Source organism: Podarcis tiliguerta (assembly GCF_965153285.1).
Source record: "Podarcis tiliguerta genome assembly, chromosome: 8".
In the NCBI taxonomy this organism is placed as follows: Eukaryota; Metazoa; Chordata; class Lepidosauria; order Squamata; family Lacertidae; genus Podarcis; species Podarcis tiliguerta.
In genome coordinates this window covers 20,838,517-21,991,949 of record NC_139541.1, presented here as the reverse complement: position 1 = coordinate 21,991,949, position 1,153,433 = coordinate 20,838,517, and the positions used below count along the sequence as shown (strand labels likewise).

The 1,153,433-nt window shown below is 45.9% G+C and overlaps 18 protein-coding genes and 1 long non-coding RNA gene across 46 annotated transcripts; 11 read left to right on the top strand and 8 right to left on the bottom strand.

The window, feature by feature from the left end:
• The first annotated feature begins 27,957 nt into the window (after window positions 1–27,957).
• Window positions 27,958–80,473, top strand: WNT4 (Wnt family member 4). The gene is made up of 5 exons (XM_083452246.1): window positions 27,958–28,249; window positions 71,386–71,621; window positions 75,537–75,668; window positions 77,502–77,644; window positions 79,403–80,473. The coding sequence occupies exons 1-5, from the start codon at window positions 28,173–28,175 to the stop codon at window positions 79,868–79,870; spliced, it is 1,056 nt and encodes a 351-aa protein (XP_083308372.1). The 5' UTR covers window positions 27,958–28,172; the 3' UTR covers window positions 79,871–80,473.
• Window positions 80,474–104,274: 23,801 nt separating this feature from the next.
• On the bottom strand, window positions 104,275–125,937 carry CDC42 (cell division cycle 42). 3 transcript variants are annotated; one of them, XM_083452297.1, is made up of 6 exons: window positions 125,812–125,937; window positions 115,835–115,976; window positions 112,135–112,207; window positions 110,643–110,752; window positions 110,331–110,528; window positions 104,275–107,169 (listed from the first exon to the last, which is right to left on the bottom strand). In XM_083452297.1, the coding sequence occupies exons 2-6, from the start codon at window positions 115,937–115,939 to the stop codon at window positions 107,080–107,082; spliced, it is 576 nt and encodes a 191-aa protein (XP_083308423.1). In that variant the 5' UTR covers window positions 115,940–115,976; window positions 125,812–125,937; the 3' UTR covers window positions 104,275–107,079. The 3 variants fall into 3 exon arrangements, with proteins under 3 accessions (XP_083308423.1, XP_083308421.1, XP_083308422.1); XM_083452295.1 differs by having other exon boundaries at window positions 104,275–105,672; window positions 125,812–125,936; XM_083452296.1 differs by having other exon boundaries at window positions 104,275–105,672; window positions 125,770–125,858.
• Window positions 125,938–128,378: 2,441 nt separating this feature from the next.
• Window positions 128,379–132,795, bottom strand: LOC310682946 (uncharacterized protein C1orf50 homolog). The gene is made up of 4 exons (XM_083452301.1): window positions 132,601–132,795; window positions 131,397–131,483; window positions 130,661–130,792; window positions 128,379–129,689 (listed from the first exon to the last, which is right to left on the bottom strand). Exons 1-4 carry the CDS (start codon window positions 132,763–132,765, stop codon window positions 129,504–129,506), a joined length of 570 nt encoding a protein of 189 aa, XP_083308427.1. The 5' UTR covers window positions 132,766–132,795; the 3' UTR covers window positions 128,379–129,503.
• Window positions 132,796–133,793: 998 nt separating this feature from the next.
• On the top strand, window positions 133,794–159,823 carry P3H1 (prolyl 3-hydroxylase 1). 2 transcript variants are annotated; one of them, XM_083452123.1, is made up of 16 exons: window positions 133,794–134,357; window positions 139,948–140,100; window positions 141,467–141,656; window positions 142,517–142,648; window positions 143,394–143,533; window positions 144,631–144,720; window positions 145,048–145,100; window positions 146,264–146,385; window positions 146,928–147,055; window positions 148,363–148,458; window positions 150,895–151,045; window positions 151,361–151,478; window positions 153,769–153,844; window positions 155,527–155,667; window positions 158,904–159,089; window positions 159,141–159,823. In XM_083452123.1, exons 1-16 carry the CDS (start codon window positions 133,866–133,868, stop codon window positions 159,270–159,272), a joined length of 2,400 nt encoding a protein of 799 aa, XP_083308249.1. In that variant the 5' UTR covers window positions 133,794–133,865; the 3' UTR covers window positions 159,273–159,823. The 2 variants fall into 2 exon arrangements, with proteins under 2 accessions (XP_083308249.1, XP_083308248.1); XM_083452122.1 differs by having other exon boundaries at window positions 158,904–159,823.
• Window positions 159,824–167,404: 7,581 nt separating this feature from the next.
• Window positions 167,405–177,156, top strand: CLDN19 (claudin 19). Of its 2 annotated transcripts, none has more exons than XM_083452273.1 (5): window positions 167,405–167,788; window positions 172,129–172,293; window positions 174,158–174,242; window positions 176,249–176,395; window positions 176,572–177,156. In XM_083452273.1, the coding sequence occupies exons 1-5, from the start codon at window positions 167,566–167,568 to the stop codon at window positions 176,648–176,650; spliced, it is 699 nt and encodes a 232-aa protein (XP_083308399.1). In that variant the 5' UTR covers window positions 167,405–167,565; the 3' UTR covers window positions 176,651–177,156. The 2 variants fall into 2 exon arrangements, with proteins under 2 accessions (XP_083308399.1, XP_083308400.1); XM_083452274.1 differs by having other exon boundaries at window positions 167,407–167,788; window positions 176,758–177,156.
• Window positions 177,157–182,811: 5,655 nt separating this feature from the next.
• Window positions 182,812–192,150, top strand: LOC310682939 (claudin-16-like). Its single transcript, XM_083452289.1, has 6 exons — window positions 182,812–182,939; window positions 185,009–185,140; window positions 186,890–186,992; window positions 189,171–189,335; window positions 190,055–190,249; window positions 191,393–192,150. Exons 2-6 carry the CDS (start codon window positions 185,027–185,029, stop codon window positions 191,479–191,481), a joined length of 666 nt encoding a protein of 221 aa, XP_083308415.1. The 5' UTR covers window positions 182,812–182,939; window positions 185,009–185,026; the 3' UTR covers window positions 191,482–192,150.
• Window positions 192,151–193,236: 1,086 nt separating this feature from the next.
• LOC310682935 (claudin-16-like) lies at window positions 193,237–219,927 on the bottom strand. 6 transcript variants are annotated; one of them, XM_083452278.1, is made up of 6 exons: window positions 219,683–219,927; window positions 214,076–214,172; window positions 198,108–198,243; window positions 197,296–197,460; window positions 195,271–195,335; window positions 193,237–193,676 (listed from the first exon to the last, which is right to left on the bottom strand). In XM_083452278.1, the coding sequence occupies exons 2-6, from the start codon at window positions 214,103–214,105 to the stop codon at window positions 193,482–193,484; spliced, it is 591 nt and encodes a 196-aa protein (XP_083308404.1). In that variant the 5' UTR covers window positions 214,106–214,172; window positions 219,683–219,927; the 3' UTR covers window positions 193,237–193,481. The 6 variants fall into 6 exon arrangements, with proteins under 6 accessions (XP_083308404.1, XP_083308405.1, XP_083308406.1 ...); XM_083452279.1 differs by having other exon boundaries at window positions 219,719–219,927; XM_083452280.1 differs by lacking the exon at window positions 219,683–219,927 and adding an exon at window positions 214,690–214,793.
• Window positions 203,847–215,413, top strand: SLC45A1 (solute carrier family 45 member 1). 2 transcript variants are annotated; one of them, XM_083452131.1, is made up of 9 exons: window positions 203,847–203,913; window positions 206,906–207,314; window positions 208,419–208,511; window positions 208,994–209,218; window positions 210,344–211,083; window positions 211,681–211,834; window positions 212,980–213,156; window positions 214,631–214,836; window positions 215,068–215,413. In XM_083452131.1, the coding sequence occupies exons 2-9, from the start codon at window positions 206,915–206,917 to the stop codon at window positions 215,332–215,334; spliced, it is 2,262 nt and encodes a 753-aa protein (XP_083308257.1). In that variant the 5' UTR covers window positions 203,847–203,913; window positions 206,906–206,914; the 3' UTR covers window positions 215,335–215,413. The 2 variants fall into 2 exon arrangements, with proteins under 2 accessions (XP_083308257.1, XP_083308256.1); XM_083452130.1 differs by having other exon boundaries at window positions 203,890–203,979.
• Window positions 219,928–219,986: 59 nt separating the features above from the next.
• Window positions 219,987–243,073, top strand: LOC310682881 (putative oxidoreductase YteT). 3 transcript variants are annotated; one of them, XM_083452169.1, is made up of 15 exons: window positions 219,995–220,091; window positions 222,461–222,610; window positions 223,565–223,675; window positions 230,080–230,164; window positions 231,481–231,554; window positions 232,319–232,378; window positions 234,551–234,658; window positions 235,964–236,020; window positions 237,457–237,587; window positions 238,177–238,231; window positions 238,964–239,056; window positions 240,174–240,308; window positions 241,757–241,858; window positions 242,157–242,321; window positions 242,814–243,073. In XM_083452169.1, exons 2-15 carry the CDS (start codon window positions 222,515–222,517, stop codon window positions 242,928–242,930), a joined length of 1,389 nt encoding a protein of 462 aa, XP_083308295.1. In that variant the 5' UTR covers window positions 219,995–220,091; window positions 222,461–222,514; the 3' UTR covers window positions 242,931–243,073. The 3 variants fall into 3 exon arrangements, with proteins under 3 accessions (XP_083308296.1, XP_083308295.1, XP_083308297.1); XM_083452170.1 differs by lacking the exon at window positions 222,461–222,610 and having other exon boundaries at window positions 219,987–220,091; XM_083452171.1 differs by lacking the exon at window positions 234,551–234,658.
• Window positions 243,074–246,400: 3,327 nt separating this feature from the next.
• On the bottom strand, window positions 246,401–251,162 carry MRPS16 (mitochondrial ribosomal protein S16). Of its 2 annotated transcripts, none has more exons than XM_083452312.1 (4): window positions 251,053–251,162; window positions 250,059–250,083; window positions 248,285–248,545; window positions 246,401–247,212 (listed from the first exon to the last, which is right to left on the bottom strand). In XM_083452312.1, exons 2-4 carry the CDS (start codon window positions 250,069–250,071, stop codon window positions 247,088–247,090), a joined length of 399 nt encoding a protein of 132 aa, XP_083308438.1. In that variant the 5' UTR covers window positions 250,072–250,083; window positions 251,053–251,162; the 3' UTR covers window positions 246,401–247,087. The 2 variants fall into 2 exon arrangements, with proteins under 2 accessions (XP_083308438.1, XP_083308437.1); XM_083452311.1 differs by having other exon boundaries at window positions 250,944–251,055.
• A 68-nt stretch (window positions 251,163–251,230) lies between these two features.
• On the top strand, window positions 251,231–265,577 carry CCDC27 (coiled-coil domain containing 27). Of its 3 annotated transcripts, XM_083452141.1 has the most exons (14): window positions 251,231–251,361; window positions 251,930–252,030; window positions 252,809–253,030; window positions 253,201–253,330; window positions 254,573–254,704; window positions 255,144–255,289; window positions 256,538–256,717; window positions 257,812–258,042; window positions 259,240–259,435; window positions 260,010–260,140; window positions 262,085–262,162; window positions 263,524–263,736; window positions 265,108–265,212; window positions 265,333–265,577. In XM_083452141.1, the coding sequence occupies exons 3-14, from the start codon at window positions 252,857–252,859 to the stop codon at window positions 265,459–265,461; spliced, it is 1,845 nt and encodes a 614-aa protein (XP_083308267.1). In that variant the 5' UTR covers window positions 251,231–251,361; window positions 251,930–252,030; window positions 252,809–252,856; the 3' UTR covers window positions 265,462–265,577. The 3 variants fall into 3 exon arrangements, with proteins under 3 accessions (XP_083308267.1, XP_083308265.1, XP_083308266.1); XM_083452139.1 differs by having other exon boundaries at window positions 265,108–265,577; XM_083452140.1 differs by lacking the exon at window positions 251,231–251,361 and adding an exon at window positions 251,531–251,561 and having other exon boundaries at window positions 265,108–265,577.
• A 2,383-nt stretch (window positions 265,578–267,960) lies between these two features.
• LOC310682873 (uncharacterized protein) lies at window positions 267,961–286,102 on the top strand. 2 transcript variants are annotated; one of them, XM_083452149.1, is made up of 13 exons: window positions 267,961–268,261; window positions 268,989–269,126; window positions 270,931–271,117; window positions 272,936–273,183; window positions 275,324–275,498; window positions 277,254–277,354; window positions 278,363–278,434; window positions 279,049–279,177; window positions 280,488–280,610; window positions 281,924–282,088; window positions 283,896–284,063; window positions 284,796–284,956; window positions 285,493–286,102. In XM_083452149.1, exons 1-13 carry the CDS (start codon window positions 268,195–268,197, stop codon window positions 285,556–285,558), a joined length of 1,800 nt encoding a protein of 599 aa, XP_083308275.1. In that variant the 5' UTR covers window positions 267,961–268,194; the 3' UTR covers window positions 285,559–286,102. The 2 variants fall into 2 exon arrangements, with proteins under 2 accessions (XP_083308275.1, XP_083308274.1); XM_083452148.1 differs by having other exon boundaries at window positions 267,964–268,261; window positions 278,363–278,449.
• Window positions 286,103–287,870: 1,768 nt separating this feature from the next.
• TP73 (tumor protein p73) lies at window positions 287,871–366,691 on the bottom strand. 3 transcript variants are annotated; one of them, XM_083452144.1, is made up of 14 exons: window positions 366,590–366,691; window positions 359,378–359,473; window positions 357,327–357,450; window positions 338,759–339,004; window positions 306,793–306,979; window positions 306,095–306,210; window positions 301,799–301,908; window positions 300,146–300,288; window positions 299,516–299,604; window positions 298,961–299,085; window positions 298,416–298,570; window positions 296,697–296,829; window positions 295,768–295,861; window positions 287,871–292,325 (listed from the first exon to the last, which is right to left on the bottom strand). In XM_083452144.1, exons 2-14 carry the CDS (start codon window positions 359,434–359,436, stop codon window positions 292,005–292,007), a joined length of 1,902 nt encoding a protein of 633 aa, XP_083308270.1. In that variant the 5' UTR covers window positions 359,437–359,473; window positions 366,590–366,691; the 3' UTR covers window positions 287,871–292,004. The 3 variants fall into 3 exon arrangements, with proteins under 3 accessions (XP_083308270.1, XP_083308271.1, XP_083308272.1); XM_083452145.1 differs by lacking the exons at window positions 357,327–357,450; window positions 359,378–359,473; window positions 366,590–366,691 and adding an exon at window positions 347,442–347,732; XM_083452146.1 differs by lacking the exons at window positions 295,768–295,861; window positions 296,697–296,829; window positions 359,378–359,473; window positions 366,590–366,691.
• A 21,411-nt stretch (window positions 366,692–388,102) lies between these two features.
• On the top strand, window positions 388,103–409,670 carry WRAP73 (WD repeat containing, antisense to TP73). Its single transcript, XM_083452185.1, has 12 exons — window positions 388,103–389,357; window positions 391,030–391,182; window positions 392,532–392,648; window positions 401,155–401,227; window positions 402,872–402,975; window positions 404,203–404,289; window positions 404,852–404,986; window positions 405,088–405,165; window positions 405,932–406,037; window positions 407,524–407,649; window positions 407,835–408,026; window positions 409,239–409,670. The coding sequence occupies exons 1-12, from the start codon at window positions 389,289–389,291 to the stop codon at window positions 409,352–409,354; spliced, it is 1,356 nt and encodes a 451-aa protein (XP_083308311.1). The 5' UTR covers window positions 388,103–389,288; the 3' UTR covers window positions 409,355–409,670.
• Window positions 409,671–410,646: 976 nt separating this feature from the next.
• Window positions 410,647–420,535, bottom strand: TPRG1L (tumor protein p63 regulated 1 like). Its single transcript, XM_083452262.1, has 5 exons — window positions 415,584–420,535; window positions 414,687–414,778; window positions 413,707–413,883; window positions 413,227–413,380; window positions 410,647–412,099 (listed from the first exon to the last, which is right to left on the bottom strand). Exons 1-5 carry the CDS (start codon window positions 415,824–415,826, stop codon window positions 411,905–411,907), a joined length of 861 nt encoding a protein of 286 aa, XP_083308388.1. The 5' UTR covers window positions 415,827–420,535; the 3' UTR covers window positions 410,647–411,904.
• Window positions 420,536–423,985: 3,450 nt separating this feature from the next.
• On the top strand, window positions 423,986–628,901 carry MEGF6 (multiple EGF like domains 6). 5 transcript variants are annotated; one of them, XM_083452048.1, is made up of 39 exons: window positions 423,986–424,017; window positions 436,929–437,063; window positions 445,265–445,374; window positions 462,636–462,740; window positions 503,007–503,129; window positions 550,105–550,227; window positions 571,883–572,008; window positions 574,480–574,602; window positions 576,837–576,959; window positions 577,816–577,953; window positions 581,138–581,260; window positions 582,830–582,952; window positions 584,394–584,561; window positions 585,365–585,496; window positions 587,213–587,341; window positions 591,483–591,611; window positions 591,756–591,890; window positions 592,819–592,953; window positions 595,819–595,944; window positions 596,943–597,074; window positions 598,709–598,837; window positions 598,923–599,054; window positions 601,575–601,703; window positions 603,171–603,299; window positions 603,403–603,531; window positions 605,297–605,425; window positions 605,681–605,809; window positions 610,040–610,168; window positions 612,119–612,247; window positions 613,497–613,628; window positions 614,539–614,667; window positions 615,472–615,600; window positions 617,159–617,287; window positions 618,815–618,943; window positions 619,616–619,744; window positions 621,052–621,180; window positions 622,322–622,453; window positions 624,267–624,314; window positions 626,447–628,901. In XM_083452048.1, exons 1-39 carry the CDS (start codon window positions 424,001–424,003, stop codon window positions 626,509–626,511), a joined length of 4,770 nt encoding a protein of 1,589 aa, XP_083308174.1. In that variant the 5' UTR covers window positions 423,986–424,000; the 3' UTR covers window positions 626,512–628,901. The 5 variants fall into 5 exon arrangements, with proteins under 5 accessions (XP_083308174.1, XP_083308173.1, XP_083308175.1 ...); XM_083452047.1 differs by lacking the exon at window positions 423,986–424,017 and adding an exon at window positions 428,319–429,383; XM_083452049.1 differs by lacking the exons at window positions 423,986–424,017; window positions 462,636–462,740 and adding an exon at window positions 428,645–429,383.
• A 2,769-nt stretch (window positions 628,902–631,670) lies between these two features.
• Window positions 631,671–668,007, bottom strand: ARHGEF16 (Rho guanine nucleotide exchange factor 16). Its single transcript, XM_083452132.1, has 15 exons — window positions 667,737–668,007; window positions 660,325–660,916; window positions 653,630–653,681; window positions 652,254–652,429; window positions 649,721–649,777; window positions 648,046–648,206; window positions 647,548–647,700; window positions 646,908–647,037; window positions 646,029–646,103; window positions 644,684–644,776; window positions 644,063–644,220; window positions 640,805–641,005; window positions 639,013–639,086; window positions 634,060–634,161; window positions 631,671–633,135 (listed from the first exon to the last, which is right to left on the bottom strand). The coding sequence occupies exons 2-15, from the start codon at window positions 660,886–660,888 to the stop codon at window positions 632,996–632,998; spliced, it is 2,136 nt and encodes a 711-aa protein (XP_083308258.1). The 5' UTR covers window positions 660,889–660,916; window positions 667,737–668,007; the 3' UTR covers window positions 631,671–632,995.
• Window positions 668,008–680,491: 12,484 nt separating this feature from the next.
• On the bottom strand, window positions 680,492–1,126,067 carry PRDM16 (PR/SET domain 16). 6 transcript variants are annotated; one of them, XM_083452058.1, is made up of 17 exons: window positions 1,125,864–1,126,067; window positions 959,967–960,316; window positions 881,206–881,256; window positions 741,509–741,643; window positions 725,886–725,988; window positions 718,238–718,436; window positions 717,601–717,748; window positions 716,487–716,640; window positions 712,906–714,310; window positions 709,467–709,554; window positions 703,980–704,149; window positions 702,580–702,657; window positions 694,714–694,883; window positions 694,283–694,457; window positions 690,233–690,463; window positions 688,562–688,736; window positions 680,492–684,781 (listed from the first exon to the last, which is right to left on the bottom strand). In XM_083452058.1, exons 1-17 carry the CDS (start codon window positions 1,125,898–1,125,900, stop codon window positions 684,647–684,649), a joined length of 3,804 nt encoding a protein of 1,267 aa, XP_083308184.1. In that variant the 5' UTR covers window positions 1,125,901–1,126,067; the 3' UTR covers window positions 680,492–684,646. The 6 variants fall into 6 exon arrangements, with proteins under 6 accessions (XP_083308184.1, XP_083308185.1, XP_083308186.1 ...); XM_083452059.1 differs by having other exon boundaries at window positions 709,467–709,551; XM_083452060.1 differs by lacking the exon at window positions 688,562–688,736.
• Window positions 1,126,068–1,126,122: 55 nt separating this feature from the next.
• On the top strand, window positions 1,126,123–1,129,054 carry LOC310682965. Its single transcript, XR_014514214.1, has 3 exons — window positions 1,126,123–1,126,344; window positions 1,128,152–1,128,185; window positions 1,128,788–1,129,054. It is a non-coding gene; the product is annotated as an uncharacterized lncRNA (long non-coding RNA).
• The last annotated feature ends 24,379 nt before the right edge of the window (window positions 1,129,055–1,153,433 follow it).

The window sequence follows — 1,153,433 nt, the reverse complement described above, 5'->3', positions numbered from 1 at the left end:
TACCGCAGTTTCAGGCCCATCGGGTTCAGGTGACAGGAGGAGGCAATAAGAAATGCAGGTTCAAGTGGCTTGAGGCAAGAGGTTTGGCGTCAGAGAGTTTGTTTGTTTGTTAAAAATTATGCACGGCTTGATTGTAAGAAACCTCAAGATGGTTTGCAAAAGATAAAACAGCAAAACTGAGGGAGAATTGCAAGCCTGCTTTAAAACACACAAAAGTTAAAATACTAAAGCAGTTAGAAAATTACCTCAGGGCCATGAGTACAGTGTGCTCATGCTGTTGCCAGTAGGTGGTGGTAACAGGACCATTGCAACAGAGAAAGAAGGATAGGAAGAAGATGATGCTTCAGAGAAGCATCTTCTAGGTTCTAGGTGAATACAGCTACACTCTCTAGCCAGTGAGAAAGAACAAGACAAGCAAACCAAGAGATATAGCAAGCTCCTAATAGCTCACCACACGATAGTTGCCTCATCACAGATTGTGTAGGTATCATGAGAACTAGAAACTTTCTTTTCCTTAAAAAAAAGGGGGCTAATTTTCTGCTTCCAAACTATGATGTTAAGCAGTTTATAAACGGTTGGAAAAAGCTAAATAATTTGAGGTATTGCCCACTTGTGACTAAGGAGGAGTCTGTGTATCAGTTGCAATTTCTTTCAGTTTCGCATTTTTTCCAATGTTCAGTTCAGTTCTCCACATTTTCACATTAGTGAAATGATATTAAATTAGTCAGTGATATTAAAAGAATTAGTCAGTGATATTAAAAGAAAAGAAAATAAACCCTCATGAATTCATCACTATTTTAGTGTGATTTTCTCCAAATATATTTATATATATAATATATATATATAATACAATTCATACAGTATTTGAATGTAAAAAAAACCCTCAGAAGCAGTTTATGGGTTAAAAACAGTTCAAAACAACTATTTAAAATGTTAAAATATATATATTAAATTAGCGATGAACCAAAAAAACCAAAAACAGATTAAAACACACACAGCATTATTATGAATCTGGGTTTGCTTATCTAAACAAAAGCACCAAAAAGAGTACAGTAAAGGTGCTTGCATGACATCAATAGGCAAGGAGTTCCAACGTGTAGGTGCTACCACACTAAAAGAATGATTTATTATTAATGCAGAACAACGTATTATGTAGCACCTGTAACAGTGCAGTTTTCTGGATCCAAGCAGTTGAGTGGGCCTCTACGAGGTCAGGTGGTCTTACAGGTAAACTGCCCCCAAGATGTTAAGGGCTCTATATACTAATAGTAGAACCTTGAACTTGGCCTGGTAGCAATTTGACAAGCTGTGCAAATAGCCACAGCTTTGTATGCAATTTTGCCTCATTTGCGTTTCCTTGCAAAGCAATTTCCCCTGGTATACAGTCATACCTCTGGTTGCGAACGTGATCCGTGCAGGAGGCACGTTCACAACCTGCAGCATTCGCAACCTGAAGCACCACATCTGCGCACGTGCGTGGTGCGATTTGGCACTTCTGCGCATGCGCAAGCACCAAAACCCAGAAGAAACCCATTCTGGTACTTCCGGGTTCAGCGTGGTCTGCAACCCGAAAATGTGCAGCCCGCAGCGTTCGTAACCCGAGGTATGACTGTCATGCAATTTTGTATCCGGCTTTTACTATTTGCACTTGTGTGCACATGTCACTCTAGCAGATGCAACTTTGTACATGTGGTTTGGCAGGAGAAATGCCTTGCAACTTTTGCAGGATTGCGAAAGATGGCTGTCCGTCATTCCCTGGAGGTCTCTCCCCCACCCCCCGGAAAGTACGAATGTGGAAGGTCCACTTTTAAAACATGAACCACATCGGACATCTCTTCCCATCCCCAGGTGAGAATGGCCACATTGCCTTTTGTATCGCTCCAGGTTTCTTCTTTGAAAACAGCTCCCTCGAAGTGTCTTCCACAGCAAAGAAGCCAGCCGAGAGATAACAGAGGATGTTGGAAAACAAGCGACAGCTTTGATCAGCATTTCCTGTGACAACAGAGCCGAACCATCTCCCTGCCAGACTCTCTGCAGGGAGCCAAGAACCAGGTTTCGAAAACATTTCTGTGTGGGAGCAAAATTCCTCTCGCTTCGGCCGACTCTGGCAGCAGCAACCATAACAGGATGAGCAGCCTCATCCCCTCATAAATCTGGAGGCAGAAAGGGCCTGGTTCAGAGGGTGGGAGGAAGTCCTCTCAAGGAGAAGACCGGCCTTGAATGTACCAGAATGAACGTCTCCAGGAAAACACCGGAGGGAGCTGTAGTGTGAATGTGTGTCTGTGTTTGCTTAGATGCTGGGAAACACACACACCCCACACACCTATTTTTTCTAAAAGGATTTTCGTTTCATACCTTAAGAATCTAGGGTTGTCTCCAGCTCAGAGCAGACCCACTGAAATTAATGGACCCGAGTTAGTTGTGTCTGTGCACTTCAGTGGGTCTACTCTGAGTAGTATGTGTGTTGGAGATAGCCCATGGATCATAGCTAGGGATGGGGGAGGTAGGTTCAATTCACTTTGCATTTAAAGGCAAACCTCTCCCCAAGAAATATGTGTACCAAAGCAATCGAAATTTGCAGCTTTCTGAATTTTGCAAGCTTTCTGAATTTTGCAGCTTTCTGAATTTTGCAAGGCCACTATCAAGCCAAGTAAAATGCATATAAAGTTGCACATTCTGGAGTGAAATGTGCATTCCAAACGCACGCCATAAGTGAATACAAAGTTGCATCCTATTAGGGGAAATTGATTTGCAAAATTGTATGTGCTAGGAGAAATTCACACAAATACAGGGATGGGTTTTCATGAGGACATTAAAAAAGAAAGGAAAAGAAATGCAAACCAATGTGGAGATTGGAATGTAAGGTTGGAAAAAATGAGCAACTGAGAGGGAATCTAAATGAATAGATTTTCCCCTTTCTTGGCTGTTGCCCCAGCTCTCTTTCAAAATAGATAAATACATTAAGTGGGAAATTATTGCAAAAATTAATATCCTCCATTAAGACGATGAGAAGTCCCCAGCTGAGATTTACCCAGAGTAGGCCCATTGAAAATAATATACACTATTTAGTCATGCGCATTAATCAACACAATGTCATCTAACCTCCACCAAAATAAAGAAAGAAGGTTGAATGCTCAATAAACAGGTTGTCTGGAAGCACCGCCTGCATAGTTATAAATGTTGTATATAATCATATATAATAGTTGCCTAAGCACCATCTTAACATACCCTTTCCACCTTTAGTAGGCACGATTTTAGCCTTACTTCCAACCTTTGAACATTTGTCAGTTTATTTGCAATCCCCTGTAGTAGCCTTCTGCAAATGTGGAAAACAACACTGGACCTCATCCTTGACCATTGATCATAAGAGCCAGCTACTAGGGCCGGAGTTCTGTTCACCCTCACATAAAATATTTGAGGGGGCCAGGACACCCCCAAAGTTGACAGGCATTGCCATTCAATGTGATCGGTTATGTGGGATGGGGCTTACCTGGGTTTCCTCCTCCCCATGTTTTATTTAAGTTGGCACCCCTGACCAATGATCATGCTGGCTTGGGATTTTGAAATGACATCTGGAGGGCACCAGGTTGGGGAAGGCTTTCCCAGCTGCGCAAGACTCCCAAGTAGGGATGTAAGGATTTGTCACTCTCAGTTCTCTCCATTTCTCATTTTCTAGTCTTAAATTCAGCAATTAAAAAAAGAAAAAAATCCTGTTCAGCATATTCGCGGAAACTTTTGTATGCAGATTTGATGGGTGTGTACATCTTTGAGACCCATTTCTTCTAATTTCATTTTTATGCACACTTTTACCTAATATATAAAAGGGACGCGGGTGGCGCTGTGGGTTAAACCACAGAGCCTAGGACTTGCCGATCAGAAGGTCGGCAGTTCAAATCTCCGCGACGGGGTGAGCTCCTGTTGTTCGGTCCCTGCTCCTGCCAACCTAGCAGTTCAAAAGCATGTCAAAGTGCAAGTAGATAACTAGGTACCACTCCGGCGGGAAGGTAAACGGTATTTCCGTGCGCTGCTCTGGTTCGCCAGAAGCGGCTTAGTCATGCTGGCCACATGACCCGCAAGCTGTACACCAGCTCCCTCGGACAATAAAGCGAGATGAGCGCCGCAACCCCAGAGTCGGCCATGACTGGACCTAATGGTCAGGGGTCCCTTTACCCTTACCTTTTTACTTAATATATGCATGCATACACCGGTTAGAGAAATTCAGAAAAGTGCGGATTTTGAAGGATGGCTGCGTTTCAATTCTAGTATCATGTCAGAAAGTGCAAATTTGGCAGAGCTGCCATTAAATGTGAACTGGATATGAAATAAAGATACATGAGAAACAAGTCGGCCATGCAATAAGAAGATGCAGCTTAGGGTTCAGGATTCCATCACTCCACGAGGTTCCCCCTTCTCACCATTTCTCATTACCACCACACAACAGTCCATCTGCATTCAGTGGCCATAATCACAGAGGCTATTTTGAAGGTCTTCCACCCTTTGGGATTTGTTTTCTCAATATATATTTTTTTTTAAAAAAAAACACCCCAAAACCATGGATTTCCTCCCACCTATCCAAAGCTTCCTAACACCACCTTATTGTTTTAACTGCATATGGATTGGCACGTACGACATTCCAAAGGAACAGAAAAAACTCTTTATGTATGTGACCACAGCAGCACGGACACTACTAGCCCAGAGATGGAAAGAAGTCCCTATCAGAGAAAAATGGCAAACTAAGCCGTTAGATTATGCTGAAATGGCAAAACTGACCAGAAAGCTCAGGGACCAGGGAGACAAGAAATTTAAGAAAGAATGGGGAAAGTTTATAATTTATTTAAGAGACCACTGTAAGCAGATGAAAACAGTGGCAGGGTTTTCGTCTCACTTGCAATGTAAGAAATACTATGGACAATATGGATAGACATAAAATGTAGATTACAAAATAATATGCAGTTGAAAATGTTGAAAATAGGACCTGTGGAGGAGAGGGGGAGTTGGGAGTCCCGAGATCCAGAGTAATCTCATTACATGGATATGCATTTGGTATGGTTATAAATTCATATTTGTAAAATCAAATAAAAATGATTTTCGATTGGCGCTTACAATCTGAACATCACACACAGAAGGAATGATTCCAGGTAAAGAAATGATGATTTCTTTAATTAGACAACAACAACAACCTCAAAGCTGGTTGTCCCTGAAAACCAAGAGGCATAAAAAGAGGAGAGATGGATGAATTTAGGGTTGGAAGAATATCTTCACTCACCAGCCATTTCCGTGAAACACAAAAGCGACTGATACTTAGCCCACCGGTTGCTATCGAATGTTCTTGCTTCAAGGCAACGTCCTGCTCCAGTGGGGGTTCCCCACAAGCCATTGTGGCCGTCGGGCTAGTAGGGATATCACCGTGAAGCTGCATTGCTCCCAGAAGACTCTGCCCTGGCTGACCTCAGAGGAACTCAGCTCCATTCTATGTTGTGTAGCTCCTGGGTGAGCATCAAAAGCATTTGCAAGCCTTTTGCATTCCAAAGGACAGGGCCTGAAAGGAGGATGAGGGTCCCTGCTGGGTGGGTTGGATTAGGAGTGGTTTTAGAGAAGCCTTTTCTCAACAATATCATTGGTGCAGCGAAAGCAAAGTGCCAGATTAGCAGGTAATCCTGTTAGGCTGAATAAAAACCTGAGCGTCGCCTTCCCCCACCCAACCCACTGTGAACACATGGATACGACACATCCAGCCCACCCACCCAAGGATGCCGCAGATCCCCTGATCCATTAAAAAGAGGGCAGATCAAGCTCCCTTGTCCTCTGCCGCTTCTAGGCAGGGTAGCGGGGGGCATAGGGCGGATCAAAGGGGAATGTTCCCCAGCTGCCATTGTCAATGCTTTCTCTCTAGAAGAGATATCGGAAGGGGGTAGGAGACCAGGCAAGGGAGCAGAGGGACGCCGGAAGCACTCTGCACAAATGCCACTCATCCAATGTGAAATAATTATCCAAATTCGGATCCAGAAGGCAAGAGCTTAAGTGGCCTTGCTAAATTTATTCCAGGGCTCATGTAGCAAAGATTTCAGAAAGGATGCAGAAGGGAAAGTTTCCTGAGAAATGTATATGTGTGTGCATTTATGTCTACATGAGATGGGGCAGAGGGAATTCGATTCAGGGCTCATCCAGACTTCCTTTTGTGCTGAGTGTCTAGGCACAGGTCCTCACTTTAAAGCTCTGTGTCCAAGGCTTTTTGTGTGTGTGTGTGTGTGTCCTGCCACTTTCCCCGCAAAAACCCACTCATTACTGCTGAACTGGAGCAAACGTCAATCCATTGGGGGGGGGGACCAAATTGCCTTTGTTTCTTATTCAGCATTAATGAGTAGGTTTTCCTGGGGAAATTGGTAGGGCTAAAAAACAGTGGGGGGGGAGTGCTTGGACATGGACCAGGAAAGTGCACACCTGTACCTAGAAAGCTCAGGGCTACAGGTCAATGTGGGTGAACCCTCAGTTTACATTTAAAGGAGAATTATCCCAATTCACACTTTCTGAAACAATGTGCGAACTGAAACACAGCCATCCTACAAAATTTGCACTTCTCCAAATTTTGCTGTTTCTTTCTCCAAGGAATCGCAGAGGGTGGGCTGAGGGCTCTGGAGCTCTCCCTGAAAATGGGATCTGCAGATGCAAGAAGACTGAAATGCTCCAGCCTTTGCTGCTAATGCAGAGTTTGGCGCCCAGACCCTCCGCCATGGGTGATTTTGTCATGGAAGAGAATATAGGACTCAGGTGTCTGGATCTCACCAACCAGAACAGAACAGGCAACTCCTGACTCCGCCCAGATATAGCTAGGTCCACAGCCACCTAGTGACTAAACTATGTAATGACACTATCTTCACCACTTCTGACACCATGTAGTCACAGTGGTTGGCACAAATGTATTTGCTAAGAGTCTTGCGAACCTGATCAGGAGTGTTTTAAACTAAATCCAGATGACAGGGAGCACATGGTACTGAGGAGAATAGCCTCATCAGTGCACAGGAAACTGAGGTGGTGTTACAGAAACCCGCTGAAGGGCAGGAAACTACAGCTGGAAGGAATGGCCCATGGCTTCAGTTCTCTCTATACAAATGCACAGAGAATGAGAAACAAGCAAGATGAATCTGAGCTCTTAATACAGGGTGGCGAATATGACATAGTAGGCATCACTGAAACTTGGTGATTGCAATGTAGAAATTCAGGGATATAAGCTGTCCAAAGGGAATAAATCAAATAGAAAGGGAGGAGGAGTCGCATTATATGTACACTTGTGAAGAGATCCATATCCTGGTGCATAGAAAGCACAGTTGCCACATGGAAGATGAAGCAAACATGTTTTCTCCTGCTCCAGAGGGTAGGACCCAAACCAATGGCTTCACATTACAAGAAAGAAGATTCTAACTAAACATCAGGAAGAACTTTCTGATGGTAAAAGCTGTTGGACTCCCTTGGAAGGTGGTGGACTCTTCACATTGAAGGTTTTTAAGCAGAGGTTGGATGGCCCTCTGTATTGGATGCTTGAGCTTAGATTCCTGCATTGCAGAGGGTTGGACTAAATGACCCTCAAAATCTCTTCCATCTCTTCTATGATTCTGTGATTCTGTGAGCTATGGATGAATTAATTAGTCTCTTTCTAGTGCATGTCCTTTCAGTCTTAAGTGTGTAAAATGATTGTGGTTTTGTATATATGCTAAAATATGCATTTTTATATGCATTTTGGGTTTTTTCATAGATAGATGATAGATAGATGATAGATAGATAGATAGATGATAGATAGATAGATAGATAGATAGATAGATGATAGATAGATAGATAGATAGATAGATAGATAGATAGATAGATAGATAGATAGATAGATAGATATAGATGATAAATAGATAGATAGATAGATAGATAGATAGATAGATAGATAGATAGATAGATAGATAGATAGATGATAGATAGATCAAGATCACAAGATCTGGGGAAGTGCAAAAGCTGAAGGACATCTGGGTATTAGAAAGAGCATAAGCTTTGAATATGGAAGGTCCCAGCTTCAGTCTCTCGCCTCTACAGGTAGGAATGGGAGGAACTCCCACCTCAAAATGTTGGACAACCTCCTCCACCTATCAAGATTGGCCCTCCAGGGGTAGAACAATAAGGATAAGAACTGCCAGGCAGAAAAAGTCCCCCGCTCCTGATTTTAATGAGAGTCATTATATCAAAACCCAAAGCTATGCCTTCACATCGATGCATGGAAATGTTATGCAACTCTGCATCCAATTTTGGCAGGGGGGTGTTGGTGGAATGGACAAGTGAGGGGAATCTACCACCCCACTTCTTGCAACGAGGTGGGGCAGGCATGCCTCCTCCACCCCCTCAGACAAAGCCTTTCAGGTCTTGAGAACAGCGTTCAGCTCATGACCACAACCCTGTGCTGGCCGTTGTCAGACAGCTGTTCACCCTGCATCTCTTGGCAGGAAGATCAAGGCACTTTGTGGGAGGAAGAAAACAGAGGAGAAAGACTTTGGCTCCAAGGAAACTTAGGTGGTGGGATCCAAAGTGGGACCTGGACTCACTTGTGCCATAATTCAGTTTCGTCTGCAGAACAGTAAGAAGCTGTGTTAGCTGTCATCCTTGGGAGCCGTGTGCTCCCCTTTCCCATGAAAAGGAAAGAAATAATCACTCAGTACAGCCTTTGCCGAGCTGATGCCCTCCAGATGTTTTGGACTACAACTCCCAGCAGCCCTGGGAGCCCTGTATTATGCTTGTTATTATAGCTAAGGGGAAGAGTGCACTCTTAACTCCAGGCTTTTGCACAGCTAAGCATGAGGTACATCTCTTTTACACAGAGGTAGGGAACCTGTAGGGACACAGGTGGCGCTGTGGGTTAAACCACAGAGCCTAGGACTTGCCGATCAGAAGGTTGGCGGTTTGAATCCCCGCAATGGGGTGAGCTCCCATTGCTCGGTCCCTGCTCCCGCCAACCTAGCAGTTCGAAAGCACGTCACAGTGCAAGTAGATAAATAGGTACCACTCCGGCGGGAAGGTAAATGATTTTTCCAGGCGCTGCTCTGGTTCACCAGAAGCAGCTTAGTCATGCTGGCCACATGACCCGGAAGCTGTACGCCATCTCCCTCAGCCAATAAAGTGAGATGAGCGCCACAACCCCAGAGTCGTCCGCAGCTGGACCTAATGGTCAGGGGTCCCTTTACCTTTAGGGAACCTGTAATGACCCAGACATTGTTGTACTACAACTCCCAGGCACCCAGAGAACTGGCCACATTGGCTGGGAGTGAAGGGAGTTGGAGTCCAACAGCATCTAAAGGGCCACAGGTTTCCCTGCTTTAACAGGTACTGAGACAGTGCCATCTCCAAGAGTATTGGCAGATTTAAAGGCTCATGGCTCTGCAGAGAAACAGCTTGAGAGTCGAAACAGAGGGTGGGAGCCTGAGATTCACAGCTGATGCTGGCAAGGAGGAGCCTTTGAAAGGTCCCAAAGGTATGTCGCTGCTTTGGGGGAATTCATGGGACTTTAAATTGATGGGGGCTCAGCTTCTCTGTTTGCAAACAGGTCTCACCAAAGCATTATTGATTCATTGCATTTCTTTCCCACCTTTTCCTCCAAGGAGCTCAAGGTGGCCTCCATGGCTCCTCCCCTTCCTCATTTAATCCCCACAACAACCCTGTGAGGTAGGTTAAGCTAAGAGGCAGGGACTGTCCCAAGGTTACCCAGTGAGCTTCATGGCTGAGTGGGGATTTGAAGCCTGGTCTCCCACAGGTCCTCTAAGCATCCTAAGCATTACACCACTACAACAAAGTGATAGCTCAGTCAGTAGAGCACGAGACTCTTAATCTCAGTGTTGTGGGTTTGAGCCCCACATTGGGCAAAGCATTTCTTCCCCTCCCTGCCCCCAGAATTTTTATTAAAGCTTTCACAAAACAATACTATTATATCTAGAACAAATGAGAGAGAGAGAGAGAGAGAGAGAAGGAGAAAGAGAAAGAGAGAGGAAGGAAGGAAGGAAGGAAGGAAGGAAGGAAGGAAGGAAGGAAGGAAGGAAGGAAGGAAAGGGTTGGGCAAAACATTCCTGAATTGCAGAGGGGTTGGACTAGATAACTCAAGTGGTCCCTTCCGACTCTACAGTTCTATGATTCTGTGCCCACACCAGCTTACAACGGGATGCAATGCAATGAAGTCTCCAATTGTCTTTCCATGTAAGAAGGCTGACCTTTCTTAAAGGTGGATCCTGGATCTTCATATGCATTAGAGGCAAAAGGAGTATGAATTGCTTCATAGAAGTGGCTGGGGTGTGCAGCCATTGCTGAATTCAGCACTGTGGAGAGACAGTGTGGTGTCGTGGTTAAGAGCTCCTCCACATGCAGCTGCTGGGTGACCTTCGGCCAGTCACACTTCTCTGAAGTCTCTCAGCCCCACTCACCTCACAGAATGTTTGTTGTGGGGGAGGAAGGGAAAGGAGAATGTTAGCCGCTTTGAGACTCCTTCGGGTAGTGATAAAGTGGGATATCAAATCCAAACTCTTCTTCTTCTTCTTCTTCTTCTTCTGTCAAAATCTGTGTGTGTGCTTTAGTGGGATAGCATCAAACTAAGAAAGCTTGATTGTCATTTTCTCTCTAGAGCAAATCGATATTATTTTGATCCGTTGTCGTGGGGCCCCTAAAAGGTGTGGGGCCCATAGGCCAGTGCCTCCTCTGCCTATTTGATAATCCAGCACTATATAGGGTGCAACTGTTCGACAAGGGCTTAGGGTCAGGCCCAGGGGTGTTTTAAATCCCTCTGCAGTGCGTCTGTCTCCTTGTGACAATCTGTTAGCATGCAGCAATTTACCACTTGGATCAAGCAATTTTCTCTGTGTTGCCACAAATCGACCTCCTGCAAAACTTTTTATGGATGGATGCGAATCAGGGCAAGAATCATTTCACAGGCTCGGTTCCTCCAGGTTTCATACCCAACCCTACATATTCATCCATTATTTATTGTATTTTTAAAATTGCCAAACAGAATTGTATACCGCTTAATGGTAAACTCTCTAAGCAGTTTACATAATATGGGCATCAAGTGGACCTTAGAAAATAAAAAAATACAAATAACGATAACAGTTTAAAAGATACATTTTTTATTTTTAAAAAATGCATTATTAAAATGCATGCCAACTTTACATAGCTGGGTAGTGCTTCTATTTTTTAAACAGAAAGACTATCAATTTCAGTCACTCTCATTTTCGCATTTTTCCATTCTTAAATTCACTTTAAGAGGGAACCGCCACAAGGCCCTCGGCACTGGATCTCAGTGTCCGGGCAGAACGATGGGGGTGGAGATGCTCCTTCAGGTATACAGGACTGAGGCCATTTAGGGCTTTAAAGGTCAGCACCAACACTTTGAATTGTACTCGGAAACGTACTGGGAGCCAACGTAGGCCTTTTAGGACCCGTATCATATGGTCGCAGCGGCCACTCCCAGTCACCAGTCTAGCTGCCCCATTCTGGATTAATTGCAGTTTCCGGGTCACCTTCAAAGGTAGCCCCACGTAGAGCACATTGCAGTAGTCCAAGCGGGAGATAACTAGCGCAGGGTTTGAAAGGGTTTGGCAGATTGCCCTTCTTGAAAAAGATTATCTCATGATCTAAAAGTATTGAAAGAGCAGCGCTTGAACAATACACACACACATTCACATATACATACATATTTAGGGTTGTCATACATCCCAAATTTCCTGGATATAGCTGGAATACAGCAGTCTGAAACAGTTTTGATATACAGCAACCTTAGGGCATGATTTCATTTCTTCACTCACTGTCATTGGTATATATTCAAATTCCTGGCTCATTTCAGACTATACAGAACCTTTATTCTCAATAATAACAAAACCCACAGGTGGAAAATACTTTTATAAGTCTTTCTTATTCATAAAGTGGATCATTGTATGAGTTAGCACTTCATTATCCCTTGGGCTGTGCGAGATCTTTGTACTTTTGTCCTTTTCAGGTTGCGACCCTTACGGATTCCATCTTTGATTTCTTTAGTGTGTGTGTTTTTCTCTTTTTGTTACGTTTGCGCTTTTTGGTTGTTGTTTAACAAATCTCTCTCTATATATATATCTATATAGGAAAGGGGGAAATGCACACAAGGCTTTCTGCCTGTGGGATTATGACTGGAGAATAGACAGAGGCGAGGCGGGGGGGGAGAAAGGCAATTGTGGGCTGGCTGGTTCCCGGGCAATTCATTAGCAGGGCTCTCAGCGTTGCTGCGACCGCACCAAGTCAAGTATCAAAGGAAAGGAACAGCTGACAAAAGGGAAGGCTGTTCTGGGGACCGGCGAAAGGTGGGGCCTTGTTCCCAGGATTAGCCCCCCGGTCCCCGGACAAGTGGGAGAAGGTTAGCTCATGCCTCCCCTGCCCAACAAGCAGACGGGCTCCTCGCCGCCACCTGTTTCCGATAAGCTGCCTAATCCCACTCCATAATTATTCTTTATTAATGGACGCCCCTGTCTTCATTACATGCCTTAATTAGTGTTTGGTGAGCAAATACAAAAGCGGGGATCAGAGCGTGTCACATTTTCCAAAGGGGGAAAGGTTTACGCAGCGCTACCAAAATAACTTTTTGTCTGGGAAGTCGAAGTTCCTGTTTCATGCTGCCCACCGAGCCACAGTTGTGAGGAGGGATCCCACTTAATCCCGCCAGAGAGGCTGGGCAAACTGGCGTGCGTCGCCCAAGGGTCCGTCCTCCCCCTCCACCCTTCCCCAGTCATGGAGCTCATACAGGCCGCGGTGCCTTTCTGTCACACACAGACCTGAAACAAGATTTATTAATGGGTGTTGTTGTTTTCTTAACAACAACAACAAAAGCTGGAGCCACAAGCAGCATTTTAATTCAGCGCCTTCCTCATCTCCCGCCACAGCATGATCCTCAGATTTTGCCTGGTTGCAGGTTTGAACCCCCTGTCCCCCATCAATCTCCCTACCTCTTTTAAATACAGTGGTACCTCTGGATGCGAACGGGATCTGTTCCGGGGGTGGCAGTGGGAGGCCCCATTAGCTAAAGTAGTACCTCAGGTTAAGAACATTTTCAGGTCAAGAATGGACCTCAGGAACGAATTAAGTTCTTAACCCGAGGTAACACATTTAGAAGCTGGCCTGCCGATCTCTGCTTTCAGCCCCTGCAAGTTGTTTAGATCTCTGTCTCTGTGTAAAGCAGCACACAAACAAACAGAAATCTCGAACAGACAGATTGCATCCAGGTTCTGCTAGGGTGATTTGTAAACGATGCTCAATTGGAGACCTACGCATAGATGAAAAACCACACACACACACACACAGAGAGAGAGAGAGAGAGAGAGAGAGAGAGAGAGAGAGAGAGAGAGAGACTTACAATCACATTAAAGCCCCATGCCAACCTCAGCCTGGCCTCGCCTTCCTGCCCCCTTACAACCAGTCCATGGGGTGGCACTGCCAATCAGCTTCCTCCTCCTTAGACTCAGTGATGGACCTTGCAGAACTTGGGTGGGGGTGGGGGTGGAGAGACAAAACTAGAATCAATCGGCTCTGTCTGTCATTGGCTCTGGCGCCACCTACTATTGGCCTCTTCTACTTCCGTACCACCAGTCCCATTGGGCACCAGCCACTACTGCCCAAAGCCCTACTGGGTTCTCACTAGCTAGACAGAAGCATGGGCAGGGGCACAGAGAGAATGTTCTTGCACTCCGCCATTTTCCAGGGTTGTTTAAATTCATACTTAAAAAAAAAATCATTTATTTAAAAGTTATTCATTTATTTGTTGCATTTTTATCCCATCCTTTTTCTCCGAGGAGCTCAAGGTGACGTACATGGTTTAATCCCCACAACAACCCTGTGAGGTAGACAAGGGGAGAGGTTAGGCCCAAGTCGAGCTTCATTGCTGAATATTTCACCCTTGGTCTCCCAGGCTCTGGTCTGCCACTCTGACAGTTATGAATTAATCTAAGGGTTTCCTCTAAGTGCCCCACCCCAGGAGGTTCAGAGGTAGCGACAAAGGAGAGAAGGGCCTTTTCAGTGGTGGTTCCCTGTTTGTGGAATGCTCTCCTCAGTGAGGTCTGCCTGGCACCATCATTAACAACCTTTCAGTGCCAGGCAAAAACTGGTATCTTCTGCCAGGCACTTGATCGACACTGAGAGTTTTGCTGCCTATTGATGGTGCCATTTTGGTGGGCCATTTAATTGTGGCAGCTTTGGGACCTTTGGAACTCCCTGCCAGTTGATATCAGGCAGGCTGCATTCTTCACTTTACACTTTTCAGAACCTTCTTTGGACAAATGTATCCAAATGCTTAAAAGGTTTGTAGGAGCTATACCGGTAAGTTGTTTTAGCCTATTCCTTGTGATTTGACTTTCTGCACCTCTTAGATTAAGGGCTGCGATTATCTTATTGTAGTATTATTATTATTATTATTATTATTAATCAAGTGATACATAGATTTCATGAAGTAAAAATCGTAAATAAAAATGGTTGGAGCCACAAACGTTACATATATACAGTAGGAAAGTTTCTATACATGCTGACACATACCTCCCTCTCTGCCTAGGCAGGTGCATGCAGTTCAGAGTTCGAGGAAACATCCCAGCCAAGCTAAAAATACTTCAGGTGTGAAGCAGAACTTGTGGGGAGTGTTCTGAGGGCCAGAAAGAGAGGACTGGGGCAGTCCCATTTGTTCTGAATGAGCGTGATGAGCCCAATTTTGTTATCCTTTCTTTGTGGTTAAAAACAAATAAATCTAGTTGAGCAGCCCTCTGACCCTTCTTAGATAAAAGGTTGGCTGATGTATGGGGGAAGAAAGTCAGCGCAGAGAAAGCCCAGGGAGGTGTGGGGTGGGGGGAGCTGTGGGGAGCAGAGACACTAGTTTTCCGAAGCCAAGCACAGCACGAGCCTTTTTAGCAGGGCTCACCCCCACCGGTTAATGATTACTGGCCTCGGCAGACAGTTCCAGGCCACTGCCCTGCGAGAAAAGGCAATTAATTCAAGACTAACAGGATTTCAGATTCATAACCGCCTTGGAAGATGCTTTCAGGAGGTGTGGAGCAGAGGTTGATTAAATATATTTGGGGGGGCAGGGGGTGGAATTCCAGGTGGCTTCTAAAACAACAAGGGGGGGTGGATCAGAGTGCCAGGCTCCCAGTGGCAATGCCATCTCAAAAGAGATTCCTCTCTTGCACGCTTGTCGAGGGGGCCAAGGAAAGCAATGGACTGCCTGAAGCTGCAGGGCATCCAAATCTACCCTGTGGTTGTTGTTGTTGTTGTTCTTGTTGTTGTTGTTTAATGATCCTCGACATGTTTAGGAATGTCCTCCTGTGTCTTTGGTCCCTAGCCTCCTCTTGCTTCTTGCCTGCTGCTGCAGACCCTGACAGAAACAAAAACAAAAAACCAAGCTTTCTAGGTGTGTCCACACCATCCACAAACCTGAACTGTTTTGAAACCGGTTTAACGGCCATCATTTCACCAGGATGAACGCTGAGTTTCATGAGGATCCCAATGATTCTCGGTTAACTGGTCTGTTGCTACCAGATCCAGCTAAAATGAATGAATGGGGGGGGGGACATGGGGCTTTCCCTCCCTCTCCCATTTGCTTATTTATTTTAATGACTTTTTTCAGCCAAAAGAAGAGAGGCTCCCACAGTAGATTCAGGAGACAGAGCTAATGCTGAGGCGTTCCCTGCTGCCTCCCAATCGCTTTTCCTTTTGTGTCAGGCTACGAGCTGCGTTCCTTAATTTTCTGTTGCGCCTTTCAGATTGTAAGCCTGAGAACAGGGCTTAGTTACCTGAGAAGAGCCCTACCAGATCAGATCAGAGGCAGGTAAAGGACCCCTGGACGGTTAAGTCCACTCAAAGGCGACTATGGGGTTGAGGCGCTCTTCTCGCTTTCAGGCTGAGGAAGCCGACATTTGTCCACAGACAGCTTTCAAGGCCATGTGGCCAGCATGATCAAACCGTTTCTGGTGCAACGGAACACTGTGACGGAAACCAGAGCACACAGAAACGGCGTTTACCTTCCTGCCGCAGAGGTACCTATTTATCTACTTGCACTGGCATGCTTTTGAACTGCTAGGTTGGTAGGAGCTGGGACAGAGCAACAGGAGCTCATCCCATCACAGGGATTTGAACCGCTGACCTTCCGATCGGCAAGCCCAAGAGGTTCAGTGATTTAGACCACAGCACCACCTGCATCTGGCCCAGCATTCCCAGTGGTCAACAGGGTGCCTCTGGGAAGCCTGCATTGCAGGGGGTTGGACTAGATGACCCACGGGACCCTAACTCTAAAACTCTATGATTCTAAGACTTGAGTGCAACAGCAACTCTCTCCAGCCATGATTCCCAACAATGGGTATCCTCTGACAGTGGAGACAGAACCTAGTGGTCGCTGCTTGGAAATTTTGGGGACCTTTCTAGGCTTAAGCAGTGAGCACTAAGTAGGTCTGAGCTAGAGGTTCTCCTGAACACCATGTCTGGTTATGTTTGGAGTACCACAACCAACTCCTCTACTCTGCCATATTTTGTCAGAGTTCCTGGGAAGGAGAACACTTTCTCATGTCCAATGGAAAAGCATCAGCTCACATCCCTATGTTCCACCTCCAGCATCTCCAGGTAGGTTTGGGAAAGCCGCCCATCTGAAAACCTGGAGCGCTGCTGCCAGTCAGTGCAGGCAGTACTACTGAGCTAGATTGACCTTTGTTCAGTAGGCAAGATTCTACCCACATCCCCTCTCCATCCAGGCAAGCAAGAGGCATTGTCAGAGTTCAAGGGCTCCTTGGCAGCAAGGCAAAAACATGGTAGAGCACGAGGCTCTTAATCTCAAGGCTGTGGGTTCAAGCCCCACATTGGGTACAAAGATTCCTGCATTGCAGGGGGTTAGACTAGATGACCCTGGTGATCCCTTCCAACTCTACAATTCTATTATTCTACTGTAGTTCCTCAGTATGGCAGAGGGTGGTAGGAGCCCCTTATCAACAAACTGCAATTTCTAGGTTTATCCATAAACTCTTTCCTTGCTCTGGCTTATCTCCAGGAGAAATCCGCTCTCGCTTGTCGGATTAAGAACACTGATATTCAGTATTGCATATCCTTGTACTGGAAGGTTTGTTCCCTGCGCTGAGTTTTTCCTCTCCCCCCGCACCCAGCATCTGCCAGTAAGCCATGTGAGATACTTGGAGAATCCAGTTATTCCTGAATGCAATTGGATTTTCACTGAAACTAGGTTTAATTGCTTGCCCTCTGCTGTATCGGATGCCCAGTTGTAGGATACCCCTTACAGCCTGCCTCTCCATGAAAAGGGGGTTATGGAATCTTTGGCTCATGTGCTTTTCGCTTCACAAAGAAACCGAATTGGACTGCCAACTTCTATTCTCTCAGAATTTCCAGGTAGGACTTCTGAATGAAACCTGGCCTACCTTTCCGCAAATTCAAACAAATTATTAACAGAGACCGTGGCTAGATTTCTCTTTCGAGAGGAAATCGCTGCTTGATTAAATCTGCCCTGCCCAGCTGCTGTTCTCAAACATTGCCATTTTTAATTTGGTTCTAATTTTTTTATTTGCAACTGACCGGCTCTCAATTTCTATATCGTGTTGCATATCTTATTTTAGACATGCTTCCGACATTCCTGGTATTTTTACCATTTATGTATTACACAAGGTTCTACTTGCTCTGTGGTTCATTTTATTTCCTTCAGGTCTGCGATGGCACAATGAAAAATCTCATTGGAGCTCAAGGAGGGTGCAAAGAAGGACTACTGTGGGTGGGTTAGAGCCCAGGGGGAATTCTGGGGGCCAGATTGAGAGGTGTGGAGGGCCACATTCAGCCACCGCCTGGTTAAAAACCATGCCTCCTTGCCTTGTCTTAGGTTGACCTGCCCAATGATCAGCCTCCTGCTTTCAACACAGGATTCCCCCATCCTCACTTTGCCCCTCCTTAGACTTCCATTTCAGCATTCGCTTGGCTTCCAATCAATCAATCAATCCTTGCAGCCCATCCCCAATGAGCAGCTCCACCAATGAATGGTGGTCCTCCCTTTATCCAGAGACACCCGTCTGTGTCCTTTACCCTTGGCAAAGGGTGGGAGATCCTCCATCCCACCCCCTCTTGGCACCTTGCCCTCTCAAGAAAGCTCTTGAATTGCTCTGGACCAGACCCTCAATCATTCCAACAACTCAGCTAAAGGGGTCTCTCCCTCCCTTTCTCTGCTCTTTTGTTTGTTCTTAGGAAGCCTCGCAGGAGATGGTTTATGCGAAGAAACCCTTCCAAAACAAAGCCATATATTGTGCTGGGCTTGAAATACTCTGTGGGGTGTTTGCTCTCTTTCTCCCTTTCTCTCTCCTTCGCTTTCAGAGCGCAAATGAATGATAACGGACCCCAGCGGGGGAAAGGAAATTGGCTCTCTAGCATCCTGCTGCTGCTGCTGTTATTCCGTGGATGTTGGTTGCAAAACAAGAGGAGAGAAGATGAAGGGAAAGGCCGGCCGGAGGGAAAGATGTCACACACAAACACGCAAATGCCTCCACTCTGCTTTCAGTATCGAAGTGTTACCGTTGTGCTTGCGTCCTGCTCAAGGGCTTCCCACAGGCATCTGGTTAGCCACTGTGGAAACAGGATGCTGAACTCAATGGGCCATTGGCCTGATCCAGCAGGCTCTTCTTAGGTTAACAACTGTGGTTTCCTTTGATTAGGTAAATTCATGAAGGGGAAGGCTGTCAATGGCCGCCAGTCTCAGTGGCTAAGTTATATCTCCGCTGTCAGAGGTTTTAGGACTCTGAATACCAGTGGCTGGGAGTTGCAGGTGGGCAGAGATCTGGGGTCCTGCTGGTGGGCTTCCAAACGGGGGCTTCCAGTTGACCATTGTGAGAAGCCAGTTTCTTCTTATGCCTCCGTCCAGTATATCTGAAGGAGCGTCTCCACCCCCATCATTCTACCCAGACACTGAGGTCCAGCACTGAGGGCCTTCTGGCGGTTCCCTCACTGCGAGAAGCCAAGTTACAGGGAACCAGGCAGAGGGCCTTCTCGGTAGTGGCTGGGGTCCTCCGCTGGGGTCCGTTATCAGATGTCAAAGAGAACAACAACTACCAGACTTTTAGAAGACATCTGAAGGCAGTCCTGTTTAGGGAAGCTTTTAATGTTTGATGCATTATGGTATTTTAATATTTTGTTGGAAGCTGCCCAGAGTGGCTGGGGAGGCCCAGCCAGATGGGCGGGGTAAAAATAAATATTATTATTATTATTATTATTATTATTATTATTATTATTATCATCATCATCATCATCATCATCATAATCATGCACACACAATGCACCAGCCCAAATCTGAGGATCTAGTCAGGGCAAAAATTGACATTCGGCTCAGAGACTCGTAGCTAGTAGGAACTGGAGGGGAGCAGGGGAACTGTGGGATAAAATGTCAATGCAAACCATAGGAGCCAACTCCTAGGTCCCTTCCCTTCCCCCCCCCCACGATAAAATATTTGAGAGGGCCCAAAGTTGATAGGCATTGCCATTCAAATCAATCTTGTGACTGATTATGCAGGGCAGGGCTTACTAACTCTCCCCCCCCACACACACACACATTTTATTTAAGATGGCACTGCTGATGCAAACCTACCCAATTCTCATTTTCTAATGCAAGAGAGCCAGTGTGGTATAGGGGTTATAGAGAGTCAAATTAGGACCTAGGAGATTGGGGTTTGAATCACCACACAGCCAGGAAACACAATGGTTGTGTGGCCTTCGGCCAGTTACTGCCTCTCAGCCTAACCTACCTCAAAGGGTTGTTGTGGGGTTTAAATGAGGAAGGGGCGAACCACAGATGCCTCCTTTGACCTCCTTCGAGGGGGAGGAAAACTGAGATATAAATCCAATAAATAAATACAGTAAAATAAATACTACAATGCCACGCCTCCACCTGTCGTTGGCTCTGGCGCCACCTACTGTTGGACCTCCCTGCTCTCCGGTCCTAATGGGCACCAGCCACTGCTGCTTTATAGCCAATGCAGCGATGCTCATAGGCCGCTTTCCCATTTGCGCTGGAACAGGAAACACCGTCTCCCCCTCCTCCTATTTATACAGCTTACCTCAGGAATAAACCAATGCCTCTTGTTAGAAACAATAAATCCCCACAAACGTCCAGTGCACATCTGTAACCTCTGGAAAGGGCACCCTCCGACCGTCTGCCAGCTGTGCTCTCCTCTCCGAGTGGCCCAGGCCCAACTCGCCTCTCTGCCTGGGCTGCGGATGTGTTTGCATCTGCCTGGGCCGCACTGACTGTTTACTGTATTCATAAACAAATTGCAGCTATAAAAGGCTCCAGAAATAGCCTGGGTTGAAGCAAAAAGGGGGTGAAGAGGAGGAGGAGGAAACAGAATCACTCTAGTCAGCTTTCTGGGCTCTCGCTCTCTCCCGTGAAGGCCTCATCACATGGCAGGAACGCACAAGGCTTGTAGGCTGTGCTGGCTGTTGCCACATCTCAAGGTTGGGCCCGACGTTTCAGAGTTCTGCAGCACAATCCTTCACACAGAAAGCCGCTTTACACTGTGCGATCCATCTAGCTCAGTTTTGCCGACACTGGCTGGCAGCAGCTCTGCAGGAGTCCCTGCCAGCCCTACCTGGAGATGCCAGGGACTGAACCGGAGACCTTCCACATGCAAAGAAGGCCTCTTCCCCTGAGCTATGGCTCCTCCCCTCAGGCTATTTGTCCATCTACCTCAGTACTGCATGCTCTGACTGACAACATCTCCTGGGGGTCTCAGGAAGGGAACCTCTCTTAGCTCTCCCTGAAGGAGCTGGAGATGGAGCACGGGAACTTCTGCATGAAATGCAGAATCCTGTCCACATGTTTATTAAGAAATAACTCACACTGATCTTATTGGAAATTGTGCCATTGAGCAGCCTTCTCCAAGGTGGTGCCCACTAGATGTTTACCCTAAAGGTAAAGGTAAAGAGACCCCTGACCATTAGGTCCAGCCACAGACGACTCTGGGGTTGCGGTGCTCATCTCGCTTTATTGGCCGAGGGAGCCGGCGTACAGCTTCCGGGTCATGTGGCCAGCATGACTAAGCTGCTTCTGTCGAACCAGAGCAGCACATGGAAACACTGTTTACCTTCCCACTGGAGCGGTACCTATTTATCTACTTGCACTGGCATGCTTTCGAACTGGTAGGTGGGCAGGAGCGGGGACCGAGCAACGGGAGCTCACCCCATCGCGGGGATTCAAACCGCCGACCTTCTGATCGGCAAGTCCTAGGCTTTGTGGTTTAACCCACAGCGCCACCCGTGTCTAGCCTACAACTCCCATTAATGCTGACCATTGGCCATGTTGATGAGGGCTGAGAGGAGCTGTAGTCCAAACATCTAGAGGGCACCAGGTTGAGGAAGAGTGCCCTAGAAAGCCTGCATGAGGTTGCAGCTCAAGTCTTCTTCTCAAGGTCTCCAGAGGAAGAACTAAAATCTTAGGCGAGGAAGGCAGCCCAGAGTTAACCAAGGGAACAGGCTATTTCCTGCTGGGCTTGAGGGTGTTTGCTATTCGCTTCAAAGAGAAGACACCATCAAACGGAAGATTGTCCTCTGTAAAGTAATCACATGGCCACCTTAGCAACCAGGTCTGGAAACCACAAATTAATAATAATAATAATAATCTTTCATTTCAAGAAGAAGAATATACTGTCATTTCAGGAAGAAATGCCAAGGTATCACACAAACAAAAGTGAACAGCAAAATGACAAGAATAGCATTTTTTTTTAAGAAGAATCTCCCACTAATTAAAATACATAGTAAAACATGTTAAAACATGTGTAATTCACATATAATGGATTGTATCCAATAAAGTCCATCCTGAAATTAATGGACCCAAGGTAGCCACAATCAAATAAGTTCAATGGGTCTTTGTATCCAATGGCTGGCGTTGGATACAACCTGCAATATGACAAGCCCATTAAAACAGCGTAACGAAACAGTAAATCAAAGCTGCAGATTCAAGACTGGAGATGGGGAAAATGCTTGTCTAAACCATTGTGTCATCAGTAGCCGGCAGGATGCCAATACGGATGGGGCAACCCCTTATTTCAGCAGGAAGAGCATTATGCAACACCGGGGCCACTAGTAAAGAGGCCTACCTCCAGGTTACCACAAGCCAATAATAATCAGGCTACAGCAAAACTAAGCAGGTTCCATTTGCTGATCAAAAGCCCATATCTGGCAATGGAAGAAAACTGGCTCAGTGGTTAATAGGCTGCCATGGCATATTCCTTAGTGCAAATCACCTCCTGGGCTGCAGCATCCTGCCCCAGCTGTAGCCAATTTTTATTTATTTTATTTTTATTTTATTTGTACCCCACGCAACACATATACAGTGGTGCCTTGGTTTATGAACAGCTTAGTTTATGAACAACTTGGATTAAGAACACTGCAAACCCAGAAGTAGGTGTTTTGGTTTGTGAACTTTGCCTTGGAAGCAGAACATGTTTCGCTTCCTGTCGAGTGTGTTCCATTTGTAAATTGAATCCCCCGCTGCTATGGAAAACCACGCCTTGGTTTAAGAACGCTTTGGTTTAAGAACGGACTTCCGGAATGGATTAAGTTCGTAAACCAAGGTACCACTGTACTGTAAAAGCATAATAAAACATCAAACATAAAAAATTCCAGATACAGGGCTGCCTTCAGATGTTTTTTAAAAGTTGTATAGTTACCTATCTCCTTGACAGCTGATGGGAGGGTGTCCCACAGTAAAGGTGCCACAAGGCCCTCTGCCAGTCAATAAAAGGAATATGGGCATCATGAGAAATAGCCTAAACACGATGCAGAGCCTTCTCAACATCAAAAGGACGAAGTGGGTGCTATTTTCTCCAAGGTGAACAACTCGGAAGCCTTCACAACAGAGTTAGAGTGGAGATGAAAAGATAGATTGCAGTCTGATAACACTTGGAAACTGCTGACAGGGGAATAAGCCCTAGCACGCGCGCGCGCGCACACACACACACCTGAAAAGGGACCATGAGCAACAGTCAGTGTAACTGCAATGCAGGAGGGAGAGAAAGGCCCAAAATGGGATCTATTTTCGGGTCCTGCTCGCAGGTGTCCCACTGGGACAAGATGAGCCTTTGGTCTGATCCAGCTGGACACTTCTTTTGTTCTTATATTCCGTTTTGGTTCACAATTGTGTCGCAATGTCCTAAACAGGTTGGACATGAGTAACAACAGGAAGAAGCAAATAATAAGAAAAATGCCATCAGCATAAATGTGGCACTTTGAACCCAGCCCATCATCATCATCATTGTTGCTGCTATTATTATTATTATTATTATTATTATTATTATTATTATTATAGCTATACTGAAATGTTTCTCTGCTCTGATCTCCCCTGATCCCAGAGCCTTGCACCAAGTTTGGCTATTGGGTTAATCATAAATTCTGGATCAGCCTCAAGCGAACCAGACTTGAGTGACTCTCTTCCCACCACAAAGGCCTGAGGATAAGCAGAGATTGCTTCTGGTTTTAAATGTGGTAACCGGCTACACAGTTTTAAATGTGGTAATGGGCTACACAGCACAGCACCCAACCTTAACTTGTGCTCACTTGAGTATTCCTTGCAAAAACCCTTTAAGGTAGGTCAATGCCAGTTTTGGTACCAATAGTTTATTTGATTACACTACCACCAGCCTGCTAAATTCTCTTTAAGATACAATAACTCCTCTTTCAATTCACCCTCTCGCAATCCCCTGCCCACAGCTATATGCATTGCTTCTCACTGAATAATAAATAGACTCTGATAACAGAGCCAAGGAGAATGGTAAAACAATAACATAATAAATGTTTCCAGATCCAGGCAACTTGCTTAATGAGTATTCGTCCTGATTTGTTTCTGGGGAGAATAGATGATCCCAGCATTTTCCATATTGCAAAGGAAGTGGCTTTGTTTCATAAGAGCCCCCAATCAGCGTTGATTGTGCTTTGATTGAATTTGCCTGGATGTGATTGAATCCTGCTCAAAAACAGTGAGAGCCTGGAAGCGCTCTCTGTGTTCAGTTCTGCGTAGCACACCTCCCATTTCATGGGGACCAGGCAAGGACCCCAAGGGTCATCAATGCAAGTATCACAGCTAAAGAATCCCTGTCAGATGACCATCCAAACTCGCACTGTGGCATCTTCCTTACAAGGCACAAGCTGGCCCTCAGCCTCCTGTGTCCAGCCCCTTGGTACCTCTATGCCAATGCCGGCACCGCAGTGAAAAACAGACAACCCAGCATGGAGGAGGAGAAGAAGAGTTTGGATTTGATATCCCTCTTTATCACTACCCGAAGGAGTCTTAAAGCAGCTAACATTCTCCTTTCCCTTCCTCCCCCACAACAAACACTCTGTGAGGTGAGTGAGGCTGAGAGACTTCAGAGAAGTGTGACTACCCCAAGGTCACCCAGCAGCTGCATGTGGAGGAGCGGAGACATGAACCCGGTTCACCAGATTACCGCTCTTAACCACTATACCACAGAGCATTGTATGTAGAGTGCCATTCCTCTGCCACTCTAGGCAGATGTGCTTGTTGGTTAGGATGCAGGCAGCTGGGAAGATTGGACCAGGGGAGATCAAGCTGAAGGTGGTCTTAGATCAGGCATCCTCAACCTCGCCCCTCCAGATGTTTTTGGCCTACAACTCCCATGATCCCTAGCTAGCAGGACCAGTGGTCAGGGATGGTGGGAATTGTAGTCTCAAAACATCTGGAGGGCAGAGTTGAGGAAGCCTGTCTTAGATTCTGAAAACAGTTTAAATGGGGTAGGAGGACCATCCAGGTAGACCCACTTCTTCTTTTTAACATCGACTTGGGATACTTACCAGTTTCCAAATCTAGTCATGTCAAAGCGTGGTGGTCTGCCCCCACCCATTGCCATCAGTCGGAATGGAGAAGACCACCTTTCCTCAAAGGCCTTCAGAACCCTCTCCAGACATAGCAAGAAGCTTTCCACATCTCCAGACCAGTGAGACCAGCCTTCCATATCTCCAAAACAAGATGAGGAATCATGAGTTGCTGCAGCACTGGCCGACTTAAACGTCAGCCTGTTCCAGAAATGATGGTTTTGAGGGTCCAACTCTCTAACCTTGGGATGGGGGGTGGGAGATATTCAAGCCCAGCCCCAAAGGGGGATGGTGCTCAAGTCTTAAGTTATATGTGATCATGTCTCCCTCTAGTGGCTAGATAAGCAACTGCTAATAGCCTAATACCTCAAAATCACCTCTGCACTTCACTGACAGTCTATTCCAATTAGGACTGCTGTTGGATACAACCCACTGCCTCCTAATCTCACCTACTTTGCAGGGTTGTTGTGAGGGTTGAAACGTGAGAACTCCATATATACCACAACTGCTGGCTCGTTGGAGGAAGAAGATTTTTTAAAGCTCAGGTGATAATAATAACAACAACAATAACAATAATATTGCTGATTGGGAGGGGTGCCCACCTGCCCATGTTTGGCCTTCCAGGGAGGAGGAGAGCAGCAAAAGCCACTACAAAAGTGTGTGCGCACACGCGCACACACACACACACAAACTCCAAGGAAAACAGAGTTGGTGGGGTGGAAGACAAGGAGCCTGACAGTAGGTGGCGCCAGAGCCAATGGCTGTTTGAGCAGCCAGGCTCTTTTTATTGATTACATACAGAGAGAGAGACACTGATGCTTTTGGTGCCTAATAACAACAGCACCAGGAGAAATATACAACATGCCCACATCACACCATCATTTCAAGGAAACCACTACATTGTTTCTAAGAAAGAGCTACTTGAGACGATAATGGGCTCCCTCGGAAGGTGGTGGCCTCTTCTTCACTGGAAAGTTTTGAAGCAGAATTTTTTTTGGGGGGACATCTCTTCAGGGATTCTTTAGCTGCGACTCCTGCATTGAAGGGGGTTGGACTAGATGGCTCTTAGGGTCCCTTCCAGCTCTACCATTCTATGATTCTAAGTGGCCTACGGACTTTTTAAGAAGAAGAAAAAGAAGGAGAAGGAGGAGGAGGAGGAGGAGGAGGAGGAGGAGGAGGAGGAGCTCACCATCTTCGGGACCTGCCCAGGGAGACCAATGAAAATCTTTATGGGTGCCATTGTGCCCACGGGCACCACATTGGTGATTCTTGGTGCAGATGATGCTGAGCTAGATGGAGGAATGTTTTCACTCAGCGCAAAGCAGCTTATATGGTACATCTTTTCCGATGACCCTTCTTCTACCAAAATAATACCGCAGGGGGTTGGGAGCCTGTGTCCCTGCAGGTGTTGCCGGACTATAGCTCCCATCAGCCCCAGCCAGCATGGCCAGGGATCAGGCAAGATGGTAGCTGGAGTCTGTGGACATCTAGCAGTTCCCCATCCTATTACCAGTGCAAGCCCAAGCTGAGGCATTTGGGGAAAGGCAATGGGCTTTAAAACAAGTATTGGAAGCTTCTCTCTCTCTTACGCACTCTCTCTCTCTCTTTTACTGATCTACTGCAGCTACTCTCTCTGGGCAAGGAGACAATGGAAGGAATGCAGGCCTTCTCTGCATGGATTTTTAAAAGTCTGAAAAGCAGAAAGAACCACCACTGTAGGACAGGTCAAGGCCTGCCCGTCGTTTCAGCCCATGCCAGTTTTCCTTGTTCTACCTTCGGCTATATACCCAGTTTAGCGGAATTCTGCTTATTTTGCATAAATTGCTGGTTCTGCTAATCCAGGGGAAGGGGAGAGCTGCAGCTGTCCCTGAACTCTCACCTGCTCAGCCCCACCCCTGTGCAGCTGATGTTTCCCCTGGCAATAGGGCCTGCAGACTTTCAACCTTCTCTCTCTGTGGCCTTGAGGGCTGGAAACTTGACCTTTAAAAGGAAGGAGGGGGTTGTGTGGGCGGAGCTCTACACCAAACACATTTCACAGCTGAGAAGGTAGTACAGTACAGTTTATGTCCCAATCCCTTAAGAAACAGTTAGGTAAAGCTAAAGGGACCCCTGACCATTAGGTCCAGTCGTGACCGACTCTGGGGTTGCGGCGCTCATCTTGCTTTACTGGCCGAGGGAGCCAGCATGACTAAGCCGCTTCTGGCGAAAAAGAGCAGCACACGGAAACGCTGTTTACCTTCCTGCTGGAGCGGTACCTATTTATCTACTTGCACTTTGGGGCGTGCTTTTGAACTGCTAGGTTGGCAGGAGCAGGGACCGAGCAATGGGAGCTCACCCCGTCATGGGGATTCGAACCGCCAACCTTCTGATTGTCAAGTCCTAGGCTCTGTGGTTTGACCCACAGCATTTCATAAATGAGCTCACATAGCAAGCAGACCATTGCTCTTTAGCCATTCCCCTAGCTCAACCTTTAAAGCTGTGTTCACTGCCAGAGCTGTCAGCTCTATAACAGTACGAAGCAAACAAAAGCAAGAACACCCAGGCACCTCTGATCATGCACAGAGTGCCCTATTCCCCAGGCTAAGAAGTCCCTGCATCCACATCCAGGAAGTTTGGACTTCCAAGGCAGAGAGATGGGAGAGGCTTCAGGCAAGCACTTCCCCTTTGAGAAAACACATGCGGTAAAAATAAAAGGAAGAGGGCTTCTCCGAGCTAGTGCAGAATGCTTAGCGCATTTCCAGAATAACCCAGAAGAGCTCTGGTTGCAGGGAGAGAGAACAAGAAAGAAGAGAAATGTGCTTTGGAAATAGGCATAATTCAGACTTGCTCGGGGAAGATCGTCTCCCCGGACGCCCGCTCTCTTACTCGGGAGTAGCCCGCGCGTGGGCTCCGCGCCGCTTTACTCCCGAGTAAGCCCCCTTGGGCCGCGCTGGGCCGGCCCGGGACGCGGACGGCAGCAGGCAAGGCGGCTCCCGGGCGCCGCGCGCTCCGCCTCAGGGGTGTCCCGGTCCCGCCCCGAGAGCCGCCTCCTGGGGCCGCGCCCCGCCCGCCCGCCGCTCCATCCCGGGAGCTCCCGGCCGAGCTGACAGTCCGGCTCCGCAGCTGCCGCCGGCGCATCAGCCCCGGCTGCGCCCTGCTGCTCGAGCCGTCGGGTCGGAGCGCCGGGCGGCCGCGGCAGCAGCACCTGAGCCCGGGCGGCCGCGGGTCCGGCTGCGCTGCGGCCCGACGCCGCCGGCCCCACGCCGGCCCTGCCTCCCGCTGCCCCGCCGTCCGCGCTCGCCCGCCCGGCCGCGCCGTCCAGGATGAGCCCGCGCTACTTCCTGCGCTCGCTGCTGCTGCTGATCCTCGCCGCCTTCTCGGCCAACGCCAGCAACTGGCTGTGAGTGCGGGCGCCGCGACGGGGTGGGAGGGAAGGCGGAGGAGAAGCCGAGCCCGGCCCGCCGGCCGAGGAGAGCTAGGGGCCGCCGGGAGCTGCCGACGCCGCCCTCGCTTGCAGCAGGTGCCGGCAGCCGGAGCAAGCGCCAGCCTCGCCGAGCCAGGCAGTCTGCGGGCAGCGGCGGAGACGGAGCTGTCGAGGTTCCCTCTTCCTCCCTGGTTGTGTTGCCTGGCTTCGCCCTGCTCGGAAAGGGGGATTGGGACCCCGAGCAGGTCCCATTTGCCTACTTCATCAGACCCTGGTGCCTGGACGGGGTCTCTTTCTGGGAATTATCTGGCGCGCGCTCCGTCCCTTCGAGGAGCCAGGGTTGGAGAGCGAGGCGCGCTGCTCTGCTCTTAGCTGCAAACGCACGTTTTGTTTAAAAAATCGTCCTTCTGTAGGCAATAGTATTTCGGGACTCGAAGCAGCCTGGAGATCCAATCCTAGACCTCCACTGGGAGGCTGCGAGTGCGCTTTCTGCACGCGCTCAAGGGCAGTCTTGCTGTGGTTGTTTCCCCCACCTCGCTGTGACGTTCCCTATCCCAGCATCGGGGTTCTTGGCCGCCAGAACCCCTTTAATGAAGCTCCAAGGCGTGCCAAGGCTTGTAGGTCTCCCAGGCTAGAATCCTCTGTTCTCTTTCCTGGGAGTAAGCCCCATTGAATTCAGTGGGACAGAAGAATTCCCACTGAATTCAATGGGGCTTACTGTGCTGTGAGCACATTAGCCCCAGAAGCTATTTTGTGTTATTTTATTTAATTGATGATCTTTGACTCCTGGAACATGGGCAGCAGACAGAGGGCCTGACTTGAAGAGCTGGTGTGATTTTTTCAGGTTGGCCTACCTGGTGGGATCGTTGTGACATGAAATATCCTGATGTATGTTAGCCAGAGTGCCTTGGCGAAAGGCTCTCATGAACAAAAATGAGAACTTATTGTAGAGCAGTTTTCGGAACAGAGGGTGTGGTTTCATGGGAAAATCTGACACACACACACACACACCCTGCGAAATTAAGTTAATATTATTAGCCTTGATAAAACAGTGATTGCTCTGCAATCTCTCTGAGTGAACTTTTTAATCTCTAAAAGCAATAAAATCCATTGTAACTTTTATTTTTTAAGTAAAAATGGGCAAGGACTGAAAGTGAAGACCTCTGCTTTTAAAGCCGATTCAGTTAAAAAGTTTTGCAAAATAAGGTTTTGTTTTGTTTTCAGTTGGTTTAATAGTTGGGCACCAGGGCTGATAAGATTGTGAATTTGATGGCCACCTGTTGTACTTTCAACTTTGCTTAACCCAAACGTGAATTCTGCTACCCATTCTGTCCTCTGGGTCTTTCTAAATGCTGTTCAGAGTGTGTTAGCTCTTGTTCACTTTATTGTGGACAATACCACTTTTTGTGGAAGGGGGAAAGACCTTGATGTGGTTCCAGGCTTGCAGAAATTTGGGTGCTGGGGAGAGGAATAGCAGACAGTTCCTGGGGCTTGTGTATACTGCAAGGGTTGTGCTGTTTGTTCGCACAAATGTACATCTCTCAAGCTTTCGGAGTCTGTGCAGCTAACTCCCCACTTAGCCTGTTAGCATTTTGCCGTCGAACACCCACGATGCTCAAGTTTTGCTAAAGTCGCTCCGCCCTGTCGATAGAAGCAAATCCCACTTGGAAGCCAGTGCTGATGTAACACTGAAGAATTTGGAGGTTCTGCGCAGCTTGATTCATACGTCTGGGTTCCGGAAGGGTGCCTTGTTGTGCTTGCTCATCCAGCAAAATGTAGTTAAGAAAAATATTCTGTTGCCACTGCCAGAAGCAGTGTTGCCTAGGAGTCGCAGGTGAGGAGAGTGCTGTTGTGGTTGGGTCGTGCTTGCTGGCTTCCCATGGGCTTCTGATTGGCTTCTGTGATAGCACATTGAGGGACTAGATGAGCCACCAGCTTGTTCCAGCAGAAAGGCTCTTTTTATGTGCTGGCGCACTCTGTAGCGTTCAAGAGAAGCCAAGCAAGAAACTATGGCATCTGGTAGTTTGCAAGGGCAATGTCTAAGGGCCCTGTTGTATGTCCTTTGAGGGAGACCCCTTTTTGGCCCTTTGAGTCAACTTGGCTCAGTTCATTGGCTTGAAGTTTTCTGTTCTTGGGCGTCTTGCAACAGCATCTGCTACCCCATCCAAAAGTAGCTGGACTCTTAGTGTGTGTCTTTGCAACAGATCTAGAAAGAGGGAGCTGTGAAATTCTCCTATCTCCCAATGCCACTCTTTGCTAACCTCCTTGTGGCATTGCAGTAGATAACTGAAGAATGGGATTGTCGCCTGTCGCTACCAATCTCTGGTGTTCTCCAGACGGAAGGGTTTTCCTACCTAAAAACTCTTGGCTACCTGCGACATTCAAAGCTGCTTTAGCAATGGTCCGATTTAAAGCTGTGAACAAGTCTGATTTCTTTGGGGGTTGGTTCCTGTTTTGAGGCAAGCCATTGCGGGACTTTAAACTGCACCATGGGCCTATCTGTTTTGTAGAACTGTAGGATTGTTCTGCACCCCATTCACTTGGGTGCACACGGCTCAAATATTACAAGTCAGCTTTTTGTTTAAAAAGCATCAGTCAACATTCTAGACCTCATGCTTTAAGAGTGGGTGGGCATAGAAGAAGGGTGAAATCTCAGAAGCCACAGAAATGGACAAAAGACATTTATCGGGGGGGGGAGGGTTCTATGGGGGGGGCACCTGTTAAGGCTTCCGGTTTTCTCCCCGACATGGGCAGAGGCAGGGTGAATCTATTCGTAGTAGATCGAATAGCATCAAAAATGTTTGGCTTGCATGCTTTATCCAGCTTGTGGTTTACCATGCATAATTAACCATAGATTGCTGATTTGGGTTGATGATTAACTTGAAGAATCCAAGATGGCAAATAACTTGGGTGGTTTTCAAAGACAAATGCGTGGAGGATAAAGCTATTGATGGCTCCTAGCCACAATGGGTAGGCTGTACCTCCACAGCCAGAGGCAGTATTCTTCTGAATACCAGTTTCTGGGAATTGCAGGTGGGGTGAGTTGCTGTCCTGCTCAGGTGGGCCACTGGGAGAACAGAATGCTAGGCTTAGATAGCCATTGGCTTGATCCAGCAGCCATGCTTGTTCTAAACTTGGTTGTAACCTACACAAGTGGAAGAAATAATCTCTTCCTCTTTCTAAAGTTGTAAGTGGGATCTTGTTGTTTTCGCTTATTTTTTTTATTTTGAGGTGTAATATACAGGACATAGAATGGCAGAGTTGGAAGGGCCCATGAGGGTCATATGTAGTCCAACCCCATGCAATGCCCAATCTTTTGCCCAATGTGGGGCTCAAACCCACAACCCTGAGATTAAGAGTCTAACGCTCTACCAGGTGAGCTATCTCAGCTATGCAGTACACAGCAGAAGAGCCCTTCTCCAACCCAGGAGAGCTATGTCTCACCATCTCTTTGCCAACTCTTAAAATGCTTGTTAAAGCTTTACATTCTTTTAATTTGAGCCTTTGTGATGACATTTTTAGGCTGCTGTGGGGTTGGGGGGGGGAGAAATGTTGTGTATTTTGTCTTACTGTATTTTGTCTTACAGTGGTACCTCGGGTTAAGTACTTAATTTGTTCCGGAGGTCCGTTCTTAACCTGAAACTGTTCTTAACCTGAAGCACCACTTTAGCTAATGGGGCCTCCCCCTTCTGCCGTGCCGCCGCTGCACAATTTTTGTTCTCATCCTGAAGCAAAGTTCTTAACCCGAGGTACTATTTCTGGGTTAGTGGAGTCTGTAACCTGAAGCGTATGTAACCCGAGGTACCACTGCATTTATTTTCAAGATGCCTTGTTTGATTTTCAGCGCAGGGAAAAGGTGGAGTAGAGATGTCAAATCTCCTTCATAATGGAAGCGTAGGGAGCTGTTTTATGCAGAGTCAGACTGTTGGTCCATCTAGCCAATGTTGTCGACACTGACTGGCAGCAGCTCTCCGGAGTTTCAGGCAGGGGACATTTCCAACCCTACTTGAAGATGCCAGGAATTGAACTGGGACCTTCTGTATGCAAAGCAGGTGCTCTACCACCCTTCCTTTCAAACATAGAAACCTTGGAATCTGCCTTATCTTGAGTCAGATCCATTGGTCCATCTAGCCAGTGTTGTCTACACTGACTGGCAGCAGCTCTCCAGGGATTCAGGCAGGGGACACCCCCAGCCCTACCCGGAGATGTTAGGGAGTGGACTGTGCATGCAAAGCAGATGCTCTACCACTGAGCCATGGCCCTTCTCCAAATAGGGTTGATAATGCATGGCTTCTTTGACTTGTAGATTTGTGACCAGCTTAGGGTGGAGCTACACATGTAAGAGATGCCTGGAGGCTGCTTTTTCTAAGAAAAAAAGAGGGGGGTGTGAATCTAGAATGCAAAGGCAGCGTATGTGTGTGGTTAACCCTTTTCCTCACTTGCTGCCTGCTTCATGTCTTTTCCAAACTGCCTCCCCAGTGCTCTTGCCTTCCTACAGAGCCCAGCCCCCCAAAAACGTGCCTTTCCTGTCTTCTTCGTGGAGGACTCTGTGTGAGCGATTCTGAGCAAACTAAGAAGGGGGCGAGAAAGGGTTAAAACACCCCTCTCCCCACCACAGCTTCTCAACAAGCCATTTCATTGCAATACATTTTGCACAAGGGGCTTTGGCTGAATTTCCCTGCGGTGCTAAATAAGGCACCTGCAGGAAGGTGGCTCTTTGTTGTGCAACTGCTACAAGTTCGCAAGTGCCATTTTTGCATTTGTTGCAGGAGTTTTTTGAGTGCTGGGTGTTGCAACCAGTCCTAGATACCTCCTCCTTCCTCCCCAAGCCCTAACCCCCTGCAGCTGTTTTTTCTTACCAACACCAACCCATGGCTTTTAAAGCAAACAATCCAATCTGCATTTGTTGTTGTTGTTGTTGTTGTGTGCATGCCTGCTGCAAGGCTGCATGGGGGTGGGGGTAGCCCTGAGAGTTGAAGCACTGTGATTTCACACGACTCTGCCTGCCTGCCATCTGACCTACAAGCAGTCCAAGAAGTGGACCTGGCTATCAGCTTCCCTCTCCTCCTTAATCTCAGTGTTGCCCTTGCAGAACTCAGCAGGGGGAAAGGATGGGGACAAAACTAGAATGAATTCATTTTGCCTGCTGTTGGCTCTGGCGCCACCTACTGTTGGGCTCCCTCCTTTCCATCCTATCAGTTCCAACGTGCTCCAGCCAGTCGTGTTTACTGTGCATGTTTAACATGTGCATTCTGTGTGACATGTGTGCTTTCTGATTATTTGTTGCAGGCTAAAGCACTTCCCTCATGCTAGCCCCTTAGAGTCTCAAACAGCAGTGATCACACCTCTATGGTTGAGAGCAAGGCATGAGAAGTCAAGTTCAAGGACTCCTCAGTGTCCTTTGGAGCAAAGCTACAAACAGCTTGAGTGGATATGTGTTTAGGGCAGTGGTGTTGTGCTGAAATTTTCTGAGCAGGGATTAACCAAGACCCCCTATTTCTCCCCCATCACCCTTCCACAGTCACAATTGGTGTGATCCGTACAAGCACAGGGCTGTAGCTCAGCGATTAGAACATCTGCTTTGCATGCAGAAAGTCCCAGGTTCGATCCCCAACATCTCCTGGTAGGACTGGAACTCTCCCCCATCTGAAACTCTGGAAAACTGCTGGTGACCAATGGAGATAATATTGGACCACGGTCCAACTGGGTATAAGGCAGCTTCCTGTTCCCATGTATGGGCAAAGTTGGCATTCTCCATGGTAGCACTGGTGGCAGGGATTTGACCTCCTTTTGGATGAACTAAATGCAATTTGGCTGGTGTATCAAAGCTGCTAGGAGGTGGAGGAATGAACAGAGCATCTCCTATTCAGTAAAGAAAGATAAGAAGAACCAGAACTGTCCCGCTGTATAAGACCAAAGGCCTGTCTGTGCCAGTTTCCCAGAACATAAAGTTGCTCCCACAGAAGGTAACTATCCTCCTTGAAAGAGGATTTGACAAGTTCACAGAGGAGACAGCTGTCACTAGCTACTAGCTATGAAGTCTACGGTCTTCCTCCACTGTCAGAGGCAGAACACATCTGTACTGAATTCTGTTGCATTAGGATCTGCTTGTGGGGAGTTTCCCATAGGTATATAGCTGACTCCTGTGAGAACTCTGGGCTATGGCAGGCCTCTGGCCTGATTCAGCTTGGCTCCTCTTCTCTTCCCACAGTTGCCAACCAGATGCTTCTGGGCAGGACATGAGTGCCCTGGCTCTCTCCTGCTGTTGCACCCAGCAAATGTTCTTAACCTGAAGACCACTTTAGCTAATGGGGCTTCCCGCTGCCGCCGTGCCGCCAGAGCATGATTTCTGTTCTCGTCCCGAAGCAAAGTTCTTAACCCAAGGTACTATTTCTGGGTTAGCAGAGTCTGTAACCAGAAGTGTATGTAACCTGAAGCATATGTCACCCGAGGTACCACTGTATTTCTAGAGGGGTAGCTGCGATAGTCTGTTGCAGGGAAACCATCAAGGAGCCCTGTGACACTTTAAAAAGGTAAAGGACCCCTGACAGTTAAGTCCAGTTGCGAACGACTCTGGGGTTGCGGCGCTCATCTCGCTTTACAGGCTGAGGGAGCCAATGTTTGTCCGCAGACAGACTTTCTGGGTCATGTGGCCAGCATGACTAAGCTGCTTCTGGTGAAACCAGAGCAGCACATGGAAACGCCGTTTACCTTCTCGCCGGAACAGTACCTATTCATCTACTTTTGATTTGACGTTGCTTTTGAACTGCTAGGTTGGCAAGAGCAGGGACCGAGCAACAGGAGCTCACCCCGTTGCGGGGATTCAAACCGCCAACCTTCCGATCGGCAAGCCCTAGGCTCTGTGGTTTAGGCCACAACGCCACCCTTGTCCCACTTTACAGACTAGCAAATGTGACACTTTACAGATTAACAAATGTACAGGAGTGCCGACTTGAAAAAAATATCGGGAGAGGCAGGTAAGCACATAATCAATCACAAGACACGGTGCAAGCTCACCATTTGAATGGCAATGCCCATCACCTTTGGGGGAGACCAGCCCTCTCAAATATTTTGGTGGGTTGAAGGGACCTCGGTCCCTAGGAGTTCACTCCTATGCAATGTATGTATTGTGGCAGAAGCTTTTGTGGACTTTAAGAAGTCCATGTTTTCAGGTGGATGAAGCGAAATCTCAGCTGGCAGCTGGAGGGGAGGACAAGCCACAAAGAAAGGAGGGGAATGTAAGGTGGGAGATGATTGGCAATGAGATCCAGACAAGTACAGTTGGTGATAATTGAATTAGGTGATAGCGGAAAGGCAATGAGATGCAAAACCAACAGACAAAAAAGTGCAGTTGGGGATAATTGAGCTGGTGCTTAAATGTATGTGAAATATGCGCAGTTACCCTTTGCAACAGCAAACCAAGGATGATTCACTCAGTGCGGCTAAGATAATTGCGTTAAGATCTTCAATGATACAGGGAAACATTATCTTTATTCAGACCCAAAGGAATAGTGCTGAGCTTCTTGATAATTCAGCAGTTGCATGCGAGAGTCTACCTTTCAAATTCTGCTGTCCAAATATGGCTCCTTTTGATCCCTAATTACATTGAAATTTTCTACCTGATTCTGAATACTGCCCCTTTTATTTATATCAGATTGTGTGATTTCTTCCCGCTCTCCACTCCCACATCCACAAAGGGATTTGCCTTTTGGTGAATTCACTGACATTGGGGGAAGATTCTAAGGAAAGCCACCCTCTCAGTCTCATTCTTTTGTCTATAATATAGGTATAAAAATATCAACCTTGCCAAACAGGGTTGTTGTTCAGGAATTTCTAAGATAATGTGCGTGATTCACTTCTAATCTGATCTATAGGTACCGCCTTTATCAATGGGGCTGCCTTCTAATGAAAGCCAGCCTAAGGTGTAGTAGCCACTCCAAGCTTACTTGGGAGTAAGTTCTATCGAGCACAGTGTTTATTTCTGAGGAAGCACATGCAGTGGTACCTCAGGTTACAGATGTTTCAGGTTACAAACTCCACTAACCCAGAAATAGTACCTCGGGTTAAGAACTTTGCTTCAGGATGAGAACAGAAATCACATGGCAGCAGTGGGAGGCCCCCTTAGATAAAGTGGTGTCTCAGGTTAAGAACAGTTTCAGGTTAAGAACGGACCTCCAGAACAAACTAAGTTCTTAACCCGAGGTACCACTCTATAGGCTTGAGCAATTAGTCAAGCAGAAAGACCGCTGATAAGTACTGGGTTGGACCCAGCCTTGGTCAGTAGATGTGCCCATTGCCAACCTGGTGCCCATCAGCCCCAGCCAGTGTGCTGAGTAAGCCCTGCAGAACTGTGTGGGGCTTGATTTGTACAGGCAAACTGCACCGTAAACTATATAGATCTCCTTGTGATCGTTTTATCTGCCCTGGGACAGTGGAATCAGAGAGTTGGGGGGTACCCCAGAGGCCATCTAGCCTGACCCCCCTGCCAGTGCAGGAAATCCACAGCTACAGCATCAGCTGGGTGGTCAGCCACTGTCAGATCTGAAACCTTGCTCACCCGCTTCAGGGCATAATCCAGGTTCCCTCCATGTGAGGGGATGAGTGGGTGCCTGTCTGTGGCCTCTCTGCCACCTTCCAGATGTCTAAGGGAGAGGAATTTTAATTATTTGTTTTTCACTTCAAGGGCTGCAGTCCTTTTGGGGCAACCTTCCTGGGGGTGGGGGGGTCAGATGCAAATGTGGGCAGAGCGATCAATGCAAACGTGACCTTTGTGCAAAGGGCTAGTTTCTCCACACTCTGACACACCCCTCTCTACACACCATCCAGGCCAGTGAGAGATGTTATCAGAGCTCAGGGACACATTCCAGCCAGGCAAAAACACTCTGGGAGGAGATGAAGAACGACTAGTGAGGGGTGTGCTCTGGAGAGAGCCCCCAGGGCCAGATAGAGAGGCCTGGAGGGCCGCATTTAACTTCTGGACTGAGGTTCTCCACACCTGTTTTAATGTACGGGACTTTGAGATCTCTGCCCCCACAACCAAAAAAAGCTTTTAAATAGTGCACAAATTAAACATTAATTCTGTGCAACTTCTATACAGGACAACCACAGTTTGGGTCTAGCAGGATGTAAAGACCATTTTACTGGTCACCACTGGATTCTGGGATCCCAACAATTTCTCTTTCCCTCCCTTATTTTTATTTTATTGTTTTAAATGGACCTGGGCCGCTTTAGGGGAAAACAGCTTTGGGGCCCCTCCAGACATCCTTTTCATCATGCAGTCACGAGAATTTGTAATGATGGTGTCAGGGCTGTTTTACACGATCCTGCTGTCAATACTGTTTTTGCACCTGCAAGAGGTTTGTGGGGCAGACGCGTTGCTTCATTTTCCAGCATATGTGTGCCCTGCTGAGATCCTGTCCATTTTCATGCCATAAAACTTTCCGGTTCATTTGATTTTTGTTTCTGGCCCGCTTTTGTTGTGCTGTGCTCCAGACAGCACGGGGGCAGAGGGAGCAACGCAGAGCAGTTAACAAAGGGAAAGGATGTGTGGACAGTCCATCGCGAATCCCCAAGTAATGCACTATTGTTGCATCAATGGCGTGCTCCAGAATGCAGCTGCAGCTCCTGCTCCATCAGTCTAGAAGAGCCTTTCATCTGTGGGGAAAAGTGGGGTATAAAATATAATATAATCACAGAACTGTAGTGTTGGAAAGGGACCCCAAGAGCCTTCTAGCAGTTCCCTCACTGCGAGAAGCAAAGCTACAGGGAACCAGGCAGAGGGCCTTCTCGGTAGTGGCACCCGCCCTGTGGAATGCCCTCCCATCAGATGTCAAAGAGAACAACAACTACCAGACTTTTAGAAGACATCTGAAGGCAGCCCTGTTTAGGGAAGCTTTTAATGTGTGACATTTTAATGTATTTTTAATCTTTGTTGGAAGCCGCCCAGAGTGGCTGGGGAAACCCAGCCAGATGGGCGGGGTACAAATTTTTATTATTATTATTATTATTATTATTATTATTATTATTATCCAGCCCCCTGCAATGCAGGAATTGCAAAGTCAAAGCAATGATTTAAATGGCTCAGGACCGCAAAACCCGAAGGACACATGGGTACACATACCCCTAAACATTTTGTGAATCTTTGTACTTTTGTCCATTTACTGTATTTATTTTTCCCGATTTGAACTGTAAAATTGTGAATTTCTTGAGTCAAAATGGGAGTACCCCTAAACATTTTTTGGAAAAACGGAACTGGATAGATAGATTTTATTATCTGTACCCTGACTATCTTGCCCCAGCCACTCTGGGCAGCTTCTAACACATATAAAAACATAATAAAACACTACACATTAAAAGGCTTCACTAGCCAGGCCTTTTAAATGTGTCTTTTGGAAGGGCAGGTTTTGCTGTTGTGCCTTTAGTTATTTACTTGTTTTTATCCTGTGTTATTTTATTTCGTGAGCTGCCCTGAGATCTTGTGAAGGGGAGGGGGGGTACCTAAAGCTAATAAATAAGTAAATAAAATTAAAAGAATAAAGCAGGACAAACTATCCTACGAGCCCTCATTGGAAGGTGTCTCCGGGGCCGGTTTTTGGAGGCGAGGACGGCCTCTCTTAAGTCTGGGCTTCCCAGCACAGCTGTCCTTTTGATGTCGTTCTGACGGTGACCCTCAACTGGGAGTCCCTGAAGTGTGTGTGTGTGTGTGTGTGTGAGAGAGAGAGAGAGAGAGAGAGAGAGAGAGAGAGAGACAGAGACAGAGACAGAGACAGACTCACCAGGCACAGTTCTTTGAGCTTGTCCTTCAGAAGGGGTGGGAATGGAGGGGGGAACCTTGCTTATTTATCAGCATCCAGCGTTCCTGCTGAGCCTGTTCCTTTTAAATCCAGCTGGCCGCGTGGGGGCTACAGCTGTGCGTGGAGGGAGCTGAGTGGTGCTGCCTGCCAGGAAGAGGCAAGATAGAAGCTCGCTCCATGGAGATGGCACATCTGCTGCGACACCTCCAGCACCCCTTTCCGAAATCCCGGAGAACCACTGCCAGGAAGTACGGACAGTACCGAGCTTAGAACTGACTCAGTGGAAGACAGCCTCTGAGATCCCTGAGAAGGGCTATAATAATAACAACAATATTATTATTTATTTAGTTAGTTAGTTATTATTTGTACCCCGCCCATCTGGCTGGGTTTCCCCAGCCAAAGTGGGTGGCTTCCAAGATTAAAAATACATCAAAACGTCACACATTAAAAACTTCCCTGAACAGGGCTCCCTTCAGATGTCTTCTAAATGTCAGGTAGTTGTTTATCTCTTTGACATCTAATGGAAGGGCGTTCCACAGGACGGGTGCCACTACCGAGAAGGCCCTCTGCCTGGTTACCTGTAGCTTTGCTTCTCACAGGGAGGGAACCGCCAGAAGGCCCTCGGCGCTGGACTTCAGCGTCCAGGCAGAATGATGGGGGTGGAGATGCTCCTTCAGGTATACTGGGCCAAGACTGTTTGGGGATTGGCATCCCTACATATTTACAACAGGCTGTGGATGAGATGGCAGGGCTGTGGCAAGCGGGAGGATTTGGAGAAGGGCCATAGCTCCATGGTAGAGCATCTTCCTTGGAATGCAGAACCGTAGAGCTGGAAGAGGGACCACAAGGCTCATCTAGTCCAACACAAGAGTCTTTTGCCCAAACTGGGACTCAAACCCACAGCCCTGAGATTAAGAGTCTCATGCTTTACCGACTGAGCTACAAGGAAGGTCCCAGGTTTGGTGGCTGACATCTCCAGGCAGGGCTGGCTGGGTCCCCTGTCTGAGACCCTGGAGAAGCGCTGCCGGTCAGAGCAGACAATACTGAACTAGGCAGCCGAATAATCTGACTCTGTATGAGAAAGCTTCCTGTCTTCACATGAATACTAGTGGCTGGGAATCGCAAGTGGAGAGAGGGTGCTGTTGCTTGTGAGCTTCCCATAGACCTCTGGTTGGCCAATGAAATCTTCTTTCTTCTTTGGCGATCACTCGTAGCCGAGTAAGATTGTCTTCCATAAACACAGTTTTAACAATGAGTCCGTAAGTGCCTGTGGATGCCAATTCTGGATCCACATGTCCTTCCACTGTGGGGACATTGGTTTCTGGGCAGGATCTGATCACGGTGTGGATTTGCCAAGCGTGCCTTCCTCCTGGCACAGTTCTCCCTTGCGTCCTGAGTTTGAGTGTCTTCAAAGCTCATGACACCTTTGGTAATGGCTGTTCTCCAACTGGTTGCACTCGCAGGCCAGTGTTTCCCAGTTGCCACCAATGAAATAGGAGGCAGTTGGAATAGAATCCAGATCTAGCAGGGCTCTTCTTGTTCTCCTACTTTAACTGCACGGGACTCCTGTAAGATGATGGTGATGATTTTACTTTTACCACACCCGTCTGCTGGGTTGCCCCAGTAGTAGTGATGGTGGCAAAATTGGGTGGCCTTAAAAGGAGATCATGCAGAGTCACAGAGGATAGGGCTATTGGTGGCTACCAGCCAGTCATTTTCAAAAACCGAATTCCACTTGCTGGGAGTTGCAAGTGGTGAGAGTTCAGTTGTCCTTGGGACCACCTTGCAGGGAGTTCCATAGTTGCAATACATGAAGGACTTTGTTTTACCTGTCTGGAATTGTCCAACGTTCAGCTTCATTGGAGGTGCACAACTTCTAGCGTTGCCTGTGTGGAAGAAGGAACTTTTCTCTGTCCACTTTCTCCATGCCACATGTGATTTTATAAACTTCTATCCACCGCCTCTTTGAATCATAGAATTGTAAAGCTGGAAGGAATTCTGAGGATCATCTAATCCAGGGTTTCCCAAACTTGCGGTCTCCAGCTGTTTTTGGACTACAATTCCCATCATCCCTGACCGCTGCTGCTGCTGCTACCTTGGGATGGTGGGAGCTGTAGTCCGAAAACAGCTGGAGACCCAAGTTTGGGAAATCCAGATCTAGTCCAAGGAATCTGCAGCTGTCCCATAAGGGGACTGAACCTTTAACCTTGGCTTTATCAGCACCATGCTCTTACTCCCCCTTTCTCCAAACTAAAAAGTCACAAAAGCTGCAACCTTGATGGGGGTGTCACTCCCCACTCCCTTGGTCATCTTGCTTGCCCTTTTCCAAACGTTTTCCAACTCTACAATATCCTTTTTGATAGGATTCCCAGAGGTGCCTGATTGGTCTTTCTGAGAACAGGGTGTTAAAATAGATGGGCCTTTAGTCTGAACCAGCAGCCTAGGTCTTCTTACTTTTTTATCCTTGGAATGAAGATATATAAGCAGAGAGAAAGAGAGTGAGTGAGTGAGTTTAGCCAACTGGGTGGGATGCGATTAAATGGACTGCCTTCTCCTTGCCATTAGACTTCCACTGCCTAACCTGGAGATAAACTCTAGCCTCAGGGCAAAGGGAGATGGGGGGGGGGGACCACATACCATATGCATTACTGGAGACGAGCGTGAAACTGTTGCGACTCGTTCTGGGTGCGAGCTGGAGGAAAATGCGCCAGAGGGCTTCTGTCTCTCACTCCTGAGTGTGGCAGATCTGTGTCGGCAGGTAGTGACGGAGGGTGTTAAGCCTGCCTTGGGTTTTTCTTCTCGTGGCCTGCCGTCTGCACTCCAGGGATGGGCATTTCTGTCTGTTTAATTTTCTCATTTCTTCCCCACCCCCAACCCCCATCTTAAGCAGAGTTTTCCACATCAGTTTGCAACTGAAAAACAAGGCCTTGTGAAAAGTTGTCAGCGTTAGAGTACGAATTTTGGGGTGAGCAATTTTGCCTAATATACAGTGGAACCTTGGTTCTTGAACTTAATTCATTCTGGAAGTCCATTTGACTCCCGAAACCATTTGAAAACCAAGGTGTAGCTTCCGATTGGCTGCAGGAGCTTCCTGCACTCAAGTGGAAGCTGCGTTGGACGTTCGGCTTCTGAAAAACGTTCAAAAACCGGAACACTTACTTTTTTTGCTTTTTTGGTGTTCGGGAGCCAATTTGTTCATCAACTAAGCTGTTTGAGAACCAAGGTTCCACTGTACTCGTGTTTGCACAGAAATCCCACCCTAATAGAGAATGCATTTTTGGTATGTCCTTTACAGGAAGATATTCTTGCATTGCAGGGGGTTAGACTAGATGATCCTTGGGGTCCCTTCCAACCCTACAGTTCTAATATTCTATTATGTGTGCCTTTATGCACACTTTACACTGTTACATGCATTTTTTTTTGGTACTCATTGCTGGGAATTTTGCCTTGCAAAATTCAGAGAAGTGTGGATTTCAAAGGCTGGCTATGTTTCCGAAAGCGCAAATAGGTTTGTCTTGAAATAGAAGGGAATGAGATTTCCTTTGAATGGCCTCCTTGGAAAGGAGGGACCTCTGTCCATAGCTATCAACTTTTCCCTTTTCTTGTGAGGAATCCTATTCAGAATAAAGGAATTTCCCTTTAAAAAAGGGAAACGTTGACAGCTATGCTTCTGTCTGAAGCTAAATGGCACACCCTTTAATACTAAAAAGGAACCCTCTCTCATTTCAGCCGGGAGCCTCTTACTCTGTTCTTCCACATGGTATTAAGGTGCTAGTCCCTGTGAGGCACTCCTGACAGGCCTCCCTTCAACTTTGCTAGGAATGGTTCATCTAAAAATGAGCTGAAATTCAGACCTGTCTCCTCCAAGCTGGCAGGCATCTTGACCACTCAATGGCAGCTGCTGCCCATTGAGGCTGCTGCGGCAAAGGGCAAGGAGGCCAACAGTAGGTGGCACCAGAGTTGGGGACAGACAACTAATTCTGGTTTTGTCCCCACCCTCTTCTCTGATTGACACAGAGACTCTCCAATCCATTCCCTGGAACTTGTTCCCCAATGTCCTACCTACCTATAGTCCTTTCACCTCGAGAGGCAAGGGATGGAAACATCGGACCTTTCTGGTCAAGTAGGGGTCTTGAAGGCTGCAAGATGAGGAGACCACAGGTGGCAGCTTTTAGTACATTTTTGGCTTATGGGATGGTGAGCTTTCCCCACCCACCCACCCTTCCAATCCACATCTAGGAGGACTTGAGAAGACTGCCAGAGGGCCAGCGAACATAGAGTTAGACGACTTTCAGGAGATATCAAATACTTGGACAGCTTCTGTGCTGGAATGAATCTGGTCTTGCAGCATTTTTCCCCTCTCTCTTCCCTCACTGCCTCCCCATCCTGAGCTGCGATAGGCCTGTGTGGGTCACCTGGGGTCCCCCCAACGGTGGGGTGGGGCCTGCGCTTGGCCCAGATCCTGCCTGCTGCATGCCCAGGTGTGTGTGGCATTCTCTGTTGCTTTAGCATGGCGGGGGAGGTGTTTGCTGTCTCCCCAGGCAGCTTGGTGGAGTCTCGCTTTTTCAGAAAACCTGCCGGATTAGTGGTTAAGCTCGGAGAGCGTTTCACAAGACAAGAGGGTGTTTCTTTGGTTTTTCTTTCTCTACCCCCCCCCACCGCCACCGCCTTCCCACTCCCCAGGTCCCACAAGCCCTTTAAAAAAAAAATAAAGTAAAAATAAAGCCTGTAGGAACTCGCACTGCGCAGCATTTCGGAGAAATCAAATATAGAAGGGAACGTTCTGTCAGCTTCTCGGTGCCAATGGCACGTTACGCGCAGCCGTGCGTTTCGTTTTTCCTCAGAGCTAGAGCCAGTGCCCAGAGAACCAGTGTGGTGTAGTGGTTAAGAGAGGTAGTCTTGTAATCTGGGGAACCGGGTTCGCTTCCCCGCTCCTCCACATGCAGCTGCTGGGTGACCTTGGGCCAGTCAAACTTCTCTGAAGTCTCTCAGCCCCACTCACCTCACAGAGTGTTTGTTCTGGGGGAGGAAGGGAAAGGAGAATGTTGGCCGCTTTGAGACTCCTTCGGGTAGTGATAAAGCGGGATATCAAATCCAAACTCTTCATAAGAAGAGGCCTGCTGGATCAGGCCAGTGGATCCTGTTCTTCCAGGTATCCCTGGGAAGTCCATCCGCCGGCCCTAAGTCCAGCAGGACTCTGCCCACCTGCGATTGCCAGCAACTGGTCACCAGAGGCATAATACCTCTGAAAGCGGAGGTAGATCTTGGCCATCGTGGCTAATAGCCACTGCAAGCCTTTGTCTCCATGAATTCCATAGAAATCATAGAATTGTAGGGTCTGAGGGGACTCCAAGGGTCATCTAAGCCAACCCCCTACAACACTATCTCGGCTAAAACATCCATGACTACTCAATCTTTGCTTAAAAAGGAGTCCATTCCACTGTCAAGCAGGTCTTTGTGTCATAAAGTTGTTCCTGATGTTTAGTAGGAATAATAACAACAACAACAATAGTAATAGTAATAAATTATTATTATTATTATTATTATTATTATTATTATTAGTACTCGACCCATCTGCATAGCTGTCAAGTGTCCCTTGTTTGAAGGGACAGTCCCTTATTCCAGCGCCATGTCCCGCTGCTGTCCCTTATTGATGGATGTCCCTTAAATGTCCCTTAAATGATGTCTCTTAAATTTCAAAGGAAGCAGCTCCTCTCCCTCCCTCCCTGACGGCCAGGGAGGAGGGAGGCTCCAACTGTGTTGCTTGGCTGTGTTGCTCACCCAATAAGAAGTCTAAGAACGACTGTGGGGTGGAGCTTGCATGCCTTGTGTGTGGCTAGTTAATACAAGCTGAGGGGTTTTTTGAATGCTGGACGCCATTTTGTTGAACGTGCTGCTGCAAACTTTGCAGTGCAAAGCCAAGCCAGGGAGCCATCTTAAGTTGAGACTGCATAGGCCTTGTGGTGCATGTGATTCAGATTCTATTCAGTTGAACCTCTGGTTACAAAGTTGGTTGGACAGTGTTCTCAAAGCTACCAGCATGAGTTTGACCAGACTGCCGGAGGACAGGAAGACTGGAGTGCCTGGAACAGGTGAGGCTGCAGGCAGGTCCTTTATTTTGGCTGCTGGTCCCTTATTTTCAAGGCTGCTGGTCCCTTATTTTCAAATCTGTAAGTTGACAGCTATGCCCCTCTGACTGTGTTGCCCCAGCCACTCTGGATGGCTTCTAGCACATACAAAAACATAATAAAGCATTAAACCTTAAGAAGCTTCCCTAAAAAATTATAATCTCCTTTCCTGTAACTGGAAGCCATTGATTCGGGCCCGACCCTCCGAAGCAGGAGAAAACAAGCTTCCCCCATCCCCCATGTGACAGCCCATCTTGTGGCAGTGAGTTCCATAGTTCAGCTTATGGGAGAACGGGAAGAGCCTTGAGGCCGCCCATCCATAGTTAGTGCCTGGAGAGCAGACTCAATAAACACACAACCGGTGGAACTTTTGAATAAATAAGGTATACTATTCATTGTATCAAATTGTAGATTTCAACGGAAGTCTCATAAAGTTCAATGAAAAAAGCAGAAGACCCAGTGGATCAGTTCATTCTCTGGTCAGTTCATGCGTAAGGTCCATACATGTAAAAGTACCTATTCCACTTGTCTGTTCAAAGACTCCAATAATCCACATGAAGCGTTCTACAGAATCCTTTCACAGAGTCTAAGACAAGGATTTCCGGAATATTAGCCTTGTTTCGCCATCCTAGGCTTCATCAGTAGAACAGGCTCATATGTAATATTACAGGATAGTAGATCTTATAGCATAGTAGTGGTTGCAGTCAGACACGCCAGACACACCGTCCCAGTCTTCCTCAGTGTGGGAAGGTGTCTTGCATATCTATTTTAATGGTAGCAATTGTTTCTAAATTGCACACCTAACATCAGCACATGTACATTTTGTGCAAATCTCTTTCCTTGGGAGGGAGGGGCCAATGCATAAGCGGCTGCCTTGATTACTATCAGCCAGAGTCATTTTGGACTTGCAGCTGTCCATGGAGGTGCAGGTCAATTCTGTGTCCAGGACAACTGTCTACCAGCTCCATCTGGTACGCAGGCTGAGACCCTACCTACCCGCAGACAGTCTCGCCAGAGTGGTGCATGCTCTGGTTGTCTCCCGCTTGGACTACTGCAATGCGCTCAACGTGGGCCAACCTTTGAAGGTGACCTGGAAACTACAACTAATCCAGAATGCGGCAGCTAGACTGGTGACTGGGAGTGACCCCCTAGACCACATAACATCAGTCCTGAAAGACCTGCATTGGCTCCCAGTATGTTTCTGGGCACAATTCAAAGTCTTGGTGTTGACCTTTAAAGCCCTAAACAGCCTCAGCCCAGTGTACCTGAAGGGGCGTCTCCACCCCCATTGTTCTGCCCGGACACTGAGGTCCAGCTCCACGGGCCTTCTGGAGATTCCTTCACTGTGAGAAGTGAAGTTACAGGGAACCAGGCAGAGGGCCTTCTCAGTAGTGGCACCCGCCCTCTGGAACTCCCTCCCATCAGATGTCAAGGAAATAAACAACTATCAGACTTTTAGAAGACATTTGAAGGCAGCCCTGTTTAGGGAAGTTTTTAATATTTGATGAGTTATTGTATTTTAGTATTTTGTTGGAAGCTGCCCAGAGTGGCTGGGGGAACCCAGCTAGATGGGCGGGGGTATAAATAAAATTATTATTATTATTATTATTATTTATTTATTTTATTACTTGGAAACTGCTTTCAGCAAGTCTAGGAGCTCAGTGTTAGCCAGGTTTAGGCTCTCTACCTGATCAACAGTTACTTTAAAAAAAAAATTAGCATCTTATATGTAACATCCTGGAAATATTAAGAGTATAAGAAAAGAAGTGCAAAAAAGGTAATTCTACCAGTATTACAAAAAGCCGATACAGTACAGTAATGAAAAATTCACAAAGCTATTCATACAATGGTCTGGATTAATAATCCAATGTGCTGTTGAAAAAAATAAATAGTTCCAGGTGACAATCGTATATCGATATGGTATTTCAATATATGTCATTGTATTATCCAAGCACCCCAATTAATTTTAATACATCATGCATATCCTGAACTGATCTAATTTAACATTGCAAACCCATGTTGTACGTTCGGCAGTAACCAACATTTCTTGTGATATTTAAGGAATATAATTCAATAGCTATGAAATTATCCTGGTTTTGGGTTACGTCTGACTGAGTCCTGCTCGGGGACGAACCATTGGAATGAATGGACCTAAGTTAGTCATGCCCATTAATTATTATTATTATTATTTAATAAATATTTTTATTAGATTTTCCCCAAAAAATTTTTTTACAAAATTATACATCCATTTTTAACTTAAACCCTTTTTTCCAGAATTTCCCTCAGCTTGTCTGATAATTTTCCGTTTATTTTTTATCCTCGTCTCACATTTCCCAATATTATGTTGCACTCAAATACTCTTAATCACATCATATTTTTTAAACAATATTTCTAACAGTAATTTCACAGAGCTTCTTGAAAGCCATCGAACATTATTTGCTCATCACAGAAATTTTTGATATACTCTGTAAATTTCTTCCAGTCCTCGGAAAATCTCTGGTCACGTTGGTTCCTAATTCTCCCCGTCAATCTGTCCATTTCTGCGTATTCCATCAGTTTCATCCTCCATTCTTCTTTCGTGGGCATCTCTTCCTGTTTCCATTTCTGTGCCAGCAAAATTCTGGCTGCTGTTACTGCATACAAAACTAATTTCACATCTTTTTTACTAATTTCATTATCCAGTATTCCCAACAAGAGAGCTTCTGGTTTTTTAACAAAAGTATATTTCAACATTTTCTTTAACTCATTATAGATCATCTCCCAGAAGCTTTTTACCTTCTTACATTCCCACCACATATGGTAAAATGTTCCTTCTGTCTCCTTACACTTCCAACATTTATTACACACTTTATACATTTTACCCAGTTTTACTGGTGTTATATACCATCTATATAACATCTTCATAACTTTTCCTTAATCGTTGTACAAGCTGTAAACTTTAACCCATCCTTCCATAATTTAGTCCATTTCTCAAATTCAATATTATATCCGAAATCTCTAGCCCAACTAATCATAACAGATTTAACCTCTTCGTCCACAGTATTCCATTCCAACAATATTTTATACATTTTAGATAAAATTTTCACTTCATTGTTTAAGATTTCTTGTTGAAATCTAGATTCTTTTTCAGAATATCCCGTCTCTAAAACCTCTTTTTTAAACATTTCATTTAACTGAAAATAATGCAGCCAACATATTCTTTTACTTCTTCATATGGTTTCAATTTCCACTTATTTCCTTCCTTTTTTAATAGTTTCTCATATGTTATCCATCTCCCACTCATATTTATCTTTTTAATACTCATAACCTCTAATAGTGATAACCAATGTGGAATCTTTGGTTCTAATACATTTTTATACCTATTCCAAACTCCAATCAAAGATCCTCTAAAGATGTGGTTCTCAAACCCTTTATGTATTCTTTTTTTATCATACCATAAATACGCGTGCCAACCGAATCTATTATCATAACCTTCTAAATCCAATAATTCATTATTTTCTAACTTCATCCATTCTTTCAACCAACAAAGACATGACGCTTCATAATATAACCTCAAGTCTGGCAGGGCAAAACCTCCTCTTTCTCTTGCATCAGTTAATATCTTAAATTTAATTCTTGGTTTCTTGCCCTGCCAAATATATCTTGATAATATTCTTTGCCATTCTTTAAATTCTCCTTTTATTATTGGTATTGTTTGAAATAAAAATAACATTTTCGGTAGCACATTCATCTTTATCATTGCAATCCTTCCCCAAAATGAGAATTTCATTCTACCCCACACCTCCAGTTCCTTTTTTATCTTATTCCATACTGGTACATAATTATCGTGAAATAAATCAATACCTCTAGTGGTTAGTGTAATCCCTAAATATTTAACTTTTCTCACCATTTCAATCCCTATTTGTTGCTGCAATCTTTCGATTACATCCTGTTCAATGTTTTTCGTAATTATTTTGGTTTTCTTTCTGTTTAACTTAAAGCCGTCCACCTCTCCAAATTGTTCTACCTCTTCCAACACTTCATCTACACTCTTCGTAGGATCCTCTATTGTAATAACTAAATCATCCGCAAAAGCTTTGACTTTGTATTGATTTCGCCCTACCGACACTCCTTTGATATTCTCATTATTCCTTATTGATCTTAAGAAGACCTCCAATACCGAGATTAATTATTATTATTAGTAGTAGTAGTAGTAGTTAGGGTGTGGGGCAGGCAGATGTGGTTGGAGCTTCACGGGCCATATTTGAACCCCTGTCAGATCACATTCCCTGTTTGTTTGTTTGTTTGTTTGTTTGCCGCCCATCTGACTGGGTTGCCCCAGCCACTCTGGGCAGCTCCCAACAATAAGTATTGGGAGTAAGTATAGCATTGCAGTTAGGGCTATTTCTCATCTTAAAAATTTTAGGGTTGTATCCCACTCTAGTCCTACTTGGAGGAGAGCCACTGAAAACAACAACTTTAGTCATGTTTAATGGATCTACTCTGAGTAGGACTAGTGTGGGATACAATGCAGCAATTTCTATGGGTCTACTCTGAGTACAGCTTAGTTGGCCATAAACTACAAATATATTATTTTTCTCTTTTTTAAAAAAACAACACCTCATACTCCAACCACACATAGAAAAATACATATATCCCCCCCCTTTCCTATTTTTGTGGCGGGAGTAATTCTTAATGATTTTATGCATTGTTGTTGTTGTTTGGTCGTTTAGTCGTGTCCGACTCTTCGTGACCCCACGGACCAGAGCACGCCAGGCCCTCCTGTCTTCCACTGCCTCCCGCAGTTTGGTCAGACTCATGCTGGTAGCTTTGAGAACACTGTCCAACCATCTCATCCTCTGCCGTCCCCTTCTCCTTGTGCCCTCCATCTTTCCCAACATCAGAGTCTTTTCCAGGAAGTCTTCTCTTCTCATGAGGTGGCCAAAGTATTGGAGCCTCAGCTTCACGATCTGTCCTTTATGCATTAGCGCAGAAGTAATATAGTCTCATTAGCTTGTAACAGTTCTCTGTAATTGCCACATTCTAGGGAAGTGCATGGTTTTTTTCATCTACCCCCCCCCCCTTAAAAAAAACCCTTTGTAGGAACCCTAAGCCCAGTTCACCCTATATTCCCTAATTCGTTCTGGCTCTGTATCATGTTTGACAAGCAGCCGATAACATCTTTGCAAATCCATGTTTGTTGTTTTTCATTATTAACTTCTCAAATTCTCTTGCTTCTCTTAATTGCTCGTGTCTGCTGAGATATTCCTGAACACAATAGAGAACATAGAAGTGTTCACACAATAGGGAAGGAATCCCTTTCAATCTCTGAGTAAGAGACTATATTCCTCTGAAATATTACATCCTGAAACATACATATATATATATCTCTATATTTAAAAGTTTTTACTTGTATCCATCCTTTAGTATTGGTAAATCCTGACTCAGGTGTAGAGTGGCTTGTACTCAGCACCTGTTTATATCAAACTCATTTTCTAAACAGATCTGACTTTAAGAAATTCTCTTCAACAATCATTATCCCCCACCTAATATCTTCTGAAAGTGTGCCTTCATTATATGCTGCTCAAACCTTGAAATAAGAGAATTTGGTTCTCTTGCCAAATTTACAATTTGCAATGTACACTAAAGTCTAATTTGGGATGAAACTGAGGCAGAATAATTAGGCAAACGGAATACTCTGAAACCGCATCCTCGGCTCATTCATAAATGCAACACAGGGACTTGGCGGTACCTTAAACCCAACAAATTTATGATGCTCAGAAGCTTTTGTGAGCTACAGTCCAATAATGAGAAAGATGTCATGCTTGCCTCAGTTTTCAGGTGTAGAGAATGGGCACATAAGGAGGAAATGGTAAGCTGTGGAACCTGATGGAAATGAGGTGCATACCACCTTCTTCTTCATAGAATAATAATAACGAAGAAGAATGCTTTCAGCTCAATGTTTATCTCCTTACTTGCATGCATATGAGGACATATGCTCCAGATAGCTGCCACCATAAATATTAGTTTTTACTGTAGGTACAGCCCTCTCTCGTGTCCTCATCAAACATGCCTTTGAGGGTGGTGGGAATGAGACAAAGGCCTCCCCCGACAAGTTCAGCTTTAGTGAAACCTTTACAAAATTAATATTCACCCTTCTCTAATTCTAACCAAATTCTTTACTATGGTCTTTGGTAGTTAAGTTACTGTTACGAGACTCAGCTGCTTCCATTTTGGCTAATTCTATACTATGCTGCTGTTGCATGGAATCGTTGTTAAAACATTTTTCTGTAATTGTACATAAGCTGTGTTTTGCTTTTTCAGAAAATGTTTTTAATTGTACGATTGTGTTGCTGAAACCCACCCCTGGGACCTTGCGGCGAAGGGGGCTGCAGAGAAATCTGACAACTGAATACAGTGGTACCTCGCAAGACGAATGTCTCGCAAGATGAAAAACTCACAGAACGAAAGAGTTTTTCGTTTTCTGAGTTGCTTCGCAAGACGGATTTCCCTATGGGCTTGTTTTGCAAGACGAAAACATCTTGTGCCTTTTTTTTTAAACCACCAATGCATTCCTATGGGAAACCGTCAATACACAGTGGTGCTTCGCAAGACGAAAAAATTCACAAGACGAAAAACTTGCAGAACGAATTAATTTCGTCTTGCGAGGCACCACTGTACATAAATTGACCCACCTTTTTGTTTGTTTGCTTGCTTGCTTGCTTGCTTGCTTGTTTTGCAAAATTGCTTGGAGGCAGCTTTGCCGCTGGAATTGCAAAAATACAATAAGCCATGCAAAATGAAAGCAAGGGGTACGCACACACGCGCACACACACACACACACACACATCCATATGCACACACAACATCAGATAAAAACGCCAGTAAATATAAAGACGGTAGGAGCCAAGCAAAGTTAAAGAGAAACCCAGATAAGAGCAGCAGAGAGGTCAAGCATCATTAGAAACCAGTGAGGTTGAACTGAATATTTCTTCTGTGCCTTTATTAATCCTTTGCGCCAGAATTTCCTTGGAGATATATATATGTATGAATGTAATAGCACACCCCTTTCCACCTCCTGGGTTATTGCTAATAATTTTTTAATGCATAGCATTCTGAATAGCAGTTTCAATAGCTTACAGCACTTCGTGTCTGTTTTCTTGCTCCAGTTCCCACGACGGCTTTGTAAGGCGGACCAGTTTTGTTCTCGCCCCGTTGCAAATGGGCAGCAGAGGGTGGGCAGAGAGACTGGCTTGCTTTAAGACAGGAGTAGCCAACATGGCGTGCTCCAGATGTTGCTCCCGTCAGCCCCAACCAGCACAGGCAGAGGTGAGAGGTGATGAGGTTTGTGGCTCAGCAAAATCTGGAGGAACTACCATGGTGGCTCCTGCTTTGAGGCCACCTGATGATGTCATAGCCAGTGGCGTAGCGTAGGAGGTGCAGGGGGGGCCGGCCGCACCAGGCGCAACATCTGGGGGTTAGGGTTAGGGGGCGCAAATCCACAGGTTAGGGGGCACAAATCCACAGGTTAGGGGGCACAAATTACTTGCCTTGCCCTGGGTGCTGACAACCCACGCTACGCCACTGGTCATAGCTGAGGCAAAATTCGAACTCAAGCTCAGTTTCTCCAGTGATTTCAAGGAATGACTTTTGGGGGACATAGGTGAAAAAGCCAAAGACGTCTTGAGCCTTCCCCCACCAATATAGAGGGTTTTGTTGTTGTTGTTTCGGGGGGGAGAGCAGTCTTGTAAGTTAAACAGGCTGCTTGATGGCAGAAATCCAGAGCTACAGCAGGAACCCTGTGCAATAGAGTTTGACCGGGTTGGGGCAGGACATGTCAGTAATGACATATGATTGACAGGTGGGTCGTCCCATCTGTCATAGTTGGCTTGCTCAGCGGAGCAAAAATGATTCCCCGCCCCCTGTTCTGGGCAATTGATTTGTACAGTCAAGAAGATGCTCAGGCAAACATCTAGGCTCCCACAAGAGGCAGGGATGGCCACCAAACTGGATCCTGAAGGGTAAGATTATCAATGGCTACTACCCACAATGGCTATTTCCCATTGCCAGAGGCAGGGCAGGGAATATGAGCTTCTGGGAATTGCAGGTGGGGAGAGTTGCTGCTGCCGCCCTTGAGGCATCTGGTTGGCCACTGTGCGAGCAGGATTCTGGACTTAGATGGGCCACTGGGTCGATCCTGCAGGGCCGTTACTGTCTTATTCCAGAGAGGTGCTTGCCACCCATTCTGGTTCCTCCCTGGCCTTGGAAAGGGCACCGCAGGACAGGGGTTTGTGGCAACTTGGGCTGGGTCGAGGGCGTGGCGCCACCACCTCGCCTCTTATTTTTTACGAGAGTGTGTGTGTGGCGAAGCAGCCCTGGGGGCAAAGACTTGACTTAGAGAAGAGCCCAGGCAGCGGCGCTTCGGTTGCTAAGCGGATTGGATGTTTTTGTGTAAATGTTTTTCTTACGCAGATGGCCCGAGGACTGTCTGTACGGGAGATACAGTGTCTGCAGAGGAGGGACAGCAGGTTTGTGCAATGTTTTTCTGGCCTGGGCATGCTCGGAAAACATTGTTACCTGGGCAGCCAGCTCCCCTCGTAGGACTGCAAGGGGAATAGAATGGGCTTCTGGCTCCCCGTCGTGGCACCTGATAGGCTGCAGTGAGATAGGTCAATGGGACGATCCAGCACCCAGGCTGTTCTTACGGTTCCATTTCTGTTTTAATTTTCATCCATCTATTGTCCAGATCTGGGGACGCGGGTGGCGCTGTGGGTTAAAGCCTCAGTGCCTAGGGCTTGCCGATCAAGAGGTCGGTGGTTCGAATCCCCACGGCGGGGTGCGCTCCCGTTGTTCGGTCCCAGCGCCTGCCAACCTAGCAGTTCGAAAGCACAGTTCGGGTGCAAGTAGATAAATAGGGACCGCTTACTAGCGGGAAGGTAAACGGCGTTTCCGTGTGCGGCTCTGGCTCGCCAGAGCAGCAATGTCACGCTGGCCGCGTGACCCGGAAGTGTCTCCGGACAGCGCTGGCCCTCGGCCTCTTTGAGTGAGATGGGCGCACAACCCTAGAGTCTGTCAAGACTGGCCCGTACGGGCAGGGGTACCTTTACCTTTATTGTCCAGATCAAGGGAAGCCACAGTCCCACTCTGTTCTGCCTTTGTCAGACCACACTTGGAATACTGTGTCCAGTTCTGGGCGCCACAATTTAAGAAGGGTATTGAGAAGCTGGAACTTGTACAGAGGAGAGCGACCAAGATGACTAAGGGTCTGGAAACCCAGTTGAGGGCGTTGGGTATGTTTAGCCTGGAAAAGAGGGAGATAGATAGCCATCTTCAAATATCTGAAAGGCTGTCTCATGGAAGATGGAGCAAGCTTGTTTTCTCCTCCTCTGGAGGGTAGGCTTGAACCAATGGCTTCGAGTAACAAAAAAAGGAAATTCCGACTAAACGGCAGGAAGAACTTTCTGAAAGTAAGAGCTGTTCAACAGTGGGATGCATATACATTGGGATATATTTTGAAAACCTCCCCTTCAGAAGGCTTGTTGAAAGAACAATGTCTTCAACAGGTGCCCAAGAGATAGTGCCTGTCTGAAACAGCAGAGAACTTGCTTCACAGCTGAGATGGGGTTTGGACCCAGGTTTGCCCAGTTTGAATCATATAGTTGGAAGGGACCACAAGTGTCATCTAGTCCAACCCCCAGCAATCTTTGGCCCAATGTGGGGCTCAAACCCACAACCCTGAGATTGAGAGTCTCATGCGCTACCAACTTTAACCACCACACTTATCATTAAGAACAGTGTCGCAATTCAGCTTCTCTTGGTGTGGGATTGCAATTTTATTTAAACGTAGAGCCATGCGGTTCTGCTTAGAGCCGGGGTTAAGACATAAGAACAAAGTAAGCTACCTTGTACTGCATCAGACAAACATCCATCTAGTTTAGCACTGTCTACACTGACTCTAGGGACACGGGTGGCACTGTGGGTTAAACTACAGAGCTTAGGGCTTGCCAATCAGAAGGTCGGCGGTTCAAATCTCCACAATGGGGTGAGCTCCCGTTGCTCGGTCCCTGCTCCTGCCAACCTAGCAGTTTGAAAACACGAAGTGCAAATAGATAAATAGGTACCACTCCAGCGGGAAGGTAAACGGTGTTTCCGTGCACTGCTCTGGTTCGCCAGAAGCGTCTTAGTCATGCTGGCCACATGACCCGGAAGCTGTGCGCCGGCTCCCTCGGCCAATAAAGCAAGATGAGCACTGCAACCCCAGAGTCATCCGAGACTGGACCTAATGGCCAGGGGTCCCTTTACCTTTACCCTTTACACTGACTCTATCTCAGCTCTCAGGCATGGGGCAATCCTTACCTGTAGATGCCAGGGATTGAATGTAGGACCTTCTGCATGCAAAGCAGATGCCCTAACACTGAACTGCGGGCTGTTGTTGTTTGCATAGCATGGGCTTGCAACATCTTTGTAGCTGTTCTCTGATACACTGTCTTTTCAGCACCCATAGGTGACGAAGAGGCTTTTTTTGAAAAAAAATTATTCCCCCTCCCTTATGTAGACAATAGTCTGGTTGTACTGGTAGGGCGAATGACCTGGGAAGCGGGGAGCAGGGGGAGGCAGGCTCCAGCAGGGTAAAGCCGTAGAAAAGCTACCACTTAACTCTACAGGAATTTCCCCCCTCTGTTGAGTCCTGCAAGCAGCTAATTTTAGTGTTGCAAGAAAAACAAGAGTGGGTTTAAGGGATCCTTTTCTCCTCCCAGCAGAAGCTCTTGGGCTTAGCCGGGAGTAGGCAGGGCTCCTCTTCGGAGTTGGCAGCAACTTCTCTGCAGCCCTGGCTTGGCGGTACCTCCAAGCGGAGAAGAGGTCTCGCTTGGTGATCAGAGGCAGCACCCTCTGAGCCAGTGTGGTGTAGTGGTTAAGAGCGGTAGTCTCGTAATCTGGTGAACCGGGTTCGTGTCTCCGCTCCTCCACATGCAGCTGCTGGGTGACCTTGGGCTAGTCACACTTCTCTGAAGTCTCTCAGCCCCACTCACCTCACAGAGTGTTTGTTGTGGGGGAGGAAGGGAAAGGAGATTGTTAGCCGCTTTGAGACTCCTGAAGGGGAGTGAAAGGCGGGATATCAAATCCAAACTCTTCTTCTTCTTCTTCACCCCCCACCGACGACTCACCTAGCAAATCTGCAACCTGGACTTTGGCGGCGTTCCAGGAACACACAGCTTGGCGTGTGCAACTGAGTCAAAGGAAACACCCCCGATATTTTTTGTTTATTTCCTTGATATTTTGAGGTTTACAGGTTGCCTCCCTGCGCTAAGGGCTGCTAGGCAATCATTTTTAAAAATGCAGTTCCGAAAGCTGCATTTGATGCCATTTAATTCTAATGGGTTTAGTGCTCTCTCTGTCCAGCCCCAGATCTATATGTAAGCACCTCGGGGCTTAGACCTGTCTTGTGACCGTGTCAGGCCTTTAAGCAGAGGTGGGTAGATTTCAGAGTTGTGGGAAATAGTTTGGTTCGGGTTTTTTTATTTTACCAGAACCAGCTGGAGCCATGTAGTTAGAATTAAAGAGCTGAGTGCGTTGGAGTACATTTTGAGCCTCAGAAGTTGTTTCGGTACCAGAACTGACCTGAACTCCCAGCCCTTTTACACCCAGTTCAAGAGACCAATTTCATATTTGTGGTTCCTTTTCTCATCTTGAGCAAATAGCTGGAATTCAAAAGGGGTTTTTATGTCCTTTATAAATTTTTAGACTTTTGTGATCCCTGCATTTCACGAAACCTGTACTGAAAGGCTGCACTTTCTTCCTTGTTTGCAAAATAATGCAGTCCTGCACATTATGACGCGAACCTCCTCTGTCATGTTTACGATATGTTAGTCTGATACAAAGGTTTGGGGAGAAGAAGAAGAAATCACCATTGTGGCAAGTCACGAAGCAGGAGCTCCCAATCTGTCTTCTGCCCCAGAGTAGGTTTCATTTTTCATTCTTTGCATTTATACCCCACCTTTTTCTCTAAGGAGCTCAAGGTGGCATTTAGGGTTGTCCCGCTCCTCGATTGATTCCCACAACGACCCTGTAAGATAGGTTAGGCTGAAAGGCAGCAACTGACTCAACACCACCCAGTGAGATTCATGGCTGAGTGGGGAGTCTGTCCCAGGTCCTATTCCACACTGTATGTGGCAGCTCCTACTGAAACAGCTTAATAACAACTGCTTACCAATATTTTGGATTTATAATTATGATTAGGAACTGCCTGTGGTCACCCAACCACCCTTGATTTTGAGAGCGCTTTACAGTTTGTTTGCTTCTTCATTAAATTTATATCTCTCCCTTCCTCCCAAAGGAGCCCAGGGTGGCATACACATCGCTAATAAAACAATACAATCAAACAACTAAAAGAAAGAAAGAAAGAAAGAAAGAAAGAAAGAAAGAAAGAAAGAAAGAAAGAAAGAAAGAATCCCACATATAAATACAATTAAAAACAGTTCCAGTACAGATGTGGATTAGGATCAAAATATCTTCTTGAAAGTCTTCTTGAAAGAGGAAGGTGTTTAGCAGGTGCTGAAAAGAGAATAGAGATGTCATCCATCTAATATTTAACAGGTGTTCCAAGAGATGGGGGCCACCACACTGAAGGCCCTGTTCCTATATCATATGGAATGTTCTTCCTGATAAAAAATGTATCTGCAGAAGTTGTCTCCTAGAATGCAGTGACTAATATATAAGGGACTGAGATTACCTTTTAGGTATTAAATTACGATGGTTGCAAAGAGAAGCTCGGAGTTGAGTTGTGAATGTAAATGGGACTCTGGGTTTCTGTTTAAACTGATGAGATGTTTCTGTCTGTGGGGGAGCCTCTTGGCGTTTTTCTGGTCTGATAATGAGTAACCCAAGCATGTCGGGGTTGTTCTTTGGAATAGCAGTGGCTGAGCAGTGTCTTAAGATTATTCGCGCAGAGTAAATCTTTCATGGAGGATGAGGGCCTCATTCACCATCCAAGCTTCTTGATTCAAAAGCAAGCCCATGGAGTCTTGTGCCACATAATAATATTTTTAAAATTTATATCCCACTCTTCTGGCTGGGTTTCCCTAGCCACTCTGGGTAGCTCCCAACAGAATATGAAAAACACGATAAAACATCAAACATTAAAAAACTTCCCTAAACAGGACTGCCTTCAGATGTCTTCTGAAAGTCAGATAGTTGTTTATTTCCTTGACATCTAATGGGAGAGCGTTCCACAGGGCGGGCACTACTACTGAGAAGGCCCTCTGCCTTGTTCCCTGTAACAAGCACAAGCAACAAGCAAACCAATAAATCAATAGATTTATTGTGCCACATGACCAGATCCTGTGTTGAGGATTCGTACGGCTGTGCCCCCCACTGTGCTGTGCAAAGGTGCAAATGGTGGTGGCAGAATCAGGTCACGTCCACAAACCACATACTCCATATCCGGTGTGCTCAATCTGCTGGCTTTTGAAGCCTCGTCCACACCATGTTAGCCACAATCCATATTGATCCCATAGTTTCTTGACCAGGCATAGGCAAACTCAGTCCTCCAGATGTTTTGGGATGATGGGAGTTGTTGTCCCAAAACATCTGGAGGACCGAGTTTGCCTATGCCTGTTCTTGACAAACAGAATCGTGGAATTGTCGGGTTGGAAGGGAACCCAAGGGCTATCTTAGTCCAACCCCCTGCAATGAAGGAATCATGGCTAAAGAGTCCCTGGCAGATGGTCAACCAACCTCTGCTTTAAAAACTCCATGGAAGGAGAGTCCATCACCTTCCAAGGAAGTCTATTCCACTGTCAAGCAGCTCATACGGTCAGAAGGTTCTTCCTAATGTTTAGCCAGAATCTCCTTTCTTGTCATTTGAATCCATTGGTTTTTGGGTCCTGCCCTCTGATGATCTCATAGACCTTACAATAACCTTGAACGCGGCATTATGGCATAGTGCAACCTTCTCTGGCTTGATGTCCTTCAGATGTTTTGAGCTGCAACTTCCATCAGCCAGTATGGCCCATGGTCAGAGATGCTGGGAGCCGCAGTCATTTGAATCCATTCTTGTCATTTGAATCCATTGGTTTTTGGGTCCTGCCCTCTGATGATCTCATAGACCTTACAATAACCTTGAACGCGGCATTATGGCATAGTGCAACCTTCTCTGGCTTGATGTCCTTCAGATGTTTTGAGCTGCAACTTCCATCAGCCAGTATGGCCCATGGTCAGAGATGCTGGGAGCCGCAATCCAAAGCATCTGAAGGAGGGCACCAGACTGGGTGGAAAGATTGGCAGAGTGGTTAAGAGTGTGGGGCTATAACTGGAGAGTACTGGGTTCAAATCCCCACTCCTCCACATAGCTCATTGGCAGAACATGAGCCAGTTGCTTGGCCTTGAGCCCCACAGGGTTGATGCGAGGATAAAAGCAAGGAGAGTCACATACACCATTTCCTTGCAGGAAAGCTGGAACAGAAGGAATGAGTGAGATAACCAGCTTCAAGCCAAGAGAGGGTGACTCAGGAGATCAGGGTTAAAGGCAGCAGAGTCTAGAGGAGACTTGGGCATTTGCTAGGGCTGGCTCCAGGTTTGAGGGAGCCCTTGGCCCCCGAGGGCCGCCATTTTAATTTCCCACAATGCCCTGGTGTGCCTGATGCATTGTTGTTGCTCTAGGTCATTGTGGGGAAATTAAATGGCTGCTAGGGCTTGCACCAGGTTTGAGGGAGCCCTTGGCCCCTGAGGGACGCCATTTTAATTTCCCACAATGCCCTGGTGTGCCTGATGCATTGTTGTTGCTCTAGGCCATTGTGGGGAAATTAAATGGCTGCCTCCCGCCATTACCACTGCCAAGTAAGATGCCTAGAATAGGCATCAGTGCTGGCGATTCCTGCTGGGGGACTGGCTTGGGGTCCCAGCAAGTGCTTGAGGGTGCTGGGTGCTGGTGCCAGGCCTGCTCTTCACAGATGGAAACCTGAGCGAGACGGAAACCTGAGTGCGAATGCTCCCGTTCAGCTCTGTGCCAAGACACGTGCCCCAGCAGTTGGCTTCCAATGGCGAAAAGGATGCTTTTTCTCTCCCTCTCTCTCTCCCTCCCTCTCTCTGTTTGGACTCTCCTAAACCTGAGAAGCCGCAGAACATTTATTTTGTTTGTTGTCCGTAAAGAAAGGGAGGAGAATCTGTCAAGCTGTCAGACAGCGAAAAGCTCACGGGACGTGTCGCTGCTCGCATTCTCCCCCCCCCCTCCAATTGGCGTGAGCGAATTCGGCCTAGAGGGAACTAACCGACTCTACTCTCAAAACAATGTTCCCCTGAAAATCTCTCTTCTTTTCTCTGCAATTTATTTCTCCTCTCCCCTCCCTCCCCACCCCGCAATCCTACTTTTACCTGCTCCTACCTGCATAAGCACCAGATTTTAACTGACCTGCAAAAGCTATTCTCCACCCCCTTACATTACTTTTGCCACACGGCTGAAAGCTTACTGCAGGTTAAGCTTGTTTCTAGAACATGCAAGAAACTCAGTTGCATCTGGTGCTAGAGTTACCCAGAATAAAGGTAAAGGGACCCCTGACCATTAGGTCCAGTCGTGGCCAATTCTGGGGTTGCGGCGCTCATCTCGCTTTATTGGCCGAGGGAGCCGGCGTACAGCTACCGGGTCATGTGGCCAGCATGACTAAGCCGCTTCTGGCGAACCAGAGCAGCACACGGAAATGCCGTTTACCTTCCCGCCGGAGTGGTACCTATTTATCTACTTGCACTTTGACGAGCTTTCAAACTGCTAGGTTGGCAGGAGCAGGGACCGAGCAACGGGAGCTCACCCCATCATGGGGATTCGAACCGCCAACCTTCTGATCGGCAAGCCCCAGGCTCTGTGGCTTAGATCCTTTTTTTTTTTTACCCAGAGTAGAGCCGCTGAAGTCCGTGGTCATGACTAACCTGCATTGCATGGACCCAACCCTACAGTTCTGTGGTTCTAACTTAGGTTCACTAATTGCAATGCATCTACCCTGAGTCGGTTGTAATTCTCGCTGCACTGCTTGTTTTTCATTCAAAGGGGAAATACTTCAGGAGGGATTGATTTGTGAGTCTCTTCATACTGGGCTTTGTTTTTGCGGGTGAATTCTGCAACATGTCATCAAAACAGTAAAAATTATACTGGACCGTTCACACAACATTTGCTTTATATGGGAATAGCTGCAAAAAACAACAGAGCTCATTTAAAATTATATAAATAAGTACTTGCAGTGTGAAGTCTTGTGTTGTAAGAACTGCAACTTTAAGAACTTGGGCCAATGCTTTCTTGCTTCCTCCTCCCTTCCATTCCTTTTTCCTCGTGTGTTATGTCTTTTTAAATTGTCAGCCTGAGAGAACTGATTTCTGCAAGCTGCTCTGAGAGCCTTTTTGGCTATGATGAGGGCATATAAATGTCATAAAACTCATAGATCATGTCAACAGCATGAATATTTATATTTAAAGGTTTGTGCAATGGGTTTTAAGGGTTGCAGGAAATGCTAGTCTTACTCAGAGTAGTCCCGCTGAAGCTAATGAATATGGCTTAGATGTCTGGCTCTTCTAAGGCTATACAGAACCTTCTCTAACTACATAGAACCTTTAGTCTCAATAATAATGGATAATACTTTTATTTTTTATATTTGTAAAGGGAATCTTTGTATGAGTTTATTCTCCCATAGGAGCTGTGCTGGATCTTTGTACTTTCATCCTTCCAGGTGACGGCGCTTTGTAGTTTAAATTTTGGATTCTTTGTTATTTTTGCACTTGTTAATAAATCAATAAAAGGGATGGGTGGGTTATGGGCTAGTAACTTTTGCAGGTTTAATTTACAAGGCTGGTTTCTATGCTCAATATACACTATGCCTTCAGAGAATCCTCGGTCATCTATGGTGACCAGATGAGTTAAACGTGAGGCTATTTGGGTCCGCGACTGGGATATCATTAGAGTCTCTGGGGCACCTATTTAAGACATTTTTGCGGAGTCCAGGAGAGGCCCTGGGACTGGTGTGAGAGCTGCAAGGAGCAACATCTGGCAACTGTATTTCTACAGCTGATGCCATGACGCTCCACTCTATCGCTGAAACCACACGCCTTATCTTCATTTTCATCCTCTGGAGCCGCAATAAGTGTTTGTTTGGGAAGGCTCTTATCGGGAGAATCTGTTTTGGAAACGTTTGAAAGGGCTCCTCCTCCGCTTGAGTTTCGGATGCTCCCATCATCTGGAAAGATCTGGGAAATATCTTGGGCCTTTGAACGGGCGCTCTCGTCCATTGCCAACTGGAAATCTCTCATGCTTCCCTGGCACCTCTTACTGCTGCCGCTGGGGATATCTTATGCTGCTTGCAACATGGTCTTGGGAAAGGGACTGCAGAGGCTGTAGGACACAGCTAGTGGGGGGTGGGGATCCACGGCACACTAGGTATCACTTGGCCTACAATTTCCAGCATCTTTGGTCGTACATTGGCCATGCTGGCTAGTCCAACTATATGTAGAAGACTGCAGTTCCACATCTGGGCAATAGGGGGCATCTGGGATTTCCGGCAGGTTGGTCATGGGCAGAAGAGGACTGCCGAAAGAGCCGTGAGCCAGATTTTGGCATTCCAAAGGTCCAGTCTTGTGACTGCTTGCTGATGGTGCATATACAGTACGGATGGGCAAAACTGTCCACTTTGACATCTTTCTCTTTCTCATTTCCCCCACTCTTAAAGTCAGTTCTCCACATTTCCATCTCAGTTTGCATTTTTTTAAAATTGTGAGAAACTACCTGCATTACAGTGTGAATTTCTGCTAAGAGACACAATTTTTTGTGTGCAATTTTGCCTGATGTTCACATCATTGCAAAGCAATTTCTCCTAATGCAATGTGTTTCCCTCCATGAATATAGGCCTCTATAGGCACACTTTACCATAGTAGGTGTTTTTGTGTACACGCTGCTTGGGACTGGAGAGCTGCCTTGCAAAATTCCCAGAAGTGTGGGTTTCAAAGGATGCTTTGGGTGTTGATTCAGAAAGTGTAAATTAGAGATGTTTGCCTTTAAATGCAAACTGAACTCCCTCCCTGTGTCATCTAGAGAAATACAGTTGTCATGATTTTAGATGGGGTGTTATTATTTGATACATTTTTGTTTCCCATACCTGCCTTTAGTTGGGCATATTATTGAATTTTTGCTATTGCTTATTGGTCTATGTGGATCAATAATACAGTCGTACCTTGGTTTTTGAACAGCTTAGCTCCCGAATGTTTTGGCTCCTGAACGCCACAAACCTGGAAGTGACTGTTCTAGTTTGCGAACTATTTTTGGAAGCCGAATGTCTGACAGGGCTTCCGGAGCTTCTTGCAGCCAATCAGTAGCCGCACTTTGGTTTTTGAATGTTTTGAAAGTCGAACGGACTTCTGGAATGGATTCCATTCGACTTCCAAGGTATGACTGTAATTCAAAAGCTAATATTATTTTTATTTTTATTTAAATAGAAACTGAATTGAATTTCTCCTTCACCCCTAATATCCAGCAAAAAAAGAAAGAAACCCCTTTGCCAGAAAAAAATGAGTTATATCTCTGAAAAGCATGCCTGCCCCCATGAAAACTGCTCCAGTTGGAGGGGCTGTAACTTGGAGAAGGAATGTCTTCCAGGCTCAGTTTTCATCATCTGCTGTTTAAAAGGCCAAGCAGCAGGTGACCTGAGACCATGGAGAACTGCTGCCAGTTAGAGTAAGTAATGATGAACTCGAGAGTGTGCAATGGCTCAGCATGGCTGGTCCATATGTCCACCTTAAAGGGGCCACCAGATTCTTATGAGAAATCGACAAATTTCTGATGCCTCCAACAGCCAGGAAGATCGATATGGACCCTGTGGAAAGGGAAGTCAGAAGTGCACAGAATGCTGCTCCCCTTCAACTTCTGGTGGGCATTACGGCTGCGGAATAGTCAGCAAAGCCGTCACCAAGAGCGAGGAATGGAGATATTTCTAGGGTGGGCCATGCACAGTTCAGAGTATAGTTGGATCCAGCAGAGAACAGCTACTGTTGGGTGGCGGGCTTTGGAATGAGGAGAATCCATAGCATGTTTGAGGAAGAGCTGTGGATACAGCTTCCGGATGGCTCGGCTGGTTAGAGTGCGGTGCTGATAATGCCAAGGTTGCAGGTTCGATCCCCGTAAGTGACACCTGCGTATTCCTGCATTAGAATCATAGAATCATAGAATCATAGAGTTGGAAGAGACCACAAGGGCCATCGAGTCCAACCCCCTGCCAAGCAGGAAACACCATCAGAGCACTCCTGACATATGGTTGTCAAGCCTCTGCTTAAAGACCTCCAAAGAAGGAGACTCCACCACACTCCTTGGCAGCAAATTCCACTGTCGAACAGCTCTTACTGTCAGGAAGTTCTTCCTAATGTTTAGGTGGAATCTTCTTTCTTGTAGTTTGGATCCATTGCTCCGTGTCCGCTTCTCTGGAGCATTGCAGGGGATTGGACCAGATGATCCTCAGGATCCCTTCCAACTCTACGAGTCTAGAAGGTCCCAACTTCAATCCCCAACATCTGCAGGTAGGACTGGGAGAGATCCCAGTCTGGACCTCTGGAGAGACACAACCAGTGAGTGATGCTGAGAGCTAGGTGGACCAAGGGTCTGGCTCAGTATAAGGCAGATTCCTCTGTTCCATGTTCTTCCTGCAAGAGGAAGAGCAACGGTTCCCAATAGTTACTTTTATTTTTAAAGCAAACAAGTCAGGCAGACAGAAGGAGCTGGAGGTGTCGATGGGTGGATGGACTAGCTCTCTGTCGATTGAAGGCTTCTTCTGGCTTGGTCCCATTCCATCCCAAGTGGCTTCTACTCACAACCAAACATGGAGGAGGCCTCTCCTTAGGCTGCTTCCCCCACCACCCAGCTTGGCTTGGAAGAGAGGAGGGAGAGATTTGGAGGTGGTTGGGGCCTCAGGGACCCCACAGGATGTGCCCAGTCCCCAGTGGGTTATTCTGCAAAAGGCTTCAATTGGGGCTGGGACCCTGTGGTAGAGGGCATCTGCTTTGCAGGAATAAGGAGCTTGGGTCAATCCCCAATGGCCATCTCTAGGCAGGGCTGGGAATGTCCTTTGCTTGAAATACCAGAGGACCACTGCCAGTCTGTGCCAACCTCACGGTGCCAGATGGATGCAAGCATTGTTGCAAATCAGCTTTCTTCTCATTACTCAACTAGCTTAAGGAATCTTCTACATGAGTCTCAAAGCAACCTCCACACAAACACCATGAAATCATCTACAAGTGCTTAGGAAAACATTCCCCCCCCCAAAAAAAAAGGCTGGTTAAAAAATCAGCGCAAACCACAGAAAATACCTTTCCACCCACCTGGAAAAGCCTGCTGAAAAGAACAAACAAATATGTCTTGAAATGCTTTTGCTTGTCGTATCTCAGCAGAGATACGGGGGCAGCCACGATGAAAGCCCTGCACCAAGTTAATTCGGGCAGGCTTCCAGTCTTGGGGGGGGGGGGTGGCAGAGGGGACGAAGGAGGGACTCTCCCCTGTCACCTCCTGGGACTGTAAGGAGCAAGGCAGCCTCTCAAGTAACTTGGGCCTCACACTATATGGGGCCTTCTATTTTTCTGCCCAAATCTTGAGCTTCTCCTGGCGACGCAGCCTGGCTTGCCCAGTGGTTGAAAGGCCTGACTCTGTGAAGAGAACAGGGAGCCAGGAAAAGCTCAGCCTGGCCTTCAGGAGGGAAGTGGTTTTTGAGGGAGCCTCTGGTGATCAGAACGCTGCCCGTGCTGAGGGAGGGTTGTGGCAGCCAGCGCTGGCAGCCAGTGTCCTTCGCTCTGCTGACTTTGGCCGGCTCTCCACCACTTTGGCTTCTCCTAATAGCCCTTGGATACACTGTGACTCCTCAGCCCTGACAGGGCAAGTCCTATCCCTCTCCATTCTGGAGAGACAAAGGACAGCTGTTGAGCTCGGGAGAGCAGCAGGCTCCCAGGCCGGGGGGTGTGAGGGAGGGAGAAGAGGCAGGGAGAGGAGGGAATACCTCCAAGCCCATGTGTACATCTTGTGTACAGTAGCAGCTAGGGATAAGTGAAATCTCTCCGTTTCGGGTCCCATTCTCCGCTGCTAAGTTCCATTCTTTATGTTTCCACGCAGGATTGTGATTAAAAGGGGGGGGGAGAGGTCCTCACAAAAAATTCATCAGCAACTCAGTTCGGATTCCTCCTAACGGACACATGTTTGCATGCAAGCTTGAGTAATTATACACGTGTTTTGCAAAGCAATTTTCCCTAATGTAATGGGAGGAATTGAGTGTCATAGTCCTCTGGTTGTTCCATTAGCACAAGAATTTGTGCTTGCCAGGCAGAACAATCCCCTGTGTGCGGTTCTGGGGCTTCTCCTGACTCTCCAGAGCAGATTTGGGGGATATGTGTGGGGAGGAGAGGGGAAATCCCCACCGCACTAGCAAGAGCCCTTGGTCTGGCTTCTACTAGTGCACCAGTTTAGCTGAATGCGCCCCAATGCATTTTCCAATGGCGTTTTCAATAATATATGCATTTTTACGCACACTTGACTGTTGCCTATATATATTTTGCATGCATTACTTGGCTGGAGAACTGTACTGCAAAGTCTGAAGGTGTGTGCATTTAGAAGTGTGCATTTCTCTTTGTATGTTGTTTCAGAAAGTGTAAATTCATTAGCTTCGCTTTTAAATGTGGACGGAATTGAATTTCTTCCTAACCAGCAGAGCGCTGAAAGCGGCGCAGTTTGGAATAGTGTGCGATGCTAAGGAGTGGCATTCAAGGACAGAAGTGTGTCGTGCAGATACACTTTCTTTTGCATGCTTCGGGGTGGAACGTAAACGCTACACCTCTTGACTTCTGGGGCCTGCGGGATGTTCGGGGAAGGGATCCTGGCGCCCTCTAGCACCCAAAGAGGTGAAGTACAAGGGGAGCTAGCAAGACCAGCAAAAGAAACTCTTGAACAGCGATGGGCCAGTGCTGAAAGCTGGGTGATGTGTTTGCAAAAGCATCTAGCTCTTGCAACAGCTTTTTGAACTTGAGCTGAGTCAGGCAACTATCCCGTGGCAAGAGGAAGTAGGAAGCTTGGGTCTATTTCTGCTTTGTAAAACGAAGTCCATGAAATGAGTTGACTAGCCAAGGGCTGAGGTGCGTTTCTCAGCCCGGGGGCCACATCCCTTTCTGCACAACCTTTCAAGGGCCACAAGCCAGTGGTGGGCAGGAACAGAGGCCCAAAGTGGGTGGAGCGATGGATGCAAATATTATTCTGTACACTAAGCTAGTTTCTCTCCTGTCCACCTAGCAGTTTGGAAGCACATCAAGTGCAAGTAGATAAATAGGTACCACTCCAGCGGGAAGGTAAATGGTGTTTCCGTGCGCTGCTCTGGTTCACCAGAAGCAGCTTAGTCATGCTGGCCACATGACCTGGAAGCTGTCTGCGGACAAACGCCAGCTCCCTCGGCCTATAGAGCGAGAAGAGCGCCACAACCCCAGAGTCGTCCATGACTGGACCTAACGGTCAGGGGTCCCTTTACCTTTACCTAAGCTAGTTTCTACGCACACTCCTCCTCTCTATTCAGGGAAGCGATAAGTATTATTTTTTTATTAATGATTTGTGGTACAAAACAAACAAACAAACAAGGGAAAGTACATATAGCGTCTCCACTTTCAAGCCACAGAGTCTTTTTTTCAGTTTGTATACATTCGGTATGAGACACTATTGTCATAGACATTGGGGGCAAAGGGAGGGGGGAGAAAGAGGGATGGAGAAGGTTGGGGGGTGATATTTTCATTATGAGAGTTGAAGGACCCTTCCAGCTAGGTAGAAAACACTCCAGAAGAGTGAAATGGAAGGTTGCTAGAGGGTGTGGCCTGTGGAGACTCTCAAGGGCCAGACAGAGGTTTGGAGGGCCACATTTGGCTCCTGGGTGTGAGGTTCCCCATCCCTGGATTAAAAGAGCACCATGGTGTTGGTGGCAGTCTTCCTTTTTTATTTCATGACAGAGTCATTTGTTAGGAAGCAGAGCAGCGAGGGCAATTTGCTGGGGAGATTCCTGGCATCCACAAAGCACTTCACTTCCTGGCTCATGGTGCAATCCTGTTCACAGCTCTTCAGAAGTAAGTCCCATTGAGTTCAGTGGGGTTTACTTCCATGCAAGGAGGGTGCAGGATTGTGGCAGGCCTCTCCAGGCAGTACCTTGAAACAGTTACCGTATTTTTCACCCTATAGGACGCACTTTTTCCCCTCCAAAAATGTAGGGAAAATGTGTGTGCCTGCCCCGCAAGCTCCGGGGACAGCTGGGAGGCGCAGCGCGTCTTCCCCCTGTCCCCAGACCTGATCTGAAGGCGGGCGGTGGGGAGAAGAGCGCTTCTTCCCGCTGCCTGCCCCGCAAGCTCCGGGGACAGCTGGGAGGCGCAGCGCGTCTTCCCCCTGTCCCCGGACCTGATCTGAAGGCGGGCGGTGGGGAGAAGAGCGCTTCTCCCCACTCCCGGCCCCACAAGCGCCTGGGGGGGAAATAATTTTTTTTTCTTTATTTCCCCCCCAAAAAACATGGTGCGTCCTATGGGCCGGTGCGTCCTATGGGGCAAAAAATACGGTACCCAGGGGGGAAAGGCAAGGGTGACCTAATCAGCAAAAGGCCATCCTAGCATCAGGGAGATCCGGGTTCAAGTGCTTGCCCAGCCAAGGTGACGCTGGGCCAGTCATACATTCAGGGCTTCGCCTTACCTCTCAGAATTGTTGTGAGGGCGAAATGGGAGGAACTGTGTACGTCAGCTCGAGGTTTTTCAGGGGCGTGCGGGGGAACGGCAGGATGAAAATGCAATGAAACAATTTGCAACTTTTTATTTGTCAAAAAGGAATTGTCGTGGTTTCACAGCGAACTGCTTCCTTGGTGGGTGGTTATTGCAATCTTTGCTTTTAGAACTTCTCTTTCGTTCTTGTGACAGTAATGGTTTGAGAGTGAGGAGCTGATGAAATCTTTTTGGGGTGACTGGTCAGGTGCCCATCCCCATGGAGAACTCTTTGCAGAGCCGGCCCTGCTGTTAGGCAAATGCAAGCACCGGGTGTTGGCAGGGGGTGGACAGGCAATAGCATCTTGGTGTCTGAAGTCAGAGGTGTGTGGCCTTTATTCCCTAAGTTAGCCTGCTGGCCTGGGTGCAGTGGAGCAGGTTGTCTCACTGCAAGTCCTGGGGGTAGCATTTAGCTGCCGGTTGAGTCAACTTCTATACAGTGGTACCTTGTTTCTCAAACTTAATCTATTCTGGAAGTCCGTTCCAAAACCAAAGTGTTCCAAAACCAAGGAGCGCTTTCCCATAGAAAGTAATGCAAAACAGATTAATCCATTCCAAACTTTTAAAAACAACCCCAAAAGCAGCAATTTAACAGCAATTTTAATATCTAACAAAACCATTGATCCATAACATGAAAGCAGTAATAATCAATGTACTGTACTATAAAATAGATAAGACAGTATTGTAGATGATAAAATAAAAATTAAAAACTTTTCTTATCTGCACTGATGACAGTCAATGTTTGGATGGGGGAGCTTTTATCCATTTCTGCAGTCACACAATCAATCAGTAGCTCAACTGGGTTCCACACAGTCACAAAAACAAATTAACCGAAAAAGCCTCAAAAACAAAAATGCAAAATAAATAGCAAAAGCGCAAAACTTAATCCGTTCTGGAAGTCCATTTGACTTTAGAAATGTTCGAAAACCAAGGCGCAGCTTCTGATTGGTGCAGGTGCCCCAGAAACAATAGCCAACAGCTGTGTTGGACATTCGGCTTCCGAGAAACATTTGAAAACTGGAACACTTACTTCTGAGTTTTCAGCATTTGGGAACCAAGGCGTTTGAGAACCAAGGTACCACTGTGCATGTATTTGCAGTGCAGAAAGTCTGTATCTTAGCGGCAGGGCTCCGCTTTGCAAGCAAAAGAGCCCCAGGTTCAAGCCCCGGCATCTCTAGTGCTGGGGGTTGTAGCTCTGTGTGGGGTAAACTACAGTTCCCAGGATTATTTAGGCAACGTGATGTATGTAACTCACTTTTATTTTAACCTTTTTAAAGCTGGCGGAGGCAGCTTCTTTTCACTAAGCGTTTGGAGACAGGATCAGAGATGGAGTAGCCACGGCTGCTGTTTTGTTTTCCTGCTGCTGCTTTGTGGAATTTTTTTTTTCTTTTCGTGGGTATTTCCAATGTATTTTACTAGAGTTTTGAATGATCTTATGTGGCTAGCCACCATGGGGAGCTCTTTGAGCAAAATATGGGTGGTATATTAAAGAGAATGCAGTTGTATAGACAAGAGTTGGAGGCCGAAGAAGACGTGACGTTATGGGTGCCTTTGCATTTAACGTGCAAGTTTTTTTGGGGGGGGGGAATGCAAAAGAGCATCAGATGAGGCTGGGGCTATACTGATAATTAGCAGAATCACTACAGATATGGAAGGGGAAAGGGGGGGTTTCTCCCCGCAAAGAAAGCAAGATAAGGGATTTTCATCAGGATTGCAGCAACGGTTATGTACCCCTCCAGTCTGTTGCGATTCTGATCATTATCGCTATAACTCCCTTTGGCAGGATGGGGTATCTCCATCCCATGGGCCCATCTTGGAAAGCAGCAGCCAACACAGCAGGATTTAACCCCATTTTTGCTCAACACCTGATGGGCCGGGGTTTGAATCCTGTTCAGTTTTGCAAGATTCTATGCAAAAAAAAAAAAAAAACCTTGAGGACTTCAGAACACCTTACACCTGATGTCATTTGGGACATCAGTTGATTGACAGCTGAGCAGCCCTGCCCACTTGTCAAATTTGGCCTCAGGAGGCCGATCCTGATAAGCTCCTGGCCCGTGGAGCTGAAAAGGTTCTCTGCCCCTGCTTCAGAGTATATATATCCCACTCTACCATGAAGATTGCAGGGGGTTGTGCTAGATGACCCCTGGGGTGCCCTTCCAGTTCTGTGATTCTGTGATTCCAGGGATCAAACCTGAGACCTTCTGTAGGCAAAGCCGTTGGGCCACAGCAATGGAGGAAAGGGTTAAATGATCTTTACACCCCTGCTGCTATTTGCATTTCTTAAAACCTGCATGCTCAGTGCAAAAAAATTGCAATGAACCTGCAGTTTGGTACTTGGCTACTGGGTTTGCTGTTAGGTGGCTGGGATCCACTGCTCACTTCATTGTTGTCCTTGTTCCTCCTCCCTTCTCTCCCCAACCCCATATCGTCCTAGCAGATATTTGGCAAAGCTGTCTTCTGTGGGAAGTATCTCTGAGGAAGAGACCTGTGAGAAGCTGAAGGGTCTGATCCAGCGGCAGGTGCAGATGTGCAAGAGGAACTTGGAGGTCATGGACTCGGTGCGCCGGGGGGCACAGCTGGCCATTGAGGAGTGCCAGTTCCAGTTCCGCAACCGCCGTTGGAACTGCTCCATGCTGGACAGCCTGCCAGTCTTTGGGAAAGTGGTGACACAAGGTGAGGCTTCCCCCCTTTTGGTGCATTGGGCCACATGCAGAAGGTTCCCTGGGTAATGGGAGGGCCATAGCTCAGTGACAGAGCCTCCCCTTTGCATGCAGAAAGTCCTGGGTTCAGTCCCCAGGCTGGGAGTTACCCCTGTTCGACAACCCTGGAGCGCTGTCGCAAGTCGGTGAGCTAGATGGGCCCTATGGTCTGCCTTGGGGTGAGGCGCCTCCCTATTAAACAAGCTTTCCTCAGAATCATGAGGACCAGCATCTTGGCTTTTTATTAATAGAAGGGCCATGGCACAGTTGTAAAAGCACCTGCTTTGCTTGCAATGGCTCCCAGGCCAATCCCTGTTGTTTGCAGGTAGAGCTGGAAATGTCCTCTGACAGAAACCTTGGAGAGCGGCAGTCAGTCAGTATGGAAAATACGAAATAGCTGGAACAATGGTAGGCCTAGGAGATATATTGATATATCGCCCAGGACCAGAGTTCCTTCCTCCAGCAGCACTGCTAGCAGAGGCACCTATCACACTCTGCCCTCATACGATGAGGAGAAACAAGTTGTATCCTCGAGGTGCTGATACAGCTTGTTCCTCCCTCTGTATTGTTAAACTGCTAACTGAGAAGTGTGCAGCTGCCCTTGCCTCAGTCGAGCAGTTAAAGGAGCCCCCAGCCCGGCGCTGGCTCCCGCAAGCTGGCAGCAGGGTGGGAGCTCTGTGAAACTGCTAAGCTGGGGAGAGTGGTTGCTGCAGTGAGCAGTTAAAGGAGCCCTGATGCTCTTGCAGTTCACACATAAGCAGCGAGAGCACTGGGGCTATCTCAGCTGGGGGGGGGGGGGACCTTCCCTTCCTCCAGCTGAGCAGTGCAGACAAACTTCATTGTCCAAGCCTGCAAGCCTTGAGGTGAGAACTAGGGCAGTTTCACCTGGTGTCTCTCGGGCAGAGGCCCATGCATCTTATTTTTTCAACATCGCGGTATATCGCCAAACTGGCGATGCACCGCAATGTTGAAAAGCTGGTATCGCCCAGCCCTAAGCAATGGTCTAACTCGAGCAGCAGCTATCCTATTTTAAAGAAGCAGGTTGATTAGGAGAGATGCAGACATCTGGGGCATAGCAAGATTGGGATTTTGCTGGAGTCCAATGCATTAGAAAGCTGAAGATAGGCAGGATTAATATCCAAGCATCTCCGGCCATTGTCCCTGCTGAATGAGGCTGGTGGGAATTGGAGTCCAGGAACACATGCGGGGCCACAAGGTAGCGCCCCACCCCACCCCCGCTCAGGAGTCTCATAGTTCAGGTGCGCAAGATACAGCAGCCAAGCAGGGTCCTCTGGGAAAGGGGGGCACGAAGGCGGCAGACCCCTCCTGTTGCTTTTTTGCAGCACTCTGGATTCCAAGGTAGACCGCACCTGCATGTGGAGGTTCTGTTTCACCAGCACAGCTGATAGCTACCAAATCAGACCATTCATCCTCCCATGAATTTGTACAAGGGTTCAAAGGTCCAGGATTAAGGTCTGGGATTGGTTTGGGGGCATCCTTCAGATGCTCAGTTATATACACACACCACACACACAAAACAACAACCCAGAGGCCTCTGCCACTCCCTGTGAACTGCCCCCAACTTACAGCTACCCACCCACATTCAGGTTGCCATCCTTGCCACCGCTGCGCCTCCTGATTTAACTTTCCCCCGTCCGTCTTCAGAGCAGGGCTGCAGATTTGTGCTTGCAAAGGTTTCGCCCTGGAAATGCCAGAAATACCAGCGAGTGAAGTCGTCTCCCTCTCGGGCGGCCACAGAGCGAAACCCACGGACGCTAGGCCTGCTATTAACCTCGATTAACTCGGAGGTCGCTCGGTTGCTTTGAGTCTCTGGTGCCTGAGCCGTCCTGACCGCCGGGACGTTTTATTTCTCTGCGCCCACCCCCCCCCCTTCCCAGACACCCCTCTCTCCTGTTGAGGCTCTGGGATTGGTGTGTGTGTGTGTTCAAGGGCATTTGTGTCCTCCCCTGCTGGCTGTTTGGGGCTGTGAGAATGGAGCAAAGGCCTCTCAGTGGGGCCTGTGCCAGGATCTTCCAAGACAGAAGGGTCTGTTCCAGTCTAACCACCCCTTGGCAGGGACGGAGTGTTGCAAGACATAATTGAGAACTGCTAAACCAATATTCCTCTTTCGTTAACTCCACCCGCATGCACCTACCCACATGAGGGTGGCTGGGGCGGGGGGGGGGGGGGAGGTAGCGAGAAGAACACACACAGCCACCAACATAGCTTCACCTCTTCTTCATCTTCTCTTCCTCCACCCCCTGCTTCTGCAGAGTTGCAGAAAGCAATAAGAGGAGTTCTCAGCCTGGCTTGGTAGATGTTCCCAGCCTGGGAGCAGAGCAGGAAAGAATATTAGAGAGGAGTTTGGACTCTACTGAGAGGAGTTTCGGACAGGGGGGCATGTTTAATTTTCTTTGCTAGGCTTAATTTGCTGAGTCAAATACTGACTCAGCAAGTAAGCATATAGGCTGGGTCTGGAACCATGGTAGAGAAGGAAAGGTTTAAGACACGGGTAGGCAAACTAAGGCCGGGGGCCGGATGCAACCCATTCGCCTTCTCGATCCGGACCGCGGACAGTCCGGGAATCAGCGTGTTTTACTCATTCTACATGAGTAGAATGTTGATGAGCCCCAGCTACCCCTAGTTCACAAGGGATGCTGCAATACTAATGAATGAACTATGAGCCTCAGAAATAAAGAGTTCACTTCCTTTGCCAATGAGGAACCTCTGTATACGAATATTCCACAATACAACTGCATTTTGAGGCTGCTGCTAAATAATTTGTGTGCAGGTGCAGAGTTTCACTTTTTTTTATAGTGTCGGAAGAAAAAATTCTCCCACCACCATTTCCCTCCTTCGAAGATATAAAAGCAAAATGATTTGATGATTAATAGAAGCTGGCCATATACTGTTATTTGTTGACTTTGTTTTATTTGCCTTCCTAAGAATTTGTGGCCCATGGCAAGCCCTGTTTATGGAAGTTTTAAATGTTTGATGTTTTATCGTGTTTTTAATATTCTGTTAGGAGCCATCCAGAGTGGCTGGGGAAACCCAGCCAGATGGGCAGGGTATAAATTTATTATTATTATTATCATCATCATCATCATCATCATTGTTGTTGTTGTTGTTATGTTTGCTCATTAAGGGGCCAATGGACTCAGAGGTTTGGGTAGTGCTGTGTTTTTGTGCAGACTGAAGTTCTAGTGCCTTTTAGGAGCAATTCACCTGATAATGGTCTTCCTTGCACAGAGATGCAGTCCGTGGGTAAAACTGAGGTTAAGTAAATAAATAAACCTCGGTTTCGCCCACGGACTCCATCTCTGTGGAAGGGAGACCATTGCTCGCCATGCTTTGTTTTGTTTTCAAAAGGGGGCTGTGGATCTTTCTCCCAAGAGCAGCAATGCAAAGATGAACAGCAAGCAGAGAGATAAGCAGATAAACAAGCAGGTTTTGTGCAGAACAGCTTTTGCCAGCTTGCTGTCTTCCAGATGTTCTGGTCTACAGCTCCTATCAGTATGACACATCTGGAGGACACCAGGCTGGAGAAGGGCTTGTACAGAGCAATGAGCCATTTGGCCAGATCCGTGTAACATGTAGGTTTGTCCCCTAAAACACTGCTGAGTTCCACTCACCCAAGCACAGGTTATGCACTAACTCGTGCCTCTTTTGGGGGTTGGACTAGATCAGGCTTCCTCAAACTCAGCCCTCCAGATGTTTTTGGCCTACAGCTCCCATGATCCCTAGCTAGCAGGACCGGTGGTCAGGGATGTTGGGAACTGTAGTCTCAAAACATCTGGAGGGATGAGTCTGAGGAAGCCTGGACTAGATGATACCTTGGGTCCCTTTTCAATGCCACAATTCTATTCTTCTTCTCTGCTTTCTCCACCAGGGACGCGGGAGGCCGCCTTTGTGTATGCAATTTCCTCCGCTGGTGTTGCCTTTGCCGTGACGAGGGCATGCAGCAGCGGGGAACTCGACAAATGTGGGTGCGACCGCACAGTCCATGGGGTCAGCCCTCAGGGTAAGTACATGAGTGGGAGTTCAGGGGGTGGAGGTAGGACCACTGAAGGGCTGGGCGGCCGACAGCCCTCCAGAGCAGGGACGTCAGGACGTTTTCTGCTCTGCGCCAAGTTTGTCGCACGCAGAGCTGTTTCCATTCCACCCAAAGTTGCGTTGTTTGCTGTGCTGTCTGCTGTGCCCAAATTGTGTATATTATGTAACTGCTTATGTAAATGGTGTTGCTGTTGTGCTACTCCACCCCAATCCCTGTATGTGCAAAGGAACGGCAATTATGCACCGTTTTGCAGACTGAAAGCAACAGCAGCAGGAGATCCTGGCCATTGTTCACTCAACTTATTTCCTTTCTGGATATGGGACAAAATAAGCAAATGCTGGCAATTTCTGCCCCCATTGCCACCTCCTTTGGAATTCTCCAACTTCCCTGCTCCAGGTGTCACTGAACTACAACTCCCATCTGCCCTCACCACTGACTATGCTGGCTAGACCTGGTGGGAGTTGGAATTCCAGGATATCTGCAATGCGCTCTACATGGGGCTACCTTTGAAGGTGACTCGGAAACTACAAGTAATCCAGAATACGGCAGCTAGGACCCTATAACACTGGTCCTAAAAGACCTGCGTTGGCTCTCAATACGTTTCCAAGCACAATTGAAAGTGTTGGTGCTGACCTTTAAAGCCCTAAACGGCCTCAGCCCAGTATACCTGAAGGAGGGTCTCCACCTCAATCGTTCAGCCCAGACATGGAGGTCCATCTCCGAGGGGCTTCTGGCTGTTCCCTCACTGTGAGGTTACAGCGAACCAAGTAGAGGCCCTTCTCGGTAGTGGTGTCCGCCATGTGGGGAACGCCTTCCCATCAGATGTCAAGGAGATAAACAACTATATGACTTTTAGAAGACATCTGAAGGCAACCCTGAATAGGGAAGTTTTTAATGTTTGATGTTTTATTGTATTTTTGTATTTTGCTGGAAGCCACCCACAGTGGCTGGGGCAACACAGTCAGATGGGCAGCATATACCGTATTTTTTGCCCCATAGGGCGCACCTAGTTTTTTTGGGGGGAAATAAAGGGAAAAAATATATTCCCGAGCTTCCCCCACCCCAGCCCCCAGAACAGGCTGCTATCCACAAGCCTAGGGAGCCCGGTGGGAAGTTGCAGCACTCCCCGAGCTTCACTCCCCGAGCTTCGGGCTGCAGGCAGCTGTCCGCAAACCTGTGGAGCCCAGAGGAAGTTTCCGTCGGGCTCCACAGGCTTGCGGAGAGCTTCCTGAAGCCTGGAGAGCGAGAGGGGTCAGTGCGCACCGACCCCTCTCGCTCTCCAGGCTTCAGCGAAAGCCTGCATTCGCCCCATAGGACGCACACACATTTCCCCTTCATTTTTGGAGGGGGAAAAGTGTGTCCTATGGGGCGAAAAATACGGTAAATGATAAAATTATCATCGTCATCTGGAAGGCCATTGTTGGCATAGATGAGCTTTTCTCAAACTTGGTTCCCCAGCTGTTGGTGGACTGCAACTTCCATCACCCCTTGGCATGCAAGGGGCAGTGTCACAATTCAAGGACACATTCAAGGCAGGCAAAAGCATCAAGGTGTGCACAGAGCAAGGCCTCTATGGGGCATCTCCTGAAGACAGGAGATGTTGCCTGGGGGAGTCCTGAGGGCCAGATAGAGGCCTGGGGGGGCACATTTGAGTTCCCGCACGCCTGCCCTGTAGCCTCCCAGAGGAGAAAGAGGGAGGGAGCCCCTCTCTTGCCATTGGGCTGCAGTGCTGTGTAATGAGTCATGCTGTCCTCCCCATGTAAGTGCTGCCCTTTGTTTTCCTTCGCCTCCTTGCTCTAGGCTTCCAGTGGTCCGGCTGTTCCGACAACATTGCCTACGGAGTGGCCTTCTCTCAGTCCTTCGTTGACGTCAGGGAGAGGAGCAAAGGGGCTTCCTCCAGCAGGGCGCTCATGAACCTTCATAACAACGAAGCCGGGAGGAAGGTAAGAGCAGAAGGCTTGTGCATCTTGCTTCCCGGGCTGTGGGGCAGCCACACACTGCTTCCTGTGCTTGCTGGCTTTTGGAAGAGAACAAGTTTCTAGCCCTTAAACCTGCAGAGAGAAACTTGAATGTGTGGGAAAACAGCTGGTCAAGACTTTCGGATGACGGAGGAGGAATGAGCACTCTGCTCTGTGTGTCTGCATCATCTCTTCTCTTTCCAGCCAGCAATGGCTGATGGGAATTGTAGTCCAACACACAGGCAGGGCATCAGGTCGGTTAAGACTGTGTTTCCCTACCATGTCACTCATGGCCAAGTGAACAATGCAACATTTAAAAAAGCTTGCAGAACTGGCAAGAAATGAAAATAGCTGCCATGGGTTTTTTTTGGGGGGGGGGTGTCTTCTGTCTTTCCGTGGAGAAGTGTTAGCAGATGTGGACTAACTTTTACTCTCAGTGGGTATATTTCATTTCTCCACCATCAAGGGTTGATGGTTTTTTAAGCAGGAACTTGGGGTGTCTGGAGGACTGGAACAGATATACACCCAATGCCTGAGCCAAAAATTCACCGATATATCAATAAAGTTGTGACCCTTTCTAATCCAGAACATTGTCTGCTAGAATTTATTAATCAGACACGTTGTGGGTTAAACCACAGTGCCTAGGACTTGCCAATCAGAAGGTCAGCGATTCGAATCCCCGCGACGGGGTGAGCTCCCATTGCTCGGTCCCTGCTCCTGCCAACCTAGCAGTTCGAAAGCACGTCAGAGTGCAAGTAGATAAATAGGTACCGCTCCGGCAGGAAGGTAAACAGCATTTCTGTCCGCTGCTCTGGTTTGCCAGAAGCGACTTAGTCATGCTGGCCACATGACCCGGAAGCTGTACGCCGGCTCCTTCAGCCAATAAAGTGAGATGAGTGCCGCAACCCCAGAGTCGGCCATGACTGGACCTAATGGTCAGGGGTCCCTTTACCTTACTGGTGTGTGGGGCATGCCACTGCAACTGGGCCTCAAACAAACATACAAACAAGCTTCATGTTGAGTTCCCCCACTTTCCCCCCAGAAAAAAGTACTTCCCCCATCCCACTCCCACTGACGTATGGGTAGTGGGTGTCACCTACCTCAAAATCCTAAAGTGTTTGCAGTTTACGAATCTCTTTCCATGAAATATCTGGGCAGCTTACGGCACATTGTGACTAGCAGCCATTGCTAGCCTTGCCCTCCATGAATTTGTCTAATTCTCTCTTGATCCAAACTGGTGGTCATCACTGCCACCTGCAGGAGCAGGTTCTGCTGTTGAACCATTCGCTGAATGAACCTGCCCTGAATCTCCCAACATTCAGCTTCCCTGGCTAGCCATGCTGCCTTGATGTAAGACGTCACAAATGTCGGGCATGTCCTCATTGTCGTCGTTTGCCACTTTGTTGTTCGTGTCTTGTTTTATGGGGGGGGGGGGTAAAGAATGAAAGGAAGAAAGGAACGTGTTTGTAAGTACAGTGGTACCTCTGGTTGCGAACGGGATCCGTTCCGGAGCCCCGTTCGCAACATGAACAGAATGCAACCTGCGTGTGCACGGATTGCGATTCATCACTTCTGTGCATGTGCGTGATGTCATTTTGCGCGCATGCGCGAGCGGCGAAACCCGGAAGTAACCCTTTCTGGTACTTCCGGGTCGCCGCGGGACGTATCCTGAAAGAACGTAACATAAAGCGGATGTAACAAGAGGTATGACTGTAAATGAATTTCTGCTCCTTCCCCACCCAGGCCATCCTGAACCACATGCGGGTGGAGTGCAAGTGCCACGGCGTGTCCGGCTCGTGCGAGGTGAAGACCTGCTGGAAGGCGATGCCCCCCTTCCGCAAGGTGGGCAACGTGCTGAAGGAGAAGTTCGACGGGGCCACGGAGGTTGAGCAGCGGAAGGTGGGCTCCACCAAGGTGCTAGTCCCAAAGAACTCCCAGTTCAAGCCCCACACGGACGAGGACCTGGTCTACCTGGACTCCAGCCCCGACTTCTGCGAGCACGACTTGAGGAACGGCGTCCTGGGCACCAGCGGCAGGCACTGCAACAAGACTTCCAAGGCCATCGACGGCTGCGAGCTGATGTGCTGCGGCCGAGGCTTCCACACGGACGAGGTGGAGGTGGTGGAGCGGTGCAGCTGCAAGTTCCACTGGTGTTGCTTTGTCAAGTGTAAACAGTGCCACCGCGTGGCAGAGATGCACACCTGCCGGTGACGTGGGCAGAGCAGACTCCGTGGCCAGAGCAGGGCCCAGAGACCGCTTTTTCGGGGTTGCCCCGCTTGGGAGACGCTTCAAAGGGAAACAGATTTTTTTTTAAGGAAAAATATTTAAAAGTTCCAATAGGGATTGTCTTTTTTATTTTTCAACGTCGTCGTTGTCCTCTTTGGCCTGCTGTATTTATTGCCCAGAACCAGAAACCTTTCCTCCTGGCTTTGGGGGGCAGGGGTGAAGGACAGGGGTTTGCTCTGCTCCATGGTGCTGAGGGGAAAAGTGTGCCCCCCCACCTGCATCACCCGGAGACCCTCCTGCCTCCACCTACAGACCTAAAACGGAAAGGAAAGGTCATGCCTGGAACAAATCGCCCTTTGCAACGATGCATGTTTGAGACTAGGGGCTGATCCTGGAAAGGGGGGGGCAATTAAAAAAGAAAGAAAATGTGGTGTTATGGAACGATTTTGGATGCAACTGCTTTTCCACCAGGAAGACGTTGGGGTTGGGTTGGGGGGGGCGTCTGAGGCAGATCATCTAAAGGGCAACGTCCCCCTTCCTTCCTGCATCTCCCCACATAATAAACGCGGGGTGCAATCTGCCAAGACATCCTCCAGGATACTTCTCGTCAAAATGAACTCTTGCATCACTGTGGGTCACTTCTATAGGGTTTGTGCAGAATGAGGTTTGCGACCTGTGAGTCTCTCTCTCTTTCTCTCTCTGCCAAAGTAATTTTCCCCAAAATCACAAGCCCTTGTAGCAGTGTTCAAAACTCACATTGTTCTAGGCGCACTTTGCAACAGGGAATTTCATTAGCGCAAGCAGTTTCTGAGTGCTGGGCACTGTACTGTGCCTAAGATTTCAGATTAAAACTGTAGAGCGGAAGAAAAAGAGGACCTTTTTCTGCCTCCCCACTTCCAGCTATTCTCTGAAGAGACCCTCTTACGAAAATTAGGGGGGTGGGCAGGGGAAGGACCAGACCATGTGAAAAATGAACCTAATATTTTAGCTGTGGTTCATTCATTTTCAGCTTTGTATTCTTGTTATAAAAAAATGCGCCTAGACATTGTTGCGCCCATAACCTAGGTGTAAGGTGCCATTAAGTTCCTAGCTTTGATATCTCACTTTCTAATACTGCCTTGTAGATAAGCTTCCTTATCTCCCCCACCCCACCGACTCCCAGGGCTATTTGTAATACTTGCTGGGGGAGGGGGGTTAATCTAAGCCAGGGCTCTGTATGTGGATCACATATGGGAACCTTTGGCCATGCAGATGTTGCTGAACTACAACTCCCATCAGCCCGAGCAAGCATGGGCTATGGCCAGGGGTGATGGGAGTTGTAGTTCATCCAAAACACCTGTGCGGCCAAAGGTTTCCCTTTACCTGTTGTAGATCCTAGACCAGGGGTGAGGAACCTCTTTCAGCCTGAGGGTTATATTCCCCTTGTGGACAGCCTTCCGGGGTCTTGTGCTACTGATGGGAATGGCAAAAGTGAGTGTGATCGGATGCCCTCTATCCAGGCGAAAGGTTTTATCACAGTTCAAGGACACACTGCCTTTGATGAGGTTATAGAACAGAGCCAGTGAGGGGTGAGGCCTGGGCAGAGTGTGGGAAGGGTACTTTGCGCATGCACAGAGGCACCACCTGACCCCACTTAGTTACAGTCAGGGGTGCCAACTTGAATAAAATACGGGGGGGGGGCAGGTAAGACCTGCCCTGCACAATCAATCAAAGGTGTTGTTTCTACAGCAGAACCATGGAACTGCTGTCCAAACTGAACTAGGCTCATTGCTTTCTTTCCCTGGTACATATTAAAGGCAAACAAAGATGCCACAGACAGACCAGATAGTGATCAGCAAGAGAAATTCGCTACCCACATGGGAGAAATGAATAGGTAGGATTGAGATGCTGGTGGAACGGGAGAGAGGAACCGGTGAGGACCAATCTTACCAGATTGAAGATTTGGTTGTAGATGAAGAAATCAGTGTCCACCTCGAAAATGCACCCATGTGGAAGCAGAAAATCTAAAGCAAGGCTGGGGGGAGCTGTGGCCCCTCCAGATGTTTTTGGACTCCCAACAGCACCAGCCAATATGGCCAAAAGTCAAGGATGATGGGAGTTGGAGTCTAGCAAGATCTTAAGGGCCACTGCTTTCCCATCTGAAGGTTGGATCCATCTTTGCTGAGCAGCCTAAACCCTAGTCGGGTCATTCACTTCAATGGCTCCACTCCGAGCAGGGCTAGCATTAGATACAACCATAACTCTCCACAAGCCACCTGATGGCAGTCTGTGACAGAGGGCAAGCTGAGACAGCTCAGTTGGTAGAGCACAAGACTCTTAACCTGACGGTCATGGGTTTGAGCCCCATGGTGGGCAAAAGATTTCTGCATTGCAGAGGGTTGAGGTAGATGACCCTCATGGTCCCTTCCAACTCTGCAATTCTTTGGGTCTATATGTACATAGGAGCCAATCCCACTGGAATGGATGGGCCTTGTTTCTGAGATGAGACATACAGTAAGTCTCCTACCTGCCCCTGCTATACAATAGGGGACCTCTATGCCCATTTGTCTCAGGGACATTTGCTTAATAAGGCAGCCAAAGTCCCATGAAAAGCACCACCACCCAACCTCCTGCTGCTTGATTCTGGGACAGTTTGTAGGATTGGTGGATGAGCAGAGCACTTTTTTCTTTTGCTCTATGGGCCTCGCATTTTTCTTCTTCCTAACAGAGTGAGGGGAAAGGTTAGGGAGGGGGGGATGCAGGCACACATTCAAGGCTGTCTCTGCTGTGGCAGTGATGTGGCGGGGGAGTGCTGTGGTCACTGGAACAAGCTCCAGATGAGGTCCGGCTGGAATATTTTGGCCGCTGAACGACACAGCAGCAAATTCAGTTGTTGGGAACCGAGCCGATTGCCCGGAATGGGCCCCTTTGCTCTCTCTCTCTCTGCCAGGAGGGAGAAGGAGGCAGAAGCTTGCTTTGGACCCAACGTCCTGCCCCATCTGCAGTCTTCCTTGTAGACTCTCTTGACTTGTGGCAGAAGCCAATTCTGCTTGTTTTCTGCGGGTGTGCATAGAAGGGAGCTGAAAAGCATCCCTGCGCTATTATCAGCAGCCTTTTAGCAAATGATTCTTTCTTACTGCACATTTTATAAACTCTGGATACCCGTTGGATACATCCAGCATTCGGCCTCCGGCAGACTCGCCACTAGGTGAGTGATAGATGTTGTGGAATTTGCCCTGTGTGATTCATGGCACGGAAGGAGAAGGTAAAGGTAAAGGGACCCCTGTCCGTTAGGTCCAGTTGCGGACGACTCTGGGGTTGCGGCGCTCATCTCGATTTACTGGCCGAGTGAGCCAGTATGCAGCTTCTGGGTCATGTGGCCAGCATGATTAAGCTGCTTCTGGCGAACCAGATCAGCGCACGGAAACGCTGTTTAGCTTCCCGCCAGAGTGGTACCTATTTATCTACTTGCATTTTGGCGTGCTTTCGAACTGCTAGGTGGGTAGGAGCAGGGACCGAGCAACAGGAGCTCACCCTGGTGCAGGGATTCGAACCGCCGACCTTCTGATTGGCAAGTCCTAGGCTCTGTGGTTTAACCCACAGCACCACCTACATCCCTAAGGAGAAGCTAGCCCTCCTTTTTTTAAAAAAATCTACATTCTGAACTTCTCCAGTTTAAGCGCCAATCCAAATGTATGGCTGAATGCTCCTATGAGGACGACACATCCTTAATAGTCATGCTCTTGAAGTCAGGGACAACCACAAGGTTTATGTCCCTTCATTCACCCTAGCAGTGGGGAAGCCACTGACGGATCAAGTCAAAGGCTTATCATACTCCAGCATCCTGTTCTCACAGTGGCCAATCAGATGGCCCAGTGGGAAGGTCCCAAGGAGGACCTGAGTTCCACAGCAACTCTCCTGGCTTGCAGTTCTCGGCAACTGGCATTCAGAGGCATATTGCCTCTGGCAGTGGAAGTAGAACACCACTGGTAACCTTATTCTCCTCCATCAACTTGTCTAATCCTCCTTTAAAGCCATCCAAGTTGGTGGCCATCACTGCCTCATGCAAAGCATGTGCTCGCCATAAACAACATCCCAGGTTCGATCCCTGGCCTCTCCAGTTAAGAGCTAGGAAAGACTCCTGGAAACTGTGGAGAGCCACTGCCGGTCAACACAGGCCAGGCTTTCCAAAGCCTGATGTTCTCCAGATGTTGTTGGACACCCAGTTGCCATCAGCATGGGGCTTGTGGGAGTTGGAGCCAGAACAAAATCCGGAGAACACCAGGTTGGGGAAGGCTGGCGTATTTATTGAGCTAAGTCACAGTGTTTCCCAAACCTGGGTCTCCAGCTGGACTACAACTCCCATCATCCCTAGCTAGCAAGAGCAGCAGTCAAGGATGATGGGAATTGTAGTCCAAAGACAGCTGGAGACCTAAGTTCGGGAAACACTGGCCTGGGTAGAAGTCAGCTTCTAACTTTAGGAAGAGTGGTGTTTCAATGGGATGCCACCCCTTTCCCCATTCAATGGAATGGCATTTTTTTTGCACAGTCCCGCACTCCGTTTCCTGCTCACAAAACTTTGCTGCCAGGCTGGGTATGAGAATGCAGCTCCTCAAGTTGAGACGCTCTCTCCCGCTTTTCAGGATGAGTCCGGCGATGTGGCTGCCAGCAGGACACTTGTCAGGCTTCCCGCACGGATCCAGCTAGGACAACAGCCAAGAAAGGCAACCGAGATCAGCATGTATGATTAGCGTTCCTGGACACATCGCTTGAAGAGTGACCCTTGTAAATGTCAGCCTGCTCCAGGATTTGCTTTTTCTTTTATTTATGTTGACTGTTAAAAAAAAGAGTTCCAAGTGAAATTAGCTGAGGGATTTGTTTTTCTTGACATGAAACAGCGTTGACACTGGCCCTCCTGCTCCTCATGTTTTCGGCTCTGCAGCATCATCCTGACTCAGACCAGCAGCCCCACTCCCTCAGTCACGAGCGGAAGAGGCTCCCCTCAGTCTCGACAGAGCCTGCATCAAAGATCCCTTATTCCCTCTTCCTTCATCCTCTTAAAAACCCAACAGGCTTCACAGTACTCACTGAAAAAGATGCCACAGTGGCCTCTACTACAAATGACTTCCTTAAAAACAACAACAGGGTTATCTGAAAGGCAAATTTGGGGAAGGGTCGTAGCTTACCTGTAGAGCATCTGCTTTGCATGCAGAAGGTCCCGGGTTCAGTCTCTGGGAATGGCTGGGAGAGATTCCTGCCTCAAACCCCAGAAAGCGTCTGCCAGTCAGTGCAGACTATACTGAACTAGATGGACCAATACTGTCACGCAATATAGTGAAAGAATGGGATAAATTTGTGCCTGAAATCTAGGAGGGCTGCTGTCAGACAGTGTCAACAATACTGAGCTAGATGTACTAATGGTCTGACTAAAGTAGCTTCTGACGTTCATTCATGCCAAGGTGGATTGTAACTCATCACAACAGACCTCTCTGCTTTCTTACAACCAATTTAAGGGGTGGCCCTGGCTGTTAGCTTTCCCCTCCTCGCTGCCTTTGTGTGGCTTAATGAGAAGGATGGGGACAAAACTGGAATCGGTCAGCTCCACCTGTCACTGGTGCTAGCTCCCTCTACTGTTGGTCTCCTTGTCTCTTGTCCTATCAACTTTGAGGCTGGTTTGGTTCGGTGCCATCCCTCCAAATGCCATTTTGTGGGTGCCTTTGCACACCATGTTGTTGTTGTTTATTCGTTTAGTCATGTCCGACTCTTCATGACCCCATGACCAGAGCACGCCAGGCACTCCTGTCTTCCACTGCCTCCCGCAGTTTGGTCAAACGCATGCTGGTAGCTTCGGGAACACTGTCCAACCATCTCGTCCTCTGTCGTCCCCTTCTCCTTGTGCCCTCAATCTTTCGCAGCATCAGGGTCTTTTCCAGGGGGTCTTCTCTTCTCATGAGGTGGCCAAAGTATTGCACACCATAGCCACTTAAAAAGAAGATGGCTACAAGGCTGAGGCTTGAGCCACTTCGTTGGAGAATTTTTCATGGTGACGGGTGGTAGCAGAAGGCAGGGCAATGGAGCGGTTTCCTGGGAATGCACTACCAGAGATGACATTGTGGAATGGGCTCCCCCGTCAGCTGTTGGCATTGTTCTGCAATGCAAGAGGTAGCAACCACACAGAATGGAGCTGAGGCACCAGCCTCACAACATAAGGGGGCAGCTGGGAAGCTCTGGGTGGCCCTGGCTCCTTTCCTGATGCTCCAGCTGGCTGGCGATAATTGGAAGAGTCTGTGGAGTGCTGTAGCCTGCCTGGAACAGGGAGTGATGAGCTGGGTTTCAGTTTCCCAATCTACTGCTCTAGACCAAGGCTGGCCTGCTTATGAATAAACGAAGCCATCCATCACTAGCAGCCTCCTTAACCCTAGTAGGAGGTTAACTCCGGCCTTGGAGTTCCAACAGCTCTCAAGGCAGCTGCAGAACAGCAGACCTGTCTTCCTTTGCGTGCGAAGCAAATTGTGCCATAGCTCGGAGGAAGAACATAGGCTTCGTATGCAGAAGGTCCCAAATTCAATCCCTGGCATTAACAACGCTGAGCTAGGCCTGGGTCAATGGTCTGAGTCAGTATAAGGAAGCTTCCTATGTTCCCAAAACAGAAAGAACCATCCCAATTCCCTGGAGCTATAGGGATCGCTGAGGGACAGGCTGTTGGTTCAGAATCAAGTGTAGTTCCTTTCCTCTTACTCCAGATTCCAGTTCAGATACAAACACAGTGGTCAGAGTCCAGCTGACAAAAAGCCATTCCAGCCAAAGGTTCACAAAGGACCCAGATGCAGGCTGAGCCTTGAGCAATTCAGGAAGTTTAGCTTGATAATAATAAAGATTTTATTATTTGTACCCTGCTCATCTGCTTGGGTTGCCCCAGCCACCCTGAGCGGCTTCCAACAAAGATAAAAGCGTAATAAAGCATCAAACATTCAGAACTTCCCAATACAGGGCTGCCTTCAGGTGTCTTCTAAAAGTTGTACTTATCTCCTTGACATCTGGTGGGAGGGATAATAATAATAATAATAATAATAATAATAATAATAATAATAATATATTATTTATATCCCACCCATCTGGCTGGGTTTCCCCAGCCACTCTGGGCGGCTTCCAACAGAATATTAAAATAGTCTATTCAACATGAAAAGCTTCCCTAAACAGGGCTGCCTTCAGATGTCTTCTAAAAGTCTGGTAGTTGTTGTTCTCTTTAACATCGGGTGGGAGGGTGTTCCACGGGGCGGGTGCAACTACTGAGAAGGCCCTCTGCCTGGTTCCCTGTAACTTGGCTTCTCACAGGGAGGGAACCGCCAGAAAGGATGTTCCACAGGGTGGGTGCCACTACCAAGAAGTCCCTCATTACGAAGAAGATTCCTCCTCCAGGAACTCAGACAGGAAAAGCATAATGGCAGGGCTATTCTCCACTGCTGTGGGTTTGCTGAGTGCAGGATTGGGCACGTGGACATTACCAGATTGATTTGTCAAGCAACGGTCCCCCCAGCTGCGGAAGGGTCATGGTTTAGCAGCAGAATACATGCCCCAGGTTCAATCCCCCACTGCTCCGGTAATAAATGATCACGTAGGTAGTGGGAGAGACCATGGACAGCTGCCACCAATCAGTGTAGGCCAAGGCTGGGGAACCTGGGGAACCTTCAGGTATTGCTGGACTCCAACTCCCATCAGCCCTCAGCAACTATGGCCAATGGAGAAGGGTGACAGATGCTGTACTTCATCAACATCTGGAGATGGGCCACATAGACTCACAGATGACTCCCTGATGCAGGGCAGAGACAGTGAAGGGACAGAAAAATAGGTTGCAGCTTCCTATGCGACTCTGTCAATCCTCTCTGACAGGAAACCAAAAAGCAGGGGGTGGGAAGAAGCATCTTTGAAAACGTGACACTCAGAAGCAACCTAAGCGATGCAAAGTAAATTAAATGCTTCAAATTCATTTTCTTGCTCCCAGTAATAGAACCTGCAGGCATCCCACTCCCCCCCCCCCAAAAAAAACCATTCTTAATAACTGTTTATGATTTTCATGTTCAATCCTCCAGCTAGGGACATCTTCCAAAAGGAACTTCTGTTCTTCATTTGGTCCAGGTGGCCTTTGCAACAGCAAGCATTTGATACCCACAGAGGACAAACTTTACTTTTCATGGAGGTTACAGTTTTGTCAAGGTTCACTTCCAGCCATAACTACACAGCAGAGCGGGGGGGGGGGGCTTTTCTGCTGGGCGGACGCATTCTCTTCTGGGCAACCTTCTTGGGCCACATACCCATGGTGGGGATAGTGCAAGGGCAAAAATGAAGGTGACTTTTACCTTTGTACAGTAGGCTAGTTTCTACACATACATATCTCTACACTCCCATCAAGGTAAGGAAGAAGGAGAGGCATACAGGCGGGGGGGGGAGACAACATTTGGCCCCCCAGGCCTGGGGTTCCTCATCACTGCAGTAGTGGCAACTCCAGTAAGCCAATCATCACCTAATCCAGGGTGGAGAACCATTTTGGTTCTACGTAAAAAGGTAAAGGGACCCCTGACCATTAGGTCCAGTCGTGACCAACTCTGGGGTTGCGGTGCTTATCTTGCTTTATTGGCCAAGGGAGCCGGCGTACAGCTTCCGGGTCATGTGGCCAACATGACTAAGCCGCTTCTGGCGAACCAGAGCAGTGCACGGAAATGCCGTTTACCTTCCCGCCGGAGCAGTACCAATTTATCTACTTGGACTTTGACGTGCTTTCAAACTGCTAGGTTGGCAGGAGCAGGGACTGAGCAACGGGAGCTCACCCTGTCACGGGGATTCGAACCGCCGACCTTCTGATCGGCAAGCCCTAGGCTCTGTGGTTTAACCCACGGCGCCACCCGCGTCCTGATTCTATGCACCCGATCCTTATTGGTTCTACGTACCCGATCCTTATTGGAATAGGTATTGCAGGTCACATTGGGCAGGTGGGTGGGGCCGCCTGTCTGTCAATCACCTGATATCAGGGCTTCAAAGAACCTTGCTGGCAGGAAGAAGGAAAGAAACCTTCCTTTTAGCAGGGGTTTCAACGCAAACCCCTTTGGGACTGTCCTTGATGGCGTTCCTCCCCCCCCCCCCATCCAAATGGGAAACAACGTCAAATTGCCGCAGACAATTTTGGGTCTGCCCTTCTCTGAATCATTTTGGCTGTCACAGCGCTCTGCTCTCCATTGGCAGCTCAGGAGAGGGGAAGGCCAAGGCTGACCACTTCCCTCGTACGTTTCCCCCGTGGCACAAAATTTTTGCTTGGAAGCTGGGCTGGTGCGAGACTTTGGATGCTACTATTCCAAACCACATGGTGCTTTTGACTCTTGTTTTTTGAACCTTGGTCTGCCTTGTTTTTATACTGTATGATTGGCTGCAATATTTCCATCATGTAGCCTGACTCACATTTTTTAGTGGTTCTTTCCCATTAGAGAGAGAGAGAGAGATTTTTCTGTAATTCTGGCAATTATGTGTTCCGCTCATTTGAGCTTATATTCCTTGCTAAATGTAGAACTCTTCTGCTCCTCTTGTGCCAGGAAGAGAAAGAACAGGGAGATGTTCAGCATTTAGAAAGGCTCAGTAAAGGCTGGAATATCCGTTTGCCAAATCTGAGCTTTTCACTAGAAGCATGGGGCTAGTCCCTGTGGTTGTAGCCTAGGGGCGGGCAACTTTTTGCAACCAGAGGCCATGTTCCCTCATGGGCAATCTGTGGGGACTGAAGAACCATGGTGGGTTGGGTCAAATGCAAAAGTGGGTGAGGGATCAGGCATGACTTTTGCCTTTGCATAGTGAAAGTCAGAGGTTACTAAATACACACACACACACACACACACACACACACACATCTCTCCATCCTGGAAAACAAGAGGGATTATCACAGTTCATGAAAACAATCCAGCCAGGCAAAAGCACTCAAGGAGGGAACAGGGTCACTGAGAGGCGCAGCCTGAGAACAGAGGTGTGGACTGAGAAGAGTCCTGATAGCCTGGTAGAGAGGACTAAGGGCCTGGTCTGAGGTTCCCCTATTCCACCAGTGGGAGAAGCAACACCTCTGTTCCAGGTAGAGGTGGAAGCTGTGGCCTTCCAGATTATGCTGGACTATGGCTCCCATGAGTCTCAGCCAGAATAACCAAATCAGGGATGATGGGAGTTGTAGTTCAGCAATATCTGGAACCCCACTGGTCTCCCAGTCTCCCATCCCTGGGCTACCCTCTAGAGTACAAGGCTGACCGTTGTTTGAGACGGCAATGTCAATGCTGCGTTTTTCACCTAGGTATGGTCCAGTAGGGATCCCAAATCAGCTTATGTCAGGGGCTGCCGATGCAGCACACTTTTGATGTTTGTTACACTATAACTCCCATCATCCCTGACCACTGGCTACGCTGATGGGCACTGAAGTCCAACCTCCCTCGTCCCTCAATGGTAGCAGATCCAAGGGCTGCATGGCTGCCTCGAGAAAGCAGGGAGCGCATCCCTGCCCAAATGCCGTCATTTCCTGATGATTGAGCTTGGCTGCTTTTCCCAGCAGCTGGGAAGGAGAGAGGGCAGAGGGAAACAGCCAAGCCAGAGAGAGAGAAAGTGAGCAAACTCCAAAAAGAGTTCTCTAAACTGGCTGAATGGGCAGGGAAGTGGCAAGTGCTTTTCAATGTACCGTATTTTTCGCTCCATAAGACGCACCTGACCATAAGACACACCTAGATTTTAGAAGAGGAAAACGAGAAAAAAAATATTCTGAACAAAACAGTGGATGTATGATTTTTTGTGGTTTATGTTGTGGCCACAGACATGATATGTAATTTGATGGTGAGTTTAGGGTAGCCCAATGCAAAAATCCTGAGGATCCATGTGGATCCATGCTTTGTAACCAAGTTTTTGCGCCACTGCGGCCCCACGAAATAGTGGATGTGTGTGTTTTTTGGTGCAGGCTGTAGCCACGGACATGTTATGTGATCTGATGGTGAATTTGGGGTGACCCAATGCAAAAATCCTGAGGATCCATGTGCTTTTACCTCCTGCCTCCCCGGCAGCCTCCTTTATTGCTAGTGTCCCTCATCTCCCTTCCGATCGCTTGCCAATCAGCTGCTCAGTGGCTTTGTTTCAACACCCCCTTCCCTCTTTCTAAAAAAGCATGATCTGCTTTTCGCCCCTGGGCAATTCAGCTCCAGGGGCCACACATTCGCTCCATAAGACGCACAGACATTTCCCCTTACTTTTTAGGAGGAAGAAAGTGTGTCTTATGGAGCGAAAAATACGCTATGTAAGGGTAAACGAACAAGCAGCTGACTTATACTAAAATCAGACTCTGATCCTACCATACAGTGGTTAGCAACCGTGAGAAACTAGATGCTAGACTTTCCTCTGGCAGTGTAGGAGCTTTACAACATAGACTTTGTGGCTAGTAGCCTTATCCTCCATGAATCTGTCCAACCCTCTTTCAAAGCCCGCCAGTGCCCATGGGAAGAGACAGGGTCACTGCCGGCACCAGGAGGGTCTCTACACACATGGTGCCTCATCAAAAGTGTCAGCGATCACAGCAAGAATGAGACGAGCTCTCCTGAAAAGAAAGGGAGAGAGCCTGGCAGGAAGCCCCGCGGGACTGACAAGAAGGATGTTCTCAATGCAAGATAAGTTAAGTTGCTGGCGGAGCAATAAAACAAAACAGAAACAGAAACATACTTCTCTTTTACGCCTCCGCAGAGTTGTCCTCAGCCGAGGAATAAACAAAAGGGGAAAGGAAAAGGAACAAAGACGCATGGGGCACCCAGCATGTTCTAAGTGCGCAGGGAAAACAACCAGCAGAAAGCAGAGCAAAACCTGGGGCAGTGGGAAGAGAAGATTCCTTTCCAGGATGGACCAATCAAGGGAAAGGGCAGGACACAGCCATGAGGACACTCCACTGTTTATCCCGAACATGACATGTACTTGAGAACAGTTGGGAAGATGCTTGCCCTGTCCTGGCTGTTGTTCGTGTGACCCTAGGTAGACCCCCCCTTGCACTGTGCAAACATCTGCTCTTTAAGTGTCCAGTGACAGGCCTCTAGTCTGATCCAGCAAGGCAATGCTCCAGTTATGCTGTTTCTTGACTTAGAATAATGCCACCTGGTGGCCTAGCAGGGAGTATATTCAACAAGTCGCCTTCTGCGCCTTGCCAGTGCTTGTAGGGTCTATTTGCATTTTTAACTGTCACCACCAGGGTTAAAAGGAAGGGCGGCTGTTCAGGGGAAGAGCACCTGCTCGGTTTATCCGGTGCTAGTCCTACTCGAGAGTAAACAAAACGGAATTAATGGGCATCTCTAACGTAGGTCCATCTATTTCGACGAGTCTGCTCTGACTAGATCTTTGTTGAGCACAATCCTTAGCTCTTTAAGGGATGCATTTGACCAAAACTGAAATGCTGAGCTCAATTTTAGAAGATTACTGTTGGTTTGGCCTTCCCACGGCTCTTGCCCCTGAGCCTTCAGCTTGGATTTAAAAGTCCGAGTCGCTTTATAGAACCTTCCACCTGTTTAAAAGCAGTGTGCTCAGAAAATCACATAATTGGCTGGGACCTTAAGAGGTCATCCAGCACAACCATGGGTTCAAGGCAGGAAGCAAGTACAACATGCCTGACAAATAGCCATCAAGTCTCTGCTTAAACATCTCCAGCGAAGGAGAAACCTTCCAACCTCCTGATGCAGCCTGTCTCATTGCCAGACAGAACTTGCCACTAGGACGTTTCTCCTAACATTTAACTGAGATATAACTCCCTGTAGTTCCCATCAGTGGTTCTAATCCTGTTTTCTGGAGCCACAGAGAACAAGCCTGCTCCATCCCCTTCAGATAACTGAGAAATACCATGTCTCTCGCTTCATCTCTTTCCTTTTCCAGATTTCCTCATCAGCCAGTTCTTTGCCCCCAATGCTGCCATCCCCAAGCAGTCAACCTTAAGAGATTTGTGGGATGCAAAGGCAAGTGCTTATGCACCTGCCACAGGAACAGATGTGCATGTTGTGATTTGCAACACAGACAGGCCTTCCAGCTTAAGTATAACAGGTATTGCCCGCAATGCTATTCTGCAAGGAGGACAATTCTTTCTAAATAGAAATTAGGTGTTGCTGGAGGACTATGTAAAGATATTTACTGTCCACAGTTTGAATTACGCAAGAGCCACATTAATTATAAGCTTGGGAGTATAAGATGAGAACATCTGTAAAACTAGCAGAAATTCCACAAGGATTTCAGGAAAATGCTTCCCATTTGAATATCCATGTGCAACAAGGGCAGCTAAAAAAGGTATTTTGTTCCAAAGGAACATGTGGTCAATTCAAAGTTACCCAAATATCTTACGTACGTTCTGACAGCTGTTCAAGGTCTCCTTGCTCGTTGCTCAATTTCCCCATCCATCCTGGCCCACAGGCAGATTATCATCATCGTCTTGGGGCGGGGGGAAGAGAGAATGGTATGTTGCAAGCTTTGCGGACAACTTTGTTGTCGCAACAGAGGGTTTAAAATGTGCTGCCAGCTCATTTTCTCCAACCCTTTCAATGAATTACAAACTCATATTGAAGCATTGTGTGTGTGTGTGTGTGTGTGTGTGTGTGTGTGTGTGTGTTCTATTCTCTCAATAGCATACTACCTGGGACTTGCAAAGCAGTTTGGCCCCAGGAAAGCCTGCGTGTTACGAAAGGAAAATGCTTCTGCAGGAAGTAAAAGCTGCTAGGACTTTTGCCTCCGAGCTGTGGTTGAAAAACTGTGCTGCCTTGCAGAAACTGCTTGCTTCCTGTATCTGTGGTTGAGAAAGATGCAACCAGTAGTCACCTCTACAAGCATTAAGGAAGTCCCCATCTCTTTCATAGGAATGTAAGCTGCTGCTTTAAACCAAGTCAAACTATTGGTCCCTCTAAGCCCAGCATCGTCTACACTGACTGGCAGCAGCTCACCAGAGCTTCAGGCAGGGTTCTATCTCAACCCTATCTGGAAATGGTGGGGATTGAACCTGAGACCTTCTGCATACAAAGCAGAGGCTCAACCACTAAGCTATGACCCTTCCTCAGGCTAACCCAGCAAAGGTTTCCCTATGAATCTTGATTGCCTCCATAAAAATTAAAAGCAGTCACTGAAAGCTACTTATTCCCTCTATTCCATTCATCTAACATCAACCATTTCTTTCTCTCTAATATTACCTTCCAAATTACATCTCTGATCCTTCGGTAATTCCAACATATTGCGTTGCTCCAAGAATTATGTCATTTTTATCCCTTTCACCTGCCTCTCGGTTTTCAGATAAAACACTTTTATCTGGCATTTCAACTCTGCTTTTCACCACGGCGAAGCACGGAAAGCCTATTCTCTCTTTCTCTTTCTCCTTTCTTGGTGGCAAAGGCCTCAGATCGTTTTACTCGAGTGCTGCCTTAATAAATTTCTCCACCTCAAAGAGCATTATAATCACCCAGCTCCGACGGACTTAACGCGTGTAAAGCTATCTTAATCAGCAATGCCCTGACAAGTGTGTATTGTTTCTCTAAGTCTACCTGATTTCCTGCTTCAACTCTCCCTCTCTGCTGAGATTATCCTCCTGTCCAGCCTTGCAATATAGCTTTTGCCTGGTTATGTCAATGCAAGGCACAGACACCTACAGCGCATGCATGCACAGAGCACACAAGCTCGGGTTGCCATCTGCTAGAAAGGAGTATAGACAGACACCAGGGGGGAGAGGGGGAGAGAGAGAGAGAGAGAGAGAGAGAGAGAGAGAGAGAGAGAGAGAGGCAGAAAAGGTCTGTTCAAACTACCCCTCCATGGCTGAGGAGGTGCTAATAAAGACCAAAAACGAGCGTTTTGTCAGTTACGCTCCTGGTTTTGAGACCAAGATCATGTCAAGGCTGCTTTCTCCCTGTTCCTTTTTCCAAACGGCAATCAGTTATATCTTGATTTCCAAGGCTCCGACAGAAGAGGAGGAGCACGGGCTGTGCTTGTTTACACAGGCATCATTCTTCTATAGCTCAGGGCCATAGCTCAGAGGGAGAGCAGAAGGTCCTAAGTTCAGTCCTCAGCGTGGATGGAAATGTCCCCTGCTGGAAACCCTAGAGGTGCCACTGCCAGTCACGGTTTGCTTATACAGACCCCTGGACCCACCTCTAACCCAAACCTGTGTTTAGGGGCCCATTTATTTCTCTCTTAAGAATTGGATTGGGCAGACAGCTCGGTTAGCAGAGCATGAGACTCTTAATCTCAGGGTTGTGGGTTTGAGCCCTATGTTGGGCAGAAGATTCCTGCATTGCAGGAGGTTGCGCTAGATGCCCCACGTGATCCCTTTCAACTCTACAATTCTATGGATCTTTTTTTAATCATACATTTATATCAAGGGTGGGGAACTTCAGGGCCAGGAACCAACTCTCTCTCTGGGCCCTGGGGCTCTCTCCAGGCTGAAATCTCACCAGCCATGCTTCACACACCCCTTGAGTGTTTTCACTTGCTGGAACATGTCCTCAAACTCTGATGGTATCTCTCTCTTGCCTAGGTGGAGGGGAGAGAGGTGTGTGGGTAGCAATTACCGTATTTTTCATCCTATAGGGCGCACCGGCCCATAGGACGCACCTCATTTTTTTTGGGGGGGGGAATGAATTAAAAACATTTATTCCCCCCCCCAGCCGTGGCTGCAGCCCCAAGCCTTGCGGACACCCGCCCGAAGCACGGGGAGCCCTCCGGAGGGCGCCCCGTGCTTCGGGCTGCAGGCTGCTGCCCGCAAGCCTTGTGAGCCTGCGGGAACTCCCGCCGGGCTTGCAAGGCTTGCGGATAGCTTCCTGAAGCCTGGAGAGCTAGAGGCATTGGTGCGCACCGACCCCTCTCACTCTCCAGGCTTCAGCGAAAGCCTGCATTCGCCCCATAGGACGCACACACATTTCCCCTTCATTTTTGGAGGGGGAAAAGTGCACCCTATGGGGCGAAAAATACGGTAGCTTATAGTACAAAGGCAGGACTTCGGTTATCTGCTTCACCAGCTTTTGCCTCTGGCCCCATCCACCATGGGCATGTTGCCCCTGGAAAGTGGCCCACAAGGAATGAGCACTTGAAAAGCTCCCACCCACCCATCCCATTTGATATGGTAGTAGTGCTGCTGCTGTGATATACCTTAGATCAGGCCATGACTTGGTTGAAGGTCCCGGTCCACCAGTTGAAGACCAATGGTATAGCAGGGCTGCCATATGTCCAGATTTCCCCAGACACTACCAGTATTTCAAAGGCGGAATAGTCATCTGGAGGGAGTTTCCGAAAGGCTCCACAACTTGGGGGGGGGGAGTCACGGTTTTTACTTTTTGAAATATGGCAACCCTATGTATAGACCAGTGTTTGTCAACTTTGGGCCTCCAGTGGTCATGGATGATGGGAGTTGTAGTCCAAAAACAGGTGGAGGCCCAAGGTTGAGAAACATTTGTACAGTGGTACCTCGGGTTACATATGCTTCAGGTTACAGACTCCGCTAACCCAGAAATAGTACCTCAGGTTAAGAACTTTGCTCCAGGATGAGAACAGAAATTGTGCAGCGGCAGCACGGTGGCAGCAAGAGGCCCCATTGGCTAAAGTGGTGCTTCAGGTTAAGAACAGTTTCAGGTTAAGAACGGACCTCTGGAACGAATTAAGTACTTAACCTGAGGTACCACTGTACAGACAATACTGATCTACATGCCACCCCTGCTTGAAATTCTATGCAGGAGCACTCTTGGAAGAAAGCCAGTGTGGTGTAACGGACAGAGTGCTGGACTATGACCTGGGAGACCAGGGTTTGAATCCCCTCACAGCCATGAAGCTTACTGGGTGACTTTGGGCCAGTTACTGTCTCTAAGCCTAGCCTGACAGGGTTGTTGTGAGGGCAAATTGGGGCAGGGAGAACGATGTGCACCACCTTGAGCTCCTTGGAGGACAAGGTGGGATATAAATATGTATGTGCATCACAAATTTGCAGCTGGTGAATATCCTGGATATTTGCAGATCTTCACATAATTTTAAAGCATATTCCTGCTGTAGAGGGATTAACAGCAGGAAAAGAGGAATGGATTTTATGTGCCCTAATTGCTTCAAGCCTGGAAGGATAAATATCCACCATCAATAATGCAATGGCTTGGTGACCTCAACACCCTTGCTAAATTTGACTGCACTTCATATAAATACCAGCTTCATATATTTGGATGCCATCTATATTGATCTGTATGTGTAAACTGAGACCGATGTACGTTGAAATGTATTGTGAATGTGAGCTGACCAGGAAGGGTATGCGTGTCATTCTCTTTGTATTGTTTTCCTCTTTCTTTTACGATTTGCAAAAAGGATTTTTTAAAAAAAAGCACATATATTTTAAGGAGTCTGTAGCTGATGCCTTTGACAGCCAGGTTAAAATGGTCCCATCATGGCACCCTTCAACCTACAAGGCACCAGGAGAAGACAATCTAGCATGCTCAGTGTTCAATCTAAAATGCCCCCCTTCATCTTGCACACCTCCCTGTCCTGGTGATGTTCACCCAAGTCTATGCCATCACTCACAGCCACAGAAATTCAGTAAGAATGGCTTTCAAGCCTCTTGGAATAGCCAACCTAACATCTAACTGATATACACTAAAGCAGGGGTAGGGAACTTTTTCCCGAGTCAAGTTTGCTAGTGTGAAACCTCTCAAGGGCCACATGGCAGCACATGGTGGTGCAACGATTATGCCTACAGCTATGTACTACTATGTACTATGTATTGTACTACAGCTATGCAATGGTCAGAGGTTTCTTCTACATTGAAATTTATCCATCCAGGTAAGTAAGAGGTATTATTGCAGTTCAAGGAGACATCCCAGCTTCAAGGAGGGTAGGGGGAGACTAGAGGAGTGGGGCATGGGGAGGGTGTAGCCTGGACTGATTCCTGAGGGCCAAACAAAGAGTCTCAGGGGGGCACATTTGCCCTCTAGGATTAGGTTTCTACAGCCCTCAGCTAACAGAAGGGACTATAGTGGGCAAGATGGAAGGCGGCAGATTAAATGGACATCTCTCAGGGATTCTGTAGCTGGCATTCCTGCATTGTAGGGGGTTGGACTGGATGATCCTTGGGGACCCTTCCAAATCTATGGCACCTGCCATAGGGTAGCAGCTGCATCTGAACCAAGCAGCAATGAAGTGGGCAAGGCCATAGACCCCCAAACTGAACTGTGGGACCTCTATAAGAGGGTTTTCTGGCTTTGACAGCCCACCATCCCAGCTTGAAACTCAGCAATTGCTATAGCTTACAAAGCACACCGCTAAGCCCCCCCCCCCCCCGCCTTCTCTCGCACGCTTATTGTGTGTGTTTTCACAGAGCCTTGCACTTCAGGAGCAATTAGCAGCGGAGTTGAACTAATTCCCTGCGCCGCAGCTCCAACACAAACAGCACGCGCTGGCTCCCACTCGGCACCTCTGCGCACACTCACCTCTGTGTTTGAGAAGGGCCAGGCCGGTCTTGCCAAGAACAACACAAATAACTCAGGGCTTCTTCAGGTTAAGAGGCGGCCTTGGAGGGGCAGAGCAGCCTGGCCAGCATGTTGCACTCTCTCTCTCTCACACACACAAAAACATACACACGAGTCCACTCAGCAACCGGCAGAAAGGCAGCCTGTGTTCCAAGGGCCTGGGGTCAAGGAAGAAGAGGACGGAGGAGGAAACAAGGCCCTGTGTATGCAGAACTCTTCCCCTGCCCCAGATACGTACACCCCCCGTCACGACTAAAGGTGGAAGGGAAGGACGGGCGATGCAAGGCCGTGGCTGTGGTTTCAAAACAGCTCCGGCTTTCGAAGAGCTCCATTGAGATGATATAAATACTCTGCAAACAGCACCTGTGTGGGCAAGAGACCCAGGCGTGCTGGCCAACACTGCTTCAACACTTACAGCTGAAACAACAACAGCCGGGGGGGGGGGGAGAGAAGAAGGGAGGGAGCTCCAAGGGCGTTTCCAGCTTCCAGACTGGGAAGGAGCAGTAGAGCACAGCAACGTGAGGACCCAGGGCCAGGAAGCATTTGGGGAGTGGGAAAGCACCAGCTCTCCCTGAGCTGCTCGAACAAAACAAGGCGTCCTGCTCGGGAGCGTTTTGTAAGCAGAGTTGTGACTTGCCAGAACTGCTTTCTACACAAATTTCTTTTCCCCCTCTCCTAACTATGCATACTTAGGTGGTGTGGGCTTCCCATGAGTTCCATGAAGGCTGTGCTTCAGGGGTTGCCAACTTTTTTAGGCCCGTGGGCACATTTGGAGATGCTGTGGGCACCACCTCCTCTGGTCATTTCACACCCTCAGATCAGTCCGCGACATAAAGACTAAAAATGTGCGCACACACACTTCCCCAAGAGATACGGGGGGGAAGTCTAGTAGAATTAGCCCGAGCCTTGGAAAGCACAGAGCTGAAAGAGGAAGTGGGAATGAGAGTCAACCTTCCAACTTCGCCTTTATGGGCTTTTCAAGGGAGAAAAAGGCAACCACCCATCACCACTTCATGGCTAAGGGGGAAGTGATGGAGGAAGAAGTGGAGAAACTTCACAGGCCTCATGAGAACAGCAGAAGGGCCCCACTGCCCCCACAAGTGCCGAGTTGGTGACAGCTCATCTACTTGCTCAAGCCACGGGGTGGGTGAGTGGCCGGCGAATTGAGATCTATCGAGGAAAGTTGCCGTACAGGTTTCCTCACCAAAGATGAGGACCTTGGCTGGCTGTGTAGAACAAAGAAGCAGTTCTAAAGAGTTGGACTCCACCTGCTGGAAATAATTTTGATCACATGACTCAGGGTTTATAGCCACAAGGCTCTCGCAGGCAGATTTATAGGATGGAAACATCAAGATCTTAGTTAGCTGGCCTTGCTCTTTCCCTCAAAGTGAATCGGTGGTATGACAGCCCTATGGATTACGCTGCAGAACTTGCAACGTAAATTGTAAAAGAAACAAATAACACGTTCAAGGCAGTAACAGAAGTATGGGGAGCTAAAACTGCCATCGTCCCTGGCTATGTTTCCTATGGCTGATGTAGATCAGTAACATCGGAAGGGCCAAAGGTTACCCATGCCTACTGCAAGGACAGGAGAGGGAAACCTGTGGCCCTCAGCCTAATATCATATAGGTGGCAAAGAAGAAAAATGGGGTGAAAAAGGGAGAGGGAGAAAGAGAAAGGCACAAAGAGAAAAACACAGATGGATGTGGTCCATTTGCTTTTGGCTCCCACCTGACCCACTGCTTGCAGGTGTCCCCTGGCAGATCACCGAGGAGGGAATGTGGCCCTACATAGAAAGGTTCCTCCTCCCACAGAGAGTAATAAAATCCTGTCTTATCAGGGATCAACCAAATGCAATTTATAAACCTCTACAGACTTTACAATAACTGCATGGTGGTCTGAAAGGCAGCCCACACACCTAAGTACTTTGGGGGTGGCAACAGTCTGCATACACATCATCCATTTAAAGCACAGCTCCCCACAAGGAATTCTGGGAACTGAATCTTAACTCGCAAACAGCTACAATTCCCAGCACCCTTAACTACAGTTCCCAGGATTCCAGTGTGTGCATGTGTGTGCTTTAAATGTATGGTGTGCATACAGCCAATGTCACACACTTCAGGTTTCAGAGGAAGACTTTAGGCTCTCCAAGTCTTTCTCTTTTTCCATTGTTTTAAAGAGTTGCAGAAAAATCGACAGGTTACTCGCCCCCTCACCCACACCCCCGCCGTGTCTCGTGGAAACCAATCTTACTCAACAGAGACAGCTAGACAAGAGGATGTTTAAAAGCCCAGGTTATAAAAGAGAAAATTAAAAACAACCACAGCCTGCTCTTCGACTTAGTTTACTTTTCCTAGTGGTAAAATGCACGTTCAAGGAAGACGAATGGGAAAGTTCGGGTGACGCTAGCTCTAGAAACAGGAAGGATGAGGTGAAACTTGGAATGCTGAACTGTGGTGTGGGCAGCTGTCCAAGGTAGCTCTCCAGATATTCTCAAACTGCCCATGGAGCAGCCTGCAACCTTGGAGACACCGTTGTCTCTTTAATAAAAAGTCATTTGCCCGTCAGAGAGGAGACAACACTTCTGCACGAACCAGTAGGATGCGGACATGAGTTGTACCATGCAGACTTTCTGGAGCATAATCTGGTCCTCAACACGCCTGGGCCCAGCTGCTCAGCTCTTCGAGTGAAATCTCTGTTGATCTCTTTGGAGCACATTTGTAAACAGCTCGGCAGCTTGTCCGCTCCATGCAGCCAGCACTGAGTTTAACGCAGAGACGCTGGAAACATGAATGACTGCATGCAAACCCCAGCAGGAGATTGCTAGGATATGTCACGCCTCTCGTGGACATCTTGTAACAGAAGCCTTCCCTCTTTCTGGGGAGGGGCAGGGAAGCAACAGAGCAGCATTGCTGGCAAAGGCAGTCCACTTTCACCATCTAGTGGCCCCCCTCAGAAGTGCGCAGAGGTTGGTTCCATCCTAAATTCCTGCAGAAAGTATACCAATCTGGTTCTGAAGGGTCTTGCAGCTCTGAATATGATATGGGTTGGTACACAACAAAGGCTGTATGCTGGGAATGAGTTTTATATTAAAGGGGTGCACAGTATTCCCCAGAAACTGTTCCAGTGGCTAGGGGTTAATATTACTTCATGCCGCAAGCCCTTCATTACTTCTGGAGATAGGAACCTGTGATTCTCCAGCTGCTGTTAATACTCTCATCAGTCCCAACCAGCACAATCAATGGTCAGAAATTATGAGCTGGAGCCCAGAAACATCTGGATGCCCACAGTACTTGAGCACATCAGCACTGTCTTCTCCTACAGTTTCCAACAACTAGTACAATACAATCACATCTTGTGCAGGGGTTATAGTCCAGGAATGCCACAACTACTCTTACCTACCAAGCAAGGCAGGGGCTCTTGCAGGGCCATCCAAGTTTGTGCTTCTTTTTGTTATTTAGATTGAGTTAACTCTTCCATTTTCTAAAGGAAAACTTCTTGTACTACCTACTTAATACAAAATGTTATTGGGACTCTTATCAGCACCAGCCAGCATCGTCAATAGTTATGGATGACAGGAGTTGCAGTCTAGCAACCACTACAGTGGAACCTTGGGTTACGTACCGTCCTCCTTACGAACACTTCGGGTAACGAGCTCCGCTAACCCGCAAGTAGATGCTCCTGGTTGCGAACTTTGCCCTGGGATGTGAACAGAAGTCGTGGGCCAGCAGGAGGCCCCATTAGCGAAAGTGTGCCTCATGTTAAGAATGGTTTCGGGTTAAGAATTAAGTTCGTAACCAGAGGTACCACTGTAAAAAACACCAGCTCAGGAAAACCTGGCTTTGTCTCACTTAACACACAGGTCCTATTCCCCAAGTTGGGACCAAAGGATTCCAAAGATCAGAATACAGTATCACAGGAATAAGTATTCTAATACATATTACAAGAGGGAGGAGGGGGAAGAGCAGAGTATGCATATAAAAACCACAGCTGCCTTCTGTTAATTTTTCATTCAGTACGGGCCCCACAAATAATTCCTGGGAGCTGCAGATGAAGAAACAGGCCAAGGAACTAATTATCATCCGCTGAAGAGACCACTAGTGGCCTGAGAAAATTCTGTTTTATTTGTTCTGTCCTATTTCAGTATTTTAAACTGCAGGCTACCTTAAGTGCACTGACAGACAGCAATTAAATGCAGTTAGAAGTTTCTGGACACGCCCCCCCCAAGCCTCTCTAGCCCAAGCTGAAAGACAAAACACAACTGTACTAATACAGTGTCATGACAGAAGAAAGAATGCCTAGCAATATTCCGATATTGCATATATACACACAAAAGAGAACACTAGCCCTTTTATCACCTAGCTGATTGGTGGTTGAGGAAAAACTCTTGTTTTTCTTCAGCCTGGACTGAAGGCAAGAAACTCAAGAAAGTCCAGGTAGGTACACCCTTCCATTTGGCAATTCATTCAGACCTGCAGAGTATATGGTTCAATTATGTACACACTAGCTATAGTTGTTGGAGAGGCTTACCCCCCACAAAAAAGAGTAATCACTTTGTCATCCAGAACTGTATAATAGGGAATATGGCAGGTTGCCCTTTCCAGCTTCCTTTTAACCATGAAGTCTCAAATCACTTTTAAAAACCATGTAGACAATGCCCAATGAAGGCTCAAAAATCAGGAGCGAGGGCAGGAAATCCTCCGATCAAAAAAAGCAACATTTAGCGGCCTCTCTTTTCCATTCTGCTTATTGAATAACAATTCCTGTTTGCAAAACAGCCTCTAAATGAAGTATGGATCTTGCAGTGCTAAACGTTACATACTTTAAACTGAACTACTATAGTAAGGCCAAACAGGACACAGATGACTAGCCTATGGGCCCTTCAAACGATGGTGGACGCCAACTCCCATCAGCCCTTACCAACAGGACTAATGGACAGGGAGGGTGGGAGATGTAGTCCAGTCCAGTAACATCTGGAAGGCCAAATGTTATACACCCCTGGACTAAAGCATCAGGTCTAGCAAGGGTCCCTACCAGAGCACACTTAGATGAAAAATCCAGAATTGAAATTGCTGTATCAGAGGATGATCAACTCACAGGTTGAATGAACAGATGCCAAGACTTGTCCAAAATATAAAGAACACTGCTGTAAGCCAAGTCATAATAACTGATCACTAAAAAAAATCTACTCACAAAATTCATAGTAGACGCTAGAAGCCAACACTCATCTTTCATTTGTGACCCATTCTCAGGGTGCTACTACTCTAGGAATTTCTTGAAGATGTTTTACTTCAACTAGGCTTTGAGAAGTGCTTTAACAGCTAGAAGCTCACAGCGCAAGAAGTTATTCATGGACATCCCAAAAAGTTTATTTGTTTGCCGTTATTTTACAACAAGAGAACAAACTTCTCTTTTGAGGAAAGGCACCACATTTGGATACTAAATCCAAACCACAAGCACAAAGTAATCAATGGACATTTTCTTCTAAGCTACAGGGTTCTGGAATGCACAAAGTAAAAACAAGATCTCCAAAATCCTCCCTACAAGGCAAAATAAATCTCAAAACTGGCCAAGAAGCCTCCAGTCAGCAGAGCATGGAGGGAAGTTTTAAACTAGTTGTTGAAAAGTGAGTCCTGAAAAAAATTATATATATAAAGGGGGGGGGTCCTGAACTCATAGCTCAAGAAGAGGTTCAGGGAGGGAAAGTGTGCTTATTTCTTTAAAAAGACACACAGACTATAAGTTGTCTCCAATCTCAGTCCTACTCAGAGCAGACCCATTGAAGTTAATAGACATGACGAGCTAAGGTTCATTAATTCTAATGGGTCTATAGTGAGTAATATTTAGCTGGATTCAACTCTTTAGACATAAATCAGTCAGGGAAAATAAAAGTATTCTCAGTCGGGCTTGTGAAGATACTTTATGTTTAATACATCTGAAAAATGCATATACAAAGAACTTAGACATGGAAAAAAGCATCAGTTCAACACTAACGAGACTATAAGAATTAGAATTTGGGAAGACTGAGAAATATTAAGCCAGAGTATAGTTCTAGTAAGATCCCTATTAACACTGGAGTCAAAGACCCTCACATGGTGTGTTATACTAAGCAACAACCTGGGGAGGCAAGAGCTGCTGACACACAATGCACTTTTAAGGTAATTCCTCTACTGGTCCCCAAGGTGCCGTATTGAACATCTTTCCCATCCACATTTTCTCCTCATGGAGGCGTGTCTCCTTCCCCCTCTTCAAAGAGAATGCTAAACCGTTTTGCGGCATAGTCAGCTGGTTAGCTTCAACCCTCCATTACAGCAGGCAAAGGCCATGTGAGTGGGTTTCAAAATCTCACTCATGTGGCTGATCAGAAGCCTCTGCTTGCCAAGAGAGAGGCTGGTTGTTTAGCAAATCCAATGGACTGCACTAACTTTAAAAAGATGCAGTTCTCCCCTTTCAATTAATGCCTAATAATGTCAAGTTTTGAAAACTAACTACAAAAGAATTAGTAATTGGCAAAGTTAGGTGGGGTTTGTGTAGATGTGTGTGTGCGTTACGCACCCAAAAAAAAAAAAAAGCTTTTGGCGTAATATATAAACAAAAGACTTGTTTACACATTTCATGTTTTAAAGGGCAAGATGGGAATTTCTGACCTGCTTGGAGAAAAGAAAGGGAAACAGATCGAAGGCAACTTCAGAGGAGGTGCAGGATGAACTACACCCCTCTTCAATGGAGCACCAGTTTTGGGACATTCTCATTTCCAGAATACGTTCCAAGGACTGAAACCTGCTCCCCCTAGACTGCAAGCTGGCCACAGAAGATCAAAGAATCCAAGCAGCGCCAGCCTAGCATGATGGGGAAAGGCTTTGAGGCCAGAGCCTAAAAGTTAGTCTGTTACAGAGAAAAATCACCACAAGCATGCCTGAATTTTAAAAACAAAGAAATTAAACAGTAAACAAACAAAAAACCCTAGTACTGATCAGTGTTTGCTGAAATACAATATTATTATTATTTTTTAAAAAAAATTCAACTAACTGAAGGGCACTGGAGGAAGAGCACTAACATTTGCATCTCACACAGGGAGCGAATGGGAAGAGGGTGCACGACATTCGTCATTATTGCAAAAACAAATGGGAAAATCTGAATCTTTAGTTTGATTTCAACATTGCTTTTAGTATGACATCAACACCAGCTTTGCAGAAGGGGGCCGTGAAGGGATGTTCATAGCAGCACACATCTGCGGCTCTTCTTCGGCTCCGGAGGCTCCAGGGCAGCCAATATCGCCTCGTCAAATACATTCTTTAGGCCTTTCTGAAAAGGGGCAAAGAGAAAGGGGCTGTCTCATTTTCTGGGTTATTAAAAGCAAACCGTGTTTTAAAAAGCCCACAAAGACAAAGTTAAAGATTGAGTAGAGATGAAGATCCTGCAGTGAAGCAATATTCCTTTCCGAGTGTTTGAACCTTGTTTATCAGTCTTTTTAAATGATGATGATGATAATAATAATAATAATAATAATACAGAGCACCCAACATTTAAGCCCATAAAACAGCCTGAGGACATTTTCAGCAAGTCTCAATATTTCAAGAAATGAAGTACATGTACTAAAGCAATTCCCATGGACCGTGTGTGTGTGTGTGTGTGTGTGTGTAAGTAATATTACAACTCACATGCTAATGACAATGCATTATCCCCTGTGTTGAAAAAGAAGTAATGATCCAAGGAAAGGGGGCAAGTGACACCCAGGTTAGATTAGCAAGCAAGCAAGAATGGAGAATCCTTTGGCACAAATCAGCCAAGCCGTGTGACGTACCATGTGTTACTGAAGCAGCAGTAGACTTGGAAGCAAGGAATGGTAGTAGACTTCAATAATGGGAAAATGAACAGGTAGGTACTATAGTGTATAAATGTTAAACTGAAGCAAATGAATGCAGACAGGAATAATGCTTCATCAGGCATTTATACAAACAACTAATTTTAATTTTGAAATGTAAAGAACTACAATTGTATGTCTTTTCCTTCCTTCAGACAACAGAAGCCAAATGGTATGACTTTGTTTTAAAGAAGCTTTACATTTTACAGTTGCAAGTTTTGAGAATGAGTAAAAATAAGTGATACTGTGTCACTGAAAACAGAAGTTAAGACGTCTGTCAAGCAGTAGCAGGTACACCAAACTTCCTTCCCCTCCCACTTAGAGGACCAACAAATACTCCACTACAGCACAAACAGCCAAAGCAACAGCAAGCCCCACTGCACAGAGGAAAACCAGAAAATCCTTCACCATTTCAGCATCACTTGCAGGTCACTATGTCAGGTACAATCATCATGCAAATACAGTTAACAGAGCCACAAGAGAGAAAATGAATTGCACATCACTTCTCATTTGGATATAAAAACTCTTAACCAGGTTTTCACTTATTCCTCTCAAGTTTAACTTTTGAAATAGACCTTCAGTCCCTTAGCAACCTAACTTATAAAGCTATTAAAGATCCAGCAACCCAAGAAGCAAAAGGTTTAAGCGAGTCCAGTTCATGTTCCATAGCCATAACGAATTGTATAAGCAGTTTCCAATCCAAAAGCTAATACAGAGTTTGCTCTAAGACGTTAAGTAAAGACACAGCTTCTTTCAATCAGGATGGTTTTATTTGTTTTTCAACCAACTTTCTACAGCAGCAGGACAGAGGAAGCAGCAACAAGAAAGGAAAAAAAGAGGAAACTGTTTTAGAATATACAGCATTTCCGTTTGGGTTGAGTTTCCGGAGGCTCGAGGGCAGCTAGGATAGCCTCATCAAACACATTCTTCAGACCTCTCTATAAGACAGAGGGAAGGAGAAAAAAATAGTAGCCAGGTTAGAGGATTAGAGAGAGACACAAACACACACACACTCACACAAGCAGATACAAAGAGCATTCAGGAAAAAGGTGGTCAGCAAAGCAGATTTACTTTGTAACAAAGTAGATCTTTGAGGGAAAGAGGAAACAAGACAAGCACAGCAGAAGGCTTAGCAAGAATGCTACCTGGATACTTGTAGATGTTTTCTTACCCTATGAGTGAAATATTGTAACGTATCTCTTTCCAAAAGGAGCTTTGTAAGTTAAAAGGAAGAGCTGAAAAGTAGTTGTGTTAGTGAACACCTCAAAATTGCATGTCCCTCTCAAAATGAAACAAAATCTACTCAGGAAGGCTCATTCCTGGCACTGCCACCACCACTGCCAAGAAAATCACAAGGTAGTTGCTTATCTAAGGGTACGCCCTGCTCAGCTGCAGTCCCTCCCATTTCACATCCTGATGGCACTTGCTCTGGGTGGCCATCTGCTGCTGTCAAGCTCATTTCAGCAGCAACACCTACCTACACAGAGCATTACGAAGGGAGAGCACCACAGGGAATACTTTTGGCCAAATGTAGCCTCTAGTTATTTCAAAACTTACTGATATTACAGCAAAGGATGGGTGAGGTTAGAACCCTCATAGGGTGGCATGTCCCGGGAATTCGTTTGCTGCTCTCCAATTTCATATTGCTACTCATGAGTAGCAAAATACTCACCACCCACTTTCATGGTTTAACAGCATGCTCTGCCAACTGTAGAAGAACCTAATGCATGTAAATGTAGGCTCAAGTGCTATTCACAAGTATTTGGGAGGACTGGCTATCAACAAATCTTTCAGCGATTCTCAATGAATGGGAAAAATCAGTACTGTCTTGACCATGTTAAGAGTTAAGACAACTCCACACCACCTCTCTGGGGTTGCCATAAAGTCCAGGGAAGCAAAGATTATTGCAGCTCACGAACACTGGTTTCGGCATGAACACACACCAGCTTATAAAATGGTATGCTCCAGTTACTGTGTCAACAACAGCAATTATGGCCCCTGAGGTCCCTAAGACAGGTAAAAGAAATCAGAAATGGGAGCTCTAGACAACTGTGTGTTCTGAACACCAAGTGAACAAACGTTTTTGTCTACAACAGACACATCAATGCACAAACCAATGATCTGCAGCAACAGGATTTCTAAGAAAAGGAACAGCAACTCTGTAACAGATTTGCCACTGTCACAAACTGACAGATAAGTATTTGCAACTGAAACTGAAGACACTGGACTCGCCTAAATCTACTGCACTGTACGCAACCAATAGCCCAGAGAGTGAAAGAAATAGGTCCTGCAAATATACATCTTACCAGCACAAGCACCCCACCCCCAAACAGATCATTTTTCATTTATCTGTCTGCTTTAGATAAACAATCTTACACTGAACAGAGGTTTTGTGGGGAAAAATGATGTAAGTGATTAAGTGATTTGACGTCATGGAATAGGCCTACATGATCATCCAAGCATGTAGTAAGCTCAGCTGAATATCCTCTGGAGAGCCACAGAAAGGATTTCCTGCAACCAGGGACTGCATCCCAGTGCCTGCTGTAATCATTTGCCAACTCCATTACACAAGTATCAGAGTAATAATAATAAAGTAGTGTAATGGTATAATCTATTACACCATAAAGCAGCAGTTTCTCCCTTGCTTTGTTCTTTATACAGAAAAGCAATTTAGCTGATCCTGGATTATAAGTGTGAAAGCAACTGTTCTAAATACAATCTCAAGCTTAACATGCTTGTTAACTTTGTTTTAGATTTGTGACAGGCTAGCCTTTGAAAAGCCATTTCACAAAAACAGGTTGTTTTTTTAATTCACTATGTTTTCTATAAATTCTTGCCTAAAATGGGTTTAGGAACATTTAAAAGGCCAAAAGTGATATTATCATTTGAGACAACTACAGGCTACAGCATACAGTAATGAGATTCCCTACTTTAGCTATCACCAATATGCAGCCCTCCGGATGTCTGGACTACAACTCCCACCAACCAAATGGGAGTTGTAGTCCAAAACAACTGATGACACCAGGTTGGCAAAGGTTGCCTTAACTTGGAAGAATTATGTGGAAGATTTTGGCTGGAATTTCTAGTTAGAATCTATGAAATCTCAGAAAGAAGGGCCTGCTGCAGCAATGGGTGAGAGTGCCTGGTGGTCACAGCTCAAAACTACAGTGTGTTTCACCACTTGCGTATACCACCAAGTGATAATGAGAACTTAGGTAAAGCCCTAATGCTATTCACAGAATTATAAGCAGAAATATTTCCAGCCCTATGCTTGATGATATTACAGTTCCATGTCCAACTATGTGTTAGTTGGGATTTGGGAAAGGGATTTGTGGGAAGTCACAATTCCCTGAAAAAGCCTAATTTCTGAAAAGGTGTCGTAGTTTTGCTGCAGTGCCAGTAATATGCAGGAAAAAGTAACTCAAAACCTTAAGCCATTTACTATTTGTGCAAGTTCATCATGATTCTCATGCATAAAATCAACTGATTAGGTATAATTACTATTGCAGTTCCGTAACACCACTAATGTTTCACCAACATACATGCATTAAATTTAGCTGTAAAGTATGCTTTCTCACATATCAGTTTATTTTTATTAATAGGTGTTCCCTGTGCATCAAAGGTAGGTGAGAAACTCATTCAATTCTGTATGTGTTATATAGGACTGGTTTTGAATTGTCAATCATACCGGTCCACTTGTTTTAATTAGTGTTCTTGCGTTAGAATCACTCACACTATCACCTAGAACCCTTACAGAACCCATGATGATGAGATACACATCTTTATTGACTATAATTTAGCCGTTTTTCATAACAATTAACCATCCTGACAAAATTTGTGTTTGTTCTATTATATGCTCAATGATAAACATGTGTAAGGAAAATAATTTGTTTGCAGAAATAAATGCTCAAGAAAGTAAGTCAAAAATACTTGATAAATTTTTGAAGCTAGTTCTAGTATCTTCAGGTGAAAAACATTTAAATTCTTCTCATGCAGCTAGAATGAACCATAAAGAACTCACTTCCCCAAAGAGCATGTTTAGCTATTCCACTCTACTAAGAAAGAAATAGTCCAGAACACCACAAATGAGAAGCCTTACCTGTGTGAGTGCAGAGCATTCCACATATTTGACAGCCTTCAAGTCCCGTGCCAGCTTTTCAGCAGTCTCAGGAGTGATAGGCTTCTGCTTATTCTTGGCAAGTTTCTCAATTGTTGAAGGGTCATCTCTGAGATCAATTTGGGTCCCAACAAGCAAAAAGGGAGTCTTTGGACAATGGTGAGTGATTTCAGGTACCCACTGAAGAGAAGATAAAATATGATGGTCGTAATGCAAATATCAGGATATCAAACAACACAGGACACTTTTTACAAAGCCTGACAAAAACTAGTTTGGGGGTCAAAGAATACTCACCTTTTCTTTCACATTTTCAAATGAAGATGGCGAGACCACTGAGAAACAGACCAGAAACACATCTGTCTGTGGATAGCTGAGGGGCCGTAATCTGTCATAATCTTCCTGTCCTATTAAAATTAAAAAATGACATCAGAAGCCTATATTGACGGGGAAGGCCTTATAAATGTGTCATTTTTTTCAGATAACTATGCAGGCATACGGGGGGGGGGGGGGGAGGCGTGGAGAGTACTGCCGTAGATTAATAACTTCTTACACCCCAAACAACTTATCTTCCTTGCTCTCAAGATTATCTATGCTCTCAAGATTATGGTCAGACAACAGAAAACTGACAATTTTCATCTAGTATATCAATTTATCAACCAGAAACCAGATCAAGCAGCCACCTTGATTATTTTATAGAATGGTGGTATAAATACCCTAAGAAATTCAGCCTGAGATTTTCAGTTCCATGTAGGAAGAATTCTTTGATACCAATACCACAGGTGCCATGAGTCTGACTTACTCTGATGTCAGGCAGATAAGCAGAAGCAATTCTCCACTTCATCCAGAGAAAAAGCAGCCTATTACTGCCATGCACATTGCAAATTGCCAAATCACCCTGTGAGAAGTAGACACTGCTCTCCACTGACCAGAATTTGGCAAGCAGCAACTCCACTGGAACCATCCTTCCTCCCTGCTGATCTGCCACAGTGCTTACTCACATGCACTACACCATCTATGCATAAGTGCCCATCCCAGCCAGGCAAGAACTGGAAGCCTTAGTCACCCTCTGTGCTTAATTTCACAACCTAGAAATACTGTGAAACATCATGAAAGCTGTATGAATGGCAATGTCCACCCTGCCTAAAGGCAAGAAAGGATAGAGTGCTGCCAAAGTAGCATTCCTGGATTGGAAACAGAAGTGTGCACACACAATCCTTAAGACAACATACTGCGTAACATAGCCACAAAGAGTGCACTATGCTATTTCATACACCTCAGATGAACTAATACAATAAACCTTCCCCTATTCTCACAAACTATGCTACATCCTCCCTTCTACTCTTCCTGTTACAATGGCTTCTTCCTCTTTACTTCTTTCCCTTTACTGTCCTGTTCATCTTCATTCTGTTCCTTCTCTAGTCCCCCAAGAGAAGTGCCTACCAGATTAGTTCTCAATTCTAGCTGAAACAGCCACTTTTACTAGAAGAGTAAGAGTCTCTCCACTATATTTTAAATCCCTTTCACACCCTCACAAAATGGTCTGAGCTCAAAGGCTGCCTAAGGGGTTACAGATGCAGGATGACAAGATATTGAGCTTCACCACCTGGGGGCCAACTGGAAAATACTGCTTTGACCACATAATACAGTCATATCCTGCAATTCTGTGTATACTTGATGGTTGAAAGTTTTTTCAAAATTTGAAAGCCTGTCTTGAAAATTTAGGTAAGCATCTAGGAAATCAAGTCACCTGCTTTCTCCATGGGTTTAATTTCAAAAGAGAGCTTACCTGCTGTATCAAAGAGGCCTAAGGTATATGGCTCTCCACCAATCATCACTGTTACAGCATAGTTATCAAACACCTGGGGAATAAGAGAGAAGAGGCAGAGTGAAAACATCACCTTCCAAACATGCGCCATATGCAGGCAGGTAAACCAACAGTCAAAAGAGAAGTGTGAATTTGTGTTCATGACCTATCAGATGACTGAGTTCAATTATCACCACTAGACACAACAACATTGAAGTTGGCACACCTGCCAATAAAAAGAAACTTACAAAAACCTTATTATATTCTTCAAAATTTGCAGTTGCCACTGTTATGAAGTACAAAGCATAAAGTAAGCAACACAGTAAAAATATAGCCCACTCTTGTCTACTGAAAATCAAATGAAAAAACTGATTGTAAAAAGTAGTTAAAATAAATAGCACAATTGTTTCGTTTTCTCTCTCTTTTTTAAAGCTGAACAAGCAGATTTGCTAGTTTTATAAAGACTGAAATCTTTAAAAGGTTCAAGTTATAGATGACAGTTTATGTTAACATTTACATCTTAATGCAGGTAGCACATTGGTCAACTAGTGAAAAATGGGTTCAGGGCTCTGATTATGGTGTAGCAGAATAGTCAAAGGTGAACATTTTACCTACTACACTACATGCATGTGCGAGCAAACATCCACAGAACACAATCCTTTCCAAAAGAACATCTTAACTGCAAGCTTCCCATGCTTAGCAAACCATACAATAATGCTTTGTATCATGCCATTGTTTCTTGGTCTCACTGCTGAAGCAGTACAGCAGCAGCCTCTCTCAGATGCTAATTTCAATGATATTCAGTATGAAATAGGGTGTTTGGGCAGTCTATTCTGCAGACCCCAACTTGCAACAGAATTTCCTTTATCAAATGAGATAAGTGAGGATCTTCAGATTATGGCTTTGTAGCAACTCACTTTTATGTTTTATTTAGCTATATAGATACATGCTTGCTAAATGGAAACCAATTCAGTGGCAGAGGGGGGAATGCCCTAAAGGGATACTATATTGATCTAAAGATAAACCTTTACTTAGGCAGCAGTCCACAGTAACTTATAAGGGGTCTATGCTCTTATCAAAACTAGAGGAACTTGTCTTACACCAGAAAGCCCTGGTTTGCTTTATCATGCTATTATGAGGACCAAGATGTGATAGCCTGAAGGGAAGATCAAAGGAATGCCAAAAAAAAAAAAAAAGCCAGCTCAAAGCATAGCTGCTCACATCCTTAAAATTTGATATGGTAAGTGAGAAGAAAATAAGACAATACAAGGATTTACTGTAGAGCACAGAAGATCCATTAACTGCTAAGGTGTAGGGGTTAGAGATGTGAAGGTATGGAAGACAACTGGGGAAAAAATAATCTGCCAACGTCTTTTAAGATTTCCAGTGGAAAAATTAGAGACATAGGGGAAAACACGCGGGGGGGGGGCACTCTTCTGAACTAATGTATTTTTCAGAATGAAGGAAATACTTTTAAGCCTTAAGGTTTAAGGCAAGGTTTTAAAATACTATTTTATCTTTACACTATCAAAATGCTTTCCAATAATCATGTAATTATTCTTTAAGGTAAGTGATAAGTAATTCCACTTTTAGCATACTGTAAACATGGAGATCTCTCAAATTCCCTGATTCTCCATCATGTGAAAACATTGTCAATATTTACGAATACCGAGATTAAGAAAGAGTAGAAAGGCTTGTTTCAATCTGTTGAAACCTTCAGTTTCTGAAATTTATTGAAGTAAAATAAGAATTCAGAATTGAATTTCAGTGTCTTCCAGACATTGTTACTGAATAAATAAAAGCTTGTGACGCTAGTATTTATAGCAGGCATGGCCAAACTTGGCCTTCCAGATGATTTGGGACTACAACTGCCATCATCCCTAGCTAACAGGACCAGTGGTCAGGGATGATGGGAACTGTAGTCCCAAATCATCTGGAGGGCCAGGTTTGGCCATGCCTGATTTACAGGTAAACATTTTTTAAAGTGGCATGTGGCTTTCATGTGGTTAATTTTGACCACAATTACTACTACACTCACTTTTTGCTGTGATTAGAAATTTATAACACTGTACTACTTAGTAATTTAACTCAACATTCACGCTGATCATTTTTTTCTGAAACTAAAAAAGCAAAACTCAGCATCCATATTTAATTTTGTGTGAAGAACTCCCTGGTCCTGAATGGGGTAACTGTGCCCCAGAAGAACCAGGTGTGCAGCCTGGGAGTCATTCTGGACTCACAGATGTCCATGGAGGCGCAGGTCAGTTCTGTATCCAGAGCAGCTGTCTACCAGCTCCATCTGGTACGCAGGCTGAGAACATACCTGCCCACGGACTGTCTCGCCAGAGTGGTACATGCTCTAGTTATCTCCTGCTTGGACTACTGCAATGCACTCTTCGTGGGGCTACCTTCGATGGTAATCCACAAACTACAACTAATCCAGAATGCAGCCGCTAGACTGGTGACTGGGAGAAGCCGCCAAGACCATATAACACCAGTCCTGAAAGACCTACATTGGCTCCCAGTACGTTTCCAAGCACAATTCAAAGTGTTGGTGCTGACCTTTAAAGCCCTAAACGGCCTTGGCCCAGTGTACCTGAAGAAGCGTCTCCACCCCCATCATTCTGCCCACACTGAGGTCCAGCGCCGAGGGCCTTCTGGCGGTTCCCTCACTGCAAAATGCAAAGTTACAGGGAACCAGGCAGAGGGCCTTCTCGGTAGTGGCACCCGCCCTGTGGAACGCCCTCCCATCAGATGTCAAAGAGATAAACAACTACCTGACATTTAGAAGACATCTGAAGGCAGCCCTGTTTAGGGAAGTTTTTAATGTGTGACATTTTAATGTACTTTAATCTTTGTTGGAAGCTGCCCAGAGTGGCTTGGGAAACCCAGCCAGATGGCCAGGGTACAAATAACAAATTATCATCATCATCATCATCATCATCATCATCATCATCATCATCAATATTATGACCTGTTAAGTTAGAGTCAGTCTCTAGTTCTGCTTTTTCTGTTGCAAATAAATTGGAATCTCTCTGAAAGAGGGATTATAGCTTATGAGTATGCTTATCCCACTGCCTCCTCTGGTGTTGCAGATTTTCTGTCCCCCCACCCCAATCAGCTTGCTACTTCATCTCAAATGCTGGATACATCTGTAATTACAGTTTGAATAAAACTAAGGCTTCTGTCATTTAAAGAGTCATAAATGCACCTGTTACCAAACAGTACAATTTATGTGCTATATACTTTTTATGGTCTTTAAAGTCTGATTAAGTACTACACACATTTCAAATTTTATTTTAAAAAATCCAGAAATTTTACACCTGTGTAGTGATCAAATAGATAGCTGACAGAGCAAACTAGAGACTTATATAATTAGTTATATGAACTGAGAACCAATGGCCTCAACAAAGGAGTCTGCAAATTACCATGTCTACATGCTAGGAGAAATACTAATCCCTCAAACAGAATATGGATTCAGAAACATGGTAAAACATACAAAAATACAATGCCACAGCCACATCATGTATACACAATATCGCTAAAAGCGAAAACACATAAAATACAGGAATCAACTAATGATATACATGTACCAGTATGTAATTTAACTGACAGAGTTAAGATTTGCTATTCCCCACATTACACAGAAAAGAAAAATATTGAAATGTTACTCTTTACTCACCGTTGGTACGTATTCAGAGGGGAATTTATTTGTTGTGTAAGAAATTAGAAGACATGTTTTACCAACAGCACCATCACCCACAACTACACACTTAATCGTCTGCATAGCTGAAGTCTGCTACTTTTTCAGGTCCAAGATTAATCTAGAAAGAACAAAAGAAAACAATTGCATATTTTTATAATTTTGTACAATGGGAAATAGTTTTTCATCACTATTACAGCTTCTGTATTAGCACCCCAATAACTTTAGTCAAACAAGGTCTATGACAGTTGAAGCAGCTAAAAAGTTGAAACAAAAAATTCAGAGGCAAGAGACTTTCAGGAGGAATCTATTTTCCTTCTCAACATCTGATAAGGAACCACAATTGATTAAAGAATAATTTCAAGTTGGGCTCTAGTTTTATTTCCTCATCACTTGGAAACCCAGTAAACCTTCATGGAAGCTCAAAGGGCCTACATGGTAGAGAAAACATTGCTTAAAAGTTACTGGCACGTTATTTAAAAGGTATTCACCATTAATGCTCCCCTACGCTCAAATACTGTAAGGTTAGGAACAAGAAAGAAGAAAGTATTTATTTATGATCTATGTGTATTTTGTATGATTTTGTCTATGAAGAAATGTGATATATACATCTCAACACATTTCAATTTCTATCTAATCTGAATTTCAAAGTTAGTAACAAGCTTTAAATGTCTTGCTCTCGCCAAGCTGGGGACCTCCAGCCTACATATCCGGTACCACAGCTGGAATCTGCCTTCTAACCACAAGCCCTTTCCTTCCTGTTTTGCAAGTAGACACCCAGAAGTAACAATGACATCCTAGCCAGCCAAACACACACACTAAACAATTGATATTTTAATTTCAGAAACAATTTCTACTACATAGGAAAAATACTACCTTTTGAACCACACCTTTTGGCCTGTCTGAGATCAATAACATTAAAACGAACCCTTCAAAATATGGCTTGACATGGCATCTAATTCCGCCCTTTGGTGCTCTAACTCAGTTTCCAGTTATTAAAGGAAATACAAATCAGATGCAGCTCTTTTTGCTATTACTGTGGTGAGAGGTTAATGTGCTTTTCTGAAGATGAAACATTTCAGCAAGTTACATATGCATACATATGTATGCTGCCCACTTCCTTTAAAAAGCCCCATTTAGTACAGCTACCTTAGGGCTGCCATGTGTCCAGAATTTCCCAGAATACTGCAGTCGGAAGAAGTCCGGGTAGAAATCGCAAAAAAAAAAAAAAAAGTGTCTGGGAAAATCCAGACGTATGGCAAGCCATGTTGGCAGTGTCATTTTTTGCAATTTTCCTTAAAAATAGCTTGAAGACTTTTCTGTCCAGATTTTCACTGTTCGAAATGCTAAGCTAGCTACAAAAGTACCTTGGTTTAAGAACAGCTTAGTTTATGAACAACTTGGGATTAAGAACGCTGCAAACCTGGAAGCAGGTGTTTTGGTTTGTGAACTTTGACTTGGAATAAGAACATGTTTCACTTCCTGTTGAGTGTGTTCCATTTGTAAATTGAGTCCCCCGCTGCTATGGGAAAACACACCTTGATTTAAGAACACTTTGGTTTAAGAACAGACTTCCGGAATGGATTAAGTTCATAAACCAAGGTACCACTGTATTTCCTTCATCTAGATACATACATTGTTCTTCCTTCTAACAGCATAGATACACACTGATCGATGAGGTCACAGCTCCATCCTACTGTTGGGTGTGTTCTCCTTTGAGTCACTGTACTTTGCCTTGTTCCTTTCCTCTGTGTGCTTTACTATCTCTTTTGCAGAGACACACCAACACGGAAGTAGGACTGGAAAAGTACTGAGGAATATTGGATAAGGTGGGAGGGCATACATCTAGCTTGCCTTTAGCAGTTAAGAATCATTATTTAGAAAGCTTTGCTAACACTTGTTAACACCCTCTCATCAAAGCATACCTCACTCAGTAGAATCTTTATGCTGATGCTCAGCTAAGGCAGCACAACTACTTAACAGGGCCTTCTGATGCACGCCCACCCACTTTGAACACAAGCCACACCTTACCGCGAGATGTAATCTCAGTAGAGCTTTCTTGACTTTCCTTCCCTCACAAGTTCACAAAGTGTTCCTACAAAAGTCAACCAACAGGAATATTACCCATTCTTAGGCTTCACCATACCAGCCACCAAAGGAAGATAGGTAGCTCTTCTAATCTTACATATACTACCCTTCAGATCAGAAGAGCAAACTAAAAGGAAAATCCACGGATCATTTTCAGGGTGGCCTCGTTCAAACAATTATGCAGCTATGACTAATTTAAATGAAGTTTCCATTTTGTAAACCAAAGTGTAGACTAACAATCTGCCATAAGTGGTCAAAGACATGTACAACCTTTATACTAACCTATAAGAGTAAATAAGAAGCTTTACTAACACAGTCCATATCCACAACTGCCCTGACCTGAAAATACATATTTTGCTCTGGAGAGAGCCCATGGTCAAGCAAGACTCTCCAGTATTCTTCGATGCTTGGAAAAACATGAAGGTCTGACTTCAGCAGCATTGGGAAATGGTAAGGGCTGTTCCTGATCCTGGGCTGAGCCTGAGACACAAGACGTCCTGCTGCTTTCTGAAGTTTAATGGAATGGGGACATGGCTCCTTTCCTCTCCTCAGCTGTGGCGAACAACACTCAACAGAATGTTACAAGACCCTGCCCCTTCCTGGAAGGGGTGGGGCAGGGCCACGATAATACATTTTAGCTGGCTAAATAAGCCAAAATTTGTTGACTCTGATAACTACCTTTCCAGAACAAGGACTAGCACAACCACAAACATTAACTGAAAGTGGTCATACCTGCAAAATTTAGATAGTTAAAGGGCTTAAAACAAGAATATGAGCTCATATAGGTAGGCTCAGTGGATTATTTTTGTGAACCAGAGATGGAATCTGAACACCAGTAATAAATTCTTTTCTGATTGGGGCTACTGTTAGATCCCAGTATCAAGCCCACAATACACAGATGACAAACACTGTGCCATACTTATAATGCTTTGATGCCCAAAGGTAGATTTTTCTCTAATCTCATTACATGTAAAAGTATGAGAAAAGTATTTTAGAAAGTATGGAGTGAGTATCTAGAGATTAACACTAGGTATATATTAGCTTCAACTGTTGTTTTAAACCTGAAAGCACTGGATGATACCTTTTAAAGAAAACAAAAAATACAATCCTGACTTTTTTTTAGTATTCACCCTGGTATTTGCTTTCCTAATTTTGAGGTGAAATGAAAAACATGTTCCCACACACATCATCACCCTGTTCAGATTACATATTCCAAATAGCAGAACACACACACTAGAAACAAGGAAATGAAGAGCACTGAGCAGATGCTTTGCTTCACAGAAGCTCCTAGCAATGGAGTCAACAGACCCCTGGATTATTTATCAAAAGAATTACTGGTGCCCTGAAATCTAAGAAGCTACCTGAATTCCACACAAATAATAACCAGCTGCACTCTTCCTAAACTCACTATGCTAATTTCTTCTGACACACACTAATAGAAAATAGAGAGCATTGTTATAGCTTGGTTTAAAGCAGTTCTTCATGAACATTTCTAAGCTAAGACTACCTCATCAGTAGGTTAACACTGAACAAATTTTACATTTTTAATTTTTCATCTTTAAATATATTTGAGTAGAATTTAAGCATGACAGAGGCAGGGGGAAGCAAGCCTATGTCTTAAAGGAACCACATAATAGCAAGAGAGTCAGTGTGGTGTAGTGTTTAGAGCAGGCATCCCCAACCTGCGGCCTTCCAGATGTTTTGGCCTACAACTCCCATGATCCCTAGCTAACAGGACCAGTGGTCAGGGATGATGGGAACTGTAGTCCAAAACATCTGGAGGGCCGAAGGTTGGGGATGCCTGGTTTAGAGTGTCAAAACTAGAACCTGGGAGAGCAGGGTTCAAATCTCCACTTAGTTATGAAGCTCACTAGGTGACCTTGAGTCAGTCACTGCCTCTCAGCCAACCTACCTCAACAGATTTGTTGTGAAGAGGGGCATAACAATGGACACAACCTTGAGCTCCTTCAGAGAAGGTGGGATATAAATGCAACAAATAAATAATAAACAGATAGCAATCAGTCTAGCAAAAAAAAAAGCGGGGAGCCCCCAAAATGAAAACAGCTATTCATTGTGTGACCCACACAGGAACATGTTAGTATTCACATGGGTCATGACTCACAAGTGTGAGAAACCCTGATTTAAAATGACAAATATAAAGATCTTTAAAGTAGGCAAGTGTGATACTACCAGTCCAATATAACAGGTTAATTTAGGAATGTCTCATTGAGCCCTTGGATCCAGGTTCCATTAAAATAAAAGACCTCAACAACATGCTAAATAAAACTGAATGCATTGCTTTCATAAGATATGAATTAAAAATTCACATATGCATAATGGACATGACTTTTAACCTTTCCTTAAAAAATAATTGATGAATGTAACACCCATGGGCACCAGTGTTCTCAGACACATCACTGATGCTTGCCAAGGCCCTCTGCCTATTTCTATTTTATAGTTTTTAAAATAATAATAATGAGGGTTTCTTTTTAAACTTTGTGGTTGTAATGGGGGAGGGTTGCCTGTTCTTCGTATGCATAGTAAGAGTCTTTTTCTTTTGTCTGTGTTTTATTGGTTTGTGGGGATGTACATGCTCTGCCTGCTGAAGGCAGAGTCTGCGCACTGCCAGTTTTCTTCTATGAAAATTGTATCCTGTGGTGCCCACCACAGTTTCTTAGATATCCAAATGCTCCCAGGACCCAGAAAGGTTGAGAAACCTGAAAACAATTGCATGGGAAAAGTAATATGAAGTAGAACTCTTGCAAACACAATTTTGAAATATTCATGTCAATGACAGACAGACAGACAGACAGACAGACACACATACACCATCCTCAGATAGAAACCTCAAGTTTATGCAATGGAGATAAAAAGCAATAGGAAAAGGAAACTGTTAGATTTACAAGCACTAAAAAATAAATTAAAAAAGAACAGCTTGCTGATTGCTTTGCTAAGCAAACAAGTAAACAACGATTTTTGCAGACACAATTCAACTAGACTAAAGTGTTACAATAGTTAAAGCAGTATATAATTTGTCCCATCTTTCTAGAAACATTGTCCTATAAAACCAATTGTATTGTAAAGAGGCGCTACTCTCTCTGTAAACTGAGATTTGCCCACATACTCCCTAGGTGGCTACTAACCCACAGTAAAGTCCTCCAAATGCCCTACAGTAATCAATGAGAATTATTCTGGGTGAACATGGCTGACATTTTTCTAACACCATCTATCATCTGTCTGCATAAATGCACAAGAAATATCTGGGTTAACTTCTCTGGACACATACATTAGGGGATTTGATTTATAGCTAACAGGCAGTACATAGCTTCAAGGTCAGATTAAGTGCATCAATTCCTAGCCAAAGAAGACTACAAACACAGAGCCACTACAGAAAGTACCACGTTACCATTTGCTTCTTTCTTATCATAAAGGAAGCTTCATCGGGAGTTTCTATACCAAAAAGTACTATTACATGATTCAGTTTATGCTGGATGCTAGTCAACATGTATCAATATCTAATTATCAGGACATGCACAAGCACACTATGAGAAAAGACAAGTTTGCAGCCATATGCAGAGAGTTTAATTACAAAGTAAAATGGCTTTTATGGCTGTCCTTTTAGTGTCCATACTTGGAATAAATAACTGATCCTCGTACTGCATACATCTCATTGCATGCATACAGGCTCAAACAACCTAAGGAGTTTCCATCACAAGATTTCTGTGAACGTTCTTCCAGTACAATATTTGTTAACAGAAAGCATGCTTCTGGTGGTCTCAATAACTGGGTACCCAATAACTCACTGTACTTTTACACACAGCAGTAGGACTGATAATAAGGGCTGTAGCTCAGTGGCAGAACATCTGCCTTCAATACAGTAGGTCCAAGGTTCAATTCCCGCCATCTCCAGGGCTGGGAAAGATCCCTGCAAGAAACCCTGGCAGATCACTCACTGCCAGTTAAGTGCTGGCAGTACAAAGCTAGCTGGACCAATGGTCTGATTCGGTATAAAGCAGCTTCTTATGTTCTTATAAGCTAGTTGAAAGGAATTACCACCTCACTTTGCAATAAAACCAACAAAACAAATCTGCATTTAGAAGGTCTCAAATTAGTTGTGCAGAAGGCTCAATTATTTCTGGCAGCCACATAAACAGATGAGTAGGTGACTACTAGGCAATAGTCTGAAGATCTCAAAACCTTGCTACATTTGAATGCACTTTCTATAAACACCAACTTCATTTTGGTACCTATTGAGAAAACATATATCAAACTGTGTGCGTAAATTAAGATGGATGTTTACTGTATTGTGAAAGTAAACTGTCTTTTTGTTTTCCCCTTTAATAAACTTGCAAGCAAAAAAAATCACAACAAAATCTCATTCCACTTAACACCATCTTTGATCATGATGGTATTAGCTTCACCCCACTGGCCAATTCCTTCTTACACTCCAAGGACCCCAATCTGGACAGATAATAATAAAATCTGAGAATTTATAGTGTCTTCAAAGTGCTTCAAATAATCCTTACAACCATTCTCTAAAGCAAGGGTGTGCAAACTGAAGTCTTCCAGAGGTTGCTTGGACTACAACTCCCATCAGTCCAGCTAACACGGCACACTGTCAGGGATGAAGAGTGTTGAAGTCTAACAACATATAGGCCAGAAGTTGACCATAGCTGCTCTAAAGCAGCTGTATTATCCCCATGTTGCAGATTTGGGGGCAGGCGAAAGAAGAGAACTGATGCTGGGAGAGAGTACCCTTCCTAAGACCCACTTGTGCAGAGCTGAAATGTGAAGCAGGGTTTTCTCAAATGATAGCTCTCCGCCATTCTGCAACACCAGCTGTACGTAGAACAGTGGACTGACTCAGTACAAGGCAGCTCCATATGCCAATTGTTTGCAACATGCAATTTATTCTGTGAAAGTACTGTAATATATTCTGTTCTGTGTGGTAGATTTTAAGATTTGTTTAAAAAATGTGAACACCCAGCCACAGTGAAGTTATAGATTCAAGGAGTGCATTAAGAACCTCTTATTATTGTCATGAAACAACAGCCTCATAAATAAGTCACTAAAGTTTCTAGCCTTACTTAAACTTGCCTACTAAGTGGGCTATTGGGCTGTGTTTCTCCTCAGTCAACATAAAAATGTAAGCTAGTGGCCCTTCTAGCAGGCTATAAAATTAAAAATGCCTGCTTAGTTTCCAGGCTGCCCACAAACAAGGAGGCTTCCCCTTCTTCATGGCCAACATGAAAATGAAAGAGACTGGCAGGGGGAGTCCGTCCTCTCCCACTTATTCCTCACTTATTCACCCAGATGCATGGGATCCCTTTCTGTCTAAAGTCAGAGGATCTTCTTAACGCAAGGCGGTGATATAGTACCACTAAAGATCAGCAATCTGTCTCCTTGATCTTTCATAAACATCTATATACATGGACAGCAATGTATATCTGACTGCAAGGCTAAGACAGAAAGGGTGGCTTGTCTATGTGTCACCTAGCCAATTCCAGTCTCCTAGCCACTGAATTATTGGTATTATAATTCACATACTGCAGGTGGCAGGACAGAGAATACCAATAAAGATGTTCAAGGTACTCAATATACATTAACTTACATCAACCCTGACAACAGTTATGAAATAGGCCAGAAATATTAGCATCCTCTTCCAAATATCACAGATGGGGAAAGTCTTAGGTTGGAGCAGCTTCATCTAAGGCCCAACAATCCTGGTCATTGCCCACACTTGCTAGGGCAAGTAAATTGTAGATCAGTGACATCTGGAGGGCCAAAGGTTCCCCATACCTTACCTAAGCCCACCTATGGAGTTTCTGGCAGCAGAGGACAAGGGAGAGGAGAGAAATACTTCCTGAATAGTAGCTAAACATCTCTACTGATTCACCAGCTTTGGAGTGGGGGTGGGTAGGGAGTGATTTTTCATACTGCAGAGAAGGGAAATATATTATACCAGTTTTGGGTTCAGACTACATTTGCTGCATGTAGCTCACAATGAAATCGACTAGACTTGAGGCAAATCATGGCTAACTTGTCCCATGGATTTCAATGCAACTACTGTACTCTAAACTGCATGCAATCCATAGCATTTAGAACTCACAGCACTTCACACGTAAACTGGCTGCAATCCTAATTAGGAGATCAGCATTATTATCATCCCCTATTTTAGCTAAGCCTGAATACAAAATAACTATAGAGTATGTTTTCCCTCCATCCTCCATTTTCCTCTCCATGTTGTCTCCCTCCTTTCCGTTTCCTATATTCTCAGTGACAACAACCTGTCTACAAAACTCCATTTCCCTCTTCAACGTATCTCCTTCTGTACTGCAATACAGGGACCTGCCCTGTCACCCTTTGCAAGCCCCTCAGAAGAAGCGACCTCTTCCACAGGGACCCCCTTCACTGACACCTCTCTCTTGCCAGTGTCCTACATTACAGACCTGTCAAGAGACAGGGGCCTACCATCCTATCCTCTGTAATCCCTTCTGGAGCAGAGACCTCTTCTCTCACTCTCTGTAACCCCCCTGAGAGCAAGGGAGAGAGGCAGGGGCATGCCAACAGAGATCCCCTTTCCTCCTCCAGCCTGTCTGCTCCACTGGAAGCCCACTGGAAGAAGGGGTCTGTCCTCTCCTCCCAAGTCCCTCCCAGGGGTAAGGAACCTGTCCTCCCATCTGCTCCACAAGCCCCTCACAAGATTGGGAGGGCAGGATCATATTCAATGGTATCCCCCTTTTCTCTCCCCCTCCTCCTGCCTCTTTCTTGTCAGTTTCCTGCATTAAGAGGGCCTGCCATGGGGGAGGGTGCTGCTCCCAGCGGGGAGGCAAAGGGACATCCCCACCACCTCAAGAAAGATCCTCCCACCCTGCCCTGTATTCTGGTGGGCCAGAGACCAAGTCTCTTCTGCCTTTTTTAGGCCCAGGACACACTTTTCACCCAAACATGCATTTTGGGACCGATTTCTTTTCACTATACACACACACATATATATATTTGAGGCAGCAGGGGCTCCTGTGGCAGCCCCCCCTTGGATCCGGCCACGAATGGTCTCCAGGTGCTGGGTCGGGGGCCTGATCCAACAGGAGCACCGCCCGCCACTCAAACATATATATATGGCAAAATGTTTTTATATATTAGAAATGCACGTTTTAACCCAAACGTGCATTTGGGGGACCCCTTTCTTTCAAGCGGGTCTGAAGCAGACTAAAAAGGCCTGCTCCATATAGGCCTGGATTGGGGGGGGGGGGGAGAGAGAGACCTGTCCCCGGGAGGCCCCCTCCCTGTTCTCTCTCTTCCCCTTCCTCTGCATTGGCGAGGGCCCCGTCCACGCCCAGCTTGGGGGGGGGGGGGAGATTGCGGCGGGGATATACACGGAGGAATGTGGGGGAGGGGGGAACCGAGACAGGAAGAAAGGGGGGGAAAGACCGAGCGGGGAGGCCAGCCGGTAGATAAGGGAAGCCGGCGGAAAGGCGGCCCGGTGTCCGCCGTCAGGATGGTGCTGGTGGGGAGAAGAGGAACTGTCTCCTCATAAACGGGGCGCGCGGATAAAGAGCCTAACGGACGCCCCCCCCATCCTCCGCCAGTAGCCCCCCTCTCCCTCTTTCTTCCTTTCTTCTTCCTCCTCCTCACGGAGCTTCCGGTCGCCCCTCCCCCACCTCGCTCGGGAAACCGTTTCCCCTCCCCCCCGTCAATCAAGCGGAAAAGGATAAAAAAAAACCCAGGGCGACAGCGGCGGCGTCTCCCCCCCATCGTGCCGCCTCCGCCCCACCGCCAAGAAGAAAACGTCCCCCCCTCCACCCGCGACCCCTCTCCGTACACACCCGGGCCCGTCCGCCTTCGTCTCGGCGGCACCAGCGCCTTACCTCACGCAGGGCGCTCTCGCTCTCCTCCGCCGGGCGTTGGCAGCTCGCTGCGGGGTCTCCTCGCCTGGGCAGCAAGGGCGGGAGGGGGAGGAGGGCCGGGGCGTGCGCGCTGACGTCACCGCGCTCCGCAGGAGGCGGGGCTCCGGGAACGGAACAGAGGCTTCGTCGTTTCGGGTGGGAGGGGGAGCGGGTTAGCGGAGCCTATTTCTATTTATTTATGGCGTTGATAGGGCATTCCTGTTCCTCCAAGGGGGTGTAAGCGGTTCTCTTCCCCACTCCTCAATACAATACCCCCCACAACAACAATCCTGTGAGGTCGGCCGAGACTGACTCCAAGGTCACACCCGGTGAGAGCCTTCATGGCTGAAGGGGTGGGATCCGAACTCTGCACTTCTCTTCCATGTCCCAGTCCTGGGAACTGCAACCAACGAATCCATCTTTATTACGATCAAATACCGGACAGTTCCCAGAACTGTAGTTTAAGCCTGCCTGTTTAAAGCTGCAGCAAGCAGACTCCTGGCTATTATTAATTTTGGCCTTGGACTTAGGAAGTAGGCAGATCTAGACAGTTTGACCATGACTCTCTGGGTTTAGCCTCCTCAGCATCTCTGGCAGAAGACGTCTGAGCGAATGGTATTTATTATTACGAAATAAAATATTACTATATTTATTCATACCCTGCCTTTTTCCCTGTTATGGACTAAAGGTTGTTTTGGATAAAGTTAAGAAGAGCTAGAAATACAGCAGGGGAAATAATTAAAAATAAACATTGATAGAATTAAAACTCTCTATATATTATCTGTTAAAAACATAGAGATAATTACAATAAAAACAGCACCAGCACGGTAAGAGTAAATTGGGCAGGTTAATTTCTGCCTGGCTTGGCAGGGGATGCTTCCCAGTAGATCAGCTTCCCCAGTCCTCCATTCTGTAGAACCAAGTGCCACCAGATCCTGTCCATTTACCCACAAGGTGCGCTTCTCTTACCCCCTCCTGGTCCCCATGCCAAGTGGTATTATTGCCCTATTTCACTCTCTTCCTTGGAACCACTTGGCAACACTCTTCACAGTAAGCATCTCCTTAACTGGATATAACTTTGTTGTTGTTGTTGTTTAGTCGTTTCCGACTCTTCGTGACCCCATGGACCAGAGCATGCCAGGCACTCCTGTCTTCCACTGCCTCCCGCAGTTTCGTCAGAGGATATAACTTTAGTGGTCACTAAACAACTTTTGGGCATGTTTGCCCAAAACTACTATGTTTTCCACTTAGGCCTTCCAATACTTAAGATATGGGTTGATTAAAGGGGTTTTTTAACTAAAAAATCAATTATGGAAGAAATTAAGTTATATTAATCCAGCTCTGTCGCCCAAATACCGGACGTTGTCCTGGTCGAGGCCCTTATATGTCGTGGCACTGTCCCCATGGTGCCCTTTTCTTCCTTCCTTAAACGTCAGTGGAACAGCCAATAGTTTGCTTCCTTATTCTGCATTATCATTGTAGTCAAATCTCAGTTGATCAATATGTGTCCATTTTTATTGATAACATTTTTAAAATGTAACTCTTCGCAATGCTCTTTTTATGACTGTATTCAGTGGTATGGAGTCCTGTCACCTGTTTTTTTTTTATTTTGCTGCCCTTGGCAGCCATTTTTTGCAGCCACCCATGGCAATTTTATCAAGATATGAGTGCCAACATCTCTTTTTCTAATTCATTAAGAAATAGCACTGGGTCTATGAGACTTAGTTCCCAGCATACAAGCTTTAGAACTGCTGCTGCTATGATTTGCTCCCCAGTACCTTAAGACAGGAGTGGGGAATCATTTTCAGTTTGAGGGAGGCAGTAGGCCAATGGCGCACAGAGCAGGAGGGGTAAATTATTATTATTAGCCAAGTTACAGGGAACCAGGCAGAAAGCCTTCTCCGTAGTGGCACCCGCCCTGTGGAACGCCCTCCCACCAAATGTCAAAGAGAAAAATAACTACCAAACTTTTAGAAGACATCTGAAGACAGCCCTGTTTAGGGAGACTTCTAGTATTTAATAGGTTGTTGTATTTTAGTGTTTTGTTGGAAGCCACCCAGAGTGGCTGGGGAAACCCAGCCAGATGGGCGGGGTATAAATATTAAATTATTATTATTGAGTTTCTCTGTTCCATCCACAAGATTTCTGCATGCACTTACAAACACACACATACGCATCTGCCTTTCAATACAGGCAAGCACACTTTAAGGACACATTTCAGCTTGGCAAAGAAGTTGTGAAGCAGGGATGGGGCCTTGGGAGTCCTGAAGGGGCCACATTTGGCCCCCAGGCCTGAGGCTCTCTACCCTGCTGTAATATTTGCAATGGTAAAACATCATCCACATTGGGAGTCAAACCTCCTAACCACAGGGCACTTTGATGACCAAGGTGTGTGATAGAAAAGAAACCCAAGCGAGTCGCTCAGCTTCGGGGCAGCTCTGCCTGGCAAGTACCAGCACTCTTCCGGAGAGAGAGTTGCATATCCTTTGTAGGCAACTTGTGGGAGGAGTCAAAAACCCACTTCCTAATGCATGTGCTGGAGTCGGTCCTCTTTTGCAAGCATTTGTTTTTAATTGAGGAAAAAACACCAAGCATCATCACAGTTTGAACTTCTTAGTTCAAAAAGAACAACATAATTGTGTTCTCTCTTTGAACAGCAGCCAAATATTCTGTAGGAGGAATCACTCACTACAGCAGCCTTATGTATAGAGCTAACAGCCTTGCAGGATCAGACCAATGCCCCAGCTAGTCCAGCGTCCTGTCCCCACAGTTACCACCCAGATTCTAGAATCGAGAATAGGTGCACTCGCCTCTCCTGCAGTTTCCACCAACTAGTATTGCTGCCTCCAACTGTGGCAGCGGAGCATAGCAATCACAGGTACTTGCAACCGATAGCCTTCTCCCTCCATGAATTTGTCCAATCCTCCTTTAAAGCCATCCAAATTGTGACCATCACTGCCTCCCATGGGAATGAATTCCCCTGTTTTAACCCTGCGCTGCAAGATTGCCCTCCAGCTCAGATCATCGCCTCTAAAGTCAGACCCTGACAGGGTCCAAACTAGAAGCAACTGACTAGGAAAAACACCTTGGAGTCATAGAGTTGTAGCCAATGGCTAGTCCTACTCAGAGCCGACCCACGGAAGATGAACATAGCTCTGAATAGGATTTAGCTGGATACAACCGAAGAGTTTTCTTGATAATACTGGCATATTATTTTCAATATTTTTACTATTAATTTCATCAGATCTGTTCAGAGGATAGCTTATTTGGATGCACCGTAAATAAATTAAGGAGGAGTCAGAACCTCTTGATCTATTCCAGATCTCCCAGCAGATCCCGATCTGTCTTCTGTCCATCCCTGATATAGCAGGATAATTCTTGTGTGGTTTTTTGGTTTTGTTTTAATTAGTCATGATGATATTGGGGTGGAGCCTCCTTGTGCAGCAGTAAGATTGACCTGGTATGCAGCTACAGCCTTCCATGTGCTCCTTTAACCTGGGCCACTGCAGATATATTGGACTACAACTTCCATCAGCACCAGAAAGTAGAACTGGCTGGGACTGATGGGAGTTGTAGTCCAAAAAAACAATAACAACGCTGGAAGTGATGGGAATTGTGGCCCAAAGTGTATGGAAGGCACCAAGTTGGGAGGAGGAGTTGGTCTAGGTCCACCATTACATAGTAAGGCCTCGGAAGTTGGGCTCACTGCAGGGGGGTAGGGCCGCTTGCTGGTTTAGCAGCTTCTCGAGAACGTTGAGCTCAGCGTCGCGCTTCTCGATGTCATCCGAAGGAGTCCAGGACATGTCGTGCTGCAGTTTGTAGGCACCAAGGAACTCGCTTGGGCAGCTGGTCCCCCATTCCTATGAAAGGGGGGGAGAGAAGGAAAGACACTTATCAAGTCCCCAAAATGCCAGCAGAAAGTGTCTACACTGTGCTCTTGATGAAGCACCAAATCACTCAAAATTGGCATGCAAAACAGATGCTCTCTACGGCTAGGCCAGTGTCCTTCAGGCTTGGGTCCTTAGCTGGTGTTGGACCACAGCTCCCATCACCCCTGAACACTGGCTGGGAATGATTGTGAGCTGGGAGCCCACAAACATCTGGGGTGCAAGCCTGAAGAACCCTGCACTATGCTATGACAAGCATGTTGGCCGACCCCTAAAGCAGCCTTCTCCAAGTACACTGGTCCCAGCATATCCTACTCTGAATGATAGCAGTTCTCCGGGGTCCAAGGTCTCCAGCTGGGATTGGGAACCTGAGTCCCTGCAGACATTGCTGGACTTCCAAATCCCACCAGCCCTAAGACACCACGCCCAGTGGTCAGGGATGATGGAAGCAAAAGTACAGGAAAACCTAGAGGGCTACAGGCCATGATCTCCAGAGCCTCAGGCAAGAAGCCTTTCTCCATCACCTGGAGAAGCCAGGGACTGGAATTGGGACGTTCTGTAAGCAGACAGATTTGCATTGCCCCAAAGTGATGCAAATCCTGAAGCAAAGTTCTTAACCTGAAGCACTATTTCTGGGTTAGCGGAGTCTGTAACCTGAAGCGTGTGTAACCAGAGGTACCACTGTACATTTTTCTAATTCTGACACAATCCTTAGGAATGTAAAGAGAGTCAGGCTAGTGGCCCATCTAATCCAGCACCCTGTTCTCACAGTGGCCAGGCAAATGTCTCTTATGAAGCATGTAAGCGTGAGCTGGGCACAATTGCAACCCTCCCCTCCTGCAGTTTCCAGAAAATGGCACTCAGAAGCATACTGTCTCTATAATGTTACCTCTTAGTTGCCTTTTCTCTAAACTCAAAACCCTTTTAAAAGAAGGGGTCAGTACCTTAGGAGAAAGCATGGAGAAGTAGCGCTGGCCACTCTCCCGCCTGTACAGGTAGTAGACGTTGCCCGGCTTTTTCACAAAGTTGCAGGCAACGTGGTGCAGATCAGCATCTCTGTTTGCCTCTTCCAAAACCTAAAACACCAGAGAGAGAGAGAGCACGCGCTCATCAGCACCCCAAAAGAGTCTTGGATACAAACAGTTGCCTAGAATGTGGCGCTGATAACGCCAAGGTTACAGGTTCGATCCCAATATGAAACAGCTGCCTATTCCTGCATTGCAGGGTGGTCTTCAAAGTCCCTTCCAACTCTACAATTCATTGATTCTATGAAATATTGCCCTTCCTCTCAAGCTTGCTGCTTTCCTCCCAAATCACATCACTGCAAACTTTCAACTCTGAACTCTGACTTTGTCCTTCTAACTAGCCTGTGCTGGGGAAGGGGGTCCACCCATCTGCCATCTCATACAGAGTCCTTTTCCTTTGTTCCCCCTTAAGGGCCCATCACCCAGGCAATCACCTCAGGGGAGTTTTTTTGCCTGCAGAGATCTTGTGGACCTCTTTGCATTTGGCTTTGAAGGCGCCAGCAAATCAGCCAATTGGCTAGTGTACTGTAGTGGTTAGAGATGAGGTTGCTGTGAGGATAAAACAGGGAGGTAGAGGAAAAAACCTCTCTAGGGTGCGTTACTTTAGAACTTTGCAAGCCTTTTATAATGGAGTTCTTCCCTTCCCCACATTTACCTTTCTGGCTTGTTCCTGCAAGTACCGGATTTGTTCTGCTATGACGGTCAGCCTGTTGCAGGCATTTGCTCGGGTGAAATCATCGGCCTGTAGAAAAGAACGGAAACAGGAATATTTTTTAAAGAAGACTGGAAATCTGGGTCTCCATATAAGCAACAAAAGTTCAAGGGTGGTTTTTGTACAGCACTTTGAGACATTTGCGCGGAAGGGCATTCATAAATGAACAATAATAATGCATTTTAAATCAGTGAAGGCCCATTGAAATTGATGGAAATAAGTTAAGGCATGTCCATTAATTTCGAGGTGTGTACTCAGGGGTGTAACCAACATTAGTGTGCTCAAAACATTTTGACATATGTGAGTAGCAATAATGACCCTATTTATTTATTTATTTATTTATTTATTATTGTGTTTATATCTTGTGTTTTGTTCTCTACAGAGTTGAAGGCAGAGTACATGGTTCTCCCCCTCCTAGTTTAATCCCCACAACAACCTTGTGAGGTAGGTTAGGCTGAGAGGCAATGACTGCCCTAAGGTCACCCTGTGAGAGCTTTGTGGCCTAATGGGGATGTGAAGTATACCTGTATACGTTCAGTATACCTGAAGGAGCGTCCCCACCTCCATCGTTCTGCCCGGACACTGAGGTCCAGCGCAGAGAGCCTTCTGGCGGTTCACTCGCTGCGAGAAGCCAAGTTACAGGGAACCAGGCACAGGGCCTTCTTGGTAGTGGCACCCGCCCTGTGGAACGCCCTCCCACCAGATGTCAAAGAGAACAATAACTACCAAACTTTTAGAAGACATCTGAAGGCAGCCCTGTTTAGGGAAGCTTTTAATGTTTAATAGATTATTGTATTTTAGTGTTTTGTTGGAAGCCACCCAGATTGGCTGGGGAAACCCAGCCAGATGGGCGGGGTATAAATTTTTATTTTTATTTATTTTTATTTTTATTATTATGAACCCCGATGTCCTAGGTCCAAGTCCGGCATTCTAAACACTACAAGGAACCGGCAAATGCAGTTTGGGGGACACGCTGACATGCTCACCCTAGCTGTCATCCAGAGGCCACCATTGCCAAGGCCCACGGAACAACCACCGAACATTCAATCAGGCATTAATAAACAAAAAAAACCCCACTCTGCACGTGCCCGGAGGCTCATCAAACACAGGCGCTCTGCACGCTCTCAGAGGCACCCTCCTCGCTCACCTTCTGCACCTGCTCTGCTAGAGCCACCAAGTCCGAAGGCCGAGCCTTCCGCGCAGACGGCGCCAGCTGGAAGTTGGACTCCACCAGCGCCGCCCCCTGAGACAAGGCGGCCGGAGACTCAGCAGCGACACCGGCTTCGGACTCCGCTTCCGCCCTGGCCGCCATTCCTCGTGGCACAAGCCCCTCCCCCTTCGACCTCCCATTGGCCTCCGATCGCCTTACGTCAGAAAGAAGGCGGGGCACCCAGGGGACAGAACGGAGTAGGCGGAGCCAGCCTTTCCGCCAATAGGGAGGCCACGAACGGGGAACGGGGTGGACGTACGAGTGGCGGAGGGGCGGAGCCTCAGGAGATTTGAGGCGCGGTTCCCTTTTGTAGGCGTGGCCGCTCAGAGCCCCTCTTGAGAAAGAAGGCAGGAAATGGGCGGAGCTTCTGGGAGCGGTGCATAGACTTGCTAAAATTTAGACTACCCATAGGCTTCTGAAGCGGTATTGCGGGTATCAGCCGAACCTTCCCCCACTCTTTTCCCCCAAGGGGAAATCCAAAGTTTTAAGGTTAGCTGTGACTTAACAAAGTCAGGGCGGCAAGTGCCAAGGGAGAGAAAGTCCCTCCTTTTTCTGATCCTGGTCTTGTTTCGCTTGTGACATTTAAGAAGTGCAATCGGAAAGAAATATCACTGCCTTCGGTGTAGCTGTGCAGCCCTACCCGTGTCTACTCAGAAGCAGGCTATTGAATTCAAGGGGATTTACTCGCATGTAAGTGGACTTAGCATTGCACCTGCCAAGAACATTTTTGTTTAGTCAATTCCATCCAACAGAACACGGACGTGTGTTTTGATTTTTAGCTTTTGATGGTTGAATCTTGAATGTTTTAAACAGCTGCTTCTGAGAGTTTCTTTTTTATTTCTTGAGTCTTCTTCTTTTTTTATAAACCACTTCGAGGTTCAAAGCAGCGCATCAAGATTTGCAATGAACAAATAAAAATAACTAAATAAGGATTGCAGGAGAATAGAACACACACACACAATTTAAACCGAGCATTAAAAATAAAGAGCACCCATTAAAAAAATCGGCGTGCATATGCACAAAACTGGGAGTACGCTCAACCTTACCAGGGAGAGCGGAGTCTCTGATAGAAGAGATGCCGGGGGCGGGGCCTCCGGGAAAGGGGCGTGGCTATTTGCTATCGGGGGCGGGGCCTCTTCCCCGTCGGGGTGGGCGTGGCTAGCCTCCCTGCGCGCCCCTTCGCAGCCGGCGAGCGAGCCACGATGGCGCCCCGGGATCTGCTTGCGCGGCTCCTCTTTGGGCTCCTGTTGCTGGCGGCGCAGCTCTCCGTTCCTGCCGTCGAGGCCGAGACGGACATTTCCTCGCTTCCCGCGGATATGCTGCTGGCGGCGGGCACGGAGGCTTACGCCCGCGGGGACTGGAACGCCGTCATCCTGCATATGGAGAGGGCGCTGCGGGCGCGGGAGGCGCACCGGGCGCGCCTGATCCAGTGCCGCTTGCGCTGCGCTGCCAACAGCACCGACGGAGCCCCGTCTCGCCCGGCGGAGGACGAACAGCAGCACCCGGCGCCTCCCGCCGTCGGAGAGCGGCGCCCGCTGGACGACCTCCGCTTCTTCGGGCAGCTCCTCCGCCGCGCCGGCTGCCTCCGCAAGTGCCTCCCCGACGGCGCCTCCCGCTACCAGCTCGGCGAGGAGACGGAGCTGGAGTTCCGCAAGCGCAGCCCGTACAACTATCTCCAAGTGGCTTATTTCAAGGTAGTCTGTTCACTTGGATCGGGGACTGATGGCGATAGAATTGGGGGGGGGGGGGATCTTTTCAAGTGGATCGGGACCTTCTCAGGGAGGAAAGGAGTCACGGGAGCTCCTCTGGGGGATCTATCCAGCTTGGTTTGGATTCCTCCTGATCCTCTCTGCGTATTTACCGGGGAAGTAGGCCCCGTCGAGTTCAGTTGGATTCAGTTTTAGCAAAAGTTAGAGGGGGTTGGAAGAGATGGTTTGATGCTGCTGCTTGGAGCCCTAACTAATTTTAATATTCCTTTAAGAATGCGAGAAGAGCTCAAATCTAGTCTAGCATCCTGTTCTCACAGTGGCCAACAAGATGCCTACTGGGACAGCTTTGTCAGCAGATCAGGAGGCTCTTAATCTCACGGTTGTGGGTTCAAGCCCCACATTGGACAGAAGATTCCTGTGTTGCAGGAGGGTGGTCTAGATGACCATTGGGTCTCTTCCAACTCTTAAAGGTAAGGGGACCCCTGACCATTAGATCCAGTTTTGACCGACTCTGGGGTTGCAGCGTTCATCTCGCTTTATTGGCTGAGGGAGCCGGCGTACAGTTTCCGGGTAATGTGGCCAGCTCTAGCGAACCAGAGCAGCCCACGGAAACACCATTTACCTTCCCGGCAGAGTGGTACCTATTTATCTACTTGCACTTTGATATGCTTTCAAACTGCTAGGTTGGCAGGAGCAGGGACCGAGCAACGGGAGCTCACCCCGTTGCGGGGATTCGAACCGCCGACCTTCTGATCGGCAAGTCCTAAGGCTCTGTGGTTTAACCCACAGTGCCACCCGCGTCCCTTTCCTTCCAACTCTTACAATTCTGCAATTCCGTACCATGGAAACTGGCAAGCAGGCCCTGAGTCGTCCGTATCCACTCTCCCCTCCTGTAGTTTCCAGCAACTGATATTCAGAAGCATTGCTTCCTCCAACAGTGGAGGCAGAAACATAGCCATCAGGGATAGTAGCCATTGATAGCCTTAGTTTGGCTAATCCTCTTTTAAAGCAGTCCAAGTTGATGGCCATCACTTCCTCTGAATTCCCCAGGCCAATTCCCAAGAGACTGCGATCTACTCACAGAGTTAAAGACTAGCAGTCATCTACCCCCTTTTTGTGGGTTCAGGTCAAAGTTGTTGAGCTTTTTTGAAGGAGGAGGCGCAGGGCAAAAAGGTTGAGCTTTCTTAGGGGAGCAAGACTTATTAGGGGAAGCCAGTGATCTACTGGTGATCTACTAGAGGCATCCACTGATCTACCAGTAGATCACGATCTACCTGTTGGACATACCTGCGAGTTCATGTCTGAAGAAATACTTTCTTTTGTCGATCCCTGATCTTCCAACATTCACTTTGATTTTAATATTCATGTCCAAAATTGTGCTGTCTCCACACCAGTGCCACTTTAAGCCTCACTGAACATGGTGGTGCTTACTTCTGAGTAGGCATGCAGGGCAAGAAATTATTTTCCTTCTTGAACAGTAAGCTGTGTGGCCTTTCAGTGATTTAAAACGATAGCAGGTTCAGGTCAATACAAATGCCACAAACATTTGTGGTAGCTAAAGCAAAGCCTCCCCAGTTCAGAGCAGTATACCTTCTCTTATGATGGGACTTAAATAGCAATGGCAGTCTCTCTCCCCATGCTTGTGGCCTTCAATGCATTCAATGTATTTCTGGAGACAGATTGTTGGGCAACATGGACTTTTACTCCGATTTGGCAAGAAATCTCCTTTGAAGAGGAGCCCTCAAAGTTTTTATTCTGAAGATACAGCAGTGGGATAATTTAGGAAAGATGGAACTGAGAAACAAAGGAAACAATGAGAATAGGGGAAAAGCTTGAGAGAAAGGGCTTGTACTTATGGACCTCACTGCCACTTGGTGGGCTTTTGAAAGAAAAAGGTCAGTGGCCACTAGTCAAAATGCCTAAGTTGAACCTCCAGGTTCAGAGGCAGTTTAGCACAAAACACATTTTTTTCATGCCCTGCTGGTGGGCTTCCCAGAAGCGCCCCCCCCCCCACTGTGGAGAAACAGGATGCTGAAGTTTAGTGGCTAGGGCAGGAGGTCAAGTATGGCCCTCCAGGCCCATTTATCTGGCCCTTGGAAATCTCCCCAGGCCTTTTGATGGCTCTGCTTTGCACTCCAGATGCTTCCCCATCACTAGGACATGGCCCTCAGAAGATTTCCCAGAAGGGAATGCTGTCCCCTGGCTGAAGAAGAGTCCCCGTCCCTCCACTAGGCAGTCCTGGCAGTAGGGAAAACACTTCCCTGCCATCTGACATCGTGTAGGTTGAGGTCGAAGAAACGTTAATAGGTTCGATGGAAAGAAACAGAGAAACCAGGCTACAGGTACTGAGACTGGAGGAAGGAGAGAGAAAGAAAACAGAAATTGCAAAGCGGCTAAGAGACAGAGCTGAAAAGCTGTACTCTCTTTCGCATCTCCACCTGCAAAATTGGGTATAATGATAGCAGTTTATCGTGCAAGCTCGTAAGGATTGCAGCTAGATAAATGCATGTGAAATACGCCAAGTGCTTAAAAGTGCCATACAGAGGTTGAACATACTATTAATCGTATCTGTGTAATAAACTGCAGCTGTGGGTGAAAATAATCACACTAGGAGCAAGCAGAAAACAGCACCATCTGCATCTCGAAAAGCATCCATTATCGGAGAAATCGTTTTGCCGTTGCTGGCAATCGCAAGCAAGGAGAGCGCTGTTGCCCTCTGGTCTAGCTTGCAGGCTTCCCATTGAGACTTCTGGTTGGTCACTGTGACAGGAGGATGCTGGACCAGGTGGGCCACTAGCCTTGGTCCAGCATGCATCAGTTCTGTCTCACATCCATGCTTAGGACTGGACCTGCCACTGCATTTCAGCCCCAATCCTGCTGCCGCTGCCCCCGTGGATGAACCTATGGGCTTTCTCTTTTGCCTCATACACCGGTGGCTGGGTCAGCTGCAATGCCACTGACCAATGCCTGGACTTTGCCCGAGTCCTGGAAGTATCTCCCTTTTGTTGGAAGTCTGAGAAAAGTTGGACAACTGAATCTGCCACTGGAAATCTGAGGTCCTTCCAGATTTCCTGTAGCACAATTGGAAAACGAAGGAATACTTTGTCCTTATATAGGAAGCAGCCTTGCAGAAAGCCCTGGGTCTCGGTTGCAATATCTGAAGAGAACAAAGCAGAGATGGAGGAGCTGATGAGTTTGAGGTGCCTGGATTCAGGGATTCAGTTATTGCAGAAAGGGTTTTGCCTTTAATCACTTTTCCAGTTCTGAAGAGTTGACCCGGCCTGTCTCTCTTATAGTCTCCATCCATTTGTTTGCCACATGTTCACTCCAGCCACTTAGAAAGCGTTTTTCCTGCTCCTTCCCCTGCGGCCAGAAGTTCAGCCCTTCCTCTCTCCTCTCTCTCTCCTCCCTACTTCCTTAGGAGGGGCGATGTGCCACGTCCATAGAGGGGCTGCGCAGGAAGACGCAAAAGAGGGGGGCCCTCCCCCGTGATCTCAGGTTTCAGAGCCAATTCAACAACTGGAGTTGAGAAAGCAAATATGGAAAGAGCCAGGCTCTCTTTCTCCCCCACCAAAAACCCCATTGGCTTCTCTGTGGCTGATTCCTAAGCTCTCTCCATTCTTAAAAGGCGAAAACTCACAGTATAATCCTCCTGCTATTCCTATCTATCGGATAGGGTGATTTCTGTGCTCCAGTTGGCTGCCCTGCCTTCGCAGTGAACTGCTTGTGGGGTGTTTGCATGTCTTCCTGTTAGTTTTGGGGGGCCTTCTCTAGAAATCCTTTTCATTGTGCGTTCGTGCAAAGCTGTGCTCATGGTGGCATCAGGACGGTTAGACGCCTTGCACAGACACACGCCTTCTTTTCCGATTGATGCGTGTTCCCAAACTTCCTGCTGGATTTTTTTTACAAATGTTCAGGTTCTTGTTTTTTGATTAACAATTAAGCTTTATTGTTTTTAGAAAACACAATCCATTAAAACAGCAACAAATCACTACGCAGGTATTAATAACAGCAGCAATCCTAAAGCCCTTTAAAATATATATGTGTGTATCTTTTAAAAATTAAAATATATCAATAATTTTCCAAGTAATAAACCAACTAAAAACCCAGCAACAGGAAAAAAAAATACTAAGAAATAGGGGAGGTCCTTTAAGGGATCTGGCCAGCTTCTTTAAGATGACTTCTAAAGCACAAACGTTGGAAGCATTTCATTGTCTATATCTCTCAGCAAACTTGAATGGAGTGGCCATAACAAATCTCATTCATCTTTTTTTCTGCTTTGATGTGCTGTAGCTCCAAAATTGCCCCTCCAGGTGGCAATAATGGGCTAATCCTTGGGAAGCATCACAGAACCGTGAATAAAGCAGAATGATGTGTGTGGACTCTTGCAGAATTCACACAAACAATTTGGAGGGGGCTTTGAATGGTGGTAGAATGGGGTGAGGGAAGGGCAACCTTTTCTGCCTCGGGCAGCAAAATGTCTTAGGCTGGCCCTGAAGCTCTCAAACAGCAGGGCTTGTTGTTGCAATTTTGGTAATCTCAGGTTCAGCACCTCTGCATGTGTAGAAACTGGACTGTTATACAAAAGTAAAACATTTTATCTGCCCAGGCTCTTGGTTTTTAATTGGGAAGGTCACTTGGATGTAACTTGGCTGTTTTCATGCTCATTTTTTAAAAGTGGGGTAGGGAGAATATTTAAGATACATACTGTATTTTTCGCACCATAGGACGCATCGGACAATAGGACGCACCTTGTTTTAAGAGGGGGGAGAACAAGAAAATAAAATTCTCCCCCTCTCTGCCCAGCGCCCCTTCAGCGAAGTGGCAGGAGGCGCTGCGCAGAGAGAGGGAGAATTTCCCCCCTCTTGTTTTCCCGCTCTAAAACAAGGTGCCATTTAAGGTGCGTTCAGGCGGCTACCTTGGAAGCCTGGAGAGCGAGAGGGGTCGGTGCACACCAGGCTTCAGGTTCCTTTCAACCTGCTCTTTGGGGCTGGCAGGGGGAAGCCCACCACCAGCCCCAAAGAGCAGGTCAGGGAGCAGCGGAGAGGCTGCTGCCATAGTCGCACACGCTATTGCTTCTTTAGCCCCGCACACGCTCTCCCAGCTGAAGAGGTGGTGCGCGGCTAAAGAGGCTCCTGCCATAGCCGCGCGTCACCTCTCCAGCCGGGAGAGGATCGCGGGGCTATGGCGTCTTCGCTCCATAGGACGCACACACATTTCCCCTTCATTTTTGAAGGGGAAAAGTGCGTCCTATAGAGCGAAAAATACAGTACTTAAGATGCATATTTAAAAAGAACGATTTGTTTGCTGGTGTGTTTGCATCTGATCTTAATGTCTGTTAGGTCTGTTTTTGTTGTGCACTTTAAGACACCTCATCATCATCATCATTATTATTATTTTCAATGCTTCGCTCACTTCGGCCTCTGATACTACTCTTTACTAGCATATTCCCCACCCCACAGAGGTTTGGCTCAAACAGAATGAGACCCCCCCAGACTGTGAAAGGCTCCCCACCTTTGGTCCACCAAGTTTCATCTCATGCACTCAACACTGTCTTTATTTCTCTCTCCCTCAGATCAACAAGCTCGACAAAGCCGTGGCCGCAGCCCACACGTTCTTTGTGGCCAATCCTGACCACATGGAGATGCGGCAGAACTTGGACTACTACCAGATGATGGCTGGTGTCAAAGACTCTGACTTTGTGGACTTGGAGGCCAAGCCGCACATGGTGAGAACGCCATTGGCCACTGTACGTCACCCGTGCCCAGATTCTCCCCCCAACACACATATGCATAGAGAGAGTCCATATTCTGCCCACAGGAGCCAACTCCTAGGGCCTGAGAGATCTCCAAACCCCCCCCCCCAAATAAAATATTTGAGGGGATTGTCCCATCCCCGTCAGGTTGATGGGCATTGCCATTCAAATGGTGTGCGTGCACCACCTTATATGATCGATTATGAGGGGTGGGGCTTACCTCCCCCCTCCCCAATATTTTATTCAAAATATTGAATACCTCTGATTCTGCCTATGAATTACTACCTAAGTTGGTCCAGAATCTAGCCTGGGCTACATAAATTCCACATTTTGAGCCACAAATGTGGTCTCCAAATTGGTCTTTCTGTGGACTGTGTGGCTTTGCAGAGGAGACGTAGCAAGTAGGTGTCAGGGTTCAATCCTGCCCAGGCCTGAAACTGGGGGACACCTGTAAAGAGGGGGGGAGGCAGAACCCTCCCCCTCGCCACAAAAAAAAATCTCCAGCATCCCTCAACGTTCAAACACGGTCATTCCAGCCATAAGACTGGAGCTCTCCACAGCAGCTGCTTGGGTTCCTGACCGGAAAATCCCCACCACAGGGCCTAGAGGTGGCAAATCCTGTTTGACCGCCTGAGGCAAAACAGCAATTGCTGCTGGCCCGCTCCCCTTCTATTGCCTGAACCTTCCAGTTCTTGCAAGAGCCAGGGTTCTCCCCAAAGCATTGCAACTTGAGTTCTCTGCTCAGGGGCAGGCAAGATGAGTGGCAATACCACATGCTGGAATGCCTCATTCTTGCTGACAGTGGCGGGAGCAATGGGGTGAGCTGGTCCAGACCAGAGCAGCTACATTGCTTGTCGAGCCAAACTACTTCCAGCATATAACACCTTGCTTGTGGGATTTGCACTGCTGGCCAAACTGCAACTGGGCCAAGTTTGAGGCACTGACGTACAATGCACGGTGCTTCTTACTGTACACCTGAGAGACCGCCTACTCCCTTACGTACCTCCTTCTGGTTTCAAAGATCCCAGAAGCCCTCTCCTCATTGACCTGCAGCAGGGCCTCCAAGGTGGGTGCCCCATTCTGGGGAATCCGACAGGCACCCACCCGCTGTGCTTTCCAGAAATAACTGAAGGAATTTTTGTTCTGACAGGCTTTGCCAACTAGATAAAAAGGGTCTTTGCCATGAGCCTTAATACAGTCTGAGAAAGGATTCCTCCAAGCATATGCTATGTGCAGTCTAGCTAAGATTGAGGTTGGTGGACTAGCTTCCAATCTGTGCTTCCCATCTCTCGCACAAGTTCTGACTGCCTCCCATGCTTTCCCCCTTTTTTTTTTGTAGGAAGAATTCCGCCTGGGTGTGAGTTACTACACGGAGGAGAAGCCCCAGGCGGCCATCTTGCACCTGGAGAAGGCACTAGAAGCCTACTGGGTCGCCGACACAGAGTGTCGAGCCCTTTGCGAGGGGCCGTACGATTACGAAGGCTACAACTACCTCGAGTACAACGCGGACCTTTTCCAAGCTATCATTGGTGAGCCCCAACCAGCGGCCGGAGTGTTGTGGACGAGCGAAAGAAACTCAAGGAATTCTTTTCTCTAAATGCCGAAGCACCCCATTCAGTTTGTGGCTGGACTGCACCACTCAGGAGCAGGGGACATGGGTGGCGCTGTGGTCTAAACCACTGAGCCTCTTCGGCTTGCCGATCAGAAGGTCAGCGGTTCAAATCCCCGCAGCAGGGTGAGCTCCCATTGCTCTGTCCCAGCTCCTGCCAACCAAGCAGTTCAAAAGTATGCCAGTGCAAGTGAATAAATAGGTACCGCTGCAGCGGGAAGGTAAACAGCATTTCCATGCATTCTGGTTTCTGTCACGGTGTTCTGTTGTGCCAGAAGTGGTTCAGTCATGCTGGCCATGTGACCCGGAAAGCTGTCTGTGGACAAACGCCGGCTCCCTTGGCCTGAAAGCGAGATGAACGCTGCAACCCCATAGTTGCCTTTGACTGGACTTACCTGTCCAGGGGTCCTTTACCTTTTTTTTTTTTTTAACCACTCAGGAGCATACGAAGTGAAGAGGGATGGGAGTTGGTTTGCCAATGCAGTCTGGGAAAATGAAATCCCAACCACAGCTGCAAAGGGGCAAAGCTGTCTGCATTGAATGACAAGTTCTGTTTGCAAAGGAACAGGGTTGTTCCTTGTAGCCACGCCCTTTCCTGCCCCACACCTGACATCACATATAACATTAGGTGTGGCGTAGGAAGCCAGGGTTTGGTCTGTCCTGGGTCTGATATGGCATACAGCATGTAGGTTACTGTCTCTGGCCTGCAAAACCCCCTCTAACTCTCTGGTCCTGTTCTTAAGAAGAAACCTGGTTTGTCATCGTTTGTTGTTTTGCCAGATCACTACACACAAGTGTTGAGCTGCAAGCAAGGTTGCGTCACAGAACTTGCATCTCAAACCGGAACTGAGAAGCCCATTGAGGACTTCCTCCCATCTCATTTCAACTACCTTCAGTTTGCCTACTACAACAGTAAGTTGAGAGAAAAGGTCCAGGCACAATGGTTCTTATTTTTGTGGGAGGAAACTGGCCTGCTTCCCCTTTCAGTTGTTTTACTCTGTGCCCCATTTCCAGGAAAAATTATCCTTTGGACCCTCATGATATCACATACCTAAAATGCACCACACATTGTATACTATACAATAAATGTGTTTGTCTAGATAATGTGTTAATATATACACTTTGTAACACCCACAGAGGCTTCTAAGCGGTTTGCAAGTACAGTGGTACCTCTGGATATGAATGGGATCTGTTCTGGATCCCCGTTCGCATCCTGAAGTGAATGTAACCCGCGCGGGTCGCGATTCGCTGCTACCGCGCATGCGCGTGACATGCGCATGCGCAAGCGGCGAAACCCAGAAGTAACGCCCCTTCAGCGAAGCGGGAGGAGAAATGGAAGGGGCTCCGTTTCTCCTGCCGCTTCGCTGAAGGAGCACTGCGCAGAGAGGGAGAGAATTTTTTTACTTGTTCTCCCTCTCTAAAACTAGGTGTGTCTTATGGTCGGGTGCATCCTATAGAGTGAAAAATACGGTACATTCTCCCTCCACTGCTTTGCCTCTGAATAGCAGTTGCTGTTGCTCCCAGGTCCTGCTTGCAGGATTCCCCTTGGGGGATCTGATAATCTGCCCCTCTGGACCAAATGGGTGCCTGGCCTGATCCAGATGCAGGTCGTCGTCTTCTTTTTGCGTCCTTATGCTAGTTCTCTCCCCTTTTCCAGGCGGCGACTACGAGAAGGCCATTGAGTGTGCCAAAACCTATTTGCTCTTCTTCCCTAACGACGAAGTGATGAAACAGAACTTGGCCTACTACACAGCTGTGCTGGGGGACAACCTGGCCACGCCTGTACGCCCCAGAAAGGTGGGTGTCCTGGTGGGTGCAGTACAGGGGCCCACGGGTACAACAAAAAGCACACAATAAATATCAAGACTAAATAAGTGAGCATATTATAAAAAACAGCACTGAATCAAAACAAAACCGTTTTGAAAACACAAGAATGAGGCGGAATTCATAACACACATACACACACGGAAGGCCTGCCGCAACACAATGGCCAGTTAGTGGCCAAAGACCTGTCTGAACAAGAAAAGAAAGTCTTTTCCCCCACAGGGATTCTTAGATAAATGTTATTTTTTCCATTTTACATATATTTGCCAAATTAAAAAAAAAATCTTTACATCAATCCATAGTCCGCATTTTCTTCAACTTCCCTTCTGCGGTTACTTGTTTTATATCTTTTTATTACTGCCTATCCCATTTATATTAGAAAAGAAAAGAAAGTCTTTGCCTACCAGAAAGAGGAAAGCAGAGAGGGGACCATTCTAGTATGGAGTGAAACTTATTTTTTGTAAATTTCTTCAGTGAGTGGGGTCTTAAAAATATGCTTTGAGGTGTGAGGAATTCAAACCTGCTATTCTTTTTTTGATTGGACAACATTTACCTTGATAAGTCTATGTTTGATGAAGAGGCACTGCTTTCGGAAACCAAATAATTTTAAGTTTACCTTCTGTAAATGTAAGGAACCATAAATATAACTGAAAGTGCTTGGCAGCCATTTTTGATTATTTCTATGCAGTTTTACACACGTTTCGCTTACTAAGCAAAAGTAGATTATATCAATTCAACCAAAATATGTTTCAGATTCCCAAGTCGTGTTACGACTTTTTAGCGCCCCTCCTTTATTGATATTCAAAAGTTGAAACAATTCAACACGCTGCCTAGGCTCCCTGTGGAAAGAAGCTACTAAGCCCCTCTCTCTCACCAAACATGCCTGGGAGCGTTGGCAGGATTGAGAGAAAGGCTTCCCTAGAAGATCTCAGACCCCAGGCTGAGGGAGATTTGGTCCTTCAGCTGAAACACGCCACAAGGTTCCCCACCCCTGTGCTGGCTAATCGAGGAATCTGTTTGATTTGCCCGCTTCTAACTTTTCTGCCCTCCTTTTCCCCCTCTCCGCTCAGGATGTTGAGCTCTATTGGAGACGCAGCCTTCTGGAGAAAGAGCAGCTTTTCTTCGCCTACGACATCTTTGGGATCCCCTTCGTGGACCCGGTAAGCGGCGGCTTCTTTGGCCTGGCACCCGCTCCGTTTTGCCCTTTTTTTTAAGGAAAGGCGGACGAGGAGAAGGTGCAAAGTGTGGGGCCTAGGGCTTTGAGGTGGGGAGGTGACAGAGCTGGCACTGTGTGAGTCAAGGAGGAAGGGATCTGTGGATAGCTACATGTTATTGGACTACAGTTCCCATCATCCCCAGTTTCTGACCACAACGACTGGGCAGCTGAGACCAGGAAGCTCAGCGGGCCGAGAATTCCACCACCCCTGGTTGTAAGTTTTCGGGGAATTCCTTGCGCTAAGTTCTTTTTCTCTCCCCCTGTTTTTAAGGACACTTGGACACCGGAAGAGGTGATACCTAAGAGGCTGCAAGAGAAGCAGAAGTGAGCGCCTTTTTCAATAGACTTTCTCTCCCCCACCCTTTTTTAATGCTTTTATATCCTACTTTTTCCTTCAAGGAGCCCCGGGTGGCTCCCATGGCTCCCCTCCTCATCTAATACCCAGAACAACCCTCCAAGGCTGAGAGGCAGGGACTGGCTCCAAGGTCACCCATTGAGAGCTTCATGGCGAAGTGGTGATTTGAACTCTGGTCTCTAAGGTCCTAGTCCAATACTCTAACCTGCACCATGTTGGCTCTCTGCTTATGTCTCTGCCTGGCTTGTTCTCTCTGGCTGCCTTATAGCTCGGAGCTAGGCTTTTGAAACTGGCTCTCCTTCCACATCTGCATGGGAACTCTTCCCCCCAATTGCACCGCCCAGGCCAGCAATTGGCTCCATTCCAAGGTCTACCTGTTAATAATAATAATAATAATAATAATAATAATAATAATAATAATTTTTTATTTATATCCCACCCTCCCCAGCTGAAGCTGGGCTCAGAGCAGCTAACAACAGTAAAAGTAACACAGTTTACATAAAATCACAATCAATTAATTGAAATGCATTCTAAAATCAGTTCATTCTAAAATAAATTCTGAATCAAATTAATGGCAGCCATTGGGCTAGAGTTCTATGAGGATTACCGAAGGAGAGAGGGGGTCAGACTGTGCCTTGGCCAAAGGTCTGGTGGAACAGCTCTGTGTTGCAGGCCCTGCAGAAAGATGTTGAGTCCCGCAGGCCCCTAGTCTCTTGTGACAGAGCATTCCACCAGAGCCTTCCACCAAGCCGAAAAAGCCCTGGCTCTGGTTGAGGCCAGCCTAACCTCCCTGTGGCCTGGGATCTCCAATATGTTTTTATTTGAAGCCCATAAGGTCCTCCGTGGGACATACCAGGAGAGGCGGTCCCGTAGGAACGGGTCCTAGGCCGTATAGGGCTTTAAAGGTTTAAACCAGCACCTTGAACCTGATCCTGTACTCCACTGGGAGCCAGTGCAGCTGGTATAGCACCGGGTGAATGTGATCCCGCAGTGAGGACCCCGTAAGGAGTCTCGCCATGGCATTCTGCACCCGGTGGAGTTTCTGGGTCAGTCTCAAGGGCAGCCCCACATAGAGTGAGTTACTGTTGACCTTCCAGCCAATGACGCCGTCCTGTCTCTCCATTCTCTGCAGGGTGGAGCGTGAGACAGCAGCCCGCATCTCGGAAGAGATAGGCAACCTCATGAAGGAGATTGAGAACCTGGTGGAGGAGAAGACGAAGGAGTCCACAGACATGAACAAGCTCGTGCGAGAAGGTGACAGGGCAGCCTGGGTGTTTGTCGGTGGCCAAGGGAAAGGGGTCTCTTCCCATGGCTCCAGCTGTGTCCCAGCTCTTGTGTCCCAACTGCAGGGTCTAATCCATTTCCTCGCGTGTGGGGAACCTGCGGTCCTCCATAAGGACTCCCAACTCCCTTTAACCTTGACCGTTGGCTATGTTGACTGGAGATGATGCAGGTTTCAGCAGCATCCAGAGGGGCCACACCCCTCACATGCCTCTAACCTAGCTTCTGCCGCCTCCTCTCTGGTTAGACTGCTGCAGTGACTTATGCATGGGGCTGCCCTTGAAGACAGCTCCTAAACTGAAGCTAGGACAGAGCTCGAGATTGTTGACTGGAGGGACGAGGCTTAGTCCCAGCTCCAGCTGCACCCAGCGGCCAATTGGCTCCCCCAGAGGACGATGGACTACGGCTCCCAGCATCCCTATCAGTTCAGGGTTGATGGGAGCTGGAGTCCAACAGCATCTTGAAGGGCCTCTAGGTTCCATAACGCCTTGACTGCTTCTTGTTGCCTCAAACAGGAGGCCCCTTGGTGTACGACGGGCTTGGCATCACCATGAACTCCAAGCTGCTCAACGGCTCCCAGCGTGTGGTGGTGGACGGCTTTCTGTCCGAAGAGGAGTGTCGGGCGCTGCAGAGGCTGACCAATGTGAGTAGCTGCCCCTCAGGTCCCAACACAGCACTGTGGATGCTCTGGGAGGCAGCAGCTCACTCTAGAATCTTGGTCCAGGGTGGTTCTTTCTCAGCTCAGCTGCCCTAGCTGTTTGTCTGACCCTAGAGATGCGCAGGGATTGAGCCACGAGGGGCCTGTTCTCAAGCTCTGCCATTTGGCCTGAGATGAGTCCTGCTTGAGGGACGCGGGTGGCGCTGTGGTCTAAACCACTGAGCCTCTTGGGCTTGCCGATCAGAAGGTCGGCGGTTCAAATCTGCACAATGGGGTGAGTTCCTGTTGCTCTGTCCCAGCTCCTGCCTACCTAGCAGTTCGAAAGCACGCCAGTGCAAGTAGATAAATAGGTACTGCTGTGGTGGGAAGGTAAACGGCGTTTCCGTGCGCTCCGGTTTCCATCATGGTATTCCATTGCGCCAGAAGCAGTTTAGTCATGCTGGACACATGACCCGGAAGGCTGTCTGTGGACAAACGCTGGCTCCTTCAGCCTGAAAAGCGAGATGAGCAACGCACCCCATAGTCGCCTTTGGCTGGACTTAAACGTCCAGAGGTCTTTTACTCTCTTTTTTTACCTGAAATGTTCAGTTTTACTTGGAGTAGACTTGCTAAGATGTGTAAGACTGAATCAGATAAGTGCTGGAGATGCAATGAGGTTGAGGGTACGTTCTTTCATGTGTGGTGGACCTGTAAAAGAGTATTGGGAAATCATTTATAATGAATTGGGAAAAAATGTTTAAAAGCACCTTTCCTTTTTGCTGGGGATGATGCAGATGGAAATTCCCAGGTGTCAAAAATGGTTATTTATATGCCACTACAGCAGCCCATGTTTTTTAGCCCCAAAATGGAAATGGAGCGAGGTTCCCAACCAAAGAAGAATGGCAACTTAAACTGATGGAATATGCGCAGCTTGCGGATCTAATGTATAGAATAAGAGAACAAGAAGAACATTCGTTTAAAGAAGATTGGAAAATGTTTATTGAATACATGGCAAGGAGGGGAATTGTGTACACTTGAAAACATTGGCAGCGTTAAGATAAATCCAACAATGTAAATAAGTATCGATGGAAGTAATAATGGAATACGGAATGGTTTAGTTTATATAAAATATGCAGGGATTTATGCTATGTAAAATGAACCATGGAGACAGAAGGGAAGTCATTGCTATTTTAAGGTTGCATAAATGAATATTCTAAATTGTAAAGCATAAAATTTAACACACACAAGTAGAGAGAGAGATAAATGTTCAGTTTTATATATATATATATCTTCTCTACCCTCTCCCAATGCAGGCAGCTGCCTCTGCCGGTGACGGCTACCGTGGGAAGACCTCCCCACACACCCCCAGTGAGACTTTCTATGGCGTCACCGTCTATAAAGCACTCAAGGTAAGTCTCTGAAAGAGCAGAAAGCTGTGCTCGGACTTCTGGGGGGAATCCAGGACACAAGAATCTAAGGGGGGGGGGGCCTGCTGGATCAGGCCGATGGTTGACCTAGTCCAGCATCCTCTTTGCACCGTGGGAAACCCACAAGCAGGATTCGAACACAAGACCCTTCTCCCCTCCTGTGGTTCTGCTGGTATTCAGAAGCATCCTGTGTAAATCTCTGCCTTTGTCATCAAAGATGCAGACGGAAGTTGCTTTCCGTGATGTTGGGGCTGTAACAAACACAGAAAGCATTGCGGCCTCCTCAGCTAGATCCCAACCTTACTGCGGAATAAAAAGCCATGGCCGTTTGTTCCCTCAACTTTTGGGGAGTTTTGAATTGTCGTTGTTAATTTTTCTTACCGATAAACGTTTAATAATTTTTATTGAGTTTTCCATATTTGTCATAATCACATTTTGTTACATATATCAATAACCTTAAACATTGCTCGACTGAGCACCGACTTCCTTCCCTCCCTCTTTCTGACTTCCAAACATGTTTACTAAATTCTTAGCATCTCTATAACCCCCTTTTTACTTTCTATCTTCCTTTAACATTTCACCTCATTATATGTAAATCAGCTCCTTCTATTCACATTACAAAACATGCCAACTCAAACCTACAAACGTTTTCAAATGTTTGCAATTTTCTTTCATCTTCCATTTTTAAAGCCGGTGAGCCCACGGTAATAGGGACCAGGACAGGCCACTGGGAGAGCTCATCAGGGGAGTTGGGCTGGGTGATCATCAGTACAGTGGCGTAGCGTGGGTTGTCAGCACCCGGGGCAAGGCAAGTAATTTGCACCCCCTAACCCGTGGATTTGCACCCCCTAACCCTAACCCCCAGATGTTGCGCCCGGTGCGGCTGGCCCCCCCTGCACCCCCCACGCTACGCCACTGCATCAGTATGCAGATGATACCCACCTCTCCCTCTTTTTCAAATCGGAACCAGTGAAGGCGGTGAAGGTCCTGTGTGTGTGTCTGGAGGCAGTTGGTGGGCGAATGACAGCTAACAGATTGAGGTTGAATCCTGACAAGACAGAAGTACTGTTTTGGGAGGACAGGGGGCAGGAGGTGTATGGGGACTCCCTGGTCCTGAATGGGGTAGCTGTGCCCCTAAAGGACCAGGTGCGCAGCCTGGGAGTCATTCTGGACTCACAGCTGTCCATAGAGGTGCAGGTCAATTCTATGTCCAGGGTCTGGTACGCAGGCTGAGACCCTACCTGCTGGCAGACTGTCTCACTAGAGTCGTGCCTGCTCTGATTATCTCCCGCTTGGACTACTGCAATGTGCTCTGCGTGGGGCTACCTTTGAAACTACAACTAATCCAGAATGCGGCAGCTAGACTGGTGACTGGGAGTGGCCGCCGAGTCCATATAACACCGGTCCTGAAAGACCTACATTGGCTCCCAGTATGTTTCTGATCACAATTAAAAGTGTTGGTGTTGACCTTTAAAGCCCTAAATGGCCTCGGCCCAATATACCTGAAGGAGCGTCTCCACCCCCATCATTTAGCCTGAGGTCTAGCTCCGAGGGCCTTCTGGCAGTTCCCTCCCTGAGAGAAGTGAGGTTACAGGGAACCTTGCAGAGGTCCTTCACGGTGGTGGCACCTGCCCTGTGGAACGCCCTCCCATCAGATGTCAAGGAAATAAACGTTTAGAAGACATCTGAAGGCAACCCTGTTTAGGGAAGTTTTTAATGTTTGACCGTTTATCTTGTTTTTAGTATTCTGTTGGGAGCTGCCCAGAGTGTCTGGGGAAACACAGCCAGATGGGTGGGGTATAAATAATATGTTGTTGTTGTCTGGAACTTGAACCTCCTCTGTGTGCCTCATAGGGCCCTCGTATCTATGGGACCGCCTCTCCTGGTATGCCTTGCTGAGGACCTTAAGGTCCATGAATAACCATAGTTTAGCGGTCCCAGGCCCTAAGGAAGTCAGACTATCCTCCACCAGGGCCTTTTCAGTGATGGCTCTGACCTAGTGGAATGCTCTGTCCCTTGAGACTAGGGCCCTTTAGGATTTAACCTCCTTCTGTTGGGCCTGTAAGACAGAGCCATTCCGCCTGACCTTTAATTTGAATTCAGCCTGATCTTTTATTTCCCTTCTCTTCCTTCCCCCTCCCCTTTTATGAAGATCACCTGCTCTGAGACCCCACAGCTAATTCTCCTCTGGCCTCCTCGCTGGCCCAAGTAGGACCAATTCAGCCAGCTAGCCCTGGGGATTATCTAATTGATTTTTGATTTTTATTGTTATTCATGTTTTTATACTATATTTTATGCTGCTTTTATAATTAAGTGTTTTAAAGTGTTTTAAATTTGTTGTTAGCTGCCCTGAGCCCAGTTTTTGAACCAGGAAGGGCGGGGTATAAATAAAAATTTATTATTATTATGCCTCCGCAGCTGGGACAGGAAGGCAAAGTGCCCATGCAAAGTGCTTACCTCTACTACAATGTGACCGAGAAGGTCCGGCTGGTGATGGAGTCCTATTTTCGCCTCGACACCCCCCTGCATTTCTCTTACTCCCACCTGGTGTGCCGCACTGCTATTGAAGGCAAGTAGGGCATTCTGCACATCCTCTAGCGCAAAACACCCTGCCCCAGGCCACACCCCCTCACCAGGCCACACCCCCTCACCAGGCCACACCCTCTCTGGGTGTTTCTGGCCTGGCTGGAATGTGTCCTCCAACTCTTGCCAGGCCTCTTGCCTGCCTGGAGTTTGCCTTTCCAAAAGCACCATGAGGACTAGGAACGTGAAGGGCTGCTTTCTTTCGAAAGCCGGATCCTTCGGGTAATTGAATCTTCGCTGCCAAGTGTGGCAGGCTGGCCGCAGTGGTGCAAACTTTCAGTGCTGTCTGTCTCCCGTGCAGATAAACAGGAAGACCGGGCGGATCCGAGCCACCCTGTACACGTGGACAACTGCATCCTTAACGCAGAGGCTTTAGTGTGTGTCAAAGAGCCGCCAGCCTACACATTTCGGGACTACAGGTAATGGCTGTGAGGAAGTGGAGAGAATGAAAAATTCCTTCTCCACGGACAACAGCAAGGCACTGCGATGGTTGTGCTCCTGAGCAGCTTTTTGACCTCTTAAGGAACGGCACAGACCCTGTGCCCCTCTAGATCAGCCTTTCTCAACCTGTGGGTCCCCAGATCTTGTTGAACTACAACTCCCATCACCCCTAGCTAGCAAGGCCAGAGCTCAGGGATGATGGGAGTTGTAGTCCAACAACATCTGGGGACCCACAGGTTGAGCACCGGTGCTCTAGATGTAGTTGGACTATGACTCCCATCAACCCCAGCCAGTGCACCCGCTGGTCACGGAAGATGGGAGTTGTAGTCTATAACATCTGGAGGGCCACAGCTTCCCCATCCCTGGGCTAAAGGCTCCTGGCAGTGGCGTAGCGTGGGGGGTGCAGGGGGGGCCGGCCGCACCGGGCGCAACATCTGGGGGGGGCGTGCTCGCACTCGCAGCTCTCTGCTCCTACCTGGCTCACTCACTCTCTCTCACTGCAGTGCTGGCTGTGCGAATCCGAGCTGAGCCGCCGGGTGGCCGCCCACTGTGTAGAGGAGGGTGCCAGGCGTGCGGTGCGGAGAGAGAGCGAGGGACTATCTGGGGGAGGGAGAGTGCAGCGGGGGGGGGGGGGGCGCAAATTACTTGCCTTGCCCCGGGTTAGGGGGCACAAATTTGTTGCCTTGCCCCGGGTGCTGACAACCCACGCTACGCCACTGGCTCCTGGGAGCACCATCTGGAAAGGAGGCTGTGTGTTGTGTCCCTGCATGAGTGGCTGCTCTGCCAATGGGGAACCTGAGGATCTCTAGATGTTGCTGGGCTACTGCAGCAGCCATCAGCCCCAGCCAGCATGACCAGCAGTCAGGGGTGAGGTGGGAGTTGTAGTCCAGCAACCTCTTGAAGGTCAAAAGTCTCTTGCCCTGTTCTTAAGATAGTTGGCAAGGTCTAGCTGCCTGAAGACCCACCCTTTTAGGACAGTGGTGGGGAACCCATTTTTCTGGTGGTGGAGCCAGGTCAATCAGCAAGAGGGAGTTGCAGGATTGCATAGTTCACCCCCTCTATCCCTGCAAGACTTTTCACACACACACACACACACAGAGAGAGAGAGAGAGAGAGAGACTGGGCTCATGTTCATGACTTCTGCCTTGTTTATTTTCTTTAAGTGTCTATCCCAGGTTTTTCCACCAGGGGACCTCAGAGCCGCTCCAAAGACTTAACGTTACCCAGCATGAGAGTCAAGCGATTAAAATACCCATTTAAAACAATATAAGGGCAGCCTGTCAAAAGACCAGCACAGGGAAGACATGTCAGGCACAGGTGGCCAACCTCTGCCAGGTTATTCTTGAAACAGCAACTTGCCGGACTCCCGTGTCCGGTTCTGGGCACCCCAGTGTTAGAAGGATATCGACAAGCTGTAGCATGTGTGGAGGAGGGCGACCAAGAGGATTAAAGGGTCTACAAGACAAACCTTATGAGAAACGGTTGAGGGAGTTGAGTACGTTTAACCTGGAGAAGAGGAGACTGAGAAGTTGATAGGATAGAGCCATTTTCAAATAGGCTGTCCCAAATGAGATATAACAACCTTGTTTTCTGTTCTGTGGGCTGCTACGCTGGCACCCAAGGGAACATGTTTGGTTCACCTATCTGCATACATTTTGCTCAGCCCCTTCCACTCAGAAGGACTTGGCAGGGTTTCCAATTTCCATCTTGAACAATGAGGACTAGAATCCCTCTTTTTTTTAAAAAAAAAAAAAAAGGAAGGAAGGAAAAGGGTAGGCAGTTCTGATGCATATTCCCTGCACTATAACAGAGTCTGCCTTTGCTCCATAATGCACTGCAAATTAGAGTCTGGAGCAGCAGTTGCCATTATGGTGCCCACGGGCGCAATGGTGCCCCTGTGGTCTTCCCCTGGTGTTTGAGGAGCCTCTGAGGGCCCCACCCCATGGCCACATGGTAGCAAAAGACCGATTATCTTTTTTCTCCCCTGAGAAGAACATAGAGCTGAAAGGGGAAGTAGGATGCTCTTTCTCTCTTCCTCCTCCAGCTCTGTGCGCTTTTTCAAGTCTCAGATCTGTGGATGTGCCCACGACGCTCTCTTAAAAAGGCAAATGAGCCCCGTGGCCAAAAAACGTAGGCAGCCCCTGGGAAGAGGGTCCTTTAAGGACACTTTCAAAACGAACCAGGTGAAAGTTCGTCTGTGTGTTTCTCCGCTCCACCAGAAGGAAAAGCATTGACATAATATCTTCCCCTCTCCTCTGCTAATTCTAGTGCTATTCTCTACCTAAACGGTGACTTTGAAGGAGGAGCTTTTTACTTCACGGAGCTGGATGCCACGACGGTGACTGTGAGTCGGTTGTTCCTCTTTATGTTCTGCGCTCTTTCGTGTGTCTTTGGGCAAAGGGAATCCCCCCCCCCCCCCGAGGTCATCTTTGCTGGACTCCACAGTCTGTGTGTGACCCTTGGTGCAAATGAGCCAGCCCTGTATTGCCTCCAATATTCGCCCTGCTCAGAGTAGACCCACTGAAGTTAGTGGATTTCATTCGTTTCAGCGGGGCTATGCCCCTTCTGTGCTGGATTCTGACGTCTTTCGTACATTGTGCAAATAAGCATAATTGGATCTGGGCACGTCAAAGAAGCGTTTCAGTTAAATGGATTGCAAGCTTTGTACAAGAAATCAGGTTAGCAAAAACGGAACTCCACAGCGCCATCTGGTGTCACGGTGTTAAATTGCATAAACCAACGCATATAAAGCATTTTCTCTTTGCCAATGTAGCTGAGTCCTGGTTCTGTCTCTTCCACTTAATGTTAGCAGTTATACCAGGGCTCACCAACAGATGCAACGCTGCCCCCCTGAGTGCCCACGAGGTCTCTGAGCCTCCTTCCCACTCACTCAGTGGCCCTCAGCTGCCAGGTGGTGAGAGTGGTTTGCTTTGTCTCCCCTGAAACCACCTTCCTAGAAGGAGGAAGATGGAAAAGTCACACTCTTTCCCACTTCCTTCCTTCTCTTTTCTGGGAGTAGACAGAAGGGGTAGGGTGTGGGTGAATCCTTTTTTTTTTTTTAATCCTTTTTATTTGATTTTACAGATATAAAATTATTACATTCCAAATGCATATCCACATGTAGATATTACTCTGAATCTCGCCACTTCTCCCCACCCCCTCCGTGGGTCCTATTATTAACATTTACAGCTGCATATTATTCCATACTCTATATTTCATATCAGTCCAAATTATCATTACAAGTGAGATTAAAATCCTGCTAATGTTTCCATCTGCTTGTAGTGGTCTCCTAGATCAGTTATAATTTTTTCCCCTTCTTTTTAAAAGTTTTTGTCCTCTTGGTTCCTGAGTTTCCCAGTCAGCTTTGCCATTTCAGCTTAGTTTGCCATTCCTCTCTGGTAGCAACTTTGTCTTCCTTCTATCTCTGGGCTAGTAACATGCGAGTGGCTGTACATAAAAAGTATTTTCTGCTCCTTTGGGATGTCAGTACCTATAATTCCTAATAATAAAGCTTCTGGTTTTTTCACAAAAGTTATTTTAAACATTTTTTTCATTTCATTATATATCATCTCCCAGAAAGCTTTTATTTTCTTACACACCCACCACGTATGATAAAAGGTACCTTCTTTTTCTTTACATTACCAGTAGATATTTGTACCTGTTCCATACATTGTTTCAAACTTACTAGGAGTCAGATACCACCAGTATTTGTTCATGAATCCTAATGTGCCCACTGGCCTAGAAAGGCCATTTGCCTTCCAGGTGTTTGGGACTACAACTCCCATCAGCTCCAGTCAGCACAGCAATCCCGCCGGGGAGCAATTCAGTTTGGGGTGTGCTGTCCAAATCAAAATGGTCCTCTGATCATTTTTTAATGTTGCATTGTTTTTAAGTTGTATTTTAATCAATTGTTTTTATACCCGGTGTTAGCCGCCTGAGCCTGGTCTTGGCTGGGGAGGACGGGGTATAAATAAAATTATTATTATTATTATTATCATTATCATTATCCCCTTTGTTGGTTTCCAGGCAGAGGTTCAGCCCCAGTGTGGCCGGGCTGTGGGTTTCTCATCAGGCTCCGAAAACCCGCATGGCGTGAAAGCCGTGACCAAGGGCCAGCGCTGTGCCATTGCCTTGTGGTTCACCCTGGACCCCCGTCACACCGAACGGGTATGTAGAATGGCTGTTGCTTTGCCTCACTCCTCCTTTCTCCACCATGCCCTTCTTTTTCTCCCGCCCCCATATCCAGGCCTGTGTGTAAAATTCTGCAAAAAAAAGAGGGTTTTGCTGGGTTTCACTTCTGCATTGCAGGCGACTCGGCCTCAAGTTTTCTGCCTTTGCCCTTTCTCCCAAGAAATTGCTTTCTAAAATACCTGGTTATGCAGAGGGCAGAGGAAGGAAGCCTAGTGGGTAGGCGCCGCATCGAAGGAGATCTTTTGGCTAAACTTTTGGAGGCACTAGCTAGATGGCAAGAACTGTTTAGGTCCCAGATATGGATTCTGAAGATCCATTATTGGCTAAAACTAATTTTTCTTCCTGGTAGGGTCTGGCACCCTTAACTTTAACAGACACATGCAAAACAAAAATGGGGAAATCCTCACTGCAAGAGAAACCAAGAGGGTTCACACTGCAGGCTCTGATAACCTGTGGATATGAAAAAGCTGAATCCACAATTAAACAACGAATAGGGTGATGTTGAGCTGCAATACCACATGAGTTGAAAGGACAAGGTATCCAGAAATTAAAGTTAATGGGAGGGGGTTTATCCAAAGGGAGGTATTTATCCAAAATAGAAATACCCAAATTTAGAAGAGCTTTTTATGCTTGCCAGGTTTAATGTCCTTCCACCAGCAGGGCAAATTTGAAGGCAAACCATATTCAGAACGAATATGCCTCTGTGGTTTGAAGGAAGTTGAAACTGCTACTCAAGCCCTACTGTGCTGTCATTACTACAAGGTTATATGCTCTATATTTGTCACTCCAGTCACGCAGCAAACCCCCAAGCAGAACTGATGATTATTACTTAAAATACTTAATAGAGAGCAGAGAACCAGACACTACCTTCAAAGTGGCTAAATTCCATGCTGCTTCTATAAAATTAAGGAGACAAGCTTTGAATGAATCTAACGACCAATGTCTAAGTATAATAAGAATATGTTTTTTTAAAAAAATTATTTGTACCCCGCCCTCCCTAGCCAGAGCCGGGCTCAGAGAGGCTAACATCATATAAATAATACATTATGCATCAAAACAAGCAATTGATCAATTAAAATGCATCCCAAAATTAATTTAAATAAATTAAAAGTAAAGTTCAAACTGGACAAATGACAATCCTCATGTTAAAACTGAACGCGGTTAATACTCACCAGGACCAACCAGTTTCCACTGATATTATAATACCCTGTGAGTGGGCTGGGAAACCTCCTTCGTGCTTGTTCTTATACAAATAGAAAATGAGTCAGACTGAACCCTGACCAAAGGCCTGGTGGAACAGCTCCATCTTGCAGGCCCTGCAGAAGGATGTCAAATCTCACAGGGCCCTGGTCTCTTGTGAGAGAGTGTTCCACCAGGCCAGTGGTTTTAAATTATGTTTTAAATTAGCGATTAAGGTTTTAGTTTATATGTTTTAGCTGTTTTATATCTGAATTATTTACAGTGGCACCTCGCGAGACGAATGCCTCGCAAGACGAAAAACTCACAAGACGAAAGAGTTTTTCGTTTTCTGAGTTGCTTCGCAAGGTGAATTTCCCTATGGGCTTGCTTCTCAAGACGAAAACGTCTTGCGCCTTTTTTTTTTAAACCGCCAATGCATTCCTATGGGAAACCGTCAATGCACAGTGGTGCTTCGTAAGACGAAAAAATTCACAAGACGAAAAAACTCGCAGAACGAATTAATTTCGTCTTGCGAGGCACCACTGTATTGTGTACTAGCTCGCAGAGCTTAATATTAATCAATTTATGTTTGTATGCTCTCTGCTGTTGTATATGTTGCACTCTGGTCAGTGACCGAAATATTCAAGAGCTGTTTGATTGTAGGCCAAGCTGCCTAGGAAGATGGTGTGTTCTCCTTGCCTGCAGGTTGGTTGGCTGAAGCTGCACCCCACAATGAACGGGGGGCTAGAATGGATGACTTCTTAGGGATGTACCAACGATACATTTCTACAGAAGGCTTGCTAGTTTGCTCACCTTCTTCTCCTCTCATACCTTTCATAATTTCCCAGGCAGCCCTGTGGAGAAATGTGTTGGGATGTAATTAGATGCTAAGGGAGGATATATTTATTAGATATTACTCTTCCTCACATTTGTGCATTCAGCAGAGTGTTTAAAAGGGAAGCTTAAATAGGCTAGTGCTCGCCTTTCAGTGTTAGCAATCCAGGATGCTTTAAGGCAGAGTGGATTTTCCTGTTATTTACCCCCCTTTTCTCCCCCTTAAATTAGCAACCACACAGTCTTGTAAAGGGTAAAAATCACTCAGTATGCCTCCTGAAGAATAACAGATGCAGCCGGTTTGTTCAGACAGGCTTAAAGTAGCAATTCAGTTACTAAAACATGCTAAAGTCTAGCTTAAGATGGAGTCTGAACTTGCAGGTGTTCTCGTGGCTGAGAAGGGTGGAAAGAGGAGGAGCCCAGGCAAGGAAGAGGATATATAGCTATGCCTTCTTCCTGCCAGGACCACCAAGTTCTCCCTAGCAGTTTTTCAGGAGCACTCTGTGACCCTCAGCCCCTTCATGCGCCTTCTGGCAAAACATGAGTCGTTGGTTAAATATCCTGCACAAGGGGCAGCTGCTTTGGGTGCGGCTGCAGTTTCGCGGTCATAGCACCTGCTCTGCATGCAGAAGGTCCCAGGCGGAGCGCATTTTAGGAGCCCCTGTTGTAGAAACGATAATGTCAGATGGCATTGGTGGTTGCTCGTGAGTAACCAGTCAGGACTCCGACCTGTCTTTTGCAGGTTTTATTTTGGTGCAAAACTATTTACAGTGCAGAGCCGCAAGTTCATGTCTGCCTCAGTCGCTAGCAGAATCCAGGAGTGGTTGTTTCCTGGACCTCCCCCAACATAAGAGCTTCGTAACCCCCAGCCTCTTCCTTCCTTCTTTGCGTTTTACACCTCTGCGCAGGGCGGGTGACGGAAGGGGCGTGCTTCCCTCCTGGCCAGCTTGGCCAGGAGCGGTGCTGAGGCTCCCAGCAGCATCCTCTGGTCCTTTCCCCTCTTCCCCACTAGAGGTGTGGCTTTCCTCACCACAGGAAGAGGAACTGCTTCGCAAGATTTTCGGAGGTTCCCTGTAACCCAACTGCCTCTCTGATTCCCTACCCTGTTCCAATGGCAGTACCCTGACAGATAATAATGAGAGCTGAACCCCATCCCACTCCACACCCTGCAACTAAGTCCCCTTCCTCATCCGCCGCAGGAGAGAGTCCAGGCCGATGACCTGGTGCGGATGCTGTTCAACACGGAGGAAACAGAGTTGCCTCCAGAGAAGGAGACCATGGCGGAGAAAGAGATCGTGGCGGAGAAGGAAATCGTGGCAGAGAAAGAGATCGTGGCGGAGAAGGAAATCGTGGCGGAGAAGGAGATCATGGCAGAGAAGGAGATCGTGGCAGAAAAGGAGATTGTGGCAGAGAAGGAAATCGTGGTGAAGAAAGAGATCGTGGCAGAGAAGGAAATCGTGGCAGAGAAGGAGATCGTGGCAGGGAAGGAAATCATGGCAGAGAGTTCCACGCCAGCCCCAGCGGAAGACCCCGAGCAAGACGCCACTTTAGGGAAAGATGAGCTGTAATCTCCCGCACACCAACACACAAATGCACACAACCAAGAGAGGCACCAACAGGCAGAACTTTTGGGGCACTGAGAAGCATAGTGGACCAGCCAGCCTATGGATTGGGACCCTCGTCCGGCACACAAACAAGACTGAACATGACCACCACCCAAGTGCCTTACATATGGTTGCTGTGGCCCAGGAGGATTTCTTTGGAGGGAGAAGGGGGGAGCTTCCTGTTTCCATCTGCCTCTCCCCCTCCCCTGATGTCCTGTTTCTCCAAAGGGGGCCACACCACCAACTGTGTTTTCTTTTTCCTTTTCTTTTTTCCGGAGGGGTAGCCAGTTTTGGGGTCGCAGGGAAGGTTCTGCTGCCCAGAGACTTGAATTCAAATCTCCACTCGGCTGCGAAACTTAGCAGGCGACTTGTGGGCCTGTCGGCGTCTCCAAATCTAACCTACCTCACAGGGTTGTTGTGAGGATAAAAGCAGAGGCAGCCCAACAGGCCCTGCCCTGAGATCTGTGGAGGAAGAGTGGGATGCAAATGTACCAAATAAAATAAGATGGATACCACTTTCCTGCTCCGGAACAAGTAAGTGTCTCGTGTAGGTGGAAACCTGTCTTCATACAGAGGTAAAATTTGCATTTGTTCCCCGCCCTCGTTTGCCTCTTGCCCCGCCCACCACGAGCATGTGGCCCCTGGAAGGTTGCCTAGAATGGAAAGTGGCCCTTGGCTTGAAAAAAAAATTCCCTACCTTGAAGTAGAGGCTGGATGGCCATCCGTCAGGGGTGCTGCAGTTGAGTCCTCCGTTGAACAAAGGGGTTTTAATTCCGGAATGACCTCCAAAGCCCTTTCCAGCTCTAAAATTCTATGATTCTGAGTGTCCCCCAGTGGCTTGGGCACTGTATGTAAAATGAAGTAGACAAACGATTCTGCATGTAGGCTAAAGCAGACACAACACAAGAGGAAACTAAACAGTGGAGGGAGGAGGAAATGAGATGATGTGCTGACACGAAATGGGGAAAAGGAGTTCAAAAAAGGGGAACGTTCAGTGAGATGAAGGAAAATATATGTCCTAGGACAGGGTAGTTCAATCTGCAGCCTTTTTGGCAGCCCTCGGCAACATTCAAGAAAAAAATAACCTTAACTTTTTATGTCATGCACTATTAACAAAAGTGCATGCAATCTGCGTATTAAATTTGTTTAACTATTAAATCTTATTAGTTTTGTATTTAAATATGTATTTAATTAAATACATGGTTTATATTAAATGGGTTTAACTATATTGCAAACCCTTCAATTTACAATAGGGACAATTTAATTTGGCACGTAGCCCGTAGGTTTTTGTGCCAAAATACTTTTGCTGTCCCCTTGGTATGAAAAGCTGGACTACCCTGTTCTAGGAGGTTTCTTCAAAAGTAGTGTTTAGGTAGAGCGGTGGGGATATTTGAAGGAATGTCATTTCGTAATTAAGGCACTGCGGCAGAAAATAAGCAGTTATATGAAACGGGAGGAGGTCTGCAAGATTAGAGACACACAAAGGGACTGTAGAAGCAGATGAAGGGGAGAGAAGTGCTTTCTTAAAGAGAAAAAGGATGTTTCTAGTGAAGAGAAGAAAGGACAATAAACGCAGTGACAGCGAAGAGAGCAGTGGAAAGAACAAGGCCCAATGGGAGCCTGGAGAGGAGGAATGCGATGTCTTTCAGTTAAAGGTGAAGGGATGCCTGACCATTAGGTCCAGTCATGACCGACTCTGGGGTTGCGGCGCTCATCTCACTTTACTGGCCGAGGGAGCCGGCGTACAGCTTCCGGGTCATGTGGCCAGCATGACTAAGCCGCTTCTGGCGAACCAGAGCAGCACACGGAAACGCCGTTTACCTTCCCGCCGGAGTGGTACCTATTTATCTACTTGCACTCTGACGTGCTTTCGAACTGCTAGGTTGGCAGGAGCAGCGACTGAGCAACGGGAGCTCACGCCGTCGCGGGGATTCGAACCGCCGACCTTCTGATCGGCAAGCCCTAGGCTCTGTGGTTTAACCCACAGCGCCACCTGCGTCCCTTGTCTTTCAGTTACAAAGGGGCTATCGCAGCAAAGCAAGTGGTTCACATGCAAAAGATCCTGGGTTCGATCTCCCAGGTAAGGCTGGGAGAGTAAACTCGGGAGAGTCACTGCCAAACAACATAGACAACACTGATCTAAGCACAGACCAGTGGTTTTGTTTAACACAAAGCAGCTTCCTATATAAATCAGCCCTTTATCCAGAAACAGGAGGACCAAAATCTTGATGTTTAAGGGAAGGACCAGAGGTCAGGGCTAGTGCATCTGCTCTCAGATGCACCTGGCATTCAAGGTAGGGTTGGGAATGTCCCCTGCCTGAAATCCTGGAGAGCTCCTGCCAGTCAGTGCAGACAATAATAAACTAAATGGACCAGCGGTCTGACTCCATCAGGCAGATTCTTGTGTACCACATAGGGGAAAACTGTGTCCAGGCATCCTCTGTGTGCTGACCAGGTGCCAGCTATGGAGAGCACCTGTGAGGCTCCCTCCTATTCCTTTTTGAGGTTCTCTACCTTTAAGCTAAGGGATGCGGGTGGCGCTGTGGGTTAAACCGCAGAGCCTAGGACTTGCCGATCAGAAGGTCGGCGGTTCGAATTCCCGCAACAGGGTGAGCTCCCATTGCTCGGTCCCTGCTCCTGCCAACTTAGCAGTTCAAAAGCACATCAAAGTGCAAGTAGATAAATAGGTACCTCTCCGACAGGAAGGTAAACAGTGTTTCCGTGCGCTGCTCTGGTTCGCCAGAAGCGGCTTAGTCATGCTGGCCACACGACCCGGAAGCTGTACGCCAGCTCCCTCGGCCAATAAAGCGAGATGAGCGCCACAACCCCAGAGTCGGCCACAACTGGACCTAATGGTCAGGGATCCCTTTATTTTTACCTTTAAGCTGGATTTGGACCTCACCGCACTTCAAATACAGAGTAACAGCCCCTCTGCCTTTCTGACTGTCCTCTGTCTGCTTTGGGGCACTACAACTGAACAAGGGTGTGGGGAGAATCTCTCTCCACTTCCTCCAAGCCAGACACCGTTCTATAAACCTCATATCATATCTACGCTGCCTCCTCGCAGCACATGCGAACGCGTCGCGCTCTCCTTGCGGGGAAAGAAGGTGAAAGCCAGGTTGCAAAGCGTGAGCAGATTGCTAATGAGCAGGGAGAGTTAAATATTTGCAGCTTGGAGGTGGAGGAGAGAGGAAGGCGGGCGAGGCCCATGCCCAGAGGGCAACTCTTGGCCAGGGGCCATTTCTCAGCTGTGGGGAAGGGGAATTGAGATTGTGGTTCGGGTCTTCTCGACAGCTTTTTTGGGTACGTGATGTTTTGGTGGGCTCCCAAAAGTAATAAGCTCACGACTGGGAATGTTGCAAAAAAGGAAAGGAGAAGAATCCAAGTGCTCTAAGGAGGTGGGGAGCTTTTGCAGCCCAGGGGCCACATTCCCTTATGGAGAACAGTCTGGGGGCCACATTCCAAGGGTGGACAAGGGCTGGGTGCTAAATGTGGGCAGGTCAGTTGATATGACTCTTTAATAATAATAACAATAATAATAACAATAATTTATACCCCACCCATCTGGCTGGGTTTCCCCAGCCATTCTGGGCGGCTTCCAACCGAATACCAAAAACAATGCAGCATCAGACATTAAAAACTTCCCTAAAAAAGGCCACCTTCAGTTGTCTTTTAAAAGTAAAATAGTTGTTCATTGCCTTGACATCTGCTGGGAGGGCGTTCCACAGGGCAGGCGCCACTACCGAGAAGGCCCTCTGCCTGGTTCCCTGTAACCTCACTTCTCGCAGCGAGGGAACCACCAGAAGGCCCTCAGCGCTGGACTTCAGTGTCCAGGCAGAACGATGCGGGTGGAGACGCTCCTTCAGGTATACTGGGCCAAGGCAGTTTAGGGCTTTAAAGGTCAGCACCAACACTTTGAATTGTGCTCAGAAACATACTGGGAGCCAATGAAGATCTTTCAGGACCGGTGTTATATGGTCCCGGCAGCCACTCCCAGTCACCAGTCTAGCTGCCGCATTCTGGATTAATTGCAGTTTCCGAGTCACCTTCAAAGGTAGCCCCACGCAGAGCGCATTGCAGTAGTCCCAGCGGTAGTCTTACCTCTCTAAATGTGGCAACAGACTGTATTCCAGCTGCACAATTGTCACACACAGTTCCACACAACCCTCTCCCTCATAGGAACATAGCTGCCTCAAGCTGTTGCAGCATGGGACCTTCTGCACTCAGTGCCGGTGCTCTTCCTTTGAGCCATGTATGCTCCTAAGGACATTGCCTTATACCATGTTAGAGCACAGGTCCCCTTAGCTGAGTGCTGTTTGGCAATAGCTCTCCAGGGCTTCAGGTAAAGGACGTGGTAATGCCAGGTGTGGAACCTTTAACCTTCTGAATGCGAAGTGGGTTTCCTGCTCCTCAACTATGCCCCTCCCTCAAGGAAGGATGCAAGACTGGTGCATTATATCAACTCCGATGATATTTCGCCCACTTTTGTCTACTGCTTCTCCAGAGTCTTCCCCAGGTCTGCTAACGTGCCATCCTCTTTCGGCAGAGATTCTGTGGATTTCACCTTCTGTATGCAAGGCAGGAGGTCTCTGCCACTGCTCTATAGCCCTTCCTTTGCAAATCGCCCTGAATGAAATGGGTGGGGTGGGGGTGGGAATGCACTGGAAAGTTTGGAATGAACCAACGACTGAACGTGTAAGCGCCCCACAAGCGAATCAGAGCATGAATGCAAGTGCTCATGGTTGCATAACTGTATGCACACCTATCTTAACGAATGCTCAATAAAGGCTAAACTAACCTCTGCATAAGCTGTGTGCAAGCAGGTCAGGAAGAATGCATGACAAGAACATGTGAAACGGGCCTTCAGAAAACCTGCCTCTCCACACCTATTAGCCTATGAATATATTCTGTGTCAGCTGAAGTTTCCAAGCCATCTGCAACAGCTCGGTCAGTAGAGCATGAGACTCTTAATCTCAAGGTTGCGAGTTCGAGTCTGACCTTGGGCAGAAGAAAATCCTGCATTGACGGGTTGGACTAGATGACCCACATGGTCCCTTCCAACTCTGTAGTTCTATGATTCTGTGATCTTAGAGGGTAGCCCCACGTTGAGGCTTCTCCAAAAGGCCTTCCTCTTGCACATAAGAACATTAAGAAGAGCCTGGTGGATCAGGCGAATGGCTCCTATAGCCCAGCTTCCTGATCTCACAGGAGCCACCAGATGTCTGGGATAAACCAGCAAGTGGGATCTGACCACAAGAGCCCTCTCTGTCTTCTGTGGTTTCAGAAGCACTATTGCCTCCAACCATGGAGGCAGATTGTGGTCATCATGGCTAGGTAAAGGTAAAGATAAAGGGACCCCTGACCATTAGGTCCAGTCGTTGCCAACTCTGGGGTTGTGGCGCTCATCTTGCTTTATTGGCCGAGGGAGCTGGCGTACAGCTTCTGGGTCATGTGGCCAGCATGTCTAAGCCGCTTCTGGCAAACAGGAGCAGTGCACAGAAACGCTGTTTACCTTCCCTCTGAAGCGGTACCTATTTATCTACTTGCACTTTGACGTGCTTTCGAACTGCTAGGTTGGCAGGAGCAGGGACCGAGAAACGGGAGCTCACCCCGTCGCAGGGATTCGAACCGCCAACCTTCTGATTGGCAAGTCCTAGGCTCTGTGGTTTAACCCACAGCGCCACCCGCATCCGGCCATCATCGCTAGTCGCCATTAATAACCTTTTCCTATTAATTTGTCTGGTCCTCTTTTACAGCCGTCCAATTTGCTGGCCATCACTGCCTCCTTGTGGGAGGGAGTTCCACAGATTAACTGAGTGCTGCACAACAATGTCCTTTCCTTTATCCCTCCCCAAACATTCCACCTCACCCGGTGTCTATTGGAGTCCTGGTGTTAATGAAGAGGGAGGAAAACGTTTTGCTCTTTGCTTTCTCTACTCCATGCATAATTCTACCGACTTCTAAAAATCATGTGTCTTGGTGGAGCGCACCAGCAATTCTCTCAAAGGCAACCCTGCAGAGCAATTTTCCAAACTGCTTTAGGCAGGAATGCGCAGGGCGCGAATTGAGTTCTGGCCTCGGGCCAGGATTCACGCTGGGGGCAGCAGAGGCTGCGTGCACTGAACTGCAAGATATAGTCTGTTTGTGACTGTGGTTTTTGTTTTTTTCACCAGGATTATTTTTATTTTTTGTAAGCATTCTTTCTTTTACACACATACTTGCAGGGTGGGGAGAGTCAATGTAATCAGCAGGAAGCCAAACACTCCCAACGGTCCCGTGTCAATAAGGTTTTTTGTTTACGGACAGAGCCCACCCGGATTCCTAGCCCAAATGCCAAGCGCCCCCCACGTACAGGGCCTAGGCACAAAGCAAGCCTTTGGACAAGGAGAGGGAAAGGTTATGCTCATTAGCATGCAGCTCAGGGCTACTTTACTAGACAAAGGGCAGGAGTTGAAGAAATGAGAGTGGGGCAGGTCAAACTTTCCAAATGCCATTGTGTTCGGAGGCCCTGATCCTACTAAACGAGGCACCTGACACTGACTGCAATGGTGCCCATGTACCACAGGAGCCAGCTCCCTTTGCCCCCCCAATAAAATATTTGAGAGCCCTCCCCCCCCCCCAGTGCTGGGTTAAACCCTGTGGAGGCCCCATGGCAGTCAAAATCTCAGGGGGCCCCTTGCAAGTTATCTCAAAGCTTCTACTCGGTTTGACTGTAATTTTCTTTCAAGATCAAATCAATGCTATTTCGATTTCTTGTTGTGGGGCCCCTCAAAAGTGTGGGGTCCATAGGACGGTGCCTACTCTTCTAATTTGATAATCTGGCACTGCCCCTCACCCTCCCCAGTTGATGGGTAAAAAGGTAAAGGTACCCCTGACCCTTAGGTCCAGTCGTGGACGACTCTGGGGTTGCAGCGCTCATCTCATTCTATAGGCCGATGGAGCCGGCGTTTGTCCACAGACAGCTTCCGGGTCATGTGGCCAGCATGACTAAGCCGCTTCTGGCAAACCAGAGCAACGCATGGAAACGCTATTTACCTTCCCGCCAGAGCGGTACCTATTTATCTACTTGCACTTGACGTGCTTTCAAACTGCTAGGTTGGCAGGAGCAGGGACCGAGCAACGGGAGTTCACCCCATCACAGGGATTCAAATGCCAACCTTCTGATCGGCAAGCCCTAGGCTCTGTAGACCACAGCGCCACATTCAAATGGGGGGGGGGCGGTGCGTGTGTGTGCTGCAACTTGTGATTAATTATATGATTATCTGATCCCCATGGCTGTAGCCAGGGAAGCAGGAAGGGCAGCCGCCCCCTTCCTAAAACCACCTTAGCTAAAAGTAGAAATTGTAGAAAGGTTTGGACAGATTTTTCGGAGCACTTGGGGGCAAAATAAAGTCATTTAAAACAACAGTTGTTGAGAAATATCGTTCCAAATCTGCTAGACAGAGCAAGACAGAGGATGATGACAAGTGGGTGTCCTGCCCCCCCCCCAATTCCTGGCTACGCCCATGCCTACCCCCCAAAAATATTTTATTCAAATAGATACCCTTGGCATGCACCAGTTTTTGATGCATATCTGTGGGGGAAGCCCTCCGTCATCATTCTATGTGTGCATGAGAATGTTCCTTACAGCCTGATCCTCTACAAATTTACTCACATCCCTTGGGACTTAAAACCTGCTGCCTTGGGGTTGGAGGTCCCTTCGAACTACCGTGGTACCTCGGGTTAAGAACTTAATTCGTTCTGGAGGTCCGTTCTTAACCTGAAACTGTTCTTAACCTGAAGCACCACTTTAGCTAATGGGGCCTCCCGCTGTGCCGCACGATTACTGTTCTCATCCTGAAGCAAAGTTCTTAACCCGAGGTACTATTTCTGGGTTAGGGGAGTCTGTAACCTGAAGCATCTGTAACCTGAAGCGTCTGTAACCTGAGGTACCACTGTACCATTCTGCGGTTCTGTGTGATGCCTTTTGCTCATCGCTGCGAAGGGTCCAGCGGAGCTCAAGCTGCCTGGACTCGAGGGCTGGCTCCTCCCGCTCCAGGGCCAGCCTTGCTATGGGGTGGGGGGAGAGAGAGGACGAGAGCAAGGGAGCGCGGGCGGGCGAGCTCGTCCGCTGCCAGAGCGTGTTCCCTCGCGGGGGCGGCCCCTGGCATCGTCGGCCGCCGCTGCAGTCGCTGCCGCAGATCGCCCCGTCGGAAGAGGCGAGCCCTCTCCTCCTCCTCCTCCTGCCGTCGCTCCCCGTGGTCCTCTCCCTCTCTCCATGGCCAGCGCGGGGCTGCAGTTGGTGGGCTACTTCATGGCCCTGGCCGGCTTGGTGGGCTCCATCTGCTCGTCGGCGCTGCCCCAGTGGAAGCAGAGCTCCTACGCCGGGGACGCCATCATCACGGCCGTCGGGCTGTACGAGGGCCTCTGGATGAGCTGCGCCTCGCAGAGCACCGGGCAGGTCCAGTGCAAGCTCCACGAGTCGTTGCTCTCGCTCGACGGTGCGTCCCAGGGGTGCATGGGGGGGGGGGAGCGGGCGCACAGGGAGAGCCGGGGCTGCGGTTGCGCCTCGCTGGCGTCCAGCAGGCAGCCTGCGGGTGGGTACGGGAAGCGGGGCTCTCGCCTGACGGGATGTAGCGCAGCATCCATGGGGGGGGGCAACTACCCCCTCTAAATCAGGTACAGTAGTATCTCGGGTTACAGACGCTTCAGGTTACAGACTCGGCTAACCCAGAAATAGTACCTCGGGTTAAGAACTTTGCTTCAGGATGAGAACAGAAATCGCGGCAGCGGGAGGCCCCATTAGCTTAAGTGGTGCTTCAGGTTAAGAACAGTTTCAGGATAAGAACGGACCTCCAGAACGAATTACGTTCTTAACCCGAGGTACCACTGTAAATGAATAAAAGCAATTTACTAAAAGTAGACATTGTAGAAAGATTTGGACAGATTTTTTTCCTGAGCACTTGGGGGGGTCAAAAGGAATTTAAAACCACTAATGTTGAGATATTTGATTCCGAATCTGCTAAAAAGAGGTTGATGATAGGTGGTTGTCCTGCCGCCGCCCCCCCCTCACCCTATAAATCCTGGCTACGCCCATGGCGGCATCCCCGGATCTGGAACCCCTTCCCACTTAAACGTGCTGCGTGTTTGTATGTGGTGGGTTTTAGCTACTCCGTGGTGGTGGCTGAGCGCTCTGCTTCTCTCTTCTCCTAAAATGGGAAAGAAGAGATCCCCACCCCACAAAATTGCCTTCGATTTTCTCCAGCGCATTGAATTTTGGATTGTACGTTCTTAGGGGCAGAGACCTGTGTTCTTGTTATTATTAGTATTTATTTATTTATTTATTAAAGTTCTTACATTACATCGTCAGACATCGTCATATTACATCACAAAACTTCTTATACTGTAATTTTCAAACTGTATGTATACTTTATATACATAAAAAAACCCCCAAAACAAAAAGCTATTCCAAACTTACTCCAAAATCTTATATATACCAACACATTGGACTTGCTGTCTATTCTGTTGTATATTTCTTTCTTTTTTAAGAAAAGAATGTACTCTTATTATACAATAATAAGAGTATTTCTTTACATTTTATCTAATGCATTCCTTTATCAATATGTACCCTTGGTCTTGTTCCTCAACTCAGTCTGTCCTCAACGTCAATCAAATGCTTGCATAGATAGTGAACATTTACTGTATTTTTGAACATATGTCTTATATCTATCCCACTTTTCCATAAATTTTTGTTTTGAGTTGCCTCTCAGGCTATTGGTCAGCTGTGCCATTTCAGCAAATTTTTGTAGCTTGGTATGCCAGTCCATAATTGTTGGGACTCCTTGTGTTCTTGTTAATGTGAAAATGCCACACAGATAATATCTCCTCCTCCTCCTCCTCCTCCTCCTCTGCTTTTATTTTTATTACGGTATTAGCTTTCATATTCTTTCATATCCAAGCTAAACCTTGGCATACCATAAAGGCATTGCGAGTGACCTCTGGTGGGCCTTGTCTCAAGGGAAGGCTCAAGGTGATATATATTATTGTTTAACATTTAGTGCTGTTTCCTATCCACGTTGAGCCTTGGCATCATGTAAAGGTGCTGGAAGTGACCCCTGGTGAACCTTGCCTCAAAGGAAGCCTCGGGGTGACAGTGGTGGCTGTTTATTATTTGGGGGCTGCCTCCAAGTAAGTGCTACTCGCTGACCCATTGCAATTACCATATTGACCCAAATATAAGCTGCACTCAAATATAAGCCAGACATTTAAAATTGGAGAGGGGGAAAGAAATAAAGGGGAAATACCCAAATATAAGCCGTTCCATTCCTCACTGCTCCTGGCTGCATACCATAAGGTTGCGAATATAAGCCACACTTTTGACTTTTCACAGTCGGAATCTGGGGGGAAAGTGAGGCTAATATTTGGGCCAAAGCAGTAATGAACTTAAGTTAGCCATGTCTACTAACTTCAGCCGGTTTACTCTTGAGTGGGACTAACTCTGGATACAAACTATTACTATTGATAATTATTATTTTGCAGTATTCAATATCCAGGGTGGGAGGGTGAGTCCCACTGTCATTGCTCTGCAAGAGCACCCTTCCATGCAGTAATGTTGGAGATGCATTGATGAAAAAATCCAGTACAGTGGTACCTTGGGTTAAGAACTTAATTCGTTCTGGAGGTCCGTTCTTAACCTGAAACTGTTCTTAACCTGAAGCACCGCTTTAGCTAATGGGGCCTCCTGCTTCCGGAGCATAATTTCTGTTCTCATCCTGAAGCAAAGTTCTTAACTCGAGGTACTATTTCTGGGTTAGCAGAGTCTGTAACCTGAAGCGTATGTAACCTGAAGCATATGTATCCCGAGGTACCACTGTAAAGAGGAGTGGTGTATGGACTTTCCAGAATAAACCTAACATTAATGCCAGGACCAGGCCGGGGCATTTTGCTGCTAGAGACAAAGTGGAAAATGCTTTCTCCACTGCTGTGTGCCCGCTGTTGTGTGCCAGCCTGCCAGGTGGGCATGCAGTGGAAAAGGAGCCTGACAGTCATGGTGCACATTCCCTGGCAGCTGGATTTGCCACTCCTTGTGGCTGTCTGGAGCCTGCCGCCTTGAGGCAACCGCCTCGCTTCGCCTCATGGACAGGCCAGCTTTGACTAATGCAATTTGATTGTGGAAGACCCCCCGGAGGGGGAATGCTACCAGTCAGTAGGGATGCTGATTCTTCAACAGATCGCTCTGCTACCAGCTCTCTTCTCTAAGTGCTTTGCATGGGCAAAGCAACCCTGAACAGAGCAAAGATCTAAAACAGTAACTGTGCGCGTGCAATGTTCTTGCATGGGTGCAACTGCTTGCTGAGGATTAACTATTATTTATTAGCTGGCAGTACACCCGGTGTTGCCCCAGGAATCTAAGAAACATAGACCAAAACCCACTCCTCACTATCGGGAGCCCATCATGCCAAACTGGAATTAGGAAATCTTCAGAGGCATCCAAATTGGCAGAGTTTGGGCCTGACAGATGGATTCAAAATGGCACCCATGTGTCAGTGTGAGAGAGTCTGTTAGCCTCTGCATTGGAGACCCCTTTCAGAGCAGATGGAGCCTTTGGCCTGTGTGCCAGTGGATCTGATTCAAGGTGTAGAGCCCGGGTTAAATAGCTCTTCACCTCTGTGTCAGAGCTTTTTCATAAGTGTTGCATATAACTGTTAAAGGAGCCCTTTGCCTATGTGTCAATGGGCGAGAGTCATTGGGTAGAGCTGTAAAGAGCCTTTAGCCAATGTGTCAAAGAGGCCTTTAACAGGTAAGGGAGCCCTTTGCCCATACATCAGAGGTTGGAACAAGGCACTCTTAATTGGAAATGAAATGAAATGAAATGAAATGAAATGCCTTTGTTAAAAATTAGTTCCTGGAAGGGTTGCCATGTGTCCTCTTTTTCCAGGTCACATCCTCTTTTTCATGGGTAGAGGTAAAAAGGTAAAGGTAAAGGACCCCTGGAAGGTTAAGTCAAGTCAAAGGCGACTATGGAGTGTGGTGCTCATCTCGCTTTCATGCCAGATTTCCAGGTCATGTAGCCAGCATGACTAAACCACTTCAGGCACAACTGAACACCATGACAGTAGCCAGAGCGCACAGAAATGCCATTTACCTTTCCGCTGGAGCGGTACCTATTTATCTACTTGCACTGGCATGCTTTCAAACTGCTAGGTTGGCAGGAGCTGGAACCGAGCAACAGGAGCTCACTTGGTCGTGGGTATTCGAACTGCCAACCTTCTGATCAGCAAGCCCAAGAGGCTCAGTGGTTTAGACCGCAGCGCCACCTGCTGTGTAGAGTCATCATAGTGATCCATAGTTAAAAGTAGAAGTCGGCAAATGTGACCTCTTTTTTGCTCTTCAAAATATGGCAACCCTATGGGCCATTTTGAAGGGACGCGGGTGGCACTGAGGGTTAAACCACAGAGCCTAGGACTTGCCGATCAGAAGGTCAGAGGTTCGAATCCCTGCAATGCGGTGAGCTCCTGTTGCTCGGTCCCTGCTCCTGCCAACCTAGCAGTTCGAAAGCACATCAAAGTGCAAGTAGATAAATAGGTACTACTCCGGCAGGAAGGTAAACGGCGTTTCCGTGTGCTGCTCTGGTTCGCCAGAAGCGGCTTAGTCATGCTGGCCACATGGTCCGGAAGCTGTACGCCGGCTCCCTCGGCCAATAAAGCGAGATGAGCGCCACAACCCCAGAGTCGGCCACGACTGGACCTAATGGGCCATTTTAAGCAACTTAACCCTGCAATTGCAGCTGCCTCTTTCCCCCCTTGGACACCCCAAAGACAGGCACTTTCTTGTTTTCCAGTTCATATCCAGACTTCTCGGGCACTCATGGTGGTCTCCATCCTCCTGGGCTTCGTGGGGGCTGTTGTCAGCGTGATTGGAATGAAATGCACCAAAGTCGGAGACGAGAATCCTGTGGTGAAGAGCTGGATCGCTGTGTTGGGGGGTGTCTTCTTCCTACTAGCAGGTAAGTAAGCTGAAGGCCAATATATACCCTGTGGGCCTTGTCCCAGTCTGGGTGCCAAATGGGGCCCTCTGGGCATCTCCCTCTGACCTGGGGACTCTCCCTGGTCCCTTGCCTGCTGTATTTGTACTCTCCTTGGGTGTTGTTGCCTGGCTGGGTTGCGTCCTCAAACTCTGAGCATCCCTCTTGCTTGCCTGGATGGAGGACAGACGTGTGTGTATGACAACACGTGGAAACTGGATTGTGCTGCAGATCTGGAGGCTGGTTGGCTGCCACTGCTGAGTGCCTTCTCCATGCTACTGCTCCTGCAGTATTCAAGGCCAGACTATGTTTCCGGGCATCTTTCACCTCTCTGGTCTGCTCCTCCTGTCATTCTTCCTGTTAATCAATAGCAACAGATTCCAAGGCGGGATGCAGAGGGGGTAGGTGACCAGCAGTCCAATGGTCAGCCTGGGTATCCGAATCCTGGGGGCAAGGCCCTTGAGGCTGGCAGGTGGGGGAGCCAGTGGAGCTGGGTGGCTGCTGCATCGTGCTCTTGCTGTCACCCCACAGATTCCCTGGGCTGCCTATTTGCCACCACTCACTACACTGAAGTGGACAGTGACGTCTGTTGGTGGCCAAGGGAACTGCAGCCTGACGACAGTCTTACATTGCTATTATACAGTAAGACGAGAGTAATATTTATTGCTCCACCCACTTTTGCTTCAGGTCTGCTGCCCACCACTGGCACGTAGCCCCCAGAAAGTTGCCCAGAAGATTATGTGGTTGAAAAATACACTCCACCCTTGCTTTATTCGGTGGACTCGAAGCGGCTCATAACAAATACAACTTTGTGGAAACAAGTTAACAAGGTGGATTATTCCTCAATAAGAGGGTTATCGGGTGTACCTGTTCTGGGCACATACTGGTTTGAAGCATGAAATGCATATCAAAGTTCTTGTTATACTGGTGCTTAAATGATGATTTGGGGAACACAAGCATGTGTTCAAGATAGTAAAGGAAAAAGCTAGATATATCAGCTTGCTCCGAGGCTTAGTAAGGGCAGTAGGTCAGGCAACATAGCAATTTCTCCTTGGTCCTGTGCCTGCAGATAAGCCTTACGAAGTACATCGACCACTGAATAGTGGGGGAATTGGAGACATGTGACACAAGACAGCAGCAGCCATAGGACGTATAGGACTGCAGGGCCCATTCTCTTTGGCTCTGCTAAGAGGCCATCTCTGTTTGGCTGCTCCTCCCCTCCAACATTTTCCATTCAAGCTGTTCATGTACTACTTTAAAGAATGGGTTCCTGGGCTTGCTTGTATTTCTTCCCCCCACCCTTTTGTTTATAACACAATGCATGGCATGGAGAAAGCAGACAGAGAAAAGCCCTTCTCCCTCTCTCACAATATTAGAACATCCCATAAAGCTGAATGTTGGGAGATTCAAGACAGATAAAAGGAAGTCCTTCTTCATGCAGCCCCTAGTTGAACTATGGAACTCACTCCTGCAGGAGAGAGTGAAAGCCACCAGCTTAAATGGCTTTAAAAGAGGACTGGACAAATTCAAGGGAAGAGAGGGCTCTCAATGTGGCTACTTGCCACATCATCTATGTTCTACCTCGACTGTCAGAGATATTACGCTTCCGAATACCAGCTCCTGGGAATCGCAGGTGGGGACAGTGCTGTTGCACTCGTGTCTAGCTTGCGAGATTCCCACGGGCATGCGGTCAGAGACTGAGACAATGCTGGACTAGGTGGGTCCCTCGTTTGATTCAGCAGAATGTTCTCATGATGACTCCCAATCCTGGAACATGAATGTAATCTGTAGTTTGGCCCCCAATTCCTAATAACTGAATAATTTGTGTTGTCTTCTCTGTTCCCAGGTCTGTGCACTATGACGGCCGTTTCATGGTACGCAGCACGGGTGACGTACGAATTTTTCAATCCCAGCACGCCGGTTAATGCCAGGTGAGAGCAGGGCCTGTGCCAACCCAGAGTGTGCTTTCTTACACCTCTTGTCAAACCAGAAATCACAGCAGCGGATGTGTGCCTTTCAAAACCCAGAGAGATTGTCCCAGTTGTGTACATCACCCCCCCTCAATCACAGGTGGGGAACGTTTTTTCAGTCCAAGGGCCACATTGCCTTCTGGGCAACCTTTTGAGGGCCACACGCCACCTGTGGGAGACTGTAGAGAAAAGGGATGAATGTAAATTTTACTTTTTCACACCAGGCTAATTTTGATACACACTTGCAAACCCATCTCTACGGGGCCAGCAACATGCCCTCGCTGTCTGAGATCTCGCTGGAAATCAGCGCTGATTTAATGCACCAGAGCCACACAGCACGTTAACCCACTATAATGGTGCAAACACAAGTTCTGATATGCACTTCAATCACTCCCATAAATCCCTGAAACAGGAAGCTGATTGTCACACCATGGTAGCTCAGTATTGTCTACAGAGACTGGCAGCAGCTCTCCAGGTGTTCTGTTGTTCTGCCACTCCACTGTTGCCCTTTATTTTTTTGCCATCTTGAGGCAACGGAGTTTGCATGTCAAAGCCCCAAGCCACCCCCAGGAGAATGAAGACACAAGGAGACACAGAATTTAGGTTAATGTTAATGGGCAAAATCCAGGCCACAGCTTCATTGATTACAGAATGTGAGTGGTATTGGCTTAGGAATTGGCATCAACAGACTATACCTGACTCCTGCCCGCCTTGCAGGGAGTCTGGTAAGGGTAAACCACCAGTAGGGGGAGCCCCGCCAATGTGGATGGACTCGAGCATCCCCTGGGTTCCCGCTGGGGTTGTGGAATGGCCCTAGCCCCTCCCCGGGCTTCGGATGAGATCCACACCCCTGGATTCCTTTAACACAGGGGTCAGCAAACTTTTGAAGCAGGGAGCCGGTCCACTGTCCCTCAGACCTTGTGGGGAGCCGGACTATATTTTGAAAAGAAATAATCAATGAATTCCTATGCCCCACCAATAACCCAGAGATGCATTTTAAATAAAAGCACATATTCTACTCATGTAAAAACACCAGGCAGGCCCCACCAATAACCCAGAGATGCATTTTAAATAAAAGGACACATTCTACCCATGTAAAAACACGCTGATTCCCGGACCATCCGCGGGCCAAATTTACAAGGCAATTGGGCCAGATCCAGCCCCCAGGCCTTAGTTTGCCTACCCATGCTTTAGCGGAATACCCCTGACCACGGAGGGGCAGGTGATGGCCGCACCTCCCCTCCCCCACACATTGCTATTCCAATGCCTAACCTTAAAAAGTTGTGACGATTGCTACAAGGTAGGCAAAAACCAAGCGGCCAGTGTCAATTTGCCAAGTGGAAAAAGTCCTACCAGGCCCCTCAACAGCGACCAACCAAAGTCCATGGCAAGGCCAATGACGCAACCTGAACAAAGGGTGGGAGGGAGGGAGATCCGCGGCGTGAGGCTGAAAAGGGGCAATTCAGCATTGCACTGTGGTTTAAATTGACCACGGCCATGCCCCCCAAGCTGTCTGATTGGCCACTTGCCTAACTGGCGTGGCCGAGCCTCCCCGGCGTAGGGCGGGACACAGTCCCACCCCCCATAATAATAAATATAATATAATATATTATACCCCGCCCATCTAGCTGGGTTTCCCCAGCCACTCTGGGCAGCTTCCAACAGAACACTAAAATACAATAACCTACTAAACATTAAAAGCTTCCCTAAACAGGGCTGCCTTCAGATGTCTTCTAAAAGTCTGGTAGTTGTTTTTCTCTTTGACATCTGGTGGGAGGGCATTCCACAGGGCGGGCGCCACTACTGAGAAGGCCCTCTGCCTGGTTCCCTGTAGGGGGCGGAGGCGTGGCGGCTCGCCCGCAACGCGTCCCCACAAAGAAGTGGAGCCGATTTATCAGGATGCACACCTCGACATGTCTGCTGTTATAATCTACACTCTCTTTTTTCCTTTTCTTTTTTGGCCTTAGGTATGAATTTGGACCTGCTCTCTTTGTGGGGTGGTCAGCAGGCAGCCTGACCGTGCTGGGCGGAGCCTTCCTGTCCTGCTCCTGTCCCAAACCGGAAGAGAGAGGGCAGCAGTATTACCGGCAGTCGCAGCCTTCCACGGCTAGAGAGTACGTCTGAATCCCAAGGGAAGAAAGAGTGGAGACAAGTGACGGGTGGTTCCTTTACATGTCTGTGGAATGGAGAGGGCCAAGTTGCCTCTTGCAGCTCCAAGCAGGCTAGAAAGTCCAGAGGCACAATATCTCAGGGGTTGTTGTTTTTATTGTTATTTTTGGTTCCTTCTCAGATTCATGCACAAGAAGGGATTTGGAACGTCTTCCCCACCCACAGCTCTGCAAAATGGCATCACAGATGGGCCCGTGTGAGCGGTGGGAAGGGAGTCCCAACCTCGTGATATGTTTTCCACCCACCTGTTGTGTATCTGCGGGCTTGAAACTAACAGCCCTCTTTTTATTTCCCCTTCATTTTTCAGGCCCCCTGTAAAAAGGGGAGATCAGTCCGTGTAATGCCTTCGGGGGGAAGAGAGACACATGGTTCTGGGCCTGAGCTTTTCAATCCAAGAGACCAAAGTGACTATAGCAAGGACATTAAAAACAAACAAACACAAAGCAGACACCCCACTGTGTTTCCCCAAGACCCCTTTTCCTTATTGGGAGAGAGAAAAATGAAAAACCAGAAATGCATCTTTGAAAATGAAAGTTGCTCGTTTTCGAAATGTAAAAAGGTTGCATTAACTTTCCCCCTTGGTACCGTTTATACTGCTTGACAATATGGTTCTACCTTTTCAACAACGGCAACAACAAAATATATAAATGTTTCTAATGGTTTGTACTAAACATTTGTCTTATTAAAATATTTTTATTGCCAGCTTTCTAAAGTTTGTTGTTTCCCTCCTCAGTTTCTAGGGCGCCTTATAAGTGCTGAACTGAATGGTCTAGCAAGTTCACTGCCCATCACATTTTGGGGGGAGGGGGGTAGTGAAGAAACTTATATACTCAGCCAGGCTAGCTCAATATTCTCTGCATTGAGGGCTTCACGTAGGGAACCTTCCCAGACCTACCTGGAGTTCCTGGCGATTGAACACAGGACCTTCTGCATGCAAAGCAGGTGTGGACTAAACAGAGTTTTAAAAGTCCCACCCATTGCAGCAGAACTGAAGCATAGGAATTAGGCTAGCTTCCCCTTCATACTCTGCTTAACAAAGATATCAGAGAACAGACTGGAAAGCAAGTTTAAAATGTGGTTTACTTACTACATAGATTTGTACTGGTTTTCAGTTATAGATAAAGGTAAAGGGACCCCTGACCATTAGGTTCACTCGTGGCCAACTCTAGGGTTGCGGCGCTCATCTCGCTTTATTGGCTGAGGGAGCCGGTGTGCAGCTTTCCGGGTCATGTGGCCAGCATGACTAAGCCGCTTCTGGTGAACCAGAGCAGTGCACGGAAACACTGTTTACCTTCCCACCGGAGTGGTACCTATTTATCTACTTGCACTTTGATGTGCTTTTGAACTGCTAAGTTGGCAGGAGCAGGGACCGAGCAACGGGAGCTCACCCTGTTGCGGGAATTCGAACCGCCAACCTTCTGATCGATAAACCCTAGGCTCTGTGGTTTAATCCACAACGCCACCCGCGTCCCGGTTTTCAGTTACAGCAGCAGTAAAAACTATGCAGGTAAAATACTTATATTTAAAGTAAAAACAAAAAACAGTCTCCAGCCTGGGAATGGAGCGAGCACGGGGCATGGGTCTGCGCTCATGGCTGTTTGAAGAGAGAGAAAGAAGCGGAAGGAAACAGGAAATTACATATGTTCCTTCCCTCTCCGGAGAGGAGGGGAAATGACATCACACAGAGCCCCCTCTACCAATCACATTTTCTATGGTCTGAGTCTCTGCCTATCAACAATACAGCTCTGTGGTCGCCCTTAAACTAAGATTACCAGACGTCCCTGTTTCCTGGGGACAGTCCCCGGATTTACAAACCAGTCCCCATACAAAATCCATTGAAGTTGAAAAGTGTCCCCGGATTCATTGAAAAAAATCTGGTAACCTTGCCTTAAACTTGCTGACTATCAAGAATGTGCATTGCTGAATTTGTCTGCAATCTCCCACACTAAGGTGGATCACGACAGCCGCACTACCACCATGCAAATATAAGGTAACAAATTAAGGTATGGGACGCCAAATGCATGTTTGGGTGAAAGGTTAGGGTTAGGGTCTCAGGTTGGGAAAAGTTGAAGACTGCTTTCTTTAAAACATAATAGGCTGTGAATGCACCATATATTCAAAGCACATCCCAGCCACCACTTAAGCTGTGTCCACTTTGCACCTTTAAAGCAGCCCATTCTTTCTCTCAAAGAATTCTGGGAATTGCTGTTTGTTAAGGCTTGCTGGGAATTGTAACTCTGTGAGGGTTGAACTAAAGGTAACGGTAAAGGGACCCCTGACCGTTAGGTCCAGTCGTGGATGACTCTGGGGTTGCGGCGCTCATCTCGCTTTACTGGCCGAGGGAGCCGGCGTACAGCTTCCGGGTCATGTGGCCAGCATGACTAAGCCGCTTCTGGAGAACCAGAGCAGCTCACGGAAATGCCGTTTACCTTCCTGCCGGAGCGGTACCTATTTATCTACTTGCACTTGGACGTGCTTTCGAACTGCTAGGTTGGCAGGAGCAGGGACCGAGCAATGGGAGCTCAGCCCGTCATGGGGATTCGAACCGCTGATCTTCTGATCGGCAAGTTCTAGGCTTTGTGGTTTAATCCACAGCGCCACCTGCGTCCCTGAGGGTTGAACTACAGCGGCCAAAATTCATTCAGGGCAGGAAGCTGCTTTGAATGTACTTTAGCATGGACACAGCCCAAGAACCTGGGAATTGCAGTCGGCACCTCAGAAAATTACAATTCCCAGCACCCTTAATGAATCGCAATTTCCAGGATTCTTTGGAACTGGGGTGGGGATGGGGAGAGAGAGAAATGTGCTTTCAATGCATGGTGCGTACACAGCCATATAAACATAGGAGTGGCTTTACATCAGATCACCTGTACATCCAGCTTAGCCGGCAGTGGCAAAACAGGGTTCTGGACAGCGGCCCTTTCCTAGCCCGGTCTGGAAATGCCAGGGACTGGATTTAGGAGCTTCTGCATGCAAAGTGGATGCTTTGCCCATCGCTATAGCTTGAGGGGAAACCAATACTGGGAAGACCAATAAAGTCAGCAAACCCAAGGCTGTAGCTGCAGATCCCTGGTGGCAAAATTAACTCCTGGCTTTCCCACCACCAGCCAGCTTGGCCCTCTTGACCCCATGATGTTGTGTCTGGTGTGCCAGCATCCTGCTTTGCCTGGCTCCTGATGGAATCGCCCCCACCCCACTTGTCAGTCGTCCAGTTGCTACTGGGGAGCTTCACCTTTGCTGCTGCCTGTAACTAGCAACTCTGAGCCTAGTCGTTCATTCCTCTCTCTCCCCCACCTTTCCTCCCATTTTTTGGACTGATGAATGCAGGAAACGCTAATTAACCTAATCCGTCTGCACATGCAGGATGCCATGGAAAGGGGTGGGGGCAAAGAAGAGGTAATCTTCTCCCCTGCGGCTTTTCTTCCTAATGTGGGCTAATTGGGGCTGCTTTTCCGAAGTTCTAGGCAGCTTCAGAAGCCTCTGCCAAAACCAGCTGGGCCCAAAGGTATCACCAGCTGCCGAAAGCGGGGTGTGTGTGTGTGTGCGTTTGGGTGTCAAGCCAGCCTGGAACTGGTTTGGGCTCAGTTCTTCTTTAAGGCATCTAAACAAGGGTGTTGATCCAGTAGTGGAGCAGGTTGCTGTTGAATACAGCTGAAGACTGCAGTCTACCTAGCTCAGAGGTTTTCAACCTTTTTGAATCCACGGCTCCCTTTACCAACTGCGGCAACCCTATGGGGCTCAGGAACCCAGTTACATCACCCCTTCCCTGCAGAGCTGGCAGCCTCTCACCCTTTCTGAACATCCTCCCTTGTGGAGTGTTCCTTCAGCCTCCTCTCCCCTCTCCTTGGGAGTCCTCCAGGTAGCCGCTGCTGCCGCCCCTGGCCTCTGAGCTGCCCTCCATACCCCATAGAGAGGTGCCTCCTCCCACAGCCCACAGGGACCTGGGAAGCACCCCCTGGTCAGCCCTAGAGGCACCATTCACCTGGGGAGCTTGTAGCCAGGGCTGCTGCAACAAACAGCTGTGCAAGCCTTTGGGAGGAAGACAAGAGAGGGCATCAGAGAAGGGAGGCCAGGAGGGACAGATGCCAGTGTTGCCTGCAGCACCCCTGGCCATTATTCAAGGCACCCCAAGATGCCACAGCACACTGGTTGAAAACCACTGAACTAGCTTATCTCCTTTGTTATGCTTCTCTATCTTTAAACCAGACTTGGACCAGATAGCCTTTCAAATGGAAGACTAGAATGATCTGCATTCTTCACCATTTCCCCTCTAAAAATGGCATGCAAAACAACAAATACAGTGGTACCTCGGGTTATGAACTTAATTCATTCCGGAGGTCCGTTCTTAACCTGAAACTGTCCTTAACCTGAAGCACCACTTTAGCTAATGGGGCCTCCTGCTGCCGCTGCGCCGCTGCTGTGCGATTTCTGTTCTCATCCTGCAGCAAAGTTCTTAACCCGAGGTACTATTTCTGGGTTAGCGGAGTCTGTAACCTGAAGCACCTGTAACCTGAAGCATCTGTAACCCAAGGTACCACTGTACATGGCACACACTGACCCCTGGCCCAAGACTCTGAAAATCGCACTTCCACCTGTGGCATGTATATATTTGTAAATAAGCCAGTATTACATATATTAAAAATGACAGCATGCTCTCCTCCAAAGGATACCCAAAGTGAACTCTGCTGCACACCCACCATACATGTAAAGGACATGTATTCCCTGGAAGACACCTGGGAACTGTCTTTTCCCCCACACAAAGCAGCCAGCACATATAATAGGCAACCGTTTCCAGGAATCTTTGTGGGAAGGCATGTGTTTTAAACCTGTGGGGCAAAGGACGTAACGGTTTACAAATTAAAAGTGCTCTTACTTTCCATGTCACAAACAAAAGAAGTCAGGGCTGAGAAAATGGTGACCTGCCAACCTTCGCCTAGCAAGTTCATGGCAATGAAAAGAAAATCAGATTTGAGTCAGGCCAGCCAGACTTCCCAGCTCAAGATTTACGTCCCCAAATAGCTGATGTGCACTGCGCTGTCTTTGAGCATGAAAGCTCATCTTGCAGGAGGTTTTGGACTTATCCATCCTTGGTCCAGATAAGAGGAGGGGGAGGGTGAACCTGGTTGAAAAGTCTGATAAATGATCTTCTCTGAACTTTTTCGGAACCCCAGGCAACAAAGCAATCTACGTGGCCCTCCTGAACCGGCCTCAAGACTTTAAGCTGTCTGGCAGAGCTCCAGAATGCTTCATACCAAGCACAGAAGCTCTTTCTTCCGCTTTAACAGACTCTTCTGTTTGGAAGGGCCCAGCAAGCAGCCTCTTGTCTGATGCTCAAGGCAAATGAAGCAGCCGTGAGAATGATTTAACTGTTCATGGCAACAATGGCAGCTCCAACCTGTTATCTTAACGCTCAGCATCAAGAGGAGGCACCCACACTTTGCAGGCACTGGGAACAAGAATGCTTGGCAATTCCAGCTGCAGAGTTGGGAAACAGGAAGAGAGGGAGAGGTTTTTGGCCTTTTCTGCACCAAAGCTGCGGTCTTAATCACAGGTCATAGAAGTGTAGATTTGGAAGGGGCCGTTTGCATCAATTGTCCAACCCCCCTGCAATGCAGGAATCTCGAACCCGCAGGCCTGAGACTAAGAGTCACCTGCTCTCCTTATATCTTGTCTCTCTCTCAAGTGCTCTTCCTCTTTAGTCTCAATGTCACCCCTTGCGGAACTCAGCAGGGAAGAGGATGGGGAGAAAGCTAGCATTGTTTGGCTTTGCCTGTCATTGGCTCTAGCGCCACCTACTGTTGGGCTCCCTCCCTTCTGTCCAATGGGCACCAGCTGCCCCGGATCCCGCTGGCTACTGTTGGCAACAGAATACCAGACTAAGATGGATTTTGGTCCAATTTAGCAAAATCATTGCATTCTTGACCTCTGAACAAACAGTCTACCAGGAACCCAGGGATCCCGCAGGAAAGGCTCCCAGCCTTTCTTTTGGAGAGGTTGACTGGAACCTCTAATTCCGGAAATAATTGATGTAGCCTTGATCCTCAGTGAAGAAGTGATGGATTTAGTTCTGGAGGGAGGGCACACCGCTGCGTGCCAGTATCGCCTGCCAAGCTCCCAAAGATGCCAATACCTGTTTATGCTTTCTGACCCATAGCCATTTTAATTGCAAGGAAGCCCATCACGCTGTTAAAGCCCAAAGCACAGCTGACATGGCTTGGATTTTATTTTTTAAGGAGTCTGATCCAGAGACAGTTTCGATTGCTACTAAACAGGCCAGTGGCAGGGCTGTCAGGTGGGGTTCAATTCTGACCCCTGTACTGCCAGGTGACGGTTCCTGGGTTTGGCGGTGCAAACTCATGTCACCTTATTGACGTTTTAAAACTCCTGGAAAAGACTTAACCTGAATTTCTGGCTTCTCTTCAGACGTTCTGTGGGATCTCCCTTCGCAAGGATGACAGAAGCAGAGGCCCTTGCGCACCCGACTTAAAGGTAAACTCCTAATGTTGTGATCTTCCTTAGGAGGGCATTGTGGTCTGTGAGAGAGGCTCTGTCACTGAGTTAAGGGCCTTCCTTACAGTCTCCTGTTTCCACCTCCAATAGGATGGGGGCAGGAGGATAATAATACTAACCTGTTGTAGGGATTCTTGCAGTCTTATTTTCTTTCTGGAAAGATGGGAGGGTTTTTCTAGAAATGGCAGAGGAATCGGATTAAGTTCACATTTAAAGGAAAACCTAACGAAGTCACTTTCTCCGAAACAATCACTGAATCAAAACACAGATAATTTCTATTCCCTTCACAGAGCTAACAGATCCCAGAGTTCCTTGGGAAGAGGGATCGGTTGTTAAACCACTCTGGGAGTTTTAGCTCTGTGGGAGGAATAGGGGTCTCCTAACAACTCTCTGCGCTCTTAACGAAGTACAGTTCTCGGGATTCCTTGGGGGAAAGCCATCACTGTTGAAAGTGATATGCTACTGAAGCGCAGATGGGGCTTTAGTTCAGTCTTGACTGAATGTTTGTTGTGATTCGTTTGTGGGGCTGTTAGATAACAATGAGCAGTCAGTGAGCAATTTGTTCAGGTGTGCTTGCAGGACTTTTTGCTGCCTTCCCCCATAGAAGTCCACTTTCCTTTTATTTATTTTTCAAAAGTGGATTAGTTCCACTTTGGATCCGTTTTTATTGCACAAGCCTACAATTATGGCATGCGCTATGATCCGTCCTGCAAAACACCGAGAATCTCGGGACATCCTTTGTCATCCTTTTCATCAGCACATGACCAGCTCCCTTCCATCATGCCTCCTTCCCCTAGTGCCCCGAGTTGAGTTGGTTACTTTCCTTCCTTTCCCCCTGAACACGACCAGACTGTGCAGGTGAAAACTTAAAATCATTCATAGCTCAGAGGCAGAGCATTTGACTTGCATGCAGAAACTCCCAGGTTCAATTCCTGGCATGTCCAGGTATGGCTGGGCAAGACCTGGAGAAATCCTGCCAGTCAGCGTAGAGAGCGCTGAGCTTTTAAAAAGAAAATCCACCCAAATTCCTGTGGACCAAAGAAGCCCTTGAGTGGTGTTCTTTGTGCTTCTTCCTAGGTCTTAGTGATGCACATAGAGACCTATAAACTCAGCTAACTAGCCAGGCTAGAGGCCTTGTGCCTTATCTCGTGTTAGGAGCAGCTTTAGTCCCAAGGTTGTAAACAACATTCCTAAGTGTCTACATTTGACAAGAGAGAGTCCTTTGTTTCCTTGCCTAATGAACAGGTAATGAAGGAAAGACCATACATGGTACAATTAGTATTGTGTTGTAACTTTAGATTGGAGGAAGTTAATGCATATGTATTCCTTTAACAGATAACAGCTATGTATATAAAGCTTTGCTAACCTTTTGGAGAGTGATCCCACTGAGCCATTATTGCTAGCAATAAACACCCTTTGTTTTCTCACCGCCACATGGCGATTTCCTTCAGCCTCAAACATTAATTTTGCTACATTAGTATGCCATTTTTAATTTTTTTTCTACTTACCTCATTCCTTGGGGAACCTTTTTTTTTAATGTGGCAAAGCTGGCAGCACAGAGGACAATTCAGGTGCTTGGAATTGGCATTACTGTGCAACCCCCTCACCCTTTATTTTTATTTATTTTTATTTTTGTAAGGGTGGAAGTATTTTCCTGCTTGCCTAACTCGATTTTCCTCAAGCCATTGGTCAAGGAAATCAGCATGAAACAATATATATATATGATTCTGATAGTCTCTTGGGAGCAGAGTGCATATATATAGGCTCTGAGCACAGGTGCGTTTCATAGTATTATAGAATTATAGCGTTGGAAGGGGCTCAAAGGGGCATCTAGTCCAACCTCCTGCAATGTTTGTGTGTCTTCATTCTGTAAGTTTTTTTTTTTCAAACAGCACCCATCTCCCCACCCAAAGCAAACAGGGGACAAGCTGGAATCCCTTGTTGGGTGCAAAGCTCAGAGGTTGCTGCAATTTGGGGGGAAGCTGTGGCAATTTTGGGCAGGGTGAGGGTGGAGAGATACCCAGAGCCTTATGTGTGTCTCCTCCTAGCCCTTTGTAGTTCTCCCAATGGCGGTGGCTTTGCAACTGATGTCCTTCTGCGTCGCTCTCATTTCAACCCTCTTCCTGGTCGCGGCCACATGGACCGACTGCTGGATGGTTAATGCTGATGACAGCTTGGAGGTGAGGGCGAGGAACAGGAACAGGTAGCTGAGATCCATAATGTTCTACAACGCTGGGGTAGCCAGTTTGGTGCCTATATGTGCAACCTATTCTCCAGATCTATAATTGCACCCCCCTTCCCTTAGGGCCCCTCCATAATAAGAAAGGTTGCCGTCACCCTTCTCTGCTTGTGGAGTGCTTTCCCTGGCCATGCCCACCTGGGGCCAACCTTTACATCCAGTGGAGGCAGTTCAATCTGCCCTCAGCCAGGCCCTCTACCTGCTTACAACAAGTTCAGAGGGTGGCGCTGCCTGTTGGCTCCCCACTCCTTAGTCTCAGTGTTGCCCCTTGCAGAACTCAGCAGGGAGGAGGATGGGGGCGAAACTGGAATCACTTTGCTCTTTCTGTCATTGGCTCTGGCGCCACCTACTGTCAGGCTCCCTGCCTGCAAAATGGGCACATTTTGGCAGCTAAAGTGTTCGTCTCTCCTGGGGTACTTGATGAAATTTGATTGTAAACCAGCAAGATAAATTTGATTGTAAGCCAGCCCTGTATTAGGCAACCAACTAGTTATAGTAGTAGTAGTACTATAATAAATAATAGGTGAGGAAAAGGTACTGGTATGCTTTCAAATTGCTACGTTGGCAGAAGCTGGGACAGAGCAATAGGAGCTCACACCATCACACAGATACAAACCGCCAACCTTCTGATCAGCAAGCCCAAGAGGCTCGGTGGTTTAGACCACAGCGCCACCCGTCTCCCTAATCATAACAGGAACTGAGCCCAATTACCTATTGGAGCTCTTTGCTGCGCAAAGTGAGTAGCATATGGCTTGAGAATCCAGTTGCAGAGTTGACTTTACCTGTTGCAATCCAACATGCAGAGATGCTTGTGGAGTAAGAAAAGTAGTTTATTATAGGTAGTACATAACTTGGATAGGGAAGTTTTCTCGTTCTATCCTAACCAATTAATCTGGGCAATGCAAAGGCAGCCATGCTTGTTTCTTTGTTCTCAGAGGATAGACCCAAGGTGTCCTCTCATATTGAGGTCCAAAAGAGAAGTCAGAGGAGGTGGAGGAAGTTGTAAATAGGATGCAACCTAAGATGTTTCAGTCTAAAACATCCAGTCCTTTTCAGCTCTGGCCCTGACCTGGTAGAACGCTCTGTCACAAGAGACCAGGGCCCTGCGGGATTTGACATCTTTCTGCAGGGCCTGCAGGACGGTGCTGTTCCGCCTGGCCTTTGGGCTGGACTCAGTCTAACCACCCCTCATATTATTATTATTTTTTATGGAACCCCTTATATGGGATTTTGTATATAAATTTTCCCTAGGCTCTTTTTGCTGGCCTATGTAGGACCAGCATGGATAGTTGGCCCCGGTGAATATTTGACGTTTTCTCCCCTTATGGCTTTGATCTATAGGCTACCATTAAAATGAGGCTGCATTTTAAGTTGCATTTTAAACTGTATTCTAACTTATATTTTTATCAACTTTTTTTGTTTTGTTTTAAAATGTTTTTACTGTATTTATATTCGGTGTTAGCTGCCCTGAGCCCGGTCTTGGCTGGGGAGGGTGGGGTATAAATAAATAATAATAATAATAATAATAATAATAATAATAATAATAATTATTATTATTAACAATGAGATAAAACAGTAAGCTTAAAGGTACAGCGATAGCCTGGAAATGTGGAGGTGCCTTTCTCTATCTGTCTCAGCCCCAAGCAACCCCCCTTTTTGCACCCAAAACTTCCGATTATGTTCTTTGCAGGTCAGCCACAAATGCCGAGGACTGTGGAGGGAGTGTGTCACTAACATGCAAGACGGCATCAGGACCTGCGACCAGTACGACTCCATTTTAGCAGAGCACCCCTGTAAGTCTCCAACAGCTGATGGACTGAAGCATCTTCGGGTGCATTCAAGTTTCTCAGCCTTTGCACAACTGCGACCCTCCCCTTCTACAGTTCGCCCCAATTGTTGGGGGTGCTGGGAGGTGTTTCTGAGCATGTTAAGATTGCTAAAAGGGCTGGAACTGATGATCAGGCCTCTAGGGGTGGAGTAAAAATGCAGAGATGAGGGCTGACCAGTGGAGAGTTCTCTTTAAAGTAAGGTTGGATCGGCTTACATCAGTGGGTGGAGAACAGGATTGGGAACTGGTGGGCCAAATCTTTATCTCCTGCCCCCCTCCATGGGCCAAGTTTGACCTGTCAATCATCTGACATCACAATGACATCAGGGGAGCTTTTCTTTAAATACAGTGGAACCTCGGGTTAAGTATGTAATTCGTTCTGGAGGTCCATTATTAACCTGAAACTGTTCTTAACCTGAAGCACCACTAATGGGGCCTCCTGCTGCTGCTGCACCGGCAGAGCATGATTTCTGTTCTCATCCTGAAGCAAAGTTCTTAACCAGAGGTACTATTTCTGGGTTAGCGGAGTCTGTAACCTGAAGCATATGTAACCTGAAGCGTATGTACCACTGTAGAGCTGTGCACTGAGGCCCTGACCATTGTCTGATCATTGGGGCTTGCACTGTACAAGACATGACTTCATGGGCCAAATCGGGAGCCCCAGCAGAGTTCTCCACCTGTGGCCTATAGTGATGATACTGATGTGCCCGTGATCTGTGGCAATGCAAATACTCTTTGGCAAGTTCTCTCAGCCTCAGCTTGTTTTTTGGCAGTATAGGGGTAATAACACTGCCCTACATTTTTAGAGTTGGATGTGGGTAGTGCTAGCCTGGAACGGGTTCAGCCAAAATCATACCCTCCAACATTTCTCCAATAAAAATAGGGGTGTCCTATATAACAACATCATCATCAACATCACCATCAACAACAACAACTTTATTATTTATACCCTGCCCATTTGAGTGGGTTGCCTCGGCCACTCTGGGCGGCTTCACAACATATATAAAAACATAATAAAACATTAAAAGTTTTTTTTAAAACTTCCCTATACAGATGTCTTCTAAAGGTTGTACAGTTACTTATCTCCTTGGCTCGGGGGTCACATAACTCCAGACCCTCCAACATTTATCCGATGAAAATACAGTGGTACCTCGGGTTACAGACGCTTCAGGTTACAGATGCTTCAGGTTACAGACACCGCTAACCCAGAAATAGTACCTCGGGTTAAGAATTTTGCTTCAGGATAAGAACAGAAATCGCGTGGCGGCAGTGTGGCAGCAGCTGGAGGCCCCATTAGCTAAAGTGGTAACTCAGGTTAAGAACAGTTTCAAGTTAAGAACGGACCTCCAGAACGAATTAAGTTCTTAACCCGAGGTTCCACTGTAGTGACTTCCTAAGGAAAAGTGGGACATTCCGGGAACTAATCAGAAACCGGGACGGCTTCTGTAAACTGGAACTGTTCCTGGAAAATGGTGACTCTTGAAGGGTCTGGTCTGCAAAATGGGGCAGGGGCAGGAGGCACAATCTTGGATGGGCTGGAGGTCAGAGGCACCAGATTATGTAAATAAGGAAGCAGGAGCTAGAGGAAGAGGAAGAGAGGTCATCAGAAGACAGGTCAGGTGCCAGGTTGAGCAGGGAAGAACCGGGGGGGGGGGAGAGAGCCATAGCTTAGTGGTAAAATATCTGCTCTGCATGCAGAATGTTGCAGGTTCAATCCCTGGCATCTCCAAGTAAGCCTAGGAGAGACCCCTGCTTGAATTCCTGTATAGCTGCTACCAGTCAGTGTAGACAATCATGACTCAGTATGTTAGCTTCTTATGTTTCCATTTAAATCAGCTCTTTATCTGGCACCTTGCTTTAATTTTAGGAAAGGGACCTAGCTCGGTGGTTATAGCTCCTGATATGCATGCAGAAGGTTCTGTTTTAATCTGGGTAGAGAAATTGGAGGGACTGCTGCGAGAAATCCTGGAGAGCTACTGCCCACTGGTGTAGACATTGATGGTCTAGGTGGACAAATGAGCTGGCTCAGTATTAAACAGATCTTCAAGGTTCCTCCCAACAGAGTCAGCCAGGGGACGCCAGGCCAGTGGGATGCTTCTCTGACTGACCTTCAACTACCTTGTATTTTGCTTTCCCTTCTCAGTGAAGATTGTGGTGACTCGAGCATTGCTGATCACAGCTGACATCCTCTCGGGATTCGCGTTAGTCTTGCTGGCGCTGGGCCTCGACTGCATCAAGTTTCTCAAGGACGAGCCGCACGTTAAGCTGAAGATGCGCTATTCCTCAGGATTAGTCCTGGGAGTCGGAAGTAAGCGCCTTTTCCATTGGGGTCTGGCTTTGTTGTTATCGACCAGGACAGCTACCGAGGCAAGGCTTGAGGTGGAAAGTGGAGTCTCCTGTACAACCTCTCTCATCCCTCGTAATTACACAACGGGATGTGTTGCCCCTGATTCCAGGACAGGACCACACTGTTTTCCATCAATGTCTCCTTTTCTGCTCCTTTAGATAAGACAGCCACCCTGTGTTGTGCCATGACTTACAGTGGAAGCCATTTTGTGTTATGCCCCCACGCCTACAGCCAGCAGCCATTTTGTGTTATGCTGCACACCTCAGGGCAGCCATTTTGTGACTGGCCCAAATATGCCCACCGGCCCAAAATGGTTTGCGACCCCTGGCCAGTTGATATGGAGCAATTTTGCCACATATATGAACATACAGTGGTGCCTCGGGTTACATACGCTTCAGGTTACAGACTCCGCTAACCCAGAAATAGTGCTTCAGGTTAAGAACTTTGCTTCAGAATAAGAACAGAAATCAGGCTCTGGCAGCGTGGCGGCAGCAGGAGGCCCCATTAGCTAAAGTGGTGCTTCAGGTTAAGAACAGTTTCAGGTTAAGAACAGACCTCCAGAACGAAATAAGTACTTAACCCAAGGTACCACTGTATATGGAGGGATTTGGGTATTGGCCCAGCATATTGACTAACACCTCTGCCTTTCTTGAGATAATTGTGTTTTCTTGGTTCACCAGGTGTCCTCGGACTGGTGGGCTCTGTCTGGTATGCTGTCGACATCTATATGGAGAGGACCACTCTTGTCTTGCACAGTGTGTTCTTGGGAGTCCATTATGACTTTGGATGGTCTTGCTGGCTGGGAATGGTGGGGTCCTCAGGATGCTTCGTGGCAGCCATTGTGTTGACTTGCTGCCTTTCTGCCACCACAGGAGGTCAGTACGAAGAGTTAAGAGTTCAGAGACAGCAGCAAAGGCTGCTGGCTGTGGATATCCCCCAATTGTCCTAAGGGAGGGGAGGAAACTTGTGCCTCCCTATAATGCTAGGACCTGGGGCCATCCAAGAAAACCAAACGTAGGAGGACTCAGGAAAGAGAAAAGTACTTCTTCACACAAGTCATAGTTAAATTATGGAACTCACTATACTAAGAGGTAGTGAGAGCCACCAACTCGGATACCTTTACAGGAGGACTAGACATATTCAGGGAAGCTATCGATGGCTACTAGCCAGTTATCACTATGTTCTGCCTCCACTGTGGGAGACATTATGCTTTGGAATACCAGTTGCCAGGAACCACAAGTGGGGAGGGTTGCTGTCATGTTCTGATCCTGCTTGGGGCCTCCCCTAATGGGCATCTGGATGCTGGACTAGATGGGCCTTTGGCCTGATTCCGCAGGGCTCTCGTGTTCTTACATTCTCTAGATATTCTTGGGCTACAGGTTCCAACCTCCCTACTAGCTATTAGCCATGCTGCCTAGGGATGATGGGACCTAGCTGAATTCCTCTCACAGTGAGAATTTGGAGGTGATGTCAGGAAACCCTGATCACAGTGCCCCCTCCCTCCTGCATGGATGAAGATAACCTAGCAGGGCTGTTACAAGATAATGTATGCACTGTGGTGTAGCATGGTGGTGGGACTACCGGGGTGATTGCTCTGAGCGCAATTTTTTTTTTAGGAGTGTGCCTCTGCAGCTTTTGCCCCAACCAGAAGTGCTCCCTGTCCTGCCTGCCTGCCTCACCTGAACAGCACGCCAAGCAGGAGCTGGGAGAGGATGGGCCCTTGCATACCTTGTCTGTGCGGTGCCCCCCCCCCCCCAGCAGAGGAGGTGGGCAGACAGTGAGACTTGCTGCGGTGGTGGTGCCGCAGCCAAAGGAGGTGCACGCACATGGCCCGCCGCTGCACTGAAGCTCTGTCTGGTAGCTACATCAGCACCACATGGAAATGCCGCAGTATGTTCCTTGCCCCGGGCAGAGGCAACCCATGATACACCACTGTGTATGCACCACTCTCTAAGAGCACTAGAGAGGGCCACATCGATTTCTAAATATTGTGACTTCAATTCTTCTTTCCAATGCAGGTGCTGCCCCCCGCAGGAGACCTCAGCGCCCGACACACCATTCTCCCATAGTCACTTGCAAAATGTATGCTATGGCTTCCCGCGTGTGACACTGAAGCAAGCAGTCCCAGCAAGTGAACTGCCTCTGGAACAGCTGCTCATAAGCCTTTTCTCTTCATGCTGGCTTTGGAGGGAAGGCATAAGACTGCTTTGGGGCCTTGGCTGCACGGTGTGTGCCTTCCCCCCCAAAAAAACAACAACAACAACAACAGTCCTACCCCTGTGTGGCTTAGATGACTGCTGGTGGAGCAGGAATAGGGAGCCACACCTTGCCCCATCCCTGATATTGTAACTCTGCCTCAGATCCACTCTCTGATGCTTGTACATTGAGCGCAGCTGTTTGCAAAGGAAGCCCTACAGGCAAACACACTTGTGCCCTAGAGCATGGAAATGCTATTGATCACAACATAGCTTCTCCACACCTGGGCCGCATTCACACAGCAGTTTACTCTATTTTCCTGATCTTGCTGTATCTGTGAATTTCCACATTATATTTGTGCTTCCACATAATGTAAAAGCCCCTTCCAGAAATGCAGCAGAATATGGAGTAAGCTGAGCGCTCATTCATGTGCTACTTGCTTCCAGGAAGAAGAAGAAAATCATTTGCAAATAGCATGGAAACGTGTACTAAACTTGCACTACATCCCACTATAGTTCTTTGTCATGTGGAAGCTCAAATGTGATGTGGAAATTAACAGCTAGGGACATGTCAGGAAGCCAGAAGGAATCACTATGTGGTTGCCGTGTAGCCCAAGCTCTTTGAAGCGAATCCTATAAATATATAGGATATATAAATCCTATATATTTATAGCACCCTAGATGAGATGTGGGGTTGTCATATTGCAGCAAGGGCTGGATGGGGGCAGGGGGATTCAATTCCTCTCACATTTAAAGGCAAACGTATGGAAATTTGTACTTCCCTAAATAGAAGTGCAACCATTATTCAAAATTCACACTTCTCTGAATTTTGCAGTGTGGTCCTCTGACCAAGTAAATGCCTCTATTACGGGAAAGGGTGTCAAAAAAATAAAACCTGTTAGTGGGGGAAATGACGTTCAAATCTCTATTCTACAGGGGGAGATTGCTTTGCCAAAGTGTGCTTCTTAGGGGAAATTGCATACGAACCTGTGCATATTAAGAGAAAATTGCACCACAACACTGACAGTTTTTCAAAAAGAATTGAAAACTGATGTGGGAACAAAGAGGATTGAACTTAAGGCTGGAAATATGAGAAATGGAGAGAACCCAAATGGACAGCTTCACCCATCATTAAATACTGGATGTCTTCTGCCAAATCACAACTCCTTTTTTATATACATTTGCAGCGCCAAGGGAGGAAACATGCCAGCTTTCAGCACTTAAAAACAAATTTGCAAAACTTCTCAAATGCAGCAGAAATGAAGAAGAAGAAGAAGAAGAAGAGTTTGGATTTGATATCCCGCCTTTCACTCCCCTTCAGGAGTCTCAAAGCGGCTAACATTCTCCTTTCCCTTCCTCCCCCACAACAAACACTCTGTGAGGTGAGTGGGGCTGAGAGACTTCAAAGAAGTGTGACTGACCCAAGGTCACCCAGCAGCTGCATGTGGAGGAGCGGAGACGCGAACCCGGTTCCCCAGATTACGAGACTACCACTCTTAACCACTACACCACACTGGCTTAGCCACAAATGCATGTCTAAATCTGAGCCCCCCTTTGAGCTTGAGACCAAGGCCATGTGGTCCTTCCAGAAGCTCTCTGGTTTGCGCTGTTACCAATCAGCAAGCAAGTGTGTAGACTAGTCTGATGATTCAGAAAAGATGCAATGCAATCCGGCCAGCCAGCTGCTTCTGGTTTAATTGGAATCTTGCTTTATGGTCACACCTGCTTCATACATTTAAACCATATAGCTTTTAAAGTACACGGCATTTAAAGCATATGGCTTCCACCAGAGAAGCCCAGGAACTGTAGTTTTCCCCCTTGCAGAGCTATAATCCCTAGCAGCCTTTACAAACGACATTTGTTAGAAAGCCAGGGGTTGGTTTGTCAGCGGAGAGAGTGCTGGACTCCTTCTTCATAGATAGGTTTGTGGCCCTTTGGAGGTCAGTGGGCTGCAGAGAAGGTTCTGCGTTCTCTTCGGCGCCTGGGCATCGAGGCAGTTGGCAGCGATCAGTAAGGCCCCGCCAGAAGTGGCACAAGCGGCGCCCGCGGAAGCCATCCAATAGGAATAGCCAAGCTCGTAAGTCACGCCAGGGATGCCCAAGCTGACCTGAAAGAAAACTGAGATGGTGAGCGATCCCTTTTCTTAAAAACAAACCAGGAAGCAGTTTTATTAGGTATAGTAGGTGAAGAAATACCAAAGGGTGATCATAAATTGTTCATGTATGCTACTACAGCAGCAAGAACTCCTTTAGCCCCAAAATGGAAGCAACAAGAAGTACCAACGATTGAAGAGTGGCAGATGAAAATGATGGACTATGCGGAATTGGCAAAGCTGACCGGGAAAATCTGAAACCAGCGTGATCAAGCTTTCCTAAAAGGCTGGAGTAAATTTGTACAACATTTGAAGGTCATTGTAAACATTTACCAACACTAGTAGGGTTGTAAAAAATCTTGTAATGATAATGGTTATTACCTTTTTATATTTATTTGAAAGTGGAGATAAGTTGAATGAGAAATACGTAAAATAGAAGCTCATACATTTTCCATTCAAAGTTCACCCTTATATCATAGTGTTCATACAAGGGTGAACTTTGAAAGCCATGAGATGGGAGGGAGGGAAGTCAATTCGGCTCAGAAGAGCAAAAAACAATGTGGATAATAAGATTATGTTTAAATTTTGAAAATGGAAAAGCAATAAAAACACTACAAAAAAAGAGATGGTGAGTAATCCCGGACACTCTGCAGGCATTGAACCGGGTGGGAGCAGCACATTTTAAAGGCATGTGTTGATTACCATTAAAAAATTCTCACTTGTAGGGCTTTGTGGGCAGAAAGTCCCAGGTTCAAATCCTGACATCTCAGGTACTTCTGGGAAAGGGCTGAGACCCTAGGGAACTGCAGCCAGTCAAGGCAGGAGGTGGATGGGGAACGCCCTAAAGAATCCATGGAGCTTTCAATACGTTCTGTACTAAACTCCATTCCCATTGGGGAATGGCCACAACTGTGCGGTGGAGCCCCTACTGTGCATGCAGGAAGGTCCCTAGCCATCGCCAAGCTGGGCTGGGAAAGACTCCCTTCCTAGAGAGCTGGTGCCTGTCTGTGTCAACAGTACTGGGCTAGCAGACTTTGGCATGAGGCAGCTTCTGTCATATAGCTCAGTCAGTAGAGCTTGAGACTCTTAACCTCAGGATGGTTGGTTTGAGCCCCATGTAGGGCAGAAGTTTCTGGCAAGGCAGTGGGTTGGACTAGATGACCCTCGTGTGGTCCCTTCCAACTCTGCAGTTCTATGATTCTTCTGTTCATATGTTCTTTTAGGCTACCTCACTTAAAAAAGGTAAAGGTACCCCTGCCCGTACAGGCCAGTCTTGACAGACTCTAGGGTTGTGCGCCCATCTCACTCAAGAGGCCGGGGGCCAGCGCTGACCGGAGACACTTCCGGGTCACGTGGCCAGCGTGACATCGCTGCTCTGGCGAGCCAGAGCCGCACACGGAAACGCCGTTTACCTTCCCGCTAGTAAGCGGTCCCTATTTATCTACTTGCACCCGGGAGTGCTTTCGAACTGCTAGGTTGGCAGGCGCTGGGATCGAACAACGGGAGCACACCCCGTCGCGGGGATTCGAACCGCCGACCTTTCGATCGGCAAGCCCTAGGCACCGAGGCTTTTACCCACAGCGCCACCCGCGTCCTCCACCTCACTTACCTCAAGCTTATACTTCTGAACGGTGTCGATGCCGTACCACAGAGAAGCAACCGCTCCAGAGAGCCCTGTGAAAGGGAGACCATTCCACATTAGAGTTTCCAGCTGCCGTGGCTTCCTTAATAATAATAATACAGTGGTACCTCGGGTTAAGTACTTAATTCTTTCCAGAGGTCCATTCTTAACCTGAAACTGTTCTTAACCTGAAGCACCACTTTAGCTAAGGGGGCCTCCCACTGCCGCTGCGCCGCCAGCGCACGATTTCTGTTCTCATCCTGAAGCAAAGTTCTTAACCCGAGGTAATATTTCTGGGTTAGCGGAGTCTGTAACCTGAAGCATATGTAACCTGAAGCATATGTAACCCGTGGTACCACTGTAATAATAATAATTATTTATTTATACCCCACCCATCTGGCTGGGTTTCCCCAGCCACTGTGGGTGCCTTCCAACAGAATATTAAAATACAATAGTCTATTAAACATTAAAAGCTTCCCTAAACAGGGCTGCTTTCAGATGTCCTCTACGATCTCCTCTAAGGAGAAATAGAATTTTAAGGTTTTTTTTTGTTTTTGTTTTTGAAAAATAGCTGTGCACACACCTTCGGCTGTTGTGTATCCCCCTAGCTAACTTTTATTATCACTACAATAAATGGACAACGCCAACTAGGGCCCACAAATTTCAATGGGTCTATTCTGGGTAGGATTGACACTAGATCGACCTCCATCTCATACAGGGATCGGGGTGGATTTTTATTTCATCTGCATTGAAAGGCGAACCTACCCAATTTTATTTTTACATTTCTAAACCTCCTTTCCTCAATGGAGCTTAAGGTGGCATGCATTGGTCTCCTGCTGCTCAGAACAACCCTGGGAGGTAGTTTAGGCTAAAGGACAGCAACTGGCCAAGGTTACCCAGTGAGCTGAGGGATTTGAACTCAGGTCTTCCAGGTTTTAGTCCAACATTTCTAACCATTACACTCAACCACATTGGCTCTCTAAAACAATTCAAGAATACAGCCATCCTTAGAAATTCGTGCTTCCCTGGATCTTGCAATGTATTTCTCGAACCAAGTAATGTTTACAAAAGTGTATGTAAAGGAGGAGAAACATACAAATGCATTATATTGGGGGGAAATTGCTCTGCAAAAAAAAAAGGTGTGGGTTAGGCAAAATTGGAAATGTAAAAAAAAAAAAAATGCAAATAGTAGGAGAAATGTGCACTACAATTGAGGGAGGGGGGAATGAGAGCCTGTGAAAAACCGAAATTGGCAGATATGCCCATCCTTGGTGTCACACTGAATTCTGGAAGGGCGAGATCTCTTTGTCATATTCTAGAACATCATTCTATGAATCAGGGTCTTATTCAGTGATAGTCCTACTCTGAATAACGGGCATGACCAGCTTAGTTAAATGGGTCTGCTCAGTGCCAGATTTACGTATAAGCTAAACAAGCTGTAGCTTAGGGCCCCACTCTCTTGGCCCCCCCCCCCAAATTTAAAGGTCCATAAACTACCATATAGCATATATTCAACACAAAAAACAGTGACAATTTGCTGTTGACAAAGGACAGCTGGACATATAAAGGGCCCCATTACCTTCAGTAGCTTAGGGCCTCATCAAACCTAAATCCAGCCCTGGATCTGCTCTGAGTAGGTCTTCGTTGGAGACAACCCTATACTTCCACATATTACTCTCTTTCAACTTACATTTACTTATTTTGAACATGAACAATCTGCACTGCTTCGCCACTACAGCTGTTCAGACTGTAAGAAGTTGCAGGTGCAGACAGTCATAAATGCGGGATCAGGTTTAACCACCCCAATACCATTGTGAGCACAAATCATCATGAATGTGGAATAAAAGGGAATCTGGAGGGTTCCTCGGTTTTTTGGTTGCTGTTAAAGGCTTTAATGCGGGACTAATGTAAAAAGGAAGAGGAAGGAGGCACCCTACAAACGAGACTGTGGAAGCCAAGGTCCAGATCGAGTACTATTCTGCCCCAACTGAAACAAGGCAAGGCTGTGCTTACCTCCTAAGAGGAACAGGATGCCAGCAGCCAGGGAGAACTTCTGTTTCTGAAGGACTCTGCTGCGCATTAGCTTGGTACACTTCATGCCAGCAATGAAGGGAGGTATGGCAGAAAGAGTCAGAAAGGCAGAGAGGATCACCAAGACCCGTGTGACCACGAGAACAGCTGGTGGGATGGGGTGAAGAATTGAGAACAAGACTTTAGAACATGGAAGGCACCTTGAAAGGAGATCAGAGTTTAATGGTAGACTGCAGGCAAATTTTGCTGTGGGGTTTCTGATGCTCACTTATTTAATAATGGCAGCAGCAACAACAAAATCTCTCCCCCTTCTCTCAAAAACCTCCTCTGGGTTAGAATAATAGAACTGTTGAGTTGGAAGACACCACTAGGACCATCTAGTCCAACCCCCTGCAATGTAGGAATCTTTTGCCCAACGTGGGAAACTTCACTCCCAACATGGGTTGCCATATGGCTGGATTTTCCAGGACATTTAGCAATTTCCGCCTGGAGACCTTGTAACCTGACCACTGTTTGGCCATTGTTGTGACTTATGGAATAAACCCACTGGCAATAACTGAGCTGAGAGTCTTAGAACTGCATCTTTGACTGAGAGCCTCTGATCCTAGGTTCAATCCCCGAAAAACTCCAGGTGAGGCTGGGGGGAAACTGCTGTCTGAAACTTTGGAGAACCAGTGCCAGCCAGTGCTGGTATTATTGAGCTAGATGGACTAATGGTACAGGGCAGCTTCCCGTGTGTCCTGTCCACCTTTGCAACCTGCTCCAACTAGGTGGACCTGGTTTATTTTCCTCACCTGGATGCTCGCTGAGATAGGAGATCGGGATGTCACAGGTCCAGAGGTCAGCGACGTTATCAAACACACACTCACTCCACAACCCCCGGCACCGGGCACTCAGCCCTACCGAAGACAGGGGGTCCTTGGCATCTTGCTAGAGAAGGGAAGAGAGAAGAAATGTTCTGTGCAGGAATGAGGCACCACCGGGGTTTTTGTGCAGACAGGTGAGGTGAAGTGAGATGGAGTTGAGTAGAAAGGTGTTGGTGGACTAACTCAGTTGTACCCAGGCTGCCCAGCCCTCCAATTGGTTGGAGCCTCAGGATTGTGGCAGGAGGGAATCTGTCCCCTATTCGAGGATGGAAAGAACCTGAGGCTCTCCAGATGTGGTTGGACACCCTGAAGCACCCTTCAGCCCCAAGCATGGCTAATGAACTGGGGTGGTGGGAACTGTAGTCAGTGGAGGCTGGTGCCCATGAGGTCTGGTAGGACAGAAGGTAGGGAGGCCAACAGTAGGTGGCACCAGAGGGCATGGCAGGCAGAGCCAACTCATTCTAGTTTTGTCCCCATTCCCCCCCTTGAGTTCAACGCTGAGACTTAGGAGGAAGATGAAGACACCCAGGACTACACTCTGGACTCGTTGTAAGAAAGAAGGAAGGTGAGCAGGGAGGAAGGATTGGGGGTTGGGTGGAGAGAGACTTCGAGAACTAATTTTTTAATTAGAGGTTCTTAAGCAGGGGCCTGCAGACCACGGGCTGTTGATGAACCTCATTCAGCGGGTCCACAGACCAGGACAGTTGAGAATGGTGTATTTTCCGCTCTATAAGATGCACCAGATCACAAGACACACCTAGTTTTTGGAGGAGGAAACCAAGAGAGAAAAAAATCTGGATCTCAGAAGCCAGAACAGCAAGAGGTATCACTGAAAGCAGCAATCCCTCTTGCTGTTCTGGCTTCTGGGATAGCTGTGCAGCCTGCATTCGCTCCATAAGACGCACACACATTTCCCCTTACTTTTTAAGAGGGAAAAAGTGAGTCTTATAGAGCAAAAAATACAGTAACTTCTTCACACAGTGCGTAATCTGTGGAACTTGCTCCTGCAGGAGGCAGTGGTGGCCGCCAGACTTGGATAGCTTTCAAAGAGGATTGGAGAACCTGCTGGAGGAGAAGACAATCAATGGCTGCTATCCATGGTGGCTGCGTTCTGCCACCATGGTCAGAGGCATCAATGCTTCTGAATACCAGTGGCTGGAAACCACAGGAAGGGGGAGAGGGTTCTTGTGCGCAGGTCCTGCAGGGCAGGTTTCCCATTTGAGGAATCTGGTTGACCACTGTGAGAACAGGAGGCTGGGCCAGATGGGCTATTGGCCAGATCTAGTAGGCTGTTATGTTATCATGTTCTGACTGTCCTGTGTCTCAGGCACTCTCATCCTCACAGCCCACACTCTCTCTTTTGTCTGTCTGTCTGTCTGTCTGTCTGTCTGTATCTTTCTCACACACAGGCAGCTCACTTTTATAAATATTAGTAAATACGTTTGACACAGCAGGCTCCTGTGCATCCAACACCCGGAGAGGGTTCAGCAACGAAGAAAGGAAGAAGCGGCGATGGCTCTCGTGGCCAGTGTTTACCCAGCAAGGGCAAAGCTGGGGGCACTGGCCCCCTCTTTATCAAAGTCACCAGAAGCAGGTTTGACCTTTCCAGGAGTACACCGGCCCTCGCCGCTGCGGTATATTTTCCCCAGAGCTTAACGTTCCTATGGCAACCAGGCCTTGGGTTTGACAACAGCACAAGCCAAGCACCCCTCCAGTTCTTCTATCAAGCAAGTTTTCAATTTCTTCAGAGAGGGAAAGGGGGACCAAGAAAATTTTGTATGCTGGGATGAGGGAATGGCTCTGAAGCTGATCCAAGGTGAAGAATTTCCCAGAAGGACTTTGTGTCTTCGTCTTGTAGAACACAGTGCTAGATTGCCCAATGGACTGATTAAGCACGTTTCAGATACCAGCAAAGCAGGGGTGCGCGCGCGCACACACACACACACACACACACACACACAAATGTATTTCTTTTGGGAAGTAATTTAACATTTGAGATTTCCAAAAAATAAAAAGCTTCTAAGTAATCATCATGGGGGAAATCAGACCTTTGTTGGGCTTCCTTATTCTCCACTACAAATACTTCCCTCATTATTCCTCTTCTCTTTTTATTACTTATCTCCTCCTAAGCCAGGGAGTGTTCCTCCTAACACAGATCAAACTAATGCGAGGAAATCAGATCCCGTTGCGTGTCACAAATGACATACATGCATGTGCATTTCGGCATACATACGAGTTCTGTGACATTACAAATACAGTGGTACCTCGGGTTACATATGCTTCAGGTTACAGACTCCGCTATCCCAGAAATAGTACCTCGGGTTAAGAACTTTGCTTCAGGATGAGAACAGAAATCATGCTCTGGTGGTGCAGCAGCAGCGGGAGGCCCCATTAGCTAAAGTGATGCTTCAGGTTTAAAACAGTTTCAGGTTAAGAATGGACCTCCAGAATGAATTAAGTACTTAATCCGAGGTACCACTGTAGTACAATTTTATTCTATGTTTCAGTATTGTTTTTATTTTTAATTGCACATGGCGCGTGGAGGCCCCATAATCTTGTCAGTGCTTGGGACTTCTGCGATCTAGTGTACGCTATCTACACCTTGCGTGGAGGAGAACAGCCCTGCAAAATCCGAAGAAGCGCAAAGGTTGGCTACATTGCAATTAACATCTCGTTTCGGAACTTAAAGTTTGCCTTTGGAAATTGAAATCAGACAGGTTTGTGCATCGCTACCCACAGATGAAGCAGGAAAAAATGAAAAGAACCAAGGAAACCAAAGGGCAGGTATTTGGCACAACACAGATTTTGATTCCCGCCCCCCCCCCAGCCCCCTTCCCAGCTTTAAAGTCCTCTTAATTTGTTTCTTACCCTCCAGCAATCTGCTCCGGCGCCCAGAATGAGAAGCAAAAAGCCCAGCCCTCCCAGTCCCATCGCCAGGATGTCTGTTGCCACTGCCATGCCCAGGATCTCCATTCCAGGCTCAACTGGGAATTTTCCTTCGCAACATCACACACACACCACACTTTTCTTCTTGGAACCGGTAGACCAGAAGGTGACCAGCAGATCTAAGTGGAAAGGACTTTGGGAGGGAAGCTGGTAAAAGCCAGCATGTTCCCCCTTGTGGAAATGGAAAGAACATGCATTTTGGTTGGCGAAGTCAAACTGCTGTGTTAGCTGCACAATCAGACTGTCTCCAGGTACTTTGAGATCATCTGCAAGTGGTTACACCGGGGTTCAGGTTGCCAGGCTTCATGTCACATTTGCCACCTACGTGCTTAATCTGGATTACTTCACTATCCTACTGAATTTGTTTTGTTGTTGTTGTTGTTCTTTAGTCATTTTTAGTCGTTTAGTTGTGTCTGACTCTTCGTGACCCCATGGACCAGAGCACGCCAGGCACTCCTGTCTTCCACTGCCTCCCGCAGTTTGGTCAGACTCATGTTGGTAGCTTCGTTAACACTGTCCAACCATCTCGTCCTCTGTCGTCCCCTTCTCCTTGTGCCCTCCATCTTTCCCAACATCAGGGTCTTTTCCAGGCAGTCTTCTCTTCTAATGAGGTGGCCAAAGTACTGGAGCCTCAGCTTCAGGATCTGTCCTTCCAGTGAGCACTCAGGGCTGATTTCTTTAGGAATGGATAGGTTTGATCTTCTTGCAGTCCATGGGACTCTCAAGAGTCTCCTCCAGCACCATAATTCAAAAGCATCAATTCTTCGGCGATCAGCCTTCCTTATGGTCCAGCTCTCACTTCCATACATCACTACTGGGAAAACCATAGCTTTAACTATACGGACCTTTGTTGGCAAGGTGATGTAGAATTTGTTCTAGAGTTATTCAGTTGTTGATTTTGTCTTATGGGGATGCAGCTTCCCTCCCCTGCTATGCTATGCATTTTGATAGGAAAGGGTTTTCAAATTTTATTTGTGAGACTCTTTTTTGGCACAGTTTGTTATGGAAAAGGAGCATACATTCCGAATCACCTGGTAAAACCTCCATATGGATGGGGGGCTGTATAATAGGAACACATGAAGCTGCATCACACTGAGTCAGATCATTGATTCATCTAGCTCAGTATTGCCAATACGGACTTGGCAGCAACTGCCCAGGATTTCAGGCAGGGGCCTCTCCTGGGCTTACCTGGAGAAGCCAGAAGGGAATTGAACCTGGGACTTTTGGATGATGCTCTGCCACTGGGCTACAGCTCTTCCTCATCATCATTCTGGACAGGCCTGGATTTAGGTTTGATGAGGCCCTGAGCTACTGAAGGTAATGGGGCCCTTTATATGTCCAGCTGTCCTTTGTCAACAACAAATTGTCGCTGCTTTTTTCTGTTGAATATATGCTATATGGTATTTTATGGACCTAATAGGTATCTAAAGCCATTTGCACATAACGAAATATGTATTTTATCAATTGTTGAACTGAAATACAATTAAGAAGTATATTAATAGTGATATTTTAGGGAGCAGGCTAGCAGGCAGGGCCCATTACTTACATCATAGGAGCCTTGTTGTTGTATAATTATAATTATAATTATAATTATCATCATCATATATACTTCTTGTATTGAACACAGTTATAAAATTTATAGAGAAGAAATTTAAAATTGACTTCCAATTAATCTCACTGTATTATATTAATCTTTTTATATCTTATAGTGTGGTGGTTTGTTTGATTTTTCTGTTATTTTTTTGTTTGTATGTTTGTTTACTTGTATGTATGCCTGTTTTTCATAAATGTATTTATTTTAAATTAATAAAGTTATATTAAAAGCAAAGGAGGCTTGTTGTTTAGTCATTTAGTCATGTCCGACTCTTTGTAGCTTCGAGAACACTGTCTAACCATCTTGTCCTCTGTCGTCCCCTTCTCCTTGTACCCTCCATCTTTCCCAACATCAGGGTCTTTTCCAGGGAGTCTTCTCTTCTTATGAGGTGGCCAAAGTATTGGAGCCTCAGCTTCAGGATTTGTCCTTCCAGTGAGCACTCAGGGCTGATTTCCCTAAGAATGGATAAGTTTGATCTTCTTGCAGTCCATGGGACTCTCAAGAGTCTACACAACACAAAACACTGTTGCTGTATGTAGGCTTTATTTTATTTCTTTTTTTAATCTTATATTTTGGAAAAGTACCTCTAGGTTTTTTCTTCCTTTGATTTTTGGGGGGGGCCCCAAGAGAATGGGGCCCTAAGCTATAGCTTGTTTAGCTTATATGCAAATCCGGTGCTGATTCTGGAGTCAACAGAATCCAAACTTTTCTTTTCTTTTCTTTTTTCAGAAAAAGGGTTATGTAGGGATACAATCCAGCGATTGCCTCGGTACCCAGTTCTCAGCAAACACCTTCCGTGCTCTCCAAAGCATACCTGAATCTGCATCCTCCCTCAGCAGAGACTTTTCCGTGTGTGTGTGTGTGTGCGCGCGCGCGCGCCTCCCCTCCCGTCTTTCAACCAATCCATTTCCTGCCCTCCGCCGTTGGGTACCAGTGCAGCAGGATGCTGAATCGTATCCCAGGCTCCTGCCTCTTTAAGGCACGGGGTGGACGAGGTGGAGAGAAGGCGGATGCGTTTCTGCAGGGCTGGGGGAAAGGCAGGGCAGGAGACACAGTGACATCACCCAGCCTCCTCCCCAGCCAGAAACGCAGGATCCTAGTGCAGGGGGGCGGGAGGAGAGAGAGAGAGAGAGGACGGAGAGCGAGCCTGCCGCCGTCAGTCCAAGGATCCCGGGGAAAACTGCAGGCATTATTGTAAATATTATTTTTAATTATTATTATTATTATTGGAAGGATGCTCCACCATCTATCCTAATACAGGTAAATACATTTCCTACTGAATCATTGCCAGCCTGCTTCCTAAGATCTTTGAGACCAGGCCCTCCTTGCTAAAGGAGAAGGGGTGGGCTCCGCCTTACCTGCCTGTTTTAGCTCCAAGAGGGATGGAGGGAGGGGGGGTGTTTGGATGATGGTGGTTAAGAGAGGGAAATGTGGTGGAATTTTTAGGTGTGCTGTGGACTTTTGCCTTCACAGAGAGAGAACGGCCGTGACTGAGGGTTTTATCCCCCAGATTAGAATAATCCACTAGACTGAGCCTTAGCCTATGAGGGTGTCTAGACTACATATTTATACTCAGGGCTCTTTTCGTGAATCTTAAGCTTTTTTTTTTTTTTAAGTTTCTACTCTTTTGGATCCGGAGATAGAAGGAAAAATGGATTTTCAGGTTTACTCCCCACCCCCCCCACCCCCATTAAGTTTCTAGTCCTTTTGGTCCCAGGTATATCAGTGAAGATGAATTTTCAGTTTTATTGTTGTTAAGTTTCTAGTCCCTTTGGTTGCAGAGGTAGAAGGCAAAAAAATAAAAAAGAGAAATATATGGGCTGTATTTCAGCTGGTTGCCCAGTAATTTCCAGTCTTCTAATCAATGAGTGAAAAGGTGTTGGGATAACAAATTGATGAATGTTAAGAGTACTATTATTATTATTATTAAAAATATGTTACCGCCAAGAATTTATTCCAGGTAATGTTATGGGAAGAGGAGAGACTGAGCATAATGTAGGGGAGTACAATGAAGAGTTTATGAGACTAGGACTGGGAAGACCCAGGTTCAAATTCCCACTCAGCCACTGGGTGACTTGGGGCCAGTAACTTATCTCTCAGACTGACCTACCTCACAGGGCTGTTGTGGGCATAAAACGGAAGCTGCCTTGAGGTATTTGGGGGAAGGGCTTGATAAAATGGTGTTGTGTATTTTATCATGCTTAGCTGACGACATGCGGTTGTATCTCTGTGAATTAATTCCATTCACACTTTTTGCACACAGCCCTGGAACCATTTGATGAAGCATTGCAGAACAATGAACAAAGTTTAATGATGTGTGGGCGAACCAGTAGAAAAGCCACCACCAGTGCACGATCGTTGCTTCGTAGGTCACATCTGCACCATACACTTGAGTGTATGAGCCAGTGTGGTGTAGTGGTTAAGAGCGGTAGGCTCGTAATCTGGTGAACCGGGTTCGATTCCCCGCTCCTCCACATGCAGCTGCTGGGTGACCTTGGGCTAGTCACACCTCTCTGAAGTCTCTCAGCCTCACTCAGCTCACAGAGTGTTTGTTGTGGGGGAGGAAGGGAAAGGAGAATGTTAGCTGCTTTGAGACTCCTTTGGATTTGATATCCCGCTTTATCACTACCCAAAGGAGTCTCAAAGCAGCTTCTTCTTCTTCTTCTTCTTGAGTGCTTGGCTTCCCCCAAAGGATCCTGGGGGGTCCAGTTTACCACTCCCGACAGTTCCCAGAATTCCTTGGCAGAAGCAATGGGCAGAATTCAACAGCACTCTGTCAGTGCAAGCATTTTCCCCTCTACTCCCCCTGAGTTCTGCTTTGGGGGATTCTCCTGACCCCACAGAACTGAATTAAGGCAGGGATGTGGGGGGACATGCAGGCAAGGAGAGCGGGAGAAAGCTCCATTGCAGGGTTTCCTCAACTTGTGTCTCCAGCTCTTTTTGGACTACAACTCCCAGCATCCCTGGCTAGCAGCACCTGTGGTCAGGGATATGTGGGATGTAACATCACAAAAGCAGCCAAATACAACATTTCTTGTTTTCCCAGAGTGGGCACACAGGGGAATGTTGCTCCAGCCAGGAGGACTTCCTGTCACACCTGGTCTGGAACATCCTCTCCCCCTGTGTGTGTGACCAGGTAGATGGGCGTGACCCTGGCAGACCCCATAAAAGGGCTGGTCACGCAGCCATCTTCCCTTTTTCGCCCTTCTCTCTTGATATGCTCTTTTGCTGTGAGCTGGCTCTCAGTCAGCAGCACACAGGCTCATCCCTCACAAGAGGATGAACCACACATTTCTCTGTAACTGTAACTAAAAGCTAAAGCCTGCCTTCAGGATCATACTGTGAACTGAATGTAAGTAAACCTTATCATTACAGTGGTACCTCAGGTTAAGAACTTAATTTTTTCTGGAGGTCCGTTCTTAACCTGAAACTGTTCTTAACCTGAGGTACCACTTTAGCTAATGGGGCCTCCCCCTGCCTCTGTGCCGCCACTGCACAATTTCTGTTCTCATCCTGAAGCAAAGTTCTTAACCCGAGGTACTATTTCTGGGTTAGCGGAGTCTGTAACCTGAAGCGTATGTAACCCGAGGTACAACTGTATTGTTTCTAAGAGGGAACAGAGGGAATTTACAAGGAACAATCGAATCTGGACAAGCCAGACTGGATTGTTTAACTCAAAAGGTTCTAATGGATCTATCAACTAGCTTCCTGCTATGTACAAGGGAATGTGCCCTGCTACTATCTCACTAGTGAGAGTGAGGAAAGATAATATTAACCAATATATCCTCTCCTACTATCCTCAACATTCCCACAGGATGATGGGAACCGTAGTCCAAAACCAGCTGGAGACCCAAGTTTGGGTAACTTTGCACTAGAGCAACTCACTGTGCTGGCTCAAAGCTAGCGCAGCTGTTTTGTTGACTGTGACCCAACGTGCTTTAAAAATATGGTTTGGATGCGACCGATGCCACGTTGCAGAATACCCCCGCCCAAAACAAAACAACCCCCCCAAACCCCACCTGTAGACTTGGGATGGATCCCCACTTGTCATCTAGTCCAACCCCTTGCTCTGCAGGAAGGCAGATATGTGCAGCTGAAACTACCACTCTGTATTGCAAGCCTGTCTGATTTAGAGCAGCTGATAAGCATTGCAAATAATAAGTAAAGCGCCGTTTTTTCTTCGCAGGCAAAATCCATGATGATTCCTCCCACGACGGCGAGCCCTTCTAGCGACGCCCTCTTCCCCACGTTGTCGTCTCAGGAACTGTGGAGGTCCCAGGTGGCAGGGTACGCAGGATCCGTCACTCGCCACATCAGCCACCGGGCCAACAACTTCAAGCGGCACCCAAAGAGGAGGAAACACATCCGGCCTTCCCCTCCCCCGCCACCCAACACCCCTTGCCCCATCGACCAGGTCCACTTTGGCGAGATCCACCCGCAAAGGTCCTTCTGGGAACTGTTGTTCAATGGGTGCATTCTCTTCGGGATCGAGTTCAGCTACGCCATGGAGACCGCCTACGTGACGCCTGTCTTGCTCCAGATGGGCTTGCCGGATCAGCTGTACGGAATGGTCTGGTTCATCAGCCCAATATTGGGTGAGTGCTGGGGCCCCGATCCTCAGGAAGAGAGGTTAACTGCTCTGGGAACTGGTGGGACTTGGCAAAGCGAACCGTGGCTGGGTTGTGTCCAGCGCTAGTCCCATTGAAGTCAACGGGGACAGCTAGCTCAGTGCCATTCATTCTGATGGGTCTGCTCTGAGCAGGGCTTGGTTGCATGGACTTGCGATGTTCCTAAGGGCAATCCCCTTCTGCTGGTTCCCAGTCACAGGCTGAACTGGTACAGCCCAACACAGATTGGCCTTTATCTGAGACCTCTGTCTTGCTCTCCCTGGTCAGAAAGTGCTGGATGATACTCTTATTTCCAACTCTTTTTTTTTTTTGGCAATATAATATTTAATTGAAATTTTCAAACATTTTCACAATAAACTCCATATCCAATAATTACATTGTTTCATAAATCCCCACCTCCACAGTGTTTCCAACTGAAACATTTTCTACTGTATCTACTACTAAAAGTTTCTCCATTTACTGTTATCTTAGCATTTTCCTTCCGTTGCTTTTATCTCGAATCCTGCTGATGATTTCATTTGACTATGGTGGGTTGTTGTTTTTTTAATCGTTCCCAAAAGGCCTCCATTCTTCTGTGAAAAGTTCGCCGTTTTTATCTTTAAATTTTGCTGTCAGCTTTGCCATTTCTGCATCTGAAGGTAGCCCTGTTTAGGGAACTTTTTAATATTTGATGAATTATTGTATTCTAATCTTTTGTTGGAAGCCACCCAGAGTGGCTGGGGAAACCCAGCCAGATGGGCAGAGTATAAATAATAATAATAAATAATAATAATAATAAATTATTTCAGAAGCCATTCCTCCTTCGTCGGAACCTTCTCTTCTTTTCATCTCTGTGCATATAATATTCTAGCTGCTGTTTTCACGTACATAAATAGTTCAGTCATCTTCTTTGGAACTTCTGTCCCTATTATACCTGAAAGGAAAGCTTCTGGTCTTTTGGGACTAACCCATTAAAACATTTTCTTCATTTCATTATATATCATTTCCCAAAAGCCTTTAGCTTTTTTTTTTTTTTTTTTACATTTCCACCACATATGGGGAATGACCCATCTCCCTTCTTCTCTCTTCCAGGTTTCCTGCTGCAGCCCCTGCTGGGCGCCTGGAGCGACAGGTGCACATCACCTTTTGGACGGAGGAGACCCTTCATCCTGGTCCTGGCAATTGGTAAAAACAGTCATACCTCGGGTTACAGCCGCTTCAGGTTGCGTTTTTTCAGGTTACGGACCGCCGAAATCCAGAAGTAACCCGTTCTGGGTTTCGGTGGTCGCGCAGCACAGAAGAGCTAAATTGCGCTTTGCGCATGCGCAGAAGTGCCGAATCGCAACCCGCGCGTGCACAGACATGCAGACGCAGGTTCCAAACACTGTGGGTTGCAAATGTGCATCCTGCACGGATCACATTTGCAACGCGAGCGTCCACTGTAGTTGCTTTGTTTGACCCAACACCCCCACCGTTCTTCATAAGGCTTGGTTTCCAGACCCAAGGCAACATTTACAACTGTTGTTCTATCTGCCACTGACATGTGACCCCTGGAAAGTTGCCCAGAAGGGAACACAACCAATCTGTGGCTCATGAAAAAGTACCAACTTGAACCCGAGCCTTCTTTGCTGTTTTCTGACTGCCTTGATTTGGTTCCTCCTCCTCAGGGGCGTTACTGGGCCTTTCGCTGATGCTGAACGGCAGGGATATGGGCACGGCCTTGACCGACACTGTGAGTGACCACAAGTGGGGAATTGCGTTCACCATCTGCGGAGTGATTCTGATGGACTTCTGTGCTGACTCTGCGGACAACCCTAGCCACGCCTACATGATGGATGTGTGCAGCCCAGCGGATCAGGACCGAGGACTCAACATGCATGCGCTGCTAGCTGGTGAGGTTTTCGGCATATCAGCAATGGCAGTGCTTATTTTCAGCATTTAGACCTGGCCCTCTAGCTGAAAAGACACCCAGAGCAGCTGCTGAGACAGTTCTGCCCCTCGGGTTCACAAACTGAAATATCACAGCAAGCAAGGAAAAAGGGAGTGGGAGGGAGGAGGAAAAAGCAAACTGGAGGACAAGCTCTTAAACGTAGTTGGTGATTTTAGACATAACACATATTATTCTGCTGCAAAGTGTGAGCCAGTATAGCGTATGGGAGATCTGGGTTCAAATCCACACTTAACCATGAAATTCACTTGGTATCCTTGGGTCTGCTGGTATCTCTGAGCTGAGCCTACCTCACAGGTGGTTGCGTGTGTGTAGAACCATGTATGCTGCCTTGAGCATTTAAATAATCCTTATAGCCAGTGCTTTTTTCCTAAACAAATGTTTAGGGGTACTCTCATTTTCCTACTCATATTGAAATACTGCCCCACAATGAGGCCAGACTTAGATTCTCAAAATGTTTAGGTGTATGCGTACCCCCATAAAAGAAAAAAAGCACTGCTTATAGCAACACTGAAAGATAGGTCTGCTTATTATGCATTATCAGATGGGCAGATAAAGCTAAAAGGGAGAAAATGTGGGTCTAAGGACATCTAGGCATATTCATGGCAGAGGTGAGACTTGAGCTGGGCAATTTTATGATTCATCGTAGCTCAGCCTCTTAAGTCTCTGGGCATTTATGTGTTACATTTATACCCCACCTCTCCTCCAAGGATCTAAAGGTGGTATCTATAGTTCTCCCCCATCCATATTATCCTGACAACAACCCTGTGAAGGAGACTGCATGACCCCGTCTCCAGGTCCTAGTCCGACACACTAACCACTAAACCACGCTGCCTCTCCGCATGCATCTCCAGATAGGGCTGTGAAAACTCTAGAATCATGGAATCATAGCACTGGAATGATCTAACAGGTCATCCAGTCCACCCCCTGTTTGAAAGCCTGGAGAGCTGCTGCCTGACAGTGTAGGCAATACTGAGCTAAATGGACCAATGGCCTGAACTGTCATAAGGCAGCTTCGTAAGCGCCTGTGAGAGGCGATTTCAGCTTTGTTCCTCTCCCCTCTTGGCAGGTCTCGGAGGTGGTTTTGGCTACGTTGTGGGAGGAATCAACTGGGACCATACTGGCTTCGGCAGGGCGATAGGGGGCCAGCTCCGGGTCATTTACATTTTTACCTCAATCACGCTGACGCTAGCGACTGCCTTGACTTTGGTCAGTATTCCCGAAAGGCCCTTGCAGTCTTTCAGCAAGCTGAAGAAGGTGATGAAGAGCCCCAACTTCCCTCTTCCTCCTTCGCCGCCCCTTCTCTTCGAGGACTGCGGGAACGAAAACCTCACGGCCCAGAACCCCGTCCGTTTGTACGCCAGTTTCACGAGCCCCATTTCCCCACTCAGCCCCCTCACGCCCAAGTACGGCAGCCTCATCAGCCGGGACAACTCCTTGACGGGGCTGAGCGAGTTCGCCTCATCTTTCGGGACCTCGAATATCGACAGCGTGCTCATCGACTGCTTCACGGCAGGGCACGATGGCTACTTGAGTATCCCGGCTAGCTTGCCCCGGCAGGGCATAAGCGTCAGCCTCCCTAGGGCCCCAGAAGGATTCCACTGCCACGAAAGTGCCGCCTCGGAAGCAGGAGAGAATGTCGGGGTGCTTGGGCCAGAGGGAGACTGCCTGAGGGTGGGTTCCCTAGACGCAATAAAACCACGGTCGTCGGGAATCCTGAAAAGACCGCAGACTTTAGCCATCCCGGATATTATCACAGGGAATCTCCCCGAGAGCAGTAGGAGAAGGAACGTAACCTTCAGCCAACAGGTGAGTGGTGAAAATGATTATTTAGTAGTCAGGTTCAGCAAAAGGCCCCTGCAACTTGAATTAGAAGCTTCCTTCTTGCTGATTCTGTCTATAATGGTTTCCAGATTGGTTCAGCTGTTTAATCAACCTCCTCTCTTATCCTTAATAAGTTAAATCCTGCTCCATAGGGTGGAGCTTTGGCTGCTGATTCCCTCCCATTATTCCTGTTCTCCTGCAATGAAATGTTTTGTCCTTGTGGGGAACAGGGACTTACTTAATTATGGGGTAATAAAGGGGCAATTCATCAGTTTACGCTGGGCTGAACTGCACAGAAAGCCATTGAAAGCCAAAGGCGGGTGGAGGAAGTTTCTAATTAAGGGTACAGTATCCCTGAAAAGCTCAACAGCACTTTCCACACAGACATGCTGGGGGCACACAAGTGCATTTTACTGGGGAAACATCACTGTAAATCAAGTCTGGAAAAAAAGATGAGCAGAGGAGGAGGAATATCTTACTCCGGAGCTATGCCAGAGACGTTTTGCTCTTCCTGCTCAGCTCCTGTTCCATATTGCTTGTACGTTTTTGAATGCCGATCAGGGCATCCTCTTTGCGGTGCAGGTAGCAAACATTTTGCTGAACGGGGTCAAGTACGAGAGCGAATTGAACGGATCGAGCGAACTGTCTGAGCAGCCACTTTCAATGAAGCTCCTTTGCTCAACCATCTGCCGGATGCCCAAACCCTTGAGGAACCTCTGCATCAATCACTTCCTAGGTAAACCTGTGAGTTGCTCCTGCTTTTGGCTATATTTGCACATTTGTGGTTCCAAGACTTCACAATGCCTCCAAAGCAGTGGTTTTGCAGGACCACTTGCTGGTCTTCAACATTTGCCCAAGATGAGGCCCCGATTTTGGCTGACTGCTGCCAAACAGAGCTACTGGATAAAATGTGTCTCTCTGTATGTGTTTTTAAACCTATTACCCGTAGTGGACAAAATAGTTTTTCTGGGCACCTGAAACTGTCAGCACAGGGATGGGAGGCTCTGTCCATTTTGATTCTCTCAGTTCCTTATTTTTCCCCCAATCTTAAATCCAGTTCTCCAGTTTTTGCAGCTATTTGCATTCAAATAATGATTTTTTTTTTTTAAATGGACACATCTTTAAATGCACACTTTCCCATAATACGTGCATGTCTGTATATATTGTTGTGAGAACTGCAATGCAGAATGTGGATAAGTACAAATTTTGAAGGATAGTTGTGTTTTGGCTCGCATATTATTTAAGGAAGTGAAAATTTGGCAGATTCATCTTCAAATGTGTACTGAGCTGAGTTTCTCCTTTATCCTTTTGTTGGTTTTTATTTGCATCCCATTCAAATTATTATTTGCCACTTTCACAGCTATTTGTTGGACGCGTGACACTGGCTGTTTTAGTTTAAGCATGCTGTCTTGATTGTTCTGGAAAAGCCACTTCCCGGACAGCATGGAAGAGAGAGGAACACACAAAAGAGCTGAAGGTTAAAAAAAATCTACAGCCTTTTTGGCTTTGCAATTTCGAACTAGTGGGGAGAACCTTAGGGATGCAACCTGGTACCTAATTCATAGTAGAGGCTATATTATCAATTAGCAAATGTTAACAACAGTGCCAGCATTGTGGAATGGGTGAGACTGCAAGTTAAACGGTAGTGGTGCCATCAAAAAAACTTCAGGGCAGATGTCAAAGAGCCTCATGCAGCAGAGGCTATCTTTCTGCAAGGGTTACTCAATCAATTTTTTAAAAAATTATACAAATCATTGCTTCTCTATATAGCCCCAGGGTTGCCATGTCCTTGGAAGCAGGCTGCCTTGCATAACCGCTGCTTGATTTTCTCGCCTTCCAAACCGTGCCGCCTCCCTCACTGTCTTCCGATTCCTCCCCCAGGCTGGCTCTCCTTCGAAGGGATGCTCTTGTTCTATACCGACTTCATGGGGGAGGTGGTCTTCCAAGGGGACCCCAAAGCCCCTCACGATTCTGCAGAGTATCAGAAGTACAACGCTGGAGTCACCATGGGCTGCTGGGGCATGTGTATCTATGCGTTCAGCGCCGCCTTCTATTCAGGTACAAGACCTCTCCGGCCTTCGCCATGGAGACCTTTTTTTGCAGGGCACATGCTGTCTAGTTTTGGACATCGCCATGGCTTTACGTAACATCTGTGCACATTCATGTATGTGAATGCATAAACACACGGGGCTGATGCTCCTACTCAGTTTGCCCTTCCCACCCACCCCTGAACCCCCTGCCCACAGCCCCCATCCCCTTAAGGTAAAGGGACCCCTGACCATTAGGTCCAGTCGTGACCGACTCTGGGGTTGCAGCGCTCATCTCGCTTTGTTGGCCGAGGGAGCCAGTATACAGCTTCAGAGTCATGTGGCCAGCATGACTAAGCCACTTCTGGCAAACCAGAGCAGCACACGGAAACACCGTTTACCTTCCCGCCGGAGTGGTACCTATTTATCTACTTGCACTTTGACGTGCTTTCGAACTGCTAGGTTGGCAGGAGCAGGGACCGAGCAATGGGAGCTCACCCTGTCGCAGGGATTTGAACCGCCAACCTTCTGATTGGCAAGTCCTAGGCTCTGTGGTTTAACCCATAGCGCCACCCGCGTCCCTCCCCCTCCCCTTACTCCTTACCAAAGACACTCTGCTGAGCCTAGAATGAAAGATGGCCCCAGGCGAGCCTAGAATGAAAGATGGGGAGAGTATTCTGCAAGCATCCCCCTTTCTTCTTGCCAAACCTTTGCAACTTGCCCATGCCACCCTGCCACCTCTCTCTGTGCCCTGCTGCTGCAAGCCCATCTTTGCCCCTCTCCACTTCTGTCAATAGGCACGGAGTTCCAAAGGGTGGGTGCTGCCACACCAAAACAACGATTTCTTCCACACGATGGCAGGGCTGGGGGAACTGTGCCCCCCCAGATGTTGCTGGGCTCCAGCTCCCATCACCCCATGTTTGAAAGCAACATCTGGATTCCCCACTCACTGTTATGGCAGGCTGCTGTCCAACACACATGTAAATAGCAGCAGTTTTGAATCGTAGGGTTGTAGAGTTGGAAGGGACACAGAGGATCACGTAGGCCCTGCAATGGAAGAATCTCTATCATATATGACAGGTGACCATCCAACCTCTGTCTTGAGAGCACTGTACAGGAAAAGCCAAAACAGATGAATGTTTAAAGGAGAGGGGACGTTGGATATTGCTGGCCAACAACTCCCATCGTTACTGAACGTTAGTATTACTGGCTGAGGGTGATGAAAGTTGGACCCTCACAACTTCTAGTGGGTCTCCCACATCCCCCTGCCCCCACCCCCAGCGTTGAAGTTAATAATAATAATAATAATAATAATAATAATAATAATAATAATAAATTATTATTATTTATACCCCGCCCATCTGGTTGGGTTTCCCCAGCCACTCTGGGTGGGCGGCTTCCAACAGAACGCTAAAATACAATAACCTGAGTTGCCCCTCAGGCACAGCAAAACGCACCGGATTTGCTCGAGAAAATAGTCAATGCCCTTCCTTTTCATTCCACAGCCTCCCTGGAAAAACTGGAGGAATATTTCAGCATCCGCACGCTGTATTTTATAGCCTACCTCGCCTTCGGGCTTGGCACAGGACTGGCGACGCTGTCGCGGAACGTCTATGTCATTTTATCGCTGTGCGTAACTTATGGCATTTTGTTTTCGACACTCTGCACGCTTCCGTACTCGCTGCTGTGCGACTACTACCAGAGTAAAAAGGTGAGCCTCGGGTTTGGCAGCCCGCAACATATTATTTTTTTGGGGGGGGGGGGTTTCCATCTCACGGGTATCAAAAATATACTTGCCACTGTGGGTCGAGGGACGTAGAGGAAGGAGGGGGAACCTGCGGCCCTCCAAAATGGCTGGCCTCCCTGCCTTCCGTCCCACCACTCCCAAGGGGTGCCAGAAACCGTTTTCCAACCAGGCTTTTCCCCCCTGTCCCTTGAACAGTTCGCGGGATCGAATGAAGATGGCACCAAAAGAGGCATGGGGGTGGACATTTCCCTCCTGAGCTGCCAGTATTTCCTGGCGCAGATCCTCGTCTCCATAGTGATGGGGCCTTTGACAGCTGCCGTGGGCAGCGCCAACGGAGTGATGTACTTTTCCAGCGTGGTCTCCTTTGTCGGCTGCCTGTATTCGTCCCTCTGCGTCGTCTACGAGATCTCGCCGGGCGAGGAAATGGCCGAGGAGCAACAGCCGCTGATTCTGAGCGCGTGAAGCTGGCGCGGGGAGGGGTATCCTGCGCCGCGGTGCTGTGTGAGAGACAGTGGAGGGAGGGGGGGGGACCACGGAGCTGTGCCCTTAATAAACAAAAACCACACACAAACCACACATGACTCCTTTTGATGTCTTTAAGTGAAAGAAATGCAATCCTGGTCATGTCTATTTAGAAGCAAGTGGGGCTCATTCCCAAGTAAATAGATCTAGGGTTGAAGTCCAAGGATGCTCCCAGGTTGCCAGTGCTCTGTGCAGTGGCGTAGCGTGGGGGGTGCAGGGGGGGCCGGCCGCAACATCTGGGGGTTAGGGTTAGGGGGCGCAAATCCACGGGTTAGGGGGCACAAATCCACGGGTTAGGGGGCGCAAATCCACGGGTTAGGGGGCACAAATCCACGGGTTAGGGGGCACAAATCCATGGGTTAGGGGGCGCAAATTACTTGCCTTGCCCCGGGTGCTGACAACCCATGCTACGCCACTGGCTCTGTGAGAGGGAATCAAGCATGGACCAGAACTTTAGGTTTGGGCTATTAGAGAGGGTTCAAGTACTCGACAAATCCACTGAAGTAAAAGGAGCTTTTTTGTAGGTTGGAAAGTGCGGCAGGATAATCCATTGGAAAGTGTGGGGTGAAGAAATTATTAACGAAAAGGGAGCAGCTCCCTCCAGGCATCTTTCTTATTCTGTATTCAGTTTTAGAGTCAGAAGGGACTCCGAGGGTCATCAAGTCCAACTCCTGGCAACGCACAAATCCTGCCCACAGCCATCCCTGAGTGGGCTTGAACCACCAACCTTCTGCTTAACAGCCAGGCACACTGACCCATTGCGCTACCTGAGATTTGTGCTCATGATTGTACCTGAGCAAACCAGCTTTCAATACCATTTGCACGTGCAAACGTTTTAGGACGGGCATACTGCTTCATTTCCAATCTGGGCATTTCCTTTCGCTTCCTACTGAAATCCTGGGACTCTTCATATCACAAATATCCCAGGCAGTCCTGATTTTGTTGCACTATGGTTCCAGGCAGCAATAATGCGGCAACACCGGGCACATTCAGACATGGGCTGTGTTGTCCTGGTTTTCACAGTTGCAATGCTGGCACCTCTGTCCTGTGTTCCAATGTTCCTTTCCCACTGCAGGGACCTGTTGTGTTATGGAAATGTGGCTTTTTTGTCAACAAACCAGCTTGTCACCAGCTAAATTTCATTCACAACAGTGGGTGCGGTCGGACACAACAACGAATGTCGTTGGACAAAGTTGCCCCTACTACACCTTTTCCACACATGCATGGTTCTGTTCTTACATGTAAACAGGGATAACTGAATGCAGGCAGGGCTGGATTTAGGTTTGATGAGGCCCTAAGCTACTGAAGGTAATGGGGCCATTTATATGTCCAGCTGTCCTTTGTCAACAACTAATTGTCACGTTTTTTTGTGTTGAATATATGCTATATGGTAATTTATGGACCTAATAGGTGTCTAAAGCCATTTGCACATGTTGCCATGCAAAGAGTCCATGCAGAATGTAGGCACCCTATATATAGAAATGAGCAAACCAGTGATATTTTAGGGAACAGGCTAGCAGGTGGGGTCCATTACTTACATCATAGAAGCCTATACAACACAAAAAACTGTTGCTGTATATAGGTTTTATTTTATTTGTTTTTTATCTTATACAGTGGTACCTTGGGTTAAGAACTTAATTTGTTGCGGAGGTCCATTCTTAACCTGAAACTGTTCTTAACCTGAAGTACCGTATTTTTCGCCCTATAGGACGCACTTTTCCCCCTCCAAAAACGAAGGGGAAATGTGTGTGCGTCCTATGGGGCGAATGCAGGTTTCGCTGAAGCCTGGAGAGCGAGGGGGGTCAGTGCGCACCGACCCCTCTCGCTCTCCAGGCTTCAGGAAGATATCTGCTAGCCATGGGAGACCCAGCTCTCCCACGGCTAGCGGAGACCTTGCCGGCACCCAGAAGCTTGGGGCGCGCTGAGCTCCACACGCCCCAAGCTTTGGGATTGGCGCAGCACTCCGCTAGCCGTGGGAGAGCCGTGTGGCTCTCACAGGGCTAGCGGAGACCTTGCCGGCACCCAGAAGCTTGGGGCGCGCTGAGCTCCGCACGCCCCAAGCTTCGGGATTACCGCAGTGCACCTGGGGGGGAAATAAAAAAATTTTCCTTTATTTCCCTCCCCAAAAAACTAGGTGCGTCCTATGGGCCGGTGCGTCCTATGGGGTGAAAAATACGGTACCACTTTAGCTAATGGGGCCTCCTGCTGCTGCCACGCCGCTGCTGCGTGATTCCTGTTCTCATCCTGAAGCAAAGTTCTTAACCCGAAGTGCTATTTCTGGGTTAGTGGAGTCTGTAACCTGAAGCGTCTGTAATCCGAGGTACCACTGTATTTTGGAAACGAACATCCAGGGTTTGTTTTCTTTACATTTTGGGGGGGGGGCCAAGAGAGTGGGGCGCTAAGCTATAGCTTGTTTAGCTTATACGTAAATCAGACACTGAATGCAAGTATACTGTATACCACTTCAGATTTTGCCACTTTACTCCTGCAGTTTTCTCAGTTAGTAGGCTGGTTTGTTTGTTTGAAAAATGTAACCTGTCATTTCAAACAAGCAGCCCAGGGATAAGGAACCTTCCTTTCCAAGAGCCATATGCCTCTGGAAGTGATCTGTTGAAGCATCACAGCAGTGCTCAAAGCAGTTTACAGAAATCCACAGGGGAGCTAAATAACTTTAAAAAGCATTAGCCATGGTGGGGGGGGGGGAGAGAACTCAGCGTCGAATCCAATAAATGCCACATCAATATCAATATTAAAAAAGCAATAAACACATAACAGCTTCCTCTAGTGAACTCTGTTGGTGAATGAAATGGTCCACTCAGAAGCAAGGAGGCTGCCCGCATACTCAAAGGAGTCCTGAAGATCCAACAAATTTTTTTTAGTGGAAAAGCACTATTGTGGCACAGGGCAGGGAACAGCACAACAAGGACTAGGGTGCTTCTTGGGAAAGAAAAAGCTGAAAAGTTGTGGTTGTCATGGAATATCCTGGAGAAGGAATGGCTAGCTGGTTGGCACACTCCACACTACAACATTTTGTTGTGGGTTCTCACTTGTAATAAAGGTAAATGTAAAGGACCCCTTACAGTTAAGTCCAGTCGTGAACGACTGGGGTTTTGGCGCTCATCCCGCTTTACTGGCTGAGGGAGCCGACGTTTGTCCACAGACAGTTTTTCAGGGTCATGTGGCCAGCATGACTAAGCCGCTTCTGGTGAAACCAGAGCAGTGCATGGAAATGCCGTTTACCTTCCTGCCAGAACGGTACCTATTTATCTTGCACTTTGATGTGCTAGGTTGGCAGGAGCTGGGACCGAGCAACGGGAGCTCACCCCGTCGCGGGGATTCGAACCTTCGACCTTCTGATCAGCAAGCCCTAGGCTCAGTGGTTTAGACCACAGTGCCACCTGCGTCCCTTCACTTGTAATAAGGGTAACAATACATGCCTAGCACATCATTCTAAACATTTCACATGCATGCAGTCTTTACAGCAGCCCTGGAAGGTAGGGGTGTGTATTATTATCTCCATACAGCAGATGGGATTCATGTTACAAGAAAGGAGATTCCGACTAAACATTAGGAAGAATTTTCTGACGCCAAGAACTCTTTGATAGCAGGAAGAGCTCCCTTGGAAGGTGGCAGGCGGATACAATTAAAGAACCACACACTTTAAAAATAAAATTATCAATATGCACTTGCATAATTAAGAATAAATAGATATAAGCAGTAGTTACAGGTAGGTAGCCATGCTGGTCTGCCGTAGCCAAAACAAAATTAAAAAATTATACATGATAAAGCTATTTTTAACCATCTCACCCCTTGCTTTTTCCTGTAAGACCAATTGCAGTCGTTAACAGTCCGTCAACAGGTTTACCACACCTATCAGCCAATCACCCATTCCTACCACCCTTCTGAGTAATACCCCTCCCCACCCTCTCACTATATATAAAGGTCTGGTGACTTCTCTTTCAGTGTATCTGAAGAAGTGTGCATGCACACGAAAGCTCATACCAATAACAAACTTAGTTGGTCTCTAAGGTGCTTCTGGAAGGATTTCTTTTAGATATAAGCAGCATGTACATATCCGCTGAAAGAAGATTGCTACATAGCTCAGTCGGTAGAATATGGACTCTTAATCTCTGGGTTGTCAGTTCGATTCCTGCATTGCAAGGAGCTGAACTAGATGACCCTGGTGGTCTCTTTCAGCTCTACAATTCTATGAGTCTATATTATTATTATTATTATTATTAGGATAGCTGAGGCTGCAATGCTACACAAGTATGTTGCACATACTTACCTGTGAGTAAGCTCCGCTGGTCTCAATGATGCTTACCTCTGAGTAGGCACTGTGTGGGCATCTCCTTAGCTCAGCGATAGCCTGGTGAGCTCCAGATGTTCTTGCCTACAATCCCCATAATTCCTCACTGTTAACTAATTGGGGTTGGAGTCCAAAGCTAACCGGTCTAAACGCAGAACCAATCAACAGCTGGCATCCTCATTTCCCCGCCCCAACTTTTCTTGTCGGCCAATAAAATTCCTTCCGTGCGATGTCATCCGCGCCCATTGTTTGGCTTGAGTTCAGAGAGCCCCGCGTGAATGGGTAATCTGGAAGTGGGCGTGGTTCCCTGCCCAGCTGAGCGTCCTGTTCCGAGGTCGGTGTTGATCGTGCTCAGCGATCAGATCAGAACAAGCTCTGCTATTGTCCGGTGAGTCTCTCTCAATGCAAACTATAAAACTGATAACACGAAGGGATGCTGTTAGCGGGAGGAAATCGCTTTAAAACAAACAAACAAACCAGGGTGATGGTCTCAAAGCATCGCTGCAAAGCTTCCCCGACGTTAGTTTCAGGTTTAAGATACTTCCCTCCTCTTGCTGTTTAGCCAGCGCTATGTGGGATGTGGCGGGCTTGCATTTTTAAGCTGTATTAAATGCTTTTACACCCCACGGTTCCTCCAAGGAGCTCAAGGTGGAAAGGTGGTGGGGCTTAAATATTTAAATATTTACCAGAATTTGTATTTTGCCTAATAATAGTAATGGTAATACCATCTGTAAGCGGTTTACATAAAATAATATAAAACGTTCATTAAAAAAATAGCTTTTTCTTTATTTTCCATCTCTCTTCCTTCTCCTTCTTTCGATTTATCCCTTTCTTGTATTTTCCTCCTTCTGACTTAGCTACTTAATCTAAAAAAAGAGCAGTTTTATTTCGGCATATCATAAAAATATACTTTGTAACGGGTATGTATGTATATCTTTGAATAAGTATCAACAAATAAAATAAAATAAATGAGACAAAAGTTATTAAAATACAGGTAATGTGTTGTAGCCAACGTTCAAATCAAAGTACAGTAGACTCGTTGAAGTTAATGGGTTATTAATAACTTGGGTTATTAATTTCAATGGGTCTGCTCTGAGCAGGACTAATGTTGGATGCCACCCCAAACTAACAGTTTTAAAAACAAATTGGACACACTTTATTCACAGAAGCATAGAAGATGGCTCTCATATCACCTCAGTCTTCTTTTCTCCAGTCTAAACATACCCAACTCCTTCAGCTGTTCCTCATAGGGCTTGGTTTCCAGACCCATGATCATCTTGGTTGCTCTCCCTTGCACACTTTCCTGCTTGTCAATATCCTTCTTAAACTGTGTTGCCCAGAACTAGATACAGGATCTGACTAAGGCAGAATAAGAGTAGAACTGTTACTCCCATTGATCTGGACACTATACTTCTGTTGATCCAGCCTAGAACAGTGTTAGCTTTTTTTTGCTGCTGCATCACACTCCTGACTCTTGTTAAGCTTGTGGTCTGCTAAGACCCCTAGAACTTTCTTATATGTACTGTGCTGCTGTCAACCCAGATGTCCCCTATCCTATATTTGTCCCTATTGGAATTCATTTTGTTAATTTTGGCCTAGTTCTCCCATCTGCTAAGGTTATGTTAAATCCTTGAATCTTGACTCTGTCTTATGTGGTATTAGCTACATTTCCTAATTTGATGTCATCTGCAAGTTTGACAAGCACCCGGCCCAGTTCCTTCAACCAAGTCATTTATAAAGATGTTGAACAACACAGAACCCTGCAGCACCCCACTTCTCACTTTTTTTAAAAAAATTAATTTTTATTGAATGATTTTATGTTACAAAAAAATACAACCATACTACCACTAAATATAATTAAGAAATAAAAATTACATACATCAATATTTAGTTTATTTACTGTCTTATTTCCTCTGAAACATTCCATACAAAAACACACATATGTGCAGACATCCACCCACACACCCACCCACACAAAATGATAATAATGAAAGTAAATATTTCCCCCCTTTTATCTTCCAAAATCTTTTCTTCAACTTTGACTTCCTGTCAAGTCCCTTTGCATATATTTTATCTTACAATTGAATGTACACAAAACAATAAACCTTTCTATATAAAATTTCCAATACATTCTGAAAACATAATACATCCTTAATTGTTGTCCACCTCCTTTTAGTTAATTTATCACTCAAATGCTAGCACGGAGTCAAAACTATTATTGTATTTTTGCACATATCTTCTATAACCATCCCATTTTCCCACAAATTTTTGCTTTGAGTTTCCTCTGAGTTTACTAGTCAATTGAGCCGCCTCCACCAATTTGTGTAATTTGATTTGCCAATCTGTTATTTTGGACCCTCGTGATCTTTCCATCCCTTGGCCACAAGTATACGAGCCGCTGCAGTTGAACAACACCGGACCCAGGACAGAACCCTGCGGTACCCCACTTATCACTTTTTTATGGAATGACGAGGAACTATTGGTGAGCACTGTTTGGGTTTGGTCAGTCAGCCAGTTTCAAATCCACCTAACTAATATTGCCTAGCTAGTCTACATTTTACCAGGAAGGTCTACTGAAATCAAGAGACACTACATCCAGAGCATTCCCCTCATCCAGCAAACTTGTAACTCAAAAAAGAGAGAAAAGAAATAAGATTAGTCTGGCATGACATGCTTTTCAGAAGCCCATGGTTGGTCTTGGTAATCACAGCATCTTTTTCAAAGTGCTCACAGACCGGCTGTTTAATTCTGTTCTAGGACCTTTCCTGGTATCTACAGCAAGCTGACCAGTTGGTAGTTGCCTTTTTGAAGATGGGAGCAAAACCTTCCTGCTTCCAGCCCACAGGGACTTCACCTGTTCCCCAAGAATTCTCAAATGTTAGAGGAGGAAGTTCTGAGATTCCAAATGTGAGTTCCTTTGGTAATCCTTGAACGCAGCTCAGCAGGCCCTGGATAGGTGTTGAACAGTTCTACCTTCTCTCTGACATCCAATAGCATTTCTTCATCTTCTCCATGCAGAGGACCTACTATTTGCTTGTTCTTCCTCTTGCTTCAAACATAGCTGCAGAAAACCATTTTTTATTATTTTTAACCTCTCTTGCAAGCTCGTTCTGAGCTTCTCCCTGCAAGCGTTGACTACTCATTTCTACATCATGATTTGCCTCTTCTATACATGCCCGTTTTAAATCTAAGAAAAATAAAATAAATGTTTTTATTGATTAGGGTAATTTGGAATTTGATATTGAGTATAGAATTCTACTTTGTGAGACTCCCCTCCTCTTCTTCTTTTTAAATATATATATCAAGTTTCTAGACCTTATGACTGAGAAGTAGGCTTGAAATTGTAAGGACATTGTAGGACATTTTAGAAAGTGTTGATTAAGGCCTGAAGCTTCACAACCTCTTGACATTTCCCTGAATCTCTGCCAAGATTAGCAAAAGAAGCCAGGAAATGCAAACAAAGCAGGCATGTACGGTAAGTAAATTGTGGCTTGCGGATAGTTTCATTTCCTGAATTCTCTCTGCAAAAGTTCTTTTCATTTTCTTTCTTTCTTTTAAAAAATAGATCGTTTCATTACATATAACAGTACAAATGTTTCAGAGGTGCAGAAACAAACAATGGCCTTGCATGTTTGACATCTTGTGACTCACAATTTAAGAAGGAGAATGTTGCAGAGCAGAGACATGCTTATTGCGGGGAGATAAAAAGAAAGCTATGAATAATATGATGACGATTCCCTGGAAGTACATTGAAGCTGTCAGCAATAAATTCTGGGATGCAGTCAAATCCAGATAAAGCCATAACTTTGCAGGAACTTCCCAGCCGTAAGCTTGTCCTAAGTTTTTGTTTCCTTGACGCAGATGGAAAGCAACACCGAGATGTCTCGCCAAGTCACTGTTCTCGTGATTGGAGCTGGAAGTCGGGGAAGGAATTATTCCTCTTTTGCTCAGCAGTTTCCTGCACGCATGAAGGTAAGAGCAGCTCAGGGATCTTCTGGGGCTTGTGAACACACCCTTCTACTGATGTCAAAATAGCTCCAGGTGCATTGGACTTCAAACCAAACACTTGATACTCATCCCCTCGCCCCAGCAAATGCCCCATTTTTCTGCACTGTGATTTTTGCATAGCACAAACACACAGACCAATGATTTGCAATTCATGCAATTCATGATTTTGCCAGGTAAAAATTATGAAACCGCTATCACAATATGGACTTTAAACTGGTTTTGGACAATACAGTGGTACCTCGGATTACATATGCTTCAGGTTACAGACGCCGCTAACCCAGAAATAGTACCTCAGGATAAGAACTTTGCTTCAGGATGAGAACAGAAATCGTGCTCCGGCAGCAGCGGGAGGCCCCATTAGCTAAAGTGGTGCTTCAGGTTAAGAACAGTTTCAGCTTAAGAACGGACCTCCGGAACGAATTAAGTACTTAACCCGAGGTACCACTGTATATCAAAATATCAACCAGTCCTATTCACAGGTGCGGAGAGTATTGCTTTCACTCAGGCTTCCCGTGGGCATCTGATTGGCTGCTGTGAGCATAGGATGTTGAACTAAATGGACCACTGTGCTTTCCATGATACAGTCGTTTCTCGGAAGTCAAACGGAATCTGTTTGGCTTCCAAAACGTTTGGAAACCAAAGTGTGGCTTCTGATTGGCTGCAGGAAGCTCCTGCAGCCAATCTGAAGCTGCAGAAGCCCCGTCGGACATTCGGCTTCCAAAAATTGTTCGCAAACAGGAACACTCGCTGTCAGGGAACTGCCATCGGCAGAACAGGAGGTGCAAAGGCTCTCTGAGGTAGAGAGAGACGTTACACCTGAAGAGGGAACCAGTAGGGGGCGAATAGGAACGTCAAGGGAAGGAGAGTCGGAGGAATGGCTCAGAGACGCTTCCAGCGAAAACAGTGGGGAGGTCTCAGGACCTCCTATAGGGACACCCGTTCCTCGCCGGAAACTGTCACGCAGAGAGTCCAGAAGACGTGTTTCCGTTAAGGAGCTTTTATGTTGGAAACGTTTCCGAAAGCAACCACTTTCGGATTCTGCTAGCGATTGACGCAGCCATGCTGGAGGGGCTCCGTCACAGGCAGAGGTTTGAGAACCTGTTCAAACTCTGAGGGACTTGCAGTTTACGCACAAGCAGCTCTTCATCCCATCACAGCAATCCGAAAGTCACCGAAAGCTAGCTTGTGCCAGGGAGAGGCATCATGAGCGAACCAGCCGGAACCGGAGGAGCAGCTGGAGGAGGTCCAAGCCTGGAGGAAAGGTATAGGACGTTGGAAATCCAGCTTGCCTTGCAGACGGCGAGGCTGGAGGAGAGGAGGGCTCAGGATGCAGAAAGGGGGAAGGAGAAAGCTACCCCGCTCCCCAGAAAGATGCCAGGATTGGTGCAGAAATTTGGGGGGGACCCCAGAAACTATCATGCCTTTAGGACAGAGATGCAATACGCTCTCAATCTGCAATTTGATGACTTCCCTGATGAGGAATCACGAGTGGCTTTTGTAATTAGCCATCTCGAATCAGGGGCGAAGGACTGGGTTAGACCCTTGATGGCAGCCAATAATGAGATCCTAAAGGACACAAGGAAGTTTTTTCGTGCCATGGACCTGATGTTTTCCAGCGACATTGAGCAGGGAGGGGTGCGAAGGCAGTTAATGGCTTGCAAACAGGGGAACCGGACTGTCCGTGAGTACTGGACTGAGTTCACTATGTTGATTCATAGATTGGGGTGGGACTTGTCTGCGGAGCCCATTCAGATGCTTTTCGAAGAAGGGCTCTCTTCGTCCTTAAAAGATGAACTTTCCCGGGCCCCCAGAGCGGAGTCTATGGACCAGCTGACTAAATCCGCGCTGGCCATAGGAGCGCGCCAAGAAGCGAGGGCTTTGGAGAAGCGGGAGGGGAAAGGAGAACGTTGGAGGGAGCTCCGCATTCCAGACATTCCAGAGCAGCCTTTCCCGCCGGCAGAGCCGATGGAAGTTGGAACAGCGCGGGCGCGCGCAGTTTCAAACCTCAGTGAAGGGCGGAAGAAGGAGGGAAAGAGCGCCAAGAAATGTTATCTCTGCCAACAGCCAGGACACTTTGCCAGAGTCTGTCCACAGAGAAAGGAATGGCAAGGCATGGCAGGAGCTGTTGGGGGAGAGGAGGAGGAGAGCAAGGAGCAAGTAAAAGCCAACGCCTGGCTGCCGTCGGGGCACAGCAGCCAGGCCCAAAAGCAGTGAAAGTGCCCTCACCAGAACCTCCCAGACCTGCTCTAGTGATAGAGGTGTTGCTAGAGCTGCCAAACGGACACCCCCTACAGGTCAAGGCCCTTCTGGATTCAGGCAGCTCCTGTAATTTCATGAGTAAGGAGTTTGCAGCTGAGCACCAGATACAAACCCTCCCCTTAAGTAAACCCCTGCAGGTGACCACGATTGACGGCAGAGAGCTGTTGGGAGGAGAAGTGAACCAACAGACAGTCTCCATGATAATGAGGGTGGCAAGGCACACCGAGAGGATAGCGTTTAATGTGGCCACCTTGGGAGGAGCTCCCATCATTTTGGGGATGAGCTGGCTGGCACTACACGACCCTCTAGTGGGCTGGCATCAGAGGGTGGTCTCCTTTGGGTCAGCGCATTGCCTAGAACACTGCAAGCAGGGGAAGGATCCAGGGGAAGCCAGGCTCACCCTAGCTGGGATGGAGGTTATGAACAAAGGGGAGGTGCCTCCGCAATATGCAGATCTGAGCAACGTATTTAGCGAAAGGGAAGCGGACAAACTGCCGCCGCATAGACCCTTTGACTGTCAAATCAACCTACTCCCTGGGGCTCAACTCCCAGTGGGCAAGCTGTACGCCATGTCAGACAGGGAGATGCAGGAGCTGAGGGAGTTCATTGACAAAAACCTGAAGCGGGGTTTCATCAGAGAGTCCCGAGCGGTGGGGGGCAGCCCAGTGTTTTTTGTGGACAAAAAAAACACAGATAAGCCGAGACTTGTAGTAGACTTCAGGGCGCTAAATGCCGTGTCGGAACCCCTGGCCTTTCCTATGCCCCGAATTGATGACATTCTGACCAGGGTGAGGAAGGGGAAGATTTTTACAAAACTGGACCTGCGGGGGGCGTACAATCTGATACGCATAAGGAAGGGGGATGAATGGAAGACCACCATGTTCACCCCTTTGGGAGCATTTGAATACCTCGTAATGCCCTTCGGTCTCCAAGCCGGCTCCGCATGTTTTCAAAGTTTTATCAACCACGTCTTGGGACCTTTGCTCTACAAGAATTGTGTGGCCTTTTTGGATGACGTGTTGGTGTATTCGGAAGATGAAGAGCAGCATGTGAGGGACGTGAGAGAAGTGTTGGGCCGGCTGCAAGCCAATCAGCTGTGGGTGAAACTGGAGAAGTGCCAGTTTCATGCCAAGGAGGTGGAATTCCTGGGGTACCGCTTGTCAGACAAAGGATTGGCCATGGATCCAGGCAAGGCCCAGGCGGTGCTGGAATGGAAGACACCGAAGACCAAGAAGGATGTGCAAAGATTCCTGGGGTTTGGGAACTTTTATCGGAAGTTCATCAAGAACTTTGCACACTTGACGGTGCCCATCACTGACTGCCTCAGTAGCAAGAAGAAATTTGTTTGGACGGCGGAGGCGGAGCGAGCTTTTGAAGAACTGAAAAGGGCTTTCGCCTCGGAAGAACAACTTCTGCATGTGGACCTACAGAAGCCCATGAGAGTGGAAACAGACGCGTCAGACCGAGCGGTAGGGGCGGTACTTCTTCAGCCGGGAAGAAATACGTCGGAGTGGAGACCGTGTGCCTTCTTCTCGAGGAAGCTGAATAAGTCCGAGCGGAACTACACGGTGTATGACAGGGAACTACTCGCCATTCACGAAGCGTTCCGGAGGTGGAGACATTTATTGATTGGGGCACAACACAAGGTGCAAGTGTGCACCGACCACAAGAATTTGGAGTATTGGAGAACAGCTCGAGTACTCAACCAACGACAAGTGAGATGGGCACAGGAATTTTCCAAATTCCACTTCGAGATTTGTTATGTACCAGGCCCAGAGAACGTCAGGGCGGACGCTCTCTCACGCAAACCAGAGTATTTGGAGGGGGAGGGGGCAATCGAAGAAAGACATGTCATTCCTGAGGACCGCTGGGTGTGTGGGGCGGCGCTGGTGGGGAGACGAGAACTGGTAGAGGAAACGGAAAATGACGAATATGCCCAAAATAAGCTCAGAGGTCTCAGGGGAGAGGGTGAGAGCCCGGAGGGTTTTGAGGAAAGAAACGGGGCATTGTATTACAAAGGGGCACTGTATATACCAGAAGGTGAATTGAGAGGGAGGGTACTCAAGCAATTGCATGATAGTCCCACGGCGGGACATTTTGGACAACACAAGACCATGTGGATGGTCACCAGGGAATTTTGGTGGCCCAAGGTGAGGGAAGATGTAAAGGAGTATGTAAGAGGGTGTGACCAATGCCAGAGGGCCAAGGGGGAAAGAAGGGCGCCGGCAGGGTTATTAGAACCATTACCCACGCCAGAACGGCCTTGGGAGGCGGTCTCTATAGATTTTATGACGGATCTGCCCAAATCCAAGGGGAAAACGGCCATTATGGTAGTAGTGGACCTGTTAACTAAGATGTGCCACTTTGTAGCATGTTCACATGCAGTCACAGCGGAAGAAACAGCGAAGTTGTTTGTAGAACACATCTTCCGGCTGCACGGCGCCCCCTTGAGGGTGATCTCAGACCGCGGCAAACAATTTACTTCCAGGTTCTGGAGGAAGCTCATGAGCTTGCTGCACGTGGAAGTCAACTTTTCGACTGCCCGGCACCCTGAAACCAACGGGCAGGCGGAAAGAGCAAATGGCATCCTCCAACAATATCTGAGGTGTTATGTCAATGACAGAGAGAATGATTGGGTCGAAAAGCTGGCGCTGGCAGAATTTGCCTACAAAATGCGGAGCATGTGTCCACAGGGATGAGCCCCTTTTTGGCCAATTACGGGTGTCACCCCAGGGCATTCCCAGGGGAGGGAGGCGAGAGATGGAGCGTCCCAGCGGCCGAACATTTTGTAGAAGAGATGGAAGCGATCCATCGTCAGCTTCAGCTCAACTTAGAAAGGGCCAAGGCACAATATAAGAAGCAGGCAGACAAGAACAGAAGGGAAGGTGAAACCATAAGGGTGGGGGATCAGGTGTGGCTGTCCACCCAAGGGTTGCCGTTCAAAGGGGGTTGTAAAAAATTAAGACCCAAGAGATTGGGACCCTTTGAGGTCATTCAGCAGGTCAACCCAGTGGCTTTCAAACTCCGGTTACCCAGCCACATGAAATTGCACCCAGTGTTCCACAGGTCGTTACTATCACCGTACAAGGGGGGAGGTGAAGGGGAGTACACCAGGGGACCAGTCTTGGAAGAGAGGGAAAGCAGTAACCATGTAGCGGAAATCCTCGATTCCAGGTGGAAGGGCAATCAGGTGGAGTATTTAGTGGCGTGGGAAGGGGAACCGGAGTCAGAAAACACCTGGGTGACGGCAGAGGAGGTCAATGACGAGGTTTTAACAGAAACGTTCCACCAAAGATTCCCGAGGAAACCACAGCCGGTAGCAAGGTTTAGGAGGGAGTATTTCGGCACCACAGACGAGGAAGAGGAACTGGAAGGATTCGCGGAGTCGGAGTTGGAAGAAGGAACGGACTCAGATGACGAGGAGTACCGAGAGACTAGGAACCACAACAAGTGGAGAAAGGTGTTCGAAACTTCAGACGATGAGGAAGGTTCTTTCCGGGGTTTTACCTCCTCCCAACCCGTAGGGGAGGAGAAGGGAGGGGGTGAAGGGGGCCCTGGAGGGGAGGTGGATGTCAGGGAACTGCCATCGGCAGAACAGGAGGTGCAAAGGCTCTCTGAGGTAGAGAGAGACGTTACACCTGAAGAGGGAACCAGTAGGGGGCGAATAGGAACGTCAAGGGAAGGAGAGTCGGAGGAATGGCTCAGAGACGCTTCCAGCGAAAACAGTGGGGAGGTCTCAGGACCTCCTATAGGGACACCCGTTCCTCGCCGGAAACTGTCACGCAGAGAGTCCAGAAGACGTGTTTCCGTTAAGGAGCTTTTATGTTGGAAACGTTTCCGAAAGCAACCACTTTCGGATTCTGCTAGCGATTGACGCAGCCATGCTGGAGGGGCTCCGTCACAGGCAGAGGTTTGAGAACCTGTTCAAACTCTGAGGGACTTGCAGTTTACGCACAAGCAGCTCTTCATCCCATCACACTCGCTTCCGGGTTTGCGGTGTCCGGGAGCCAAAACGTTCGAGAACTAAGCTGTATTGAAATAGCCTGCATTGGACCGCCATAGTCCAGCTATCTGCTTGCGAGATGCTGACAGCTTTCTCCCTTCGTTAGGTGATTGGTGTGGCAGACCCACATCCATTTGCGAGGAAGAGGCTCCAGGAAGCTCATGGCATTGACGAGGACAATGTGTTTGATGGTATGCAATTATTACTCTATATCTCTGCCCTGCCCTTGCTCCAAAACAGAGAGGGTCCTATCTGTGGTCTTCAGCATAATTCATGTAGGTGTGGAGAGGGGGGGGGAATTGAGAAAATTGACCACTATCAGGATGTAGCCTCTGGGTGTCAGAATTCTGGTGAAAATGAAAGAGGCAATTGCTAGTGTGGTGTAGTGGTTAAGAGCAATAGACTCGTAATCTGGGGAACCGGGTTCGCTTCCCCGCTCCTCCACATGCAGCTGCTGGGTGACCCTGGGCCAGTCACACTTCTCTGAAGTCTCTCAGCCCCACTCACCTCACAGAGTGTTTGTTGTGGGGGAGGAAGGGAAAGGAGAATGTTAGCCGCTTTGAGACTCCTTCGGGTAGTGATAAAGCAGGATATCAAATCCAAACTCCTCTTCTTCTCTTCCAATGTTTGCTTATTCGTCCTATGTCTGGAAAAGTAAACCAACCCAGCAAATACCAATTGTTGCTGCTGATTTCAATATACCTTGTGTTTTCTTTGCATTGAAGGGGGGGGGGGTCTGGATAACCCATTGACAATGTAATTTGGGTGATTCTTTATGGAAATAATGTAAACAATTTTGGCACAGCGGACCGTGAGACAAATAATGTAGTTTTTGGCCAGAGGTGAACTGCAGAGGAACAGAAACAGCGCTTCATTCAGGGCGGAATGGGAAAGCGGTGCCTTCTTACATCCCTTTGACATTGCACAGAAGCTAGAAGTTTCTCCAGTAAATATGCTCCCCATCTCCAAAGAGCTTACTGCAACATGCACACTGCTATTGCTCCCCTGCCCCCCCCCGCCAGTTTTATCCTCACAACAACTCTGTCAGGAAGGCGAGGCTGAACAAAAATTAATACATCTCTCTGACTGTTTTGGGGCTTGGTTTTTTCTCTCTCCTCCTGCCTCTGGAAACATTGGCTGAGATCTTATTTTGCTTCGTTTCACACACTGAGTTGTATCCAATGCTAGTGCTACTCAGAGTAGACCCATTGAACTAAGGTAGGTTGATTCATTTCAGTGAGTTTTGTCTGTGTAGAAATTAGTTGTATACACCCCATTATGGTCCCCCCCCCCCAAGATGTGAGAATGTGCATTTGTGATAAATGCCTGTTTGTGGGTACAGCAATTCCAAGATAGATAAATATTTTTAAGAATTTTCTTCCTAATAATCATTTAAAGGTTATGCTAAATAACAGGAAATGGAGGGGAAGAGAACCCAGCAGCATAATATGTGTAATTTTCTGCTCTTGCGGTTCATCCTTTCACTGTTCAATCTTATTCTTTTAAGACTGGACAGCGGCGGCTGAGAAAGAGAGGTTTGCGGATGCTGTTATCATAGCAACGCCCGACAGCCTTCACAAGGTACTGCTAACCTTCTCCCACTCGAGGCTTCTTTTGAGTCAAGTCTGAGTCATCTCGACTCTGCTTTCGTGCAAACAGTTTTGGTGGCAGTGTTCAGCTTAGCCCTGCGTGAGAAATAAAAGTAGAAGTAGTTTAGGGATATACTTTGAAACAGGAAGGAGTTTAGCTTGAGCACACACAGCCTCTGAATCTAACAGTGTCCCCCATACAGCCATGGGAATGCCCACCAAGGATGTTGGAGAATGGAAAGCAGAGAGGAAATTGCCAATGTCAGTTTGTTCCTTCCAAGTCGAGAAATACAATCAGTATTCACTGCTGTTGCTTTTGGTCTGCAAAGGATGTGAAATTGGTTACATTCCACCTCCCCCATTTCCTTTTATGTTTATACGAGTGGGGTGGAGTAACTCGACGGCAATTTATTGTGCACAATGAATTAACTTTGCAAATTACCTAAGCCACGTTGTTTCCTGACAGCAGGATGAATAACATCCATTTTGGCAGAAAGCAAACTGCAGAGGCGTAGAAACGGCGCTGCATGTGACGAGCGCAAGGTAGAACAGAAAAGGATGCTGCCTAGTTTCCCTAATATCCGCTTTGCCATATCACACACACCCCTTTAAGTTGCTATATAAAAAAGTTGCCTTTAAGTTGCTATATAAAAAAAAGAGAACTATGTATTTAGAAAAATCCTTTCCTAAGACACTAAGGATGCATTGAAATGTCAGCTGCTTGATGGTAATTTGTGGTGGTCTCTTCCCCACCAGGCGCCGGCAGTGGCTTTTGCCCACAAAGGATACCACATCTTGCTGGAGAAGCCCATGGCGGTAAGTGTTGCCTGTGATAGAAACTCTCATATACCGTATTTTTTGCCCCATAGGGCGCACCGGGGTTTTTTTTTGGGGGGGGGGATAAAGGGAAAAAAATTATTTCCTCCCCAGGCGCAGGGCTGGGGCGGGGGAAGCCCGAGCTTCCCCCAACCCCAGCCCCCAGAACAGGCTGCTATCCGCAAGCCTAGGGAGCCCGGCGGGAAGTCATACTGGTCTCCCCAGGCTTGCGGATATCTTCCCAAAGCCCGGGGCGCATGGCTCAGTGTGCCCCAGGCTTCAGGATGCAGGCAGCTCCCACCGCCAGCCTCCAAACCAGGTCAGGGAACAGCGGGAAAGCGGCGCTCCGCCTCCCCGCTGTCCCCCGAGCTTGTGGGGCTGGCGGTGGGGAAAGCAGCGCTTCTCCTCACCGCCAGCCTCCAAACCAGGTCGGGGAACAGCAGGAAAGCGTGCTCCGCCTCCCCGCTGTCCCCCAAGCTTGTGGGGCTGGTGGTGGGGAGAAGCGCTGCTTTCCCCACCACCAGCCTCCAAACCAGGTCAGGTTTGGAGGCTGCTATCCGCAAGCCTTGGGAGCCCGACGGGAACTCCCGCGGGCTCCCACGGCTTGCGGATAGCTTCCTGAAGCCTGGAGAGCGAGAGGGGTTGGTGCGCACCGACCCCTCTCGCTCTCCAGGCTTCAGCGAAAGCCTGCATTCGCCCTATAGGACTCACACACATTTCCCCTTCATTTTTGGAGGGGGAAAAGTGTGTCCTATAGGGCGAAAAATACGGTATATATTAGGCATTAAATGGCTCCTTAAACCAGGGTTACAGCTAGTTGCCTTTTGGGGGCCAGACAATTCGAAAGTTGTATTTTTCAATATGACTTTTTGGTTCCTGAAATTCAAGTAAAATATAACGGATAGAATTCGTTATATGTGATGCTGGTGTGTGAAAATAGTCGAGATCCAAGGATCCCTAGGCATGCGCCTCCAGGTGCATCTTCACTTGGCTGAAGGCCAGGTGCAAAATTTCCCCTGGAGAATTTCGAATGCTGTGTGCTGGCAGGACCTCTTGCTGGGGGAAATTGTTGAGGCCACAGTAGCAAGTCCAGGGCTAACTCAGAGGTATAATGGCTGCATGCTGGACCATAAGGACAGGCTTTCCAGTGGAAAGGAGAAGCTGTCTCAGAGCATGCCAAGCGAGGTCTTTCCTTCCTGGGTCTGTTTTCTGGGCTCCCAAGAATTCTTCCTTGGTTTGTTCTTCTGCTGCCTGTTGACTCTTCAACACACTTCCTCTGCCTTTGTAGCACTTGGCTGAGATCGAAAAACGTGCACTCAGCTGAGCCAAAAAGTGTGCATGTCAGCTGTAATTTCTTTCCTCAGGCCAGAATCTCTGACTGAATTCCTTGCGAACAGTCGAGCATTTCTTTTGTAAGTCTCTGGGCTTAATGGTCTCGCGTGGTCAGTCAGCCGACCTTGCTGTCTTCAGAAGCCCTCCTGCTCATTCTGCTCACTTGTGAAATTCTAACCACTGCTGAGAAGACCCAAACGCCTTCAAGTGTGACTCTAGCTGGTTGTTGATCTTCTTCCATTGACTGTTTCCATATGTCCACATCCTGGGGGCGTTTTTGGACTACAACTCCCATCATCCCTTACCCATTGACTGTGCTTGGCTGGGGCTGGTGGGACTTGGAGCCCAACGGCATCTCTGGAAGGCCTAACCCCTGCCCTAGAGGGGTAGGAAATGCCCTATGCTCTTAAAATAGGTAAGAGCAGGGGGTAGCCAAGGTGGTGGCCTCCAGATGTTGAACTACAACTCCCATCAGCCATGGTCAGTAATCAGGGATGATGGGAGTTGTAGTCCAGTAATACCTGGAGTGCATTGGGTTCCCCACCCCTGGGCTAAAGACTCCTTTATGCTGGAAGCACCATCCAGAAAGGAGTCTCCCTGCTGTGTCTCTGCATAAGATCTGCTGTGATCTGGCTTTTATCAATGGAAACAAAGCCAGGGAAGCTGTGGCCTTGGGATGTTCTTGAACTACAGATCCCAAGAGCCCCAGCTGGCATTGCCAGGGATGTTGAGAGTTGTAGTCCGGGGGGGGGGGGTGCACCTAGCTTACCCTAGGTGAGGTGACCAGTGTTGCCTTGGCTGAAACTGATTGTTTATCCCCCCCCCCTTTTGATCGATCAGGTAACACCAGAGGACTGTAAAGAAATAGTTCTGGCCTGTAAAACCAACGACGTCATCCTCGCAGTCTGTCACGTCCTGCGCTACCATCCGGTGTCCTTGAAAATAAAGGTATGCCAGCTAGGCAGACAGTGAGGGGAGGACGTACTCTTAAAAATATCAGCCCTTCTAATTCCAAACTCGACCGGTGAGTGTCGACTGGACTGGATATGAGAGAGATGGCCACTGAGAAGCTAGAGAAGGAGGCGTGGGGGATTAGGGACTTGGGGAGTCCTCTTTCTTTGCCTGATACTTGTTCCTTTTAGCTGGAGATGCCAGGAGTTGCACTTGGGACCTTCTGCATGCAAATCAGGCGGCCCCACCTCCTTGCAGAGAACCTCAGAGCTATAAAGGGCCAAACCCTCTGGCCTGAAGGAAGGTGTGCTGGTTGTTTCTGCCGCACAGCGGGTTCCCCCCTCCAACCCTAGTGTTGAAGGAACCACTTCTCACAGAGACTGAGGACCGGGAGTTTTTAACTCAGAGGTAGCGTTTAGATGAGCCAACAGGCAACCCGTCTAACGCAAGGCTTCAATACTAAGCCTCTCTCTCTCTCTCATTCACGAGAGAGTGCAGTCCTTTCAAGTGCAAGGAAACAGTGCAGTTCTTACAGGGGTCAAAGGTGGCTTGTCTGCCCTTTATTCTCCTGGTAGAAAGTTCAACGCTGTGGTAATTCACCCAGCTGGCTCCCACAGAAGGGATCCTCCTGTATGCCCTTGACAAAATGCTTTCCTTCACACTATCTATTTTCTATGTCCCCTTCAGGTTCTCTTCTCAGACCCCTACTCCACACCTCTGCTGGCATGCACAAAGTTTTCCTTTTTTAAGGAGATGGTTAATGAGGGTCAAAAGGCACTGAACAGTGACTCAGAAGCTTGACCTTAATTACATTCACTTCTTTCACAGGGGAAGGTGGCTGAGAGGTTCCTCTGTGAGTTCTTGCCCAGCCTCCTCATTGGGTGCAGTTGTCTCCTGACCCTGTACCGAACACAAACCTCAAATAAACAGAGGAAACCAACTGCATTCGCTGGATTGGTTTCTGTTCCAGGCAGGGGGTGAACGAGTGGACACCCTCGGTTTCTGCTCCCGTTTTCTTTTTCTCTGACAACTCTCTGCCCTATCTGTTTACAGTGGTACCTCGGGTTACATACGCTTCAGTTTACATACGCTTCAGGTTACAGACTCTGCTAACCCAGAAATAGTGCTTCAGGTTAAGAACTTTGCTTCAGGATAAGAACAGAAATCATGCTCCAGCGGCGCAGTGGCAGCGGGAGGCCCCATTAGCTAAAGTGGTGCTTCAGGTTAAGAACAGTTTCAGGTTAAGAACGGACCTCCGGAACGAAAATACTTAACTCAAGGTACCACTGTATTTTTGTTTAGGAACTCCTAGACGCTGGACTGATTGGAGACATCTGCCACATTCAGCACCTGGAACCTGTAAGTATAGAATCATAGAGTCGGAAGGGACCTCATGGGGTCATCTAGTCCAACCCCCTGCAATGCAGGCATCTCAGCTAAAGCGTCCATGACAGAGGGCCCTCCAGCCTCTGCTTAAAAACCTCCAAGGAAGGGGAGTCCACAACCTGTCAAGAGGGGCCGTTCCATTGTCAAACAATTACTGTCAGAAAGTTCTTCCTGATGTTTAGTTGGAATCTCCTTTCTTGTAACATGAAGCCACGGGTTCGAGTCCTACCCTCCGGAGCGGGAGGAAACAAGCTTGCTCCATCTTCCATGTGACAGCCCTTCAGATATTTGAAGATGCCTATCATATCTCCTCTCAGTCTCCTATTTTCCACGCCAAACATACCCAGTTCCTTCAAGCACTTTTCATAAGGCTTCGTTTTCAGTATTATATGCCCAAGTTACACTGAATCCTATGAAACACGCTTCCTTGCACTCATGATGTAATAGCATGCCTCCCTCCACATTTTCTCCTGCCTGTTTCTCTTTTCCCCTTCCCCCACTAGCCCCATGCTGCCCTTATTCAGCCACCTGCCTGCATGCCTTTGTAATTATATCAGTTCTGGGGAGTGGCACAGCTTGTCAGCTTCCTCCTGCTTAGTCTCAGTGTTGCCCCTTGTAAGACTCAGCAGAGAGGAGGATATGGATGAAACGAATCCATTGAGTCCACCTGCCACTGGCTCTAGCACCACCTACTGTTGGGCTCCCTGCTTTCCACCCTACCAGTCATCCTTTTGGGCAGTGTACCTGTCCCCAAATTCTTCGTCAAGGACCATGTGTCTGGATGCTGCAATAAAAGACAAATGGTACATTATCGAGCTATTCCAGCCTACTCGTAAAAGTGTTTAGCTAATATTCTGAGCGGGTGGGGAAGCTCTCATAATAATTTCTCGCATTTATTTGCACAGATTTGTGTGCAAATACAAAAGTCTGTTGGACAGTATACATTTTTTTAAAAGAAAGAAAAAAGAATGTCCTAAAACACACACAAAAAACATCAGATAAGCTGTGTTTGTTTACGTGTGCCTATACTAGTTTATGATTTGCATTGCATGAACATGTTAACGTTATAATTTGTTTATGCTTTTAAGTAAGTTGTACGTCTCTCAGGGGCCTATAACAAGTGACCAAACAAATCTAATACTTATTATTATTATTATTTATTAAAAGTTCACATTATTCGTGGTACAGAGTTGGGCCACCTTTGGGAAAAAGTCTGTTTAAACTAAAAAGGTTTTATTGTCATCCCTGGCTGATAGAGCTAATGGGAGTTAGGGTCCAACAGCTTGCGAGGAGGCAAGTTCCCCACCTAAATTTTAGCGCTTCATGCTTTCCATTCCAGCAGCACTTGCTCCCTGTCTCGAGACTGACCATGGACTGCTTTTCTCTCCCTGACCCCGCCCCCCACCCAGGTTGGATTCTGGCATTTTGCCCACTCCTTTGTACGAGGAAACTGGCGGAACGAAGCCGAGAGCACCTTTTCGCTGCTCGCTAAATCGTGCCACGATGTTGACCTCATCAATTACTGGATGGGCAGCAGAAGGTACGCAAGGAAGAACCCTTCTCTCTTAAGAGGCTGCTATTGTTTGCAGAGGCGGAAAGGGAGCGAGGTCCCAACTGAAGAAGACTGGCAACTTAAGTTGACTGAATATGCACAACTTGCAGGCTTAACATATAGAATAAGAGAGCAAGAAGAATATACGTTTAAAGAAGATTACCAAATGTTTATTGAGTATATGGAAAATAACTCTGCACAGCTGAAAACGCTGGCAGCATTAAGATAAATTGAACAGTGTAAATAAACTTTGATGGGTGTAATAATGGGAAAATGGTTGGAATAGTTTTTGTAAAATATGCAGGTGTGTGTGTGTGTTTGGGACGTTGCTCTTGTGGAAATCAGACAGGCCCCTGCAGCCCTGAAAGATGCCGAAAATGCATTTGTTTCAAGTTGCAAGTGTTTTAAAGAGAATGGATCTTTTCCCACGTTGGCCATTTGGTCTGGATTTTATTATGTTTTTATTGTATGATGTCTTGATACTTTAAAAAAAATGTGCTGGTGTTTTATAAATATTGTTATAAATAAATAAACCTCAAAATGCCTCTTCCCCTTCCCTCCCCGATTCTTCTTTCAGATGTTTGAAAGTGTCGTCTTTTGGCAACCTGTCCCATTTCACGAAAGAGCACAAGGTCGGTCAAACTTTCCAATGAGTACTTTTTAATGTTTTTAAAGGAAGAGTCTTTTGTGCATTTTGCCACACTGGGTGAGTGCAGAATTTGAGCAGCCTCCTGCCAGCTTTCAACTTTGCCCTTGAAATAAAATCAAGCCTCTAATCCACACTGTGGAAACAATGATGTTCTGAGATGCAGTCTGTGAATTTAATAGTAATAATAGTTTATTTCTTATACCCCGTCCATCTGACTGGGTTGCCCCCAGCCACTCTGGGCAACTTCCAACAAAAAAACACAATAAAGCATCAAACAATTAAAAACTTCCCTTTACAGGACTGCCTTCAGATGTCTTCTAAAATTCATACAGTTGTTTATCTGTTTGACATCTGATGGGAGGGCATTCCACAAGGTGGGTACCACTACCGAGAAGGCCCTCTGCCTGCTTCCCTGTAACTTCACTTCTCACAATGATGGAACTGCTAGAAGGCCCTTGGAGCTGGACCTCAGTGTCTGGGCTGAATGATGGGGGTGGAGACGCTCCTTCTGGTATACGGGGCCGAGGCTTTAAAGTTCAGCACCAACACTTTGGATTGTGTCTGGAAACGTACTGGGAGCCAGTGTAGATCCTTCAGGACCGGTGATATATGGTCCCGGCGGCCGATCCCAGTCACCAGTCTAGCTGCCGCATTCTGGATTAGTTATAGTGCGCCATTGTTTCTCAGCAATGACTTCTCTCCAACTTTCCCTTAGCCAGAAGGTGCCGCAGATCGCTGTTTAGACTGTTCGGTTGAAGAAACCTGCCCGTATTCAGCAAAGAAGATTTATCTGGCACAGGCCGAGAGGGTAGGTACTGAGAGGGGTTCTAACCTTGGATCTAGGTTGATTTATTTATTCCCCCACCACAGGTTAACAAGTTACTCAGTAAGGAAAAACAAAACAAAACCAACCACTTGATCTTTTTTCTCTTTTTTCTGGCTGTAGAGGTGTGCATTGATCAATTTGCAAGTGCCTGGCAGTTTAGAAAAAGTTATGAAAATGATTTCAGTTTGCAACAAGAAAATTTCACACACACAAATGTGTGTTTCTATATCTATGTAATTTAGTGAATAATAATAATAATAATAATAATAATTAATAAATAAATAATAATACATTTTATTTATACCCCGCCTTCCCTGGCCAGAGCCGGGCTCAGGGCAGCTAATGCCAAATCACAGTAAAAACCTAATAGGGGAGGGGGGAAACCAATTTAAAATACAGGTTAAAATGCAATTTAAAATGCAGCCTCATTTTAAAAGTAGCTCATAGATCAAAAACATTAGGGGAGGGAAACATAAGGGTCAGACTGAGTCCAAACCAAAGGCCAGGTGGAACAGCTCTGTCTTGCAGGCCCTGCAGAAAGATGTCAAGTGCCGCAGGGCCCTAGTCTCTTGTGACAGAGCCATATATCTCGCCATTCTCCCAACCTGGGATTCAAGGTAGCTTTCGACATTTAAAAACACCATTCTAAAATACAAAGTAATAAAAAGAAACCAGTTAAATGTGATAATTAAAGTACATCAGGACATATTGGGAACCGGAAGCTAAAAATACAGTTTGCCCCACGGTCAGCAGCCCAGAGGTCAGCATTGTCCACACCTTAGTTTCCAAAGGCCTCTCTTAACAGGAAGGTCTCAGCCTTCTGGTGGAAGGGCATGATAGAAGGAGCCAGTCTAACTTCCCTTGGGAGAGAATCCCACAATATTGGGTGTATATGGTAAATGGCCACAGAACTTGGTGGGGCTAGTTGGGCTGCAGCAGTGTGGTGTAGTGGTTAGTGGGCTGGCTGGGGAGATCCAGTCTTCAGACTCTGGATCCAGCGGAGTTCTTCTTGCGTTCCTAAGATCCAAACTTGTTGAGGATGGGCTGGATCCTGCTGGGATGCTGCTGTTGACACAGTCTTCCTTTTGTTTCATCCCAGGGATACTTTGGGTGGCCAGTGTCTGTGGTCTGCCATAGCGGTGAGTACGATATAGAATCGCTGACCGACGCCTTGCGCCACGGCCCCTACGGAAGGTGCGTTTACGAGTGTGACAATGATGTTGTTAATCACCAGGTATGCAGCCTTGCTCTAAACCTTCCTTCCTCTTCTCCCTAGCCGCCCTCCTCCAGTTATTTCTTAACCAAATTGACAAGTCACAGAAATGTCAGCATTATTGTCTTGGAAGATGTTTAGTAGGGCAAGTTCTGGGTTGACTTCTAAAACTTGTTTAGTTATTTTGCATATTTCTTATATGATTGCTGTCCAGAAGAGTTGGATTTTGGGGCATTCTCACCAAATGTGGAGGTATGTGCCTGTGGATTTTGGTGAGGTTTGCAAGTATTTTGGTGAGGTTCCTGGGCATATTAGCGCTAGTTTCTGTGGTGTTAGGTACCATCTGTAAGTGAGTTTCAGAATGAGGTCTTTCCTTTCCACTGATACGGATTTTAAGGGAGGTTTAGACCACATTCTAGTCTATTGGGTGGGGTTAATCTCATAGCCTATGCTCTCCACCCTCAAATTATCCTCTGTGCCTTTGCAGTGAATATTCTCTAGATGTATGAATTGCTTGACTTTAATATAGTGCAGGACTGGGGAATCTTTTTTCAAGCTGAGGGCTGCATTCTCTCCTGGGTAATGTTCGGGGTGGCAAAAAGGAGGCACAACAATGCAAATTTGACCTTTGTACAGTTTTCTACACACATACATCTCTGTCTTCCGTTTGGGAAAGCAAGAGGCGCGATCAGAGTTCAAGGGCAAAGTCCAGTCTGGCATAAACTCTCAGGGAGTTGATAGTTTAAGAGCAGCTGGCTTCTAGTGAGTCTGCAGGGGCAGTCAGCTATATGGCAGTATCTGACATGCACCTCTGATGGCCTCCTGACAGCTGACACGAAATAGCCAGGGGGCATTTCCTTAGGTCATTTTCATTTAACCAATCAGAAACATCCCTTCAGATTGATGATAATAGTAACAACTCCAAGCCAATGAAAGTTGGCCTTGCTTTTGAATTTGAAACCCAAATGTCAATGCTCAACATAAAACTTCTGAATGGTGACATTTTTCATTGTCAGTTTTGGGGGTGGGAAGGTTTGCTACGGCTCTAGTTTGCTAATTTAAGACAGGGTTTCTTCAGCCATTGCTGGACTACAACTCCCATCATCCCTAGCTAGCAGGACCAGTGGTCAAAAATGATGGGGATTGTAGTCCAAAAACGGCTGGAGACCCAACTTTGGGAAACCCTGATTTAAGATTTCAAGGTTTCATATATTTGTGTATGTGTATAATCTCTCTCTCTCTCTCTCTCTCTCTCTGTCTTTCTATTCCAAGTTTGCCAACTCGCAGTTCTCAGATAGTTTGTTCTATAACTTCCATCAGCCCAAGTTGGTGCTTACAGAAGGCATGCTTTGAAACCAGTCTTGAGAACTAGGAGCATCCGTTTAAATAATGGAAATTGAAACCTGCTTCCAGCTCCCTACCATGTTCTGTACACTGGTCTTCATTTGTTGTTTCATGTCCCTCCTCAGGTTGTCAATATGGAGTTTGAAGGTGGAGCCACTGTTGCCTTCACAATGGTTGGCTTCACACACAAACTAGGCGTGAGGAAAACAACCATCTATGGGACAAAGGTAAACTTAACTGCAGGGCTCTGTGCATGAAATTGCACCCACAGGCCGCACCCAGGGAATTCCCAATTCTGCAATCTGATCTCCAAGGTCAGTCACTGTCTCTCAGCCTTACCTACCTCACAGGGTTGTTGTAAGGATAGACTGGAGAGTGGGGGGAGGGAGTGCATCCAACCTTGAGATCTTTGGAGAAAAGGTGGGGTCTGAATAAAATTAAAATCCTTCAGTCAGTTTCACCTCTGGTCATATTAAACACTGGTGGTCTTCATAAAACAGTTTTACCTTCATTTTTAATTTTTAGGGAGAACTTTCCTGCGAGGGTTCAGGACCAGTGGAGATTTATGATTTCCTGGAAAGGAAGATAAGCAGCTTTTCTCCAGATAAAGCAGCCTGTGTCCCAATGTGCTTAAGTGCTCATAGTGGTGCTGACTACTACCTCATGGAGAGTTTCATTTCAGCTGTAGCGGTGAGTTTATTATGCGCATGCACCCCGCTTTAATTCCCCAATAAGTATAGAATTGTATTGTCACACACACACACACACACACCTCTGTGTCTGAGATTGCCCACTATGCTTTCAAACCCATCTTCAGAGTCATAAAGACTGTACTGTGTGTACACTGGTTTCTGATAGCTACAGGGCACATCCTGCAGTGATTTCAAGACTTTGTGTGTGTTGGAACATTGCTGAGAACTTATTTTTTTTGCATGCAAATGCAGATTTGTACACATGGAACATTCTGAATTGGCCTTGCGTGAGGCTTCTATCAGCCTCAGTTCCATCTTCTGTACAATGGGTACACCTAATAACAGGACCTACCTTATAGGCTTGCCTTAAGGATTCCCAAGAATAAATGTGAATTCAAACACTCTGAAGGGCTCTACAAATGCTAGGTATTTATTATTCACCTCCAGGCCTTGCTAAAACATCTTTTGTTTTTCTCTGGAAAAAAAACAGGAGAATAACCCATCTCTGATTCGAACCGGTCCAGAAGACACCTTAAACTCTCATCTCCTTGTATTTGAAGCAGAGAGATCCAGAAAAGAGAATCGGGTTGTGCTTCTAGAGCTGTGAAAAAGATAGGGGAGGTGATGTTGTATCTCATGGTCAATTGCTATGCTGGCTTATGATTAACACTACTCTATGCAGCTGAATCATGTAGGAGCAGCTTGCTTGCATACTTAATATGAAGCAGTTAACAGCTTGCATTCCAAAGACCTTAAGGGCATCCTTATCATTCCTTTATAGCACAAGAACTACAGGAACGTATTTCAATTTTCTAAGTTTGCATTCAAGGAAGACACGCCCTCCCCACTCTTGATTCTGCAGGAGTTTCTCTCCCTGGAAGTCCCTAAGAAGCCCCCAACAGAAACCAGGGAGGGAGGGCTTTCAGTGGGGCTTCCAATATTTTGAGGAACAGCATCCCTGCTGAGGTATGGCAGTGTGAATTCTTTGCACTTTTTAGAAACACTCCAGGACGTTTTGGTATTTATCATTCTTCCCAGCTGCGTGAAAAGGTCTGTTTTAGGTGTTTCATATTGTTTTCAATGCTCCTGCCAACCTAGCAGTTCGAAAGCATGTCAAAGTACAAGTAGATAAATAGGTACCACTCTGGAGGGAAGGTAAACGGCATTTCCGTGCACTGCTCTGGTTCGCCAGAAGCGGCTTAGTCCTGCTGACCACATGACCCGGAAGTTGTACACCAGCTCCCTTGGCCAGTAAAGCGAGATGAGTGCCAGATCCCCAGAGTCATCCGTGACTGGACCTAATGGTCCCTTTACTTTTACTATTGTTTTCAAGCCGGTGCTTGCACTGTTCTTAAAACCTGTTTTCGTTGATTTTACTGTATGTTTGCAAATCGCCTCACAGGAAAGGTGCTTCATAAAACAATTTACCCATGGATCAGTCTTGTATTTGAGGAGCTCCCCTCCAGAGTTTCAGACAGCTCCCCGTTTCCCCTTCCTACCTGAAGATGCCAGAGAATGAGATATTTTAATTAAGGATGTTTTAATGCCCCAATAGAAATACACATAAAAATTGTCCAGTAGCACCTTAAAAAGGTAAAGGGACCCCTGACCGTTAGGTCCAGTCGTGGCCGACTCTGGGGTTGCGGCGCTCATCTCGCTTTACTGGCCGAGGGAGCCGGCATACAGCTTCTGGGTTATGTGGCCAGCATGACAAAGCTGCTTCTGGCGAACCAGAGCAGCACACGGAAACACTGTTTACCTTCCCGCTGGAGCGGTACCTATTTATCTACTTGCACTTTGACGTGCTTTCGAACTGCTAGGTTGGCAGGAGCAGGGACCGAGAAACAGGAGCTCACCCCGTCAGGGGGATTCGAACCGCCGACCTTCTGATCAGCAAGTCCTAGGCTCTGTGGTTTAACCCACAGCGCTACCCGTGTCCCTAGTAGCACCTTAGAGGCCAACTAAGTTTGTTCCTTATTACAGCTAGGTAGCCGTGTTGGTCTGCCGTAGTCGAAACAAAATGAAAAAATTCCTTCCAGTAGCACCTTACAGACCAACTAAGTTTGTTCTTGGTATGAGCTTTCGTGTGCATACACACTTCTTCAGATACACTGAAAGAGAAGTCACCAGACCTTTATATATAGTGAGGGGGTGGGGAGGGGTATTACTCAGAAGGATGGTGGGAATGGGTGATTGGCTGACAGGTGTGGTAAACCTACCGCTCTCCACCCTCTCACTATATAAAGGTCTGGTGATTTCTGTTTCAGTGTATCTGAAGAAGTGTGCATGCACACGAAAGCTCATAGCAAGAACAAACTTAGTTGGTCTCTAAGATGCTACTGGACAATTTTTTTTATTCTTTTATATATATATATTATATATATATATATATATATATATATATATATATATATAAATTTCTACTGCGTCAGATCAACACGGCTACCTACCTGAATTTAATGCCCCAATGGAACTGTTATTCAGCCACCCATTATCTGGAGTAGCGCACATTGCGTTACAACAGGTGCCCAACACCTGCGTTTTCTGAAACAAATGAAGACATTTTTGTTCTGGCTGGTTTTCCCAGCAGGGTGAATGGGTCTTTGCCACAGGTATCAGTCTTAAGTATGGTTTGAGTTTTGTTTTAAATGTACTTTCTGGTTTTGAATGGCCATTCATGTACATCACATTGAGACACTTCAGAAGGTGATTAACAAATCACTGACGGTAATATTCTGTATGCAAAGCAGATTCTCTACCACTGAACTTCCCTTCAGACAAATTTACAAAGGATAAAGCAATTAGTGGCTAGTAGCCACGTTGGCTATATACTGTTATTAATTATTTAATTTATATATTGCCCTATACCCGGAGGTCCAGTAATGGAGGCGGTATGTGTCTGAATACTTAGTTGCCTGGAAGCAATATTGTGTGATAATGGTTTCATTCATCCCCTCCTTGTCGGCATCTAGCTGGCCTCTTGGGGGGGGGGGAGGGGGAGACTGAACTGGACCCTGGACTAGATGGGCCCTTTCGATTTGCATCAGCAAAGTTCTCACGTTCTAACTGAGTGTTCTACCCCTCCTTTGCCAGCTGCTAGCAGAACATCTGCTTTGCACGCAGAAGGTATAATTATACAGTTCTGTGATGCTATGAATTCCTGGCATCTCCCAGTAGGGCTGGGAGAGAACCTTGCAGAGGTGCTGCCAGTCAGTGTGCAGTGTTTCTCAACCTTGGGTCCCCAGATGTAGTTGGACTACAACTCCCATCATCCCTGCCCACTGGTCCTGCTAGCTAGGGATGATGGGAGTTGCAGCCCAACAACAGCTGGAGACCTAAGTTTGGGAAATACTTGTGTAGAGAGAATGGGCCCAATGGTCTGACTCTGCATTTATAAGAATTCGGTTGCTCATTATGGCAGCACCTACACTTTGGGACTCCCTGCCTTTTGAGATTGAGCCTTCACTTTATTCAACATCTGATAAAAACATTCTTGTTTAGACCAGCCTACGCAGATGCTTAGAAAGTTGAGGTAACTTTAAACTGTTTTAATCATTGTATGTTTTAAAGCCAAGCTGTAAATTTTTATTGATTTTGTTCTATCTTTTTGCAAACCGCTTTGAGGTCTTAAAAAAAATAATCATTCAAGCTATGTATAAATTTCATGAAATAAATAAAAGCCGTTTTGCAGACTGATCTGCCTTTGGGATCTGCCAAATGCAAAAAAGAAATAAAGGGGGGGGGGGGAGAGAAAAAGAGCACGTGCTCTACCACTGATGAGGAAACCCACAAAGCAAGACTATTTAGATCATGGTGCTGATAGTGCCAAGGTTGCAGGTTTGAGCCCCATATGGGCCACCAGCTTATTCCTACATTGCAGGACTAGATGATCCTCAGGGTCCCTTCCAAGTCTATAATTCTGATTCTTTAGTACTGTTTAGTCTGCTTGTCATGGCCAAGAGATGCCCAGGGCCTTCAAATCTCATCCACAAACTCTTGCAAATGATTTTGTTGTTTTGCCAGACACAGCTCTTCTTAGGCATTCTCGGACATTCATACATACAACATACCAAGACCTAGAAACTTTATTTTTTTTTATTTACCAGAAAGCTGAATTTTGCACCTTTTTAGTGGGAGGAGGTAGATCAGCAGGCAGGTGCGTAGATGGAAAACTTCCCTTCCCTCCCATCAGTCCATTAACATTCCTCTGCCAAAGTGGTCCAGGAGGAAAGCCTTCCCCCCAATAAAGTATCTCACAAGCAGTGACTGTGCACACCAGAGAAGCGTTAAATCTGGCCAAGGGATGGAGAAAGAACTGAATTTTTAAAGATGGGAGCAGGAAACCTGCGGATGGTTGGATGATGATAAATGCCCAAATGGCAGCAAAGGCAGTGGACAGGGATAATGGGAGTTGCAGTCCTGCAAAGGCTCCCATCCCACGTTGCTGGAAGTACCTCTCCTAGCAGGTGTTACAACGCTCATGTCGAGTCAGGCTGTGAGCTAGGCCATGGGGTGGGGAAGCTGCAGCCCTACAGGTGGAACTGGGCTCCAGCTCCCACCATCCCTGCCCACTGGTCATTCTGGCAGGGGTTGAGGCGGGTCCGAGAGTATCTGGCGGGACACACGTCACCAAACCTGAAGAAGGCTGTGGCTCTATCATGTTGCAAGCAGAGACAGCGCCTGTGTCTGGTTGCTTCTCCTGCACAACAGACGGTCCTTCATCCTGGCACTGCCTTCAGAGCTGGTAGCCCCACACTTTGCTCTTTATTCATTCCGAGCTGGGCTTGCTTCTTCCTGAGCAGCCCTCTCAGCCTGCTGGGCTTGTGCTTTCCTCACTCTTTCGGCCTTTGTGATGGTCATCGGATGCAGGGGGAGGAATCCAGAAAGCCCTGGGTGGGGGAAAGAAAGGGCACTTTGTTGTTACCATCTATACTCTTCACGGCAAGGGTGGAGGAACCTCTCTCAGCCTGATGGGTCACATTCGCTTCCAGTCAACTTTCCAGGGGGCATGTATGAATGGTGTGTGAGGCCAGAGGCAAAAAGCGGCTGGAGCAATTTGTGCAGTTATTACCTTTGCACAATAGGCTGCTTTCCCTATCCTCCATCCCTGAAGCAAAGCAAAGGGGCATTATCAGAGTTCAACCCAGACACCTGAGAGTGTGAAGCAGGAGCAGTGAGGGGATGTGGTTTAGGCAGAATTCTGAGGGCCAGATATACAGGGCTGGAGGGCCACATTTGGTCCCTGGTTCTGAAGCTCTCCTTCCCTGCATTATGTCTCGAGGTCAACTGTCTAAAGCAAAGCACGGTGGGTGGGGAGAGTCAGGACACACACAATCTGGAATTCATTGCCTTCAGAAAATGTACTGACTATTTCGCAGTCATATGTCAGGGGTGCGTGCTGCTGTTAAGACTACAACTCTCATCTGACCCAAAGGCTAGGGACACTGGGAGTTGGGCATCCAAAAAGATACAGCTTCTCCAACCCTAGGCTTAAGCGCAAAGCTGTGAAAGAACTGATTGCCTGGTTGCCCGTGACATCAGAAAGCACACTGTGCTTTCTGTTCTACTTGTTCCCCTGGACAAATTTTCAGCTTAAAAATAAATGGGAAGATTAAGAAAAAAATTCCTGCATTGATGGTAGTTGAATTGGAGGAGCCCTGGGGCCTCTTACACCCCCTATGATTTTACGAATCATCATCATCAGGAACTACTTAAGTTAAATGGATAACTGTACAATAATCAGAATTTTATTCAGCAAAAAACCCCCACAAGGATAGGTTATAATAATGCAGGGGTTTGGCATGGTGGGGAAACCATTAAAAGTATAAACCACATTTAATTTTTGTATAAATGCTTTGTTCAACAAGCAAAATGTCAATCTAAGTAAGGGAACACAGAAAGCAACAACAAAATAGGAGCAACATCCCCCCCCCCCCAAAGAAGGAAACCAGGTGGCATTACCCAGAAGTTTCTCGACGGGCTTGGTGAGGTGGGCGCCACTGGCAATCCAGTATTTCAGCCGCTCGAAGTTCACACCAACGATCCTCTCGTTGTGGTCGTTGGGAAGCGGGTCGTAGCACCCAATCTGCTCCAGGTGCTTCCCGTCCCGGGCTCGCTTGTTCTGTGCGGCCACGATCCGAAAGTAAGGCCTGTTGGCGCAGCCACCCATAGCAAAGCGGATGACGGTATGCGCATTGTGGTACTTTTTCAGGAGGCAGTGCCCTGGAAGGGAGACCGTGCAAAGGCAACGTCAACAGAAACCCTGCATTTATTAAAGATTTCCCTCCAGCGGTTAAACAAGCTGAAGGAAATACTTCTTTACACAGAGCACAGTTAAGCTGTGGAACTCGCTCCCAATGGAGGCAGTGATGACCACCAACTCCATAGTGCTTTTCTTCATCTGCAATATATATCGCTCATAAATGCTGGTTTTTGTTTTTACACCCCCCCCCACCTAGAAGTACCAAATATCTGTTTAGTTACAGTTAATTTTTAAGTTGTTTCTGTCTTTAAACAATGGTTAAAAAAAAGGTAAAGGTAAAGGACCCCTGATAGTTAAGTCCAGTCACAGATGACTCTGGTGTTGTGGCGCTCATCTCGCTTTACAGGCTGAGGGAGCCAGTGTTTGTCGCAGACAGTTGTTCCGGGTCATGTGGCCAGCATGACTAAGCTGCTTCCGGCGCAACGGAACACCGAAACCAGAGCAGCGCACAGAAATGCCGTTTACCTTCCTGCCAGAGTGGTACCTATTTATCTACTTGCACTTTGACGTGCTTTCGAACTGCTAAGTTGGCAGGAGCAGGGGGCTCGAGCAACGGGAGCTCACCCTGTCATGGGGATTCGAACAGCCAACCTTCTAAGAGGCTCAGTGGTTTAGACTGCAGCGCTACCCGCGTCCTTTAAACAATGGTACCATTCCACAGATTGCCATGTGTTCTTGGGAGGTCTATAAACGGGTTCTATCGATGTTGCACGCGTAATAAAGTTATGCCCTGTTGATTGAAGAGTAGTGGCTTGCTTCTCTGCTCGACTCTCCCGGACAAGGGCTGCCAGTTTGTCCATTAATATCAAGCCGCAGAGTTGTGACATCCAGATATCAAACGTGTCTGCTTTTAGAGTCTTCCAGTGCCTTAAAAACCATACAGCAGTCCATTTGGACAACTTTAAAAGAGGATTTGGCAAATTCCTGGATGAGAAGGCTACTGGTCACAATGTCTATCTTGCTATTATTTACTGTTATTGCTATTTACTGAATTTATACCTGACCCTCCTTCCCCAAGGAGCCCAGGGTGGTAAACAGAGGCAGAGTTTAAAAAACAAATCTAGTACAGTTAACACATTCTAAAAGCCATTACAATTGACAACACCTAATACTGGTCAGTTAAAAGTATTCATTCCCCCAGTGATCCAGAGACTGCCCAGAATAGTATTCTTTAGCCACCAAATGCCTGGGTAAATGGGAAGGTTTTAAAACTCCTCCAGAAAGTTAATAAAGATGGAGGAAGTCACGTAACTCCACTGCTGGAGGTGGTAGGCCCCTAGGAATCACAAGTAAGGACAGCATTGTTGCGCTCAGGCCTTCCTGTGATCTTCCTATAAAGGGCACCTGGTTGGCTGCTGCGAGAACAGGATGCCAGAATTGATAGGTCTTTGGCCTGATCCAGCAGGGCTTTCTTACTGGTTCCAGTGTTGTTCCATCACTACACAAGGACAAAATATTATTAATCCCACTTACCCAGCTGAACCATGATGCCTGGTTCCTGCGGAGAAGGGGAAACAGAGGTAACAAATCAGATCCCAAGACTTAGTAACAATCTCATTTTAAAACAAACAAAAAAGCGCCATCAGCTTACAGTTATGAAATGAGGAACCAGGCTACCTAAATTTCTGCAATTCTAAAATAAATGAGAGGGGGATGTGGAATAAAGGCTAGGCCCAGGGAATGAGAACACAGAATCCTTGTGGTCAATTCCTCAATTATTCCTAACCCAGAAATGTAGACAACTCTTTTTATAGAGTCAGACCATCAGTCCATTTATGACTGCCACCTTTGTTCTGTCAAAATATAGGACAGGATGGGGCAGAGCAGTGGGGGGGGGGGGTTATTATTTTTCCCCCAGCTGGTGCTGAAGTGAATTCTAAGCAATCTATTGCAATCTATTGGCGCCTCTGAAATTTGTCACACACCCACATCCACGAATTTGTAAATCTGTCTGTGCTTGGCTACCCACACCTTAAATACATGACCTTTCTCACACCCTTTCGAACACATGCATTTGGAGAGGATACCTAACTTGGCCGAGTGAGACACACACACACACACACACACACACACACACACACAGAGAGAGAGCATTTTACACTGAAATACGGGACAATCCTGTATTATACAGGACAAGCGGCGACCCTGAATTTAGTAGTTATTATCCATCCGCAGCGGCTCTGCAAGGTCTCACATAGCGGACACTCCCGGCCTTGGGACCTTCCAGATGCAAAACAGATGCTCAACCACTGAGCTACGCTCCTTCCCCTCAAAATAAAGTAAGGCGCTAGTCCACATGGTTCCGAGAAAAGGGGCTGATTGAAGCAGCCGGCTTCTCCCCCGCGTGGCGAGCTGTACCTGCTGCCTGAGCCCTTAGCTGCCATTCCCCAAACCCGCGCAAGGCAACTCGGTGCGCTCACACGAGCACAGTCCCCCTCCAAGCGACAACCGCAGAGACGCTACTTACAAGGTCCTGGAGGTCGGAAACCACGTGAGGAGCCAGAGCCGGCCCCGCGCATGCGTGCCCGGATGGTATGGGAGGCGCGAGCGGCGGAACGAGCGTGGGAGAGGCGACCAATCAGAACTCGGCGTATTAAAAAAAAGACGCCGAAGCGCATGCTCTAGAGGGCGACGGGAGCTGTAGTTCCGCTTCCGCGTTGCTAAGCAACCGCATTAGGCCGCGAAGGTGGGGAACCAGCCAGCGCGTTCCTTGGCCGGTCTCCGGCTCGCGCGGCCGGAGAGCCGGGGGAGGGCGCGGGCCGTGGCCCTTTGGCAGGTGAGGGGGAAGGAGGAGGAGGAGGAGAGCGGAGCGAAATGCCGAGAGAAGCTTCAGCAGAGCGGCCAGAGAGAGAGAATAAGAGAACAGGCCCCGCCTCTGCCTTTTGGCCCCGCCCTTTTGGCCCCGCCTTTGTTGCGCTTGCCGGGTTCCGATGCGCATGCGTGCGCTGGTAGCTTACATAGAATCGTAGTTGGAAGGTATTCCCAGGGTCATCTAGTCCAACCCACTGCGAGGGTTAAAGCACCCCAAACATATTAAATTGACTTCTTTTTAATGGATTAATTGATAAATTTAAATAACTATGCACGTCATCAAACCTTGATATAGGTGCTTTTAAAAAAAAGGAGAGATAGTTTGGTATATACGCTGAACTCAAAATTTAACCACCCACACTTAAAATTGTGTGCTGTCGCATGTTAAGACAGGCTGTCTGTAATCTTGTCTCCCCCCCCTTCTTTTCCTGTTGTTAGAACATACCAGCACATCGAAAACAGCTGGAAAAGGAAATAAATGTGGGTCTCTCCTTGTTGACTCAGCCCCACCATTTTATAATTTGTCTTTCCAGACAGATCGACAAAAACGTTTGATTGGTTCATCTAGCCGCTAAACCTTGCGGCCCTGAAATAGATCGCTTTATGCCACGTTCATAACTGCATTTACTCAAAGGCAAGTCTTAATAGTGGAAGTGATGTTATTTGTGGAGGATAAGGTTACCTGTGACTACTAGACAGCTGTGCTCTGTTGTTGAAGGCAGTAGACCTCTTGAATGCCTTTTGCTGGGAGAGAGTATATCTTCACTCAGGTCCTGCTGACAGGCTTCCCAGGGGCTTCTGGTTGGCCACTCCAAAGACAGGACTTTGGACTTTTATTTTTATGAATTCAATTTTTATATCTCCAGCTATCAAAAGATCCCAGGGCTATGTCCAACATTAAAAACACATTACAGAACATCCATGATAAAAACATAAAAAGCATATGTACAGACAGCCTAATAAGGCAATAGTCATCATCACAGTCCTCTCCCACACACTTTCCACAGGCTATAGCTTATTTAATGGCTAAAGGCCCGGGTAAAGAAGAATGTTTTTGCCTGGTGCCTAAAGACATATAATGATGGCTCTGGGGAGAGCGTTCCACAATCGGGGAGCCACCACAGAAAAGGCCCGGCTCTTGTTGTCACCCTCCGAACTTCTCTGGGGTGGGGGATGTAGAGAAGGGCCTCAGATGACAAGCGCATAGTCTGGGTTGGATCATCCTTTGGCCTGATCCAGCAGCCAAGCTCTTCTCAGTCAGAAGTATGTCCCACTCATGTTCAGTGGGCGTGTGGGGGGGGTGTATTCACAGACACAGTGTGTATAGGCTCACAGTCTTTGTTCAGTCCTAGATACCCCATCTGACAATAAGAAGGTCTCTTTTTCTCATAACGGGCTTTTAAACTTTGCAGCGCTCTTTACCCCTTTGTTGCGACGGGAGCAACTGAGCCGCTGCCCTCATGGAGAGACGCGACACCTTGATGAGGAAGAGTTTCACAGTGCTGCAGGAAATGAGCAACCGGAAGCAGCGGCAGCAATCGCAGCAGAACAATCCGGTGTGGACTCCTCCATCCAGCGGCAAAACCATCTCCAGCAAAGCAGGCCAAGCAGTGAGGGAGTACTATGAGAAGCAGGTAGGCAAAGCCTTGATATGAGCAGAATCCTTGCACGAATTTGAAAGGGCCCTGGCCATCATTTAGTCCAGCCCTGCCTGCTCAGTGCATGATGCCATTAACGGCAGAGGTTGCCGACACGGTGCCTCCTTTTTCGTCTCCTTTGCACCTCAATTCCTCTCCTTCCCCAGGCTAAGGAACAGCTGGCGAGCCCTACAAGGTCTCCCTACACGCCCGAGGTGGAGGAACTGCAGAAATCCTTCCTCATGCGCCCTGGGTGCCCCAGATACAGCCACAGAGCTACTTCAACATCTCAACTTGGTAAGACTCAAGAGGAAGAGGCAGTCTCTGTGGGAGGCCAGGGTGGTGTAGTGGGCTGGAGGACAGCTTTCCCCAACCTATGGTTCTCCATCCAGGCACTGCTGGGCTGCAACTCCCATCAGCCCCCAGCCAGCATGGCCAATGGTAAGTAGTGGTGGGAGCTGGGAGTCGAACAACATACGGAAGGCAGCAGGTTCCCCATCCCTGAGCTAGGTGGAGCAATGGGCTGAAGTGTTTTTCTGTAGTGCAGAGATGGGGAACCTCCGCCCAGCACCAAAGATGGCTCTTCAAGCCTCTCTTTTGGGCCCTTGGGACTCTCTGCAGGCCACATCCTGTTCACAGCCCACACCCCTGCTGTGTACCTGCATGTGTGCTTTTGTCTGGCTGAGATGCATCATTGTACTCTGCTAACATCTCCTTTCCTTTCCCTAGCTAGCAGGACCAGTGGTCAAGGACGATGGGAATTGTAGTCCAAAAACAGCTGGAGGCCCAAGTTTGGGAAACTCTGTCCTACTCCTACACTCCACTCTCGTCAACACACAGGAAGGATAGAGACAGGTGTGGGGGTGCCTATAGAGACTAGTCTACTGCAAAAGTAAAGTTTAAATTTATTGCTCCACCCAGTTTTGCCTCTGGCCCCACCCACCACTAGCATGTGGCCCCCCAGAAGGTTGATGAAAAGGAAATGTGGCCCTTGGGATGAAAAAGGTTCCCCACCCTGCTCTGGGGGCTGCACTCAAGCAGGTGAGATGTGTGCAGTAGCTAGGAGCAAGCAGTCATCAAAGTACTTTAATGAGCACCTTTCCATCCATCATTATCAATCAAGAAGGCATCCTAACTGAACTCAAGAAAATCTTACTTGAACTGTCAGGATGTTGATGTACATTCCAGATAACCGACTTCTGAGCTTGCTAAGTGCTGTTGTAACCCTAACCTGCCCCTCTTCCATAATATCCTCGCGTCCAAAATGTCTCTTTGGGTAGGCATGAGAACCAGTGGTCCTCCAGGATGTTGCTGGACTTCAGTTCCCACCAGCCTCAACCATCATGGCCAGTGGTCAGGGAGGAGGGGAGTTGTGATCATCCAGCAACCTGCTGAGAGCTGAAGGTTTTGTTTTGCGATTTGCTGCATGCTGTCTAAACTGAAAAAGTGGTGCCTCCATTGTTGGCGATTTCCATGCAGTGTGTGTGTGAAAGACCCATGTAACCGTCTCCTTCCTCCTCCTCCTCCTTCTCCTTGCAGGGAATGAGATAACCAAAGGCCACCTGCCTTGCAACATCAGCACCATAAGTCTGTCCTCCCAGCTCTCCTTGGAAGAATGGAACTTGATACTTCGGAGACCAGATATCTTTGAGTCAAAGAGCTGCCTCAGATGTGAGTGCCTTTGTCTGACTCGCTGGTTCCCACACAAATCCCTCCCCTCCCCTTCCTGCTGCAAACCGGAGTTTACATCTCAGGACTATGCAGAAAGGGGTGTGGGGCAGGCAGCTTTTGCTATGTTTAAACAAAACTGCAGTGCTTTCGTTTCAGCTGCTATAACTCGCCTCTTTTAGGGCAACTGAGCTGGACGATTTCTAGCCTTCCGATGCGGTATATCCCAGGACAGCCTTCTTTTTATAATGGCAATGTATTAAATGTATCGTTAAAGGGCTCCACTATTGCCCATGGCACCCTGGGTGCTTCCAGACGATTGCTAGACCCGTGTGGGTTTCAGTCGCATCCCAGCAGATTCAGGACTAGCGTCGGAGATGATCCATAGCACTACCTTGACGGTGCTTTTCTCTCCTCCACTCCGTTGCCATTGCGCGCACAGATTGTCCAGCCTCATCTACTCAGAGCATGTCTGGGTTGCCTAAGTGGAAAAGTTTCACCGAGGGCTTCACAGGCGGCACCTACCTGAAAGGCCAAACCCGCAAAGGAAGCAGAATCCCATGGTACGTCAGTCTGCTGCAGGAAAAGGTAAGGATGTAACTGTTGAAGCAGTTTGGCAGAGGAAAGGGAGCAGGGAACTGGGCTGTGCAAGGCTTACTGGAAAGCACTGGCATTGGCCAGGCCCATCCTGGTATCCTGGATGCTGAGCATGGGGGGACTCATGTCTGTAGTGGAGTTCTTCAGTATAACCACACTGTTGTGATGTTTAAGGCAACTTTACTTGGTCACAGCAACGGCTTCTGGGGAGAATGCAAAAGTGGAAGCTGCAAGCCTATGAATTACGCAGGCTTATATAGAGCCATGCCCTCACCTTAGTTCTACAGGTGCATGGAAACTAAGTCCCGTTCTCAGGTGGAAAGCATGCCTGCCATATTGGAGCCTGCTCTCCATCAGACAAACATTAATGCAGCCAGGGTAATAGAGCTATCCTTCTGTAGTTACAGGTTTTTATACCATGTGTAGGCTATTTATCAAAGCATAGTTCTACAATTTCCACTATGTGCCCTTCCAGGGAGGCACACGAAAGTGGGCCTTCTGGTGCAGATCAATGGATCTGAGTAGGTTCAACACCAGGAGAAGCGCTCTGAAAGATGTAGGGGTCCTGAACTACACAGGCTTTTATAGACCCAAGTCGGCATAATGAATTGGGGCTTGGGAACATACAGCTGATGGAAAGATCTCTGGCTCCTGGAGATCTTCTGCCTGTCAGAGTAAAAAATACTGGGCTACATCAGTAGTCTTCCTTGTATCTGAGCGTGGCTGTCTTCCCTCCCTACCCCATACAACAGTCCAGGGCACCTGTTTTCAGCTTGAGGCCACTTTCCCTTGTGGGGAGCCTTCTGCAGGGCCCACATGCCAACAGGGGGCATGGCCAGAGGCAAAAAGTAGACGGGGCAGCGGGTACAGCTCTTTCCCTTTGCACAGCAGCCTACATTCCAGTAGGGCTTCTATACAGAAGCATCCATTTCTCCATACTCTGCCAAGGCAAGTAAGAGGCACGAACTGAGCTCTGGGACTTCTTCCAGCCAGGCAGAAACTCTCAAGGAGGGCATAGAGTAGGGCCAGTAAGGGGGAATGGCCGAGGAGTGCTGCAAGGGCTAGGAAGAGCGGCCTGGGCGGCTGCATTTGGCCTGTGGTCTGAGGTTCCCTACCCTTGCTATGTAAATGGGCAAAGTGTTTATTGCCCTGGTGGGGCACCCATGTCATGCAACTGTAGGAAGTGTCTTTGAGGTCTCAACCTGGCTGTTCTCATATCTCCCCCCCCCCCCCCCCCAGGATACAACTTTGCAAAAGATGGAAGCGGAACTCGTCCGCCTTGCCAACTGCGAAGCGGAGAGCGTCCGGAAGGACGACGTGATCTCAGTCCTCCGGGAGGAGCTGGAAGTGATGCAGATGCAGCTGGACCAGGCCCAGCAGGGGGGTGAGCTCACCCCAGTGGAGAGACCTGCCCAGAAGGTTGGCCCAGTCCTTCTTATTTGTTTATTCATTTACTGCCTTTCTGTCCTGCTTTTCCTCCAAGGAGCTGAGATTGGCGTATACGTGGTTCTCCCCTGCTCCACAATTTACTCTCACAACAGCCCTGCGTGTAGGTTAAGCTGAGAGGCTGAGGCTAGCTCAAGGTTAACTAGCAGGCTTCACACCCAAGTGGGGATCTGAACCCGGGTCTCCCGGGTCCTAGTTTGGCACATGACCCACTGTTTTTTAAATTTTCATTTCAACAATTTGCATGTCGCTTAACCACTATACAGTAAGACTAAATGTGAGTTAAAACTATGAAATCAGCATTCACTTGAACAACCTGCTGAGATAATCTTTGGAAAAGAAAAAATTCAGTAAGCGCTGGACATTCAACAGGCCTGCCTGACCTCAACTGGAAGGGAGCGCCACAAAAATTGGATCCAAGGCACTGAACACAGAGAGGCTCCTAGTGGATACGAGCCATGGGGGACCACTGGCAGCTACCGCATTGCAGGATGTTGGACTGGATAATTCCCATGGTCCCTTCCAACTCTACAATTCTATGATTCTCTGATTCCTGCATTGCGGAGGGTTGGACTAGATGACTCACGAGGTCCCTTGCAACTCTGCAGTTCTATGAAAAGAAGGATCCCGAACCACACGACACTACATTGGCTGTCTGTGTGTAATTCTGTAAGCCTCTATATGTGCCAGGGGCTCTTACTTTGCAATCCAACTAAAGGGAGAGCAGGGCAAGTGAATGCACAGCCTCTGTGCTAATGGCAAATGCTTGGAGATATGCTTGGTGGATTCGCCCTCAGTGGTGTCTGGTGCCTATAGGGATTGGTAGGGTGGAAGGCCTGGAGGCCAACAGTAGGTGGCGCCAAAGCCAGTGGCAGGCACAGCCAGAGTCAATGGCAGGCAGAGTCCCTATGCTTCCTATGCTTTGCATCCTCTGTGCCCAGTATTTCCTACCACAGTTCTGAGATAACCTTGCAAGTTCTAGCAGCATTTCCCCAAGTTACTGGAGGGCTGCGCCCTCAGTTTCCAGCTTCAACGCCTTCTGAATCTTTTATCCCTCTCCTTAAAAGGAACCGGAAGAAAAACTTAGGGTGCAAGTGAGTGACCCAAACCTGCGCAGGCGAGGTGTCTCTCTGCCGGTCCTTATGAAGCAGAAGAGCATCCCGGAAGAATTTCGGCAGGAACTGGAGCGGTTGAAATTGGAGCTGGCCCAAACAGATAAACAGGTGGACTCCAAGATGGCTCTCCTTAGCAATACGCTGCTGAAGGATCAGAATGAACTGGAGCAGCTGGAGAAAGAGGTGAGCCCAAAGGCCAGTCGGGGAGAAATTTTTCTACACTCGTAGCAGATTCATTTCCCAAGCTCTGGTGTCCATAGAGCCGAAACAGCACCGTCCACACAAAAGAGGGGAAGTTTCTGCAGGTATGGGGAACACACAAAGATGTGCAGAAGTACAGAATGTCTATGGGGCTGGGCAGAACCCTGCCCCCTCCCCAAGCTAGAGATGGGCACCCTTTGACCTGTGGTTCAGTTGTGGCCCCCAGGATTGCCTACCTGGCCCTTGGGAGTCCCTTTCCCTTGCTATCCTGCCTTCCCCCCAGGCCACAGCAAGACCTCATTCTCTAGTGTCCAAACTGTCCTGGCTGGCACCCTCCTTATCAGGGTCAGAGTCAGCAGTGGTGAAGTTAGGTGGTTTTAGACTCTGGTCTTAAGGACCCTACTCCTTTAGAAGGTTCAATCCCCAGTGTCTCCAGGTCACCCTCTTGAGGTGCTGCCAGTCCATGTAGACAATGCTGAACAAAGTGGAGCAAGCTTCTGGCTTGGTTTAAGAAAGGTTTTATGTGCCTAAGTCATCCTCATCACTTTGCTTACTTCCAATTGTGGTCCGACCTGCTGCTGCGTTTAACGGGGGCCCATCTGCTTACTCTGTGGGGTCCCAGGACCTGTACCCTAAAGTTCTGCCTCATTGGTGAGTAAAAGGTCTAATCCAGGCAGGGAAAATGGAGGAAGAAGGGGAAACGTTTGAGTAGAGGAACCTAGCAGAGGCCAGTTTCCTCATTTTCCAGTTGTAAATTTGGTTCTGCACATTTCTACAGCAATTTGCACTTTTGAAGGGAAAAAATCCCCAACAACCCCTAAATTCTCATGAGAATTCACCAGTATTTTAGTGTGGATTTCTCCTAACATACCCTTTTTTTGGGGGGGAATGCAATTTCCCCTAGTATAATGCATTTTTGAATGCTGTTTTCAGTAAGGTATGCATTTCTATGCAAATCTTCTCCTTAGGGTGTGCATATTTTGCATGCTTTTCTTGCTTGGAGAGCCGCAGTACAAAATTTGGAGAAGTGCAGATTTCAAAGGCTAATTGTGTTCCAGCTCACGTGTTGCTTTGAGAAGTACGGATTGGGTAGTTTCCTGTTAAAACACGAACGAAATTGGCTTTCTCCCATGCCCTTACTTTGGCATCCCAGTCTTTCTTTGCGCTCTCTCTGCGCAGTACTCTGAAATACAGGAAAAGGTACGCTTGGAGGGCGAGGAAGAGATGCGTGTAGAAAGTGGGTCTTACGAAGAAGTGCATATGGAAGAATCGGAAGAGGAGCTCCTTTTTATCAAGCTTCTCGAGTTCCAGAGGATGAACGAGGAGCTGTACGACGAGCTGGAGAAAGTGAAATGCGATTATGACATGGCCACAGGTAACTTTGGAAAGCTGAGATGGTTATATATGGAAATGGCTTGGCTAATATTTTCCTTGGGGAACCAAGAGTCACCCCTTCTGGAGGCAACCTCACTTTGTAGGCACTGATTGAAATGGAACTAAGGTGAGGCCACTGAGAAACAAGAGGGGGTTGTGAGCATGCTCAGTGGAACCCTGAGGTTAGTTGAAATGCAAAACAATCATTTTGGAATCCTAAGCGGGTGACCCAATGAGAGCTGAGCGTGCCCAGCAACCATGGATTGCTGAGTGTTGGTTGGAAAAAGAAAAGAAAACCAGGGAATGGGGAATGGAATGGAGTTTCCTGGGATTGGGCATGGTAGCCCATTGGAAAAAGAAAAGAAAACCAGGGCACAGGGAATGGAATGGAGTTTCCTGGGATTGGTTGTCCATTGGACGAGAGCATGCCTGCAAGAAGGCAAAAACAAAACAGCAACATTGGTTTGCAGGTCCCTCTCTTGTTAATTCAGAGGGTTCATGCTAGTGGAGAGTTTCTGGCGATCCATACTGGGTGGCCTCGATCACATTCACGGGCTTTTCTTTTGATTCCCTAGGCGCGATATCTTCCTTGCAAAGGCAGCTATCCTTTGAGGCATCCCAGCTCAGGAAAGCTCACGCAGAGCGAGAATCATTGCAGAAGGAGCTGAGGGAGCGGGGAGCTCAGCTGGAAGCCATGTCTAATAAAGTATGTTGATTGGGGGGTTTACACAGTTCTGCTGGGTTTGGATTGCGGGGAAGGCTGAGAATTCTTTTAATTTTTTAAGGCGTGCTCTTAAATAGCTGAGTGCACGAGATGGTGAGGAGGGGGCCGTTTCTCAGTGGTTGAGCACCTGCTTTCTGTAAGGAAGGTCTCCACTCCAGGACACTTTTAAAGATGTAGGGAATTCAAATTAATTTGATGTGAATTTGTTACAAATTAAGAATCGAATGGAAAACAACTACAGAGTGGGAATGATTAAGTTTTTTATATACACAGATGGAGGGAAATGAAGGTGTTGTTTCAGAAATAATAATTAATGGGTTAATGTGGATTGATAAACGGATGAGCAATCCTCACTTCATAACATTGGAAACGTTAACTAATGTACAAGCAGGAATTGACAGATGAATGGACAAGTACAAAAGGGGGAAATTGTGAATTAGAGATAATTATGAAATATAAGCAGCAATAAGGGTTAATTATTGGCACATCTGGGAAGCCATTATTTACTTATTTTTTAAAAAGTTGTACAGTGATACCTCGGGTTATGAACTTAATTCGTTCTGGAGGTCAGTTCTTAACCTGAAACTGTTCTTAACCTGAGGTACCACTTTAGCTAATGGGGCCTCCCACTGCTGCTGCGTAATTTCTGTTCTTATCCTGAAGCAAAGTTCTTAACCTGAGGTACTATTTCTGAGTTAGCAGAGTCTGTAACCTGAAGCATCTGTAATCCGAGGTACCACTGTATTAAAGTTGTTTAATTCATTATGGATTTGTAAAAATAGATAAAAATTAACTGGAGAAAGAAAAGGTATCCAGTTCAATCCCCGCTATCTCCAGATAAGGATTTGGAACAGCCTCCTCTCTGAAACCCTGGACAGCCACTGGCATTCATGCAGCCAATACTGAGCTAGTTGGACCAGTAGTCTGGCTCAGCATAAGATAACTTCCTAGGTCCTGAGAGAATGGATTGCCCCCTCTACATGTTTCTAGCAGGTTTGCTGCTAAGATCTTCATGGCCTTATGGTGAGATGGCAGGTCTGTGGCTGGCTGGAGGTTCACGTGGCACTTGGAGGAAGTTGCCATGGCTTAGTGGTAGAGCACCCGCTTTGCAAGCAGAATTGTCCTGGGTTCAATCCCTAGCATCTCCAGGCAGTGCTGGAAAGGTCCCCAGCCCGAGATCCTGCAGAGCTGCTGGCAGATGGGAGTAGACATAAAGACGTACCAAGGGCCCTGCTCTTGCATCAGGCCGGTGGTCCATTTTGTCCAGCATCCTGTTCTCACAGGGGCCAAAATCACAAGAGCACTCCTTCCCTCCTGTGGTTTCCAGCAACTGGTGTTCCAGTAGCATTACTGCCTCCCAACTACGGAGGCAGAGCATGGCCATTGTGGCTAGGATCCATTGACAGCCTTCTCCATTAATAACCCTAAATACCATATTTTTTGCTCTATAAGACTCACTTTTTCCCTCCTAAAAAGTAAGGGGAAATGTGTGTGTGTTTTATGGAGCGAATGCAGGCTGCGCGGCTATCCCAGAAGCCAGAACAGCAAGAGGGATTGCTGCTTTCACTGCGCAGCGATCCCTCTTGCTGTTCTGGCTTCTGAGATTCAGAATATTTTTTTCTTGTTTTCCTCCTCCAAAAGCTAGGTGCGTCTTATGGTCTGGTGCGTCTTATAGGGCAAAAAATACGGTAATTGGTTGGCAGCCATCGCTGCCTCCTGTGGGAGCGAATTCTGCAGTTTAAGTAATCAAGGCAATACTGAGTTAGAAGCAGCTGTGCTTTGGCTGAGTCTAAGGAAGCTTCCTGTATTCTTACGGGCTGTACCTTCCAGCTGGGATTTCCGCCGGGCTGTGAACATACTAAATGGAGTTGTACTAAACAAACATACTAAATGGAGCCCTTTATCATGCTTTCCTTTTTATTTTAGTTTAGCAACTTGAGAGAGGAGAGGAAGCACGAAGAAATGATGGGCTCCATCGAGAGAGAGAATTACAATCTCAGGCAGGTGAGTTGCTGCTCCCTGCCAGTAGGGAGGGCGAATATCTCAGTTTTGGTTTCTCTCATTTTTTCCAGTCTTAAACTTCGCTTCTCCACATTTCCACATCAGTTTGCATTTTGTGTGTGTGTCGGGGAGTCCTCATGAACTTCCTCAGCATTTCCGTTTGAATTTCTCCTAATATGCCCATTGTTGCATGCATTTTCCTCTAATTTGAGGCATTTTAAAATTATATTTCCCCATATACAGTGGTGCCCCGCAAGACGAATGCCTCGCAAGACGGAAAACCCGCTAGACGAAAGGGTTTTCCATTTTGGAGGTGCTTCGCAGGACGAATTTCTCTATGGGCTTGCTTCGCAAGACGAAAATATCTTGCGATTCCTGGGGGTTTTTTTTTTGCTCCCCACCCCCTTTTTCTAAGGCACTAAGCTGCTAATAGCCTTTTAGCAGCTAATCCGCTAATCCCTTAAACCTTTAATAGCCGCTAAACTGCTAATAGCGCTAATCCGCTAATCCGCTAATGGGCTTGCTTCGCAAGACGAAAAAACCACTAGACGAAGAGACTCATGGAACGGATTCTTTTCGTCTTGCGAGGCACCACTGTATATGCATTTGCAGGTGCGCTGCACCCTAGCGTATGCATTTCCCCCCACACCTTACCTGTCTGGGGAACTGCACTGGAAAATTTGGGGAAGTGTGAATTTCAGTGACTGGACTGTGCTTCAGTTCATTTCTTGTTGCAGAAAGTGCAAATCAGGTGGCTTTGCCACTAAATGCAAACTAAATCCACAAAGCAGGTGCCTAAGTTCTAATTGTGGGTCTCCATTGTGGTGCCCATGGGCACCAGCGTGCTTGCCTGTAACTCCTAAGGCACCTGCAAAAGAGACTGAGCTTTTCGTGCGCCATTCGTGTTTCTACAGCCTCAGCCTCTCTTACATTCAAGCCATTATTCTGTTTTGTTTTTTGCTTTATTAATTACTACATTTCTATCCCACTTGTCCTCCAAGGAGCCCAAGGTGCTGTATACGTGTCTCCCTCTCTCCACTTTTATCCTACCTTTGAGGTAGGTTAGCCTGAGAGATAATGATTGGCCCAAGCTGTCCCACGACAGCAGCCATCTTCTGATATGCCGTGCCCCCACAGCAGCCATTTTGCACTCTCCTCTAACATTTCAATTATTGTTGCGCACAGTGTTTGGCTGGAGAAAAAATCGGCGCAGTGTGGATTTTCAAAGGATAGCTGCGTTTCGGTTTGTTTATTAGTCCGGGTACTGCAAATTAGGTAGTTTCCCATTAGAAAGCAGACAAAATCAAAACCTCCATCCTTACTCTTAGTTAACAGTTCTATCTTTCTCCTCTCCTGCCACGCAGGACCTCGCTGATCTGGAATCCAAACTAACTGACAAGAGCCAGATGATTGATGACTTGCAGAGCAACGTCAACCGGCTCCAGGCCGAGCTGTTACTGAATCAGCACCATGTTGGGAACCAGCTGAGCCGGCAGAACGATCTGCAGAGGCAGCTGGAGATCTTGCAGCGGGCAGAGCAGCAAACCAGAGTCACTCTGGAGAGCATCAGTGCCAGGGTAATCTCCTCCACAGATCGCAGGGCTTCTTCAACCACTACTACCACCACTGTTATTGCTATTATGTCCTTGTTATTACCGTTATTACCATTTGCATTTCTTATCGACCCTTCACCACAGCAGTGCAAAAATATGCTACTAAACTCAGTTAAAACAAAGGCTGTTGGTCCATCTAGCTGAGTATTGTCTACACCAGGGCTTCCCAAACTTGGGTCTCCAGCTGTTTTGGGACTACAGTTCCCATCATCTCTGACCACTGGTCCTGCTAGCTAGGTATGATGGGAGCTGTTGTCCAAAAAACAGCTGGAGACCCAAGTTTGGGAAACCCTGATTTGCGTTGACTGGCAGAGGCTCTCCAGGGGTTTTGTGCCCAGTGCAACCTGCCAGGGATTGAACCCAAGACCTTCTCTGTTTAATGCATGCTTGCATGCTTACATGCATATGCGCATGTAATGTTATGAATGTACGTTTATGTCTACATGCAGGCCCAAAGTATTTTAACTAGTACCTCAGGAACAGAACTGAATTCTGTCGGTCTGCACAACGGCAGCTCCCAGAGTCTGGTGGTTGATGCCTACTGGAGCTGGTGGGGAGGCAGTACGTGGCACCAGAGCCAGTGACAGCTGCAGCCACTGCCAATGACAAGCAGAGCCAGATCTAGTTTTGACTGCAACCTCCTTTCTGCAACACAAGGGCAACGCTAGGGCTAAGGAGAAGGAATTGGACAGCCAGGGCCATCCACAGGGCTGGATGTAAGCAAGAAGGCAGGCAGGTGGGGGGTGAGCTGCTTATTGTGGGGCTGTACCCCGTTTGCCCCGCTTCCCAGAGTTCCTTGGGGTAAGCCATGCTATTTTAAATGGATAAAAATCTGAATTTAAGTTTCTAGTGCTCTTTGAAAGACGGAAACAAATCAAAAATTTGAAAATGGCATGAAACATGGCTCTCGCAAATGAGTAACTGAGAATCCTGGCCGCTTCCAGAATGTCCCTGTTTCAGGGGTGCGATTCAGTCACGTGCTGGGAAATCCAGATTGTGCAACTCAGGTGGATTTGGTGTTCTTGTGCAATAAACCCACTTCCGGGGGGGGGAAACAGACCTTTTGCTGTAAGGAAAGTGACAGGGATATCCACTGGAAAGTGAGCGATAAGGACTGCTTGGTGCAATGTCGTTCAACCTTCTCCCAAAGAAATCAGAATAAGCAATGGTCCTACTCGGAATCTTTGTGCACGTGTGTCAGGACGAATGTAGACTGGTTGCCTGGGAGAGACCACTGCCTCACTGCATTAGCTTTGATTCTAAGGAATGACATTCTCTAATTTTTGAACTAAGGCACTGTCCACTTCATTCCCCCACCCTTCTTTTCACTGAAAGTTTGAAAGGTTTCGGAGCAAAATCATCCAAGCAACTTACAGCACCCCTGGCACCAAGTCTCCCCAGGCCGAAATTACAGACGACGAAGTTTTAGAGTCCTTGCAGGTAAAGGCAACCATGTGGAAGTCAGTTTGTCACTGTGGCTGCAGTGCAGAAGCGGGATGGGGGAATGGAATAGCTGCCTCCATTTCTAACAGAAAGCTCCTCTGTGGATCTGTCTTCCAGAAAATAATAACAGACCGTCTAGACTTTTACCAGTTGCTGAAACAGAAAGGGGTGAAAGTCCCAGCTCTGGGTGCCTCCGAACCGCCCCCTCCAGTCACTACCTCTAAGAAAAAGAGTTCCAGCAGATAGAGATTTGAAAGCTAAAGTCTCTCCTCTTCACATTCTTTCCTAACTGGGGCTTGATCCATTCTTGGTCATCTTTTATAATTCCTTTTCCTGACTCCCAATTAAATGATTGCACTTAATGTTTAGTTTTTCTCTCTGACCCACTTGCCGCTTCCTCTTATTCTGCAGGAAACCTGCTCCTACCAGTGGTGTAAGATGCTAATAATTTGCATTACCACCAAAGCAGTCATGTCATATTGTTGCAATATAGCTTGAAGACTCAGCAGTAGCAACTACTTCCAAAAACACGTTATATATTTTAATTTTATTGCTAGGGGCCTTGTACCCGGTGTTGCGCAGGAATTCTAAAAGACACACACACGAATCATTGCAGTTTTTAAATCAGTGGTTGAAATCAGTGCAGGGTTCAGTCCTCCATTGTGATTCCAAATGGCTGTATCCAGACATGGAAGAAAACTTGCTCCTTGATCTCAGGAAACATCGTGCCAAATTTGTGACAATATCTTAAGAGGTGGCTAAATGAACAGACAAGCCACTTTCCAAAAAAATAGCAGTCTGCATTTGTGGCATAACCTTGTGGCAAGAAATTCTGTAAGTTTTAACTATGCACCAATCTGACACAAGTGTAAAAATTGCTCAGGAATAACCGTTCAGATGAGATATATTTATAGGGTTGACGCAGGTGGTGCTGTGGGTTAAACCACAGAGCCTAGGGCTTGCCGATCAGAAGGTCGGTGGTTCGAATCCCCGTGATGGGATGAGCTCCTGTTGCTCAGTCCCAGCTTCTGCCAACCTAGCAGTTCGAAAGCACCTCAAAGTGCAAGTAGATAAATAGGTACCGCTGCGGCGGAAGGTAAACAGCGTTTCCGTGCGCTGCTCTAGTTCGCCAGAAGTGGCTTAGTCATGCTGGCCACATGACCTGGAAGCTGTACGCCAGCTCCCTCAGCCAATAAAGCGAGATGAGCGCCGCAACCCCAGAGTTGGTCACGACTGGGCCTAATGGTCAGGGGTCCCTTTACCTTTATCCAGTTAAATCCTAATCAGAGCAGACCCACGGAAACGAATGGATCTGTTAGTCATATCCATTAATTTCAGTGAGTCTGCTATTGAGTAGGACTAACGTTGGGTCCCACCCTTGATACTGATGGAATAAATATCGATAGGAAGCCAGGTCATTCATTATCTGTGCTCAGTAAGATACAAATAAATGCACATTTGCTCTGTTCCGTGACAAGAAACACACATTTCAGTCTGCCTTCCTTATTCTTAATTGGTGCCCAGCATCCAAACATCAACAAAAACCGCTGCCACCTCCCTTGGGAACCCTCATGCAATGTTTGGTGACCATATCTCAGGAGTTGGTATGAACCCATGCCCAAAAATGGGTGAAGTCATACCCAAAATGTTTCAGTACGCTATCTTAATTCAAAATGGCACCTGGAGTTCAAACATCAATGCACGCCTCATCTTAGAAACCTTCGTCCCAAGGTTGGCAATGGTATCTCGAGAGGTGGCCAAACCTATCCCAGAAAACAGGAAAAGTCACGCCAAAGTGATGTTTCGTTCTGCCACCTTGATTCAAAATGGCGCACGGCATCCAAGCATTAATGTAGACGGCTGTCCCTACCTCTGAACAAACTACATTTCCTTTGTTGTTTTGATAATAAATTATATTAAATAATAAAATTATTAATAAATTTTAATAAATATATTTTTAAAAAAACTACATTTCCCTGGATTCTTGGGGAGAGAAACTGATTGTTTTAAATGATATAATACTGCTTTAAATGTTTAGCACAGCTGGGACCTAGGAAATGAGAGATGTTTTAATTTCTCCTGGGATTTGGGGGCAGATGTGAATTTGGTGTGACCTGGGTATGGCCTAGAGAGAGTCTCAAGGGCCATACAGAGAGGCCTGGGGAAGGAGGGGTGCTGTGTCTTGGGTCTGAGATTACCCATCCCTGGAATAGATCCAGTTAGTCGGAAGTCTTCTTGCACCTGTTTTAGGGTCCATGATCAGCTCAAGCCTGCCTGGGGCCTCCCCTTTGCCCCACGTGAACAGGGTGCCCTGCTAAGCGGATCACTTGCACATCACCCAAAAGGAGGAAAGGGATTTGCCAGGAAAGGGAGGGCACAGATTTGCGTATACTTTTCATAGGCTAATTTATATGAATAGACGATAGACCAGGGACAAATGAAGAGGCCCCGAGGCCTGAAAAGATTATGGTGCGCACACACCCCCGCAATTGGAGTTCAAGATATCAACAACATTAAACTGTGAAATGAAATTTTAAAATAAATAAAGCATGGATTTATTGCAACGCATGGCAGGATCTGATTTCCTTGCATTATTTCGATCTGCGTCAGTAAGATCGCTAACGATCTCCCGCTGTCGTGGGAGCTGCCTCCATTAAGGCAGACCAGAACCGGGAGCCTGTCTCGCAGGATCTCCTAGAACATTGCTTGAAAACTGCCGCTCTGCAGGACGGAACGAGGAACTCTGGTCCACAATCGGAAGCCCCCTGGAATCCCAGAAGCAGAACCTTCGAGATCATTTGAACTGAAACGGACCTTCTCTGTTCCTGGACGCTGGGCCTGGTGCCTCCTGCCTGCAGATCCCAGAGACATAACAATACCTGCCCGCAGACCCACAGACATGCCGCCAACACCATCCTCCTAATCCTGCCCGCAGCCAGCAAGATGCGAGCTAACCACAAAGGAGGGGTTTAACTGAAAATGCCAGTGAGCCTCCTGGCTTCTCTGCTCTGCCTCATCACCACACAGGTCCTAAGCAAGATCCATGGTAAGACTCTTACGTGAAGGGCGGGGGACAAACGAAACCCAGAACCCCTTCTGTGACCGCCTTTGTAAAAAAAAAAAAAAAAAAGGTTCTTAGATTTCATAGAATCAAAGAATTGGAAGGATCACTTAACCCAATCACCTGCAATGCAGGAAGCACAATTAACATTTCTTGCCTGCTCCTAAGGTCACAGGATTGCATTATTGCAATGTCAAAGGTAAAATACTAAAATACGTTAAAAGCAATGCATGATCGAGGGTGGGTCCCAAAAGTGTGTATCTCAGGTGTTCAGCGTCCTGATGAAATCACCAGGAGACTTCAAATCAGCTAGCGCAGGAGTGTCCAGCTTTTGTGTTAGATGCTTCTTTTCATTTGGGGATAATTTGTGCCCGTTAGAACAGGGGGAGCAACATTTTTGGGGCTGGGGGCTATATTCCCTTGTGGATATTCATCCCCCCTCTCTCTCCCCTCTATACCCATCCATTCATTCTGTCCTATGCACACAAACTGAAGGGTGCTGAGGCTTTTCCTCCCGAGGGCCACATTCCCTTCTGGGTCCGCAACTTTCAATGAACTTTACTCTGAACTGGGTAAGTCCCAGTATGTCCCACTCCAGGAAGTGGTGATTTAACATTTATTTGTGCCCTTTCTGACTACTGAAGCCATGAGCCTCCATTTTGAGGGTGGTGGCAGTGATCAACAATTCTGCATCTCTTCCTGGCCTCTCTAGATCCACATAAACAGGAATGTGTCACCAGGAGGATTTTCTGTCACCCGAAGGCCATTTGCCAACTTGACAAGCTGACATCTGATTACTATTGCCGGTGTCTGCCAGGCTACAAGGGGGATGGAATAAACAATTGCCAAGGTAAGTTAATACCAGTTTGCACATCTGCCTCTTATGGGGGGCAGCAGAGACCCGCAGTGGCTAGAATTCAGTCTTCTATACCACGTTAAAAACATTACCTCTCATGCACACAGATAGCCCAAGGAACCCTAAAAATGCTTTTAGTGCAGTGTGTGTGTGTGATGGGGATGGGCGAATCTGTCGATTTTTGTTTCTCATTTTCCCAATCCTAAATTTGGTTCTCCACATTTCCACATCTCATTGCATTCTTTTTTTAAGTCCTCGTGAAAATCAGCATTTTAGTGCAGATTTCTCCTAATACACACAAGCTTCTACACAATTTTGCCTAATACACACATTTTTTACAGAGCAACTTTTCACCATATGGATTTTTGTAAGTCATATTCACTAATGCAGGCATGTCTAAAGTCTGTTTCGGGGACCTAATCTAGCCCACTGGTTGATTTAATCCAGCCTCCGTGGCAGTATAAGTACTGAGGTAAATCCTAAAAAAAAAGGTCAGCAACTTCAATCCTAAAAAAAGCTCAACAACTGACAACTTTGGTTGGGCCTCATGCATGTTCACTTCATCAAATCTGGCCCTCTTTGAAAAAAGTTTGGGCACCCCTGCATGCGTTCGTTTTATGCACACTTTGCCCCAGTATATGTATTTTTGCACTCGGCTGCGGAACTGCACTGCAAGTTTCAGAAAACTGCAAATTTCAAAGGAAGGTTGTGCTTTGGTCCACATATTGTGTGAATTAAATGTGAATCAAATGCGAATTAAATGTGAATTAAATACAAATTTCTCTTGTATCCCTAGTATCCAAGTATCTTGGAACTGGAAAGACCTGGATTCAATGTGTGTGTGTGTGATTAATTATTGTTTAATTGCTTCATGATGTTTTCTGGGGATGTGATTCATAAATGAAATAAGTGAATAATAATTACTCACCTTTGTAACATTGTGTGGTCTTGGTTGATCACTCTCCCTCCCTCTCCCAGCCTCCATTTATCCGATCTTTAAAAGAGGGGTATGATTAAACGCTTCCTTCACAAAGTTCTTCTGTGGAAGAAAGAGATAAAGACAGATACTGAAAGATAAATTTGTCGACTGAGAATTGCTGCCTATATTAGTGTTGCAGAGACTAATATTGACCGGTTTGAAGCTATTGGAAGCATAAGTACCGACTCCTTTTGGAATAAACCATTGTTCAGACTCTTAAAAATATTATTCAAACTTTTACTGACAGAACTCTTTTAAAATAAAAAAGATATATCAAATTTTGTTGTTGTTTAGTCGATTAGTCGTGTCCGACTCTTCGTGACCCCATGGACCAGAGCACACCAGGCACACCTGTCTTCCACTGCCTCCCACAGTTTGGTCAGGCTCATGTTATCAAATAACGTCTCCAAAATATCCATACAATGCATTGTGCTGTCCAGCAAAAAGAGTCACATTTTAGAAAATATGAAATAATCCAAACAGACCTAAAAGCAAAGGTCTCTGTCTCTCCACACCCTGCATTCCAGCCTCCAGGCTGTTTACTCTTCCTTCAGGAGAACTTTGTTTACATGCTCACTCCATTGAGTTTGAGAGAAAAGACTCAAAGGCAACTTGATTCAGAATGGAGATTTGCAACCCAATACCTCTCACATAATCTAAAGTCACAACACTCACATGTTAGCTACCAGAGAAACAACGATCAGTTAATCGTTAACTTAGCAAGAGCTCAAAGTGTTCTCCTTGGCTTTAATATACTGTAGCCTCGTTGAAAAACCTACCTACCTACCTGAACTGACCTCACTCTTTGTCTACATGCAGACCCTGGGTTCCGCATCACTATTTCCAACGCATCTGTTTGCGATGGGTTCGGAGAGCAGGTCTGTCTCCTCAAGGCAAGAGAGAGGAAAGTCACCTTCAACATCACGGTCTCCATTTTCGGCAAACACCACCAACATGAAGTGAGGTGGTACAAATTCTACTCTGGCCAAAGCCCACAATTCTACAGGTATGCATGCGTGGAGTGCAGAATACAATCTGGTGTGCGTCTCTTAAGACGCAGCCCTATCTGTTGTCCTTTTCAAGGCAGCTGTTCACCAGAGGTGGATTTTGGGGAGCATGACTGGTTTGCCCATAATGGGCACCGAGCTAAGAGGGTGACTCGGGGGGCAGCGCAGCAGTGACTTAGAAAGCAAAGAGGCAGGGAGGGGCTGGATTTTGGCATCACTCCAGTTGCCGCTAAAATCTGAAAGCCCCAAGTCCACCACTATGGCATTTGAGACGTCTTTCTAGTTCTGAGCCATTACAGAAACTTCCAACAATAACAAGAGGCTTTAAAACAGCCAATGAGTTGCTCCCTTCGAAACGAGACAATAAACACAAGGCAGGCACCACATGTACAATGTCACCAACAATGACACTGATTTCAGAAATTATTGCAGCCCCAAAGGCTGTTGGGCAGGACCACCCAAGGTGTAATTCCGCTCCCAAAGCTTATTGCCCATTCCATGAATATGTGCAAATCCAACCAGAGTGTAAAAACGTCTTGTGGGTTGTTTCATGCAGTTTGCCCATAATAGTGGCTGAGACAGAGGAAGAAGATTTTGTAGACCAGATCCTATTCCAGCTAAACTCTGTCAATTTCCTTCCCCAAGTCCTGTTCCCAGATGGATTTCAAGCCTGAGGAAGGAGCATATAAGGTGTTGAGAAGTGCTGTAAAATATGAAAATGATGCGTAAATGGTACTTTACATCTAATAAATGATCTAAAATGTATAAGAAGGTTCCTAATAATTGCTGGAAGTGTAAACAGGTAGATGGATGGATGGAGATGTGTGTGTGTGTGTGTGTGTGTGTGTGTGTGTATTCCATACATGGTGGACTTACAAGAAAATGAGGGTATTTTGGGAAATGATACATGATAAGATAAAGAAAGATCTTTAAAATGAGTATGTCCGAAAAGCCTGAAGCATTTCTGTTATGGATTATAGGGACAGAAATCCCCACCCCACCCCGCCAAAATGCTAAAGTTGTTTATGTATGTGACAACAGCAGCTAGGATTCCACATGTGCAGAAATGGAAGGAAGATGTTCCAACCAAAGAAGAATGGATAAGTTAAGATAAGGAACTATGCAGAACTGGCAAAATTAACAGCAAAATTAAGAGAATCTAGTTATGAGTCTTTTATGGACGATCGGATGCCTTTTTCGGACTATTTAAAGAAATATTATAGTATGATGAACTCACAAGCAGGATTTGAGCTACAAGCAGCAGAAGGAATTAGATCGTGGGTAGGCAAACTAAGGCCCGGGGCCCGGATCTGGCCCAATCGCCTTCTAAATCCGGCCCGCAGACGGTCCAGGAATCAGTGTGTTTTTACATGAGGAGAAGGTATCCTTTTATTTAAAATGCATCTCTGGGTTATTTGTGGGGCATAGGAATTCATTCATCCCCCCCAAAAAAAATAGTCCTACCCCCCACAAGGTCTGAGGGACAGTGGACCCCTGAATTAGATTATAATATTGTGATTTGATAGACAGAATATGGGGCTGCAGCAGAAGGGGAGAAACAACAACTCCATGCTGAAAGGGGTGAGAAGTTGACAAAAAGAAGGGGAAAGGCTAAATTGTGCTTTGACTGTATATGTTGAAAATGTTGAAACTTAATGAAATGTAATTGGAAAGAGACAGAGAGAAGCACTGCGAAACCGAATGCAGGCAAGGTTGAAATGGTTTCAAAGCTTGAGAGTGTATCTTGGGAGATGGAATTAAATGGCTTGTTTGGTACATTCTCAGCCGTCACTTACGCCATGGACGTTGCTTTGCAGCTATCGGAGAAGACTGGCGCTTGGGAAGAACAGGCCTCTGAGGGTGGCTGTGCATGAACGTGGGCAGGCGCTGACACTACTTTCAATCAAAGAGGATGATTTTTACCCCAATCTTTTCTGGGCAGAAGTGAAACCGGGCACACCGCCCACCAAGGCGGCCGTGGTTGAAGCCTATGACCTGACAGGCTTCCAGCTGTTAAATCCTTCCAATCTGAGATACTATTTTGCTCTGGATAGCATGCCTATAGGTAAGGCAACTTTTAAATTCTCCCCTAGATTTGTTGCAACATGACTCAAAACAGCAGATATGCTCAAGGAAGGAAGGAGGAAGGAAGGAAGGAAGGAGGAAGGAAGGAAGTCCGATGCTCACCTTATACAGTGGTACCTCGGGTTAAGAACTTAATTCATTCTGGAGGTCTGTTCTTAACCTGAAACTGCTCTTAACCTGAGGTACCACTTTATCTAATGGGGCCTTCTGCTGCTGCTGCTCACGGCCACCACACGATTTCTGTTCTCATCCTGAAGCAAAGTTCTTAACCCGAGGTACTATTTCTGGGTTAGCGGAGTCTGTAACCTGAAGTGTCTGTAACCTAAAGCGTCTGTAACCCGAGGTACCACTGTATAAGAATAGTATAACATTAACATGCCCCCACTCCTCATGTCAGTCCTGCCTTAAAATAGCAGCAGACATAAGTTTCAAACCTGTTCATTTCCTCTCCATACAATGAGATGAGAATGAATACACACACATACACACACACACACACTTCCATATTTCTACATACCGAAGGAGGTCCCCTTCCCACACACATACCGTGTGTGTAGAAACCACAACCTTGTTTCTGACCAGCTTCATTTCATTCCAAATTAGCAGCCAGATTCGCTGTTAGAAGGAACGATTGTCATTTTGATTGAATTTTGCTGAAAGTTGGAATGTTGGGTGAGTGATGAAAACCCCAAATTCATGTAACTGCTGCACAAGTTATGGAAATTAAAGCAGACTGAGCCATTCAGCCCTTTTTTTGTTGGATGTTATTTTTTTTTAAATGGTCTTTGAGAGAAGTGTAAACACAAGACAAGTAGCTATAGGAGCTCAGAATGTAACAGGACAGCGGGTGGAAGGAGATGCTCTCGGTGCAAATGGGGCACTCTCCCAACAACCTGCCTTCCTATTTATAGCTGGTCTAGAGTATGGCAGTTTCCTCTTCCTTAGTCCTTGCAAAACTAAGCAGGGAGGATGACAGGGACAAACCTGGAATTGTTTGGCTTTGCCATTGGTCTGCCATTAGCTCTGGCTCCATCTGTCACTGGCTGTGGATCCACCTCCTGGATCCATCTCTCTGCCTTCCGCCCTACCAGCTCCTGCAGCAGAGGTGGGGAGCCAGATGTTGTCAGACTCCCAACTCCCATCAGTGCCGCCTGGCATGACCAGATGGTCTGGGATGATGATGGGAGTTGTAGTTGTGGGGGGTTAATTTCAACACTAAATACAGTGTTGCACTAGCCTATTCACTGAGAAGGTGTTGCTGCTCCTTAAGCCAGGAGTAGCCAATATGGTGCCCCTCCAAATGTCGTGAGACTCCTGCTCCCATCAGCCCCTGCTGGCATAGCCGACAGCCAGGGGTGGTTATGGGAACTGTAGCCCAACTTCATCTAGAGCAGGGTTCCCCAAACCTAGGTGTCTGGCTGTTTTTGGACTACAGTGGTGCCCCGCAAGACGAATGCCTCGCAAGACGGAAAACCCGCTAGACGAAAGGGTTTTCCGTTTTGGAGGTGCTTCGCAAAATGAATTTGCTATGGGCTTGCTTCGCAAGACGAAAATGTCTTGCGATTCCTGGGTTTTCCCCCCCTCCCCCCCTTTTTCCCAAGCCCCTAAGCCGCTTAACAGCTGTTCGCTAAGCCGCTTAACAGCTGATCTAAGCCGCTTATCAGCTGATCTAAGCCGCTAATAGCCTTTTAGCAGCTAATCCGGTAATCCCTTAAGCCTTTAATAGCCGCTAATAGCCTTTTAGCAGCTAATCCGCTAATCCCTTAAGCCTTTAATAGCCGCTAATAGCCGCTAAACCGCTAATAGCGCTAATCCGCTAATGGGCTTGCTTCGCAAGACGAAAAAAACCGCAAGACGAAGAGACTCGCGGAATGGATTCTTTTCGTCTTGCGAGGCACCACTGTACAATCCCCATCACCCCTGACCACTGGTCCTGCTAGGGATGGTGGGAGTTGTAGTCCCCAAACAGCTGGAGACCCAAGCTTGGAGAACCCTGATCTCGAGCTTTGCAGGTTTCCCTCCTCTGTCCCATAGCCACAAGTCAACACTCTTGACATGGCAGCTCACGACCCAGTGTATCGAGAGGTCTCTCTGTTTTCTTCTTCTGCTTTTATTTTTAGAGGTCGGAGAGTTCTTGGAAGGGGACAACGTTGCCATCCAGTTGCCAAAATACCTCCAGCTTCCTCCGTCCAGCTTTGTCCGGTGGATCAAGGAGCCCCGCCCCATGACGCTGCTGGACAGCCATGCAGTGGTGTTGGCCAACGGCCTGGATGAGATTGAGATCAGAGGATTAATGTACGCTTGCCATCATCCGGGTGCTTTCAGGCTCAGCCTATAAACAGAAAGGTGTCCTCCAACTTCCCACTTTAGGGGGAGGGCTTATTTATTTCGACGGTGTCTGCCATGAGAATCTTGTGGGAACTATGAAAAAAACAACACAGTTTAATGTAAAGGGGGGTGGGATCGCTTCTTGGTGTATTGTAATGCTGAATGTTTATATTTTAATTTTTGCATCCTAGGCTTTTAAGGAGGCCTCTTTGGTTATCAAGAAGTATATATATTTATAATAACCTTCGTAATAAATTGTATGCGTCAGGGGTGGGGAAACGTGTGGCTCTCCAGATGTTGTCAAATTCCAGTTTCCATCAGCACCATCCAGCATACCAACAGGGAAGATGGGAGTTGTAGTCCAGCTATATCCTCACTGAGAAGGCTGACACCTTGCAATTCAAAGGTTCTTCACTGGGGAGAACAGGTTCCAGCTGCTCCTGACACAAGAACGTAAGAAAAGCCTGCTGGATCAGACGAACGGCCCATCTGGCCCAGCATCCTGTTCTCACAGTGGCCAACCAGATGCAGGGTCCGAGTGCGAGAGCGCTATTCCCCTCCTGTGGTTTCCAGCAAGTGGGATTCACAAGCATTCACAAGCCTTTGATCTTTGTTCTGCACGTGTAAGGACCTGATCTTCTAACACAGTAGCCCCTACATTCTGGGAAGGAAGGGCGTTGTGTATCATAACAACATAACAAGAACCTCCTGGATCAGGCCCAATGGCTCACCTAGTTCAGCATCCCTGTGGACACCCAGATGACCCCATGGGAAGCCCAAACGCAAGACCCGTGCACAGCAGCACTCTCCCCTCTTATGCCTTCTTGCAACTGGTATTCAGAAACAACCTGCCTTTGTCAGGGGAGGCGGTGCATAGCTGTAATGGTTCTAGGGGTTGCTTGTGCGTAAACTTGTCCCACCCTCTGGCTGGGTTACCTTAGTAAACCTTTCCTGTCTGGGCAGCCACTCGCCCGTGACTATCTCAATCGCTGGCAGAATCCGTCAGTGGGCGTTTCTTAAACTTCTTCCAGCAAAGAAGCTCTTTGACGCCAAGTCTTCGCCTACTCTCCCTGCGCGGAAGCCTTCTGCGCAAGGAGGGCGTAGGCAGCGGAGGACCCTTCCTCTCCCCGCTGGTCCCCGGCAAGGAATCATGGGACCGCCTCGCCGATTCCCCCATCTGCCCCCCTTCTCCACTGGAGCTACGTTGATTCTCTTCCCCAGAAGACGGGCTGCCTCTCCCACTCCCGGGACGCTCTCTGGGAACCCTTTGGAGCTTGCTCTCTCCCTCGGACACTGATGGCAGTTCCCTGACAATAGCCATCAAGGCTAGCAGTCTTGATATCCTCCATGAATTTCTCTATTCCTCCTTTAAAGTGGGTGGCCATCACTGTCTCTCCTGTGGGATCAAGATTCACAGTTCATGCACTGCATGAAAAAGTACTTTTAAAAAACCTGTCCCAAATATTCCAGCATTCAACTGCACTGGAGGTCCACGTGTTCTAGTCTTACTAAGGGACAGAAGAAGCAATTCTCCATCTACTGTCTCTGTGCCATACATAATTTTATAAAGTTTTAACTAAATTAGAGTATGCACATGTGGGAGAGAGAATGTGTGTGCATGAGAGTGTCTAGAACTGAGCATTTCTAGATATTTTTGCTCTTTGGGTTTCAAGATTTCATGAAGCATATCTCACCATTGTTATCCCTTTCCTCGTCTCTTAGGGACACTGACTTTGGCTATTTCCGAGCACTTGTCTACGATTTTAGCCCTGATGTCCCCGGAAGGGTGTTAAACGCTCAGAGACTCTTCTTAATAAATAGGGGTATGGAATCTCACCCTCCTTCCCTCTTTTTTAAAATCCTGTTGTGGTTAATAGTTGTTAAAGCGATACACAACAATTCTTTTCTTGATTGTCAGTTTATACCCAGCCATCCCAGGTTTTGCTCTGCAATAGCTTTGGCTACACAAATGAACAAACAATGCCTGAATAGCTCAGTTGGTTAAAGCGCGGTGCTGGTAATGCCAAGGTGGCAGGTTCGATCCCCATATGGGACAGCTGCATATTCCTGCATTGAAGGGGGTTGGACTAGATGATCCTCAGGGTCCCTTCCAACTCTACAGTTCTTTGACTCTAATATTATAGGTATTAACTATTCTGCGCCAAAGTATGTTCAGAGCAGCTTACGATGGTGTGGCCAAACAGTACCTGCGGCAACAATTTCAGCCAGTTTAAAATACAGCCCAGTGTCCTTTCTCAATCCATTCACTTCATCTGCTAGATATTTTGGAAAGTGGTTTGTTTGTTTGTCTGCCTGCCTGCCTGCCTGCCTGCCTGCCATCTGTTTGTTTGTTCTCTATACATTTGGACAGCTCTCAAGGTATCGTCACCAGACTTGGCACAAGGGTTCTTGAGGTGGGGCTGGCAAACTTTGTTACTGTTTGAATTCCAGGCGCCATTTTGAATCAAGATGGTGGGCCAAAACATGACTTTGGACTGGCTTCATCCAATTGTTTGTGTGACGAGTTCAAACTCACAAATTGGAGCCATTTTTTAAATTAAAAAACACACGTCTTTTTTTATTTCTAAAAATATCTGGGCAACGCTCCCTGCTAATGAAATATAAAACAGAAGCATAAGAAAAACAAGATGAAGCAATGACACAGTGGAAATGTGACCATTGAAACATTTTGGAATCATAAATATACAGCCTCTATATTCCTAAATACTGTGTCAGTAAGGCTGTGCTTGGTACTCTTTTTAATCTGAAGACCCTGTTGTGGTATTTTGTGTCTGTGTTCAAGTTTCTGCTATTCACGTGTTTCCTATCAGATATCAGCAAAACCTGCAATGGAGGCCGGGATGAAGAAAACTGCAAATGCAATCCAGGATTTGAGGGAAATGGTATTCACTGTGTTGGTAAATAATTGTGAGCTTTGCTTCTTCTAGTCTTTATTTTAGCATAGTACATAATGACCATAATGCTGCTATAAACAACCATTTATTTCCCACATATAGCGTTGATGCATGAATTATTGTGACATACACACAAACGGAGCCATTTTGTGTGATGCCACACACCCCACAGCATCCATTTTGTGTGTGTGGCCCCACAACACTACTTTAAAATTCCTATTGTGTCCGTAGGCTGCAAAAAGCTTGGCAAAACCTGTGTTAGAATACCCACAGCTCAGTGGCAGGACACATGCCCTGCATGCAGAAGGTCATAGATTCAATCCCTGGCATCTCCAAGCAGGACTGGGATGGAACCTTGCTGGACACCCTGCAGTGCTGCTGCCAGTCAGTGAAGACAATATTGAGTGAAAGGCAGCTTCTTAAATCCCTGTTTAAATCACCCCTGTATTCAGAACCATGATGACTTATTTTTAAGGGAAGGGCTGGGGAGCTGCTGCCAGTCAGTGTAGACATTGCTGGGCTTGATGGGCAAATCTCTCTGTGTGTGCACATGTATGTAGAGCATGCTCCTATATAGTCTTGTTTTCTTCTGTTCTTCAAAGACATAGACGAGTGCAAGAAGGAGATGCCCGTGCATTGCTTGGCTGAAGCAACCTGCATCAACACATACGGATCATATTTTTGTCGCTGTCCGAAAGGCTTGGAAGGAGACGGTGTGCTCAGCTGCATAGGTAGAGGGAACGTCAATGTCTCTGGTTGTGAAGAATAGCTGGGCTGGGCTGGGGAAACTGTGTCCCCTCTGGGTATTGCTGCAGAGTCCATCACCACCAATGTTATTGCAGTAATATGATTTATAGCCTACCGTTCACCCCAAGGTCCTAGCTCAATTTAAAATACAACATTAAAAACAGTAATAACAGGGTGGGTCCCAGGGATATACAACTTGAGTGCCCAGGGCTAAGATAAAGAAGTACAACTTTAGCATACAATGTAAACTGCACAGTAAAGGTTCCAGACACATAACTGTGGACCGGAATTCGAACCTGGGGGCTGCCGCAGAGAAGGCCCTCTCCTGGGCCGCCACCGCCTGTGCTTCTGAGGGTGCTGGAATTACCAAATACCCTCTGCCAATCTTAGCACCCAAAGGGGGCCTGTAGGAAGGCAGGCAGTCTTTCAGATACTTGGGGCCTTAGGGCTTTAAGCACTTGAGTAAGCAGCTAAAATTGGGCCTGGAATGGACAAACATTGCGGCTCTTTCAAAATAGGGGCTGTGTGAGTCCCAAAATGGAGCCCCAGTAACCTGACCATGGCATTTTAGAGCCATTGAAATATACACGTCTTCAAGGGCAGTCCCATGCAGTGTGGATTGCAGTAATCCAGTTCGGCTAACAGAGCATCTCTGAACCTTGGCTGTGCCGGCTGGAGCTCATGGGCTTTGGGGGGGGGGTGTCCAACAATATTTGGGGTGTTATCAGCTCACCACTTACAGGTCCCCCATTTCTGGTCCGTAATTGGTGGCCTGTAGCTCAGGTGTAGGGACGCGGGTGGCGCTGTGGGTAAAGCCTCAGCGCCTAGGACTTGCCAATCGCATGGTCGGTGGTTCGAATCCCTGCGGCGGGGTGCGCTCCCATTGTTCAGTCCCAGCGCCTGCCAACCTAGCAGTTCAAAAGCACCCCTAAGTGCAAGTAGATAAATAGGGACCGCTTACCAGCGGGAAGGTAAACAGCGTTCCGTGTGCTGCGCTGGCTCGCCAGATGCAGCTTGTCACGCTGGCCACGTGACCTGGAAGTGTCTGCGGACAGCGCTGGCTCCCAGCCTCTAGAGTGAGATGAGCGCACAACCCTAGAGTCTGGCAAGACTGGCCCGTACGGGCAGGGGTACCTTTACCTTTACCTAGCTCAGGTGAAGTAGACCTGATGTTGCATGCAGAAGTGGTACAGATTCCAGGCTCAATCCCTGGCAGCCCCAGCAGACAAGGAGAAAAACAGGTCCGAGACATGACTTCCCATTGTGCAGCTTCTGTCTCACCCCCACCTTTTAGACATAGATGAATGCACCAGGGATCCCCATGCCTGCAACCAGGACGCGACGTGCTTGAACACCCTGGGATCCTACTTCTGCGTTTGCCAAAGTGGATTTATCGGTGACGGTGTTCACTGCGAAGGTAAGTTGCACAGATTGCAAAAAAACAAAACAAAACAAAACCAGTCCTGCTGAATCAGATGGAATAGGCATTTTACCCACCATCCTGTTTCCAGAGAGAGACAAGCCAGGTGATTTCAGGAAGCCCGCAAGCAAAGCACGAAGGAAACAGACCACCCCTTATCGTTTGCCTTTGTAATGACCATTATTCAGAGATATACTGCCCCTGAACAAGGCGGTTTTGTTGAACTAAAGCAGCCGTATTGCAAACTTTGCCCATAAGTGCCAATTTCGAAGGATAGCTCTGATGGGGTCCACATATTTCTTTGGGGGAAGTGTGAATTTGACTTTGGCTTTAAACGTGGACTGAGTTGAATTCCCCACTCCATCCCTACGCTCTATAACCAATCAGATTTGTCGAATGGCTCCAAGCTACTATGAGAGAGAATGAAACTACCTCCCGCTGTCCCGCTTTCTCTACGCCATTCATATTATTAAGACTTTCATGTCCTCCTATAATTGCGGGCTTTATCCCTAAACTGAAAAGCCTTCCTGGGCAGGGAAATGTCCTTTTGCTTGACCACCTTTGTTACCCTTTCCTAGTCGTATGATATTGTTCTGGAAACAAGTTGATTATTTATGGGAGAAGTGTGTGTTGGATGGTTATAAATGAGCAGGAAAGGATAGTTTTCTTAGTAATTATACTTCCTCTTGCTCATTTGTGTGAGAATGCAAATATGTATTTCAGCAGAGTTAAAAGCCACCATCCATGCACATCTTATCTCTATAAGCTATTATGACAAGGTTGCATAACCTTTTAGAACAATTATGATATCCAAGGATGCTTTGGCAGACTTGGATTGTCTTTTCCCATTTTTTTTGTTTCCCTCTGAACAAAGAAATCACTCTCAGACTGTTTAGTAAACAAGAAAAATACAAGGTTTACTCACATCAAAATTCTTGCCAGGATCCAACATGTTACAGGGATGACAGTCAGTCAGGCAATAATCCTTACAGATATCCATAGTTCAAAATGGAGATTGCTACCTGGAGGAGAGCAAAGAAACGTCCTCCCCCATCGCAGGCAGGAAAAAAATGAGTGTGTGACCTGACAGAAGAGGCAGGGATTAACCCATTGTCTTTTCCCTGTGACCAGGTTTGGGGGTATGACATCATAGAGTCCCCTCTGTACTGGTTCTGAAACTCCACGGTGCCATTGCCCCTGTTTGTGACTGCCTGCCAATCGTGCTTTTGAGATTTGGGCTCCACATCCTCCCACATGGTGTGCGTTTGTGTCTTTTTGCCGGTGTTCACCTCTCTCTTCTTCTGTTACAGCAAAAAGCAATTGGTCCCCATGGTCTCCGTGGTCCGTCTGTTCTGCCACCTGCGGCCTCCAGAACCAGATGCGCATCCGGCAGTGCACTCACCCGGGGAGCGGCATGCGGTGTGTGGGCCCTTCCGCTGATCTCAAGCTCTGTCCTAAGACGCAACCCTGCCCATGTAAGCTGGCCTTCACTTCTTAAGCCGAGGCAGGCAGACCTCCCTTGCAAAAGGCACATCTCCACTGCAAAAGCATGTTCCTTTTATATCTTCATGGGAGCCCACCAGACAACCTCCAGTTGTGCTCACACCGCTAAGAGGGTGGTCATATGCAAGTCCAGATTCCAGTGTCATTTGTGCTTGTAAGCATTGGGGTGGGTGGGGGTGACACTTTCATTTCCAGCTAGTGCATATCCCATAACCTCCTCCTGAGAAATCTCACAAATTTTTATACCGGAAATGTTCTGGTTTATATTTGTTCCACTTTTGCTATGCTGCAGCCCCTCTGGACAGCAATTGTGTGGAAGCCTTAGGGAAGCATCCCAGAACAATTAATAAAGCAGAATAATTCCACCTCTAATGTGGCACCACTCTTCTTGTGTCAAAAACAGGTTCCAGAGCATGCTTGCAATAAACCACCAGTCTGGAAAGGCTCATGGTTTCTCCCAGAGAATCCTGGTTTGTTCTTGCAACTATGGTTGGGTGAATCTGTTAGTTCTGATTTCTCTCAGTTTCTAGTTTCTCGTCTCGAGTCTTGAAGTTCAGTCCTCCACTTTCCCAAGCACTTTGCATTTCTTTCTTTCTTTCCTCTCTCTCTTTTTTAAAATCCCCATGAAAATGTGTCATTGTTTCAGTGCAAATATATGCTCATACACCCATTTCCATTTGCATTGCGATGTGCATTTTCCCCTAACTTTTGCATTTAAGTGTGTTTTGTTTTATTGGAGAACTGCACCACAAAATTCAGAGGAGTGCAAATTCTGAAGGGCAGTTGTTCTTCATATTGCATATATGCCGTTATTCTGCATATTGATTTAAAAAGGTAAAGGTAAAGGTACCCCTGCCCGTACGGGCCAGTCTTGACAGACTCTAGGGTTGTGCGCCCATCTCACTCAAAGAGGCCGGGGGCCAGCGCTGTCCGAAGACACCTCCAGGTCACGTGGCCAGCGTGACATCGCTGCTCTGGCGAGCCAGAGCCGCACACAGAAACGCCGTTTACCTTCCCGCTAGTAAGCGGTCCCTATTTATCTACTTGCACCCGAGAGTGCTTTCAAACTGCTAGGTTGGCAGGCGCTGGGACCGAACAACGGGAGTGCACCCCGCCGCGGGGATTCGAACCGCCGACCTTTCGATCGGCAAGCCCTAGGCGCTGAGGCTTTAACCCACAGTGCCACCCGCGTCCCTTGCATATTGATTTAGGAAGGGTGAATTAGGCAGTTTCTCATTTAAATGCAAACAAAACCTGAATTCTGCCCTGTACCTATTCTGAGATGCCCCTCCCTTCCCCCTCCCCTACTCCCCCTTTGTCAGAGGATCACACATCTCTTTCTGATCTCAGAGCACCTCTTATGTCCTTTGTCACTTGACTGCTTTTTATCCCCTCTTCCCTATTGTTTAACTCAAGTCCAGAGGAAGTGGAACCATTCTCCTCCCACCCTCCCATTCCTATTTCCTTGTGTGCCAAGTATTTTTAGATTGCGAATCTTAGAGCTGCTCAGCTGCTCTTGGATACACTCTCTCTTTCCCCCTTTTCGCTAAAAGGTATGGAATAAATGCTGTGAATAAATACAGCCAGGGTGGAGAAAAACCAGAGGAAATAGCAAAGAGTAGAACTGGGAAGATCCTAGGACTCAAAACACATGCACTTAGCCACTGGCTATTGTGCAACACCAGTCATGTCTACAGAAGGAGGAGGAGGAGGAGGAACCTGCTTGTCCAAAACTGATGTAGAGAATTGGTGAACAATTTTCTCCTTTCTTTCCTTTAGACAATGGCCATTGGTCAGAGTGGTCACCCTGGTCCATGTGTTCGGAGAAGTGTTCTGGGATCAAGAAAAGGATTCGAATCTGCGACAGCCCTGCTCCTTCCGGAGGAGGCCTGCCTTGTGAAGGGGAGAAGGAGGAGCTTGCAATGTGCAACAACAGCCAGTGTCCAGGTGCAGCCATCATCTTGCAGAGGGCTTGGGCGAGCATGAAGGGGACCTTGCTGGGAGAAGCATAAGGCACCCTTTGGGCTTGAATGCTGAATCCTTAGAAACCTTGAGGGAGTTCCCCAGCTGTGAAGCTCTTCCTAAAAGGCGAGGGCGATGGGTTGGACTGGCAGGTGACTCTTACATCAACACACCAGCAACAGGACAGGGTCCTCTCTTACATCTGAAGGCAGCAGACAAACGTAGAGGGCACTTCACCGCCACTCCTTCGTCCATCCCAGTGTCTGCCGCCTGAGGCTGCCACTGCCTCTTTCTGCCTAATGCTAGGGCCGGCCCTGCCTGAAAGCATCCAAGAACAGGCTGCTGGATGGGTCTTTGGTTTGATTCAGCGGGGCTCATCTTACATTCTCACATTCCGTTTCCCCAAGACAAGAACAGAAGGAGAGCCCTGCTGGATGAGGCCCCACCAGTCCAACATGCTGTTCTCACAGTGACCATCCCACAAATCACTTGTTCCTTCCATACTTTTCAATGCACTTCCCCATCACTTTCCTAACTGCAAAAGTCTTGCTTCTTCAGCACGTTGCTTTCACCTGCCTCCCTTTAATTGTGCAAACCTAAAGTATGCACTTGAATATTTCATAGAAAATACTGACCGTCTGGAGGCAGCGGAATATCATGGGCTGACCTGGCCAGTGGGAAGCCCAAACTGAACCCTTCACTTTCTCTCTGCCTCAGTTGATGGAATGTGGTCTCCCTGGGCATCCTGGACTCCCTGCCCCGTCACCTGTGGACTAGGAGTCGTGAGCCGATCTCGACAGTGCAACAGCCCTGCCCCACAGCATGGAGGGAATAACTGCAGTGGGCATGGGTACGAGGAAGGCTCTTGCGGATTTCCGGTGAGAGAAGCAGGTTTTTGAAATCGTGGCTACAAAGGACAGGAGAATGTTTTCAGACAGGGCTGAGGAACCTGTGACTACAACTCCCATCAGCCTTGGCCATCCTTGGCTCAACTTCTGGGAGGGGAGTACCCAGATCAGGATCATTGCACCAGTGGAGGGGGATTTAATCGTTTTAGCATGTCCCCTCCCAGGACAAGTAGCAGTTTTGGAGGAAGGGTTTTAATTTAGATAGCAGGCCAAAGGGAAGGGGCTAAGGGATTTCGCCACTAGCAAACTACTTTCCAAAAGCATTCTGCCCCACACGGTTGTTGATGCTCTTGTTGCTGTTTTTAAAATACAAGCATGTCCTGTGCTTTCTGTTCTGAAAATTGCAGTGTTGAGGTTAAAGCAATGCACATGAAATTCAGCATCTCCAACCTACAGATTGTGCCTGCCCCACCACAATCTTTCAATATGTTGTCAGTCTGGATATTGACACAATCTTCTGTCTCATCTCTCTCTCTCTCTCATTTTTATTTATTTATTGCATGCAGGAGGCATACTGCAAATACCTGCCCAAACCATCTGAATCTATAATAACAGGGAAACTGATTCAATGAGTACCCAAACATTGGTCAATGTGGGAAGAATACCAGCAACCAGCCAAGTATGGCTTCTCTCAGTTTGTGGGCCAAACTTCATGGTGTTGTAAAGGACAATCCAGCCACTGCTTAGTGAGAATTGGGGCCAGTGCAGACAGAACCATTCTCAGATGCCCAGAAGCTAATGGAAGGGGGGGGGAGGGGGAGGAAAGGAAAAGAATAGCACCAATGGACAACTTTTGCAAAGAATGGTTTGGGAAGAAAACTTTGGAACTGTATTAATTGCACTGAGAAACACCTGGAGTTGAGTATCTTCTCTGGAATGAAGCAACCTGTGAAATATCATGCACGACTATGTCCACTGTTAATGGATTTTGCATGGGTGCACAAGAGTCATTGGAAATGAACACAGATGTTGTGTTTGTAGAGGGGCCTGTGCACTGTGGTCATTTGAGGAACCCAGACCACAGTAAAGCAGATGATGGGAGGAGTTTCTGGTCCCAGGCAGCAAAGGGCAGAGACTGGTCAATGATGAATGTGATTAAAGTTCCCCCAGCTTTTATACTGGATCAAATTATTATTATTATTATTATTATTATTATTATTATTATTCCTACTCCTACTCCTACTCCTACTATTCTACTCTTAGTTTTGCAAGGCTTCCCCAGCATCATTATTATCCTGTGAAACAGAAAGGACTTCTACTTCCAGGGGTGTTCAGGGTGGCATAGGTTTCATGCATCCATCATAAACGACCAACCTTCTCCTAGAAGACATTTTGCTGCATGAAATGGAGGAAAATTCAGGACAGACGAAAGAGCACAGCTTGTCTTTAAACTATGGAATTTGCTCCCACGAGAATTAATGGTGGCGACCAACTTGGAGGGCTTCAAAAGGAGATCCTGAAGGGTAAGGCTACCCTTGACTGAAAACCAGTTGAAGAAGGTGGCAAGTGGGGAGAGTTCTGCTGCATTCAAGTCTGGCCTGCAGGCTTCCCATTGGCATCCATTTGGCTGCAGAATGCTGGATGAGATGAGCCTCTGGCATGGTCCAGCACAGATTAGTCCTATCCTGCATACCCACCTTTGATGGCTTTGAAGGGGGATAAGGCAATGGGCAGCTCCTAGCCAGATTGGCCATGTTTACCCTGCAATATCATAGGTTTTCAGGTCCTGGTTTGTGGGCCTCCCAAAGGCATCTTTGGCTGGGTGCTGAGAGAACAGGAAGCTGGACTAGAAGGGCCTTTGGCCTGATCCTGCAGGGTACTTCTTACTTCTTATTGTGGCAATACAGCACTCAACCGGACTGGTAACAGATCTTGCTCCTGCAGTGTGGACAGGATAGCATTCTTCAAAGCACGTGAGGGGAGCAGACTAGTTTAGAGGGTAAAGGGCAGGGGATGGCTCAGTCGGTTGAGCACGAGACTCTTAATCTCAAGGTTGTGGGTTTGAGTCCTGTGCTGGGCAAAAGATGCCTGGGCTGCAGGGGGTGGGACTGGATGACCCTCAGGCACCCTTCCAACTCTATAATTCTATGTGGCTCTCACAGCTCCAGCAGCTCCCCATGTGCTGTGTCCACTGAGGTGCTATCTCACCCTGCCTATTGGTAGGGCCGCTCCTGATTCAACAGCCTGTGGCAGAGGCTGTACCACTTCAAGCTGCCAATGGGATGGGTCACATCACGGAATGTGTCTGCAGATCAACAGCAATTCCTGCAGTAGAAATGTTAGCATGTCCAGGAAAAGACCAGGCACCTGCAATGCTTCTCCTGCAACATCTGTTCTTCTATCTGTAACGAGTGGGAAGGATCAAGCATTCCTGCCCCCAGCGCTAATGCTGCCGCCATAGAATTCGGAAACCAGACAGTTTTATTAAAGTGAAAAAAAGAGGGAAGCATGATGTAATTCACAGTAGTGTGCCTAAGCTGTTCTTAAAAGGTTGCTATGCTTTGTCACTCCCCTTCGGCCTGGAGACTGAAGGAGACTCTCCATGCCTCTCTATCTGGTGCTCAGGACTCTCCCCAGGGCACACCCCTCCCCAGCCACACTCCCTACCCCCTCTGGTTTGCACCCAAGTGTTTTTGCCTGGCTGGAATGTGCCCTTGTACTCTTGAGAATGCTTCTTGCTTGCCAGCATGGAGGAGAGAAAATGTGTGTAGAAACTACCATTTTGTGAAAAGGCACCCCCCCCCACTGCTTGTGGCCCCCAGAAGGGAATGCAACCCTTTGGCTTGAAACAATTCTCTTGCCCCACACTAGGAGCATGAAAGGAAGGGTGCGCGTTTGTGCATGTGTGTGCAACAGCGATGCATCTCTCCCTTTTGAGTCAAACGACGTTTGAAATCCATTTATTGTGTTACCCCAAGAAAGCTATAAAAATAACACATTTCCCCGCCCCTCCCCCTCAAAGATATCATTACAATAAAAACGAAACGAAACCTCACAATTCATGACAAAGTTTAAGCTCCACTTGTGTTTCTTAAGCCCATGTTAAGGTGAATCCCAAAAAGCTCGGGCACGCACACCTGAGAGGGGTCAGGCAGCCACCGGTAGGATGAGATGCAGAGGTTGCCGTATCAGACATCAGGAAGTTTACTGGCCATTTCCAGAACAAACCAATGTAGATGGATTGTTCTTTGCCCTGCTTCATCTGGGAAATACAACTGCATGAAAGACCTGTGCATGAAAGAGAAGGAATCCCCACCCATAGAAGGGGCAATGGGGTCAGGGCACTGGTTTGGACTCATACACAAGGTGTGGAGCCCATACCTTGTTGTCCATGCACTGAGTGTGGACCTCTGAGCATTAGCCAGCGGATATCTAACTTTGCCCCCGGTTATTCCAAAAGGGACTCTAGTTCAGCACCACGTGTTACAGCAGGGAAAACAGAGTCAAAATAATAACGAGGCATCATAGATGTCTATGGGCATAGGGAGTTGGGCCCCACACACCTGTCCATTAGGGCACTGCCTCACCAACTTCAGCCTTGATTCCTCCAAGCTCACCTGCCTTCTCACTCTTAGCTCTGCCCTTGTAGAACTCGGCACAGAGAAAGAGGAGGGGGACAAAAGTAGTTACAGTGGTACCTCGGGTTAAGTAATTAATTCGTTTTGGAGGTCCATTCTTAACCTGAAACTGTTCTTAACCTGAAGCACCACTTTAGCTAATGGGGCCTCCTGCTGCTGCCGCGCCGCCAGAGCACAATTTCTGTTCTCAACCTGAAGCAAAGTTCTTAACCTGAGGTAATATTTCTGGGTTAGCAGAGTCTGTAACCTGAAGTGTATGTAACCCGAGGTACCACTGTAGTTCTGCCTGTTCTGCCTGTTAATGGCTCCAGAGCCACCTGCTTTCCAGTCCTAACAGGCACAAGCCCATCACTGTGGACAGCCTGGGTTTTCAGACTGTGTGGAAGCCTGTAAGTGCTGGCTTCCTTCCTCATATGTTCTTTCTCAAAATGGGACAGGGAGGAAGGCAGGAAAAGAAAGAGAAGGGGAGTGAAAGAGACATGCCACTCCAGAGTTCCCTACAGTTATCTAGAGTGCCAACACCTTTCTTTCCCTTTTCATGGTTTTGAATCTACCAGAGTAAGCTGTGGTTTTGGCAGGTATATACAGGCCTAACTCTAGCTGAAGCCCAGGTAGGTCAACAACATGCACTCTCTCTGTGCATCCTGTGGGTCTCCGCTCTCCAGTATGGCTATGAATCGACAAAATATGATAGGCCTTTCTCCTGCAAACTGTGAACTTTGTATACCTCTAGATACAAGTACACTTTACATGCATGTTTGTACACATTACTGTGCTGTGCTTCAGTCCTCGTATTTTTCCAGAAAGTGCGAATGAAGGCTCACCTTTGCATGCATACTAAACAAATGTACTCTCCCATCCCTGCTGCTGACTCCAGGATGCTTCCAGAGCTTCCGGATTTTTGCTCAAGCTGCTCATGACGTGTGCCCAACATTTTGAAATTTGCTAGTAACATAAGCATGCAGATGCACACGCACACTCACTCACACACAGAGTAATATGTAGTAATACTGCTCTAGGAAAGCATTTTTGTGACCACTGAAGAGGTGAGAGAGTGGGGAAAAGAACAACATAAAGTGCTTTAACTCACTGCTACTTCACAAGCACTATTGCATCTTGGCTGTTCCCAAAGTCTCAGCCCCCACAGGACGAAAACACATGCAGTTTTCAGACAGGATCTTTAACAAGGTGCAAATCTGGGTGCTCCCTAGAGATAGTCACTGCGTAGTGATGCAAAGTGGGTGAGAGAGAAAAGGGGAAGGATTTTTTTGCTGCATAATGAGTGACAGATCTGTAGCATTTTGGCTATGCTAGTTCAGTGGCAGGAGTATGTGGTATGTCTCCTGCTTTACAGTGGGCAGTCCTCTGAAAGAGTCCTCTCTTTAAGGGATGGAAGTCCAGAAGAAGCCTATTAAAAAACCAAGAAACCCAAACCCAAATCAAAGTGTTTCCCCTTGCCCTGCAAGGGGCTTTTATACAAACAAACAAAATCACACAGTGTCACAAAAGGGGGCTCTAAAATTCTACCTGGATGCTGCAACAGAATGGATGAATTGCAAACTGTTCTTAGCAAAGACAAGAAAACAGCAACATACAATAGCAGAATAATGTGAAACAAGGAAAGTCAATGTCGAAAATCAAGTCAGAATCAAGAGGAAGTTTCCAGAGGTACTGATTATGTGTTCCTGGGATAGAATGGGGAACCTCTGGCCTTCCAGGTATTGCTAGGCTACAGCTTGCATCATCCCTGCCACTTAACTGTGTTGGTTGGGGCTGATGGAAATTGGAATTGATAACAACATCTGGAGGGTTTATAAGAGTACTGTGTCCAATTCTAGGCACCCAAGCTGGAGGGTAGAGGATGGCAATCAAGGGAATCAATAATCTGGCAACCAAGCCTTATGAGGAACCAAATTCATCTAGTCCAGCTCTCTGCAATGCAGGAATATGTAGCTGTCCCGTGTCAGGATCAAACCTGCAACCTTGGTGTCATCAACACCATGCTCCTAACCAACTGAGCTATCCAGATGATTTACTTAACAAAATTTATATACCCCTTGTTCGTAGCTATATCCTGTTCCCAAAGTGGCCAACCTGATGGAATGAGTTGCTTTAAAGCAAGGGTAACTAACCAGTTGTCCTTCCAGATGTTGTTGGACTATGACTCCCATTATCCCTAACCTTTGGCCATACTGCCTGGAGCTGGTGAGAGTTGGAGTCCAATAGCATTTGGAAGCTCCCTCCAAAACCTCTTACCTTTCTGGAGTCTATTGAAATGTGCTGCGACAAAAGAAGAAGAAAATGTAAATGAAAAGAGAGCAAGTTTCTTACAAAGCAAAATTTTGCACCCGAGCCAATAAAACACACGCATTGCTGAATGCAGCTCCTTATCGCCTAAGCATGAATTTGTTCTGAAATCTAGGGAACATAACCCATCTATAGGGCTTCTAAGCAAGAAACAGCTAGCACCAAACTATATATCATTGTGTGTGTTTTTGTGTGTGGAGAAGTGTAATGACAGAGAGCGCATTTCTCCCAAAGATGAAAACTATAGCTTTTTTGATGTTTTGCTTAGGAATCCATTACAAAGACCAAATAATGATTTGGATTTGATCAAGCAATAAACCTTTGACTCTAGAAACAGTTGCGGAATTGTTTTCCTTTCTTGGGTAGGGGAAGAACAATGCCATCTTTGCACCCCCTCAGAAGGGGGGGAAACCTTGTCCATCTGTGAACTCTTCACAATAGCTTACATAGAAAATAAACCTTACAACATCATGGCGAGTATACTGTATATACAACGTGTGTGTACAAAGTTGTCTTGCTAGGCAAAGCCTTCACCCAGCTAACACAGATATCCCTCAGGTTAATCAAATCATAAAGAGCCGCTTTTCTGTTCTGCAAAGTACTGTAGAAAAACAAACACTTTTTTTTTTGGCAGTCTGTTAAAGAAAAGAAGTCCTTAAGTGGTTTGGTTCCAGTTGGCCATGGAGACCTCCCACGATGTACGATAGGTCAGCCCTGTTCTCACTTAAAGAAGTTAGGGGCTTGGAGACTTTTCTGACGAGGTGGAAGAGAATAGATAAAATGAGATACACAATATCCTTAAGGTACCTGATGCTGTGATACACATTTGACCCAGGTTTGCTACACAACCAAGTGCAACACAACACAGGGTTTTTTTTAGCCCAGTGCATGTCCTGCTGCTAAATGCAACTGCCGAATTAGCTACCCTTCGTGAAAAGGTATGTTGCAAAGGACTGCATTTAAGCTCCAGAGCGCAACTGTCACGTCCTGCCCCAAGCTCTGAAAAAAAATACTTTTCGGTGGCTACCCGAAAGGCTCGTTCCGCCTGGCTGTTGTGCCAAATACCTTTCAGGTCCAATTGTTCAGTTCCTTGCCCTTAATTCACCTGCTTCCATGCTCCTCGCTAGAGACACTCAGTTGATTTCTCCCTCTGTGAATTCCTCTTTGATGGACTGTTTGCGGGACTTGCAGTCTGGGAGGTCAAAGCCGAAGTCCGCCCACTCATCGGCCCCACTGCGGTTCGGGATGGTGATGGTGTGGCGGACGCGGAAGTGAACGGCTTCCATGACACGTTGCCTCTGCAGCTCGCCGGATGTGCCGATGGAGATGGTGGAGGCATTGCTGCTGGAGCGGATGAGCTGCTGGGCTCCGTAGTCGTGGCCCTGCTTCAGTTCCTGGAGGCCCCTCCAGATAATCATCCGGTACTGCTCCGGGATCTTCAGTGCTCCAAGATCCTGCAAAGAAAGGTGTTTGGGAGATTGGGTTGACAAAAGGACTGTGTGAACTGTAAGATTATAAGATCAGGTTACCAGATTTTTTTTCAATGAATCCAGGGACACTTTTCAACTTCAATGGATTTTGTATGGGGTAAAAGGTAAAGGGACCCCTGACCATTAGGTCCAGTCGTGACCGACTCTGGGGTTGCAGCGCTCATCTCACTTTATTGGCCGAGGGAGCCAGCATACAGCTTCCGGGTCATGTGGCCAGCATGACTAAGCCGCTTCTGGCGAACCAGAGCAGCACACGGAAAAGCCGTTTACCTTCCCACCGGAGTGGTACCTATTTACTTGCACTTTGACGTGCTTTCAAACTGCTAGGTTGGCAGGAGCAAGGACCGAGCAACTGGAGCTCACCCAGTTGCAGGGATTCAAACCACCGACCTTCTGATCGGCAAGTCCTAGGCTCTGTGGTTTAACCCACAGCGCCACCCGCATCCCAAGTTTGTATGGGGACTGATTTGTAAATCTGGGGACTGTCCCCAGGAAATGGGGACATCTGGTAACCTTAATATAAGAAGAGCCTGCTGGATCAGCCCGACAGCCCATCTCTCCCAGCATCCTGTTCTCACAGAGGTCAACCAGATGCCTTTGGAAAGCCCACCAAGAAGACTCTTCCCTCCAGTGTTTTTCCAATAATTCGCATTCAGAAGCATTGCTGCCTCCACATAGCCATCGTGGCTCATAGCCATCAATATCCATCTCTAGGGATTTGCCTCTTCCAGGCCTGATCTCTCTACCTCACGGCTACTATTTCAAGCTAAATAAATAACAAACAAACATGGAAGGCCCAAGTACTACAAGTTTAACATAGCAAGTGCTCTGGCCCTCCATGTGTGATTCATGCAGGAGAGAATTTGGAGGAGGAAATGAGGTGATACAGAGGCCCAAACAAGTCTCATGTTCTTCTCAGAGGGCTGATTTACAACACAGCCAGTTTTAAGTCCCACTCATGAAAACAACCATGGATTCATGCGCAAACGTTAATTTAGTTAAAACAGTAAGCACTGTAATACTCTATTACAGCTCTCCCTAGCTTTGTGCCCTACAGATGTTTTGGATTTATTTTGCAGGGAGCTGGCAGTACCATTGCCTCTCTTTTCTTGCCGATGATGCCAGCCATTTTGTACCAGCACTCAGATAACGTTTATGAATCAGCACCTCATGGTTTTTTTTAAAAACAACGACAACATAAAGAGTTGGAGCCCAAAACATCTGGAGAGCATCAAGCTATGAAACGCTTCTCTGCTGGGAGTTAGGTGTGGGCATAACTCAGGAAACATGGAAAGTCTTCATGCAAAAATGGGGTCTTTCTTTTTTAAAAAAAACAAGCGAACACATGACGCTAAGCTTTATGGGTTTAAGCAGTAAGCAGCTTTTGATTCCAGTCTAAGACTGTGCAACTGGCCCCAGGTGTTTGTGGAAGGTTTATTCTGATGGTTTTCTGTTCAGTGCTTGAAGCCCAGAGCGGAAAATGACATACAATGCATGGCATCAAAATACGACATGGTGAAGACTTGGTTCTGTGCAACATGTGGCATTTATTGGGGCAGACATGTGTGTAGGTTTCCCTCAGAGCAGCCTTTTCCAGCCTGGAACCCGCCAGTCGTGACTGGACTTCAATTCCCATCCCAGCATGGCCGATCAGCAAGGATGAGAGGAGGGCAGAAGGTTTGGGGAAGGTTGCTCAGGGGACAGTGGGTAGGGATACAGAACTCTGCCTAATTTCTGATCCATACTGCTTTCATATGTTTTTACTATAATTCCCTTGCATCTGCCATTAAAAAACAACAACAATACCTCACAAAACCCATGCTTAATTGCATATTTTCTCTCAGAACATGCGTTTAAATGTGTGCTTTTCTCAGAATATGTGTTTAAATATGTATCCTCTCAGAATATGTTTTCCTCACAGAATACACATTTAAGGTATTTTCTCTCACAACACGTATCTAAATGTCCATTTTCTCTCAGAACACATATCGAAATAGGCCTCCCCCCCATGCGTTTAAATGTGTATTCTTTCTCATATGCTTTTCATTCAAAATTTGTATTCAAATGCGCATTTTCCCTCAGAATACATTGTATTCTCTCTCAGAATATGTTTTCCTCACAGAATGCATATTTAAATGTACATTTTTCTCAGAAGCTGCTTGAAGGTGTGTTCTTTTTCACAATGTGTTTTTTGCTCAGAATACATATTCAATTGTGCGTTTTCCCCCAGAATACATTGTATTCTCTCTCAGAATATGTTTTTCTCACAGAATTAATATTTAAATGTGCATTTTCTCTCAGAATATATATCGGAATGTTCATTTTTCTCAGAAGGTGTTTAAAGGTGTGTTCTTCTTCACAATGTGTTTTTTGCTCAGAATACATATTCAGTTCTGCATTTTCCCTCAGAATACATTGTATTCTCTCTCAGAATATGTTTTTTCCTCAGAACACATATTCAAAGGCGTATTTTCTCTCAGAATATATTTTTCTTTCAGATTACGGGTTCTAACACGTATTCACTCTCAGAATAGGTTTTTCTCTCAGGATACATATTTAAATGTGTGCTTTCCCTCAGAATATGTATCTAGCTCAGTATCATCCTGCAAGCTCCCTATTGTCTACACTGATGGGTTTCAGGTGGGGGACATTTTCTACCTGGAGATACCTGGAGATTGAACTAGGGACCTTCTCATCAGATGTCAAACAAATAAATATTTGACTTTTAGAAGACATCTGAAGTTCAGAGAAGTTTTAAATGGTTAATGTTTGATTGTGTTTTTAATATTTTGTTGGGAGTCACCCAGATTGGCTGCGCCAACCCAGTTAGATGGGTGACATATAAATATTATTGTTGCTGTTGTTGTTGTTGTTGTTGTTATTAGTAGTAGTAGTATACCACCTTTTTCCCTGAAAGAGACTCCATGTGGTTTACAGAGTAAATCTGGATTATTTTGAAAGTTGCATGAAGTTTTGCATTAACTGTTCAGTGCCTGACAGAACTGACCACATTATTTCACCATATTCTGCTATGTGCTCTTCATATTTTTAGAACAAAAATGCAATCGAAGATTGTGTGGGAAAGTCACATTATTATTATTATTATTATTATTATTATTATTATTATTATTATTATTATTCTGCATGCAAAGCAGATGTTCTACCACTGAGTTTTTGGCCTTTTCAACCATACCTGAATACCCAAGGTTGTGGGGAAGGGTGCTCTAGGTAATTGTCTTTATTGTTGAACTAATATTATCATCAAGATATTTCTCCTGTGACAAGCATGCATTTCAGCTGCTTGAGATCTCCGCCCCCCCTCCCCCCGCAATCCCATCCCCAAAAACGTTGTTTTGAGAGTGACAGCCCCAAGAGAAAGAGAGCGACAGATCTTCTCGGTATTTACCTCTAGAGTTAAGTTCTGCAGGTGGTAAAGAGTCTGTAACCCTTGTGAAGTGAAATAGTCAATGCAGTTTGAGCACCCCAAACCTGTTAAAAAACTGCAGAAGAAGAAAAAGAAAAAATATATATAGATATATAATGGGGGGAAATAGAATAATGTCCTCAGGTACATTAAACTCTTATCAGTAAGGTAATCTAGGAATGGTAAAATAATGGACAAGCTTCTCATATCCTAGGATGGCTCCAGTAACTGATAAGATATTTTGTAATATTGAGGGGAAATGGTTCCCATAACGCATGCCCTTCCCCCCGCCCCGGCTCCCGTTTAATGCTGGCAGAAATCAATTTTTAAGAATATGATGGGTTAATAGGGACAGCTATGGTAGGAAATGTGGCTTAAGGCAGGGGTAGCCAATGTGGCGCCCTTCAAATGTTGCTGGACTACAACTTCCATCATCCATGACCTTTGGACCTGCTGGCCGGAGCTGGAGGGCAGCAACATCTAGGCCACATCCATACCAAACATTTAAAACTCTGTGATGCCACTTTAAACATCTTGTTATCCCTTAGCTAAAGAAAACAAGTTGTGAACGGAGCGCTCGCCTTTCTCTCCCACCCTCCTCCCAACAGAGCATTGCCTAAGCCAGAGCTTTCCAAACTGTGTGTCGCAACATGTTAGTGTGTCGGCTGAAGTGTCATCGCGCAATAAGTGCCCGTATCTCTCATAACGGGTTAGTTTAACCTCCGGTTTGCTAGCAAAACTGAACTACTGTTTTGCGAAACGATGCACGTCTAAAAAGTGTGCCACCAACATGAAAAGTTTGGAAAGCTCTGGCCTAAGCAAACCAGTTGCTACAGAGGTTAGTGTGTGGTTAAACAAAAACAAAAGCAGGCGTTGCTGAGTTGACCCATGCTGAGCCACCTCCTTCCTACCTGACAAGGTTTGGGTCTGGGTTGTAGGGCGGAGGGGGCGTGCAATGCGACCCTGAGACCATGGACTGTGAGGGGTGCCCGCCGTTCATTTCTCCATTGGACTGCATGGTGTGGCTGTTCAGCATTCCCGGCCCTGGGTTCAAGAAATGGCAGCAAACCAGCCTGGTGAGTTTGCAAAATACATTCCAGGTACAACCTTACACAACTCAGGGGCTGCCAACCCTTCGGGTCCAACAGGATCCTAGGGAATGTTGAGAAAATGCCGCAAAATGGCTGCAGCGTAGCGCAAAATGGATGCCTTGGGGTGGGGCATGATAAAAAATGGCTACCCCATGCAAAATATATGTATTTAGCGGGGACATTGTGCTGGCTCCAAAGTGGGTAAAGGGCACATAGGCACCAATTGGCACCATGTGTAAGTATCACTGTTCCCCAGGCACATGCTGCCAGGGAAGGGTGCTTAGGAGGACAGTCTCACAATACAATGGTGCATGTGTATACTCAGAAGTAAATCCCATTGAGTTCACTTGGGTTTACACCCAGGTAGGGATGTTTGAACATGCCTCCATCCATTCCAATATTCATTTGCCCTTTCACCGGGCAATTTTTGTTCTGTTGCAATTGGGTCTTTTTGCACATGTCTGTGTTCCATCTGATGCAACAAGTGTGTATTTTTAATGGTGTGTGTGTGTGTGTAGCACATAATAGACACAAAAAACCAGTCATCAACAGATATTCACAATCCTTCCTTGCATGTTCCCTTCCAAAGTTAATAAATTTTCCTCTTAGAATTTTTGCAGCCAAAACAACAAAGAGCCAAAAATGGCTTTGTGATGGGCCATTAGCCCATTCAAAGCCATCTATGGCTCCAAACCTATCTATGTTCACTCAGAAGTAAGTCCCGCTGAATTTAGTGGGGTAACGGCGGTTGATTTTGCAGCTCAGTGTAAGCTTGATGTCCTATCCCATTTTCCTCACTCAGGCATCAGGCAGAGACAGTTTAGCTGGTCAGTTACAAGTCAAGAATACATTGTGGGAAAGGAAAGCAATTTTAAATTTTATTTGCTTTTAAAACAGAGACTTGGGGTGGTCAAAAATGGGCAGCCAAGTCCAGATGGCATCGTCTCTTCTTGGCTGTTGGAGGGGCTTCCCACCCACACCTGATAGCCATTATTTTACACTTGAATCCAGTTTGCTAGAACCTTGGGAGTTTTGTAAAAAGAGAAAAAGGAACCACAAAGTAGCTCTCACAAGTTTGGGGAAGGGCTGTAGTTCAGTGGTAGAGTGTCTGCTTTGCATGAAGAACCCCACCCCAAGATCAATCCCTGGCTTCTCCAGGTAGAATGCCCCCTGAGTATGAAACCCAGGAGAGCTGGTGCCAGTCAGTGTGGACAACAATAAACTAGATGATCCAGTGGTTTGACTCAGCACAAAAGAGCTGTTTACACTTCCATATTCCCAAATCGCCCCATCTCGGTTCCAAAAGGAAGAGCGAGGCTTTCTGTTTTATTTAGAAAACTATATATATCTCACCCTATACAGCCCTGAGAGGCTGACTCAGGTAGCATGCAAGAAGCCCAAAATACAGGCACACTGAACTTGACTACAGGAAATGAAATGACAGGGTGTCTGTAGGGAACTAGGAAGATTCAGAGAAAGGGTGCTGCACAGACAATAAGAAAACATTCTTGGCCTTTTGCATTAGGTGCCTTGCCTTACCCATCGGCCCAAGGGTGGTCCCAGCGCCGGAGCTGTGCTGCGGGGGCTGCCCCACGAGCTGGTTGACGGACGGCAGCTTATTGATCCCTCCAGTGTGATGCTTGTTGATTGGCGAGAGAACTGGGCCATAGGAAGAAGGAGGCTGAAGGTGAGTCCTGCATGGGGAATGGAGTTTGGTGGTCAGGGGCAGGGATGAGTGGGAGGGTGGGAGAAGTTTGCTCCAGTACACATTCATTCATTCATTCATTCAATCAGCTTATTTAAACTTGCGCTCTCATGCAAACTGCCATCCTGCAATAGTTGATGGACCAAAGGGTTAACCATCCTTGAAATATTTGAAATTTGCTGAATGGTTTTGAAAACATAGAATCCTCTCTTCTGTAAAAATACAAAGTGGCTTGCAACACAGGTGGTGCCAGAGCGAATTAGAGGCAGTCCCAACTAAATCTTGTTTTGTCCCCATCTTCCTCCAGCACCCTGTTCACCCTAATAGTGTTGCAAGTTGTTTTAGGGGAAAAGCGGGGAAAGACAATTTGGGGACTTACTGGCGTTGCAAGAGCTGCTGCTGTTGCTGGCGATAGGAGTCGACCAGCTGTTGTGGAACCAGCTCCACCAGCTCCAGGCTCTCCTTTATCTTCATCAGGATCTCAAAGTTCTCTCTGCCACGTACCTGAATCAAGAAGAACAGATGCGAGTTAGGATCAAAAGGGAAGGGAAGGGAACCTTGGGGGGGGGGTCATCCAATCTAACCTTCCCCCTGTTCAGTGCAGGATCTGCGGCTGCAGCCTCTGCTTTCATCCCTCCAGAGTAGCAGAGCCCATCACCTCTCAAGATGACTCTTGGTGTCCCTTGCAACTCAATAGTTCTATGGTTCTATGATCACAGTTCAAATGTGCAATGGATCTTTTTTTTGGGGGGGGGGAATGTTCATTGGGACCTTTTGCAGGCATCATAGGAGGCAGTGGTGAGTTCACTGGTGACTGTGCATGCCACGTTGGAAAGCCGTGATCTAGTTTATCTTAAAGCGTTCTAGAGTGGCTTGACACTTGTACAGCATTGCACATGCACACAAACACAAACCAGTCTCAGGTACTACTTACAGGTACGTAATATGTCTCTTCTTCCCCATGCCTCCTTTTCTTCACTCCAGCGCCCAGTGCTGGAATACCTTGAGGACTTTGCTTGAAAGCTGGGTGAGGGGAGAGAAGGAAACAATGACTGCTATTAGACAGGGCTTAATTTGAGCCAAGGTTGTGACAGACCAAAGGCATCTTGGGGAAAATGGCAGAGAACCTGCAGCTCAAGGTGGTGTAATGCATTGCTGCCTCAATGGTCCATCATGGCTATAGATAAGACTTATCTGTGAATTTGTCTAACCTGCTTTTAAAGCCACCCAAGCTGGTGGCCATTGCTGGCTCCCATGGTTGCGAGTTCCACCGGTTAACCATTTGCTGTATGAAGAAGTATTTTCTTTTATTTCATGCAGCAATAGATAAGCAGCTTCCAGTGACCTGTCCATGGTCCTGAAAGCCCTGTTCATACCTAGGAACCTACGGCCAATTAGCTTCAGTCATTTCAGTCATTTTAACTTTTGGTATATAGGAAGCTGCCTTATCCCAGACCAGTCCATAGGCCCAGCTCGCTCAGTATTGACTTCAGTAACAAGCAGCAGGTTGGGAGCAGCTGTCCTTTCTTGAATGCCGCCCATGATCCACAACCCAAAGACTTACTCCGCTTATTTGGGTTGCCGTTTTTCGCCACGCTTTCATTCAGGGCCTGCTGCTCTCGGTAATGGTCCTCATCCGCTTTCCGGTCTCTCCCGGGACAAGCGCAGATTCGGCCTTCAAATGACCTCCTCCCCAAGACCTGTCCGCTGAGAAGCAAATACAATGTCAATTCAGCAGACGTAAACCTCTATACCAACAGTGGGCTGTATCTAATGTTAGTCCTACCCAGAGAAGACCCACTGAAACCTATGGACATGACTACCTTGAGTCCATTAATTTCACGGGGTCTGCTCTGAGCAGAACATAGTTGGATGCAACCCGGTGACCTTGTTTATAATTATTATAATTATTATTAGACTTGTTACTGTGATTAGCAGTAAAATAAAAACATGAATACAGTGTAATGTCTTGTAATGTTAACACATTCATTAAAAAAAAGTGCAAGTCACAAAAATATTCAAAACAATCCCTCCCTAACAGAATGGCCGTGGAAAGTTTAGCAGCAAAAACGATAATCTTCCTAGTTTATCAAAAGCCTGAAGTGGGGAAAGATACATTTTTACTTGGCATCAACAATATGTCAATGAAGGTGTCAGGTGGGGCTCACTGGGGAGAGTGTTCTGCAAGCCAGTGTGGTGTAGTGGTTAAGAGCGGTAGTCACGTAATCTGGGTAACCGGGTTCGCGTCTCCGCTCCTCCACATGCAGCTGCTGGGTGACCTTGGGCCAGTCACAGTCTCTCAGCCCCACTCACCTCACAGAGTGTTTGTTGTGGGGGAGGAAGGGAAAGGAGAATGTTAGCCGCTTTGAGACTCCTTAAAGGGAGTGAAAGGCGGGATATCAAATCCAAACTCTTCTTCTTCTTCTTCAATCTGGGAGCCACAGCTGAGAAGGACCTCTACCTCACCATCCTTCTCCAAGCCTCCCTTAAAGAAGGAACCCAGTAGAGGACCTCAGAAGAGATCTAAGGCTCTGGGTGGGTTCAGATCAGGAGATATTGAGGTCTCCTACGTGCTAAGCTGGTACACTAAACCACTGTACTAGTTGTCAAATGGGAAGGGGATGACTTTGCATACTTCCATGAGCTGCTGTGTGGTGGTAGCAGCGGGAAGCAGAAGAATGATAACAAAGGAGGAAGGTCCAAATCCTGACTCTGGGTGTGTTAGGGCCAAACTAGATATAACACAGGAGTTGGTGAATCCATCTCCTGCTGTTATTTCTTCAGTTAATAGCATTAGAGGGAGGGCTGACTTGGTGTGGGTAGTGGGGGATGGGATCCAACCTTTCCCCTCTTGCCCCTAATTCAAATTCTGACAACACACACCCAGCATGGCCAATGGTCAGGGATTCACTGGCTTCCTACATGTGGTTTAGCACATCAGAAGTAAGAACCATCACCTTGGGTTTGGCATGGAAACAGATCGGAACCCAGTGCACTTGACATAAGGCCAGTCTAAAAAGTATGTCCCAGTAAGCAACCTGTTGGCTGCACTTCGCATGCATTTCCAAACTGTCTTCAAGGGAATACCCCCTATAGAGGCACGGCTCCAATCTTCATCTACCTTCCCAACCCAGCACAAATCAACCCCACACATCTGACTGTCCATTGGGGAGTTGCATGTCCTCTTGGAGAGCTGGTGTTCACATGACTGACTCACTCTCTGGTCTCCAAGGTGATGATGATGAGGATGGGTCTCCTGTTCATTCCACCCACACAGCTGCTGTTGCACATGAAGTTGTAGAGGATGGTGGTGAATTCGGTACCCACCTGCCGAAGGAGAAAGAGGGGGGGAGAAGGTGTGGTGAGCCATGTCTGGGATATGCATAACATTATTATTATAGCTGGAGGTGGGTGGGGATCTGGCCCATTTGCTGGAAAAGGACAGGGGAAAAGGTTAAGAGTAGAAGGGATCGGCTGGATGGGAATGGGTTTGAGGAAAAGGCATGGCTCAGCAGTACAGCATCTGCTATGCATGCAGATGGCCCCAGGTTCAATCTCTGGCATTTCCAAGTAAGGCAGTATGAAACCTTGGAGAGGCACTGCCAATCATTGTAGACAGTACTAATCTAAAGGAAGGGCTGTGCAAGGGCAGGATCCCAAATTCAACCCACAATTTCAGAAAACCAAACAGCCAATTCTTATTCTTCTTTAAGTCCCAAGTCTCCCAAAATTATTTGTGTGGAGGTCCAATATGCTGGCATGGTTTAAGAACATTTTAAATGTTGGTTTTCGTCTACGTTTTTAGCAGTTCTCATTTTTATCTGTAAGCTGCCTTGAGTCCTGTCAGGGAAAAAGGCAGGGTAATTAATAATAATAATAATAATAATAATAATAATAATTGACCCCATAAACAAGCCTCCTTCCTCCACCAAAAAAGCAAAAACAAAAACAGTTTAGAGGGTTAAATTTATAAGGGGAAAACCTTTGTTGTTGCTGCATCTATCATTAAACAAACAGGAGTCAGAATCCTTGCTGATCTATGAAAGATCATTCAGAACTCCACTAGTAAATCTTCTGCCCACCCCAATGTAGGTGACCTTTCGAGGTCTCGGACCTTTTCCTGAAGTGGAAAGCAGAGGCTTAGTGTGGTGTAGTGGTGAGAGCGGCAGACAAAGGCTCTGGAGACCCAGGTTCAAGTCTCACTCAGCCATGAAGCTTGCTGGATTTCCCTGGGCCAGTCACTATTTCTCAGCCTGACCTACCTCGCAGGGTTGTTGTAAGTATAAGATGGGAAGGGGAGAACCACACATGCCACTTTGAGCTCTTCGGCATAGAAAGGCATGAAGCATTGCAAGATGAGCGTGGAATCAAAGTTGCAGTAATGATGCCCAACAGTAGGGGGAGATCCAAGCCTTCCTATAAGCAGTCTTCATTTTTCCTTCTGGGCTTCCCCCTAAAACTCTCCTGCATTTCTCCTCCTTCGAGATGCTGCAGTGTATGTGAGTTTAGAGCAGTAGAAGGTGGGCATATCCTTTAAAGAGCGAGGAGCTACAGGTGTGCTTCTTGACAGGCGAGGATGCAGAGCACACCTGGTAGGTGTTCCCATCCTGAATGCAGATGCAGCCAACATCTGGTTTTCCTTCCTGGGGTTTGCAAACATTGGCAGTACATATGTCATACCCCCAGATCCCTAGTTCAATGAATGCAGAAGGAAGGTAAGGCGAAAGTTAGGAGGCTGCTTTGCACCAAGTGAAACCAATGGTCCAGCTAGATCAGGATTGCCTATGCTGACTGCCAGTGGCTTTCCAGGATTTCAGACACAGGGATATTCCCAGCCCTACCTGGAGATACCTGGGACCTTCTTCGTGCACAACAGATGCTCTGCAACTTAGCTGCAGCCCTTCATTATGCTAAGACAGGCTATTGATCCATCTAGCTCAGTACTGTCTCCACTGGCTGGCAGCAGTCTTGAGAGTTTCAGACAGGGGACATTTCCAGTCCTTAAAGTGAAAGTAAGATTCTAGTCCTCATGGTTCCAGATGAGGCAGTGGCGTAGCGTGGGTTGTCAGCACCCGGGGCAAGACAAGTAATTTGCGCCCCCTAACCCTAACCCCCAGATGTTGCGCCCTGTGCGGCCGGCCCCCCCTGAACCCCCCACGCTACGCCACTGCTGGTTGAGCTCCCACCCCACCCCCACCCTGCGCCCCCGGAAGCACAAAACAGCTGGCCTTTGGCTATCTGCCCTGGAAAGGAAGCCGCTGATTTATTTCCCCATTCCAAGCTGAGCAGGCCTGTTGTTGGAGGAAAAGCCGGCTTCCCAATGACACAGAACTCTTCGTCAAAGTTTGACTTCAAAAATGTAACCCGAAAAGTACTTCTCATGGTGGACCTCCTGCTCGCTGAGGATGAAAAATTGAGAACCCTTCCTTTACCCCAAACACTGAAATCCTGATTGTGAGGACCAAAAGTGGTAGAAGGGAACTGAGGGGTAAGGGATTCCCGTTAGGTTATTATTGTTTGTTTGTTTTTAACGGGGGTCTCAAGACAGCAAAAGGCATTTTCTCACCAGTCTTGGCTCAGCAGCCAACACTGCGTTTGCTTTCCCTGCTGCCTGACGAAGAGTTCTGTGTTCGCGCTAAAGTCGGCACACTTTTTCAGCTGACCAAACCAAAAACATGAATGACAGCCCCATCCCCAAAGCAACCCCGAAGGTTCCGAGGTAAAGCTGTGAAAAGCAGCTTCTTCTGAGGTCTCCTGCATCCCCATCTTGCGGGGTATCTTCTTTGCCAAAGAAGGCGACTGTGAAGATCTCTCCTCCCCCCTTTCCTTAAGATAAGCCACAAAGCCTTTGTATTGAGCAGGGCAACGATATCAGCTGCCCCTTTTGGGGGGACGAGGGAGAGCTGTTACACAATGGATCCCCTAACACGTGCGAAATTGATCAGATGCACCCTCCGCCGCCCCGTCGAGGCGCACGCTCTCGCCCGCCGCCGGCTCCATGGACGGCGGCGGCGCTTACCGCTGCCGCGCCAACCGGCACCTGGAGGGCGGCCAGTTGGCGCTGCCGGGCTCGCTGCTCTTCGCGGCCGGCCTGCTGGGCAACGTGTTGGCGCTGGGAATCCTGTGGCAGCACCAACTCCGCGCGCGGCTGCAGCGCGCCCGCGGCTGGGGGCGCCCAAGGGCGTCCGCCTTCTACCTCCTTCCCTCTGGACTTGCGCCCCCCCAAATGTTGCGCCCGGTGCGGCTCGCACCCCTGGCACCCCCCACGCTACGCCACTGAGATGAGGAGCTGTTAAAGAAGCTGCATTGTATCTAGTCAGACCATCAGTCCAACTAGCTTATCTTTCATGAAAGGGGGACATTCCCAGTCCTACCTGGCGATGCTGGGGATTGAACCTGGAACCATCTGCATGCAAAATAAATGCTATGCCACTGAGCAACAACTTCGGTGGTGGATTAAGACTGGGCAATGCTCACGCGTAGCTGCTTTTCCTTTAGAATAAAAACCGGCCAGCTTAAATACTGCTTCCTCCCTACTGCCTTTTAAAGCATATTTAACATGCTTGGCCCTTAAAGGTAAAGGTAAAGGGACCCCTGACCATTAGATCCAGTCGTGACCGACTCTGGGGTTGTGGCACTCATCTCGCTTTATTGGCCGAGGGACCCAGCGTTCAGCTTCCAGGTCATGCGGCCAGCATGACTAAGCCGCTTCTGGCGAACCAGAGCAGCACATGGAAATGCCTTCCCGCTGGAGCGGTACCTATTTATCTACTTGCACTTTGACGTGCTTTCGAACTGCTAGGTTGGCAAGAGAAGGGACCGAGCAACAGGAGTTCACCCCATCCTGGGGATTCGAACCGTCAACCTTCTGATCAGCAAGTCCTAGGCTCTGTGGTTTAACCCACAGCACCACCTGAGTCCCACAGCACCACCCAAGTCCCTTAGAAGCTTGGCCCTTAGAAGTGGAGAAACCGGATTTGCACCGGTGTCCTCTTCCTTTCCCACACAGTGGGAGGCTGCACTCTGTGCAGCAGGAGTGCGGAACCTCAGGCCCAAGAGCTGGATGTGGCCCTCAAGGGTCTTTCTATATGGCCCTTGAAACTCTTCTCAGATAACACCCTTTCCCCTATCCTCACACAATAGCTCTCAATGGCCCTGTTCTGCCCTCCTTCTTGACTGTGATGGTAGGAGCCAACTCCTAGGTGCCTGGATGGAGAGATGAGTGCAGGGCTTGTGTGTATGTGAAACCTCTGGCTGTTACCATATAGTGGTGAGAATAGTGAATTTAAAACTTCAGTCTGCCAGTAGCTGCCTCTACATGAGAAGCATGCTTTTTCCTGAAAGCTCCACCCTGTTCTCCAATCAACATTGTGGATTCCCAGGCTCCTTCCTCTGGCTCTGATCCTCAAGAGGTCTAGCAACCTCCACCCACCACCCACAAAAGAGAGAGAGAGAGAAATTATGCCTATTGCTTCGAACCTTGCTTTTCCCCCCCATTAGCAAGTCAGATTACCTGGGGAGGTTCATAAGGAACCATCACGCTCTGCCTCCCAGTTACAGGGTCATCCACATACTGAGATAGGTTGTTGCCTTCCACGCGGATTAAGTGGCTTGCAGGAGCCGAGAGACCTGTGAAGACAAAAAGCAGGCTTAATTGCAATTATTTGCTCCTTTAGTTGCCTTTTTGGATGGAGAAGCCGGAAATGCCACTCAACGGAATGTCAACATCAACAGCAGAAATTCCTGTGAGGCCAAGACCCATCGTAATGTAAGCCAACAAGATTGTCCTTATGACTGGCTGCTGGGGGGAAGCAATCCACCTTACCAACCTCAGTCTGCCCTGATGTGCCTGCTGTCTTGACATCAGTAAGGGATGAACTTTGCCTCTCATTGGCTCTGGTGCCGCCTAGTGTTGCTCTCACTGCCTTCTGCCAAACTAATCACAATGGACAACCCATTATAAGGGGGCAGAGGGTCATATTCAGTGTGAGCCCTGCTCAAAGTGGACACATTGAAACGAATAGACATGAAGATTGACCAGATGGCCTGTTGGGTCCCTTTCAACTCTAGAGTTTTATGGTCCTATGGATAACTAAGTTCCATTGATTTCAGTGGGTCTGTTCTGAGTAAATCATAGCTGGAGACAACCCAATGCATTCCAGAACTTATTGAGAAACAACGGCACACATTTCCTGCTGAACCTGATCTCACCGTCATTGAAGTCGCGCCCGAGCTCATGGTTTGGACACCGCTTCACCACTTCTGTCACATGCTCCGCCTTCTTGTAGACTGGCATGGCTCGGATGACAGTCCCCGGAGGAGGAGGTGTTGACACTTTGATCTGGATGGGGCACGTCTTCGCAATCTGACAGTAGAGCTTCTTGAGCAACGGGGAATACTGGAAAGAGGAACAAGGTGCAAATGTGAATGGGAGTGTGCTAGAACTTCTCATTCATTCTCCATGGACAGCCACCAAGAGGGGACAACCCATCTGCCTGGAAGGTGAATTTGGAAAACCTGTTCTCCTCCTAACCAGCACTGACCTTTGCATTTGCCAAGTTGCAGAATCAGTTGTGATGTCTTTCTACAAACCTATGGTGCAACCACTTTTGGAATACCGATTACCTCACCTCCAAAGGAGATATTGTAGCATTAGAAAGTGTTCATAAAAAGTTTAGGCAACATTAAAACTTGTGGACATCCAATGAAGGTGAAGGCTGGAAGATTCAGAACAGGTAAAAAGAAAGTATTATGGAACTTACTCCTTCAGGAGACAGCAATGGCCACCCTCTTGAACCACTTTAAAAGAGGATTGGGCAAATTCATAGAGAATAATGCTATCAATGGCTACTAGCAACAGTAGCCTTCCTCCATGGTCAGAGGCCATAATGCTTCTGAATAAAAAAGGTAAAGGGACCCCTGACCATTAGGTCCAGTCATTGCTTAAAACCACAGGAGGGAAGAGCACTCTTGTGCGAGGGTCCTGCTTGTGGGTTTTTGACAGGCATTGGATAGCTCAGTTGGTTAGAGTGTGGTGCTGATCATGCCAAGGTGGCAGGTTTGATCCCCGTATGGGACAGCTGCATATTCCTGCCTTGCAGGGGGTTGAACTAGATGATCGTCAGCATCCCTTCCAACTCTACAATTCTATCGTTCGGGAGCTGGAACATTTGACTCCCAAGGTGTTTGGGAGCCGAGGTACGACTGTATTTCTTTGAATGCATATTCCTACTTATGAATGCACATTCCTACTTATGAATGTAGCATGCCTAAATCAAGTGGGTGCATTCATAAGTAGGGATATGCATTCAAAGAAATACAGTCGTACCTCAGCTCCCAAACATCTTGGGAGTTGAACGTTCTGGCTCCCGAACGATTGAAAACCGGAAGTGAGTGTTCCAGTTTTCAAATGTTCTTTGGGAAGCTGAATGGCTTCTGATTAGCTGCAGGAGCTGCACTTTGGAAGTCAAACATTTCAGAAGTTGAACGGACGTCTGGAATGGATTCTGTTCAACTTCCGAGGTATGACTGTATAGGAAGCTTCCAAGCTAGACCATGGGTCTGGCTAACTCAGGACTGTCTACATGGGCCAACAGCAATGCTCCAGGACTTCTGGTAGAGGTTTTTTTCTGGCCCTACCTGAGACAGCAGTGAATGAACCTGAGACCTCTTGCATGCAAAGTAGATGAGTTATCTACCACTGAGTTATAGCCCTTTACAAAATTCATTTCAGAACAAATGGAAAATTTGGCTGAATGTGTACCTCTCAGTACAGTTTTCAGATATGTTCTGAAATTAATACAGAGAGGAATAAATTATCGAGTCAGATGTGGAAGTGGAGCTCATGCCCATTTGTTCTCCTATTAGAGGCATGAGGGAAGCACTGGTGTGTTTTGGTGCTTGTGGTTATAGAGCTGACGTCTGTAATTGTGGCTGGATCTAGATACATCAAAGAAGCAATTCAGTTAAACACATTGTAAACTTCACACAGGGAAGTTCTGTCAGTGTCACAGTGTTATAACACATAAAGTGCTTTATCTTTGCAAATGTAGCTGAGTCCTGTATCTAGTGGCCATCATTTATTGCCTCCCAGAATGCCCTCGATGTTGCATAGTTCTTTTAGAGGGGAAATGACAACTACTAGTGGGGGGGGCACCATTTCCCCCCTTCAGAAATGCTGAATTGGGGGGGGGGGTCTGAAAGGAGGGGAAGTCTTGTGGAATGGCTCCAGAATTCAGCTTTGCTGCTGGATTCCAAAACAAAAGTATTTTTTTTATTTAAAAAACTGTTTTAAAAAGAAAAAAGAGGAAATGATCAACAAAATGAATACAAAATCCAAATGAACAAACAACTAAATTAATGCCAGTATGGTGTAGTGGTTAGAGGGCTAAGCTAGGATCTGGGAGACCTGGATTCAAATCCTCCACTTGTTGAGCACCCTTGTACTGGTCACAATCTCTCAGCCTAACCTACCTCTAAGGGTTGTTCCTAACACTATATGCTACCTTGAGCACCTTAGAAGAAAGTTGGGAATGTAAATCTAATACTAAGTTCAGTTGAGTTATAATGGAACAAATTAGGATCCTAAAAAACACACCCCAAAAGTGATAATTAAATAGAAGAAAAAGTATTGCAGATCTCTGATACAAAGCAGTTCAATCTACTGTTCTTTTGATCCACCCATCCAGTTATAGTTCCACTTGATCCCCATCATCTAATAGGTTATGCTGACAGGGAGAAATGATTGACAAGTACTCAAAGGCTGCATACACATGCCATTTTATTCTGGAATCAATGGAGACTGAGTACTTGTTTCACTGACATTGTCCACGCACAATCTAGATTTAGTACGTCTTCTTTCTTTCTTTCTTTCTTTCTTTCTTTCTTTCTTTCTTTGCCTTGGACGGGCAAATGTTTCTTGAGGAATCGGTTTCATTCTGAAAATAAAAGCTCATTGCAGATTGATCTTCTGTTACTCCACAGCATGTCCATTAGAAAACAGGTGTAGGCGGGGCCGGCAATGGAGGGAAGATGCATCCACACCTGTCCGATGACACTGTGCAGGTGTGGACATATACTAAGATCACAATCACCACTTCCTCCTTCATTCACCTCAGGCAGGTGCAAGGAGGAAAAGGCATGGCTAACCTAATCAAGGGGAGGGTATTCAGATGTATATCAAGTAACTGCACCAACCCTTGTGGGCAGCAGGATCTAGACTCAATCTAGATGGAAACAGCATGTTGAAGATGAGCTTGAATGACTCAAGATTGAGAAAAACTTCATTTTTGCGCTGCATAGTGTATATGCAGCCCAAGTCAACTTAAACCATTTCCACAGTTTGATGGGTAGTTAGTTAGTTTTAAATGTAAGCTACTTTGAACTTTTGTATAAACAAAGCAGTATAACTAAGTATAACTAATTAAAATTTGAAATAATAAATTATACATAATTCTACTTGCCGAACTCCTTTTTGTTTTCAATAGCCACATGCAGGTGTATGATCAGGAGCGAGAAGCAGAGCTATGTCATGTTCAGTCAATATATATATCACCACCAGGCACAGCTCATGCTAATTATCAACCTGTCTCTCTGTCTGTCTACAGAGAAAGCTATCTGAGCAGGGTACCACCACATGACATAAGACAAAGTACAAATGCACATGGTTGTATCCAGTTAAATCCTTCGCCCAGTAGACCTACTGTAATTAATGCTTTTGACTCAGGTACGCACTTCTGCTAGCAATTTTCCCATATACTGTACAATGCATTTGTGTATGTCATTTTTCTCTAACATGTTCATTTATAATTCACATACCCCCCCCATATATGCATTTTTTTGTTGCTGTTGCAAACATTGGCAGGAGAGCAGCCCTGCAAAATGCAAATTCTGAATGACAGCTGCATTTCAGTTCAAGTAGTGGTCCAAGAAGTGCAAATTCGGTAGCTTCTTGTTTGAATGCAAACATCCCTAGCAAAGACCACAGGCCAATTTGGCCACCCATTGTGGACCAGCCTCTATTAGGCACACCCCTCTGCACCCACCAGTGGTATCCTGATTATTTGGTTGGCCTTTCTCTCTCTCTTTCATGGCAAGGACTGAGAATGGGAGGGGTTTCCCCAACATGCCAGAGCAAGCACCTTTGCTCAGAGATCCCAAAAATTCACACTGAGTTTGCTCCTTGCATGGATCTGCTGGGACAAGTTGGCTTGAGGTGGAAGCCGAGAATAACAAGACCTCACTGTTGAAAAATCTAGAATACCCAGCTCCAAAAAAAAAAAGAAAAAAAAGAAAAAGAGCTTTGAACAGGTAAAGACAATGGCAACCTGACACTGATAATTTAGCAAGTGATTGCACAGCCCATCACTTACCCCTTGCCACATTGCTATTAGAGCCTCTGGGGCAAAAAAGAAAGAAAGGTGGCAACCCTCCTTTTTAATGTTTGGACATCTGGTGGGATATTGGTGTAGTACTGAATCTCCCCTCTGCATTGATCTGGAAAGAAGCATGGGTCAGTTGTAGAGCACATGCTTTGCATGTAGAAGCCCCCAGGTCCAGTCCCTGGCATCTTCAGGTAGGGCTGGGAAAGGCCCCTGCCTGAAACCCAGTTGAACTCAGTTGAAGGGAGATCCCCATGATGCAGAATACTTTCTTCCTTGACCCCCTTCCCTTTCCTCCTCATCCCATTGTGCATCTGCATGCTTTGTCAACTTCAAGCTCATAGTCCATAGTTTCTAAACCCTTCACACACACACCCAACAGAGCACACAGCAGAAGTGCAAATGCCATTTTCCTAGCGGAAAGACTCCAGCTTTGAAATGCAATAGTTAATTTTCTGGGCTTCACAAAGTTCAAGCCACAGACAGACTTCAGATTTTGGAAAAAAATGTAAGGAAAAGCCCAACTTATACTGACACTCCTCCTAATTTATACAGTTCACCTGCTTTGTTGCCTGATTAATTTTTGTCACATTCCAAGCCCATCAGTCCAAAAGTTGCACAAGAGCAGTAAATTTTGAATAATTGCTATCATGAAAACTAATAATTCCCCCCCCCATTCCTTTTGTGCCAAAGAAAAAAGCATTCTGTATGGAGTTCAAGGTGGAGTCATTTGAGGACATAGGAGTGAACACCTAGGGGCCGCGGTCCCTTCTGCCCCACAATAAAATACTTGAGGGGGCTAGGGCCCCCCCAAAGCTGATGGGCATTGTCATTCAAATGGTGTGCATCTGCTGTTTCATGTGATTGATTATGTGGGGTGGGGCTTACCTGGCCCCCACAGTATTTTATTCAAGTTGGCGCCCCTGTTTGAGGGGCAGTTTCTGATGGGCTCTACATCCCTTGTATTTTCTGAACATGCTGAGATAAGGTGATTGTTCTTTCAGTGCGTGAGGGAGGTGGGGGCTGTCACAGGATTTTGCTGGTTATTCCTTCCCCACAGGGCCGGCCCAATACATTTTGGCACCTGAGGCGAACCACAAAACGCCCCCCAGCCAGGGAAGAAGGGGGTGAATGAAGAGCTACACCAGGAACAAGGGTTGTGGTGGAATAAAGATCTGCATCGGGGAAAAGGAGGAAAAATTAGGATCTACATTGGGAACAATGGGGGGGGGGAGAAATAGACAGACAGACAGACAGACAGACAGACAGATGATAGATAGATGATAGATGATGATAGATAGATAGATAGATAGATAGATAGATAGATAGATGATATAGATAGATGATAGATAGATAGATATAGATAGAGATAGATAGATAGATGATAGATAGATAGATAGATAGATAGATAGATAGATAGATGATAGATTTAGATAGATGATGATGATGATAGATAGATAGATGATAGATAGATAGATGATAGATAGATGATAGATAGATATAGATAGATGATAGATAGATATAGATAGATAGATGATAGATAGATGATAGATAGATAGATAGATGATAGATAGATAGATAGATGATAGATAGATAGATAGATAGATAGATAGATAGATGATAGATGATAGATGATAGATGATAGATAGATAGATGATAGATAGATAGATAGATGATAGATAGATAGATAGATAGATAGATAGATAGATAGATAGATAGATGATAGAGATGATAGAGGTGATAGAGTAAAAATCTACATCTGGATCAAAGGGAAGGGAATCAAATCAACCATACTCGGTGGTTGAAGTGGGTACCAAAGGCTGTTGTAGTGGAGGCGGGCACTCTGAATCACACCAAGCGAGTGCATAGTCCAGAGGACCCCAGAGGGCAGCCCCCACCATTTCCTCCCTACGGGTGGGAGGAGACCAGCAGTGCCTCCTAGTCACCAAGTGGCCATTGTAGAGACAACATGGGAGGGGGTGTCCTGCCAAGGAAGTCACAGATCTGGTCTCCAAGGAGCATGTTGCAGCTGCTGCTTCCGCAGAAGCAGTAGAAGTGGGCGACCCTTCCTAGCTGCTTGTTAAGTTCCACTTGGGAGGGCTACTTGCACCCATCGATGCCTGTCAATGTGCCCCCTTCCTATGCACAAGAGACCTGAGGTTCCCTTTCTGTGCTCCTCCGAGCAAAACAATAGGAATAACCAGCCACATAAATCAACCCCAAAGCACCTTCAACAGCCAGTGGCCCATCCAGGTTCCCTCCAAACGCGGCAACGTTTTGCACGTGCCGCCGAAAGGGGATTGTTGTTTTCGAAGAATCTCCGGAGGCCTCGCAGGAGCTGTTGGGACTTGACGGGGTTATCAGAGGAGGCTTGTCTGTGTGGGGTTGTGGCAGCCTTCCCCCCCCCCCCCAGGCTCTGAGCTGCTGCTGCTGCTGCTCAAGAAAAGGTTTCTTCTCCGTGTCATAACATGGCATAACGAGATAATTTGTACTGAGCGGCTTAGCGTAAAGCACCTCCGCTGTCCCAGAACTTTTTCGTTTCCCAGACATGCTGGGGACGTGCCTGGGAATGTCGGCCATGAAAGGGATCCTTTGACAGGAGTCATCCATGTGTTTAACACCTGGCCAGGGGAGGGGGAAATTCCCCCCCCATAATCCCCAACCCTTCCCCAAAGGGGAACCCCGGAGGGATTATTGGACTCCTCACAATTGGACAGTGAAGCTGGCAGGGAAACTGGGGAGAGGTTGGAAAACAGGGAATGGTCCTTTTTCACATAAATGGGTCAGTGGAGACATTAGGGCAGTTTCACAGGCAGGACCAGAGTTTGAGACTTTAGTTGACGTCAGTAGGGATGCGGGAAATATACAGAAGGAGCCTTTTTTGGGCAGATTGGTATAATAAGGCCATGCACTGGTTAGAGGAGTAGCAGACTGGCACCTGGGAGAAACCAGGGTTCAAAATCCCACCTGGCCATCAAGCTCACTGGGTAACCATGGGCCAGACACTGCCTCTCAAACCAACCTACCTCACAGGGTTATTGTGGGGATTAAATTAGGAGGGGCGGGAGAATCACCCACTTTGTCTTCTGCCCCGTCTTGAAAGGAATGCAGCCCTTGCATTAAAAAAAAAAAAACACTTTCATACCCCAGGTCTAGAAGTATGCAGATTACAGCATAAGAATTTGATTGATTGATTGATTGATTACGCCATCCTTTACCTGTAGATCTCAGGGCGGTTATGTATAATGTATAATTCTCTTTATGTTCATACGTTTATGTTGGGCTACATCCTGCCTTGCTAAGACATTTGAGTATAAGAGCAACCGACCGGCGGGTTGGTTGGAACCCTGAACAGAAGCACTTCACAGTGCAACATTTTGTGGCAGTGCTCTGTTGTCTGTTGTTGGTGTCCAAGCTGTATATGCCTTCTTCCTTCTTTGCACATTCTGGGCAGCTAACAATTGTTTAATGTACACGATGCTGCAATGATAAAATACCCATCATTCCATTTTTCTTTTAAAAAAAAGATTTAATTGCATCAGACTTCTTAAACGATACCATAAAACATCATAAAAATCCTAAATGCTTCTCTTATCATGTTCAATCTGCAGCAGCAATTTGTGGGCCACCGTGAGAGGCAAAACATGTACAACATAATTTTGCACGAAGAAAGTATGATATTTATGTTGGCTAGCCTGGTTCAAATTAATGATTTCCTGGCTTGTGGGGTATCTCCCCCCCCCCCTTCTTCTCACTCCTTGCGTTTCTGTTACCTGTGGCTAGTTGGAACCCACCATGGTGGTGACAGAATAGCATTTACAGTATATATAAAAAAGAGGAAGATAATTGTTAGGATTCCATGTCTGAAAGGAATGTAAGATTCCCACCCCCAAGTCATTGTTGGGGTGTGTATGTCTTAGTTGTAATTCACATCCAAGTGAAGTGAAGGCAATAACCCCCAAAGGCAGTGCTGAATCTAGACTATTTCACATCTAAAGTGAAAAGTCAAAATAACATTGTTTCAAATTGAGTTGCTTTTTAAAAATTTAATTTACAGAATTGGTACCCATCTCAGCAAGGACTAATGCACAATTCTTTGAGAGAGTCAATGAGAACATAGATAGTGGTGATCTGGTCGACATAGTGTATTTACCTGGACTTTCAAAAAACTTTTGACAAAGCACCTCGCCATCTCAGCAAGGACTATAGCACAGAGAACCTTGCTTTTCTGGCACAGGGAGAGTCCTACTTGCAGACTTCCCAGAGGAATCTGGTTAGCTCAGTTGGTTAGACCATGGTGCTGATAACGCCAAGGTTGCAGGTTCGATCCCTGTATGGACCAGCTGCATATTCCTGCATTGCAGGGGGTTGGACTAGATGATCCTCAGGGTCCCTTCCAACTCTACAGTGCTATGCTATGCTATGCTATGCTATGCTAAGTTACTGTGAGGATGCTGAACTAACCCAGCCTTTGTCCTGATCCAGCAGGGCTCTCCTTGTAGGCTTATGGGGTTCCACCAAGTGTCTATGGAGATGTAAGCAAAGCAAAACTTGAGGTTTTACCTGCCTTTTCTCTCTTAGGTACCACATTCTAAATCCTGGGATATTACCTGGAAGGGCATGTTTGGGCAGGTGATGAACATTCCTTGGGAGCTTTTGATGTGAGCTGGTGTTTTTAAGGGACTTTTTGGTGGTGTGTGTTGTTTTGGTGCTCAGGTTGCATTTTGCGGGGAGATGGGAGGAATGTTTTTGACAGCAAAAACATGCCCTGCCATGTAAGGACTAGTCAAGCCATGCACTTTGCTTCTGGAGGGAGGAAGCAAGCAAAGAGAGAGTAGCAAGAGACTATCTCTGTAGAAACAGGAGCAGGGATACCTTTTGTCAATCCCAAATGCCAGTGGTCTGTGGGGCCAGAGGCAAAGTGGGTAGAGCAGGGGATGGCATTGTTATCTGAAGGTTAAAAAACAACAACTTTTACCTCCCTTGTTCTATAGTAATATGCACAACCAGAACATAGTTATTCCCCAGATTTTGTGCCTCCGGTTTCTCTCTCTCTGAATTTTGCGGTGCAGTTCTCAACTATCAAATATGTTTAAAATGCATATTTAAGTAATTGCAGATTAATGGAAAACCAGGACATACTGGGTTTCTGAATGAACAGGAACAGACTGATCTGCCCACCCATGCTTCATCAGACATGCGTAATAATTGCAGCTATTATCTTATTAAAGAAGTCTTACCTGTAACCAACTAATAGACTAGTATCACATTTGCATACATTTGGCTGGCAATAAAAAACAACTGCTCCGGAGCAAAAAGTAATTCTATTCTTGTTTTAGATTACCAGATATCATTTTAGAAGCCCATATTTAGAAGTGCTTGAGTCTGACGCCCAACTAAATCAGGGCACCTTCTAGGTCATCCAAAACGTGTGTGCAGGTGCTATTAAAAAATCGCTCTGACTCCGGGGTCATCAGCATTGGGATCTTTTGCATTGCAGCTGCTCTACCACTTAGCTACAATCATGTACAAAAGGATCGTTTAGGAACAAATGACAAAAAATTAACCAAATTAGGCCATTATCCCCCCCCCCAAAAAAACCCCTGTGAGATAGATTACACTGAGAGAAAGTTCTTGGACCAAGGTCATCTTGTGAATCATTGAACTGCAGAGTTGGAAGGAACCGCCGCCCCCCCCAAGGGTGAACCCCCTGCAATGCAGGAATCACACCTAAATCACAGTGAACTTTATGGCCAAGCAAGGATTTGAAGGCTGGATACAGATGTACACATGTAAGGCACCTCCTGATTCTCCAGGAAATCCCTCTTCAGTTTCCCTAGGTCACACAACCTCTTCCCAGCGGTATCTGTCACTGTTCCTGCTTTGCATCCTGAATGCTTTCTGTTTGTTTGTTTGTTTTGGTCTGGGCCAAAGGCATCCTTGAACTCCAAACTTTCTTCTCTTCTCTGGATGTAGGATAGAGAAAACAACCAATGGTTTGGGACATTGCTCCACCCACATTGACTTCTAGACTCCTTGCCCCAATGGAATGCATAAGAACACAGGAAGCTGCCTTATACTGAGTCAGGCCATTACTCTGCCTAGCTTAGAACTGTCCACACTGACTGGCAGCAGCTCTCCAGGACTTCAAACAGGAGTCTCTCCCAGTCCTATCTGGAGATGGCAGGGGCTGAACCTGTGGCTTCCTGCTTGCAAGGCAGAGGCTCCTCCACTGAGCCGTGGTCCTTTCACCAACCACATGTTGGCCGTGGGGGAGAGACAACACAGGCCACTCTAAACCCCTTGGGGAGAGAAAAAGAGAAGGGTGGGAAGTATAGCAACGCAAGTCAGTTTCAAAATTACTGGGAGCAGATGGGGAGCAGATTCCTGATTTTCCGGATCCCATTAACCCTCTCGGAGCCCATGCTGTTGACAATAATATACAGTGGTACCTTGGGTTACGTACGCTTCAGGTTACACACTCTGCTAACCCAGAAATAGTGCTTCAGGTTAAGAACTTTGCTTCAGGATAAGAACAGAAACCGGGCTCCGGTGGCGCGGCAGCAGCAGCAGGAGGCCCCATTAGCTAAAGTGGTGCTTCAGGTTAAGAACAGACCTCCAGAACGAATTAAGTACTTAACCTGAGGTATCACTGTATCCCTAATTATGACAAGGCAATATTGCAAGAAGCTTCTTTCAGCTCAAGGGCCACCTATTCTCCCAGGGGCCACATGCCAGGGGAAGGCAGGGCCAGAGGTAAAAGTAATCAAAGCAATAGAGGCGGATTGTACAGTGGTCTAGTTTCTGCACAGACGTCCAGGCACCCCACTCTGTCCTCCATCAGCCTGGTAAGCAAAAGGCATTGCCAGATTTCCAGGGCTCATTCCAGCCACACCAAGACGCTCAAGGAGGATGCAGAGCAGAGCTGGTGAAGGGTGTGGCTCTAGGAGATTTTTTGAGGGCTGGCTAGAGAGGGCTTGAGGGCTGCATTTGGCCCTCGAGCCTGACGTTCCCAGTCGCTACAATATTGTAAGACTGTTTTGGGTTAGCGGTTCCATTTTTGCTTTAAAAACGTTTCCCCTTGCTTTGTTGCAACCTGCCCAGGGCGAGAAACCCTGTAGCAAAACAAGTTCCAGGCAAGGAGGGCCTTGGGCTGCAATTTATATCGTCATTTGCAAACACTAATGATGGGGCCCAATTAATGAGTGGTTAGTGGGCTGAAATCAGAGGAAGAGGTTCTTCTATGTTGCACTCTAGGCTGAGCAGAAAGAAGACTGGGTTATTCTGGTGGATCTCTGCGTGTTTTGAAGCAGATCAACAAGTGCTTTCCAGCTCCCGGCTGCTAAACAAAGGATGCCAGCCTGGTCTCCTTCAAGATGAAGGGTTATATATCCAATAAATAAAGTAAACAACAAAGTGACTTAACTGAAAACTCTTATGCTCAGACTGTGGAGGCTGGTCCATTTGGACAAACACCTCAACTATTCTTATTTTTGTTTATTTTTTGCATTTATATCCCACCTTTTCTCTAAGGAGTTCAAGGTGGGTTACATAGTTCTCCCTTCTTCCTCATTTAATCCCCGCAACAACCCTGTGAGGAAGGTTAAGCTGAGAGGCAGTGAGGGACCCATAGCCACCCAGTAAAATTCATGTCTAAGTGGGAATTTGAACCCTGGTCTCCCAGTTCCTAGTCCAACACTCTAACCACTGCACTAAGCTGGGTCTCCTAGCTGATCTCTAATGGCCTATTTCAATTTGAGGGGCAGCATGGCCCGCCAGCTTCCTCTTCCTCTTTAATCTCAGTGTTGTTCTTATAGAACCCAGCAGGGAGGAGGATTGGCGCAAAACTGGAATGGGTTAGCTCTGCCTGTCATTGGCTCTGGCTCCCCCTACTGTTGGGCTCCCTGCTTTCCACCCTACCAGTTCTAGGGGGCACCAACAAACACTGGGCTCATTATGTGGCCAACAATACCAATTATGCATCTGGTTGGGAGATCTTGGGGGTTCTAGCAGAAGGCAGAGTAGAACTGACTAGCCTGAAATGTGCCAAACCCTGGTCTAGGTATAAAAAGAAAACCGTGCTCTTTGTTTCCATTTCCCCCTTCCTTTATTGCAAGGAGAAAAGACCAGATCATTTCAGGATCATTACAGCTGACTGGTGTTCTTTGTTGTTTGGCCTTTTGATTTGGCAATTTTTCAAAGGAGCTGTCCCTGGTATTTGTCCTATATGGAGTGAAATGGAAACAGCAGCAGCAGCTGATACTGTGGACATTGTGGCTGAGAAGAGGGTGAAGGAGAGGCAATAAATAATCATTCTCATATTGTGAAGTATTGTATCATGGCTGACAACACCTATTCTGCATCTGGTTGGAAAAATCTTGATTGTTCTAGTAAAAAACAGAGTAGAACTGACTAGCCTGAAATATGCCAAACCCTGGTCTAGGTGTAAAACGAAAACCAGGTGTAAGACACAGTTTTGGAGTGACAGGGACAGGTGATGGCTTTGCTATTTTTTTATGCAAATGGATGTCCCATGCAATTAGGCACTTGGTTGGATTCTTCAAATATGGGGAATTTTCTTTTCTCTTTCCTTTGAATGCATTACAAGTATGAAATGTTCAGAACAGCCCTGTTGGCCCATCAGGTCCAGAACCCTTTTCTCACAGTGGCCAACCAGATGCCCCAATGGGAAGCCCACAAGCAGGAGCCAAATGGAACCGCATTCTCCCCACTTGTGAGCTCCAGAAACTGGTATCCCAGCAATTGCTTCTGAGACATGCAGGCAGAACATAGCCATCACAGCCAGTAGCCACTGACAGTCTTACCCTTCATGAATTTGTCTAATTCCCCCTTTAAAGATTTCCACGTCAATGACCATCACTGCATCTTATAGGAGTCCTGTGCATTACAGCCATTTAAAGGCAACTATGGGGTGTTCATCTTGCTTCAGGCCGAGGGAGCCGGCATTTGTCCACAGACAGCTTTCTGGGTCATGTGGGCAGCATGACTAATCTGCTTTTGGTGCATTGGAACACTGTGTCGGAAACCAGAGTGCACAGAAATGCTGTTTACCTTCCTGCCGCAGTGGTACCTATTTATCTACTTGCACTGGCATGCTTTCAAACTGCTAGGTTGGCAGAAGCTGGGACAGAGCAACAGGAGCTCACCCCATTGCACGGATTCAAACCACCAACCTTCTGATCAGCAAGCCCAAGAGGCTCAGTGGTTTAGACCACAGCACCACCCGTGTCACTCTTTGGATGATTCTTGAGAGACAGGGGATTCCACAGATTTCTTTTGGATATCGTTTTGTTATTCCTGAGTGCCTATATCTATATATTGGATACATCCCTCCTCCAAAGTGGTGTCTTGCACAAAGTCAGTTGGATGCAAATCAATATGTCATAGTAGACCCTTCACTGTTTTTCCTAGACTCTCATGTCCTAAGCCTGATTGGCCATCAAAAATAGATTAACAACATTTGCTTATTGTGCTAGGGCATCATAGTCTCTCTCAGTTGACTTAGGAAGAAACTCTTGCAGAGAAAAACTGCCCAGCCATTGCTCCATCTAGCTCAGGACTGTCCACAATGACTGGTAGCAACTCTCCAAGGCTTTGGAAGGAGTTTCTCTGAGCCCTACCTGAAGATGTTGGGGATTGAACCTGGGACCTTCTGCATGCAAGGCATTGAGCTCCCCGCCCCACTACAGCTGCAGCCCATACCCAGTTGCCAGATCGGATCTCTCCACCTCCCACTCTGCGACCCTCTTCTGGCTGCCTCATAGCAAGATCCACCTCTCCTTATACATTGTAGAAAATAAAAGAGGGTGACAAGGCAGAGACAAGGCAATGAATGTCTCTCTCTCTCCCCCCCCCCCTTTAGCATTTGGAGAGCTGAAGGCTAGCCTTGCCTTGCCCAGAAATATTCCTTCGGAGAAATAACTCTGTGTCCGGAACCGCTAGGTGGATGTGTCTCAACAGAATCCCAACTGATAAGATCCCGTTTATCATCAGCTTTTGACACAGAAGTGTCTAGACTTGAAAAGCACAGGGAGGGGTTTGTCCTCCTTCTTTCTTAAAGGAAATGATCCAAACCATTACTGTTGTTTCCTACTCATTCCCATCCTCATCCCCCCCTTAAAAAGCCACACCCCTAATTTTTCTTTTGTTAGGATTTTTTTTTTTTTTTTTTGCATTCCATTCTCCTCATTAGAGTTTCTCCTCCAGATGTGTTTGGGGGTGCAGCAGTCAATGGATCCTAAGGAAACTGCTACCCTGGAAAGAGGAGCAAGACAAGGGGGGTTGGGGGGGAAGGGAAAAAAATTGCGCCCCGGGCTGCTAATTTCTCTGCGTTCCCTGAGCAAGCAGCTGCAAGGACCCCCTTCCCTGGTTTGGACAGGTTTGGGCAGATAGCAGCAGAGAGGTGATAATAATGCGTCTGTCATTTCCCTTCGACATGTAGGATCTTGCAAACCGCAAATACCGTTAACCAGCTTGGCCAAATCTGTTAGGACGGATCCTGGGAGATGAGAGCACATGCCTACCGCAAAGCTTGGCTCCTTATTTTATTTTATTTTTTCATTATTATGGATAAGAGCAAGACTCACCCACCCACCCAAAATCGGGGTGCAGAGGGTGGGGGCAGGAAGGGAACATTCTTAGAAGGAATTGTGGTCCAGAGCTGGCGGATCTTTACACAATGAGCAGCAGGTTTTGTAGATCTTGCTACCCCTGACACGGACGATGCTGGGCTTGCTGGTTTTCACAGTGGCCGACCAGTTTCCTGTTACGTTATGAGGAGCCTGCAAAGAGGGCAAAGGGCTCTCTCCCGACTTGTGATTCCTAGCAACTGGTATTTAGAGGGATCCTGCCTCTAACAATGCAGGCAAAATGTAGCCCATATCGGCTAGTTGCTAATGATAGCCTTATTCTCCACGAATGTATTTTACTCCCTTTTTAAAGCCATCTGGGTTGGTGGTCATCCCTGATTCCACAGTTTATTCACTGCATGAAGAATTACCCTCCACCTCATGCGTTTCCCTGCTACTTTCACACCATGTCGGATTTTATACACTCTTATCCATTGTCTCTCAGACAGTCAGATAACAAAAGCAACAACAACAACAACTATGTCCTCTCTTATTTGCCTTTCATCTAAACTAAAAAAGAGAGAAGAAACCCCAAGACCAAATGTTGTAACCTTTCATCATAAGAGAGTTGCTCCATCCTCATGATTATTTTTGCTGCCCTTTTCTGAAACTTTTCCATGCTCTACAATCTCCCAACTATGCAATAACCAATGGAACAACTCAGAATAACACAGATAACGGGCACTTTTAGAGAGTAGGGTAGTGGTGGGTGCATTTTGTAATGAATAAAAAGAACGAGCCATTTCATTTTTCAAATACTAGCGGAAATGAATGGGCTTTGTTTTCATAACTCGATCTGTGCTGGGTGAGAGCGCTTAACCATCTCTGTCCACAGTGGAGCTGATGTTAACTCGTCCTAGTAGCTTTCGATTTATTTTCTCAATTGCCCCAGTGGAAGGAAAAACAACAACAAATTAGGCTGAAACCCTAATTCCACTTACTTGGGAGCAAGTCCAATTGAATCTGTGAGGCAGAGGCCATAATGATCTTTAAATACATCTTTAAAACTTAAAGGTTTTCCCCCAAGCTTTCCTTTTTAACTCTGCTCTGTATAATGCTCAGTTTTATTTGGGATATGAAGTTTTGTCTTGTTTTTATCTAGGTTTCAATTTTTTTTGCTAAATTTTAATTTTAATGTCTTTTCATACTTCACACTTCAATATTGCATTAAGCAGCATATTTTAAGAATGCGTAAATTAATAAATATGTGAGGAACAAAATGAATGTGACATTTATGAATGTGAGTTGCATTCAACGTTAGTCCTATACAAAGCAGACCCATTGAAATTAATGGGCATGCCGAATTTAGTTCCATTAATTTCAATGGATGCTGAGTAGGACGCTGTTGGTTATCACCCAGAGTGACCAACCCAATACCTTTCAATTAATGAGTAATAAAAGAAATGAGCCCTTTGATAACAAACATGAATGGCCCTGTGAAATCAAAACCACTTTCCTATAAAGGATAGATATTGCTAGGTTACCAAGATAACAGCCCTGACTACTTTCAGAACAGACTTCACCAACCTAGTACCCTGCAAATGTTTTGGACTACAACTTCCATCAACCCCAGCTAGAATGGCCGTGCCCTATTTTGCACCCTCCTTGCTTGTTTTTGCCTTTCTGGAATATGTCATTGAACTCTGACCATGCTTCTTGCTTGTCTGGATGGAAGATAGAGAGTTGTGTGTGTATGCAGAAACTAGTCTACTATACAAAGGTGAAGTTTACATTCATTGCGCCGCCCAGTATAGCCACTGGACCAACCCATTATTAGCATGTGGCCCTTGGAAGGTTGTCTGGAAGGAAATGTGGCCCCCAGGTCAAAAGAGATTCTCCACCCCTGCTTTATATGGGCAAAACTTTCTAGCTGCCCGCTATGGCCCTGGTGTCAACAAACCCAGGTTTAGAGCGCAAGAAGGTGAACAACTATTTCCCCTGCCTACTGGTTTTACAGATTGTGAAACTGAGGTATGGGGAAAGGTCCCAGAGCGAGCCTGTGTTGAATTCACAGGATCACTCCGATGCAAGGAAAACAAAGCAATTAAAATTAGTGTTGCATTCAAATATGCGAGGCTCTTGTCGAAATCTGGCATGAGTATTTGTGGGAGTTTATGGTTAATGCTCTTAATCTGGCCTTAATGCAACAAGGGATCATCTTTGATCCTGCCCATGCAACTGGAGAGCCTCAACAAGCTAAAGGGGGAGGGGGAAAGGCAGGAATGCCTTCCAGGTGAACTCAGCAACAAGAAAAGCAACCATTGCACTTGGACTTCTAGCAATCGGCGAGGTTCCTTGCTGAATTGGACCAAGGGTCTATCTTATCCCTACACTGGCCAACCAGATGCCTCTAAGAAGCTCACAAGCAGGACCTGAGGACAACAACACTCTCCCCACTTGTGATTAGCAGCAACCAGTATTCAGCACCATGCTGCCTCTGAAATGGGAGGTAATACACAGCCATCTTGACAAGCAGCCATTGATCGCCTGCAATTTATCATCGTTTCTCATTTAGGGCATCTTCAGATAGTCAGTATTTTGCAGGGAGGCTTCAAGCGCATACCTGTTAATTGGGGTTCGTACCGTTAAATTGGATTCAAGTGCTCTGTCACCCCTAGCACAACAAATGCACTTAAACAAAAAGGCATTCGGCAATTAGAAAAGTGACAAGGCAATGGGATCAAAAGGCATGGAATGAACAAACGACCAACACAAAGATGTGTAAACACCGTGAAAGTAAATCAGCAGAAATGCTTGATGTCATATAACAACCAGTCAATAAGGCTGGGCATAGGGTTGCAGCAGTGACAAACCTAGACAGCATCTTAAAAAGCAGAGACATCACCTAGTCAACAAAGGTCTGTATAGTTAAAGCTATGGTTTTCCCAGTAGTGATGTATAGAAGTGAGAGCTGGACCATAAAGAAGGCTGATCGCCAAAGAATGGATGCTTTTGAATTATGGTGCTGGAGGAGACTCTTGAGAGTCCCATGGTCTACAAGAAGATCAAACCTTTCCATTCTTAATGAAATCAGCCCTGAGCGCTCACTGGAAGGACACATCCTGAAGCTGAGGCTCCAATACTTTGGCCACCTCATGAGAAGAGAGGGCTCCCTGGAAAAGACCCTGATGTTAGGAAAGATTGAGGGCACAAGGAGAAGGGGATGACAGAGGACAAGATGGTTGGACAGTGTTCTCGAAGCTACCAGCATGAGTTTGACCAAACTGCGGGAGGCAGTGGAAGATAGGAGTGCCTGGCGTGCTCTGGTCCATGGGGTCATGAAGAGTCGGACACTACTAAACGACTAAACAACAACAACAACAAAGGGTTGCAGCCAACTAAGTCATACCCAAAGTAGGTCCATTGAAATGAATGGACTGAGGTTAGTCACATCAATGAATTCCTGTGTGTCTGCAACGAGTAGGACTAACGCGGGAGACAACCAAGTCAAATCTCTCCCTTGTCTGTGCAAGCCAATCTGGATGAAGGCTCAGTAAAGAGGGTTACCTGGAGGGGCCCAAAGACTCTGCTGGATAAAAACTGGGGTTGCATTCACAGGACAGTTTATTCCATTTTGCATGACATTTCCTCAACTGTCAGGGGCAGCACATGATGCTTGAGGTGCAGCTCCACCCATTGAGCCACCTGCCGTGCCACCTACACAGTGCTGCCTCTGCCATTGGCATTGGTGCCAATTTCCAGCAAGATCTTGCCAGAAATTGACACCACTGCTGGTGCCACTTCTCTGCTGGCACCCACAGAGCTTCCACTGCCTGAGGCAGCTGCTTCGCCCTGTCTAATGGGTGGGCTGGTCCTGCTAACTCTTTTTTTCTTCCAATATATTTTAATAAATTTCCAGCAATTTCACATAAACAACATGACAATGTAACATATACACTCCAATAAATCACGAATGTTTCTTTTGTTTTGTCAACTTTGCATCCCCTTTTCCATTGTGTTTTTTTATTTCTCCCCCTTGCGGCACCCTATCTTCTATCTTTTATATCATAACAATGATTCAATAATCTTTAATTTCTTCTGTTGCTCATAGAACAAATCCTGCGAGTGAATTCATCATACTATGGCCCTGCTAACTCCTGAAATTTCACACAATGTAGAAGTCACCTCCAGAACTATAGAGAATATAGTGCAAGTTTAGCACTCGTTTCCATATTATTTGCAAATGAGTTTTTCCCCCTGGAAGCAAATAACATGAAAATGAGCACTAAAGTTGTACTAAATATTCCTCTATAGTTCCAGAAGTGGCTTTCACATCTCATGAAAGTTCAAATTTAATGTGGAACATTACAGTAAGGGAAAAGTTGTGACAATGCTACAAACTGCCATGTGAATGCAGCCTAGGTGAGACTAACAAAGAGTCTGGGCTATAAGGCTGCTTCACATGAGCATTTCTAAACTGGAAGAAACCAATGTGTGTGCATGATAGCGATTGCTGGATTGCTGGAAATAATTCCCATTTCCTTTTCCTCTCCATTCATTTCCTCTCCTCCTCTTTTGCCCACTTCCTCACTCCAAACTAGGGTTTCCATATTTCAAATCTGGAATCATATTTCAAATCAAAGTTGTTGAGCTCGAAAATATTGACATTTTGAGCTATTTTTTGGGGGGGGGGCACACCAAAAATGACCTGCCAACATGGCTTGCCATAGTTTCAGCTATTTCTGCCCAGACAATGTTTCCGATTGCCAGCTACATCCAGGAAATTCCAGACACATGGCAACCCTACTCCAACCCTTTGGTCTGAATTTGGACTTGAAGCATCTCGAGCAGAGAGTTACATTTATTAAGTGTAGTGTACGCTGATGGCAGAATATAAACAATGCAAGCTAGACATGTTCATTACCCCTTCTTTTGCCTAAAGCGGGAGACAGTTTGGGTTCCGGACCATACAAGGCCACTTCCTTGCAGAACACCAGGGCAGCTCCCAAAGGGAGATCATGATAGAGTTGTATGCAAGTATGTGGAGAAAGAGGACAGGAGGAAGTCTGCCCTCTTCCTCTCGTAATACTAGGACCATCTGATGGAGCGGAATGCTGGATGATGCAGGACAGGCAAAAGTACCTCTTCACACAATGCATAGTTAAATGATGGAACTCACTCCCACAAGGGGCAGTGATGACCACCAACTAACTAAACAAGAGTTAGACAAATTCATGGCAGATACCCATCAGTGGCTACTCTCTGCTATGGCTATGTTCTGCCTCCACTGATGGAGACAATGTGTGCCATTGGATACCAGTTGCTGGGAATCATAGGGAATCACTGAATCATGGAATAGGAGAGTTGGAAGGGACCCCATGGGCCATCTAGCCCAACCCCCTGTAATGCCAGAATCACAGCTAAAGAATCACTGTCAATATGGCCACCGTCAACCTCTGCTTAGAAGCCTCCAGTGAAGTTTGCATTCCCTGCTGCATCCAGCTCTTACTTGTGGGCTTCCCACAAGCATTTGGCTGGTGACCCTGAGAGCAGGACGCTGGGCTAGGTGTCCATCAGGCCTCCTCTTCTTCTGTGTGCTTATGCCCTTACGTTCTTGCAAGTCTCCTCTGCGGCATGCAAGGCGTGGAGGGCCAAAGGTGCTTTTCTCACTTCAAGCATCCCCCATGCTTTTTGGGGGAGTGCTAAAGAAGGGAGGCAGCGCGTCCCACAGCTGCCATTGCTGCTGCCGCGATTGGACTTGAGAAAAATACTAATTATCTATCAGTTACCAGCTGGCTGGCGTGGCAAGGGGAGGGGAAGGGGGGGCATGGGGCAGATATGGCAGCTGCGATCAGCTCCCGGTTTTGACACGTCCAGGCAGCTCCTGCAGGCAGACAGCCTGATAGCTTTGCACATGCTGTCGGGCTACTGACATGCTCCATCATGCCCATGGATCAGAGAGCCAGCTTCTCTGGCCTCCCAGCCACTATGAAAATGAATCGCAAACAGGAGAGTGGCGGCGGGGGGGGATGCTGCCAGGATGTGGGGTTTCTACAAGTTGACCCAGGACCTCAGAGCTGAAGGGGAGCACCCACTGGTCCATGAGTCAGGAGGCCAAAAGGCACTAGGAGGGTGCACCTGCTGCCTTTCAAGAAAGAGCTTGTAGCAATGGGGGCAAGACTAGCCAGGCCCCTCCATCAGCCAGAGAAGGAACAGATGCAGGAAGTGGGACTTCTCCCTCTCTGTCCCATCTGCCAGTTGCCCAGGTGCCTGCCTTCTTATTTAGACAAGCCTACACAGATGTTTTCCTGCCCACCTAGCAGTTCGAAAGCACCCCTAAGTGCAAGTAGATAAATAGGTACCGCTTTATAGCGGGAAGCTTCGTCATGCTGGCCACGTGACCCGGAAGTGTCTTCTGACCTCCATCCTTTAAAGCCCTAAACGGCCTTGATCCAGTTTACCTGAAGGAGCATCTCTACCCCCATCATTCTGTCCGGACACTTAAGTCCAGCTCTGAGGGCCTTCTGGCGGTTCCCTCACTGCGAGAAGCCAGGTTACAGGGAACCAGGCAGAGGGCCTTCTTGGTAGTGGCACCTGCCCTGTGGAACGCCCTTCCACCAGATGTCAAAGAGAAAAACAACTAGAAGGCATCTGAAGGCAGCCCTGTTTAGGGAAGCTTTTAATGTTTAATAGACTATTGTATTTTAATATTCTGTTGGGAGCTGCCCAGAGTGGCTGGGGAAACCCAGCCAGATGGGAGGGTATAAATAAATTATTATTATTATTATTATTATTATTATTATTATTATTATTATTATCCTCCTCCTCCTCCTCCTCCTCCTCCAAACTAGTCTGCTGTCCCATCACCAGAGCTGAAATAAGAATCAACTGTCCACCTGGCCAGATTTTGGGAATGTAATTGGGGGAAGGGCACCTTATCCTTTGCCTCATGAAGCAAAATGTCTTGGGTTAGCACTGGCTAAAGGCTTGTCCACCTCCCCTTTGTGTATCTTCCATTTATTTTAGTGAGGTTTATGTCAAAGAACTTCCTCATCATTGAAAGAGCCCTGCAAAATCAGGCCAATAGCCTACCTGGCGCATCATCCTGTTTTCCTACTGGCCAAGCAGATACCTCAATGGAAAGCCCACAAGTTGGACCTGAGTGTAATTGCAACTCCCCCCTCCTGCAGTTTCCAGCAACTAGAAGCCATTGATAGGCTTATCCTCCATGTATGGGTTGAAACTGTTGTAATATACAGTTACTGACTCACACTTGTGTGCATGAAAGGGTTTTTGAGACTTCTTTTTGACCATTTGTTTTTACTGTGGGGGATAGGTATCCACCACCATTTTTATCTTTTCTTCCCCATCCACCAGATTTGTGCTCAAATCTCCAGAAAGGTTTTATTATTATTATCAAGCAATTTTTTATTTTATTTTTTGCAATTTTAGCAGGGTGGGGTGGGGTGCGCATTTCCAGCATTTTGGGGAAACGTGTTTTTTAACCATGACAGCCCTGAATCCAATTATCTGTCATAATTCCACCCTTGCAAAGCTTACAAACTCCACAATTGTCCATTGCAAAATGAGATTGGAGATCCTTTTTAAAGGCAAAAGGCATATTAAATTGCATTGAGAATCCCAGGCCCAAATGGGACACAGAAAGCAATTCTGCCATGGGGATTGTTATGCAAAGCCTAGAGAACTGCCAGCTGATCCATCTAGAGAATTGTGAAACTGCAGCTGAAGCTTTAAGAAAGCTAGAATTTCCATTTGGATTTGTTAGCAAGAGGCATCAGGCAAAATGGGTGAAGGAACTATTCAGGCTAAGGCTGAATTCTGAAAGAGACTGTGGCAAGCGTGCTAACACCAACTGACCAACTGGCCCTAACAGGCTTTTTTATGACGAGCAAAAGATCTCAGTTCTGATCAGCTCACTAGGAGATAATTTTGGTGCTTTTGCAACAGTGTTGGAATGATGAGATGCCCTGGACAGAGCCATGGCATTTCTGAAAGAACACTGCTCCCCAAAGGATGAAATGTTCCTTTCATCACAAAGAGAGCCTTCTGACTCAAATGACTTCTCCCATTCAAGGCAGAATGCCCTGCCCAAGAGACAGCCTCTCACTTGCTTCAGATGTGGGTAGGAGGGGCACAAGGCCAATGTGTGCTGGAGCAGCAACCCTACTCACAAGGCAACACATTCTAGACAACAATGGGGGAAGCCCCAGAGGAATGTGAACAAATAGAAGGAGACAGAGCAACATGAGCAATATGTTCCTACAGGATCCCTCTCGCAGGATTATCAACAGTGGGTGTTCTTCTCACCGTTCCCATAACAGGAATTTCTTTAAGAGTCTAGAACCCACGAGCAGGAACATTCTGATTTCTAAACAGTGATGTAATGGAGATCCAAAACAAGGGATCCAGAACATTAAGACGCAGAGTAAACGACAATCCAAGAGGCCAACAATGTGGCTGATGTTTTCATCTCCTCCAAGTCTGAGCTGCAACATGCTAAACGTCTCTGCATTAGACAAGAAAGGGTTTGCAGGGCACTTTGAGAAGAAAAAATGCCATGGAGTTCAAGATGGTGTCTTATATGCTGAAGCAAACTTGGATCTCTCTTCCAAACCTCTCTCTCCAACATAAATTTATTCGAAAGCCATCCAAGTTGGTGGCCATCATTATCTCTCATGGGAGCAAATTCCATAGTTTAACTATGGGCTGTGTAGAGAGGTATTTAATTTTGTCTGTCCTGAATCTTCCAGCATTCAGATTCATTGGATGGTCCCAAAGACCTAGTATTCTAAGAGGAGGAAGCACTTCTTCCTGTCTACACCATGCATAAATTGTACACGCCTCTGTCATGAACTCCCTTTGGAACTGCTCTGCTGTTCTCCAAGGAAGCCAGATTTGTGTGGTCAATCACCCAAGCCCATCCTATTGTCCTCAGAAGGCACAGCCTTGCTCCAGCAGGTGCTCTCTGGTAACCTGAGTTCCTCCCAATCTTTACTGAAGAGTTCCAGGGAATTCACCCCCTCAGCAAACGTGATGAAGCCCCCAAGAACACAAAGCTAAAAACAAAACAAAAAAGTTTGGGGAAGAGTACCAAGATGAACCAGAATAACAGAAGGGAACACCCAGGCGCCGAATGATATTTTAATTGCTAAATAACAACAGTTAGCCACTATCATCTAAAAACATTCCATCGCGGAAGTAATACTAATACTAAAACATTCAAAGTCAAAATTTATTGACTCCTTCATACATGCTAGCTTTTTCATTATAGGATTATTTCAGTACTTTGAGGAGCAGATAAATAAAGACAGGATTTGTTAAATCTATTGAATTTATTAAATTAAATTTGGAATGTCTCGAGTAGCATATATAGATTTTTGCAGGACACAGTCTCATAAATATATAGTGCTTTTTTCTGGGAGGATGCAGGGGTACACATACCCCTAAACATTGTGTGTGTGTGTGTGTGTGTGTGTGTGAGAGAGAGAGAGAGAGAGAGAGAGAGTTTAGTAGCAAAAGTTTGCATTACATTTTGCCTCTCTGCAACACTCTGCTGATGGGGCATCTGGGGTGCTTCAAGACTGCCTATATTTTCAGGTGGGATTCAATCACACACTAGCAAATCCAGGTTGTGCAATTCAAGTTGATTTGCACAGCAAACCACCCACCCCACCACCCCCAATAAAAAATTATGGAATAAGAAAAGTGACCAGAAAATGAAGTGGAAAGTGTGGGATAATAATTGCTTAATGCAACATCTTATAGCCTCTCTGCAAACAAATCATAATGAATGCAGAATAAATAGTTCATTTAAAGGTGATCCTAGTTGATCCCCTATTGAGTTATAGAAATTCAGAGCTTGCATCTCCCTATTAGATCGCTGTCCAGTAAGTTCCAGCTAATAAAAAAGCCCTGGGCAATATGTTTAGAATCATAGAACTACAGAGTTGGAAGGAACCTCAAGGGTCATCTAGTCCAACCCCCTGCAATGCAGGACTCACAGCTAAAGAATCCCTGACAAATGGCCACCCAACCTCTGCTTAAAAACATCCAATGAATGAGAGTTCACCACCTTCCAAGGTAGTTTGCTCCACCATCAATCAACTCTTACCACCAGAAAGTTCTGCCTAATATTTAGCTGGAATCTCCTTTATTGTCATTTGAATCAATTGGTTGGTGTCCTCTCCTCTGGAGCAGCAGAAAACAAGCTTGCTTCATCTTCCATGGGGCACCCTTCAGATATTTGAAGATGCCTATCATATCACATCTCAGTCTTTTATTCGCCAGGCTAGACATACCCAACTCCCTCAACCGTTCCTAATAAGGCTTGGCTTCCAGGCCCTTTTGTCATCCTGGTCACCCTCTTCTGCACATGTTCCAGTTTGTCAATATCCTCCTTAAATATATTTCTCTTCAGAGTAGGAACAAGGGAAACAGTGGCCTTTGAAAGATCTCTACTCTCCCCTATTGACTTTCAATAATCAATTCGTTCTGGAGGTCTGTTCTTAACCTGAAGCTGTTCTTAACCTGAGGTACCACTTTAGCTAGTGGGGCCTCCCCCTGCCGCCATGCCACCACAGTGTGATTTCTGTTCTCATCCTGAAGCAAAATTCTTAACCTGAAGTACTATTTCTGGGTTAGTGGAGTCTGTAACCTGAAGCGTCTGTAACTTGAAGCGTCTATAATCCGAGCTATCACTGTACAGGTATCTCTGCCCTAGAATGGGAGGCCTCTACAGCATTCATTAATTTCAATGGGTCTACTCTGAGTATAGCATATTTGAAAGCAACCTTGGGTTGTTGTTGTTGTTGTTGTTGTTTTCTCTTCTGGAAGCACAACCTCTCTCAAACCACCAGGAGGCTGATTATCCCAAACTGCACATTGAGAAATGGAGAAAGATCTGCTTTGGTCCATAGGATTGACTTGGAGAATCTATGTCCAAACTCTTGTGACATCACTGAGTTGCCCTGGACAAGCTGTTATCTCAACTCAGCTTTACCACCAGAGGCCCATGAACTTACAGTGGCTAGAAGCTCCTTTAACCAGATGTGTCAGCTTAACTATAGTACATCAGGCAGTGGTGACCTCCATACTGGATAACTGCAATGCACTCTATGTGGGGTTTCCCTTGTGCTTGACCTGGGAATTGCAGATAGAGCAGACAGGAGTGAGGCCCTGTCAACATGCAATACCTCTGCTCAGATACCTGGAGTGTTTGCCTGCTCATTACTGGGTCAAGTTCAGGGTATCACAATTGGTATATAAAGCCCTTAACAGCTTGGGGAAAGTTTACTTGCAGCATAGCCTTACCCCATGTTTGCCCAGTTGACCGCTTCAATTAGCAGAACTGGCCCTGTTACAGACGCCACATAATACTCATTCTACAATTGTAAGAAATCAATCATTTAGTGTAGGAGCACCTACACGTTGGAACTCCCTGCCTATTGATATAAGGCAGAGAGGCCTTTGTGCTATACTCTTTTTGTCACCTGCTTGAAATATTTTTGTTTTGGCAAGCCTATCCAGACATGCAGAATATTAATAATAAATTGTTGTTATTATTATTTATACCCCGCCCATTTGGCTGGGTTTCCCCAGCCACTCTGGGCAGCTTCCAGCAAAATATTTAAATGCAACAATGCTGACAAGTGTTTTGATCTCATTTTATTTACCAATGTTAATTCTCTTTTAAATGTGTTTAGCGTTACTTTTAAAAAATTGATCATTTTAATATTTCTTGAAAACCACTACTTAGAGGTTTATTGTATTCAAATGATATAGACATTATGCTAAATAATAAATAAATAATGTGCAATCCCAGGATATCTGATCAATGGACACTCTGTCCCTAGCAACACTTACTGAAAAGTATCCCCATTGAGGCAAAACAGCTTACATTCCAAGCAGGTCTTCTTGGGGCAGTCATCATCTCAGCCTAACCTACCTCACAGGGTTGTTAAAATAAAATGGAGAGGAAGAGCGCCATGTATGTCACCTTGAGCTCCTTGAAGCAAAGGTGGGAGATTAAAGCATAGATAGATAGATGATGATGATAATAGATAGATAGATAGATAGACAGATAGATAGATGATAGATAGATAGATTAGATGATAGATAGATAGATAGATAGATAGATAGATAGATAGATAGATGATAGATAGATAGATAGATAGATAGATGATAGATAGATATAGATAGATAGATAGATAGATAGATAGATAGATAGATAGATGATAGATAGATAGATGATAGATAGATAGATAGATAGATAGATAGAGATAGATAGATAGATATAGATAGATAAGATAGATAGATAGATAGATAGATAGATAGATAGATAGATAGATGATAGATAGATGATAGATAGATAGATAGATAGATAGATAGATAGATAGATAGATAATAGATGATAGATGATAGATGATAGATGATAGATGTTAGATAGATGATAGATAGATAGATAGATAGATAGATGATAGATAGATAGATATAGATGATTGATTGATAGATAGATGATAGATATAGATGATAGATAGATAGATGATAGATAGATATAGATGATAGATAGATAGATACATAGATAGATACATAGATAGATGATAAATATAGATGATTGATAGATAGATAGATGACAGATAGATAGATACATAGATAGATGATAAATATAGATGATTGATAGATAGATAGATGACAGATAGATAGATAGATAGATAGATATAGATGATTGATTGATTGATTGATAGATAGATAGATGATAGATATAGATGATAGATAGATAGATGATAGATAGATATAGATGATAGATAGATAGATAGATAGATGATAGATAGATAGATAGATACATAGATAGATACATAGATAGATACATAGATAGATGATAAATATAGATGATTGATAGATAGATAGATGACAGATAGATAGATAGATAGATATAGACAGATAGATATAGATAGATAGGCAAACCACCATTGCACAGAGCAGGCAACATCTCAGATTCTGAACACAATTGCAGTCATGTTCTATGCCTGTTTATTTGGAAGTATGTTTGGTGGGGCTTACTCCCGGGTGAGTTTGTCTAGGCATCTCCACACTGAGATTGCAGCTGCCTAACTGTCTGCAGGACTATAGTCAAGGAAATGTGCATCCAGAATCCATGTGCGTTTCCTCGGGAGTTGGGCTCCATTGAATTCAACGGGGCTACTCCCTAGTGTGAATGGGCAAAACCTGTCTGTTTCAGTTTCTTGTTTTTCCTAACGCAAGCCCATGTTTTCTCCACATCAGCGCCTGAATTCCAATTTTTTTATATACTCCTCATGAAAATTCACTCACATTTGTGAATTCCTGCTAGTTTTTGGTATGAGGTTTTCCTAACGTGCACAGTTTTTGCAAAGCAGTTTCCCCACAGCGCAGCGCATTTTGGTACACCATTTACACCAATATATGCACCCTTTATGGATATCTTTACCCCAATATATGCATTCTGATACGCTGGGGAAAGACAAAGCAAGATTCGGAGACATCCACATTCCGAAGGATGACTGTGTCTTGTTGCAGAAAGTACAGATTAGGTTCACCTTTAAATGCAAACTGAATCATGTTTCTTCCCCCATCATACCTGGCTCCCAGGTACTGTAAGTGTGCTTAGGCTTGTGGTGAAAAATCAGTTGAAATCTTAATGCTAGACAGTAGCATGTAAGACTGGTGATGAGCTCATCCCAACACCTTCCAGTATGAGAAGCGTTTTGTGCGTGCCATTTAACTTGGGCTGGTTTAGAAATATTACCACGATGATTTAACAGCTAGCGGAACACTTGCTACAATATTTGCATGCGTGTGCAGACAATGGGCTTTTATGCCTCAGTGCCAGCTCTCCTTTTAACAACCACTAGTCAATGATCATAGAATTGTAAAGTTGGAAGGGACCCTGAGGATCAACCCCCTGCAATATGCAGCCGTCCCATACAGGGATTGAACCTGCAACCTTGGCATTAGCAGCCATGCTCTAACCTGTTGAGCTATTACTAATCACGTTAAGGTCTGTGCCATGAAAAGAAATTCTGCCTTCCTGTGGGATCCTGGTCACTCTGGGCTGGGCCACTCAGCTAAGGGAGTTCAGTTTAGGGAAGGGAAGACTGGTGGTAGACCACCTGCTTTTCATGCAGAAGAGTGCAGGTCCTACAACCCTGCAGAATCACCAGGGGAGGCTGGGAATGTCCTCTGCCCGAAGCCCTGGGAAGTTGCTGCCAGCCAGTGTCAAAAAGACAGAGCTAGATGGACCAATGGTCTGGCTCGGTATACAGCAGCTGACTATGTTCCTGTGTTTTAAGGAAAGGGCTGTAGCTCAGTGGTGGAGCACCTGCATTGAATACAGAAGGTCCCAGGTTCAATCCCCAAGGATGGCAGAGAGAGACTCCTGCATAGATTTCCTGGAGAGCCACTGCCAGCCAGTGAAGGCAGTACTGAGTTAGAAGGACCAGTGGTCTGATTCAGTCTAAGGTGGCTTCTTATATTCTGTGATGGAGGCTAGGCTTTGCCCAGAGATGGTGCCCTTAACAGCACCATTTTATGGGTTTGAAACAGCTATATGCTGCCTCCTTCATGACAGCTTGCATTGCAGAAATGCAATGGCTATAGTTAGCAAATAGAATACAGATAAGGCAGGCCGACCCACTCAAAATTACGACAATATCATGAAAGGCCTGGAGCAAAGGGAAACCCAGTAACAACCTTTCGAAGGAGAGCCTGCAAAGGGTTGGGGTTGGGGCTGAGTCCCCAAATATCTCAGGAAAGCCTGCAGCATTTGTGGTCTGGCAATGAATTCCAAAGCCACGTGCCTGCCAACGAGAATGCCCTTGTACCCAAATAAACAGTTTACTTAGGAGGAGAACGGTGCTGTGGTGCCCTTGGCACTCTCCTCACCACTCACGATGCATTATCCTGACTGATAAGGATGAGTGAATCTGTCATCTTCAGCTTCTCGGTTTCTTTGCTTAGTCTTAAGTTCAGTTTCCACATTTCCACATCAATTTCCTGATTTTTTTTTCTCTCTCAAAAGAAATCAACAATCACCCAATAAAGTGCTCGTGAAAATTCGCCATGATTTTAATCTGGCCATCTCCTAATATACGCATGCTTGTCTGCAAGTCTGCCTAATATACACATTTTTGCAAAGCAGTTTCCCATAACAGAATACAGTTCTGCATGTTGTTTTCACTTAATGTCATGCATTTTCATGCATGCTTCTTCACCCCAGCCAATGCGCTTTTGGTGCACGTAACTTGGCTGCCTTGAAAAATTCAAAGAAGCGCAAATTTCAAAGGATGGCCATGTTTCCGTTCGCATATTGTTTTGGAAAGCGTGGAACAGGTAGGCTCGGCTTTAACTGTGAAGTGAGTCAAGTTTCTCCTCCATCCCTACTGACAGGAACCATGTGCAAAGGGAGGCTGTGTGTGTCACAGGAGCAGCATAGAGGGATGCCTCTTTATGTACCGTGTCACTTAACCTGAGTGATACCAGAGAAGTGGGTTCAGACCCCTCTCAACCTTGCTGCGGAAAGTGGCTAGTTTGCTTTGTCTGAGAGAGCTCAGTGGGTGACACTTTGAATGAAGCCAGTTCTGAAGGCACAGTCTAAAAGTTACAGCCAACAGGGTGCTCTCTCCAGGTGTTGTTGGACTACAACTCCCATCAGCCCAAGCCAGCAAGGCCAGGGATGATGGGCATTGTAGCCCAACAAAATCTGGAAGGCAACACTTTTGGCTACTGCTAGTCTAAAGGGATATGACACAGCCAACTTGCCATACTTAAACAGAGTGGCTGGAGCCACCCACAGTGGCTGGGGCAACCAAGTCAGATTGTTGTTGTTGTTGTTGTTATCAGGTCTGGTCAGCACATGGATGCAACGCTACATGGGAAACCCCGCCTATGCTGCACTAAGTTGTATGATCAAATATATGTGTAATAAGTGAACAGTAAATGACACATCTGTTCGGCTATGCCCTGCACCCTTTTGCTTGCATTGCGCCAGGTATAATGGGATTTTGGAACTGGCTTGTTGAGAGAGAGGAGGTCACATATAATGGACATACCAGTGACCTAGCTCCCAAAGTTGGACTGAAGAGCGAAAAAGGCAAGATGGTTGTAAGATGCATCGACACATCTGAAAAGTCCGCTTGCCCAATATGGGCAAATGCATATTTAAAAGAAAGCCTATTGTCATGCACCAGCATTTGCGGAAAGGCCATAACTCAGTGGGTTAAGCACATGTTGAACATGGAAAGGGGCTCAGATTCAATCCCTGGCATCTCCAGGTCCTTCAGAAACCCTGGAGGGCTTCTGCCTGTCAGTGTAGGCAGCACTGAGCTAGATGGATCAGTGTCCTGAGTCTGCACAAGGCAGTTGCTTAGGTTCTAAAATAAATAAATAAGATGGGAGTGCATTCCTGACTGGCAAATCCCCAGTTGAAGGACATGAGAAGCTGCCTTATCCGGAGTAGGACCAGTGCTTTCCCCCCTAGAAAAATAGGTACTGGTACTCACCATGAAGTTGTTATAGTAAGTGACACACTTTTTAACAACAACAAAAAATGGTGCTACCCTTGAGTACCCCTTGACAAAAAGCACTGAGTAGGACCATTGCTCAATCTACCCTAGTATTGTCTTCTCTGCCTTGCAGTGGTATTCCAGGGCTTCACTGAATCACAGAATTGTAGAGTTGGGGGGACCTCAAGGGCCATCTAGTCCAACCCCCTGCAATGCAGGAATCTCAACTAAAGCATCCATGGCAGATGGTTATCCAACCTCTGCTTAAAAACCTCGAAGGAAGGAAAGTCCACCACCTTCCGAGGTGGTCCATCCCACTATCAAACCAGCTCTCACTGTCAGGAAGTTCTTCACAATATTTAGGTAGAATCTCCTTTCTTGGAATTTGAATCTATTGGTTTGGGTCCTACCCGCTGGAGAAAACAAGCTCTCTCCATATTCTATGCAGCAGCCCTTCAGGTATTTGAAGATGGCTCTCCTATCACCTCTCAGTCTCCCCTTCTCCAGCCTAAACCTTCAGGCATGAGATTTACCTGGAGACACCAGGAATCAAACCTGGGACTTTCTGCATGCAAAGGGAAGCCGTTCCTCCACTGAGCTGTGGCCTTGCCCTCCAAAAGAGCCAAAAAACCCAAGCCATGCAACTTACTGTCCAGGTTGCAGATTTAGCCGTGCTGGATTGCTGGAAGGTGACCTCGAAGTGATGCGGCCCCGGGTAGTCAGTGTTGGACGGGATGACAGGCGCTGGGGACATGGTGTCGAAGGTGGAGCTGGGCTGCGAGTAAGGCGAGAGCGTCGGGACATTGGAGGCGTGCTCGGAGCTATAAGGGCTAGAGGAGGCGGCCCTGCTGTCAGTGCTCTGATCCATGCTGTTGTTTAGCAAATTAAACTGAGACTGGAGGAAAGGAAACGGAGGGGGAGGAGGATGGAAAGGGGGGGGGAGGAGGAAGGAAGGGATGGAGAGAAATAACACCGCCAGTTTAAACACATGGAAATCTCAACACACTCCTTTTTTTTGCAAAAGAAAAAGTTTTCCAGGTGTCTTGTTACAGGCACCTTTAAAGGGGTAGCCTCACTCCAGAGAAAACCAGCATGGGCCATTCATGGCTCAGCTTCTTATCTTTAGCCACTACACCACCCCCAATTCCAAACAAGCCACCACTTGTTAGAAAAAGAGAAGGATACTCTCTTTTTTTGCCTTTTGCTTTTTTTTCTAACAAGACTGACCTTGTTCCTCAACTTGGTCCAGGATGGAGATGACATGTGTGCAACCCTCCCCCTCCAAAAGAACCACAACCCAGGATATATACATACATGCATACATATATAATATATGTAACAAATTTAGCAAAGTGGAACCCTTGCATTTTGGCCTTGGGAAGAGCTAAAGGTTTTGTGATTTGGGCGCTGTCCATTCTGAAAGTGAGACTAAAGGCATTTGCATAAGTGACTGGCCCTCATGAACTATCTTTAGGTGCAGCTGTGGATAGAGATAGAAAGAGATTTCAATTTCAGTTCCTCTCCTTTTTCCAATCTTAAATCTAGATTGCACATTGCTTTTTTTTCTCTTTTACATAAGACAGCATGAAAATGTGTGCCTTTTTTGTGCATTTTTGCAACACATATTTGCCTTCTGTAAGCATTTTTGCAAGCGGTTTCTCCCACCTTCCAACAGGATGCAAGTTTGACTGTTATTTTCACTAATACGTGCATGCTTGCTTGTATGCAGTCTTTGCTTGGACTATTTCATTGAAAATCTTCTCTTGGAGAAGTGCTCATTTCAAAACAGAACTGTGTTTTGGTTCACATAGCTGTTTTGGGGGGGGGGGGCAGATTTGAGAAGTTTGTATTAAAATGCAGACCAAATGAATTTTCCCTCCATCCCTGAGCCCCAGCCAGCATACAGCCAAAAGTGATGTTGAGAGCTGCAGTTCAGCAACCTCTGGATGGCCCATAGGTTCCCCACAAAGGAGGTGATGTCCAAGAATCCTTCCAGCTTTATAAGTCTATGGGCAAGTGTACTTGCAATGGGCTATAGTGCATTCTCATCCACAGATGTAATGAATGAGCACAACAGTCATTTGTGGAGAAGCATACAACTATTAAGAGAACAGCAGCCGTGGCTCAATTAAAAGAGCATCAACTTTGCATGCAGAGCAGAGCTTCAAACTGTGACATCTCCAGGCAGAGCTGGGGATTTCCTCTGTCCAAAACCCAGCAGAGCCACAGCCAGTCAGTGTAAACAATACTGAACTACATAGACCAAAGGGTCTGGCTCAGAATAAAGCAGTTCTCTACTTCCTTGTGCAGGCAAACTTGTCCAAGGAACTGGAAGCAGGTGATAATTGTCTTATACAAAACCCATCTACCCTTTCTCAGCATGAGGACTGTGTGCTGAAGGTCCAAGGGTTGTATGCTACATACACCCAGCAGATATAAAGCCACTCACACAGGTCACATGCATGCCACACTCATTGCCAATGAAGTGCTGGGCTGAGTGGCGTAAACCTTTCCATACAACTCCATGCTTTGACTGGGCCATTTCACTGTTGCAGTGCTGCGCTGTGCAGAGGAGCTTTAAGCCGCTCAGCTCAGCACTGAGATGGAGAAAAGAGTGTGCTGATTTTGCTGGGGGCTGGTGAGCCCCCTGCAGTGGATGTGGCCCATGGGCTTTGGGCATGGCACCCATGAAGCTACCCGACTGATTTCTCCCTGGATGGGCAAATGAATCTTGAAGACTTTGCAAAGAATCTTCCCTCGGGGCAAATGGGGTCCTGGCTTGCCAGCTACCTTCAGCCAACCCCCACCTGCCAGCCTTCTTACTTTCCACTAGTCAACAGGGGGCGGGCACTGTCCATCAGCTTCCTTCATCTTAGCCTGAGTGTTGCCCCTTGTATAACTCAGCAGGGAGAAGAAGGCAGATGGGGCACAGCTAGAATGAGTCGGCTCTGCCTCTGGCACCACCTGCTGCTGGGCCTCCTCCCTTTGGCCCCCCCACTCCCAATGGGCACCACAGTGCCACATCTGAGGATGCTGCGCAGAAAGCAAATGCCCTCTTGCTGAGTTACAAAGCCTCCTTCTGATCCTCTTTCCTTATTTCAACGTATGCATCTCCCACCTTTTTGAGGTCTTCGAGGCAGTTCATGAGCGTGTTTGAACAAAGTATATTTTTGGTCTTGGCAGAGGCAAGCCTGCACACGTACGTAGGTCTTCCACCCCAGAACAGGCACACAGATTCCCTTGCCCTGTGCTTGGGGGTCCATGCTGAAGACCCATGCCAGGGCTGCAATAGCTTTCTAGCATCACTCGCTGGGGAGGGACCATAAACTCAATGGTTAGAGCGCCTGCTTTGCACAGAGAAGACCCCAAGTTGAATTGCTGGCATCTCAGGGTACAGCTGAGAATATCCCCTGCCCACTGAACACATGACAGGAAACTGTTGGAGCTCACTCCAACTTGCTGGTGAGCAGGGCCGTCTTAAGCATATCCGGCACCGTGGTGCAAAGATCCCTCAAGCGCCCCACCCCCATTTCCCAGAGTTGCCAACCTTTTCCCAAGCCTCTGCGGGGATCGCTCTCCTCCCGCAGAGGCTTGAGAGGCAAGCTGCACACCTGCTATGGTTGACGGGGCACAGCTGGTGGGTGTGCAGGAGGGAAAGGGGAGGCTGCCGGTAAAGCCGCACAGCTCCCCCACTCGCTGGGGCGCCCCTGAGAGGCTGGCGACCTGGTGCAACGCACCAGTAAACCTAATGGGAAAAACGGCTCTGCTGGTGAGAGGGTAGTACAGCCATAGAATGATAGGACTGTAGACTTGTAAGGAACCCCGAGGTTCATCTGATTGCAGTGGCGTAGCGTGGGGGTGCAGGGGGGGCCGGCTGCACCGGGCACAACATCTGGGGGTTAGGGTTAGGGGGCGCAAATCCACGGGTTAGGGGGCACAAATCCACGGGTTAGGGGGCGCAAATTACTTCCTTTGCCCCGGGTGCTGACAACCCACGCTACGCCACTGTCTGATTGGCATGTACTAGGGTTGCCATATTTCAAGAACTAAAAGTCCAGACATTTTTTGGGGGGGGGGAGTTTCAAAAATCCAGACATTTTGCTGATTTCCCCAAATCCTCCCCCCTCTAGACGCTAATTCCGCCTTTGCAATCCCAGACTTCTCTGGAGAAATCTGGACATATGGCAACCCTATCATATACAATCTTTGGCCACACCCATCAACATCAATGGGTCTACTCTAGCACTGGATCCCACCCAACGACCTGACTCTACACCAGATAAAGCAAAACTCTGAAGATGTGTCTGCAAAGCAACAGAAGCTGGATGGATTTCATTTTGCAGATCCCCAGTTCAACACAGCAATGGAACTTAGTTACCCTCCCCTCCTTACCAACATGCCATCAATCTTAAGATTTTTAAAACTAACCAGACTTTGGAATCAAGGGACAAGTTATAACTTGGGATTCTCGAACCTCACCCACGGATAACTTTCTGATGTTGCACTCTAATAGCTTCCTTTCTTTCTCTTTTTTCTTTTTTTTTTAAAAAGTACCAACATGAGACATCCATGTCAAGCAAGACCTCCAGCGCGTTGCAACTCCTACAATATCATCAGTGTTCAGTGAGTAACAGTTGGAATTCGGAGCAAGACTGAACTTGCACTGGTGGAGAACACCTCTTTTCTCCCCGAAAATATGCATGCAAAACTCCTTTGTCCTCTTTGATAATACAGTTCCAGGATGCTTTCGCCCTCCGCACTATGGATCTTGAGGTGCCTCCTCAGACAGAGATCCCCAAGAATAGGAATTGAGGAGAATTTTGTTTTGTCTGCATTTTAAAGCAAACCAACCAAATTCGCAGTTCTCCAGCTAATATGCAGCTTGAACAGAGTCGGCAGAGTCCTTTTTTAAAAAATGCAGTTTTGGTTCAAAAGACACATACTGAAATCTGTATTTTATGAGGATAATGGGTTGTGGCCAATGCTAGGCTTAATGAGACCAGACCCATTGAAATTATCAAAACTAAGGAAGTCATGCCCTTTAACTTCAGAAGATCTACTCTGAGTAGGACTAGCACTGGATACCATCTAATGCATACAAAGGTGTAAGGCATATGAAGTGTGAACTTTATATTAGAAATGTATAAAACGTATTTGCAAAAAAATGCATATTTTAGGGGGAAGTGTGTACAACGATGTATATAATTTAAGCACAACATTTTCATTTTTAATTTTTTAAAAAATTATTAAAAAACAGGACAGGACAGACTTCTGGCTGAAAAACACATGAAAATACAAAAATGTGTTTATCAGGAGGAAATTCACACCAAAATTCTGAAGAATTTTCATGATGGTGATTGAATTGCAAATTGCTGCAGAAAGAGATAGAACTGAATTTAAGATTGGAAAAATGAGATGCCACAAACTAGCAGATCCTTCCATTGCTAATGATGGGGAATTGAATAGTTTGGCCACCTTATGAGAAGATAAGACTCCCTGGAAAAGACCCTGATGCTGGGAAAGATTGAGGGCACAAGGAGAAGGAGACGACAGAGGACGAGATGGTTGGACAGTGTTCTCAAAGCTACCAGCATGAGTTTGACCAAACTGTGGGAGGCTATGGAAGACAGGAGTGCCTGACGTGCTCTGGTCCATGGGGTCACGAAGAGTTGGACATGACTAAACAATAACAACAAGAACATCAGAGGTGTCTTTCTGGATCTGACCAAAGGTACAGCATCTAGTTTCCCAAGCTGGTCAACCAGATGCACATGGGAAGCCCACCATACGGACATGGCTGCAAGAAGCCCATCCCACCGTTATTCCCCAACAACCGGTCATCAGGGGCATAATATACAGCCATCATGACTTGATGCCACTGCTAGCTTCCTACTCCACCACCAAGGATGTGTCTAACCCCCATTTTCAAGCCATCACCAAATTTTGTGGTAGCAGCTTCCATAGTTTATCTATGCCCTGTGTACAGTCGTTCCTTTGGGCTGGAATCTCCTACCAATCCATTTCTTCAGCTGATCCTGTGTCCTTGTCTCATTAGAGAGAGTAAAAAAAAAAAAAATCACCCTCTCCATCCACTCTCTCCACACCATGCCTAACTTTCTAAAAAAAACTCTGCCAAGTCCCACACCCACCTTTACTCAAACTAAACATTTCTCCGGTGAAAATAGAGACGTCCCATTCCATACCCCCCAATATTTCTCTGATGAAAATAGTGACATCCTAAGGAAAAGCAGCACATTCCTGGATCAAATCAGAAACCCGGATGACTTATTTAAATCTGGGATTGCCCCTGGAAAATAGGGGCACTTGGAGAACCTGAACTTTCTTTTCTTTTCTTGAACTAAAAAGGCTGCAGGGATAGGAGCTTCTTAGTTCAAAAAAAAAGAAAAGAAAATTATAGGGGTGTTGCTGCACCTTGGTGATCATTTTAGTTGCCCTTTTCTACTCCTTTTTTTCCTGATTTGAAACCTCTCCTGAGACTGGACACAGCATTCCACATGTGATTGCACCATAGATTTCTATAGAAGTATTGCAATGAGGACAGAGGGTATGGATTCGTTTTGGTTAGGATGCTATTGCGGACCTCTGCCTAACTGGCGCTTTCTGAAAAGATAAAAGAACACAGTAACAGCCTGTGAGATCAGCCCAAAGGCTCATCTAGCCCCGGATCCTGTTCTCATGGTAGCCTACCAGATTCCTCAATGGGAAACCCGCAAGCAGGATCTAAGTACAAGATCACTCTCCCCTCCATTGATTTTCAGCAAGGGGTATTCAGAAGCATGGCTGTCTCCAACTATGGTGGCAGAGACTAGCCATCACGACTAGTAGCCATTGGTAGCCCTTGCCTCCATGAATTTGTACAATCCTCTTTTGAAGGCCATCAAAGTTGGTGGCTGTTCAGTAACCAAATAATGTGTACAAAGCTGTGAATACACTGGAGCGGGGGGCAGTGTGCATAGAAATGCTAGTGAAATGCATATATTAGTGAAAATGCATCATGTTAGGGAAGACTCCTTGCGAGTAAGTGTATGTATGGCATTAAATTGTGCGTACTATTACAAGAAAATGCCATGAACTTGGTCAGCGTTTTTAGTATGTGGTACTAAGAGCTTTAGTATGTGGTACTATGACAGAATTACAAAATGTAATCCAGCATGGATCAGATCAGAAATCTAGACGAGAGATTACCGGGAGTGCAAGATATACAGATAATAAACGGCTTGTTTTAAAAGAAGAAGAAACAAAACCACAACGGTGGCGATTACTGGTGAAGTAAATTAAAGAGACACAGTCACCCTGACTCTGGCAATTATCTCCTAAGGTTACAGAAAACACATGGCCTGTGAGCATTACACAGGATCGGAGGCAGCTACCATGAGTGACTCACGCCAATTAGCACAAGTTAAGAGTCAGACCCCACTGAGCACACACCATGGGTGTGTTACACTGTTTGGTAGACAACAAGGTCTAAGGCAGATCACCTTAAATGCTGAGTGATAAATTGACAGATAACTTCTAACTGTGAAGAATCAGATTATAAATCCCTTTGATTTTAGTGCAATTCACTTCTAGGTAATACATTTAGGGTCCAAGCTTGGAAGCAGAATCCCAATGAAATGGCCAGGATTTAATAAATGCAACTTAGAAGCCAGGCTCTGGAGCGACTTTTAAAGTTGCAGCAAAGGGTGTGAGCATGAATTAACATTGCCATTGTTCATATATATGGGGGGGGGGGAGAGAGAGAGAGATTGTTTGTCGTCGTAAACTTCATGGAAATTTCTGTGCCATTGGAGATGTTCTTGCGGGTTGTTAATTGTTCAGCAATTTCATGGATCAAAGCAAAAGAGAAATGGAAATAATTACTGTGAGATTGCTTTCTTTGCAAGATAGCTTTAAGAGTATAACATGGCGATTTTTCTATATAAAAAGGTATTTACTGTTTGAGATTGTCAAGGATAAATAATGTCAGAAAAGCTAAGAAGCACGCCACCCGAACGTAACATGTTCAAGCAGAAGTCTCATTGAACTCAGCCTTCCTTTCTCGCTTGTTAAGAGTGCTTAATATACTTGCCTTAAAAGCACATACAGTAAAGTATGAATGGCATAGGTGAAACACAGAAAACCCATAAAGAAACAAGCCTTCATCTCTGTAACCAAGCAATAATCCGATAATTTCAAAGCCTAGGGCACCAACACAAGAATCTGGGTTTATCAAACATTAGTCCCATTAATTTCAATGGGATGTATCCAACTAAGTTTAACCTAAAATAGACTCATTGGAATGAATTCGTCTACTCTAGGACTAATGTTAGATAACGCCTAATGGGTCTACTCTGAGCAAAATCTAACTGACTACTTAATGGAACACTTAATGGACTACTTAACTGACACATACTATTGATTAAAGGCATTTATCGACTTATAATATTTGAAATAAGAGCCAAGCACATTCATCAGTAATTGCCAGTGAGTGCCTTTCTTTTACTCTAAGGAAGCTTGTTTCCGATGCACTGTGGTAAGGAGCCAAATTCTGTGGGCATGTTGACAAACCCTCCTCTGTCACTCGTTGAAGACCATGCTGAGGACCAAACATTGTGTTGCATTTCGCTGGAACCCCTGCAAACAGCTGAACTGTCACAGTGTAGGCTACATCACAGGATCCCATTCCTAAAAAGGACAACGTAGATTCCCCTGTGGTCTTTGTTGACTGCCATATCCTAAACGTACTGGGTCTTTGGTTTTACAGATCCCTTTTGTCCCTAGTTCTCTTGAGCAGCTTCCTAAGCAGCCTCCCTTACAAAGTTATGGATGAATGGGGAAATACCACCTCCAGACCCGCAAGAGAAGCATTTAAAAAATTGACATGTGGGAGTCAAGTCGGAGCCTAACCTTTATCTCAACTGGAGACAAAGGTCAAAATACACCACTGAGCCACCGTACCAGATGCCTTGCCATACAAGCATCCTGTGCTGTGGGACCCAACTCCATCTTCAATGCAAGCCTGCTAGAGTGAGATCAATGCGTCTCCCCACATGCTCAGAAGTGCAAAGACAGTGGCTGGCAATGTCCCTCCAGGTTTTCAGACTCGCTCTGTCCTACCTGGGGATGCCAGGGACCTTCTGCATGCAAAGCAGATGTCCTGTGCCACCGAACCATTTGCTAACAGGCAAAGCAAACGCTACCCTGATTCAACCCATCCTGAGCCAGCCCACACTGGCATTCCTCAAGAATCCACAGGTGCCCTGTTTAGGTCTAGCCAAGCGCCACCGCGTCACGGGAACCGAGCCCTCGGCAGAAGAAAAGTCGACACCTACCGTGGTGTAGTGCTGCATTGGGTTGCTAGCGTACAGCATTTTAGTCTTCTTGGGGTTTAAAAGTAACAGGGGAAATCCCTGTCGCCGGAGTCATGGAGTCAAGGGGTGGACGGTGGAGCCGCGGGGGGCATTTAAACGGCATGCAAAAGTGGGGAGGGCGGTGAAGTGCCTGTGCTGTGCCAATGGGGAAAGGGCAGCGGAAAGATGTGGGGCTGGCTACTTTGGTGGCTGGCTATTTTGCTTGCTTCTCTACCCCCACCCCCGGCACCCTCCCCACACCTTAGTTCTGTCATCTAGCTGCATCTAACAACAAAACTCATACCCACCCCTTTCCCTCTCTCATGACTATTCATTAAAGAAATAGGCAGGCCTAGACTTGCCCGGTGATGTATTGGACAGTACCACTGGTTCTCAGTGGAAGGGGGGCGGGTTGGAGTGTGAGGTGGGTGTCCTTTCTGCAGAATAAAACCGAGCCAGACTTAATTCCCATGTCCAAAATATTTTTTTAGCTGCATGAAACAGATTTTGGTGGTACGTTGCTTTGTCACGGACAGAGTGAGACTTCTCTGCATGGGCAAACGGAACGATTTGGAAATTGTCCCCAGGTGTGTGTGTGTGTTTGTACGTGTGTATTTGTGAAGCTGGGAAAAAAGGTTTGTTCCCAAGACAGATAGTAATAGATCATAGAAGTCTGTGCTTTAAAGAGAAGGCCTTCCTTCTTTCTGCAACAAAAACATGTATCAATCCATCGATCAATAGATGCAGTTACAGTGGTACCTTGGGTTACATACGCTTCAAGTTAAAGACTCCGCTAACCCAGAAATAGTACCTCGGGTTAAGAACTTTGCTTCAGGATGAGAACAGAAATCGTGCTCTGGCAGCGCAGCGGCAGCAGGAGGCCTCATTAGCTAAAGTGGTGCTTCAGGTTAAGAACAGTTTCAGGTTAAGAACGAACCTCCATAACGAATGAAGTACTTAACCTGAGGTACCACTGTATACGCAAGAGTGCAAAGCGGGGTACTGATTGTGCTGCTTCCATACCACTGGCATGAATGGATTTTAATATCATGGAGTCTGCAAGCTGGCAAGCTGCATGAAAGCTTCTCTCCTTTGACCTATAAGGCTTCAGTCCACACCATTAGGGCTGCCATATGTCCAGAATTTCTCAGACATAGCTGGGATTCATCCGCCATAAATAGTGACTGGGCAGAATTTCTGAAAATTGGTCAAAATGTCTGTGAAAACCCAGGCATTCGGCAACCCATGTTTTTTGCAAGAGATTTTGCAAAAGAAGCTTAACAACTTTTGTGTCTGGATTTCCACTTTCTGAAATATGGCAACCTTGCACATTATACATTTAAAGCATCTCCATCGCACATTTAAAGTACATGGCTTTCACCCAGAGTACCCTGGGAAATGTAGTTTACCCCTCATGGAGCAACAATCCCCCATGCCTACAGTTCCCAGGATTCTCTGAGGGAAGTCATGAGTGCTGAACGTGCTTTGAATGTGGATCTGGATAGTTTGTCTTTTGATTTTGTGTGTGTGTGTGTGTGTGTGTGTGTGTGTGTGAAGGACTGGCAAAGAGAGGATCAGGAAGATTGGAGGGTGATGGGCAGCTGCCTTATTTACTGCATCAGACCACCGGTCCATCCATCTCAGAATCATCAACAGCAAAGATGCAGAATTTTTCTCCAGCTTGAGGGCCACATTGCCTTCTGGGCAATATTCCAGGGGCCACATGCCAGTGGTGGGTGGTACCAGAGGCAAGAGCAGGTGGAGCAATGAATGTAAGCTTCAGCTTTGTGCAGTAGATTGGTTTCTACTCACACTTGCAGACACTCTATCCTTCACCAGGCAAGCAAGAGGGATGGTCCAGTTGGGCAGAAGCACTCAAGGAGAGGCTGTGCTCCCCCTGCTCTTCCTCCAGTGAGACCCCTGGTTCCGGATCTGAGCAAGAACGAACCCTGACACTGTGGTGATTCTTCAGTGTCCACCTTGTTCCCCAGGGCCTCTGAATATAGTTAAGAGTTGTGGCTTGGGAAGAATTCCAAGGGCCAAAAAGTGAGGATTGGAGCTCTGGGCCTGAGGTTCCTAACCCCTGGCCTATGCTGAACCACAGTGACTCTCCACCCTTTCTGACAGGGCCCATTTCCAATTCTATCAAGAACCAAACCTAGGAGCTTTTGCCTGCCAAAAGCAGGACTCCAAGTCGCCTCTCCTTCCAAAGGACTTGTTTCTGTCCTGCGCTTCCTTCTCAAAGGAGCCCAGGGCAAGCAAGCAACAAGTGATAAAACGATAAAGACCACCTTGAAAACAATTCCAATACAGATGTGGACTGGGAGAGATCTCAACTTAAAAGGCTTGTTGGGAGAGGAGGAGGGTAGGGACCGAAAATATGACAGAGACAGCAGCTCTGTCTCTGGAGTGCATTCCAGAGGGCAGGAGCCACCACACTGAAGGCCTGGTTTCTATGTTGTGAGCAAAAGACCTCCTGGTAAGATGGCATTTGCAGGAGGCCCTCACTGATTGACTGGGTATATAAGGGGTGAGATGATCTTCCAGGTGTCCTGGTCCCATGCTGCATAGAGAGCTTTGTACACCAAAACCAGTGCTTTGAACTTAACCAACCATAGGAAAAGAACTTCTCAACACTCTGGGATGCAGAGTGCACATACTAACAAGTGCATGCATATCAACCAGCAGGCTCATCTGGATCCACATTCACATTCTCAGGACCATTGGAGATATTGGGATGAAGCCTCCTTTTATCATTCGCTGCCTCCTGCCCATCCCTCTTGCATTCATCCCCCATCCCTTTATCCATATACCTTCCATGAGGAACGGAGCTCCATTTTCCCAGCAGACTTGAAAGAGTCTGAGGGGCAGTGAGAACGACCACTCACACTTCTCCAGAAAAGAGGGCAAAAGAGGACAGATATCTACGTCACATTCGCATAATGCTAATTTATATGTGCAGGGGCGGATTTAGAGATAAAGACAGCAATTTACTTGGAACAATTTAATTGGAACTTCTCAGCATAGTGAGGATGACCATCCTTGGTCAGCTTGAGCTACTGTCCAGGTGGAAACTGTGGCTGGGCATCTCCTAGGTCTCTCAACAGAGAGGCTGTTCTCTATAAAGCAGGGTACATGACATGGTTTGTGTTGGGTCAAGTGACCTCAACACTGCCCTGTAGCCCACAGTATCTTAGGCTGTAGACCAGGGTTTCCCAAAATTGGGTCTCCAGCTGTTTTTGGACTACAACTCCCATCATCCCTAGCTAGCAGGAGCTAGTCAGGGATGATGGGAATTGTATTCCAAAAATGGCTTGAGACCGAAGTTTGGGAAACCCAGATATAGACCCTGGTGCAGAACTTTACAACTCTGGGCAAGATCAGTTATTCTGTTAACCACGGGTTGGATCCTACTCAGAGTATACCCACTGAAGGTCCTCAACATGACTAACTTAGGTCCAATGATTTCAGCGGGTCTTCTCTGAGCAGGACTCACCTGGATGCAACCACATCCTCTGGGCTCCCACGTAGGGGGCTGTTATCGTGGGGTTACAGTGATTCAGCTCAGATATTATTGACAGGGCTTGGCATATTAGCACTCCACAAGCAGAACCTGCAATAAAATATTACAGAGGATCCTTGCTTCCAAGAGGGCTGGGAAACCTGTGGCCCTAGCCATGTCGAGCTCTCCAGATGTTGACTTCCAACTCCCATCATCATTTGTCATTGGGGCTGATGGGAACTATAGTCCAACAACACAGAGAGCACCCCATTGGCTATCCTTGCCCTAGGCAATGGTAGCTGATGCCTAGTGGAACTGATAGGGCAGAAAGCAGGGAAGTCAACAGCAGGTGGCACCAGAAGCAATGACAGAGCCAACTGATTCTAGTTTTACTCCCCATCCTACTCTTCATACCTGCTAAATTCTATAAGGGCAAGGACTGAGACTAAGGAGTATGAAGAAGACAGCCAGGGCCACCCTGTAGGCAAGTTGCAAGTAAGAAGGCAGGTGGACATAGAATTATAGAGTTGGAAGGGACTCTGCAGATCATCTAGTGCAACCCCCTGCAATGCAGAAATATGCAGTTGTCCCATATGGGGATTGAACCTGCAGCCTTGGCATTATCAGCACCATGCTCTAGCCAACTGAGCTATCCAAGCACATCCAGAGGAATCAAGGTTGGTGGGGCAGTACTCCATTTGCTCTAATGGATCAGTCTCCACTGCCTCTGGGGCTGCATGCACCCAACTTTCAAAACCCCTCTGCAAACTATCAGTTCAGATCTCTAGTCAGAGTGTCTTGCCCCTCTTCCCACAACCAGCTGGCCCCAGGTTCAATTCCCAGGGTCTTCAGCTAGGTGATGAAAGTGTTGGAAGCTTGGGTGCAACTCTGCTTGGGGTTAAGACAGATAGAGTGTGGGGCATCCATATACCCAGATGATCCCTGCCCATTTAACCCATCAAGCTTCTTTCTCTGTCTCCCATCTGTTTAGGCTGATACATCTTAGGTGACGTGTTTACAACCTCCTCCTCCTCCTCACACTTCTTTCTTAGACCTCAAGATGACAGGTCCTCTTTGAACTAGCCTCTGAAAGATCAAAGGAGCAAGCATGGCTGCCTTGTTCTTCTCTGGGCTAGTTAGACTAGAACTAAAAACCTTTCTAGCTGCTGTGTATTTCCTAAAATCCTTGTGGTGTATTTCCTACAACAAACAATTTTATTATTCTCTTGCATCTTTCTTTGTGTGATTTCAACAGAGCTTCAGTAGAGAAACACTGCTCTATATGCACATGAAAGGGTTTCAGCAGGTAATGGGACCCCAACAGAAAGCCCTCTCACTGAATCCCTGGAGAACTCCTGCCAGTCTCTGTAGACAATGCTACTCCACCTAGGCATGTCTACTCAGCAATGAGTTCATAGGGGCTGACCCCCTAAGCAAGTGTGCATAGGGGGAAGGGCCACAACTCAGTGGTAGAACATCTGCTTTGCATGCAGAAGGTTCCAGATCCAATCCCCAGCACCTCCAGGTAGAGCTGGGAGAGATCCTATATGAATAATAATAATAATAATAATAATAATAATAATAATAATAATAATTTATATCCCGCCCTCCCCAGCCGAAGCCGGGCTCAGGGCGGCTAACAACAATCAAATAATCCAACATTCTAAAAGCATTTCATTATGAAAATTAATTAAAATCAAATTGATGGCAACCGTTAAGCAAAATTCTGTGCAGATTGCCAGAGGAGGGAGTCAGGCTGTGCCCTGACCAAAGGCCTGGTGGAACAGCTCTGTCTTGCAGGCCCTGCGGAAAGATGTCAGGTCCCGCAGCGCCCTAGTCTCTTGTGACAGAGCGTTCCACCAGATTGGAGCCGCAGCTGAGAAAGCCCTGGCTCTAGTTGAGGCCAGCCTAACCTCTCTGAGGCCTGGGACCTTCAGGATGTTTTTATTTGCAGACCGTAGGTTCCTCTGTGGGGCATACCAGGAGAGGAGGGTCCTAGGCCGTATAGGGCTTTAAAGGTTAAAACCAGCACCTTAAACCTGATCCTGTACTCCACTGGGAGCCAGTGCAGCTGGTATAGTACTGGATGAATGTGATCTTGCAGCGAAGACTCCATAAGGAGTCTCGCAGCGGCATTCTGCACCCACTGGAGTTTCTGGGTCAGTCTCAAGGGCAGCCCCACGTAGAGCGAGTTACAATAGTCCAGTCTGGAGGTGACTGTCACGTGGATCACAGTGGCTAGGTCAGGGTGAGAGAGATAAGGAGCCAACTGCTTAGCTTGGCGGAGATGAAAAAATGCCACCTTTGTTATAGCTGTAATCTGTGCCTCCATAGAGAGGGAGGTATCAAAGATTACACCCAAACTCTTAACGGACGGTGCTGGCACTAATTGCACCCCCACAAGAGATGGGATTTGCCCCCTCAATCCCATATCATCCCGTCCCAGCCAGAGGACCTCTGTCTTCGAAGGATTTAACTTCAACGGGCTCCCACGTAACCATCCAGCCACAGCTTCCAGACATCTGGTCAGTGTGTCTGGGGCCGAGTCAGACCCTGAAGAGTTGTTGCCAGCCAGTGTAGGCAATAGTGAAATGGACTAATGGTCTGTCTCACCAACCTGTGCTGCTGTGTCTTCAGGGAACGTTTGTAGCTCAGCAGTAGAGCACCTGCATTTTGTGTGGAAGGTTCAGTCCACAGCATCTATAGGCAGGGCTGGTGAGAAAGCCCTGCCTGAAACCCTGCGACTCAGGGCTTATCATCTCCTCTGTTTGTCCCCTGCTTTCTCCAGGGAAAACATGAGGTTTAGTGCCAAATCAGAACAAACAGCAACCAGGTTCCCTGCAGAATGCAGTTTTGCTCCAATTTAAGGCTAAAGAGTAGGTTTTCTGAGGCAAAGGCAAAACCACTCGGACTCATGCCTAGAAAGCACGAGACAAGCAGGAATCTGCTCAGACCCTGCTTCCTAGGCATGGAACAAGCAGAAGTGTGGATGATCCCTCTAGGCAGACAATACTGAGCCAGGTGGACTAATGGTCTGAGTCAGTATAAGGCTCCTTCCTGTATTCCTAGAACTGCAGCATCAGTATCACCGCAGGAAAACATTTTCACAGTTCCTTGCGGCATACCTCTATACCAGCATGAATTAGAGCCTCTGCTTTTGTGCTGTTGACGTGCTCCACCTACTGCAAGAATGTTTGCCTTCCACTTGTCCAGTCAAGCAACAGAAGCTTTAAACCTGGATAGCACAGTGGGTTAGAGCGTGGTACTGATAAACACCAAGGTTGCGGGTTCAATCCCTGGCTGCATATTCCTGCTTTGCAGGGGGTTGAAGTAGATGATCCTCAGGGTCCCTTCCTGGTTTACAATTCTATGATTCACATTCCTACACCTGAGAGACGTTTGGCTGTTCAGCTGAGGTGGATGAATTTATTTTTTTTAAAAAAAAAGGAGGAGGAAGAGGAGGAGGAGGAGGAGGAGGAGGAAGGAAGGAAGGAAGCTGGTCTTCCCTCTTGGGACTCTTGCTTCATATCCTCCCCCCACCCCAGCAGTCATGGGCCCAACCATGATAAGAGAATAGGGAGGGAAAGGAGAGGGAAGCAACAGTGGCTTCAGCTTTGGTTTTGAAACTCTGGCAACTGGTGCCCACTGGGGCTAGTGGGGCAGGAGGCAGGAGCCAGCAGTAGGTGGCGCCAGAACCAATGACAGGCAGAGCCAGCTGATTCTGGGTTGGTCCCCACCACTCCTCCTTGCTGAAGTTCTACAAGGGCAACACAGAGACGAAGGAAGAGGAAGCAGCGGGCAGTGCTACTCCCCTGACTGGGTGTAAACAGCGTGGCAGGCAAAGGGTGCACTGATATTGGTAGGGCAGTGTGCCACATTGGCCCTAATGGAGTAGCCTCCACCACTGTCTCCCAGAGAGAAGCCTTGAGGGATCCGTGGAAGGTTACCAGAGGTACCTCTGTGTGAAGAGGATGGCACACAACTCCATGGTAAATCACTCCTTTTTGAATGCAGAGGGTCCTTGATTTGATCCAGCATGTAAAGGAGTGCTGTGCCAAAATCTTCTCCTGCATTCCCCCCCCCCCAATTTTCCCATCCAATAACATGAAAGGAAATTGCATTTGCAAAATATTGAAAGGGGAGATGAAAATTTCAGAGAAATTCTCGGGTTGTTTGTTTGCTTGTTTGTTTGCCATGCGTACCTTTTGAGGGGGCCAAGGGAGCGGTCTGTGAACGTCCTTGCTTTTATTCTACACATCATCTCATCAGTGGCCTGCAGCCTTCCTGGGTGCCCATGTTCCAATCAAAGCCCAGGGAAAGCCATTGTGAGTGACTCATCCCATAGCTCTTTCTCAAAGAGCTATGGGGCAGAGGGGGGAACTGGGCAGGAGGCTGCAGAGCCTGGAGAAATGTTTACTGGGGAAGAAAGTAACATCAACCACCTGTGACCCCCTTGCAGCAATAAAGTGAGCTCCAACCCTTGCATTGAGAGAAATCCTACAGAAATTCTAAAATGCCTTGAGAATGAGGCAGAAAATCTGAAGCTTCATTTGCGAGGAAAGCAAGCTTTTGAGAAATTGGAGGACACATTTCAGCACACTGATAGTGTACTGAGAGTGTCGGGGGTGGGGGACCAGTTTCAAATCTCTGCTCACTTGTGAAGTTTACTGGAGGACCTTGGATCAGTCTCCCAGCCTGACCTACTTCACAAGGCTGTTGTGTGGGTAAAGTCAAGGGGCTTGAGTTCACTATCTGATGGGAAAGACATCTGCCTGAGATTCTGGAGAGCTGCTGCCAATTTGAGGAGACAAAAGGTGGCCCAATGGTCTGATTTAAGCAAAAGCAACTCTGGAAGATGGAGCATAGCTCAATGGTAGAGCATCTGCTTTGCATCCAGAAGGTCTTAGGTCAAGCCCTAGAATCTCCAGTAAAAGGATCAGTTAGAGTAGACAAGACCTCCAGGGGTGTTTCAGAGAATAGCATTGGGAAACCTCATGGCTCAGCCTCATGGGAACTGATCTGTGAGCACCACCTCCCCATAAAGTTGAACCTTCTCTCCCATTCTATTGAACAACCTCACAGATCCATTGGGACCAGTCCTCAAGAGATCTGAAGCAAAGCATCATCAATATCTATCTCTGTGTGTTATCTGGATCAGGAGAGAGAGTACAGACAAGAAACCAGTGTCTGGAGGGGGTCATGGGATGGATGTGGACCAACAAAGGGTAAAGAAGAAGAAGAAGAAGAAGAAGAAGAAGAAGAAGAAGAAGAAGAAGAAGAGAAAGAAGAAGAAGAAGAAGAAGAAGAAGAAGAAGAGAAAGAAGAAGAAGAAGAAGAGAAAGAAGAAGAAGAAGAAGAAGAAGAAGAAGAAGAAGAAGAAGAGAAAGAAGAAGAAGAAGAAGAAGAGAAAGAAGAAGAAGAAGAAGAAGAAGAAGAAGAAGAAGAAGAAGAAGAAGAGAAAGAAGAAGAAGAAGAAGAGAAAGAAGAAGAAGAAGAAGAAGAAGAGAAAGAAGAAGAAGAAGAAGAAGAAGAAGAAGAAGAAGAAGAAGAAGAAGAAGAAGAAGAAGAAGAAGAAGAAGAACTGGCTGCTCTTTTGCTCCCCTGCTGTGATGCCATGATGACAAAAGTGGTCCCCAAAATTGTTTCCTTCTCTCTCTATATATATGTATCATAGGTAGTTTAAGAGTGTGATTAACAAAAATAAGGTTTATTGTGAGGAAATCACATCACAAAATTCACACAAAATTCAAAGTTTTAATCAAAGGATGTAGTGTTAAAGCAGCAATCTACTGGATTGGGGCAACTTTGGAAAAGCTCACCTCCTCCTTTGCTGGAGAATTTAGCTGGTGCAAATGCTTCCTGAGGCCTAATCTCTGCAGGACAAGTTGTTAGAGTTTTGAAATGATAGGACAGACAGTACAATTTCTGACTAGGAGTGGGAAATCTCTCTCTGTGTGTGTGTGTGTGTGTGTGTGTGTGTGTGTGTAGTAGTAGTAGTAGTAGCAGAAGGAGGCTGTTCCATTAGGGCCAAAGGGGCCCTATGAACTCCGCTGGTTTCCAGCTGCATTGCCTTCTTACTTACAGTCTAGGAGGTGGCACTGCCTATCAGCTTCCACTTCCTTAGTCTCAGTGTTGCCTCATACAGAACTCAGTAGAGAGGAAGATGGAGACAAAACTGGGATCAGTTGGCCCTGGCTACCCTTGGCTCTGGCGCCACCTACTGTTCATCTCCCTACCTTCTGCCCTACCAGTCCAGACACCAGTGCTTGAAGTCTGACGTGTCCCTTGAACCAACCCATCACCATGTCATTCCTCTACAGCCTCAACTGAGTCAACAAAGCCTTCACTTTCTTGCCATCTCTTACCATTACGGAGTCATTCATGCTTCTCATCTGGAAGACATCCATGGTGACCTCTGTGCGGTTAGAAGCTTCACTGCTCCCTGCATGCCCCGACTGGGGAAGGTCAAAATAAGTGCTGTCAGGTTCCCTGGTGGAAAGGAAACAAGAAGGCTTCAGTGCATCTGGTCTGGTCTTCACTGAATGCAGCCTCACCTTGCACTTCGACTCATTCATTCATTCATTCATTCATATTTAGCAAGGTATATATACCAGCTTAATCCCCACCCCAAAATCTTCAATGGTGCAATCAAAATTCAAGATTCCCTGGGATGAGAGAGTATGGGTTTAGAGGATCTTGCATTTTCACAACTGATTTGGAGCTACACTAGAGTAAGTTCCCCACCCTCAGCTCAGTCAGTAAGTCCCACATCCTATTGCTTGGATTGCTTGGTACATGGCAGGCTTGCAATATAAGACACTCATTAAAATTACCAATAAAATCAGGTGTTAGCTGGGCTGCTTTTTGCAAAATACAGCCAGCAGTTTAAATATATACATAATGAAATAAATTTGCAAATTTAATAGCATGTCAAATTTACCTGTCTGGGGCACAGAAAACAGTACAGTGAAGGCACTTACTTAATATCAATGGGCAGTGTGTTCCAAATAAGAAGTGCTGCCACACTGAAGGACTGATTCCTTGCAAGCATAGAGCAGGCATTATGTGGTGCTCTTTGCCTGCAGAAGATCCAATCCCTGGAATCTCTAGGTAGGTCTGGGAGATAGATCCCTGCCTGCAACTCTGGAGAGCTGATGCCAGTCCATATAGGCAGACAATATTAAGCTTGTAAGACCAATAGCCTGACTCCGAAGAAGGCTGCTTCCTATGTCCCTGTGATATACATCGTTTTGAATGCATGCATTTAAAAATTGCCTTTCGAAACTGTGCATCTCTGCAAACTAATTTCATCTGGAATACAAATGCATGCATGTTGGTTGTTGCATGGCTGTTATTGAAGTTGTAAATTACCCTGTGGGTTGTTGTTTGTTTGTTTGTTTTAAGAAAGCCATTCATTATGGTCCCAGAATCCTGATGGCATAGATCAACCTCCACCTGTCTAGAGCACTCCAGATTGGTGAAGGCTGAAATATTGGAGAAGAGATGATAGAGATGATGGGGGAAACTGTTCAGACAGAGCCAGGCCTGGTAAGAGCCCTGAAAACACCAACCCTGCATTGTCAACTCCCACTGGACAGGGCTCTGACTCTGAGGACAAGTCCCCTTTGGAACTGCCCACAGTGGAGGGAGGGCACTTTGCTATTACCACTCTGCGGCCTGAAGCAGCAGTGGTGGTTCCCCAGCCCTGCTGGTGCCAATGCCTCAGATAGGAGTTGTCTCTGTAAGAGCCCACAGTTCCTTTCCTTCTGCTAAAATTAGACTTGAAGGCAGCACTTTGCTGCAGCCAGTTGAACAGAGTCTGTGCACCTGTTGCCTTCAACAGTTTCTTTTATTTGCAGATGGGCCCATGGCCCCCAGAAAGGTTGGCAACCTCTGGCTTAAATAGGGCATGACCTCTTTAAGTGCAGCAGTTCCCCCCAGAGGGGGTGGAGCTAGATGGCTGCAATATTATTTAAACCCCCCAGGTGGCTCTGCACCTTTGCTGGAGCTGCATCCTTAGCTGGTGGTATCTGTGCTTCAAGGAGCTGGCCAGGGTCCTGAACGCCTGTCCTGTTACTGAGTCATGCCAGCTCCTCTATGGGGTCCTGGCCAAAAGCACAGGTTATTGTAATGATAATGTCGGTGCAGGTTGATGTTACCTGCTTGACAATGGGGGGAAAATAAGCCCTTTCTACTATCTGCATCAGCTAGGTGAAGCTCCTAAATCCAGCTATGGCATCAAAAAAGCAATACATGTGGGGTCTCCTGTTTGCCTGCAGGGGGAGCGAAAATTAGCCAAAATTGTGCATGGAAAGTCACTCAGGGCAACAAGGACATTACTGTAAGCTCTTTGGGGCAGGGGCTCATCACTGCAAAGCTCCGTTCACCTAGATGGTGGCATACAGGTGATACTTACAGGGTGCTCCAAAGGTGCTCGAATGTGGTGCCTTCGTCTGCTGGGGAAGACTCAGACATCTTCACAGCAGGGGTCTCTGATGAAGGATAGATGGCCCTAAAGGGGAGAAAGGGAATAGGAAATCAGCTTAGCAAGCTCTGAGGTATGTTATTTATAAGGTAAAGGTAAAGGTACCCCTGCCCGTACGGGCCAGTCTTGACAGACTCTAGGGTTGTGCGCCCATCTCACTCAAAGAGGCCGAGGGCCAGTGCTGTCCGAAGACACTTCTGGGTCACATGGCCAGCGTGACATCACTGCTCTGGCGAGCCAGAGCCGCACACGGAAACGCCGTTTACCTTCCCGCTAGTAAGTGGTCCCTATTTATCTACTTGCACCCAAGAGTGCTTTCGAACTGCTAGGTTGGCAGGCGCTGGGACCGAAAGACGGGAGCGCATCCCGCCGCGGGGATTCGAACCACCGACCTTTCGATCGGCAAGCCCTAGGCACTGAGGCTTTAACCCACAGCGCCACCCACGTCCATGTTATTTATAGAAGTGTTCATATACTGCTGCGTCATAAAATAAGGCGGTGTACCATGTTAAAACACAAAGTGCCTTAAAAATAAAATAAAATAGAAGTGCAGGTATTTATAAGGTGCTTTTGAACAACCATAGATATTTGACTGTGAAGCTAGATCGAGGTTGGGAAATTTCCAGCCTTCAAACCAGATTAGGTCTACCAAACCTCGGCATTTGGCCCTCAAGGCCATTTCAGGTAAGCCACAGCCATCTGCCCAATGCCTGATATGTCATAGAAGAAGTTAGGTATCATGCAGGGGAGGAGCCATAGTTCAGTGGCAGAGCATCTCAGGGCTAGGAATGTCCCACTGCCAGACAGTGTAGATAATGCTGAACTAGATGGACTGGCTCTGTAGCTTTCTCTCTTCCTATGTACAGGTAAAAGTCCTGGTTCAGCCAAAACTGGTAGGACAAGCACCACCAATCAGCTGATCGGCACCTGAAAAGCCCTTTGCAAGACCCCCCAATAAGCTGATTGCTGAATCCTGTGGAGTGCATTTGCCTACATAGTTTGGTGTTAAACCATGTAGGCAAAAAGGGTCAACCAGGTATCACTGTGATGCACCACTCAGCTGTCAAATTTGGTTTACATGCAGGGGTGGGGAGGATAACAATCTGGCTTACCGCCTCACTCTGCCCCAGGCTGCGCTACAATGCTTTGCTACTACATCTGAGGCCAGGTTCCAGTTCTGCCTAGAGCTGAAATGGCAACAATTCAATGTAATGAGTTCTACAGGGCTTTTGTTTCCAAGCACAAAGCCGCAGAGGAGATGAGTGCTAGATCCCCAAGCTCTTGGAACCAGGGGACCAGCCAGGGGATTAAGGAAAGAATCAACCTGCACACAAGTTAGGTTGGAGGCTCTGGTGTTCCTCTATATAAAAATAAAACATAATTAATTAGCCCTGCCACCAGCTTTATGGACAGCTGCTCTTTTTGCTTTCCACATTGGGGTCACAGGTAGAAGTTCAGCAGGTATAGAGTCTCCCCCGCACACCATCATGTCCTCCCCATTTCAGCCTGTTATTTGGCTGTCAAAGGTAAACAGCTTCTGGCATTCTTTTTTTAAAAAAGGCATCAGGCCTATAATTAATTGCCGATTTACTTAGAATCATAGAATTTCAGAATTGGTGGGACCCCAAGGGTCTTCTAGTCCAACACCCTGCAATGCAGGTATATGCAGGTATCCCCATCTCATCTCAATGGATTGGGGTGGGCAGCTAGTTCACACTGGCTCCTACCCCAGAGGGGCTGCTGGTTGTTTTCTGGGTTTCTTGAGCTTGTGGCTCTTGACCTATCAGTTGTGTTTTCTAAACCTTGTTAGGAACATAGCAAGCTGCCTTAAAGCGAGTCAGAACCATTAGTCCATCTAGCTCTGTACTGTCTACACTGACTGGCAGCAGCAGGGAGTCTCTCCCAGTCCTACCTGGAGGTGCTGGAGATTGAACCTGGGACCTTCTTGCATGCAAAGCAGGTGCTATGGCCCTTCCTCAAGAAACAAGAAGCTGCCTTGTGCTGCCATGGTCCTATTGGTCAATCTAGCTCAGTATCACCTCCTTCACTAACAGATAGCAGCTCTTCTGGGTTTCAGACAGTGAATGTTCCCAGCCCTACCTGGACATGTCAGGCATTCAAACCTGGGGAAACAGATTCCTGGGAAAGCAGGTTCTACATGCAAAATAGATGCTTTATCCCTAATCTGTGCCCCTTCCCTGTTATCCATTTCTGAGGACTCTTACATCTACTGAACAACTTATTGAGCAAAACTGTTAAGAGAAGCCATAATTGCCATGATGCAACAAAAATGGAAAACCCCAAACGAACTGGAAGTAGGAGCAAAAAGGGGGGGGGGGAGCCAGGAAGGTATTAATCCACCACATTTCAAGTTCTAGTGGGTCTTCTTTGTTGAAATTTGGGGAAAGATACAACATTTACAGCTGCTGCTGCTTTGAATTAATAAATACCATATTTTTCGCTCTATAGGACACACCAGACCACAAGACGCACCTAGTTTTTAGAGGAGGAAAACAAGGGGGGGGGAATTCTGAATCTCAGAAGCCAGAACAGTAAGAGGGATCGCTGCGCAGTGAAAGCAGCAATCCCTCTTGTTGTTCTGGCCTCTGGGATAGCTGCGCAGCCTGCATTCGCTCCATAAGACGCATACACATTTCCCCTTACTTTTTAGGAGGGAAAAAGTGAGTCTTATAGAGCAAAAAATACGGTATCTCTTTTGTCCCCTTGCTTTTTGTTCCTAATTGCCATGTGCCTGGATGATGTTCCCCTTCTTCAGGTGGATTCTGAATCCCATGGGGAAGGGCAGGCAGTGACTGGCCACCTCTCCCAGAAAGCCAGGCTCTGTGAAGGTCCCACTTAGCAATTTCTCTGAGCCCGGACATGGCAAGGAGGTCAAGGGGGGAAAGCCAGTAACAGGACATGAGTTGGGCCAAGTCTTGGGGGCCTTGGCAAGGGATCAGCCTGGCTGACTCCTGGTGCTAGCCTTGACATGGACAGCCATGCAGGTGACATCAGCCTCCTTGGGACACTCCATAAATAAGCTTTTGGTGAGGCAGCTGCAGCCACCACCTGAAGTTTCCAGGATGCTTCTGGACCCTGAAAATGACCAAAGGGCTGGAGCAACACACCTGCAAGAAAAGGTTGTGATGTACGGGGATTTTTAGTTTAGGAAACAAACATAAGAAGAGCCTGCTGGATTAGGCCCATGGCCTGCCTACTCTAGCATCCTGTTCCCACAGTGGCCACACAGATGCCTGTGGGAAACTTGCAAGCAGGATATGAGTGCAAGAGCGCTCTCCCCACCTGTGGTTTCCAGCAACTGGTATTCAGAAGCATTACTGGCTCTGAACATGGAGGCGGAGCATAACTGTCATGGTTATTGATGATGGTGATTTTATTTATACCCCGCCCATCTGGCTGGGTTTCCCCAGCCACTCTGGGTACCTCACAGCATGTTTCAGAACATACTAAAACATCAACCATTAAAAATTTCATTAAAAACTCCAATACAGGGCTGCCTTCAGATGTCTTCTAAAAGTCAGGTGGGTGGTGGTTTATTTCCTTGACATCTGAAGGGATGGTGTTCCACAGGGAGGGTGCCACAACCGAGAAGGCCCTCTGCCTGGTTCCCTGTAACCTCACTTCTCGCAGGGAGGGAACCAGCAGAAGACCCTCGGAGGAGGACCTCAGTGTCTGGGTTGAACAATGGAGGAGGAGACGCTCCTTCAGGTATACTGGGCCGAGGTCATTTAGGGCTTTAAAGGTCAGCACCAACACTTTGAATTGTGCTTGGAAATGCACTGGGAGCCAATAAGGATCCTTTAGGACCTGTGTTATATGGTCCTGGTGGCCGCTCCCAGTCACCAGTCCTTGATTTTGTCCAGTGCTCTTTTAAAGCCAGCCTAATTGGTGGCCACTACTGTCTCCTGTGGGAGGGAGTTCCAAAGTTGAAAAGTGTGTTGCATAAAAAAGCACTTCCTTTTATCTGTGTGTGCTGAACCTTGCAGCTTCATGGGATGTCCATGAGTTCTAACATTACAAGAGAGAGAGGACAATTTTTTTTCCATTCTCCAAACTAAAAAGTCCCAAAAGCTGCAACCTTTCCTCATAGAGGTGTCACAGTGGATGAGTTTAAGTGGACCTGCATATATGAAACTTTGGTGACTTGTAGGGAAACTGGATAGGGTTTTTCTCCTGAGGTTGTCATAAGAATCTGGTTCTCAACCACAGCCAACCAGCAACCTCTGGGAAATCCAATCGCAGGACCAGAGAGCAGCCATGCTTTCCCCTTTTGCAATTCCCCAGCAACTGGCTTGCTCTAGCAAGACTTTTCTCATGTTCAGAGGCATTCTCGAGAAATTAAGGTGGCAGAGTCTTCAGCCACCTTGCCCAGCCCTTTCAGAGTTCTGGGCTGTTTGCTGCTGTTGTGCTCCACTGCCTGCTCAGTTGTCCCAATGCTGCTGCCCTCTACTAAGAACTGCTCAGGGCCCCTTCAAACCAGACACCAGCCCTGCTCTTTCTAGACAAACTCTTGCTGCCACACAGGAACACAGGAAGCTGCTCTCTCACTGTGCTGCAACCCTTTCTCAACGATAAGATTCCAGTTATCATGAATAGTTCTAAATGAATAGTTGTTTAAATAGAAAGCTACCGCAAAGGGATGTGGGTGGATGTGGGTGGCACTGTGGGTTAAACCACAGAGCCTAGGACTTGCCGATCAGAAGGTCGGCGGTTCGAATCCCCGCGACGGGGTGAGCTCCCGTTGCTCGGTCCCTGCTCCGGCCAACCTAGCAGTTCGAAAGCACGTCAAAGTGCAAGTAGATAAATAGGTACCACTCCAGTCGGAAGGTAAACGGTGTTTCTGTGTGCTGCTCTGGTTTGCCAGAAGCGGTTTAGTCATGCTGGCCACATGACCTGTACGCCGGCTCCCTCGGCCAATAAAGCAAGATGAGCACCGCAACCCCAGAGTCATCCGCGACTGGACCTAATGGTCGGGGGTCCCTTTACCTTTACCTTACCCCCCATACCAAGTAGTATTGTCTGTGTTAACAGGCAGTGGCTCTCCAAAAACGCAAGGAGTCCTATCTGGAGATGCAGGCAGGGGTCTATCCCAATCCTATCTGAAAATGCTGGTAATTGGACCTAGGTCCTTCTGCATGCAAAGCCACTGAGTGGCAAAGCCACTGAGCTACAGCCCTTCCATCGCTCTCCCCCCCCCCCCAATCCCTTGCTTTTAAATATGGTCTTTGGCTCATCCATTCAGTACTCCTTCCAAATTCTAAGAACATGTCGTTGATTTGACCCATGGGCCAAGTCAAAACCACAGATAAATATACCCTCTAAATAAATCATTGCGGGGGACAGGCTTCTGTGCAGGAGTGCAGGGGGGGGGGCAGAACTTCAGATAATTGCATACATGCTTTTCAATATGCCTCATTCCAAATCCTTACCTAGTTTGGAGCGAGGCATCACTTATTTTTAGTTTTGGATTGCTATTTTGTGCAAGCATGGTAAATCACAAAAGATGTATGCACACATGTAAAGACCAATGGATCTCAGGTTTCTTGGCTTGGAGGAACACATACACACGCAGAGAGAGAGAGAGAGAGAGAGAGAGAGAGAGAGAGAGAGAGAGGGAGGGAGATGGCTGGTGTTTTGTGCAAATCTGGTAGATTGAGAAACTTTTATTTAAAAAACAAACAAACAAAGGTTTGAGCTTACAGGTAAACAGATACCAGTGTGCATGCCCATAATGAGCTCAGGCAAGGCCAGCCCACCCATGAAGTGGCATGAAGTAGCTGCCTGAGACAACAGAACCCCCCCCCCCCGAAGGCAGCACCCTCATGGGTGCCTCCTGCCTGCATCCTGGGAATAGCTCTCCTGACAGATGATTTGGACTGGAGCCACAATGTGCAAATAAAGGATGAGATTGCCCCTACTACTAGGCCTGGGGTCTCCAATGTGGTTCGCCCAGCCCCCACTCACAGTACTCCAATGTTGTGAAATGTGGGTTTTTGTGGGGAGGAAGACCTGTTTGATTGGGATGTTGCCTGCTCATGGGTGGGGTGTGGGTATGTGGGTGTGTACCTGTAATCAGTGCTATTTCTCTAGAAAAAGATGTGTCAGAAATCACCAGAAACACCTCCCCTTGTTCTCTTACAATGGCAATGGTGCCCACCTGAGAGGTGCTGGAACTGAGTTTCTGTGAGTTTTGACTGGGGGGGGGGGGAACCATTCCCTGTGGTAATGTTTTGCTGGGTGCTGTCACCCTCTGTGCCCCCTACTTCCATTTTGTTCACATCAGCCCAAAGGAAAGGCTGCAGTCTGTCTTTCTCCATGACCAGCTGCTGAAGACACATTTATGGGACAGTGGACGCTCAGGTTGTGAACATGATCCGTGCGGGAGGCACGTTCACAACCTGTAGCGCTGTGTCTACGCATGCGTGGGTCACGATTCAGCACTTCTGTGCATGTGCAAAGCACGATTTAGCACTTCTGTGCATGCGCGAGCACCGAAACCTGGAAGTAACTCGTTTCGGTACTTCTGGGTTTGGCACAGTGCGCAACCCAAAAATGTGCAACCTGAAGCATCTGTAACCCGAGGTATGACTGTATTTCTATTTTTACAGTTAAAACTTTTTGGGCAGCCCCCATTAGTGGAAATTGCTTTGCTGAAATATGCTTATTAGAAGAAATTTGCACTAAAATGCTAATGAGGAGTTGTTGTTTTTAATTGCAAATTGCTGCAAAAACGTGGATAACTGAATTCAAGACTGGGGGAAATGAGAACCCCAGAGAACCAAAACTGAGCAGACCATTCCTATTGAAATTATAGAAACAGTTGAATGCAAACGCCGGCGAGCATCACTCTCTAGAGCCAAGTCATCCACACACAACTTTTGCCAACCGGTCATGTGTCTGCTGTAGCGCTAATGCCCCATCCAAAAATGCAGACCTATCTTTCCTGCCAGAGGGGGATTAGCCAGGGAAGCAAATCCTACCCCCTCTCCCTTACATCGCAGCCTGCAACACCAGGATCTGATTGTGACCATCAAATGTGTGCAAATCACACCTTCTTTTAAAAGCAAAAATAAATGCTTCTAGAGCAGAGCGAAGGAGGGGAAGGGGAATGTGTCCTCTTACCTGTTCGCAGCCCCCAGTAAGTTTGGGTTTCCCTCAAAGAGACAGAGAGAGAGAGAGGCCTAAAGGGTTGAGATTCTGAGTTATTTAACTGCACCCGCTAACAAAGTAGCGTCCCGGTCGCCTAGGTGATGACATTGGAGCTGTCGAAAGCTATGTGAAATGTGTGGCAAAGGCCCGCGCACTCCTTCCTGGAACGCCAAGTGAGGCGGGGAGGGGCTGTTCACTCCCCCAACTGTGTCCCTGCCTTGAGGAATTAGAGAGCAGGCCTTGAAGCGGAAACCCTAGACAACTTGCCTCACCTGGTCATCCAATTCTGTTTTTTTTTCTTTTCCTGCAAACTCTCCTGAAAGCATCCAACACCTTTTTGCAGATTCTGTGTAGGTATATGATCCTGCTTACACCTGGCTTTGTAACTCGGGGTGCCTCTCCCAGGCTATCCGTATTTTTGCAGAAGGGATTTAAAAAGGCATACCAGGGAAATTCAGGTTTACGCAGCAATCAAAGTGGATTAAAGCACTCTGTCGCCAAAGCCTCTTTGGAAAAGAAACAGACCTCCTTGTTTTGCATTTAGGAAACTGTTAGGAGAAAGTGCACCGACAAGCGCGAGATGAGCAAATGATTAATGGAATGACAGATTGCGTGAGCAAATTGTGATGAATGCTTATTGTCGGATAATATCTGAATGAGCAGACCTGAACGCCATCTAACCTCTGCGTAAGCTTTGCAGAAGCAATGTGGGATGAATGCTCAGTATATAGTTGTTCTGGAAGAGGCCACTGACTGTTAGGTTTCAGCTGACCTCCTGTATGTACATACTTAGGAGTCAGCTGGCTCAAACACAGCCCAATTTATTTCTGAGTAAAGGTTCAAATCACATTGTTATCCAATTACGGTAAGTGGTTGTCTTTGTTGGTTAAATAGTGTAGGCAAAATTCTGACAGCAGGCACCATCTTAGCCAGGAAGGAGGAACCTAGAATCACAGAACTGTAGAGTTAGAAGGGATCACCAAAGGTCATCTAGTCCAACCCCCTGAAATGCAGGAATCACAACACTCCAGTTCCCTGTCTGGGGCTACCAGGAACTGGTGCCCAAAAGCATCTGGAGAGCTAAGGGAAGAACTTTCTGGGGGGAAGAGCTGTTTGACAGTGGAACAGACTGCTTTGGAGGGTGGTGGACTCTCCTTCGTTGGAGATTTTTAAGTGGACTAGATGAATCTCAGGGTCCCTTCCAACTCCACAATTCTCTGTTTCTAATTGGAAGGCACCAGGTTGGCAAAGGCTGTGCTAACTGGTATATTTAATTAAATATACCTTTCTGAAAAAACCAGAGACCTTTCTCCTGGGCATAGTAGGCCAACTGGTGCCAAGGAAGGATAGAACCTTTTTTATGTACGCCACAACAGCAGCAAGAGTACTTATCGCAAAGTATTGGAAGACGCAAGATCTACCCACCCAGGAAGAATGGCAGATGAAGCTGATGGACTGCATGGAACTGGTGGAAATGACTGGCAAAATCCGAGACTAGGGAGAAGAGTCGATGGAAGAAGATTGGAAAAAATTTAAAGTATATTTACAGAAATACTGCAAAATTAATGAATGCTAGAAGAATACTGGAATGAAGTTACTGTATATGGTTTTAGCAGAAATGTTATTAAGAATTATGCAAAAACTGATTGTTAATGGGCTAAAGTGGAAAATTTAAAATTAGATCGTGTTAAGATAAATTATAGAACAAAAAAATGAGAAAGAGGGAAAGGATTTGCTGAATTAGCTAACTTGAACTAGAATACAAAAAAGGGAGGTGTGAGGAAGTCGAGGAAACAAGCAAATGAAAGATAAAGATATGAAATTTGGATGTGTTTTTAAATGTTTTTTTTGTTGTACTGTTTTTTCTTTCTATTTTTGATGTATTGTTTGTTAATTTTTTTATTGTTTTTCCGCCTTTTTTCCTGTAACTATTAAAGCTCTAATAAATATTATTTAAAAAACAAAAAACAAAGGCTGCGCTAACTGAACACCTGACATTGGACCTTCCATTTCATGCCAACAGCCCTGTATTGTTTTATTGAAGCACACCTGATATGATTATTTGGATAAGAGTGACCTGTGCAGCCGCAGCAAACAACTTTGCTTCCTTATCATCAGACGTAGCAATCTGACAAACATGAAGCTTTGGGTCAAGCTGGGGCTAAGGCCTGTTAAAACTTCCGCATAAAGTAAACTCTTTGGAGGCTGCACACACGATCTTGAAATGCACAGACATGCATCGTGCTTCTTTTTCCAGACTGCTTTCCTTAATCCTGCAATGTTCTCCTTATATCGACACTACATCCATGAACCAGCATGCAGATCAAGGGTATCCCTGCACTGATGCTTAGCCAGTTTTATTTCTCCTACTCATGTCCAATGCTAGTCCTACGCACAACAGACCCACTGAAGTTAATGGTCATGGCTAACTTGGGTCCATTAATTTCAGGGTGAGTAAAACATAGCTGGAGGCAACCCTCTGCTTCTGGTCTGTGTCAGTGTCATATGTGCTGAGCCATAAATTCATTCCATCCCAGTTTTTACTGGGGGGGTTTAAACACACACATACGCTCACACACCCCCACACTTAAATTGTCTGCAAAAGATGGAGAACTGGATAAGCAACATTATACAAATTGCCATCTAAGACTGTGGCAGCTACATAACAGGCGGAACTTAGCTGGTAAAGCTTCTCCATCACCAGTAAGGTGATGCAGTAATGAGGAATGACATACCTGTTGGGTTTCTGCCTGTGTCATGCAGCTATTCAAGGCAAAAAAAAGGTATCTGTTCTTCAAAAGGCACCAAGGGGTGTGTGTGGGTGTGGGTGTGGCTCTCTGGTTCAGATACGTCATTTCACAACCAGTTCCTTGATCGTTTTGTGGCTGTTCTGGGAAAGAGGGCTGCTAAAGCGTTTTTCTGTTTTCTCCCAACAAATGCAAGGCTTTATTAATTGGGAGAGATATCTTCAGAATCAGGAACTATGCTGCAGCCAGACTGAGTCACCAGTCACCATCACTCCATCTGTAAATTAATTCTCTCTCCCATTTGACTCAGAAAGAGGCCATCTTAATCCTAAAGAAATGCCTGGGCAGGGCCATAGCTATGGGGTGGTGAGAAAGCCCCCCCCCCCCCGAGGTGCAGGCTTTAAAATGCCTCATAAGAAAAGGTTTTAAATAGAGGATCTTTACATGATATGCGGGGGCCCTGTTTTTCCCTATTCATTTTTCTTTAAATAGGGGGTGCAATCTGGACAGTTCTGCCAGGGGCACAAGATCACCTAGTTACGGCTCTGTGCCTGGGTCAAATCCAGAACAAGTGAATTGAACATAAACCCCACCGAAATCAATGACCAAGGATGGACAATGCAGCCATTTTCAAATTCTGATTCTCATTTTGTCTTAAGTATACCACATTTCTAGATCAGCTTGCTATTACATACAAAAACCCATCAGCATTCTACAGCATATTTCTCCCAACATAATCATTTTTTAATGTGATTTTGCCTTGTAAGGACATTTTTATCCTAATATAATGTATGTTGTTGTGTGAATTTATCCCTCATCCTTTCTCATCACCTAACTCACATCACACCAATTTTGATTGGAGCAAAATTAATTTGATTGGAGCCCAATCCCAGAGTTGTCCACAACTGGACCTAATGGTCAGGGGTCCCTTTACCAAGGGATACAGGTGGCGCTGTGGATTAAACCACAGAGCCTAGAAGGTCAGCGGTTTGAATCCCCGCGACGGGGTGAGCTCCCGTTGCACACTCCCAGCTCCTGCCAACCTAGCAGTTCAAAAGCATGTCAAAGTGCAAGTAGATAAATAGGTACCGCTCCGGCGGGAAGGTAAACGGCATTTCCGTGCACTGCTCTGGTTCGCCAGAAGCAGCTTAGTCATGCTGGCCACATAACCCGGAAGCTGTACGCCGGCTCCCGCGGCCAATAAAGCGAGATGAGCGCCGCAACCCCAGAGTCATCTGCAACTGGACCTAATGGTCAGGGGTCCCTTTACCTTTCAGTTAACTAAACCGCCATGCAATTCTAAGCATGTATGCTCAGAAGAAAGTCCACTGGAATGCAATGGGGTTTACTCCAAAATAAGTGATGCCTCAGTCTAGGATCTAGTTCTGTGACTTCTATTAGGGGAAGGAAACAGATATTTTATTTAAGGTATTTTTACCCCACTCTTCAGCCAAAGAAAGCTCCCAAGCAGATTGCAATTATCTATAAAGCAATCTCTGCCCTTGCACTTACTATCGTGACACAACACAAAAGGAAAATTGACTGGGAGGGAAGAGGTGAAAAGCAAACTCAGGCACAAGCTTTCTTTCTGGCAGGGAGAGTGGCTCTAAGCTCTCGGCATACTGGTATTGAGTAGTGTTCATTTTAGGTATGACATTTATGGAGAATAAGGAAACTATGAATCTTCATCAATTTAATATACACATTTCTCTGAGCACATTGAATTTTAAAATGGTTTGGTTTTGTACTACCTGTAATATGAATTGCAAATGCACCCATAACATTTTTTAAAATTTGATGACGTATTGCATTGGATTTTACTGTTGTGTATTGTGTTGTTATGGGCATAGTATATAAAAGCTACAATAAGGCCATATATGCAAAAGCAGCCCCGGAGTCTCTATAATTTCCCCTTTTAACCCAATTAGTGACTTGTTTACCTACCTCTCCTTTTGCAATTTGCAGCCTTTCCCTAAAAGCTGAGGGCAACTTCCACAAGCTGTTGTTATCGATTTTCTCTCATTACGTCCCATAATTAGCAGAGACGCTGGCCGTGATCAGAAATTAAGAATCGGGGGACAAGTTGGAACATGCTTTATGTACAAAAAAGGGGGGTAAATATTATAGGAGACTCTTCTAATTACAACAGAGTTTTGTTGACATTTCTAGGCTTTGGGGAATGAGTGACGGGATGGGGGAAATGGAGGTTTAATTGCCTGGTGAAGTGTGTTGGATGTAATTAAGTGTGGTACAGATTCCCTCCCGATATAAAAATATTCAACATCGTTTGCCGTGATTAATGTGCAAGGATGTTAGCCGGCATTACAATGCAGCAGGGGAGCCCCATAACCGGGGGAACTTTTTCTATCTGCCCCTTTGGCTTTTCCCCCTGGCCTCTCTCTCTCTCTCTCTCTCTTCTCAGGCCACACCTCTCATGGGTCTTGCCTTCCTTGTGTGTTTTTGCCTGGCTGGAATGTGCCCTTGAGCTCTAATCATACCTCTTGCTTGCTTGCCTGGATGGTTGGAGGAGCGAGAAGGGTGTTGGTGTAGAAATTAGCCTGCTGTGCAAGGTAAAATGAACTCAGATAATGAGTTACATGGCAGCCCCTGGATAGCTCAGTTGGTTAGAGCATAGTTCTGATAACGCCAAGGTTGCAGGTTTGATCCCCATATGGGACAGTTGCATTTTCCTGCCTTGCAGAGGTTTGGACTAGATGATCCTCAGGGTCCCTTCCAACTCTATGATTCTATGATCTATAATGCTGCTTGCTTGCCTGTCTGAATGGAGGACAGAGAGGAGTATTTGCAGAAACTTCGCCTATTGTAACTTCGTCTTGTCTGAACTCAGGAAATGAACTCACTCAGTATCACTGGTTGAGGGGCATCACTTACCTACCACAACCACAAAACCACTTTCAGGCTACTACAATGGGTAGGACTAGTGAATAGTATCACTGAGATAATGACAGTGGACTGAATTCAGATAATGCTGCTTGCCTGACTGAGTGGAGGACAATGTGTGGAACAATTAGCCTATGGACAAAAAAATTAAATTTAATTTAATTGCTCTAGCCATTTTTACAAAGGTGAAATTTGCATTAATTGCTCCACCCACTCTTGCCTCAGGTACCACGCACCCCTGGGGATGTGGCCCTTGGGGTGGGGGAAGCTCCTCGCCTCTGATCTGTTAGCATTTCACTCCTCCGTTGCTGGATGTGTGACTGTTACATCACATGTCAGTGTTTACTTTCTAGGCTTGGAAAGTGTGAGAACGGAAGTCAGTCTTATCTCTCTTCCGCTGTACTGTACTTTTGTACTTTCTTTCTTTCTCTTTCTCTCTCGGAGAAGAAGTGAGAGACCATATGTCAGGAGTGCTTTGATGGTGTTTCCTGCTTGGCAGGGGGTTGGACTCGATGGCCCTTGTGGTCTCTTCCAACTCTATGATTCTATCATTCTATCATTCTACCATGGTTGCTTTGTCCTGTATATATTGCTTAATAAATCACTTAGAATGCTACACTCCTGCTCCACGATCGTTTCTGCTATACAGCGGTGCCTCAGGTTACATACGCTTCAGGTTACATATGCTTCAGGTTACAGACTCCGCTAACCCAGAAATAGTACCTCGGCTTTAAAACTTTGCTTCAGGATGAGAAGAGAAATCGTGTTCTGGCGGCACCGCGGCAGCAGGAGGCCCCATTAGCTAAAGTGGTGCTTCAGGTTAAGAACAATTTCAGGTTAAGAACGGACCTCCGGAACGAATTAAGTACTTAACCCGAGGTACCACTGTACTCTGTTGAGTGAGCGTGCACATGTCTTTTGATAAGTGCCGCTGGTGCACACCGGGACTGATTTGTGAATGTCCTGGGCTGCGCTTCATCCGGAAGATGCCTGGAAAGGTTTGTCTCATTCCAGGGGCTGCGTGTGCCCCCCAGGGGTGTTCCGACATGATCTACTGCAAAATTCCAAGTCCAGATTTTATAAATTTGGCTGTGAAACCAAACTCTTGGTTTGGGTGTGGAGCCACAAGCTGGAGCTGGGGACATCCTAGGCGACTGAAACAGTGGCGGCAGTTCAAAATGTACTCACGCCTGCCCAATTACGCAGGAAGGTCCCCACCCAGCCCTGGAGAGGCGCTCCTTGGAGAGCAGCAGAACTGCAAGGAGCAGCAGGCAGGCAATTAAAGGCCCGCACAACTGGCAAAGGCAATGAGAGGTGAATTGATTCTCCAGCTGGTACCTTGCAGGGAGCATGTTGTTCTGTGGCAACTCAGGGAGCTGAACAGGGCCGCAAAGCAGGAGACTTTCCCTGCTGCTTGTTAGGGGTTATTCTCCCAGTGTTGAAATTTAGATTGTATGCTCCTGCAGGTGAGGAACCTGGAGCCCTCCATGTAGAATCATAGAATCATAGAGCTGGAAGAGACCACAAGGGCCATCGAGTCCAACCCCCTGCCAAGCAGGAAACACCATCAGAGCACTCCTGACATATGGTTGTCAAGCCTCTGCTTAAAGACCTCCAAAGAAGGAGACTCCACCACACTCCTTGGCAGCAAATTCCACTGTCGAACAGCTCTTACTGTCAGGAAGTTCTTCCTAATGTGTTGTTGTTGCTGCTGCTGCTATATTGTGATTGTTAATGTTGTTGTAACAATAATGTCTTTCTTTTTCCTATTTGATGCTTTCTTTTAAATTTGAGTTTAAGGTGCAGTTTACACGGAATGAGAGTTTCTTTGCTGATAGAATCTGTGTGTAAAAGCGATGTATAGGTCAACTTAATAATACTTTAAATACATTAGTAGTAGTAGTAGTAGTAAAATAATGATTGTGATGAAAGGTTTGCTATGATTTTATTAATAATAATAATTCAATAATGATGGTGAAGAAGGAAAAAATGATACAGGTGTAATATGATATCAAACCTTTTATTCATCACCATCACCTTTTTTCATTATGATTGTTTGTTGTTGTTAACATTTATAATATAATAATATTGATACAGATGAAATATATTACTGTTAAATTACTACTGAAATGTATATAAATGAAAACCATAAATAAAATTTTGAAAAAAGATATAGATGCAATAATAATAATGTTGATGATAATAATGTTTATTATTATTATTACATTATTTATTATTATTATGTATTTTTTAAATTATTATTACACTGATATTCCACCTTTTTCTCCAAGGAGCTCAAAGGTGGCATACACACTGCTCCCCCCTCCCAGCTTTCGCCTCTACAACAGCCCTGTGATGTAGGCTCTGCTGAGAGAGACAGCGGCTGGCCCAAGGTTACCCTGTGAGCATTATGCCTGAGTGGAGATTTGAACCCATAAAACCATGTGTGGAGGGGTAATGGGGGTGGGCTGCCAAGGGTCACCTGGCGTCAGCCCTGTACACAATGATGACAGGGCGTATGATGCCAGCTACACCCTGCTGACGTTACACTGATATTAGGTATCCACCGTCAAGCAGGGCTGCTGTGATTGCTTGACTAGCGAATTCATGGCAGAAGTGTGGGTTACACCTCCCCACACCCCCTCCAGCTCATGCACTTAGCCGGTCAAGGATTCGTAGCTCAGTGGCAAAACACCCGCTTTGCACGCAGAAGTTCCCGGGTTCGGGTGTCGCTGTCTCCCCGCTCACTCGAGAACCTTCAAAAGCAGGTTCTCAGTCTTGGGTGACAACTCCATACAAAGCCAACTTTAGTTATGTCCACTGGGCTTCAAATCGAAGCCACCAGCTCCTCCGCTCTGCTTCTTCTCTGTGTGTGTTTTTTGCTGCAGTGGTTTTATTTTTAACTTGTCTTAAGGCACCACAATGGGAAGCTCAGGGAAGATATTCTGGACCAGTCAGCCAGGAATTTTCAAGCGTGGTTTTAATGAGCCTCCTTCTCAAGCTCGGGGAGAGGAGGCGTGACAGGTGGGAGGATCCTCCGCCCCAGATCACAGCCCGAAACAGATGCAGCGCTATTGTCCCTCCTTTGGAAGGCTCTTGTTTTCTCTGATTTCACCAGGGACAAGCTCTTTAGACTAGTTCTGTTACATTTTGTACCTGTTCATTGCAATATCCCCTGGTTGGTTACACTAGCCTCTATGGCAACCGCCATAGTAACACAGTTGCACAATGCAAAGGCAGGGCCACCAAGCTTTTGCCGGCTGGGCTGGGCGTGTGGGATAACCCAGAGGGCCCCGCTCTCTTGCAGGTAAAAACTTGGCTCATTGTCTGAAAAGTGGGCGGGGGGGGGGCCGCTCCTGACTCAGGTCCTTTGCTGCTTTGCGCTAATTGGAACAGATCACTTTGGGTGCATCCAGACAGCCTTATTGTTTGGGTATTCGTCCTGATTTGTTTTCACGCATTTCATGCATTTAAGGCCCCTTTCTTTCTCCTCCAATGAATCCTGGGAACCTTAGCTTGCTAAGGGTGCTGAGAACTGTAGCTCTGTGAGGAGTAAACTACAGCAACCAGCCAGGCTTCCTTCGGGGAGAGGACCTGTACTTTGGATCCGTGTTTTTGAGTCATAATTGGTTTGGAAAGCAAGGAGATAGATGATTTTCTCAGTTTAGTCAGTAGATGCAGGTGTGATTTATGATTTGGTGATGGTTGCGGGAGAGACAAACTCATGAATAAATTAACCAAGAGGGCTCTTTTTACTGGACCCTGGTGTCTCTGTGTGTATGTTTTCGTTCTTTCACTCCCTCTGTCTCTCTCCCTCCCCCCCCCTTGTAGCATCCCACTTTCTCCCCATTCTTCTCACAGTCTCCCAGAACCTTCCCTTTCTCTCTCCCACCCTGCATTCCATTCAGTGCCTCCCCGACTGATCAGAGCCTCCAAAAGCCCATAGAGCTGAAAGTTTGAAAGAGCAACACTCTTCTCATTTCCTCTATTGCAGGGGAAAGAGCTAACCACTCTGAACACCATGTGATGTGAGCAGGGTAGGACTCAAAGACTGCACAGTCACCAAGGGAAGTCCTCATGGACACTATCATGCCCACGGGCACCACGTTGACAACCCAAGCAGCCAATATCTTGGTAGCATGGCTACCTCTCCGGATGTTAGAAAAAATCAGGAGTTCAAAGAGATCAGCAGTTCCATCAAACAATTTAAGGGTACTGGGGAAGAAGAAATGAATATTTAAACTGAATAGTTCCAACAATCATAGCAGTCTGTCACCTATTCTCCCCTATGATTTCTCCTGATTTGCAAAAGAATTTATTATATTAGACTCTGCACAGTGGATATTTGCTCAAATCCTTGCCCAACAGTGAATCTCACCCTGATCTGATCCACAAGGTTGTTGTTTGGCCGAAAACCTATGTACAATAATCATTCACTCTGACTTACTCTAACAGGATAGTTGTTGAGGGGGAAAGCCCAACTCTGCTAATCACTCACTCTGACTTCAAGGTTGCTGTTCTGGGCAAATCATGTTTGCTAATCCTCTGGCCAACCCAACAAGGTTGTTGTTGGACAGAAACCCATCTGTGTTAACCTGAGCTTTTGAGAGGGAATGTGGAGTGCATCCTTTTGCTCTCACCAAGTCCTGGACCCTAATTTTTTCTTGCCACAGCTGCTATCAGGGAAAGAGCGCATCACTCTTCAGTAAATTAACAGCAGGCAGAGCTTTGCTCAAAGAAAGGAGATGTCCTGTGATAACTTAGGCCAGAGGTAGCTAAGGTGTATTCCAGGTGCTGTTAAACTACAAGTCCCATCAGCCCCAGACTGCATGGCTAATGGGTAGGGGTGATGGGACCTGGAGTCCAGTGACTTCTGGAAGGCTCCTATTCCTGGACTAAAGGCTCCTGGGGGCTGACTGAGACCACAATCCAAAAAGGAGGCTCCCTGCAGTATCCCTGCATGAGTGACTACCCTGGGTTATATTTAGACTGGCTGATTTGTGGGGTGGGAGGCTAGTGTCTACACACACTCACACACCCTTCTGTTCTCCAACCAGGCAAGCAAGAGGAATCATTGAGCCCAAGGACACATTCCAGCCAAGCAAAAACTCACCAGATAGTTATGGACTGTGGACTGGAGAATAGATGGGATGGAAAGACCTGGAGGGTGATTTATTCAGCCCCTGGACTTGAGGTTCCCTCATCTTGTGTTAGGACTTTGTGGAGCTGCTCCTCAGCACAGGACCAGGCTTGGTGGACCAACTCTTCTCTTCCTTTTTCAGTACTTGGAGGCTAGTCCACTAGGGGGAATAAAGCACTGCCCCACCAAGTCCAATCTGCCTTCACCCAACTCCCACCAACCTGCCTTCTTACTTAAATCCAGCCCAAGGGGTAACACTGCCCTCCAATTTCCTCCTCCTCCTTAGTCTCAGTGTTGCCGTTATAGAACTCAGCAGACAGGAAGCGGGTGGGAACAAAACTAGAAATTGTTGGCTCTGCCTATAATTGACTATGGCGCCACCTACTGTTGGGCTCCCTGCCTTCCGCCCTACCAGTCTCAATGGGAAGCAGCCGACACTGTTTTTCCAGTCCTAAACTGCATCCCACAAAGAACTGAATCTCACTATCGAAACAACCAGAGTCTCAGAGTCACATAAAGGCTAACAGGTTTGCTTGTGGCATAGGGTTTTGTTTTTCTTCCCCTTTTTTTGGACTAGAGCTTATGCTAGTTGGTGCTATCATCCATCTTTAAGGTACTATCAAAGGCTTTTTTCTTTTACGTTTGCTGGAGCAGACGGTTGACCCACCTGTTCCTCAGGAAGGTTTGCAGCTCAGATCATATCCACATCATACATTCTACACACATTCAAAGCACATGATTTCCCCCAGAGAATCCTGGGAACTGTAGCTTCCTGCTCACAGAGCTACAGTTCCCAGGATTCTCTGGAAGCCACACGCTTTAAATGTGTGGTCTAGAACTGGTGTCAGCGGCTGAACATCTGCTTGGCACATAGAAAGTCCCTGGTTCAGTCCCTGGCATCTCCAGGTATGCTGAGATAGGACCCTGTAAAAATCCCAGAGGGCTGCTGTCAGTCAGTGTAGACACTATGGAGCTAGGTAGGCCAATGATCCAACTCTGGTTAAGTTATCCCTCTATAAAAGTAATATTTCATTTCCTGGGGTCCTTTGTCCCCTGTTAAACTGGCATTGGGGAGGAGGTTGCCCCATATAATGGACGGGGGGGGGGGGAGGATTCTCCTTTATGGGAAAAAATAGGATGAAGCAAATAAGAGAGCCAGGGAAGTATAGTACCTGAGAATGTTGGGCTAGGACCAGAGACCCAGTCAGCAGAGAAGCTCATTGCATGACCTTCGACCAGTTGTTCTCTCTCAGCCTTGCCTACCTTGCAAGGTTGTTACAAAAATGAAATGAAAAGTGTGTTTACCGCCTTGGACTCCTTGGGGGTAAAGGAGGGGGATAAATGTAGTAAATAAAGAAAATCAATAAGGACTGGTGCTTTTTCCCAAGTCAAACCATTAGTCCATCTAGCACAGTATTGCCAACACTGACTGGCAGCAGCTCTCCAGGGATTCAGGCAGGGGAGACTCCTAGCCACACATGCAGATGCCAGGGACCAAAACTCTGGTGCAAGGTGTTCTAACCATTGAACTATGACCCTCCCCTTAAGACGTAGGTACATTGAAAGCCACATTATGCAAAATCAAACTCTTGGTCCATCTAGCTCAGTATTGCCCACACTGACTGGCAGTGGCTCTTCAGGAGTCTCTCCCAGCCTTACCTGAGAAACCAAAGATTGAACCCGGGACCTTCTGCATCAAAGAGATGCTCTGCCACTGAGCAATGGCTCCTCCCCCTGCTTTATTTGCAGATTAAATAAAGAACAGGAATTTTAGGAATTAGAGAAAGCAAAACACCCTAGCCTAGCACCCTAGCACTCCAGCCATCCTTAGGGCCATTTGCCCCTCTACCCGCCTAACCCAATTCCCCCTTCCCTACCTGGCTGGGGTGTGGGTTCAGTTCTGCCAAGGGGGGGGGGGGCGCGACAGAGGTTGGCACCCTCGTCCAACAGAGCCAAGCTCGCTCATCTAGTCTTCTCTTGTTTCCCCACTTGGGCCTGGGCTGGGAGGGATGAGATGGAGCTTTACTCCGCTCCTTCCCCTCCCTCTTTGCTTCCAGGTTGATGGGAGGGGGGGTGTTTCCCCCAATGCGTTGCCTTTTTAACCCTTCCCTGGCATTCTTGGAAGGGGATGGCCAGGAGGAAAGGCGCCTTTTCGCTCTGAGCAGGCGGGAAGGCAGAGAAAGAGAGGCAGAGGGAGAAAGATGGGGAGGAGACTCACAGAGGTCCTCAAGGCAACTCTCCCACCTACATCGCCCACACCCAAACTAACCCATGACAAGCATCTTTTCATTGTTGCAGAGAAACTAACTTCTCCATTCCCACGTTCATTGACAAACAGGCACGATCCCAACTCTGGTCTCTTCAGAAGTTGGTCCTGTGGATGAGCACCGTTTCAGCTCTTACGAATCCTGCTCAGAGTAAACCCACTGAAGTTAATGGGCATGATTAATTGAGGCCCGTTAAATGAGTCTACTCTGACTGGAAATTGGTTGGATGCAACCCTAGGGCTGCTGCAATCCTAATCCCACATTCCTGGGAATAAACCCGTCTGAATTAAATGCGGTTTACTTCTGCGCAGATGTGGTTAGAATCTCCCTTCTAATGCTGGCTTCAGTCTAATATCACCTTGTTAAATATCCCGTTGGTTGCATTCAGCGGATTTTGGACAATGTTAGTCTTACACATTGAGTGCATCCACGTAAAATGACAGCCATGGTAACTAAGGCCCCTTAATAGGTTTAACTCTCTGTAGGACTTAGCTAGATACATCTCAGTGAGACTTACTTTTGAACTATGGGTGGGGTTGCATTTCACTCTCTGTCAAATAGGTATATAGGTAATTCAGCATGACAACTGTCATTCAAAGTGGGCACTTGGGTATCTGCAAGAATTTTTTTCGTTGGGGGGGCAGGTTAATTTCTCACCCCCCAAAAAAAATTTTTTTAGAAGAATCGTGCTTGCATATTTTGCATTCTACAAATGCTAAAAACTTTTTTTTTTTTAAGATGGGGGGCGGATCTGGAAATTATGGTTCACGGGTGTGTAGCGGGGGTGCCTTCCTTGCACCCCGTGGACGCCCATGGCCAGATACCTCACAAACACGCGTGCCAAGCAGGACAGCAGCAAAAGGAGCAAATGGGTCTCCTCTTTTGGGGTTTCTGTTTGCGAATTCATGAACTGGGGACCTTCCCTTCCGCGCCATTTATACCTCACGCTTCTTTCAAATTTGGAGGCGGCTCAGGAACGACAGAATCCGAAGCGTCTGACTGCACCCCACATAACCGGGTGGTGGTAGTGGTGGGGTTTCGGTTTTTTTCGGGGGAACAGGATTTTAGACATCGTATTGACAAAGCGAGGCTGCAATCCTAACCCCACTTCCCGATTGGATACAATACGGCTTACTTCTGAGTAGGCACTGTTTGCATTGCACTCCAGGGGGGAAAATGCTATCATGTAGGTTGAACGACACCCGATGTTTTTTTATATATATATGGCCAAAGGGATCTGTTTACATTGATCTCTGCGATCATGCCATCCTCCTGTTCCTGATCCCATCTCATTTCTTTACACACACGCGCGCGTATACATCGTGGACTTTCCTGCAGCACCTACCCGTGCTTGCTTCTCAAATCGCAAGAGATTCTCCCCTCCAATTTTCATCATTATAAATTATTTAAAAAGTTACCTTACCCTTCCCCAGTTCCAACTCTTTAAAAAAGGCATGGAGGTCCATCTTTTATCATGGCAATTTATTACGACGCTCGGCTCGCCCTCTTGCAAACTAACACACGCAGAGAGAGAGAGACACACCAACCCATTCCTCCTCCTGGGAATTTTCTTTTAAACATTTCCCCAATGGTTGAAAAGCAGTCGAGGGTTGTGATTTTTTATTTTATTTTTTAAAGCACAGAAGAAACGAAAATGCACACAGATTTGTTTGTTTTTAAACAAACGGATCGTATATATTGTTATATATATATATAACAAAAGAAAACACGCCACTGTTAATGGGGACCCCTCACCAATCAGGCCATATATAAATATAAATATAGATATAGATGTGAATGTACCTTTTCGGAAATTGCTCCGGGATGGCAGGCGGTTTTGCAGCTTGCTGCGGATTCCGGATGGATCCCTTCCTTTGTGGGTGTTTTTGAGGGTGTTTCCCCCCTTCTTCCTGGGTGTTCATTTGTTGTTTATTTGAGCTTATTATAGAGGCGGGTGGAGGGGGGTGGGCGGCAGTTGCCTAACTCTGCCAGCGCTGGTCGTGTGTCAAATTAGCCTGTGCGCCGAATGAACCCGCAGCCGGAGAGCGCAGAGCCCCGTGTGGATGCAAAAATAAATAAATTGGGAGGGGCGGCGAAGTGAGATTCGAGACATCAACAAAAACAGCAGCGCGGGGGGAAATCTGTGCGCCAGGGGTTTATTTCCTTTTGAAAGCAGCAACAGCGCAAGCAGGGCCGAAATGGCACGCAGAAATGTTCCAAGCTAGCTACGTATTCTGCTAAAGGGGATTCCTGGACCCTGCTGCAAGGATCAAAGTGTTTCCCACACCAGGTGTAAACGGGGCAAGCGTCCTTACGACGGCGGGGCGAATCCGATCCGTACGGTCGGTGGCGGCTCAGGCCTCCAAGTTCGTGTGTGGCTAGCTAAGTCCTGCTTAGAGTAGACCCACTGAAATTAATGAAGCTGTTGCTCATGTCCAAACGGTCTGCTCTGAGGAGGACTAGCATCGAGTGCAACGCATGGATTGCCGTTCGTTCTGTATTAAATCGTATTATCCGCATTAAGATGCGGCTTTTAAAGTTGTTATATTTTATCCATTCCTTCAGGTGACTTATATACCTTTGCACAGGCCGCAAGGCGGTTTGCAGTAATACACGAAATCTATTTTTAAAAACAAAAACAAAAACAAAACGACAGCCCATTATGGTTATGGTTATTTAGTAAGTCATAACTAGTGGTTTGCCAGAAGAGGCTTAGTCATGCTGGCCACATGACCCGGAAGCTGTACGCTGGCTCCCTTGGCCAATAAAGCGAGATGAGCGCCGCAACCCCAGAGTCGTCCACGACTGGACCTAATGGTCAGGGGTCCCTTTACCTTTAACTAGTAATGATGTCAGGCCCCTGGTAGAACGCTTGATGAAAAGGTGAGACACTAGCCCTGTCACTATTTTATCCATATTTAGATGTTCTTGTTTTTATGCAGCTTCTTCAACCTGGCGCTCTCCAAATGTTGCGGACTACAATTCCCATGAGCAGGTCTGGCAGGGGGCTGGTGGGAGTTGTAGTTCAAATGGCATCTGGAGGGCACCAGTTTGGCAAGGCTGCTTTAATGCACCTGAGCCTCCCTCGGGGCCCTGATGTGGCCGAAGAGGAGCAGAAATGCCGGAACAGATAGCAAAACGAATAGAACAACAACAATTTTGAATGGGAACGCACTTTTCAGAATGCAGCTTTAATTCAGAAATAAATCTGACCCGCTTAACTCTGCGGGATTTGCACGCGAGAAGTGCTCTATAAAAATTTGCAGGAGGGCGGTAGAATCCAATTTTCTCCCGGACAAAGAAAGAAAGTGAACAACTCAAAGCCATCCAACCCATTTTTCCTTGGGAGTAAAAGCCATTGAACTCGATGGACTTAGTTCTGAATAGTCGTGTTTTCACGGTTGAACTTCCTGTAATGGGATTTCCTTATTTCTCAAACTGTCCTTTCGAAAGAACAGCAGCAACAATTGTAATAACACGAAATAAACAGTAAAATATCACCACTAACGTTGAGGCTCATCATTCAGAACCTATTTTGGTAAGTCAGGCGCCCGGGAACAACGACAAAGCAACAAACAGGACCTCTGACCATACACAAAGGGCTCCTCTCCGCTAAACAGCCCCTCCTACCCACGGATGTGGTGAATCAGCTTTCGAGCAAAAAAAAAAAAATGTCTGGATTTGCAGGCAAGTTTGACACCTGCAAAATCAGGTCGAAACCCTGACTAGAAGGGCTACGATGCGTCACAGCCGTGCCATTTCAGCAGAAGGTGAGCCCTCCGATTTGATTCAATGGAGCCCTATACACGTCTGTTCAAAACGAAGCCCCATTGAGTTCAACGGGACTTGTTTCCGGTGTTTATAGGGATCGCTGGCTTCTGGCCCTCCAGTTGGGATGATATCGTGGAAGTGCCTGGCTGAAGCCACAACCATCCTGGTTGGTGTCTCACCCTCAGATTTCCCTGTGACTCCAACTTCCATAGCCCCTAACCACTGATCATGCTGGCTGGGACTGATGGGAGTTGAAAGTTCAACAACATCTGGGGAGAAGCAGGTTCCCCATCTCCGATTTGGACCGTCACTTGTCTTGACTGCCCCTCAGTTGCCTCCATCACTATCTAAGAGGGAGAGTACAAGCGAGGCGTCCCTGTGAATTGTCAAGGATGGGGTTTCGCTGCAAAGCTATTAATAAGGCACTTTAGGAGATATGTTTGAAGCATATCACTTAATTCATCTGAGTAGTTTTCCATTTTTCTATATAATTTTTTAGGTATTATTATGGCTGCAGTGCAATTCTTAGCTTATTTATTAGTTGCTGTTTATTTAACGTTGTTCATATTGTTGCATAGATCATAGATCATATAATATGTCTTTTGCTGTGATTGGGATGTTTGGCTTATTTATTTTTTAGTTGCTGCTGTGCTGTTTTACTGTTGATTTATTTTATATGATTATGCTATACGATTCACTCTGTTTTTATTTATTGTTTGTAAGCCACTTTAGGCTTCATTTGAATGAAAAGCAGCGTTGGAAATACAATCAATCAGTATAGGCATAACTTTATTACATATGCACTCAGCAAAGACTTAAAACACACACACACAAAGGCAATAATATGGACATTTGGAGACTTTAATGTATGTAACATGAACTCTGGGACTTTTATCACTTGAGGAAGTCATGATGTGCCTTGTATAATGCCCTGGTCCGGTCCTACTCAGAGTAGAACCATTGAAATTAATGGACTGAAGCTCGTCATGGACTAGAACTCAATAGGCCAGGCATGTCCAAAGTCCGTTTCGGGGGCCTAATCCGGCCCGCCGGCCGGTTTAATCCTGCTCCTGTGGCAGTTTATTTTCTGGGGTTAAATCCTAAAAAAACACAAAACCCTCAACAAGTCCAACCCTTAAAAAAGCAACTTTGGTCGTCCCCCAGGGCCCTTCACTTCATCAAATCTGGCCCTCTTTGAAAAAAGTTTGGACACCACTGCATTGGCACACCGACCTAACCCCAAAGAAAGAAATGCACACAGGTGGCGTCAGGAAGAGGTGAGTTCACATACCTGCAGCACAGCAGAGTACCCGCTATCATGGGCGTGGGGGGGCAGATGCCCCCATCAATATAAATAAATAAAAATTCATTGTTAACTGAGGTTCTCCTCCCTCCCAAAAAAAGCCTGCCCCCCCCCCAACAAAAAAAAAATTGGCTATGCACGCATTACATGGGAGGAAGTGCCATTGATTTCGGCGAGACTTACTTCCGAGTAATGGGAAGAAGGAAGGAAGGAAGGTATAATCCCCACCGACTTCCTTTCTTTTCTCTAATAAATATTTATAGCCTACCTTTTTCTATTAAAAAGAGAGAGAGAAACCTGTCTCATTTTTGCGAACACTTCCCCGCCCCCCGCCCCCCGCCCCCCGCCCCCGCAACTGGCTCAGCCTCAGTCTGGTTGCAATCCTACGCGCCCACTTCCCTGGGTGTAAACCTCCTCTGAATGTAGGACTTCCAAGAAAACATGCGCAGGACTGAAAAGCGAGTTTATCCTAAGAATCAGACCAGATTGTGGATGCATGATCGGAGCAAATCGGACCGAGAGAGGAGATGAGAGAGGGTGGGAGAGAGAAGGAAATTTTTGTCTGGGTTTTAAATTGTATTTGGGAATTAAAGGGCGACGAATGGACTGGTGTGTGAGAGAAAGAGAGAGAGAGTGAGAAATAGCTGGGGGCGGAGTAGCTCTGTTTGCCCAGATGATCGTTAAGAAGGTGGCGCGCTCTTTCCCGGGAATTGCTTGTGTTTTTTTCTGTTTGCTGAGCGGGAAAGCAGGGCAGCGTTTCTCCATTAGGAAAATAACTGGCAGCGGTTTAACGGGGAGGGGGCATTCCAATCCCTGCCTGGAGACTGCATCTGAGACCTGCATGCAACGTACCACATAGAACTAGAGGGTTGGGTCCATCAAGCTCAGTATTGTGTACTACACTGACTGGCAGGTTTCAGACCAGGAACATTCCCAGCCATGTCTGGATATACCAGGGATTGAACCTGTGATCTGTCGCACGCAAAGTAGATGCTTTACCACTGAGCTATGGCTCCCCCCTGAAAACCTAATTAGGAACCCAGAAAACTGCTTGATATTGAGTCAGAATTTTGGTCCATCTAGCTTGATAGTGTCTACACAGACTGGCAGCAGCTTTCCAGGGTTTCAGACAGAAGGCATTCCCAGCCCCCTTCAGAGACACCAGGAGCTTCTACAGTGGTACCTCAGGTTACATACGCTTCAGGTTACAGACTCCGCTAACCCAGAAATAGTACCTCGGGTTAAGAATTTTGCTTCAGGATGAGAACAGAAATTGCACGGTGGCAGCATGGCAGCAGCGGGAGGCCCCACTAGCTAAAGTGGTACCTCAGGTTAAGAACAATTTCAGGTTAAGAACAGACCTCCAGAATGAATTAAGTTCTTAACCTGAGGTACCACTGTACCTGCAAAGTTGATGCTGTGGTTCTTAATGAAATGCAGTTTAAACAGGAACAGAGGAAGCTGCCGAATCAGAGCAGTGGTCCAACTAGCTCTATATTTCCTACACTGACTGGAAGCAACTTTCTGGGTTTTCAGGAAAGAGTCCTCCAGCCCTTTCTGGAGTTGTCCGGGATTGAACCTGGGACATTTTGCATGCAAAACAAATGCTCTACCACCAAGCTAAAGCCCTTGTTTGAATTGCCATTGAGTGGATTTTATCTGTTTATGGCTGAAACGTCATATTAATTATTTCATTTATTTATTGCATTTCTATCCTACATTTTTCTCCATACAGCTCAAGGTGAGGGACGCGGGTGGCGCTGTGGGTTAAAGCCTCAGTGCCTAGGGCTTGCCGATCGAAAGGTCGGCGGTTCGAATCCCCGTGGCGGGGTGCGCTCCCGTTGTTCGGTCCCAGCGCCTGCCAACCTAGCAGTTCGAAAGCACCCCCGGGTGCAAGTAGATAAATAGGGACCGCTTACCAGCGGGAAGGTAAACGGCGTTTCCGTGTGCTGCGCTGGCTCGCCAGATGCAGCTTTGTCACGCTGGCCACGTGACCCGGAAGTGTCTCCGGACAGCGCTGGCCCTTGGCCTCTTTGAGTGAGATGGGTGCACAACCCTAGAGTCTGTCAAGACTGGCCCGTACGGGCAGGGGTACCTTTACCTTTTTTATCCTACATTTTTCTCCATACAGCTCAAGGTGAGATACAACATTTGTCCCCCAAATATCTGAAGGGCTGCTCTAACCCATGGGTAGGCAAACTGAGGCCCGGAAGCGGATCCAGCCCACTCGCCTTCTAAATATGACCCAAGGACGGTCTGGGAATCAGCGTGTTTTTACATGAGTAGAATGTGTGCTTTTAATTAAAATGCATCTCTGGGTTATTTGTGGGGCCTGCCTGGTGTTTTTACATGAGTAGAATGTGTCCTTTTATTTAAAATGCATCTCTGGGTTATTTGTGGGGCCTGCCTGGTGTTTTTACATGAGTAGAATGTGTGCTTTTATTTAAAATGCATCTCTGGGTTATTTGTGGGGCCTGCCTGGTATTTTTACATGAGTAGAATGTGTGCTTTTATTTAAAATGCATCTCTGGGTTATTTGTGGGGCCTGCCTGGTGTTTTTACATGAGTAGAATGTGTCCTTTTATTTAAAATGCATCTCTGGGTTATTTGTGGGCCCCGCCTGGTGTTTTTACATGAGTAGAATGTGTCCTTTTATTTAAAATGCATCTCTGGGTTATTTGTGGGGCATAGGAATTCGTTCACCCGCTCCCCCCCAATATAGTCCAGCCCCCACAAGGTCTGGACCGGCCCCCTGCTGAAAAAGTTTGCTGACCCCCAGTATACTGCTTTCTGCATGACTTTTGTTTTATTTGATTGAACACAGAGGTATATATATCTATATATCTATATAGTATAGCTAGATATTCACACACGCACACACACACACACACACAATTCTATCTATCATCTATCTATCATCTATCTATCTTTAAGCAAATAAAATAAAAGTGATCTATCTATCTATCTTGGAGAAGGAACTGGCAAACCACTCCAGTATTTTGCCAAGCAAACTCCATGGACATAAAAAAAGGAGAAGCTTTGAGAAGAAAGTGTTTCCAAGGCATGCTCTGGTTCATGGGGTCACAGAGAGTCGAACACGACTAAGATGACTAAACATCTATCTATCTATCATCTATCTATCTATCTCCCCTACTGGCCTAGTGGACTCTTCATTATCATCAACAATAAGAGCAGCATCCCCTTCTCTGCAAGCCGGCCAGCTGACAACTCCTTGGCCGACCTTCCTAGCTTGCTTTCTATCTCGAGAGTCCGCGCACCCTTCAGAACTACACCTCCCAGCGTGCCTCGCGGCCTCCTCCCCGCCCCATACCTTTTCCGGAAAGGGAGCGGATAACTGTTTCCGGCCCGGGAAGAGCCGGTTGATTGGCGGGCGGCTTTGAAGCGGGCGCGAGGCCGCCTCTTCGCCTCGGCAGCTGCGCCTTCCCCTCCCCCACCCCATTCCACCGCCCACCCCACCGAGATAGAGAGGGAGGGGGCTCGGTTTTTTGGGTGGTGGTGGTCTTACCCGCTCTGTCAGTGAGGGGGCAGCGGGGGCGCCCTACAAATCGGCACCCTTTGCTCAGAAGGGTGGGTGGGTCACCTCTCTCCCTTTATTATCCTCTCTTTTTTTTTGGGGGGGGTGTCCCAGTTTCTTCCTCACTTCAAAGACCAAATCTCCCTCTCCCCCTTTTTAAAAATTGTGGATAATTTCCTAAGTGCGCGGGTCACACACCCCACTTGTGTTTTGAGGCTGGGGGTCCTTTCCTTTCTTCCTCCCCTCTTTTATTTCAGGGGGGCAAATTATTCCCTTGAAATTTTTAAGGGGCGGCATCTTTTCTTCTGAGGTGTATTCCCGTCCTACCCCGTTTTTCTGTATTCCTTTTTTTGGGTGGGTTAGGGGTCGTTTGTACCTCCTTCCTTTTCTTCAGGGGACAGTTCTTTGGCATCCCTTGAGACCTTAAGAGTTGCATTCAACACCTATGAGGAGGACCTCTCCCCTGTTTTCTTTTATTGGGGATAATGATTTATATATCTGCCAGGTTGTGTGTTTTTTTTTGGCGGGGGTGTCATCCACTCCTTCCTTGGGGTCCTCCCTCCACTTACTCAAATTCTCACCCCCCCTCCATCTCCTAGACGTTGATGGGCAGCACCTTCTCCTTTGAGGCTGTGTTTTTATTTTGAAAATTTCTTTCCCTCTGTATGTGACCCCTCCCCTGCTTTCTGAGACTTCTCAAAATACAGCATCCTGTGGGCAAGTCTCTACTATTTCCCAATGCTGGGGTAGTTCATATCACCCCTTCACCCACATTCATACACATTTCTTTATGGGAAGTGGCATCTTTCCTAGTATCTGCTGGATATCTCCTCCACTCCACTTCCTAGGACAGCCCTTACACTGAACTGTTGCTCTCTGCTTGGAGCAAAACTGTAATGTGAAAACTCCCTGTTCCTTAGCCTCTACAACAAGGTAGACGAACAGGCCTTTTGCCCTTGGGAGACTAGATTTGGTCCTTCTCATTCGCTCCCTTGTTATTTGGTCAACATGAATTTCTCCGAGGTATTTAAACTCTCGAGTCAGTTGTGCAGGTTCTCTCCGGATGGAAAATGCTTGGTGAGCTTAGCCTAGTGGTGTGCCGTGTGTATCTATTTTATAGATAATGGGTTGGTGGGGGGGGCAAGGACTAAGAGTGGGCGGACAGGGGGGTTGAATGTGGATTCAGGGAAGGATGGGAGATGTGGGGACCAGGGGTGGCTTTGATATTTGATGATAATAAACATAATTTTCTTGTTCTAACTCAGTTTTATGTTGGGACAGCCTTAGCCAAACAGTATCTGATTTCTGCTGAGGAGAGCAGCATCCATAAAATGAGCCTTTCCACCTAGTTAGCAACCTTGTATGACATTTGCCCATTAAATTCTTAACTGTTTTTAAATGACACCAGGAAATCTCTTCCCAGAAGATGTGCATAGTAATATCAAATTATAAATTGACTGTGATTTTAAATAACAATCATTTTTATCAGTGCCACCTCTGAGCCCTCTTCTCTTCTCTTTCCTACTTAATGTGTCTTGTCTTTTAATTTATAAGCTTTTATTACTATGTTTGATTCGTAGTTCTAACAACCTGGATTATGATGATGTGAAATCTTTGCCTTGTAGTATATCTGCAGAAGTGCATGATTACTGTGACATTAATATGCAGAACTGGTGTAGCTGTTTAGAGCTGCAGTCCTGTGCATTGCTTCTTCGAGTGTCAACCCCTCTGATCTATTCCAGTGCCCCCAGTTTGGTTTAAATGAACAATTTTGGGTTCCTCTCTCCCCCACCTGCACTTCTTCTTTTGTAGCAAACCATGATTTGCCCTGTTCAGATGAAATGACAAACAATGGTTTGCCAAGGACGAGGAAGTTCAAGAGGCGGAGGAGTGCATAAACCGAAGGTTTTCAGATATAAAAGGGGAGGGGGCTTCTGCACCTGTAATAGTTACATAGAAAAGGGAGCTTCAGCAACTGAAGCTTGTGTGATCAGTTAAAGTTGGAGAAGCCGCCGCATTTATTTCATTGGTTGTCCTGCATAGGCCTAAGGATAGTTTCTGTGTCATTGGCTGAAGTTACGTGTGAACCAAGCTATGTGCATGGAGGTAGAGACTTCCACTGAAGCCATCAGGAGAGTGTCATTAACTACGAACCAGACCAAGTTGGCTTTCTGGGGGATACCTATGTCCCCTGGTTTGAGGGGACTTACAAAATGTGTGATTCACCCTACAAAACCCTGCTAAACGACTACAAAAGCCTACAAAGGTTTGGGAGCGGACTCTAAATTTCAGGGCTTGTAGTTACTGAAGCTCATCAGAAAATCTGTTGGTGCACCTATAAGCGGCTTAGTCATGCTGGCCACATGACCCGAAAGCTGTCTGCGGACAAACGCCGGCTCCCTCGGCCTATAGAGCGAGATGAGCGCGCAACCCCAGAGTCGGTCACGGCTGGACCTAATGGCCTGGGGTCCCTTTACCTTTACCTTTAAGCACCTATATTAATTTGTAAAACAGGTACATTTAATATATTAATTGGCAATTGACAAATCAGTTATTTTTACTGCATGACAGGCCTCCGGTATGTCATCAGTCTATATTTTGTAGAGCTTTCATTTTATTCTACAGGTTTTCTGATGGTTTCTCCTGTCTCTAATACTAGAGGATTTAGGAATCACATCTGAAATAATTTTGCCCCCTGTCCCTGAGCTAAAATACCACAGCTAAGTTATTCATTTTTTGTTCTATTCAGGCCTCCGGTGTCCAGTATCGTTTGGTGGTTCGTGATGTAAACACTCTCCAAATTCTGCAGCTCTTCACCTGCCTAGACCAAATCCAGCACATTGAGTGGTCTTCAGATTCTCTTTTTATATTATGTGCAATGTACAAGCGTGGAATTGTGCAGGTGGGCACCTATGCAATATGCTTTCTTTTCTGGAACTTGCCAGTTTCTAAACTGATGGTGTTAAGCAGCAAGTATTTAATATAGGTGCTGAGGAAACAAATGCACTTTACCTACAGAATGCCAAGTTCAAACTGGCATCTTTAGATAGGGACGGGAGAGTCTTCTTGAAACCCTGGAAAGCCTCTACCAGCTAGTGTGGTTGTACCATTGGCCTGACCTTGTTTAAAGCAGCTTCCTATTAATATCAGGTCTTTATTCAGAAACATGAGGACTAGAATTTTTAATGTTTAGGGGAAGGACCATATCTCAGTGGCAGAGCATCTCTGTTTTGCATGCAGAAGATCCCAAGTCCAACCACTGACATCTCCAGGTAGGGCTGAGAGAGACTTCTCCCTGAAATCCTGTATTGCTGCTCCCAGTCACTATAGACAGTACTGAGCTAGGTTGAAAAGAGCATGTCTTTTCCAGGAACAAACAAACCGCAGAACTACGTCCCCTGATGCAAAAAAGTAGCTTTAGGGTTTTGCTAGTTTCTGAAAGAAGCAGAGCTGCTGTCAGTCCTGTGGACAATGACTGATCTGGGCAGCTGGGTTAAGGACCCAACTGATTTCTAGCCTTGCTTAGTACCATCATTTACAAACTGGGAATAGCAGTGGTGGACCATCAAAGTGATGCTTAGCAAAGCAGACTTGAAAGTAATTTCACCAAACTTCCTAGCTCATACATTTTATTTTAATGGCTTACATGGACTTATTGAGACAACATCATGCTTAATGAAAGACCAGTTATAAAATTTCCCTCCCTGGTCGCCTGGAGGTGATTCATGTTTGCCACAGGCAACTTGGTAAGTGTGAGCCTATTGTGAAGCACTTTGCATCTGAAAAGCACCATATAAATAGGGCAGTATGTAAATTTAATAAACAAAAAATAATTTAAGCAAACCCTTTCAGTTTTTTGAAATTTTAATGTGTGGTGGGTCTTTAATAATATCAGAGCTCTGTGATATCTTTAAAGTCAAACAAATATATTGTGGTCCAGATGTCTTAAAGACAGCCACCATCTTTACTGGATACAATCCTATACAATACAATCCTATACAATCCTGTGCCACAACAAACCTCTTGATCTTTACAAACGCTCTTTTGGAATAGTTTTGTGGATCTGACTGGATGTAAAGAAGAAGAAAAGGCTTACCTCTGTAGTGGGATCCAGCGCCAGTCTTTCATGGTCTTTTGCTGGTGGGCTTGTCTTTTTCTGTTGAAGAGTGATCCTTGAGAGGAAGCTGGTAGGGCTTTGGGTGCCTTGTTCAAGTCAGCCCTGACTTGACTGTTCTTCCTCTCTTGGCTTAGGTCTGGTCCTTGGAGCAGCCTGATTGGCACTGCAAGATCGATGAAGGCTCAGCGGGACTCGTGGCTTCTTGCTGGAGTCCGGATGGCCGTCACATTCTCAATACTACAGAGTTCCACGTAAGTGTGAAATTGAGGCTGCTCTTGTAAGATATCAAATGTTACTGTCTACATCCTAGCCCCTAAAATAGCCTGAAGCTCTTAAAGCTGCAGAGTGCTGCTAAGTTGTACTTGTGGGACCTTTTTTTAAAAAAAAGTGAGGCTGCATGATTAAGGAAAGGCTCCTTTAATATTCTTTGCAGGAGAATACAACAAAGAAAGGTAACAAGTCTCAGATTTTAGTCACATAATCTTGGGTATATAAGGAATCATAAACATTATCTCCAGCTCTCCTGAGGACTGATGCGTTGTTCAGTAGCCAAGAACAGGATTAGTAAGCCATGAAGCCTTTGTTTCCTTGTTCACCACCACTAGTTTAATTAAACCACTATCTCAGCCACATTTTTTTACTTTTTTTTGCATTTATGTACATGTTACTAAGCTCACAAGTAAGGACTATTGAGGTGATTGATGCATATGGACACTTCAAAGCAATATACAAATTAGAATTGGAATTATTCTCCCACTGATATTTTTAATATGGCACAGTAGCTTGAGATGACTTTGTGCAGGTCACCATGCACATGGTGAACCTTGCCCTGCCTTAACACATGTCAGAAAATACGGGGTCATTTCCTTACCTAATCTCAGGTAAAGCTTATTTCCATCTTCAAATATCCAGTCAGTTAGACGGATGTGTGAAGTGAAGGCCTGTTGTGGAGTCTCTGCTCTGGACTGTCCCTGATTCCCCAAATGTGGAAATGTTTCAAAATCAAAGGAAGAGAGAGAGAACACCTTTCTGTTTTTCTTATTGAGTGAATTGAAGGGCTAGTTTGTGAAGGATATCCCCCCCCCCCCCCATGTTGCATTAGAGCCCATCGGATGCTTTTCCTCCATTCTAATAACTACCCAGGTGTGGAAATAACTGTTGCTGGTTCAGTAAATAAAAGAATAATAGAATCATAGATGATGGCACGCATAGAGCCACTCTCTCTAGAGTGTGAGAGCTCTTCTGGATCAGATCAAAGGCCCATCTATCCCAGCATCCCAGTCCCCACCATGGTCAGTCCTATGTGCATGACAATCCCACAAGCAGGATATGAGGGCAGCAGCCCTCATAAGAGCATAAGAAGAGCCTTCTGGATCAGATCAATGGCCCATCTTATCCATCATCATGTTCTCACAGCTCAACCAGATACCTGTGGGAAATTGCAAGCTGGACCTGAGTGCAAGAGCACTGCCACGTCCTGTGGATTCCAGCATCTGGTACAGTAAGCTCACAACTTGCGTGGGAGTTACGTTCTGGGGATCAAGTCTAAAGTCAAAATCACGTACAGTGGTACCTCGGGTTAAGAACTTAATTTGTTACGGAGGTCCGTTTTTAACCTGAAACTGTTCTTAACCTGAGGTACCAACTTTAGCTAATGGAGCCTCCCGCTGCTGCCGCTCCGCCGGAGCACAATTTCTGTACTCATCCTGAAGCAAAGTTCTTAACCCGAGGTACTATTTCTGGGTTAGCGGAGTCTGTAACCTGAAGCATATGTAACCTGAAGCGTCTATAACCTGAAGTACCACTGTATATTCAGAACCCACTGGGTTCAATGGGGGATTGGATTGCCCAAGTCATTTCCCCCCAGAACCCAGCCCCCTTTCCACCCCCTTTGCCATGTGCATAAAGCTCAGTGTGCACAAGTTAAATGTGCGTAAGTTGGGGGCTTACTGTATTCAGAAGCAGTATTGCCTCCAACCATGGAAGCCTCCATGAATTGGTGTAATTCTTCTTTAAAGCCATCCAAGTTGGTGGCCCTGCCTGTCTCCTGTGGGTGGTGAATTCCATAGTTTAACTATGCACTGCATGAAGAAGTGTTTTCTTTTATCTGTCCTGAATCTTTTAGCATCATCAGTTATCCATGAGTTCTAGTGTGATGTAAGTGAGAAAAACATTTCTCTTTCCACTTTTCCCAGGCCATGCATAGTTTTATAAACTTCTGTCATGCTACCTCTTAATTTTCCTTTTTGCAAACCAAGAAGTCCCGAATGCTGCATCCTTTCCTCAAAGGGAAGTCGCTGCATCCGCTTGCTCATTTTGGTCTCTCCTGCTGCCAGTGCTCCCCACGTGCTTACAGTGCTTCACTCACATTTCTCAGCAATAATACCTTCTAGGTTTTTTTGTGGCAAGTAATCTCCCATAGTACAGGTGAATATTATCTTCATGGTGCAGGCTTATCCTCTCCCTGCATCTTTGCCAGTTCATCCGTTCGATCCATGGCTTTTCCGGGGCCATGTGGCAAAAAAGCAGGCACGAGACTTCACTGTATTGGATAGTTTTAATAGGGTGAAAACTATTCCAGTTATCCAGCTTCATTTTGTTAGTCAGATGCCTGGCTAACAGCATCCCGAGGAATCGAAGATGGTGGGCTCCCTCTGCATACCTCTCACGGCTTCCAAATGGCACATGTACGTGGGGGCGGGCTGACAAGTTATTTATTACCCGCCATCAGAACTCCATTTGACCCTGCAGGATTTTCATTAAGCCCTTGCCAAGTTGGCATGTGTGTTTGGGATAGACTTTCTCCCCAGCTGTAAACAGGTTGCTAAATTAACTTGTGGCAGACAGCTGGCTGGGATATGTTGGTGTCTGCACTGTTTACTCTCTCAGGTCCTCTAAATCCATCGTCTGCCGGAGCAGACTGTGGACTAGTGTTTTGAGATGAGCACTTTAAGGATACATAATATCCTTGCATTGTGCACATTGCCCATTTCAGGGATCGCTTAGAAGGTTTTGCAAGTTATTCCTCAGCCGCCGCTGCTCACATTCAGAAGGCCGGGTTATGTCCGACACTAGTTCTGCTCAGAGTCAACCCATTGAAGTTAATGGACATAGTTTTGGAGTATAAACATAGTTGGCTCTGATCATGTTTCCATGTATTTTACTTATTTAATGCATCCTGACAATGGAGAGGCTCTGTGGTCCCATCTCTCTCTCTCTTTCTCCCCTGCAGCCTGATGACAGTTGAGGGAGGATCATGACCCAGTAGCCATTGATAGCCACCTCCTGCATATATTTGTCTAGTCCTATTTTAAAGCTGTCAGAGTTGGTGGCCACGGTAATGACTGGCAGGCATTGCAACTGGGAGGGGACTGGAATTCCTATTGCTGCTGGGTTTGTCCCTTCTGTTCACTCAGTTTTGTAGCCTTGGGAGGTTCCTGGGTTCCAGGTGTTGGTGCTGGAACATGGGAAGCTGCCTTGTACTGAGTCAGACCCCTGGTTCATCTAACTCAGTATTGTCGGCACTGACTGGCAGTGGTGCGCTGGGTTTTCATGCAGAAGTTTTCCCAAGTCCTACTTGGAGATGCCGGGGCTTGAACCTGGTACCTGTTGCATGTAGATTAGGTGCTTTTAACCACTGAGCTACAGTCCTTCTCTTCCCGGTTTTGCCAGAAGTGGTTTCTACCAGCTTCATGGATAAAAGACTTGCTTTTGCATAGTGGTGTACACCTAGTGACCGTCATGTTGTACCTTCATCGATTTGAGGCTAGCCCGCTGTATTAAACATTTTGCAGGACTACCATTCACAGGCTTCAGGTGATGCAAAAGACACTGATCCAGTGTCTTCTGATGGGAGAGGATTATTGAGAATAACTTGCACTGGGATTCAAATGTTGGCATTAGTTCCCTTTTGATTTCCAAGTGCCATTCAAGGAGCCCAGTGGCTTGAGCTTGACTAGGATGATGTTTAAGATTGGCTGGGAATGCTCCCTAAATGTGCCAAAACAGTCTGTAAGGGCCTGCAGCAAGGAGATATTGTTGGGAGTGAAATTCTGTTTCTTTGCAGATTCAACTTCTGGAAATATTGTAAGATTTTTTCTTTCTTTTCCAGACTGGCACCCAGTGGCCAGGGATAGTGTAGAGGAAGCCTGCAAACACTGTTGCCTAATGTGAGTTCTCTAAATGGGGTGGTCTGTAAGTCCAATAGATAGACAAGCTATTCATTATGAAACAGTTGCATGCAATTGTATTCACTTGGGTGTTTAGTCACCCGCTTCTATAACTGGGTTCACAACAGCAAGTCTTAACGTGCGGCAATAAATTGTATCTGAAAGATCATTTTCTGATTTGTCTCCTGGTAAGCTAATAGGACTGTAAAGAAGTGAAGAGTGTGTTAACAAGTTCCTTTTATGTGACTCTTGGATGATTTCTGGTAATGCTAGCTATTTTAAGAAGGCAAGTGATAGCATTGAGGAGAGTTTATATTCCTATGAGGTGCTGATTTTAAAGAGAGGCCCCTTATTTCTTACAGTGATATAGTTATTAAAGCTGTGAGTATTATTCAAATAGTTGTAGCTGATTGATGGGGGGGGGGTGAGAAGGGTTAACTTTTCCTTTATAAGGCTGAGGCATAAAAATGTCTGAAGTCCTCCAGATGTTGTTGGGTTGCATCTCCCATCATCCTCAGTCAGCATGGCTAACGGTCAAGCATACCATGAGTTGCAGTCCAACAACATCTCTAGGGAAAGCATGGGCTACCCTTGATTTAAACATTAAATTCCCATGCCCACTTAACTTCTAGCCGTTGAATGCCAGCCCAGACAAGAAAAGTCTTTAGAAAACATCTGGATGGTATTTTGCCATGAGCTTTAAGAGATTTTGGAAGTGCATTGCACAATTGTTGGGCAGCCACTGAGAACCAAATTATTGAGAAGCTGTTTGCTGACCAAATATATACATGTTATTGTTATAAGACATTTGTTTACTCCCATGCTTCTTCTAGACACCATGTAGAGCTGAGGAGTCAGCCACTCATATTTATTTATCATGTTTTGTTTCCTATCCTTTCTCTAAGAAGCTGAAGCCAGTATATAATGGGTTATCTAACCCATTTTCCCCTCACATCAACCTTGTGAGGTAGGTTGGGCTGAGAAGGTGGTACTGGCCAAGGCCATTTAGTAAGTTTCATGCTGAGCCCAGACCCATTTCAGTCCAGCATTGTAATTCTCCTGCTACACACACACCTCTCTGTCATTTTGCAGGACGAGTGTGCACTTACAGTTGTATGATGCTTGTGTTTGCACACTAAAAATGCTCCAGGGTCGCTGCTTGACTCATTACCATTTGGAGCAATGTTTGTTCTCTGAACGGCTGGAGGAGCTGCTAGCGGCAGTTTTCCCTCTTTCGGCGAATACTTGGGTGCCCTGTCGCTCTAATCCTTAGTAACTGTAAATGGCTATATTGGTTGAAAAATACTTTCTGTCGAGGAATGTGTGCTGCGTAATCCCCTGAAATCCTGTGCTGACAGACACAGCTATGTAAGGAGGCCCAGTGACCTAGTCAAGTCTGGGACAAAAGTTGACAGTCACTTGAGAACGCAAGGTTGTTAAGCGTGGGTTTTGTGTAATGAAAATTGCCAGTCTTGCCACCTGCCTGGGGTTGTCAAAGCTTGGGTGCAGCTCCTTAGCCCAGCTCTTCAGACTGTTTTATCGCGTTACTGTCTAAATACCTCTTGTTTCTCAGCTGTTTTTAGGCTATTTGAAAAATGCTGCTTCTGCTTCTGCTTCGCCTCCCACCCTTCCCTGCCCTGTGCTGCAAAACAACAGCTGTATGCTCCTCAGGCACCTTAGCAGTAGGATGTGAGTTTGGAAATTTTAATTAAGTCCGTAACCCCCACATTTGGGGGTGGGTGGGAAGGAAAATCTGTTAGGGAAAAGCTGGCTAAAAGCCCCTGTAGTGGCATTTGCTGAGATTTGCACCCCCCCCATTACAATCTGTTGTTTAATTTCTCACTTTGTCGATCTCGTACATAAAAAGAAGGGTGACTAGCGAGAATCTTGTGTTGGTAGGTGTTGGGTGCCTAAGTGCCTTGGCATTAATTATCTAATGCTGGAAGGTGGGAGCAGGTTGACTCATGAATTGTGGACGATCTGCCCGCTTGTTGTTCCTTATCACTGTAAGCAGAAGGGATAAATACTTTTCTTTTAAAGTAAACATTCAGGGAAGCGGTGTTGGCACTGGAGCCCGGCATGTTAGGGTGAAGGTGGCACAGCCCCACCAACCTCAGCCTTTCCCAATGCAGCTGCCACTTCACTTACAGTCCAGAGGGTGGCACTGCCAGCACCTTCCTCCTCCTTAGCCTCAGTGTTGCTCCTTGCAGAACTCAACAGAGAGGAGGATGGGGGAAAAACCAGAATTACTTGGCTCTGCCTGTCATCGGCTCGGCCTCCATTTTCTGTTGATCTGTCCACCTCCCTCCCCGACTTATTCCTGTGGGCATCGGCCACCACTGGATGTTGGTAGAACTTCATGTCTCTGGAAAACCATTAGTCATTGCTCATAGTCCAGTTCTGTCAGGTCCCAAAGGTGTATGTCTTCACTCAGACCTCTGGGTCTTCTTGAGGTTGCTGTTTAATTAGGTACGGGGAAGATTCAGTTCCTAGAACAGTCTATGGGTGTGCTTTATCTTGCTGGAATGCTAAGGTCAATGTTTATGGTTCTGTTGTCCTGCAAAATCTGGAGAATATATTTTGAAACTGCTCTGTAATTTTATGAATGGTTTATAAATGGATCTAAGGATATCAAATAAGTAACAGGGGGCCATCCCTTATCATTTCTTGTCTACGAGTTTGCCTTTATCATCGTGCACTTGCTTGCAGATAGGGCAGTCTTCAGCAACCTGCTGCCCTGCAGATGTTGGATTACAACTCCCATTGACAACTGGGGACGATGTGAGTTGTAGGTGAACAACATTCTTGAGGGCACAAAGTGGGTGAAGGCTGAGAAAGGGGATGCCTCTTTTCAGCCTAAATTTGAAATCACCTCTGTAGCTCCCTGATCATCCCTAGATTTTACTGGGCAGTGCACTGCAATCTCTCTTCTGCTGAGATAGGCATTGTGTTGCTGTTTTGAAAGAAAGATCTGGTGTCAGAAGTGTAGTCTGAAATTTATATTTTGGCATGACTGCAAACAAGCTGATGAGACGATGGTCTAAAAAGCCTTTCACTGGCTCAGACCCAGAATTAATCTTTTTTTTTTAAATGGACATAGAAAATTATTGCTTGCTACCTTGTCATTAATGTTGCATTGCTGAAGGAAACTTCAAACTCGACTGAAAGTATGTGGATTGAAAGACTAGAGTAGGGATAAGGAACCTAAAGCGCAAAGGTCAAATATGGCCCTCCCAGCCTCTCTATCTGGCCCTTGGAACTCTAACTATGCCACACCTCTTTCTGAGCCACACCTCCTTTTCCCACACCACACCCTTCACTGGCCCTGCCTTACAGCCTCAGTTGAGTATCTTTGCCTGGCTTGAATGTGCCCTTGAACATTAATAGTTCATTTATTTATCTCATAAAATTTGTACACCGCTTGATTGTAAAAAAATAAAATAAACAAAAAATGTATATGCTACTGATTCCTTCTAGTAAGAGGGCTGGAACAAGGAAGAGACCAAACACCTAGGCCCTTGCCCTTGATGGTAATCAGCCCTTCCACTCTGACTGTACCTCACCCTGCCAACCACCACTGAAATTGGGGCAGCATCTTCACTGCTACTTGTCCACCCAGACACTATAGAGCATCATTATTCACCCCCCCCCCATTTACAGCTGGGAGATTAGGGCCACAAGATAGTAAACCAGTATTTCCCAAACTTGGGTCTCCACCTGATTTTGGACTACAACTACCATCATCCCTAGCCAGCAAGACTGGCAGTCAGGGATGATGGGAATTGTAGTCCGAAAACAGCCGAGGACCCGAGTTTGGGAAACCCTGTAGTAAACTAAAGCCCAGCTGTATGTGCGTTCCACACTTTCAGACCCACAGGTGGGTTGTGAGGCCACACCAAGTTGGTCACAACAAAGCTGTGGCTGCCATGTGGGTTTCCAGCTTAGTCTAAGGAGCATTAACTACATGTGTGTCTAGACCAGGACGCATTTTAATAAGCCACTCATTTCATCCATTTCCACAAGTCCCGCAGTGTGGCAGCAGAAAGGCACCAGTTGTTTTTTTAAATAAGATACGTATTTCTGATCAAACACTTTCTCCTGCCACATGGCAGCACTGGTTTTCCTTTAGTAGTAATGCTAAGTTAACACTGCATGTGTTGTTCTGTGAATTGCCATTTTAGGATTAACAACATGCAATATTACCAGAACTAAGTATAAATCAAAAGCGAAAACACAAAAGTGCACCCCATGATGCAGCTTGGGAGTTGGAGATTGGGGTCACAGGTGTGTACCAGTTGAAGACCACTTTTTTAGCACTTTAGGGAAGCACCAGTTAAGATGCTTGAGGGATGTAAGTTTGCTTTTGCTTGAGTGCTGGGAAGAAGGTATCTGAAGCAAAACTGCCGTAAGTCTTCATGTTTTGTCCCCTAGTTTGGTTTCCCATTCTTTCTGCAGAATGGAAACCACACCATTGTCGAGTGTGGAGATGAAGTTCAGTGGGTTCTGTATTAAAAACATTCCCCCTGCATGCATTTCATCTGCAAAGATAAACAAATACTTCCTCTGTCTCTTTCTCTGTTTCCAACAGCTGCGGATAACTGTCTGGTCCTTGTGTACAAAATCTGTGTCTTATATCAAGTATCCTAAGGCCTGTCAGCAGGGTAAGTGGAGCTAACCTAAAACAGGAATGGTTTTTTAAAAAATTATTATTATAGCGAAGATTGCCATGATCTGGGGATATCCCATATCCCCTTCAACTGATATATATCTACCAGCAGGAAGGGTACTGATAGGGCAGGGTAACTGCAGTGTATGTTTGTCCCAGTGGATGTTGGTGTTCACAAGTGAGCAATCCCCTCTTGTTCCCAAGCTGTATTCTGTCAGATCCAGGCACGTGTCCGACTGGTGGAGATCTGTGTAATAAAAATCCAGAGTACAAAATCAATTTAGTAGGAGATGGGTGGGGGGTGAGCTTAAAAGTACACTCCTGATTTCTGTGTGGGTTAAATTTTGAAGCAGGAAGGAAGTCAGGTGTGGTTCTTGTGAACAGCAGCCTGATATTGCTAAGCCAACGTGTGCAGGCTGACTGGAGGACAGAATGTCTGAGGATGTGTAGTATATCTTTCTGTTACCACTGAATAACCACAACCAGTTCTGCTAACATACATGTCACTATGAATTGGTGCTTCTGTTCAGGAGATATAGCACTAAAGAGAGAGGCAGTGTGTTGGAGGCAGTGTGCCTCTGAATACTGGTAGCTGGGAATCACAGGAGGGGAGAGCTGCTGTTGCACCCGAGTCCTGCTTGTGGGCTTCCTGGGGGCATTTGGTTGGCCACTTTGAGAACAGGAAGCTGGACCCTTTGGCACGACTGAACAGCGCTAATTTTAGGTTCATATTCCATTGGACAGCCCATGCAATTTAATTAAACATGGCTCTTTTCTCTTTCTTCTCTATACTTACCATGTTCTCGCACACACATGAATCTGAATACCATAGGAAAGGCTGAAAATGCTTTGAATGGCATGTTCAAGAAAAGTGGAAGCGTTAAAGAATGCACTGAGAAGTAGCTTTATCTTGCAAAAACAGTATCTCCCTGATACCTGATCTTAGGTTACATGTACACAGTTGTTTTTTATGATTATAATAGTTATTGCATAACCAGTCTCGTGAATCTGCTGTTAGACTGGCTCTCCCCACTCCACATGATACGGATTCTTTGTACTTATAAGCAGCAGTTTGTCCAATCAATGTTACTCAAATCATGTGCCTAAAGAAATAGGGAAGTATTCTAATATCTCTTGTCTAAACTAGAGGTGAGAATACTAACTTCTGCTCCTCCCCTTACGTAGTTCATACCAGTATTTTGAATTAAACATTTGTGATTTTGTGTGGCCTTTCAGAAAGCATTTCTTCTTACCAAATAAGATGAGGACAGCTGAGAGTCAAGGGTCCTGGGTCAGGGTTCTGTTTTCCTTTCACACGCAGACAGGCTTTCCATTACTTGGTCTTGACAGTAGTGGAGTTTACAATGGTGGTACTTCAGGGCCTTGAAGAGTCGAATGAAAGCAATAGACCTCCACTTCAGAGCAAGTATAGTGTGTGTGTTATGCAAGGCCTCTCAAGAGAACAGGAACTAAGCAGCAACAAATATGCCTTAAGAAATACTCATCCATCCTCAAAAAAAGCCTCTTCTGTCCAGGTTTTGTTTTTCTTTGGGTTTGGCCCATTCCTTGGCTAATATTAATTGCTCAATTTCCCTCTCTCCTAAGTGCTGCCATTTTTGTGTGTGTGTGTGTTTGGCAGGAATAGCATTCACAAAGGATGGCCGGTACATGGCCTTGGCAGAGAGGAGGGACTGCAAAGACTACATCAGCCTCTTTGTATGCAGTGATTGGCAGCTTCTGAGGGTAACCTTCCCCCCATTATTCACCTTCCGCTTGTAGGCTCCTGTGTGCCTTGTAACCTTATAGAGCCCGTGCAGATGTAATGTTCCAAATCCCTTTAGCGACAAGGAGTTGACCACCAGTTTGTGCCTTTTCCTTCCACCTCGTTTAATTTGCAAATTCTCTTCAATAGGCTAGAGCTGGTGCTGTCTTTAACCATGGTTAATGCTAATCCTCCTGGGAATCCAGAGGACTTATTCCAGGGGAGAAGGCAAAGTAAGACAGTGAATTGTTTAGGTGGGGAGCAGGCTAGTTTCTTGCAAAAATGAGAAGAATAGTGCTTGAATATTTTTGCTTCATGTCTCAGGTTCTACAAATGCTAGAACCTCAGAGCTAGATTCATCTAGCCAGTTCCATTAACCTAAGGCCTGTACAAACACTTCCTCATGCACAATGGGGTTTCCCGCCCTCTGAAATTGGCTCAGGGAGTGTCAGGAAAATATCCCCAGAAGAGCAAGCAAGGGTGTGTATGCTTGCACAGATAGAACAATTGGAAGAGCGGGATATTTAATTCCACTGTTAGGATTGTATTCATTAATGGATACAAGTTGCTCATGTATAAACACACACACACTTTAAAATGAAAGCTGGGAATCGGGATTATAGTTCATCAGGTATTAGGCAGTGGGACACCCTGTGGGTGCCCACAATCATTCTTCTCAAAATGTGGTCCAATATTCATAAAAGAAAATAAACCGTTTATTTAATTGGGTAATGTATTTAGAATCACATAATTACAGAGTTGGAAGGGACCGCAAGGGTCATTTAGTGCAATCTTCTGCATTGCAGGAATCGCAGCTAAAGAATCCCTGACAGATGGCCATCCAGCCTCTGTTTAAAAACAGCAAATGAAGGAGAGTCATTTACCTCTTCATATTTCAGAGAAATTTTCTAAGCTGTTTTCCACATCCTAAAATATCACAAATAGCCAAGTCAAAATAATATTGTTTTTTTCACAGTACCTCACATAACAATTATGTAAGATGCCTTCTTAAACATTAGTAGAAATGGAAACAGCTGTCATAATGGGGACTGTACCTATGGGCAGATTCAAGATGTAGCAGTACAGCAGAGACAACCAGCCCCCACCCACCAACTATAGAAGCATAGGAAGCAGCTGCTTCTCTCACTTCTGCTGTTTCCCCACCTTAAGCTCACACTGAAATTATTTCCTTTGTTTCTATTTGGAAGCATTTTGATACTGAAACACAGGACCTGGCTGGGACAGAATGGGCGCCGAACGGCTGCGTGTTGGCGGTGTGGGACAGCTGCCTGGAGGTGAGGGGAAACTGCCAGTGCCTCAGTGGAGGGATCTTTTGCCAAACCCATTGCAGCGTGTCAGAGCAGCTGCATCCATATTGACTCAATAGCCCACATAGAAATGTGGCTGAGAGGTGGCTTTAATGAGAGCATTATCTAGGTAATGGCCTCTTGAGAACAGGCATGGGTAGTCTGTGGCCCTCCAGATGTTGCTGGACTGCAGTGCCCACCACCTCTGACCATCAGCTATGCTGCCTGATGGGATCTGGAGTCCCAAACATCTGGAGGGTCACAGGTTGCCCCTTCCTGTCTCAAGAGATGGCCTTTGCATCAACTTGTTGAGCGTATGCAATCTGTTGCTGGAATCTGAATGCAAAAACACTTCGAGATTTTGCAAAATGCAGAGAAGATTCTCTTTTTTTAGTGCTTAGCACTCAGCACTTGAGTATGGATAATTGACAGGCTGTGCATATGCATTTTTGGACTGGGGCGGAGGTTGCTTGCTTCAAGACCTTCAGATGGGACAGACTAAAACTCTTAAGCCATTGCCAGTCTTAAAGATGTAAACCTTTCATTTCAGTATAAAGTTTTGCTGTACTCCCTTGACGGGCGTCTGCTGTCCACATACTGTGCTTATGAATGGTCACTAGGCATTAAATCTATCGCCTGGAGCCCCAGCAGCCAGTTCTTGGCAATCGGCAGTTATGATGAGAAGGTAAGGCTTCTGAATCCCTGCCAAAGTTGAGTTTGTGCCACAGTTTGTTCTCTCTCTCTCTGTGTGTGTGTTCACCCTGGGCTTTCTCCTCTCTTAATCAGGTGCGCATTCTGAACCATGTGACTTGGAAGAAAATTACAGAATTTGAGCATCCTGCAAACATTGCTAGCCCAAAGATAGTAAGTAGAAAAAGAAGAGTGGTTGGCTCATGCTGCAGGAAACACACTGGGGGGGGGGGCATTGAGACCTCTTCTAATGATAATACTTGGTATTTGTAGAATTCTTCAAAATGTTTTCAGCAGTCCTTACAAAAACTCTGTCAGTATCATTGTCCCCAGCAATGAGGGTGTTCAGGCTGTGTGGCTTAAGGTCATTTAGTAAGCATTCAGCTGAGGTGAGATTTGAACACGGGACTTCCTGTTCACATCTCAGCCTTTTAGTCACTTGATGTAAATCAGCCAAGTGCTGGTTAGTATGGACAGCTTTGATAATTATTTTCTTTTTGTTTGTTTGAACCAAAAACATATGCAGATTCAAGGGGATTGGAGCATTGCTTTGTGATCGGAGATTAGGAGAAATGTGAGGCACTGCCTTGGTTCATGTGTTCTTCTTCCTGCTCTTCCTCCCCCATGAAATGGGCTTTTAAAACATGGACACCCATGTTGCGGCTTCTATTCTGCAAATTCTCTTGCATTTCTATTTATCTTTACACCACACAGTCTGGGTATCTATGTTCTGATTTGTGTTAGAACAATAGTTGAGAAGGATTAAAGAGACTTCTCACTCAAACCCCACATCCTGTTTATTCTTAAGTTTCTGTTTTCATCTGATGACACACCCACCACTCAGACCTTGCTTACTGCCATGCTTTCCAGCCCGAGCGTGGATGATCTAGCAATGTGTTTCCTATAAAGAGGTGTAGGGCTGACTTGCCTTTCTCTTCAGATTGTCTATAAGGAGGTGGAGAAATCACCGGCAGTGGAAGTGGAGAAACTTGCCTTCCCCCCTACCAAGAAAATGGCAAGCTCTCTCTTCAGCACAAAGAGCAAATGTAAGTCAAAGCAGGGACCGTGTGTACAAAGCCGCGTTGTCACTTGTCTGTGTTAAGTAAGTTAATACTTACTTAAAAGTATTTGAAATTACTCTCTTCTGCTCAAAAGACCCCCATGGTGAAATACAAGACATACTGTGCCCATAGAAGCACTGTGTAAAAGGCAAGACATAAAAGGAAAAAGAAGGGGAGGAGGGAAAAAATAAATATCAAGCAGTATTTCTTATAACAGCCACCTGGGGTGGAAGCAGGTTAGAGAAAGGAGGTGCCAAAAGGATTTGGTTTTGCCACAGAAAAAGGTTCAAATACATGATACCCAGAGTGATACCATATGGTTTTTGTGAGATCTTGATGGCTTTTGAGACCATTGACTGTAAGGTCTTAGCAGCATACCTGCTTGACTTGGCAGATGTTGAGCAACTGCTGTGGACTGGATTCTCTAATTCCTGTCAATAGATACCAAAATATACTAATAGGTACAGTGCTCCCTTGGGTTAAGTACTTAATTCGTTCCGGAGGTCCGTTCTTAACCTGAAACTGTTCTTAACCTGAAACACCGCTTTAGCTAATGGGGCCTCCTGCTGCCGCCGGAGCCCGATTTCTGTTCTTATCCTGAAGCAAAGTTCTTAACCTGAAGCACTATTTCTGGGTTAGCGGAGTGTGTAACCTGAAGCCTATGTAACCTGAAGCATATGTAACCCAAGGTACCACTGTAGTTGCTCAGATTTCTTATTCCTCCCTGCCCGCCTGCCCCAAATCTGTCCTGGCTGCTTCCATTCAGCATGTGTCTATATGAACCACATCGTGAGACACTGCAGTTGTGTATGGTGAGATACATCTCATTTTTGTGAGACTGGGCACTTAAAAGAAGGTTGGACTAAGTACTCAGTATCTGTTGATTTACTGGATTTATATACTGCCTTTCTGTCAAGCCACTCAAGGTGATTTACAGTTTTAAAATACTAAAACATATATAGTATAGAGTCTTCTCAATGCCATTTGGGAGCTGGTGGTCTGTGTTCTTCCTGGCTTGGGCTCCTTCACTTCAGTAGGGCTGTGTACCAGTCCTGGTGGAATCCCGAACTGAAACTGGCCAATTCAGGTCAACCCATAATTCCGCCAGAATGGGTTGAGGTAGCCCCAGGTTGGATTGGATCTATCCAGAGTGATCCAGGGTTGTCAAGGGGGGCGGTGGAGGACAGTCTTGTAGTGAAAGTCGGAGAGTGGGGAGGAGGAGATCTAGGCAGGCAGCCTGCAGGTGTCCTCCCTCTGCTGATGCATGTTTAATTTGGTTTTTAAAAGCTAATTAAACACTTTGCAAGGCCCCCATTGGGGTGCCTGATTGGGCCCAGAATTGAAGCAGTGGGAGGAGGTGCAGCCCTGTGTGTATCATAATATTAAAAGGAAGTCTATTCCAGGATCCATAAAATAGAACAATCTATGGTTTAAGTGTCATTATGACTTTTAATTTTTCCTCTCCTTCCAGATGAAATTGCCCAGGTCCCAGTTTCTTTGCATCATGTCAAACCTGCGGTGGACCGGGCAAATCCTAGAATTGGAGTCGGAATGTTAGCTTTTAGCTCAGATAACTGTTTTCTGGCGACCAGAAATGGTTAGTATCTCAAGAGGGGTGAGTGAGGACCAATGATGGGCTTTGCAGTAAGTTTTCACTGTGGGTGGTTGCTGAGGTCCGTCTGCCTCAGTTCCATAGACCAATTATTAGTACAATTGTGAACCAGGGACTGATTGCATTGTGTGCCTGTATTGTACCTTTAATTGCTGTTTCACGTCTAACAGATAATATTCCTAATGCTATTTGGATCTGGGATGTCCAAAAGATGAAGCTATTTGTGATCCTGGAGCAGCTGTGCCCCATCCAGCTTTTCCAGTGGGATCCTCGTCAGTCCCGGCTTGCCATTTGTACTGGGAACAGCAGAGTGTACCTCTGGTCCCCAGCAGGATGCGTGTCTGTACAGGTACCAGTGGAAGGTAAGGAAGCTCCAAACTGATATTGCAGACAAGTCAAGCCTAGGGGCAATTTTGCTACAGTGGGGAAGGGTATCCTTGAATGGGTTACTGTTACCTACTGGGCAATTAGCAACAACAGGTTTTGTTAACATTTTCTTAAACTGTGAAGCCTTTTTCTAAACTGGCTGATCATTTTCAACATGTCTTTCATAGACAACTCACATTCTCTAGGTGTGTGATCATTTCAACAACTCTAGGTCAATGCTTGGATTGATGTTACTACATCAGAAAGGAACTGAAAGCAGTATGCTGGTTGGCCCTCATTTGGTTGTTAAATATGCAGTGCTGATTAAATGCATTGCACGTGACTGTGAAAAAACTGAGGCAGATGTCACAACTGGAGATTAACTCTGTGCTAATCTCCAAAACCATATAGATCATACTTGCATTGCTGTCATGAAGCACACGGGGTGTGTGTGTGTGTGTATGTATGCATTCTACTCTGAATAGGCCCATTAAAATTGGTCAACCTTCTCAGAGTAGGACTAACAGTGGAATACAGCCCATGTCAAGGTTCAATCCTTCACAAATCTAGTTAAAAGGAGTAGTAAAAGGTGATGAATGAAACTGTCTGATGGAGACTCTAGAGAGTCACTGCTAGTCAGAGCAGACAACACTAGGCTAGATGGTCAATCTGATTTGATCTGAGTCATCTTCCTACATCAGCTGCTACGGCACACATTCTAGAGTTTCTGCACTTTTAAGATACTGAAAAAAACACAAAGGAATCCTAAAATCTTTTAGGATTGTTATTCTCTTAATCACCCTTTCAAATTCTGAAGCTGTGACCAAATTAGCACCACCCACACCCAAATGGGGAGATATCAGGAGGTCTATGTATTTGAAGAACCTCAAAACAGCCCAATGAGTTCTGAGCCTGCTTTAAGAGGCCACAGGTGTTGACTGCTGTAGGTCAGGGTAGGGAATAAGACTCGAAAGCAAGATGGAGTGGTTGAGACCATGAACAGGAATGCTCCATGCAGCAACGTGTTTGAATACATTTTAGAAAGTAGTCCTTAAATATTTACGTGTACAGTGCAATTCTGCAAATTGGAGCTAACGTATGCCTACAACTATCTTTTATCTGAAGGGGAGGGCATTATAATGATCGCCTAGCAAAATTTTGTGCTTAAAGGGTATTTGCCAGTAAAAGTTTTTGATCCTTGTACACAGGTGACTTCCAGGTAACTTCTCTGTGCTGGCACTCCAGTGGGGACTCTCTGGCTCTCCTGAGTAAGGACAATTTTTGTATGTGTTACTTAGAAAAAGAAGAGGAAGATGTGAAATAGCTACACCCAAAGCTAAGCTGGGTTAAAACAGAAGCCTGGTTTTGTGTATTGGTTCTCCAGCATTGCAAGTGGAGGGGGAGGGTGGAGAGAAACTGCTGGTGGGCTTAGTCTGTATATAGATGTGTGGAAGCTTGTATTTTGCCCTTGATGCACTTTAAACAGCTGAGCAGTATAAAATGTTATGAAATAGTGAGGAAACAGGTGTTTTAGCTTTAAACCTCTAGATCCATTTACAACATAATGTGTAGTGTGTAAACTACTTAGTTTATTTTGAAAATAAAATAAAACATTTTTGTTACATAATGCATTATTAAAACATGGCTACAAGGCTGCCATTTTTTTCATTCTTCAGAGTATGAACAGTATGTGTTGTCGCCTATGAAAACAAAAAATTGAATGAAGGTGTGCAGTGTTGACTTATAAAGGGAAAGCTCTCAGGTTAAACTCAGCACCTGAAATGTTCCCAGAAGCGGTCTGCCTGAAGCAGGATTTGCCCAGTTTTCAAGGGCCCTGGCACCTGCCCCTACAGTCCTTTAGTGAGGTTTCCACTCACTGTTACGGTTGCAGTCAATGATAACCAAGGCAACAATTTGGATAGAAGAGCTGCTTGTTGTCCTGTTGGTTGACTTAGAAAACACAGAACTGCTTGGATCAAGAGCAAGGAGCACAGTGCTCATTTGATTCCACCCCATGCCTCCACTGCAATTCCTTGGTAAGTGGAAAACAGAAATGAACAGCTAGGCAGTCTGTATATTAGCAACTGCCAACATCTACCTGTTTGTTAAGTAAAGCTACCCAATTAGTTTTGATTTTTAAAAAAATACTTAGCGTACAGCCTAAAATCTCCAGACAGTTTGTTCTTCCCAGTATGCCTTGGTACTACACGAACTACTCTTAACAAAACCTCATTTGAATGCCTGCTACCTCCTCCCACTCTCTACCTTAAGGCTGTTACCAGATGGGAACAGTACCAGCCAATTCTGCCCCTCCCCCCTATTTTTATAATATAGTTGGACAAAGAGGTCTGTCAGCCCAACCCTGCACACCATTTTGTAATTATGTTAGCTGGTCTAATAAATTATGATAAGGGCTTTAGGTTAAAAATGCTTTTCTTTGGTATACAAAATAGTGTAACAAGGCCACTGGCAGCACCCAATGTAAAAAGTGTGTGTGTGTGTGTGTGTTTTACATTTTACTTGTTTCCCTTCCATTAAACAATTGTTTGCTCCTCCCTGCCTGACCTTTGACCCAGTACTGTTGAACCTGCCACAAGGAATAAATAACAGTTAAGATTCACATTTACTTCAAGTTTATTAAGCTTAAATATACCTTGCTTAAGACAAAAAAAGGTCATGCATTCGGTTCCATTCCAGCACCATATATTTTGACACAAATTTTCAGAGAGAGAAAAAAATGGTTCAGAGAAATAAGCACTATAAAACATTGGCTTACCAGTACCAAAGCAGGATTTCTTGCATATTAGTGACAAACTTTCAGTAAGCATAGAAAGATTCAACCAGCAAAGGTGACACAGGCCGGGAGCCAAAGCTCATGTGCAGGCACTGGGAGGGCTGGCATGGTTGCTATTTCCTCCCTTCTGGCAGCATCTTATCTCATTGAATGCCGCCTGGAAAGATCAGTGACCTTTTGGGGTACCTTTTTCGAGGAAGGATATGAGGAGTTTCCGATAAATCCTTATGCACAAACCTCACATGGCCCTTTGGATCCCAGCCACAGAACATTATTCATGCAATAGAGCAGAAAGTCTCTATATACTTGACTTTTAAGAGATACAGGTTTGTCTAGTTTTAAGGAAATGTCCATAGTCTTTTCTCCTAGCCCTCTTATTAGAGAGGTACTTTGGTGCTATTCATCTAGTTTAGATTAAAACAAAGTAGAAAGCTAATCAAAAATTCCCTTTTCTTGTAAGATAAAAAAAAACAACTTGATCCCATGTGGCAAAAGTTAATATAAAAATCAGACACTGCTGCTTGTGTGTTCACAGTGAGACTTCTTTGGATATCTGACTGCAACGAGAAGCTGTAGCTAGATGCATTTGCATCTGACTATAGAAGGTTATTAAAGGCAACTACCATCACTCAACCACATTTCCACTCAAATGTGCAGTCTCCAAAGATTAACAGAAAATAACTTGGGTTCTGACAAAATAATCACATTAGCAAAACAGTTCACAACCTGTCAAACCGACAGGTGCTCTCTTTAAATGAAGAGAGAGATAACTTTTATCCCTGCAAAACAGAACCTCAAGCATATGTAAATATGACACTTGCAAAAGTAATATATTTACTGAAAGGAGTTAAAAATGAAACCATGCTTCAAAATATACAGGTGGCTTACTTCAGACACACTGACGGAGGGAAAGAACTTTTCACTGGAATATTTATTTGACTCACCAAATGAATTTTATGACAAGCAAGACTTGTTAGATGAGCTGGAAACTCCTCTATATGTTGTTCTCTCTCTCTCTCTTTCTTCTTCCAGGGAGTTGATAGGCAGTGATCTCTCCACCCTTTTTTTGGAAGCAGACTTTTAAAATCCAATTTTGCCTCTTGTCATTGAATAGCCCAACTTGGCCTCATTATTGATGAAAGACATTAATCCCACATAGGTCTCAATGAGAAGAGGGCGCTCCAGCAGCAGAACTCCATTTGCCCTCCCAGGCAGAGGGCACTCCTTGTGGGCCTTCTTCACAGCTTGGATCAGTTGAGTTTTGAAGTTCTCCAACTTAAAAAACAAACACAAACCATACCTGTTAATTATACTGAAGTCACGATAGTCAGTAAACCAACACTGCAGAACTTCTGTATCCGTGAACAACTAACTGCAAATGGCTCAAGCGCTTTTTTAAACCCCTCACCAGAAGTGTGCCATGAAATACAGTGGTGCCCCGCAAGACGAATGCCTCGCAAGACGGAAAACCCGCTAGACGAAAGGGTTTTCCGTTTTGGAGGTGCTTCGCAGGACGAATTTCTCTATGGGCTTGCTTCGCAAGACGAAAATGTCTTGCGATTCCTGGGGTTTTTTTCCACTCCCCATCCCCTTTTTCTAAGGCACTAAGCTGCTAATAGCCTTTTAGCAGCTAATCCACTAATCCCTTAAGCCTTTAATAGCCGCTAATAGCGCTAATCCGTTAATGGGCTTGCTTCGCAAGACGAAAAAACCGCTAGACGAAGAGACTCACGGAACGGAACGGATTCTTTTCGTCTTGCGAGGCACCACTGTAACAGGTTTCATTCTAACTCCATAACAGAAGGATGTAAGAAGCCATACAATTAGCACAGCCAATGGGACTTTGGAATAGGGCTTGTTTCTCAAACAGCATCCCTCAGTGCCATATGGCAAGTTACTTTTGAAACCATGAGGTTGGCATAGCAAGAGTATCAGCAGTAAAAAAGAACGACCCTCACAGGATAGGTCCAAAACCTTAGATGTACCTACAAATTTATATATTTGAAAGTCTCAAGACCTTTCAGTTGGCATCAAGTTGTCTACTGCAAACTCTTGTCAACCTTTTTTGGAAGTAAACCAAACAACTGTTTTTTGCATGTATGCTTAGATGGGTGGATTTTGTGCTAAGAAAACCAAAGAGAAGACACATATTTTTTTAAAAGGCAAGTGGAGAAGTGGTCAGTAGCAATGGAGAACGATATTAAGGCAGCTAAAATCAATCCCAGCTCCTCCTCCAAATCAAGCCTTTACACTTCCATCAAACCCTCAGAAAGGACAAAGTGTAGGATACTGGTTTGTCTTGTGTACAGTGGTACCTTACCAAAGTTCTGTTATGATTTCTACCTAAAGAACTTGACCTCGACTAAAGTCACCCAAAGAACGCACATATGGCAACACCTTACTTGACAAAGAGATGCAATCTTTTCATCAGCATCAGCCATCGGATGTTCTGTGAAGGTGGCATATGGCACATTTGTGGACCATGGGTTCCATCTATTTATGAAGGAGGCACGGCTTTGTTTATCCCACTGGACTCTGATTCCAAAGCCTTCTCGTCTGAAAAAGGGAAAGATTGTGTGCTCACTCAAGCTCCCCCTTCAGCCATGCAGTTTCTGTGAACTCTGCAACCATTTAAACTGCTTTATGGGAAAGCAATGACACACAGCCTATATAAAAATATGTTACACTGTGAAACCTGATAGTTTTTGCAGTAATTAAAGATGCATGAGGAGCTTAAATGGAGATCCGGAAGCTAGCAGCTTAAGCAAAAAGCTTCTATAGTCCATATCTACTAGAAGACAGGAGCTAACAACTGCAAGTCTTCTATAGTGCAGTGGAATTTACAAGATAGACAAAACAAAGGAAACAGAATCAGAACCCACTTGTTCAGTGATTTAGGAGGAAACTCAAATTCTCCAATGGAAATTGTATCAACGGCGTTAAGTGATATTCTGGTCACTTGCTGGCACTGCAGGCTGATGAAGTCATATTTACAGATCAAAAGGGACCAATCAGTAATGAGAACCAAGCGCTCCTTCTCATTGTTCCAGTGATCAATTCTGGAAAGGGGAAAAAATAAATAAAGATGAGTTAGCATGGTTTATCTCCCTAAACTAAATACAGATGATAAAGTGAGGAGGGCTTTTAAGAAATACATTATTTGTACGCATGCCCATCCCAGTTTAAATCGAAAGTCTATTTTTACTGCAGTTAGATACACACTAAAAGGTTTGTGGCATGGTTAGCTAATCCTGTAATCAAGAAGTATGGAGTGATAATTTACCAGTACCTCTTCTAAATCATTGCTTGTGGGCCACCCTTGCACCTTCTAAGGCAGAGGCAAAAGTGGGCAGAGCAATGGATATGATCCTTGCCTTTGAACCATACATTCCAGCTCTGCAAAAGTCAATAGGTCTGTGTACTCTACCCCTGTCCAGATCTTGGGTCAATAAAAATTCTAGCCAGGCAAGAACACGCAAGGAGTGGAACTTGTGGGAGTCCTGAGGGTCAAATGGAGAGGCCTGCAGAGTCACCTTTGGCCTCTGGGCTTGTGGTTTCCCACCCCTGCCTTACTGCCTGGATCAAAACAAGTCAGTCTGGTTCCTGCACCTGGTCATTCTGTTTACATCTCACCCTGCTTTTGGGAGGCCTGGGGGTGGCATGGTCAAGTGCTTCTTTTAAAGAGGTTGCAGTCAAGAACTTTGTAAAGACTTCTCCTGCCAAATCACAAGATCTTCTGCATGCAGTTTGGCTTGCTTTTCTGATGTTAATTGAACCACCACTCCTAAGTTTCAGCTGTTTTGTTGGAAAGAATGAAAGGAGGGAAACTGCACTGAAACTGCATATCAGATCTGCTACTTACTCAGTCAGCAGCCATACACTCTGCACTTCTCCATCTTCAGTGGGCATCACCACCACTCGTATCTCGTTCACTGCCTGCTCTATTGTTCCTGGCTAAATTAAAACAAAACGGAAAATTTTTTTCCTCAGTTAGAGTAATATTGACATCTTCTCACCCCTAACAGGGCCCCCATACACAATTGCAATCTACCCCCAGGATATTCCCCCCACCAAAAAAATTACATGCCCCTTTTCCCTGTCTGCTTCCCAGAGCTTCCAACCACAGGGGCAGTCTACCCCCAGAATGACATTCTTTCTCTTGAAAATTGATTTCCTTCTCTTGTCTGTCTGCTCACCACAGTTGCAATCTACTCCCTGCTAAATATTCTTCACTGCCCCAAATTATTCACTGCCCCACTGTCCTTTGGTCTCCTCTCTTCCGCCCTCCCAAACATGAGCCTCCAGCCACAGGGGCGGCCTACCCAAATATATTTTCCTTTCAAAAGTAAATTTCTCTCTTCTCTCCATAACTACAGTCTAACAACCCCACCCCACTGAATATCCCCAGGCCCCCACCCAAAATTATGTGTCCTTGGATAGCTCAGCTGCTGACGATATCAAGGGTGCAGGTTCGATCCCCGTGTGGGACAGCTGCGTATTTCTGCATTGCAAGGGGGTTGGACTAGATGACCCTCAGGGTCCCTTCCAACTCTACGATTCGGCGCTCCTCTTCCATTCCAGAGCCTCCAAGCCACGGTTTCCCACTAGAATATCCCCCTAACCGCGCCCAGAATCGCGTGACCTTTTCTCTCTCCTCTCCAAAGAGAGCCTCCAGCCACAGGGGCAGTCTACCCGCAGAGGAGCTCCCGGGCGCCAGAGAGGTGGGCGTGGCGTCCGCCGCTCCCTCCCCCCTCCTCACCCGGAAGACGAAGTACTCCTTGAGGCGGCCCCCCCGGGTGGGGTTTCGGACGCTGAGGGGCCGCAGGGTCTGCCTGGGCGGCGCCTGCGCCAGCAGCGAGGCGGAGGGCGAGCTGGGCGGCAGCTCCCCCGTCGGCGTGAAGGGCACGTCGGCCTCGGCCGCGGGCACTAGCAGCGCCGCCCCCCCGGAGCCCTCGCAGGAGCCCGGCCCGACGCCTTCCACCGAGTCCCGCATCTGCAGCATCGCCCACACCGGCGCCTAGCGCGCCAGGCCTCTCTGGCGGCCGCCTCACAGCAGCGCCTTCTGCGCCTGCGCGGCGGCGGCGGCAGCAACGGCAGCCTCTCTCCTCTTTCCCCCGGCGCGCCGCCCAACGGCCGTCCTGAGGGGCGGGGACTCGGCAGCCCGTAGACTCACGCGGAGGGGGAAATTTAGAATCAACACCCGCGGAGGACGAAGACGCAACTTGCGGGTCGGCTTCCTCCAACGTTCCACGTGTATCAGCTGCTGGGGATGCTCAGCGCTAGGCGAGTTGCTGCTGCGCTCAGCACCTGCTTGCTGGCTTCCCGCAACGGGCAGCTGGTTGGTCGCTGTGAGAAGCAGGTTGCTGGACTTAGGTGGGCAACCTTTGCCCTGATCCAGGAGGGCTGTTTTTGTTGTTCGCGATTGGGGTTGCCAAGCCATGGTGTCCACCTGTCACGAATGCCTTCGTTGAGATTCCTGCATTGCAGGGGGTTGGACGAGATGACCCTTTCAGCTCTAGGAGCATCCCAGACCCTGAGATGTCAGGGACCAGACCTGGGACATAGGGGTGAACCGCTGTGATGTCAGTAAGCACGGCAATGTTTAAGCATTGCTCACAGCATAGCACCTGGAAAGGAACAACAGAGGATATTGCAGTCTATGCTTGCTATGAAATGCCCTTGCAACAGCCAGTGTTAAGTGCTGCAGGCATTCAGCTTCCTTCTGATTTCACCACCTACATCTACGCTTCACTAAAACCAATGCCCAGGTTTTGATTTGTTTGAATACCCAGAGCTCCTGTTTTTATTGGTTTTTAACATCCTCTCCTTATACTACTGTTGCATTGTTTGCGTTTCGTGTCTTTGTTTTAGTGAGAACGTTCACTGTTATTTTTACATTGTACACCACGTAGATTGAAATACTTGTACAACTTGTATACAGTGAGATTACACGAGCACTCCCACTCAGCTCTCTTAGTCTTAATTTAAGGTTACCAGGCATCCCCGTTTCCCAGGGGCAGTCCCTGGATTTACAAATTAGTCCCCATACAAAATCCATTGAAGTTGAAAAGTGTCCCCAGATTCATTGAAAAAAATCTGGAAACCTTATCTTAATTCCCCTCGTTTACTGATGCACACCCACCAAACCCGAAAGTCAGTTGCCCTGTTGTTTTCTTTTCATTCAGCAGCCTAACAGCCCATGGATAGAAGCTGTTCTTTACCCTGTTGGTGCAACTAATCATGCTTCTATAGTATCTGCCCAAGGGCAGGAGAAAGTGCTGGCCAGGGTGTGAATCATCCCTGAGAATTTTCCTCACTCTCCTGAAGCAACGTTCTTCCATGTCATCCAGTAGATAGATAAATAGATAGATAGATAGATAGATAGATAGATAGATAGATATATCAAGTGCTTTTAAAAACAATTGAAATACATCTATATCACTTTTCTCTCATTATTTATATTATGTTGTTCCCTTTTCTGGGATTGAAAATGTTCAATAAAGAGTAGGCTATAAACACTTCCAATAAATAAATAAATATGGCACACCTAGTCCAACCCTCTGCAATACACAAATCATTTAGCTAAAGAAGGGATAAAATTAGGTGTTGTTCCACCCGGGTCAAATGCCTAGTTTGGCACACAAACCCCACATGCATTTCCATAGACACACACACACACATCCTGAGAGCCGCAATGGCACCCCTCTGGGGGCTTCACCTGGCTAGTCCCATAGCTACGGTTTTGCTTAAGAATCCCTGACAGGCATCCAACTTCTTAAAAACCTGCAATGAAGGAGTCTAAGGTCGGCGGTTCGAATCCCCGCGACGGGGTGAGCTGCCAACCTAGCAGTTCGAAAGCACATCAAAGTGCAAGTATATAAATAGGTACTGCTCCGGCGGGAAGGTAAACGGTGTTTCTGTGTGCTGCTCTTTTTCTCCAGAAGTGGCTTAGTCATGCTGACCACATGACCCAGAAGCTGTCTGCAGACAAACGCTGGCTCCCTTGGCCAGTAAAGCGAGATGAGCACCGCAACGCCAGAGTCGTCCGCGACTGGACTTAATGGTCAGGGGTCCCTTTACCTTTTTACCACCTTCCGAGGGAGTCCATTTCACTGTTGAACAGCTCTTACCCTCAGAAAGCTATGTCTATTCCTACAGTTTAGTTGGAATTTCCTTTCTTGCAATTTGAATCCATTGGTTTGGATTTTGCCATCAGAAGCAGCAGAAAACAAGCTTGCTCCACCTTCCATGTGACAGCCCTTGAGATATTTAAGATGGCTATCATATTTCCTCTCAGTCTCCTGTTTTCCAGGCTACACATACCCAGCTTTTTCAACCGTTCCAGACCCTTGATCATCTTGGTTGCCCTCCTATGCACCAGCTTGTCCATATCCTTAAACTTAAACATCCTAAATATCTTTACAGAAGCTTTCGGAAAACTTGACCCATTGGTCAATATCCAAAAAACAAAAGTACTACACCAACAAGCACAAAACAACCTCTCTTCAGTGCCACAAACCCAACTTAATGGTGTAACATTGGAAAGTGTTGATCACTTTTCCTACCTGGGCAGTTATCTTTCCACAAGGACCAACATCAGTGATGAAATCCAGCCTTGCCTGAGAGCTCTGTGAGTGCAGCTTTTTGCTGATAGAAACGCAGAGTGTTTGAGGAATGGGACATTCACAGGGAAACTAAGATGCTTATTTACAAAGCTACTGTACCACCAACTTTACTGTACACTTGTGAAACATGGGCCATTTATAAACACCATGTCCCAATTCCTTGAAAGATTTCATCAATGGTGTCTTCAAAAATGTTTACACATCACTTGGGAAGACAGGCAAACTAATGTCAGTGTACAGGAAGAAGCAAAGATCACCAGTGTTGAAGCAATGTTTCTTCAACATCAGGTTTGTTGGACTGGTCATGTTGTTTGGATGCCTGATTATCATCTTCCAAAGCAACTATTCTATTCCCCACTCAAGAATGGAAATTGAAATACCAGTGGACAACAAAAGAGGTTTAAAGATGCTCTCAAGGCAAATCTTAAAAAATCTAGTATAAGCACTAATAACTGGGAAACACTGGCCTGCGAGCGCTCCAATTGGAGAACAGCCTTTACCAAAGGTGGCATGGGCTTTGAAGACACTTGAACTCAGGACGCAAGGAAGAAACGTGCTAAGAGGAAGGCATGCTTGGCAAACCCTTACCGTGATCAACTCCCACCCAGAAACCTATGTCCTCACTGTGGAAGGACGTGTGGATCCAGAATTAGCCTCCACAGTCACTTACAGACTCACTGTTAAGACCCTTTTCATGGAAGACAATCTTACTTGGCTACAAGCGATCACTGAAGAAGAAGAAGAAGAAGAAGAAGAAGAAGAAGAAGAAGAAGAAGAAGAAGAAGAAGAATTAAATAGTGGTGCCCAGAACTGGACACAGGCCTCCAGGTGGGGTCTGACTTTGATGACTCATAATGTTGTGACACAGGCAATATGTCATTTTCTTAGGGTCTCACAATGTGTTCCTTATTTAGGAGTTCTTCTGGTGACAACTCTGCAGTTTAATATGTCCTGTCTCACCTGCCCTGATGTGGTTACAGGTAAGTGCTGCCATCTAGTGACATGATTTTGAAAAATTCAGTCCTGAGAGCTCTATCTAAGGAGAGCATTTATTTTGGCTGGCCTGTGGCAGGAGGGGCTAGCAGTTGGTGCCCAATAAATTGTGGGCATGTTCAAGGCAGGGTGGTGGTGGTTTCAGTGTGGAAGAATCCGAGCCCATGCAAGAACAGCAAACAGTCGGTGGGTTTTAAGCCTATTGATAACGTTCCTTCTGTTTTATTTGTGTTTTCATTATGGTTTTTTTATTTAGTCATAAAAAAATATGCTTTAGCCATCCTCTGAGGGATGGAGAAACAGGATAGCTATGTCTTAACTGAATGAAATTCTTCCAAATGTCTACCCAGCTACCTGTTCCAAAATGGCAATGCTGCCTGTCTGTATTGCAACAGACAGAAACAGGAGGAAGTTGACAGCTTTAAAACAAAGCAGCGACCCTTGAGGTTACTGATTAGGAAGTAAGTCCCTTTGAACTCAGCGAGAATTACTCCTGAGTAAACGTGGAGGGCTGGCCTGCCAACTGCATTGTAATAGGGGGTGGAGATCACTGCATGTTGTGTTGGACCTCCCAAGTTTGGGGAAAACAATTGCACCTGTGCGAGAGGCAAATTCCAGAGCCATACCCATTTAAGCCTCGCAGTAACTTAAAAAGGGTAACCGATTTATCGCAACATAACCAGTTATTCACTCTAAACCAGGTCTGGAGAGTGTCAGGTCAGGAATGGGTGGGTAAAGGCAGGCCTCCACAGATCCCTATCGTGGTACTCTCCCAAGCCATGCCCCCTTCTGGCTCTGCATCACACTCTACTTCATGGGGGCAAGACCTACCAGAGATGCGTTGCGGTGCTCATTTGGCCTTGCACTCCTGTTCAGATCCTGTATTTCCTAATGAAGAGTTAAATCCACTTGCTTCGTGTGATTGACCGCTGGCTCGCTCCTGTCAATAAACAAGGTGAGTGAGAGCAAACAAAACAGGTGTGACTTCCCCAACTCTGGGGAGCAGATGCCAAAGAAGATCGGATCCTGTGCCTCTCATAGGATGTTGCCCAGACTGTTGCAATTTTCTGGTGGGATTCAGTCACCAGCAAATTCAGGCGGCACAGTTATTATTTACAGTGGTACCTCGGGTTACAGACGCTTCGGGTTACAAACTCCGCTAACCAGGAAGTGGTTGCTCCAGGTTAAGAACTTTGCCCCAGGATAAGAACAGAAATCGTGCGCCAGCGGCGCAGCGGCAGCAGAAGGCCATGTTAACGAAAGTGCGCCTCAGGTTAAGAACGGACCTCTGGAATGAATTAAGTTCTTAACCTGAAATACCACTGTATTTGTTTGTTAAATTTGTATGCCTCCCTTCATCTATAGATCTCAGGGCTGTTCACAACGTAAAACTGGCTTGGCACTCTGAAAGAAACTTGCCCCCCCCCAACTTTGTGTGATAGGCAACTGCTCTGGGAAGTTTGGGATAACAGTAGATTGCTGCAATGTCACAAAGCTTCCCTGCAGACAAATCGGAATGAATGTTTGATAAAGGGTTGATGTTGCCGAATCAACTTCTGCATACTTTGTGCAAGTCCACCACTCCACAAGGATGAATATAAACAGGCTGTCTGGAAGTGACCATAGCAATATATGTGATGGCATGTTTGGTAGGCAGTGAAACACAAGGGGGATCTGCAACAAAATGTGCCTCCTCTTCAACTGTGCTCTACCTCCTCGAATGTTCAGTGATCATCAATGAAAGCAAAAAGTTCATTTGCTACCAAACTCTTAAAAAATTTCAATGGCCTTTGACCTCCTTCATCTCTGGCCACCATAATCCCAAGCAGGCACCTTCCATTTTATGTTCAGGAGAAAGCAAATGGATTTCTTTTTAAATCAGTGGAAGGTTTGTGTATGCAGCTCTTTGAAATAAGTGGCAGACAGCAGTTTGTGAGCTTAGATTAGGGACTCGCTGTGAGGGAGTGGGAATTCGCAAAAAAGCACAGTTGCATTATATGTTATACATACCTTTCAACTGTATAGAAGCCTCAAATACCAATATTTATTTTGTAAAGGTTCTCTTCCATATTTACGCCAATCATATACTGGGCCACTTTCCTCCAAATTCAGGCCCCTTCTCCCTTCGACATGTCATTTCCCAGTACTAATTTCCCATTTTTCCACAACAAGGGTTCTTAAAAACCCCTGTTCCCTGCATTGTATCCTTCTGGATACACCCAAAAGGGACTCATTGAATTTGGCAGAGAATCTCTTCCTCCCACTGAACGCCCATGCCCTACACCCACCATTAAGCAGACGTGAGTCATACCCATTCCTTTGTGGGATATCGACTTCCCCCCGTAGGGAATTTGCCTTACGTGAAGCACCTTTTTCTAGTTGCTCCTCTATTCCAGGCACACAAGGGGGAGCCAATCGCTAAACAGTTTTAACAGGAAATGCCTTTATCCCAGAACGGGTTTGCAAGTTATTTCTCTCTCCCTGTTGTTAACTTTATTTTGCGTCTGCATTGGTTCTTCTTCCACTGCAAAAAAATATTTGTAATTCATTTGAGCCCTGTCACAAAGACGCGACTGCATTTCTTCCAGCCCTGCGAGGGACCGTAGCTGGAAGCATCTGGAATGAACATCATCAACATGGATGCACAAATCCAGCCTTCGCAGGGGCTTATTTTCAAAGCATTGTAAACGGACTTTCCCGATGCCGTGTTCCATTTCCGATGGTTTCGGCTTCGGTGATCCTCACAGCTGGCCTGGATCTCTGTCAGCTAGAGCGGCTTGGCAATCAGTTCCCAAGAGGATGCTACTGAACCTGTGAGCGCATTCAGGTTCCCCATGATTTCTCTGAGCCATCAGAAGGTGTGGTTCTTCTCCAGGTGGCCTGTTTGTGGAGCATTCATCCTGAAGGCTGGTGCAAAGCTAATGCAGAGATTAGACAACGCCTCTTCTTTATTAAGTGACCGATATCTCGTTATACATATTCCCATTAATAATCTGCTCGTTCCACACTTTGTAGTGTACCCCCATCACTTTCCTAACTATACAAAGCCTTTTTTTAAAAAAGTGGGTTTGTTGTGCCAGAACATTTTAATCCACTTTGATTGCAGAAACCTAAATTTCTGGTATGTGACTGAACGAATCCCTCCAACAAAATGCTGACAGCCTGGAGGCGACCTTGAATGGAACGATTGACCATTACAATGTGGAAAAAGCTTAATTCCTTGATTCTCATGAGTCGGCCTTGGCTTTAATCGGCCATCGGCCTCTTCTGCCTTGACTGATAAGATGGAAGGAGGAGATTCCCTCGATCTTCCCTAGCAGTGACAGCCTGAAAATGACCGATATATCGATCTGTCCAATTCATTTAAGGCATTCACTGCTGTTCAGAAATAGCTCAGCCCCCACCCCCTTCACATTTGCTCACTTAACAGCATGTTTTCGTTCCCCTGTGGGCTTGGACCGAGAAACGAAAATCCCTGTGTATTCCACTTCCTGAACTAGGCACTCTTTACTTGCAACACGATTCCAAAGTCAATAAAGAAGAAGTGCTTGTGGCTTTGCCTGCGATTTTTTCTCCTTAGCCAAAACCTTAATGTCTGTTGCAGGTGGAGGGAGTGTTTTCTGCTTTCTGAGTCAGATTTAAAATGACAACCAAGTAGTTCTGTAGAACAGTTTGGCTTTACAAAGCATGTTTACAGGGGGTGGGGGAGTGTTAGCAAAAGCCAGGCTGTTTAGAGGAAATGGGCACTCCTGCGTTTAACTTTGCTGTATGTCAGCGAGCCTCGTATTTAGGGGAATTTCGCATTCAGGAGTCAGATGTGGCCAGTATAGATCTTTTCATGTAAGCACTAATTAATTAATTTCAAAGGGTTTACTCCTAATACGGCAGATGTCAACTACAATATCTATTATATTGCTACTCTGTTCTTCCTCCAAAGGACTTAAAGGTAAAGGGACCCCTGACCACTAGGTCCAGTCGCAGACGACTCTGGGGTTGCGGTGCCCATCTCGCTTTATTGGTCAAGGGAGCCGGCGTACAGCTTCCGGGTCATGTGGCCAGCATGACTAAGCTGCTTCTGGAGAACCAGAGCAGCACACGGAAATGCCTTCCCGCCGGAGTGGTACCTATTTATCTACTTGTACTTTGACGTGCTTTTGAACTGCTAGGTTGGCAGGAGCAGGGACCGAGTGATGGGAGCTCACCCCATCACAAGGATTCGAACCACCGACCTTCTGATCGGCAAATCCTAGGCTCTGTGGTTTAGATCACAGCAGCTTAATTGTGGTTTGCAAAGAAACAAACAATCCTTCGGACTGGTAATTTGTTGGGTTTTTAAAATATATATTTTTAAAAATATATAAAAACCAAATCTAATACATAACAGTAATTTATATGTCACAATAGATAGTAATGGTTCATATCTCATTTTCAAACATTCTTGATGGCTTCCCTTTTTTCTTTAAGATATGCATAAAAGAAGATATCCACATATTTCAATTATCTGACTCTGGAAGCAGGCAAAATTGTGCCAGATCTTCCAGATTATGATAGGCAGCCAATGGGGTTCGGTTCTTGGTAAGTGTATATGGATTTCAGATTCACTGTTTGTTTTTTGTAAATGCGGATTTTTGTTTTGTTTTCTGTATTAGGACATTAGAGGGTTTCTTGGGGGTGGGTGGGTGAAAATCATGTGCTGTGTATGTTTTAACTATTTGTGCATGATTGTATAACTTCTCTGGTCAAAACCCCAGGGATGAATGCTGGTCTCCTTTCCCATAATAAAACTGTATTACTTTTGGGGCAGGGGGCGGAGACTCTATTAAATCCTTACTTAAACCCCATGAGACAATGGATTGAGAAAGAGGCAGGAGCCTGACACTGGGGAACCCATAACTGATAAAGACTGGCGAGAAATCTGGGCTGGATTTATGCCAGGTCAGTTTCTGCCAGAGTTAGGGAAAACACTTTTAAACTCACTCGCCATTGGTAACGTGAAGTCTGCAGACAATAAATGCTGGAGAAAGTGCTGGGCCCCTGGTTCTTGTTATCCCATGTCGTGGTCCTGCCCAAAGTCACCTTATTCTGGTGGAAAGCATTTTTGGAAATGAAACATATAACTAACCCAAAGCTTCCACCGCCCAGTCCTAGACTCACTCTCCTTTTGCTCTTTGATTCTGAAACATTGTTACGGCTGCAATATTTAATTGCACGCCTTATCGAAGCAGCTAGGCTATAGCTGAGCTTTGCAGAACTTGTCAAAAGAACGAACTATTCACATGGGGACTTTGGCACTGATGGAACAACCGACTCATAAACTTCGAGCCCCAAGCAATGAACATGCTCCTCATAAGTTTTACACCATCTGGTGAAGTTTTATTTTGTATGCAGTAGCAAAGGAACAGAGCTTTCAGCCGCCTAGCAGACATGGACATAATGTAGAACAGCACTTTGGGATAATTTGTATTGAACCAACCAGGTTGACCAGGAAGGTTGGAGGTGGGCCTGTTTGATTTCTCTCTCTCCTTTTCTGTATTTACAAAATTATTATTATTATTATTATTATTATTATTATTATTATTATTATTATTATTTTAAAAAGAAAGCCCACAGATGCAACTTTAGAAACACTATTGCATCTTTGTCCTTTGGCAGGGCTTACTTCAGAGGAGAGATGCTGCAGAACTTCAATTCAGTTCACACTGAAAGGTGACTCTGCCTGTTTTGTACTTTCCCAAACAATACACAAACGGAAATGTAGCGCTTCATCAAAATTCACGCTTCTCTGAATTTTGAAATGAGGTTCTACAACAGAGTAATGTGTAAGAAAGGGGGCATATATTAAGGCAACATATACATAAAAATGAAAATAACCTACAAATACATTATGTCATGGGGTATTGCTTTGCAATAATGTTCATGTAAGGCAAAACTGCACGCAAACATTTTTATATTAGGAGAAATTCAAACTAAAATGGTTGCTTTAAAAAAAAATGCAAACTGTTGTGGAAATGTGGAGAACTGACCTTAAGACTGGAAAATGTAGAATAGGAGGAAAAGCAGAATTGACAGATATGCCACCTCTACTTGGGAGCAAGTCTCACTTGAAAATAAAGGAACCTTGCAAGTCCATCACAGCTGCCTTGGAAGAAGAAGAAAATGATCCTCCCCCCCAAAAATATTGTGTTCCCAGGGACAACCAGACTTCCAGCTGCAGCTAACTCAACACTGATAGCAGGACAGGATCCTCCATCGCAACTGAAGGCAGAAGGGCAGGCCACACTCAGCTCTGCCTTCCAGCACTTTGCTGCCACTCTCAACCTCTGTTGCTCCATGGCAGGCATTCCCAAACTGTGGCCCTCCAGTTGTTTTGGCCTACAAATCCCATGATTCCTAGCTAACAGGACCAGTGGTCAGGGATGATGGGAACTGTAGTCCAAAACATCTTGAGAGCCGAAGGTTGGGGATGCCTGCTCCATGGGCTTCTGGATGGTAAGAGCTGTTCTGGCAGGAGAATGATCTGCCCCAGGAGCTGGTGGCCATGGGAGGTATTTAAGCAGATGGTGGTCACCTGCCAAGGATGCTCAAGCTGCAAGATCCTGGACTACTGCCCAGCTGGTTGGTCTAGACAGCATCCAGGATCCCTTTCAGCTCTTAAAATCCCATGGCGAGGAACCTGCTGCCCTCCAGATGTTGTGGGACTCCAGCTCCCATCATCATCATGGTCAGGGACAATGTGGGCTGACTACATCTGAAAGGCCATAGAGTCCCTCATCCCTGAGTAGTTTGCATTTGGTAGGGGAAACCTCAGGCCAGGGATCAAATGCTGCTCTCCCTAAGCCACGCCCCCTCTCCCCATGCCACACCCTTCACCGGTCCTGCTCTGTGTCTTCCTTGATTGCCTTTGCATGGCTGGAATGTGCCCTCGATTGCCTCCTGCTAGCTCAGGTGGAGGGAGGGAGAGCTACCTGTACGCAGGGTGTGCACATCGAAACCTCTGGTTTATGCCTAGCAGGGTTGCGCCCTGTTGCACAGAGGCAAGACTCTTGCAGTGCAGGGATCACAGCTAAGAGGCACACCCATTGCTCCGCCCACTCTTGTTTCTGGCCCCACCCACTGCTGGAACAATGAAAGAAGGAGGCCTTCTGCTGGAAAAAAACAGGTCTTCCATCTCTGCAGTAGGTCACTTAGTATGGGGTGGCCAAAGGTGCCAATGAAATGGATTGAGAAAACCCTTAAGAGGAGGAGAGTGAAGATCCAGCTGCAGCTGATCTGGCAGGCCTGAGCCAGCCACACCTGAAAGTTATCATTATTATTTTTTTGCCCAGGGAGCCTTTCCTTCCCAAGCATAGAGCCATCTGGGCTCTGATCCAGATCAGGACTGCAGAGTGTGTGTATGTGTGGCATGGAGAATAAGGATTAAAAACCCCTTACCTCCCCCTGCCAGGGTCCCAGGCAGGAAAGGGGTGGGTGGGGCACACACCTGCTGTTTACTTTTATTTTTTTAAAAATCACAAAATTGCTGATTGCATGAATGGCATCAGGTTCCAGCCTGGCCCTTGATGAACACAGCTGTGTGAACTTTGTAAGATGAGCTTTAAGAAGAGAAATGAGCACAGGCATAGATGTCCTTTCCCTGCTCGCAACACCTTCCTTCTACAACTAGGGAAAGGATGTGGCTCCACACAAGAGCATCTGCTTGGCATGCAGAAGGTCCCAGGCTCAATCCCTGGCATCTTGAGGTAGGACAGAGAGACACCTGTGTCTGAAACCCTGGGGAGCTGCTGCCAGTCAGTGTAGGCAGTACTAAGTTAGATGGATAAATAGTCTTGACTTAGGACAAGGCAGCCTCTTACATTCTCTTTGTGTGGGTTATGGGCTTTCAAGTGTACATATCCAAATTCCTCCTTGAACCTTTTTCCCGGTTGAGGATGCAATCCTAGTTATACTTACCTGGAATTGAATCCCACTGAACTCAATGGATTTTATGAGTAGACCCACAACTAAATTGACTTACCCCTTGAGCAGGCTTTGATTAGCTTGCACTGGCAGGGGTACAATCCTAAATTTGCCCGTTTGCTTACAGAGCCTGTCTACTCAAAAGCAAGTCTCCCAAGTTCAGTGGCACCTCATCCCAAGTTAAGTTTGCAGTCTATAACAGTGCAATCCTAGCCATGCCCTGCTCAGAAGTAAGCCCTACAGAAGCCAGTTGCAGGTTGCTTTTGGGTAAGCAGGGTTAGAATTTGTTGTTTAGCGCCTGAATATATAACCCACCCTTTTCCTCCCTGGAACTCAAGATGGCTTATGTGATTCTCCCGCACAACAATCCTTGCAGGTTGGTTAGGCTGAGAGTGAGTGACTGGCCGAAAGCCACCCAGGGAGCTTCACAGCCCAGTGAGGATTCAAACCCTGGTCTCCCAGGTCCTAGTCCAGCCAGTGGCATAGCGTGGGGGGTGTGTGCGTGGGGGGGGGGCTGGCCGCACGGGGCACAACATCTGGGGGGTGGGGGGTGGGATGCGCTCACACTCACAGCTCTCTGCCCCTACCTGGCTCACTCACTCGCTCTCACTGCAGTGCTGGCTGTGTGAATCCGTTCCGAGCTGCCGGGGGGTGGGGCACAAATTACTTGCCTTGCCCCGGGTGCTGACAACCCACGCTATGCCACTGAGTCCAGCTCTCTAACCACTACACCAGCCATAAAACTTCTAGCACATTTGCAAAGCTGAGCAGGATCTGGTGTGGTTTCAAATTGGATGGTGGGCAGCATATTGAGATTCATGTGGTTGAGATTCCAGCATTGCAGGCAGTTGGACTGCTTGACCCACGGGGTCCCTTCCATCTCTGCAATTCTGGCTGAGGAACAAGCTCTTGCCAGCTTCATTCAGGGTAAACGTGCAATCAGATCAGGCTACAAAGTTGGTGGAGAGGGGGAGGTTTTTGTCTAAATCCAGCTTTTCTTTGGGTATTTTAAGAGGGGGAGAGAAAGAGGCACGGATGCAAGCTCCCACCTTGGTACGCGGATCCTTGCAACACGAGCAAAAAGAAAACACATATATTAATTGCCCTAGCCAAATCCTCTTCCTCTTTCCAGCTGGCTCCCCTCCTCCTTCTCCGAACCTGAAAAAGTGGGGTGGGATGGCTTTCTGCTTAACTCGAGTCTCCAAAATTCAGCGGCTTGTTTAAAGGGGAGGGAGGGAGGGGAGAGAACAGCTTCTCCTGCAACGGGATAGCTCGCATTCTGCAAAGAAAGAAAGAGAGACACAGAGAGAATTAATGGGAGTTTCTCCCCATTGTGCGTGAAGGCGCCCTGGAATGCGCATTGTATCCTGTTTGGAAGGAGCAAAGGTGCGCGCGCGCTTTTTTTCTTCTTCCTCTCTTTCACCGTGCCTGGATTTTGCTACAGAAACACTATACCTTAAGAAGCGTGGATCGAGCTGGCGAATGCATCTCCCTTTGTCTGGACGGATCCTGCCATCCTGAATGCCACCGTCGCAGCAAAGCCCTTTAAGGCTGGGCTGCAGCACACCGGAGAGGGCAGCTGTTTTTTGCGCCTTTTGCCTTTAAGTCTCCCTGCTTTCCCGTGGATGTGTGAGAAGGGAGAGGAGAGCTCGGTTCCTCCCCAGAGGGAATGTCCCCGGGTGACAGATCTATCTATCTCCCGGCAAGGGGGACAGAGAGTTCCAAAAGTGCTCTTTTGTAAAGCAAGCAGGAGGAACAGCGACAAACAGACCCGGCTGGGTCAAATGGTAGCAATGAACTTCCTTCCTCCGAAAATCGGGGACCTGCCAGAACTCTGACTTCGCTGCAACTTGCTGGAGGCACCTCCATCCTGGGGGAGGTGAGGGGCCGAGGATGGCAGCGATGGCGATCCATGCCCTCGCCCGGTACATCTTTGTCCTCAAGCTGCTTTTCCCTGCCTACGGGAACAAGCTGCTGCCCAGCATGTAGGTATTCAAACTTGTCTTTGGGTTGGGGCCAAAGGCGGGCGGAAAACTTTTATATATGGGTGCTGTGTGAAAAAGGATAATGGTGGCTGAGAAACTGAACTGTGAAGTGAGAAGTCCTGGATTCAGATTCTGCTCTCTGCAGCTGTTCCTCCGTGTCCACCCCCTTTACCCATGGGGGGGGGGCAGAACCAATGTGATTGGTCAGTTAAGTATTTCTATTGTTTTACTTGATCTAGGGGGGTGCAGCTGCCCATACAAACCCTCACTCCAAATCTGCAGTATTGGAGGGGGGTTATAATACTGACCTACCTGGGAAAGTTGCTGTAGGAATTCCTGAGTTAATGATAGTTGTGGATTGCTATGATTACTCTAAGGTGCTAATAATGAGAGTTGACAAGGTTCTGTATTTCTTTTCTCCTGTTGGACTCCTGTACTTTTATCATTTGTGGGGCAAAGATAATTCTGAAGGAGCATCTCCACCCCCATCGTTCTGCCCGGACACTGAAGTCCAGTGCCGAGGGCCTTCTGGCAGTTCCCTCACTGCGAGAAGCCAAGTTACAGGGAACCAGGCAGAGGGCCTTCTCAGTAGTGGCACCCGCCCTGTGGAATGCCCTCCCATCAGATGTCAAAGAGATAAACTACCACCAGACTTTTAGAAGACATCTGAAGGCAGCCCTGTTTAGGGAAGCTTTTAATGTTTAATAGACTATTGTATTTTAATATTTTGTTGGAAGCTGCCCAGAGTGGCTGGGGAAACCCAGATGGGCGGGGTATAAATAATAAATTATTATTATTATTATTATTATTATTATTATTCAGATGGTGTAGCTTTTTCTAGGCTGGAGAAAGGAAAAAAGCTTCACCTGTTTGATTTCTGCTTGGTGTACTTTTGTTTTAAAGGAGCAAGAGTCCTTGTTGCTGCAGGCAATGGAAAGAGCAGATGGTTTTAATTTTTGGATGATCACCAAGGGTCATTATGAACTTTCCCTAATATTTTCGAGGAATGCTTATCTGTGCACAGCAGTTACTATCATTGTTGCCATTTAACAGGTGGTGACACTGAGACTTGATGAGATCAATGCTGCAATTCCCAACCAACTTACTCGGGAGTAAGCTCCCTTGGGCACTAGGGGAACATTTCCTCCCAAGTAAATCTGTATAGGGTTCTTCTGTTACCAGTTCACCCAATGCTTGCCGATAAGAGAAGTGGGTGCTGTTCAGTGGCACATCTGCTCAAACCCACATTTACCTCCCTCTCCCCACCCCCTGCTCAGAGAATCAACAAGATTTATATTGTAGAACTGCAATTCTATTGCCTTGGGATTTGATCGAACCTCAGCTTTCCAGATAACACAGATTTCAACACTTTGTACGCTCAGCCATGCTCCTTTGCAAAGTTTAGTTTAAGTTGCTCTGGCCTAAAATGTGTAAAATGAGGTATTTTCTTTTTAAAAAAATATTAATCCCCCGCCCCGAGGAAGGGGATTACTTTAAATCGGAGGTAGTCCATGTGGGGTCCTCCAGATGTTGTTGGACTTCCCAATTCCCATTCGTCCCAGCCAGCATGGTTAATGGGGAGGGCTGATGAGATCTGAACAACATCTGGAGAACCACAGGTTAGCCAGCCTAACCTGAACAGTGCGTAGTGCTCAGAGCTGCAACCAATTAAACACAGCAGTGGGCTAGATGAATAAAGAGACAGTGTGGAGTTAGTGGTTAGAGTTTCTGCCTAGAACCTGGGAGACCAGGGTTCAAATCTCCCCACTCGGCCATGAAGCTCACTGGGTGACCTTGAGCCAGTCACTGACTCTCGGCCTAACCCACCTCGCAGGGTTGCTGTAAGGATTAATTGGGGAGAACTTTCTGTGCCACTTGGAGCTCCTTGGAGAAAGAGCTGGGATATGAAAGCAACGCCATAAAATAATCAATGCATTTTGACAGTCTGCTCCCAGCCTTTGCCAAGCTGGTGCATCTGGAAGACACCAGGAGAATAAGAGCTAATCTACTCCATTTGCAAAAAAAGAAGACATCCCAGGTAGTTTAAATAATCTTTTCTTGCTCTCGTTGCAAGCCAGCAAAGGAATTTTAAGTGTAGGAGGCAGCCAGCATTTCTCCCTGTGCGCTGAACACTTTAGTGCCAAGCAGCAGTTCAGTAGGTGAAGCATTTTTCTTACCTTTCCCCCTGGCCCGCATGGGAAAAGCTCTACCAGTTGAGTATCTGTGTTTTGTGCAGCTGTTAAAAGACTCACAGAACACATGCATGCAGAAAGTAATTGCTGCTCTGTGCAGTGGGACCTGTTCACTAGAGCAGAGGTGCAGGGCCTTGGGACTGGGGTCCAAATGTGGCCCTCCAGGGCTTTCTGTCTGGCCCCTGGAAATCTTCCCAGGCTGTATGCCTCTCACTTGCTCTGCTTTGCAGACTCCGAGTGTTTTTGCTTGGCTGGAATATGCCCTGGAACTCCATTAATAGTTCCTGCTTGCTTGGATAGAGGAGAGGGTGTGTGTGTGTGTGTGTGTGTGTGTGTGTGTGTGTGTGTGTGTGTGTAAACTACTGTACAAAGGCAAAATTCACATGGATTGCTCTGTTCACTTTTGCCCCTATCTCTACCCACCCCTGGCACATGGCCCTCAGAAGATGGTGCAGAAGGGAATGTGGCCCCTAAGCTGAAAAAGCATCCCTCACCCCACCTGAGAAAGTTCCATGGTCATGGGGCAGTCATGTTAGTCTCTTGTAGCAAAGTCAACCATTTAATGTTGTGGCCTGGCCCCTGAAAGACAAATTTAGAAGCTTTTATGGGCTGCAGTACAGCTCCACCTCCGACAGACATGAACTGTAGTCCACAAAAGCTTCCGCTGTAGTAAAGTTATTAGTCTTTAAACATGCCACCAGACTCCTTGGACTGGTTTTAATTTTTGTGTGTGTCTTCTGCAACATGCCATCTATGCAGCAATTGTGGTGGATTTCTGTTGGACCATCCACACATCAATTCACTCGGTTGTCCTGGAAGGCTTCTCTGATGTTACTGCATTGTTGCTGTGTAGAGGGGCAATCTTACAGCATGGGACACGGGTGGTGCTGTGGTGTAAACCACAGAGCCTAGGGCTTGCTGATCACAAGGTCGGCAGTTCGAATCCGCGCGATGGGATGAGCTCCCGTTGCTCTGTCCCAGCTCCTGCCAGCCTAGAAGTTCAAAAGCATACCAGCCCGAGTAGATAAATAGGTACCACTGCAGCAGGAAGGTAAATGATGTTTCTGTGTGCTCTGGCCTCCGTCATGGTGTTCTGTGTGCCAGAAGCAGTTTAGTCATGCTGGCCACATGACCCAGAAAAGCTGTCTGCAGACAAATGCCGGCTCCCTTGGCTTCAAAGTGGAGATGAGCGTGATACCCCATAGTCAAATTTGACAGGACTTAACCGTCTAGGGGGCCTTTACTTTTTTTTAGCTACAGTGTAACAAAAGAGCAACACTCTCCCCCCCCCCCCAAACAACCCTGAACACTTGTGCTATGAGAAGTTGCAGGATTTCATCAGGAAGCTACGGGACATCTGCCCCAGAACTCTTGCAGGCTGAAACAGTATTGGAAGTGGGATTGTGTATAACTGCCCTGATACCATCATGAGCTCAAATCATCGCAAATGCAGAATAAAATGGATTTCTGGAAGGGCTTTCAGTTGTCCCGCCCCGCGGAAGTGTGTGTTTTAAGGCTGCCATCTTAAGAGCTCAACCAGGAGAAAGTTGTTCACGCTGCTCAGTTGAAAGGATTGCTCATTTTTATGAGCACAGTATTTGCCTCTTGTCTTCCTCTCCTCACAATTAAAGCTTATAGCTCTGGCGCTCGGCATACGACTATGTGAATCTTTGGAAAGTTTCCTTACAAGCTTGAGCTCTGGCCAAGAGCGCCATTCTCGACTCAGCGAAATCTTTGTTTTCCTTTGTAAACCGAACCAGGATTGAACAACATAGTAAATCCAGACCATCTTCTCCATATGTTGTTTGCCCTGTGATGGGATATGTGTGTTAGGCGTTGGGGTTGAGGGCGGGGGGACAGGATCATGTCATTGATGCGCTTTGAAAGACTCCACCATGATGACATTCCCCCTATTTCTGGAAAACTCGTTAAGTTTATAAGCTGAGCAACTTGAGGCAGGGATAACCTAGGCTGGTTGAGTGCAGATGCGTTCTGAGAAAGCCGTTGTTGTAGCCTGAATTACAACCCAGTCAAACCCCAGAAGGCTTGGATTCAAGTGGATTTATTGCCCTTTGGATTGGCTCACTGCAAATCTCTGTCGGCCTTTGTCAACCTGGTGCCCTCCAGATGTTTTGCACAACATCTGGAGGTTTATCAGATTGGCTGGGGGTGATGGGAGTTGTAGTCTAAAACATCTGGAGCACACCTGGCTGGCAAAGGCTGGTCTGAGTATTCTAGTCCATTGCATGGAGAAGATAAATTGGGTGCGGCAGGATGATTTGCTGTGGAAGGTTTCCCTGTTGTCTAACAAAAGCAGCAACAAGACATACCTGCTCTTCTGCCTAAACACCCTTACCTGGCCCATTGAACTCAATGAGACTTCTGGTTAGACATCCAAAGACTGTGCAGTTGGAATCCCTGATATACGGAAATTTGGATTTGTACTCTTTGGTCAACCGTGTGTGTGGCTCAAGGAAGGTGTGGTGTGGTTCAATTAACGGAGTTGGGAGAGCAGATAATGGGAGACAGTCTTCTCTCTCTCTGGGTCTTGGAGAGTTGCTGCTACTCAGAACGGATAATATTGGCTCAATGGGCCAGTGGTCTAACTTGAAGCGAATGCTGTATGTTCCATTGAGGAAGGAGCCATAGCTCATGGTAACAGCATCTGCTCTGCATGCAGGAGGTCCCGGTTCAATCCCCGGCATCTCTAGGTAATTCTGGGGAAGACCCCTGCCTCACACCCTGGCAGTCAGCATAGATAATACTGCATGGACACTCTGGCTCAGTTCAAAGGCAGCTTGCATGTTTGGGTCCTCAGCGATCCACTTGCCAAATGAATGCGCTCAATCAAATGTTTGATGTGCTCAGAATGGGAGTAAAAGCACTCTGTGTACTCTCAGGAACACCCTTTTGTCCTTAGGTTTGTTTTTGTTTTTAAAGGAAGCAAAGCTCTGCTCCATTTTGGATATACTTAAAAGGGTTATATCCAATGCTGGACCTACTTGGAACAAGCCCTTTGAAATTAATGGACACGACAACTTTAGATCCATTAATGTCGACAGGTCTGCTCTGAGTAGGGCTAGTGTTGGCTGAGACCCAAAGCCTTTCAACTTCACCTGCCAAAAGCTCTGAAAGCAAAAGTTGGCAGTTCTGCAGCCCAGCCCAGGACAGCGTTTATCTCTGCACGTCCCGGTAAAGTAGAGACAGGTGGGGAGGATTCCCCCCTCCCCACACACATAGGTTTTATCCTGAGGCTCCCTTGCAGCCTTTAATCTAGCCCTGTTAGCTTAACTCATCATCACTGACTGGAACACTTCTTTTGATGAGCTCTTGATTTAGCTTAGCACATCCTGCCTCTCCGTTCCAGCTTCCCTGGAGACAATAGATTTCACTCTCAGGACACGGTTTTAGCTGAATGAAGAACAAAATTAGCCTGGCTGTAAACAAACATTTCTGTTTGGGGGTTATGGAATCCTGGAGAGCCAAACGTGACTCGTGCAATGTCTGTAGGATTGGCGTTTCCTCACCTAGAGTGGCTGGGATGCTGGTGTAGTAGTTAGAGCCAGAGTGGGGGACTTTCTTGGATCCCGAGGGCCACATTCCCTAGTGGACACACACACGTCAGTGGCTGGCAGGGCCAGAGGCAAAGTGACTCTTAACTTTGCAGTTTTCCAGCCAGCAAAAAGCAAGTGGGAAATAGGAACAAGGAGAGAGTGGGCAGTCTTTATATTGAGAGGCAGGGGGTGGAATCTGGGTCGAATCCAGCATTAATTAGAGCAGATGCACCAAAATGAATGGGAGCAACTAACATAGGACCATTCAGGAGGAATTGTTGTTGTTGTTTAGTCGTGTCCAACTCTTCATGACCCCATGGACCAGAGCACGCCAGGCCCGCCTGTCTTCCACTGCCTCCTGCAGTTTGGTCAAACTCAGCCTGGTAGCTTTGAGAACACTGTCCAACCATCTCGTCCTCTGTCGTCCCCTTCTCCTTGGGCTCTCCATCTTTCCCAACAGGGAAGTCTTTTCCAGGGAGTCTTCTCTTCTCATGAGGTGGCCAAAGTATTGGAGCCTCGGCTTCAGGATCTGTCCTTCCAGTGAGCACTCAGGGCTGATTTCCTTAAGAATGGATGCGTTTGATCTTTTTGCAGTCCATGGGACTCTCAAGAGTCTCCTCCAGCACCAGAATTCAAAAGCATCAATTCTTCGGCGATCAGCCTTCTTTATGGTCCGGCTCTCACTTCCATACATCACTGCTGGGGAAACCATAGCTTTGACTATACGGAGCTTTGTTGGCAAGGTGATGTCTCTGCTTTTTAAGATGCTGTCTAGGTTTGTCATTGCTTTTCTCCCAAGAAGCAGGTGTCTTTTAATTTCGTGACTGCTGTCACCATCTGCAGAAAGTACGAGAAAGTAAAATCTCTCACTGCCTCCATTTCTTCCCCTTCTATTTGCCAGGAGGTGATGGGACCGGTGGCCATGATCTTAGTTTTTTTGATGTTGAGCTTCAGAACATATTTTGCACTCTCCTCTTTCACCCTCATTAAAAGGTTCTTTAATTCCTCCTCACTTTCTGCCATCATAGTTGTGTCATCTGCATATCTGAGGTTGTTGATATTTCTTCCGGCAATCTTACCACCTGGAGCAGGAACTGGCAAGCCATTCCAGTATTCCTGCCAAGAAAACTCCATGGACAAAAACAGCAGGAGGAATTAGGTGGATACAACAAATTATTTTCAGATAGGACTGATATTGGATCCATTTCCATCCCTCAATTTCACTTGAATTGTGTTTTCTTGCATTATGCTGCTAGCTAATTCTAAGTAATGATGCATTCCTGAAAGGTTATTTCCTCCGCCCACCCAAAATAGTGTGGGTGTGGTGGTGGTGGGGGGGAGGGATTCATATCATAATCACTAGGCGATCCATATCCTCTGTGTGCCAATCCCTAAATTATTTTGAAAAAAGGCAGCCGTGATGCCTACCTTGAAAAGTAGGGGTGCACCACCTGTTTTCAGCCAGAGGGCTGCATTCTTTCCTGAGGGGCATATGCCATAGGGAAACGTAGCAGGAGCGATACATGTAAATTTGGCCTTTCTACGGTAGGCTAGTTCCTACACACACTTTTTGGCATCATCTGTCCAGGCAAGAGGAAAGCATGGCCAAAGATCAAGGACGTATTCCAACCGGGCAAAAGCAATCAAGGAGAGCGAGTTAGAGATGTGGCCCAGGGAGAGGAAGCATAGTTGAGGGCCAGTGAAAAAAAGCCTAGAGGGCCAGGTTTGTCCCGTGTGCCTGAAAAGAAAGTCCCACTGTTCAACCGCGCAAAGAAATAACATCTTTCTTTTCCCTCCAGGCCAAACGTCTGTGCAGAGCGACAACTCGCAATGGTCAGTCACCGACAGCCACGCATCAGCTCCTTCTCTCGGTTGGTTAAAGTGTGGAATCCAAGTTGTCGAGGGCATCCATGGTGCTTGGGCTATGAACGGAGGTACGTGCCGTCGCTGCGCTGGGTCTCCCGTATTTGTCTTGTTGCTCTTTCCCATTGCTACGTTGCCCGCATCTTGAATGCTTGGTGGAGCAGCCTCTCCACCCCTGGACCATAATGGGATGCGTTCAGTGTCAGTTACATTCAGAGGGGAACCGTTGAAGTTAATAGACATGACTAACTTAGGCCCACTGATTTCAGCTAGTAGGACTTAGTTGGCGTATAGCCGTCAAAGTGAATGGGCCTATTGCAGTCATGCTCACTGATTTCATTGGGCTGTCTCTGAGGCTGCACCCACACCTTCAATTAAAGCACTATTATACCAGTGCTTTAAATGGCACAGCTTTAATATCTTCCCCTAAGGAATCCTTGGAGCTGCAGTTTATTAAGGGTGCCGAGCAGGCTCCCCCCCTTAGAAAAAAGGGGTGCCAGAACTCACCATGAACGCCTCCCTTGTTCTCTTATAATGGCAATGGCGCCCACCTGAGAGGTGGAAAAAAAGCCCGGGCACTGAGAATTGTTATGAGATCCCTATTTCCCTTTCAGAGCTACAATTCCCAGAGTTTTGGGGGAAGATTGATGGTTAAATCACTCTGGGAATTGTAGCTCTGTGAGAGAAAGAGGGGTCTTCTAACAACTCACAGGACTCTTAAACTACAGCTTCCAGATTATTATTTTTTGGGAGGGAAGACGTGCTTAAACTGGTGTCATACTGTGTTAAATGTATGGTGCAGATGCGGCCTGAGTAGGACCAACCACAGTATAAATATATGAAGTTGCTTACAGCTGGGCTGGCTAACCATTGTGCCTACAGATGTTTTGGGACCACAACTCCCATCTTCATCCCTGACCATTGGCCATGCAGGCTGGGACTGATGGGAGCTGGAGTTCAGTAACATCTGGAGGGGCTCCCCACCCCTGCTGTACACAACAACCAAACCATTGGTCCATCTAGATCTGGATTATTTAATTTTACCGCAGTGGGCAGCAAGATGAATAATGCAGTTTTGGAGAGCAGATGGACTGCAGTGGAATGGAGACAGTGCTGCATGCAACAAATACAGAAACAGAAAATGATGGCTTCTTGCATCTCAGAGTAGATTCATATCTATCAGTTTCAGTGGGTTCACTCTAAAGAGGACTAATGTTGGGTGCAACCCCGTGTCCCTGAAAGAAATGAAGACAGCTCTTTCCTTTATTTCTTTTTTTAAGACAGTCCTGTCTTGTATTTAAGGAATCGCTTGCAGCCTGTAATTGTCAGCAATTACCTTGCTGATGGAGAGCTGTCCACCAGTAAGGCTGAACTTACTGATTTATTTCTTCTTTTGGTCTCAAAGTCTGTGTCTTTGTCTGGTGCGGAGAGGACACTTTGAAATGTGAGGGGCTTTGTCTGCTGCTACAGCACTTCAAAGGCTCAGAATCCTCCGTCTTGCAAATGTTCGGCTCGCTCTCATGCGATGAATCTCCCTCCATCCCCTCTTTTTAACATTGTAAATCAGGAAGCATAAACACAATCTCTCTTCTCTTCTCCGTGTGACTCTAGCTGCTCTCTTCCTGGCTTGAAAAACATGCACGTTTTTGGCACGCAAAGTCAGAGGGGTTTGTGCTTACTGTCAAGTCAGAGCACGGCAACTCGGTAAAGTGGTTGTAAATCCCAGGTTATACCATTGCTGTGTATATTAGTTTGCAAGAGTTACATAAGCAAATAGGCAGGGGTCTTGCCCCCAAGACAGAGGCTGTGCTATCAATATTTTAACTGTGTTTGTATGGCTGAAACATTACCTCCCCCCATTTTGTCCTGCAAATTTGGGGGTGGGGGAGCTCACTGCCCATCTCAGCAGTTCCTTCTAGGTCACTTTTTCTCCCTCCTGGAAGCCCAGGGGGGAATCCTGGCATCTCCAGTGGGGTTTGCCTGAAATCCTGGAGAGCCAGTCACTGCTGGCAATACTGAGCTAGTTATGGACCAATGGACTGACTCGGTATAGCAAAGGGCTATAATTTGGTGGTAGGGCATCTACTTCGCATGCAGAAGGGTCCCATATTCAACCCAGGGAATGTTCTGTGCGTGAAATCCTGGAGAGCCGCTGCAGGTCAATGTAGATGATCAGCAGTGGTCGGGGCCCATTGAGAGTGGTAGGGTGGCCGGCAGGGAGCCCAACAGTAGGTGGCGCCAGAGCCAGTTAATTCCAGTTTTGACCCCTATCCTTCTCCCTGCTGAGTTCTACAAGGGGCAACTCTGACATGAGGGAGGAAGTGGAAGCCGAGAGATTGTGCAGGGTCTTGGACTAAGAGAAGAAGGCAGGCTGGTAGGGGCTGACTAAGAGCAGTATGAGGTTGGTGCCCCGTTTGCCGAAATGGACCAACTTCCACTGTGCTGAACTAGATGGACTTATGGTCTGATGATATAAGGCAACTCAAGAGCTGGCTCAGTTATAATCTCAGGGTTGTGGGTTCGAGCCCCACGTTGGGTAAAAGATTACTGTATTGCTGGGGGTTGGACTAGATGACCAACATGGGCCCTTCCAGCACTGGCGGAGGAACAAGGGGCGGGGGGAGTGCACCGCCCTGGCACCATTGGGGAGGGGGTTACCATCGCAGCCGCCCCCTGGGACTCGCGCCACCCCCCCATAGCGCCAGGCCCCATCCCTCCACAGGTTGCCGCCATGCCCCCAGGACAGATGACACCACGCCCCTGGGTGGCATGCCACACCCCCAGATGCTTGCCACGCCCCCGGGATGCACACTAGCCACGCCCCCACCTGCTGTCCATCCCCAGTGCCGAAGAATGCAGCTTCGCCACTGCCTTCCAGCTCAACAATTCTGTGAACTTCCCTGTGTTATTACTGAGCTTGAGTTGGGCTAGATTTCAGCTGAACATCAGGAGGCTATAGTTTCTTTTTAGTGCAAGTTTTTAATAAGATATATAAGCTTAAATATATGTTCCAACTAGCATATCTCTATATCTGAAGTTGTCTTCAGATAACTCTCAGTTATCTGAGGCAGCACCTACGGGCAGCACCTTTTCATTTCTTTATCCTTCCCTATTGCTGATAACACACCAGAACCACAACAGCTTTTGAAAATGTTAATCAACAAGCATGTATTTCACTTGCATTACCCATGTTAATCAACCTTAAAATAATAGTTGGCTTATCTACCAGTTAAAGCAGTCAAAGTTTGCAGCCGAGTTCATGATAATCCTTCAGAGCTCACTAGAACCAAAAGAGCATTTAAAAACACTAATAAACGAGTGTGAGTGTTACTAATCAGCAGGTATAACTGTGACTTGCTGCCCCCTGTTAATCAACCTAAAATATTAGTTGGCTGATCTACCAGTTCAACCAGTCAAAGGTTGCAGCCCATCTATCCATAATCCTTGGGAGTGAAAGCTCATAGCTTCGCTGTGTATGGTTCATATCATGCAAAGTAGGTTTCCTGGCCTCTGTGTTGGCTTCTGGAGCTGTTTCAATTGGCCAACACTGGACTGTGGAAGCAGATGAATCGGGAGCTTGGCTACAGCATTGCGGATTTCCTTGATGGGACCAGGGAGGCACGGCAGCTGCTCCACTTTTTTTTTGTTATAAGCAGTTATGTGACGAAGATTGGAAAACAGGGGAACTTAGCCATGGGCATGGCCCAAGCAGGGGTTGCAAAAGGCAAGCAAAGGGCACGCACCACGTTGGCAGTTCTGGAAGAAGTCACACATTATTTAATGTTTACAATTTTGGCAGGGAACAAATACGACCAATTTTGCCTTGTCATTCCAGGAGTGTAACTTTAGACCAAATGTGGGCAGCTTCAGGTCCAGGGGCCAAATGTGCCCCTCCAGACCCCTCTGTCATAAAATTATAGGAAGGCACCCAACAGAGGGCCATCCAGTCTTCAATGAAATGAGCTCGGATAGTGAGAGTAGGTCCTTAGCATTTTGAGAGAGCTGGACTTCCTTAGATGCCAGATGATCACAGTACAGTTGTACCTCGGGTTAAGTACTTAATTCGTTCCGGAGGTCTGTTCTTAACCTGAAACTGTTCTTAACCTGAAGCACCACTTTAGCTAATGGGGCCTCCTTCTGCCGCTGTGCCGCCGCCACCACCCAATTTCTGTTCTTATCCTGAAGCAAAGTTCTTAACCCGAGGTACTATTTCTGGGTTAGCGGAGTCTGTAACCTGAAGCGTATGTAACCCGAGGTACCACTGTAGGCTTTAACATTAGGAACAGCAATAAATTTATTAATAGCCCTTTCTCTGATGTGCATCAAATTTATGAATGAAGCCCAATACAGTGTTCAAAACATACCCATTAAATATATATACAGTGGCACCTTGGGTTACAGACACTTCAGGCTAAAGACGCTTCAGGTTACAGACTCCGCTAACCCAGAAATAGTACCTCGGGTTAAGAACTTTGCTTCAGGATGAGAACAGAAATCTCACGGCAGCAGCGGGAGGCCCCATTAGCTAAAGTGGTGCTTCAGGTTAAGAACAGTTTCAGGTTAAGAACGGACCTCCAGAACGAATTAAGTTCTTAACCCGAGGTACCACTGTATACGGAGAGGGAGAAAGGGGGGGGGGGAGAGATTTCTTTCAGCCTTACTAGGAGACAAAATGGATTGACTTTGGGACTCTTTGCTGCTGAGCGACAGAGGATGGGGGCAGAGGTGGAGCTAGCCGCTTGGGCACCCAGAGTGGCACACATGCCGTGCATCCAGGGGGCGGGGCGAGCCGCCCAGAGGAGTGATCAGCACAGTGATCAGCACCCAAGGAGGCAATCGGAGCCCATTGGGGGCAATCGGCGTGGTGAGCAGTGCCCAGGGGGGCAGGGTAGTGATCCGCCATGGGGGGATTTTGTCACCCACCTTAAGGATGACACCTGGGGCAGCCTGCCTCCACTGCCCCCCTTCCTATGCCCCTGAATGGGGGAGCTGCTCAGGGCTAGGGGGAGCTGGAGGTCTTTTGCCCCAAGGCCCTCAAAACCTGTAGCTGACCCTGGGTCAAAAGACGAAGCTCTGAAAAAAGTCTGCCTGTAGCCAAAGTGCCCAAGCTGGCCTGAATGTCTTTTAAGGAACTGTGTTCACCCACATTCTCTCCCTCTCTCTCCTGTGAGCAACACATATCTGGAAGGTAGAATTCTTGACCTCCTCCATCCTGGAACAGCGGCAGGCTTTGGAGACGAGAGCAGCGTTTTCTGCCAAGCCCAGAGCAAGATGGCCAGAGTGGTTCCACCTGCCCTTCCTCTCCCCCCTCCTCTGGGTCCTGTTAAGTAGGGCTATTTTTCTCCAGCTTAGTTCTCAATGCAATAAGGAACCATATTAATTTTTATTGGGCTCAACAACATGAGCATTTATTGTCATCCCTCTTTGAAACTGCATTGCCTGATAGTTCTCCTCCTTGCGGGGAATCCTTCCTAGGTGGACTCTTCTGCCAACTGGCCGCTCCCACACTGTGCCTCTAGCTGTACTACCCGGGTCAGAAACCAAACCTGTCAGATTGCAGCAGGGCACCTTGGCTTTCCTGTTGCATGTTGGGTGCTGCCATATGCAAAGTCTAACCAAAGTTCCAGTTGGAGAAGAGAAGCCTGAGAGGTGATCCAATAGCTGTCGTCAAATATCTGAAGGGCCGTGGCGTGGAAGATGGAGGGTTACAAAAGTTGGGTGCTCCTCTCTCTTCCGAGCAGTGGCAAGAGTTTGTGGGGTTCCAGACCCCCCCCCCCCCGCCCAGTCTGTGTATCTTTGGAAGACTGAGATACAGTGGAGACTGTCATAGCCATAAGAAATATGGTTTATTTGCCTATTTACACCTTCAGTCTGCATGGATGGGGTCCAGATCTTACAGCATGGCCATATCAAGAGAGCCTTCAGCCAACCTGCCCAAGATGGACCCCAGTCTTTCTTCTGCCGTCTTCTTCCCAGAACCCCTTGCTCCAAAACTCTCTTTTTCCTGTCACCTCAAACACACCCCATCACCTGGGATACATCTGTCTCCCCAGGCCAAAGGATTCCTCTCTGAGGGACCATCTACCCCTTTTGCCAGCGATTCCTTGCTTGGCACAGTTCTGCAGCTCGTACTTTTCATCCATATCCCAACTAATCAAAATCCTACCATTTATCCATTTCTAGGATTTGGGGCGGGGGGAATTCCCTCCCAAATCCAGTGTGGCGTAGTGGTTAAGAGTGGTGGACGCGTAATTTGCTGAACTGGGTTCGCTTCCCCGCTTCTCCACATGCAGCTGCTGGGTGACCTTGGGCTAGTTACACTTCTCTGAAGTCTCTCAGAGACAAACTACCCAGAGGGTAGGATCCAAATCAATTCATGTTGCAAGAAAGGAGGTTCTGACAAAATATTAGGAAGAATTATCTGATGAGAAAAGCCATTTGAAAGTGGAACAGACTCTCTTGGATGGTGGTGGGCTTTCCTTCACTGGAGAGTTTTAAACAGAAATTGGGTGGCCATCTGTCAGGGATTCTTCAGCTGTGATTTCTGAATTGCAGCCAGTTGGACTAGATGACTCTTGGGATTAGCCAAATTCATGGAGGGCAAGGCTATCAATGGTGACTAGCTATGCTGCCTATGTTCTACCTCCACTGTTAGACGGAGTATGACTTTGAATACTAGGTCCTGGAAATTCCAAGTGGGGATATGTGCTGTTGTGCCCAAGCCCTGCTTTCAGGCTTCCCAGGGGCATTTGGTTGGGCCCTGTAAGAACACGACGCTGGGCTAGAAGGGCCACTGGCCTGATCCAGCAGAGGTCTTGTTAGGTTCTCCTACCTCCTGTGTGTAAGCAGTTTGGGAAAAAGTCTCTTGTCACCTAGGAGAGTTTCTTGAAGCCCAAATAATTTCTCCTGGTTCTAAACAACCCACACACCCCTCTTGATGCGAATTGTTAACAGTGGAGGGAATGTAACAATGCGTTTTCATTCATTTTTTTTCGAACCTCTGCATGCTTTCCTTGCAGGCCATCTGCTCCATCACTTATATTAAACCTGTGGATTTTTAAAGAAGCCGATTGCGTGACGTTGAAAGCAATATCTGTTTTGAGCACAATGGAGAAGGGAGTCTTTTTGGCAGCACGCAACCCAGTTGGGCTTTTTGCCAGTTTGCGAGCTGTTTTGCTGTCTAATGACTGGATATTGCTTTCCCAGACACATCTGGGCCCTGATTGCTTCCTCCATGCTTGGCTGAAATGGGTAAAATATTTTCATGTTTTCCACCACCCCGTTTTATTTCTCTTTTCCTCCTTGCAAAAATGGACTGGAGATGTTGTGCATTCAGATGAAGCCGGGTTTAAGGCTTTAAGGCTTGTTCCCCATGCTAGCCCTACTCAGAGTAGACCTTTTGAAGTTAATGGGCGTGGCTAACTTGGGCTCCTTAATTTCATTGAGTTGGATACAACCCTGATCATTTGCCTTGCATTGCAAGGGGTTGGGCTAGGTCACCCTTGGGGCAACAGTTGTACAAATCTATGTTTTTATGATTCGGTTTCTTTGTGAATTTAAAGCACTAAGTAACCAGGATTTGTCTGGACACTTAAAAATATTTTTTTTTTAATGGCTACACCTGGCATTTTCTGCTATGCAGGAAAGTGTGTGTGAGTGCAACACTCAAATACATGCAGTCATTCTGTGGACTTTTACAGTTGGCTGTGTTTCATCTCTTGCCAATGGGATGTGTTGAAAACATATGTTAAAACCACCACAATGGTCAAACAGTGAAGTTAGACTAACTCAACTGGAGTCTTAACTATATGTGACGTGAAAGTATTTTTTTCACCTGTATTTTTGGTCGCTTACAGACTTCCACTGGGGTTTTTTTGGGGGTCAATCACATACTGAGAAATTCTGGTTGCACAGTTAAAGTTGATCCTGGTAAGGCTGGGGAAGATTCCTGTCTGAAAACCTGGAGATCCGCTGCCAGTCAGTGTAGACATTATTGGCCCAGATGAACCTTTGGTCTGATAAGGCAGCTTGCACGTTGCTTCCTATTTGCAATAGCTTGATTGCTCTGGGTTGCAGCCAATGTTAGAGCAGACCCACTGAAATTAATAGACAGAGCATTAAAGTACCTCCATTAAAGTTCAACAGGTCTAACTCAGAGTAGGACTAACACTGGACGCAACTTTCTGCATCTGATTTCTGCTGAATTATGCGGCTGTAGCCTCCAGCTGCAGTAACATATAACGCTGCTTGTTTTGATGTTTTCTTTTCTCAGGATGGTGTATTACATGGACAACAGGCAGCTCTACAGCATGCAGTACCAGACGGTGTACAGGTGCTGCCCGGGATGGTCTCAGTTTGGAGAGGACGCAGGCTGCCTTTATCGTAAGTGGGCCCTCCTTCATCCTGCCATGTTTTGCCACCTGGGATAGCTCAGTCGGTAGAGCATGGGACTCTTAACCTCGGGGTTGTGGGTTCGAGCCCCACGTTGGACCAGACCAGGGATGTCTTAAGCATATCCGGTGCTGTGGTGCAAAGATCCCTCTGGCGCCCTCCCTGTTTCCCAGAGTTGCTGACCTTTTTTAGGGAGGCCGGCGCTGCCGGCGCTACACCCAGCTTTGCGGGGCTGGAGGAGGTGGGCAGTGGCTGGAGAGCAACTCCTGTGGCAGGGAAGAGGCAGAGGCTGGACGTGGCGGCTCCCGGCTCAGCTGACTGCTTCGTGCTGCAGTGGCCGTGGCTGACAGAGGCTCTGGGTGTGGCACGGCGCTGCTTTGGCGCAGCATGGCGGAGGTGGGCGAAAGTGGCGATCTGATGCCGGGAGGTGCCACGTCCAGCCTCTGCCTTTTCACTGGCGCCCTCCAGAACTTGATGCCCTGGTGCCCTGTGCCACTAGCCTCTATGGGTAAGATGGCCCTGGACCAGCTTACCCTTGTGGTCCCTTCAGTGGCGTAGCGTGGGGGGTGCAGGGGGGCCCGGCCGCACCGGGCGCAACATCTGGGGGGGGGGGCGCGCTCGCACTTGCAGCTCTCTGCCCCTACCTGGCTCACTCACTCTCTCTCACTGCAGTGCTGGCTGTGCGAATCCGATCCAAGCCGCCGGGTCGCCGCCCACTGTGGAGGGGAGGATGCCAGGCGTGCGGTGCGGTGCGGAGAGAGAGCGAGGGACTATCTGGGGGAGGGACAGTGCAGCGGGGGGTGGGGCGCAAATTACTTGCCTTGCCCCGGGTGCTGACAACCCACGCTACGCCACTGGGTCCCTTCCAACTCTATGATGTGTCTCTTTAATTGCACATACAGAAAGATCCACGCGTACGCTTGTGATTTAGGCCTTGTCTTTTGATTATGTCCAAGGTGGCTTACAACAGGTATGAGCCGTTCCTGCACGTGGGCAAGTGTTTGTGTGTACATTTGTTGATTTGCACACCTCGGTGACCCAGGCGTGCAGAGTGCACCCTCGTAGGACGGTGTAGGTGAGCAGCCATAACGTTTGCGTATGCAGATTGTGCGGTGTGCGAACACCCCTGATGGCCCAATGCAAAGCGTGGCGTGCTTCTTAACAACGGGGTAGCAAATACAAATTCTCTCTGTGTGTGGCAGAGCAGAGGGACCAAACATCTGCTGCATCTCTGAGCTGTTGTATGTGCTCAGAGGATCACAGAGCAAATGAATGGGAGGTGGTGATAGTGTGGAGGACCAAAGAGGCCTTCTCAGAGAGGGTGGACGCCTCATGAGGGCATCTTTCCCAGATGGAAGCGGACACTGTACTGTATATACGGTAAGCCTCTTCCCTGGCCATACAAGGCTAGGAAGCTCTGGCTCGGGGGCCAAATGTGGCCCTCGTAAGTCTATCTTTTTTTTTATAATAATGTTTTATTAAGATTTTCACAAAAAGAAAAAAAAAGAAAAATACAAAATACAAAAAATAAAAAGCAATTAAAAACAGTTCAATCTTTCATAACATATCTTGCATTTGCTTGTTTCTCGGACCACCCCACACCTCCCCTCTTTGTATTCCAATTCAATTTATTTTTTCAGCAAATCCTTTCCCTCTTTACCTTTATCTTAATCTTGATCTTAATATATTTTAGCTTTAACTTTCCACCTGTTAACGTTCCATTTTTGCATATTCTTTCAAACATTATTGCTAAAAACCCCTTAATCTCAATCCGACATCATTCTAACATTCATTAATTTTACAATATTTCTGTAGATAGTCTTTAAATTTCTTCCAATCTTCTTCCACCAGCTCTTCTCCCTGGTCTCGGATTCTGCCGGTCATTTCCGCTAATTCCATATAGTCCATCACCTTCATCTGCCATTCTTCCAGAGTGGGTAGTTCTTGTGTCTTCCAATACTTCACAATGAGTATTCTTGCTGCTGTTGTGGCGTACATAAAGAAAGTTCTGTCTTTCTTTGACACCAATTGGCCAACCATGCCCAACCAAGGTTGGCCTCGTAAGTCTGTCTTAGGCCACATCCTCTCTCCATAGGCCACACCCCTTGGCAGCCATATTTTGCACCCTCCTCAAGTGTTTTTGCCTGGCTGGAGTGCATCTTTGAACTCCACTAATGCCTCTTGCTTGTCAGGATCTAGAATAGAGAGGAGTGTACTTTGATGTGATGTACCATAGAGATAAGGAGACTATAAGGAAAATTTGCATTCATTGCTCTGCCTACTCTTGCCTCTGGCTCTGCTGCCGTGTGGCCCTCCAAAGGTTGCTCAGAAGGGATGAAGGTTTGGGGCTGAAAAAGATCCCCTACTCACCCCCTAGGATGAACAGTACTCTTTCTACCCCCCCTCCACTCCCCCCCCCCGGAATTTTGGTCACAGGAAGCCTGGATATCATTGTGCAAGTCTCTGTTTTGGTTCCAGCATCGAGGAGACAACCTCAGAAAAATTACCAGCTTGCATAACCCGACTTCTATACCCATCTGTCTTCCTCATTTGTGGAGAAAAAAACAACAAAATGGAGGTATTTCAAGTCCTCAGCTATAACCTCTGAAACAACTTGAAATGGAACTTTTTTAAAAACAAGAATTTCATCTATGAAAAGATAGAATAAAGAAAGAAAGAGAAAGTGAGAATAAAAAAGAAAAAAATACTATTACATTTGCATACATTAGTATACAGATGTGCATTTTCTTATTATCCTAACACACATATAATTGTCAGTAACCCAATATATTCTTTGTAAACTCATTCCATATATTGCTGTATTTATCCAAAGTCTGCGTCTATAAGCTGTCTGTTCGTATGTTGCCAATGTTGTCACGTTGTCAAGCCATTGATTAAGGGGGAATCATATCTCTATTCTTCCAGTTCATTAGTACCATGAAACTTGGAGAAGGCGATCATATGGCTTGAGTGGCATGTGCCCTCCCCAGGGGTTGCCCAGAAGGCTGAAAGAAGTTCTCCACTCTTGGCCTAAAGGGGTGTGGAGAGAAGAAGAATCAACTCTATTCTAGTTTGCAAAGACATTGTGGACTGGTGGTGATGCTTATTCCTACATAGGACCTCAAAAGTAGGGGTTTTTGTTTGTTTGTTTGTTCCCCACAAGTGTGTAGCAAAGCAAGAGAAATATTCTGAAGAATCTTGTCTTTGTTTTCTACCCTTTCCATTGTTCTTGGTTGGTTCTTACTTCTTCTTACAATGGAAGGTGTTCTACGTTTACATCACTGAAATGCTAGTTGGCTCGAGGTCCGTTCCTATTTAAAGCAAAGATCTGCATTGAGGATATTAAACTCTGGACTGTTTTCAAGATCCATCTTCCTCATTTTTCAGAATGTTTGTAGAAATGATCAGGCCGCCGGGAGTTGCCTGATATGCCTTTGCGCTCTGCTAGTGCGATGCGTTCTGGAGTTTTTCCTAATGGCTTGGGCTGAAGAAGGTAAATTGGGAATCACTCTATGTACGCTGATTAATTGTGTGGGGAAAGGAGCCAGGCATTGTTGCTCATGGCTGGATCAGACCGCAGGCCCATTATAGTCCAGCATTCCATTCCCAAAGTCTAGAGAGCTGCAGTGGTGGTGACGATTATTATGAATTTGGCGAGTCTGTCTAGATGAAACCCTGGATTTCTTTCCCCAAGCCGCAATCCCATATCTCTGAGGGCGGAATGCATATGAGCAAGCTTTGCCAACCCAAGTTCCTTTGTCAAGGCAATGGCTTTGGCTGGCCAGCTAAGTAAAAAAGGTAAAGGGATACCTGACCATTAGGTTCAGTTGTGGCCGATTCTGAGGTTGTGGCGCTCATCTCGCTTTATTGGCCGAGGGAGCCGGCGTACAGCTTCCGGGTCATGTGGCCAGCATGACTAAGCCGCTTCTGGCGAACCAGAGCAGCGCATGGAAACTATATATTCTAATTCTGGGCCCAAAATTGGCTGTACCAGCCAACACTGGTAGACAGCACCCCTAGCATTATAAAATCATGCTGAAGATAAACAAAACATTGCACAAGAATTCCCTTTAAAGCAGGATTGCTTTGTTTTATTGTGTATTTTTAAATTGCAAGAAAGGAGATTCCAACTCAACATTAGGAAGGACTTTCTGACATGGAGATCTGGCTGTCTGTGGAATGGACTACCTCAGAAGGTGTTGGGAGTCTCCTACACTGGTGGTTTTTAAACTGTGGTCAGCTGCAATTCTTGCATTACAGGGGTTTGGTCTAGATAGCCCTTGGGGTCCCTTCCAATGCTACAATTCTCTGATTCACAATGGATGTTTTATAGTTCAGTGGTTGTGTAACTAGGTTCATACTGCTTAGAAACCTGTCTTGCAGTCTACAAATTAATAAACAGTGAATTTGTAACAACAACCACCACAAGATGTGGCCAGTTTGTCTGCTGTGGGAGGGTGATGAAGACAGTGAAAAATAAAATAAGTAGCAACATGAATTCAAAGGAAACTTTGGAGAGGGACCAGATAATGGCCTTATCTGAACTTGGCAAAAAGAAGAAAAAGAAGAAGAAAAGTACACCCAAACTGGCAATCGGCCAATTAGCTCAACTCAGGAGGGAAAAGAACTTTCATAAAGGTTTCCTGCAGAGGAAGTGAATAATTCCATTCAGGAAAGCAGAAGTCCAGTATAGGAAAGAGAGACGCCTAGAGCAGCATCTTAGCTTGCCATTTGAACTGCTGGCACGGAGAAGGAAATCTCTCATTTGTAGCTGGAAAGGGGCGAGAGGGATAATGGGGGCAGACACAAAGAGGAAGAGCGTCTGTGCAGAAGAAAAATGATAATAATAGTCTGTGTCTGTTTATGAACTGGTGTGTAATTTGTCGGAGGAACCCAAAGTTAGGAATGTTGGTGTTTTTGCTTTTTTTTTTAACTGCCTGCTAACTGGAGTGGCCTTAAAAGCTAATGAGCTTCTGCGTTTGCCGGTCTCCATGTTGTTGCCAGCTAGCAACAACTGCAGTTGGCTGCAGTTGGAGCAACAACTGGCATGCTGTGGAGAAAGGGGAGAGGGGAAACACACACACACACACACACACACAAACACAGTACAACCCAGGAACTATCCAGTGAAACTCTGAAGATGTCGACCCACCAGCTGCGAAAAAGGCAAATTCCATGCTAGAGATCATTAGGAAAGGAATTGAAAATAAAACTGCTCATATCATAATGCCATTGTACAAATCTATGGTGTGACCACGTTTGGAATACGGTAAGCCTACATGTAATGTGTTTAACTTGTGTGCATTCAGCTTACATGCAGGGCAATTTAAAAAAAGACTGTATTCCAGGGAAAATGTCTTTGGCATTGCAAACCGCCATTGAGCCCAGTGGGTCTTGACTATATTCGATTTTGGCTTTAGGCACAATCCTTGGAACATAATGCAAGTCATGATAGAAACTAATAAATATACATTCTTCCACCATGCTATGTATCTATACACATGTGTGAGTGCATGCACTACCGTGCTTGAAATAAACTAGTTCAGTTTTATGAAGCTCATTGAATTAGTTCAAGAATCTCTGAACTACACTTGAAGGTAGTTTCTGGAAGTGCCAGGTGAACTGACTATGAATTAAGTTCATTTTCAGGTAAAACTTTTTTTTATTTTTTTTTATTTTATCTTCAAGTTTATTCTCTGACATGCCCCCCCCCCACCCTTAAAGCCTAGATATCATAAATATTTGGGGAGGGGGTATAAATTAAACCATTCAGATTCTAGTATGTACCGTATATATATATATATATATATATCTGTGTGTGTGTTTGTGTGTGTTTTGATGTTTACTTAAGTATACAGTGGTACCTTGGATTACAGACGCATCAGGTTACAGACTTCGCTAACCCAGAAATAGTACCTCGGGTTAAGAACTTTGCTTCAGAATGAGAACAGAAATCGCGCGGCGGCAGGCCCCATTAGCTAAAGTGGTACCTCAGGTTAAGAACAGTTTCAGGTTAAGAACTGACCTCCAGAACAAATTAAGTTCTTAACCCAAGGTACCACTGTATTTTGTAGTTTGGCAAAGTTTGTAACATTCTGAACGCTGGTTTTTTTTTTTTTTTGAGGATCATTTGGATGAACTTGAATTGAGCTGTGAACTGAACTTGTTCGCAAATTTTCTATAGAAAGGGGGGGGGGATGAATGCAAAATAGAATTCGTTTCTTTAGGGCGTATTCAACTAAAACTAGTTTCTTTTGAAAATGAACTTTCCAAGCTCTCTCCCTCTGTGCATCGGGTGGTTTTATGTTTACACAGAGTACACCCATTGAAATGAATGAACATGGTTAACTTAGGCATATAGTTTTCTACTCTGCATAAAAATTAGTTAAATATCACCCTTCATGTACCTTGAGATCTATACATGTTTGTTTATTAAAGGCTAAATCTAAAATTGTGTGCAATATTGCACATTATACCACTTGTACGCATTAAAGAGCACACATCACTATACTGTTAAAACTGCTTAAAATATTTAAGACCCTTTGATAAAACTGATATGAGTAAATATAATTTTATTAACGTCATTCTTTCAGTTAGAGGACTTCCATCGGATCACCTTTGATACTGAGGGCTGTCCTCTGTAAAGTGCATCATGATCTCTCTCCCCCCACCCCCACCCCTATTACTCGGGACCTTCTCATGATTTGACCCACTTTGAGCCGCCTTTTTATTCCTTGCAAACATAGACCTTGAACATGTCAATGCAAACTGTGTGAAATTTGCCCAGGAGTACCCTTCCCCTTACAAATTCATTCCTGTTTGACTGAAGGAACTCCATACGGGCTGTCAGGTCGCTGCCCACCCCACCCCCCCTTTTAACAACCCTGTCGCTGAGTTCAGAATTTCTTCATCCCCATGAAAGGAAAGCTGGGAGATGGATGGAAAACTTTTCACAGAAAACAGATGGTGAACAAGACACCGCAAGAAGAGGCCTGTATACTTTAAACAGCTCCAAGGGGATCTGTAAAATGCCTTGTGAAATACTGGGCTTCCTAGCGGCTTCTTTCCATCGTGTGTGTGTGATTGGGTCTGCTGGATTCATAAGGTCCTCTCATGCTATCAGATCGCACCTCATAAACAGGATCTCTCCCCCCCCCCCTCTCTCTCTCATGGTTTCATGTTTATCTTTTTTTCTTTAAACCCCCTTGTCTTTTGCTTTGGGCTGTTTGGCTGGCCAAGGTTTGCTTAAAGGTTCAAAAGAAACATCAGAATGTTCCTCAAGCATAGTTGAGACATGGGGCACATCCACGCGATGCGTTTAAAGCAGCATGGTACCACTTTAAACAGTCATGGCTTTCCTCAAAGAATTCTGGGAGCTGTAGTTTGTTAAGGGTGCCAGCAGGTTTTAGGAGACCCCTGTTCCCCTCACAGAGCTAGAGTTTCCAGTGTGGTTAAGCAATCAATGAACACAAAATAAATATGAAGATTTAGCTACAGGTGTCTGATGTCAAACCGAGCAGGCTATGGACTCCTCCTCCTCCTCTTTGACATCTTTAGTAGAATTCTGGCGGAGACTTTTCAACACTGTTTCATTACCTTGGGGATACAGGCGGCATGGCTTGAGCGTTGCCTTTTGTCTGGATAAGCGTCCATTGATGGAGATGCTTCTGAAGAGACTTGTGACTCGCAATTCAATTCAAGCAGGTTCCAAAGTTCAGGCGTGGCTCTTCTGATGCAGCCAAAGTAGTGGTGGGGTTCAGGTGTCGGTCAAGCTGAGATGTAAGCCAAGAGGAAAAAGAGACACTGGTTCTGTGAGCATTGGCACGATGGAGAACTGAGGAATCTGCCTGGCCCAGAGTCAAACCATTGTTCTGTCCAGTATTGCCCATGCTGACTGGTGATGTGTCTCCAGAATTTCGGACAGAGGTCTTCCCAGTGCGACCTGGAGATTCTGGAAATTGAAGGTGGGACCTTTTACATGCATAGCAGATGCTCAGCCACTCAGCTACAGCCTTTCCTTGGATGATAGCAAACAGACGTTTGTGCTGTCACATTGTTTTCTAGGGGCCAAAATCGATGTGATGCTGAACGTGCCATTAGGAATGCATATACCCTTCAACATTTCTCCCATGAAAATAGGGACATCCATCATCATCATCATCATACCCCACCCATCGGACTGGTTTGCCACAGCCACTCTAGGTGGCTTGCAACATATATAAAAGCATAATAAAACATTAAACATACTTTGACCTTTGTTGGCAAGGTGATGTCTCTGCTTTTTAAGATGCTGTCTAGGTTTGCCATCGCCTTTCTCCCAAGGAGCAGGCGTCTTTTAATTTCGTGACTGCTGTCACCATCTGCAGTGATCATGGAGCCCAAAAAAGTAAAATCTCTCACTACCTCCATTTCTTCCCCTTCTATTTGCCAGGAGTTGATGGGACCAGTGGCCATGATCTTAGTTTTTTTGATGTTGAGCTTCAGACCATATTTTGCGCTCTCCTCTTTCACCCTCATTAAAAGGTTCTTTAATTCCTCCTCACTTTCTGCCATCAAGGTTGTATCATCTGCATATCTGAGGTTGTTGATATTTCTTCCAGCGATCTTAATTCAGTAGGCTACAGCTGGCCTATATCGAGCATTGCTCTCATTTGTTTGTGGGCAGGATTCTTCCTAAATTCGTCCTGATTTGCTTGTGCGGTGCTTATACATCTTACCATTAATCGTTCATTTGCCCCATGCTTTCCCTGTTAACTCTCCCAACTGCAAAAAGTCAGTTTTTTAAAAAGTGGGTTTGTTGCGCCAGGACGACAGAGTCCTTTAATCCGCTTAATTCAGCAAACCTAAATTCCTGGTATGCGCTTGAATCTCTCCCACAAAATGCTGGCAGCCTGGAGGTGACCTCAAATATAGGTCTTTTCCTGGAGATGCCAAGAGGTGAAACTGGCTCCTTTATTATGTATGGAAAGAACGAGTGCTGCCACTTCATTGAGGTCCCTCCCTTATTCTTCCTGAGAACTGAAATTTTAATGCCTTTAATTTCCCATGGCAGAAACAAGAATAGCAGGAAATGTTGTCAGAGTGTAACTTGTTCTGTATTACCGGGGTCATAATTGATGGCACCGTGATAAAACCCAACAAAAGAAGTGTTTATGAATATTATCGTCAGTAATATAAAGAGTGGTGCAAAAGAGCTGCTTCCCCTGTGCACGCCCCAGATGTATTAACACAACTGCAAATACTTAAGCTGTTGTGGGAAGAGTCACGGCTCAGTGGTAAAGTATCTGCTTTGCATGCAGAAGGTTGCAGGTTCAAAACTTGGCACCTCTAGTTGGGGCTGGGAAAGCCCCACTGTCTGAAATCCTCGAAGGCTGCTGCCAGTCAGTGTAGACAATACTGAGCTGGACCAGTGGTCTGACTCAGTGCTAAAAGAACTGCCCAAGTCCTTTGTGAGTATGAAGGAAGCTTTGGAAAAAAGTCTAAGGCTCCATCTGCACTATACATTTAAAGCATTGTCACTTTAAGCAATCACGCCTTCCCCCAAATAATACAGGGAACTGTAGTTTGTGAAGGGTGCTAAGAGTTGTTAGAGGACTCCTATTGCCCTCACAGAGCTACAATTCCCAGAATTCCCTGGAAAGAGGGATTGTTGGTTGAAGCACTGCATTATATTTGAGCTTTCACATTGTACGGGAACCAGCCTCATATCACCAGCATGTTTGAGTCTAATTAATGCATGAAGGGGTTAATGTCATAGAGTAAGCTGTCCTGCCAGGTTTTGCCTATGTCAGTTCCCCTCACCTTGGGAGGAAACGGGCAACCAAGCCTTTTGTTCTACTTAGACTATGTGTGTGAGGATGTCTGAGCTGCTCCCTCCAGCTGCATGGCTTTAAGCAGCCTCTTTTGTTTCAGACAAGAATAAAGTATGAAACTAATGTTTTCCTATACCAAAAGTTTAGGAACTTTTACCATTTTATAACCAAGCAACATTTTACTGCCTGAGCAACTCTTTCTGACTGCTATATGGAAAAGCACATGAACCTGACCTCTGAAGAATTTTGTGAGGATACCATTTTATGACTTTCTAAACGTGTGGTCTATTTTTGGGCTAGGGAAATGGGATACACCGAGATTCACTGGAAAGGGCACATGTTAAAGTTTTTACAGCCTATATTCCCATGCCTTTTTTGCTGCATGTTTTACCACATCAATCTAGCTGGGGCTCTCTCACCAAAGAACAATTGCCCCAAGTTTGGATATTTGCATCTGGGATTTCCAACACACATGACACAAAAGCAGCTTCTGGAAATCTAGAGGAAGCTTAACATTCATTTCTGTATCAGTTGCTTCAAGAAAAACAAACAAACTGTTTGCAACCCTGTGGATCCAGAAAATTGCACGATTTGGGGTGGTATATGAACATATACCTTGCTAACAAAGGTCCATATAGTTAAAGCTACGGTTTTCCCAGTAGTAATGTATGGAAGTGAGAGCTGGACCATAAAGAAGGCTGATTGCTGAAGAATTGATGCTTTTGAATTATGGTGCTGGAGGAGACTCTTGAGAGTCCCATGGTCTGCAAGAAGATCAAACCTATACATTCTGAAGGAAATTAGCCCTGAGTGCTTACTGGAAGGAAAGATCCTGAAGCTGAGGCTCCAATACTTTGGCCACCTCATAAGAAGAGAAGACTCCCTGGAAAAGACCCTGATGTTGGGAAAGATGGAGGGCACAAGGAGAAGGGGACGACAGAGGATGGGATGGTTGGTTCTCGAAGCTACCAGCATGAGTTTGACCAAACCGAGGGAGGCAGTGGAAGACAGGCGTGCCTGGCGTGCTCTGGTCCATGGGGTCATGAAGAGTCGGACACAACTAAACGACTAAACAACAACAACAACCAACATATAGCTCTACCCTGCTGTTTTTATGGGGAAACAGAAGCATGTATGGAGGAGAATGACATTGTCCAATGACATCCATTGTTTTGCCACATCATGCCCACTGGTGTGAAAGAAATTTAGCACGACATGCTAGTATATCTGTCCAAAAGTATTGTTCAATAATGCAGCAGGCACTGCAATAATGCAACAGGCACTGAAAGGAACATTAGAAAACAGGACAGGAATGGCAGCATTTTAACCAGGAAATCTAACACAACATTTCTCACATTCAGATGCAGCCAGTGTCTGGTCTTCACTGAGCTTTCTTTCTGATTTATTTCAGGGGAGGTTATACAACAAAGAGCATTCATCCCAACAGAGGTTAAACAACGCCCAGTCTTTGTTGAGTATTTGTTCAGTTTTCTTTGCAGAGAGGTTCAATGATGAGTGGAGTTTCTTGTATGGTGTCCACACATATTCCCACTAATCTGCATGCCTCTCATACCTTTCATTGTGTTTTACCTTCACTTTCTGAACCATATTTGCTAGTTTTTAAAAGTGGATTTCTTGCTCTAGACTAGAGCAACGGAGCGCTTGAATTAATTGAAGAATCCTAAAGTTTCCCAGCGTGTGCTTGAACCGCTCCTAGAAAAGACCCACGGTTTTGAGGCGCCCAATGTGTCCCTGGGAATATATTTACTCTCCTCCTTTTGTGGCTGGTGTTTTGTTTTGTTTCCCTAGATCCAAGAGATTCTGCAGGTGAATGCAGAATGCATTTTGAGCCCAGGCCCTTATCTGACACCAAGGTGCTCTCTTCTCAGTTTACTCCTTCTCTTTGCAGAAATTTATCTTCTCTCCGGACTGGCGGCGGGGGTGGGGGTCTTTCCCAAGCTCCTCTTTGGCGACTGAGTTGGCTCACAAAAATGCTTTGATCTCCTCTGTGCTGTTGATTTTTCCCTTAAATGCTCTTAAAAAACCCAAAAAAACTCTGTCACTATTTTGCCAGCAAGCTAAAAGGCTCTGAGAGTTATTTCTTGGATTTAGGCAAATCTGCATAGATGGAGGTGTAGGGTTTGATGAATCTGTCCGTTTTGGTTTGATTGACCCCATTTCCACATCTGTTTGTGAATTGCTTTGTTTTTAAAAACACGCGAAAATTCATGCACATCTATGCATTTCAGACAGAATTTTGCCTAGTATATGCATTGCATGCCCCTCAATAATTTCCCCCAATTCTCACAATGGGCATCTGGTTGGCCACTATGAGAGCAAGACGCTGTTCATTGTACAGCAACCGCCTTCAACTCGCTGCAAGGAAATCCCCTATCCAGCTGGTCTGTCTTGTGTCATGTCTGGCCTCTCCCCATTAATTTTATGGCTCCTGTAAATTAACACCCACTTGAGATCGCAGGATCACACCTGCTAGTGTCACTGGGCCTCACAGGGATGTTTTCCTTCTTGCAAGAGCTAAAAGGGGTCGACTGTAAATGAAAAGGTACAGCTGAGCCTTTGCAGACAGACCTCTTTAGATATGACTCATGCAAAGGAGCAACCCAAGAAGAGACCAGCTGCTGGGTCAGACCAATGGCCCATCTTTCCCAAAATCCTGTTCTCACAGTGGCCAACCAGACTGCCCTGAGTGCAGCAGCAAATCCCCACCTGCAATTTCTGGCAACTAGTGTTCAACTGCCTCCGACAGGGGAGGTGGAACCTGGTGACTGTGGCTGGTAGTCTTTGACAGGCTTATCTTTCATGAATTTGTCTAGTCCTCTTTTAAAGCAGCCCAAGTTGGTGGTCATTACTGGTCCTTTGCAGGAGCAAATTCTGTAGTTTAACTAGGATCTTCCAGAACTCAGCTTCATTGGATGTCCCTAAATTTCAGCATTACAAGAGAGGGAGTAAAACTCCCCTCTGTCCACTTTCTCTGGACTATGCATGATTGCATAGGAATCGGCTTCGACCCAAAAATCATTGTATAGGCTTCAACTCAAGACTCATTTATTCCAGAGGAATTTTATTAATCCTGTATAAATGCTCAGGAGTGAGCAAATAGTAGATTACAGCCAGATTACTTCTCCTATCCACTTGAATTTCTTACAAAAGTTCCTGAAATTTGCAGGAAAACAATTCTGCTAATCCTCCTCCTGCTAATTCCCATTGTTCAGATTTCCAGCCTCTGTGGGTGTTCCGAGTATGTTGTTTTACCCAGCTGAGGAAGAACTCTTTATCTCTCTTGCAAAGAGGTGTTTTTCTTTCCCACTTTGAAATAAATGTTGGCCAAAGTTGGCCAAAAACACCACTTTGAGCTTTGAGTTACAAAAAGAGATTCTTTTGGAATTTTAGAGGTAAGAATACAGGAGAGGCAAATGATGGATTGCCCATTTAATCTTGAGGGCTGCAGATGTATCAGAAATGAGCAGAAGAACGTTTGAGGGAGTTGCAGGGATCAGTTTCTGCTGCCAAAGTTGACCCTTAATGAAGCTGAATTAGTCATTTCTATCAACTTCATTGAGTCTACTCTGAATAGGACTAGCATTGCATGCAACCAATGATTGTTGTTGTTGTTTAGTCGTTTAGTCGTGTCCGACTCTTCATGACCCCATGGACCAGAGCACGCCAGGCACTCCAATGATTACTGGCCAATGATTACTGGCCACGATCTCCTCTGGCAAAGTGGTTGGAAGCCATGTGAAGGGAATTCCACACACGTGCTGATATATTTCCCTAGGAGCAGATGAATATGTGATTTTTTTTGTTCTCCACAGCATCTTATTCACCCCCAAACCTAATTTGGCCCCCCCAATATTTAAGGAATGAAAATGAATGAAAATTCACCAGTCTTTTAGGTGGGCATTTCTTTTAATACAGTGGTACCTCAAGTTAAGAACTTAATTTGTTATGGAGGTCTGTTCTTAACCTGAAACTGTTCTTAACCCGAAGCACCACTTTAGCTAATGGGGCCTTTTGCTGCCGCCAGTGTGCAATTTCTGTTCTCATCCTGGGGCAAAGTTCTTAACCCGAGGTACTATTTCTGGGTTAGCGGAGTCTGTAACCTGAAGCGTCTGTAACCCGAGGTACCACTGTACACACATTATTCGGTATGCAGTTTGGACTAATATGCACATTCTAACAGCTTGCTCTAACATAATGCATCTTCTGTATGTTGTTTTCACTAACGTATACGTTTTTAAAATGTTGTGAGTCAGATGGAGAATGGAGTCAGCTTGTTTCTGTTACTCCGGGGGGGGGGGGGGAGAAGAAGAGGAAGAAGAAGAGGAAGAGGAGGAAGAAGGAAGAAGAAGAAAGAAAATTTTATTTATACCCCGCCCTTCTGGCTGGGTTTCCCCAGCCACTCTGCGCGGCTCCCAACAAAAGATTAAAATATGAAATATACTCAGAGTTGCATAATGATTTCATGCTCTTTATTCAGCTCATAGTGGTGAGGAGGGATGAATGCAAGTCCCCTCAAGGTATCTGCTTTATATACATTATTTACACAATGGGCTGCACATGATTGGCTAATTCTGGAATTCTACTGTAAGCCAATCAGGTTGTGGATTCACTTATATCTGGAGCATGATTGGGTGGTTCCTGCCAACCAATCATGCTGCTGCATTGTTCTAGGACCAATCAGACTGCTGCATTCTGAATCCTATAGTTCTAGGACCAATCAGACTGCTGCAATTTGGATCCTATTGTTCTAGGACCAATCAGACTGCTGCAGTTTGGATCCTATTCAACTCAGTACATAACAAAATACATTAAAACATCAGTCATTAAAAACTTTCCTAAACAGGGCTGAACCAATAGACTCAAGAACTGAACCAATAGATTCAAACTACAAGAAAGCTGAATCCAACTAAACATTAGGAAGAACTTTCTGACAGTGGAACGGGCTGCTCCTAAAGGTGGTGGAGGTTTCTTGGGAGAGGTTGGGTGGCCATCTGTCAGGGATTTTCAGTTCTGATTCTTGCATTCTTGGAAGTTGGAGCACGCTTGGGGTCCCTCCTAACCCCCTGTACTTCCATGAATCACCATCTCCGTTAACCATAGTAGGTCTACTTTGAGTCGGGCTAGTATTGGCTGCAGCTCTATGTTTGTGGACTGAGTTCATCCACGCAGTGGGGAGATCCTTGGCTTTTCTGCTGCCCTGCAGTTTTGTACGGAATTCAGAAACATCGCACTGTTTCTGTTTCTCTTGACTTCCAAGCTGAGCAGAGCATTTCTCTGTCACAGTGGGATCTAGTCCAAAGACTTCTGCTCTGGACATCATCCACTGGAACAGACCCCTTGTCAGAGCGCCAGACAAGATCTGTGGCATTTTAATCGCCATCACGCTGTATGAGCTACACAGTCTTCGAAGCTAATCACTTCACCGTTTTTGGACTGTGGTTCTTAAATTGTCTTAACCTGGCATCAGACACCAATGGCGCTCTCTCGTATTACATGATCTATGCCCCTGCATTGTTGAAGACAGTGTGGAGTAACAGGCACATTTTTGCCTGTGGTGGGAATGTGGGAAAGTGCAAAAATTTGGAGCTCTTTTCAGAGATAGCATACAGTACCCATCAGAAGCTAATTGCAGAGCCAGCCCTGGCTCTATTGTCCACAGAAAGTGACTCTAATCCTGTAGTATCACATAAGATTTTTGCATTCCAGCTATTAGCCTCTGCAAGATTGGCATCCCGTTAGAAATCTTGAGAGCTAATGCCCTAAGAGATGTGGCTTAGCAGCGTATGGGATATAGCTCTCTCAGAACATCTAATTTAACACTGCCATGTAATTCAAGGGGAAACTGAACTTGATTTATTTGACAAAGCATTATATACCTTTAATGAGGGAGGCAGGTTTAGAGTGGCTGGGGAAACACAGCCAGATGGGCGGGTTGTTGTTGTTGTTGTTGTTGTTGTTGTTATTATTAAATAAAGCAGCCTTGAGAGATTAAGTCATATTCATGGTAGGCATATTTGAAAATATAGCATTGTACTTTGGGCTTTTTAAATGCAAAGCTAATTGAATATTTTATGTAATTCTGTTGTACCCCATTGTACCAACGTGGTTCACCAGAAGTGGCTTAGTCATGCTGGCCACATGACCCGGAAGCTGTACGGCGGCTCCCTCGGCCAATAAAGCGAGATGAGCGCCACAACCCCAGAGTCAGTCATGACTGGACCTAATGGTCAGGGGTCCCTTTATCTTTACCTTTATGTAATTCTGTTGTACCCCATTGTACCAAAGTTGCTCGTGATTTTTGGCTTTTGCTGCTGCTGAAGAGATCCTCCTCCTCCTCCTATTGCCTTCTCAATCCAGCCCGCAGATGGTTCAAGAATCATCATGTTTTTACATGAGTTAGAATGTGTGCTTTTATTTAAAATGCATCTCTGGGTTATTTGTGGGGCATAGGAATTTGTTCATTTCCCCCCTCCAAAATATAGTCCAGCCCACCACATGGTCTGAGGGACGGTGGACCGGCCCACGGCTGAAAAAGGTTGCTGACCCCTGTTCTAGCGGTATGACACAATATGGTAGGGTTGCCATATTTCGAAAAGTACAAATCCGGACACAAAAGTTGTTGAGCTTTTCTGTTCTGCTGCATAGTATAGTGTGCTGGCTGCAGGAGGGTAGTGGCAAATTCGGAGGTGCGAGGTCCCTTCAGGATAGTCACAGCTACACTCCCTTCTAAGATTATGCAATTTCCTTATAATTACACATTAATAATAACTAGGGACACATTACAATGATCAATGCGGATATAATGCATTGCCTTTCAGCTAGATCTGTGGACATACATAGCAAATGATTTGGAGTGCTCTGAGACCTTCTTTTGTGGTGACTTAAGCTGTGTTGTCCCTGGAAGTTCCATTGCACATGGCGGAACTTGCACGCCATTTTTTTTTGAAACACTTAGCTGTGAGATGTACAAAAGAGCAACTCCTCAGTGCTCTTCCCACACTTTCTCCAGAGGAACCCGAGGCGAGGTATCCTTGATGGCTTCCTGCTTGCCCAAATGGAGGCTAGAGAGGTGTGTGAGACCATTTGTAAAAACTAGGTGAAATTTGCATTTCTTGATCTGCCCCACTTTTGCCTTTTTGCCCACTGCCAGCAGGCGTTCCCTGGAAGCTCGTCCAGAAAGGATTTTTTGCTCTTGTGCTGCGAATGGCCCCCAATTCATATTCTAGAGTGTCAGTCAATGGTCTCATCGAATCATAGAGCTGAACGGGACCACAAGAGTCAACCCCCAGCAATGCAGGAATCCTTCACCCTCTGTGGGGCTCAAACCCACAACCCTGAGATTAAGAGTCTCATACTCTACTGACTGAGTTATCCAGTGCATTCATATCTCATATGGTCATCTGTCTTTTTCTTTTTTAGCTGTCTGCAGTTACGGCATGTGTTTCAACGGAGGCAAGTGTGGGGAAGGCTCCTCTCAGGTCTGCCACTGCCCTGCAGGCTTCCAGGGCCCCAGCTGCCAATATGGTGAGTAGCTGCTTCAAACTGACCCTTGCACCCATGTCAGTCTTAAGGTGGAGCCACCTCTCCACCTGAGTCAGAGACCTGGCTTGGCACACACAGCAGGCTGTTGGGAGTCAACTCCTAAGTGGATGATAACTGTTATGTATTGAAGTTCTCACCCTGGCCACCCAGGGTATTGTGTGTATAGTTTTCACTCAGGTCCACGTAAGTTAATTTAGGCGGGAAACCCTGGGGTGTTGTTGTTACAACGTTGACAGCCATGCGGAAAGCAGGCCAGCTGAGCTGTTCAGTTCAGTTCAGTTCCAGCTTACTATAAAGAACCACTTGGAGAAATCTCTGTGTCGACTGCTATGTTCACCCACAACTTAATACTGGCGACGAAGGTGGGATTCGAACCCACGCGTGCAAAGCACAATGGATTAGTGCTTCGAACATTGAGGGACTGTCTGCCCAATTTTCCAATGCCTGAAATAATTTAATATGTAGTTGTGCTCATATATGCTTGTACAAATGGCAGTTGCTGGTGGCCAGTATAAACATATCTCTTACATATTTGTCTATCTCCAACCTGGCTTGTGCAACATGCCAAGCCGAACTATGGGATCATCTTGGTGCTGACCTGCTGATTTGGAATAATTCTTACTGCTGCTCTTGCTGTGCCGCCATCTCTTTTTTACATCTCAGGTCTCCTAGCGAGGTCTCCCTCTTATGTTTGCATGTGTGTGTGATGTCTGAGTGCCGCAGACTGCAATCCTGTATTTGGAAGCGAGACGCAGTCTCCTCTGCCTTTTTGCCAGTTTCCATTGATTCATAACAGCTGGGGAGAGGGGGCAGTTAGGTCATCATAGCAAGAGAGGTTCTCTCTGGGAAAGACCCCGCTAAGTGCTCCTTACATCCCATAATTCGGAGAGATCTTCCAGTTGGCACGATACATGTGTCTCCCCTTACCTCCAGCAACAAACTTCGGGGATCACCCCCCCATGATGCACACACACAAACCCACAGCTAGATCACACAATTTTCTTTTTAAGTACCTGACCTTAGGCATGCTTGCTTGGGAACTTGGGGTCAATACATTCACATTTCTGAGCAGGTATGTTTTATGGCTCAGACAGCATGTTACAAAGGAGGCGTGTGAATGCCTCTCTCTCTTTAACCCCCTCCCCCCTCTAAACAGCTGCACAGTGAGTTGAGGGGTGGGGGGAGAGACTGAGGTGAATCAGGATTTAGGGAAATGGTCTGGAAGCGGGGGAGAGCTTAATTCCCTACATACCACATATCTGCTAACATTTCTCCGACGAAAATATGGGATGTGGGTGGCGCTGTGGGTTAAATTACAGAGCCTAGGGCTTGCCAATCAGAAGGTCGGTGGTTCGAATCCCCGCAACGGGGTGAGCTCCCATTGCTCGGTCCCTGCTCCTGCCAACCTACCAGTTCAAAAGCACGTCAAAGTGCAAGTAGATAAATAGGTACCGCTCCGGCGGGAAGGTAAATGGCGTTTCTGTGTGCTGCTCTGGTTTGCCAGAAGTGGCTTAGTCATGCTGGCCACATGACCCGGAAGCTGTACGCCGGCTCCCTCGGCCAATAAAGCGAGGTGAGCACCGCAACCCCAGAGTCGGTCACGTCTGGACCTAATGGTCAGGCGTCCCTTTACCTTTAAACAACAACAACAACGATGACAATATGTTGGTGGCTTCCAACATATATAAAAACATAATACAGTGGTACCTTGGTTCTCAAACAACTTGGAACCCAAACACTGCAAACCTGGAAGCATGTGTTCTGGTTCGCAAACCTTTTTCAGAAGCCAAACATACTCCGTTTTGAGTGTTACACCTCCGATTTGAGTGCCACACTTCCGTTTTGAGTTACGCTGAGATCTGTCAGTTTTTGCTATTTATTTTTTGTTTTTTGTGGCTCTTTTTTGTTGCTTTTGTGATTGTGTGGAACCCAGTTCAGCTACTGATTGCTTGCTTGTGTGACTGCAGTACATTGTTTATTGCTTTCATTTTATGGATCAATGGTCTTGTTAGATAGTAAAATTCATGATAAATTGCTGTTTTAGGGGTTGTTTTTAAAAGTCTGGAACAGATTAATCCATTTTGCATTACTTTCTATGGGAAAGCATGCCTTGGTTTTGGAATGTTTTGGTTTTGGAATGGACTTCCAGAATGGATTAAGTTTGAGAACCAAGGTACCACTGTAAAAATCCTACTGGGAGAATGCCAGGGATTGAACCTGGAACCTTCTGTGTGTGGAGGAACTGCTCTGCCACTGAGCTATCTCACTTCCTCTGATGTTAAGTCTTGCGGGAGTATGCAGAGCTGCGATGGGCCTCAGGAACCTCCATTGCCGAGTGCACACATCCATTTCATGCTTTGGGGAGTCCTGATTACAGGAGAATCATGAACTCATCTGGTTAGGTGGGTTTTAGCTGCTGATTCAGCATGCTTTCTCCCTCCTTCCCCTTTCTTTCATGGTACATCTGTTTTCATGAACTGTAATTATCATTACAGGTGACAATATAGAAGCACTATCAAGGCATTTGAAGTCTCTTTCAGATAATCTGTTGAAAGCAGATGCAATTCCCTACACACACACACACACACACACACACACACACACACACAGACTGCACAAGAGAGAGCACAAATATAATGCTGTTGCAAGAGACCTTTTGTTATCTATGGGTGTGGTGTGTTCAGCAGGGCTCATGATCCTCTCCTGCAAAATATATCCCCCCCTTCTCTCTGCATGCTCAGTTCCAAAATGAAAGAATATCCCAATTTTCCTATCTTTTCCACTGCACGTTTTTGGAAGTAAATGCCAACTGCATAATCCTCTGCATTGCAACTCAAAAGGAAGTTCCATTTGCTTCAATGGGACTTGCTTTCTGGTCAGCGTGGATGGAAGCCTGCCCTAGTTGGGCCCCCTCGAGCTGTCAGTGGACTCCTAACTCTCTTTGAGTCCCAGGCCCAGAAGGGTTGGTGGTCAGGGCTGATGGGAGTTGTAGCCCAAAGCATCTGGGGGCACCGGGTTGGGGATAGTTGGTGTACTGGGTTGCCCACCAGGAGAGCTCTTTATAATGCACATTTCCTCAGAGATAAATGTCATGCTGTTCTGTGAGATTTATTACTGACTAGTTATTACAACCGTGTATCCCACAAAAGGCAGCGATTGCCTCTGATTTGGATGGCTTCTAGTGAAGAATGCATGGAGGCTATCAATGACTCCCCTCTCCCGTAAAATAGATTATACTTTCTGCAATAAGGAAAGTGAGGGGAAAACCCATTAGAAAGTGTAGGATAAGGCATACTTCACTCAACGTTGTATGATCTCCACATACAAAAACTTGGAACGAATGCAAATAAACAGCTGGTCTTCTATAGCTCTCCTTCAGACTTCATTCCAGTGAATGAGAACAAATGCAGGTTGTCATGAGTGCACATGCCAGATCAAGGCTTATATCCAGTGCTACTCAAGAGTAGACCCAATGAAGTTAATGGACCTAAGCTTGGGACTCATTAATTCCAGGGGGCCGGCTCTGAGTAGAATCTAGTTGGCAGTGACTCCAAATGGCTCCTTGGCTGCTGAGCTGATGCAGAAAGTCTGAGGAACATAAGAAGACCCAGCTGGATCTAGTCCAGCATCTCACAGGTGCCCCTTATGAGAAACCTCAAGCAAGACACAAGCACAAGAACACTCTCCTCTTTTGCCATTTCCAGCAACTAGTATTCAGAAGCACTCTGACAACGGAGGCAGGGCATAGCCATCATTGTTAGTTTCCATCAAAAGCCTTCTCCATGGATTTGTCTAATCCTTTTTCAAAACCACCCAAGTTGGTGGTCATCACTGCCTCCTGTGGAAGTGAGTTCCGAAGTTTAACTATGCAGTAGGAGGAGTTTGGATTTGATATCCCACTTTATCACTACCCAAAGGAGTCTCAAAGCGGCGAACATTCTCCTTTCCCTTCCTCCCCCCACAACAAACACTCTGTGAGGTGAGTGAGGCTGAGAGACTTTGAAGAAGTGTGACTAGCCCAAGGTCACCCAGCAGCTGCATGTGGAGGAGCGGGGAATCGAACCCGGTTCACCAGATTACGAGTCCACTGCTCTTAACCACTACACCACACTGCTCTACATGAAGAAGGACTTTCTTTTATCTGTCCTGACTCTTTCAGCACTCAGCTTTGTTGGATGTCCACAGTTTCTAGTGTTATGAGGATGGGGGTGGGGGAATTTTGTCCACCCACTATTTCCATACCATGCATAATACTATAAACTTAGGGACTCTCAGGGACCCCTTCCTGGGAGTAGCTTTCAAAGAAACTTGTTCACCTTTTCTCTAAACTCAAATGTTCCGAATGCTGCAACCTTTCCTCATAGCAGAGTTCCCCTACCGCCTTGATCTTCCCCTAAGGAAGGACCCTTGGATTTCTAGAGCCAATGTGGTGTAGTGGTTAACCTGTCGGACTAGGACCTGGGAGACCAGGGTTCAAATCCCCACTCAGCCATGAAGCTCACTGAGCCAATGCCGCTCAGCCGGACCTACCTCACAGGGTTGTTGCGGGGACTAAATGAGGACAACCATGTGAGCACCTTGGAGAAAAAAAAACGGGATACAAATGCAATAAATAAAATAAAAATAAATTTCCTACCATAGAGAGGTACATGCAGGATTTATTTTCCTGGGTGCACACTTTGCCCTTAGGGCTGACGCCAAGATAGTCATTGCCTCCCCTCCTAAATTCTGGTATCAGATGGCGTGCAAAACAGCAGTTTCAGGCCGAGCCAAATAGCAATATGCTTTTCTGGCCCTGGCTCTTGTACGTCCCGTTAATGACCTGCCTAAAACTCACAGACAGAAATAATGGATTTCCCTTGCTATTAAAACGGGAGTTACATCGGTCCAGGTGTAGATGGTTTGTTCCAGACGATTTTACAGAAGGCTTTTTCTCCCCCTCCTATTAAAATCCATGTTCTAGCTCCTTTCAAATACTGGTTTTTTTCTTTCTGTTTCTTCATTATGTAGCTCAGGAGTGGGGGAAGTGATGGGGAGTGTAATCATAGAGTTGTAAGGGACCGCAAAGGTCATCTAATCCAAACCCCTGAAATGCAAGAATCTCAACTAAAGGGGCCATAACAGATGGCCATCCATGGATCAGAGGAAGTGGGGTGTCTGTCCTTCAGCCCCAAGGCCAGTTCTGTGGGTGACATGCCCGCAGTGGGCGGGGCCAGAGGCAAAAGTGGGAGGGGCAGCAAATGCAAATATTTCTTTTATACAGCAGGCAGGCAGAAGCAGCCATCCCTTGATAGCAAGTGCAGAGTCTCTCACCTCTCCAGGTTCTTCTTCCTGAAGAAGCTCCTTTATGAAGACTCTTGGACCTGGAAGTGGTCTGTAAGCTTACAAAACCTTACCTTTTTAGTCCAAGGGCCACAGCCCCTTCTGGGCACACTTTCAGGGGCTGTATGCCAATGGTGGATGGAGTCTGAGGTCAAAGTGGGTGGAGCAACAACTGTAATTTTTTACCTTTGTACCGTAGGCTAGTTTCCATGCCTCTGTCCAGGCAAGCAAGGATCATGATCAGATCAGGGACACATTCCAGCCAGGCTAAAACACTCAAAGTGTATGTGAAGCAAGAACAGCGAAGAGTGTAGCCTGGGGAGAGTTCTGAAGGCCACATTTGTATGTGGGCCTGAGGTCCTCCTATCGTAAATGCAGTATTTTGCAGCTACCTGTTCCATCTGTACCTTGGATACAAATGCCAGTGTGGTGTAGTGAGCCAGTGTGGAGTAGTGGTTAAGAGGAATAGACTCGTAATCTGGGGAACCAGGTTCGCTTCCCTGCTCCTCCGCATGCAGCTGCTGGGTGACCTTGGGCTAGTCACACTTCTCTGAAGTCTTTCAGCCCCACTTACCTCACAGAGTGTTTGTTGTGGGGGAGGAAGGGAAAGGAGAATGTTAGCCGCTTTGAGACTCCTTCGGGTAGTGATAAAGCGGGATATCAAATCCAAACTCCTCCTCCTCCTCCTCCTCCTCCTCCTCCTCTTCTTCTTCTTCTTGCATTTCCTTGCAGCGGGCACTGTTGTGATGTAGCATCAGGATGGCAAGGACTTTCTCGGCTGCAAAAGGCCCCTCTTTTTGCCCTGGGGAAAATTCCACCTTCTTGCAAGAGGGGCCTTCCTTTCCTGCCTTCCCCCCAACATTGATTGGGGAAGCTGGTGGAGCTGAGTAATGAGCTTGCGCGATTATTGCACCGAGAGAACCATCTGGAGAGGCCCCAAGAACAAGCCGTTTTTCTCCTTCTCGGCGAGGCTGCCAGGTTGAAATTTCCTTCCCCAAATGTATTTCCCCCCCCCTTGCGCTCTCCCTCCCCTTGAAACAAAGAGCTCCTTTAGTCGGAGGCCAGCCCTTCTGTTCTGTTTGATGGCGAGGTCCCTGCAGAGCTGTAACAAGCTTATGGGCTTTGCTGCTGGAATTTGGTCCCGAGCACAGATACATCTTCCTGAATTCCATTATGTGCTCAAGGTGGCTTTAAGTTGGCTCCGCGGATATCCCCCTGGGCCAAGGGGAGAATGTGGACAGGAAAGCAATCTTCCCGTGCGCCCCCCCCCCCGAGGGGTGGGGTGGGGGGAGAGATGAAAGCCCTTCTGACTCGCTTGGGGGCTTCCTGGCAAACTAATCTTCATAGCCCTTTGTGTAAAAGAAGACCCGAGCCGCCGCACGTGGAGATGTGTGATGCAGCAGATAAGCTACAGATGCTGGGCTCAGCGTGGAGATGAGACAGGCAGCCTGACCTGTTTAGTTTGCTGGTTGCATCTAGCCAGAGATCATCCTGCGCTGGTTTGCAGGGACTTTGTCCATGGTCACTTGTGGTTCATGGAATCCTAGAATTGTGGAGTTGGAAGGGAACCCGCCCCCCCCAGGGGCATCTAGTCCAAATCCCTGAAATGCAGGAATCACAGGTAAAGAAGCCCTGCTTGGAAAAAGTCCTAGAGAGCGAGCTGGGTTGGTCCGTTACAGCAAAACCCAACCTGGGATTGTGTGGCACCTTAAAGGCTAACATGATGGCATGTTAGGTTTTATAGACTTCATCCCATTCTGCCAGGTGCATGAAATATTATCCACAAACATAAAAGCAGGGCTGGGTGGATCTGACAGCTTTAGTTTCTCTCCATTTGTCGTTCTCCCAATCTTCAATTCGGTTATCCACATTTCTGCATTAATTTGTACCTTTTTTAAAAAAACCTCTGTGAAAATTCATCGGCGAATTTTTCTAATATACAGTGGCACCTCAGGTTACATACGCTTCAGGTTACAGACTCCGCTAACCCAGAAATAGTGCTTCAGGTTAAGAACTTTGCTTCAGGATGAGAACAGAAATCGTGCTGCGGTGGCGCAGCGGCAGCAGGAGGCCCCATTAGCTAAAGTGGTGCTTCAGGTTAAGAACAGTTTCAGGTTAAGAATGGACCTCCGGAATGAATTAAGCACTTAACCCGAGGTACCACTGTACACAGTATAAAGCCTTCTCACCTGTGCACATCAAGCAAGCCTCTGTATAATACTCAGCAGGGCCTCCCCTGCAGATTTTAATACCCGGGCAGCTTTGTAATGAGACAGAAGGTCCTTCAAATAGCCTGGCCTCAAGCCTTTTGGGGCTCCAAGAATTAAAACAAATGTAGCCCACTTGGATAACATTCAGTAACCAGGGGTGTATTGAAAGATCAAGTGATGGGTTCCTGGTCCTATGGACATGTAAGCAGCCTAGCTGCTTACTTTGCAGCAACTGCAGCTACCTGATGCTCTTTGAGGGTAGCCACACATAGAGCTCCAGATCACCAATGTATTGAGCATATGTCCTGATTGGCTGGCACAAAGCTTAGGGAAAAGTTAGATTATGCCCTGACTTTATTGACCACCAGTTCTTATTGGTTTGCAGGGACATTATATGACTACAAACATTCATTCTGATTTGCTTGCACAATATTTATGCCCCCAATATTTATTCAGTCCCCCAATTTTCAGAGCATTTTGCCGTCACCTTTCTAACTACAAAAAAATTGATTTCTTTTTAAAAGGGAGCTTCTTGTTGCTCAGTCGATGGAGTGCTTGAATCCACTTTAATTGTGCAGGTCTGAATGCTGACTATTTTGAAGTGACCTGGATGTGATATGGCTGAGACCTTTTATAGATGACCTGTCTGTTGATTCATCCTGATTTGTTGGCAGGGAGGCAAAATTATGTTGAACTTTCCCAGTGCATTTTCACATCAAGCTCCTTATCTGGAAAAGTCAGTTGGGTTGGGAGAACAAGAGTTTCAAGCCAACTTTAATTGTGCAACCTGAATTTTCTGGGATGTGATTGGAGCCCACCTACAAATAGTGACATTTCTAAGATGAAAATATGGGATGTGGGTGGCGCTGTGGGTCAGCGATCAGAAGGTCAGCGGTTTGAATCCCCGCGGCGGGGTGAGCTCCCGTTGCACGCTCCCAGCTCCTACCAACCTAGCAGTTCGAAAGCACATCAAAGTGCAAGTAGATAAATAGGTACCTCTCCGGCGGGAAGGTAAACGGCATTTACCTCCAGTTCACCAGAAGTGGCTTAATCATGCTGGCCACATGACCCAGAAGCTGTACACCGGCTCCCTCGGCCAATAAAGTGAGATGAGCTTTATGGACCTAATGGTCAGGGGTCCCTTTACCTTTACATTCTGCATGCATACTTATGCCCTGCCCCAATTTGTGTGAGCAGAGGTTACTTGTCCTCCCATCATCATTCCATGCTTTCCAGTGCCTTTCCCCTCCAACGTTTGTAACTGCAAAAATCCTCCCTCCCCCCTCCAAGAGGAACGCTTGTTCCAGGGTGATAGAAAGCTTCAATCTGCTTTTAATTGCAAGCCTAAATTTCTGACACGAGCTCACACCCTCTGCAAAATGCAGACTGTCTGGCGGTAACTGAAGTGTGAAAGCTGGCGATCGTATTAGTTTGGTTGGTATGGATCAGAATTCATGAAGTTCAAGTTCCTTAGGCACCCGTACTAAAGAAAAACTAGACCTTAGCAGTTCCCTTTTCTTTGAGACAAACGTAGCCTCACAATGGATTGTCTGATTCCATAGAATATCTGCCATATTTTTTTTTTCCTGAATGAAGAGGTGGAGTGTGTTTGCGTGTGAAAACGAAGCAGGATACTTATCTCCAGTCTTAGCGCACCAGAAATAGACAAGATCCAAGAAGAAGATAGAAGAAACAATGTCACGTGAATAACTTGCAGCCCTTTGGGAAAAAAAGTAAGAGAGCTGGGATAGCTCAGTTGGTAGAGCAGGAGACTCGTAATCTCAGGGTCATGGGTTCAAGTCTCAAGTTGGAGAAAAAGATACCTTGGATTGCAGGGGTTGGACTAGATGACCCTTGTGCTCCCTTCCAACTCTACAATTCTATGATTCTAGACACCTTTCTACTTCTCCATACTGGGACAATCTTGAGTCAACCTTAATATCACTGTAAGTGTCCCCCCCCACCCCATTAGTTAAAGGTAAAGGGACCCCTGCCCATTAGGCCCAGTCGTGGCTGACTCTGGGGTTGCGGCACTCATCTCGCTTTATTGGCCGAGGGAACCAGCGTACAGCTTCCGGGTCATGTGGCCAGCATGACTAAGCTGCTTCTGGTGAACCAGAGCAGCGCACGGAAACACCGTTTACTTTCCCGTCGGAGCGGTACCTATTTACTGTATTTTTCGCTCTATAGGATGCACCAGACCATAGGAGGGGGAGAACAGGGAAAAAATAATTCTCCCCCTCTCTGCTCAGCGCCCCTTCAGTGAAGTGGCAGGAGAAACGGAGCCCCTTCCATTTCTCCTCCTGCTTTGCTGAAGGGGTGCTGCGCAGAGATTGAAAACTGTGCAGTGCCTCTCCAGCGAAGCGAAGCCTGGAGAGTGGGATTGATGTGCACCGACCCCTCTCGCTCTCCAGGCTTCAGGCAGCTATCTGCAAGCCTTCGGAGCGCAGTGAGAATTCCTGCTGCGCTCTGAAGGCTTGTGGATAGCTGCCCGAAGCCCCCGGAGCGCAGCGGGAGTTTGTGCTGCACTCCGGGGACTTCAGGCTTCAGGCGGCTATCTGCAAGCCTTTGGAGCGTAGCGGGAGTTCCCGCTGTGCTCCGGGGGCTTTAGGTGGCTTCAGCGAAAGCAACGTGAAGCCTCTGGAGCATGGGGGGAGCTCTCCCTCTGCGCTTTGGAGGCTTCGTGTTGCTATCGCTGAAGCCAAGCAGCCTGCATTCGCTCCATAGGACACACACACACATTTCTCTTTAATTTTTTGTTATGTACTGAGTTGAATCCAAACTGCAGCAGTCTGATTGGTCCTAGAACAATAGGATTCAGAATGCAGCAGTCTGATTGGTCCTAGAACAATGCAGCAGTAAGATTGGTTGGCAGGAACCACCCAATCATGCTCCAGATAGAAGTGAATCCACAACCTGATTGGCTTACAGTAGAATTCCGGAATTAGCCAATCATGTGCAGCCCGTTGTGTAAATAATGTATATAAAGCAGATACTTTGAGGGGACATTCATTCATTCCTCCTCACCACTATGAGCTGAATAAAGAGCATGAAATCACTTTGTGACTCTGAGTATATTTCATTTTTGGAGGGGGAAAAGTGCATCCTATAGAGCGAAAAATACGGTATCTACTTGCACTTTTGACGTGCTTTTTAACTGCTAGGTTGGCAGGAGCTGGGACTGAGCAATGGGAGCTCACCCCGTTGCAGGGATTCGAACCGCCGACCTTCTGATCGGCAAGTCCTAGGCTCTGTGGTTTAACCCACAGCGCCCCCCGTGTCCCTCACCCCATTAGTTACATTGCAGTATTTCTGGTTTTTCCATTATGGTTATTAGCTTCATAGCATATTAGGTGGCGGTGGGGGAGTAAAATTGGCTCATGCCTCCGGTTTTGTTCTTGTTGATTTACCCCTTTGTTCATCCCCTCTTTTTTTGTTTGGTGATTTCCCGGCTCTGACAGGTAAAGTGGGATGGGGGAGCAGAAGGAGAGAGGAAAGCAAGGCTCCGCTTTGCCCTGAATTATCTGCTTGTCCATCGGCCAAGTACTAGGTATTTAATAGTTGGCAAGCAGATAGCACCAGACACTTTGATGGAGAGGCTGGGAAGGGAAGCAAGCCAACATATTAGAGGAGCTTATTGAGTTGTGCAAGGAAGTTTGGTAAATTCATTTAAATGGGGGGGGGGGGAGTGGAATGCACTCAGGACAAAAGGAGTGTTTGGAGATTCCCTTTTAAAGTTTATTTTTACTTTTTAAAATGGGGATTGGGGATGGGGTCCTCCAGATGTTGGTGGACTCCAGCTCCCATCAGCATGGTTGATGGTCAGGGATGATGGGAGATGTAGTTGAGCAACATCTGGAGGACCAAGAGCTCCCAAGCCCCTGATCTAAGGGCAGAGCAAATCTGCCAAGGATTCTTGAGCTGTGGTTCCTGCATTGTATAGGCTTGGACCGGACGGTTCTATGTATTTGGCTGCAGAAGCAAGGGTGGTGGAGGACTAGAGTTTGTAAGAGCCAGCATGGTGCAGTGGTTAGAACATTGGACTAGATTATGAGAGACGAGGGCTCAGACTCCCACTCAGGCATGAAGCTCACCTTGGGACAAGTCCCTGCTTCTCAGCCTGTCCTATCTCTCAGGGTTGTTGTGTGGATACATGGAGAAGCAGGGGAGAGAACTGTTTGGGTTGCCTTGAGTTCCTTAAAGGCAAGGTGGGAAATAAAGGTAATAAAGCTAGTTAATGACCACAAATTAATGATTCCACTGAACATGTGCAAAAGCATGCAGGGTTAGAGATTTGTAGCGAAGAAGTGATGACAGAGGAAGAGTCTCATTAATCACTCCCTCATCCAGGATGGCAGAAGACCATTGTCTCAGAGGATGAGTGCAATTGAAATCAGGTTTTAAATATTTTTTCTGCTGCATACAACAAGCTTTACCTGGAATAGTTTCACTTCTTACAAGAGTTACATATATATATATATATATATCTCACCCATCATCATCATCATCAATTTGTTATGTTAAGAGGAAAGCCAAGAAGCCCTCCAAGTTCTCAGCTCATTAACTTGATTTATACACCTGGAGCGAAAAGTTCAGGCAGCTGAAAAATCTGTTATTTTAGGGTCCTGCTTTTCGTTTGTTGAAGCCAACTGGTCTTTTCTTTTGCTTTCCTCTGGAGCTCTGGTGAGTCATGTTTACAGGGTGAGTGGGAGGTTGAAATCAGCTGGGAGTTGACAAATCCTGTCTGCACCAGGGGTGCTTAGCCCAGCCTTTTCAGTCTCAGGATTACGCAGTTGAAGAGGATAGCCTAGTAGGGTAAATAGGGTGTTGCCCCACCAACCCCAGTTTGTCCTCAGCCAGGCCTGCCTGCCTTCTTCCTTACAACCACTGAGAGGGTGTTCTGTCTGTCCAGCTCTGGCTCCCCCTACTGTTGGTCTCCCTGCCTTCCACCCTATCAGCCGCAATGAGCATCTGTCACCACTGGGATGATCCTGGGGACAGTCAGAGGTGGAGCCCATAGCCTTCGGTCTCCTAATAGTAGCTTGGCTAACCTCTAGCTAGCCACAAGCTGTGTTCCCTAACACAACCGCTCTCCCTCTAAGTCCCCGGCAGGTGTAGAGGCAGTGGGAGAGAGGTGAGCTCTCTCTCTGCTGAGTTTATAGGAGGGGAGTGGGTGGGAGAGCCTACTGCTGGTTCTTGTCCAAAGCACATAAAAATATCTCTCCCTTCAGCCCTCTGTGTGTGTGCCAGAGGGCTCGAGAAACAAGCAGTGGGGAGAGTATCTTATCTCACTCACACTGAGCTTTGGAGAAGGTGAGAAACAGAGGAGCTAGTGGGCGAGCAGAAATCCTGTTGATTCTTCGCCTCTCCATTCCAACACACACTCTTTGAGTAGATCTACACATTAAATCAGCAAGCATAGGTCACAGGATCATAGAATTGTAGCATTGGAAGGAATCCAAAGGGTCATCTGGTCCAACCTCTATAATTGCAGGAATCACAATGTAGGATCTCCCTCTTTATTCCACTCCCTTGAACCCACATACCTGCCAACTATAATTTAAAAAATGCATACCCTTAGAATGAAAGAATTCAGAGCCCAGGAGTTTGCCTCAAGTAGGGATGTAAGCAGATAGCAATTTCCATCCCATCTTGCGTTCTGTGCAACCAGCACTGTTTCTGTTCTGCTACAGTTCAGCTTCTGCTGAAACCTAAATCCTGCTATTCACTGTGGCTGAAACTACTCTGATTATTTCAATAATTGATTCCAATTCATTTCAGTGGAAGGGAAACATCAAAAACAAAAGGGGTTTGGACTAGGTGATCTCAAAGATTCATTCCTTCTTCTGTGATTCCACAGTAAGTTTTGGTTTGATCTCTATGGCTAAATTATGGAACAGACTCTCACAAGTGGCAGTGATGGCAACCAACATGGGTAACTATGAGATAGGATTAGACAAATTCATGGAGGAGGAGGAGGTTGTTGTGTTGGTATGCTTCTTAACTCTAATTGTTGGAAACCATAGAAAGGGAGAATGCTGTTGTGCTCAGGTCCTGCTTGTAGACATCCAAAAATGGGCATCTTGTTGGTCACTGTGAGAATAAACTATTGGACTAGATGGGGCATGGTGGTTCTTCTGGTCTTCCTTCCTTCCTTCCTTCCTTCCTTCCTTCCTTCCTTCCTTCCTTCCTTCCTTCCTTCCTTCCTGGAACCCTTTTAAATGTAGCCTCTAATTTTCAATAACACCCCTTCCCTGCAGCTCAGAGTGGCTTATGCAACAATTCAAGAAGCCAAGCAATGTTGAGAATGTGCTAATTAGTGATTATGTGTGTTCTGAGAATACCCAACAACACAGCAAGCTTTGGTGGTATAACTAATGAGGGGCATGGCAGAAAGGGAGGCCCCCTTCCCCCCCTGCCCTCCATCCGTGGGTCCCCTTCAGATGCTTTGGAAGCTGTGTGCATTCCAGCCACCCCTGCATTCTTCCTTGCGGTTGTTGAACTGTACATACTCTGCACAACGTCAAGCTGAAACAGGGCTCCTTGATAGCGGCACTTTGTCTGCTTTCAGAGGAGAAGCTTTCGCTGACAAGCAGTGTAAACGGTTGCAACAGCTGGCAGGAGCTACGCAGGCGGGCCCTGGTCTCCAGAAATGTTTGAACGTTGTCTGATTTTGCTTGTCAGATGCAGATGATGAATGCCCATGTTGAGAAAGCGGGAGCCAAGGCAGGCCTTGATATTTGTTGCATAGAGGCCCAACTGGAGTTAGGGAAGCACAGATCAGGGCTCATTGACTTTGGAGTTGCTGTTGGCATCCATCTGCCTCAAGAGACAATGGAGTGCTCTTCCAGGCGTGAAGTCAAACCACTGCATTAGCAGTACCGAAGTGACCTCCCTGGGGTGCAAGCCTGGGTGGTGGGTATGGAGGTCCTGAGCTGCTTAGACAACAAGGCCCCCTCTTGGCCTCACTGATGTGGTCCAAAGGAAAGCATATAGTGGTACATTGGTACTCAAACAGCTTGGCTCCCAAACAAATCAGCTCCTGAATGCCGCAAACCAAGAAGTAAGTGTTCCGGTTTGCAAACATTTTCCGGACACCAAACGTCTGATGTGGCTTCTGCTTGAGTGCAGGAAGCTCCTGCAGCCAATTGGAAGCCACACCTTGGTGTTTGAACGGTTTCAGGAGTTGAATGGACTCCCAGAATAGATTAAGTTCAAGAACCAAGCTTTATGTGTGTATGTACAGTCATACCTTGGGTTGAATGTGCTTTGGGATGAGCGCATTCGAGTTGTGCTCCACAGCAACCTGGAAGTAACGGAGCGCGTTACTTCTGGGTTTTGCCGCTTGCGCATGTGCAGACACTCAAAATGACGTCACGCGCATCCGCAGACACGCGGACACAGGTTATGTTTGCTTCTAGATGCGAATGGGGCTCCAGAACAGATCCCGTTCGCTTCTAGAGGTACCACTGTATATGTGTGTGTGTGTGTGTGTGTCTAACTTAGATTCATGAATTTCAGTTGGTATACTTTGAGTAAGGCTTAGCTGGCTATGACCCTTAGTTCCTACTCGCCTCTCTAAGCAAGACACATTCAGAGTTTGAGGCTAGGTTCCAATTGGCCATGATATGAAATAGGTTTGGGCCTGGGGAGACTCCTGGGGGCTAGATGGGGAGAAGGCTGGTGGGCTAAAAGTGAGATTCTGCACCCCTAGAACAGGACTAAAGAAAAGAGCAAATCTTAGCATTGTGATATCTTCTCTTGCTCCTTGATCATTTTATTTGTTTCTTCCGGGGTCTGTTGACAATATCAGAACCCTCCTCTACGTGTAAACGTTTCCATGCTCCACCTCACTGCTATATGCTTGGCAGATGGGCCTCCTTTTAGGCTGTTTGCAAAACCTGCGCTTACTAAGTCATGCTAATATGGCAGGTATTTGCACGCATTCCAGCGCCAAAGCGCAGAGCCTACCAGCCACCACCTTCTGCTTATCCGGAATGAATATCCATATGTTGCTGGCTGTTAAAGGAGAAATGTGCACCTCTAGCCATAATCTATGACTTCACTCACTCCTGGGCGTTAGTGAATAAGATTCTGCTTGGGTAAATGAAGTTTCGAGTTGATTCTTCATTGTTGGGTATCAAGACAGAATATAATTATGCATGGCATGGAGGAAGTGCGTAGAGAAAAGTTGTTCTCCCATAATACTACAACTTGGGGGCCTGCAATGAAGCTGAATTCGGGAAGATTCAGGGCAGGCAAAAGGAAGTACTTCATCACATAGCCCAGAGTTGAAATATTCCCAGAAGAGGTGGCTACCAACTTTAAAAGAAGTTTAGACAAATTCATGGAGGGCTAAGACTCTGCTCTACTGTTGGAGGCAGTAGGTGCCTGAATACCAGTTGTTAGAAACCACAGGAGTGGAGAATGCTCTTGGTTAGATTACTGCAACACATTATATGTGGGGCTGCTCCTGATGATGGTTTGGAAACTTCAGCTGGTGCAGGATTCAGCCGCCAGGTTGCTCACCAGGTAAGATGGTTTGAGTCAATGAAGCCAATCCTGGCTCAGCAATGCACGGCTGCTGATTAGTTTCCGGGCCCAATTCAAAGTGCTGGTTTTGACCTATAAAGCCATAAATGGCCCAGGACTGCAATACCTCAGGGACTGCCTCTCCCCAGTGGAACCGACCCAGACCCTGCAATCATCATCTGAGGCCCTGCTTCATGTGTCTCCTCCATGAGAGGTCTGGAGGGCAGCAACATCAGAATGGGCCTTTTCTGTGGTGGCTCCCCATTGTGGAATGCTTTCTCCAGAGAGGCTCGCCTAGCCCCTTCTTTACATATCCTTTACTCCCAGGCCTTTGGCTAATTAAACGATCCATGACTTTTAAAACCGGGGTGAGGTGAGTTACTGTTTTCATTTGTTACTATGATATATTTTTGTGTTGTTATATTGTAAACTGCCCTGTGATCCTCAGACGAAGGGTGGTATAGAAATAACAACAACAACAACAACAACAACAACAACAACAACAACAACAACAACAACAATAATAATGCTCAGGTTCGTTTTATGGGATTCTCACCAGCATCTGGCTGGCCACTCCTAAGTCCATGTATACAATATTCCTTTCCTGTGACAAGAAGCTGGTGTGATGAGTTTGCAGCCTCCATTATTTCTTGGATGGAATATGATCTGCTGCAGGATAGATTTTCTGCTCATTCGGAAGACCGCCAGTGATAATAGTTATAGTTGTCAGCTGCTGCTGAATCTCCCATTGCCATTTCATCTGGCTTCATGCAGGCCAAAGAATTTGATATCCTGACCTCCCCTCTTCAAACCATGGGGAGAAGAAGGGGCCATTTATGAAATCCCAAGCCCCCCACCCTGACACACTCACCCCAGGGGTTTTTTGGGGGGGCGAAATTACAACCTCCCTCTGTTCTCTCTTTAAAAAACTGAATTTTATGGATAAGGACATAGGAAGCTGTCTCATATCAAGTCAGACCAGTGAGTAGTTCATCCAGCTCAGTATTGCTCATGCTGACTGAAAGGCTTTCAGGCAGGATTCTCACCCAGCCCTACCTGGAGATGCCAGGAATTGAACCTGGGACTTTCCGCTTACAAAGCAGATACTCTACTGCTGAGCTAAGTCCCTCCTCCAAACGGGAATGCTGGACGAGATGGGCACTTAGGGTGGAACTTAATCTTCTGGAGGACTCTGAAATCTCAGCATGAGCTTTGTTGGGATCTGGCATGGTTTGGCAGCCCCAGGTGGATGTGGACAATAAGGAGAGATATGTAGCAGGCTGTGTGTGTGTTAAGGTTGTCATCCAGGGTTGGTGGACAAGGGTTCTCCACTTTTGATGCCAAGTATCAGAGATGGACAGGGACACGGGTGGCGCTGTGGGTTAAACCACAGATCTTAGGACTTGCTGATCAGAAGGTTGGCAGTTCGAATCCCCGTAATGGGGTGAGCTCCCGTTGCTCGGTCCCTGCTCCTGCCAACCTAGCAGTTCAAAAGCACGTCAAAGTGCAAGTAGATAAATAGGTACCGCTCCGGTGTGAAGGTAAATGGCATTTCCGTGAGCTGCTCTGGTTCGCCAGAAGCGGCTTAGTCATGCTGGCCACATGACCCGGAAGCTGTATGCCGGCTCACTCGGCCAATAAAGCGAGATGAGTGCCACAACCCCAGAGTGAGTTACGACTGGATCTAATGGTCAGGGGTGCCTTTTCCCTTTCCCTTTCCCTTTCCCTATATTCTTATCAGGTTGTGGGGTTTTTTTTAATAGTGCTTCATCAATGGGGGTGTGTGAATTCTTTTACTCATGCTGGCCACATGACCCGGAAGCTGTATGCCGGTTCTCTCGGCCAATAAAGCGAGATGAGCGCTGAAACCCCAGAGTCGGCCACAACTGGACATAATGGTCAGGGGTCCCTTTACCTTTACCTTTTATCAGAGATGGACAAGCTGATCTGCCGGCTCTCTCCATTGCCTTTCGTTCAGAGCCCCATTGGGGAGTGCAGAAGACCTCAGCCAGCCTGTGGGGGGCAGGGGCTGAGAAAGAGGCAGTGGCAGCAGAGCCAGAGGGGCAGGATGCAGCCTTGTAACCAAGAGCCAGGTGTCACTTCTGCAGTTGGGATCAGGCACATGTGCCCAGACGAAGTGTGCGTCTTGGCACAACTGGCATTCCTGCAAAGCAAGCTAGTCTCTTTCAAAGCTGGGCAGGAAGGGTGCGATAACCATTGGGACATCTTGGTTGCTTCTCTTCAGTCCTGAACCTCTTGCTTCATTTGTATACTTCGGAATCGTGACTTCTGGTCCCCATGTTTGCTGTTGCACCAGTATTGGTTAGTACCCCCAATAAAGATCTCTTTCTTACTCACAAGAAAGAGCCTCTGTCACTGTGGACAGAGGGGGCTGAATTTGGTCCTGGCAGATTTTTGATGTGCAGCAGCTATCCATCCATGGGTGCAATCCACAAACAACCATGCCTGTATTGTTCTACCTTAAAAACTCTCATGTGCTTCCTTGATCAGACTTTTCAGAATAAGTATGCATAGGCACAAGGACCAGTGCAACAACATCTGTATTTTTGTTCTGATCCCCTCCCCCTGATTTTGCAAAATGTCCATGTTTGTAGCCCCCTCTCCTCTGCACTGGAGGCTCCAGAGCTAGCCAAAGTGCCTTCTCTTTCCCAGAGAGAGAGAGCCGTCTGCGAGCAAATTCCTGTCCTGCTATTTTTCCACCAGCCATCCCCTCTGCAATCTCAGCCCATGTACCTCGGAGAGCCGTTAGCTAGCATTTCTGCAAGAACATCTCTTGGCTCAGAAAGCACTTTTGAACTTTACACGCAGCAAATAATTGCTGGCCGCCTGCTGTCTAGTGAGAATGAGTATTATTACTTTTTCCCAACATTATGAGAGAAGGGAGGGGGAAGTCTATAGCTGCCTAATTATTTTGTTATCATCCCATTGGGAGCCATTCAATTTCCTGCCAGTTTCCAATGTGTGGCTGTGCCTTTTCCTCTTTGTAACACAGCCGAGGGATTAAGGATAAGGTTATATGTGGAGGTTTTTATAGTTCGATGGATTGTAACATTAGGTGTGCAAGAGGAGACCTGTTGCTGACAGAGTGCATTTGCACGTTGCAAATAAAGAGTGTGGTTTGCCCTGCCAGCCAAAGGGCAGGTGAGCATCCTTCCTGATTTGCTTGGACAGGGCTTACTTGGTGCTTAGTTTATGCCTTGAGCATTTGTTCTGATTGATTAATCATTTCTTTATTATTTATTGCATTTATATCCCACCTTCCCTCCAATGCGCTCATGGTGGTGTACATATTCCTCCTCATTCTCCCCATGCCATCATCACAACAACCCTGTGAGGTAGGTTAGGATGAGAGGCAGGGACTGGCCCAAAGTCAGCCAGTGAGCTTCATGGCCAAGCATGGGGTTTGAACCCTGTCTGCTGAGGTCCTAGTCTAACTCTCTAAACACTGTGCCACACTGACTCCTATCCTGTTGGGGGCTGCCTGCTGACAGTGGAAGGGGCCAGAGCTGTATGTGGGTGGTGCCATCCTTTTTCTGTCTGTCTCTTTCTAGAACACACTCCCCCCCCCCACTTCCTCCCTGGCCAGAGGGCTTCTAGTCACACTTCTTTGATGAGAGCCAGTGTGGAGTAGTGGTTAAGAGCAGTAGACTCGTAATCTGGTGAACCAGGTTCGCGTATCCGCTCCTCCACATGCAGCTGCTGGGTGACCTTGGGCCAGTCACACTTCTCTGAAGTCTCTCAGCCTCACTCACCTCACAGAGTGTTTGTTGTGGGGGAGGAAGGGAAAGGAGAATGTTAGCCGCTTTGAGACTCCTTCGGGTAGTGATAAAGCGGGATATCAAATCCAAACTCTTCTTCTTCTTCTTCTTCTTCTTCTGGGGGGGAGAACAGACCACACTTGCCAGATGTCTGAACCAGTCGCTTGCAGAAGGCTTTTCAGATTAGGCAAGGAGTCGCATGTCTCATAAGGATGGGTTGGGGGAAAGCCTCAGGCCCAAGGGCCAAATGTGCCCCACAGGCCTCTCTATCTGCCTCTTGGGACTCTTTCAAGGCCACACCCCTTCCTTGACTCCACTCCTTCTCCAAAAGCCACTCCCCTCACCAGCCCTACATCATATCCTCCTTGACTGTTTTTCTCTGGCTGGAATGTGTTCTTGAACTCTCGCCTGGATGGAGGATAGAGGTGTTTATGTGTCTCTACTAAGCTGCTGTAGAAAGGTAAAACTGGCACCAATTACTTCACCCACCACTAGCACATGGCCCCAGAAAATTACCTGAAAGGCAGTTCAGCCCTCAAGGCAAAGAAAGGTTTTAGGGTCACCACTTGCCCATTCCTGCTTCAGTAATTGTGGGGTGGATTTTAATAGGTAGGAGAGGATGTATTAATTGCAATTTATCCCTCCAGGTGCCCATGTGTGAGGGTTGAGTATACAAAGAGCGTACAACTTTATTTAATATATGGGGCAGAGCAGAGTTGCAAGTCCCATCCTTAGCAGAAATATGGAAATCATAGGAATAGGCTGTGAAGACTTCTTTTAATTAAGTCCAGCTGTGAAGCAAGCTGGCTCCCACTTTCTCGCCATGCTTCTCAGAAAACAGGCTGAGAAGTAAGTTTAACTCATAATCATGCATTCGTTCTCAGCAGCAACAGCAGTAAAATAAATGCAGGCAAAATGCTTATATTTACAGTATAAACATCCTCAGGCATGTAGCTGGTGCTGGAACAGTTGTATCCATCGCTGGTCAAAAAGAAAGAGAGAGAAGGAAGGAAGGAACAGGAAATATTTATTTGATTCTTCCTTCCCAAGAGAGGAAGGGAAATGACATCACACAGAGCCTTCTCTACCACTTACATTTCTATGGTTTGAGTCTGCCTATCAGCAATGTGACTGCAAATCTCCCACAGTAACTGGTGTGCTGCCGGTTGCCAGCTGTCAGCCTGGGTTTGGTTCATTTCCGCATTGATGCACTTGGAGAACTCTCATAAGAGCAGCTAGGAGAGGAACATGACTAGAAATGGAAAGGAGTGCCAATGGGCACAGGAAGATGCCAACTCCACTTCAAGACCAGTTGAACCTGTCTTTTCACTTTACAAACCCGCCATGACTTTGTTGAAAGTGTTGGGATGCAACTTGGCTTGTCCTGGTGGCTGATGTGTCAGCATGGAGAATGGAGAGAGAGAGAGAGAGAGAGAGAGAGAGAGAGAGAGAGAGAGAAGAGGAACCTCCAAGCTTCCTAGACTGTCCTTTTCCCTGTGCTGACCTCCCTTCCTTGTAGGCTTGCCAACCTCATTTCCAACTCCCTTCTTCTCCATGCCCCACCTTGGGAGAGGAGGTGTCAATTTTGGATGTCTGTCCATCCAAGCTGTAGGACAGGAGCAAGCTTGACTTGTTGCCTCTTCTCCTTAGTTAGAACTCAGATCTTTCTTATCAGGCGTGCAATTCCTATAGAAACAAAAACAAACCATAGCTTTCTTGTTTTCCCCTAAACTCAGAATCTCAACGGGATTATATCCAGGGCAAAGTGTGTGCCTTTGACAGTGACCCAGTGCTAAGTTCATCTTCTGCTAATGCAGAAGTTCAACTCCCAATGCCATCATGCTTCTCTCCCCAGAATGATGGTCTGCGACTGCCAGTCGGAGCTTGTTAGCAGTTCCCCAGTGATGGTGTTTCAACTGATTAATGTCCTTACGGGAGTTTCAGACCCAGAAAGTCAGCAGCATCAGGGGAGCAAGAGGGCTAGGTGATGGGGAGGATGGCAAACTCTGGCCGAGTTTCTGTGGATGGATTTATTTCCAGCTTTAAAAAGGATAGGGTAGCAAGCAATGGGAAGGCTCTCTCAACCTCTTGCATTGTGAAGAGCTGCCGCCGCTTAGAATAGGTCAGGGGTGCAGAGCCTTTGACATCCCAGATGTTTTTGGTGTCCAGCTTCCATGGACCCCTGCCAGCCAGGAGTCAAAGATGGTGGGAGTTCAACAACATATGGAGGTCCACAAGCTCCCTGTTCCTAGAATGGACAATATACAGTGGAGGCTGGTCCATTAGGATGAATGAGGCACTGCCCCAGCAACCTTATTCTGCCCTTATCCAGCTCCCTGACTTTTTGCTGACAGCCGGCCCAGGGTGGAGCACTGGCAAGCAGTTTTCTCCTCCTCTGTACTCTGCGGAAAGGAGGATGGGGACAAAAGTAGAATTACGGTAATTGGCTCTGCTGTCATTGGCCCAGTTGATTGGGAGGTCTTGTGCAACAAACCCTCTCCCCCAAAAGATTTCATGCTGAGGAAGGCAATGGGCAAATGCATTGGATGCAACATCATCTAACTTCCCCATAAGCAGATCAGAATGAATGTTTGAAGGTCCTAGGTGAGAGCTTGGAGGGTTCACTTTTCTATGTATGGAAAAATGATTAAGATATAATTGTGACAGAGGGCCTGGTGTTTATTCTGTCTTCTCTTCTCTTCTCTTTCTTTATTCTCTTCTTTTGCTTATTCTTGCTTCTTTCCTACTAATCTTCTTTAGATTAGTTTCACTTTTTTGCGTTTCATTTATTTATTTATTATTAATGTTGCAATACATATATGAAATCTTTACATAATGATACATATACATTATATTCGTAAATCCACATTTTCACATTTCATTATGTACCAACATTTATCCATTTCTTATTTCTTGCCCTGTGTCTTCCCTCTACCCATGCATGACTTGTTATTATTTTGTAACTTTATTATTGCGATTGTATTTTAATAATTAAACCTCTTAATAATTAAACATTCAGCCTTACACTGTATATCTGCTTAGCTTAACTTAACTTTGGGAAATCAGTCTATACATATCAATAAATTCTTGTTGGAGCATCTTTTGGTCATGCATTCTTCTACACATTTCCATTCCTGTTTGAGATTTTGATTAGATTGCATTCTAATTGTCGCCGTCATTTTTGCTAATTCAATCACTTGAAAAAAATTAGGTTGACAATCTTTCAATGTTGGTACTTCTTCTGATTTCCACCTCCCCCCCCCCCCACACTTTTATTGTGTTTTATGTTGAAAATTCTGAATAAAATTTGAATTTTCTTTAAATGAATGTTTGTTACACAACCAGCATTCTCTAATCTCCCTACAATGAAATTGGGATGAATGCTGAATAAACAGGTTGTCTGTAAGTGCCCTGAGGTTAGCATGCTTCAGGGGAGATCAGTGGTGTTGAATGAGACATCTTTGCAGGCAGTTGTGGTGTTCAACATCCAAACATACTAGCCTCTTAAAACAAGGCACGGTATTCTTCCTCTTTGTCCCTTAAAAAAACCAACAATCCAGAGGAAGAAATTTGTGGAACTCAGAAGCTGGCTTGCTGCTTTTAAATACGTAATTGCTCCTAATAATGGCTTTTATGATGTAGGTACTTGGATTTCTTTCTCCACTGAAGCTTCATGTCTGCGTATTTGTTTGTGGTTTTGTAGGACATCTTAGGGTAGCAGTTACATCTTGCATGCATTTACATTTTCTCAATTTTTTTTTGGGGGGGGGGTGTATGTGTGTGTAAAATTATTAAACAGAAATGCATGATTAAGCCTGCCAATAGACTCTACAGCTCAGAGAACAAAAGGATGGAAGGGGCTCCGCCTGGTGGATTTTGTGTAAAACTGCAAATTGTGGAAATAAATCATGACGGAGAGTCAAGGTTCTAGTTTATGAATGAATACTAGCCTCGCTACCAGCGGTGATAGAGAAATTTGATTCAGTTCGCATATTCCGGTAAATGTACCTGATTCACACTTTCTGAGGCAGTACGTACACCAAAACAGAGCCAGCCTTTGAAATTTGCACTTCTCTGAATTTTGCAGTGCAGATTTCCACCCAAGTAATATGTGCCAAAAAGCATATGTTAGGATAAAGCTTAAAAATGGATATATTTGTGGAAAAAGCCTACAAGAATACATTATACTGGGGGAGGGGAGGAATTATTGCAAAAAAGTTTATTTGGGGATAAATTTACACTAAACACCTGACAAATTTTCACGAAGAACTGAAAGAAGAATTCACAAACTGATGCAGGGAACTGAAAAACTGAGGGTCTTAAATTGACAGTTTTTCCTGTCTTTTTTTGGTACGCAAGAAGTGAAATTTTGGTTCAAGCACAACAGTTACCGATCATGTTAGGGAGAGGGGATGAGGACAGCCCCCCTAATCTGATGCAGAAGTCATTTTATACGGGGTCGGGGTTGGAAGATGAATTAAATGGAGCTCACCTGAATTATTATTTTTTATATAAAAAAGTGTTTATTCTGAAATGAGTGCGTTGGCAAATGAAATGGATGCACAATTAACTATTCTTTTGCAGGCACTTTTCATTCATTCATTCATTTGAAGCATCATCACCCTGCTCTTCAGTCCAAATAAAGTTTACAGTGGACGTGTCGCAACACACAAGGAAAAGGGACTGTAAGGGAGGAAGGGAAAAGAAACAGCAAATCCACATATACACTCCTAGTCACATGCTAAGTCTTTGCAGTGACCAGATAGGTGCACCAACACCCTGACTCCTTATAAAAACAGCTTTCTAGGTTTCCTACAAAGACATTATTGCCTCCTTGGAAACTTGGGCTGCCTGATTCCCGTGTTTTCATCTCTTTCTTTCTTTCTTTCTTTCTTTCTTTCTTTCTTTCTCCCTCTCTCTCTTTCTCTCTTTGCCAACAGGAATGTGTCCCATCTGTAGATTTTGGTTGCCAGTGAATCTGATTGGTGGGTCTGTTTACGGTGCCTCTGCAGGGGAGGATGATAAGGGACGGTCATTGTTCAGGAAGCCGGACAGATGCTGGCAGCCCAGAGGAGCCTCTTGCGCTTCTGGAAGCTTCCTCCCTTTTCTCCCTCTCTCCTTGAGATGCTATAAATTCCTACACAATAAGCTTGTCTGTTTGGTGAGCTTTTTGTGTGTGCCCAAAGACAGATGGAAGAGAGGAAAGGGGAGGGGGGTCGTTATCGGTTTTAAGTCGGCAAACTGCTTTCATGTGGGGATGTCAGAACCTCTGTAAATAAAGGACCAGATGTGCCCTGAATCCTTCCCTCCTCCCTCGAAATTCAATTGTACTTCTTGAGCTGTAGAACCAGTTGCAGATGCTGGCCATTCACTCCTGCGATAAAATGACACAAGACAGAGATTTTTTTGCGGGGTGTGTGTGTGTGTGTGTTTCCTTAAAGACTACGTTCCCTGAGTACAAATTTAACAGGCAGGGCCAGGATTAGCAAGTGCCATGAAAGGTAGTGTGCTGTAGTGGTTAGAGCAGGCACCCCCCCCCAAACTCGGCCCTCCAGCTGTTTTGGGACTACAGTGGTACCTCGGGTTACAGACACTTCAGGTTACAGACTCCATTAACCCAGAAACAGTACCTCGGGTTAAGAACTTTGCTTCAGGATGAGAACAGAAATCGTACAATTAAAGGCAATATGAATTTAAGAAAAGCAGAAGAAATGATCAAAATGGGGGATATCAGAGGTGTTGATGGAAGTCCAAAAAGATTGTATAAGATATGAAATTTTGTGGTATGTATGACAATTAATATGTTTAAAAATGAATTATATATATATATATATATATATATATATATATATATATATATAGAAAGAGAGAGAGAACAGAAATCGTACGGCGGGGGCACAGCGGCAGCGGGGGGCCCCATTAGCTAAAGTGGTACCTCAGGTTAAGAACAGTTTCAGGTTAAGAACAGACCTCCAGAACGAATTGAGTTCTTAACCTGAGGCATCACTGTACAATTCCCATCATCCCTGACCACTGGTCCGGTTGCCTAGGGATGGTGGGAGTTGTAGTCCCAAAATAGCTGGAGGGCCGAGTTTGGGGATGCCTGGGTTAGAGTGTCAGTCTAGGGCCTGAAAGACCAGGGTTTAAAGCCCTAGCCAGTCCAACCATGTTCCCCTTGCCCTGGAAAAGGATTCCAATGCAACTTCACGGGTCTCGGGGTTGCTGTGGTGTAATGGTTAGAGTGCTGTACTCGGACCTGTGTTCAAATCCGCATTCAGGCACGAAGCTCACTGGAAGGAGGTGGGCCAATCGCTGTCTCTCGGCCTAACCTGCCTCACAGGGTTGTTGTGAAAATAAAACGGGGAGGAAGAGAACCACGGGCACTTCTTGGAGGAAAATCTCATATAGAAATTTAAAAATAACAACCACTGAAGTCTGGCGGGAGGGGGGCAAATGGCAGGAACCATAGCTTAGGCGTAGAGTGGATTCCTTCAGTGGCACAGTCTCTGCTTTGCATGTAGAAGGTCCCGGGTTCAATCCCAGCATCTCCAGGGAGGGCTGGGGAAGACACTCCACCTGAAACCCTGGAGAGATGCTATTAGTCAGTATAGACATTACTGAGCTAGATGGACTGAGGAGTCTGATACAGGATAATGCCACTTCATATGTTCTTAAGCTTATCTAATTCTACTGCATGTTCCAAGGTCAACAGGGCCATTTTGAAATACATAAGTGAATAAATAAATATATGTAAATTCAAACCAAACCAAACAGTGGCTCCTCCAGTGTCTAGAAGACCCGTATCATCTGTCAAATTAACAAACCCATCCAGAAGATAAAGGAGAATAACCCAATAATTTTATATCTTGAAAGTAAAGAATGGGAAGATTTTCCCCATCCCAATTCTTTGTCTGCCTTCTGCCTTCTTCTGCCTCATGCTTCTCTTCTCCTGAGATCTGCTTTTACTTAGGAGTCTTCATCAAATGAATTGCAGAACCAGTGCTTCAGGTTTCAGTTCCATTTATATGCAGCATCCCAATCTCACGGCCTGGTACATTGCCAGTGCACATGTGTGCATGGATGACACCCCCCCCAATTGATGAAGCACTATTTAAAACCTCCCACAACCTGATAAGAATATAGGGAAAGGGAAAAGGGACCCCTGACCATTAGGTCCAGTCGTAACTCACTCTGGGGTTGTGGCACTCATCTCGCTTTATTGGCCAAGGGAGCCGGTGTACAGCTTCCGGGTCATGTGGCCAGCATGACTAAGCCACTTCTGGCAAACCAGAGCAGTGCACGGAAATGCCATTTACCTTCCCACCGGAGCGGTACCTATTTATCTACTTGCACTTTGACGTTCTTTTGAACTGCTAGGTTGGCAGGAGCAGGGACCAAGCAACAGGAGCTCACCCCGTCGCGGGGATTCGAACTGCCAACCTTCTGATCGGCAAGTCCTAGGTTCTGTGGTTTAACCCATGGCGAATCAGACCATAGTCCCATCTAGCTCACTGTTGCCTGCACTAAGTGGCAGCAGCTGTAGGAGGAACTTTCCGTTACAGAGACTCATGCCAAGTTCCCAACTTGCCAGACTTTATTCAGTAATGTGTTACAGGGCAGAGTCCAGAGAGCATTTGACCATGCAGTCTCTCCAAGTCTGCATTTTGGTTTCAGATGCCTGCTGGAACTTTAGGTTTTCACATTTCCAGTGGACGAAAGCACTCTTGTCACCTTAGTACAACAAATCTGCTTCCTCAGGGAACCTCCAACCCTACAGTTCTTTGATTCTATTATTCTATTGCAGTTGGGAAGGTGGCAGGGAAAATGCATTAAAATGAGCAATTAATGGGGAGATATCTAAAAGCTAAAGGTAAAGGGACCCCTGACCATTAGGTCCAGTCGTGACCGACTCTGGGGTTGCGGCGCTCATCTTGCTTTATTGGCTGAGGAAGCCGGCGTACAGCTTCCGGGTCATGTGGCCAGCATGACTAAGCTGCTTCTGGCGAACCAGAGCAGCGCATGGAAACGCTGTTTACCTTCCCGCAGGAGCGGTACCTATTTATCTACTTGCACTTTGACGTGCTTTTGAACTGCTAGGTTGGCAGGAACAGGGATCGAGCAATGGGAGCTCACCCCGTTGCGGGAATTCGAACTGCCGACCTTCTGATCGGCAAATCCTAGGCTCTGTGGTTTAACCCACAGCGCCACCCGCATCCTATGGGGAGATGTCTAAGCACCTGTAATTCAGGGGAAGTGTTCATGGTTGTCCATTCCCCTGCAAAAAAAAGAAAAGAAGAAAAACAGGAGTGCTCAGTAGGGAGTGGACATAGTATTATTGGTAGCTGCCCTCTTCTCATAGATTCCTATGGAAACATTATTGGATAACACACTTATTATCAAGGGCAATTGTCTGGAATTATAATGCAGTTTTTGGAATACTTCCACTCCCCTCTCCTCACAGACTGCACTTCTTTTCCTGCTTTGATCTTTTCTCTTTCTCTTTATTGTTGCCATTATTGCTTCTTGCATATTACAAAGGGAAAAAACAAAAAACAATTACAAAAATTAATGACTGGACATAATCTAAACTCCACATAAGCTTTGTGGATGAATATAAACTCAATGACTAGATTGTTGGGAGGAGTCTGCCCTCCTCTCTCTGGGCTTGTTCACACTTCCACTTGTGCTGTGCCTAGAAAGCAGTTTTCTGCTTGTCCAACACTTTCTAGGCATGAAGTCTGAGTGGGTACAGCACTCCGCAGAAAACCCCATTGCCATTGAAAGAGGCAGGGCAAATGGAGGCATGTCCCTCCCCCCCTGACATCAGAGCAGCCAAGCCAATAGTAGGGGAAGATAAGCCATCGGACGCTTTCTGCTTGGTCAGCGCCAGTGTGACTTCAGATCAGCTAATGGCATCAAGAGATGTTATGAAAGGAGAGAAGTCAAAGATGAAGGAGGAGGCAGAGTGCAGAGCAGGAGAAGCACAACCGCTTAGGTACTATTCTGAGGCACTAGAATATCTGCATTCTGTGATTTGTCACTGTGAGAAACTGTGTGCATGACCTCCATTGGCAAGAACCGCATGGTAGTTTATGGCCCACAAACCACCCATCAGCTAACCCTTGTGATAACAGCTTTTGAGGGGACGCCCTCTGCACTGGGGTTATACAAGCAAGCTGTTAGTCTGGTATGCGGCTTGGATTTCCCCAGTATTTGTCTTGGATGTGCCGGAGCACACCCTTCGCATGCAGAAGTTCAGTCCCTTGCATCACTGGTAAAAGAGGACAGAGAGCAGGGAAAGATTTTTGGCTGAGAGCCCCTGCCTGTGCAGATGACGCTGAACTGGATGTCTCCATGGTTTGGATCTGTGTCTATAACATACAAAGAGCCCCGCTGGGCCCATCTCGTCCTGCATCCTGTTTTCGTAGATGCCTCTGGGAAGCCCACAATTCCAACAGCGCTCTCTTCACCTGTGATACTCAGCAGCGGACAATGGAGGTGGAACCTAGTCACCATGTCTAGCAGCCATTTGTCTAACCTTCTGAGAAAGTCATCCAAGATGGTGTCTCACCACCAGCTCTCATGGAAGTGAATACCATCGTTTAACCAAGCACTGTGTGAAGAAGTATTTTCTTCTGCCCAGTGGCGTAGCGTGCCGGGGTGGGGCCCCGGGGGGCAGTTGCTCTAGGTGCAAAATTGTTAGGGCTGCGAAAGTTCAACACCCAGTGCTGCCTCAATATAGCTGTGCACTTCTGTTGCTGTTGAAAATGGGTTCTCCATGTGAACCTGGAATTGACCTCTCCAGGCAATGGAATGACTCTTCTTTTCTTATCTCTGTGGCTGTGATCTCCTGGGTGCTGCGGATGCAGTTAGGCAGTTGAATGTGCATGCGTACTCTGACTGTTTCCCTCCTTCCCTCCCATTCCACTCCATGCGGCCCAGGCACTGGCAACCCATGCTACACCACTGCTTCTGCTTGTCCTACATTCCCCCAACATTCACCTTCGTTGGGTGACCCTGAGTTCCAGTATTACAAGAGACAGAGGACAACTTCTCCTTTTTTTGCTGCCTCCTCGCTGTGCATGATTTTACACACCTCTGCCTCCCCCATTACTCACCCACCAGGGGCACATTTAGGGCAGTGAGAGCAGTGCGGTTGTACCGGGGACGCAGCCGAGAAGGTTGCCTTCCCAAAGCCCTGCAAGCGCTTGCCTGGCTTCAGAAAGGAGGTGCGAGGGCTCTGACAGGGTCCTAGTGTCCTCCTTCCTCCTTCTCAAAGCTGAGCAAGTGATTACCGGGCTTTGGGAAGGAGGTAGGAGATCTCTAGGTCCCTGCCAAAGCCTGGGGGGAGGGCATCAAATGGCCTTGCACAGACTATGGCATAGTAAAATAATAATAATAATAATAATAATAATAATAATAATAATAATAATAATAATAATAATTTGTACCCCACCCATGTGGGTTCGCCCTCTGGGCTGCTTCCAGCAAAGATTAAAAATACATCAAAATGTCACACATTAAAAACTTCCCTGAACAGGGCTGCCTTCAAATGTCTTCTAAATGTCAGGTAGCTGTTTATCTCTTTGACATCTGATGGGAGGGCGTTCCACAGGATGGGTGCCACTACCGAGAAGGCCCTCTGCCTGGTTCCCTGTAACTTTGCTTCTTGCAGTAAGGGAACCGCCAGAAGGCCCTCAGCGCTGTACCTCAGCGTCTGGGCAGAACGATGGGGGTGGAGACGCTCCTTCAGGTATACTGGGCCGAGGCCGTTTAGGGCTTTAAAGGTTAACACCAACACAAGGTCTTCTTCTGCACGCACACCTAATGATCCTCTTCCCCTGAAGAATTTCTGCCCGCTGTTTCACCTTGGAAATCAAGAGCGGGTGGGACCTGTGGATGTATGAGTAGGCGACCCACTCTTGGTTTCACAGGTCAGCAGGGGATGTCGACAGTCTTCTCCCCCAGCCTGCAAAAAGGCAGACATTACTTCACAAGCTCCTGCGAATTAAAAACAGCCAGACGTTGATGGGCAAATCCTCTTATTCGTTTCTAACCGGCCTGCTGATTCACCAGGGTGGTCGGCTGCAGCGCCAGCTTTCCAAACACCTCTGGCAGCAAGCGCACTTCGAGCCCAGTGGCGCTCTGTTCATCTAGGATTGTGGCCTCGACCCTTTTGCGTCTTGTGGTGGTCTGTCCTCGCCCGCCTCTTTGGCGTTTGAGTACACATCATTAATCACCCTGTCATCCCAAACGCTGCGATCCCTCGCGGAGAGTTCCTCGCAAGAGGTGCCCCCGCTGTTCGAGTCTGGATGAAGAACTCTCTGAACTTCTTTGGTGCCTGCGTGTGATGTCAAACCATGGCAATGGTTCAAGAACGGAGCGAAACATTGCTTTAAAGAGCAACCCATCTCGACCAGTTTGGAGCTTTATTTTGGAACAGTCCGGATGGGCTCAGCGTGCTTTGCCGAGGAAGGTTTTGGAATCCAGACCTTTCGCTGAACCTGAGCAGGTTTTCTAACACGTCAGGGAAACAGAAACCCGAGGTTCTCCTAGGTGGAATGCTCTGTGTGCTTTTATTTCATATTTCAAGGATTGTAGATCTCGGATTCGGCTTGGTTGAAGCGGATGGGGCAGTTGCAAATGGTGGAAGGGTTTTGGTGGAGAGTGAATGGTGAATTTCTTTACAGTTTTTTAAAGGATAGGGGAGCAAGCAATGGGAAGAAACACACACACACACACACACACACACACACGCTTTGTCTCTCTTTCTCAGTCTCTCAGAGTGTGAAGAGCTGCTACCAGATATAATAAGTAAGGAGTGGAGAACATTTGATCCTCCTTTTCTGCAACATGTGCTGATCAAGGGTCTGGAACCCAAGCCTGATGAGGAATGGTTGAAGGAGCTGGCTATGTTTAGCTCAGAAAAGAGGAGACTGAGAGGAGATATGATAGCCATCTTCAAATATCTCAAGGGCTGTCACATGGAAGAGGGAACAAGTTTGTTTTCTCCTGCTCTGGAGGGTAGGACTCAAACCAATGGCTTCGAGTGACAAGAAAGGAGATTCTGACTATGGAACAGTCTCCCTTGGGGAGTTGTGGACTCTCCTTCCTTGGAGGTTTTTAAGCAGAGGTTGGATGGGCATCTGTCATGGATGCTTTAGCTGAGATTCTTGCATTGCAGGGGGGTTAGACTAGATGACCTTTGGTGTCCCTTCCAACTCTACAATTCTATGATTCTATGATCCAATTGGTCCCAGCCAGCATGGTCATGGAAAAGGAGTTTAACACTTGCCAGCCCAGTTGATTGCTGCAGCTTGCAAAACACAGGACTTTTGCACGTGCCCATGACCAGCTGATCATCAGGCAATGTAAAACACTGTGCCGTTACCCACACCATTTGATTTTGAAACACACAGGCACAAAATGGTGCACTAGATATCATGGGGACTTTTACATGAGCAAAAGTGGGACTTCTGACACCATTGTGATGTCAGGTGATTGACAGGTGGCTGGCCCTGCCCACCTTTCAATCTTGACCTGCAAGGGGAGGGGAGGATCTATCACATTGGCTTTATCCAGTATCCTGCCTGGATCTAATCCATATATATTGTGTCTTTGAATATGCAGCTCCCATTTAAGGGTCACAACTAGTAGCTGTTGGCAAACCTGCCTCCCGTGATGTTTTGTTCTGTTACCTTTTCAAAGAACCTAAGAGCTCTGCCAGATCTCGCTTCCATGGCTGGCATGGTCACATTGTCTGGACTCATCAGGGAAGGGCCATAACTCAGTGGGTAGAGCAGCTGCTTTGCATGGCAGAAGGTCCTAGGCTCAGTCCCCAGCATCTCCAGATAGAGACTGGAAATAACTCCCTGTCCAAAACTCTGGACAGCTGCTGCCAGTCAGTGCAGACAGTACTAAGTTAGTGAGGGACCAACAACCTATCTCGATAACACAGCAGCTTTGGCATTGCAAGCCCTGGAGAAGTGCAAATTTCGAAGGGCGGTTGAGTTTCAGTTTGTGCATTATTTCGGAAAGTGCAAGTTAGAAAGGTTCACCTTCAGTGTACAGTGGTACCTTGGTTTTCAAACGTCTCCATCACCGAACGTTTCACACACACACACACACACACACAGACACACACACACACCATGAACAGCCCAACATCCTAAAACTTCCCCACTCCATAAACAGTGGACATTGTATAACTTCCTCACAAAATGGAGGGGGAAATGAGAAAGAGAGAGAATCCTTTACAACACCTCAAAACATGTTTTAAAAGCCAAACATGGTACCCCTCCCTGCTTTGTGTTCAAATACAGGATTTGGAAAAGTGATCCCTTTAAACCTGACCCCCCCCCATTCAACTCTCTTGCCTGGTTCTTTCACTGTGTGGTTCTCTTCATGAACTCCTAAAACATCTAGGTTTTCAAACGCTGAAGCTTTTCAAAGCTTTGGGGGGGGGGGGCAAACACTCAACGGATCGGATTTCTTCACTCTCTTCCTGCTCTTCACCCGCACCTCCAGGATCTTAGAGTACCCCCCCCACACACACCCCAGAGTGTCCTTTTCTTTACATTCCCCACATACACAAATAAATCTTGGGGTCTGGTGTCTGGATTGAATAACAACTGTGTGTTTTATGGCTCTCTGAATAACCGTAGAGGTTTGGAGCGAAGGATTCTTTTTGTGTGTGATTGGCATCTAGGGCCGTGGGTGGTGTGTGAGGGGTGGTGAGCAAGAGAGCAAGAGTTTTAGCAGCACAATAAGAACAGAATAAAAGCCCTGCTGGATCAGGCCAAAGGGGGGGCCCACCTACTCCAGCATTCTGTTCTCACAGTGGCCAACCAGATGTCTGCAGCTCTTCCCCCTTGCAATTGGTATTCAGAGGCGTTTGCCTCTGACGGCAGAGGGAGAACACAGATCATGGTGGGTAGTCACTGATAGCTTTATCCTCCATGAATTTGTCTACTCATCCAGGGAGAGTATGACTAAGAAGGTCCCATAAGCGACTTAAGACTGCATTACAGTGGTACCTCGGGTTACAGGCGCTTCAGGTTACAAACTCCGCTAACCCAAAAATAGTACCTGGGGTTAAGAACTTTGCTTCAGGATGAGAACAGAAATCGTGCTCCGGCGACGCTGCGGCAGTGGGAGGCCCCATTAGCTAAAGTGGTACCTCAGGTTAAGCACAGTTTCAGGTTCAGAACGGACCTCCAGAACGAATTAAGTTCTTAACCCGAGGTACCACTGTACCTCAAGGACCACCTCTTTCCATATGAACCTACCCAGAGCCTAAGGTCGTCTTCTGAGGTCCTTCTTCGTGTGCCTCCTCCACGAGAGATCTGGAGGGCAGCAACATGAGAACGGGCCTTTCCTGCCGTGGCTCCCTGTCTGTGGAATGCTCTGCCCAGGGAAGTTCACCTGGCACCTTCATAATACACCATTAGACGCCAGGCAAAAGCATTCCTCTTTAACAAGGTTTTTGGCTGATTGACATCTGATGCCCTTTTAAAATGTGTTGGGGAGGGAGGGTTAATTGGGTTGCTCTTGTTTTTATTATGTATTTTGTGTTTTTCTATTGTGAATTTATGCTGTGAACCACTCAGAGACCTGCGGGTATAGGGGGGTATGGGGAAGTGCCAGCAGTTCCTTCAGAAACTTACTCTGAATGGTTGGTTGCATCTGCTGGAACAGATCCCTGTCTTGGTGTCTCAGTCCCATACAAATGTTGGGGGAGTATTTTAGCAACATAAATATTCAGGCTGAGGGCTACAAAGGAGCCTCCTTTAAACCTCCCAAATCATAGAATCATAGAGTTGGAAGAGACCACAAGGGCCATCGAGTCCAACCCCCTGCCAAGCAGGAAACACCATCAGAGCACTCCTGACATATGGTTGTCAAGCCTCTGCTTAAAGACCTCCAAAGAAGGAGACTCCACCACACTCCTTGGCAGCAAATTCCACTGTCGAACAGCTCTTACTGTCAGGAAGTTCTTCCTAATGTTTAGGTGGAATCTTCTTTCTTGTAGTTTGGATCCATTGCTCCGTGTCCGCTTCTCTGGGGCAGCAGAAAACAACCTTTCTCCCTCCTCTATGTGACATCCTTTTATATATTTGAACATGGCTATCATATCACCCCTTAATCTCCTCTTCTCCAGGCTAAACATGCCCAGCTCCCTTAGCCATTCCTCATAAGGCATCGTTTCCAGGCCTTTGACCATTAGATGTTAGAATGGCTTTTGCTGTCCTCCAACCTAAAGGTTTTGCTGCCTCTTTCTGTGATTGAACATACATTTTAATTCATTTTTGGGGAGGTTATACAAGAACATGCCTTTGCCTTGTGTTCATCCTGATTTGCTTGTTTATACATTTCCTCACCTATCATTTGATCCTCCCACACTTTTCAATGAATTTTCCCATCACTTTCCTAACTTCAAGAAGTCTGTTTCTTCTTTTATCACCAAGCGCTTTAATCCACCTTAACTGCACAAACCTACATTTCTGCTAGGAAACCAAACCCCTCCCTTAAAACGCTGACAGTCTGGAAGTGTCCTTAGTTATAACTGACGTCTGGGTTGCATTCAGAGGGGTTTTACTCAAGGTAGACCCATTGCAATTTAATGGGCCCAAGCTATTTACCGTAGATTCCAGCGTATTAGGTGACTGGGCTGCCAATCTGGGGGGGTCGACTTATACACCCGATCTTATATGTGGCAGCTTCGCTGGGCAGTGGCAGTGGGTGGCAGGCTCTGTTCCACACTGGGAGGAAGTCGCCCAGTGAAGCCGGCTTAGCAAAGCTGGGCAGCTTTGCCGGGTGGCATCCTCCTGGCGCGGAGCCTGGAGCCCACTGCCGCTGCCCAGCGAACCCATACCCGGCATATAAGACGACCCCCAACTTTTTAGAGGATTTTCTGGGGTTAAAAAGTCGTCTTATACTCCAGAATCTACGGTATTTTAGTGGCTATACTCTTAGTTTGACTACTGCTGGATGCAGCCATCTGTCTAAGATGAACCCCAATCAAATTCCGAAAGAGCCAAAATTGTCAATTTCAACACGATGAGGGTGGATGGCAAAGATAGGTGTGTAGCTGTTTTTTTTTAAAAAAAGATCTGCCACCAGGGGGCAGGATCCTTCCAAAAACAAGAGGCATTGTGGGGTGGAAAGAGATGAAAAGGTGCTTTCAAGAGAGATACTGTTTTTGGACAAATTTGTTTGGGGCACTGGACGGGTAATTAATGCTACTCTTTTTATGGTGGGCACCACATTTAGGCATTGTCAATATGATTTTAGTTTCTTGGAGGTCATTCATTTCACTGGGTCATCTCTGAGTAGGACTACCACCGAGTACAGCCCTATATCTGCAAACATATTCTTTATTTACATCCCTTCTTTTTCTCCAAGGAACTCAAAGTGCCCTACGTGGTTTTCCCTGCTCCTCCACCCCAAGAGGTAGGTTAGGCCCAGAGGCAGTGACTAGCTCTGGGTCACACCTAGTGAGCCTCATGGCCAAGTGAGGATTTGAACCCTGGTCTCCCAGGTCCTGAATTTAAGGTGTGGGGAAATGAGAATGTGAGCGAAACTGAAATGGATAGGTTTGTGGATGACAGCTCCTCCTGGAAATGCAATCCACCAGTCAGGGCCCATAAGGTTTTCAAGAGTTCCCTGGCACATGCATCCATCCCCCGCCTCCTTGAGCATGTTGTGACAGCTGAAGTCGCCTGGAACGCACTCTCCCTTGGCTGGACTCCCAGGTCAACCGTTTCTGAGCTCCCTTCTGAAGCCGCCTGGCAGCCCAGACTTAAGAGCCGCCCGAGCCCAGTCTTAACGCTTTCTGCGTCAAAGGCTTTTCACCCAAGTCGGATCTCTGCCAGTGTTTCCCTGAAGTCCCTTAACTGTGGTGTCTTCCTGTTAAAGCCCTGGTCATTGAACAGTAACAGGATGGGTCCAGTCAACAAAGCACAAGCTACCTTCTTCTGGTGCCCCAGCAAAGTTCTCTGTAATTGCGTGAGACAGGTTCTGAGGATGAAGAAGAAATTTTATCCGGGTTGCATTTAAAGGTAACCCGCTGAATTTGCACACACACACCCATTTTCATATAATTTTTGTTACTGACTTTTGATAACTCCTAAACATCAGATCAGTTTCTTAAATAACAATAACTGACCATTAATCATTTGAATCGCAGGTACATTTGCACTCGGCAAACTGCCCTCCTTAGAAAGAAATCTGATAAGCCCAAAGTATCTAAATGGCAGAGCTCAAGTAATCATTTTTGGGATAGAGAGTGTGGTTTTATTTCTTACAACAGATATCAAGGCACACGGTTGCTCAGCCCACCAGTATATGCAAATGTCTGGCTCATTTAAGAATCTTTATTCTCAATAATGATGGAACTCACAGGTGGAGAATACTTTTATTTTTGCATGTCTTTATTATTTGTAAAGGGGATATTTGTATTAGTTAATGCTTTATTACCCCTTTGGAGCTGCACTGTATCTTTGTGCTTTGTACTTAGCCGTGATTCCTGCATCGCAAGGGGTTGGCCTAGATGACTGGGTATTTTCCAACTGTGATTTTATGATTTTGTCCTTCTAGACTGTGATGCCTTATTCTTTTACACTTCTGAGTCTTGATTTTTCCCCCCCTTTTTGTTAACGTCTGCACTTTTTTAAAAAACAACACAATAAAATGTTTCTTTTTTAAAAAAAAATAACAATAATTGACGTAACCTAGTAAAAAATAAATCTTGAAAACAATATAAACAAAGAGCAAACATTGGGCAGGGTTTAAAGAAGAAGAAGTATGTAATAGTCTTTAAGGATCATATTGGGTAAGTATAACACCAAAAAGTCTTTTATTTTGCAAATTCAGGAAGAAGGGAGAAGACACACAAAGAAACAAAAATAATATATTGATGAACTTCAGCTTTAACCAGATCCATTTAAACACCAATGGTGGAAACCGACCATATACTTGGTTATTGTGGATTGGGAGGGGGGGTCAGTCTGGATGATTCTCCGAGTCCCATCCAATTCTTGGGATTCTGTATCTGTGGATGTCAAATGTATGAGAGCAAGCTTGCCCAACCTGTCCTTTTGTCTAGCTCATGGTTTTGGCTGATTCCCTTAAGCACCACGGTTAGCATAACCAAAGAATTTGCTCCATGCTGTAGAACAAAAGGGCAGGCCTTTCCTCAACCCCCTCACTATCTGCTAGGTAGGAGAACAGTAGATGGAGGGGGAGTTGGGGAGCACTGAGCAGAAAGCAGGCTGGAAGCTGGGGACACAGAGACATGCTTGATCTGTGCTGGATCCAAAGCTGTGACTAATGGAGAAGCAAACAGTACTGATTCTTCTCAGACTTAAGCTTGAAATTTTGGCTAACCTATATTAAGAACTTTCATTCTCTTGCTAATTGTGCTGTTTTATTTTGAAATCTTTAAGATAATAGTTGAGTTCCCTGTAAATTACGTTGCTTTGAATGTACGTATACTTTATGTTTTGCTTTTTTCGGTATAGTCTACTTTATATTTGACTTGATTCTGGATTGTTTTATTTGAGTTTCTAATGTAGGTTGTAAACCTATTTGAGAGGTTTTTGCTTTCTTTCTTAAAAATATATAGCTCCTCTATCTTATCCTCAGGTTGTATATATGTGTAAATAAAAACATACATCTCAAAGACACCATAATCTCTGCTGACCTTCATTCCAAGGAAACAGAACCCAGGGTAAGCTTCTGGAGTCTTGTGCTGCTCAGAGATTGTGGTGGCATGTAACAGTATTGACACAACTCATAAACTAAACTGTTCTACACTGACTTCTGCACACTTCTAATTTAAATGTTAGCTTTTCCAACAGTGCAGTATCTCAGACCTTCCTGCGCCAGTAGTTCAAATCAGCTCCAGACTTATCTCTCCCAAAACCTTGCAATCCTGAGTTGCGCAGCAGTCAATAAATGTCCAACTAGCTCCCATCTATAAACAATAGCACCGTCTTCCATTTAAAAAAAGATTGAGGAGGGCTAGTTGTAGTGCGAGGGTAAAAGATGACACTTTACTAAAGATCCAATTTCTTGGAAGGCTGTATCCCAGAAGGCTTTAATTTGCACTTTCTGGAACAGTACACTAACTGAAACAGAGCCATCCTTCGAAATTTGCACTTTCCTGAATTTTGAAATGCGTTTCTCTCGCCAAGGAAGGCGCACCAAGAAGAAGAAGAAGAAGAAGAAGAAGAAGAAGAAGAAGAAGAAGAAGAAGAAGAAGCAGCCTGCATTGGGATCAAGTGTCCATAAAAATATACCCCTTAGTGAAAATGGAGATGTCAAAATTACTTCTTTGCTGGAAATTAGAACCATAGGATCGAGGGGTTGGAAAAGGTCCCAAGAGCTGTCTAGTCCAAACCCCAAATGGCTGTGCAAAAATGGGTACATTAGGGAAACTGCCTTACAAAGATGTGTGTATTAGGAGAAATGTATATCAAAATGCTACCAAATTTCCATGAAGTTGTTTTTTAAAATTGCAAACTGATTATGTGGCGTAGTGACAATATGCCTTGGACAGGTAGAAGGCTCCACCCACCTCTCATATTTGACCCAGAAGGTTGATCTTCATTTGATATTTGAAGATGACTTAAGAACAACCATACATTTTTTCTACTTCTCTGCCATACCAGGATATATTATGGAACACACCCACCCGATTTGCATTAATTTGCACTTCTGGAGCCAAAGCCATAAATGTCCAGTATTCAAAGTGGGCATGGAAATTGGGACCTCAGTTAATACATTACATTGGCAATGTGGGGACTGCCAAGTCCACCTTGCTTCCATGCAACTGGGGGTTTCATGGTGCAACATTATTGTTTGCAAGCTCTAGTGGGACAGTGCAGCTCATTGGGGCCATAGCTCGGTGGGAGAGCACCAGAACTGAATGCAGGTTCCTTGGCTAGCATCTCCAATTAAAAGGATCTGGTGGTAGGTCAGGTCCTTGGGCCTGACACCCTGGATAGGTGCTGCCCATCAAGCCTGGACAACAGTGGTCTAGACAGGCAAAGGGTATGGCCTGGCACAAAGCAGGTTTCTATGTTGCTGCCTTTTGTAGAAGGGGCATAGCTCAGAGAGAGTGCATCTGCTTTGCATGTAGAATGTCTGGGGTTTGATCCTCCCTGTCTCCAGTTAGAGATGGGCTCATCCGAGCTACTGAATGGCAGTGTAGACAATGCTGAGCTAGATGGACCAACAGTCCAGCTTAGTGTAAGCTAACTTTTCTGTGTACCTATGCATAAAGGTCAGGCATGGAACTTGGGGAGTGGATTCACATGCATGGCCCTAATCCTTCCTCCACTGGACATCGGCATTAAGTACCAGGTAGAACACTGAGTTGTTTCTTCTTCTTTTGCTCGCAGATGTGAACGAATGCGAAACCGGGAACGCAGGCTGCGAATCCCAGTGCTGTAACACAATTGGAAGTTTCTACTGCAAGTGTCCCGAAGGATCCAAGCTTAAAGATGATGGGAAGGCCTGTGAAGGTAATGACAGCCCATTCAACCAATCACTGTATCATTGGAGGCGGTTTGGGCTTTCCTAGGTGCCAGTCCCTGCCTGCCTTCTTACTTGCAAACAGTCCAGAAGTTGTACTGCCTGTCAGATCCCTCCTCTTAACTATTAGGTTGTACCGTTGTATACACTACATCCAGAGCAGCAGATCTTCTATGAGACAACCCTTACGAAACACTGCATTTTGATGCATTTTTCACCCAAATCGGCTTTGATTCAAATTGAGAAAAGAATGACTGAGCTGTATTTTAAGCCAGTGATGTGTACTGGGACCTACTGTAGTCCTTCTTGAGCTCAGCAGGGAGGAGAGAATGGGAACAAAACCAGAATGAGTTGGCTCTGCCTGTCGTTGGCTCTGACTCTGTCAGTCACTGGCTTTGGCTCCACCTACTGCTAGCCTCCTTGCCTTCCATTCCACCAGTTCCAGTGATCACTAGCTGTTGCTGGAGGGTTTTATCCCGGTGTGCCCCGTTCAAAGCTCAGTTTCATCTGAGAAGCAATTGAGCTTGGGCCTTCAAAAAGGTTTCCCCCCACCTCTGCTCTAACAATGTTTTGGAAAAGTGTGTTTATGTGTGTTTAATTGCTAAGCCGGATTTAAGTGGATTAGTCTGCGCTGTCTGTTTGAGAGAGGGGTGGTGGTTTCACTTTCCAAAGGCAGAGAGTTTGACTTGAAGGAAGTGAGTTCTATGGTTTCGAGTGCCCACGACCAACTTTTCATGCCAAATGCGGCACATGGCTTGGGTTGCAATATTTTATTAAAGAGAAGCAGGCAGATACAATGCTCCTGGTCTTTATGGTGTGTGATCTGCGGCTTTTAAAACAACATAGGTTGCCTTTATAATGGCTGTTGGCCTTCTTTGTTACTATGCTAGTTTATGTGAATAGATGCAGTCTTCTAAACTATCATCTTCTACAAAAACAGAACACATCTCACCATAGCGAGGCAGATGGAAACCAGGTGTGCTGTGGATCTGTTCAAATCCCATCTGCATTGTATGTCTAAATCAGCATCATACCACTTTAAACAGTTGTGGTCTTCCTTAAAGAATCCCAGTATCTATAGTTAGTTGGTGAAGGGTGCTGAGAGCTGTTAGCCGACCCCCTCCCAGAGCTTCAATTCCCATCACTTGTAACAAACTACATTTCCTAGGATTCCTTAGAGGATGTGGGTGGTGCTGTGGTCTAAACCACAGAGCCTAGGGCTTGCCGATCGGAAGGTTGGCGGTTCGAATCCCCGTGAAGGGGTGAGCTCCTGTTGCTCTGTCCCAGCTCCTGCCAACCAGTTCGAAAGCCAATCAAAGTGCAAGTAGATAAATAGGTATTTCTGTGGCGGGAAGGTGAACGGCGTTTCTGTGTGCTCTGGTTTCCGCCATGGTGTTCCGCTGTGCCAGAAGCAGTTTAGTCATGCTGGCCACATGACCCGGAAGGCTGCCTGTGGACAAATGCTGGCTTCCTTGGCCTGAAAGTGAGATGAGCACCGCAACCTTTGACTGGACTTAGCCATCCAGGGGTCCTTTACCTTTTTTACCTTAACCCTCTTCTATAGTTTCCTCAAGTAATCTGAGACCACGCCTGCATATTTGCCTTTGCTCCTCACACTTCATGCCTCTCTGGGTTCTGGGAGACCTGGGGGGGAGGGGAGCTTGTTGCAGCAGGAGGGGGGAGAAACTGTGACTCTTCACCAGCCTGACTCATCTCTGCCTCTTGGCCTCCATCCTCCCACTCACCCGCTTCAGCATCTGCCTTTGATTCTGCACTGCTGTCTGCCACAGGCTCTCCCAGCTCACTAAGCCCTGTTGCCTTCTCAGCTTCCAACACCACTTCTTCCCAGTCTGCTCCCTCTGACCACTCATTGTCATCCCACCACCAGTCCCAGGCTCTGAGCCGCCTTCTTCTGAGCTTCCCCAGCTGGTTCCACCCACCATTCCTCTACATCCAAACAGTCCATGACCTGATACTGATCCTGCTTGAGTGTTTTTTGCCTGGCTGGAATGTGTCCTTGAATTCTGATAATGCCTTTTTGCTTGCCTGGATGGAGAACAGAGAAGGGGGGTGTGTGTAGAAGCTAGCCATGAATTAACACTTGTCACTCCACCCACTTTTGCCTCTGGCCACGCCCACCACTGCCACATGACCCCTGGAAGGAAATGAGACTCCTGAGCTGGAAAAAGATTCCCTATCCCTGAAATAGGATTCCTCCACAGAGAAAACTGTCGTCTGCAAAAAAGAAATAGAAAAAAAAGGGGGGGGGCACATTCAGTTCATATTTATAAAAATACACCCACACGCCCCAGATGTGAAATTGTTTCAAGATGTTTTATGGAAAGCGATTCATAAAAATGGAATCAAATAAATAAATACATAAATAAATGGATGGTTCCATACAAGGAGTGTGAGTGCAAATAAACAGAAAGGTATATTAACAGGACACATAAAACATTTAAGTACATTTTTCATATATATATTTATAGTCTTTATTGAAAAAATAAAAAGTACAAAATTACAAGAGTAAGGTAAGACACAAAAAAGAAGAAACAAGAAATAGTACCCATGTAGAAAATAAAGCAGAGCAATAACAATGGCAGCAAAATTATATCGTGTACATTATAAAAAAAAATGTGTGTGGGGGGGGGGGGAGAGAATGCTATTGTATTTAACCAGACCTTAATCTGATATGGTATTTATGAAAATGAATTCCAAATATTGTTAAATTTATCCATGGCAACTCCATGTTTCTTCACAACTCGTTCATGTGTAGCGAGTTTGTACATACAGTAGACCCTCTAGTTACGTACTGCACTGGATACGTAACTTTTGGGTTATGAATGCGACAAACCCGGAAGTGTATATTTCTGGGTTTCGCTGCACGTGCAGAAGCGGCGCCTCTGACTACGGACTTTTCGGGTTGTGGATGGACCCCCGGAACAAATTTAATTTGTATCTGGAGGGTCCACTGTATCTTCAATGCAATCATTAAAGGGAACATTTTTTTTTTTTTAAAAAAAAGCACCCATACAGGATTTAGCAATTCTGCAAACGTCGCTTACAAAATAGAAACATTTGCAACTGACTCAGTTACATAAGGATTGTGCGTTCCTCAACCAGGAAGGCTGTATATACCATTTCTAAAGACTTTCTCTGTTCACTTTTGCCCCTGGTCCCACCAATTTCTGGCATGTGGCCCCCAGGAGAAAATATGGCCCTTGCACTGGAAAGATTCCCTATTCCTAAAATAGCAGATCCCTTCAAATATAGGACTGTCTTGTGTAAAATAGGTCACCTGCTCTTATTACCATTCAATTCATAATTCTTACTAGCCCACAGACCTTCAATTAAAACACACACACACACACACACACACACACACACACACTCCCAGATATTTGATTTCATGGAAGGAGTGGGACCTCAAATACACAAAAAAGGTATATTAGCAGGAAAAGTAAAACCTTTAAATAGATTATTTGTTATTTTTTAACAGACATTAAAAAAACCCAGCGCCCATTAACAAATCTGTAAAAGTTGCTCACGACTCTTAATAGCTTGAAACAGAAACTTTTTTCAGGTGATTCAGTTACATAAAGAATGTGTGATCCATAACACATACCCTTTCTAAAGGCTTTCTTGGAAAGGGAAAAATCGAAGCAGAACTAAGTTTGGAAAGTACAGGCTGAAACAACATGGAGAAGGTGGAGCCACAAGGTCAATAGGTTCAAGAATTGGCCGTGGGCCCTGACTAGGCATGGGGCTTGGAGGCTATCTATAAAATGGCCCCTGATATTGGCCCTGGCAGTAGGACGCACATTGCCCAATTGCTGGCTGGCGATAGTCTCTCCACATGGATGGGGAATTTCTAGATCTCTAGATGCTGCTAGACTCCAAGTCCTTTGGGACTCTCCCTAGGTGACTCCCACTCTCCCCGGGACACACCCCTTGTTGCTTTTGCTTGGCTGGAGTGGGTCCTTGAAATCTGAGAGTGCTTGGATGGAGGATAAAGAGGGATAATTGGGTTTCATTCCATGCCAGTCCTACTCAGGGTAGCACCATCAAAATGAATGGCCAGGACTCACTTAGGCTCATAAATTTCAGGGGGTCTGCTCTGCATAAAATTGGCTATGACTCTGTGAATGTGTGTAGAAGCAACCCCACTGGACAAAACCAAAATTAGCACTCGTTGGTCCTCCCATTTTTTGCTTCTGGCCCTGCCCACCACCGGTGCGTGGCCCCTGAAAGTTGTGTAGAAGAGCACATTGCCTTCAGACTCCAAAAGGTTCTGTTCCATTGCATGAGCCAATTCTTCATGGAAGCCCATATTTCACAGGGCCATGCTTAAGTTAGTGTCTGAACCGAGGCCTGCGAAAACCGGTCTGGTCTGGGGAAACTTCAGCATCTGTCCAGATCACAACTCATCAACCACATCCTGAAAGAGAAACCATGCAAGCGAGTTGTGCCATGACATGGTGAGTCACAGTCTGGAGATGTGTCGGAGGGTTCAACCGTCTGGTTTTGGTGAACTTCACGGCCAATGTGCATTGACTTCACCATATAAAAATCAATTGGCTCTGAAGCATATTAAACCAGCAAATTTCCTTGTGTCACCTCCCGTTAGGTGACAGAGAGAATCCCCAGAAGGAATGACATTTTCAGGGGTAGATAAACCAGTGGATTTGTGATCCATGTCTCGTTCATGTGCTTTCACCCTTGCATCTAATCTTTCGTGTTTCCACATTAACTTGCAGTTTTTCAACCCATACGAAAATTCACATATAAGCACCACTTTCCAAACACGGATCAAACCCAGCTCAGTGGTACAGCATCTGCTTTGCTTGCAGAAGGTCCCAGGTTCAAATCCCGGCATCTCCAGGAAGGGACTGAGATAGGATGCTCCTCCCAGACCCTGAATAGCTGCTAGCGGTCAGTTTGTAGACAAGACTGAACTGAGTGAACCAACATTCCTTCAAATTCTTTCAAAATACAAAGCAAGCAAGCAAACTGATGGATATCTGTGTTCTGATCCTCGTGTTAGGTACAGATCAGAGCAAACACTTCAAAGACTGAGTTCTTCATACTTCTCTAGACACCAGTGTTTGATCAGAGCTATGTCGGGATGGATTTGGTTACAGGGATAAAATGCACCTTTGCTTTAAATGTGCATTAAAAGCAATCTGGGAGCATGAAATACTCTTGGTGGGCTGGATGTTCAGGAATTTTAGCAGTCATTTCTTCTTCTTCTTCTTCTTCTTCTTCTTCTTCTTCTTCTTCTTCTTCTTCTTCTTCTTCTTCTTCTTCTTCTTCCCTTGCTGTTAGAGTATATTTTATTGGGGGGTGGGGAGATTGAAATATTTCCAGGCTCCTTGCACTATCAATATGTGTGAAACGAACACTGTTGCCCGTATCTGAGTCAAGCTAAGCCATTTTTAATTTCCCCAGAATTCCCCGGACAGGGATTAGCCCGTTGAATGATTAAAGGTTTCTCAGCCATCAGGGGGAAATGAACCATCTCTTGCCGACGCTTTGGCGATCCAAGCCATGCATTGCTGTTTTGCAATAAAGATTGGCCAGCAGCCTTGGCTAGCATTATATCTGACCCGCGCATTAGCCTCAGACTGACCTATACCTTTGATCCAAACTTGCGATCACCTCACTCCCCCCCCATCCTTCTCCTCAAACAGCTGGGCTTGGAAAGATTAGATGTTCCACGAGGGGATATAGCTCTTTTGATGCTTTCAGTTGTGACTCGGCTGGGGGAAGGGGGCAATAGAAGGTCTTTCATAGCTTGTGAAATCATTTCCATCTCATTAAATGCTTCTATACAGGGAAGAGAAGTGGAATCTGGCCCATTACAGCAAATGGGGCATTGGCCCACCAGCCTCAGCCTCCACATGCCTGCCTTTCTACTTACAAACAAACCAACTGTTGGCTCTAGCGCCTCCTACTGTCAACCTCCCTGCCTTCCAGCCCCAATGGACACCAGCCACCACTTCCCACAAGACCAGGAAGGCTGCCTAGACCATTTATAAAGACCCCATCTGCCCAGTTTTCCCTCTGCTCCCTGCAACTATTGCAATGTGGTTCCCCAGATGGTTGACTTGAAGGGGGAAAAGAGTCCCCCTATCACTGAAATTGAGGACTCCTTCAAATTTTATTTTTTTTATTTAGATTGTATGCATCCCTCCCAGAGTGGGAGTCTCCACCTGCAGGTTTACAATCTAAAGCAAAAAAGGGCACACAAGGGGAAAGGGGCAGGGAGAAAAGAGAAGAGGTGGGAATCACACTTGGCTACCAAACAAAGGACTGTCCTCTGTAAAATAGGTCCCCTGCTTTTATTACTGTTCAGTTCAGTTCATATTTCTTAATAGCCCACAAACCTTCAAATTAACACAAAGACACACACACACACACACACACAGAGAGAGAGAGAGAGAGAGAGAGAGATTTGATTCCATACCTGGAGTGGGACCTGAAATACACAGTAAGGACATATTAACAGGGCAATTAAAACATTTAAATGGATTCTTATTTTCTTTTAAAGGAAAAAAAAACATTAAAAACAACTGGCGCCCATTAGCAAATCTGTAAAAGTTGCTTACAACTCTTAATAGCTTTAAAAAGTAACTTTTGCAAGTGATTTGGTTACATAAAGGCTGTGTGATCCATAACCGGCATGGTTACTGATACCACTTGTAAAGGCTTTCCTGGAAAGGGAGCAAGCAAAGCAGAACTAAGTCTGGAAAGCATAGACTAGAACGACAAGGAGAAGGCAGAACCACAAGGTCAAAAACTGACTGGGCATGAGCTTTAGAAGATGCCTAACAATGCCCATAGTGTCCATTCACTGGTTTCATACCCCACAAGTGTCCCAGAAAAACTGGGACATCCCGTTTTTCCCTGCGAGAGCACAGCGGCCATTTTGGGCACTGTGGTCTCACACGGTTTTGCACTGAGATCTCACCCTGAAAAAGCACTTTTTTGGGGGGGGGGAGCTGCGAACTCACACAGCTCCCCAGAACATGTGTTTTTGGGTCTCATGCTCTTGTGCAAAAGCATAGCCCTGAATGTGTGGTTCTCTCCAGGGATGAGGAAGCTGTGGATCTCTAGATGTTACTGGGCTCCAAGTTCCGTCATTCTAGCCATGGACCATGCTGGCTGCAGCTGATGGAAGTTGGAGTCATTCCAAACCTTTCCCAGCCCTGTCTTGTTCCTGGCCCATTAGCAGATCCTTCCCATCTTCCTTCCTTTTACTTTCACATGTAAGGGCGACATCTGAGTTAGCTAAAATGGTGCCGCCCACAAGTAGTCGGACTATAACTCCCATCATCCTTGACCCATCAGGATGACTTGGGCAGATGAGAGCTGGGCTTCACATTTTTTGCTCTGCCCATTTCTGAATCTGGGTCCACCCACTGCTGGTATGTGGCCCCTGGAAGGTTTTGCAAAAAGGAATTATTATTATTATTATTATTATTATTATTATTATTATTATTATTATTATTAATTCACTTGCCCTTCAGCCTAAGGCCCCAGGGCAAGTTGCAGCACTAAAATGCAATAGTTAAAACTGTTTCAAGCAATCTAAAATCACAAAATAAGGTGGGTCTGAAAACTATACATCTCAAGTGGCAAAAGAGGTGCCAGACACACCTCTGTGGAGAGGGTATCCACAGGTTAGGAGTCACCACACAGAAGACCTTCTCCCAGGCCACTACTCACCCTGCAAGCCTCTGAGGGCAGAGGAACTACCAAGAGGGCCCCATCTACCAATCTCAGCGTCTAAGATTGTCTGTAGAGAAGGATATTTGGGGCCCGAGTTATTAAGGGTTTTAAACATTAGCGTGACACACTGTCCAACTTTTCCAGACCCCAAACTACGGCGTGTGTCTTTCAGGATGCACTTTCAGGCAAGTCATGTGACCCGCGCCTCATTCTTGCCCTGAAAAAATGAACAGTTTTTATGAGGTGACATTGTGGCATCCAAAATGGCCACCATGATCTTGTATGATAAAACCGGGGTGTCCCTCCCCCCCGGGGGTATGACATGAGCACCTTGAATTGGGCCTTGAAATGAACTGACAACCAGTGTCGCTGTTTCAAAACTGGGGCTATATGAAATTTGAAAGGGACCCTAGTCAGTAATCAAGATGCTGAATTTTGGGCCAATGTGGCTTTCAGGCTGAGCAAGGTCCTACTTTAAGATGCCTGTGCCAAAAACACTGCAATGGATCACCACAACTGTGACAATTCCCCTGCGATCCAATCAGGATTATTTAGGAGCAAAGGAAGCTTTCTTGTTGTACTAGGTCAGACTGTTTAGCCAGCAGTGGTTTTTGAGGCTTTCTGACTGGGGTCATTGCTTGCTACCTGATTCTATTTAACTGGAGAGGTCAGGGATGAAACCTCAGACCTCCTGATGCAAAGCAGATGTTCTACCACTAGGGGTGCGGGAAGACATTTGATCCTGTTCGCATTTTAATGCAAACCTAGATGCCTCACTACCTGATTCTCATTTTCTGAAACAATACGCAGACCGAGAAATATCAATCGTTTGAAAGTTGCACCTTTCTGTATTTTGCAGCACAACTCTCCAGCCAAGTAATCTTTACAGACATGCATCTATTAGGAGAAACTGCTTAAAATGATTGTTGTTGTTATTATTAACGTGCTCTTCACCAGCAGATTCGTGGGTGGGCTACAACAATTAATTTAAAACTCAGTATTAAAAACAGTTTAAACATATCACATTCACTAGAATCAGGTGGTATTGCCACTAAATTAGGTTGTTTGGTGAAAGTAACCCAAATAAATCCATTATGTTAGGAAACATTGCCTTGCGAAAATGTGTATGCAAAAGTTGTATACCATTCATGTGCCTATTAGGAGAAATTAGTGTTATTATGTTGATTAATTTTCATGAAGTGGAGAACCAGATTTCAAAAATGGGAAGCTGAGAAATAAACAAAACAGGTAGATTCACTCATCCTTGAGTAATGGTCCCCACATTCTATGCACCAGGATGCACAAAGGGGGAAGCACAAGTCTTTGGGAACATACATTCTCATTATTCTGCATTACGTTAAAGCAGGAATCACACTGGACCTTGAATCAAGACTGTCTGGCCTTTTCCAGGAGGCGTGAAGTGAAGGTGTATGACTTACGAAGCTTCAGGACTCTGTGTGGGTGGTGGGGTCATGGGACAGATGGGGGTCTGTGCGTGGAGCTTTCAGACTGCGGATGGGATTCATGGCTTTGTTGGGAATATGTAGGCTGCATGTCTTGGGCTCAAAGATCGCGACTTTGCTCACTCTCGGCACTTTGGCTTGATGGATGGTCTCTGTCAGGCATTCAGTGACACTGGATTGCAGGAGACCTCTTGTTTGAAGTTCTTCTTAAACAAACAGCTGCATAGTGACAGCCGCAGGGTGCTAGGGAGCATCAGCCAACCCCACTGGGGTGTCCTATTTGTTTTCCAAATGTTATACAAAAGAATGCTTTGATCTCAAAAATCTATATGTCCTCTCTCTCTCTCTCTCTCTCTCTCTCTCTCTCTCTCCCCCCCCCCCAATAGGTACCATTAATTTAGGATCAGGGTTTATCCACACTTACATCTGAAAACATCTGAAGGCTGCTCTATAAAGGGAAGCTTTTTAAGGTTTAAGGCTTTATTATGTTTTTATATATGCTGGAAGGTGTCCAGAGTGGCTGGGGCAACCCAGTCAGATGGGCAGGGTGCAAATAAATAATCATTGTCAATGTTGTGGTTGTTGTTTGCCTTTTGCCCCACTCTATCCAAGCAAAGGGCTGCACTTAAAATCTCCTTGTCTGAGTGTTGTATTTCCCCCCCTAAACTTTCCCTGCAAAAACCTGCTCTTTAGTGCTCAATTGGAGCAAATGTCAATTCAGGTTTTCTGCAGATTGCCGTTTGCTCCGATTGAGCTTTAATGAGCGGGTTTCCATGGGAAAATAATAATAATAATAATAATAATAATAATAATAATAATAATAATAATAATTAATAATAGGTGCTCAGAGACGGATCTTTAAAGGGCAGACTGTGCCTGGAAAGAGTGGAGGAAAGGTAAGCGTGGATAAGTCTTCAAGAAGAACGTGAGAAAAGCCCTGTTGGCTCAGGCCACTGACCAATCTAGTCCAGCATCCTGTCCTCACCTTAGCCATCCAGATGCCTCTGAGAAGCCCCAAAGCAGGACCTGATTGCAACTGGCATTCAGAGGCTGATAGTGGAGGCCAAGTATAGCCTCCATGCCTTGTGCATTCTCCCACACTCTTCCCATGTTACACAATAGGGAGAGCGTATGGGTGGTGACAAGGCCACATGTTAAGCCCTGCGCTCAATATCAGTTGTACCACCTTCAGCAGTGGAGAGCCTGCTCTGCGCATGGAGCCTCCCCAGCATGAAAAGCATCACCCAAGGACAGGGCCGGCCGAATACATTTTGGCACCTGAGACAGACCCCCAAATGGCGCCTCCTCTTCCCACCAGGGGAGAAGGGATCAGGAAAGATGAGGAACAAGGGGGGAGGGGGAGAGAAAGATTGACATCGGGATCTGCTGCCCTGGTGGACTCTGCCACCTGGGGCAGTTGCCATACCTTGCCTCATGGGTGGGCCGGCCCTGCCCATTGGTCCATCTAGCTCTGTATTAGCCATACTGACCAGCAGTGGCTATTCAGGTTTTCAGCCTGGGGGTTCTTCTAGGCCTAACTGCAGATGTGGAAGGTGGAGCCTGGGACCATCTGCATTTGAGGCAGATGCTCTGACACTGAGTTATGGCCCTTCTCTTAATAATAAAGCAAAATTCCAGTCCTTGTGATTCTGAAGAAAGGCTTGGTTTCAATCGGAGGATGTTTTGTATCAAGTCAGACCCATGGGTCCACTGAGCTGTGGTCCATCTCCTGGATTTTGATAAGTGAAGCCAGGTGGGATTGACCAACCCCTAGATGGGTGAGGGAGTCTAATTTCAGTCTCTCTCTCTCTCTCTCTCTCTCTCTCTCTCTCTCTCTCTCGTATGTGTGTGTAATTCTCCACATTTCTGTAGTAATATTCGATTTTAAAAATATCTAGTGAAAATTTGTCAGCATTTTAGCATGAATTTCTTCTATCGTATATCTTGAGTGCAGTTTTGACTAATGTACACATATCTGCAAGCAATTATCTCAATATAGCCAATGTATGTTTGTTATCTTTAAGAATACACCCATTTTTTATGGACACTTTCTCTTATATATGCATTTTCATACGCATTCTCAGATTGGGCAACTGCACCGCAAAATTCAGAGAAGTGCAAATTTCTCGAAGGATGTTTAATTTTGTGTGATGTTTCAGAAAATGCATATTGGGGAGTTCCTCATTAAAATACGAACAAAATTGAATCTCTCCCCCCTTCCTAAGTGCTGAAATCTCAGCTCTGGATGGTTTTTGAGCAGTGTTTAGAGGCATAGGATGTGGTGGTCAAAACTACCTCTCCATGGCGGCTGGGCAGATATTTCTGGAATAAGGCAAGATGAACACCCAGTGCTTTTTTTCTAAAAAAAAAGAGAGAAAGTTTAGGGGTACTCTCATTTTGACTCAAGAAAATCACCATTTTATAGTTCAAATCAGAGGAAAAAAATACAGTAAATGGACAAAAGTACAAAGTTTCACAAAAATGTTTAGGGGTATGCGTACCCCTGTGTCCCCCCAGAAACAAGCACTGCAGACATAACTAAACCAAGCCCCCGGCCAAGTTCTCCCAACTTACAAGACTGTCTTTTTCATCCATTCCAGAGATTGCTCGATGGACCGCTCTGTTCAAATTACGGCCTAGAGACAGCAAAGAGCTTAGTGTCCATCTTTCCAATAGCATGTACTTTTAAGACTGGAATGGACCCAAGAGCTTGTTTGTATTTGACTGTTAAAAAAAAAAAAGACTCAAAGAAGAAATTAAATCTGATTCCCATTAAGGCTGCAAGAACGACAGCTTTGCCGATGTCCGTTTTAATGCTTTCCACCCTTTTGCTCTCTGATCGCTCATCCGAATCTGCTGCCAGGAATCTTTTCCACAGCTCCTGCCCACTGCTGCTGCTGCTGCTGAGTGTCTGCTTCCAGGGAGTGTAGACAGATCCCGGGTGAGAGCCAGGCAGTCTTGGCTGGGCGGCAGTGATCTTTAGTCACAAGCTCAGAAAGGCTTCCAGTTTTCTGTTTTCAAATCATTGGGGAATTTCTCAGAAGTCTTTGTTCCCCGTTCTCCCGTGAACTGGGACTTGGCCGGCTTCCCCACTTAAGGTCATTCTTGCCAACTTGAGAGTGTTTGAATGGATGAAGGCAGGCCAGGCAAGCAATCCTAGGTAAGGGTAAGGGGCCATCGCTTAGTGGTAGAGCTCATGCTTTTCAGGCACAAGGCTCCGAGCTCACCGCCCAGCCTCTCTTGTTAAAGTGAGGTTGGGAAACCACATGTGGCCCTCTGCGTCCCCCTATCAGGCTCTCAGGACTCTTCTCGTTCCGCACCCCTCTTCTCCAGGCCACACCCCTTGCCAGGTCTGCTTTGCATCCTCCATTTTGCCCAGCTGGAATCATAGAATTGTAGACCTGGAAGGTGCCCCAAGGGCCATTAGTCTAACCCCCTGCAAGGCAGGGACCACAGCTGAAGCATCCCTGACCAATGGTCACACAATCTATGCCACCCTGGGCAGCTCCCAGCAGAATAGTAAAACATCAAACTTCCCTAAACAGGGCTGCCTTCAGATGTCTTCTAAAAGCCAGATGGTTTATTTCCTTGACATCTGAAGGGAGGGTGTTCCACAGGGAGGGCGTCACCACAGATAAGGCCCTCTGCCTGGTCAATGGCTTAGGCCCCAAATATCTGAGAGTCCACCTCCGACCGTCCTCCCTAGCTTCCCTCCTCCACTTCCTGGTTCACCCCAAACATAGTTTACTGTGATGTCCAAAGTGGAAACTATGGTTTGTTCCCTGCTTGCAAACCCGCAATATGAAGCCAGCATTTGAGCTGGGGTTAACTAACCATCATTTGCCAGTTGGGATCCCATGGCACATAATGGTTAGTGAAAATGAGGAAGTGGAGGGGGAAATGTGCGAACACAGCGGAAGAAGGAATTGTGCGAGGTTGCAATGGGTGGGCTGGGGGAGCCTCGCTGCTTGACTTGTCATTATGTCTGATCTAAGCCAAAACTTTCAAAATGCAATGTGTGTATATAAATACACATTTATTCATTACCCTTTACAACAGCAGCGATAAGTGATGAAACATCAGCTTGGCAATACTAAATTAATTAACATCTGCAGCAGGAAAGGGAGGCACTGTCTCCTGTTTAGATCCAAACTGAATCTGCTTTCAGTTGTCAACTTCTGATTTCTGGAATTATTTATACACACACAAACACACATATATGAAAACATCTCAAAGCAATTAGCAAAAACACATCAGCAATAAACGCAATTTAAATTCAATACAGATACCGCTTGGGATAAAAATCTCTACTTAAGAACTTTGTTGAAAGAGGAACCGTAGAATTGTAGGAAATGTAGAGTTGGGTAAAGGTAAAGGTAAAAAAGGGACCCCTGTCCGTTAGGTCCAGTCGTGGACGACTCTGGGGTTGCGGTGCTCATCTTGCTTTATTGGCTGAGGGAGCCGGCGTACAGCTTCCGGGTCATGTGACTAAGCCACTTCTGGCGAACCAGAGCAGCACATGGAAATGCCATTGCTTAGCGGTAGAGCTGTACCTAATTATGGTAGATTGGTACCTATTTATCTACTTGCACTTTGACATGCTTTTGAACTGCTAGGTTGGCAGGAGCTGGGACCGAGCAACAGGAGTTCACCCCGTCACGGGGATTCAAACCGCCGACCTTCTTGATCGGCAAGCCCTAGGCTCTGTGGTTTAGACCACAGCACCACCCACATCCCTTGTAGAGCTGGGAGGGACCCCCAAAGGCCGTCTAGTAAGAGCAGGAATCAAAAGCTAAAGGCTCTCTGACCGATGGCCATCCAACCTGCTTAAAAACCTCCAGGGAAGGAAAGTCCACCATCTTTAATGGTGCCTAAAATACAATAGAGATGCTTCCTGTCTGGTATATAATGGGAGGCACAGTTCCTGCAATGCATGGAATGGACCTCCAGATAACAAGATGTTTTCAGGAAGAGCTTAGTAGTAGGTTGGGCGTATAAGGGATATTCTGGACCCAAGATGTATAGAGCTTTGTATCCCTGTACCAGCACATTGAACTTAGTCTGGTGCTGGTGTTTAAACTCATTAACATAAAGCTGGCCTACATATATAGATATAAATGCAATGTGCACATTTTAAATTCATAAAGTATAGCTTGATAGCCCAACCAGCTGCAGTCCTAACCCTACTTACCCAGGAATTCAATACAACTTACTTTTGAGTAGACATGCTTGGCATTGTGCTGTAGTTCCAATAACATACCACATAGGATGTTCCAAACTCTGTCTCTCTCTTCAGATTTTAAGCCAGTAGTTCTCAAACTTTCTTCTCTGGGCCACACTTTAGGAACAAAAATTTGCACGGGCCACACCACATTTGCTATTGATAATAAATAAATTGGAAAACAAAAAGAAGCAATTCCTAGCAGTGATTAATTTAAAACATAGAACGCAACCACTTTGTAATATGATCATGGGACATCCAGAAAGTATAAAAGAATACAGCTACATAGAATAGGAATCATTTCTCAAAATATAATTACAAACAAGCATCTTACATATGTACCTTAAGTATGCACACCAACTCAATGAGAGGTGTAAGCTTCCTTTTGCCAGGTAATGTCACTTATGTTGTTGTTTAGTCATTTAGTCGTGTCCGACTCTTCGTGACCCCATGGACCAGAGCATGCCAGGCACTTCTGTCTTCCACTGCCTCCCAAAGTTTGGTCAAACTCAGGCTGGTAGCTTCAAGAACACTATCCAACCATCTCATCCTCTGTTGTCCCCTTCTCCTTGTGCCCTCCATCTTTCCCAGCATCAGGGTCTTTTCCAGGGAGTCTTCTCTTCTCATGAGGTGGCCAAAGTACTGGAGCCTCAGCTTCAGGATCTGTCCTTCCAATGAGCACTCAGGGCTGATTTCCTTAAGAATGGAGAGGTTTGATCTTCTTGCAGTCCATGGGACTCTCAAGAGTCTCCTCCAGCACCATAATTCAAAAGCATCAATTCTTTGGCGATCTCACTTATATTAGGCCTAATTTGAGACAAACAAACTCTCATCTGCTCATCAACACAAAGAAGCCTTTCTCCTTTCTCATTTTCCGTATTTTGTCAGAGTTGAAAATCTCTGTTCACAACAATGTGTCCCTGTTCACAACTCTGTTCAAACAGTGATTCTGGATCACAGCTAGGATTGTCCTCAGTGGAGGCGCCAGCTTGCGAGAGCAATGGCGGTGGGCAACATCCTGATGGCCCATGCATGACGTCAGGACATTGGGAGGAGCCATGGACGGACCCAAACACAGCGGCTGCATGACTCAATAGCCAGTGGCTGCTCCTTCAGCTCCTCCTGGTGGCATCACCAGCTGCTTCGACCCTCCTCCGTGGTGCAGAGCATTCCCCATAATGCTCTTGCTCTCATTTTGAAAAGCTATCTAGGCATATTCTGCAATTATTGTTATTATTATTATACTATATTATGCTATACTATGCTGAAATGTTTAAGTGATTCCTAGATTATCCATGAATCTTCCTGCCACACCCCTTGAGAACTACTTGCCCATAAAAATGTGGTCATTGTCCTCCTGACCCCAAACTGAAACGTCAGGTTTTAACTGCATTTCAGGAAAGAGGGAGAGAAAATGTTTCATGCTTGGGAAGACACATGGATTCTGTTTATTCAATTATCAGCTAATATCTTCCTCTTGAATGTTTTGAAGGGAAGGTGGTGGGGAGGATTGGAGATCTTTCTGGAAGCCATTGTGTAGCACATAGCTTGCCAGTGGCATGTATGAAATTTCCTGTCCTCTTTGTTTATCCGAAACCTCCAAAGCCTTTAGCATGGCACTGTTAGAGGAGAGCCAATTTGCTAATCTCTAGAATCAAGCTCTTACTGCCAGACTGGAACAGCTTCTTCCTCTTAGCATAGACACTAAACTCACCTCAAGGCCACCAATTTCCTTGGTTAGACGATGCGTGTTTTCCCCCCAAGAAACGGCGAGCAATTCCATTTGTTGATTTTCCTAATAGGTAGGCTCCCCCCCCCCCCGTGCTTTCCTTTGAGAATTCTCTGAAAGAAGGGCCGGTTCACTAAATCTAGCTTCTTACATCCCGAGATTTTGCTGGCATTCAGTGAAAATTGTGTCGGGCTTGGTCAGGAGAGGCAGTTGCTGCGAGATTTGGCCTAAAGCAAAATTTCAAAGCAAATGTTGATGTTCCTGTGTGGCTGAAACCTCAGAGGGATTTCAGTGGAAGCCAAAAATAAGATTTGGGGGGGAAAGTTATGAAAAGGTTCACTATTAAGAGGTGAGAGAACTGCCACGTGCTTGAGCAATAACCTAATTAATTTTGGGAAGGGGTGTAGCACAGTGGTAAGGCATGCGGATATTACCAGTCAATCCCTGGCATCTCAAGGTAGAGTTGAGAAACGGCCCCATCTGAAACCCTGGGTAGCAGCTGCCAGTCAGTGTAGGTCAGGGGTTGCTGATCTTTTTGGAGAGGCAGGCACGTTTTGAATTTTGTGAAAGTGCTCAGGGACATGGTATCACAAAATGGCAGCAGTGGAGGCCGAGCCCAACACAAAAATTAGAGAGAGAGCATTCATTGCTGCATCAGCTGCACCCTGGGCAACATCAGCCTTACCATGAGAAGTCAGCTTTGCCCTGATTTGTCCTGCTGGTCCTGACTGGGGAGACGGCACAATATATTGATTTCTCATGTGCAATGATGCTGTTTCTGTTTAATACCAACAGGGAAACTTCTCCAGCACCAGGAAAAATATGTAAGGTGCCCATAGCATGCTCTCTCTAGCAAACTGCCTTCACCTCTCTCTGTTGTTGTTGTTTAGTCGTTTAGTCGTGTCCGAATCTTCGTGACCCCATGGACCAGCGCACGCCAGGCACTCCTGTCTTCCACTGCCTCCCGCAGTTTGGTCAAACTCATGCTGGTAGCTTCGAGAACACTGTCCAACCATCTCGTCCTCTGTCGTCCCCTTCTCCTTGTGTCCTCAATCTTTCCCAACATCAGGGTCTTTTCCAGGGAGTCTTCTCTTCTCATGAGGTGGCCAAAGTATTGGAGCCTCAGCTTCACGATCTGTCCTTCCAGGTAGCACTCAGGGCTGATTTCCTTAAGAATGGAGAGGTTTGATCTTCTTGCAGTCCATGGGACTCTCAAGAGTCTCCAGCACCATAATTCAAAAGCATCAATTCTTCAGCGATCAGCCTTCTTTATGGTCCAGCTCTCACTTCTATACATCACTACTGGGAAAACCATAGCTTTTACTATATGGACCTTTGTTGGCAAGGTGATGTCTCTACTTTTTAAGATGCTGTCTCTCACTTGCACACAAATATACAAACACACTGCATGCACCCACCCATCTCTCTCTCTCTGCCCAAGTGCTTCTCAGACCACACATATGGCCACATATTCATAATTTCTCTCACACACACCTCCCCCGCAGACCACACATCTGCCCCCCACATCCACACCACATGTGCATCTCTCCTCGAGTGCGTTCCTTCCTCTCTAGCATGCCTGGGCATCCACAGGAATTTTTCCAGGGAGGGAGGCAGTTTCCCCAGGGGAGCGAAGGAAGACACTGAAAGGGTGGAGCAGGCTCATTTTGCACAAAAAAGAAAAATGAAGGCGGGGGGGGGGTTGGTGGAGGGGAGGAAATGTGTCTGTATGTTTTGCCTCGTATTTCAGGTTCTAAAAATGCTTGAAACTTTTTGTTTTTGAAAATGGGAAAGCTGGGCATCTGGGAATTATCTGGGGAACCAAACAATTCCTATGGGAAGCCAGTTTGGCAACCCTTGGCCTAGATTTTCTTGGGGAGGCGGAGGAAGTAATTGCAGTGGTACCTCGGGTTAAGAACTTAATTCGTTCTGGAGGTCCGTTCTTAACCTGAAACTGTTCTTAACCTGAAGCACCACTTTAGCTAATTCTGTACACTGCCCTCCTGTGTATTCACTTGTGGGCCATCTGATGTGCAGAACCTGTCCTTGGGAAGAAGCTAGAACAGCCCCTGCATATGTCCCTGGAGTCTTCCTTGCCAGCCAAAGCCTGCAGATAGGAAGAAGAATATAAAAGCAAAAGGGTGTGATCTTCTGCAAGTTGGATCACTTCTCTGTGATTGGCTTCAACTATTCAGGGACATGTGTCTCAATCACTTGTTGATAGATTTATCGAGGAAAATTAGGTCTGCTAACAAGTTGGAGATGGATGGGCTTAAAGAATGAGGAACACCGTCCCACCCAAGCAATCAGAGGAATGGGGATGGGAGGCATACCTAACAACCAGAAGAATCAGTCATCCTCTCTGAATAGCACACCTTTGCTATACTGGCTCTGATCAAGAAACGGTTGCAGCCCGATTGCTCCAAAGGTTCACAGTACCGTTAAAAGTGAAGAGTTGTGTCATTAATCCGGGAAACTGCTTTATATTGAGTCAGACTCTAAGTCCATCTAGCTCAATGGCATCTGTACTAACTTCCAGGGTTTCAGACTGAGAGTATTCCCAGCTCGGCTCGGGGATTCCAGGGATTGGACTTGAAGCATTCTACATGCAAAGCAGATGCTCTATCATTGAGCCACTTTGCCTCTTTGCGTTCTGCAACCCCTATCTCACTACTCTGGGAGAGGGAAACCACTCATCGCTCAGATCTCGAAGAACTGCCTTGTCAGAGTTTTCCTGATGTTTTAAGAGCATTACCCAGCAAGACAGAAACTTGAAAAGCACACCTACACACACAGAATCCCTGACTCCAGTTTCTTTCATTCTTCCTTCTACAAGGCTTTCTCAAATACAACAATGAAAGGTGCTTTCTTGCTTGTCAGCTGTTCCTTCCCAGCAGCCTCAAAAAAGGGGACTCCCATGTGGCGATATTGTTGCTGTAGGCCTCTGAACTTCCTATAGGAAAGTTACTTCCGGCTGAGATGTAATGCGGCAGTTCTGACTAGGGATGAATGAATTTTACCATTTTCAGTTTCACTTTTCCTCAATCTTAAATTCAGTTATCTACATTTCCACAGCGAAGATCCCAATGAGAATGCGCCATCCTTTTTTAAAAAAGTTTTTTTAATTCAAAATTAAAACAAGACATATTATCCAAAAACATATCATCCTTGTCCCCCCCCCCCATTTTTCCTCCCTCCCCCTCCCACACAAAACCCACCCACCCCCACCTCCGATTTCCCTCAGTTCCAGTCTTTGGTTTCTCTGAGACTGCTGTTTTCTGCATGTTACAAAGTTGTATAGATCCTCAAACTATTTAGCTGATTATTATCAATAAAAAGTTTGTGAATGTTTATTCAAAACCTGCCAAGGAGTCCAGTTCACTTTGTTCCGTCTTCAGATACTTTGTAAAGGGGTTCCATTCATCCTTAAAGTCACAGTTATTCTTGTCCCATAGCTTATATGTCAGTTTTGCCAGTTCTGCATAGTCTGTCAATTTTTCTTGCCACGATTCTTTAGTGGGGGTTTCTTCAGTCTTCCATCCTTGTGCTATCAGAACTCTTGCGGCCATTGTTGCATACATGAAGATGTTTTCCAGCTTTTTTGGCAGGTCTTTCCCTACAACCCCCAACAAAAATGCCTCAGGATTTTTCATCATCTTAGTGCAATTTTCTCTTAAAATATATATTTTCGTTTGCAGTTTTGATGGATGTACATTTTTGCAAGCATGTTTCTCTGATAGCTGCATTTCCTCCCCCCCCCCCAATGCAAGATTTCCTCCAGTATATGCATTTTTGTACATTTGTTTAGTTGGAAAGCTCCAATGCAAAATTCAGAATGAGACTTGCTCCAAGCAAATATGCATTGGGTTTCAGTGTGGAGCCTCTGTCGTTTTTAAAATTAATAATACAGAACCACAGGCCCATGGGTCTCAATGAAATGCACAATGGAAGCGCTCTTTTTTGTTGTTGTTGTTGTTCTCACAAAAATCTCACCATCATTTAGTATTTACATAGTACGTATAATATTGTGTTTTACAATACTTACAGCAGTGAATCATCAACAGGGCACTGTCTGCAGGTTTACAATCTGATTTTTAATCTAATCTATCCACATCTACTTCGAGACGGAATTGCAAAATGAAATTCCTTCGAGGAGTTTGTGATGTGTCTTATATAAACATGCTGAAGTAATTTCACTCAGGGGCAGAAGGGAAAGGGAAGAATCCAAGGCTGGTAGCTATCTGTGCCTTACTCGGAGTAGGCCCACTGAAATCAATGGGCCTAAGCACAATGGGCATTTCTTGAGGAGGACTGAAGCTGGATACAACCCCAAGGGACCAAAACAACAAAACTGAATAGATTTGTGCAAGCAGGCTGGGCAGCTTTCCCAAACCACCCACCCGAAACCCAGTGATCCTGGAAACAGTTTTACTTTACAACAAGTGAAATTTCTAGCTCTGTTTTCATAGCATGCTATGTGAGTCACGCTTCTAGCTAGTTAAAGTGGGTTTGTAATTTGTACCTTTTTAGAAATGATTTTTTTAAAAAAGAGTGAAAGAAGGGGAAATGGAAGAGGAAAACTCGAGGAGACAGGAGGGGGGATTCCAGCTCAGGGGGTCAGATGTGGCCCTCCAGGCTGATCTGTCTGGCCCTTGGAACTATCCCCAGGCTACCCCTTGCCTCGGGCCACACCCTCCACTGACCACTTTGCACTTACAGTGCTATGAATTCAATGTGGCATTGAATTCCGACAATGCCTCTTGTTTGCCTGGACAGATGGTGGAGGGAGTTGGCAAATGTGTGCGAAAACTAGCCCTCTGTACAGAGCTGAAATTTGCATCCGTTGCTCCACTCACTCTATATCTCTGTATATTTAGAGACCACCTTGCTGAGATAGCTCAGTTGGTAGAGCATGAGTCTCTTAATCTCAGGGATGTGGGTTTGAGCCCCACATTAGGCAGAGGATAACTGCGTTGCAGAGAGTTGGGCTAGATGACCCTTGGGGTCCCTTTCAACTCTGCAGCTCTATGATTCCCCTTGTTTCTTCATTGGGGAAGGCAGTAAAACTGCCTCCCAATGGGTTTATATTTAGGGTGTACACACACACATATATCCACACACACAGCTCAGAGCATGGTGCTGAAAACACCAAGGTCGCAGGTTCGATTCCTGTAGATGATTGTGATGGCCTGGGATTCGGACTCAGATGCTGAACCTTAGGGATCCCACCCTGCACAGGATTCCCCGCTTCCAGAACCAGCTGAGCCGGGGCTGGGGCATGAGCCTGAAGGGTCCTCACCTTTGCTGGATCTTCAGCTGCAGGCTCCAGCTGAGTCTGCTCTGGCTCCTGAGGTGATGGAGGACCCATTGCCTGCAGGTGCTCCACTCTCAGCCCTGTCAGAGGAAGCTGAGGTTGCCTCTGGGTCCGGTAACCCTCCATCCTCTCCTGAGCTGCAGAGGCTCAGGGCAGAGAGGCGGAGGGAACTAAGTTCCCGCAGAAGAAGTGATCGCCTCCAGGCCAGGAGAAGCGAGTCACCAGAGGATCGGGGGCCCCTATGCCTCGGGGCAGATAAAAGCCGGCCAGCCCCAGTCCCAAGTTGTAGGAGCAACATTGTTGGTTGCTAGTTCCTGCCACCCTGCCTGAGCTCCTGACCTGCCTTGGCTCCCTGCTTGCAAGCCTGTTCCTGACTTCATCCGACTCCCTGCCCTGCACCCAGCTTCCGCTACTACAGACTGCCTCCATGTTGCACCTTTGACCACAGACCGGACTTGGACCTCGCCTCTGGGGTAACCCACGGGACCAGCACAATGATCCTCATGGCCCCTTCCAACTCATATAGTCTATGACTCTATGATATATATATGGGGGGGGGGTGCGCTAGGAAATCTGCCCAAGTTCCTGCTGTCTGATCAAACGTAGAAACTTGTCTATGGGAAAAGTTCCCAATGCCCCCACTGAACTTGAGAATTCGGTTCTTACCTCCTGAGCCAGAGAGCTAATTTTTAGCCCCGAACAAATCTTGTCAAACTTTTCTCTCTTAATTTATAAAGATTTTTTTGGGCGATTATCATTCACACACCGGGGGACCTTGAAAGAACATATTAACACATCAGGACAGGTTTGTGGGCAGGGATAACCCCGGTGAAATTCCTTTAGTCTTACAAGCTCAGTCCACATGGATGTCAGCAGGCTTCGAAAGAGGTGATGAATAGCCTGGCAACCAAATCGAGGCGAAGATATAATGGTTCCTTGGGAATCATACAAAGAGGTTGCCAAATCTAAACCAACTCCTTCCAGAGCTTTGTCAGCTAAATGAAATCAGGTGACAAGCAAGCATACAGTTGGGCCAACGTCAATAACCTTGCGCCGATAATGTTCCACTTAATTCCAGAAAGTGCTCCATTCTACTGTGAGCCTCCTTTCCAGAAAACGAAATTTCATCCAGTTGGTTAGATCTTCAGATGTTCTTTGAAGCTATAGGGAGAACATTCCAGCATCAGCCTGACAATTGAAGGGTGATCAGGGGCTTGGAGCAGCTCTCATTGAGAGAAGTGGTGCTTTTTGGTTTTGTTTTTCTTAAAGGCAAGCAAGGTAGAATCTTGATAGAGGTGGGAAGGTTATGCATGTTGTGGAGAAGATGGGCAGGGGAAAGTTTCCCCCCCTCCTTCTCTTCTAATATTAGAATTTGGGGGCATCCAATGGAGCCGAATGCTGCAGCATCCAGGACAGGCAAAATAAAGCAATTCTTCACCCCACAGCATAGTTGAACTACAGAACTCACTCCCACAAGATGGCAGCAATGGCCACCAACTTGGATGGCTTTAAAAGAGGGCTGGACAAATTCACGGATTATTAAGCTATTAATGGCTATGTTTTGTCTCCACTGTTGAGGGCAGGATGGCTCTGAATATCCTTTGCTGGGAGTCGCAAGTGAGGAAAGCGCTGTTGCACTCAGGTCTTGGTTTGAGTTCGCCATTGGGGCCAAAAACAAGATGCTGGACTAGATGGGCCTTTGGTTTGATCCAGCAAGGGCTCTTAAAGGTAAAGGTAAAGGTAAAGGTACCCCTGCCCATACGGGCCAGTCGTGTCCGACTCTGGGGTTTCGCGCCCATCTCACTTAAGAGGTCTGAAGACACCTCCGGGTCACGTGGCAAGCGTGACAAGCTGCATCTGGCGAGCCAGCGCAGTACACGGAAACGCCGTTTACCTTCCCGCTAGTAAGCGGTCCCTATTTATCTACTTGCACTTTGAGGTGCTTTCGAACTGCTAGCTTGGCAGGCGCTGGGACCGAGCAACGGGAGCTCACCCCGCCATGGGGATTCAAACCGCCGACCTGATGATCGGCAAGTCCTAGGCGCTGAGGTTTTATCCACAGCGCCACCCGCGTCCCTAGCAAGGGCTCTTAGGTTCTTATTAATCATACTCTCCTCGGAGGGCTTTTTAAAGAGGATTAGAAAAACTCTTGGAGGATGAGGCTACCCACAGCTGCCAGCCATGGTGGTTATGTTCAATCTCCAGTCAGAGGCTGACTGAACACCAGTTTTTGGGAATCTCAAGTGGGGCGAGTGCTGCTGTGTACATGTCGTGCTGGCAGACTTCCTATAGACACGTGGGGTGGTATTCAACCAAACAGTAGCACTAGCCCAAAGATTACTGCCTGTACAATGGGATTTCCCCCATCTCCTCCCCCTGTATATTCCCCAAGCCGCCCCTATATCTGCTCTGGAGGGTTGGGGAAAACCCCAGAACAGATTTAAGGGGTGCACAGAGGGAGAAGAAGAGGCAGACATTCCACTGCACACAGAGAACTCTTTTTGCTGATGGAACGTTTTCCTCACAGCTGCGTGGAGTACAGCCCATTGTCGGCCGCTGTGAAAACAGGTTGCTGGGTGAGGTGGGCCTCTGGCCTGATCCATCAGGGCTCTTCTTGTGTTTTTCACACGAGGGCTGGCTGGGTGAGAGTTTTGCTCCATCTGCTACAGAAAACGGCCCATAGAGGCAGTCAAGCACCTTCCACTCACTGTGATCTCCAGGGTGCCTGTTTTCCCCCTCTGCTTACTGGTTTTCTTCTGCAAAATATCCCCCATTAAGGAAGCAGCAAACTTCCCTGCCATTAGTCTTAAGTTTGCCATGTGTTTCTTTCTCCCCCTCATTCCAGTTTCTCTTTTCCAGTGGTGAATTTTCACTGCTGTTTTGGGTCATCTATACCCTCTGCTCCATTCCCCCAGCTATTTCACAGTGCCATCTCCCCACCCCAGCAACAGTTCGAGGTATTATTGGTTGGACCTTCATTGGGAAGTTACACAGCTAGGGTCAATTTCAGTTTCTGAAACCTGTCAATTTCAGCTTATCATTTTTCTAGTCTGAATTCCAGAGGAAAGCAATGGTGGTGAGAGAGACAAGAGGAGCAGGGTGCTCGTATTAAGTTGCATGTGTGAATGGGAACACAGGAAGCTTACATACCATTAGTCCAACTTGCTCAGTATTGTCTGCCATGATTGGTGGGGGCTCTTCAGAGTCTCGGGCAGGGGTCTTTCTGAGTCTCCTCACCTGGAATTGCAGGGGACTGATTTTGGGACCTTCTTTATTATTACTTTATTTATGATTTTCAATTTTATACATTTCAATAATTCTATAATCATTTTAACATTTCTGAACTTGACTTCCTTCCCCCTCTTTCTGCGGTTCCTTGAATTTGTTTTTAACATTTTCTGAATATCCAAATTAACTTGATTTGCTCATTTATTCATCTAATTTAAAGATACACTCTTATAAAACTGCAGGTTATTACAATAATCCTTCCAATGATATTCTCTGTTTACAGTTTATTTGTAAATCTTCAGTAAACAATTTCCATTAATTTATAAAAAGTTTGTTATCTTGATTTCTTATTTTTTCCCCGTTTTGCCATTTCTGCATAGTCCATAATTTTTTGTACCCATTCTTCTTTTGCTGGGACTTCTTCTTCTTTCCATTTTTGGGCAAGTAACATTCTTGCCACTGTAGCCACATAGATGAATAAATTTCTATACAGTTTGAGTAGTTCTGTCCCTATAATTCCCAAAAGGACCTTGGGACCTTCAGAGTATCTCCTCCAACCACTGAGCTATGTCCCCTTTCCCAAAACGAGTGAACTCAGATTCAACACTAACAAGAAAACCATCACATCCCCTTGTATCATATCAGGCACAAGACTTCCCAGCGAAGTCTATTCGTGCTTCCAGCCGGGAGACAGTGGAAGGAAGAAGGGATGATGAGCTTGTCAAACTGCCCATGGAGAAAACAGCTGTCTGCTGACTGTACAACTAGCTCCATTTTTTCTGAAATAGTTCTGTGTCTTCTAGGAAATCACTTTGGCTTGGGGAAATACTGTTATGAATCAGAAGCAGGCTCGATGCGGCAGTCAGTTAGCTTTGCGATTCAGAAGGCAGAGGCCACGGGTGCTTAAGAATTTGGTTCTCATTTGATTCAGCCTTGCTAAAAATGACTCGAGGGTGGGTTTATTTCTTGAGCATAAAAGTGTTCTCTGGCTCCTGGCACAGGCCAGCCCAGTGTACCATTTCAAAACGGTATTCATTGCGCTCCAAAACCGCACGTTTTAATTTGGAATTTTTCCGCAGCCAAATCGATACCGCGGAAATGTCTGTGATTCTGAAAGAGAAGCTTTCCTTTCCTCGGCGGCACAATGCGACAAAGCATTCCAGAAAAGCAATTTATGCTTTTATGAGCTTTGCTGCTGAAAAGGAAAAAGGGGGAAAATCATTGGGCACACAAACAGAGTACCCCCTCAGCTGCCTGTGCCCCCCAAAACACCGACAGTGGGGGGGCTGGCTCCAGGTTTGAGGGGGCACTTGCCAGGGTCCCCCACTCCCGTTTACAAGGCCCTTTAGCCCTTACCTTGGTTGTGATAGGGCTGCCTATTCTTTTGCTATGGGTGTCAACACTAAAAATACTGCTTTAAATAGGATCGTGTACAGGTCCCCTGATTGGATTTGGGGCTTCATCCAGAGTTCTGGAGCAATCTCAATCCAACCTGAACTGGGTGCACAGTATTTAATTTGGGTTTTTAACCCTGATTAAACATGATGGGAGGGGGAGAAGAACATGCATAAAGGCTGCCTGGACATCTCCTTCTCCTCCCCTCCTCACTGCCAAACCCTTTTGAGTACCCTGGATTCTTCCAGGTAGGTCTGAACAGAAGCTGCCTCAATCCAATCCAGCTGAATCTCAGGTCAACCCAAGATCTGGCCCGGATCTGGTGCACAACCCTAATTTTAATTCTTTTGCAATACACCTGGACTCAGGCACTGCCTGTTGTGACAGGACTAACCTGTCCATTTTGGTTTTTCTTGGTCTCTTATTTGGCCAGTTCTCCACATTTCCACAACAGTTTACAATCTTCTTTAAAGTCCCCATGAAAATTAATCAGCAATGAGATGTGGATTCCATCTAATAGTGCACATTTTTCTGTGCAGTGCAACCTAATCTACAGATTTTTTTTTTTTTTTTTTTGCAATGCAGTTTTCCCCAATGTAATGCATTTTTCTTTTCTTTTTGGTATGTCATTTTCACTAATACATGCTGGATCAGGCCAAAGGCCCACCTGGTCCAGCACTCTGTTCTCACAGTGGCATTTCAGAGGGTTAGACTAGATGGCGCTTGGGTGTCCCTTCCAATTCTTCAGTTCTATGATTCTATGAAACACATGCAAAGGGGAAGCCTGCAAGCAGAACCTGATTGCAAGAGCGACTCTCTCTCTTTACATATTTAAATGTGCACTTGCATGTGTTTGTGTGTTTTAAACGCCCTCATTGTGGAAATGGGCCGGGTTGGAATGAAAATGAGTTGCAGAGAAATAAACTGACCGTACCATAGGCATCCTTTTCCTGCCACACAGGAATGGTTCGTCTCTAGCTCGCTGTGTGAATAAAAGCATTGATGCTTTTGTAAAAGCCTTTGGATGCTCAGGTAACAACTTCCACAGGGAAGGCCTGCCCACCCATGAATGGACTTCAAGGAGTCAATGAGGCTAAACCTCTCCTCTTCATAGAGCCCAGCTAAGGGGGACGGAGCTTTGCCTTGATCTTTATCCATGCTTCCCGCTTCCCCATTCCTTTACCCCATCGTCTCCGTCACCAGCACTGAAAGGACTGGGAAAACCATCGCCCCCGCCATCATAACAGAGCAATTTGCCCGATAATCTTGTCTTTCAACAGGTTGTATTAATAAAAAAACAACAAGGAAGGTTTGCTTGTGTATCTGCCGCTCAGGCATGTGGGTGGGTTTCGATTTCTTCAGCCGCCAAAGAGAGCTTCTGTGACTGATTAATGGGCAGCGGCCGGGGGGGGGGGGAGAGGGAGCGTATATGTCTCAGCGGAGTAACATTTGCATTTAATTGTTCTCGCAAGAACACGCAAGAAAGTGCAGCGAGGATACTTGCTGGGTTCCCAGCTCTGGCTCAAACTCCTAAGGAAAGAATTCATGGCGAAAAAAGAATGAAAATAAAAAATGCCTAAGGAAATCTGGCTCCCTCCAAAGAGATTGCTGCATTGGGGGGCAGGAGCCTGTGGGGCAGGGAGAGGGGTGTTAGCAAGGGAAATAAACAAGATGAGCTTGAGCTCTTGGTACAGCAAACTAAATATGACATAATAGGCATCACTGAAACCTGGTGGGATAAGTCCCACGATTGGAATGTAAAAATGGAGGGATACAATCTATTTCAGAGAAACAGACCAGACAAGAAAGGAGGAGGAGTGGCGTTATATGTCAGGGATGTGTATACCTGTGAAGAGATCCAAGATTTAGAACCTCAAAGCCAAAGTGAGAGCATTTGGGTCAAAATTAAGGGAGAGAAGAATAACAGTGACCTCATTGTGGGAGTTTACTATAGATCCCCAAGCCAAACGGAGGACATAGATGATGCCTTCCTGGAACAGATGGCCAAGCAAGCAAAAGGAAGGGAGATAGTGGTAATGGGGGACTTCAATTACCCAGATATTTGTTGGATGTCAAACTCAGCCAAGAGCATAAGGTCAAACAGATTCCTCACTGGCCTTGCAGACAACTTCATTGTCCAGAAAGTGGGAGAAGCAACAAGAGGAACAGCCATTTTAGATCTGGTCCTAACCAATGTCGATGACCTGGTTAATGGGGTAGAAGTGGAAGGATCATTAGGCGCAAGTGATCATGCTCTTCTGAAGTTTACTATACAACGGAAAGGAGCAGCCAAGCATACTAGGACTCAATTTCTTGACTTTAAGAAAGCCGACTTCATAAAACTTAGGGAAGTGCTGGGTGAGATCCCATGGACAGTAATACTAAAAGGAAAGGGAGTTCATGATGGCTGGGAGTTTGTTAAGAGGGAGATAGTAAAAGCACAACTTCAGGCAATACCAATGAGACGGAAACATGGAAGGTGCCTAAGGAAGCCGGGTGGCTATCTAAAGAACTTTTAACTGAGTTAAGATTAAAAAAGGATGTGTACAAAAAATGGAAAAGGGGGGAAACCACCAAAGAGGAATTCAAACAAATAGCCAGCACGTGTAGACACAAAGTCAGAAAAGCTAAAGCACAAAATGAACTCAGGCTTGCTAGAGAGGTTAAAAGCAACAAAAAAGGCTTTTATGGGTATGTTCGTAGCAAAAGGAAGAACAAAGAAACAGTGGGGTCACTCAGAGGAGAAGATGGTGAAATGCAAACAGGGGACACAGAAAGGGCTGAACTCCTCAATGCCTTCTTTGCCTCAGTCTTCTCCGATAAAGAAAACAATGCCCGACCTGAAGAATTTGGAGCAAATGATTCAGCAGAGAAAACACAGCCCAGAATAACTAAGGAGATAGTACAAGAATACTTGGCTAGTTTAGATGTATTCAAGTCTCCAGGGCCAGATGAACTGCATCCAAGAGTATTAAATGAACTGGCAGATGTGATCTCAGAACCACTGGCAATCATCTTTGAGAATTCCTGGAGAACAGGCGAAGTCCCAGCAGACTGGAGGAGGGCAAATGTTGTCCCTATTTTCAAAAAGGGGAAAAGAGAGGACCCAAATAATTACCGCCCAGTCAGTCTGACATCAATACCAGGGAAGATTCTGGAGCAGATCATTAAGCGAACAGTCTGTGAGCACCTAGAAAGGAATGCTGTGATCACCAATAGTCAGCATGGATTTCTGAAAAATAAGTCATGTCAGACGAACCTGATCTCATTTTTTGACAGAATTACAAGCCTGGTAGATGAAGGGAACGCAGTGGATGTAGTCTACCTTGATTTCAGCAAGGCATTTGACAAGGTGCCCCATGATATTCTTGTAAAGAAGCTGGTAAAATGCGGTCTTGACTCTGCTACCACTCAATGGATTTGTAACTGGCTGACTGACCGGACCCAAAGGGTGCTCATCAATGGTTCCTCTTCATCCTGGAGAAGAGTGACTAGTGGGGTGCCACAGGGTTCTGTCTTGGGCCCAGTCTTATTCAACATCTTTATCAACGACTTGGATGATGGACTCAAGGGCATCCTGATCAAATTTGCAGATGACACCAAACTGGGAGGGGTGGCTAACATCCCAGAGGACAGGATCACACTTCAAAATGACCTTGACAGATTAGAGAACTGGGCCAAAACAAACAAGATGAATTTTAACAGGGAGAAATGTAAAGTATTGCACTTGGGCAAAAAAAATGAGAGGCACAAATACAAGATGGGTGACACCTGGCTTGAGAGCAGTACATGTGAAAAGGATCTAGGAGTCTTGGTTGACCACAAACTTGACATGAGCCAACAGTGTGACGCGGCAGCTAAAAAAGCCAATGCAATTCTGGGCTGCATCAATAGGAGTATAGCATCTAGATCAAGGGAAGTAATAGTGCCACTGTATTCTGCTCTGGTCAGACCTCACCTGGAGTACTGTGTCCAGTTCTGGGCACCACAGTTCAAGAAGGACACTGACAAACTAGAACGTGTACAGAGGAGGGCAACCAAAATGGTCAAAGGCCTGGAAACAATGCCTTATGAGGATCGGCTAAGGGAGCTGGGCATGTTTAGCCTGGAGAAGAGGAGGTTAAGGGGTGATATGATAGCCATGTTCAAATATATCAAAGGATGTCACATAGAGGAGGGAGAAAGGTTGTTTTCTGCTGCTCCAGAGAAGCGGACACGGAGCAATGGATACAAACTACAAGAAAGAAGATTCCACCTAAACATTAGGAAGAACTTCCTGACAGTAAGAGCTGTTCGACAGTGGAATTTGCTGCCAAGGAGTGTGGTGGAGTCTCCTTCTTTGGAGGTCTTTAAGCAGAGGCTTGACAACCATATGTCAGGAGTGCTCTGATGGTGTTTCCTGCTTGGCAGGGGGTTGGACTCGATGACTCTTGTGGTCTCTTCCAACTCTATGATTCTATGATTCTATGATTCAAGGTTTAAGGGCCTGCTCATATTGAAATGAATAAGCAGTGTCTTGATTTAAAACACCTTGATTTAAAATACCTTATCCTGACCATTGCAATGTCATTAAGAAAGCTCAAGGAGCCAGCTGTTCCCTGTTTTTATTTTATTTTAACCAAACCAAGAATGTGCCATTTTTTCCACCCTGAGGGCCACATTTCATTCCAGGCTACTTTCTGGGGTCCACAGTCAAGTGGTGGGCAGGGCCAGAGGAAAAAGCTGGTGGAGCGATGAATGCAAATAATCTTTGCACGAAATGCAAACCCATGTGCGCAGGGCAGTCGTTTTATAGCCTGCATTTATAACAGGGACAGAGAAACTTTTCTGTCCTGAGGACTACATTCCTTCATTGGCAAGCTATTAGGGGCTGCATGTTGGTGGTGGGCGGGTTCAAAGTGGGTGGGGCAGAAGTCCTGCTTCTTATCTTTGTACAGGGCCAATGAGATGTGTGGCCTAGGGAGGGTTGCAGTGGCCTGGGCAGTCTCAACGACCTGTTAAGAAGAAGAGTTTGGATTTGATATCCCGCTTTATCACTACCCGAAGGAGTCTCAAAGCGGCTAACATTCTCCTTTCCCTTCCTCCCCCACAACAAACACTCTGTGAGGTGAGTGGGGCTGAGAGACTTCAGAGAAGTGTGACTAGCCCAAGGTCACCCAGCAGCTGCATGTGGAGGAGCAGAGACGCGAACCCGGTTCACCAGAGTACAAGACTACCGCTCTTAACCACTACACCACACTGGCTCTCTGTTAGAGAGAGGTATAGCCATGGCTTGAGACTGAGTTAAATATTGTCTCCAGTTGTTATGGGCTGAAGCTAAGATGCCACCTTTTGGCTTGTCCTGCATCTCCTTCCTTTTTCCTACGCAGTCTTTATTTACTTACTTAACAAGTATGAAATTATTTCATAAAATTCATGCACAGCTTGATGGTTAAAAAAAAGAAAGTAGTTTACAAAGAGAGGAAAACAATAAAATTACCAGTAAGAGCAGTAAAGACAACTCTTTTGAAACATTCAGATGATAAAATCAGCAATAAACTAAAAACAGATCAAGCATTCTGCATGTCTGGGTCGGCTTGTCTAAACAAAAACAGTTTACAGCAGACGCCAAGAAGAGCACAAGGGAAGGCGCCGGAAGCACAGGGAAAAGGGTACCGGGAAGGCAGGGAGTTCCAGCGAAGGTGCTACCAGATTAGAATTACAGAACCAAACCAAGTTGGAAGGGACCCCAAAGCTCATCTAGTCCAACTCCTTGCAATGCAGGAATTCAGACCTGGGTGGGATCAAACCACCTACTGACCCATTGTGCCCCCGAGGAATACCAATTTCTTACAAATTAAAAACGAGTGTTGCGTGGCACCTGGAACACTACTGTGTAGATTGATGCAGTCAAGTGGCCATATATAGTGCAAGGCAATGGGTGCTGCTGTGTTCTCCAAGAAACAGCCTCTTGTTCTGAGCCTGTGAAGTGAGTAACCTTGTCTTCTATTACCTGAGAATTTAACAAGGAGCATGCAAGGCCACCTTTTGCCTCTGGGCTGGAGGTTCCCCACCCCTGATCTTCAAAATCACGCTTAGCAGTGTTTTGGGTAAATTAAATCAATGCAGACGGAAAAGGAAGGAATTGTGCAAGTATCTGGAAGAAGCCCAGGGCTGATTAATTTGTGCAGTCAAATCCATGTAGGTTTCTCTGCTTCAGGCTGCTACCTGGAAGTGTTACTATTTTATATATACAGTGGTACCTCAGGTTAAGAACTTATTTCATTCTGGAGGTCCGTTCTTAACCTGAAACTGTTCTTAACCTGAGGTATCACTTTAGCTAACAGGGCCTCCCGCTGCCGCCGCCACGTGATTTCTGTTCTCATCCTGAAGCAAAGTTCTTAACCTGGGGTACTATTTATGGGTTAGCAGAGTCTGTAACCTGAAGCGTCTGCAACCTGAGGCATCTGTAACCCGAGGTACCACTGTATATAATTGTTCCAAGAGCAAGTTCCGCCTTTAAAAAGGTAAAGGTAAAGGTACCCCTGCCTGTTCGGGCCAGTCTTGCCAGACTCTAGGGTTGTGCGCTCATCTCACTCTATAGGCTGGGAGCCAGTGCTGTTCGCAGACACTTCCGGGTCACATGGCCAGCGTGATAAGCTGCATCTGGCGAGCCAGCGCAGCACACAGAACGACGTTTACCTTCCCGCTTGTAAGCGGTCCCTATTTATCTACTTGCACCCAGAGGTGCTTTCAAACTGCTAGGTTGGCAGGCGCTGGGACCGAACCACGGGAGCGCACCCCGCCATGGGGATTCGAACCGCCGACCATGCGATCGGCAAGTCCTAGGCACTGAGGTTTTACCCACAGCGCCACCCGCGTCCCCTTGTTCCGCCTCTACGTTATTCAAAAAAGTTCTGTGTGTTCACTGTTCTGTTGCCACGTTCATTCCAGAGGCAGGTTGCTGCATGGCTTCATATTTCCCAAGAGAACCCTCTGTTCTTTGCCGGCTTGCACCAGGGTGCCCATCCAAATAACGTTGGGTGGGTGTGACGCAGGCAGTCATGCCCTGAAAGGTTTGACAGATTCCTTCCTGCATAACATGTGCGGAGCAGTGGGCGTGCTTAGCCGAGTGTGTGCACGGAGCACACAAAAGCCGCTCGTCTTGGCAGCGTACCCTTTCCGCACGGCCTCACCCAACCATGAGTGAGCATGTGGTCAGATGCGTACGATTCAAGGCTGTGAAGCTGGATGACTCACTGAGTGCCCCCACCGCCCACCCCACCACCCACCCCTGTTCAGAAATATGTGTGGATTGCTGTTCACGCATGGATTAGTGCAGATAGTTGGGTCTTAGTGGGACAGGCCAGTTCTTGTTGTCAAAGTAAGATGAAAAGAACTTTTGAGGAGCCAGCGGGGAATCCTCGCTAGCACTAGGACTTGTGGACAGCCAATGGCTCTGGAGATTCAAGGCAGACAGAAGAAAGAACTTCTTCATTCAGCTCATAGTTAGACTACGGAACTCACTCCCACAAGATGCTGTGATGGCAACCAACTTGGAGATCTTCAGAAGGTTGGCAAATTCTTGGCGGATAAGGCTTCCAATGGTTACTAGCTGGGATGGCTATATTCTTCTTCCATTGTCAGAGGTAGGGTGCTTCCAAGGACCAGTTTTTGGAAACCACAGGAAGGGAGAGTGCTGTTGTGCTCAGGTCCTGTTTGTGGGTTTCCCAAAGGCGTCCAGTTGGCCACTATGAGAACAGGATGTTGGCCATTGGCATGATCCAGCAGGCTCTGCTTATGTGGGTTGTATCCTGCTGAATCCTACTCAAAACAGACCTATTGAAATTAATAAGCCTAAGTTAGTCATAGGTCTTAAGTTACTGAATGGGTCTACTGTGTGTAAGACTTGCACTGGATACAACTCAATGTCTCCCATGAACAGGCTTTGAAGTGGCCCTGCCTGTCAAATACTGCGCCGGATAAATGATATTTGCACTCTGTATACACAATGCCTTTTGTATCCTAAGGAACACCAGTTCAATAACAGTCAACAAAGAGTCTTTACATTCCAAGTCCCTAAATTTAACTATGCAACTTTGAGAAAAACATATAAAATCACCCGTCTGTGTTTATAAGGCTGCAAATGAAATGGGATATTTATTAGTCCATATTTTTATTTTATTTTAAATCCTAATAGGCTACCCTCCCAAACCTTTGGGTTTCCAAACTCAGTTGAAAGTGTTGCATTTTGCATTTGAAACTCCAAGCTACTTATTGGTCTGCTTGCCCCCGCAATTTAAGATTTGCTTCAAAGGCTCTTCCCATAGGTTGATTGGGTGAGTGTTCCACGAGGGGGAGAGCCCCAGGGCTGTGAGATTCCCTTCCATCAGACCCAGGTCAAATCTCAAATCTCTACGTTGCTAGCTTTTTAGACATACCTGAAAATCCATCTTTCACCCCTACTTGGTCTTCTGGTCATAATGCAGATTAGATGGGCGATGAATCTGACTGAATTATTTTTTTCTGACTCTCTCTCTCTCTCTTTCTCTCTCTCTCTCTGTCTCTGTGTGTTGCTGAGTTGTAGTTTCAAGTTTTTCAATTTCATATTACTGTTTTAATCCTTGTGGCATTACTGATTGCAAGCTGTTTTGGGTGGGCATTTATTTATTTAGAAAATGTACAAACCTAAAAAAACACACACCAAACAAACCTCCAAATGGTGTACGTCTTATTTTATATAAAGCGTGATTAAAATATGCAGACCAATTTGTCTAGAAAAAAGAGAACAATAATAATAGGTTGCATCTAATGTTAGTCCCCCCCAGAAGGCATCAATGGAAAATATTGGACATGGCTAGATACATTGATTTCAACCCTGAGTAGGGCTAACCTGATAAGAATTGGTTGTAGCCAACCTTAGTCACAGTGGTGAGCCTGTTTGTTGTGTCCATTATTTTCAATGGGTCTACCTTGCATAGGACTAATACAACCCTTTCTATTTGGTGTGACTTTCTCCCATTTGGCTTTGAAATATTCAGTTGGGGAATATTTCATTGTCTCAAAAAGCAAAACTCCTTCCCGGAGTGTGTGTGTGTGTGTGTGTGTGTGTGTGTGTGGAGAAAGAGAGAGAGAGAGAGAGAGCGCTTTGGAATATTTCACTGATTCTAAGCAGGACTTTCCAAAATGTGGTGTTGATTTAAAGACCGCCCTCCCCTTTCCCCCCTGACTCTCCTGGTTTCTTTTCTTGTTTACATGGCCAATTTTAGAATCCAGATTGGCCCCAAGCCAGGAACTCAATAATGCCCCAGAGCCCATCAGCCAGAATTCCTTTGCTTCTCAGGCATAATTTTGTGTGTGTGTGTGTGATGAAGAGTGTCACACATTTTTCTTTTCTTTTCTTAGAGTAGCCCAGATAGAACAGGGGAGAGAAAGATAATTTGTGCTGTGAGAGACAAGAAGGGGGCAGAAAAGCCACTGTGGGTTTGGTCTTTTTTACCTGCAGGGGGCGGATCGAAAGTTGAGAACATTCCCTTTTTTTTTATAGAGAAGTTCGTGTGGGAGGGTTGCTCTGAAAAGCCTCCTCCCCAACGACATGTGTGCTTGTAAGCAAGCGGGTGGCTGTTTCACAGGGACATGGTGTGTACATCAGGGCATCCTCACCGAAGGAATTTGTCTCCAAGCTGCAAACAATAGCAACGTTTGAGCAGAGAGGAGAGGGATTTGCTTTGCAACTCTCTCTTTTAAAAGCATTTCCCATGCTTGCACATGGAAACCTTGCAGCTTAACCGCTTTCCTTCTGCTGCGCTGGGGTCTGGCTTTTCTTAAACCTCTCCGCCCCCCTGCACTTTTTTAAAAAAATTAATTAATTAAAATCGGATTAGGTTTTGTGCTATGGGACACAAGCAGCAGGCAGAGTTTTGGATATTGCTATTCTGCTGTGCAGCTGTTTTGCACAGCATCCCCCAAGCTACCGCCCTGCACTACCGTTACCTCTGGAGAAACTGTTACCCGTGCTATTTGGGGCAGGCAGGATACGGCAGCGTGGGCCACTCTGAGCGGAGGCCAGGTAAGGTACAGCTTGTTTTGTTCACAACTCCGGGGGCGCTGTTGGCTGCCTGTACAACAGCATAGCTTTTTATATGCATGAATCTTTTTTTCTCCCCTGCCTTGGGACAGGTATCATAGGATCCTGGTTGATTCTTATATATTTTTTTCAAATGACAGCAGGTATGATTGGCCTTCCTTGACTGGAGGGGATGGGCCCTTTAATCCTTAACTGCATTTCACTAATCAACTTGATTGATAGTTTGCTATTAGCACATATATATATGATGAGTTGTGACTTTTGGATGGGAAGAGCTGTTTGAGAGTGGAATGGGCTCCCACAGAAGGTGGTGGACTCTCCTTCATGGAAGATTTTAAAACAGAGATTGGATGGCCATCTGTCAGGGATATGTTAGCCGTGATTCTTGCATTTTCAGGGAGTTGATGACCCTTGGGGTCCCTTCCAATCCTACCAAGCTGGGGTATAAAGTCACATTATCCTGGGAGGGTTCACCTGTTACGTTCAGGGAGTATACAGTGTGTATACACAGTCGTTAGTTAATAAAACTATTTATAGATCCTTAATTCATAAGGAAAGTATTGAAACAGTTCAAAGCTATGCTACCTTAAAACCATACAATATAAACCAGATATAAAAAGTCAAAATCAGAAATCAGGAAACTATTCTTAATTGCCTGTGTAAGCCTGACAGCACACAAAAAGTTTTCATCAGGTGTTGGAAAGCTGATTCAGAAGGCTCCTGCTGAATCTCTATTGGCAGAGTGTTTCACAGGACCAGGCCAATAACACTAAAGGCTGGGTTCCCTTTTGTTGTCAAATAAGCCTCACCAACTCTGGCAATGACCAGCAACGCGCTGGCAGATAATCTCCGTGACTGAGTTGAAATATGAGGGTTCAGGTGATCCCAAGGTGCCTAGGACCTAAGTTGTTCAGGGCTTTGTAAATTAATTAGTTAAGCTGTACACTCATATGGGCATTCACACCCAACATCTAAGGAGGGTACTGTCTACGCTATAGTTTAGTAGTACAGCTCAACCACCATATGCTCTTCCACACAAAGACTTGGGCGTGTGTGGAGACAGCTTGTGCCTGTGTTCGGTGTAATGTGTGAATAAGCTTATTCAGCCAACCCATTGGTTCAGAAAGCCAACTATTATCTGTGCTGACAGGCAGAGGCTCTCTGGAGTCTCAGATATATTTCCTGCCACCTTTTTTTAAACCGCAGATTTTGGGGATTGAACCTCGAACTTTCTGTGTGTAAAGCAGATGCTCTATCATGGACCTACAGCCCTTAAGATATAGAAGCATTTGAATCTGCCTTGTTCTGAGTCAGACTATTGGTCCATCTAGTGCAGTGTTGCCTGCACTGTATCTGTGTCACTTCCACATGTATAGTCTCATCCGTCCCATATCTTCATTGATCTGCAATATTTCTCTCTATATAATAAAAATGTAAGGATGTCATCACACAGCCTCATTGGAGTGTGCTTTCGTGCCTGACTGTGTAGTGGCAGCTTCTGAGCAGCTGTAACTGAGAAAGCCAGGCGAAATTGTTCATGGCTGCAGCTCTGGAACATCCCATTTTTGTTTTCTGTTCTGAAAAGTGCTAAAGGAGCACTGGCAGCTATCGCGGAGGGGGGCACTGTGCCAAGTGTGCCAACCAGCAAGCTTCCTTTGCAGAGTGGGAGAGCGGAATAAAAGGCAACAACAAATCATCTTCTGAGGCATAAATGGCCCCTGTTCACATGGAAAGAAAAGAACCAGAGAATTTGCAATGTAAAAGTAAAGTTCCCCCGTCTCCGCCACCCTGTTAATAGCTTGGAGCACATTTCCTGCAAGAACAAGCTAAAAAGTTTCGGCCTTTATAGTGCATGCATGCATGTGCGTGCACTTCTATGTTTCAAAGGTGACTTAGGGCTCCTCCAGTTGACCTATTTACTGAGCATTCCTCCTGATTTGCTTGCACAAGGATTATGCAGCATTTAGATCATTTCTGGTCTCTATTGAGCATTTGTTGTAATTTATTTACTTACTGTTTATTTAAGTAACGTACTTCCGTCTCACCTTTCTCCCAAGCTGGAATACAAGCCAGCTTGTGACATTAAAAAATAAAATCAATTATAAAATACAGAAGGCTAAAACCAACAAGTTAAAAGCATTGATTAAAACACCGCACAATGTATCTAAAAGCAGCAATTAAAATGGTGTTTGTCCCGACAGCCGTTCAATGATCAGCATAGCCTGCACCTTAGTTTCCAAAGGCCTGTCTGAACAGGAAGGTAACAAGGCAGGCAGGCAGAAAGAGAATAAGGAGGGAGCCAGCCTGGCCTCCCTTGGGAGGGAATTCCGCAGTACAGTCATACCTCATGTTACGTTTGCTTCATGTTACGTTTTTTCAGGTTGCGTCCCGTGGTGACCTGGAAGTACTGGAAAGGGTTACCTCCGGGTTTCGCCCTTCGTGCATGCACACAAGCACCACATTGCACCATGCACCTGTGCAGATACGGCGCTTCAGGTTGTGGGCTTTTCATGTTGTGAACGGGCCTCTGGAACGGATCCAGTTCGCAACCAGAGGTACCACTGTATAGGAGTAGGAACATTATATAACAATGAGCATTCATTCTATATCCGTATGGATGTGCTTGCATTGGTTCATCCCACAGTTTTCAATGCATTTGAAAACTGCATTTGAAGTGTTTCGGACTAGGACCTGGGAGAGACCAGGGTTCAAATCCCTCCTTGGCCTCCTAGGCACCAATTCCTATGGGCCAAGGCAGTTCCCCTCATGTCTTTTTTAAAGGGACCGGGCTCCCTCAATTTTCAGAGGGCGTTTGGCTCCACCCCCTGGCTCCCTGTGACATCACATATGCGACATCATGCTCCCCTCCATATCCTCTGAAGAAGTTGTCACCTCTTCTTGACCACGAAGCTCACTAGGTGACCTTGGTGGCCAGTCACTCACACTGAGCCTGACCTACCTCACGGGGTTGCTGTGGGGATTAAATAAGGAGGAAGAGAAGCATGTAAACCACCATGAGCTCCAGGGTGCAACAAATAAATAATAAACAGAATGCATCTCCCCATCATTCTTCAAGCCTGTTTCTTTTATTTTCATAGATCTGTGGCTCTTAGGCAACATTGTCTTTAAAGCTAAAGGGACCCCTGACCATTAGGTCCAGTTGTGACCGACTCCGGGGTTGCGGCGCTCATCTCGCTTTATTGGCCGAGGGATCCGGCGTACAGCTTCTGGGTCATGTGGCCAGCATGACTAAGCCACTTTCTGGCAAACCAGAGCAGCACACGGAAACACCGTTTACCTTCCCGTCGCAGCGGTACCTATTTATCTACTTGCACTCTGACGTGCTTTCAAACTGCTAGGTGGGCAGGAGCTGCGACAGAGCAACGGGAGCTCACCCCTTCGCGGGGATTCGAACCGACGACCACCTGATCAGCAAGCCCTAGGCTCTGTGGTGTAACCCACAGTGCCACCCACGTCCCAACATTGTCCTTGAATCCACTTTAATTGCACAAACTGAAATCTCCCAGCAAGGTTTAGGTTTTGCAGCTCTGCGTAAGTCCTGCGAGCTATATCAGTTCTCATTTGAGGAGTGGCTCACAGCTCCAGTGCCAGAGAGGTCTGCGCACCCCTTGGCTGCAGTGGTGCCCCTGGGCCATGGCAGTCTGTGCTGATGTCTGCCTCTGCCTGGCACTTTTGCCACGTTTCCTTGGGTTCTTTTGGAGCCAAAGAATTTGCGCAGAGCCTAGTCAAAGAAGTTGATCAACATGATTAATCTGGTTTAAGGGTGTTTTTGTGCCCATGCCTTTGAGGGGCGGGGGAATCACTTTAATTATCAACTGGCACGTCATTCCTGCCCCAGCTCCTTCCCATTTCCTTCATTCATAACTTCAAGCAAAGGTTTCTGTTGCTTCAAGTTTGTAATCGGAGCAGGTGAGCTGAGGACGCCCGTCCTGGCCAGGGATGGGCCAGTCTGTCAATTGTGGTTTCGGTCTCATTTTTTCAGTCTCTCAATTTTTCCACCCTGCAGCTCATCTGTCTACATTTCCCCATCATTCTGCAAACTCCTTGTTAAAAGAAATGTCCCTGTGGAAACCCAGCGGCGTTTTAGTGCAGATTTCTCGTAATATATACATTTTTGGTATGGCATTTTGCTGAATTTGTGCATGTTTGCAAAGTGATTCCCCCCTCCTGCACAATGCATTTTGGAATGCTATTTTCACAAATATACACATTTCTTTTTTTACACACTTCACCCCATTATATGCCTTTTTGTACATATGATTGCCTGTCTGCAAGATCCAGAGAAGTACAAATTTCAAAGTGTGGTTGTGTTTTGGTTCATGGCGTATTTCAGAAAGTGCAAAGCAGATAGGTTTGCCTTTAAATGCAAATTGAATTGAATTTCTGCCTCTTCCCTTGTCCTCACCTCTTTTCTGCACCTAATCCCGAACCTTTACTGCACTGGAGAACTGAATCATCAGCTTCAGGTAGGGTGCAGCTGTGTCCATAGGTGGTAGCAGATGCTTATTGAAGTGTTGGTAGGTTCCCACAAGGCAAGACACAGCGATAACAGCAAGTAGCTTTATTGAACAACATAACTGGGAAACAGGGGCAAAGCAACTGCTTATATACATTTCTGAAAGCCTGGGCCACTCCCACTCCCAATGTGATTGGCTGTCTAAACTTCCTAGCTGCGAATCACGACTCAGAGTTCAAGGGCCAATGGCAGAGGCCTAAATCCTGAAATGTTCTGTGATTGGACATCATGTATCGAATCAGAACACAGGAGCTCAGAATCGTTAGTCCCGACTCAACCTCAGGCAAACACAGACCACTGAATACATAACACTTATAAAGGTTGACATGTGGTTGTGTATTCCGTTTCCTGTATGGGGAGGGAGCACAGCTCATTTGTGGAACACCTACTTCTGTTTGGACCCTAGTTGAAAGGGTTAGGTAGCAGGTATGGGAAAGACCCTTCTCAGTCAGCGAACACAGAGAGAGCTGCTGCCAGTCAGAGTAGACCATAGTAGGTTTAAAGGACAACTGGGTATTAGTCTACGAATATACCAGATTATGTACTATCCAGTCATTTGTCAAGTTAGTAACACAAGAGAAGAAACAGGATCAGGCGCATCTGCTTCATACCGAGTCAGACTATTAGTCCATCTAGCTGGGCATTGTCTACACTGACTGGCAGCAGCACTCCAGGGTTTCAGGCCATTCCCGGTCCTACCTGGAGATGCTGAGGCTCAAAACTAGGACCTTCTACATGCCAAACAGCTGCTCCACCACTGAGCTATGGCCCTTCCCTTAAGACATGGAAACATTAGAAGCTGCCTGATCCTGAGATAGTATCCATCTAACTTAACATTGTCTACGACGACTGGCAGCAGCTTTCCGTGGTTTCAGATGGGGGTCATTCCAGCCCTATCTGGAGATGCAAATTATATATTTGTACAGCAGGTTAGTTTCTACACAGACTCCGGCACACATGCCCCTCTCTGTTCTCTATTCAGGGAACCAAGGTGCATCACCCGAGTTTAAGGATACGTTCCTGCCAGACAAAAACACATGGGTGCAGAGCAGAGTCAGTAGGGGGAGTGGCCCATGGAGATAGTCCAGAGGGCCAGATGGAGACGTCTGGAGGGCCACGTGTGCATTGTGCCCCCAACCCTGGATCTAAGACGTTCACATCAAAGAGTTATTAGCCACAGGGGATCAGATGTATACACGAACCAGAGCATGTGCTTATCATGTGACAGGAGGGGAGTCCAGGCATTAAAAGAGCACGGAAGCAGTGTGGGCTAGCCCAGCCACACCCACTGACCATGCACCCCTTCCTTGGCATAGAGGTCCTGCATATATTGAGGGACAGTGGTACCCATCAGCTACATCCTGCTGCCACACCCATCACCAATGCCCCTCACCAGCCATGTGCTTGGTGAATACATCAGCTGATTACAAACCTCTCTCGTGTGGAGGAACTTTATGAGTGTGGGGCTCCTTTGCCTGCCCTCCCCTAGCAGGGTCATGGCTGATGCGTGGCGCCCCCCTTCAGTACGTAAGGGGGTGCCCATTCCTACCTTAATCCAAACCGGTAGCTGTTATCTGTTTGGTTGGAGGGGCGGATCCATACTACTACTACTACTAATAATAATAATAATCCCTCTTGTTGGCCCAGTAATCATCCAAGCCCTTTCGATGGGCTAATCTTAGAAACATCGTTCACACCAAATGCCTTTCAGCCACAAGGGTAATGGCATTCTATTCTATTGTAACCGTTTTACTTCTGCCTCATCTGCCCTCACTAATTATCCCTGTGTGCTATCCATGCGCTGCGCATTTTAAACATCGCTCTCGCACTCACCGTTGTCGGAATACGCTGCCGAGAAAAATCCCAACATATGCAAGACTGGCCAATTATGCTAATGAAGATTCGGTTATGAAAATTAAGAGGTGGGAGGGTGAAACCAGGAGCCCGCTCTGCAGTCACCCCGGGGGTCCCAAAAGCATCTTTTCTCTGCTGGGAGCCTCTCCTTCGGGATCTGAAAAAGGGGTGATGTTCCCTCTGGTCAACTGGTCAATTAGACATTGCTGGGAAGGGTTGCAGCTTAGTGGTAAAGTATCAGCTTTGCATGTAGGAAGTTCCCTGTTCGATCCCTGACAACTCCACTTTCAGCTCAGTGAAATCCCTTCATAAGACCTTGGAGAAACACGGCTCATTATAGACTAGTGTTTTTCAAAGTTGGGTCCCCTGATGCCATTTGGACAACTAGTCCCATCATCCCCTGACCCCTGGCTATGCTGGTGGGGGAGGATGGGGACCCAGTGTTGACAAACAAACTCTTGAGCCACATGGACTTAATGGTCTGATTCTGTAAAGACAGCTTCCTACATTAGTAGCTGCTTGGCCACCTGCTTGCTGACAATTGACCCCTACAGCATTAAGCCAGTATGGGCTGCAGGTGGGTAGGGTTGGGGCTGATAAGAGGCTGCAAGCCTTTTACTGCCTTTTGGTGGTTTAGGAGCCTGAGCAACCTGAAGGGAGGGAAGCGGCCAAGGAGAGACCTGAAGGCTGCCCTTTACAGGAGAATAAACTGGAGAAGAGAGGTAGGAGGTCTATTCTCTCCCCCTTCCCTGTGTCCTCCGATCTGACAAGAAGATAGAGAGTGAGGGTAGTCTGCTCTTGAAAGTAGCCAAGAGCAGAAGCATTGGAAGCTACCTTGTATTGAGCCAGCTGGCTGGTTCAGCTAGCTCAGTATCGTCCACACTGACTGGCAGCAGCTCTCCAGGGTTTTGGATGGAGGCCTCTCCCATTGCTACCTAGAGATGTCGAGGTATTCCAAGCTAGGGGTGGGGAAACCATTTTTCAGCCTGAGGGCCGCCTTCCCTCACATATAACCATCTCGGGGCCATATACTAGCATTGGGGGAAAGTGGGCAAAGCATTGAATGCAAATTTTATCTTTCTACATTAGGCTGTTGTTGTTTAGTCGTTTAGTCGTGTCCGACTCTTTGTGCCCCCATGGACCAGAGCACGCCAGGCACTCCTGTCTTCCACTGCCTCCCGCAGTTTGGTCAAACTCATGCTGGTAGCTTTGAGAACACGGTCCAACCATCTCGTCCTCTGTCGTCCCCTTCTCCTTGTGCCCTCCATCTTTCCCAACAGCAGGGTCTTTTCCAGGGAGTCTTCTCTTCTCATGAGGTGGACAAAGTATTGGAGCCTCAGCTTCATGATCTGTCCTTCCAGTGAGCACTCAGGGCTGATTTCCTTCAGAATGGATAGGTTTGATCTTCTTGCAGTCCATGGGACTCTCAAGAGTCTCCTCCAGCACCATAATTCAAAAGCATCAATTCTTCGGTGATCAGCCTTCTTTGTGGTCCAGCTCTCACTTCCATACATCACTACTGGGAAAACCATAGCTTTAACTACACGGACCTTTGTTGGCAAGGTGATGTCTCTACGTTAGGCTAGTTCATGTAAATACCCTTGCATCCTCCTTGCTTGCCTGCATCCAGACAAGCAAGGCACACTATCGGGGTTCAAGGACACATTCCAGCCAGGCAAAAACACCCAAGGAGGATGCAAAGCAGGGCTGGAGAGAGGAGGTTTGGTCTGGGGAGAGTTCTGAGGTTTGGACAGTGAGCTATGCAAGATCACATTGGAAGTTCCTCACACCTGATACATAGGTGCACAAGGATGTACCGTATTTCTCGCCCTATAGGACACACTTTTTCCCCTCCAAAAATGAAGGGGAAATCTGGGTGCGTCCTATGGGGCGAATGCAGGCTTTTGCTGAAGCTTGGAGAGCGAGAGGGGTCGGTGCGCACCAACCCCTCTCGCTCTCCAGGCTTCAGGAAGACATCCACAGCCTAGGCAGCCCTGCGGGAGTTCCCACAGGGCTGTCTAGGCTGCGGATAGCAGCCTGCCGCCCGGCGCGAGGGGTGCCCTGAAACAGAGTGCCCCTCATGCTGGGGAGACATCCACAGCGTGGGGAGCCCTGCAGGAGCTCCCCGCAGGGCTCCCCACGCTGCGGATAGCAGCCTGCCGCCCGGCAGGCAGGACGTGCTGAAGCAGCCCCACAAGCTCGGGGGACAGCAGGGAGGCGCAGCACCGCCATCCCGCTGTTCCTCGACCTGGTCTGGTTTCCCCGACCTGGTTTTCGGGGGGAAATAAAGGAATTTCCCCCCCTTTATTTCCCCCCCAAAAAACTAGGTGCGTCCTATGGGACGGAGCGTCCTATGGGACGAAAAATACGGTAGTTTGCCATTTTGTAAGACCATGCTAGGATTGCTTTTTCTTCAGCATTGTCCATAAGCTGCGTTGAATTTATTTTGTTTCTAATAAAGGAAATTCTAATAAAGGTTTCTAATAAAGGGGAACATTTTGAAAACAAATGGCCTCCGTAGCCCTGTTGAAAAGAAGAATGCAAAGTTGAACTGAGGATAAGCACACCTTGATTCTGACTCTTGGTTCCTGCCCTCCCGCCAGAATCTGTTTGCAACACAATTTAGCTTTGCGTTCCTTCTCTTTCTGCCTTTGAACACTCAACCAAACGAAAGCTTGTGAAATGTCTTCATGCATTCCCCCGGTTTCCCTTGAAACATGACAGATGATTCTGAACCTTTTCAGTGCAGAAGTTGAAGCAGGAGGATCTGATCATTTCCCAGCAGGACGCTGGGAAAAGAGCGAGTGCCAACCTTTCTTGGCTGTGCTTTTGAAGTTTCTCTGTGCCCAGTTGAGAGCGTTTTGGACCGCAAGGCCGGGTCCTTGTCAATTGAGGGCAACCGGATTTGGACCGCGTCCTAGAAGCGCCCCTTCTCATTAACCGCAAGAACCATTTGGGGGAGGTGAGATAGCTTCTCTCAGTGGTGGCTCCACTGACCCCTACAGGGGCAATAAAATAAATATAAAGACATTGTCCATCACCATTTCTCTGCTGGCAGGAAAGGCCTTTTGTCTGCATCTTCTGTGTTTGCCTTGGTGCGTTTCTTTCTGGGCAGAAGGCCAAATGGAAGGAGGACATTTGTGAGGAAGCCTCTTCTCCCCGCCCCACTGCAAAAGGAAAAAAGGGGGAAAGCCATGCTCCAAAACCAGAACAGAAGATAAGCATCATGGGCTTGAATGTGCTCGAGACTCATGGTCTCCCCTTTCCACACCACAGAGCTGAAACAAAATCAACCCCAAAGTTTGTGTGTGTGTGTGTGCGTGCGTGTGCACATGTGGAGGGAACTTTCGGATCTGCAGTTTCCAAATTTTGCATGCATATTGCATTACAGTGTTTAGACTGCTGGTTAGAAGAAACTGAATGGTTAACCCTGGGTAGAGTCGCTAGCAAAACCTGCTTGTCCAGGGTTTGGATAGGAGTTTTGAGGGGCTATAAAAGAAATGTGAGCATTTAGGGGCCCTGAATTCTTTCCTGGCTTAGATTAAAATCCGAGCCAGAGAATAATTTCCAGCCTATCCATCTCTCACTTAGCCAGTCCAGCAGTCTTCTAACTCTCTCCCCTCCTTCTTCTGTTTTATACCTTAAGAACTTTTGTTCTGAGCTGAAGAGCTCCATTTCCTTTGGGACAACTTTCCAAGAACTACCTGGTCCTTAGGAAAGGTCTGAAGGCTGGGGTTGGTGCTAGCAGGGAGGGGGACACTGAGGCGAGACCATCAAGCATAGGCCCTGTGCCTCTCTTCATGCATTGTCTGAATGTGTGACAGTGTGTGCCTGTACAGGGCTTTTGTCCTTCCTGTGGAAGCTAGCTGAAAAGCTGCTTCAGGGCTGGGGACCTTGGTTACAATCCACACATAAGCTGATGAGATACAAATTGGGTCAGAGCTGCTGCCAGTCAGTGTAGCCAGTATGGAGCCATATGGACCAATGGTCCGACTTGGCATAAAGCACCTTCCTATGGTCATTAGGCGCATCTGTAGCTTCATGATGGAGCACATAGCTGCATGGGGTGCTTCCAGACACCTTGTTTATTAAGCATTTGTTCTGGTTTGTTTATGGGGAGGTTAGACAGTGTTGTGTCAAGCAAGTGTCACAAGACTCCAATGCATTTCCCCATCACTTTCCTGACTGCAGTTTTGCAGGAACTGGGCTCATTGTGCAAGACCACCAAGTAAACTTTAACTGTGCAACCTGAATTGTCGATACGTGATTGAATCCCACCCCAGAATAGCCACAACATCTTCCTAAGCCTGGCCCATTGGCCTGGCTGGCTGCTCCTCTGGAGTCCTGCTTCTGGCTGGCACAAATGCTGAGTTTAGCTTGCACCGTGCCCGCTGCTCTGACTGTTTCCATTTTTGCTTCCTTTCCAGATGTTGACGAGTGCCAAGTTCACAATGGGGGCTGCCAGCACAGATGTGTGAACACTCTGGGGTCCTATTACTGCGAATGCAAGCCAGGCTTTCGTCTGCACACAGACGGCAGGACCTGTCTTGGTAAGACGTGGATTTCAGCGGCATCTCAGCCCCTCTGATTACTTCCAGTGTCCAGCCCAGCACACGCTGGGAAGACAATGTCAGCCAAAGGGATCTGGCTCTCTTGTGTTGAATCATCTCTGCAGAACAATGCTACGTAATCACATTGACTGCCTTTGCTTCACCTGGTTTGCTTCGTTGTTAAGAATGGTGCAGCCAGCCTAGGGGTTTTTACTCATGAGTAAGTCCCACCATGTTTAATGGCCCTGCTTCCAAATACAGTGGTACCTCAGTTTACGAACTTAATCTATTCCAGAAGTCTGTTATTAAACAGAAACCATTCTTGAACTGAGGCACACTTTCCCTAATGAGGCCTCTCATCGCCAGTGCCCTTCCACCATTCGGCTTCCGTTCTTAGACCGAGGTAAAGTTCGCAAACCGAGACACTACTTCCAGTTTTGCGGAGCAAACAACAGGAACAGCTGGTAGGCGGCAAAAGAGGGAGACTCCCGGCTGTGCCTGCGTTAAATAGGGCAGGCCACGCCCTCAGAACTAGCTGATTGGCTGACCAGGGGGTGACACAGCCAGGGTTTCCCCCAATCACGCAGGGGCTGGGACCATGAAGCCTGCAACCCCACCTCCTCTGCAGGGCGGAAGTGGCTTTCCTAAACCGAATAGTTCATAAACAGGGCTGTTATTAAACTGTAACTGGACATGTGACTGCAGTTTCACAGCTCAATTGCCTGTAACATCATAAGCAGAATCTGCTGTATCAGGCCAATGGAAGGCCATGCTCCACCTTCCTGTTCTTACAATCACCCCAGCGGGAAGCACATGAGCAAGATCTGAGCACAACAGCGCTCTCATAAGACCATGCGAATACCCTGTTGTATCAGAACAATAGCCTCCTGTCTTCACAGTTGCCACCCAGATGCCTGTGGGAAGCCCGCAAGCGGGATCCGAGAACGAGAGCTCTCTCCCCTCCTGTGGTTTCCAGAAACTGGTATTCAGAAGCATTACTGGCTCTGCCCATGGAGGCATCATAGCTGGTAGTTTGGGATAGCCCTCTCCTCCATGGAATTGTCCAATCCTCTTTTAAAGCCATCTAGGTTGCTGCCCATCTCTGCCTCCTGTGGGAGCAAGTTTCATACTTTTAAATGGGAAGTGGGTGGTGCTGGGTCTAAACCACTGAGCCTCTTGGGCTTGCTGATCAGAAGGTCGGCGGTTCGAATCCCCGCGAAGGGGTGAGCTCCTGTTGCTCTGTCCCGGCTCCTGCCAACCTAGCAGTTCAAAAGCACACCAGTGCAAGTAGATAAATAGGCACCGTCGTGGTGGGAAGGCAAATGGCGTTTCCATGTGCTCTGGCTTCCATCACGGTGTTCTGTTGTGCCAGAAGTGGTTTAGTCATGCTGACCACATGGTCTGGAAATCTGTCTGTGGACAAACTCTGACTCCCTCAGCCTGAAAGCAAGATGAGCACCATACCCCACAGTCTCCTTTGACTGGACTTAAGCGTCCAGGGGTCCTTTTCCTTTTACCTTTTTTACTTTAATTATGTACGGTTATCCGTTCTGGAACTTCATCGGATTTCCATGAGTGGGAGAAAAACTTACATCTAACCACTTCCTCCATGCCATGCATAATTCTATAAATTTCTACCGGTCATCTCTCACCTTCATATCATCTCTTGCCTTTTCTCTAACCTGAGAAGTCCCTCTCCCCACAGAAACTGGTATTCAGAAGTACGCTGCCTCTGACAGTGGAGGGAGAATATAGCCATTGAGATCCTTATTCTTTGCAGGCTATTGTTGGAAAATATAGATATGATAGGCATTTGTTAGAGGCAGAGCAAGTATTCTGCTTATGGGTATAGATTTGGCTTGCACTAGGACCAAGGACTGCCAATAAGAAGGAGACAACATGGTTTGTGCTAACCATAGCTTAGAATCCAAATAGTGTTTCCTTCTTCCTTTTTTAAAACAAAAGTTATATATCATTTGATTGTAGCAAAGCCTCTTAGCAGTTAACAAGAAAAAAATATTCACAATATCCATAAAAATAAATTGAAATTAATTGAAATTAACAGCAAAAGAGATGAACACCGAGGCAAACCATGGTTTAGAGTCGGTGATTTAATTGTTTTCTCTCCTGCTTACATCAAATTAAGAATTAGTGGGGAAATAGGTGTGTCTGATTGCTCCATGTCTTGGCCTGCTTCTCTTAAGTAAACACCAGTTAGAGGTCTTGTGGAGAGAAACATAATCTTGGATGGAAAGTCTGCGAGGTGTGCCAAGGGAAAAACTTCAAGGAAGTCTCCAAATGATCATTTCTTGCTCTGTTGTTGTTGAAGGCTGTAAAGTTTTGCTTTGAATATGACAGTGGGGCACAGTGGGTTAAGAACTTTACCTCAGGATGAGAACAGAAATTGTGCGGCGGTGGCACGGGAGTGGTGGGAGGCCCCATTAGCTAAAATGGTACCTCAGGTTAAGAAGAGTTTCAGTTTAAGAACGGACCTCCGGAACGAATTAAGTTTGTAACCAGAGGTTCCACTGTATATGCATTTTATAGTTCTGCAAATTTTGGCTTGCTGCCACACACACTGACCACCTCCTCCCCCCCCCCCCAGTTTTTTGGTGGCCCTGTTTGTGTTAAGTATCATTGGCACTTATCACTTGGGTTTGCTATTAGAGGGCAGTGAGTGGTGCTTTGCATGAGAAAACTGCATAGTTCTGGAACTAAAAGTCTCTGTCAACCGGTACCAATCAGCTTATCAGACCTTTGGAATAGAAAAGCTCTGAAACAGTCTATTCAATCTCCCCCCTCACCCCCCCCCCGTGTGTGTGTGTGTGTGTGTGTGAGAGAGAGAGAGAGAGAGAGAGAGAGAATAATAGAATTACAGAATTGTAGCGTTGGAAGGGACTTTGAGGGTCATCCAACCTCTGCTTAGAAGCCTCCAAGGAAGGAGAGTCCACAAACACACAAACACAAAAACAAACACACAAAACACCTGGAGCTGTAAATTTACCACAGAGTTTTCACACCCGTGCATGGTGTCCACAGGGGTGTCTATCTTCTTGACAGGAAAACCTCTCCCTGTTTCCTTACCTCACTACTAGACAGAGGAGGGAAGCAGCAATGAATTTGTAAAAACAAGAAGCTACACTGCTTTTTCTTCTCCATGGTTGTAACGTGCATGTGTGATGTATTGGGATGTCCCAGTTGACCCTGACTTTGTCCAAGCACCTGGCTTTGGGCTGGTTCCTCCTGACCAAGATCAGCTTTCATCCCTCTGAAATTTGAGAAAGGAAAGCCGTGGTCCGAGGGCTCAGCTTGAGCTCACTTCGCGTGGGAGGCCGGCAAAGCACGGGGAATCTCGAGGCTTTTTCAGACATCCCTCTGGGATGATTCATTTCACTGCACCCTCACTTTGTTCTTAATGGTTTGTTTTGAAGCAAATGGAGCGATGCTTTCCGCCCCGGTGAGACGTTTTCAAGCCACAGCGATGAGCTGTACTCTGCTTTCGTTTCCGATTCCAAGAGATTCCTTCTACTACAAAGGCCATTCGATTCTCCAGGTTTTGAAGATATTTGTGGAGCAGAGGGTAGCCAGGAAATGGCTGAGGGACACTTATCAGTTAAAGCACAGGTCACCAATGAAATTTCTGCTGAAATTATGTTTTGATGCATTCTGTTGTGAGCAATGGCAGAGGTTGTGGTCTCTGTGGTGCCTACAACAGTTTCTTCAGTTTTCAAATATGCACATTAGGCCCAGAGTTCCCTGAATTCCTTGGGAAAGGGGGCTGGCTGTTAAGCCACTCAGAGAACTGTAGCTCTGAGAGGGGAATAGAGCTTTGTTAACAACTCTTGGCACCCTTAACAAAATCTGCAGCTCCCAGAATTCTTGGCGACGGGGGGCACGACTGCTTAAAGTGCAATTATAGTGCTTTAAATGTATGATGTGATCTCAAACCATTCACTGACAAGGGGAAAGTGGATGAGTCCTAATTTGGATGGTACCAGTGACATGGGATAGAAAATGTAGCTTTTGTAGCAGAAAAGTTTCTTGGTCTAGATAAAAAACCCCATCAGCCTGCTGTTCTGTGGTTCACCATATATAAGAACATAAGTAGATCCTTCCTGGATCAGGCCAATGGCCCATCTAGTCCAGCATCCTGTTCTCACAGTAGCCAACCAAATGTCTGTAGGAAGCACACAGGCAGGACCAGAGCACAAGAGGACTCTCTCTGCCCATGATTCTCAGCACCAGTGTTCATAGTCATACTGGAGGAAGCCTCAAACAAATCCAAAGACTCCCAGTTTACAAAGATTGCAGGATCTTCCTGCTCTGTTGAGTCATTGCAAGGACCTCTGTGAGGGAGAAATTCTCAGTGGATCGTGAACACATGGAGGTGGGTACCATCTTTGGATTTCCTCATTCGGTCAGCAAAATCTCTTGGGCTGGCCTTCCCATCCCAGAGGATGCTGTTGTCCTCCCCTCTCTCCCTGCCACTAGACATGAGGGTCTTTGCTCTAGTGGAGCCTGCGATAGTTCCAGCTGTGCCAATTCCTTCCTCCGGGATTATGCTTGCCTTCTCTCTTTGAGACGGACGGAACGGTGCAAAACCCCACAGCATCCCATTCGAATGAAAACATTGTGGCGAGCCGGTATGTGCAGTGTGGGGTTTCTAGGAAAATAGAGAGCAGAGGGGCTTCTAAACCTTGTAGCAACTTGGCAGTAAACCAAAAATATGTTTCTGTAACTTTTCCGTGTCTGGAAAGTGACTTGTGTCCATTCACACCTCTTAGGGGCAGGGCCAGATGCAATGTGCGCACTGTAGTTCTATGGGGACATTATACACCCGCTTGAAGCAGACGCGTTTTAAGAGGAGATGAATTAAGTTCAGATGGGGAAAGAGCTTGCTCTCTCTGATCCAAAGACACTGTGGCTAGCTTTCATATTTTTCCAAAGTATTAGCAGTCCCTTAGGCCACATTGAAACCTACTTCTGGCACATGTGTGTACACATATACGGCCCCTGAGACAGCTAAAAGGCAACAGGAGTCCTGTTGGATTGAACCAAGGGGCCCATGTAGTCCACCTTCATGTTTCTCACAGTGGCCTGTTTGGCAGTGGAATGGACTCCAGCGAGCGGTGGTGGACTCTCCATCCTTTGGAGGTTTTGAAGCAGAGGTTGGATGGCCATCTGTCCTGTATGATGGGCTTGAGATTCCTGCATTGCAGGGGGTTGGACTAGATCAGAGTCTTCAAGTGTGCCTGTTTTCCAGGGTCAGTCCCGGATTTGCAGAATCTTCCCTTAAAGTAAGATTTCAGTCCTCATGGTTCAGAGTTGAGAGCTGCTTAAATAGGGACACAAGAGTGCTGCCTTAAACTGAGTCAGTCCCATCTCGCCAAATCTTGTCTACACCGAATGGCAAAGCTTTTCCAGAGTTTCAGGCAGGAAGTTCTTCCAGCTCTAACTGGAGTTGCCCAGGATTGAATCTGTGACCTTCTGCATGCAAGGGAGATGCTCTGTCACTGAGCTCTAGAAGCTAGGAGCTTTGACTTAATCGGAGCAGCAATGCTCAATTTTGGGGAAGGGAGGGCTCACCATACAAATCGCCCAGGGCCTAGGAACCTCGGCCTGCTTTCTCTTGTGCTTCTGCATAGGCATGAAAGGGGCTCATTCAGCCAGCTCTCTGCCTGTGTAAATATTTACTCTGAGGGAAACGGTGAATTTGCTCTGACTTGATCTTTGAAATCACGTGGCTTTAATTATTATTATTTTTTAAAAAAGCAACATTCTTGACAGGTCTTCTGAGTCTGGAGCTTGCCTAGAGGGAGGGCAGCAGTGGGAAAGGATGGGGGAGAAACAACCACTTGGGTTCACATTTTTAACATGGAAATACCTTATTTGCCCTCTTCGAACCAATATGTGAACCAAAGACTCTCTTTTGAAATTTTGCGCATGTTCGAATTTTGCAATGTGGTTCTTCAATCAAGCAACACGTACCAAAATAATGCATGTATTAGAGGAAAGTGTTCCTACAGATGTGTAAGTGACCTACCAATATATATTGTATTAGCTTGCAAAAATGAGTATATTGAGGGAAATACACACAAATATGGCTCCAGGGCTTCAATTCTGGTTGTGGGTATTTTGGGGTACAGTATTTTTTGGTATGGATTGAAGAGAAGGCGGCAGTGAGGGCATTTAGAAGGTGTTTAAAGGGTACTTTCCACTTAATGCAATTTCATTTAGGTGTCTGGGGACCCAGAACATAAACCCCACATAAGCGAGGAGTCGTCTGTACTTCCAGTCCAATGCTGTTGGAAGATGCAGCCTGGGAATTCCACCCCTTATGGATCTCAGTTACCAGAAGTAACTATTAGTTGCTCGATCAATTGGCCATCATTGATTCAGGAGTACTTCCAATTCAGTGTGATGATCACAACTCAAAGGTATGGGGTTCTTCTTTTCTCCCACCCTCCCATTTCCCAGGCCACCCATTCTTTGGAAGTGGAAAATTTAGAGTTCCTAGGTTGTGTACGCAGCAGTTTCCCCTTCGGTCCTGAGACACCGTCAGTTGTGCAAATTCATTTTTAGGAAGCAGTTGGCAGAGCTAATGAGCAAAATAAGTAAACAAATGCAGTGCCAGGAATATTTCTGAGAGAAAGGGGGGTGCTTTTGTTTTATTCTTAATAATAGAAAAAAGACTGTACAAAAGATTCCAGTTTAAAGTTGGCAACGAGCCACCAATCCAAATGTGTCTGGGCTACCATAAAAAAAAACCACAAAAGCTTTCAGGCTCATCAGCAAAAGCTGACTAAAACACAGTGTCTCCAGAATTGTGCTTTAGGAATTGAGGTTTGCTGTTGTCCCAATGGGCACAAAGGCACGACCACAGAACTTGAGAGAAGCTGGTTAGATTTTCCACCCACCCACCCTGAATCTGCACGGTCACTGTGTGTTTATTCTGAAGGGGTGAGTGTTCCTGGCTGCTGATGGGTACAAAAAAGAACCCAGAGGTCATCTTGGGCTCATCCTCTTAGCAAAGCCACCTAATTAACTCCACAAAGAAAATAAAATAAAACCCTGACAACACTTCACTGGAGGAAACTGAACAAAACCAGTGTGTAATTGGAGGAGGAGAAAGGGACAGAGAGGTTTTGTCTTTCTTATTTCAGGCCTTGTACACAACAGACATCCAGCTAAATCCTAGCCCCCAGATCTGCTGCCTGCAGGGGTTTTAGGGCTGGGTGGAGACATTTTTCCACCATTAGAGAGGAGCTCTTGCTGGCAGGATCGAAGCCTACAGTTACAGCTGTGGAAACCTCCATCGGCATCAGTCGACCACCAGCAGAGTTTCAGTAGGGGCAGAGGCAGATTTGTATCTCCCCAATCCAAAGCCTCTTTGCCACTGGGTTCCTGACAGAGGCCTGAGTATTATGCTCCTCCCCAACTACACCAGCCTTCGTGGCTCAGGGGCACACGGTGCCTTGCCCATGTTTGCCCATATGACTGCTTAAATCAGCAGAACTGGCACCGTTACAGGTGGCAAGTAATGCCTGTTCTTCATTTGCAATTGATACCAGGCAGGCGCTTCACTGTACAGTGGTACCTCAGGTTAAGAACTTAATTTGTTCTGGAGGTCCGTTCTTAACCTGAAACTGTTCTTAACCTGAAGCACCACTTTAGCTAATGGGGCCTCCTGCTGCTGCAGTGCTGCTGGAGCACAATTTCTGTTCTCATCCTGAAGCAAAGTTCTTAACCCAAGGTACTATTTCTGGGTTAGCGGAGTCTGCAACCTGAAGCGTATGTAACCTGAAGTGTATGTAACCCGAGGTACCACTGTACTCTTTTTGGTACCTCCCCCAAACATTTATGTTTAGATAAGCTTTCCCAGATACCTAGAATGCTGATGTGGCTTTTTGGCTTATTGCTGGCTTTTTGTTTTTGTTTTGTAATGTTTTAAATGGTTGTTTTAACTGTTTTCCCCCAAAACGTTATTGTTTTATTCCTTCTGTAAACCACTGTGAGGGTTTTTTTTTTTTTTTTAATACAATCAAGCGGTATATGATTTTTTAATGAAATAAAATAAAAAGCTCAGCACCCATTCCTGTATTATTTGCAAACAGATTATTTCTGGATTCATGTAACACAAAACTGAGTGCTGAACTTCCACCGTTTCCCACTATAGTTCCAGGAGGTGCCTTTTAACGTTGTCCGAAAACTCGGATATAACGTGGAACTCGACAGTGAGGGGAAAGTCATCAAAACAGAACAAACCGCCTTTAAATGCAGTCTTAGTTCCGTTAATTTCAGTGGGTCTGCTCTGATGAGGAGCTCGTTTGGATGGGTCCCATAGTTTGGGTTTTTTGGAATCTGTGTGGTTCACAGCTCTGGGTTTATTTATTTTTTTACAATCCAAGTTGCTGCTTTGAAAGAGTGCCTGGACTCACAAACATTCTGTGCATTTGTCTCTAGAGGAAACTTAGCAGGACTGGAATCAATTCTTTTGCCTTTATTTTATGTTTGATAGGCGGGGATGGGGGCGGTGAGCTTTTTTGCGTGCTGCCAAGGTCCACCTTGAAAAAGAGACTTGCATAGTCAGAAGCTGTTTCTTGACTAAGTTGGTGCCACGATGAAATCAAGCTGGGGCTCCCGGTCTTCCTCCCCACACCTCCCCCCCATCAGTGTAACTTTAGCCCTGGCTTGTAGCAACTGGGGTGGGTGGTATGTATTAAAATGCAATTCTGTGTTATTGGTTTGATTCTTCCTCCTTGACATGTGCCATGTATAATTCCCCATCCTGTATCGACGGGGCTGCCAACCCCCCATCTTGCTTCACATGTGCATATGGCCTGCTGCGTGCCTTGCCAGAGAATGACTTCTGCTTCTTATTACTTGTCCCGAGCTGGAATGTACGCCGTATGGCAAATGCAAACAGAGTGCTTTGCAGTCGACATGTACAGTTGGAAAAGCTATAAGGTTCAAATGGGGTTATTAGCTTGTGGGGGGCAGGGAAGGGTATTCCTCTTCTTACATGCAACCTGTATTTTGGGACGGTCAAAGAGAATTGAGTGGACGAGTTAGTTGAGAGAAGATTCATTAACAGGGACGCGGGTGGCGCTGTGGGTGAGCTCCCATTGCTCGGTCCCTGCTCCTGCCAACCTAGCAGTTCGAAATCATGAAGTACAAGTAGATAAATAGGTACTGCTCCGGCAGGAAGGTAAACGGCATTTCCGTGTGCTGCTCTGGTTTGCCAGAAGCGGTTTAGTCATGCTGGCCACATGACCCGGAAGCTGTACGCCGGCTCCCTCGGCCAATAAAGTGAGATGAGCGCCGCAACCCCAGAGTCGGCCACGATTGGACCTAATGGTCATGGGTCCCTTTACCTTTACCCTAACACTCCCATTGTCCTCAGGCTGATTAAAAAGCAAAATACAAGGCATGTATGCAGTGAAGAATTTAACATCATTTTACAAGCTTCTTTTCCTCATGAGTGCAGAGAACAACTTCCTGCCAGTTTTATATATATACTTTTATTCAGCTTACCTTTTTAATCATTTTGATTGTCAGTCATACATGTATTTCTTTCCTTTTAATAAATTATTTTTTACAGTCAAAGTTTGCACCCAATGTTAGTCCTACTCAGATCATTGAAATTAATGGATATGACTAGCTCGGGGTCATTAATTTAAACAAGTCTACTTTGAGTGAAACTGAGTCCCAGGGTAGTTAAGTGTAACTGATAATTGCCTATGACATTAATTCTATACTTCTGTTGAGACAGCCCAGAATTGCATTCGCCTCTGTTGCTGCTGCATTATATATATTCCAGTGTATTTGATGGATTGAATGGTGGGAGCTGAAAGCAAAATTATTTAGGGGAGGGGAGGGAAAGCAAGCCCAGCACATGGGTAATTAATTTGCACACATTCCTCAGTCCAGCAGTCACATTTTGGTGGTGCAGGGTTTTGAATTGGATACAGGGTTTGTGTGTGGAGAGAGAGTTTTTGGTTGTTGGCCTCCATCGGTCCTGAGGGACAATGGAGTGTGCCTCTGGAGGTGAAATCAAACCACTGTGTTAGCAGACTTGGGGTGCAGACCTGGGCAGTATGTGTGGAGGTCCTGGGCTGCCCAGACGACAAGCCCTCCCTCTTGATGTGGTCCAAAGGAAAGCAGAGCAATACCTTTGGCACCAGCTTGGCTGCAGGAGTTGCCAGAAAGAGGTGTACAAGGCGCTATTCAACCATTGACCCCACTCCAGATTTGTGTAGGGTTTGATCCTTAACTTTTCCTTCTCCCGAAGATATCCCACAGGGCGGTGGAGGTTTAGGATCAGAGTTTTCCTTCTCCTAGATGAGCTGGCTTTCCAGGTTCATGAGCCCCACCTGCCCCTCATTGCTACAGCAGATGCAGAAACTGCCTTCTTGGCCGTTGGACCCATCATTGGTCTCATCTGCTCAGTCTGCTGGAGCCTGTCTTCTTATGCAGTGTGAAATATACTCGGAGTTGAGTGTGGATTTCATGCTCTTTATTCAGCTCATAGTAGTGAGGAATGCCAGTTCCCCCGAAATGTCTGCTTTATATACATTATTTACACAATGGGCCCCATGTGATTGGCTAATTCCAGGATTCTCCTGTAGGCCAATCAGGTTGCGGATTCATTTCCACCTGGATTGGGTGGCTCCTGCGGACCAATCAGACTGCTGCATTCTGAATCCTATTGTTCTAGGACCAATCAGACTGCTGCTTTCTGAATCCTATTGTTCTAGGACAAATCAGACTGCTGCATTTTGGATCCTATTCAACTCAGTACATAACACCGTGGAAGTCCCTAACTCACTGAGGGTTTGAGATCCATCAGCTTCCCTCACCTGGTTTGGTCGACAAGTCGAAGCCTTTCCTGGGGTGTGGCGCTGTCGCATGTGGACTGCTTCTGGGAGCCACAGAGGAGAGCTGTGTGCAGAGTGGGGGCCATGGTAGACAAACTACCCCAGAATGAGCACCTCTTATGCCCTGAAGAGATAGTATAGTATAGAGAACAGACATACTAGGCCATATCCTTCACAGATTAGGCTACTTTTTAAATTTCCCCCCAAAATGATGAGAAGGACAATGTGAAGTGACAAATAGTTTTGCCAATGTCTCAGTCTTTTCCTCTCACTGGATACTGAGATACGCCTTGCAAACTGAGAATATCATCCAACCAAGTTTAACTCTGTTTTACTCCAACTCCCATCAGCCCCAGCCATCGCAGTCAGGAGGGATGATGGAAGTTGGAGTCCAATAACATTAATGACTGCAGAGGGGAATGGGACTTTGTGCTGACCACGAGGCAATGGGTTTTTTTCCCACCGGCCTTGCCCCAACCTCCAGCCATAGAAGTTTCTGAAGCCTTTAGAATGGAGTTGCTGTCATGGGCATTATGTGTATGTTTCTTCGGATGAGTTGAGTGGAAGATTATGAGTCATGGGGGTTGGAAGAGAGAGTGCATGCATTCAGTAGTGCTTAGTTAATAATAATAATAATAATAATAATAATAATAATAATAATAGTTATTATTTATACCCCACCCGTCTGCTTGGTTGGGCTGCTTCCAACCAAATATTAAAAACAATACAGCATCAAACATTAAAAACTTCCCTAAACAGGGCCCCCTTCAGTTGTCTTTTAAAAGTAAGTTGCTTATTGTTTTTGGTTTTTAGTTTGCTAATGCTGTTAATATTCTTTTGTGGATTACAAATGCTGTAGTGCTTTGTGAGTCTTAGAATATGACTTTTTGTTGTGGTTGCGCTGTTTAGCTTATGTTTTAATCTTGTCAATAGCGTTTTATTGGCAATTTGTTTTACTGATTATTTGTTAATTGTTCTTTGTGACTTATGCTGAAATCTTGAGGTTTTGCTATGTTATCATTGTTTATTGTTTGTGTGGCGATTTGTGTGAGAGAGAAGCAGCATAGAAATATAATAAATGAAATGAGAAGAGAAGAGAGTCACAACTGGATAGCTCAGTTAGCTACAGCATAGTGCTGATAACCCCAGGGTCGCCGGTTCAATCCCCCTGTGGGACAGTTGTCTATTCCTACATTGCAGGACTAGTTGATCCTCTGGGTGCCTTCCAACCCTACAATTCTCTGACTCTTAAGTTCGCCATGCCTGACCTAAGCAGTGTGCAGTACTCAACATTAGGCCTACTCATTGTAAGTAAGGGGCATGATGGCCAAATGCTGCTTTCTCTAGCCTTTAAAACAAGTGCTGTGTTAATGACCACTCCCCACATCATATGGGGAGCTCCTTTTGTGTTGTCACGTGCAGCCCCCACAATCCCATGTGGCTCCCGGCAGTACAGCCTGGATTCGCCCCCCCCTTCCCAGGCTTGACACCTGGATGCGGCCGCCTACCTCTGCCAGTTACCCAATCCCAGCTGGGGAGGCGTTGCCAGGGCAGAGTTGGCCAGGGGAGGGATCGACCTGCCCACACAATAGTGGGCGGAACTTACCTGGGAGTTCTCAGTCGGCTTCAGAGCTTCTCCCACCCTGCCCTCCCTCAGGTAAGCCTTCTTTCGCAGGTTAACCTGTTCTTCACAGATACATGGGCACTGCTACGTTATGGTCACAGCTGAAGGACCAGAAAGGAATTCCCCTGCATTGGCAGGTTTTGCCTTCCCAGTAGCAAAATGTCACAACTTTTGTGGTTTCAGCCCATGGGTGGAATCCTTTAGTCTATCTTCCCTAAATGGGGGGGGGGGGGGGCGTGAAGCGGTGACCTCCGCCCCGCCCCCGCGGCGGCGATCCCAGGGTTCCCCGTTAAAGGGGTTGTTTTGAGGGGAGGCATTGACCATATGCCAGTTGTTTGTCATTGCTCTCCCCTGCGATGGTGGCGAAATGAGGGGTGGGCTCTCCGCTTGAACAGAAGTTCTCCAGAGCCAGCCCAGTCCCCATACATTGTGGATAACCCTGATGTTCCCCAGATCCCCGGCCAGGGACTGGGAGGGATAAACGCCCAACGCCTAAGCCAAGGTCTCCCTACATCTGAAGTTTTAATTAAGTTGTGGCCAAAATTTTAATCCCACAACACATTGTCTTGAGTCATTATTCCACCCGATTGTCAGCCAGGGTTGGGGGGAGGTCTCCACCTGTCCGCACAAAGCCCATTCTTCACTATATATAAATGCCTTCCCCTGCAAATCACTCCTGCTTTCACAGAGTGCTTTAACATTTCTTTTCGGTTTTTGCTAGTGTGGGGTTGAGTTTACCTTACCATAGTGAGATGGCAGACTGGGGCAGGGGCGGGTGTTTACTTGTCACAGTTCAGGGAAAGGGCTGCTGGATCAGGTCCTTCTGCTGAGTGCTTTATGCTAGAGTAGATCACATCCTCCAAGTGTCCCTATTTTCCGGGAACAGCCCTGCATTTACAGAAGCTGTCCTGGTTTTGGATTTGATCCTAGAATGTCCCACTTTTCTCCCTATTTTCATTGGAGAAATGTTGGAGTGTACAGAGTAGGATGTCTCTAGTGCCATTGGAGAAATGTTGGAGAGGATGTCTATTTTCATCAGAGAAATGTTGGAGGGTATGCTAGATGGGCCATTGGACCGGTCTTCTTACGTTCTTAGGGGAAGCCTGGATGCAAAGTTCCTGAGATCAGTTTGTTTACTCTTGCTTTTTTGCTTTCCCTTCCCTTTTGGCATTCAATGCTCTACATTAATAAAAGGGGGGGGGGGAGCAACTATCAGGCACAAAGTAGGCAGCCTCTCCACCTCCCCCCACTTAAAGGGTAGCCCACCTCATGTGGATTTCGGGAAGTGGGATTAATATGCAAGCCTGCAGAATGCCAGAGAAAATGATTTTTGTAGAATGAAGGGACTTTCAAGATTCCCCCTCCCTCTGACCACCTTGTAAGTAAGTAAGCAGAACAAAAAAACCACATCCCATACATGAAAATCTCACTGAAATTTCCTCCTCCCTTGATATTTTTTTGAATGTAATTTCTTTTCTCATTAACTGATGGAAAACGCGTCAGGGGGAAAATATGTGAAGGTAATTTTTGGCAGAGCACTACTGGAAACAGTTCTATAAAACCCTCAACCAGTTTCCTGAGTGGGGCAGAATATAATTTAGCAATGTTGCCAAAATGAATAATTTTTTTGGTCAAAATATGGATTTGCTCAGGTTGTAATGCTCTGAGGTATTGAGAACTGGGCACTGTACCCTAGAGAACTTCTTCTCTGACTTAGGATTTAAAATGAAATTCTGCAGGAAGTGGTCTTGTTTGCCCAAAGCCCGGGCAATTGTAGCTCAAAAATCTGCCCTGATTTTCCAAAGAGTGATTTTCAAGATTACTGGGAACTGTTGGGGAACTGTAGGAGCCCTTCAGAACAAAAATGATGTAGAGGGAACAGGAAATCCCCTTGACCCAAATGAGCTGTGACAAATCCTATAAAGGTGTATACAACTATACATGTTGGGGATGAAAGCTGATAGGGAGATGTTTTTCCTTCTTCTATCATAATACTGAACTTGTGGAAATCCAAAAAACCTGATTGTTGGGAGATTCAAGACAGACAAAAGGATGTACTTCTTCATGCAGGGCCCAGTTAAACTGTGGAACTCACTCCCACAAGATGCCATGATGGCAACCAGCCTGGAGAGCTTTAGAAGCCTGGACAAATTCACAGAGGTGAGGCTGCCAGTGATGGCTGTCTTCTCCCTCCACTGTCAGAGGCAGAATGCCTCTGGGTACCAGTTGCTGGAAACCACAGGAGAGGAGAATGCTCTTGTGCTCGGATCCTGCTTGCAGGTTTCCAATAATAATAATAATAATAATAATAATAATAATAATAATAATAATAATAATATTGTATTTATATCCTGCCCTCCCCAGCCAAAGCTGGGCTCAGAGCGGCTAACAACAATAAAAGTAACACAACATTCTAAAATCAATTCCTTTTAAAATAAGTTCAAAATCAAATTAATGGCAACCATTGGGCTAGAGTTCTGTGAGGATTACCAAAGAAGGGGGTCAGACTGTGCCTTGACCAAAGGCCTGGTGAAACAGCTCTGTCTTGCAGGCCCTGAGGAAAGATGTCAGGTCCCACAGGGCCCTAGTCTCTTGTGACAGAGCGTTCCACCAGATCGGGGCCACAGCCGAAAAAGCCCTGGCTCTGGTTGAGGCCACCCTAACCTCACTGTGGCCCGGGATCTCCAAGATGTTTTTGTTTGAAGACCGTAAGGTCCTCCGTGGGACATACCAGGAGAGGCGGTCCCGTAGGTACGAGGGTCCTAGGCTGTATAGGGCTTTAAAGGTTAAAATCAGCACTTTAAACCTGATAGGCATCTCCTTGACCACTGTGAGAAAAGGGGCCTTTGCCATGGTCCAGCAGCCTGGCTCTTTTAATGTTCTTATTCATGATACTCTCCTTGGATGGATGGCTTTAAAAGGGCAATTCATGGAGGAGATTTCTGGTGGTTACTAACAGCATTCGAAAATTGCCAGGTGGATTTTGCACCTGGCTTTCGGCCACGTGCAACCAAGTGAAGACGCCCGGGTGCCAGGATGGCACCTGACATCTCCACCATCTGGAGGTGCATGCCTGGGGGTCTTTGGATCTTGGCTGCTTTCGCACCCTATCAACACATCCTGTCGAATTCTCTCTATTATATTTTCACTGTGCAGTCAGAACAAATTTCAGGAACCAAAAAGTCATGTTGGGGAAAAGTAGGACTTTCAAACAATCTAGCCCCAAAATGGCAACTGGTTTAAGGAGCCATTTGGTGCCTAGCTTATAGATTGAGTTCCTGACACTGGCTACTAAGCATGATGGCTGTGTTCTCCCTCCGCTTCAGCTCTTCTGAGCCTGTGAGCTCTGCATCTACCAACATCGAATCTGTAAGTGCTCCTTCTGGGTTGAGCAGAGAGGAGCCTGAAATGTGAAGGAGGAGGAGGAGGAGGAGAGTGTAGTGGCATCAAACCATTCACAAGTTGCTCCTGGGTTGACCAAACTGGACTATGAGCTGCTGGATAGATAGATAGATAGATAGAACCTTGCCGACAAAGGTCTGTATAGTTAAAGCTATGGTTTTCACAGTAGTGATGTATGGAAGTGAGAGCTGGACCATCAAGAAGGCTGATCGCCGAAGAATTGATGCTTTTGAATTATGGTGCTGGAGGAGACTCTTGAGAGTCCCGTGGACTGCAAGAAGATCAAACCTCTCCATTCTGAAGGAAATCAGCCTTGAGTGCTCACCGGAAGGACAGATCCTGAAGCTGAGGCTCCAGTACTTTGGCCACCTCATGAGAAGAGAAGACTCCCTGGAAGAGACCCTGATGTTGGGAAAGATTGAGGGCACAAGGAGAAGGGGACGACAGAGGACGAGATGGTTGGACAGTGTTCTCGAAGCTACCAGCATGAATTTAACCAAACTGCGGGAGGCAGTGGAAGACAGGAGTGCCTGGCGTGCTCTGGTCCATGGGCTCACAAAGAGCAGGACACGACTAAACAACAAGTTTTATACAGACCCCCCCCCCCAAAAAAAAACCCCACCACTCTCCATCTAGGCATTCTCTCCATCTAGGGAAAAGGATGTACTCTGAGTTCAAGAACACATTCCAGACAGGCAAAAAAACATCCAAGGAGGGCTAGCATCAGGCCTTGGGAGGGAGCCCCCCAAGGGCCTGATGGAGTGGAGGGCTGCATTTGCCCACCTCCCCTCTCCGCCAGGGCCTGAGGTTCCTCATCCCCAATATAACATCTCAAAAGGTGTCTGCTTTCCAGTGAGCTGCTTTTCCAGGATCATCTGTGATCCCCAAATAGCCTCCAGGAGCTGCAGAAGAAAACTTGGCTTAGCGTGCAAGAGGGAAAAGCCACAAATATGTCCTAATTTTACTGTAAACGATTCCCCCAGCAAAAAAACAAAACACGGCCCGAAATAGTAATGTGTGACCTTTCCTGATACAGAGAACAATTTGAATTGGTCTTTTGCATTCAGGCATAGACACACAAGCCCCGGATTAACCAGGCAACCCATTTGGGGACCCAAAGCCCCAAAGTCAGGTCAAAATGTTTGTTGAGCAATGCATAAGGGCTGTTGGAACAGGAGCTGGAAAAGTGGTTTACGGTTCTTTTGCAACGAAAACAAAAACACACACATGCACAATCATCTTGGACTGAGGCAATGAGGAGCTGGATATTACAGAGCCTGGTGGTAGCTATTAAAAAAAATCAAATCAAGTCACATATATTTAAACAATGCTAATAAAAACATTCAAAGCTTTCATAAAGAATGCTGTTGAGGTTCTCTCTTTCCTTCCTTTTTAAATATATATATATATATGATGGTAAAAGCAGGCTTCACTTTTGCCCGCCTGGGAGAAAAACAAGACTAGAAAGCTTTAATAAGCGATCATCTTAAATCTAAAATAATCTCTCCCAGTATGAAACCGTATAAAACTTAAACCAGTTCTTGCTATTAAAGAGGACTTGTTTTTGTATTTCAGAATTAAACAGGCTGTTATACCAACACACAAGCAAGCAAGCACACATATGAAAGCTAAGCTTACAAAACTGGATGTTTCTTGTTCAAAAGGAATGCTGGGATAATGGGATGGCCCATTGAGCATATAGCTCAAAGCAACACAGTCCTCCCCAAACAGCTCTGAACGGACAGTATCCATATGGAGAGATCATGCCATCACCCAACCTCCTGTCCCACAGGAACATTAATTGCTTTTCGCTAAATCACACCATAGGCCCATCTGGACCAGAACTGCCTACACTGACTGGCAGCAGCTCTCCAGGGTTTCGGGCAGGAGGCTCTCGTAGCCCTACCTAGAGATGCTGAGGAGAGAACCTGGACCTTCCCCATGCAAAGTAGATGTTCTGCCATGGAGGTATGGCTCTTACGACACAGGAATGTGGAAAGCTGCCTTGTATATACCAAGTCAGACCACTGACTCCATCTGGATCAGTAGAGTCTACCCTGGCTAGTGGCAGCTCTCCAGGGGTCTCTCCCAGTCCTTCACAGAGATGCCAGTGGTTGAACCAAGGACCTTCTCTACACAAAGCAGAGGCTCTACCAATTAACTATGGTGGAATGCCGTAGCAAAAGCAGGATTTTGCCCTTATTCCCTTCCCTTATGTCAGAGAGGTTTCATCTTTTTGCAGTCCATGGGACTCTCAAGAGTCTCCTCCAACACCATAATTCAAAAGCACCAATTCTTCGGCGATCAGCCTTCTTGATGGTCCAGCTCTCAGTTCCATACATCACTACTGGGAAAACCATAGCTTTAACTATACAGACCTTTGAATAAAACTGCTGTTAAAATGCAAAATCCACATTTGTTTCTCCACCCACTTCTGCCTCTGGCCCTGCCCACTACTGGCATGTGGCCCCTGAAATGTTGTCTGGAAGGGAATGTGGCCCTTGGGTTGTAAAAAGTTCCCCACCTCCGACTCAAAAGACATGGCGTTACCTTCTCCAAAAGCACCTCTCTTTTATTTGTGGGGAGGGAGGCGGGAGATGTCTCCCAGAGGATTCGAGATAACTGCCTTCCAAATAATTGTCCCTTGCCAGAAGTTGTTTATGGAAACCCACTGAACAGTTTCCTTTCTAAGATAATATTGTCAGCCAGTCTCTTGCATGAAGAAGCAGGCTGTGGGCCACGAAATATAAATGTCTCCAGAGAATTTAAAGGCCAATGTAAACATTCACTAAAGTCAAGTGGCAATGCCTTTCCTGGACTGTACCACCGGGTGTGGCCCACCGAGGAGGCAATGTGAGGTGCCCACCTAATGCAGTGGAAGCTTCTGGGTGAAGAGGAGGAGGGGCCCTCTGGCCAGGGAACCCCTAAGGGTAATCCCAGAGGAGGAAGGCTCGGAACCGGGGGATTGGTGGTGGGACACTGAGGAGACATCAGAGAGGGAAGATTGGACAGAGGTGATGGATACGGAAGGGACAACAGGATTTAATGATCAGGAGGAACCTGTGACAGGGAGCAGTACAGACTCCGAGGATGCAGCAGAGGATGGGGTTAAGATACTGCTGAAGGATCCTGGAAGTCTCCCTCTCCTGCTGCGACAAGCTGCCCTCCACCCTGGTCTGCAAGAACACACAGAATAATGAGGAGAGCAGAACAGAGGCCAGAGGCGGGCAGATGCAGTTTGAGACTGCTTGGGAAACATCTGAGAGAGAAGGAGCCTTAGAAGGGGTGGAAGGCAGGGACAGTTCGACAGGGGCAAGACCTACTCGGAAGTGTGGCTGAGTTGTATGCTGTTTCCTTGAATAAAGAGTAAACTGACAACTGACTGCTTCTTCATGCTGACCTGCATCTGATTCCAGCCCTGGCACCCAGGAAGGAAGAGCTGGGAAAGACAGCCTGGAGACCCTCCCCCTTCCAATCAGCATAAATTGGAGTTGGGGGAACATTTCCACCCAGGAGCTACATTCTTTTCTGGGGAACATATGCTGGACATGGGTGGGGTCAGAGGCAAAAGTGGGCGGAGCAACAAATGCAAATTTTACCATTGTACAGTTGGCTACACACCGCTCTCTGTCCTCCATCCAGAGAAACAAAAGGCGTGATCCAGTGTGGCAAAAACATTCAAGGAGGATGCAAAGCAGGGTCAGGTAGGGGTGTGGCCTGAGTAGGGGGGCGTGGCTTGGGAGAGTGCCTAAGGCCAGAAGGAGAGGCCTAGGGGGCTGCATTTGACCCCCGCATGTAAATGGACTAAAGTTCTGAACTCTGTACAAAGTAGCGTCTCAAGTTCCATACGTGAAACAAGTCTTTGAAAGTCCAGAAAAGCAAGGCAGATTTTTCCATGTACCTTTGGGGTGTTTTGAAGCATGACTGGCTGCCTAAAATGTTTCTTTCGTTCGTTGTTTACTGCATGGCGTGCAGCCAGAAAACGAGCTTCCCACATCCTTCTTGTCTCGCTGGAAGTTATTTGAATGCAGCTTCAATTGCCATTGACTGTTTGCTCTCTTTCTGGATTGGTCTGAACCGCTGCGGGCACTTGGAGCCGCCCCTCCTGCCGTCAACACCCCATGATGGCCGTTTCCTTCCTTAAACAAACCCTCATCAAAACTTGTTCTTCAACCTCAGCACCTGCCGGGCAGGTGGCAGCATAGGACATAGGGTTTGCCACGTGCAAACAAAATTGTCGATTGGATTCCGTCCCTTGAACCCCAGTTTGCAGCCTCGGATTATGTCACTGAAACCATGTGGCTGAAATTTCGATCCAAGGAGAACATCCCTCCTTTCATTCTTTTAAAAACGAAACAAGATAGCAGATCCAAAAATAATGGCCTGTTTTATATCATCAGCGCATTTTTCTGCAGACAAGTCCCATACATGGAGTGTTCTGCTCATTGCTCAGTGACACACTGATCTGGTTCACAAATGGCAAGTCCAAAACTGTGGCTTACCTCGGCTGGGGAACCTTAGCACTAGGGGTCAAATAAAGCCCTTCCGGCAATTTTACGAGGCTTGTTAATTTCTCCCCAGCCCACTCCCCTCACCAGCTTTGCATTGCCCCTCAGATGTTTGTGCCTGACTGCAGTGTATCCTGCAAAACAGATCATGCTTCTTGCTTGCCTGGATGGAGAGGGTTGTGTTCAGAAAATAGTCGTCTGTACAAAGGTGTTGTTCTGCACACTTTTGCCTTTGGATCCACCCACTACTGCCATGTGGCCCTCAGAAGGCTGCCCAGAAGATAATGGGGCCCTTTGGTCTGAAAAGGGACCGCTCCAACTCTGCCTTCCTGGGACTTTGTGAATGTGTGGACTCCCAGAGAGGATCTTGCAACTGCTTTGCTCCATCCCAGTCCTTTTTCAGTGCCGCACTGAGTTCAGCCAAAGTTTGGCTTGGAGTATCATCACTGAAACCAGGGCTCTGGGTTAAGCTTCCTCTTTGCTAGCTATGAGCTGTAGACAAGAACATGACTGAAGAAAGCATCTGTTCACACATCACGTAGCTAGTGCAAAATGCAGCAGCTTTGCACTGCTGCCGAAAGAATTTGATTGGCTGCCAATTAACCAACAATGTGTCTGCTCTGGTGCTCAAAGCCCAGGATGCTTGGAACCAGGATGTCTAAAATAAAATCATGCCCGCCCCCCATTATATACTCAATTGATCACTGAACTGTTCAGACAAGGGCTTCCTGCAGATACTGTCTTATCAGAAGGTTTGTTCCAGAATTGGCTTTTAGTGTGTCAGCAACTCCCTCCCATTGAAGCACCGGGAAGGAGCTTTTGGTCCTCCAGATGTTCTTGGACTACAACTCCCATCCTCCCTGATGATTGACTATGCTGGCTGGGACTGATGGGGGTTGGAGTCCTTAAATCGGCATTAGATATTAGGTGGGTGCTGTCTTTGTCGTCTTTTCAACACCTATTGAACGCCTTCCTTTTCCAACAAGCCATTTTTCAGTCGGTATCTGTATTGAAACTGAAAAATGGAATTGTCTTTAATTCTCTGTATATGTGGAATTGTTTTTATTTGTTTTGCGTTGTTGGTCATTATCATTTTACTGTGCAATTGGTTCGAGATTTCTATGTGAAGTTGATTCATGACTGCAATCACATAACTAAGAATGTAAGAAAGGCCTTCTGGATCAGGCCAGTGGCTCATCTGTTGCAGTTTGACCTAATCATGCCGCTGTTCTTTCATTTCCCAGCCATAAACACCTGTGCTATCAACAACGGTGGATGTGAACATGACTGTGTGCAGCTCACCCTCTCACAGCATCAGTGCCAATGCCGGCCAAATTACCAGCTGAAGGAGGATGGGAAGCATTGCATTGGTGAGTCTCCCCTGCCCTTTGAGGGCTCAAGCAGAGGAACGTGGCAGGCCTGTCTCATACTGAGTCCTGGACCCTTGGTCCATCTAGTTCCGTATTGTTCACACGGACATTCGCAGCCTTATCAGGAGATGCCAAGGTTTGAACCTTTGACCTTCTGCATGCAAGGCAGGTGCTCTGCCGCTGAGCTATGGACCTTCCCCTAGTAATTTCCTAGTCCTCATGATTCTAAATGAAGACCTGGTTTAATAAGAACAAAGGAACATGCATTATACATATCAGACCACTAGTCCATCTAACACAACATTGTCTCTACCTGCATGCAGGGACCTTTCAAGGTTTCCAGCAGGGGACATTCCCAGCCGTACCTGGAGATGCCAATGAAGGAACCTAGGACCTTCTGCTTGCAAAGCAGGTGCTCTAGCCACTGGGCTACTGCCCTCTTCCCAAATGCTCCCAAGGGTTATATATTGTCTCTAGGATCAGAGACAGGTACACCTCTGCAGAATACTTGCATGGAATTGTGTATATTTAATAAATATAAGGAATTCCACCACCACCACCCTAAAAAATATTATTGTCAGGGTCAAATTTGTACAGTGGGAATGCAGTCACCAGTATCTATATTTTAATTCAGTTTTTAAAAATTGGATGAATTGTTTGGAATTAAGTTGGTGTGCGTTTTCACATTTGGTGATTAATTTAACACCATTACAGCCTGGGGGTAGGGGGAGAAGAGAAATTGAAAGCAACCCAAACTGGCAGCAGATTCACCCATCCCTGACAGTAGCTCAGTGGTAAGAGCATCTGATTTGCATACAGAAGGTATCAGGTTCAATCCCCAGCATCTCCTGGTAGGGTGGGGCTCAGTCGCTCCATGATACAGCATTGGCTTTGCATGCAGCCAGCCCCGGGTCCAAGCTCCAGCATCACCAGGTAGGGCAGGGGCTACCCTAAACCCTGGGGTGGTCCTGATGAAAACAAGAGACAGTAGTGAGTGCCATTAGGTGTGCTACCCCCTGGGCTTCCACAGGCGTTCCAAGTGAGATCAGCTAGTCGGGAAATGGTTGCTCATTCATAATGATCTCCTGGACCAGCGGTTCTCAACCTGTGGGTCACCAGATGTTGTTGGACTACAACTCCCATCATCCCTGAGCTCTGGCCCTGCTAGCTAGGGGTGATGGGAGTTATAGTTCAACAACATCTGGGGACCCACAGGTTGAGAAAGGCTGAGCTCTGGACTGAGGCTCCCTGATTCAGGGCCGGATTTAGGCCCTAAGCTACTGAAGGTAATGGGGCCCTTTATATGTCCAGCTGTCCTTTGTCAACAACAAATTGTCACTGTTTTTTGTGTTGAATATCTGCTATATAGTAATTTATGGACCTAATAGGTATCTGAAGCCATTTGCATGTAACAAAATATGTATTTTTATCAAAGTAATTGTTGAACTGAAATACAATTAAGAAAAATGATATTAATAGTGAAATACAATTAAGAAGTAGTATATTGCTAGTGAAATAATTATTAAGCTTTTTTCCCCTTTAATTTTTTGGGGGGCCTCCAAGATAGTGGGGCCCTAAGCTATAGCTTGTTTATCTTATATGTAAATCCGGCACTGCCCTGATTGCACAGCCAGTTTGTGTTTAGAAGGGAGTGTGTAATGATGTTCTTTCAGACACCTTTTGAGGGATTGCTTTGTCTATGGAGGAAGAGGAGAAGGGAGGGAAGTGGAGCGGAATGAAATAGAACCAAGCCCAGGAGTCTCCCATACCAGGGAAGAGACAGAATTATCTCTGAGGAAGCGCTAGCTCCCTTCTCCTCCCACTTAGTCATCTCTGGTTCCAGCAGAGGAGGGGGGAAAGCCAATGATGGAGAGAGAACCAGCTGGATAATCTCAGCTGGAAGGACTCAGATAAGAGACAGAAAGGGGAGGGTGCTGGGGTGCAGATTAACCTAGAACAGGAGCTCCCTGGTGGAAAGCTGAAGCTGCAGCTCTTCTGGCATCTGAGTGCTGGCTGATCCCTCTTCAAAATGTACTTGAAAGGACTTGGCCCCTGGCTTCCTTTCCTGAACAACTGCATGCAGGATAAGCCATTGCCAGTGTTCTTTGGAAAGGGTGTTGGGCCGTTCTAAGAACCCGCACGGCGTAACTTCTCTTCTGCACAAGATGCGAGGAAGCCTCCATCCAAAGCAGTTGCGTCCCACTGTTCCTCTCTCATAAGCAGAACTATTTTGGGCAACAGCCTGCAGGTTTCTGCAGATGACCTATTTATTGAGAATAGAGTCCATCCAGCTCAGTATTGACTGCACTGACTGGCAGTGGCTGTCCAGGGGAAGTCTCTTCCCTGTCCTACCTGGAGATGCTCCTGAGGATTGAACCTGTGATCTTCTGCACGTGAGGCCAAGGCTTTGCCTTGCACTGCTTCCTTTTGGACCATTTCCAACTGACTTGCTGCCTCCCTTCTCTTCCCAGTGAGAAACCCATGTGCCGACAGGAATGGAGGCTGCATGCACCGGTGTCAGAGCCGGCGTGGGGTGGCGCATTGCGAGTGCCACCCTGGATACAGGCTGGCAGCTGACAACAAAGCTTGCGAAGGTACGGGGCGTCTCATGAGGCTCTTGCACAAGTTTTGCAGAGCTGTCCTTTTTCTCTTCCCTCCTGTGCCCCCCATGCAAATGCCTTGCTAATCTCCATAAATGCTATAATTAGTTGCTCCGTCTGGTCTGGGAGGATGATAAATGAGCCTTCAGCTGCCCTAGAAGATAAGTGCTTGCAAAAACAAAAACCCCATTTACTTCTTGCAATTAATACAGACCTTTCTAGTGTTCATAGGGGTGGGGGGACAGCAACCAAAAAACCCTCAGCCACCAATTCTATGCTTGTCCAATATGCTCCATGCATGGAAGAGAGACTCCTGGGACAGGGGTAGCCAATAGACTACAACTCCCATCATCCCTGACTGTTGACCCAATAGTCAGGGATGATTGGAGTTGGTGTTCAGCAACATATTAGGGGGGAGCGATGTGGTGTCCTCCTGGTGTTCCTGGATAACAGCTTTGTGCGTCATCCTTGCATGTGGGCCATACTAACCTCGTACAACTGCACTACGACTCCCATTGTTGGGGAAATACTGGGGTTGAATAACCAACACCCTGTGGGTTCAGCCTGGACAGCCAATAAAATCCAGGCTCCAGTTGTCAGTCAAACAGGACGTTTATTTAGGTGTTGCAAAGCCAGTGCAACACAACCTCAGCTAGCAAGTAGTTGAGGGATGGCACCCCAAATATGAAAAAAACAAACCACAAGCATTTATACATTTATAAATTGAGAGAAGAAAAGGGGCAGTTATGTCCATATATGGCAGTACTTCTGCTATCTTCTACTGGTTCAATCAGGAGGCATAACATCTTAACTTTCCTTCCTTCCTTTGTCCTTAACAGTTACAGCAGTAGCTCATGTTTTCATGTCGTTCTGTGCTTCACTTGCAAACACAACCTTCACATTCCAGCCTTTACTTGCTCAGCCCTTCTCTGATACATTTCAACCTTTAATTTCATTATTTCCATAATTTGTATGACACCCATAATCCCTGACCATTTGCCAGGCTGGCTGGGGCTGATGGGAGCTGGTGTCTAACAACATTTAGAGCTGGGGAGTCCATGCGGGGCCCTAAGCTCCCCTCAACCTTGACTATTAGCCAGGCTGGCTGGGCCCTTCAGGTGTTGGGAGTCTAATGACTATTGGAGGACACCACATTGCCCACTAGTAAACTTAAGAGTGTGATGGGAGATCCCGTGGCAACCAAAACAAGATGGTAAGGCATGCTCTGCATTGTAAGATCTTTGCAACCAGAGAGAGGGTTGTTATTGTTTAGTCGTTTTAGTCATGTTGGATTCTCTGTGACCCAATGAACCAGAGCATGCCTTGGAAACTCTCACTTTCTTCCCAAAACTTCTTTTTTATGTCCATGGAGTTTTCTTGGCAAAATACTGGAGTGGTTTGCCAGTTCCTTTTCCAGGTGGATCACATTTAGTCTAAACTCTAAACCTGTCTGTCTTGGGAGGCCCTGCACAGCATAGCTCATAGCTTCTCTGTGTTACTCAAGCCCCTTCGCCACAACAAGGCAGTGATCCATGAAGGGGAGAGAGAGGGTAGCAATGGGCAAACTTTCCACCAGCACTGGGAACAACAGGATTTTAGATCTGGATAGAGAACAGCAATTAGAACAAATGAACTAACTCAGGTCCATTAATTTCAATGGGGCCACTCTGAATATCCAGAAGCATTGCTTCATCTGACAGTGAAGGCAAAGCATATCCAACACGGCTAGTAGCCACGGATAGCCTTTATCCTCCATGAATTTATCTAATCCTCTTTTAAAGCTATCCAAGTTGGTGTCCATAGCCAGTTCCATAGTTTAACTATGTACTGTGTGAAGAAGCAGTTTCTTTTGACTGCCCTGAGTTTCTCAACATTCAAGCTCTCTGGTTCGATGGCAGTCTTCACCATCAGCTGTTCTGCTCACATTCTCTGCAGTTCTGCTCCAATTTCATGGAACCACAGGACTGTAGAGATGGAAGGAGCCCAAAGGTTCGTCTAGTCCAGCGGTTCTCAACCTGGGGTCCCCATATGTTGTTGGACTACAACTCCCATCATCCCTGAGCTCTGGCCTTGCTAGCTAGGGCTGATGGGAGTTGTAGTTCAACAACATCTGGGGACCCGCAGGTTGAGAAAGGCTGGTCTAGTCCAACCCCCTGCAAGCTGGTAATTATGCATGGGGATCTAAATAGCTTGTCTTCATAAAATAGCTTGCTTCTGCTTTCTTCCAGATATTGATGAATGCGTAGCAGGGATAGCCATGTGTGTGCATGGTTGTCTGAACACCCGCGGCTCCTTTAAATGCACTTGCAATCCAGGCTATGAGTTGGGGGCTGACGGCAAGCAGTGTTACCGTAAGTATCCATCTCCATAGAATCACAGAACCATAGAGTTGGAAGGGACCCCAAGGGTCATTAAGTGCAACCCCATGTCCTTCTGATGAAAATGCAAGAGCGGAAGATGCTGAGATAAGGCTTTCCTTGGGCGAGTTACGGAGTCTTTTGGTGGGGCCACGTAGTCAGCCCACATCAAACATCACTTCACACAAGCTTGTTCCAGATCCACTGCTGTTTTTCTAGAAAAAGAGGTGCCGGAACTTGCCACGAACGCCTCCCTTGTTCTCTTATAATGGCAATGGCGCCCACCTGAGAGGTGCCAGAACTGAATTCCAGTGAGTTCCGGTTGGGGGAAAAAGCCCTGTCCAGATCCCTTATGGGATTCTGTTAATCCCTAAATTAATATATACAGCACCATGATTAATAAAACAAGAGATATAAGTTCTTTTGCAACATGTTTTGACTTCCGCCTCTGGATTTTAGTCCAGGTAAATAACCCTTGTTTAAACCTGTATTTAGATACCCAGTTGTTTCATATGTGTTTTTATTGTGTTGTAGAATTGCTTCAAGAATCAAAATGCTTCATAGGAAGCGATTCGTAAAATAAATCGAAATAACAATAAGAGTTAAATATCAAGGGGCAGTATAGGCCTGCGAATTTCAGAATACACATTTCAGATCATCTTCCTTTTTTATATTAAAAAAAACTCTTAAATTTTGAATGTGTGCAAACTCTTTTACTGAAACGTTGATTTCATGCAAATGTCTGCTTCTGCTTGGCCATGGGTCAACAGATGACTCTGTAGGAAACCAGTCGATAGTGTATCTCTTCTTCTTCCTCCTCCTCCTCCTCCTCTTCTTCTTGCTTTTCTAGGTATAGAAATGGAAATTGTGAACAGCTGTGAGACCAGCAATGGGGGCTGTTCTCACCTTTGCCACCACACCAGCAGTGGTCCCGTCTGCAGCTGCAACTCAGGATACCAGCTGGACGAAGACAAGAAGACTTGCATTGGTAATCCAATAACCTGAGCTGGTAATTTGTTAAGTGAAGAAGAAAACTATGATGAGCATATGAGAGGCAAGGAACCTGGTGCCTTCCAGTCTCTGCTGACCTACAGCTCCCATCATCCCTGACCAGTGGCCATGCTGGCTGGAGCTGATGGGAGTTGGCATCCAACACCGTCTGCAGGGCCACAGGCTTCCCCATCTCTGACCTAAGAGGCACCCCTCACTCTCAGCTGGGAAAGCCTCTTCGAAATAGAGACATTCCTCCATCTCTCATATGCAGTAAGCAGTGCTATTACTTAAAGCATGGATGAGGAACCTGTGACCTTCCAGATGTTGCCGGACTACAATACCCATCATCCTTGACAACTGGCTATGCTGTTTGGAGGTTTGCCTTGAGAAGCATCTAAGGGGCTCCCCGTTGCTTTTTACATTTTTCACTCGCTGAGATCACAGGTGGAGTGTTCTGCTGCCTTTCGCAGAAGACTACTGAACCCCAGGCTTCCTCCCAACCCTTGAGTTGCAAAGGACGTTGGGGGATCATCTTAGAGGTTGTGTGGTGGTCCCTGTGGTGGTGGTCCCTGTCAATACTTTTTTCCTGGAAAAAACAGTGGGGGAACTCACCACAAAGTTGTTTGTTTATTGCAGGCTCAGTCGCACAAACACACACCGGGCAGTGACTAAATGTAAGATGTGATTAAGCAGACAATGTTCTGGATTAGAAATGGCCACAACTTTATTGATTACAGTTATAGGCGGGGTTTTGGCTCAGGCATTGGGTGTATATCCGTTCCAGCCTCTCCCCCCCGCCCGCTACCTGACCATAACAACAACAACAACAACAACGTGGTAAGGGAACTCAGTTTCCCCAAGTTTCTGCTAAAAACAACAACAAGCCTCTGGTCCCTGTACTCCTGTTTGGGAAAGGGCTCTTTGGCCATTGTTTGGTCTAGGTATCCAGAGCACACAAACCAACCAGGGTATGGAGGCAACCACATGGGTTATTTTGGTCTGGCTGCTAAGGGCAGCCAAATAATAATAACAACAACAATCTTTATTATGGTCCAGAGACCCAACAAATCATTACAAAGCAATACACAATTCACACCCAAATAAACTGTGGACCCCTGCATGATAGCCTCCATTTTAGTGGTATGGCCTTGAGCAAGCAAGACACACATGTGGAGAAAGCATGGGTCACCTGCCCAATGGAACCCAGAGTGGATCTTTGGCCCATCAAGGATGTCTCTTCCTGAAGTACCCCACCTGACCAGGACCCTGGGGAACACCATCTTGGTATACCTGGAAGCTTGCAAGGTAGGGATAGGGAACATTTTTCAGCCCAGGGTCCACATTTCCTTCTTTGCAACCTTCTGAGGGCCACATGCCAGGGATAGGTATGGCCAGAGACAAATATAGGTGGGGCAATGCATCTAAATGTTACCTTCATGCAGCCAGTTTCTACACATGCTTGTACACCCTTCTTTATCCATCCAGACAAGCGAGAAGCATATATATTGCACTTTATTATAATGAACCAGGCCACTGGTCTATCTGGCCCAATACTACCCGCCATCATTTCTCTAAGATTTTAGGCAGGGGTTTTTCCCAACCCAACTGCCTGAGATTCTTTTAACGGGAGGTGCCAGCAGTTGAATTTCTTCTCCCTCACTCAGCTGCAAATACTCCCAATGGACATCTGAAGCTCTCTTAGACTGAGCCAGGCCATCTAGCTAGGCATTGTCAACACAGACTCCATGTTTTCAGAGAGGAGACTTTTCTAGCCCTGCTTGGAAACACCAGGAATCGAACCTGAGACCTTCTGCACGCTCGGCAGGTGCCAATACCACAGGCCCTGGGAGACCAGGCTTCCTTTGCCTTCCCCTCCATCAACAACACTAGAAGAATTACTGACAACAACAAGGTTTCCATCTCCAAGCAAGCTGCCAAAAACTTAACGCTTTGTCAAGTTGTAGGTTGCCTGCTGGACAAAGGAGTGTGCGTAGGGGTTTGTGTGTGAATGCCATGATCTCAAATGTCTGCATTTCATTTTATATCACGCTGTGCTGAGTCCCAGTCTGGCAATTAACCTAATCAGAAACTCTCCGCAGATCTTACCAGCCAGGCATTTCCTGGATAGGGAACTGGCTCCGCCTGTGTCTAAATGTTTATGCACCGGATGCATCTGAGCTGCGCGTGTGGAGCGTAGGTCTGTCTGGGTCAGTGCCCGGAGCATCCAGGGGGATCTTCAGAGGACCATTAAGTGCAGTTTCGCCTGCATCCTTTCTGCATTGAGGTTGTAGTTGCTGTCCCCCTGCCTCCCACAGGGATTTTCTCAGCTTTCCCATGTCCAGGGGCAACTACTCTGGATGATTCTATTAAATTTCTTAGCGCTGAGGGTGTGTGATGGGCAAGGAAGGTTTAGCAGGGCCTGGAATACTGTTTGCACTTTCATTTCAAGCCAGTGTAATTGGTAGACAGTATCTATGGGCAACCTCAGACTTGTATAATAATAATAATTTATTATGTATAATAATGGGTTTCCCCAGCCACTCTGGGTGGCTAGCAACAGATTATTAAAAATACGATAAAACATCAAACATTCAAAACTTCCCCAAACAGGGCTGCTTTCAGATGTCTTCTAAAAGTCAGATAGTTGTCTATTTCCTTGACATCTGAAAGGGAGGGCGTTCCACAGGGCGGGTGCCACTACTGAACCCCAATTAAACATGCAATCAGGGCAATGGTAGATGGGAGAGGAGGTCCAAGTAAAGATTCTCACTTGCACCTCTTTCTCTCTCTCCCCCCCCCCCCCACTTTCCCCTCCCTAATTTTGGGAAGTGCTGTAGCTCCCCAAGAGAATATCTGTCTTGCATGCAGAAGGTCTCCAATCCCCAGCCTCTCCAGATGGGGCTGGGATTGCCCCCCCCACCTAAAACCCTGGAGAGCTACTGCCAGTCAGTGTAGACACTACTGAACCAGATGCCCCCTTCCCCCACAATATATGCATGTTTGTACATGTCGGTCAGAGAACTGCAGGACAGCTGGCTTTCAGGTAGGAACTGGGAAGATTCCCGTTGAAATGCCTCCCCTGTTTCTGTCTTAGGGGGTGGGCCGGGTAAACCTGCTCCTCCTTCACAGGGCCCTTCGCAGGGTTGATGCGGACTGACAACCGTTTCTCTTTTGACCAGATACAGACGAGTGCGGCGCTCGTTCTCATTGCTGCCACCAGGACTGCTACAACTACCCAGGGGGTTACGAGTGCCTTTGCTTCGCTGGATACAGGCTGAACGCTGACGGCTGCAGCTGCGATGGTAGGGAGGTGCTATGTGCTCAGCGGGACTAAAAAAATAGTTTGGCATTGCGCCCTTCCATTCGTTTTCAGCTCTTGCGCAAAGGTCCACATGCTTTTTGTTTGTGTGCATCTAGGGATGGAGGCATCTGTCAGTTTCCCAGTCTTACTTAAGTCTGGTTCATCTTATTGACCTGCAGTTCAGAGAAGGGGAAACACAAATGATCAAGGGGGTGGAGCGAAAGGTGGCCGCGCTTGGGACTTTGCAGCTTAGAGGAAAGGGAGAGTGAGCAAGGCGACAGGTCAGAAGTCTTATAGAATGTACGCATGGAGAAGGTGGTTGCGTGGCGAGTTCCCGCCTCCCCCGCGGAAATAAAGACACAGGACACCAGTATTTTAGGTTAATGGGCAAAATTGGGCCACAACTTTATTGATTACAGGAATTGAGCGGTATTGGCTTAGGCATTGGCCCTATCGACTAACCGGCTTCAGCCCGATTGCTAGAAGACCAGCAAGGGTTAACCACCAGTAGGGGGAGTCCTGCTGATGTACATCAACTAGGAGCTCCCCCGGGATCACCGCTCAGGGGCGTGTCTTAGGCCCACACCTCCATAGGCTTCGGACAGGGCGATGCCCCCCGGAATCCTTTACCGGACTACCCCTTGATATGGGGGAAGGTGATGGCGCTTCCTCCCCCCCACTCATCTGCATAACAATATCCTTACCAATGCCTAACCGCCACTCGAGCAATAGCTCGCCCCCAATACCCTCAAACTTGTAACCAATCCCTAATCCCTGAAGATATGTCGTTCAACCAGATATCATTTCCAGCATCCGAAAGATGCACGCCATCATCTCTGTAGAGGGCCTCCATGCTAAACTGGATGTTGAAGCAGCTGGGGTGCTGGAGCGGAGAAAGAGGGAAATCCTCAGGCATGCTGGCCCTGAATAGGTGGTCCACGCCTCCCAGGCCAGCCGATTAGCTGGCGAGGGAGATGACACACCGGAGGATTCCCTGCTCTTGCAGGGGCTGCAAGCCAGCCCCCTCGCACGTGGGGGGAGGGCATGAAGCCCGCAACCCCACCTCCTCTCCAGCTTGGAAGTGGCTATAAAGAAAAGTTTTCCTCCACATCTCTCATAGCACAAGAACTCGTGGGCACCCAATGAAGCCGAGTGTTTAAAGTTTCGGGATGGATAAAAGAAAATAATCTATATGGTGCACAGTTAAAACTATGGAGCTTGCTCGCATAGGAGGCAGTGATGGCCACCAGAATGGATGGCTTTAAATGAGGGTTAGACAAATTCATGGAGGCTATTGATAGCTACTAGCCATGAAGGCTGTGCTCTGCCTCCATAGTCTGAGGCAGTTATTCTTCTGAATCCCAGTTGCTGGAAAAGACAGGAGGAGAGAGGACTCTTGTGCCCAGGTCCAGCTTTTGGGCTTCCCATTGGATTGGTCATTGTGAGAACAGGATGCCGGACCAGATGGGCCATTGGCCTAGTCCAGCCATGTTGTTAGATTCTTACATTCTGAAGATTTGTAGCTCAAAATTAAAACTAATATAAATAAATGCTTCCTTTAATTTTTAAGATGTGGATGAGTGCTCTTCAAATAACGGCGGATGTGAACACCTCTGCCAGAACCTGGTGGGGTCTTTCCATTGCAGCTGTCAGATTGGCTACAAGCTCGATGAAGACCGAAGGAGCTGTCTCTGTAAGTGACTTCTTCATCTTTCCACCCGTTTCATTCTTCTTCTTCTTCTTCTTCTTCTTCTTCTTCTTCTTCTTCTTCTTCTTCTTCTTCTTCTTCTTCTTCTTCTTCTCCTCCTCCTCCTCCTCCTCCTCCTCCTCCTCCTCCTCCTCCTCCTCCTCCTCCTCCTCCTCCTCAACACTGGAGGCATTTTACTTCTTTAGATTGAGAGCCCACCCAATCTGAAAGGCTTGGTGCACATGGTACAGGAAACATCAGCAACCCCCAAAACAAAACAAAACAGCTCCTTGGAGCAAATCAACAAAGAAATTAAAAGCCAACACAGCACAGTGGCTCTTCGTTATACCTACTTATATTTGTTTATTTATTGCATTTTATTTCCATCCTACCTTCCTCTAAGAAACTCAAGGTGATGTACCCAGTTCTGTCCCCTTCTCATTTCGTTCCCAATTTTATCCTCCTCCTTGGAGGAGATGATAGGAGCTGAACCGAAAACATTCTGCATCTGCATGGGAGCCCTTTTCAACCTAAGGGCAACATTCCCTTCTAGGCAACTTTCTGGGGGCCGTATTCCCAAAGTGAGCCAGGGCCAGAGGCAAAAGTGTGTGGAGTGCTGAATGCCAATTTTACCTTCAGACCGCAGGATAGTTCCTATGCATACTTGCACTCCCCCAAACTCTGTCCTCCATCCAGACATTATCCGAAGGGTCAAATGCAGAGGTCCTCTGCCCTGATCCAAAGCACATGCTCTATGATTAGTGACCCTTCTCAAGCTATACCTAAAAATGTAATGCATGAAGAAGGGTCCGCATGCGGAAGGTGTGTGTCATTTTGGAAAAGGGCATTTAGATTCTTTGCAACATAAAACAATATAGACCATTGCACACTGCTCAGCCCCCATAATGAGTTTATTTCTTTTGGAGATTGATCAGACCATCTTTCTGGGTCCTTGGCATTCCTCAAATGTCCTTGTGGCATTCGTACGGAGCCCCTGGCTGTCTCACGGACTATTGACCCGTACACCACTAATCCGCTGCCACCAACCAGGTCCTCCCTGGTAAAATCACTTCAGTCTCAGTCGGGTTCTCAATTAATAAAGAAGAGTGTATTTTATTTCTGACACAAACAAACTTTTACGGCATTCCAAACATTGTTGCTCTTTACTTTCTTAGTCTTATTTTCCTCTCTCTATCTCTTCTACCTCCCCACACTCAAGAACCCACGGCCCTAACTGTCTCTCTATTCACAAGTGCCTTTCCCAACCAGCCAACCCACTAAAACCAACCAACTACCCACCAACAACTCCCAACCAACTCCTCCCAGAACTGGTTTTATAGTCCCCCCTGGGTCCTTTCTGTGCAACCTATTTAACTATTTCCCCTCCAGCACTCTCTCATATATGTTAACGTCACAGTCCTTGGTGTGGTTTGCTTTTTCTCTGCAGTGCTCGATGAACCCGTGGAGGCCCTGGATAGCCGGCGTCCCATCTTCCGGCCGCTCCCCCACGTGGCGGTCCTGCGAGATGAGCTCACCCAGCTATTTGATGAAGACTACCTTGATGAGGAGGAGGAGGCAGAAGCAAGAGGAGAGCATACGCTGTCTGAGAAATTCAGTAAGCACACATGGGACCCACAGCAAAACATTGCACTGTGTCCTCCTTCCTAAAATGAGCGTTCCTGTTCAGGGTTGCGGCCGCCAGCCAGCTAGGCATGCCCTTTCCACAGGTATTCCATTCCATTATTCATTTCCCTGGTTTTCTCTTCCTCCATCAAAACACACACCAGCAACAATCACTATTCCACTGAACATACATACTTTTGGTTTCTGTTGTGTGACACATGTGTATGTCCTGCAAGTTTAACAACTCAGATTTCATTCTATAGGGTCTACAGCTTGCAAACTCCCAACGCTTCGCTTTCTTGTAATTATCCTGCAGGAGAACCATAAAAAAATCATGCAAAGTTAGACATTCAGATATATTTTATTTATCCTGAACATATTGCACTCCAGTACTGGGAGATGTGAATTCAGTCTTTGTGATTTCCAGCACAAAATGACCTGATTTGCTAAACTGTGGTTTGGAACTGAGCTATCCACACCAGCTTCTGTGCATCGCTGAATCTTATGATGCAGATGTTTAAATGAATCAAACGATCCATTTACATAATTATTCCGGACAACAGCATTGGCCCATCTAGCTCGGTGTTGTTTACATGGACTGGTAGTGGTTCTCCAGGGTTGCAGACGGGACTTTCCCCCCAGTCCTACCTGGACGTCCCAGGGATTGAACCTGGGACCTTTGGCATGTTAAGCACGGAGCTAGGAGCCTCCCCTAGTTAGCCCTCATAAAAGTATTGCACTTCTGTTGCCTCTTGGTTCAAGGTTGAGCTCCGTAACAGTTTACCTTTCTTGCAGTCTGCTTGGACGACACCTTTGGCCACGACTGCAGCCTGACATGTGACGATTGCCAAAACGGAGGGGTGTGCAATGAGGACCGGACAGGCTGCAACTGTCCTGCTGGCTGGAGTGGAATCCTCTGCAACCAAAGTGAGTTGGGAAGGCGATGCCCCGGCAAACGATGGGGCCGCCTTTTATGACCTGTCAAAGTGTTTCCTTCCTAGAGGCCATTAAACGTGAAGAGCGTCAGGGCAGTGGTGAGCCAGCTGGCTTGGAATAGCACCAAAGGCCTGCATTTTATCATGTTTACCTTGGACTAGAGTTACTCGGCAAAAGTGCTCAGTAAAGTTGTGTGGAGGCCGTTGCCGCTATCTGCCCCTTGAGATCCCAGTCTGCAGTCCAGGCATTTTTGTGTGCCTTGGATCTGAGTGTTTGCACTCAGACAGCAGCTATAAACCTATCGGCGGTGAATTAGAAGCACTGCTGGCTTTTGAAAGGCTAATGAACTCTTTATATGACACCAATGGGAACCTTTGAGGATTCTGTCTCCCAGCACAGTGTCTGGCCACTCTGGAAAAACAGAGACCACCACTCCCCACTACTGCCACCTCCCTCAAGGGGCCAATTGAGTCTGTAGGCAGAATTGAGTCATGCCTGCACCTTCCCTGCCCAGTCACCTGCCACCAAATGAACTGATGCCTATCTTAGAATAAGGTCTTCTTTTTTTACGTTTGGCTTTCGCCAGAAAGCCAAAGGCCCATCCGGCAGTTAACCACATGCCTTCAGGAAATTTGCAAGCAGGACCTGAGTGCGGCAGCACTCTTGCCACTTGTGATTCCCAGTAACTGAGAGGCATGTATACCTCTGACGGTGGAGGGAAAGCATAAGGCTTTTATATGCCTCCACTTGATCTGATTTTAGGACCCAGGCTGGTGCTTTGGAGCAGCTCCATTGTGACCCAGGATGAATCCCTGCATTGCAGGGGGTTGGGCCAGGTGGCCCTTAAAGTCTCTTGTAACTCCACAAGTCCATGGGTCTATGCGGTCAGGAAGGGAGGTGCCTCTCCCTTGCCCCTCCTTTTAACAGCCCTGGATCATTCCAGGTAGACTTGATCCCAACAGAGGGATCCAGAGTTGCCTCAATGGGCTTTGTCTAAATCCTGGGTTGGACCGAAATCAATCTGATTCAGTGTGGGATCCAGCATTTGATTGAAGCATATCCCTGAAACACAGCCATTGTGTCTGGTCGCCAGCAACAGACTTACCTTTCACAAATTATCTAATTCTTAACAACAACAACAACAACAACAACAACAACAATAATTATTATTATTTATACCCCACCCTCCCCAGCCAGAGCTGGGCTCAGGGCAGCTAACACCAATAAAATTTCAGTAAAAACATAATAAGGAAAAAAAACAAAAAAACACAACAATTTAAAACACAAGTTAAAATGCAATTTAAAATGCAGCCTCATTTTAAAAGTCAAAACCATAAGGGTCAGACTGAGTCCAAACCAAAGGCCAGGCAGAACAGCTCTGTCTTGCAGGCCCTGCAGAAAGATGTCAAGTCCCGCAGGGCCCTAGTCTCTTGTGACAGAGCGTTCCACCAAGTCGGGGCCAGCACTGAAAAGGACCTGGCCCTAGTTGAGACCAACCTAACCACCTTGTGACTTGGGACCTCCAAAATGTTGTCATTTGTGGACCTTAAGGTCCTCTGCGGGGCATACCAGGAGAGACAGTCCCCCAGGTATGTGGGTCCTAGGCCGCATAGAGCTTTAAAGGTTTTGAAGTCCGCTGTTTCCACTGGCCTGGTCCATCTGTTTCTAGCATCTCACGGACCCTCTCTGACTGTCTCCCTCTCACAGCCTGCCCAGAAGGTACCTTTGGAAGGAACTGCAGCTCTACCTGCCTCTGCCAAAATGGAGGCACCTGCAACCCGGTGACGGGAGCCTGCCGCTGCCCGCCTGGAGTCAGTGGGGAACTGTGTGAAGACGGTAAGGCTCAGACCTCTTTTCTGCTCTCCTGCTATGAGTTGGAAAGAGGGTTCCACTTAAGGTCACATTCGCACTGCACGTTTATTATTATTATTATTATAGTCATACCTTGGATCCTGAATGCCTTGCGAGTCGAATGCTTTGGCCTCCAAATGCCTCAAACCCGTAAGGGAGTGTTCCAGTTTGTAAATGTTACTTGGAACCCAAATGGCCAATGCAGCTTATGCAGCTTCCGATTGGCTGCAGGAGCTTCCTGCAGCCAATCAGAAGCCACACCTTGGTTTCTGAACAATTTGAAAATCAAACGGACTTCCAGAACAGATTCTGTTCAACTTTTGAGGTACCACTGTATTATTATCATTTATTGAAGTTATATACCTCCCTATATCCGGAGGTCTCAGAGCAGTTCACAAAATGAAATCAAGATATAGAACCACAAAATACACAATAAAAATAAAAACAATAACCCTCCCAAGTGCTGGGATACCCCTTTAAGCAGTCAGCCCCCCCCCCCAAATTATGGGAGCTGTAATTGGATAAAGGTGCTGAGAGTTTTTTTAAAGATCTAGTTTCGGTAATCTGTCTGCTGGTATGATTTGTGAAGGCTTCTGAGAGTTGTTAGAGGTCCTCACAGAGCTACAATTCCCAGAGTTTCCTGTGAAAAGGGATTGATGGTTAAATCGCTCTGGGAACCGTAGCTCTGGGAGGGAAATAGGGGGTTTCCTAACAACTTTCAGCACCCTTAACAAACTACATCCCCAAGAATTTTGGGGGGAAGCCCTGACTGTTTAAAGAGTTATCAAAGTTCTTTCAATGCATGATGTGAATCTGGCCTCAGCCTCCTCTAGCAGGAAAGGCTTGGGACCGTACGAATTGGGATGGATATATCTGCCAATTGCTATTTCCCTCTGTTTCTCATTTTTTCCCCCTGGTCTTAAGTTGAGCTCTCCACATTTCTGCATGAGTTTCTGATATACATTTTAAAAGTCCTTGTGAACATTTTAATGCAATTCAGTGCGATGCCCCCCCTCTGGTTCCACTTATGTATTGCCTCCCGTAAAACATCTGAAAATGATTTCATGCCAGTAATGAAAATATTACACAACTTCATTTATAAGAACAATTAAAACTAACAATTAAAAACAGTTTTCACAAGGAGAGAACAATTTCAAATCAGGTCCGGGTACAGACTGGGATAAAGGCCTTTGTTTCAAAAGGTTTGTTGAAAAGGAAGGACTTTGGCAGGCCTCCAGCTGCATTTTTGTCATTCCCTAATGTAATGCATATTTATTTTCATTCTTGTATGCAGCTTCAAGCACATTTTCCCTAATAGGCACATTTTGCATCCATGTTTTGTTTGGGGAACTGAATTGCAAAATTCAGAAAAGTCTGAATTTTTGAAGGCTAGTTCAGTTACGCTTTGCATCTTGTTTCTGAAAATGTGGACTAGGAGTTAGCATATAGAGTCCTTCCTTGCTGGGACTACAAAGTATTCATGGTGAGACTTGGTATAAAATAAGAATGCTAATGTCTATTAAAGAAAGTGCATTCTTTGTAAGACAGAGTTCTATAGCCCTAGCTAACTACCTAGTTAGAGAAACAAATCAGCCATGCTTGCACCTTAGTTCTCAAAAGATAGATCGAAGACTACCTCTTGCCTTGAGGTCCAGAAAAAGTGTGTAAGGAGGAGGAGGAAGTTGTAAACAGGATGCAACCCAAGACTTATCAGTCTAAACATCAAGGACACAGAGAGAAGTCAGCATAGAGTTAAAAGTACAGAGATAGTCTAGGAATCTGGAGGTCTGCTACTCTAAACCCCTTTCAGCAAGCTGAGTTGTACCCGAACTTCCAACATTAAAAATCCAAATCAAATTTCATTCCCATTCCCTGCATGTGGCAGATGCTTTGATGTGCTCATGGTTGCTTTGGGAATTTCTAAAACTAAAAAGCAATCTATAAATCTTGTAAACAGCAGAATGCTATAGCCATGTTTTGTTGATTAATAAAAAGTCAAAACCGGGTGCGACAAACTCCCTAAGTGAATATGGGAGGTGAGGCAACGTGACTGAAACTAGGGAGATATAGACTTGGGCCCTTCCTCTATAAATCAGATAAGAATTCAGGGGTTCTCTATAAGTGACTATTGATCGGCAACAAGGACTCTTAATGTTGGGACTCCTAAGGCACGTTATTCCCAGTTCTGGATATCAATTAAAGCTGAGGAATATTGGAAACAAAACTGGACTTTATTTAATCAAACACTTAGTGAGAAATGATGCTTAACGGTTTCATTAGTAAAAGCACAATACTAATCAGTCGTAAATGCTGTTACAGGTTTAAATGAAAACTTTACTGATGAGTCTATTCCACAAAACCATTTTTGTTGCTCTGTAGAATAGCTATCTGCCTTACAATGCCAGTAAAACAACTCTAGCTATTTTCTAGGACCTTTTCCTCTACCAGGTTTATTGTGCTAGACAAACTCCTAAGCCCTTAGTGACTTCCCTAAATTGTCAAAACCAACTTTTCCCATCCTCTCTCCCTCCTGATTTGACATTTCCCACTGCAGCCATGATTGGTTAATGGTCATCAGGAGGTTGATCAAATTATTCTGTCCATCCTGTTAAGAGGTGAGAATGCACTATAATATTTTGGGGCATCCATTATCAGGACGATATAGCGATTACCATCAACTACATGATCACTGCAGATGGTGACAGCAGACACGAAATTAAAAGACGCCTGCTTCTTGGGAGAAAAGCAATGACAAACCTAGACAGCATCTTAAAAAGCAGAGACATCACCTTGCCAACAAAGGTCCGAATAGTAAAAGCTATGGTCAAACCTATCCTTTCTTAAGGAGATCATCCCTGAGTGCTCACTGGAAGGACAGGTCGTGAAGCTGAGGCTCCAATACTTTGGCCACCTCATGAGAAGAAAAGACTCCCTGGAAAAGACCCTGATGTTGGGAAAGATTGAGGGCACAAGGAGAAGGGGACGACAGAGGTGGTTAATGAGATGGTTGGATAGTGTTCTCGAAGCTAACAGCATGAGTTTGACTAAACTGTGGGAGGCAGTGGAAGACAGGAGTGCCTGGCGTGCTCTGGTCCATGGGGTCACGAAGAGTCGGACACTACTAAACGACTAAACAACAACAACAAACGGTTTCACATTGTAACTCGCATTTCTAGGCCCTTTGTCTCTGATTGTCCCTCATTCTCACACTATGGCTACCTTGTGTTTTCTGCAGCAAACACATAGCGTCAACAAGCACACGTCCTTAAGCAGCTGTGACCATTCATCAGGGCTCCTAGATAGGTGTGCATGGATGCTCAAGGATGTACAAGCACACTTCCTTGTGGAATGTATGGGAATGACACCTATGCATGATTGTGAGATAAAATACAAATGCTGCTTTCAATGGGGAGAACAGAGGTCGAGAGCCATAGGGACTGCAATGTTCTTAAGGCCACCAAAGGCATTTTCATGGCTGAGTAGCAATTGTCACCCAGGTCTCTTTGATCCCGATCCCCCACTTTTGTCACACAATGCCACATACTGTACTTTTCCCCACCCTGGAGGTTATTTAAGGGGGAGGGGGAGAGACGGATGTTTTGTCCAAAGCTAAGAAACAAAAATGAAATCCATTAACATGACCTCACAGCAATAGTTAGGAACATATGGAAGCAATTTGCTAGGAAAGACAACTCAAGAAGAGCAGGAATGAGTCCAAGAGGCACCTGATACTGCATTAATTCCCCTCGCTCCACGCAAGAAAGATGTGCAGCCATTTTTGGCATTGAGGGTAATAAGATAAGACTAAGCAAGAAGGTATAAACAAAATTCAAAATCAGTCCAATGTCCCAGAGGGTTCTCTGATATCAGCAGCAAATGGAAAGGACTTGGTTTGAGCTGCCTTTAGTGACTGGGACACTAAAGCATCAAGGATTTAGCCCAGCCTTTCTTAGCTTTGGGTCCCCAGATGTTCTTGAACTACATATCCCATCATCCCTGAGCACTGGCCAGGCATGATGGGAGTTGTAGTCCAACCACACCTGGGGACCCGAGTTTGAGAAAGAGGGTAGCCTACATCAGCCTATCATTCTGCTTTGACCATCTTCATTTGTTTGTTTGGTTCCAGGCTGCCCCAAAGGATTTTTCGGGAAGCATTGTAGGAAGAAATGCAATTGTGCCAACAGAGGGCGCTGCCACCGAATCTACGGGGCCTGCCTGTGCGACCCAGGCCTTTATGGGCGTTATTGTCATTTAGGTAATCAGCTGGGCAACTTGTTCGCCTGGGGACACTGAGAGGGCTCTTGGGGTCCCCCCAATAAGTGTATTTCCCCTCCCACAGTCCATTTACTTTTTTTTCTTGATTCTCTCCCCCCTGCCCCCCACTCCCATTCTATGTTAGCTTGTCCAAAGTGGGCCTACGGCACAGGCTGCTCTGAGGAATGCCGGTGCACACAAGCAAACAGCCTGGAGTGCGACAAAAAGGATGGTACTTGCGTGTGCAAACCTGGCTACTCCGGTGACAGATGCCAGAAAAGTGAGTTGCTCTTGTGCAGTGGGTGTCAGGCACTCAGGTTCTTGTAGGGGACACTTTGGAAGCTGCCTTCTGCAAAGTCAGAAGATTGGTGCACCTAGCTCAGTGTTGTCCACACTGACCGGCAGCCGCTCTCCTGGGTTTTAGACAAGGCATCTGTCCCAGCTCAACTTGTGGAGACCATTTGCAGGCTCTACACCACTTTGCTATGACCCTTCCACTGTACTGCAACACCCATTATCCATGGCAGCTTAGCCAATGGTCGTGGATGATGGGCATTGTAGTCCATCCACATCCAGGGGCCCAGGGATGAAAGATATTGACTGTCTCTTCTGACTGGCGTTGGATCTGTATTTTTCTTTCAGTGCAGCCCCCCTAATTTGGGGGGTCCCCCAGCATTGTACTCCAGCTCCCATTAGCCCCAGCCTCCAAGGTTGGGGAGGATTATTTTAGTGGGGCATCTCGTGGATTAAAACCCAGGCTATTTGCAGTATGGTAGCGCTGCAGAGAGCTTGCTGGGGAGACCATGCATTAAAAAGGGACTCAAAAATAACTTAAACAAGGTTTTCATTACAAAAACTCCTTTTACACTAAATACATTAACAAACAAACACGACCCAACCCAACCACCAACCCATCCCCCAGGGTAATGGGAGAGCTAGGTGCTGCTCCTTATATACTACACCCAATTGCTGACACAGCTTAATCAATACAACTCAGCAGCACCTGCTATGTTTCACAGCTGTAAAGCTGTGTCTCGTTAGTTTGCTCTGGGCCCTTAAAGACATACACATCGGGCGGAACAATGATGAACCTTTACATTTATAGAAACCATTCAACACTATTTGCATGCCAAGGCATGCAGCTGCCCCCTCTCTCCTCCCTGTCCAGCCTTGCATTAAATGCTTGATGTTGCTGTCGCCCTTCTCAGAATGTGATCCAGGCTATTACGGCGCCAGGTGCAGAAGCAAGTGCGATTGCCCCTCTGGTTCACCCTGTGACCATGTCAGCGGAGAGTGTCAGAAGCAGTGCGCAGCGGGCTACCATGGGGAGAACTGCAGCCAGGGTAAGATCTGCTTTGGGGTGTGCATTGGAAGAGCCTGCTGGATCAGACCAATGGCCCATCTCATCCAGCACCCAGTTCTCACAGTGGCCTGTGGTGCACCAGCAAGTGGGATTCAAGCATGAGAGACCTCTCCTCTTGTGTTTCCCAGGTGCCATCATTGCCTGTAGGCAGGCGAAGCTTTGTTGCACAGGTGGGGAACCAGATGCGGCCCTCCATAACTTTCTCATTGGCCTCTGGCACTCTCCCCAGGCCACACCCCTTCTTCTTAGGTCACACCCCTCCACAGCCCTGCCTTGAGTGTGTTTCTGCCTGGCTGGAAGGTTTAATGACCATCCAATAAGGTCTTTTAGGAGCGGGTGGCGCTGTGGTCTAAACCACTGAACCTCTTGGGATTGCCGATCAAAAGGTCGGCTGTTCAAATCCCCATGACGGGGTGAGCTCCCGTTGCCCTGTCCCAGCTCCTGCCAACCTAGCAGTTTAAAAGCACACCACTGTGAGTAGATAAATAGGTACCACTATGGTGGGAAGGTAAACGGCATTTCCATGCGCTCCGGTTTCCATCATGGTGTCCTGTTGCGCCAGAAGCGGTTTTAGTCATGCTGGCCACATGATCCAGAAAGCTGTCTGCGGACAAATGGCCTGAAAGCGAGATGAACCCCAGCCTTTGACTGGACTTAACCGTCTAGGGATCCTTTACCTTTTTAAAATGTCTTTTACTTCCCTGGAAAGAGGGTAGCATGGGCTGTGTGAGTGTGCTTGGAAATCAGCCTGTTGTACAGGGACAAAATTTGCATTCATTCCTCCGTCCACTAGTATGAAAAACCTCCCTAATCCTTTACTAGACTTTGTTTTCTTCAGGGTGTGTCTCCAGTTATACACTCTGAGAGGGCTCATCTACCTTTCCAGAGTTTAAATAAAAAGAGAGCGCTGTGATTCCTGCATTTCAGGGGGTTAGACTGGATGACCCTTGGGGATCCCTTGCAACTGTACAAATCTATGATTCATCAAGCTGATTTATTTAAAGTATTTGCATTTTATGGAATAAATAAACAAGTAGTGTGTGTTCTTTTAATTGGGCAACACTGATATCTGAACATTCATTTGATTTCCTTCTCCTTTTGGATCTTAGCCTACGCCTGATCAAAGCTTTGAGTTTTTGTTTTGCAGAGAATATGTCTTAGTCCCCCAGGAGGAATCTCACTTTCCAGTCAAAGAGAAAGCAGGAATCCTTGCTAAGATCTGCCTGGATCACAAGCGCTATGTTGCAGCAATTTGGGCTGATTGGGGTAGGGGGGTAGGCAGTGGTATATAATGATGGACCCGGGTGGCTTGAAAGCAACACAAGCATCTTGGTGGAAATTTCAGGCCCCCAAGGAAGGAGGGACAGGAAATAACGTAAATTTTTTTAATGGCAATATTGAGCTCTGGACTTCGATACAAAATCTGGAAGCTATTAAAAGGGAAGAGGAACATCTGTCACCTATTAGCTTAGAGGAAAGAATGCACAAAAGTGATGCTGTTGTTGCTTTAGATCCTTAAATCACTGTGTGTGTGTGTGTGTGTGTGTCCACCAATTCCTGCCCCCAATGGACTTTTTTGATTGTGTGTTTGCAGCTCAGGGCTTGCATCTGTGCAAGACCTGCCTCAGCATAAACGAGCACTTCGCCTTTGCACATCCACCAGGCTGCTTCTGTAGTTTAGATCATTGTATTTATTCATTGGTTATTTAAAATGTTTTGGGCTGCGTCCAACCAAGGCCTACTCAAGGGGGGATCCGCTGGATGGGATTTGGCATAAGGCAATAGTTCTGTCTGCATAAACCTTTCTGCTTGCCTGACAGAACAGTGTCCACTCTCGTCTTCCTCTCCCATGCACTGTTCTGCAGTGGATGACCCCCCAAGGCAGATTTGGGAAGGAGAGAAGTCCCGTTGTGCTAGCACAACAACTTACCTAAATCTGGCCTGGCTAATTAATATCAATTAACCATTAATTGATATTAATGGGCCTAGGTTAGTCTGTGATTCCTGTGTTGCTGGGCGATTGGATCTGCCTATAATTCTGTGATTAATTTCACTGGGTCTGCTCTGAGGAGGAATAGTACTGGATACAACCCAATCTATTCATTTATGCTGACATGTGTTATTTGTTTTAGGTTACTTTTTATGATTGTGACATGTACACTATTGACATGTGTTTTAATCCAGTTTTTCGCTTCCTTGGAAGCTTTTAAGCAGAGTTTGGATGGCCACTCGCAATGTATTCCTGCATTCCAGAGGGTTGGGGTCCCTTCCAGCTCAACAATTCTATGAGTCTCATAATTTTTTGCATGTTGGTGTTGAGTTTTTATTACAATAAAGTGGTAGATAAATGCAGGGGAATAAATAAACTAAAGAATAGTTGCTAATAGCCAGAGCAATCAGGTCTCTCTTCATCAAAATGCCTGCTGAAGATGTATCTTAAATAGCCACCTAAAATTATTAAGATATGGGCCGGGTGTGCCTCTGCAAAGAAGCAGTTCTGTGTATAAGGAGCCACCACTAAAAAGCCCCTTTTGCTGGAAGGGGGCATTTTGCTTCCTTTTTTTGGCTGCCATTGTCCTCAAACAACCACATTTGTGTTTAGTCAGATTGACCATGGTGACCCCATGTCCTTTTGTTTCTGGGTGTCCACAACATAACTGGCAAATGCCACATGGCCACTCTAACCGATCGGATTAAACGTTGCTGAGGACAGTGAAGGCAAAGATGAGATTTGGATGGAAAACAAATCTGGGCAGATAATCTTGGCGTCGAGAGTTTCAGAAAAAAATCCCATCCCTAGGGACACCTGCGTTGTCTTAATCGCTGCATGTCCTTTGCTTTTCAGAATGCCCAGAAGGCAAGTTTGGCATGAACTGCTTACAGACCTGTTCCTGCGGTGGTTCGCAGTGTAGCCGCTTCACTGGGCAGTGCCATTGTGTGGCCGGGAAGACTGGTGTGGATTGCAGCCAAGGTGAGTAAGGGAAGTCCCATGTCTCCACCTCTGAACACTTGAACGCTCCCTGCGTCACAGGAAGGAAGAGCTGGAACTTCTCCCAGCTTGAAGATGTAGGGAAAAGGTTGTGCCTGTTGATTTCACGCAGTGCCCTATGGCATTTTAATTTAACTAATTCAGCTTAGTTATGGGCAGAGTAGACCCACAGAGGTTAATGCAACTGAGGTTTATGGAGCCAGTGTGGCGTAATGTTTAGTCTATCAAACTAGGGCCTGGGAGAGACCAGGGCCATGAAGCTCACCTTGCCTCTCAGCCTAACTTACTTCACAAGGTTGTTGTGGAGATTAAATGAGGAGGAGAACCACATATGCCACAGTGAGCTCCTTGGAGAAAAAGGTGGGATGTAAATGCAATAAATGAATAAGTTCATCATGCCCATTAACTTCAGTGGGTCTACTCTGAGTAGGACTAAGCTGGACACAACCCTTTGGTTTTCCCCTGCCCTTGTTATGCTGTTGGGGGATGGACACATTCAGCATTATAGGTAGTATTGAGGGCTGCTCCTATTCAGAGTAGACCCATTGAAGTTAATGGGCACAATTAACTCATTCATTCATTGTGTTTGCATCCCACCTGTTCCTCCAAGGAGCTCACAAATGCCCTTGCACAGTCTCACACGAACCATCACTCAACCATGTCCTTGCAACAACCACATCACTCTAGCCACTCGATTCTTCCTTCGGTGAAACCCTGACAATGTGTGATTGTGTGGCTCGCTTCCTCCTTCCTCTTTCTTGGTTGGGTGACATTGGGTGAGGAAAGACCCACCCAAATGGCTCTGGTGTTCCCACGTGTGCCACAGGTGCTCAGGACTGCCTGTGGGGAAGCCGCTGTGGGTGCAGGTGAGCCTAGAGCTGCCTAGAGGAATCTTCTGGGGGTGGTTCCAAGGAAAACCTAGAGCTGATTGCCAGTCTGGGTCTTCAACATTCATTGTGTCTCTTTTCCTCTTGATTCAGATTGCCCTGAAGGCCACTGGGGTAGAGGCTGCCAGAAGCTCTGCCCAGAGTGCAAGAACGGTGCCCGCTGTGATCCTGCCACTGGCGCTTGCTTGTGCCTTCCTGGATATACAGGCAGCCATTGTCAAGACGGTAAGCAGCTCTTGTCTTTATTAGCAGGGTTAGAAGTGACGGCAAGGGCACCCAAGGACTGCAGCTCAGGAATAGAGCACCTGCTCTGCATGCAGAAGGTCCCAAGGTCAATCCCCGGCATCTCCAGTTAGGGGCCGGGAGAGACTATTGGCCTGGAACCCCAGAGAGCTAATAAGTATAGACATAGAATCATAGAACTGTAGAGCTGGGAGGGACCCCCGAGGGTCATCCAGTCCAACCCTCTGCAATGCCGTAATCTCAATTAAAACATCCATGACAGATGGCCATCCAACCTTTGTTTAAATACATGCAGTGAAGATAGAAGTGGAAGTTCATAGCAGCTCAGGACTGCAGTACCTCAAGGACTGCCTCTTCCCATATGAACATACCCAGTCCCTGAGATCATCTTCTGAGACCCTCCTTCGCGTGCTTCTTCGAGAGGTCCAAAGGGTGGCAACATGAGAAAGGGCCTTCTCTGCAGTGGCTCCCCATCTGTGGAATGCTCTCCCCACGGAAGTTTGCCTGGCGCCTTCATTATACAGTGGTACCTCGGGTTAAGTACGTAATTCGTTCCGGAGGTCCGTACTTAACCTGAAACTGTTCTTAACCTGAAGCACCACTTTAGCTAATGGGGCCTCCTGCTGCTGCCGTGCCGCCAAGCGATTTCTGTTCTCATCCTGAAGCAAAGTTCTTAACCTGAAGCACTATTTCTGGGTTAGTGGAGTCTGTAACCTGAAGCGTATGTAACCTGAGGTATCACTGTAGTAGTAGTAGTAGTAGTAATAATAATAATAATATAGTTTAATTTGACATGTGTGGTCAGCGGAAGCAACATCCAGTGTGGATTCTTCCAAGTAAGCGTCAGTGAAATGAATGGGTGTTGCGCGAGAGCACGGTGCCTGCTGGGCTCCCTCGACTCTGCCAGTCTCAATGGCACCCCCCCCCCAAATTCTTATGGGCCATACTGATTTTGCATCGCTCCTCCTCCTCCCATCCATCCCCAGAGGTGATATGATGTACTGATCTGGAGCATCAATTACCTTCAATTGTGTGTTTGTGGAAATGGTTGTATGGAGGATTTCGTAAAATGTTTTATTGCACTGCCCAACCATAATGCCCGTCCTAGAAAGAAAATGCAATCTTCTCTGTGCTAAAAAAAATATGGAAAGATCGAGGAATCCCAACAAAAGAACAATGACTGCCTAAGCTGATAGAATTTGCAGAATTAGCCAATTTGACAGCCAAAATTAAGGAATCGGGATGGCAAACGGATAAGGTCCGAGAAGGAAAGCTTTGGGGAGGATTTAAAATGATATGATACAAAAATCAATTTTCAAGTCGGGGTAACTTTATTAGCAACGGTGAATTATAACAAAGAGGTGAAAGAAGGGGGGAGAATGGGTGGATAAAGTATCTGATACGTAGCAAACCAAGGTATATCTAGACTGTCTTGGAATGCTGGGTTGGGGAGTCTGTAAATACCGCGTGATGGAAAAACAGGATGTATAAAATTAGACATTGGAAAATGCATTAAAAATAAATAAATCTGTGCAAATAGGCATTTGACTGTGTTTGCAATGGACTCTGGCTACAAGCAATAACTGTTTATTCGATTCCCCCCACCCCTTTTGTAGTATGTCCACCTGGATGGTTTGGGCAAGATTGCCAAATGCGCTGCAACTGTGGGAACGAAGGATACTGCCACCCTGAGACGGGGAGGTGCAGCTGCCTGCCTGGATGGACGGGCCACAATTGCCGAAGAGGTATAGGTCTACTTTGAGTAGGACTTAAATGCAACCCGGTGTCGAAGTCACGATAATAATGAGGCTTCCCCTTCCTCCTCTTCAGCCTGCAATGCTGGCCGCTGGGGTCCTGATTGCACCAACACTTGCAACTGCAGCAACAGTGATGGGAGCTGCAACGCTATGACGGGACAGTGTCTCTGTGAAGCCGGCTACACTGGGACCCGTTGCGATCAGAGTGAGTGCTGCCTTCCGGTGTTTTCGAGCCTCCTGCTCACTCTTTGTGCATGTGCGAAGGTGTTGTTAATGTCCAGCCAGCAGAGTGATTATGTGTGAGTATGAGAAACACACACACACACACACACACACACACACACACACACAGAGAGAGAGAGAGAGACCAACTGACTGGGAGGTGATTGACTCTTGTGAGGTAATTCTGGGATGAGGGCACCACTGTGGAGAATGTCCAGTTTTTTGAAGAAATGTGCTGAGCTCCTGAAACCCACGTTAAGCAAGTTGGAATTCTTGTTATTAAATATACCAAGAGAAAAGAGCACACCAAGAACTCAGGCCAATAAAAGTTTCAATAGTGGGAGTGGTCCCTACTCGCAAATCAATAGTCCATAGTAACAAAAACTAATCCATTCAAAAGTATGTATTCTGACAAGAATTACAAACTCAAATAGAGATTACAAACTCAAATAGATATTACAAACTCAGAGATTACAAACTCAAACTCATAAGGATATGTATATCCAATTATGAATCACAAACCAGTAAGTTCATGCTAGTCCATAGTCAGATTCATCGTGAAGGTCTTAGTTTCAATCATTAAACAGAAGTCAGAAGTCAATTATGGATCAGAAACCAAGACAGGGCCCTGTTTTGATGTATTCACCTTCATCAGCTAATTTTAAAAGGGTTGTGTAAGTTTGAAGAATTCATATAAATATATCCTGTTATTTTCTACATTTCTCAGAGATAACAACTATGCGTGGGTAGATCTACGTGTGTATCTTGAGCTTTTCTGTGCTCCTGAAACCCACCTGTATCTGAGAATCCCAGCCAGATGACTTGAACACTAGGGCGGTTCTAAATTGGATTTTAAAAAATTTAAATCATTTATTGCCATTACTAACAATTTCTATTTCCAAATTGAATGGAAAATTCAAAATGTGAGTTTTCCCACTTATTCAAAGGAATGTTTCATTAAAAAACACAATTATTTTCTCAACTATTTTATTTGTTTCTTATATTTTTGGTATTGGGACGAAGTATTAATATAACCTGGAGCAGTCTGTACTAGTCACAAGAAGATCACAGAGAAGAGAAGGAGAGAAATTAGGTTGTATTTCTGATTATTATTTTTTAAGGCCTATAAGATAGAGACCCTTTGCTCTATTATAGATTTGGCCAGTCTGTCTGCTTGAAGGAGTAGTAGAAAGTCTGAGAAGTTCATGCCAATTGTGGCAGAAAACATGGAAGTAATAAGCAGGAGAAGAGCTGGTAGTTCTGTAATGGAAAGCAATGGGTAGTTTATAGGATGTGTGCCTCTTTTGTTGTTGTTGTTTAGTCGTTTAGTCGTGTCCGACTCTTCGTGAACCCATGGACCAGAGCACACCAGGCACTCCTGTCTTCCACTGCCTCCCGCAGTTTGGTCAAACTCAGGCTGGTAGCTTCGAGAACACTGTCCAACCATCTCGTCCTCTGTCATCCCCTTCTCCTGGTGCCCTCCATCTTTCCCAACATCAAGGTCTTTTCCAGGGAGTCTTCTCTTCTCATGAGGTGGCCAAAGTATTGAAGCCTCCACTTCAGGATCTGTCCTTCCAGTGAGCACTCAGGGCTGATTTCCTTAAGAATGGATAGGTTTGATCTTCTTGCAGTTCATGGGACTCTCAAAAGTCTCCTCCAGCACCATAATTCAAAAGCATCAACTGCGTCTAAAGCAGCAAACATTACCTGTCTGAAACCAGGCAGATCTGATGCTTTGAAGTAGTAAGAAGCCTGAACAGTTCATGCCGCATGAATGGGGGAAACACCAACATTACAGGCAGCAGAAAGACCACCTGAGTCTTCCACTGAAAGCAATATAAAACCAAAAGAAGTTGGGGAATACGTAAAACAAATAAGCTAGTACTGAGCACAGCTGTCAACTTTTCCCTTTTCTTGCGAGGAATCCTATTCGGAATAAGGGAATTTCCCTTAAAAAGAAGGGAAATGTTGACATTTCTGAGTGAAAAACAAAACTTTTAAGAATGAACATGACTGGAGCAGCTTGTTGTGAGGAGAGCATGGATTTCAGGCAAGGCAAGGGCTGGTTTAAGGAGACATTCAGACTGAGCCTTATATAGCAGCCACACCCAACTAACCCCACCCTGATGGAAGGTGCCATTTTTTAGTTAAAGGGATTCCATCAGTCTCCCTGGGGCCAGTGCAATGGAGTCATCCAAGGGCAGCAGCACTGCCGCTAGAGACTTGGCCAGTGGAAGTGGTTCTGGGGCTGGCCCTCCATGCCCTTCTGCTTTGGAGTCCTCATCTCCCAAAGCAGGGGAATCAAACATCCAAGATTGTGGCCCCACCAAAGTCCTTTCCCCTCCTGAACATCTGGGTGGGAGGCAGCGCTTTCCTGAAAGAAGGTGGTCCTTTTAGCAGCATCTGGTTTTACACACCAGCTCTGCATCCTCTTAAGAACCCCCCCCTCTCTCTCTCCCTCTCCCCCCTCCCCATTGTTTTGATGTGTTCTGTTTTTCCCAAGAGTGCCCCGAAGGCTGGTTTGGTCCAAGCTGCCGCCACAGATGCCAGTGTGACAATGGGGCTGGCTGCGACCACGTCAGCGGGGCCTGCACCTGCACCCCGGGCTGGAGAGGGACCTTCTGTGAACGCCGTAAGTAACCCAAATCCAGGACTTTTGTTACTCATACTGCTACTATTAATAATATCCTCCCCACCCCTATTCACAGAGGGACCTTTTGATCGGACAGCTGCCAGTCGCTGTCAAATGAGGGCTGTGCCAGTAGTTCTCCCAGAAATGTTTTCAGCAGGAAAGTATTGTCCCTGGAGGGGATGTCCATATAAACTCCAGCTCACTCATTTCTCTGCCTCTCCATTTGCCAAACGACAGCAGACTCTTCATGGTCACCTGGTCTAGGAGGGGATACATTCATTGAAAATATTAGCTTTTCCCCTTTTCTTTTTTAAGAAAGGAACCTACCTGTTTGTTAAGCCTGGCACCAGAAGTCCTTCTCTAAATATCCCTGCCACTCTGTAGGCTTTCTTTATTACTGCTACTGTTGTTGTTGTTGTTGTTTGTTTATAAGTCACCACATGACTTAGTTGCCCAGAGAGACCTATTTTAGACATTTTCAAAAAAGAAGAAGATAACTGCTTTTTATAACAACAACAACAACAACAACAACAACAACAACAACAACAACAACAACAACAACAATTTATTTATACCCCGCCCATCTGGCTGGGTTTCCCCAGCCACTCTGGGCGGCTTCCAGCAGAACACTAAAATACAATAACCTATTAAACATTAAAAGCTTCCATAAACAGGGCTAAGGGATGTGGGTGGCACTGTGGATTAAACCACAGAGCCTAGGACTTGCCGATCAGAAGGTCGGTGGTTCGAATCCCCCCGACGGGGTGAGTTCCCATTGTTCGGTCCCTGCTCCTGCCTACCTAGCAGTTTGAAAGCACGTCAAAGTGCAAGTAGATAAATAGGTACCACTCCGGCGGGAAGGTAAACGCTGTTTCCGTGCGCTGCTCTGGTTCACCAGAAGCGGCTTAGTCATGCTGGCCACATGACCCGGAAGCTGTACGCCAGCTCCCTCGGCCAATAAAGCGAGATGAGCACCGCAACCCCAGAGTCGGCCACGACTGGACCTAATGGTCAGGGGTCCCTTTACCTATAAACAGGGCTGCCTTCAGATGACTTCTAAAAGTTTGGTAGTTATTTTTCCTCTTTGATATTTGGTGGGAGGGCGTTCCACAGGGGGGTGCCACTACCAAGAAGGCCCTCTGCCTGGTTCCCTGTAACTTGGCTTCTCATAGCGAGGGAACCGCCAGAAGGCCCTCAGCGCTGGACCTCAGTGTCCAGGCAGAATGATGGAGGTAGAGACGCTCCTTCAGGTATACTGGACCGAGGCCGTTTAGGGCTTTTTTGTATCTTTACTGTTGTTGCAATAGCTGCTTTTGTCTCTGAGCTTTTTCATCTGTTTTATATTTGTTTTATGGTTCTCTTTTGTAGGCTGTCTTGAAAATCTAGATTAACTGAATTTAAAAAGAAAGGTGGCTTTGCTCTACGAATTGGTGCCAAGACTTATCATGCGGGTTTTTCTTTCCCCAGCTTGCCCTGATGGATTTTATGGGACGGAGTGTCACAAGGCCTGCCGGTGCCTGAACGGAGGCCGCTGTGATCACGTGACCGGACGCTGCACCTGCCCCGCTGGCTGGATCGGTCCCACCTGCAATCAAAGTAGGTGCCCTGTGCTGGGTGCCAGCCTCTCAGCCTTGCCAGCTGACCGTGGACATGCATGAAAGTGTCTGTTCCCTCATTGTCTGTTTCTCTTCCGCTACAGCTTGCCAGGCTCACCGCTATGGGGAGAACTGCAGCCAGGAATGCAGCTGCTCCAATGGGGCCACCTGTGATCACATGACTGGTCGGTGCCTCTGCGCACCTGGATGGATGGGAGAGACCTGCCAGCAAGGTATTGCTCGCTAATAATAAGTAAGGAGGCTTTCTATAGCTACTAGCCATGATAGCTGTGTTCAGCTTCCTCTGTTGGAGGCAGTGTTCTCAAATCACAAGTCAGGTGAGTGCTGCTGTCTTCCGGTTTCTGGTTGGCCACAGAGCTTGACTTCTCCTTTTCTTTACTTTTCTGCTCTTCTTAGCATGCAGGAAGGGACGCGGGTGGCGCTGTGGGTAAAAGCCTCAGCGCCTAGGGCTTGCTGATCGAAAGGTCGGCGGTTCGAATCCCCGCGGCGGGGTGCGCTCCCGTTGTTCGGTCCCAGCGCCTGCCAACCTAGCAGTTCGAAAGCACTCCCGGGTGCAAGTAGATAAATAGGGACCGCTTACTAGCGGGAAGGTAAACGGCGTTTCCGTGTGCGGCTCTGGCTCGCCAGAGCCGCGATGTCACGCTGGCCACGTGACCCGGAAGTGTCTCCGGACAGCGCTGGCCCCCGGCCTCTTGAGTGAGATGGGCGCAGAACCCTAGAGTCTGTCAAGACTGGCCCGTACGGGCAGGGGTACCTTTACCTTTACCTTAGCATGCAGGAAGTTTTTCTCTATTTCACTTCTCTCCTGCTAGTGGGTTGGTTCTAAGTGATGACCAGCAAAAATTCCATTTGTGGTGGAGTTTTAGGGAACACACACACACAAGCGCATAGACACATTCCTAAACTACCTAACGAAGGCTGCCCAATTTAGGAATTCTTGGCACTACAGTTTGTAACAAAGTAGATTGGGAATGTGTGTGTGAGAGAGAGATCCTGAAGATTACAGAAGATAATACTAAAAAGGGGGGCGTTCAAACTATAAGTATTGATCCACAAAAGGGAAAGGCGCTTTTGGAAAGATTAAACCCAACTGAAGTATTTTGTCATATTAGCATCACTTGCAGACCATTTTGGCTGCGAGTCCTGGAAGGAAGACCTGCTCCATGCCTTGCAGGCCTTTTTCCCACCAGGCCTGGGAGGGTGGGACCCGGACTGACTCCAGCTACAAAAGCTGAGGCTGCTGAACGGAGACTCTTCAGCTGGGCTGTTATCTGAAGGGTTTCGTTGTGTGTGTCTGTGTGTTACTGTTGCTTTTTTTTTTGTATCATTATTTTTAGACCTTGTCAATGCATAAACTGTTCAGTTTGTTTATGTTTTTCGAAATGTAGTCAAAAGCAATAAATAAATAACACATTTGTTATGCCGTAGTTATGTATTGCTTTCATGTTGCGAGCCGCCTAGAGCAAGGTCTGAACTGTGGAAAGGCAGCATACAAATATAATTCTGTATGTGCTGGGGCGAAGAGGCAGGACCCGAAAACGATGTGGGCATTTCCCACCTCGCAATCCATGGGGGAAAGAGACCTGCTGTGCTCACAGAAAAACATTATTCGCACCTCTCCCCTGTTCAGAATAAAAGGGTGAGTGGCTGTGCGGGTCCAATCCTGGCATCCAATGAAACACGTCCATGCTTAAGGGTGTGTGTGTGTGTGTGTTCAATGTTGGAGAGGCTGAACAAGTGCAAGCAGGAACTGAACATGGAAAGCAAGCAGCTTCTTGTGCCTTGCAGATTTCCAAAGGGGCCTTTACCTTTCGTGGGCTTCATAGGAGCTACTGGTGTGCAAATTCATTGCCAATGGGCTCCAAGCCTGTGGCTTAAACAATTGAGATTCTGTTTCCCTTTTTGTTCCCACTGGAAATTTATTTCAGCTGCATTCTGATCTGGTTGCTGTTCCTTTTTTTCCTCCCCTTCCCTCAGTGTGTCCCGATGGCTCCTTTGGCGCAAGCTGCCAGCAGCAGTGTCTTTGTCAAAATGGTGGGACGTGTGATCCAGTCACTGGGAACTGCGTGTGTCTTGAAGGCTGGACAGGACTGGCCTGTGAACAGGGTAATCTGTTTCTTTTTTGCAATAATAATAATAATAAATTTCTCTCTCGTTATTCATAAATACAGTCATACCTCTGAAGTTGAATGGAATCAGTTCTGGAGGTCCGTTTGACTTCCAAAACATCCGGAAACCAAAGTGCGGCTTCTGATTGGCTGCAGGAGGGGGGAGGCATTCAACTCACGTTCCCACCCTGCACACCTGCGTTTTGACGGGTAGTCTGTGGAAGGCTCATCTGAAAAGGTCTCTTTCCCTTAGAGTGCACCCAAGGAAAATATGGGGTCAATTGCCAGGAGAGCTGTGGTTGCCTGAACGAGGGCTTGTGTGACCGGCAGGCCGGGCGCTGCCTTTGCCGCAGTGGCTGGACAGGAGAGAAGTGCCAAAGCCGTAAGTAGAATATTTTGTGGGGTTTTTTTCTATTAAAACTTATGAACATCCTTACAATAGGCATCTCCTTCACGAGGCATGGTGCAAAGTAATGACACAAAAAACCTAGCAATACGTAAGAAACCGAGTTTAAAATCCACATTGCACCCTCTGAAATAAGCAGTAAAGCAACCTTCGATAAATAAGTGGACTGAAACAACACTTTTATCAATTTGAGGCCTTTTAACACCATTTGATTATTGCTTTTCATTAATTTAGCCTCTGCAGAATGATGGCACAATAACCTTCTTCTTTTTTTAAAACCGGGGCTGGTGTGCTGTGGTGAATATGCCGATTAAATTGTTTCATGGAATTGCAGAACATCTGATGGTCATTTAGCCCAACCCAATCACAGCTGAAGTATCCATGGCAGATGGCCATCAAACCTCTGCTTAACAACCACCGAGGAAGTAGAGGACAGCACCTTCTGAGGGAGCCCATTCCACTATTGAACAGCTCTTAGCATCGGAAAGTTCTTCCTAATGTTTGCTTGGAATCTTGTTTCTTCTAATTTGAATCGGTTGGTTCAGGTCCTCCCGATACTGGAGGAGCAGCAGAAAACAAGCTTGCTCTGTCTTGGCTGTCCTATCCTCTCTGTCTATTCTCCTGGCTAAAGGAAACATCCCCATCTCCCTCTTCCATTCCTCATAAGGTTTGGTTCCCAGACCCTTGTGTCGTTCTGCTTGCCCTCCTCTGCCCACATTCATGCATACAGGGCTGCCTCCATAACTATTTTCAGCGAAGTGGTTTAACAGCAAATAAGCAATTTTAAAAGCAGGTCACAGCAGTCAAGAAATTAAAAGACGCCTGTTTCTTGGGAGAAAAGCAAACCTAGACAGCATCTTAAAAAGCAGAGACATCACCTTGCCAACAAAGGTCCGTATAGTTAAAGCGATGGTTTTCCCGGTAGTGATGTATGGAAGTGAGAGCTGGACCATAAAGAAGGCTGATCGCTGAAGAATTAATGCTTTTGAATTATGGTGCTGGAGGAGACTCTTGAGAGTCCCATGGACTGCAAGAAGATCAAACCTCTCCATTCTTAAGGAAATCAGCCCCGAGTGCTCACTGGAAGGACAGATCCTGAAGCTGAGACTCCAATACTTTGGCCACCTCATGAGAAGGGAAGACTCCCTGGAAAAGACCCTGATGTTGGGAAAGATTGAGGGCACAAGGAGAAGGGGATGACAGAGGACGAGATGGTTGGACAGTGTTCTCGAAGCTACTAACATGAGTTTGACCGAACTGCGGGAGGCAGTAGAAGACAGGAGTGCCTGGAGTGCTCTGGTCCATGGGGTCATGAAGAGTCGGACACGACTGAACAACTAAACAACAATAACAACAACATAAAACAATTTACTACACTGATCAAAACAAGCAAAGTTCAAATGTAGACTGTGATTTTTAAAAAAAATATATATATTCATGTAAAATGCTTGAAAGGCTTTTTCTGAACGCAGACTGGGGTTCCTCTTCACATCCATTTGGAATTTCCCTGTGCAAATTGCAACTGGCATTGCCCGAATCTGGTTTCAATTACGCACCCGCCTCCCCTGGCCGCTGTGAAAGCAACCGGGAACGAGGCTGCGGAAGGTGCCATTCCAAACGGCCAGCTCGGCGCCGTTCCCTAGCCGGCCTACCTTGCATTTTACCCTTTCTGTGTTTGCCTTGGACCGTGGCCATTTTCGCCTTCTGTCTGAGGCGAGAGCCAGCTCAGGAGGTTTGAGTGGAGTTGGCGTGCCCTCGGGGCAACCTCACGTGTGTTGTAAGGCGAGCCGCCCGCCTCGGGTTACCGGCTGCCCTGCTCGGGAACTGGCAAGCACCGGGAGCGCAGCCAAGCTCCTGAGCCAGTGCCCCAGTGTTGATTTTGCTGCGTTTCAGTTCCGTGATGGAGGCGTTAGGACCGCTTCCAAGCCGCTCTGTGCCCAGGGCAAGGAAACTGTCCTTTCGCCTGGCAAATGTTTGCTGCTTGAAATGGTGAATACCAGAATGTATTTTGATTCCCTCACCCCCTCTTGTCTTCCTTTCATTCATATAATTTCCAAAGCATGACACCAAGGGGTGGGGCAATTCAGGTCTGAGGTCCAACTGTGGCCCTCTGGATCTCTCTGCCTGGCCCTTGAGACTCTCCCCAGGCCACATTCCTCACTGGCCCTGCTTTGCATGTTCTCTGAGTGTTTTTGCCTGGCTGGAATGGGTCCTTGAACTCTTATACAGTGGTACCTCGGGTTAAGTACTTACGTAATTCGTTCCGGAGGTCCGTTCTTAACCTGAAGCACCACTTTAGCTAATAGGGCCTCCCGCTGCCACCGCGTGATTTCTGTTCTCATCCTGAAGCAAAGTTCTTAACCCGAGGTACTATTTCTGGGTTAGTGGAGTCTGTAACCTGAAGCATGTGTAACCAGAAGAGTCTGTAACCCGAGGTACCACTGTAATGCCTCTTTGCTTGTCTGGATGGGGAGAAAGAGATGGGGCTGTAAATGTGTGTAGAAACCTGCCTGCTTTACGAAAGTAAAATTTACATCCATTGCTCCACCCACTTTTGCCATTGGTCCTGCCCATGGCTGGCATGTGGTCCCTCATAGGTTGCCCAGAAAGGAACATGGCCTATGGGCTGAAATAATAATAATAATAATAATAATAATAATAATAATAATTTATTTATTTATACCCCGCCCATCTGGCTGGGCTTCCCCAGCCACTCTGGGCGGCTTTCAACAAAATATTTAAATACAGTAATGCATCAAACATTAACAGCTTCCCTAAACAGGGCTGCCTTCAGATGTCTTCTGAAAGTCCGGTAGTTATTGAAAAAAAGTTTTGCCAATCCTCTGCAATGGGCCCATCATTCTGTTCAATTTGTCATTTGTTCCGGGGAGAGGGGAGACATGCTTCCTTTTTGGGAGCTCAAGCGGGAAAGGGGGTTATAAAACCTTAGAATTGTTGAGTTGGAAGGGTCCCCAAGGGCCATCTAGTCCAACCCGCTGAACTGGAAACTATCACTTACTTATGGCCAGCAAGCCCATGTGGCTGACATGAGATGCTTCTCTTTCCCCTATTTGGGAGCTTTGGAGCAGAATGTTCTCCACAAAAGAATTCCGCTGGGAATCTTGGCAACCGGGGGGGGGGGGGGGCGCTGACTTGGGCAGAAAGTGAAGAAGCTGCAGAAATCAGAAATCAAAACACTCCCCCCCCCCTTCTTATCCGGGTGTGAAAAGCTCTCCCCAAACAGTGCCAAATAAGATTGGAAGTGTTATTTCTGGCTTGAGCCAGCAGCGCTCGGATGCCAGGACAATCTCACCATGATCCAGGGTATTTAGCAAGATCGGCTCCAGTAGTTGGAATTTGCTGTTTTATCTGTCATCGGAAGTTTAACGCAGAACTTTAAAGAAGAGGGTTCTTTTTGAAAAACATACACACACACACAAACACACACAGCTCTTGAGGGGCGCAGGCAGGGAGAAATTGGAAACTGAAATTTGAAGTTAGGAGTTGCACAAACACAGCAGCTGCTGCCACGACAAAAAGTTGCAGCGTAGCAAGTGTGGCTCCTGTTTTGGCTTCCTTGCCAGCCAACGTTGCTCTTCAAGGATGCTGTAAGCCAGGGGTAGCCAAAGTGGTGCCCTACGGATAGTGTTGGCCGTGGCTCCCATCAGCCCCAACTAGCATGCCCAATGGTCAAGTAAGATGGAAGTGGGAGTCCAGCAGCATCTGGAGCTCACCACATTGGCTACCACTATTGTGAGAGATGAGAACCCATAGCTCTCCCTTCACCTTGGACCATTGACTATGCTGGCTGGGGCTGATGGTAGCTGAGCAGCCAATGTTAGAGTGCCCAGGGTTCCCGCTCCTGATCTGACCTGTAAAGCCACATTGTGGTATGCACCCACTCAGTACCTAAGTTTGAGAAGCCGATAACCTTTGGAACAGCTCTGATAAGCTGTCAATCACACCTCTGGACTCATCCGCTGCATTTCGTACTTGCCAGATTGCCCTTGAGGTCCCTTCGAAACTCTACAATTCTATAATTCTACGTTACGAATTTGGGGGGGAGGAGGGATGGTTTAACAGCTTCTTGAAAGTGGGGGGGCTGCTTGCTGCACCCGGTTAACCTGAGTCTGTTTGTTTTGATCAGATTCTAGACCGGAATGCATTCATGAATGAAGCTCCCCAGCCGTTTCTTCTCTTTTGCAGCTTGCCCCGAGGGCACCTACGGGGAACAGTGCAAGCAGCGGTGCGACTGCGAGCATGGGGTCTCCTGCCACCACATCACAGGGGCCTGCGATTGCCCGCCAGGGTGGAGAGGACATCACTGTGATAAAGGTGAGGGAGCTGCCAGCTATTCTGGTGGCCAGGTAGGCGAGCCCGTATGCAGGCGGCCGAGCAGGTAAACGAGGAGGTTGTGCTCCGTTGCTGCCTGGTGAGTGACCATTTGCTCAAACTGGAGAGATGGGCTGGAATCAGTGATATTATAGGGCCAGCCGGAACTCTTGTTTCCCCTTGTATCTGCAGCCCTTCACTGCTCCCACTGGCTGGAGGTGGTATTGCAGGGTAGGTGCAATGACACCTCCAGCCTGTGGGGGCACTGGTGTGCTGCAGAGAGTAGTAGAAGAAGAAGAGTTTGGATTTGATATCCCGCTTTATCACTACCCTAAGGAGTCTCAAAGCGGCTAACAATCTCCTTTCCCTTCCTCCCCAACAAACACGCTGTGAGGTGAGGCTGAGAGACTTCAGAGAAGTGTGACTAGCCCAAGGTCACCCAGCAGCTGCATGTGGAGGAGTGGAGACGCGAACCTAGTTCACCAGATTACGAGTCCACCGCTCTTAACGACTACACCACACTGGCTCTCCAGTAGGCTACTCCACAAGAGTAGGCTAGTGGATGCCTCCTTTGGCAAACTGCTCTGGCCTCTTGAGCCCCTGTTGTGGCAAGGAACCTCCAGCCCACAGACCTAATGCAGCCCTCCAGCCCTCCCCTTCCAGCCTACGATGTTGTTTGGGGCCAAGCCACTCCTGATCGCCTGACATCATATAGGACATTAAGTTTTGGGGCAAATGAATGGGTTCAATTTCAAGCCATGCACCTGATAATCAGGTAATTGACACATGGCTGTCCCCTCTGTTTCCCCACTTACCTGCCATCAATCTACTCCCTGTTTCTTCCTCCTTCCAGTACAACTGACTAACCTGCTGCTATGGTATTTCTGAATCCTGGTTAGGATGCGAGGATTGAATGGCACCATCATAAAATGTTACATTGGGGGAATAATATGATGTGGGAGAACCGCCAAGTTTAAGAGGGTATGGGCTTTCCATGGAAAGATGTTGGCTTGCTAACATCTTTTCATTTAGGAGACCACCCAGTTGGGAAAACAGGCATGTTCTGGAAAACAAGCTGATTCCACAGAAAACTGAAGCCCTTTCCCCCCAGAGGCACCAACAATAACCCCTCTCTCTCAACCCTCTGCTGCTCTGCTCAGTTTCCTTCTTGGATGGCATGAAAAAGGCTGGCTCAGTTTCCATCACCCCTGGCATGGAGCCTACTGCTTTGGGTCCCACCAGCTGCTGGGAACCACAAATGGGGAGAGGAGCTGTTGCACTCAAGGCCCTGCTTGGGGGCTTCCCAAAGGGGGGCGTCTGGTTGGCCACCTGTGAGGGAAGGATACCAGACTAGATGGGCCTGTGGCTTGATCTGGCAGCCTGGCGCTTCTCCTGCTTCTGTGGAATACCAGGCGATGGCCACCAACTTCGATGGCTTTAAAAGAAGGCTGGAGAAGTTCATGGAGGAAAGGGTGGCTAGCCACAATGGCTCTGCTCCACCGTCGCTGCCATGCTTCCGAACGCCAGTTGCTGGTGTCACAAGTAGAGAGGCTGCTGTTGCTCTCAGGTCCTGCTTTTGAGCTTCCCAGAGGCATCTTGGTTGGCCGCTCTGAGAACAAGGTGCTGGTCCAGAGTGGTCTTTCGTCTAATCCAGCCACTGGACTGTTATATTTTTATTCTTTGTGTTCTCTTTGGAGGGTTAGATGATTTCAGGGAGGGTGAGGCTATCCATGGCTGCTTGCCATGATGACAGTGTCCTGTTGCCATTGTTGGCTGGAGGTGGTATGGCTCTGGGTACCACAAAGGAGGAGAGTCGCTGTTGCTCACATGTCCAGCTTGTGGGCTTTCCCATAGTGAGCATCTGGGTGGCCACTGTAAGAACTGGACTTGATGGGCCCTTTGGCCTGATCCGACAGGGCTTTGTCCTAACATTCTTATCTGTCCCCATCACAGCCTGCCTGCCTGGGTCATTTGGAAAAGACTGCGCTGCCAGCTGCGACTGCCCTCCAGGAACGCCATGCAACCACATCACGGGCGAGTGCAGCTGCCCCCCAGGAGTTACGGGCCACGGATGCGAGCAATGTATGTTCCCTAAGTTCCCCAGTGGGGCTTGTAGCTTGGCCAGAGTGGAGGTGTCCATCCAGCTTTGGATAATATATATCAAGCACGTCCAACTCCCAAGAGACTGTGATCTACTCCCAGTATAAAAAAACTGGCAGTGATGTACCCATTGGAGGGAGGAGGAGTGTGCGTGGGGTGGGTGGATTGCCCAGAATTGTTGAGCATTTTGGGGGGTAGGGTAGCTTTTATTTGTTAACTTTCGGTAAACTTCATTTAATCCTACAATTGATAAGGGTCCCACGATCTACCAGGATCAGCCGGGGCTCTACCAGCAGATCACGATCTACTGCTTGGATACGCCTGATATATATAAATGGAGTAAATAAACGGGTGCTCAGCCAAATCCCAGATCGCATCCTGGCAGGTGCCTCATGCTCTTGTAATCCAAACACAGCGGAGGGAGAGCCAAGTGGGAAATGGGATCAGCATCCTCTGTCCAAAGAGGATTAGATTAATAAAGCCTCGAGTGGAAGCCAAGGCTTGGCGCAGAGCGCTGTGGCTCGCCGCCACGATTCGTGCACTTGTGTGTTTCGAGACTCTCCTTCCATGCTTCGAAGGGTTCCTGCCAACTGACCGGGAAAAGAAACCCTGCCTGGCTGCTCCTGCGCCAGTTTGAGCTGTTTGATTAGGAGAAACTGCAGGCTGACTTTTCACAGGATGACAAGCATTCTCTCTTTCTAAGAGAAGATGCCAACTGATTAAACAGGGTGTGGAGGACCCTGGCCTGGCCTGCTCTTCAGCCTTTGATATCAACATGTTCTGCAGAAAAGTGGAGTTGGTCACAGCACAGAGATGAGACCGTCAAATGCCCCAAAAGGCTCAGGGGGAGGACCAGGTGAAAGGAGTTTGCAGACCTCACCCAGGTTGAGGGCAGACTAATCTGGGCCTAAGCCAGGGTGGAGAAACTATTTTCAGTCTGAGGGTTACATTTCCTCCTAGGGAATCTTCAGAAGAGTGGTGGTGGTGGTGGGGACACAGGTGTGGAGGGCAGAGCCAGAGGCATTAAAAGCAAATGTTCACAAATCCTTCTGTGAAAGTTGCGATTCAGTGCCTAGGAAGAACAGAAAACAGGAATCAGCCGCCTCATGGAAAACCTTGCTATGGAATCTCTGCACCACCAATTTGTTGGGTGCCGAAAGAGATCTGGAACCAACCTTCAGCATCCCAGCTCATTGTCCCCCTTTCTTCCTCCATGCCCCCTGCCCTTCAGCCTGTCTCCCTGGGACCTTCGGAATGAACTGCGCTCGGATTTGCCAGTGTCCCGGAGTGAACCATGACTGCCACCCAGTGACTGGAGACTGCATCTGCGCACCCGGTTACCACGGCAGCAATTGCCGACAAAGTGAGTTTGCTCTGAATTATTTGCAACGGGATTTGCTTGCATAGCAAGGAATGGGAGATAACGTTGTTTGGTCTGCGGTTTTAAGTGAGCTGATGGAATTCGCACCATCCGGGTGACTTCATATAGATTAGAATGTTACTGCCTTTCGGATTTTGGACGTCTCCACATTCTGCGAGGTAGGATGTATTGTGTTTGTATCTCGCCTCTGCCCCAAGGAGCCCAAGGTGGTATATACCACCATTCCTCATTTAATCTTCATAACACCCCTGTGAGGCAGGCTAGGCTGAGAGAGATTGACTAGCTCAGTCACCCAGCGAGCTTTATGGCTGAGCGAGGGATTTGAACTCAGGACTCCCAGGTCCTAGTCTGACACCCTAACCACTATACCACACTTGCTCTCCAGTACATGTTTACACACACACACACACACACACACACACACACACACACACGAAGAATGTATAGAGGATGGAGAAGGGAGCAGCAGGACAGTTCAACTCAAAAGATTTAGGGTGATGTGTGCACAGCTGATCTCTGAATAGCTGTCTCCACAAGAGCATAGGAACCTAGGAAGCTGCCTTAGACTAAGTCAGTAGTATACTTGTGTCAGATCTGTGGGGTTTCAAGCAGGTTTCCCGCCCCCTACCCGGAGGATGCTGGAATTGAACCTAGGGGAAATCGGCGTGCAAAACAACAGGTGCTTTGCAACGCAGCTTGCAACCCCTCCTGGTTGGAATCTCCAGATGCTGTTGGGAGAATCGACGCACGATGGCAAAAGCATGTCAGTCCCCCTCCTGTGGCAATGGAATTTGGTTTGACATGAGCAAAATGTTCTGCTTTGGCAGTGCAAACCCAGGCTTATTTTGAATCTTTTCAACTTTTAATGGTTTTTTTTTGTTTCTTTACCCAGGATGCCCCTCTGGGCGTTATGGTCCGAATTGTGAGAGGCAGTGCAAGTGCAAGAACGGGGGGCAATGTGTGACCACCACAGGAACATGCCAATGCCCAGCTGGTTATATTGGTGCCGACTGCGGTACTGGTGAGTGGATTGGGACGGGTTGTATGTAATGCAGCGGCTTCTTATATATTGAGTGGCAAAAGGCTAGGCTGAAAGATCAAATATTTGAAATTTCATCATGAAATTTACACAGGCTGGGTTTGTTTTTTTTAAGGTGATGTAACTCTGAACCAAAATATCATATATTTAATTTTTTGTCATAAAAATTACAGAAGCTGGTAAAGAGGGGAGATCTTGTTTTATAAAGGATCAGAATATAGCACAAGTTTAGCACTCATTTATGTGTTATTTGCTTCCCCCCTAAAAAAAATCCATTTGACAATAATATGGAAAAGGAGTACAGTACTAAATGTGCACTCTGTTCCGCCACATTTCTCAAAGTGGCTTTTGCATCATGTGCAAGCTCAAATATAATACGTACAGAAGTTAACAGTTAGGGAACTGTCAGGAAAATACAATAAACCTGACATGAGAACGCACTCTTTATTGGAGACAATCCAGTTTTTAAGTGCAGACTGAAAGCTGGTCACATACAAAGGGTTGTTGGAATGAACCCAACCTGTGTCATTTTTTCTTTTTTCTAAGAAGGCCTCAGGAGTCAGTTTCTTCATTCCAGAACCTTCTCTGTATCAGAAAACATCATTGGTGGAAAATAACTTCCCCTCCCTACCTTCCAATCTGTGAAATGGGGTTGCTGTTCCTTACTGTAGGGTTGCAGCCTTGATTACGGAGATGTGCTTTTGGGAGCAAACACTAAGAAGACTCTGCTGTAAATGAAGACCTTTCTTTGTTGCTCTTTATCTCTCTCTCTCCCCTCCTCCATAGTGTGCCCAGCCGGTCGCTACGGCGTGGACTGTGCTCTAGTGTGTTCCTGTGGCAACACCGCCACCTGCCATCATGCGACAGGCCTCTGCCTTTGCCCACCAGGAAAAACAGGCCCCAACTGTGAGCACGGTAAGCATTTAGAGCGGGTGGCGGGGCGGACAGTTTTCATCCCAGGGCCACGCTACCTTCTAGGCAACGTCCTGGAGGCTGCATGCCTATGGTGGGTGGGGCCAGAAGTGTGTGGGGACGATGGAGGAGAATTTTACCTTTTGTACACTAGTTTCTGTTAGAATTCCTGATCTATGATTGCAGTCAGGGGATTTTTGTCTATCACATGACGGTGTATGTTTTGACTCCACAGAGTGGGAAGTGACAGAAACAGGATGTTACTGTGTTCCGTGAAGTAGGACTATTGTCCTTTGTTATTTTCCCTTTGCTGTCTGATGCTAGAGAGGGAGGGAGCCATGTTGCAGTGCTCCGTATGTCTTTATATGTAAAGAAAGTAGATTAGCCAAAATGCTGAGTTACTGTCATGCACATGATGCACAAAGTCTGCAGATCTCTAAGTGTGCCGGTGTCGGTTGGCATCGGTTGCTGTGATGTTCAGGCTGAAGAAAGCTGTTGAAGCTCCCGAACGATCATCCAGGAGGGAGAGAACATGCCAGTCAGGCATGTGTCTCTACTAGGGCCCTACTTGAGTGTAGGCTGAACTCCTGGCGGTTTCTACACATATTCACATGCACCTCGCTGTCCTCCCCCCAGGCAAGGAAGAAGCGCCATCGGAGTTCAGGGATGCATTCCAGCCAGGCAAAAACTCTAGTGGTGCAGTGCAGGGCCAATGACGGGTGTGGGGTGGCTTGAAGAGAGTTTTGAGAGCCAGCTAGAGGACTGAAGGACCATATTCGGTCCTAGGCCTGAACTCCCCCCCACTGCCTGCCATTAATGTAAAGTGTCATTTTGTCCAATAGAGCCTGATGAGCATTACGCCTTCTCTGTGGCAGTCTCTAAACTGTGAATCTCCCATCCAACAGAGGTGTTTCGGGCTCATTCATAACATACTGTACTCGCCAACATTTCTCCGATGACAATAGGGACGTCCTAAGGAAAAGAAGGACATTCCGGGATCAAATCAGAAAGTGGGACGGCTTCTGTAAATCCAGGACTGTTCCTGGAAAATAGGGACACGTCAGTGAAAATAGGGATACTTCTTTACCCTGTTTTTCGACACTTGAGATGCATATTTTTAGGACCCCATCTTTCTTCTGTAATTTTAAGTTGCTTTAAACTGGTTTTTAATTTTGTGTTTTAATAGCTGTAACCAACCCTGTGACCTTGGGGTGAAGGATAGGTGGTGGCAGTAGTAGTAATAATAAAATTGCACATTGAAGTTGGGGAGAGTACTGTTGCGCACTCAGTGGCATTTGATTTTAGCCACTGCAAAAGGACTGTAGACTAGAATGGACTCCAACCATTTGGGGAGGGCTATCACCCTCCATGTTCTGCCTATGGACTTCCTGGAGCCATCTGATTGGCCACTGTGGAAAGCAGAATGCTGAACTTTGTCCTTTGGCCCAGTCCCAACAGGGCTCTCTTCATGTCCTGTCGTCACATTGCTCCGTCAACAGAAATAGGTGTCTGTCCCTGGCTATCCCCAACCACCATGTCTCGCTCTCTTCTTCGCCACCAGGCTGTCCAGGGAACCGCCACGGAGCCGGCTGCAAGCAGACGTGCGCCTGCCGGAACGGGGGGATCTGCCTGGCGACCGACGGCTCCTGCCTGTGTGGGCTCGGGTGGACGGGGAAGTTTTGCGAATTGGGTAATTCTGCATGTGCGGCTCCTATTCCCTCTTGCTACAAAGGTGCAATTGAGCCGTCTGCCTTCCCCCGCAACTTGGCTGCGGTCCAGGCTGCTGGAATTTCACTAGAGCCGCTGTGCTAAAACAAAACAAAACCCACCTTCGTTTTCCAGCCACATTTGCAGGTCATGAACGTGGAGGTGGAGGTTTCAGATGTTTGAGAGAGTGAGTTTTGATGTGGGGAAGTTAAAAACTCACTGGTCATGTCTCTTGACAATTTAGTTTGGTTTAGGCATCTGGTTGGCTGCGTTAAATGCGCCTTTGGCCCGATCCAGTAGACCAAACTGTTTTTATTTATCGTAATCTCCTTGGGTGATAAAAGTGCATTAGACAAATTAATGGAGGACAGGGCTACCATTGGCTACTAGTCACAATGGCTATGCTTGATCTCTAAAGTCTGAGGCTGCATGCTTCTGTATATTGGGAGCGGGGAGAAGGCTGTTGCACTCAGGCCCTGCTTTCAGGCTTCCCACTAGGGCAGCGTATCTCAAACTGGATCCCCAGTTGTTGTTGGACTACAACTCCCATCATCCCTAGCTAACAGGACCAGCGGTTAGGGATGATGGGGGCTGTAGTCTAACAACAAGTTTGAATAATAATAATAATAATAATTTGACTGGGCATAAAGCACTACTTTAGTGTATTTGCTTGGCCACTGTGAGAACAAGATGCTGGACTAGATCGGCCTTTGACCTGATCTAGCCGGTGCTCTTCTTACGTTCAAAAGGGAATAGTACCAGGTTATGGCCACCTGCCTTGAATGGGCTTTAAAAGATAGCTGGGCAAACTCATTGAGGATATGGCACTTGGGGCCTAACTAGCCACAATGACTACGTTCCACCTTCATTGTCGGAGGTAGCATGTTCCTGAATGCCAGTTGCTTGAGATCACCAACGGGGAAAGAGATGCTGCACTCAGGACTTGCTTGTGGGGTTCGGGTTGGACACTGTGAGAACAAGATGCTGTACTAAAATGGGTGGTGGCGGCAGGTCTGATCCAGCAGAGCTGCCCTTTTAAAAGAATGCTTTGTAACAATTCCGAAAGGGTATTCTAGAGAGAATCCATTCCAGTCTGCCTTGCATGCAGAAGGTCTAGGAGTCTCTCCTCCACATTGCCAGGTATCATGGAGAGCTGCTGCCAGTCAGTGTAGACAGTACTGAGCTAGATGGCTTCAAAGTCTGCATCAGCCAGCTTTCTTTTTTATGAGAGTAAAAAAAAAAGGGGGGGGAGAAAGCACATGACTGTTTTTCTCCTACCATTAGATATGTATGATGTCAGCCACAGATGTTCTCCAATTGGCATGCTGTTTTCTTAATTGAGATCTTGTGTAATTTCCCCCGAGGAAAAAAATGTTTATGTTTGAAACAAGGCAGGATCTCTGGGAACCAGCTTGATAATAAATCTCCTCGATTTTGGCCTGCTTGAGATTGAGCGAGACCACCTCTTTACGAGCAGTGTGATAAACTGAGACGTGGTCTTCCCCCGCAGGATGTCCGCCAGGGAGATACGGAGCCAACTGTCAGCTGAGCTGTACCTGCCAAAATAACATGACCTGCGACCCCGTGTCGGGAGCCTGCCGCTGTGGGAAAGGGCACTATGGAGACCTTTGCCAACACAGTAAGTGTGGTCACTCCTGTTGCTCCGGAAATTTATTGCAGGTTTGGTAACGATCTGAGCAGGTGGGTCTAAGCCAAGCCTAAGGCCTGGTGCATTGTATCATTGGCCTCTCCACCTGAAGTTTCAGCCAAGTCAGAAAAGCTAGTCGTGATCTCAAACCACACTACGGGAGAAATTTCAACTTGAACTTAGAAGCACTGGGGAGAAAGGGGTTGGTGATGCTGCCCTGGAAAATATTTGTAGATATCAATGCCCTATGAAGTCCATCAGAGCAATGTTGCATCATCACATAGGGGTTTTGAGGAGGAGGAATCCCACCCTTAAATTTCACCCACTCCCTTAAAAACCACCCTGTATAGGACCTCAGTTTTACTGCCCAAAACTGTGGTGGCAAAATGGTGGCATTTGGGAGCTGGGGCGGCAAAAAACCCCCACCCTTGTTTATTTTGATAACGGCAAGCTGAACATATGAAATTGATGGACCTGAACATTGGTGAGTTGGTGAAGGGCAATACAATGAATCTAAATCCAAGGGCTGTTTAGTGCTCTTTGATTAAGTGAGTTGCCAGCTGCAAAAAGTCAAATGGAATCCCCCGTCCCCCAATATCTCTTGGTCCTCTTTTTGCGTGGATGCTTTCAATTTGCTTCCCAATGGCTTTCCATTTCCCTTAGCTTGTCCAGCTGGTTTTCATGGAGTTGGTTGCCAGGAGCTGTGCGACTGTCAGAACGGAGCCACGTGTGACCCGACGACAGGGGAATGTGTGTGCCCTGCGGGTTTCTACGGCAACCAGTGTCAGAAAGGTACGGAACTTTCCGGAAAGGAAAAGTAGCTGCAGAGAGCAGGATTGAGTTCCTCTTGTGTCAGCTGATGTTGAGAGGGAATTGCGGACCTGTTTGGGCAGCATCTCTGCCCACCTGCATGGGGCAACTTTGACAGGACGTTGGGGAAAACCTACCTGCCAAAGTTGGGCTGTGGGAGAGAGAAATATCTGGCCCACTTGGCCAAAATGGTTCTCAGCCCCTGCTACATATACTATTTAGGAGGATAGTGGGCCATTCCACCCAGGTCTGAGCCATTCCATCTGTTTCTTTAACTGTCAATGGGGTGGTACTCTTGTTTTAATTTTAATTTCCTTGGTTTGAAGGAATGCTCTGGTTGAAAGGATATCTTTCTCTTGCCCTATGGCTGTAACAGTGATGTGGCAGAGATTTGGTTTGGTCCGCACTTTAGCACACTGCCTGAAGCAGTATTCAAATTGAAACTTGGGCTGTCCTTTGAAATTTGCATGCCTCTGAATTTTGTGGTGCTCTTCTTCAACTAAGCAAGGTGTACAAAACTCTGTATTAGGAGAAAGTGTGTAAAGAAATGCATGCATTAGTGAAAATGACATTATATTAGGGGAAGCTGCTTGCAAATGTACGCTGAAATTTGGATTAATTTTTGTGAGATTACATCAGAGCCAGTAAAGCAAATAAATACATATACTCATAACACCATAACATTAGAACAAATTGAAAGCAGCACAAGGTTGAACAGTATCATTAAAATTACTATTCAGAAACGTTATGAAGGAAACCCATTTCCCCAAGAACCTATTAGGTTGGTTTATGTGTATTAATATAATTTGTTTACTATAGACCAGATTTTTTCAAACCATTCACATTTAGTTGGAGATACATACACCCCTGCCTCAGTTTTTAGCTACAATAATCTTTACAGCAGTTAAATGATTGATTACTTATGTCTTGCCTTGCTCATCTTCCAGGATAACATCCTTCAGGTAGCATAGCAGCAGTAATTTACGGTCTAAGGGAGTATAATATCCTTACATGTCAGAAACATGGGCCTGTACAGATTTCCAAATAGTTTGCATTGCATTTGAAAGCAACTCCGGAAAATGTGTATGTTGTCTGCTCTATTTAAAACATCTGGGGGCCGGGGGGAGGGGAGCAGACTGTAAAGAAGGATTTTTAAAAAATGATTGCAAACTGCTGCAGAAATATGGAGAACTGAGCATACTGGAAAGATGAGAAACGGGGCGGGGGTGTGTGAAACAGACCAATTTGCCTATGCTTAGTAACAACGGATATCTCTTTTGTGGCCACAGTGTGCGACGTGGGGACGTACGGAGACAACTGTCAACATCGGTGTGACTGTGAGGGGAACGCTCCGTGTGAGGCGACCAGCGGCCGCTGCCTCTGTCCTCCTGGGAAAACAGGTGTCAAGTGTGATGTAGGTGAGTGTGTGTGTCATCTTTACAAAGAAACAAGTCACACCTTGTTGAGGGCAGGAGTGGGCTGGCTTTCATATAGCTGGGCCAGTAATGCAAATAGGCCCTTTTCAGTTGCAGCAAGTAGGAAACTCTGATCTGTCTGTTAGTCCTTCACACCTGGACACTTCACGGCCTGCTGGTACGCAGGTGCGCCAGGCCATCCGATACCTGCCGGCCTCTAGGAGCTTTTTGTACATGGACGTGTACCTGGAAATTGCCCCTGCAGCCCCGAAGTTATATTAATCAGCAGCTTGCAGGAGTAACAGGCTGCTTTGGCTGTTGCAGCAGTGCTCACTTTTTTGCACTAGGAAGAATGTGAAGGTGGGGAACTTAGGAAGCCACCTGAGTCAGAGCATCGGGTCTATCTAGCTCAATAATGTCTGCACTGATTGGCAGTGGCACTCCAGAATCCCAGGCAGGAGCTTTTCCTGCATCGACCAGGAATTGAACATGGGACCTTTTCTGCATGCAAAGCAGATGCTCTACCACTGCGCTATGGCCCTTCCCCTTTCGGTTGCTTTAAAGAAATTTCTTGTTCATCATTCTCAGAGAGGCAGTGCCTGCCCCACCCCTGAAAATTTCTTCCATTTCTGTGTGACTGCACAGCTTTAGCTCTTCCTCTTTACCACTAGATGCTCCCAGGTTTAGTCTGTGTATCAGCTGGGATCATGGAGAGGATTATCTGGTCCAACCCCTTGCAATGCAGCTGTCCCATATGGGAACTGAACCTGTAACCTTGGTGTTACCAGTATCATGCTCTAACCAACTGAGCTATCCAGGATTCCCTGCCACACCCAAGGTTAACAATCAGGTTCTGCCCCCTTAAGTGTCTTGCCATGGACTGATGGAAACCTGCCAATCTTATGCTAAGGGGGTGGGAGCCAGCTTTGGCAAGTGGGTCAAACCCAACAGGGTCCTGGGTTCCTCACCTCTGCCATACAGACCCTTTTGCTATGGGATTACCTCCTCTGCTACGTCAAGGCCTCCTGGTTTCAGGCCATTTTTATGTCTTAAAAGTGTGTGGCAGAATCTTCGCTCCCCCGGGTGAGATCTCTTCCTAGCTTTGCACTGTCTGTGATTTGACTTGTCCCTCTTGCTAACCCAGATTGCCCACTGAAGAAATTCGGCCCCGATTGTGCTCTGACGTGCGAGTGCTCCATGTCCAACGCTTACTGCAATGCCCAGAACGGCCGCTGCGTTTGCCTCAACGGTTACATAGGGGCGATGTGTCGAGAAGGTAAGGAGGGCCCAAATTGGACATTGTCTTAAGGAATCCTGGATTTCTTTGAGTTTATCTATGTGCAGCAGCCTGCTTTGGCCTCCATCATTCCACTGCTCAGCTAGTAGGGAAATGACCTGCTTCCATAATACTGTTCCTCAACCAGGTGAGGAAAATGAGGGAGAATCTTTGCAGCTGGCAATGTGGGGTGTTTGTTGTAAGATACTAAAAGTATCATTGAGGTTTTGAAAGATTTAAATCTGGCCAATAAAAAATGAGATCTAATTATATCCAAACATAGGTGAAAATGTGTTTATTGATCTCAGGAACCATCATGCAGTATTTGGTTACAATAACTTAAGAGGTGTCCAAAATCATAGTGAACAAATAACTTTCCAAAATATATAGGAGAGAGATATATATAAAATCAAACATGCTAGGTGGTCATATTCAAGGAGATCATTTCCCCACCAGCACCTGCAGAATAAAGTAGTCAAGTCCAAAAAAGGCTGCAGCACTTGCACTTTATACAATCCATCGTGTGTATACATACAGAGAGACTGAGAAAAGTTTGTGTAGGTATCTCTCGCTCTATAACAATTGTACTGATCTGTCGTTACACTGTAGTGGTTGTCTGAGCAACTAGGGAGTGCAAAATACACATACTGAGCCGAGTTTTGAAAGCCAGCCCCTGTAGGAATCCACCTCAGACCCCAAATGGGAGAGGGAAGTGCTGCCATGATATGCTGAGAGGCTTGCCCTCCCTCAATTTCTTTCTCGCTCACCTACTGGAAAAGGCTTCTCTTGGTACCAGAGGTAGATAGAAAAATTGGGTTTTGTGTGTGTGTGAGAGAGAAGGCTGTTGTTTTTTTCAGGGGAACTCAGTTCTGGCATCTCTCTGTGTGAAAATAAGAAAAAAAAATTTGGAGAGGACACCAAATGTTGTCATCACTCAGGGTGCCATACCACCAAAGTCCCTCCCTCCTATTGTTCTTTTCATGGGAAGCTATGGGATGGAAGCTGAGGCAGGGAGATGCGGCTGTTCATGTGTCCCATACATAGGGGTGACACTGCTGAGAAGAGGAGACGAGAACACCCCCACCGAGAGCCACCTTCTATCAGGGATGCTTTTCAGCCAAGACAAGTGATGAACCAAGGGACAGCATTGTTGGTTTCTCCCAAATAACCTGTGATCATTAGTCCATCTTAACCCAGTGCTTTTTTTCTGGGGGTACTGAAGGACACACAGTAACAGCACCCTTTTTTTCTAGAAGAAAAGCACTGTCCAGTGCAGCGATAGTCAACCTTTTTATATCTACCGCCCACCAGTGCTTGATGGAAGGAGGATTCAGCTTGTGCTCTAGAACCCCCTACTGCCCACCTAGAATCCTGAAATGCCCACTAAGTGGGTGGTAGGAACCAGGCTGACAACCCCTGGTCTAATAATAATAATAATAATAATAATAATAATAATAATAATAATAATAATAGTGGCTATAGGCTTAGCTTTTCCTGGTTGTGTTTAGGTGGGCGGAAATCAGGGTCTCCAGTTCAGATGTAATACTTTGTGCTTTCTTACCATGGTCATGGAAGGAAGGAGCCAACTGGGAGTACTCAGGCTTCATCCCAGTATGATTTTGGACCTAGGTCATGTCCACACTTATGAGTGTCGGACTAGGACCTAGGCTTAAATCCCCACTAGGCCACAGGGATGCACACCACCCTGAACTCCTTGCAAAAAAAAAAAAAAAAGGTGAGATAGAATTGTGATGAAATAAATTTGACAGATAGATGAAGGGACAGAACAAAACTAACACATCTTCACTTTCAGGTGGCCTACCACAGCTGCTAACCCACACGAGACGGCAACCGGAACAATGTGAGTTGTTTTATATATAGATATATACCGTATTTTTCACTCCATAGGACGCACTTTTCCCCCTCCAAAAATGAAGGGGAAATGTGTGTGCGTCCTATGGAGCGAATGCAGGCTTTCGCTGAAGCCTGGAGAGTGAGAGGGGTTGGTGTGCACCGACCCCTCTCGCTCTCCAGACTTCAGGAGAACCCCAGCGCCAGCCCCACAAGGTCGGGGGACAGCGGGGAGGCAGAACGCCGCCATCCCGCTGTCTCCCGATGTGGTTTGGAGGCTGACGGCGGGGAGACGCGTGCTTCTCCCCGCTGCCTGCCCCACAAGCTCCGGGGACAGCGGGGAGGCGCAGCGCGTCTTCCCGCTGTCCCCGGACCTGGTCTGCATGCGGGCGGTGGGGAGAAGAGCGCTTCTCCCCGCTGCCTGCCCCGCAAGCTCCGGGGACAGCTGGGAGGTGCAGCGCGTCTTCCTGCTGTCCCCGGACCAGGTCTGAAGGCAGGCGGTGGGGAGAAGAGCGCTTCTCCCCGCTGCCAGCCCCTTAAGCTCCAGGGACAGCGGGGAGGCGCAGCGCGTCTTCCCGCTGTTCCCGGACCTGGTCTGAAGGCAGGCGGTGGGGAGAAGAGCGCTTCTCCCCGCTGCTGGCCCCACAAGCGCCTGGGGGGGAAATAATTTTTTTTTCTTTATTTCCCCCCCAAAAAACTTGGTGCGTCCTATGGGCCGGTGCGCCCTATGGAGCGAAAAATACAGTAGCTGGCTGGTGTGGGAAGCAAGGGGCGTCAGAACTAGGAACGTAGGATGCAGTCTTGGACCAAATTAGACCACACACCCACCTAGCCTCCATAGGGTCTACAATTCAGTGATGGCCAAACTCAGCCCTCCAGCTGTTTTGGGACTACACTTCCCATCAATGGGAGTTGTAGCCCAAAAACAGCTGGAGGGCCATGTTTGGCCATCACCGGTCTACATCAATCTTGGGTTCCCAGATAATGTTAGACTACAACACCCACCATCCCTGGCTAGAAGGGCCAGTGCTGAGGGATAATGGGAGTTGCCGTCCAACAGCATCTGAAGACCCCAAGAAAGGCCTGGGTGATGTATTGATACATCACCCAGGACCAGTATGAGGGCAAGACTGCCGGGTGAAGCAGTCTGGTCCTCATTGTGCCAGCAGGCAGCTTCTTTAAATTGCTCCACTGAGGGGGGTGGGCATGGCTGTCTGTGCCTCTGGGAAGCAATTTAACAAAAAGCCCACTGTCCAGGAGGCAGAGGCTTGATCAGCTGAACAGGCGGGCAGTTTAAGGAAGCCTGATCAAGCCTCCACAGACCAGGTGGGGGCTTCATTCATCTGCTTGCTGAGGGGCAGGGGCAGCTGCACACCCCTCAGCAGAGCAGTATAAAGATGCCACCCACCTGTACAGTGTCTGAGGCCACCGTGCAAACAGAGTGTTCACACAGCTTACTCCCTGCCACCTTCTCTCAGGAGAAAAAGGCTGCCCACCTGTGTGAAGGCGGAGGGAACCCTGTGACTGGACCTCAGCAGGTTCCATGGGCTTGGTCACCTTGGGCAGGCTGCGTCTTTCCTCCCCTGGGAGTAAAGATGCAGCGCACCCGCTTGGGCGGGTGTCTTTGAGGTAGCCTCCCTCCGGCTCGCCTCAGTACAGTAGCTCGTTCCCTCCACACGCTGGGTGCTGGGAACAAGCTGCATCAGCCCTGGCCTCCCACAAGCAAGCGAAGGGAGCGACCAGTTTCTTTCCTTCAAAGTGCCCAACTGGGAGGAAAAAGATTGGTTGCATCTTCCTGACTGCAACCCTACCATCTGGCTTGTGTGAGCCTGAGCAATAGGATAAAGAGGCTTCCTCGGCCAAAGGGCTGGGCGCTGTATCTGGCTGCTTCTTGCTCCCCTAAGGTGGCAAGGAAGAAGCAGCCAGATACATTTCAGATATTGTGATATGTTGGTATACTGCAGTATTTAGCTGCTGATATATCACAATGCTGAAAACCAAACACCACCCAGCCCTAGTACCTGGAGATGTTGAGGATTGAACCCGGGATCCTCTGCATGCATGGCAGGGGCTCCACCACTGAACTATATAGCCCTGTTGCTGAGACCATGCCTCTAACACGTTATAATTTTCCTCTTACAGCTGCACAGTCTCGGACTTATTACCGGGCTTCCTCCAGGGTGGCTGCCCCATCTGTGAAACACTAGTTTCTGGACTCATCACTTCCAGCACAGACTTGGGCAGAAACTGCAAGGGTTGGCTGCCAAGTATGGAACTAGCTCACCTGACTCGCGACATGCCAGCTTGCAGATTGAACCCCTCAAGAGCGCAACAAATCAAAGATTTTGCCCAGAGGAGCGGTCGCCCTGCACAGACTGAGTGAAAACAACTCAAAACAAGCACATATCCCCTTCAAACCAACAAGGCAGTGTGGAAAACCTCCCCCCCCCCAAAAAAAATCCTCCATCTCATCCACTCACAAAATCTGGAAACCATTTTTAAGCATAGCCATTTTGTCTCTGAGCTTCTGGACTTAAAAAGAGCAAAAGCTTGTAATTATGAGTTACTCTTGTTTGCCTGGAATTATTAATAGCAGGATTCTGTATTTATGTAAAGGTATTATTTATGGGCAGGTGTATCAAAAGCTGCATCTTCGTACTTGCTACGCAAAAGGCCCTATGGGTCTGTGTAGCCCTGGAAAGTGTGGGAGACAGAGGGTGTTTGAAACACAACATCCCTGGCGCTTGAGATAGAATGATCTCAACAGTCCCCATACTAGCTAGCCAAGAGCTTGAGATTGGCAAGCTGCTGGGGGGGGGGGGGAGAGGATAGCCCCTTTTAACTCCCAGAAAGCCCCAGGTGCAAAAACATGGCACTACAAAGGTGCAGATTGTTTTGCTGCCTTTCCATGATCTGGCCTAAGGGATTTGTAGAAGAATCGCAGCCTGGCACCTCAGATGCACCAGCCAACCTGAGATTATTTCACATAAAAAGTCTGTTGGTTTGCTTACTTTAGGTTGCCTTTTGCATATACAAAGGAGCCATTAAGCCTGCAATCTAAAGCCTAAAGACATCAGACTTGGGGACAGATGTTTTAACTGCCTGGCTTTGCATGAGATGAATTGATGCCCATTGCTCCACCTTTCGCCAACCTGGTGCTCTCCTGCCGTTTTGGACTACAACACCCATCATCCCCCAACCAATATATCATCAGAGAGAGATTGCAAGAGGCAGGGGCTTGTGAAATGCTATAGGGACATCTCTTCTGCTGTGATCCTTGCTTTCCCATCATGGAAGAGGGAAAAGACCATGGAACTTGTTCCGAGCAAGAGCTAAAAAGTTGTTAGATTAATTCATGCATGAGCCCTATGGTTGTTGGGTTTTTTGTTAAGCGTGCTTTTTCCTCCTTGTTTTAGAGTCTTTTATAAGCTTTTTGCCTGGCCTTTCCCTATACAGCCATGAGGGAAAGCCACTTGCTGTTTTTAAACAGAAACTCGGAACTCTGCCGCTTCTGAAACGTGCTTGGTGGCCCATGAACTTTCTGCTGCATCTCCGACAGCCTACATCGTACTTGCAATGAAGTACTTTTGTGAAGACTCTGCTTAAAAATAATTTGGGAACCAAGACAGGATGAAAAGGACAGGATTTTATCAGCCTGCATGGAGGGGTCAGATCCTGAAGGCTTAACACCTAGGGAAGTCTTCCTTTTTAAAGTAGCGATGGCACAGAAATTGGTTAATCGCAGGAGAGCAACAACCAAACAATTCAGGAACTTCACCCCCAAACACACATCTTCACCCTTTCCCTCAATCTTTATCTTGCAAAAGATGAGGTAGGTTTGCAGCAAAGGCATCATCTTACCTTGAACATCCATTGCCAATCTGGAAAACAGAAGTTCCCGGTGCCTCCGATGAGGAACTCCACTGAGCCAGAAGACATGGGAAACACTCACTGCCCAAGCTCCTTTTTACAAGGGCTAAGTCTTGGGAAATAAAAAGAGAGTCAGTTAAAAGCTGAGCTACTGTAGCAAAGAGAGAGATAGAGCGAAAGAACTCACCATCCCCACTGAGATTTTATCATGTGTCATGCATAAGAACTTGAACCCGGCTTTAGAAAGTAATCAGAAACTGTGGAGCTGTACAGTATTTGATATGTAAAGGTTTTAGCTTTCATACTTGTGCTTGGGGACAACACATCAGAAACTTCCCCCAGCTAAAATTTAATAGAGCAGAGTTTTGCCTTTTCAGTTAAATGGATGTTGTTATTTGCAAGATTAGTGCTCCTTTGTCCATAATGCCCTAGCCTGTTTTCAAAAGCACCACCTACCTGCTATCTACACTCTTTGCTGTCCCCTCAAAGTTGTGTTTTACCCCCAAGCAGATCCGTAGAAATTAATGGACTTAAGTCAGTCATGCCTGTTACATTTACTTTGTGTTGGACTAAGACTGGAAACAATCCATGACCTCTGACTTACTCCTGCCATCGGTTTACAGATCTTTGGTTTTTTCCAGCTGCAATACTGCAGAACGTCTTGCCATATGTCTGACAAAATTATAATGTTGTCACTTGCTTCTATTAAAATATATATTTATATTTATATACTGTATGCACTTTATGCTACCCTCCGTGAAGGTGGCAGATTTTTGGCACACGGTATTATGTCCGACACAAAAATAAAAATTAATTTGGGGTCCCCCCCCCTGCCCAAAATAACAATAATCACTTTGCATACACAGATGGCCTCTCTGTCCTCCCAAGTTCTAGAATATTGAATACCACCAACCTGAATGGCTCTAAAAGAGGATGAGACAAATTCACCAAAGGCAAGGCGACTGATGGCTACTAAACTGCGGTCAGGGGCAGCGAATCTTTCTGCGTATCACAGCTGTTGCTGGAAACCGCAGAAGGGGAGGTTGCACTTGCAAACTTCCCAACTTCCCACAGGGATCTGGGTTGGCCACTGTGAGAACAAGAATCTGGACTGGATGGGCATTGGCCTGATCCTGCAGTCTCTTATGTTCTCATGTCATTGTCCACATATTTATCAGGATAATTTTGACATACCTCCACCCCATCATCAGATTTGCCCTTGAGCTGGTTTTAGCATTTTGTTGTTGTTTAGTCGTTCAGTCGTGTCCGACTCTTCATGACCCCATGGACCAGAGCACGCCAGGCACTCCTGTCTTCCACTGCCACCCGCAGTTTGGTCAGATTCATGTTTGTATCTTCGAGAACACTGTCTAACCATCTCGTCCTCTGTCGTCCCCTTCTCCTTGTGCCCTCCATCTTTCCCAACATCAGGGTCTTTTCCAGTGAGTCTTCTCTTCTCATGAGGTGGCCAAAGTATTGGAGCCTCAGCTTCACGATCTGTCCTTCCAGTGAGCACTCAGGGCTGATTTCCTTAAGAATGGATGCATTTGATCTTCTTGCAGTCCATGGGACTCTCAAGAGTTTCCTCCAGCACCATAATTCAAAAGCGTCAATTCTTCGGCGATCAGCCTTCTTTATGGTCCAGCTCTCACTTCCATACATCACTAGCATTAAAAATAGGTTTTAGCATTAAAAATCATCAAGTGCAAAGTGACTCACACACAATCTTATGCACATCTACTCAGTAATAATAATAATTTATTATTTCTACAGCTACTCCGTAGCCATTTATTATTTCCCCAGCCACTCTGGGCGGCTTCCAACGAAAGCTTTAAAATGCATTAAAACATCAGTCATTAAAAACTTCCCTAAACAGGACTGCCTTCAGATGTCTTCTAAATGTCATAGTTGTTTATTTCTTTGACATCTGATGGGAGGGAGTTCCACAGGGCGAGCGCTACTACCGAGAAGGCCCTCTGCCTGGTTCCCTGTAACCTCACTTCTCACAGTGAGGGAACCGCCAGAAGGCCCTCGGCACTGGACCTCAGTGTCCAGGTGTGCAGTGTTCAGGTATACTCAGAAGGCAGCCCTGCAGAATTCAGTGGAGCTTACTTCCCAGCTGCAAGAAATAGGAATGCAGCCTAAGAAACTGAACCTGCACAGCAAAGTGTCCCTGTGGCAAATACTGCATGTGCCGCAAGTTTGCTGGGTAGCATTAAGGAAGCTGTTCTCTCAGCTTCAATCTGCTCCCTGCCCTGCAATAATCTGCAATATGGGAGGGGGGGGGGGAAGCATGGTAATACTGACTTACCTTACAGGGTGCTTGCAAAGACTGCATTCGGGGCCTGCATACGAACTGCTCTGAATACTTGACAGCGCTATACAGATGTTTCAAGTAATAATATTTTTAAAAAGAAACAACTATGTTAGATCATTTTTAAAAAACAGTTTTAAAAACACATTTTAGAAGCTTGCAAAAAGTTCTGTCCTGGTGCCTAAATTTAGGAGCTTTAGGGCATTTCCCCATAGCACACATACACGGCTTCTTACAACAGATTATTTGCAGATTTATGAACCGCTTCCCAACCGTACGTTCCGACAGCTAATTGCAAATAAGATGTGAGAAAGATAAAATGTTAAAGATTACAAACTCAAGTCGGCTAAGCCCATTTCTACAACTGTACCATACAGTGGAATGGGCTGTCTGAAGGTGAGGATCTCTTCTTTGCTAGAGGTTGGATGGCCACCTGTTAGGGGTTATTTAGCTATGATGACTGCACTCGATTGCACTGGGTTGGACTCGATGACCCTTGGAATCCCTTCCAACTCTATAATTATGGTAGTATTTTCCCACAAAGTGACTGAGCCACACTTTAGGGAAAGCCTCCTTGAAACAAAAACTGCAGGACAAACTATGTAAGAAACACCACTTTAGTTTCAAATATGTTGTATGTGAAATATAACCAAGGTGGCACTCAGACAGCATTTTGTTCCATTTCCTTACCTGAGCCTGTGTTCTTTCACGTGGCATAAAGGCCATTTTTGGAAATCTAGTGGAAGTTTAGCGCTCACTTCTGTGTTAATTGCTCCCACAAAATATCCGTTTGCAACTCTGTCGACCTGGAAAATGGCAAGAGTATTTTGTGCTGTAATTTCCTGCAGTAGAAAAAGAATATTAGGAACCGAGACAGAAATGTCATTGTTATCGCCAATACAATCCACACATCTCAATGCACCCCAGGTCTGAACAACTCCTCGGGTACCCTACCCCTTAAAGCAAAAGCTTCAGATCCTGGGTTGAAGTAGGAAGGCTCAGTGGTGAGAGCACCTGCTTGGCTTGCAGAAGGTCCCAGGTTCTATCCCCAACATCTCTGGGCAGGGCTGGGAGAGAGATACCTTCCTGAAACTGCGGAGAGCTGCTGCCAGTCAGGGTAGACAATACTGAGGTAGATGGACGAATGGGCTTCCTTTGCATAAATAACAAACCCTCCGCACCTTCTTCCAAATCATACAAGAGTTTAATCAGCTTAAATAGATATACAGCAAGACACATCACTCATTTTCTAAAACTACCCTCCGAGCTCACAGGAACTGTAGGAAACAGGGTTACTACAGCAATGCAATTTGTCCCAATCAAAACCACTCCGGTCCACTTGCTAGACTCATGCAGATCCAGAACGCGTAGGATAATTACAGTGGTCAGACACAGGAAAACAAACTGCTTGGAGGGGGTGTATGCTAACGATGAAGTCTAAAAACAGAGTTACAGATACTGTATAAAAAGCAGACGCACTTATTAAAATGCCCCGAACAAAAATGATTTTAAAACCAGTACACCGAAGAGTCAACATTAGACATTAAACCCAAATTCATTGTAGCCCATAAGCTAGACATACGTCAAAAGGCAGCCAAGATAAATAAAGCTGCAAGCCCATGCACACTTACCTAAAAGTAAGCCCCACTGAACTCAGCGGAGCTGACTTTTGTGCAAGACATGTTTAGGGTTGCACCGTAAAGGGTTGCACCATGCTAAAAAGAATAAAATGGTGCCAGCGCAATGTATTCAGACTAGGAGGAGTCCATTCAAAAGTTTTCAAAGGCATTGTTCTTCCAACTATAAGAATCACACAGCACTACTGAGGTGCAATGGCTTAATGGCTCATGAACATATGTTGGATTCACCACATCTGTGCAAATTGGCAAAGGAGGGTGGAGGGAGGTGTAAGGCTCTGCAAACATCGAACTGATTGCACAGGAATGTGTCCTCGTGGCTGCGGGTTTGGGGGTGGGGGCAGGAAATTGCAAAATTAAAAGCCAGCTTCTACAGTTGGTGGGAGGGTCACATGACCCCGTTTTCCCTGAGCATTGCAGCCTCCACAATACACACCCACCCACACCATGATGAGATGCTGACATGAATCTGGACAGAACGTTATCTGTACATCGTCTGAACAACCAACAACAGACCACAGAAAATAACACCCAAAGGAGGACCTTTAGGGCAGGGGCGAAGAACACCAGCGAAACACCATCTTCAGACAACCAGGTGAACAATTGTGTCCTTTTGTGGAGGGGAAGGGAAGCGGAGAGATGCCTCAACCCAGGTGGTCCCCCAGCAAAGGTGCGTCCATTGTGCGGCACGGCTGGAAGGTCATTCATCACTTTGGACGGCGGCTACCTTACAAGCCAGGCAAGAGCTCACTTCCAACCCAGGAGGGACATTGAGAGGCAGTCAGCAACCCAGATCTGCCTTCGCAGGCCCTACTGCTGGCTTTGTGTCCCAAATGCTCCAGCGGACTAATGTTCGACATGCTCCAGCATTCACACATCTGTCTCTATGCGCAACCGTTCCATGCGCTGAACATTGCGCTCCACGGCGCTGCGGTTGGTGATCTCTTGGGCACAGGCTTGCGGGAACCAGCCCTTCTCACCGTCACGCAGACGCTCACCTAAGTACCAGCCTGGAAGGAGGAGAGAGAAGGGGCATTTGGTCCACTGCTCCTAGCCTGTCACTGCATTCATTATTGCCTCTGCTTCAAAAAAGAGCAAAGTTAAGCTAAAACATTCAGTTGCAGATTCTGCAAACATAAACACAAGCTTTTAATTTTCCATAGAGACTACAAAACTTTTTTTTTTTAATCATTCCTATATTCTACTAAAAGGTCAAACTGCAATTAAAAATGCTTATTAGATGAACTGGACACATGCATTTCAACATTTCAGCAGCCAAACATTTGCAATCCTATGCCTTGGTATAAAAAAACATCATAACTGGAGTATTTCTAAGACTTCCCAACACAAGATGTTTATATCTCTTGTAGTATGAACATGATTATTTTTTTAAAAAATCATTAAGAAGCCATACAGCAGCGTGACTGTACACACTTGCAGTTTTCAAAAGTCTATTGTGCTGTATATAGGATATGGAGGGTATCAATCATGGTTTCCTAAACTCAGTCTTTCTGAAGTGGCATTTTGTTAAGGGAGAAGAACTTTGTTTCTGTTTATAATATTCACTGCACAGGTGGTGGCGATTTCTCTCTCTTTTCAAGTCCTGAGGGCCACATTCCCTCATTAGTAATCTTCCAGGGCCAGCAGCTAGCAGGGCCAGAGGCAATAAACGGGGCTTAGATTCCAGCCATTAAAAAGCCAGAGATCTCTACACCCATCCAGGCAAACATCACAGCTGAAGGACATGTTTCAGCTGAGCAAAGACACTTGTGAAGTGTGTGGAGTAGGGTCTGGAGAGGTTCCTCACACACACACACCCCACAATCACACCTACAAACTGGGCATAAAGCCCTGGCAGATCCTACTCCAGGTCCTTTCAAACTGGTCCCATAAATCTACCTCTGGAAACCAATCTCGTTCCAAAGCACACTTACCTTCCTCCCTGGTCAGGACTAGGACAACATCGCCTTGCTGGAGGGAAATCTCATCCGTCTGCTTGGCCAAGTAAGCCCGTACAATCTCCACCTGCTTGAGATCTTGGAGAAACAGAGGGATACAGAGTGAGTGGCAGCAGGGAGACAAAAGGGGCAAAGAGAGAGAGAAGAAGAAAAAGAGCAATGCAAGCATTCCTTTCTCCCTCCTATCCTTTTAGAAAAAAACCTTTAAAAGCATGAAGTTCAAAATCAGTTTAATGATAAGAATATAAGTGGGAGCTGCAAAGAAAAATAAATGCTGCAGCATGAACTCATGTCCTAGTAGAATTTCTCTTGTTCTAGGTTCTTGCCAGTCATGCCCTTCGCAAAGATACTGCAAGGCATGGGTGGATAACCTATATCTGGCTAGCAGATTATTTCCCCACGCCTGCCAGGCCAAAGCACACCATCACCTGATGTCACAGTGTCATTTAGTGGGAGATGGGTGGGACTGCCCACCTGTCACTCACCCAACAATGTGATGACATTGGGTGATGCTTTGCTTTGAAGCCCCGATAGTCAGGACTTCAAAGCACCGTGCAAACAACCTTGTGCTGCTCTTTGAACCTCTGAGAAGCGGAGGTTCAAGGAACGACCCTGGGAGGGAGAAGCGGTCTTCATTCAGTGGAAACTGCTTCCCTTTCCTGGAGCAAGGCATGCTCCCACTCCCGATATTATTAAAATATTATTATTTTATGCATTGTGACTTGCCATTGTTTTATTGATTATAGTTTAGAATTTATTTATTATAATTGTTAAGAGCGGATTTCTGTTTAATTTTCATATGCTGATATTTAATATTATTCTATACCATTCTAATGGATTGTTGAATATTACTTTATTTGATATAAGCTGCTTATTTTAAAGTTATGTTCTCTTATCATATTTTTGTATTGGATTAGATTGTTATAAGGCATACATTCTTTGTTTCTTCAGCTTGTAAACCGCCTTGGGTATTGTAAAATAGAAATATGGTATACAAGTTAAAAGCGAAATGAAAACCAGTCATTGGGTGGTTGGGAATGTGCCATTCTCTGGCAAAGGAACCATCAAGAGAGCTCATTTTAAGCTCCTGATTGTTCCTTCGGAGGCCTGCACTTACCTGACATCAGGTGCAGGACAGGTGGGACTTGAGAGCCTTGACCCATGGACCCGAGATTCTCCACTCCTAGTCTAAGGAGCTGAAGTAGGGCAAAACCCACCACATCAACTTCTTGTTTTCCTTTCTCCGCTCAACGGGCAACATTCAGTGGCTATTCACAATGCTCAATCCTAATTGGACCTTTCTTTTAAGAGTGTGTTTGCACTTTGGCAAACCTTCAGATTATTCCAGGCTCTGCCAATACCTCCCCTCCCATCTCTCAGTGGCTCCATTTTGCTGGCATGGGCCACCTGCGCTTGTTATTAGAGAAGCATCAAATGTGTGGGGATTGAAGCCTGCAAGGCAGGTCCCCAGATCTTGAGTTGTGGGGGCCCTCCTTCGTCCGGTTGAAATGAATTGAACCAAAGAAACGTGGGAAATATTGGGCAAAGAAATAGGGAATGCTTCTGTCAAAGTCCCCCTCTCCCTCACTTCCTTTCCAACCACACAGTTTTCAGTTTGGCAGGCAAAAGACTTTCGAGAGTGATAGTTATTCCCACACTGCATTAACGTTCAGCTTCTGACTGACTTCTGGGGAGCAGGCAGCTCTCTGGGAAGAGATTTGGGGAAGCTGGTCAAGAAGGGAGACTTTGAGACATTAGTGAATGAATTACATAAGGAGACTACGGCTGCTGAATCAGGCCAATGGTTCACTTAGTCCAGCATCCTGTTCTCACAGTGGCCAAACAGATGCTCATTATGGGAAGCCCGCAAGCAGGACCTGAGTGAAACAGCAACTCTCCCCGCCTGCGAGTCACAGCGACTGGTATTCAGAAGATACTGCCTTAAATAGTAGAGGGAGAACATGGCTTTTGAGTTTAGATCCATAGCTTGCATTGACATGAATTTAGATGCAACTTGCTTTCTATCTTGATGCCATGGTTTTTGTTTTCTGTTTTGAGGCTATGCTATGGTTTCGTTATACAGTGGTACCTCAGGTTAAGTACTTAATTCATTCGGGAGGTCCGTTCTTAACCTGAAACTGTTCTTAACCTGAAGCACCACTTTAGCTAATAGGGCCTCCTGCTGCCGCTATGCCACTGCCACATGATTTCTGTTCTCATCCTGAAGCAAAGTTCTTAACCCAAGGTACTATTTCTGGGTTAGCGGAGTCTGTAACCTGAAGCATATGTAACCTGAAGTGTACGTAACCCGAGGTACCACTGTACTGACTTTCCATTCCGATACTTTTCATTAACTTAACCGTTTCCTGGTTTGCTCATCAAGCACTTTGGGTTTCCCTTGGGAAGCAAACCAACGTAATAAAATGGGGGGGGAAATGTCGGTCTGTATAACCAGTTGGCTTCCTGCCTAGCCTGTTGTCAACAAAGGGAGGGGCTGCATCTCAGTGACAGAGCAGCTGTTTTGCATGCAGAAGGTCCCAGGTTCAATCCCTAAGCAAGTCCAGGCAGGCTTGTAACCCTGAAGAGCCACACTGAATCAGAATAGAATCATAGAACTGTGGAGTTGGAAGGCACCCTGAGGGTCATCTAGTCCAACTCCCTGCAACACAGGAACCTTCTGCCCAAGTGGGGCTCGAACCCATGACCCCAAGATTAAAAGTCTCATGCTCCACCAACTGAGCTATGAGTTAAATGGACCAAAGGACAGACTCAGCATAAGGCAGCATCCTGGGGGCGGCGAAATGAAAACATGCAAGTGCCCCATTTCCTGCAAACACTGAACATTCGCAACAAAAGAAATTCAACTTGCTATATTCTCTGGAATTGAGCTCTTCCCTAGACAGCCAAACTCCGCATGAACCACCAGAGGGAGCACTAATCTCAGTTCCTTTTTGGATTTTTGCTCTCTGCACTCAAGGGTGGAAAAAGCCACATTCCTTGTTTAGCACTGTCCTCCCCCCTCAGATCAGGGAGAACAGAGGGCAAGGCATCTCTTAAAGGGGCAGAGCCAAGGCCAACACCCTCCCTTGCAGAGAACCTGAATGGATCCCCTTTTTCAGGTAAGGGGTTGGAACACTCCCAGATTCTTTTGATCCTTTGCAGTGAGAAGCACCTTCAGGCTGGCTTCAAAACCAGCCCAGCACTTTCGCCTGCTCTTTGAGGAAGCAGATGGGGACATCCAGACAGCGATGGTTTTAAAACTGTAACTTGAAACATCATCTGTGTTTAGATGCCAGGCAAAAACCCTTTATTTTAATCCATGATTTGGACCCTTCATCTGGAGGACAATAGGTATTACTTGTGGCTCCATTTCTTTTATCTTCCAGTGGGGTGGGGAGCTCTGTGTCTGACCTGCCTTTTGTATATAAAACGGACAGGTGGTTTTAGGTTTTCATTTGGTTCTGGTTTTCACACATCAGGCCTAACATTTGCACCATTTTGTAAGCTGCTTTGGGTCACCTCTTGTGGAAAAGGTAAAAAGGTAAAGGTAAAGGTACCCCTGCCCGTACGGGCCAGTCTTGACAGACTCTAGGGTTGTGCACCCATCTCACTCAAGAGGCCGAGGGCCAGCGCTGTCCAGAGACACTTCCAGGTCACGTGGCCAGCGTGACAAAGCTGCATCTGGCGAGCCAGCGCAGCACACGGAAACGCCATTTACCTTCCCGCCACTAAGCGGTCCCTATTTATCTACTTGCACCCAGGGGTGCTTTCGAACTGCTAGGTTGGCAGGCGCTGGGACCGAGCAACAGGAGCGCACCCCGCCGCGGGGATTCGAACTGCGACCTTTCGATCGGCAAGCCCTAGGCGCTGAGGCTTTTATCCACAGCGCCACCCGCGTCCCCTAATCTTGTGGAAAAAGCAACCGATAAATGCTAACACTGCCAACAACAACATTGTTAATAATAATAATTATGATGATGATGCTAATAGCTTGCGACAGGCAAGGCCAAGGTGCTGCCCTCCGGACATCATGAGACTACATCTCCCATCAGCCCCTGCCAGCACGGTCAATGGTCAGGGATGATGGGAGTTGTAGTCCAGCAAAAACATCCAGAGGGCAGCATGTTGGCTACCCCTGGGCTTAGGGCCTCAGGATGGGCTATACCCAGTGATCTCCATCCACTAGAACAAGGGCTTTTGCAGTTGCAGAGAAGGCAAGTTTTAATACTGCACAACAGAGGAATCCAAAGGAAGGCGCGGGAGCTTTTTGTGCACTCTAGAAACCTGCTTAAATGTTCTCTTGGGCAACATTCCACAGTTGCAAAGGATTTTGCCAGTGGAACCAGCGTACCATTAAATAGAACGGACACCCTCGGAAGGTGGCGGACTCTCCTTCACTGGAGGTTTTTAAACGGAGGTTGGATGGTCATCTGTTGGGGACTCTTTGGTTGAGATTTCTGCATTGCAGGGGATTGGACTAGATGACCCCGCAGGGTCCCTTCCAACTCTACAGTTCTATGATTCTATAAGCACAGCACTGGATGCAACCACTTAATCCAGCCCTGGAGGGGGACAATGACAACTTTAGAGTCCAACAACAAGGGGGTGGAGGGAAGGAGCTCCAGCCCTGTTTTAGAGCCACTATTCAAGTCTTAATTCAGCTCTCCATAAATAAGAACAGTGAGAGCTGTTTGACAGTGGAATTTGCTGCCAAGGAGTGTGGTGGAATCTCCTTCTTTGGAGGTCTTTAAGCAGAGGCTTGACAACCATATGTCAGGAGTGCTCTGATGGTGTTTCCTGCTTGGCAGGGGGTTGGACTCGATGGCCCTTGTGATATCTTCCAACTCTATGATTCTATGATTCTATGAAATACAGCAAGTTCTTTTTAAGAGAAGCGCAAGATTTTCAAATAATAATAATAAGTTGTACCTCCTTTGTTGGCAGTGTCCTTCTCCTTGTCTTCCCTGTGCATCAAAGCTCTGATCCATCGGGCACGGTCGCTCCTGCCAAAAGCACAGCATTCAAAGCATTTACAAAGCAAATATATTGTTATGAGTTTGGGGAGTGTGGGGTCAGTCCGGATGATACCCCCAAGTCCCTTCCAGTTCTTGAGATCCTGTATCTGTCTGGGTAGAATGCATAAAAGCAAGCTTGCCAAACCAGTTCCTTCATAAAGTCAATGGCTTTGGCTGTTAAGTACCGTGATTTAGCATGACCATAGAAGTTGCTCTGTTGCCATGGAGGAAAACAGGTGGGCTGCTACATTAGAGAACAATAGGCCAGAGTTTGGCGAAGGAGAGTGAAGCAGTCTGGAAGACTTACTTGCTCCATGCTGGACTTTGCAGCTTCCCAAAGGAACCCTAATGGAGAAGCAATATCTGTTGGGAAGTTAATGCTGTGAGCCCTTCCATCCCATGCTCAGGTTGTATAGATGTGCAAATAAAACAATATATTCTAAAGGAATCACCATCTCTGGTGACTTTCATTCCAAGGAAACTGAACCCTGGGAAAAACCCTTAGGACCCCTGGTGTCTCTCACTCCTCAGAGACTGGGGTGGCATGTAACAACATAAGCATTATGGGCTGTATTCTGTGTTAGTCCTACTCAAAGCAGACCCGCTAAAAGCAACGGACCCAAGTTAGCCATGGTTGTTAATTTCAGTGGGTCTATTCTGAATATTTGTTTGTTTGTTGCCCATCTGACTGGTTTGCCTGAGTCACTCTGGGCGGCCTCCAACAGATTAAAACATCAAGCACAGTAAAACATCATTAGTAGGACTAAGGTTGGCTACAACCCTATATATTTAATGCAATTACTGTATTTTTTTGCTCTATAAGACTCACTTTTTCCCTCCTAAAATGTAAGGGGAAATGTGTGTGTGTCTTATGGAGTGAATGCAGTCTGCACAGCTATCCCAGAAGCCAGAAGAGCAAGTGGAATTGCTGCTTTCACTGCGCAGCAATTCCTCTTGCTGTTCTGGCTTCTGAGATTCAGAATATTTTTTTTCTTGTTTTCCTCCTCCAAAAACTAGGTGCGTCTTGTGGTCTGCTGCGTCTTATAGAGCGAAAAATACGGTAATCCCACTGGGAATAGGTTCCCAAGGTGCCTTGCAAATATAAACCCCACTACCTTCAGGCTTAGACAAATATAGAGGAATGAAGGATGGAAGCGAAGAAGAAGAAAGCAAACTCAAGATCAGGAATGAGGAACCTGTGTCCCCCAGATGTTGTTGGACAATGCCCATACTGCCTGGCCATTGGTCATGCTGGCAGGGAACGATGGGAGTTGTAGTCCAACAACATCCAACAACTTCTCCACCCCTGCACTAGCTCTTAGTTACACAGTTCCTGCAAAGACTGGTTGGATTGGTGGTGGAGCATCTGCTTTGCGTGCAGAAGCTCAGAGGTTCAATCCTCGACGTCTGCAGGTAGGGGCTTGAGAATGTCCCCCGTCCGAAACCCTGGAGAACAACTGCCAGTCCGTGTAGATGATACTGAGCTGGATGGGCACAAGGCTTCATCCCATGAAGGCACAGAGGGCTGAAGGGTAGGGAAAGTCAGGTGCAAACAGCCACCCCCCACAAGCAAGCACAGAAATCTCTCCAGTGCCCACCTTCCCCTTCACCTCTGCTTGATCACATGCCCTCTACCCACTGGGCACAACTGCCCTGGAAGGTGCCCGGTGATGCCAGCCCTCTGCACCAATCAAACCAATACTCACAGGGATTCTGCGGCCAGCACTATCGCCTCCCGCTTGCCTTCGCTGTCCTTGTTCATGGTCACACGGAACAAGTAGCCAAAGCGGAATGCACCACTCGAACCCGGCTTGCCGGGGGGAGAAGAGGGAGCATCCGGGTTTTCAATTTTGTCCACCGAAAGCTGGTCAAGCATGGCGTAGTTGAGAACCATGTAGCTCTCCTCGCTGCAAGAAATAAAAGAGAGCTGGGACCGGGAATGAGACAAGAGCCAGGAAGAATTGTGTACAGCGGAATTGCACTAACGTTTTATTTGCTACAAAACGGTTTGTGAACAATGAAAGTCCACCCAAGGCAACTGTGATCATTAACTTCCTTCTATAATGGTGGCAGTAGAACTTCCAGATGTTGCTGGACTACAACTCCCATAACCCCCAACAACTGGGCATGCTGGGTGGGGCTGATGGGATTTGGAGTCCAGCATATTCTGAAAGGCATGAGGCCAGGGAAGGCTGTAAATGAATTAATCTACTGGCTGTGCTGTTTTTGACAGCTTGGGACAAAGCATCCTAAAATATCCCACAGTTCCCTCCAAAGTTCCCTTCTCATCATCATCATTTGTTTGTATTCTGCCTTGGCTGTTGCACCCTCCCTGTGGAACACCCTCCCATCAGATGTCAAGGAGATAAAGAACTACACAAATTTTAGAAAACATCTGAAGGTAGCCCTGCATCGGGAAGTTTTTAAAGTTTGATGTTTTATCGTATTTTTAATATTCTGTTGGGAGCTGCCCAGAGCGGCTGGGGAAACCCAGCCAGAGGGGCGGGGTATAAATAATAAAATTGTTATTATTCTACCATAACGTTATTCCATTCTCAAGGCGGCTTACAACTTGGAAAGATTTACATGATTACAACAATGTAACAAAAGCAGTTGTGAGCCATAAATAAAAACATATCAAAATGTGCGCCACAAAGTTAAACAATCCCCACACAAGTCATAATAAGATCTACAAATAAAGATGAAAAAAAACCATAAAGAACATCAAAATTAACAGCTCCAAAATTAAATCACAAACACCCCTAATCAATACCCCACCCCAAGAGTCTGTAAGCATCCCAAAAAGCAGGTTGTGAAGGACTCTCAACCAAGATGGTATTGGCCTCTTCGCCAGCCTCAACCTTTGTAGCTGGAGTCAGTCAGTCAGTCAGTCAGTGCCCCTCCCTCCCAACCAGGCAGAAAGAGGCCAGCAAGGAAGGGAGCTGGTCTTGCAGGATTCACATTGAAGAGGTAGATGGCCCTTCCTTGGGGAAATTCTTCGTTCAAGGCTCTTTGCTTGCTGTATGACAGGGCTGGAGAACCTGCGGGACCTCCAGGCGTGGATAGACTCCAACTCCCATCAGGCCTAGCCAGCACAATCAATGGTCAGGGGTGATGGGAGTTGTAGTCCGGCAGCATCTGGAAGACTGCAGGCCTCACAGCCCTGATATAGAATGATTTATAAAATGAAATGAAAAATCAGTTGCTCTGGCATTCCGCAGTCAATTCCAGAGAGAGTGACTGAAGCCTGATGTGTGAGAGAGGAAGAGTTTTCCCATGACAGACAGAAGCCTGGCTCCAATCTGTGCCAAAATTCCCATTAAAGAATCATTTGGGAATGGGCAGGCCACAAACCACGTCCCCCTCGGCAGGCACTTCCCACATAAATCAGCCGCTCACCATTCCACAGCGAGCAGGCAAGAGGCATTCCAAGCAGGGTGGGGGGAGATTTCCCCCCAAATGACATAAAAAAAGAATGAGGGAAGGAAAAAAACTAGTGAAATAGAGTCTTGGCCAGGACGGCGAATCTCAGAGAAGGAATGTAGGGACAGCGCCACAGTCCCGCAATCTTGCAAAGAGAAAAAACGAAACAAAAAACCAATGCACAGCGTCTAATGACTTCACATTCCACAAGGAATTCTTCAGCTCCCTCCTTATCGCAAAAGACAGTTCTCAAGTGTTTCTGCACACCAGCGCCTAGCCAGAAACATCCTCGCCACCCGACCCCAAGTGACCGAAAAACATCCCGAAACTTCAAAACATCAAATGTTAACCCACTGAAGGGGCAATGGTTATAATATGAAATAATCTTTGGGTCCATGGGCACATTTGCAAATCTGAGGTAACTTGTCATGGGCATCACATGACCACACACACACACACACACACCACATCGTGCTTGCAGGCTTCCCATAATGAAAGGGCCACAGGATCTCCACCTTTGTGTCTAAAGAGCACCAAAACCCAATGTTGGGGGGGGGGGGGGAGAAAAGAGTAAGATGCATCCCACTGACACCAGAACACACTCTTCTGAAGAAGCAGCCATTTCCCTCCATCCAGCAGACCTTTGTGACGCGATTGATGGGTTTTTTCCATCTGCAGTTCTGAGCAGCCCTCAAGATAGTCTGCAAAGCCTCTTTCCGTCAGGTTTTCCCCCCACTGCTGATGCCTCTAGGCATTAACCAGAAACCCTCACACATCAGGCAAGAAATCTACACAGACTTTTCTTGGATTTTACCTCAGTCGCTAGGAAGCAGGCCAGAGACTCAACCCCTCTTAAAAGGAATCTACCTAATCTACCTAATTTTCTCTTGTATCACAGAAGGATATCAATAGTGAGACTAAGAGAGAATTAAACCAGGTTGACCAGGGAGACTTGGGTTCAAATCCCTGTTCAGCCCTTTGTCATGTGCCCCATAGGTGTGGAGTGTAGAAACATAAGAACAGGCCTTTTTAGTGGTGGCTCCCAGGTTTGTGGAATGTTCTCCCCAGGAAAGCACACCTGGCATGATCACTTCAATCCTGGAAGGATAAGCACCCAGCGCCTGTTAATGCAATGGTTTGAGGACTTACAATACCCTTGCTACATTTAAAATATTTCTTATAAATATAATTTTCATGTGGACAGCTATCTGGACATTTAGATGGCTAATACAGATTTGCATATTTTAAATTAAGATGGATGTGTCAATGGCTATTGTATTTTCAGCATGAGATGATGAGGGTTTTTTAAATTTCCCATTTTCCCTCTGTTTTTATTTCTGTGTTAAATTTGCTATAAATATTAATTTTAAAAGAGGCATCATCAGGGACTGAGATGGTGTTTGCCAAATGAATGAAGCAGAGCCTTGTTGAAGTGCATTGCGAGTGACTTCGTGAGGTAAAAAATAAATAAATCATGCACAAAATAAAATCCCCCCTACGTGAGGTGAAGTTTGTTCCACTAAAAATGGCCTCTCACACACCTCTTTTTCTTGGTGATGATCAGGACATCGTTGAACACAAAGAGATAGCAGTTCCCACGTCCAGAGCCCTTCCGGAAAATTCCACCTTCTTCTGCCAGAGGCATGGAGAGTTCCCCCCTTTTCAGCAGCCACCGGGAAGCAGAAATCAGCGGGAAGTTCTGGGGAAAGACCCAGGGAGACATTGGTCAATATAGCAAATTCAACCAAAGGGTTATAACAGGTACATCATGGAACCAGACACATTCAGAGTTAGCCAGGGGCAAAGCCAAAATGGCACTGTCCCCCAGACTGCTCCCAACTTGAGAAACAGCCCCTCCTCAAAATACTCCCCTCCTTTTGTCTCCAAAAGGCCCAGGTGAACACAAGGCCTAGCAACAAGGTGGGCTCTCTGGGTGTAAAGGTGAAGTTCTAGCAACGGCCAACAACTTGGATGTTTTTAAAAGGGAGTTAGACACAACAGCCCTGTGAGGTAGGTTAGGGAGAAGGACAGCAGTTGGCCCAAGGTCACCAAGGGAGGATTCGCAGGCCCCTAAGTCCAACTGGTATGCCACAACTTGCCATCAAGCCTAAAGGGTAGAGCCGCGCTGGGGGAAAAAGATTGACACCTTCCAAATCTCACACCTTGATCTTTCCAAACTCCAGCTGCTTCTGCAACGTGTACATCTGCTCGGTTCTCTCCATGGTGTGGGCACCTTCATTGCACCTCTTCACGAGCTGGGGCGTAAAGGAGAGGCAGAAACATACTTTTGTAAACGCAATATCGTCTCTATTGTCATCTCCTGCACAAGTGGGAGCTGCAGGAAAAATAATAATAGTGCAACACGGGGGTGCTTCTGTGCACCTCTCCAGCCTGCCAGTCCTAACCCTCCTTGTGACACTCCATTCCATGACTTCGGCTGCATTCTATTTCCCATCCCACCTGGTTTTCTAGGTCTCCCCGCTCCAGTCCACCAGTCAGCATTCCATGCTCACTGAACATGTTTAGTCCTCACTGGGCTGCTTCCCTCCTCCCTTTTGTGGGGGGGACAGTTACGGGTTGGGTACATCTGCAAAAGTTGGGGTTCCCCAGAGTCTGCTGATCCTTCCACTTTTTGCACATGTGTAATTCAGTTTTAGCTACATCTGCAACAGCACTCAAACCCCAAACGCTGGAATTAGAGCAGGCATGTCCAAAGTCTGTTTTGGGGGCCTAATCTGGCCCACTGGTCCATTTATTTCCTGGGCTAAAATCCTAAAAAAAGCTCAACAACTTAAATCCTTCAATCCAAAAAAAGGCCAACAACTCTGGTCGGCCCTTCGGTCAGCCCTCACGGCCCTACACTTCATCAAATCTGGCCCTCTTTGAAAAAAGTTTGGACACCACTGAATTAGAGGAATAGGTTGCTAAAGTGTGTCTTGCTGCAATCTCCTGTTAGAGGTTTGACAGGAACAGCCCCTCCCTAATTTCAGACGCCTCTTGAAAACTATTGTGGCCTTGACAATATGAAATTTTCTATCAGAATTTATTGATTTATTGATTTGATTGGTTCCAGACCATACATGAGAGCCCCAGCTGTCCAATAAAGCATCTCCTTGTTTTTTCCTTTATTAGATTAAACATTGACCGACCAATTCTGGGGCTCCCCCAAACAACCAGTTTATGGAGCATTCATCCTCATATGCTTGCGGGAAGCTTAAGTGGAGGTTAGACTATGTCCAGTTGTTATTGAGCATCTATCTATTCCAATTTGCTCTGTGGAGCATTTGTTCCCATTTTCAGGAGGGTTATATGGCAATAAACATTCACCCTGATTTGCTTGTAAGGTGTTTGTTAATGGGGAGACATGTAAACACCTTACAAGCAAATCACAATTCTCAACACAATTCTCAACCAATTTGCCTCCCATCACTTTCCTAACTGCAGAAAAGCCCGTTTCATTCTTCAAAAAATGTGATCACACAAAGAGAGCTGGAGATAGTCTCTTACCTTACTGATGGCCTTCAAAGCCTGAGTCGCTGCTTCGTAAGCTCTACTATGCATCAGGGTTTTCTGGCAGACAGTCTGAAATGGAACAGAACATCCACACCACTTCATTTCCCCCTTCCAAAACTATTGGCTGTCCCAACCTGCAACCTGTTCTTGACAGTCCACTCAGCTAAGGGAGGGGCATATCTGCCAATTTTAGTCTCGGGGTTCCCCCCCCCCACCCCAGTCTTGCACTCAGTTTGCCACAATTCTACATCAATATGCAATTTTAAAAATAATTCTCATGAATTATTCCGCCTTTACTTCCTCTAATATACACTTTTTTTGCAATGCATTTTTTGCCTAACAGAAAGTATTTTGTTATATGTTGTTTTCATGAATAAATGTATCATGATGCACACATGAATTTCTGGACATATTGCTTGGATGGAGAATAGCAAATTTTGAAGGATGACTGTGTTTCAGTTCGTGTATAGTTTTGGAAAACCAAGTAGAATAGGTCTGATCAGAACACACAGAACATTACTATTAGAATTGCAGGATTTTAGGTACATCATTCTGTCTTCTCTTCAGGAACATGTAGCAATCTTAAAAAACATGCAGATCAGTGAGGGGCCCAGTAAATCTGGGGCTAAGGGTCAGGTATGAATGAATGAATGAGAAGCATAAACAGCTTCCTCACCAGACTCTAGCAGCATGGCCTGTTAATAAGGTTCCAAGATCAGAGGAAAGAACCCCAGCTTTCAGCCTGATGAATGGTAGACATTAATATTGTATTTTAATGCTGCAACCCACCCACCCCCGCCCCCGGGATGACAGGCAGGTAAACAACAACAGATGGGCATATATATTTCCATGTGCCCCTCTGCTTGCTCTTACATCCATCAGAAGAGGCAGGCGAGTAACTCTCTGCATGGGGTTGATAAGGAAAGAGATCAAGGGAAGGCTGCCACACTCTGGTTTCTGCTCAATGTGTTTCAGGGTCTCTTTAAAGGCAGGATTCGTGGTTCTGCAACAGAACAGAAAACACCACTTTAGCTTCTTGTGACCAATGCAATGCATGTTTCTTACACTTTAAATGGATAACCTGAATACACACACACCAAGTTACCTCCTTTGCAAGAAAGAGTAGAGTATCAAACTGGGAGTTTCAATGAATTCATCTACTACCTACCTTGGATTAAGGGTTGAATCCAAATTAGTCCTGCTCAGAGCAGACCTACTGAAGTCAATGGGCATGACTAACTTAGGGTAATTAATTTCAGTGGGCTAATCCACGTAGGATTAAGTTGGCAATCAGTAGCACTTTCTTAGAATCATACAATTATAGAGCTGCCAGGCATGTTTGTGTTATTATTCCCATATCGCAGATGGGGGAGACTGAAGACTAAGGCCACTTGGGTTCATAGCAGGGGCAAGATTCTAAGTTACACCAACCCACATAGGTTGGACTTTAATACACTAAAGCTTATAAATAATCTTTTAAGTTTGGGGGCGGAGGATGACTGAAATCACTTACAACAGCTTCTGAAGGGTCCTCTGTTGATAGACTTCATTCGAACAATAGATGACGTACGGATTAAAATTATTAGTTGCGTGAGTCTCTACGATGTCGCTGATGTCCGGGATCAGGACGTTCTCCTGATGCCTTTTCTCCAAGTCCTCAAAAAAGCTAGAGGCACAATAAATAAGAGGGAGGTTGAGAAACTGAGTTTCATGGTCAGCCTCCTCTGCACATGTTTCAGCTTGTCAATATCCTCCTTAAACTGTGGTGCCCAGAACAGTTAAGCAGATCCAAAGGTGAACAGTCCAAGGATCTCAGGAGGAATCCTCACAACCACTTTGCCAGGTAGGTAAAAAAAGGTCAGTGGCCAGTTCAAGGTCCCCCAGTGTTGCTTTCCAGCTGAGCAGGGATATGAATTTGGTTGTCACCAAGTCCAACACTCTTAACTCAGGGATGGGGAGCCTGTTATAACTGTTACACTACACAGGCAGCTGCCTGAGGCTTGAGATTTACCTCTTGCTGGCAGCCAGGATATCCCCAACATTGGAGAAGAGGTGGTGGTGATCCGTCTGATTCATAGTGTCCTTCAGTGCCTCCGACTTCATGAAGTGGTTCACCAGGATCTCCAGGCTGCGCATGTAGGAATACTCAGAGGTAATGATCTCAAAGATCGCCTGCAGGGGGGAAAGGATGGAGAGACAGAAGGGTGAACATGAGTGGACAGCCCTTTTAAGCTGATCATTCATCATAGCAGATCATGGAACTGTAGAGGTGGAAGGAACCCCCCCCCCCAAGGTCATCTAGTCCAACCCTCTGCAATGCAGCAATCTTTTGCCCAATGTGTAAGTCAGACCCACAACACTGAGGTTAAGAGTCTCGTGCTCTTCCAACTGAGCTATGTGGCGGGGGTGCATTTTCCGATGCTGGCAAGTGAAATGTTGGTCTGCAGCCACCAACATCGGCACCATTAATGGTGCCATCTGGATAGAACTGTGGGCAAAAATCTGGGGCTCTCCAGAATGATGAGGCAGATCCCCTCGCCCCCAAAAAAATCCAGCAACCCACTTTAGTGATCTGACATTTATTGTTTATGTTCTGGCAATGCATTCTATGTCAGGCTGCCTTTGAAGATGATTTGGAAACCGCAGTTAATACACAATTCATCAGCCAGATTGTTGACTAGGTAGCATGGTCAGAACACATAACACTGATTTTGGCATGACTGCATTTGTTTCCTGGCTCCATTCAAAAATCATAGTTTTGACCTATAAAGCCTGATGTGGCTCAGGACCTCAAGGACTGCTTCCAGCCACCTGAATTGAGCCAGACCCAGTGATCATAATCTGAGGCTCTTCTTCTCAAGTGCCCCCCCCTCCATGGGAGGTTCAGAGGGTGGCAACACAAGATTGGGACTTTTCGGTGGTGGCCCCCTCCACTTATGGAATCCTCTCCCCGCAGGGAGGCACGCCTGGAGCCATCTCTGGTCAATTTTCAGGTGTCAGGCAAAGACTCTTCTCTTTACCTGGGATCTTGGCCCTCGATATGACATTAGTGGGGTGGGGTCTGCAAGTCCTGATCTGTTTTGTCTGTATTTTTAAATCTCCATAGCATGTTCTTATTGGTTTTAATGACAGCTGCTTATGGTCCCTCCTTGAGAAAAGTGACTAACAAATAAAAGAGAAAGAGAAAAGAAGAGAAGTCCTCTGTATGACTATTAAGTGAAGCAATCTTAAGCAGAGAATAAAGAGAGACACAGCAGCTTGAAAGGAACTCATTGTTTAGGAGAATTCACAAGACATTCAAAACCATGCCACTTCTCCAATTTCCACAGCATTTTGCGCAACATACTGTACTTTTCCATGTATAAGACAAGCTTTTCTTCCTTAAAAATTGTATTAAAAATTGGGGGTCACGTTATGCACAGATAGTGCATTGTGGGGATGTGTGATTGGTTGCTGCCATGAGCCAGAGATAGTCAGTGGTGTCGCGTGCAAGTCGCAGTGTAGTTCAGGAAGGTGAGTGAATTTTGACAATTTCCCTTAAAAAAAAGCTCAACAACTCTGGGCAATCTCCCCCCATTTTATTAATTTGGAGTCCCCCAAAATAGGGGGCATCTCATACACAGAAAAATACAGTACTCTTCTAGTGCCAAGCAGGAACCTTGTTTGAGCCTCCTGGCTTCCCTTACCTCCTGCCGTTTGCGCTCTTCCGGGGATATCTGCTCCAGGATTCCGGCTTCCTGCACCTGCAGAAGACAAATTCTGAGTGACTTGCAGACTCATTGATAGTTTTCAGACATCCCTTCTGTGGAACCACATGACCAAGGACCCCACAGGTGGCCATGGGAGTGCAAGAAGGGCACTTTTTTAAAAAAGCAAGTCACATAGAATTCAATGGGGTTTCCTCCCTGGTTAGTGAGGATGCCCATTTTTATGTTAAGAACTCATTTTATGATGATGATGATGATGATGATGATGAAGAAGAAGAATCCATCTTTTGTTTTTAGAGCATGGGAAAAAAGTTACAGGAATGAAACTACGAAATATTTCCCATGAAGACAAAACAAATCTGCCCCTCTTCATTGCCACTACATATTATCCCAGAGCTAAGTCATTCACACTGAACAAGCCAGATTGATTTTCCCATTTTTGTTATTTATTTATATAACAATAAAAAATCTCTAACCCAGGGGTGGGGAACATCAGGCTTAGGGGCTGAATGTGGCCCTCTAGGCAGCTCCATCTGGCCCTTGGAACTCCCCAGGCCACATCCCTAGTTGGCCTTGCTTCACCCTCTCCTTAGGCGTTTTTGCCTGGCTGGAATGTGCCCTTGAACTCTGATCATGCTTCTTGCTCAGCTGGATGGAGGAGGGAGACTGGTTATGTGTAGAAATCAGCCTACTCTACAAAGGTAAAATTTGCATTGGTTGCTCCTTCCATTTTAGCCTCTGGCCCCACCCACCATATGGCTCCCAGGGCATTGTTCAGAAGGCTATGTGGCCCTCAGGCTGAAAAAGCTCCCCCTACTTTTACTGCTTTAAATAAAACAATGCAACGTATTCCTTCCAAAATGCCAATTATATCAAATGTTAAAAACAAGCCAACATAGAATATAATCAAAATACAAATAAAATCAGAAAAGTTAAAACATATATAATCAAAGTACATGTTAGAGAAATGCGTGCCTGAGGAGGCTAGAAAGGGTTTGGTAGGTGCAGAAAACAATACAGCCTAATAATAATGGGCAGGGAGTCCTGGTGCCACACTAATGGGTCGATTCCTTGCAAATGCAGAACAAACATTACGTGGCGCTTGTAGAGTTACTAGGGAGCTCCTTGCTCAGGGAGTTTCCACTCTCGCCTGCAACGCCCCCAGACAAAGCTTGAAAAGAAAAGGGGAAAAACATCAGAGCTGCATTTCAGCAAACTCCTGCCAGGTGAAGCAGATGAACTTTGGAACCATCTCAGGAGGAAATGTTTAGTTGTTGTTTTTTTTAAAAAGTGGAGGAGGACAATACCAGGTCAGATAAGAAAAGGCAGGTGAGCCTCAGGGGCAAAGCCACTCCTTCAGGCCACATCATCCCAACTGAATGTTGCACCATCCATTTCTCCAAGGCAATTCTGTCTGCTGCAGGAGAACTTCTACTGAGAGTCCCACAGTAGCCAAAACACACATGTCAAAAAGGGTGCGGGAGACAGGTGTGCAAATATTGACTGAGGCAGAAGAAATCCACCTGAAGTACATTCCTGGAACACAGGACGCTCCCTAATCCAGAGTTAGAACACTGCAGTGGCTCTCCAGGATTTCAGACAGGGATCTCACCCAACCTGACCTGGAGATGCTGGGGACTGAACCCAGGACCTTCTGCATACCACTAAGTTATGACTCCTGCTGCTCCACTTCTGAGAATTCAGTGTTGGTGTGTACCAGTATAGCAGTCTGCGGCTTGAGCACATATAGTTCCCACATCAAACTGCCCATGTGCCGAGGCCATCAGTCAAGGAAGGGGGCAAACCAGCAAGAGGGTCTTTCCCAGTTGTAGTACTCTCTCCCCAACAAGTCTTGCCTGGCATCCACACTGCTATATTTTCAGTATTAGGGAAGGAACCCAGAGACCCACTGTCAAAAAGAACTCATTTGAGGGAGAGGCAACTCATATATGAACCTGCCTGGTCTCCCTACATCGTTTACACTGTATTTATATTGAGTGGGCTATGTTGCAAAGGTCCGTATACTTAAAGCTATGGTTTTCCCAGCAGTGATGTATGGAAGTGAGAGCTGGACCATAAAGAAGGCTGATCGCCGAAGAATTGATGCTTTTGAATTATGGTGCTGGAGGAGACTCTTGAGAGTCCCATGGACTGCAAGAAGATCAAACCTATCCATTCTGAAGGAAATCAGCCCTGAGTGCTCACTGGAAGGACAGATCCTGAAGCTGAGGCTCCAATACTTTGGCCATCTCATGAGAAGAGAAGACTCCCTGGAAAAGACCTTGATGTTGTACAAAATCGTCAATGACCAGTTACTGCATTTCTTCCTTGCTGTGCCTTTATCTGCTCTACAGCTGCCATCATCATATGTGGCATCATGTGCAGGGCAGGTGGGCATGTTCTGGCCAAAATGGAGCAACTGGGAAGGCCTACTGAGCCTGATTCAAGGAGGTTTCCAGCTGCTGTTCTGAAAGACGGGATCCCTCACCCTCTAGCGATCTCCCTTTCCTACCTCTGGCAGCTGGCTCCAGGTCATGTGAGCAGGCCGGTAGTTCTTCACCACAATGGTGGAGGAATCTGTGGCAGGGGGTTCCTCAGGGATGGTTTCCACCTCTAGGAGGTCGTCATCTGACTCGTGGCTGATGGAGTTGAGACCTTTCTCGCGAATCTCTTGATACAGGCGGGGATCTGGGATAGAGAAGTGGGGCGGATCAGCGATGCTGAGAAACCTCGGGTAACTCTTTGCTCCCCAAAGACACACGTTTTCCCAACCTATGTGCTAATGCTATGGAAGCACATTACCAATAGGAATCTTATATACCAGGAGGGGATGATGTGGGGCCCTCTAGACGTTCCTCAACAACATCTCCCACCATCTCTCACCATTTGGGGCTAATGGGAGCTGGGAGTCCCAAAACATCTGTGGATTTCACAGTACACTGGCTGCCCCTGCTATGCAGTAATAGTGAACTCGTTCTTCTGCATTGATATCTTTTATGAAGCAAGCATCAGAAGGATTTGGGGGAAACAAGGTTTGCTCAAGTATATTAAACAATATATTTTAGGGGGAAGAAAACTTTCAAGGGGAATCCGAGTCTCAGCTATGCAGGCAGAAGGCCCCCGGTTCCATCCGCAGCATCTCTGGGTAGGTCTGGGGATGTCCCTTGCCTAAAACCCCAAAGAGGTACTGCCAGTCAATGTAACTAATTCTGAGCTGGGTGGAACAGGGGTTTGAATCAGGAAAATGCAGCTACCCATGTTAACAAGCTAAAGGTGTATGTGTGTGTGAGAGAGAGGAAAAAGAGCAAAAATAGCCCAAACAACACGAGAATGGACCCTGGAAGGCTGTCTGACTGAATGGGGGGATGGAATGGAGTATCCTGGAAGAGGTTTCAACTGCCTGGCACCCTTAACACAATCACTCCACACTGCAACATTTTGTTGCAGCTTCCACTTTTAATTCCCACCAAGAACTCACATGTTCCTAGGCATGGTGAGTCCTTAGCAGCAGAAAACAACTACCCGAGCGAGGGGGTTGCAGACAACTAAGTTTTACTCAGGGTAGACCTGTTGAATTTAATGGACCCTAGTTAGCAATTCATTTCAGCAGTCCATTCATTTCAATGGGTTTACTCTGAGTAGGGGGCTAGCACAAGACACAGCCCTGAGGATCCCTAGCTGTACTGATGTAAGAGTAGCCAGGTTGCTACTTCCTGTTGCCAAAAATTTGGGCACCTTGGGGTTGACTGCCTGTGTGAAACTGCTCCCATAGGAACCAAGTCTTATTTTAAGAAGTCCTGTTATGGAATGGATGCAAAGGGAAGATTCCCAGGATCAATCCAAAGTCTGACTAGGGGTGCCCTGGAATATCCCGGTCCATCTACTCACCATCTTTGAAGGAACCTCCATGCCGATTCATACGCTTCCGACCAAAGGTTCTCTGTCAAACAGAGAGAGAAAATGAGAGGGGGGCGATCATAAGCAGCTATACAGACACAACATGTAAAAATAAAATAAAATCATATTGCAGACAGTGGTGGCTGGTGCCCATTTGTACTGGTGGGCTGGAAGGCAGGGAGACTAACAGCAGGTGGCGCTAGAGCCAATAACAGACATGCGGAGCCCACTAATTCTAGTTTTGTTCCCATCCTCTTCCTCCCTCCTGAGAGAGAGAGAGAGGAAACAAACCTATTGTATTATTATTATTATTATTATTATTATTATTATTATTGGTTTACTCAATTTATATACCATGCTTTTTTCAAAATATCCCAGGGTAAAGAGGAAAGTTTTTGCCTCGTTTCTAAAGACATGCAATGATGCTGCCAGATGAGCCTTTCTGGGGAGAGCGCTCCACAGTACAAAGGTAAAGTCTACTCTCACCCCACCCACCATTTCCATACGGCCCCCAGAAGGCTGCCCGGGAGGGACTGCGGCCCTCAATCTGAAAAAAAAGTTCCCTGCCCCAAAGCACTATGAAATACTAGACATTAGCACTGACTGAACCTTGCCAATCATCATTCAACGTTTCTGAGCAGAGATTGGAAGGCCATCAGCCACGTATGATCTCGTTGAGATTCCTGCATTGCACGGGGTTGGACTAGATGACCCTTGGTCCCAACTCTACAGTTCTGTGATCTTGCTCCGTTTGTTTGAACAACTCTTGCTTGTTCAGGACTCCCAGAGTCTGAGCAAGCAACTGAGAGCCAAGCTCCTTCGTAGATTCAGCTGCTGCTGAATTCCCCCCACGTGTTTCTCCGCCCCACGGCCGGCTCAGACCTATGGACAAACAACGTCCTAAGAGGATCATCCAGATTTGAGCCGAGGGAAACAATTGCCAGCCAGAGAATTATGTTGCAACGGCAGTTATGTACGCGGTCAAATTTGCAGACCCAGTTTGAAAACAAAAGCAACCACTTCAAAAAACAAGGCGTTTCTCTGGATAAATACCGGGCGGCATTTTACAATGCAAGAAGAAGGCGCAGAGTCCAGAGAGGAAAGGGGTCTGCGACAAACAAACATCACAAAGGTTTGGGTTCAGCATTAAGGAGTTTCTAGCCTAGGCTTGCAGTCTAATAGAGGTGGAACATAGGAAGCTATGAGGAACGGCTAAGGGAGCTGGGTATGTTTAGCCTGGACAAGAGGAGGTTAAGGGGTGATATGATAGCCATGTTCAAATATATAAAAGGATGTCACATAGAGGGGGGAGAAAGGTTGTTTTCTGCTGCTTCAGAGAAGCGGACACAAAGCAATGGATCCAAACTACAAGAAAGAAGATTCCACCTAAACATTAGGAAGAACTTCCTGACAGTAAGAGCTGTTCGACAGTGGAATTTGCTGCCAAGGAGTGTGGTGGAGTCTCCTTCTTTGGAGGTCTTTAAGCAGAGGCTTGACAACCATATGTCAGGAGTGCTCTGATGGTGTTTCCTGCTTGGCAGGGGGTTGGACTCGATGGCCCTTGTGGTCTCTTCCAAATCTATGATTCTATGATTCTATGATTCTAAGCTGCTGTCTGCAGAGTCAGACCACTGGCCCAGTTCTGCCAGCTCTCCAGCATTTCAGAAAGAGAGCCTTTCCCAGCCCTTCCTAGAGATGCTGGGGACTGAATTGGGGATATTCTGCATGCAAGAAACATGCTCTGCCATGTTGAGTGGGCCATAAATAGAACAGCAGCAGCAGCAGCAATGGAATAAGACACCCCTATTTTCGTCAGAGAAATGTTGCACAGTACGCAACCCTTAGGAGGAAGCGACACAACCAAGGCCTTTCCCACAGGGCCACAACCTCTTGGTCAATGTGTGTCTTTCACACACACCTTGCCACTTTGGTGTGTGATCTTCTTTGCCTTATTTCAGTTTCACTTTCTCAACGTGTGGGATGGGGGTGGGGGAATCCAAGTTCCAAAGTGACTCAAGCTTTTGTTTAGTTTTCCAGGGACCTTTGCCCCCAACAGCCCTAACATTATCACTGCAGCAGCTCCCCATACTAAACTCCCACCCACCTTGGGTCTTGTTGCAACACGTAGCCGATGATCAACTCTCAGGTGTTGAGAGCTGTCGGGATTCAAACCTTGGTCTACTTGCTGCTGCCTCTTGTGGTGAGAGACAGAACAGCAGCTGCAGCACCTACCTACCAACCTAGGCCAGAGGTGGTGAACATCAGGCCCAGGGCGTGAAAGTGGTCCTCCAAGCCTCTCTCTCTCTCTGATCTTCGGGAGTACCCCCAGAACTCACATTCCAAGCCCTACTTTGCACCCTCAGATGGATTGCCACCACCTCTTCTACATCGTGGACATTCCTGGCTGGGTGCAAGAGGTAAATCTCAAGGGAGCAGAAAGGGCCAGGCAGTATATGCATCTTTTGGTGTTGCTGACATGCATGTGAGCATGACACAACTACAAGCGCCGGTGCCAGCTCATCCCCCAGGACATTCCAGGATCATTTCAGAAGCCAGGATGACAGTACTCTCACCTGGAGTACTGTGTCCAGTTCTGGGCACCACAGTTCAAGAAGGACACTGAAAAACTGGAACGTGTCCAGAGGAGGGCAACCAAAATGGTCAAAGGCCTGGAAACGATGCCTTATGAGGAACGGCTAAGGGAGCTGGGCATGTTTAGCCTGGAGAAGAGGAGGTTAAGGGGTGATATGATAGCCATGTTCAAATATATAAAAGGATGTCACATAGAGGAGGGAGAAAGGTTGTTTTCTGCTGCTCCAGAGAAGCGGACACGGAGCAATGGATCCAAACTACAAGAAAGAAGATTCCACCTAAACATTAGGAAGAACTTCCTGACAGTAAGAGCTGTTCGACAGTGGAATTTGCTGCCAGGGAGTGTGGTGGAGTCGCCTTCTTTGGAGGTCTTTAAGCGGAGGCTTGACAACCATATGACAGGAGTGCTCTGATGGTGCTTCCTGCTTGGCAGGGGGTTGGACTCGATGGCCCTTGTGGTCTCTTCCAACTCTATGATTCTATGACTTCTGTACAGTCATACCTCGTGTTGTGTTTGCTTCATGATACGTTTTTTCAGGTTGCGTCCCGCAGCGACCCGGAAGTAGCAGAAAGGGTTACTTCCGGGTTTCGCCGCTTGCGCATGCGTGCAAAATGACGTCACGCACATGCGCAGATGTGGCGAATCGCAACCCGTGCAAGCGCAGATGCGGGTTGAGTTCTGCTCATGTTGCAAACGGGACTCCGGAACGGATCCCGTTCGCAACCAGAAGTACCACTGTAATTCTGGGAATATCCTGGGCAAACAGGGGTGGTTGGAGGGTGTGCCATACTGGGGGTCCCAGTTCACCAAACATAGAGCAAGGGTTGCTAACATGATGCCCTCCAGAGGTCGTTGGGACTCCTGGCTCTTAACAGCTCCTACTACATCTGTTTGTTGTTTGTTTGTTTGTTTCAAGTATTATATACCCTTTTCCCAAGTGCAGGACCCAAAGTGATTCGCAGCATACATCAAAACAGATTCAGATACAAATGCACAATACATTTAAATAGTAATTAACAGTTAAATACACGACCCTATTTAAACAACAGCCAGCACTGAAAACCATTTAAAAGCACAACACACATATCCAAAACAAAAACAAAAATGTACAACCCTCCCTTCAGAAGACCCTGCCACAACAGTCAGTTACTGGCCAAAGACATGTCTGAACAAAGAAAGTATTTGCTTTCTCCTGAAAGGAAAGCAGAAAGGAGACTGGACTAGCCCCCTGTAGAAGGGAGTTTCACTATCTGGGAGCAGCCACCAAGAAGTCCTTGTCTCATGCCTCCCCAGAAGATTTCAAAGGCTGGGCAGGCTTATATAAGGAGGTAGGCGCACACCGGGTCATAACCAACACTGTGAATTGCACTGAAGCCAGCACTTTCCATTGGGAAAAAAATCACAAATTGGCCACCCTTGCGACCATTTTCTGATTCAGGCCACATCTGCTGCTTGTGGTTCTTCAAAAATCTAAGTGGAGCGCATGAACTCTGCCATATATCCATGGCAAGGTTCCCCTCTCCTTCCAAGTTTCCAGGAGAGAAAAGCCCAGTTGCGTGGACTCTTGCACTGAAAGCATCCATCCCTGTGCTTCACCCTCCCCTTTCCAATTCACTCCAAATCTCCCTGGAAAAGTTGATAGAAACCCCAAAGTCATCTTCAAATAGAGAGCGTGATTAACTCCCCAGTTCCCTAGAATCTATCAAAGGCAGCACCAGATCCTGCATTCAGACAGCAGACTGATTTGCTCACTTCTGGAACGGACAGAGTTAACTTGTTTTGTTTTAAAATTCAAGTTTGAGCTCTGACCCTCCGCTGGCCAGGCCTCAGCTAATCAGGGCAGTAATTCAGGCCAGCTGCGGCCAAACTGGAGCTCTGCATGCATTTGTCCAATCCGGAATAAAAGCATTTGGGGCGAGGATGCAAGCTTTAACAGTTTAGAAACAAACCCACCATTGCTTCAGCAGCTCACAATACAATTTCATGGTGTGGGATCCTAGAGTTGGAAGGGACCTCCCTTCCCTAAGGGTCTTATCTTCCAAGCACCTGCAGTGCAGGGATCTCAGCGAATCCTGAGTACTTTTCGGGTTTCAGAATCCAAAAAGTAATAGGGAAGTAATAGTGCCACTGTATTCTGCTCTGGTCAGACCTCACCTGGAGTACTGTGTCCAATTCTGGGCAACACAGTTCAAGAAGGACACTGACAAACTGGAACGTGTCCAGAGGAGGGCAACCAAAATGGTCAAAGGCCTGGAAACGATGCCTTATGAGGAACGGCTAAGGGAGCTGGGCATGTTTAGCCTGGAGAAGAGGAGGTTAAGGGGTGATATGATAGCCATGTTCAAATATATAAAAGGATGTCACATAGAGGAGGGAGAAAGGTTGTTTTCTGCGGCTCCAGAGAAGCTGACACGGAGCAATGGATCCAAACTACAAGAAAGAAGATTCCACCTAAACATTAGGAAGAACTTCCTGACAGTAAGAGCTGTTCGACAGTGGAATTTGCTGCCAAGGAGTGTGGTGGAGTCTCCTTCTTTGGAGGTCTTTAAGCAGAGGCTTGACAACCATATGTCAGGAGTGCTCTGATGGTGTTTTCTGCTTGGCAGGGGGTTGGACTCGATGGCCCTTGTGGTCTCTTCCAACTCTATGATTCTATTCTATTCTATTCTATTCTATTCTATTCTATTCTATTCTATTCTATTCTTTCCTGAGGTAGGGTGGAAGGCACTACGGGGCTTTTGGCATGTCCACCTGAAACACCCCTGAAGTCTCAAGCATCTTCTGGGTGGAATCCACCCAACTCTACTCCAGTTCCGGACTGGGACAAATCAGCTGCTGAAATGCTCGTAACCCCATTAAAACAGGGGTAGCCATGCCCAAGAAGGAAGCATCAGCAGGCTACTACTTCTGCCACCCTGACTGTGGGCCATGCTGGCTATGGACTGATGGAAATTAAGAGTCCAACAACAACTGAAGATACACTGCCAGATTCCCTGCTAAATGAGAGCCAGCAGGATGGAGTGATTAGAGCAGTCATCTCCAACCTGCGGCCCTCCAGATGTTTTGGCCTACAACTCCCATGATCCCTGGCTAACAGGACCAGTGGTCAGGGATGATGGGGATTGTAGTCCAAAACATCTGGACGGCCGAAGGTTGGGGATGTCTGGATTAGAGTATCGGACAAGGAGAGACCAGGGTTCGATTCCTGCCTCCTCAGCCATGAAGCTCACTGGGTGACCTTGGGCCAGTCACTCCCTCTTGGCCTAACCCACCTCACAGGGTTGTGGTGGAGATTAAAAGAGCAGGCCACCTGCTTCAGCAGGTGCTTGAGTTGCAAAACAATGAAGCTTAGAGCAATGGAGTGCAATGGAGAACTTAAGAAACAGCAATGGAATACTAGCTCCGCCTAAGGAATGGTGGAGAACAGCAGCAACCAACAAAAGGTGGACATAATACAGTACAAGGACAGGAAGAAACATGTGTTAATGCGAATGGAAGTTGCTAAAACTGCAGCTGCGGTATAGGTAAAGGTAAAGGGACCCCTGACCATTAGGTCCAGTCGTGGCCGACTCTGGGGTTGTGGCGCTCATCTCACTTTATTGGTTGAGGGAGCCAGCGTACAGCTTCCGGGTCATGGGGCCAGCATGACTAAGCCGCTTCTGGCGAACCAGAGCAGCGCATGGAAACACCATTTACCTTCCCGTTGGAGCGGTACCTATTTATCTACTTGCACTTTGACGTGCTTTCGAACTGCTAGGTTGGCAGGAGCAGGGACCAAGCAACGGGAGCTCACCCCATCGCAGGGATTCGAACTGCCGACCTTCTGATCAGCAAGTCCTAGGCTCTGTGGTTTAACCAACAGCGCCACCTGCGTCCCTTTTATTGGGTCATTGTAACTGAAAACTAATAAAAAAATGATTACGCATAAAAGAGCGGGCCACCTTGAGATCCATCCATGGAGAAAAAAGGTGGAATAGACATGCAATAAATAACAACAACAGTGGATTATATACCACTGTGCCCTCTAGAATAGCCTAGAATTATACAGTGGCAGTACAAAGTAAATAGTACAGTGGCAGTACAAAGGACCTACCTTCTGCCTTCCAGGGCTACGGGCTCCTTGGCCATTGGTTTCTTCACACAGTGGCTTCAGGCCGCCCCCAATGAACTTGGATGGCTCTGCGGGCTCGCCGTTCCCCAGGCCCTTCATGGCAGCCCGGTACGACATGCTGCGGAGGTTGCGCTTGAGCGTCCCTCCGTCCAGCTCCGCTTCCTCCAGGTCGTCGAACGAAATGCTGGGGGCCGACATGCGTTTGGGGTCCATTCGGGCGGCTTCCTTGCTCAAGATGGCCGCCGAGAAGCTCTGGTGACGAGAGGGGACCTTGGGCTTGGGGCCCTCCGCCAGGCCCTTGGGGATGAGCTGCTGGGTGCCCACCTTAAGGGCAACTGGGCTTTGGGTGCTAAGGACGATCCGGCGGGGCCCAGTGGGTGATGGGGAGCGCTCGGCCAAGAACGCAGAGCTGTCCAGTGGGCCCAAGGAGCTGCGCTTGCTGTGTGGGGAGACATTGTTGGCGCTGAGGCGCAAATCCGAGCTGACCTGGTGCTCCAGCAGAACGGCCTTGTCTCCCAAGGAGCCGGTCGAATGGCGCTGAGACATGGCGCCGGCGTCTGCAGATTTGTGGGGCCTGGAGAAAGGAAGAGAGAGCATCAGGGATGCAGTTTCCCAGCACAGGAAGCAAGCAAAATATGGGAGTCTCTAGGGATCTGAATCTGCCAAAGCCATGACATAATAAACATGTGCAGACCATTTGGGTGGTTTCATTCAGAATCCCTGAGGAAAATATATTTCTTAGTCATTTTGGAGTAGGTAGTAACACTTAAAGGAAAAAATTGTTTTAAAATACAGTGGTACCTCGGATGTCAAACATTATCCGTTCCGGAAGGATGTTCGACTTCCAAAAAGTTCGATTTCCGAGGCATGGCTTCTGATTGGCTCTTGACACCGGAAGAGCCAATCGGAAGCTGCTTGTCTGCCATGTCGGATATTCGGCTTCCAAAAAACGTTGGGAAACCGGATCATTTACTTCTGGGTTTTCGACGTTCGGGAGCCGAAATGTTCAGCAAAGGAGATGATCAAAAACTGAAGTTTGACTGTACCAGGGTATTGTCTTATGATATTCTCAGTTGGAGCTAAAGTTACTAAGCATTGCAAATAGTAACATTATTCCACAGGCGGAATTTTTTTGCCCTGCAGTTGAAAATGAATACAGTGGTACCTCGGGTTACATACACTTCAGGCTACATACGCTTCAGGTTACAGACTCTACCCAGAAATAGTGCTTCAGGTTAAGAACTTTGCTTCAGGATGAGAACAGAAATCGTGCTCCAGTGGCGCAGCGGCAGCAGGAAGCCCCACTAGCTAAAGTGGTGCTTCAGGTTAAGAACAGTTTCAGGTTAAGAACAGACCTCCGGAACAAATTAAGTACTTAACCCGAGGTACCACTGTATTTTTGTTTGTTTGTTCTGTAATCTAACATCATGTGTGAGTTAATTTTTCAACAATAACTACGCCCCAGACTTAACTATGCCAGAAATCCTTATTTACCGCATTTTTTGTTCCTATAGGGCGCACCGGCCCATAGGACGCACCTCGGGTTTTTTTTGGGGGGGGAATGAATAAAAAAAATTATTCCCCCCCCCAGCCGCGGCTGCAGCCCCAAGCCTTGTGCACACCTGCCCGAAGCATGGGGAGCCCTCCGGAGGGTGCCCCGTGCTTCAGGCTGCAGGTTGCCACCCCAAGCCTCGCGCGCCCGGCGGGAGGTCTCGCCGGGTGCGCAAGGCTTGCGGATAGCTTCCTGAAGCCTGAAGAGCTAGAGGCATCGGTGCGCACCCCCCCCTTCACTCTCCAGGCTTCAGCGAAAGCCTGCATTCGCCCCATAGGACGCACACACATTTCCCCTTCATTTTTGGAGGGGGAAAAGTGCGTCCTATGGGGCAAAAAATACAGTAATCTGTCTAAATATTTCCTTTTCTTGTGACAACCATAAGAAGGCAATCTGTCACGTACAATCTAGTTGAGATTTCTGCATTGCAGGAGACTGAACTAGATGACACAGGGGGCACTTCCAAGTCTACAGTTGTATGTTTCTATGAATAAATATACTCAATTCTTTCCAAGCCATCTTCCATTTGGCCCACCCCACATCACCAAGAGAGGAACCCGCATAAATTCTTGCTTTCTTCTTAAATTAATTTCTAGGAACAACATCTCCCCAAAAGTTGCTGCTGAGTGACATTCCTACAGTAAGTGGAAATATGTACCTTTATGGGGTGTTTTTTTCTTTAACAGCACTATCATTTGGGTGGTTAATAGGTCATAAAATCATCTGTGCATAGTGCCACATAAATATTAGCAAAGCATAGTATTAAATCTTTGCTGAGGATAATTTCATAGGCACCTTGTTGCTTATTCATTCACATCGAAGCGGTCAATTTCATAACAAGACTGTGTTCTAAAAAGTTAAATATAGAGGCCGCAGAACTCTTTCAGCTTGCAAAGACTAGGGGGAAAAAAAGGCTGTCCAACCTGTTGGATTAGTTTTCAAACTGATTTCCAACTTCCAGTTTTCTATAGCGGGTTGGGGCACAAAAAGGTATTCTTAATTCAACTGTCTCTGTAAAAAGGCGGGGATCTCCTCTTCCAGATACCTTGCATGCAACTCCTGGTTTAAAGATATTTGGGGATCCCAGGACAGCGTTGTTTTCATGCTGGCTAGGATGCAGTAAGTTTCCCCTTCGTTCCTACTTCCTTTGGAAGGATTCTAGAAATGTACAAGCATGCTACAACAACACTATTTATATCCCTCCAAGGGGACGCAGGTGGCGCTGTGGGTTAAACCACAGAGCCTAGGACTTGCCGATCAGAAAGTCGGCGGTTCGAATCCCTGTGACGGGGTGAGCTCCCGTTGCTCAGTCCCTGCTCCTGCCAACCTAGCAGTTCGAAAGCACATCAAAGTGCAAGTAGATAAATAGGTAGCACTCCAGCAGGAAGGTAAACAGTGTTTCCATGTGCTGCTCTGGTTCGCCAGAAGCGGCTTAGTCATCCTGGCCACATGACCCGGAAGCTGTACGCCGGGTCCCTCGGCCAATAAAGCGAGATGAGCGCCGCAACCCCAGAGTCGGCCACGACTGGACCTAATGGTCAGGGGTCCCTTTACCTTTACCTTTAAGGAGATCAAGATGCAGTGCATGGTCCTCCTTGCCCCCACTTTATCCTCACAACAGCCCTGTGAGGTAGGTTAGGCTGAGAGATGTTGACTGGCACAAGATAATCAGGGAAATTCATGACTACTAGGCACAATGGCTGTGTCCTGCCTCCACTGTTGGAGGCGGAATGTCTCTGAATGGCAGCTGCTGGGCATCAAGTAAAAAGAGAGCAGCCATGCTTCAGTTCTGCTTGTAGCCTTCCCTGGGCAGCATCTGGGCAGCCTATGTGGGGACAAGATGCTGGGCTTGATTGATCACTGGCTTGATCAAGCAGCCAGGCTCTTCTTAACAGCTGAGTGGGCAATTTGAACCCTGGTCTCCATGGTCTGATGCTCTAGTTGCTACACCTAGAAACCATAGACCCCTGATTATTTAATATGAATGAGGGCATTCAAAGGAGGAAATAATGGATGCAAGAAACGTAGGAGCTGGTTTTGCGCCTAATTCACAAATCTCACTCATCGCTGTTCCTGAAATGCGCCATTGAAAATTGTTCTCCAAGAATAGCCACAATTGGATTTTCACACATATCATAGCACAGATTTTAATCAGGCTGATCCACCTTTCCATGCCTGCAGGCAGGTGAGTTTGGGAAAGCAGGCACCAGGGGTAGCAGAGGTTGGATTCTTAAGGGCTCTATAGATAAAACAAAGTATGCTACCTTTAACTCCTAGGAGGAATGATGATGATGATGATGAAGAAGAAGCTATGAACTGCAGCTATTTGGTGCAATGCCTGGAAATTTCTTTATTTACAACCCGCACCTGTTGAGACATGTTATCTAGGGTGCAAGGTAGATTGCATTATTTACTCCACCAGCATTCCTTCCAACCCTGAAGGAGCAGGAACACCCTTTGATTTCTCGGTTGGCAGGTTGGGGCATGGCTGGAACAGGCAGCAACAGAGAACACACAAGTTAAGAAAACAAAAAGCAGAGAGAGTCAAATTTGGGAAACCCTGGACTAGATGATCCTCAGGGTCTCTTCCAACTCCATGATTCTATGATGTCAAGGCCAAGATCGGGATATGGATAAGGTGGGCAAATGCAAAAAAGAGGAACAGGGTGGGGTGGGCCCCTGCATCTAATAGTTATGTAGAAGAACAAATCAGCTCTAGGTAACAAGGTACACCTGCAGAAACTCCATCTTCTGCCCAACTATTAAAGACACAGGAGGCCTCTGTCCTCTACATTTCCTATCTGACCCTAAAGGTAAAGGGACCCCTGACCATTAGGTCCAGTCGTGGATGACCCTGGGGCTGTGGTGCTCATCTCACTTTATTGGCCGAGGGAGCCGGCGTACAGCTTCCGGGTCATGTGGCCAGCATGACTAAGGTTCTTCTGGCAAACCATAGCAGCTCACGGAAATGCCGTTTAACTTCCTGTCAGAGCAGTACCTATTTATCTACTTGCACTTTGATGTGCTTCCGAACTGCTAGGTTGGCAGGAGCAGGGACCGAGCAACGGAAGCTCACCCCGTCGCAGGGATTCGAACCGCCGACCTTCTGATCGGCAAGCCCTAGGCTCAGTGGTTTAACCCACAGCGCCACCCACGTCCCATCTGACCCTAGTTGCACATAACTTCAACAGTGGTGGTGGGGACACACAGAGCGATGCTGGCACAATTAGCTTCCTCAATGAGAGCTAGTGCCACGTGCCGGCTGAACACACAAGCGGGAATGTTCCTGGTTCAAATTTCTCATTTGCTATGAACCTGCTGGCAGTTCTGTTAGTATTATTATTTTTCCCGAGGATCATACTGTTGACTCCTCCTCCTGCAGGGCTGTCATTAAAAAATTACTTAAGTCATGTATACAAAGGTCTTATATTCTAAGTGCTCCACTGTGCTGATTATAACAATTTATCTTGTTGGATTTCCAAGTACTAGGCTGCAGTCAAAAGCACAGGAGCCAGGTTGGGAAAATAACATGCAGGCAAAACTGGCTAGCATCAACTCCTGAGGCAGGATGTAATAAATAAAAAGGGAATCAGAGAATCATAAAATTGTAGAGACGAAGGGACCCAAAGGACCATGCAATGCAGGAATCACAGCTAGCCATACAGGACTAGCAGTCAGGTGTGATTCAATAACCACTTTCAGATGAAAATTAAAGCCTGGTTCTATGGGTAGTGCATCTGCTTTGGATGAAGAGAGTAACAGGTCCAATTCCCACCATCTCCAGACAGGACTGAAAATGTTCCCTTTCTGAAACCCTGAAGAGCTGCTGCCAGTTAGTGCAGACAATACTGACCTAGCTGGATCAATGGTCTGAGTGACTGAGGATAAGGCCTATCGTTCTCTCCCAGGACACTTTCAGATTCACCAGTTCCAGGTGTGATTCTATCATGTGCCAGCAAATTAGAGTTGCACCATTCAAGTTAATTTGGCTCTCTCAACAAACCTGCTTCCCTGCAAAATTTGGACTTTTCATGGTAAGAGAAGAGAGGTGGAAATGCACCAGAAAGTGTGAAATAGCACTGGGCTTGACTCAATGTCATATAACCTCCTTGCAAAAGAAACAGAATGAGTACTCAACAAATAGCCATTGCTATCTAACCTCCCCACAAATTTTGTGCAAAGGAATCAGGATGGATGCTCATTAAATAGGTCACCTGGAAATAATCAGCTTTCAGGAAGGAGGTAAACTTTAGGGTTATAGCTCCTATCCAATGTTAGCCCTACTCACTGTAGATCCATTGAAATTAATGGACATAGCTAACTTAGGTCCATTGATTTCAGTGAGTCTGCTCCAAGTAGGACCAACCTTGAACACAACCAGATATGACTAGTTTCACTTTCAAGCCCTTCCGTGAACCCGGGAGAATGCCAGCAAGCCTAAACAGCTTGTAAGCTTTTCATTAGTCAACCCGTTTCCAGCCAAAGCACTTTAAATATTGAAAAGCTTGATCCTAACAGTGCCCACCCCCAGCAGTGCCCTCCCCCCAGCAGTGTCCATGGATTTCAATCAGATTCCTTTGTTTGAGACCTTGGTTTCCCCAAACTATTCTCTGAAGGCTGACCCTATCCAGGTTCACTCTTAAATCAGTCTGACTTAATTTACTCCCAAATATGCCTAGGTGACAGAGAGGCAGCATGGTGCTAGACATTTTTACTTGGGAGTAAGTATTCACTGGGCCTGCACAGGATTGCACCATGGGCACCTGCAATCCTTTGGGGCGGGGGCGGGGAGAGAAACAGAACACCTAAAGCGAGAGGGGATAATTACACACACACACAGAGAGAGAGAGAGAGAGAGAGAGAGAGAGTAGCGTCTACATATTTTGCTTTATTTCACGGATTCTACAAATTTACTATTTGTTTCTATTTGGGATATCTGGGATGGGGGGGGGGAAGGGAAGGGGAACAGTTACGCCCTCCACCCACCGTGCAGTGGATACACATGGATTACACGCAGGAAAGCTACACTCGTCAATTACTAAATAAAATATTACAATCGTCTATTATGCTTTCTCGAGTAAATCCGATTGCACTCAGCTGGGTCATCCCGCACAAGAAGCCCGCCCCCTCCACGCCACACGCGAGCCACAATCCAGTGTGGACTCAAGACTCAGGTGTAAGTTCCACTTCGACGATGCACCGCTTACGTCAGAGCAAAAGGTGCCTGTTGCAATTTTCCAGCCAATCTCCTTTTAACCCTTTGTACGCCGCGCGCCACGCATGCGATCCTCGGGCCGTCTTCCGCAAAAGGAAGTCCTCTTATCAACAACAAGGGCCTGTATCCTGCGGGATCCCTGCTCAGAGTAGACCCGCTGAAATTAGAAGATCCAGGCCGGGAAAAGGATCGGACCCCTGCTAGCCAAGATTTCGCCCTCCAGGATTTGCAAAGGGTCGGAGTCGATGACCCTCTGGTGCGCCCCAACTCTACAATTCACTGATTTGTTCCCTTCGTGCAGAATGCATCATGCGAAGCAGCTTTGCTTTATTAACTGCTGGGACGCCCTTTTCTAAGCGGGATACATACGACCCGCGGAGGTGACTGCCTGAACGCCCACGATTTGAAACGGAGCCACGCAACTCCAAATCACAGCTCCCCATAATCAAGGCGCGCGGGGAGGGGGGGGGAGAGATGCGAGGAGCCTCCCTCCCAGTAAGGAAGCAAGTGGGCAAACTATGCCTTGTCCTCCTTTGGCCAGCGAGCTAACTTTCCCACGCGCTCACAAACACACACCCAAAACAAACCCCCGCGCGCTAATGCGCGCCTTTCTCCAAACGCGCTCACCTTCTTTACGTCTCCATTGGGGCTCCGTCTCCAGCGTCAACGGGGCGCCATCGTCCTCGGCCTCGGACAAGAAAGAAAAGAAAAGAAAAGCACAGGTGTCGCCTGAGAAGGGGGGCTCCACCCTCCGAGGAGGAGCCTGAGATCGAAGTGCACCTGGGCAAGCCCTCCCACTTGGCTCTGTTTCTCCAGCTGGGGCGCAAGAGCCGACCGCTCTCTCCTGCAGCCAGCCTGCCTTGCCCTTCGGGGCTTGGGCGTCCCAAAGACTTCCTCTGAACTTCCTTTAACTCTTCCAGGCCGGGCAGATTCCCACGCAGGCGTCAAGTTACAAAAGGTTCAACCCCCTGCCCGATTAACCAGCAAAACGCAACGCTGGGAGTTGGCAATTAAAATAATAATTATAATAATAAATTGTTATGGCGTGGGCTTTCGTGGGTCTAGACTCTCCTGATACTGTTGCAAAGGGTTTTAATGGGCTTAAAATGTTTTCAAATCAATGTTAATTCTTGTGTTTTTTACAGTGTCCTAACCTGCATAGGGACGCGGGTGGCACTGTGGGTTAAACTACAGAGCCTAGGACTTGCCGATCAGAAGGTCGGCAGTTCGAATCCCCGCAACGGGGTGAGCTCCCGTTGCTCAGTCCCTGCTCCTGCCAACCTAGCAGTTCAAAAGCACATCAAAGTGCAAGTAGATAAATAGGTACCGCTCTGGTGGGAAGGTAAACGGTGTTTCCGTGTGCTGCTCTGGTTTGCCAGAAGCGGCTTAGTCATCCTGGTCACATGTCCTGGAAGCTGTACGCCGGCTCCTTCGGCCAATAAAGCGAGATGAGTGCCACAACCCCAGAGTCAGCCATGACTGGACCTAATGGTCAGGGGTCCCTTAACCTGCATAGCTTCGCCTCCGAACGTTTGCCTTATACCGAGTCTATCTAGCTCAGTATTGTTAATGTCCTCACTGACTAGCAGCAGCTCTCCAAGATTTCAGAGCCCCATGCCATCTTTTGCATATTATTTATTTATTTTTCATCCTTCACCATTAGGCCCCATGGTGGGTTGCAACCATTTAAAATTCAGAATTAAAAAGAGTTAAAACAGGTTACCCATCCTAGGAATAGGGTGGGTCCTGAAAAACACACATCACAAGGGTCAAAATGCAAAGGTAAAGAGGTGTGTCTTCAGCGTTCACGAAAAGCTGCATAGTAAATAAACCAGATGGTTATTTGAGTTTATGGCAGAGGTGAGATTCAAACCCAGAACTTCAGGATCCACAGCTATGCCTTTTAGCGAGCAGGCTGCTCCAGAGGCTAGCAGAGGTGGGCAGGCCATCAGCCATTCATAAAACACAGTGTTCATTCATAAAGCAGTAACATAAATCTCCATTGCTACATTTTGGGTGTATATTTCAGCAGTTGAATATACAAGTTTATGGCCATACTATAGTGTAGTGCTTATGTGACTGTGAATAAAAGGTGGCTGGGCTCATTGTCTTGGGGTTTGGGGGGGGGGGAAGAGGTGACAAAACTGATTTCCAATAAGTGCCGCCCCCTTTATTTCCATAACAAGTCCTTGAGTCTGTACTCTGAATGGTGACACCAGGGACCTAGAAGGTGCAGGGCTTGGCAGTCCAACCCCTGCACAGTCTCATCAGGGCTGACCTTAAGGCAATTGGGCCAAATTGGGCCCCGCAGGCCGCTCCTAAGGGGGCCCCTGCACCAGGGCAATCTAGATGGATTTTATTTATATCTATAAGATTTTACAGAATTTGGCTGTGAACTGGGGCCCTATATAAAAAAATTCAAGTTGTGCCCCACTGCTTCAAATTGGGCCCCACTGGCTAGCCCTGATTCTAATAGTTGCTGGGCCTGAGTTGCCCTACTCTTGCATGAAGTCTTGGGTTTACAATTTTGGGAGAGGGGAGACTGCGGCACTGGGGAGGAGGCAGACTGGCGAGGCCCCCTAGACTTAGAGCCCCGAGTTGCCCTGCCCTTGCATGAAGTCTTGGGTTTGCAATTTTGGGAGAGGGGAGACTGCCTGCTGGGGAGCAGAAGGCTGGTGGGCCCCCCTAGATTTAGAGGCCCTAGGCTTCAGCCTACTTAGCCTATACATAAATCCGGCACTGCTGCTCAGAGTAAACCCACTGCAATTAATGGACCTAAATTAGTAGTGCCCTTTATTTATTTGAACAGTGCATTACCCCTCTCTTTGAAGAACTTCCTTCCCAGAGCAGTGTAGTTAAAAGCAACTGAACTCTGCCTGACAAGAAGAGTGCAACTAAGCAATAAGGGGACCGCTGACCATTAGGTCCAGTCGTGGATGACTCTGGGGTTGCTGCGCTCATCTCGCTTTACTGGCCGAGGGAGCCAGCGTTTGTCCACAGACAGTTTTTCTGGGTTGTGTGGCCAGCATGACTAAGCCACTTCTGGTGAAACCAGAGCAGCGGACAGAAACACCATTTACCTTCCCGCCAGAGTGGTTCCTATTTATCTACTTGCACTTTGACGTACTTTCGAATTGCTAGGTTGGCAGGAGCAGGGACCGAGCAACCGGAGCTCACTATGTTGCGGGGATTCGAACCGCCAACCTTCTGATCAGCAAGCCCTAGGCTCTGTGGTTTAACCCACAGCGCCACTCACATCCCAACTAAGCAATACACCAGCATAAAAAGTGCACAGCAAGAATTAAATTAGATTTATCATTCTGATCATTAATTATTTAGAAAACATTAAAAACCCAACAAGAGCAAAGATTTAAAAAACCAACCAAAATTTAAAAGTAGAAATAAAACAGAGTATGGTAACTTAGGGTATCTAAGGCTTTTGATACTAGTTTGGGGGAATTGCAGGTGGAGAGATATGCTGTTGGGCTCAGGTCCTGCTTGCCAGGTGCATCTAGTTGGTAACTGGGAGAACAGGCTGTTGCACCCAGTGGTCCCTTGGCCTGATTCAGCAGAGCTCTTCTTACACTCTTATGGAAAGGAAAATGCCATTGGGAGTTCAAATCACAGAACTCTTAACATTGCATGAAATTTGGGGCCCCGTGCATCAGACAGCTTGGAAACGAGGCTGCAGCTCGCCCTCTGCTGGGTGATGCTGCTCATTGCCTTGAATACACTTGCAACTTACATGCATTTAACTCGTGGGCATTCATCTTTACAAACTTGACAATTAAAATAAATAAATTGAAAGGGTTCAGAAAGGGGTGGGGAGGTGTCGGGGGGGGGGAGAGAACTATGCCAATCCCACTCGCCATTGCGCCCAATGTGTTTTGACTATATAGTGGTACCTCAGGTTACAGACGCTTCAGGTTACAGACGCTTCAGGTTACAGACTCCACTAACCCAGAAATAGTACCTCGGGTTAAGAACTTTGCTTCAGGATGAGAACAGAAATTGTGCTCTGGTGGCACGGCAGCAGTGGGAGGCCCCATTAGCTAAAGTGGTGCTTCAGGTTAAGAACCATTTCAGGTTAAAAACGGACCTCTGGAACAAATTAAGTTCTTAACCCGAGGTACCACTGTACTCAGTTTTGGTTTTAGACATGATCCCTGGAACGGAACTCCTGCGTAAATTGCAGGCATACTGTACTGTATTGAGAGGCAGCAATTTGGGTGATGGGAGAGCCTGCAAACATTTGCAGTCACAATTAGCAGCATGCTGCAAATGCAATCGCTGCCTAAGTGGTGCTTTGGCACCCGGACACACAGCTAGTGCTTATGCATATAAAGGTATCCATCCTCATCCTCTCCTTTCAGTTTTTCAAGAGCTACAAAGTTCTGCAAAAAGTGTTTGTTTGTTTTTCCAAGTGGGAGTTAAATGTGGAACTCACTGCAGCAATCTAAGTACGAGTGCCCCCGGGAAATGCAGTTTCCCCAGGGTGCATGCCACCTGTTTCCCAGGTAGAGGAGTCCAGCGATGAGGAGAGATTCCAAATCCTAGAACTGCTTCCCTTCAGGTACCCACTCACAGAGCATTTTGGTACCTGCTGCCGTTGTAAGTATGATATAACCAGGGCTTCCTTCACAGTCATAGACTATTAAACAATATATAGGTAAAGGTAAAGGGACCCCTGACCATTAGGTCCAGTTGCGGACGACTCCGGGGTTGCAGCGCTCATCTCGCTTTATTGGCCAAGGGAGCCGGCGTACAGCTTCCGGATCATGTGACCAGCATGACTAAACTGCTTCTGGCGAACCAGAGCAGTGCACGGAAACGCTGTTTACCTTCCCTCCAGAGCAGTACCTATTTATCTACTTGCACTTTGATGTGCTTTCAAACTGCTAGGTTGGCAGGAGCAGGAATCGAGCAATGGGAGCTCACCCCATCACGGGGATTTGAATCACCAACCTTCTGATCAGCAAGTCCTAGGCTCTGTGGTTTAACCCACAGCACCACCCACGTCCCAAACAATATATAATGGTGGCAAAAAGAAAGGTTGTCCCAACTGTACAGAGAACAGATCCCCCCCCCCCAATGCAAAAACCAAGGACCCAGACTCAGTGCCCAGTACAGTGGTACCTTTGGTTGCGAATGGGATCCTTTCCGGAGGCCCATTCGCAACATGAAAAGAGCACAACCTGCAGCAGCACGTCTGCACACGTGCAGGTTGTGATTCACTCCTTCTGCGCATGTGCATGACAGCATTTTGCGCTTCTGCGCATGCGTGAGTGGCGAAACCTGGAAGTAACCCTTTCTGGTACTTCCGGGTCACCACGAGACGTAACCTTAAAGAATGTAACATGAAGTGGATGTAACATGAGGTATGACTGTAAATAGTATTCATTATGCATTCAACTTATTTTCACCGCTTTGTACGCACCCCAAGAAAATGCAGAGGAGCATCCTTTAAAAAAGCACACAGGTTTATTGCATATCAATCTCATGTATAAATCCGTTGTAGCATTGGAAAGATTACATTTGGTATACATTCCTATTCTACAGCATTAACCTCAAAATCAGCGCTTTCTAGTCATTATTTTTTTAAAGGAATTTCTCTACACAAGTACATTGTTTGTTTTTCATCTTTTTATCACAAGCATCAAAGTGAAATTTTTGCAAAAAAAATCGCCTTTTATTTTAATTATATTCTACACATCACCTCTTTTTTATTTTTTTACTTTATTTATTCTCCCAACAAAGCGATTTCGTATTAATTAATAACTGCCACTTATTTAAAATTTTCCTTGGCAGTTCAAGGCTTCTAGCCCCAACTCAAAAAAAAAGAAGAGAACAAATAATAATAATAATAATAATCCCCAAACGAAACAACAACGGAGGGGGGAAAAATAAAACAAAACCCCTAATCACATATACATAAGTGCATCTACTGAATTTTTTTTTCCTTTTTAATAAAAATTTCACAAACGGACACAATAATGACTGCTAAACACAAGTCATGCACAGTTTTGTTTTGTTTTTTACTTATAAACAGAATAGAAGCAATATACACTCCAGAATGCTAAGGAACTAGCACCTTCCTCTTTCGCAGTGTTTTAAAAACATTATTTGAAAAAACCAGACATTTACAATTGATAAAAAAAAAAAAGCAAGAGAGAGAGAGGGGGAGAGAGACTATACAGTTCTAAAAGAAATAAAATATCCTAGATCAAACGTGTATACTGTAACAATGGCAGGAGGATGGGATAAGAACAGGAAGATGAGGACAGATACACAAATCATAATCCTTGCTACCATTTATATATATAAGGTTCTTTTTAAAAAACATGAAAAAATTACATCTTTTTGTAGGTAGGCAGTGGGCTTTTTTTTGGAAAAAAAGCTTGCATTCTGAAGACGCAGAGAAAGACAAGCTAAGACAACGAGGCATATCTACACTAGAAATATATGTCAGTTTTTAATTGCATTGGCTGCCTCCCCGAAATCTTGGAAATGCTAGTTTACTGTGAATGCTGAGACTTTCTGGTTAGAGACTCTCAGCCTTAGCAAACTACAGTTCCCAAGGATTCCTGGGGAGATGGAACGGCTAATGTTAAGCCACTGAAAGTGCAATTCTGTCCAATTTAGTCATAAGCCCCATTGATTTCAACCAGAGTTACTCCCAGGTAAACCATATACAGCAGAGGCGGGCAGATTTCAGGTCTGATAAATCCATTTCCCTTCCCTAGCACTTTTTATTTCTTTGTTACATTCACACGCCAAGTTTCCTTTGAGGAGCTCCAGACGGCATACGTGGTTCTCCTCCATATTTTACCTCACAACAAACCTGTGAGGGAGGTTTGGCTAAGAGACAGTGACTGGCCCAAAGTGAGGAGCTTCATGGCTGACTAGGGATTTTGTTCTCCCAGGTCCTAGTCCAGCAATCTTTAACCATTGCACCATACTGCTGCTCTTGAGATCCACTAGCCAGGGCCAGTTGCAAAATGGCGGTGCTATTAAGGACTGGAAGGGCTCTTGTCACAGACTCAGTCTGAGGATATATTTCCAGGACTAGCTAGGGCTGTCCGTAAGAGTCATAGGACTGTAATGTTGAAAGGGACCCCAACGGTCATGCAGGAATCTTTTCATACACAAATGCGGTACTAGTTTTCTCAACAACAACAAAATTAGTTCGTCTCAGCAAATTAATTAAAAGCAACTTGTGTGTTGTTACTTTTCCTGTGTTAACACTGATTCACCACCTGCCCGCCACTGGTGTATAGGATTGCAGCCTTCCAGTGCAATCTGAGGCATGTTTACTTGGAGATACGTTCCACTGTGTTTAACGGGGCTTACTCCCAGGTAAGTGGGTTGCAGAACTGCAGCTTCAGTCTCTGGTGTAGATATTGCCCTCTAAGAAATGGCTTTAGAATCTTTTGATCTTCTGTGAATTGCCTGTTATGGAGGAAGAAGCAAAGCTGCCATTTGTTTTTTTTATTTTTCCTTACAAAAAAATAATAATAAATCATACATCGTTCTGAAAGTGGTATCAACGACTGAGGAATCAGAGACAGCGAGGGGAAAGAGTTGAAAAAGAAAAGAAAATACACTTCGATTAAGGCGAAACAAAACCTTTTAATCACAGTATCTGTTAAATATACAGGGAAACAGTTTGACGGGTTTGTGAAGGACACCTACTGACCATTATAGAAGGAAATGTTTCGAGCCCACATTCTCATTGGCAAAGCGGCGCAAGTAGATCGCGCCATTCCTTCATTCGTTTATTTTTTTGTGAGTTTCTACACCATGATGCATCATCCCCCTCCCTCCCCTCCCTCCCCGCTCCCTCAGACCACGACACACACAAAAAAATTACAGCATATTAAAATAATGAATGTTTTAAGTCAGTAGCTTGCAGTACGACGGAGAGAAACTCAATCCAGTGCTTTTTCTGTGGTTCATTATGGTATTTATTGGTGCCTAAATTTGTACATGGGTACAGTCCATCAGAAACGTCCTTTGCAGAAGTTGCCCTGTGGTGCAGCTGTAGTTCATTTGCCATGAGACCCTCTTTGGGGAGTCAAGGGGGGGGGTTTTCTTCCCACTGAGCAAGTGCTTTTCATAATTCGTCACCCTAAACACAGGATTGGGGGAACTTGAAGGCTTCTCCACACACAGAGAAAATAATCTTGCAAAATTCTAACATGATGCTGCCTCATACTGAGTCAGACCATTGGTCCATCTACCTCAGGGATGCCAACTTTCCAGGGTTTCACCAGGCAGGAGCCTTTCCTAGCCCTACCTGGAGATATCAGGGATTTAACTTGGGATATTCTGCATTCCAAGCAGGTGTGCTACCCATTGAGCCACAACCTCTCCTTAAGTGCTGGTTTTATATAGGCGGGGGGTGGGGGGTGGGGAAGGGTTGTGTTTGCAACATAAAATGCACCTTGGCAATCACAGTGCTTCCTTGCTGCCAAGCTTCACAAACATAACCATCTAATTCCGTTTCAACTTTCCTGCCTTGTTTGCTGGCCCCTTTACTGGCTTGAAGAAGAAGACGATGACTTTGGATTTGATATCCCGCTTTATCACTACCCGAAGGAGTCTCAAAGCGGATAACATTCTCCTTTCCCTTCCTCCCCCACAACAAACACTCTGTGAGGTGAGTGGGGCTGAGAGACTTCAGAGAAGTGTGACTAGCCCAAGGTCACCCAGCAGCTGCATGTGGAGGAACGGGGAAGCGAACCCGGTTCACCAGATTACGAGTCTACCGCTCTTAACCACTACACCACACTGGCTCTCTTGAAAGCGCAAGGGGTCTAATTTTGGTTACAAAGGAATGCAGATGCTTTGACCCACACTTTCACCCCATCTCAACCACTTTTTCAGGTGACTCACTTCAGGGACATTCCCCTGCATCCCTCCACCAAATCATTGACATATTATAGACAGTATCTTTTAGCAGGTGTCGGATGCTGCTTCCTATTCCTTGACCCAACCTGACATTTGGGGCACCTTAGGGAAATCACCAAGCTGCTTGCAGTCTGAGATGTATGCTCTTGCAGCACACATTTGTGAAACAATCCAGAAAAATAGCCAACCAGGTTTTTTGAGGCTGACAGAGAGGCAACAATGGTGGAACGAACAGGAGATGGAGTTCAGTATTATTATGCATACAGACACCGAGATATTGAGCCTGTGGAATGGGGCATTGGACAGAGCAGGCACTTCACTCCTTCCAGAATTCTCTGCTCTCTAGGATCAGCCCCGATTCACACTCAGGATGCGTGAAAAGTGCCAGTAAACATGAGTTGAAGGGGGCAGTTTCCTCCTTAGATATCCCATTAGAAAGATCATTCTGGTCTTCCAGAGTTACAAGCTTAGCATCTGTCCTCTCTCGCCTATCTTCAAACAGCACAGGTGGAGCTGGGCAGGATACACCAGCATCTAAGGAACCCTGTCTAGACACCACAACATCCAGTTCACGCCTTTCCATGGAAACATGTCTGTAACAGCATTGCGGGGTGTGAGGGAAGAAACATAGGGCAATTACATGCCCCACATCTGTCAGATTTAAACCTACAGTGGTACCTTGGTTCTCGAATGTAATCCATTCCGGAAGACCGTTCGACTTCTGAAACGTTCGAAAACCGAGGCGCAAAAGGCTGGGCTGCAAGTTCAATTGGGGAAAAAATAAATGGAAAACATGCAGCAGAAGCCGTTCGACTTCCAAGGCGTGTTTGAAAATGGAAGCGATTAATTCTGGCTTTTTGGCATTCAGAAACCGAAACGTTCGGCTTCTGAGATGCTAGAAAACCGAGGTACCACTGTAAAAACTTACAAAAGAATCTTTGACATTTCATGGGGTTTGAATACTGGTGTCCAAGTTCAGAAAGCTTATGGCAACAGCAAAGGCTCGTCTGCCAGAATTCTGCACTCAGTATACCTGCCCAAGCAGCAGTAGCCAGCATGTCAAGAGACCCGTGGGAAACATCACCTCCTGCACACAGCACAGCATGACATGTGGGGAACTTTGGAGGACAGATCAGGCCAAAAATACAAGCAGGACTTTGGTGGTGGGGAGGGGAGGAGAGGAGAGGGAGGACTTCCTAAAACAACAATAATTATTGGTATCTTCTAATGTAAGTGGCACACTTGAAATAAATGCCATCTGACTCGAATACAGAACACCTCAAGGACTATTGCTAGGCATTTGCATGTCAGAGGAGGCCATTGTTTCCATCTAGCTGCAATCGTCGCTATCTCTGTTCTGCTGCAGTTTGGCTTCCACTAAGTCCTACATTATTCATCTTGCTATGGCCCAAACATGATTATTCACACAATTAATTTCAATGCATTTCGGTAAAAGGGAAACAAACAAACAAACAAATGCAGAAAAGAACGTAATTATTTAACTAAGGTTTGTGGAGAAAAGAAAAGCCCTGCTAGTGAATACTGCTCATAATTGCTGGCGTGATTTCTGTTTCGGGTGGCATTCTCTGAAGCAGAACTCACACATGTGTGATTGTGTGGGTTTTGCTTTTTTAATATAGATATTTATAATTGCAATTTTCTTCTGCCTCCCGCCTTGTTTTGCCAAACCAAACTACCCTAGAAAATAAATAGAACACTTAATTCTAAATGCAAATATGATAGAAATATTATGATGATTATTTTAAAGAAACCAAATTAGACGCAGCATATGATTGTCTGGGAAGCTGGCTGCCAGATTAGAGCTTTCATTACTTATGGGTCATTTGGCACATTGACAATGATAAAAACAATTAATTAATTATGGAAAACAATTCACCCTTCTACGTCCTACTTATTGGTCATATGGCATCATAGCCTTTAATTATACACCATTTTGGTCCTTCACTAGTTACTTATATTAACATTATTATTATTTCCCACAATAATGATATCTAACGCCAAATATATATATATGTATATATAATATAATAATAAAATACTGTTAAGGAAGAAATACAATAAGTGTGTGTGTGTGTGTGTGTGTGTTTTCCTCTCTTCTTTTTTTTAAAAAAATTACAAGTTATATACAGATTAAAGAAAAATCCACCATAGAATACCCCAATAGTCTTTTATTTTTCTATATATAAAAATTTGGCCTCTGTTTGAACACACAGCCCACGTGAATGGGATGATTTGCTTTGTAGAAGCATAAGGAGAAGTGCCAAGGAATGGAATGTTAAGAGTGGCTTTTCGCAACCTGTTCACGGACAATTCCTAGATAAGGATGCTCTTTCCCAGACTTCCTGGCCATGCAAAAGCAGGAATGCCAGATGCATCCCAGGGGAAGGTTTACAACCCCCCAACACCGCTATACTCAGTGGTGGCTAATGCCCCATTGGGACAGGTGGGTCAGAAGGCACAGGCAGTGTTGTCCCCTGGGCTGGTTGTTAAGTAAGGAGGCAGGTAGGCGAGGGCTGGCTAAGATCAGACTGAGGTTGGTGGGCCAGTGGCCTCTTTGCCTAAGTGAACCAGCCTCCATTGGTTACGCTCAACACTGCTTGGCAGTGTGGCAGAAGAGGAAGCTAGGCATCCACTCTAAATAGCTCTGCGTCTTCTGTGAAGAAGAAGAAGAAGAAGAAGAAGAAGAAGAAGAAGAAGAGGAGGAGGAGGAGTTTGGACTTGATATCCGCCTTTCACTCCTCTTAAGGAGTCTCAGAGTGGTTAACAATCTCCTTTCCCTTCCTCCCCCACAACAAACACTCTGTGAGGTGAGTGGGGCTGAGAGACTTCAGAGAAGTGTGACTAGCCCAAGGTCACCCAGCAGTTGCATGTGGAGGAGCAGGGAAGTGAATCCGGTTCACCAGATTACCACTACACCAAACTGGCTGTGACTCTCACCTGTAGGGAGGTGTGCTAAGGTTGGTGGCACTCAAATTCCCCAAAAGTGAGAGGAGAAGATGCACAAGAATCTGTATATGTTTTGCAGCATGGCTGACACCAGATGTCAGCCAGGTTGACCAAAAGTCCTGGGGACCAGAAGCCTCGCCAAGCCATCAGCACCTGAAAGGCCCTTCCAGCTTTCCTTCAAAGCTCAGCACAAAAGGAGAGAATTTGCCCAGTCTCTTCATTCCTCTTAGAGGAAGGAGGTTTCTTACAGGGAAAGGTTTTTCCCTTGGTTTGTATGATCCCGGCCGTCGCTCAACAATTAAGGGTGTGCATTGGTGGGTCTCACATGATGAACCCAGAGATTCTGGACCCAGACCAGGCTTTGGAAGAACATTCAAATAGCCATTCTGCCAGTGATGTGGCTTTCATCAGCCCTCCGTGCTGATCTAGGAAGCAGAATACTTGACAACCGATGGGGAAGATCTCATAGCTCAGTGAAAAGCATTTACATGCAGCTGGTCACAGGTTCAAACCCTGACATCTCCAGTTTCAAAAATGGCTCTCAGGTGACAGGTGATTGGAAAGACCCCGTTCCTGAGACTGTGGAAAGTTTCTGCCCATCCAAAGGAGACAATAATGGACAAGAAGATCAAATCTGATCTAAGGTAGCTTTGTTATGTGGGGTGAAACATCTCAGAGCATCTTAGCTAAGCAGAAGAACTGAAATCACAATGTTGATGCTCAGAAATAGCACTGCCTGAGTAAGGCTTGAAGTTAGAGGTGATTTACCCTTATTGTCCCTCCTGACAGGTGAGACTTACGTATTTGGTGGCGGTGATGTCTAAAGCAACAGCAGCTATTTAAGCACGTTTGCTAAAATATGAATCTGTCCTTCTTTTTTAAAGAGCAATGTGCAAATGACCTTTTCACATTTTCCACTTTTTTGCAGATGAAGAAGTTAGAGAGACCCAACGTTCATACCGTTAGAATCTGGAATTTTCTTGCTTGGTTATTGGAAAGGCATTATCTTGGAAAACGACCTAGAAATAACAGTTAATCTTTTAACAGCTTCAAGAGTAACGATTGCTAAGAAATGGAAGAGAAGTCGATTCCCTACAGAAGCCGAGTAGATAGAAATGATTGGGTCTGTATTAATATGGATCAAGTTAACATATTAAAAAAAGAATTTGCATAAGTCAACCATTATGCACTTTGGGGCAAAATGGGTTTTGTTTGTAATGTTCTGGAATAAGTTTAATGACAACGTCGAACTTTTACACTGCTCTGAGTTTCTTACAATGTTATTGTACTTTAGGAAACCCTAATTGCATTTTATTTGTAAAACAACTTTTGATTTATCTCAATGCATTAGTGAGTTAATAAAGCATTTTAAAAAGAAAGAAAGAAAGAAAGAAAGAAAGAAAGAAAGAAAGAAAGAAAGAAAGAGGGAGGTGTGGCGGGGGACAATTTTGCCAGAATTCTCCAGGGAGAGGAGAAATTCGAAAATGTCTTTTCTCTCTTAAGGATTTGGGGATTTTTTTTGCCATTGAAATTTAAGATCTGTGCTGTCAGCATAACCACCACTTTGTACACACCAAAATACACAGTTATGGGACATTAGGTGATACAAACAGTGGTCACCACCAGCAAGGTACTAAAACTTAAACAAAAAAAAACCAGACCTGCAAATGAATAATGATGGAGAATATTTAGTCTCCCCCCCCCAGGGAGGTGAGAAAATGAAAAATCTCAGAATATTATTTCTGACAAATGCCCTCTGAAAATTTTCAGTTCAGCTCAGATGTGTCCTTTGCCCCCTCCTCTCTGCAAAGTCCCAACTAATTTAGGGTTGCCATATTTTGAAGAGCAAAAAAGAGGACACATTTGCCAACTTCTACTTTTAACTATGGATGTCTGTGACGACTCTCATTTTACATACCCATGAAAAAGAGGATGTGTCCTGGAAATAGAGGACCTATGGCAACCCTATTACTGGAGTCATTAGGTTTTAGGAGATTTAGGGTTTTGCGGGAAGTACTTTTTTTAAAAAAATGGCTGCCTTCCAATTTATTGACAAGACTTAAAGTTGTAAGCTTCTTCTCTCTTTTTTGAAAAAAAGCTGGCTTTTAAAAGCAAAACTTGAAAATATATGAATGATAATGCATGTGAGAAGGTACCCTGGCACCTGAAACTTTTATCCAACCAATGCTCATCTTATTCAGACAACACTGGCTGAAATTACTAACTTGAATCCAATTCTGAGTAGGACTTGATTGCATACAGTCCTTAAGGCACCAGATAGACACTTAGCTTCAAGACTTGGAAATGACTTCTGGGTATTTGTGGAGGCCTGTAAAATGTTAACACGGGGCACATCTGCACTACAGATTGCAAACTGATTTAGCCATATTTCCTTTCTCCCAGGGAAACATAGTGCTGCCAGGAGACCTAGCAATCTCTTTGACTGAGTATCACCTTGACCAAACCACAGTTCCCAATATCCTTGGGGTGGGAGGTGGGGAGCCAGGATAGCTAAACTGGAATAATAAAGCTGATCTACGTTTATGCCATTGTGAGAAACTCCTTTTTACAGTGCACGGGCAATTATGTAAGGAAGGGCCTGGTGCAGAGTGATCAATGGGAAAAGAAAGAGATGGGAGAGCCAACTATTTCAGAATGCAAAGTCTCCAGTACAGTCGTACCTTGGCACCCAAACACAATCCATTCGGATGTCTGTTTGACTTCCGAAAACGTTCGAAAACCAAGGCGCGCCTTCTGAATGGCTGCGGGAGTTTGCTGCACTCAATCGGAAGCCGCGGCAGCTGAGTTGGACATTCAGGTTCCAAAGAACGTTCTCAAACACTCACTTTTGGGTTTGTGGTGTTCGGGAGCCAAAACGTGCGACTTGCAAGGCGTTTGAGAAGCAAGGTACGACTGTACAGTAACACAGAGATGGGAAGATGAGGAGGTTTCTGAAGTCAGAGCTTGATGTTATCTACAAGGTGGTGCCTTTGACTGCAATCGGTTAACCCTAGCTGTCTGGCTCCCTGCAACGCCGCGTAAAACAAAAATTCGGGATGTGGCACTGTCATAGCGCCGCAAAGCCAGTGAAGTACAACAGGGACAGAAATAAATGCAGGATGTTGCTTATGTTGTTTCACATTCTCCCCCACCCATTAGATAATATTGGAATGGGGGGGGGGAAGAGAGCGAAAAGGAGAAACACCCGTCTTAATGTTTCCTCCAGTACAATCACTTCCTGCCTGCCACAATGCAGGTGTCACCAAGCTTTGGGGAGCCGTGGGGCCCATTTGCAAGCCAGAGATAACTCACAGGTGCTGCACACCCCACAAGCCAGCAGACACAACCATAGCATGCTCTTGGTTACCACAGAATGCTGCTTCCAAGCTGAACTTGAAACTGGAGAGGGGAATCACGTGGGGAGCAGGAAGGGCCTCTGTGGGCAGATGTGTGCCCACGGGCACCTCTTTGGCAACCTCTGCCCTATTGTCTAGTTCCTGCCTTGGCAGCAACTATAGGAAGACCTGAGCACCTGATAATTACCCCTCTTGCCCAAACTTACTCTAAAAACCAACCCTGTGTTGGGAGGGGGGGGAAACCCTAAACCCAGATGAACCCTAAGCAAAGCGAATGCTGGACTCACAACAATTCGGCATTAAGGTCTCAATACTATTTCTGCACCCTGGAACTTGATCTAGAGATGATTTGAAAACATTGGCACTGGACGGGAGGGAATCAGAACTGAAAATCTGCAATCAAAAATAAACAAAAACCAATCAGACACCCTCGTAATACTATTTGTCCTTGCTTTAGGAATTAGTTTAAATAGTGGTTCTGGAATATGGTGGGGAAGGTTGCCCCTTTATACTGAAGAAGTTTGGGAAGATAGGAATAAGGCTGGCATTGGATGGTGCTGTCTTGGGACCTTGTCTTCTTGCCAACAGCCTCTGGCCAATCTGGTGCCTTTCAGATGTTTTGGACTACAACTCCCACCGTGCTTGTTGGGGCGGGTGGGAGTTGTGACCACAACGTCTGGATGGCACCCGATTGGTGAAGTCTGGTGTTCTGCATGGGAGCTGACCTGGCAACAGACTGGAGGCGTCCCACCTGTTGGCACGAGACTCACGGTTTGACCTCTGCCAGGTCTCTGTGCAAAACTGCCACAGTCTGCAAGAGAGGTTGCCAGCCCATCCCTGGGGGGGGAGGGGACAAAAATTGTGGAGCTGGACCCTAGCAAGATGCTTTGATTGATGCCCCCAGGTCTCACTTTAAGAACCCCAGGAGTGGCCCTGATCCACACCTGTGTCGAAGCTGCTGTCAAAGTTCCACCGAAAGTGCAACTGCGAGGCAGATTTGGCAATCTGGCAGACCAAAACAAGCAAACAGAGGAGTCAAAGGGAAGCAAAGGGAATTTCAGTAAGACTTGCGAAGCTTCTCGGGTCAGAGGGAAGAAGGGTCTGTACGCCCCATTTATCAGAAGAGCTGATTTTGTTCTCCCCACCACCACAAAGTCCAGAACCTTAACTACTTCAAGCTATAGGGGAGTAATTCTGTTCTCTGGCCATGCAACAGGAGAGGAAAATTACATAGCACCTCTCTTGCCATTTCAAACTTTTACAGGCTGTTTTCCATCATAAGCACAACCTGGGCAGGTGGGATAGTTAAGGCCATACACAAAGTTTCCTTCCACAGCCCCAGCTGCTCCTCAGCTCAGCGTCAGAACTTCACATAATGTGTGGCTTGTTCCACACATTATGCTGAACACAGCTATCAGCGTGTGTGTGGAAAATTGTGACTTGCACACACAGACTGTACACTCCTTGATTGTTACATGTGAATAACCGTACAAGTGTACAGCTCAGTAGATGTGCACCCCGGGCCAGAAAGACTGCACTAGTCGTCGAACGTAACGTGTGAAAACCCCCCAAGAGAAGTGGCAATGGGTGGCTGTAAACCGGAGTTACAGAGGGGTTTTTTCCTTTAAAAAAGTGTGCCAACAAGCATTCCAAAAGGCAACCACTGGGGGACAAGAGAGGTTATTACCCACAGCGAGGCCATCTGAAGAAGAGTGCACATAAGATGAAGGAAAGGAACTTGACACCTTATTTTCGTTTTTTTAAGAGGGGGAAGGAAGCAAAGAAAACTCAACGGAAGTCCTAATCTCAGCAGAACTCCAGTGACTTCATTGGAATGGGACCTGGCCTAGAACGTCGTTTTCTTCTTCTTAGCAGAACTGGATACGAGGGTCAAAGGACTTCAAGTGGGGTAGGGTGGGGTTGTTTACAAGGAGGTTTTTGCTGGCTCAGCAACACGGTCTGTAACGTGAGAGGGTGGGGCACGACTGGATTTGCTAATGACAAATGCACCTGGTCTTCCCCCCCTCCCAGCCCAATGCAGGAAGCAAGTTTCGCTCCTGGGATGCACTATGCGTCAGAGAGATGGCAGGCCCCTAGGTCTGCTGCGGTGGTGGTTTCCTAGGTCGGACGAAGCAGGGAACGAGCTGTCCATGGTGGGTTCCTTCTCCCGGTGGTGGGTGGGTGAGCCCCGAGGGCTTCCTGTCCAGTCCTCCGCTGCTGACCAGAAGGTCTGAGAGGGGAGACGTGTGGCACCTCGGCCTCCTTGCTTGGGATCTCGGGCCGGGCGCCTTCTCCTCCAGCCTCTCAGAGATGACCGACGGCGCTGAAGCCTCCTGGCTCAGAAGCAGCACCTGCCATGTTCAACCAAGCATCCAGAGAGTTCTGGGAAGAAGGATGGAGGGGAGTGTTCTCAGAAAGGGACAACATCATTGCATAAGCCTAAGGGGGGGAAGAGAAGAAAAACACAGCGAGGGAAAGAGGGCATCAATACATGCTGGTCAGATCTTTGTCAGCAAAGAAAAGTGTGTGCGTGTCAGGATTCTAAGAAAGGCAGTGCGGTGTAGTGGTTAGAGGGCTGGGCCTAGACCAGGAAGCCCAGGTTTGAAATCTCTCACTCAGCTGTGAGGCTTACTAAGGGGGCACAGTCTCTCAGCCTGCCCTACCTCACAGGGTTGTTGTGAGGATGTAATAGGAGAAGAGGAATGACACACACCACCTTAAGCTCCTTAGAGGAAAGGCGGGGCATAAATGTAGTCATGATAAACAAATGTCACCCCTATTCACTTCAAAGGACTTTGGTGCAAGAGCACTTTCCTGGTGGTGTGGCGTGTTTTTGCATGGGACTAGGGACGCGGGTGGCGCTGTGGGTTAAACCACAGAGCCTAGGACTTGTCGATCAGAAGGTCAGAGGTTTGAATCCCTGTGACAGGGTGAGCTCCCATTGCTCAGTCCCTGCTCCTGCCAACCTAGCAGTTCGAAAGCACGTCAAAGTGCAAGTAGATAAATAGGTACCGCTCCGGCGGGAAGGTAAACGGCATTTCCGTGCGCTTCTCTGGTTTGCCAGAAGTGGCTTAGTCATGCTGGCCACATGACCTGGAAGCTGTACACCAGCTCCCTTGGCCAATAAAACGAGATGAGCACTGCAACCCCAGAGTCGGCCACGACTGGACCTAATGGTCAGGGGTCCCTTTACCTTTACCTATGGTAACAAGCACTGTGCTCTCCAGATGTTGCCGGACTTCAAGAGTTGTGTCTGGCATTCTTCACGCTCAGAATATACCCCCGCTGGCTTGTAGCCAACCAAGTCCTACTCCGAGTAGACCCACTGGAATCAATAGACCTAATTGGGTCATTCCCATCAGTGGGTTTCTTTTGAGCAGTGGGTTTCTTTGGGGTGGGTTTCTTTTGAGCAGGGCTAGCACTGAATGCAACCCAGCGAAGGGAACGGGCACGACCGCCCAAGGTCTTTTAATTTTTATGCATCTCCTCTGATTAAATCTCAGTGGCGGCCAAGGTTGTCTCCCATGAACTCCAGCCCATATGGCCAAGAGATGATGGGAGTTGCAGTTCAGTAGCTTCTTGAATGTGCCACATTGGCTCCCCTTGCTTTTGGGATGGGGGTGAGATGGGAAATCAGAATAGCTCAGTTTACACATCTCATCCTCTGGCATCCTTATGTTTCAGTTCCCTCACTTCCTGACTGAGGTTGCCCCCTTGCCCCGCACCAAACAATTGATTGGATGGATGGGGAAGGGGATGACCTGCCTCCCACCTGCTCTAGTGGCCATGCCCATTTTTAAGCCACACTCGCCACCTCTGGCATGCCGCCTCTGAGGGCTTGGAAGGTGGCAATGTGGTCCTTGAGCCCGAGAAAGCTAGTCCCCCCTCCTTGAGATGGCAATGTCACCACTTGCTTCCAAATGTGGTAAGTGAGCACTGCTGCAATGGGAAGGGGGGAGGCACCCTACTCATTTCTGCTGAGTGGGGCTGAGTGGGGCATCCCTGGACCTCTGCCCCCTGATGGCACCACTGCTTGAACTGGATGAGTTCTTAGGCTGTCCTTGCTATGGAATCCAGGGGGAGAGGGTTTATTTCATAGAAACTGTAGACTTGGAAGATACCACCAAGAGCCATCTAGTCCCCCCGCAATGAAGGAATCACAGTTAAATAATCCCTGATACATGGCCATCCAACCAGAGGATGGTGTTTCCACCAGACTGATTGATCTGAATCAGTATCAGAAAAGTGTGGTCAGGGGAAACAATGTCCTGTGATCCCCATCCTACTGAGATCCAATAGCAAATGTTGACCATGGAATCCAGGGAGATGAGTGCAGGATTCCTCACTAGGAAAAGAGGAGGATGGACTTCAGAGTGAACAGTAAAAAGGTTTAGGTTTGGGAAATGAAATCCTGCGTTCTCCCTCCTTCTCAGCTCTACTGCCTTTGGCCAAATCACAATTCTGTGGCGGTGTTGGTGTATATACCATTGCAGTAAAGCAACAACAGGAGCCCTCTGAAAAACCAAGACTGAAATTGCAGGGAAACAGGAACAGAGAACACAAAGTCCATAAAAAATTAGTAGGTTTTCAGCATATTAGTATTAAAAAGACAAAGACAAAGAGACATGCATGGAAACAGGAAATGAGACCTCCCTCTCTTTCTCAACAAAGAAGAACATGATAATTAAGTTTCCCACACAAAACAAAAGTAGGGGAGCTTGAGGTTCTCTGCAGCTACCGTCAGGGAGGGTCTTTCCTACAGATGGCTTAAACAGCAATTCTATCTTCCCAGGTAAAAATCTTAATAACTGCAGTTCTCGGAAGAAAGGCTAGGGGGAGCTATGAGAGAGAATTTTCACGGACCTCAAATCTCCCCAGATCAGGAATGTTGTGACAGGGTGCATGAATACTGGGGTTGTGTTGCATGGGGACCATCTTCAAAGTAAACCCACTGCAACGAAGAACGTAGACTTGTTTATTTCAATGGGTCTTCTCTGAGCAGAACTCAGCTGGCTGCAACCCGCAAGACCACCACCCAAATTTGTACACGTATCGATGCAGAGGGTGGTCCTAAAACAAGTTGAGAAGGTGGGCAGCTGGGCTCTCAACAGAGCTTTGCACTTTGCAAAGCAATGTTTCTTGAGTTTAAGAAAAGAGTGGTGATGTGAGAGGCAGTTGAAAGGATCTCTGCCACTTCACCAATGCTCCTGCCAAGGATTCTTGCTTCTTCCTTTTTCAAGGCAAGGAGTGGCCAAGCTATGACAGTATGAAACAAGTGCTGGGTTGAAGCTATTTCTCCATAATTCAACGGCCAGCGAGCATCTTGGTCTCTCTAAAGCAGGGCTGGAGAACCAATGGTCCTCCAGAAGTGGTTGGACACCCATGGACCTCAACAAACATGGGCAATGGCAAGGGATGATAGGAGTTTTATTCCAGCAACATCTGGAGGGCCACAGATTCTCCACCCATGACCTACAGCAGGAGTAGGCAAGGTAGTGGCCTCCTGGTTTGCTTGGGCCACGACTCCCTTCATCCTCAATTAACAGGGGTGATGGAGGCTGGTATCCAAAAACGTCTGGAGGGGACCACATTGGCAGGTCCTGCTCCACAGCCTTCTGTATTCCTTCTAGCCGCTAGCATTTCATGGTGACCTAGTGCAGAAGCAGCCACGTGGCTGGAAGGAATTTCGAAGGATGCGGTAAGACAGGGAGGTTTGCTGGCTGCCAATTGCACTTGGCAAGTTCTCGGACTTATTAAAAAAACTGAAATAAAAACCCCCACCACCAAACCATCTACCCAAGGCTACCTCTCCTGTAATTAAGGTATGCAACCTACCCCACCACCAAGAAAAAGTCCCTCAAAATTTCTAGCAACTCATGTCCATGTTTGATGCATTTTCTTGGTACCGCTCCCCACAGCAAATCTTCAAAACACTGGCTCAGCCTATAAAACCCGAGAGAAATTGGCCGTGCAGGTTGACCCATTCGTCCTGCCCACCATCGCCTCTGAGGTTAGAGTGGTAGGCAACCCAACCCATAAATCCTGATGAAAACATGCCCCTATAATGTTTTGCGGGACCTGCCACTGCTTGGCTGCGAGTTCCCAGTGTTGGCCACTGCTCATGGGGACCTTCAGCGAGGAAAGGAAACCAAACGGGCTGAACCCCCTTCGTCACCACGAGAGGGAAAACTGTGGAAAATATCCCAAGGGTACACCTACCTGATTTTTAGCCTGCCTGTACAGAGTCTGTTTTATTGCCTCAGAGTCTAAGGTGGGGTTATACACATCTTTAACTTCAAAAGCTTCCTCGGACGCCTTGCGTAGATCCAGCCCCTTCCCAAACTGCGGTAACTGCTCCAAATCTAACAGGCCGGCTTCGTCCTCCTCAACACACCTGTACCAATGACCAGGAGGGGAGGGGAGGGGTGGACCTGTTAGCGCATCTGACTGTTCACAAACGGGGCCAAGGTGAGCGTCGCCAAACTCGGGCAGGGGCTGACAACATGCACAGACCGTGGAGGAGCTGCCCGGAAGCTACATGCAGGACGTGTTAAAGGGAGAGGGACACACACAACACACATACACACACACAGAGAGAGAGAGAGAGAGAGAGAGAAGGAGAGACAGGCACATGGACGGACAGACGAGGGGCTTGCAAATGACACCGAGGAACAAGCAAAGCATGGCGTGGGCATGGCTGTGTGAGCTTGGATCGCACGCCGTCTCACTGGCATGTGGTGCTGCATGCGCATTTGGTCTCACTGCCCAGCTGAGGAGCTCTCCCTGGAGATGCCTCAAAGGGGTTCTCAGTGCCCCCTTGTACCAGGGCTGAGGAAGCTCAGGCCCAGAGGCCAGATGTGCCTGCCCTGGCCCTGCTATACATTGCAACCCTTGGGATGCTCCCCAGACCCCATTGCTCCTGCGATGCCCACCCCCCCACACCAAGTGCTTCTGCTTGGCGGGATTGGGTCCTTGCACTCTGATAATGCTTCTTGCTTGCCTGTATGGGGGTGTGTCAGCACCAGGTGGTGCCCATCCAGACTGGTAGGGTGGAAGGTGGGGAGGTCAACAGCAGGTGGCGCCAGAGCCAACAACAGGCTGAGCCAAACAGTTGTTCCCAGCCTCCTCCCTGCCGAGTTCTACAAAGGGCAGCACTGAGACCAAGGAGGAGGAAGCTGCGGGCGTCTGCTTGCATGTGTGTGTGTGTAGCTGAAAGTTAGGGACTTCATAATGGTGACAAAAGAGTCCAAAAGGCCCCCTCTAGGCTCTGGAGCACCTAGTTCCCTCAGGGTAATGCCATGGTGAAGAGCAAAAACAGCAAGGGCCTCACCAACTGCAGGTGAAATATGGCGAGCATAGAGGGTTTCAAAACACTGCCATGATGAGTGGATTGAGCCTCACAGTCTTTCCTGAAAAATGCTGGGTGATCCATAGTACACTTGACTATGCCTTATTTCCCAGGCGTGTGTGTGTGTGTTTGCGTGAGGTTGAGAGTTCTCATCCATGCTGGGAGGGACACAAGCTAGAGAGGACCTTAGACGTGCCTGCCAGGGCATACAGGGACCCATGGGAACTGCACTTCCCATGATCCCTGGATGCCTTGGATGAAGCAGACATGTGTGAAGGTGCCCAAAGGCTCTCGCTGCAGCCTGCGGAAGCTTGCATGGGATGCTGATGATGTTCTGTGGCTTTGCCTGTCACCGCAGCTCGAGGCCAATGCTGAGAGCTGAGCTAGACTCCCTTCATTGCAGAGGTACCGATGCACCTCTAGGGCGGATGCTATAGCCACGCCGAATGGATGGTTCACAATCCCCCCCCACGACTTGCCAATGAGGGGTGGGAAAAGCAGGCGTTCCCCCCACCACACACTGAAAGTCCTGTCCCACCCACCTTCGGGTGCGGTCAAAACTCATGGTAAGGGACGTGGCCTCTTCATCTTCCTCATCCTCATACCCTCCTTGCGGCTCTGTCGTCGGCGATGCCGTCTCGTCCTGCGACTTCCCCGTCAGGCTGTCATCGTCTTCCTCTTCCAGTTCTTCCTCCTCCTCGTCGACATCCTCCGTTTTGTCATTTGCGAGGCCATGGCACTGGGAGTTGCCATCAGCATTCTGGATTTCAGGCCTACGGGTTGCAAGTGCAAAGGTTTTTGGAGGGGGGTTGCGGTAAACAGAGAGCAAAGATGACTTTCAGTTTGTAAAGGTGCTTTTCGGCTGTTGGGTTATAAGAAATATGCTAGGACATTTTCTCATCCACATGCCTTCCTAACCTCTGCTCCTTTGAGAATGTCTTACGCCCAGGAAAGTAAAAAGGTAAAAGTAAAGAACCCCTGGACAGTTAAGTCCAGTCAAAGGCGACTCTGGGGTTGCGTCGCTCATCTCGCTTTCAGGCCAAGGGAGCCAGCGTTTGTCCACAGACAACTTTCCAGGTCATGTGGCCAGGATGACTAAACCACTTTTGGTGCAACAGAACACTGTGACAGAAACCAGAGCACACAAAAACACTGTTTACCTTCCTGCCACAGTGGTAACTATTTATCTACTTGGACTGGAGTGCTTTCAAACTGCTAGGTTGGCAGGAGCTGGGACAGAGCAATGGGAGCTCACCCCGTCACGCGGATTTGAACCGCCAACCTTCCAACTGGCAAGTCCAAGAGGCTTAGTGGTTTAGACCACAGTGCCACCCGCGTCCCATTCTTTTTACCTGGAAAGTACACGTCCCATGGCCTACAGCTTCATGGGCTACAGCTGAGCGCACTCCTTACAGCATCCCAGGTACTAATGGATCTACTTTTAGGGAGAGGCATACCTAGGCTCCCTTGTGCCTCTGAAGTCAGGAGAGACCATGGACCAGAAACTCAAAAAGTTTGCTTTTTGTCGCTTTCTGCATTCGCCAGTGACTTTCCCCCCGTGACCATCAGGGTCAGGTCTGGTCTGTTCTGCCTCCCCTCCTCCACCTTGGTCCAGTCTGCCTTCTTCCCTCCTCCCTCAGTTTGCTGCTTTCGCTTCTGCCTCCCCCATTCCAGTGTGGTGTAGTGGTTAAGAGCGGTGGACTCGTAATCTGGTGAACCGGGTTCGCTTCCCCGCTCCTCCACATGCAGCTGCTGGGTGACCTTGGGCTAGTCATACTTCTCTGAAGTCTCTCAGCCCCACTCACCTCACAGAGTGTTTGTTGTGGGGGAGGAAGGGAAAGGAGATTGTTAGCTGCTTTGAGACTCCTTCAGGTAGTGATAAAGCAGGATATCATATCCAAACTCTGCACACCTTGCCCGGCCGCCCTGAGCAGTGGAAAACTGCTGGGAGAGTTTGTAGCAGGCGGGCTCCTAGGCACTCAGGCCAAGAGTGAAGAGACACACTTTTTGCACCACTTTGGGTCTGTGCCCTTGGTGGGCCGACTTGACCAGTCCGTAGGTACACCCCTGCTTTTAAGCCTCTTCTCTTTACCTGGGCTTTTGGCCCTTAATTTGAAAGGATTGGAACTGTGGCTTCTTTTTGTGGGTAGGATAACTAAGCCCTGCCTTTTATCTGTATAGCTGGGTCTGTTTTTTTTTTTTTTTTAAGATTTTAATTTGGCTGCTCTTAATTGTCTTTAATGGTTTTTAAAAATAATCGTGATTCCCACATTAAAAATTTACACATAATCAAACACATTGTTCTGTTATGAAAGGAAAAAAGAATTTACACAAAAAGAAAATAGAAAAACTAGAAAAAACATGGGAAAAAATAGAAAGAAAGTTTAACGAAGTTAAATTGCCTTTAATGTTAAGTTGCTTCCAGTCCCTTGGTGAGAAAAGCAGCAGCAGCAGCAACAACAATTTGCATGGTGTTTGAGATTGCCATAGTATACTCAAGGCACTATGGAAAACTTTTATTTCCCAGGGATGCTCTGAAACTGCCTGTATTCTAAGCTGGATGGAAATGACACTCAATCGATATAACACAGCTGAGCTGGAGAAGTTCACAGCCCATGCCAGGTAAATAAGGAACTTGAATGACATCACTCATTTCAAAGTTCTGTATGCTTGGCTGACTATAAACCCGGCGCTGACAGCTTGCCATGCTTAATTCAGATGATATCTTTGCCACAGGCCCACAAGGATCCAGGAACAACATTGTCCCAGACAGAAAATAAGCATCGACCCTCAAGAGCCATCAGAAATGCTGTGATTAGTGTCTGACTTGGGGGCCCCACTCCAAACATGGAATTCTCGACGCAAAAACCCCCACACAAATTAAGTATTTTTTCTTTCTTTCTTAAATGTCCATGTTCACATTACATGGCATTTGGAAAGATCAGAATAGCCTGATCGTAATTGCAACTGGCACTGCCTAGTAGGATGGAGAGAGAGAGTGTGTATTTGTGTGCAGGGTACAAAAAGGACCCTATTTATTTCTTCTCTTGGTCCGTAAGCAGATTAAATATCCCCTCCAGTCAATGTGAGGTTTTAAAAAATTAAGGGTAGGGAGCATACAAGCTTCCTGTGAGCCCTGCATCTCATCACATAGTCTAAACAAGCTCAGAAGCTGCTTGTAATTAAAAAACAACAACAAAAACCCACACATACGAAAGCCAGGTCCCCCCAATTTCATTCTCCCTAGAGATCAATTATGCCAGTCTGTTGAGGATTCCACCTCTAATTTGGTATCAATTTGTGTGTGTGTTTGCAACTAACGTGGAAAGATTCCTGATTTTCCACCAAAACTCCATCCTTGACTTTTCAGGGATTCCTTTTCTCATTTAGATCTAAAGCACGAAGTTTTGAAAGCAAACTATTTCACAGGGTTTTTGTCTTTTGTTTTGTTTTGTTTTGGTACTGAATGAGATTGCCATATTTTCCTCTTGGCTGCAAGGAGATCAAAGCCAGTGCTGGTGTCCATCTCCTGCCTAAGCCTGTTGTATCAAGCTACTAAGATGCTCCAAATCCATTCTAAGGGAATGGGGCAGTGGGAAAAGGTCACATTCAGCAGCCCTGAGTTACCGTGGCAGGGAGTTCCATACATCCTGAAATCTAAAAATCAAATTAGCAGTAACGTTTATACAAGGTGAGGCTGAGGAAACCATTTTCTTATAGGTCGTGGAATCTGATCCCCGACACTCACAAATAAATCCTTGTACAGTGGTACCTTGGGTTTCAGACACTTCAGGTTACAGACGCTTCAGGTTACAGGCTCTGCTAACCCAGAAATAGTACCTTGGGTTAAGAACTTTGCTTCAGGATGAGAACAGAAATCGCGTGACGGCAGTGGGAGGCCCCATTAGCTAAAGTGGTACCTCAGGTTAAGAACAGTTTCAGGTTAAGAATGAATTAAGTTCTTAACCCGAGGTACCACTGTATTCAGAAATCTAGCATGCCAACCTTTTCTCTGAAACACTATTTTCTATGTGTGAGGATTTTTTTTTACTCCCTTTTTTGTATGAAGGAGCACTTATGTGAGTCCCCACCTGCAGTCTGGAGTGAAGCAGCTCAGACATGCTCTATCACCACGCTGTAGAACTGGGTTGTAAATACCAAACTAAGTCAGAAGTGCACTATAATTATAATGCAAGCAATCCATTTCCATAAGGCTGTTTCCTAATTCCTTTAAGCTCTTCCCAAAAAATCCTTGCAGATGTCTGCTGAGGTTGTTACTGTCACCATAGTGAATGTACAAAGTTGTCTTAGATGGGGTTTTCCCAAACTTGGATCTCCAGCTGTTTTTGAACTACAGTTCCCATCATCCCTGACCGCTGGTCTTGCTAGCTAGGGATGATGGGAGTTGGAGTCCAAAAACAGAAATACATGTGCTCTACCTCTGAGCTAGTCTAGCCACCCCGCTTCCCAAAATTAATGTCTAACAAAATGGCCCCTTCCCCATTGTGAGGGTAGGCTCTGATTATGACCCGGAAGCTCACAATTAATACTCTCCCAGCTCCATCACTAAAAGCGCATTGAAACTCACTCACCTTTTATCTGCTAAGCCCGACGATTGGTTCATCTCGCTATTTGCAATAAAGTTTCTGATTTCGGAGAAATACGAGTCTTCCTTCTCGTCTAAAAGTGCATGGTTGTCTGATTCTGAGGTCGGCGAGGAGGCGTTGGTCCCCAGGTGGTTCGTGATGACGCCCGTGTGCTGGCTCACTGCGGTGCCGGAAGAGAACAGGCGCACATTAAATAGAGGACTCCTTCAAGCAGAGGAATGTCCTCTGTAAAGAAGGACACATGAGCAGTCTAATGAATGAAAACAAGCCAAATTGACCTGGGAACAACACTTATCCAAAGATCGCCTCATTGGGTTCTCTGCCTCTGAAAAAGTGTTTAAAAAGCGGTCGGAGGTGGGAAAATCAAGGCTCGCCTATCACTCGTACAATTGTGGGCCTGCACCGTTCCCCATTACCTGGCACACTCTCGTGTTCGTGCTTTTTCAGGTGTCGGTCGAGATTGGTCTGCTGGCCGAAGCAACGATTACACAGGTGGCACTTGAATGGCTTCTCCTTGTTGTGGATGTTTCGGACGTGGCGCTGGAGGTTGGATGAAATGCTGAAGGACCGGTCGCAATATTTACATCTGGAGAGAGAAAGAAGAAAGAAAATGTGTGTGTGTGTGGGGGGGGGAACCAATAACACAGGAATAAAAGAAGTTGTCTGCAATGGTTGGTTCTCAGGGGAGGCAAAAGAAAGCTTGTGCAAACAGTTCATTAGCCGTGGTTCCTGCACTGCTGGGACTTGGATTGGATAACCCTTAGGGCATGGGTAGGCAAACTAAGGCCTGGGGGCCAGATCCGGCCCAATCACCTTCTAAATCTGGTCTACGGATGGTCCAGGAGTTTATACATGCATCTCTGGGTTATTTGTGGGGCATAGGAATTCGTTCATCCCCCCGCCCCCCTAAAAAATAGTCCAGCCCCCCACAAGGTCTGAGGGACAGTGGACCGGCCCCCTGCTGAAAAAGTTTGCTGACCCATACCTTAAGGGCTCCCTTTCAACTCTACAATTCTACGAGTTCCTGCAGTTCATCTGAACTCACTACTGCATACATTTTGACATCAGTTGCGCCTTTTTGCCCAAGCTTTTGAAGGTGGACAGTATTACCCTAATTCCATACATCCATACAAAACCCTCCCTGGAATCTCATGCTGGCCAATGGCTGCATACAACCAAATAAACACGCAACCACACTTGCTGCTAGGACCCCAGTAGGAAGCAATCTCCTTTCATTTGCTGACTGTTGCTTTTACGATTATTACGTGCTGTGATATTTGTTTGTGTTGGTTGTGGGGGGTGAGAGGGTGGAGGCCTTATTGATACTACAATTATGTTACTGTCGGCCACTTTGGATTGTGCGGAAGTATAAGTAGAGAAGCTTACAAAAATAGCTCAACAAATAAAAACAAGGCCAAACCACACAATAAAAGGGAATGATAAGCTACCAACTACCTAGGTTGGCACCTGAATAATTTACTATTGTAATAATTACAAGAAGTTCCTGCAACAAAATGGAGTGCTCCTGTACAAGCTTCCAACCAACCACGCCTTGTTTTTGGATACTCCATTCCACCATTTTCTCAGTTTTCTGGGGTTTCCTTTGCCTTCTAACACTTGGCCCTTATTGGGCTGTTTTGGGGTTTCCTCCCACTTTGGGTTTTTTCTTTTTCTCTCTAAAGAGTTTAGTGCCTCTGCAAACCTTGAGGTTTAGCTAAACAGGGACCCAAAATCTGATTGATTGTGATGATGGTGATGACCACCCCTTTCCTCCTAGGTGTACATTGCTCTCCCCCTCCTCAAAACAACCCTACAAAGTAGATTAGGCTTAGAGTTGGGGAGCAGCTGAAGGTCACCCAGCGATCTGCATGGTCGAGAAGGGATTTGAACATCACACTAGTGCTGGGAAGAATTGAGTTTGTTATGGCTACTGTAGCTGCTAATATTGGAGTTGAGGCGGTTAATGATGGCAGCTGCAATAAGCAGCGGTACCAACCTTGGCCCAGGAAGGTTTGTGAGGCTGAATTGAATTGAACCGAATTTTATTATTTCGGTCACAGACCAGTTCCAGCCCACATACAATGTTAAGGAAGTCATAAAACAGGATAAGAATACATTTGAATTTGCAATTAGGTATAACAGGGACAATACAGATATAGCAACAGTTAAAAAAATATATAAATTAAAAACTTAGTCACTAACATATAACCTAAAATTATCATTTAAAAAGGGACGCGGGTGGCGCTGTGGGTAAAAGCCTCAGTGCCTAGGGCTTGCTGATCGCAAGGTCGGCGGTTCGAATCCCTGCGGCGGGGTGCGCTCCCGCTGTTCGGTCCCAGCGCCTGCCAACCTAGCAGTTCGAAAGCACCCCTGGGTGCAAGTAGATAAATAGGGACCGCTTACTAGCAGGAAGGTAAACGGCGTTTCCGTGTGCGGCTCTGGCTCGCCAGAGCAGCGATGTCACGCTGGCCAGGTGACCCGGAAGTGTCTTCGGACAGCGCTGGCCCCCGGCCTCTTGAGTGAGATGGGCGCACAACCCTAGAGTCTGGCAAGACTGGCCCGTACGGGCAGGGGTACCTTTACCTTTTTTTATCATTTAAAACCTTAATCATTACGATAGCACAGCTTGTTCCCTAAGTTTTATGGCAATCGCACAGAATTTGGCTACCCTTAACGTGATCTCAGGATCCTTGTCCTCTACCAGAGATTTTAGACAGGTTTGTGAGGCTTGTAAAAAACTAATGTGCAAGATCTCCAGATTTCCTGGAGAGGGCAGCATTGGGGCACCCAAAAACGGAATTGGGATTTCAGTGCCTGTTGAAGTCAAGCTTTGTTCCCTCCTTGGCGGCTTCCCCCTCTCCGCCAACAGGACTGCTTATTAGATTTGCTAGCACTTGTATCGTTCAGCCTATTGATGCAGAGTACACAGAGTTTGTTTTCTTAAAAATAAACTTTCAAAGGAGGGGAGCAATTGTCACAATTCTACATTATGCAGACAGCACATACTTTCCAAATGCGCTACAGCTGGGACCGAGACTAAAAATATCTCCCCTATTATTTTTGGAAACAGCGGATATACATTTATGAAACACTCTCCTTTTTGTTTTGTTTTTTGGGCCCCGCATTCAGCTTGTGATTTGCCGGCTTTGAAAAACGAGCTGGGCTCAAGGTGTTACATGTCACAAAACACTGTCATTAAATCCTCCATTCTGAGGGGAAGGCAGGCTTGCTGAAAAGCAGAGTCATTTCAAATATTTCTGGAGGTGGTGTTGGCAACTTTTAGGCGCATAATAGGAAATCACAATTTCAGAACAAGTCAGGTTCTGAAAACACAGCTTAACCCTGGCTTGGCCTCACTGAGCCATAGTCTAAGCAAGCCACAGTTTCTTGGCTTTAGACATCATGGGAAACTGTGGTCTGTTTAAATGTGGAAATGGAAGCTTCTGAACATGACGCTTCGCAACCATGAGGTGCAGCAGGAGAACACGTGAACCTGAGGCACATATAAGCTTGTTAACATAGTAAGAAATCGTGGTTTCCTATTACATCTGAACTAGGCTACAGTGGACAGGGACTCTCAAAGCATGTGGTCTGCAACACAGGGAAAGCCATTGCTATTGCCCTCCAACAGAAACACACAGGTGTGTATCCAGTCCTACTCAGAGTGAAATGGGTGGAGGTGGCTAAATTAGGCCAGTTAATTTCAGTTGGTCTACTTTGGAGTAAGACATAGGACTTGGCCATGCAAATATAACGTTTCAAGTGTGTTTTAAGTGCATTATACAGATGTGACACTAGATGGCGATGGTGAACTCATGGCAATTTCAATATATTTTTTAAAACGCTTTTTTTAAAAAAAGCATTTTCACAGTGTTTTTAATATGTGTCTAGATTCCACCACAGTGGCTACAAACCACATGCCCTATACCCAAAGCTCCTAGTCAACCAATCGTCCTGGTCCCATCCATCCCTGCTCTGCCATGAATCTCACTGGGTGACCTTGAGTTAACCACTGTCTCTCATCCTAACCTGCCTCACAGGATTGTTGTGGGGATTAAATGAGGATGGGGAGAAGCATGTCTGCCACCTTGAGCTCCTTGGGGGAAAAGCTGGGACATGAGGCTCTTAATCTGAGGGTCATGGGTTCAAGCCCCACATTGGGCAAAATATTGGGCTACTTGTGACCCTTATGGTCCCTTCCAACACTAAAATTTTACAATTCTATGAAATATATTTCCACCATATCTGTTGCTGAGATCCATGTCTCTTTCCTTTCTGGGCCACCAAATTCCTGGAACTGTAAGGACTTCCTGGAACTATAAGGACTTTGGGAAACATTTGAGTCACACCTCTGTTCCCGACAACAGGAGTGAGGAACCTCCTTCATTCCCTGGATGGGTTTAAAGCGGAACAGAAAAAATGGAAAGACGTTCTAGCTTCCTTAAGAGACAAAAAAAGGTACGCAGGTCATGATCCAATGGTCCATCACCTATATTATTTGCGGGCACCGTGTGCCATTTAAAGCATATTTTCCTCTTCCTTTTGTTAAAAAAATAATAATTGATGACTTCAAAGAGCCTTGTGCAAATTAAGAAAAAGCACCCATTGCCTATCTGTTCCGGAAGTCTTTGAAAAGTTACTCTGGACAGCCCCTTCCTTGAGCTGTGAGTGATGGGCACAGAAGTTAGGATACAGTTTAGATAATTACCTTGCTTAAAAAAATCAAAACCAGAGGAAGATGTTAAGAAGGCTGTATCTCACGGCTGAGCATACGAGGAATGAGGGGAAACAGTTATTGGGTTATATGAGTTCTCAGAGGGGTCACTGTGCTGTTTTTAATCACTGACCTAGACAAAGAGAGGGGCTGGCTTTGCATTCAGAGAAGCAGGAGGCCTGAACTGAAACTTCACAATTTCATGAATAGTTTCAGAAATCTTTCCCATTCTCAGGTTCTTCCTGAACTGTTGGGGAAGAATTTCCAGTCCTCCCCTGGAGAGGATGTAGAGATAGGGTCTACCCCAGATTTGCCACCCATGAATTTGAGATGCAAGTGTGGACCCAGTTTCAACAGAGTTTGATATTATCTTAATCTTATTGCAGGAAGCAATGGGGCTTAGCCCCTACTTTTCCTCACCTAGACCAATAGACATAGGAAGATAGGAAGCTACTGTGTATCGGTCAGTCTAGCTCAGGACAGACCACTCTGACTGGCAGTGGCTTTCCACACTTTCATAAGGGAGCTGAATTCTACCTGGAGAATAGATGCTCTACCACTGAGCTATGGCTTCCTCCACCCCCACCAATGTATTAGCTGGGGTTGATGTTGAGTTGTAGACTTTGGAGAACACCAGCTTGCAGAATGCTGCTGTTGGGAATCTCCCTGTCTTTCTCTTTATTCATTTGCTTTAATTGGTTTTTTTCTCTCTCCAATTGATACAGAACATTGCATTGCCATTGAGCATGCTCACACACCATTGACTTTTTGAGATTTGCTTCTTTTTCAGAGAGGGGATGCTCCTGCAAACCTTGCCAGCAACATCTGGAGGGTCGTAGTTTCCCCCACCTTTGCCTATACACATTTGCCAGGGAGTACACTGCAGTGAAGTCAAAGAATTGTAGAATTGTATGACTGGAAGGGACCCCAAGGGTTATCCAGTCCAACCCCCAGCAATGCAGGAATCTCAGCTAAAGCATCCATGACAGAAGGTTGTTGTTGTTGTTGTTGTTATTTATTATTCCCCAGCCACTCTGGGCAGCTTCCAACAGAATATTAAAAACACAATACAGCACCAAACATTAACAACTTCCCTAAACAGGGCTGCCTTCAGATGTCTTTTAAAAGTTTATTTATTTGTTGTTTCTTCCTTTGACATCTGATAGGAGGGCATTTCACAGGGCGGGAGCCACTACCGAGAAGGCCCTCTGCCCGATTCCCTGTAACTTTGCTTCTCACAGTGAGGGAACCGCCAGAAGGCCCTCGGTGCTGGACCTCAGTGTCCGGGTAGAACGATGGGGGTGGAGACACTCTTTTGGATATACTGGGCCAAGGCCATTTAGGGCTTTCAAGGTCAGCACCAACACTTTGAATTGTGCTCAGAAACGTACTGAGAGCCAATGCAGGTCTTTCAGGACCAACCTCTGCTCAAAAACCTCCAGAGACGTTGTTGGGGTTTACATAAGAGTAGAATCATCAGAGTTGGAAGGGAACACAGGGTTCATCAACTCCCTGCAACTTAGGAGCCACAGAATCCATGGCAGCAGACATGCCCAGGATTGCCCTGGGAATTGGGATTGGAGCAAAGTTCATCAACTCAGCTCTGCTTTGCTTGCCCTGAAGTTCCCGCTCACTCACAGGCAGGTGCTTGATTAATCTCTTCAGATTAAATAGGCCAACAAAGGAACTACTTAAGCAGCTGAAGGCCGGGGAGGGGGGCGTTCCAAATATATGAGCTAGAACCTAGCAATGGGCTTCTTCCTGCCCAGGCCAAGCCAGAATGCTTTCCAAGGAGCCATTTGTTTTGCTAAAATTAGAAGCCAACATTGCGAAAAGAAAAGAAAAAACCCAACAGTGGCCCTTGCTCTTTTCAAAACGCCACCTTCCCTCTCCGGAGTGCCATTACTATGCAGGATTGCCCAGAAGTCAAACCTTGATTGCTAAAAAATAATAAAAATGCACAGACTTTCCCCAACCCCGTTTCTGGGAGAGGACCAGACCAAATACAACTTTATTTTGCTAACTTATGCTAAGTATCAAAGTCTCCTTTTTTGGAAGAAAAATGGACTGAACAAGCTGTGAATGATCCGATGTGTGCTTTGGGCTCCGGACAAGGGAACACGGCAGCATTCATCTCCTTCAAACAGCCAAACAGCCCAACAGACAGATTGGGAGCGGGGAAGCAACTGCAGAATGTGCATGGGGGCGAGGCAGTGGCCATGGAAGCAGGTCTTGACCAAAATGAAAAATAAAACAAAAAACCCTAGCGCAGAGCTGAAAGCTCCCTTGAGGACAGGGGCAGGGCTTTGGGGTGAAAACTGGAGACCTCGCTCTGCTGATGGAGAAGGAGGCTCCCCCAAACGCAACAGGGCCAGCTGAAAACATTTTAAAGTAATTGACACATGTCAAGTATACTCTATCCCTGACCAAGGTCCCCAGGATTCTCAGAGAACCCAAGGTGTGCCTGAAAACCAGACACTCTTTTGTGAGTCCCATACTATGAGCATTGGGATGTGGGTGGCACTGTGTGTTAAAACACAGAGCCTAGGCCTTGCCAATCAGAAGGTTGGCGGTTTGAATCCCCGCAATGGGGTGAGCTCCCATTGCTCGGTCCCTGCTCCTGCCAACCTAGCAGTTCGAAAGCATGTCAAAGTGCAGGTAGATAAATAGGTACCGCTTCGGCGGGAAGGTAAACAGCGTTTCCGTGTGCTGCTCTGGTTTGCCCGAAGCGGCTTAGTCATGCTGGCCACATGACCTGGAAGCTGTATGCTGGCTTCCTCAGCCAATAAAGCGAGATGAGCGCCGCAACCCCAGAGTCGGTCACGACTGGACCTAATGGTCAGGGGTCCCTTTAGCTTTACTATTTATTAATTTCTAGGGTCTCGCTCCCCCCAATCTATAACACTATAATAGAGTGGTCCTCCACAAGCTCTTTCCTTCTTCTCCGCCACTTCTTTTATCCTTCCTTTGCTTCAGACCACCTCTTTCTTCCTGCTATAGCTACTTTTATGCCCACTCTCTTTCACACACACCCCGCTGGCAAATCATCTCAAGAAATGGTTGAAATCCAATCTCCGCCTCCTCCCAAAATTGGGCTGAAATTTCTCTTTACACAGCACCATTATGAAAAACTGCCATTATCCTAATAAGTTTAACTCAAGAGTAAACCCATTGAAATTAATGGGCCTACATCAGTCATGCCCATTAATTTCAATGGATAAAACTCTTAGAAATTATCAGGGTTGTAGAGCTCCACCCCAGCAGATATTTTGCGGCTTATCTTCTGCTCCACACTGAACTCTAAAAGGGCACTTGTGGTAGAGAGGCCCTGAACATGGAGGCTCCATTCTGAGGCATCACAGCTAATGCTTATCTGCTGTGAGTCTGCTAGGTTCATCTACGCTGAGTCGCCATCCCATGATCCTGTGGCAATCAGTTCCACAGATAAATCAGGCTTCTTGATATTTGCCCCAAACCTTTCTTGCTGATAATTCTCTTCAGAAAAAAAAGTCTATATTGACTGTTTCCCGCTGTTTGTCCTGAGATTTAAAGCGACGTTCTCCCTTACCTATAAGGTTGCTCTCCTGTGTGTGTCCGCAGATGTCTCGTCAGGTTTGCTGAACGCGGGAATATTTTACCACAGTACCTAGGAGGCGAGAAGACAGTGAAGTTCATACCCTAGTCTTATGGCTATCGCAGGAACAGATACTCTACCACTGAACAACAGCCTTCCTCTATGGCCCTTTGCTATAAAGGTGTGATCCAGAGATTACTAACTGGCATGAAGGGGGTAGAGGGAATCTCAAGCAAAGAAATCAGAAAGAGGAAGAGGCTGTTTGTTTCCTTTTCTTGGATCAGGGGTCACCAACAGGGTGCCCATGTGTGCAATAGCATCCTTGAGGCTTCCTCCTGTTGCCCATGAAGCGTCTGAGCCCCCTGACACCACAACACCGTGCCCCCTTGTCTACAAGTTGGTGAGGCGGCTTACCTTCTTTCCCCTCAACAAGTCGACAGAGCAGAAGGAGGAAGTCGGGAAAGTGATGCTCTTTCCCACTTCCTCTTTCAACTCTATGGGCTTTTCAAGGCTCATATCAATGCTAATGGATTGCTTGCAAAAGGGCAGCGTGTGGGGACACTCTTTCTACCTCTCTCTGGTGATCTGAAGGAGGAGAAAAGTGAACAGAGAGAGTAGGACCAGCGACACACGATCAAAAATCCCAAATGTGCCCACTGGCCTAGAAGGATGGCAATCCCTGTCCCAGATCTTGCATCCCAACTCAAGCCGAGCCTTTTCTCTCTTCTTGTTCTTTGCAACAGCTGCTGACGGCCCTTAGCTTCTTCTTTTTTAAAAAAATCAATTTTATTGATTTCCCAATAAAAACAGCCAATCAACATGCCCACATCATAATCCAATTTAAAAAAAAACTAAAAAAAAAAGGACCAAATTGTAATCCAAATTTTAATTATTAATTTTTCCGGGCTCCCCATAGTCTGGACCTCTGAAGCATATCTCCAAATCTTCAGTCCCGCCTCCTTTCGTTGTTTTCGTATTTCCCACATCCCGATCTTAACGCTTTAAAGTTCTCCGTCCCTGGCTCTACGATTCTCAGTCATGTCAAAAATCATATATCCTTTCGTCCGTCAAATACAGCTTTAGTTGTATATATATCTTTTTTCAACGGTCTGACTGTTAAGTTGTGGGTGAACATATCAGACGACACAGCGATTCTTCAAACAGCTCTTGTTTATTCACAGACCAGAACAGAACTGAACTGAAGGGTTCAGCCAGCCTGCTTATATAGAGCTCCACTAGAACGCAACAGTAACTATTTTCTGTAACTATCCAATCACTGAACGTCACTTTCGATCCCTTATTTGCATATGTGGACCTGAACTATCTACAGTATCCCCCTGCTGGCCCAGGGTGAGAACTTCAGTACATAACACTGACGGCCCTTCGCTTCTTACCTGCAGGTATAGCGTTCTTTGCCCTTGCGCAAAATGGGGTCAGACAGCGTTGGGGGCGGCGACCGGAAGTTGAAGGGATGGTGCGGGAGGGGCTGCAAGGAAGCGCCGGCGTCCGCCTTCATGGCTGCAAAGCTCTCCAGTTTCTCCGTCATGGTTTCTATTGCCGACATCTGTTCAGAGAAGGCGGAAGGTTTGTCACCCGTAGTGGCCATCACAGTTTGTTTATAGATTTTGAACAAGCAGGGTGGTGGCGTGATTTTAGATTCTACCAACCAGGCAGGCCTATAAGCATCTATCAGATTTATCTAGCTATCTATCTGTCTATATCTATCAGATCTATCTATCTATCTATCTATCTATCAGGCCGAGTCAGGCCTAGCCACTCCACTTCCTTGATTTTAATGAGATATTGCTCTGGAGTTCTTCTGCACATTATATGATGTAAGGTGCAAACATTTAGATCAGACCAGGCTGCAGGAGCCGGTCTGCTGCTTTATCATCACCTAGGGGTGGGTGAATGTTTCAGTTTGTCTCATTTTCCTATTACTACTACTACTATTAGTAGTAGTATTTATTGAATTTATATACCGCCCTATACCCGAAAGTCACAGATAAGATCAAGATAAAAATCACAATATATATAATACAAATAAAAACAACAACCCAGTAACACCCCCCCCCTCTACCTTTCAGCTCTCCACATTTTCACATTAGTGTGCGATGATGCTGATGATGATATCCTCATGAAAATTCACCAGCATTTTAGCCATTTATCTTAATGTAATGTATTTTTATTATACTAGTTTTGCCAATGTACGCGTTTATGTGCACACTTTCTCCTAGTGCATGCATCTTTTAAAACATGTGACTTGGCTGCAGAAACTGCATTGCAAAATTCAGAGAGGTGTGTTTCAGTGCACACATGCTTTCAGACTCTGCAATTTAGGTAAGTTGGCCTTTCAGTGAGAACCATCCTGTCCCCACTCCCAACTTGTTTTTTCTTCCAAATGTTCCTCCCATGTAGAAACCTGCAATAACTAGCACACTGGAGTCTGTGCTAAACATCTCTTCCTTATAGCTGGTTAACATTGTTCTGCAGGGGAAACAGCCCAATAAAGTAAAGCGAAATGGTTGCCCTGTAAGATAAATCTTTGCTGTGTTAGGCCAAGAGCTAGGCGATTAAAAACTGTCTTAATGGTATCATTATGCGGGAAGGAAAGAGGCTGAGCAGGGTGAAAGGCTCAGAATTAAGAGTCCAGTGTTGTGGACGGGAGGTCACACTTTTGATGGTAGGAGGGATCTTTCAGTCACAAAACAAAGTGCTCTGTTGGGCACCTGGGAGAGCTGGCATTTGCCATGTTCCTGCTCTGTTGAAATGGGACTGGAGATAATGCCTAAGAATGCATACCACTTCTAATGACAGACGGATGTGCCAAATTCAGCTTCTCCGAAGTGTGAAGTCAGTGGCTTTACATTAAAGTGTACAACATGTACAGTCTCTCCCCCCCCCCCGATTCCCTCCTACCTCTCTCTTTCTCTCTCTCTGTGTGTGTGTGAAAGAGAGAGAGAGAGAGAGAGAAAGAGAGAGAGAGAGAGAGAATGACTAAGAAAATAGGAGAGAAGGGAAGGGGGGGAGAGGCAGAGACAGAGAGAATGAGTAAGAAAAATAGGAAAGGAAGGGGAAGGGGAGAGAGAGAGAGAGAAGGAAAGAAAACAAGGGACAACATTAAGGAAGGAAGATAGAGAGTGCTGTCCTGAACATTGAGGTATAAATTGCAGAAGGTTGACAACCAATCATAAACCTTAAAAAAGAAAATAAAAGGAGTCCCATAAAAGCCATTTTGTGTTATTTAATAGAACAGATCCTAGGCCTGTATGATAATAGCGCAAGGGAACAGAGGGCCAGCCCCCGCTGCCAGTCATGTAACAAAACCGAGCGGGTTGCAAAACACTTGGTGGATCTCGTCGAGGGTTCTTTTCACTCAGCCCTTTACCGGAATACCTGGTGCCGGCTTTTGTCGCTCCCTGCTCTTTTGGCACTTAATCACAGAGGGTTTGCCAGTGTGAGATGTCGTGGGCTTGTTCGACAATTCTAAAGGCAGGCCCTGGCCTCTCCGTTTGGCAGCAGCATTTGCTATTTAAGGCAGGAGCAACCGGTTCGAAATGACAAATAGAGATGAGGAAGAAAAGAAAAGCAGAGAAGAGGAAGAAGGAAAGACAGTCATCGGGGTGGGGGCGGGGGGGGGGCTTGCCAATAAGCAATCAGAAAGGCTTGCCAATGATTTGTGCAGGCAGAAGTTCATTCAAAACAGATCATGCTGGAGTCGTACAAAAATCAGTGAAGGGGGGAAAGCCTTCTTTTGTTTATATCCCTTCCTGCCCCTTACAAAACAAAAGAGAGATACATGACATGTTTTCAGAAATTCCAGCATGGGAATCCAGCATATATATATATTTATGTTATTGTCCTTGGTTTCCAAAAGCTAGTGGTCTCCAAAATGTCAGATTTTGTACAAATCAGCATTGACAAAGCATTAGGAGTTGGGTATCAAAAAGAGCTGTCCATGGTTAGCTCACCTGTGGTCCTCCAGAGGTTGTTAGACTACAACTTCCATCGCCCCCGACATTTAGCCATGCTGGTGGGGGTGCTGATGGAAGGAGGAGTCCAACAATGTCTGCAAAGCAGCCCCATGTTGACTATCCCAACCTTATGCTGATATTTTGCTGTTGACAAATAGCACTTGCAAGGAAATGCCACAGCATGGATTTCAAGGGTTTTAGACAGATAGACTTGTCCCCTTCTAGGAATGTTCCAGGAGTGAGGAACCTTGGTCCCAGGGGAAAAATGTGGCCTCCGGAACCTCTCTCTGTGGCCCCTGCACTTCTCCTCAGGCCACACCCCTCCCTGGCCCTGATTCATACTCTCCTCAAGTGCTTTTGCCTAGCTGGAAGCTGTCCAGCTCAGGCTGAAATGGTCCCTACCCCTTGAACTATGGGCACACAATTTAAGCAATTAATCCACATTGCACTGCAAATTACAGCCAGGAAATGGTGTCAGGGACAGCTGGGTCTGTGTGCAGCACCCCGATGTGGTGAAGCTTTGAGATGCGTATAGAACCTACCCGGTGAAATAGCTTCCGCCATTGACTGTGCTCACTGAAGGTGTATATTGGACCTTCCTGGACAGGAAGTAGTTTAAGAGGACTTCCTGTTCTTGTTGATCCTTGATGGAACAAACGTCTTCCTGAACTCTGCTGTGTCCCTGTATCTGGTTATGCTTTAGTCTCGACTTGGTTTGCTCTTTGCTCTTGCCTCCTTGGGTTTTTTTTATTTGCTTTCTGGTCCTGACAACTAGCCGCTCTTCTGGCTCCCAGCTCCCACTACTCTGCTTCTCACAGTTAGGGATGGGCAAGTCTGTCCATTTTTGTTCCTCTCAATTTCTAATTTGTTCCAACTTTAAGTTCAGTACTCCACATTTCCACACCAGTTTGTGGGATTATTATTATTATTATTATTATTATTATTATTATTATTATTATTAGGCCTTCGTGAAAATTCACCAGCAAATTTATTGCAATGTTTATGTACAATTTTGCACATTTTTGCAAAGCAATTTCCCCTAATACAAGGCACTCTTAATGTTATAATCACAGATATCTGCCTCTTTATGGACACTTTGTCCCAGTATATGACTTACTTGGCTCGGGAACTACACTGCAAAATTCGGAGGAGTGCCAATTTCAATGAATGGCTTTGTTTCATTTCACGTATTGTTTCAGAAAGTGTGAATTAGGTGGGTTCACCTTTATATGCAAGCTAAATCAAGTTTCTTTCAAGTTTCTTTCAACTTTCAAGTTTCTTCCCCATCCAGACCCACAACCTAGTCCTATCATTCAAGAGGTTCACAGCACCACTCAGTCAAGAAGCTTGTTGGATGACCATCAGAGACACACTATGACCATCAGAGACACACCCTACTTCACAGGGCTGTTGTGAGAATCGAATGGGTGGGTGAGTGTGAATGAGGGATTCATACATGCTGCCCTGGGCTATTTGGAGGAAAGGTGGTTTGGAAAAAAATAAAGAACTTGTTGATAATGGTGATGGCGAGAACGACCACCATCATTGTATATATTCTGTTGACAGATACTAACTTGACAGACAACCAATGTGACAGATGTTTTCCACGGTCCAAATTTTATGAGATTGACTTTTAGACCCTTCTGCGCCCCCAGCACACAGTCTTTCTCGGAGCGCATAGCTTTCTCACCAGACTTTCTGGGACAGCTATCAGATAATTTTTCTCCTGCTATTCTAACCCACACAAACACAGGATGTCCCTGGCCAGTCTGTCACCATTGTAGGACCTCCTCAAATGGAAAATCGGGGGAAGTTATTAACCAAACTCTCAGGCTGAGACAAAACAATGAAGGAACTAAGTTTAGCTGTGAAAGCAAAACCATATCGGGCGGGAAAAGCTCCAGCCGCAAAACAATGGTTGTTGAGTACCCTGTAAATGAAACCACAGGGTAGACTCTTACTGTTTCCAACACAAGGTAAATTGGGATGTGACACTGATGGCTTGTGCTGTATCGCTAGCCCCTCTGCTTAAGGGATAGCAAATGTGCTTAAAGCTGAGAGTGAAGTAAGGGGCCCCTAATATGGTGGGACCCCTGTGCAGGGGCCTTATAGATCTTTTAGCAAAGTCATGGAAACACACAAGACCCTGCAGAATCACAAGACCCTGCCAATCTGCTCTTGATAGCACTAGGCCAATGGTCTCGTTCAATGAAACGTCATTTTTGTGTGCTCAGTTATGAGGGGCCTTAGAATAATAGAATAATAGAATTGTAGAGTTGGAAGGCACCATGAGGGTCATCAAGTCCAACCCCCTGCAATGGAGGAGTTTTTTTGCCCATCGTTGGGCTTGAACCCACAACCTTGAGATCAAGAGTCTCATGAGAACTTGCAAAGTACCTCAGAGCTTTGGGTGCTCTGAAAGGGCCTGGTGATCAAATAAGGCTAATAACAATAACAATAATGTTGTTGCTGTCAGGCTAGAAACAAGTGCCAGGCTGGGGTAGAACATTTATCTCTGGTGTGCTAGGTTTGCACTTGTGGGGGGACACACACACCCCAATAAAATTTATTTAAAAAATAAAATTTATTCTATTCTAACTTTTTGTGTGTGTGTTTTTGCAATGCCTTTTTGGGGCTGATTTTCTGAGTTGGAAACTGCTGCAAAATCCAGGGAATTGCAAAATGATGAGCTGTAGTCTCTGCCAGTCCTACTAAGAGTAGAAGTTAAGGAACATGATTAACTTAGGCCCAGTCATTTCAATGGGTCTACTCAAAGTAGGTCATAGCTGGATACAGTCCGCTGCTCTCATCCACACATCTGTCCGGGAAGTTCCAGACAAAGTCGGTTCTCATCAAACTGCATCAAAGTCAAATATAACATTATTTTTTTTAAAAAAATGGTCTTACCTGGGGATGAAAAAGCAGCGGGGATGGTCTCAGATACTTCTCCTTCAATGCGCCCACTGAATCTACCACCTTCCGCTTCTCCACCCTGCTGGACAGCAATACAGAGGGTTACATACCTCACAGGGCCTCCAGGGAAAACCAGAAGAATCATAGAATTGTAGAGCTGGAAGAGACCACGAGGACCATCTAGTCCAACCCTCTGCAATGCAGGAATCTTTTGCCCATGAGACTTGAACTCACAAACCTGGGATTAAGAGTCCTATGCTCTACCAACTGAAATAAGAATATATGTATATATAATCTACCCTTCCTGGTTTCTGCCAAGGGATGCCTTACTGTTGTGCCAGGATGATAACAATGGGCTGAAACAAACATTAATTCAACTCAGAGCAGGCCCATTCATGGTTTAAGAGCATGAGTGAAGGACCTCCAACCCAGGGGCCAAATGTGGCCCCCCAGGGCTCTCTATCTGGCCCTCACAACTTTCCCAAGGCCACACCTCTCACTGGTCCTGCCAAAGTGTTTCCACCTTGCTGGAATGTGTCCTTGAGCAGCAATAATATGTTACGGGTCCAACTTGCATTTCTCTATTTTCTGAGCTTGCCAGACTGCTAACTCATGGCATCCTCAGTTGGATTTACAACCTTTGACTTGTTTCTAACTTTGAAATCTACCCCCCCCCAAAAAAAGAACCCTCTACTAATCCTTCACATCTCCCAGGAACTCACTGAGCATGTCTCCCCCCCCTCCCCTGATCCATCTCATTCATCTGTCTTCTGCTCCTGTGCCGTTTCCTGCCTTTCTGTTTTGACTGGCAAAGCTTCCTCCAACCTCTGTTATTTTGGCACGTTTTCCAGCCCTTACGCAGAGGGGCTGGAATCCCACTGGAATAACTTCCATCTCTACTGTTACCGTCGCTATTTCCCAAGGAACAAAGCCGAAAATGGTCAGGGCCATTTTTCATACCTGGAATGGCATTCCTAGATGAGCATGATTGGGAGAGGCAATATAAAGCTTTGAGCAAAGTCCTTAGGATCTCAAGAGTGAGAACAAGGAAGCCAATCTGAAAAGAGATCTTGAGAAAACTCAAGTTCCTCTTCCTTACCCCCCCCCCCCAGTTTCTCAACAAGCCCAGCCAACATCACCTTGGCAGACAGTTCCTTGGCATCTTCCCATATTGACGTCATGGTTTTCCAAACTTCTCCACCGTGCATGATTTGCAGATCACTGTTTCTGGTTTCCTAATTTTGGACCCACTTGTCCTATTCAAGCCTACATACTTAAACCCTACACAATTCCCTCAAACAGTTGGATGGCATCTTGTACACCTCTTTCTGGCAACTCCTGCAGCCAAGCTGATGCCAAAGGTATTGCTCTGCTTTCCTTTGGACCACATCAGCGAGCTCAAGAGTGGGAGTTTGTCATCTGGGCAGCCCAGGACCTCCACACACACTGCCCAGGCTTGTGCCCCAGGGAGATCACTTTGGTGCTGCTAACACAGTGGTTTGACTTCACCCCTGGAGGAGCACAACCGTTGTCTCTCAAGGCAGATGAATGCCAACAACAATACTTAAGAACAACAACAACAAAAATGTAAGAAGAGCTTATCTGGCTAGTGCCCTTTACAGCTGTACCTTGATTTTTGAACAGTTTAGTTCATGAACAACTCAGAACTCGAACATCGCAAACCTGGAAATAGCTGTTCTGGTTTGCAAACTTTGCCTTGGAATCCGAACATCTGGTGCAGCTTCCACAGTTTCTGATTGACTGCAGGATGCTCCTGCAGCCAATAGGAAGCCACGCCTTGGTTTCCAAATGTTCTGGAAGTCAAACAGACTTCTGGAACGCATTCTGTTCAAAAACCAAGGTATGACTGTATCAGACCAAGAACAATCAGGAGTGCATGTGCTATATGTTTGATCAGAATAGATCCATTTAAATGGGTGGACCTAAGTTAGTTGTGCTCATTAATTTGCTACAAAAGAAGTTAAGGTAGCCTATGAGTTACATATACACCTATTGCACAGGCAAAAAAGCTTTAAGATGATAACTTGATGAAAACAATCTCCTAACCCAACAGTCAGCTTGTTTTCAAATGACTCTATCCATAGGAGTAAACTCCTAGGGTCTTCATGCCCCCCATAAAATATTTGAGGGGGCCAGGCCCCCCCAAAGTTAATGTGCATTGCTATTCAAATAGTTTGTGTGCACCGTGTCATGTGACCGATTATGCGGGGAGGGGCTTACTTGCCCCACTCTAAATATTTTATTTAACTTGGCACCCCTGACTCTATCTTCTGGTGGTGGGGGTGGCCATTGCTGGCAGAAGACTAAAATGTCTTCTTTTTTCAATTTGGAAAGAAATGTTTGCTGCAGCACATCATAAAAAAAGCAATTACACTTTTGGAGTCGTGCTCAAGTTGGTGTTCTGTTTTGTTTACCTGCCACGGAAGAAACCCTATTCATCAGAGCATGTCTGGCCACAGATATTGGCTTTGGAAAATATTTGCTTCATGCAACTGCACATTTTATTTCATTTTAATTGATCCATGTGTATTATGTTTGTCAATGTCACTGGATATGGAGATGAATCTATTGGCCACTGGGCTGAGGAACTGAGTTGTTTTTAACTAAAGTTATCGCTTCAATGTTAAGGACCCAGCGCCGTTCATTTCAATGAATAAAATGGAAATTAATGGGCCTAGTTCAGTCATGTCCATTAATTAAAGTGGGTCTACTTTGCACAGACTTTCATTGGATACAACGTGATATACAACATAACCATGTTGCAGCCACAGCTAACGGTCAACTTTTGTCAGGATGCTGTCAGGGGCTCCTGGCTGGTTGCTCAGGAAAGTATAAAGTTTCTTACCATCCTTTTTTTATTTCAGTCTTTACAGAGAGAAGCTATAGAACACAGCCTCTTGGGTACCAAGTGAATCTCCACCCCCCCCCCCGTCTCTCCCACTTCCTCATTCATCATTCTCATCGTCTCCTCTACGGGTGCTGCTATGAGCCCTCTGTTTTTGAGCTCTTTGCTCTCCTACTTTCAAGGCTCGCCAGGTTCTGGGAGATGGAGGCTCTGGAATGCTTTCTAGTGACGTGTCAGCTGGGTGTTGCTCTAGCTCTCCCATGATTTCCCAACTTCCCCCCTCATCTGCCTCTGAGCTGTGACCTCCCTCAAACCCCTGTTGCAAATCTACTGTCTTCCTCTTCCTTTGGTTAGGTTGGGGAGGCGGTCTCCACCATTCCCCTTCTGCCCAGTCCCTGAGAACTTTGCTGGCAAGTAGACCAGACCCGAGTGATTGCTTCACACACCAGGGTTGGGGTAACTCAGTAGCGGTGGCAACCCCAACCACTGCTTGCCACCACCGTTGTCGCTGGGGCTCAGTTGGCCTCAGTTGCAAACGCGTGCGATTAAGGCAGGCTATGTTAATACCTGTATATGGGGTCCATGAAAAAAGGAGACGGCTTGGCGTAATGCAGTGATGGCTGTGGCGGCATCTGAGCCTGAGAGATCTTGGGTAATACTTCACTGGCCAACAACTTCCTTTCTCCGTACACGTGGTTCCTCCGGGAGTCCCGGCTCCCATTCTGACTGGCCCGGATGCGGTTGCCGATGCTGAGATCCAGCGGCTGCTCCTCCCCGGACGGGTGAGCGGGCGGGACTTTGGGGGGCGGCAAGGCTGGCTTGATTTCTTTTGGCTTTGTGGTAAGGTCGAAGGGCGACTCGGAGCTGGTGCTGCCCAGTTTGTGAAGGTCCCTGGGCGACTTTGGTTCTGCCTTGACCAGCAAGCTGTGGTTGAGGGTGCGGTCCGTAAAAGGGTACAGCGAATGGGGAAAGTTGGGGAGAAACTGGAAGGGGAACATGGAATGGTACGGGAGGGAGCCCATCTTCTTCTCCTGCATCCCCATGAAGCCGGGCCCAAAATACTTCTCTGCGATGGAGGCGATGGCCTTGATGGAGTCATTGGCTGCTCCCGCCATGGGGAGGAGCTGCTCTTCGGGGGGAGGGAAGAAGGAATGCTGCGAGTAGAAGAGGGGGAGGTCGCTCATGTTGTTGGCGGAACTGGTGGGCACTGCGCCGCTGCCGAAATCCGGCTTGCTCTCGGACGGCTTGCTCTTCTCCTTCATTTTGTCCCGGTCGCTCTCTGCGTCGCTCTCCAGGTCAGACCCTGTCCCGGTGGTGGTATCCAGGTCCGTTCCTGTGGTGGTGTTGACGTCCTCAAAGTCGCTCGCGTCTGACATGTCGCTGGTCCTGGCCTTGAGCTTCTCCAGGTAGGAGTTGCCCAGGTTGCTGCTGTTGTAACGCTCCTCCCCGGAGGCAGGGTGGCCGCTGTTGCTCACGGCCGAGATCAGAGGGAGGGCTGGGTTGCCCAGGGGGCTGGGAAGTTTGGCATCTTGAGTGTGGTTGAGGGGGCTTTTCAGCAGCGGCGTGGGAGGTAATAAAGGGGGCCTGGGGTACAGCGAAGGAGGGAAGATGCCCGGGAACCCAGGGGCGAGGGATGGGAACGCTGGGGGAGCGGGGGAGAAGGGGAGCCCTCCAGGGTGCTGCCGGGATGGGAAGTAATCGCTGAACCCCAGGCTGGCATGGTTAAGGGCAGGAGATGGCTTGGATTTGTCCATCATTGAGCTGGGAGTGAGAGGCAAGCCTGGCCCAAATATCCCCCCGGGGTTGTAATGGTTCTTCCCCTCGCAGAAGCGACGGTGCTTGTTGAGTGAGGAGGTGGTGCTGAACATCTGGCCGCAGTCCTTGCACTTGATCTGGGTCCGGCAGTCGGCATGCATGCGCTTGTGGCGGCACAGGTTGGAGAACTGCGTGTAGGACTTGTGGCAGACCTCACCTAAAGCATCAACAGAAACCAAAACACCAAAACCCAATATGAAATTAATATGAAAGAACTGGTTGGAAATCAGGTGGTGTTTCATAATAAAGTCATGAGTAGGAGTTAGTTGGCTGAGTGATTGAGTGATATTTGTAAAGAAAAAGATCAAAGGAATGTATACAAAGCAGAAAGAAATGATATTATACAATGTAAACCTGTGTAAAAAAAGAATGTTATATCAAACAGTATAATGAGAAGGATGGGAAGGATTGTGCGGATGAGTACTTTTACTATGTAAATAACTTTGTCTCTTTTTAAAAAAATGGATTTCTTTGTTTCTTATCTTTGTTACTTCTTTATTTCTTTTTTTCTTTATAAATATTCTATTTTATATAATTATTTTTACCTGTTAAGAGATAGCACATAATGTTTGTATAGACATGCAAATCTTAATCAATAAATAATTGATAGGTTTTTTTTAAAAAAAGGACTTAATTGGATGCAACCTGAAACGATTGTTTGTTGTTGTTTTCTACTGGTTTTGGGTGCCATCCACCCACTGCTCAGCATGGGGGGATGGGGAGGAGTAACATAATTTTACATATAAATTGCAAACATAACCCCTCAGTGCTGTCTTGCCCTGGTGAGCCAGCAACTTCCCCAGTTCCCAGCAGCAAAGGATCTCGCAGCGAGCAAATTTGCAGAAATGCTGCATCCTAGAATTGTAGAGTTGGAAGGGACCTTAAGCGTCATCTAGTCCAACCTCCTGCAATGCAGCAATCTCAACATGGGGTTCCCCATCCAATTTGAAAGCACACCGGACCCTGCTTAGCTTTGCAAATGTGGTAGCAGTTTGATTGCTGCCCCTCATGTGAACCCGAAGTCGTACTTTGGCTTACCAAGCCTATTACCTCACTGGAAATATTGGCTGAGACAATTCCTTGTGTAGAAGATGACGGTCACATCCACACCATATGTTTAAAACACATCCACTGCACATTTAAAAAGCATGGGGCTTGTCCCAGAGAACCCTGGGAGCTGCAATTTACCCATCACAGAGATACAATGCCCAGCACAGTTAACAAACTACTCAGCCTTGTATACCTGAAGGAGGGTCTCCATCCCCATCGTCCAGCCTGGACACTGAGGTCCAGCTCTGAGGGCCTTCTCGGCCTTCCCTAAAGAATATAACACCGGTCCTAAAGGATCTTCACTGGCTCCCAGTATGTTTCTGAGCACAATTCAAAGTGTTGGTGCTGACCTTTAAAACCCTAAATGGCCTGGCCCAGTATACCTGAAGAAGTATCTCCACCCCCATCACTCAGCCCAGACACTGAGGTTCTCCTCTGAGGGCCTTCTGGTGGTTCCCTCACTGTGAGAAGCAAAACTACAGGGAACCAGGCAGAAGGCCTTCTTGGTAGTGGCACCCTCCCTGTGCAACACCTTCCCATCAGATGTCAAGGAGATGGAGAACTACACAACTTTTAGAAGTCATCTGAAGGCAGCCCTGTATAGGGAAGTTTTTAACTTTTAACGTTTTATTATGTTTTTATGTGTGCTGGAAGCTGCCCAGAGTTGGTTATTTCTGCCCAAGAAAGGGTGCAGGGATGAAGTAGGGAAGGGCTCATTGCACAGACACAGGAAGAGCCTCGTGGATCAGACCAAAAGGTCCCCATAGCTTGAGACATCTGCATTGCATGTAGAAGGTCCCAGGTTCAAAGACCGGCATCTCCAGGTAGGGTTGGGGGAGACTCCCCCTGAGTGAAAGCCTGGAGAGAGTCCCTGCCGGTCATTGGAGGCAATTCTGAGCTAGAGAGATCAATGGTCTGACTCTGTATAAGTCAGTTTCCTATGTTCCTAGGATTCGGGGGGGGGTGGCTTGTGGGTGTGGGTGGGGGGTGCGCTTGCTGCAACGAAACGCACGCAGGCAAAATTGGCCCGACTGACTGCAGAGTTCAGCTTTTAACCTGTCAAAAACAAAAAAACCCTGCCTCAAATGTTTACTGAAAAAACAGGAGCCGTGCGTGAAGTGGGGGGTGGGAATTGCGGCAGAATTTAATCTGGTGCTCTGACCTATAAAATTACAGCGGCTGCTGCTGGCAGAGGCCGGAGGGGGTGGCGGTGGAGGCTGCAGCTCAGGATATGTGCAATTATAGTGGCTGGCCCGCTCTCGGAGGCAGCCATGACAACTTACATATGAAAGGTTTGACAGTGCTGTGAATGTGCTTGTGCTGCTTTAAGCCGGAAGAAGTGGCAAAGGTTTTCCCACAGTCAGGGCAAGCGTGCGCCCGTGCGCCGACGTGCTGAGAACGGATGTGCCTCTGGAGGTTGCTGGGGTCAGTAAACACCTGGAAATAGGGAGTGCAGAAAGAGAGAGAGAGAGAGAGAACTTTTTTGAGGAACAAAGCCACATAAATTCATCTCACCGTGAAGTTCTGTTTACTGGCGACTTATTTATTTCATTTCATTTATATCCCACCTCCCCCCCCCCCCCACCAAGGAGCTTAGGGCAACATATGTGGTTCTGCCCCACCTCCTTTAATTCCCATCCCACAACAGCCCTGTGAGGTAGGGTTTATTTTTGAGATTAAAGTGTGTTTTTCACTTTTTTGCAGAACTGTTGCCAAGAGCAAGTCAGCAATAAATCATATGGAGTAAGTGAAGTTAACGCTTTATTGGAAGTATAAGGTCAGCTCAAGAGCACCAGGCCTAATGAGCACATCAACTCTTCTTAGTAGGTCTTGTGCCTAAGAGGCAGTTGTGGGGACTGAAGGTCCCTGCCTTCCCACAGCAAGTCTCCTCCTCCAAGCAATCTGAGACTGTGCCTGCATGTCTGTCTCTGTCCCTCCCTCTTCAAGCCTCTCCTAGTACTGCGACTCCATTGGTGAGGGGAGCCTGTTGTAGCAGGAGGGAGAGAAACCCTGGCTTCTTCACCAGCCTGACTCATCTCTGCTTCTTGGCCTCCCTCCTCTCTGCCTTCTGCACTTCTCTCTGCCACAGACTCTCCCAGCTCACTAAGCCGTTGCCTCCTTAGCTGCCAACCCCTCCACTTACTCCCAGTCTTCTCCCTCTGACCACTCATCTTCATCCCACCACCTCTTTCAGGGCTCTGAGCCTTCTTCCCTTGGGAGTTCCCCAGTGCCTCCCACCATTCCTCTGTGTCCAGCCAATCCATGGCATTTGTTTTATTTCAAAATAGTCTTCCTCTGTCCCTTCATTTCCCCATCTTCAAAGGAAGGTAGGGTTGATCCTCTTGAGTGGTTGGGACCACAACCAGAGTCAATCAATGGCGCCCATCACAGCCATACCTTTACACAGTTTTCACATTCAAATCGCTTGCCGCTGTCGTGCGACATCTGGTGACGAATCAGGTTTGATTTCCAGTTGAAGGCCTTCGGACACTGGTCACATTTGTACTCCCGTTCCTCAGTGTGGATGATCATGTGCTGTTCCAAGCTGAAAGAGAGAAATAGGTGGACATGTTGCACAGATACTACAGGTCTTCCCATTGCTACTAACTCTAGCAAGCCTAATTTTGAAAGAGGTCTAACAGGGTAAGAGGGCTACAGAAGAAGAAGAAGAAGAAGAAGAAGAAGAAGAAGAAGAAGAAGAGGAGGAGTTTGGATTTGATATCCCGCCTTTCACTCCCTTTAAGGAGTCTCAAAGCGGCTAACATTCTCCTTCCCCTTCCTCCCCCACAACAAACACTCTGTGAGGTGAGTGGGGCTGAGAGACTTCAAGGAAGTGTGACTGGCCCAAGGTCACCCAGCAGCTGCATGTGGAGGAGTGGAGACACGAACCCGGTTCCCCAGATTACAAGACTACCACTCTCAACCACTACACCACACTGGCACAGTAAACCTGGTGCCCCCCAGGTGTCCTGGACCAACTCCAACCAGCCCCAGCCAGGATGCTCAGCATCTCACTTGTTCCCAGGTGCATTACCTGTATTTGTTTGGGAACATCCTCTCACAATCCTTGCACTCGTGGACCTGCCCATCGGAAGCCCCTTCCTGCTTGATCTCCTCGCTGAGGGTCTCGTAGAGGGAGCTGACGGCATTGCAAGAGTATTTCTTGTGCCGCCTCATGTCCATCTTTGACTGGAAGAGTTCGTCGCAGTCCTCGCAGCGGTACGTGTGCACTTCTAAGGAAGGAAGGAAGAAGAAGAGTTTGGATTTGATAGCCCGCTTTATCACTCCCCTTCAGGAGTCTCAAAGCAGCTAACATTCTCCTTTCCCTCACAATAAACACTCTGTGAGGTGAGTGGGGCTGAGAGACTTCAAAGAAGTGTGACTGGCTCAAGGTTACCCGGTTTACAAGTCTACCACTCTTAACCATTACACCACACTGGCTGGAGCAGAGAACAGGACAAAATCAGAAGAGCCCTGCTGGATCAGGGCTGTTCAGCCCAGCATCTTGTTTTCCCAATGGCCAACCAGATGCTGAAGGAGACAGGGCTGGGGTCACCAACCTACATGGATTAAAACTCACAGAGCAGAGGGCTGGCTACTAGCTGTGATGACTATGCTCTGCCCCCACATTTGGAGACAGCAATGGTTCTGAACCCTGATTGCTGGAAACCACAGGAAGGGAGATCACTCTTGTGCTTGAATCCTGATTGCTGGCTTCCCAACAAGCATCTGGTTGGTCCCTGTGAGAACAGGATGCTGGACTAGATGGGACATTGGCCTGATCCAGCAAGGTTCTTCTTATGTAAAATGCTGATGAATTTTCACGAGGACTTCCCCGCCTCCTGCATTGCCAACTGATGTGGAAATGTGGTGAACGGAACTTGAGGCTGGAAGAATGAGAACCCAAAAGGAACGGATTTGCCTTGAGGCCTCCCCAAGCCATCTGGTTGGTCTCTGGGGAAACAGGACGCTGGACAAGAGGGGCCATTTGTCTGATCCAGCAGGCTCTTCTTATGGTTCTTCCTGTATCATAGAAGCGAGGAACCTTTCTATGTCATGCAAGTGGGACCAGAGCCAAAACGATATGCAAACAATATGCAATTGATTACACACACCCCTTTTTTATTTGTGTTGAAATGAATGGGGTGGAATGATGGAAAGACAATGCATCTTGCATTATTTACGCAATCAATTGCGTAATTTGTTCTGCAGGTTATCCAGGCTGCACAATTCTGGCCAGTGAGAGGAGTAACGACGGTCTTGGCAGAAGGCAAACTGCAGCAGGATGGAGACAGCGCTGCATGGGAATGCAGAATGGAAAACCTTCCTACTTCCCTAGCCCAGAGAGTTTAATCTGAAGGCAGACTTAAGGTGGGGGTGAGGCGGAGGGTGAACGAAAAGGCAGACATTGTCAGCAGCACTGACAAAATGTAGAGAGATGCTGAGCTAACCATTCACCAAGACCAAGATTAATTATGTCTTTCCAATGAGGAAAAAACCAGCCTTTTAGGTTTTCCAGGGATTCAAATATACATGTAAAAGGGGAAAATAAAAAAATAAAACTCTGTCCTCTGTTTAAATACGAAGTCGATTGCTAACCAGCCGCCACATGAGCAACTGAAGCCAAAGGGAATTCCGAGGCACTGCTCTCTCCGCGCAGTCAAGGGGAAGAAGCCAAATTCTTTGTTTTAAAGAAAAGTGAAGGGGGGAGGAGGGAGAGAGAGAAACCTTCTAACGCACATAATAAATTATTGTAGTCAAGGTCAAACAAATTAAAAGGAGGGCAGCTATTATTAAGTTTACAAGACAGCATCCTGACCAGAGTGCCAAACCAAACAATCGGCTTAGCGCTGTAAATTTTCCAGCAGAGCGGTTTCTGGGAGGAGAGTCGGGACAGAGCAGGATTTCTTCCTCCTCGCTTGAAACAGAAGCTTTGGTAAATTTCTTCTTCTTCTTTTTTCCTGCTTTTGCTTTACGGTTTCCCACCTTCCTCAGCACTGAAATCCTCCGTTTCAGAAGCTTGCTTTGTAATTAAAGCTTCTTGCTCACTCGCTTCCTCTAACAGTTTTACTGCTAATATAAAGCCTGTAACTGTCACTACTTTTTAAACTGTTCTTATTCATATTTACAGAACAAACCATAACATTCAATTTAAAAAGATGAGCAAATAAACAGAGGTGTTAATGAGAGAGAGAGAGAGAGAGAGAGAGAGAGGGAGAGAGAGAGGGTTGTATCCAACGCCAGTCCTTCACAGAGTAGACCACTGAAATGAATGGACCTAAGTTAGTCTCATCTATTGCTCCCCATGGCTCCATGTTGCATAGGACTACATTGGATACAACCCTTATATAAAGCCACTTTTGCATTGCCCAAAAAGAGAGACAGGGATCTTGAAAACAGAAGGTGAAAGATGACAGTGATTTCAATAGGGCTGTATGCAGCTAGGTCCTGTGGGGAGTAGACGGATTGAAATTAATGAACTAAGTTAGTCATGTCCATCAATGTTAGGTAGGACCAGCCCTGGATACAACCCATAATGTTCACATGTTCTAATTCTTGAAGGAGCGTCTCCACCCCCATCGTTTTGCCTAGACACTGAGGTCCAGCTCCGAGGGCCTTCTGGTGGTTCCCTCACTGCGAGAAGCCAAGTTACAGGGAACCAGGCAGAGGGCCTTATCGGTGGTGGTACCCGCCCTGTGGAACACCCTGCCACCAGATGTCAAAGAGAAGAACAACTACCACCAGACTTTTAGAAGACATAAGAAGGCAGCCCTCTTTAAGGAAGCTTTTAATGTTTAACAAACCACTGTACTTTAATACTTTGTTGGAAGCTGCCCAGAGTGGCTGGGGAAACCCAGCCAGATGGGCAGGGTATTATTATTATTATTATTATTATTATTATTATTATTATTATTATTTACAAATGCAAACTTAGACAGAACTATAATCCTTTTAACAGGAATACAAGACATCTCACTCTAGTGGGAACAACAGGGCTCAGGTGACTGGTGTGTCTGCTCAGTTTGTGTTCCAGGTCTTAAAGGGTTCCAGGTCTTACAAGGGTCTAGGTCTTAAAGGGTTGATGGGCAGGTTCAATGCTGCACTCTCTTTTTATAGTTCCTTATCTTGACACTGGACTGAGAAGGCCATTCTCTCTAAACTGGGGCATGTGGTCCCCCTATTAGAGAGGCTGGTTGCTGGGAAGTGGGGTCAGAGGATGGGGGGCATCTCCCTGTTGTGCTTTGACTCCAGCCACTTCAGAAGGGGGTTCTCGGGTGCTGGCTGCTCCCCATGGTCTACAGGAAGAGCAGAGGGTCTAAATGGAGGCTGGGGAGGGCTTTGGGCAGCCAAGCTGGGAGGAAACTCTAAAGGCAGCAGCAAACAATCAGGAGCATGAATAAGAGGGCGTAGTCCTGCTGCCCAGAACCAGGTATTGCCTCCCACCCACCCTGGATGAATGGGCGCTTGCAATCCTCGCATCCCCTCCAAGTGAGCGAGCCTCGTGGTCGAGTGCATCGCGCATCATACTTAAAAGCTTGGTGGGCAGGGTGTGGGAACTGTTGGGACATCTTCAGTGCTTCCCCCCAGTTCTGAACATCTCGCCTGTTTTCTGCATTGTCATGCTTGAACTCTATGTCTGCTGAATGAAGATATCCATTAGGAGTCTGTGTTGGGTGCAAAACAGGACACCTACTGCAGTCAGATATCCTACAGTTCACACTGCTCAGTGGGAAATAACCAACCCCTATAGAGCTCTAAATCTCTCTCTCACTTTATGGGGAAGGGAGCGCAGGACCCTCAAAGCAGGTCTGTGCAGCCTCAGGTTTGTGGACTGACCCTCCAGACCTTGGGAGTCTCCACAGGTCATACACACTGGCCCGCCCCCCTCATTGGCACTGTTCTGCATTTTCCCCTAGTGATTTTACCCAGAAAGCAGTGTGTTGTCTGGCCATGCCTGTACTTTTGCCACACCCACAGCTGAGGAAATGGGGCCCCCTGGTCTGGAAAAGCTTCCTCACCACTGCCCTAAAGCATGTTAGTAGAGCTGGTTCACACATAACGCCAAGCCAAACCAGAGTTTAGTGTGAAGGCACAAGTGTAAGGGTTTTGTGGAGAGACATAGATCAGTGGTAGAGCATCTGCCTTGCATGAAAAGGTCCCAAATTTAAGCCTCAACATCTCCAGGTATCGGGCTCAGAGAGATAGTTCTATATCTATCTATCTATCTATCTATCTATCTATCTATCTATCTATCATCTATCTATCTATCTATCTATCTATCTATCTATCAGCTATCTATCTATCTATCTATCTATCTATCTATATCTATATCTATCTATCTATCATCTACCATCTATCTATCTATCATCTATCTATCTATATCTATCATCTATATCTATCATCTATCTATCATCTATCTATCTATCTATCTATCTATCTATCTATCTATCTCTATCTATCTATCTATCTCTATCTATCTATATCTATCTATCTATCTATCTATCTATCTATCTATCTATCATCTATCTATATCTATATCTATATCTATCTATATTTATATCTATCATCTATCATCTATCTATCTATCAATCATCTATCTATCTATCTATCTATCTATCATCTATCATCATCTATCATCATCTATCATCTATCTATCATCTATCTATCTATCTATCTATCATCTATCTATCTCTCTCTATATCTATATATCTATATATCTATATCTATATCTATCATCTATATCTATCATCTATCTATCTATCAATCATCTATCTATCTATCTATCTATCTATCTATCTATCTATCTATCATCTATCTATATCTATCTATCTATCATCTATCTATCCATTCATCCATCTGTCCATCTTTTTCTCCATGGAGCTCAAAGTGGCATGCAAGGTTCTCTTGCTCCCCAATCAATCCCCACAATAACCCTGTGAGGTAGGTTCGGCCAAGAGTAAGTTACTGGCCCAAAGGTCACCCAGTGAGCTTCACGGGGATCCGAACCCTGGTCTCCCTAAGTGCGACACTCTAACCCAGAGCTTTCCAAACTTTTCATGCTGGTGACACACTTTATAGACATGCATCATTTTGTGATATGGTAATTCAGTTTTATTAGCAAACCAGAGATGAAGCCAGCCCTGCAGCCAACACTCTTACGTGTCATGACACACAGTTTGGAAAGCTCTGCTCTAACCTCTGCACAACACTGGCTTTTGCCTGAAATCAGAATGACTGAAATCCTTGAGAGAGGCTGCCCATCAGTGTAGACAGACCACTAGATGGACCAATGGCCACACTTGTATTAAGGTGGCTTCCTATGTTCCTTGGGGTTAGATTAGGACTCATGGCATTAAGGGAGGGGTTGAATCTCTCCAGGCAATTCTTTTCTGTCATTCTTTCCTGCCCTCTTTGTCAAATTTGTGTTACACGCTTCTGCCTTATGTTCCATCAGGAACACTTAGGACATAGTGAGAAAGTAACCGGGGGAGAAGAGGAAGGGGAGAGAAAAAATTACATCAGGCCGTAATAGCTTTCAAAGAGACCAAGGGGAACATAATTGTAGGATCTACATGCTAATCTACCAGAACCGTATCTCAAAGGAATTCAAGAGCCCTGCTCAAAATTCCTGCAGTGATAAGGGGGTCTGCCACATTTGGCTGCGGCTTGGAGAAAAAGATTTTAATTATCTTTGTGTGGAACATTTTAACATTTCCTTTCTTGTGCAATTCAGAGTTGCACTGGAAAAGCAAGGTGGGGGGAGAGACCGAGCCTTGTCGAAGGCAAAAAAAAAGAGGGGGGGGGATAAAAAAGAGGAAAAGAAGAAAGACAAAGTATTTAAAAAGTCAAATGTTTGATGATGATAGGTTATTATGTTTGGGAAGCAATTAGCCGGCAACTGCCTGCTACTTGATACGCTATTAGGAGGTGGTAGATAAATACTGTGGCATGTCAAAAATGGAACATTGTTGGAAGCAAGGTAAATGGGTTTTTTTGGGGGGTTCGCCCCACCCGGGTAGATTCAGAAATGTGTCATTTTGGAATGAAATGAAATGTATGACGCTCAACAGATCTTCCAGAACTAAGCAGCCTTCTTCTCCCATTTGTTTCATTTCTTCCCTCAGTATCATCACACCTACAGTCCAGGAAGGACTATACCACGTGGTTGCTGGGAGCATGCAGTTTGGCTTAAGAGCCCAATTCTGAGCATGGGTCAGTGGCATGGAAGCTGTAACACCTTCTAACAACCCAGAAGATGATGCCTTTTCCTTTGTCAGACCTGCTGTTCATCTAGTTCAGCATCGTCCTACACTGACTGGCAGCCCTGCCTGGAGATGATGGGGATCAAACCTGGGAACTGCTGCATGCAAAGCGGGTGCTCTACCACTGAGCTATGGAACTTCTCTTAAGACACGGGGAAATAGGAAGGTGCCTTATACTGAGTCAGACCCATTGGTCTACCTACACAGCAGGATATGTGAGAGGAGGCAGTCAGAGCCCTATCTGGGGGTGCCTGGGACAGAACCTGTAGCCTTCTGCATGCAAGGCAGATGCTCTGCTTTTGAGCTGCAGCCCTTCCCATGCCCACAGGGCAACATTAGAAGCAGAAAGGTCCACACCCAGGGCTGCTGATGCAGCCACCATGCCTGCAGAATCTCCCAGCCCACCCCTGCCAAAAAGCATTCCCTTTTACAGAGCAGAGAGTAGTGTACATGCCAAAGGTCAGTTCCTCAGCATAGCTCTCCTGCAATGAGGATGAAGAAAACGAATTAAATAGCTGCCAACTCGTCACCCTTTGCGGATGCAGATACTGTAGTCCACTTCTTGGCAGAGCTCGTCACTCTTATGATGGAAGTGCTGCAATCAGACAATGGGGCAGAATAACAAGCCGAAAAGAAACACTCTAGTGCATTGACCCTCTTGGCTTGCCATACCAAGAACTGTGGTGCTGGCTCTCAGTTTCGTTTCAGTTCTGCATTGCAAGCTGCATAATTTGTTCCCTCCGCAAACCGCTTGATAAAAAAAGGTGTCAATGCTTTGCATCCCCTCCGCGGCCTCCTCTTTATGATACATTTCATGAGCCATGCTGGGCCAAGGCAGTGTCTAGTCCAGCATCCTGTTCTCACGGTGGCCAACCAGATGCACATTATGAAAAGCCTACAAGCAGGAGGCGAGTACAATATCTCCTCCACCCACTTATGATTCCCAAAAACCAGCATTCAGAAGCATATTGCCTCTGGTAATGGAGGGAGGACACAGCTATTGTGGCTAGTAACACTGATAGCCTTGTCGTCCTTGACTTTGCCTTCTTCAAAGCCATCCAAGTTGGCGGCCATCATTATATATTGGGGGAGAAAATTCCAACGATGGAAGGTGTGTAAGAGTCCAGTCCTGTTTTCTGACCTGAATTGTCCAGCATTCAGCTACATTGGATCACCCCAGTGTTTTATAGCATTATCCACTTTTACCAAACCATGCATAGTTTTAATTACCTCTATCAGGTCCCCAATCCCTTATTCACTCCTAAAACTAAAACACCCCACATGTTGGAACCTTTTCTCACAGGTGAGTTATTCTAACTACTTCATCATTTTTTGTTCGTTGTGTGCGTGTTCAGGGAGCTTCATGTCTTGAAGGAAATGGTGCAAGGTTGCAGAGTGCTTTCGTGTAAGAATTCTTACCTTCCAAACTGGGTGGGATGTTCCCAGTCGGATAAGTACCTTCTTTCATATACATCAGCAGCTCTTCTCCGGGTTCAATTTCTTTAATAACTTTATAATAAATCTAGACATTTGCAATGAAAGAGAGAGAAGAGAAAATATTAAATCGGCACAGTCACTTTCGTATGACTTAAAGGCCTTTTTTCCCCCAGAGGGAAAAAGAAAATTGCCCCTTGATCTGTTTGATCTTGGCTCTTTTCAGTTTTTACCCCACCCCCCATCCCTGCTCCCGGCTATTAGTCATATGCTAAGTTTGCCAGATTTTCATGGACTCAGAGGGGGGAAAGTCACAATTCAATATAGCTCAAAGCACATGTCTTTTTTCCCCTGATTGGCAAATACACCTTCCAACACAAACTTGCATTGTTTGGAGGGGGGAGTTGGTCAGTGGCCTTGCAAAAGTCTTCCCACTTCCGCCCGAGTGAAGATCACAGTGCCCCAAGGGTGTTGCCTGCAAGGAAGGGGTTTTCAACACACTCCTATATGTGGAATGATCCAAAGGTCTGCATAGCTTTGATGTCTTCACAGAGCTTCGGGTGAGAAGGAGCTCCTAATTCCATTCAGCACTGAAGGATGGCTCTACTCTGAGAAGAATTAGATGCAACCCCAAATATTGGTCTCTATCATGCTTCTTGTACTCTTCTGGTTTTTGTTATGCTTGAAATCTTCCTCTCTGATGCATGGAGCAACATCCCTCATGGGTGCATGCAATGCTCCTCACTCAACCAGTCTCAACCACTTCAGCTGCAAGCCAAACTATGAGCGTGCAATAGTGATCTGTGGGTCAGCCACAAAGTGAATGACGGGAAACCCATTTGCCCATATGCAGGAGCTATACAGTCGTGGCAGAGCCCAAGCAGTCATGAATATCAACAATCCCCCACTTCTGCACCAACCACCATCTCCAAAGTCACACATCCCTGGTAATAGAGAAGTACATGGAACAGGCAGCTGGTTCAAGAATGTTAGCTAGCACTGGGTTTATGTATTTGTAAAAACAAAACAAAACAAAACAAAACACCCACCCCACCTCTATTCTGCTGTATCATAAAATATCAGGGTGCTGTATAGTGATAAAACATAAAAGACCATTAACAACAGGGTTGTTTTTGAGTAGGAACTTGGAGGAGCTGAATTCCCTAACCTTTTTTAAATTAAATTTTTTTTGTTATTGTCGGGGTGGGGGCTGGAACGGATCTATACCCAATGCCTGAGCCAAAACCCCACCTATACCTGTAATCAACAAAGTTGTGGCCATTTATAATCTAGATAATTGTCTACTTGAGTTTATTAATCACATCTTACATTTAGCCATTGCCTGGGGTGGGGGTGGATGATCTCAGAAATTGAGCTGGGATAGAAAGGGTCGAGCAATCCTAAAAGTATACCCATGTTTGTTTGTTTTTCAAGGGTTTTTCATATCAACACAAGAACCTTGAAACTCGTCCAGTGGCACATTGGCAGACGATGCAGATGTTTTAGCAAGAGGGTCATATCTGGTTGACCATCTGCCCACCCCCTTGTCTAGCAGCCGCATCCTGTACCAGCTAGGGCTTCCACAACAGGCCCAAGATTTGTAATGAAAATGATTCTCAAAGTAGACAGTTGCGCAACCAATGTGCAGCCATGATACAGGTCTGTGTTGTACTACTGATTTTGTGCTTCGAAAACAATTGAGGCCATCATGGATAACATCATGGATATGAATTCATGTAGTCCATGTATTAATTTTTTTGTCCTTGAGGGGGAGAGGGAAATTGATCTTGACCACAATTCAACAAATCACAGGACGCCAGTTGTCAAGTAACTCCACTACAAAAAAACCAACAATACTGTCAGTGTCCCTTTACTTTGTTTCCCACAAAGAAGAAATCCAATCAGAAGACCCACAGCTTATAAATGCGGCAGAAATGTGTGTCACTCAGTGTTGAAAATGAATCACATAAGAACACAAGAAGAACTTGCTGGATTGGACCAATGGCCCATCTAGCCCAGTATCCTATCCCCAGAGTGGCTAACCAGATGCCTGTGGAAGAACCACAATTAGGACCTGAGGACAAGATCCCTCTCCCCTCCTGCAATTTCCCCTCTTTCATTACTGCTGCCAACGGTTGCAGCATGACTGAGTCCCAGAAATATATACAAACATATGCCCTTTCTCCCTGCATTATAACTGAAAATTTAAATTTATAACAATGCTAGTAGTTATGGGAGAGATTTTGTTATTATTGCTCAGTTTATAACCCCCAGGGGGGGGGTTAAAATACAGGCGTCCCCCTCACTTATGCACTCTTCCTTCGTACTCAACCATGTATATGCATAGTGCCAGGATAGAAATAGATTCAAAGCAGGAAATGGCAGGAGAGAGCTGGAGAGCCCTTGTGGCTTGTGAAGAGACCCTTCCTGAGATCGGAGGAGCCTGAAGAGGATGTAGGTGAGGGCAGAGGAAGCCCCAAAGAGACCGAAGGTGTAGCAGGGCTTTGTTTAGGCTGCTCAGGTAAACATAAAGCTAAAGGACCCCTGGATAGTTAAGTCCAGTCAAAGGCAACTATGGGGTTGGAGTGCTAATAATAATAATAATAATAATAATAATAATAATAATAATAATTTATTTATACCCTGCCCATCTGGCTGGGTCTCCCCAGCCACCCTGGGCGGCTTCCAACAAAGTATTAAAATACAGTGGTCTGTTAAACATTAAAAGCTTCCCTAAACAGGGCTGCCTTCAGATGTCTTCTAAAAGTTGTTCTTCTAAAAGTTGGTAGTCGTTCTTCTCTTTGACATCTGGTGGGAGGGCATTCCACAGGGAGGGTGCCACTACTGAGAAGGCCCTCTGCCTGGTTCCCTGTAACCTGGCTTCTTGCAGCAAGAGAACCGCCTGAAGGGCCTCGGCGCTGGACCTCCATGTCTGGGCCATACGATGGGGGTGGAGACACTACTTCAGGCATACTGGGCTGAGTAGGTCTAGCATTATCTACAACCCCTTATGCTGTTCACTGGGGGGATACTTTTCCTTAACATTGGCAGTATGAAAATGTTTGCAAAGAAGAAGAAGAAGAAGAAGAAGAAGAAGAAGAAGAAGAAGAAGAAGAAGACAACTGAACCCTCTGAGACCATGCCCTTGGTTTATATTTGATGCATTCCTTTCCTCTCTCGTTCTTTTGCTGCTTGTAAATATCTGTCCTGACTTCAAAAAAAATAAGCTCATGTGTTTTGTGCAACCAGCCTTGCAAAAACAGCATATTAGCTTTTGACGCAAGTGTCCTAAGGCTGCATTGTCAGCACCCGCGGTGGAGGGGACCTTTCCACAGAGAGGAAGGGGCAGGTGGCTTGACACATCCCACAGTGTGATGTTTCACAGCCTGGTGACTGCAACTAGAGGCAGCAGCTGCATTGGTCTTTCAATACTCGCGAGTCTCTTTCTAAACAGAAATCTTCACTAGAGTGGGGAGCTGGGAGATATAGCTGAGCCTAACCTGTGGCCTATGACATGGTGGGAAATGGCAACCTCCTCAGAGATGGGGAAATTTCCCCTGAGAACTTATATAGCTAGATATCCATGCTATCTTGCAAATTAATGACCAATACTCCAAACAAGCAAGCAAACCTTTACTCGCCAAAATAAAGGGTTGCACCCAACTAAGCCTGACTCACAGTAGACCTGCTGAATTAATAGAACTAAGTTAGTCAGGTCTAGTCATTTCAATAGGAAGCTATGGTTTTCCCAGTAGTTATGTATGGAAGTGAGAGCTGGACCATAAAGAATTGATGCTTTTGAATTATGGTGTTGGAGGAGACTATTGAGAGTCCCATAGACTGCAAGAAGATCAAACCTCTCCATTCTGAAGGAAATCAGCCTTGAGTGCTCACTAGAAGGACAGATCCTGAAGCTGAGGCTCCAATACTTTGGCCACTTCATGAGAAGAGAAGACTCCCTGGAAAAGACCCTGATGTTGGGAAAGATGACAAGGAGAAGGGGATGACAGAGGATGAGATGGTTGGACAGTGTTCTCGAAGCTACCAGTATGAGTTTGACCAAACTGCAGGAGGCAGTGGAAGACAGGAGTGCCTGGCGTGTTCTGGTCCATGGGGTCATGAAGAGTGGACAGGACTAAACGACTAAACAACAACTGTAAACATTGGACACAGTCCAAAGTTCTTGATAATGCATTGGTCCCGATTTACCCCTAGTGTTCCCTCCAGGGCTGGCAGCAGGGCCTGACATCACTGGGCACTAGCCAAGGCCCCCACACCAGTAAGGGCCCATTGCCAATCCCTGGAGCTTCCTGGTCCACTCTTTCCTTCATGTGCTGCTTGCTCACCTCTGCTCTCTGCATATGAGTAGCTGGGGAATGGAGCAGCAGCCTTTGCCTGCTTTGTCTTTTACCTTTGGAGGTTGGTGTGGAATGGGTGGAAAGAAAGATAGGAGGGGGCAGCAATGACAGTGATAATGAGGAGGTGGAGAACACATTCAGGAAACGAGAGCCTGCTGTGAGCACAATGCCCACCTGCCCTGGAAAACCAGGAGCCAGCAGTGGTTTCCTCCCCTTTCCCTCCCCTAAAACATCCATCCCCAACCTGAGGCCCTCCAGATGTTTCTGGACTCCAACTCCCATCAACCCCAGCCAGCACAGCCAATGGCCAGGGAGGATGGGAGCTAGCGTCCAATGAGAGAAGCGCCATCTGCACTGGCATTCCGTCGGCTTTGGAAGATGCATTCCTATGATCTTTCCACCTTTGACCTCTCATCTCTTGTTTTAATTGGTGTACGGTTTTAATGGAATTGTTCCCCCCATTTTAATTATGGGTGCTTATATTTTAATGCTTTAATGGGATTGTTTCAGTGTGTCTCTTAATTATGGATGTTTATATTTTAATATCTTTGTAGTTGGCGTTTATACTTGTAAACCACTTAGAAGCCAATATTGCCATTAAGTGGTACGTAATTAATAAGTACCCGCAAGGGCATTTGGAGGGCAGCACGTCAGGGAAGACTAGTTTAAGTTTCTTAATATTAGAATCCCATGTGAGGGATCTGCTTTTAATTTTTGCCCTGCAAAGTGGCACTCTTAGAAACAGGTAGCTATAAAGGTGTAGATAGAGGGAGAGAAAGAAAGAAACTTGCATTAAGAACCTAAAGCAACCTGCAATATTATTGATTTCTCATTCTTTTATCCTGTCCTTTCCCCTGGAATGCTTAACAACACGCATATGTTATAAAATATTACAAAACAAAGATTAAAATGACGGTGTGCAATCCACACCGACAATTAAAACACAACACAGCAGAACACAGAATAAAGTCTATGTAACAACATAGGCTGCACATATACCGTTACTACTAATCTTATTGTTCCTCGGAAGCAAAATGACTTTGGTGGCATGCAGCGGTCCTGGGGATAATCTATAATCTCCCCCCCCCCATCACCACCATCAAATGTTCCCTTGAAAATCACACAGCTGTTTCAGAAGCTGTGAATTCGCTCTGAATTCGGTTTTAGCCGATATTTGGTGATGCATCTAAGCAACTCCCGAGGAAATGCTGAAATTCCGTTGTGCTCAAAGAATGATTCATTCAGTGTGTGATATATACCACCCCGCGCGAGACAGAAGGAGCAGTATTTCATTCCTTGTTGGCCTTATAGGCACAAAACAACTATTGTTTCTCCTCTGTCTTGGTTTACCCTCTGCTTTTCAAAGTGAACCCATTTCTGACACATCTCACCCAGATTTAGCCAAATAGCCTGTCAGATATAATTTTAATAAATGGATAAGGCTGGATCACGAACTGCTGCTTTTTAACTTGTTGGATTTATGGACCTTTATTTTGAAAGGCATTCTCACGTTCTCTGAGGGGGTGCATCCGCGTTTTTCATTCGCCCGCTAGAGGGCACCGTTTACCAATGAAAATCACTTCCCCAAAACTGGTACACTGTGTATCCTACCGCTTCCTTCCTTCCACCTAGCAAGAGTCAGAGCCATCTCTCGAAAGCTTCCTTGAAGGTGGACACATAAAGGAAGGACCTTATTCCTCAAATAAACCTAAGTGCTAAACTGAAGCTAAAACAACAGCAAAATCCCTTGTAAGGATCTTTTAATGCAGCAAAAAAAGAATGAACAGAAATTCATTCCAGAAGGCACCACCGGCTCAGTCAGATAAGAACGATCACAACCTCATGGCAGGCGAGGTTGAATCCTTCCTAGCACACTGTGGGAGAATGTGTGGACAGGTCGACTTTTAAAGAGTGCTGAGATTGAAGGGGAATTCTGCAAAGTTCATCTCCAGCTTTCTTTTGGGAGCAGGGGGGAAGTTGATCAGTCTGGCAATCTAATCTCATGAAGGTTGGATTTCAGAGCGGATGGGTTATCTCCAGCTAAGTTTTACTCAGGGATAAAACCAGTGAAATTCATGGGACCTAAGTTAGCCGTGTCCATTAATTTAAATGGGCCTACTCTGAACAGACGCAAATTTTGTTAGGGGGACACATGTCTATTGAGACTGTCAGCTTTGGTTTCCTCCACCTTCTCATTTCCCTAAGCTTAAATCCAGTTCTCAGCAATCCCGCATCAGTCCTCAATTCCTCAAGAAAATTAGTTAGCGTTTCTAATAATACACACCTTTCTCTGACGCAACCTTTTCTTTCTTTTTTTGCAAAGCAACATTCCCTGATATAATGCATTTTTTGTATGCTATTTTCATTAATATGTGCATTTCAATGCAGACTTAACCCTAGCATGTGCTTTTTCTTTTTTTAAAAAAACTATTATTTAGTAATTTTTCACAGAGAAAAAAAACACTTTACAAATTTTAACCTAAACCATAAGTTACTCTGCCAATTGGCTTCCCGTCCTCCCCTTCCATGGTTTCCTTAAATGCTGCATATTTTGCCTATACTATTCCAGTCATTCAATTTAACCTATTTATCTTAGTAATACATGCTGCTGCTCATATTTCAAGTCCTGCTTGCGTTTTCATCTCGCTGCAGTAGTTCTTTAAATACTCAATGAAAAGTTTCCAATCCTCACTGAATTTTTCATCATCGCTCGTGCATTTCTGTACACATTACTTGGCTGGAGAAGTGCATTGCAAAAATAAAATACAAATAAAATCAGAGAAAGAGCACCTTTTGAACGATGGCTGCGTTTTTATTTGTGTAAATATTTTGGAAAGTGAAAATCGGGAGGGTTGGAATTTCAATTCAAAGCAAATTTAATCTCTTCCCCCATCCCTACAAAGAGCATGGGGAAGGGCTGTATCTCAGCAGGACAGCACCTGCTTTTCGTGTGGAAGATCTTAGGATCAATCTCTGCCATCTCTCCAGGGATATTTCCTAACTGAAACCCTGGAGAACCACTACCTGTCAAGGTAGACAATACTGCACTAGATGAACCAATCATTTGATTCTGTAGAAAGCAGCTTCCGATGGCCTTTTGTTCCTACATCTAAAACTTCATTAAGTTTCCCGAGTGAGGTGGAGGAAAGGGGCATGATGCTGGAGCATGATGAGTTGGCAGTTGTACGGATTTCAAGCTTCATTGGAATTAGGTCCGCTGTCCTTTAGATCCTGGCCCGGACACGATTCAAAGTTAAGAAGCCCCTAGCAGCCCCTCTCCATCTACACTGCATTGCAAAGCAGAGGTTTAAAGGCTCCACAGAATGCAGGCATATTGACAAACACAAGGTGACAAAAGCTGGGCTGAGGAGAGGGAGAGGAAGAGAGAGAAAAAACAACAATGAAATCGCTGACCTGCTTTTGCTGTGCAAGATCCCCCATCGGACAGACCCAGGTTAAATTTAGAGGGTCCCTGTGCTTTAATCCGGAATCAAGAGAGCTGACCACAAAAACCATTCTGTACGCGATTAGAGGGAAACAGCAGATATTATGGGCCTCAGGAAGCCAAGAGGGTGTGTGTGTGCAGAGTGTGGGGGATTCTTCTATCTGCAACACAGCATCCTCAGTTCAGATTATCCCTCTCTTGCAAAAGTCTTCCTTTCACTTCATCCTCTCTCAGCTACCTAAAATCTTCACATCTGAGACACACCCACAGCTCTTATCAAACCAGCCTCCTTACGCTAAGAATGTAAGAGAGAGATTGCAGCCACCTTGCAATTTGAAGGAAAAGGATGTTTGGGTTATGGGAGTCAGGCGTCCAGAGTTTCGAAACTGCCTGAAAACTTCCTCAGGTTTTTTTTTTTGAGGGGTGGAGAAAACAAAAAGAAAACAGATAAAAACCCCCACAAAACTTTAAACTCAGCAACCAACAAGAACCCAGTTCCCTCTTCATTATAATTCCTGGGATTAGAACACATTCAACAGGGATAAATATCCCAGAGATTAATGCTACTTTTAGTACCATTATTATTTTGACTCCGATGCCAGTCCTACTCAAAGTAGACCCACTAAAATTAATGAACACAGCTAACTTGGGTCAACTGATTTCAGTGGGTCTACTCTGAGTAGAACTTAGTTTGATGCAATTTCTATTGCTGCTATTATTATTTCTAGGCATTACATTATGTTGGTTTGTGAACTGCCTGGTCAAGGTGCTTACATTTTACTGGTTTCACTCTGTTTTCTGCCATTTCAACATCCTCCTCCTCACCGTTTGAAAAAACAGAAAAAGAGAGAGAAGATTTCTAAGGTGGCCTTAAGGATAGTATCTGTGACACACTTACCTAGGAGCAAGTCCCATCCTAAAACTTGTTTCAAGTCAGCATCTATAGTTTTGTGCTACACCAGCAATTCATGGCTGAAATAATCTGTTTGCTGCTATGTGAATCTGAAAGACTAGGTGCTTGTCAAAGAAAGCACATGCTAGGCTCAGTGCACTAGCCTTTTAAGGAAGCTGGGGTCTCTTTGTAGTTTTCACAAATTAATGTCACCTCACTGCAGCTACAAGAACATTTCATTTCTGACAATGTGGACGAGTCATCAATATTCTGTCTTCTTGAATTTTTCGCAAACTTGAATTTTTCGCAAACTTGAATTTTTAAAAAAGGCATTGGAAATTATTGAGGATAAGTATGTGTTGTCTTCTCTTTTTAGCTACAAAGATTTTTATCGTTTGAATAATTTGCTAATTCCACAGTAGGTGTTACAAATGTTTGCTCTTGTTGTGAAAAATCAAAACAGCATTTCTGAAGTATGATACGTTCTCTTGGATGCTCATACCAAGTTCAGAATGCCGCAAAAAGCCTCATCCCAAAGTCTGAAAGAAGAAAAGTACGGAAATATAGGTAAATGCATTTCGCAAAAACTGGGGGGTCAGAAAGCCAGAACAACCCCAGGACATCTGATTTCCTGAGTTTGCAATTGAAACTGATAAAAAGGCTTTTAAAACCCCAGAGTGTAATTATTTTAGCTAGTATCAATACAAGAAACACACAACCAGTCTAAGAACTGGACCAGAAATGATTAAAGTGTAGAAATATGAATGAATGAAATGACTCAGAAGCACATGAGAAATATGCATCTTTGCTGAATAATGCCTACCAGTGACTATTGGAAATATATAACAAAGCTCTCAGATGCAGCAACTTAAAGAAAATTCAAGGGTGAATGGGGGCGGGGGGGAATACAACATGTAACAGAGGAGTACCTTGTCTTACCCGATGCAGAACAGCTTGCCAGACATAGTCAGGTTTCAAAAACCATTCACTGCCAAGTAAGTATGCAGTATCCACTAATTAGTTCTGAACCTCCCCTTTACGGCATTTGAGATACACATTTTGGAGATGGACGAGACTGTGGGTGGGTGATATCACTATTTGGTGGGGATGAATGGAGATTCAGAAATTCTAGAAGCGAGCAAAGGGATTTATCAGAACGCTTAGAAATGTAACGTAATATCTCATACGTATATCTCCCCAAAATGGTGTCTGTTTGGCTAGGTGGTTTGTTTGTCTTTTGAGAGCCATGTTTGGCTGTGTAAAATATTTTACAATTGAGAGGTTGCCAGAAAATCCATTGCGCATATGGCAAGAGATGAAACTATAAAAGATGAGTTAAACAGAACATTGAATGACGTGTTTATGGTGAAACTGTATTCAGTTGGAAAGGTGATAAATGCAGATATTATTAAGGCATAATATCAGTACTCTCAAAGACATTGCTAATCATAATGAATAAAGACAGGTATTGTTTGCTTCATGAAAATCTCTCGGTAGTTTAGTGGAATAGGCAATTCGATCAGAATTTTCCCTTGGAAATGCCAATAATCTGAAATGCTTTGTTAAGGAGAAGCAATAAATGTAAGTACCGTTTGGTTACTGGGAATATGTTTGTAAATTTGCCGAACTATTTGGAAATATTATTTTGAAGGTACTTTAATCTTGAGTTTAGATGTGTGCATATATTGCGTGTGATACTCTTACAACTCAAAATGTAAATGTGAATTAAAAGACCCTTTGCACAAATATAGTTCTGAACCAGATTTTGGGTATAAGAGCCGGTCCCAGAGTTATGATCCAAAGACAAAGGCTATAGTAACTTTGCTGAAGTTAGGCAGATAAGGGAAATGAGTAAGAAAATGAAGAAAAAGAGTTACAGCTTGTAGTGGAATAAGCCTGGACTAACAAGCAGACAACAGGGCCTTTCTTCTTGTGACTCTGTCATCTGCAGTGCAGTGACAAAAAGAGGACATGTTTTGTAGTGGCACCCCAAATATAGAATAATTTTCCTAGGGAGGCCTGCCTGGTACCACCTTTTAAGTCATTTTGGCTCAAGGCAATTACTATTGTTATTTAATTCCTAGGCTTTTAATCTATGCTGCTTTTATCTATTAGGTTTGTTTCAACCATTTTGTTGCATTTAAAAAAAATATAATTTTGATAATATAAGCTACCTCAGTGAACTTGTCTGAAGGGTGTCGTGGACGTTGTCACAATCCATCAACAGAAACAACAGATTGCCAGAGACCAGACATAATTCTGGGGAACCAGAATTCCCCAGAACTTTCCCTTCTCCACATTCCCACACCAAGTTTGTGAATTCTCTCTCTCTCTCTCTTCTCTCTCTCTCTCTCTCTCTCTCTCTCTCTCTTTTAATCCTCGTGAAAAATGATCAGAAAGTTAGTGTGCACTTCTCCTAAGATGTACATTTCCCATGCAATTGTCCAAATATACTGCAGTATTGCATGCTATTTTCAGCAACATATGCATTTTTCTGGACACTTTGTCCTAATGTATCCATTTTTGGACGCTTTATTTGGCTAGAGAACTGCATTGCAAAATTCAGATAACAGCAAACGGCTGTGTTTTGGTTGGTGCATTGTATCAGAAAGCACGAATTAGGTAGGTTCACCTTTAAATCTCCCCACACATAGATGCCAACTCCCTGGGGCCCTAGGTGCCCACAAAATTCCCCATGAAGGGGCCGGGCACCCACAAATTTTGGTGCCAGGGCCATGCATGCTGCATGCCACCCACAGCCATGGGCTCAACCTGGCACTCCTGCCCCCCCCATCCTTGATTCAGAGTAGACATAGCTAAGATTGCACTGCAGTGGGCAGATACAAACATCCCATATTAATTAATTAAGTTATTGTCTTTCTAGCCCAACTTTTTCAAGGAGCTTGGTGACAAGGAGCTTTATGGCTGAGTGGGGATTTGAACCCTGGTCTCCCAGGTCCTAGTCTAACACTCTAACCATGACACCACCCAAGCAACGCCACAGCTTCCACTATCCACTACAGCCCGAGTTTTGGCTTCTGGGTTTAGGTAAATATAGGCACTGAATGATGTTCTATGCAAATGTTATTGGTCCAAGCTGGGATCCTGTGCCCAGCTGGCTGCACTAGCTGGGGATGATGGGACTTGTAGTCCCAAACACCTGGATTCTTGAGGGCACCAGGCTAGGGAAGGCTGGCTTAGATAGGCAGACACATATATGAAGTATTCAGAGGTTATTTCTCCCCCAGTATTCATTGTTACAGCAGTCCTCCCAAAGTTCTGAAACTGAAGACATCTGAGGAGGGGAAACGACAAGAGCCTCGCTGTCGGTTCACTTCCAAAATGATTTCCAAAAAGAATTAAGTAGTTTAGGCAGAGAAATACCTTTTGGAACCAAGTGGTAAAGAACGTTGTGACGTCATTTTAATTTATTTTTTTTGCAGGGGGAAGAGGAAAGGAAGAAGAAATACAGAAACTGTTTTGTTGAAATGGGTTTCAGCTAAATAACACACCTAGCATATCCCCCTCCTCCTCCTCTTCCTCCTCCTCCTCCTCCTCCTCTAGAATCAATGAATTTCCTCTCTTGCCAGCATGTCACTGATGTTTCAAAATTAAGAAAGCCACTCACTGCACTCTAGGGTTGTACTTTTTAAAAAGTGCTCTTTATTTTCCTACCTTTGCTAGCTGACCATTCAAATGAGCTGATCATATTGAACAGAATTTCTATCTGAATGCTCACTTTGGGAGCCTCGTTCCAGCTACGATAAATAAATAAGTAATAAAACCCTGAAATCATATTTTAGTCATCTGTTTACCGGAGATTCCCACCCCTCCCCCCAAAAAACCTGGTCATGTCACAAAACAACTCAGCACTGGTCATAGTGGAAGTGCTTCCTGCTGATTCAAGAATGCTAGCTTTCGGTTTTCAACATACATTTGAAAAACACTCGATATCAGAAACTGCGTATCTATATAATATATACATATGCATATATTGACAATAGCTATGTTTTGCTAAGTGCCGGAAACAAAATCAGAAAAAAAACAACCCTGAAGCGTAAACAGCTTAATAAGATATTGGGGTGGAGAGATGGACAGCTCAGGCTTCAGTCAAACTAAAAGCTATTTAATGCTCTGAAACTAAAACTGCAGTTTCAGACATCCACAGCAGCAGTGACTTCTGTTATGACTTTGACTGCTGAAGCTCAAGCACCGATCAGGGTTGTTTTTTTTTATGACTTAGCATTTTGCTGTTACATCTGAAATGAGCCAAAGTGCCACTATTGCCACTACTCAAAAGGCGCTTTGGTTTTTGCGGCACTCCAAGGAACCTGCCAAACCTGTCCCCCCAGAGTCTACAGCGGCATGGGTGCTCACACTGCAAGCCGCTTTGGCTCCCATTAGCTCTTGTTTCCAGCCAGAGAGAAAACACGTGGAAGGAGCAGTTATAGAAGAGAAGAAGAAGAGTTTGGATTTGATATCCCGCTTTATCGCTACCCGAAGGAGTCTCAAAGCAGCTAACAATCTCCTTTTCCCTTCCTCCTCCACAACAAGCACCCAGCAGCTGCATGTGGAGGAGCGGGGAAGCGAACCCGGTTCACCAGATTATGAGTCTACCGTTCTTAACCACTACACCACACTGGCTCTCTATACCATTTGAGCTGCTCCCCTGTCCCTTATCCAAGAAGACTGTGTGTTCTAGAAAGAGCAGAGTATCAACAGGTTGCAGGAAGGTTGCCCTGCCTTTTTTGCCGCCCTCCCTCCGTAGGCACCCTACAGGAATGAAAAACCACTGAGTCAAATGATCCAGAAAGTTGGACCTGCCATTTGCCCCAGTCCGGGAGAGAGAAGTGAGGCTTGCCCCTATCCAAAACACACCACAAGCTTCTTTAAAAACCATACAGTGTGATGGCAGGTATTTTGCCTTGCAAGCCGAAATCAAGGGGTAAGTAGTTTACCATGCTCAATTCTCAAGAATGGCAGTAAGCAGATATCCAGGGTGAAAGGGCCAGGATTTTAATTTGATAGGTGGAAGTCTTATCTCTGCATTTCACTCAGGATCATCATTTGAAATCAACAATTAACTAGCGCAGCCTTTGTGCTTGGATGGTCTAGGTGCCACTTGCACTGCACACCTAAAGGACTGTGATACTACTTTGACAGTCATGGCTTTCCCTAAAGAATTCTAGGAACTATAGTTTGTTAAGGGTGCTGAGAGTTGTCAGGAGGCTCCCGCTCCTCTCTAGGGTTGCCAGATCAGGAGCAACCTAGGCCCTGAAATTCCAGGGCCCAAACCTGGGACCTAGGAATGGCCCTTGGTGATGTCATGGGGGCAGGTCCTGGAGATGGAGGTTAATTGGAAGAGGGGAGCAGAGGAAGGCAACCTCCTCAGAGTGCAGCCAGCTCCTGCCAGGCTGAAGCCTACAAGCTGCATGCAAAGTCTTCTTAGTGATTTTTAAAATTGTTATTAGATACTCTTGCCCACCTGAAAATTCAGGCCTTCCACCAGCCACCTGGAAGGGTCGAAGCAAACCTGGAGACTTCAAATAGCTGTGCCCCTGAAGGTGCGCAGTCTGGGAGTCATTTTGGACTCAGAACTGTGCATGTCAATTCTGTGTCCAAAGTAGCTGTCTACCAGCTCCATCTGGTACGCCGGCTGAGACCCTACCTGCCCACAAACTGTCTCGCCTGTTTTTCGCTGGCTAGGTTCAATTCTAATCCTTCTAAGGATTTGCCCATGGGATGCCCACCTGGTGGAAACTCTAGCTCACATGGCCCTTAAATGTAAAATGTATGATGATCTCCGCCAACAATTTCTAGACCATCTATGTATTCCAATATGGAAAGCAGAGACGGAGGTTATATGCTTCTTATTACAGGGGAGAGACCAGGAGCTCACTAAGACAGTAGCTAAGTTCCTCTATTTGATTTTTTTTTTGTCGCCGAAGTACGCTACAGGATTCTGCCCTTGCTGGAGACCCACAGAGATGAAATAGATTGCTCGCCTCTTCTTCCCTTTGGCAAATGACTGTACTGTTGAAATGGTGACAAGCACAATTCAAAGTGTTGGTGCTGACCTTTAAAGCCCTAAATGGCCTTGGCCCAGTATACTTGAAGAAGTATTTCCACCCCCATCACTCAGCCCAGACACTGAGGTTCTCCTCTGAGGGCCTTCTGGTGGTTCCCTCACTGCGAGAAGCAAAATTACAAGGAACCAGGCAGAAGGCCTTCTTGGTAGTGGCACCCTCCCTGTGGAACGCCCTCCCATCAGATGTCAAGGAGATAAAGAACTACATAACTTTGAGAAGACATCTGAAGGCAGCCCTGTTTAGGGAAGTTTTTAATGTCTGATGTTTCACTATATGTTTTATACATGCTGTTAGCTGCCCAGAGTTGCTGGGGCAACCCAGCCATGTGGGCAGGGTATAAAATTATCATTATGAATTATTGTCAGGTAAGACCTGGAGGCCTGGGAACCCTATTCCCCTAATGCACAATGGGTTCGCAACCCTTACAACAGCTGCAAGTTGGCATCATTAATTATTACATCCCAAGATAACAAGGAAAGTTTGATTACTCGCCAGCATGGAACCACTTCTAAAAGTGCCAGTTCCTCAGGCCAATGCACTCAAGTGGGTAATCTGGTCCCTCCTTGAATCTGGCGTGGTAACCAATCATCAGATCTTGGAGAATATTGTTGCGTGTTAAACTTGGGGTACTTTGTGGTGGTGTTCTGGTTTTTCTTTTTAAATGCAACCATTTATCAATTCAAATGATAACTCATCAGAACTTTCTCCTGTGATACACTTAACTCCACTCTCACTGCCCAATTGGCCCCCAAAGGTTCATCACAGCAGCAGAGACACAAGATGACATGGGGAAGAGAAGTGGATTCCATGGAGCCAGATCATACCTGGTCATTCACAGGACACAAGGCTAGATTTTGTTCTTCGCTGGAGCAGGCCACCCGGATGTACTTCAGCCAGTTCCCGTTTCCTGTCTGGTTGGCATCAACGCAGAATTTCTCAGTGCCCAGGTCATCGCCAATCTGAAAGAGAAAGCAGTGTTAAACAACCAAATTGGAAGACCATAAGCCAGGGGTTCGGTAGCATGTCAAAGTGCAAGTAGATAAATAGGTACTGCTCCAGCAGGAAGGTAAACAGCATTTCTGTGTGCTGCTCTGGTTCCCCAGAAGTGGCTTAGTCATGCTGGCCACATGACCCAGAAGCTGTATGCCGGCTCCATCCGCCTGCAAAGCAAGATGAGCGCCGCAACCCCAGAGTTGGCCACGACTGGACCTAATGGTCAGGGGTCCCTTTACCTTTACCTTTAAGCCAGGGGTTGGGAACAGCTTTTCAGCTGGAGGGCCACATTCCTTTCAAAGCAATCTCCAGAGGGCCACATGGCACCAAGGTCAGAAGTGGGAAGAACAACCGTGGCAAAAATTTACCTTTGTGCAGCAGTTTGCTTTGTACACCATGGGGGTTGAGGGCTGCATTGGGCCCCAGAGCCGGAGGCTCCCTACCCCTGCTATAAGTATTTAATGGCTCCAGAGTTCAATCCCTGGCATCTCCAGGTAGGGCTCAGAGAGGCCTCTCTCCCTGAAATCCTGGAGAGCTGCTGCCAACCAGGGTAGACAATACTGAGCCAGATGGACTGACTACATGTTCCTATACTGTGGGCTGCATCCCTGAATCAAGCAATTTATGCCCGAGTTTCACCCTGAAATCCTGCACACAGAAGGGCTTATGTGGAAAAAGATGAATAAGCCAGTAGGTGGGTTGCTTATGAAAACCAGCCCCTTGAACAAAGTATTTCTGGGCATGCACAGAGTGCCTTTAACCTAGCTACAATTGCAATCAGTCACTACACATTTGGGTTTGAGGTCAAAGTGTGTGACTTCTAGGCAGAGATGGATCCAGATTCCTCCCCCCTTTTAATAATAATAACTTATTATTTATACCCCGCCCATCTGCCGAGTTTCCCTAGCCACTCTGGGCGGCTCCCAATCGAGTGTTAAAAACAATACAGCATTAAATATTAAAAACTTCCCTAAACAGGGCTGCCTTCAGATGTCTTTTAAAGATAAGATAGCTGCTTATTTCCTTGACATCTGATGGGAGGGTGTTCCACAAGGCGGGTGCCACTACCAAGAAGGCCCTCTGCCTGGTTCCCTGTAACCTCACTTCTCGCAATGAGAGAACCACCACAAGGCCCTCGGCACTGGATCTCAGTGTCCGGGCTGAACGATGGGGGTGGAGAATTACATTGAAAGAGAGAATGGGGTTGATTAAAAGGCAGCATGCTTCATTGTCAGTCTAAGCAACCTTCCCCAAACTGGTGCCCGCCAGATACTATTAAATTCCACTGGCCCATGCTGATAGAGCCAATCACCTGGGATTGTGGGAGACGGAGTCCAGCAACATTTGGAGGGCACCAGGTTGCAGAAGACTGGGCAAAGGCAAGTTATCTCAGCTGAAGCCTAAGAACAGAAGCCCAGTTGTGATTAACAGAAGCCCTGATGACAGACATGCTCACAGATACTTAGAAGATACAAATGTGCAAGTGTGGGAAATAAAATGATGGCCGTGACCTTTTAAAAATTCGCGGTTGTTTTCTGTTTCTCTCTCTTTCTTTTCTCAAAGAGCCTCTACTTTCTTCACACAGGAAAGCTAGCAAGTTATGTGAGAGTATCTGCAGACAGGTAGCAAATATTTTTCACACACACCCTCTTCTTTCTTTCTTTTTTGCAGAGGCAAGTGAGTGTTCTCAAGAGCTTGGGTACTTCCCCAGTGTGATTACTGCAATGTGGTTCAGAGTTGTGAGTACGGTTAAGGAACTGCAGCTGGGATAGGACATGACTCCCAGGCTATTGGCTGGGGTTTGGTGCATGGTGGTTAGGGCATCACTGCTGTAAACCTGGGAGGTTGCGCAGGAGCAGGACTGTTTGAAATTGGGACCCAGACAAGTCTGGCCTGGATCCCTTTGTTAGACAAGCACAGGTGATGTATTTCATGGGGTGTTAAATAGATAGCCAATTGCTTCTACAGTGGATGCTTGGGTTGCGAACGTGATCCGTGCGAGATGCACGTCCATAACCCGCAGCATCCGCAACCCGCAGCGGCACGTCTGCACACGCACGGGTTGCGATTTGGCGCTTCTGCGCATGTGCAAAGTGCCATTGAGCACTTCTGGGCATGCGAGACTACCAAAACCCAGAAGTAACCCATTCCGGTACTTATGGGGTTTGGCAGTATACAACCTGAAAAAATGCAACCAGAAGCATCTGTAACCCGAGGTATGACTGTATTGGGGTTTTTTTTGGGGGGGGGGGATAAAGATGATCCAGGCTTGTTGCAGTTTTAAGGGGGAGGTGAGTAACACAGAGAACTAAACATTGAGCTCTGACTGCATTTTAGGGTACCAGCCATCGCCCTAGAGACCTGACATAGCAGCAACTATGCCATTTGGAGTATTTATTGTGTAGGCACACAACTTAAGTGCTCCAAAAGGCAGCCTGTTGCTCCACACCCCATCTGTATATTTGTAAATAAACACAACTACTACAAAATGCCAGGGACCTCCTTCCTAAGGAAAGAAAAGATTTTTTAAGTGTTGGGTCTTCAAAACTTTTTGCTGCTTTAAGAAGTGGACTAACTTAACTGTACTAACTTAAGAAGTGGATCAGGCTTAACAGTACTAACTTGGACTAAGTTACTGGGATGTTCTGGGCTCCATTCAAGGTGTGGAAGTGTTAACCTTCAAAGCCTCCTGCTTTGAGAGATGTCTGGGGGTTTTTTATGGATGATGAATACAATGTGCAATTAGCCAGATGTGGAAAAACAAAGTGCATGCGACAATGATTTGCGTACCTTGCAAGAATGATTTGGACCTTTGGCAAGCAGAAAATGACATATCCGCTTTTGCAGATAAGGATCTCCCAAACCCGCAAAGCTAGTGAATGGGAAAGGGGGAGGGGCAGGGGACGGGAGTGTCCAGAAGAATCTCGGACAAGATGGTCACCCCACTTCCGTTTAAAAGCCTCCAATGAAGGAGAGGCGACCAGCTGCCGAAGGAGTCCTTCCCACTTTCGAAGAGCTTTTACTGTCAGAAAGTTCTTCCTAACATTCAGTCAGAATCGCCTTCCTTGCAATGGGAACCCATCAGCTTGGGCTCTACCCGCCAGAGCAGCAGAAAGCAAGCTTGCTCCACCTTCTGTGTGACAGCCCTTCAAATATTTGAAGATGGCTAAGTCTTACCCAAGGGGCCCGGATGGCGCTGTGGGTTAAACCACAGAGCCTAGGACTTGCCGATCAGAAGGTCGGCGGTTTGAATCCCCCTGACGGGGTGAGCTCCCGTTGCTTGGTCCCTGCTCCTGCCAACCTAGCAGTTCAAAAGCACGTCAAAGTGCAAGTAGATAAATAGGTACCGCTCCAGCAGGAAGGTAAACGGCGTTTCCGTGCACTGCTCTGGTTTGCCAGAAGCGGCTTAGTCATGCTGGCCACATGACCCGGAAGCTGTACGCTGGCTCCCAAGGCCAGTAAAGTGAGATGAGCATGCAACCCCAGAGTCTGCCACAACTGGACCTAATGGTCAGGGGTCCCTTTACCTTTACTTAAGTCTTACCCACAGTTGATTTGTAGAAATGGACAGGCCCTAGTTCATCACGTTCGTTCATTTCAGTGTGACTACTCAGGGTAGGGTTGATATTGGGTACAACCCAATGGGTCTACTCTGAGTCTACCTTGATACAAACCACAGTGTTTTCAAAAAACAACAACACATCTTCCGCTTGGGTTATTTCTGTATTATCAAAGCCTCCTGTGTGGACGCAGATAGGAAAACTGGGGAGGTGATGAAAGGAAAGGCAGCTGTCTATGTGGAGCTGGGGGAGGGAAAGGATTCTACCCCTTGACAAGAGGTGACAATGCAATGCTTTGCTGGCTGTCTCTGCATTTCTTCACTCATCACTTTTGTCTGGGCTCAACTCTGTCCACCTCACCCCCCCCCCAGCCCCCACCTCCAGGCATGTTGTTTTGATCGCCTCACTCTTCTGCATCATTCCTGAGGCTGGCCGTTTCTGCTTTCTCATGTTCAGATATCTTATGGGACTGAGGCGTGGAATTCGCTGGCATGGGATGCAGAGATGGCCTTTGGTTTACATAGGGTTGTAGCCAATGCTAGTCCACACTTGGATACCCAGTGTGATATATGAGGACCTAGAGGACCAGGATTCAAATCCCTAGGACCTAGCAGACCAGGACTTGAAGCTCATGGGGTGGCCCTGGCCAGTCACTGCCTCTCAGCATAATTACCTCACAGGTGTTGCTGTGAGGATAAAAATGAGGAGCAGGAGAAGAACTAGGTCTGCCCCCTTAAGCTCCCTGGAGGAAAGGCGGGATGTAAATGAATAGAATAGAATTTTATTATTACGGTCATAGATCAGTTCCGGGTCACTTACAATATCAGGAAAATCATAAAACACAACAGGAATACATTGTATTGCAATTGGCTATAACAGAGGCAATTCAGATATAGCAGCAGTTAAAAAAATATTTTAAATCTTGATCACTAAAATATAACCTAAAATTATCATTTAAAACCTTAATCATTTTGGTAGTACAACTTGTTCCCTAGGTTTTATGGCAGTCGCACAGAATTTGGCAACCCACAGACGCACAGAATTTGGCAGGATGTAAATGTAATAAAGAAAGAAATGGATTCAAATTAATGGGCATGGCTCATGTACGCCCATTAGCCTCAGTGGGTCTACTTTGAGTAGGACCTGGATACAGCCAGTGACTTTTAAGGGGAAAGGGGGCATTGTGGTGGGATAGGTTCTTCAACCATGATAGTGAAATGGGACCTTCCATGAAAGGCTGTTTCCTTCATGCCCTGCATTTGGGCTTCCCAAAGGTTCACCACTGAGGGAGTCAGGATTAGATGGAGCCTTGGTTCATTAGATGATGCAGGGCCTTTCTTACGTCCTTAGTTCAAAGCCTTGGGTGGCTTTAAAAGAGGATGGGGCAAACTGAGGGAGGGTAAGCCTATCAATAGCTCCTCGCTACAGTGGCTGTGTTGAGAACATAAGAAGAGCCTGCTGGATCAGGCCAATGGCCTATCTACTCCAACATCCTGTTCTCACGGTGGCCAACCATATGCATTTGGGGAGCCTGGAAGCAGGATCTGAGCACAAAAATACCTCCCCCTCCTCTGGTTTCCAGCAACGGGCATTGAGAAGCATTGCTGCCTCTGATCTTGGAGGGACAGCAAAGTCTTAATACAGTGGTACCTCTGGTTACGTACTTAATTTGTTCCAGAGGTCCATTCTTAACCTGAATCCGTTCTTAACCTGAGGTACCACTTTAGCTAATGGGGCCTCCTGCCACCGCTGCACCGCCGGCATACGATTTCTGTTCTCATCCTGAGGTAAAGTTCTTTTTTTAAAAAAAAAAATCATCATTTTTTAATTAAATTTTTACTTTAACAATCCAATCAAATCACATTAAATATTCCAGATTATACATATACATATCAAATAATCCAAATATTCTGCCAAATTATAATTTTTTTTTTAATAGGACTTCCCATGCTTCAAGTTCGGAGGGTTCTGATCATCTGAGGTAAAGTTCTTAACTCGAGGTACTACTTCCGGGTTAGCGAAGTCTGTAACCCAAAGCGTTTGAAACCCGAGGTACCACTGTAGCTAGTAGCCATCAATAGCCTTTCTCTCCATGAATCTGTCTAATCGCCATTCAAGTCGGTGGCCATCATTGCCTCTTGTAGGAGCAAGTTCCATAGCTGAAGTGTGCTTCACATGAAAAAGTACTTTCTGTTATCTGTCCTGCTGTGGGAGGCCCTATGGATACCAGTCACCAGGAATAAGTAGAATAATAGAATTGTACGGTCTAGTCCACCCCCCCCCCCCGCAATACAGGAATATGCAGCTGTCCTATACAGGGATCGAACCTGCAACCTTGGCGTTGTCAGCACCATGTTCTGACCAACTGAGCCAGAACAAGTAGGCAGAGCACGGTTGCACTCAAGGTCTGCTTGCTGGTGTTCCACGTCAAATGTATTGCCTGTCATTATAGGACTAAATCATGTGCATCAGAATAAAGGAAAGCAATCCATAAATACAGGAACAAAATTTAAGTATCCAACAGCTGAATAAAATGGAGGCATAGGGTGTGTGTACATGATGCACAACTGATGACATTGCTCACCTGGGGGGGGGGGACCCTTTGATCTAAGGCCAGCCCTGGAAATGGGTGTGGATTCGAGCAGCGGCCCAAAGCGGCAGCCCTCTCCACCCACCCAAAAAAGCTTGCCGGGTCCTCCTTGCCGGTTTATAGTCCCATGTCAGCAAACCTCACAAGTGCTCCGGCAGTTGAAATGAGAAAACATTGGTCTGAGATCCGGTGTGGGTTTTCACTTTTTAAATGTGCTACCATTAAACTGCAGGAGTTCACAGGGCAAAGGGTTGCAGAGCGAACCACAGAGCTGACCACAACTTTACACGTTTGAAGCAGAGAGTTCTGTGTTTTGAAATTGCCAGCAGAGGGAGAGGAATAAACTGCGCCCTCTCAGAGCAGCGACTCAGAGCAGCAAGGAGAGTGGGGTTTTGTAAAGCAGGAAATTATGTTCAGCGAGGCAAAAAGAGTGCTACAATTGTGGAAAGAAGCCGTGTCCTCATAACCTTTAATGATTATTGTAATTTTGCAAGATTATTGCCATCGCCTCCTTTTTTTTTCCTGCCAGCAAACACATCATCTGCTTTTTTCAGAAGGTGGCAAAGAAAGAGTAATATTTGCACCACAAGGTGGAGAACCTGTGGCCCTCCAGATATGGTTGGATGCCAGCTCCCATCAGCTCCAGCTACAAATGGATGAATATGTCAATTTTGGGCTCTCTTTGGTCTTCATTTTTCTCCTTCTCCTCTACGCCCCTGGGTCAGACCTGACCCAGGAGCAGAGCTGCGGCTGGATAGCGGTGTTGGGCCATCACACAAGGAAGCTGTCTCCATAGCTCCCTCGCTCACTGCAGCCAGGCTCCAATGTGGGAGCCTGTTGCCAGGGCGTCTTGCCGCGCCCCCCCTCAAAAAAATGCACCTGGGGCCACAGAACCCCAGCCCCCCCCACTATGCCACTGACAGGTCCAATGTCATCCAGCGAGCTTCATGACTGAGTGGGGATTTGAACCCTGGTTTCCCAGGTCAAAGTCCAGCACCCTAACCGCTACACCGCACCGGCTCTCTTATTGAGAAGGACTGCCAGGGTCTTGCCCTGTGTCTTGTCTAGCTGCAGACATTCCCACCACCCAGCAAACCCTGCTGCGACTGGCGCACTGATCCTGCAAGCATGCAGGAGGCAACCATAGTGTGGGGACGACGACAGTGGGAAAGTCCTTGGTGGTCCTTCGCAACACTAATAAACCCCATAAAGTGCTGCTAAATCCAGGCAAAATAAATTCGCCTTCTGGGTTTCCCTTCCTTTGCCCATTGGGTCGCTTGTCCCCTGCCTTATGAACTCTCCTCTCAACTTCATACAAAGTCCCCATTGTCAATGGACAGTCATCTTAAGAAGGCCTTTGCTGAATCTGAGCGTGCAATAGGATGTCAGGCTTACGTTCCAATAAATAAATCAAACACACTTAAGACCCGTTAGACACCCCAATCACCTTCTTATTTTATTTTATTTTTAACCCTATGCCAAGCTAAGTTTTTATTGGATACACTCAACTGATCCTACAGTACTGTAATGGGTCTCTCTCTCTCTCTTTCCTCCCCAGCCCCCCCACCCCATTTTACGGACAAAAGACCTTTTCTTGTCTTCAAGGGCTGACAAGTTTATCCAAATATTCTCAGCTTAGTACTAGCCCCTTTCTGAATTGATCAGCTCAGTAAAAGGACACTTTGTACCTTTAAAAAAAACCCACACACACACATGAGGGAGACCAGCAAAGGGCAGTTGGTAGGGGGTGAGGAATGTGCTCAAACTGAAGGATGGTGTCAGACAGACAGAACTGGGGTATAACCACTCGTCTCTTCCGCTTTTCAAACTACAGTATTTTTCGCTCTATAAGACGCACCAGACCACAAGACGCACCTAGTTTTTGGAGGAGGAAAACAAGGGGGGGGGGGATTCTGAATCCCAGAAGCCAGATCCCTCTTGCTGTTCTGGCTTCTGGGATAGCTGTGCAGCCTGCATTCGCTCCGTAAGACACACACACATTTCCCCTTACTTTTTAGGAGGGAAAAGGTGAGTCTTACAGAGCAAAAAATACGGTACTTGGGTAACCCACAGGAGGAGCAAATGGTATAATCGACAGTTCCCCTCCCAGCAAAACTCCCTTTCGCCTTTCAGGTTGGCACACTGTAGGTATGGCCATTAAGTGTCAAATATATACAGTGGTACCTCGGGCTACAAACACTTCAGGTTACAAACTCCACTAACCCAGAAGTACTACCTCAGGTTGAGAACTTTGCCCCAGGATAGGAATAGAAATCACGTGCTGGCGGCACGGCACCAGCGGGAGGCCCCATTAGCGAAAGCGCGCCTCAGGTTAAGAACGGTTTCGGGTTAAGAACAGACCTCCGGAATGAATTAAGTTCGTAACCCGAGGTACCACTGTATTTATATTCTGGGGTGAGAATTTTGCCCTGCCTTCCTCTTAGAGACGTACAAATGTATTAGTTTCAGTTTCTCATTGTTCCAGTCCTAACTTTAGTTCTGCACTTCTGCGCATCAGGTTTTTCTTTTGAAGTCCTAATCAAAATTGATAATCAATTTTAGTGCGCATCTCTCCTAAGCTACATGTTTTTGTATGCCATACATACCCGTTTTTGCAAGCACCCTCTTCCCCCAAAGGAAAGCATTTTTGCATATGATTTCCACGGATATGCACATTTTTTAGGCTCACTTTCTCCTAATATACAGTACAAGTGCATGTCATGTGCAGTTCATTTGTGTGGTTTCAACCACGTGTAGTTGAAGGCAGGCTGGCTGAATCTCTGCACGCTAAACCCAAGCAAGGCTGAGAATCTCAGACCCCGAGTGCTGAGCAGGCCTTACCCCAAGCTCAAGGCAGAGAGTTTAAAGGCTCTGTACATGCCAGGTCCCCTTGTAAGCTTTCTGCCCTGCTTGCTGGGCAAGGCCTACTTGCTATGTGAGCTCTGGCAGTATGTGGGATTCCCTCTCTCTCTCTCTCCCCCTCACCCACTAGCCGTGAAGGTGCCTCTGAGGGTTTGGGTAACCACAATTTTCATGTGTACATTGAACCCTTGAAATAGAACCCCCATGTAAGATGCAATAGTACTGTACACATGTTTTGTATGCAGTCTTTGGAGAACTGCATTGCAAAATTTGGAGACCTGAGAAATCTTATTGAGACACTTTGCTTCCCTGGATGTTCTTCAGATGCTTCCCCCAAGCAGGAACTTGAGTCATTTTGTTGTAGGGAAGCAAAAGCAACTCAATATTTCCCCCCAGCTTTCTCCCAAGTATGGAGAGTCACTCCACCAATCTCAGAACCCTGCCTAGACTAGCAGTCTGCTCTCACAGTTGCCATTCAGATGACTACGGGAAGCCCGTAAAAGGGACATAAGGGCAACCGTACTCTCCTCTCATGTAGTTCTCAGAAACTGGTCCTCCTGATACAGGAGAAAGGATATAATCAACATTACAAGCAGCCATTGATGGCCTAATCATCCATGAATTTGTCAAATCCTCTTTTAAAACCTACCCAAGTTGGTGGCCATCACAACCTTCCGGGTGTGGGTGTGTGGAGTGCATTCCATAATTTAACTGTCTTGGGTGCAGAAATATTTCCTTTTCTCCATCCTAAATCTCCCAATCTTCAGCTCCATTGTATGCCCCCAGATTTTAGTATAATGAGGGGGGGGGGGGAGTCTCTCTCAGACCTTCCAAGTATCCAGATTTTCTAGGGGCAGTCATGGATTTACAAAAGCCGTCCCAGTTTCTGATTTGATCCCAGAATCTCCAGCTTTTTCTTAGGACAGCCCTATTTTCATTGGGGAACTGTTGGAGGGTATGGAGTTACGTGACCTCCGAGCCAAGGAGGTAAATAACTATGCAACCTTTAGAAGACATCTGAAGGCAGCCCTGTATAGGGAAGTTTTTTTAAAAAGAAGTTTAATATTTTATTATGTTTTTATGTATGTTGGAAGCCACCCATTTAGATGGGTGAAGTATAAATAAAATTATTATTATATTATTATTGAATAGAACGTCCCTATTTTCATCTGTGAAATGTTGGAGAGCATGCTCTCTGTCCATGTTCCCCATACCACACATAATTTCATATACTTCCACTGTGTCCTCCTTACTCCCATTCCAGGGATGTGGGTGGTGCTGTGGTCTAAACCACTGAGCCTCTTGGGCTTGCCAATCAGAAGGTCGGTGGTTCAAATGCCCGCAATGGAGTGAGCTCTGTCCCAGCTGCTGCCAACCTAGCAGTTCGAAAGCACACTAGTGCAAGTAAATCAATAGGTACCACTGTGGCGGGAAGGTAAACGGCATTTCTGTGCGCTTGGGTTTCCATCACGGTGTTCCTTTGCGCCAGAAGCAGTTTATTCATGCTGGCCACTTGACCCAAAAAGCTGTCTGTGGACAGCCTGAAAGTGAGATGAGCACTGCAACCCCATAGTCGCCTTTGACTTAACCATCCAGGGGTCCTTTACCTTTTTTTACCTTTACCTTACTCCTGTTCCCCTGCAAACAACACCCCCCCCCCCAAAAGCACCAATGTCGAAACCTTTCTGTTCTTCCTGCTTTAAGAAATATGGCAAATGGCTTTTCTTTTCAAGAAGAAATTGAACCTGCTTCATACCAAATCTATGCGTCAGCAGATAAATACCCATAAATCTCCCTGCCTCTGCCTTATTAGAATGGTTGCTAGGTAACTGGAACCAGGCCGGCCTCTCCTCCGGTACGTGTGCTGCCTGTCAGGGTCGGTCAACAGCATGAGTTGTTGGCAACGGCGTAGGGATATCCCTGGGACCATGGGCCACAGGTGCAGCCATCGAGGCATTAGTCAATGATTAGGCCTCGTAAAATATATGAATAGTGTTTCTTTAAGAAGCTATAAAGTTTTATGGAGGAAAAAATCCATGTGTAAAGCATTTCGGTCTGCTCCATGGCTGGTCATTCAAAATTTCACTCGTTTCTGTCAGGGCCCTGATAATTAAAACTGTGGCAAGGGTCTGGTTTCTATAATGTCGCCCATCTGGCTTTCGAAGATGAAGCAAATGTAATTGCCGGGGCAGCAAAGAACTGTTGTTGGGGTGGTGTGAGGGGGTTTTTTGGTGTGGTTTTTTTTTGCCATTTACTGGGCTTTCATTTTGTCTCTAAAACCGGAGGCTTGGGGCATGTAGCATAAACTTACAGAGCACCAAAGATCGTTAATGGATGTTGCGAAGCAGCGGGGAGGACAGGAGAGGTTACGCCATGTGCTTTATAAGTTTGACACTAGAAGGCCCATTAATGAAAAAGTTAGATTTCAATCTGTGGGGCGGGCGATAATTGTTTGAAACTGTTTGCTAAAAGGTATGTGTGTGTCTGTATGGTTTTGTGCATGTGGTTTAGGGACTTAAGAGGTGTTGCATTGTCCTTCGGGGCACCTGAAGTAATAAATAATGGCCTCCCATTAAGGAATCAAGTCATCTTCTGATGCCGTCTCTCCTTGAAAAGATAAAGGCATTTGTGTGTAACTGTTGTTAGATTTTAATTGTGGCATTTTCTAGCTTTATAATTTGCAGATTTGCCTTCAGTTGCATGTTTTTAGCTTTTTTGTATTTCATTTTTATTGCTTTAATTTGTGTAAGGTGCCTTGAGTCCTGGTGTGGGGAAAAGGCGGGGCATTAATAATAAGAATGCCTTGTGAGAAGAAGAGAATTGTGAAATGCATTGAAAATAAAGCAGGAGACCCAATGCAAAGCGAAAAAGCCAGAGTGATGCACGGCTGGCTTTGTTTTCGTTTTTTTCTCCACAGAGCTTCTTTCTGTAAGGTCAACCCGATGTCTTTGGAGGGTAAAAATCCCCAACCCGTGCTGCCTACTTGCTGACTACAAAACGAGATTGTACAACACAATGCCTTGCCTGATTGTCCCACGCAGCTATCTCACATCATGAAAGGCTATCTGTGCTCCTGAATGGCAACACTGTGTGACAAGACAGTGTCGGGATTGTTGGAGCCGTGTCTTCACTAAGTCAAACAGAAAAAGGTCCCCCGCCTTTCCTCTTCTTCTTCTTTGACTGGGAGAAAATGAGCATATGGAAAATCCCAAGCGGACAGTACTTTGCTTCCCCCCCTTTTTTCTTTGACCCTAATGGGAACATCAACGGCACATCTGGTATCATTTTAGGACTTTCTGAAGATGTTCCACTTTGGAAAAAGGCAGGAACACCTCCGGGGTGGATGGAAAACAGAGAACTGAGGGCTTCTGTGTAGAAGTTCAAGAATAATGGCAACAGCGGCTGTCAATGCACGTCTAAGGATGTGACCAGACAGTGGTGTTGAATGGGGAATAAGATATGCACACAGAGAGAGTGCAATCCCACACTTGATACACTCCACTCTACTTTCCCCACATTTTTGCAGCATTAATTTATGCCACCCTCAGGTGGGCCCATTTGCAAACCAAAGAGACTATTGTGGGCATCACTTTCGCACTGCGCCCTCAGAGGCAGGGCAGAAGGTCCCGGGAACAATCTCCACCATGTCTAGGAGGGCTGGGGAAAAGACTTGTTTCTGAAACCCTGACGAGACACTGCCAGTCTGAGCAGACAATACTAAGCTAGACAGACCAACAGTCTGACTCTGTATAGGACAGCTTCCGAAGTTCCTCTGTATAGTTGGTGTCAGTCACCCTTCTCTGAACACGCCGACAGAAGCTCTTATTTGAAAATATGGAAGAGATATTTTTTTAGGCTAAAAGTACAAGGACCAGAAGCCAACATTCCAAGGTCCATGAGCAAGGCAAGAGGTTCATAACCGAACAGAAGGTAGGAAGATGTCCCAATAATTGGCATGCCCTTCCTGCCAAGCTTTCAAAGATGAGGTGGGGTGAGCTCGCTCACATAATCCTCTCTCTCTCTGGTTGTGCTGTGTGTGCACACATGCATTCCATCTGGGTGGGTGCGTCTGATTCCATGTGCTAAGCTGGCTCCTGGTTCTTGGCAGCAAGACTGTGCCTTGTCCCTTTGTCTCCAGATCCAGCACCACCACCTCTTGTTGTCCCTCTTTCTGGCCGGCGGATGTCCTTCTCACTCTCTGATGGCGCTCTGCACTCCACAGGAAGGCCAGGAGAGAATGCAGATGATGTACTTCCTCCTCCCTAGCGTCGTCAGTCACAAGGGGTGGGCCTTCATCCCTGGGTGCCCAACTTCCAACCTCCTCCAACTGGTGGAGCCAAGGGGCCCACGACAGTTGGCAACCACCGTAGGTACAAAACAAAGTTATCTCTGTAGCGTAATAGATTAGCAACATCGTTGCTGAAGGCAGAGGCAAAATTCCCACATGTGGTCCTCGTTATTATACTCACTCGGAGATGAAAGCGGACAGGAACATGATAAATTGGACCATGCACTCAAAACTGACGAAAATATTTTCATTGCTGCGTTCTCAATGCGATTATGGGGCAGCCTCCTTGTTGCCCACTGAATCGCTAACATTTCTAATTAGACGTGCTCGCTTCATTCAGCTGGCAGCGGCACTTAGTTGGAAAAACCGGGATTCTTAAACTCTGCAAAACGGCCTGCCAAGACAGCGGTTAATGGGCTAACCTTTATTAATTTGTCAACATTCTCTTTAAGTAGCCATTCATGAGCAGGGGGAGAAACACGGTCTGCAACCAAAACAGAAAGTATGGAGAACAGTGCAGGAAATGTTAACCTTTTCATATCTTTTTCCATTCGTAAGCCTATTTTCAGGGACTGCAGGACAGGGGAAGGACTGCAGCTCATTGGTAGAATATCTGTCTTGAAAGTCCCAGGTTCATTCCTTGGCATCTGGAAAAAGCTGTTGTCTGAAATCCCAGTGAGTTATTGCCATTCAGAGTAGAAAATTCCAAGCTAGATGGACTGACTCAGTATAAGGCAACTTTCTGGGTTCCTATGAATTTAGGATTTAGCTCATTCAGAAATGCAGGGCTCGGAAGGGCCCACTTCTCCATTCTCATTTTGCCTCACAGCTTTTGAGAAGGTCTGAGCCAATGGCAGTGCCAATGGCTTCAGTGGAAGGACCACCATTTTCCATGCCACATGCTGATGCAACGTTGCTCTGCCCTCTTCATGAAGAAAGCAGGATTGTTTAGGTTCATGGGAAGCTGACTTAGATAGAGCCAGACCCTTGGTCCAGCCAGCTCAGTGCTGTCTGCATCCATCTGCAGTGGCTCTCCATGGTTTCAAGCCCTACCTGGATATGTCATTGGAGAATGACCCTGGGACCTGGGCTCTGCCTCTGATCCACACCCTGTTTCCTCCTGAAAATGGAAAATTTGATGGGGGAGGGGGAAATAAGGAAGCCTAGAATGGCCTTCCCCCCATCCAGATGTTTTGGGACCATGTTTTGGGAGGAGAAAGAGGCTGCCAGGAAGGGGAGGATGCTGGGAGTAGAAGGGAGTTAAAATAAAAGTTGGCATGAAGGTGAAAGAGAAAATAAACCAGCAAGGTTTATGAGAATCAGTGTTGATAGGTGGAGCAGGAGCTGAAACTCAAACTCAGAAGTTGCTGCAAATAAGGATTTGCTACACATGGTTTTGATATAACATAACACTACAACACTATCTAGAGTATCGTGTGTGTGTGTGTGTGTGTGTGCGCGCACACTATTATTATAAGCAGGACACAAAGCTAATCATATAGTTATGGAAACACGTTGCCCTAAAGCAGATGCACATGAAGAAAGCACTCCAATAAAGGTAGACCGGTCTCCGAGGAAAGGGAAAATCGTATTAATATAATATTTACAAATGAGCAGGCTGGCTTCAGCACTCACAGGGGTAATGGAGAAGCAAGGAGACACCCAGATCCATGGCTTCCCAACACGACCAAGCTCTCCGTGTATGCTGAACTTACTTTGCCAGGTTGCAACAGACGAGGGTGTCCCTTGTGGGAGCAGTGGGGAAGGAGAACCTCACACAACCTATCTCTCTGTGCTATCTGTTGGTGGGACACTTCTGAAAGCTCTCTGAGTATTCCTAAAGGAGTTACAGCGCATTTCCTAAGCATCTTTGCATGAGCAACATCCAAGGTTTCACACACACACACACACACCAACCCAGGACACCATGGTGGGAGAGGCAAAACATACCTAACTTTATTCTTCTACTCGCAACTTCCAACTTTGCTGCACAAGCCCACCTACTGGCCTTTCTGTTTATATAATGGACGCCACCCCAGGCAGAAAAGGTGGCACAGCCCCCTGAGTACAAGAGAGGTTATTGCTAAGTAATTGTCTTTGGAATTGCAGACCTCCTGCATTAGCCTCCATGTCTACTCAGACATAAATCCTACTGAGCTCAATGAGACTTAGGCCCAGATAATTTCATTTATTTATGCTTATTTGTGATAAGGTACCACAAAAAAATGGCATTCTGCACGCAAGCATTTGTATTGTTCTCATAAAACTTGGTATAAATATATAATTCTCACAACTTTCACTGCTCCATTAGAATACTTTAACTTCAAAGATGTATATTGCACTTCCTAAAACTTTTTCTTTTTAAATGTGGGATATTAATTTCTGTCCTTTTAAAATTCCGTTATGACGGTTATACATATTGTTTATTAAGAAATCATGTACAGCGGTACCTCAGGTTAAGTACTTAATTCATTCCGGAGGTCCGTTCTTAACCTGAAACTGTTCTTAACCTGAAGCACCACTTTAGCTAATAGGGCCTCCCGCTGCCACCGTGCCACTGCTACACAATTTCTGTTCTCATCCTGAAGCAAAGTTCTTAACCTGAAGCACTATTTCTGAGTTAGCGGAGTCTGTAACCTGAAGCGTATGTAACCTGAGGTACCACTGTATATAGTACACTATTCAGTTCTGTGTGGAAGGGGCACTATTACAGGGGCTACATAATATCCATTTAGCATTTGTAAGAAATCAATCTCTTAGTGTGGAAGTGCCTACACTGCGGAACTCCCTGCCTATTGAAACCAGGCAGGCACTTTTCACTGTACCCTTCCAGGCACCTGCTCAAAACAATTTTCTTTAGGCAACAAGAATGACTCACATACCTAGAATGCCAATATGTGCTTCAATCAGATTTCAATTTACTGCCAAATTTATTTTATTTTTGGAATGTTTTAAATAGCTGTATTTAACCAGTGATTTTATTCTTCCATTCTCTTTGTAAACCAATTTGAGGTTGTTGTTGTCGTTGTTGTGTTTTAAAAAACCTAACCAATCAAGCAGTGTATAACTTTAATGAAATAAATAACACTGCTATTTTAACAACTTTTTTTTTTTTAAGATTTGCCTGACGAAGGACCAGTAGAGGCTGAAACATGCTGGACTAATAAATATCTCTCGTTGCTTTTTATTCCCTATTCAGTCATCAAAACATATGAATTGCTTGCAATGCACCGAGATAGGAAAGCCAGCAGGCTATTCCATGCTGATGTCCATTTTGCTTGTGCAAAGGCCCAGAATGCTAGAGCCTTACAAAGACAGGCGCATGGGGCCATCCCGAGTCTGGTTTTAATACGGAGCCAGCCAATCTCTGTCTCTCTCTCTCTCTCTCTCCCCGCCGCCTTGCAGCCCCAACCCCCTCCTGCCCTTCTGGGTGGACATATTTGGCTCCCGAATGGTTTGACAGTAATGATTAATATAGTGTATTAGGAGATTCCAGCGAAAATATTCAGGATCAAGCTGTGTAGTTTAGTTCTCATCAGCTGGTCGGGTCTACAGGCCTATTAAAAACAGCAGGGGAACAGCAGACTTAATCACAGAGGCTGTGCCCACGGAGGGGAGATGACACACAGACAAGCCGAAAAGATGATGGAGCCAACCCAAGACATTTGGTGTCTAAATGTCACTGCCTTCCCTCTCTCCCTCCCGCTTCCAATTAACACAGGGCATTGGGCATAGGAACATGGGAAGCTGCCTGGTACCGACTCAGAGCATGGCCCACCTAGCCCAGCATTGTCTACCATGACTGGTAGTGGCTCACACAGGAGACATCCCTTGCCCTGCCAGCAATTGAATCTGGGACTCTCTGCATGCAGAGGAGATGCTCTCCCCACTGAGCTGTGGTCACCCCTCTAAAGTAATATTCTAGTCTTCATGGTCCTGTATAAAGAGTGGTTTTAAATAGGAACAGAGCAAGGTGGCTCAGACCATTGGTCCATTAGTTCAGCATTGCCTACACTGACAGGTAGCAGCTGTCCAGCTTTTCAGGGCAATCTCAGCCCAACCTGGAGACACCAGAGATTGAACTTGGGACCTTCTGTGTGCAAGGCAGATCCTCCAGCATGGAGCTATGGTCCACCTCCAAAGGTCCACCTCCATTTAGGATGGTCTCCTTGTTCTCCCCTTAAAAGAAGGGGAGGTATGCATGGGTATTGTTTCAGGGGTAAATCTAAGCCAAATGAGCAGAGGGACAATTGCAGGCTTCCCTTGGTCCTTGATCTGCTGGACAGCCGAAGTAGGCAGAGAAGAATCTAAACCTCCCTACAATGGGATGGTTCCAATTGGGCTTGAATAGGAGAATCATAGAATTGCAGAACTGGAAGGGACCCTAAGGGCCATCTGGTTCAACCCCTGGCAAAGGAGGGACCACAGCTAAAGAACCCCTGGCAGATGACCATCCAATCTCTGCGTGTCGCTTCGTACACCAGATGACGTTTTTGCTGAGGGCTCCCTCAAACCTGGAGCCTTGGAAATGGGACTTGAGGAAAGCTTCAAGCAATGAAAGCCAATATGGTGTACTGGTTAGAGCACTGGTCTAGGACCTGGGAGACCAGGGTTCTAATCCCCACTTGGCCATGAAGGTCACTGGGTGACCCTTGGGCCAGGCACTTGCTCTCCATCTAATCCATCTCATAGGGTTGTTGTGAGGAATAAAATGGGGTGGAGAAGGAGTATGCATGTCACATTGAGCTCCTTGGAGGAAAGGTGGAATAGAAATGGGATGGATGGATGGATGGATGGATGGATGGATGGATACATAGGCTTAGGGACATTTTGAGGTTGGCTTGGGAACTGGGCTACCATGGGTTCCAGGAATGGCCAAGTTTTGAGTTTTAGGTTCCTCTCTCTCTCTCTCTCTCTCTCTCTCTCTCTCTCTCTCTCTCACACACACACACACACACACACACACAAAGAGCATCCTGCCAACTATGGCTTTGGCTGTCACTGGAGCATCATGCACCAGAGAGGGCTAAGAAACAGGGAGAGGAGGGGCTTGAAATTCTCCCATTGATTGGAACAAACCAGCCAGCTCCTTGGCTGTGGGCTTTGAGTGTGATTCTTAACATTATTAATTAGGAATCGTGACCCAGGGCTCATTGAACTGTGAAGCCCTCTAGGCTAAAATGAAATAAAAATAAACACATTGCAACCTGAATGGAGAGATTAGGTCTGGGGCAATCCTAATAGGGGCTACTGCCAGGTACTGGGTCTCATGCAAAGAAATGAAATTATAATTATTTGATTCATTGAAAATACGCATGTCCTGCCTCTCTGTTCACTAAAAATAAAATAAAATAAAAATGACAAAACGACAACAACCAAAGGTTGTATCCAGCTAAGTTATACTCAGAGTAGATCCTTTGAAATTAATGGGCTGAAGTTAGACACGCCTATTGATTTTTTAATGGGTCTGCTCTGAGTAGGACTAGTGCTGGCTACAATCCCATGTCAGAATCCTGCAAGATTAAAATAATCCATTTTGAAACACATAGAGATGCTGGTAATAGAATAAAAAAAAAGTGGGAGAGCCCACTCAAAGCATAATTAAAACATGATCTTGTGATGGGATCCATTACAGTAACCAATATATATTCAGTATAAATTGTACTAACAAAATAAGAACCCTTTAACATTGCAAAAATGGCAGGTAGAAAAGGACATTGGTAGCTTTACTTTCTGGCATTCTTCACCTGCCTCCATTGGTCTAAATCAGTGTTTCCCAACTTTGGGTCTTCAGCTGTTTTCGGACTACAATCCCCATCATCCCTAACCACTGATCTTGTTAGCTAGGGATGATGGGAGTTGTAGTCCAGAAATAGCTGGAGACCCAAGGTTGGGAAATATTGGTCTAAATCATGCTGGCAGTCAGTCATATGGAACTGAGCCCTTTCCTTTTTAATAGACTAAACCAGGCATGGGGGCCACGTTTGGCCCTCCAGACATTTCTATCCAGCCCTTGAGATGTTGCCCCAGACCACACTCCTGGATGCCAGAGAATTCCAATGGAAACAGAAAAATGGGAATTGTCAAGGGTCACGTATTTGCAGCAGCAGATCTCCAGGGTCCCAGCCTTGTCCAGCGCTACCTAGGGAGTTCCCTCATGTGTGGAAAGCGAGAGCCATCTCTCTCTCTCTGTCTCTCTTTCTCTCCCCCCCAAACCAACATCTGCTCTGACTGTCAGTCAAGGGACATTTCCTTGCTAGCGAGGACAGCTGTTCCCCATCCTGTGAGCAAACTGCAGGGGCAGTAGCCTGCAGAAGACTCAGCCCAGCTGGAGATCCCCCTGCCACCGCGCTCAGGTTTCAAGCGCAGCTTCCTAATCGTGTGTAGATGCTGGGAAATTCAATCTTTGCGCCGTCCAAGCAGGCCATAAAACAGGCACAGGCTCAGAAAAGGAGGGCGAGATGTTGGTGGCGCCTGCGGGCGAGCAAAGCAGGCAAAAGCAAAAAAGCATTAGATTGCCTTTTACTGGGCCTGTGTGCCCTACACAGGGGTGGCTGAAGGAGTCTAATTCCAGGCTATGTCATTCCTGCAGGTGTCCCGCATTTCTGTTTGAGGATCCTACTTCGGCACCAGTCTGTATGTGTTTTAAATTAGCACAGAAATCCACGTTTCAATCTGCATGCAGTCTCCCAAATCGAGCATCGCTAAATGTATTTTCTTTTGCAATGTGTGTTTCTCTCAAAACGTAGCATTTCAAACACGTTTTCTGGAGACAGTGGTTGAGCCAAGAACATATCCCGAGGAGTGAGAAAACAGGCAGGTAGCTAAATTCAGATGCACACCATTGCCTAGGAGTTGCAGGGCAGGTTAGTTCACGAGTAGGGAATGTATTCCAGCCCAAGGGCCACACCCCCTTCTCGGCAACATTCTGGGGCCCACATGCTAGTGGTGGGCAGGGCCAGGTGCAAAAGTAGGAGGAACAATGCGTGATGAATTCACAAACCTCTTTCTATCCTCCATCCAGACACCCAAGCAAAAACACTAAAGGGGTGTGTGAAGCAAGGCTGGTGAGAGGTGTGGCTGGGTAAAGTCCAAGGGGCCAGATGGAGGGCCTTGGGGGGCCACATTTGGCCCTGGAGCTGACAGTACCAACCCTGGTCCAGTTCATATCAGACATCAAAAATAACAAATTCCTCATACTGTGCTTCTCTAGTTCTAAACTATTACCACTGTCATTTCAGCCACTATTCCTTTTCTGGATTTCTCATTTTACACCTGCACAGTGTATTTGTGTGTGTGTGTGTGTTTGTGTGTATGTGTGTGTTTGTGTAAAGTCAAGTACATTTAAAGTACACAATTCAATCACATTTGACTTACTTACAAACAGAAAAGAAAAACTTGAAAGCTATATAGAGTGCTTGTTTCATTACCTTTCTAAAAGTTGCGGAGATTTTTCTACAGAACAGCATTCTAATCATGAATACATCTGTCATCTCCCCCAAAAAACCCTCAACCATGTGAAGTAGGCCTCTGTACATCCCGTTTTTATAGATGAGCAACTGAAAATGGAAGGCTGTAACAAGTCCAAGACTGCGCAGCAGGACCCAAGCAGGTGTGGGACTAGAACAGAGGTTGAAGGTCAACTCTTCATCAGATGAGGCTACAAAGACCTAGTGAAGACCTTCAAATATATTCCACATTGGTAGAAAGTGGGGCCACCATCTGCCTATTGCATGAACCCATATTCAGCCATGGCAGCAGAGAGAGGTGAACATGTTCTGATTTCCCCAGGAGGAAAATCAAAATGGCACACACATACCACCACTGTCTCCTGGTGGTGGTAGGAAATGGGCTAGAGGAAGGGGTAACTTGGTCTCTGCGAATTGCAGTATAAAGTGATCCAAACCACCACCAGCCCTGGTCTAATGTGTAGATAGGAACTTAAGTTATCAGTTTGCTCTTGGACTTCCCAAATGTTTTGACACAGATCTCTGCTCAAACTTAAGACAAATAAAAGTACAATTAGAAATGTGGATTTGGGGAGGCAACAGGCTTTGGAAGATTATTTAAATGCATTTTTTTGAGCAGATAGATTGATAGATGGGTAGATAGATGATGATAGATAGATAGATAGATAGATAGATAGATAGATAGATGATCGATAGATAGATAGATAGATAGAGAGATAGATGATAGATAGATGATAGATAGATAGATAGATAGATAGATAGATAGATGGGTAGATAGATGATTGATAGATAGATAGATAGATAGATAGATAGATAGATGATAGATGATAGAGATGATAGATAGATAGATAGATAGATAGATAGATAGATAGATGATAGATAGGTAGATGATAGATAGATGATAGATAGATAGATAGATAGATGACAGATCATAGTTTATACTGAAATGGAATGGACCAGAAAGATGGCAGAACACCTGGAAACATGGTATGAACCAGAAAGTGACTAATTCGCTGGGACGCAGTCATGATGGCTGACTACTGTTGGACTCTGAAGAGAGACCTCCCTGCCACTGAGCATTCCAGGAGTTCCAAGAAACGGAAGTTCAAGCCCTGAAGTTTGAAAAATGGTGAAGCAACATGCAATTTATGTGTACTTACCTTTATCAATGCCCACCATTCAGTTTACAGTAAACCTGACCTGATGGAGAGAAACGGATGCCATTTCCTGATTCAGCAGTGCAAAAATACCCTGAATCAGTTGTAGAAATCTAGACAACATTCAAAAATTAAAAAATTGTTGCCCAGTGTAATCATTGCAGTACAGGTCACTTTTCCTGCATGAGAAGACAGGCTCTGGCGGATTGAGTGGCTGAGAACAATAGTGAGTCCAACGGTCAAGAAGGGGATTTCTAAACATGCTGAGGGAAGTGAGTGGCAGATGGGGCTCGTCAACCTGGGAAGGTAGTCCTGAACCTGCACTGCCTTGCAGGATATATTTGGGAGAAGAAAAGGCTAAGGAGTAAACCCTACACAAAACTGGAGTGGAGTCCCTAAGACAGTTGGATGGCGACTCCTTCTGGCCACTCCTGCAGCCAGGCTGGTGCCAAACATAATGTTCTGCTTTTCTTTGGACCACATTAGTGATGCCAAGAGGGGGGTCTTGTCATCTGGGCAGCCCAGGACCTTCATACACACTGCCCAGGCTTGCACCTTGGGGAGGTCACTTTGATGCTGCTAATGCAGCAGTTTGATTTCACCCGCAGGGCCACACTCCATTGTCTCTCGAGACATATAGATGCCAACAACGGGTCACTGGCAGATGGCTAAAGATGAACGGGGGAACAAAGGAGCCCAGGAAGATGTCTCATACCAAGTCAGATTATGGGCCCATCTAGCGCAGTACTGTCAACCCTGACTGGCAGCAGCTGTCCAGGATTTCAGAAAGGGGTCATTCTCAACCCTACCCAGAGATGCCAAAGATTTGAACCTGGGACCCTTTCTTGAACACAAAGTGGATACTGCAGCCACAGCCCTTCCCCTGCATCTATTTATTTGGTCCAGGACTAACTCAGGACTGACTGGCAGTAGTTCTCCAGATTTCAGAGAGGGCTTTCTTCTGGAACGACCAGGAGATCCTGGGTACTGAACCAGGGAGTTTCTTGCCTGGTGCTGAGTCGCCTCCTGCCTAAGAAGAGTTTGTGGAGCAGATGGTATGAGGTGTGGGACACATCAGGGCTTCAGAACAGAGGTCCTCCCCACTGCACACTCATTTAAAATCATAGAAGATGGGTAAAAAATGGCCGTAACTTAGGAGCAGAGCATTTGCTTTGCAGGTAGAAGGTCCCAGGTGCAAATCCTTGAATCTCCCAGTAGGATTGCAGATAGACTTTCACCTGAAACTGGCCGGCCAGTGTAGATAATACTGAGCTTTATGGACCAGCAGCCTGACTCAATTTAACAGTTTCCTATTTAATCAGACGCGGGTGGCGCTGTGGGTTAAACCTCAGCACCTAGGACTTGCCGATCGCATGGTCGGTGGTTCAAATCCCCACGGCGGGGTGCGCTCCTGCTGCTCGGTCCCAGCGCCTGCCAACCTAGCAGTTCGAAAGCACCCCCGGGTGCAAGTAGATAAATAGGGACTGCTTACTAGAGGGAAGATAAACGGCATTTCTGTGTGTGGCTCTGGCTCACCAGAGCAGCTTCGTCACGCTGGCCACGTGACCCGGAAGTGTCTGCGGACAGCGCTGGCTCCCGGCCTATAGAGTGAGATGAGCGCACAACCCCAGAGTCTGTCAAGACTGGTCCGTACAGGCAGGGGTACCTTTACCTTTACCTATTTAATCAGAAGTTCATTCAGTATGCTGAAAAGAAAAGAAAAGAAAAGAAAGAAAAGAAAAGGTCCTACTGCAGAATGCAAACTGATGATGATGATGATGATATTCCTCTGGTTTTTGAAGCCTTTGATGTCTCCCCCCCACCCCCATAAATATAAAAGGTCCAAAGAGCAAGGGAGCACAAAACACAAATTAATTCTTCTCTGCCGAACACACTTGGATCAGAAACAAGGGCTAAAAATAGCTCTGATCCTCTGGGAATAAGACAGAGGTGCCCTGGACATTTTGCTGCACTGATTAAGTAAATTAAACCTGAGCTGCTAAGAAGGAAAGGACAGAAAATTCACAACTGGCCACGCTGAAGTATGGGCAGGCAGGGAGCTGTTTATGAGGAGAGAAGTCCACTAAATGGTAGCATAACAGAGGCATTTCTGTACACGTTACACGACTGGAAAAGGGCTGATTACGAAGGAGAATTGGGCTTGAGTTCTGTGTGCTGGGTTGAGAACTGCAAATTAGGTAATTCCTGATTGAAATGCAAACAAGGGTAAATTCCTCCCCCATCCCTGCTTATATTGTTAAGATAACATTTGCTTTCCTTAGTGGCTAGGGTTATTCCCCTCAAATAGCCCTAAGATTCACTTTGAATTTTCACGGTGAGTGAAATTTGGTGGCAACCCTAGATTTGGGTCATAAGGTCTCATTGCTTGGAAAGTTTCTTCTCTAACCTTAACAAACAACCCAGCCACTGCTGGTGAACACCCATAAGGCAGCTTTAATATTTTTCTATGAAACAGTGGCATATACACATCTTTTTTAAAAAATAAATATGAATAATAACCACTTGCATTTATATGCTCCCTGGGTCCCAGACAGGAGGCAAAGAAACTCCCATATGCAATTTTATACAAACTCTTTCTGCTTCCTTTGAAATGCATGGGACATTTTCATCCCTGGGCAGAAACCTCAAAACTCAATGCAGAATTTCACTGTGAAAGTGAAATTCCCCAGTCGCAGCCCTCAGCGACGCAAGTCGCCCTCTTTTGACAACCATTTTACCGGTTGCCAACGCATATGGCAACAAAGGCTGCATTATGTCCGAGCGGAATGTTTGGCTTCTTTAGACAGCGATTGTTACGGACCTCATCGCAAAGGCGTTGCTTTCTCATCGTCTGAAAAAGCAGCTCCCGAAAGCTGTGCGGGGAACGAGCGCAATGCAATGGGAACATTTGTTTCGTTTCGGATCGTGAGGGGTAGCTGCTCTCCTTCTTGAACTGGGGCTGACAAGCGAGAGAATGATGAAGGACAGGATTTTCTGAACACCCTCCTGTGCTATCTCCGCATAACTTTGGATTTGCAAGGTTATCAGCAGGGGGCCGTGACTTCAGCGATGACCTCATTAAGTTGGCGTGGCCACGTCAGCACCTTTCCAGAGGCTGGAGCACTCATCATGTGTCAGGGTAGCGCTGGGTGGAGGGAGTCTTCCCATTGACACCTTCTCGGCCAAGGAGATTTGTCTCTTCTTATCTCCCGCGGAGAGAGGTCCCCAACTGGGGGAAAGAGGAGCTTGGTGTCTCGGAATGCAGTTCAGAGACAAGTTCAGCGACACCAGCTGACCGGAGAAGATTAAGCTAACAGTCTGTGAAAGTGAGGGAAATTATAAATGGGTGCCCCACCCCACCCCGCACCTCCTGACAACACATTTACTTACAGCTGCTATAATTCGGGAATCGTTCCTATAATTTCAAACAAAACCTCGCAAGTTCTCCGCCCGACACACACCCCGAGCAGGGGCTCTTTTTAACCTTCCTCTCAGGCAACGTGACGCGAGCAAAGTTGAATCCATTTAATTTGCCCAAAATACAGTCTTTATTCTCTCAGGGTTGGGGTGGGATGACAAGGCACTCCCCAAAGGTCCTTTTTTTTTCTTCTCCCCTTCCTTTTTTTGAGCATGGAACAACAACAAAAAAAATGTTGCTCATTTGCACCTATTATAGGTTGGACACTGGAAAGAAAAGGCCGCTCTTAAACAGCTGGAGTGCCGCGTGAAACGATGCCAGGCCTTCTTACCTTAGTGAGGATCTTGTTCCAAAAAGTGCTCTCTTTTTTTGTGAAAGCTATGTTTTGCAAGAAAAATGGCCCATTTAAGTGGCAGAAGCTGTGCATTCTCTTCTGGGGAAACAAAAGAAGGCTCAGCGTGGCACTGAGTCACGCATTGGGGTAAGGCTGGCTTTATGTCACTGCCACATATATTTTTCGGAGAGGAACGGGGAACAATGAGCCCCCTTCACCAGTCATAACCCTCCCCACCCTCCTCCTTTTTCCTATCACAAACAGGCACTGGGCATAAATATTAACTTCAGTTCAGCTGCTTTATGCTAGCTCCCCCCCCCCTTTTTTTGTCAAAAGCATAAATGCAATCACTTAGAATCATACAGAACACAATGTCCAGGAAGAGACATGGGGCTAACCTGACAGCATAAGCACCCCTAGCAATTGGCCTAGGCGGCAACATTTTTAGAGGCAGTGTTCAAATGGGGGAGAACCCCCATCCAGCTCCTTTGCAGTATTGTAGAGGACATATCCTCCAGTGTTTCACAGATGAGAACAAGATGCTCCTGCTTGTGTGGCAGCCCCCCATGCTCTGTCTGAACACCTGCTTCCCCACTTACGCATTGCTGCATGACTTTCTCCACCAACCGGGGTAGCTGGTGTCTGATGGGACTGGTGGGGCAAAAGGGCAGGAGCCTAACAGTAGGTGGCGCCAGAGCCAACGGCAGGCAGATCCAACCCTTCCACCCTACTGAGTCCAACAAGGGCAACACCGGTCTGTTGTAGAGAACCCTGCACAACTTGGGGCCAGAATGCCTAAGAGGCAATCTAATACAGTGGCACCTCGGGTTACAGACGCTTCAGGTTACAGACTCTGCTAACCCAGAAATAGTACTTTGGGTTAAAAACTTTGCTTCAGGATGAGAACAGAAATTATGCAGCGGTGGCAGAGGGAGGCCCCATTAGCTAAAGTGGTACCTCAGGTTAAGAACAGTTTCAGGTTAAGAACGGACCTCCAGAACGAATTAAGTTCTTAACCCAAGGTACCACTGTATGCCCAAGCAATCTTTGCACTGATGCCATCTCATCAGAAGGTCCAGTCCATATGATATAGGAAAGGGGCCTTCAGTGTAGTGGCACTAAGCCTCTGGAGCTCTGTCCCGCGGCACTCCATGATAGCTCAGTTGGTAGAGCTTGAGATTCTTGATCTCAGGGTCATGGGTTTGATCCCGACGTTGGGTGAAAGATTCCTGGATTGCAGGGGTTGGACTAGATGAATCTCGGGGTACCTTCCAACTCTACAATTCTATGGTTTTCTAGTATTCTATGACACACCGGACAGGCACCTTCTCCGTGGTCTTTCTGCATAATATTTCTTATAAAGTTTTCAATTTTACATTTCAAAATAAACATTTTACAAACTTTAAAATATCCAGTAACTTCTCTTCTTCTCCTTCCATGGTTCATTTCACATACCATACATTCCTGCATATTTTACTGCAACCATTCAAATCAGTTTGTCACTTTCACATCAATCAAATATTATTTACACTGTTGAATTTGTTTTAATGCTGCCAGCATTTTCAGCTGTGTACAGTTATTTTCCACATACTCAATAAATGTTTTCTACTCTAAATATATGTTCTTCTTGCTCTCTTATTCTGTGTGTCAGATCTGCAAGTTCTGCATGTTCTGTGCACTTAGGTTGCCAATCGTCTTTAGTCTCTATGGTCTTTCTGGGACTCACCGAAGACCTTCTGTTTCCAACAAGTCTTTCCTAAGAAGATTTTTCCCCGTTCCAGTTCGTTTCTGTGTTGGACTTGAAATTGTTTTTATATGCGAAACGATTTTAATTACATTAATATCTGAAACTGTTTCAATGTGTCTTTATATGCAAACTTGTTTTGCATGTGCATTTATCGTGAAATGAGATGTTTAATGGGAAGTGATTCATAATTGGTGCCTACATTCTGCCTCTGCTCAGAGGCAGTAAACCCCTGAATCCCAGTTGCTGGAAAATCACAGGTGGGGACAGTTGCCCTTGTGCTCAGGTCCTGCTTGCAGGCTTTGAATAAACATCTTATTGGCCACTGTGAGAACAGGATGCTGGACCAGATGAGCCACTGGCCCTTTGCTGGATACGGCTCATGAAAATTTGTGTGGCCTTAAAATATTGCTAAGTACATCCTCCCCCCCCCCAATTGGAGAGGGATTTTTTTTTAAGGGAGTATCAAAAATGAAAGATCCTGCATGGTCACTCTCAGGTTGACACCTCATCTGAATATGAACCTGAGAGACTAGGGCCCTGCGGGACTTGACATCTTTCCGCAGGACCTGTAAGACAGAGCTGTTCCACCAGGCCTTTGGCCAAGACATACTCTGACACCCTCCTTTGGCATTCCTCATAGAACTCTAGCCCAATGGTTATCATTAATTTGATTTCGAATTGATTTTAGAATGAATTAATTTTAGAATGCATTTCAATTAATTGATTGTGATTTTATGTAACTGTGTTACTTTTATTGTTGTTAGCAGCTCTGAGCCTGGCTTCGGCTGGGGAGGGTGGGATATAAATATTATTATTATTATCAGGTTTTTCTGATGACCAAGGACATGAGGTTCAGACCTCGCCTCTCAGCAATCTGCCTCTGTCCCCCAAATGTTTCCAGCCTCACTTATTGGACAATTGAAAGGAGCTCTTATTGCTACATTGTCTTCAGACTTACAGTTGTGGCTACCTACAGAGAAATTTGTTAAACCTAAGAAGGCTGTCCCTTCCTCATTGCAGAGAGCTCAGGTTGATTTGGACATAGGGGATCCCTAACACATTCACCTTCATAGTTGATGACGAGAATGAGGATTTTCCCTTGCCTTCCTCCCCAACCCTTTTCTGACCCTTGCTGTGATTTACAAAAAAGGGCCTTCTCTAGCTCTTTCTTCAGACGTTAAACCTGATATTTTTATTAAACCACAATAACCCAAACATCCTCCCCTTTACGTCTCCCCTGCTGGGCAATGCCATGTTGAAACAGAAGCAGCCAGAAACAACCCGGGATCTTGCTGTAATTGGCACAAGTTGACTCTTCCTCTCTTCAACACACACCATGGAACTGAAGGCATAAACACATTAGCTTTGACATGCTTTGGTAAGAGAACAGGATGAAACCGCTTGGAGACATCCTCTTGGTGACGTTCTCATCTATGTTATAAACAGAACCCCAAATGACACTTTACCTCTCCCAGCCTTGCAGAAATCACACACACACAAGCAAGAGAAGTTCCCAGAGTTAAGTGATAATCAGCTAAATTAATTGAATCACCCTTGCAAACATCACTCTCTCTCTCCAAATTGCTATGTGTCTCTATCACCTTAAATTACAATCATCCTGATGGATTTTCATGACAAACCTAGACAGCATCTTAAAAAGTAGAGACATCACCTTGCCAACAAAGGTCCGTATAGTAAAAGCTATGGTTTCCCCAGTAGTGATGTATGGAAGTGAAAGCTGGACCATAAAGAAGGCTGATCGCTGAAGAATTGATGCTTTTGATTTATGGTGCTGGAGGAGACTCTTGAGAGTCCCATGGACTGCAAGAAGCTCAAACCTTTCCATTCTTAAGGAAATCAGCCCTGAGTGCTTACTGGAAGGACAGATCCTGAAGCTGAGGCTCCAATACTTTGGCCACCTCATGAGAAGAGAAGACTCCCTGGAAAAGACCCTGATGTTGGGGAAGATGGAGGGCACAAGTAGAAGAGGACGACAGAGGATGAGATGGCTGGACAGTGTTCTCGAAGCTACCAACATGAGTTTGACCAAACTGCTGGAGGCGATGGAAGACAGAAGTGCCTGGCGTACTCTGGTCCATGGGGTCAACGAAGAGTCGGACATGACTAAACGACTAAACAACAACAACAAGCTGCAATGGGAGTCAATGATGATGGAAAACTGGGATATAAACACGAGTGATGTTTGGAACTCCTTGCTTATTGATCTCAGGCAGGTACCGTCACTGTGTTTCTATAGATGCCTGCTGAAAGCTTGTTTTTGTTTTTAATTTCAGCTTGCCTGCCCATATGTATATAATTCACCAAACGCAACCATCAATGCTTTTTCTTTCATCCAGCCACTCAAAAGGGTGTGCATGGTTCCAGTACATATGTTTCGACTGGATAAGAGAAGACCGAGAGGAGCTATGATAGCCATCTTCCAATATTCACAGGCCTGTCATAGGCCTGCTCCGGAGGGTAGGACTCGAACCAATGGATTCAAGTTACGAGAAAGGAGATTCTGACTAAACACCAGGAAGGACTTCATGGTGGTAAGAGCTGTTCTGACAGTGGAATGGACTCCTTTGGAAGGTGGTGAACTCTCCTTCATCTGAAGTTTTAAAGCAGAGGTTGGACAACCACCTGTCAGGGATGCCTTAGTGGAGATTCCGGCACTGCAGAGGGCTGGACAAGATGACCCTCAGTACCCCTTCCTACTCTACAATTCTATGATTCTGAATGCCAGTTTATGGACATTTAATCCATGAAAAGGCAGGTCATTCTCTAGCTGGTTGAAAACCATGATTTAAAGCATTTTAGTTCATGCATTCTGTACAAGGACATATTGTTTTGAAGATGCACGGCTCCTCTGCATTCAGCAATGGCACTATAATCTAAAAGAGCACATCGGAGAGCAGATACTGAATTAGTTCCTCGTTTTTCGGTTAAACCTGTGGGGTTTACACACAGACACATTGTCATCACTCAGACTCTCTCCACATGTAGGTTTTAAACATGGTGTGCAATTTATGGGAACAGATGCCCCACTCAGTCTAGGTCACGTTCGCACACGATCACTCGTAAATCCCTTCAACCTCACTCACACACTAAGCTGCAAGTCCATAAAAAATCCACACTTCCATACTATTTTAAATGTAGCTCCAAATGTATGGAGATACACTTGTTGAACCAGGAACTATAATAGAACATCTAGGGGTTGCAAATAATAGTGAGAAGCTTAAGATCTAGGAGATGAGGATCACGTCAACCAGTGCTGATGTTCATAAAGACTGTATTCTTCAGGCATTCCCTACTAAGAGAGGGTAGACATCTATTTGTCCCCCACTTGTCTTGCTTTCCTGAGCATGCATTCTGATTCTCATTCAATTTTATTTTTTGTTTATTTTATTTTATTGTTTGTTTGTTTTGTCTCTCTCTCTCTCTCTCTGTGTGTGTGTGTGTGTGTGCACGCACAGACTTAAATGAGTGCAGGAGCTGCATAGGTTTTGGACGTCAACCAAGAAAGCTACAATACCTGCTCATACCATGTTTCAATGTTATCTCTAAGTCCTTCCTCAATAATATTGCTGCTGTTGTTTAATGAATCCCTTTCCACATAAACCTCAGGGCAATTTACAATCTTCTTGAATTGTCGTATGTGTTATGTATTTCCTACCCACCCCTTCAAGATTCATCATGATACTGGGAAAATAAAATGCTGTCCTCCAGCTGTTCAGAGCTATAATAGCTCTACAAAAACGCAAAATAATAGAGGGGAGGATGGGTTTCCCCTCCCTCTCCTTCCACCCTTAGAGCTGGCCCAATACTCTTCCTGAAATACTAGTTTTCCACATGTAAGACATTCTGTGTTTCTTTTACAAGAGGCAATATCCCAATATTGAATCCTTGCTCTCTGAGTTTGAGGGGGCATGGCCCATCAATACATTCAAGTGCTGCTGCCCATCTCTGATGACTCATGACAGATACAAGTCATCCCTCGATATTACAGTACAAAGGGCACTCCCAGGCATTTTGTCTACTCACTTTTTGGAAGGCACCTACATGAGGTTGTCATCAAAGTGCTATTTCTCTGCTTCTCTGGAGAGCTCAGATAACTCTAACTTTGGAAAAGGAGGTGCAGCGTCAGTACAGGGGCAGTTCCAGGTGTGTGGAGGCACACAGAATGCCCACCCTCAGGTTGACAGGCCCTCCAAGGCAGTTTGCGAGGGGCAGAGAATATCATTCCCATTTCCCTTCTATCTCCTTCCCACCCCTTTGTCCTCTTCAAGTTCACTTTCCAGGAACAGGCAGGTGTCTTGGACCTCTCTGTGAATGACAGTGTCACGACCCTGGAGTCAGATTCCTATTCACCTGGGGACGAGATTAGGGATGCAGAGTGGAAGATGGAGTTGGCCTGAGGGAAAAGTCCCAGAAACTCCTAACCAACCATAAGCATTTTATTTTTATTTTTCAGATTTGGCATTGCCTTCCTCTGGCTCAGAAAGCACTGGATCGGAAGCCCAACTGCAATCAGAGTCTCCCCCACCCTTCCACAATATATGACTGCTAAACCTGGCTAGGGCCCCTTTAAATGAAGAGGCTCATCTCAGGAAGTGGGGAGCTGGCTACTGAGATGGAGCTCCCATTTAGGGGTCTGTCTTGAGGATGGCTGCTGCTGAAGCAACATCTGAGCTCTGCTCTCCTTAAGTATTCAGCCTGAGCCCCGAATGGAGCTGTCCAGGGTACTGCTGCCTCAGCTGAGGTACAGCTCAACTTTTTTTGGGGTGGTTTAAAAATGAAGGCACTACTATAAAATGAGCTGCTTTGGAGCACTGTCCACAGATATACGCACAAAATCATGCATCCTGAATTGTGGGGAATCTGGTGCAATCCTGCATGTTCCATAGTAGTAGTAGTAGTAGTAGTAGTAGTAGTAGTAATAATAATAATAATAATAATAATAATAATAATAATAATAATAATAATTTATTTATACCCCGCCCATCTGGCTGGGCTTCCCCAGCCACTCTGGGTGGCTTCCAACAAAATATTAAAATACAGTAATGCATCAAACATTAAAAGCTTCCCTAAACAGGGCTACCTTCAGATGTCTTCTAAAAGTCTGTTGTTGTTGTTCTCGATAGGGCGGGTGCCACTATCGAGAAGGCCCTCTGTCTGGTTCTCTGTAACTTGGTTTCTGGCAGTGAGGGAACTGCCAGAAGGCCCTCGGTGCTGAACCTCAGTAGAACGATGGGAGTGGAGACACTCCTTCAGATATACTGGACTGAGGCAGCATTAATAGTCCCCAGTCTGGAAGCACCATAAGCAGTGGAGGAGTGTCGATTAGGGCAAGAGAGGCACTGCCCTCTCAACCTCAGCCTGTCTACCAGTTACCTGCCTGCCTTCTTAATTCCAACTAACCTAGGGGGTAGAACTGCCTATCAGTTTCATCCTCCTTAGCCTCAGAACTTGGACGGGAGCAGTACGTGGACAGAACCAGTTGACTCTGCTTGTCACTGGCTCTGGCGCCACCTGCTGTTGGCCTCCCTGCCTGCTGCTCCACCAGTCGCAATGGGCACCAGCCACCACAGACTCAACACTGCTGGAAGTCAGCCGAGCTTCTCAGCAAAGACTCTAGTCCTTTTTGGCTGTTTCTGTCCCTGTGATCACACAATCAGAAAATGGGAAGATGATCCTGAAGAGTTCTAAACTATGAGGGAGAGTACGTATATAGAGCAGACCCCTCACTTCAGTGCTTTGGCTCCAAGCATAGATGGTGGAGGCATCAGGAGACACAGTTCTGGGGTTGGATACCAGTCAGCATGACCCCATTCTGCACAATTAAAATCTGTAAGGTCAGGATGAATGAAGGGGATATCATTGCCCGGGATGAAACTAGGAAGCTGCCTTAATCTGAGTCACGCCATCAATTCACCTAGCTTAGCATTGTCCACACTGACTGGCAGCAGTTCTCTGGGGTTTCAGGCAGCCCTACCTGGAGATGCCAGTGATTGAATTGGGACCTTCTGCATGCAAAGCAGCTGTTCCACCACTGAGCTTCAACCCTTAAAGTGAGCATTTCTTTCTCTCGGTTCAGTGAGATGAGCATGTGTGAATCTTCACCTCTAATAAGAATAACAGTAATAATAATATTAGGTTCCTGTTTGCTAGCCACACTTGCATTTGTTCTCCCAGCTGCTCGGGGAGTTTCGGCTTCTTTATCTGATGACATCCCTCAGGCTATTAATTTCATAAAAAGATCATTGTTCTTCCAGATGATCTTTACAGAAACATGTCCCTGGAGGACGGAAACATTTAGTTAATAATTTAACACTGCGCTGTCTGCAGATTTTCTCTCTCTCGCTCTCCTCCTTCCACACCCCCCCAACCCAAAATGCGATCGATGAGGCAAACAATTGGTTTATTGAATCTCCCGCAGGCTTTTTTTATTTTTCCAAAGACACCAAAAGAGAATGTAAAAAGGATAACTGCTCTTGGAAAATATATACATACACATACATACGTACACGCACATAAATCAATGCAAGTTGCCAAAAATAATTGTTTTGTTTTCTAAGGGAACGTTCAAGACACTATCGGATGCGATGACCCATAACACTGGTTTTTGAAGAGTGTTGGGGGCAGCTTGGCATTTATTGACACTTCGCTTCCAGCCTCTGAGGGGTTTTTCTTCTTTCTTTTAATGCTGTTTGCAAGTGAAATGCTTATAGCTCATGATTCCATTTTAAAACTTCTGTATTATTTGTAGATGATGGCTGAGAAAAGGTTGGCCACCCCCACAGAATTAACAATGAACCCCAGAAAACTCTATGGGCTGATGGGAGAGGTCCAGCTGCCCTGGGAAGCACCAGGAGGTCTCACTCTACCACTAATGACAAGCTGAGTTATACTCTGAGCAGAAAATTAATTAATTAATTGAATTTCATAACATTTGTACACCTCTTAACCTAAGTTAGTCATGCCCATTAAGTTCAATGGTTCTTCTCTCAGCAAGACACAGGATACTCTCTCATTCTCTCTCTCTCTCTCTCTCATCTATATCTATATCTATATCTATCTATCTATCTATCTATCTATCATCTATCTATCTGTATCTATCATCATCTATCTATCATCTATCTATCATCAGGATCACACTTCAAAATGACCTTGACAGATTAGAGAACTGGGCCAAAACAAACAAGATGAATTTTAACAGGGAGAAATGTAAAGTTTTGCACTTGGGCAAAAAAAATGAGAGGCACAAATACAAGATGGGTGACACCTGGCAGTACATGTGAAAAGGATCTAGGAGTCTTGGTTGACCACAAACTTGACATGAGCCAACAGTGTGACGCGGCAGCTAAAAAAGACAATGCAATTCTGGGCTGCATCAATAGGAGTATAGCATCTAGATCAAGGGAAGTAATAGTGCCACTGTATTCTGCTCTGGTCAGACCTCACCTGGAGTACTGTGTCCACTTCTGGGCACCACAGTTCAAGAAGGACACTGACAAACTGGAACGTGTCCAGAGGAGGGCAACCAAAATGGTCAAAGGCCTGGAAACGATGCCTTATGAGGAACGGCTAAGGGAGCTGGGCATGTTTAGCCTGGTGAAGAGGAGGTTAAGGGGTGATATGATAGCCATGTTCAAATATATAAAAAGATGTCATATAGAGGAGGGAGAAAGGTTGTTTTCTGCTGCTCCAGAGAAGCGGACACGGAGCAATGGATCCAAACTACAAGAAAGAAGATTCCACCTAAACATTAGGAAGAACTTCCTGACAGTAAGAGCTGTTCGACAGTGGAATTTGCTGCCAAGGAGTGTGGTGGAGTCTCCTCCTTTGGAGGTCTTGAAGCAGAGGCTTGACAACCATATGTCAGGAGTGCTCTGATGGTGTTTCCTGCTTGGCAGGGGGTTGGACTCGATGGCCCTTGTGGTCTCTTCCAACTCTATGATTCTATGATTCTATGATCTATCTATCTCATCTATCTTTCTATCTATCATCTATCTGTTTATTTTCTAATAACAATATTATTATAGGCTTTGGAGAACTGACTGCTTTTAAGGAAAGGGCTTTTAACAGTGCTGCATTTATTAGCTGTTTTCATGCCATCTTAGTTTTATTACTTCACACACACACAAACACAGCTTTTTTCTATAAAAAAAATTAGGGGTACTCTCATTTTCCTACTCATATTGAAATATTGCTCCTCAATGAGGCCAAACTCATTGTTTTAATTTCCGTGGATCACCTTGAGTCCCAATTCTGAGAGAATGGTGGGACATAAATAACAATTACTGATACTGTATTACCATAACTACTACTACTACCCATAACGTGGTTCTCTGACTGATGTGCAACAGAAGTTTAAAACAAATGGCAAACATCTAAAATAATAATAATGCAATTTTAAAAATCTACAATAAAATCTGAACATACTTAAAAAAAACACCTGCAACAACACTCAAATTCATTTAAATCACACTGAGAGCTCAACAGTCACAATAACCAACCATTTCTATCCTGACTCTAATCTACAGAGCAAGGGGACTATTCAATTAACCTGCCGCAATGTGGCTGCTTAGAAATGTACAAAGCGGTCTTCGAGAAAATAGTCAGGGCTTGGTAGTTAGGTCTTTGGACCATCTGGCTCAGTAATTTCTATTCCGGCTGATAGCATCTCTCTTCCCAGCCCTTCCTAGAGGTGCTGGGGATTGAACCTGGGACCCTCTCTATTCAAAGCGGGTCTTCTACCACTCAGCCACGCTCCTCCCCTTAAGACAGGGGTTGGCAAACTACGGCCCAGGAACCAGATGCGGCCCACCAGGCTCATAAATCTGGCCTGTGGACCCTGCCACCCGCTTGGACAATCCCCGCATTGAGCTAAACTGGTGCGGCATGGCATTTCCTTGAAAAGAAGCCGCAGACACCTCACTGCATGGGGACTGACTTCTGTGACACTGGCACAGCTTCGGATTGGCTGCAGGAAGCTCCTGCAGCCAATCCGAAGCTCTGGATGCCTCTGGGTGGGGTAGGGATGCCGGCGTGGCCTCAGATTGGCTACAGAAAGTTCCTTTAGCCAATCAGAAGCCTTGCCGTTCACGCGCTGAGGTAAACCTGGCACGGATGGAGAGGCCGGCAGGTCTGGGCCACACCATGGGCATCGTGATGGGTGTGTCGCGGGGCTTCAGTCAGAACTTGGCGCACCTCCTGGCCCCATGCCTGGCGCCCGGCTTGGCGCTGCTGCTGGTGGTGCGCTCGGTGGCTGCACTGAAACAGCTGGAAGGTGAGCTGCACACCACCTGCCTGGCACTCTGCATGCGCAGCCTGCCCGCTGACCTGGCCTCGGATGACGGGCCACAGTGCGTGGTGCATGCCACCTGGGAGCTCCGCGGGGATGGGCCAATGGAGTGGATGTTGCTCATCCACAATGCCAGTGAACAAGCAGCACTCTCCCCATGCTCCTGAGCATGGGGAGAGTGCATTCCTTCTCCAGGTCTGGAGGCAGCTGCGGGACTGGTTTGCAGGGTACCTCAGGTTAAGTACTTAATTTGTTCCAGAGGTCTGTACTTAACCAGAAACTGTTCTTAACCTGAAGCACCACTTTAGCTAATGGGGCCTCCTGCTGCTGTGCCACTGGAGTACGATTTCTGTTCTTATCCTGAAGCCAAGTTCTTAACCTGAAGCACTATTTCTGGGTTAGCGGAGTCTGTAACCTGAAGCGTACGTAACCTGAAGTGTGTGTAACCTGAGGTACCACTGTATTTATATTTTTCAAAATATTGTCCGGCCTCCAAAACACCCACCCACCCCACTCACACATGAAAACGAAGACCACCACAGCCAACCACAAATGAACAACCACACCCTAGGCCAACCCCAACCTCTCTCACCACCAAAGGAACACAAGTGAACAGCAGAGAACCTGCACAAGCAACGCTGACACAAAACCCCACATATATTAAGTAAAATAGAAACATTGCCACCCGACCCCCATCCCCACTCATCTTTCCACCCTCCACCTCGTTCCCCCTATTTTTCCTAATGTCTCAACAAATGAAACTGATTTGTAAAAATGCTACATGGAGGGGGGGGGACGAGAGAGAGACATTGCACATACTTTTGTAAATCAAGAAAATCTTTAATAAAATACATTTTAAAAAATTAGTCCGGCACCCCACAAGGTCTGAGGGACAGTGGACCAGCCCCCTGATGAAAAAGTTTGCTGACCCCTGCTTTAAGATATAGGAACATAAGAATCTACTGAGTCCAACTCATCAATTCACCTATCTCAGTATTGTCTACACTGAGCTGTAGCATCTCTCCAGAGTTTCAGGTGAGAGCTTTCCCCAGTCCAACTGGAGATGTCAGGGATTGAACCTGGGACCTTCTGCATGTGAAGCAGATGCTCTACCACTGATCTGCAGCCTCGAGCCCTAAGTGGCTTATTTAGCATCCATGTCTGAGGCAAGTCTGGTGGTCTGTGAGGGGAAACTAGACAACTGGGAAAAGAAGTTGCCAAAGTTCATAGGGAAGTTCCTCCTGCAATGATCTGGGAAGGCATCAAAGTGCTCAGACCAAAGTTGGGAAACCTGTGGCCTTCCAGATATTACTGAATTACAACTCCCAACAGCTCTTTGTTGGCTTTGCTAACTGGCCTGTTGAGAGCTGGAGGTTCAACAACATCTGGAGGACCACAAACTCTTTGCCATTGGTCTACTTTTTTAAAATGCACATTGGTCATTTAGGGCCCATTCTTGGACGCTTAAAGGTGACTATGGGGTTGCAGTGCTCATCCTACTTTCAGGCCGAGGGAGCTGGCATTTGTCCACAGACAGCGTTCTGGGTCATGTGGCCAGCATGACTAAACTGCTTCTGGCACAATGAGACACCATGATGGAAACCAGAGTGCATGGAAACACCATTTACCTTCCCGCCGGAGCAGTACCTATTTATCTACTTGCATTGGCATGCTTTCAAAACTGCTAGGTTGGCAGGAGCTGGGACAGAGCAATGGGAGCTCACCCCGTCATGGGGATTCGAACCGTCAACCTTCCGATCACTTTTACCTTACTAGGTATGTGTGAAACCTGCTCCCAAAATCCAGTACAGTTTCCAACTCCTTGGAGATTGCTTTTACCTTGACAAGGGACTCCCTTCAAAAACGTCAAAATTCAGGAGCAACTCTAGTTCCATGTCTTATCAGCTTTATACTTGCAGGAGATTTAGAATAATGGAATTGCAGAGTTGGGGGTGAACCCAAGGGTCATCTAGTCTGACCCCCTACAATGCAGAAATCACAGCTAAAGAATCCCAGACAGGTGGCCACCCAACTTCCATTTAATGGAGGTTTCCCAAGGCTGGTGTGTAGCCTAAATTAAGTACTGACACCCACATTCCACACATGTGTGCATTAACACCCCCTCCCCCCACTAAAAAAAAAGACTGTTCTTCTCGAGCAGGGGTCGTCAACGCATTGCCCGTGGGCACCAGCGAAACCATTAGTTAGGCTACCTTTAAGAGCTAAAGCCCTCCTAAACTGTCTTGCATGATAAACATATGAAACGAACTTCAGAACATTATAGAATATGACACTTCACTCTCATATTGCTTCCCCCCCAAGTCTATTTCAAAATAATAATAATAAATAAACAAATAAACAAATCCTCCATTCTTATTGTGGCATAGTCTCACTCTGAGTGTTGATCTGCTGCATCATTTTCTCACTCCTGCCTTTTTGAACAGCACACAAATCATCCCAGGGCTAAAGGATGTGAGGAGCACCACTCAATCTGACACAAACCACACTGGTGTGTACGCGCGCGCGCACACACACACAGAAACACAGAGAAACACACACAGAGACACACACGGCATCCCAAGCACAACAACCTCTCGCTATTGCTCTTTTTTTGAAGACAACTTCTTTAATTCCACCGATCCTGGCCAGGCTGCTGCATTAATGATTGAGGCATTGCGTTACACACCTGATCACATTCAGCCAAAGCACCGCAGCACATTTTCTGATGCGTCGCAGCCTCTGAATAATTTAATTGCCTGAGCTGCGGACTGAAATTTATTAATGGTGTTGCCGTTGCAACCTTTGTGTTTATTTATGCAGGGTACAATCCAGCCAGAGTTAAGCACCTTAAAGCCCGATGTTTCATTTCAAAGGGGGGGAAGGAAAGAGAGAAAGACGTGCGGACAATCTAGCTTTCTCCTGTTTTTGCATTTGCATTCCAACTTTTGCCCAGGGAGCATAAAATAGGGGGAAAGGTTTCTTGCTTGCCCAGTGCCCATCTCCTCAACAACCCTGTAAGGTAGGTGATGATGAGAGACTGACTGATCAGGTGTGGATTTGAACCCAGGTCTCCCACATCCATGTCCCACACACTAACCACTACAGCACTCGAGCCACTACCTTTCTGTTTTTAAGCACAGCTGGTGCCAGTGATAAGCAGAGTTGGGGAGTTCCTAAGAATTCAACATGTTCAGGGTACAGAAAGCAGAAGTGCCCAATAGGTGTTTAAAAGGCCTCAGAGAAAGGAATGGTATTCAAGGATAGACAGACAGAGAGAGAGACAGAGAGACATATATACACAAACTTCTCTCCAATTTCCAGAATGATAAATTGAATTATGCTCCCACCCTGAATATACACCCAAGTCTCCGTGAAAATAGCCAGAATTTGCTGGTTGTGATATCGAGGGACTTTCCCCTCCCTCTTTTTCTTTTTGCACAATTAAATGTCAACCTGTTCATCAAGCTTTCATCCTATTTTGTTTGTGGGGATATCAGATGATGTTGACTATTCACTGAGCATTCACACTGACCTGTTTTCTGGGACGTTAGATGATGTGGCATTAAGCAAATGTTGTCTCACACTTTCTAGAAAACTGTTTGCAAAAGCAGCTTCGTAGCTCAAGAGTGCCAAAATCAACATGCATTGCGCTACATGGAAATAACCCCAGCAAGCCAGGGCCCAATCTGAATGAAACACAGGGCCTTCTTAAACTATCAATTCTCACCTGTTGCTCTACGTTGCTATAAGTTAGAATTCATGTATCTAATGGGTAAAAATATAAGTCATATAGCAGCTTTATATGGCAAGAAAAGAACACCATGGAAGGTGTTCAGCGCCTCTCATGCTTCATTCTAAATCATAGTTGTGGTGTCCCCTGCAAGCTCCCCTATGGCTTCGTACCCAGTGAGACCAAACTAATCTTGCTGATGCTGACCTTTAAAGCTCTAAACGGCCTCAGTCCAGTATATTTGAAGGAACGTCTCCACCCCCACCGTTCTGCCTGGACACTGAGGTCCAGCGCTGAGGGCCTTCTGGTGGTTCCCTCACTGCAAGAAGTGAGTTCACTTCTCGGTAGCGGCGCCTGCCCTGTGGAACACCCTACCACCAGATTTCAAGGAAATAAACAACTACCTGACTTTTAGAAGACATCTGAAAGCAGCCCTGTTTAGGGAAGCTTTTAAGTTTGATGTTTTTGTTGCACTCTTATTATTATTAATCTGTTGGGAGCTTCCCAGAGTGGCTGGGGAAACCCAGCTAGATGAGCGGGGTATAAATGAATGAATGAATGAATGAATGAATCATCATCATCATCATGCTTCCCTACATCCACGTCTGCCCCATTCCTCAAAGTTTAGGAAGCATCTCTAGGTGAGGAGCGTAGAACCCTTACCCCAGATAGGCTGCATACACAACACACATTTAAAGCACATGACATCCCCAAAGAATGCTGGGATATGAAGTTTGTTAAGGGTGCTGGGAATTGCAGCTGTGTGTGTGTGTGTTGGGGGGAGGGTTAAACTACAGTTCCTAGGATTATTATTTTATTTTGGGGGTGTGGAAATCCATGTGCTTTAAAGGCAGCTTTAATGTAAGGCGTATTTGCAGCCCCCGACCGGCAAAGGACAGTGCGCTCAGGAAGCGCAGGCTGCCAACTTTGACTATCTCGATGTGCGAGAGCTGCCTTTCTCGCTGGGGAAGGGAACGCTGAACGTTCAAGGGGTTCATTTATGCAAAAAGGAAAACAAGGGGCAGCCACATGAAAGCCTGTTTGGGCTCTGTTTCCAAGGCAAAAACTGAGAGAGGCTTCAGTGTGCGTCGGCGGTCTGAGCCAGCAGCGAAGCAAATGACCCACAGAAGGTGAACCTGATGGCCGGTATAAGGGCCTTTTTATATACTTTTGGCTTGGCTTCCCGGCTGCCAGCGATATAATGTAACATAGCCGCGCTCCTTGCAGAAATAATAATAAACTCTCACTAAAAACAAAAAAGGATATTTGGTTATGATACATCCCTCAGGTATATGGGGGTCTAAAACCAGAGACTGCATTAATGGTCTGTATTAGGGATTCTTTGGCCGTGATCCATGGAGCAGTCAGCCCCACTGAAAGCAGCGGGATCAAGGATTTATTTACTTAATTCGGGGTGTGTGTGTGGTGGGGGTGTGTGTGGAGACAACCTCGGTTCTCCTTACAAAGCTCAAAGCAGCTTACATTATCACTTTGACATGAAGCTAGGAGACTAAAAAAGCATTTCCTTTTTAAAACACACACACACACAAAATAAAACACCACTCAATACATTCACTTAAAGCCTGCAGATTGTTATTTTTTTAAAGCATTTTCATTCAACATTGTTTGAAGGCAGCCAGATAAGACCAGATAGGATCTATAAGGAAAGAAATGAACCTCAGAGAAGGCCCAGCTGCATGGCTCAGTCCTTGCTGAGGTGGGCTGTACCATTTATATTATGATATCTCAATGGCGTGAAAGCTCTTTCCCCCCCCCACACACCCCACTTGCAGAAAAAAATGGAATCTTCTTCCTGACATTCTAGCCTTCTATATGCAGGGAGTATGTACTGTTGTCCCCTTGGCGTTGAGAGCATTCAGTCATGTTATTATCACCAATATATTCAGTTTTATGCCCTAAACTATATATTTGTGTAAGTGTTAGTTGGAGAACTGCATCACAAAAGCTGGATAAGTGCGGATTTTGAAGGATGGCTGTATTTTGTTTCTCATTTTGTTCAGAAAGTCCAAATTTGATAGAGTTGGCTTTTAATGCAATCAAATTTATTCCCCATATCGACACTCAGTTTGCATGTTTGCATTGTTCTGCCTTTTGTGGAGGGGAGTTTCATTTTTTAATGTACATTTTAATGCACATTTATTTATTTCATAAAACCTATACACCGCTTGATTGTAAAAAACCGCACACAATAAAATTGAGAAAAATCCACAACCATACTTTAAAACATACAAAAGTTAAAAACAGATCAAAATTACATTTAGTCAGCCTTTGCTGCCCAGAAGCAGAAAGGGAAGAAACTGAATCTCTTACACTGAAGATGCAAAATTCCAGAAATACACCTTCAGATGCAAAGCAGGCATTTTGAGTTTAACTGTACTAAACATATCCAGTACATTAAAACTGCAGTATCCGCATTAAAATATGGGAGATGGTGAACAACCCTGGCTCAGATACGCACATAGCCATGAAATACACTGGCTGGTGTTGGCCATATCACTTGAACCCCTAAGAGGTTGCCTTATGTTGAGCCAGAGCATTGGTCCACCAATTTCAGCACTGGCTAGAAGCAATTCACAAAAAATATTTCCTAGCTGTACACAGAGATGCTGGTGCTTCAGAACTTTTGCAAGCAAGGCCATGACCCTTCACAAACCTACCTACTCCACAGGGCTCCTTAATCCAAAGCACAGGTACTCAGAAGAAAACCTGCCCCCCACAAAAAAAATCAATGGGGCTTGCGCCTAGTAAAAATACCTAGGATTGCAGCCAGTGATGGTAAAGTATTGACTCCATATATGGACCTGATGGAAGGATGGGTTACAAAAGCAATGACTACCTTTGGCTCCTTCCTTCTCTTATTTCCAACGTTATGATTCTGAGATCAGCTTGTTGAATGCCTTGTCTGAACTAGCCCTACTGAAGCGGGATGGATATATAAGAGGGCCGAGCGGCAGTAATTTGGTGGATTGTTTTGAGGCAGGTAGATAGAAAGGTAGACAGACAGGCTGTTAAAGAGGGGCATTTGGAGGGTCTGGGCCAGTTGCCATTTTGTTTCCAGGCCTAATTGAAGGTGCTCGTGTTAAGTGTTGAAAGCCCTAAACAGTCCGGGTCCCAAATATCTGAGAGATGACCTCCTTCTGTGTTGCCCCGCTCAGCTGCTGAGATCGGCAGAGGGGCACCTCCCAGTAGTTTCCCTGCCCTCAAAGGCTCAGGTGTGGGGGGCAGCCCAGGGACATCCCTAATTTGGAGAAGACATCCTGGTTTCTGATTTGATCCCAGAATGTCCACTTTTCCTTAGGATGTCCCTATTTTCATTTGAGAAATGTTGGAGGGTATGGAATTATTGCAACCCCTGAGCCGTCTGAAGGCAATTCTGTATAAGGAAGGATTTTTTTAATGTTTAATGTTTCATTATGTTTTTCTATATGTTGGAAGCTGCCATGAGTGGCTGGGGCAACCCTGTAAGGTGTGTGGGGTATAAATAGTAAAATTATCATTATGGAATCGGACATCCCTATTTTCATCTGAGAAATGTTGGAGGGTATGCAATCATCAAAATCAATAAGCATTTGAGAATGAGCATTTCTGCAAACTTCAGATTCTCTCCCTGTTCTGTGTATCCAATCCTAAATTCAGCTCTATGTATTCCCCTATCAGTTTACATTAAAACAAAACAGCAGAAAAGCCCCCATGAAAACCCACCAGCATTCTAAAACAAATTTCTCCTAATGCAGTATACATGTACAGTGGTACCCCGCAAAACGAATGCCTCGGAAGACGAAAAACCCGCTAGACGAAAGGGTTTTTCGTTTTCTGAGGTGCTTCACAAGACGGATTTTTCTAAGGGCTTGCTTTGCTAGACGAAACAGCCCTGCCTCTCCTGTCATGGCGACGGTCGCACGCTCGCTTCCCCGCTCCTCCGGCTCCCTCCCACCTTCCTGCTGATGGCTCCTCCGGCTCCCTCCCACCTTCCGGCCAACCTTCCGACCTTCCGGCTGCCTCGCGCCGCTGCCCACCGCCCTCGCGTGCTCCCCTCAGGAGCCGTTGCTGCCAGCAGCCAGCGTTGCAGCGGGAGTCGCGCTCCTGAGCCCCGCCGCCCTCCAGCGGCCGCGTCGCGTGGTGTCCACAAGGCGCGGGTGAGTCCAAGGACCGGCTGCAGCAGCTGCCCTGCTTCTCCCCACCCTTCCCCGCCGTGGTGCTTCGCAAGATGAAAAAACTCGCTCTACGAAAAAACTCGCAGAACGAATTAATTTCGTCTTGTGAGGCACCACTGTATTTGCATGCAATTTGGGCTAATATGCCCATTTCAGCAGAGCAATTCCCCCACCCATATTAAAAATTTATGCACCCTGTTTTCACTAATATATGCATTCGTATGCACATGTCGCTCAGGTACGTGCATTTTTGTACACATAGCTTGACTGGAGAACCGCACTGAAAAATTCAGAAAAGTGCAAATTCCAAAGGATGGCTGTGTTTTGGTTCGTGCATCGCTTCAGAAAGTGCAAATAAGGTAGCGAGAATGGAAGCAAATTTATCTGCCGTCCTTATAAGCAGTTTACATAAGATATACATTAAAAGTATTGATAAAACCAGATTTTAAAAGCAAGCAAACCCATTTCCCCACAACACGCACACCCTTATCCATGCTACCGAGCTGTGGGAACAAGGATTCCCCCCCCCCACCCGGCACTGTAAGAAAGGAATGTGAATTTGAGTCCACCCCAATGAATGGGAGGTGTGCTTGCGAAGAGTTCATGAGATTGGGCCTCCAGCGAGCGCATTGTCTAAAGACAACTCCTAAGGTTTCGTACCATTGAAAGGACAGATGCCGTAATGAGAGCCGTGGAAGATTTGGCTTGGCCGTTTCGTGCAGGTGAATACCTGTAACCCCCCCACCTACCCACCCCCATTGTATCTGGTGGCTTCCGGAGGTAATCAAAACAAGCATTCACATAAGGGAGGTGGGAGGTGGGATCTTCTCAGCTTATTCTCTGTTGCAGCTTTGCGTTTTCCTGGGGAGTTGTGTTATGTTGTCAGCAGCTCCTTCCATGAAATCCCAAGGAGAAATTGGAGATTCTTTTGGGGAAAACGCTTTCTAAATTTACCAAACCGTTGCATTATGACTATACCATCTTTCCTGGCACCCTACAGAACACATTAATGGAAGTTATCAGTTATGCTGTTCTGTGGCTCACATTTGCCTTTTAAGTGCCCTGTTTTCAGTCTAGGGCAACTGACAGACCTTTCCAGGCAGTAGATTGCAGTTAGGGAACCCGTGGCTCTCCCGACTTTTCCAGATTACAACCCCCATCATCCCTGACCTTTGGCCATGCTTACTGGTGGTGATGGAAGTTGACTCACCTTGCCTCATGGGCAAGCTCTCCCTGAATACCTTAAATAACCACAACCACAAACTTTTCACAGTAGCAGATTGGTGCGATAATTGCTGAGGTCATTGCATTAACACCCACAGTTGGGCAGGAAACCATTTGCAAAGAAACCGTCATGGAGAGCACAGGTATCATGGCATCAGTCAGCTAATTAATACTAGCCATGCGACAAAAGTTCTTTGTCTCTGTTCAAAGCACCATTGGTGGCATTTTCTGAAGGAGTTATGCTAGCCTCAGAGATCTGTTGCATCCGAAGGAAGAAGTCGGAATGGATACTCCCCCCATACCCCATTCTGGGGTAGCTTCCTTTTTTAAATAAAAAAATGAAGTGCCTCGGAGAAGCAGAGATTGTAGACAAGAGGAGAAATGGCTCTCCCTCTTAATTCTTCTGCCTGATGTGACTGTCAGGTTGCTTCACAGTCATGCCACCACTTGGTGGGCTATGCAGGCCTCATCAAAAGGTAGACTGGGATCGGCTGGTAGATCTCAATATTTGGCTCTCCAGTTGTTCTTTGGACTACAACTCCCATCAGTCCTAGCTAGAAGTCCCAGTGGCCAGGGATGATGGGAGTTGTAGTCCAAAACAGCTGGAGAACCATGTTTGAGGAACCCCGGACCAGCAAGTAGGGATGGCATTTGAGAGATCTGTTGCATTTGAAGCAACATTGGACAAAACCAGATTAGCAACAGACTCTGTAGATAGAGGAAGCAACCCAAACTGGTGTCTGTATCCACCTAAGGGGTTTCCTCTCTATTTTTGAGGGGGGAGTACAGTATGTGCGGACACGGGTGGCGCTGTGGGTTAAACCACAGAGCCCAGGGCTTGCCGATCAGAAGGTTGGCGGTTCAAATCCCTGTGACGGGGTGAGCTCCCGTTGCTCGGTCCCTGCTCCTGCCAACCTAGCAGTTCGAAAGCACATCAAAGTGCAAGTAGATAAATAGGTACCGCTCCGGTGGGAAGATAAACGGTGTTTCCGTGCACTGCTCTGGTTCACCAGAAGCGGCTTAGTCATGCTGGCCACATGATCCGGAAGCTGTACTCCGGCTCCCTCGGCCAATAAAGCGAGATGAGCGCTGCAACCCCAGAGTCGGCCACGACTGGACCTAATGGTCAGCGGTCCCTTTACCTTACAGTATGTGCACATGATTTTGTGTGCACACATCCTCCCCCCCCCCAAAAAAAGGTGAGGTTCTCAGAATGCTTTGGACGCCACCCGATCCTACTCTGCCGACTCTGTTGCAGCAGCCTCAGCATGAACGCCGTCGCAGCGGCCCTGTTCAAAGGAGGCATAACATTGTAAAGCTGCAGACTGCTATTTTGAAGATTCTTTCCTCTTCCTCCAGAGGCTCAGAAAGCCGTAGAGATAGACCAGTAGCCGGCCCTACTGCTATGTAATTAAGGAAGTTCAGCAGCGCAAACATTTCCTCCCGTCTCCAATTACATTTAACAGCCCCACATGTGCTTCGAGCCCGGCACATCCCAGCAGTGTGGAACTCGTCCCCCCGCCGCGATCTTGGGCTGGCCCAAGCTGACCATTTTATGAGAGATTTGCTCGCAATAAATCTCCATCTTGCTTGCTGGTGGTATATCAAGGAGTAGCTTAAAAGCTGTAAAAAAAGGAGGGGAAAGCCGAGGGGGAGCAGGAATGAAACGTAGGAGCAAGTTATGAGACAAACTTTATGGGCAAGATTTGACAGCTGCTCCTCCAAAGACTGGTGGAAAAGGAAAAGGGGAAGGGAGAAAGGAAAAAAAAGACTCCATGCCAAATGTGTTTTATTGCCTCATTGAAAGAGTTGCTTCAACAACAGCAAAAAGGAAAGAGCATATATATTAAAAATGATGTTGCAATTTCACTGAAACCAAGGTACTAGCATCTCTGAACCAGTTCCAAAACAGCCAAATTTTTTGTGATTTTGCAAGTGGAAGCTATCTAGGAGGCTATCTGTACATTGCTGTCAGGAAGAAAATAATGCATATTCTGTTCTTTTTTTCTTTTTTAAGAGAAAAGCCATGTCCTCGCTGAGCAGACACCAGCAGCCACTATACAGCTGAGTCTGTGGACACTGTCCCTGTCCAGAGTCCCTGTGAGGAACTGAGAACATTTAGCATAGGAAATTATGACGATTGTTTTCCTTGGGTATTTCTCTCATTTTAACTTTATTATACTACACTTCTTTATTTTATTCACTTATTCGGAATGGGCAACCTTCTTTAGCATGTGAGGGCCACATGAGGTGGTGGATGGGCAGTTGGGGGCCACAGGCCAGGATGCAACAGCTATGCCCATGCACACATACAGACTCAGAAATATACACAGGCATTTATTCGCACACATTCAGCTGCACAATTCCACACCCCTCCACACTTTTTCACTTTTATTCACACACCGTGGGCCTGATTCAGTAGTGCTCCTTTTATGTTCAGTGGTGGGCAGCTGATCTATGTAAGTGGTGCATTTGGACTGTAGGCCTTAGGCTGTCCACACGTAATAGCTAGTTCCTCACTCCACCTCACTCCGGCTACATATTGCATTGCATTTCCTTGGCATCCAAGGAATTGAATGATGTGATTTGTGTAACTTGCACAATTTACACAACTGATTACATAATCTACATAATTATGCCACAGGAGACCGTGAAGCAAGCAGCGTGGTTTTTAGCGGAAGACGACCTGCAGCAGAACAGAAACAGCACTGCAAGTGGCAAATACAGGCTAGAATGCTTTCTTATATCACTACCCACAAAAGCATCTATGGGGAAAGGTTACTTTCCTGGATGAACACTAACCTCCAAATTGTCAGCTTTCTTTTTTAAAAAATAAAATAAAATGTTTAACTTTCCAGCATCTGCAGAACCTGAGAAATGAAGCAAAATGCATGGGCACTAGTCTCCGCATTTGTCCAGACGCTAGCCTGCTCCCACTTTTCCATTTTGCATGTATGCTTGTTTATTGATTTGGAGTATTTGTCTCTCTCCACAAAACAATTCCTGTGGATGCCCATGGTAACAGAGCTACTGAAGATACAGCTTTCTATGTGTGCATTTCTGTTTCTGGATCCCCCCACCACCACCCAGGAGATTTATCTGACACAAACTGTGTTGCTTTGCCATAAGCACTTGATAGGTAATGTGTTTTAGCTAGGTTTGTTTTTTTGGTTGCCATTATTATTATTATTATTATTATTACCAACGATACAAGAGTGGAAGATGAAAATGATTGAATATGCAGAACTGGCAAAGCTGACAGGGAAACTCTGAAACCAGCATGATCAAAAGACTGAAGTAAATTCATACAATACTTGAAGGACAATTGCAAGCAATTAACAACACTGGCAGGACTTACCGTATTTTTCGCTCTATAGGACGCACCTTTTCCCCTCCAAAAATGAAGGGGAAATGTATGTGCGTCCTATGGAGTGAATGCAGGCTCCTTGACTTCAGCGATAGCAACACGAAGCCTCCAAAGTGCAGAGGGAGCGCTCCTGCCGTGCTCCGGAGGCTTCGCATTGGTTTCGCTGAAGCCTGGAGAGCGAGAGAGGTCGGTGTGCACCGACCCCTCTTGCTCTCCAGGCTTCAGTGATAGCCGCCTGAAGCCTCCAGAGCGCAGCGGGAGGTCCTGCTGTGCTCCGGAGGCTCCGGGTTCCTTTTGCTGAAGCCGGGAGAGCAAGGCTTTCCTGGCTTCAGCAGAGAGGGAGAGCTGCGCAGCACCCCTTCAGCGAAACGGGAGGAGAAATGGAAGGAGCTCCGTTTCTCCTGCCGCTTCACTGAAGGGGCGCTGAGCAGAGAGCAAGGTGCGTCCTATGGTCGGGTGTGTCCTATAGAGCGAAAAATACGGTAGTTATGAAGACTTATTATGTTGACGATATATACCTTTTTACATATTGCTTAAATTTTTGACAGTTGAAGGGACATGATGCAAAGAGGAAGAAGTACAAATGCTATGATGAATTGATTTTAGAATGCTGGGGAGGGTGGGATATAAATAAACTATTATTATTATTATTATTATTATTATTATTATATAAAAAAAGAATTAAGGTAACCATGAGGTGGGAGGGAGGGAGGTCAATAGTTTATTTGAATAAATAATGTGGAAAAATATGAATGTACATTTATAAAATGGAAAGTTAATAAATATTACCTTTTTAAAAAGAGAAAAGAATAGCCTGGCTGCTGGTTGGGCTGGAGGCCCACCTAGCTTAACCTCCTATTCTTGCAGAGAACGAGATGTCTATGGGAAACACACAAGCAGGACTCTGCGTGCAACAGAGACCTCCCCACTTGCAGCTCCTGCCGACGGTATTCAAAGGCATGCTGCCCCTTCAACAGTGGAGGCAGAATATAGCCATCGTGTCTAGCAACCACCGATAAAGGTAAAGGTAAAGGGACCCCTGACCATTAGGACCAGTCGTGGCCGACTCTGGGGTTGCGGCGCTCATCTTGCTTTATTGGCCAAGGGAGCCGGCGTACAGCTTCTGGGTCATGCGGCCAGCATGACTAAGCCACTTCTGGCGAACCAGAGCAGCGCATGGAAACACCATTTACCTTCCCGCTGAAGCGGTATCTATTTATCTATTTGCACTTTGACGTGCTTTCAAACTGCTAGGTTGGCAGGAGCAGGGACCGAGCAACAGGAGCTCACCCTGTTGCGGGGATTCGAACTGCCAACCTTCCAATTGGCAAGCCCTAGGCTCAGTGGTTTAGATAGATGCATATAGATGCACCACTCGTGGGTTTTGAAGATATATTTCACAATTCGTCAGGAATCTCCTGTAGGTGGCAAAGGAACAGATCACAGCATCCCTATTCTGGCAGCCCACATGGTTTCAATGCTAGCCTCTTGCCAAAGAAAATCTATTCCTCCATGACTGGCATGGGAATGCGGGCTACTTGCCTCTTAGTAGATGAATAGCAAAAATAAATAAATAAATTGCAGGCTAATAGTGAGTCTATGCAGGAGACTCACTGCCAATAACATGGGAAAAATTCAATCAGGTTCATATTTAAAGACAAATCTATCTAAAGTCACACTTCTTGAATCCACGTGGGTGCCCCTCAAACAGAACCACCCTCCCAAATTCTTACTTCTTTGAAATTTGCAATGCACCAAGCAGTCTTTACAAAAAGTATGAAATTGATGAACTGGAAGAATAAATATATGATCCCCTTTAATAAAGGATTGAAGGTATGGTAACAATCGCAACTTATGAATGGACTGCTTGCAGATGTAGATAAATATGACAATATTTGGAATGAGTTTATACAAAATGTAGTAGGCTATCAATATTTACACATATATTTGGACAATAATATAAAATTTATATAAGAATGTATGGGTTAGGGTATTTTTCCGTATATTGTATATTCTTGTATATTGTTTCTTTCTACGCATTTTTTGTGCTTTTTTCTTCTCTTTATCTCCCCCCCCCTTTGCATCACTTTATTTATTTATAATTGAAAGCTTTTCAATAAAACATTAATACCAAAAAAGCAGTGTCTACAAAAGGGGGGGGGACTAGGGGGAAGTTTGCATAAAACCCTTATATGGGGGAAGATAACAAACAAAACTGCATTAGATTTATCAAAACTAAGCATCAGTTTAGGCAAAATCGCATACAAATATGTGTATTTTAGAGGAGCATGCATAGACTAAAATGCTGACAAATTTTGCTAAGGACTTAAAAAAAGGAAGAATTCTTTCATGGCGCAGAAATGTGGAGAGCTGACCTTAATATTATAAAAGTGTGTAACTGAAACTGACAAATTTATTCATCCCTACTTACTGCACAACCCACATCTGCTCAGAAGTAAGTTCCATTGAGTTCAATGGGGTTTACTTTGCAGCCCTGGGAACCTAAGGAATGGATGATCTGCCCCGGACATTAATGGGAGGACAGCCAGGTTTTTGGGTTTTAGTTTATAGACAAGAGTAATAAAATGCACACCACAGGCTCTCTCTGCTCAAAACTATGTGGGCTCAGAGCTTCCTTTTCTGCTTGGCTGCTGAATGGAGTCTCCCTGTCAGTGTTAAGTTTAATGTCTATCCCTTATCAGATCAAAGCAGGTTGGAGTTTCACTGTTCTGATTCCTGCCATTCTCCTCTCATTCATTCCTACTTCCTGTTCGCTGAAAGTCAAGCTCCCATTCACAAAGAGCCAGGGGGGCCTTATCTCCTTACCTCTTGACCCTGAATCATGGCTGCAAGGGGGGGGGGAGGGTTTAATTTCTTGCCAGGGACCTAACAGGTGACAAAGTCCTTGGTTGCAGTGCCTTGAAAGGAGGAAGAAATGTCTTTTTTTCCCCTGGGGTAGAGGACGGCGATGAGGCTGGAAGACCCCTGCAGCATCTTTGAATGCTGTTGAAAGAAAGAAAGAAAGAAAGAAAGAAAGAAAGAAAGAAAGAAAGAAAGAAAGAAGAGGACAGAGGGAAACCTAACATTCACATCCAGATGAAGCAGCCACTTCTATTTTCTTTGAGAGGTGTGAGTAGCCTCCAGGAGGGCTAGGGGATGTTTAAGCCTGCACACCAGCCCCCCATCTTTCATTTCATTTCATTCATTTGTTGAATTTATATCCCACCCTTTCCCCCGAGCTGCTCAAAGCCGCATACAATGTTCTCCCCCTCCTCGTTTACCGTATTGGCCCGAATATAAGCTGCACACCCCCCCAATTCCAATCATGAAAAGTTAAAGTGCGGCTTATATTCGGTATGCAGCCAGGAACGTGGGGCAAACAGCAGTGCCCGCCCCACGCGTAGTCCCCCGTCCTCTCTGCCAAGGCCGGGAAGGGAGAGAGCGAGGAAGGGGAAAGGCTTATATTCCGGTGCAGCTTATATTCGGGTTAATACAGTAACTCCCACAACAATCCTGCAAGGTAGGTTAGGCTGAGGAGTGGTGACTGGCCCAAGACCACTCAGTGAGCTTTGTGGCTGAGTGGAGATTTGAACCCTGGTCCCCCCAGGTCCTGGTCCAACACTCTAACCACTACCCCATGACTGGTGACAGTTTCATTCGTAGCCCACAATCCTAAGCAAACTTAAGACAGCCTTACTGAACTCAGAAGGATGGGGGGGATCTGCAGTGGTAATGCATATATGTTGTTTGTTTTTAAGGTATCAGCTCCTGGGTCATAGGGCTAGAGGGCCTTTGAGGTCCCTACCCACTCTTCAATTCTATAATTCTAGGAACTCTGCATAGCAGGTTATGCTGGGAGGTGCCAAGGTCACCTTGACAGACAAGTGATGTTTTGGGGTGTGAGTGTCGAGCCAATGGCTCAGGGGTTTGGGGGAGGACACTCAAATTGCATGGCCTGTAAAGTAAGGAGGAACAGACATTATTAGAATTGCGAGTTGAGAGGAGGGATCTGAAAGATGGTTGTTTGGGCTGATGCAGTAATAATAATAATAATAACAATAGTGCAAAGAATTTCACAAGTGCAAAAGTGTGCAAATGACAAAGAGCTGTCTCGTGGCAGCTCAGGGTGTTGAGTTCAGTATACACTGCACCAGCTCTTTGTTTTATTTTTCGTATTATTATTCTGAAAAAACTTGGCTGAAACTTTGCAAGAACTCTCTCTTTATTTTTATCAGGTTTCACAGCCAGGCCACTTGAGTGAAGAAATGTCTGGTGGGTTGAGATTCTGACACATACTTTAAGCAACAGCCACGTGAGGAGTGCCAGCATTCATTTAAAGGAAGAGAAAAAGGGGGAGAAAGGGGAGGGGGGACGCAACCTCTTTAATATCAATATCCACACATTCTTCTGGGGCTTTTGGTGCAACAAATTGCAACCTTTCAAGCAAAGCACTTGCTAGAGTGACGATCATTTGCTTGCGCATTATCTGGGTGTGCACAAGCTGTTTGTGTGTGCGATTCTTTATTTTAAGAAGAAGTAGTTTGACTTAAACAAAGCACTCCTAACTAGCTAGTTTGCTCCGCCAAGGCGAGGGTTAAGAAACCCTGCCGCGCTTGACAAGTACAAGGTGAAGTGGGTGGTCAGCGAAGTCTGAAAGGCACCCTTAACCCCTCTTGGCTGAGAATCCAGGCTCTTGTTCTTTCTGCTGAACCCGCACATCATCACTTGGTGATAGGAATCAGAATGAGGCGGCTGGAGCCGGCCAAAGCTTTCCTTCTTAAAGAGACAGCCGCTTCAGGCAGACTCTTTCATCCAAGGAGAGAAAGAAATAAAGGAAAGAAGAAACAGTGCTTCCATATTCTTCTGCCCCGCATTCCCCTTCCCCTGAAACTGGAAAGATTCACCAGTATAGCACCAGGCTTCTGATAAAAGCCCAGGAGTGAGGGCTGCAGCTTAGAGGTTTGCATGCCGAAAGTCGTAGGGTCCAAACTCCAGCATCTCTAGGTAAGCTTGGGAGATGGAGCCTCCAAAAACCCCTTGAGAGTCTCTGCAGTCAGTGTGGATAATACTGAGGAAGGCGGACCAGTGGTGTGACAACACAGGAAGGCACACTGTACCAGGGTGTTCACTGGTTAAATGACATAAGTGCACAATCAATGCATTTGTGGTTGAATTTGGAACATTTTTCTTGCAAAGCAGATGCTCTGTCAATAACCTACAGTGCTTTCCTAATTCCTGAAAAACTGAGTGTTCTTAATATCTTCTTTTAAGCCTCAATTTATGGGCTGATGTTGCACATGCACACATTATTATTATTATTATTATTATTATTATTATTATTATTATTATTAAAATTTAGATATCGCCCTTCATCATAAGATGTCAGGGCGGTTCACAGAATAAAATACAAGACAAAAACACAAGTAAATAATTAAAACAACACAGCAAAACAATAACCACCCCCTTCCCACAGACACATTTAAAAGGATGTAGAAAAGTAATCAGCTGAAAGTCTGGCTAAAGAGGAATGTTTTTGCCTGGTGCCTAAAAATTTATAATGAAGGTGCCAGGCGAACACAAAATCCTGTGCAGGGATTTGCTTGAGTTAATTGCCAATAATGTTCATAGTTCAATCCCAAAACTTTTTTTTTTTTTTGTAAGGGGGAGGCGGAAGGACATTAACAAATTAACATTGGTTGAAGAAAGAGTTGAACTGGTGTCTTTTTGGTTGACCACTCACGCTTTCCATAAACTTACTCAAAGGCCTTCTGCAAAGTGCTACCCTTTCAGCTTCAATGTCTGCAATATGGGGATAGTGATTTTGGCCTACCTTACAAGGTTGTAAAATTTGCCAAGCTACGGTAACATAGGAAGTTGCCTTAAACAAGACAGACTCTGTGATTACTTTGTCCAAAGATTCTTCTAGGAATCTCAAGCGGAGCAAATCCTCTCCCCAGCAAGTCCTCTCCCCACTGTTTTCTGATCCTTTCAGCCTGAGATACTATGGATTGAACCTGAGATTGTTTGCATGCTAAGCATATGCTCTACCACTGATCTGTGGCTAGGGATGTGCAGGGGGAGAGAGAAATCCCATTCAGTTTGCATTCAAAGGCATACCTATGTGATTCACACAGTCCAAAACAACACAAGAACTGAAAAACACCAATCTTTAGAAAGTTGCACTTCTCTGAATTTTGCAGTGAAGTTCTGCAGCCAAGTAATGTCTACAAAGATGCATATACTGGGGTAAAGTGTGCATAAAAATGGATACATTCGTAAAATTAATATGTGAAAATGCACTATATAAGGCAAAATTGTTTTGCAAAAAAGTATGCGTTGCACAAAATTGCATGTGAACTTGTGTATATTATTAGATCCACACTAAAATGCTGATCAATTTTCACGTGAACTTTTTTTTGTGTGTGTATGTGTGTGTGAAAAGATATTTGCAGACTGATGTGGAAATGCAGAGAACCGAATTTAAGATAGGAAAAACGAGAAGGATTCAATTTGGAAGATTCAAAGATTCGCCCATCGTTAACTGTGTCCACTCTAAAGCACCACTGTGTCACATTTTAAAATGTCTGCGCTGTGTTCCCTAAAGCCAGTGTGGGCTGCAAATCACAATAATGCAATCCCAGCAACAACTAACTAATTAAGATTATGAAGCGCCTACGTAAATCCTATCCATCCCGTTCAACACTGGATAGTCCGGGCCGCAGACAGACTGTAAAGGAGGCTCCGAGATGAGTCGGAACGGCAACTGTGTGGGCTTGCCGATTGCTTCTTGACCTCTTTGGAACGATTAGGCGTCTCGCTCCAGCTTTGCTGCATGACATGAAAGCTTTTCTCCTTCCTTCTGCCTTCTGAATTGAGCGGGTGGGCGGGAGGGCAGGAAGCAAAGAGCTGACAGGGCACAGTCATCACTGGATTGTTCTGGGAGGTACCTCATTTGCAACAGAGGCACGGCGGGCACGCATTTCACATTTGGTGGGCCTTTGAACTTTCGAGGCAGCTTCGCATGCATGTTCCCGTCTTTGTTTTCACCACTGATCCGACTACCAGGGGAAGGCTGTGTGTGTATGTGTGTGCGTAAAGGCTCACAGCAGCCAAGAAGTGGGTGAGAGGGAAAGGTAAGCATTTGGAGTCATAGAATCATAGAATTGTAGATCTGGAAGGGACCACAAGCATCATCTAGTCCTATCCCCTGCAATGCAGGAATCTTTTGCCCAACATGGGGCTTGATTAAGAGTCTCAGGTTCTACCAGCTAACTCTGGCTTCCACCCTTTGCTTCACCTTTGAAGGAAACCAGCAGAGAAGATCTTCATGTTGAACGCAAGAAAAGCACAGCTGCTGTATCAGGCCGCAGACCCATCTAGTTCAGCACACTGCTCTCCCAGTGGTTGACCGGGTGTACGTGGGAACCCTGAACGCTTGACATGAGTGCAATAGCACTCTGCCCACATGTAATACCCAGAAACTGCTGGTCAGAGGTGTAACGCCTTTGATGGGGGAGGCAGAACACCTTTGTCCTCCATGAATTTATCTAATCCTCTTTTGCTGGCCATCTGTCATGAATGCTTTAGTTGAGATTCCTGCATTGCAGGGGGTTGGACTAGATGAACCTTGGGCTCCCAGCCAACTCTGCAATTCCATGATTCTCTAAATCCATCTGAGCTGGTGGCCAGACCTGCAGAGGCCTTGAGAGTGTCCATTTAGCACCAGTGGCACAAAGGTCATCTCAGCACCTTCTCCTCCACACTGGTGAGGTCCATTTCCATTTGAATGATAAGGCAGTTCTAAGCAACCTGTGGACATTGAGAGGCCATTTTGCATGATACGGATGTGTGTATGCACATTTCTGTTTCCCCCAGGGTGGGCTTAACCCCGTGGATTTGCTTTGGATAAGGCTCTTCTCTGTAACTTTATGCCTTACTTTCCATCCCCTCTTGCTCTACCAAGAACCCATCCTTCCTGGCTTCTTCCCCACCTGACAGCATCAGTGCTCAGGTTATAAGCCAGGATTTCAGAGATCTGATATGCCAGCTATCAGTAACATGATCAGCTTGGAGGTCAAATAACTTAAAGTCAGGCTAAACAGACTATTACTATAATAGGCCTATCTCTAAGTACACTGCCTATCCCTATCTGCGCAGAGCCTCAATGGAAAAGTCTAAGCATCATTATTTGTACGACAGGAGCAAAGGCAGAGAGGTGGGTGGGAAGCTAATTCTCCATAAGTAGGAAATGGGCAGGTAAAGAAAGTTAGCTGATGATACACAGTGCTATTTTTCTAGCAAAAGAGGAGCCGGAACTCACCATAAACATCTCCCTTGTTCTCTTACAATGGCAATGGCGCCTACCTGAGAGGTGCCGGAACTGAGTTCTGGAGAGTTTGGGCTGAAAAAAGCCCTGATGAAACATGTTCAATGCAATATTAAGGCCACTTTAGCTCAGGCAGAGAGGGCTTTCGCATTTGTGGGAGCCCTGGTGATGGAACTCTCCCGTCAAGGAGACTGCTCACTGCATTATCGTTCAGGATTTCCCATTATTTCTCTCAAACACTTTGATAATAATAATAATAATAATAATAATAATAATAATAATAATAATAATTTATTTATACCCCGCCCATCTGGCTGGGTTTCCCCAGCCACTCTGGGCAGCTTCCAAAAGAATATTAAAATACTGTGATACATCAAACATTAAAAGCTTCCCTAAACAGGGCTGCCTTCAGATGTCTTCTAAAAGTCTGGTAGTTGTTGTTCTCTTTGACATCTGGTGGGAGGGCGTTCCACAGGGCGGGTGCCACTACCGAGAAGGCCCTCTGCCTGGTTCCCTGTAACTTGGCTTCTCGCAGTGAGGGAACCGCCAGAAGGCCCTCGGTGCTGGACCTCAGTGTCCGGGTAGAACAATGGGGGTGGAAACGCTCCTTCAGGTATACTGGACCAAGGCCATTTAGGGCTTTAAAGGTCAGCACCAACACTTTGAATTGTGCTCGGAAACATACTGGGAGCCAATGTAGGTCTTTCAAGACCGGTGTTATATGGTCTCGGCGGCCGCTGGTTTGTCTCGCTGGTTAAGACAGCTGAGACACAGTGTCCCTTCCTGGGGATTGCCAGTGGAGAGTTGCTGTTGCACTCAGATCCTGCTTGTGGGCTTCTCAGAGACATCCAGTTGGCCAGCAGGAGAAGAGAATGCTGGACTAGATGGACCTTTGGTCTGGCCCTGCAGCCAGGATCTCCTTATATCCTTAGATTTTTTAAACAGATAATAATAATGGCCCCCTCATCATCCTGGGCTCCTGCATTTCTCCTGTTATTGATGTCCACCTGTGTTCTTATTTTTTAAAAATCAAACATAAAGCTCTTGAGCAGTTGAATTCCACACAGAAGACCACACTCTGCTCTCCTCCATGCTCCGTACAGTGGTACCTCGGGTTGCATATGCTTCAGGTTACAGACTGCTAACCCAGAAATAGTACCTCGGGTTAAGAACTTTGCTTCAGGGTGAGAACAGAAATTGTGCAGCAGTAGCATGGCGGCAGCAGGAGGCCCCATTAGCTAAAGTGGTGCTTCAGGTTAAGAACAGTTTCAGGTTAAGAACGGACCTCCGGAACGAATTAAGTACTTAACCTGAGGTACCACTGTATATACTATCGGGAAGGATCATGGCTTAGTGGCAGAGCCTCTGTTTTGCATGCAGAAGGTCCCATATTCAATCTCTGGTTTCTCCAGGGTGGGGCTGGGAGAGATTGCCATCTGAAACCTTGGAGAATGACTGCCAGCCAGTGGAGGCAATACTGAGCGAGACATACCAAGGGTTTGACTCAACGTAAGGCAATTCCCAGTGTTCCTACATGCACCGGCCTACAGCTCTGTCCAGTTAATCAATAGCCTGAACTGAATTTCATGCTTGGCTTGAAACATAGCTCATTAGAAAGGAAACAGAAAGGTTGGCCCATCCATGCAAGACACATTTGTACATACCACCCAGTTCAGGGATTGCAGGGGTGGTGGGGGCAGAAATTTGCCCAATTCACATTTTAATGCAAAGCTGCCTGTACTGTGATAGACCCAGTCTTGTGATAGATCTCCAGCCCCAATATGTGTGGACTGCGGAAAGTACACACAAAAACCATGTACAGAACTTACGTCTTCTCCCAGACTTTTGGTGGCTATTACTGTTTTTGCTGCTGTCACATTGAACTAAGTTTCACTCAGGGCAGGCTCATTAAAAATAAGTTAGTTATGCCTACTCCAATGTCGTGTTTTCACAGTGGCCAACCAGATACTTTTAACACATTTTATTTTTTCTAACTGATCTAATGCCATACTTTATGCTTTTTTTAAATTTCGTAAGCCCCCCGGAGATTCGTTATATGTTGAGCAACTAATAATAATCATAACAGTATTGAAATCAGTGTTCTACTAACTCTTGGGTAGGCAAACTAAGGCCGGGGGCCAGATGCAGTGCAATCACCTTCTCAATCCAGTCCATAGACGGTCCAGAAATCAGCATGTTTTTACACGAGTAGAATGTCTCCCTTTATTTAAAATGCACCTCTGGGTTATTTGTGGGGCCTGCCTGGTGTTTTTATATGAGTAGAATGTGTCCTTTTATTTAAAGTGCATCTCTGAGTTATTTGTGGGGCACAGGAATTTGTTCATTCCCTCCCAAAAAATATAGTCCGGCCCCCCACAAGGTCTGAGGGACAGTGGACCGTTCCCCATCCCAAAAAAAGTTTGCTGACCCCTGTACTAACTGAAGTAATACATTTGCACCCATTTTGGTCTATTCTGAGCAAAATTTCATTGGTCCCGAACCTATATTATATGGGAAACGCAAACAAAAACACTATTTATTTTTTAAAAAACAAAGAAAGAAATGCAAACGGCTATGAAAATAGGGGCTGCAGACTAAACATAAGGCTGAAACAATAAGACAGAGAAATTGAGAGAAGCAGAAACTAACAGATTCACCCATCCTCACTCCCTTTAGAGATCTTGTAATGCCACATGGAAGGGGCTAATTTATTTGATGGTTTCCACATGGAGAGGGCAACAGCCACCACCATCACCACCACCACCACTGCCCAAGTCTCCCATCTCCTCAATGATAACAGGTAGGTTATCTGCAGAACAGCCTGCAGACCAGGCCTCCCAGAATGGGAGAAGCCCTGGTGGCTTGACTGAAACCCGATTCCTGTCAAGAGCTATTTTCTCTGGGAGACAGAGGAGACATTGTAACCCCCTCGGTGCTCGAGTGTGGCCTTGGCTACTGCCAAAAGACCACCTTTCCTCCCCCTTCCTTCCCTGAGACAAAACAGAAACAACCCCCCCCCCCCAAACCCACACCCACCCTGGCTGTCAGTCCTATCGAGAGCTGTTGAAAGGAGGTGTATAAACCCAGTAGCGCAGCTGAGGAGATAACTGTCAAACGGCATGAAAAGCCATGCCTATCTTCTCAGCAAGAGGAACTGGGGCACCAGCAAAATTGTAGCGTGAGGCCAAACACTCCTCGGCATCTGTGAGGTCCTGCTTTTATTTTAATTTTAAATTTCTTTTAAAGTCAATTCCTTAATACCGCTATAAAAGAAAATGGCGGGCGGTATCAATGGAACTCATGTGTTTCCAAGCCATGTGTGAGAGAGGAGGCCGACTGATTCATTTGAGGGCAAGGGAAGTAGGCCTGGGTTTTTATTTTTTATATTTGGAGCGGGGAGAATACATGAACTAAATCTGTTTTGTGTGTGTTTGTGTTTAATTTTTATCTTTAAAGCAAGACAGAGAAGAAGCAAAAGGAGGGAAATTCAGAAACATGCCTTGTAGGGAGTGCCGGAGGCTTCTGACGAAAACAGAAATGAGAGGAGAAATTGCCAATGTTAGCAAATATGGTTGACATCCACTGTTGTTACTTTCAGCCTGCAGATGGTATGTACTTATTACATCCATGCCCCCACATTTGTACTGTTTCATTTGCAACGAAATGAATGCGGTGGAATAGCATGACAACAATGTGATTTACATAACTATGCAAAGGACACAATATACATTACGTAATTTCACCGTAATGGATAGTGAGGTGAAAGGGTGTGGTGTTTTCTTCAGCAGAAGGTGAACTGCAGTGGAATGGAAGCAGTGCTGCATGTGATGAACAGAGTGCAGAACAAAAAAAAGATGCCTTCTGACATCCCTACTAGAGTGTCAACACACAATGGATTTGTGTCCAATTCCTCAGTCACCAGCCAGTCAGGCCAGAGAATGGACCTGCTTTGAAAGCCACATTTGTCCCTTGGCCTGAAGTTCCCCAACTCCTGCAACTAGGTAGACAACAGGAAACTATTACGCATACTTGTGAATGACCATTGCCTGAAAACAGTACAGAGCTGGAAGGCTCCAATGGTCTGTCTCGGAATAACCCTCTGTTCCTAAATTCACATTGGATCAAAATCCATAGGTTAGGTGCAGCTTCAACAGACCCCAAATCCACCACCTGAGATGGCTGTGTCTCTGCCGCATGGAAGGACCCTACTGTAAAAGAAACCACAATGGTAACTGCTGTTGGATCAGATCAAAAGCCCACCAACTCCAACATCTTAAAGTGCCAGTCACTGTAGAGAAAATACAGAGCCAGATGAACCAGTGGTTTGACTTAGTATAAAATTATTATGTTTCATTTTGTCCCATCTACAGAGAGCTCTAGTGAGGGAAGGGAACCATAGAGCTGTAAAGTCCTAAAACTCATCTTTCCAACCCCAACAGTGACAAATAAAAATAAAGATAAATCTCTCACCTTGGTTTTAGAGTCTTGGTGTTGTCTCCAGTGGAAGTCCTATTTAGAGCAGACCCACTTAATGTACCCAAGTTGGACATGTCTATTAACTTAAATGGGTCAACTCTGTGTAAGACCAGCACTGGATGCAAACCCCTGGAGTTTCCCCAAGAAAAGGCTTTCCCTACATTTCCACATCTGAAGACTTTCCTGGAGCTTCCCCCTTCTCCTTCTCCATCTTTCTGCTTCACTGAAGTCATTTATGGGAATAGGCCATAAATCTAGATAATTTATATGCCTTGTGCCTGCATGGGCCCTCTTCCTCCTATGCCCCTTTCCAAGGACTCAGTGAGTGCAATTTGAAAGCAATTCAACAGACAGCGGCCCTGATCCAAGAACAACCTTTGAGCAGAAGGAAGTCCCTGAGAGCCTGCAGGATGCTAATAAGGACCTGGGACAGACTGCCCAGGAGTGGCAGTCGCTGGGAGCAGCCTTCATGCGACCAACCATCAATGCTACATAGCTCTGCTTTGCTATGATGCAAAGTGCTCTCTAAGCACTGGGGGCAGGAAATTTGAAGAGAGGTCAATAAGGTGTAGCAGCTGGAATGGTGGACTAGGACAGGGGTGGTGAACTTCATGCCCAGGGGCCAAATGTGGCCCTCCAGACCTCTCTTTCTGCCCCTCTGAACTCTCTCCAGAACCCCCCTCACTGGCCCTGTTTCACAATCCAACCTTCTTCTTTTTTTTGCCTGGGTGGCATGTGTCCTAAAGGGAAAGGGAAAGGTAAAGGGACCCCTGACCATTAGGTCCAGTCGTGGCCGACTCTGGGGTTGTGGTGCTCATCTTGCTTTATTGGCCAAGGGAGCCGGCGTGCGGCTTCTGGGTCATGTGGCCAGCATGACTAAGCCGCTTCTGGCGAACTAGAGCAGCACATGGAAATGCCGTTTACCTTCCCGCCGGAGCAGTACCTATTTATCTACTTGCACTTTGATGTGCTTTCAAACTGCTAGGTTGGCAGGAGCAGGGACTGAGCAACGGGAGTTCACCCTGTCATGGGGATTCGAACCGCTGACCTTCTGATCAGCAAGTCCTAGGCTCTATGGTTTAACCCACAGCGCCACCCGCGTCCCTGGCATGTGTCCTAGAAAGCTAATAATGTCTCTTGCTTGTATGGAAGGCAGACACAAGATGGGCGTTTGTGTATATGTGGAAACTCTCCTTCTGTAGCAGGATAAAATGTATACTTGTTGCTCCACTCATCTTTGCTTCTGGCCTCTCCCACTTCCTGGCATGTGGCCCTTAGAAGGCTGACCAGAAGGGGATGTAGCCCCCATGCAGGAAAAGGTTTGGTACCCAGGGAAACCAATCTCTATTCAACCATGAAGCTCATTGGATGATCTTGGGCCACTCATTCTGGAATTTCACCACCATTCTGACTTTGACAACCTGCCCTGGGGATCTGGTGGCAAAAACACACACACACAAAACCATGTTTCCCCAAGCTCTACCCTGTCCCAGATGTTAGGGGTTTGCTTAATTCATTTTCCAGTCCAGAATCTGGACTGATAAAACTTCGCTGCCTTCCTGCTCCGAATATTCATTTATAGGATTTCTGGCCTGCCATTCATTATAAGGTCCCAGGGCAGTTTGCAACAATATAGCAATCAGTTAAACCAATATACAAGCAGAAGGATAGGGCGGGTCGTCAATATCTCTATCTATGGATCAGCTGTCAAAGGCCAGGGTCAAGAGGTTCGTGACCAGGCTATGTAAGAGATGTACAAAACGAAGGTGGCCAACCCGCCACTGTGAAGAGGGAATTCCACAGTTTAGGGGGTTGCCACAGAGAAGACCCCACCAAACTTCTAAGGTGGTGGAATTCCCAAGAACCACCCCCCTCTACTGATTTTAACACCCAAGAGGGTCGGTACCGAAGGAGGAGCTTTCAGATTTTGGGGGCCTACCATGTTTAGGGCTTGATGCACTAATGTGGTCACTTTGAATTGGTTCCGGTCCTCCTAAATCTCACTGGTGTTGTGGCTGACCCCACACACATCTGAGGAAAGGCGGAGGAGTATAGACCTGTTATCCAGGACCATCTTTCTAGAAAAAGAGGTGTTGAAACTTACCATGAACTCTTCCCTTGTTCTCTTATAATGACGCTGGTGCCCACCTGAGAGGTGCCAGAATTGAGTTCCGGCAGGGGAAAAAAGCCCTGCTATTATCATGTCCTGTGCCCACCATGACCATTGGGCAGGGGTGTGTGTCTCTCTCCTGCCCCGCTTCTTGCAGATTTAAGGAACCCCTAATAGGCCGGGCCACCTCTGGGATTGCTGACACGCATTGTATTATCCTGCTATTCAAATACGGCTGAGGAAAGAAATCAAATTTAATTCCCCATTCCCCTCAGATGGGAGACTTTAAAATGAAATTAATGAGCACTGCCTCAAGCTGCTGAACAATCAAGCTGTTTTCTTTTATCCTCACCCCCTCCCCTTAAAAAAAAAAAAATTAAACCCTTGGAGTCAAGAGAGGCTATAAATTTTACAATAAGCCCAGAGAAGCTGCCCTTTCCTTGGGCTTCATTTTAAATAAAATAAAATAAATAATAGCCTCGGCCTGCGTGTCTTTGATCAGAAATATTACTGAAGGGGAGGAGGTGACGGTGCTGGTTGGGGGGTTGACTGGGAAGGAGAATGGCTGCGAATGTGTGAATAAATGGCTCTACAAGTTGACAGCCAAGCCAGGAAGCCAGCTATTTAAGCTAAAGCCCTGCGATATGTACGCGGGGAGTGTTATCTCAACCGCTAGGATGACTATAAAATATCTTAACAGTTTTTGGCCGCTTGGCTGGAGGGCGGGGGGCTCCCCGACTATCTGAGGCGAACCGAGCCCGTCCGTCGTCGTGAAAGGAGACTCTGTGCTGGGAGTCTGCTGGGCCTGGAAGCCGAGGGGTCCCCCTCAGAAGCTCTCAATTGTTTTTAAATTCTGTTTTTACAAGGAGAGGGAGATTTATAGGCTCTTGAGGGGAAGAAAATGATGTAACCTGAGTAAATCAACAGGCCATTTATTCCTGGCCCTGTTTCCTCTCTGTCACTAAAGTTCTCGAATTAGCCCCCAGTACTCTGTCTTTTAAAACACACACACCCGCAGACATCTTGCAGAGATAATTGAAGGTATGGCTTCTCTTCCTACTGCCCCCCGCCATGCCCACCCCCCACAAAGCAGGGACCAAAATGAAGCCCTGCAAGTTACGTGGGCCTTTGCCAGAACCAACAGTTCAGCAACAGAAACGACGTCTAAATGGGCCAAATTCTGATCTGAATATCACTGTGCAGACCCAGTCATTTGTCTCTCTGCCATAGGAACCAGTGACATAATGGGTGCTGTGGATGTTTCGGTGTGTGGCATCAGGGCCACAAAATGGTGTTTGCATGTCCCCTCCATCCCCCATCTCAGGTGGGGTGAAACATGTACACCACCCATCAGTACAATCAGAGGGACACTCTTTGCACCTCTCCTCTGTTCCGAATGGATGCAAAATTGGACGTAGGGACACATTTAAGGAGGCATGGCCAATGTAGGAGAGGCAGAGCCAGCGTAAACAGGGAATGAGCAGGGAGCGCAGTGAACTTATGATTGAATATTTACTGAGGTCTTTTGTGTCCAGTGAGATTCTGTCGGCCACAGCGCTACCAACGGGTGTCACGTCGATGACCCATGTTCCAAAGCGTTGCAGGGAATTAAAACAGCAACTCCTGGACCCAGGGACTTTTTTTTCCAAAGGGAGCACAGCTAACTCCCACTGGTTCTTATTTGCAGCTGATAGATACCATGTTGCCTGCATTGTGGAAGCCTAAATCTGTATGCGAGGTGCCACTCTGTTAGGGCATCAATGTTCTTTTGCATTCTCTTTTGCAAAAAGGAAGAAGTTCAAAACACTTGCTATTCTCTCCAAGCTCAGCCGGCTCTGATGTTTCTCTGCCTCTTCCCCCAGATATTTTTTTTTAGGGAAAAAAACAAAAAACCAACTCTCAAGGAGAGGGAGTGCCAAAAGGGGCTGCAAATTAGGAGAGCGTTTTAACCTTTGCCCTAACTAAACCGCAGGACTTGTTGTCGGCATTGAACCTGGCCCTAAAATCTCTGTTCTGAGGAGGGAGATTTTTACAAACATAATTTGGATTGAAATGCACTCCAAGCAGAGTCCGTTCTTCATACTCCCCCCCCCCCAAGAATTCAAATGCAGAAGGTATAACAGCAATTGTGCTGACATCTTGCAGCCATTGAGTCAAAAGAAAACCAATGCAGGAAATGAGGCATTTTTGAAGATTTCGGGGAGTGAGAAGCACTGACCTCTCACCTTTCGATATTGATATAAAGATTCTGCCATTACTGTTTATGCCCAGGAAGGTCAGGGCTGGTGGGGAAATCCTTTAGCTTGACATTTATCTTAATTCAATGGTGGTTTCGTTCATTTCAGGGTTTCCATGTCTGCAATTGCCAGCCAAATTTAGTGAGGATATGACAGAGGGATATATTTCCCTCACACACACACACACACACACAGAGAGAGAGAGAGAGAGAGAGAGAGAGAGAAAATAGCTATTAAAATGCAAACCTTCCTCTTTTGCCAAAATCAAAGGGGTCTGTGTGTAGAAACCTTGCACAACTTAAAAATCTCAGACGGAACAGTCAAGCTTCCCCCTCAACTTAGAATGTAAACGGTCTTACATAATTTCTTTTGAGTACAGTAGCACATTAACATCTTTCTTTTGTTGCTGTTGGAAGGCATTCAAAAGTTAAAACAATAACCTCAGACCAATTAAAAAACAAAAAAACAACAACCAACCAAACCCAGACTGGTAGCGATTCTAAAATGAGAAGTTAAATCTGCAATGCTACAGCTGCTTTGTAGAAGTAAAAGATCCGTTCAAATCAGTAGGACTTGCTCCAAGAAAATGCACCGGCGATCAGGCTTAAGGCATTTGCAATTTGTAATTCTCTGCATGTTTACTAGGAAGCAAATTCCACTGAGTTTAGTAGTGTTTACTTCCAGGTCAGCGTGCATGGGAGAGTAGCCTTAGGCAAGGGGGGTGAAGATTTTCCCTTTCCCTGCCTATGCACACACTTTGAATACATGAGGGGGCAGGCCTGTACCCAATCGCTCCCTGAAGGTGACACATCTGACCCCCCCCCCAAAAAAAATGGCTTTGAGTTTTGCATTAATGTGTTTGAATCTGGTTAGCCAGTCCCAGGTAAAACCCCAAATACAGTGGTACCTCAGGTTACATACGCTTCAGGTTACATACGCTTCAGGTTACAGACTCTGCTAACCCAGAAATAGTGCTTCAGGTTAAGAACTTCGCTTCAGGATGAGAACGGAAATTGCGCACCGGTGGTGTGGCAGCAGCGGGAGGCCCCATTAGCTAAAGTGGTACCTCAGGTTAAGAACAGTTTCAGGTTAAGAACGGACCTCCGGAACGAATTAACTACTTAACCCGAGGTACCACTGTAGATCCCGTAAGTCTGAAATCCACCTATCTGTTCCCTGAGGGAAGGCAAGATTAGAAGAGGAGGGGCAGGGAATGAGGACAAAAGCCCCATCTGCACTATCCATTTAAAGCAGGATCATACCGCTTTAAACAGGCATGACTCCTCCCCCAAGAATTACGGAAACTGCAGTTTTTCAAAGCTTTGAGTGTTGTAATGAAACCTCTATTCTCCTCACAGAGCTACAATTCCCCAAGTGGTTTAACAACCAACTCTCTGAGAGTTGTAGCCAATGTTAGCCCTATATGAAGAAGACCCCTTGAAATGAATGGACATGGTGAACATAGGTCCATTAATTTAAATTGGTCTACTCTGAGTAGGGCTTTCTTGAACGAAAGCTGAAGAGAGTAATTTAAGGATTGCTGTGTACACCTCTATTGCTGTATATACCTCTATTGCTGTTTATACTTTTGGTCTCTGATACTCTACCCAGAACTGGTGGATCAAATCTTCATAGTGCAAATGAATCAATCTCTGTATTATTGACAGTGTCCTACCCATTTCTCCATCTGCCATTTGGACTGCCAGTGAAAGGTTTCTCCCCCTCCCCACCCATTTTTTTTTAAAAATGATTCTGATAAAATGACTTATTCTTCCTAGCCATTGATTTTTTTTCTCCCAGTGCGCAGTGTGGCTGGAATCACCACCATCGCCACCAATACTAAACCACCCCCCATGCAAAAAAAAAAGCAACAACCCAAAATTCAACCCTTGCAGTTGAAAAAAAAAAGGAAAGAAAAAGCCAAGGGTATAATTTTCTTCAATCAACTGCAGCTCATGACTGCAATTATCCAAAATCTTTCCGAACCTTGCTGTGATATGCGAGGGACAGGTCTTGGAGCCTCAGTGGGTGGCTCCCTTTCATCTGGCTTCTCAAACTGTTCTTTATTGTATGGTTTCAAATTAGTGCTAGCAGCAATGAGCAAATTTGATAATTCAATCTCAAATTAGTTAATGTAACGGGCCAGGAACCACTAACTAGGGGCCTTGCCTCGCAGGATGAAAAACGCATCTTTACCATAGTTAGGGAGACAAAAGTTAACCAACCTGTCCTTTCAGGACTCTGCATAGGCGTTCGCATGTGTGAGTGTGTGTTGTTAAGAAAGGACAGATGAGCCTAGTCCCTCTTCTTGTCACATGCTCAGCCATGAATAGCTTTCCATCCCATTTTCTGCAGAAAATGTGCAGCATTTAAGTCATTTACGTCTCCCCCCTAACATGACTTGGCCACTGTACTCCATGCTCTGGTAATTTCCAGATTGGATTATTGCAATGCACTCCATGTGGGGCTGCCCTTGAAGGCAACTAGGAAACTTTGATTGGTCCAAAATGCAATGGTCTGATTACTGGGCTGGGTTTCCTTTCTGATCTCACATAAAGCAGGCTGGCATGCCCTCCAACATTTCTCCAATGAAAATAGGGACATTATATTATTATTATTATTATTATTATTATTATTATTATTATTATACCCTGCCCATATGACTGGGCAGCTTCCAATATATATAAAAACATAGTAAAACATTAAACATTTAAAAAAATCTTCCCTGCACAGTGGTACCTCGGGTTACAGATGCTTCAGGTTACAGACGCTTCAGGTTACAGACTCCTTTAACCCAGAAATAGTACCTCGGGTTAAGAACTTCAGGATGAGAACAGAAATCATGTGGCGGCTACGCAGCGGCAGCGGGAGGCCCCATTACTTAAAGTGGTACCTCAGGTTAAGAACAGTTTCAGGTTAAGAACGGACCTCCAGAATGAATTAAGTTCTTAACCTGAGGTACCACTGTACATGACTGCCTTCACGTGCCTTCTAAAGGTTGCATATTTACTTATCTCTTTGGCTTGGGGGTTGCAATAACTCCATACCCTCCAACATTTCTCCAATGAAAATAGGGACAGATCCTGAAGCTGAGGCTCCAATACTTTGGCCACCTCATGAGAAGAGAAGACTCCCTGGAAAAAACCTCTGATGTTGGGCAAGATTGAGGGCACAAGGAGAAGGGGGTGACAGAGGACGAGATGGTTGGACAGTGTTCTCGAAGCTACGAACATGAGTTTGACCAAACTGCGGGAGGCAGTGGAAGACAGGAGTGCCTGGCGTGCTCTGGTCCATGGGGTCACAAAGAGTCGGACACGACTAATCGACTAAACAATAACAACAAAGGAAAAGTGGGACATTCTGGGATCAAATCAGAAATTGGAATAGATTTGTAAATCCAGGACTGGTCCTGGAAAATAGGGACACTTGGAGGGTCTTGCCCAGTTGCCAGTTTGTTTCCAGGCCTAATTGAAGGTGCTCATGTTAAGTGCCGAAAGCCCTAAACAACTCAGGTCCCAAATATCTGAGAGACCACCTCTGTGCTGACCCTCTCAGCTGCCATGATTGGCAGAGAGGTACCTCAGGTTAAGAACAGTTTCAGGTTAAGAACGGACCTCCAGAATGAATTAAGTTCTTAACCTGAGGTACCACTGTACATGACTGCCTTCACATGCCTTCTAAAGGTTGCATATTTATCACTACCCAAAGGAGTCTCAAAGTGGCTAACATTCTTCTTTCCCTTCCTCCCCCACAACAAACACTCCGTGAGGTGAGTGGGGCTGAGAGACTTCAGAGAAGTGTGACTAGCCCAAGGTCACCCAGCAGCTGCATGTGGAGGAGCGGGGAAGTGAACCCGGTTCACCAGATTACGAGTCCATTGCTCTTAACCACTACACCACACTGGCTCTTCAAAGGCTCAGGTGTGGGGGGCAGCCCAGGAGAGGGCCTTCTCTGTGGCTGCCCATAAGCTGTGGACCTCCCTCTCTACGGAAATGTGCCTAGCATCTTCATTATGCCTACTCTGGAGGACAGCTAAATACACATCTCTTTACCCTGCCTTTGACACCTGAGATGTCTATTTTTAGAACCCACCTTATTTTTTTATGCTCACCGGTTATTTGATTACTGCTTTTAATGTTGCGTTTTAATGTTGCCCCCACCCTGGGACTTTGGCAATAAATTGTAATAATAAAATAATAACCACACTCCTCAATTTGCCACACTTATTGTCTGGCTAGAAACAACACATTGAAAGCACCTGCTTGCACCCAAAGACTCTTCAGCAATGCAGTCAATTAAGGATACTGGGAACTGTAGCCCTGCGAGGGGTAAGCCACAGTTCCCAGGATGAAATTCACAGTGTGAACGCAGCTACTGAGAAGAACTGGCCTCGGTGAATGCTCTGCAGGCTGCGTGGAGAATTTATCTGCATGTGACACTGACAGCGGCATGATGCCTGGTGCCAGGGGCTGTGTAAGCACACGCAACTCCTTGGTCAGTCCTCTTTAGTTTACCTTACAGTGTAAAACTAGTTGGATTCATCCAGACCAGCTAGGACCTATATGGTTAACACACTGCTCACAATATAAAGGAGGCGTTTCTGTTTACGCTATACTGTTGCAAACAAGGTTTGTTAGTCCTTATTTCGTATTACAGTGGTATCTTGGTTCTCAAACGCCTTGGTACTCAAACTACTTTGAACCCAAACACTGCAAGCCCAGAAGTAAGTGTTCCGGTTTACGAACGCTTTTCGGAAGCCGAACCTGCTCCGCTTTGAGTGCCACACTTCCGTTTTGAGTGTTACACTGAGGTCTGTCTGTTTTTGCTATTTATTTTGCGTTTTTGTTTTTGTGCCTCTTTTGTTTTTTTTTGTTTTTTTGTGACTGTGTGGAACCCAATTCGGCTACTGATTGATTGACTGTGTGACTGCAGTACATTGTTTATTGCTTTCATTTTATGGATCAGTGGTCTCTTCAGATAGTAAAGTTCATGTTAAATTGCTGTTTTAGGGGTTGTTTTTAAAAGTCTGGCACGGATTAATCCATTTTGCCTAACTTTCTATGGCAAAGCGTGCCTTGGTTTTGGAACGCTTTGGTTTTGGAATGGATTTCCAGAATGGATTAAGTTTGAGAACCAAGGTACCACTGTATATTTGTGTGCTTGTTTTATTTTATTTTTTATTTTATTTTTTTAAAATGTATTTTTATTAATGATTTCTTGGTTTACAAACATATGTGCAATGTCTCTTTTTTTCCAAGTTACATTTTCTACAGGTGACACAAAACACATACACGAAGTAGAATAGAAGCATTGCCACCCGACCCCACCCCCAATCACCGTGCTTGTTTTTGTTTTTAGGGATGAAGAGTCTATTTCTGTTCCGTGTCAACTTCTCATGTGCCAAATCATCAGTACAACCTATCCAGTCTTCTTTCTTTCTTTTTTAATACAGAAAAAACCAACATATACTGATATGTGTTTCCTCCTAAATTGTGGGTTTTGTTGTTGTTGTTTTTGGTATGCAATTTCCCTTAAAACACATCTCAGTACACATTCAACTCCCAAATTGCACATTGCTGAATGTGTTTGCATTTTACCCTAAAGTTGGCATTTTTGTATGGATTTCCCCCATAAATGTAGTTTTCGGAAGCAAAACTGCATTGCAAAATTTAGAGAAATGCACTGTGCAAATGATAACTGTGTGCTGATCCACAGATTAGTCCAGGAACTGCAAATTAGGTTGGTTTGCTTAAAAATGCACACCAAATGCATATGCCTATATTTTTGACATTGAACTTGTGTGTGCGTGTGTGTTTGGTGGAGAAAATTTCCCATTTCCCTCCCCCTGTGCATATGAGTGATTTGGGTGTGTGGTTTTTTTTAAAATGCCCACAACGGCCAGTTGTAATGGCAACAATGGATGCAATCTATCAAATACCGCTTCTCTTTATTTCAATGGAAAGTTGCGTGGGAATAACCCTTGATGGAATACGCTGAATACTTTCAAGTCATTGGCAATCCTGCATGAATTTTGGTCAGTGCGGTGCTGTGCCAACCCCAGATAAGATGTGAGATGAGTAGGAATCAGGAGGCTGACCATTTGCAACGAGACTTGGGTTTGGGTAACAGCAGGAAGAGGAGAAATGCAGGATTTTTGGTGCTTCAGCAAAGGATGACAGCAAGGTCACAGAAAAAGAGAAGGCTGCCTTTTCCAGAGTCAGCCCATTGGTCTACCCAGCTCAGTTTTGCTGGTAGAAGCTTTCCTGGGTTTCAGACCGAAAAATTTCCTAGCCCTGCTTAGAGATGCTGGGAATTGAACCAGGGGACCTTTTGCCTGCATGCCACATGGCTCTACCTCTGAGATACACTTCATACTTTAAGACTTAGGAACCTAGGAAGCTGCCTTTCACTGAGCCAGGCAACTGGCCCGTCTTGTTCAGTCCTGTCCATACCAACTGAATGGTGGCTCTCCAGAATTAGGGAAGGGGCTGTAGCACAGGGGGGGAGAACATCCGCTTTGCATGCAGAAGATACAAACTTTGATCCCCGGCTTCTCCGGGTAGGACTGGGAATGTTCCCTGCCTTTGAACCCTGGCCAGCTGCTGCCAGTCAGTGTGGACAATGCTGAGCTAGATGGCCAATGGCTTGACTCAGTATGAGGCCAATGGTCTGGTCAGAATATCAGACAGGAATCCTTCCTAGCCCCCAGTGTAGATGCCGGAGTCTGAGCTTGGATTTTTTATTTTTTTGCAGAAAAGGAATGTGCTAACCACTGAGCTATTCTGTCTAATAAGAAAGAGGGGTGTTTTTAATTGAGTGGGGTGGGGCAGAGGGTACAGCACACACCTTCCTTGGTAATATAGAATAAAGAAAAGAGAAATCAATTTTTTTCTGCAAGAAAATTATAATCAAGACTTCTGATTTTCCCCACCCTCAACTATAAATATATATATTTTAAAAAGATGCTTAAATACATTTTGGCCCTTCTGTCCGAGCATCCAATCCCCAACATTAAAAGCCAGAAAACACAGGCACTAGACAATGAATCAGTAAAGAAAGGGCTGGAGCACAACTAATGCTTGCGAAGCACGGTTCATCCTTTCTTGGGAATGAGAATGCTATCAGTAATATATGAATGCCAGGCGGTTTGCTTCAAATTCTGGGAAGCTGTGAAGTTGAGATGAAGAGAAGGATTGGAGAGAGGCTTTCAAAAGCGCCAGTGTTGTGTTGAACTCTCTACTTTAATCAGAGCTGAAAGGCCTCCGGCCTGGAGCCGAGTGACAGATGATTCTCCCCTGAAAATGTTTTCAAATGGAACAGAAAACGCTGTTTATCTGTGTGGTCTGAGCTCATTTACTCCAATAGGAACCTTCAACTCCTCTCTGACTGAAAGCCAGGTCTTGTTCTCCCATCTGATGGATGAATTGAATCTGGAAGTTTGATCCCGTCCCCTGAGATGTCATTTAAGTCCACAGATACGTCCGACAAGCAGAGGGACGCGTCAGTCCCTTGGCTCATCTCTCTCTCTCCCTCCCTGCCTGCCCCCACCTCCTTCATTCACTATAAGATCCTCTCTATTCACTACTCTCCCCTCACCCTTCGCTTTTCTGATTTTCTTTTTTTAAATTAAGTGTCGTATTCTTGCACTGCAGGGCTTATTAGACTTGTATGCAGCACACATCGTGACACACTAAGATGCTTCTCTTTTTGGAGGGGGGAGAATAAATTAAATGTACAATTTTTGAACTCTGAAATGCTCAGCTTTTGACTTTTCGGGACATGAAATCTAACTCAATCTGAATAATAAAAAATGAATGAATGAATGAATGAATTCAGCTAAAGTTATTTGCTGGTGTGGATGTGTTGCCCAGGTCTGGTTGTTCCCTAGCTAACAGCCACACAGCTCCCAGAAAAACAAATGTACCCACAGGACTCTCCATCCGTGTTGCCTTCATGAATGGGAGCAGACCCACCCACCCCGAGGGAGTGTGTTTCTGCAATCCTGATGTTCCCACAAGGTGAGAGAGTGCAGCAGGTGAGCTTACCACACCTTGTCTCTAAAAGCTTGGCAGTGGGGGCATGGAAACTTGTTGGGGCATCTTCGCAACTTCCGTTTGGTTCTGAACTTCTTTCTGAACTCCTGAATCATGACTCCAGAGCTCTGTGGCTGAGTTGCCCAATGACTGGGGCCCTTAGGGGAACCACAGAGCTTTGGATCCAATGAATTTTTATTTATTTATTTTCTAAAAAAGCTTATTTGGAGTTTTTTTCTCTCTAGGCTGCATTTAGCAATAACTTCCTACCTGACTGGGAGACACTCCGGTCTCTGCTGCAGCAAAGAGAGTGCCACATGACATCTGATTCCCCAACCATTACACAACAACCTTCCTGTACAAGCTACAGCTGTAGACTGTGCCCTTTCCTAATATTACCAAAGGCTAACATTAAACCACTTGTTGTGGGCTTAGGACTGTACTGTAGATGGACGCAGGAAGCTACCTTAGGCCAAGTCCGAACTGGTCCATTGAGTTCAGTATTGTCTGCACTAACTGACAGTAGCTCTCCAGGGTTTCAGGTGGGGCACAATTCTTAGCCTTGGCTGGAGATGCCAGGGTTTGAACCTGGGAATGCAAAGCAGGTCGTGACCCTTCCCCTTTTGGTCTTACCACTTTTTCCCCTTTGGGTGTCCCAAGCCCTGATTATCTGTAGCCAAGGCTTCTGCTTGGCTGGTATTTAAATCTGCATACTTATCTGACAATCATAGCCTGCATGGTGTGACTCTTCCTATCCATTTCCCTTAGTTCCGGCTTCTGTTCTCTGTTGCTTCTTGCCCTACTCCTGAACTGCCTCTTTGAAACTTGACTCACTTAACCCACAGACATGGGCTCACCAGCAGTGGACTGGTAACGGATGCCACCGATCTTGCTCATCTGCCAGCTGGTGGCTCCCTCCTTCCCTCCAACATTTGACAGCAGAAAAAGGACACACTTGCCAGTTTCATTGTCAGATGAGTAAAGGATTCACCATACGATAGCGAGGAAGGGAGATGAATAAGAGGCTTCGGTCGAGCCTTACGGTATTCTTTGCCTGTATTAATTTCTCATAAACGCCAAAGGCACTGATGGCATGTGTGCGTCCCCTAAAGATATACAGACATTTCAGAGCTCTAAAAATTCAGAGCTAAGGATGTGGCAGAAATTGGATTCAGTTCACGTTTACCTAATCTGCATTTCCCGAAACAGTACGCAAACTGAAACACAAAACAACACACACACCCCACTTCAGAATGCACACTTCTACAGACTTTTGCAGTCAAGTCCTTTCATCAAATGATGTGAACAAAAATGCATATACTAGGGGAAAGTGTGCATAAATGCGCAAATTAAAAAATATATAACTGTCAGGTGCTGGTGTGGTTGCTCGAGAGCAAACAGGCAAGACTCTGACCTGTCTTTTTCAGGCTTTATTATTAGTGCAAACTATTTGCAGTGAAGAGCATCGCAAGTTCATGTCTGGCTCACTTGCTAGCAGAATCTGGGAGTGGGCGGTCCTTATACCTCCTCTAGCATAACAGTTGTGTGACCCCCAACCTTTTCCTCCCTTCCCTGCACCTAAACCTACTGCACAGCATGGGCGCTGGCAAAGGGGTACTTCCCTCCTCTCCGGTTTGCTCAGGCTCAGTGTTGAGGCTCTCCCAAGCACCCCCTGCTCCCAACACTTCCTCTCCACTGGAGGTGGGGCTTCCCTCCTCGCCAGAGAAACTCCTTTGCAAGATTTTCGGAGGTTCCCTATAACACAACTGCCCTTCCACCTCTCGCCTCTGAGCTGATGGCAGTTCCCTGACAATAACATTAAAAAATGCATTTTATTAAGGGGATCAGCTTGCAAAAAATATGCCTACTGTTGCATGCCACCCCAATCTCTGAGCTGTGCAAGATTCCAGGGGTTGCAAGCACTTACCCAGGGTTTGTGTTTCCTTTTGGGAATGAGGCACATTGTCTTTAGGATATATGACATTTATTTGCACATACATACAACCCGAGCCTGTGGTGGAGGGGTGCACAGCGTTAACAGTCTAAAAGGGTCGTTTCTCCCATAGCCGCAGCCTTGGATTCAAACAAGAAATGAAACCTTTTGCTCTGCCTCTCTGTCTTTTTAGCCTGCAGCTTTTACACCTCCAGCTTCTCGCTCACATCTAACTCTCAAATTTGGCTTAATTCCTCTTCACTATATCTGTGAATCGAGAGAGGGGCCCCATCCAGTTGCCGTTTCCCACAGAGCCCCTTCCTTTGCTCTCCTTACACCTCACCAGGAGGCTAGTCTGGCTATTTCCCAAAATTTGAAGGCTTGATTAGCTGACTGGGTCCAGGGATTAGGTGCCTGGCACCCACAAACACATAACAATACAGTACAGTTGCAATTTGCACACATTTAACATGCACAATTTCAACTTTACGCGGCCAAAGGCTGACCAGTTGAAACCACACAGTTTAAGGCAGAGAGCTTAAAAGCTCTTTTTGCACAGGGCTTTCCCAGCATGTAAAGAGCTTTTAAGCTCTCCGTCTTGCTTACCAGATTCTGGAATACTCTCACACAAGACTCTGGGATACCCTTGAAAGATCTTGCAGGAACTTGGACAGCCCTGTGAGATTTTGCAAGGGCATCCCAGAGTCCAGTAAGCAAGGCAGAGAACTTAAAAGTTTTCTGTCTTGCTTTGGGCGAGGTTGCCAGGGCTGCTTGAGGCGCCTGCTCCGGAAAGGTCAGGAGTGGTTCAGTGTACCCATTTTTGCATATACATGCCATCTCCTGAACATAACCTCCATGTAATACACAATTGTACTATACTGAGCAAAAGATAAAATAAAAATGCCTACAGAAATTTGTGTATTAGGAGAAATGTGCCCTAAAAGGCTGATGAATTTCCATACATACTTTTGAAAATTTGCAAACTTATGTGGGCATGTGGAGAACTGAACATAAGATTGAAGAGCTGAGAGAACTAAAACTGAAAGAATCCTCCACCCCTAGAAGCAGGTGGAAAACCCCGGAGAGCCCTACTATTATGGGTTAGATGAACCAATGGTCTAACCTAGTATAAAGCAGCTATACATTTCGTTGGACAACAATTGTGTGTAATACCTGCATGTCTGAACTACGAGGATCAGCTATGTGAAAGAAGTTCCGATCTCCACCACACACACACACACACACACACACACGTAAGATGATCTTCCAGGATCAGGCCAATGGTCCACCTAGTCCAACATCAGGTTCTCAGAGTCATCAAGCAGATGACAGAAGGAAGCCTGCAAGCAGGGCATGGGTGCAACAGCACTCTCCCTTCTTGCTGTTTCCAGCAGCTGGGATTCAGCAGCATCTGACAGTGTTGGCAGAGCATAGCCATTTGGCTAGTAGCTATTGACAGCCTTGCTCTCCATGATTCTGCACAATCCTCTTTTAAAGCCATCCAAGTTGGTGGCCATCGCTGCCTGTTATGGGAGCAAGTGATGCTCTGTGTGAGCATCTTTTACCTGTCCTGGATCTCTCAACATTCAGCCTCATCGGGTGTGTGCTATGAGTGCATTTTCTCTATCCACTTTCTCTGTGCTGTGCTCAGTTTAATATACCGTATTTTTTGCTCTATAAGACGCACCCGACCATAAGACATACCTAGTTTTAGAGGAGGAGAACAAGAAAAAAAAAATTCTCTCCCTCTCTGCACAGTGCCTCTTCGGCACTGAAGAGGTGCTGTGCAGAGAGGGAAAGCTGTGCAGCGCCTCTCCAGCGAAGCAAACTCAGAACAGCAAGAGGGATCGCTGTACAGTGAAAGCAGAGGTCCCTCTTGCTGTTCTGGCTTCTGGGATAGCTGTGCCCGTTGCCCTGAAGAGGCTTTGCATAGCTATCCCGGAAGCCAGAACAGCAAGAGGGACTGCTGCTTTCACTGCGCACTGATCCCTCTTGCTCTCCTGGCTTCCGGGATAGCCGCGCAGCCTGCATTCACTCCATAAGATGCACACACATTTCCCCTTACTTTTTAGGAGGGGGAAAGTGTGTCTTATAGAGCAAAAAATACGGTACTTGCATCATGTAGTCTCTCACTTCCCTCTTCTCGAACCAAAATTTCCCAAGTCCTGCAACTTCTCTTCACTCCCTTGATAATTGTGGTTGTCCTTTTCTGAACCCCTCTATCTACACACTCTGTGTCAGAAGCATCTGCCGTAACCAGGTGTAGCACACGTTTTTTCAGCCTAACCAACCTTGCAGGGTTGTTGTGAAGTTAAATGGAGATGGGGGGTGGAACCATGTATACCACCTTGAGCTCCTTGGAAAGAAGCTGGGATAGAAATAACTAATTTGACAGGCGGCATGTCTTACCTAGGAAACTCTTATGGTCAGACTGGGAGTGCATCCCAACTCCCAATGACTTAGCTGCACTAGGACTGAGGCACGCAGCCAAAAATATTTGCTAACAATTCTGAAGGCGGTGTTAGTGTGTGAAATGTTTGTGTTGTGCATGCAAGGCTAGTGTGATTTCAAATTGTTTGTTGTTGCACATTTGGCACCGTATGCCGACAATGTGTTGATGGCTCGGTGTAATGTTGCAAGAGAGGAGAAGCTTTATATAAGAAGCTCTCTCGGGAAATGCTGGGAATGGACTCGCCTTCCTTAGGGAGGCTGTGTGATTGTAATCGCGCTCCAGATAAATTCTTTACAGTTGCTTGATCCAATTTAATGAAAACCTCACTGAACACCCATACATTAAACATGAGCCATCAAGCCCTGCTTGTAACGCATCTCAAAAATATTTGCCATGAAAACAAAAACAGACCAGAAATTTCAGGCACAGCCAAAGGGAAAAAGAAAGAGAAAAAGTTGAGTTTCGGTGATTTGCAAGGAACATGCACTGGTGTTCATGTCTAAGGGTTTGCTTGCACAGACTCTATCCTGAAATAACCTCCTAACTCTCCTTGTGTCTCAGTCTTAGAGGTAGGGAACCTTTTTCATCCCAAGGCCTACATTTCCTTCTAGACCACCTCCCAAGAGCCACAAGTCTCTCGAGCAAATAGGTGACGCTGGACATGGCCATTGTGCAGAAAGGAGGTTCCCGGGGCATAGGCAAATGTTTAAACTGGGATAAGGGAGCTTTCCCATCAACTAAGCATGACAGATAAATAGGAGGAGATTTGATGGGTGCTTTGAGATCTCTCTCTCTCTCTCTCTCTCTCTCTCTCTCTCTCTCCACAGCTCCACAGACAAGATCACGTGCAGCTTAGGAGATACTCAAAAGCCTGACAGGTGGGAGGTCCACTGTGTCCAGCAGTTAAGGGGTTAATGACCAACACACACACACACACACACAGAGAGAGAGAGAGAGAGAGAGAGAGAGAGAGATGTGAGCATACAGTCCAGTGCTGAAATTTGGCCCATTGCTGGTCTCTAATGAAAGCTGGTCTCTAATGAAAGGGACGCGGGTGGCTCTGTGGGTTAAAGCCTCAGCACCTAGGACCTGCCCATCAAAAGGTCGGCTGTTCGAATCCCCTCGGCGGGGTGCACTCCCGTCGTTCGGTCCCAGCGCCTGCCAACATAGCAGTTTGAAAGCACCCTCGGGTGCAAGTAGATAAATAGGGACCGCTTACCAGCGGGAAGGTAAACGGTGTTCCATGTGCTGCGCTGGCTCGCCAGATGCGAGGGGGGTGGGGTCATGCCAGCAGACTGCAGCACTCCTAATTCCACATTCTCTAAACAAATGGCAGCAGGCATCTGTTAAATACTTTTTCCTCTGCTGGCTTAAAAATGCTTGGCATAGCCCTTTCAGAGCAAACAGGACTCACCGTCACAAGCGCCAAATAATTATTTGGAATTCCTGCTAAATGCATGCTTCTTGCAACCAGCAGTGATGGTCAGGGTTTGGAAAAGTGGGAACAGGTCTCGTGGAAGCACCAACCCAGGTTCAGATTCAGGTTCTTCACTTCCTTGACTCTTCTGCCTAGCAACAACAGAGCTGTAACACAACCTGTGCTGATGCTGTTGTGGATTTGGTAATGGAAGAAAGTTAGAAGAGCCCTCCTGAGACAGAAGAAGTGTCCATCTAGTCCAGGTTCCTGCTCTGTCAGTAGACAATGAGATGACTCCAGGCATGGATAAATGAGTCTATTCAGCAATAAAACTGCTGGCACATTTGCAAAGCTAAGCAGGATCCAGTATGGTTTCAAATTCGATGGGAGACCATGTGTTGAGATTCCTGTATTGTAGGGGGCTTAACTAGACAACCCTTAGGGTCCCTTCCTTAGGGTCTACAATTCTATGATTCTATGAAGTCTGTTAGGAAGGACTTTAATCCCTTTAACTCCATATTGCCGACTACACTGACTGGCAGCAACTCTCAGGGAGGAATCTTTCCTAGTCCTACCTGGAAATGCTGGTAGGAACTGAACCTGGGGCCTTCTGCATGCAAAGCAGATGTTCTACCACCAATCCCATCCTGCCCAGTTTCTACATCCCTCTCCGATTTTCGCGCATTTGAAAAAGCATTTCAATATCCAGAACCTATTTTCTGTCAAATGTAACTTGAGATGCTGCAACAGTTTTGTCTGTCCGGAATCGGTGAAAGGCTGAAATGTGAGCTTTAAGTTTTCAATTTGAAGAAATCCCAGAGCATTCTTCTCCAATCTCCTTCCCTCTGGATGTTACTGGACTACATTTCCCATCGTTTTCTGAGGCTGTTGGGAACTGGAGTCCAACAAATCTGGAAGGCATCGAGTTGGAGAAGACTAGACGAATCCAACATCCTTTAGCACAGACGTTTCTACTACGTTATCCCTGAAACTGGAGCTTTAGATGTTACCCAGAATCCTGTGCTGGGAAGCACTAATGTGAGCCACATTATCTCTCCCCAAACTGTGTTTCGCTACCTATAATAGAGGCTCATTTCCATAATGCATAGAATTTGGCTACTGAAAACACAGTAAATGGTTTTGTGAGTCAAGTCTGATGAATTCCAAATGTGCTAATGTACCATCTATTGTGTGCAGTATGTCCTGGAAAGAATTTAGCCTGTTCCTACACAGTATGACTGTGTTGAGAATTTGTGAGTTCAAACATTTTTCAACTGACATACATTCCCACTCTCTCTCTCTCACACACACTCTCGTTGAAACAAAATACACACACAGCACGCTCCTCTGATCTGAAACAGTAGGTGGCATCCAACTGATTTCTACTTAGAGTAGACTGACCTGAGATGACTGGATCCAAGTTAGCCATGTTCATTACTTCTAATGGGTCTACTCTGCTGGATACAACCCAGGCTGCCTCCCACAGAATCATCAAACATATCTGGGGGTGCCAACTTGAATGAAATATTGGGGGGCAGGTAAGTCCCATCCTACATAATTGATCACAAGTCGTGGTGCAGGCACACTGTTTGAATGGCAATGCCCACTAAATTTTGGGGGACTTGGCTACGTCAAATATTTTATTGGGGGAGGGGCAAAAGCACTTCTATGTATCTGTTATGTACTATATCCTTTGCATATCCCACTGAAATTGACTGAGGATGCTCAAGAGCAAAGATCTGGTGCCCTTTCACAAGAACCAATGTCTGAAGGTAAAAAACAACAACAGACACCCTCCTTAATGATATGTGCATTAACAACAGAAGAGGCATATTGATGATAGCGTTAAAAAGAGCTGGATGCACAAAGATTATTTGAAATATTATATTTCTTTCTTTCTTTCTTTCTTTCTTTCTTTCTTTCGTTTTAAAGATCATTCCCCATAAGCGGCAGCCTTTGGCTATGTGCAATAAAACTGACTGAGACTGAGACATTCCCCATAAACTCAGCCATTTACACAGACAAGCCAGACATGCACTCCGGTTTCTGATTCGATCCTGAAATGTCCCACTTTTCCTTAGGGCATCCATATTTTCATCAGAGAAATATTGGAGGCTGTGGTAGGACGCCCCTATTTTCATCAGAGAAATGTTGGAGGGTATGGATTTATGCGACACACACCCCCCAAGTCAAGGAGATAAGTAACTATACAATCTTTAGAAGACATCTGAAGGCAGCCCTATATAGGGAAGTTTTAAAAAATGTTTAATGTTTCATTATGTTTTTATGTATGTTGGAAGCCGCCCAGAGTGGCTGGGGCAACTCAGTCAATAATGGAATAGGACTTCCCTATTTTCATTGGAGAAATGTTGGAAGGTACAAGTTCCTGAGCCATAATATAAATATACTGGTCCTTTCCCTTTGGTCTTCTGCCATTTCCTCCTCCTCCTTCAATGAAAGGGTCACAGTTCAGTTCCTTAAACTCAGAAGCCCCCAGGTTCCATCCCTGATATCTCCAAGTAGGCCTGGGTAAGATTCTGGCCCAAGACCGGTTGGAGCTACTGCCAGTCAGTGTAGGTAATAATGAGCTAGATGGGCCAATTGAAGCATCCCATGTTCCCATGAACATCTTTCCTTGTCTTAGACCTCAGTTTCTTAACTTCATCAGCCACTGCATCCGCAAGCCAAACTGGAGACTGAGTCCACCAGATCTTAACACATCAGAGCAATGTCAGCCTGCTCTACTGCTGGACTGCCATTTCGCTTAATATATTACTGGCTGCCTTTACCCACAAAAGTGCCCCTGGCCGATTCTGTGAGTGGGTGGATCAAAGAATGGTGGTTAAAGCAGACATTTAAAAATAAGGCAAGATGGGCAGAGCTCCTCAATTAAATTCTGCAAAGGCAAACACAAAAGTTCGGAGGCATCTTATCAGCTGAGACCCTCCCATTGTCCCACAGCCAATAGAACCCGTAAGATTTAGTGCACACTTATTACCCTGCGATCAGCACTTTGTGGCTTGGCAACCCGAAACCTTTTATTTATGGAAGAATAATGAAATTATATTTTAACCGCCTCACATCAAAGTTCAGTGCTTCCGATAAGTTTCCACTACAGCTTCGCCCCAGGGCAATGCAATCCCTTTTATTAATACTTTGTCCTGGTTCATAGATGGATGAATCACTACATGGATATCAATACAACCTTTAGCCACAGACTATTATCAAAATCAGCATCCATGGCGATTTTAGAAGGTTTCATTACACCTCCGTGGGCAAGCACACTGCAGAGATGCAAATCTTTCAGGCACTGATTACAATAATTTCGTAGCCGAGAGCCCAGAATACCACAGTCCCAATTTATTATATTTTATTTTAACTGCCATCCTAACATGGAGGACAGAAACTTTGTTGGAAAATATCCACATTTACTATCACAATTTGGGGGGGGGGGCAGAATCTATTATTTTCAATAAGGCTCATTTAAATGAATAGACCAAATGTCACTGACTTCAGTGAGTAGGATTAGCATTCGGTGCTACACCCTTGTCGTATATGACAAACCTGTATGCAAAACTGTGCATGCAATGAGAAATGTGCGTGAAAATGCTGGCAAGTTTTCATGAGGTCTTTAAAAAAAAAAGAATAGCGAACTGATGCAGAAATGGGGCAAACACGTGAAGAGGAGAAACAAAAAGTGACAGATTTGTCCATCCTTAATGCAGGCAGGCAGGCAGGCACACACACACCACATCTTCCAATCTTGTCTGTTCCCACGTCTACTTAGGTTCTCTAAGGACATCAGAGGAACCCAGCTAGACTTGAACCAAAGGTCCATCTATTCCATTTCCTAAGCCATATTCTAAACCATATTCACACTATGACTTTAAAGCAGCGTTTCCCCAAACTTGGGTCTCCAGCTCTTTTTGGACCACAGCTCCCATCATCCTTAGCTAGCAGGACCAGTGGTCAGGGATGATGAGAACGGTAGTCCAAAAACAGTTGGAGACTTGTGTTTGGGAAACACTGTTTTAAAGCAATATGATGCCTCTTTAAGTCATAACCCCCCCCCAAAAAAAATACTAATTCTGGGGTCTGTAGTTTGTTAAGGGTGCTGAAAGTTGTTAAGAGATCCTCTATTTGCAGAGCTATAGTTCTCAGAGTTCCCCATGAAAACGGATTGGTTGTTAAACCACACTGGGAACTGCAGCCCTGTGAGGAGACTGGGGGGGGGGGTCTCCTAATAATTCTCAACAGTATTAACAAGCTACAGCTCCCAGAATTCTTTGGGGAAAGCCATGGCTACTCAAAGGGATATCATGTTGCCTTAAATGTGTGGTGTGAATGTAGCCACAGTCTTCAGCTTGAGGCATCTGGGAAGCCCAGCATGAAGGCAGCAGTGCAGCCCCCTTGTTTGTCCCAAAATTATTCAGACGGGAAATGGACAGGTCCATTCATCCCCACCTGGGATGGAGAACCTGATGCCTGGCAGATGGACTTTGTGTGCAACTCCCATCATTCATGACCATTGGCCATGGCTCATGGGAGTTGCAGTCCAACAACATCATGAGGGCACTAGTTTGGGAAGGCTGAACAAGCAGGCCCTCCAAGTGTCCCTATTTTCCAGGGACACCCCAAATTTACAGAAGCCATCCCAGTTTTTGATTTGATCCTAGAAGGTCCTGCTTTTCCTTAAAGGTAAAGGTAAAGGGACCCTTGACCATTAGGTCCAGTCTTGACCAACTCTGAGGTTGCGACGTCATCTCGCTCTTTGGCCGAGGGAGCCGGCGTACAGCTTCTGGGTCATGTGGCCAGCATGACTAAGCTGCTTCTGGCGAAACAGAGCAGCGCACAGAAATGCCGTTTACCTTCCCGCTGGAACGGTACCTATTTATCTACTTGCACTTTGACGTGCTTTCGAACTGCTTTTCCTTAGGATGTCCCTATTTTCATTGGAGAAATGTTGGAGGGTATGGAGTTATGTGACCCCCAGAGCCAAGGAGACTAGTAACTATACAACCTTTAGAAAACACCTGAAGGCAGCCCTATAATAATAATGATAAATAATAAAATTTTATTTATATCCCGCCCTCCCCAGCCGAAGTCGGGCTCAGAGCGGCTAACAACATTAAAATGATACAACATTCTAAAATCATTTCATTATAAAATCAATTCAAATCAGATGAACAAAACTATATAGTTTTATTACGTTTTTATATGTGTTGGAAGCCGCCCAGAGTATGATGATGATGATGATGATCATTATTATGGAATAGGATGTCCCTATTTTCATGGGAGAAATATTGGAAGGTATGAGCAAGGAGCTCTGCTGAAGACTGCCACCACCCTCAACTTCATAGGCCTAAGCCATGTTTATACAGTGGTACCTCTAGATACGTACGGGATCCGTTCCGGAGCCCCATTCATATCTAGAGGTAAATGTAACTAGCGATGGCACGTCTGCGCACCCGTGCGTCGCTTTTCGCCACTTCTGCGCATGCACGTGACATAATTTTGAGCGTATGCGCATGTGCAAGTGGTGAAACCGGAAGTAACGCACTCCGTGGAAGTGGAAGTAACGCACTTGAATGCGCTCAACTCGAAGCGTATTTAACCTGAGGTATGACTGTAGCTCCTTTGCTACAAGATGCATTTCGAAAACAGGCAAGCAAGCAATACCCAGTATAGACCATAACCTTGTTCTTACTGAGATGGTTACTCTGTGACCTGGTTGTGCTAATTTCTGGACTCTGGCTGGAGCTCATGTGATTCAACGGTCCTCCGTAAAATAAACAAATCCCAGCACATAGAAAGCTAGGGTGAAAAGCGTTTTCCCTGACATAGTAGCCTTCTGTAGGCAGGGACTTTGTCTGTCATTCCTACAGGCCAGACACAGCTTCACTATCTCATTGAGAGCTGAGCGCTTGAGGCAGCCACTCTTGGAAACGATGCTCTTCCATGCTCTCCACCAGGTCTCAAGTTGCATTCTTCAACTCCTTCAAGGCCAACGCAACAAGGAACATTCCTTGCCTTTCTCCGTGTCATTATAAGATAATCTAATACAAAAAGGTCTCCTATTTTCATCTAGGCATTAAACTATCTACAGACAGTGCAGTCAAGAGTGAAGGTTATTTATGTCATGCTTGTTAAAGAAGTACCCCTTTCAACACACGAGGAACACAGTTCAACTGGAGAGATAAGGAAACAGCCAGAAATGTCCCTTTTCTTTTTCCACGAATTATCTCTTCACTCCCTCTTAAGGTGGAGAGGCCAGGCAGAGCTAGCTAGCTTTGAAAGCTAGTGGAAATGGTTGTGCTCAGAATCAAATGGCTTTCATTCTGATGGTGATTCACAAAAATAAAAGTGGCTGTCCCAGAATGGGAAATAATAATTTTTAAAAATGCATTTTTCAAGGTCAGATTGAAGACACCAGCCTTGTAAGAAGATGGAAGTCTCAAATGCAGCAGTATTTTTTATAAACAATAACAACAAAAACCTATATGTCCCCCATCCCACCCCACTGTTTGTCATTTTCTGGATCACTGGGGGCAGATTACGCTGCAAGGCTCCACAGGACTTCCACAAAACACACATGGAGGCAGGCAGTTCCAACACCATATGGTATATTGAGGGCTACAGTACCAGGTAAGGTTACTGCAGTCCTTGCCCCAGAGGTTGCCAACACATGGCCATATCCTCCAACATTTCTGTAATGAAAATAGGGATGTCCTATTATTATTATTATTATTATTATTATTATTATTATTATTATTATTATCCTGCCCACTTTGGGCAGCTTACAACTCATATAAAAACATAAAAAAATAAACATTAAAAACGGCCTTCAGGTGTCTTCTTAAGGTTGAGTAGTTATTTATCTCATTGGCTCGGGGGGGGGGGGTTGCATACCTCGATACCTTCCAAAATTTCTCCTATCAAAATAGGGACATCCTAAGGAAAAACGGGACATTCCAAGATCAAATAAAAAAACAGGATGGCTTCTGGAAATCCAGGACTGTCCCTTGAAAATAAGGACACTTGGAGGGTCTGCATGGGCAGCAGTCTGTCCACCAGAACCTCTGACAGGGCACAACATAGAAGCCAACTCCTAGGGGGTGAGGGGTCTTTGCCCCCCCATAAAATATTTCAGGGGTCCGAGTCCGCCCCCCAAGTTGATTGGCATTGCCATTCAAATGGTGTGCATGCACTGTGTCATGTGACTATGTGGGGCAGGGCATACCTGCCCCCTCGCCAATATTTAATTCAAGTTGGCCCTCCTGGGGCACACAGAAGGCCTCCATAAATCTCCCTTCAATAATCCATGGTGCATGATGGACTCTTTGGCCTTCCTAGCTCAGTTCCTGTTTGGACTCACTTGGTAATGTTGCTGGAGAGCTCTTAGCAATATGTCCTTGGGGTATGTATATTGAAAATACGTGATCTCTCCAGGACTGGTGCTCAAAACACGAACTAAATCCCAATAATCAATGTACTAAACTTCAGCCACTAGAATGAAGTTCCACCTTAACAGCCATGCCGAAGATCCCCGAAGCATCACTTTTTCTACATCTGTGGGTCTGAAGAAGCCCTTTTGCAGCTGCCCATGTCACTAGGCTGGGCCCACTCCTCATAACATCGCTAAGACAGCTAATAAGGCTCCCGATGAATGATTAGTATGAATTTCTGCACTGCTAATTTCCGTAACTATCACTCTCTGAAAGACAGCTCAAGGGATTTTCGGGTGCGGGGTTTGCCTCTTGTCCCTGAAAACAGAGGGCTGCATTATTTGACAGAGCTCAAATCGGCGTGTCCGGTTTCAGTGGCCTAATGTGGGCTGCATTTTAAAATGATACAATATTTTGAAATGTGCAACTGCCTCGCTGATGCCTCCCGCTTCGTGACAGGCCCTCGGGGACTCTGCTTCCCGACTGAACGAGGCACCTGATGTGATGCCTCACTCTGGACATAAGAAGAGCCCGGCTGGATCATAGAAATCATAGAACTGTAGAGTTGGAAGGGACCCTGAGGATCATCTAGTCCAACCCCCTGCAATGCAGAAATACACAGCTATCCCAAACAGGGATCAAACTTGCAACCTTGGCATTATCAGCACCACGCTCTAACCAACTGAGCTGATAGTCCATAGGCCCGTTGTAGTTCAGCATTTTGCTCTTACATTAGCCAGCCAGACACCCCTGGGCAACAGCATCTCTCCCCCCTTGTGATTCTCAGTGACTTGTCATCAGAAGAATGATGCCTCTGAAAGTGGACGGAGAACACAGCCATTGTGGTTACTGGCCACTGAAAACCTTCTCCTCCATTAACGTCATGAGTCCCCTTTTAAAGCCATTGAATAAGATTTCAGTGATTAAGAGCAGAGGTCCGGGGATCTGCAGTACCTCCAGAGTTGCCATATTAAAGACGAATCTACCAGATGCACAGTCCCTGAAACATGTAAACTGAAATAATAATAATAATAATAATAATAATAATAATAATAATAATAATTTATTATTTATACCCCGCCCATCTGGCTGGGTTTCCCCAGCCACTCTGGGCAGCTTCCAGCAAAATATTAAAATACAATAATTAATCAAACATTAAAAGCTTCCCCAAACAGGGCTGCCTTCAGATGTCTTCTAAAAGTCCGATAGTTGTTTTTCTCTTTGACATATGATGGGAGGGCGTTCCACAGGGTGGGCACCACTACCGAGAAGACCCTCTGTCTGGTTCCCTGTAACTTCACTTCTCGCAATGAAGGAACCGCCATAGGGCCCTTGGCGCTGGACCTCACACCCATCCTTGAAAATTCACATTTCTCAATCTTGCAATGCAGTTCTGCAATGAAGCGTGTTCAAAATACAAAGACTCATAGAACTGTAGATTGGAAGGGATAGCATAGCAACCCACCCCTAGGGGCCAAGGGAGTCTCCCCCCCCCAATAAAATATTTGAAGGGTCCATGGGGCCCCAATGTTGATGGGAACTGTCATTCAAATGGGGTGTGGGTGTGTGCCGTGTCATGTGATCCATTATATGGGGCAGGGTTTATCTGCTCCCCCCAAAATATTTTATTCAAGATGGCACCCCTGATTCCAAGGGTCAGCTAGTCCAATTCTCTGCAAAGCAGAGATCCCTGACAGATGGCCATCCAACTTGGTAAAAATAACACACCAAAGGGAAATTGCTTTGCAAGAAGAAGTGGTGTATATTAGGAGGAACATAACACTAAAATGCGGATGAATTTTCATTCTTGGGGTGGGAGGAGAAAAAGGGAAACCAATGTGGAAACATGGAGAACGGATCTGAAGAATGGAAGAAGGAAAAAATGAGAGAAACCTACACTGACAGGTTCACCATTAGCCTTACTCAGAGTAGACTCTCTGAAATCAAGAGATGCAGGCAACTTATGTTGATGGATCTACTCTGAGTAGTACGTGGTTGGCTTCATCCTGAAGATACACACCTCTTGTGTAGCCTTGAGAGCGATCTGTCTGGAAGCAAAGGACACCTGGAACTTCAAACAGTGTTCAAACCCCTGTCAGACTGGAATGTAATTAGAGCAAGTTCAACAGCATCCTGAAGCAGCGGAGGTCAGAGAGCAAGAGAGAGAGAGAGATCTGGCAGAAGGACTGAGCTGGGTCATTACTATGGGGGGGGGGGTAGGACATGTACGACAAACCTTTAAGTCCCTTAATGACCATGAACATTTCAGTTTGGGTTCCTCGTTGGGGACGATCCGCCCTCAACTGCAATAGGAACCACCTCAAACTTAGAACCTCTAGCTTTGATGCTTTGATAGAAGCCAGCTTTGTGCGATGCTCGGTTTAGAGAGCGGCAGCCAGTGCTAGCCCTACTCAGAATAGATCCATTGAAGTTAATGGGGGTGGCTAACAAAGGTCCCCTAATTTCAATGGGTCTAATTTGAGTTGAAGTTAGTTGGATACAAAGAATATTTCTGCAAGCAATTTCACCTAATACAGTGGTGCCTGAGGTTACATACGCTTCAGGTTACATACGCTTCAGGTTACAGACTCCGCTAACCCAGAAATAGTGCTTCAGGTTAAGAACTTTGCTTCAGGATGAGAACAGAAATTGTGCTCCGGTGGCGCGACAGCAGCAGGAGGCCCCATTAGCTAAAGTGGTGCTTCAGGTTAAGAACAGTTTCAGGTTAAGAACGGACCTGTGGAACGAATTAAGTACTTAACCCGAGGTACAACTGTATACATTTTTTTTTAAAAAATGTACATCTTCCTATTATATATGGATTTTTGCATTTTTAGAAGGATTGTGAGGAAGGGGTAAAAACAGGGCAAGTGAATGTTTGGTGAGGGTGCTCTCTCTCTCTCTCTCTCCATTTACAAGTGACAACAATGGAGTTGTGACCAAGGGTGCCAACGCAAGTAAAATGTTGGTGGGGTGCAGGTAAGCCTTGCCCCACATCATCCATCACAAGACACAACACACACACACACCATTTGAATGGCAATGCCTATTAACTTTCGGGGGCCCGTCCCCCACAAATACTTTATTGGGGAGGGGTGAAGGGACCTCAGCCTTAGGTGTTGGCTCCTACGGTTGCGACATTTTGCTGAATTCTCTCTGTGGTGTGTGCATAAAATTCTCCAACTCTTTAGAAAGAAAATTCTCAGGAAATCAATCTGAACATCTCTTTTGAGAAATTTCAGCCCAGCCAGCCACAGTCACCTCTGAAGACAGGACCGCTTTGAGAAATCGGCTGCACGCAATCTCAATATTCAGCCAGGTTTGTGCTGGAGCACCTGAACTAGAAACCTTAATGACGCTTAACTGTGATGAATTACTATATGATAACACCATAAATAATAAACAAACCAATTTATGTCGTGTGTACATTAGAATATTTGTAACTTGCCAAAGGCTCCCTGGGGCGGCTAACAAAATTGTAAAGCAGGTGCATAATGAAAGCAACAATTAAAACATAATTGCCCCCAGAAGCAATCAATTAAGTTAAAAAAAAAAAATGATAACAAGGCCAGCAGGGGTTTTGTTTAAAGGAATCTGTGTAGAAGGACTGAGGAACTCATAACCCTTCAGGTGTTGCTGAACTACAACTCCCATCATCCTTGCCATAGGCCATTCTGGTAGGGGCGATGGGAGTCGGAGTCCAACAGCACCTGGAAGGCCAAAGGTTTCCCACTGATGAATAGCATACTGAATTATTATTATTATGACCGAGGGAGCCGGCGTACAGCTTCCTAGTCATGTGGCCAGCATGACCAAGCCACTTCTGGCGAACCAGAGCAGCGCACGGAAACACCGTTTACCTTCCCGCCAGAGTGGTACCTGTTTATCTATTTGCACTTTGATGTGCTTTCGAACTGCTAGGTTGGCAGGAGTAGGGACCGAGCAACGGGAACTCACCCCGTCGCGGGGATTCGAACCGCTGACCTTCTGATCGGCAAGTCCTAGGCTCTGTGGTTTAACCCACAGCGCCACCCGCGTCCCTATTATTATTCAATAGGACATTCCTATTTTTATTAGAGAAATGTTGGAGGGTATGAAACAGGATGCTGGACTGGGTCCTGATCCAGGAGGGCTCTTCTTACTTGCAAGCGGTGCATCAAAGCATCAGCACACATGGAAATAGTGTAGGAGGCAGATTAATATGCCAGATCTACATCCAAGACTGCTGACTCAGTTATTTTAAAACTCCAGTAATTGACTTTGTTGGGTTTTTTTGTTTTTGTTTTTTAAAATGGCATTAGCATTTAAATGGTAACAGCATTATAAAGGTGAAGGTTCAGCAGAATATGATCAATTTATTGAAATTTGCAAATGTTCCCTTTGAGTGTGTGTGCGTGCCTGCGATACGCACACAGAGACAGCTTTTCACGCTGCTGGGATTTTATTTGGTGTTATGTCAGGAAAAAAGTCTATAGCATCAAGTAGCACTCTTGAGTCGGCAGCTGCTAGGTGGAGACAAGTAAGAATTTTACCCTTCAATTTCTCACCCTCCTTCCAAAGCTTCATTTCCTTCAAAGATAGTCCCGTGATTATAAAAAAAAATACACACCCAGAGCTGATCTATTTGCAAAAATGTGGGGAGGTTTATCCCCCATTGATCCACTGCCATGAGAATTATTAGTATGCAATTATACAAGCATATTCGTATACACTTATTAGTATGCAATTGTGTTTTTTTCAACCGAGCATTCGAAATATTTGACATGAGAATTAAGTTGCATTGCTTATTATGATATTTTATGTGCTGCTTAAATAATGTCAAATTGGCTTCTGAGCCATGTACAAGTATAAAAACCAATGGCATAAACATCCAAATATAAAGACCCATGATCAAATGCCCAATAAAGCAATTGACTGAAAATATTAACATATAAACATGCATTATTAGGATATGCAAAAAAAAAACAAAAAAAAAAACCATCCCGTCAAAAGGAACCAGCAGTTATAACAGAAGACTAGGACCTGAGTTTTCCACAATTCATGGTCTTGACCAGATGGACTAATCTCAACACCCTTTCGGGCTTTATGGACAGCATCACATGAGAAGAAGCGTAGTGCAGTGGTCGGAGTGTGGACTAAGGCTGGGGAGACCTGAATTCAAAGCCCTGTGAAGTTCACTGAACAAATAATGCCTCGGTATGTATCTGGTTTTTCCCCTCGGAGAAATGGGCAAGAATCAACCCTTTCAATAAAACAAAATCGTCTCACTGAGCAAAAACTCCAGCCAGGAATGGTGGATCGGAATTAAGCAGAAGAACTAAAACCCCATGCCTTGTGCCTCCTGCAATGGAAGGCTTAAAAGTGGTGGTTATGTCCAACATTTTTCTATGGGACCATCTCCAGGCTGGTGCAGAACAGGGGTTAGGATCCTGGCTCTCCACGGGACATGGTCCAGCTTTGGATAGGGTTGCCATATTTCAAGAGGTAAAATTCCTGACACCCACAATGTTGTTGTTGAGTTTTTTTTTGTTTTTTTTTTAAGGAAACCACCCAAATTGTTGATAAAATAGTGATTTTAAGCTTTTGGAGCTGTTTCCGCTGTTTTCTTCCATCACATTGCCATACATCTGGGTTTTCCCTGACATTATTATTATTTTTTTACGATATGATAATCTTTGTTGTCATTGTCCATACAGAACAATGAAATTGGAAAAAATCTACATCAGACATTCAAAAACCAGCAAGCCTGCTATCCCAGCTACACCCAGCCTGGTTAACCCCCTAAAAACTCTGATACCCCATAATTAAATACAATATACTCTCATAGACACTACCTTGCACTGCGTTTAAAACCAAAATTGCATTTGGGTAGAAACTGTTTCTCAGGCGGCTAGTCCTAGTCTTTATAACCCTGTACCTTCTTCCAGAAGGCAGAAGCTGAAAGAGATCATTTCCGGGGTGCGCACTATTCTGCACTATCTCTGCAGCTTTCTTATGACAAACTCCACCCCCGTGCCATTTTTGCACCAGAAAACCAGGACATGTCAGGAATTTTCCTGACGTATGGCAAGCCTAGCTTGGGATCCAGCAGATTCGTGCTGGACCTGCTCTCCCTCCCCAGTGCTCCTCTGATAGCTGCCAATGAAGATAGCACACACTGCCCTGTATTTTCAGTGATTGGGTTGCTGTATCTTGAAGAGCAAAAAAAGAGGACAGCATGAGCCACTGCCAACCTGAGCCCGGGAAAGAAGGGCACGGGCATGCAGGGCCACCGGTGTGGACTGACAGCAGCCGCGGTGTGCAGAGCTGCCTGTGCCCCTCGCCCCCCCAAAAAAACCCAGACATTTCCTTTAAAATGTGGAAACCCCCCTGGATTGGCATTTTGGCCCCCCAAAAGAGGACATTTGGCAACAGGAGCCCTGCATAAGTGGAGCCTGTCCCTTCCAGCTCACCCCACCCTTTGTGTGGTTTGGGTTGCTCTGCACAGTCCTAGAAATTGCATACTAGATCAATAATCACCAGTTACAGTTCTATGCACAATTTTTCTGAAAAGGGAGATTTTTTTAAAAAAGCAAATTTGGCCCAATGGAAAAGCAAAACTAAATAGGTACATTGCGTATGTTTGTGTGGCTGATAAATTTGCAAAGGTACGAATTTCTTTATTTGGTAAGGCTAGAATTGCACTAAAGAAAACGAAACAGGAGGCACACTCCTTATTCCAGAATGTCGCACCTGCATTCAAATGCTTTAAAAAAAAAAAAAAATGCTTCGTTTGAAATCCAACTTAGGTCACATTTTTTTAAAAATGCTTTTTTTAAAAAAATATATGCATAATTTTAAGGGAAAGCAAGACAGGGCACATATTAAAATATTTATTCCCAACAATCATGAAGTGCCCCATCTTGCAAAGCAAACCAGAAATGGTGTTTCTCGACTGGATAATCCAGAGTTAGGTATTTAGTTTGCAATCCTCTAAATGCTTACCTGGCAGTAAGCCTCACTGAATTCAATAGGACTTACTTCTGGGTAAACATGGCTAGGTTTCCACCAAGGTAAAGTTTCCTTTGGAGTTTAAAATTTTAAAAGGCTTATGTCTCATAAATCGCTGGATGAGACTGTGCTTTGCCCACTACGTCCCTGCCCGGCTTTCAAATGTGGGGCCAATTCCGTTTAAAGAAAAGTCCCAACAATATGTCACACCCCAAACGTCTAAGTCTTTTGTTTTGTTTTTAAAGCCACTCCTAAACTGGTTTGGAGTATTCATCTTTTGTCACTTGGGAGTTAAGAGAGATTCACACGGCCTGTAAACAAGGCAAACGACGTTCTGCCTTAACCACAAAATTAGAACCCATCTCAACTTTCTTAAAAATAATAATAATAAAGCAACAACAACCTCTGGACTGTTTCCTGAATTGGAGAAGCTCTTAATATCGCAAGGAATCCATCTCAAACTTCTGAAACATTTGTCGCTACCAGAAGTGCCAGCAATTTTTTATGAGCCTGATGTTTTCTCGTCCTTACTGCAGCCTCCTCTGCCAGGAAATCTTTCCAGCTTCGGCTCATGTTAGCAGAGGCCCAGGGACCGTGCCAAAAATTAACTCAAAGTGTATCCTCCCCTCTGTTCAAGGAAGGTTCATTAGCGGCCAATTACACTATACAAGGGACTTGCTATCATATAAAGCTATGTCAACGATCCAAGCCGGCAGATTTTGTGAAGGCTTTTCTCGGCATTTCCCCAGAAAGGGGGAGACACGCCCGCAAGAGGAGCACTCAGTAGCACTTAATAAACTTGGTCATCTGAGCAAAATGTAGCCAAAATATAGTGTGCACGCACTCACACACCCTTGCGAATTGCATGCCCTTGAAAAAGTTCGCAGCTGGGAAAAGGGACATGCGCATAACGGCCTTATATTCTCATACCAGCGATCACTGCCCAGGCTCAGCCTGTCCTAGGATTTTATTTATTCTGCAACAGCCAGTTATTCTGCAACAGCCAGTCCTCAGGCCTATATACTAGTAGGGAACACATTCTCTGGATTCCGATCTGTGCATAGTTAAAACAGCATCATCCGCACACGAGTGGGAAGATACTGGCACACTTGTGGGACACACAATACATTTTCAGAAGTATGGAATTTCTTGGGGAGGGGGGAATCCTAAAGCAAGGGGAGGACTAAACAGCTCAATTATTGCTGAGCATGTTCAGTGAAGTCAGAATGCTGAATGATTGTTGCAGGGAGGGGGCAATGGAACACTGGGGAGGGGAAATGGAATGGAGTATTCTGGAAATGTGCATGGCCGGCTGAAAACCTGATGCCAGGCTGCAATCTTGCACAAGATCATGTTTAATTTTGTTTTCCTTTTGGAGATAGATAGATAGATAGATAGATAGATAGATGATAGATAGCTAGATAGATAGACAGACAGACAGATAGTCTTAGATCCTCATATAAGTTAAGGAAATAATAATAATAATAGTAATAATAATAATAATAATTTGTCATTTTACTCACAAGAATAACTGAAAGCAATTTACAAATGCAACAGAAATGTCAAAATCAATTACAATAAATGTAATCAGTAAAACCCTTACAAGCACAAATGCATACAAACAAAAGGCAAGTCTACTACTCCATCAAAAGAGGCCATGAATATGTAAAACCCTTTGAACTAAGGGCCAAAAACCTGCGTGAAAACAAAAGTTTATGCCTGGTGCCCCAAACGAGACAAAGATGGTGCCAGGCAAACCTCCCTGGGGCCGAGCATTGCACAAGATGGGAGCCACCACTGAAAAGGCCTATTCCCATGTTACCAGGCCTCCAATAGAGGAGAGGGGCACACAGAGAAGGGCCAGGTCAGTTCATATGGAAGGGAAGTTCATGGAAGGAAAGCTTCCTGTCCCCCTCCACTCTGAACCAGCCCCCATTGTTCAGGAGAGACCTTCAACTGTTCAAAGAGGCATTTTGGGTGTGGGAGGTACAGATGGTCCCAGAGGATGTGAAACTTTCATTGGCTTCCTTATCTTATCCCGAGGATCTAAGATGTTATCCCTCACGCATCCAACAATGATTTAAATAAGTGAAGGATTGCATCCAACATTAGTCCTACGCTGAAATTAATGGACGTGATTGAGGTCCATTAATTTAAATGGGTCTGCTTCAAGCAGAACTTAGTTTGATACAATCCAGGGACTTCTTGGCTGAACACGGATAGCAGAACTGCATGGGGTTATTTAAAGCTTTTCTTTCCCCTTCCTTTTACATTTTTCAAAGAACAGAACAGAAATAGCTAGGGTGTGGAAGGGAAGACACTGAAAATGAGAAATCATCAATAAGCATATTCCTTTAGCTACTGTACAGCCTTTTGTCCAAATTGCACAACACTATGTCAGCAGTGTTGAATATCAGAATGACTGGAATGGATATTTTACAGCTTATTATTATTATCAAATGCTATGTTCTTTTATCTAGTTTCCACTGTATTTTCTTGATGGGTACATTTTCTGGTTCTTTTAAACCGTCTTTATTAACTTTCCCAGAAGAATCTTATATATTTCTGCTGCTTAATGCTGACTAGCCAGCCAGAAATCACAAGTGTTTGACTTTCTTTTCTTTTTTTAGAGATTCAGCAAATATTTGGCATCTTTCAAGTATCGTTTTTCAACAGAGGAGCATGGGGGAGGCAGAACCATCATCTCAACCACACAGATTTAATCCAGAAGGCCGTCTCTATTAGAGGCTGCAGAACCAACTTTTAACAACAGAGGGCACCTTTATACAGTAGTTATGTTACATTTCAAATGACTATACTTAAAAGATACATGATAATCGAAACATGTTCTGGACCATCAACGAAGCCCTTTTTAAAAATCCTGTTTTTAAAACTCGCTCTCTGATTATAATATGAGTATGCTATAGGTTCTACTGTTAGGAAGATTTTTTAGAGTTGATTTTTTAAAGAAAAGTTGGCTTAAAATAAAAACCTGTCGATGAAGAATTAAACACTGATTTTAAGGGCAGGGGAAAGATATTTACATGCATATTCAATTCTGGATAACTTGCTTTCCTTTTTCTTGATCTTACAAAGAAAACACCATCTTTAAATCAAACATGCAGAATAAAGGGCATAAAATATCCTACCCAAATACCAGCCCTAATTGGTACACCTTCCTGGAACAAATTTGTGTCTGCACTTGCGATTCTAAAGCAACAACTAATGTGGCTTTCCAATACTGCCACATCTGGCTGTTCAGGACTCCCCAAGTCAGGATTTGATGGATACCATTCTCACTGAAAGTTAGTTCACTGTTTTCTCGGCCTTTCCCCTTGCTACCTCAAAATTATGATGGTATGGAAAATCATTATCGTCATTATTTTTAAACAGAGGGCATTTGAATGCTACTCATCTAACTGTGACTATGCCAATCTAATTTCCTTTTCAGCTCCCGCATTCACTTTCCTTGGCTGGAGAATTGCATCGCAGAATTCGGAAGATTGCAATTTTCAAAGAGCCGCTGTGTTTCGGTTTGCGTAGTGTTTTGCATCGCACAAATCACACAGATTTGGAAGATTTGCCCTAAAATATAAAGTGAATCAATTCTCTCCCCATCCCTAATTAAGACGCGTGCGCACACACATGTGTGCGCACGCACACACAAACACACAACTCCTCCATCCCTCATACTACATGCATGTTAGGCCCTCTCACCCTCCAGCTAAGCCCAACTGCCTCCTTGAATCATGTCCTGTGTAATTCTTTTTATAGCGTTTGTATGTGGACTACCAACATGGTTTATTCTGAAGAATGGGTTTCCTGAAAACCCAGAATGAACCAATGGTGGTCTTCCGGTATGCTACTCCACAAAACCTTCAGCCCCCATGACTGTTTGCATTGGATTGGATGGGACAATGTACACACACGGAGGGCTTTTCTAAAGAGAAGCGTTCAGAATAACCTTCATTCATGAGGAGTTTGTACAGGTGTGAAAATGACAGTCATTCCATCACATCAAATGCCCGGACAAGTTCTATTTGAGAAGAGCGGAGACTTTCCCCCTTTCCTTGTCAGCTTGAACACAGAAACCATTTGAAAGAGAAAAATGAGGGGTGGGTGGGATTTCTGATACTAAACTATACAGTGGTACCTCGGGTTAAAAGCTTAATTCATTCTGGAGGTCTGTTCTTAACCTGAAACTGTTCTTAACCTGAGGTACCACTTCAGCTAATGGGGCCTCCTGCTGCCGCCACGCAATTTCTGTTCTTATCCTAAAGCAAAGTTCTTAACCCGAGGTACTATTTCTGGGTTAGCGGAGTCTGTAACCTGAAGCGTCTGTAACCCGAGGTACTACTGTAGTTCTTGTGTGATTTCAGGGCGATAGGGGACTAATAATTGCTGGAAAATGAAAAATAAACCCCATGGATCATATCTAAACACACTTTGAAATGCCGTTCCATACGTAAATGAAAAGCAGGCCTGTAGACAGTCCTATAGCTGGTTTCATGGAAGTGGACACACTTCTGAGTAGACAAACATAAGATTGCCCTGTTCAGCTCACTGCTCCTCCAAATTATAGAAAGTTCTCTTCCCATGCAAAAGAGGCTTCTCCTCTTCTGTCTAATTCACAATACAAATTGAAAATATCTCAATGGTTTTAGTGGGTGTGTGGTTGAGCCTTCCTACTTGCTGTGAGCTGGCTGAGGGTGACATGCCACTAAACATTTTTTTCCCCCAGCACTCTGCATCCTCCCTACACTTCCCGATCTGAAAAGGGCCAGCCAGAGAAGCTGCCTCACCAAACCAACCCTGCCATAGCCTGGAGCTGAGCATGGGCAGTGCAGCTGACATGGGACAAAGTGGGATTGCAATAGTGGGCAGCCAGAGGATGCCCCATCAACCTTAGTGCCTGCCTAGGAAAGCAAGCCTAGAAAGGGAGACTAAGATTCTGTCAGCAGGTTCTAGGAACCTCATAATCTCTTTGTTGTAAGGTTTCAGGGATGGTATGTGAGTTTGTTTGGGTCTTTGGAGGAGTCAGGAGGCTGAGAGATGTCAAGTGGAAGAAGGAATATATGTCAGTATTTATTTCTTAGTAATTTGCATTCTGGGTGTTATTGTGTTTATTTGTAATATTTGTGGTGGTGGTGGTTTATATATATAAAGCAGCATAGAAATGGTCTAAATATATAACCAAGATTATGCCTTTCCCTGGTTTTTAATTGAGGAATGGGAAGCCAGGGAGTCTGGTTTAACCAGTGCCTGAGATTGGCCTTTTATCTTAAAATAAAGTTGTTGGGGGTTTTTAAAGGCTTAAGTAACAAATAAACAATAAGCCGTTGCCAGGATCATGACACTTGGTGAAAATACATTTGGTGAGAGCAATTTTCCAGGGACATTTTCCAGGGACATTCCTGATTTAGAGCAACCATCCCAGTTTGATTTGATCTGGAAGGTCCCGCTTTTCCTTAGGATGTTCCCATTTTTATTGGGGAAATGTTAGAGGGTATGGAGATGTCAAAGAGAACAACTACCAGACTTTTCGAAGACATCTGAAGGCAGCCCTGTTTAGGGAAGCTTTTAATGTATGATGCATTACTGTATTTTAATATTTTGTTGGAAGCTGCCCAGAGCAGCTGGGGAAGTCCAGCCAGATGGGTGGGGTATAAATATATTATTATTATTATTATTATTATTATTATTATTATTATGCCAATCCTGTATAGGGAAGTATTTTTTAAATGTCTAAAGTTTAATTATGTTTTTATATATGTTGAAAGCTGTCCAGAGTGGCTGGGGAAATCCAATAAGATGTGTGGGGTACAAATAGCAAAATTATCATCATGGAACGGGACGTCTCTATTTCCATCACAGAAATGTTGGAGGGTATGCAATGAATTACGGCTCTGTAAACCTTTGGCTTCTGGCCCCACCCACCACTGGTGCGTGGCCTCTGGAAAGTTGCCCGTGAGGGAATGCAGCCCTCAGGCTACAAAAGGTTCTCCTTCACAGATGGACAGCTTTTGCTGCCAAGCTCCTCCAGTGATGGGAGAAACATCTATTGCTAAGTAGGTACAGTGGTACCTCGGGTTGCAAACGCTTCAGGTTACAGACTCAGCTAACCCAGAAGTAGTACCTCGGGTTAAGAACTTTGCTTCAGGATGAGAACAGAAACCGCGTGGGGGCAGCGGGAGGCCCCATTAGCTAAAGTGGTACCTCAGGTTAATAACAATTTCAGGTTAAGAACGGACTTCCAGAATGAATTAAGTTCTTAACCCAAGCTACCACTGTACTACAAAAAGGCCCCCTTCAAGCTTAGGACCTGGCAACTCCACCTCTCTGAAGACATCCAGGAACCAGTTCCTGAAGTCTTCCTCTTTGGTGCATTTGTGTTTCTGCGTGGTTTTGTTTTGTTTTCCCCTCAAAGGGAAAAGGAGACTCCAGAGGCCACCAAGTGCATTACTATTCTTCTGGTTCCCGAGGTGAGATCATGGCTTGGTATCACATGCAGGCAGCTCATTAGCTGTCTCCTGGAATTGTTTCTTTGCCCAAGCCAGTTCCTTGTTATTATTATCCTCAACTGAAGGCAGGAGATTTCAGCTGGTTCCCTTGTTTGCCTAGTGATTTTTGGGGACACACACACACACACACACACACACACACACACCTTTCTTCTTGCTTGCTTGCCTGGGAGCCAGATGCTATTTCCCCTTCACCTAATCTATTCTTCTCACATCTCCCAATACTCAGAACATAGGAAACTGCTCAACAGTGAGTCAGACCATTGCTCTGTCTAGCTCAGTCTTGTCTGCAACCCTATGAACCACCAGATATTCTTGGATTACAACTCCCTGAACACTGGGCACACTAGCTGGGGCTGATGGGAGTTAACAACATTGTGGAAGGGGCTCTCCAAGCCTAGTTTAAGTTCATTGGGGGTGCATGTCCAGCCTCTGTTTGAAGACCTCAAGTGAGGGACAGCCCACTACCCCTCTAGGGGATGCACAAACGGTTGTCAAACTGCCCTTGGCATCAAGACGTTTTTCCTGAATGTTCAGTGAAAACCTGTCCTCCTCAAGCTTAAGCCCATAAAATGCAGTCTCACATTTTCCATCGGCTCTGCCCTCTTCTATCTGGCAGCTCTTCAGGAATTTGATGAGTACACTCATATCCTCCCCAGGTCTTCTCCTTGTCAGGCATAGCTAGGGTTGGAGGATAAATTCACCCGGTCCACTTTTTATAGCACAACAATCAGAATAATCAATGCTGGGCTTAACCTGCTGGTTTTGAATGGAACTGTCAATCAGATTATGCACACCTCCAGATTTTACAGTGAAGTTTCAGTCCCCCCCAAAATTGCACACATTAAAATGTGCAGTTTGGTACTTTTCTTTTTAATGTACAAAAAAAAAATATATATATGCACATTTTAGGGTAAAATGCACTGGAGAAAGAGACAAAGATGCATGTTTTAGGAGGAATCTGTACAAAATGAACACACAATGTGTCCAGTTTTAAACGAAAAAATTGTCATGGGGGTGTCGGTGCACAGATATCTAATCTTTATTTGCTAAACAACATCTACAGACACTTGCAACAGGTCCTCAGTCTATTTCAGCCAATTTCTGCATCAAATTTATAAATTAAAAATTCCATTTTGATGCGCATTACATTCTATAACCACACATTTGCAAGCAATTTCTGTATGTTATTTTCAGACGATATCTGTGTCTCTAATGCCTGCTCCCCCTTCTTAAAGTTCTTTAAACCAAATAGAGACCTCCTTCAAATAGAGGACACCTAAGTCACCCTTGCTAAAGCGTTTTCTGAGCTTGCCACACAACCCAGGGCTAATTTATCTCAAGGAGTCTCTGTCAAAAGGAGATGCAAAAGGGATATACAAAAAGAGGAGATGCAGTTTATTGGATATTAGTGCTCAAAATGTTTTTATTTTTAAGCACACGGATAAGACAGACACCTTTTAAAGGAGTATTTGAACTTTTCTGGAGAGGAAAGAAAACGTATGGCTTTATTTTATTTTTCCAGCATCAAGAACTTGAAAGCTTGGCTGTGAGGTTCTTTGGATAACCTTGGCTCTGAATGAAAGCTTGCTCTTATTTTTAAAAGCTCACTCTGTTTTAAGCAGAAACACCCTCCCCACCCCCACCCCCAAAGTAAGGGATTCCCTCCTCCTGAGTCGTTCAGCACAGACAGTGATACAGAGAGGGCAGCCTGCCCTCTGAAGTGGGAGAAAGAAACTCAGCCGTGAATCTGGGCATTCATGCTCACTTTGGGTGGACAGGGTTGAAAGCACAGAGCCACCCAATGTTGTCTTCTCCCGCAAAAGGGCTGCCCCACTTATTCTCTCTCTCTCTGAAGCAGGGTCCGCTAACCTCCAGTGAGAAAACTACCTTGCAGACTCCCATCGCTTAACCACAGCTGCAGTCCTAAAACACTGCCAGCCTTTATCCTGCCACGCATCCCATGGCCTCCTGTCCTCTGAACATCCTGTTCACTCAGAGCTTTGATCCAGCCACATTTGCCAACACACCCCAATCCACACAACCACCCTGCTCAAACAAACCCTGCTCCGTGCTCCTCAAGGGAGCCCAAACTCAGAGATATGTCAGTATCTCCGGGGACAATCACTTTTGCACAGTGATTCCAAGTGCTCAGGGGGTTTCACATACAGAATCTCGGTGATTCTTACTACATCTGGGCAAGGCGAATCAGTATTATGTCCCTAAGTTAGGTGGGGGATGAGGAGATGGAAGAGTAAAGGTCTGGAGGGTGGCAACACGAGAACGGGCCTTTTCTGTAGTGGCCCCCCATTTGTGGAATGCTCTCCACAGGGAGGTTCACCTGGCGCCTTCATTATATATTTTTAGGGCCAGGCTAAAATGTTCTTCTTCAATCAGGCCTTTGGCTGATTAATATCCTACAGCTTTTAAAACATATCTTTGGAAAGTGTGTGTGTGTGTGTCATTTTGTGGGTTGGGTTTAATTATTTACTTGTGTTTTATCTTGTATTTTATTCTGTGAAGCACCCTAAGATCTTTTGATGAAGGGTGGTATATATTTATTGGTGTTAGCCGCCCTGAGCCTGGCTCTGGCCAGGGAGGGCGGGGTATAAATAAAATTTGTTATTATTATTATTTTATTTATTATTATTATTATTATTGAAATTAAACAAACAAACAAACAAAGAGAACATTTTTGGACAGATGAAAGGAAGTACTTCTTCACACATTCTGTAGTTAACGTGTGGAATTTGTGAGCACAATATAAAGTGACGGCTGCCAATCTGGATGGCTTTCAGAAGAGATTGGAAAAAAAGAATATCAGTGGCTACTACTCATGATGGCTATAGACTACTTGCTAGGGAGCAACAGTGGGGAGACTGCTTCCATGTCCTGTTTGGTGGCTTCCCATAGCCATCAACTTGGCCCCTGTGCGAACAGGATGCTGGACTAGATGAGCCACTGGCCTGATCCAGCTGCAGGTCTCTACTTATGTTCTTCTGACTTCCCAGAAGCTACCTGATGTTGAAAGCCCTGAGCTGGATTCAGTGGTCTGCTCCAGCAAAGCAATTGGGAAACATTTGGGCAGTGAATTCAAAGTTCTTAGAATCATTTTCCATCTGCTGAATGGACACAGCCAGGCCTCTAATGGCTTGTGCAATGAAAATACACAGCTGATCCATCGTAATTGTGGGATTTCCCTTACTCATTCCATGGAGTCTTGAACCACTACTACAACCTATGAGTTTTCCATAATGGCTTTTAAGCCTTGTGTTGCAGGCTGTTTATGACACACTTGTGCTTGCTTTAGAGATTTGTTTTAATGCTGTTGGTGTTATTTAGAGAGGGATTAAATTCAAACAGCTTTATGGGTGCTAATAAATGTCTCTTATTATTACAGGCATTTTGATATAAAAACCTCATACAGGTACTTTCCCTGTGAACTATGTAGATTTGATTGATTAGGCCGTGTGTGCAACACAGTGGTTTATTTTACACTTCAGTGGGCATTAAATCTTTCGTTAAGATTAAAACTGTACTTCCTACAAGAAAGAAATCACTTTGCAGTTATTGGAAGGGAAAGTTGTTTCACCCAAGATCCAATGGAAAGGGGAGAAAAACTCAGGACAAAAAAAGAAGAAGGAAACGGAGACAGTGGTTTTCAGTTATGTTATTCAAGAGCTTTTGTCAATGGTTATTAGATTGTGTCTGTCATCCCTAATCTCTAGCCTGGAATAAACTCGCATAACATCATTGGCAACTCCAGTTAAAGAGGATCGGGTAGCAGGTCTGCTTGAGGTTCTGGAGAGCTGCTGCCAGTCAGAGCAGACAGTGCTGATCTAGATGGACAAATGATCTGACCTGGTGTAAGGAGGTGTCCTGCGATCCTCTATAGCCTATGCTTTGTTTTTAAGCGTTTGCAGGTTCCGTTCCCAACATTGCCACCTAAAAGATTTCAAGAATAGAACCACAGCATCTTAGAATTGTAGAGTTTGAAAGGACCACAAGGGTTATCTGGTCCAGCCCCCTGCAATGCAGGAATCTTTTGCCCAATGTAGAGCTCAAACTCACAACCCTGAGATGAAGATTCTCATGTTCTACTGACTGAGCTATCTACCAGTGGCGGCTGGGACATTAGGGCAAGTGGGGCACTGCCCCACCAACCTCAGTTATTATTTTTATGTATTACAGAACCAAAATATCAACAGCCACCCCCACCCAAAAGATGGAGTTCATATAATATAGTAAAGTCATGGTCCACCTCAAAATCTCAGTCTCAGTTATCCACAAAAGGAGAAGCAAATCATGCCAAAACTAGGCAAAAGACTTTGCTTCTTTACTCATATCCAGTCCAGGGTGTGGCCCTCCATCAGCCTCCACCTTAAGTCTGGATCTTGCCCTTGTAGAAATCAGTAGGCAGGAGTGTGAGGCCAAAACCAGGATTATTTGGCTCTGTTTGTCAATGGCTATGGCTCCACCTACTGTGGGGCTCACTGTTTTCTGGCCCACCAGTCCCAATGGACAACAGTCACCAACAATACCAATACTAGCAACAGTGGTGCTTTCTCAAGCAGATCAGGAGGCTCATTCCTATATAAACGTCACCTGACATCTGATGATGCTAATGGGGCTGTGTTGAAGAGACCATCACAATAATGTCCTCCCAGAAGGTTGTCATTGTTGGCACTGAAATACCTCCTAGATGTAGGCTGGAACCAGAATAGACAGGACTATCGTAAAACAGGACTATGAAACCTTTGGCCCTTCAGATGTTGTTGAGCTACAACCCCCAGCATCCTTGACCACTGGCCAGCCTGCCTGAGGTTGGTAGTAATTGACATCTAACAGCATCTAGGAGTCCACAGGTTCCCTACTCCTGCAGCAGAACCTAATCCAGTGTCTGCCAACTCCTCCTACTAACTGCAGACTCTGTGGCTTCAACATCACCTAACATTAATATTCCTGTCCCCTCACATTTGCTACTTATAGTGGTACCTCGGGATGCAAACGGGATCCGTTCCAGAGCCCCGTTTGCATCCAGAAGCAAATGTAACTAGCGATGGCACGTCTGTGCACGCGCGCGTCACTTTTCACAGCTTCTGCGCATGCGCATGACGTCATTTTGAGCATCAGTGCATGCACGCGCGGCAAAACCCGGAAGTAACACACTCCGTTACTTCCAGGTTGTTGCGGAGCGCAACTCGAATGTGCTCAACATGAAGCATATTCAACCTGAGGTATGACTGTACAGAGTTTCCCAAACTTAGGTCTCTAGCTGCTGTTGGACTACCACTCCCTCATCTCTGGGTAGCAGGACCAGCTGGAGACACATGTTTGGGAAACCCTGATCTAGCATGATGGAAGATTCTGTGGAATTCAGATGCACACTCATTTTGAGTCAGTCCCAATCAAAGCATTGTCCTACGATGGATTTTGGAGCCACCTAAAGCGAAGTTCCTCCTCAGTCAAAATATTTGAGGAATGTCACGTGAAGCCCAAAGAATTTCATCAAGGCTAGTAGACTTCCACAACATGGTCAAGTCAGGCATTCCTTGAGCTGGGTCACATCTTAAAGCCATTTTATCAGAATTTAAAATACAGCATTTGTGCTTGGGAGTTTTGATTCAGCCAAGGAGTCAGTTAATTACTGTGCTTCTTGCCTAAGCGCCTTGCGGAGCCTTGAAACTGTTCCCACGAGCAAAGCTCTTGGCTCAGGCAGAACGGACAGGCCGGCCGGCCTGCCTCGCAGCCTTCAGACAGGCCACCACCAGGGAACACATTGATGAATGGCCGGTTTATAAGGCTGTCATGCCACTTTTGCCCTCTGGGAAATGCGGGAGTCTCTCAAAACAGCTTATTACCAACCTGTGGCCAAGGCAATGATCAATCACGCTGATCAGATATGGCAAACATAGCAACTGATACAAAGAAGATGCCCGGCTGCTTTGGCTTGAGGTTAACATGACAAATGATAGCGGGGAGCAAGAATAACTAAAGTGTGTGCGTTTGGGAGGGGGGCTGGAGGGAGGTCAGGCTGGAGTGGAGCCCAAGAGTGTGCTCACTGGCAAACCATTGTAGAGCAACGACGCCACGAGTTAACAGCAACGCCTCAGCCCCCAGCCTCCACGCACAAATATTTCTTGCTTTGCTTCTATCAAAACAACCTACAAAGTATTCACTATGAACAATTCAGGAGGTGTGCACAATACTACAACAAAACAAAACAAAACAAAAACTGTGGGTAGCCCTTGGACCTTGATTTCATATGTGTATTTTTGAGATGACATAATTTCATTGCTAAGCTTGATAACCTCCCCACCACCCAGGGCCACCACCATTGCTGACCAACAATTCCATCTAATCCAAGTGAGCTGAGTGAATTTGCACACTCTTGCTTCTGGAAAACATTTAAGGAAACTCCAGAGAGATTTAACAAAGGGGGGGCCAAAACCAGAGATGAGGAAAGGGATCGATTAATCTGTCATTTTTGGCTTCTCTCAGCTTCTCATTTTCCCAGCCCTAAATTCAGTTCTCCACATCAGGTTGCTCTTCTTCTTTTTAAGCCTGCATGGAAAATTCATCAGCCTTTCAGTGCAAAATTCTCCTAATATAGACAATTTCACATTCAGTTTTGCCTGATATGCTTTTTTAAACAATTCTTTCCCTCACAATAACATGTTTTATTTCTTGTTTCCACTAACATATGCATTTTCATGCAAATTCCCCCCCTCATTTATGCATTGCTGTACACGGTATTTGGGCTGGAGAAAGGCACTGCAAAATTCAGGGAAGTGTGAATTTCAAAGGACGGCTGTGCTGCAAGCTTTATTATATACATACGCACTTGATTTTCTTTGTAGGCCACATTTCCACAGTTCAAACCATGCTCAAGTTGGCTTACAAAATAAAAAAAATACATAACTACAACATAACAAAAGTAGTCACAAAAAATAAATAAAACATTAAAAATACACAACCAAACCAAATCATCTCCACATAAATCACAAGATCTAAAATAAATATGAGGGGCAGCAATAACCACCCCTCACAATAAAACCTAAATGCCGAAATCCAAAAGTCTGTTCAGAATCCTCAGCTTTTGTAGCTGGAGTCAGTCAGGGCCCTACCTTCCCAGGCCAGGTGGGAAAAGACCTGCAAGGCAGGGAGCAGTTGTTCCAGGACTCACCGAGGTTGCTCCACAACATCAGAACACATGAAGGCAGTCCTGTTCAGGGAAGTTTTTAATGACTGATGTTTTAATGTATTTTTAATCTTTTGTTGGAAGCCGCCCAGAGTGGCTGGGGAAACCCAGCCAGATGGATGGGGTATAAATAAATAAATAAATAAATAACAACAACAACAACAACAACAACAACAACAACAACAACAATAATAATAATAATAAACTACCTCAGACCAAGTCAGGCCATTTTGCTCGGTGCTATTTACATTGCCTGGCAGTTGCAGTAGAGGGTGCAGAATAGCAAAACAACAACAACAAAAAACCCCTTCCCAGTGGCAGGGCAGGATTGCTTACCCAAATCCTTGAATCTAAGCAGGTCTGGACCTGGCCAGAATATAGACTGAGCAGTGGTTGTAGTGTGGTGGATTGGAGAGATTTGCACGTAGGCTTGCTTTGACTAGGGATGCTGGGCAATTTCATCTGGCCCATAGTTTTAAGCCATTTGACTTAATTTGCACATTATATTTGTATACTGCTCTATGCCTGCAGACCTCAGAATCCTCCTCCTCCTTTGTTCCATTTTTCACAAAAGTATCCCAAATAATCGAAACATTAACACCACTTATAAAACCCAAAACAAAGCAAAATCCTAACTCTAACATGTCGCCGAGGTGGAACTTTCTCTTCACAACCTTCCTGGCCCTCCCAAAGCATTGAGCCCCACCTCTGGATTGGTCTCCAGTCTCTCATCCCATTCCTCCTCCCACTCTGACCAGCCCTGCCATGGGGCTCATGACACCCGCTCCCTGATCCTTTGAGACTGAGATGCAAAGAGTTGAACCCAGGGCATTCAGCAGGCACAGCAGCTGTCTGTTACTGAGCCAGTGACCCTCGACTCTGCAATCTGAATATTCATTGTACATCAAACAAACCAAGCAAATTCTCTCACTGAAGTTCTTACATTGTAAAAATGAAGTCCAAAGCTTGGTTTTTTAGCCATTTCACATATTACAAAATTCAGAGGTTGCCAGTCTTTATAGAACCCTGAGTAGATTTGGATTTTTGAATGAGTGCCATGGATGCTGCCCCATCTGGCGCCTCTCTCTCTTTCTCTCTCTCTTCCTCCCATCCTGTACCCCCAATGGATCAGTCTATCCCCAAGAAACAGAAAGACAGAATATACATATGCACACACAGGTCATATCTAGTAAAATTAACCTGAGCCCTGAAAAGTACATAGAGCTGAAAGAGGAAGTGGGCAAGAGTGTCACTTTCCCAACTTCCTCCTTCAACCCTATGTTTCCTTCAAGGGAGAAAAAGGTAACTACTTATCATCACTTCATGAATAAGGAGGCAGTAAGTACATGGGTGGGAGGGCTCAGAAGCTTGTGGGCACTAGGGGAAGACCTCAAGTACACCCTACAAGTGCCACACTGGCCACCTCTGCCAACGATAGCAAATCTGGGTTTGCCACCACGTGTACACTTGACAGGGAGCTGAGCCAAACCCAGCTCTCTGCTATATTTAGATGTATTCATTCCGACACATTTCCCATCCTGCCATCCCATTAAGCATTTCCAAGGTGACATGCGAGATTGATAAAAGAAAAATAAAACCAAACAATCCAATACAAAAAGCCAAACAATAGAACAGCAGAGAGCAGTCATAAGAGCGAAGCCATCTGCAGGTGTCAAACAGCGTAGTCTAAAATACAATGTCATCACCTGGGGCCTGAAACTCATAAAGGAAAGTGCCGGGTGAACACCCCTGTGGAGGGCATTCCAGACTGGAACACCTCCACTGTTGCCACATTCTCCAAACATTCTGGACCTTTCCAAATGATATCAAGCTTGTGTGGGAGCACGCACTCCTTAATGCACCAACTTCCCAAACCCAGATTTGACTCATTCGTACATCACACTTCTAACGGTAGACTTTGGAAGAGGAGTGGCTCTTGGGTGACCTAGGTCTTCAAGATGCAAACCCAACAGTCCATCTACACTGGATCTCTATGTGGCTTCCTAAATATTTGGGCAATTGTGGCATGGGCCCTGCTAGAATCTCGATTTCCTTGTGATTAATAAGCAGCGGCATTGCTTGTTATGAAACGTCAAGGTATTTAAGAGGAGCTCTGCTGAGATGCACTTCACTCGATGTATTTACTAAGTACATCTAAATACACATGTACGTGTGCGCGCGCTTGTGTGTGTGTGTATGCATTCAAAGTTAAGAGATCTAAATTGTCAAGCTGCAGGTGAGCAGGTATAATGGGCCCAAATTCCAACTCTCAAGGGTGTGGAAAGTGCGGACACCGCAGTGCAACAACGCCAGACAAGCTCTGTCGACCTGCATTGTTGGTTTTTTTCTGGTGCTTTTAAATGGCAGGATCCATTTCACGGAATTGTAAAATCACAGGGCTGAGAAAGAAGCACAGTCAATTTGCCGGGAGAGTTCCCTGTTTGGACTTCATTGGGAGTGTAATCTCCTGTTTAACAACAGCGGAGGAGCAGGGGGGACTGATGTCCGTTATCTTCTTTACGCCTGGAGGAGGACACATTCATCACTTTATCATTGGATGTATCTCGGTTATTAACTCTCCGACACTTGTTAGAGGAGTCTTTTTTGTGCCTGTAGCTAAGAAGTGATGCTTTTCTCTTTTGGTTGAGTGGCTTCGTTGGGGAGGGGGGTAGAGGCATATGCTTGTTTGCGAGCAAAATTAACGAGCAAAAGAAGGTCTTCAATGAGACAATAATTTATTACTTCTGGAATTGGCAGGTTTTGACAGTGGAACTCATTGGATAATATATTTCAATTGAGAAAAAAGGACGAGCGAAGAAGGGTTCTTTTTCTAGAAAGACTGAAAACATTGTGGGTTGGTTTACTTAACATTCAGAACATGACACTTGGGCACCAAGTCTTATTTTAAATAAAGCCTGAAAACCCCTCAAAAGTTTACACTAAAATTGCATTATTATTATTATTATTATTATTATTATTATTATTATTATTATTATCACCACCACCACCACCATTATAAATTTAAAAACATGCAAAATTCAATTCTGCAGCCACATGGTACCCCAGAAATGGAAAACAGGATAGCCAAAATAATTTGCTAACTAATTGTTCGTGTATCTCAATTTGGCTTAGGATTGTGCATGTCATTCAGAGAAATGGATAGATACAATATTGTTTCATATATTTATACCAGGGCAGTCTAAACGGTATCTATATCTGTATCTGTATCTATCTATATAGCTATATCCCACAATGAACAATGAAACCAAAAATGCCAAATAAAGCAATAACATACCCCCAAAGGACATATTTTACACCTAATCAGAATTTCCCTGCTCCAGAAACCCAAATTAAGTAGCCTCCACTAAACATCCAAAATCACTCATCCCATTGTACATCCACCAACACCCCACCCAATTGCTGTAATATCTCCAGTGTCAATATGCAATGGATGGGATGACAAAATAAAATGTAGGTTTGCCATGGGGTATTGCATCCTTGCTTCGGCGGCAAACAATTTCCCCTTTGCATATGCCAGTGAGGAGCTGTGCACTGGTGCGTGTGTGTGGCGGGTGGGCGGGGGGGGGGGGGACGACGCACGCAAAATGTATCAGGGGAAGGAGGAGGAAAAAAGCTCTGCCTAATGGCTACCAGACTTGCAGAGTGTCAGTTCTAGTGTTTTCTACAGATAGATTTTCAACTCTATAATAATCATGCAGCTAAGATACAAGGTTCCTTGTTGGCAGTAACCTACATGACATGACTCAGAAGGCAGGTGTTATTCTAATTAGCTATTGTTGGGTTATCAAAAGTCAGAGCTGATTAAAGCCACTAAGTACAAGCGCAGTATTTTATTTCAAAGAATATTATAAACTCCATGCTGGGACCCTTTCAGTACGGACCTACCTTCCGGAGTCAGCTAAGAGCCCATGCCAGCAGTAATCAAAACTGAAATCTGCATAAACCTTCGGGGTTTTTTAATTCAAGCAGAGTCATTTCATTAGAAATATGTTACTTTATGAAATCTGTTCGCCAGCAAGGGGAGAAAAATGTGACTTCTTAAGAAAAGTGAATGGCATCTCTTTAGTGATTAAACCAAGATTAATGGAGGCTCCCACTGGTGGGCCTAAGTCCATTTTATTGCTAATTCATTTAGGTACTATTTCAGATGTACTTGATGAAAGTCACCTGCTAGGAAGTCATGTTTTGGCAAGTAAGGATAGCCATTATGGTTGAAATCCCAAATAGATTTTTTTTATTATTATTAAAGAAGCTTTGAAAAGTGTCTTGAATTAGGCAGTCTTCTCGGGGATGTATTATTTAATGTACTCAATTAGTTAAAAAAAATAAAACGAGAAAGAGAGGGATATTTGGGTCACTGATGAACAATGCACAAAGCCATTGAGCGCATTTCCATCTACCCACTCCAGAATAAGCATGGACAACAAGGAGGGGAAAACTGTGGCCTTCCAAGTGTTGTTGGACACCAGCTCTCATCAGCATCAGCCAGCATGCCCCATGGCCTCAAGGGTTGATGGGAGCTGTGGTCCAGCAACACCTGGAAGGACAGGCTGCTCATCCCTGATGCAGAACACAGGGCGATCCAACATCTGGAAGAACCTTGAGCATCCCTTGTCTACTCTAAGCAAGGAGTCTGTTTTGAGAAACATGGTGCAATAGTTGGGGAAAATGGATCCTACTTTCCCCATAAGGTATTGGAGACAGTGGCATATGGCTAGGGGTGTGAATTTTTGACATAAATATAGTGGGCTAAGGGCTGGTGGCAGTGCAGAACTGGTGTAATGGAAACAGAATCTGAAACTCATTGGTTCTCTGGAGCCCAGTAATAGTTACCTAACAGAATTGGAGATCTGATCTTTGCAGATTATGAGATGAACTAACCTTATCTGCACCTCTTGAATGGATGTGTGGATCGGAACTTAAGTTATCCATGGGCTTCTGCACTTTCCAAATGTTCCAAAGTAGCTCTTTGCTCAAAAGGCATTAAACAGCAATTTTAAAAGGGCATATATTTGAGAGAAAATGCACATAGAAATACACATTCTCAGAGAAAAGAATGTTTTGAAGTATGTGTCTAGAAGTGCACCGTTTGTGTTTGCAAATTTTATTCATTTTACTTGCACGTTCATACAGAAACAGGATTGAAGAGATTTATGGTGAACTAATGCAAAAGTGACACAGCCACACGGTCTGATTTCCCAATCCTATACAGGTCATTTTATTTCTTTTACCAGTCACTCCAATCTAATTCATGGTTAGCTGGCCACCTGAAAGTTCACCCAGCAGTCTTTATTCAAAGCCCACCTAGGTGTCCTGATGCTGAAATCTTGAGATCCAGGGAGCTAAAGAACCAAAGTTTTGGCAGATCAGGAAATGGTAGTGGAAATTGCCAGCGTGTTTCATGTGTCCCTTGTCCATAATGAAAATAAACCAGTCTTTGCTGTAGTTTTTAGTCTGCAAACAAAACATAATTGATGACAGGCTTCCCACCCCACCTTGTTTGCATTGTGTATCCTTTGCATTGAAATAAATGGTTTGGCATAATGTAATTAATTGTGTAAAATTCCACCACAGTTGCACAAATAATAACGTTTTTGTTGGAGGCCGAAATGCAGCAGTACGGAAACAGTGCTGCTTGCCAAAAACACAAGCAAGAGCAGAAATCATTGCCTACTGGTAAGGGAAAGATGGCAATCAGCAGTTGGGTAAGAGCTCAAGTGTACCATTTGCCTCCCGGTAGAGCCTGATTGATTGACTCATGGAACATATTTATTCATTTGTAATAACCACATTTATTGTACACTTTTCACCATGAAGCTCAAGATAATATACATGGTTCTTCTTCCCCACATTTTATTCTCACAACACCCCGGGGATTGAACCTGCATGCAAACGTGTTCTGCCACTGAGCTATGGATGCACCTGACAAATAATAACAATATTGAATTTGCATGCTGCTCTTTAGTGTAGGCTCTCAAAGCAGCTAATAGATCATAAAACCAAAACCAAAACACACCGACAAAAAGTTAGGAGACTTAAATATTTACTTTAGCTAGAAACATCAGCCTTAAGACACATACCCCAAGTTGCATCAAGGTTTTGCAGCAAAACACCCCAAAAACAGAATGTGTATCATCCCCCCCCCCAAATGCCTGTATTCCAATTTCAAGGATTGCTCTTAAAACTAAACATTCTTGCTGGTATAGTTTTCCTTAGAACTTATTAACTTGGCTCATTCAGCACTTTTCACTTTATTTTCCCTTATTTCTAAAGTACCTGAATTTAACAGCACTATAACTAGAAGTGGAAAACAAACAAACATCAAAATCCTATATACCTGCAAGTGAATTCACAACATGAAGTTTAACTTCAGATCTGTTTTCTTCTTCCACATTTAATTTATTATTTCTGTTTTAGACCACTTACTAGCAGATAAAATAAAATAAAGTCCAGAGTGATTTACAAAAAATATAGTAGGAAAGCACAAAATGAAAGCCAAGTCATTTAAGCCAGTGTTTTTCAACTGGGGGCCATATGGCCCCAGGATATTCCAAGGGGGCCACAGGTGAAAATCATATAAATGAGGGGCCATGACACAAAGTTTGGGGGCCACAGAGGGAAGTGAGAAATGACGAAAACAGAGAAGCGACCGAGAAAAGAAAACAGAAAAGAAGAAAGAAAACAGAGAAGTGAAGAAAATAGAAAACAGAGAGGTAGAGTGAACAGAGAAGTGACCATGCCTCTGAGTGGATTTATAAAAAATATAAATAAAAAAATTATAAATAAAAAATAAATAAAACATGTCCTATCTGCAAGCAATTTAAATAGCTACATTTCTACTGGTAGGGCGGGGGGGGGCACAGGAAGGAAACAAAGTCGGAAGGGGGCCATGGTCAGAAAAAGGTTGAGAAACACTGATTTAAGCCATAATAATCAAGATTCCACATGAGTCTTTTACAGAGGTTGGCTAGGAAAATGCGATGCTGCTGAGAAACAAAGCGTCAAAGGACATCGACACAAACTACTTTCTCCCTCCCGGGAATAGAGAACAGATATGATTTGGTTCACACTTAAAAGCAATTTGAGCTGATTCACACTTTCCAAAACAGTATGTGAACTGAAGCACAATCGCCCTTTGGAATTCACACTCCTCAAAATTTTGCAATGCAGTTCTCTAAACAAATAACGTGTTCTCTGTGTAAAGTGTGCATCTATCTATCTATCATCTATCTATCTATCTATCTATCTATCTAAGCAAGGATATCATATAAAAATGCATTATGTTAGGGAAAACTGCACACACACACACAAATGTGAAATATGCACGAAAATGCTGACAGATTTTCAAGAGGTGAACTTGCAACCAGAAAACCAAAAGAAGCTAAAACTGGCAGATTTTGCCCATCTCTACATCTCTCCACGGACCAACTTTTGAAATGAATTATGCAGGAAGAAGGGGGAGAGGATTCCCTTCCCACGCTGACAAAGTTCCCTGAAATCAGATTTGGATTCCTTGGGTGTGCAGAGACATGCGAAGACAAATCTCATCCTCCTCCTGTTTGACTCTGTTGGTTCACCCCCTTGGCCTTCCAGTGATTCAGTCTCTCTTTACTATCCCGGAATGCCCTTGTTTTACAGTTCCTTTTAAATGCATGTGTTAATTATCTTGCCACTGCTGTAATTTCTCCCTGTAGTCCATTAATTAAGAGGTCACAATTTAAGAGCATGTTTACCCAATAAGCTTTCTTTTTTAATTATCTTAATTGCTTGGATAATGACAAAGACTCTGTCCTCCCCTCCTCCCTTTCTCCTTCATTGGATTAGCAAACAGCATTTGGGGAGGGGTGGGGTGAAGCTTACAAGAATGGGTTTGTTAAATGTATAGGGACGTCTACCCTTGCCATGTCTTATGGCTCAAGGATCAATATAAAAGGGCTTTTTATTCCGGGTGTGGGATAGGGAAACCCAGAAAACTTCAAGAGGTTTGTCTCATGCTTTATCAGTAGATAATTAATTAAGGATGTCATTTATACTGTCCTTTTGCAGAGGGGGACAGGAAACAAAAATAAATGTGGGGGGGGGGGAATTGTATTTGGAACCATCATTTTCCGTATTCAATTCTGATGATACACTGCAGTCTTCTGTTCAGAACCACCAGTCGGGTTTAGTAGCTTCTCACCTCCTTTGCAAAAAAGGAGCCAAACAAAATTTCCAAGCTTATTTGAAGGATTCATAAAAGGGTTTTCTGAAATTGAAGAGAAGGTGTGGGGCACCAAGTAGGAATTTAATTGTTAAGTGGGAGGGAGGAACTGCGTGCAGAGAAAGAATTCCTGCCCCCCCCATCATATAGGACAATATTTGACATGCAGACAAAAGGCGATTCCTTGGGTGGCTCTCCCCCCCCCCGCCCCAATTTTAATAAAGCAAAGGCTTCGTTCAGATTAGCTATCTTGGGGAGCTGTCTAATCTAAAAGTAATATAAATTAATTAGAAGCCACTTAGGGGGAGCATGATTGATGCATGGAAAAATAGATGTGTGTCCCGTCCCCCCCCCCCACATTTTTTTCTTTCTCTGACGGATTACGGATGAGTGTTTAAGAGTTCGTTTGACCAGCCTGTCCACGTGTTTTGTCGATTGTGGCGGTGCCAGTCCGCACCAGTGGCTCCTTGGTAGTTAAAGACTCTTTAATAAAGATTAAGATGTCAAAGGGCCCTGCACTGAACAAAATCCCAAGTTTATTAACTTCTCATTATCAGCTTGAAATATGAAGGGCATTTTCTGCCCGCCCCCTTCTTGCCACCATCCTTGCTAGTACGAAAAGATCCCCTTGCAGTGGGAGCATGACTAGGTAATGTGTGTTTTGGAGGAGACAAAACAGCTAGCCGTTGACGCCGACGTTTCCCCTGTTGGCTTCAGTGGGGCTGCCTTCACAAGATTACACATTTGGGGACAACTTTTCCAACTCCGTGGCTGCTTTCGGCACCATAAGAAACAAAAACGTGTGCCAAGAAATCTGAATTCTGTTAATCATATTTGCAGAATTGCTGTAATTACATATCCTGGAGCTTTGTACCAGGGATGGGGAACCAGTGGCCCACCAGAGGTCGCTGGACTACTACTCCCATAATTCCTCACTGCTGAACATGATTGTAGGGGCTGATCAGAGTCTAAGTCCAACAACATCTGGAGGACCCATAGCTTCCTGCCACCTCTGCTTTATACTGTTTTGGATAAGGGCATTGAGGTCTCTGATAGTTCACAAGCTATTGGAGATCTTTCATCAGCATCCTTCCGGTGTCATGGGCTTTTATCAAGCTTGCCTACACACTTTCTCAACCATGTTTCCCACAACTATAAGGGAACATTTGGGCGATTCGTGGCTCACATGCAGCCTCCATAGGCCTTCCCAGGAAAGCACCATGGATGTGCAAAGCTGTACCTTTGCACTGAAGTCACTGCTACTGCTGCCACCTCTGAATTTTGCTGCTCAAGGGCTCAGAGGAGCATGACTGTAATGGGAGAGGAAGGTGCACGGAAAGGGCCGTTCCCATATACCTGCCTGGCAGGCTAAGGTAAGCATAGGAAGTTTATTACAGCATGGGCCAAATGTAGCCCTCCAGGCCTCTCTATCTGGCATTCCAAACTTGTTCTAAGCCACACCCACTGCTTAGCCACACCCATTATTCACAGGATACGCCCCTCACTGGCCCAACACCTTCCTTGACAGCTGTTGCTTGTCTTGAAGGTGCCCTTGAACTGTAACATTGTAAACAAAGTCTGGAGAGATAAGTGTGTACATGTGAAACTCTGTTGTTTTAAGATGTAGCCAGCTGTAGGAAATGTACAAATCACTTCCATTGCCCCACCCACATTTGGCGCAATCCAACCACCCATGGGGGGCATGTGGCTCCCAGAAGGTTGCCAAGAAAGAACGGGGCCCTCAAATTGAAGAAAAAAGGTCCCCGCCGCTTGTCTAACTTGCTGCTATCAGAAAAAACCCCACCTGTGTTCTGCATTTTCACTCACTGGGCCACATTATTTCCTTCTTTCTACTTTCCTGCGGGACCAGACAACTGACACACCCAAACCTGTCTGCAGAATGGAAACTGGAAAGGGATTTCTCAGCAAGCAAATGTTAAGACCGTAAGAAGGGCCTGCTGGATCAGACCAATGGCCCACCTATAGCTAAGCAACAGCACTCTCCTACAGTAGCACATCAGATGCTTTCAGGTAGCCCACAAGCAGGGCAGGAAGCCAATAGCTGACCCTTTCTGATGCTTTCCATCAATTCAGGGGTGCTGAAGAAACTTGAATCCTTCCGCACAGCTAGCTGCTAATCTTAGGCTTTCCTTTAGGATTGGTGTTCTCTATAAAGAAGGGATGAAGAGCCTCAGGCCCGGGAACCTTATGTGGCCCTCCATGCCTTTCTAACTGGCCCTTGTGACTTTCTATAAGACACACCCCCTGTCCCCAAGACTATACCCATCACCAGCCCTGCTTTGCAACCTCCTCGGTATGTTTCTGCCTGGCTGGAAAGTGCTCTTGAACTCCAATGACGGTTCTTGCTTGTCTGGATGGAGGACATGTGTGGAAACAATCCTACAGGACAAAGGGAAAATTCACATCTCTTGTTGTACCCACTTTTGCCTCTGAGCTTGCCAAACACTGGCACTTGGCCCCCACAAGGTTGCACAGATGGAAAAAGGGGGTTCCCCATCCCTGCACCACAGAGCCTAGAACTTGCCAATCAGAAGGTTGGTGGTTCGAATCCCCACGACGGGGTGAGCTCCCATTGTTCAGTCCCTGCTCCTGCCAACCTAGCAGTTCAAAGCACGCCAAAGTGCAAGTAGATACATAGGTACCGCTCCAGCGGGAAGGTAAATGGCATTTCTGTGCACTAGTCTAGTTCGCCAGAAGTGGCTTAGTCCTGCTGGCCACATGACCCGGAAGCTGTACACCGGCTCCCTCAGTCAATAAAGCGAGATGAGCGCCACAACCCCAGAGTTGGCCACGACTGGACCTAATGGTCAGGGGTCCCTCTACCTTTACCTATCCCTGCTCTAGAGCAAAACTAAGTCTCAGCCTGTCACCAGAAAGCTTGCAACTGCCTCAGAAGTGGAAACACCAATCCTACTTCTCTCTTCATGCTTCCCCCTGCCCCCCCACCACCTTGATAAAGCAGGAATGGTGGAGACCGGCCTCCCAGCATTCAAGAGGAGGTGGCAAACATGAGCGGTGAGATGTCTCTTTCAAAAGGTATGTATGTACAAAAGGCATGATAAGTGGAGCCGAATGGCTGGGAGTGGCCAATTATCAGGCCGACGTATCGCCGTCGTCCCTCGAACTTTCTCAATAGCCGCAGAGTTCCACAAATACTCTGTTTACCAGGCCAGGTAAAAAAAGGGACTCTTAAATGCTGTGCAAATATGACTTGCCAGAGGACTTTGCTTTCTCACCTACTCTTGGGCTTTTCAAATCAGTATTATTAATTGGCCAGCTTATCGGTAAAGTGCTGTCTGGCAGTTAAAGGATGTTTCCACCCATCGCGTCACTGCATAGAAACTGAGTAATGTCAGTTGCAAGGACAAATAGCTTCAGAGCTTTGGATGGATAAAGATTTCCACCCCCTGATATTATTTGATTAGTGGGCTTTTTATTTAAAAAGTCATACTTCCCATCTTTTACTTGTTTCCATTTTTCTATCTGACTATATCACAAGGGTTTATCTAAAAAGTCCCTGTTCTAAATGAAAAGTTAAAGAAAAGTCTATTGAAAGCTACGTCAACTGAAAGGTCTTGAACCGAGTTTGGAAGGTGCATACATGAGTTGGGTTTCACACGTGTCCGATGGAAAGCCCCCCATTATTGGTGGCCACCAGAATCTGGACTCAAACTTAGTCACCTTACAACAGACACATTAAAATAAACGAGATTTAAGTTAGTCAGAACATAAGGCTCATTTATTTTAATGGGTCCACTCTAAGCCTGAGCCCAATTTGTTCTTTATTAATGATTGCCAAATCAGGTCTCCACACTTTTATATACATGAGTTTGTTTGTTTTTTCAGAGGATGACCTTTCTCTCATTTTCAGAACTTAAGTTTTGCTAGACTATGTAAGCAACTTAAGCAAGTAAGCAATACAAGTCCTGCCTCTGTATCTGGCCTTTGGAACTCCTCCCATGCCAATGCCCTCTCCCCAGGCCACACCTCTCAATGGCCCTGCTATGCACCCTCCTTGAATGCTTTTGCCCAGCTGAAATGTGTCCTTGGACTCTGATGCTTCTTCCTTGCCTGAGTGGAGAATAGAGAAGGATGTGCTTGGGGGCTGTGTGTAAAAAGTAGCCTACTGTGCATTCATTGCTCCATCCCATTTTGCCCACGACTCTTCCTACCGCTGGCATTTGGCTGGCATAAAGCCCTAAACGACCTCGGAGCAGTATACCTAAAGGAACATCTCCACCTCTATCGTTCTGCCTGGACACTGAGGTCCAGCGGCGAGGGACTTCTGGCGGTTCCCTCACTGCGAGAAGCCAAGTTACAGGGAACCAGGCAGAGGGCCTTCTCGCTAGAGGCACCCGCCCTGTGGAACGCCCTCCCACCAGATGTCAAAGAGAAAAATAACTACCAAACTTTTAGAAGACATCTAAAGGCAGCCCTGTTTAGGGAAGCTTTTAATGTTTAACAGGTTATTGTATTTTAGTGTTTTGCTGGAAACCGCCCAGAGTGGCTGGGGAAACCCAGCCAGATGGGCGGGGTATAAATAATAAATTATTATTATTATTATTATTATTATTATTATTATTATTATTATTATTATTATTTGGTCCCTGGAAAGTTTTACAGAAGAAAATGTGAAGCTTGAGCTAAATAGGTTTCCTTGTCCCTTGCTTTGGAAGCTCAAAGTGTTGCATTGCGTTGCTTTTCATTTTTCAATCTCTTACTAGAAAAGCTAAATGTCTACCGATATTTCATTTACTGTTTGTCTCAAGCATAAAACTTATTGCAGTAAGATGCTATATGAATACTTTTGAGTTCACGGATTGATTCGTTGCGCAGGCAGGTGGCACAAAGAGAAGGGCAGGTTTATACCATCACCAGCCCTCGACCAAATACCCTGCTTCTGCACCCACGCTAGCTATTGTTTCTTTTTTGATGGCATAATTTTAACATTCAGAGGTACACAAACATTCGCGAAACAGATGCTTGCAGACTTGGCTGTAACTCAGGAACAGCCCAGGCACAATTCCAGCACTGAATAATACGTCTTGCTCTTATGACCTAATTCATCAACACTGTGTTCTGGGTGGGGAAAAGAATATCTTGTTAACCGGAAAAGAGCTATATATTGAGGGAGGGGGGAAAGACTAAATAAAGACTTAGCTTTCTATTTTCTGCAAACCTCTGACTTTTTGAGAGCCACTGATAAGGGCTGTATGGCATGGACATAGCCTGGCTCCTTGGTTGCCCAATCTCACCTTCCACTGACAAGTCACAGAAATGTAGAAGCCGCTGTGGTGTAGTGGTTAGAGTGTTGGACTAGACAGAACCTGGGAGAGCAGGGTTTGAATCCCGACTTGGTCTTGAAGCTCTCATTGGATGACCTCAGACCAATCACTGTGTCTCAGCCTTACCTACCTCACAGTGTTGTTGTGAGGATAAAATGGGTAGTTGGAGCGTGATCTCCTGGGAGGAAAGGTGAGCAACAGACAATATAAAATAAATGGCTTTGATGTGGCACCATCCCTCAACTGTCTCATTTGCCCTTGCGTTACCTCCAAAGCCTTCTGGGTCACTATCGAGCTCTTGGCTGAGCAAGCGGGCTTCTGGCAACCCCTTTCTTTGCCTTCATTAAATGCTACAGCTGAAGTTAGGCATGTAAGTGTCAGTTAAGGGTCCCTGCTTGCTTGAAACGTTGGATAAATTTTTGGGGAAAAACAAATGAGTTTGAGAAGGCAACGGAAAGGGCGCTAGCTCAGTTCCAAAGCATCCGCTGTGCATGGAGAAGGTCACAATTTCAACACCCAGATAGGCCCCTGCCAGAAGCCCTGGAGAGCAGCTGCCCACCAGTGTGGATAAATGGGAGCTAGATGAACCAATGGTTTGGCTTAGTAAAAAGCAACACTTTATGTTCTTAGCAATTTCTTGCTTTCACAAGGCTCTTTTCCTCTATTGTCCTTCTTGTCAGTACTTAGAACTTTCCCACCAGACAAATCCACACTCTGACTTCACATCCTGGATCCACACTCTGACTTCGCATCCTGCTTATATTGGTCTAACACCTCATCCAGCTGATGAATGTGGACCGGTTATTTGTCTACTCCTCTCTCTCTCTTACTTCCCCCTCTGTCCTTGCCCTTTTCTACACAATATTTATTGATGTGTTCACACATTGTGGGTCCTTTTCCACTTACTTTTTTTTTATAGTGGCAGAGCGGCCGTCTGATCTAAAATCTTTAATAGTGGATTTGTAGCTGATTTGTCTCCACCACTGATTTTATCTTCCTTTTTGAACCTTCCCTGGTGTCAAGATCCTTGGTTGAGCACCTTTTCTCGGTCCCATCAACATCAGAGGCAGAGTTGATGGTGACATGAAAGTGCCTTTTCTGTGGCTGCTCCCAGTTTGTGGAATTATCTGTGTTCAGTGTGAACGTGTACATGATGCTGCCATGACTTACTGTGGTTAACAGTTGGCCAATGGATCCCATTGGATCAGTGGATCAAATTTGACCAACAGACCACTATGTCCTTGGATACACATTGGACTGGATCCAGAATAAGTTGGACAAATTTACTTTCCACTGAAATCAATAGAACTTTACTTACAGCTAACTTACTCTATTGATTTGAAACAAGACTTTTAACCCATTCTAACCAGATCAACACCAAGCTCAGCCCACCTCAGAGCTTTCTGAAGACTGGCTCCTCTATCCCAGCATTTTAGAAACATACTTTTTGATCACCATTGACAGTTCATTTCATCTCAATACAAAGACATTTCATTAGATCTAAAAAAGGATAGGCACACCAGTGTATTTCTGCACTGTGTCAATTTCAGACATTTAAGGCCATTCCATCACATTGCTGCATGAATCTGGGAATTAAAGGACTGCATACAAACATTTCTATTTACATATTGCAAAGCAGCATTTAAATATGTGATTATCTCAAGGTATGTACATCTCTAAAATATTATTTTAATGTACCTGTTTGCTTATTTTTGAGCCATGAACTGTATCACAAAATTCAGAAAAGTGCAAATTCTACATCCTTTGATCTGGGTGGTGCAACTTAGGTTGGGATCACTTAAAAACAAGGGCCAAAGGAAATTCTCCCTTCTTAGTCTGAAAAGCAGTGGCAGGAATATTAGTAGAAGAATCTAATTGGCTCAGTTTTTAGCACTCATTTTCCTGGAGGAGGGGGGGGGAGTCTCAACGTCTCCCCACACCCCTTTCTCCTGCTGCAAAACTCTGGTTTAAGAGATCTTAATAGGCCTTTCTGATGATATATATTTCCCTCCAAATGGTGCAGCACAATTCAATTAACTCAATATCAGGCACGCCTGATGATAAGTGACATTATTGATGTCACCATCTGGCTTGGATAATGCACGTATAAAATATGTACACTAAAACAACCCTTCTTCCAAATGCTATACTGGCCAGGAAAAAACAAATAAATGTTGCTCTGCTCCGTAGCCTAATCTCAGAGCATCTAAATAGGTTTCGCATTATGCAAGAGACAGCCGTTCCCATGCTGCTTTCTAGAAAAGTCTGCTCATTAGGCATATTCAACTTATGTCTCTACTCAAAAGCACCCCATGGAAGGAAGACCAGGAGCTGGCTATGGGGAGGTGGGAGGGGGGAGCTATGGCTCTATTTGATAGAGCACAAACATGGTAAACTTTCAGTATGGGCAAGCCTTTCTAATTATCCAGTCTTCACAGAAGTCGAGCAGGTCACCAGAGGGTGACCTTCCTCCACCCACCCTCTTGAAAGCCTGAAGGCATTCGCGAACACTGTCCCAATCACTGGTGCGGGCGGACGGGACCATGCTATAATATTACACCCCCCCCCTTAGGCAGCATTGCCCCAAGATTAAGAATGCATTGCCCCCTTAGACTCTAAAGGTTTAGACTAGACATGTGCTCAGTTATTAATTTTAGGCGTCTTCATCTATTTCCAGTATATTTACAGATTCTCCTTTGTTACTGATAATAGACCATTCCAGGAGCCTCAGAGAATGGGAAAACCTTTTGCTAGGCCATTACGGATGGCTGAATCTGTCCAATTTTTGTTGTTGTGTCCCTTGAGTTTCCTATACAGTGGTACCTCGCGTTAAGTACTTAATTCGTTCCGGAGGTCCGTTCTTAACCTGAAACTGTTCTTAACCTGAGGTACCACATTAGCTATTGGGGCCTCCTGCTGCTGCCGCATCGCCAGAGCACAATTTCTGTTCTCATCCTGAAGCAAAATTCTTAACCCAAGGTACTATTTCTGGGTTAGCGGAGTCTGTAACCTGAAGCGTCTGTAACCTGAAGCGTATGTAACCTGAGATGAGATGAGAACAGAAATTGTGCAGCAGCAGCGCGGCAGCAGCGGGAGGCCCCATTAGCTAAAGTGGTACCTCAGGTTAAGAACAGTTTCAGGTTAAGAACGGACCTCCAGAATGAATTAAGTTCTTAACCCGAGGTACCACTGTACTGTTCTATAACCAGAGGTCTCAGGGCGGTTCACAGAACAAAATCAAAATATAAAACCACAAAATACATAATCAAAAGCAAAATAAAAGCAACAATCCAATACTCCCCCCCCAATTCAACAATGATGACAACTAAGCATTTCACATTTAATTTGTATTTCTTTGTATTTGTATTTCTTTTTCTCTCAAGGTACATATTTCTCAAGGTGTTTTAAAATTTCTAAATGTGTTTTGATTTTATTTTTTATCTGAGAACTGCCTTAGAACATTTGGAAAGGGGGGGGGCGAGAACAGATGCATAGCTATAAAACTGCAATTCTAACCCCACTTACAGGAAGTAAGCCCCATAGAATCCAATGTGATTTACTTCTGAGTAGACACGGGTGGGATTACACTGCAATTTTTGATTTTTATTTGCATTCATTGGGGGTGCCAATAGGGCCGGAATTTGTGTCAGAGCTCTCAAAGATCAACCTTCTCAAGCACTGCTTTGGGTCAAGCCCATGGATAAGTCTGCATTTTACCTCCAATGAAATGTGTCCTGTGTGCATTTCCCCCATAGAAAACATTACCGGAACATATTATGAAACACCATGTTTTGTTAAAATGCCCTATTGTTACCTATTATTATTATTGTTGTTGTTATTAAATAACGAGTTTATATGCCGCCCTATACCCAGAGGTCTCTACCCTGAGCAGACCCATTGAAATTCACCAACCCAACTTACCCATGGGCACTGAATCCAATGGGTCTACTCTGAGTAGGACTAATATTGGCTAAAACACTGTTAGGAAACATTATGTCCCTCTCAAAAAACACATTTGCTCTCATTTTTGCAAGACAGTGATCCAAGCTTCTTTTCATTCAGCCCAAGGGGCCAGGACCTGATCAACTTTGGCAGAAACTCTCAGAGTTCACCCCCCCCCCATCCTTTCACTGCCATGCCAATATAGAGACCGTTACGTCACCCGCCAGTCTTTGCCCTGCTGCCTAAGTTAGAAATGCGGTTTTGGAATCCCAGGAGGGGCAGCGGTCCAAAATTTGTGGTGTTTTGTCTGCCGCTGGGGCTGGTGATTTAAGGTTTGTCAGAGAATGTCAGAAAGGCCAGGAGGCCGAGGGCTTCCTGATGATGGAGGATTTTCTTTCACATGACCTTCCTGAAGTTGATTTCGGGCCCCAGACAGCGCGGCCTTCAGCTTTGACAGGGGCCGGCTGGCAACAGACTCCTGAAAGCTCTCTGGGGGCCTTCTAGCATTCTTAAATGAAGAGGCTTGGGGGTGGGGGCTGTGTGCCTCTTAGGCATCCAGATTATTATTTCACAAGCAATCATCTGGGTAAGTGGGATAAGAGAGAGATGGGTCCATGTTAATGCCAACCATTTTGCTGTTCATTTCATTTTGTGACTGGCATGGGGGAAGGAATTCGTTTAGTTTGCCTTTTAGTGAATCTGCATGTCCCAAACTAATATGCAAACTGAAACACAGTTCTCTTTTGCAACTCACACCTTTTACAAATTTTGCAATGCATTTCTCAAACTAGGCAAAAAAAAATTAAAAATACTTATTTTGATTTTTTTTCGCTTTTACCAAAAATGCATTCTACTTGGGGAAATTTGCTTGGACAGATGGATATGCTAGGCAAAACTGTATACAAATGCATGCATGTTAGGAGAAATGTGCATTAAAGCACATTTATGAATGACTTTTTGTATGAGCCATTCCAGCTTTGTGAGCATTCATTTGCATTTCAGCAGGCAAATGCTCAGTTCAACCACCATTCTGAAACACACTATTTTTGAGTCATGGTTTTCTTTCAGTAAAGTGAGCCAGACAATCTGGGCACATGTGTTCATCAAAGGAGAGAGGAAGAAAGTATATAGAAATAGAGTGCTTGAGTTCCTTGTGGCAGAGGGAGCAAACATCAAGTGGGCCTTGCCCAACATGAATGAAAAAAGCCAAGCCAGTAGCATACAAATATTTCTTTTTAAATCCTAGTACTGCCCTCTGAAGGGGACTCAAGAAAGTGATGACAAGCCAGAGGGCCTTTTCAGTTGTGGCTCCCTATTTATGGAATGCTCTCCCCAGTGAGGTCCACCTAGTGCCATCACGGACTCCTATTCAATGCCACTATATACAGTTTTTCCTAGCATACATATTTTTGGCAAGTTTAAAGCACACTTTCCCCTAAAATGCATTTCTCACACTCATTTGTTTTGGTGGAGAACTGCACCACAAAATTCAGAGAAGTGTGCATTTCAAAAGAGAGCACTGTTTTGATTTGCATATTGTTTCCAGAAGTGCAGATTAGGGAAGGCTGCATTGAAATGCAAACAGGTCTGAATTTCTTTCCCTTCTCTAGCTATTTGTGCTCATATTTGTTTTTCTTTGAGTGCTCGGAGCACCCTCAAAAGGCAACATATAACACTGAGCACCAGGGAGCAACACAAAAAATGCATTGGTGTGTTCAGGAACAAGGGTGGAAAGTTCAATTTCGGTCAACCTGGACAGTCCAGGTCCATGAACTTTCCTTGACCAGCTTCCGTGCTCCCATTTGGAATGACAAGGCCAAATATCCAGTAATTAAGAATCAATAGCTTCTTAGTGCACGTGCCAATTAATCAGGCCGTGGTAAGGAGATTAACACTTCTCCACAAGAGTTTTCTCCCATCTTTATCTCCGAGAAACTCCACTGAATCGAGCAGAAGCAGTTGGTGGCTCGAGTCCTTGGTAACAGCTTGGGTTTTCAATATTGTCAATACCATAATGATGTAGGTGATTAACCGTCCATTGGCAAAGCCCTTTCCCCTCTCTGTTAATGCAAATAAATGGATGAGGGCAGAGCACCCTTTAGATCATTAGCATGGCAACCTTTTTGTAAAATCAAGTTGATCTTGCTTGCTACCTCTTTCCCAAAGCCCTTGGACACTCTTGTTGACCCCCCCCCCTTTTAAATTGCCTGGGTTGGCAGAGAGATGTGAAGCTAAATCAATTCTTCATTAGCTTAGAACCCAGTTTATATCTGCATATTTATGTAAGCCTTGTGATGCCAAGGGAATGAAGGATGGGTGTCAACACCATGCGAGTGAGATAACCGAAATGAACAAGCTAAAGGAACACAAATACAACATTACTTTCTTGTGGCATACCAGAGGGGTGAGCAGACCTCAAGTTTGCAGTATCTAACGTGTCACGTTTTGTTGCTAGAATCGACTGGCGCATGAGGCATTTGTGGTGACCGAACCAGATTCAAAATGGTGACTTGGAGGTGGAGCCAGTTGACCTACTGTACTCCATGAGTCATACAGGGATAGCCTCTGTATACAAGCAAGCATCTACCAATGTTTTATTGGGAACCAGGGATTCTAGCACTGCTTTCAATACTAGATCTGAGTTGGCAATCTGTTCACACAAAAATTCACCCTATGTTCTCCTGCCTAATGTCTAGCAATATGAGAGGGAGGGAGGGATAATAGACTCTTGTTAAGAGTTAGAAAGCCTTGCAGATCTACTGCAAATCACCCAGAGATCTACCAACAGATTCTTTTATAGCAACACTCCCTGCTGGAGGTGTAGGTGTCATAGCTGCACCAGAAGTCATATTCTTAATGGAAACAAGAGAACTGGAACTGTAAAAAAATATAATACTGGCATGAACTGCTCAACCTACAATTTCTTCTGGGGAGCAGGAGTTACCGCCCTTCCTGTTAAGACATGCACTGCTCAGCTCAGCTTTCAAACAATGCTCACAGAATATTTGACCAGTAATTTCTTTTAACAGGCCATCAACTAGCCATCTTGGTGTCTGTGGATCAGACCAGAGCTATGACATGGGACATTATATTATGTTTTGCCCTTGATAGAACTCCTCTAGAGATGGAATCCTCTATTCATTTCAGAATCTTCTAAAAGGTCAATCAGATTAGATGGAAATTAGATGGTTCCTGGCCAGTGTAGTCAAGCTTGTTATCTGTCATGTAGCTTTCAAGCAGTGATAAAATTACAGACTAATTTTTTTGCCCCCAACAGCATCAGCTGCCATGACTGAGTAAAAAAAGTAGATGTCAAACAGATGTCAGCAGGGTTGGTTATTCTTGGTGGCCACCTTCTGGCTGCCATATCCCACCCACAACAGGTGCTGTGTCATTCTGGGACGTTCAGTGGGTGTTTGTAAATGCTAGTACCCACATGGAGTGGTTGCTAATGATGTAGGAAGACACAGTTTTCTGTTTCGCTGCACACAGCACTGTTTCTTTTCTGCTGCAGCTCGGCTTCCACCAAAAACTACATTATTCGTCTTGCAGCTTGTTGTGGTGAAACTATGCAACTTACGTAATTTACGTGACAAATTATGCAGATTACATTGAAATGAATGGAGTAGAACAGGCTTCCTCAACCACGGCCCTCCAGATGTTTTTGGCCTATAACTCCCATGATCCCTAGCTAGCAGGACCAGTGGTCAGGGATGATGGGAATTGTAGTCTCAAAACATCTGGGGGGTCGAGGTTGAGGAAGCCTGGAGTAGAATAATGTAATGACAATGGGGGACGGGACACTGCAAATGGGGAAGCCTCGGTCAATTCTGTATCCTTTGTTGACTGAAAGCAACAACACCATGTACCAATCGGAAGGTGGTCAACTCTCCTCCTCTGGAAGTTTTTAAATAGAGGTTGGGTGGCCATTGATTAGGGATGAATTAGTTGTGATTCCTGCAATGCAGGGGGTTGGACTAGATGACCGTGGAATTCCCTTCCAACTCTATGATTTCCATTCCGGACAAGGGATGAATCAGCGAACATCAACAATTTATGTTTCTGTTTTTGTCAAAAGTCTCCAACATCATGTCATTCTTTTTCTGAATTCCCCAAATATGGGGAATGTTAAGGAGGAGAGTTTAAAACAAAAACCCCAAATGTATTGGGGTTTTTTTGCCCTTTACTTCCCCTACCAGAATTATGAAAATGGACTCTTTATTTCCCTTTTTGGAAATAGGGTTACAAAAATTGTGGTGGTATTTTTTTGGGGGGGGGTGTGGAGAGAGATTTTGGTTTGATCCCACCTTCAGCCCCAGTGTAGGACATTTGCTTGGGAATTGCCAGACATGTAAAGATCAAGATGGCAATTGTCGTTTGTCCGTTAAACTTTGTTCTGGAAGGCGTCCAGCGGCTGTTTTGCTCCTGCCTCTGCGTTCCATGCTTCATTTCAGGAAAATCAAGGATGCAAACTTCTTAGAGGTACTTAGTTTCCATGGTAACCTAAGCTGACCTCAACATTATTGTTCTCAAGAGGGGAACTGACTTTACTATATGTTCATTCACTGAATTAATGGACTCCTCGTTCTTTTACTAACGGTGGCCTAACAATGAAAAAAAGAGAGGGAGAGAGAAATGCTGGGTGTGTTTTTAAAAAAAAAAAATAAAGACACACACTCTCTCTCTCCCTCAGACAACTGTCCAGTCTTTTGTTGAAGGGCTTATTGCAATGAAGTGAGTCTATTTAAAGGGGGGGGGGGGAGAGAGAGATTATAAAAATCAACTCAAAGCTGCCTCTGTTGTGGCAGCTAAACACACTTTTATTTCATAGAGTCAGAAACTATAAAACAAGCAAATTGAAGTGCTGAACGAACCTGAAATACCACAGCAGAGTGTGTTGAAAGTGGATTTGAGATATAACAGATAGATATTGTTATACAGAAGGCTGTGATTCTTAGCCGCTATTGTTCAATTTGTTTCTTAAACCACAACTGGACCTTCACTCATTCCTCCATTTTTTAGTTTTTATTTTTGAACACAAGACCGATGTAAGAAATGTAAATAGACTTGGGAGTGAGATAACATAACTGTGGGTCACCATTGGGGAAGAGGAAAACCCCGTACTGCCCACATTTTAAAGTGAAACAACCTGATTTTTAGCTCCCGGACTAGAATGCAGTTATCAGGTGGAATGTGTACTTCTCGGCAGTTTCGATACAAAAGGTGATGTGTATGCTATGGGGGAAATGTATCACAATGCATCTTTTTTTTGGGGGGGGGAATGTAAATTAGATAAATAGATAGATAGATGAAAGATGATAGATATAGATAGATAGATAGATAGATAGATAGATAGATAGATAGATAGATAGATGAAAGATAGATAGAGGATAGATAGATTATTTACAAAATGCTTAATAAGGAAAAGGCATGATGAATAAATGCATTTCAGAGCATTTTTTATTTTAAAAATCCAAAAATGTGATGGAACAGTGCATGTGAACTAGTCCATGGTCAGGCCTGCATAACACATAGCTCTTCAACATTTCACAGTTATGCTTTTGGGGAACGGCCAGGGTTCGTTGTCAGAGCAACTGCTTTGCATGCAGGAGTTCAATCCCCAACATCTCCACTTAGGACTGAGGGGAGACCCAAAAAGGTCTTGTTTAACCCATAGCTGCAGCCCTGTATGCAAGCAGAAATCATCTCTCTCTCTCTCTCTCTCTCTCTCTCTCTCTCTGCTTTTCCAGTATGCAGCTTTACCTCTAGGTCACACATCACAGCAAACCCTGCCCTCAAAACTCAAGCTTTGTCCTTCTAACTATCTCAGAGCTGGAGGAAGTGTCCCACTCATTTGTTGTCTGGCCCAAAGCCCCCCTTTTTTGCTTTCTTAAAAGGGCCTGTCACCTTTCCCTTTGTTCTCTTTTAACACTTGCTGGCTCCAGGGGTTAAGTGTCTGGCACCCAGTTTAGCACCCTATACCTAGATTAAATTATAACACTTACTGGATCCAGGAATTTAGAGAAGTCTTGCACCCCACAAACTCATAATGTTATTTTAATCCTATTTATTCAAGAATTTTTTAGCATGCCAGTTAAGTGCTTTCTAAGTCAGAGGGTTTGCTGGCCAATGCAGACAGGCTTGTTACCTCTAGGTAAGGATGGAAGAAGGAGCTGGTTTCTGTTTTGCTGCCTTCACCGTCTGCAGCACTGTTTCAGTTCCACTGCAGTTCATCTCCCACCAAAACCTACATTGCTTGTCTCACTGTCTGCTGTGACGAAATCGCACAATTTGTGTAATTTATGTAATTACGCAAATTGCATTGTCGTTACATTATTGCACCCTATTCATTTCAAAGCAAAGGAAATGCAATGTAACTATGTATTGTCTGTGGAATAAAAACTACAATAACAGTGAATGTGAATCATATTTGCTAAATACATTCCCATTCTGGACGTGGGATGCGGAAGTAGACATGTGCAATTTCCGCTCCTGTTCATTCAGATTTCTCCAACATCTCTACTTATAGGCGCCCCAGCAGTGAAAAAACCAAGGCACTTTAAACAAAAACAAAAACCACACTAATTCATTTGAGGAACATTTCAGGTTTTGACAGCTTCTGAAAACGGATATGTTTAAACTCACCCTTTGACTGCCTTGTTTTGTGTGTGATTTATATGGCAATAGCCATTGGCTGCAAACACATAAAATCTGCCCGACTGATATTTTTAATAACACACCCTTCCCCAAATGGATATGTTCACAAGCACCGTAGCTTTGAATGCATACTTAAACAAAAAACCAAAAACCAAAAAAACAGGAGAAGAACTGAGAACATTTGATGCCAATAAGTGCAAGGAGTTTTTCAGAGGATATAAAATAAACATCATAGTTTGCTTTGCACAGCATTGGAACTACAGGGAATCTATGAACTTTGAGCAACTCAAGTTAAAATCTCTAGACCAAGTGTGTGTGTGTTTAGTACTGTTATTACAAACGTGGCAAAGGCCTTCGGCAAATTGGCCCAAGTCATAATTGCTCCACAAAAGACAGTTAACAGTTCCCCTGCTCTTCTCTAACTACCTTCCTGACTTCCCATTGAAGCCTAATTTCCCACTCCTTGAGGTCATCATTCATCAGCCCCTCAGATCCCACTGGGGAAGGCCCAGCAGACCTTTTCTCTCTCCCTTATAACCGGAGGCCTTTCCTTTTTTTTTGATGGCCCTGTCCTCTATAAAATGTCTCCACTCTCTCCCAGTGGGGTGAGCTATGTTTATAATATCCAAATAATGATTTCACAAATTATCATAATTATCAATCAATCATCTTCTTTTGAACAATACCTTCTGCAAGTATCAGATGGCTTGGGTGACCTGTAGAGTTTGTGTGTGTGTGTGTGTGTGGTTGCGCAACATAAACAGAGAGAGATTTATTGGTTCCATGGCTGCTAATGCTTCTCTGCAATGACATTTAGTGAATTTGGGGATAAATCTGCCCCGATAACTGCCAGGCTTAGATATGGGATGCAGTTTCTCAGAGCTAAAGGATTCGGCTCATCAAAAGAATAAAAGTAACAACAACAACAAATGTTCCAAATTTCTATAAAGATGTGCCCCCCTTTTATTTATTTGCAATACAGTCTTCAACAGTCTCTAGCGCTCTTCAGGAAAACAAGGTCAGCATATATCAAAAGGGGCTTTCCCCACCAACGTGTTCACTGCATTTTGCATAGCCTTAATCACATTTATTACTTTAAAAAAGTATTCATAATGCAAACTCGAGCAGAAAGGAAAGGTCTATCATCTTAAAGATTGACTCTCTCTCTGTATTATTTTTTTAAAAGACAATGTTATCTCTCGGTCTCCCCACAGAGTTTCTCCTTGTTAATGGATAAATCTGGACTCGCCAGAAAGTCACAGAATAAATTCAGAGCCTCCCCCCCCACCCCCACCACCTTCTTGGGCAAATGTCTATCCTATTTGATTTTGATAAGACGGCTATTGAGCTTTAATAATGTTGCCTATCCATTTCAGCTGGCCCTTAACATGTCTCTTTATTTGTCCCTAAAGCCTCTTCAAGCAATGCCTTTTTATTACAAGTCTCTCCGCATGGTCTCTGGGGAGACGGGGTTGACAAAGAGTGATAGATAGATAACTCTATAGATTATCTCCCACAGCTGTTTTCCCTCCAGTAGCCCCCTTAGGCGATTCCCTCTAAGTAAACAGAGGCTAAAGGGGGGGGGGGGGGAGAGCATACTGGAGAAAGATGTCTTCCAAGGTTCTTTAGTCATCATGCTTGGGAAAAATAAAATTAAACAGCCTATACTAGACTGGCCTGTATGGATGCTTCTTTCTTCCATCTTCTCTGCAATTTTCAACCATTTTTCCCCCCCAGGGGAAAGAGGTCTTGCCTTGGAAATGGCTTATCATGCACTAGAAAAGTAGGGAGTGTGGTACCCTTTCTGACATTAGAAACAGAGAGGAAACAAAGCTGCCTTTAGGTTTATTTCCTCCCTCCCCAATTTGATCTACACCAGGGTTTCCCAGTCATTGTCGGACTACAACTCCCCTCATCCCTGGCTAGCAGGACCAGAGGTCAGGAATGATGGGAATTGTAGTCTAAAGAAACACCCAGAGACCCAAGTTTGGGAAACTCTGATTTATGTCATTCACTTGAGGGACATTACTACCTGGACCCTCTGCTCTTCCCAGCATTGCTCTGCAAGGAGCACACCTTGATTAAAAAAATCCATACAAAATGGGTGAAATACAATAGTAACCTTACTCAGAACAGACCCACTGAAGCCAGCGAAGAGGATTTAAGGATGTAAGAAGAGCTGTGCTGGATCAGGCATCCTGTTATCGCAGTGGCCAACCTATGGGAAGTCCATATGCAAGACCTGAGGGCAATGCCACCTCTCCCCACCTCCAATTTCCAGAGGCTAGTATTCAGAGACAAACTGTGTCCAACAGTGGAGGTAGTAAACATAGCCATCATGGCTAGTAGACATTTCATTAAGTCTTCATCTCTAGAATCTAAGCACCGCTTTGTGGCACCCCTTGCAGAAATCAAACATGACGGATTCTGCTCATACCTTTAGGGCAGAGAAAGGCACTGGTACAGGGTGATTTTTCATTCTTTACTCCTCTCCACTGTCTGGCGGGAGTTCCTTCTGTTTAGCACCAGGTTCCTTCACAAGCCATTAAGCTTAGACTTGAACTCTTTACCCTACTGCTTTGACCTCTGTTGGCCTGGCTTCAAAATCCGACTGGCCTTCAGCAAATTTATCACCTCATAAACCGCCGGTAGTGCTTCTTTACAATGTGTTTAGGCTAGAGCCTATGTCAAATATTGTAATTGTCATAGTTTATGTTTGCAGTTGGTGGGGTGTGTGTGTGTGTGTGTGTGAATTAAGGCAGGAAAATGAGGAACCAACCCAACTGTGGATAGTGAATGTCCAGTTGGCCTTCTCTACTCCCTGCCACCTCCCTGTTCATTTCAGTTCAGTTCTGCATCCTTCTGCACACCTGCCCAGAAAAAGGCAACCAAACTTATCAAGGCCATGAAACAACATCCCTAAACGAAGAAAGGTTGGAGCATTTGGGAGTTTTGAGTTGAGAGAAAAGGTGTGCAAAAGATGACATGATAGAAGTGTACAATATTATGGAGGTCATGCAAGAAGGAGGTAGGGAAACATTTTCCTCCCTCTTTCATGACACTAGAACTCATGAGCATCCAATGTGAATTTGCTGTACCCATAAGTCCTGTACTTTTATTTCACTAATTGGTTTAATTGGTTTTTGCAGATCCTCTAAGTTGTTATATTTTAACAGACATAACCTGTTTCACCACATTCATGTTGCTCAAGTCTTTTTTACGGGCGTCATGGCAAAGTCTACATGAATATTTGCATGCATTTCTGTGCAAATTTCTCCTTTAAAAAAACCCCCGCATTATAGTATGCATTTCTGCTGCTGTTGTTGGAGAAGAGCACTGCAACATCGGGAACACTGCAAATCTTGTTGGATAGCTCTGTTTATTTATTTATAGCAAAAGAAATAAATAAATAACTTGTATGTGGCAATTACATTTTTAAAAAATCAAAGCGGTTTACAACAATTGTACACACACAATAAAAGCCACATAGTTAAAGATCACTGACTAGTTTATCTTAACTGCCCCCATAATCCCAATGGCAAAGAAAAGTTTTCAGCAAATGTTTAAAGGCCAATGTAGAAGACACCTGCTGAATCTTTACTGGAAGATGCCTGGGACCAATGACAGGAAAGGGGGCCTTCTTGATAGTTCCACCTCCCTCAGAAGTTTCTAGGGGTTTCCTGGAGGAGGGCCTTCTCTGTGGCAGCCCCCTAGGTCATGGAATCCCCTCCCCACAGAGGTACATCTGGAAACTTCACCATATAACTTTTGCTGAATGGTGAAGAAATGCATATTTACCATGACCTTTGACACCTAAGACGTGTGCTTTGACAGCCCCACCCTATTCCTACAAATGCCATCTGGTGATTTGTTAATTCAATACGATGAATTGTTGATTATTCTATATGATTTGTATTCGTAATGTTCCATTATGTTCTATCATGCTATTCTTATTTATTGTTTGTAAGCTGCTTTGGGATTCATTTGAATGAAAAGCAGCATAGAAACGGAGTAAATCAAATCAATCAATCATTTTTAATTTTTAATTGTTATAACCTGCCCTCAGACCTGCTGATCAAGGGTAGGTCATAAATTTAACAGCAGCAGCAGCTCAGTTTCATGTCAAATGAACCATCACTTTGAGAAATGCAAATTAGGTAGGTTCACATTAAAAAAAAAAATCAAAATAAAAAATTGTATGTGTGCCTCATTGCAATAACAAGCATTTAGAGATGAGCTCACATTGACTGGGTACAAATGGAATGGGACTTATTGCTAACACGTCATGAGAAAGTCCAGGAAAACTGCAAAGTGTCTTCTAAAACAAGGAGGAAGGGATTCCATTTTGGGGGGTGATAAATGAGGTTATGATAATAAGGACTGTCCCCACATGGCTTGGGATAATAAGAGCCCTCCGAGGTCCAGACAAATGGCCGATGAGTTATGAGATGAACAAGGTAAAAAGTTCAGCACTACTGCAAGGTCACAGGGTGGTCAACAGAGGGCATTTCATGTGGGACATCCTACCCCCCAGCCCTCAAGTTTAGTTTCTAAAGGAAAAGATTATTTGCCTCATCTCATCCTGGAGAGAATTGGAATAGACTGTGTTGCATATAGATATGTCTATGTATCTCTTTTCAAACTGCCTCTGGAGCCAGCCAGATCTAGAGTTTCACAATGTTTGGCAGAAGCTGCCCGGGTGTTTCGTTTTAACTTTCAGAGCTCAGAAAGTGTCATTAACAAGACAGCCATACAAAGGGGGCAGGGAGAGAGTTGCTCTAGTTTTCAATCTGAAACAGCAATGGTTTCTTAAAAGGAAGTCTCTGGAGGTATGCTACCGAAAATATGGGGTTTCATAAAAAAGAAAATAAGCCAAAGTGAAGCACAGAAAGAACACCTTTAGGCAAACACATGTTGCCGTTGCCTAGATAGGTGATGTAACGATTTGGCTTAATTCAATAAATAGGCAATAGTAAGCAGGGCTGCTGTGAGATCCCATGTAACCCTGCTAGCATTGTCAGATTAGAATATATTTTGGGCACATTCATACTGCTTTAAAAAGTCATGGCTCCCCCCAAAGAGTCCGGAGAGTTGTGGTTTGCTAAGTATTGAATTGATGCTTTTGAATTATGGTGCTGGAGGAGACTCTTGAGAGTCCCATGGACTGCAAGAAGATCAAACCTATCTATTGTCAAGGAAATCAGCCCTGAGTGCTCACCGGAAGGACAGATCCTGAAGCGGAGGCTCCAATACTTTGGCCACCTCATGAGAAGAGAAGATTCCCTGGAAAAGACCCTGATGTTGGGAAAGATGGAGGGCATAAGGAGAAGGGGACAACAGAGGACGAGATGGTTGGACAGTGTTCTCAAAGCTACCAGCATGAGTTTGACCAAACTACAGGAGGCAGTGGAAGACAGGAGTGCCTGGCGTGCTCTGGTCCATGGGGTCATGAAGAGTCGGACACGACTAAACGACTAAGCAACAACAACAACAAGTATTGTAGTGCTGTAAATGTATGGTGTGAATGTGGCTGTGGCTGTGGTGTGACCTCTAAAACTCATGTCCAATTTAAACAACAACAACACAGTACTAAGGGCTAGAAAGACAGCAAGATTCAGGATTCTCTGTCACCAAAATCTGACAGGCGTGATGCCTGACTCATTGGAATCTGCCAGTCCCCGTCCGCAGATCACCCAAAGCTACAATATTCCCACCACTGGTTCAGTAGCATATTCCAGGTTCTGCCCATGAATCAGCAACATCTGCAAAGCTCCACACATGATACAGCAGAATCTGCCAGGCCCTGCCCATGGCTTGACAATCTAGCCTACAAGGAAGTGCCCTGGCCCCAACTCCCTTAGTTTGAAAAGTAACCACACTGAAAATGCAGACTCACTGCCACCGGGACATTTGCCAAAAGTGGTGTTCTGGACTGGAGCTCTGCATCCAGATTTCCATCCTCCTGGCTTACTGCAGTGACCGTGTCACCAGCAAAGTAGCCTTTGGAAGGAGCTGTGTAGCTGATTTTCAGTTGTTTGGGCCTTGGGTGGAGAAGGTTTTCACTGATACCAGGTCATGGATACAGTTGTGGCGATCACACAGGGTCCCTGGACATTTCACCGTCTATTGATCCCTGTGCCACCACTTTATTTCTCGCTGCCACCACCCAGGCCCTACCTGGTAAAATTCTTAGTCCAGTCAGGGTTAAATTGGAACATAAACGTCTGCTTATTTATTGCAGTTTAACAAGCGTGTGGTTTCATAAATGGCATCAGTCAATTACAATCATGGGGTGCCTATCAGACCTATAACTTCCGCTACCTGCTGTCACTCAATAACCACCGCTCAGATATTTACTTGTCTTCCTAGCTCCTAGCTGTTCCTGACAGCTTATTTCGCTACACTAACTCAACCTAATCACAGACTCTATCCCCATTCACTCCCACTCCAACCAACCACCAACTCCCAATGAACTTCTCCCTTCGCCCCACCCAGAGCTGGTTTTATAGTCCCTCTGACTCCACCCCCAGGTTCTGATTGGGTAACCTGTTTAACTATTTCACCTCCAGCACTCTCATATGTTACCGTCACAACAGCCCCCTTCCAGCATGTATAGCTGACCACATGGTTTTGAAGAGTTCCGAGAGACTAAAATTTTAGGCAAAGCATTTGCCTCCACAGAGTGGACTCAAAACCTATTTATAACAAACAATTTTATTTTCAGTGCCACAGAGGATTTCTGAACTTTTGTCCAGCTTGACCCAGAACTGAGGCCTACCTGCAAATCTGTCTTTCTGTCTGCATGCTGAGCCCACAAACAACACACAAGCGGAACCCCCTGCAAAATAAATAGGGCATTCCTGTTCCAATATGCAAACAACGCGCTCAACAAATTTAGGTGGATATTCAGGAGACATATATCACACCCACTTCCTTGCCCCTGGAACAAGGAAGCAGTCTAGGTCCTGTCATAACCAAATACAGAAGTTGCACAACTTGGACAAGATCAAAAGGCATTTTTTCTCTCTCCTACCTTTTTAATGCAGCCAGCTTGCAAAGCTGTCTCAGGATCCGTAAGCATTTGCTGAAAGCAAAACAAAAACAAAGGTCACTTGGCAGATCTGGGGAGCAGTGAGACAATGCAAATCATATTGAAATAATACGAGTAAAAGTATGATTTTAGACTGGGAAACAAGCATACAATGATTTGCATACAGCGATGGCACTAGGAATGGGTGAATCTGTCAGTTTGGGTATCTTGTTTTTCATAACTTAAGCTCTGATTTCCACATTTCCTCTTAATATACGCATTTTCATTGTGTGAAGTTTTGCACACAATGCACGCAAAACCATTTCTCCTAACATGCAACACTGTTTTGTATATTATCTTCATTAATATAGGCATTCATTTGCACGCTTTACCATAACATATATATGTATGTGTGTTTCTGCAGACATTGCTTGGCTAGAGAACAGCATTACAAAATTCAGAGACGGGCCAAGTTCAAAGAGGGCTGTGTTTCAGTTTGCATAGCGCTTCAGAAACTGAATTAGGTTGATTCACTTTTAAATGCAAACCGAATTGGATTCCTCCCCAGTCTCTAGATGGAACGCAAGGAGGGTAAAACCAGGCATTCAAACTGAACAGAGAATTCCAGGGATGGGGGAATCAATCTAATTCTCATTTGACATATGTTCCCCTCCCACTGCAGTCCATTCCATTCAATTTCTACATCAATCTAAAATGCACACTAAAAAAATAAATAAATCACTCCATTCAAAAGCACCCTTAAGGGGATAAGCAGAACAATATGAACATGTCAACTAGCATGTTATCTATCTCATGGTATATAAATGCATGCAATTTGTTGCTTAAAGACTCCTGTCCCAAGCTTGATTTTCACCTCTGCCATGACCTACCAAGTGGTCTTCAGAAAGCCCCTCATTCTCATACTCTTTCCTATCAACACAGGAATGACAATATGCCTGGAACTTGGGGGATTGCAGGAAGGATTATTTGTTTATAAGCACAACAGGGTTGTTGTGATAAACTAAACAGGTGATGCGCAAACATGAACTATCCCATTTGATTGCTTGCAAAAAGGATCAGGGCACCAGAGATGTGCTGCAAGCATGCAGAATCATGGCAGAGCTCAGTATGACTATGGATCGTATCCAATGCTATTCCTACTCAGAGGAGACCCAGTGACGTTAATGGACATGACTAACTTAGATTCACGGGACGCGGGTGGCGCTGTGGGTTAAAGCCTCAGCGCCTAGGGCTTGCCGATCGAAAGGTTGGCGGTTCGAATCCCCGTGGCGGTGTGCGCTCCCGTTGTTCGATCCCAGCACCTGCCAACCTAGCAGTTCGAAAGCACCCTCGGGTGCAAGCAGATAAATAGGGACCGCTTACTAGCGGGAAGGTAAACAGCCTTTCTGTGTGTGGCTCTGGCTCGCCAGAGCAGCGATGTCACGCTGGCCACGTGACCCGGAAGTGTCTTCGGACAGCGCTGGCCCCCGGCCTCTTTGAGTGAGATGGGCGCACAACCCTAGAGTCTGTCAAGACTGGCCCGTACGGGCAGGGGTACCTTTACCTTTACCTTTAACTTAGATTCACTGCTTTCAACAGGTCCACTCTCAGGAGAGTTTTGTCAGAGACAAACCCATGTTGCTTCAGGAAAGAACAGGAAGCCCTTTATACTACAGTGGTACCTTGGGTTACAGACGCTTCAGGTTACAGACACTTCAGGTTACAGACTCCACTAGCCCAAAAATACTACCTTGGCTTAAGAACTTTGCTTCAGGATGAGAACAGAAATTGTGCGGCGGCAGCACGGCGGCAGTGGGAGGCCCCATTAGCTAAAGTGGTACCTCAGGTTAAGAACAGTTTCAGGTTAAGAACGGAAACGGACCTCCAGAACAAATTAAGTTCTTAACCCAAGGTACCACTGTACTTCATTGGTCCAGGTGGATCCAATGGTGAATATGGATGGGTGAAGTCGGTCCAGAGTCTCATGGTTCTTCAGTGAAAAGCAGCCACCTACAGTTTGGTGACATGGGGAATCTGTACAGAGCCAACAGTGGCACCCTCACTGCCACATACTGAACCCATGCAGTTAGGAGCAGATTTGATTGCCACAACTGGAGAAAAGAAACAGGCAACAGCCATTTGAGGCAAAACCTGTTCTTTGCCCACTAACTGTGGTGCCATTTAAACTCCCTTCATTGGGGATGGTGCACTGGGAATAATGTGTCCATTCTAGTTGCTTTGCCTCTAAAAGGGATGTTGAAGAGCTGGGGAAAGGTTCAGAAAGGGATAGCCAAAATGATCAAGAGGTTGGAGCAACTCTCTTCTGAAGATAGGTCACAACATTGGGGGTTTGCTGGTTGTTTGTCTGTTTTTAGTGTAGGGAGAGGTGAGTAAGAGAAGGCCTGACGGAGGTGGGCAAAATTATACATGGTGCTGTGATTGTGGAGAAAGTTTACCTCTCCTCCCTATACTAGAACTCAGGACATTCTGTGAAGCTGAATGCCTAAAGATTTATGGCAGACAGAAGAAAATGCTTCTGCACACAGCAGCACATAGCTTAGAGAAGTAGTGGTGGGTGCCAACTTGGCTGGCGTTGAAGGAGAATTAGACAAGTTCGTTGAGGCTATCAATGGCTTCTAATTATGATGGCTGTGTCCTACCTGGAGGAATCATGCCTCTGAATACCAGTTTCAGGGAATCACAGGTAGGGACAGTGCTGCTCTCCTCAGACCCTACTTACAGACTTCCCATCAGCCTCTGGCTGGGTAATGTGAGAACCCGAGAAGAACATAAGAGCCCTTTGGACCAGGCACAATTAGTTGAGTATCCTGTTCTCACACTGGCCAAGCAGATGTTTGTGGGAAACCCAAAAAAGTATGTTAGTTTAGATGGCACACTGGCCTGATCCAGCAGAACTCGGGTTGCATCCAACTAAGTTCTCCTCAGAACAAACCCATGTAAATTAAGGAACCTAAGTTAGCCGTGTCTATTAACTCGAAAGGATCTACTCTGAATTGGACTAGCAATGGCTACAACCCTTTCATGCTTTCACAGCGCCCTTCAGACATCTATTTACTTACTCTCTTGCACATAAATGTCTGCCATTTATTTCCATGGGGCCGATAAAGGTCTTCAATCAACGGAAAAGTTGTGGTGGAGCAAATCTACTCCCTACACCTAATCATGGGTGGTCCAGCCTCCACCAACACGGATCCCTTTGCCCCTCCTATCCTATAGATCATTGCCATACCCAGGGCCCACGTGTAGACATTCCCCTGGTTTCTTAATATTAACAGTAATCACTCATTATCATCGTCAGGATTTCAGACCTAAATATATTCGCTGTATTTTTCTTTCTTTCTGTTCCTTCCCTAATAACCCTCAATATTCTCTTTCCTTTTGGACACATTTGCACAGCTGTTTTCTGGGAAGCTCCTGCAATGGTTCCAAGATGTCTTTCTGGAGTCGTAGTAGCTAATTTGGAACTCACAGACTACTCCAGCTATTTCTTCTCTCTCTCTCTCTCCCACCCCCGTTTTCCAGGGTGGAACTCTGAGCTACAGAAGTCCTACACGTTCTGCCCAATAAATGTGCCAGCTGAGTGGGTCTGGCTCCATCTGTGTGTTTGCATGACCCGGCCTGGGTAAGGCCGCCCAATTTCCTAAGTTCAAATATGTTGGCAGGGCTTTTCCCCGAGCTCAGCTGTGACAACAAAGTGTCAGATTTTAAATATGAAGGGTTTTCTAACCCCTCCAATGTTTTACGTTTCTTTTAATAGACACCAAAAATTGTGGTTTTGGAAAGCTGCGAAAAGCAAACAGGAGCGAAAGGTGAGCGCCGGAGGAACAAAGCAAAGTTTGTCGGGGGGAAATCAGCACTCCAGGCTGCATGCTAAATAGTTTTGCATGCCCCAATGCGAGCAGATGGGGCTGGTTCGATGGAGCAGAACCGAGCTGGGGTTTTAAAGGGAAAGGACAGACCTTCTGGGCCAGGCCAGCAGCCCACACTCAGCTTGTCAGCCCAATCAGGATATTCGGAAATTTAGGGAGAGTGTGAAATTTCTTCATTACAGTCTAAAGGAGGATTTAGCTACCTAGCGCAATATACACTAAGATAACAAAGCCAATTTTGATCCTCATTGAGTCTCTCTTTGGAGTTCCCACCAGGCTGAAGGGGCAAGCAACCATATTGTCCGAGAACCAGGAATGTACGAAACTGTAAATATTAGTTTCTCACCCACTCCCCCAATCTTAATTCAGTTCTCCACTTTTCTGCATACATTTGAATTACAGAAAAACTCCTCCTGGAAATTCGTTATCATTCTACTTCCTAATACAGTGGTACCTCGGGTTAAAACTTAATTCGTTCTGGAGGTCTGTTCTTAACCTGAGGTGCCACTTTAGCTAATGGGGCCTCCTGCTGCCGCCATGCCACCCCCACATGATTTCTGTTCTCATCCTGAAGCAAAGTTCTTAACCCGAGGTACTATTTCTGGGTTAGCGGAGTCTGTAACTTGAAGCATCTGTAACCCGAGGTACCACTGTATGCACAAGTTTGCAAGCAAATTTCCCCAATGCAGTGCATTTTTGGTGCGTTATTTTTGCAATCAAATGCATTTTCATACACACTTCCCCCTTATATATCCAGTTACTACGTTAGATAAATGCCCCATGACATTTTGAAGGATGGCTGTGTTTCAGCTTGCAAATCATTTCAGGTAGTACTAATTAGGTAGTTTTGCATTAAAATGTGAACTACTGGACTGAATTTCAGAGAGAGAGAGAGAAATTATTTCTGTCTCCATGCCATGTGCCATTTTATATGTACCAATCATTTCACCTATTATTCCCCTTTTCTCTAAACTTAAAAGCTCCAAACTGCAACATTTCCTTATAGAGAGACCAAGATCACAAGGAACTGCCAAGGAAGAACTGAAGAGAAAGTCTCCAAAATATAAAATATCAAATTTCAAGATATGAAATATCAAATTTGAAAAATTCTGAGTGGTATTCAGCACAGTCCTACATAGAATGCACCCATTGGTGTTAGTGGACATGGCTAACTTATGTTCATTAATTTAAGTGTGTTTCCTCTGAGCAGGACTGAGCAGAATGCTACCCTCTATCCCAGCATTGACAATTCCAGCAAACTCTTGTTCCTGGATGAATAGAGAAATAAAAATCTCCAAAGGAGTTTGAACACACACACATATGCGCTCTATCATACAAGCATAACAACATTTCAGCAGCCACTGCTGAAGGACAGCTTTGCATTAGCAGTTGCTCTAGGGCTGGCAGCGGCAGGGAAGGAATCCTGTCCCTAGATTTTCCTTCCTGGAGTTGGGAGATGGGAGAGGTTTTGTTGCTGGCGCATTGGGGTTTGTGCAACTCCTCCCCACTTTCTACAACCAAACATGTCAGGAGACGCCATGTGAATCTTTTTCAAAAACAGTTTACAAGTTGGCATGCGCCATCTGCGCTTAGCCCTAATTTGATTACATTCCCCGGACGGATCACAATGAGCTTATGTAAATAGTAATATTATCCATTCATCCCATGTGCTTGGATAAATGGTTATTTCGTGTGTGTGTGTGTGTGTGTGTGAAATTAAAGCACACAGGCATGCAAAATGGATGGATATATTGGATGTATAGTTACTGAATCTATTTGGCCAAACCGCTGTTTTGCTGTGCTCAAGATTGCATATGGCATCCAGAGTTTTTCTTTCCTTTCCCAATATCTTTGGTTGAGGCTAGAATCAAGCCTGAAGACAGATAATGGGTTGCACCAAGTGCTAGACCTATTCAGAGTAGACCTACTGAAGTCAACAAACATGACAAACCCAGGTCTGTTGATTTCAATGGGCATATTCTGAGTAGAATTTCGCTGTCTCTAGAGATGTGCTGAGTGCCAACACTGAAGAGTCACAACCCTCTGTGCATGCCTGGAACTGTTGAGAATTACCAGGGCTAGAACCAGGAATCTTTGGTTCTGTGTGCAATTGCCCTGGGGGTGAGCCACCTGGTCACGTTGAAGCATATTAGGAGTAGGAGAAATTTGATTCAGTTCACACCCAAGGGCAAACCTACCTTACTTGCACAACCTTCCTTTGAAATTCACGCATCTTTGAATTTTGCAATACATTTCTGAAGCTAAGCAATGCTTGGGTAAAGTGTTCATAAAAATGCATATATTTATGAAAATAACACACAAACATGCATTGTTGTAGGGGAAAGCACGTTGCAGAAATGTGTGCATTAGGGAAAATGGAATAGGAAAACTTGCACTGAACTGCTGATATGTTTTCACAAAGAGTTTAAAAATAATAATCACATACTGATGTGGAAATGTAGTGAACTGAAGATAACTGAAGATAACACTTGGGAAAAGGCCAAGTGGATAGAAACTGGACATAAATTGACAAATTCACCCATAACTCCCCCTCACACAGACAAACCCAGTTAGGAGATACATTGAAACAACCACAGAGAAGGATGGGGTAGCTGTGGGTTGTAGTCACTAACTTTTACTCAGAGTAGATCCATTGAAATTAATGGACTTGGGGCTGATGGGAGATGGAGTCCAACAACATCCCCAAGATAGATGACTTTGCACTAAGCTCAATTCATGCCTGAGGTGTTAGGAGCTGTCATGGGCCACCAATTCTTGGCTCTGCATACTGTTGTCTCATGCTGCACAGATGTATTGAACTATAACTCTCACCAATCCCAGTCAGCACAGAGAGATCAAATATGGGGAAGCTGTGCCCCCAGTCCATATATTGTTGGACCAGAACACCCATCATTCTTGGCCATTGGCCATGGTGGCTGGGGCTGATGTTAAATGGAGTCCAGCAGTATCTAGAGGGGCACCAGGTTGGTTAAGATTGCCTTAAGCTGTGAGCTCTACTCCTTAGCTCCTGTCAGGACTGATATATAGGCTGCCTCCTCTGCCTGGCAGTCAAAGATGAGGGACAAAGCTAGGAGTCAGAGTTGATGAAGCTCTGGTCTTACCAGTAGGCATAAAGAGGCAGTCCCCTCAAGCAAGTGATTTTGGATATCATGAATGGGTAGCAAAAAAAGAGGTTGATTGCTGTATATTACTTCCAAGGTGAGGCATTTGTGCAATTTTCTGCCTCAGATGCCAAGACCCCAGCCCTCATGGCCGTCAGGTTTAGCCCTTCTACCACACAAGACACGGAACGCTGGCAGTTTAAGTAGCTGAGGTTTATTTCTCAACAACAGGCTTACAGCAGTCCAAGCTTCCATAACTCATCCTTCGCCGTCAGAGTCAGTTGACTCAACTGGCTTCTGACCTCTCCCAAGGCCAGATATACACCACGTCTTCCCCTGCTTCATGCTGGCCCACCTCTGCTCTAATTGATTGCTCCACCTCCCACTTCTTGGCGACTAAGGTGCAGCCAATTCCTCTTCCTTTGGAGATTCCTCTCTTCTGGGTGTGTCCCTGACAATGGCCAGTGGTCCCCACTGGTCCAGAAATATATGGGTGATCTCTCTGTGCTGGTTGGGGTTGATGAGAGTTGTAGTCCAGTGCATCTGTATGGCACCAGGTTAGAAAAGGATGAGTCAATAAGTCAAGGGACTTATTCCTCTCTAATTAAAAATCCTGTATTGGTTCTTGGAATGCATAGATAGATACATACCCTCCCCATACTCTTTAAGAAAGGAGGAAAAGGAAGGAAGGAAGGAAGGGGTAGAACCCAACCATAAGCTCACATTAAGATGCAATAACCACCAGGACACCCATTTTTAATTTAAGCACATGAATCCAATGTTCAGATAGGTATCCACGTGAAATTGCCATGCATAAGAAGCATGTTCAAATGCTGCAAGGACAATTAGGTCCTCAGACCACTGCACAATGGACAGCAGGTGTGTATCCTTCTAGGCCAGGCATAGACAAACTCGGACCTCCAGATGTTTTGGGACTACAACTCCCATCATCCTTAGCTAACAAGACCAGTGGTCAGGGATGATGGGAATTGTAGTCTCAAAACATCTGGAGGGCCGAGTTTGCCTATGCCTGTTCTAGGCTTATGGTCTTGGGGTGACCATAAGGCCTTGCCAAATCTGCTCAAGTTGTCCTGGAATGGTTAAACAGTTTTATACTCCAAGGAGCCAAGGGTGATATACATCCCCCACAAAAGAAAACCACCACAGATTGTATATCCCCACAACACCCCCGATAGACAGCTATCAGGCAGCTGCCGCAAGATCACTCAGCAAGCTTCATGGCATGTATGCATGGTCTCAGCACTTTGCACTATGCCAGCTCTCAAAGACCCGGCGAGGGCCTTTGATGGGCTGAAGATGAGGCGTTTGATCAAGATGTGTTTGATGTTATTTGAATATGAAACAGAGAGGGGGGTGGTGGGGAGCTGGCTTAATATTTAACCGCAGATCAGATGCTTTTCTGCACTAGCATTCACCTCCAAGCTGAGTGTCTGTTGTCTCCCCAGTATGCAGAGTTGCACTCTTCACCCTAATCCCTCCAGACGGTCCTCAAACACAGCCATGATTAATCGTTTTGTCACTCTGGGCTATGGCACCAGGCAGATACTGTGGAGAGAGGCCACACCCAAGAGCCCAGCTGTGATAACTCCCAGGTGTGGGAAAGTTCATATATAATGATGATAACATGGTTAAAATGAACTAATGGCAGGGCGAGTAGAGGCATCTGACTCCATAGCACCTGACTCCACAGAACCAGCCTTGATCAATGACCAATGTTCGATCAATAATTATCATCCTTTATCTGTTTATTAGATTTCCTACCCAACCTTCAACATGAGATTCCAGGGCAAGTTACAACAACTTGTAAAAAAAATATTAAAATCAGTTAAAACAATTACAGTCAAAAGCATAGGGTGAGTCCCTAGATAGATAGATAGATAGATGATAGATAGATAGATAGATCATCATTTTGATCATTTATATACAATTTCATACTATAAAGAAACCTCTGATATCCTAACAATATCACAAATGAAAGTAAAGTACAAAAAATAAAAATCTATGTTTCAGAGCAGCACGGGGCAATTAGGTAAGGTGTTCTCTTAAACACAGACAGTATTTAATGGGGAGAAGGTCAAAGACTTGCAAATAACATGCATATCCCATTAGACAACTGTTTTTGCAAGGTTGTTCCATAAGGAATGGGCAGCACCAGCGAAATGCAACTGAAAGGGAAAAAGTTGAAAGTTTGAAAGTTTTGTGTAGCTTCACAGCCAGGTTCACCTTTACTATTGAAGCTTTAGATTTGTTCTTTCTCTATGAACGGCACATATTAGAAGTGATTGTCGACTTTGTTGAGAGATGAAACCAAGATGAAACTGAAAAATATATCAAAACGCCTGGCTTAAACACACACACACAGAGCAAGAAGTAACCACCTCCCCCACCTCCCCCCGCCAGCTTTGGTGTGATCATATCCCACGATAAACATCAGGAAGTTAAACACGCCGTCTAATGGGGATCATTTGTAAGAAGTTCAGTATGCAGAGGACTTAAGACTTTTGGCCAAGACAAACAGAAGACAAGGTAGAGATTGCAGAATGGCACCTTTCCCTTTGCCAAGTAATTGGAGGATGGTGATAGGAGGATGTTAAGTACAATCCCACAGTCTTCAGGGCCTATTTGGTTTTTATATGGCGTCCTTATCAGGCTTTAAAAGTCCAGTGTTTGTGAGCTGATGAAATGTACTTCAAGCTTTGGCAAGGTTTTCCCCCCTCAAGGAGAAAAGGGGGGAAATAAATACTGTAAGCTCATTACATGTGTTTCTGTGTGTAGAAGAAATAGAAATCTAATTATGAGGTGTATTCTTTTCCTTTCATGTAGCAATCTCCCTCTTCTGGGACATTTCATTTATTTATTATGTCAGACCCTCCAAGTGTCCCTATTTTCCAGGGACAGTCCTGGATTTACAGAAGCTGCCTCAGTTTCTGTTTTGATCCACAAATGTCCGGCTTTTCCTTAGGATGTCCCTATTTCCATCAGATATTCTGTTGGAGGCTATGGAGTTATGCGACCCCCGAGCCATCTGAAAGCAGCCCTCTATAGGGAAGTTTTTAAATGTTTGATGTTTTATTATGTTTTTATATATGCTAAAGTGGCTGAGGCAACCCAGTCAAATGGATGTGGTTTAAATAGAATAATAATACAGTTGTACCTTGGAAGTCGAACTAAATCCATTCTGGAAGACCGTTCGACTTCCAAAACATTCGAAAACCAAAGCAAGGCTTCTAATTGGCTGCAGCCAATTGGAAGCCATGGCAGCCCCATCAGACATTCAGCTTCCAAAAATAGTTTGCAAACCAGAACACGCACTTCTGGGTTTGCAGCCTTTGAGAGCCAGAACGTTCAAGAACTAAGCTGTTCAAAAACCAAGGTACAACTGTAATAATAATACTACCGTATTGGCCCAAATATAAGCCACACCCACAAATAAGCCACACCTTTAAAATTCAAGGGGGGAGAGACAATACCCGAATATAAGCTGCTCCCTTAAAAATTCCACAGGCACTCACAACCACAAATGGCAAATATAGAACAAAATCCTACAGCGATATCGAAAAAGCCAATTTTTGTAAGGCTGCGAATTTAAGACGCACTTTAACTTTTCACAGTCGGAATTTGGGAAAAAAGTGCAGTTTATATTCAGGTCAATACGGTAACAACAACAACTATTATTATTATTATTATTATTATTATTATTATTATTATTATTTAGGACGTCTATTTTCATTGGAGAAATGTTGGATTGCCATCAACCGAGTGGACTCAAATCAGGCTCAGTGACAGCAGCGGGTCAGCTTTGCCTTGACTCATGAAGCATCACATTTTGGAATACCCAGATCTCTGTAGACTTATTCATTCCCATATTTTAAACTCACACACACACCCCAAATCCAAACAAATATAACACAATTGTACTGTACAATTTTCAGGAGAAACTAACATTATTTTTTGTTCTTTGGAGGGGGTCCCTCTTTAATATGGGGGGGGGGGTTCAAAGCCTCACTTCAATAAAACAAAGTAGGCACAATAAATCATGGGTAGGTTTTGCCTGTACGCATATGATCCATCTCTTCATTTCATGCAATCCTTTTTCGTTATAGAACTGACCTCGTTATTGACAAAGTGATAAAAGGGAATGAATTTGTCCGGTGCTTTGGTTATTGATAAGCTGTTTGTTAAGATGATCGGTAATAATCATAAGTAAATAAGGGCTGCCCATATATCTTCTGTAATGGTAATGCACAGGGATTGAGAGAGACAGCGATAATTGGCGGATCCAGGTTAGATATATCTTGCTAAAAGGTAGCGTTCAGCTTTCATTCTTCACTCACAAGGAGTGTTGAATGGGGAAGAGGGGCTTCACTGCCCTGAAGTTAATGAAATGATAATAATAATAATAACAATAACAACAATAATAATTTATTTATACCCTGCAAATCTGGCTGAGTTTGGCAGTTATTTCTTCAAATGAGATATGTACACTTTACTCTCAAAACTGGGGTTTCCAAAGGGACATTGAAAATGCTCCCCTGGCAGTGTGGGCCCAATTTGTATTGTGTGGCTGCAATAACAATTCAACTGACCCACTTAGCTTGTTTATTTCTTTAGGACACTGGTAGCCCTGAAAGGCTCTCCATAAGATGTCAGAATTTTGTGAGGAGCCGGGATAGCTAGCGAAATTTCTGAAGGGGGGGAGGGGATGCTTTGATACTGGGTCTTGCCTTTAATTCAGCTCAAAGTGAAGGGTGGGGGACCCAGCGCCCAATAAAGCTGGTTTTTGATAAAGCCAGTAACAGATTTACAGGGGAAGCCTCCCTAGCCAAAGGACATTTTCTAAGTTTCTTTGGTGGCTAAACCTTCTCTCTTCTCAGGGAGTGTAGTAACGCTAGCACTTTACAGCCCAATCCTATGCAATTTTACTGAGACATTAGCCCTGCTGCGTTGAGTAACTCATAAGTAAAATGTGCGCAGGATTGCTATGCTACTTTGCTTCGTGCTAATGCTATGGAAAAGGTATTCCACGCTCCCCCCAATCTCGCCACTTAAGTCAGCCACCTATGTGGTGAAAAGACACATGAAACATCCGCCTTTTTAAACACTGCTAGAGTCCGGGGGGAAAGCTGGTTATTTTTCCTACACTGTCTGGGAACATAACCCTTCCTGGTACCCTGACAGAAAGGATGGGATATGTCAGTTTGAGACCCACCAGCCACCGAGCCAAATGTCACTTTAACATGACAGGGTCTTAGTCAGTCTGCCTGTTAGACAGAGAAAAATGACCCCCATTAGTGCTGTAGAAGAAAATAAAGTTGCATCCTGAAAGGTGAAGTAGAAAAAAGAAAAACACACCCACAAACCCCACGCTGAATTGGAACAGGGTGACAGGTACTCAGCATCTGTCATGTTGAGACATCCCAGCAAGGTGAAAATGAAGATCTGTACCTGGTATATTAACGGAGAGTGTCTCTCACAGTTTCAAACACAGTGGTGGGGGGAAATGGCCAAACAGAAGCAAACCCCATTGAGTGGAATGGGATTTGCTTCCGACTAAGGCTAAGTGGTGGGGAGGGTTTTCAACAAAGCAGAAATTCCTTAAGAACTTAAAAGTCCTGGTGGATCGAACCAAAGGTCTATGTAGACTTGAATTTTTGCCTCACAGGGGCCAACCAGATGTGTATGAGAAACCCCAAGCATGATATGAATGCAGTAGCACAGACCTACTCATGTTTTCCCGCAAATAGAATTCAGAGCCATATTGCCTCTGATACAGGAGTAACCCGTGATTACCTTATCATTCATGAATTTGTCCAATCCTGTCCTAAACCTGTCCAATGTGATGACCATCGCTCTATCTTTTTTTAAATTAATAATTTATTTACAACATAGTCCACAACAACTCATACATACATACAAACAAACCCACCACCTTTGACAATTTATTTATCAAAATTAAACTCCTATCCCCTTACATAAAGAAAACAAACATAAAAATAAAAGACTTCCTTTATCCCGTAAATGGCCTCTTTATTTACTTCTTGTATACTGCTTCTTTTATATGTGATTATTACGATTTTCCCTAGTTATGACTTTAAAAAACCACAAAGTCTCCTGTAGAAATTAATCAGAACAATTCCAGGTATATATTTTGGGGCACTGTTTGGTAAAGTATTTTCTGCATTTCCCCCATTCTTTTTGAAATTCTTGTCTGGGTTGTCCCCTAATTGTCTCTGTTAATCTGGCCAGTTCAGTATAATTTAATATAATCCTTTTTTGTTGGCACAAATCCTTTTTTCCAGTTTCTGGCAATTAAGGTCCTCGCCGCTCCTGTGGCATAAAGGAATATTTTCCAATCTTCTTTTGTTATACCTGTGTTTGTTATTCATAATAGGAAAGCTTCTGTATTTTTCACAAAGTTATATTTAAACATTTTTAAAAGTTCATCATATACTATATCCCAGAAGCTTTTGATTTTTTTCACAGATATGTACAAGTGTGCCTTGTGCTTTACTACACAGGTTTGCTTTGGTTTTATACATTTTAGCTATTTTGGCAGGTGTTAAGTACCATCTATAAAACATCCATCTATCTTGAAGGAGCATATTGTGCAATATACATTTCACGCAGTATTATACCACTCTAAGAAGTCATGGCTTCCCCCAAAGAATTCTGGGAGCTGTAACTTGTTTAAAAAGCTGAGCTTAACAATCTTTGTCTTAGAGAGCTATGTCTTAGAGATCTTTGTCTTAGAGAGCCTGGATAGCTCAGTTGGTTAGACCATGGTGCTGATAACGCCAAGGTTGCAGGTTCGATCCCTGTATGGACCAGCTGCATATTCCTGCATTGCAGGGGGTTGGACTAGATGATCCTCAGGGTCCCTTCCAACTCTACAGTTCTATGATTCTATGATTCTATGTTTTCTAGACTTCTATTGAAAGCTCCATTGAATTGTAGCTCCATGGTGGGAATAAAGGTCTCCTAACAACTCCCAGAACTCTTAACAAACTCAGTTGGGAAACCATGACACTCTTACTCTCAGAGTTGTGGGTTTCAAGCCTCAGGGGCAGGCATCCCCAACCTTTGGCCCTCCAGATGTTTTGGACTACAATTCCCATCATCCCTGACCACTGGTCCTGTTAGCTAGGGATCATGGGAATTGTAGGCCAAAACATCTGGAGGGCCAAAGGTTGGGGATGCCTGCCCAGGGGGCTGCACTAGATGACCCTCATGGTCCCTTCCAACTCTATGATTCTGTGATACCCAGGACTTTTTAGGGGGAAAGCATGACTCTTTATAGTGGCATGATACTGTTTTAAATATGTCGTGCAGTTTGGCCGTATGGTTTCACCAAGTGCATCATGTTATATGTTTTTAATCTTCCCACATTCAGCTTCACTGGACGACTTTCAAGTATTATGAGAGGAGGAGAGAATACTTCTTTTCTGGATGAATTTGCAGAGAATTAGGCTGCTGTATGCGTAGGGTTGCAGCCTTAATCCCATGGAAAACTCAAATTATCAAGAGGTACGTGAAAATATATGCAGCATTCTTGCATAAGCTAATGTTCAGTGCCATTTTTTTTCTAGAGGCAAATTGTGGTATTGTTTTGCCACAACATCGTAAAGACTTCTGCTGCTCAAAAACAGGATATATATATAAACACATGTTAACTTGGGAGAGAATGACTGCTGGCAGTAATCGTTTTGAACAGGGGAAAGAAACAATAGAGGGAATTAAACAGAGCCCCATTTCTTCCTTTCTTCTGAACTAATAGTGGGCCATTGATATTCACTCCAGAGAAAGGTTAACACAGCAATTCCGTGGATTAACTTTCGTCATAAGCATATAATCGCTTTCCTATTTTTAAGAAAGTGCACAATGTTGTTTTATCTGAACAGATGGGGGTACCAGGTGAGTTCACTTTTAAGAGCTGTTGAAACAATCTTGGGCACAATTTGATAATATTATGCTTGGAATGATAATATTATGTTTGGAAAGACCCAATATTTTATTTCATCCGCCAGACGACAGAGAGTGGGTGGTAATTTCGTCGCTTTTTCTTGAGACAGGAATTCCGGGAGACCAGTTCTGTAAGGGATGACAATGCCTTCCTTGGGTGGGAATTAATGTGTTCTGGAGCCATTAAAATGTTACATACAATCTGTGCTCATTGTGGAATACCCGTCTCCAGAACTCTGTTTTGTTAAGGCTTTGCAGTTCAAAATAAGAGCTTATCCACCCCTACCTTTTGCCCCACACATTCTATGCGCAGATGAATGCCTTAAAGCTCTGCATCTGAGCTCTCTCCTTTTTGTCCCAGAACTTTCCCCATGAAAACCCACTGTTTAAGGCTGAAACACAAATGACAATTTGCATTTTCTGTGCCTTGCCATTTGCTCTTAATTGAGCGGTAAGGAGTAAGTAGGCCCAAGTCATTCAGGGCTCTGCACACTGGTGCAAAAATCTTTCATCTAGCCCAGTACCAGATGGAAAGGCAGTCTAGGCTTTCTCTGTTTGGTGTCACATGTTGATGGTACTCTGGCCACACCACCAATCTAGCCATGGTATTCTGTACAGTGGACCCTCGGGTAACATAATCCTCGGGTTGCAAACATGGCAAACCCGGAAGTGTATACTTCTGGGATTTCACCCCGCGTGCATGCACAAAAGCGCTCAATCGCGCTGCGTGCATGCACAGAAGGGCTCCCCTGGTGCGAATTTTTTGGGGTGTGCATGGACCCCCAGAATGAATTAAATTCATTTCTAGAGGGCCCACTATACTAGCTGAAGCGTGCTAACGAGGCTCAAGTCTGCACATAGAGCACATTGCAGTAATCCAGCCTTGAGATTGTCAGTTATGGACTACTGTGGTCAAGGTGTCCCTGCCCGGGTGTTGATGCAACAGCCCAAAGATGGTGAAAGATCATAGGACCAGAAGGGAAGACCGATTAATGTAGTAACCAGCATGCCCATGTTTCAATCTCCCTTTTCCTCCTTCACTTTCCCTCGAAGAATGTCTCTGTTCAGAGAGTGAGCTTCAGCACATGATGCCACATTCTTTTAACCTGCTTTGCCTGCTGAGCTAAGTGAGGCATAATAAAGATCCGCTGACCCAGACCGAGCCAAAGTCACAAAATAAAAACAAGACGCCGTTTGCCCTATGCTAGGAACCGCATAGAAGAAGATGCTGAACATTTACTCATATGCATTGTGCCAATTCCACCATCAATCTGCATCTCTGCTAATCAGATGCAGGTTCCTGAGGTTTGATGTCCTTGTGGTGGTTTTTTTAACCAGCCATAGGTCAGTTTTACACATTGGTGGGTTTGCCTTCCCTAGTCTTGGTGTGCCCAACAGCTAGGGCTCATTTTGCGGGGCAGCCCTGAATGCAGCTTCAAGGTACAGTGCAGAAACTGCGATCATGTTGGTGTGATTAATACCATTTAGGAATCTGCAAGACTGCATAAAGGCACCAGGTGATGAACCAAGCTCACTACATGAGTGATCCTAGTCAGCCAGGAATTATTCTAGCACCCTGTTTTTAAAGTTATTTTGCAATTATCTCTGAAAAGTGACCTGAAAAGGCTGCATGCACACCAACCTGTTTGTAGTGCAAAATGCAGTGGCACCCCTGCCCCAATCCAGAATTCCTAGTACTTGTCCTCAACATACTGCTTTCAAGCTAGATTGATTGTAGACCTTGCTAACCACAAGGGATATGTCAATGGGCAGGTGTGGACACAACCTCCATTGCTGGAACTGCTTACATCTGTTTTCAAATGGACCCGCTGCCGGGTGGCGCAGACTCCTCTACAGTGTGCTTTTATTTTTGCAACGAAACCAGTTTCTCAAGAGCTGTGATGCCTGCATTGCAGGGGATGGGACCAGATGGCCCTTGGGGTTCCTTCAAGCTCTACAGTTTTCTCTAATTCTTGGAAACATTTTCAGAGCAAAAAAAGTAATACATCTAGAATGCGTATAACTATGGTAGAAAAAACCGAGTACTTAGCCTCCATTGCTTCTAGATTAAACTGGAGTGTATGTGCAGCTCAAAAAGAAGATGGTTAGTTTTTGGCACATATTTCCATAAAATCTTTCCCCCCATTTTAGGTTCAGCACTACTGAAAAGACTTGGAGAAGGTTTTCCTTTATATGGATTTGCTTTCCGCTGTTGCCGCCGGCAAAGATTTCGGCTGTGGGGCTGGGAGACTGCCAAATTCACAAGTACTTTATTATGCTTTGAGCTCTATATTAGCAAGAGTTTCCTTGGTGGTGCGTCCAAAGTTTTTGGCCATTCATAGAATTTGGCTGCCTTCAGATAAATGATTATTTATTTTGGATGCCTCAATCCAAAAAATGTACTTTAATAAACCCTCTTCAACAGCGTAAAGAAATTTCCTCTCTAGCGTCTGGCTGCATTATGAACATTTGTGGTGTCCATGAAATATTGGTCATAGTTTTAAGACATAAACAGAAGTGCCTTTTGGCAACGCTGCGCAGACAGAAAGAGAGATGCATCTCTTACCATCAATGTTCCTTTTGGCATAATAGAAGGAAGCAAAGTCAGAAAGGCACTGAAATAAATACTCAGCGTTGAATTTTCTGCAAAGCTGCATTCAAGGAACATAGCAGAACCACAGACATTCAGCTACTTTTCCAGGATTGTGAATAGCCTTAACCAAGGCGCTGAAAGATGGGCACCTCTGAATGAATGTGCAAACAAACTGGGAAGACCTTGTAGCCCTTGATCAAGATTTTCAGCCATTGCATTGGAGGTTAATTTTCATCTGGAAAGAATTGCATTCAACAGGAAAACAACAATAGTTTGGTTGGATCTGAACACTGGCAAGTGTCCATGTAGAAGATGTTCCACAATGAACATAAAGTAATAAGGATTTTAATGTGTGTCTTGCTAGAAGAGACCAACATCCTCATAATCCAGAACTTTTGTTTCCAACTGGCACCAACTAAGATGCCTTTGGAAGCCCAAGAACATACAATGTCATGTGCCCTACCAATGAGCTACGGCCCTTGCCTTTATCCCACAAAGCTTTCCCTCTAAGTTGGAAAACTTTCCCAAGAGCACATGGACAGCTTGGGGTCCAATATTACATTTGAAGCATGTCTCCTGAATATTCAGTCTCTGTGTTTGACATCCTAACGCAGAGATGGACAACCTGCTGCCAGAGATCTGCATGTGACCTTCAGCCTAATATCAAGAGCTCTCTGTGAGTGAGCCATTTGGGAGAGAGAAGGAGGTGTCAGAAAGAAAAGGGGTGTCAAAGAGAGAGAAAGAGAGTGAGCAAGCAGGGGTGACATAATGAGAGAAAAGGGGAGAAGGGATTGAAAGAAAGAGAGAAAGGGGGTGTCAACAAGAGAAGGAGAGAACGAGAAGGGGACGCCTTAACATTTTTTACTCTGGCCCTGCCAACGGTTGGCTTCAGATATGCCCACCATATTCTCCCAAGGGAATTCAGCCTTCAGCAGGGCGAGCCCTGTAGCTGTGTCCAAATTTTCTCTGCATTTTTTTTTTTTAAGCTCGCAGATTTAAAGAATGAAGAAACCATTTCCAGCTCATCCAAAGTAAAAAGAGGAAGAAGAATGTAATGGCAATTTGGACACAGAGCTAGAAGCAAAGGGCAGAACAAAGTGCTTGTAATAGAATCATATAATCCTGAGAATCACCTAGTCCAACCCCCTGTGATGCAGGAATATGCAGCTATCACTTACGGGGATTGAACCGGCAACCTTGGTGTTATTAGCAGCACGCTCTAACCAACTGCGCTATGCATGTGAGCCAAGCCTTTGGGTTTTGAATTTTGGAGGCATAGCAGCATAGTCTCCTCCTTGTAATAAGGCTGCTGGACTTATCCAAAGCTCTGCTACTGGTTTCACCCGCTGCTTTAGAAATACAACAACTACAAGGTGAGCATGCTTAGACTCCCCAAGACCACCATTCAAAATTTAAGCCCAGGGGACCTTCAAAAAATGACACTATGTATAAATGTGGGTTCCACTTGCTTATTATAATCATATGTATATATACCCCCCAAGGCAGCTACAGAGAGCAACCAAGTCTGTGCCAACCTGTGATGCTTTCACATAGGTCAATGAAATAGCAACTCTCCTCGCCTGTAGTTCCCAGAAGCTGCCAGTTCTGTCCTCCGCACCTGCCTTAGCTTCTCGCCCTCACCTTCAAAAGCTTCCCATGACCTTGTTTCTTTTTCGGTCTCTCTCTGCTCATTTTCTGACACATTCCCCCTGCCTGCGACCTTTCTGCTCATCCAGATCTCATCCACCCAACTACAGTATGGATAATATGGTATGCTGCTTGAGCTGAAAACTGCATTGGATCATTGGGGGAATGGGAAAGGCAGCGGACAGCTAAGTCTCCTGCACATAGTCCAGGAGATGCAGACAAGTCTACCAGAACCGCCACCTCTCCTCTCCCTACGTAACTTGCTTTGGTGCTGGGATGAAATGCTGCTACCTTGTGTACAGCAGAAAAAAATTTCCGGAATTCATGAACACATGCACACACAAACGCACACAAAAACCTTTGGAATCACAATTTTTAAAGGACATTTTTGTAACTAGAGTCCAGGGGATACTTTTAAAAATTCTTAAGGATGAACGAGAGTCAATGATGTGAAGTAGTAACTAGCTATGTACAGTGATTCTCCACTTCCTGTGCTCTGTTGCCAAATCCTTAACTATAAACTCGCCAATTAATTGGGAATATTGGAAGGAAAGAAAAATGCTCTGGAATGTTATTATTTTTTAAAAAGCAAAGCTTGTGGCGTTAGTGCTCCTCAGAGAAGACTCCTTGAAAATGACAGGCATGGCCAACTTGGATCCCTCAATTCCACTAGGTTGTATGCTAGTCCTACTCGGCGTAGACCCATTGAGATGAATGGGCATGGCTAACTCGGCTTTGATCACGTCAATGGATCCGGCTCAGAGTATTAACTCAGTTGGATACAATCCTACCTGCCCGGATTACTACTTAACTAGCAAAAACCTCCAAGCATGCACATAAAACTAGACAAACTATGCATAAGATACGACTGATAAAATCAAACTTTAAAACAAGCTCATTCTGGCCAAGAGCATGAAAATCCCCCACTCTCATTTCTCTTTCAGCTCCAGCCTGCATATGCTTTCAATTCCACAGCCCTAAATCCATTTCCACTTGTGCGCCGGCTCGAGTGCGCCGAGTCCTGAATCTCTGGCAGACGCTACTCATGCGTGTTCAAGCATTTCTCCATAACCATGATAGCTGAAGTTCACTCCAAGTCTGAAAGGCAGGCGCAGAGCAGATTTCCAGGCCCGCCTCCCCTCCGCCTATCCCCCTGGCTAAACCGCCAGCGTTTATTCAAGCAGGCAAATGTCATATTTATATCCCTATATACTTTATACTATCTTGTTCAATTATGAATGGACTGGATTGCTTCATATATATTTCTATAATATTAAATCCTTTACCCCTGTGCCATTTAATTGTCTTCCGTGACAGCCTTGGCATTTGTCATTGCCCCTGCTGTCCCTCTTAGCCCCAAAGATAAACCATCCAGAGGGTCATAAACGTCAGGCTATGATTATTGATGCCTTCATGGAAATTGATTATCTATTTGAGAGACACAGGCCCGTGATATACAGCTGCCCCTCTGAATTCACACCAGCTCCTTGGGAAGATAAAGAGGCTTTGATTAAATTTTTCTATTAATTCAGGGTCTTTTTTTATTATTATGTTATTTTACAAAAGGGATTCCAGCATCGTATGAGCCATATCTTAGGAAAGAATAAAATTGTCTCTGTTTCTGGTGTTATGTGCACGCATATTGTTAAGCGTAAATAGGTGTGCTGCTATTTGACAATGTAACCGCCCAGCTTACAATGCTTTTAGAGGTCTTAATGGCTAAGGCATCTTTTTCTCCTTAATGTATGCAGTTTTGTGAGCTTGTTAAAAAAAGACCCAAACAGAATCCTCTCAGAGTTTGTGTTGGCATTTGTCAATTTCAGAGGGTGACCCACAAGTCTCGGTGGTTGGGTGCAGAACATAGAAAGCTACAGCAGGGAAAGGTATGCAAAGCATATTGTGACCTTGTACCTTCTGGAGCAAGGACAGGAGGGGGGACAACTTGAATAAAATATGGGGGAGGCAGATAAGCCCCACCCCACATAATTGACCACAAGATGTGGCATACCCACACCATTTGAATGGCAATGCCCATCTACTTTGGGGGGCCCAGCCCCCTCAAATATTTTAGGAGGGAGCTGAAGGAAGCTCGGCCCCTAGGAGTTGGCTCCTTTGCGCAGGGAGGGAGAAAGAGTATCATTCATTGGTGCAAGCCATCAGATCACAGAGCAAGGTGGGTTAGGATCCCTCTCATGGATGATTTTTCTACGGTCAAGGGATTGTTTTGTCTGGATCGAGGAGCATTCAGCCTCACGTTTCCCAGTCTGTAAGCCTGTGATAGTGCAGCCCAAGCATAGTTTGTCTGCCTCAGTGAGGATTAAGCACAGGGCCGGCCCTACCATTAGGCAAAGTGAAACAGTCACCTCTGGTAGAAGAAGAAGAAGAAGAGTTTGGATTTGATATCCCGCCTTTCACTCCCTTTCAGGAGTCTCAAAGCGGCTAACATTCTCCTTTCCCTTCCTCCCCCACAACAAACACTCTGTGAGGTGAGTGGGGCTGAGAGACTGTGACTGGCCCAAGGTCACCCAGCAGCTGCATGTGGAGGAGCGGAGACGCGAACCTGGTTACCCAGATTACGTGACTACCGCTCTTAACCACTACACCACCACTGGTAGTGGTTAATGTGGGTTGGGTAGGGGCCAGGGGTAGTGTGTGACACCTGAAAAGAGCTTTGTTCACCTGCTAAGATTGAATCATAAAATCATACCATTGTAGAGATGGAAAGGACCACAAGGGCCACCTAGTCCACTGCCTTCAATGCAGGCTAAAGAATGCCTGGCACGTGGCCATCCAACCTCTGTTTGAAAACCTCCAATAAAGGAGAGTCTACCACCTTCTAAGCTAGTTCTTTCCACTGTTGAGCAGCTTGTGCCTGCAGAAAGTTCTTCCTAACGTTTAGTCAAAAGCTCATTTCTTGTAGTTTGAATCCATTTGATTCCTCCACTTTGGAGCAGTGGAAAGCAAGCTTGCTTCCATATGATAGCCCTTCCAATTTTTGAAGATGGGAATGCCATCTTGCCCTCAGCCTCAGGCAGGAAAACATCTCAGGCTTCCCCCGACTAGTTCACCGTAACATAAGTATTGAGCTGCAGTGAGCTCTGACTCAACACTGCGCTGTCATTTTCTTAATTTCAGACAAAGGAGTTTATGGACTGCAGAACAATTGACTGCAAAAGGGACAAAGCCAACAGCCTCTTTGTCAGCAATACAATGCAACCGTGAGCCACACAACAGTGAAAATGATTCAGCTGATCACGAATCTGCTGAACATGACGCGACAGAAATCAAAGTTAAAGAACTGCAGCAGCGGCATGGAAGCCACTCGATGCCGCAGGATGTGAAGAGGTGAAATTCCTCCTTACACAGACCTGTTCTACTCACCGCACTCCTGACTGGGTGCCCTCAAAGGCCCAGTCTCAGGAGGTGTAAGCCCCTTAGCAAAACTCTTGCCAGTGAGGGCAACATTGCAGGTGCAGCAAGGTCAGTCACAGGGAACTACTTAGATCCAAAACATGATTCAAAGGCAAGGTCAGGAAGCAGCCCAGAGTTCAATATTACAGGATGTTCAGGCAATGTGCGGCATTGCAGGGAGGAGGAACCAGAACAAGGCGCCAGAGACCTATCTCACTTCCAGCAACAGCAAAGCTTTAAGAAGAATCTACTCCGGCCTCCTAGACCACCCCAACTGGTAGGGAACGAATTTCAGGGATTGCTTTTCCCCAAGCCACACAATGACTGGCTCAGTAGAGGCATCCTATGTCACCCTTGGGACCTTTTCTTTCTGGCCTTCTTGGAGATAGGGTAGTGGCTCCACCACCTCTTCTGACATCTCCATGGGTTCTTCAGCAAGTCTCCTCCATGCTGGTTCTAGGTTGGACCCTGCCAGTTCCTCAAGGTCCTCAACCTTCTGGGGTGTTTGGTTCATCCTCTGATGACTCCATGTCTATTTCCACTTCAGGTTTTTCATTAATGCTGGGTTGTTGTTTTTTGTGCTGGCTTTTCTGCATGTTTTATTATTTTTATTTATGCTCAGAAACCATCTTTCTGTTATTTTGTGTGAATAGTTGCAAATTTAGATGGCATAATTTGTTCCAACCTTGTATTTCCATTAATTGGATGATGCTTTGTTTTTTAAAAGGCGCGAAAAGAAAAACATTGGAAGTTGTGTATGCCTAAACGGCGAGAAGATGACCAGGAGCTTGCCTGCTTGCTTATTCATTTACAGTGGTACCTAGGGTTACGCTTCAGGTTACATACGCTTCAGGTTACAGACTCCGCTAACCCATAAATAGTGCTTCAGGTTAAGAACTTTGCTTCCGGATAAGAACAGAAATTGTGTGGCAGCAGCAGGAGGCCCCATTAGCTAAAGTGGTGCTTCAGGTTAAGAACAGTTTCAGGTTAAGAACAGACCTCCGGAATGAATTAAGTACGTAACCAGAGGTACCACTGTAATTACTTTTACAAAGCATATTATGTATTGGATGTTTTGAGCTTTTTTTATTTCTTTAGTACCACAATGCTTATCTTCACTTGATGCACTGTTTTGTGAAGGTGGGGCAGGCATACGTTGATTAAAATAATTCAACATACTTTAAAATTGTATTTTATTTATCCATTGCTCACTGGATGTCAGCGATTGGATGGGTGGAACAATGTAGTAACTAACTAACGAATAACCTTGTTGGTAAAACAGCTATGGCGACACGGAAACTATATTGTGTTTTTATAAGGGGGGAAAAAAGGCAAAGCCATTTCGCTGTCTACAGCAATTACTTGAGATTGCCACCTGGATATGGAATAATTTTGTACATCTATTGAGAAACCTCTCCCTCCCCCCCCACCCCCTTCTTGCATGGCAGAGTTCTGGGTTACTTTCCGCTGATAGTCCCCTCAGGACCTCTTGTTTTCCTGATAATCTTGAATTCCTTCTGCACAATCCAAACACATTAAGGTCTCCCTTACACCCTCAGCCCTCAGCTGAGTTCTTTTCAGATGGCTCATAGCTTCCTGTGCATTAAACAGAACAGATACCTATCCTTGTTCTCTCTCCAATGGAATGGAACACTTCAACCCTCTCATATGGCAGGACTGCTATCTAGACACAGCTTAAAAGAAAAAGAAAAAAGAAAAAGATAGCTGAACATTTGCAATCCATCTCTCTTTAAAGAGAGATATAGGCAGCAGCTGGCATTAAGTACAATAAATTTCTCCGAAAGCTTCCCCCACCCCAATCCGGCCCTTATGGAGAGACTATATAGTTCAGCGCTAAAGCCTTGCATGTGGAAGATCAGAGTTTCACTTCCTAGGCTAGGGATGGGGTAGAAATCCAATTCAGTTCGCATTTAAAGGCTCGTTTACGTAATTCTCACTTTCCAAAGCAATATGCATACTAAAGCGCAGCCATCCTTTGCAACACGCCACTTATCTGAATTTTGCAATGCAGCTCTCTGGCCAAGTTTTGTGTACAAAAATGCACAAACCAGAGTAAAGCGTGCACAAAAAGAATTTACATTATGTGCGAAGAATAACAAATATTAAGGCCAATCGATTTGCAGAAAAAGTGCGCACTAGGGGAAAACTGCATACAAAATGTGCACGTTAGGAGAAAATTGCACATAAATGCAAATAATGAATTTTAATGAGAACTTGGAGGGGACGGGACCCAGCTGATTTGAAAATGTGGAAAACAGAACTTAAGAATGGAAAAGTGAGAAACTGGTAGAAATAAAAAACCCACAGTAGATTTGTCTATCGCTACTGTCATGTCATATCCAGTTAAAACGATTAGGTAGCACCTGGATCATTGAGTTGTTGGGTAAACTGGAAAAACTGATGCTTCAGCTGCACATGTATGCCCCCTGACCACGCACATCCATCCACACTTACTCTTGAAAAAGCATCACCACTTTTCTCAAGCTTATTGGGAGTATGATCTTCCATCAGTTGGGGAAGCAAGACTCAGCTTCCCAAAGTCTAAGGGCAGGGAGGGCAGGGTGACTGATGAGACCCTGGGGCTGCCAAGGAGAAAGAACTTCTGAGGAAACATCAGTGCCCACGGCCACCGTGTTTGTGACCCAAGAGATGGGAAAGACCTTTCTCTGCTTGAGACTCGAAATTACCCTCCCCACACATGGAAGGCCCATAGCTCAGTGCCAGAGCATTTGCTCTGCAGGTAGACCGTTTCAGATTCATTTCCCACATCTCCAGGCAGGGCAGGGAGCAAGCTCCTGTCTGCAACCTGGGAGGGCTGCTGCCAGTCAGTGTAGACAATGCTAAGAAGAAGAAAAAGAAGAGTTTTGGATTTGATATCCCGCCTTTCACTCCCGTTAAGGAGTCTCAAAGCGGCTAACATTCTCCTTTCCCTTCCTCCCCCACAACAAACACTCTGTGAGGTGAGTGGGGCTGAGAGACTTCAAAGAAGTGTGACTGGCCCAAGGTCACCCAGCAGCTGAATATGGAGGAGCGGAGACGCGAACCCGGTTCCCCAGATTACGAGACTACCACTCTTAACCACTACACCACACTGGCAAGATAGACCAATAAAAGTTAGCTTCCTATGTTCCCAGCTAATAGACACTCGACATTCTGTGCCCACTAGGCATGCATAGTTCTCATTGGGATGTTTGGGTTTTTTCCTGCCCTTTTAGATTTCGTCCCCCTGCTCAAAATAAAGGTTTTCTTCGCCTTCTGAAAATCTTGGGTCTCCCCCAACCCCACTCATGCTTCTCTCTTGTTCCTCACTGGTCCCATGTTCACAACCACCCTGTTAACACTCACCAGCTGAAGACGCTGTTATGCAAACAAAATGAGGGGGGGGGGAAGCTGGAGGTTTTTTAATGCATTTCTCCTATGGTTATGTCCAAGAGCAAGGAATCTTATTGTGCTTCTCCATGTGGCCAACTCTAAAATGATGCCCATGATTTCAGGAGGGGGGGGGGAGGGAATAGCTTCTTCTTTAAAAAATTAAATCCATGGACTTGTCAGTGAAGAGTTCGAAATGTGACCAGAATGCTAAGATTCAAAAACTCAGAGCCAAATTAAAACACACACGGACACACACACGCATTTTCGAGCCCAAAGATTACTGTGCAAATTGGGTTGGGTGCTTTGTTCTTCTAAGATGTGCCTCTCGTCTGCCCATTTCACACCTTATCTCTGATAACCTTTAACCAGGCAGCTTAGGTTTTGCTGTTTTGTTTTGTTTTCTTAAAAATCAAACTACAGTAAGAATTGCATGAAAGGGGTTCTGGAGCTTTTTTTGTCCCCTGATCACCCTTTCACTCGGACTGTCCCTTCCTCCTCCTCCTCCTCGCCTCCCCCCTCGCCGACACACACCGAGGAAGCACAGAGGGAGAATGCGAAAGTGAGTCCACCATCATCGCTGGCACCGCAGACAATGTCTGTCTTGTGTGAGTAATTTAGCGCTGTGGCCAGTCAATGTGGTTTCTGGGCCCGGTGCCCTGACCCTCTTTAGAACGGCTCTGTCTCTCCGGCACAGTGTGAAACATTTCCTTTCACAGCGCTGACACTTTGCAGATTGAGACATCAGCCCTGTCCAACTGCAGCAAATTAGCAATTTTTCTTTTCCTAATTGGAAATAAAAATGTTTTGCAAAGGGGTGAATTTGGGAAAGGAGGGGGGAAATGCAGGAGGAGGTCAATGGCTTTGCACTTTGGTTTGGGATTATATTATATTATATTAATTTTTTTAACATGCTATTGTTTTCCAGATTCATGTGTTTATTCCCTGAGACACACATTTTAACAGCGTACTGTTAAAACGTTCACGGCATCAGCCTCCCAAAAGATTAGCTATAGTTCTTCATTTATCTCCAGTTCCTATTAGCTATAGTTCTTCATTTATCTCTAGCTCCTAAAAGCCACTGGGGGCTTCTTAAAATTTCTATTGATCCCCCCCCTCACATACACACACACTTTGCTGTGAACAGTCTGCAGAAGCAGGAATGGGAGAGCGCTGATCACTTTAGGGAGGACTGCTGGGGATCTGTACATATGATATTGGCAAAAACTAACAAGACCACAAGATTCTCCATGGGGCTTACTGGGATATGATATATAATGAGTTAAAGAAAATGTACAAAAGTATGTTTGTTAAAAAACCAGAAGCATTTTTACTAGGAATAATAGACGAAGAAATCCCCCCCCCCCAAGACCAAAAGCTGTTTAAGTATGCAACAACTGCAGCAAGGATTTTACTAGCTCAAAAATGGAAGCATCAGGAGATAACAATGATACAAGAATGGCAGATGAAGATGATAGAATATGCTGAACTGTCAAAGCTGACAGGGAAACTCAGTAATCAGTGTGATCAAACGTTCCAGAAAGACTGGAGTAAATTTATACAATATTTGAAGGAGAATTGCAAGCAACTGACAACATTGGCAGGGCTCAATTAATAAGACTTATAATGTATATATATATATATATATATATATATATATATATATATATACCTTTTTGCATATTGGTTATAACTTTGATATATGATGGGATATAAGGTAAGGAGGAAGATGTACAAATGCTATGATATAAAAAAGAACTAAGGTAACCATGAGATGAGAGGAAAGGAGGTCGATATTTTATTTGAACAAATATTGTGGGAAAATCTGGTTATATCTTGATAAAAAAAAATGGAAACTTAATTAATATTATTTTTAAAAAACACAACAAGATTCTCCAAGGGGAAAGCTTGCTATGGCGCTGAACATTCTTATGCTTTGGTTTTTGGATAGAAACTGGCACTTACAGTGTGATCAAAGTTCCACCTTCCCCAAGCAGATAGATTGCAGGGAAATCCCACTTTGAAAATCTCACCTGGCATCACTGTTTCCCTTTCAGTTGGGAACATGGAAAGCTACTTTTGCTGAGTCAGACTGTGGGGCCGTCTAACCTAGCATTATCTGTGCTGACTGCCAGCAGGTCTCCAGAGTAGGGACACGGGTGGCGCTGTGGTCTAAATCACTGAGCCTCTTGGGCTTGCCGATCAGAAGGTTGGCGGTTCAAATTCCCATGACGGGGTGAGCTCCCTTTGCTCTGTCCCAGCTCCTGCCAACCTAGCAGTTCGAAAGCACGTCAGTGCAAGTAGATAAATAGGTACTGCTGCGGCACGAAGGTAAACAGAGTTTCCGTGCGCTGTGGCTTCCATCACGGTGCACTAGAAGCGGCTTAGTCATGCTGGCCACATGACCTGGAAAGCTGTCTGTGGACAAGTGCCAGCTCCCTTGGCATGAAAGCAAGATGAGTGTCGCAGCCCCCATAGTCACCTTTGACTGGACTTAACCATCCACGGGTCCTTTACCTTTATCTTTAGGGGGAGCGTCTCCACCCCCATTGTTCTACCCGGACACTGAGGTCCAGTGCTGATGGCCTTCTGGTGGTTCCCTCACTGCGAGAAGCCAAGTTACAGGGAACCAGGCAGAGGGCCTTCTCGGTGGTGGCGCCCGCCCTGTGGAACACCCTCCCACCAGATGTTGAAGAGAACAACAACTACCACTTTTAGAAGACATCTGAAGGCAGTCCTGTTTAGGGAAGCTTTTAATGTTTGATGCATTACTGCATTGTAATATTGTGTTGGAAGCCGCCCAGAGTGGCTGGGGACAGGACCTTTGTGGTGGCTGCCCCTGTACTGTGGAATAGCACACTGGTCAAGGTACGATGGGCACCACTTATCTACACTTTCCAAAAACCAATTGGAGACAGCCCTTTTTGTTTTGACAGCGCTTTTCAGCTCGAGAAATGAGTCTCTGCCATCGGTGCGCTTATTTATTTATTTTTGTATTTTTAAATCTGTTGTTATTTTCTGTGTTGTTTTTCACTGTTTTAGGTGCCGTATTGCATTTTATACATCACCCTGACACATGTGCGTGGAAAGTGACTGATAAACTCAATTATTACTATTATTATTGGTGGGAAATTGGGGGAGGAGGCATTTTTGGCAAATTTCCTTGGGGGAGGGAGGTGAAATTCTTCAATGGGTTTCTTTTTCCTCAGGGGAGGGGGAAAAAACATCTGAGCAAAAGGTAGAACTCTGGATCTTAGTTCAGCTGTCATTCCAAGCCATAGCTTTGAGGCCTACTAAAGCTTACAAACAAACAAACAAAAACATAGAACCTGATTTAGATTTTCAGGCCAATTGCAAAATATTATTTTAAGTTAGATATTTGGCCCATCTAGCTCGCTGTTGTCTGCACTGACTGGCAGAGGCTCTTGAGAGTTTCAGGCAGAGTTCTCTCCCCAGCCTACCTGGAGATGCTGGGGATTGAACCTGGAACTTTCTGCATGCAAAGCAGATCCTCTACCACAAACCTATGGCCCTTCCCCAACAGAGAAGTTGCTTGTCTGATAAGACAATCGTGGCATCCTGGGAAACTGACTTATACTGAGGCAGGTCCTTGCTCCATTTAGCTCAATATTGTCCACACTGACCAGTGGCAGCTCTCCAAGATTTCAAGCAGGGGGTGCTGCCAACCATAGCTGTCGATGTTTCCCTTTTTAAAAGGGAAATTCCCTTATTCCGAATAGGATTCCTCGCAAGAAAAGTTGACAGCTATGCTGCCAACCCTACCCAGAGATGCTGGTGCTTAAAGCCGGAACCTTCTGCATGCAAACCAGATGCTCTACTACTGAGCTACCATAGTTGCTGTACAAATACTGGGTGCCAATCTGGATTTGCTGCTGAGCTGGGCTTTATTTCAGCAGTGAGAGTTGAAGTAATGCAGCCCCCCCTCAAAATATGTCAGATGTTTCAGCTGTGGATTGAGATATCCTCTCATTTGCTTAGAATATAATATTTGATGATGTTTCCATCAGCAATTCATGTACTGTTTTCTCCTCAGAAGAGGGGGCAAAACAATAGTTAGCTGGGAATATTTTTGCTTCATAGACTAGACTAGACTAGACTAGGAAGGCACCACAAGGGCCATCTAGTCCAACCCCCTGCAATGCAGGAATCTTTCCCCCAATGTGAGGCTCGAACCCATAATTCTGAGATTAGGAGCCTCATGCGCTACTGACTAAACTGCTCCATAAATTGCTCAGCACCATTGAGCACTGACACGCCATTTTTTCCCTTTAAATAAAGTCCCCTTCTTCATTAAACATTCTATACAATAACATACTTGCAAACCGGACAAGTCATTTCGGACAATCAACATGAAGGGATTTATTATTATTATTTTATTTAGTTTCCCTCCTTCCGGAATTCGTTATGGAGGGCTTGCACACCGGGCCAAGGCAAAAGTACATTGGCTCCGGAAACAATGCAAGGACATGGAGCGCATTGAATCCCCCACAACCCACCCACCCACCCCCACCCTCCGATAAAAGCGTTTGACAGCCATGCCTAATAATTCTTTCTGGTGAGTTCCCCTTCTCTCCCCCTCCCCTTTTTTAAACTTGATGTCTTTATGCGAATATGAAGCTGGAATGAAAAGCGCTGGCCTGACCCCCACGAGCGAGGGGGAAAGGAAAGAAAAAATTAAAAAACTACGTACGAGAGGAAGGAAGAAAAAAGAGTGAGATACAGGCTCCCTGCCGTGATGCAGGCATCTTTGATGGCGGCTTCAGAAGGTCGCTTTGTGAGGGGGGTGGGGAGGAAAGGGAGTCTTCTTCACTGAGACTTGCGACAATAGGTGTTTTGTCTGAGAGGGATAGGATAAAAAGAAGCCAGAAAGTGGGCAATGGGTTGTGTGCGAGAGAGAGAGAGAGGAGGGGAAGATCAGGGTAGGCCTTTGGGGGCCTGCAGATGTTGGAAAAGGGATGATTTATGAGTCCAGTGTCCTCTGTGGCATTTGGCTGCCATCCCAGACCTTCGCTTTGGTGGCTCTGGGTGGGAGGGAGAGCAGTGGGCAGAGGCGACTCCATAACTGAAGCAATCTTGATATTTACCTTGTATGGGCAAAGTGAAGGGATGGTGGGTGGGGAGAAGGGGGAGAAGAAAGGGCAGCGGCGTAAAAAAGCAGCAGCAGCACTGCTCTGATGACTCAGAGACATCCCAGAGATGCCGGAAGGACACTCAGATCGGCCCAGATGGCATCATGAACAACAGCAAAAACTAAGTGCCTAAAAAGAAATAGCTACTGTTCTGATTTTATCTGGAGTCTTCAAATGTTTGGGTGTCTACGGAGCACCTCCGGCCAGCAGATGGCGCAATATGTTTCCTTCACATGTTGCCATCTTGTTGTTATGTTCGGAGAAGTGCCTGGATGTTCTAGCCATGTTAGGACATGCTTGAGTTCATCAACAATGCAACGTTTGGTTAAAGTACAGTGGTACCTTGGTTCTCAAATGCCTTGGTACTCAAACAACTTGGAACCCAAACCTAGAAGTAAGTGTTCCAGTTTGTGAACATTTTCCGGTTCCACCCTGTTCCAACTGTTGCTCCTTATGATCCCCTAGTTTGCACCGAATGGCAAACCAACCTAATCTGAATTTTCTGAAGCGCACAAATGAAATCCGTGTCATCTCCTGCCATTCTTCTGCAATTTTCTGAATTTTGCAGTGTTGTTCTATAACATGCAGAAACATGTATGCATTAGTGTAAAGTGTGCATTCGAATGCATCTATTGGTTAAAATAACATGCAAAAGTTTATTATATATGGGGGAAAATGTGCACTTTAGAATAAACTTGCACTAAAATGCTGGTAAATTTTCATGAGGGTTGTTTTTATAAAGCAAACTGATGCAGGCATGTGGATAGATAGCTGAACTGAAGACCGGCAAAACTGGAAAAATTTACTCAGAAATCAATGGCCATACCCAGTTGCTGGGAATCACAAGTGGGGAGAGTGGTGTCAAGTCCCACTTCCTGGTTTTTCATAGGCATCTGGTTGGCTTCTGTGAAAACAGCAGGTTGGACTAGACGGGCCATTGACCTGCTCTGCCCTGTCTTCTTCACAATTAGCACTGTTTCTGTTCTGCTGCAGTTCAGTTTCCACCAAGCACTATATTATTTGTCTCACTGTCCACTATTTAACATAATTTATGTTATCAATTTCACAATTGATTAATTAAATGTAATTAATGACAAAATTATTTCAATGGAAAGGAAATACAATTTAAATGGGTTGATTGTTTGCTGGTTGACAAACAAGAAAAAGAGCTTGATTTCCCTTCCGGAAATGGACAAATAAGTGAACAGCAGTGATTTCTGCTATTATTACCACTTTTGTCTGAATTCTTTGATATCCCTACTCTCAAGTCTGTTTTATCCTGCATCAAAGCAGCAACAACAAGAATGGAAATCATACTTGAACACATTTTTCTAAGGCTATTCTTCTCTCAAAATTTCTCTTAAAAGCTTCTAATTGTGTTTCCTTTCCAAATAATGTATGGTGGCGCTGTGGTCTAAACCACTGAGCCTAGGGCTTGCCAATCAGAAGGTCGGCGGTTCGAATCCTTGTGATGGGGTGAGCTCCCGTTGCTCAGTCCCAGCTCCTGCCAACCTAGCAGTTTGAAAGCACATCAAAGTGCAAGTAGATGAATAGGTACTGCTGCGGCGGGAAGGTAAATGGTGTTTCCATGCGCTGCTCTGGTTTTGCCAGAAGCGGCTTAGTCATGCTGGCCACATGACCTGGAAAAACGGTCTGCAGACAAACATTGGCTCCCTTGGCCAGTAAAGCGAGATGAGCGCCGCAACCCCAGAGTCGTTTGCGACTGGACTTTACTGTCAGGGGTCCTTTACCTTTACTGCACTGTAAGATTTGGGAAGTGTGAAAGCTGCTGAGTAATTAACTGTGCAATTGCAGGGGGTGGACTAGAGGACCCCTTTGGTCCCTTCCAACTCTACAATTCTATAATTTTATATATATCTACTCAGATGTAAGCCCCACTGAGTTGTTTTTTTTAAAAAAAAAACTGCAGTTCTGATCCACCTTAGTTCAGGAGGTGTGGATTTGCACTGCAGGAAATGAAAAGATTGCAATGAAGGAAAAGATCAAATGCTTCAAACTTCCCCGGTGAGAATAATAGTATGGAGTGAGACTTACTTAAAGTTACTTATGGGTAAACATTCTTAGCATAATATGGTAAACATGCACGAAACCTCTCTGTGCCAAACCAATAGGAAGCACGGAAAGCAGTAGCCTGGCGAGCATCTTAGGCAAACAACCTCAGAAAATCAGGATATTAATATGCACTCAAATTAATCCCCCAAGCCTTCTGAAGTCTGCCCATTACTTCATATAACTATACATAAAATTAGCCTGGATTATCACTAATCCGAAACCGTGAGCCAAGGGAGGATCCAGAAAACTTCCAAGTGTGTGTGTGTGTGTGTGTGTGTGTGAGAGAGAGAGAGAGAGAGAGAGAGAGAGAGTTTGTGTTCACAGCCAATTTTTAAATAAAAAAAAAAAATAGTAGTAACATGCAGCCAAATATCATATTGCCAGGAATATGATTTAGGGATATTTACTGCCCTTTCCATTTTTCAACACATGCTCTTCCAGATTGCCTGAGACACATTTGGTTAAATAAACACTGTTGCCTGCAATGTAGGTTCAACTGAAAAAAGCCGAATTATGAACAAACAGCTCCATGATAACAAAACTTGAGTTCAGATTCGCAAGGTGGCAGAACACCACAGTGTGTGTTTGGGTGGGTGGGTGCCTGATGCCAATCTGTTTCACAGAGCGAAGCAGCTGAAGTGAGAAATTGGAGTATGCACTTTTTCTGTTCGCAACTACTGTGCTCATTTCAAGCTGAACCCAAGCCTATCTAAAATTCGGGATCGGCCTGGAATTGGCCCCCCTTCCCTTTCTTTGTAAAAAGGAAAAAAAGAAAGCAAGAGTTTTGCTGCTGCATTCTTTGAGGGCACCAAAACTATCCAGAAACAAAGTTCTCTAGGGCACCTTGGTTCTTCATATCTTTGCTGCTGCTGTTGTTGTTGTTTAGTTGTTTAGTAGTGTCTAACTCTTCATGACCCCATGGACCAGAGCACGCCAGGCACTCCTGTCTTCCACTGCCTCTCGCAGTTTGGTCAAACTCATGTTCGTAGCTTCAAGAACACTGTCCAACCATCTCGTCCGCTGACGTTCCCTTCTCCTTGTGCCCTCAATCTTTCCCAACATCAGGGTCTTTTCCAGGGAGTCTTCTCTTCTCATGAGGTGCCCAAAGTATTGGAGCCTCAGCTTCAGGATCTGTCCTTCCAGTGAGCACTCAGGGCTGATTTCCTTAAGAATGGAGAGGTTTGATCTTCTTGCAGTCCATGAGACTCTCAAGAGTCTCCTCCAGCACCATAATTCAAAAGCATCAATTCTTTGGCGATCAGCCTTCTTTATGGTCCAGCTTTCACTTCCATACATCACTACTGGGAAAACCATAGCTTTAACTATATGGACCTTTGTCGTTGTCATATCTACACCATGCATTTAAAGCGCTCTCATCCCACTTTAGTAGTTGTGGCTTCCCCCAGTGCTGATTTCCTAAAAAGAGGTCCCTGAGGTCGCCATGAACTTCTTCCTTGTTCACTTAGAATAGCAATAGTGCCAACCTGAGAGGTGCTGGAGCTGAGCTCTGGTGAACTCTGGCTGGGAAAAAAAGCCCTGCTTCCTGCAAAGAATTATGGGGACTGCAGCTTGTTAAAGGTGCTAGGAATTGTCCCTCTGTGTGGAGTCTCCTATCAGCTCTCAGCACCCTTAGCAAACTATGCTTCCCAGGACTTTTGGAGGAATCGATGGTTGCTGGAGTAGGATAAGGTGGCTTGAAAGGCATGGTGCAGAGGTGACCAAGGAAACTACATTTCCCAGCAGTTCTAGGAAACTGTCTTTCCCATTGGTGTTGATGTCCATAGGAGTTAGTAGTATGTAATGAAGACTAAAGTACAGTGGTACCTCGGGTTAAGTACTTAAGTCGTTCCAGAGGTCCGTTCTTAACCTGAAACTGTTCTTAACCTGAAGCACCACTTTAGCTAATGGGGCCTCCTGCTGGTGCCGCACCGCTGGAGCACGATTTCTGTTCTCATCCTGAAGCAACATTCTTAACCTGAGGTACTATTTCTGGGTTAGCGGAGTCTGTAACCTGAAGCGTTTGTAACCTGAAGTGCATGTAACCCAAAGTACCACTGTAGTACGCTTTTGTTGTTTTTGTCGTTGGTGATGCTATGTAAGTTTTGAGAACAAATGAGGATTTGGGGGCAGGGAGATTCATTCTTTAACAATGAAAGGGTGTATTTAACCAATTGGCATGCTAAGTGCCTAGATAGATGATGATAGATGATATAGATAGATAGATAGATAGATAGATAGATAGATAGATAGATGATAGATAGATATAGTTAGTTAGATAGATAGATGACAGATAGATGATGATGATAGATAGATAGATAGATAGATAGATAGATAGATAGATGATAGATAGATAGATAGATAGATGATAGATAGATATAGATAGATGATAGATAGATAGATATAGATAGATGATAGATAGATAGATAGATGATAGATAGATAGATGATAGATAGAGATAGATAGATAGATAGATAGATAGATAGATGATAGATAGATGATGATAGATGATAGATGATAGATGATATAGATGATAGATAGATAGATAGATAGATGATAGATAGATGATAGATAGATGATAGATAGATAGATGATAGATAGATAGATAGATGGATAGATGATAGATAGATGATAGATAGATAGATAGATGATAGATAGATAGATGATAGATAGATATAGATAGACAGATTATAGATGAAAAATGAAAGAAAGAAAGAAAGAGGGGAGAGAGAGGAAGGAGGGAAGGAAGGAAGGAAGGAAGGAAGGAAGGAAGGAAGGAAGGAAGGAAGATTGTTTTTCTGATGGTGATGGGATGTCATCAAGGAGGGGTCAGAATGGATTTCCTAGGGCAAAGAGTTTCAGAGGTGCAGGCACTGAGAATGCCTTGGGTGGAGGTGAGCAATGGTGGTAGATGCCAAAAGAAAGTGCCATTACAGACAATGATAGGAGGAGACAGCTATAGTGTTGCCCCATCTTTTTCTCTGCTGAGTTCTACAAGAGGCAACTCTGGGGCTGACAAGGAGGAAGCTGGCAGGCTGTGCCCCTCCCTGGACCAGTGATATATAAGAAGGCAGGCAGGCAGGTGGGAGCTGGAGGAGAGCAGGCTGAGGTTGGCAGGGCAGGGCCCTGTTCACCCTAATGGACCAGCCTTCACTGCAAGGGGAGTGGAGAGGCATGTAAAAGGACTTCTCCAAATGACCTCTCTGAATGGACTGGGAGGATCAGGCATCCTGGACCTAAGCCATTTAGGGCTGTGAAGCACACTGTATGGGCAGAGTCCAAAACTAGATGAGTGGAATTGATTAATGGGCAGCTCATTGCTGCCCACACTGACTGGTAGTGGATCTCCAGGGCTTTGGACCACCTGGAGATGCCAGGGGTCTTCTTCAGAAAGTACTTCTTCACACACCACATAGTTAAAATATGGAAATCACTCCTACAGGCGGCAGTGAGGGACACAAAACTAGGCTTTAAAAGAGGATTAGATGAATTCACGGAGAAGGCTTGTCAATGAATGTTCTGCCTCTGCAGTTGTTGTTGTTTAGTCATGTCAGACTCTTCGTGACTCCATGGACCAGAGCATGCCAGGCACTCCTGTCTTCCACTGCCTCCCACAGTTTGGTCAAACTCATGCTGGTAGCCTTGAGAACACTGTCCAACCATCTCGTCCTCTGCCGCCCCCTTTTCCTTGTGCCCTCAATCTTTCCCAACATCATGGGCTATTCTAGGGAGTCTTCTCTTCTCATGAGGTGGCCAAAGTATTGGAGCCTCAGCATCAGGATCTGTCCTTCCAGTGAGCACTCAGGGATGATTTCCTTAAGAATGGAGAGGTTTGATCTTCTTGCAGTCCATGGGACTCTCAAGAGTCTCCTCCAGCACCATAATTCAAAAGCGTCAATTCTTCGGCGATCAGCCTTCTTTATGGTCCAGCTCTCACTTCCATACATCACTACTGGGAAAACCATAGCTTTAACTATACGGGCCTTTGTTGGCAAGGTGATGTCTCTGCTTTTTTGCCTCTGCAGTAGGAGGTAGCAATGCTTATGAATACCAGTTGCTGAGGCCACAGGAGAGAAGAGTGGCTGGGGCAACTCATTCAGATGTGTGGCATACAAATGAAATGATGATGATGATGATGCTTGAATCCTACTTGTGGATTTCCCACAGGCATCTGGTTGGCCACTGTGAGAACAGGATGCAGGGCTAGATGGACCACTGGCCTGATCCAGCAGGCTCTTCTTAGGTTTTTTATGACTGAACCTAGGCAAAGCAGATGTTTTTATGGCTGAACTGCGGCCCTCCCTGTCTGGCCTTAGACCTCCTTTGGAAAAAAATGCAAGGTGGACAAAAGAACACAAAGACTAAAGAGAAAAGCAGTCCAAAAGGTAGAAGATGCTGAGTTTAAACCAGGGTTTCCCAAATTTGGATCGGATTTGGACCACAACTCCCATCATTCCTAGCTAGCAGGACCAGTGGTGCTGGGAATTGTAGTCCCAAAACACCAGCTGGAGCAGCGGTTCTCAACCTGTGGGTCCTCAGGTGTTGTTGGACAACAACTCCCATCACCCCTGAGCTCTGGCCTAGGGATGATGGGAGTTGTAGTCCAACAACATCTGGGGACCCACAGGTTGAGAACCGCTGAGCTGGAGGCTCAAGTTTGGGAGCCCCTGGTTTAAAAGATGTTGAGTTTAACTCCCTCTCCTCCATGTGAGCCCACATGGGCTCTTCACTAAGCATATGCATCTATTCTCACTTAAGCAGAGCAAACCCCAGCTGGCTAGCAAGTGCTGTCAAGGCTCTTGGCGCCTGAGTCATTCCTTGTGCCAAGCATGGACAACGTGAAGAGCTTGCAAGCGTGCTTTGTACGCCTCTGGCCAGCCTCGTACAGGCAGATCTTGGCCTTTGGCAACGGACCAATCAAAGGCTCATCTCTAAGAATCAGCCGCATCAGCACAAAATACCTCCACTCAAAACGGTTGCTCCCCTCCCTTCTTTCATTTCGATCCGACAAAACATATTTTCCCATGGAAGGAAAAGGCCGGCCTTTGTGAAAACGCCACAGCCTGCCCAAGTTACAGTAAAGGTTAATCGCAAACAAGAGACAAGAGGGGAGAAAGACAAAGAGCATCATAGACTTCCCGTTTCAATGGATGTTTTCAGAAATGTATGAATAATTTAAATTATCATTGCCAGAGTTATTTATTCGAGAGATCGGGGTGGGGAAATGCCTGCTCTCTCTTTAATTTTAGTTATTTATTTTATAATTCTCCCCCCGCGCGCACACACACACACTTTCAATTCTTTCCATTTTTGTCTCATCCCTTTTAAGTGCTGCATTGGCTGTTTTGGGGCATTTGAATCAGGTTTTTTTCCCCTTCTTCTCCGCCCTCCGGAACAATGGGATGTATGAAGACTGAGGGGGCAGCTGAAGAATACCGCCCTTGTTGTCCTCTCTGCTAGTTGACATTGATTAATGAGGGTGCGGACATGGGCAGAATGTGAGAGAGGGAAGGGGGAAATTAAGAGGACCTGGGGGCACCAGAAGGAGGAAGACAAGGAGGTGACAGCGGGGTGCCAGAACCGTGCCAGCTTCATTGCAAAGGCACGGCAAAAAAGGGGGGGAAACGAGGGTCACCCAGCTCTATCTTCCACCCTACAAGGTTGCCACAGCCCTGAAGATGTTACTTCGCAGCAGGAGTGGCATTTATCCCTGAGAGGTCACTGCTCTCTCCAGTTAGCATTCCAGAGTTCAGAAGAGAGATGTTGTAAATATCTGCTCCCGAAATGAAAACCGTGTACAGTGGTACCTCGGGTTAAGAACTTAATTCGTTCTGGAGGTCCATCCTTAACCTGAAACTGTTCTTAACCTGAGGTACCACTTTAGCTAATGGGGCCTCCCGCTGCCACCACGCCGCCAGCCTCTCTTTTTTTGCAATTGCTATTGTGCCTCGTGATGCACATCAGAGGCATGTTTGGCTCAATCACCCATGATTCCCCCTCCTTCAGAAATGTGGACCTGGCTTTATTTTGTTGTGTTCCTCATTCAAAAGCCCAGATGAATGCCAGCCTAAACGGTGGTGGCTGCACAACTGCCTGAATTGTGCGTCATCTATTGCAGGCACATCTAACAGGTAGATCGTGATCTACCGGTGGTTCACTGGATGTCTGTGGTAGATCTGGTAGATCACTGGCTCCCCCCAAAGAAGCTCAACAACATTGGCTCCCCTAAAAAAAGCTCAAGAACTTTGATGTGAACCCCTAAAAAGGCGGTGGATCACTGTCAGTTTTTAACTCTGTGAGTAGATTGCAGTCTCTTGGGAGTTGGCCACCCCTGATTGCAGTGGTACCTCGGGTTAAGAATTTTATTTGTTCCAGAGGTCCGTTCTTAACCTAAAACTGTTCTTAACCTGAAGCACCACTTTAGCTAATGGGGCCTCCCGCTGCCACCACGCCGCCAGTGCGCGATTTCTGTTCTCATCCTGAAGCAAAGTTCTTAACCCGAGGTACTATTTCTGGGTTAGGAGAGTCTGTAACCTGAAGCATCTGTAACCTGAAGCATCTGTAACCCAAGGTACCACTGTACTTGATTTCATAGGTAAGCCTCCCAACCACACTGCAAGCTAGCAAGGGTTTGGTGTGTGTGTCCCCCCCCCATCCCTGCTGAGATCTGGGGCAGAGGGGAAGCAGTGATTCCATGCATTAGAATACAGTGGTACCTCAGGTTACAGACGCTCCAGGTTACAGACGCTTCAGGTTACAGACACTTCAGGTTACAGACTCCACCTACCCAGAAATAGTGCCTCTGGTTAAGAACTTTGCTTCAGGATGAGAACAGAGATCATGTGGCGGCGGCGCAGTGGCAGCAGGAGGCCCCATTAGCTAAAGTGGTGCTTCAGGTTAAGAACAGTTTCAGGTTAAGAACGGACCTCTGGAACAAATAAAATTCTTAACCCGAGGTACCACTGCAATCAGGGGTGGCCAACTCCCAAGAGACTGCAATCTACTCACAGAGTTAAAAACTGACAGTGATCCACCGCCTTTTCAGGGGTTCACATCAAAGTTCTTGAGCTTTTTTTAGGGGAGCCAATGTTGTTGAGCTTCTTTGGGGGGAGCCAGTGATCTACCAGATCTACCACAGACATCCAGTGAACCACCGGTAGATCACGATCTACCTGTTAGATGTGCCTGCAATAGATGACGCACAATTCAGGCAGTTGTGCAGCCACCATTTAGGCTGGCATTTATCTGGGCTTTTGAATGAGGAACACAACAAAATAAAGCCAGGTCCACATTTCTGAAGGAGGGGGAATCATGGGTGATTGAGCCAAACATGCCTCTGATGTGCATCACGAGGCACAATAGCAATTGCAAAAAAAGAGAGGCTAAGAACATGTCATTGAAAGGAATGCCTATATAACCTTTTGCTGATAAGTAGGCTGAAAATATGGGAAGAGCATCTGAGAAAACAGAATTAGCTAACGATTCTTGAGGAAGCCGATCTAAGAACATATAAAGGGTCCTGCATTCTCTTCCCACCCAAGATGCCGAGGGGAAGTCCACCAGCAGGGCATGCGCACAAAAGCCACTGTTTTGGCCTGTGCTTCCCAGACTAGTAGACAGTTGTAACTTAAGTTATCCTTTGGTTTTCACGCTTCTTGAATATTTTGACACAGCTCCTGGCTCAAGAAATATGGTGTTGAAATAGCAATGTGTAATTGGAGAGAACACTGGAAAATAAATATAAATGTCTGTGAAGATTTTTTTAAACAAACAAACAAACAAACAAGCATGCAAACCATCAATTAATGCAGAAATGGAATGGAACTACTGGTGAACATAAGACCCTATGATTATTTGAAATGTGAACGCAGACAAAATAGAGATATTCACCCACCCATGGAAATAGCTGCAATACACCTGGGGAATCATAGTAGCAAGAACTATAGAAATATGACTATATAAATTTCCCCTTACAAAATGCAGTAATCTATGCCCCACTGCATCACCTTGCCAACAAAGGTCCGTATAGTTAAAGCCATGGTTTTCCCAGTAGTGATGTATGGAAGTGAGAGCTGGACCATCAAGAAGGCTGATCGCCGAAGAATTGACGCTTTTGAATTATGGTGCTGGAGGAGACTCTTGAGAGTCCCATGGACTGCAAGAAGATCAAACCTATCCATTCTTAAGGAAATCAGCCCTGAGTGCTCACTGGAAGGACAGATCGTGAAGTTGAGGCTCCAATACTTTGGCCACCTTATGAGAAGAGAAGACTCCCTGGAAAAGACCCTGATGTTGGGAAAGATGGAGGGCACAAGGAGAAGGGGACGACAGAGGACGAGATGGTTGGACAGTGTTGACCAAACTGCGAGAGGCAGTGGAAGACAGGAGTGCCTGGCATGCTCTGGTCCATGGGGTCACGAAGAGTTGGACATGACTAAACGACTAAACAACAACAACAATGCCCCACTGACCCAAAATCTTGATAATTCTGTCAGGCAGGTTCAAAATCTGGCTAGGATTTCACTTTATGTGAAAATTGGTGGCCAGCTTAGTAGATGTGAGAGAAAGCTTAGCTAATGGCACAAGTCTTTAGTTCTCCAAAATTCCTTTGGACCTTTTTGTTTGAGGAGAAGCTGTTGTGTTGTTGTTGTTTTTCCCTTCATTTTTTTTTTGGGGGGGGCATTACCTGTTTACTTCTGGAGCACCTGTGCTTTGGTGTCACAGGGACACAATAGGCAGAACTAGGAGAAGCACAGAACATCAAGGTGAGGGATCTCTATGTTACGCACAAACACCCTTTGGAAAGGGACTTCCACACCACACCTTGATCAAAGCTTGACAAAACAATTGTAGGCAGCGATGGACAATCTGTTTACTTTGTTTCCTCTCAAGTTTCTCATTTTCCCACTCAAGTTCACTTCTCCACATTTCTCCATTGTTATTATTAATTGTGATCACTACTACTACACAAGAAAGAACTCGCTGAAATGCAGTTAATGTGCATCTTCCCTAATATGCACATGTTTGCTTGCAATTCTGCCTAATAGAAGGCACTTTTCACAAATATATGTACATTGCATTGCACATTTCCCCATAATAAATGCATTTATGTGTGCACGTTTTGGGGCGTGGAGAACTACACCGGAAAATTCAGAGAACTTTGAATTTTGAAGGACAGCTGTGTTTGACTTTATCGGTTGTTTTGGTCGGTGCAAATTAGGCAAATTCACCTTCAAAATTTATCCTGCTACCTCAATTTCCAGCAAGAAAAACTGCTCTACGGACAGATCAAGCCCATAGCCTGCCATCTCTCTTGCTTCTTTAGAAGATAAATCAGACATAGCAATGACTCAAAAAAAAAATCCATCCATCAGCTCTAATGCACACATAGAGCTCTATCGTACTGAGGACTTCATTCATTCATTCATTCGAAAGAGAAGCTTCTTGCTTACAGTTGAGATGCAGATGAAGCTTCGTACTGAAACTGAAGTTAGAGCCCCTGTTTGTGCGGAGCTCAGCTTATGCATTACAGCCCAGTAAAGACTGAATTGGGACCTGCACAGGCCAAGGCTAGGACTTTGTTTGGTAAGCCAACAGGGGTTGCCTGCGTGCAGACTTTGGTGCTTTATTCAAGCTCAGGGATGTGCGATAGACACGTGCCAGAATAATAGTAACAATAGCAATTTAGTGACTTCATTTGTTTTCATTATTGAAAGTGTCAGTTGTTTCATGGCTCATTCGCTTATTTTTCATTTGCTTTCATAACTGATTCAAAACCAGTTCATTTGTTTTCATTATTCCCGCACTGTTTTGCTTCTCTCTGCTTTCGATGGGAAACCGAAGCAGAATTCTGCTGCCTGTAACTTCTGTAATCTACGACCAAGTGGCATGTGATTTTCAGATGATTACATGCCCATTCAAGGCATCGGACCTGTCAGATTGCCAACAGGTTGTCGGAAAGGCCCCCATTTTATAGGCAATTCCACACACATCCCATAAGCGTTCCCCTTAGAGTTCAAAGAGAGGCACAGCTGCTCTACAACTGCTGCTGCCTTCTGTGTTTGCCATCCAAGAGGCACAACGTTTCTGAAGGATGAGGCCTTCTAAATTCCAGCTAAGGCAAAAGGTTCCTTCATTCCATTCGCAAATTTTAACGCCACACAAATGCACCCTAATTGCTCTTCTCCCCCTGCTACATACTTTGACCTATCCACACTGCTCTAGCAGAGCTTGAATTGAACTGAGAGATTAATGCTTCCGTATGCTAAATTCATTTGCTTGTATCCCCACACATTTCCATAACTAACGCTGCATAGCTCAATCAGTAGAGGATGAGACGCTTAACCCAGATCATGATTATGGACACCTTTTAACTGGCCTTCTAAAATTTGTTTATGTAACATTTTCTGACCATGTGATGACTGTGGATTCTGTGCTACCCTGTTTAAAGGGACTATTTTGAAAAGTTTAAATAGCATTTTTGTATTTTTCTTTGGGGGGGGGGTATCTTGTTTCTAAGAGCAGGGATAGAAATCTCTCTTTTTTAAAGTGTCCTCACTTTCTTCAGTTGTCTGAGAGATATCCCAATGGAGACGAGGGTGTGGATGAGGTAACACTATCCCCTCCCCCAGAATCACCTTTTTAACTTCCCCAGTACTCACTGTGCACCAAGAGCATCTTTGTGTGGCATGTGGGAGTCTGTGGCCGCTTGCAACATCATGTATTAATTTGGGCAGGGGGAGAAGAGCAATTAGGGTGAATTTGTGTGGCATTAAAAATTTATTTTTAAAAATAATAATGCAAAAGCGAGATATAAATGCAACAAAAAGGGTCAGAAAGCAGCAGCTGAGACCAGACAACTAATGCATCAGGGTTTATTTCCTGAACTCTGACACTGGCTTAACCCAGACAAACAACAGGCCTCAGGCTGCAGTCCTCCAAGCTATTAGGCACGTGTATTGTGTTCTCTTGCTAGAGATCCTCTGAGACTTGGAACTCTCCTGAGGTCACGCCTCCTCTTCCTAGGCCACACCCCTCACTGACCCGTTTCCCCCATCCTACGACAAGTTTTTGCCTGGCTAGGATTTGTCCTTGAATTCTGATAATGCTTTTCGTTTGCCTGAGTGGAAAATAGAGAGGAGTGTGTGGGTGTGTGCAGAGCCTCCAAGGGTCTTGGATTTACAGAAGCCGTCCTGGTTTCTGATTTGATCCCAGAATGTCCCGCTTTTCCTTAGGACATCCCTATTTTCATTGGAGAAATGCTGGAGGGTAGGGAGTTATGTGACCCCCAAGCCAAGGACATAAATAACTATACAACCTTTAGAAGACATCTGAAGGCAGCCCTGTATTGGAAGGTTTGTTTAATATTTAGTGCTGTATTATGTTTTTGTATATGTTGGAAGTGAATCAGAGTGACTGGGGCAACCTGGTCAGATGGGCAGGATATAATAATAATGATGATGATGTCCATATTTCCATCAGAGAAATGTTGGTGTGTGTGTGTGTAAACTAGCTGCAAAGGTAACAATTACATTCATTGTTTTGCTGATTTTGTTCTGGTTCTGCTTCCCCTCTGCCCCCAACCCAGGCTTGTGGCCCCTGGAAAGTTGCCCAGAAGGGAATGTGGCCCCGGTGCTGAAAACTTTCCCCCATCCCCATGAAGCAAGCTTGACCCAAAGAACCTTAAGGACTGCGGAGGAGAGCAAAGACACCAGGTCTGGATGCGGGTGCTGCAGCTTGCAATTATGGCCTTGCCTCGTCAGGACTATCGGAGCAAGGCTTTTCTCCCCCTACTACTTCTGTAAATCTTTTGTCCCCGAAGTCTCTTCCCCATTGGTTGTTTGGAACCTCTGTGATGGCTTGATGGCAGTCCTTTCTCGTCGTGACAAAGTCTTCAAACCCCCTTAAGTCCCATTCTCTCCCCAATCGGGTCCTTCTGAGGCAGCCACCTTCTGCTTCCAATGCCAGGCCTCCAGCTATCCTCTTGCAATGGCACCCCAGGGAGGATCTGAGCCCCAACGCGATTGAGGGAACAAACGCTGGAGCTTAACTACAGCACGGCCTGGCATAGAAAGAAGGGAAGGGACGTGTGTGTGTGTGTGTGTGTGTGTGTGTGTGTAAGATTAGAACAAAGATTCCGTCCAATTTGCTCTTTTGGGCATTGTGGAAACTGGCTTGTTTCCCAGTATATCACTCTGCCATTCAATAAGGTCAACTGCCGAGCAACCCTTCAGTCCTCCTGATGGGTTTTGAGGAGAAACTGAATGGAGCGCAAATTAGCCAACGTCGTGACGAGCTTTTTCACTGTCACTCCAGACCTGACAGTCCAAAAAGGGAAATAAGGATTAATAAAAAACCTAACGGACTTTCCTCTTTCCTTTAGCTGAGCAAAGGTTTCTTTCTTTTTTTCTTTCCCCTCTTTTTAAAAAAACACACACCATTGTATGTCTTTCCCTCCACCCCCCTTCTCTTCTCCTTTTCCTACAATATTCCATGCATTTTGCCCACTGCAGGGAAGCTTTTAGTGAAGAATGGATCGGTGGATGAGGAGCTTACATGCGCCACACAAGTACCCCCTTAGCTTCCCGTGCCTACAAGACTCCAACCATGGACGGAAGGGATCCTCATCTGCATAATTATTGTCTGTGCTATATAATTCAATTTCCCTCGGGAAATTACCCCACCCAGGGTGTATCATTTCATACCTGTCTAATGGCAAGCACAACAAAGGCAGGAAGGAGCATTTGTTTGTCTTCCTACTCCAGGGATGGAGAACCTGAGGACATCCGGATACTGGTGGACTCTGGCTCTCATTAGTCCCAGCCAGCTGGGAGTGGTGGGACTTACAGTCAGTCCACCATTGAAGGAGCATAGGTCCTCCATCTCTGGTATATGTTAAGAGGTGGTGACCCTCCAAGGTTTCAGGCAGCAGTATTTCCCAACAGGCCTTGGTGTCTGCCACTTTGTGACCAACAAACAGCGGGGACTGGCATGTAGATCAACCAATCAGGAGAGAGGGAGAGTTGGAACCTGACAGTTAACAGTGAGACAGGGACTGTCTGACAGAGCAGGCAAGAATTGCCTGTGTGTTGGACAAGGACCTGGGTTTTAGATTTAAGGACTTGCTCTCTGGGTGGGCAGAAGGAGTCTCTGTATATCTTAGCAGACTTAGGTATTAATCTGTTAGGGAAAATAGATTGTGAAGTGGCTCTCCCTCAGTACTGGGAATTGTTCGGAGCCAGGTAAGGTACCATCTATCTGAGGGAAAGGCTAGGAGAGCAGCTGGAAGTGTTTTACAGATAGGGTTAAACGATAGCCATCCTGGAACAGGGACAGCTTGAAAGTATTGAGTTAAGACCAGCGCTATTTTTTCTAGAAAAAGAACGCCTCCCTTGTTCTCTTATAATGGCAATGGTGCCCACCTGAGAGGTGTCAGAACTGAGTTCTAGCAAGTTCCAATTGAAAAAAAAAAGCCCTGGTTAAGACAGTTATCAAACAACACTGTTAAAATTGTCTAATGCATAGGAGCCCCCCCCCATCTTTTGACCACTCCCCACCCCCAAAGTTGGTGGACATTGCCATTCAAATGGTGCGTATGCACCACATCACTTGATCATTTTATGCGAGGCATGGCTTACCTGCCCCCCCATATTTTATTCAAGTTGGCACCCTTTGTATTGCGCCTCGCAAAAATAGCCACTAAGCTACAACTTCTTTGAGTGTAAACAAATAAAGTTCCTGTTCTGTTTTGCAAGTGCCTCATCCACACTCAGGATTAGTGGTCATACCTTGTTGCTGGTAAATAAGAACACTACCACAACCAGTTAATACCAGAACCTCCGTTGTGGCAATACAGGGAGGAGTTAACAAATAACACACCCTATCCAGCAGACAGGAACGCGGGTGTCGCTGTGGGTAAAACCTCAGTGCCTAGGACTTGCCGATCATATGGTCGGTGGTTCGAATCCCCGCGGTGGGGTGAGCTCCCGTCTTTCGGTCCCGGCTCCTGCCCACCTAGCAGTTCGAAAGCACCCCTAAGTGCAAGTAGATAAATAGGTACCGCTTTATAGTGGGAAGGTAAACGGCGTTTCCGTGTGCTGCGCTGGTGCTGGCTCGCCAGAACAGCTTCGTCACGCTGGCCACGTGACCTGGAAGTGTCTGCGGACAGCGCTGGCTCCCGGCCTCTTAAGTGAGATGAGCGCACAACCCTAGAGTCGGACACGACTGGCCCGCACGGGCAGGGGTACCTTACCTTTATCCAGCTGACACGTTACCCAGCACCCATTCTAAGTGAGGGTGTCTGTCACAATGGCAGCGGCTGAACCTTGGACTTTCTAAAGCATGTACTCTCCCACTGGGCTATGGCCCTCTTACAGGCAAGAACGTTTTCTTTGTCTACGAAAGAAGGGGAAACTCATATCCCTTCATACTACCATCTTGCCTAACTCTGAACTTTGGTATTCCTCAATCAGATAGAATAGCAGTAGGCTTTGGACAGTCAAAAAAGACAGTCACTAAATATGTAGAATGTCTTCAACTTATGGAATGCAGTGGGGTAGGATGTGGAATGGGTCTCAAAGGGCTTTTCCGGAGAAGAATTTGTACCCTGCATGAGAGGAGCTGCCATATAGAAGGGATGTGAAAATGGTTGCATCCATTGACAGAGGTCATAATAAGAGCATAAAAAGTGCCTTCTGGATCAGCTAAAGGCCAGTTTAGTCCAGCATCCTTTTCTCACAGAGGCCAACCAGATGTTTGTGGGGAAGCCTGCAAGCGGGACCTGAGTGCAAATGCGCTTTTTAAACTTGCATTCTCAAGCAACTGGAATTCAGAACCCTGCCTCTGACAGTGGAGGCAGAATGTAGCCATCTAGGTTAGCAGACCTTGGTAGGCTTCTCTTCCATGAACCTGTCTAATTCCCTTTCAAAGACATCCAAGTTGCTGGTCTTCACTGCCTCTTGAGAGTGAATTCCACAGTTTTAACTATGCACAGTGTGAAGAAATACTTTGCATTGGATGACCCCAAGTTCTAGTGTCATATGAGAGAGAGAGAGATTATTTCTCTCTCCACACCATGCATCATTTTCTATGTGCCAATCATGTCACCTATTATTCCCCCTTTCCTTTAAACTAAGCAGTTCCAAACTCTGCAACATTTCCTTATAGAGGAGTCGCTCATTCCCACTGATCATTTTTGTTGCCCTTTTCTGAACTGGTAAGAAGGAAAGACAATGGCAGATGTTGGTTTTGTGAAGAAAGGAAGGGGGCTGTATACATGTATGGGAGGCCAGAAACTTGTGGAATATGGTAACATAAATCGTACATGAAATATCTGCTTTCGGACTGATTGTTGTGCATACTGAGCAATGCAAACAATCTAAGTTTTCAAATAAGTTATCATTTTCAAGTGCTGCATATCCTAACCTTCACAAGAATCATGTGCTCAAAAACTTGGGAAAGTAGCTAGAAACCATAGATGCAGTTAGAAACTTATGGTAACGGATGGCAATTTTTCTACTGACAATAACGTTTTAAAATGTGGACACTATAAAGAAAGATTGAAAAGCTGGAATCTGGGATTGCTATATATTAAAAGAGAACTTGGGACTGAAAGTGTGGGAATAGATAATATGCTAATATATATATTAAATTAACAATTTTTGCTAATGTAATATTAATACAGCTTTCTCCCCCCCCCCGAACAAAAAAGGGTAGTGATTTTTCCTTCCAGACTGTAACTCATCTATCTATCTATCATCTATCTATCATCTATCTATCATCTATCTATCATCTATCATCTCTAGCTATCTAGCTATCTAGCTATCATCTATCATTCATCTATGCAAAAGGTAGCATTTGCATTCATTACTCTGTCTCAGTATTTGGAGAGCATCTGTGTCTCATTGGCACAGCACATCCATTGCTTGCAGAAGAAGAAGAAGAAGAAGAAGAAGAAGAAGAAGAGGAGGAGGAGGAGGAGGAGGAGGAGTTTGGATTTGATATCCCGCCTTTCACTCCCTTTAAGGAGTCTCAAAGCAGCTAATATTCTCCTTTCCCTTCCTCCCCCACAACAAACACTCTGTGAGGTGAGTGGGGCTGAGAGACTTCAGAGAAGTGTGACTAGCCCCAGGTCACCCAGCAGCTGCATGTGGAGGAGCGGAGACGTGAACCCGGTTCACCAGATTATGAGACTACCGCTCTTAACCACTACACCACACTGGCTCCAAGGTTCCAAGGACCAGCCGTCCCATCTCCAGGCCGACCCATTCCCCCCAGTGGTTGGCATGGGATGTTAGAAAATAACTCCCCATCTCCCTCTAAGTCTATTTCCATTAGCACAGGAGTAGCCCAAGTCCCTGCTGCATAACCTTCTTAGGGCCACATGCCTGTGATGGGCAAGGCCAGAGGAAAACTTGGGTGCTAGGCTAGTTTCTACCCAGGCTGAGACGCACCTCTCTCTCTGTTCTAACCAGGCAAGCAAAAGGCATGATCAGAGTTCAAGGACCCATTCCAGCCAGGCAAAGCCACTTCAGGAGGGTGCAGCCTTCACAGGGCTGGTGAGGGATGTGGGTCACACAGAGAGACCCGGAGGGCTGCATTGGTCCCTGAATCTTAAGTTCCGCCTCCCTGTGCTAAGTCTTCCTAATCTTTCCTGCTAATGAATGAGGGAGAGTGCATCATTTCTTATTTACTGTCATTTCCAATGCCATCAGACACAGAAGGAGCTGTTCTTGTGCGATTCCAATTTAGACCCTGCAAAGATCCTACATGCAGCAACTTTTTTTTTTTGAAGAAAAAAGAATGCTATGATCAAGCTGCTCTGTATATTTGCTTTTGTAAACTTTCAAGTACTCTCTGAGTACTGGGAGGCATCCAGAAGCTTCTACCTGCTCACCACTTCAAACTGCTGGCATTTTAATCTCATCAAAGGATCTGCCTCCTCCCTCCTCCCCTTTCCTGCTGTTTTGACTTTCCCCGTCTCTCACTCCTGTCACATTTGCTAGCTTGAAATGAAAGCAGAACTTACATTTACAGACTTTGCAACCTGCAAGGCTGCTCTGAGCGATTTCTCAAACAATGTCATCGAGCGACTCCTTGCTTTTCTGAGCCTTGTTGCAAATGAACAGCTCTAACACAACCCTTTGAAATGGATAAAGATTTGAGTTGTGTGTGTGCTTTGTGAGATCCAACCATCAGCTGATCATTGGGTCTTACAAAGCACTTTGCAGGGTCTTAACACAGGACCTAAAAACCTACTGACTGCCAGTGTCTTGAATAACCCCTTTTGGCCCAGCCATACCTTCGCCTGCCCTCCACCTGACATCCTATACAACATCAGGTGTAGGTTAGGTGAGCATGGTTTGGCCAAGATGGTCTCACGGGAAGCCTAGCAAAGCTAACTGGGCCTGTGAGCCAGAGGCTGCCCATGCCAGTTCTAAGCAAATCTTGCTGGTGGCAACAGGAACCATTTCCCAGAGCCAGTTTTGTCAACCGACTGAACAACAACAACAAAAGTTCGCACTGCTTATAACTATCAGCATTTCTGCAGCACAGATCTCAACCCAAAAGTCTGGAAAACACTCCAAAGTGGAGGCCAATGAGGCATTTTGTTCTCTGAAATAGGGACCCTACCTGCAACAAATGCCTTGTTGCATCGTTTTGACAACAATCCCTGCTTTCATCCCTTAGAATCCAATAATTTAAGCCATACATGAATTAGGAATGGGCGAATCTGTCAATTTTGGTTTCTTTCTATTTCTCATTCCCCCCCCCCCCCCAATATTAAGTTTAGTTCTCCACATTTCAGCATGGGTTTGCAAACCCCTTTAAAGAAAAAGAAAAACTCCTCATGGACATGCATGCCAAGTTCTAATATACACATACTTGCATGCAATTTTGTCTAATGTCCAAATTTCTGCAAAGCAATTTCCTTTAATGCAATGCATTTTGTATGTAATTTTCACAAATATGTGCAACTCCAAGAAGTGCTAATTTTGAAGGACAGCTACATTTTGGTTTGCATTTTTGTTTCTGAAAGGGCGAACTATGCAGGTTCGCCTTCAAGTGTGAACTGAATCAAATCTCTCCCCCATTAAAATGCACACAGATTGTTTTCCTCAAGCACCCCTTAGTCTCAAGTAAATTGCAATGCAGGAACGCAGCCTGAGAGCACAAAATTTCCCCTTTCAAACTCCAGAGCCCCTGACATGCATCTGAGTAGTTCTAAATGCAGAGGAAGAGGCTTGTTGCCAAATAATTTTATACTGGGTTGCAAAGGGGAGGGAATTACAGACTTTCATTGCACCACGGAATTAATTTCTGCCTTCTAAAGTCTGCTGTGCAAGTTCATGACACGGAGGGAGATTGCTGTCAATGCTTCTTCGAAATCCATCTGGGATAATGCGCTTTCAGCGCTCCTGGCTGTAGGTAAGTACATCCTTTAAATCAGCCACTAGCTCCAAATTCAAACAAAGTAAGCTTTCCTGCCCATTTTCCCCCAAGAAAGGAAGCTCAGCGTCCCCTTTATGCATTGTGAATGGCCCACCTAATTTAGACTGAATTATACCCTAACCTTCATTTCCCCTTTACGTCTCTGCTCCATTCAGGGGTTTCTGACTTCAGTTAATTCACTAACAATCCCGGCTGGTTCTTCTCAGCTCCAGCTTCTTTAGCGCATTGTCCGTGGGAGCTGCATGCTCCTATCTGTGCTCCTATTCCGCTCTCCAATTAACCTACTGCTGAGACGGCTTTACCTCTCTCTCCTTTGCCCATTCCAGCGCACTCTTCTCCCCACCCCCTTCCTCTTTTTTAAAAAAACCTTTTCAACTCTACAAGATCCCTTCCCATTCCCTTCACCCCTGGCACGACCCCCTGACACGGACATATATATGAAGATGAGCAACGGCTAAATCGCACGCCAAGACAGACACTTGTTCCCACAGTCCGGCACAAATTTATAGCAATGCAACAGATATTGCAATGCACTGAGTGTGAACTGGGACTTGAGGGATAGTCTTGTCCCATAAGAGCAGCAGGAGAGCTTGCTGGATCAGGCCAAAGGCCCACCTAGCCCAGCAACCCTGTTATCTCCAGGGGCCAACCAGAGACCAGCAAGCAGGCTTTTCTGTTCCCTGCCTACCGATACCAGGCAGGAACCCTCCAGTAGTGAGCCGCTCAACTCTACTCCCTCCATCTGAGTCACCGGTGCATACTAGAATGGAGAGGTTGAGAGTTGAGGTGACTGGCATGGTGGGCATACTGCAAATGCACTGGCAAAGCCAATCTGGCGCTTCAGACAGCACGTTTGAATTTGTCACTGCCTCCCCCTCCACAGCATCCTGGCACACAGCTGCAACTCAGCCAAAAGGAGGTTGAGTGATTGGTGCTGCCCAACAATGAAGAAGAAGAGTTTGGATTTTATATCCTGCTTTATCACTACCCGAAGGAGTCTCAAAGTTGCTAACAATCTCCTTTCCCTCCCTCCCCCACAACAAACACTCTGTGAGGTGAGTGGGGCTGAGAGACTTCAGAGAAGTGTGACTAGCCCAAGGTCACCCAGCAGCTGCATGTGGAGGAGCGGGGAATCGAACCCGGTTCACCAGATTACGAGTCCACTGCTCTTAACCACTATACCACATTGGCTCCCATATGCTACTGATGCCAACACTATGTTCTTTTAAACACCTGCTGTAACCTTAATATATTTATTTCAGCAAGCCTACCCAGTTACCCGTAGTCATTTGCAAAGTTTTACTGATTTGTTCTTTCCTGCTTTAATAATTATTATTTCAACTATATTAGTTTCTTTTTCTAAAAAAAAAAAAAAGGTATGGATTTTAGCTGTGTTTTGTTTACCATTTTAGTTGTACAATAATTAGAGATCACTTTGATTAAGCATTTTGCACATCTTTCCAGGTGAGAGAATGGGGTGGCAGCCAACTCAGAGCATCCCTGTTGGAATTATTTGGTCTATGATAGCCATGTCAATTAATTTCTTTGGGGCTGCTCTGAGTAGGGCTAGCATCGCATGCAGTCGTAGGTGTGAGGCGTTGTCGAATTTCCATTTCCTCTGAGCTCTAGTGCATACGTCCTCTTCCACAGGTCCTTGACTACCTGTTGGCCACAAAGGCCTGAATGCTGTAAAGAGGACTGTCCGGCATACTTAATCTCGGACAACTTAACCTGTGCTTAACATAAACTCAGGTCCTAAGCCTTTATGCATTTTGTCCAGCTCCTTACTACTTGAGCTAGAACATATAGATTGGTTGATACACATTGCCCTGGGCTCCTTTGGGAGGAAGAACGGGATAATAAATAAATCATATGGATGTATGCAATGCTAGTCCTACTCAGAGTAGACCCACTGTAATTAATGAGTATCACTAACTTTGATCCATTAATTTCAACAGGTCTACTTTGAGCGGGGCATCATTGGATACAACCCTATGTTGGCAACCCTGGATTAATCTATTTTGATTGATTCTGGTAGCTGTTTGAGTTCTGCCTAGGAGTGTGGCGCATCTACCTCTATCTCTTGTATTGCTTGGCTTAAAAAAAACCAAAAACCCCATCACACTATCTACTCCCCTTTAATAATAATACCTTTATTGTCAATGTACAACCTGTGTACAATGAAATTAACCGAGCCTCCCCCCCCAAACACTCAATCTCATTGCGCTCTGTGTGCTTGTCGCACAACACACCACCCCCAAAAGTAAGTTGCACTATATTATTTTCCGTTCAGCAGCCTAACAGCCCACGGATAGAAACTGTTTTTTAGCCTGTTGGTACTACTGATTATACTTCTATATCTTCTGCCTGAGGGTAGAAGATTAAAAAGGTGCTGGCCGGGGTGTGAATCGTTCCTGATAATATTTCTCACTCTCCTAAGGCATTGATCCCTTGCGATGTCATCTAGCGGGCTCAGGGGACAGCCCATGATATCATGTGCTGTGTTCACCACCCTCTGTAAAGACTTTCTGTCTGTGGCTGTCAAGCCAATGTACCACACTGTGATACAATATGAGAGGACACTTTCTATTGTGGACCGGTAGAAGGAGGTAATCAATTGTAGTTTAACATTGTTCTTTCGCAATACCCTGAGGAAATGGAGTCTCTGTTGGGCCTTCCTAAGCACCTGAGTTATATTGTTTTTCCAAGTGAGGTCTTCACTAACGTAAACTCCGAGGAATTTAAAGGAGGAGACTCTCTCCACACAACCCCCACCCCATGTCCTCTTCCCTAACCACCTAGGATGCCACTTCACGCATCTGAGAAATGCCCACAAAAAGTTATGCCAATACATTTATTAGTCTTTGGGTTGCTACAAGCTCTGCTTTCCATCTGATTATATGTGCTGGTACAGAGCATCAACATCTCATTTTATACACAAAGACACACAGAGAGAGCATCACAACTTGGCAAGCCTGTGGTGAGGAAACCCTGCTTTAGACTTCTTTCACCCCAGGTGCATTAGGAGGGTACTCACCAGCTTTTAACTCTTAACAACAATGTTTTGCTTGCCAGCATATTTCTCTTGCCCAAACTATGACAGCATCCTTTAAAAAAAAAAAAAAAATCACCCTGTCCCACGTTGCTTGGAACAGTTAGGCCAACCCGTTACAGCCACTCTAAATGTTTGGGGGGCAAGACGAGAAGATGTTTGAAGACCTGGGGAGGAAAAGCTTCCTTATGGAAAGTTGTAGCCAGCTTGGATTTTTTTCAAACCAAATTGTAAGCCAAAATTCAGTAGCGGAGTGGGGTGGGAGAGGCATTTTATAATTTATCAAAGCATAGGTACCAACACCTCATTTTATTTTATTACAAAAAAAAGAGGCTACAAAATTCTCTTTTTTTCTGAAATAAACATGCCCACTCCCCAAATTATGGACAACGCACCGCTAAAAAGATGTTTTCAGAATAATTCTGAAGAAACCAATTCTGAAACAATGCCAGAAAACAGATCATGGCACAAAGATCTAAAAACTCTTCCTTGAGAAATAATGGAAAGTTCTCTTTCTCGTGGGGAGCTTGTTCTGTCAATTTATGGTGCCAGCTGAACTCCCATTCCCTAGTGGAAACCTCAGCATAAAACAGTTGTTGGAGTCATGATCACAAAATGTTCCATAGTTTCCAAAACAAGCAATGCTCTGAAAACCACCACTGTCTTATGTAAAACCAAGTCAGGAAAGCAAAGTATCTTTGAAAGAACAGAGCAAGACAGAGACGAGTGTTGAACTATTTTTAGACACATTTTGCTCTGTAGTCTCAACCTTCCAAAATAATGGAAGTGCCCATCAGCCAGTGGCTTGGTTAAAGGATTCCTAACATCGCTCCTAATGGCGTGGAACTGTGTGTTTCAATTTGTTTATTCAACTTTTGCCTAGCTCTTGCTTCAAGATGCTTGGGACAGTTTGCGTGTGGGTCTCTCTGTATCACACTCAGGTGAGGGCTTACATGCATGAATAAGACACCGCTCACATAACACAGATAATGTTCTTGTTACTCCACATCACTTCCAGTACAAAGTTTATTCAGTTCAGGCAATTCACAGAATCACAGAGTTGGGAGGGGATCTAGTCAACCCTGCCACAGCAACCATAACATCCTTGACAGATGGCAGTCCAGCCATCACCCATGGCAGCCCATTCTACCATCAAACCATCCATGCCATTAAAACATTTCTCCTAATCTTTAGCTGAACTCTGCCTCCTTGCATCCTGGTTCCCACTCTCAGACACAGTACTCAGACTCTCAACTCAACTATTCCCCCCAGACTTTATTCCAGAAGTTGCTGTATAGTTTAAACATAGATTAGGTTACAGGTTGCATGACTCAGAAATTCAGAAGCAGGAAGCAGTATGGTACATGATACCAGATTTACCCCCTGGCCTCCCTTTTTGAAGAGCAAGGTGGGCACAGACATTTGGGTGGTTCTCATCCCATGTGTTGGGACTGGGCAAGCAAGCAGGCACTCCCAGAAGTGGGTTGGGTCTGCTTACCCAAGAGTACATCCTTGGAGACAGGGCCTGAGTCTACCTAGCCAACTTGTTGTGCAACAAGTTGCCAGGACAACCTATTTTTCCAGGGGTGGAGCTGGGGCTCACTCCCTGGTTAACAGGCTCTGCCCCGGAGACAGAAAGGCACACCTGTGCTTCCGACTCCATCACATCAATATCAGCCCTGTATGGGAGCTCTCCCAGGTCCTGAAAAGCCTGGTCCTCCTCCTCCTCCTCTTACAGCCAGGGTAGCTAACCTGATGTTGCTGGCACTCCAACTCCCACCAGCCTCAGTCATCATGATCCATGGTCAGGGATGGTGGGTGCTGTAGTCCAACAACATCTTCAAGCCTACAAGTTAGCTGCCCCTGTTTTACAGTCTACCTGGAACTGGCTTCCTGCATCTAGCACTGGGCAATTTCTGTTGAGCCCCAAGTACTTTCCAGGCTTTGAGCCTTTGTGGGGGTCCCGCTTGGCCAAAACAGAAGATGCACAAGCAGTCAATCTGTGTCAGGAGTGGGAGTCAGGAGCAGGTCAGAAATAAATCGCATGGCCTCAGTGAATTTAACTCTTTAATCGAGGAAACAAAGTCAACCCAGGAGGCCAGGTGACCTAGTGAGCACAGCCACTCATCCTGGTAGATCTTGCCTGTATGAGGCAGCTGTGGGGACAAGGTCCCCGCCTTCCCACTGTTGCTTAAGTCTCCTCCTCTCCTGGGACCTTCTCAAGCAATCTGAGACTTCTGCATCATGCCTATCTTTGCTCCACCCTTTCCATGCCTCTTCTGGTTCTGGGAGACCAAGGGGGAGGAGAAGCTGGTTACAGCAGAATGGGGACCCCCCCCCGGATTCCTCAGCAGCCTGTCTGATCTTGGCCCCCTCCTCTCCAGCCTCTGCTTTTGGACTGCTCTCTGCCACAGACTTTTCCTGCTCACTAAGCCCTGTCACCTCTCCCACTTTCAACACCTTCTTCTTCCAGTTCCCCCCCTCTTCTCCCTCTGACCACTCACCATCATCCCACCACAAATTCCCTGGCTCTGAGCCTTATTCCCTTGGGGGTTGCCCAGCTGGTACCTCCTGCCACTCCTCTGCATCCAGCCAGTCCATGACAATGTGCAATGACGGCATGCAGAAACCCAAATCTTTGCTGTTGCTGTTTTTAAAAATCCCCATACAAAATTAGAACCAGGGTGTGCTTTGAGCCACATCCACATCCTAAGTAACCTACACAACTCCTGTGCTCAGCAGCTTGCATTGGGCGTCATACACTGCTGGGCCAGACTCAATGTTTTTTGTATTAATTTACAGGGCTCTAAAAATTTGGGTCCAGGATACCTCAAGGACTGCCTAATTCCTTATATCCCTCCTTGATCCCTGAGGTCTGGAGGGCAGGGAGTCACTGTTAGTGGTCCCCCGTGGCTTCAATGCACGGCCTGTATTGGCTATATCCTCATATGATCAGTACCGTAGGCCCAATTTTGTGAAACTCCCTTCCAGTTCAGATTTGATGAGCCCTCTCCCTGTTGAACCACTGGCACCTATTGAAGAGTGCTCCCTGCCCACCCATAGCAGAATTTTAATTGAACGCTGGTTTTATAATTTTAATCCTTTTTTTTTTTTTTTTACCTTTTCTGTATTGTATTTCTCATGCACTGCTTAGAGATAATTGTAGTTAAGTGGAATATAAATTGTTTAAATAAAAAAGGGGAAAAAATAAGCCAGTACAGCAGCACACCGTTAAATTAACCTCTTGTAACCAACATTAAGCATGCATTTTATTGTCTTGAAATCCCTACATTCAAGCCAAATCTCTCCCCAGACATAATCAGAACAAAAGTCGAACAGGATGGCAGAAATATATAAAAGACAGCCCGCCCGCCCCTCAAAACCCCAACCCCCAGCCCTCATGTGCAAATTGGCTCAGGACCAAGTGAACATAATATTGGTGTAGTTTTCCGAAAGTGGTTTTTCAAAATCAGTCAGTAAGAAAGTCAATATGGTGCATAGTATCCATTTGTTTTGATTTATCTCGCTAACTTCAATTGACAGTTAATTCATCAGAGGAGGAAAATGTCGGTCTAGAGAAAACACAAATCATGAAGGATAAAGGAACAGGGTGGAAAATGTAACAGTGATAATACAGGTAATAAACTAAAAGGCACATTATCCCCTGAACTCCATCTGCAGTTTTACTGATTATAAATTAAGAGCATATCCATTGTTATAAACAAGACCAAAATGAAATGAACCAATATAAAATGAAAATCTGCAGGGCTCTGCATGGGCTTAAATTCATCTGCTCAGACCAATGGATCTAAAGGAGGAGAGATGAATATTCTTGAATTGACAAGTTACCTTTTCAGATGTTGCGTCATTGGAGCGAAAATTCACATGCAGTTTCAAAATGTAATCATTAAAAATGAAAAGAATAAAAGCTTGCATATATATATATATATATATATATATATATATATATGCATGCTTATAAATGTGTGTCAGGGAAAAGTTGGTGGGACCTGGCAGCCCCAGAGTCAAAGGCCAGAGCTATCATTAGAAGGCATATTGGAAAGTGTTTGTTATCCCAAGACAAATTGACTTGATCAACACCTCCACATCTAATCTGTGGGTCATAACCTTGTTCTTAACCAAAGTTTGTGCTTCTCAAGTGTTCTGACGCAGGTTCTCAGCTCATTGAGAAAAATCAAAATATATTTCAAAATGCCTATTTGGAGAGAAAATGCATTTGGAAATGTATTTTAAGACAAAGCAAACATAAAAACACATAATGCACCAGGCTATGCTCAAGGTCTTCTTAATAATGTATAAAACTACAAACAACTTGTGGCCAGGTTACCTGAAGAACCACCTGCCCCTGTGAAGATCACTTAGATCATTTCAGGATTTATTTATTTTTACCTGTGACACACTTACCCTAAAACACATCACAAGGCAATGCCCCAAAAATGCATTTCTGCAAGTGCCCTGATTTCTAGTCTTTGTGTTATTTTTGTATACTGCTTAGAGATTATTTATTAAGCAGTTTGAAGACTCATTCAACCAAACAAACAAACAAAATGTGTGTTGGAATGCAAAGTTCCACGCAACTTTTTAAAACAACCACAAGTTAATCCAGAAATGGAATGTGATGGACTTACTATGAGTTAACATATACGATAAGAAACAGGTGCTGGAAATGCAGAGATCTATCCAATCACACACAACAGAGAGATGCTTGTAGGTTAGAAAATGATACAGTCGGTTACTGTAGAAAATGCAGAACTTGGACACAGGGCCCGCCCACGCGTGAGGTAAGGGGAGGTAATTGCTTCAGGAGGCAGAATCCACAAGGGCCTCCAAGGAATAGTTAAAGATGGCCTCTCATCTTGAGGTCCAAGGGAGAAATGGCAGGAAGAGGAAGAGGAGGAGGAGGTTGTAAACAGGATGAAAGCTAAGATGTTTTGTTCAAAACAAGAAGGAGGTAGAGAAGTAAGCTGACAGCTTAAAGGTACAGGGATAGTTTGAGAATATGGTTGCTTCTCACTCTGTTTTAAACCCATGCAAACCCCTGTTCTGCATAATTGCACCCAGACTTCCAACAAAACCCAAAAACCCAACCCAAGTCCTAAAATACTATACAGAATTTACGAATCAAAAAACAAATGGAATGTAGGGGAACAGTACATAGTACACCTTTCAGATGCAAGGAAAAGAGGTTCATCTTCAAAGACCACCTACAGGGAGGGATTTCCACAGTGCTGGGAATATTATGGAAGTGGTGGCTGGCGCCCATTGGAACCAAAGCCAAAGAAAGACAGTCAACTCAATCTAATGCTTTCCCCATTGTCCTCCATACTGAAGAAGAGAAAACTGACAGATAGCTCTACCCCCTGAACTGGTTGTGAGTAAGAAGATAGGCAGATGAGGTCTGGCTGAGAGCAGACTGTGGTTGGTGGGGCAGTGCCCCATTTGTCCAGAGTATTATAGAGAAGGCAAGACCATAATCCATTAAAAAGAAAAGAGGAAACACTATTTCTACGCCATGCAAGAATTTCAGCTCCTGACAGGTCTCCCCACCCAAAGCTGAATCGAAATCCAGAGGGGAGGAGGGGAAAGAGAGGGCTGTCACAGAAAAGATTTTGGGCAAAAGACAGATACACTAAATAGGACAGGTTATCTTTGGCTGGGGTCCAGTTTCCTGGGAAACAAGCAGAGAGGAGCTTAGCTTTCGAGGGCACTGCAGCTGTGCATAGATTTTAATGAGCACACAGGATTTTAACAAAAAAACAGCATTGAGGGTCCCAGAGATTCTAGATGCTCTGCAAGCTCCTTGGGGCAGAACATTTTGGTTCTGTGAGTTGTTTTACGAAAGGAGGGAAAAGCTAGCATCAGAAAGCTTGGAAAAAGAAGCCTACCAAAGGAATGGCCTTCCTTTTAACATTTCCCTTCCACACAGTTATCGCACTCGGATTTATCCCACTGATGCATCGATTACAAACTTTTTCTCCTTGAGTGTAAAATGCCAACCCTACCAGCTTTTCAATTGCAATGGTCTTTGGAGGTATTGGCTTGGCTCAGCTGTAACGCTCCCTGCTCAACAACCATGGTTTGCAGGAGTGAGTAATGATGAGTTCCGGGATCACCATTTGCCAGCCTGATTTATAGGGAGTGCTTAAGCCACAGTTTCCCAGTTGGGACATCAGAGGTAACTGTAGTTCAAACAAACTGCAAGGACTCTTCTGAAGCTGGGCAAATGAGAAGGGGAGTAGGGAAGAAAAAAATGCTAAAACTCATTGCTTGTTTCAATTCTGACAAACCATGGTGAGCAGCTGAACTCTGAGCCTTGTAAGGCATTATGCAAGTGCAGCAAATCTCCCTCATTTATCTTTCTTTTATCCACGTCTGCTTGTGGACTGAAGCCCTTCCTCCAGCCAATGGAGATCTTAGTCAACCACCTCATTGGCTTCTGAGAGTTCAGCTAGCATTGCCTACACACTTTGAACCCTAACCTTTCCACCTTAAGTTCTAGAAATTGCTTTTACAGTGGTACCTCGGGTTACATATGCTTCAGGTTACATACGCTTCAGGTTACAGACTCCGCTAACCCAGAAAAAGTGCTTCAAGTTAAGAACTTTGCTTGAGGATGAGAACAGAAATCGTGCTCCTGCAGCACGGTGGCAGCAGGAGGCTCCATTAGCTAAAGTGGTGCTTCAGGTTAAGAACAGTTTCAGGTAAAGAACAGACCTCCAGAACGAATTAAGTACTTAACCTGAGGTACCAATATATATATATATATATATATATATATATATATATATATATATGGCAAGCTGAGATTCTTGAGAACCTAAATTTTATACAACTCCGTACCATAGAAGCCACTCCTAGGGGGTCTTCTTTCCCCCAATAAAATATTTGTGCGAGCCAGCCCCCAGCCCCCCAAGTTGATGGGCATTGCCATTCAATAGGTATGCATGCACCACATCATTCATTTGATTCGGTGGGGTGGGGTTTACCTAGACCCCCCAATATTTTGTTCAAGTTGGCGCCCCTGCTCAGTCCCACACTCTGTGCTTTGCCCTGTAGTCTCTAGGCTGAATTGACAGCACGCTGGACCTTCACCTGGGAGACCAGAGTTCAGAATATACATCACCTTCCAGGCTCGACAGACTGCACACAACATTCAGCCATAACGCCACCCAAACCAGGGAAGCACGGCAATCTGTAAAAGAGTGGCCAAGGTAGATAGCCAATAGTGTGAACAATGCAAGAGTGAGCTGGCTTTAGTATGGGGAGGTGTTGCATGTGTCTGCAGGGGAAATGGCAAGCAGGTATCTGTTTCAGGGTTTCCATGCTGTAAAAATGTGCTATGCCTCTTGCAAGAGATGCACCCGCCACTGCAGTTTGTTACGATGTGCAAGCCTGCCTCGGGCCAAACAGTCAGGAGCTGCTATGAGATAAGGAGAAACCTGGCTCTTTCATATGCCTTGGTGCATAGGTGACCGAGCTGTGGGGAGAAGAGGGTTAGCTTCTCCTTTACACATTTGTCCCGAAACATGTGTCTAGCGTTTCTTATGTCATCAGTGTCTGTTATCCCAAGTTTAAGGCAGTTCACAACTTATGGTCGTTTACAGCTTACATCCATCTCAGTAAATCCAGAAGGTGTCTGATGGAAAGGGGCAAGAAGGAGAAGAAGAAAAAGAAAAGAGAGGGGGGAGACGCCAAGCATCTTAATCCCCCTGTTCATTCATGCTCTCCGTAATGTTCTTTCAGGCCTCTGCTGAGAATCTAGGCTTGAAATGAAGGCTGATAAATTAGTCTAGAGGGAAACAAGGCAGATTCAGCTTGTAAAAGGTCATTCCAACTTTGTTCTGGGTGAGGGTTTATCTTGACTGCAGCTGCGACAGACAATGGGCAAGACCTAAATGGCAGAAAACTTAAGCTCTGCTCGCGAAATTACTGTGCTGATAAGGTAGAATGGACTTTAGTAAGATCTAAATGGGAAAAAGGGGAGGTGGGTGTGAGTTTGGGGGGGAAAGGCCGGTATTTTTCTAACATGATTGAACAGGGATGACACAATAAGATGTGCAATTAAACCAAAGATTTCTTTTTTCCTGGGCATTATCTCAAAGGGAAGAAATATACCGCTGGCTAATCAGATAAAGAAAGGTAGGAAGAAATCCAACCTCCCTCTCTTCACAGAATGAGCTGCCCTCCGTATAAGCTTATTGCGAGGCAGGACATAAGAACCGCAGGCAGCACAAAGGCCTTCTCTCAAGTACTTACAAACACCGTTGTCATTCATCATAAATCTGTGCTCTTTCACAAAGCAGGAGGGGCCACAGATGAATTTTCAAAATCAGTTGCCCGTCAATTCTGCAGGAGTGAAATTTTGAAGCGAATCTGGAGGTTTCTGCTCAAGTAAAATGCAGGATAAATATTGTGGTAAGTCCCCCCCCCCCAAAAAAAAAAACAACAACTCTGCTTCAATAAACCTAGCAATATTTCACAGGAGAGTCCTGCCATCCCAAATTTCAAATTAGAAATAACTCACGGGCACAAGGCCAAGCAAATTCCAGCTCTGGAGGAGAATGAGGGAGATGTCCTCCTTTCTCCAAAGATACTTTGAATTTCAAGAACATTGGGCCAAGTAACATAGCCCAGACAGATTGGGGAGGGGGGAAATGAGTTGTGAGGGAATGGGCTCTTCAGAGAGGTGCCCCTGCTTTTCCCCCCTTTTTACCCTTTCCACTTGAACCTGCATTTCCTCACTCATTGTGAACCAATTTAATGGTTATCAGTCTGGATCTTAATTAAGTCTAACCAGCATCCACTTCTAACCTCATGGTCTGAACAGGAACCTCTTATCTGTTTGCTTTGTAGAGGGTTTAAGGGAAGAAAAAGAACGAAGAGCTGCACGAATGAATCTGTGGGTTTTTTAGTTGGGATGAAGAAGAATTTTGTTTTGCCCAGATTTTCAAACCAGCAGAACCTAATTCACACCCGCTGAACTAATAGACAAATCGGGATGTAATCATGCATTGAATTTTGCACTGTGGTAACAGTTCTCTGCTCAAAGCATATACCAAATGCATTAAAATACACATTTTATGATGAAATTAATTCATACATGCATACATCAAAAATACATGTGCACTGAATGATAAAATAAAAATTTAGCTACAGGAGTTGTTGTTTTTGTTTAAGATAAACTGGTTGATGAGGAAATGGCATAGAATGAATGAACACCTGCAACATTGACACAGGTTGCTTCCAGACGACCTGCCTTTTGAGCATTCATCCTGATGTCTTTGGAGGAAAGGAGTGAGATGAATCTGGCTATTTATTTGGGCTCATTCTGATTTTTTGGACAGATTAAGTTACATGATATTGCACGAAGCAAGCATTTAGTCCACACTTCTCAGTGCACCGACCCCCCCTCACTTTCCTTATCACAAAACCCCCACAATAGATTGCATTGTGCAAGAGCACCCCATCAAATTAAGTTGCATGACATGAATTTGCCAATATGTGACTGAATCCCACCCCAAAATGAGGACAGTATGGAAGCTTTTAGCTTACAGGAAAGACTAGATATGGAGGCTGTGGGGGTGGGGTGGGGGGAAAACCTGTCAAGGATGGGAAAAATTGCCATGTTTTGGTAAATGGGAGAGCCAACCTCTTCAGCTCATCAAAATGGCGCAAACACCACCATGTCTTCATATCAGTTTCTTTCAGTTTCTCATTTTTTCCCAATCTTAAATTCATTTCCCGACATTGACACATCTATGTGCAATTTTCCTTTTCCTTTTAAAAAAGCCATGTAAATTGATCGGCACGTTAATGCAAATTTATCTTAATATACGGATTTTTGATTGCAATTTTGCCAAATTTACACACAAATTTCTCCAATAAAATGCATTTTTCAGGTCATTTTCATTCACATGAGCATTTTACGCACACACCATCCTGTCGCATGCATTTTTGCATGCATTTCTTGGCTGGAAAGTTGCACTTCAAAATCCAGAGAAGTGCTAATTTCAAAAGATGGCTGTGTTCATGTGCTGTTTCAGAAGGTGTAAATTAGGCAAGGGGAACAAAAATGCATTCTATTACCAAAGTGTGCATATGAAACAAACATGCATACAGAAATGTGTACGTTGTGAGAAATCCACATTAAAATGCTGATTAATAATAATAAGAAGAATCACAAAGTGATATGGAAATGAGGAGAACTGAGAAATGATAAATAGTAGTGCTGATAACACCAAGGTCACTGGTTTGATCCCCATATGGGACAGTTGCATATCCCTGCATTGCAGGATGTTGAACTAGATGATCCTCAATGTCCCTTCCAGCTCTACAATTCTATGATTCTATCCCTCTTGCATTAGGCAGCTTCTCTGCCCAGACTATATTTTAACTTGGTTAAAATGGATTACTTATTTTGCAGAGCCTCTGAGACGCTCGATTTCAATAAATAGAACCTTTCTTCCATAAGTTTGTGCCCTGAGTCTTCTTTAAGGGCGTGATGGCAAAATACCCTTCTGTACTTCAACGTTCTTTCCTGACCGGACTTTCCAAGGGGAAGAAATCCAGATTGTGCAGAAGACTGCATTTGTAGAAAGGATAACATTCCAGTGAAAAGAAAACAGGGCCCTGTATTCTTGCAAGCTTTCCCTGACAAGGGGAAAAGGCTATTTTTCAAGCCCCATGGTCACAAATGGGCTATTCTTGGTTCTCTCACTCGTTCTCAATTTTGTTTTTAATAGAGATGATAAAATACCAGGTTCAGAGGCTGGTATTCATAGATGTCTCTCAAAGATGAAAAGAAAACATTTATTTCCTATTTCTGCTTGTGAATCAGAGTGTTCTATTTTAAGGAAAATGCCCTCTGTCGGATTACCGATGAGTTATTACCCCTTATGGAAATAAATGGAGAAATATCACAGAGGTATTCTTAGTCATTCTTTCATTGGGTGTGCACACATCCTCCCCCCCTCCCTGTCTGTCTGTCTCTTGCTTCCCCTCTTATTCCTTATATACCCATGTTTCCAACTCATTCCAAGCACAGTCCCTGATTTCTTGGCACACGTGGACTGAAAGTGACCTCTTAGCCTGCTTCTGATGTCATCCACGGGTTGAGCATCAGAGAGAGAGAGAGAGAGAGAGAGAGAGAGAGAGAGAGAGAGAGGCAGCTGGAAAGACATTTGCTTTCAGCAGTTTGGACATTTCATAGCCATTTCTAGGACGAAGACCTAGTTCTCTTGAAATGAGTCTGGAAGGGCCATAACTTAGTGGTACAGCATCTGCCTTGCATGCAGAAGGCCTCAGCATCTCTAAGTCTGAAACACTGCCATCCACTAGAGACAACAGTGAGATGGATGGACAAATGATCCGACCTGGAATAGGCAGTGCCCTGCATTGCTGTGCAGTAGGGCATCTGCTCTGGGTTCAGTCCCAAGCAAAACAGACAATACTATGCTGACTGTGTAAGGCAGCTTCCAGCATTCCTTTGGGCAATGGGAGACAAACCACAGATTACATCAGGAGTTGATACAAGCAGGACCGGTCTCTTAAAATAAACCCTAGACAGTGCCGCTTGGCTAAGGATCTCTACCAATGTCACTTTTGAAAGGTCAAAGGTTGTGCTTCTCTTTGAGTCTTGACTCACTAAACATCACCCATACGTGGATCTCAGATCATGCAATGAGATAACAAAGGGTATCTGTGGACAGTGCCATTTAAGGCAGCATAGATAATAAACAGCACTTTCCATTATACAACACCTGCATTTTAAAAATGTAAAAACGTAAAGGTAAATGAACCCTGTCAGTTAAGTCCATTTGCGAATGACTCTGGGGTTGCGGCACTCATCTCGCTGTACTGGCCGAGGAAGCCAGCGTTTGTCCGCAGACAGTTTTTCCGGGTCATGTGGCCAGCATGACTAAGCTGCTTCTGGCGAAACCAGAGCAGCACACAGAAACACCGTTTACCTTCCCGCCACAGCAGTACCTATTTATCTACTTGCACTTGACGTGCTTTTGATCTGCTAGGTTTGCAGGAGCTGGGACCGAACAATGGGAGCTCACCCTGTCGCGGGGATTTGAACCGCCGACCTTCCGATCGGCAAGCCCTAGGCTCTGTGGTTTAGACCATAGCGCCACCCGCACCCCAATTTTAAAAATGTATGGATTTACAAAAAGATAAAAGAAAAAAAGAAAATCAAGTTACTTGGAAAATCCCCCCCCATAAAGGATCCAATTATTGTATTTTTAAAAAAAATATCTCCAAGGAAGCAAGACTCCTAAGACAGTTACACTCTGGTGGTGTAATCCTGCACACATATTAAAAGTAGGTGAATCCCACTGATCTCTATGATGGCAAAAGCCATGTTCTCTGCAAAGAGGATCACATGCTCAGCTTCCTTCAGGCTTTTAGTGATGCAAAGCCTTCCATGATTTTGTGGCCAATATTACTCTCCAGGATGTCACTTCTCAGCCTGCTCTTCATTAGCAAAATAAACAATGCTGTGATTAATGTCATTATTTACTCAATAAATGATCTAGATCATTGTGCATGCATGTCGCCTGCCCCCCCACCTCTGCTCCAGGTTTTGTTTTCAAAGGACCCAGGGGTAATAAAGGGAAAACACAGTGTGATTTATTTCAGGGTGCCGTGACTTGGACGTTCTGTGTCAGCAAGCAAGGGAATAATAAGCTTGAGGGAGGAGGGTGTAAAATGCAATCCCATCGTGCAGCATAACCGAGCGCATTCTACATTTTGGACTGAGTTTTCTTCGCAAGGAAAAAGATAGGCCGGTGTAGGGATCCAAATCGGCTCACATTAATGTATGCTGCTTTTAGAGCCAAATCAGGCATTACTCACAAGTAGGAACAGTTTAATAAAGACCTGTTTAAACCATGCCGCTCCAGGAACAAGGGTAGGTAACATGGTGCTATTGGACCACAGATCACATCATCTGGGGCTGAAGTTCAATATCATTGGAAGGACACTGCATTGTCTACCCCAGTCCAGGAGTTGCAGATCATGCTTGTTTAATGAAATTTGCAAAAATCAAATTCCACAAGTCTTCCTAGTATGCAGATTGGAAGTGGAGTTATTTATCAGCTTTGACACTTTTCCCAACACATTCCTCAGTGACGACAAAATAAAATAAAAATAAACATATGTTTTAGAAGGCGTATTTTAACATAAAAATGCCATATAAAATCTGGGTTGTAACCAACTACAGTGGTACCTTGGGTTAAGAACTTAATTCGTTCTGGAGGTCCGTTCTTAACCTGAAATTGTTCTTAACCTGAGGTACCACTTTAGCTAATGGGGCCTCCTGCTGCCGCTGCGCCACTACCACATGATTTCTGTTCTCATCCTTAGGTAAAGTTCTTAACCTGAGGTACTATTTCTGGGTTAGCAGAGTCTGTAACCTAAAGCTTCTGTAACCTGAAGTGTCTGTAACCCGAGGTAACACTGTATGTCTTGTTCTGAGTAGGTCCACTTGAAATCAACAGTGCTAATTTAGCCATGACCATTAATCTCATTATATTTAAATATGAAAGTGGAATTTGTTCAGATTAAAAAATAAATAAATCACAGATTCTCTGGAATGGATGCCTGGATGAACATGTGCAATACTGTGCAAAGAACATGTGCACATTTGTTCAAAACACTGCCCTCACCTGCCCTCAGTGATAGCATCATGTAGCCAAATTATGATTTGGTTATGTTAACCCATTTGGTTATATTTACTGTTGTCATGCCAGGTATGACATCAGCCTGTTCAGTATGTGGTCCCTGATAGGTTGTGCTGTTCTAAGTGATTCTTAATTCAAGCAGCAGCATTAGTGAACAAACAAAACATATTGTTAAAACAGTGAATAAAATCTGGTGAACGTTTGGTGTAGCCCCAGTAATGATCACTGCTAATGAGGAGAACGGAAGATGGAAGTCCAATGGTTTTTTTGGGTAGCTGAGAATTGTTTGCGTTAGGAGACAAAGATTTGTTGCTTTCTGTAGTAGCCGAAGAAACAAAGGAGCTTTGAAGAAATGTGAGGTGCTCCTAGGAAAGTGTGTGTTCTCTCACGTCCACTGCGAAAAATAAAAATTAATAGCATTGGAAAGTCAACAACATTTATGACAGATAATAGAAAGGGCCTGTACCGAGTCTGGCGTTCAGGAAAGAAAGGAGATATGAAACATTACCGAGTATGTGAAAATAAACAAAGACTTTTATCAGAAGAAGAAAAGGACAAAGGTTTGCTGCAAGGTTATGGAGAAGTAGTATAGGCTCTTGTTAGCTTGTATGGAACTTCCAAGAATTAAGAGCAATTTAGGGAATCTCAAACATCCAGGATTTTGCAACCTTGACACAAAACCACATATATTTGCTATGGCAGATGTCCCAAAGAGGGAATGGGTTGAGAACCTTATACAATATGACCTTACCCATTTGCAAACATAATTGTAACTAACTTTTTTCGATTGAAATCAATGGGAGGTAGCTGTGCTTCCTTGAATCCTGTCCATATATGCTTATTCCAGACAACCTGCTAAGTCAGCCCAAGGGCCCAGAAAGAGCTCAGCTGAATTATGACCGAAGCTCAGCCTTGTCCAGTTGCAAGGGATCCTTTTTCAACCCAAAGTCCACATTCCTTTCTCGTCTACCTTGTGGCAGGCAGTGGAGAAAGTCACATGCCAATGGTGGGTGTGGCCAGAGGCAAGAGTGAAGAGAGAAACCACTAGAAATGTGACCTTTATATAGTAGGCTAGTTTCAGCAATCACACCTCTCTATATCCTTTAGCCAGGCAAGCAAGTGAGTCGAGTCCAGGGACGTACACCACTCAGGAAAAACACTCAGGCTGCAAAGGAGGACCAGTGAGGAGTGTGACCTGGTGACAATCCTGAGGACCATATAGATCAGGCCTGGCCAAACTTGGCCCTCCAGCTGTTTTGGGACTACAATTCCCATCATCCACTGGTCCTGTTAGCTAGGGATGATGGGAATTGTAGTCCCAAAACAGCCAGAGGGCCAAGTTTGGCTATGCTTGATATAGATAGACCTGTGGGATGCATTTGGTCCTGGGCTTGCAGTTCCCCACTCCTGACCTAGTCCAACCACTTGTTTTCCACAGTGGCCGCCATATGCTTTCAGAAGCCCACCAGCTTGGCAATGAAGGCACAACAGTCAGACAGTGCCCAGTGCTGTCTGTTCCAGGGATAGGCAACATAGCTTTCTTCAGATGATGGAGGCTTGGAGCAATGGGAGTTGGAGTCCAGCAACATCTGGAGGACACCACATTAACTACTCCTGCTCTGCTCTAACTGGCAGCAGCTTTCCAGGGTATCAGATGGAGAAGAGACTTGTACACCACCTGCTGTCTCGTCCTTTTAACCAGAGGTACCAAGCCCCAAAGGGACGCGGGTGGCGCTGTGGGTAAAAGCCTCAGCGCCTAGGGCTTGCCGATCGAAAGGTCGGCGGTTCGAATCCCCGCGGCGGGGTGCGCTCCCGCTGTTCGGTCCCAGCGCCTGCCAACCTAGCAGTTCGAAAGCACTCTCGGGCGCAAGTAGATAAATAGGGACCGCTTACTAGCGGGAAGGTAAACGGCGTTTCCGTGTGCGGCTCTGGCTTGCCAGAGCAGCTTCGTCACGCTGGCCACGTGACCCGGAAGTGTCTTCGGACAGCGCTGGCCCCCGGCCTCTTTGAGTGAGATGGGCGCACAACCCTAGAGTCTGTCAAGACTGGCCCGTACGGGCAGGGGTACCTTTACCTTTACCTTACCAAGCCCCAAACATGGGACCTTCTACATGCGAAACATGTGTTACCCTAATAAATGATGGTCTCTTTCCATTAAAAACAACAACCCTCAAATGTTGTATCCAAAGTTAGTCCTACTCAACCTAGACCCATTGAAATAAATGGACCTAAATAGACATGTCCATGAATTTTAATGTGTCTACTCTGAGTAGGAGTAGTGTGGGCTACAACACCACGTTGCTGCTGTTATTTTCCTGGAACTTTGGAATGTTCCATTGAAAAGCATTTTTAAAAAAGGTTTATGTGTATATACAATTTAATGTTTACTGGTGGATTTAGAGGGCAGAGTAAGGACTAATTTAGGTCCCGCTGAAACCAGGAGGACAAATTAGTCATGACGGAAGTTCCATTTGTTTTGAAGACCAGGCTAACCTAGCCTGGATGCAACCCAGGGATGTCAGAAATGCATGTACACAATGGATACTATTTATTGCCTCAACATCCATCAGGGACAATTTAATGATTTACATTTTTAGAAGTATCTGCCAGGGCTGGGCCGTGGGAAGCAGTCTGGAGCCGAAGTCAGAAGGCTGGGAACTAGGATTCGGGACTAGAGAGCAATTGGGCAGGACCAGAGAACGAGCAAAAGAGGCCAGATCGAACAGTAGGCCAGAAACGCAGTACACACACATACAGGTATCCACAGGTGAACAGTGCCTGCCTCCTCATCTGATCCATGCAGATCAGTTGAGGGAGGGGTTCTCACAGCAGCTGCTGGTGCCCACTGGGACTGGCAGGGCAGAACAACAGAGAGGTTGAGCCAGGGCCAACAATAGGCAGAGACAACTCATTCTAATTTTGTCCCCAACCTACTCCTCAGCTCTAGAAGGGCAACACCAATGCTTGCTTGCTTGCTTGCTTGCTTGCTTGCTTGCTTATTTATTTATTTATTTATTTATTTATTTATTTATTCTACTACCACCAAAATCAGTGGGGTCTTATGAAGATGGGGGCAGAAAAATTGCTTGGGGAGACAGATCAGCCTCTACCCCAGGGCTGGGGGCGGGCGGGCTATCCACCTCTGCTTTAGAACCATGAGGTTCAGAAATTCTCCATCCCGTTTTAAGTTTCTGGAAACAAGAAGAATTACCGACAAAAGAAGAATGGAGGATGAAACTGATGGACTATGCAGAATTAGATAAATTAACAGGAAGAATTCAAAATCTGTGGGACCAGAGATTCACAGAAGACTGGCATAAGTATACGGACTATTTGGAGAGTAATTGTGATGATCATATTATGCTTGTAGGTTTGCGAGAAGTTTTGTAAGGTGGACTATTTGAAATATTGCAAAAAAAAAAAAAAAAGGTAATGAGGGGGACTGTTAGTTAAGATAATTAAAGGCAATAGGAATTTAAGAAATGCAGAATAAGTGATAAGAACGGAAGACCATGAGAGGGGCTGATGGAAGTCCAAAAAGATTGTATAAGATGTGAAGTTCTGTTGTATGAATGATAACTAATATGTTATATGTATACATACATGTATATGTGTGTGTGTGTGTGTGTGTGTGTGTGTGTGTGTATATATAACATTGGAGGCTATACACCACACCTCCTCAACAGTATTTATAGGAACTCAAACACTGAGATCCTGCTCTGTTCCAGTAACAAGAAGCCGAAAGCACCAGCCTGAAGATGACGAGTGAGACCTCGTCGAAACGTCGCCTAGACACCCCAACTTTTACACGGGAAGACACCCGAGGACACCAAAACCTGCATTCCTGTACCCGTGAAAACCTACGAAAGCAAATATATATATATATATATATATATGCAGGTTTTGGTGTCCTCGGGTGTCTTCCCGTGTAAAAGTTGGGGTGTCTAGGCGACGTTTCGACGAGGTCTCACTCGTCATCTTCAGGCTGGTGCTTTCGGCTTCTTGTTACTGGAACAGAGCAGGATCTCAGTGTTTGAGTTCCTATAAATACTGTTGAGGAGGTGTGGTGTATAGCCTCCAATGTTCTGGGCAGAGAGGAGGTTCCCAGGCTAGTGTGCCTTTTCTTCTTTTGTTCCTTAATTACTTGAGGGATATCTTGAGTGATTTCTTGAGTGATTTCCTGAATCCCACTTAGGTGGGTCATTAGGTGGGTCATACTGGAACCTGCTCTGTTCCAGTAACAAGAAGCCGAAAGCACCAGCCTGAAGATGACGAGTGAGACCTCGTCGAAACGTCGCCTAGACACCCCAACTTTTACACGGGAAGACACCCGAGGACACCAAAACCTGCATTCCTGTACCCGTGAAAATCTACGAAAGCAAATATATATATATATATATATATACGAGAACTTCTCCATCCCAAACTGAGTGACAGCCAGGAGTTTTAGGGAGAAGATTTTTTTTTTAAAAAAAAATATGCACCAGGTATCTGACTCCACATGAAACCCTCTGAACAATGAGCAGCCTAGAATATCTTCTCCCAGCCTTGAATCCCTAGATGTTGTTGGACTCTGACTGCTATGGTCCCTGACCACTGCCAATGCTGGCTGGGAATGGTGGGTGATTTAGTCTACCGAAGGGGAAAGCTGGACTAAAGCTACAGTAAGTCTCTAAAGGGGTTGTATATGTGGCCTTCAGAAGTTGCCTCTGTTTAGCAGCCAACCAACACTCTCCCCCCCCACACACACACATACAACTGACGTGCTGCGCTCCTTAAGGAATGTTTTCCTTCATTCCACAAGGTGTTTCCGTTTAGCTCATAAAATGTATATTTTAATGTGTGCAAATCCAGGCCTGCCTTCATGTCCACACCCTGCTTGGAATGGCCTGATATTTCCAAGGCTGAAAAAAAAAGAGGAGGTGGGAAGGAGGATGTTTCTGCAAGCAACTCCGTAAGGTGGTGCTAATCAAACATTCCGAAAGTTATGAGATTCACGGTTGAAGTATCCCAGGGCAGGAAGATCTTCTGAGGCACCTTTGTTAAATGCAGTGGAAAGCTGTTGAGAGATTTGGCAAAGGATCCTTTTTCCCCCCAACCATTTTTTTTTGGGGGGGGGAGTGGGAGGAGGTAGTTTTGATAGGTTAATCATATTTATTCCTCCATTCAATAATCCGTTCACATGTGTGGGGTGGCTGCGTTGCGTGTGATTGGTTATTCTTGGGCAACCTGAGCAGAAGTCCTGATTCATTGACAGATGGTGGGAAGGTTAGGGATGGTGTGTAAAATTCCAGAGATTGCAGCCATCTAAGTTCTACTTAGAGGAAACTGGCTGGAATGAATGGACCTAACTTAACCATGCCTATTAATTTCAACAGGCTCACTCTGAGTATGATTATATTGGATACGAACCCAGATTTGGCTAGTTAAACCTGTCATCTGATTAAATGACTGATGGGAAGCCTGTGGCCCTCTCAGACTTCATCTCCCATCAGCCCCAGCCAGCATGGACCATACTCATAAATGGTGGGAACTGAAGACGCAACAACCACTGAATGGATTTCCATTTGTGTTGAGTATTTGATGAAGTCATAAGTGGTAGTAGTGGAAAATGGGTAAGGAGCTGATTTGTTGTTGAATTAAACATGCATGGTTTTGTATATTGGGGTGGGAAGGCTTCAGCATGAAATGATGGGACATTTGCTTTGCTTGAACAAACATTCACCCAGTTCAGTATCCCATGTCCTGATCCATCCACAACAGGCACTCAAAGGGCCAAGTGATGCAGTGGGTGAAGACTATGGAAAGCTCCAGGTGAGCAACTTGCTCCAACAAAGGCTTTCTCATGCCCTCCCACCCACCTGAAGAGTGTGAGCCCTTAAAGCAGTGGTTCTCAACCTGTGGGTCCCCAGATGTTGTTGGACTACAACTCCCATCATCCCTGGCCACCATCCCTGGCCAGCATCCCTGGTCATGCTGGCTAGGAGTGATGGGAGTTGTAGTCCAACAACATCTGGGGACCCACAGGTTGAGAACCACTGCCTTAAAGGTTGCTCCCCAACCCAAGCACTTCTTCTCCTAACCTCAACCTCTCCCTTTACCACTGGGCAAGCATAATAGAGCAGGAAGTACTTAAACCTTCAGGTGACTTGGCCTTAGGGGAACTCACCTGTTGGGGTCCTGTCTCGCATTCCAAAGCACAGGTGGATTATCACAAACCCACTCCAATTCACAAGTAGATAAGAGCGTAAGGAGAGCCCTGCAGCTGCATCAGGTCAAAAGCCCATCTGCTCCAGCAGCCTTTTCTCACAGTGGCCAACCAGATGCCCATTATGGGAAAGCCTGACAGCAGGACTTGAGCGCAGCAGTTTTAAATGTTTTGAATTGCTGCTCCAAACTCTTTTTCACTGATATGTGGTTTTACCCTTTTTGCAAACCACTTTGCGGCTGTCGCTTTGTGTTCGTGGTATATTAATTTTATGAAATAAATACGAAATAAATGAAATGCTCTCCCCTCACCTGTGATTCCCAGCAACTGGTCTTCAGAGGACTGCTGCCTCTGATAGGGGTGGTTTAACACACCTAACGTGGAAAGTAGCCACTGATAGCCTTTTCCTCTGGGAATTTGCCCAATACGCTTTCAGACCCACCCAAGCTGGTGTGTGTCACTCCCTTTTGTGACAGTAGCTTAACCATGCAAAATTCTGTCATTTTATGCTTGTCCTGAACCTTCCAATGCCCAGCTTCACTGGATGCCCATGAGTTATAGTCTAATCAAACAGGGAGAAATGCTTTTCTCTGCCTTCTTTATCCCCTCCCTGAATTCTTCAGCCAGTGGCACAGGAGCCTTAAGACTTGGCTGCCCCGTCCTTTTTCCAGGCATGAGACTGGGGCCACGCCACAGCCAGATGCCTCTGGAAGTGTCCAAAGTAAACTGTTTATGCATCGCATTCAGGATGTGAAAAACCCTTGCCACTTCATGCATCTGACACTTGGCTCGACAATAAATCAGCCAGATCTTTTACATGCCACAGCTCTCAATGCCTTTTCCACCGACACCTCGCTAACAAGGCCGCTCTTCTGGAATCTGTCCCCATGGAAAGCATCACACTTTTGCCTTGTGAAGAGGAAATCCTCCACCCTCCCAACACCTTTGGGGTACAAGGGAGGAGGGAGGGGAGATGTACAATGGCAACAGGAATGCCAGCCTAAGAACACGGAAAGTCACACATGTAAGAGGAAGGAAGGTTGGGAGATGATCTGGTTTCTAGCCATATTCTTTTAACAATGCTCAGATTAGGAGAAGAGCAGCATCCGGTGATTGCCAGGAAAATTATTTATCATCGCAGGTGAAGAGGACCACCACAAGTGCCAAGCGGGAAGATGTCTATCCTTGCAGATCAAGTACTATATACAAAGACATCACCAATGACAGTCAGCAGTAGATACATGCAATGGTGGCTGGTGCTCACTGGGACTGATAGGCTGGAAGGCAGGGAGCTCAACAGTAGGGGGAGCCAGAGGCAATGATGGACACAACCATTGCTTTCTCCCAGCCCAGGCAGGTTTGCAAGCCCTCCATGGCAGCTCATGTGGATTCTAACCTTTCGCATGAGATGAGAGGACCTGGCTGAGATGAGGGCAGACTGGCGTTGCTGGGGCAGTTGCCACTGTGCTCTAATGGACCAGCTTCCTGTGGATATATGGAATCACTATTCAAAACAGAGGTGCTCAAAAATGTGAGCATCCATGCTCGATGCAGAGGTGGCCTCATCCAAGGTAGGCACAGACCACCTGTTGAGCTTGCAGAGATTCGAACCACAGCTTGCACTTCTATCAAGGGGTCTACCAGCCTCACAACTCCCACCTGTAAAGGAGCGCTCCATTCAGCCCAGGAAATGCAGGAGCTGAATGGTGCTGCCTGCTCTGTTCCTTCTTCCTTCTCTCCCTCTCTGAAGTACACCCCCCCTTGGGGAAAAAGGGGGTCAGGAGGAACTGGGCTGCAACAGTGCGTCAGCCAATGCTTTAAAATGGGGTTGTGGTGAAGCTATGGCCCTACAATGCTGGCCAGGGCTGATGTGGGTTAGAGTCCAATAACATCTAGTTGGCTGCAGGTTTCCTAAAGTAAAGGTAAAGGGACCCCTGACCATTAGGTCCAGTCGTGACTGACTCTGGGGTTGCGGCGCTCATCTCACTTTATTGGCCGAGGGAGCCTGCGTACAGCTTCCGGGTCATGTGGCCAGCATGACTAAGCCGCTTCTGGTGAACCAGAGCAGCGCACAGAAACGCCGTTTACCTTCCCGCTGTAGCGGTACCTATTTATCTACTTGTACTTTGACATGCTTTCGAACTGCTAGGTTGGCAGGAGCTGGGACCAAGCAATGGGAGCTCACCCCGTCGCAGGGATTTGAACCGCCGACCTTCTGATCGGCAAGTCCTAGGCTCTGTGGTTTAACCCACAGTGCCACCTGTGTCCCCAGGCAAGTTTCCTACCTTTGCTTTAAAAAGTGTTTTCTATGAAGCAGCCCAACAGAGGTTTTTTGGGGGGTGAGAAAGTGGTAGCTTCCCAGATTCCCATACCTAGCTAAGAATGTACAGTGGTACCTCGGGTTAAGTACTTAAGTCGTTCCGGAGGTCCGTTCTTAACCTGAAACTCCGAGATACTATTTCTGGATTAGCGGAGTCTGTAACCTGAAGCGTATGTAACCCAAGGTACCACTGTACTTATCCACGCAGAATGGCCAGGATACAGAGGTCTCAGCATGGTGACAAGAGTCCCCTGCTTAAGAAAGCCCTGCTGTGTGAGTTTTGGGTTTTTTGTGTGTTTTTTGAGGTTAACACAAGTCCCAGTCAGTTTTGCTTTTGGACGCCTTCCCTGCCTGTTGAGAGAAGAAGTTCCTAAAACTAGCAGCGCCTTTCCGACAGGTTTAGTGGGAAGCAAAAGCAACCTGTCAAGCAGCTACATCACATGTTTGCCTTGACTCTCACCCAGGACAGGAAGCAAAAACACCAGCAGTTCCATTTATTGCCTGACCAAAAAAAAAAAAGGAGCTCTCAAAAATGTTCCTAGAAAGTGAGCTGCTTTTCTAGTTCCAGTTTTCCTGTCAAAGTTAAGAGAAAATTGTCCATCATGTTTATATTTTGTGAGGAGAGGGGGGCAGGACTTCTCATACCGCTAGAGATATTTAGCAGTGAGTTCAATAACTATATGAAGACTGTTTACAAAATCAGGTTTTAAAAGCTTTGCTGTCAGAAACTGAACATATAACTAGGTCTGTGGGCACAGCATTCTATGCAGTGTTGCTGTTCTTAAGACACCCACACATTCTGTTCCAAGTATATTCAGATTCTATGCATCTGGAAAACAGACAAAACCTGTCTTCCTTTGCAAGAGTTTCTCAGCCCTCCTGCTAGCATGGTACAGAGAACTCAGAATGTCAGCATAGGACCTGGGGAACTAGGGTTCAAATCCCTGCTTGGCCATGAAGCTCACTGGGGTGACCATGGGCCAGCCACAGTCCCTCTGCTTAACCTACCTCACAGGGTTGTTGTGATGGGGAGGGGCAGAACCACGTAGCCACCTAGGAGAAATGGTGGGATAGAGATGCAAAACAGTAAAGAAGAAGAACAAGAGTTTGGATTTGATATCCTGCTTTATCACTACCTGAAGGAGTCTCAAAGTGGCTAACATTCTCCTTTCCCTTCCTCCTCCACAACAAACACTCTGTGAGGTGAATGGGGCTGAGAGACTTCAGAGAAGTGTGACTAGCCCAAGGTCACCCAGTAGCTGCATGTGGAGGAGCAGGGAATCGAACCCGGTTCACCAGATTACGAGTCTACCGCTCTTAACCACTATACCACACTGGCTCTCAAACAAATAAAAGGGGGAGGTTCTCAAGGGTCTGATGCTAGCAAGTGGACATTTGCTTCCCCACCCCCAAATGCCAGCAAGCCCAACCCCTGACCACTACCCTCCTTTTAAACCAGCATTCCCATCAGTGCTGAACTTTGAATTTCCCACAAAGCCCTTAAAAAAAGCCATTTCTCAAGAATTCAATCTTATGAGGCCATGGACCCTATAAAGAATGGCTGTGGGACTTCCAAAAAGTGTGTTTGTGGGACTGCAACCGAATCATTCATAACAATAAATAATCATTGCACAATAAAAATCAGAATATCCACGAAGACATGAAATCAACAAAGCCACTCTTCTTCCCGGTCCTGGAGGTCATCCAAAAACAAAGGCTGCACCTTCCTCCAAAGCCAAACCAATCACCATCGTATTAGTCAAAAGCCTTCTTACCTCCCATCCAAAGTTTGCTTCTTTCAACGTCGTCCTTGGAAAGGTCATGTAAGGCCCGAATCTTTCCCCAATTTCAATCTTCTTTTTGGTCCAGATGCCCAGCCCTGCCCCTGGAATGGAAGACTCCCTCAGCTCAAAGTCGGGCGGGATTGGAATGTCATCGGGGATGTAGACGGGAGCTTCATACGGAGAGCCTTCCTTGGGGTTGAAGTCCTCTCCGGCGGGGAAAGGGGATGGCGGCCCCACGGGGATGGGGGACATGATGCTGTCCTCGGTCTCCTCCTCCCCGCTCTCGCCTGCTAGGAGGTCTGCCTCGGTTTCATACATGTTGTTCACAATCTCGTTGTCACCTTGAAAACACACACACAAACAGAAAGGGATAAGCCGTGAGATCCTCTTCTCTTGGGCAAAGGGAATAGTCAAGCACTCCCTGGGTACCAAGGCAGCAAGATTAGCCTCAGAAACAGGCCTCTGTGGAACCAGGGGAGGACCTGACAGGCTTCATAAGGACTGCTGCTGCCCAGCAGAGAATACTGCTTCTTATGCCCTTTTAAAATGTGTTGGGGTGTGTGTGTTATTGTTATTTTAGAGCCGCCATACGTCTGTATTTCCCCGGACATGACCAGGATTTCAAAGGCGGAATTGACATTGGGGAGGGGGGGATTTCTAAAAGGTGGTGCTTTGCCCTGGATCTTAGGCAAGTCAATGGAAAAATTGTGTATTTTTGGCATTTTTGTTAAAAAGAAAAGCACAACAACTTGGGGATCTTCCTACACAAAAAGCTCAACAAATTTTGGGGTGTCCTGATTTTTTATTTTTTGAAAAATGGCAACTCTTGTGTTATGTTTTTTGTGCTTTTATATTTTATCCTGTGAACTGCCCTGAGACCTGTGGGTATAGGGCAGTATATAAATTCACTAAACAATGTTTTAAAAAATGCTGGTTGAAGATTCTGTTGACTCTATCAACCACTGACATTGTTTAAAGAGATGGAAAGCTTTGCATGTGGAAGGTCCCATCATCTCCAAGTAAGGATGGGAATGTCCCCTTCCTGAACCCCTGGAGAACCTCTGCCAGTCAGTGTAGACCAAGGGTCTGAGAATAAGGGTAAGGCTAGGGATGAATTTGAGCAAGGAACACATGGGGACAGTGTGCTACATTTACTATTTCCCTCTAATATTTCTATGTATTTTAGCAAAGCAAAAGCCATGCATATATCAGCTTCGCAGGCCAAGATGTGTGCATCTGAATGAGGCCATGTTTATTTTTTGCAAGCAATGGCAATTCCTGAGTCACAAGCAGCTCATCTTTGCAAACTTACTGGGAAAAGTACGGTACATATTCCTTTATTGAGGAAAGTTGTTCAAAAAAAATATGCCTCCCTCTCTCTCTCTCCATCTCCCCCAACAATGTTATAGTCCTACCATGTTGCTGTAGTATAACCATGCCACCCGCAGTTCAGGCTTGGCCACAGACGCCATTCAAAATCCATGTCTGGATCTGGTTCAGTGAGTTACTCAAAAGGAGGTGAGCAGCCAACCTGCCCTTGAAACCATGCCTCTCGCTTTTATGCCCTGCTCGGCAAGCCATAGAGAACAGTTTCTCCTTGAACACAACAGCATCACCAGCATATGCACAACTGTACTCAGATGTAGGGTTAGGTGAACGTTTCCGTTTTAGTTTATCTCAGTTACTTATCGTTCTAATTATAAGCTCATTTCTCTACATCTCCACATCAGTGTGTGTGTGTTTTTAATGAAAAGTCCTTGTGAAAATTCATCAGAATTTTAGTATGAAAACACAGATAGTTAGGTAGATAGGTAACAATTTTGCCAAATATACACAGTTTCACAAAGCAATTTGCACTAATATAATGCATTCTGGTATGTGATCTTCACCAACATATGTGTTTATGTACACACGTTACCCTGGTATATGCATTTGTGCAAGCATTGCTGCAATGCGCTCTATGTGGGACTGCCCTTGAAGCTAACCCAGAAGTTGCAACTAGTCCTGAATGTGGCGGCTCGACTGCTAAGGTAGAAACTGAGTAGGTAAGTCAAAGGTTTGGTAAAGGACCTGGGCTGCAGAACTGTCATGGAAAGGTACTGAGTTCAATGAAAATTGGCTTTTTGACCATGAATCTAATTTCATTCAATACAGCAGGTTGGGTTAATAAGCTGACGGATAGGAATTTGTCAAAAAGAAACCGGGAGCTAGCTAGCTAGATATACGACTGAAGTTAAACTCGTCTCTCCACTGCAGTGTACATATTACTCGATTAAAAAAAACAAAACCCTTCACATCAGGAAGAAGGTTTGCCTGTGATTGAATCCTGGGTTACGGCAGGCTGGTGGAAATGTGCTTCTCGGTTTAATGGCTGCAGAAAAATAGATTCATAATCCGCTTACAAACAGAGCCCTTCAGGAACTATTTCAGATCTATTCTCTGCAGAGAAAACAAAAAGACCCAAACCTTTAAAAGTCATGTGGCTAAAACACTTATTTAATTTAGGAGCATTCAGAAGAGTAATTATGAGCCTACAAGTGGGTAGGGGTGTCTTTTATTTCTTCTTCCACTGATTTGTGCCTTCCGCTCACAAAAGCAGCAAAGAGCCGCAGCTGTTTCCCTCATGCACTAAACTTCTATGTTGTTTGAGAGCAGAGGGAGAGAGAAAACACCCCCAGAAAACATTCAAATAGGACATATGCAGAACAAACGTAAAATTGCAAGGGAGAGCAATTAGCTGAATTAGTCAGAGTAAGTGACCACATCAAGGAACCAACAATGCGTCCGGTCAGGAGGGAGCACGGCACCCTTGGTTGCAAGGGAACTGTAGCACAGATGGAAGACGCTCAGCACCATACAGGAATGAACCGTGCACTGTGTCCTCTGTTGTTACTTTTAAACACACACACACACAAGCAGGCTAAATACCCTTAATCTTGCAAAGTCGTTCTCCCTCCGCCCAGCCCCAAGAGCAATTAGGAAATTAGTGTGATTATTTTAGCAGGCTGCAAATTGCGACACTTAAAACTGGCTTGCAAAGGAAGGCTGTAATTCCGCAGTCACCCGTTACATCCCCTTTCTGCTCTTTCGCTTGCTTGTTTGTTTGTTTTGCTAAAATGCATAGAAAGGGAGGGGGGAAGAGCAACCTGTTCAATGAGCTTCGGAAGAAAAGTCAAAAATAATAATACAGTGGAAACCGCTAAATGTCTCTAGCTAGATTTCTGCATTCCGTCAGAGTCTCGGAGATGCTGGGTTGTCTGCAACTAAGTTTTACACAGAGCAAACCCACTGAAATTAATGGACCTGTGTCTGTTATAGGACTAACATTGGATACAAACTGCTAGAACTCCATCGCCTACCTCTACCCCTGTTGACACAGACAGGCCATTTCTGCTACTCAAAACAGCGGCTCCAAACCGCACAATACCTTTAAAGCACTCTGGTGCCACTTTGAATGGTGGTAGAAGAACCCTGGGAACTGTAGCTTGTTAAGGGTGCTGAGAGACATCAGGAGACTCCTGTTCTCCTTCACAGGACTACAACTCCTAGAATTCCCTGGGAAGACGGATTGGCTTTCAAACCATTCTGAGAGCTGTCCTAGGCGGAGATGTTACCAGGGATTGAACCTCGTATGCAAAAAGTGGACGCTCTACCACTGAGCTATGGCTCTGAGATAGCATGTTGCTCTATGAGCCTGGCAATGTAGAAAGGTACAGGTAGGGCTACAAGACCCGGACCGACAGTATATGTTAAGCTTTTAAATAAATAAATAAAACCCTTTCATATGTGGCAATCGGCTGGGTTGTTTCCCTCCCCTTTCTCACTTTTTTTTAGGGTGGGGAGGGTGGGGGGGGGGAGAACAAATTTACCTTTCCCCAGCCCAGCCATCAGCTGCAGGCTCCCTGCTTTCTTTGTGCCATATTTCCCTCCTCACTCCCCGCACCCCCCTCCCCAGAATAACAATCCAACAACTGCCTCATTGTGGACTCTGGAGCAATGTGCGGGACTCCTAGCGAGAATATTAATGGCTGACCTCTGATGTAATCGGGGAAGGGGAGGGAGGGAAATAGCACCCGACCGAAATTGCAGTTTTCACTTCAGCGTGGAAAGGCATTTTTTGTGCTGCCGAATAGGAGCAGAGCAGTTATAACAGCAGGGCTCGACTTTTAAGGAATGAATCTTTCATCCCTTTTATATTCTCAAAACGGGGCCTCTGGCCTCTGAGAAATATTCCCCTCCTTTTCTTTTGAGGCCTCATAAACGCTTATTCTGAAAATCATTGCTTTGGATCACTAAAGGGATAGGAAGGAGGATTTTTTTGTTGCGTGCATTCCGGGGCGAATGCATCTATCGCTTATGAACATTTCCTTCAGCAAGAGAGAAAAAGAGAAAGAGAGCGAGAGGGAAGGGGGGAGAGAGAGGGCAATCTTGCTTACGCAAACATGCCCCCAGAAACAAGCCTTTCAGAAGCATTATACACCATAATCCCGAAAATACTTGTGGTTGCAGTAAATGTTTCTCCTCTGGGTATTAGCAAGTCAAATTATTTTCCACTCTATGATTAGCCCCCTTTGCACTTATGAAACAGGGATTCCAACCAGGCTGAGGAGGGAAGGCTGAGTTTAAGAGCAGAGTGAGACCATCGAAGGGGAACTTGACATGACAAGCTGCCCGGCTCCTGAGCAGTATCGAGGGTTCTTTTTGTCGCTGTTCCCTCTGTACTTAAGGGTGCCTAGAGGGTTGTGCGGCAACCTGCCTGAGAAATATCACTTCTCAAAACCAAACCTCTACAGCGATGACAAAAGCCAACAGCTCCACCTGCTTCTCTGACCTTAACATTTCACGTGGTGTCAACTCCTGCCCCAAGTGTAATCTGCTTTCAGAGTTGGAATCAGGGGTTGGCATCATTGGCCATCTGCTGACATCCACACCCTGTCAGGGAAATAGAGGTATCTACCTTATACCAAGGGACGCGGGTGGCGCTGTGGTTTTACCACAGAGCTTAGGACTTGCCGATCAGAAGGTTGGCGGTTCGAATCCCCATGACGGGGTGAGCTCCCATTGCTCGGTCCCTCCTCCTGCCAACCTAGCAGTTCGAAAGCATGTCAAAGTGGAAGTAGATAAATAGGTACAGCTCCGGCGGGAAGGTAAACGGCATTTCCTTGCGCTGCTCTGGTTCGCCAGAAGCTGCTTAATCATGCTGGCCACATGACTTGGAAGCTGTACGCCAGCTCCCTCGGCCAATAAAGCGAGATGAGCGCCGCAACCCCAGAGTTGGCCACAACTGGACCTAATGGTCAGGGGTCCCTTTACCTTTTACCTTATACCAAGTCAGACCACTGGTCTATCTAGCTCACTACTGCCTAGATGCTCCTGGGTTTTACGCCATAAATAGTCCCAGCCCTACCTCGAATTTGGGACCTTTTGCATGCAAATCAGGTTCTCTACCACTGAGCTATGGGCTTTCTCCACTGCCAGCCTCCAAAGCCTTTTGGTCCTGCTCTTCCTTCTCCTCTCTGTTGCCTCCAAGGTGAGCCCAAGACACTTTGCGGCCTGAGGAGAGGGCACCACTACTCCTATAGCATGTGCAGGACTAGTCTGGTCCAAACATTGGTGACAGGATGGCATCCTCCATCACACCTGAAGCCTCTTTTCGTTGAGGTGTGTAAAATGATGCATGGTGTAGAGATATTGGATAGGGAGAATACTAGGACCCAACGAACCTGAGTAGCAAGAGACAAAGAGCAGACAAAAGGAAGTACTTCTTCACATATGGATTTCCCTCCAACCGAATGTAGCGATGGTCACCAACTTGGATGGCTTCAAAAGAAAATTAGGCAAAGTCACTGAGAATAAGGCTATCAATGGTTATAATGATGCCTACGGTCTACCTCTGCTGTTGGAGGCAGTATCCCGGTTGCTTGGAATTGCAGGTAGGGAGAGTTGCTGTTCCACTCAGGTCCTGCTCATGGGCTTCCCAAAGGCATATAGTTGGTCACTGTGAGGACAGGATGCTGGCCTGATCCAACAGGGATTTTCAGATGCTCTTAAACCACCAAGGTATCTGAGAGGTGCAACTAGATGGCTGCTTGGTACTCACAGATTTGTCCTCCAGCAGAGGGGAACCATTGCCCTCACTTCATGCCAGTATCCATCATTTCACTCTGCTTAATGGAAGGCCTGCCCTCCATCTTTCCTTTGCTCTCGACCTCTGGATAGCATTGCAAATTCAGCCAAGAGAGTCAGCATCAGTAACAATGAGAAGTGAGTGGTAGTCATTGGCCACTATGAGTAGCGGAAACTGGACTCCACTATGAGTAGCGGAAACTGGACTCTTATTCTCAGGAAGGTCCCCACTCAGGAGTGGGTCACTTAAATGAAGGGCCCTCCAAACATCATTTTCATTTTGTATCCACAATGTGTTTTGCTCACAATGGTTTGGTGCAATTCCACTTTCAATACTAATGGTGTCAAGAAAAGTCTTGCAGTGGTCATACTGCTGTGTTTCCTATCAGTGCATGTGCTATAACTTCCTGTTGAAATTCTGCAACTTTTCATCCTTCAAACGTTCTGGTGTTTGTTTGCTTTTTATCCCACTTATGGTGCAAGAGTGCTGCTCCAGATGGCAATAACGCAGGGACACTGGAGAAGCATCACAGAACAACTCGTAGAGTGGATTGATAGGTGGACGGTCCAGTATAAATCCACCACAAATGCCCTATTGCTTGCAACAGTGACATGTTGCAGAATGCAGCAGCAGCAGCAGTCTGTAGGAGCCTGATGCCATGCTTTGGCACAATGTATTTTAATTACGTGTGGATATTTAATCATTGATTTTTATACTCATAAAAGACCGAGAAGCCGTTTTCGGCATGTTAAGTGGCATATAAATTAAATAATGATGATGCTTTGCACTAAGGGCTAAGTATGATGACTGTGGATGATTGCATTTTGGGGTCATGCCACCGACAGCTTAGGATCTGGCCTGTAGCAGTTTTGTGAAATTCCGTCGCATTATGCGTTTTGCCTGACACATGGCAGTCCTCCAAGGCTCAGATTTGGCAGACAGCTGGAGAACTGGATGTTCACAAGAAAGAAAGAAAGAAAAAGAGGAAAAGAAACAGGGCGGGGGGGGGAGGAAAAGGAAAACGGGTCATTTTTACTTGGGCATAAAGTAGCAACCGACTCTGTGGGCTGCACAACCCTGACTGGCAGGAAGAGGATTCCCTGGGGGTGGGGGAGGTTGTTGGCTTAGGAATCGTAGAGAGGGAGGTGGGGAGATAGAAAGAAGGTGTGGGGAGTACAAACAGCATGTAAAGGCAGAGAGAAGGATTGCTGGTTCTTGTTTATGAAAGGCAAAGTGTGACATTTTGGACTAAGGAAGTGAACAACTGAAAAGAAACAGTACATGATAGAGGCAGGTAAGACTGGGAGGCGTAGCAGTGAGTTTCACTCATCTGCACCCACCCCAAAGACAATTCAACTCAACATTGCTGAAGGGTTGCCATCTTTTACCCATCATGCTCCCCGCTCCATATATTTGAACTGAAAGTTTACAGCCCAAATGGACAGCTGCTAGCAACATTTATGATAACAACATCAACATCAACGTTGATCATAGCTGTCAACGTTTCCCTTTTTTTAAGGGAAATTCCCTTAAAATTCCTCACAAGAAAAGGGAAATGTTGACAGCTATGATGCTGATATCTATCTATCATCTATCATCTATCTATCTATCATCTATCTATCTATCTATCTATCTATCTATCTACCGTATTTTTTGCTCTATAAGACTCACTTTTTCCCTCCTAAAAAGTAAGGGGAAATGTGTGTGCATCTTATGGAGCGAATGCAGGCTGTGCAGCTATCCCAGAAGCCAGAACAGCAAGAGGAATCAGTGTTTTCGTGGCGCAGCAATCCCTCTTGCTGTTCTGGCTTCTGAGATTCAGAATTTTTTTTTTCTTGTTTTCCTCCTCCAAAAACTAGGTGCATCTTATGGTCTGGTGCATCTTATAGAGCGAAAAATATGGTCTCTCTCTCTCTCTCTCTCTCTCTCTCTCTCTCATCTATCTAATCTATCTAATCTATCTATCCATGCAAATATTAATAATAATGCTGCTTCTGAAGGCAGCTGAGAAGTTGCACATGATTGAGAAATCTCAAAAAGCTTCTTCTTCTTCTTTTATGTCTAACCCTTACAATTCTGAACGTGGCATTTATCCCGTAACAGAGGTCAGTGCAGAGAAAGGAAAACCACAGCAGAAAGAAAAACGACAGCGTTTAGCAAAGCAAATTACAATTGTTACAAAAGTCAGTAAGTGGTCCAGCAAGACCCTTAGCAATATTCAGGTGGACAGCTGATCTAGGAGAAGCACTGGATATTTTTTATGGCTTTCAGGGATGTAAATTCTTTCCTTTGTAACTTAATGGAACAAACCCAAAGTCAGGGGTCATAGACTTCTCCCTCGCTTGGACACAAATCATTTTGGATGAGGGCTGAGCACACCAGAAAAAAAGAAAGAAAAAAGCACGGAACATTTCACACCTTTTGCAAAACAGTGGGGGAAATAGTGAATTGTGTCCTGTTCTTGGTTTCCAAGTGGGGCAGAGGGTTGCAGCAGGCCGCTGCTTCTGTCTAAGCAATCACTCCAAAATGCTTCCAGGCGGGGCGGGAAACCTGGTTCAGTGCCGCACAGAACCATAAAGAGAACATATTTGGGGAATAGACTTAAGAGAAGAGCAGAGACTTGCTCAAATCTGTCAATTTCGGCATGGCTTATTTTTCACTTTCTCGTTTTTCCAATATTAAGTTCAGCTCTCCACATTCCTGCATCTAATTGTTGTTCAAAGTCCTTGTGAGAATTTGCCAGCATTTTAGCTCGTATTTTCCATAATACGCACACTCCCCCCCCCCACAAGCAATTCTCCTTACTATAATTCATTTTTGTATGCATTTTCGTGAATGTACGTTGGCATGTTTACACACCCTTTCCACTAATACACATGCATTTTCTTCTTGAACACATCGCTTGATCCGAAAACTGTGCCGTGAAGCCCAGAGAAACGTCACTTTCCAGGGATAGCTGTGTTTCAGTTCAAAAACAGCTTCAGAAAGTGAAAATTAGGTCGCATCGCATTAACATCCAAACTGAGACAGCTTTCCCCTTCTCTCTAGAAGGAACTACATGCAGCTGTAGGCAGTGCTGTGAGCATGCTGCTTAAGTAAGAAAATCTGAACAAAGGAAGCCAAAATTCTGCAATGAGAAATTCTTTATTCTGCAATCCATGCTCATTATGCCAGAATTAAACACAACTGTGTGATTCCACAGACTCTGAATCACTTATCTGATTATTTTTTTACAGCTATGGGTATCTTGTTTTTGAATGCCATGGGGTGACCTTGGGCTAGTCACAGCCTCTGAGCCTCACCTACCTTGTAGGGTTGTTCTGGGGCTTAAATGAGGATGTTTGGCTGTATGTGACAACAGCAAGTATAACATTACATGCACAGGCATGGAAAGAAGAGAAGGTGCCAATGAAAAAAGAGTGGCTTCTGAAAGCAATGGACTATGCAGAAATGGCAAAACTGACAGCGAAGTTATGAGATCAGAATGACGGATATATTTTATGGAAGAATGGAGGCTTTTCGTGAACTATATTACTGTTGATGTTATTATTGTTATTATTATTATAATTGCAGCCAAATGAAATTGCGGGCAGGTTTTGAGATAAAAGCAGCGGAAGAAAAAGGATAAAATTATTGCAATTATTTTTTTGCAATAGGTAAACATACAACGCAGTAGAAAATGTTGTACAGGATTGACGGAAGTCAAAAATTTGAATAAGATGTAAAAGTATGTTTAATTACTGTTGAAAATGATACGGTAAAAAAAACTAATAAAAAGATAGATAGATAGATAGATAGATAGATAGATAGATAGATGGATGATAGATATAGATATATGTTGGAATAAGAACACTGTGCAGGTGAGGGTGGGAAGTCAAATTATGAAACAATGTATTTGATTTGAAGGTTATTGTGAAAATGTGACACACACACTTGACCACTGAGCCACTTGACCACTGAGCCACAGACCTTCCTCTGTGTGCACTGTGTGATCACTTAGCGTTAATGTGTCTGCATTTACATGGATGTCTGCTAGGGATGGTGTGTGCTCATTTGCACACTTGGAGACTTAACTTCAAATATCCTGAGAAAAGGGACTGGGACCCTGAAGAAGAACAAAAATGCTAGCAGCATTCATTAGCAAAAAAGAAAAAGAAAAGAAAAGAAACAAAGGACCAATCCAATGACAAATCTGGGGACCTTTGGATCAGGTCAAAGGTCCATCTAGTCCCGCATCCAGTTTTCACCATGGTGAACCAGACACCATTGGTAAGCCCAGAAGCAGGACCCAAGTGCACTAGTATCCTCCGAGGAACAAGTATTCAGAGGCATGTTGCCTAATCAGTGGAGGGAGAACATAGACATCAAAGCTTATAGCCAGGTTTCCTCAACCTTGGCCCTCCAGATGTTTTTGGCCTACAACTCCCATGATCCTTAGCTAGCAGGACCAGTGGTCAGGGATGATGGCAGTTGTAGTCTCAAAACATCTGGACGGCTGAAGGTTGAGGAAGCCTGGCTTATAGCCATTGTTAGTTTCATCCCCTGCACAAGGGGTGGAGGACCTGTGGTCCTCCAGATGTTGCTCCACAGCAACTCACATAGTCTCTGACCATTGACCATGCTGGCAGTGGTGGTTATCGGAGATGGGAATCCAAAAGCACCCAGGGGGTTGCAGGTTCCTCAGTCCTGCTCTGTAGGATGGAGAAGAACCCTGCTGGATGAGATCAATTGCCACCTAGTCCAACATCCTGTTTTTACATTGACCAACCAGATGACTATTAGAAACCAACATGGAATTGTGGGTGGTGCCCATTGGGACTGATAGGAAGGCAGGGAGGCCAACAGTAGGTGGCGCCAGAGCCAATGACAGAGCCCACTCCTTGTAGTTTTCTCCCCATTCTCTTCCATGCTGTGATCCACAAGGGCAACACTGATGCTAGAGGAGAAAGCTGCCAGCCCAGGCCAGCTCTAGGACCCTAATGATAAACAGGAAGGCAGGCTGGTGGGGTCTGGCTCAGGGCAGACTAAGGCTGGTGGGGCAAGTGCCCCATTTGACTGAACAGTCTCACTTCCACTGCTCTCAAGAGTCACCCGAGTGTAACAGCAAAACAAAAGCAGTGGTGGAGAGTTGGTCAATGGCGAGAGCTGGAGTGCATATGGGAATCTGGCTGGTTTGATGCACTGCTGAAGTAACAGAATGCCTACCAATTTCATGTCAGACAGATGGAAACAGACAGAGCTACACGCCGAAGTAAGCAGGAAGGGTCTCCATTGAAATCCATAGTGGAAGGAAGATAAAATCCAAAGGAAGGCAAGTGAATTGAAAGTGAATTCAAATCAGAATGGCATCAGAAACTTAATTGAAAAACATTATTTTAAAAATAAAATAAAAATAAAATACAAACTCCTAAACTTTGTTCAGATTCCACCACCCCCTGGCTTAGAATAGAAGTATCTCGAGAAAGGGTTTTGAACACACAAGACCACAAGGAAAATAAAATCTGCAGAAGAAAAGTTTTTTTTACTCTGAAATCCATTTACAGTATAAAATTTCTCCACAACATTATGTAAAAGTGGGTCGTATGGATTTAAATGAGACGGGGGGGGGAGAGAGAGAGACTTCGAGAAGCAAGGGGAGGGGAGGCTCCACGTGCCTTCGCTTTCTAAAGATTAAATTAAGGTATTTTCTTTTATTAAAAGGATTTCTGCTGGTGGAATGGAGACTAAAGCCTGTAACAATATTTCAAAGTGTTTTTAAATGCACATTTTCCCCTAGTAAAAGCAGCAGGGAAAGTGTCCAAATACTTCCCTTCTAAATGCCAGTATTATATTTCTTGTGAAAGTTGAGTTCAGCCAGGCATAAAATATATTTCCGCACAGAAGTCTTATTAGAATCATTAACCAGAGGCTGCTGTCCAGAGCTAAGCATTACCTTTTCACTTGCTTAACCTTCTCTCGATATTCAGGTCGTAGACATGCAAGATGTGTCAAAACCCGATAGGATTGGAAATTCAGCATAACTCTCTTTCCCCACCCACCTGATTCTGGAAAATAACACAGAGGACATTTAGGGTGACTCCAGACTGTTGCTATTTTCAGATAGGATTCAATCACTTACCGCCAAATTCAGTTTGTGCAATTATAGTGCCGTGCAGCAAACCCACTCTCCCAAGAGATGAGGCTTTTTTTTTTTTTTGTAATAAGAAAAGTGGTGGGAGAGTGTGGAAAACAAACAGAATTAATGCTAATCAAAGAGCCAATGTCGTCTAATCGCCCTGCAAACAGATCAGGATGAATGCTCAATAAATAGGTTGTCTAGAAGTGCCCTTAATTTAGATCATTTAATCATGATAACAGGCTCCGATAAAACCTTGGATCTGAATGCAGTTTGGCAAAAGTATTAACAGGACAAATATGCTGCAACCGTACGCACACAGGCATGCATGTGAGTCCCACTGAAGGCAGTGGAATTTAGTTCGGTGGAAGCATGGTTAGGATTGGCACAACACAGCATTCTGTTATATATTTTTTTGCTTTGATTCTGTGTAAACACGGACAGGTGGAGTCCTCCAGGTGAAGTCCGCTGGGATTTCAGCTGAAGGGAATTGCAAGCTATTTGCTTAACAACTCAAGAAGAAGGGAAAGGGTGTGTGTGACTATTACTGCGGGAAATTAAGGAGCACTGCAAGTTGATTAGTAAACAGCAGCAACAGCAACAACATAAATTAGGATGCATGACTTCTGTTGGATAGATGGATGGGTTGCTTTTTAAAATATAGCCAATTTGGATGCTTTGAGTACAGAGCAATTTTTTTGAGGGCTCTGAGATTATTAAAAGATCAATTTGCATTTTTATTCTTGGACCGCAGGGAAGTTTTTAAGGTGTGACATTTTAATGTATTTTTAATCTTTGTTGGAAGCCTCCCAGAGTGGCTGGGGAGGCCCAGCCAGATGGGCGGGGTACAAATAATAAATTATTATTATTATTATTATTATTATTATTATTATTATTATTATTACTTTCCTGGAAGTAAACCTCCCTGTGTTCAATGGGACTGACATCCAAGCAGACATGCAGAGGACTGCACTGCAAGGCCACCGTTCTCTGCATACTTACATGGGAGTAAATGCATTCAGACTCAGGAGAACTTTCTTCTAGATCACCACATGCATGGAGTTACATGAGAAGTGTCCTAAGCAGTGGGTAATCTATCGTCTTTGGCACAATTATTACAGGCACAGGAGTCCTGTCCAGTTTCCCACCTGGACAGATGCCTCTGAAGATCAGCTCCTGTTGCACTCAAGTCCTACTCATGGGCTTCCTAACCAGGGATGGGGGAAAACTTCATTTCCTGTCACATTTAAAGGCAAACCTACTTAATTCGTGCTTCCTGAAATAACGGTGTAAACCAAAAACACAGCTATCCATCGAAATCTGGACTTCAAGGGGTGTGTGTGATGAATATCCTAGTGTGCATGTAAATGCATATATTAATGAAAACGACATGTCGGAAAAATGCATTGCATTAGAGAAAATTCCTTTGCAAAAGCAAATTTGTATGTTGTGTACTGAAATGCTGGTGAATTTTCAGGAGGATTCCTTTTTTTAAAATATTGCAATTTGATGTGGAAACGTATAGATTTGAATATAACACTGCTTAGAAAATTTTGGTGTTAAGCAGTATATAAATGCCTGAAATAAAAAATAAATGATTGGGGAAATGAGAAACGGAGAGGAACCAAAATTGGCAGATTAATCCATCCCTGTTCTCAGCAGAGGCATCTGGGTGGCTACTTTGAGAATGCTGAACTTGATGTGCCTTTGGCCTGATCCAGCCCCATGGCTCTTCTTCTGTTCAAATACTGCATGCAAGAAGGTTGAACAGTCGGATGCAGTGCATATTATAATTTCTCCTCACCAGATTTTTCAAAAATGAAAATTGAATTATAATACCTATATAAATTCAAGCAGCGTCATGGATTATATGTGTCAAAACAAAACTGTCAGAAAACTCCCTTCTGAGAAATTTCAGCTCAGATCATATGGAAAGAAAAAAAATGTTGCTAGTTCAGAGAAAGTCTAGAGATGTTCCCCAGAAAATTCTTTTCCTGGGAAATTGCAGCTCAGGTCTAGATTGCAGGTCTGAAATAAATGTAAGGGAAATCTCCCCCCCCCCCAATATCACCTTCTTTTAAAGACTGAATGCCTTCTCCTGCTTCTTTTTGAGGGAGGAAAATATAAAACTATGTTACTGTATTTGTTAAAATTGCTACAGGGATATCTGCCAGGATATATTGGCAGATATAGATGCCCACAATGGGGAACAAAGTTGATTCGCTTCTCGTTTAAAGATGAACCTACCTAATTCATGCTTTCCAACACAATACTTGAACTAAAACACAACGATCCTTCAAAATTCACACTTTTCTGAATTCTGCTATGCAATTGTCCAACCAAATGTTGTGCACACAAAAAATGCATATATCAGGGTATAGCTTGCATAACAAGGCATGTATTCTTGAAAGTAACATACCAAAAATGCATTATGTTAGGGGAGATTATTTTGTGAAAATGTAGCTATCAGGAGGGATTTGCACTAAAATGCTGATGAATTTTCATAATAAAAACAACAACAAAACAACAACAACAAGCTGATGTGGAAATGTAGAGAACTTAAGATTAGAGATATGAGACACTAAAAAATTGTGCGATTTCACCATCCCACAAACAATACACAAACATACAATACACATAGCCTGGCTAGCAAAGGGCCACTAGTGGACTGTCAAAAAGACTGACTTCTGAACAGTGTCTGGAGACAGATAAGCAGAGAGAGATGTTTGAAGTGGGAACTCACCCTCATTCAACCCTTACACCATGATGAAAATGGATGCTACGTAATAAATTCTGGAGCTTTCTCATAGAAACGTTCATTAGCAATTTGGAGGAAGCACAAAAAAGTTTCAGAAAACGCACTGGGGGTGGGTGGGTGGGTAAGCATACACATATGAAGACGAAGAGGAAGAAAAGACACAGGGAAATCGTGCTATTTTCTTTGGAAACGCTGCCATGTCAGCTTTGATAAAAGCATGGACAAAGTTTCCAGTTCAGCGAGAAGTTCTTTCAGGTGGAAATGTACGAAAATAATAGAAACGGGAAAGAAAAGAGAAAGAAACTGGGCAGGGGGGGGAGGATGGAGCCGGGAAAGGGGGGGGGAGAGAAAAGATGCAACCTAGCTAAAATTTGGAAAATATTCCCAAAGGGATGGAATGTGAAGGCTTTTGAAATATTAGATGAAAGATGCTGTGCAAATTAGATTTGTCTCCCCTTTGGCCTTCCAAAGAAAGGAAGAAGAAAAAAAGCAAAATGGCAGATAGTGTAAAGTATGCCTTTGAATCCTGGCCCTCAAAACTCCAGGAAAAAAAGAGAGAAGAATAAAGAATTTGAAACTCTCCCCAAAGAGAGCTTGCATTGGGAATTCGCATCCCTGCCAAGCGCAGGCATCGCTTCTGTTGTCATTGCCTCATTGTCATTCTCCTCACTTGCGGTTCCCCGGGGTCCAGAGCAGGAGTCTTGGCGCTATTAACATAGTAGATTAATAGGGTGGGCTGGAGAGGGGGCTAAGGCATGTTCACAAACATGCTAAATATTAAAAATAATCGATAGCAACTTATATCTCCTAGAGGGCCCTGCACAAACATACCCCCTGGCACTAGGTGAGAGAAGGGAAGTTAGCGGAGATATCAAAACGGACCCCAGCAGCCAGAGGCAGCGCAGAATAAAAGGGGAGCTGGGAGGATAAATGCTGGACAGAGGGCTGAGCCGTGAGGTGGATGTCAAAAGCAGAACTCTTTTACAAGAGGGAAGGGATGCATTTTAACCTAACAATGTGGGACAGATTTTTTCCCCCTTCCCAGATCAACCACCCACCCCTGCTCGTTCCAACCTTACAATTCCACACACACACACCATGTCTTAGAAGGCTGTGTAAAAGAAATTTGGGGCCATTTCTTCTCTCTCTCTCTCTCTCTCACACACACACACACACACACACACACACACACAGTGTTTGATACTTTCACTCATGGCTAACTCGCTTCGTCCCTGACATTAGGTTCAGTGGGAGTTTCTGGGCCCAAATTATCGCAGCGCTTCGACGCCAAAATACGTTTGCAAGAGAGTTATTTCTCGAAGCTCACAGTTATTTGCAAAAAATTCTCATTTATATTCTCCTAATTCATCTCCTACCTACTCTGCCGCCGCTGCCCACCCCAAAATAAAACCTCTTACCACAAAGCATTTTCAGTTAGGGATACTGCTGGATTTGGGAGTTTTAGAAGAAGAAGAAGAAAAGCAAGACATTTATTGACTGTAGCAAGTTGATTGCTCTAAAATGAATCGCCAAGAGCCGAGTTGCAGTGGTGGTTTTCTTTTAAAAGATATTTGTGACCTAATCCCCAAACGAAGATATATTTTTTTGAGGGGGACATTCGGAAATTCAACAAAGCCACTGAATTTCTCACTTGTGTGATATTTTTAACTGTGCAACGTGTGCCACGTGGGGAGGAATCAGAGCTCAGTGGGAGAGACACCCACTTTGATCTTTGCTTGCCTTGTCCACTAGGACTGGTAGGATGGAAAGCAGGGAGGTCAGCAGTAGGTGGCGCCAGAGCCAATGGCAGGCAGAGCCAACTGATTCCCTGTGGAGTTCTACAAAAGGCAAGACTGGGGCTAAGCGGGCGGAAGCTGGCAGGCAGTGCCATTCCTTGACTGGTTGTAAGGAAGAAGGTAACACAGGTTAGGACAGGCTGAGATTGGCAGGGCAGGGCCCAATTTGCCCTAATAAACCAAGCTCCACCGGTGGCAGGTGGCAGGGCATGGGAAAGGAATTCTCTCTGCCTCAAGATGCTGAGCAGCCGCCACAAGTCAGAATAGAGAATGGCAGGCTAGTTGGACAAAAAGTCTAACCTGGTGTAAAGCAGGCTTCTATGTTCCATGTCTGCCCTTCAGATGTTCACCACTGAGAAAAACAGGGGAAACCCAAATGTCAGGATCAGATCATGACTTAACAATAAATAAATAAATACCAAATTATGTCTGGAACTATCCAGGTGAATTTCCTAGCTCAGTTATCTTACAGAACAAGCCGATCCATGTCTACTCGGAAGTAGGTCCCGCTGCATCCAATGGGGCTTAGGTAAACGGACTCAGGATTGCAGCCTTATCAGCTGACACAATGCTACACGAGTCATCTCAGAAGGAAGCCGGTGCGCGTATAATAATGCTTAGTCCTGGATGCATTGGGAATGAGATCGGACCCTTAATTCAGTCTTAATTTGGCCGAAATTAAAGTGTGCAGGGTAGCTGGATGAGAGCAGGCTGGTTCCCCCACGTGCATGATCTGCTCTTCCCAGGGGAAACATGCCTGGTGCCATCACTGTGTTTAGGTGCCAGGCGGAGATTTTATATTACTCTGGTGGTTTAGTCAACATAGGCTGTGGTGCTTGTCTTTTAATGGGGAGGGGCAGGGCTTCTCCTTCTCATTGTATTGCTGAATCAGCATTTTTGGTATTTTAACTCATAGAATCAAAGAGTTGGAAGGGACCCTGAGGATCGGCTGGTCCAACCCTCTGCAATGCGGGAATATGCAGCTGTCCCTTACGGGGATTGAACCCGCAACCTTGGCACTGTCAGCATCACGCTCCAACCAACTGAGCTATGCATGTCTTTTTAAACTTCTAAAATGGTTTTATTTTGCTGCTAAGTTGCATTGAAACTATTTTTTTTCCATAGTTGAATGACTAATACAGTAAATATTGCTGCAGCTGATTTCTCATAGGTGAAGAGACTCCAGGGCCCATGCTAAACTCCCTTTTCCATGCACAAGGTTTGACTTATCTGTATCAATACAAGGGGCAGCTGGGCACTTGCAAATGGGGGGAGGTATGTTGGAAATCTTAAAAAGCATCTTAAAAAGCAGAGACATCACCTTGCCAACAAAGGTCCGTATAGTTAAAGCTATGGTTTCCCCAGTAGTGATGTATGGAAGTGAGAGCTGGACCATAAAGAAGGCTGATTGCCGAAGAATTGATGCTTTTGAATTATGGTGCTGGAGGAGACTCTTGAGAGTTCCATGGACTGCAAGAAGATCAAACCGATCCATTCTGAAGGAAATCAGCCCTGAGTCCTCACTGGAAGGACAGATCCTGAAGCTGAGGCTCCAATACTTTGGCCACCTCATGAGAAGAGAAGACTCCCTGGAAAAAGACCCTGATGTTGGGAAATATTGAGGGCACAAGGAGAAGGGGACGACAGAGGATGAGATGGCTGGACAGTGTTCTCGAAGCTACCAGCATGAGTTTGACCAAACTGCGGGAGGCAGTGGAAGACAGGAGTGTGTGGCGTGCTCTGGTCCATGGGGTCACGAAGAGTCAGACACGACTAAACGACTAAACAACAACAACAACAACAACAACAACATGTTGGAAATACCCCTTCCAGCGAAGTGGATCAATCAAGAAGACTGCTGTGCTTAGCAGGAGCTCCATATACACAGATGGAGTCTGGACAGAGCTATAGATGAAGGACCAGCCCATCTCCCCCATCCATCCTTCTGGCTATCTACATGAGCTGACCTCTTGTCATTCCCTGGCAAGTCAATGGGCTCCCGTTCTGTCCTGATTCAGTAGACTGCATCCAGAGATAAGCACACCTAAGGCCCCATCTGCACTGTGCATTTAAACCAGTATCATACCACTTTAAGCAGACATGGTTTTGCCCAAAGAACTGAGAACCTTGGGAACTGTAGTCCATTTAAGGATGCTGAAAGTTGTTAGGGAGTCCCCTTTCTAGCTCACCTAGCTAGAAATCCCTGGAAAGTGGAGTTACCTGTTACACCACTCAGAATGGCAGCTCTGTGGATAGGGGTTCCCTAACAAACTGCAATTCCCAGAATCCTTTGGGAGAAGCCATGTCTGTTTAAAGTAGTAAGACACCACTTTCAATGTCAAGGGCGGATGAGGCCATAGAGAGCTCCGGGAGACTGACTTCCCAGTCCCTACAGCAGCCTCCCTCAACTCCCCCCAAAATGCTCCACTAAGGGTTGGGGGCCTATTCTGAACGGAGAAGGCTGTGCCTAAAAACCAGGCTCAGGGCCACATGGAACTGGGATTGCAAGGTGACCAGTGGGTACACAGGGTAAACTGACATGGGCACATTCTCTTCCCTCCTATTTCGAATCAATTCAGTTTTTATTAGCTTTCCCGGGGGGAGGGAAGTGTGGAGGCCAAGAAAATCAAAGCACCCACCTGTTTCTAAGAGTTCTTTTCCAGCTCCTCATCAATATTTCGTGTGCAGAAAACCCTAGAAACACCCCCACCAAGTTTTGTTTTATAGTTCAGCCTTTTCCAACCTGCTGCCGACCCCACGATGTCATTGGACCAGCTAGGAAGGCCAACAGTAGTGTTGGGTGGTAGGAATTGGAGTCCGGCAACATTTAGAAAGGACCAAGTTGGGGAAGGCTGGCAGAGAGGACAGTGAAAATGTGATTGTTATGTACTGAGTTGAATAGGATCCAAAAGGCAGCAGTCTGATTGGTCCTAGAACAATGGGATTCAGAATGCAGCAGTCTGAATGGTCCTAGAACAATAGAATTCAGAATGCAGCAATCTGATTGGTCCTAGAACAGTAGGATCCAGACTGCAGCAGTCCGATTGGCCACAGGAGCCACCCAATCCAGCTTCAGGTGGAAGTGAATCTGCAACCTGATTGGCCTACAGAAGAATCCCGGAATTAGCCAATCACATGGGGCCCATTGTGTAAGTAATGTATATAAAGCAGACATTCTGGTGGAACTTCCATTCCTCCTCACAACTATGAGCTGAATAAAGAGCATGAAATCCAATCTCGACTCCGAGTATATTTCAGTGATAATGCCACCATACGTTTTCTCTAAGGGCTCCCTTATGCACTTGCCTTTAGAACCAAAGATTGGCTTTTGCCAAACCAAGTCTGCCTAAAGCAGACATAGAGACTTAGGAAGCTGCCTGATGCTGTCAGACCAGTGCTCCATCTAGTTCAGTATAGCTGACACTGGCTGGCAGTAACTCTGGAGGAGAAGCCATTGACATTGAACCTGGGAGTTGAGTATGCAAAATTCAAGATCAATTTGAAGCTCATGACGGGGAAGCCATGGTAGGATTTTAAATTCTGCACGGAAAATGACACTTGAGCTAAGTTTGGAGGTCCTTTCCTAGAGAGCATGTGTGAATGACTTTTGAGGAAATCTAAGCTCTCCCACTGCCACAAAATTTGACAAAGTCTAGCAAAGGTTCTCAGGTGGGTTTCACCCAATCTTAACTGGAATGCAGAGTAGTTTTAAGTCCATGACCTACATCTTCTGGTGGGACACATCTGGTGTATGTGACCAAGGTTAGGACATTCACCCAATGTTTGGTTGACCTTCACTAGGCAGCAAACCTTTAGTGTGATGGGCCCTGATCTGTGGAACTCCCTGCCTTCTTTTAGATGTCTCGTAAAACCTACTTTTTAGACCCAGTACTTTTTTTGTTCTTGCTTGTAAATTGCTCATTTCCCCCTACATTTTCCTTTTGCTGTTTTGTTGATTTTGTAAAAGAAAAAAGTTTTAAATATATGAACTGATTGATTTAATTGTAAGTTGTCTTGTAAGCCACCTTGGTACATTTTACAAAAGTGTGGATCATAAATATTCACATATATAAAAATGATAAATAACATGCCTAACGCTAGCAATAATAACAGCAATAATGATACCATCGGCATCCACTGTTAGGAGGTACCCGGAGAACCTGGCTCTGTTTAAAACTAGTGCATTATTCTAAAAAGGATTATTTATATGCAAAAGGCTCCAGGGACTCTTCAGGGCCTACTGCATCCCCCTATTTCCTCATTGCTTTAATATTGCCTCGGGCTGGGTGGGATGAAATGGCTAGCAAAGACGCCGTAATTTTGATCAGAGCATGTTCCTTGGGGTGGGGGGAGGGTGGGGGGGGGGAGAAAAGAGGCTCTTTGTTTCAAAGAAATGTGATTTGGCCTTTTCCCTCTTTCCCTCTGTTGCTTGGTTAATATACTACTTCCAGTCGCCCTGGGGCTAGGAAAGGTATTCCATGGAATGGCTGAAATCTCTGTGCTCCACCCCCCATACCCTTCCTGACACACACACACACACACACTCCCCCCCCCACCACCACCCTAAATCTTAACTGACTTCTTTCCTCAACTCATGGCTGAGCACCACCTAAGCTGACAGTAGGAACTTGAGATTTGATTTCACCTTTAACTCTTCAACAACGGAATACCCTTCCCCCCCACTCTCCAAATGGAGTAAGTGAGCACACAAAGATAGAAAACCATGCTAGTCCTACTCAGAGTAGACCCATTGAAATTAATGGGCACGACTAACTTAGGTTCGTTCATTTCAGTGAGTCTCTTATGAGTAGGACATAGCTGGACACAACTCATAGGAAACTGCCTAATACCTGGGCGTACCCTCCAACATTTATCTGATGAAAATATAATACTAATACTAATACTAGGAACAACAACAACAACAACACTTTTATTATTTATACCCCACCCATCTGACTGGGTTGCCCCAACCACTCTAGGTGGCATTCAACATATATAAAAAAAATAAAACAAAAGAACTTCCCTATATAAGGCTGCCTTCAGATGTCTTCTAAAGGTTGTATAGTTACTTATCTCCTTGGCTTGGTGGGTCGCATAACTCCATACCCTTCAACATTTCTCCGATGAAAATAGGGATGTCCTAAGGGAAAGTGGGACATTCTGGGATCAAATCAGAAAATGGGATGGCTTCTGTAAATCCAAAACTGTCCCTGGAAAATATGGACACTTGGAGGGTCTGAGATTGCTGTGCCTCTTGCTGATTATGCCACCTGGGCCATTTTCAAGGTACTTGTGATAATTCACAAAGCCCTACCTAAGCAACTTGATCTCAATGTATTGCAAGGAACATCCACCTTGATTGCCAAGACCCTCGGTACTTCCGGTAGTTCCTCATGCCCTTGAAGGTCTATTTTGCCTTCAGTAGGGACTGAGGAGACTCTGTCCTACAGAAATCACAGTAGAGGTTTGGCAGAAACAATCTGCCCCTTCTTTCAAATGTCTTTGGGAAACTTAATTGAGACAGGCCTTCGCAATATGAATTTTCTCTTTTGAACCAACCAGTATTTGCCGATGTTTCATTATAACTCTGCACATTGCATGCCACCATGTCATACTTTTTCTTTAAATGGAAGTGCAGGTTATAATTGTTTTAATTAATAAATAGTAAAACAAATTGGACAAGTTCCTTGGTAAAGATGGGATGAAGGCAATGTACCCTCGTGAAAACTAGAAAGTGAAGGTCTGGCTATGAAACTGACTAGCATTCAAAGGATGGCGAATGCCACTCCAAGGAGCCAACACAAACCGGCTGAGTTGCTGCAGATTTCTAGTTTTGTATGGAGGATGTGAAGAACTGGAATAGGTGGGAAAAAATAGATATCTTTATGGGAACCTGCAATTGGTAGACACCCACCGCACCCTAGATTAAAGAACAGCAGACTGGCAGCAATGTCTGCCTTGTTGATCCAATCATGGAAAGGGTGTGTAGAGTTGCATCCAGCTAGACCATACTCAGAACAGACCTACTGAAATTAATGGACCTAAGTTAGCCCGCTTCATTCATTCCAATGGTTCTCCACTGAGTACCCTAGAACTGGACACAATCTATAGAGTCTTCTTTTCAAAGCTGTCCAGGGAGGCATGTCTGATGGATGGCAAGTCTGGTGTCCCCCCCCCCCCCACCAAATAATCAATTGTAAAAAACACTGAGATGGAAAGAGGAAGTAGAATATGAAATGTTGAAGAAAAGGCAGGAACGCGAGACTTAAGTGAAGCCACTGAGAAAGCAAATATCAGCTCGTAGTGGGGTCACTTGTCCAAGCTCCTTGTCAAGTCTGATGGTGCACCTCATGTGACACATACCCAACAAGGAGCGCCTAATACATTTCAGTTGGTTGTCTCCAACTCAGTTTTATTCAGAGTAGAACCTAAGTCACCCATAGCATTGGATACAACCTAATATTTAGAAGCAGAACCAGGACTCGGAAATGAACTGCAGAGCTCCATGAATGGAAGAGGAAATAAAGAAGGAGGAGGAGGAGGAGGAGCTATGCTTCAAGAAGGGAATGGGGCCACAAGAGAGAGAAAGGGCTACTTTAGTTAGCTGTGTTAAGAAGATGCCTCCTAATAAAATGAGAAAAATATATAAGTAATCTTTGAAAAGAAGGATTTTTGGCTCTGGCATAGGAAGTAATAGAACAGTTACTTATTTAGATGTGTTCCATTGCTATGATCTAGTGCAAGTCTATGCCTTTCCTGCCTCCCGGGTGTGAGTAATAAGCTTCTTGAGAGGTTGAGGGGAGGGGCTTATTTAGACAGGATCCACCCCCTTTGTTTAATCCTGTCAAAGTGAGAGAAAGCGGTGATATTCCCAGGCAGATCTTGCGGGATTTTACCCATGAATAGGATGCTGTTGGAAGGTTGTTCAGGGGAGCGGGTACCATGGTTCTGAGCGGGGAACGATTTGCAATTAATCTGGTTCAGTGCGATTCACCACAATGAGGCGCAACAACTTTTTCAAATGCCCACAAGTGTTTGGAGAGGTGACAATATTTACAAAAACAAAGCGGGAGATTTTGTACAAGCCATACTTGAGAAAATAAGAAGAATCCTGTAAAAGGCCAGACTAGGCTAGACAGATATGCCTAGATCAGTTCCTCACTCACATTTACAGTCTCCAGCTCACTTTACCCACTTTCTTGCATCAATTTGCATTTATAAATAAATAAATAAATAAATAAAGTTGACTTAAATATTCATATGCACATTTCTCCTAACATACACATTTGGGAACATAATTCCACTTAAAATGTACAGCTTTGCAAGCGATTTTGCCTAAAATGATGCATTTTGCATTATTTTTTTGTTTGGTTGGTAGCTTTACACACAATAGTGCCTTGGAGTGATTTACAATCGCACACATGCACACACACACACACACACACACACACACATTGCTGTCTGAACTTTCCCCTTTTTACACAATTTTGGAAAGAGAGGAGCATCACAAAAGAGTGTGAGGTTGCAGGATAGCTGTGTTTCTGTTATTATATTGGTTGGAAAGAGTGTTTCCATGCCTCTGCCTCTCATCCTTAGACCAGACTACAGGTATTTCTACTTTCTAACATTTGTTGAAGACCTACGGATCATTGTATAGTGGCCAACCCTGGATTAACTTCTGGTGGCACAAGAGAACCAGATAAGGGGGTCGACGACGCTCAAAACTCCCACACTCCTCCCCAAAGAAAACTACTTTAAAATATATCATCTTACAATGTTTGCATTTCTCACTCCCGTAACTCTTGCCACCTCAATAACTATCCACACCTCTGCGCGTACAACACACAGAGAAGCTGTTTGTGGTGGGGAAAGCAACCTGGGATATGTCTGCGCTACAAATCTAAACATGTTTCAGGTTGATTTAATAGCCAGGCCTCAAATTGTGGAAGTTTTAGAAATGGCTGCTCTACAACAGGGACAGTGGTCTGCAGCAAGATGCCTGTGCCTGAATTAAAACTATAATTCCCAGGACTATTTCAGCGAAGCCACAACAGTTCCTGGCTTTAAATCTGCACCGTTGCCATTCCCTTAAACCGCATGTTTTCGAGTCAATTTGCATGATCCAAATCTTCAAGATCTTCTTTGAACGGGATCAGTTCAGCCAGCTAATGAATTGTTCTCTGGTTATTTACAGAGTTGGGGCAGGGACTGCATCAAAGTTGGGTGCGATGGCACCTGCGAGATGCGAGGCATCTGAAAGCAACAGCCTGATATTGCTCTCTCCCTCCCCTTTCCCCTTCCCCCAAACCCACACCTCTCCCTCTCTCATATTTCAAACCTTTTCAGCTTTCTAGATTCCCCCCTGCTTCCCTTTCCCCCATTTAAAGAACACCGGCACATTTGAGAAAATAGCTCAAACCAAATTCCCTTGCACATGCCACGTTCTATTGCAACAGTAATAAAGATGTTTATAGTTTTAACCATCAAATAAAGTGCTTAATTCCATAGAGCTTGTCCCCCCCTCATCCGCTCAGGCCGTTCGACGGCTTCATTTAGCAGGCCGGCGTTTAAAGGTGGGGGGGGGGGAGGGAAAAAAATTCATTAATTTTTATTAACAGGGAGAGCCATTTGTTCCCTGTGACAATATTTGACTTGTCGAAATGATTTTTCACCTCTGCCATGAGGTGCGCGCTCCGTCCATACATCACCCGATTACTCTGAGAGCAGACGGAGTTGCAGTCATTAGCTAGTGAATTAACGACAATCCACAGCACTATTAATCACGCTGACAAAAGCGTTAGCTGGCTGCTGACCCGAGCGCAGCTCTGGGACGCAAGCCGTAAGAGGAGAGTGTGCAGAAGCCTAGGAAAGAAAGGGATTTTCCCTGCCTCTCTCTCTCTCTCTCCCCCCCCCCCACCAAATTATGGAGGCAAAGGAATTTATTTCGTTCGTTTAGTTGGTTTTGCTTTTTTTTATAAAAAAAGTAAAATCGGCAAGAAAGCAGCAAACAGAAGTGATGCACCTGCCGTGAGATTGCTACAAAGGTCATAACAGAAAGTGAGTTGGGCGGATTCCTATGGCTTCGTCCCTTTGCAATGCAGAACCTCTGCAACCTTGGTGAAAGATTGGCAAAGGCTGTTCTCTCACAAGACAGGGTTGTGTCCCTGCTTCACTTCCAAGGGACTACAGGAAGCAGCACCGGGTGCAAGATTTGGCTTTCTCAGAATCACAGTTTTCAACAAAAATAAATAAAGTTCCCCGTTTTAACGGCCTAGCAAAGATGGGGGTTTTTTGTTTGCTTGCTTGCCCTCTTGTCTGTCTGTTCCCAGCTTATTTCACACGTTTTCAGCCAAACAGTTCTTGGCAAAACGCAGGCAGCGATGAAATTGTCTGTGTGGAAGATCAAATCAAACCGCCACTGGAAAGGTGCAATGAAGAGCAGGAAGAAGAAGAAGAAGAAGAAGAAGAAGAAGAAGAAGAAGAAGAAGAAGAAGAAGAAGAGTTTGGATTTGATATCCCACCTTTCACTCCCTTTAAGGATTCTCAAAGCGGCTAACATTCTCCTTTTCCTTCCTCCCCCACAACAAACACTCTGTGAGGTGAGTGGGGCTGAGAGACTTCAAAGAAGTGTGACTGGCCCAAGGTCACCCAGCAGCTGCATGTGGAGGAGCAGAGACGCGAACCCGGTTCCCCAGATTACGAGACTATGGCTCTTAACCACTACACCACACTGGCTCTCTTTGACTGGTGATAAGAAGCAAAACAAAACTGGGTGACAGGCGGGTCCTTATATGATGTGCCGCCCGCGCACCTTGGCTGCCAACCACCTTGCCTCAGATGGCGGATGGTGTAGGCAGTCCCAGAAGTGGGGGGCTAGGAGGGGAAGTGTCCCCCAAATGCAGAACATAGGCAAATAGAGGCAGGAAGGGGAGTTGATTGTGGCCCGAAGCCATATGGAACTTCAAAGGTATGTTTTGAATTGTGCTCACTGGGTGACCTCAAGCCAGTCGCCATCTCTCTGCCTAAACTACCTTGCAGGGACATTGTGATAACCTGGAGAGGAAAGGTAGGGATATAGGAGCCAAAATACCTCAAGTAAATAAGGCAGCTTTTTATCTGCCAAGCATTCTGAACCTATAACTTTATGCACACAAAGGCCAGGCCGGGGGGCTGGAGGAGGAATTCAATTTTGCTCGCATTCTAAGGAGAAAATGCACTTAATTCCCGAGCGAATACATGAATGGAAACACAATTGCCCTTGAAATCTGCCTTTCTCGGAATTTTATGCAGCAGTTCTGCAACCAACCAACATGTACAAATCACATCATCCTAAGGGAAAGTGTGCATTTAAAAATGCATACGGTAGCAAACAAGACATGCACACCACAACATGTTATATTTTGGGAAAAACTTTGTTACAAAAACAAAATCTGCCTATTAGTCAAAACTGCATACAGAAGGGTGTGTACTAGGAGGATATTTGCGCCAAAATGCTGGCTGATTCTCATAAGGATCGCAAATTGCTGCCGAAACGTGGGGAACCGGATCAAAATCGCATAAAGATGAGAAGCCGAAATTGACAAATTCATGCGTCCATGTGCTCACATATCCTTCATGTCATCAGGAGGGCACCACGTTGGCAACTCTTGATTTTTAAGACCTGCAGGCAGCCAAAAACCCCACAGCTTCACTTTCGGTGAAGGTGCAACGTTGGTGGAGGGCATCACCTGTTGAACTTCTGCCTTCCATGCAGCTAAAGGAGACTTTGTTAGGAGGGAAAGCAGCAGTTCTTCAACCCTCTTGCACTCTGCCACAGGATTTGATCAGGTCAAGCATATTTTCTTTTGCTCTACGGAATAATTTTCTGATCTGTTTCTAGTTACTTGCTTTTATCGGTTTAATTCTCCTTTTTTAAAAAAAAAGAAGAAAGAAAGAAAAGGGAGGGGAGGGGAGAAAGCCGGCGCTGCAAGGGAAGTTAGGTTCGGAAATCCATGATTTCCTGTCAGCTAACTTGAATCAGCCAAACAGGAGGCAAAGTGATATTCTCCTTTAATGCTGTTACTTAATATATAGCAATAAGCAGGGGTTTAAAGCAGGTTTTGGACACAGCCCCACTGGGGAACCTGTTGCTGTGCAAACCCCATTGAAATGAATTGGCAGAGTGGGGGGGGGGGACTGTTCACCGCATGTGCCCACCTTGAAACATCTGCCCCAGGCTTGCATTCTCAGCAACACTTGATACCTTCCACCGTTCAGAGATTTCAATAGGGACATGTCTTGTGTGTTTAGAGAATACACAAGGATTCGTAGACTCGTAAACCCAAGGATTCATTGGGACTTAGGAAGCTACAGAGTCAGATCATTGGTTTATGTAGTGCAGTACTGTCTGCACTGACTGGCAGTAGCTCTCGAGAATTCTGGACAGGGAACATTCTCAGCTCTGTTTGGAGAAGCCAGGGATTGAACCTGAAACTTTCTGCAGGCAAACCTGGTATTGTACCACTAAGCTACGACTCTCTCCCTGCAGGAGGTTTGTCCCTTCTCCCTGTTGAACATTACAGTCGTACCTTGGTTGACGAACGCCTTGGTACTCGGACGTTTTGGCTCCCGGACACCGCAAACCCAGAAGTGAGTGTCCAGTTTGTGAACGTTCTTTGGAACCCGAACGTCCAACGGGGCTCCCGCCGCTTCTGATTGGCTGCAGGAGCTTCCTGCAGCCAATCGGAAACCGCGCCTTGGTTTCCAAACGCTTTGGAAGTTGAATGGACTTCCGGAACAGATTCCATTCGACTTCCGAGGTACCACTGTACTGCTCTCTGCCCACAGTACGTTAAACTGACCATAGCAGCTTGCTCTAAAAAAGGAAGACATAAACAAAGGGCATTTAATAGAATGCTTCACTTCAGAATAGTACTTCTTAGAGCAGCGGTTCTCAACCTGTGGGTCCCCAGATGTTGTTGGACTACAACTGCCATCATCCCTGAGCTCTGAGCTCTAGGGGTGATGGGAGTTGTAGTACAACAACATCTGGGGACCCACAGGTTGAGAAAGGCTGTCTTAGAGGCTCTGGGTTGTCTCTCTCCAACATTACTCATTGAAGTTACCCATTGAAGTTAGAGGGTGATGAACTGAAGCCTGTTAATGGGTGCACAACCTCATGTTCCACTCTTATGGGTCCAAATGGGAAAGGTTAGAATCACAGAATTGTAGAGTTGGAAGAGACCCAAAGGTATGTCTATTTCAGCCCCCTGCAATGCAGCAATCACAGCCAAATAATCCTTGATAGATGGCGATCCAACCTCTGCTTTAAAAAAATTAGAAGAGTCCACCACCACCCAAGGTACTCCATTCCACTGTTGAGCTGCTTTTACCATCAGAAAGTCCCTCCTAATGTTGAGTCAGAATTCCCGTTCTCGCAACTGGTTCGAATTCTGCTGTCTGGAGGACCAGAAAACAAGATTGCTCCATGTTCCATGTGTGACACCACATAGAGGAGACACAGGGTCATGTACGTTGGCTCCACCCCCTGTGCCTCCCAGCACTCCTCACCCCACACTCCCTGTTCCATCCCTTTGTGTGCTGAGCAGGGCCTGAATGAAGCTTGCACCCATGCTTGCTTGCACCCATGCAGAACCCTCCTTCAGACATTCCCTTATCAGCTTGGGAGGAGTATGGGGCTGAATAGGCAGGGGAGGAAGGTTGGGGGCATGGCCTGCAGGCACACTGCCAGCACCCTAAACACGGATTTCCTGTGCAGACGCATGCTGGGAAATGGAAGCAAGTTGACCACAGCTCAACAGCACCCCCCCCCATTGCACATCCTCACTGTCTCAGGTGGTGAGAGAAGGAATATTGCCATGGTGGCACAGGGGGGACACACACAAGTGGCCCTTTTAAGGAATCACATGGTCCTCCAGGGCCATCAGTGAGTGGCAGGGCACTTCTCTACTGGAAGTAGCCCAGTTTGCGTATGGGAAGTTCACAAAGTCTTGTGTGCAACCTGGGCACTCTTGCAAGATGGGGCTGCCTGAGCCCATGCCTGTTCCCCAAGTGCAATAGCATTCAAAACAGCCAAGGTGGGAGCCAGGAGAAAGACATCCTGCCATGTCTGTACTCTTATCTAGATAGGCAAGGGAAAGGAAAGGACAAAGGAGCAGGCATGTGCCATCATAATAATTTAATAATTTTATCGTCCACCTGGCTGGGTTTCCCCAGCCACTCTGGGCGGCTTACAGCACATATAAAGCATAGTAAACATTGCATCCGTGTAGAATGCGCTCAAGATACATCCAGCCCCTTTCAGAAGGTTGTAAACCCAGGGAAATAAGAGCAGACACATATACGTACTGTTTTTTGAATGCACGCTTCCCCTCCTCCACATCTCCCACCCCAAGCTTGGGCAGAATCAGGGCAGTGTTGTGCCAGTAACAAGTCCCTGGTGATTAGGGACAGTTTTGGGGGATGTTTCTGAACATGAGTGTTCCTTACACAAGACTGCATAATGAATATACCCTTTCTGGGCTGATAGTGCTGTTTGGAAGCCAAATAGGTGTTCCTCCTACAAATCAAGGGCTTCCTTTCTGGTTACCTGCCACCTTTGCTCCGGAGACCTGGAGAATGGTGGGGGGATGAATATAGAGATTAGGGTGCAGCTCAGAAGTGGTGGTGACTGGGTGAGGGACAAAGCGTATCTGAGATGGGGCTCCTCAGTTGCCTTTGGAGTGGTGCAGGTTTCTGCACGGCCTTCATAAGACTGGGGTTCCACAGGTCTTTCTGGGGGCTGGGAGACACCTGTGCATATAGTTTTGCAGGAGTCTAAAATTCCTCGCCAAGTAACCTGTTTTCCTTCCCCGCATATCTGCCGGTGTGTGTTTGCACACCCAGAGATACAGGATTACCACTTAAACTGATTTGTGAGCCACTGAAAATCGGGCCCTACATGTTTTTCTTCCACCCCACTTCCTTCAATCATTCTCTCCCCCCCCTTCCCCCTTACGCTTACCACTTACTGGCTCCCTTTGTATTTTTGCCCAGCAGTGCATGTAAAACGAAAACATGAAAATGTTACACAGACTTTTCAACTTAGGGTCTCCGTCCCCCGCACATTTTTCACATTACCAGATATTCCCCTGCCTGAGTTAAACTTAAGCGGGTCTGGAACAACTTCATTAACATAAAACCACATGATAATAGAAAGCAGAGCCATTTAATGGTTTATTTTCTTATTATCTTATGATATATTTCATCCCTTCCCTCCCTGCTGCCCTTTCCTCTGAGTGCTACTACATTCTTTCTGGGGGTTTTGCTCTAGTTACTGGTTCCAATATTACTCCAGCTCAGCCACAGAAGTGATATAGAACAGGACAATGGAATCCATACCCCTGGGAGACTGTGGAGGCCCTGCCAAAATTATGGGGTGCCAAACACCATGCCCACACTTCCATCTTCTATATTACTGGACAAAAGCCATTGCTGTACGTGACCAAGGAGATGTCCTGTCCAACCCCAAGCACTGAAGGGATGGGGAAATCGGTCAGTTCCGGTTTCTTATTTTTCCCATCTGAAGTCCAGTTCTCCACGTTTCCACATCAGTTTGCATTTTTTTTTAATAAAACAAAACCCTTGTGAAAATTCAACAGCGTTTAAGTGCAAATTCATCCTAATATGCACATTATTATTTTTTTGCAAGCAATTTCCCCAAATAAAAATGTACTTTTGTATGTTATTTACAAAGACACAGGCATCACTTTGCACAGGATACCTTGGCACACGTTATCCGGTCAGAGAACTGCGTTGCAAAATTCAGAGAATTGCAAATTTCTACGTAAGAGTACGTTTCAGTTTGTGCAATGTTTTGGAAAGTGCAAACTAGGTAAGTTTTCCTTTAAATGAAAACTGGATTTCATTTCTCCCTCACCCCTAGCAGAACCCCCTGTTTGCAACAAAACACAGAGATTGTAGTAAGGGTGAACAGAGAAGCCTACTTCCAGTCTATGAAAGTTTAACACAGTGCATGAAAATTTGCATTTCAGTTGTACACATTTTTAAGTGCACTGAAGAATATTGAAGAGTGCAAAATCAGGAAGATGAGGTGGCTGTGTTAGGTTGGCTCACTGGGAAAAAACAAACCAAACAAAAATATCCAGGATCCCAAAGCTGTGTAACTCACTGGTAGACCACATCCCTGATGGATGTGGGTTCATTCCTTCCAGTTATGGAACCTCAAATTTGCAGGACTCTTCTGCCCAAGATCATGGACAGCCACTGTGAATCATAGGAGCCAAATCCTAGGGGCCAAGGGCTCTTCGGGGGGGGGCAAATTAAACATTTGAGAGGGCTGCCCCCCTCTGAGATTGATGGACATTGCCATTCAAATGGTGTGCATGTGCCACATCATGTGATCAATTATGTGGGGTGGGGCTTAGCTCTCTCTCTCCCCCCCCCCCCAGTATTTTATTCAAGTTGGCACATCTGCTGTGAATCAACAGAGACTAGACGTAAGAAAAGCTTGCTTGATCAGACCTATCTGGTCCAGCATCTGGTTCTCAAAGTGGCCAACCAGATGCCTGTGGGATGCCTGCAAGCAGGACACGAGTGCAAAAGCTCTCCCCGCTTGCAATTGCCAGCAACTGGTCTTGAGAAGCATACCACCTCCAACAGCGAAAGTAGAACATGGTCATGATGGCTGCTAGCCTTATCAATGGGTTAGAAGGACCAACAGTCTTGACTCTGTATGAACCAGTTTCCTGTTCTCATTGGGGGCATGCATTCATCTATCAAAACCGACAGGAAATAAATTGAAGCAAATGCCACGAGTAAAAGAATTGTCGAATTGTTTGGCAGATGTTATGCAGCCTCCCCATATACTGGTTCCCAACCTGGTGCCCTCCATATGCTGCTGGACTGCAACCCCCATCACCTCTGACAGCTGACTAGGCTTGCTGGGGCCAATGGGTGTTGGGGTCTATCTGGAGGGCTAAAAGGTTCCCCACATCTGGGCTACCTGATCATTTCCTGATTGGAGGTTCTGCACAGCAGCATAATGTCAGCACCAACACACACAGGGTGGGGTGCCTGGCTGGCCAATGCAGCCCTTAGCAAGTGGAGAGGAGAGGAGTATCGGGTTTGGGCCACACTGGGGTTGCCTGTGTAGGGTTGCCTGGTTTGTGCCCCCTCAAAAACTGTAAAAAGAAACCCCCACTGTGCCCCTAGTTCTGCAGACAGAATCTGGGACATTCTGCATACAAGCCATGTGTTCTAGCACTGAGCAACATCCTTTTCCCATAGTGTAGAAATCAGATGGTCTGTACTTGAAGAGGCACAGAGTCTGGATTCTGTGGCCCCCCCCTTACATGTGGAGTCTGGATTCTGTGGGCCCCCCTTACAGCTTCCATAGTGTGTTCCTTGTGTTTCTCACTTCACTGTTACTGAATGGGTTGTGTACAAACACACACGCACACACGCACACACACAAGCAGCACTTCTTGGGAACACACCCTCCTCCCCCCCCCAAAAAAAATCAGCACAATTTTGAAACGAGTGCTTAAAATCGGTGCAGTTTTTAAAAGTCCCACCTACCATTTCATTGGAAATGGCACCCAATTGTATTCAAAAAGACAAAAACCTGCTCCTCGATCTCAGGAACCACCATGTAAAATTGGGTGTGATGTCTTAGGTGGTTCAGATGCATAGCTTACAGACAAACAATGCACATATTTATGTATCTACACACACACACACACACACACACACACACAATGGTATGAACTAGTATTCTGCACTTGAGCAATAGAATTATAGAAGTATTGCCAAAAATAAGGCACCTGAAAGTGATGGGCCTGGATTTTCCATCTTCCTGTGACCCTCAAGCGCCTATAACCATCTTCATGTAACCTTGTCTCCCTCCCCAATGCCGCCCGGCGTAATGGATTTCTTTAAATTAATAATGCGTAAAAGGAGATTTACGCTGCCGTCCTAAAATATTGGTTTTTTTTCGCCTTTTATTCATGCATTTGTCACTGTAGTCTCTAATAGAGGTGTTCAGCCTGGGGATAAATAATGAAGAGGCAGGAGTGGGGAGTCTGTCATAATCCAGAGGCATTTGCAAATTCATCACCAATATTCTTTGGGAAGGTAGGAAAGAAGGAGGTGAAAAATATGCCACGCAGCTAATATATCTCATTGATTTTCCCTTTCCCATTTATTTTGAGAGCCCACTTTGAGCTATGATAGAATGTGGATCCTCGAAATAGCCATTGCTTTTAAAAGACAAGGCTGGAACAGCTTCCATCAGGATCTCGGCAGACTTCTGGCAAAGGGGCGAAGCTAAAAAAACACACACAAACATACACTGTAAGCAAGGGGTGCTCGGTTGTGGTTCCATTTGCTTTTGCTGATAATTTAATTGCTGCAAATGCCAAGAGGGAAGGGAGGTCTGTGCCCAGCCATTTCCCTGCAAAGTAACTTAAAACATGGTTTTCTCTTGCTTGTTTGTTTTTGCCAAACTCGAAATAGCAATGGAACAGAAAAGAAGCCGAACCAATTTAATTCGCTTTTAGCTCCAGCCCAGAAAAGGGAAACCAAAATGATCAAGGGGATGGGGCAGCTCCTTAACGAGCAATATGGATGGGTTACTGTCAGCTTCTCATTTTTCCAATCTTCCCTTTAGTTCTCCACATTTCCATCTCAGTTTGCAAATTCTTCTTATTTTTAAATCCTCGTGAAACTTTGTCAGTAGCATTGCAGTGCAAATAGCTCCTAACATACACACTTTTGCAGGAAATTTCCCCTAGATGTATTAATAAATGTGCTTTCCTTCCCACAGTCCCTAGTATATGAATTCCCCTCTCCCCTACACATTATTTGGTTGAAGACCTGCATTGCAAAATTCGGAGAACTGTGGATTTTGAAAGCTGCTTGTGTTTAGCTTTGTGTATTGTTTCAGGAGGTGCAAGTTTGGCAGATTCATCTTTAATTGAGAAGTGAACTGAATCCCCCCCCCCCCCCCCGTCTCCAATGAAGAAAGGGGTACAATGTTTGGAGCTTTATAAGTCTGTTATGGGGTGGGGAGTGAGTAAGGGGAGGACATGGCAGAGGCATAGAGAATTAAACATGGCTTTGAAAAAGTGGACAGGGACTTCTCCCTCTTTCACAATACACAAACTTAAGAGTCGTCGAATGAATGTAAAGGGTGGGGAATTCAAAACAGATAACATGAAGCATGCACTCTTCACAGAGTGTGTGGCTAAACTATGGGATACACCATTACAAGCTGTAGCAATGGAATATTTAAAGAAATATTATTGTATGATGGATTTGCAAGCAGGATTTGAACTATGAGCAGCAGAAGGAATTAGAAGTCATTGTATGGTGGCTACGATTTAAGAGAAAGATGCCAGGGTACAGCAAGGGGGAGAAGTAACAAACACAATGGAAAACAGGAGGAGAAGTTGATAAAAGGAAAGAGGTCCGGAGGGTGGCAACACAAGAACAGGCCTTCTCTGCAGTGGCTCCCCGTCTGTGGACTGCTCTCCCCAGGGTTCACCTGGTGCCTTCATTATACACCTTTAGGTGCCAGGAAAAAACATACCTTTTTAACCAGGCCTTTGGTTGATCTTATTGACATCCAACACCCTTTTAGAATATGGCTTTGGGGGGGGGGTATTGCTTTTTGTTTGATTTTATATGTTGTGGTCTTGTTGTGAACTACCCTGAGACCTCCGGGTATAGGGTGGTGTATAAGTTGAATAACAGAATGATGGTGGTGGCGGTGATATTTTGCTGTGTGTATGTGAAATTTTTGAAAGTTGATGAAATATAAATGGGGTGGGGGTGGGGACAAGGTGTAGTAATGGCCTCGGTCCAGTATATCTGAAGGAGCATCTCCACCCCCATCCATAGCTGTCAAGTGTCCCTTATTTGAAGGGGCAGTCCTTTATTCCAGCGCCATGTCCCGCTGCTGTCCCTTATTGATGGATGTCCCTTAAATGTCCCTTAAATGATGTCCCTTAAATTTCAAAGGAAGTAGCTCCTCTCCTTCCCTCCCTGCCGGCCAGGGAGGAGGGAGGCTCCAACTGTGTTGCTTGGCTGTGTTGCTCACCCAATAAGAAGTCTAAGAACGACTGGGGGGGTGGAGCTTGCATGCCTTGTGTATGGCTAGTTAATGCAAGCTGAGGGGGGTTTTGAATTCTGGACGCAATTTTGTTGCACGTGCTGCTGCAAACTTTGCAGTGCAAAGCCAGGCCGGGGAGCCATCTTAAGCTGAGGCTGCATAGGCCTTGTGGTGCATGTGATTCAGATTCTATTCAGTTGAACCTCTGGTTACAAAGTTGGTTGGACAGTGTTCTTGAAGCTACCCAGCATGAGTTTGACTAGACTGCAGGAGGACAGGAAGACTGGAGTGCCTGGAACAGGTGAGGCTGCAGGTCCCTTATTTTGGCTGCTGGTCCCTTATTTTCAAGGCTGCTGGCCCCTTATTTTCAAATCTGTAAGTTGACAGCTATGCCCCCATCATTCTACCCAGACACTGAGGTCCAGCACTAAGGGCCTTCTGGCGGTTCCCTCACTGTGAGAAGCCAAGTTACAGGGAACCAGGCAGAGGGCCTTCTCAGTAGGGGCACCCGCCCTGTGGAACGCCCTCCCACCAGATGTCAAAGAGAACAACAACTACCAGACTTTTAGAAGACATCTGAAGGCAGCCCTGTTTAGGGAAGCTTTTAATGTTTGATGCATTACTGTATTTTAATATTTTGTTGGAAGTCGCCCAGAGTGGCTGGGGAAGCCCAGCCAGATGGGCGGGGTATAGATAATAAATTATTATTATTGTTGTTGTTGTTGTTGTTGTTGTTGTTGTTGTTGTACCAGCTTGGTTAGTTTTAAAAGCCAATTAGAAAAAAATAATCATGGAGGAAAAGGTTACCAGTGACTACCAATCATGATGTCTATGTGTTCTATGTGTTACTTAGGAGCATAGGATGCAGTCTTATACAAAGTTAGATCATTGATGCATCTAGCTCCATATTGTCTACATGGGTGGCAGCAGGTCTCCAGTAATTCAAACCCGAGCCTCTCCCAGCTCTAGCTGGAGATGCCAGGGATTGAACCTGGGACCTTCTGAATGCAAAGCAGATGCCCTACTACTCTGTTCCCCCAAAGATACTTGCAGACTCAGAGGCAGAATGCCTTAGCCTTAGATGGCCTGCTCCCATGAAGTTTAAGATTGGCAAGCAGCCTTTCATGCCAGATCCACTCCTTTCTTGACGAATGGAAGTCCTGAAAGGGGCTAGTCTCTTGACGGGAACCCAGCACTCTCCCTGCCAGTTAGGTCAACATTTTGGAAGCAGAGGCCTGGCATGGAGGGTGGGGAGTCGACCCCTCAGTGGATACAAAGGTGTCTAGAGGTCCTGATTCAGAGGTTTCCGGCTCAAAACCTCATCATGACTCCAGATTGCTTTGCAGAAGCTTTGCCTCCAGCGCTGGCCCAACTGATCTGGCCAGCCACATGTCATCTAAGTCACAATTCCAGGCTGATATTCAGGGTGCAGATAAGGATTTGAAAGCAGAGAGACCCAGGGACTGCAATATCTGGTGCAGGTGCAGGAATGAATGAACTGCCTTATTAATTCCCTCTTCCTCAAAGTTCCACAGTAGGCTAAAATCTTGGAAGAATGCAAAGCTAAGGGGTAAAGGTAAAGGGACCCGTGACAGTTAAGTCCAGTCGCGAACGACTCCGGGGTTGCGGCACTCATCTTGCTTTACTGGCCGAGGGAGCCGGCGTTTGTCCGCAGACAGTTTTTCTGGATCATGTGGCCATTACTTAGCCGCTTCTGGAGAAACCAGAGCAGTGCACAGAAATGCCATTTACCTTCCCACCACAGTGGTACCTATTTATCTACTTGCACTGGTGTGCTTTCGAACTGCTAGGTGAGCAGGAGCTGGGACAGAGCAACAGGAGCTCACCCTGTCGCGGGGATTGGAACTGCTAACCTTCCGATCGGAAAGCCCTAGGCTCAGTGGTTTAGACCACAGTGCCACCCCCGCCCCAACTAAGTGGTACAGCAGTGTTTTCCAAATGCAGAGGGTCCCCGGTTCAATCCAAGAGAGCAAGTAACATGAAAGGCCTCTCTCTGCTTGAGATCAAGAAGACTTGCTGCCAGGCAGAGGAGAGGACATTATCAAGTGCTAGATGAACAAGTAGCCTGATGACCTGCTGTAAGCCTGCTTCTCATGTTCCTAAACTGCACCATCCCCTCTCCCATGCTTGCCCCCTTTTAATGCTCCAGTCCTGTTTGTTTTCCCCCAAGGTTTGAAGAGACGGGATTTTTCCCCCTTTCTTTTTTCAGAAATCTTGCGCTCTGATCTCCAGCGTAATGAGCTGTTTCTCGGGGCTTGTGCTGCACCTCGCTCCCCGAGAGGAAACGCGGCTTGTACTGAGAGAGGAAGGAAAAAGGAAAACAGATGGGAAGGGCACAGAATTGGAACAAGTGCATTGGCCAACAATAAAACAGGTTCCTTTGGCTTCGGAACAACAGAAAGCGCCTGCGAAAATCTGTACACAATGCGAGCCCAGACAACAAAGCTGAAAAGCAAAATAATTCTGTGAACCCAGAGCACAGCCACTTTCTGTAAGGAGAGATGGTAATCGGCAGTCGTGCTTTCTATTGATCGCATGATGCAAAGCCAAGACTCTAAGGGTTGGTGTGTGCTGGGGTTTCCCCCCCCCCTCTCTCGGTCCCCCTTTGAAAATTATTGTTATAAATCCACTACCAGGAGAAGAAGGGAAAAGAGCTCAGCCAGAGCTGAAAATGCCCAGTGCCAGCAGGTACTCTGTCCAATGTGCCAGTTCGATATGATTAATTTAATTTGCTGGCAACTATTCACATTCGATCTGCCTAAAACACTAGATGTGTGTGTGTGTGTGTGTGTGTGTGTGTGTGTGTGTGTGTGTGTGTGTGTGTAAGCTATTCTACCTTTACTATTCTATCTTGTGTTTGTGTATGTTGCATTTAGCATCAAATGGTGGCCAAGCAAAGACATTCCAAAAGAATATTGGAAATTTAAGTTTGCACAAATAAAGTGGGATAAGACCCTCTGTCACCTTGGGGCAAAAAATCCACTTTAAAAAATGGAAAATGTCTTTTTGAAGTTTGGAAAGCAATGGGGAAATTCACTGAAAAGTGTGGGGTGAGCAAATGGATAAGGTGAAGATGTATAAACACCACACAAACAAGCCAGAATCAGTGCTCACTGTCTTCTCACCTCTGCACAAATGAATCAAAAAGGTAAAGGCCGGACATAGTCTAACCACTGTGTAAGCTTTGTGTAAGCAAATCAGAAATGTCAATAAACAGTTTGTCTGGAGGAGGAACAGCATAACACCTTTGGGTGGGTAGTGGGGTTAATTTTAGTACTCCAAACCAATTCATTGGAAATTTGGGGGAAGTAATTTTTTTTGGGGGGGGGATTTGGAGATAGTAAGAAATTCCGTAAGAATGAAACCATGAGCATTATGGAAGAAAATGGGCATCCATCTGCTTTCCTTGATCTGTTTGAGTATGAAAAATGTCACACGGGGACTTTTTTTACCTAAACACATTAACATTGGCTAGAACAAATTTGCAGATCGGGAAGGTAACTATTCATCAAATATTGTCGCTCCTTGACATCTTAGCACAATTTATTATTATTATTATTATTATTATTATTATTATTATTATTAATCACTTGATTGTTGTGAAACCTCTAAGATATTTACAAGAAATATTAAAGTTATCAATAAAACAGCTAAAACAATTAAAAGGATTTAAAAACAATCAAAATTAACAGTTAAGTTATTAAAGCTGCCAGACATCAAGAGTTCTCAGCTAAAGAAAGAAAATAAAGTCAAAATAGGTTTAAAATGTGAGAGAAAAGATGGGTTTAGAAATGTGTACTTTGTGAAAAATTACGGTCAAAGATACCTATTTACATGCTGTGAATTTTTCATGCATATGCAGAGCAATGCAGAAATTGAACAGACATAAGAGTTTGAGAAGAAGGGTGGGATTTCAATTTAATAAGGACAATTAATGTTTTCCCTCCCAAAGTAAAAATGCCCTCTTTGCTTTTTTTGATCTCTGGAGGACAGACCATTACGGAACAAATAGGCTCAGCGGTGGAAAAAGAGACATCAACAATGCTTCATGATGTAACATGGTGTATTCAGATGTGGTCAGGAATACAACTCCCATAATTCCTGACTAGCAGCCATTCTGGCTGTGGCCTATGGAAGTTGGGGAGAGGGACAATAGTGAATGTCAGTTGGTGGTCAGCAATAAGAGTTGCTCCTGCCACCATCGCTGGTAAGCCCCTCTCCAAATCACCAGTATGTTTGAAATGCATACATCACAACCAACCATTAACTCAAGGCATCTGGACTCACAACTTACGCATAATTGATTCATAATGAACTAACATGGCTGAAAGTCAGCATAGTTTGAATATTATTTTTTTCATGGGGCTGTCATGAGCTGTCTTGCTCGTGATCAGCCTGGACTAGAGATATGATAGATGAAAAGCCACGGAGGCCAAATAAAACCAGTTTAGGATTAGACCCCCAAAACAGACTTTGGACATTTTGGACATGTCTGATTTACTGAAAGCTATATCTATAAATTTAACTTTTTTCTCAGTTTCTCTAATCTAATGTTCAGCTTGCTACATTTCTACATCACTTTACATTTTTTTTAAAAAAAAGTCTTTGTGAAAATGCACAGCATTTTAACACATATATCTCCAAAATACATACTTTTGTGTGCTAAATAAGCAGTTTTGGAAAGCAATTTCCTGCAATATAATGCATTTTTGCATGCTATATTGAGTAACATACAGTTTAAAAAAACACATTCTCCTTAAAAAATGCATTTTTGAGTTGGAGAAATGTGTTGCAATATTTGGAAAAATTTTGTGGAACTGTAGGATGACTGGCAACACTGTGTTGTGTTGTGTTGTGTATATGCACCTGCACATTTCCCAACATTGCTGATGGATCTCGCATAAAGCAACAAGCAAACACAGAGTCAGAAGATTCTCTGCAGACAGAACCTCTGAGGAATCAAAGCAAAGTCAAAAGATGTCAGACAAACATAAATTCCCATGAAGGCTTGTTTGCAGAGCAAAGAAATCAATTGCATCTGTTTTGATCAATCCATCAGCTAAATCTACATGAATTTCCATTTGAATAAAACAAGAGTGTTGTGGGGGAGAGGCGCATTTGTTTTGTACCATCTTAGAGAAGCTGTTCTATGTCTTCCAAGACAGCAGCTGCCAGCTATGATGTTTGCAAAGTCTTATATTATAGATAAGTAGGGTTTTTTTTAAAAAAGCAACCCACAAACTACCACTGCTGCCCTATTCGCCAACCAAACAGGTTTTAAACCAATTACTATAACCAATCAATCAACTAAACCATCCCTGGTTTGCACACCTCCAACAGATCTGCAAAAGGAGTAAGATTTTTCCTGAGAAGGGATCTGAACAGTGTCAGAGAAGAGATGGGGGAAATGCCCTCAGAATTTGCCAACACAAACCTCAAAAGCCTGCCCCCCTCCCCAATTGCTTTGACAACTAGTCAGCCAATTCCGTTAGCAGAGCTGGCAGCGTTTCTCATAAAGGGCTGCTAAAGGGAAGACACAACGACTTTATCAGTGTTGTTTTAGGCATAGAGTTTTTCCTGCCCCCTCGTCTTCTGAGTGACTTAAAACTGAATCTACGGCACTTGTGTTCTTTGTAGACCAGGAAGTCATGGGAGCGGGGGGAGCGTTTTCCCCTGCCTTGTCTGTCACAAAGATTTAGTCATGGTGTGGCCCGAACATGGAGGACCACCTCCACGGATGTCTGAAATCAATGAGCTTTGGCGGGCTTCACTTTGGAGTTGGATTGTGAGCTGTAAAAAGACCCCGGTTCAAGTCTCATCTTGCTAGGTGACCTTTAGCTGGGTCCCCCCCCCCCCCCAGCTCCAGCTCCAGCTCCAAATTGGTCTAATTTTCCAAGTTTACGTTTAATACTATCTTACAGGTTGGAAAGAGATGCGGGTGGCACTGTGGGTTAAACCACAGAGCCTAGGACTTGCCAATCAGAAGGTCGGCGGTTCGAATCCCCGTGATGGGGTGAGCTCCCGTTGCTCAGTCCCTGCTCCTGCCAACCTAACAGTTCGAAAGCAGGTCAAAGTACAAGTAGATAAATAGGTACCGCTCCGGCGGGAAGGTAAACGGCGTTTCCGTGCGCTGCTCTGGTTCGCCAGAAGTGGCTTAGTCATGCTGGCCACATGACCCGGAAGCTGTACGCTGGCTCCCTCGGCTAGTAAAGCGAGATGAGCGCCGCAACCCCAGAGTCGGCCACGACTGGACCTAATGGTCAAGGGTCCCTTTACCCCTTACCTTTACAGCTTCGAAAGATCACTGTGCCAATTAAATAGCAACAATGCTTCACAGATTGCACAAGCCTATTGAACAATACTCCTTTCTCGCAATTTCTTTGCTTCTCCCAAAGACATCCTGCAAGGCAGGGGAGTGCGCGGTTTATGGTTTAGTCAATAGCACATCATGTAGACTGTGCAGTTCCTGGTCCAGGTCCCAACTCAGCCACGAAGCTACATATGTGATCTTGTGGCCATTGCTACCAGCCTAGCTTACCTCTCAGGGTTATTGTGGAGATAAAAGGGGCAAGGGCCATGTACGCTGCCTTGAGCTAATTGGAGGAAGGACTATGTCTGAATATGAGATCACAATGGTAAACACTGCAGCCTCTAGTTGGAAATTAGCGGTACTTTAAAAAGTGCTCAACCTAGGCTAGATTGCGTCCTTTGAGTTTTCTCTCACGTCAGAACTTTGAGGTAGGTCACTACTGCTCCCATTTTACAGATGAGAACAAAGGCTGAGAGACAGGGAATTGCCAAATGCCACAAAAAAGGAAACAGTGACACAGGATGTGAGTAATCCAGGTCCTCATAGCTAGGTGAATAACAGACAGGTGAATAGCTGAATGCAAGGTAAAAGCTTCTCTCTCCCTCCCTCCCTCCCCCCTGAGTTCTCAGCAACATTTCAGCAATGCTGTCCCCAATAAAAAGGGTAATTAGTCTGTTTCATAACAGTGCATAATGAAGATTGCAGATGAAAGGCCTGGATAATTTGCTGGCAATTAAGAAAGGTCAAGAGGTCAATTTATGAACAACTGAATCGCTTTACCTGAGGGAAGCCACTTATGTAACCCAAGAAGGTCCCTCTCCTTTGTCTCTATTATCTCCCCATTTGTACATTGACATTTAAGTAAAGGTGTAATTTATCAGTCAGGAGGAGAGCATGATCAAAAACAAAAAAGGATTGGGAGCCTATTATAAAAAGAAGAGGAACCCAACAAACCCTCTTGGCATTTTCAAGTGTTCCCCTTGTCCGTCTTGTAACAAGGCAAGCCAGGAAACTTTAGGTTTTTCCTTCTTTTTTACACATAACCTGATGAACGTGGGTGGAGGAAGATGGAATCCATTGCTCCGTCCCTACACACAACTGCTGTGCTTTCAGTCTGAATCCTGCAGAAATGATCTTTCAAAAAGTCGGGACCTCCAATCAGGAACCCCCAATCTTCACATGCTGCCAAATGCTGTGCTTGATGGATGTGATTACATTGTGCAAGTAAAGGGTCATTTGCTTGAGAGAAGGGGAACTCTGTGTAAATTTAACTGGACCCCACTGGCTCTTGGTAGTTGTTTTCCCCCTCACTCCCAAATCACTTTTTAAAAAAATTCCTAATGGAAATACTCAGCATTCTAGTGCAAATTTCTCCTTATGCACACTCTTTCCTTTTCATTTTTGCAAAGCATCTTCCTATTTTTATGTTATCTTCACTTACATATGCATTTTTACAGACACTTGACACCAGTACAGTGGTACCTCAGGTTAAGTACTTAATTCGTTCCACAGGTCCGTTCTTAACCTGAAACTGTTCTTAACCTGAAGCACCACTTTAGCCAATGGGGCCTCCCGCTGCCACCGGAGCACTATTTCTGTTCTCATCCTGAAGCAAAGTTCTTAACCCGAGGTACTATTTCTGTGTTAGCAGAGTCTGTAACCTGAAGCGTATGTAACCTGAAGCGTATGTAACCCAAGGTACCACTGCATATGCATTTCTGTGCACATTTCTTGGCTGCAAAACATCATTGCAAAATTCGCAGAAGTGTGAATTTTGACGGATGGCGGTATTTCAGTTTACGCTTTGGAAGGTGCAACTTAAGGAGGTTTGCCATGAAATGCAAATATAACCAAACGTCTCCCCCATCCCTCGTGCCCAGGGTGGAGCTCAAATTTGTAACTGGAGAGACAACTCAAGCCTGGGTACCAACTGCTAGACTAACCAAGTAAGCTTCCTTATCCCAATGGGCTAGAGCAATGAAACCTTATAACAGCTTCTAAACTGTACCCCCCATTCCGGTCTGAGCAGTTAAGAGTCACTGCTCAATCTTGACGCTTTCCCAATGGGTCAGCCTCTGTGCTTGGAGTGGAGGGCCCCTTCTTGCACTTCACCAAATCTATGTGACTGACTCTGACAAGGCCTGAACAGCTTATGGAAAGGGCTGTAGCTCTGTGGTACACCATCTACCTTGCATGCAGAATGTCTTAGCTTCAGTCCCTGGCATGTCCCCCATGCCTCTGTGTCACAGCCTTACAAAAGAATCTCCTTTTTCTTCTCTAAATGAGAGCAAAGCTATTTCCTTATGCAATGTATTGGAATTTTGTCCCTCCTTCTCCTCCCCCATGCAGCTAATAGCAACCCAAAATCTTACTCAGGTCCCGAATCAGGTAGAATGTCTGCTTCAGAAGACCAGATTCTACCCAGATGCATTGGCATTATTCCAATGGTCAAGGGAATTTGAACTGGCCGCAATGATGTTGTGACTCAGGATCCAAGGAATTCTCATTTTTCTCTCCCCCCTTTCATTTTCCACCTCCCCCAGCAAAAAAAAAACAAAAACAAAAAAAACACACCTCCAGCTACCCCTTGGAATAATTAAATTGGATGAGGCAAGATATCTGATCAGTTTAGCTTTTCAGCTCCTCCATTCTCTCTCTCCCCCTCCCCTTCACACAATAAAAATAAAATAAAAATCGAACAACAAGTCTGAGCGCGAGACGGTGCTTGATGCCAGCGGGTCAATGGCCAACTTAACCATAACAAATACGAACTTAGCCTTTCAAAGATGTTTAAAAACTTGAGTGCTAGAAGAGGCTTTGGATTTCCTCTGCTTTTCCCACCCTGCCAAGTTGCAAACTCATTATCCCCATCCCCCCCCCTTCCCATTCCTCATTCTTTGGCTGAAAAGCCTCCCCAGCCATCCTAAGGAGGGCAGGATTTACAGATACATTTCCTTCTAAAACACCGGCCGTTTCTCCCAATCATCCAGGTTCGCAACCTATACAAGCAGGAGATCTCACCAGCAATGGAAGAGTTAAAATATTTCACCTCTGAGTTAAGGGAGAGTAACTGCTCCTTCCCATCGCAGCGATTGGCTTCTGTCCTCTCCTCTTGTTTTGAGAATCTCAGAATGTGCGGCCTTGTGTAGAGAGGAGATTGCCTCCAATTTAATTTGGCTGTTTTGTCTTTCTTTTATGCGGCAGAAATGGGTTCAGGATCCTTGTCAGGGCTTCATGCGCTATATTAAAGTTTGCATATATATACATATCACCATAAATGCTCTCTGAAAAGTCAAAGAACAATTGCTTGGGTGTTAGAGAGGACAACTAAACACTCGTCTAGCAAATTTCGTTAGGCTCAGCCTCAAGAAAACATGGCCCACCAGAACACACACATAATCTCGCCACTCACTTTGGGTGGTGCCTAATGCTAGTCCCACTCTGAGCAGACCCATGAAAATGAATGGAAATGATGAGCGTAGGTTCATTCATTTGAATGCATCTACTCTAAATAGAACTTATTTGGATGCAGCCCTTAGTTTTTTCTTTTTGCAGGCTCACCAGTGGTTTGTGTCTATGAATTGCAAAGTCCTAAAATGGGGTGGGTATGGGTAAAGGAGTTTGATTTACCACAAAGGCTCTTTGAGGCTAGATCAGGCATGGTTCAACAAGCTCTTAAGCTTGGTATAGAGTTGCCATCTAAGAACATCACAACTGCACAGATCACACCAAAGGCTCATCACGTCTGACATCCTGTTTCCTGCAGTGTCCAATCAGATAGTGCTGGGAAATCCACAAGGAAAGCATAAAGGCCACAGCACTCATGCACACACACGTGTGAATCCACACGCACACATAGACTGCCTCTGAATTCAGAGACTCCATTTGGCTGCTAGTGTCCCTCAACAGCTGCCAATAAATTTGAGGAGTGGGAAAGATCAATAAATTCATGGCAAGGACATCACAATCAGTGGGCATTATCCAGTCTGGTGACAGCAAACTCCACAAATTAATTACAAGCTGGGGAAATTACTTCAATACTATTTTAATGCAATTTTCTATGTGGGCTTTCTTTCTTTAAATAAAAAAAATTTGCAAAATTCATGCCATAAAGGACCAAGCGAACTTGAATGAGCATGCATGAAACTGAGAGGACAAGGATGGCAAACAGGAAAGCTGCCTTATAGAGTCAGATCCTTGATCCATCTAGCTCAGTATTGTCTACCCTGACTGGCAGTGATGCTCCAACATTTGAGACAAGGTTTTCTCCTAGCCTTACCTGGAGATGTCAGGGACCAAACCTGGGACTTTCTCCATGCAAAGTAGCTCATAGTACAGTGGTGGCCAAACTTGGTCCTCCAGCTGTTTTTGAACTACAACTCCCATCATCCCTAGCTAACAGGACCAGTGGTCAGGGATGATGGGAATTGTAGTCCCAAAACAACTGGTGGGCCAGGTTTGGCCACCATTGTCAAAGTACAATAATAGCATAGACTGGACCATCCTTCCTGGGTGGGAAATGCATCACTGGGTGCTCACCCGTATCATAAACTTCCATTGTGTGAAGCTTCCTATGGGAACTGGTGAGAACTGAGCATGCTCAGCTGGCATGGAATGTGGATTGGGGGTAATGGAAATGTGGGTGGGAGGGGACATAGAATGAAGCACATTGCAGAAGGGCAAGGCTGACTGCCTGGAACATTTCAGCCAACATTGTTGCACATCCCGCTCGTATTAATCATTTTAATTTCTAGTTATGAAAACCATGTACCATCAATGCTGCAAAAAGAAAAGTATCCCAAATGCAGGTTTTCAATGATTTATTATGGTTCCAGAGCAGAATCAGAGAGACAAGAGGAAAAACCTGTTGTACAATAAAACCAAACCTATTGCACAGGATGATGAAAGAATGTGAAACAGCAAGCTAGTGAGCAATCAAATGGGAAACTTTGATGGGCGCTGATTAGCTGAACCGGAAAAGATGCACAATAGTTAACCAGTCTCTATGCCCCTGAACAAGAGATCTCAACCAACATGCAGTTATTGAAAATCCTGACCTCAGAAAGCTTGCATGTCTGCTTTTCTAGATATGTGTTCTGAAGATGAAATATGCCTTCGGTTCACTAATTTATTTTAAAGATTTCTATTCCACACTTCTAAGTATTCCCAGGGTTGCTTATTGCAATACAACAAAAAAAGATAATAATAAATCACAGATTATTTTTTTAAAAGAATATGTGTAAGATTTAGATAGGCTTTAAAAATAGAAATGTTACTCAGATGGAAAGAGAGACCATTTTAACTCCATATATATATATATATATATATATATATATATATGAAAGAAAAACGGGGGCTTTAAAAAATAAACACTGCTCAGCGTTTATGCAAGAAGAAGAAGAGAAAGAAAATAAAGTCACCACCGGCATGTGGAGTGTAACAGCGGATCTGCACAAATTAAGCAACTGCCTTCTTGGCTTGCATCGTGTGGTTTTCACAGAAAAAACAAATTCTACTGCCCTGCGGAGCACTCATGCTTTGTGATAGTGAGGATCAGAAATATGTCTCACTTTGTGTATAAATTGAATGCCCAAGGTGGGTCATCTAGGGCTTTCTGCTGGCATCAGCTGCAAAGTCTTGGGATACTCTGCAGGATGTTGGTATCGTTAGCACTGTTAGGGTGGTGGTCCTTCTGTGAGCCCCTGGCAAATGCCCAAACTTGTGTCCCTCTGGGGCTTTGCCCCATTTGATGGAACGCAATTGTGGTTCTCCTGCGACCGAGAGATCACAGACTGTGTCCCACCAGTTGTACCGGGTTCCTCAACCACAGGCTACCTCTGCCCCTGAGGAGCAAAGCAGAATCGCTACATTTTCCCTGACGAATCAAAAATTATCCTGAAAAAGCAAATGAAGAACGTTGCTTCTATTAGCACTGGCAAGGCGACAGTCAGATTTCTCTCCTGCTTTCCCAGTGCTTCAGGCGCTCATCCAAAAGCATGGGAGAGAGGTAAGACTTGGCTCACAGAGTCCACACTACATACTTGGCAGGGTTTTTCTTTTGGTAACTCACAACTATAAAGTGGCCCATGTTTTTTCCTCCATGGGGTCATGGTGTGGGCAGTCTGTAGCATTGCTTTGCATGCAGAAGGTCCCAGGTTCCATCCTCAGCATCTCCAGGTAGATGCATCTGTCCAAAACCTTGGAAAGATGCTGCCATGGACATGGCTGAGATAGATGGACCAACGGTCTGATTTGGTATAAGGTGGCTTCCTACGTTCTTATATTGGTAAGGTACATAGGTCACATGCCAATTTTGCTTTGTGGGGAAGAAAGGGCCATTTACAGGTAGAACATAAGGCTATTGGAAGAGCCCAGCAGAATCAGGCCAAGACCCATCAGGTCCAACATCCTGTTCTCACAGAAGTCAATGAGATGCCACAATGGGAAGCAAGGTAAGGGCAGATGAATTGGGCTAGTTGTCACCTGTATCACTTTTGCAAGTGTTAAACCATAAGTCCAATACATCAGAATTTCCCATTATTATCATTTTCTGAAGTGCTCAAAAATGTGCATTTATATATGTATTTTCTCTCAAAATACCCAATTTGCCCTGTGACTTTGTGCAGAATAACTAGCAATAAACCATAAGCACTATTCTGAAATAAGGTGTTGTTGTTTTAATAAGAACTGTGACAGACAGTGAGAAATAAACTCAGAACTGCATGTTAGTCCAGGAACTCCGGTTAGGCCTGTTCCACTGGGAATTTTCAAAGATAACTGTTGTATTTAATGCCAGCCTTACTCAAAGTAGAGCTACGGAATCTAATGGGCACAATCAACTTAGCTTCATTCATTCCAGTGCAGTTTACCTGGAGGATAGCTTTTCCCTGTATTCCTACTGTATTTTGCTTTTGAAACAGTTTTTTGTAGGTCTTTGGACTGTAATAATAAAGGATAACTTAGCTGGATACAACCACAAACATCCTCTGCTTGCAGGTTTGCCAGATGCTAAAACTTCAGCCAGGACTTACCTGGCTCCCACCAAAGACAATTTTCACATATGCAATGATGGATTTTAAATATTTGTACTTCTGCAAATCTTTGCAGATTCACCCCTTCCACTTCTGCACAGATGTTGCTCTTTTAGCTCCATAAAGATCCACACTCAACCCTGAGCATAAGAAGATGTTGGATTAGGTCAAAAGCCCATCTAATCCAGCATCCTGTTCTCACAGAAGCCTGCAAACAGGACCTGAGTACAACACCAACTCTCTCCCCCCTTGTGACTTCCTGTGATCAGGGACGGACTGCCTCCAACAGTGGAGGAGGAATATAGCCATCAGGGTTTGTGGCCATTAATAGCGTTGAACTTCTCTACTCCCCTTCTAAAGTCATCAAAAGAGATTAAGAAGAACATAGGAAGAGCCTGTCTGCTAGGTTCAGGCCAGTGGCTCTTCTAGTCCAGAGTCCCTGTTCTCACTGTGGCCAACCAGATGGTTCTGGGAAGCCCGAAAGGAAGACCCAGAGTGCAATCATGCTTTTCCAAATTGGGAGTCCCAAAAGCTGGTATTCAGGGACAGTGCCTTGGACGTTGGAAGGGGGAGCATGTCCATCACTGCTAGTAACAACTGAACTTTGGAATTAGAGGGAATGAAGTTCTTAAGAAGGGTAACAGCAGCAGCAATGCAAAAATGGATGAACTGGAATCTCACGTCTCACAAAAGATTACAAGTTGGCATGCCCTCCAACATTTCTCTGATGAAAACAAGGACGTCCTATTCCATAATAATACTAATATAATTTTATTATTTGTACCCCACCTATCTGATTGGGTTGCCCCAGCCACTCTGGGCAGCTTCCAACATATATAAAATAATAATAAAACATTAAAAAATATATTAAAAAAACTTCCCTATACAGGGCTCCCTTCAAATGTCTTCTAAAGATTGTGTAGCGACTTATCTCCTTGGCTTGGGGGTTGCATAACTCCACACCCTCCAACGTTTCTCTGATGAAAATAGGGATGTCCTAAGGGGAAATGGGGCATTCTGGGATCAAATCAGAAGCCAGGACACCTTCTGTAAATCCGGAACTGTCCCTGGAAAATAGGGACAATTATAGGGTCTGAGTTAGCTTGCTTAGATAAAAGATTATTGTTCTTCTAATGCATTCAGCGTTTTCTTCCTCTTCTTCAAATTTGTTTTTGCTGCTGGGATTTTAGAGAAACTTCTCCCCGCAAATAAACACAAACATGATCTGGCATGACAAGTCCTAGTATAGAGATTTGTCTGCAATACCGAGGCGAGAGGGACAATGCGAGACAGGAGATGATAACAAGCCCCACCCATTCACCGATATTTGTCCACCTGCTCACATCATCCAGGGCTGTAGCCGAGCAAATAAAATAGTACAGCCATCAGCAGATAGCTAAAGTCACGGTTAATTTCAGGTAGCACTGTTTGTGTGCGCCGAGGATGAATGCAGACTCTTCAGAAATGGGACCTGACAGATCAAAAGCAAACGTTTACTAAAGGACACCTTAGGCAAGGCAAGGACGCACACCAAAGTATCCAGAGTTGCCAGGAAAACAATGTCAGCAAGATAAATGGATGCACAGCTCAAAAAGTCAACACACACGTTGACGGAAAAGAGGTGAAAACTTGACACGTCGTGCCAGGGAAGTTCTGAAGCTGTGTCACGTACATTTCTGTGGCTGCAAGCCACCTGAACAAAGGTAAACAGGTACTTCTGTAGGGGCTATTCAAAGGGGTGGGTGTGTCCTACCCTTTGCCTCCCCTTTTTTTTAAAAAAGCCCAGGTCTTCAAAAGAGGAAGAGTCCAGGGCTCACTTGCTTTCTGCATGCAGGAAGTTCTTGCGTTCAGTCCTGACAACTCTGGGGAGGAGGGGAAAGAGGAGGATCTCAGGAAGTGGGGCTGGGAAGGACTCTGCTGGAGTCCTTGGCTTGGAGGTTGCATAACTCCACTGGGGTGGGTGGACTGACAGACTGTGGGGGGGAGGGAGTCTTGGAAGCTTGGAAGCCACCAGAGGTGGACAGTCTACGTCACATTATTATTGCTAATAATTATAATGGTCAGCAGGCAGCGGTTGAAGTTGTATATGGGTTTTCTACGAGGCGAGATGCAGCGATACCAGCAAGAGACTTTATTGAACCGATGGCTAACAAAACAGAACAGTCAAACAGGGGCAAAGCAACTGCTTATATGCATTTCTGAAGGTCTGGGCCACTCCCACTCTCAACGTGATTGGCTGTTGGAACTGCCCAAGCTGTGAATCGTAACCCAGAGCCTATGCCAGTAACCCAAAACCCTAACAATGCTACGTGATTGGATATCATGAATGGAATCAAAATCAGAGGGTTCTGGATCCTTGTCCAGACTCAAGCCCAGGCGAAGCCAGGCCACTGCAAACATCACAGTAGCACTGGCATTTATTTGATGAATAAATTGATTCAAATTTGAAGTGTTTCAAAGCAGCTTACAGAGATGGTATTAGGCTCCACCCCTGGCTCCAAGACCTCTCTACTGAGTCAGAAAATATCACACATGCAAACACACACCAGATAGACTCTCCTGAGCCTTAGGAGACCACACACACACACAAACACACGCACACGCACACAGAGGTCAGCTAGCTGGAGAGCAACAATACAATGGTAAGATTTCACTGCACATTTCAAAGGGAGGATCGAAAGATAATGGGCCAGGGGCTGGTTTTAACAAAAAATAAAAATCGAAACCTCTTTTTCCTTTCTTTTAAAAGAAAGAATATAGACTCTCTCTCTCCCCTCCCCCCATTTTCTGGCAAGCTAAAGGAGAATAGTACTTCAGTGCCCAGCTTAGATCTATTTTCCCCGATGATGATAAAATACGGGAATGCAGTGTAATCGTTCCCTTCTCCCACCTTCCTGATTTATAAGTGTTTATGACTAAAGGGTCAAATGAATGAAAAGCACCTGGGGACCCCTGAAGCAGGAACAAGCCGTCAGTGTGATAGCGGTTCCTGAAGTGCCAGGGATAGAGATAGCTAGTCCGGCTCAGTCAGACAAATTAGATAATTAAATGGAAACAGGCTAGATAAATTGCACTTTCCTAATTGGGTTATCAGGAAACAATAGCGCTCAGAATGACCTCACTGTCTGTGTAGCCCGAGACGCTACGGTCTCCCGAGGAAACTAGAAAGGAGTCGCTCGTCTCGGCCAGGGTTATTCTTGGCCTCAAAAACGAAGCTTTTCGGGGTGGGGGGAGAGGTTGCATTCCCCTGGCTTCCCCCACCCCACCCCATCATCACCACCAGGGCCTTCTCCGGGCTACTAAAAGCATCTGCTGGTGGGAATCAGGTTTGAAATCATTGCGGTGGGGGTGAGCAGAGGGGGCAAAAGCCATGAATTCTGCAGGGGTGAGGGAAGCACATTCAGCAGGAAAGGCATCTTACATAGAGATTTTTTGCGAACCAACCAGGATTTAGAAATAAAAAATAAACATTGAAGGACTCCATGTCCCATCATCCCTGACTGTCAGCCATGCTGGCTGGGGCTGGTGGGAGTTATAGTCCAGCAACATCTGGAGAACCACAGGTTACCACCATTGTTGGAAATCAGTGGGAGCCCAGTTTGAACATAAGGTTCATTGACAGGTCATCCTTGCTATTCAATGCCTCCTATGTACAAATGTACAACAGGTGTGGGTCAGGGATAGTGCCCTGCTAAATGTTGTTGGGGACCTCCAGCTGCCACCATATTTGACCATTGGCTGTGCTGGCTGGGTCTGATGGGAGTTGGACTCCAACATCTGGAGGGCCCCAAGTTCTACAGGCCTGTTCTAGAGAGCTCCAGTGAGCAAACTCAGCCAGCTTCCATCTGTGTCAGCTAACATGCGTATGAAGGTGCAGAAGTTCAGTGTGTGGTTGAATGAATATTGAGATCTTCACAAAATCATCTCATGGAGAGGCAGCTCCCATCTTCATTCCAATGAAGGGAACTACTGTATGAGGAGATAAGAGTGGGCTGGGAGGAGGATCAGCTGTTATTGAAACAATTCTTACAGATTTAACACATTTATTGCACAATGGTTTTTCCACGAATGCATCTTTGATTTGTTCTGTTTTGATATATGGTCCGGATGGAATTCAGGGTAGCGCTCAGGAGATCATTAGGTCATCACAAACATTTCTCCTTGCCCAATGAAACACTCTCCCCTTTCCTTCCTATGCATGTTGTTCTTGGGGGTATTCCCAACACTCCAGAACAGATTTTGGGAAGGGACAGTGGCACATAGTGGGGAGAGACCAGGGAAAGCCCAGTTGCTCCAATCAGAGTCTTTGTTCTGGTTTCCACTAATGGCACACGTGTTTGACTCCAGCCTCCTGTATTGTTAGATTTATTATTTTGATATTTGGTATTAATGGAGTTGTTGATTTTAGCCACTCTGGGACAGAACATGAAATATCTGTTTGTTTGCTTTTGGGTCACTTGCCAGAAAACAAAATTCTGTGACACTCGCCTCCCAAGTTGTCCTTTTTAGGTGAACAGGCCGGTTTGGGAAGGAGCTCTTCCTCAGGCCTGTCCTCAGCTGCTAAGCCCCACTCACAGAATCACTGCAAGCAACTAAGTTCTGCCCCGACTGTTCTCTGCTCCTTATTTTGACTAAGTACGAATTATTCCCCTGAGGCTGCTTTTCAATTAAAAGTAAATGGGAGTGCCTATTCATGGAATTCATGTAATGCATGTAGGTTGGGCCTGTGATTATTCCGTTCCTGGACCTGGACACTGTGATCAATGTGTTTTTAATCTCACAATTAGACTACTGCAATGCTCTGTATGTGGGGCTACCTTTGGCCGCAGTTCAGAAGCTGCAGCTAGTGCAAAATGCAACTGCTCGTGTGCTTACTGGGTGAGTGGATGGGAGCTTTTTGTTATGCCACCATTGCTGAACTCCAACCCCCATCAGCCCCACCAAGCATGGCCAATTGCTGGAGATGATGTAGTTCTGCAACATCTGGAGGACCAGAAGCTTCCTACTCCCAGCTTACTAGGACACCCATCTTCACAGATATAACACCAGTGCTCTGCACTGGTTTTCTATTAGTTACAGAGCCAAGTATGACCTTCTGGTCTTCACATTTAAAGACTTTACCAATTCGGGTCAGGATACCTAGCAGACTGGCTGCCTCTCCTGGTACAAACGAAGCTGGGTTGTTTTTTTCAAAGACTTTCCAACCAGACCTTGCTGGTCATTCCACAGTCAGAGAGTTGCCACTTGGTGACGATGTGAAAAAGGGACTTCTTGGTGGTATTACCCACCCTCTGGAATGCTCTCCTTCAGGTAATTCACAAGGCAGAGAAAGTAATGACCCATGAATGTCTCTTTAAAATGTAGATGTTTGGCCAAGCTTTCCTAGACTCTGAGTTTTAAAATATTTATTTTTAGGAAATAAAAAATGAAGGAGTGTCTCCACTCCTGAGGTCCAGTTCTGAGGCCCTTCTGGTGGTTCCCTCACTGCAAGAAGAGAAGTTACAGGGAACCAGGAAGAGGACCTTCTCAGCAATGGCACCACCCCTGTGGAATGCTCCCCCATCAGATGTCAAGGAGATGAATACCTATACAACTTTTAGAAGACACCTGAAGACAGCTCTGTATCAGGAGGTTTTTAATGTTTGATGTTTTATTTTGTTTTTATATGTGTTGGAAGCAGCCCAGAGTGGCTCAGGCAACCCAGTCAGATGGGTATAAATTATTAAATTAAATTGAGGGTTGTGAAGTCATGGGTTCTAGTCATGATGGCTATCTTCAACCTTCACTTTGTGAATGCAAGTTGTTGGAAAGCACAAGTGGCAAGAATACTGTTGCACTCAGGTCCTGCTTGCCACCTTCCCAGGGGCTTCTCTTTGGTCACTGTAAGAATAGGGTGCTGAGCTTTGATGGACCTTTGATCTGATCCAGCAGCTAGGTTCTTCTGATGTCCTCATGGACAGTGCCAGAATTTGTGTGTGTGTGTGTTGAAAAACTTGATCGGTTAATTTGTATAGTTTAGTCTGATGCACCAAAGTGAGTATGTGTACATTAGAGAGATGGGGGGAAGGAGGAAGCAAGCAAGCAAGCAATAAAGAAAGCAAGATCAAACATTTTAAGGAGGACTTCAGCATATTGCTTATGTCTGAAAGCCTTTTCCAAATCACAAGCCCTGAGGCTGTAAACTGCATGGGCCTTTAACTTCGGCCTCTAGTTTTCCTTCATTTCACCTACCTGGTTTAAAGAAGTGGGGGGATTGAACCAGTTCACCTCCAGTTAAATCTGATTGGGAGTCACAAGTTAATTTCTGTAAATTGGTTACAAGCCATGCACTCCCCCCCCCCCCTTCTCATTTGCAGCATGGGACAAAGTGGCAAACATTTTAATGGGGGGGGGGGAATGACCAGGGCTGGATTTAGGTTTGATGAGACCCTAAGCTACTGAAGGTAATGGGACCCTTTATATGTCCAACTGTCCTTTGTCAACAACAAATTGTCGCTGTTTTGTGTTGAATGTATGCTGTATACCTGAAGGAGAGTCTCCACCCCCATCGTTCAGCCCGGACACTGAGATCCAGCACCAAGAGCCTTCTGCCGGTTCCCTCATTGCGAGAAGTGAGGTTACAGGGAACCAGACAGAGAGCCTTCTCGGTAGTGGCGCTCATCCTGTGGAACACCTTCCCTTCAGATGTGAAGGAAATAAGCAGCTATCCTATCTTTAAAAGACATCTGAAGGCAGCCCTGTTCAGGGAAGTTTTTAATATTTAATGCTGTACTGTTTTTAACACTTGATTGGGAGCCGCCCAGAGTGGCTGGGGAAACTCAGCCAGATGGGCAGGGTATAAACAATATATTATTATTATTATTATTATTATTATTATTATTATTATTATTATGTAATTTATGGACCTAATAGGTATCTAAAGCCATTTGCACATGTTGCCATGCACCCAGTCCATGCAGAATGTAGGCACCCTACGTATAGAAATGAGCAAACCAGTGATATTTTAGGGAGCAGGCTAGCAGGCGGGGCTCATTACTTACATCATAGGAGCCTACACAACACAAAACAAAACACACTTGCTGTATGTAGGTTTTATTTTATGTGTTTTTTATCTTATATTTTGGAAATGTACATCCAGTTTTTTTTCTTCCTTTAAATTTTTTTGGGGGCCCCCAAAAGAGTGGGGCCCTAAGGTATAGCTTGTTTAGCTTATACGTAAATCTGCCACTGGGGACAACAAGTGGATGACAAAGCATTGTTGCAGGAAGTTTGCAGCGTGTTCGCTTTATTTCCTCTAGAAACGATGCTACTACCTAAAGCCACTTCAGCTCAAGGTTCTTATTAAGATACCACATTCCCTTATTCTTATTTTGATTTGAAATGACAGGAAACCAAAAACACCGAATGCAGACTTCTCGTTCGAAACCTAATGAAAACCATTGCTTGAGGGCTCTGTCCAAAACAATGTTTTAAGATTCTCTGACTGGAAAAGCGCTACTGGTATTCTCAAGCTACTTACCAGGGACAAAGCAGGCATGAGCTATGATGTTACTGGCATGACAAATAGCTTGATATATGTCCGCCCCATGCAATTGCTTCTACGTCAAAGTAGGAACAGATGGATCTATCAGTTTTGGTTTCCCTTAGTTCCTCAGTTTTCCAATAGTACGTTCAGTTTCTTGCATTGCATTCCAAAAACAAAAGTTCTGCGTAAAATCTGTATTTTATAGTGTGCATTTCTCCTATGTGTGCAACTTTGTCTAATATACACAAGTAGTTTTCCTTAATGCAATGCATTATTATTATTAACACTGATGCCTGCATTTCCAGACGCACTTAGTCCTAATATGTGAATTTTTGTACACATGATTTGAATGGAGAACTACATTTTGAGAAGTGCAAATTTTGAGAAGTGCAAATTTTGAAGAAGAGCTGCGTTTTAATTTGCAGATTGTTTCATAAAGTGTGAATTAGGTAGGTTTGCATTAAAATGAGAACCAAAATTAATTTATTTCCCATCCCTTAGATTGAAATTGAATTGAAATTTCAGCCTTCACGACATAGAAAAACGGCCAAGTAAACAGCTATTTTTGTGGCGGAGGGTCAAGATATTAACTGATAAGCATGAAATTTCAGATATAGCTATATAATCCCTAGTGTAGTAAGATAAGACCTTTGGAGCAGGCTTTTTTTTTTTTGTAAAAAAAGTATTTTTATGAACCGCCCTGTTGCCCACATTTTCAACCTTTATTTGTAGGGTACTTAAAGCATGGCTGTGGTCTCTTTTTGTGCATTTTGTTACAGTGAGAAAAGTTGGGTTGTAACTGCCCAACCTATAGATGGACATATTTGGTGCTTATGGTATTCTTGCTCTTGTAAGTGGTTCTAATGGGTTATAGCCAGCTCTGTGCACATGGAGTTTTGCTCATGAATTGGGACTTCCCCTTCCTTTCACTGTGTACCCTCCAAATATGCTCAGAAATGTCCTCCTGGAGCAGATTTTGAAGGTGTCCAGGGAGGGGCTATAGAGAAGTGGCGAGGAAGGGAAGGGAAACTACTATCCCACAAGTGGAAGTCTGTTGCCCGTCCCATATGATGCAAAGATGATTCATTTCAATTTGTTTTGCACATTGTACAATGGTAACTTGGTTTAAGAACAGCTTAGTTTATGAACAACTTGGATTAAAAATACTGCAAACAAGGAAGTAGGTATTTTGGTTTGTGAACTTTGCCCTGGAAGCTTCCTGTTGTGTGTGTTCCATTTGTAAATTGAGTCCCCCGCTGCTATGGGAAAGCACGCCTTGGTTTAAGAACGCTTTGGTTTAAGAACGGACTTCCAGAACGGATTAAGTTCATAAACCAAGGTACCACTGCACATCGCTTTGAGATACTTTCGTGGGGAAAGTACCAAAGGAATAGAGCAAATAATGCAGAATTAAAATGCACTTAAACGAAATCAAAACTTTGGATGAACTTGACTCCAGCTGCATGAATTTGTCCACTCACAAATGAGTTTCTGCTAGCAATTTCACCGGTTCGGCTTAAACAACACGTACAGCGTTTTGTAGCTAGACCTTCCTTGAGCCCTCCTTTACCCCCAGAGCAAAGCTATGATGACTGACTTAATTACTCCTCTGGAATTCATCTTCTGGAGGGATATTCCCTCCCCCACCCTCTTGGCATATTATTTACACAACTTGATAATGAACCTCACTCTTTTCTGCTTTCCTCCTAGGGAGTAGCAATCGAAGGCAGGGAGGGGGAGGCCTTGAAATGAGACAACGAGGCCAAAGGCCACATCCTACTTTGATATCTTTGTTGATAACGTATTGTACAATTAGATCAATTTGACAATTTCCATTATGGCTGATAAAATATTTATCGAGGCTCGGAGATTATGTCCAATCCCCCCACCTCTTGTGCCATTTGTTTTACTAATGGGGGCGAGACTACCGAGTCAGTGAGAGGCAGTCAAGATCTCCCAACCTCCTGGCATTCCACACCCCCACACACCCTGCAACACACACACACACACACCACCTCCATCCTCCGCTTTCCTCCCTCGAATTCTTGCATTAGGTTTGCAAATTGTCAGAAAGGGTCATAAATTACCAGCACTGCACAGCCAGATGGATGCCCAGCTGACAAGGTAGGTAGATGGCTTGCGATGACATTGTTTCTTGGGAGCATTAATCAAAAGCAAAGAAAGAAAATATTTCTGAAATTGGGCCATAAGTCTAAATATTAAGGAACCAGGAGCCAGCTGTTGGAAGATCGCTCGAGAAAGAGCTGACAATTAGGAAGTGAAATGAAACCAAGAGTGTGTGTGAGAGGGGGGGGGAGGCGGGGAAACACCCTTATTTATTTAACACATCAATTTAATCAGGTTTCAATTGTGCAAGGAAAAAATACAGTTCATCTCCTCTTCCCCTTTGCTTCTGTGGCTCTGGAACAGTAGCATGTTACCAAAGCTTTGGAGACACCCTCCAAAAACATATGGTTGTCAGCAACTAAACCCTACTCGGAGGAGACCCTCTGAAATTAATGGAGCTAAGTTAGTCATGGTCCTTAACTTCAGTGGGTCTACTTTGAATCTGACCAGCACTGGATGCAACCTCAAAGTAGCTCCAGTTTGCAACAGTGGCACATGGATAAATAAAGAGGGTTGTATCCAACCCTGCGTTAGTAGCATTCTGCTCATGCAATGGGACTTCCCTGTCCTCTCCACTCCTTGCATATTATGTCCTATTCTACTCAGAGTAGACCGACTTGAATTAACAAACCTAAATTATGTTTCTTAACCTTAATGGGTCTACTCTAAGGAGGACTAGCATTGGGTACAACCTATAGTATCTCTACTGTAAGATGGGTGAGTTTTTGGTTCCTGTCTGTCTGACTGCTACCACCTCCTCAACTGGTACTGGCAGGTTAGCCAACATGGTGCCCTCTAGATGTTGTTGGACAACAATTCCCATCAGCCCCAGCTAGCATGGCCAGGGGTTCAGGATGAAGGGAGCCGCAGTCCAAAAATATCCGGAGGACAATATATTGGCTATTCCTGGGGCACTATGTTCAAATACAGCACAAGTCAGACTGGTTGAAAGCTCTCATATCATTTAATGCACAAATGTGACTTAATTCAGAAGCTTATATTTTTAGAGTGAGAAAGGGGGCAGTTTTTAGTGGATTAAACACTGATCCTATTGTTTAATGGCTTAAAATTACAGGTTTATCAAAACTCTTTGGGGAACCCCATGATTTCTTTCTTTTGCACTCCTTGAACACTTTCTAATGTATTTGCCCTCACTTGCTATGGCCCTCACTTGCTCTTACCCTTAATTGCCTCCTGCTAAATTGGTTCAGCTGCGCAATGCCATTTTGGTCCCTGATAGGCTGGGATCACCATGAGACTTAATACACTGGAAGTCAGGGGAAAAACATTGCATGTAACTGCCCAGATAGCATCATGAGCGCAAGTCAGCGAGAATGCACAATGCAAGGACTTCTGGAAAAGGCCTCTGTCACTGTGCCTGAGAGTGATGCCCTTGTGGTTCTCTTGCTTTGTATCTGGGCTTGTGGGCAGAGGCCACTGGCCCTTTAAGATCAAAATGTCCAGTGCCGCTGGGCAGCCTTTGTCTGTCTGCGCCGCAATCGCAAATGCTATTGTCCTCTACAAATTCGCTGGCAAACCTCTCTGTGTCCCTGGGATTTATCTCATACACATGATGCGGCTTTGTGGAAGGGGATCGGGAGCGACTTTGCATTCCTCTAGTAGGATGATACGGGTTTGTATCTAAATCTGTTTCTTATGACCCACCTCACATGGCTGGTGTCTGCCCGATGCACTCACAGAGGTCATGGGAGGTTGAAGCTGTCAGCGCCAATGGGGATAGAGATGCTTTGCAGGGGGGGGGGGGAACCTGCCTGCTCTGTGCCCAGAGATGTCAGAGGACCACAAGCATCACTTGAGATTGGGTAGTGGGAGATTTTGGCCGCTAACAATTGTTCGCTCGCCTTTCCCAACTCAGCCCTCTCAAGCTTGAGACAGAGAAGCAATTAGAGGGTGTCAAACTGTTCTCTAAATTCAGAGGCTTTGGAGAAGAGGATGACAGTGGCTGTAGCTGCTGCAGACCCATCACTTTTAAAGAGGCCTTCTGGGCTCAAGGCAGTTACAGCTGTTACCAATAGAATCATAGAGTTGGAAGGAACCTCAAGGGTCATCTACTCCAACCCCCTGCAATGTAGGAAACTCAGCTAAAGCATGTTTGGCAGATGGCCACGCAACCTCTGCTTAAAAACCTCCAGGGAAGGAGAGTCCACAACCTCCTGAGACCATTCCACTGTCGAACAGCTCTTCCTGTCAGAAAGTTCTTCCTGACGTTTAGTCGGAATCTTCTTTCTTGTAACTTGAAGGCACTGGTTCAAGTCCTACCCTCCAGAGGAGGGGAAAACAAGCTTGCTCCATCTTTCATGTGACAGCCCTTGGGCTATTCAAAGGTGGCTATCATGTCTCATCTCATTCTCCTCTTTTCCAGGCTAAACATACCCAACTCCCTCAACTGTTCCTCGGAAGGCTTGGGTTCCAGACCCTTGATCATCTTGGTTGCCCTCCTCTGTACACGTTCCAGCTTGTTGACATCCTTCTTAAATCGTGGTGTCCCAGAATTGGACACAGTATTCCAGGTGTGGTCTTCCTTATCTCCAATGCCCCTGGGTCCTGCCCCAATGGGCCCAGAGGCACTGAAAGAAAGGAAGGAGGGGAGGGTGATATAGCTGCTACATCGAGCATTTTTTCATAGTGTTGGTCACTTGGAGCTACACTGCTATCAGCTTTGCCACTAGTCCCTAATGCTGACTTCTGCTGCCTGTCTCCATCCAGCCCCTGGTAATCTTTGGGGGCCCACCAGGAAAGTGTGGGGAAAGCCATCAGTAGGGACTTTGCACAGAAATCCATCAGTTGTGATCCCAGCCCTACATATCATCTCTGTAGTCTGAATTGATGTGGGGGAAGTAAGGAACCTTTTCTGACTGAGGTCCGCACTCCCATCTGAGCCACTACCCGGGGGCCACATGGCAGTGGTGAGGTGAACCAGAGGCAAAAATGGAGGATACAAAAGATGTGTATGTTACCTTTGTATAGTAGGCTGGTTTCTACACCTTCACACACACACATTTCCAGTGCTATTTTCAAAAAAAAAAAAAAAAAGAGGTGCCAGAACTCACCACGAACGACCCCCTTGTTCTCTTAGAATGGCAATGTCACCCACCTGAAAGGTGCCGAAACTGAGTTCTGGTGAGTTCTAGCTGGGGGGGGGGGGAGCCCTGAAAGTCTATAGCCTCCATCCAGGGAACAAAGAGGTGATATCAGAGTTCAAGGCCATATCTGAGCCAGGCAAGAAAACAATTGAGGAGGGCATGGAAAACAAAGAGAGGGATGTGGCTGAGGAGAGGGTGTGGCCTGCGGAGAGTTCTGGCAGCCATGTAAAGATTGCAGGAGGGGCACAGCCGGCCCCAGGGCTTGATGTCCCTCAACCCCGCACCACAGTCAGTTTGAACATTTCGGGAATCTACCATTGCAGCAAGGGCACAGTAGACACGGCTTCCTCAAGGGGAGCCCCAGAGATGATGCTCTGCCACTGAGCTCGGGGATAACAACTGCAGTCTTAATGTGCAGGCCTGCTGTAATACCACTCCTCTGTCGTCCGCACAGCACCTTCTGTTTCAGCATACCTGGAAGACTCGGCATTCTTCAATGCAATCTTATTTCAAAAGGTCGGGGTGTGTGGAAATGTAACAATCACTGTTCAGACCACGAGTCTCAACAGCAGAGTCTGAGGGGGTGGGGAGGTAGTCCACAGCTGACTAGTCTGGGTTTCCCAGGTATTAGAAACAGAAGTTGCAGGTCAGCTGAGAATGGCATTAAAACAGGCCGGTGTGAAAAGGCCTGCTGGAAGAATAGGCAGGCAAGCGACATAGGTCAGGACCTCCCGAGCTGCGCCTGTCAGAAAATGATCATAAGAGTTATATTTGCCCAGAGGGTGTGACAGACAGGCCTACCTGACAAGCAAACAGACAGGTCCATATATTTTCTTGCTTTGCTTTGCTTTTCTGTTTTTTACCCCCTGTGCGCTGTGAAAATGAAGGCGCTGTTATATACTGGAAGTTCAGGATGAAGGAAAACAAGAACATACAAGAAGAGGGGGATGTATGTATGCCTTATACCAGTTCAGATCATTGGCCCATTAAGTTTAGTATTGCCTACCCTGACTGGCAGCAGTTCTCTAGCATTGAATACAATCCAGTGAGTCTACTCTGAGTTAAATTTAGTTGGATTCAGTGTTTTTTTTCTGGGGGGGACATAGGGATATGCATACCCCTAAACATTTTGTGAATCTTTGTACTTCTGTCCATTTACTGTATTTATCTTTCCTGATCTGAACTATAAAATGGTGGTTTTCTGGAGTCAAAATGAGAGTACCCCTAAATTATTATTTTTTAGGGGGGGGCACTGATTGGGTTCAACCAAATTACTCTGCTGATCACAATGTCTGGTCCATTGAGGGGCTCTGCAAAGTATGGAATACTAATCTTCCACAATCAAAGGGAACTTTTAACTTTTATGTATGAAACTCTTAACTAATTTGGAACCATTTATAGATCGATACCAAATAAAATGGGAACGGATCTTGCAATGGAAAATAGTAAATGAACTTGGGGATGAAAAACATTACTGGTACTGTTTGTTTGTTTTTAATTTAAATTTTGTACAGTCTAAAAAAAAGTTGCAAAATCTGACAAAAAAAGGAATAGAATAGACAGGAATAAATCAGAGTATAAGTGACATGAACCAGCCACTGATTGATTGATTGATTGATTGATCCATCCATCCATCTCTACAGTGAAGGGAAATATTTGGACAAGACATCAAGACTTCTAGGTTTTTGCACACTTGATGACGAGTACATTTGGGGGAAACACCTCTAGGGATGATGGAAGGAATGTGAGTGGGGAGTTATGTTCAATTTGTTATTGTGCCATCCTTTTCTCCCTTCTAACCTCCTCATTCTTTCAAAAATAAAATTTGGAAATGTCCCTCCCCCGCCACACCATCCCACTGCTCTGCCAGCATCCGAGGGGAACCCCCTAGATGGGAATTAGCACGCCCCAAACCACAAGCCACTAATCCACCACTTGAGCAAACCTTTGCAGCCAACACGCTTGCATTTTGAACTCCATCCACGGGAACATGGAAGTGTTCTGTTACCACCTCTTCAAACCACCAGACCTCTTGGAGGGTTGGCCGGGCCAACTCCGATTCATTTCTTAAAGCATACATAAAGAACGAATTCATCAGCTCAGCCCTCAGTCATGGTATTTAAAAAAGCATTCAGCTGGCCAGTTAGGTGAGGCGTTATTTTTCAACCGGTCAATAAACATTCCCTTCATTGCATTAGACATAAGTGCAACAGACCAGCCTACTAGGTCAAACCATCTAGTCCAGCATCTTGTTCTGACAGTGGCCAAACAGACGACTGTGGAAGGAGAATGGAGGTCTCTGAACAACTCTCAGCACTCTTAACAAGCTACAGTTCCCTGAATTCTTTGTGGGGAAGTCATGACTGTTTAAAGCAGGGGTCAGCAAACTTCTTCAGCAGTGGGCCAGTCCACTGTCCCACAGACCTTGTGGGGGGCTGGACTATATTTTGGGGAAAAAATATATGAATGAATTCCTATGCCCCACAAATAACCCCAGAGATGCATTTTAAATAAAAGGACACATTCTACTCATGTAAAAACACCAGGCAGGCCCCACAAATAACCCAGAGATGCATTTTAAATAAAAGGGCACATTCTACTCATGTAAAAACATGCTGATTCCTGGACCGTCTGTGGGCTGGATTTAGAAAGCGTTTGGGCCGGATCCGGCCCCCGGGCCTTAGTTTGCCTACCCATTGTTTAAAGTGCTATCACCATGAGAGCCGGCACAGTGTAGTGGTTAGAGTGTTGGACTAAGACCTGGGAGACCAGGGTTTGAATCCCTGCTTGGCGATGAAGCTCACTGGGTGACCTTGGGTCTGCCACTGCCTCTTGGCCTAGCCTACCTCATAGGGTAGTTGTTCGGATTCAATGAGGAGCAGGAAAACCATGTATGCCACCTTGAGCTCCTTATAAGAGAAGGTTGGATAAATAAATGCAATGAAATAAAATGGTCTTAGGATGTGCCTAAGACAATTACCATTACCACAACTTACGGCACCATATTCCACAAACAACTCATTCAAATATGGCAGAAACCATTAAGCTCGATTGTAAATATTATTATTATTACAGTGGTACCTCGGGTTAAGAACTGAATTCGTTCTGGAGGTCCGTTCTTAACCTGGAACTGTTCTTAACCTGAGGTACCACTTTAGCTAATGGGGCCTCCCGCTGCCGCGCCACCGCTGCCACGTGATTTCTGTTCTCATCCTGAAGCAAAGTTCTTAACCCAAGGTACTATTTCTGGGTTAGTGGAGACTGTAACCTGAAGCGTCTGTAACCTGAGGTACCACTGTGTTATTATTAATAATAAACAGATTTTATTTCTTAAACAAATTTTACAGGTTATTCTATGTATATAGTTTAATTCTATTAATTTGATGTCTTAATCTATTAGAAGCTGCCGAGAGTGGCTAGGACAACCCAGTCAGATGGGTGGCATAATAATATTATTATCATTACTACTATTACTATTATTATTGTTGTTGTTCAACTGCATTTTAAACCATCAGTTTTTTCAATGCTTTCAGGGCTTCTTGTCTTCATCTGCAAGCTGTCCTGAGTCCCGCCAGGGGGAAAGGTTGTTTTTCTGGAGAAATAAAAGCTGCATCATTTCTGCCTCCAGTTGCAAGGACCTTCTGCTGACTAGGAGCTCTGCTGCACCTTGTGGGTGGCCGGACAATTTTCCTCTCCGCTAGGGACTCTGACTTCTAATCCTCCCGCTAACACTGCTGCCCGATTTGCTTTCTTGGCGACAGATAAGTCATGTTCCAGCATCCCTCACATGGTGACCGGACACCACCTCTCAGTGTCTTTGCAGGCAAGAATTAGGGTGAAACAAAAGCCTGCCTATTTGGTCGCCCTTCCTCTGGAGAGGCTTAAGGACATTTTTGTCATTTTTGAACAGCTAATGTCTTGCAGGAACAGGGGTGGCTGGGATTGTCTAATCTCTTTAAACTTAATCTTTCCTTCAACACACACACACACACACACAAATTAAAATGTTGGGTACAGATGCCCCGGACGGGTCCATGTTTCACTAATGAAACGAATTAGGTTAAGATTTCCTCAAAGTTTTCAAGCCTGCCCCAGATTTCTCTTTCGCTTTTAATATTTTTCTCCATCGCCGCTGGGCCTCATGTCAATATTCTTTTGCTCCACATAGACCAGTGCTTCCATAAGTGTGGCACACACAAGCGTTTCAAAGGTTTCAGGGCAGAATTAATAATTTTATGTTATCACAGTATATATTTATACGCGCGCACACACACAAAATATTAACCTTTATTAACAACCCCAAAGTGCAGTAGCAGGATATTGCATCCTACCATATACAAAGCAAACGAACAATAGAGTCAGGAAAAAGAAATCGTGGCACACCAATATAAATCAATACTTCTGTATTTCCTGACCTGGCATGGATGGTGAATGTTCAAATGTCTAAGTATGAAGCATGGGGAATAAATTCCCATCAGATGACAAAGAAGTATTTTGGATCCTCCACACCTCCTGGAAAGATACAGTTTATATGCATTCCCCACCTACCCACAACAGCCGAAGTCCATAAATTATCAGGCTACACAGATTACAGCACAATTTTCATTATGTATCAAATTAATGCCATATATTGCATTTGCTCCAGTATAAAGTATTATTTACACTGGTACCTTGATTTTCAAATGCCTTGGTACTCAAACAACTTGGAACCCAAACACTGCAAACCCGGAAGTAAGTGTTCCAGTTTGCGAACTATTTTCGGAAGACGAACGTCCTCCGTTTTGAGTGTTAACACTGAGGTCTGTCTGTTTTTGTTATTTATTTAGCATTTTTGTTTTTGTGGCTCTTTTTTTTGTTTTGTTTTTGTGACTGTGTGGAACCCAGTTCAGCTACTGATTGATTGATTGTGTGACTGCAGTACATTCTTTATTGCTTTCATTTTATGGATCAGTGGTCTCGTTAGATAGTAAAATTCATGTTAAATTGCTGTTTTAGGGGTTGTTTTTAAAGGTCTGGAATGGATTAATCCGTTTTGCAATTACTATCTATGGGAAAGCGCGCCTTGGTTTTGGAATGCTTTGGTTTTGGAACGGACTTCCGGAATGGATTAAGTTTGAGAACTGAGGTACCAGTGTATTGAGTTGAATTGCAAACTATCATCACCCAAGAAGGGGTATGCCGGTAAGACTAAACTCTCAAAAGGGATGCACAATTACAGGCAGACCCCCATTTATGTGCACAACCATGCATCATGCTAAACCCAGAAGTGACCTGGAAATGTCATAAAGATGTTACTGAAATGTCACTAAAAGGGTGGAACGGGGATGGAATGGGGTGATCAGCACAACAAAGGAGGAAACAAGAGAGGTTATTGTTTTGTTGTTTTGGTTGAATTATTTACTTGTGTTTAACCTTGTATTTTATTCTGTGAACTGCCCTGAAATCTTTTGATGAAGGGCAGTATCTCAATTTAACAACAACAACAACAACAACAACAACCAGTATAGCAACATGAGTGCTGTTCGATCCCTTCTTTGATAGGAACTGATCTTCCCCACCCTCTGATTTTCTATAGGTTCCTTCCTTCTCTCCAGCACAGGAACGGAAAGAACCCAGGAGAGTCTGCACTGATATCCTGATTTGTTTCACAGCTCCTAGGCCCTTTGCTACATCCATTATGAGCAGCAAATCCTGACACCAGTTCTTCCTCACTCCTCAATCTGCTGATTTCACTCAAATGATAGTGCCCTCTGGAAAACTGCTAGGCACTCATGCTTTGGTGAAAACCTTCTTTGAATAGCTTGGTTGGTTAACGGTAAGTGGAACAGGGCTGACATACGTCTGGATTTTCCTGGACATGTCCAGGAATTGAGCTGTAGAATGATATCCAGGCGGATTTTCGCTAAATCGGGAAAATGACCGGGGAAACCCAAGCATATGGCAAGGGGGGTTAAAAAAAAAAAATACACAAAAAATTCCAAAAAAAGCCCCAAAACTTAATTTTTGGGCGGAGATGTTCCTAAATAAAGCTCAACGACTTTGGGGTGGGGAGCTCCCAACAACTTTATCTGGAATTTTGCTTTTGGGAATATGGCAACCCTAAGGTGAAATGACTGAGCTAGAGGATCAGAGATGGGTGGGGAAATATTGCTAACAAGCAAATCAAGAGAGATCTCAACAGTTCTTAGTAATGTAGCCCCTCCAAGTGCCCCTATTTTCCACCAGCCCACATTTACAGAAACCGTCCTAGTTCTGATTTGATCCCAGAATGTCCCACTTTTCCTTAGGATGTCCTTGTTTTCATTGGGGCATTCATTCTTTCAGCATCTTAAAAAGCAGAGACATCACCTTGCCAACAAACGTCCATATAGTTAATGCTATGGTTTTCCCAGTAGTGATGTATGGAAGTGAGAGCTGGACCATAAAGAAGGCTGATCACCGAAGAATTAATACTTTTGAATTACGATGCTGAAGGAGACTCTTGAGAGTAGCATGGACTGCAAGAAGCTCAAACCTATCCATTCTTAAGGAAATCAGCCCTGAGTGTTCACTGGAAGGACAGATCGTACTTTGGCCACCTCATGAGAAGAGAAGACTCTCTGGAAAAGACCCTGATGTTGGAGAAGGGGACAAGGAGAAGGGGACGACAGAGGATGAGATGATTGGACAGTGTTCTCGAAGCTACCAGCATGAGTTTGACCAAACTGCGGGAGGAAGTGGAAGACAGGAGTGCCTGGCGTGCTCTGGTCCATGGGGTCATGAAGAGTCGGACACGACTAATTGACTAAACAACAACAACAACAAATTTTCATTGGAGAAATGTTGAAGGGTATGGAGCTATGCGATCCATGAGTCAAGGAGATAGTCAACTATGCAACCTTAGAAGACGTCTGAAGGCAGCCCTATATAGGGAAGTTTAAAAAAAATGTTTTATTGTGTTTTTATATATGTTAGATGGGCAGGGTATGAATAAAATTATTATTATTATTATTATTATTATTGAATAGGGTATCTCTATTTTCATCAGAGAAATGTTGGAGGGTATGAGTAATGCTAATCTTAACTCTAGGGCTAGGTCTGTCCTGTTACCTTCAAGGTTAATATTGCCTTAGAGCTTTGCAGTGGAGACAGAACATCTGAAAATCGTGCTGCCTTCATGCCCCTTCAAAGTTATCTCACTATTGGTGAGTTGGTTCCAAGTCTCCTTAAACAGTTAAGTGCACTGGGGGTGGAGAGAGTTTGCCAATATGTAAAGGAGGCTGTATTTCCTGAATCTCCAGAGTGGAAGCATTGTGTTGATTAGAGGTTGAGGTTATGAAAGTGTTTACTCGGCAGCTCTGTAAACACGGCTGCCTTTAAATTAAACTAAATCACCGGGAGGAAGCCGGTAGGGTGAGAAGCTGGGCAGCAGCAAAGCTCAAGTTGGCCCAGTGAAAATATCTAAATCTGAATCACCTTCATCATTCCCCCCACCCTCTTGCTTTCCAGGGTCAGCACTGACTCCTCGCAAACAGGTCTCCTTCCAACACAACTTCGTTGCTTCGCAAACAGAGGTGGAAAACCCTCCCAAGAAAAGGATTGGGGCCAAGGGTGAACCAATCATTCAAGGTTGGCTGACTAATCAAAGGCAGTGTTGACAGGCAGAGGTCTGTCAGCACTTGTTCCCTTGGCTAACTAGCAATGCCACATCCTGGTTTTCCCTAGTCGACTTCCTTATGTCAGATGGCAGGCTTGCATTGCCCTCCGGGATAAAAAGCTTACACTGGTATAAGACCCTCCAAGCGTCCCTATTCTCCAGGGACAGTCCCAGATTTACAAAAGCTGTACCAGTTTCTGATTTGATCCCAAAATGTCCCACTTTTCCTTAGGACGTCCCTATTTTCATTGGAAAAATGTTGAGCTTGGAGTTAAGCAACCCCTGAGCCAAGAAGATAAGTAACTATACAACCTTTAGAAGACACCCGAAGGTAGACCTGTACAGGGAAGGTTTTTTTAATGTTTTATTATGTTTTTATATATGTTGAAATGGGATGCAGGTAGCGTTAAACCACAGAGCCTAGGATTTGCCAGTCAGAAGGTTGGCGGTTTGAATCCCCGCGACAGGGTGAGCTCCCGTTGCTCGGTCTCTGCTCCTGCCAACCTAGCAGTTCGAAAGCACATCAAAGCGCAAATAGATAAATAGGTACCGCCAGAAGCAGCTTAGTCATGCTGGCCACATGACCCGGAAGCTGTACGCCGGCTCCCTTGGCTAATAAAGCGAGATGAGCACCGCAACCCCAGAGTCGGCCATGACTGGACCTAATGGTCAGGAGTCCCTTTACCTTTACCTATATATGTTGAAAGCTGCCCAGAGTGGCTGGGGCAACCCAATCAGATGGGCAGGGAGGAAAAAGAAGGGGGGGGGAGGAGGAGGAGGAGGAGGAGGAGAAGGAAGAAGAAGGAGGAGGAGGAGGAGGAGAAGGAAGAAGAAGGAGGAGGAGGAGGAGGAGGAGGAGGAAATGATGAAATAGGGTACCCCTGTTTTCATTAGAGAAAAGTTGTAGGGTATGCAGTATGTCCCCCACTAAACAAACAAACCAGTGGTGGAAATTTACTAAATTGGGCAACTCCACCTCTCCATGATATTGCAGTGGGGTAGCTATTGAATTTGCGTTTGAAGGAAAGGTAGGTGAAGATAACTGCAGAAGCCCGGGTTGGTGAACTTTCAGACTGAGAACCATAGTCACTTCTGGGCAACCTTCAGATGGCCACATGCCAGTGGTAGGCACAACCAGAGGCAAAAATGTGTGTAGCAATAAATGTAAGAACTAAAGAATGTAAAAAGAGCCTGCAGGATCAGAGCAATGACCCAAATAGTCCAGCATCATATTCTCATATGGGCCAAACAGATTCTTCCAAGAAGCCCACATGGGAAGCCTGAACGAAAGAGCCTCCCTCTCTCATCCGTTACAGCACAAGAGCACTGCTGGATCAGGCCAAAGATCCATCTAGCCCAGCATCCTGTTCTCGCAATAGCCAAACCGATGCCTGTGGGAAACCTGTGAGCAGGACCCAAGCGCCAGAGAAACTCTCCTCTCCTGTGTTTCCCAGTAACTGGTATTCAAAAGCATAACTGCCTCTGACCTCTCCTCTGTGGATGTGTCCTCTTTTACAGTCGTCTAAGTCAGTAAACTCCTGTGGGAGGGAGTTCCACAGTTTAACTCTGCACTACATGAGGAAGTGGGATGCGGGTGGCGCTGTGGGTTAAACCACAGAGCCTAGGACTTGCCGATCAGAAGGTCGGCTGTTCAAATCCCCGTGGTGGGGTGAGCTCCCGTTGCTCGGTCCCTCATGGTGCATTTAATTTTTATTAAGAATATATATATATATATATATATATATATATATATATATATATATATATATTATTAAGAAAAACATGAAACAATGCAAAGAACGAATACTGGGTATTGCTCACCAGGTACAAAGTAAAATACAGCCATGATGTGTATAAGGCAGAAAACAAGAGCGGCATGTTCAGTTAAACAACCATGCCAAGAAGATTAAGGAATTACAGGGGGTGGCTAGGTTGTCCTGGGTGAAACTTAATAAAAGAAATAAACATGAACCATTCGGAATCAAAAGTATATATATTTTGTTTTGTTTTTCCATGCATTGCTCTATAGTGTTGTGTAAGTTTATCAGTCAAAACCAAGTACCATCCGCTATTGTGTCACTTGTGGATAGTTCATTTGCCTGCATCTTTTCAACGTGTGATGCCTTTTTTGCCTGTTATGTTCTTTCCTCTTTATAAACCTCTTTGAGGGACTATATCTATATCTATATATAGATATAGTCAAACTGTGTTTACATTTTATTAAACAAACAAATAAATACGATATACATTTTTCTAAAAACACTTTGCCCTAGTATATTAATTTTTTTGTACACATTACTTGGCTGAGGAACTTCGCTGCAAAATTCAGAGAAGCATCGGTTTCAAAGGACGGCTGCGTTCCATAGAATCACAAAGTCGGAAGGGATCCAAAGGGTCATTTAGTCCAGCCCCGTGCAAATGGCTACACAGTTCCTAACAGGTGGCCACCTGACCTCTCCAATGATGAAGAATCTGCCAACTTTCCAAGGTAGCCTGTTCCACCCTCCAGCAACTCCTTAATTTCACATACACATTTTGGGCTCTCATATAATTTCAGGAAGTGCAAATTTGGCCAGTTCATCTTTAAATACAAACTGGGAAAAAATTCTCCACCATCCTTAACTATCTACTTTTAAAAAAAAAAAAAAGTACAGTGGAAGCTCGGGTTGCGAACGTGATCCATGTGGGATGCACATTCAAAACCCGCAGTGTTTGCAACCCGCGTCTGCGCACACACGGGTTGTGATTCAGCGCTTCTGTGCATGCACAAAGCATGATTTAGCACTTCTGTGCATGCGCAGCTGCCGAAACCCAGAAGTAACCCGTTCTGGTACTTCCAGGTTTGGGCAGTCCGCAACCTGAAAAAATGCAACTTGAAGCGGATGCAATATGAAGTATGACTGTATTGTGGGAAGGATTATATGCAAATTAATCCAGAATGCGGCAGCTAGACTGGTGACTGGGGGCGGCCGCCGAGACCACATAACACCGGTCTTGAAAGACCTACATTGGATCCCAGTACGTTTTCGAGCACAATTCAAAGTGTTGGTGTTGACCTTTAAAGCCCTAAACGGCCTCGGCCCAGTATACCTGAAGGAGCGTCTCCACCCCCATCGTTCTGCCCGGACACTGAGGTCCAGCTCCGAGGGCCTCCTGGCGGTTCCCTCATTGCGAGAAGCAAAGCTACAGGGAACCAGGCAGAGGGCCTTCTCGGTAGTGGCGCCCGCCCTGTGGAACGCCCTCCCAGCAGATGTCAAAGCGATAAATAACTACCTGACATTTAGAAGACATCTTAAGGGAAGTTTTTAATCTGTGATATTTTACTGTATTTTTTGTTTCTATGGAAGCCACCCAGAGTGGCTGGGGAAACCCAGCCAGATGGGCGGGGTACAAATAATAAATTATTATTATTATTATTATAAGTTGCATAACATCTGAAAAAAGCTAGGTGGTGGGATGCCCTCACCAGATCAACTAGCCCAGGCATAGACAAACTCTGGCCTTCCAGATGTTTAGGACTACAATTCCCATCATCCCTGACCACTGGTCCTGTTAGCTAGGGATGATGGGAATTGTAGTCCCAAACATCTGGAGGGCCGGAGTTTGCCTACGCCTCTACTAGCCAATCCTTCATCCTCCCTCTCTAAATAGGAAGGCTACCCACAAACAAATGAATCTTTGGTACTCGTTCCATCAAACCCTGCACCAAATACCACCCCCAACCCCCGCAACAAACAGGAAAAAAAAGCTTTTTCCAGGGGGAGAAGGCTTCTCCTATCCCCCTCCACCCACATCCCACCTCGCAATACAAAGCGTTCTCTTTTCTTGTTTATTGAGACAGTTTGGAATATTTAAACAGTTGTATATTCAAAGATTACAATGATGGAAGCGGGAAAAGAATTACCTACAGACTGGGTTAGCCTGTTTGATCAATGCATAATCAGATAACTGCTCCGTCTTACACACACACACACACACACACACAAGCACAAGACGAGTCTTTAAGCAAAGATCAGCCACTCAAATTCTAATTCCTTTTGCTAATTAAGCAGCCTGTTAATTGCTCTCAGGGTCTCTAATGCCATGTCATTATGGTTTTTAACCGCCTGCTTGACATCAATAGGGTTTCAAGCACATGCAAACAAAGAGGGCATCTGACACTTAATAAATTAGGTTAATGCTGGTGCTTTTAACTGGCCACTGGCATCTTGCCTTACGCACAGATCTCCCCCCCCTTTTCTGCTTTTTTTTGGGGGGGTTGTTAGCGGAATTTCCTCATCTTTTCCAGCAAAATAATAATAATAATAATAATAATAATAATAATAATAATAATAATAATAATAATAATAAATGTAACAGGGTGGTGGGGGAGGGAGGAAACGAATTATCAAGGCAAAAGCACCTGCCAGATCAGGCGATAACAGTCTTGATTGAAATATGGAATAAAGTTAGGGAGCTCTGTTTGCTCTGGCTTTGAAATGGAGTAACTCAGAACCATAGAACTGGAGAGTTGAAAGGGACTCCAGAGGTCATTCAGTCCAGCCACCTGCAATGAAGGAATCACAGCTAAAAAAAAATCCCTGACAGATGGCCATCTAACCTTTCTTTAAAAATCTCTAATTCAGGAGAGTCCACCATCTTCTGAAATAGTCCATTCCACTGTTGAACTGGTCTTCCTAATGTTTAGTTGGAATCTCCTTTCTTGTACAGTAGTACCTCGGTTTAAGAACAGCCCTGTTTACAAACTATTTGGTTTAGGAACTCCGCAAAATGGGAAGTAGTGTTCTGGTTTGCAAACTTTACCTCAGTCTAAGAACAGAAGCCGAACGGTGGAAGGGCACCGGCGGCGGGAGGCCTCATTAGGAAAAGTATGCCTCAGTTTAAGAACAGTTTCAGTTTAAAAATGGACTTCCAGAATGGATCAAGTTTGTAAACTGAGGTGCCACTGTAATTTGAAACCATTGATTCAGGTCCTACCCTCTGGAACAGCAGAAAACAAACTTGATGTACAAAAGTTACCTAAGACTTGTTCGCATGTCACTACTGAGCACAAGGTGTCTCTGCACGTGTCCGAGTAGTTGTGTGTGTGCATGTGAAACTTGTTGATTTGTACAGCTGAACAATTGCGCACACTGGGACACAGGTTGTATAGCTGTTGAACACTACCCGTGAATAAATGTCAAGAATTTGTAAGCGCAGGGTCATCACAAACTAAGTTTTACTCAGAGTGAACCTACTGAAATCAGTAGGTCTAAGTGGATATTGTGCATAAATTTTGGCAGGTCTACTCAAGCAGGACAAAATGTTGGACACACAAACTGTACACTGCTTGATTGGTTGTTGTTGTTTTTAATCTGCCCTTCACCATAAGGTCTCAGGGTGAGCTACCACAATTTAAACACAACACTAAGAACAGTTTAAAACAATCTACAATCATAGAAATAAAGTGTGCACCTTCTATTTTCTTCACAGAGGTAAAAAATAATAATACCAGAGTGGTTTAACAATCAATCCTTCTTTCTAGGGAACTCTGGAAATTGTAACTCTGTGATGGGAATGATGGGGGGGTTCCTCCTAGTCGCTTTCAGGACCATTGACAAACTACAATTCCCAGGATTCTTTGGGGAAAGCCATGACAATTAAAGTGGTATCATGCTGCTTTATAGGGGGGGGGGCATGGGCCTGAGTCTTCTTGGAATTTTTTTTATGTTTCCTAGATTGTAGTTTCCTGGAGATATCACTCCTGAATATTATCAATCTGAGGATCGGCAGCTATATTCCACAAGGGTAAATCACACACATTGGAAAATCCATGTGTGAAGTCTGGCCAAGCAGAGAGTAAACAAAAGGTTTGCGCACCTATTTTGTGCATCGTCCCCCCCCCCCTTCACCTCTCCTCCACTGATGCAGGACGGTAAGAAAACATGTGGCTCAAGTTGAACCACTCCAGCTTCCTCTCTCCATTAGTCCAAAATAAATTCCCACTGGCAAAACTGATGAGTGAGAAGTCTTGTCTGCCTGTCATAGATTAGTCTTAGAGAAGAAAGGGGAAAGAAGGTGGTGTCAGAGACATGGCACATTTGGGGGGAGGACCAAGTGGCGCATGTGAGCGTGCACAGCCACACATTAGACCACAACTCCTACAAAAACACCCAGTACAGAAGAATAAAGCAGTAATGCTTTTCCTACAGTAAAACACTGGGGGGGGGGGAGGTGTTAATAGGGTTTACTTCATGTTATCTCCTCTACTCTCCTCCACATTTGGGGGGCAGCATGTTAAGGGACTGACCATTAATTATGATCTTTATCGGGGGTACCAACTTGAATAAAATATTGTGGGGGCCCAGGTAAGCCAATCCCATGATGCAGTGCACACACACACACCATTTGAATGGGAATGCCCATGAACTTTGTGGGGGCCCAACACCCTCAAATATTTTATTGTGGGGGCTAAATCTCCCATGGTCCCTAGGAGTTGGCTTCAATGATGATGATGAATTAAATTTGTATACCACCCTATATCCACAGGTCTCATTGCATTAATTGATGCAATGTTATTTTTCTTCATCTAGGAACAGCTAAACAGGCACACACGGAATCACAGAATTGTAGGGTTGGAAGGGACCATGCGGGTCATCTAGTCCAACCCCCTGCAATGCAGGAATTTTTTGCCCAAGGTGGGGCTCGAACCCACGACCCTGAGATCAAGAGTCTCATGTTCTACTGACTGAGCTACCCCAGAAGCTTCCGTGTTCAGCCTGTGCCATTCCTTCCACTTGATTCAGTGCAGAGGGTATAAAGAAGTTGGATCCAGAGAGCTTTGTTAGAACTTAGGCTCTATTAAAATCAATGTCACAAGTTTGTTCTGCCTTAAGCCTCGTTCATAGCAATAAATTTAACTAATGGGCACAGCAAGTTATGGGGTTGCATCGAACCAAGAGTAGATCCACTGGAATTCATTGACCCAAGTTACTCGTGGGCATTAATTGCAATAACCTACCCTGAACAGAACTACACTGGGTCAGACCCCTGCTCTGGGGAAGGACTATAGCTCAGCACATCCTTTGCACCCATAAGTTTCCAGGTTCAGTTCCCAACTTCTCCAGGCAGGGCTGGGAGAATCTCCCTGTCTGAAACCCTGGAGAGCTGTTGTCCTTCCTTGTAGACAGTACTGAACTAGATGGACTCAGTGGTTTGGCTTGGTGTAAGTCATTTTATTATGTTCCTGTGCTATGTTACAGGGTTGGGTAGGGGTGGCCAAGTGCTCTACTTTAGAGAGTACAATCCTATATAGAGGAAAGCCACAGGAAGAGCCATAGGTGCCTTGACATCACCCATAAACAACCAGCACCCGGTCAGCAGATTGAGCAAGCATGCAGGTAAACTGGTCACCCTCTTCTCCCCCATGATGCTGAGACGTGGAAATTCTGTTATAGCATCTCTTTCTAAATCTGCATCTATTCGTATAAATTAGGCTCTGCAAATTTCATGCAAATGAAAATCTTGGCGATGTGCAAGAGGGCACTCTAGGCAGTGCCCAAATGCTGCTGTTTGCCTTCCAGGCCAGCTTAGCTACTCCTTTTCTGCTGCCCTTCCATTGCCGGGTTGAAGTCCTTCCTCTTTTGACAGGCTTTTGACTGGCTCAGGTAACTTTCGACTGCTGCTGCTATTTTTGTGATGAAGCTTTTTATTTGCTCTGCTGTATTTTTTCATAAAAAATAAAATCTCTCAATTTTTTTTTAAAAAATAACTGTTGATTTAATTGTGGTAAAAGGTAAAGGTAAAGGAACCCCTGCCCGTACAGGCCAGTTGTGTCCGACTCTGGGGTTGCGTGCTCATCTCGCTCTAGAGGCCGTGAGTCGGCGCCGTCCGAAGGCACTTCCGGGTCATGTAGCCAGCGTGACGAAGCTGCAGCTGGCGAGCCAGCACCAGCGCAGCACACGGAAAGGCCGTTTACCTTCCCGCTATAAAGCAGTACCTATTTATCTACTTGCACTTAAGAGTGCTTTCGAACTGCTAGGTGGGCAGGAGCTGGGACCGAACGACGGGAGCTCACCCCGCCGTGGGGATTCGAACCGCCAACCATACAATCGACAAGTCCTAGGCCCTGAGGTTTTACCCACAGCGCCACCCAGTGGTATTCCCCCCTTATTTATTTACCATTCTTTTATATCCCTCTTTTCCCCCCGCCCCTTTATATTATCGTCACAACTTCCCTGTGGCTCAGCAACCTTAATGGGGAGTGGAGATTTGAACCCTGGTCAATCCAGTCCTCCAAACAGGACCTCAATACAATTGCATTATATTTACATTGTACTGATGATATCTTTAGTGTTGTTAGCTGGTTTGGCTTGGCTGGTTGCATAAAAGACGGGGTAAACATTTAATAAGGAAATGCTTATCACTATCTCAGTTTTGGTTAGTGCCAATACAAAACCTTGTGTTACTTGCCGAAATACCAGATATCACCGTATGCATGCCAAGAGTCAAATGCAGTCAAACATTGCATACAACTGGGTTGGTTCATTATGAAAAGGAACTTGAAAGCCACGCTGTTTGATCAGGACCAGCTAAAAGTGGTACAAAATAGTGAGCAAGCTTTTGTGTTCGTAAAACTATTATTGCATGCCAACTGTCATATGCTGGCATGAAATTGCATAATATATTCAGCAGTGTCACAGATCAAATATTACAGGGGTGGCCACTGTGGTGCCCTCCATATGTTGTAGGCCATGATTCCCATCAGCTCTGCCCATTGGCTGGGTGTGATGGGACTTTGGAGACCAAAACATCTGAAGGGCATTGGTTAGCTGTGAAATATGAAAATCAAATGTCAGTGGATGTTCAATACAGATACCAAATAGCTGGAAAAATATTCAGCAAATAGCTGAGTATTTGGGAAACAGAATATTCACGCTCATAATTTATAGAGGATAAGCTGAGCAGATCAGTTGTCAAAAACAAAAAATAACTAAACTGCTGAGACATGATTGAAAGCTTTAATTTCTGTCCTTTGACCATGGCAATTGTTTCCTATTATATTTGGTTTTCATCCTGTTATGTTTTAATTATTATACATTATGTACTTTCTGTTTTCTGCTGTAACCTTTTGCCTGAAACATTTGTTTTGTGCATCACAAATATTCGAGAGAATGTTTTGGAGCCGTCAGCTGTGTGTCACAAACAATGTGGACACCCTTTGCTGGGACAGGGATGAGGGGAAATTCAGTTTGATTTGCTTTTTAAAAGCAAAACCAACTAATTCACACGTCATCTGAAACAGCACAGGAACAGAAATACAGCTATCTTTCAAAATTTGCACTTCTCCGAACTTCGCAATGCAAATAGACAACAAAGTCACGTGCATACAAAACAATAATGCATATGAGGAAAGCGACAAGAAAATAACATGCAAAAATGCATTCAATTGTGGGAAAGCGATTGCTCCTGAATGTATAAATTAATAAAAAAATGTGCACTGAAATGATGGTGAATTTTCGTTTTCATTTTTTCAAAAATGCAGTGTATCAGAAATGTGGAAAAAGAATAAACTAAAACTTACAGATCCTAACCACCCCATGCTAGAGTCACCTGGATTGATGCCTTACGTTAAGAAATAGCTTCGGTCCATCATAAGTAACAGCAACTGTAAAAGAGACAGTAAGCCCTTTCCCAGACGGCAACTTGAGCGAGCAGCTTCAAACCAGAACTTTCAGCGGCAAATGTATAACTGGATACCCACAATGGGCCGAGGTGTATTCAGTTGTCTGGGACAAGTGTTATAGGGCCTTAGCACCGTCCAAGGAGCTAACGAGCAATAAATACACCACAGCACACCCGCATCAATTTAAATAGTCTCGGTATGAAAAGAATGTAATTAATTAAGATATGTTGATTTACAAGAACCGGCATGGCTAGCAAGATTGATAGAAAACTCCTTCCTGTCCAAATCGGTCATGCTTAATCTCGACATCAGCTCCCTGCGTCGGGATGCTAGCTCTTTGTCGGCTCTTAAGGAGGAAGGGGGGGAAAAACTGAAGGAAGCCAGCCTCTAATTCTTCACAGTCTAACTTGTGTAAGCCCCTGGTTTGAATTTGGCCTTTCGGCACTGAAAGGAGGAAAACCGTGTTCCTACTGACTTACAGGAAGGATTCAGGCACAAATCAAAGCAGGGGAACTCTGAAAGGGGTGGAGGTGGGGAAGACGTTCTTTATTAAATTATTTTTTACAAAACGAAGCTGAAAAATCGTCTCTCTCTCCCTTACCCCCTGCCACCCACTTTCCCTTAAATTTGATTTCTTTTCCTCACCAGGCGCACAGCATCTGGTAAAAGATAGGATTGTGCCATTTGCGGGATGGGATTTTTTAAAAAGGGGGGAAAATATCTCTCCCTTCACCGCTCCCCTCTTTCTATAATGATCTGCTTCTCCTTTCAGACACTCAAGTTTTGTTTATGCTGTTTTAGCCCTGAAGTAATGGCAGAAATCACTGGCTTGCCAAGAGGTGGATCTCAGACCCAGGCAGGATGAGCCCTAAACGTTTCTGCTTTTCATGAATGCCTGGTTTAATTTTACTTTTTAAAACGAAAAGAACAAACTGACCTGTTGTGTAGAGATTACTAGTCTCATATTTTTATTATTTGCTTATTATTTACTGTAGAGATTTCTACCCCAGCCTTCAAACCTCTCCCTGGTGCGATTCTTACAAGAGGCCTCTTTTGTCAGCCAGAGACACAGTTTAATTTTCACAGTTTAATTTTATTTTTTTGTCTCTGATTTAGCCTGCCTTTCTCTACGGAGTAGATACAAGGTGCTTTACAGCTAAGTAAAACAATATAATAAACTGTTATTCTTAAAACAATGAAGAGTAGACAGAAGACAACAAATTCTAAAAGTATGTAACTTTTTTTTAAAGTCCACTGAAACAATACAGTCTTAATCGCTTTCTTAACCATGGAAAACAATGAGCCAGAGTAGGGAAAGAAGTTCCACAATCTGTATGCCATAATAATAATAACAATAATAAAAGGTCTGCTAATTGAACATATCTCAGTGGCGAAAATGCAAGACGGGCAGCAAAAGGGAAGAAATTTGATTTTGGTTTGCATTTCAATGGGAAACTACCTAATTTGAACCAAACCGTGAAGCGAAGCACATTTAACCTCTGAAATTTGCACTTCTCGGAATTTCACAATGTAGTTCTCCACCCAAACAATCTATACAAATATGTGCTGATATTAGTAGAGAGAGTGCATTTTAAAAATGCATACATTAGTGAAAGTAACATAAACAAATATAGGGAGAAATGGGGGGGGGGTTGACCTTATATTGGTCAAAACGACATACCAAAATGTGTAGACTGGGAGAAGTTTGAACAAAAATACTAACGAATTTGTATGAGGACTTTTAAAAAATTGAACATTTATGTGGAAGCAAAAAGAACTGAATTTAAGAGTGGGAAAACTGGGAAACTGACAGTTTTGTCTATCCTTGTCTTCCTACATGGGTTCACATGGGAGCCATTTAAATTTAATCCATGTGATGGTTTGTTTGGGGTTTATTTGCTCATTTAATTTTTTTTTTTTAGTTTTAAATCTCCTGATGGTGGTTTTTAACATTTCTACTACAATTTATGGAGGGTTTTTTAAAAAAAAATATGGCTGTCATATTTGTGTGGTTGTTTTTTAAAAAATAAAAATAAAATATTGCTCTTATGGCTGTGCTCTTGTATCTTAGAACTGCTAGCTTCCTGAACTCAAATGAAAGGTGGGATATACATTTAAGAACTTAAGAAGGGCCAGTGATCCATTCAGTCCAGCGTCCTGATCTCACAGAGGTCAACCACATGCCTGTGAAAATTTCACAAGCAGGATCCAAGCACAAGAGCAACTCTCGCTTCCTACAATTTTCAGCTACTGATATTCAGCTTTTCCTTAATAAATAATAATAATGCTTTATTGAATCCAAAAAGAAAACAGTCAACAAAAGAATAATACACATTACCAAAACATAAAATATTTTCATTGTACATAGCTTCTATAGCAACTTCCAATCACCCCATCGTGGGTCCTAAGTAGTTTTAGCATATCACACTTATCTTTATCAGTCAAAACAAATCTCAATTCTCTTCAATTCCCCAAATTTTCTACTTTCCTACAGAAGTCACTCCAGACCTGCCGATGAGTTCAGGTTTTTACAATGCTCCCTGAGATATTTTCTGCACATGTCCCATTCTCTCATAAATGTTTGTTCTGTGTGGTCCCTTAATTTTTCTGTCATCCTTGCTAATTCTGCGTATTCTAACCGTTTCAACTGCCAACTCCGGTATTCAGCTTGTCAAATTGGTCAAACAAGCAACCCTAAAAAGGGATGTTATTTTCTAGAGGCGACCGACGATGGCACAAGAACCAAAACAAAATACGGGCATTGTTTATTTATGTCTCCTGCAACCTGTAGATTCCTTGGTATCCACAGTTTAATGACCATGTAGAAACAATACAGTTAAATAGAAAAGAAAAGCAATGCTTCAAAAACTATACAGCACAGTATATAGCACAATGAGAACCAGATAAGACATTCTTCCCTCAATTCTCAAGGTTTGGGGCTGAGTATTGCCACTAATATAACCCAAATGACATTACCCACACACAACAGCAAGGTAGTAGCAGGATCAAGGGAATCCCAAAGTTTGCAAAAGTACCAACAACAACAAAAAGACAATCTTTGGATCACACATTCCTCACCCCCAGTGAGTTGGGCAACCAGTGCTTTTTTTCAAAAAAAAAAAAAATGTTTAGGGGTACTCTCATATTTCTACTCATATTGAAGTACTGCCCCTCAATGAGGCCAAACTTAGATTCACAAAATGTTTAGGGGTATGCGTACCCCTAAGTCCGCCCAGAAAGAAAAGCACTGTGGGCAACCCTCTTAAAAAATCAGCCAACAGTCCAGTAGGGACTAAGCATTGGAAGGGGAGGAGAGAGAGAAAACAGGGGGCATACTGGTGTATTATGTAAGAGGGCATCAGCTGGCTGACTTGAACCCTAATCAAGAGCAATTCATACTTCAACAGGATGATGATGATTTCCATTTGTGTAGTGTGTATATAACCTCAAATTCCCTATAGAATATATGTAGCTTCAAATGGACTTCCATCTAAAATGTATTGTAGAATGAGAGAGGCAAGTCTCACTTGGAAGGATGTTCCCCAGCTCAGGCACTATCACTGAGAAAGTCCTGTTGACCTAAGTGAACATGTAATGGAGGAAGGCAATCTTTAGGGTATCCTGGACCCAGAATGTTGAGAATGGCTTTCGCCCAACATGGCACCCTACAGCTCCCATCAGCCCCAATGGTGCATGCCCAATCAGGGATGGTGGGAGATCTTATCATACTTTGGATGAGATCCCCAAAGTCTAAAATGACAGCATGGACCCACTAAGGAATTCCAAAGGGCATTACATGGAGAGATTGGAATTCCACCGAGTGATAGGCAAAACCTTAAGCTGCTTTATACTAAGTCAAACCATTGGACCATCTTGCTCTGGCCTGGAAGTTGCTCTCCAGGGTTCCAGGCAGGGGTTTTTCCCAGCCCTACTTGGAGATGCAAAGTAGATGATCTACTGCTGACCTGCAGAACTTCCCAATAAAGCATAGGGAGCAACCTGAGTCAGAGCACTGGTCCATTTAGGTCAGTCTTATCCACTCTGACTAGCAGCTGCTCTCCATCAGTTCAGGCAGGAACCCTCGCCCAGTCCTATCTGGAGATGCCAGGGATAGAACATGGGACCTTCTGCATGCAAAACAGATGCTTAACCACCGAGCTATGCCCTTCCTGAGAAATCTCCCTTGCTGTATATGTGTATATATTCTCCTGGCTTCCCTCTTGAGCTGTTTCCTGAGAAGGGATGTCCAAATGTGTTTTAAATTTCAGCTGAGGTGAAATTTCAGAGGCTGCCAGTCCTAATCATCTTGCCTTTCCACCCAGTCCATCTTCCTTGGAAGGCAAATGTGGCGCGACAAGCTCAAGAGAAAGGTTGTTCGGGGAGGTAGTGACAGATCAGAAGGGACCTAAGAGGCATCACCATCGGCAAAGACTAGAAACCATATTTTGTTCTCTTCACACAGCATTTTGACTACAGTGGCCTCGACCAGTGATCATTCTGGTCCTCATGGGATGTGGGGCTTCTCTCTCAAGGAAGGCTGGCTTCCTTGACCATGAGACAGATCTGAAAACTAATGCAAGACAATATTTCATCCCTCTGACCCATACCCCAACCCTGCTACTGAAGCGATGAAGTGAGGTAACAGGCACCGAAAACATAACCCATTCAGGCAGGAGGGAAGAGGGAAGCTGCACTCCCCCCCCCATCCCCAACCATGTTTTACACCATGGGGGGGCAGTGGTCCTCCAGATGTTGTTCGACTCCAACTCCCACCAGCCCAGCCGGCATTGGCCAAAGGTCAGGGATGATGGATGATGGGAGTTGTAGTCCAGCAACATTTGGAGGGTCACAGATTCCCCATCCCTGGGTTAAACAGGGTCAAAGGTACAGAGGGGGAGAAATTTCAGTTCAACAACAACAACAATTTTATTATTTATATCCCACCCATCTGGCTGGGTTTCCCCAGCCACTCTGGGCAGCTTACTGCATATATATAAAAATAAAACACCGGTCGTTAAAAACCTCCCAATACAGGGCTGTCTTCGGATGTCTTGTATAATTCTTTATCCACTTGATATCTGAGGGGAAGGCATTCCACAGGGAGGGTGCCACTACCAAGAAAGCCCTCTGCCTTGTTCCCTGTAACTTCGCTTCTCACAGTGAGGGCACTGCCAGAAGACCCTCAGAGAAAGACCTCAGTGTCCGGACTGAGCAATGGGGGTGGAGACGCTCCTTCAGGTATACTGGGCCAAGGCCATTTGGGGCTTTAATGGTCAGAACCAACACTTTTAATTGTACACGGAAATGTACTGGGAGTCGCTGAAGATCCTTTAGGACCAGTGTTATATGGTCGCAACGGCCGTTCCCAGTCACCAGTCTAGCTGCTGCATTCTGGATTAGTTGTAGTTTCCGGTCACCTTCAAAGGTAGCCCCATGTAGAGCGCATTGCAGTACTCCAAGCAGAAGAAAACCAATGCATGCACCACTCTGGTGAGACAGTCTGCAGGCAGGTAGGGTCTCATCCTGCATACCAGATGGAGCTGGTAGACACCTGCCCTGAACACAGAATTAACCTGCGCCTCCATGGATAGCTGTGAGTCAAAAATGACTCCCAGAACTGCGCACCTGGTCCTTCAGGGGCACAGATACCCCATTCGGGATCAGGAAGTCTGCCACACCAGGCAGCCCCCTGTCCCCCCAAAACAGTACTTCTGTCTTGTCAGGATTCAACCTCAATCTGTTAGCTGCCATCCATCCTCCAACTGCCTCCAGACACTCACTTAGGACCATCACCGTCCTCACTGGTTCTGATTTGAAGGAGAGGTAGAGCTGGGTATCATCTGCATACTGATGAACACCCAGCCCTACCCTCTTGATGATCTCTCCCAGCGGCTTCATGTAGATGGGTGCATCTACCTTATTTGCACAATAGGAGAACTGAAACATAGCCATTCTTCTTAATTTGCACTTCTCTGAACTGTGCAATGCAATTTGGCAGCCACATTACGTTCCCAAAAATGCACATACTGGGGTTAAACACACATCTTAGTGAAGATGCATTACATTGCAGAAAAAACTTTTTGCAGTTATTGTATGTTGTGGGAAATTGTATACAGACCTTTACATATGAGCAGAAGAATAACTCTAAAATAATGATGAATTCTCATGAGGACTTTAAAAAAAATATTGTGCAGTAATGTGAAAATGTGGAGAAGTGAACTTAAGCTTAGGGGGACACAGAGACACTGAAATAAACAGATTCACACATCCCTGTCTACAGGCTCCCTAGCCTAGTATTTAAATAAGATGTCAATTAGACCTTAGGCTTAGCCTGCTCCCCCCCCCCCTCAAGTCTGCCCTTAAATATACTGTCTGCCATTAAATATGTCCCAGAAATCTCTGCAATGTGGAAGGGATTCATAGCAGACTAGTTAACAACAGCAGTAATAATAATGGTAATAATAATAATAATAATAATAATAATAATAATATTTATTTATATCCTGCCCTCCCTATCCAAAGCCGGGCTCAGAGCGGCTAACAACAGTAAAATAATACAGCATTCTAAAATTGATTCATTATAAACTCAGTTCAAATCAAATTGATGGCAACCATTGGGCTAGAGTTCTGTGAAGAATTACCAAAGGAGGGGGTCAGGCTGTGCCTTGGCCAAAGGCCTGGTGGAACAGCTCTGTCTTGCAGGCCCTGCAGAAAGATGTCAAGTCCCGCAGGGCCCTAGTCTCTTGTGGCAGAGCATTCCACCAGATTGGAGCCACAGTCGAAAAAGCCCTGGCTCTGGTTGAGGCCAGCCTAACCTCTCTGTGGCCCGGGACCTCCAAGATGTTTTTGTTTGAAGACCGTAAGGTTCTCCGTGGGACATACCAGGAGAGGCGGTCCCATAGGTATGAGGGTCCTAGGTAAGAATAATAATATTTGCAATTGTTACCCATTTGTCCTCGAAGGAGCTCAAGGTGGCATGTATTGCTCCCTCATTCACATCACACTCCCACAACAACCCTGTGAGGTAGGTTAGGCAAAGACACCCAAGTGAGCTTCATGGCTGAACTGGGATTTGAGCTCTCACATCCCAGGTCCTAATCAAACACAATAACTGCTATGCCACACTGTCTAAATATGAAAAGAGGCACCTTCAAAGGCAGTGGCCAAAGACTGACCCAATGCAGACTTCTCTGAAATCCCAGGTGGACCCTGTGGGCCTTAAACATATGTAGAATTGCACTGTACGTACATATGTTGATCAATTATCATGGAAATAAAATATTTATTCTATTTTCTGGATGCACTGGCGCCTTGGCAGGAAGCAAGCATATAAGGCAGGCAGAAACAAAAGTTTTCAGTTCATCTGGAAGTTCTGAGCTTTGTCCGAAATCTCTCTGCTGTGCTTCTTGCTTATTGAATAAGTGAGACAAAGCCCTTGCCGAGAGCTTGAATGTGCGGGACAAACGGGCAGTGGTGAAAAATGAACGCCGTTTCAAAATGCAGAAAAACAGATGTGAGAAGAGGAAGGGAGAGAGCCCATCTCAACGTGTGGATTTAAGCCACAGGTTGCTTTGCCGACTTCATTTTAAAGTTGCGTGCCCCAAAGTGGAAGGGGTTGGGGGATATTTATAAGCATCTAATATCTGTAATATTAACAGCACTTTTCAAACTCTGTTCGTGGAAGATTGCACTGGGCAGCGGAGGGGAGGGGAGGGGAGGGAGGGCTTGAGTACGCTTTCAAGTTCCAAGAGCTGGTGTGGAGCAAAAGGTGGACCCTCATTAAGGCTCCACGGATGGTTGTGATGTATAGAGTGAAATATTATGGAGAATGAAAAGCCAAATCCTAGCTTAATCTCTACAGAACAAAAGACTTTCGGGGTTTTTTATTTTAAAAAAGCAGAAAATTGTGAAAGGTGCATATATCAAAACGTCAGTTTTATATTAAACATGCATGTGGCGGAACCCTGGATTGCATGATCTGAGTTAGAAGGCTGGATTACTGGACTCGTGGGGAAATTGAATAGCCATGGAGACAATAAGGGGAGACGGTGGGAGACCTAAATTGGGACATACCAAATCTAGATAAAAAGGGGTAGTTGCAGATGGAGAGAACCTTTTGCCCAGCCATGTTTTTTAACCTGAAACCACTGTTTTCACCTGTTGTTGTTGTTGTTGTTGTTTTAACCACCAGGTCAACTTTGCTTCTGATGCTGGAGTTCCACCAGGAGAAACAAAAGCCAGCAGTTATACAATATCCAAAAAGCTAGACTCACAGGAGACCTACATTGTTGCATCTGAGGGGCACCAACTTGGCTGCTGCTGCAGTACCAGTTGAGGAGCTGCCAGCCTGGTTAATGGTAGCAATCAAACACATTGGACGGGATCCAGCTAAGTCCTCTGAACAGACCCACCAAAATTAACAGACCTAAGATGTGTGTTTTTTAATGTTTATTTTTACATTTATACCCCACCTTTTCTCCAAAGAGCTCAAGGTGGCATACGTAGTTCTCTGCCTCCCTGTGTTATCCTCTGTCAGGCTGCAGGAACCTGATCCTCCCCCCTACACACACACGGCAGGCTGCCAGTACTATAGACAAGAAGCTCTTACCAAGTCATTTATTCAATATTAACAGAGAAAGCCTTAGAAATGCTGCCTCTAGGAGTAATGGTGTTGGTCTGAGTAAGCTCCACCTGGTGGCTGCTTAAGGCCAATTGCCTCTTAGCTCTTTGTTCTCCTGTTTTCACTGCTCGCCAGGTTCTGGGAGAAGGGGACCTGGAATGCTTTCTAGTGATAATGTGTCAGCCTGCTGCTCCGGCTCTGCTTCTTCCCCCTCCACTCCTCCCATTATCTCCCAGCTTTTCCCCTCTTCTGCCTCTGAGTTGTGACCTTCTGCAAACCACTGTTGTACATCTATACTGCCTTCCTCTTCTCTGGAAGGTCCAGGAGAAGGAGGGGGAGGTGGTCTTCACTGTTCCTCCTCAGTCCAGTCCCTGACATCCTCAGACCAATCCTGTGAGGTACGTTAGGCTGAGGAAGACAGTGTGATTGGTCCCCAAGGTCACCCAGACAGCTTTGAAGCCATGTGGGGATTTGAACTCTGGTCTCCCAGGTCTCCCAGGTCTTCGTCAAGCACCCTAACCATTACACCACACTGAAGTTGTCCATCAACTTCAGCGGGTTTACTTTGAGTAGTACTAGCATCAGATACAACCCATGCAAATTAGCCATAGCCATCATTTTTAATGGGTCTACCCCTGAGCAGAACCAACTTCCACAGAGCACAACTTAGGCCGCATATAAATGAGTAGTTAAGCAAACTATTTTTCAAGGAAACTTTTCTGTCATTATGGATCTGACTCAAGAAGCCTCTTGTAGGCTTGAACCCTGTATCTTCCCAGTACAGAATTTTTAGACCATATTTTTAAAGATGAAAACGAAGAAACAGCCCAGTTTGGAAATTTCCCTCTTATGTCATCTTCTGGCTTGTCAACAGTCAGTAAAAGCAAGCAATAAAACTTCTTCACAAGAGTCCAATATTAGAACGTATGCAATAACATAGCCATCGGTTTGGGGTTTTCTAAAAAAAAAGTTAATATTGTTCTCAACTACCGACTTCATGGTTATACAGTGGTACCTCTAGTTACGAACTTAATTCATTCCGGAGGTCCGTTCTTGATCTAAAACTGTTCTTAACTAGAGGTGTGCTTTTGCTAATGGGGCCTCTTGTTGCCTCTGCACCACTGGCACACAATTTCCGTTCTCATCCTGGGGCATAGTTCTCAACTCGAGGTAACTCTTCCAGGTTAGCGGGGTTTGTAACCTGAGGCGTTTGTAACCTGAGGTGTTTGTAACTCGAGGTACCACTGTATAGATATGTAAAAGAAGACTTCATGAAACCCGGCACACTCAAAGTACTGTATCTGGAATTCTGTGCCACAAAGTCCAGAATTCAGCAATTTAAATAATAACAATGGGAAAGTAACTCCTGCCTCTTAACACACTCCCTCCCAAGACACCCCCCAACACTGCTTGGCACCCTTTCCTCCAGCATTTTACTTCTGGCCTTGAACTCTGATGATGCTTCTCATTCCCCAGATGGATGCACGAGGGTGAAGAAACTAGCCTACTCACATTTCTTGCTCTGCAGTACAGTAGGTGAAATCCGTCTCCATGCATTCACACACACACACACTCTCTCTCTATATATATATATATGTGTGTGTGCAAGCGAGAGGCATTACAGAGTTCCAGGGATGCCGTCCAACCAGGCAAAAGCATTCAAAAAGGGTGCAGCTTCTGGGAGGTGGTGTGGCATGAGGAAAGAGCCCTGGGGGCCAAACAGAGAGTCCCAGAGGGCCACGCGTGGCTCCTGAGGTTCCCCAGCTGTGTTTTAGATCATAGCAGCTGGAAACCCTCTGTGAGAGCCTGTGGCTGGAAGGAAATTCCCTGGAGGGAAAATTCAAGAGGTCTGGAGGGGTCCATTTTGGACCCAAGGTTCCCCACCATTGCCCTACATGAGCGTTACATTCATTTGTGGATGAATCAGGTGGGTGGTATGGTGGGTGGACAAAGAAAGAAGGAGGTCTTGTCATGACTTATCATGAGCAGAGGAACAACCAAGGAAGGCAACTTCCTAGCTGGCCTTTGGTCCTGCAAATTTGCAAGCTGCACTTGTTCCAACGTTCCTTCGTGGACCTCGGAGGTCTCTCTCCGTGTCCACACATTTCTGCTATTATACCCAAGATGCTAATTGCAGGGTTTTGCCCTGTGGTGTTGTGTGTGTGTGTGTGTGTTTAATAGCATGACAGCAACGACCGATGCAAAGAACAACAGCCCCTCGCGCATTTTCCCGAGGCAAGGTTTTGACATGTCGACAACTTTATTATATCCCGCTCCTGACTTAAAAAACAAAAAACCCCTTTTAAAAGGACGGGCTCTCTTTCGGAAAAGTGGAATAAAACTCCTAAAAGTGATTGCTACGACTTAAAAACTTCAGAAAGAGAAATAAACTCACGGCCATGTTCATTATGTTTGGCTGCGCACTGAGTCAAAAAAAGTCTGGGTGATTTTATTCGATTTTGTTGGCAGACATCCTGATACGGTTCCAGCATCATAAATAATGTAAAGTTAAGAGGTTTGGGGGAAGTTTATGCTGGGAGATTGTTTTGTCTCTCTCTCTCTCTATCCCCCCCCCCCTTCGCCGCTTGTTGCTGTTCCTTATTTGCAACTCATTTCTCCCTCCACCACCATCCGGCCCCCCTTGCTACAGTCCTTCAAAATGCACTTAAAAGTGTCCACAGTTGATGTTCATCATCTCCGAGTGTCTGGAGCAGGCCTGGCCTCCTTGCATGTGTTTCATCAGGATTTCTGTTCTGTTTTACAACCTTAATTTTAAAGGGCTAAGAACATAAAAGTCAACAAAACATGTACTTTTATAACCGCTATATCTAAAAAGAACTCGGCGGACGACAGGCTCATTCTTACGAGCTTACTGGTTTCTGAATCACCCCTGCTTTGCATTGCTCCCCAGCCAAGATCATTTCGGCAGGGAGCAGGTCAGAGATCTCGCTGCCTATTGCACACGGGACAAAATTCCTCACACAGAACAGCGTCGGCGAAGCAATCGGTTTTATGTGCATTTACTTGTCCCGGACCAATAAGCGCAACCATAATCCTTCTCTATATGTGGATCAAAGACTCCCCTACAGCAGTCCGCAAAGGTAAACAGAAACAACACGGCAATCCTATGCATGCCTTCCTATAGAACGACACTGTTTAAGCTTCCATTGGTTTTTACAAACTCTTATTCAGTCAGGTTTGTATAACTTCTGTTTCATGTTACTTTTATGCTGTGAAACTTTGCTTTGCAATGGTCTAATGACAGAAACCACTAAATTAGGCTAAAGCTGAATTTACTCAGAAGCAAGTCCCCTTGTGTTTATGTATAAAATATATTTGTATACTGCAATTTCATTTTTTTAAAAAACATCAAATCCTTTTGCAGCAATTATAGACACAATAAAAAAAAAATTGCTTCCACATTATTCTCCATCTCCATACTATTAAACCGGACTGCAGTCATTTGAACCCTTCCCATTGAATTCAGTAAGAATATAAAGGATTGGATACACCATCTTCAGTACCAAACACACTTATTTCAAAGTAAATTCTGTCCAAACCAGTGGGTCTTAGGAGGCTTTACATAGACTTAAAGCACTCAAGATTTCTGGTCTTCTATTTCTAAAATGCTTTTTCACATTCCTTCCTTTCATCTGGAACTTAAAAATAAATAAATCAAGAGACAGACAAGTTTCTGTAAATTTCATTTTATTTTAGTTCTCCTTTCAGTGCTAGTGGGACTTACCCAAATAAGTGCAAACATTGCTACAGCCCTACTGTCTTACAGAAAGCCTACTGAAAAGTTATGGGCACAGTATTTTATGGGGGATATTAAAAAGCTGGAACAGTTGAGGGAGTTGGGTATGTTTAGCCTGGGGAAGAGAAGACTGAGAGGTGCTATGAGAGCCACCTTCAAATATCTGAAGGGCTGTCAGATGGAAGATGGAGCAAGCTTGTTTTCTGCTCCTCCAGAGGGTAGGATGCAAACTGATGGATTGAAATCACAAGAAAGGAAATTCTGACTGAACATTAGGAAGAACCTTCTGACAGTAAGAGCTGTTCAACAGTGGAATGGACTACCTTGGAAGGTGGTAGGTTCTCTTTCATTGGAGGCTTTTAAACAGAGGCTAGATGACCATCTTTTGGAGAGCTGGATTAGATGACTGTGCTTGCTTGTCCCAGCCTCTGCCCAGGAACCAGGCTGTGGCTGGGACAATCAAGTATGGAGATCACCCTCTGGACCTCCAGGTGGCATCATGTGATACATCATGTGAAACATCACATGATCACCCCCCTCAATGTGGGGGGCAAGTTGGTGCCCCTGGTGGAGGTAGAATATAGCCTTTATCCTCCATGAATCTTTCTCACCCTCTTTTAAAGCCATCCAAGTTGTGGCCAACATGGCATCTTATTGGAGTAAATTTCATAGTGGTGTGTGAAGGAGTACACTCTTCCAACCTCCAGCTTCATCCAATGGTCCCACGGTCTTGTTTCTCCATACTATGCATAATATTATACACTTCTATCATCACAGCTCTGCTCCACCTCACCATGCTGTCCTAGCCTCTACCTTCCTTTCCCCATCTTTATACAGAGGGATAGGACATCCAATTCAAGCCTACATGTGTAGACATCACACGGTTGTTCTGTTATTTTACTCAATAGATTGCAACTGCGTGGTCCCCATATGTGCGGGAAGGAGTGGCAGAGTCCAGCATTCTGGAAAAGGAGAATCTGTGTGCACTCACTCTGTCAGCAGGGAAGCAGGAACAGGGGTGCAAGGCAGCCTCCCTTGACATCCTGCCCTCCATCCAATGCACGCAGCACTGTTTCCCTTCCACTGCAGTTCATCCTTTGTCAAAAACTATATTACTCATGTTCATTGCCTACCGTGGTAAAATTATGTAACTTATACCATTAATTGTCTTTTTATATAATTCCACTGTGGGAGAGCCTAATCAATTACGGTACATAGTGAATTCACAACAGTGAATACTAAGCCTATCCACTAGAGCAGGCTTCCTCAACCTCAGCCCTCCAGATGTTTTGAGACTGCAATTCCCATCATCCCTGACCACTAGTCCTGCTAGCTAGGGATCATGGGAGTTGTAGGCCAAAAACATCTGGAGGGCTCAGATTGAGGAAGCCTGCACTAGAGTGATTCTCATCCCCATTTCCATCAGCATTTACTCACTTCCCTAAGTAAGAGCATCATCCAAGCCAGCCCTCCGTCAACTGTCAATGCAAATGCACATATTATTCAGCCACCACCAGCATCCCGCAACTTTTTTGTACGTTATTGTAATATTATATTATCAAAATATTGTTCTATTTTGGCGTTGCCAGCATACCAGAGGGCAGGAAAGAGGTACTCAGTTTTGACTTGGCAGAAAACCTTCTGTGTCTTAAACCGGAGAGCTATCTCCTCCCCATCAAATTTTTTAACACATCCAAACCCTGTGTGCGCAGCCTCCCATCTACCCCAAACAGTTTGTTGGCTGTAAGGCTGGTCCCCCACCTCTGTTTTTAATGCTACAGAATTTTAAAGACCTGCTTGAATTTGTTTACTTTGGGCTCGTTTTCTGGCAATTAAGGCCCCATAAGTGAGCAACCAGTGACATTAATGAGGTTTCAGTAATATACATCACCCAGTGGCAGGCTTGCTTCTCGGGGTGGGGTGGAGGGAGAGGGAACTGAGGATGCTAAGGAGGGAGGGGAACTTGATCCCTATGAAATGGAACAATATTGGCTAAGACACGCTCGTCTCTGGCAGACTGAAGCCATCACCGAAATTATTTGGCACACTCTGCTTCTGCTCTGTTCTTACAGGCTCACAGCAATTTGAACATTAAGTATTTTGCGGGCAGAGGGGGTGCAGGTTACGATACTTAACATTTATACAGCATTCTCTGATCCTCCAAAAAGAGCCTGCCTCTGAATTGCAAGATCCTGGGGAATAACAATAGGAGAAGGCTACTGCCCTCTAGTCCTGTTTGTGGACTTCCCAGAGGCATCTGGTTGGCAACTCAATGAGGGAAAAGAATGCTAAACTAGATTGGTCCTTAAGTCTGCATCTAGCAGGGCTTTTTTTTTAATGGGTGGCTCAAGTCCTTCACAAGCATGGCCTTCCAGAGGGATAGCAATGCCAAGTCTGCCACAGCAACGATAGCAACAAATCTCATGATACCTTCAAAGGCCAATACATTCATGATAGTGGAAGCTTTTGTGGATGAAAGTCCGTTTCATTGGATATGTGTGATAAAGGAACCCTATGTGATGATATATTGGTTATATATTGTTTGGGGAAGCTTTTAATGTTTAATAGGTTATTGTATTTTAGTGTTCTGTTCGAAGCCACCCAGAGCGGCTGGGGAAACCCAGCCAGATGGGCGGGGTATAAATAATAAATTATTATTAATTATTATTAAGACTGGAAGGTGCAACACAGGATTCTCACGTGCCTCCATACTGCTATTTTGTATGGAAGACGCATTCAAGCACATATTGGAAATTTATGTTTGTGCAGCTAAAGAGGAGTACAGAGCTCCGGTACTCTGGGAGAACAAATCCACTTGCTTCAAAAAATGTAAATTTTGCTGTTTGGAAAAAACGAGAGAGAAATGCATTGCAAAATGTAAGGAAGAAGGGGAAGATGTGTGAATACCACCACAAGCAAATTCTAAACTAGAATTCTAAATAGCAAATTTTATATCTTGCAAGTTCATTGCCATAAAAACTCCCTGCAAGTAAATCAGAATGATTGCTCAATGAAGCCCAGAATTAGTCGAACCTTTAGTTGAGATTCCTGCATTGCAGGGGGTTGGACTAGATGATGCTTTGGGTGTCCCTTCCAACTCTACAATTCTATGGTTCTATGAATTCCCAATAAATAGGCCATCTGGAAGAAGGGAAGTCAGAGTGTTCTGAGAAAAAAGAGAAACAGGAGTGGGAACTGCCAATGATCGCTTATTCGTCCCATGTCCAGATTGGAAATCAATTCAGCAAATACAATCAGTATTCATTCTAGTTGTTGCTTTTAGTCTGCTAATGATACCTAATTTATTGCATCTCCCCTTCCCACTCCATTTGCTTTGTGTTTCCTTTGCAAGGAAATGAACCGGGTGGAATAATGACAATGTAATTTGCGTAGTTAACTGCGTAAATTGTGTAAACTCACCACAGCAGACAGCAGTGGGGAGGGGGGGACAGCACAGTTTTGGGTGGAAGGTGAACTGCAGAAGAATGGAAACAGTGTTGTATGGGCCAAAAACAAGACCGCCTTACAAAATATCTGGAGGAGGACATAGGCTGCCGGGGCAGTGCGATGGCACTTGCAGTGATAGGGATGGGAAGCGGAGAGAATCTTTGCTAGCTTGGACCAAAAAGCCAAGGGAAACCCAAACCACTCTTTTGGGGTGGAAGATGGTCACATGACCCATTCCAGTTAATCTCGGTTTCAGAGACGGAGAAGTCATCTTCAGTTCCTCTCCTGGCTCATCCTGCATGATGCTACCTGAGCTCAGATATCTGGTTTCAGAAAGTCAGCATCTCCTGTTCAAGTGCTGGCGGAGTAAAGCTTCTTGCCAGACAGTTAACAGGTTTAATAGTTGGGTTCTCCCCCCTGCACCTACCTCAATGAGGACTAGATATTCCTAAGGGGGGGGTGCAGCATAATTGTTTTCTCACCAAGGACTAGAGACTTGGTATTCGGAGTGGGGAGAGTCTCATGATGATATCAGTTTCTGGGGGAAGTGGCTAGCTATCCTCTTTACAGCTCTGGGGCATAAGGGAGGAAGCTGTCTCACACTAAGTCAGACCATTGACTCATCAAGATCAGGATCATCTACACTGAACGGCAGCAGCCTTCGGATTTCCAGAAAGGTTTTCTCCCAGCCCTACCTGGAGATGCCATGGATTGAACTGGGAAATTCTGCATGCAAAGCAGATTCTCCATCACCAAACTATGGTCCTTCCCCTGTTCATGGTTTCCCTCATCATCAATGCATCCCAGAGGCCAGCTGACAGTATATTTTAACCTCCTTGCACTGATCAAACAGGCAATTTTAGATTTGCTGCACACAATAACACAAAGACACACACGTTTCCCAAAAACAAGTACATGGATGCCTTTTCTCTTTCTCTCTCTCTCTCTCTTTTGCAATTGAAACATCAAGTCGGGAGAATGTTAAAGGTAATTAAGAAGGATTCCGAGGGGACCAGACCATCACTGGCTCTCCCGTATGGCAAACACAATAGCCCACCACTGTGAGGGCCAGAAGGCTTGATGGCACTTTATTTAAAATGTCTATCTTGCCTTGATGTACAGCTCATATTGCGAAATCGCAAGGAAGACCTATTATGGCACGGAGGAGCTCTGACAGACGCAGCCTGGGACTGCTCCATGAAAAGGGAAACAGCAAGAACTCCTTCACACTGTCCAACTGCAGCGCAGCATGGAATCAATATATTTCTAGATGAATTCGTGGAGGAACTTTTGCTCGGGAGGGCAGGAGAGGAAGAACAGCAGCGCGCACACACACACTCTCACACACATGCACAAAAGAGAAACTGCAGAGAGATGAGAGAGGAAGGAGCACAACCTCCTCTGGCAAGAATGTAGAGATGCTAAAAGAGGCTGTTAAATTCCATGGATATGTAGGGAAACATCTGCAAGTCCATTTCATACAGTAGATTTCAGACCATAGATATAAGCAGACAGACACACACGTAAATATCCCTTGCAGTGTGCAGCCATAGACCTGTTCAGGTTGCCACTTAAAATTCAGTCCCCCACCCCAATCTGAGGGTAGTGATTAAAAACAAAATATATGGCATTTCTATCCATTTTAGCTTCCCCCCATTTTTGCATTTTCTCAACCTCCAGCCCAGCTTGCCCCCACTTCTGCATCAGCTTGTGATTTTAAAGTCCTCACAAAAACGGGCACGCGTCTTCATGCAAATGACTCCGAACGTGTTCCTTTTTTGCACACCATTTTGCCTCATGCATAGATGTCTGAAAGCACTTTGTTTGGAGAGCTGCATTTCCAACCAACCCTCCTGGGGGTTAAGATAATCAGAAGGGTAGTTCCACCTCCCTCAGAAGTTCAAGGTTGTGGGCAGCGTGGCCCAGGAGAGGGCATTTTCTGCGGAAGCCCCCAATATGTGGAGCTTCCTCCAGTGATGGGCTCTGGGCTCTCAAATTTCAGTGGCGCCCCGTGTGACTCTAAAGTCTAGCGCCCTCTGCCTCTCACGCTCCATTCTACAGCATTGTTTGGGCACCCCCTGCAGTGTGGCTCCCTGTGCGAACATACCGGTCGTACCTCCCTAAAACTGACTCTGTTCCCTTCCCCACAGAGCTAATTCTCGTGTCTCCACCCCCATCATTCAACCCAGATGCTGAGGTCAAGCTCCGAGGGCCTTCTGGTGGTTCCCTCACTGCGAGAAGTAAGGTTACAAGGAACCAGGCAGAGGGCCTTCTTGGTGGTGGCGCCCTGTGGAATGCCCTCCCCTCAGATGTTAGGGAGATAAACAACTACCTGACTTTTAGAAGACATCTGAAGGCAGCCCTGTTTAGGGAAGTTTCTAATGTTTGATGTTTTAATGTGTTTTTAATATTCTGTTGGGAGCCGCCCAGAGTGGCTGGGGAAACCCAACCAGATGGGCAGGGTATAAATAAAAAATTCTTCTTCTTCTTCTTCTTCTTCTTCCTCCTCCTCCTCCTCCTCCTCCTCCTCCTCCTCCTCCTCCTCCTCCTCCTCCTCCTCCTCCTCCTCCAGAGAATGCTGACGACACACTTCTTGGCCCTGGTCTTTGACACCTGAGATATGCATTGCCAGGGCCTACCCTATTCCTGTGATGGTAATCTGTTTAAACTGTTTGTAAAATTAAATTGTTCTAACCTGCCCTAGGATCTGCTGGTGAGAGGCGGGTAATGAGTTGAAGAATAATTGCAAAGTTTGGGGGAAGTGGGAGCTTTGAAGGAGAGTCTGAGTATTGGTTTGTTGAAGCGAGAGTTAGGTCTCTGGATACCCTGGCACCCTAGTGACGGTGTGTGTTTGGGTGTTTCTGTGTGAGAGTGAACAAGTGTGTGAGAGAAGTGAGGAGATTTCATCCCTTTCCCAATTTAAGCATTGTTAAAAATCATGTGAAAAGGACCAAACCTTGTGTTTCAGACATCCTTCCACAAAATGCCCCTTACAGATACTGCTGTGGGTTAACCTGTTGACAACAGAAGCCCAAAAGCAACTGGGGGGAAAATAAATTATTCTTTTCATTGAATATATTTATTAAATATATTTATTGATTTCCTTTTCTCCAGAAAAGTGAACTCAAAGTAACTAACAGAAACTAGTTCTTCTCTTCTCTATCTCTGCTTCCACTTCTTCTTCTGTGTCAAATTTTAGATTAAAATCCCCTCAGGATAGCTACCTGTACTCTTATTAGAGATTTTCCAGCCTTAAGTTCAGCTCTCCACATTTCCATATCAGTTTGGAATTGTTCTCTTCAAGTCCTCCTGATAATTCACCAGCATTTTACTAGAGACTTTTCTTTAACATACACATTTATCTATGCAATTTTGCCTAATATACAGTGGTGCCTCGCAAGACGAAATTAATTCGTTCTGCGAGTTTTTTCGTCTTGTGAATTTTTCGTCTTGCGAAGCACGGTTTCCCATAGGAATGCATTGACGGTTTTAAGAAAAAGGTGCAAGACGTTTTTGTCTTGTGAAGCAAGCCCATAGGGAAATTCGTCTTGCGAAGCAACTCAAAAAACAAAAAACTCTTTCATCTTTCGAGTTTTTCGTCTTGCGAGGCATTCGTCTTGCGAGGTACCACTGTACATGATTTGGCAAAGCAATTCCTCCAATATAAAGCATTTTTTTGTATCTTGTTTCCATTATGTGCATTTCTAAATGAAGATTTCCCCCTAGCATATTCACTTTTTTAAACACATTACTTGGCTGGAGAACTGCATTGCAAGATCCAGACATTTGCAAATGTCAAAGGGTGGCTGTGTTTCGGTTCACGTACTTGGTTTGGAAAATACAAATTAAGTGGGTTCGCCTAATCCAATTTCATCTCCATCCCGGCCTCCTACACATTGCGAAGTCCTATTGCACACTGATGGTACAATATGAAATTATATATCGTTCAATTAGATGTATCAACTGCTTGAAAAGCTCTCCAAGCGGTGTACAAACAATAATTATTCAAAGAATAGCTTTATTTAATATTATTTAAAATAACATTTTAAAACTGTATTGTTATTGTTACAGCTGTAAGGTAATGTTTTCCTAGAAAATGGGTTTTAAGTACCAAGTTTCAGTTTCCTGTGTCTTGTGGAAGTACATAAACTTTATTATTATTATTATTATTGCACATCAGTAAGTCGCAGTGTATCTCCCTCTCTCTCTCATTCTCTCTCTCTCTCTCACACACACACATGCACACGCACACACAGAGTCACCCACCACCTTACACCTCTATTAGTAGCTGCTTTCGTTCCAATTAGGCCACCAATAAAGACAAATGACTGTGGCAGACTCAATGCATTTTTTCTTGTCAGACAGAACCCATGCAAGCTTTCTGCATGAGCAACCAACTGCTAAGGGAACCAGTTGCTGCAGCCTTCCGTGCTAGAAGCATGCAAAGCACCAGCAGCTGGCCTTGCCAGGCACTTGCTGAGGCCCATGTCACATCAGCGGGTCCACTGATAAGCCTGCCCCAGACATCTCTTGGCCCTGCTACTTCCCCTCGTTGAGAGTGACCGGCAGTGCTATTTTTCTAGAAAAAGAGGTGCCAGAACTCGCCATGAACACCTCCCTCATTCTCTTAGAATGACAACGGCGCCCACTTGAGAGCTGCCGGAACTGAGTTCCAGCGAATTCCTCCTGGGGGGAGGGGAGCCCTGGAGACCAGACATTTGCTCACCTCTCCCTCTTCCTAGGATAGGACACCTAAGACCCTATGGATGTTGCTGCACTACAGCTCCTATCATCCCTGACCACTGGCAATGTTCAGTAGGGCCGATGGGAACCGTAGTCCAAAATATCTAGAGGATACTGTGTCAACTACCTTTGCTTAAAACATGCACAGCTTTTTGAACCCTTTCCTTTAACCACTGCTGTGCACACATCACATTCTTTACTGTAAATAAGGAGTGGTTAAAATAATAGAACAAGGCAGAATTCTATCTAACCTATGGTTGGTTGGTTGGTTAGTTAGTTAGTTAGTAGTTTGTTAGTTAATTTACATGCATGCCTATAAGATATTGCCTGGTAAAAGCAATCAGCCCCAGCTGAATTGCATCGTGTAACAATATTTCATTTCTTGGAATTTGATTCCATTAAAGAAAGGAAAAAAAACAGTCGTCGTCAAAGTATGCAGCTTGACAAATCCTTTACTGTGTTCCTAGTCAATGGATGTGAACTGTGCACTTGCAAATTGCTTTGTTGATATGATTACTTTAAATTGGTTTGTAATCATTCCTTATTAAAAAAAAGGTTTATAACATATAGGGTTAAATGAGAATGATCAAAAGGAAATATTGAGGGAAAGTGGTTCCTTCAACAAATGATTGTGTGGTGGAATGCTCTTCTTCAGGGTTTCAGCCAGCCAGTCATGGGGTTTTTTCCCAGGATGCTCCATTCCAGCCCATCCCTAGCCCACTGCCAGCCAAAGAGATAACCAACATTCTGGGCCTACAGAGCATATTTAGTTCACACAGGGCTGTCCATGCCAGTGTCTCGTTTTCCGAATCTTAATCTCTATTTTGCCTCATCAATTTGCAAAAAAATAAAATAAAATTCCCCCTTTTTTCTTTTTCAGGTCCTTGTGAAAATTCAGCAGCAATCACCCTACATGCACATTCTTGCAGTCAGTTTCCCCTAACACAATGTCTGTAAGTTCCACAATGTACACATTATTGCAGACGCTTTTCTGAATATTCACACTGTTGTAACCATGACTTGGATGGAGAACTGCGCTTCGAGATTCAAAGAAGCGCATAAACTGAAAGATAGCAGGATTCACGGAATGATTCAGGAAGCTCAAATGAGAGGCTGTCATCACTATGTGCAAACTGATCTGAATTTCTCCCAATCTCTATTTGGGGGTTCTTGCCATTAGCCGAAGTTTCTCAACTTTTGCAAGACCTGGCTTTCTCCCACAGAAGCCAACTCTATGAGGCCTGGTTCCCTTCATCCCCCAAGAAAATATTTAGGCCCCTCGCAATATTTTCTGCAAGTTGGTGCCTCTCTCCATCCCTTTGTTTGAGCAGGCAGAAACTTCTTGCACACGGTGGAGGAGAGGCTAGAGGGCATTGGAGAAGGGCTGGGCTGCACCCAGTTGTCTGTGGCAGAGGAAGGTGCACTCTGCAGAGCTGAATATGGAACAATATTTTGTTCAAGTTGCCATATTTTTTTCCTAAAGGCTGTTGAAGCTTTCCTCTTATGCGTGGAAGCTGCTGCTTTGACTACATGTGGATCCATATTCAGATTATACTAGTATTCAGAATGCGAGGAATACAATAAAGGCACACTATACATTGAAAAAATATTCAACACACATTTAAAGCACATGGCTTCCCACCCCCCAAAAAAACTCCTGGGAACTGTAGTCCCCCCCCCCCCCCCAGAGCTACCATGTACAGCACACTTACTGAACTACAATACCTGGGACACAATTGTGTTTCATTCAGTATTAAAAAAAGGGAATATACAGTGGTACCTCGGGTTAAGAACTTAATTCATTCTGGAGGTCCATTCTTAACCTGAAACTGTTCTTAACCTGAGGTACAACTTCAGCTAATGGGGCCTCCTGCTGCTGCCGCGCGATTTCTGTTCTCATCCTGAAGCAAAGTTCTTAACCCGAGGTACTATTTCTGGGTTAGCGGAGTCTGTAACCTGAAGCATCTGTAACCCAAGGTACCACTGTAATTAAATTTTAATTTCCTGGTCAGCCCAAAATGGTTGAAGAATTGACCTTCCCTGCTCAGGGAACATTTGGCAAATCCCTCTCCACCCACCACACAATTTATCCATCTATAAAATAGGGACATGGGAAGCTTCCCTTACATCAAGTATGGCTATTGGTCCATTTATGATCTAGTTCAGTATTGTGTATACTGAGTTTTCCACAATTCCCATGTAGGGGCTTCTCCCAGCCCTAACTAGTGGCCAAGACTGAACCTGGGACCGCTACCACTGTGTGACACATAGGAATGTGCAAAATGGCCTCTCCAAAATTTCTCTTAAGTGGGGCCCCTGCAGGGCTGGACACTCGCCCATCTCTGCCACCCCCCGGCACCAGCCCTGCACCCAAGAAACCTCCCTGCGATGTGCAGAACTTCTTCAGCAGACCTGTTTTTACCCTGGCAACTTGGAAAGGGTTTCCCGATGTAAGGAAAGTTTGAAAGAGAGAGAGGAAAACACACCAGCAACAGAGAGCGTTGCCTGGAATCAAAAGTTCTTCCCGCACCCAGCCTGCCTTTATTAAGGCGCCGTTTTATTGTGGTGGGGGAGATGACACTCTTGCAAGCTGCACTCAGGCCTATCAGCAGAAATCTCCCTTTTGTCTCACCGAACGCTATTCACAAGGTCTCCAGCTCTCTGGCCTGAAAGAGTATTGATCTCCCGGCGAGCAAAGTCCAGCGTTCCATTAGTCCAATCTGTTTTCAAGCTGACACAATCTCATCATTTGTCACCCAGGCCTGTCCTGCTGTGTTTGTTTAGGAGCAAGACATTCGCTTTATCTGTCACTTTCCAGTTCTCGCTGTATCTTTTTTTTTTTTCCTTCCCCTCCCGATACAGAGTTTATTGGAGCCAAGGTCCCCCCCTCGCCCAAGTCATTAATAAAAAGAGATTATGATATGCCAATAGGATTCCAGAGGAATCTGGATATTTTTAGATGTGGCTGTCTGCTCAGCTGCAGCAGGGGCAAAATTCTCTCATGACAATGGGAAACTGGAAACTGGAGAGAAAGATGGCCCTGTTTGCAGCCAAGTGCTAGTGCTACTCAGAGTAGCCCCACTGAAAATGAGGATATGTAAGTTAGGTTCACTCATTTCAGTTGGCTTTGCGCCGGATACAACCCAACGCCACTGGGGCTCGTGGTTTGCTCATGTCATCCAAGGTCACATCAAAAAGCAAGAAGACCGTTAAGACTCAAAACATTATGTTAAATAAAATGAGAATTTGCTATGAAAACTGAAGATAATTTCATATCCTATGGGAATGGACATTGTAGTGCCACCCTCCCCACAAAATGGGGCTGCCCTCCATGATAATTCAGAAACTTCAATAGGTCGAAAATGCAGCTGTACACTGTATGCATGCAGCAAAGTTTCATGAGATTCCTCTCTCCCCATTGGCCAACATTCACCCTCATGTGTCCATCAAACCAAAGAGCACCTCCTCCCCACGCAGCACCCACAGGCCATACCTGAAAACAGTGACTAAGGGATGTCCACAACCCAACACTGCCTCGGGTAAGTGTACCACTATTTCTGAAATCTCACCTGCCCAGATTACCCACCAATTAACAGTGTTGAAGGAATGCCACTCCAAAGAGACAAACATCACCCAACAGTGTTGAATAGGAGAGATAGAAAAGACCCACAGCAAATTAGAGTCTCCCCCCCAAAAAAAAAAAAATTCTACTCAGGGAGAGTGCAGGGAAAAGCATGCTTAAGTACCCTGTCTCCATTAGGCGAAATCACCCTTGTGCCATAACGTTCTTCTACAGAGAGAGGGGAGGGGAGGAGGGGTGTAGCAAATTTCCCCTCTCAATAAATGGGTGGAATTGCAGAACTGAGGAAGAACTACCAACGAAAGAAGAACAGAGGATGAAATTGATGGACTATGCAGAATTAGATAAATTAACAGGAAGGATTCGAAACTTGCGGGATCAGAGATTCTCAGAAGACTGGAGTAAATATATGAACTATTTGAAAAGTAATTTTGATGAACAGATTACGTGACTAGGACTGCAAGAAGTTTTGTAAAATGGATTATTTGAAATCTTGCAAGAAAGACTATGAAGAGAATTATTAGTTAAGGATAATTAAATGTAATACAGAAACTGAGAAATGCAGAATAAGTGATAAAGAACGGAAAATCATCAGAGGTGTTGACGGAAGTCTAAAATATTGTATAAGATGAGAAGTTATGTTGTATGACTGTTGGAACTGATACGTTAAAAAATCAAGAAAAATGTGTGTGTGTGTGTGTGTGTGTGGAATTGCAGAATTGAGAACAATTCCCTTCCAACAGTACAATTCTATGATTCTCTGGTTTGCAAATGTGCCCAGAGGTCCAGAAAGGCCGGCAATTTTGAGGACCAGAATACAAAGTCCAAATAATATTATAAATCAGTTAAGCCTACTTTCCCCCATCCTAGCAGCAAGCATCCTCCCTAGAATGGACTATCAAAAAGAACTGAGAAGCTGGTCCTGTGGGTCACAGAAATGCACTTATGAGGGCCTGCTGTTTACTGTGAGAAGTGGTTGCAGGAAAACCCAAGAAATCGGATCGTTCAGGGCAAACGTGATGGGGTGCCGAAGACCTCTTGCTGTTCAATATCACAGAGAGGTTTGGATTAGGGAGGTAATACATCACAGGATACACTCCCCAATAAAATTTTAAACACTCTCATTAACTAACAGAAGTCTATACACAGAAAACAGCTGTACAGCTGTTAAGGATTGTCTGCACTCATTTTGTGTCGTATGCAGGGCTCCGTCAGCAAACCAGGAGTGAGTGGGGAGAGGGGGAGGACAAAAGGGGGTTGGAGTTATTCGCAATGGAAAATTCACACCGGACTCCAGATCTTGGTCATTTCAACCACACAGATGTTAACCAAGTTTTCGAGTTGGCCTGCTCTGTGGGTTTTTGCAAGATGGAATGGGTTGCAATATCTCCTTAACCCCAAACAACAGTAAAAGCAGTTTGCTTGCAACAATAAAGAGAGGGGGGGGGAATGAATGTATCCCTTTTCCATGAGTATGGTTAGTCTTCATGGACATACAGGACACCATGTTCTTTCCTTTATGTAGAAGGGATAAGGTTACGTTTTATTTGCAGAAAACTTTGCGGCAACAAAGCCAATTCTGTAAAACACACACACACACACACACGACTGCAACTCAGGAATTCTCATCAATCAATTTGCCACATCGGTATGGAATTCCATTTTTGGGGCCAGATAGTAAGGGCCGTGTCTAACTAACTTTGACTCAGAGTACATCCATTGAAGTGAATGGACCTAAGTGAGCTGTCTTCATTAATTTCAGCTCGTCCAGCATTGGATACAACCTATAATCCCATTTTTAAGAGGAAAAAGAGAAAAAGGAAAAAAAATACTCTCTTTACTACTCAAAATGTGAGGGTGTGTGTGCTATTTTTCTCAAGGTGAAATTCAGAATACACACACACACACACCCCTCTCACACATATACCTTTGGGGCATTTTTTTTTAAAAAAATAGCCATCAACAATAACAACAATAATAATAAATATTTGGGGCATTTTTTTTTATTTATTTTTGGGGGAAGGGAGAAAAAATCACAAGTTCATAAAGCCCAGATTCCCTGGGCAGGAGATATATATATATATATATATATATATATATATATATATATATATAATTATTACGTCTTTTCTATTTACTTCCTACCTAGATAAGATCTTAATCGCAGCCCCCAAATTATCCACCGTGACATTTATCAACTCTAGTCATCTTTTCTTTAGCAAGCTCCGCCTGACCAGCCGGCATTTTATCCACCCCTTCCTTTCAATGGAAGTTAATTTCGACTACACGATTTATCTTGCTGGGCTAACAGTGCTGAGGCAGCCCACCTTTTCAAAGGGCTGGCCAGGGAGTGAATTATAGCAGAGTTGTCCGGTGATTGCGTTCCAGAGGGAAGGAGAATGAGAAGCCAGTGTGTCGTCCCGATGTGGCGCTGGGACCTTTTCAGCCCGCGAAGAAGAAAAGATTAAACCTCTGACCGCGGGGCTGACAGGCAAGTGTTATATCAGCAGACAAAGGCCCGAATACCTGAATAGAGCCGAGCTCCATGTCCTTCCAGATCAGGTGGTGTTTACAAGGCTAGCCACTGACCCTAACCTCCACCCCCTTCCCTTGCATTTACATGATATCAGTAGGGCAGCCTTTAGCCTCCTCAGAATTCGGCCTGTCTGCATCGCCTTCCCATTAGCATAACTGAGAATTAGCAACGGGCAAAACATTAAAAAGGCCAGAAATCCGTTTGCACGCAAAGTGTGGGCCCCAAAAATATACGTGTGTGTGTATATTAATATTCGTCTCTGTCCTGTCTGCACCCATGTAGGCTCCTGTTTAGCTTTGCCATGAGGTTCATTCCATATCGTTTCATGCTCAAGCTTTAATTGTTAAATATATAGATTTAAGGAGGCTTGCAGGCACGGCCCACTCCAACACATATTTGGCGCAAGTTCCAGTCACTGAGTGTTAGCCCAAGAGTACAGCTGGTGCCATCTGGGGTAGGATAATAAGATGCCTTCACAGAGGGCCTCCCAAGTTGCGTTTTCCACATTCTCCCTGCCTTCTCTCTCTCCCCACCAACCTGGTTCACACAACTGAGCAAGCCAGGAAGATGCTTCAACAGGACAAAGTTTTAGGAACGCTAGGCTTTGAGAAACACAAGCCAGGAAGTGATTCACCAGGGAAGATGTGCTCTCAATATAAGCCCCCTAACTAGAGGTGCCAGTTGACCAGCACTTAACCCCTTTCTCTGGACCTAGATCAGGGGTGGGAAGAATTTGGCAGCTCAATAACCATGAACAAGGTCAGAGCTAAAAGTTAGCAGGTTTACCGTTTTTTTCAGTAGGTTAGCCTTTGCACACATGCAGCCACACACCCACACCCCTTCTGTATCCTCTATTCAGGAGAGCAAAACACATTACCAGAGTTCAAGGACACATTCCAACTGGGCAAGAAACACTCAAGGAGATTGTGAATCGGGGCTAGGGAGGAAGAGTCTGGTGAGCCAGAAAGAGAGGTCTATGTGGGATAACCAGCCTCAGATACCTAACATGGTTAAGTCTAATTCAGACATAGTTAAACTCAGCCCTCCAGATGTTTTGGGACTACAATTCCCATCATCCCTGACCACTGGTCCCGTTAGCTAGGGGTCATGGGAGTTGTAGTCCCAAAACATCTGGAGGGCCGAGTTTACCCATGCCTGGTCTAATTCATACATGAAGGGGTTAATACCATAGAGTAAGCTGTCCTGCCAGGCTTAGCTCACCTTGGGAGGAACTAGGTCATCAAGCCTTTGTTCGCCAGTCTACCTGAGAAGCTCAATGTGTGAGGTCTAAGCAGGTTGCTCTAAGCTCAGACCGCATGACTCTTAACAAGCCTCTCTTAAATTCCTATTCCAATAAATTAGGAACTTTCATCACTTCGTCACCATCATCATTTTATTTGGAACAGGGACTGATCAAATACGATTCTCCAATGAAATTGAACAGGAAATCATCTCACTTATTTTGCAGAGGCCGATGCCTGGTGGGTTAGACAGCATGTGGCGGTCACCTCCAAGCAGTGCCAGATTACCTATGGGCCCCATGACAATGGATCCAAAAAAAAATAATTATTATTTGATTTGATCTTGGTTTACTAAAATTGTTGGTCGGCAAAATCAAGAGAATATTCAGAGATTATTGGGAGGATGGCAGCCATACGGCCTCCACAGGGTTTAGAATCATAGAATTGTAGAGTTGTAAGGGACCCGAGGGTCATCTAGTCCAACCCCCTGCAATGCAGGAATTTAATCCGGCACTGCCTCCAAGGCATCTTATATTAACGTAAGAATTGCCTTTTTGGATTGGGCCAAAGAGCCATACAAGTCCAGCATGCAGTCCTCACCATGGTCAACCAGATGTCTCTGGCACAAGCAAGACCCAGACGCTGCAGTGCTCTCCCCATGTGGGGTTGCTAGAAAGGGGGAAATCAGAGGTAGCAAGACAGCAATTGCAATTAGAAGAGAGTATTCCACTAGAAAAGGAACGCAGGTGGCGCTGTGGGTTAAACCACAGTCTAGGGCTTGCTGATCAGAAGGTCAGTGGTTTGAATCCCCGCGATGGGGTGAGCTCCCGTTGCTCGGTCCCTGCTCCTGCCAACCTAGCAGTTTGAAAGCATGTCAAAGTGCAAGTAGATAAATATGTACCGCTCTGGCGGGAAGGTAAACAGCGTTTCCGTGCGCTGCTCTGGTTCACCAGAAGCGGCTGAGTCATGCTCGCCACATGACCCGGAAGCTGTACGCCGGCTCCCTCGGCCAATAAAGCGAGATGAGCACCGCAACCCCAGAGTCGGTCATGACTGGACCTAATGGTCAGGGGTCCCTTTACCTTTACCTTTATTCCACTAGATGGACCTTTGGCCTGATCCTGCAAGCTGTTCTTATGCCCCCCTGCTCCCCATTTGTAGAACCAACAACCAACAACTATGTTTTAATCATTTTTTTTGTTTTTTTAAAAAACATTTTCTTCAATTGCATATTCATTCCCTCCTTCATGAGGGACAAAGCTGAGCTCGCAACAGCTCTCTTGACAGATGTTAAAACGCTTTGCTTTTGCAAAGTTTCAAGAAGTCAAACATCTTTTAATAACCTTGTAAGTGGCCAGTGTTCTTTGCTCCCTGGGGGTAAAACTCTTCGTGAACCACAGACTATTAGTACAGGGTCCCTGCCAGACAATTAGCCAAGGAGTGATTAAATGAGGAATACATATTTGGGTAGTGAACAGAGTGTATTATTTTTCTCTTTTCTCCCCCCCCCTCCCCCCGATTTATGTCATGCTAAATATATCTGTTGCTTGGCATGCGTCCTGAAGATTTGGTTTCACTAGGGATGAGCACTTCCCCCCCCCCAAAAAAAATAACCCCTCTGACTGAGAAATATATCATACACATCCGCTCTTATTATCTTAGCTTGCGTTTTTTTTAAAAAAGAGAGAATGCAACTAACTTAGGAAGAAGGTGAAAGCACCAAACAATTTTTTTATAAAAGCAAAATCAACTGTTTTAAAGTGAGTAGCTTCACTTGCTGAAGTTTTGCGCTATGAACAATTATTTTTCTTTTCTTTTCTTAGAAGCAACCACTGTAGTAAAGGCAGTGAAAGTACCAATCACTTTTTAAAAAGGTAAAAACATTAACTGCTTTAAAGCTAGAAGCTGTATCAGCTGAAATTTTGATTCCCATGGAAGTGTTTAAAATATAGGAGTCCCTTCTTCCTTTGAGTCTGGCTACTCTGCCTTTAACAACAACCTGTGCAGCTCATACACACATCTGCCCTCATGGGAAAAACTTCATCTGCAAAATGGAGATGAGCCAATATTCTGTTGTCATTTTAAAAAACCCAAAAACATTTATACTGTAGCCAACCTTCATAAGTGATGAGTGCAGCTGTGAGATGCAGGCATTAGCAAAGTAATAATGCTTATCTTCATGGTGCTTTGATAGCCCACTAAGCTGTTGTTAAATGCAGAAGAGCAGAATGGGCTGGTTTTCCTCGGGTTAGTTGGCAACCCTGCCCTGCAGAGCACAGTGGCACCTCAATTTAAGAACAGTCCGGTTTAAGAATGATTCAGTTTACAAACTCCGCAAAACCGGAAGTAGTGTCCTGGTTTGAGAACTTTACCTCGGTCTAAGAACGGAATCCGAAAGGTGGGAGGGCACCGGCGGCGGGAGGCCTCATTAGGGAAAGCATGCCTCGGTTTAAGAACGGTTTCGGTTTAAGAATGGACTTCTAGAACGGATTAAGTTTGTAAACTGGGGTACTACTGTATTGTAAACCACCAGGGGGGAATAAAAGGTCTGGAAATTTAAATTTGATTTTCTTTTTGGGCCAGGGCTCAAAAGAGCAAGAGGTAATAATGGTTATGCGCTCTTCCTTTGTTGCTGTACAACACAGAACCATAGAAATGCAGAGTTGGAAGGGACCTAAAGGGTCATCTAGCCCAACCCCCTGAAATGCAGGAATCACAGCTATAGAATCCCAGAGAGATGGCTATCCAAGCTCTGTTTTAAAACCTCCAGTGAAGGAGGGTCCACATAAAACAGAATACTTTTATTATAGAGCAACCATGAAGAGCCCCAAAGCCTGACAATTGCTGAACTCTGACCTGGCTCTTGGCTCCTCCCCCTGACCTAGATGGCTCTGCCCGAACAAGTACACCCCGCTTTTTTGGAAAATCCTATCTACAAAGCTCTTGGGAAATTAAAAAAGAAATGATTACTCAACATATACCTCTCTCAGCGCTTCAAGAGAGGGAAACAGATGTGATGAATAAAATCCTGATTTCACTAAAAACTGAGACCTCAAAACTGGGACCTGTTCTGGACTGAAAGTGGGAGGAAGTTAAATCCAAAGCATCCTAGCACCTGAATGAATCAAAAGCAATTTCTATCGATTCAAGCAGTAAGCAAATCAGGTCAGCAGCAGCGGAGATAGAACTGTTACATCCTTGTGGAGGCCCTTGTGCAGGGCCTTGGTTGTGATGAGCGGCTGAAACTTGACCAGATGATCAAAATGTCCAAGGGGAATCAAAGGAACACAGGAAGCTGTCTTACACATCGGTCCATCTGACTTATACTGGGTGGTAGCAGCTCTGTTGGGTTTTGCATACTCCCAGCCCTAGGCGGAGACGCCTGGGACTGACTCTTGGACTTTCTGCGGAGACCTTCTCTGTAGAAAGAACCATTCCTTGTGTGAGTAAGAGTAGTGTTCCTTCTTCCAAAGACTGGCGGGTTTTTTTGGAGAGGGACCACCACCAGGTAATATAGTGGTACCTTGGGTTAAGAACTTAATTCGTTCTGGAGGTCCGTTCTTAACCTGAAACTGTTCTTAACCTGAAGCACCACTTTAGCTAATGGGGCCTCCCGCTGCCGCCACGCCACCGGAGCACAATTTCTGTTCTCATCCTGAAACAAAGTTCTTAACCCGAGGTAGTATTTCTAGGTTAGCGGAGTCTGTTTTTTTCCCCCACACCCCATTTTCCCTACCTTAAATTCTGTTCTCCGCAGTTTTGCAGCAATTTGCCATTTTAAAATAGTCTTATGAAAACTTGCCAGCATTTTCCCCAAGGATCACACGTTTGCAAGCAGTTTTGATTAATATGCAGTTATTTTTTTTGCTGGGAATTTCCCCTGATGTAATGTATTTTTGCACACTACTTTCACTAGCGTGTGCCATTCTTATGGCCATTCCCCCCCCCCCAATATATGTATTCTTGAATGTGCCGTTTGATTGGAGAGCAGCCTCACAACATTTGGAAAAGTGTGGATTTCAAACAATGGTTGTGTTTTGCTTCCCATATCAGTTCAAAAAGTGTGAATTCAGTAGCTTCTCATTAAAATGCAAGCAAGCTGAATTCCTCTTCCATCTCTATACCTCAGCCCCTTCTCCTATGAAATGTTGCACCAGTTGAGTTTGTTGGCAAATCGGTTGAATAAATTGGGGCTGCCTCAGCTACAATTCAGATAGTATTATCAAATGCATAAGAGCATTTCAGCATCTTCAGAGTCTTCCTAACTCCTAACTTCCAGTAGACACACTTCCCTAAATTAGAGAAAGGTCTATCTAAGCTCAGCATTTGGTTTCCAAAGCAGCCGATCAGATGCTGCTGGAAAATTCACCTGCACAAAGGATTTGGTATATAGGAAGCTTCCTTATACTGAATCAGACTCACTGGTCCATCTAGGTCAGTATTGCCTAGGCTCTCTGGGTTTTCAGGCAGGGAATGTCTCCCAACCCTACCTGGAGATGCTGGGGATTGAACCTGGGACCTTCAGCATGCAAGTTTCTAACAACGAGCTACATCCCTTTCCCCAAACGGCTCTCCCTTGATTGTCCAAATATTCAGAGATTAACTGCCTCTACACCACAGGTAGGCAAATTGCAAAAGTCCTCTGCCTGTAGAGAGACAGGAGAAGTTTCCACTGGTTCTTAATGCCAACCTTCCTAACCTGCAGTTTCCAATACAAGAAGCAAATCAAAATGCAGCTGTCCTCTGAATTTTGCGATGTGGTTCCCCGGCCAAAGAATGCTTACATACAAGATAAGCACACATTTAAAATGCATTCATTGGTGAAACCAACGATCCAAAATGGCATGTTCTATAAAGCAAAATTGTGTGCAAAGGTGGGTAGGAGTAGGCAAAATTGCACACCTGAAAACAGGCGTATTCGGATAAATCTTCATCTGACTGCTGGCAAATTTCGTGGGGCCTTTTTAATGCAAACTCATGCAGAAACAAGGAGAACTGGAGTTAAAGTTGGAAAAATGAGGAACAAGGAGAAATTGAAATTGACAAACTTTGCAATCCCTACCTGCTATCATTCAGTTCAGATGTCTGGCACAAGTGACCTGCCCTCTGCTGACATATCAACTGGATGGGAAGAATGAAAGGGGGGAGAAAAGCTGTCTTCCCCCTCCTCCCCACTAGCTTTCCCCCTATCCAGAGCCAGCATGCTGCCCTCAAGCAAGGAAAAGCTTCCCTCTTTGTTGTACATGCTGGTTCCCTTTTGCTATTGTAATAGTGCCATGAATTTTGTTTATTAGTCATGTTTATATCTCACCTTCCCTCCATGGAGCTTAAGGTGGTTTACATGCTTCTCTCCCCCCACATTTTACTCTCACGACAACCCTGCGAGGTAGGCTAGGCTAGGAGACTGGCTCAAAGGTCACCCAGCGAGCTTTGTGGATGAGTGGGGATTTGAAACCTAGCCTCCCAGGTCCAAGTCAAGTATACTAACTACCACAGCAGAAGCAGGAAACCTTTGGCCCTCCAGCTGTTGTTGAACTCCAACATTGCTGTCCATTGGATGTGGGTTGGTTTCACAACATCTGGAGGACTGAAAACCTCCCTGTGACTGCGCAACCTTCTTAACCTTTTAAGAAGTCAACTAAGTTAATGGTCAGGGTACGCAGGTGGCGCTGTGGGTTAAACCACAGAGCCTAGGGCTTGCCGATCAGCAGGTCGGCAGTTCGAATCCCTGTGACTGGGTGAGCTCCCGTTGCTCGGTCCTTGCTCCTGCCAACCTAGCAGTTCGAAAGCACATCAAAGTGCAAGTAGATAAATGGGTACCACTCTGGCGGGAAGGTAAATGGTGTTTCCATGTGCTGCTCTGGTTAGCCAGAAGCGGCTTAGTCATGGTGGCCACATGACCTGGAAGCTGTACGCTGGCTCCCTCAGCCAATAAAGCGAGATGAGCCCACAACCCCAGAGTCGTCCGCGACTGAACCCAACGGTAAGGGGTCCCTTTACCTTTACCTTAAAGTTAATGGTCATTTTGGCTCAGGCCAGTCACCTGATTAAAGAAATCTCAGTTGATTAAGTGTGTGGATTTTAGTTGATTAATTGGTTTGTTAAACAAGCACACAGTTGCACGGGGTAGAAAAAGCAATGGCACCAAAGCAAGACGACATGCTTTCTTTGCTTTTAGATGACATATCTGGGTTTAATGGCAGCCTTGAGCAAGTCAAACTCCTGACCATTCATGTGGATGGGTCTACTCCTAGTATAACTATCACTGGGCACAACCCATCACTCTGAAACAGACTTGATTTCTGTCGAGCCAAGTTTTCTTGCCTTCCCCCTCCAAAAACCCTGACAGTTTTGCATCCTACCAGGATGCAAAAACGAAGAAGAAGTGGAAGGAAATGTCAAGTGTAATTACGAAACACCATCCATCTTGGGCAAATCAACCTTTTTATTGTTATGAATATTATTTCAGGGCTCCCCACCCCACTCCAAAAAAAAGGAAAGCGATGTGCATATTCCCCCTCTCCCCAGGTCACCCCATTCAAGGCTCCCCCACCCTGCTAATAAGGAGCCGTGGCTGGTTAAGCAGCTAATTAGCATGCCGTTTGTTAGACGAGTTAAGAATGTCATTAGAGAGAGTAGGCAGAGCCCGCCTGAGGAATGCAATGTGAAGGGTTACCATAGGGATCTTTTTGTGGTCTATTCATTCGGAGGGTTAGTCTAATCACTATCATAAGGCAAGGATTGCTTGGATATAAACTTCAGGTTAACATCTGATTAGATCACCGGGGAACAAAGCAGCTCAAAAGCAGTTTGTTTGTTAATCCTTTGGGGGTCCAACTCAAATTCTCTAACTTGAGTAAAGAGCTTTGGATCTAGATTTGGTGATGGGGTTTTCCTCCTCCTCCTCCTAGTTTGAAGTTGAAAGGGAAGTTTGAGGTGACAGTCACAAGTGTGGATTCAGCAGTGATCGTCTACCCACGTCCCCATCAATAAGTGTCACCAAACTTACTTCCAAGCAGACACACACAGGGTTGCTCTGCTAAGACACACCCATGGAAGAGAGAACAAATAGCAGCCGCAATAAATAAAAAAAGTTAAAAGGTGCCTCCATGTTAGAAAGCAGCATAACCCTGGAAAGAAGTTGCCGAGGGGACAAACTGATGGGACAGTTGATCTACCTTGTTTATCTACCTGGGCTCTATCCCACCTTTCTTCCAAGGAGCTCAAGGTGGCATACATGGTATTTCCCTTCCCTGTTTTATCCACACAACAACCCTGTGAGGTAGGCTAGGCTAAGAGACTGTGACTGGCTCAAGGTCACCAAGTTAGTGGGGGTTTGAAGCCTCGTCTCCCAGGTCCTGTTCTAAAACCCTAACCACTACACCACATGTACTGTGCTGAAGATTTCCCAAAGGTACCTACCTGTCTTTCCTTTGGAAATAGGATGCTATGCTACAAGGATGGGGAACCACAATGCCCCCCATCAGCCCACGGGCCAAAACACTGACCCACCAGAGGTTCCAATTTGGCCTGGGAGACTATTTTTCCAAAACCACGCCCACCTGTCTATCAGGTGATGTCAGCTGATGGAAGAGTTCAGTCCTGCTCAACTCAGCCATACGAGTTCCCTGTGCCTACACAAAGCAGGATTGAACCCTCCGCCCATCAGCTGATGGGGTGGAGTACTGAAGCTTTGCTTGGTCCAGCTGTCTGCTTTCCACACAGGCCAATGCTGACAGCTGGGTGGGACAACCTGCCTGCCAATCACCTGGCACTACTGTGGCATCAGCTGATAATGGAGATGATGCTCATGGAGGATCTAAGGATATGGCCCAAGGGGAAAAGAAAGTCCCTACCCTCTGCTATACTAGATAAACTCCATGATGTTAGGAAAGCAGGAATAGCTGGATGGCATCAGATAGCACTGGCAGGAGGAGCATGAATTTCACACTCACACACACGGATTTCACCAGAATTTTCTCTCCCCTTTGGTCATTACTGAAGTGCTTCTCAGAATGCATGAAAGAACAACAAAGGTGGGCAGACTAGCCCCATTCACCTTTCTGGCTACACCCATGCACCAAGAACAGCCGAAGGAGCAGAAGAGTGGTCAGCAACTAATCCTTAAATTTGCTACTATGTCACCAAAAAAGTGCAGTTCCTCCCTCTCCAGAGAGAAGTATCAAGGAATGGGGAGTTCTCCCTGATAAACGAGAGCCTTGCTCTGTGACTAGGCAGGTGAAAAGAACTCAGATATGCAGCCACAGACTCCAGGTTAAGTAATCTAGAGTGATTTTAGCATGGCACCATTTCTACCATTGCAAATGTGAATTTAAACCTCCCAGACCTGGTCATAAAGCAAACAGCAATAGACTGGCACCTGTGTGTTTATTCTACAATTAATTCTTTGGGGAAATGAGGAACAGAATATTCTGTAGGGCAGAAACTTACCTTTCCAAGGACTGGCTATGAGTGGTGTTCCTCTTTGCCCTTTTTCCAGCAACTATCTCTGCTACAGTACATCTCCCTGATAAGCAGAGTTTGCCAACCTTTAAAGGAGCACTTTGATCCGGCAGCTATTAGCAGGTGATAACAATTCATACCATGAAAGTTGCACCTGCTGATGTCTGCATGCCAAATCTCTGTTAAAAGGGCAGGAGACCAGTCTGTTCTGGGCCTCCGTTCTAGCTTGTTGACAACCCTATTTTTAAGAATCATCAGAAGCTGCTTCCTTCTAGCTCATTTGATCCCAGACTGTCCCACTTTTCCTTAGGACGTCCTTATTTTCATTGGGGAAATGTTGGAGGGTATGGAGTTATGTGACCCCCCCCCCCCAGCCAAGGAGGTAAAGTAACTATACAACCTTTAGAAGAACATCTGAGGGCAGCCCTGTTTGAAAATGTTTAATGTTTTATGACGTTTTCATATACGTTGGAAGCCGCCAAGAGTGCCTAGGGCAACCCAGTCAGATGGGTAGGGTATGAACAAACAAACAAACACATAAGGAACAGTGTGTCCCTATTTTCATCAGAGAAATGTTGAAGGATATGTCCTTCTGAACCAAAGTTAGATGTTTTGAGACGCCAAGCCATTGCTGAAGTGTCCACTCTCTATTTGCAAGGGAAGAGGTTGGAGACTTCACAAGCAGCCCTGCCCATGTGACTTCCTTAGCTCCGCTCAGGTTCCCCACCAGATCCAGGTACCATCAGTCTTCCCTGATCGATAAGCTTCCACTAACCCACCAGTCACAGGAATCACGCCCCCGGAAAGCACTTTACACGAGACCTGTGTTTGCCTTCTTGACGAAGGTGTTTCCACAGCACCGACTGAGGCACAACTCTTGTCCCTGTTTTGCAGCAACTTCAGCCACCTTTCCCCTCCCCACAAGCCATTTAAACATCAACATCATGTCGCCGCCTTGTCCGACATCACCAAGGGATGCTACTGCTCTTAAAAGATGTTCATTAAATCACCCTGAATAATTTCCTCACAGTTCTTGGAGCTGCCTACCAAAAAATTTGACAGTGGCATTTGCTTGTTACCCCCTTTTTTAAAAAGAGAGAGGGAGGGAAAGAGAGGGAGAGAAGGAGTGCAATAAAATACACCAATCACAAAGCATTTTGCGGCCCGCACCATGCTGTTCACTACAGACGCAGCAGGTCAGAGACTCGGTGGGAATTAACAGTTCATTGAGGACCAAATGATTTTAATGTTATCAACACATCTTTCCTTCTGGCATAGGAGTGCACGACTTATGAGGAGAGAGAGGCAATTTGTTTGGTGAATTTCATCCTTTGTTATTGAAAGCTGCTGCATTTTGATGTATAAAGACTCTTGCCATTAAGCCGCAGGACATAAACGTCCCGTGGGCTTGCCAGGTTGTTTGCTTCTTATTTGATTTTTAAATAAAATTGACTTTAAAAGTAGCGTGGCATGATTTTTTTTTATTTTAAGTGTTTTCCTGTTCCTCTTCCAAGATATTTCAAATTTTTAACCCAGAAGCAAGCCTCGCCCAGCTACTTGGAATGGGAAAAGAATAGAAAGGAACTACCTTATTATTTCAAGTTGAGGGAAGAAAGTTTCCCAGTCAGTCTGAAACATAGGATGATTTAAGGGTAGTTTTTCTAGATAAATAAAGATCCAACGCCATCTGCAACTCATGTGTGCACACCCAATATATTAAAAGTGCACGCCCCCCCTCATATAAAATAAGAATCCTGGGAGCTGTAGTTTGTGAAGGGTGCTTGGAATTGTGACTCTGTGAGGAATAAACTACCGTTCACAATATATAGTGCTTTATTTGAAAGCCAACGTGTGTGCAGTGGCGTAGCGTGGGGGGTGCAGGGGGGGCCGGCCACACCGGGCACAACATCTGGGGGTTAGGGTTAGGGGGCGCAAATTACTTGCCTTGCCCTGGGTGCTGACAACCCACGCTACGCCACTGCGTGTGTGTTCTCAGAGGAGTTAACAACATATTTCCAGCACAATCCTATACATTCCCAATGCAAAGCAAGCCTGGTTCAAATATACTTTCCCAAAAAAGCCGGAAGCTTTTCTGCTAGGCTTGATGGGAAAGGAAATAGGAAAAGCAGATCAAAGGTTATTTATGTATGCTATGACTCCTGCTAGAACTTTGTTAGCTCAAAAATGGAAAGTACCAGATTTGCCAACAGTGGAGGAGTGGCAGACAAAGATGGTGGATCATGCGGAATTAGCAAAACTGAACTGCAGGATCCTAAACCAGGAGGAAACAAAGTTCCAAAGAGATTGGAGTTAAATTATGGATTATATAAATAATAACTGTGGAAATGTAAAGACTCTAGCAGGACTGAAATAAATCTTACGACGTGGGCTGAATATAACAAGAAACTGTGGAAAGCAGACTAAAGTAAGAAAACCTGTTGAAGGGAGGGAGGGAAGTCAATGCTGGGCAGGGTGTTGGGGAAGAATGTGGGTAGATGACTTGAATATTACTGTATTTTGTTTGTTTGTGTGAAATGAAAAATCAATAAAAAGAGATAAGAAAAAAGAAAATCAAGCCTGGCTGAGTTCATTTTAAGTGAACAACTGCAGCCATGAATACTGCTTATATTTTTGTACCCATGAGTCCTAAGAATTTAAGAAAAGCCTTCCAGATCAGGCCAAAGGCTGATGCTAGTCACACTGGCCAAACAGATCCCTGTGGGAAATCTGTAAGCAGGATCCGAGCACAAGGGCAACTGGTATACCAGCAAACTGGTATTCAGAGGCATGGCTGCCTCTGAAAATTTGCTCAGTCCTCCTTTAAAACCATCCAAGTTGGTGGCCATCGCTGTCTCTTGTACAAGTGAGTTCCACACTTCAGCTATGTGCTGCATTAGGAAGACTTTTTCCATCTGCCTTCAGTCTTCAAATTCCTTGGGCGCATTCTAGTGTTATGAGAGGCAGATAAAAAAAATTTCCTCTATCCACACTCTCCATCCATGCAATGTATCATTTTACAAACTTAAATCATGTCACCTCTTACTTGCCTTTTAGTCAGTTCTGTGTGAGCCCACAACCTGCTAGGGCTAAGTTTGGTGTTGATTTAATGCATGTTCTTCTATTGACTTCCATCCTAAAGATGAGGCACTGGTGGCTTTAATGCAAATCTTCCCAATTCATTTCCCAAAACGATATTCAGCCTGAAAGCCAGCTGAATTCCGCACTTTCAAGGATTTAGTGATGCCGTTCACCAACAAAATAATGCATACCAAAAAAAATGTCTTTATTGGGAGACAGTGAGCATAAAATGTACGTAATAGTGAAAATAACGTAGTAAAATGCAATATATTAGGAGAAATTGCTGGAACATATGTGTGCATCAGGCAAAATCGCATAGAAAAATTGACTCAATGTGCAGTAAAATGATGGCAAATTCTCATGAGACCTTTTTTTAAAAAAAAAATAATGACAAACTGGTGCAGAAATTTGGAGAAATGGACTTAAGAGTGGAAAAATGAGAAAATCTGAAATGGATAGATTCATCCATCCATGGGCAGATGCATGAAAACCCAGCCTTAAATTAGGGGATGACAATGACAGATAAACCTCTTTCTAGACAGTTCCCACTGAAACATCAAATTGGTGACCTCCAGGTGTTGCTGAACTACATATCCCATCAGTGTCATCAAGCAGGGGTAGGGAAGATGGGACCTGTGGTCCAGCATCATCTCTAGGGCTTCACATGGGCAATCCTTGCAGAGGGGAAATCAAATTGGGTGGGGAGAACCCATGTATTCTTTAACTGGCTATTGTTTTCCTGCCAGCTCTTTTCAGTCTATTTCCAGATAATCAAACCAAGCTGCTAAACAGGTGTAAGCACACTTGTTAAAAACAATGGTTTTGGTTGCTAGAAAGGAGAGACCTTTACAAATGCTGATCTGGGGCGGGGGGGGGGGAGAGATCCTTAAACCCCAACGACAAAGGGGTCCCTCCTACAGGATGTAAAGAATCCTATTTCACCCTTTGGAAAATCTACCAAGTCCTAAAAAACAGAGTCCTCTTAATCCAATACACTCCAGCCCTAGTTTCCTAGGTTTCCTAATGCTAACACCCCAAGGAGTGTCCTTGCCTAAACAATCCCTTCTGTACCATTTTCTGCGTGGTGTTTAGCAAAGGCTGCATAGAAAGCTCTCTGAGCATTGAACAGAATTTGCAGGTGCACCACCGTTGACATTTGGTGCTGTTCAAAAAATATTTGAAAAACTCAGCCTGTTCATTGGGGATTTCCCCACAAAAAGCCCACATCCAGTGCCGTGGAGAAACTTATATCGAACACCAACCTGAACATCAATTAGCAAAATCTTGCAAGGATTAGACCTTTAAATATAAAATAACAATGACTCCCAGTGACCTATTTAGTGAGTATTTCTCCTTAGGATGGACTGTGTGCAGTCAATATTGAGCATTTATTCTGAGCTGTTTGTTAGCTGTGGTGGGTTCTTAGACAACAATAAACATCCTCATTTTCTTGCAAGATGTTTGTTTGTTTTCCCATTAATCATCTGATCATCCCGCACGTCTCAATGCATTTCCCTGTTACTTTCCTAACTGCAAAAAGACAGTCTTTTTCTTTTTTTAAGTGGACAGAGCACTTTAATGCACGTTAATAGCCTCAAACCCAAAATGTCCAGGATGCACTTCAATTGCTCCTACAAAACCCATGAGTGTAGACTGTAGCCTGGGGTGGCATGTCGCATTTCACTGCCCCCACATCTCCTCCACTGAAGCATCCCTTACCTAGGTGACACAGTGGCAGGTACCCAAGAGATCTCTCTGGAAATTAGTGGCAAGGCTGGTGCCACTTCTCTGCTGTTGCCAGAGGCAGTGGGGGGAGTTGGGAGCCCATGGAGGCACCACCCATGGGGGTTTCTGCCACCCAAGGTGGCTGATTCACCCTTCCTCATTGGAGGACTGGCCCTGAGTGCAGTGGATTGGTTGTGGAATGGGACATCTTAAGTGGGCATCTTAAGAAAGCTTCATTAGACCTAGGTCCCTACCAGCAAACTGCAGAATAAGGGACCCAGATGAGATCGGCAAGTTGAGGGGGTGCTCTTTGCTGTGAGAAATTTTGGGGTGACATGGGAGCTGGTTTAGGTCCTGGGGGTGACGGCCAGGAGGTTGAGAGGTATTGAGCCCTGTGAGATGAAGGGGTTACCAACAGTACTCCAGCACAGTGCAGATATCAGTATTCATTTATTAGTATTGCACCGATTTTCATTTGTGCTGGGGGGGTTTTAATTGCTGGACATCACTCAAATATATTTCATGTATTAAGTGGTATAGAAATGGTCTTAAATAAAGAGTGATGTGAACCCCTTGCTGACCAGCGGGGCACAGTGGCCTTCAGTTTGTTTGAATATTTGTAAAGTAGAATTTGGTGAGGATTATTGCCTTTGTATAATTCTCAGTTCAGAATAAACAGACAGGGAGACATAGGGTTGCAGCCAGCCAAGTTGTACTTGAAGTTGACCCATGGGCCAGGCAGAGAAGCCCAAAGGGCTGGATTTGGCCCCCAGGCCTGAAGTTCTCCACTAGTGTGGTAATGGAATTAATCGTTTTAAGAAGGCCAATAACTCTCAAGGTTTTCCAAGCAGAAGATCTCCACTGATGGCCATTTTGTGACTAGCTAGCATGGTAGCAGTATTTGCTTCCTCATCCCAACAGACACATGCAAGAGACTTGTAGTGTAGATATTACTTTGGGTTAAGACTCAGCCCCTCTGCAGATGTTATTTTCCTGTACCCTCTGCCACAATGTTGTCACCTGGCCCCACCACCCTCCATACTTTGAAGGGTAAACAATTGGTGAAATTAATGGAAGAGAAGACTTTCAGTGCCTACTGGCCACAATGGCTATCTTCTCCCTCCACTTTAAAAGGCAATCTTCTGAATAGGGACGCGGGTGGCGCTGTGGGTTAAACCACAGAGCCTAGGACTTGCTGATCAGAAGGTCAGCGGTTTGAAACCCTGCAACGGGGTGAGCTCTCGTTGCTCGGTCCCTGCTCCTGCCAACCTAGCAGTTTGAAAGCATGTCAAAGTGCAAGTAGATAAATAGGTACCACTCCAGCGGAAAGGTAAACAGTGTTTCTGTGCGCTGCTCTGGTTCACCAGAAGTGGCTTAGTCATGCTGGCCGCATGACCTGGAAGCTGTATGCTGGCTCCCTCAGCCAGTAAAGCAAGATGAGCACTACAACCCCAGAGTCGTCTGTAATGACCTAATGGTCAGGGATCCATTTACCTTTATCCTTCTGAATATCATTTGCTGGGAGTTGCAAGTGGGGAGGCAGTGGTGGCCACCAGCTTGGATGGGTGAGAGGACTAGACACAGTCATGTAGGACAAGGCTATTAATGGCTTCTAGCCATGATGGCTATACTGTGCCTCCACAGTTGGGAGGCAACAATGCTTCAAACAACAACAACAACAACAACAACAACAACAACAACAACAGTTGCTGGAAATCACAGGAAGAGAGAGGGCTCTCATGCTTGAATCAGGCTTGCTGGTTTCCGACAGGCATCTGGTTGGCCACTGAGAGCACGGGATGCTGGACTAGATGGGCAACTGGCCTGATCCAGGAGGTTGTTCTGATGTTCTTATGAGAGTTCCTGTTGCACTCTAGTCCTGCTTGTGCACTTCCCCTTGGCATCCGGTTGGCCACGCTGAGAACAAGATGCTGGGCTGAGTAGATATTTGGTCTAACCCAACAGGCTTTACTTAATTTAGTGACTGCATTGATATCCCATTTTATTGATGCCTTCAGTTACCTGAATTGACCTGTGGAGACCTGTAAGATCACTTAACTCATTTGGGGTATTTTTATTTTACTTGGGGCTCCACACTCTACAGAGCAGAGCAGTGACCCTAAAACAGGCAATTTTTTTTTGCTATTTTTAAAGATCAAAGAGAATACCACCACCACCCCTTCCAATTGTTCTGAAACTACATAGAAAGAAAAAGGAAGCACTTTAGAAAGCCGGGGGAAACAAGTAGGAAATGAACAGGAATTCTGATGGGATAGAAGAATGGGGAGCTAAAGAGGATTTGAGGACTGCCAAAAATGAGGTCAAGGGCCCATGGGCATACACACACACACACACACACACACACACACACACACACCTGGTCAGGACCCATTGACTCCTGGGTTAAAGGCTGGCCTAAATGAGTCGCAACAGAAATATCTAGTAAAAAATAAAATGAAGGCACGGGTCACCTCCACACCCGTCCATTTAAAGTGCATTGCTTCCCCCAAAGAATCCTGGGAACTGTGGTTTATTCCTCACACAGCTGCAATTCCCAGCTTCCTTCATGTGCAATCTAGAACCCCAGTCATGCTCCTCTGTTGAAGGCAGATGAATGGTGATAGGTGCCTGAAGCAGAGCTGGCATCATTGGCGAATAGCCACAGCTCAGCAGCAGCGCTCTTGTTTTGCAGGCAGGCAGGCGGTCCAAGGTTCAATCATTGGCGTTTCCATGTAGCGCTGGGAATTGCCTCCTGCCTGAAACACAGGAGAACTGCTGGCAGTCACTGTAGACAATGCTGAACCAGGTGGACCAATAGCCGGATTCAGTATAAGACAGCTTCTTACGCAGTGGATGCTGCATCCACCATACACACAGACACACACCGGCCCTTTTCTGTCTTCCTTCCGAGCCACGCCAAAGACGCACGCAGAGACTACCACGCTGGCATCTAGAAGGACTCCTCGTCCCTTCCTCTCCCCCACCCCGACATTCTTATTTGTGAAGGTGCCCAAGACAGGAGCTCACTTAAAAAAATGTTCCCTTACGCTTGTGGCGTAACAGCCCATTCAAGACAGATAAGCCCCTTTAGAAATGAAGGGGAATTTAATTCAGTGTTTGAGTGACAGTAGGAAGATTTATCCGCTGGCTAGACAATACGGCCTTTGCAGCTTTAATCTTGCCCAGACAATGGGCTGTTTCTCGGGCCTCATCTTGTGCTTTTCCCACGATGGTCGGTGATTAAGCGGCTACTTCATTGGATGGAAGCCACTATCTCTCATTTAAGAGTGTTTGCGGCTCTGTCAAGGCCTACGGAGGGAGGGCAGGAGGTGGGAGGAAGAGGAGAAGAAAGAGGGAAGAGGAGGGGGAGATTCAGACCCATCTAAGAGAGACTTCCAAGAACCCAACTTGGTCTTGACCTGTAGAAGGTGGGTCATACTGAGGACGTTATATGCTTTCAATCTATGGCAGGAGGACCCTTTTCAGCCTGCATAAGGCTGAACATTCCCATGTCTTACAGAAAGAGTCATAACTCAGTGGCAGAGCATCTGCTTTGCATGCAGAAGGTTCCAGGTTCAATCCCCAGCATCTCCAGGTATGGCTGAGAGATACATCTACCTGAACCCCATGGCCTGCTGCTCCCGGTCAGTGTAGACAGAGGGGGCTGGTTCATTAGAGCAAGTGGGGCACTGCCCCACCAACTTCAGTCTGCCCTCAGTCAGTCCCCTGCCTACTTACTTACTTCCTTAAAACAAGTCCAGGGGGTGTCCCTACCTGTCATCTTCCTCTGCCTTAGTATCAGTGTTGCCACTGCATAACTCAACAAGGAAAAGGATGGGGACAAAACTAGAATTAGCTGGCTCTGCCTGTCATTGGTTACAGCTCTTCCTATCATTGGCTCTGGTGCCACCTACTGTTGGGCTCCCCGCCTTCCACCCCACCAGCCACCACTGAGTGTAGACAATACAAAGCGACATGGAACAATGGTCTGACTCAGCATAAGACAGATTCCTATATTCCTACTCCCTTCTGGACAATGTTCCAAGAGCTATCAGCTGGGGTGGCAAAAGTGGGTGGAGCAAATTTTAACCTGTGCAATGCTATACAAAGTATCTACACACACACACACACACACACACACACCCCTCTGTCTTCCAACCAGGCAAGCAAGTGATATATGACCAGAGTTCAAGAATGCATTCAAACCGTACAAAAACCCCCACATGCTTAAAGTTCAAATGAGGCTGGTGAAGGGTGTGGCCTTTTCAAGGGTGAGGTGTGGGGGTCTGGAGAGCTGCATTTGATCCCCAGACCTGAGGCTCCCTACTCTTGATATGTGGTGCATTGAATCCTGGGCTGTCCTGAGGGGCAGATGCCACAGCCATAGCTAATCCATATTACATTTATGGAAGGCACCCAGTTAGTTCATCATTCATCCCTTCTGACATCTCCGTGTGTAATGAACAGCTGTTGGACCACACTGAAATTTAGAGTTCCCATGGTTGCTCAAGTAGCATTATGCCAAAAAAGAAAGGGGGGGGGATCTGCTAGTTGCTATCACCTAGTGTCACATGACAACACTTCAGTTTTCTATTCCATTACCAGTTGAATATGCTGTGCTGTGCTGTGTTAGGCTGCAGGCATGGGCCAGTTCGAAGTGTCTGCAATGTTATCTTGCCTGCTAATTTTGCAAAGCCCCTGAGCAACCAAACCATCAGATTATGGGTTTCACCCAACTAAGTCCAACCTAGAGTAGACCTATTGAAACTGATGGACCTACATTAGACATGTGCATACATATCAGTGGGCTACAACTCTATTCTAAAACCTGTCAGCTCGACTATATTATACAGTGGTACCTCTGGTTAAGAACTTAATTCGTTCTGGAGGTCCGTTCTTAACCTGAAACTGTTCTTAACCTGAGGTACCACTTTAGCTAATGGGGCCTCCTGCTGCCACCGCCGCATGATTTCTGTTCTCATCCTGAAGCAAAGTTCTTAACCTGAGGTACTATTTCTGGGTTAGCGGAGTCTGTAACCTGAAGCATCTGTAACCTGAGGTACCACTGTATCTGAAAGTCACATGGAAACCCTGTAGGACAGCTGACCCCTATCACCATGAAGGAAACAGAACTAGGAAGGACAGATACTATGTAGAACAGGGATGGGGAACCTGGGCCCCTCTGTGTGTTGCTAGACTTCACCTCCTATTAGTCTCAGCTAGCATGGCCAATATCAGGGATGATGGGAGCTGTAGTCTAGCAACATCTGGCGGCAGATCTCTCTCACCTTGATACACTGCTGAACTTCCTGATTAGCATTTGTCCAGCGCCAAACAAGGGTTTGCCTTTGTCTGTATGGTGTGTGGAACCTGGTCCACAGTGACACAAACTTCCTTAACAGAGAAACCCTGCTAAATTTTCACAGTCGAGGGAGAAGAAGGGAGGGGAACTACCTGTCAAGCACAATCCAAATCAACCTCAGCTTTGCAAAATGCCAAACACAGCTTAAAGGATTTGAGGTTACCCCGCCCCCAACTGCCCAAACCACACCCACTTCTGTGTTGTTATTCTGAAGAGGAGAGGGGAACTTGTCAGCAATTGACAAAAGGCTGGATGAGATTATTTGTGTTTCTTTTCTCCTTCCAGGGGTATCTTTCCCTTAATTCCTGAAACTAGATTCATGGATTATCCTGAACTCTAAGCGATATCATTTTCCTCTTTCTGTCATAATGCCACAGTCAATGCTGAACAGGTGGAAAGCCACAAACTCAACAGCACCAATGTGGGGCACCTCTCTCTATTTTGTTTTACACCCAAGCAAATCACAGGATATAAGATTGCAGAGGATGCTTTGAAAGCTCCTTTGGAATTAGTTGAAGGGGTGTGTAGAAAGAATTGATGGTGAGGTGGTTATCAATGAATTCACAGCTACAATTATCTCAGTAGCTCCATGTGGGAAAATAAAAAATCCTGCCCCCCACCTCGCTCCATCTGATTGTATTTTATTCAGGATATGGGATTCAGCTATGAATGGCAAGATCACATATAAGAACACACAAAAACTAAACAAAACCTAATTCAGGGGGAAATAATCAATCTTTGTAACGTTCTGTAAGGATGCAATATCTCTCTATCTCCCTATATACATAAAAATGTAATGCTGTCATCAGGGGTGTCAACTTGAATAAAATATTGGGGGGCCACCTAAGCCCCACCCCACATAACTGATCACATGATGTGGTACACATACACCATTTGAATGGGAATGCCCATCAATTTGGGGGGGCAACCCCTTCAAATATTTTAGGGGGGGGACCGAAGACCCCTTGGCTCCTAGGAGTTAGCTCCTATGGCTGTTTATATAATATGGTTTATATTTTGAATTAGATATATATGGGGACAGCAAAATCTTTTAAGTCCTTAGGACCTCTAAAGGTCTTAATCTGGCCCTGGCTGGTTCATCGAGGCAAAGGGGGCACTGACCCATCAGCCTCAGCCTGATCTTGGCCTGCCTGTTAACCTACAACTAATCCAGTGAGTGGCATCTGCTGTTAGCTTCTTCCTTTTAGATCTCAGTGTTGTTTTTGGAGAACTCAACAGGGAGGAGTTGGGGTTCCTAACTCTACCAGCCCCAAAGAGCACCAGCTACCGCTGCATTTATCTCAGACAGAAAGTGATGAATTATATAAAATGAATAGGCTATTTGGCCACTTGGCTAACCTTAAGTAGATCAATAAATTACATTTTTGTGGATTAAATTAATGGGCGTAATTAAAAAAAAACCAACAACTGCAGATTGGGTTCCTTGTTTGGATTTTGAGCAAAAGCAATTCACTGTCCACATTGGGTCTTTACATGCAAAATGGGAAGGGGCACTTACCCTGAAGGGCTATTGTGAAGTTCGACACAATACACAGAACAAGGAAGAGTAAGATAAAATGAAGAGCTGTCTGCCCCAACACAAATATAAAGTGTTGTAGCTAATGAAGTCCTATTTAAATTCATGAACTTGAGGTATTCAAGTCTGCTCATTTCAATGGGTCTTCTCTGAATAGGAATATTGCTGGATACAACCCAATGGGTTTTTATTATTGTACGAAAGATCTGGTCAAGTCACCAATTTCATACAGAGCCATTGAAAGGAACAATGAGGAACCATCTATCCCATTTTGGGAACTATCAATCAACTTTTGGCTGTCCTCTTTCAACCTGAGCATTCTCCTCCAGCATTACAACAAACAACAACAACAACAACAACATTTATCCAGAAAAAAATACTCAAAGTGCTTCCAAAAAACATTAAAAGAAGCACAAAAACAGGAATAAAACAACCCAAAACACACCAGGCATGTTTATCCAAAAAAGCAAATCCCACTTGCCGTATTTTTCGCCCTATAGGACGCACTTTTTCCTCTCCAAAAATGAAAGGGAAATCTGTGTGCGTCCTATGGGGCGAATACTGCGCACTGACCCCTCTCGCTCTCCAGGCTTCAGGAAGCTATCAGCAAGCCTGGGGAGCCCGCAGGAGTTCCTGCAGGGCTCCCTAGGCTGTGGATAGCAGCCTGCCACCCGGCGTGCGGGGCGCCCTGAAGCAGAGCGCCCCACGCGCCTGGCAGACATCGGCCAGCCCCACAAGCTCGGGGGACAGCGGGGAGGCGCAGCACCACCATCCCGCTGTTCCTCGACCTGGTTTGGTTTCCCCAACCTGGTTTTGGGGGGGAAATAAAGGGGAAATTTTTTTCCTTTGTTTCCCCCCAAAAAAACTAGGTGCGTCCTATGGGACAGAGCGTCCTATGGGAAGAAAAATATGGTAACTCAACACCCTACTAGAATTTAAGCAGGAAATTAAGATTATTTTGTTTTAGATTCTAAAGTGTACTGTTCAATCCTAGTTCTTTTTCCCAGTGGACTGGAACGTTCCTGGTCATCTTACTAAATTATTCTAAGTGCAATAAGACACTAGCAACGTATGTTTTATTTAATTTATTGCAAACACTGCCCCACCAAAATATCCAAGATGGAAGGAGAGTCCTCTGAGGTGATACAGCTGGAAGCTCCAATAGGGATGAGGGATAAATTTGGTTTGGTTCACTGTTTGCTGCAAAATTCCCTAATCCACAGCTCCTGGTGAAATACATGAACCGAAACACCACTACCTTTTGAAATTCACCATTCTCTGAATTTTGAAATGCAGTTTCCAACTAAAGAAGGCATACAATGATCTCCATCAAAATGCTATATGATTGAAAATGGCATACAGAAATGCTTATTATTAGGATAAATTGCTTACAGATATGCATCCATTAGTCAAAATGATATACAAGTGTGTGTGTGTGTGTAAAATACGAAATATACAAAACATATATATTCAAAATACATATATTTAAAATATGAAATGTGCACTTAAAATGCCCCGATGAGCTTTCATCAGGGCATTAAAATAAATACATAAATGACAAAGTCTGGGGTAGGCAACCCAAGGCTCATTGGCTGGATGCGGCCCAATCGCCTTCTAAATCCGGCCCGTGGATGGTCCGGGAATCAGCATGTTTTTACATGAGTAGAATGTGTCCTTTTATTTAAAATGCATCTCTGGGTTATTTGTGGGGCATAGGAATTCGTTCATTTCCCCCCAAAAAAATATAGTCCATCCCCCGCCACATGGTCTGAGGGATGGTGGACCGGCCCACGGCTGAAAAAGGTTGCTGACCTCTGGACAAAGTGGTGTAGAAATGAAGATGTAGGGGTGGGAATAAAACAAAAACGGAATGGACATTCCATCCCAACTCAAGTAAGATTTTAAAGCAGCTCTTCATGAATGTGAATGGGTCAGGAATAAGGTTTTCTGAAACTGATGCCATGTTCTGTAAATTGGATTGGCAGGCAGGGCTCATCCTAAAGAGAGGCAGCTGTCTCAAGCACTGCCTGATGGGAGCGGCTGCAGCCACCCTCTCTGTCATTTTTCCAGAGCTCTGCCACCTCAACCCCATTGAGATCTTTTAGATCCAGACCCTCAAGCAGCAGCAGTTAAGTTTCCTAGTTGCTGGCCTGCTTACTCTCCTTTTCCCAATGCATCATAGACTGAAATATACTCAGAGTTGAGTGTGGATTTCATGCTCTTTATTCAGCTCATAGTAGTGAGGAATAGAAGTTCCCCCAAAATGTCTGCTTTATATACATTATTTACACAATGGTCCCCACGTGATTGGCTAATTCTGGGATTCTCCTGTAGGCCAATCAGGTTGCAGATTCACTTCCACCTGGAGTTGGATTGGGTGGCTCCTGCGGACCAATCAGACTTTTGCATTCTGAATCCTATTGTTCTAGGACCAATCAGACTGCTGCATTTTGGATCCTATTCAACTCAGTACATAACACAGACTACATTGTTTAAAAGACCAGTGCAGCCTTAAACAGAGTCAGACCCTGACCCCATCTAAGCTCATTGTGGCCTACACTGACTGGCAGTGTCTCTCCAGGATGCGAATGCCTCCCAGTCATACCTGGAGGTGCTGGTGATTGAACCTGGGACGTTCTGCATGCCAGGCAGAAGCTCTTGCCCTGAGCCACAGCCCTTCCCAGCCATCACCATGGTCGCGATCCATTAAGACCCTCCATGCTGGCCTAAAGCAAACAGAAGCTGTACCACAGTAACTTCTATTCATCTCCACGGGGGTCGTTCCTATTGGACTCCTATTGGACCACAGCCTAAAGCTTTTCAGGAAGTTATGGAATGCCCCTGTCATTATTTCCTGATCCAAAACGGCAGGTAAGGTTACCGCATCGAGAGTCTCCAGCTCAGTGGAAGGAAGTATTGAAAATCCCCTCACTATCCCCTTGTTTCACGCTCTATAATGTGATGCTTATACATTCTTTGGTAGCAGATTAAATGGCTAAGAAATAAAAACACCAAGAGAAAGCTGGGAGGGGAGAGGGGGAGAAGGAATCAGAAAAAGGGAACAAAGCCCCTAAGTGTCTAAGGCGAGCGGTTCAATCTCCAGGAGGGGTTTATGGGCTCCAGCACCATGTGCCACACAATACAAGATAAACATCTGTTGTTATTTCAGTAAACCTAAATCAGATGTTATATATATATATATATATATATATATATATCTCAGAAGGGAGAAAGTGGTACAAGAGGGAGGCCTCCTCCTGTCCCCAGTTTATCAACAGCAGCTTTATCCAGTGTGAAGGAGTTCAGATTAAAGGTAAAAGGAGGGGGAGAGAAGATGGCTGGCAAAGTCCTACTCAGAGTCGACCCCTTGGAATCAATGGACATTACCAACTTATGTTCTTTGATTTCAAATGGTGTACTCTGAGTAGGGTTTGGCTTGGATACGACCATGATGATGATCATCTACTAGCCATTGTCAGTTAATAATAATAATAATATTTATTATTTATACCCCGCTCATCTGGCTGGGTTTCCCCAGCCACTCTGGGCGGCTTCCAACAAAGTATTAAAATACAATAGTCTGTTAAACATTAAAAGCTTCCCTAAAGAGGGCTGCCTTCAGATGTCTTCTAAAAGTCTGGTAATTGTTCTTCTCTTTGACATCAGGTGGGAGGGCGTTCCACAGGGCGGGTGCCACTACCGAGAAGGCCCTCTGCCTGGTTCCCTGTAACTTGGCTTCTCGCAGCGAGGGAACTGCCAGAAGGCCCTCAGTGCTAGACCTCAGTGTCTGGGCAGAACGATGGGGGTGGAGATGCTCCTTCAGATATGTTTGGGAAGTATTTTATCCTTGGGAAGTTTGGGAAGTATGTTATTCTTGGCCCCATTTTACAGATGGAAAGCCCAAGACTACCTGGCATTGTGATTGAAGAGAGATCAAGGCCAATATTTCCTTGTTCTGGAGCACAGGCACATAACTGGAGATGAGATGGAAGAGAGAGAGAGAGGAGAGGAAGGGGAAGAGAGGGGAGAAGAGAAGAAGAAAACCACCACAGAAGGTCAAAGTGGACATGCCAAAATGTTTCAAAACATCGTGTTGGTCCTAGTGGGCAAACACCTGATAACTCTACTCTCTAGTGACCCCCTCTGTAGATATATGGACAATTCAGGAAGCAAAGTCATTTATCTTGGAAACCGTTATGGTGCAACTCAAATCACAGGTGGTTGTTCATTTAAAAAATAATAATAACTGAGATGGTCCACCAAAATAACCAACCCAACCAGGGTTTGTCCTTGAGGTATCTTGACCTGAGAGGTCTGAACAGTTAGGAAATCACTACTGTACTTGGCATTTAAAAACACGCGCACACACATATGCAGAAAAAGGGTTAGTTTGCTTAATTGCCAACCCTGACAGCTTGTCTACTTTTCATCATTATACCCGTGGCAGCGGGAAAAGTCGAGCTAAGTTAATATTCCAAGCTGTTTCTGTTTTCGACATATTAAAAGGCATATTATAGCTCAAGCACCAGACGGCATATGGAGTTCAGAGCTCCAAAGCCTGAGGGTAAAGCTGTGAGGGGTTATGGTTGACCACGGGAGATGTTGTAAAAAGGAAATTTTGCAAGGTATGGTTCCAGGAGCTGTGGATTGCTGGGGCTTCTCAGCCATAGTACTTACCAGAAGCAACAAATGAACTATAGACTGACTCCCGGATGAAGTTAACAGCGATCAGCTCTCATGTCCCGTTCCAGATGTGGCTCTCTGCAGTTTTTTAATTTGGAAATTCTGCAGCGTGCTCCAATTTAACAATGCGCTTCTAACGACCCCAAAACGTATGAGCCGTTTTTCTTTCTTTCCCCCTTTTTTTTATTTACCTTAGCAACATAGTGGGGGGGGGGGGGAGTAACGGACATATTTCAAGTTTCCTTTTATTAGATTTTTAATTAGTGTGCAATTATGGGGGTGCAGGGCCGTGTGGGTACCTTTTAAAAAAACAAAATAAAAAAGCAGAGAAACAGACACGCTGTTCTTTGCAAGACCTGCTCCCTCGAGCAGCCCGTTGCAACTGTCTCAAACAATTCTGCTGAATGAACATTTATTGAGGCAGAATTGAGGCAGTGTACACAATATATACATCTAAATCACACACACACACACCCAAATAATCCTGGGAACTGTAGTGTCTTAAAGGGGCTGGGAATGTGCTTTACATTTTTCCCACATTAGTTTGAGAAATGCTATATTTGTTTATTTAGTCATTACATAAAAAACTATACATGGCTTGATTGTAAAACAAACAAAGCAGTTTTTAAAAAGAATAGAATAATAGTGTTATTGGGGGGGCAGTTCAAAACATCTACAGTGGTACCTTGGGTTACAGACGCTTCAGGTTACAGACTCCGCTAACCCAGAAATAGTACCTCAGGTTAAGAACTTTGCTTCAGGATGAGAACAGAAATCGCGCAGCTGCAGCGCGGCAGCATCAATCTCTGGTGTGCAGAGATTTAATAATAATAATAATAATAATAATAATAATTTTATACTTCGCGCATCTGATTGGGTCTCCCCAGCTACTCTGGGCAGCTCCCAACAGAATATTAAAACAAGATAAAACATCAGACACTAAAAACTTCCCTAAACAGGGCTGCCTTCAGATGTCTTCTAAAAGTCAGATACAGTGGTACCTCGGGTTACATACACTTCAAGTTACATACGCTTCAGGTTACAGACTCCACTAACCCAGAAATAGTACCTCGGGCTAAGAACTTTGCTTCAGGATGAGAACAGAAATCGTGCGCCAGCGGCGCAGCTACAGCAGGAGACCCCATTAGCTAAAGTTGTGCTTCAGGTTAAGAACAGTTTCAAGTTAAGAACGGACCTCCAGAACGTATTAAGTACTTAATCTGAGGTACCACTGTAGTTGTTTATTTCCTTGACATCTGATGGGAGGGCGTTCAACAAGGTGGGCACCACTACTGAGAAGGCCCTCTGCCTGGTTCCCTGCAAGCTCACTTCTCGCAATGAGATAAACACACCCCAACCTTTAAAATCTCCAGTGCAGGACTGGCCCAAGACATCTGAGCACCTGAGGCAGATTTCAAAATGATGCCTTCCTCCCCACCAGGGAAGAAGAGGTGAGGGAAGATCTACGTGGGGAACAAGGGGGAAAGAAATGTCCACATTGGAATCTGCTGTCCTAGTGGCTCATGCTGCTTGAGGCAGTCGCTTCACCTTGCCTCATGCCCAGCTTCAACGCCTTTATCGTGATTGCTTAAGTGACAGGGACAACATTGTGAAGTGGAAGGGGAGAGATGTAAAAATAAATGACTTGCACACACCAAAAATGGCAGAAAGGAGAGATCCCAGAGGATCTGGCTTGAATGAAACGCAACTTGTAAAAGTCCTATTACTCTCCTCCTGGCTGCCGCTCACAGAATTATTTGTTTTGATGTCGTCGGGAGCCCTGCCCCTTACTTGCAAATTGCTTAGTCAATACTGTTTTTAAATATGTTGGAGAGAAGCATTCCAAAGCTTTTACACACACACACACACACACACACACACACATACACACACACACTTAAAGTCCGAATTAGCAGTGACAGCCAAGGGGTAGTGGCAGGGGTCAATTAAAAACAAAAAAGAAGAAGTTAACATTCTGGATATTATAAACTTGTTCTTTTATGATGGAAGCCTGGTGCTCTCAGTTCTCGTTAAGGGTCTATAAAACATTTCCATTAGGAGCACCAGGTAGGCAAAGGGGAGGCTCGTTTAAAATAAATCCTGCTAGAAACTTCACCCTGAGGCATTGGTACAAAGCTGACATCCAAGGTTTTAAACCCTGAAATGCCTTGTAGATGCTCTGCCACGAGAGAGACCGTTAAGTGGCACATACTCTATTGAAAGTCTGAGAGGCTCTCCCTGATGCAGACATTCTCAATGACTTCCATTCATTTCAGTCGTGCTTTCTCCTCTCTGGGTCAGGCCTAAAGCCAGCTGGTTTTATAGCCAAATAAAATAAATAATAATAATAATAATAATAATAATAATAATAATGTTGCTGCTGCTGTTTCATTGCCTTTCGCCAACATCTCAAGGCAATGCACAAAATTCAATAGAAACGGCTTTTAAAGGTTTAAAACAACACAGAAAATATGGGCCACTAAATAGACATTCATAGCAAATACCCATTTACCCAGCTTGGAAAGCCAGTCTGAGCAAAACTGTCTTCTGTTGTTTCCAGAAAATGCAGGGACAGGATGCTGTTCCACAGAACAGGGGAAGCCACACTAAGAAACTTAAGGAGTGGGCCTCTGAGATCTTTGCAAACATCACACTTGTACAGTAGTACCTCAGGTTAAGTACTTAATTAATTCTGGAGGTCCGTTCTTAACCTTAAACTGTTCTTAACCTGAAGCACCACTTTAGCTAATGGGGCCTCCTGCTGCGCCGCCAGAGCACGATTTCTGTTCTTATTCTGAAGCAAAATTCTTAACCCAAGGTACTATTTCTGGGTTAGCAGAGTCTGTAACCTGAAGCGTATGTAACCCGAGGTACCACTGTATATGTGGTGCTCAGGCAGTAGAAGGTCATAAAATCATAGATTTGGAAGGCACCCTGAGGAACATCTAGTCCAACTTCCTGCCATATGCAGCTATCCCATGCGGGGATTGATCCTGCAACCTTGGCATTATCAACACCACACTCTAACCAACTGAGCTATCCAGGCAGATGGAGAAGCTCCTCGAAAGATCTCAGTGACCTACTGGGTATATAAGGGAGAAGGCCACATCTTGCTCTCTTTTAAACCCTTGCAGCCTATTCATAGCCAAACACGTATATACACACACACACCACAAGTGTGTGCCACAACCTGTTCCATTGGCTACAGCAGAATGCTCATTTCAGGGCTAATTTCAGTGGTGGGAGGGGAATCTATGAATGCCAGGGGAGGTGTCTATGGGTCCATGTGTTCACGCAGGTGCCTAATTGATAGCTTAGCTTAAAGCAAGCATATCCTTTCTGCAACCCCCAAACAGAGCAGGGTCACCTTACCACCTTCCAAAGTAAATACACATGGTCATCTAGAAAGTGCGTGCGTGCGCGCATTCATAAGACCATTAAGCTAGAGCAGGGGTCGGCAACCTAAGGCCCATGGGCCGGAAGCAGCCCATGGAGGCCATTTAACCGGCCCATAAGCCGCCCCCAAACCGAGCCACCCACTTGGCGAGTCCCCACGCGCTGCGCTACACCGGCGCAGCACGGCATGGGGACTCCCTTCCACGGCTCAAAAAATCGCTTCTGCACATGCACAGACACTGAAAAATCACATCTGCATATGTCTGCGGAGAGCACTGGAAATCATTTCTGTGCATACCCAGAAGCCCAAAATTGCTTCTGCACAGGCGCAATTTTTGGCCTCTAGGCATGCGCAGAAGTGATTTCCGGCACTGTGGACATGCGCAGACGCAATTTCTGGTGTCTCACTGCTCCAGCCCGGCCCACGGAGGATGTCTGCAGGAGTGATCTGGTCCATGCCTGGTAAGCCTTGCCGACCCCTGAGCTAGAGACTAAAATAAGCTAAGAACACATCACTAGATTGCTGCAGAGATTACAGGGGGGCATATAAAACAAGGCTTGTTCCAAGGATGGACTGGTGGATCCAACAGCTGGACAGCTAGCCTTGCCCCCAGGTGTGGCAGAAGTGGGATAAGGTTCAGAAGATTGAATGCACTCAGAATGAACATGCAGTACCCCTGTGCTGAGCGCATATTGTCACATAGTACTGGAACATAGGGACCTTCCTTATTCCAACTCTTACATTCATCTAGCTTAATATTGTCTCCACTGACTGACAGCAGCTCTCCGGGGTTTCCAAGCAGGGTCACTCCCAGCCTTCCTTGGAGATCCTGGGCGTCAAACCTGGGACCTCCTGCATACAAAGCTGATGCTCTACCACTGAGCTATGAATCTTCCCCAGTTGATGCTCGCTCTGATTCAGACCATTCTTCTGTGTTCATCAGAGGAGAAGATCTAGACTAGGCATCTAGACTGGGCATCATGGAAGCCTCAGGAGAGATGATAGAGGATAAGGGGGAAGTCTCAGGAGAGACGATAGCGGACAAGGGGGAAGTCTTTGCACCAAACAAGTTGCAGAAGAAAATGACCAGTATTTGTCCATCTAGCTTGTCTATACTGCCACCAGCTCTCCAGGCTTTCAGACCCTTCCCAACCCTAGCTGGAGATGCCACAGACTGAATCTGGAACCTCCTGCATCCAAAGCATATATTCTGCCCCAGAACTATGGCTGTTGTTGCCAGTTAATATGGGAAGCTACCTTATACTGAGTCAAACCATTGGGTCTTTCTACCTAAAGTGAGAAAAGGACCATCCTTTGTGGAATCAAGCCCTGGGAAATTATGGGATAACCAAGCACTGAAAACATATGGAATGTGCATGTCTATATAGAAGCAACACTTAAATTATACTTTAATAAGCATTTAAAATAAAATAATAAGTTGTTCGCAGCATGCCCACTAGGACAGATAAACTTTTTCCCCCCTAGGAAAACAAAAAAGCCTTATCAATTCTCTCATCTCCTAGCTTGGTATCAGTTCCTGGGAACAGTAGTGGGAAGAGCCACTATTGTTCTCAGATCTTCCTTGCCCCAGATGTCCCAGAGACATCTGGTTGGCTCTTTGAGAACAAGATGCTGGAGCAGATGGGCCTTTGGCCTGATCCAGCAGGACTGGATTGCAGAGGGTTGGACTAGATTGTCCTTGAGGTCTCATCCACCTCTACGATTCTATGATTCTACTACTCTTCTTATGTGCTTGTAGTTCCCAGTTGTGCATTATGTATCCAATCTGGGAGAAGTTCTGGATTCCAGCACAAAAGCCAAGGTGGCCAGTTTTTTTGGGGGGGGGGGAAGTCCCAAGTGAAATTTGGGCAGTTTTTCATGCAACTGATCAGTGATAGGAGATCAGGGGTAAGTTCTCCTCTCTCCCCTCTCCTTTCTCCTAAGCATGACTCTGCCTGAACTGGATTCTCCTTGCAGCTGTGGCTTGCAGTCAACTCATTAACATTACTTAGGAATCATTTTTATAGCTGAATTATACTATGTTTATACTGCCGAATTCCATTACTTAATTGCTTCACTACTGGAAATTTCGGGGGGGGGGGTGTTTCTCTCTCTCGCTCTCTCTCTCTCTCTCTCTCTCTCTCTCTTTCTTTCGCCTAAGTCGCAGGGATAAACAAGTTTCTGTACTCCGCTGCCCTAATTAACTGCATATTTCATACGAACGGCTGGCGTAGACAAATTAAGCAGAAGAGCAGTTGTTTAATCAAACTGGAAACTCACCCAGCATGAAAGTGGGTAAACCTCAGAAGATATGTGCTTCAGGTAAGGGGCTACCCATGGCTCTGGGATCATTAAAAAAGAGAAAGAAAAATGGCCTACAGAAATGACAATGACAAAATCCACACACTTCCACACGCCGGCTGTAAAAGCAGACACTGCAACAGGTTTATTTACTTGGGAGAGTTCTGGTACCAGCCCTAGGTGAACCACAGCTTAAGACCATGGGACCCATTGCTGGGGCTCATCCTGCCCAACTTTAAATTCCTCCATAATGCTGTTTGTCCCTATTACAATGCTGGGGGGAGTTTGCCACAACCTCCTCCCCTAGGGTTCCCATATGTCGGGAATTTCCCGGACCTAGCTGGGACTTGGTCGTCAAAAAGAAGTGCCCAGGTGGAAATTGCTTAAATATCCGGGATAATCCAGACATATGGCAGCCCATGTCAGAAGTGAATTTTTGGCAAATTTCATTAAAAAGAAAAATAGCTCAAAAACTCAGGTTGTTGTTCTTTTTTGAGATTTTGCAAAATTAAAACTTCAACAACTTTGGCAAGGAGAAAGCCCAACACACAACTTTTTGAAATATGGCAATACTATCCTCCCTTGAAAAGGAGAGGAGAGTTGGTTTGGGGAGGGGGGCATGGCTTACCACATGGGCTTCCCCCACCTCAATAAGGAAGAGGCGAAGTCCAGGCTATTTAATCCAGTGCTTTTTTCTTTCTTTAGAGGTACTCTCATTTTGACTCAAGAAAATCACCATTTTATAGTTCAAATTGGGAAAAATAAATACAGTAAATGGACAAAAGTACAAAGATTCACAAAATGTTTAGGGGTATGCGTACACCTGTGCACCCCCCCCCGAAAAAAGCACTGATTTAATTCGCCTCCACCCCACACTCCTCCCTCTTTTTCTTGCAACGCCCACCCACCGGCCCCTTGCATTATGGGCAAATTTTGATGTGGTGGGGGTCTGATAAAGAGGAGGGTGTTCTTCTGACCAGTGTCAGAAACTCAGATATATAAGTTAAGCACCAAAGGGCTCCCTAAACCAGGGTTACCATCACCAAAATGAACTGCCTAGTTGCCATTTGGAGGCCAGGCGTTTCGAAAGTCGTATTTTTTAATATGACTTTTAGGTTCCTGAAATTCATTCTCATGCAGACAAGATATAATGGATAGAATTCTACAGGATTTATTGTTAGTATGTGAAAACAGTCTAGCTCCAACAATCTCCAGGCATGCACCTCCTGATGGTGGAGATTTGTCGCAAGTGGCTCATAAAGGTAAAGGTAAAGGGACCCCTGACCATTAGGGCCAGTCGTGGCCAACTCTGGGGTTGCGGCGCTTATCTCGTTTTATTGGCCGAGGGAGCCGGCGTACAGCTTCTGGGTCATGTGGCCAGCATGACTAAGCCGCTTCTGGTGAACCAGAGCAGTGCATGGAAACGCCGTTTACCTTCCCGCCGGAGCGGTACCTATTTATCTACTTGCACTTTGACGTGCTTTTGAACTGCTAGGTTGGCAGGAGCAGGGACCGAGCAACAGGAGCTCACCCCACCATGGGGACTTGAACTGCCGACCTTCTGATCGGCAAGTCTTAGGCTCTGTGGTTTAACCACGTCCCTAAGTGGCTCATAGCCAGGTGCAAAACGTGCCTGGCGCCTGGCAAATTTTGACTTTACACCGGAAAGGAAAAATACTTCTCAATCTCAGCCCAAGAGGCACATTCTGTCGTGTACACCTATCCTCCCACATTCCAGTGATGGGTGGGGTCAAAAGTGGGCAGAGCAATGAAAGCAACTTCTCTTTTTGTTCAGCAGACAAGTTTCTAAACACACCCCTTTCTGCCCCCAACAAGCAAGAGTCGTGGTCAGGGTTAAGGACATGTTCCATTGGGGTGCAAAACAGAACCAGCGAGGGGTGTGGCCTGGTGAGAGTTCCGAGGGCCAGGTAAGAGAGACCCAAGGCCCTCGTTCAGACCACAGGCCTGAGGAACCCCACTCCGGGCTCTGAAATGGGACAGTTGTCCATTGCTACCAGATCAGAGCCGAATGGGAAATAATCCAGTGTTCAGCGGATGGCAAGTATTTTTCTGTCTCCATGCAACTCGTAACCCTATGAGGCTCCTCATCTCTGTGGGCACCTCACCCAAATAGCAAAGTATGCCAACTTTTATTTACATCTCGGCTCATTAGCTTAAGAGCCGTTTAAGTGGGAGGGGCGGGGGCTTCTTTAGGCAAAAGCAAAACGAGCCAAAAGACAGAGAACTAGCTAAAGCATCTCAAAGCAATTCTGTTTTTGGCCGAATAAACACAGTGAGGATTCTTTGACAGAGGGGAGAGGGAAAACCAAAGTCAAATTCCTTTATCCTCGTGTCTTCCACCACCACCACCACACACTTTCCCTTCACAATGTAATACACTGTTTGGTGGGCCGGTGAGGGGCACATCCCCCGAGACCCCGGCAGAATCCAGGCCTTTGGTAATGGATTCCTAATACCCAATGCTCCTGTCAACCTCTTTCCCGTTTCCCTTTGAACGAGGGTAGTCTGTCGGGAAAAAGCAATTTAAAACCCCTGGTAAAGGGAGACCGTGAGGTAAAGAGGGAAGAATGATCCCTTATCAAGGCTGCCAATGGAGATGACCCCACTGGTGCGGTCAGGATGCCCTTCAATGCCTAACTTACCCCATTATTAGAAGATGATATTCTATAACCAACAAAGGCCTTTAAAAAAAAAAAGTATCAGTCTGACTTTTTTTTTTAAGGGGGGAAGATTAACACCTAGGAGGGAGGGGAGAAAGGGAACTCCATTTGGCTCGTCTACCCTGGAATTCCTTGGGATGAAACACGAGAGTTCTCAGCTTCAGTTGACTGGACCAAGTCACTGGAGGAGGTAGATCTTGCGTCTCAGCGCTCTTTAAGAAGTGAAAGGAACACAGCCTAGCATATAGGCTATGGGGTGGCTCCTAAAAAGCAGCAGAGACTGGTCCAGGAGGGCAAATGGGGCACTGCTCCACCCAGTGCCAGATTTACGTATAAGCTAAACAAGCTATAGTTTAGGGTCCCACTCTCTTGGGGGGCCCCAAAGAAATTAAAGGGGAGGAACTGGATGTACATTTCCAAAATATTAGGTTCATAAATTACCATACAGCATATATTCAACACAAAAAAAACAGCGACAATTTGTTGTTGACAAAGGACAGCTGGACATATAAAGGGCACCATTACCTTCAGGAGCTTAGGGCCTCATCAAACCTAAATCCAGCCCTGGTCCCACCAACCTCAGTCTGCCCTGAGCAGCAGTTACCACGGCTAACATTCCCTAAAGATTCCATACCCTCCAACAGTTTGAAAGCCCGTCAAAGTGCAAGTAGATAAATAGGTACTGCTCTGGCGGGAAGGTAAACAGCGTTTCCGTGCACTGCTCTGGTTCGCCAGAAGCGGCTTAGTCATGCTGGCCACATGTCCCAGAAGCTGTACGCCAGCTCCCTCAGCCAATAAAGCGAGATGAGCGCCGCAACCCCAGAGTCGGCCATGACCTAACAGTCAGGGGTCTCTTTACCTTTACCTTTAAGCAAAAGCAGGACATTATAGGATCAAATCAGAAACTAGGATGGATTCTCTAAATTAGGGACCTATCCGGAAAACTGGGGCACTTGGAGGGTCTGAGCTTCCCATTGCTTCATGGTCACAGCTTGATCAATGCTCATCTAAATCAGTAGTTTCCAAGCTTTTTCAAGGCACCGCCCCCACCCCTGGTTCAATGGAACACATCCCGTGTGGCCCTTACCCTACAAAAAGCATTATTCAGAATAGCAGCTTGCATGACCCACTGCGGAAGATAATAACAGAATGACGTTCAAAACAGTAGCAATTAATCAACACGATTATTCAAAACCCAACCCGAACTATTTCGTTTAATTAATTCAACAAAATTGATGGACTTGGTCCAGCGATGCCAGCTTCTCCAACCCCAGTGCCCTCAGCTGCCCCTTGATTTCCCACCCACAGTAACCCCCCCCCCCTCCCGAGGGCAATACAGCCCACTTTGGGAACCGCCGGCCTAAATCAACCCCTATCATTTCGCTTGGCCTTTCTGGAATCTTATGGAGGTGAACCTAACAGTTGTGAAGATGTTGCCCCTCTGATCCTATACACAAAATCGAAGTTTACACTTGGAGGCCAGGGGAGATGTGTGGCCGGGAGAGAGAGGATATTGTCAGAGGAGGAACTGTGGCTTTGGAGAGAGTCCCCACAGCCAATCGTGAGGCCTGAAAGGTCACATTAGATGGCCGGGCCCGAAATTTGCCACTTTAGCCTTAGATATGCAAATTGTTTGGCAATAAATAAAATAAAATAAAATATCGCAGTTCTTTGTGTGAGGAACAACAGGCTACAATGTGGCCTTAAGTGCTCATCCAAGTGCATTTATACACACAGCTGCTGACATGCCTCCACCCCAGATTTAGGGCAAAACTCCAAAATAACATTCATTCACTCAATTTATTTTATTTTTTTTAAAAAATGTCTACTTAACAACTGGCTGCTTTTATTCCCAAATTAGACACAGATCTGGGCCCTTGTTCCAGTTTCCTGCTAAAATTACCCCCATCCACTCATATTCACCCTCAGAAAGTGCTCTTCCTTGTAAACAGTACCTTTGCGGGGGAATTAGCAGCAGGAAGGCAATGAAACTAGAGTCTGTGGTTCTCCCTCTCCTCAATTAATCCTCACCACAACCCTATGAGGTTGGTTTGGCTGAGAGGCAGTGACTGGTCCAAGGTCCCCCAGTGGACTCCATGGCCGAAGTGGGGATTTGAACTCTGGTCTCCCAGGTCCTAGTCTGATACTCTAACCACTACACCACACAAGCTGTTCTTGGTTATGGTGGTGGTTGCTGTTCAAAATAAAAGTTGCCAGTTTAATTACACTAATATGCACATTTTTGCAAGCAACTCCACCCCCCACCCCCCAAAAAACAGAATGCATTTTAATGTACACTTTCCCCTAATATCCACATATACTGGAAAAAATAGATTCATCAGACAATTGTGCAATAATATCCTTAGCATAAATATTAAACAGAAAAGAGCCTTGTTTTATACCTTCTGTTGGCTGCATTTCACCTGACATTTGTCCATCTTTGCCATCACTTTTATTGCAGTGCCTGTGTATAGATTCTTGATAAGGATTTTTGAATATGTTATTTGGTTGGAGAATGGCCTTGCGAAATTCAGAGAAGGGCAGATTTTGAAGGGCAAGCACATTTTGGTTCCTAGAACTATTGAATTTGGCGAGTTTGCATTGAAATGCAAACCAAACCTAATTTCTCTCCCATCTAGTTGGGCTAGTCCGTACTTGCAAAGAAAGGTAAGGGAGAAATTGATTCAGCTCACGTTGAAAAGTCAGGACTTACCTAATTCACCGTTTCTGAAACAATATGCAAACTGAAATGCAGTCAACCTTTGACATTCACACTGAATTCTGCAATGCAGTTCCTGAATTTTGCAATGCCTACGTTAGAGCAAAGTGTGCATTTATATGCATACATTAGTAAAAAGAAATACAAAAAAAATGCATTATACTGAAGGCAAAAAATGTTAACATTAGGAGAAAATCATACTAAAATGTGGGTGAATTTTCATGAGCACCTTAAAGCAACAACAACACACAAACTGATGTGGAAATATGAAGAAATCAATTTTTGCAAATTGAAAGAAACTGAAACGGACATATCCTCGCATCCTAAGTTGCAAGCGCTGAAGTAGCAGACGAAGCAGTTGTCTCTATGCTGTTTTCGGATCTCTGAAATTAATACACCATCATTAAACTTGTATAACTGTTTCATTAAAAGAAGATGGATGGGAAAGAGAGAAGGAGAGTGGAGAGGTATCGCACAGAGCAAAAACTCTAGAGATCCGAAATTCTTCCCCCGATATTCCAAGGCACCATTCGTACCCTGTCACTCACTAGATGGATGTGAGGTCCAAGCTGTTAACTGACTCTCCCGTTCAGAAACATCCTCCCACTACACATTATTGCAATTTAATATTTTCACACAGAGACACATCATTATCTTGGAACCTGACACCGCAAGGATTATTTTGTAATTTCCCCCCTAGAACATCTATTCCCTACCCACCCTAATGCGAGCTTCAAGACACAGGCGTGAGCAAAACAGACTTCCTTTTCCTTTGCCCTTTTATTGGAGAGAAATCCAGCAGCCTTTCGGTTTTTTTGCAGACTTTTTATTTATATAATAGGAATCCTTGCATAGTAGCTTTTTTCATTTTAGAATCCATATAAGAATATACGAACACAAGGAGAGCCTGTTAGGTCAGTCCGTGCACAACCTTTGTGTAAACCAGGATTTTCCAAATTTGGGTCTCCCGTTGATTTTGGACTACAGTTCCCATGATCCCTGAGCACTGGTCCTGCAAGCTAAGGATGATGGGAGTTGTAGTCCATCAACAGCTGGAGACCCAAGTATGGGAAGCCCTGGTATAAACCTCTGATTTATCCTGCACAAAGGTAACAGTTGCATTCATTGCTCTACCCATATTTTCTCTGTCCCCACCCACCAATGCCATGTGGCCCCAAGATGATTCCCAGAAGAGAATGTGGCCCTCTGATTGATAAAAATTCCTCATCCTTGATTTAAGTCAAGGGCAAAGAAATTTGTGTTGAATGGGGACGGAAGTGAATTCTGACCTCAGTGAATTAGGGTGGGCAGGTGAGGCAAGGAAATCTGGGAATGAGGTTGTGGCGTAAGCCTCATATTTGACATTGCCGTGGTCCAAGGTTTCCAAAAAGACAGGCGAATGTTAAGGCTGAGGAGCGTCGCCCTCCGCTCCTAAGTGCTGTTTACCACTTGCCATTAATTACGCCTTTCAAGTCAAAACGAGCAGGTTTCGTTAACTTTGCCGATGCCAAAGCCCTGCCATTGGACGCAAACCCATTCCCTTGCCACGTTTGTTTTGATAGGTTTTAGATGTGTTAATAGCACTTAAGGAAAAAAGAAAACATTATAGCAAAGCCCATGTTTATTTATGAGCGTTCTGAAGGCTACAGCACATTCCCCTAAAGAGCAATGAAGATGGTGGTTCTTTTCCTTGCCATGAAATCAGATTAGAGGAGAAGGATGAATTGATTATTTCATTTAATGGAAGTATTTGGGGGAGGGGAATTGTTTTAGAATTTTACATGACGCTATTTTGAAGTGAGACAGGAGGAAAGGCAGTGATAAAATCTAGAGATTGTGTCCTGCTCAGAGTAGGCAAGCATTGCATACAACCCATAATTAGGCCAGAAGCTCAGTGGTAGAGCATCTAGTCTGCATGCCATGCAAAAGGCTCCAGCTTAAATTCCCAGCATCCTCAGGTAGGCCTGGGAGGGAGTCTTACAGAACCACTGCCAATCAGTGTAGACCAGGCATAGGCAAACTCAGCCCTCCAGATGTTTTGGGACTGCAACTCCCATCATCCCTGACCACTGGTCCTGTTAGCTAGGGGTGATGGGAGTTGTAGTCCCAAAACATCTGGAGGGCCAATTTTGCCTATGCCTGGTGTAGACTATGATGGCTCATAGCCATGTGTCCTCTTTTTCCAGGACATGTCCTCTTTTTCATGGAGAGAATTATAACAGGGATCCATGATTAAAAGTAGAAGTCGGCAAATGTGTCCTCTTTTTTGCTCTTCAGAATATGGCAACCCAGGACCTATGAAATGATTCATTATAAGGCTGCTACCTGTATTCCTGTAAGACCCCTATCTAAATTGGCCACTGATGCATCACTGTAAAGAGATGCCAAGAGATGACCATAGATGGGCAGAAAAATGTATGGGGCAACTTATATGCATAAATGCAGATTTGGAAATAATTACACTCATTCAAATAAAAATGCAGTCCATCTCACTCTAGTACAGCCTTTCTCAACCTGTGGGTCCCCAGATGTTGTTGAACTACAACTCCCATCACCCCTAGCTAGCAAGGCCAGAGCTCATGGATGATGGGAGTTGTAGTCCAACAACATCTGGAGACCCACAGGTTGAGAACCGCTGCTCTAGTAGGAAAGACTATATCTAGGTGACATTTTTTTAGCTAGCTGCTCAGTCTGCTACTGTCCAGGTTCTTACTCTTGATGGGAAGTTTAAACCCTGCCCCAGTATCCTCCTTCTCAGGGTGATCTGTAAATTGGATTTGGACCAGGAAGCCCTTCAAATTGCAAAACTGGAGAGCTATCCCTGCTCACCCCACTTATGCCCTCAGCTTGCAGTGGGTTATATTAATAGATCTGTGGAATTGTAGAGTTGGAAGGAATCCCAAAGGTCATGTAGTCCAGCTCCCTGTACTGCAACTCAGCTAAAGCATCCCTGATGGGTGGCCATCCAACCTTTGTCTGAAAACCTCCAATGAAGGTCCACCACCTTCTGAAGAAGTCTGTTCCACTGCCAACCAGCTCTTCCTGTCAGAAAGGTCTTCCTAATATTTAGTCAGAATTTCCTTCCTTTTAATTTGAATCCATTGGTTTGGTTTGTACCCTCCAGAGCAGAAGGGGAGGAAAGCTTGCTCCATCTTCCATCTGACAGCCCTACGGATATTTGAAGATGGCTCTCATATCACCTTTTAGTCTTCTCTTTTCCAGGCTGAACATGCCCACTCCTTCAACTGCACCTCATAAAGTCTCAGTCCTACTTAGAGTAGGCCCATTAAAATTAACGAGCCCAAGTTTGGCATGTCCATTCTCATAAGTGAGTCTGCTCCAAGTGGAACTCGCATTGGATGCGACCCAGTGGTTGCTCTCTAGAGAGGCAGAAGAATGCATCTCCAACACAGAGAAAAGGGTTATCGTTCCCTTGGCAAAACTTTTTGCATAGCAGACTTAGCAAAGTTCTCCACAACTCATCATCTTATGCTATAAAAAGATAGTTATTTAAAAAGCCAGCTATTTTAAAAGATAGTTCTGCCATGCTCAGCTTTAAAGGTCCATTTTATTTCTACTTGATCAAACACAGGGAGCTCTGATCATTTGTTTAATGTGTGTGTTTCCTTAGTGCAGGATGCTGCTATGGAGCATAACATGGACATAGTGTTTACCTCTAAACAGGAAGTGAGTGAGTGAGTGAGTGAGTGAGTGCAGTGATGGATCTTGGCATCTCAAATTTCAGCGGTGCCTTGTACAACGCCAAAATCCAGTTCCCACCCACCTTTAGCCTTCCATTGGACATCATAGTTGCAGCACTTCAGAAGTTCAAACTCTGGTGTGACTGAATTGGTTGTGCACCCCTAGATCCACCTTTGGTGTGTGTGTGTGTGTGTGTGTGTGAGAGAGAGAGAGAGAGAGAGAGAGAGAGAGAGAGAGAGAGAGAGAGAGATCAGCTCATGCTTTATGGGCATAGCATCTACAACACAGCAATTGTGAAGGTATCATATTGACGTGGAACACACTTTACTGAGACCTGATGGTTTCCTCATCAGGTCGTATAAACAAGAGTTCAGATTATACACAAAAGTATTAAAATGGTTGGGGCAGAGGAGGAATTGTAGAGGCAAAACGACCCAGAAGCAAAGCAGCATTTCTAGATTGGCAATGCTAGCAGCTGACTGATTTGGCCACCTTTCATCAGCTGATCATTCCTGGACTATGGGCAATCTAGTTACACGTTCCAGATTCCATCAGTTTCAGAGAATCACAGAACTGTAGAGCTGGAAGGGATCTCTAGGGTCATCTATTACAGCCGGCTACAATGCAGGAATCACAGCTAAATTCAAGTCCCTGCGCAGCCACAATTCCCAGCCACTATCACTATAACTCACCTAACCTACCTAACATGATTGTTGTGATGATAACATGGAAGGAAGGCAGAAGACAACAAAGGAAGGTACCTGTGTGCCTTAGAGCAGGAGTGAGAAGCCTGTCACAGCCTGGGGGCCACATTCCCTTCTGTGCAAACCTCCAGGGGCCACATGTGGAGCCAAAAGAAAACTAGGCAGAGCAACCAGTGTAAACTTTAACTTTGTACAGTAGGCTGGTTTCTACACATGCTCACCCACCGCTCTCTGTCCTCCATCCAGATAAGTGAGGAGCATTATCAGAGTTCAAGGACACATTCCAGCCCAGCAGGAACATCCAAGAAGGATGGGAAAGCCTGGGAGCCTTTGGTTCTCTAGCTGTTGGTCATTGCAACAAGTTTTAGTCCACCCAGAAATTTGAATTTGTGGATCTCACCGACCAAACAAGTGTTTGGGATTTCAGTGGCAAAGTTTAAGAGACCTCATGGTAGACGTCATGGTGCATATGGAGAAGCTATTCTGGCAGTGCTGGATTACCAAATAGACAGTGTAGGCACCAGCCTTCAAGCCCCATGCCTTCTAGAGACCCTGCGGCAACAGATCAAAATTATATCGATTTGATCATGAAAGGAAATTGCAATAGGAGATTATTTGCAAGGCACCCCCCCAAAAAAAATTTAATTGCCTAGGGGCCGCCACAGGGTTTAATCCAGCACTGCATTCTGGGCTTTTTTGCAGAGGTCATACTAGAGAAAGAGATCTCCAATTGGTTCGTTCCACAATCTGTCCTAACACTGTGGAGTAGACCTGAGCATTACATTCATCCTTAACCATAGGAAATGTGTATGTTCCCTGATTTGTGGTAGAGGAAGAGCAATGTGTGTGATACCTGCCATAGCTGCCACAACTACCTGGGGTCTGTGGCACCAGCATACTTGCCCTATGTGAATTTGTAGATTTACCCCCAGAATTGTTGGACTCCATCTTGGAATGCATTTACAGGACTCAGCCCCAGAAAAGGCGGCGTAATAAGATTGGCTTTTGAGCATGTGCCGAGTGCGTTTTCTTCCCCACATGTCTTGGATTAGGAGGCAACAGCGTGTGAGCCAGAGGGTGGAGTTGTAAGCATTACATTTGTTTGGCTGGTAATAATAATTGATATTCTCCTCTGGAGGCTGAAGGATAAACTCAAACCTCTAAAGGAAATCCACTATGAATCAGTCCACAAAACAGGATTCTGAAAATGAATAGCTTTCTTTGGGGGGTGATAAAAATGTATTTAACTGAAAAGCAACAAGCCAGGCATAATTTTTTTTATAATAAAGTAAAATAATAGTAATAATAAATTATTACAAATTATCTTAACAGTACATTTGCAACCGCCTTATAAAAACAGCGATAATATTTTTGTCTCGGATTCTAGAATTACTGGTGTGACAGCTAATGCAGTAATGATTTGTTTCAAACGCTGGTGTTTAAGCCATAGAAAGCTGATTTTTATCCATTTTTTTTTCCAGTAGGCTGCATTGTCGTTAATGAAATTAAACACACCAATCGCATTTGTCCCCGGGGAACGAAGAGTCGTACACGCCACTGGTTTACTTTTTTATTAAAATAAATTGCAGCCAGAAAGATGGACTAATTGCATGCAGAATTGAAAAAGAAACATTCCATTGATATAATTAAGCCAATTTTCGTGGACAGAAAGAGTTAGCATTGAGATAGAATAAGCAGAGCATTCAACAGAGACTGACATGCACACCTCTCTCTCCCCCAACAAACCCGCACCAATCCTGGCATTTCTCTCCCCCACCCAACACTTAAAAAAAAAATAGCAGACAGTTAACTATTAGACAAATATTCTCCTGCTCCAGCCTTCCATGCATTATCTAATAATGGTGGCTAAATTGTGTCTAATCCTCGTTACCAGGGCATAGTGTCTGTGTGAAACAGTTGACAAGAATGTGTGTGTGTCTGTCAAAATAGGGAGGAAAGAAACTCACAGGTCTGTTTGTATCCGGCCTTTTGACTTCAAAAAAGAACTGGACACTCCACTCAGGGAGCTGGCAGACAGATTTTCTCCTACCTCGCTTCCAATTATATTTAAATGGTTCTCCTGCCCTCTCTCACCCTCCCTTGGGACTCTCCCCAAGCAACACCCGCTCTCCTCCGGACAGGCCCCTCTCCCCGGTGACACACCACTCGCTGGCTGTGTTAAGCACTCTCCTTGAATGTTTTTAGCCCGGCTGGAATGTGTCCTTGAACTCTCGCTTGCTGGGATGGAGGGCAGAAAGGAGGATATGCAGAAAGGAGCCTAAGGTACAAAACGTACACACACAGAGAGAGAGACCCTACGTTATTTGCTCTGTCTAGTTTTCCCTTCGGCCCCAAGACGGCTATTCGAATGGAATGTGGCCCCCGAGCTGAACAAAAGGCTCCCACCCCCACCCCTAGGTCAAGCCTGATCTAACGCCAACCACCTTATCAGGGTTCAAACCAAAGTCCCCTTCAAAGTGTTTGTTTCTCAGGAAAGCTAATTCTTTGTTTGCCAATGCCTTCGCCTCCCCACTCTCTCCTTCTCTCCCCCCCCCCATTTCCCCCCCTGGAGACACCTGATGAATCACATCAAAGACTATTTCAGCATCAGGGTGCGAGGGGAAATTGGGGAGGGGGGGAGCACTTCATTTAAAAATAAAGATTTTTTAATCCTGGATAATTTGGATTCAGACTGTAATTATACATCACTTCAATTACCAGATCAGAACCCCCTAAGTATTTCTAATTGCCTAATTGAAATAAATTGTGGTTTTTTTTGGGGGGGGGGAGAGAGAACAGCTAGTAGCAAACTTTCCTTCAAAGAAGTTGATTGTGATGTGGGGGAATAGGAGTTGGATGTGGGTGGGTGTTTCATGAAGGAAAGTAGGCAGGCAGGAGGGCTGGAATGAGAATGGTCAGCTCCTGATTTTTTGTTATCTCCTGTGGCACTAAAGTAAGTTACACGGGGAGCAGGCCCTGCAGGGAACGAATCCTGTAGAGAGGCCTGTCTAATCTGCAATCAGACTACAAAATAAGGGCATTCATATATGAGCATCTAATAAGTCCAGGAATAGGGAGTCTCAGGAGGCAAGTATGGTCCTCCAGGACTCCCTATCTAGCTCTTGGGACCGGGGGCAGACTTTGGTCTTTCAAATTTCAGCAGCACCCTGTGCGAGGCCAAAATTCAGCACACACACCCACAACCTCTCGCCTTCCATTCTGTTCAGTTCACTGTGTCATAGCTGCCATGCCCTGCAGCGCCCCCTAGACTCAGTGCTCAGTGCAGCAGAACCGGTCGTGCTGCCCTAATTCCATCTCCGTTGGTACTTTCCTCCCCAGGCCACAACCCCTCCTGAGCCACACCCCTCACCAGCACTGCATCACTCCGTCCTCAGGTGCTTTTGCCTGGTTCTGTTGATACCTCTTGCTTGTCTGGAAGGAACATCGCAAGCATAGGAAGTGTGTAGCCTGCTGTGCAGAAGTAAACACACACCTACGTTTGTTGCTCTGCCCACCGGCATGGGGTCCCTGGAAAGCTTTCCAGGAAAGAATTGTGGCCCTCAGGCTGCAAAAGGTCCCCCACACCTGACCTGGGGAGAAATTTGATTTTAAGTCTTGTCCAAGGTGATGCTAACATCCCCAAGAGTCCTGCTGAAAAAAACTGACTCCAAATAATGGGAGATGTCAGGGACTTTTTCTGGCATGGGTTCCCCTCAAAGAAGAGATCCCTAAAGACTTCCAAAAACTTGTCAATGTGTATGTGTACTACTTGATCAGGTAGTAAGAGGGATTCAGAAGCAAGCACACAGATTTGCCTTGTCAATTAGTCCAGCATCTTCCCAGCTCAATGCAAAGCAATAGTTTTTCAGGTCCCTACTTAACACATATAGTTGACTTCTTCCCTTGCCACACTGATGTTCAGGCCTGGGCAGGTGGCTCAACTCAGATTCTACGTCCTTGGGAACGGCCATTTGCCTGTTTTCCCTCATCACTCAGAGAAGAACTACAGGATCTGTGGCCCTCCAGATGTTGTTGGGACTCCAGCTCTCATCAGCCCCCAGTCAGCATGGCTAATGGTCAGGAAAATGGGCATTGTAGTCCAGCAACATCTGGAGAAATACAGGTCCCCCACCCACCCCAGATGTAAGAGGACAGAACAGAACAACCCACAACCATTTATTTGGGCACTCTGGAGATCATGGAACTCTCACAAGTAAGGCTACAATCTTAACCCCACTTTCTGGCAGTATACGCCACTGAATTAAATAGGAACATGAGAAGAGCCAGTAGCCCATCTAATCCAGCATGCTGTTCTCACAGTGGCCAACCAGATGCCTGCAGGAAACCCACAAGCGGGACCCAAGCACAAGACCACTCTTGCCTCCTGTAGTTTCCAGAAACTGATATCCATAAGCATTGCTGCCTCCAACTTACTTCTGAGCAAGCATGGTTAGGGTTGCACTGTGACTTCCCAGCCTCACATGAAGAGATTATCCCTAGGAACTGGTGCACAGTCTCTTATAGTGACTCCTTCACTCAATGGTCTTCAGCCAGGATTCATCTTGTCAGCATATTGCAGAACCCATCAGCCTCTCCCATTCAATTCTGCTGGCTGTCCTTGTGGTCTGTGCTGGAGAAGGCAAAGGGCACCCTCTGGGAAGCAGCTTCACGTCACCCAGATGCGTGGCTCTGAGCCAGTGCATCGCCCACTTAAATTCCCTGAAATTCAAGCAATGGGATTCCGGAGTTCTCAGGCTCTCCTTAGTGGCAACACATGGGTCCAGGAACCTTCAGAAGTCAGGATGCCCTAAATCTTTCAGCTAAAGGTCACCAAATATAATAGGGTCTGCTCTGCTTCTAGGTATGCTTGTGAGCAGTAAGGGTTAACTTGTTGGATAATTCCTGTGCAAACAGAAATGGGAGAAAAAACCAAAATGGGAACCCATGTTTTCTTATTCCTCCTGTGTCCAAAAAACGGAAATCTGTTGTTGATTTCGGTCTGCAAATGACACGTAATTAGTTATGTTGCCTGGCCTCTCCATTCACATTGTGTTTCCTTTGCATCGAAATGAATGGGACGCAATAACACAATGACAATGTAAATTACATAAATTATATAATTTCACCACAGTGGACAGCGAGGCCAATGACAGTTTTCAGCGGACAAACTGCAGCAAAACAGAAACAGTGCTGTATGAGATGCGTGCAGGGCTGGATGGGATGGGTCTAAACCACAGAGCCTAGGGCTTGCCAGTCAGAAGGTCGGCAGTTCAAATCCCCATGATGGGGTGAGCTCCCATTGCTTGGTCCCTGCTCCTGCCAACCTAGCAGTTCGAAAGCATGTCAAAGTGTAAGTAGATAAATAGGTATCACTCCAGTGTTTCCGTGCGCTGCTCTGGTTCACCAGAAGCAGCTTAGTCATGCTGGCTACATGACCCGGAAGCTGTATGCCAGCTCCCTCGGCCAGTAAAGCGAGATGAGCACCACAACCCCAGAGTTGTCCGTGACTGGACCTAATGATCAGGGGTTCCTTTACCTTTAAGGGGGAGGTTTTCTGTGCATTCCCAGAGGCACTCTTTGCTTGCTATGGCCTACATGCCATTTCCAATCCATGGCACTGAGTGAGGAGAACAGGCCCCTAGTGGTACGTTAAGTGTCCCGGAGAGGGTCATCTGCTAGCTGGCTATGTCGAGATTGTTCTGATGCTGCCAAGAACTTTAGGATGGATTAGCAGAAGAGGTGAGAGATTATTTTCTGGGTGGGGAGCCACCCACAGAGAATAAGAGTTTTCCTTCATCCTTCTCTATTTCCTAGGCCTCCCTGTACATCTTGGAAGGGAGAGAGAGAGAGCGCTCTGAAAGCCCAGGGGACAAAGAGCTCTTTATGCCAGAAGTAAGGTGACCTCAATGGCATTTGCAGAAAAGAAAAGGAAGGGGGAACATTACAAATGCATGCCCAGAAGAGTTTACAACCTGGGGAATGATCCTGATCCTGGCTGGTCTTCAGAGCACTGATACTTCCCAATATATCGTCACAGGGGGGGAACTACATACACTCCAATCATATGCCTATCTTAGGTTACATCTACAATATACAATTAAAGCCGTATCATACCTTTTGACTGTCATGATTTCCCTGGGAAAATTCTGGTAGCTAGCTTTTCTTAAGGATGCTGAGAGTTTTTCGGAGATCCCTATTCCCCTCACAGATGCCCTGAGTGGGGCAACAATCAGTCCCTCTTCCCAGGGGCCACATTTGTGCCCAATACACACATATTTCCAAAGTACCCTAAAACAGCAATGCATAGCACAGCTATTTATTAAAATGTGCACTTCTCTGAATTTCGTGATGCAGTTCTCCAACCAGAGGAAAAGCAGGAGGAAGGGCTGCAAAAGGTCTCAAATTCAGTCCTTTGCATTTCCAGGTAGGGCTGGAAAACCCTGCCTGAAATCCTGGAGAGTCGCTGCCAGTCAGTATAGGCAATGCTGATTTGGATGGACTCAGCAAAAGGCATTTTCCTATGTATGCACATGTATTAGAGGAAAGTGAACGCGGAAATGTGTATTTTCAATAATGTGCAAATACATGCCGGGGAAGCTAGATGGCAAAAAAATGCATATATTATGCAAAACAAAATGTGCATTTTGGAAGAAAATCCATGGAATCATACAGGCTTTTGAAGACAATCAAACAACTGCTGAGACTGATCTGAGCAGGAGGAAAATGTGATTTGTTCATCCAAAAGCTCTTTTTGCAGCCAGAGCAGGCTCTGTCCCAACCTTCTCATGAGCATCAATAATAATAATAATAATAATAATAATAATAATAATAATAATTTATTTATACCCCGCCCATCTGGCTGGGCCTCCCCAGCCACTCTGGGCGGCTTCCATAGAAACCAAAGATACACTAAAATATCACACGTTAAAAACTTCCCTGAACAGGGCTGCCTTAAGATGTCTTCTGAATGTCAGGTAGTTGTTTATCGCTTTGATATCTGCTGGAAGGGCGTTCCACAGGGCGGGCGCCTCTACCGAGAAGCCCCTCTGCCTGGTTCCCTGTAGCTTTGCTTCTCGCAATGAGGGAACCGCCAGAAGGGCGGTCTAGGGAGGTGTAGAGATGTGGCTGGTGAGCCATGTCCCTGCATTTGCAGGTTCCTATTCATGGAAATGGTCACATGAACAGGGCTTTAGGCCACCAAGTTGCCACTTACAACTTGCACTTCTGCTGCAGACCCACCCAGGTCACTGCAAATGTAGCGTAATGCATATAGGACCATCCCTGCATCAAATGCCAGAATTGTTTTTAAGCCACCACAACTTCCCTCTTTGCCTCCCTTCCCATAAAAGCACTCTGGTTTGAAGAAACCATCTCTAGTGGAGGGAGCGGTGTGTGCTTCTCAGTGCCCCTTAAGCCAACTGTACCTTTGATCACTTGCACTCTGCTTAACTTCTGCAAATACACCATACATTTGAAGCCCATTTCACTTTCCATCAAAGAATCCCAAGAACAAAAATAAAATTTTCAGCCCACTTACCAAAACCCTTAACATCCTATTTGGTGGGAGGGTGTGCCTTAAATCTGCATTATTATTAGTAATAGTAGTATTAATAGCCTACCTTTCCTCCAAGGGGCTCAAGGCATTGTATATGGTGTGCCTCTCCCCCATTTTACCCTCACAACAATCCTGTGAGATAGGGCTAGACTGAAAGACAGCTACTGGCCCAAGTCCACCCAGTGAGCTTCATGACTGAATGGAGCACTGAATCCAGGTCTCCCATGTCCTAGTCCAGCACTCTAACCTCTGCACCAGACTGACTTTAAATGTGCCCTAAATGTATGGTGCATAGACAGCCCTAACCCTAGCACTGGTATTTTTTCCAGAGTCAGAATGAAATCATTAGGCACAGGTTGATATTACCTCTGATTGTTATTACTATCTTCTTGATAAACGTAACGCTGTTCCATTTCCTCACCAGCAGAGCTAATATCACGTGGTGGTTAAAGGACTGAACTTTGAACCAGGAAGTCCACGGTGCTTACACTCACTATCTCTCCAGCTTCAGGTCTTTTGTCTGCACAATGGAGGCTAGCCATACATACCTACCTTATGGGATCCTTGTAAGGATCACCAGGATCTCACACATGTGATGCACTTTGAACGGTGCAAAGTACGAAATCAATGCTATCGTTCTTTTCACATTTCTAAATAAGCTGGTCCTCCCATTTGCAAGGCAAGTTCAGACATCGTTCCCCGCTCCCTTTTTTAAAAGAAGCATTGGGTTGTAAACAATGCTAGTCATACACAGAGGAGACCCATTGAAGTTAATGGGCATGGCTAAGTTAACTCCATTAATTCCAGGGGGTCTGCATTGGGAAGGACTTAGTTGGATACAGCCTAGTCTATTTATTCAGTTTCATTAAATATACATTTCAAATCACAAGCAACTCAGGTGTAAAACCTATGGCAGGGCTTGCGACCCTCCAGATATTTGCAGGACTCCAACTCCCATCAGCCACAGCCAGAATGATCAATGACCAGGGATGATGGGAATTGTAGACCTGCAAATATCTGGAGAGAGACAGGTTCTCTAACCCTGATTTGGGGTATAAAAATGTTTGGTTTTTTTTAAAAAATAAAAGTTTATTGGCATATAATGCAAGTTTGAGAAAACAATCATTGATAGCATGGGAGAAGCTTCTCCAATCAGAAAGATACATCCTAAAACAAGTGGGGGGGGGACCTGTGGTACTCCAAAAGTTGCTGAAATATGATTCCCATCAGCCTCATCAAGCATGACCACAGATGATGGGAATTGCAGTTTGACAACATCTGGAAGGCCAAAGATTCCACCCACCAGTGTTGACTCTTTAGAGGAGTCCTGGCCTCCCAAGCCAGACACATATGCTTATGAAGGACTATAGCTCAGTGGCAGAGCATCAGCCTTGCATGCACAAGATCCCAGGTTCGATTCCTGGCATATCCAGGTAAGGCTACAAATGTCCTGGTCTGAAACCCTGGAGATCAGCTGCCAATCAGAGAAGGCAATACTGAGCTAGATGGACCAGTGGTCTGACTCAGTATAAAGACAGCTTCCTACATTTCTCTGTTCTTCCTATGACAAGCCATTTCCTCTCCCCTTTTTGCTATCCAGTCCTTAAGACTGGGAGAAGATGGGAGTTTGCTTATATCAGGAGCTCTTCCACTATCTGAGTTAGACATGATGCTCGCACCTGCTGGGGAAACTCTGCCTATTTTTTGTGCTTAAACACAACAACAACATCATATTCCTTGACCAAAATGACTGGTGGGTGGCAGGTGCAATGGAATAACCTCACAATCTCAAGATCAATTCTACTCAGACATAAGAGCTCTGCTAGATCAAGCCAGATGCCCATCTAGTCCAGTATCCTGTTCTCATGGCAGCCAACCAGATTCCCCAACTGGTACATGGTTGGCCACTATGAGAACACTATGAGAACAGGCCACTGGTATTCAGAGGCACGCTGTCTCCAACAGTGGTGGAACATATCCACTGTGTCTAGCCCTAGAAGGGCTGGTGAATCTCAGCCTGTTCATTTAACTTATGGAACTTTGATGTATACATCTTACCAAGAATGGGAGGAGGGGGGAATATGTATTTAGGGGTGGCGAGTCAAATAACCTTTTCTCTCTAGGCTTTTGTAAGCTCAGTTACTCCCTGAATTGGCACTGGTTGCTTACAAGAGCATCAATGGCAATGGGACACCCTCTACCTACTCAGGTGGTACCTGGAGAGAGATGGGTGGCTGGAAAGCATGTCATCATACCTTCTCTCAGTAACTCGGGGCGGGGGGAGTTTTGCCTTGCAAAGTGGGTCCATATCATCACCCTGTGCTGTACACGAGAATGAAGAAATTAGTGTTTTGCCTAAGTACACCGACTGCATTATTAACCTTAGTGAGATTTTAACGTGATACACCCCCCAATGCAGTTTGTGCCCTCAAAGCAATCTTTTACGAAAGCAAAAGTGAATGGGGCAATGAATGTAAATTTTGCCTTTCCCCAGCAGCCAAGCTTCTCGACGCACAAAGATACACCTCTCCTTCCTCTAACCAGAGCTTATACTAGAGCTTGAACACATATTCCACCCAGGCAAAAACTGGGGAGGTGGGGCACAGTGCAGGATTTGGCTGCAGAGAGTTTTGAGGGCCATACAAGAGAGATTTGGCCCCCAGAGCCTGAGCTCCCCCACCCCTCTTATAAATACGTCTCTTTTAGATTATTAGAGTTTGCAAAAAAAAAAAAACAAGACAAACTCTTTAAAGGTCAGAAAGTTGATTTGCACTACAAATCCCCTTTTCCACATTATCGTCTGCATTCACCATCATCACCGCAAACATAAATAGACACACACCCAAACCAAGAATTTAAGAGGGGAACAAACACACTTGTTGCCCGAAGTACCTTCAAGTCGCCACCTTCTAGCAGCGCTTGCATATACAGAAAGGTGGTCCTCAGGTCTGTATTGAGCTGCGTAAAACTCAGAACACTTTTTCATTTGCATTTTGCCCTGCATCAGTATCACGGTGCAAACAAGCAGTGTGTGTGAAAAACAAACTTATAAAGATGACAGGGGACAGATTGTGATTCCCAGCACAGATAATGTTCTTGCATGTTACTAATGCAAAAGAAAGAACTTATAAGGCGTGTGAAAAATACATGCAGCTGGTGAGTGATATACTGTATTAACCTTTGGCACACGATTTTTTAAATGTAGAGTTCTAAGCCTCGAAGAAAAGGGAAAATTCTTATAGACATTGAGGCGCGGTTCCATTTGGAAGACTGCGTGAAGTTCTGGACACCCCATCTGGAAAAGACTGCTCTAGAAGTGGAGGATCTAAGAACGTTGAAGGAAGAAGAATATTGACAAGCTGGAATGTGTGCAGAGGAGGGCAGGCAAGAGGATAAAAGGTCTGGAAACCAAGCCTTATGAAGAATGGTTGAGGGAGCTGGGTATGTTTAGCCTGGAGAAGAGAAGACTGAGAGGTTATATGAGAGCCATCTTCAAATACCTGAAGGGCTGTCACATGGAAGATGGAGCAAGCTTGTTTTCTCCTGGCACACGGGCAGAGACATTTTGTGCTCAGTGGTGACATGTGAACAAATCTTAAGTAGCAATTGCATTTTAAACTTGGGTCCCAACTCTACAATTCTATTATTTCCCCCCCCCAAAAAAAAAAAACAAAAAAGGTGGAGAAATCAGCAGCCCAAATGAAATACTGTGGGGCAGATGCTGTTTGGCTTAGGGGGGGGGGGGAGATGACTATGTATGGAAAGGAAACATCATGACTGTAAAGTCATTGCTATGGAAGACAAACTTTTTCTCTTTCTCTCTCTCACTCTCTCTCCCCACAACTTCTCTCCAGACTGATGTTTTATTGGGATTTATTCTGAAACATGTTCACAGTAAAGTGATTTATTCCTCTTTGGTTTATTATTTGATACTTTCCCAATGCTACCATATAATAGCTGTGCAGAGGAGCTGCAGCACAACAAAAATGGAACAGCAGCAAAAGCGAAAACAAAAAACCCCATACACACCCATGAACACTGGGGGTATGGAAAGTGACAGAGTTTCAGCAGAAAATGACAGGATAGACACCGATTGGAAACAAATCAGGCCATAGCCAGGATTTTGGGGGGGGGGGGGGCTTTTGTTAGGGTGGGCAAAACCTCAGTTTGCAATGTATTTTTATTGAATTTGATTGATTGGGGGGCAGCTTGTCCCTCCCTGCCCCCCCCCCCGCTACGCCCATGTGTCCACTCCAAAACTTTTGGTGGCACTAACAGTACTGAAAGCATAATCACGTGCAACTGCCCTGATAGCATCCTGAGCGCAAACTGTCATGAATGTGCAACAAAAAGGATGTTTGGAGAAGCACATGGTGAGAAAATATGGCATTGGGGTCCAGAAACCTAGGACTGCATGCAACCTTAGATGACGTGAGAGGGAGGAATCAGGAGCATTTTGGTGCAGAAAGGCAGGGCTATCGGCAGTGAGGGAACTTCTAAGCTGCCTTCTACAGTCAGAGACAGTATGCAAGGCCATGTGTCGTTTCTGAGCTCTAGTGGCGGTCCTTCAGGATGGGAGAGTGGGGAGAAGGAATTTGCTGAGAGAAGAATGAAGGACTCACTAAATGGGCTTCCGTTTTACCCAGGCAGGCAGGCAGGCGATCCTGACTTATGGAGAGTCCCAGGTCAGAGGCTGAACAATTCTCAGAGCTATCGCTCCTCCTACAGATCTGCCCAGCGCAGGCACCATCCCATAACTGCCTTATTACACACACATACAGCATCTCAACTTAGTCTCCCTAGCTCTTCAGAATCTCGCGATCCTAGCCAGAAGCAGGAAAGGTGGAGGGGTTTTTACTGGGGGGGGGGGTAGTACTCGAGAAGAGACATGAGTAGCCCGTGGACCGTCTCTTTTCTTCAGCTTGCTAGACAGAACTCTAGCTGGCTGTCTGGAGGAAGGAACCGAGTTGATGTTGAGAGAGTACGGTATATACTATACTGTTCTCAGTTTAAAGGGAATAACTAGGAAGGGGCGGTGTATGTATTCGCAGCCTTGTAGAGGCCTAGATCCAGTGCCCCCCCTACCCTTGCAGAAAGAGAAATTTGTTTATATATTTTGGACACATCTGAACTATACATGAATGCTTTTTTTTTCCTCCCAAAGGGGGAATAGAAGCAAAGTGTTCTTGCTTGAACTGCATCTGTGAAAGCGGAATTCCTAATTGGGGGGGGGGGGGGGCTTTAATGCCTCCTTTAAAAAGCAAGCTCGCATTTTAAAAGTTCTCCAAACCTGTTGAAATAAGCCATCTGATGAGGGCAGAGCGTTTCCTCTGCATTTCAATTTAATTGTAATTTATTTATTTTTTGCAAGAAAATGACGTAGCTCCCCGATCCAGGTGGGAGATTGCACCCCTTTTAGTGCCCCCCCCCCGCAGCACCAGGCCAAGCCAGCGAAAGACGGCATAGCCTCAAAAAACTAACGCAAAAAAGGTCCCCCCCCCCCCCGCTTTGCGTTTCAAAGACGGTTTAAGGCTGCGACCCTAACCTCGCCTGCCCGGGAGCAAGCCCCGATGAATCCAATTGGACTTGCTTCCGAGCAGACGCGGTTCAGACTGCGCTGCAAAGGACCTGGTGCTGAGAAACGGCGAGAGGGGGAAGAGCAAGATCGGAGAGCTTTTCGCGTCCATCAGGCGGGCCACTCCGAGGATAATCTCCCCAGCCTTTCCTTCCCGGGACTGGAGAATCTGAAACGGCGCAGCCTCGGCCCAGCCGCTCCAGGTTCGGTTCCTGGGGAAGCCGGTCTCAATCGTTCCCTTCCTCGCTCCTTAACTTCTCCCTTTCTTCTCCTCTTACTTTCTTTTTCACACACAGCCTCAAACGGCTTGCCTCAAGGTTTTATTCCATAATCTGGCTCTCGACGGTTAAGGAAGTCACCCGGGCTGCAATCCTATATATATATATATGCGCGTATGTATATATACACACACTTCTTTCTTTCTTTTTGGCTAAGAGTTAAAGCTGCATGGCTGCCGGCCTGGCCGTGCTTCCTCAGAATCAAGCCCTATTTAATCCGATGGGGCTTGCTCCTGGGTAAAGTGGGTTTATGAGTGCAGCCGGGCTCTATGGGCTTTACTTGCAAGTAGGCACGCAGAGCCTAGCACCGCTATCTAAGACTTTATTTAATTTTTTTATTTATTTCCCTGCCTCTTCCAGTGTAAAGGCATCTCCCAACCATCACCACGTTTTCTCCTGCAACGCACGCAGCCCAAACCTTTTGCTGTAAATGGGAATCAACTGCAGGAGCGGTTTTTGTTATTTGTGTATTTATTTGTGTATGTATTTATTTATTTATTTATTAAAGCCGGACAGAATCCAGGGAAGTGATCGCGGTACAAAAATCAGGTATCACCTCCCCGCCTCAGCCTCTGCTCCATCTTGGTGCTCATTGAGCCTGCCTTTAGATAATAATTTTTTTATTAAAAAAACACAACACTTTATAATTGCATTTGTTCTGGAGTTCTTTAATCCAGAGATGCAGCCCTACTCGGGAGGAAGAAGCCACAAGTTGCTTTCTCAGCTCAGCGCGCGTGTAGGACGACAGTTCTGTACGTGTCGACTGGGTTCTGAGTTCAGTGGGGCTAAACGAGAATAGGATTGCAGGGCCCAGGGTGAATTTATTCCGCTGTGTGGAGGGGGGGGGTGTCATTTAACTTGCACACACACACACAGGCCATCCCAGTTCATGCCAAGGGACTGCTGTCTGGAGAAATTAAAATTTCATCCTCACATAGGTGCCGCGGTGAAGGGCTCCATTCAAGAAACGAAACCCACACGCGTTCACACATCACATTCCTCGTAGCGAAAACATGTCGTGGAACCGGGAGTCTCCGGAGAGGCCCCTTTCCATCTGCTGAAAATATTGCCCACCGAAAACCAAATCCTACTACAGCGCATTCAGCCAAACGTTGATTCGCTTTTACCTCCTCGGCTGCATCAGTCACAAGGAAGCGAGGATGATTTTCAATTTTTATTTTGTCTAAGATACCCGATCAGCATTTCAAAACACAAACAAAACTTGACAGGCATTTCAGGGCAGGGAGGAGGAAAGCGAACGCATTAGGCCCGTGTTGGAGAGGAATGGTTATTTGAAGGCGTTTGATCCGGAGATAAATGCGAAAGCAACGATCGCTTGCAAATCAGGACCGAACGTTTTCCGTGCAGAAAGCCCCAGGGATCTGGAAACCCGGACTACTGTATTTAGAGGGGGGGGGAGAACCTTAAAAGTATCCTCAGCTTCAAAGGGCTTGCCCCCCCCCTCCTTCCACGCGCTGTAAACTGTTGAGTCTGGGGTTGGTATCAAAACAGCTGAATTTAATCAGGACTTTCATAACAGACACTTCCAGGTTGGATCAAGTGGTAAACGGCGGGGGCAGAAAGAAATTCTCCTTGCGCGGCTCAAAAAAAAAAAAGTTTTTGAAAACCATTTACATTTTTTAAAAAATTCCTCTCCCCCTCCCCATGTACACCCAGAACCCCAAAACACAGTGGAACTGCCCTCCTGGGGGGGGGATGAACTAAACTCTCCAGCACACATTTGCAGCGCAAGGTTGGGCAAGTCTACTCAGAAGCAAGTCGCTTTTTATTTCAGTGAGGCTTATTCCCGAGTAAGTGGGCACAGAAGTGCAGCCTTTAAGACTGAAATTATCCAAAGGAAGCATTCAACCACACCTGAGGTCTCGTCCATTTCAGCTCATAAGGGGAAAATGACAGCGACATTTCCACTCCGACCTGATGAAATGGACAAATTTTAATTTTAAAAGACACACACACAGAGAGAGAGATATAATTTACATCTATCACCTGAGGCATTCTGGATGTGATTGTTTTTAATGCAGCAGAGGCAGATGTATATGGAAGGGAGCCGATATTTCTGTTTATTGAAAAATTATAGTATTAATTACAAAGAAGTTGCTGTACCAAAGTCCAGCCGTTCCCCAAGTTTGATACAGCGGTAAAAAGGCACGAGGCGGAACGAGGTCCTGCTTGGAGATCAATTTTTCTTCCCTTCCTCGATTCTACCCAGTAGTGGAAAAGCGGGCTGGGGGGTGGCGGTCCGGGGAGAGAGAGCTGTGAAAACAGGAATTTGTTCCTGTTAAAATTGCGGGGCCTGTCAAGGAGGACAAGCGGCTGCCTGCGCGCCCTGCGCGCTTGTTCCTTTTGCGCCTTGAAAAATTATCCAACTATTGATTACGTTAAAGCAGCAGGAGGAAGACCGCTGCCTTTTCTTTTCTCTTCTTCTTTTTTTTGAACTCTCGCCCTTCCGAAAAAGTAGAGACTAAATCAAGGGAGTTTGCAAGTTGGTGTTGGACAGATCCTGCCTGGAGCGGAGGGGACCGCTCCATTAAAACCGCAGGAAACGTGCTTCTGTCCATTAGGGCTGCGATCTCACTTATTGGAATTGCATTAAGTGTGAGACATTCGGCGTTGCAAATCTCTATCTCCACTTGTTTCCTTCGGGGTGATCTGGAGAGGAGCATGCAGGGGACTGGAAGGAGGAAGGATTCAGAACGGGGGGCGCCTTGACCTTGAACTGAGTCTGGAGGGGGTGTCCGGAATCGGGGACTTGAATCGTAAAGGCAGGAGAGGGTCGCGCGTTCTTAACTTGTCTCGGGGACGGCGGTGGAAATCCGCTGGAGTTTTGTAACGATCGGCAACACAACTAAAACGCACACACAAAGACAGGCAGGAGTTTCAGATCCTCGCTCTCTCGAGAGAATCAAAACTTAGGTGAGCTTTCGAAATCTCCTGGCGCAAACTGTTCATGGTTGAAAATCCATTAGAACTTTCACTACCGAGTAAACGTATTTCGGAGTAAAGAGACAGACTCCCTTCCCCCTTTTTTAAAGTATTTAAATGTATTCAGGATTAAAGCGCCAGCTCCCAACTTCCCCTGGATAGCTTTCCGTCACCTTATATTTGCAAATATATTTACAGGTATTTTATTTTTACAGCTTTACGGCATTCCCCCCCCCCTCCCCAGCCACCCGCGCGCGCGCCTCCACCTCAACCAGCCACAATCTCGCGTCCGGTTTCAGCATGGAACTCAACGCGGGGCGGGGGAACAAAACAAAACAGACCGTTTCCAAATGATAATTAAGATTAAAACAAAAAAAAATCAAGACAGACAACAGCGATTGTAAAAACACAAAATAGACCCTCCCGCTTTTCCAGACAAAACAATGAAAAAAATATCTGCCAGAATGAAATGCACGCGGTGTTAAACTTCGGAGTTTAAAAGAGCAGCAACAACGCAGAAACAACTTATATTATTTTTGCTACAAAAATCCTGAAAGTGGGAGATGGGGCGGGGGGAAGATCTATCGTCATTTGACAGCTAAAGTATCTTAGATCGCGCAGCAAACAACCTGCCCCCCCTCGTTCTCATCCGCCCACCCTCTTTTCTCATTCCCATCTTTTAATATTTCATTGGTAACCGATGACAAGCGTTGGAGAAGGATGAGGGTTCTCTCTCCTCCTCCACTCCCCCCCTCCCCGCCCCCGGCAACGAGGGATCGAGAAATTGAGGGGGGGGGAGAGAGAGGAAGGAGACACGAATATATTTGCAAACTTTCCGCACCCCCCTCCCTTTTCCAAGCGTGCGCGCGAGAATCGGGGACAGAAACTGCTCCTGCAACAGGGCGCATGCAAGAACCCCACCATCGCTCACTCTCAAAACACGACAACCGCCAGAGCTCCAGGAACTTGTCCATTTCACCTCGTGTCAGTTTCACTGCGTATATCTAGATAGATACACATACACACACACACACATATCTATAACGCCAAGCTGCATTTGGGGTTCCAGTTTCTCTGCCTCTTTCCATCCAAATCTCTCGCACTCTCTTCGCCTGGTTGGTTTTATAAATATATATATTTCTCTCTCTCTCTCTTCCCCCCTTGCCTCCTTTTTCTCTCCCTCCCCTTCTCTCTTTTCCACGGTCTTCTCTCTCTCTCTCTCTCTCTCTCTCTCTCTCTCTCTCTCTCTCTCTCTCAAGCTCCCCATCTACTCGGGAAACCTCGCTTTGCCTTCCCAGCCGCGAATCTCTAGCGCCCACTATATTTCAAAAGCTGGGAACTAAAAAAAAAAAAAAGATTTCACAAGAACTTGGAAACGACTCGGCGAAGAGGAGAGAGGAGGAGGGAAAGGGAGAGAGAAAAAGTTGCAGGCTTCAACTTTGTAGCTAACTTTCGCTTCGCTCTCGTTAGCTCTCCCTGTGTCCCCCCTACTTTTCATTTTTTTAAAAAACGATCCCCCTCCTTCCTCCTCCTTGCCATCCTTGATCGCCTCGAGATCCTCAGACGGGTGAACCCCACCAATCGCGGGGTGCGGAGCACAACTCTCGGAGCGCAAGGAGAGGCGGGGGGAGCCTTGGCCAGGCTGCCCCGATCGTCGCGCAGAGACCGGAGGCAGCGGCTGTGGCGGCGCGGAGCTCGCTCCCGGCTCGCCCAGCTGCGCTCATCCGGCCGCGGCGAGGCCAGGGCGGCCGAGGAGGCGGCGATCGGCTCGTCTTCGTCGCTGTCGTCCCCCCACCCCAGGGCCGACCAGCCAGACACCCATGGCTCCCCCCCCACCTCTGCTCAGCGCGCGCCCCCCCTCTCTCTCCCTCTCTCTCTCACCCCCCTCGCCAGATCTCGCCGGGGATCTCCCCCTCGCGGGAGAAAGGGGACCTACTTTTGGGCAGTTTCCTCGCTCGCGCCTTGGATCTCATCTTGACGGCGGAGCGGATCCCTCCTTGAACCCGCAACAGCTCTGCCGCGCTATCTTCATCTCCCAAGCATTGTCAGTTTGGACACCTTCGCACATGCGCACAGAGCATTCAATCTGACACCCTCTCCGGGGCCAAAAAAACTTTCCAATGTATTCATCACCATCAGGGTTGGGGTTGGTGTGTGTATGTGTGTGTGGCTTTTTTTTTTTTAACCTCCCCCCTTCTCTTCCGTGGTCCTATCCTCTTCTTCAGATCACTTATCTCTGCCCCCACCTCCTCGGAGCGCAGCACCATCCCAGCCTTTCCTCCTCCTCCCCCCCCCCGCCACTTCCCCTGATCTGCCCCTTTAAGAAAAAGCGACCTTTCTCTCTCTCCCTAACCCTTTACATGCTGCCCTTCCCCAGTGGACAATATTTAAAGATGGAAGGTAACATCCAGGAAGAGGTGACTTTGCCCTTTTTTTTTATTCGGGCGATGGTTTCTATGCTATGCTGGGGTGGGACGGGGAGGGTTGGGGGGTGTATGTGGCTGGGTTGTTTTTTTTTTTTGGGGGGGGGTAACTGGTCCATTGCATGCTGTACTTTACAAGTCTAATTATTCTTTTCCTAGCAACCGGTCCGTTGCAGCTGGTCAATCGCACGCTGCCCTTTTGCAGATCTGTTATTATTTTCTGGTCACTAGTTAGCCGTCTCTTTCAACCAGCCAACTGCACGCTGCACTTTACAGATCTAATGATTTTGCTATTATTTTGCTATTAGCTGCTATTCTCATCAATGGGGCAGTCGCGATGGGCTCTTTTCCCCCCACGCCTGATATATTATATATATGATATATCATGATATATTATGATTATATATATATATACACACACACACACGCTTTCTTCTCGCATGATCCGCTGCATGCTTACTCGCGAGTAAACGCACCACCTTCTTCCACAGGGGCTTACTCTTCTCCCCCCCCCCTCCCACCAGCCACCCATTCCGGGCAATTGTGAATATCTGGATGTCTGATCTCCCCCACCCTTCCCTAAGGCCAGGTTTACTCGGAAGTTTCTTTTATTGATTACAGTGGGATTTACCTCCAGGTAGGCAGGTTGAGGAAGATCGCAGCCGCGGCTGAGGTTGACTGCAGAAGCTGTGGCCGTTTCCCTACTCGGCGGGGGCTTATAGAATTACCAGGGTGCACAGACGATGTTTAGGTGCACAGACTTCTTCTACCTTTTACCATGTCTTTCTCCCAGTTTTGCGCCGTTACCGAAAAACGTGCATCCCCTTCCACTCCAGTGCATTTAAGCCAATCTGGCGGGCAACATGAAAACTCCCCCTGCACACCCAAACGACTTTCGTTTTCCTAACGATCGGCGCATTCTTTCCCACCCTGTCCCCAATCCATTTACAATAAAATTTGGGTGGGTTGGGGGCTTTCGGTTCTCTCTCCTCCCAGCCCCCCCCCCCTCCATCAGCCGGTTTAAACGATTCTGTCTCCATCGTGGTGCTTGTTTAAAACACGCTAAAACCTGATCGTGGGTCCTCGAGATGTGTGTGTGTAGGGAAGCATCTGGGCTGCGACCCGCTGCTGAAGCCTGAGCTTACTCTGAAGTAAGCTTCCGCCAAGCTGAATGGGTCTTGGCTCCCCAGCGGGCTAGCACTGCAAAGCAGCCTTCAGGGTCGAAGCACTTCAGACCAGAACTTCGCAATACGACTTCCCACGAGCTCAGGAACCTTGTCAGCTCCCCAGGAAACGTTCCCAATGAATCGCTGTGGCCTTACTCGGAAGTAAGGAGTAAGGGGCTCCTTTAACGCCTAGTTAAACGGAGTTAAGCTGGCCGATCCCCCGGGCAGCTTGACTCGGAAGGCAATTCACATTTGTTTGTTTTTTACCCAATGGGCCGCATTCCTATGCAAACTTACTTGGGAGTAAGGCTCAATGAACTCAAATGTGGCAAGCTGCTAATTCACAAGTAAGTATGCGCAAGATGGAAGAGCTCAGCCACTCTGGCAGCCTGGGCACCGGCTCCTTCACTCTTTGATCTCTGACTTACCTATTTTGCCACAGCGATGAATGTGTCCTGCTCAAAAACAAAAAACATGGGGTTCTGATCTAAGCAAGTTCACCTGCTCTACGGCGCTTCCTGTTCATACATATATATGTATTTACACGCTATTCTCTATTCTTACTCCTCCTTTCTTCCAACTAATTTTTATTATAACAGCCTTTCCACTTGAATGTTGGACTCTGCTTTTTACAGGTCCGGGGGTGTTGCTTTAGAATGGATCAAGGCGGTAAGTATCATTTTCAGGTCCTTTAATTAATATATATATATTATCATCATTATCTATTTCAAATGCTTGGTTGTCCTTTATAGAAAAACGACCCTATTCTCCTGGGCAATGGATGGAAATGGAGGAAGCTGGATCTTTGGATTCCTGAATTTTTCAGGAATCCCCGGAAATGGGAAAGTGGGTGGAGGACACTAGCCCCCCTCCCCGGAGTAAATAGCCTGGCTGGATCAGTATTAATTAATTACTCCCTTTGGGAATTCAAGGGCCCAGGAGAGATGGTGACTGGAAAGGATACATTGCGTGGTGTGTGGGGGGTGTTTATAAAATATAAAGGGAAAGGGAATGTCAAGAAGCCTTCAAGAAAATAAACCAGATTTTTTTAAATGCGCGGGGGGGGGGGAGAAACAGGACAAGGGGCGTTCACACCCCACCCCCAGCAAAATAAAAAAGCAGCCTAGCAGCCGACCGGCAGGTGGGAGATATGAGGAGAGAATAAAGTTTGAGGTTGAAAACTGCATACTTTATTACTAGAATGAAGTACAATGAAATAAATTGTTATCATTATTAAGATTATAGAAGATTTTCTCTTTTTTTGTATCTAGATTTATATTAATCCTGTTGTGGTCAGGGCAAAGGAGGTCTGAAAACATTTGTTATATTTTCAAGTGGGGGACGGGGACGGAAGAAAGAGGTAACAAAGCAAGTCCCCTTCTCCTTTTCTTCATTTTGTGCTTGAGGTTCAGTTACTTCAACGCCTCGCGATTTAACTCAATCAGGTTCTGGGATTCCGCCGCCCGTCCGCCCATCCCGTTTCCACAAACTTGTAATAAAGCTGGTAATTTTAAAAGCCATTCAAATAATAAAACAAAGCCTGCCGAATTATTATTTATTTTTAAAAAGCGTTGCTTATTTATCAAGTAATTCATAAAATGGAATTGGTTTTAAATGTAGGCTCTCAAAGCACGGGGTGGGGTTGGGGGTGGGAGAGTTATTTGTCCAGAATTATTTATAAATGCGTTTGAATCTGAATTCTGATGATAAGGATTGTAAGAGTACGTTGGGATTTTAAAAAAATAATAGGATTGGAAGGGAACTTCCGAGTCAATGTTTTCAAAGTGGGGAAACCAATAGCTGCCCCTTCCCAGCTAAAACCAGATTGACTTTTTTTTTTCTCCAAAGGCGAAAACATCCTTGCGTTGCACCTGTGCGTGTAAACGAACACGTGTTCTTAATTCACACTTTTTCCGCGTGTTTTTTGCATATATATATATATATATATATATATTCTGCATGAGTGTGCTTACTCCTGAGTAAACCTACTAAACGCAGTCTACGCTGTTTCTTCAGTTAATTGCTGCCCTACATTGATTTGAGGGCCCCCTAACCCCAAGCAGGTTAACTTAAAAGTCAGTCTCGCCGTAGCCAATGGGAATTACTTCCGTGTAAAAGCAAGCATGGATACATCGGGCCCCTGAATGAGAATAACTTCCTTCTCGGTTTTTTTTGTTTTTTGTGGCGGTTGTTTCTCCACAACATAGAACAGCCGACAGGTTCTCTGCCCCGCGGAATTCGCAATCCACTCCAAGATCAATACCGGGTGCGGAACTCGAGGGGTGAAAAATCCAGCTAGGTGGTCTTTTTTCTTTTTTTTAACAAGGGAGGAAATGCTTTAGGAAAGTCCCCAAGATGATTTTAGAAATATTCAGTTGTATCCAACCCAACTGGAATTAAATATTTCAAGGCGGGGGGCGTCGCTCGTGGGGGTTGACAGCAAGGCTGAAACGCTAAGTGGGACTTACTTCCGCGTAAACAACTATAGGCTGTGCCAAGTGTGTCTCTTTAAAGCAGGCCCTAAACGATTTTTTCCCATTGAACACCAGCAGATCCAAAAAGTCTAGTGAGCAGGAGGAGAGGCGGGGGCGCGATCCATGTAGACAGTTACTCTCTAACCCCCCCCCCATTTGCCAGGGAGGGTACCTCCTGCTGGATCCGTGTGATCTCCTACTGTTTAGGATCGCAGTTGGTGTCCCTTAAAAGTTGGAACCTGATCCTGTAGATGTTGCTGCACTCTGAAGGAGATTCCCCCCACCCCGCGCCACTAGTAAGATTTAAAAGCAACAACACCCCCGTAATTTTTTCCCCTCTAGATTCCACCCTACAGTTTACGAACCGAACTTTTCAGGGCTAAAAAGTGTGAGGAATGATTGGCACATGATGTGAGAGTTTTACCCTTGTGGCGAGTTTGGGCTGAGGGCTGCTGGGGACTGGCCTGGAGTGACCCCCCCCCCAGGAGCTGCCTAAGCGGGTGGGGAAGCGGAATTGAACTTGGGTGTCAAAGCTGCAGCGCTCTGGCCACTAGGCCTTATTGCCCCCTTTAAAGGTCAAGTGACTATTTGCAGAAAAAACACATCGCGCTCCTTGTGTCCCTGACCCCCGCTTGTTTCCAGTTTGCAAAAATCTCTCTCTTTCCACTACCTCCCTTTAATATTTATAGGGCAGGTTAATCTCAGGTGTGTGGGTCTGGCAAAGCGAAAGAGAATTGCCCCGGTGAGGTTGGGGGGGGGGGAGGAGAGGTCAGCGACGTCTCTGGCAGCTTCCAAGAGATGACGAGGGCAGAAATGGAGCGATTTGGCTCTTTGGGGCCATCTCAAAATACGCCCTTTTAATTCCTTTCAAAAGAGTATCAAAAGTGAAGTCAATTGCGCAACGCGCAAAGCAAACCACCCTGTAGCTTTAAGTTTCACCTTTCCCGGAGTTCGCTCACAAAGCGACATTTATAGCCCAGAGACCAGTGGCTAAGGTGGGTCCTGAATCAAAGGGCCTGCGGTTCGGATCCGCTTTGGCCATCACTAGGGAGACAGTCCAGCGGTGACTAGTTTGCGATGATGCACTTGCGTGGCAGGTCTCCAATGGGACTTGCTTCCGAATAAACCAAGTTGGGACTATTCCTACTGCCTTTTCTTAGAGGGCTGTGGCAAGAATAGCAACAGGATAATGGGAAGTCGAGTTCTTTTGAACACGGGTGACTCTTATTATGTACTATCATTTATTGATAATAATTAGCACCATCGCATGGAACTTAATAAATTCAGGAGGCTTGCTTCGGAGTAAACATAAACCGAATTTCCTCCCCTCGGTTCCCCCTTTGATTGGCGCCCTCCCTCCCTCCACCTTTTTGAAAAGGTTCAGAATGGTGGTCCCGGAAGTGTCGTAAGCGCGGTGCTTACGCGCGCCAAGTCAGAAGTAAATCCCTTGGAGTGAACTTCAACGAGTTTTGACTACCGCCAGCGTGCGGATAAGGTTGGCAGCCTCAAGCGGCCCGTTCCGATACAGAGGCAGAGGATCGCGCTTGTTAAAGAAACAGGTTTTGAAAATTTCAGGGACAAACGGGAAGCGGGGAGGGTGATGGATGGCCACCCTCCTAGGGCTGGTTTGGTTTTTTTAAAAAAACAAAACAAAACCCGAAGTGACACCAAATAATTAGGATTAATTGGGGATTCAGTGGAGAAGAGGGGGGAGCCTTCGAAGAATAGGTGCCCGTCACTGAAATGAGATGCTCTGAAAGATTTGCTGAGAATCCATTTAAAAGAGGTCACACAGCAAATTTAAAGGCAGGTGTTTGTGTCTACATGGCAGATTGCGATTAATCGAAGTATTTCTTCGGTTATGTGTGAGTTAAATACTCTCTCTCTCGGTGTGTATGTGTATACTGTATATATCCCCCTCCCTCTATCATCTCAACTCCATATTTCCTGCAGATTGCCCCCCTCCCCAATACATTATTTTTATACAATCAATGATCTACTTTATTAGCAGTCAAGAAACGGGCAGGAGATGGTAGAGGAATTAGAAAAGCCCTCATCTGCATGATGAATTAATTTCTCTCCCTCAAAGTCCAGTCACGTCCTTTCCCGATAATCTAGAAATCAACTTTAGAATAGGGCACGGGATTTTGGGTTGGCTTTTTTGTCAGTTCCAAAGGGGGGGTACTTATTTAAGGGGGAGGGATGGGGGGGCGTTACTAGAAGAAGGGATTTTACAAGAATAGGCTTTCTCCAGAACAGATGAAAAGTTGGTGACTGGCAGGGCATTGGATGAAACGCAGCGTTTTGAAAAACAGCACCTGTGGTCATTAATCAGATTATAATAAACTCGCAGTCCCAAACCAGGTTCGGACGAATGTACCCCCACGTGGATACACAGGCCGACATGTTTACTCAGGAGTAAGATTTTAATGAGTCCAATGGAATTTATTCTCAAAGCAGCTCTGTAGTCACCTCGATGATGCCAATAAACACAATCGCAGTTTTTCATATTATTAACCACTACTACTGTTGTTGTTATTATTCCACTTTCCTGCAAGATAGCTGCATAGTTCTCCGCCTCCCCATTTAATCTTAACAACAACCCTGCGAGGTACCTTAGGCTGCACAACCGGATTCTTAAACCGAAGTCAATTCGGTGCCAGAAGCATCCGTCACCCCATCTCGGCGCATTGCCATGACGTTTCATCTTTGAATTGTTTCGGTCTAAACTTAATTGCGTTGCGGATCACAGCTGAAGGCCAAGCCACACACATACAGGAGCGATGCTTGCCCGCAAGCTTTTGTTTCTTGCACACAACCGCACTCCTCAGAAGTCGCCAATTTAAACTTTAGGTTTTTGTTCTTTGAAACGCGCACACTAAAAAGCAAAGCGAAAGCAATTAATTCCGCGCGCCTGGTTCGGATTACGAGTTGCGAACCGAATTAGGAGCAGGATCAGAGCTATCACCGGATTGGGGAGGAACTGCGCCGCTTCTTAATCCGCCCCCCCCCCTCGCCACCGCCCTGTTTAAATGTAAAATGCACACAAACACATTTATCACTGGGGTGTTCCTAGCTGCCTTTTAATATGGAAAACCAGATAGACCAGTCCAGGTAAAACTAGGGGGAAAACACATACAACGACAACCCGCCCCCCCTTTCGGTCTTCCTTGTTCCAGAAACTTAAGAGGGAGTTTAGATCAACCTGGAGGAGCAAAGAGATTCCTTGTATATGGTCGCTGCTCTCTATTTCCAAGGTGTCTGCAGAACTCGAGTCTGTGCTTGGTTACTCCAAAGTAATACCCTCACACACACGCACACACCCCATGTTCAATAAGGCCTGTTCCCAGGTAACGGTGCCCCTTCCTTCTCCCCCAAATGATTTGTATCCATTTCCGCCGACTTTTGCGCTTGGTAGAATATTTTTTTTTTTTTACTCCTTTGACCACAAGACGAGGCAGAATGTGTGTGACCTAAAGGGAGGTTTTAAAGACACTTCACTTGGATGGACATCTTTGGTTAGAGTGTCCCTTTCAACCCGTTTTGTTCTCCTCTGTCCTTTCAGGTCGAGAATGCCATCGAAATATTAACTAGATTTCGCTATACATGCATCTGCTTCTCCTTAAGAATCCCTCCATATACAAATATCTAGCCCTCAACACACGCACGCACGCACATATATACTGAGGACTAGAAACCTTTATTGATTTAGTCTTGAAGACTAGAATGTTACCACCCTCCCGTTTCCTTTAGGTTAGCTTGGATTCTTATGGAAGGCAAGGGAAAGGGGTTGGCCTCACTCCCCTTGGGGGTTATTTACTCTGCCCTATTCTAGTAAATAAATAAAAATAAAGCCAGGGCTGGGGGTGGTGGTGGAGATCATAACGTGGATGAAGAAGTTTTCCATGGAGGGAGACAAGTCTACCAGCCCTAGAATGATTCTTCTGCGCTAACGCTGCCCAGACGACCTTCCTCCCTGCCTGCTTTTCCCGATCGATATTCTTCCCACTATCCCCCCAAAAGGGGGCAATTCATAACAATTCGCAGCGAGGCGATGCCTCGTAATATCCCCTCTCACCGTGGAGGGCGTCGAGTTTCACCTTTGACAGCGCTTCGGTTCGGACTCCACCTCTCTCCACAAGAATGCACGTGTGGCTCGATCCATACGCATCTTAATTCTTAAGCACTTGTCTTGGGTGTGAATGGGCGAAATGCTCTCCCAACGAGATCAAGGGGGCTGGATGTACACCTGCATAGGGTCTGAGCCTACATTTGGAGCACCCTCCCCCCCCCCCCCAAAAAAAAAAGATCGATGGGAACTGTAGCTCGTATGTGCTAGGATTTATGGGTAAACTGCGGTTCCCAGGCTTCGATGTACGCCTTACAGGCATGGTGGCTACATAGCCTTTTTCCACTGAATCATGTGGCTATCACTTCCCAGGATACAAACACACGATCGGGCTGGATTTTTATTTGGATGGAGGTGTCCCCGCCTTAAAAACAACATGCACCTGAGCAGTGTCAAATGGTCTTGCGCGGGACCCATTTCAAGGAAGTAAACTCTTGACCCCCCCCCCCGTCTTCCTCGCGAGTCAGTGTTTCAGGGCGGGTTATTCCAGGGACCTCCAAAAACCGGACTCCAAATCTATACCAGCTACAATTCCGTTGCTCGCACTTACTCGGAAGTAAAGCCTATTAAATGCAATCGGTGCTACTGACTGCTTTCGGGGTCGGGGGACGGGGGTGCCTAGGAAATGGGGATTTACCCAAGGAGAGAGAAATATATGTGTTGGGTGGACCAAGGGAACGAAACGCTTACTGTATACGTTAAGAAGTTATATAAAAATAAATAAGTGCGGGGGGAGCGGGCGGGGGCGCTGTGTGTCTCCGGCTGCCTCTGGCCTCAGAGTTCCGTAGAATTAGCACAGCTTAAAATACTTGGGGTTTTATGGACAGATCAGGAGGCCTTGAGTTCATGATTAAAAAATAAATAAATCTCCTCCCCCCTTCCTCCCCCGGAGGATTTGATGGCATAAGCGCTTGATTCTTACCATACCCAGTTCTGCAGGGAGAGGGCATTAGGCAAGGGCTTAATTACGTTTTTACGGGGGGGGAGTCCATTCAGGTTGCCCCCACCACGTGCCACTCCTGGTTGGAGGGAAAAACGCTCTTGCAATCAGGTCTTGCTTGCACGCTGCCCTACATGGGCGCCTGGGGGGGACGACACTGTGAGAACTACCATCATCATCATTATTATTATTATTATTATTATTATTATTATTATTATTATTATTTATATCGACCAAGGAGGAAACGTATGTTATCTTCTTTTTATAAGCGGGAACACTTCCTCGCCAAAGGATTTCAATAGTGTGTGTAGATAGGAGGCACGCTTGTCCACACGCACACACACCTCGTTTCCCCGAAGCTCATCTTGCAATCGCAAGGGGGCAGCTGGAGACAGGAGTGTGGGAAATCGCAGAACCACCCACAGCCACCGGCTGAAGGAGAAAATGGCAAGTTGGATCCTCCATCTCTCTCCCGAAAAAGATCGCGCAGGCCGCCTGGTCCTAATGGAGGGGTGTATTTGGGCTTCCCGGCTCAAACATCTATTCCCCCACCCCACTCCCCATTGTAAAGACACATCGCAAACATAACTATTGCAAATAAAGGTATACGGTACTCTATGCAACGCTATGAATCTCAAGCGTGTTATTAGTGTGATAATAGCAGACTCGTATCCAAGTTAGTTTTACTCAGTGTAGACCCGTGGATATTGTTGGACCCAAGTCAGTCAGGTCTATTAACTTCAAGGGGTCTAACTCTGACTAGAACAATTACCCTACTGAACTTTACTCGGCAAAGGCCCATAGACATAAACGAGTCTAAGTTAGTCGTGCCCGTTCATTTTAGTGGGTCTACTCTGAGCAGGACTCACGCTGATGCAAAGCAACAGCACTACATCTGATAACAATAAAGCTTTGGAGCAGCAACAATTGATATCGTAAATTTCGTTCTCCCGATTCTGACCATCCACATTCTTGTTGCGCGTAAAGAATACTTGTTGACAATCAATATTATATATGAAATACATACACAGGGCAAAATGTTTGCCTTCCCAACCGGCTGAAATATCAACTCTTGCTTCCTTCCATGTTTCTCACCAGCTTTCTGTTCCTACAGCTACTTATAATAGCGGGAAAGACCAAGCAAAGAGACCAAGGCTGCCTCTCTGCCCATTTACTTGGAAGTAAGTCCCACTGAATTCTGTTAATTTTACTGCGGAGTAAACTTGCACTTTTGGGAGTACTCCAATCCCAGGCACACTTAATTGGGAGTAAGTCCAACTGAAGCCTACGTGGGACTTTGGCGTATACTCGCTTCCGACCGGGCTGGAAGTCTCCGGAGGTTTTACTTCCGAGTAAACATGCAACAGGCTCGGTTTACAGAGTTTGAAAATACCACTGATTTCACGCGCTTTAACTCTCTCCCATTTCAAATCGAAGCGATTGCCAGGACGCTTACAAGTGCGGGATCGTGCCCCTTTTCAGAGGAGTCTTAACTGAGAGGATGGAGACGAGGAATCACCTACCGACGGCTGGATACCGACAGTCTCCGGCAAGAAAAGGAACCTTATTTAGAAGCTGGTTTCCTTCTTTTAAAACGATTTCCATTTTCAGCTAATAAGCTATATTACGCGTTGGGAGAGTTTGGAAGAGTCGAGAAGTGCTAACATGCATTAACCCATTTTAATATATTTTTTTTATATTTAATATGCCTTGATGTGCAGGTTTGCACGAAAGCGGGGCATTCCCTTGTAGCCGTTTCTTTTAATAATAAAAATAAAAATCCTCCAACGAAATACTGTGGATGCGTTGAACAAACGCACAGAAAAGCAAGAGGGAGAAAAGAAGGACGTTTGGAAATCGATTACACTCTTTTTTGTTTTGCTTTAAGGGAAGGGCAGGCAGAAATTTAGTCTCGGAATACATCCTTTTTTTTAACGCGAGATGCCTCTGTTCAAAACTGTTCTTTAATCGGCTTTAGAATAAACGGGGGCGGCGGCGGGGGGACCTTCTAAAAGGGTCCATCCGGTGTTAATTACGGCTTCGAAAAGCCTGGAAACGCCTCCAGATTCGTTGTATTCGTCCCCCCTTTTCAAAAGCAGGAGCAGGCGGTCTGAAGTGGCTGCGGGATCGCGGTTGATTGCTAAACGTTTCTTGCCCGGGCGTTTTGCAACAGAAGAAAACCCGTTTATAGGACTATTTTAAGTTTTTCCATGCCAGATCTGAAAACTCACCGCCCTCCTCCCCTCCTCCTCGCACCCCAAGGACATAAATGCACACACGCACACACAAAAAGGTTGGTCCGGGTTTGTTCAAAGGTAGCTACTGTTCCTTTTTTCCACCAGCTTTCTGGCACCTGATTTTTTTTTTAAAGTAACATTGTAAAGGTTCGGCAAAGAGACCCCTCCCCAACCCAAGACTGCAAACCGATCTCCTTGTTTTGCCCCCTCCCAACCTGCCCTCCGAAATATTAAAGCCTCCGGGTAACTCTCTCCCGCCTACAAGCGAACAAAAATTAACCTAAATCGGTTTTTTCTTTTCTTTTCTTTTGCTGCATTTTTAAAGCCATAGATACGTCGTCGTGACAAAGGGTTGATTTTTTTAAAGGAGAATTTTATTCACAGGTACTAGTTCACAAGTTATTAGGATGCAGCCATGATGCCCTACTCAGAGTAGACCCATTGACATCATTGACCAGCCGTGTCTATTCATTTCATAGCTCCTACTTCTGAGTAGGACTGAGGTCGGCTACAGACCCATGATTAGGTTCCCAATAATGACAATTATGCAGACAATCGCCTAATTTATGGTAATTAACAGTCATGAGAGCGCAAATATTATAACGAGCTTCAAACGAGCCCAACACGACCGCCTCCTTTTTCCTGCTGTTGATAGAAACGTAATTAGCCAAATGCATCACCCGAAAAAAAGAGGGGTTTTATGGGGGCGGGGAGAAACAATCATTTCTTATGGGATTTGGAAAATCCACCAGCATTTTAATTTTATTTTTAATTAAAGTTTTAAGGGACCAGAAAGGAGCAATGGAAAGATGGGCTCTATCGGAGAGTCGCTGCTTCCCCCAGCTGGTTTAAAACCGGCATTTATTGCAGCAAACAATAATATCTATTAGAAGAATACAGAGCGTTTAAGCCAAAGCGCGTTTTGCCTCTCTAAAAGAGCCCCCGGCTGCCTAGCCGGATTTGAAAAATAAATGCCGCAGCGGTGAGGCTTGCCTCCGAGTAGACCTGCTGGCGGCCAGCAGCCGAAAACCTGCAACGACGCTCAGTTATTTCCAGCAAACGGCTGCAGAGAATGGTTTAAAATAAAATAAGAAGAGATGAAGACATTCTTAAAAGGCGGGGGGCGGTAAACTTTTGGGTTGGTGATCCAGCAGAAAGTTCCACTTTACTCCAACCTTACACAGAAATCTTCCCAGTCTGCCTTTACTCAGCAGGGAACTAAGGTATCTTGGGGTTTACGACCCGGAAAGCGGGTACGGGATCTAGATGGCAGCCTTAGAGCTCTGATCTTAGAGGGGCTTAAAGGTAAAGGGACCCCTGACCATTAGGTCCAGTCGCGGACGACTCTGGCGCTTACTCATAAGTAAATCTGCATTGCCTTCAATGCGCGCCTAGGGATTTCTTTCTTTCTTTCTTTAAAAAATGGGGTTGCAGCTTTAAAGGGAAAAGAGAAACCAAACGCACAGAGAAAATATATATGTTCAAGGAGTCCCAAGAGAGCAATTACTCCCAGAGAGGCAAGTTTTTAAAACAAGGAGGCGACGGCCCTCTTTTTAATTCGGATTAACACCTCCCGCCAACGAGCAGCGACGGAATTCGCGCTTGACTCCTTTCCAAAGATCCCGCGCCTCTCTCCTCCCGGAGGCAGTTTGGCGAGCCGTCGACCAACCAGCCAACCTGGCGCGGAATCGGGGCCCTTTCTCCCCAACTTGCTCCCACCTCCCTCCTTCTTTTCTCCTGCTGCCTGTTCTCGCTCGCCCCTGCCGCCTTTGCGCCTGTATAATTATTAGCCATTAATTGGGTTCAGGACCTCGTTCACCGGCGGCGGAGGGGTGGGGTGGGGAGGATGGTGACCCAAGAACTCCCCAGAAGAGACGTGGAGGAGGGAGGGGGGAAGAAGCGAAGGCAGGATCCAACGATTCCTTTGAGGGCAATGCCCAAGTATTAAAGGCGTGAGTGGAAAACTTCTTTAGCTGCAACAAGGGACCAAAAAAATTATAATAATTTAAATTAAGGCACCGCTCCTGGCCAAGGAAAAAGGGTGCTTTGGGTCTCCCCCTCCGCTTCCTTTTATTTTCAATTCAGGTTGTTCCGTGCCAGGAGCTTACTGGAACAGCCTGGCCGAAGGGGGAGGAGGAAGGGACATGAACTATACAATCAAAAAAAGGGCGTGTGGAGAGAAAAAGTTTCGCTAGGCTGCTCTGCCGCTTTGCCAGGAGGGTGTGTGCGCGCACTGCAGAAGATAGGAACATAGGCAGCTGCTTTGGCCTAAGTCAGACCACTGGGCCATCTAACTCAGTAGAGTCTACACTGGCTGGTAGCAGCTCTCCAGGGGTTCAGGCAGGGAGTCTCCACCTGGAGGTGCCAAGGACTGAACCTGGGACCTTCTACATGTAAAACAGGTGCTATATTATTATTATTATTATTATTATTATTATTATTATTATTATTTTCTTCTCTACAAGACCCTCCCCCAAACATACTTAGAGCCACACTTGGAACCCACAACAAGCATCCCTGTAATGCTATTGTGTGTTCTACAAAAAGCATCATGCATTTATATTCTTACACAACAACAACTCTGCAAGTTTGTCTATATTAGTACCCCTTTATTTTACACACACCTATCCTATTTATAGGGACACAGGTGGTGCTGTGGGTTAAACCACAAAGCCTAGGACTTGCCGATCAGAAGGTCAGCGATTCGAGTCCCCGCGACGGGGTGAACTCCCATTGCTCGGTCCCTGCTCCTGCCAACCTAGTAGTTCGAAAGCACGTCAAAGTGCAAGTAGATAAATAGGTACCGCTCTGGTGGGAAGGTAAACGGTGTTTCCATGAGCTGCTCTGGTTCGCCAGAAGCGGCTTAGTCATGCTGGCCACATGACCTGGAAGCTGTACACCAGCTCCCTCGGCCAATAAAGCGAGATGAGCGCCGCAACCCCAGAGTCGGCCACGACTGGGCCTAATGGTCAGGGGTCCCTTTACTTTTACCTTTATCCTATTTATGTGATATGAGTTCTCTGCACCTAAGGCTCCAGTCCTATACCCCCTTAACTGAGAGCAAGCTCCACTGAAGTCAATGGGAAGAGGAGGTATGTATGAAATAAAACTGCCAGCACATTTGCAAAGCTAAGCAGGATCTGGTATGGTTTCAAATTGGATGGGGAACCGTGTGTTGTGATGCCCACATCGCAGCAGCTTTGATTAGATGACCCTTGGGACCCCTTCTGATTCAGCAAACACTGTCTATTGAGCTCACCAAGTCTTACTTTAGAGGAGACATTGGGCTGTCAGCCCTGTGCTTATTTGCTTGGTTACTCCATTCATTTGTGTTCTTGATCTCTTAATTTTAGCTGCTCTTATTCCATCTGTAAATCACCTTGAATCTCTACCAGTGGAAAAGGCGAAGTATAAACATATATATAACAACAGCAACAATTTGCATCATCATTCAGTGGGTAAAATTACATCTATTGTGCTACTTGTGTTCATTTTAGTTTCCCGCTTTAAAGCCAAACCAAACCAAACCAAACCAAACCAAACCAAACCAACCTATTACTTGATACACTGGCAGCAACACTGAGCATAAGAACATAATGAGAGCCTGCTGGATTAGGCCAATGGCCCATCTAGTCCAGTAACCTGTTCCAACCAGAAGCCCGTGGGAAACCCGCAAGCAGGGTCCCAATCCTCTCCCCTGCTATGGCTTCCAGAAACTGGCATTCAGAACCATTGCTGACTCCAACTGCAGAGGCAGAGCACAGTCATCATGGCTAGTTGTCATTGACAGCCCTCTCATCCCTGGATATGACTGGCCCTCTTTTAAAGCACCATATTTTTTGCTCTATAAGATGCACTTTTTCTCTTCTAAAAAGTAAGGGGAAATGTATTTGTGTCTCATGGAGCGAATGCAGGCTGCGCAGCTATCCCAGCAGCCAGAACAGCAAGAGTGATCATTGCGCAGCACTCCCTCTTGCTGTTCTAGCTTCTGGCTTAGCCCAGGCTCTGCTCAGTGTTCCCTTTCACGAAGCTGCCCTTCTCCCTCCTTGGGGAAAAACCTGCAAGCGCCGCACACATGCTCCGTGCAGCTTGTGGAAGGGAGCGCTGAGCAGAGTCTGTATGCATCCCAGGCTCTGCTCAGCGCTCCCTTTACAGAATATTTTTTTCCCTTGCATTCCCCCTCTAAAAACTAGGTGTGTCTTATGGTCAGGTGCGTCTTATAGAGCGAAAAATACGGTAATCTAAGTTGGTGTCCAGCATCACAGCCTCCTGTGGGAGTAAGTTTTGTAGTTCAACAACGTGCTGCATGAAAAAGTGCTGAGCTGAGCAGTCAGGTTTCTCCATCCCAGATGCCCTGGGCATTTCACTGCTCCATGAAATTTGGAGGAAAGCACAGGGTCAATGCCACACCCCCACACAAAGGTCAGCTATCTGTTGAAGCCACCATTTCATCTGCAAATAGCAGAAGGTCTTTGGGCTCCAGAAGAGCCCCAGAACAACATGATGTCCTGGGCCTTAGAGTGAAGGTGACTGTCAAAATCAACACAGTCCTAGCTGCCATTGGTGGAGGCTGGTGGTACCCATTATGACTTGCCAACGAGAGGCAAAGATAACTTCTGGCTTTGTTCCCATCCTCTTCCTCCTTGCTATTGAGTTCTGCAAGGGCAACACCGAGACTAAGGAGCAGGAAACTGATGGACAGTGCCACCCCCTGGACTGGTTGCAAATAGGAAGGCAGGCAGGTAGGAGCTGGCTAAGGGCAGACTGAAGTGGGTAGGGCAGTGCCTCAGTTTCCCTAATGGCCCAGCCTCCATTGGTGCAACATCCCACTTCTGGCAGATATGAATCCTCAGTGTGGCTCAGAATCGTTCTTGTTCCTTTTTTGTTTGGGAAAAAATGGATTTCACCCCTGTTCTGAAATGAATTTGTACCTCGGTTTACTTGCTTCAAACACACACACACACACACACACACACACACACACCATGTTTTATTTATCCCACCTTTCATTGTAAACCACCTCAAGGCAACTTACAAACCATCACCAAAACAATAAAAGTACCCTATCCAAATTAAACATCACAAACTTCAAATGAAAAGCGCAGTAAAGCCCACAAATGAGAAGCAGCGAATGGAACAGTTCTTAGCAGCAGCCGAAAACCAAATACAAGAATGTTAAATACCACTCAAACGAAGAGGGAGGGAGCAGGGCTCAACTTGGCCCACTGTCTGAACAGCAGTGGCATTAGGTGGAGGGCAACAGGCTGAAGGGCAATGGGTGTAGTGTGGCTCAGTGGCAAAGCATCTGCTTTGCATGCAGATGGCCGCAGGTTCAAGCCCAGCAAGCATCTCTGGGTAAGGCTGGGAGAGACCCCTGTTTAAATCTGTTTCTAGCCTACTTTTGAATTTAATTATTTCTTAAGGTTTTAAATAGCTGTTTTTAATTGCTTACTATTTTCTTATTTTTGCAAATCACGTCGAGGTCTTTTTTTCTTACTCTCAAGTGGTATGTGTGAAACCAAATACAGTGGTACCTCGGTTTAAGTACTTAATTCGTTCTGGAGGTCCATTCTTAACATGAAGCTGTTCTTAAGCTGAAGCACCACTTTAGCTAATGGGGCCTCCTGCTGCTGCCACGCCACCGGAGGACGAATTCTGTTCTCATCCTGAAGCAAAGTTCTTAACCTAAGGTACTATTTCTGGGCTAGCAGAATCTGTAACCTGAAGTGTATGTAATCTGAAGCGAATGTAACCCAAGGTACCACTGTAAAGACTGGATGATGGTGAAACTGATATTCCTTGCTCTGCCCACTTTGGGCATTTGGCTCCCAAAAGGTTTTCTGGAAGCGATGTGGCCCTTAGGTTGAAAAAGGAGCTCACCCCATTGAAATCAAACGGGCATCTATAGGATTGTATCTTTTCCTTAAAGAAACAAAGACCCAAATGTTTTCAGCTTTCAACACACGTTAGGACCGTGGCTTTCCAATGTGGTTCTACCTTTTTTAAAAAAGACATCCCTTTTGCACCGTAAGTGCATGCAAAGGATATTCTGTTTTGCACATCTAAAAAGCAATGCCCCCCCCCCATTATGTACCAGAAAATAGGGATGATCCAAAATGAATGATTAACACGAAAGTCCCCCCCCCCCACTTTCCCTTTCTTTCTGAAAAACAGAAGTGTGGAATTGGGGGTGAGGGAAGGGGGGGGGGTGTGCAGCTTCTGATTAACTCCCCTTGGTTCCAAGGTGAGCGGAGCACAAGTCTCTGATGGGCTGGCAACATATTTTATTCATTTAAGACACAATGAAACTCTCAAACGCAAGCTGGTTAGAGGCATAATTCAAGAGAGGTGGAGGAAGAACTTATGGGGTGTGAGGTGATTTTGCAGTAAGCTCTGATTCACTGGAGGAGAGTGCTGTAGACAGGGCGGGTATGGGGGGGGAGGGAAGACTAGAAACATGCGAATGGAGAAGTACTTTTGAGATTTCTCAGAAAACGAGAGAGGGGGGAAACCTCCTTGGATGGGAAATATTTTGAAAAGGAAGATCATCTCCCCCCATGGATATTGTTAATATCAGTAGTACTGTTTCATTTATAATGTGAAAATATCAGAGAGAGAAAATAGTTAAGGATGGAGAGGTTAAAGGGTTGGATTGTCTAAAATGGAAAGGGCCGGTTTTGGAAAGCTTTCCTTTGCTCCAGAGGAAGAATCCGACGTGGGGAGAAGTTTGATTCAGTCCACATCTAAATTTGAGTCCATCACACTGGCAGTTTCTGAAACATGGTGAGAACCAAAACACAACCATCCTTCGAAACTCACACCAACCCGAATTTTGTGATGCAGTTTTCCAACTATGTATGTCCACGGAAATCCACATGTCAGGGAAAAGGGTGCATATAGAAGCATTGATTTGTGAAAATACAAAAATGCATTCTGTTAAAAAAAGACCGCTTGCCCAAATGTGTAGACTGGTAAAAACTCCAAGGAAAAATGAATTTTTAAAAAGAGCTTCGCACTAAATTGTGGATGCATTTTCAAGAGGATTTTTCTTTTTAAGAAATATCTACTGTGGAGATGTGAAGAACCGGATTTAAGACTGGAAGAAGTTCAAACAAAGAGCATGGAAATGGACAGAAACTTCTATTCCCCAAAGCATCGGATTTGCATGCAAAAGGTCCCGGGTCCAGTATCCCCACAACCTCATCCTAAACCTCCAGGTCAAACTAGGAGAGACTCATGTTTGAAAGCCTGAAGAGCCACTGCCAGTCAAAGTAGACCATACTGAACCAGATGATCCAATGGTTAGACATGGGCCTAGCCAGGATCTTTTTTGGGAGGGGGCAGCTCAGGTTGTTGAGCATTTTGGGGGGAATTCATGGGTAAATATACTCCCAAAGGATTTGGTAGGAGGGGGTAGGCTTCTCCGGGGGTGGGGCAGAACCTAGGTTAATTGAGTACAGTGGTACCGCTGGTTAAGTACTTAATTCGTTCTGGAGGTCCGTTCTTAACCTGAAACTGTTCTTAGCCTGAAGCATCACTTTAGCTAATGGGGCCTCCTGCTGCTGCCGTGCCGTCAGAGCACGATTTCTGTTCTCATCCTGAAGCAAAGTTCTTAACCCGAGGTACTATTTCTGGGTTAGCGGAGTCTGTAACCTGAAGCGTATGTAACCCGAAGTACCACTGTACTTTCTTGGGAATATGACCTATTTAATTCAGTGGAACCTGCTCTCTAACATGCAATCGAGCCAGGCTTTCTTCCTGCCATCCTATGTATAGTTTCTCAAGATTAAATCTCATTGGACTCAATGGGACAACCAGTACAACTCTGTGTTTACTCCGAAGCAGGTCCCACTATGTCCAGTGGTGTTTATTTCCTAGCACAGAATGGAGAACCAATTACAGTCCCAAAGACACATTCCTTCCTGTGCAGCCTTCAGGGCCACATAACAGTGGCTGGAGGGGCCGGGGCAAAAGTGGGTGGAGCAATGGATGCCTCGGCCCAATATACCTGAAGGAGTGTCTCCACCCCCATCGTTCTGCCCAGACACTGAGGTCCAGTGCCGAGGGCCTTCTGGTGGTTCCCTTATTGTGAGAAGCAAAGCTACCAGAGAACCAGGCAGAGGGTCTTCTCGGTAGTGGTACCCACCCTGTGGAACGCCCTCCCATCAGATGTCACAGATAAACAACTACCTAACATTTAGAAGACATCTGAAGGCAGCCACATTCAGAAAAGTTTTTAATGTGTGACATTTTAATGTATTATTCATCTGTGTTGGAAGCAGCCCTGGGGAGGCGGGGTACAAATAATAAATCATTATTATTTATTATTATTATTATTATACCTCTGTACAATAGGCTACAATAGGCTAGTTCCTACACAAACACATACTCCTCATCTCCATCCAGGGAAACAAGAGGCACTGACTGTGTGCACACCATACACTGAAAATGCACATGCCTCCCCAATAATCCTGGGAACTGTAGTTTGGCTAAGTACTGGGAATTATAGCTCTGTGTGGGCTAAACTACCATTTTAAGGATTCTTTCACGGGAGGACGGGTGCTTTAAAAGGATGGTGTGCTTACAGCCTTTGTCAGAGTTCAAGGACTCATTCGAGCCCTGCCAAGCCATTGAAGGAGAGGGTGGAGCTGGGCTAGTTGGGGTGTGTGGTTGGGTGGGGAGAGTTCCAGGGGCTGGAGGGAGGGGCTTCGAGGGTCATATTTGACGCCCAACCCTGAGGTTCCCCACCCCTGCCCTGGAAAATGAGCTTTCTTTCTGAGCAAGCACACTAAAGAGATGGCTTAGTCTCATAATGTAATGAACCCCTTTTCTTTCGTAATTATCTTAATCATAGCACTGCACATGTTACACAGTAAGAAACCAGGGTCTGCCACCAATTGTATGCTTGACAAGAAGTCGCAGCCAGATCCATTTCCTTGAAGGCTGGTAACATACCTGCAATTATGTATTAGTCGCTCGCATCTTCTAACGTCAGACGTCAATCATCTCACGAGGGTTTTCTGCAAAAGCCAATGTGTGAAAGGCCCTGGAACACATTCTCCTAAGAACATCTCTTTGAAAGCACATCACATTGGATTCAATGTTAAGGGGAGAGGCTGCAACCCTATGAATCCTTTTTGGCTAGTAAGATCCACAGAACATAGGTTTTGCATGGGATTATGCAGCGTGCCTGTCTCCAAAGCTTGGCCAATACAGTGGTACCTCGGGTTAAGTACTTAATTCGTTCCGGAGGTCCGTTCTTAACCTGAAACTGTTCTTAATCTGAAGCACCACTTTAGCGAATGGGGCCTCCTGCTGCTGCAGTGCCGCTGGAGCACGATTTCTGTTCTCATCCTGAAGCAAAGTTCTTAACCCAAGGTACTATTTCTGGGTTAGCGGAGTCTGTAACCTGAAGCGTCTGTAACCTGAAGCGTATGTAACCCGAGGTACCACTGTACTGCTCTTGCCACAACTATCTTATTTAAGAAAACAAATCCGCTTATTTCTTAGGTGTATTGTCTTTTGAATTCCCCTATGAGGAAACGACAAAACGTTTGGGGTTTTGAGTTCAGAAAAGAGATGAGCTCTCTCTCTGTGTATGTACATGTATAAAGTATCCATGATGTGGTGGATATGGAAAAAGAGAAAGTTTTCCTCCACATCTCATATTATTAGAAGCCAGGGTCATCCAATCAAGCTAAATACTAGAAGATTCAGGACAGACAAAAGAAAGGACTTCTTCACACCACACAGCACATAGTTTAAATATGGAATTCAGCCCCATGAGATGTTGTGAGAGCGTCACCCTCCATGAATTGTTCCAATCCTGTTTCAGAGCCACCCAATTAGGTGACTATCGGTGGCTATTAGCCATGTGATAAGTAAGGTAAAGGGGCCCCTGACCATTAGGTCCAGTCATGACCGACCCTGGGGTTGCGGCGCTCATCTCGCTTTATTGGCCGAGGGAGCCGGCATACAGCTTCCGGGTCATGTGGCCAGCATGACTAAGCCGCTTCTGGCAAACCAGAGCAGTGCACAGAAATGCCATTTTTACCTTCCCGCCAGAGTGGTACCTATTTATCCACTTGCACTTTGACGTGCTTTCGAACTGCTAGGTTGGCAGGAGCAGGGACCGAACAATGGGAGCTCACCCCGTTGCGGGGATTCGAACCACCGACCTTCTGATCGGCACGCCCTAGGCTCTGTGGTTTAACCCACAGCGCCACCCTGCAGTCAGTATGCTCCTGAGCATTAGCTCCTGGGAATTGAAAGTGGGGAGAGCCTTGTTGTGCTCAGGTCCTGCTTTCAGCTTTCCCATAATGAGAATCTGGTCGGCCCTTGTGAGAATAGGATGCTGGTCTAGATGGGCCTTTGGCCCATCTGATCTAGCAATACTCTTTCTGAGCTTGTGCAACAGGCTGCATCCCAGCCACGCAAAAAGCAAGCATCACATCTGTTGCTCCACCCACTTTTGCCTCCAGCCCCTCCCACCACTGGCACATGGCCCATGACAGAATGAGGCCCCTGAGCTGCAGAAGCTTCCCCAACACTGGCCTAAACTGACTGGCTGTAGGTCTTCAAACAGGAGTCTATCTCAGCTGCACCCGGGGAGACAGAACCTAGGGTATTTTCCCTGAAAAACATTGGTCTCCCACTGGCCCTGTGACCCTCTCCTTCAGCACTTTTGTGAATGAGCAGCCATTGCTCTAATCCCCTTTGTCAACCCTTACACCTGTCTACATGAAGAACCACCAAGGCTCACACTGAGGATAGGGGGCAAAGGAAGCCTGTGCTCACCAGACCTGGAAGCAAAGGGTGAAAGAATGAAATGTGGGTGCAGAGATGCCAGAGGCTGTAGGCTTGCTCACCAGAAGGTGTGCAATTCCATCAATCGACCAGTCAAGCCATACACCTCTCTCCTCACCCGTACAGGTTGCCTACCTACCGACAAAACCTTCAGTTTTTTTTCTTTTCCCACCAACCCCCTCTCCTGTTTAATCAGCCCAGGTCAATGCTCCTCTTTCTTTGACAACAAATCACTTTTCCAATAGGAAGAGAAGCAATCTACGTCTGGAGGCTCAGGCTGGCTGGCCAGCCAGCCAGGAAAGGGCAGAAACCAGGAACACCCTGAGGCCAAAGACTCTTAGACGTGACCTTAAAGAAGATGCAATCAATCATGTTTAGCTATCGGGAGACCTCAGGGAGGGCTGCCCTGCTCCAGAAAACCCAGGCGGAGGAGGGGGATCCTTTTAATACCTCCCTGCCCCCACCCCCCCAGCCATGCCTGATTCCCATCAAGCTGTATCTTCTTCAATGACTCTAGCTACCGAGTTGATTGAAGGAGGCCGTGGAAACCTGCAGGGCATTTCAGATAGCACTCTCAAAGGCTGAAAGCTCTTGACATGTATCAGTAATCCTTGCCCCTAACTCTGCAAGATAGGTCAGTGTTATTACCCCCATAATGTAGACTGTGCAGCTGAGGCTTAGAGAGAGAAAGAGCTCATTAATGCCACCAACTCAGAGGAGCACTGGAAGCTGCCTCATTATGCCAGGTGAATCTCCTTGTCCATTGTCACCTAGTATTGTCAACTCTGACTGGTAGCAGTACCCCAGGGTCTCAGCCAGAGGTCTTTCCCACCCCTTGCTACTTTGAGAATTATCCCCAACCACCAGTATACTTTATTTTGTCTCTTTATCATTGGGTTGGACTTTTGTCTCTTTATCATTGGGTTGGACCTACCCAGAGCAGGTCCACTGAAGTTAATGGATATTACTAACTCAGGAGGGAGAAGTCTACTTCAGGTATAACTTATGATACGATATGATACAATACGATACAATACAATACAATAATCTTTATTGTCATTGTCCCATACAGAATGAAATGGAACAATCTACATATGACATTCAAAATCCAACAAGCCTGCTATTCCAGCTGTCCCAACCTGGTTGGCCCCCTAAAAACTCTGATACCCCATTTTTAAATACAATATATTCCCATACAGACTCCTTACAATGTGTTTAAAACCAAAATCGCATTTGGGTAGAAACTGTTTCTCAGACGGCTAGTCCTAATCTTTATAACCCTATACCTTCTTCCAGAAAGCAGAAGCTGAAATATCATTTCCAGGGTGTGCACCATCCTGTGCTATCTCTGCAGCTTTCTTATGGCACCTGGAAGCATAGATTTGATCCAAGGTGGGAAGCGTGCACCCAGCTATTCTCTCTGCAGTCTTTACAACCCTGGACAGCATTGTTTTCCCCCTGACCATGCAGCTCCCAAACCACACACAGAGACCATAAGTTAATACACTCTCCACAGTACAATGGTAAAATGCCATCAACAGGTCCTTTGAGAGATTGTTTTTCCGTAGGATTCTCAGAAAATATAACCTCTACTGTGCTCTCTTCATCAGGTCTCTGCTGTTTTCGTCCCAGGTTAGGTCATCTCTTAGTTGGCTAGAACCCATTTTATTTATATGATAGCTTTCTTTCAGGATAAAAATCCAAAGAGCCTATATGAGACTCCAAGATGGTCTTATAAACAGACACTGTCCACACCCAGAACTGTTGAGCTTCAGTACAGTAGACTTGTATGCTTGGCAGGATTCCCATTTGGCCCATGAGATTGCTTTGGCAATGCCATGCCCACCTGCCATCAGGTGCTGGGCAGGTAATGCCATTGTATCAAATTCAAAAGGAAGAATTCAGTACTCTGAGCAGGCTCCAGAATCTTCATTTTCAGCAGTGACTTGAATTCAGTACTTTCTGAATTTGATGTCCTTGTCACCTTTTTCTTATCACCATGGAGGGTGACAAACTCAAAAACCACTGACTTCAAGCAGCAAAAGAAGAGTGTCCTTTTCAACCACAGCTTGAAATTTGAATCACACGATATTAGGTGTTCAAGCAGGCGGCCAGCCCCGCCCATCAGTCAAAAGTGGCCCAGACAGGATTGGTCAAATTCTGGATTCATCTCTGACAGTATTCTGTTCACCATCTCTGCATTATACCAGAGCCATAGCACATTAACTCATGATTTCAACTGATACCAAGTTATAAATAAACATGCAGACTTTCAATTTGCTGATAGTTAAGGGGAAACATTTTAAAACTGCCCTGTTGCATCAGAACAAAGATTCAGAGAGCCTCAGTATCCTGTTCCCAGCACAATGCGCCATAGATGCTTACAAGAACAGCTTAAACCTTACCCAACTGTTTCCTCCCTCCATCAACATTTCATACCCATGAATATATTGCTTTTCTGCTTCCTTGCTTCCCAGGGTCTTTCAACCTCAGCCAGAGCTCCAAAATTCAGCTCTTAATCTCTACTAGACTAACTAACCTCTTCCCTAACAGAAGTTACACTGCAAACATTCTGAAAGCTCTGTTCCCTGGACAGTCAGAACGCCCACACATTTTACCTCATTGCCGCACCAGCTCAGCCAATCATGGCCAGAGGTTTCACAACTCCAGCACCATTTAACAAGATGGTTCAATGCGCAGATTTGCTTGTGTGTTGTACCCCAGGGTCACATGAAAAAGAAGGCATACTATGTATCTTACATGGGCTACAGCTAACTGAAGGGTGTGTCAGTGTTTAAAAGAAAGTACCAACTTACTTTTAGGTCTGTTGTAAGGAAGACTCAGTTTCAGGAAAGCTGCTCCATGAACTTGCTTCTGCCCACATCCTGGAGGTCTTTCGGCAACTTCCTCTCTGGAGTGGCTACTTCAGAGTAATGGTTCCTTCCAGAACTTCCAAGGCTCCCTTGTCCACTCCAGTCTCTTCAGGAGTAAATCCCCAGATCCTAGAGGCAATCCAATTCTAGCACCAGATTTAGGGCAGTGTGGGTGGTTCCCTCGCACAGAACACTGAGCCAAGAGGGCAAAAAATTGAGCAGCTCTGTAATTGAGAAGATCCATTTGGGAGTGCCAGTCTTCTGCCTCACACAGGGCACCTTACTGAAGTCCACACCTGCGAATTCTCTGAGTCATTTCAGGGATAGTGGGGTATGGGGAGCTCTTCAAAATGACGGCAGGAATGCCTTGCCTCAATGCCTTTGGCAGGCTTAAGTCCAGAACTCACATGGAGACTTATCAGGGAAACTGGATAAACATAGGGTGCTTATATTCCTTCTTTAGCCCCATCCAGCAGAAGACCTGAGGCTCATTCAGCTATTATAGTCTGTCTCTTACCTCTCTCTACTGAGCTTCTCCTCTTTCTTGGCAAGGACTTGAGGCTTTTTCTAAACTCTGTGTCTGCCTCCACACCCTTCATTATGCCAGAGATGCAGCAGCTGAGCTCCATCTTGCCCATCAGGCAGACAAAGTGCCCGGTCATCCTTCTCCCACAGGTGTAGCCTCTTATAATCCCTTGCTGGTGCAAATCAGGACTCACTTAAAGGGGCAGGTGCTGGCAAAGCACTGGCAAAGACAATTGGTCCATCTAGCTCAGTTTTGTCTCTATCCTGCACTGGCTCTCTAGAATTTTCAGATAGGAGCTCCCGCTAACCCTTACCTTGAGATGCCAGGGATTGACCCAATGATTTTTTTGCATGCAAAGCAGATGTTCTAACCACCGAGCCATGGCCATGTACTTTTGGCATGAAGTACATGCTGGGGACGCGGGTGGCACTGTGGGTAAAACCTCAGCGCCTAGGACTTGCCAATCGTCAGGTCGGCGGTTCGAATCCCCACGGCGGGGTGCGCTCCCGTTGCTCGGTCCCAGCGCCTGCCAACCTAGCAGTTTGAAAGCACCCCCGGGTGCAAGTAGATAAATAGGGACCGCTTACTAGTGGGAAGGTAAACAGCGTTTTCATGTGCTGTGCTGGCTCGCCAGATGCAGCTTGTCACACTGGCCACGTGACCCGGAAGTGTCTTCGGACAGCGCTGGCCCCCGGCCTCTTAAGCGAGATGGGCGCGCAACCCCAGAGTCGGACACGACTGGCCTGTACGGGCAGGGGTACCTTTACCTTTACCTTTACCTTACATGCTGGGGAGTCAAGAAAGGGAGCTGGATGAGTACCTCACCTCGAAAACTGCCAGTATATATGAAAACATATTAAGATGGTAATTTGAATAAGCTAAATTTGTTTGAAAGTGGATATTGGAAAACTGCTACAATGAGATTTATGGAAACTCAGTTTGGGGGGATCAGAGGAAGTCACCTAACAATGATAACTAAATTGGGATTTTAACAGTTAGGATACATGTTTGTTTGTTTGTCTTTTTAATAATGTAATGTTTTCTTTTATGTTTGTTTAAAATTTGGAAAACCAATAAAAAAAATTTTTAAAAAGAAAACTGCCAGTACATAAATTACAGACTTTTACACCCTACTTCTCTAAGCAGTGAAACATTCCTGGCGCAGCTTAATTAGGATTAATTAATTTTGCAGTAGAGAACCCAGACCCTCCAAATGTCCTTATTTTCCAGGGAAAGTCCTGGATTTACAGAAGCCATCCGGGTTTCTGATTTGATCCTGGAATGACCCACTTTTCCTTAGGATGTTCCTATTCTCATCAGAGAAATGTTGGAGGGAGTGGAGCTCTGGAGGAGTTTGTGATGTTTACTTGAGTGACCAGGAGCAGAGTATGAGTGAAGACATTCAGCACAGCCTCCTACTACCAAGGTGGCACGTCTTCTAGTCCACGTTCACCCCAAAATGAGAGACTAGGGGTTTTGCTTCTTCCCCTCCCCATCTTGTCTCAAATGCCAATTGCTCTTCTCACCCTCCTAATCTTCAACCACATCTTCTCCAAGCGCTTGATGGGCATCTCATTCCAATGTACAGAGAGATCCCCAGCAATCAGGACACCACCCTTTAAGGGTTTGGTCCCATTGCTGAAGCACCAGGTGAACCGTCCTAACGTTTGGAAACACAGTAAGAGAGAAAGAGCTAGTAAAACAAATTGTAGTTCACATGTGGGGAACCTGTGGCCCCTCCAGAGGTTGTTGGACTACAACTCCCATCACCCCTGGCCATTAGCTACCAACCCTGGCCATTTAGAGCTCCGTAGGATGAAAGGTGAAATATAAATGGAAGAAAGAGGATTGGAAGAATGAGAAGCAGAAATTGACAGATTTTCCCATCCCTAAATACTAGCAGGACGCAGGTGGTGCTGTGGGTTAATCCAC

Excerpts from the sequence above, each read along its gene's own strand:
- LOC310682873 (XM_083452148.1), top strand. The coding sequence starts at position 268,195 with ATGCCAGTGAGCCTCCTGGCTTCTCTGCTCTGCCTCATCACCACACAG. Across the intron at positions 277,355-278,362 it reads ACTCTTCTTAATAAATAGGG|ATATCAGCAAAACCTGCAAT; the intron begins GTATGGAATCTC and ends GTTTCCTATCAG. Across the intron at positions 280,611-281,923 it reads TGACGGTGTTCACTGCGAAG|CAAAAAGCAATTGGTCCCCA; the intron begins GTAAGTTGCACA and ends CTTCTGTTACAG.
- LOC310682939 (XM_083452289.1), top strand. The coding sequence starts at position 185,027 with ATGGCGGTGGCTTTGCAACTGATGTCCTTCTGCGTCGCTCTCATTTCA. Across the intron at positions 185,141-186,889 it reads ATGCTGATGACAGCTTGGAG|GTCAGCCACAAATGCCGAGG; the intron begins GTGAGGGCGAGG and ends TGTTCTTTGCAG. Across the intron at positions 190,250-191,392 it reads CCTTTCTGCCACCACAGGAG|GTGCTGCCCCCCGCAGGAGA; the intron begins GTCAGTACGAAG and ends TTTCCAATGCAG.
- CDC42 (XM_083452297.1), bottom strand. The coding sequence starts at position 115,939 with ATGCAGACGATTAAGTGTGTAGTTGTGGGTGATGGTGCTGTTGGTAAA. Across the intron at positions 112,208-115,834 it reads CCTCTGAATACGTACCAACG|GTGTTTGATAACTATGCTGT; the intron begins GTGAGTAAAGAG and ends CTTATTCCCCAG. Across the intron at positions 110,529-110,642 it reads TTGAAAATGTGAAAGAAAAG|TGGGTACCTGAAATCACTCA; the intron begins GTGAGTATTCTT and ends TCTTCTCTTCAG.
- CLDN19 (XM_083452273.1), top strand. The coding sequence starts at position 167,566 with ATGGCCAGCGCGGGGCTGCAGTTGGTGGGCTACTTCATGGCCCTGGCC. Across the intron at positions 167,789-172,128 it reads GTCGTTGCTCTCGCTCGACG|TTCATATCCAGACTTCTCGG; the intron begins GTGCGTCCCAGG and ends CTTGTTTTCCAG. Across the intron at positions 172,294-174,157 it reads TGTCTTCTTCCTACTAGCAG|GTCTGTGCACTATGACGGCC; the intron begins GTAAGTAAGCTG and ends CTCTGTTCCCAG.
- TP73 (XM_083452144.1), bottom strand. The coding sequence starts at position 359,436 with ATGTCTGAGTCTTCCCCAGCAGACGAAGGCACCACATTCGAGCACCTT. Across the intron at positions 299,086-299,515 it reads AAGAGACATATTACGTACCT|GTACGTGGCAGAGAGAACTT; the intron begins GTAAGTAGTACC and ends TTCTTGATTCAG. Across the intron at positions 296,830-298,415 it reads GACCACCCTTGGGCCGATGG|GGCCGGGAATGCTGAACAGC; the intron begins GTAAGGCAAGGC and ends TCTTGAACCCAG.
- P3H1 (XM_083452122.1), top strand. The coding sequence starts at position 133,866 with ATGGCGCCCCGGGATCTGCTTGCGCGGCTCCTCTTTGGGCTCCTGTTG. Across the intron at positions 134,358-139,947 it reads TCCAAGTGGCTTATTTCAAG|ATCAACAAGCTCGACAAAGC; the intron begins GTAGTCTGTTCA and ends TCTCTCCCTCAG. Across the intron at positions 148,459-150,894 it reads CCGTCTATAAAGCACTCAAG|CTGGGACAGGAAGGCAAAGT; the intron begins GTAAGTCTCTGA and ends ATGCCTCCGCAG.
- SLC45A1 (XM_083452131.1), top strand. The coding sequence starts at position 206,915 with ATGATGATTCCTCCCACGACGGCGAGCCCTTCTAGCGACGCCCTCTTC. Across the intron at positions 208,512-208,993 it reads CATCCTGGTCCTGGCAATTG|GGGCGTTACTGGGCCTTTCG; the intron begins GTAAAAACAGTC and ends CCTCCTCCTCAG. Across the intron at positions 211,084-211,680 it reads ACGTAACCTTCAGCCAACAG|GTAGCAAACATTTTGCTGAA; the intron begins GTGAGTGGTGAA and ends TTTGCGGTGCAG.
- ARHGEF16 (XM_083452132.1), bottom strand. The coding sequence starts at position 660,888 with ATGTCTCAGCGCCATTCGACCGGCTCCTTGGGAGACAAGGCCGTTCTG. Across the intron at positions 647,701-648,045 it reads ATCCTGGCTGCCAGCAAGAG|CTTTTTTGAGGACTTGGAGA; the intron begins GTAAATCTCAAG and ends TTGTGCCTCTAG. Across the intron at positions 634,162-639,012 it reads GGACACTGCCAACAAAGGAG|ATCTCAAGCAGGTGGAGATT; the intron begins GTACAACTTATT and ends TGTTTCTCCAAG.
- WRAP73 (XM_083452185.1), top strand. The coding sequence starts at position 389,289 with ATGAATTTCTCCGAGGTATTTAAACTCTCGAGTCAGTTGTGCAGGTTC. Across the intron at positions 389,358-391,029 it reads CTCCGGATGGAAAATGCTTG|GCCTCCGGTGTCCAGTATCG; the intron begins GTGAGCTTAGCC and ends TGTTCTATTCAG. Across the intron at positions 404,290-404,851 it reads TGTGGGACAGCTGCCTGGAG|TATAAAGTTTTGCTGTACTC; the intron begins GTGAGGGGAAAC and ends CTTTCATTTCAG.
- MEGF6 (XM_083452047.1), top strand. The coding sequence starts at position 429,292 with ATGGCAGCGATGGCGATCCATGCCCTCGCCCGGTACATCTTTGTCCTC. Across the intron at positions 437,064-445,264 it reads TGCTTGGGCTATGAACGGAG|GATGGTGTATTACATGGACA; the intron begins GTACGTGCCGTC and ends TTCTTTTCTCAG. Across the intron at positions 503,130-550,104 it reads TGATGGGAAGGCCTGTGAAG|ATGTTGACGAGTGCCAAGTT; the intron begins GTAATGACAGCC and ends CTTCCTTTCCAG.
- LOC310682881 (XM_083452169.1), top strand. The coding sequence starts at position 222,515 with ATGGGAGCAAAACCTTCCTGCTTCCAGCCCACAGGGACTTCACCTGTT. Across the intron at positions 223,676-230,079 it reads AGTTTCCTGCACGCATGAAG|GTGATTGGTGTGGCAGACCC; the intron begins GTAAGAGCAGCT and ends TCCCTTCGTTAG. Across the intron at positions 238,232-238,963 it reads ATTTCACGAAAGAGCACAAG|CCAGAAGGTGCCGCAGATCG; the intron begins GTCGGTCAAACT and ends ACTTTCCCTTAG.
- WNT4 (XM_083452246.1), top strand. The coding sequence starts at position 28,173 with ATGAGCCCGCGCTACTTCCTGCGCTCGCTGCTGCTGCTGATCCTCGCC. Across the intron at positions 28,250-71,385 it reads GCCAACGCCAGCAACTGGCT|ATATTTGGCAAAGCTGTCTT; the intron begins GTGAGTGCGGGC and ends TCGTCCTAGCAG. Across the intron at positions 75,669-77,501 it reads CCATGGGGTCAGCCCTCAGG|GCTTCCAGTGGTCCGGCTGT; the intron begins GTAAGTACATGA and ends TCCTTGCTCTAG.
- LOC310682946 (XM_083452301.1), bottom strand. The coding sequence starts at position 132,765 with ATGGCGGCCAGGGCGGAAGCGGAGTCCGAAGCCGGTGTCGCTGCTGAG. Across the intron at positions 130,793-131,396 it reads TGCAGGAACAAGCCAGAAAG|GTTTTGGAAGAGGCAAACAG; the intron begins GTAAATGTGGGG and ends CTGGTGTTTTAG. Across the intron at positions 129,690-130,660 it reads TCTCCATGCTTTCTCCTAAG|GAATGGGGGACCAGCTGCCC; the intron begins GTACTGACCCCT and ends CCCCTTTCATAG.
- MRPS16 (XM_083452312.1), bottom strand. Across the intron at positions 247,213-248,284 it reads GCCCGTCGAGAAACTTCTGG|GGCTTTCTGGATTCCTCCCC; the intron begins GTAATGCCACCT and ends TCCCCCACCCAG.
- PRDM16 (XM_083452058.1), bottom strand. The coding sequence starts at position 1,125,900 with ATGAGATCCAAGGCGCGAGCGAGGAAACTGCCCAAAA. Across the intron at positions 725,989-741,508 it reads TGTGTCCTGTGAATGACCAG|ATTTATTATAAAGTTATTAA; the intron begins GTATGATCTGGC and ends GCAAATGTCTAG. Across the intron at positions 709,555-712,905 it reads TTCATGGACCCCATATACAG|CAGGGTGGAGAAGCGGAAGG; the intron begins GTATTAACATAG and ends ATTGCTGTCCAG.
- TPRG1L (XM_083452262.1), bottom strand. The coding sequence starts at position 415,826 with ATGCTGCAGATGCGGGACTCGGTGGAAGGCGTCGGGCCGGGCTCCTGC. Across the intron at positions 414,779-415,583 it reads AGGAGTACTTCGTCTTCCGG|CCAGGAACAATAGAGCAGGC; the intron begins GTGAGGAGGGGG and ends GTTTTAATTTAG. Across the intron at positions 413,884-414,686 it reads AGTGTATGGCTGCTGACTGA|AATTGATCACTGGAACAATG; the intron begins GTAAGTAGCAGA and ends TCCCCTTTCCAG.
- CCDC27 (XM_083452139.1), top strand. The coding sequence starts at position 252,857 with ATGGAGAGACGCGACACCTTGATGAGGAAGAGTTTCACAGTGCTGCAG. Across the intron at positions 256,718-257,811 it reads TGGAGAGACCTGCCCAGAAG|GAACCGGAAGAAAAACTTAG; the intron begins GTTGGCCCAGTC and ends TCTCCTTAAAAG. Across the intron at positions 260,141-262,084 it reads TGGAAGCCATGTCTAATAAA|TTTAGCAACTTGAGAGAGGA; the intron begins GTATGTTGATTG and ends TTTTTATTTTAG.
- LOC310682935 (XM_083452276.1), bottom strand. The coding sequence starts at position 201,152 with ATGGAGATCCTGGGCATGGCAGTGGCAACAGACATCCTGGCGATGGGA. Across the intron at positions 197,461-198,107 it reads CTATCTCAGCGAGCATCCAG|CTGTTCTCGTGGTCACACGG; the intron begins GTGAGGAAAATA and ends CCATCCCACCAG. Across the intron at positions 193,677-195,270 it reads TTCAGAAGTATAAGCTTGAG|GTCAGCTTGGGCATCCCTGG; the intron begins GTAAGTGAGGTG and ends GTTTTCTTTCAG.